The following is a 946,301-nucleotide window of genomic DNA, read 5'->3' as shown; positions in this document are numbered from 1 at the left end:
TAATTTATTGATTTTTCCATTACATTTGTAGTGACCTATTTTTTTAAGCCAGTGACCTTTTTTAAGATCTATTTTTGGTGTAGGTTAAATATGAAGCAGAAACTTAATCCACCACACTGATCATATTTTGGATATAATCCAGGAAAGTGGGAATGTATTTCTGGTTTTGACCACCAGAGGGTGAGCATATTATTTCCTTATTCATTAGTATATGCATATGCCAGAGAGAGAGAGAGAGATACAGAGACAGAAGCTGACTGATATTTCTCAGCAATGGGTTAAATCCTTTATGACTTCTAAGATGGCTTTGGGGAAATCAATTGTATCATATATATATATACACACCCATTCTTTTTAGAGAACGGATAAAAGATTATTTCTGGTTTGTAAACTGGATACTAAATCTTCAGCTCTTTCACTTCTTCATGAAGTTACAGTATAAAGACATAAAGAGATAGCCCTGCTAGCTTTACATGGGATTATAAAGCTTATTTTTGCTACTCAGGCTAGTTTACTTTCTGGAAAAAATAAGAACTAAATAAGGATTTGAATAAAAAAGAGGCAAATAATGGAATTGATTTAGGGAAGGTAGATGAGATTCATGCAGAGACACAATTTAGGGGCCAGGAACTAGGAATGGTTGCTGAAAATCTAAAGGGTAAAGGGTTTTAATTGAAGTGTATACATATTAACTATGGTTAATTGTTATCTAAGGAAGAAGAAGAAGAATAGACATTCTCAATTCTTATGAATAATTCACAAGCTGCATATATTTGTGATATTTGACCCTGTTGATTTGTACTTTAAAAAAAGTTGCTCTTTTTTTTCATTAAAAAAATCTTATGACAAATTGTATAGGGATCACTAGAAAAAAGAAAGTCTGCTGAAAACTAGTTAGATCAACTCATGGGAGGGAAAAGATTTATTTAAGAGTAAAATTAATAATGTTGAAAGGTTTCCATGTTTCTGAGTTTGTTATATCTGTAGTGAAAACAATGTGTTTAACACCATACACTGAATTTTGTTATGTTCTATATGTTGCTTTTTTCCTATAGTTCAATACAACTAATGTTTTATCAGAAATTTATCATTAGTCTTTTTCAACCTGTGGCTTCATTTTTTTTTCTTGTTAAGTAAATTTTAACTAGTTAAGTGTCATTTCTAATATAATAATGAAAGCAATAAGAAAAACGTAACCAAATTTACTTAAAGATTTGGATAGCAAAGTTTTCTATTCTACAAAGGGAAAAAGGTGGGTAAGTGGCTATATGTAGCTCCAACTCTGATTAAATACATTCTCTATTTATACACAAAGAAAGCTTACAAAGCTTACAAAAGCTTACAAAGAAAGTATCAGAAGTACTCTCAACAAAAATTTATTTAATTTTTGATACAGGCCAAACTCTTCATCTTTGAGAGTTTATATAGAGAAGTATCCTAAATTCTTCCCACAGTGCAATTCTAGCTCCTTCAAGTAGTGCATCTTATATTTGTACATAAGGAAGTGTTTAGTAAAACTGGATGGCCAACTGTTTTCCTGTCCTGAAGCACTTAAAACTAGTAAGAATATACTTGAGGTCAAAATCTTACAGATCCTAATGACATGAACACACTTGTAAACTCTGGTTCATCCATAATTAGATTATTTCCATTTTTCTCCACCTAACTCTTATTAAGTCACAGTTTATTATCTGAAAAATATCATTCTAACACACATAGAGCTCAAATCTCCTCCCTCCCCACCTTTGTAAAAGCCTGTACAAGACCTACACCATCATTTGAAGTACTCAGGAACCAATGGGGAATTAAAATGATTTCAGCATTTAACAAACCCACCCTTATTACTGGATATCTGGAGGATCATCCTTGAACAGTCAACTCAGGGAGATCCACCCGTGTGCCAGGACCCAACTTAACCATAAAATCTACATCAAAGACAAACAGATTTCCTAAGCCAGTGTGTCCCAAAGGAATTGTGTAGTGATCTCATTAATACAAAGATTCTGACTCGGATGTGGAACAAAGCCTGTGAATATGTGTTTCTAGTAAGCTCTCGGTGATACAAGTACTTCTGGACTGTGGAACATTTTAAACAGCAAATATCCAGGACTAGACAATATTTAGAATTCTACAGCCACGTTCCTCCCAAATTTTCCCATGATTTGTTCCCAGCCTACTTACTCTCTTCTGCATGACCCACTTTTATATGACAGTTCACCCAAACTCCCTTTTTAATAACTATTGGTGCAGCCATGCAGTTTGCCACATTGTCTATCTCTCCAGTCACCTCAGGTCCACCCAAGTACCAGGACCCACCTCAGTGGAGATTACTTCTTGTAATCTTTGGCCTCTAGAATCCCTTCCTTCATTTTGACATCACCTCCAGAGTTTCTTATCTAGATAATAAGAGTGAGAGAAAGAATGAAGTACCAAAAGGGAGTTTAAGATAGGAAAGGTGTCTTTGGGGAATCTGAAATCCATCTGAGAGTTACCAGATAATTAAAATGTTATCAACGCAAGCTTACAAGTATAAGTCAAGTGATCAATCTGTGCTTAGGAGTTCAGAGAGAAGAGAAAGTAATCCCAGTAGACTAAGTAGGGGAGTTTTACAGGAAATAGGAGAGAGAAATTCTACTTTAAAATTTGTACAGGGACTAGATTGGTGAAATGGTATCAGATCAGATCAGTCGCTCAGTCGTGTCCGACTCTTTGTGACCCCATGAATCGCAGCACGCCAGGCCTCCCTGTCCATCACCAACTCCCGGAGTTCACTCAGACTCAGGTCCATTGAGTCAGTGGTGCCATCCAGCCATCTCATCCTCTGTCGTCCCCTTTTCCTCCTGCCCCCAATCCCTCCCAGCATCAGGGTCTTTTCCAATGAATCAACTCTTCGCATGAGGTGGCCAAAGTACTGGAGTTTCAGCTTTAGCATCATTCCTTCCAAAGAAATCCCAGGGCTGATCTCCTTTAGAATGGACTGGTTGGATCTCCTTGCATTCCAACGTTTAAGGAGAGGGAATAATGTAAGCAAAGGTGCAAGGGTAGAAAAGTTTAAGTAAAGGATGTGAGGAGATCAGTGAGTACACCCATCAGAGAAACACAAAGGGTTAATACGAAGTTCCCGGATGGCAAGTTAAAAATTTAGTTCTATTCATTGGGGATGGAAGGCATTGAGGTTACAGATGGGAGTGAAATGACTCAGATGACCCTACCTCCCACTGCGCCTACCACAGTCCTAGTTTATACCACCCAGCAGGAATAATTATAACAGTTATTGATATCCTCCTTTTCATCGTTCAAAGTTACCCAGTTTGAACAATAAATTATACAGTCACCCCAGACATAGTGAAATCAGTATTTCACTCAAATGGATTAGAACACTGGTATGCAGCGTGTGGTCCCAAAATGTGTGATTCACAAATGGAGAGAAAAAAAAATTACATAATACATTTCTAAAGGTATACATAGATGTTAAAAAGAAGACCAACATATTATAAATTGGTTAGAAGTATGGTTACATTCCCCAAAATTTAAAAATAGTATTTAAAATTTTCTTTTAGAAACAATTGGTAAACATTCAATATTTTATACATATTCTTAACTTTATTCTTTATTTTACAATTTAACTTAAATTCAAGGCCAGCTTAATTTCAATTATCTGTATGAGGTTAGTGTCAGCATACAATAGAAATACAGTAGTGCCAGTTACAGAATACCAGCATTGTAAACTTTTTGGTAATTACAGATATAAATATGCAGCATTACTAAAAAGTACATATCTCTGTGTCTTTTATAAACATCTGTTGCAAAAATTGTTTGGATTTAGCTTCTTAAAAAGAATTGTTTTCTTCCTAGCAAAGCAGTGACTGTTTTGGAAGTCAAGTAGACTGGTGACCGGTATACAAGGACTTATTAATACAATTAGCAAGTATCTAGCACACGTATTATTTACAATACAGAAGTAGTAGACATGATATCTGTCTTCAGGAGAAGAAAGAGCTGAGGAAATGAATTGCATGTTATCTTATTAAGAGTAATATTAAATCTTAAATTAGTATACACTGATCATTAAGCATAAACTAGTGATGAGGTCACTGTGGAGAAGGACTGTGAAGAAGGCTGAGCGCCAAAGAATTGATGCTTTTGAACTGTGGTGTTGGAGAAGACTCTTGAGAGTCCCTTGGACTGCAAGGAGATCCAACCAGTCCATTCTAAAGGAGGTCTGCCCTGGGATTTCTTTGGAAGGAATGATGCTAAAGCTGAAACTCCAGTACTTTGGCCACCTCATGCGGAGAGTTGACTCATTGGAAAAGACTTTGATGCTGGGAGGGATTGGGGGCAGGAGGAGAAGGGGACGACAGAGGATGAGATGGCTGGATGGCATCACTGACTCGATGGATGTGAGTCTGAGTGAACTCTGGGAGTTGGTGATGGACAGGGAGTCCTGGCGTGCTGCGATTCATGGGGTCGCAAAGAGTCGGACACGGCTGAGCGACTGAACTGAGTGATGAGGTAGGGTATGGGAACTGAAGAGGGAAGGGAAGACGTGCTCAATCTGAGGGGAGAAGGACAATAAGATTCTCTTGGAGGCTTGAAGGAATGAAAGAAGTGTGGTTTGAAGCCAAGGAGTGCTTTGATTTGTTTTCAGTCATGCAATATAATATTTTTAAAATTAAATAATGGGAAAAGGCACCTTTTCATAACTATTAAAGGAAATGAGTCATAGACTTTATTGTGAAGTGCTGTACTAAAATGAGATTATGTTTTGTAGAAACAGTTTGGACAAGTTAGAAAGATTAATGTGGCTGGAAGATTTAGGGAAATGAACTTCGACCTTGAAAGGATAAGAGGGATTCAGAAGTTGGGGGTGGGGGGAGGAAGGTGAAGGAAATTTCAGGCATTTTCTCATGCTTTTCACTTTTCCTAGAATTTCCTGTATTGTATCTCTGCTAGTAATATCATAGGCAGTAAGTCCATAGTCATATAGTTATTGATTGCCTAATATGTATAGAGCATTGCTTTATTTACTACATATACAGAAGTGAACAAGCTAGACTTTGTTCCTGCTCTCATTAGATAGTCTATCAGAGAAGATAGATTGTGAACAAAAATTACGCACTGGGCCTTTAACATACATTTTTAAAAATGTTTCATTCTTCATGAAGCCCTTAAAATCTTTCCTCAATCAAGAAGAAATTATTATACTTCTTACACTTCTATTTTAACACTAATACTTTTTTCTATAAAATTTTAATTCTGTATTAAAGTAATTATTGTACAATAAATTTGACCTTTTGTTGGGGGAAGAGTGAGGTTATACATGTCTATTAATTTAGCACATGTATAGCTTCATTTAACCACCACCACAGTCAGGATACAGGGTAGTTTCAGCACCAAAAACTTCCTTGTACTATCCCTTATTGTCACATCCTCCTTTCCTCCCAGCTCTTTTCTCCCAGTTCCTGGCAATCACTGATTATTTTCCATCACTATGGTTTTCTCTTTTTGAGACTGTCATATGGGATCGTGTATTAGGTAACCTTCTGAGACTGAATTTTTTTCATTCAGCATAATGCTTTTGAGAATTATCCAAGTTGGTGTATCAGTAGTTTGTTCCTTTTATTGGTGAGTAGTTTTTCATCATAAAGGCGTACCATAGTTTCCTCATTCATCTGCTAGGTTATTTCCAGTTTTCGGCAATATTAACAGAGCTGCTGTAAACATTCAGGTATAGGTTCTTCCGTGAATTAAGTTTTCATTTCTCTAGGTTAAATACCTGGAGGTTAGATTACTTTATCATATGTTTAAGTGTATGTTTGACTTTTTAAAGAAACTGGAAAAGTGTTTTCCAGATTGGCTCTACTAGTTTGCATTTCTACCAGGTCTGTATGAGAGTTCCAGTTGTTCTGCAACCTCATTACCACTTAGTTTGTCAGTATTTTTTATACCAGTCATTCTAATAGATGTGTGGTGTTATTTCACAGTAGTTTAAATTTGCATTTCCCTAATGGCCAATGATATTGAACAACTTTCCATATGCTTCTTTACTATCTGTGTAAATCCTCTTTAATGAAGTATCTCCTAAGTCTTTACCTATTTTAAATTGAGTTGTTTTCTTACCATTGAGTTTTGGAGATCCGTTATAAATTCTGGATACAGTTTTTGTTAGATATGTGATTTGCAAATATTTTCTCCTAGTCCATAGTTTGCCTTTTCATTCAAATTGTGTCATATGGAAAGCAAGTGTTTGACGAAGTTCAATTAATCCATTTTTCCTTTAATGAATCATGCATTTGGTGTCACTAAGCTGTTGCCTAGGCTTCCCTGGCGGCTCAGAGGTAAAGAATCCACCTGAAATGCAGGAGATGTGGGTTTGATCCCTGGGTTGGGAAGATGCCCTGGAAATAGCAACTCAATCTAGTATTCATGCCTGGGAAATCCCACTGACAGAGGAGTCTGGCGGGCTACAGTCCATGGGTCTCAAGGGAGTCAAACATGATATAGTGAGTAAACAACAACAACAAAAACAATTTCAGAATCATTGACTACAGATGACTTTAACTTTTATTCAAATAAATTTTAAGCACTTAAATAATTTACAGGTGTAAATAGAGTAAATTTTAAATGGTTTTCTATTACTGACACATGTAGAAACAAGTTATTTTAGCAAATTATAAGTAGGTCAAAATTTAACATAATGAACTAATTCTACGGCCATAAAGAATCTATGATTTAGGTTTAACAAAAGAACAAACATGATATTTGCTGTGTTGTTCAGTATTAATTTGCTTGGGGATGTGGAATCATCAATTGTTAATAGTTACCTGACAGCTACAAATAATTGAAAATTCTTGTAGAAGATTATCTACAACGTACCTATTTCATCAGATTTCTCATCGTTGAGGGACTGCCTTACAGGCCAGGAAGAACTCTTAGGTAGGAGAGAGATTTGAGTCACCATTCTAGGCCTAAACTGGAGACCAGCCCAATATTCCTCAATACATAGTGTTACACCATTACTTGACACCACCAGATAGGAAGTTGAGTGTACACAAAGGGTTGTGTTTTGTTTTTAAACAACAGTATGATACATATTTTTATTGTATGCCATATAGGTGCTAGTTTCTAAGGCCTTGTCTGCTGCTGCTGCTGCTAAGTCGCTTCAGTCGTGTCCAACTCTGTGCGACCCCATAGATGGCAGCCCACCAGGCTCCCCTATCCCTGGGATTCTCCAGGCAAGAACACTGGAGTGGGTTTCCATTTCCTTCTCCAATGCATGAAAGTGAAAAGTCAAAGTGAAGTCGCTCAGTTGTGTCCGACTCTTAGCGACCCCATGGACTGCAGCCTACCAGGCTCCTCCATCCATGGGATTTTCCAGGCAAGAGTACTGGAGTGGGATGCCATTGCCTTCTCCAAGGCCTTGTCTATGTGTTGTTAATGGATTACTTTTCAGTATTTTTTATTTTGATAATCAGTTTATGTATAAGTCATATACATGTTAAATGGCTAGTGCCACTAATCACCCACTTCACTACCCAGTGTTTCCACTATAAATGCTATACATGTCTTTTTCATTATAAATTCCATATGCATATTATTTGCAATTTGTTGAAGTCATCAAAGATTGCTATCCTATAGCAAACATATTTCTTTAAATCATTATAGTTGGAATGCAAACGATGATTTGCGAAGGGTGAAGGTAAAGCTGCCTTAATGAACACTGTATTTGGAAATGGAATTTGACCAAGTATTGTACACTTATTTAGCAACAATTTAACCAACTTCCTATTTATATGCACATGTATATGTAAACAGAGAAATCATTCAACTCTTTCACAGAATCGCCAACTGCTTGTTCCTTGACCTAGATCAAACCTAACAAAATTCAAGATAATTTGGTTTAGGAAGGTTTCTAAATGGCATGTTAATAACTTACTTAAGAAGCAAATCTTCAGGCTTCCCTGGTGGCTCATTGGTAAAGAACCCACCTGCCAGTGCAGGAGACATGGGTTTGATCCCTGATCTTAGTTGCTGCGGAGCAACTAAGCCCATGCACAACAACGACTGAGCCTGTGCTCCAGAGCCTGGGAGCCTCAACTATTGAGCCCATGTGCTGCAACTACTGAAGCACTCAACACAGCCAAAAATAAAATTATATTTTTTTAAAAAGGAGTAAACCTTCCTTGCCTTTGAATTAACCTAATAGGTCTGAATTCAGGTGTGTGGATGGCATACAGAAGAAACACGTCTGAATCTTCCTGCTGGATTGATGTTCCTAAAGTTCTCTTTCAAAGTTAAGAAAAGACTTTTTCACACTGCAGTTCTTGGCCTTTAAGTGTTGGAGTATCTCAGAGCTTGCTGTTGGACTCTCCCCCCCCGCCCCGCCGCCCCATATTCTCTCCCTAGGTGACCTCATTCATCTCATGTTTTCAAATGTTATCTATATGCTAATGGGATATAAATTCATATCCCTTGACCAGGTCTCATTTCTAAACTCTAGACCTCTATGTCTAAAACCTTACTCTATTACTCCTCTTGGAGGCATGACAGGCACCTCAGACCCTGCATATCTAAAACAGAATTCATGACTATGCCATACTACCCTCCAACCCCACATTTTTTATAGTGGTTCCAGTCCCAGATTGCCAGGAGACACTACTCCTTTTCGCTAGGTGTATACCCTATTCATATAGTTTATTAGGAAGTTCTGTTGACTCTACTTTCTGAAAATCTCTTGAGTCTATTCACTCCTATACATCTCCATTGACTTCCATCTAGTATAATCCACCCACTACGGTTTTCAACTTGCCAATCTGGTTTCACTTTATCCACATTCTTTTACTCATCCACACAACAGACAGAGGGATCTCTTAAAAATGCTATTATGATCATAGTATTTCTCTGCCTAAAACACTTTTGACATGCTACAACAGGGATGACACTTGAAGGCATTTTGCTATGTCAAATAAGCCAGACACAAAAGAAGAAGTATGGTATGATCCCCCTTATATGAGAATGGAATAACCAAATTCATAGAGACAAAGTAGAATGATGGTTCCCAAGGGTTGAGAGGGAGGAATGAGATATTATTTAATGGGTACAATGTTTTAGTTTGGGATGATGAAAAGGTTCTGGAGATAGTGGTAATGGTTGTGCAATTAAAGTACTCAGTGCTACTGAATGTGCTTAAAAATGGTTAAAGTAATGATTTTTATATTATGTATATTAAGGGAGGGGATATTTGTATACTTGTGGCTGATTCACATTGTTATATGGCAGAAACCAACATAACATTGTAAAGCAATTACCCTCCAATTAAAAAAAAAAAAACTTTTGATTGCTTGTTGCTACTATGATAAAGATTCCAATGTTTGACACCATCTAGAAGGCCAGACATGATCAGGCCCTCTGTCCCTCAGTTTCTATGTTACAGTTACACTGATTGCACTTTACACACTTACAGTGTGTGAACAGTTACACTGATTGCACTTTACACACTTACTGTGTTAACACAGTTACAGTTTAAATCTCTGATGACAGAATTTCCTTCTTACTTCAAACCTGCCCCCTTAACATTCCCTCTCATGGAATGAAATGTTCTTTCTTCCTTTTTCACCTGACCAACTACTGCTCATCCTTCCAGTCCTCAGCTTATACATCACCTCCTCCAGGATACTTTCCCTGACTCCCTCCAATGATAGATCCTCCTGTTTACATTTTAAATCACCTCTAGGTATTTGTAGCATTTATCCTAATTCTGATTTGTTATTTAGTATTTGTCTCCTCTAACATATTGCGAGCTCTCTGGGACCAGGGACTATTCTGACTTGTTCACCTTTTTTTTTTTTCCCCAAGATTTATTTATTTATTTTTGGTTGCACTGGGTCTTTTGTGCTGTGTGGGGGCTTTCTGTAGTTGTGATGAGCAGCAGCTACTTGTGCAAGCTTCTCATTGTGATGGCTTCTTGTTGCAAAGCACAGGCTCTAGGGTGCACAGGTTTTAGTAATTGCAATGCTTAACACCTCTTAGAGAGCTGGTGCTTAGTACCAGTTCAAAAATACATCTGTGGAGTGAGTGAATCAATGAATGGATGCCATCTAAAGGATAACTTATTAATGAAATAACATGAGAATTACCACTTAAAAGAGGTAATAAAAAGAAAAAATGTATTTTTATTACTATAAAAACAATATAAGTTCTGTATACAAAGCATGGAAGATCCAGATAAAGCACAGAGGAAAATAGAAGAATTATTCTATCCCACAACTCAGAAGTAATTATTGTTATATATGTTGATCTATTTTCTTCTAGTCCTTTGCATGTGTTTCTAAAAGAAAGAAATTAAATAGCTCAAGTAGGATAATATTATATATACAATTTTTAATGGATAAATTGTAGTTTATTTAATCAGTTTATTTTCTAATTAATTTTTATTGGAGTATAGTTGCTTTACAATGTTGTGTTAGTTTCTGCTGTACAGCAGAGTAAATCAATTATCTTTCTCTCTTTAGTCACTAAGTCGTGTCCGACTCTTGCGACCCCATGGACTGTAGCCTGCCAGGCTCCTCTGTCCATGGGATTCTCCAGGCAAGAATACTGGGGTGGGTTGTCATTTCCTTCTCCAGGGGATCTTCCACCCCAGGAATTGAACAGGCTGTCCTGCATTGCAGGCGAATTCTTTACCAACTGAGCTATGAGGGAACATATATCCACTCTTTTTTAGATTTCCTTCCCATTTAGGTAACCATAGAACATTGAATAGAGTTCCCTGTCCCATACAGTAGGTTCTCATTAGCTATCTATTTCATACATAATAGTGCATATATGTCAATCCCAATCTCTCAACTCATCCCACCCCCCCTCTCCCACTTGGTAATTATGTTTGTTCTGTACATCTGTGACTCTGTTTCTGATTTGCAAGCAAATAAGTTCATCTGTATCATTTTTCTAGATTCCACACATAAGCAATATTATGTGATATTTGCTTTTCTCTTTCTTACTTCGCTCTGTATGACACTCTCTAGGCCCATCCATATCTCTGCAAATGGCACTATTTCATGCCTTTTACTGGCTGAGTGATATTCCATTGTGTATATGTATCAGATTTCTTTGAGCAGACACAAATCTCAGTCCAAATTTAGGTGTTCAGGAAATAATATTTTTTTCTAGAATTCATCTTGATTTCTATTTCATTTGCCTGAGATAATCTATCTTGGACTGTCACTAGGTACAGTTAGCTTATATGGTGCCAAACATAGGGGAAGAAGAGTACCTGGCATCTGATACCCAGTGTCTCTGGAGGCACATGATCATCCTGTCTAACTCTTGGCCTCTGGTCCACACTGCCGAGAATTCTCATTTCTGTTTGTATGGGCAGATCAGGTCCAGTGGCTTCCTTTCCTTCTTCAGTTGTCACCCAGGAGGGAATGAGAATCATTCCGCTGCTTTTGTCAATACTACAACTTGGAAATCTCTGTAGGTCAATTTCTGAGTGCAGAACATGTGAATATGATGGGATATAATTTCCACGATTGTTGTTACATGGCAAAAGGGAGATTATCCAGGTATATCTGATCTAATTATACAAGCCCTTTACAAAGCAGGCATTTTCTCTAGCTTTTGGTGGAAGGAGGAGGCAGAGAATGCAGCCATGAGAAGGACTCACTCACTGTAGGCAGCCTCTAGGAATAGAGAGAGGAGCCTGGCTCATAGCCAGCAAAGAAACAAGGGCCTCTGAGTTATAACTGCAAGAAAATGGATCCTGCCAACAACATGAATGAACTTGGAAGCAGATTCTTCCCAGAAGCTCCAGAAAAGAGCCCAGCCTCACCAATATCCTGATTTCAGCCTTGTTTTATACGGCCTGTGAACATTCAGTCCAGCAAAACCCACCCAGACATGTGACCTATAGAACTGTGATAATAAGTGGGCATTGTTTTAAGTCACTGCCTCTGTGGTGATGTGTTACACAGTAAGAAAAGTAACATAAGGGGATTACATCAAGGTAAGGTTACCAGGAGGCACAGAGATTGGAGACTGTGCCACAGGAGCACAGTCAGGGACAGCAGAGTCTTGCCCAGGTCAGCAGAACCAGCCAGTTAACTCATAAAACCACAGGCAATAATAATAATAAATGGTGACCATCTACATTCAAGAGTGATTTGTTATGTAGCTAAAGCCAATTATTAAATTATTACATCTTGTGAGGTGAGAGAAATATGGGACAATTCCTTGTAAATGAAAATTCCCATCCTAGTTCCAAAGATAGGGAAGAATAGAGAAAGAGCATGTGATGTGAAGTTGAGTTCACTGTTTTATAATGAGTGACCACTTATTGAGCAGGAATTAGTACTGTGCAAACAGCTCTATATTCAGTATGTCAGTTAATCCATACAACTCTGAGAGGTAGGTATTTCTAAGACTCAGTGATTCTATGTTATATTTCATTTTGTGGAATCAAGTAAACTTGATTACAGCCAACCATTCTATTCTCAATGCACTAGCCTATAAAATGGGGTTGATTATACTACTTAATTCACAAGATGATACTACACTGAATGATGTACTGATGCTGAAGTTGAAGCTCCAATATTCTGGCCACCTGATGTGAAAAGCCAGCTCACTGGAAAACACGCTAATGCTAGAAAAGGTTGAGGAAGAGGATAAGGGGGAGACAGAGGATGAAATGGTTGGATGACATCACCAACTCAATGGACATGAGTGTGAGCAAACTCCAGGAGACTGTGAAGGGCAGGGAAGCCTGGTGTGCTGCAGTTACGGGGTTGCAGAGAGTCGGACATGATTTAGCTACTGAACAACAACTCTGTAAACTTTGTGAACTTCTGTGTAAATATTAGAAATCAATATCAGTTGTCCAGAATTTAGTTTTCACATGTTATTTACCTCTGAAATTTATCTGTAGTGGCTGCATTAAAACCCATATCTATATCCACATGACACCTATATCAACCTGTATATGAACACTTGATTGCTGAGAGTCAGCAACTATTTGCATCATTCAGCCTCCCTCCTGGATCAAGCTATACCAATTAACCATTAAATGGCCATGAGTATAATCAATTTCACAGGTTAACAATAAGCTTTGGTTTTGGAATTGTGGAAAGGAAGTTAATATTTTTTGACCTCTATGTTTGGGTCTCTGTGTTTCAGGCACCAGGCCACCTGATTTACTTACACCAGTTGATCATGACTGAATCTGGTCCAATTATGATTTGGACCAGAACATGGGTAGTTTCTAAAGTGTCTTAGGTGAGTCTACTGTGTATCCATGATTGAGAACTACTGACATACAAAACCCCATTAATTCTTGTAGAAATTCTAAGATAGGGTTTGTCTCTATTTTACAGTAAAGAAGCAGATGCCCACAGATATTCAGCTTTCCCCAGTTAACACATCTTGTAAATGACACATTTCTCAAGCAGAGGAGACAGTCACTCTCACTAAATCAAGGGAGATGCTGAGCCTAAAAGAAAGACTGATGATTCCTACTTAACAATCAAGATTTTTACTGACTCTGTATCCTCCAACCCTTTATGGCCACCTCAGTTCTTGATCTCTTCACCAATTTTCTACTATGTGAATAACTGATGTATTTTGGTGGTAATAATGTATGTGTTTGTACATACATTTCTCAAGCCTTCTTGTACATTTCCTAGTTCTCCCTGGTGACATGCAGGCAAATCACTGTAAGAGCTCTGGTTTGGGAGCCACACCCACCTGTGTTGGCCTCCTGCATGTACTTATCTCTGTGGTCTTGACTAGTCATTTTACTTTTTAAATCTCAGCTTTGTGAGTATAAAATTGTGAAAATAATAAAACCTCTACTTTAGAAACATTATATTCGATAAATATTACCTATTATTGTAGCCACCCTAACCAGAGGAAGTAGTGTGTGGCCCACCAGTAAACAGGTGGAAAGCAGTAGGTCAAATTAGACCTTTGGAGTTGCTTCCTTTTTCTAACATGCAGGGGTGTTCAGTCACTTAGTCACGCCTGACTCTTTGTGACCTCATGGACTGTAGCCCGCCAGGTTCCTCTATCCATGGGATTCTCCAGGCAAGAATACTGGAGCAGGTTGCAATTTTCTCCTCCAGAGAATCTTCCCCACCTAGGGATCAAACCCTACTCTCCTGCGTCTCCTGCATTGGCAAGGGGGATATTACAAATACCCTAATGTTTAGAGAGAGAATAGAAAGATTAAAAAATCAAAATCTAGTGAAGGCTGGCACTTCCCTTGCTCAGAATGTGCTTCCAGAAAGTTATTTATGCATGAAACTCCAGCTTAACCACAGGAAATGTTGTAGAGAGCTTCCTCCACTCACAATGGGGCTACCTCCTGATAAACCCACTGGAAGTTGAAAATATGATCATGAGGGGGAAATGCATTTAGTACACCTAATCCATCAAACACGGTAGCTTAGCCTAGCTTATCTTAAACGTGCTCAAAATACTTTAGCCTGAAGGTGGACAAATTCGTCTAACAGAAAGCCTGTTCATTACATGAATGTCTCATGTTATTTAATACTGTACTGAAAGTGAAAAACAGAATGGTTGTATGGGTACAGAAGGGTTCTACATGTATTGCTTGTTCATCCTCTTGATCAGGTAGGTGGCTGACTGGGAGCTGGAGCTGGGTTCGCTCAGCTGGATTCACACAGCTCAACATCACCAGAGCACAGAGAGTACCTACTGCATATTGCTGGCCCGGTAAAAGATCAAAATTAGAGGTCCGGCATATCTGATCTGATCTGATTAGAAGCAATAAGTATTCTACTTATTGCTTTCACACCATCAAAAAGTGGAAAAATCCTAAGAGGAACCTTCCCAAGTCTTAGTTCGCCTGTCCCTGCTCTGTATTTTTCCCACTTTGCCTTAAGTCCTTGCCCTGTGACCCAGTCCCTACCCAACCTCTGCTCTTCCACTTAGGGGAGGAGTTGTGGATTTCATTTTACTGTGGATTGGTCGACGAGAGAGGGTAAAACAGAGAGGCTCCACCCATCTCACAGGAGGCTGGGGGTGGGCGCTCCCCATTCCCCTCCCTCTAGGACCTGCAAGGAGGTGGGCTGGCAGCGGAGGGCCCGTCCCCTGTCCCTTTAAGGAGGAGGGACGCGCACAACCGGCGTGGCCCCGACCCCGTCCGCGCCCTCATCCCAGAGCAGCTGCAGCCACAGCTCCGGCCGCCCCTCGCTTGGCAGAGTCCGCTGGGCCCCAGGAAGCAAGTCGCCACCATGGTGAAGATCGTGACCGTTAAGACCAAGGCGTACCAAGACCAGAAGCCGGGCACGAGCGGGCTGCGGAAGCGGGTGAAGGTGTTTCAGAGCAGCTCCAACTATGCCGAGAATTTCATCCAGAGTATCATCTCCACCGTGGAGCCGGCGCAGCGGCAGGAGGCCACCCTGGTGGTGGGCGGGGACGGCAGGTTCTACATGAAGGAGGCCATCCAGCTCATCGTCCGCATCGCCGCCGCCAACGGGGTAAGGGACGTGCCCGCTCCTCGGTCGCCCCAGTTGCCCGTCCGCCTCCTGCCGCGCGCGCTCCCACGGGGCCACTTCCGCGCGCGCGGCCGCCGAGTCTCCACCCCCAGCTCCTCGGCGCTCTCTCTTCCTAGCCTGCGGCCGGGCGTGGGTCGCCCCGGGCGGGAGAGTGGCCAAGGGGAGCAGCAGAACTGCTCTTCTGACCGCTCCTCCCATCCCTCGCCCACCCCTACCCCGCCCTGGCTGGGCGGGGAGGTGCGAGGCTGCGGGCAGGGCTTGACCTTGGGAGGCCCGGCCCTCTGCCTCCTGCCCCACCCTTCTCTTTCCTCCTCTCCGCTCTTCCCCTACCCCTGCTGTCGTCCGGGCCTCTGACATTTACATTAACCTTTTTTGCCTGTGAAGATACAGTTACCGAGCCGAGCGCAGTCACCTTAACCCTGAAAGGTTAGAGGCCGCCGCCTTGCTCAGAACCCTCCTTGCATCCCGCTGGGTTGCCTGCTATTCCCGTCTGGGACTGGCGCTGCCCGCTGGCTGCGAGCCCCAGGCTTTGGGCACCCTCCCCTCTGGTGGTACGGCGCTCCAGGGCTCGTTCCCCATCCCCTAGTTTTCTGGGACAGAGCTTCTGCCCTCTGCCCTAGCGCCGCCTGGTTGCTGGGGCTCAGGCTTTTGAAAAGGCTAGTCTTTGCCCGGTGTTGCTTCTGGATCTGTTCCACCGAGGTTGCTGGAGCTGAATTTTCCTTAGAACAGAACCTACCTACTCAAGCTTGCTCATATGTAAGCAGTCGTGGCAGGCCGGGAAGTTAACGCAACACCTTGGTTCCGCCCTCAAGCCAAGGAACGTTAACCGACTAAGAACGGGCAGGTCCACTAACGTGAGATTTTGAACTAGATTCGAAATCATGAATTATAAAGTGTATGGAAAATAAGTATATTCCAGCATTTAACTTAAAGCCATAGTTTATTGCCAATACATTTATTATCATTAAACATCTATTATGTGCTTACTTCTCTTATCAGTACTTGTGCTATAAGTACTTGGGATATATATATTCCTGACCTCAGGAAATAGTCTAGAAGTGGAAGTGGACAGGAATAAGCAGACAAACTAGGCTTCCCTGGTGGCTCAGAGGTAAAGAATCTGCTGGCAATGCAGGAGTCCAGGGTTTGATCCCTGAGTTGGGAAGATCCCCTGGAGAAGGACGTGGGAACCCCACTCCAGTATTCTTGCCTGGGAAATCCCATGGACAGAGCAGCCTGGCGGGCTACAGTCCATGGGGTCATAGGAATTGGACACAACCGAGAGACTAAACCACCACCACAGTGTGTTTGGTGTTGTGAGGGAGTTATGTGCCAGGTACTGAAGGCGCAAGAGCATGGCAGGCTGTACTTGAGAGTGGAAGGTACAGTGAGAAAGTCTTCACAGAGGCGTGGTAGTAGATTTGAGGCTTAAAGGATGAGTTGAAGTTTCTAAGGTGCATTTGTCAGGGGAGCAATTCTAGGCAGAATAAATACCATAGGAGTTGGGACAGTTCCCTTGGGCAAATTATTCAGTTTCTGATCCTTTGCCCCTCCTTGTTTGTGAAAACTGGAAATGACAATACATATCCAGAGAGGCTCTTGTGACGATTAAATGAAGCAACATATTTAAAAGTACCTGGTAGCCCTCTCTCACCTGGAAACTGAATGACACCTGTAGGGAAACCTCAAGATGAGTTTGAGGGCAGGACTTCCTGTGATGAATGTTCTGCTAATATGGGGACATTGAGTTAATCATACCCAACCTGGTGCAGATATTAACCTCTACCCACCCACCCCACCCCTGCCGTAGGTCTCAGTTTTGTCTCCTACCTTCCTCTACACTTAATGACCCCAACCAAACTAGAGGGATGCCTTCTTAGATCCCAATAGGGTACAAGTGACAGCAGTTTAGCTCAAGCGAGAAAAGAGAGAATTTGGGGTGCCTTCCAAATGCTCATTTCCTGCCTAAAACTTCAGCCAGATAGACAGTGTCCTCAACCATTCCCAGTGGGAATCTAGCATTTGGAAGACAGTTCTGGAGTATCCGTGTTTCCTACTATAATATCTCTTGCATCCCAGGAACAGAGGGGACAGTTCCTTGTCTCTTTTCCTGACTGTGTGGCATGGGCCAGGGACATCTGAAAAGTTTGCTGCAGTGAAAAAATAAAGCAATACATGCAGAAGTATCCTGTAAAGTATAAAACATGAGGTGTGTTTTAGTGTGTTTGTTTCCTGTAGAGTGTGAAACAACAGAGTCGGAGGATGGGGTTGTCTCCAACCTACGTCCTCAACACACTTTACTCTCTCACGTCTGGTTCCGCCTGGAACATCCTTCTCTCCTCTTCAACCTTAGATCTGGGTTTAGTTGACACTTCCCTGCTCCTAATCCCTGAATCAGGTGCACCTCTTTTCTGCTCTCATAGCCTGTTTTGCTCACCCCCATAATAGCACTGACTGCGTCTTATAGCGGTTGTTGATTCGTTCATCTGTAACCCACTTGGCTTCCAACACAAACCTTTTTGACTGTAAGCCCCAAGAGATGAAGACGGGGCTTGTCTTGGTTTCTGCTTTATCCCAGGAGACCCTTCAGATTAACCACAAGTTCATCTTGAGCTCCTCACCAGTGTTTGTGATCCTCACACTGGTTGGTTTGACCCCTAAATGTCTCCTTACCATGCTGATTAAGCCCCTTGGACTCACACAATGTAGTGACTATTTCAACTTACTTTTTAGCAACTCAGATGTTTGTAGGCATATTAGAGTTCAGAATAAGAGACTAATATTTATTCAGAGTTAAAATCCTTACCTGCAAATCATACCTGGGAGTACTTCATGGGTAGAATCAATCACACTCAACATCAGGCAAAAACAAATTCATGTATCAGTTACCAAAATAAGGTGTGTAGTAGAATCTATAGGAAAAATGGATCTCATCTTCCCTGCATGCCATTTTCTCAGATTATCTAAGTTTGGAAAAAGCCAAATTTAATTCTGGGGAAATTCTTGTAATATATGGATAAGTCTATCAGCCCTGGGGTGGTGGAAATTAGTATTTCCCAAAATTCTTCTCAGGTCTTCTTGCAAACTCACATGACTCATTTGTGTTTTAAAAGCTCTGAAAATTCTACTTAACATTGCCCAATCCAGTTTTCCCAAACATTTAACCAGGATATTATAACCACCCGTGAAACTACTTGCTTTGCGATATATTTATTTATGGAAAAGATCAACTGGATGAAATATCAGAAGACCAGAGACCAGGTTCCAACTCTACCATTTCTAACAGGTTGGCCAAGTCAACCAAATCTTTCTGTACCACCATCTACCTATTGAATTTCTTCTTTTCAGAAACACTTTGGGTCAGTCATAAAGAGAAAAGAAGAAAGAAATTGTTCCCAATATGAAAACATACTGTTCAAAGTGTTTCAGACTCATGGCTAAATCTTCATTGGCCGGATTTGATTGGCAGTCCTCACTGTGTTTACTCAGGGCTTCTTTCACCTTTTCTACCTTGTGTCTCAGGGATTCATGTGAGTGGTGATTGGGAGAAGCACTGGGAAGGGGGATTTCCAACAGTTGAAGTTATAAAACCAACAAATCCCCAAGGCAAAGGCACCCCCTTTCCACCCTTTCCAAACAAGCCCCTAGGGTTAGCTTTCAGTGGTCTATTCCCTTTGAGGACACCAGGTAAGAAAAGTCTTCTCAAAGTTCTCCCAACTAAAAATAAAAATAAGCCCTCAATTACTTGGCACACTCAGTAGCCATTTTTAAAAGGTGATTTCCAACTTTGAGCACAGCTCCAAAGGCCACAGAATGACTAGGTATGTCTGCATCAGGTTCAGGGAAATTTAAGGGAGAATGAATAGACCATTGAAACTTACCTGCTTAACTTTCTTAGAGGTGTAGCCCACTCAGATCATTCTTCTAAAAGCTCTTCTAAAGTCTGAAGGGGTCCAAAATATGTCACTGTGGCATAAAAGCTATTTTGAACTGCAGGCATTTGCGAATAGACATTTTTCTGAACTCCTTTGTCTGCATAAAAGCAGAGTCTTCTCAACTGTCATAAATCCCCTCCCTGGGAGAGGGTTTCTGGAAACCAGGGAAAATTGACTCAGCACCACACCTAAACAGACATTATCACAAAGTTATAATATTGCTTCCCCATTGTTTTAAAGCCCCAGTTATCTTTTTGAAAAGTCATTTGTTTTCCCAACACTGATAACCACAGTGAAAGTGCTCATCTAGATAGAATTTTGAAGCCGAAAATGTTAGCTTTTCTCTTTTGGCCTCTATGCTTTGTCCCTCCCCTGATTTCTCCATCACTGATGGTCACTTTAAGACAGGAAAAGCTAGTTGGATAAGAAGTCAATGTCCTTAATGGGTTATCTGCTGGTAGGCTAGCTCCCACCATCTGGCAGAGAATCCTAGGAAAGACTTGAGGCCACAGCCTTTTCTGCTTCATCTCCTGTTTCATGGATAGCTGTTTTAGCTTGGGTATACAAATAGTCTTCATCTCAGCTCTGCAGTGCACAAATCACTAGGCTTGGGCAACATGGTGTACAAGCCACAGCCAAAGAAAACTTCCCTTGGCAGAATCATAATCTCCATTTCTGCTTGCAGACTGGCTAGTCTTTGTCTGAGCTTCTCTCTGTATTGTGGCAAGAAGCAGCCAACAAACATTCCTCTTCTGAACTCTCCTAACCATCTGCCTAGAGCTACACCTTTGGTTGGCCCATGGTCTGTCTTCCAAGATAGCAGTGGTAAAACTTTTGCCATGGCCATAAAAATTATGCTAATGCTGCATATTTAGATTCTGTTTTGGTACAGAACACCAAATTTTATGTTAGTTAAAACGTAGGTTTTGCCTGCTATAGTAGAGTTCTAAAATAAGTTACTTAAATAAAATAAAAGTTTGTAGTAATAGAACCCTTTGTAACAGACTGGGTGTGGGGAGTCTGGGCTGGTGTGGTGGCCCCGTTGTGTCAGAAGGTGCATCTTTCTTCTCTCTTGTTGATCGGCCTCCCCTAGTGAGTTGCCCTTATCTGCATGGTCCAACATGATTGCCCACCACCCTATGGTCATTTTAACTAACAGGAAGGGGAGAAAAGGGAAGGAAGGCACACCTTTCTCAGATACTGCATGTAATCAATTTCATTCTTGTTCCATTGGCTGAAACTTAAGCTAAGGCCTCCTCTAGCTGCAAGGGATGCTGGGAAATACAGGCATACCTCATTCTGTTGCACTTTGCTTTATTGTGCTTCTCAGATACTAAATTTTTTGCAAATTGAAGATTTGTGGCAATCCTGTGATGACTTTTTCCTATAACATTTGCTCATTTCATGTCTCTGTATCAAATTTTGGTAATTCTTACAATATTTCAGAATTTTTTTAATCATTATTGTATTTGTTACATGATCAATGATTTTCGAAGTTACTTTGCAAAAAGATGATAACTTGCTGAAGGCTCAGATGATGATTAGCATTTTTTTAACCAATAAAGCACTTTGAAATTAAAGTATATACGTTTTTTTAGACATAATGCTAATGAACACTGAATAGACCACGAAATAATATAAACATCATTTTTATACACTGAGAAACCAAAAAATTTATGTGACTTGCTTTACTGCAGTACTCACTTTTTTGCAGTGGTTTGGAACTGAACCTGCACTCTCTCAGACGTATGCCTATACCAATGCTATGCTGAGTGCTATGTGTTAGGCTAAATACTAGAGTGTCAGTCTAAATGAAAGGGAGAATTGATATCACGGAACACCCCACAGCCCTCATTATCCTAAACATGCTTTCCAAATTTAGTGAAAACCACTCAGTCATTTTCAAGTGATAGAGTTACAGAGAGAACACAGAAACGTAATTTTATATTGATAACTAGATTATTTGAAAAGACCTTGACTATCACTTATTCCAACTACAGGCCTAGAAAGGAACCTAGCCACAATCATTATGGAGGACTTTTTAAATAAAACAGCTTTATTGAGATATAATTCACATACCACACAATTTATCCATTTAAAGTATATGACTCAGTGTTTTTTTTAGTACATTTATAGCATTGTGCAGCCATCACCACAATCTAATTTTAACATATTTCCATCACCTTAATAGAAGCCCTGTGCATTAGCAATCAATCCCTCCTGCTCCCCTACCCCTTCATTGTACGCAACCACTCCTGTACCTTGTTCTGGATGTGTGCTCGGTCACTCAGTCATGTTGGACTCTGCAATCCTGTGGACCATAGCCCACCAGGCTCCTCTGTCCCTGGGGTTTCCCAGGCAAGAATACTGGAATAGGTTGTCATTTCCTACTCCAAGGGGTCTTCCCAACCCAGGGATTGAACCTGCACCTCTTCCGTCTACTGCGTTGGGAGGTGGATTCTTTACTACTGTGCCACCAGGGAAGCCTGTACTGTACCTGAGTCATCTATAAATTTGTATAGGTGGATTTTACACAGACTGAATATTCAGTTTTGGTTGCCACACATTTGGCAGGTAAAGCCCTAGGAATGCGAGAAACAAAGGCAAAGGGTCCACATCAGGAATAGGAGTTAGTGTCCTGTGCTTCTGTGCACACTGTCTGAGCGTTATTGATACACAAACGTCCTCATTCTCAGGGGGCCTCCAGTTGCAGGAAGGAGACTGACACAAAAACAGACAATCACCATTACATTTTATAAGAGCTAATACTTGAAGAGATCACTGTGGACACCGGGCAGGGATGCCTGCCCCAGCTTGGGGTGGGAGTGAGTGTGGGAGGAGATAGTGTGTTCAATGAAGGCTTTCTGCAGGAGATGAGCCTACTTTTCTCAGTAGACTCTTTGTCCAAAGCCAACCAGGCTGTCAAAAAAAAAGAAGTTTCTCCAGGAGAACAGCTTCTTCATTTCCGAGTGTAAGCAGTCAGATTTCTTTTTTTTTTTTTTACAGATATATTTGAACTTATATATCCAAATTAGTATTGTTCCCTGCCAAATCACCACTCTGGGAACCGTACACTTATTCCAGTGATGCGTCTAGTGCTGAAAGCATTTTGAAACTCCTCTATGGGAGTTATTTTTCAGCCAGTCAGTTTATGGGTCACCGAGGGAAACCAGTCACATTATTTTATAGTCATGCCTCATTTTTCACCTAAAACGATATAACAAGATTTGATCACCCACTTTATTCATTAGACGTGGCTCCAACCAATTTTCATCTCTTTCCAAAGTTCACGTCTATTCTCAGAGGATGAAATTTGTCATGACTGAAGACTTTCAAAGAAAAGTACCACAGACTGTAAAGACAGTTGCTGAAAAAGAGCTCCAGAAATGTTAGTGCAGTGTCAACATTGAATACATGCGCTGCTTCTCAGGGTGCTTGTCTTGAAGGAGAAAATATTAATTTCGATGAAAATGCTCTCACATAACTGTTGAAAATGAGTTACATTTTGTACTGTTCAAGCACATTGAAGAGAAGAATTTAGAAGACAGGTCATGATGAGGGAGATTCTGGCATGCTGCTTACCTTCTACAATTTACCGCAGAGGCCTGGGAATTCAGTTCTCTTCCATCCCGATAAACATCTCAATATGTTTCAGTGCATTTAGAAATTGTGCACAGTAGGAAGGTTTGTGAAAACCCAAGTAGACAAAATGACCCTGAGCCTGGAAAGGAATCCTATCAGCTCAAAGCCACAAGAAACAAAAACCTAGATGTTTAGCCTATACCCACCTCAGCTCCGAGAGATCATCCCAGGATTGCAAGGAGGCCAGAAAATGGAGCTGGGATGCCGTAAGTGGGTGGGGATGGGGAAGGACCTTTTGCTTTAGTAATAAAACTATTATGTTACACTGCTTCCATGAGGACTTTGGAAAATACATTTTGTGGAGCAAAATGAAATCCACTTAAAAATGAAGCAAAAGGGAAATAAATGTAGAAAGCTCAGAGGGAATCAGGAATAAGGTTGGCTCCTGTCACAGAAGCCAGCTGCCTCTGTGTGTTGGGCCATGCTGTTGATGCCAAGCCCTCTGAGGTCAAATCCATGAGAAATACTCTCATCACACAGTTCAGCATAGCCAGTCACCCTGTAAGTAATGACGAGAGTAAATGATGCCTGCCTTTGCCAGTCCAGGTTCAATGCACGATACTGGATGCTTGGGGCTAGTGCACTGGGACGACCCAGAGGGATGGTATGGGGAGGGAGGAGGGAGGAGGGTTCAGGATGGGGAGCACATGTATACCTGTGATGGATTCATTTTGATATTTGGCAAAACTAATACAATTATGTAAAGTTTAAAAATTAAAAAAAAAAAAAAAGACACATAGAAAGGAAAAAAAAATCCATATAAGGAGATGAAGTAAAATTGGGGGGGTATTTATCATAGTGCCTGACATAAGCATTTAGGACTTCACTTTCACTTTTCACTTTCATGCATTGGAGAAGGAAATGGCAACCCACTCCAGTGTTCTTGCCTGGAGAATCCCAGGGACGGGGCAGCCTGGTGGGCTGCTGTCTCCGGGGTCGCACAGAGTTGGACACGACTGAAGTGACTTAGCAGCAGCAGCAAACAAAAGATTCTAATGATTCTAATAATGTTTATGGTTATTCCAAACTCTGAAGCCAGGGGAGGGCAGAGGGGATGGTCTTCTGTGCCTGCCAGCACCTCCCATTCCATCTCTGTCCATACATTATCCCTTGAATTTGATCTGTGAGGCAGAGGTTCACAGTTGCTATGTCAGTCACAAGCCCATTTATCTGAGGCCTTCACCTCATTGGAGCCGTGAGCTAGCAGTGGGTACTGGAAGATGGGTATCTCAGGATGGATCTGAGGGATGGTTAGCTGACCCATGCCAATGTCATGCTGTAGACCAGAAGCTGCAAGAGATGTATGCTGGCACTGCTGTGAACCTCCTAGACCACTTACCTCATTCAGTAAGCATTGCGGAGCACTGTTTATGTGCCAGGCAGTGTGAGATGGTTGTAGGTACAAAAATGAATAAGACAAAGTCTTTGTTCTCAGGATTCATGCCAGTAGAGGAGAATTTATAAGCAGTTATAAAAATAGGGTCCGAATACTAGTATATTAGCTTCCTGTTGCTGCTGTGACAGATGACTCCAAACTGGGTGGCTTGAAACTACAGAAATGTATTTTCTCACGTTCTGGAGACCACGAGTCTGAAATCAAGGTGTTGGCAGGGTTACACTCTCACTGAATCTCCAAGGGAGAAGTTCAGGGAATCAAAGGAACACAGAGCCACTCAACCCCACCTCGAAGGGGAAGGGAAGACCGAGGATGTCTTCTCTTCCCAGGCAAGGTAATTTCTGAGCAAGTACAGATGATAAAGAGGAATCAGGGAGAACTTAGCTGAAAGTAAAGTGAGGATGGAGGCAGGGTACAATCACTGGTTTAAAATGTATATACCTGATACCTAATACCAATGCTGTCATGACCGACAAGATTCCAGACAAGAAGATTCCAGAGCTCCATTATCCACAGTGCTTCTGTAGACTCCTGACAATGTCAAATGGAAGACAGGCCATTTGGTGGCTCCTTACCAAATAACTTTAGTTCACAGTGATGGGTTGGAATGGAAGATTTTGATTCAGATCTCAGTTGCACAATTTATTGTACAATATCATGTATTCTGGGCTTCCCTGGTGGCTCAGATGGTAAAGAATATGCCTGCAGTGCAGGAGACAGGGTTTTGATCCCTGGGTCGGAGGATCCCCTGGAGAAGAGAATCACTACTCACTCCAGTATTCCTGCCTGGAGAATTCCATGGACAGAGGAGGCTAGCAGTCCATGGGATTGCAAAGAGTTGGACACGACTGAATGATTAACACTTTCATATTTTTCATCATGTATTCTGCTTAACTAAAGCTCAGTTTTTGCACTTGTAAAATGGAATCAATTCTAGTATCTGCTCTGTTGGGGAGTTTTATGATAATTAGTTAAAATAATGAGCATACCAAATTTTGGGGAACTGTAAAGTGCATCACTTCACGGGAAATAGATGGGGAAACAGTGGAAACAGTGTCAGACTTTATTTTTGGGGGGCTCCAATATCACTGCAGATGGTGATTGCAGCCATGAAATTAAAAGACTCCTTGGAAGGAAAGTTATGACCAACCTAGATAGCATATTCAAAAGCAGAGACATTACTTTGCCAACAAAGGTCCATTTAGTCAAGGCTATGGTTTTTCCAGTGGTCATGTATGGATGTGAGAGTTGGACTATGAAGAAAGCTGAGTGCTGAAGAATTGATGCTTTTGAACTGTGGTGTTGGAGAAGACTCTTGAGAATCCCTTGGACTGCAAGGAGGTCCAACCAGTCCATTCTAAAGGAGATCAGTCCTGGGTGTTCATTGGAAGGACTGATGCTAAAGCTGAAACTCCAATACTTTGGCTACCTCATGCGAAGAGTTGACTCATTGGAAAAGACTGATGCTGGGAGGGATTGGGGGCAGAAGGAGAAGGGGACGACAGAGGATGAGATGGCTGGATGGCATCACTGACTCAGTGGACATGAGTCTGAGTGAACTCCGGGAGTTGGTGATGGACAGGGAGGCCTGGCGTGCTGCGATTCATGGGGTTGCAAAGAGTCAGACACGACTGAGCGACTGAACTGAACTGAACTGAACTGAAAGTGCAACTCAAATGAGAGTTTCACTGTTGCTTTAGGAGAGTCACACCAAGGTGACTTTTTTTTAACCCTTTTAAAATATATATATATATTTTTTTAATTGAAGGATAATTGCTTTACAGAATTTTGTGGTTTTCTGTCATACATCAACAGGAATCAGCCATAGGTACACCCATGTCCCCTCCCTCCCAAACCTTCCTCCCTTCTTCCTCCCTATCCCACCTTTCAGCCTGTCTGACTCAGGGAGCTCAATCATGGTGACTTTTGGCTTAAGCTTCCTGCCAAAACAAATCTCAACATCCAATTTTATCTATCATCTTTCAAAGTCCAAAACTCAGATGTGCTAAAGAATAACCAAAAAGTAAATAAATATGTCATGCCATTTTGAGGATCTTAATGCTGCTACTGCTAAGTCACGTCAGTTGTGTCTGACTCTGTGTGACCCCATAGACGGCAGCCCACCAGGCTCCCCCGTCCCTGGGATTCTCCAGGCAAGAACACTGGAGTGGGTTGCCATTTCCTTCTCCAATGCATGAAAGTGAAAAGTGAAAGTGAAGTCGCTCAGTCGTGTCCGACTCTTAGCAACCCCTTGGACTGCAGCCTACCAGGCTCCTCCATCCATGGGGTTCTCCAGGCAAGAGCACTGGAGTGGGCTGCCACTGCCCTCTCCGAGGATCTTACTGGTATATCCATATTACCCCTTTTACGTTAGAATTTTGTTTCAGTATAACTTTTTTTTTTCAGTGTAACTTTTGATGTCAGACAGATATGAGTTTGATTCCTAGATATGCTGTTTATTACCTGTTTAATCTTGAGCAAACTGTCTGAACTCTTTTTTTTTCTTTACTCATTAGTAAAATTAAAATAATATGTCTTTAGAAAATAAGAAGGTAATGTGTAGGAAGTTACCTTGCACAGCGCTTCACATATAGTCATGATGAGCAGGTTGCTACCCTGGGTAGTAGGGATTTTGATGAGAAATACAGACACTTTCAACTTTACTTTGCTTATAGTCCCCCAGGCAGCTCCCACCTTCTCAGTTTCTCTTTTCTTCCAGTTGGCCAGTAACCTATCAAGATGCTCCACACCTATTAGCCTATAAATTTCAGAACAGAAATGTCTTTCTTACAGAGAGAGTGTTTCATGCACAGGTCCTGGGGTAGGGTGGGGGACCTGCTTGACATAATTTCAGGTTTCTGAAATATATGATCAGCCTGATCATAAGTTATCTCAAAAGAATACAGCACCAAGCCCCCAAATCAGCAAAACTGTCCCCAAATGGCTCAGTACTAATCACAGTGTTTGGTATTTGCACACCAGGTCTACTCATTAGGGTTTTAGGAGTGGTTCTAGTATAAGTTGGTTGGGTCTGCTTGCTCCAGCAACTTCTCCTGAACAACATTTGAGGGGTGATTTTACGTGCCAATATGTGCAGAGCATTTTCTTGTTGCTCAGTACTGGACTGTGCATTTGGGGCACACAAATGTATAAGTGGTCTCCAGCTCCCTGTGGAGCTTGTCATACAGTGGGCATCACAAGACAGCGTGGCAGTGCCTCCGTAGATTGTCACTGGGAGTCCAGGGAGAGGGGCATTGGAGAGGCAGTCAGAAGCTTCCAGGGGAGATGTGTCTGAGCCAAGTCCTGAAGAATGATGAAAAGGAAGCCTGGAAAAAGTGGAGACATTCCATGTAGAGGCAGTGGCAAAACAAGGAGGCCATTGTGGAAAGCAAGCCCACAGGCTTCAACGTTAAATAGAACTCCATAGCAGAGAGGGAGAAGAATGGCAGGGCAACCTGAGATGAGTTATCACCACATAGGTCCTTAACGTCAAGGCTTTCTGTTACACACAGGCCAGCCTGAAACAGTCTGAGAATTATCTTATGATCCCAGTGGGAATCAAGAATCTTAGAGACATAAGTCAACAAATGTAGAAAGCTATTCATAAGGGGGCTAGAGTATTTGTCCAGTAACACATGAAGGCTCTATCAGTTTGCTAAGCCTGTCTGGCTTTAACCAGCAGATTATATGGCATGTAACCATCTGTATATGACCTGATGTTTTCATCAGGGCAAGTTTTAAAACTTGGGTTGGTTGATCTGAATCCATATTGTAGAATGAATGACGCACAGTTCACTAAGCTAGATCACACGTTTATTTAACAAAGAGAGAGAGAAAGAGACATACACTGCAGCTGTACTGTTTCTCCTCAGTTTGGTCACTAAGTCGTGTCCGACTCTTTCTGACCCCATGGACTGCAGCATGCCAGGCTTCCCTGTCCAACACAAACTCCCAGAGCCTACTCAAACTCATATCCATCACATCGGTGATGCTATCTAACCATCTCATCCTCTATCGTCCCCTTCTCCTCCTGCCTTCAGTGTTTCCCAGCATCAGGATCTTTTCCAATGAGTCGTTTCTTTGCATCAGATGGTCAAAGTATTGGAGTTTCAGCTTCAGCATCAGTCTTTCCAATGAATATTCAGAACTGATTTCCTTTAGGATTGACTGGTTGGATCTCCTTGCAATCCAAGGGACTCTCAAGAGTCTTCTCCAATACCACAGTTCAAAAGCATCAATTCTTCTGCACTCAGTTTTCTTTATAGTCCAACTCTCAAATCCATACACGACTACTGGAAAAACCATAGCTTTGACTAGATGGACCTTTGTCGGCAAAGTAATGTCTCTGCTTTTTAATATGTTGTCTAGGTTAGTCATATCTTTTCTTCCAAGGAGCAAGTGTCTTTTAATTTCTTGGCTGCAGTCACCATCTGCAGTGATTTTGGAGGCCCCCCTCCCCACCCACATAAAAGTCTCTCACTGTTTTCATTGTTTTCCCATCCATTTGCCACGAAGTGATGGGACCAGATGCCATGATCTTTGTTTTCTGAATATTGAGTTTTAAGCCAACTTTTTTTCGCTCTCCTCTTTCACTTTCATCAAGAGGCTCTTTAATTTTTCTTCACTTTCTGCCATAAGGGTGGTGTCATCTGCATATCTGAGGTTATTGATATTTCTCCTGGCAATCTTGATTCCAGCTTGTGCTTCCTCCAGCCCAGTGTTTCTCATAATGTACTCTGCATATACATTAAATAAGCAGGGTGACAATATACAGCCTTGACGTACTCCTTTCCCAATTTGGAGCCAGTCTGTTGTTCCATGTCCTGTTCTAACTGTTGCTTCTTGACCTGCATACGGATTTCTCAGGAGGCAGGTCAGGTGGTCTGGTATTTCCATCTCTTGAAGAATTTTCCAGTTTGTTGTGATCCACACAGTCAAAGGCTTTGGCATAGTCAATAAAGCAGAAGTAGATGTTTTTTTGGAACTCTCTTGCTTTTCAGTGATCCAGCAGATGTTGACAATTTGATCTCTAGTTCCTCTGCCTTTTCTAAATCCAGCTTGAACGTCTGGAAATTCACGGTTCATGTACTCCTGAAGCCTTGGCTTGGAGAATTTTGAGCATTACTTTGCTAGCATGTGAGATGAGTGCAGTTGTGTGGTAGTTTGAGCATTTTTTGGCATTGCCTTTCTTTGGGATTGGAATGAAAACTGATCTTTTCCAGTCCTATGGCCACTGCTGAGTTTTCCACATTTGTTGGCATATTGAGTGTAGCACTTTCACAGCATCATCTTTTAGGATTTGAAATAGCTCAACTGGAATTCTATCACCTCCGCTAGCTTTGTTCATAGTGAGGCTTCCTAAGGCCCACTTGACTTCGCATTCCAAGATGTCTGGCTCTAGGTGAGTGATCACACCATCGTGGTTATCTGGGTCATGAAGATCTTTTTTGTATAGTTCTTCTGTATATTCTTGCCACCTCTTCTTAATATCTTCTGCTTCTGTTAGGTCCATACCATTTCTGTTCTTTATTGAGCCCATCTTTGCATGAAATGTTCCTTTGGTATCTCTGATTTTCTGGAAGAGATCTCTAGTCTTTCCCATTCTATTGTTTTCCTCTATTTCTTTGCACTGATCACTGAGGAAGGCTTTCTTATCTCTCCTTGCTATTCTTTGTAACTCTGCATTCAAATGGGTATAGCTTTCCTTTTCTCCTTTGCCTTTATTTTTTTTTGTTGTTTTTATTTTATTTTTTTTTAATTTTATTTTATTTTTAAACTTTACAATATTGTATTAGTTTTGCCAAATATCGAAATGAATCCACCACAGGTATACCCGCGTTCCCCATCCTGAACCCTCCTCCCTCCTCTCTCCCCTACCTTCCCTCTGGGTCGTCCCAGTGCACCAGCCCCAAGCATCCAGTATCGTGCATCGAACCTGGACTGGCGACTCGTTTCATACATGATATTATACATGTTTCAATGCTATTCTCCCAAATCTCCCCCCACCCGCCCCACAGAGTCCATAAGACTGATCTATACATCGGTGTCTCTTTTGCTGTCTCGTACACAGGGTTATTGTTTCCATCTTTCTAAATTCCATATATATGCGTTAGTATACTGTATTGGTGTTTTTCTTTCTGGCTTACTTCACTCTGAATAATAGGCTCCAGTTTCATCCATCTCATTAGAACTGATTCAAATGTATTCTTTTTAGTGGCTGAGTAATACTCCATTGTGTATATGTACCACAGCTTTCTTATCCATTCATCTGCTGATGGGCATCTAGGTTGCTTCCATGTCCTGGCTATTATAAACAGTGCTGCGATGAACATTGGGGTACACGTGTCTCTTTCCCTTCTGGTTTCCTCAGTGTGTATGCCCAGTAGTGGGATTGTTGGATCATAAGGCAGTTCTGTTTCCAGTTTTTTAAGGAATCTTCACAGTGTTCTCCATAGTGGCTGTACTAGTTTGCATTCCCACCAACAGTGTAAGAGAGTTCCCTTTTCTCCACACCCTCTCCAGCATTTATTGCTTGTAGACTTTTGGATTACAGCCATTCTGACTGTTGTGAAATGGTACCTCATAGTGGTTTTGATTTGCATTTCTCTGATAATGAGTGATGTTGAGCATCTTTTCATGTGTTTGTTAGCCATCCTTTGCCTTTAGCATCTCTTCTTTTCTCAGCTATTTGTAAGGCCTCGTTAGACAACCATTTTGCGTTTTTGAATTTCTTTTTCTTGGGGATGATCTTGATCACTTCCTCCTGTACAATGTCACAAACCTCCGTCCATAGTTCTTCAGGCACCCTATCAGATCTAATCCCTTGAATCTATTTGTCACTTCCACTGTATAATTGTAAGGGATTAGATTTATGTCATACCTAAATGGTCTTGTGGTTTTCCCTACTTTCTTCAATTTAAGTCTGAATTTGGCAGTAATGAGTTCATGATCTGAGCCACAGTTGGCTCCCAGTCTTGTTTTTGCTGACTGTGTAGAGCTTCTCCATCTTTGGCTGCAAAAAATATAATCAATCTGATTTCCAAATTGACCATGTGGTGATGTCCATGTATAGAGTCTTCTCTTGTGTTGTTGGAAGAGGGTGTTTGCTATAACCAGTGCATTCTATTGGCAAAAGTTGTTAGCCTTTGACCTGCTTCGTTTTATACTCCAAGGTCAAGTTTGCCTATTACTCCAGGTAGCTCTTGACTTCCTACTTTTGCATTTCAGTCCTTTATAATGAAGAGGATTTCTTTTTTGGATGTTAGTTCTAGAAGATCTTGTAGGTCTTAATAGAACTGTTCAACTTCAATTTCTTCAGCATTACTGGTCAGGGCATGGACTTGGATTACTGTGATATTGAATGGTTTGCCTTGGAAATGGACAGAGGTCATTGTATCGTTTTTGAGGTTGCATCCAAGTACTGCATTTTGAACTCTTTTGTTGACTGTGATGGGAGAGAGGTACAGCGCAGCTGTACTGTTTCCCCTAGATCTCAGCGAAGGGGCTGGGGTCGTCTGTGATCTTTTTTTTGTCTTGTTACTTTAGTATCTGTCACTGTAACTTCTTCTCATCACTTTTCTACCCCACACTGAAGTTCACCTTCTGGAATGAGCACCTTGAAAACCTGTCTCTACCGGCAGTTACCCAATGCTTCTCTAGGAAGCAGCACAAGCTTTTCGCCTTAACCACGCAGATTAACCAGCTCTACCTCCTTCACTATTGCTACTTCTAATTCTGTTCCTTTTTGTTACTGCACAAGTCTGTGTGCTATAGAAACTACCTGAAATGTCAGGTCTCAGGCAGAGGTTCTCTGTTGTACTTTGGAAAGTCCTCTATGATGGTGGGAAGAATTTTACAGTTGAAGTTGGTCTCAGCGTGAGGACTGCTTACTTGGCTACTGCCTGGAAAAACTCATCTTTGTTCATCAGGGACCCTATTCACTGAGGTCCTTTACCTCTCACTACTGACAACTTATCCACTCAGACATTTGTTAACTATCCACCATGCTTCATTTCAGGCACTGAGGTTACATAGGAACAAGTTCTGTCTTTCTCCTCGTCACTGAGCAAGGAAGGACGCTTGTTTGTATATGCACCATGTTATTTAGTGATAAGAACCAATACTCTGGGGCAAAGGAAAGAGGTGTGTGTGTGGGGGGTCCACCTAAGGGTCTCTGTCTCACACCAGCCACCCAGCTGCGAAGGAATCAGCTGTCTCTGGAGTTGGGCTTTTTTTCTCTCTCTCTTTTTAACCATTTATTGTATTAGTTTCCTGGGGCTGCTGTAACAACACACAGCACCATAAAGTGAGTGGCTTAGAACGACAGAAACTTACTCTCTCACAGTTCTGGAGGCTGACAAGTCCAAGTGCAGTGGGTTGTACAGGCACCAAAACTCATACTTTCCACTTGGACAATATCGATTTGAGAGTCACCTGGAATCTATTTCCTCTTAATTTTCTCCAAGTTAAGATGCACTTGATTATCCAGAGGAGCCATACAGCCTATTCATGAGCTTTGGCATTAAAACTGGCACGAAAGCCTGCCTTCCAATATATTAGTTGTGAGACTCTGAGCATATCGTTTATTCTCTAAGCCTCAGATTCCTCATCTGTAAAATGGGGATGATGAAGATATCTGTATCACAGGGTTGTTATTTGCATGTTACTTGCATGAGAACCTGCATGTAGTCCTATGATAAGCCCTTTATATGATCTTCTTTAATCTTATCAACTCTTAAGAAGTTGGTATTTAGATCTCTGTTTCACAGATGAAGAAATAGAGGATCACTGATTTGTTCAAGATCACTAAGATACTACAAATTATCAGGAGTAGGGATTCAAACCCAGATTTCACTGTGCTGAATTCTTCAAGGAAATTCATTTTAATAGAGTTATCTAGAACTCTATTCCCAAATCTTTTGTGTTGTGGTATAACATTTGATTTTCCTGAAGCCTTGTTCTCACTTAAATCTTAAGGCCCGGTGAGAGTCCTACCTCTGCTCACTTGAGCTGCTGTTCATCCCAGGAATTCCCATAAATGATGTAGAGTAGAAAAAATGATCACATTTCTTTAGATCGCTGTTTTAAAAGCTGTTTCTTGTTGAGTACTTGCCATTCACATTGCCGCCTGTTATAGTAGGAGTGTAGGCTTTGGGGCCAGATTGCCTGTGTTCAAAACCTGTCTCCACACTTTCCCAGCTACCTGACCTTGGGCGGATGACATAACCTCTGTATCCTAAGGTAGGGGCTGAGAATAATGGTATTGATCTTGTAGGGTTGTTGTGAAGATTGAGTTAATGCTTGTAAAGCTCTTGGGATACTGCCCAGCACATCAAGACCTATTGCAATGATCTCCTACTGGACACAGCCTTTAAAGCAGTGTCATTGTCCCTGTTTTACAAATAAGAAAACTGAAACCAGAAAGGCCATACACAGCCAGAAGCTGGCAAAGGCAGGATTCAGACCCAAGACTGTCTGACCCCTTCCTTTACCTTTTCCTTCCCTATTGTAGGTGTCTACTTTGACTGACCCGTAGCATTGATCCACTCCTGCCTGGGCCTTCTGCTCTAGAGATCAAGGCATGTGTTAGAAAGATGGAATAAGTCTTTGCCAATATCTCTGTTTTGGTTGTTTGTGTAACAGTTACTGAATGGCTAGTCTATAGCCAGGCATGGTGATAAGGACTTTACATGCCTTTCTTCATTGATGTCAGAACCTTTAAAGGAAATTTTTCTATCCCCATTTTACAGACATTTCGGCTCAAAAAGATCCCATAGAAAAAGATGTCCTTCCTTTCTTTCCGTTTCTTTACAGCTGCACATCCTTGTTTGGCTAAGCCATGTAATTGGAAACATGCTTAGTAATGAGATAGAAAACATAACATCACTTTTCCTCTGTTCTTCTTAAAACTCAATAAATCCACCACATTTTTACTATTTGATAGAGGGTCAATCACTGACTACCACAAAACTCCAAGGGATACAGGAGAGTTGCTTGTGTTTCCATTTTCTACCACAAGAGGGAAACATACAACCATAAATGATTTGAAAATAAAGCCATTCTTTAGCTAGCCCTCTTTTTACTAAGAGTGGTGAGTGCCGTACTGTGGTTACCTAGTCGAGGTGACATTCCACTGGAAATAGTCCTGTGGCTAGGAGTCGCGAGCCGCCCGCTTGGTTCAGAAATCCCAATGGGTGGACCAAAGCTATTGTTGTCACAGTAAGAAAACAGCAATTGGCTGAATTTTCAAGCAGTTGTTGGGCCACACCTTTGTAGGGCCAACTGAGAATAAAATGCGAATTTTGCCACCAAGGTCTGGTGTCCAGGTTCACACTCAGGGTGTGTCCCCGCAGTATCCAAGAATTTTCCAGACAGACCTAGGCTCTCTGGATCTCCACTACAGAGAAAATGTGATGGAAGAGACGTTTGGATGTTGGTTTGCCTTTCCCTGTGAGATTGGGGGCCTTCCCTACGGTCACACCGTCAGATGAAATTGCTACTGAAAAATGACTTCCAAGCAAGCGTTTTCAAGCAGTGTGTGACTCTTAGCACACAGAATGCTGGGAAAGCTATGTTCTTTCAAGGAAGCATAGGCATCAACAGAGAGTGTGTTTTCAGGCCTGTATCTATCAGGAACTGTATAGCTTCTAAGACGTGAGACCTCCAGGTGTGCCCAGATGACCTAACTTTCAGAGTGAGGGCACTGTATCTCCCTGCACTTTCAGAGCCGTGTAAACACATTCCTAGGTCATACCAGGACTGCCCATGAGGAAGCAGGCTGTGGGAGTGTGTCTAAGAGTGCTGGGTGCCATACTGTGGTCACCTAGACAAGGCGATATTAGCCCAAACGGTAAAGAATCTGCCTGCGATGCAGGAGACCAGAGTTTGATCCCTGGGTTGAGAAGTTCCTTTGGAGAAGGGAATGGCAATCCACTCCAGTATTCTTGCCTGGAAAATTCCATGGACAGAGAAATCTGGTGGGCTACAGTCCATGGGGTCACAAAGAGTTGGGACACGACTGAGCGACTAACACACACTTTTTACCAAAGGATTTTGATACATAATTCCTGGTAATTAGACAGAACATGGGAAAATATTCTATTAGCTCCAAGTGAATATTCTTCAGGAATAGTAAATGAAAAAAAAAAAATTGAGGATGCTCCAAAAGGAAATAAGATAAAAATACATATAAAAATTTTATATGAACTATATACATTGTTTTTTTTTAGGTCAGAATGATTAAATATTGGTGATTTCTTATTAGACAGGAGTCCTCTTGACGCGTACTTTTTGTATGAAAGTTAATTCCTAAACCTTGAGCATCTTCATGGTGGGGAGATTGATTTTAGGTTTAACCACGCAAATTAAGAATGGCACTTGTGGAGTGGAAAACACCTTCTAAAAATTTTCTCTTTCCTCTGAGCACTCAGAGCACACTTACAAACTCTCAGAGTTTACTTCTTTTTGAAATGACTTGTTAACCTATTTATCTCTCCGTTTAGACCAGAAGTTCAACAACTTGAATCTGTCATCTTCTGGTGGTCCACGGTGCCTGACGATATCACTGGAGAAAGTCAGTTTACATAGTAACCGTTGGACACGGGTGGGTCAGCAGGGGGACAGCAGACTGACGGATGCTAAAGGATGTTCACACTTCTAGGCAGCAGTTCTGTTTGTTTTTAACATCAAAATGTGCTTCAGAATGGTGGTTTTTAAAAGATAGTTTTATTTTCGGCTGCACTAGATCTTTGTTAGTGCACATGGGCTTTTCTCTAGTTACGGCAAGCAAGGGGCTTCCCTCTAGTTGCAGTGCGGGCTTCTCATTGCGGGGGCTTCTCTTGTTCTGGAGCCCGGGCTTTAGTACACTCGGGCTTCAGTAGTTGGGGCTCTCAGGCTCTAGAGCACAGCCTCGATAGTTGTGGTGCACGGGCTTAGTTGTTCCCAGGCATGTGGGATCTTCCCGGATCAAGGATCAAACTCATGTCTCTCACTTTGGCAGGCAGATTCTTTACCACTGAGCCACCAAGGAAGCCCAGGAGTATTTTTTGAACCTGAGATTCTGTACAGCTCTAAGCAGACCATCTGGTCCTCATAATTCTTCTGGCACTGTACCTGTAGAGCTTAATGTAGTTTCTCCTTTTCTTTAAAAGACATTTCCTAACTCTATTAAAACAGATATACTTATAGATAGGTATTAAATGCAGCTGTATATTTTCAAATTGACTGAAGGCAGTCATAAAAGCTAACTCTAATGTAGGGTTCACAGGGCACTAGAACCAGCCAGTGCTAAGCTTTTTTCATTTGTTAACTCATCGTATCTTTATACAACACACCTGTGCAGTAGGTACTGTTTCTTTGCTTTTTTAAAACTCTCTTTAAAAGATGCATTTTTGAAGAATAACTGAGGAGTAAGTGACATATAACATTGTATTAGTTTCAGGTGTACAATCTAATGATTCAATATTGCAGTGTTGTCAAATGATCACCACAGTTAAGTCTAAGGAGGTGTGATGTTCAATCCCCACTTCAAAGATGAGAAAATGTGGGCACTGACAGGTTAAGTACTTTGCTTAAGAGCTCCTTTTGATTGGCTGAGAATCTCAGACTGTGAAGGCAGTCTTTTTTCCCCCCTTCTTGCAGGATGGGACAGCAGGTGGAGCCTGCCTCATACCTGGCGAGTAGAGCCATGCTTTGCAGAGCCCCATTCAACACAGTGAGGAGCTATAGGTGTGGCAAGTAATAGAAACCCAGTCTGCTAGAGGGAGCCTCTAAGAGGACTGTATCTTAAGGCCAGAGGGTCTCCTGAAAGCCAGGGGCAGGGTGGGCACATGCGCCTTAAAAGAATCTGAAGCAGGAGGAGCCCGGGCAGTTAGCCTTGGACTCTCCTGTTTATCTTAGCAGTTTGCTTCATTTTCCTCTCTCTCTGCTGACTCAATCATCAGTGTAAATTGGGATTTGTGAGCATCTGTGTCTGTATGTGTGTGATTGAGATCTTAGTTATAAATTCATTTACTCAAACTCCTATGAATATTACAAGTTTAGAAATCAAATGTTTGTTTACTTTTTGAAGCCTTTGTCTAACAAGCAAAAGTGTGGAAATATTCCCATTGTTCTCATGTAATCTAATAATGATAATAGCAGATACCTGTGCAGGGTGCCCTACACCAGCACTGGTTTTAGAATTTTCTGTATATTACTTCATTCAATGGTGACTGTGACAACACGCGGGGGCGGGGGGGGGGGGACTGTTTTTCTCCTCAGTTTTTCAGATGGGGGCAGTGGAAGCCCAAAGAGGTTAAGTAACCTGTCTGAGGTCACACAGCTAGTGACTGGCAGAACTGGGTTCCAGCTCCATCGATCTAGCCCTAAAGTCCATTCCTTGAAACACTGCAGTTAGCTGTCTGCATCTGATGATTTAAATATAAAAGTATGGTATATTCAAAGTTTCCTTGACTCTTCCAGTAATGTTTATAACTTTTATAAAATTATCTTAAAATCCTAAGCCAAAATAAGTTACTCAACTATACATTGTAAATTGGTATCACAGGGCTGACCTGTTAGGTAAACTAATATCCCAGATTCTCTTAACGTACTTAAAATATAGATTTTCTCCAAGACTTACTACAAAACAGTAGTACTATGTTTGGTTTATTTGATTATCTTTCTACTATGAGTTTGCTTCACATCAATACTTAATTCTAAATCTTTTTAAGTTAAAAAGTGCCCAATTCAAAAACCATTCTCTTATTCCAAGCAATTGGCCTTCCCTGGTGGTTCAGATGGTAAAGAATCTGCCTGCCATGCAAAAGACCTGGGTTCGATCCCTGGGTCAGGAAGATCCCTTGGAGAAGGAAATGGCTACTCACTCTAGTATTCTTGCCTGAAGGACAGAGGAGCCTGGCGGGATATAGTCCATGGAGTCGCAAACAGTCAGACACGACTGAGTGACTAACACACACTTCCACTGGAATTGGGGGTGACATTGACTGGAAATCCAACAGTGGAACCGGCCCAGTCCAGAACTCATGCCAACAGCGGGGTCTCAAGTGGCTTGTGTTCACAGACCTTTCCCCAGTTCTCATGTCTCATGAGTCTGCAGTCCTTACTCTCTTGAGAAGATCCATCTAACTGATATTCTGCCTGAAACTACTCTGAATTCTTTTCCAATTCTGTGTATCAGATCCCCAGCTCTTAGATGTGCCCGAGTGATCCAGAGACGGATCTGCATAATAGCTCTCTCATGTTCCCATGTATTCTCGTGTCTGCTGGTTACAGTTCTATAGATATTCTCATGACATAAGGTCCCTGCCCCACAGCTTCTGAGTTTATCTGTCTTCCCAGTTCAAAGACTAACTAAATCTGACTGGTACACTTTTGAGTCCTAATTCTATATTCCTAGAGGAGAAAATATGAGTGATCCAGCTTTGGTCAGTTGTCTGCCCTTGATGATCATGGCCTGAGTCCCACAGTAGAAACATGGCCCTAGGAGTCCACCGTTGTGGGGTGGGGTCAGGGACAGTTCTTAGAGAAGAGAGTGAGCAGAAGGGGTCAGAGGAAAAAGAGGTTGATTGGGTAGTGTCTTCATGTTGGAGGAGAGTAACCTACAGAGCCCAAACTGGCCAAGGACTCAGAGTTAAAGAAGTCTTATGCAAGAGGAGCAGCTCTGGATGGGGTCACAGAGACCAGGATCCTCAGATCCACCTCAGCTGCAGGGGGAATCCTTTTTGCAAGCCTTGGTTAATCTTTTTCCAGTCTCTCCTTCTCCAAGCTATTTGATACACTACTGGCAGCCAGTCAACTTTGAAAAAAAAAAAGCAGTTTGTATTCCTTCTGCTTAAAAATATCCATAGCTTCCGGTGCCTACAAAATAAACCTCACTGTGGTTCATGAGACTGTGTAACCTTGTCTTAGCTACTTCTCCAGCCTCACCCCATCACTGCAGCCTCTTGAGAGCCACAGTCCCATCCAGGCACCTCTGGGACATAGACAGTTGTTGTGAGGCAGGTTATCATCATCCTATTTTCATCCTCAGGGCATTGAGGATGGAAGGGTGAGGGGCTAACATTTACTGATAATCTACTGGATGCCAGACACAGGTCATAAGTGTTTTCATACATGTTGCCCGATTCAGTACTGAGAACAACCTTCATTGTGATCCCTAGCTTACAGATTCAGGTCAGTTAAGTGAATTGCTCAAGATTGTACCTCTCATGTATTTTAGAAACCAATATATATATATATTTTTTTTAATGAAGGATAATTGCTTTACAATGTTGTGTTGATTTCTGCTCCACATCAACATGAACCAGCCATAGGTATACGTATGTCCCCTCCCTCTTAAACCTCCCTCCAACCTCCCAGTCCATCCCACCCCTCTAGATTGTCACAGAGCACTGGGTTTGAGCTCCTTGTGTCAGGCAGCAAATTCCCACTGGATGGCTGTTTTACATATGGTAATGTATGTGTTTCAGTGCTGCCCTGTCCCTCCCCTACTGTGTCCACAAGTCTGTTTAGAGTCCAAGATTTGAGCCCTGGTTGTGTCTGGCTCCTGAACCTGTGGTCTTTGCATTATCCTGCAGTGTCTCCTCTGTGGCAGGCATTCAGTGCAAGCTTACTTACTGTTGGTTGGAGAAATGAGTGACTTTTCCCAGCTGGTGATTCCTGTCACTGGAATCACAGATCATAAGTGTTTTCGTACAGGTTGTCCAATTCAGTGCTCAGAACAACCTTCATTGTGACCCCTAGCTTACAGACTTGGGTCAGTTAAGAGAATTGCTCAAGATTGTACCTCTCATACATTTTCGAAACCAATATGTATTTCTTTAATTGGAGGATAATTGACCCCAACACTCGGGCAGGCACCTGCAGCATCACAAGCATAGGGTTTTGGCCTGGGGGCGGGGGTCTGATGATCCCTGCTGCTTTCAACCGGGTTAGTAGCTTACTTTCTAGTGCTTCTGCTGAAAGACAGGTTACCAGTTCTAAATAATGTGCCCATTCCTGTGGCATTTACTAAAGAATAATTCTTGATGTGAAGAGGTGAATCGTTTCAGGCCTTGGGTCCCACTCTCCCATGAGCCCTGGGACATGGCAGTTAGCGATCCAGTAAACATTTGTCGGTGGAAAAAAAGAAAGATAGAATGAATAAAGTATTGGCAAGTCTTCTGTTTCTGCTGTCTTCTACTAGGAAGGCATCACTGCTGATCAGAGTGGAAACTGGAGTCTTTGCGAGGCTGGGAGCGAAGGGGTTCATAACTCTGCCATTGTGAAATTGATTGGACCCAAGACCAATATGAAAGTTTCTTGTCTGAAGGGAATAATCCTTAAATCCCCCATATGGTTTAAATGTAATTTGTGTCATTGTGAAGGAGTACTGGCGAGGCAGGCGAATTCATTAGGCCAAATTGGGTTCGCTATGCTCGACAGTAACGTTTCTGAAGATGAAGTTCAACCTTTGCTGGAGAGCTCAAACAAATGAGTTTCTTAATAGCTGTCCCACTTAGTCTGAGCGTCTTCAGAAGCTTAATGTTTTTAATGCTTCTCCTTTTTTACCACACTTCACAGTCCATCTAACATTGCTGCTTCTGGTAATATTTTTATATGGGGTTGAGTTCTATAGTGTCCATAAAATTATGACGCAGGCCCATTTTTAGAATAGAAGCTTTTTTAGGGCAAGTATTATATCTTTTTGGTTTAGTTTTGCATGCTGACAAACACCATGCCAGCACATGTAGTTGGTAAAACATTGCTCTTTGCTTTGAGGTACCAAACTCTCTCCTTTGGAGCCTTAGGCTTGATGTGCACTTGAATTGCTGGGTATTCATTGGCACGTGCAGGAGCCATGAGAGATGAGAGTCTTTCCAGTCCATGCCTCACTGTGAAGCTGGCTCACATGCAGTGAAGTAAAGAAAAGTGTATGTGTCCATAAGGACATTCCATCCTAGAGGGGGTCTGGGTTCACCTAGTGACCCGATTCCCCAGGTTTCATACGTAGGACTTCTCAATGCTCAAACGCTATGGTCTATTTCCATTAGTGTTAAATAATGTTTTAAATATGAAGATGCTCTGCTGGAGAGGAATATTTAAAAGGCTTCAAAGTGAGAGACCATCAAATAATGAACCCTGAAGTGGCATATCAGCTGTTTGGAGAGATAGGGCTGGAAGAGCAGCAGCATTATGAAGTTTGCAGTGATTCTTTTAAACTATTTTAGAGTCAGAGGAGTTACATCTGGAATACTTTCTGTATCAGTCAGTTTTTAGGTGGTGATAAACCTGCAAAAGGCCTAAGAATAGGCTTATTTCTGGAGAAGTACAGCTTTTACATCTGTTTCGATGTGAAGCAATATTTTTAGAAACAAATTTTGGTTGGTACAAAAACACACCGATAAGCTGAGGTGTTCTAGTATCTGATTGGTCACTGTCTTCAAAAAAACAAAACAAGCATTGCCATGCTTTGAAATAACACCTGTCAGATCTTATGCTACAAATAAACTCACTTTGATGCTTGTGGGGTTTTTTTGGTGTGTGTGTTGAACATCTATTTTGAATTTTCATAATCGTGCCTTGAGTCTTTATGATTTCTCGTTTTATGGAATTTATTTGCACTGACCATAAACTGTAAATAAAATAAGTAAATGTATGGGAAAAGCCCCTAAGAGAACAGTACTCTCCCTAGCTCTGGATTCAGAAAGAGCTTTTAGAGAGAGTGGTCACCCACCAGCAGAGAACATGCTGGAATGTGTGAGCAGAGAAGCTTTAGTGGGGATGTTGGAGCCCCTTACAACCAAGCGTTCCTGAATCTTCGCTGGGGTTTCAAGACCTCGTTAAGGAAACTACCAATTACTTGGTTGATTGCTCTGTTATTCTCAACGAAAAAACTGTTGAGTTGTTATTTCAGAAATATGGCTCTATTATTAAATATGTCAAGACATATATACTGGTGTAATTTGTGAACCTATCAAAAACAAGAGAAAACTGGCCACCAAACTGAAAAAATGTGAATTTACAAAGTGCATTTGTAGTAAGTTGAAAAACACTGGGTGTGTAGGCTACTAAAGCAAGCTTACTTCACAAGAGTTTTAATTTTAAAAATGCAATAAAGGGGCAAAAATAAGCTATGGAATATAATTGTCTTTTGACTGACTGGTTTTCAGCTTAATAGATGTGTCTTGTGAATTGTGTTAATGTTATGTCTTGAGGTCCTGCTTGCAGATGGGCCAGCTCCATTTGCCATATGAAGGAGACCAGGCTCCCTTGGTAGTGGGGTGCTTTCTGCTCATGGCCTATTAGTTCTTGGTCCTGTGTGAACAGCACCTGGAACAAAGAGACATTCTTGCCTCACAGAAGGCTGTCTGCTGCTCCCAGGGCCTGTCTGCTTTTGGACCTGGCTGGACAAGTTAGTAGGAAAATACCCAGATTTTTGTTTTTTGAGGGATTACTACTTTTCCCTTGAAAACCTGACTTTTATGCGCACATCAAACTCCCCAGACATGTGGCATAACTAGTCTCGATTTACTTTCCAAGTCTCCTTAACATGTTCACCAAAACCTTGACAATGTGTTGTTCAGTTGCTCAGTCCTGTCCAACTCTTTGTGACCCCATGGCCTGCTAGGCTCCTCTGTCCATGGGATTCTCCAGGCAAGAATACTGGAGTGGGTTGCCGTGCCCTCCTCCAGGGGATCTCCGCAACCCAGGGATCGAACCCAGGTCTCCCACATTGCAGGTGGATTCCTTACCATGTGAGCCACCAGGGAAGCCCTGTTCATCCCTACTTTTCTATAAATTCACAGAAATGACCAGTTGTTGATCATTCAGGGCATGTCTGTGAGTCTCTATTCTTCTCGAATTGAATACTATTTAGTTAAATCTTTGGTGGCCAGTGAATAAATCTGTTCTGTTTGATGCCTTTTCTCCCTTCTAACTGGGATTGTATGTGGGAAGTAAAAAAAAAAAATCACTTGAGTATCAGATATTTGAGTATCAAAATGATGGTGATGAAAGGAAACCAGAGGTAACTGAGATCCGTCATTTCCATTTTAAGACTGACCTTTAATTTGCGAGATGGCATGAAACAACTTTAGCTGCAGATGGCCTTATCAGAGATGACTGCCAGCGAGGCTCTGGTTTAAGGGTGTCAGTGGCAGCGGGAGCCACACCAGGGCGTCTTGTTCATGAACCTGCTCCTCAGGACTGCACTTGCTCCGCCTTTGCCTGGCTCTGGGAGGGGAGTCTGGAAGCCACCTGGTGTTTGTAACTGAAGTCTGCTGCACGCAGCACCCTCTGGACCTATCTCCACCCTAACAGGGGAATGAGGCAAAAATAATTGAAGGGTATTTGGCGAGGTTGTGGGCAGAATGTCCTCATCAAAACAACACTGAAGATCTGCTTTGAGTGTGGGTGTGGGTGGGTGTTTGGTCATTCACTTTTTCACATAGGGCGACGACAACAGGAATTAACCCCGCTTCTTCATTGAGAGGGATCATCCAGGCAAGATCTGTTTTAGTTACTCGGGTGACACTGTAGCAGCTTCAGGTTGGACAGACTATTTTGGGGACCCTTGACTGCTTTCTGGACACCCTCGCTGAGCCAAGTGGTGGAAATGAAAGATGAGTGATTTTGATGAATGGATTTCTGGGAAATACAGAAAAATGGAAGAAGGTCCTCTCCCTCTGTTGACTTTTACTACGGCTCCCTACTATGACCAGAAACCAGGAACTAGTGGATTACGGAAGAAAACCTACTATTTCGAGGAAAAACCATGCTATCTGGAGAATTTCATCCAGAGTATATTCTTTTCCATAGACCTAAAAGACCGCCAGGGAGCCTCACTGGTGGTTGGTGGAGATGGGCGGTATTTTAATAAATCGGCAATAGAGACAATAGTGCAGATGGCAGCTGCCAATGGGGTTGGTATACGATAAGTATTGCTATGTTTCTGGCTCTCCATATAACCTCTTAATTCTGCAAAAATATACCCAAGTACAAAGATTTGTATGTTGTATACACCTCAATGCTACTAACATCCGATTAAGTTTGATTGTGACTTCAGAGATTGTATATTGTGATATTACCCCCGAAATTACACTTGTCGCATTGGGATTTGGAGATGTAAACTCAGTTTCTTATGCTCTGTGCCTGTTGCTTGAAAATGTACCTGTTGCTTTTAGACATTTAAAGCTCACCCCAGCCTTAAGCTGTCTTATCTACATTCTAACCAGTTTTGAGGGGCACTCTGTCCTGCGTAGGAGGCTCTTAGGAGCCACGGAGAGAGGGAGATTTTGTTTTCTTTCAATGGCTTCCTTGTTGAAGTTCAGTCACTTGTCAAACAGGAAAACAAAAGCCAGGGCACGCTGTTATTTGTGGATCCTGGTAGTCGTGCAGAAATGCTGGGAGAGAACTGGAAAATGTTAGGTGTGAGCCTTCCAAGAGGACCTGTTAGAGGGGAACCCACTTATAATGACCTTGGATACAAAGAAGTCCTGTGTGTGGTGAATTTGTGCAGCAGGGTAGAGATAATAACTTCTGTGAGCCTATAATATAAGGAGGCTCTGCTAAAGCTCTGCATTGTGAAAAACTGTGTTGGCTGAATTAACCAAATCGGAAGGAATCTTGTACCAGGAAGCATTGATATTGATAATCTAACAATTTGCACAGTCTCACTGATTTACAAGAAGGCAGGCATCAGAACATTGCTGTTTTTGCTCTGCAAATTCCTCCGTGGGACCAAAACTACATTTTTAGTGTTTTGGATTACACTTAGCAATAATTTGGAGCACATAGTCCTTCAGTACTTATAAATTTTAAAACTTTGTTTTATTTCCTTTCTGGAAGTGATTCTGAGAACATAAAATTTAACATTATAACCAAGTGCGTTAAGCATTTATTTTCAGTGTATTTTAACAATACACTAAGCAAGTGTGATTGCAAAAGTCAAATTAAAAAAAAAAGCATATGTTAGTTACCAAATTCTATTTAGAAGAGTTTCTACATCCTATTGTTGTTAATGTGAGATTCCCTTTGTACTCAGTTTCAGAATCTGAATGCTTCTCATATAAAATTTGCTGATAAAGCACTCAAATATGAAATTATGATGCATACACATTTTTAAGATAAAGTGTGACATGCTGTAAATTTCATCTTTGAGGAGAGCTGCAAAGGCAATGGTATTGAGATGCTTTTAATCTTTTGGGAGAGAACGAATGAAACATTATTTCTCTGCATATATCTAGATTGTTGAGTGAATCTGGTACACTGTCCCCTTTGCTGTGATATATTTGGCTTCATTTCATTTTTGTGCAAAGCAGAAGGATGTGGAAGGGGTGGTAGGAATGTGTAATTCAGGCAGACCCTGCAGACTTTCTCAGATTTACGATCTGAAGGTTTGCTAAATAATGCATTTAAGTGCTAATAATTGACTAAATATGGTAACTGCCTATTTGTTAGAGCTGTGGCAGCCCAAGCAATATTTTCAAGTCTTTTCAAGGACATTCCTTATTAAAAATAGTGTTGCATTTGAAGCACTTGTGCTACGCAGCTGAATTACGTAAAACGCTTAGTGGACCGATAAAGCACTTTCATCTGATGAAACCTATCAAATCCTATTTAGTTTGATTTCTTTTTCTAACATACCCGAAGTTCTATTTTAACATCCCTTTGATTGTGGGCAGAATTTAGGGAGGCAATCTAAAGGAAAGATAATTTATTGCCACAGATTTTGGTATTAATAGAAGTCAGGGTTCTTTCCTCAGTTTTGTCAATACCCACTATACCCATGAGCCAATTCTAAGAGAGCTTTTCAGCCTGGTGAGCTACATGGAAATAATTTCATTTCTTCCCTTTAGTACGCTTTTATCTGGTACGTTTATGGATAGTAGAATACACTTTGCCTTTCCTTTTATTTGCACAGAGCTGTCTGCAGTTACAGGCGATTTTAATGTACAAAATAAAACATTGGTAGGGTCTCATTTATGGTACTGGTGTCTTATTCAGTCCCCAGAGATTTATCCTTGAGATAATTTTAGAAATGAGAATAGAACCTGTATGTATGACTGGCAGAGCAAAGAAAATGGAACCTTTTGTTTGTTTGTTTGTTTTGTGTTTTGGGGAAACATAAGCAAACACCAAGCCCTAGTTTCAACTGAAAGGAATATTTTAATGTTTGCTCCCTGTCGTGGTTAACTATAAAATGTTGAGGGAGAAGGAGGTATCCGGTTTAGCAGCAGGACTTGGGTTACACAGAAGGGAGCGGTGGCCAAGAGTAAGGGCAGGAAACGCTTTTTGGTGAAGGACTCTCGGTGCAGGGCTGAGGGCTGAGGGGGTGTCTCTACGTTGGTAGACATTTGGGACCCAGGGAAGGTTTTTTTTTTTTCCCCTTTTTTGTGTTAAAGTGCATTTGTGTGTTAGTCACTCAGTCATATCCAACTCTTTGTGACCCCATAGACTGTAGCCTGCCCAGCTCCTCTGGCCATGGGATTTCCCAGGCAAGCATACTGGAGGAGGTTGCCAGTTCCTCCTCCAGGGGATCTTCCCTACCTAGGGATTGAATCCGGGTCTCTTGCATTGCAAGCCGATTCTTTACCACTGAGTCACCTGGGAACCTCGTTGTAAAGTATATCTAACACAAAATTTGCTGTTTTAACCATTTTTAAGTATGCAGTTCAGTGGTATTCATTACATTCATAATGTTCTGCAACCATCACCACTGTTTCCAGAACCTTCTCATCATCTCATCTAAAACTCTGTACCCACTAAACAGTTAGTTTCCATTCTCTTCTTCCCCCCATCCCCTGCCAACTTTGGTTCTTCTTTCTATGAATTTGCCTCTTCTGTGTCCTTCATATAAATGGAACCATCCAATACTTGTCCTTTTCTGTCTGGCTTATTTTACTTAGTGTAATGTTCTCGAGGTTCACCCATGTTGTGACATGTATCAGATTTTCCTTCCTTTTAAAGGCCAAATAATATTCCATTGTATGTATATACCACGTTTTGTTTATCCATTCATCTTTCAATGGACGTTTGGGTTGTTTCCACTTCTGGTTATTGTGAATAATGCTGCTGTGAACATGGGTGTGCAAATACCTGTTTGAGTCATTGCTTTCTTTTTGTGTCTATACCTAGACGTGCACCTTCTGGATCATATGGTATAGGGAAGGTTTTTGAACAGGGAAGGAACACAGTTAGAACTATGGTCTAGAAAGCTGAACTAGGTGCGCCTGGTAGGTCAGATAGATTCAGTGAGATAGAGCAAAGGAGGTGCAGGTGGGAGAGAGGCAGGGGAGATTGAGTCAGGAGCTTAACAGTGCTCCAGACATCCTTAAGGGGAGGAGGACAATAGAGTAATATCTCCCAAATACCAAGTTGAAGATGAATGTTCTTGAGCAAGATTCATGGGAAAGAATCTGCTCGGGAAGGTCAGCTATTCCTATTCTTGGGCTCAAGAGAAAGAACCTACCATGGGCTTCCCTTGCTTCTCCTGATTTTCTTACTGTTACTTCCTGGTATAAACCTCTCAGTCTTGGACCATTACTGAGTGCAGATTTCACCATAAGGAATGGTAGAATTATGGGGTGACCTGTGTGGTGTGGCTTAATATTCATTTATTAGCTTCCCCTTCTATGTTAAGCACATACAGGATCGAAGTAGAAGTCAGTGTGCTTGATGCACAAACACAGTTTTCATATTACTCCACCAGTCACTGTGGCTGCTTAAATTGCCATCTCTAAGCTCCTCTCATCAAAATTATGGAACCGCTCAACCACAGAGCAGTTTTCATCAGAACAGCACCCAGAAACTGCCAGAAGCGTGAGATGTTACCATTTCCACTGTATTGAGTCAGGGAGTTACCACTTCCTGAGGGAGGCAGGACATAAGAAATATATTAGAATAACAGAAATTGTTCAGGGATAGACATCCAAGAGCCAAAAGGGGCCTGGAATGAAGCGGCTGCTTCCTGGGAGGTGGTTGATAATGGAGAGGTTTAATTATAAGCCAGTCAAGCTGTTAGTGACCTACAGGAAAGTGACAAAGCTAACAATCCCAGAAAAACCTCCCCCGGGAATCCAGGTATCTTATTGGCACGTTCAGTATTAGAAATGCATCTTCCACCATCAAGTCATTTCTTCAACTGCATTTATCTTGGGTGGGGCAAGAAGAAATAGCAACTGGAAAACTTAAATACGTCCCTGTGTCTTCAGAGGGGAGGGTGGAAGAAGGGCACAAACTCCTCTTTTTTAAAATCTTTTCATGAAGCAATCACATTTCTAGTCAGAGGTACTGACGGAATTCTCTTCTTTTCCGACTTGCAACATGTTGAAACAGATATAAATTACAATCATTTCAGTAAGGAGCTGTGCTTATAGATACCGTCTGTGAAAGATATGGGCAGGTGAGTTAAGAACCAGCCTGTAGCTCCTTCATGTAGGTGGTCCTGGCTGGTTTACCCAGTAACACTCCCAGCATTCCCTGCCTCAGGCCCAGGAGGAAGCCCAGGTACACCCTAGTGTGGATAGGTGTGTTCTGCTTTGAGGAACCCAGTGTGTTAGGTGTGACATGTATACACTACCATGTGTGAAAGAGCTAGTGGGAAGCTGCTCAGGGAGCTCAGCTCAGTGCCCTGCGATGACCTAGAGGGGTGGGATGGTGAGGGGAGCTCCAAGAGAGAGGGGGTATATGTATGCATAGAGCTGATTCACTTCATTGTACAGCAGAAACTAACACAGCATTGGGAAGCAGTTATACTCCAATTAAAGAAAAATCCAAGCTTGAATGGCAATAAATTTGTGAGATACATTTTATAATATTTCTTCATACAAAGTTTGCCCCTTTTACTTTTTTAGATATTTTAGTTTACAAAAGCCTCCTCTTTGGGTTAGAATTCCTTTAACTAGTCAAATTTATAGTCTCTTTTCCAATTTGGATTGAAAGTATGATTGAAGTGGATAAAAATGTGGGTTTTCCCACAGATTTATAAGGTATCCAAATTATGAACCCAATCTGGAAAGGCCCTGTTTTCTTTTCTTGCCACAACCTTATAGCACTCCCAGATCATACACTATAAAGTCCCCCAAAACTATCTGAAGAAATGGCTTTTGTTCAGCAATGCTGATTCTATTTCAATAATAGTATTACTCAACAGCAACTATAAAATACTTCAATATAATAATACTAATAACCCAAGCTGTTAGACGTTCATTAAAGGGCATCATTTTGGGTCCAGTAGAATATTTCTTTGTCCATCTAGCTGTTCTGGCGTCACTGTGCGGTGGCTCTGGATTTATTGATGTTAAAGTGTGTATTCTGGCTTTCTTCTAGATTGGTCGCTTGGTTATTGGACAGAATGGAATCCTCTCCACGCCTGCTGTATCATGCATCATTAGAAAGATCAAAGCCATCGGTGGGATCATTCTGACAGCCAGCCACAACCCAGGAGGACCCAATGGAGATTTTGGAATCAAGTTCAATATTTCCAATGGAGGTGAGTTTGCTGTCATTTTAAGTACAGCCAATGTTATGTTCTTTAGGACAAACCCATAACCTAGGCCTTGGAAGGTCAGGATTCTGGTTCTCATCCTTAGCAAGAGAGCTTTTTGTTTCCTTTTGGTGAAAATGAGATGCTTCTCATTTTGCCATACCTGAATATGAGATGCTCTGCATGAATGATCATTAACATATTTTCTTTTAGAAAATTCTGATACTTTGCTGCTTGCATGATGGCATGGCAGATGCACTAGTGAAGAGGAATTAGTTGATGAGCTTTGTGTTCTTTGTATTTCCATGTCAGCTATACAAAATGACCTACTCTTTGCTGTTCGGTTTCCAGGTCCTGCCCCGGAAGCAATAACTGATAAAATTTTCCAAATCAGCAAGACCATCGAAGAATATGCAATTTGCCCTGACCTGCATGTAGACCTTGGGGTTCTGGGAAAGCAGCAGTTTGACCTGGAAAACAAGTTCAAACCCTTCACAGGCATGTTCACTCTCCTCCTCTCTTGCCCACTTCTAGCTCCAACTTGAAGGATTTGCCTTTCAAGGTTTTAATAAAGTGGGTCTTTATCTCTGGAAAGATTGTGGTCACCAAGCATTGCATGCATAAATTAGCAGGTCTGGAATTGGGTCTGGGGGTCTAGAGACCTGGGCTGTCTGGGCTCTGCTGGGGATGAGCTGAGGGACCTTGGGTGAGTCAATTCTAAATCTCTCAGCTTCAGTTTTCATACCTATGAAACATACAGCCTTGACGAGAAGACCTGTGACATCATGTTCATAGCTGTCTTTTATTGAGCTTTTATTATGTGCCAGGCTCTTCAGATGCATTATCTCATTGGATTCTTACATTAGCCCTGTGAGGGCAGCACTGTTACTATTCGCTTTTTCCAGATGAGAAAACAAAGGCAGAGAGAACTTAAGGAACAGACTCAGGGTCACATCGTTGGTGAGTGGTAAACCAGGGTTCAAATGCAGGTGTGAATGCACATAGCCAGTGAGTGGCAAACTAGGGTTCAAATACAGGTGTGAGAGATTCCAAAGCCTGGCCCTTGACTTCATTTTCAGTAAAATCAACTTAGACCATTTTGGGGGCTAAATTTAAACTCACTGTATAGCAGCTGTGGTAAACATTTTATTGTTGAATGATAATGTATAATGATAATGGATGAAATACATGTTTACAAAGTTATTCATATTAATACAACAAGGATGAGATGGTTAGCAGCATGACTTGTGTTTGGACTTTGCTCTCACGTGTATTCTTTCATCTGGACTGCAAGTTTGTGGGATGCATTTTGTGTTTGAACCTACCCAGAAGGACAGACAATTGCATCCCAAGGAAGAGGAAGGGGTGCTTTGGTATATCTTGAAGACATTATTAGGGTTTAGAAAATACCAGTAGAGAATTTCTTAAACATTTCATGTTTTGAAAATGTTCAGACCCCTGAAAATTCAACAAGACTTAGTTCTTATGTTTGTTTTATTCCTTTAGCAGTGCATGTAAAAAGTGATTCATTAAAAAATTTTTTTCTCTGCTTTTTACCATTAAGTCTTAATGGCAATGGGCCTGGAAAAAGTAAAGTAGGTGTTACCTTTTCTGTTATTTTTTGACACTAAAATATACTTCCTGGAGATGAATCAACATGGCAGTAGAGCAGTTTACCATCAGACAAACCTCTGTCAAAATTCCTCAGTGTGCCACATCCCAGCTGTGTGGGCAAGTTACTTAATCTTTCAGAAGTTGAACTTGCTCGTCTATAAAATAGAACTGATAACATTTACTGCTCAGGAAATTTGTGTTAGTTTTGAATAAGAGATCATGTAACAGCCCTGGCACATTGGAGCTGCTCCATAAATGTCCTTTTAAGGTAGCAATTGCATGTTTACAGCCATATAATCATTTCAGAGGATAATATTTCAAAAAGTGTTTAGTTCCTCCATCTTTTAATGTTGCTTGTTCTCACAGTGGAAATTGTGGATTCGGTGGAAGCTTATGCTACGATGCTGAGAAACATCTTTGATTTTAACGCGCTGAAAGAACTGCTTTCTGGTCCAAACCGACTAAAGATCCGTATAGACGCCATGCATGGAGGTATGGAGCCCTTTCTCTTCTTTTCTCTCAAAGCTATGAAGCAGCTCTCAACTTTGTGTATCATGATGCCTTAACAAGCCTTTTCTTAAGGCTGTCTCTGGCAGCGTTTACACCATTACTTTCCAATCATTTCAGAGTAATATTCACAGATAAAATCTAACTGTAGGCAGCAAAAATTCCTCATGGTAAGGTAGTGTGACGGTCAGTGTTTCCACATTAAGCAGCAGGTTTTGAGTAACATGCAGCTATTTTTGTGGACTCTCCCTCCCCCTCAGAAGATGCCTTGGATTCTTCCTGAACACCCCCATCTATTCCCAGGGGGAGCCATGGTTTGCTAGATCTGATAAATGTGCTCCTGAGCCCCACACCCCAGTTTCCTGTTCCCACACGCGCCTTTTCTTAGAAGCTGACCAGAGCACGCTGAGGGTTCAAGTCAGGAGCAACAGGATGTATGTCTCTCCCTCTTCTTCCTCTGTGGGTTTTGTGGCCAGATCAGTAGAGGTGGCAGCCGTCACCGAATCAGAGCCGTGAGGTTCTCTTGATGTAGGAATATGGGAACTCCTGAGCCCTTGGCTTGTCTATTTGTTTTGTAATAATTTGGAAGTTTAGGATCTTTTTCTTAAAAATATATTTATTTGCTTCTTATTGTTGGCTGCATCAGGTCTTACTTGCAGCACATCGGGACGTTCCTTGTGGCACACAGGTTTCTCTCTAGTCGTGGTGGGAGGCTCTCTAGTTGAGGTGTGCGGGCTCAGTAGTTATGGCACGTGGGCATAGTTGCCCCGCCACATGTGGGATCCTGGTTCCTTGACCAGGGACCAAACCCACGTCCCCTGCATTGGAAGGTGAGTTCTTAACCACTGGGCCACCAGGGATGTCCCTAGAATTTTAGAATCTTTGAGTGGCAACGATTTTCCCTGGTGCTGGAATCTATCTGCCTGCCTAGTTGGGGAAGACTTTCTGCCTGTGCTTGAACCGTTCCTATGATCCTGTCCAGGTCCTTCTATTACACTGCAAAATCTGTTAGAAAACTTCTCCTGGTGGCCTGAAATGGTCTGTCTCTGGAACTTCTTCCCTTGGGTCCTAACTTGCCTCTGGAATCTCATAGAATCAGATCAGATCAGTCGCTCAGTCATGTCCAACTCTTTGCGACCCCATGAATTGCAGCACGCCAGGCCTTCCTGTCCATCACCAACTCCCGGAGTTCACTCAGACTCACATCCATCGAGTCAGTGATGCCATCCACCCATCTCATCCTCTGTCGTCCCCTTCTCCTCTTGCCCCCAATCCCTCCCAGCATCAGAGTCTTTTCCAATAGTCAATTCTTCGCATGAGGTGGCCAAAGTACTGGAGTTTCAGTTTTAGCATCATTCCTTCCAATGAAATCCCAGGGCTGATCTCCTTCAGAATGGACTCGTTGGATCGCCTTGCAGTCCAAGGGACTCTCAAGAGTCTTCTCCAACACCACAGTTTAAAAGCATCAATTCTTCGACGCTCAGCCTTCTTGACAGTCCAACTCTCACATCCATACATGACCACAGGGAAAAACATAGCCTGACTAGACGAACCTTTGTTGGCAAATAATGTCTCTACTTTTGAATATGCTATCTAGGTTGGTCATAACTTTCCTTCCAAGGAGCAAGCATCTTTTAATTTCATGGCTGCAGTCACCATCTATAGTGATTTTGGAGCCCAGAAAAATAAAGTCTGATACTGTTTCTACTGTTTCCCCATCTATTTCTCATGAAGTGGTGGGACCGGATGCCATGATCTTCATTTCTGAATGTTGAGCTTTAAGCCAACTTTTTCACTCTCCACTTTAACTTTCATCAAGAGGCTTTTTAGTTCCTCTTCACTTTCTGCCATAAGGGTGGTGTCATCTGCATATCTGAGGTTATTGATATTTCTCCCGGCAATCTTGATTCCAGCTTGTGTTTCTTCCAGTCCAGCGTTTCTCATGATGTACTCTGTATATAAGTTAAATAAACAGGGTGACAGTATACAGCCTTGACATACTCCTTTTCCTATTTGGAACCAGTCTGTTGTTCCATGTCCAGTTTTAACTGTTGCTTCCTGACCTGAATACAAATTTCTCAAGAGGCAGATCAGGTGGTCTGGTATTCCCATCTATTTCAGAATTTTCCACAGTTTATTGTGATCCACACAAGTCAAATGCTTTGGCATAGTCAATAAAGCAGAAATAGATGTTTTTCTGAAACGCTCTTGCTTTTTCCGTGATCCAGCAGATGTTGGCAATTTGATCTCTGGTTCCTCTGCCTTTTCTAAAACCAGCTTGAACATCAGGAAGTTCACGGTTCACATATTGCTGAACCCTGGCTTGGAGAATTTTGAGCATTACTTTACTAGTGTGTGAGATGAGTGCAATTGTGTGGTAGTTTGAGCATTCTTTGGCATTGCCTTTCTTTGGGATTGGAATGAAAACTGACCTTTTCCAGTCCTGTGGCCACTGCTGAGTTTTCCAAATTTGCTGGCATATTGAGTGCAGCACTTTCACAGCATCATCTTTCAGGATTTGAAATAGCTCAACTGGAATTCCATCACCTCCACTAGCTTTGTTCGTAGTGATGCTTTCTAAGGCCCACTTGACTTCACATTCCAGGATGTCTGGCTCTAGGTGAGTGATCACACCACCGTGATTATCTGTGTCGTGAAGATCTTTTTTGTACAGTTCTTCTGTGTATTCTTGCCATCTCTTCTTAATATCTTCTGCTTCTGTTAGGTCCATACCATTTCTGTCCTTTATCGAGCCCATTTTTGCATGAAATATTCCTTTGGTATCTCTGATTTTCTTGAAGAGATCTCACAGAATGGGCCTCCTTTATTCAGACAAAGGCCATTCTGACTTTTCAAAACATTCAGCAGCCATGCATTGAGTAGCTACTACGTGTATGCTTGGGGGTGTGGGTGTAGTCAGGGATTCTGTAGACACTTCCTTCAAAGAGCTTGTGATGCTTGAGGAGATGAAGTGGGTAAGAAACCAACCACTTCCAGGCCAGCAAAATGAGGGTTAGATAAAATTTCAAGTATTCTCCTTGGGGTGTGGAGGAAGGCGCAGTTTGAAGGTATCAAAAGAGGTTTTCTGGAAGAAGTGGCAACCAACTCAAGCTTTTATGAAAGAAGGATGTAAGGTGGTGGAAACTCCAGTGATATGCCAATGCATAAAAGATGAAAAGGAGATGTCACATTAGGGGAATGAGCAAAAGCCTTGGCTGGCTCGAGTATGGGGCTTATGATGGTGTATTTCCTAGGAGAAGCTGGTCTCCAAGCTGACTTCTTTCTGCAAGCCTTTCAGTTGTTCCTCAAGAGTCTCAGTTTCTATGCCCCCTCATAGCTCTGACTGCCTTGTCCAAATTCTGGGGTGTGTCAGTAGCCTCCTTATCATGCCCCCAGTGGGAGACACGTATTCTATATTGTCCTGACCTCTGCCGCATATATTGGAACCTTCCTTGGTTGAAAGCATTTAGAGATGAACGTTCTTGATCGTAGCACTAAGTGTCACTGTGAAGTATGTGACGGGTTTGCCCTGTTGTGTGTTGTTACTATGTTTTTGTTTGTCTGTATCCTTTTAATCAGCTTGTTGGATAGCTTGATAGAGGAGAAAGATTAGGACTCTGAATCCTAGCTCTCACTCCTACCATCTATGTAAGTTTGGGCAAATAGCCTCCCCTCAGAACCTCAGTTTTCTTATCATAAATTGGAGGTGGTAATAGTAATACACAAGCCTTTATAAAATATGGGCTGTTGCTTGTTCTCGGTGCCTCATATCTATTAACTCATTTAATTCTCACATCTACCCTATAAAGGTAGCTTTACTATTATTATCCTCATTTTGCAGTTGGAATATATGGAAGCACAGCAGAGATATTAAATAGCTTAAATAACTTCCCCCAAAATGGTACAGCCAATAATTGACAGCTGAGATCTGAACCCAGACACTCTGATTCCAGAGTCCAGGTTCTTAAAGCGCTAAGTTGTAGCACCTCATGGGCCTTTTTGAAGGACTGAGGAAATGTTTAAGAAGCACCTGTGTAGCAGGATCTTCATAAAGCTTCGCTTCCTCCCCTTCTCCCACTCTTTCCTAATCCCTCATTATTCCTACTTGTAGAACTTTCTACTCCAGACTCTCTGCGGTTTGTGCCATTTTCCCTAGATTGCCTCTACCTAGTCCCCAGTCCTCACCTTCTGTAATCAGTTTCATTTCTGGTTCTTCATTTCATGCTCTGCATAGTCGTGGGACCATATGTGAAAAAAATCCTCTGTGAAGAACTCGGCGCCCCTGCGAACTCGGCAGTGAACTGCGTTCCCCTGGAGGACTTTGGAGGCCACCACCCTGACCCCAACCTCACCTACGCAGCTGACCTGGTGGAGACCATGAAGACAGGAGAGCATGATTTTGGGGCTGCCTTTGATGGAGATGGGGTGGGTAAAAATGCATTTAAGTGAACTCTGATGCAGGCCAGGCCTAATGTGCTAAATGGGGGGAAAGCAGGCCCTGCAGCCTGGAGTGCAGTCAAGCTCCCTCACTGCACCTGGAGTCAGGGCTCAATTATTAGAAGACCCTCTTGACAGGATGACTTGAAGTGGAACCATGTGTCTAGTGTTTGCTGAGGAGGGCAGGGTGATTGGGGCCTGGTTATCATGTCATGACTGATGCTCCATGAGCTGACTGGGTTCTCGATCTCCATCCTTAGGTAGATTTTTGCTCTTAGCCAGCAGCTGGATCCTTCTTCAATCTCTGGAAAGGGTTTTGGCCATATGATATACCCATCTATTCATCACATTAGCTGAAAGATGAAACTATAATGAGAGAATTAACAGTTTATTCTTTAGCTACAGTTAATATTTGAAATAAACATGCTCTTTTATTTGCACTGGTGAATATGTAACAGACAAGGAGGGACAGTTTCTTAGAGATAGTAAACACTACACATATTTACTTGCTTAAAAATATATTTTGGTGGTTGCTATTGTTCTTTAACATCAGCTGGAATTCATTGTTTCCTATAAAATAGGTTTTCCAATATTAATATTTGGGGAATATTAATATTTGGGAAATAGCAGAGGTTGGGACATTACCTGGTGGCTCAGTTGGTAAAGAATCCACCTGCCAGTGTAGGAGATGCAGGTTCGATCCCTGAGTAGGGAAGATTCCCTGGAGAAGGGAATGGCAACCCACTCCAGTATTCTTGCCTGGAAAATCCCACGGACAGAGGAGCCTGGTGGGCTACAGTCCATGGTGTCTCAAAAGAGTCAGACACGACTCAGTCACTAAACAAATGAACAAGCAGACATTATTTTCAGTGCGTCTTTCTGTTGCAGTGCATCCTGGGTTTCCTCTTTACTCTCAGTTACTTGAGTACTTCCTGTGTATCAGGCACCAGGAGAACAGTGAGGTGACACCATATTTTGTTGGGTCCTGCACCAAATGGAGGTGCCAAGATTTAGGAGGCTTTCCTTGAGGAAATCTGCTTTTTCCTTGGAGAATGCCTGGTAGACCTGAAAGTGAAAGTGAAGTCGCTCAGTCGTGTCCGACTCATTGCAACCCCACGAACTGTAGCCTACCAGGCTCCTCCGTCCATGGGATTTTCCAGGCAAGACTACTGGAGTGGGGTGCCATTTCCTTCTCCAGAGGATCTTCCTGACCCAGGGATCGAACCCGGGTCTCCTGCATTGTAGGCAGATGCTTTACCATCTGAGCCATCAGGGAAGCCTAGCAAGCTTTAAAGAGCCCACATTTCCTCTCACTGTGATCTCTGCTCTCTTCTGGGAGAGAAGAGAGGTGTTTGGTTCCAGAGTTTGGAGAAGGTCAGGGAGGTTACATTCAGCTGGCCTCTGGAGGGAGAACAGAGAATTCAGCCTGGAAGGAGTTTGTGCTTTAACTCAAAACAGTTTTAGCTCTTCGGCACGGAGGTGCCATTGGCCCAGCGGTACTGTACAGATCAATTAGGAATAAAGTCCAGTGTCTAGAACCCAGTATGAATAAATGTATCAGCTTTAAATTTTACAAAACCTCCATGTAAGATCGTTTGGTTTCTTCAGCACTTTGATTAAAAGATCTCTCTTTGAATCCCCCTTCTCCCAAAGGATCGGAACATGATTCTGGGCAAGCACGGGTTCTTCGTGAACCCTTCAGACTCTGTGGCTGTCATTGCTGCCAACATCTTCAGCATTCCATACTTCCAGCAAACCGGGGTCCGTGGCTTCGCACGCAGCATGCCCACCAGTGGTGCCCTGGACCGGTAGGTCCCTCCACTCCCTTGCTTCCCAAGCAGGCCCTCATAGCGCCGGGAGCACCCTTCCTCCCCTTTCAGTTCAGACATCTGATGCATACATAGTGTGTTATCTAAGGGTTTTCTTTATGAAGGAATGGTGTCCTTTTTTCTGGATCGGATGTGCCCCACTGTGCTGCTTTAGCACTCTGCGTCTCTCCCATCCTGGCTCTTCTCACGCTGTGTGCTGATACTCTGTTTACTTGACTATCTGCCCTGTTGAACTTGAAACTAATACAGAGAAAAGAACGTCCTTGTCACTGTGCTAAACTCTTACTGATCATGGTGTGCCTGGTACACACACACACACACACACACACACACATGCCTCATTTTAAAAAATGAATGATTGAATGTTAATGAATAAATGAATGGATGGCACTTCTGCTGTAGTCAAGACATCATTCTAGAGACTCATTTTCTCTGGGCAGTGTGCACAGAGTAGGGATGAAAGACTGATGTAAGATCAGTATTTCAACAGAACTTTCAAAAAAATGTTCCCCATCCAGCCCCCATCAGATGCCCATACACACAAGCATAATAAATGTTCATTTATTCAAAATCTGAATAAACATAAAGCTAAAATAGTTTAAAAAATACATTCAGTTTTGGAGAAACAAGGGACCCAGTGACAGTAAACAGTTGGTATCTTTGACTTGCTTGTTTATTTATTGTATATAATCTCATTTGAAAAGGCTTTAGGTTAGCTTATGAGATCACATTTAAAACATCTGAAAAATGGAAGTCATAAATGAGCATAAAGCAGAGATGTTGACTACATCATGTTCAGATCAGATCAGTCGCTCAGTCGTGTCCGACTCTTTGTGACCCCATGAATCGCAGCATGCCAGGCCTCCCTGTCCATCACCAACTCCCAGAGTTCACTCAGACTCACGTCCATCGAGTCAGTGATGCCATCCAGCCATCTCATCCTCTGTCGTCCCCTTCTCCTCTTGCCCCTAATCCCTCCTAGCATCAGAGTCTTTTCCAATGAGTCAACTCTTCACATGAGGTGGCCAAAGTACTGGAGTTTCAGCGTTAGCATCATTCCTTCCAAAGAAATCCCAGGGCTGATCTCCTTCAGAATGGACTGGTTGGATCTCCTTGCAGTCCAAGGGACTCTCAAGAGTCTTCTCCAACACCACAGTTCAAAAGCATCAATTCTTCAGTGCTCAGCCTTCTTCACAGTCCAACTCTCACATCCATACATGACCACAGGAAAAACCATAGTCTTGACTAGACGAACCTTTGTTGGCAAAGTAATGTCTCTGCTTTTGAATATGCTATCTAGGTTGGTCATAACATCATGTTAGGTGTCCAATAAATAGTTCCTGGATGAATGGGTAAAGAACAAGTGAAAGGCTGAGGCTAGGGAGGAAGAAGAATGTATGTACTTGGTTCTTATAACTATTGCTCACTAAACATTACCTTATGCTAGACACTAAGCATATATTTTAAGTCATTTAATTCTCAGATTGGCTCCATGAAGTAAATACTGTATTTAACTCCTCTTTACAGATGGGAAAACAAAAGGAAAAAGAAGTTAAATAATTTGCCGAAGGTCACCCAGCTAGTAAATGATAGAGCAGGATTTGAACCCAGAACCTTTGCTCCCAAACACTGGGATGTGCAGTGCAGTAGTTTTCTGGTGTGTGTGTGTGTGTGTGTGTGTGTGTGTGTGTGTGTGTTATAGAACTAGTGCTGACTTCACTTCAGCTAAGAAAGTAATGACTAATATCATATAGTAATTTGTAGTTGACACTGTTTTTTTTTTACATCCACTGTCTCAATTGATCCTCATAGCAGTCCTTATTTTATTTTTTTACTTGTTTTGGAGTATAGTTGATTTACATTATTGTGTTAGTTTCTGCTTTACAGCAAAGTGAATCAGCTATAATTAGATATAGCCAGTCTTTTTTAGATTCTTTTCTCATAAAGGTCATCACAGAGTATTAAGGAGAATTCTCTGTACTATACAGTAAGTCCTTATGAGTTATCTATTTTATATATAGTAGTGTCTATATCGGAGAAGGCAATGGCACCCCACTCCAGTACTCTTGCCTGAAAAATCCCATGGATGGAGGAGCCTGGTGGGCTGCAGTCCATGGGGTCACTAAGAGTCAGACTCGACTGAGCAACTTCACTTTCACTTTTCACTTTCATGCATTGGAGAAGGAAATGGCAATCCACTCCAGTGTTCTTGCCTGGAGAATCCCAGGGATGGAGCCTGGTGGGCTGTCTATGGGGTCGCACAGAGTCGGACACGACTGAAGTGACTTAGCAGCAGCAATATTCCATTTATATGGTATTTGTACCACATATTCTTTATCCATTCATCTGTCAGCCAGAAGAGTAGTTAGCAGCCGTTCCCAGGACTCCACAGCTACATCAGAGCTAGAATTAGACCCTGGTCCTTCTGCCTCCACATCCTCCCTCCAAAGCTGTGAGCTGGTTTGTGGCCACACTATTGTCCATTAGACTGATCAGGTCCTGAAATAGCTTCTGCGTAATCCAAAAATAGTCTAATTCCAATTTATGTGGATTATATGTGATAATCCACATATAGAATCACAATGGAAAATACTTCATTACCCAGAAAGAAACTTTATTTTATTTTCATAGTTTTAAAAATCATAATTTAATTTTCCTCAAATATTAGAATTGAAATATGATATTGTTTTGCTAGTGATAAGCATTTTGGGAAGCAAATCTCACTAAAAAGGTGAATGAAATGTAGGTAACTTTTCCTGTTCAAAGGGAAAGGAATCTAAAAAAAGAGTCCCTCAAAAGTTTCAGATAGACTAAGGATAATTTAGGGAGAAGTAAAAGATGTGTTGCAGGGGACAGGGGACCACGGATTGGTGTGGATGCAGCTAGAGCTGACGGGAGCCCCTGGGCCCTGTCCTCTCCGGGCCTTCCAGGGAATGAAAGGAGCACTGACCGGATCGCAGGCAGTGGTCATCCTGGCTGTGTGACCTTGGACTGAGTCACGTAACATTCTGGGTCCTGTTTCTTTCTCTGTGAAATACTGATCTTCCAGATCCAATATCTTCTGGCTCTGTAATTATAGGTGCATCGAAACATCATTGTTTTGTTCATTATGGAATGGTTATAAATGCTGTCTGTATCCAAAACACATGGGTTTAAATAGCCCCCCAAACAGTTTTGTCCATTTTGCCACTGTTACTTCTTCTAAAATATTAAATTCAGTGACCTGAATTAATTCTTTCTTCGTACTCTGCTCCCCCTCCTCTGACTCCACATATAATAGCCCATTGTGCACGAGTTTTTTCATACGATTTTCCACCAATCTTAGAATTATGTGTACCTCTGAGCAATGCTAAGTGGGAACCCTTGATTACAATAACGGTTGCTATTTTCCATCCCTCACATGGCTACCCTAGCAGTCCTGCTGTGATGTAACTTTGATTTCATGCCTTTGAAGGGTGGCTAATGCTTCAAAGATCGCTTTGTATGAGACCCCAACTGGCTGGAAGTTTTTTGGGAATCTGATGGATGCAAGCAAACTGTCCCTTTGTGGGGAGGAGAGCTTCGGGACTGGTAAGTATGCAGCCTTGAGCTGTTTTTTTCCCTGTAAATGCTACTTGCAGTGAAAGCTTAGACTGCTAAAGCAGCACTGAAATAGCAACGGTAGCTGATATGTCCTAAATCAAGATACAGCTTATTTATAACAACCCTGATGGAGTGTACACATTTGAAAAAGCAGCGAGCACGTTCCACCGGGAAAGGTTAATTTTACTTTCGGAGGATCACATCTACCAAGGCAGGAAGTTTGGGCAGCGTGGCCATTGAGTCTGTGGGGATTAAACAGAATGATAAACACATTTTTCTCCCGTTAGTGGTCAAGGAAACCTTTATAAATGTTTTTATTTCTAGGAAGAAATATGGTGGAGTGAGTCAGTTTTTCGTTTTTATTTAAGAGACGTTTTCACCACAGTGTTAAATCTTCTTCTTTAATAGGCATATGTTTTCTGTAGCAACAGGTTGTAATTTATTAAGGTTATGTGGAGGGAGACCATTAGGGTGGAACTGAGTTGCTAGGTAATCAAGAAATTGGCCATGAAGCTCTATATGTAAATTGTGATGCAATGAAAGAGTAGAACATGGTATGCTTAGGGGATGTCCCACGATCCTTAGACCCCACTTTCCATGTTCTCCCTTCTTCTTTGTAAGTTTTTAAAAGTTTAATTTATTTTAATTAAAGGGTAATTGCTTTCAATGTATTGGTTTCTGCCATACAACACATGCTTTCCCTCCTTTTCTATGCCTTTCCAGTACGGACTTGAAGTCCCACTTCCATGACCTTCCCAATGACCCCATCCTACATCAGTCTCTCTCTTTTCTAAACATTCATTCAGGCCTGTGGCCCTTTCCCCAGGGTGGTCTCCAGCAGCCAGGTTGCAAAGTACTTCAGTGGCCATATTTCCTCTCCTCCTATTGCCTCTACCCAATATTTTGAAGTAAAAGAACCAATCTTCTTGATCCTCAGTACTATTCTTCCACCCTTTGTCAAAGAAAAATTCAAAATCTATCAGCCTTGCCATTGAGTTGCAATTCATGCTGGTTAAACAGAATAAAAGGCTGATTTCTTTTCCTATAAATCCTAGGATGGGGTAGATGTTGTTGTTGTTCAGTCGCCCGGTCGTGTCCGACTCTTTGTGACCCCATGGACTGCAGGATGCTAGGCTTCCCTGTCCCTCACCATCTCCCAGAGTTTGCCCAAGTTCATGTTCATTGCATTGGTGATACCATCCAGCCATCTCATTCTCTGACACCCTCTTCTCCTTCTCCCCTTGATCTTTCCCAACATCAGGGACTTTTTCAATGAGTTGTCTGTTTGCATCAGATAACTAAAATACTAGAGCTTCAGCTTCAGCATCAGTCCTTCCAGTGAATATTCAGTGTTGATCTCCCTTAAGATTGACTGGTTTGATCTCCTTGCTGTCCCAGGGACTTTCAGGAGTCTTCTCCAGCACCTTAGTTCAAAGGCATCAATTCTTTGGCATTCTGTCTTATTCAGCTCTCACAACCATACATGACTACTGGGAAGACCATAGCCTTGACTAAACAGACATTTGCTGGCAGAGTAATGTCTCTGCTTTTCAACACACTGTCTAGGTTTGTCATCGCTTTCCTGCCAAGAAACAAACAGCTTCTGATTTCGTGGTTGCAGTCACTGTCAGCAGTGATTTTGGAGCCCAAGAAGAGGAAATCTGTCACTACTTCCACCTTTGCCCCTTCTATTTGCCATGCAGTAATGGGCCTGGATGCCATGGCTGTAGATTTTTTAATATTTAGTCTTAAGCTGGCTCTTTGACTCTTCTCCTTCACCCTCATCAAGAGGCTGTTTAGTTTCCTCTTAGCTTTCTGCCTTTAGAGTGGTATCATCTGCATATCTGAGGTTGTTGATGTTTCTCCCACCTCTCTTGATTCCAGCCTGGAACTCATCCAGCCTGGCATTTCTTATGATGTGCTCAGTGTACAGGTTAAACAAACAGATGACAGCAGACAGCCCTGTCGTACTCCTTTCTCAATCTTGAACCAATCAGTTGTTCCGTACAGGGTTCTAACTGTTGCTTCTTGACCCACATACAGGTTTCTCAGGAGACAGGTAAGATGGTCTGATATTATCATCTCTAAAAGAGCTTTCCACAGTCTGTCATGATCTACAGAGTCAAAAGCTTTATTGTAGTCAGTGAAACAGAGATAGATGTTTTTCTGAAATTCCCTTGCTTTTTCTATATAATCCCTCAAATGTTAGCAATTTGATCTCTAGTTCCTCTTTCTTTTCTAAACCCAGCTTGGACATCTGGAAGTTCTTGGTTCACATAATGCTGAAGCCTAGCATGCAAGATTTTAAGCATGACCTTACTAGCATGGGAGATGAGTGCAATTGTCCAATGGTTAGCACACTCTTTGGTACTACCTTTCTTGGGGACTGGGATGAGAATTGACCTTTTTCAGTCCTGTGGCCTCTGCTGGATCTTCCTGATTTGCTGACATAATGAATGCAAAATCTTGATGGAATCCTCTTTTAGGGATTTGAATAGTTCTGTTGGAATTTCATCACATCCACTAGCTTTATTAACAGCAGTGCTTCTTAAGGCCCACTTGACTTCACACTTCAGAATGTCTGGCTCTGGGTGACTAACCACACCATCTTAGTAATCTGGTTCATTAAAATCTTTTTTATACAGTTCTTCCAGGTATTATTTCCATCTCTTCTTGATCTCTTCAGTATCTGCTGGAGGAGGAAATGGCAAACCACCCCAGTATACTTGCCATGAGAACCTCATGAACTGTATAAAAGGGGTGGGCAGAATGAGCTAATAAATTTGAGATGCCCAGTGACAAAATTCTAAGTGATTTAATACCCTTGAGGAAGTGATGTTACTTCTTGGTAATGAATTGGCTTATGGAATTGGAGGGTATTAAGAATAAGTTTCGGAGAAGGCAATGGCACCCCACTCCAGTACTCTTGCCTGAAAAATCCCATGGATGGAGGAACCTGGTAGGCTGCAGTCCATGGGGTCGCTGAGAGTCGGACACGGCTGAGCGACTTCACTTTCACTTTTCACTTTCATGCATTAGAGAAGGAAATGGCAACCCACTCCAGTGTTCTTGTCTGGAGAATCCCAGGGACAGAGGAGCCTAGTGGGCTGCCGTCTATGGGGTCCCACAGAGTCAGACACGACTGAAGTGACTTAGCAGCAGCAGCAAGAATGAGTTTGGAGGTTGAACAATGTCTACAAAAAAGGCTACATGATTTCCCAAGGTCTAGGTCTTTGGTCAGAGATATCAAGGCTACTGCTTAGTTCTGTCCTACCTCATAAAATATGGATGGTGCCATATTACTCCACGGGATGCCAGATGACTACCCACTGGACCTGTGAGGTGGTCTCTGCCTGTGAAATCCCCCCAGTGTTATCCAGTGCAGGCTTGGGATCAGTCATTCTTCCCTATGGGTGAAGCTGTCACTGAAGGCAGGTACCGTGTCTAAACCTTTGGTTTCCTGACTCCATGTACCTATTCCAGTGCTGAGCCTAATGAAAAGAGAAAAGTCTAGAACAAGGTCTTCCTGGGTGTTTGGATGTGTGGAAAGATACTAGTTCCATGAAGATCAGAAAACTTGGAATACACCTCTCTGTCTTGGACATTCATGATGATATTATCATTTGAAGATTCCAAAACATTCTGCCATAAGGAATCCAGTTTGCACGGTTTTATGTAAACATTGTTAACTGCAATATCTCTTTTTTGTGGTATGTTTAGTAACACATTGCCCCTCAGACCCATGTGGATAGCATTGGGCAAGGCGAATCAGAGTCCTAGGGCCAAGTCACCATCTAGGTGTTGACTGGCTGGGAACAGGATTGAAGACAGGGTGCACAGGCTGTTCCTGCCTCGCGTGACAGGCCTTCAGATACCGGAGGGCAGTTCTCAGGTCCTCTCTTTTCCCGACCACCCATGCCTAGTCCTCCAGTCATCCCTCACTTCATATTGTTGATATACCTAGCACTGGTTTCTAAATGTTTCCCCATTCACCAGTGCCCCTCATAGAAGATCATGTCTAGAACTGAGCCCAAATCCTCCAGGGCTGACTTGACAAGTAGAGAGTAGATGGATGACTATTTCTAGAGAACTGGACCCTGTACATTTCTTGATATGACTTTCATTTATGTTAGCTTTTTGGACATTTCATAACACTGTTTAGCTCATTTAATGTTGTAGATAATTATACCCCTTTAAGCTTCTACTCAGTAGCATTTGCCAAGAAAAGTCCCCAGATTACATTTGTGGAACTGATTTCTTTGAACCCAGGCATTAGACTTTAAATTATTCCTTGTTAAGGCTTGTTCTTATTTATTTATTTATTAACCCATCATCAAATACTAAGTGCCAACCATGGTTTTATCTTCCCTTTGATATCTTTTATATCAAAAGAAAGGATTCATCCTGAGAAAAATCCACAAACTTGTTCTCTCTCTCTTTGAAAAAAAGACAATTGTTCCATAATATTTATGAGAAAAACATTTACAAAGCCAGGCTCATAGCCATGGATCACCACTGCTGAGTGAGCGCAGCTGAACTTACTTAACTGAACTTCTGATCTACTTGTTTAGAGAGGAGTTAGATTCCACCTGCTATGTCCCTTGTTGGCAAATGTTTCCAACAGTTCCTTTACAGAGTGTCTCAGGATGGACATTAGCGATCCTACAAGCTTTGAAGTATTTGAATTCTATAGCTTAATTGAGTGCCAGGTCATTTATTTATGTGTTTTTCTAAGTTAGAGTAGAGATAATTTCTCAGGAAAGCCTCCCTAACTTTCCAGAGTGGGTCAAATCCCCTTATTATTAGATCTCACAGCACCACACACCTCTCCTTCCTTGAACATAGTACAGCTGTAATTTTACAAGTATTTACAATTATTCAATTAATGTCTTTTGGTTCCACTATACTGTAAGCTCCATGAGGACAGGAGTCATATTTGTCTTGTTCTCCACCATATCCTCAGAGCCTGGTATAAATCCCAGAATATAACAGGTGTTCAGCAAACACTTGTTGAATGAATGAGAGAACACACTATTCACTTGGCACCCCCCATTCAGACAAACCAGAGGCCTGGTGTAGGAAAGGAAAGGACTTTAAAGATTATGCAGTGTAGTTTCCTGTGTTTTGATGGAGTCATGAGTGTCTAGTTGGTGCTCTTCTGCTTAGACACTCACCTCTGGCAGAATCTGGGACTCTTGCTGGGACTCAGCACCACTCTACTCCATAGTACAGAGCTGGGGACCCACGGTCTTTGCAAGACAAGATGACCTTTTATAAAAGAAAAGGAGAAATTTACTTGCAAAGAGGTGCAAAAGAGTCAGACTTCACAAGAACTGGCTCATCAAATAAAATAAATCACTAGCATTTAAATGCACAAGCTGTAAGATTACTCTTACCAAGTACATGGTAGTCTGTTCATGGTGGAGAAACAGCAACTGTCTCACGTGATTAGTGTGGCCACCAAGGCTATGACACTCATCAGTGTCACAAATGCCAGGGATGAAGGTGTTTTTGTTATGGTACCAGAACGGGACAGGGTGAACTTCCTATTTTTGGTTGACCTCATGGTACAGTTATTTTCCTCCTGAATTGTGGGTGATGATGCACATGTTTATACACAATGGTAGAGGGAAATCTTGAATTCTTGGGAAAACGGGAAGAAACGTGAAGTCACTGAATAAACTAGAATGTCACTGCTTTTGAAATTCTTCCTTGGGAAAAGGAGGGAGGGGGCATGGAATAGAGGGATAGGAAACCAGGTTGAGGAGTAACTTGGTATCATATGGAAATAGGCCAGTAAATTCTGATCTGGCCCAGTCTAGAGGTTAGCAATATTTTTCTCCCATCTCATCTTGAAAAGGTTCTAGAGATGATATATATTATATGGGAGTGGTCTCTTAAAGAAGTACAGCATTCATGCTTTGCAAATTTCCTTTACTTTTAATTTCTTATGAAAAACCCTTCATATTTATACTTCATCAGCTCATTCCTCAAATGTTTGTTGAGCTTTGGCTCTGTCCCAGATACTGAATTAGGTTCTGGGAACACAGTGGTAAGCACAGCTTCCCTGTGGAGGGCTCCACGGAGGCCACATTTGAGGAAGGAAGTCAGACCCTGGCCAGGTTATCTCAAGGTGCAAAGCAATAGAATCTGAAGTACAGAATGTGCCAGGGACTGTATACTCAGGGCACCTAACCTGGTTTTGTGGTGAGGGGATTAGGTTTTTCTATCTAGTTCTCTGCTTGTTCTAATTTACATACCTTCGAGTACATTTTCCTGTCGGTAAATCTCCCCACAGGAAGGTTAGAACATCCTGTCTCTGGGAAATTTCCTAGACAGACTATTCCCAACAGCACTGGGCTGATACCCTAATTATACCTAACTCTGTTAAACTGTTACCTGCATGTCTAGCTCTCCATCTTGCTCATCTGTGAGGGCAAGGAACGTGTCTCACTCATCTCAGTGTTTTCTCATATCCTTAGAACATGGTAGACACTGACTCATACTTGTTGAGTGTAAAATGGAGTTTGGGTTAAGACACATTTTCTGCCTGTCAAGTACTTACCAATTTCCTCCAAAGGAAACAGAAATTCTAGGGGCAGTGATGAGGCAGTGCAGGATAAATAGCTAAATGGAAAGTTTGAGGGTTGCCAAGGGGGAGCTTCCCCTTGAAGGCGGGAGTAGTGTGGAAAAGGCTTTCTGAGGCGCTTTCCTGCCCTTTCAGAGGGAAGTCATCTGTGCAGTAGAAGCCAAAGAGAACAGAGCAGGTCTGCTGGAGCACCGGTCAGTCAGCTGGGGTCTGGTCGTTCTTCGGGCAAACCCTTCCTGAGAGCTGACTGCACACCAAGCATGAACCGGGTACAACTCATAGTGTAGGGTGGGGTAAGAACAGACAGGGTGCGATAGAACAGAGGTAAACACGGAGGATAACAAGGAAGGCACCCTGGATAAGACGGAAGTCGAAAGTAGTTACAGATGTTAGCCAGGCTAATAGTTATATGTGGGGCAGAAATTTCCAGGCAGAGAAAACAGCATGTTTAGGAGATGGAAGGAGAAATAGAGATGGTCAGAGAAAGAGACAGGCAGATGCTCAGGTTTCCAGAGAACTCTGTGGAGCTCTTTTTCAGCTGTCATGGCCCATCCACAGACCGTGGCCTGGCAACAGCAGGAGCCTGGGCTCTCCTGAGGTGTTCGTATCGGTAAATGAAACCTAAGCCCTGAACTGTTGGCGCTTGGCTCCCTCAGCAAAGGTTGACATTTTTCTTGGCTAGGACCCAGAGTGTGCTCTGACTGAGCAGAGTTTATACATATCACAAGGTGCTGATTAGGCCAAAGTCGAGTGACAGGTGTTTGAAGATGCTGAAAGGGCAGAATCCCCACGGGCTTAGCTGGTCCCTGAACTGGACCAAGTTTGAAGAGACCTGAAGCAAAGCTTGCAGTTAGGACTAGCGGTGCTTGCTGATAGTGTCTCCCCTTCCTTATACTTAAGTGGGCTTGGCGTCTTCTTTTTTTAAATTAAAAAATGATACCAGTAATTCATATAATAGGAAAATTGGGGAAGAAGAGAAAAACACTGTAATCCCATTGCACAGAAAAAAAGAGCATATTAGGTTATATTCCTTTTCTTCCCCAGTATGTATAGTTAAGGGACATTATTTTTGAAAGCTTAATGAGATAGTAGAGAGTATTAATTTTCCCTAAAAGTTTATTTTTCCCTTATTCATAATGGTACCTTATATTGGTTTCAACTGTTATATGGTACTCGGGCTTCCCTGGTGGCGCAGACAGTAAAGAATTTGCCTGCTTTGCATGGTACTTAACAGTTTATAAAAGATTTTCATCCTCTCTCACAGAAGAGTCTTAAAATTGTGTGAGAAAGGTGGCATTACTCCCATTTTACAGTTGAAGGAACTGTATGAGGCTCAGAAATGAGGCTCAGAAAAGTTACGTGATTTGTCCAAATTCAAGCAGCTTATAAGTAAGTCTCAGATTCAGGTTTTCTGATTCTTAAATATAAAGCATTTTTCACTGACCCAAAACTGCCACACCTGCAAAAACAATAGTAGCTTGAGAAACACATCTACACACCATTGCCTTTTTTTCACTAGTAACTGTCATCATTCATTAGAACTCTAAAGAAAATGAAATTTACCCAGACTTCTTAAGTATTAGTCAGAGGTACCCAGCATTTTTATATATCCAAGGTGATTAGTGAGATTAATGAGAATTTTCAAAAGAGACTGGAGATTGTGTAAATGGAAGATAATATTTATTTATGTTATACAAGGCAGATATTTTGTTTAAAAACATTAGGTGTGTGATTTAGTTATCTCCGAGTAACTTGGTTAAAGTTGGGTAAGATTTTTAGATTTTATTTTCATGTCTACACAAAAAGCTAATTCTTAGAACAGGAAAAGCACAAAGGAATACTGCCCACTATGCTTTCAGCGAGTCTCCCCCTCCCCCCAAAATAGAAAAAGAAAACAAAAAGGAAGGAAGGACAGAATAAAGAAAAACAAACTTAGGGGCTCACAGACAAATAATTCCAAGCTATACACTTCTGTCATGAATTCTCATATACAGAAGTAGCTGCCAGGATCTTACTGCTGAGGGTAAAACTGTTGCCAAAGCATATCATCATCTGCAAAAGCTGTAGAAGCCAGAGAGCCAACTCTCTGTTGCTTGAAAGAGCAGTAAAGGCAAATAGAAGTCCATAGCTAATAAAATTAGGTAAACATTTGTAACTTTCTTGTTTAATGTGCTAAAAGTATTACTTAATATCTGTAGTTTTGCCAGCATACAGGTTTTGAGAACCACTGTCTCTAAAAGTGGTGTCTTAGAAAGACTCTTTTGGGGAGGAAAAAATTGTGTATTTTTATGAACCAAAAAAGAGAGAAGATGTTGCAGTAGATTAATTAATTGATTAATTCATTCATGTGCTCCTTCACAATCTGTTATTTAATATATTCCATGGAAGGGTAAATAAGAGATGCCTCCGAGAAATACATGGTTGAGGTGTGAAATGCTCATAAATGAATTACTGAGGCTTAAGGAGCAAGCATGGTGCTGCACCCCAGGTTTAAGCAATCTTGCTATATAAGAAGAGCTGCTGCTGCTGCTGCTGCTAAATCGCCTCAGTAGTGTCCGACCCTGTGCGACCCCATAGAGGGCAGCCCACCAGGCTCCCCCATCCCTGGGATTCTCCAGGCAAGAACACTGAAGTGGATTGCCATTTCCTTCTCCAATGCATGAAAGTGAAAAGTGAAAGTGAAATCGCTCAGTCATGTCCGACTCGCTCTTCGCGACCCCATGGACTGCAGCCTACCAGGCTCCTCCGTCCATGGGATTTTCCAGGCAAGAGTACTGGAGTGGGTAGCCAGTAGGTCATAACCGCCTAGGGAAGCTGGGAGCTAGATTGGAGAAGATATTTGAGCTGGGTCTAAAAGGATGAAGAGAGGAAGGAAACAAACTTACTTCATGCCTCATTGCCATCATTGTGCTACTCTCATAATTCTAAGGAAAATAAGACCCAGTGAGAAGTCAAGAAGGACAGAGAGGCACATGAAGAATTCAAGGCATGATCATATGCAAAACATTATTAGAGGGATTGTATTGAATCCTATTCAGAAATCAGAAAGTGGAGCTCAATATCATTTGCTTTTTTTATTTTTAGAATAAGGACGTTAAAGGCAAAAAATGAGAGTTCTGTTCCAGATCAGGTTCTTGGAAAAGGGTTCCATGCATAAGTGTGTGTGTGTGTGTGTATGTGCTCAGTTGCTCAGTCATGTCAGACTCTTACGACCCCATGGCTGTAGCCCACCAGGCTCCTTTGTCCATAGGATTCACCAGTCAAGAATACTGGAGCAGGTTGCCATTTCCTCCTCCAGGGGATCTTCTTGACCCAGGAATTGAACCCATGTCTCTTGTTCTTCCTGCATTGGCAGGCGGATTCTTTACCACTGTGCCACCTGGCAAGACCCCTCTGTGCATATAAAGTACATCCAAATGTGCTATTTTGTTATTTTCAGTCAAGATTTTAGCAAGGACCTCAGCAAGAGACAGATGTGCCATGGTTTGTTTAACTAAATCCTTTTTGGTTAAAGAAAGATGTCCTAGAACTGGAGTTCCTGGATCCACAAGCAGGTCAATTTTTAAGGCTTTCATATTTTTTGCCAAATTGCTCTCTAGAAGGACTGTAACCCTCTTGGAAACAGCATGTTGGAATCCCATTTTCCTTATACCTTCCCTAATATTAGGTGTTCTCATTTTTAAATCTGTGGCCATTTGTCAAACAAGTAGCAGTTTCTTATCGTGGCTTTAACTTAAATTTGTCTTCTTAAAAATAATATTATATTATTATATATATATATATTGTATTAATCAGGTACCTGTATTCATTTTTTTGATGAATTGCCTATTTATATTCTTGTGGCCTATATTTCTGTTGAGGCTTTGCTTTTTCCTTAATATATAAGAGCTTTTTCTATACTGTTTTAAACATCTACTTTATTTGCAAATGTTTAAATTTTTTTTTTAGTTGGTCAATGGCCTTTTAATTTTATCCATAGTAGTTTTGCTGATAGAAATGCTAATTTTTAAGTAGACAACTAGAGAGACTTTTTCCTTTATGAATTTTGAATTTATATGTGTTTGCCATCTCTAAGATTAAAAACAGTTGTATATGTGTGTGTGTATAGGATATATGTATATATCCTAGTATTTAAAGGTTTTCAGTTTTTATATTTGAATGTATAATTCATCTGGAATTCTTTTTGGCATGGTGTTTAATGTATAACTCATCTGGAATTCTTTTTGGCATGGTATTTTATAGGGAAAAAACTGATTTTTTCCCAACTGTTTAACTAGTTATACAAAAACTACTTAAAAAGTAATCCATTCTTTCTTACAGCATTGAAGTGACACCTTTATCATTTATTCAGGTCTCATATGTGTTTGGTCTCTTTCCGGGTACTCTCTTTTGTTGCATGAACAATAATTAATTATTTTAATTATTAAAAATTCACAATGGTCATGTTCTTTTGTTTTTTCCCCCTCAAATTCATACTTCATAATTGATATATCACATTCTACCAAGTTATTCCACTGACATTTTTATTGGCATTTGCCTTAAACTTCTAAATTACTTAGGAAAGCATGAACTTTTTTTCAGTAGTTTGTGGCTTTATTCAATAAGTGGTTCCTTCTGTGTATTCAGGTTTCTCAGTAAAATTTTATGACTTTTGGTTGGATCATGTTTACCATTGAGTTTATTCTCAAGTATTTTAGAGAAGTCACACTTCTCACAGCTGCTTGCTGTCCCCCACCAGGTTCTGACCACATCCGTGAGAAAGATGGTCTCTGGGCTGTCCTCGCTTGGCTCTCCATCCTAGCCACCCGCAAACAGAGTGTGGAGGACATTCTTAAAGATCACTGGCAAAAGTATGGGCGGAATTTCTTCACCAGGTAAGCCACAGCCTGGCCAGGAACAGAGGTGGTGCGGGGAAGTGAGCAGAGAGAAATCTCACGTGTACAAATTCTTTCCTGTCTTAAGTGTTAATAAAACCTCAGTTCATTCACTTCTATTCTATTCTATTCTATTCTATCTATTGGGGATCTTTAAATCTATTGGGGATTTTTAAAACAATTCAGTTGGGGTTGAGATGAAGTCAACTTTTATGTTAGCTATAAAGAACAAGGCTTAAAAATTTTAGTTAACTTATTCAAAAGAATGAATGTTTTGTCAGCCTTTTAAATGTACCTATCAGATGGGCATGATAATAGCATTGGATTTGGATTCAGAAAAATGGATTAGAATTTTATTTCTGCCCCCTAGTAGATTGGGAAGTCATTTAACCTCTTTCTGTACTCAGTTTTCTCATTTGTAGAAATGGAAATAGCAGTCTAGCTATTGAATGGATTAAATGAAATATGAGTCTGAAAGTGTTTTATAAACTCTGAGACACTGAGAATATGGAAACTTTTTCTGAAATTATGGAAACAATTATGCTTAGTAAATCAACTTTTCTGACTCATTAAAATAGGTCCCCAAAGGCTGTGTAGTTGTCAATGCCTCTTTCATTGATTCAATAAATACTGACTGTGTACCTACTTTCGGCCAGGCTCTGGGGCTTCTCAATGGACAAAATACTTGAATAGTTAGTAAGTCTTCTGTACTATACATATTTCTATTTTTAAGATGCATTAACATTTTTTCCAGTGTGCTTTTCACTAATTTCAATTTGCCTTTCCCCTAGTAAGTGTAAAAATAACAGATTTTTTCCCCTGGATCTCACTATTCTAATTATGGAAAAGAAAAATGAGAGCAAGGATATTAGATAAATTACTTATCTATAATAAATGTAAAGATATAATTTATCTGAACTTCAGTTCCCGTCTCTATAAAAATAGGTGAGTTGAGACTAGAGAATTTAAAAACTATATCACAGATTCAATGGTCCATGATCTTTGGATAGTCGAGAAAGAATTCACCCTTAAGCAACTTGGTCTCCTTAATCAGAAAACTTTTTTCGACTTTGGACAAGTTCGTTGCTATCTTCCTCCCTCAGGTTATTCTTTGGTGGAAGGTATAAGTAATATCTGCCACACAGTAGCCCTGGCAAATACAGCAAGAATCTCTACTTTCTAAGAACCAGAAAAATCTGGTAATTCAGAATAGCAGTCATGAACTCTCTAGAGCCCAGAGGATCATGAAGGCAGGATCATGTCTGTTTTTGTGCTCCATGTATCACCAAACACCTAATTCATAGCGACATTGTATAAATATGCTTTGAATAGATAAATGAGTTAACAAGTGAACAGTAGATAGAATGGACTAAGATTAGAACAGTTTGTTCAAAGAGAGGGTCACTCTTGAATCAGTTAGAAGCCTCCATCTAAAAACTATCAACATATTTTTAGTAATCTTAAATAACTGCTAACCAAGTATTACAAAGTCCTTAGAACCTGAATCTCTGGTTAGTTAAGATTCCATTCTACCCTCCATTCATTTAACAAAAGTGTTCTTTGCATGCCTTGTTTCACATCAGCTGCAAAACAGTTATCGATTAGGCAACTGAGATTCTGAGAAATGAGGCAACTTGCCCATAGTTGGACAGTTAGTAACCAATAAAGGCTGAATTCATAGCTCCTTCTGTCTGATTCCAGAGCCCAGATTCTTTCCATTATAATACCCCTCTGTGCCTAGGATTTATAGAACATTTCCCTCAAACACCCAAAGGTCACAGATGTAAAGCACAAACACCTGGTTGTAATTTTGTGCTGTTTATCATTTTAACTGGGGGAAAGAGCTGACTTCAGGATTAAGGGGACTGCTGTCCTTGATTCATGGAATCCTGGAGCCAGAATAGTTGGCCTTAATTCCCTGGTATTTCTCATGTCTCAGAGGTGTCATCTTGCACATATATATTTGTTTCTCTATTGCAAATAAATACAGACTGTGCTATCTTGAGCCTCTAAAAAATAACTCTCTCAAGAGGGTGTGTGCCACCAGGACAAGGAAAGACCCCTGTAAGAATCTTTAACCTCACAAGAAAGAAGTCAAGAACAATTCTTGGAGGAAAAATTACGGTCACAGCATTTCATTTGTAATATGCTTTGATTTTTCTCTTGGCCCATTTGCATCCACACCAGGCTGCTGTGTCAGGGTGAACACTGTGGATCAGAATCCACTCTCACTGAGAGGAGGGAGGCGTTCCAGGTGTAAAGAGTTAGGGCTTAAAAAAAGAATGAGTTAGGGCTTGGCTCCTTCATTTGGTCAGTGAAAACTTGGCCTTACTCGTGGAAGCTCCTGTGGAGACTGGAACTCTCTTTAGCCAACATCTCAGCAGCCTCAGTCAGGTCCCAGACTGGGAGCCTTCCAGCATGGATCCCAAAGAAGCTCCAGCTGTTTGGAAGAGCAGTGCCTGAGTCACGTGTGCCTTCATGCAGCCTTCTTTAGAGATAACTCTGCTTTTGTTTCTACGGGCTCCGGAGGTGGTGATTAAATGTTAGATTGCATCTCTCAAAAGCCTTTGAAGCTGCTAAGAGCTTTATTCTGTAGAAAAGCCCAAATGGGAGTTTTCTGCTCATTCAGAAGCCCCTAACCCTTTCCTGAAAACTTCCAAACGCTTCCTTTCATCCCTGGCCTGCTCCATCCCCAGAGAATGACACGCTCATATTTTTGCCAGCTTCTTCTGAAGTTAGATGTTTGGGGGGAGGGCCAAACAAATGATGCAAAAAGTGCTGATATCCGTTGGTGTGATTTGAAGTCAGCCTCAACTTTGTGATTTCCCCCAGGTATGATTATGAGGAGGTGGAAGCCGAGGGCGCAAACAAAATGATGAAGGAGTTGGAGGCCCTGATTTCTGATCGCTCCTTCGTGGGGAAACAGTTTCCAGTGGGTGACAAAGTTTACACCGTGGAAAAAATTGATAACTTTGAGTACAGCGATCCGGTGGATGGAAGCATTTCAAGAAATCAGGTAGGAACAGATGTATGTGTACATGGGAGAGAGTCCTTGGAGCTTGGTCTCTGAAATCTCAAGAGAAAAAAGAAAGTTTTCTTGGTCATTTGTCTTTTGCTGCCCTGTTTTCTCAAGTGACTTTCTGCTGAGTCACAGATGATTTGCACGGGTACTTGTAGGTAAAATGGTTTCTGCCCTAATTCTACGCTCACCCCTATGCCCTCATTCTAGGATGCTTACTCTAGACTCAAGGACTTTTACATTCTCCAGAATTCTATGTAAGAGGTCATGTCGAATGTGAGCACAGAAAAGAGCCCTAGAATCTTAAAAAGATGCAGAGCTGCTGCCTTCGATCTCAACCTCCTCCCTCTCTCTCAAGAGACTGTAGCAGAATGCCAGCATGGCATGAGAGTGATCTCTTTATAGATATTTCTGTGATCTATTCTAATTTCTAAAAAGGAAGAAAAAAACAGACAAGCCATTTGTGAACTTAGAAACGTTCACTGTTATCACCTGCAGCACATGACTTGAAGCTGACCCTAACATAGCAGTGTACATCACAGTGGAGACCCCGAAAATATCCGGATGGAGACAGAGTTGTTAGGGCTTCCCTCACTGGGTGCTGGGCACCCACGGTGCGGCCTTGTCAGCTTTTCTCCAGGCTTCTCACAAACACCCAGGCCCAGGCTCCTCTCTCTTTGGTTCTGTTGCTATTGTCACAGGATGGACTCAGAATTTAGAAACAGAGGGACTTCCCTGGTGGTCCAGTGGTTAAGACTTCACCTTCCAATGCAAGGGATGCGCATTCAATAAGATCCCACATGCCTCGTGGCCAAAAAACATAAAACAGGAACAATATTGTAACAAATTCAATAAAGACTTTAAAAATGGTCCACATTAAAAAAAAATTTTTTTAAAAGATAGAAACAGAGATGATTAAGAGGGAGATAAGACTCTGCTATAGCTTTCCAATTAGCTTTTTTTTCTGATCCAGATTTTTGGCCTGGTCCTTCTCAAGGCATCCAGCACGCTTTGAAGGAGTTGGGCTGCAGGGTTTATTTGAAGTCTCTCTTTGGAGAGCAGGTAGTGGATGGGTGAATGGAGCCTGGCCACAGTGACCCTTGGTGCCTGGAGTATCCCTTTCTCAAAATGTTGGCCCCATGGTTCTTTTTCCTTATGCCTTTTCACCATCTGGGAGAACTTTGGGTCCAGTCTGGGTGATTGTAAATGATGTCTGAGCTAATTAGAAAAAGAGAGGCCTGGGGTGGGGGTGTAGGAAAGGGGAGGGTGGAGCCCAGGGCACGGCAGAGCAGAGCAGAAGTTTTTGTGGTGAAGCCTTCTAAGAGAGAACAGACCTTTAGGAGAAGTAACCCCCAACTCTGCACTGCATCCCACGTCTGCCAGGAGTGAGGTGTGCGTGGGAGGGCCATTGGCGTGGGCACAGTCCCTGCTCTCTGCGCTCTAAGGAAGTCAGCAGCTCCACGATCTATAAGCAGAAAAACCAGGGAGGAGGGAAAATCTGAAGTAGATACAGCATCTACAATCAAGTGGAAAGAACGTAGAAGCTTCAGGTTGAGGCTGTGGGGAAGGAGACCAACTCTGGTATATGCCTAGAAAGCAAGAAATGGTAAATGGATATTAACTGTGTCCTTCCCACCTTGACTAACTGGGAAGGTCCTCTGGGGTTTTCACCTGCCGTCTCCACTGCTGAGTGGCATGATGAAACACTGGATGGGATTGGGTGACAAATAGTAGATGAGAGGTAGTATCTTTCCTTTTGGTTGATCATCAGCTTCATACAAACTTCTTTCTGTGGAAGAAATGACATACTTAGCAAGACTGAAGGGTCTTCAAGTAACTGTCTCACCCAGCCTTCTTACCTCAAGAGTCCCCATCCTTTTTCCCCTGAATCAAGATTATTGAGGACAAGAGATGCGGCCAGAGAGGGAAGAGAGAGGGCTGGGGAGAGAGAGACTGGGCTTGGCATTGCACCCACGTGGACCCTGCTTTGAATCACCAGGTGTTGGTGGAGACTGACCACTGGATCCTGCTCAATAGGTTGGAATAGCTGGCCTCAACTATTTGGGGCACCTGGCTCCCTGACCTCTTTTTGAGGCTGTCTATAAGGATTTTGCAAAGAGCCCATCCTCTGGTCCACTTGAAATTTCATCTGCTCTGGTTTCAGCCCATTCTGATCATGTTTCCCTCCTGATCTGGACATTGACTCTCTGTATCTAGCAGCTTGTTTGTTTTCTTCTTTCTTTTTATAAATTTATTTATTTTTCAGTTGGAAGATAATTGCTTTACAATGTTGTGTTGGTTTCTGCCATACATTAACATGAATCATCCATAGGTATACACATGTCCACTCCCTCTTAAACCTCCCTCTCATCTCCCACTCCATCCCACCCCTTTAGTTTGTCACAGAGCACCAGGTTTGAGCTCCCTGCATCATACAACAAATTCCCACTGGCTATCTAATTTTACATATGGTAATGTATATGTTTCCATGCTACTCTTTCAATTCGTCCCACCCTCTCCATCTACCACAGCTTATTTATTTACTTATTTATTAAGCTTCAAACTGGAATGGCTAGCCCAAATATCACAGGGAAGTGGGATGAGAAGGCCGATGTTTTGTCCGCCAGCCTCCCCAGGATCCGGTCTCCCACCTGATCCTGGAGATGCTTCTCCTCCATAAGCCAGCCCCCATTGGCTGGATGCAGTGACAGGCTGACCAAAAGCAGGCCCATGGGGCTCAACTGAGGCTGTTTCTCAAGATCCTATGATTGATCAAGTATGGATGAAGCTAGATCTCCAAATGGGCCCCTCAAAATTTTCCAGCCTTCACTCTCCCTTCTAACGCTGTTATCTTTCCCAGGGCTTGCGGCTCCTTTTTGCAGATGGTTCTCGCATCATCTTTCGACTGAGCGGCACTGGGAGCGCGGGCGCCACCATCCGACTGTACATCGACAGCTATGAGAAGGATCTTGCCAAGATCTACCAGGACCCCCAGGTAATGCCCGAGCCCTGAGCCCTGGCTGGTTCTTTCTGTTGGAGGAGGGATAGTGGTTCCATTTCACCTGCATCCTCACAGCTCATCTCTCAAATGATCCAACGGGGGGGCTCTCTTTCCTTCATGTCTCCTTCAGAAAACAAAAATAGCTATCAATTATCTGAGCATTTTATATTTGTCAAGCTCTGTTTGAAAACATTATCCAAATTGGTACACTCATTTCATTCTCAAATCTCTTATTCTTATCTATTAATATCCCTACTACAGATAAGGCAACAGAAGCTCAGAAAGGTTAAGCAATAGTTAAAAGGTTCACATGCCTGGTAAGTGGCAGATTCAAGAGAACTAAACTTTCAATCAGCCCCAGTCTGGTGCTCTGATCTGTTGGTGATTATTTGCCACTTTGCTAGGTCTCATCACCTTCCCTGGAAGAACACACACTGATTCCAGATTTGGTCCAGGGTACAGGGTAGGGAGGGCTGGGGTAGTGGGTAGGGAAAGCTAGAGTAGGGGTTAGCGAGGGAAAGGCTGTTTCATGACCCAGAAAGAAAGGTCTTTATGGGAGAGTGGACTTGCAACTTGTGTTTTGGGTTCCCAGCCCCACCCAGAGTGTCTCCAGGAGTATGTCAGAGTGAAGAGGGACTCTGGGAGCCAGGGATAATGACTTGGAGGACAGTCATCATCCTTGTTCCTTGTCTTAGGAGCTGCTCCCCAACCAGAGTTCCAGAGCCAAAACCAGTTTAGGAAGTATAGAGGTGGGTTAGCCCCTTGGCAGCTCACAACACACACTGTGCCTTAAAGCTCTGAGTGGACTTGCAGTACAGATGCCTGTTTAAATAGTGTTCACCATGCCTGTTTTCCCACAAAGCTTTTTCCTTCTAACACCTGATTAGAATCCTGTGAAATTCATTTGAAAACCCCTGGCATAGTGCTTTTGAGCATCCATTTTGGAATTAGATCTTGTTTTAAATTCAGTTCTTGCCAGTTAATACCTGTGTGTCCTTGGGTAAGTCTTTTTAATGTTCTGAGCTTTGGTTTCTTTGTCTGTAAAATGGCAGAATGCAACTTACCTCAATGTTATAGGAATTTAAGGAGATAATGAATGCAAAGTTCAGAATATTGTGGCTGACATATGGGATTAGCTTTTGAGAAAAAGTGGCTCTTACAGTTGTTTTTACTACAAAAAGAGAGAAATGGAAGGATCCTTCACTTTCTCAGATTTTCCAGTGGCCGGGCACCAGTTTTGGTTATTGCCACATCCCTGTGGTGTTGAGACATCCCTAAAACTAAAATCAAAAACAATGGTATCTACCTTGTAGACCCACAGAATAATAGAGCAAGAGCAAGAAAGGAAGTTGTGCTTCTCTGTCTTAATACCTGACACATGGCAGGTACAAAGAATGAATGAAAGATGTTTCATCTGAACTGTAGTCCTTAGGAGATGGGAGGGCATTGAAGGATGTAGGGTGCCCACATGCCCAGGGGCACCTTCTTTCCAGGTGGGGACTTGCCTTCTCCTACTCTGGAGCTGCTGGCACTCAGCCTCAGCACTTCACTGGGGCTGTTGGAGCCTCCAGGGGAGTGGCAAGTGGTATGTGAACCTGTGCAGTGGTTCTCCAGCTTTCTTCTAGGTGTAATGAGTTGGTGGAGATTTAGGTGAGGGAAAGCAACAGTGGGCAATAGAACATGAACTACTCTTGGCTTTGCCCTTGAATCACCAGGTCAACTCACTTCACTTCTTTGGGTATCAGTTTCCTCATCTATAAAATGAGCAGTTCAACTAGATACATAGTTTTCTTTTTTCATATTAAAAATATTTATTTATCTAAGCAACAGCAGAATTCATTTTTTTTTTAACTTAAGTGAGAAGTTGGAGAAGAAAATGGCAACCCACTCCAGTACTCTTGCCTGGAGAATTCTGTTGACAGAGAAGCCTGGTGGGCTACAGTCCTCAGGGTCGCAAAGAGTCGGACATGACCAAGCAACTAACTTTCACTTTTTTTTTCAAGTGAGAAGTAGGTGGGGGTGGTGATGTTGTTGTGTTTTGGAACGATATTTTTGGGTAGAGTGTGGGAAACAAATTGGAGGATGCAGAAGCTGATGTGGAAGCACAGTTGTTCCAGGTAAAAGGGAGGGCTTGGTTTAGCGAGAGCTCTGGCACTGGGATTGGGAGAACTGGGTGACCTAGAAGGTTGGTCACTTAGGATGCTGGGGGTTCAACAATGGGAATATGAGAGCAAGAGGTGTCAAGATCAACTCTTAAAAGTTTATTTGCTAAATACGATAGACTGTGGTGTCACATTGTTGAAACAGGGAATGCTGGAACTAGGTTTCTTTTGTGGGGAAAGAACCATGTCTTTGTTTTTAGACTTAGAGAGTTTGAGGAGCCTTGGGGATATCAGAGTACACAGATGAGGGTTTGGAGCTCAGAGGCCAAGTCAGGGCTGGAGCTCTGGATCTGTCTCTAGAGAAAGTGATAGCAAAGACTGTTCTCTTTGTGTCTCCCTCAGGTCATGTTGGCCCCCCTTATTTCCATTGCCCTGAAGGTGTCCCAGCTCCAGGAAAAGACGGGACGCACGGCACCCACTGTCATCACCTAAGAAGACAGGCCAGATGTGGTACGTCCCTCCACCCCAGGCCCTCCGAGTCATCTGATTGAAGAGCACAGACAGAAACAAAGCGTATTCACCCAGGCTTTTTAGGATTTGGTTTTTCCACTAACAAGTTGTTGACAAATGGTACTATTCCAAGGCTCTGCCAATTGATATGCCTGCAGGAGCCATGTGGGGAAGAGAAAGGAAAGAACCCAGGCGCTTATGCTGCTGTCGGTTCCTTTTCGTGCCCTTGTGCGCTGCTGCTGTGTGGGTGTTTGTCTCCTTAGCACCGGGTCCTGTTTACACTACACTGGAAGATGGAGGTTGAGCATCAGTTTATGAGGCCAATGTCCATCCTTAGGATCTGCCCCATGATATGACAGTGAGAATTCCTTTCTCCTTGGTGAGCCTTTCCCTCATTTAATGTTTACATGTCACCTAGCAAAACGCAGTTTCTGGTGCCTTCTCTCCAATCAGCTCTTTCTTCAGAGTGAGACGTACTTGTCTACAGATTTCTCTCATTTTGCAGCATAGTCCCATTCACACAAGTATTTTGGGATATTAAAGCAAAATAAGGTACCATGTCTTGGTGTGTCTTTTTTCTTACAAAATGCTCTTTTGATTTCAGAAAGAAACCAGATTTTTTTTTTTTTTTTTAAGAGGGGGAGGGTGGTATTGTATTTTGTTTGGATGTCCTAGCTAGGGAAAAAATGTTCTCTGCGCTAGGTTTAAAATTAGACTCAAGAACTGTAATTTCAAATCTTAGCAGGGTCAACCAAACCCTGACTCCTTCCGTGGCGGATAAATTAAGCTCAACATGGTTAACTTGGAACAAGGGGAAGGAAGAGAGTGTTCAGGAGATCTTAAATAGCAAAGACTGCCTCGTGCCCTGGGTGCAGAGATGCCACGCTGCCTGTTGAGGGGACAGGCAGAACTCTCGGAATCTCAGAGCAGGATTACCAGCATTTGGCTGGAAATCTTGAGCTTATTGGCATCTTATTCCTCTTAGAACATTTACATTCAGCCCCTGAGTGCAACTCAGTAGTTAAAAGCATAGTTTTGGGAGCCAACAGACCTGAGTTTGAATCTCACTTGAAACCTTGAATGACCTTTGAGTATCATTCTCCTTATCTTTAAAATGGGCTCGAAACCTAGTTCTAACTTTGCAGGCCACTGAGAGCGTAAACAGTGGATCTGTGAAAAGCTGGGGCAGGGTGTCTCATTCACAGTAGGTTGTCCAACAAGTGGGAACTAGGATTGTGCCTACACTATTCTTTCTAGACTTTAAAGTATAGGGAAAACATAAACTATAATCGAAATATTTGAAATGCATTTTGTGGTCTGGAAGACACTTCTCGCAAAGCCACCTTGCTGTACGGAGAGCAAGAGAGGCAGCCCAGCTCTGCACCCCTGCCCCACCCAGGGTGGAATTCCCATCCCAGGCAGCAGGGCCTTTACCTGGGGTGAGATTTCCAGTGTTACCATTTAACAAGGGTGTCCAGCTCAGCAAACAGAACTGAGCTTTGATAATGATGAGATGGAGAGGAGTAATTATTGAACATCAATTAATTCTACTCCAGGCACTGTACTCAGTGCTTTCCATATACTCTGTAAGTGCTGCCAATAACCCTACTATGTAAGTACTTTAAATTTTCCCACTTTACAGGTGAGGTTCAGCTGTTGTCCAAGCTCACACCACTGGAGAAGCATGGCATGGTCCCAGGCAGGGAAGCCTCTGGTACTGACTGGCTACTTCTGAACTACTTCTAACAGGTGGAAGAAAAGCATGCAAATGCCCCCATGTTTTACTTATTAAAAGGTTTCGCTGTGTGCCTTGGGTGCCAGAGACTGTTAGTTTTGGCGTTGTTGCCTAGCACCCCCACACCCACCCCCGCTCCCCGATCTTGAAACGTGAGTGTATCAGTCAGCCAGGAAACACACACTGCCCCATTGAGTGTGAGATGCCTTGGGAAGGAAAGGATGTGTGACACATAGTTACTGCCCTCCAGCTGCCTTGGAGACAGGCTGGGGGAATGAAGTCCCACACAGAGAGAAGGCTGTGTAGGATAAGTGCCTTAGGGATTGTGTAGGCAACACAGGCTGTTAGAACCAAAGTTTCCAAGTGCCTAGACACTGGGCTAGATGCTTTCTAGTAACCCTCCAAGTGAGACATGCTTGTGCCCCTTTAGAGCTGAGACAACTGTAGCTCAACGGAAGCTTAAGTAATCTGCCCCAGGTTTTCAGATACCATGTGGCAGAAGTGGAATATTGAGCCCGAGTCTTGCTCGCTTTCCATGAGCCTTTTTTGCCTCCCCATCTGTTGAATCAGCTGCAGACAGTTCAGGCCTGTGGCCCCTGGAACAGTTTCAAGAATTTCTTCCTCATCCTTGATCATAATTTAGCTGCTTTCCCTAATCCACTTGGCTGCAGCTTTGGGAGCTGAGGGCTCAAGGGGGAAAGAGGAAGGTGGCCGGGGCCACGAGGCAGTGGGAGTGGGCAGGGATATGGGCTGCCCTTCCTCCCTCTGTGGCTTCCAGAGAGACACCCCCACACATGTGCCCCCAGGAGTGCCAAGAGACGGAGCCCTGAGAGACTGTCCAGCAGCGCACAGCCAAGCTTCCCCGCCCCCAGGACCGATGCGGTCTGTGAGTCAGCCCTGTTTTCTTTGGGGCATGGTGAGGATTGCAGTGAGAAAACTGGGTTTGAACTGTCTGGGGCCCAACTCTGAAATTTCACTTTTCCCCTCCCTCTTGACATTTAGCTCTCATCTCAGAAAAGCAGATTCCTGTTCAGAGATGTTCCTCAGGCCCAGGAAATGGCCAGGCTTTCAGGGGGTGGGCCCTACCTCCTGGAGAATGACAGCAAAGACCGAGTTCCCAGCAGTGCCAGCGAGGCCAGCTCTGGGGCCTGGGTCCCTCTGCCTCCTCGGCCCCAGAGTTCATCCATGCTGCTTCTGCTGCATTTCCTGTTGACTTATCAGACAGAAATTGACCTACTGTGTAAGAATCTTCCAGAAAACATAATGTATGAGAGATATACCCTCATGTTTGTCTGTTCTGAACCCGCAGCAAGAGGAGATGGATATAAGAGACAGCAGCTATCATGCACAGAATCATTGTATCCTACCTGGGTTACAACAGAGGACCCCTCATGGCCTCTTGCCTTCATCTTGTCCCTTCTCATCCAGCATTTTCATCACCATTAAATGTTTTTCAAATGCTGAAGTCCCAGTGCATTTGAGTGGCCTACAAGATTATGCAAACCTGCCTGCCACTTACCCCCCGACCCCCCACCCTTCATTTGACTTCTTTCTGATGTTGGATGCTTCAGGAATGAAACCACCTGCTGTTCTCTGGAAATGCTGTGCTGTCTTGCCTCCAGGCCTTCAGACCTGCTTTTTTTTGCCTGCATTATCTTCCTCCGCCACCCTCCTCTCCCCCATATTCCCCACCTACTACTCCTTCCTCAGGCTTCGATTTAAATACCATCTTCTTCAAGAAGTTTTTCCTGGGCTTGGGAGCTTTTTCTAGTGTTCCTGCAGCAGCACTGTCTTCATGGCACTTATCATACCCTATGCTAATGGCCTGTATACCTTCCATTTCTCCTACTGTCCTGGAAACCCCGGAAGGCAGGGACTGCCTTTTTCACCAGTGTTCGGCCCAAATGATAGAGAATCTGCCTGCAATGTGGGAGACCCAGGTTAGATCCCTGGGTCGGGAAGATCCACTGGAGATGGGAATGGCTACCCACAACAGTTTTTTTGTCTGGAGGATCCCATGGACAGAGGAGCCCGGCGGGCTACAAAGTTGGTGAGTTGACCAACTTTGACAGTTAGTGACTGGCTCACCAAGAACTCATAAAGTTTTAGAGGCTGCAGGTGAGAAGTACCCAGGACAGAGGGTCAGCATGGACCCTGGTAGGGGATGGGAAATATATCATGGTCACTTTGAATAAAACTAGATTTACATGTTTTGGAGGAGGAAATAGCAACTCACTCCAGCAACTCACTCCAGTATTCCTGCCTGGAAAATCCAAAGGACAGAGGAGCCTGGCAGGCTACAGTCACGGGTTCACAAAGAGTCAGACATGACCAAAGTGACATCACACACACAGATTTACGTGTTAAAAGTATTTTATCTCCATTGCTACAAAAGTTAGTTATGGGGACTTATAAGACGCCGTGCTCCTGATTCAGGGACCTGGATTCAGTCCCTGATCAGGGAGCTAGATTCCACCTTCAGCAGCAAAGACCTGGTGTAGCCAAATAAATTTTCTTTAAAAAAGTTAATTGCAGGTGTAACTGAAGGAGGGTTCTATTAATACCAATGTAGCCTGAAAATAGAAAGGAGTCATTTTTCTTTAAGGAGTAGACTCGACAAAGGCAGGCGCAAGACCAAACTCCCCCAACCTCCCAGCAAGTTCTTAGAAGGGAAGCCATGATGGGAACAGGCACGCAGCTGGCCCTGGGCCTCACGCTGGCAGGCACACAGCGTGTACTTCTGGGAGACTGAGTGACTCTCCTCCATTTCTATTATGAGAAGCAAGAAGCAGTCCCACAAACTTGACATGTCATTATCCAAAAGAAGGGAGGTTACTGCCAGCAAGAGTATGTCTCATGTCTGTCTGTTGGTCCTGTGGGAAGTTTTGAGGGCTTTGGCTCTGTTTTTACCAAATGTGAAAACTGTACCTAAATACATTAAGTTGGATTTGTGGGTGAAGGATAATAACTATTTTTCCCAAAGCATGTCTTTCATGATTCAGAGTGCCACTCTCCAGTTGACAGAAGGGCTAGTCAAGAGTACCAATCATTTGCTTTTCATGGCAGCTTTGTTTCATAAACACTCTGTCTCATAAAAGCTCGGTCTCCATTGGTTTCTGACTTCATTTCTGTACTTTAATAGAGAGCTATTATTATTCCAGATAAAGAAATGGAAACTTTGAGAGTTCTCGTGCCCTGTGCAGAGTCTCACAATCACAATGAAGGAGAAAGCTGGTGCACCATCTCCACCCACCCTTGGTGTCTGGGATGCTCTCTTTGGTTTACCACTGCTGTGTAACAAAGCCCCAAAGCTAGTGGTGTTAAACTGGCATGGACAGCAAGGAGATCAAACCAGTCAATCTGAAAGGAAAGCGACCCTGAATATTTATTGAAAGAACTGTTGCTGAAGCTGAAGCTGCAATACTTTGGCCACCTGATACAAAGAGCCAACTCATTGGAAAAGACCCCAATGCTGGGAAAGATTGAAGGCAAAAGGAGAAGGGGCCACAGAGGATGAGATGATCAGATAGCATCACTGACTCAATGGACATGAATTTGAGCAAACACTGGGAGATAGTGAAGAACAGGGGAGCCTGGTCTACTACAGTTCATAGCGTCACACAGAGTTGCACATGACTTAGTGATGGAACAACAACAAGGCTCACAGATTCTGGGGGTCAGGAAAGCAGACAGGGTACAGAGGAGATAGTTTATCTCTGCTCCACCGAGTCTGAGCCCTCACCCGGGAAGGCTGGAGCAGCTAGGAATGACTCATGGGCTAGGGGCAGGAATCATCCAGAGCCTCTCAGACTTGAAGGCTGGGTTCAGCTGGGAATGTCGGCAGCTTGGCCTACACACCATCTCTGTATAGCTTGCTTTCCTCACAATCTGGTGCTGGCTTCCAGAGGATGCTGCTCGAGAGCAGATGTGTCACGAGAGCTGGGCAGAAGCTGGGTCTCCTTTCGTACCCAGCTTCAGGAGTCAGGCAGCATCACTTCTGCTACATCCAACTGGTGATGACCCACTCACTCAGGCCAGCCCAGATTCTAGGGATGGGGCATCACACCTACCTCTTCTTGGAGGAGGGGCAAGGTCATGTTGCATGTGGCTGGAAGCTCTATAGCTATCTTCTGGAAGACACAGTCTGTCACAATGCTGGGATTAGTATTTTCCCCCACTAAAAATACCATTCTGAGTCAGATGGGCAGGAGAATGAATTTAATCTTGAAATTATTTTTGCTGAGAGCATCCATTTGTCAATTTTCCAAGTATAGACATGTGCTATTGTTCCATGTTCCCAGGCCCATGGCGGACACATTGTACATCTAATCAACTGCAGTACTATTTCTACTAAGTCCAGATAGGGCCCCAGACACCTCAATACAATGCACTGGACAAGAAATATGTATCAGTGGTAGTGAGAATGTCACTGAAAACTTATTCGCTACTTCTGAGGAATATACAAATGTTTAACTAACATGTGTGGGTATGAAAGCCTTTTTGAATATAGACCAGTCAATCTGTCAATTGACGCCCAATATGGAGAAAATTAGTAGTTACTGCTGAATGAGACTACTCCAAAATCATGACTGCAAAACATATTAGTCAAATAATTGTGCTGATGTTTTTTAAACTCAGTAGTGAATTAAAGTTTGATTTCACTAATTTAAGATCATGGTCCCAGCTATTTTCTACACTTTGGCTTTTTCCATCTGCCACTTTTTTTTCCATCTGCCATTTTGAGGCTTCACCTGTAGGAGTCTTCTGAATCTGACTCCACAACAGTATTGTCAAATAGGTAGATTTGCAGTAAACATGACATACAGCAATCAGATTATTTCCCCAAATTGTGTAAGTCACTACTACTTATATATTTTGACCACCTTTTCAGTACCAGATACCATTTAATCACCTTATATACGCCATATCATTGAATCCTTATCAGAATCCTAAAGGTGAGCATTCATTATTAGCTCTAGCTTTTGTAGGGCTTCCCTGGTGGGTCAGACAGTAAAGAATCTGCCTGTAATGCAGGAGACCCAGGTTCGATCCCTGGGTCAGGAAAATCCCCTGATGAAGGGAATGGCTACCCACTCCAGTATTCTCGCCTGGAGAATTCCAGGGACAGAAGAGCCTGGCCGGCTACGGTCCATGGGATTGCAAAGAGTCAGACACAACTGAAGCAATTTAGCACACACAGATGTAATGCATTTAATAGCTATATTGAGCCCATGCTATGTGCCGGCCACCGCTCTATACTAGAGATCACGTGCTGGTCAAGAACAAAGTCATTAAACCAACAATGACAATTCCCCACGACAGGCACTAGGGGAAGGTATATGTGCATGCAGAGCAGTGGGAATGGTGGGTCCAGGGTGCCTGCACACGGCACACAGCCCAGGGCCAGAATCAGCTTCCACCCAGAGCTGTTAGCAAAATACATCTCCATATGTGAGCTCACGGGGCCCACTGTCTCCCTCCGTGACACCTTGAGTGTCTGGCTCAGGAGCATGCCATGGCTGTGGTTATTCTCCTGGTCTGTCAGGGCTGTCAAGGTCCTGCCTTTGTCTCTTAGGACAGCGGATGGGTATGTAGCAAAGGGCAAATTTGCCTGCTCACTCCCTTAGTGTTCCTGGACTGCTAGTGGTTTTATTTCCTTCACAGAGATGCTGTGTTGGACCTGTTTCTCTAAGTCAGATATTTATTTGAAGGACTTCCTGGTGGCTCAGACAGTAAAGAATTTGCCTGTAATGCAGGAGACCCAGGTTCGATCCCTGGGTCAGGAAAATCCCCTGATGAAGGGAATGGCTACACACTCCAGTATTCTTGCCTGGAGAAGTCCATGGACAGAGGAGCCTGGTGGGTTGCAAAGAGTCGACATGACCGGGTAACAAACACTCTAAGAACTCAGCGCTACCATTCTATGGTTGCCAGCCTCACTGCCCCGGGCCATGGTGTGGGAAGGAATTCAGGTTTCTGGAGCCCTCTCATGCACTTCTCAATTTGGGGTGGAGTCATGAGAGCCTCCCACACCTACTCTCTGACTCGGGCCTGTCAGCAAGAGGGCACAGGTGCTCTGTGTTAGGAGGTACCCAGGCTCCACAGGCCACATCACCTCCCCATGAGATGTCACAGACTGGGATGAAGACCAACCCAGAGCCTGTCCTGGTTCTCATCTCCTTTTCTCCTGTTCCCTCTGTCCTGGTCCAGGAATGCAGGGTCAGGGCAAACTGAGAAGGCATAGTGGATGTGGGGTCATGCCAGAACATAGGCTCTCAAAGCCAGGCTGGGCCTAAAAGATGGAGAAAAATTGTCTCTGGGGGGCAGCATAACTACAGGAAACCCCAAGCTAGGTTGAGAAGGAGACTGGAGTTCCAAGTCTAAGAAATGATGCAAATATCAAGGCTATGGTGGGTTCGGTTCAGCAATAGGTAGGAAGAGGAATCATGAGGACAGAAGTTAGGAAGGCCAGAGCAGATGGGGAAGGGGTCAGGAAGGGATCAGGAATGCCCTGGTGGCCACCGGTCAGCTAAAGGTCCATGTGGTCATCACAGGGAAAAAGATGGCTGAAAACCTCAGCAAGGGACTGTGAACAAACACATACTCGGCAGAAATTTTCTCTAAGTGCATCCTAGATTAAGGATCTCTAGAAAAGTGTGTGTTCGTTTTCTTCAGGTACTCCCCAAGGTTTGAGTTGTTTGGAATTGCTTTAAAGTTGAAGATTTCAGGACCATGCACACAGAATGAATTTCAACCCCAAACCCATGAGAAGACTCGTATCTATATACTCTTGAAGGTGATGGCTTTTTTTCTAGCTAGAGGCAAATCAAGACACAAATGCTTTCTTATTATCTCTCCTTGATGATGGGTACATTTTTTCCCCCAGTCGATAATTTCACGATTTACTGAGATTCCCAACTTTATGTGGGGTGTGGGCAGGGGTAGGAAAGTTCTCAGTTCTAAGCCCATCTCATTTAGACCTAAGACTCTCTCTTCTTTTAGGGCTGTTAAAATGTAAGTTTCTTGGTTACCTAAGACTGGAAGAACTTCCAAGGGAAAGTAGCTTCATCTACTCAATGCTCCATTCTTCAATTTCCTCCTTGTCTTTGCCTCCTAAAGATTTTCTCATACTTTCTCACAAGTTCTACTCTGCGTTTGAAAGGATCTTTGTGGGACTTCCCTGGTGGTCTGGTGGCTAAGACTCTGTGCTCCCAATGCAGGGGCCCTGGGTTTGATCCCTGCCCAGGGAACTAGATCCCACATCTAATGAGTTTTCATTGAAACTAAGACCTAGCTCAGACAAATAAATAAATAAAAAGAAAATACATATTTAAAAAATAAATAAATAAAAGGATCTTTGCTATGGTTTATTGAGCATTTCTAGATAATTTCTATGTTGTAGGCAAAGTTTTAGTTTGCCTAGAATCTGAAGTCCTTTCTGCCTCTACCCCTTTATTTCCATTTCAGTCTTATAATAGCCAGTGTGGTCTTTTAAGAAATAAATCTTATCTTGTTTTTCACTTGCACACAGCCTATCAGTGGTTTCTTACAGCTTTTTGTTAATTATGATGGTATTTTGTCAATGTTTTTATATATCCCACATTTTCCCCCACTTTTCTTCTATAAGCAGTACCATTTTCTTGGGGGAGTCTCCTCCCATATTCCATATAGCTCCAAGGCTATCAGTCATGATGCCTCCCTATCTCCTTTCTTCACCCTCCACCCTCATTCTAGCTACAGTGGTAGAAATGTGACCCAGGTTAGGCTAATCATTGCCCTGCCTCCCAGTGGACAAAGTGATAGGTCTAATGGATCCAGTGGTCTGGCGTGTGACCAAAGCTGAGCCAACTGTCTTTCCCTGATTTTTCTTTTCAAAATGGAGATGGAGGGATAACTTTCTCTTCCTTTTGGATTGTAAGTTATAAAGATATAGGTAGGTATGGTGAATATCAGTTACTATTTTCCTACCAGATTGACAGAATATGTCACTGCAGGAGAAAATTAGGCCAACTAGCAAGAAATGCAGAAACAAGCAAAGACAATGAACTCATTGAAAAGAAAGTCTTGATAATACTATTTGAATTCCTGGATCCAGCCATACCTGAAGTTTTAATGCCAGACTTCCCAAATATATGAACCAAAAAGTTGCCTTTTCAGCTTAAACTAATTTGCATTAAGTCTTTGTCATATGTAACAAAAAGAGATTTGGCCAATATAAAGCCAAATCCTTCTCATGACATTCTAGGGCCCTGTGTGATTTGGTTGTTGCCTATTTCTGTCTGCAATCTCACTTCACACCACTTTCTTTCTCTTTCTCTCTCTCTCTCTCTCCATCAGTACAGAGCTTCTAGTTCTTCAAATGTACCAGGCTTCTTCCTGTGTCAGGGCCTTCACACATGTTCTCCCAAATCACTTTGCTGGCTAATTCCTACAGATCCTTCAGGTGTCTGCATATAGATTATATCCTTAGGCAAGGCTTTCCTGACTAATTGACCAGGCCAGAGTCCTCCTCTCCCCTTCTACACTGTATACTCCTACAGCATCCTGTGCTTTTCCTTCTAAACACTCATCACAGTAATAATGTATAAATTCCTCACTTACAATAGGACAATTCCTTGTTTATAGCTCAGCCTCTCCACTAAACTATAAAATTCGTGAAGTTAGGGACCATTTGCCTTGATACACTGATTACGTATTCAGGGCCAACCACAATGCTTGGCACAAATTAGGGATGCTAAATATTTGTTTGGCTTCTCTGGTGGCTCAGCTGGTAAAGAATCCACCTGCAATGTGGGAGACCTGGGTTTGATCCCTGGGTTGGGAAGATTCCCTGGAGAAGGGAATGGCTACTCACTCCAGTATTCTGGCCTGGAGAATTCCATGGGGTCACAGAGAGTCAGACAAGACTGAGCAACTTTCACTCACTCAAAGATTTGTTGAATTTTTTAAAAATGAAACAAATGGGCCAGCTTTTGACTTGGAAGCCCATACTTTCCATCTCTGTGGGCTTTATGAACTAATAAATAAACATTGGCAGTCCAGATTTGTAATGTGACCACAGAAGTCTCCCTGGGGAAGCAGAGAAACTAATGTATAATTTAGTCAGGTATTCTGAGCTGGATTTCTGCCTGGCCAGACCAGATGGACTCCCAGGAGATGGCAGTATTGTACAGTCTCTGACTCACCAAGCCTCCCAAACTCACTTCTCTGAGGCCCTGGGAGCCACCAAGCTTGGCCTTGACACCTTCTGCCCCAGAAGCCAAAGTTCCTGAGCCTTTGAAAGCAACTCAGAAGCAGAGCCTTTGTTTCAGTAACTGGCAGTCTCCTGATTCAAGATAAACAATCCCTGATGGATCCACTAATCTGGTTTGTGTCCTCTGTTCAAGAATCCATCTTTCTCAGAGTGGCTCTAAGGCTGCCTTTATGTTCCACAATCTCAGGTCACAGAGTCGGTACCTCTTGAGGCTGTGGAAGATTCTCCCTTCTGCTGCTACTGCTAAGTCACTTCAGTCGTGCCCGACTCTGTGACCCCAGAGACGGCAGCCCACCAGGCTCCCCAGTCCCTGGGATTCTTCAGGCAAGAACACTGGAGTGGGTTGCCATTTCCTTCTCCAATGCATGAAAGTGAAAACTGAAAGTGAAGTCACTCAGTCATGTCCAACTCTTAGCGACCCCATGGACTGCAGCCCACCAGGCTCCTCCATCCATGGGATTTTCCAGGCAAGAGTACTGGAGTGGGGCTCCATTGCCTTCTCCTAATTTCTCTCAATTCCAGAGGCTGCTACTGAAGGAGTAAAATAACACAGCTACCAACATGGACCCACAGGTGGACAATCCTCTGTTCACTTATTGGGTGACTCAGGACACACACATCACCTTCTCTCAAGGAGACAGTAGTAATATCTCCTTCTCAGGCTTGTGCGGGTGATGGAGCCAGCAGTGTGGGGACTGCCTGGAGCATAGTCAGTGGTCAGTGAACATCAGTTCCTCTTCTTTCTCCTCCTCTGCCTCCCAGTCGCATCACCATGGGGTGGCCATGTGCGCCGGAAAAAAAGGCGAGAAGGCCTCCTCAGCAGGTTTTTACTGGCAAATGTCTAAAAACACCAAGCTTCTTGACTTCCCCCCAAGCACCTACCTATCCCCAATGTGACAGTAAAGTCAGATTAGTAAGTACCCCTGGACACTGGAACATGCCCCCGTCAGATAATCCATATCACTGGTCCTATCCAGGTGAGCCTTGCTTCTGCTGCTCGCTGCCGTAGGAAACCAGGTGCTCCTGGGAATCCTGAGATCCACCCTGGCCCACAGGCCTTGGCTCCCTTTCAGTTCATTTCTTTCTTTTGTGGTGGAGCATCTGGGCCATAGCACTGGAAGTGTTTTGGCCCTGATGCTGGGGCCCTTATCTCCATGCTGTGCGAGCGCCATTCCTGCCATGTCAGAACCCATTAGAGGCCACTTTGCTGAGGCTTTTGAAGGAGTAATCGGTTTGTAGAGGGAAGGGGCTGTGCCAAGCCAGGCCAGATGGAGTAAGTAATGAAGGCCCCAGATTAATCTCACTTGTCTCTTTTTTCTTTTTTCTAATATGAAGGCTCAACCCAAGAGCTTGGCAGTCTCAAGACAAATTATACTTGTCAGCTTCAAAGCATAAGTTCCCTTCCAAGTCAGAATGTTTGCACTTTCCCTCTCTCTCTCCCTGTCTCCTTTTCCTCTCTCTTAAAATAAAAAACTGGAGTAAAAAATGGGGCGCATATGAAATGTTGTGACATTTTTGTATCATTGTAATAATAAAAGCATCTATTGAGCATTTAACTACGTAGTAGGCAACATACCGCATCCTCTACGTGCATTCCACTCATTTATTTCTCACCATAACCCTATAAAATAGGAATAGATTAGTATCCCCATTTTATAGATTAGGAAACCAAGGTTCAGAGAGGATGACAGACTTAAAGTCTTAGTTAGGGAACTGTGGAGCAAGGACTCAAACGTAGGGTTGTGTTAGTCCAACCACTACACTTTACACACTCTTTAGTCTTAAGAGCTGCTAATCTCTCTTGTGTAAGTCTTTGTCTGAAGGGAGAGCTTAGCTCTGAAGCCAAGAACATAGTTTCCTGCCCATTTCCATTGTTAAAAACTCTAGAAAAAATGGTACTGTTGAAGCTATTTGCAGGACAGGCCTGAGATGAAGACACAGAGAAAGGACTTGTGGACCCAGGGGGGAAAGAGGGGGTGGGACAAACTGAGAGAGTAGCATTGGAATATCGGCATTACCATATGTAAAATAGATAGCTAGTGGGAAGTTGCTGTATAGCCCAGGACGCTCAGCCCAGGACTCTATGATGACCGAGAGGGCTGGGTGGGGCATCAGATCAGATCAGTCGCTCAGTCGTGTCCGACTCTTTGCGACCCCATGAATCGCAGCACGCCAGGCCTCCCTGTCCATCACCAACTCCCAGAGTTCACTCAGACTCACGTCCATCGAGTCAGTGAGGAAGTTTCAAGAGGGAGGGGGTGTATGTATACTCATGGCTGATGCACGTTGTTGTATGGCAGAATCCAACACAACATTGTAAAGCAATTACCCTCCAATTAAAAATAAATTAAAAAACTCTTCCTGGAGTCTTGGGCTGAAAGTAAGATATGACAACTGGTTTCCCAAAGAAGCATTTCCTGAGGTATGCATTATGGAATCCTAGTCTTTGACATATATGGGAACACAGATCCTGTGACTAAATAAATTTGGGAACCACTACTTATATCAGTCTCTCCTAGAGTCACAAGGCATGTGAGCAGGCAAGAAGTCCTGAAAGTAAGAAACCTTGAAGAACTTTGTTTTGCTCACTTGTTTCCCCAAATTATTTGGCCCAGTTAGTTTCTCAAGGCATACCTAGAAAGAAGGCATACAGATGGCCAAAAAACACATGAAAAGATGCTCAGCATCACTAATTCTTAGAGCAATGCAAATCAAAACTACACTGAGCTATCACCTCCCACCAGTCAGAGTGGCCATCATCACCCCAGCATTGCCTGACTTTCACTCTGACCTTTGCAGGCTTTGGGCACAGCTAGCGGTATTGTCAGAAGCCCTTACAGATCCTGCTGGGGGAAGTCCATTCAGGCTTCCTCTCCTGCCTCATAGAGACCCACCCCCTGTCACTTGTTCTTCCTGTCTTTCTGACCCCCGTGGTTCCAGAGACCCCAGCTCCTGACACTGAGGTCAGGCCACTCTTGTTAGGAAGCTTGAGGATGCGTGTCTGTGGATTTGGCTCCAGACCCTCTGTGGGACCCAGCTGCAACATCTTCCATTACTCCTCTCCCCACAGGCTGATGCAGAGGTGCTTCCGAAAGAAGTATCACCATAGCTGATTCCAAAACCATCTTTTTGGGAAATCTTAAGTCTTGGTCTTACATGGAGACCTAGGCATTCTAATGATCTTAACTGGCAGGGTGAGGTAATTATTATTATCACAGTTATTATTATTTTATTACTATTATTATATTACAGTTATTATTATTAGCAATTATTGAGTGGCTGCGATGTGCTCCTTGCTGTATTTGGGATATGTGGAATGCACTCAGACCGCTGAACACCAGCTGATCCCTGTTTTTCTAAATAATCCTTTCTTAAAGGTCACTGAGAAATCAACTGACTTTTTTCCCCTCCTTCTTTCCTCCTTTCCTTCCTCTTAGGTCATCAAATATGTACATGCCAATCGAGGATGTAGTGGTGAGCAAGGAAGGATGTGGTCTCCATCTTTGAGGAAGCTCAGTTTGGGGAGGGAGAAAGAAGGACAATTACAGTTCAGTGAAGGAGGCCTGGGGCTAGGGGAGAAGAAAGGCATGGAGGGAAGGGTGACGTCGCCAGGAAGCAGACACAGGTTGATCCTGACCTAGCTTCCCACCCGCCCCCCGCCCAGGAATGCTGCTAAGCTACTAAGTCACTTCAGTCGTGTCCGACTCTGCGACCACATAGATGGCAGCCCACCAGGCTCCACCGTCCCTGGGATTCTCCAGGCAAGAACACTGGAGTGGGTTGCCATTTCCTTCTCCAATGAATGAAAGTGAAAACTGAAAGTGAAGTCACTCAGTTGTGTCCGACTCTTCGCGACCCCATGGACTGCAGCCCCCCAGGCTCCTCCGTCCATGGGATTTTCCAGGCAAGGGTACTGGAGTGGGGTGCCATTACCTTCTCCCCTGCAAGGAATAAGTTACATCTATTCAAGAGCAGGACATCCTAGAACACGAGGGTGAGGTTTAAGCACCCACCTGCACCCCAGAGACCAAGACAGAGGGCATGAGAAGGTAAGAGAAGCGAGGACACGTTGGCCACATTGTACCTCCCCCAGCACAAGGATTGCTCTCCCCTGAGACTCCGGTCTTCCAGTAGGAAATGGGAAACCAGGGCAGCAGCCCTCCCAGCACTGTGGGTCATTGACATTGTGAGAGCCCCTGTTCTGATCTCACACCAGTGGAGACTGCAGGGGTGTCTGCGGGGCTCAGCCACTGTCCGCATCCTGTGCTCTGAGTAAATCCACTTGTGCCCCCACACTGCGGTCAACTCTGGTTGCAATGACTGCAGCCTACGGGGACCTTGTGGATAGAGTCTTTCCCATTCCTAATCCTCTGATTTTTCATTAAGTAAACAACAGCTGTGTTCAGATTTCAAAGTGACTCTATCTCTGAAGTCTCTGGTTTTGAAGTCCCTGCTCTGTTAAACTATCTTTCAAATTTGAGAAGCTTGGTGGTTCCAAATTCTGGTCTCTGGACTGTCATATGTTTATTTAGAAGTTCTAATTAGCATGCATCAATTTAGACTACTTCAGTCTCCCTGAAAATGATTTTGATAAATAATAGGTCTTGCTTGTTAGGTAGGCTCCTGGCCACACCAAAAAGCCCCAGGTTAATCAGCCCCATCGTGTTTACTTATTTTCAAAGATTCCTTACCTTTTATTGAATGCCAGGCACGATGTTAAGAGCTTTACATGGACTGGTTCATTTATCCTTTTGAAGAATGATATAAGGTATTTATTCTTATTATACAGATGAAGAAACCAAGGCCCAGAGAAGTTAAGAAACTACCAAAGTCACACAACTAGGAAATAGTGAAATACAAATTGAAATTAAGGTCTTTGATCTTATCTACCTTAACTACCTTTGATCTTAACTCTTAATTCTTAAGACACATGAAACCCTCCTGGTAATATGTTTACAGACTCTCTGAGCTGACCCATTTGAGAGACAACATTGGTTTTCAAATTAAAATCTTCATATGCATATTAAAAATCATTCCTATCTCTGTATTTATGTTTTATAAGGGACTATCATGTCTTATATGTAATGTCATCCATCCATCCATTCCTTCACCTGCCCATTAGCTCATCTTTCCATCCTTCCCTTCCTTTAACCACCCACCTTCTGACCCACCTGTTCATCCACTCATCCACCTACCCACTTACTCATCTACGTACCCCTCCATCCATCCATCCATCCATCTACCCATCTATCCATCCGTTCAACCTACAGCTTTCCACATAGCAGACTCTATTCTAGATGCTGAACACCCCCTGACACATCACCTCCATGTCATTTCCCATGCTCAAAGTGACTTCCCTCTTCCTCTCAGCCCATCCAAATGCAGCCCAGCTCTCATAACCAATTCAAATCCTTCATTTCCCTTAAAGGCTGCACTCACTACACTCATCCACATAAACTCAGTCTAACTTTCAATTGCATCTAATATCAAAGAACACAAGACCTAGAATTTGACAGACATGGACTGAAATCCCAGCTCTGCCCCTGCCATAGCTATGGAACCAAATTGTTCTTTTTGAGCCTCTGGCTTTCTTGTTTGTGAAATGGAAATAATGATAATAAGAATAGTAATAATGATAATATCTACCTCATAAGTTTGTTGGATGATTAACTGAGAAACTGAATGTAAATTATATAGTATTGGTCATAGCAAACACCCTCTTCCAACAACACAAGAGAAGACTCTACACATGGACATCACCAGATCGTCAACACCGAAATCAGATTGATTATGGTTCTTTGCAGCCAAAGATGGAGAAGCTCTATACAGTCAACAAAAACAAGACCAAGAGCTGACTGTGGCTCAGATCATGAACTCCTTATTACCAAATTCAGACTTAAATTGAGGAAAGTAGGAAAAACTACTAGATCATTCAGGTATGACCTAAATCAAATCCCTTATGATTATACAGTGGAAGTGAGAAATAGATTTAAGGGCCTAGATCTGATAGAGTGCCTGATGAACTATGGACTGAGGTTCGTGACATTGTACAGGAGACAGGGATCAAGACCATCCCCATGGAAAAGAAATGCAAAAAAGCAAAATGGCTGTCTGGGGAGGCCATACAAATAGCTGTGAAAAGAAGAGAAGTGAAAAGCAAAGGAGAAAAGGAAAGATATAAGCATCTGAATGCAGAGTTCCAAAGAATAGCAAGAAGAGATAAGAAAGCCTTCCTCAGCTATCAGAGCAAAGAAATAGAGGAAAACAACAGAATGGGAAAGACTAGAGATCTCTTCAAGAAAATGAGAGATACCAAGGGAACATTTCATGCAAAGATGGGCTCAATAAAGGACAGAAATGGTATGGACCTAACAGAATCAGAAGATATTAAGAAGAGGTGGCAAGAATACACAGAAGAACTGTACAAAAAAATCTTCACGACCCAGATAATCACAATGGTGTGATCACTCATCTAGAGCCAGACATCCTGGAATGTGAAGTCAAGTGGGCCTTAGAAAGCATCACTACGAACAAAGCTAGTGGAGGTGATGGGATTCCAGTTGAGCTCTTTCAAATCCTAAAAGATGATGCTGTGAAAGTGCTGCACTCAATATGCCAGCAAATTTGGAAAACTCAGCAGTGGCCACAGGACTGGAAAAGGTCAGTTTTCATTCCAATCCCAAAGAAAGGCAATGCCAAAGAATGCTCAAACTACCACACAATTGCACTCATCTCACATGCTAGTAAAGTAATGCTCAAAATTCTCCAAGCCAGGGTTCAGCAATACGTGAACCGTGAACTTCCAGATGTTCAAGCTGGTTTTAGAAAAGGCAGAGGAACCAGAGATCAAATTTCCAACATCCGCTGGATCATGGAAAAAACAAGAGTTCCCGAAAAACATCTATTTCTGCTTTATTGACTATGCCAAAGCCTTTGACTGTGTGGATCACAATAAACTGTGGGAAATTCTGAAAGAGATGGGAATACCAGACCACCTGACCTGCCTCTTGAGAAACCTGTATGCAGGTCAGGAAGCAACAGTTAGAACTGGACATGGGAGGGAGGAGCTAAGATGGCAGAGGAGTAGGACGGGGAGAACACTTTCTCCCCCACAAATTCATCAAAAGAACATTTAAACACTGAGTAAATTCCACAAAACAACTTCTGAATGCCGGCAGAGGACATCAGGCACCCAGAAAAGCAACCCAAGTCTTCAAAAGGAGGTATGAAAAAATATAAAAGACAAAAAAAGAGACAAAGAGGGAGGGACGGAGTTCCGTCCCGGGAAGGGAGTCTTAAAAAGAGAGAAGTTTCCAAGCACCGGGAAACCTTCTCACTGCCGAATCTGTGCTGAGCCTTGGAAGCACAGAGGGCAATATAACAGGGAGGAAAAATAAATAAACAATTAAAACCCACACATTGCGAGCCCTACGGTAACTCCCCCAGTGGAGAAGCAGCGCAGACGCCTGCATCCGCCATTAGCAAGTGGGGGCTGGGCAGGGAGGCGCGGTGCGGGCTGCATCGCAAGGATCTAGCCTGAATACCCCAAGCGCTATCTGAGCGAAATAATTTGGGCTAGCAAACCAGGCTGTGGGATATCTACCACGCGAAAAGCCAGCCCTAACCTAAGACACCGCCCGGCCCACGCATGGAACAAAGGACTGAACAGAGATAGCTGGCAGCAGACCATCCCCCTCCGGTGATAGGCAGCCAGAGCCGGAAGGGGACAATCGCAGCCCCAGAGAGACATTATCTATAAAACTGTAAGCAGGCTTCTTTGCTAACTATAACTTCTTGGGGGTCTGGACGGTCAACATCTGCCTGAGAAGGTGTGCCGGTGCACACCTAGATAACCGAGCGGCGGGGAGGCGATAAGTCGCAGCAATCGCGCACGCCAAACACCTCATCACCTGAGCTGCTCGGATCTGGGGATCTGGGAAAGGCACAAAACGCAGGTCCAACCGAGAGTCTGCGCCTCTGAGGACTACCCAAGTGCCTGAACCTGAGCGGCTTGGACCTGGGAAGTGCAGGCAGCCCAGGGCCGGCCACAGATGGTTCCCAGCGGAGCAACCTAGAGCCTGAGCAGCGTGGGCAGGGAGGCTACACGCGCCGTGAACGGGGGCAGACCCAGTGTGGCTGAGGCACTGTGAGCACACACCAGTGTTATTTGTTTGCAGCATCCCTCCCTACCTCCCCTCAGCACGACTGAACAAGTGAGCCTAAAAAAAAAAAAAAGTGTCCTCCACCGTCTCCTTTGTGTCAGGGCAGAAACCAGACACTGAAGAGACCAGCAAACAGAAGAAGCTATAACAGAGGGAACCGCCTTGGAAGCTACAGGCAATAGATTAAAACCCTGAGGTTAGTACCAACTACATAGGAAGGGGCCTATAGATCTTGAGAAATATAAGTCGGACCAAGGAACTAGCCAAAAATGAACTGAACCCTCAATACGCACAACAAAACCAGAGAAAGTCCTAGATATATTTTTACTATTTTTATGATCATTCTTTCTTTCTATTTTTATTTAAAAAAATTTTTTAAGTCCTCTATTATTCCTTTAATTTTCACTTTTATAACCAATTACTTTGCAAAAAAAAAAAAAAAGAAGACCCCATTTTTTAAAAAGCAAACTTCATATATATATTTTTTATAATTTTTTTGACCTTGTTTTTTTTTTTCCTTCTTTTATTTAACATTGTATTTTTGAAATTCCAAACTCTACTCTAGATTTTTAATTTTAGCTTTTTGGTATTTGTTATCAATTTTGTACCTATAGTTTTTTTTAAATATAATTTCTGTGACCCTTTTTTCTTTTTCTTTTTCTTTTTCTTTTTCTCTGTTTCTTTCTCTTCTTCTTTTAAATAACCTTGTATATCTGAAATTCCAAACTCTACTCTAGATTTTTAATTTATGCTTTTTGGTGTTTGTTATCAATTTTGTACCTGTATTTTCTTTATAATTTATGCGACTTTGTTTGTTCTTGTTTGTTTTTTTTTCTCTCTCTCTCTTTTTCTTCTTCTTTTTTTTAACATTGTATCTTTGAAATTCCAAACTCTACTCCAGATTTTTAATTTTTCCTTTTATGTATTTGTTACCAATTTTGTACCTTTAAGAACCCAATCTTCAGGACCCATTTTTCACGAGAGAGCGAGATTACTGGCTTAACTGTTCTCTCTCCCTTTGGACTCTCCCCTTTCTCCACCAGGTCGCCTGTGTCTCCTCCCTAACCCCTCTCTACTCTACCCAACTCTGTGAATTTCTGTGTGTTCCAGACAGTGGAGAACACTTAGGGAACTGATTACTGGCTAGATCTGTCTCTCTCCTTTTCATTCCCCCTTTTATCCTCCTGGCCACCTCTGTCACCTTCCTCCTTCTTCTCTTCTCTGTATAATTCTGTGAACAACTCTGAGCGGTCCAGTTGTGGAGTGCACATAGGAGGAGATTACTGGATAGCCCACTCTCTCCTCTATTGATTCCGCCTCATCTCATTCGGGTCACCTCTAACTCCCTCCTCCCTCTTCTCTTCTCCATATAACACTGAAACTCTCTGGGTGACTCTCACGGTAGAGAAACTTTTCATCTTTAACGTAGATGTTTTATTAATGGTGCTGTGTAGAAGGAGAAGCTCTGAAACTACTGTAAAAATAAGACCGATAACTGGAAGCAGGAGGCTTAAGTCCAAACCCTGACTCCAGGGAACTCCTGACTCCAAGGAATATTAATTGACAGGAGCTCATCAAATGCCTCCATACCTACACTGAAACCAAGCACCACACAAGGGCCAACAAGTTTCAGGGCAAGACATACCAAGCAAATTCTCCAACAACAAAGAACACAGCCTTGAGCTTCAAGATACAGGCAGCTCAAAGTCACCCCAAAACCATAGACATCCCATAACTCATTACTGGACATTTCAGTGCACTCCAGAGAGAAGAAATAAAGCTCCACCCACCAGAACACCGACACAAGCTTCCCTAACCAAGAAACCTTGACAAGCCACCTGTACACCCATACAGAGTGAGGAAATGCCACAATAAAGAGAACTCCACAAACTGCCAGAATACAGAAAGGACACCCCAAACTCAGCAATTTAAACACGATGAAGAGACAGAGGAATACCCAGCAGATAAAGGAACAGGATAAATGCCCACCAAACCAAACAAAAGAGGAAGAGATAGGGAATCTACCTGATAAAGAATTCCGAATAATGATAGTGAAATTGATCCAAAATCTTGAAATCAAAATGGAATCACAGATAAATAGCCTGGAGACAAGGATTGAGAAGATTCAAGAAAGGTTTAACAAGGACCTAGAAGAAATAAAAGAGAGTCAATATATAATGAAAAATGCAATAAATGAAATTAAAAACACTCTGGAGGCAACAAATAGTAGAATAACAGAGGCAGAAGATAGGATTAGTGAATTAGAAGATAGAATGGTAGAAATAAATGAATCAGAGAGGATAAAAGAAAAACGAATTCAAAGAAATGAGGACAATCTCAGAGACCTCCAGGACAATACTAAACGCTACAACATTCGAATCATAGGGGTCCCAGAAGAAGAAGACAAAAAGAAAGACCATGAGAAAATACTTGAAGAGATAATAGTTGAAAACATCCCTAAAATGGGGAAGGAAATAATCACCCAAGTCCAAGAAACCCAGAGAGTCCCAAACAGGATAAACCCAAGGCGAAACACCCCAAGACACATATTAATCAAATTAACAAAGATCAAACACAAAGAACAAATATTAAAAGCAGCAAGGGAAAAACAACAAATAACACACAAGGGAATTCCCATAAGGATAACAGCTGATCTTTCAATAGAAACACTTCAAGTCAGGAGGGAGTGGCAAGATATACTTAAAGTGATGAAAGAAAATAACCTACAGCCCAGATTATTGTACCCAGCAAGGATCTCATTCAAATATGAAGGAGAAATCAAAAGCTTTTCAGACAAGCAAAAGCTGAGAGAATTCAGCACCATCAAACCAGCTCTCCAACAAATACTAAAGGATATTCTCTAGACAGGAAACACAAAAACGGTGTATAAACTCGAACCCAAAACAATAAAGTAAATGGCAACGGGATCATACGTATCAGTAATTACCTTAAACATAAATGGGTTGAATGCCCCAACCAAAAGACAAAGACTGGCTGAATGGATACAAAAGCAAGACCCCTACATATGTTGTCTACAAGAGACCCACCTCAAAACAGGGGACACATATAGACTGAAAGTGAAGGGCTGGAAAAAGATTTTCCATGCAAATAGGGACCAAAAGAAAGCAGGAGTGGCAATACTTATATCAGATAAAATAGACTTTAAAACAAAGGCTGTGAAAAGAGACAAAGATCGTCACTACATATGATCAAAGGATCAATCCAAGAAGAAGATATAACAATTATAAATATATATGCACCCAACACGGGAGCCCCACAATATGTAAGACAAATGCTAACAAGTATGAAAGGAGAAATTAACAATAACACAATAATAGTGGGAGACTTTAATACCCCACTCACACCTATGGATAGATCAACTAAACAGAAAATTAACAAGGAAACACAAACTTTTAAACGATACAATAAACCAGTTAGACCTAATTGATATCTATAGGACATTTCATCCCAAAACAATGAATTTCACCTTTTTCTCAAGCGCACATGGAACCTTCTCCAGGATAGATCACATCCTGGGCCATAAAGCTAGCCTTGGTAAATTCAAAAAAATAGAAATCATTCCAAACATCTTTTCTGACCACAATGCAGTAAGATTAGATCTCAATTACAGGAGAAAAACTATTAAAAATTCCAACATATGGAGGCTGAACAACACGCTGCTGAATAACCAACAAATCACAGAAGAAATCAAAAAAGAAATCAAAATTTGCATAGAAACTAATGAAAATGAAAACACAACAACCCAAAACCTGTGGGACACGGTAAAAGCAGTCCTAAGGGGAAAGTTCATAGCAATACAGGCATACCTCAAGAAACAAGAAAAAAGTCAAATAAATAACCTAACCCTACACCTAAAGCAACTAGAAAAGGAAGAAATGAAGAACCCCAGGGTTAGTAGAAGGAAAGAAATCTTAAAAATTAGGGCAGAAATAAATGCAAAAGAAACAAAAGAGACCATAGCAAAAATCAACAAAGCCAAAAGCTGGTTCTTTGAAAGGATAAATAAAATTGACAAACCATTAGCCAGACTCATCAAGAAACAAAGGGAGAAAAATCAAATCAATAAAATTAGAAATGAACATGGAGAGATCACAACAGACAACACATAAGTACAAAGGATCATAAGAGACTACTATCAACAATTATATGCCAATAAAATGGACAACGTGGAAGAAATGGACAAATTCTTAGAAAAGTACAACTTTCCAAAACTCGACCAGGAAGAAATAGAAAATCTTAACAGACCCATCACAAGCACGGAAATGGAAACTGTAATCAAAAATCTTCCAGCAAACAAAAGCCCAGGTCCAGACGGCTTCACAGCTGAATTCTACCAAAAACTTAGAGAAGAGCTAACACCTATCCTGCTCAAACTCTTCCAGAAAATTGCAGAGGAAGGTAAACTTCCAAACTCATTCTATGAGGCCACCATCACCCTAATACCAAAACCTGACAAAGATCCCACAAAAAAAGAAAACTACAGGCCAATATCACTGATGAACATAGATGCAAAAATCCTTAACAAAATTCTAGCAATCAGAATCCAACAACACATTAAAAAGATCATACACCATGACCAAGTGGGCTTTATCCCAGGGATGCAAGGATTCTTCAATATCCGCAAATCAATCAATGTAATACACCACATTAACAAATTGAAAAACAAAACCCATATGATTATCTCAAAAGATGCAGAGAAAGCCTTTGACAAAATTCAACATCCATTTATGATAAAAACTCTCCAGAAAGCAGGAATAGAAGGAACATACCTCAACATAATAAAAGCTATATAAGACAAACCCTTCAGCAAACATTATCCTCAATGGTGAAAAATTGAAAGCATTTCCTCTAAAGTCAGGAACAAGACAAGGGTACCCACTTTCACCATTACTATTCAACATAGTTTTGGAAGTTTTGGCCACAGCAATCAGAGCACAACAAGAAATAAAAGGAATCCAAATTGGAAAAGAAGAAGTAAAACTCTCACTATTTGCAGATGGCATGAACCTCTACATAGAAAACCCTAAAGACTCCACCAGAAAATTACTAGAACTAATCAATGATTATAGTAAAGTTGCAGGATATAAAATCAACACACAGAAATCCCTTGCATTCCTATACACTAATAATGAGAAAACAGAAAGACAAATTAAGGAAACAATTCCATTCACCATTGCAATGGAAAGAATAAAATACTTAGGAATATATCTACCTAAAGAAACTAAAGACCTATATATAGAAAACTATAAAACACTGGTGAAAGAAATCAAAGAGGACACTAATAGATGGAGAAATATACCATGTTGATGGATTGGAAGAATCAATATAGTGAAAATGAGTATACTACCCAAAGCAATTTATAGATTCAATGCAATCCCCATCAAGCTACCAATGGTATTCTTCACAGAGCTAGAACAAATAATTTCACAATTTGTATGGAAATACAAAAAACCTCGAATAGCCAAAGCTATCTTGAGAAAGAAGAATGGAACTGGAGGAATCAACCTACCTGACTTCAGGCTCTATTACAAAGCCACAGTTATCAAGACAGTATGGTACTGGCACAAAGACAGAAATATTGATCAATGGAACAAAATAGAAAGCCCAAAGATAAATCCACACACATATGGACACCTTATCTTTGACAAAGGAGGCAAGAATATACAATGGATTAAAGACAATCTCTTTAACAAGTGGTGCTGGGAAAACTGGTCAACCACTTGTAAAAGAATGAAACTAGAACACTTTCTAACACCATACACAAAAATAAACTCAAAATGGATTAAAGATCTCAACGTAAGACCAGAAACTATAAAACTCCTAGAGGAGAACATAGGCAAAACACTCTCCGACATACATCACAGCAGGATCCTCTATGACCCACCTCCCAGAATATTGGAAATAAAAGCAAAAATAAACAAATGGGACCTAATTAAACTTAAAAGCTTCTGCACAACAAAGGAAACTATTAGCAAGGTGAAAAGGCAGCCTTCAGAATGGGAGAAAATAATAGCAAATGAAGCAAGTGACAAACAACTAATCTCAAAAATATACAAGCAACTCCTCCAGCTCAACTCCAGAAAAATAAATGACCCAATCAAAAAATGGGCCAAAGAACTAAATAGACATTTCTCCAAAGAAGACATACAGATGGCTAACAAACACATGAAAAGATGCTCCAGATCACTCATTATCAGAGAAATACAAATCAAAACCACTATGAGGTACCATTTCACACCAGTCAGAATGGCTGCGATCCAAAAGTCTACAAGCAATAAATGCTGGAGAGGGTGTGGAGAAAAGGGAACCCTTTTACACTGTTGGTGGGAATGCAAACTAGTACAGCCACTATGGAGAACAGTGTGGAGATTCCTTAAAAAACTGGAAATAGAACTGCCTTATGATCCAGCAATCCCACTGTTGGGCATACACACTGAGGAAACCAGAAGGGAAAAAGACACATGTACCCCAATGTTCATCGCAGCTCTGTTTATAATAGCCAGGACATGGAAGCAACCTAGATGTCCATCAGCAGATGAATGGATAAGAAAGCAGTGGTACATATACACAATGGACTATTACTCAGCCATTAAAAAGAATACATTTGAATCAGTTCTAATGAGGTGGATGAAACTGGAACCTATTATACAGAGTGAAGTAAGCCAGAAAGAAAAACACCAATACAGTATACTAACGCATATATATGGAATTTAGAAAGATGGTAACAATAACCCTGTGTACGAGACAGAAATAGAGACACTGATGTATAGATCAGTCTTCTGGACTCTGTGGGAGAGGGAGAGGGTGGGGAGATTTGGGAGAATGGCATTGAAACATGTATAATATCATGTATGAAACGAGTCACCAGTCCAGGGAGGGAGGAGGGAGGAGGGTTCAGGATGGGGAGCACGGGTATACCTGTGGCAGATTCATTTCGATGCTTGGCAAAACTAATACAATATTGTAAAGTTTAAAAATAAAATTAAAATTAAAAAAAAAAAAAGAACTGGACATGGAACAACAGACTGGTTCCAAACAGGAAAAGGAGTACGTCAAGGCTGTTGTCACCCTGCTTATTTAACTTATATGCAGAGTACATCATGAGAAACACTGGGCTGGAAGAAACACAAGCTGAAATCAAGATTGCCAGGAGAAATATCAATAACCTCAGATATGCAGATGACACCACCCTTATGGCAGAAAGTGAAGAGGAACTAAAAAGCCTCTTGATGAAAGTGAAAGAGGAGAGTGAAAAGTTGGCTTAAAGCTCAACATTCAGAAAACGAAGATCATGGCATCTGGTCCCATCAGTTCATGGGAAATAGATGGGGAAACAGTGGAAACAGTGTCAGACTTTATTTTTGGGGCTCCAAAATCACTGCAGATGGTGACTGCAGCCATGAAATTAAAAGACACTTACTCCTTGGAAGGAAAGTTATGACCAACCTAGATGTCAAATTCAAAAGCAGAGATGTTACTTTGCCAGTAAAGGTCCGTCTAGTCAAGGCTATGGTTTTTCCTGTGGTCATGTATGGATGTGAGAGTTGAACTGTCAAGAAGGCTGAGCACCAAAGAATTGATGCTTTTGAATTGTGGTGTGGGAGAAGACTCTTGAGAGTCCCTTGGTCTGCAAGGAGATCCAACCAGTCTATTCTGAAGGAGATCAGCCCTGGGATTTCTTTGGAAGGAATGATGCTAAAGCTGAAACTCCAGTACTTTGGCCACCTCATGTGAAGAGTTGACTCATTGGAAAAGACTCTGATGCTGGGAGGGATTGGGGGCAGGAGGAGAAGGGGACGACAGAGAATGAGATGGGTGGATGGCATCACTGACTCGATGGATATGAGTCTGAGTGAATTCTGGGAGTTGGTGATGGACAGGGAGGCCTGGAGTGCTGCGATTCATGGGTTCGCAAAGAGTCGGACACGACTGAGTGACTGAACTGAACTGAACTGAACTGAATATGTTTTTTCTTCTCATAGCCACGTTGCCCCTCCCACTCCAAAAATTGGACCAATGGATTTTACTACAGCCATCAGATTCAGGCCTTCATTGAGTATAATTAATTTAATTAAATTATAATTAATTTAATTAGTTTTAAATTAGTTATTTAATGCATTTGAATCATTTCCTTGGTAAGACACCTATAAATTTCCTCCAGCACTTAGACCACATCTTGGATATCTTCAGCATCCTTCCCCTGCATGTGGTTTCATATGGTGCTAGGGGCATAGTAGATGCTCCATAAAAACTGTCAGGTCAAACTGAGTTAATGTTTCACCCACTTCTCTCAGTTGTCAATCAGGAACACTCAGGAAGTCCTCAAGAGCCTGCTGCAGGCCAGGGCTCCCATGAGCCTACTTGCACTGTAGCCCCAGCAAGACTGTTCACATCCTGGGCTTCTCTCCCTTACTGTGACTTCCAGACTGCTCCCACCCAGGGTGTGGAAGGAGTATGGACAGGGTGGAGAGGAAGGCAGCTGCAGAAGCCGTGTCCTAAGACTCAGTAACATGAAATAGGGCTCGTCTTATCTTCTGGCCCTGGAGCCACCAAACTTTTGCCAAATGGGCTCTTAATGCTGAGAGATAAGGGCGCCAAAGGGGTCTCAAAGAGTTAGACACGACTGAGCGACTAAGCACAGCACAGCACAAGGGTGCCTAGGGGAAGACAGTACAGACAGTGGGGGTGGATGGAGGTGAATGAAAGGGCAGGCCACACTGTGGCCAGCCAGGGTGCTTATCTACACAGAGTTCTAAGATGTGACTGGACTAATTTGGCAAAATATAAACTGGTCCTGACACATATACCCTATTGATAACATAAAGTAGATAATAAGTACAAACTGTAGAGCACAAATAATTCTACTTGATGCACTACGGTGACCTGAATGGGAAGAAAGTCCAAAAGGGAGGGTATAAATGTATATGTATGGCTGATTCATTTTGCTGTACAGTAGAAATTAACATAACATTGTAAAGCAACTATACTCCAATCAAAATTAATTTTAAATAAATAAATTGGTCTTGCTACCCCTGAAAGTGAAAAGCAAACATGTTAGTCACTCAGTCGTGTCCAACTCTTTTGGACTGTAGCCCACCAGGCTCCTCTGTCCAATGGATTCCTTCCCTAGAGGATCTTCCCGACCCAGGGATCAAACCTGGGTCTCTTGCATTGCAGGCAGATTTTTTACTGTCTGAGCCACCAGGGAAGCCCCTGCTCTCCCGGAAGGAGGTGGCTTCTATCACTGGGAATGAAAAGTACTCTCTGTTAGCCCCAGCCAATCTCTGGAATTTTTGTGAAACTCACAGTTGGTCACACTCTGATGAAGTTCTAAAAACCATAGAATGAATGCGTGGTTCGTGCTCTTTACTGGGAGTGTATGACTCATTTTATCATCTGAATTTAAAAATCCTCTAAAGTGGCTCCTTAAGAAGTCTACTTTGGGAAGTCAGCAAAGAAAACTGGAGACAGAACCAGAATTCTGAAAGGTGGGAATTTTTGTCCAAGTTTTCCTCAAGGTTGATTCTGCTTCAGCCAGTCGACAAGAACTAGCAATTAAGTTGTATCTGTAAATAGTGTTTTTTCGTAGGAAATTAGTATTTATTCATAACATGTATCCATAGGAAGTCGCAAGCTTCACTTAATAACTGCTGAATAAATAATCAGAGAAGAGAGATTTGAAGGTGCAGCAAGTGACTGCTGCCTGAATGTGTCCCGGAGGGAGGGATGTGAGTTTTGTGTACACCTGGCCCTGACTGGGGTTTCCTCAGAGGCCGACTCCAAGACCAGGAAAGTGTAGACAGTTTATTTAGGGGTGGGGTTGAGTTGGGGGGAGTGAGATAGGGAAGGAAAGAAAATGAAGGGGGAATGTGTTTTCAATCACCTTACCATTGTGGAAAACTAAAGCCTGACCTGACTGGGGACTCTGGGAGTCAGTATAGAATACCTGCCTTTGGGTTCCTGTCCCAGCGGCCTGGGGAACTGGAGTATTTATACACCAACTGTCACAATTCACCAATAGAGTGCTGGCCTGTTGAAGGGTGGATTCTATGGCTTGTCTGTCCTGCCTTGTAACATGCAGAGCAGTTTTCCTCCTAAAAAGCAAACGAACAAAGAAAAAACCCTAAGGCAAAAAGATGCAAATGTTGAGTGTCTGTGGGGCTGCTCACTCTGAGATGGGAAGGCCTGAGGGGATATAGGTGGGCAAACGCAGCATCTGTCACCCTAAGGCAGGGGTTCCCAACCTCTGGGCTGCTGACTGGTACCTCCTGTCAGATTAGTGGCGGCGTTAGGTCAGAAATAAAGTTCACAAATAAGAGTAATGTTCTTGAATCATCCTGAAACCAACCCTCCACCCCCAGTCCATAGAAAAATTGCCTTCCACAAGACTGGTCCATGGTGCCACAAAGGTTGGGGACCGCTGCCCTGAGATGTTGCCAGACCTCAGGCAGTGCCTGGCCATAGCTGACACTCAGTATTCTCCCACTAAATTAATGAATCCACAGCTGCACCCATTTGAGAAAGGCCACAGCAAAGGCTGAAGAGGCAACCCGCAAGTGTAGCAGGCAGTGGCAGGGCACCCAGGTGCGGTAACTTCTCCACACCTCAGGCATTTGGTACAACTATAGGAAGACTTTGATTGGAGGACTTGGTCCTCCACCGTGGTGGAGATGAAGAGAGGACTTGAAAATTCTAAAACAGCTCAAGCAGGAGGAGCAAAGGATTCCTAGGGCCAAGGTGCTTCCCACAGGTCTCCAGGAAATGCTGCCAGACCGATGTTGTGTTGTATCCTAGACCCAGAACTAAAAGTGGTCTCTGACTTAGGAACCAAATTGCTTGATGTGGGAGGCAATGTTTTATAAAATCAGAATTGGATGATGAAAGAGATACAGTGGGGCTGGGGCCAAGAGAAGCAAGGCAGTTGGGATGGAAGCCTCAAAGCTTGGGTGGCCCCGAGGAAAGGGTCTAGTCCACCACACCGACGTATTGTGACCATTGAGCGTGCTGGTTAGCTTATCTGGGTTCTAAATCTAGTTTTATCACCTGTTAGCTGTTGGTTTCAGAGAAGGCAATGGCACCCCACTCCAGTACTCTTGTCTGGAAAATCCCATGGACGGAGGAGCCTGGTAGGCTGCAGTCCATGGGGTCACGAAGAGTCGGATACTTACTGAGCCACTTCACTTTCACTTTTCACTTTCATGCATTGGAGAAGGAAATGGCAACCCACTCCAGTGTTCTTGCCTGGAAAATCCCAGGGACGGCGGAGCCTGGTGGGCTGCCGTCTATGGGGTTGCACAGAGTTGGACACGACTGAAGTGACTTAGCAGCAGCAGCAGCTGTTAATTTTGGACATTTGCTAGACTCTCAGCCTAGTTCATTCATTTACATACAGAGCTAATCCCCACCTTATGGTTCTATGAGAATAAAATGAGAGAACACAGGTAAGTGACTTTTTGCCATGTTTGCCGGAAACTGTGCTGAATATATGGCTGATGTTTCTGTCCCAGGCCCCTGTCTGTCCAGCTCTCCTCTGGATCCCCAGTAGCTCACAGAGTGACTGGCCCAGAGCAGTTGCTTGAGAAATAATGCTAATTGAAATAATCACTTGCATTCTTCCTATGTCTGTTAATTCATTAACTCTCTGCTTTCTTTCCAAGAATTGTTGAAGTTTACTTCCAATGTCCTGAGTGTGTGAAATTTGAAAAAATTCTGCTGTTAGAACTTAAGTTGGGGACAGATTTACTGATCTTACCTTGTACAAGGCATTGTGGAAAGCAATCTCTGTGAATAACTTTATTTAATCCTAAGTATTCCACTGAACCCTTTGGAACCCATTTCTGTAGGTCAAAATGGTTAAATATTGACAATTTCATATGCTTCTATGCTGCTGCTAAGTCGCTTCAGTCGTGTCCAACTCTGTGCGATCCCGTAGACGGCAGCCCACCAGGCTCCCCCGTCCCTGGGATTCTCCAGGCAAGAACACTGGAGTGGGTTGCCATTTCCTTCTCCAGTGCATGAAAGTGAAAAGTGAAAGTGAAGTCGCTCAGTTGTGTCCGACTCTTCGTGACCCCATGGACTGCAGCCTACCAGGCTCCTCCATCCATGGGATTTTCCAGGCAAGAGTACTGGAGTGGGGTGCCATTGCCTTCTCTGATATGCTTCTATACATGGGTATTGTTATTCTTGTTCAGTAGCCCATTCGTGTCCAACTCTTGGGACTCCATGGATTGCAGCACGCCAGGCCTCTCTGTCCCTCACCATCTCCCTAAGTTTGCCCAAATTCCTGTTATTGGTGATGCCATCCAACCATCTCATTCTCTGATGCCCTCTTCTTCTTCTGCCCTCAATCTTTCCCAGCATCAGGGACTTTTTCAATGAGTCAGCTGTTCGCATCAGATGATCAAAATACTGGAGTTTCAAGTTCAGAATCTGTCCTTCCAACCAGTATTCAGGGTTGATTTCCCTTAAAATTGACGGGTTTGATCTCCTTGCTGTCCAAGGGACTCTCAGGAGTTTTCTCCAGCACCATAGTTCAAAGGCATCAATTCTTTGGTGTTCTGCCTTCTTTATGGTCCAGTTCTCACAACCGTATGTGACCACTGGGAATACCATAGCCTTGACTTGGACCTTTGTTGGCAGAGTAATGTCTCTGCTTTTTCAACACAGATGAAAAATCAGACTTGCCTGATCCCTAGAGGACCCCTAGAGCTGAGATGAGGATCAGGTAAGGAGACTACTTAACAAACATCTTAAACTATATTGATGTTTATAAATGGACTTTCCTTGAATGTTCACTGAGTGCCTATTATGCATTGAGCAGGTGCTAGACACCCATTTTCCAAGCTGCAGAGGACTCTCCTTCTTCCTTCCTTCCTTCTCTCCCTCCTTTCCTCCTTTCTTTCCTTCCTTCCTTTTTCTCTTTCAGTTTCTGCTTCTCTTTTAACTTTGATTCCTATTGTACTAGTTACATTTTTTTCAGATGCAAATAGCAGAACAGAAACTGACTCTGGTTTCATTGAGTCAAAACAAGAGTTGATTGGAAGACTGTGTGGGCTCATAGGAGCTTCAGAAAGTCTGGAGGACCATACTTCGAACAGGCTAGAACAGGGATGGCTCCAGAGGGCCAGGAAGTCAGCCTGTTTCTTAGAGAGAACTGTGGCTGAGACAGGCTTCCTGGTGCAGACACAGCAACCCTAGGCATAGATGCCCTTCTGCCCACCACCACAATTACTACAATAAACAAATTTTAATGACCTTCCGTTTTCCACCATCCCTTCAGGAGTCCAAGCCCAGGACACGGGTGTTCAACTGTCTGATCTGGGCTTCTATGCCGTGACCATAGCTGCCAGGAGATCAGGAGGTAAGGCCCCGCCCCTCCCAGGCTGCCCCGGGAGGCATTTCCTAATAGAAAGTGGGATTGATACCGATGGCCCAACCTGCAGATGTTCACCACAGCTGTGCAGGCTAGTCTCTTTCGCCTCCCTTCCAGAAAAGGGAAAATACCTCAGCTGCCCTGTAATTACTGAGAACCTCAAGGAAAAAAGTGAAAAGTACAGCCTGTCAGTCTGAGAGTCTAATGACCACAGTTTAAACAACACCAGGCTTTTGTCTGCTCGGCTACAGGAGAAAGGGAGAAAAGAAAAAGTTTTTATCCTGATTTTAGAATCTGATGGTGAAAGTTCTGAAGTCCTTGTTAATTAAATGATTCTGTGAACGCAGTGTGACTCTCTGTAGTTTGCCATGAGCTGAGGGGCTTGTAGAAAATGTCTTTCCTTGTTCCTTCCCCCCTCCCCCTCTCCCATCCTCTCAGGCTTCCAATGTTGTGCATACATATTCATTTATTCATGAAGCACTGAGTCTTCATTGCTGTGCTTGGACTTCCTGTAGTATGGAGCGCAGGGACTACTCTTTAGTTGTGGTGCGCAGGCTTGTCATTGCAGTGGCTTTTCTTGTTGGGGAGCATGGGCTCTGGGTGCACAAGCTTCAGTAGCTGCTGCTTGCAGGCTTAGTTGCTACCTGGCATGTGGGATCTTCCAGAACCAGGGATTGAACACATGTCCCCTGCATTGGCAGGCAGATTCCCAACCACTGGAACATCAGGGAAACCCCCATACATGTTTTTTAATGAAATTTTATTGAGTACTTACTATGTCTCAAGACCTGTGCTAAGTATAGAGGGGAAAAGATGAACAAAACAGAATTCTCAGGAGCAGCCCTGAGAGAATGAGTTTGTAGATATGTGTTTGAAAAGAATGAAAGTCATTGTTAATTGTACAATCAGACCTGGAGGGTTCTGAGAATTGGGGAATGCTTTTTATTTAGATGAGTCTTCCCTGGTGGCTCAGATGGTAAAGCATCTGCCTGCAATGCGGAAGACCCGGGTTCGATCCCTGGGTTGGGAAGATCTCCTGGAGAAGGAAATGGCAACCCACTCCAGTACTCTTGCCTGGAGAATCCCATGGATGGAGGAGCCTGGTAGGCTACAGTCCATGGGGTCGCAAAGAGTCGGACACGACTGAGCGACTTCACTTTTCACTTTTATTTAGATGAGTGTAACATGTCTACTTCTGGCTGGCAGATTCATAATTGAAAACAAAATATTCTTAGCTGCAAAGGCCTGTGGATGTTCTCAAGGCAGGAAGCTTTCAGCCCTAACTGAACAGAGTAAATCATCTTCTATTTTTTACCAGTAGGGGGCGACAACACAGTGGATTAAAGTTGGACCTTGGGGGAGGAAATCTATAGAATACATCTAACCTCTTTATACAGAATGTGGGTATATAAAGTGTGGGAGTTGATATATATATATATATATATATATATATGTATGTATATGTATGTATGTATGTATATATATATATATTCCCTGGTAACAACTGGTAAAGAATCGGCCTGCAATGGGGCAGACCTGGGTTCGATCCCTCTGTTGGGAAGATCCCCTGGAGGAGGGCAGGGCAACCCACTCCAGTATTCTTGCCTGGAAAATCCCCATGGACAGAGGAGCCTGGAGGGCTGCAGTCCATGGGGTCGCACAGAGTCGGACATGCCTGAGCAACTGAGCACAGCACAGCAAGTGTGTGTGTGTGCGTGTGTGTGTAGAAAGCTGTTTCAAAACTTTGCAGTCTATTCTCAGGGAGTAGGTCCTTAGGTTAGCAAGGGAGGAAATTCACATAAAGAAATCAGGTCCAGTATAAAATCAATGGGCTTTAGGTTATTTAAGTTACAATTGCAAGAGTCTAGGGGACAAAAAAACCTGACAAGAGTATTCCTCAGTGTTAAGATATAGTGTATCCTTATGGCCCAGTTGATCAGAAGTATTTACAGGGCAGCTACTTGGTGGTTCTCCCTAGAAGAATGGAATTCAAAGAAGGCCACACACCTTCAAGAGAAATATAAATTTCAATATCTTTTTAATTGAGCACATGATAATGAGATTAACATTTTTTTCTGAGATCTACTTTACAAGGTTTGGAAGGTAAATGGAATCTGCAGCTGTTACTTCTGTAATAAATTTGGGCTACTGGCTTTCACAAACCTCTCTGTCTTTGAGAAAATGCAAGATGACTTCCATCCATCAATGACTTTCATCATTGAGTTGTTTTACTAATTGATCATAAACACAAATGAGCTGGTGGCACTTTGTTGGGCTCCTGAGGGATATGGAGGTCACAAACACATGTTCTCTGTGCAGAGGGCACTTGTAATTCGGTTAGATAAGTAAAACATGGGAACAAATGTGCCATTTAATAACAATGGAAAGAGCCAAATGGGTGATTTGATTGGACAATTGGGGTGACAGAGGACTGTCCAGCACAGGGGATGGAGTGTGGGCCTCCTGTCAGCTGGCACCTGGCTCTTCCTGTGCTGGGATGACCCTGGGCAAGTCCTCACGTCACTGGGAAGCCAGTGGGGCTCCAGGGACAGAATGCTGGGTTTGATTCTAGAACCAGCCTCAACTCTGTGGGAACTTGGACAAGTTCAGCTCTCTGAGCCTGTTTTCTCATCAGTCAAGTGGAGATTATAGTAACAGTGCCACTTATGGAGTTGTTTGTGGATAATCTAGGTAATCCATGAAAAGTATTTAGTTGACTGTCTGGTATATTGTTGGCTTTTAGTATATTGATGGTACCTCAGCTTCCTTTGACTTCTCTGGTGGCTCAGACTGTAAAGAGTCTGCCTGCAGTGCAAGAGACCCAGGTTTGATCCATGGGTCAGGAAGATCCCCTGGGGAAGAAAATAGCAACCCGCTCCAATACTCTTGCCTGGAAAATCCCATGGATTGAGGAGCCTGGCAGGCTACAGTCTATGGGGTCACAAAGAGCTGGACACAACTGAGAGACTTCACTCACTTCACAGCTTCCTTTTCTGAAAATGGGTGATAACAATGACCCATAATTTCATAGGGTTGTTGTAAGGATTAAGTGTAACAAAGGATATAAATTGCTCAGCACAATTCTCAGCACAGAGAAGTATTCAAGAACTACTATAGGTGTTATGAAAGATCACTTCATGCCAGGATAGTCAGGGGAGGATTCCTGGAGGAAAAGAGTCTTGAAGAATGGATGCTCTTTGGAAAGGGTACAGGATGGGACATTTAGGCAGGGATACTGACACACAAGCAAAGCATGGATGTGGGAATGTGAAGGATGTACTCAATAGAAGGTTCAATTTAGTTCAGTCGCTCAGTCGTGTCTGAGTCTTTGCGAACCCATGAATCGAAGTACTCCAGGCCTCCCTGTCCATCACCAACTCCCGGAGTTCACCCAGACTCACGTCCATCGAGTCAGTGATGCCAACCAGCCATCTCATCCTCTGTTGTCCCCTTCTCCTCCTGCCCCCAACCCCTCCCAGCATCAGAGTCTTTTCCAATGAGTCAACTCTTCTCATGAGGTGACCAAAGTACTGGAGTTTCAGCTTTAGCATCATTCCCTCCAAAGAAATCCCAGGGCTGATCTCCTTCAGAATGGACTGGTTGGATCTCCTTGCAGTCCAAGGGACTCTCAAGAGTCTTCTCCAACACCACAGTTCAAAAGCATCAATTCTTCGGCGCTCAGCTTTCTTCACAGTCCAACTCTCACATCCATACATGACCACTGGAAAAACCATAGCCTTGACTAGACGGACCTTTGTTGGCAAAGTAATGTCTCTGCTTTTGAATATGCTATCTAGGTTGGTCATAACTTTCCTTCTAAGGAGTAAGTGTCTTTTAATTTCATGGCTGCAGTCACCATCTGCAGTGATTTTGGAGCCCCCAAAAATAAAGTCTGACACTGTTTCCACTGTTTCCCCAAAGAGCTCCTGAATAGAGCACCTGATCAAATCAGAAACTTAGGCTGCTAGACTCAAGGAGAGCCACACTGCAGTGGCCAAAACTGTGGCTGGGCCCTGAGACAAGCCTTTCCAAAAGCAACTTCCCTCTCAAGGCCTCAGCTTTTGGGCTGGTTGACTTGAACAGGAATGATTCCTCATCATGGATTCTTCCAGTGCTAACGTTCTTTAAGTCAAACTTTGTCCCACAGTGGATTCTAATAGATACATAATCATAAACATACTGTTTACACAGCCCTGGAGGACTTTGACATTCACTTGCGATGTCTCAATGCTGACCCAGGAAAAATGCTTCGAGTTCTTCATTCATCCTTTCATTCCTCCATTCAACTCTTTGTCCATCAGATGTTTGCTGAGCCCCTACTATGTGCAAAACACTTTAAGATGTCAGGGCTTTCTTTCTAAAACCAAGATCTGACCAGACACAGCCTTTCTGCTTTCGGTGACTTCTCATTGCCAATTGCAAACTGCGGGCCATGCACACCATGTTTTTGCCCACCTGCATGTTTCTGTTCACCCCGTTTCTCTGTCTGGGTTATCCATCCTCATGGTCCAGATGCTCTGAAATGTCCCTTCCTCTCCGAAGCTGCCCCCAGACTGATCTTGGTTCCCATCCCCGCCCTATGCTGGCATATTGCTCTTCCTTCTGTGCTCACCCAGTGCTTTACACCAGCTCTGTTACTGAGATTGTCACCTTTTAAGTTAGTTTCTTGTTTTTGTAGCTTTCTCTCCTGGTAGACTTTTAACTTTAGGAACAGTGTTTTCTTCATCTCTGTTAACCTCAATATCTAGTCTACCGCTTGGCACATGAGAGGTGATTAAATGTTTGATGAATTCACTTGTTGAAATGTTGAAAGTGGATGAGAACGGTGATATGCATAATAAAGACAATAATAGTAACTATATCATATATTTCTTACATGCTGAACACTGAGCCAAGAGCTTTATATCCAATATGTGCTCTGTTTAGTTTTAATCCTCACACTGCCCTGGGAGGTGAGGGGCACAACGACTCTGGAGTCAGAGAGGCCAGGGTTTGAATTCTGGCTCCCTGAGTGCCTGCAAACTCCTGCACTCTATGTTCTGCATGAGGAGGTTGCCTAGGGGTGAAGAGGGGCCAGCTGCAACCTCCACTTGCCAAGCCAAACACTCTGGAATGGTCATGTGTCTGACTTTTCCAAATGTAAACAAAAGACATCCTTCAGGCAAGCACTGGCCTTGTCTGGCTCTAACCCTTGCTGGCTGTGGCCTGGCATAAGTTCCTTACCTCTGCTTTTTGCCTTGACTTTCTCATCTGTAGAATGGGGCTATAACACTACCAGCCTTAGAGGGCTTTTGTTTGGGTGAGGTGGGATAACACATGTGATGGCCTTGGCATTTGTCTCACACTTGTATTCAGTATATGTTATTGTTATTATTAAGTAGGAGTAGCTTTATTTGTCAAATAAAAGAGAATTTTGAGAAAAAAGAGTTGGCAAAGAGCAGAACATGGGGGCATTCCTCCATTTAGAAGGAACCAGGAGACTGGAGAGCTGCAAACATTAACAAAGTGAGTTAGAGGAGAAACTGGATGAATGTCAAGCACTTCTGAGAAATTAAGCTGGAAGAGGCTGAGAAAAATCCCCTGGATTTGACAGTTAGAGATCATCCCTGGTCTTTGAATGAAAGGTATCAGACTAGCAGTGGGAGAGAAAACTAGGTTTCTGTGGGTTAAGAAATCAATGAGTGATAAGTAGAAATAGCAACTCTGGCTTATTTGTCAGAAATTAAGTGGTGAAGGGTCAGAGACAAATATGTTGGTTGCTCTAGGGGGATGTAGGATGGATAAACAGCTCTCTTTCTTGGACTTTATTTCAGGAGATAGGCATCCTCTTCAAAGGACCAGATCAGTGGAGCTCTCAGGGAATGTGTATGGACCCTCTGCCACACCTGCACCCTAAATCTGTTTGGAAAATCTGTCAATCTCTCCAGATGCCTAGGATGACCAGGAGGAAGACTTGCTTTAAATATCCAACTTCTAGATGGGATTTTTTTTTTTTTCATTTAAGGAAAGAGGAGAGTTGAAGTATTTTTTTAGGCAGAGAACAGTTGACAGAACACAGGTATAAAACAGATAGGGGTCAGGATAAAGCACCTAGTGGAGGGATTCGCTGTGGGGAGTGTCGGGATGGGAAAAGAAAGGGTGAAGACTCATAGGCAATTGAGGGGTGTAGCAGAAGGAAGTTGGAGGACTCTTTGGATGGTTTGTCTTTCTTGGAACAGAAAGAGGCAAGTCCTGCCAAATGTACAATGAGGGAAAGGTGAAGGGCTGTGCAGTAGTCAGGATAGGTTATGTGCTACAACAAACGAGCCCTGAGTTTTAGTGGCTTCACACAACGAAAGCAGATTTCTCTTCCCATCAAGTCCAGTGAGCATGGGGTTCAAAGTGTGCAGTGATCAGGGACTCGGCCTTTGTACATTTTATGGCTCCTCTAGGATCTCAGAGTCTTTTCCTGGAACTTCTGCTCAGCTGGCAAACACAGGAAAAGAGAAAGATTGTGGAGGTTTGTGCAGGAGACTTCAGAGGCCACTCCTGGAAGTGTGTGTTCCACTGGCCAAACCTACTCCTACCTGCAAGGGAGGCTGGGAAATACCATCAAAGCACGTGTACCATCCTGTCCTGCCTGCATGCCCAGTGCCTGGCAGTGCCAGACCAGAGTGGGTCTCAGTGAGCATGGCTGAAAAAATGAACATTACCTCATTTGCTCCTCATGACTTTTCTATATGGGCAGAGACCTAGTGTCCTAGATCTGAGCGAAAGGTTGGGCTTGGTCCTGTGATGCTGCTGTGTTTCAGGGTTCCCTCATACTTTCTGTACCTGTACGTCAGTTACTTGATATTAGGTGAACTTGGCAGAGTGATGCTGACTTGCTTTCAGGGAGATAAAGATCAAGGTCTTTTTTCTAAAGCCTAGTGCTATAACAATTTGAGCTAATCAGTCAGAAAAATATATTAAAACAACCCCTGAGCCACAATTTCCAACCCAGCCCATGATATTTCTAGCCAGATCCTACCTGAACCAGCCAGTCCCAAGATGAATAGACAAATTGCTGAGATAACCATCCTCTGGTTAAGCTAAATAGTTCCTTTTCAAACTTATTGGTCACAAGTTATCACTGATTCAACTGCATCCTAGAGGAAATGTTTAAAACCCAGGACTGGGATTAGTCTTCCCCATGGCCTTTATAATGGCCCTTTTTATGGATAACACAAGCTCTAGAAAGAGAAGGAAAGCCAGCGATGTGAGTCATAGCTTCCCTAAAGGACAAATGAAGTACTCCTTATCGGGCTGGTAAAGCTTGCCTGCAAGTGGAGCATGACGTGGAACCGCGTCAAGTAGGGAATGCCAGGGATATTTTTATAAACAACTCCAGAGATATCAACAATGTGGGCCTGGTGCAGAGATTCCCATATTTGCAGATGACATTTCATGAACAAGGGTGCCCGCGAATGAGAGTGAGTGCCAACGAGCCCAAGAAGGAAGAAGGAAGCAGAGGCAGACAGTTATAAAACAAGTCAGTGTTTCAGACCTAGGGGTACACGTAGATCAGCACTGACATCTCTGACTTGGGCAGCCTGGCCCAGGGCTGCAAAGGTGGGTCTGTGTAGCTGAGTGCCGGGTCATGCAAAGGGGGATAGGGTACCCAGTGTCAGAGGCCCTGCCTAAGCTGAGGGGACCACAGCTGTGAGGAGATGGGCATCACATCAGTGGAGCCCTTAGGGAACATGGACTGTTCCCTTCCACTGGAACCCCAGTGTCTAGAGAATCTGGCCATCTCTTCAGACTGCTGAGATGGCAGGGAGGGTGACTTATCTCAACCACCCACCTCAACAGGACTGTACTGAGCTGCTCATGATAATGTAACTCATTTCAAAACAACTGTGGCGTGGTGTCATGCAAAGAGGCCGGTCTTTGGATCAGTGAATTCTAATGCTCCCAATTACCTCTTCATAGCTGTGTGGCCTTGGGCAGTTTATTCAGCTTCTCTGGACCTCAGTTTCCTCTTCTATAGAAAGTAATTCTATTCTGCAGGTTAGCAAGGATTTCATGTTATTGTGCATGAAAAGAGCCGAACCCCCTGCGTAGAAAACACGGGGTGCTTAATAATGTCCCCTCCCTTCTCTTCAGGCCTTACTCTGGGCTAGGCTTAAGCCACAGTGCAGCCCTGGACCACCTCATTGCATCCTTCCTACAGTGCCCACCCTGCCCCTGGCCCACATGGGCCTGCTGATGGCTCCAGCCGACCTCCAGCCTGGTGGTTCCAACTGTTCCCAGGCTGCGATCAAGATCCAGACCCAACACACTTATATTTCTCTGTTTCTTGGAAAATAGTAGGCAAGAGTCTAGCAGGCAAAGGCTCAAGGTTGAGAACCTCTTCCAGGCTTCACATAACAAACCACAGTCAGCCTCATAAATACAGGCCGCAGTGGTTGGGCTGCCCAGTCCCTCATGTCTACATCTATCAATGTCCATACCAATGTCCAGACTTGCAGTGAAATCATCTAAAACACAGTGGCTTGACCTCAAGGAGGGTTGAAAGTCAGGCACATTGATACCATGTAATTTGCCTAAGTTGAGCTGGTTTAAAGGGGAACATGTTCATGGACAACCAGAGGGTATTCTGTGTTCTTGAATGAGGTTGCAGTGTTGTTTATTATGGTCTAGAGAACCATTCACACATGCATGACTCTAAGCTAGTGTTTATTGCACAGGAACATCTCTGGATCACTTTTCCTGGCACCTCTGGGAATGCTTACACACACTAAATTTGGGGAACCCTATCCTTCCTCCTTGACCTTGTCTCCTGTCTCTCTCTCACTCTGCTTCAGCCACCCTGCTCATCTTACTTGAACTCCTACTCCAAGCTTTCCCACCTGGAGCCTTGTTCCCACTCTTCTTCCTGCCTGCGATGCTTCTTCTTCACCTCCTCCAGGACTCATCAGAGAGCCTCTTAATGACTACCCTTTAGAAAAAGGCAACCCACCTCTGTCATCAACAGAGGATGAGATGGTTGGATGGCATCACCGACTTCAGGACATGAGTTTGAGCAAGATCCAGGAGATGGTGAAGGACAGGGAATCCTGGCATGCTGCAGTCTGTGGGGTCGCAAAGAGTTGGACACAACTGAGTGACTGAACTGAAATGAACCTCTGTCATCCTTTCCTTATCATGACAACTTTTTTCCCCTTAGAACTTAGCGTCAGACCTGTTATGCTTTATTTATCATCTGTCTGCTCCCCACTGGAATGCAAGCTCCACAAAGACAGTTTTCACTTTGTTTACTGCTATCTTCTCAATTCCTAGGACAGCCAGGCTCCTAGTAGGTCTTTACTTGGTGGAGAGGTATTGGACTTGATCTTCAGTTGGTCTGTTGTCAATATAGTGAATTATGTAGAACGATATCATTAGTCACATTATGCAGAAGAGGAAACTGAAGTTCAGAGATGTTAAGTGACTTGCTTAAGATCACCAGCTAGTTGGAGGCAAGGTCAGGACCAGAATCCAGGTATTCCAAGGCTTGATCTGAGGCACTGGCTGAGAACCACATGTGTCTCATTAATGCCCATTTACTAAAGGAGGACATTATGCCTTGTCTTAAAGACTACCTTTGAATGGAGCACTGACTCCATTTAAGCTTGACTGATTTTTGCTCTCATGGACTTGTCAAAAATTGGAATCTAGGCGTGTCAGGCAGAGACTAGGGTTTTTTAATAAAATCAATTTTTAGTTCACAATCCTCTACTCTGAACTCTGTTTATTCCAGGTCTAATGCAGAAAATATACACACTAAAAAACAAATTAAAAATAAGTGATAAGTGAGATAGAAACTGCCCAGGGCTGTCAGGAACTTATGTGCCATGCTATGTGGGTTTTGAGTAAATATTTGCTTTGCAAGCCAAGAAGCAATATGTATTTACTGAGGCAGTCTCTGGCCGAAGGGCACATATGCTAGCTACTTCTGGGATTTGGCACAATTTCTCCCGAGAAGTGTGCACACAGGCCTAAGCATCACGGTGTTCTGAAAAGGGGAGGCACCTCGGTATTGGGACACCTGGATTCTCCTTTGAGCTCTGCCCCTGTCTTGGTCGGTGAATCTAGGCCACATACTACCCTCTCTGGACCCTTTGCCCTTAGCAGGATCCTATAAGTTCAAGAGAAAATACCAATAGTTTTCTGATCAGCAAAATACTGGGATGACAGAGAGGGAGGGAAGGTGGGAGGGAAAGAGAGAGAGGGCTCTGTGTACTTTAGCTGTCTCTGTCTTATGTTTTTTCCACGGAATCAATTGTTTTCTTCATTTTTTCCCTGATACTGTTAGGGGAAGCACGCTGATTGAAACCGCCCACCCTGGCCAGGCACCATAGTAACCATTTGCATGAGTTGTTTTATGACAGGAGGTCCTGGTAAGGAATGGAACTAATAAGCCACCAACCAGAAGAGTTCGGGAAAGGTCAAAAGGAGACACCACCTGTCCAACCACCTCCCAGAATCCTTCTCTCTGGTGTCCATCTTGGCTGAACAAGGTGTGCACCACCAGGAAGGACTCTGAGTCAGAATGATTGGCTAAAGACAACCCAGAAACTAATCCCATCACCATAAAACCCGAGACTGCAAGCCATGTGACAGAGCTGTTCTCCTGGGTTCCCTTACCCTTCTGCTCTCCACCCGGGTGCCCTTTCCCAATAAAAGCTCTTGCTTTGTCAGCACATGTGTCTCCTCAGACAATTCATTTCCGAGTGTTAGACAAGAGCCCAGTTTCGGGCCCTGGAAGGGGTCCCCCTTCCTGCAACAATACAAGCATCTGTCTTCCCAACAGTTTGTAGCCAACACCAGAACCTTCTGTGGGATTTTGCTCTGCTCTTGAATGAGAGCTAGTACCTGTACCCGGGCCCGTCTGGCTTGGGGAATTAGTAGTTGACTGTACAGGGTGAAGGGGCTGGGGCTGCATGAGTCCTCTGTCAGAAACATTACTCTCCAATCCCACAAGGGGAAAGACGTTCATTGCACATCTGCACACATTCTTTCAGAGCCTATTTATTGACCTTCTGCAACCAGGACATGCTAGGGCACAAAGCTCATGAAGCTTCAGGTCTGGTGATGGAGTGATGACTAACAAACCAGGCACATTGCATGTTCCCAGGACACACTACAGAAGCTGTATCTATAGTAGGGCTAACTAACTCAGACCTGTCTCTAGGGGGGAATTCTAGCAAACCTTCCCAAAGTAAATGATGCCTAAGAAGTTATTTAGGCAGAGGTAAGGAGGGAGGAAGTGTCTGAGGGTGTAAATGTATGTAAATACAGAGGCAAGGGTGGGAGTGGAGTGTGTGTGTGGCTGTGATGGTGGGGTTGTTTTTATTTTTATTTTTTGGCCACACTATATGGCATGCAGGATCTTGGTTCCTGGACCAGGGATTGAACCCACGCCCCCTGCGGTAGCAGGGAAGAATCTTAACCACCAGACTGCTAGGGATGGCCCTGTGGGGTTGTTTTTTAAATAAGGCAGGAAGCCCAGGGGCTGGAATGTTGAGTGAGGGGAGGGGCAGGAGATGCGGTCTGAGAGGAAAGAGGGTGGATCTTGCCTCAAGTTTCACTAGCCTCCAGAAAGAGTTTGGATTTTGTGCCCAGGGCAGTGGCAGGTTCCTGGCGTTGGGGAGCATCAAGTTGAGATTTCCATTTTGGAAAGCTCACTTCCACTGCAGTGAGGAGCCCCCTCCAGAGGCAGGCGAGGCTGGAGGACCAGACACTGAGTAAGACGAATCGCAGCATGTAAGAATCTGTTGCCTCTAAGACCAGGTCCAGGCTTTGGAGTTCCTAGAAAGAGCGTTGGTTCCTGTCTTTTCTCAGACCCCTGTGGTTCCTTTTCTCCAGGCACCACAGCATTCTGCAATTGGATTTTAATGAATTCTGGGGCTTCTGTCACATTGGAACAATGGGATCCAACGCTTTTGAGAGAGAGGACCCTTTGTTAACATGAAAGGCTTCATCCTCATGGCACAGTTGTTATGCTTTTAGTATCTGTTAATTGAGAAAATACCTAAAGAACAAAGCCTCTGTAAATGCAGGCACACTTGAAAATTCTGCCTACGTATATGTGGGAGCCAGTATTTTGCCAGTGTATTGACACGGCTGCTGTAACATGAATCTCTAGAACCATCTGAAAGAAGTCTGCGTCCCCCCAAGGGGCTGGGAACTGCTGTCCTGGAACATGTGTGTTAAGAAGCCACATAGCCATCTGTCCCTAGAACACGGTGCACGGCCGCCTTCTCCGTAAACCATGGGGAGCATAAACTCAGCTGGTTCTCATTGCACAGGGCATGCCATATTGTTGCCCGATGTAATGTCAATTTTTATTTATTTGTGTTTGTGAAAAGCAGGGCTGATTAGACCACTTAAAACTACACAGGCTAGTTAGAGCCAGGCTGGCGTTGGTGATTTCAACTGCCCTCCCGAAAGTCCTCGGTGCTCCCAGCCCATGGCCTCCCTCTGAGAATGTAAACTTGGGGCCTTGTGCTATCATGATTTCTATTTCATCCTGACTCTTATAAACTACCATATAAAAAGCAGCCGCTGAAGGTTTTTTTTTTTTTTTTTTTCAATTTCATTTTGAGGCTTGGAAAATCACAAAATAAAAATAGCCCTGAGAGTGGAAAGTTTGGGGGAGTTTGTTTAGCTTTCTTTGAAATGCACTTTGTGAAGGAATAAGTAAGTCATAAGATCCCTCTTTGTGGAGTGCCTTACGGTTTACGTAATTTTTTCACATCCCTTTTTTCCTATTTGATCGTTGCGGAGACCCGGTGAGATGTGGGTTATTACTATCCCTACTTTGCAAATGAGACAGAAGCTCCAGGATAGTCAAAGATGGGGCAGGCCGAAGATTACATGACCAGATAATGGCAGAGGCAGACCAGGTAGGTCCTTACCCCAAATCCTGGCCTTCCCTTTCCCTTCTTGGTCCCTCCTCAAGTCTCCTCACCCAGGCCCAGCTCCCATCTTCCTCTTCCTTCATGGCCATTCTCATGAAGAAAAGGTGTCTAGGCCCTGTCTGGACAAGCACAGTCTCCTGGCTGATCACCAAGGGTCTCCCCCGACAAGGGACATATACTCAGTATAACATCTATTTAAGACCTGAGTCCCCTCACAGGCTGCCAGCTCCTTGAGAGCTGGGGCTTCACCTTGGTCATATCTGTGTCCTTAGGGCCCAGAACAGCATCTAGTGGCCAGTGTTTGTGTGGAGTGTGCACTCAGTCGTGTCCAACTCTTTGTGACCCCATGGACTGTAGCCTGCCAGGCTCCCCTGTCCATAAGATTCTCCAGGCAAGAATACTGCAGTGGGTAGCCATTCCCAGGGGATCTTCCTGACTCAGGGGTCTCCTGCATTGTAGGCAGATTCTTTACCTTCTGAGCTACCAGGGAAGCCCACTGGACAGTAGATGCTCTGTAAATGTTTTCCAAATGGAAATATTATTGAATAAGAAAATTCAACCATTCTTCAGTTTGATTCCATTTCTCTTGGAATGAAATTTCTCTCATTCATTCCCTGATGATGAATCGGCCATTAGAAGACTGATTAAAATCTTCCAGTTATTACTTGGTTCAGCATTTCCTAGCTGTGTTTTGAGGAGTGTTCTGAGACACATCAGAAACTTTCATGGTCATATAAATTTGGGAAATACTGATTCAATAAGGTCAACAGATTTTTTCAATTGAAATTTTTCTCCAAGCCCAGATTCTCTTCCAGGTCTGGTTCCCTTCAAGCTCTCCCCATCTGTGTGAGTTTCAGGCATACCTCTCCATTCTCACGATTGTTTAATGAGTAGCTTTTAAACACACACATCTGCCCTCGTACATGGAACTATTTTCCCAAATGGTCCATAGCTTTCAGGGCAGTTTCTTTCACAGTTTCTTCAGTTCTCAGTAAAGGGAGGAGACTTCCTTCTCCTCTCCTTTATAATCTTCCCTGCATCCCACCCACCACCAGGTCACAGACCTCCCCCCGATGGCAGAAAAATTCCCTTTCCTATAGTTCCTTTCTTTTAGCCTAAGAGTGCTAACTGGAGAAGGCAATGGCACCCCGCTCCAGTACTATTGCCTGGGAAATCCCATGGACGGAGGAGCCTGGTAGGCTGAAGTCCATGGGGTCGCGAAGAGTCGGACACGACTGAGCCACTTCACTTTCACTTTTCACTTTCATGCATTGGAGAAGGAAATGGCAACCCACTCCAGTGTTCTTGCCTGGAGAATCCCAGGGACGGGGAAGCCTGGTGGCTACCGTCTATGGGGTCGCACAGAGTTGGACATGACTGAAGCGACTTAGCAGCAGCAAGAGTGCTAACATCTTTTTTCATTTAAGGAACTCTTTCCTTGACCATATCATGTCTTCAAGCAGTGGCTTCATTTCTGTCCTTCTCCTTGACTTGGAACTTTTGTGAACAATTGCTCTCATCCAAGGTCACCCCCCACCCACCCTCCTGAGGGCGGTCAGCCTCCAGTGAGGGGTGAATGCATAGGAATCAAGTCAGCCTCCTCACCTAGATTCAGGATTATTCTTCAATTCTGTCCAAGTTGCAGCAGTCCACCTTGGATTAGCTGAGAACTGCTGTGAGGGCTTCCATACGCTACCTTCTCCTTCTGTTCAAACTGTCCCTTCATGTCCTTCAAGGTGCTTATTCTGAGACTATTCTCCCCAGAGTTTGCCATATGTAAATGTCCATCCCAGGATCCACTTCCCAGGAAATCTGACCTGCAGTAGTTGGTTCCTGAAGTGTCTAAGGATGAAGATGTTAATATAAAACTTTTGCACTGGTTGCTGGCAGTGAGAATGTTATCACTGGTCGTGGAAGATGATTCCAGGCACAAGGTGGCAGGGAAATGGCTAAAATTTTCCCTGTGGTGAACTGGGAAGGTATGCAAGGGTATTTCCATACAGCGGTGAGTTAGGTGTTTGGGTAAAACAGAGGTAATATGCTACAAGGAGAATGGAATTGGATGAGTGTGGCAGGGAGCAATTGATATTTTGGAGACAGATAATGAGATAGTGAGGGTAAATATTCAGCAGCATATGTGGAGACTCCCCATCTCCTGGAGTCTAGAACAGAGAGATCTGAGCTGACCCAGGATTTCATCATAAGAGTAGGGTTCTAAACTCAGGCAGGGTTACTCCACCAATGTGGACCCCTAATTGAAAAGGAATAGGACCCTGCGATGTGGCAGGAGGATGTATGGCTTTATGTAATTTGAATATCTTATGTCTCTAGATTGCTTGGAATCTTCTAAGTCTCCGGCAATAGCCCACCACTCCCCGCTAAAGGCTAGAGCCTCCCCTTCTCTTGAAGACAATGCAGAGCCTTTGCCTCACAAGCTAACACATAAACACCTATCTGCCTCCCTTTGGTCACTAGAAAAAAATAGGATTCATGATAACATATTCCAGCTAGGGAAGCGCTAGGCTTAGTAAAGGAAAAGAGGACTGTAACCCAGAGGAGCTGCAGGACAGAACCAACACATACCAAGACCATAAAACTGGATAAGGAAAAGTTTAAACATATGGCAGTTCTCTCCCTGACTAGGATCCTGGGAGACAGTGCTGAACACACTTTCAGAATGACTCTTAAATGTTTGGAGATGCTTATAATCCACAGTTAATGAAGCTGAAATACCATAGTTGCTGTGGAAGATGTTGGAAGCAGTGATAAAATGGCTCAGAGAGCTGTGCAGATTAGAATGGATTAACTATATAAGGCTGGAAATCTACCAAAAGGATCTGTTGCACAGGTGGGCCCAGAAGACACCTTACTTGCCAAAGCAATAAAGAACACACTGACCAGAGGAAGATCAGCATCATCGAGAAGCTCAGTGATGGCTGTTCCCTGTAGACCAGAGCTCATGATAGGAGAATTGGGCTCCTGATAACAACAGAGATGACATGATCTCCCAAATAGAGGTGAGATTTCAGCATTGACTGCCAGAATCAGGGTAGTTGCCACTGTCATAATGATCCTCAAGGCAGAAAAGCGAGCCTGATCTATAGAAAGCTGTATTCCTAGTAGATTGAATACATGGATCTGGAAACCACAGAGTTACTATAGGAGTAGCTTCCTTGCCATCATTCCTAGTTATCCATGTGGGGAATTTGTGCTTCATCCCATGACTCTGGGCTCTCTGTAAGTTTACTTACAGAAAAGGAAGTGCTTCCAGAAAGAATTCCATGAACTTTTCAGCTACCTCTTGCTCTCTCGAAATATCAATAACCTCAGATATGCAAATGACACCACCCTTATGGCAGAAAGAGAAGAACTAAAGAGCCTCTTGATGAAAGTGAAAGAGGAGAGTGAAAAAGTTGGCTTAAAACTCAACATTCAGAAAACTAAGATAATAGCATCTGGTCCCATCACTTCATGGCAGATAGATGCGGAAACAGTGTAAACAGTGGCTGATTTTATTTTTCTGGGCTCCAAAATCACTGCAGATGGTGACTGCACCCATGAAATTAAAAGATGCTTACTCCTTGGAAGGAAAGTTATGACCAACCTAGACAACATATTCAAAAGCAGAGACATTACTTTGCCAACAAAGGTCCGTCTAGTCAAGGCTGTGGTTTTTCCAGTGGTCATATATGGATGTGAGAGTTGGACTATAAAGAACGCTGAGCACCAAAGAATTGATGCTTTTGAACTATGGTGTTGGAGAAGACTCTTGAGAGTCCCTTGGACTGCAAGGAAATCCAACCAGTACATCCTAAAGGAGATCAGTCCTGGGTGTTCATTGGAAGGACTGATGATGAGGCTGAAACTCCAATACTTTGGCCACCTGATGCGAACAGCTGACTCACTGGAAAAGATCCTGATGCTGGGAGGGATTGAGGGCAGGAGGAGAAGGGGATGACAGGGGATGAGATGGTTGGACGGCATCACTGATTCGATGGACATGGGTTTGGGTGGACTCCGGGAGTTGGTGATGGACAGGGAGGCCTGACGTGCTGCGGTTCATGGGGTCACAAAGAGTCGGACAAGACTGAGCGACTGAACTGACTGAACTGAAGCAACTGAACAACAGTCAGGAAGAGGTAGAGCTGCTGGTACACGGTGGGGGCAAGGAAGACTATGTTTGGTACCCAAGAGATTCATTTGAGTGTTTCTTGATACTTGTTTACCTAATTTTGATGGTAAATAGATTAAGTGCAATAGTTATTGCCTGAGAAGGCCAGGGTGACTTCAGAAATGAGAGCCTGGCTCACCTCTCCAGGTAAGTTATCTAAACCTTCAGAGGCACTCGTTGAGGATGAGGGGTCAGGATAGTAGAGGACAAAGATGATGAGTATCTATTCTGTCCTGTGGTGGTCAGTGCAGTAGTTCATACCATTAACCTTAATTTTAAGTTTTTTCAGAAGAGTCCACTGGAGTCCTGAAAGATCTCCTTCCAGGACACATACCAACAAATAGATCTGAATATCATGAGGGTGGACTGTAGTGAATGCTCCGGTATACCTGCCCAATTCTCTTCCCTACCTCCATCAGGACCAGCTACTAAGAGTGTTGTCAATGGACAGGGGGCACAGCTGAAGAGGGTCACCTTGCCCAGCGTCACACACCTGTCTTGAGGGTGGCATCAGTCCAATGAGTCATTGCTGTGAATTATAAAGGCTCAGCCACATTGCCCCAAGTTGGGACCATCCAAGTGCCAGATTTCCCCAAAGGATGGGCTGATGGTGCTATTTTTGTGACTGCATGACCACCCAGCTTCATCCTGTTCCAACCCTACTCCTTTATTTCACAGACCTTGATCCTGGAAGCCATCTCCAAAATTCTTTGTGAATGCTAATTTTTTACTCAGAGTCTGTTTTCCAGAGAATAAGGCAGATAACAAAAACCAATTCTCTGACCCAAAAGAACAACAGATCTCACACACACACACACACACACACACACACACACACACACAAATAACAGTAAACTCCAGAAAATTAGATTAAAAAAAAAAAGATATTTGGAGGTAGGAAGAAAGAGAAGAAAAGTCAGAAAGAAAGATAAGAGTTCTCTCAAAAGATCAGCAATGTGTCTGATGACTGACTTCTCTAGAGAAAAATGTACATATATTTTACTATATTATCTCATTTTTTTATATGGCATCTCCTCAGGCTACCATAACAAAATAACACAGACTGGGTGACTTAAACAGCAGAACATTTTTTCTCAGTTCTGGAGTCGGGGAGTCTAAGCTCAGGGTGCCAACATGGTTGAGTTCTGGTGAGAGCTCTCTCCATGGCTTGTGGACAGCCACCTTCTGACTATGTCTTTACATGACGCAGAGAAAGGACAAGCACTCTGGTGTCTCTTCTTTTTTTAAAAATTGAAGTAGGTTTGATTTGTGGGGCTTCCCAGATGGCTCATTCATAAAGAATCTGCCTGCCAAGCAGGAGACATGGGTTCAATCCCCAAGTCAGGAAGATCTCTTGGAGAAGGAAATGGCAACCCACTCGAGTATTCTTGCTTGGGAAATCCCATGGGCAGAGGAGCCCCGAGGGCTATAATCCATGGGGTCTCAAAGAGTCAGACATGACTTAGTGACTAAACGGCAATGACAGCATAGTTGCCTAGCAATGTTGTTTAATTTCTGCTATACAGTGAAGTGATTCAGCTTTTCGTACATGTAAATTACTTTTCTTTCTTTTTATTTTAATTTGTTGAAGTATAGTTGATTTACAATGGTATGCTAGTTTCAGGTGTACAGCAAAGTGAATCAATTTTATATATACCAAAAGTTTTTAAGATTCTTTTCCGATATATGCCTTTGCAGAGTATTAAGTACACATTCTTTTTTATATTCTTTTCCATGATGGTTTATCACAGGATATTGAATATAGTTCCCTGTACTATGCAGTAGGACTTTGTTGTTTATTCATTCTCTGTACAGTAGTTTGCATCTGCGAATCTCAAGCTCCCAGTCCATCCCTCCCCGACCCCCTCCCCCTTGACAACCACAGGTCTGTTCTCTACGTCTGCGAGCTTGTTTCTGTTTTCTAGATAGGCTCATTTGTGTCATTTTTTAGATTCCACATGAGTTATATCATACGCTGTTTATCTTTCTGACTTACTTCACTTGGTATGATCATCACTAGGTCCCTCCATGTTGCTGCAAATGGCATTATTTCACTCTTTTTATGACAGAATTATTTCATTGTATATCTGTACTATACCTTCTTTATCCATTCATCTGTCAGTGGACATTTAGGTTGCTTTGGTTGTTGTAAATAGTTTTGCAGTGAACACAGGGGTGCATGCATCTTTTCAAATTATAGTCCTCTCTGGATATATACCCAGGAGTGGGATTGCAGGGTCACATGGCAACTCTATTTTCAATTTCTTGAGGAACCTCCGTACTGTTTTCCACAGTGGCTGCACCAACTTACATTCTCACCAGTGGTGTAGGAGGGCTCTCTTTTCTCCATCCCCTCTCCAGCATTTGTCATTTGTAGACTTTTAAATGATAACCATTCTGACTGAGAGTACCTCAGTGTAGTTCTGATTTGCATTTCTCTAGAGAAAATATGGAAGCCAGAAATGGTGAATTGATATCTTCAATGTGCTAAAATAAAATGACCCATAATTCCATACTCAGGAAAGTTATCAATCAAGAATAAGAGTAAAATACAGAAATTTTCAGAAAAACTAAAACTGAGAAAGTTTACTAACAGCAGATACTTATTGAGAAAAATGGCCAAAATGTGCAAGGATATATGATTAGTGGAGATTTTGGTAAATTTGTAGATAAAACTGAGAAAACTGAAATAATGATAATATCTAGTCTCTGGGGCAAAAAGCCAAGAACTTAAACATGGAAAAAAATAGTGTGTTGTAAATGATCAGATTTAAGGCATTCTAAGGTTGTGGTATTTTCTGAGAAAAAAATAAAGATACTGTTTGTACTTTGTTGAAAAGTATAGACTTGGAGCATTTAATTTCCAATCAAGTACAGGGAAAAGTAGGATGAAGAAGAGGAAGAATGTAGTCAGTCCAAAGAATATAATGAGTGGGTATAAAACAGTAAAGACAGAAAGAATAGAAAAGACAGATATAAGAGGGTGGAAATAATTCAATCAGTGATCACAATATATGTAAGTGGATTAAACTCTCCTGTTAAAACACAAAGACTCAGCCTATATAAAAAGGAACTTACATAATTTCAAATATAATATATGAATATTTCAATTTAAAGTTGAAGGCTAGGAAAAATATGGAGGAAAATGTTAACCAAAAAAAGCAGCTGTAAAGGAAAAAAGCTTTAAGAAAGATAAGGAGAATCACAGCACAATGCTGAGAGGTTCAGCTTATCAGGAAGGTCACCGTAGAAAACATATTCACTAGGTTGGGAAGATCCTCTGGAGAAGGAAAAAGCAACCCACTTTAGTATTCTTGCTTGGAAAATTCCTTGGACAGAGGAGGAGCCTGGAGGGCTACAAAGAGTCAGATATGATGGAGCAACCGAGCATGTATGTATGCAATAGCATAGCTTCAAAACTGTACATTATATACATATACATATTTAGATCTATAAAGAGTTATTCACAAATTCTTCAATATTTTAATACAGTGTTCTTGGTTATTGATAGATGAAGCAGAAAACAACATTGGCAAAGATATTTAAGATTTGAACAACACAGTTCAAAAAACTTTTAGGAAATTGTCCTGGTTCATATTACCCTTCCTCCCTGCCCAGAGTTCTCCTTCACTCCACGTGCACTCCCATTACTCTTGCTCTGGACCGTTTCATTTGCTTATCTCAGGGAAGTTCTTGATTCCTTCTTCTGTGCCTCAGTATGTTGTTTGCCTCTGGTTTGAGGCTCTACCCTCATTTGGCTTTCCCAGATTCTTAAGCAGGTTCTTTCTTCTAGTGTCTTAGCTGGGAGAAGTCCCTGATGGGCAGGACCAGACTTTGACCCCCTTGCCTTTCTTACATTACAAAATGAATAGGTGGGCAGGTTCAGATACCACATAAATGTTGGCACATGTTGGGGAAGGGCTCATAAATGTACAACAAATATTAACTTACTTCAAGAGTTTTCTTCCAGCATCCTTTCTCTCTAGACCACAGTGCCTAGCCAAGTCAGATCCTAATCCTTAAATGCAGAGAGCTTTATCATCCTTCAATTTCCCAGCCCTGCATCCCTACACATTTCAGGTCTTTATCTTCCTTCTCAGTTTAGTCCTTGTTTTCTACCAGTTTGTACCAGTTTCAGGATGAGAGTCTGAGAATGGCTTCTCTAAGTAGGGCTTTTGACAGGAGTAGCAGAGGCAGACAGAAACCACCCATAGTATCTACCGCACATGCTGGGCTCTCCCAGCTGAAAGCTTTCTTAGACAATGAGAATCCATCTGGCAATAAATATCAAGGGCTACAAAGCAGATTCTACTCTTCAATCCAGTAATTCTACCTCTGGGAATTTACTACAAGGAAATAACTTCAGCAGAGGAAAAAGTCATCTGTGTAAAGATGTTCAAAGCAGTCCAATTCATAAGAAAAGAATCAGTCCAATTCATAAACTGCTCAGTCATGTCCAACTCTTTGTGACCCCATGGACTGTAGCCTGCCAGGATCCTCTATCCATGGGGATTCTCCAGGCAAGAATACTGGAGTGGATTGCTAGTTCCTACTCCAGGGAATCTTCTCAGCCCAGGAATCGAACCCAGGTCTCCTGTATTGCAAGCAGATTCTTTACTATCTGAGCCACCAGGGAAGCCCATAAGAAAAGAAGACTGGAGACAATTCATATTACCACCACTGGGGAAATGACAGAGCAAATTGTAACACATTATCACAATAGATACTCTATAGCTGTTTCAATGACAAATATACACACTAAGCCAATTCTTAGAAATGAACTTGTAAACTTAACATTCAGTGACAGGCAGCAGACTGGAAAATATTATCTGTTGCATGCAAGACCTTCTAAATCCTGAAGTGAGATAGGATCATCTGGTTCTGAGGACAAGGAAACTGAGGCTCAAGGGGTGGGTGAAACGGAATCAAGGGGTTTAGTGCCCTTCCTTCCTGGAGAAGAACTAGAATTGGAGACTGGGTCTCTCTAGTTCAAGTCCATATCCTCCTGAGAAGGCAGCTCCCAGCTGTGTCTAATTTTCTGGCAACTATGTAAAGGAAACATAGAGTGATCCAAGGAGATTAGAGTTTATTTTTAATTGTCCTATTAATGAAAAATTGTTTAAATTTAAGTTAGAAATAAACAAAGGACTAAAATGAGATCTGTCCCAGGAAGACTAGCCTGAACATAGCTTGACTAGGCACCCCCTATTAGGATCCCTGTAGTATAGAAGCCCACACTGGTTATCTCCCCATGAAGTATCTATATCATCTGAGGGCTTGTCCAGCCCACACATGCCCTCTTATCTCTGGCTCTGACCCTGCATTGAAACCCTATACCATAGTGAGCTACTGCTCCCGGTGGAAGCATGAATATTTATTTTCAGTTTGTTTGGAGCCAAAAAAGACGAGTAAAAATCACTGGTGAAAGCACGGTCTTCAAAAGGTTCCTGTGAAACCCCAGGAGCTTGTATCTCATGTGGGAGGAATAAGCATCCTCTTATTTTAAATACGAGCAGGTGACATTGTATAAAATAAAGCATACCTTGGTATTTGTGTGGATTTTGGAGTAAGGATAATTTTGGTTCAAGTCTTGACCCAGCTATAATTGTAAGATCTATTTTACACACGTGTAAACACATGCACACACCGTTTTGGCTTGTCCTTAGAAATTCTTAGACCTGCTTGTTTATCTTGCTCTTTAATAAAGCTGAATTTTGTAACCAAGGAAATATCCTAGTTCTTGGGCCTAAAGATGTCTCAGCAAAAGATAAGGATTAGAGATACTTTGTTTCTTAAAGGTTTTCTGTTTTTTTGGTAGCTGCTGCTACTGCTGCTAAGTCGCTTCAGTTGTGTCTGACTCTGTGCAACCCCAAAGATGGCAGCCCACCAGGCTCCCCCGTCCCTGGGATTCTCCAGGCAAGAACACTGGAGTGGGTTGCCATTTCCTTCTCCAATGCATGAAAGTGAAAAGTGAAAGTGAAGTTGCTCAGTCGTGTCCGACTCTTAGTGACCCCATGGACTGAAGCCCACCAGGCTCCTCCATCCATGAAATTTTCCAGGCAAGAGTACTGGAGTGGGATGCCATAGCTATAGATTAAGTATTACTGTCCCCTCCAAATTCAGGTGTTGAAACCTAATCCCCAATATGATAGTATTTGGAGGTGGGGCCTTTGGGAAGTAGTTAGGTCATGAGGGCAGAGCTCTCCTGAATGGGATTCAGTTCAGTTCAGTCGCTCAGTCGTGTCCGACTCTTTGCAACCCCGTGAATCGCAGCACGCCAGGCCTCCCTGTCCATCACCAACTCCTGGAGTTCACCCAGACTCACATCCATCGAGTCAGTGATGCCATCCAGCTATCTCATCCTCTGTCGTCCCCTTCTCCTCTTGCCCCCAATCCCTCCCAGCATCAGAGTCTTTTCCAATGAGTCAACTCTTCTCATGAGGTGGCCAAAGTACTGGAGTTTCAGCTTCAGCATCATTCCCTCCAAAGAAATCCCAGGGCTGATCTCCTTCAGAATGGACTGGTTGGATCTCCTTGCAGTCCAAGGGACTCTCAAGAGTCTTCTCCAACACCACAGTTCAGAAGCATCAATTCTTCAGCGCTCAGCCTTCTTCACAGTCCAACTCTCACATCCATACATGACCACTGGAAAAACCATAGCCTTGACCAAACGAAACTTTGTTGGCAAAGCAATGTCTCTGCTTTTGAATATGCTATCTAGGTTGGTCATAACTTTCCTTCCAAGGAGTAAGCGTCTTTTAATTTCATGGCTGCAGTCACCATCTGCATGATTTTGGAGCCCAGAAAAATAAAGTCTGACACTGTTTCCACTGTTTCCCCATCTATTTTCCATGAAGTGATGGGACCAGATGCCATGATCTTTGTTTTCTGAATGTTGAGCTTTAAGCCAACTTTTTCACTCTCCACTTTCACTTTCATCGAGAGGCTTTTTAGTTTCTCTTCACCTTCTGCCATAAGGGTGGTGTCATCTGCATATCAGAGGTTATTGATATTTCTCCTGGCAATCTTGAATGGGATTAGTGCCCTTAATAAAGAGACTTCACCGAACTCTTTCCTTTCCTTCAGCCATATGAAGACTTAGTGAGAAGATGGCCATCTAGGAACCAAGAAATGGGCTCTCACCAGACACCGAATATGCCAGCACCATGAGCTTGGACATTCCACCCTCTAGAACTCTAAGAAACAGAATTCTATTTCCATAAGGTTCAATCCCTGGATTGGGAAGATCTCCTGGAGGAGGAAATGGCAAGTCACTCCTGGTATTCTTGCCTAGAAAATACCATGAACAGAGGAACCTGGTGGGCTACAGTCCATGGGGTCACAGAGAAATGGACATGACTGAACACATGACGGATGGATGATGATAAGCCACCCAGTCTATGGTATTTATTGCAGCCACCCGAACAAGCTAAGACATTGGCTGATGTTTTTGGTTTTACTCCTTGTTCTCCACTAGGGCACCTGTCAGCAAGAGCTGCAACAACAGCAGTCCTTTGGACTCTTCCTGAGACTCGGCACCTACAGTCCAGCTGACTGACTTCACCACCTCCTGCTTAAATGTTCCTGATTGGAGAAGCAGTTGGATCACATGCATGAGCTGACCAATGAATAAAGGGCAAGGGACCATTTTGAAGTAGCAGCCTCCTTGACCTAAAGAAACCTTAAAGCCAACCCAGGCAGAGAAATGGTAGATGTCTCCAAGCTCAAGGGCAACAGACCCACAGGACACCTTGCCATCAGACCAGCTTCTGAATTGTCTTTTTTCGGTACTCTTCAGAGCCAGAGGCAAGTTCTTTAATGACTTTGCAGAAGTAGCAAGATATTGTTACTGTCGTTAAGTCGCAAAGTCGTGTCTGACTCTTTGTGACCCTGTGGACTGTAGCCCCAGGCTCCTCTGTCCATGGGATTTCCCAGGCAAGAATACTGGAGTGGGTTGCCTTTTGTAGCAAGATGAGGTGGTAGGAAAAGATAAGGGAAATGGGATTGTAAGAGCCTTACAATGAACTGATTTCCTGCCCTGCTTCTTGCCTGGTGTCATGACCATATCCTTTGAGTTAAAAGTAATATTTTGAGGACTTTCCTGGTGGTCCAGTGGTTAAGAATCCACCTGCCAATGTGGGAGACATGGGTTTGATTCCCTGGTCCAGGAATATCCCACTTGCTAAGGAACAACTAAGCCTGTGCGCCACAACTACTGAAACCCACGCACCTGAAGTCTGTGCTCCACAAAAACAAAAGCCACTACAATGAGAAGTCTGCTCACAGCAATGAAGAGCAGCCCTGCTCACTGCAACTGGAGAAAGCCTGCCAGCAGCAACAAAGACCCAGTGCAGCCAAAAATAAATAGTTTTAAAAATTAATATTTTTATTAAGTGACAGGCAGTTGGGACTTTTTTATTTTTCTTGGCTATGACAAAAACATAGGAAAGAAACAATAGCTGGAAGGCCCAGGAGCAGGAAGAATAGCTCAGGTACAAAAGTCAGGAGCTTGGGTTACAGGGAAGGAATTAGAAGGGGAAGCTGTGCTGTACAGACCCCTCTGAGAGCCACCCGCAGATATAGTGACTTCCTTTCAGGGAATTTCATCTCTCTCATCTTGAGATTCCTTATCTGTAGATGGGGCTGATTCTCCCACGTTGCAGAGTTCTGGCTCTAGAGAGAATGTCTGGCTAGCAGTAGCCATTTAATGAATGAGAAATATGTCCATCATCAATATGCTTTTGTCTGTTGGATTCCCTTCCTGCCCTTCTTGCTTCCAAAGCTGAACTGGCTGTGAATCAATAGGAAATCAGGCAGGACAAGTGTTACCATGTGTGATGGTTCATGTTATGTGTCAAGTTGACTGGGCCACAGGGTGCCCAGACATTTGGTCAGATGTTGTTCTAGATGTATCTGTGAGGCTGTTTCTGGATGAGGACTAACATTTGAACCAGTAATCTGTGCAAAGCAGATGCCTTCCCTGATGTGGGTGGCCTCATCCAATCAAATAACGATCTATATAGAACAAAAAGGCTGAGTAAGAGGGGACTACTGTTGTTTTATTGGCTTGAGCTGGGGCATCAGTCTTTTCCTTTCTTTAGACTCAAACTGGAACATCTCTCTTGTTGGGTCTTCAGTTTGCAGACTTTTGGACTGGAATTTGCTCCATTGTCTCTCCTGATTCTCAGGCCTTTGGACTTGGACTAGGACCACATCATGGGCAATACTTCATCTCCAACCTCTTGATTGACAATCTTGGAATTTCTCAGCCACCATCACTGTATAAACCAAGCCCTTATAATTAATAAAGAAAACATATCTATTTCTCTTTCTCTGAAGAATCCTGTCTAGTACAATACTTAGGGCTCAGATTTTAGACGCCAGGCCCGGAGAAGGACCTGCAGAGCCAGGGGAGGCCTTCCACACCAGGAAGGAGGAGCCCACCTACAGAAGCCAAGAGCAGGTACCACAGGAAGAACGGGAAACTGTGCCCCTCGTCTTGTTTGCCCTCTTTAACTGCCAGAGACAGTCTGAGCTGGTCTGGCTCCTGTGTGTGTTCTAGAAGTGGCCCCTGTTTGGCTGAGCCAGGAGGGACCTTAACATCAGATCAGATCAGTCGCTCAGTCGTGTCCGACTCTTTGCAACCCCGTGTATCGCAGCACGCCAACATAAGAACTGGTAAGATGAAGCATACCACTCTGAGTGTGCTCTGAACACCTTGCACATAATAGAACTATAATCTTGCAGCATCCCACAATATTTTGAGAACATGCCTGTCTCTCTCACTGGTCTGTGAGCTCTGTGTGGAGAGGGATTGGTTCAGATTCATCCCAGTTCCCTCACAGCCCAGCTCAGGACCTGACACCAAGCTTGGCTCATGGTGGACCCTTTTGTAACTCTTACTGTAGATAAGCATTCAGGTGATGGAAACACTTCCTTCTTTCCCATACATTTGTCTCATCTATTTCTCAGATGTTAAGGATTTTGAACCAAGTAGTCTTTGGGGGGACTAGGATGGGCTAGCCTGTGTTGCAGTAACAGCCTACTTTAAAATCTCAGTAACTTAACACAAGTTAATTTCTGACTCATGCAAAGTTCCCTGTAGTTCTGGGCAGCTCTCCAGAACAGCTGCTCTGCATACAGCAGCTCAGCAAGCCCAGACTCCTGTGATTTGGAGTCTCCATCATCTCAGCCGGGGAAGGGCAGGCGCTCGTGGACAGCACACACTCCACACACTTTCTTGGCTGTGTCTTGGCCCAGTTATGCAAGTGTTACATCCCCTCAGAGCCAAGGGGCCAGATCTACTCCTGCAGCCACACCTACCTAACCACACACTTGTTAGGATGAGTGGTTTTCTGTGTGCCCAGGAAGGGGGAGACCTGGATACTGGTGTGTACTAATCGTACCTTGATTTGTTGTTGTTTAGCTAAGTCATGTCCAACTCTTTGCGATCCTTTGGACTACAGCCTGCCAGGCTCCTCTGTCCATGGGATTTTCCAGGCAAGAATACTGGAGTAGATTGCCATTTCTTTCCCCAGGGGATAGTCCTGACCCAAGGATCTATCCTGTGTCTCCTGCATCTCCTGCACTGGCAGGAGGATTCTGTACCACTGAGCCACCAGGAAAGCCCACTAATCATACCCACCAAGCTAAAATGTAGGGCAGCCTGAATTAAAAGTGAGAAAACTACCATAATTTATGTTCTTATTTTGATTCATCCAGTCATTTATTTATTCATTCAACAATTACTAATTAAGCACCTCCTAGATGTTAAGCATTTTTCTATGAACTGGAGCATAGCAGGAAGTAAGACAAAGTCTCCGACATTACGAGCTTACGTTCTAATAGAGAGAGACATCCAAATAGGCATATAAACTCTCAGAGGGTTATATGTGCTATAAAAGAAAGTAAAAAAGAATAAAAGGCTATAGAGAGATGGAGGAAGTTGCTGTTTGGGATGCAGTGTTAGAGGAAGTTTTTGTTGATAAGAGATTTGGTGAAGTGAGGGGGACAAACCAGTACATGGAGGGAGGGGAGGCAGTATTATGGGCAGAAGTAAGATTCAGGGCCATGGTCAGTTCCTTCATCTAGTTCATTCATTTAGCAAACATTTATTGAGCTCTCCTCACCATGCCAGGCCCTTTCTTAAAGAGCTGGTGATTTAAATATGAATGAAACCCAGACAGTGGCCTCCAGCAGTCCAGTCCAGTAGGGCAGATGGATTTGCAAACAAATACAATGAGAAGTAAGGTGGGGGCTTCCCTGATGGCCCAGTGGTTAAAAATCTGCCTGCCAATTCAGGGACACAGGTTCGATCCCTGGTCCAGGAAGATTCCTCATTCCACAGGGCAACTAACCCTGAGTGCTACAAATACTGAACCCTCATTTCTAGAGCCCCTGATCCACAAAAAGAGAAGCAACCACAATGAGAAGCCTGAGTACTACAACTAGAGCATAGCTCCAACTCACTGCAACTAGAGAAAGCCTACACATAGCAATGAAGACCCACTGCTGCTGCTGCTAAGTTACTTTAGTCGTGTCTGACTCTGTGTGACCCCATAGACGGCAGCCCACCAGGCTCCCCCATCCCTGGGATTCTCCAGGCAAGAACACTGGAGTGGGTTGCCATTTCCTTCTCCAATGCACGAAAGTGAAAAGTGAAAGTGAAGTTGCTCAGTCGTGTCCGACTCTTAGCGACCCCATGGACTGCAGCCCACCAGGCTCCTCCGTCCATGGGGTTTTCCAGGCAAGAGTACTGGAGTGGGGTGCCATCGCCTTCTCCGAATGAAGACCTGGTATAGCCAAAAATAAAATACACAAATAATTTTTAAAAAAGAAGTAGGGCGTCAGAGGAGACACAAAATTGAGAACTGCAGTTTCCATTTGCATAGAGAAAGGTCAAGAAAAATGTTATGCGAGAGGGGACTTGATGGTCTAAAGTGGGAATTAGGAAAATCAGCTATTAAGATGAAAGCGTTGTATGCATTATTTCTGCTGTGTAACAAAATGCCCCCAAACTGTGGCTTAAACTGCAATATTTCATTCTTTTTCATGATTCTGTGCATTGGCTGAACTCTATAGGACAGTTTTTCTGGCACATGTGGTCCTGACCAGGTCACTCGTGTGGATGCATTCAGCTGGGAGCCTTGGCATGGGCTGATGTCCAGGGTGGCTTCATTTTCATGTCTCGTGCCTTACTGAGGGACTGAAACATCTGTGGCTGACTGGGCCTCCCTTCCTCTTTCTCTCTCTCTGTGGGATCTTTCATCTGAACTTCTTTACATGGCGGCTGGATCCCAAGAGGGTGAACAGAGGCTGCAAGGCCTCTTAGGGGCTGAAAGCCACAGTGTCTTTTCCACTGCATTCTGTTAATCAAAACTGATCAAAAAGCCAGCCCAGATCCAAGAGGAGGGGAAACAAACTTGACCTACTTCCTGTCCAGGGCTGGAAGGAATTGGTGGAGGCCCTATTTTCAGACAGTCTTCCACAAGCGTTAACAATACAGTAAAGCAGACATGTCTATGTGCTCCCACGCTGTCCTCCCAACTTGAGCCAAAATCACTAATTGCTCCCAGCACACTTACCTGCTGAGCCTAGGAGCTTCTCAAGCTTGTACTCTGGGCAGATTGACCAGATTCAGGGCAAGAAAGGAGACCCATTTGTTATCCCCAGTCATAAAGGAATATAATAACTGCCAAAAATGCATCTGTGATATGATTATATAAACTCTTTAGCTATTGTGTCTGGAGATAAACTAGGGATGGGAAAAAGCAATAGGATTCTGGATGATGCATCTCATACTTTTGTGATGAATGCGTGCATGCCTGCTCAGTCTCTCAGGCATGTCCAACTCTTGTGACCCCATGGACTGTAGCCCATCAGGCTCCTCTGTCCATGGGATTCTCCAGGCAAGAATACTGGAGTGGGTTGCCATTTCCTCCTCCAGGGGATCTTCCCAACCCAAGGTCTGAATCTTGCACTGCAGGCGGATTCTTTACCACTGAGCCATCAGGGAAGCCTTTTGTGATGAATAGGCAGTTTTAAATGCCCAAGGGATGTGAAAACTTTAAAAAGAATTATACTACAGAACAAAGATGGAAAAAGAAGAAAAACCTCTTGAGGAGGGTTTGGGTGAAGAGCAAGCATGTCTGGCCTGGAGAGAAGGGAATTCAGGGAAAGCATAGGAAAGGAGGCAGCTGACACAGGCATGTCAGGGGGTTCTGGAGAGAACAATTTGGGCTGAACTCGAGAGACTGTTCTTGGTTTCTGGCCAGAATGGGCTTGACACTCCTCAGCCCTGGAGCTTGGGGAAATCGACTAGCTGGGCTTAGAGGTACAACAGGTTGGAATGCAGAGGCAGCTTTATGTGTCCAGTTCAGCTAGCTGAATTCCACAGCAAAGCTCAGTACCTGTATTTGACCTGCTTCCATGGGGTTTCAACCCCCAGGGGTATTATAATGTATTAAAATCAGTTTTGGGCTCTAAACTGCTGAGAGTGTTCTATTTCAGACACCTCATCATAAAAAAAAGTTACAGAACAACAGTTAGGACTGAGCTCATAAGAACTGAGGCAAGAGAGGAGAAATCTACGCTATTGCCTTCAGTGGTGTTGGCAGCTGAATTAATTAGGCACCAAAGCGAGGGGCCAGGAGGCTTCCTAAGAGATCCTGAACTTGTGGTATCTCCTGACCATTTAAGTTTTAGGTATTCTGGCCTTTTCTCTTCAGCAAAGCAAAATCTCAATGTAGAGGCACTGTGAGGAATTTAAGGCAAGGATATCTCTCCCTTTCCTCTAGATAGCAGTGATGTGTTGGGAAGCACAATGGATCTGGAGTCAGGAGGGGTCTAACCCAAGGGGCGTCTGTAGCATACAGTGTTTTGGTATCATCTAGACTTGGACTTGGAGCCAGACCTTGCCATTTCCTGGCTTGCTGGCATGCCTCAGTCAGTAAGTTTGTAAGGTGGTAGTAATGATGCCTGCTTTTTGAAGTTGTCATGAAGTTAGTATCTGTGGTAAAGGAGTAATAGCTGCAGAGCACTTGTCATCTAATACAGGCTTTTATCCTTAGTGTTCATCAGCCTGTGGACCTTCAAATAAATACATTTTTTTCTTTTTCTTTTTTTTTTTTTACGAATGTGAATTCTGCTGCAACTTGGTTAAAGGGAGCTAGTCCAGTTGCTGAGTGGTCCCAGATGCGGTGGCTGCCTGCTGCTGCTAAGTCACTCCAGTTGTGTCCGATTCTGTGCGACCCCATAGACGGCAGCCCACCAGGCTCCCCAGTCCCTGGGATTCTCTAGGCAAGAACACTGGAGTGGGTTGTCATTTCCTTCTCCAATGCATGAAAGTGAAAAGTGAAAGTGAAGTTGCTCAGTCGTGTCCGACTCTTAGCGACCCCATGGACTGCAGCCCACCAGGCTCCTCCATCCATGGGATTTTCCAGGCAAGAGTACTGGAGTGGGGTGCCATGGCCTTCTCCAAGTGGTTGCCTGCTCCTTCCCTAATGAGTAGGAAAAGATCCTTTTGTGTTGAGGTTTCAAATCGACCATCTACGAGGCCAGATTACTATAGGTTCTGGAATTCAGGGAAAACCTTTTCCCCAGATAAAATAGAAAATTGCATTTCCTGACATCACAGCTACTATCTGGGTTTCCTTCTACATCAGCTATCATATTATGGCTACTGTAGCCTGTTAAAACATTTACCATAAACTCTCCCCTAGGGTATTTCAAGGCTCTCCCCATAAAACTTCCTAAGCAGGAAAATCCTCTGGGAATATAAAGATGGGTATGCATTAGGAGAAGGATGGGAACATTTCAGTTTATGACTTAAGAAACCTTCCCTGGGGTAACCGAGGTGGGGGGTGGGGCAAGTTTCTTCACAAGGGTTTTTTACTGAGATATTTCTTCTTCAGTGTTGGTATATGTGTAATGTTGTTCAAGTCCAAAATATTTCCTTATTGCATCTGCTGTGGTGTTTGTCTGGCTGAGAGAGGCTCAAAGCTTCGATCAGATTCTTTTCTAGACATTTTAGAAATGCTCTTTTTTTTAGGGTTTCAAGATATTTGCCTTCAAGTTTCAGTTTCGTGACTGTTCACTCTGTTCTGATCATGAGGACCTGAGAGGTGATCTATTTGTAGAGCGAACACTGAACGTGTCCTGTGAGCCAGGAGCTGTGCTAAACTCGGGAAGGAGAGAGCAGCGAGACGAGCCTCAGCCCTGAGGAACTCAGTCCAGTGACAGTTGCTCCTCTGGCCAAAGGCCATTCTTGTCCTCAGAAAGGCTGGCTAAACTATATATACCTTATTGATTTATTGCCTGCATGAGATGTAGAGTAAATTATCTTCTACAACAGCTCAAACCCTAGCACTCAGCTGCCATATTTAGTTAGGGTAATGCTAGATGTTGTAACAAGTAAACCCCCAAGTATGTTGGACCAGTAGAACAGAAAATCATTTCTTGCTCACTCTCAGCCCAAATGTGAGCTTCTTTTTAGCAAGCTGCTCTTCTCCCAGCAGGGAGGTCTGGGAGGGCCTGTGATGGGACCCTCTGCTTTCTACCAGAGGATGGGAGGAGTAGGAATAGAGAAGAAACAACCGCTTCTTAAATACACTGACCCAAGGTGACATAGAGGACTTCTGTTCTCCTCCCATCAGTGAGAACAAGTCCCACAGTCATGTCGAGATACAAGGGTGAAGCGGGGCTTGGCTTGGCAGTCACTTCCAGCAGTGTGGCTCCACGGTGGAGTGCATACACCATGCTTTCTGGACAACTAGCTGCCTTAGCCATTTCTGCTTTCCATGAATAGGTAAAAAAATCTGTAATGACCTTCCCACTGATTTGCCCATCTCACTCCTGTTTCTTGGCTTACTTTGCTCCTGTGTTTTACTCCAGGATCGCGTAACTCCCTTTATAGGGTGACGAGATTAAAAGAACGGTGAACCGGATTCAGATGATCTGGGTTCTAGAATTGTGAACACTATCTCACAGGCTCATCTTGAGCAAATCATCTTTCTTCCATGTGTTTCCCTTTATCTGTAAAATAAAGACACTAGTACCTACCATTCACATTCAAAGTGCCTCGCACAGGACCTGACAAATAGGGGGAAACTCAATGCATATTTACCTATTGAGTGAATGGTGAAAGAATTTTTTATCAGCCGTTTTTCTACTAGCTTCCACTGGTTCCTGTGGTCATGTTTCTTAATGTTATTTAGGTATGTGGTGGGAGGGGATGGGAAGGGAATTGGAGTTTGCTCAGTGACTCAATAAAGTCACTGAAGGCAGAGACCATGTGTGAGCTCCCTTATGTACATCCACTCCTTAGCGTGTATATGAAGGGGATGCCTAGTAAGCCTGTGCTCGGTAAGTGAATTTTGTCGAATTATGGGGAATGATTATGCTATTATGCCTCCAAGGGACTGAACACTGAAGTTATAATCATAACTTCATACATCACAGTTATGGCCATAGGCTCGGGCTGGGGTCTCCCAACCCTTAAAACTCCGATTATTTTTGTTCTTCTGTTTCCAAGGTGCAAGGCAACATTTCCAAGGTGGGAAAGTCAATATTGGCCCTTTCCTGACTGAAAATGTGAGAGGACCCTTCTGTTCACCAAGTAGATGGCTTTTGGCCTCTAGACTGACTTTGGAAGCCAAATTGCACACTTGAGTATTCAAAGCAGTAAGTCTTTCTAGCAAATTGTAAGCAACTGGTGCTGGGTTTGAGTTAGACATTGAAAGACTTGGTTTCAAATCCTGAATGTGCCACTAATTGAATAGGACTGAGTGTCTGAGTGGAAAGAGCATGAGCTTTGCAGCTCAAAGCTCTGGCTTCAAATTTGGGTTTGTCTGGGAGGTTTTAGGCACCTCATTCAACCCTCCAAGCCTCAGTTTCCTCATGTGCAAAATGAAACTATATCCCGCCACCCTCCTTTCCTGTCTTGGTCACTCGCAGGTTTGTTGAGAGGCAATTTAATATAAATGTTGAATGATTAGGCTCTGGTGGCAGACATCCTGGTTCCTTGACAAGTTATAACTTTTCCATGCCTCAGTTTCCCAATCTATATAATGGGGACAATAGTACTTCCTACCCTATATGCTATTGTGAGGATTAACTGGGTTAATTGATATAAAATGCTTAGAAGAGTGCCTGGCACAAAAATAAGCAGTTAACTGTAATACATAATAATAGCTATTATATTACTATTATTATTTCTATTATCAAGAGAAATAACTGAATGTCAAGTTCTTTGATAATTTTAAGGCCATAAATCTTAGATTTCATTTCTAAAGCAATAGACCTTCCCCTGTCTTCACCCAGATCTATGGAATCATAGGAAGTTTCTCAGTATCCAGGAGATACTTGCTGGAATTTTATGCTTCTGGTTCCTGTGGCTGAGGGAAGGTGGACTTCCTCCCCATCCAAGCCTGCACTCTGGTGCTTTTGCCCCGTTGGGCTTGGAATATGTGTATCCTTCAGTGCAACTCCTAGTTGTACTAACCAAGGCATTTCCCACCGTGTGTTTACACTGTCCCTGGGGTGGGAGGGAACTGGCCTCAGGACATCACCACAGAGGAGAAAGCAGGGTGCCAGGACCTCTCTTTGTGTGAGCCATCTTCTGACACTTCACCCTGGGAAACAGGGTGGGACATGGGGCTAGTGGGGGAAAAGACCACATGCTAGGAGGCTGAGAACGTGGAGCTTAAGGTCTGACTAACTTGCGTCTGAATCTCAGCTTTCCCTTTCCAGGGTTATGTTACGCTGGTCATTGACTTCACCAACTTGAGCCTTGGTGTGTTCATCTAGGAACTGGGGATAATAATGCCTCCTCTCTAGAGTGGGGATGAGCACTGGGTGGGTGCCATGCTTCAGTGTCTAGCATGCAGCAAGTTCCAAAATGTGAACTAGAGCCCATGGGCTGAGGGTCGGCAAAGCTGGCTTCAGATAAAACCTCTGCTACAAAAGTTCTGCAAGGCTTTGGGCAAGTCAGTTCATTTCTCTGGGTCTTAATTTTCTTCATCTGTAAGGTGGGTGTGGTGGTTTTATACCATGTCAACTAAGTTGAAATTATTTTCCCCAGAATTTCCTTCCCTGTATGGATCCCATTTCAAATTGGCTACAAGAGAAATCTGTGCTATTTTGGAAGGCGGCAGTGAAGTGGGAACCATTTTAGTGTAGCAGGCACTGTGACAGCATGTGCTCATGTGCGCACACGTGCACACACACACGAATTGTTGCAGACCGTCTATGGGGTCGCACAGAGTCGGACATGACTGAAGCGACTTAGCAGCAGCAGCAGCAGCAGCACCTGGACCCACAGCTCCTTCAGCTCCTATTACATCGTCCTGCAGCCTTTTCAAGTCTTGGGCCAGAGTGTGTGCAGTTGTACATGAAGGGCACAGCTTCTCCTTCACTGTGGTGAAGTGTCATTAAGGTTGAAGGTGGTAGGAGACGGACACAGGCTCTGGTTCATGTTCAAGAGTCCCTGTTTTCCATTCAGATTCCAGTGTGTCCTTACTTTCCATGGCATCCTGTTCAGCTTTCCTTCCCGACTTCTGGATTCAGCTGTAGGCACGACATTTGACACAGACTTTTCTCCAGAAGCTTACCCATTGTAGAAGTTCTAATTTCTATGATAAACCCCTTATTCTATACCAAACCAGAGTGATTTCACTTCTCTGCTCAAATCCTAACTGACTCAGTGGGGAAAATAGCAGTAACCTCACAAGACTACTTTAGGGATCAAATGAGATGAAGGACAAGAAATTGCTTTGAAAAGTACAATATGTGTTATAGATATGTATGCCTTTTCAAAAGCTCACATATAGACAAATGACTTAATAAAATTCCCATTTGTAATTGATTAAAATATTTCTTGGAGTTCCTTGGTGGCCCAGTGATTAAGAATCCACTTGCCAATGCCGGGGACATGGGTTCGATTCCTGGTCTCGGAAGATTCCAAATGCTTCAGGGAAACTAAGCCCATGTACCACAATTACTGAAGCCTGCACGCCCTAGACCCTGTGCTCTGCAACAGAAGCCACCGCAATGAGAAGCCTTTGCCCTGCAACTAGAGAGAGCCCTCGCTCACAGCAACTAGAGAAAGTCTGTGTGTAGAAATGAAGACCCAGAGCAGCCAATAACTAAATAAATAGTATTTCTTACAGCAGAACTCCTGGTCTCCCCAATATCTGCTGTACTATCTTCTTTCCAGGTGCTCAAGCCCAAATCTTGGATCCTCCTGGACATCACACTCTCCTACAAGTCCTTTCTCATGTCTAGCAGCCAGTCAACACTCACCAGATCTACCACTAACTCCCTGGTCCAAGCCACCAGGCTCCTCATCAGAGTTAAAGTTTCCTTACCGGCCTCCCTGGCCCCAAATGATCCATTTAGAACCTGAGTTAGATCACACCCTTCTTTGCCCACAGCTTTCCAGGGTTTCCCCCTCTCAACGACCTCCCAGGTCCTGTCTCTCACTGCTTCTCTGAGACCGTAGCTCACCACTTTTGTCCCTGCACACTCTGCTGCAGCCACTAGCTTCCTTGCCATTCTTCAAACGTGCTGAGTGCGGGCATGTTCTGCAAACAGGACAAAGTGTTTCAGAGAGAAGGGACAAGTCTGGAATGATGGTCGTGTGGTATTACTGTTGGCTTAGACACATCTGGGGACATCACTTGCCACCCATGCACAAATATTTACTAGTAAACTCTACGACCACAGACCAAAGCTGGATGTCATTCTAGGAAGTGCTTTTCACCAGAAAATAAACACAAATTGAAGGCACTGTTAATCTTTCTGTTAACAGCAACAATTCCAATTTTAATTATTACAATCCACAATAACATCTCATGTCTCTGTGGATATCCAGGGATTTCAAATTGCTTTCCTGTCCTTTATTTTATTTATCTTCCCAACAGATCTAGAAGTTTGGTGTTACTTCTCCCCATTTTACAGATAGGAAAACTGAGGCTCAGAATTGTCCAGCTTCAAAGAGCCAGGAGTTGACAAAGCTCAATCTCAAAGGCAGGTGTGTTGATGCCAGGCTTGATATCCTCTTCTTTGTGCTATATTTAGAGCTACTTCTTGTGCCAAACTGATTCATATGTAGGATCAGATGTGAATGAAAAACATTTTTTCCATTTCTACCACCCACAGTTCAAAATGTTCCCACTATGTCCAAATTTGTGAAATTTTACACTTACTTTTAATGCAAATATCCCTTAGATTTGCATAAAGAGTACCTCTATAGATAAAATGGCTTTTTTGTTGTTCTGTGGAAATTAGGAAGGGAAAGAAGGGAGGAGTATTGGGAAGCATGTTGTTCAGGTAATTGAACACATATATTATTGTCCTCGTTTTATGAATGGTCAAGATGACTCAAAGTGCTTTAAGTAGCAAGTTGGCAGGCAGCAAGACCATCATATCACGTCTGCCTTGTAAATGAGGGGCATTGGATGAAATATTGCTAAATTTTCTTCTAACACACCATGTGCCCAACTTGCTAAACCTTTACAGTGAAGTTGTGATGTGTGCGGTGTGCTCAGTCGTGTCCGCGTCTGCAATCCTATGGACTGTAGCCCACCAGGTTCCTCTGTCCGTGGGATTCTCCAGGCAAGAATACTGGAGTGGGTTGCCACTTCCTCCTCCAGGGGATCTTCCGAATCCAGGGGTTGAACCTGTGTCTCCTGCATTGGCAGGCAGATTCTTTACCACTGGGAGGCCCCTGGCACACAGTAGGTATGAATAAATGGCATGGGAGGTAGTTTGGGATGGTGATTAGGAACTCTGTGTGCATGCATGCCAAGTCGCTTCAGTCGTGTCCAACTTTTTATGACCCTATGGACTGTAGCCCTCAAGGCTCCTCTGTCCATGGGGATTCTCCAGGTAAGAATACTGGAGTGGGTTGCCATGCCCTCCTCCAGGGGTTGTTCCTGACCCAGGGATTGAACCCGTGTCTCCTGTGGCTCCTGCATTGCAGGCAGATTCTTAACTGCTGAGTCACCGGGGAAGACTGATTAGGAACGCTGCTCTGGTCCAAATCCTCCCTCTGCCACCTAATAGCTGTGTGACCTTGGGTAAGTCACATAACCTCTCTGAGCCTACCTTTCCTCATATATAAAATGGGGATAATAAGTAACTTGTTCCAAGGATTAAATGAGATGATCCTCATACAGGACCTAGCACAGCATAAAGGATCTGGCTCATTGTCATCATCAGGAAATTTTGACTGCTGTTATTGTTACTATTTTGTTTTTTAGTCTGCATGTATGCTGCTTTTGCTCCGAGAACAAGGATGATGATGGGAGCTGTGGTGAGTAACAAATGGGAAGGAGGTGAACACCCCATTTCCTTAGGGACCTTCATATTCTGTATAATGAGGAGGCCTCTCAGAAGTCAGCTAGACCCAATGCCACCTCATTTTCTATCGGCTCAAGTCCGCTTGTGTGGTTTGGGTGAAGAAGCTGATGAATAGTGAGGAGAGCAGCTCAGGGCCCTGAAGTGGGGGAGAGGATGGGAGGGGAGGAGAGGGAAGGGGAGGGAGAAGGGAAGGGGAGGGAGAAGGGAAGGGAGGGTCAGGAGAGTGCTGGGCAGATGGAGGAGACACACTGCTCATTGGATCCCAAGAAGTTTGGTGGCTTCTGTACTTACATTCCAGTGCAGGAGGCACAGGGGGCTTGGAGGGAGTGAAGTTCCAGGCTGACCATCACAGCGGGCAAGAGTGACCAACTGGGGGATGCCATCTTTTTTCTTCTGGGGGCCTGAGGGGCAGAGCAGACTGTCTAGCAGTTTTGTGCTCTTTCCTCAGGACAAAGCATCCAAGGCCTTCAGGTCACCCAAGCCTCTGGTCAGTAGAGATGAGAAGGTGCAGGAGGTGTGGAATGGAAGGTCTCTTCCTTCCCACGTGTGATGGGGCCTGATGGGCCTGCCTAGAGATAAGTGATCACCAGTGCTCTCAGGGCAGCTAAGGCAGCCCCTTCCCCTGGGCACAAATGAGTGAGAAATGACCAGACTTTGGACCCCGAGTCGCTTCCCACATTGAGGCTATCCCGAGACCCTCCCAGGACATCACCTCAGGCTTCAAAGAGAGAGCTGAACTTTGAGGAGTTTTTGTTGCATTTTTCTTTTCTGATGCTAGAGATACAAGCTGCTGGTATTATTCAGTGGAAACAAGGCAAAGGATTGTGTTTACCTGGATGACAACAACAATGGAAAAGAAGAGAGCGTTCGACACCTAGAAGTAGTTGCTCGATAAATATTTGTTGATGGCTGAATAAGGCTCATACAGAGAGAAAACGGCTTACAAGAGGAAAAGAATCCTTGAAACTGTTACTGGTTGGTGACAGGATTAGTGGTGATTTTTATATTTGCTGTGTCCTCTAGAGTTTACTCTTGCCTGGAAAATCCCATGGACGGAGGAGCCTGGTAGGCTGCAGTCCATGGGGTCTCGAAGAGTCGGACACGACTAAGCGATTTCACTTAAACTTTTCACTTTCATGCATTGGAGAAGGAAATGGCAACCCACTCCAGTGTTCTTGCCTGGAGAATCCCAGGGACGGGGAGCCTGGTGGGCTGCCGTCTATGGGGTTGCACAGAGTCCGACACGACTGAAGTGACTTAGCAGCAGCAGCAGCAGCTAGAGTTTTGTGTCCTGGGTGTTCATTGGAAGGACTGATGCTGAAGCTGAAACTCCAATACTTTGGCCACCTCATGCTAAGAGTTGACTCACTGGAAAAGACCCTGATGCTGGGAGGGATTGGGGGCAGGAGGAGAAGGGGACAACAGAGGATTAGACGGCTGGATGGCATCACCGACTTGATGGACATGAGTTTGAGTGAACTTTGGGAATTGGTGATGGGCAGGGAGGCCTGGCGTGCTGCAATTCATGGGGTCGCAAAGAGTCGGACACAACTGAGCAATTGAAATGAACTGAACTGAACTAAACTTAATGAGAATATTATAATAGCAGGTAATTATGACCAAGAGGAAACCAGAGCAAAACTGAGGGGGTCATTTTCATATGAAGCAGAAGCCTGTCTGTAGATGATTAACAGTTCAGTTGTGGGAACCAAGGCCTGCTGAGGAGAGATGCATTTCTACACCAATTTCACCTCAACTCTTTCTCTTTGTGAGCTCTTTCTCCTCATAAAGTGCTAAATCTCTCCTTACTGCAGAGGAATGCAAACCAATCCCCTTCTCCTCCAGTTAATTATTGCCTAGTCTAAAATCCTGCCAGTGTTGCAGAAGCAAGATTTTGTAGTTGTTGATTAAGACATGAGAATTGGGACTTCCCTGGTGACCCAGTGGTTAAGAATCTGCCTTGCAATGCAGGGGACATGGGTTCGATCCCTGGTGGGGGAACTAAGATCCCACATGCCACAGGGCAGCTTAGCCCATGTGCCACAACTACTGAAGCCCAAATGCCCTAGAGCCTGTGCTCCATGATAAGAGAAGCCATTGCCATGAGAAGCCCGCACACTGCAGCTAGAGAAAGTCCTTGCAAAACAGTGAAGACCTAGTGCAGCTAAAAAAAAAGACACAGTGCTTTAGAGTATACAAATGATTTGTGTGCCTTAAATTCTACTGTGAAAAAAACAAAACCACAACTCAAGGTATATATTTTTTCAAAAAGCATTTTCTCCTGATTTTAGCATGGGGTTAGAACTAGATAAAATTTTCAGTAAACCGTCCTTTTACTGTGAACTGGCTCAGTCCACAGGACATAGATCGACTATTGTCCAACTAGGGACAGGCTAGATTTGGGGAAATCCTCTCCTAGGCCTCTCCCTGTTCTTTTATGAGGAGCTGGCTCTGAAATATTTCCTCATTATCTTCTAATCCACAGCCCTGTGGGCTAAAATAAAGCCTGCTGAGGGAGCTGTGGCTGTTTTAGGATTAGACCAGAAGAGCCTGGTTCCTGTGCTATCAGGTAACAAGATTCAGAGACCAGATGGGATTGTCCTCTCCCTTTCCTAAGGCCTGGTCACTAAGGAGACACGATTACTCTGGCTGACACAGGCACAGCATGAGCAAAGTGGCATTTAAAAAAGAACTCTATCACTTTTCCTTAAACTACTCAGAAACCCTCTTAGTCACAGGGCCAGGATGAAGTACTTGAACTTTTGACTAAGGAATAGGTCTGAAAATTCCTCATCTAGGGAGATTCCTAGAATGCATTCTCTGCATCAGGGAATTCCCATCCCATCCTTGTTGGGCAATTGCCACAGGGATCTGTGTTTTATTCCTGGATCTGCCCTTATCTTACTGGATGATGCTTCTCAAGTCACTTTGCTTCTTTGGGCCTCAGTTTTCCCATCTGTAAAATGGGTACAACAATCTTCCTCTCATAGCTTTGTTATGCAGATGAAATAAAGTAGGTTAGAGGGCCTGACCAGTGAGGAGTGCTCAATTATTTTAACCCTCTTCCTTTTTTCTTTCTCTGCAAAGAATTAGGACAGCACTGAATGCACTTAGCACTGTCAGCTGCTGCAGCAACCTATGCTGAGTCCCTCCACATAGAACACCCGAATCAGAACTTTAAAGTGAGGTGAACTCGGGTTCGGCTTTAACAGTCCAGGAGCTCTGAGTCATGCTTCATCAAAGATTAATTGCAAGAGCTCTTTGGGAAGGACTTGTGCTGCCTTGGGTGATGGGGGCCACACCCTGATGCTTGGGAGTTAGTGACAGTGGTTGCATTTTGTTGTTGGTTTGTTTGTTTTAAAATATCCACATCCTGTCCCACAGCTGGGGCATAAAATCAAGCTTTAGTTGTGGGATTTTTGTTTACTTTATTCACTAGCTGGGCTGGTCAGGAGTTTAACTGAGGTCAACGCCTTTATGTTGCTTGGATTCTGCAAAGAGACTACTGCAGTTTTCTGGCTACTAAATCTACTGGTATCAAAAAAGGAACTAAAAAGATAAGTTGACCTACACAGTCTAGTTGGTTTTGGGAAAAATTCACTGTTTTGCTTAAAAAGTTACAACAGACTTCTAAATGTTTATATATTTTTAATTTGCCCAGGCAGTGTTGGCGATAGGGAGTTTGCAGAAAAAAATCATTAAAGAAACAAATGTGGCAGCTCTTGCAGCTGCAAATCATTGATCAGCTCTACTTAGAAGGAAAAAGGAAAGAGAAAGAGAAAAAAGAAAAAGAACGATTAGCCTCCTTGCCAAGGACGAACTCCCTGTCAGTTCCCATAAAGTCTTTCTCACGTCCTTTCAGAACATTTCAGAGGTCTGGAAAGTATTTGATTTGTAAAGGCTGAGAGGAGACAAAATAGAGCTTCCCAAAAATATGTTTCAAAACTTAATGACACTCTATGTTATTTCCATGATAAACAATGCACGTTCATTAAAGAAAAATAAGAAAATATTGAAAAGAAGAAAGGGTAAAAATTCCTGGCTGTCCAAACACAGCTATTATTGACACTCTCATGTCCTCTCTAGCATGTTTCTTCATTTGTTTCTCATAGATATAATGATGGGGTGTGTACGTTTTTGTTCTCCGTCTTTCACTTAACAGATAATAGCATTTATGGAAGCCTTGCTCTGCGCCAGGCACTGTCTGCTGCTACTCAGTATGTCTAAGCCAGTCTGACATTCTCACATGTCCATCACCACCATCAGCTCCGTACATATGGTTAAGTTCCTGTCTGTTTCTTTGGCATCACATTGTGTTAAAACAGCTGGATGGAGTTTCACCCAGTTTGATGGGTATTTGAGGATGGTCTTACTTCAAATACGAGCTGCATAACACAAAACTTTCACCGCAGGAAGCCTCGAGTGGAGGGGGGGCCTCAGCCTTTTTGTTTCTTCCCAGAGGGAGTTACTGGGCCACTTCATTCCGAAGATTTCACTGAGTTCAGTTCAGACATTTATATTTTCAAAAGTTTGTCATCATTTTATGGGTGTGTTCAATATATTTCAAAATAATGTTTTTCCCAGTGGGTATATGTAACAAATGATACCTGACCTAATGCTCTCCAAAGTCAATAGTAATTCAATGTCCAGAAGAATTTTTTAAAAAGAGAACTTTAAAAGAACCTAACATGTCAGTCGAATGGTTGAAATGTTTGAAATCCAGCGGAGACATGCGATGAGCAGTCTCATGGCAGTGGCCCAAGGGCAGCTGGGGCAGACATCCAACCTGGGAATGTTGAAATACCCGCGTTGACAGGTGTTCATCCTTCAGAGCAGTGAAGCTGAGGTATAAAGAGAATCATCTTTGGTGCCAATTGGGAGAGACAGGCCACTGGGTTAAGCAGCTAAGAATATAAATCCACAGTGGTTTCAAATATGAAGCTTAACCCTAAATTCCTCTGGGCAGAAACTCCAAGATAGAACAATGAAGCTGCCTCTCCCATGACAACTCTACATTAAGGATGATTTGGGGTGAGACATGAAGATGTGTTTCTGTACACTCCAATCCATAGGAAAATGCACGAAAACATTTTTTTACAAAGTGGAAAATTATTAAAGATCTTTTCCAATTATTATGACTCTATACATTAATTTTGGAATAAGGTCTATTAAACAATGATGCTTCTGGGCAATTTCATATAATACAGCTTGAAATGATAATAAGGACTACACTTGTTAAGGTAAAACCCCTCCTAATATTGGATTGGCAAAAAAGTTCATTCAGATTTTTCCATACAGTGTTAAGGGAAAAACTCGAACAAACTTTTTGGCCAACCCAATACTAAGAAATATGCTAGATGACATGCTTAGTATTGCATGCTTCATTTCAAATACTCTCTACTGCAATCTTTATTATCATGTGATAGATACCATTATGATTCCTATTTTCTAGATCTCGGTCAGGACTAGGGTGAGGCAAGTCCATTTCCCGGGGTATACATTTAAGGAGGCACTCTCAGGATCCTTAAACTTTTCCATGAGTACAAACTTTGCCATGCAAACATTCCTCACTTACCTCACCCTAATCCTGATGCTTTTTTATAGATGAAGGAGCTGAGGCTCTAAGAGGTTAATTGTCTAAAGTCCTCAGCTAATAAGTGGCAGAGTGAGAACTTGAGCCTGGTCTTGATCAGTCCCAGGTGATTTCAGTTCTTCCTTTATTGAATAGTGACTGGATAGCTTCTATAATGGGCATTGTGGAACTACAACCTCAACTCTTAAGAAAACAATAGGCAAATGGGGGAAGGGAAACAGATGTATGTGTTAAGATGACATGTGTATTATCTTAACAGTAGATCTCAGTTGACATTCTTTTAGGGAATGAACATTCTTTGTTTACAAAAGTGTCTTAATAAATTATTGATGAAACTTTGTGTGTTGGCAGAAAAATAACAAATAAAATGGTCATACTGTTCATGGAAAAGTGAGAGAAGGGAGGGAGGGCGAGGGAAAGTGAGAGGAGAAGAAGTTGGAGAAGGAAGAAGAAGAAAGGAAACAGGAGGAGGAGGAAGGGAGATGGAGGGATGAAATTCTGTGAGCTGATGTGAGGTTGGGGATTATGTAAGAAGAAATGGCACTAAAATTTCCCTGTTAAAAAGAGGATACTAAACCACAGTTTAAGAATAGAAATGCCTTGAGTCAGTTCTAATGAGATGGATGAAACTGGAGCCTATTATACAGAGTGAAGTCAGAAAGAAAAACATCAATACAGTATATTAACACACATATAAGGGATTTAGAAAGACGGTAACAACAACCCTATATGCAAGACAGCAAAAGAGATACAGATATAAAGAACAGACTTTTGGACTATGTGGGAGAAGGCAAGGGTGGGATGATTTGCGAGAATAGCATTGAAACATGTACATTACCATATGTGAAATAGATGACCAGTGCAAGTTTGATGCATGAAGCAGGGCACTTAAAGCTGGTGCCCTGGGACAACCCAGAGAGATGGGGTGGGGAGGGAGGTTCAGGATGAGGGGACACATGTATACCACGGTTGATTCATGTCGATATATGGCAAAAATCACAATGTGGTAAAGTAACTAACCTCCAATTAAACTAAATAAATTAATTAAAAAAATAATAGAAATGCCATGACCTCCCCTATCCACCCCTACCCCCACTCCCCCACTACCCCAAATTCAAGTGCTCATCTGAATCACAAACCCTTGTTATGAGGAGGGATTTAGAAATTTAGGAAAAGCCCAGGCCCACCAGTAGTCCATGCTGTACATTTTCACAAATTAGTAAATCAAACCTCTTCTAGGTGGATGCTGAAGTAAGCAGGCTCACCTTCAGGTCAGGTGGGGTTTCCAGATCTCCCTGTCCCCTTATTTGATGCCCTTGAGCAGAGCGTGATCTGTATAGGGCTATATGATGAGTTTGGTCAGGCCTGGGTCAACATTACGCTGACTAGAGGCAGCAGGGGTAGAAGCAGGAGTTGCAGGAGGGGGATAAGGAAATATAGACCCCCTGGGTATTACAAAGGCCATATGAAAGGCTTTGGACTTCCACAGGTCATAGAATTGTTGGAATTTAATGGAACTGTTCCAGCTCTAGGGGATTAAGATCTGGATTGCCTGTATAGGCACACAACTACACTGTGAAGTAGTGAATGTGCTGCTGGAAGTAGGTGCAAACTGCTGTGGACTTCAACAACTAATCTCCTTGGGAGAGCTGGGGAAGCTTCCTGGAGAAGGTGACATTTAAGATGCTATTCAAAGGCTGAGCTTGGTTAGAAGAGAGGAGGAAGAGATATTTCACAGAAGAGGGCATGGTGTATTAGCAGCATGGGGAGGGGTTACTTTGGTTGCTGCAAGTCTTGTGTGTGGGAAAGTGACATGGCACAGGGATTGGAAGAAAGCCATAGCTGAAGTTTTAACAGTCTTAAGTGCAAGGTTTTGATTATCCTGTAGGGGCCAGGGAACCCTTGAAAAATGGCTAAGTCATTAGCAAGCTTTCTCTGGCATTGAGGAAGAGGATGGAGGAGAGAGGGAACATTTGCCATATTCCAAGTAACTCATGATGAGACCAGAACTAAGCAAAGAGCAGTGGCAGTGGGGGAGACTGTGCTGCTATGAGTAATGTCCATTAATTAGGGTTGCCAGGACTTGGTAGGGGACTTATAAGGGATGAGTCACAGCTGAATCAAAATTTCTAGTTTGAGCAATTAGGCTCATTATTGATTCCCAGTCCTCAAACCAGAATGTGTATTGCTGTATTTTGAGGGCCTCACCCCCATGCCTTGTCCTGAGACAAGAGAAGAAGTTGTTTCTTAGTCTCCCCAGGCCCAGGTTCAGAGAAATAAGGACAGAGCAGCTGTGTACAACTTGGCTTTTTCTTACATGCTCAGGAGCAGAGTGAGGTCAACCGGGGCAAATGTTCTATCTTTCCAGGTGGTGCCTGGTAGAGCAGGAGGTAGTCCTTCTGTGCACTTCCACCAGCTTCCCTGGAGCAAAGCAAATGAGCTGCGTTAGCACCTAGCATGAACGTGGAAGGGTACTGCTGGCACTGAATTAGTGAGATGGGTGAGGAAATAAGACTGGTAGAAGAATGACTAAATTCCTCTCTCACTCTTACCGATGCCCTGTCTTTGTGGATCAGCCTGAGACAAGCCGTGGTTCCCAGGGGCTCTCAGGAAAGCCCATCTGAAGTCTGAAGTTGAAAGATCCAATAAGGTAAGTCCTGTAGATTTGACAGAAAATATTGCTCCCATTTTAAAGATGATGATATTCAGGCCAGAGAGGTTATGGTTCTTCAGGCAGCAAGGGTCAGAGTCAATAATGATAGCTAACATAGTGGTGGTGGGAACTCAGTGCAGGCATTGTTCTCAATATCTTTTTTATCCTTTCCGGTTTTATTGACATATAATTGGCATATAACATTATATTACTCCAAGGTATAAAGCATAATGATCTGATATCTGTATATAGTTTTAAGTTGCTTTTCTCATGATGAGAACTGTTAAGATTTATTCTCTTAGCAACTTTCAGATATACAATATTGTTAACTATAGTCATTGTGCTGTACATTACATCTCCAGAAATTGGTCTCTTATAACTAGATGGGGAAACAGTGGAAACAGTGGCAGACTTTATTTTTGGGGGCTCCAAAATCACTGCAGATGGTGATTGCAGCCATGAAATTAAAAGATGCTTACTCCTTGGAAGGAAAGTTATGACCAACCTAGACAGCATATTAAAAAGCAGAGACATTACTTTGCCAACAAAGGTCCGTCTAGTCAAGGCTATGGTTTTTCCAGTGGTCATGTATGGATGTGAGAGTTGGACTATAAAGAAAGTTGAGCGCAGAAGAATTGATGCTTTTGAACTGTGGTGTTGGAGAAGACTCTTGAGAGTCCTTTGGACTGCAAGGAGGTTCAACCAGTCCATTCCAAAGGAGATCAGTCCTGGGTGTTCATTGGAAGGACTGATATTGAAGCTGAAACTCCAATACTTTGGCCACCTCATGTGAAGAGCTGACTCATTGGAACAGACCCTGATGCTGGGAAAGATTGAGGGCAGGAGGAGAAGGGGATGACAGAGGATGAGATGGTTGGGTGGCATTACCGACTCAGTGGACATGAGTTTGGGTAAACTCCAGGAGTTGGTGACGGACAGGGAGGCCTGGCTTGCTGCGGTTCATGGGGTCACAAAGAGTCAGACATGACTGAGTGACTGAACTGAACTGAACTAGAAGTTTATACCTTTTGACCACCTTCACTCATTACCCCTCCCCCAGCCCCCTGCCTCTGGCAGCCAACAGCCTGTTCTCTGTATCTATGAGTTGTTGTTGCTTTTTCTTTAAGATTCCGTATATAAGTGAGATCATGCAGTATTTGTCATCCTGTGACTTATTTCATGTAGCATAACAATCTGAAGGTCTATCTCTGTTGTCACAAATGGCAGGATTTCCTTCTTTTTATGGCTGAATAATATTCTACTGTATACAAATGCCAGAGCTTCTTTATCTATTCATTTGTTGATGAACCCTTAAGCTGTCTCCATGTCTTGGCTGTTGTAAATAGCGCTGCTATAAAAGTGGGGGGTGGATAGCTTTTCGAGATAGTGATTTCATTTCCTTGTTCTCAATGTCTTTTTTGATTATATCATCCTTGTGATGTTGGCACTTGTATTATCTCCATTCTATAGGTAGGGAAATGGAGATATTGAGAGTTTAAGTAATATGTTTAAGGTTACAAATTATATACACCACCAGGGAAGCTCCATACATGACGGTGCTGGAATTCAGTTCCAGGCAGTCTCACATCAGAGCAGGTGCCTAAGCACGATGCGCCTTTGAGTTCATTACCAGCCAAGTCTTCTACTTCCAAGCCCATTGCTCTTTCAAATACATTGTAACAGCCAGTTCTTGGCATGCAAATGTCAACTCTCAGTCCAATTTTTTCATATGTAAAGATTTCAAACGTGTACCTCTGGGGAACCTATGATCTCAGCCACATTGTAGGAAATAAGTTGCTGGAGTTTATTGTCTTAAATTCAGATCACAAACATAGGATTAGCAGTGTGGTAGAAGCACTAGTAAAAATTCATCTTATTAAATGAACATCTGTTTCCTGGAATTTGACGGCATTCCCACACGTATGGCTAGGTTGGGATGGCTCACTGAGAAAGTTTATTTTCTAATGCAGCCTTCTTAGTTATAAAAGTTATAGAGATGAAGTCAGTGGACAAGCAGTCTGAATTTTAGTATCCTCCCCACCCCAAAAGAAGGCATTCTTCTATCTACTCAATTCTAGAGCCATTGTATCTTCCCAGTCAATAAGACACAGAAGGCTTGGGCACAGAAATGGCATTTAGTGGAGAAATGGCAAGGAAGTGGGCGTGATTCAGGATATTAGAAAATGTTACTGCCTTTCATCTGCTTTTGGGAGTGGGGTTGAATCCTGTGGGGGACTGACTGCAAAAAGTGTCTGCAGTTTCTCTAAACACTTTGCAGTGTGGCTCTGTCAGCCACCAGGAGAGGGAATCTGTTTCCCCAACCCTTGAATCTGGGGTCTGCCTTTTGACTGTCTTGCCAGTAGGATGTGGCAGAAGAAATGGCATGTCTGAGGTCTTGCACATGTCTACTCTCTCTTGTTCCTCTTGTTCACCACAAGAATGATCCCGAACTAGCCTGCTGGGTGATGAGATCCTGTATGGGGTAGAGCCAATTCATCAGATCTTCCACCCTGTGGAAGACACGTGAGCAAGCTGAGCTGACATCATCTGAGTCCATTCCCTTATAAGTAGAGTTACTTTGCCAGTCCCTAAATGCATGAGAAGTAATAAATGGTTGTGGGTTTGTTGGGTTTCTTTGCTGTTAGGTTTCTTTTTGTTGGCCATACCTCATGAGCAGGTGGGATCTTAGTTTCTCTGACCAAGGATCGGACCCATGCCTCCTTCAGTGGAAGTGCAGAATCTTAACCACTAGACTACCAGGGAAGTCCAGTTGTGGTTTTAAGTCACTTAATGTTGGGCTTGTTTGTTATGCAGCATTGTTATGGCAACAGATAATTGATAAAAGCACCAAGGGCAAATCTCATCAGTGACAGGACATCTGTTCCCCTTCATCACGCCCTCTTTCCTATGTCCCTCCTGGCTTGTTTGGCATTTGCTTCCAATACTGGTTATAGTCCCGTCCTCACAGAGGCCCATAGAAAAAAAGAAGTCAGGTCGTGAATTACCTACTTGGGAAAGGTGACCAACTCTTAGATTACAAATGTATATATTCATGCTCTGCCAGCTTAGAAAATCAGGTCACCAACGTATAAAACATCTAGACCTTGCTCCCTTGTTTCCATCAAGCTTGTACTTTAATCATCTCCATTTAATTTCCCACTTGGAAATGGCTCCACTTCCCATTTACAGAGAAGTATAACAGAGTTCAGAATCAAGAAACATGGAATTGCACAAATCTGGATTCAAACTCTGGCTTAGGTATTAACTGACTATGCACCCTTGGTGAAGTCCCTTAACTCATTGAACCTCAGTTTCTTTGTGCATAAAAATGGGAATAATAAATGTACCTATAGAGTTATTGTGAGTATTGAGTAACATGAGTTTGAGCAACTCTGGGAGATAGTGAAGGACAGGGAAGCCTAGGGTGCTGCAGTCCATGGGGTTGCAAAGAGTCGAACGTGACTGAGCGACTGAACCACGAACAACAACAAGTGACATATTAGGAACGTATAAATGCTCAGTAAACAGTAGTTTTGACTCTTCGGTTGATTTTCCAACCCCATTCTCTCCAATTCCTAACTCTAGCCTGGGTTCATACTGCCTGCTCCACCCCCAACAATTCTCCCCTGGAACCAGTACTTCTGTGTACTCCCCGGGACCCGAGTCCAGTCTCTAGTCGCTGTGAACGCCCAGACAGATGGCCTAGTGTGACCACTGCACCTTCACTCTGAGGTGGGACAGAGCAGAGCCCGGGCCCTCCTGCAGGTGGGTCAGTGGACAAGTCCCACCCTGCCCCGAGCTCTGCTGACTGCTTTCAGTGATTCTCACACAAGGCAATGCTCCTTCTCCCCTCGGAAGCAGGATTAGGTTTCCTCCCATTCCCATACACTTCAGAGACTGCTGCCCCTCTCACATTTCAGACGCTGACCCGCTCCTCTGCACTTTTCCCCTCTGCTTGTCTGGAGACCCGCATAATGAAATTCAGACAGCGGTGAATGCCGCGCTCTGTCTGCCTGCCCCTCCAAACAGGGGGACGAGCCCGAGGCTGCCAGCCTTGCATAGGAGCGTGCTTCTCCCATGGCCTCGCCGCAAAACTGGGAGAGAGGAGCAAGCCTGGTGACTTTCTTTCTGTCAGCTCAGAGATTCCTGTTTTCCCATCTGCCTGTGGGGGAAGGCGGTGGGGTGGAGGATACATGTGATACATAAAATGAAACAAGCTTTCCAAAAACAACAAGGCTGAATCATACTAACTTACATTTGTGGGACACTTAGCTCTTTCACACGCACTGTCTCTTTCACACGCATTGTCTCATTGGATTGCCATAGCAGCCCTGGGAGGCAGATGGGACAAGGTTTCACAACCCTGTCTGACCATGAGGTCGCCCAGTGAGGAGGTGACAGTGTCTTGGCCTGCACACTGGTCTCAGGACTGCACACGCGGTGCTCCATCCTCTGTGTCTGAGGCTGTCTTCTCTCTTGCATTTCACACCACGACTGAGGCCTGACACGGGTAAAATTTCCCAGAGAAACATCCTTTACAGCAGAGAGGAATGAACAAAATTACTACCAGCTCCTGTTTTTTGGTCCAAAACAATTCTCTCAAACTTATGAATTCTGATTAATTATGTTGTTTATATTAAACAGATCTTATATTCTTAATATAAAAGTAAGGTTTTAATTTTAGCTTTCATCAGAGCAAATAGACGTCTCAGGAAGATGGCTTTGCTTAACCCCTGCTGGTAGTGGTGGTTTAGTCACTAAGTTGTGTCTGACTCTTGCAACCCCATGGATTGTAGGCTCCTCTATCCACGGGATTTCCCAGGCAAGAATACTGGAGTGGGTTGCCGTTTCCTTCTCCATAACACCTGGTAACTTTAGGGATATGTGGTACCAGTTCTAGACGCTGCCAACCAGAGTGCCAGGTGAGTATGTAACACACATGCTGATAACCACAGCGGGCACCTGAAGGAATGCTTCAGTTTAGCCCCTATCTCAGTAAGAATTTTTCTTTTTTTAAAATTGGCATTGTTGACTGGGGCTTCCTTTTAAGCATCTGGCCAAAACATTCCACCCTGCATTCTTTGACAGTGAAAAGACACATGGTTGTAAGGTATGTTCAGCGTCTGAACGGCTGAAGAAGTGAAGTTTCCAGCATTATCAGATGCACTGAGTGAGCGCATGTGCAGAGCAGAAAACATGCACCCGAGGCGGGAACTCAGAGCAGGGAGCACACGGAGCCAAGGGACCAGCTGTGGGGGGCTCAGCTGAAGAATATAAACCCAAGTTTCAGGGCCTCAGAATTGTCCCTCTCTGCAGTACCTTACAGGCTGCTCCAGCAGCTGTCTTGACGGAGCCTTGAAGAGGGTTCTACTGTCAGCTGGGTGTACCCTCCTCCACTCCCATGCGGGAGGTCAGGGGTCCCTAAACTGTATCTCCAATTCTAAGGGAATCGGCAGCTCCAGCTAGCTTTGCCAACCTGTGCTGCCTGTTCCAGAGCCCTTGCTAGTGGACTGTTTTCTCCAAAGAGGACTCCAGGGGCTGGCAGTCCTCATACAGATGGGGATTTCAGCACTCTCATCAGGGCAGATGGAATGCAACCCCAAGTCAGAAGTGGGGGGACCATCCTGAGAGCTGGTTCCTTTGGTGTGTGTTTGAAACAAAGAGGAATATATTTCAAAGTGCTCTTGTAATTGGTTACAACCATGGAGTTGAGATTTACTGAAGGAAAGAGACGGAATGTGATCTCAATAGTTAGTATGGACCAGGGCTTCCTATGTGCTACATGTGGATCCAAGTATCATCAGTGAATTAGCTCAGTGTCTTCTCAACAAGTGGAGAAGGCAATGGCATCCCACTCCAGTACTCTTGCCTGGAAAATCCCATGGATGGAGGAGCCTGGTGGGCTGCAGTCCATGGGGTCTCTAAGAGTTGGACACGACTGAGCGACTTCCCTTTCACTTTTCACTTTCATACATTGGAGAAGGAAATGGCAACCCACTCCAGTGTTCTTGCCTGGAGAATCCCAGGGATGGGGGAGCCTGGTGGGCTGCCGTCTCTGGGGTCGCACAGAGTCGGACACGACTGAAGTGACTTAGCAGCAGCAGCAGCAGCAGCAGCAGCAGCAACAGCTTCTCAACAAGTCATGCAAGGGAGGTACTACTGCACTCACCCCCTTTCACAGGTAGAGGGTAAGCAACTTGCGCAGGATAAACAGCTAGAATATGGCAGAGCTGGGATTTGAAGCCACACTTGTAACACCACGTGGTGGTACCTCTCACTGCCTGTACTATGTACCCAATGTAAGAGTGACAGAACCTTCTTTAGTCTTCTTTATGGCAAGCGATTGCTGAATGCATGACTTGCACTGTCCTCCGCAGTCCTTACAACATTCCTGGAGAGAAAATGCTGTCATCAGTTCCATTTTCTAAATGAGGAATCTGAGACTCAGAGAAATGAACTTACTTGAGGTTATGCAGCTAATAAATGACTTGAAAGCCCATTCTATTTTGCTTCCTTACTGTAAACTGCATAAACTGTAGACAGCACAAAACAAATGCAAGGATTTTGCAGAGATGCTCCTCTGTATTCTGGACTCTAGATAGGTACGCATGCACTTCTAAGACATTTTTAGAGGATTTGAGGTCTGGGAGTTAGGCAATATGGTGAAAAGCAAAGAACCCCAAGCTTGTGGTCAGCAGATCCAGGTTCAAATCCCACCTTTGGTGACCACGTCACAGTGCTGCTCGGTTCCCTCGTTTGCAAAATGGAGGTAATGGCAGAGCCTGCACATGGACCTTGAGTGATAAGACACGGGGTACTGTTATTATTTAACACACAGGAAGTGGGCTTGTTTTTGTTTTCACATTAGAGTTCACTCTTGGTGTTAGATATTCTAAGGATTTTGACCAGTATATAATGACCCATATCTACCATTATAGCATCATAAAGAATCGTTTCCCTAAAGCCCCTCTGTGTTCTGCCTATTTATCCCTCCCTCACCCAACCCTGCAGCTACTGATCTTTTTACTCTCTGCATAGTTTCACCTTTTCCAGAATATCCTATAGTTGGGATAATACAGTATGTAGCCTTTTCAGGTTGGCTTCTTTCCCTTTAGTTATGCGTTTAAGTTCCCTCCATGTTTTATTCATGGCTTGATAGCTCTTTTTCAGTGCTGAATAATATTCCATTGTCTGGACTGCCACAGTTCATTTATTAAGGGGTTATATTTTAGCCCAAATTAGATGAGAAAACTGAATCCAAGAGAGGTTAAAAAGGGCTCAGATCCTTCAGCTGATTTGTGGCAGAGTCAGGAGTTGAAAACAACTCTTCAGCCTCCAGTCCAGCACTTTGGCTACTTTCACAGGCTGATTTTCTGACATTTCCTCAAGCTTGAATTTTAGGATTCTCCTCTAATTTCATCCATTCACTAAACTACCACTTCTGTATTTGTGGAATTAAAGATTGAAGAGAGTTTGGACAAGGCAAATGCACATTCTCCTCAACCATCTTGTTGGTTAACAGCTTCTGTTTCCTTCCTCATGTAGGAGTTTTAAAATAGCAGCTGAAAAGTATTAAAATTGGTAGAGGGGTTTCCATCTTTCCTGTCTTCTGCTTCTCTTTGGAGAATGTGCCATCTAATGATGATTGGGAGACATGGACGGCATGGGAGATTTCTTTAGGGTAGTCTTATCTGCTGCAGAGGCAGGTGTGGAGCTGTGGGAAGAGGGAATCAGACACTAGGGCTTTACCTACATAGCTTCAGTTAAACTTCATATCATCCTTGAAATGTAGATTTATTAATGTCATATTTCTTGGAAGAAGAATCTTGCCCATGCTCACTCCTCTTGAAAGTGGCAGAGGTTCCTTCTAATCCATGTCGTTCTCACTGTAAGAAAGTTTTAAAGACTTTGTCATAAGAGACAGCTGTAGAATCTGGCAGACACAACTATGCAAAATATTTAGAGGACTTTTGAGTGGAACAGGGAATTAGATTTATCCCCAGAGAAGTGTTACATAGGAAGCTGATGTTAGGGAGAACTTCCTATTAGAGGATGGCTTGACAAAGGACTCACCTGCCTTAACTCATCCAGAGAACCTCCTCACTGGAGGAGCATTTAAAGAGAAGTAGACGGGCCAATTGGAGAAGGCAATGGCAACCCACTCCAGTACTCTTGCCTGGCAAATCCCATGGACAGAGGAGCCTGGTAGGCCGCAGTCTTCGGGGTCGCTAGGAGTCAGACACGACTGAGCGACTTCACTTTCACTTTTCCCTTTCATGCATTGGAGAAGGAAATGGCAACCCACTCCAGTGTTCTTGCCTGGAGAATCCCAGGGACACGGGAGCCTGGTGGGCTGCCGTCTCTAGGGTCGCACAGAGTCGGACACGACTGAAGTGACTTAGCAGCAGCAGCAGCAGCAGACAGGCCAGTGGTCAGGGATGTTTTTCAATCATTCAATCAATGTTTAATGAATAGCCATAGTGTGTCATCACTGATTTAAGACTGGGGGTTCAACAATGAACAAAACAGGCCAACAGAGAACTTGTCCTTGTAGATTTACATTGCAATGGAATATAGTGGTAGGGGGAATTGTACCAGTCTCTGGTACATCAGACTAGGGGGCCGCCATGATGCAAGTCACAGATGCATGCTAGGAATGAGGGGGGAACTGACACTCCCCTGCAGCTGTCACCCAGTGACTGATGGGACACAACCCCAGTCCTCTTATCTCTCAGATAGCTGCAAGATCTATGCTGATTCCCTGAGTTCCCCCAGCAGGATGACACTCCAGTTGTCTGTGACCGAAACCTGCTTGACTGGTTCCTTCCTGTCCCTATCTCATTTACCATTGCCGAGCCAGTGGTCCCTAGAATGACTTCCCAAGTAAACCACTTGCACTAGAATCCTTGTCCCAGAGCCTGCTTCTTGGGGATCCTAAAGTAAGACCTTCTATTTGGCTAAGTGTCAAGGACTTGAGTTTTCATCTTGACTCTTGGCTCTGCGCTCTTGGACAAGTCACTAACCCTCTGTAACTCCTCATATTCTCAGTTGTAAAATAAGAGTGTTGGATTAGATGAAACATATTTGTGCCATCTATATTCATATCCATAAGCATACGTAGCACTTAAATGTGCAGACTCCTTTACCTGCTTCTGAAAGAGCATTCACAACTCATTCTGTTTATTTCACTGAACCAGGTCTTCGTTGTGGCATGCAGATCTTTAGTTGTGGCATGTGAACTCTTAGTTGTGGCATGAGGGATCTAGTTCCCTGACCAGGTATTGAACCTGAGTCCCCTGTATTAGGATCATGGAATCTTAGCCACTGGACCACCAGGGAAGTCCCCCACATCTCATCTGATTCTTAAAATACCTGTATGATTTAATAATGAACTTTGGGTACAGACGACTTAAGGTTTCCCTGGTGGCTCTAGTGGTGAAGAATTTGTGTGCCAATGCAGGAGACATAGGTTTGATCCCTGGGTCGGGAAGATCCCCTGGAAGAGGAAATGGCAACCCACTCCAATATTCTTGCCTAAAGAATCCCATGGACAGAGGAACCTGGTGGGCTGCAGTCCATAGGGTCACAAAGAGTCGAATACAATGGAAATGACTTAGCGCACACGCATTTTTATTATTCACCAAGACTTGAAACGGGTTATACTGGCTTTTTACCCATCTCTCACTGCCTCCAGCAGGATTTGTGGATCACCATGAGGGGACTTTTCTGCACATGAAATAAAGTCTCCATATATACCCAGAAATTTTTATAAACTTACTTGCACAGGAGGCATTGTTCTTTTTAGTGAACCAAATGCTTTTGCTTCCTATACCAAAAGTTACATCTTCTAAGAGGAATTTTGGTGTGTAGTTCAACTGTACCCCAATGATTTCTTTTTAAAATTGTGAGGATAAGCTATTATCAAACGCACAATAAAATGGGAGGATTTAGATGTATCTGGCATCAAGGGTTTAACTGATGTTTGTAGCAGGAAAGAATGACTATATTTCTTAAGTCATATCCAATTTTGTGGATAAGACTATATTGGATATAGCTGCCATTTGATCACATTTTTTTTCTGTTGCTGCCATCCCCACCCACACAAATACACTCTAGTGCACTATATAGAGAGAATAACAAAATCCAGCATTTCATGCTAGATTTGGAAGGCTGTCTTGTTTCCCTGTTGTAGTGTTCTGAGTAGGCGTTTGAACTCTGAAACCTTGAAGACTGAGCCCCTCAAACAAGCTCTTTCTGTGTCTCAGTGGGAAACTCTTTGGTTCTTTTCTTCAGTTTCTTCAGCTGTAAAACAGGAATCCAAATTATTCCCTCTAGCCCAGGGATTCTCTGAGCTAGTCTGTAAAATTACACAGAGATGAAAAACCCCGTAGTGATGATACACACCTAACATTATTATGAGTCTAGAGCTCAGAGTTCAGTGAGATTAAACAAAAAAAAGACCTAGCATCCAAGAGGAAAACCCCAAAGTGCTCTCTGCTCAAATGGGGGTATTTTGTGCATAACTTTTAGGGGTCAATTTCTGTGCAACTTCCTGGGGTGACCTTGCAAATGTTTTTCTCTTTTCCCTAAAGACAGCCCTGTCCGTCATAGTTTTATAGGCTGTCACATCCCCCCACCCCTTATTTCTCTTTTAACTGTAGTGAAGGAAAAAAATTGAGTGCAGCTTCCTTGCTGATTGTGAAGAACAAATCTGTATCTCTTTGGAAACTTGCTGATCAAAAGATTTGTGTCATCTGTGTGTAGTACATTTCTCTGAGGGGAAAAGGCAAGTAATCAGGCATGCTTCTCTTCTGAGAGGAAAACAGATGCCCTGTGTGTGTGATGGGACTGTGTTTGAAAACAAAGTCAAGAGCCTGGGGGAATTAAAATGGTGCTGTCTCTGCAAACGTGTGGAGATAATGGGGCCCAAAAAGAGACGGCACATTCCAGAGCTCTTGGTGTCTATGGCAAGAAGCAGATGAAATGTGTCAATAAAATCTGGCATTTATTAGAGAGATAAGGAAGTCTGGAGAAAAGGGTATTCTCTGAGTAAGGCAAGAAAACAGAAATGTTTCTGTGCTGTGATACCAACTTCTGTCTTGGGTCTGGGGGCACCCGGTTTATTATTCAGAATATTTAACATATTGCCTTACAATGATTGTTAGTTTTTGGAGTGCTCTTCTCTTGGTTGATGGTGTTTACAAATCACACCAGGCAATAGATCTTTAATTCTATTATTGAAAAACAATCATAGAAAATGGGTTGTGAGTCATGTATTTTCTCTAGGGAATGAAACCACAAAAGTATTGACCAGCGACGTTTTCACTGTTTGAAATAGCAAAACAAAACAAACCATGGACACGCAGAAGGTCAGTGGATTCTCCTCCCATGGGGGGCTCTTCCAGAGGTCTATCTGACTGTCTAAGGCAATTATCCTCACGGTGACCTGTGTTTCATAGCGGCGACATGCCCTGTGATCAGAATACCGAAAACTTCAAGGTATTCTTTGTGTCGATATTTTGTAATTAGGAAAGACAAATGAGAAGATGTATCTATTTCTAGACTTTGGTTTTCAAAAATGTTTTTAGATGGACTAGTACTATTTAGTTTATTGCAGGCTTCCTGATTCAGTGTTTAGGTTGAAAGAGGAAAAATATTTTGTATTGATAGAAGATCAAGAGCAGATGTACATCAAGGTCTCAAGCATACGTTTTAACTTACATTTGTGTGCCGTGAAGAACTACCTCAGCGCCAAGAAGTGATTTCTATTCACCAACTGTAGGCAGTTTTGGAGTTTTTACATAGAAAAATAACATTTTTTTGTGTGTTATCTGTTGATTTTCACCTTTTTTATTCTGAATATATTTTGTGTGTTTACTTCATGGGCTCATTTCAGGTTTAATGTGGAGCTGTCTCTATATCCAGGGCAGCATTGGCTTTTACACCCATCGGTTTCCTCGGGAAACTTAATGTGGCCATAAAATTGCTCAAAGTTGTGGCTCTTGGAGACCAGGTCTATGGAGACAGGGCACTTGCAGGCACATCTGACCAAGGTAGGATATCAAGTTGGATCATTTGAGATTCAGAACCTTCAAAGTCGATCCACTTTGGTGTCCAAAAAAAGTCCAGATTGAATATCTACATTACTCAAATGTGCTGGAAGATTACCAGATCTCTGCTTCAATTGGTGTGTGTGTGTGTGTGTGTGTGTGAAAACTGCTTACACATGCAGCCTCCAGGGAGTCAGTTCTGTTGAATGACTGTCTGAATGTCAACACAGCTCATCATCATTTCTAGATGACAAATCATAAACACAATTGGCCCTCTGGACATGGCAGTTAACTGTGTTAACCAGTTAAGGTGGAATAGTGGAAAACGGGTTGTACATACAAACATGTATGGGTCCAGCTTTATATTATAATAAATGAGGCAGGCCTGGTGTCAGGGTCTGAGAGATGGTGGAGACCATGAAGACCTGAAGGCTCCCACTGCCCTCCCTCAATGAATGCTCAGTGTTGCCATATCTGCTAACATTTTTCAAACCAAGCAGTAAATTCAGATTTTTTAGGTAAAAATCTCTCAAACTTTAAATGTTGACTTAAGTTTCTTAAAACACAATACAGTTAGACTCTAAACATTTCAGAAGACCAAATATGGCCACCAGGCTACCATTTTGAGATCTCTGAATTAAATGACTCTTTGAGTAGAACTTCTCTGTTCTCCATCTAGAAACTGTTTTTCCAGTAACTTCAGAGGTGTCCCTTTTTACAAAAGAACACTGGACTGTGAATTGAAAGACTGGGTAAGCTAACTCTATTTTTCCCAACTGCAAGATCAAGGGCAAACACTTAGCTTTGCTCATCTTCAGTTTTATAATGTATCAATTCATATTACACACACTTATCTGACTCACAGGTTAAATTCACCCAGCTAATATTTATTGAAAATTTACTTGAGTATATCCTATTTTATTTATTTCTCAAGAAGGCCTTATGAGGTAGATATACTTAATATGAATGCAGAGGTAAGGAAACTGCAATTCTGCAAATTTTAAGGAAACTGCTCAAGGTCGTGAAGCTAATTAGTGATGGAGTGGAGATTCAAACCAAATCTCATATTAAACTCTACTTTCCAAGAAGAGAGCAATTCTTAAAATAGATAAGGAACCATAATCCATTTAAATCATCATCTTAATCGACAACATTATTATGATGTTTTCTTATCTAGACCCTAGACACAGAGTTTACAAGTAGAATCTTATCTGGGCAAGTTACTGTATCTCTTGGTCTCAATTTTCTTAACTCTTAAGTGGGGGAAGTAAGACTTAGGAGGTGAAAATTCACTTAGAAGGTGTATTTCAAGGGCTATATTTAGCCCAGAGATATCTTCTGCTAAGTCTCTTCAGTAGTGTCCGACTCTGTGTGACCCCAGAGACGGCAGCCCACCAGGGTCCCCCGTCCCTGGGATTCTCCAGGCAAGAACACTGGAGTGGGTTGCCATTTCCTTCTCCAATGTATGAAAGTGAAAAGTGAAAGTGAAGTAGCTCAGTCGTGTCTGACCCTCAGCGACTCCATGGACTGTAGCCTACCAGGCTCCTCCATCCATGGGATTTTTCCAAGCAAGAGTACTGGAGTGGGGTGCCATTGCCTTCTCCGAGAGATATCTTCAGGTGGGCCTAAATAACTTTTTATGTTTTTTAAAAAACCTATTATTGAGGTAAACCAAATGACATAAAATAAAGAGCACCTATAAAGTATATGATTTGATAAATTTTGCCATTTGAACACAACCATGAAAACTGTCACAAAATCAAGATAATGAGCATATTCATCACCCCAAAACTTTCCTCATTTCCATTGTTTAATCTATCCACTCCCTGTCCTGAAACGACCTGCTTCCTTTCACACTTGTTTGTATTTCCTAGAATTTTATATAAAAAGAATATACTGTTTTGGGGGTCTGTCTTCTTTCATTCATTTGGGTCTTTGTTTCCTTCCTTTGTATGGGAATACCATGGTTTGTTTTATTATTCAGCTGTTGATAGATATTTGGGCTGTTCCAAATTGGGGCTACTACAAATATACCTGCCCTGTCCAACCAGGTATAATTTGTATGAACATATGCTTTCATTTTTCTGGGTTAAAAGCCTAGGAGTTATATGGCAGGTCCTATGTAGTATACGTTAAATTTTTAAGAAATTTCCAAATTGCTTTGTAAAGTTGTATCATTTGACACACCTACCAGCAGTGTATGAGAGTTCCAGTTTCTCCTCACCCTTGTCAACACTTAGATGAGCAGTCTTTCAAGTTTTCATTCTAATATGTATATGCGGGCTTGCATGCTCAGTTGCTCGGTAATGTTTATGGATTGTGCTTTTGGTCACTAATTTTAAAATACTTGCCTACTCCAAGATCACAAAGATTTTCTTCTATATCTTCTACATGATCTTTCTACGTACTTAATTTTATATAATTTGAAAATTATTTGCCAACATTTCAAAGTTGGAAGATTTTATTTAAGATACTTGAATTTCCAGTTTCTTTTAGAAGGGAAGAATTGGGTATACTGGCCTGCGTTCCCAAGGATGGTGCTCCACTGGATTGAAATGATCCAGTCTACCGAGGTCCCATTGCACTGGCTTCACACCTTTGCATTCCCAGCCTTGCTACTGTGAGTGCACAGAAGTACCACCGTGGCTAGGTGCCCTCTACCACCATTTGCAGCTTTAAACTTTGAAGACTTCTGTAAATCTTCCTTTTATTATTGCATATGAGCCTGCTTCTGGAGGTTAAGAGAGTGAATTACTCTGCAATGGATCTGGAATCAACTTGGAGATTCTGGAAGAATCACTGTATTATCTTTGACAATCTGGGGAGATTTTAAACATAGGTTAAGTCTGAAAGCTGTAACTGGACTCAGCTTTGAACATTTGCCTATGCCCTCATCTGACCTCATTTGCTTTCTGCTGTATATTAAAATAGTTTATATATGGTAAGTATATTCCATAAAGTGCATATATCTTAATATGTGCAATCTGATGAATTTTCAAAACTATAACTACCATTCCAATTATGATATACAGCATTCTCATCTCAGAATTTCCCTTTTGTACCTCTCCAGTCTATCTGCGGGGGAGAGAGAGAGGAATGCAAGCTCCCCCTCTAGAGTCAGCCACTAATATAGTATCACTATAGCTGAATCATCTCTGTTCTTGAAATTCATAAAAATTGAACCATATAGTAAGTACTCTTTTGTGCCTGTTTTCTTTCTCTGAACATAGTATTTTTTGAGATCCGTCCATGTCATTATATCCACCAGTAGTTTGTTCCTTTGAATTAGTGATCATATTCCATAGAACAAATATGCCTCATTTTTTATGTATTTATTTTTATGTTGGTGGACATTTGATTGTTTCCAGTGTCTTGCTTTTATGAATAAAGCTGCAATGAGCATTGCTGTACAACTTGTGTACATAGAGTTTTATTTCCTTTTGGGTAAATATCTCAGAGTGAAATTGTTGGATCATTAGGTAGGGGTATTTTTATCTTTACAAGATACTTTTAAAAGTTTGCTACAGTGCTTATAACATTTTTCACTCTCACCAGGAATTGATGAGAAACTCAGTGGCTCTCCATTCTCTCAAAAATAAATACATAAAAAATGAGGAAAAATGAGTATTTTCATCTCTTTAATTTTTGCCATTCTCATGAATGTGAAATGGTAGCTTATTGTGATTTTAATTTGCATTTTCCTGTTAAATAATGATGTTGATCACTTTTTCTATCATTTTATTGACCATTTAGTTGTGGTTTTTTCATGAGCAGATGCTTTGAATTTAGCTAAATTCTAACTTAACAGTTTTCTTTCACAATTACTGCTTTCTATGTCCTAAGAAATCTATGCCTAGCCTATTTTTACAGATACATGTATATTTTATTCTAGGAGATTTACAGTTTTAATTTACATGAAAGCCTTGATTCAATTCAAATTATTTTTTCTTTATGGTATAAAGTGCAGATCAAGGTTCACTTTTTCTCCAGTTGGTATAGCACATGTTTTAGACTCCTTTTTTCAATTGAATTATGTTGATGCCTTTGTAAAAAGAAAAGAAAAATCAATTGTTATTAAATATTTGTGAGAACCTATTACTGGATTCTCTGTTCTGCTTCATTGGTATATTTTTCTGCCTTTATGACATATTTATATTACTGAGCTTTTCAGTTCATGAGCATGATATAGCTCTCCCTCTATTTAGGTTTTCTGTATTTTCTCCCTATAATATTTTGTAGTTTTTTAGTGTTGCAGCTGCTGTTTGGTTGCTAAGTTGTGTCTGATTCTTTGTGACCGCATGGACTGTAGCCCACCAGGCTCCTCTGTCCATGAGATTTTCCAGGCAAGAATACTGGAATGGGTTGCCATTTCCTTCTTAGGAGATCTTCCCAACCTAGGGATCAAACTTGCATCTCCTGCCTGGCAGATAGATTCTTTACCACTGAATCACTTGGGAAGCCAGTTTTTAAATATAGAAGTCTCTTTATTTCCTTCATGAAATTTATTCATAGGTATGTATTTTGGTGCTCTTACCAATGGAATTCATCTTAAAATCTTACTTCCAGTTGTTTCTTACTAATACAATAGATATTCAATGGACATTTTATATGATCACATATACTTTCTAAATTAACTTATCCAATTTATTAGTAGGATTTTTAAATTGTAGTTGCTAACTCTTTTATGTTTCTATGTCCAAAATCACGTTAACTCCAAATAAAGACAGTTTTATTTTCTTTTTCCCCAGTATTAATACCTTTTATTCCCTTTCTTATCTTGTCATTGGCAAGTACTTTAATGTGATATTAAATAGAAATGGTGAGAGTGCACATCCTTGGCTTGTCGCTCACATTAAAGGGAACATGTCCAATATTTCATTAGCCATAATGTTTTCCTTAGATACCTCTTATCAGATTGAGGGGACTTCCCTGGTGGCTCAGACCATAAAGAATCTGCCTGCAATGTGGGAGACTGGGTTTGATCCCTGGGTTGGGAAGATCTCCTGGAGAAGGCAAGGGCAACCCACTCCAGTATTCTGGCCTGGAAAATTCCATGGACAGAGGAGCCTGGCAGGCTACAGTCCATGGGGGTCATAAAGAGTTGGACATGACTGAGTGACTTTCACTTCACTTCACTTCATCAGATTGAGAAGGTTCTCTTTTACATTTAGTTTTATGAGATTTTTTTTTTAATAACAAATAGGTGCCAGATTTTTTTCAAGGGCTTTTTTTTTTTAAACTATTGAACTATTTAGATGATTTTATCGTCAAACCTGATAATTGTATTGATTAGATTTGTGAATTACATTGTTTTAGAATGTCAAAACAACCTTGTATTACTGGGATATACCACAACTTGGTCACAATATATTATCCTTTTTATCTTATTTTACCAATATTTTGTTAAATAGTTTTATATATGGTTCATGAGAGATATTGCTTGAATATTTCTTTTCCTTGAACTATCCTTTATCAGGTTTTGGTGTTAGGATCATGGTAGCTTATAAAATGACTTAGGAAGTATTTTCTTCTCCTCTATTTTTAAAAAGAGTTTGTGTAATACTGGTGTTATTTCTTCCTTAAGCGTTTAATAGAATTCACTTGTAAAGTCATCTAGACTAGGGGGTGTCTTTGTGGAGAGGTTTTAAATTAAGAATTCAGTTTTGTTTCATAGTTACACAGCTATTTAAGCCCTTTATCAGTTGTAAGTTGTGTTTTTCAATGAATTTGTCTATTGCATCTACATTGTTTAATATGTTGATGAAGTTGTTCATAATAGCCCTTTACTGTCTATCTTGTTTGCATTTGTCTTTTTTTTTTTGGCCATGCCACAGCTTGTAGGACATTAGTTCCTCTACTGTGGATGGAATGAATCAAACCCAGGTTCCTGGCAATTAGAGTACTGACTCCTAACTGCTGGACTGCCAGGAAATTCTCTCTCTTTCGTTCTTGATGTTGGTAATTTGTGGGGTCTTTCCTCTTATTTTTATTGATCAATTTTACTTATTTTTAGTGATCAATATCGCTTAGCATATAGTCCTTCTTGGGACTTCCCTGGTGGCTCAGAGGTTAAAGCGTCTTCCTGGAATGCGGGAGACCCGGGTTTGATCCCTGGGTTGAGAAGATCCCCTGGAGAAGGAAATGGCAACCCACTCCAGTACTCTTGCCTGGAGAATCCCATGGACAGAGGAGAGTTACAGTCCATAGTGTCGCAAAGAGTTGGACACGACTGAGCGACTTCACTTCACTTCGCTTCATAGTCCTTCTTGATGAATGTTTTGTAAATGCTTGAAAAGAATATGTTCAAGTTTTTTATATCCTTACTAGTAATTACTAAGAAGTATTCAAGTCTCCAATTATGATTGTTCATTTTCTGTTATATATTTGGCTTTATCAATTTTTGCTTCCCATACATATACTTTTAAGCTCCATTAATAGGAACATACACATTTAGGGACATATACACATAAACATGAAATTTAGAATTTTTATGTATTATCGATTCTTAGCATTTGAAATCCCTGTTTGTTTCTAACAATACTCTTTGTTTTGAAGACTGTTTTGTTAAACAATAGTAAAGCCACCCTAATTTTCTTATTGGTGTGGTGTACTTTTTTTGTTTTTGCTTTCAGCCTATATTTTTATATGTCAACTGTGTTTATCTCTTGAATATAGCAAATATGAAATTTGCATTTCCCTTCCTCATAACCCTGGAGTTTGTCTCCACAGAAGGAACTCTTCCACAAATCTTACAATAAGAGTTCCATTAAATTTTAAGCTGCTGTCTGGTTATTGTGGATTCCTCAGCCAAAGGGCCAGTATGTCAGTAAAGGAGTTACCATCCTGGTGGGAGTAACTGGCCCTGATTATCAGGGAAAGAATGCTATTTTTTTAGTTTAATTTTTATTTTATATTGAAGTATAGTTGATTTATAATATTAGTTTCAGGTATACAGCAAAGTGATTCAGTTATACATACACATATATCTATTTTTTCAGATTCTTTTCCTATATGTTATTACAGAATATGGAGTAAAGTTCCTTGTACTATACAGTAAGTCCTTGTTGGTTATCAATTTTAAATGTAGTCGTGGGGGGTATATGTTAATCTCAAACTCCTAATTTATCCCTGCATCCCACTTTTCTCCTTTGGTGACCATAAATTTGTTTTTGAAATCTGTGAGTCTCTTTCTGCTCTGTAAATAGTTCATTTGTATCATTTTAAAGCATTTCACGTATAAGTGATATCATATGATATTTGTCTGTCTCTATTTTACTTAGTATGATAGTCTAATAGTAAAAACATGGAAACAACCTAAATGTCCATCAACAGAGGGTTGGTTAAAGATGATGTGGTACCTATATACAATGGAATATTATTTGGATATAAAAAAGAATGAAATAACATCATTTGCAGCAACATGGATGGACTTAGAGATTATCATAAGGATGCTGTGTTTTGAATAAGGTGTCACAATTTATTATACATGGCATGGCCACACAAAACCCTAGAGGTCTATCCTGTGATTCTTCTACTAAAGGTTGCAGTTAATTCCATATGATTTTTCCCATTACAGATACCTCTAATAATATAGGATTGGCTTCCCTGGTAGCTCAAAGAACCCACCTGCAATACAGGAGACCCTGGTTCAATCCCTGGGTCAGGAAGTTCCCCTGGAGAAGGGATAGGCTACCCCCTCCAGTATTCTTGGGCTTCTCTGATAGATCAGATGGTAAAGAATCCGCCTGCAATGTGGGAGATCTGGATTCAATCCCTGGGTTGGGAAGCTCCCCTGGAGAAGGCCATGGCAACCCACTCTAGTATTCTTGCCTGGAAAATCCCCCCGGACAAAGGAGCCTGGTGGGCTGCAACCCCTGGGGTCCCAAAGAGTTGGACACGACTGAGCAACTAAGCACAACACTGGTCACATGGGCCCAAGCAGCAGGACCACTTGCACTCCACTTGGGGAAGAGCTTTTTATTTTATATATTTGTGATAGGGACCTTCTTCTTAAGGATATGCCTCTCCTTCAGCCAACTGAGTTCTGGTCAAAAAACTGGTCCTGGCCTGAAACCTGATAAAGTACCATGATTTTTTCTTAAACTGCTTTCCACCTACTGATCATCCATCCTTGATTAATTTTGGCTGAATGGTTTGAACAATGCCCTTGTTGCCTGCCCACATATTTTCTTCCTTGGGATGCTGTGTTCTATTAAACATCTCCGTAACTCTGTGAGCCAGGCTTCCCTGACTGCCCCTCCAACCTCACTACTCATCACAATAATTGTGTCCATGTTGTGTCTTTGGTTAAGCATTTCCACCTGGCCTTTATTTTGGGATATTATCATCCTTATTACTATCAACAATCCATATTCTAACAGCATCTCTTAACATCTGTTCTGGCCTACAGAGGAGGGCCACTACTGAGCATCTCAGTCATTCTGGTGTCCTCCTGTCATCTGCCCCTCTTTCCCACACCTACTCCTTGATTTAGAATTATTTTAATCCTTTCTTTCAATATTTCTCTTCGTGATCTCAAATAAATAACATACAGCCACATCCTGATTAGTTTTAGTCATGATCTATTTATTTTCTATTTAATTGAAGTATAGTTGATTTACATTGTCATGTTAATTTCTGCTGTACAACAAAGTGATTAAGTTACACACACACACACACACACATATATATATAGACATTCTTTTTAAAAATATTCTTTTCTATTATGGTTTATCATAGGATATTGAATATAGAACTCTGTGCTATACAATAGGACCTTATTTTTAGTCATTACCTATTCAACTTTCCATAAGAATTATGACCTCTCTTTCACAATCACCCACCCCCGCACACAACACTGTATACTTCCCATTCTCCCACTCTCTCATATTGATTGTAATTTTGGTTGGATTCAGTGTTTGCAGTATGATGTTTCTATGTAATTTCTAGCTACAGCTAAACCATGTAACATACTATATTTATTTTTCCTTTTTTGTACAACCATTTTTTTGTACTCCATGGAGTTAATCATTGTTTATATTTGTTTAGTTTTCTACATGCTTATCACCAACTTCTCCCAAAACTTTTCCTAAAAAGCAAAAGTTTCTCTTAGGCTTAAATTCATCTAAGAAGCTATCAGATGGTAATTTTTCTCCTAAAGTCTTCAGATCTGTTCCAATCTTAGATAATTCTCCCTGATCAACTATTCTGTTTCCTTCCTGCAATACACATTCTTTATCATCCTGGAAATTCCTCTCCTCTTTTACCTAGTTTCTAAGTATTCGTTTTTGTTTGTTTGTTTGTTTACTTTCTGAATAGTTGCCATATATCCTCTGATAGTATCCTTGGACAGTATATATGATAGACTAAGGACTTCCTAAAGATCCTCATGTCCTAATCTCCAGAACCTGTTCTTTACATAGCAAATTCACTTCTTTACATAGCAAAAGAGACTTTGCAGATGTGACTAAGGATTTTGTGATGAGGAGATTATCCTGGGTTATCCAAGTGCATCCTATGTAATCACAAAGGTCTTTATAAGAGTGAAGATGTAAAGATGAAGTGGAGAGTGATTTGAAGATGCTACACTGCTGGCTTAGAAGATTGTCATGACCCAAGGAGCACAGCTCTCAAAGCTGGGATAACCATATTCTCTCCTAGAGCCTCCAGAAGGAGCCAGTCCAGTTGACACCTTGGTTTTAGCCTAATAAAACTGACTTTGCATTTCTGGTCTACCAAACTAAGATAATAAATTGATATTGTTTTAAACCACGAAGTTTATGGTAATTTGTTACTGAGCCCATAGGAAACTAACACAGTGCATATATATGGAAAATGCTTTTGAGGATCTGCATGTCAGTAGATGTTCTACTCTCACTCCAAATGATAGTTTAGTGGAGTGTAGAATTCTAAGTAAAAAATAATTTACCTTCAGAATTTTGAAAGCATTTGTCCAAGCCTTTTATTTTTGTTTCAGACATAATAATTATTTTTAATTTCCAGGACTATTGTTGTTCTCACATCTTTCTCCCTCTTCTCATCCCCTGAATCCTGTTCTTATTCCATAAAAGCAGCTTCTTCATTTATCTCCCTGAATGTGGAACAACAGAATGTGTGTGTGTGAATTTTCTTCTTCGTATTCCATTTCTTCCAAGTTACTTTTTTCTTATTTATTTTTATCTCTTATATTTAAAACCTTTCTCTAAATGGTACTGTCAGCATATATTACTTTGAAGGTTTATTGAGGCATCACTGACATATGTACTTTAAACTGAATATATTTAAAGTATACAATTTAAAACATTTTAGTTTATTAAGCTGTAGTTGATTTACCATGTAGTGTTAGCTTCAGGTGTACTCCATCAGATTCTTTTCCATTATCAATATCATTATCAATTTTTCCATTTCCAATATCAGGTTATTACAAGATATTGAATATGGTTTCATGTGCTATACAGTAAATCCTTGTTTATCTATTTCATGTATAGTGAGGAAGAGGCTTCTTGCAGTTTCCAGCATGGGCCAGGTGGGGTGGGTATGACAACTCAGGTGGAGGTGCCAAGGATCTACCTCTAGCCTTGGCCTGGTGATAATCTTTTTCACAGCCTTCTCAACATAGAAACCAAAGCCAGAGTGTGGCTTGCATGCAGTTACCTGTGGTCACACACCGAGAAGATGTTCCTACTGTAAGTCCCCACATCCCACCTGTGGCTCCAAGGTGTAAAGTGCTACACACAACACTGCAGCTCCCTCTGCAAACCCCACACTGCCCACATGTTCTAAAAGCCTCTTGTCCACACCTGTACCCAGACTCCCACTGCATGCTTATGTCATTAGTTGCTTTTAAGGGGGGCCCTATTGCTTGCTTTAGTCTGGCCAATACAATACCTTTGCTGCTGTCTGGTGGGCTGAACCATACCTTCTTCAGTGAGGTCTGAAGCTCTTCTAAGTTTATCTTCCTTCAAGTACTTTCCTTCAGTTCAGTTCAGTTTAGTCGCTCAGTCGTGTCTGACTCTTTGTGACCCCATGAACGTAAGCACGCCAGGCTTCCCTGTCTATCATCAACTCCCAGAGTCCACCCAGATTCATGTCCATTGAGTCGGTGATGCCATCCAACCATCTCATCCTCTGTCGTCCCCTTCTTCTCCTGCCTTCAATCTTTCCCAACATCAGGGTCTTTTCAAATGAGTCAGCTCGTCGCATCAGGTGGCCGAAGTACTGGAGTTTCAGCAGCCCTAGCGACTTAGCCGCAGCAGCAGGATAACGTATATAGTTTCCTTAAGTCTTATGGTTACTCTTTTATCATAGTTAACAATTAAAAAATCTTAGAAATAGAATTTGGAGAAGGAAATGGCAACCCACTCCAGTGTTCTTGCCTGGAGAATCCCAGGGGCGGGAGAGCCTGGTGGGCTGACGTCTATGGGGTCACACAGAGTCGGACACGACTGAAGTGACTTAGCAGCAGAATTAGAATTAAACTTCCTCTGCTTAGTCTATGGTGTGGTTTCTATCACCTGATTGGATCCAGACTGCTGCAGTGAGTTTTGACATACGTATATACTGTAAAACCATAACCACAATCAAGGTAGTAAACATATCAATCACTCCCCAAAGTGTCCTTATGCCTGTTTGTCATCCATCCTTCCATTTCTCTGTACCCAGGAAAACAATGATTTGTTTTTTTGTCATCACAGATTAGTTTGCATTTTCTAGAGTTTTATATAAATTGAATCATGTTGTATATATTATTTTTAAAAAATCTAGCTTCTTTCACTCAGCATAATTATTTTTATATTCATCCATGTTATTTTATGTGTTAATAATTTATTGCTTTTTACTGATGAATAGTATTAATATTTCATTGTTTGGACACCAGAGCTAGTCTATCCTTTCACCTGTTGATGGACATTTGGGTTGTTTCCAATTATTGGCAATGAAAAAATAAAGCCACTCTGAAGTTTTGTGTGAGAGTCTTTGGGCAAATGTTTTCATTTGTCTTGGAAAAATACCTAGAAGTGGAACAGTGGGATCAAGTGGTAGATTAAAATTAGCTCTTAACTGGAAAACTGTTTTCCAAAGTGATTGTACCATTTTACATCCCCATCAACAATATATGAAAACTTTAATTGCACCTCATCCTTGCCAGCACTTGATATTATGGTTCATCTTTTTACCTTTAGCCACTCTAGTGGGTAGGTAGTATTATTTCAACATGGTTTTGCTTTGAATTTCCTTGATTAGTAATGATGCTGAACATCTTTTCATATGTTTCTTTGTCATCTATGTATCTTCTTTGGTGGTTTTTGTTCATATATTTTGCCCATTTTTAGAATTAGGTTGTTTCTCTTCTCATCATTGAGTTGTAAGTTCAGTTCAGTTCAGTCTCTCAGTTGTGTCCAACTCCTTGCCACCCCGTGAACTGCAGCAAGCCAGGCCTCTCTGTCCATCACCAACTCCCGGAGTTTATCCAAACTTATGTCCATTGAGTCGGTGATGCCATCCAACTATCTCATCCTCTGTCATCCCCTTTTCCTCCCGCCTTCAATCTTTCCCAGCATCAGGGTCGTTTCAAATGAGTCAGCTCTTTGCATCAGGTGGCCAAAGTATTGGAGTTTCAGCTTCAACATTAGTCCTTCCAATGAACACTCAGGACTGATCTCCTTTAGGATGGACTGGTTGAATCTCCTTGCAGTTCAAGGGACTCTCGAGAGTCTTCTCCAACACCACAGTTCAAAAGCATCAATTCTTCAGCACTCAGCTTTCTTTATAGTCCAACTGTCACATCCATACATGACTACTGGAAAAACCATAGCTTTGACTAGATGGGCCTTTGTTGGCAAAGTAATGTCTCTGTGTTTTAATATACTGCCTAGGTTAGTCATAACTTTCCTTCCAAGGAGCAAGCATCTTTTAAGTTCATGGCTGCAGTCACCATCTGCAGTGATTTTGGAGCCCCCCCAAATAAAGTCTGTCACTGTTTCCACTGTTTCCGCATCTACTTGCCACGAAGTGATGGGACTGGATGCCATGATCTTCGTTTTCTGAATGTTGAGCTTTAAGCCAAATTTTTCATTCTCCTTTTTCACTTTCATCAAGAAGCTCTTTAGTTCTTCACTTTCTGCCATAAGGGTGGTGTCATCTGCATATCTGAAGTTATTGATATTTCTCCCAGCAATCTTGACTCCAGCTTGTGCTTAATCCAGCCCAGCATTTCTCGTGGTGTACTCTATATATAAGTTAAATAAGCAGGGTGACAGTATACAGCCTTGATGTACTCCTTTTCCTATTTGGAACCAGTCTGTTGTTCCATGTCCAGTTCTAACTGTTGCTTCCTGACCTGCATACAGGTTTCTCAAGAGGTAGATCAGGTGGTCTGGTATTCCCACCTTTTTTAGAATTTTCCAGTTTATTGTGATCCACACAGTCAAAGGCATAGTCAATAAAGCAGAAATAGATGTTTTTCGGGAACTCACTTGCTTTTTCCATGATCCAGCAGATGTTGGCAATTTGATCTCTTGTTCCTCTGCCTTTTCTAAATCCAGCTTGAACATCTAAAAGTTCACGGTTCCCATATTGCTGAAGCCTGGCTTGGAGAATTTTGAGCATTACTTTATACTAGCGTGTGAGATGAGTGCAATTGTGTGGTAGTTTGAACATTCTTTGGCATTGCCTTTCTTTGGGATTGGAATGAAAACTGACCTTTTCCAGTCCTGTGGCCACTGCTGAGTTTTCCACATTTGTTGGCATATCGAGTGTAGCACTTTCACAGCATCATCTTTTAGGATTTGAAATAGCTCAACTGGAATTCTATCACCTCCACTAGCTTTGTTTGTAGTGATGCTTCCTAAGGCCCACTTGACTTCACATTCCAGGATGTCTGGCTCTAGGTGAGTGATCACACCATCATGATTATCTGGGTTGTGAAGATAAGGTCAGCATAGCGGTGCAAGGCGGCTGCGCAGCGCTGGGCAGGCTATGAGGAGATACCCCACGTCCAAAGGAAAAGGAGAAACACCAGCAAGATGGTAGGAGGGGTGAATTTCGAGTTTAGAATCAAACCCCATTCCCGCCAGAAGCTCTCAGAGGGCTCAAACAAACCTTGTGCGCACCACGACCCAGGGACCCACAAAGACTGAGACAGAACTGTGTTTGAGCATCTCCTGTCGAGGTACGGGTCAGCAGTGGACTGCCAAAGGGACAGGGGCTCTGGGTGCAGCCGACTTGGTTATGGAATAAGTCCTCTTGGAGGAGGTGGCCATTAACCCCACCATACAGCTGCCAGAACTTACATAGGAGTGGGAAATAGACTCTTGGAGGGCACAACAGAACCTTGTGCACCAGGACCCAGAAGAAAGGAGCAGTGACCCCACAAGAGACTGACCCAGACTTGTCTGTGAGTGTCCAGGAGTCTCCAGCAGAGGCGTGGGTCAGTGGTGGCCTGCTGGAGAGTTGGGGGCAGTGAGAGTAGCAGTGCATGCATGGGACCTTTTGAAGGAGGTCACCATTATCTTTTTTACCTCCACTGTAGTTTGGCCCCAGGTGAATAGCAGGGAGAGAACACAGGTCCACTCATCAACAGAAAATTGGATTAAAGATTTACTGAGTTGAACCCACTCCAGTACTCTTGCCTGGAAAATCCCATGGACAGAGGAGCGTGGTAGGCTATAGTTCATGTGGTCACAAACAGTCAGACACGACTGAGTGACTTCACATCACATCAAGAGTGGCTTAGAAGGTAAAGCATCTGCCTGCAATGCAGGAGACCTGGGTTCGATCCCTGGGTTGGGAAGATCCCCTGGAGAAGGAAATGGCAACCCACTCCAGTACTCTTGCCTGGAAAATCCCATGGACGGAGGATCCTGGTAGGCTACAGTCAATGGGGCTGCAAAGAGTCGGACACGACTGAGCGACTTCATTCACTCATTCGCTCATATGCAAGTCCCTAGTCAGATATATGCTTTGCTAATATTTTATTCTAGATGATGGTTTACCTTTTTATTTTCACAGCAATGTCTTTCAGAAAGCTAAAGCTTTTAATTTTGAAGAAATATAACTTATCATTATTTTCTTTTACAGTTCATGGCTTTTGTGTCTTCTTTAATAAACCTTCACCAAACCCAAGACTGCTAAGATTTTCTCCTATATTTTCTTTCAGAAGTTTTATAGGGTATAACATCTTGGTACTAGTTACAATCCCTTACTGTTCTTGAATTTCTTGTTAATGAACTGATGGAGATACTACAATTAGGCGATGTTAAACACACACAGTATCTCAGAGGTATAGCATGGACGAGAAGACATAACATTGGGGTGCAACAAGGAGCACATGTGTCTTTTTATCCATTTTTTACCCCTATACAAACAGGCCTGTGAAGCTACTGGAACAAAATATACAAAATCAAGATTATGCTAGAAATCCAACCTGTGTGATCACCATATTTATGCCCTTCTCTCACCACATAATATAGAAGTTTGGAGAAAAAAAAATAAGCAATTTATTGAATAGGTACCATGCTATGCACTGTGTTGAGATTTTATAGTCAAGGTATGTAATATATACTTTTATATTTAAAATAACTTTGTAGGATTGGATCTATTATTATGTCTATTTTTTCTGATGAGAATATTATACAATAAAGAAGTAAAATGATTTGTTCAGGTCATCTAGCCAGGTTTGTCTAGTGCTAGGGCCTCTGTTCTTAATCACTAATTATAATATCTCATAAATATTGGTTGCTTACTGTGTGATAAGCACTGGGCTAAACCCTTTACAAGTGTTAACTAATTTAATCTTTAGAGCAAAGTTAGATGGTGAATATTACAGAGATTCAAGCTCTTGCAGCTATTAGCACAAACCTAGGATTTGAATCCATGTTATCTGGCTCCTGAGTCCTCACATGTAACCATCATTCTACTTGGTTTCTCCAAGATAAAAAAATTAATGGCTGTATTTGTTGGTAAGTCAAGCAAATGTCCCATATGAATCTCTCTCCGCAACAACTTTCCAAAATATGAGGTAGTTTCTTCTGTGTTCTCCTTTGCACTTGACCCCATTGTTTGTCACTATCCTGCACCTTTTCCACCTTCCCACTGTGACTTACCACACTTATGCCTTCCAAGTGTCCATAGTAATAATACACAGAGCCATGAGTGTGCTCCTGGGAGAGGTAATGGTGGGTGGTGGTCTCCCTAGCAGCAGCACCTCAGCAGGTACCTCATAGCTGCAGCCACGACTCTGAAGACAGTGGCTCCTCCTGGATTATCTGATCCATTTGCATCAATGACTGGAGTGGTTAAGGGAGAGGGCAGGGCCATAGGAGGTCTGCAAGATGAGCATTTCTATTGCTTGTATCTTTTTTAACACATCCCACTACTTGGGTATAATGTAGAGACAGATTTGACTTAGGCTTGAGTTCTACCCTTTTGCCTTGTTTTTTTGGTTTGGGGCAACTTTTTTTTTTTTTTTTTAAGAGTGATAAAAAAAACATTTGTTAAGCAAATGCTCAGTATCAAGCCCTGTGCTAAACACTTCACATTTTTTATTTAACTGAAATTTCCCATTCTGTGAAGTACATATTTGTATTTTCTTTTAACTAATGAAAGAAATTAAGCAACTCTGGGGCAAATATCTTCACCTTGCTTTACTTTAGTTTCTTTGTGAAAAATAAAGATAACACTGACCTCATAGGAATTTTGATGGTCTAAGTAAGCTCCCAGTCCATTCTGAAGGAGATCAGCCCTGGGATTTCTTTGGAAGGACTGTTGCTAAAGCTGAAACTCCAGTACTTTGGCCACCTCATGCGAAGAGTTGACTCATTGGAAAAGACTCTGATGCTGGGAGGGATTGGGGGCAGGAGGAGAAGGGGACGACAGAGGATGAGATGGCTGGATGGCATCACTGACTCGATGGACGTGAGTCTGGGTGAACTCTGGGAGTTGGTGATGGACAGGGAGGCCTGGCGTGCTGCGATTCATGGGGTCGCAAAGAGTCGAACACAACTAAGCGACTGAACTGAACTGAAAGTAAGCTCAGGGGTTTCCTAGGTGGCGCAGTGGTCAACAGTCTGCCTAAAAAAGCAGGAGATGCAGGAGACCCGGATTCAGACCTGGAAGATCCCCTGGAGTAGGAAATGGCAACTTACTCTAGTACTCTTGCCTGGAAAATTCCACGGACAGAGGTGCCTGGTGGGCTAAAAGAGCCATATTTTGAAAAGTTGTTGCAGAGAGAGATTCATAAAAGAGCCAGACACAATTTAGCGACTAAACAACAACAAAATATTATAGTTAAATTTCCAGGGATCTGGGATGACTGAGGGAGTGCTTACTCTGGACTGGTTGATGCAGGTTCCAGTTTTGGCTGCAGCCAGCTGTGGGACCTTGGGCAAGGGAGTTTCACCTTCCTGACTCCCAGGTTTCTCCTATATAAAATGTTAAGAGGGATAATTTCCAGGGCCCTTTCCAGCTGTCACATTCCTCACATCTATGATTCTGTGATTAAGTTCCTGAAAAGCTCAAGTACTGATAAAAGTGCCATTAAGTTCTGTATACTCAGCACTGCCAGCCATCTGTTACCTGAGATACCTGGGCTGAGCTGTTATGGGTGCGGTTTGGGGGCAGGGTGTGTGGACAGGAAAGGCTCCTTGTCTGACAACTGAGTGTGTTCTGTAGACGATGGAAGACTGTATAGCAAGCCAGGATTCTCAGTGTCCTGAGATTCCTCTGATTTCTGGGCCATGGTGTATTGAGGCCAACCATCAAAGACAGTTTTCTAACAAGAGAACCTTGTGCAGTAAGTTCCTCAGGCAAGTGACAGGAGATAATTGAGATAGGGTTGAATGGGTCTCAGGCAGAGAAACTTACGGACAGACCTATCTGGGTGATAAACTGGTTGACCCAAGAGGTCTCTCTGTCCATCATTCCTTGACCTCAGGTCAGAGTGATAGAAAGGGCGGAGGCTACCAGGGCAGCTGGAGACACTCTTGCTCTGAAGTCCTGAGAAGAATAAGTGACTGTTTGTCCCACATGGGTTAGTCATTCACCTGCCTGAAGGCAGAGGGCCTCAAGCCTACAGTCTAGATCTGCTGGGACATAATTTGGGCTACAAAGTCCTTGCCTTCAAGGAGGTGACTGCTCATTATAAAATCCTAAATCTAGGTTCTTAGAGGCTAATGCTGCACCAATTATGCCTACTGACCATCATCAAGTGCTTATTATATGCCAGGCTCTGGCCAAGAGCTTTTAGGCCCATCATGGTAAAGAGACTGAGTCTTTTTTTTTTTTTTTAATACTCTTATTTATTTGGCTGTACCTAGTCTTAGTTGTAACATGGGACCTTCGATGTTCCTTATGTCATGCAGGATCTTCATTGTTGATTGTGGGATCTATTAATAATTCTCTGACCAAGGATCAAACCCAGGCCCCCTGCACTGGGAATGTGGAATCTTAGCCACTGGACCACCAGGGAAGTCCCAAGAGACTGAGGGCCATCCATTATCTGTGTGACTCTGGGGAAGTCACTTACTCTTTTTTTTTTTTTTGCATTTCAATCTCTAAAACTGTATTATGATGATAATCTATGTAAAAGTGCAAAGAGACATAAAAACTTGTGATGACTGTTAAGTGCCAATGGAAGATGCAGGAACAAATGCACACAAAGCACAAGGCAAAGACATATTCAGTACGTGATTATTTATACTGTGGGTTTCTCCGTGTTCCTCTAGGCCAACACTGGCAGGTGTCCCTTTTTTGCTCTTGCATACTCATAGCCTAAAGCAGGGCCTGGAACATAGCAGGTGCTCAACACTCTACATGATCAAAGGCCCTCTCCACAAGGTCATGAGCATTTATGCATCACAAAATTCATAGTGTTTAATTAGGAGAAATGGACAAAAACATACTGTTAGTAGGAGACTTTAATGATCCCTTTGGCCAAGCAGCTTAAAAAAAAAGCGAAGGCACAGAAGGCCTGCTGCTACTGCTAAGTCACTTCAGTCGTATCTGACTCTGTGCGACCCCATAGACGGCAGCCCACCAGGCTCCCCAGTCCCTGGGATTCTCCAGGCAAGAATACTGGAGTGGGTTGCCATTTCCTTCTCCAACGCATGAAAGTGAAAAGTGAAAGTGAAGTCGCTCAGTCGTGTCTGACCCTCAGCGACCCCATGGACTGCAGCCTACCAGGCTCCTCCATCCATGGGATTTTCCAGGCAAGAGAACTGGAGTGGGGTGTCATTGCCTTCTCCACAGAAGGCCTAAGTAACATAATAAACACCAGGTCAAACTGAGATCATCACCTATCTCCAATTCTGAAGACAGAAAAACACCTTCTTTGAAGAGACCAAGGGGACACTGACAGAAACTGACTACAGAAATCTTTAATAAGTCTCCAAAAGGAAACGGTACTGATGACTTTGATTTCAATGCAGTGAAACTAGAAATTGAAAACAAAAATGAGAAACCATAAATCACTTTATTGGTCAAAGAGAAACTCAAAAGGGAAATTGCATGGTATCACTAAATGTTCTATTACCCAGGGTTACACAGCTAAGAGAGGAAAAGCTGAGATCGCTACTATCTGGGACTCCTAACTAAGTCATTTAGCTACAGGTTTGCGAGCCAGATAAACCTCCCTGAGCCTCGATTTCCCTTTGTCAAGTGGCCCCGAGGTCCCCCCCGCTGCTCAATTCGGGCTGCAGGTTTGAGGTGTCGTGGGGGAGGGGAGGTGAGCTTGCTGGAGGCGCGGGAACAGCAACCTCGGGACGTCCTCAGGGTGCGGGTGTTGAAAGGCGGCAGCAGAGGGCGCTGGGTCGCCGGCCTGGGTCCGCCTCTGCCATTGGTCGGGGCCCAGGCGCTGGGCTGGAGAGTTGGTGGAAAGTGACAAGTTGAGGGAGGCTGAGTGCAAGAGAGCCAGCGCGCAGAGCGGGAGGAGCCGCCGCGGCCGCCACGGAAGGAGCCCCGGGACGGCAGCCCCCGGGCGCAGGGCGCGCTGTTCTCAGAGTCCGCGCGGGCGAGACTCGCCCTTCGCGAGGGCGACCCCGACAACCCGCGACTGAACTGACTGTCCAGCCGCGGCGAGGCTGCAGCCAGAGGGCTGGGGAGGGACCGCGCTTACGGGGTCCTGAGCGGCCGGGCGAAGGCGAAGGAGCAGGTTAGACGGACAAAGAACTTCGCAGACGCCTCTGGCATCCTCCGGGGAGAGCGACCGGGACGAGGTGGCTGGGACCCCGGGCAGAACCTGTGGATGTTCTGCGCGCGGCCTGGGAGCCGCCGCCGCCGCCGCCGCGAGAGGAGGAATGCACCGGCCGCGCCGCCGCGGGGCGCGCCCGCCGCTCCTGGCGCTGTTGGCCGCGCTGCTGCTGGCGGCGCGCGGGGCCACGGCCCAAGGTAAGAGGCGCATCGGCCAGTTTGCGGGCCCGTCCGGCCCCGCCCAACCTCCAGCCGGTTTGTCCGGCACTGGGTAGACGGAAAGCTCCGCGCGCGCCTCGGGGGGGCGGCCGGCGTCCCGTCGGGTGACTCTCCAGCGCGACCTCAGGCGCCGGGGAGACAGGCGAGGATTCACCCGCGAACCTCGATGCGGGCCGGGGGTGCGCCCGGGACTTTTTTCCGGCGCCCAGCCTCAGTTGTCAGCGCTGACAGGAAGCGTGGAGGGGTTGGGGTTCGTGGGGCAATGGGATGCTTTTCGTCTCCCCATCTCTCGTTGGACCCCTAAATGAGCTTCAACTTTGTTCAAGTCCATCCTGCTCCCAAATCGCAGCGGTCCTGGAGAGCGTGGTCCAGAAGGGAGTTTGTATTTTCAGGGATGCCTGCGAGAGTCTGTGTCGTCCGCAGGCCGACCCAAACAAAAGCGCTGTCCTCCTGGGGCTCGGGCGGCCTCGCATCTCCACGGTGCCCGACTCGCCGGGCTTCTGGAGGGTCACGATGGAGGCCACAACGTGTGCGCTGCCGGCGCCGCCACTTTGTGCAAAATGTGCTGTCAGAGGCGGCCTGCCGCTCCTAAGTGCACGTGTGTGTGTGTGTGTGTGTTACGAACAAGAGGGGAAAAGCCAGCTAATGCATACTTGATTTTGGTAATCTCCAAAGACAATCGCAACAGTTAGAGAAAGACTTCACCGAAAGCTCCGGCGTCTTAGTTCGCTGCGGGAAGCTGGGATCCTTGCTGAGTCTGAGCCGGGACACAATGAGAGGGAAGAGCCGGGCTGCGCCTGTGGAGACAACCGATTCATTCTTTGGAGGTTGGAGGGGGAAAGTTGATTAAAGTCTCCAGGGTTTTGGGCCTCACTTTTAACATGCATCCCTTGAGGGAGTACTGGAGCCCCTGAATTCTTCCCTCCCTCCCAGCCCCAACCTATGCTCTTTTATCATGCGTCTTTCATTTTTAAGTTAACGCTGTGCTTTTAGGGAGAAAAAAGGCTCTGGGCGATTTAGCAGTTGAGGGGAAGAGATCTGTTCCCTACATGGACTATGACTGCAGAATTAGTTTGGACTAAAATCTAGCTAATATTTTTTCGTAGTAGAAAAACACACTCTGGAAGGAAGTTTTGTGTGAATTTTGATTCATCTTAGAGATGACTTTGGGGAAGTGGGAACCACATTTTCCGAGGATGATTCTGAAACTGATCCTATAGTGTGGTTGTGCTAATCTGGAGACTCCTCCGGGGTAAATACAGCTCTTAATTGTAATTAAGATGTACATCAGCAGGGAGTGCACCTCCCTGATGAAAAATCCTAATGAAATGTAAACAGCTTGGTCACATGGATGCTTGCTTCCTTGATGCCAAACATCTGGTTCCATGCCACACACCTGGGTGAAAAGTAAAAAATGGGCCATACTGCCTACAACATTGTAAACAGTCGTGATGTCAGGTTGCAGGGCGAATTGAGGTGGAGATAACCAGGGTGATTCTAGCGAAGGCAAGGCTTCTAGTTTGGGGCCTTGACAATTTCAGTTATATCCTCTGTCTACTCCTTTCCTTCTGTATAACCTTTCGGCAATTGATGCTTTTAGATCATGGGGAAGGGGAAGAACCAAGGAGAGGACATGGGGGTCCAGTGTACCTTTCCTTCTTAATCTGCCTTTAAGTAAATGTCCAGAAAATCATTTTGTAATCATTGTAGACAATTGTAATGTAGATACTGTAATCATTGTAACAAAATTGTAAGCAGTCACCCAAATTCTATCTTAACTGTCTACAAGCTTAAAAAACTTAAAATTTCTCACAAATTTATTGTTTGTTTAAAAAGTATAAAAGTTGCCACTTCTTTGGCCACTTCTTAGGTCCCATTTCTGTGGAACCTCCATTTGTATGAATTAAGATTGTTTCTTTTTCTCCCATTAAAGTTTATCTTTTTTTTAAAAAGAGTATTGCCTATCCTGAACTCTTCAATAATGAGCTAAAATCCGTTATTACTGTCTTATTTATTGTCTAATAAATCCCTTTCCATTTCTGAGAATGCTTGATCTTTTCTCTGGGGACAGATCTACTGGAACTCAGATTTATTCTTGTCTGATCCAAGATTCTCAAGGTAACTCAGCCAGAGGCTCAGGAAATCAGCCTAAAGGGAGATATGTTTCATTTATTTATTTTAAAAAATGCTCAGCGTTTCTCCCACCACTTCTCTCTTTTGTTAGCCAGAAGTAGCAAACCTTTACATTTATTTTTTTCTGTCTGTTCATTGTTTTCTCCCTATTGACCTCTTACCAATCCAGAGCTAAAACTCTCTAAGAAACTGAAGCCTTGATAATTGTACCCAGAGTTCAGGGCATTTAGAACCCACTCTAGCCTCTCAGAGTCTTATAGATTCTGTGGTTTGGCTGCTTGGAGTCAGAGGGTGGTGGCCTGCTACTGTTTGCTGTCATTTTGTAAACTTTCCAAAGCTGTTTTAATAGGTGCCTGTTCTGTCTGCTTCTAGAATCAGAGTCTTTGGAGGGCAATAAGACTGTTAGCTTTCTAGTGAAAACACCGGGGACCAAGCTATTCAGCCCCATCATTATTGGAGACACCTGAAGATCTCCCTGGGGAGCCACATTGAGGCCCAGTTGACAAACAGTGTGGTCCCACTGCCTCTGGCAGTGTGTTGGGAATATTTAATTTCTAATATCGATTCAGTTTCCTTATGGCTGTACTGCTATTCTGATACCTGGGGTTATCTTCCTGATATTTGGTTAGGAGTCCTTTTACAGACTAAACTTTGGTCTGTATTTTCCTCTCTGTCTCCTACATGGCGAGCATAGGCCTCAAATTATACTTGAAAGTTTCTAAATGGTGTGTCACTTGCATCCATTAGTGTCCAAATTGGCTGTGGTTTGGTGGTGACCACATACCCTATTTAAAATATTTCTGAAAATTTTACCCAGCATCCTATGGAGAATGGAGGGCTTTGTAGACTATATGTATATATATGTGTGTGCTCAGTCACTCAGTCGTGTCCAACTCATTGCAACCCCATGGACTGTAGCCTGCCAGGCTCCGCTGTCCAGGGGTTTTTCTAGGCGTGAATACTAGAGTGGGTAGCCATTCCCTTCTCCATGGCATCTTTCCGACCCAGGGATTGAACCCATGTCTCCTGCATCTCCTGCATTGGCAGGCAGATTCTTTACCACTGAGCCACCTGGAATAGCCACCTGTGTATATATACACACACACACACATATATGTATATCTATATAAATGACATATATACATATATAAGGGTGGGCCATAGATTTTTGTTGAATGGAGAATAATCTCCTTGGGCATATATAAAGTTGTATAATTTTAAAGTGGTATAATTTGCTTTTCCTAGTAAAAACTCAACATGGTATATTTTCAAGGATTTTTCCTTCTCTTTTCTCGTCTTCTAATGTGAAGAGAGTGTGGTAGAACTTAACAGTTAATAGTTATGAGCACAGGTGTTGGAGTTAACAGAACCAGAATGGGTTTGAATCTTTTCTCTTATACTTACTGGGTATGGTGATCAGTTTTTCTGAGCCCTACCTGAGCATATGAGATCTAAGTGAAACCATGTATGGCAAGTACTGGAGAAGGGCACCCAGACTAGAGGGTCTTAAAATTAAGACCTAAAATTAAGCCTTGAAATTAAGGCTATGCAAACCCCCAGAAATAATACACAAAAGTTAACGTGAATTTTTATGGTTGTATGTTTCTAGCTATAATCTGACTTTTAAAGAAAACTATAATCCCCCAAAGATAGGAGCGTTGATTTGGAGTGTTTGATGCCTGGGGCAATGAGTTGCCTTCCTGGGTAGGTTGCCAGGGATTGCCGGGGCTCCTGGGCCTTAGCCCACATCTGCACAATCCATGGGGCCTCTATCTTGTCTCACTTTCTGCTTTCTCTCCCACCAGGCCGGCTGTTATTGGGCCTGAGAGAAGCTGATGAATGGTGCCAAATCCTTTGACCTCAACTAGGAATGTATTTCCCTGAACCCAAGCATTCCGAGATGCCTCTGTTTATACAATTTATTTAACAAACACTTGCATAATCCTTACAATAGGCCAGTCACCATTCTAAGCACTTTGCAAGTATTAATTCACTGAATCCTCACAACAGCCCCATGAGGAAGGTGGTGTAATCAGCTCATTTTGATTTAGGCATAGAGAGGTTAAATTGCTTTGTTAAGGTCACATGGCTAGGAAATGGCCTTGCTGGCCTTACAGACCGTAAGAGTTCATGCTCTTATCTAACTGCTGCCCTGGACAGTCTTTCCTGCTTTAAGTCTTAAAATTTACACTCCTTTTATGTTATGTAGTTGCCAAAGGGGCTATTCCCCAAGGTATTCTGAGAGTAGCAAAGGAACATTTTTTTTAGCCGTATCTAGGAGTTATAAGAAATGATTGTACTTGTGCCCGACTCTTTACAACCCCATGTGCTGTAGCCCACCAGGCTCCTCTGCCCGTGGTATTTTCCAGGCAAGAATACTGGAGGGGGTTGACATTTGTTCCTCCAGGAAATCTTCCTCACCCAGGAATCAAACCCATGTCTCCTGTGTCTCCCGCATTGCGGGCAGATTCTTTATCCGCTGAGCCATCAGAGAAGCCCATAAGAAATGATTGGAGACAGCCAATTTCAGTTTTCCTTCCTGTGCTGGAGTTCCCCAAGCCAGACCTGCTGTAATTCAGAGATAGACCGGAAGGGCCTCGGATGGTCTGCACCTCTGATCAAGAGGAATTATATCGTTGTAATGAACTGCAACTTGGATGCGGTTTGAGGAGTGTGTCTGGCAATTCCTTCCAACCAGCGATGAGATATATTTTGATGAAGTGCCTGTATTTGCATCGTGGTGTACAACTTGGGGTGTAGGCTGAACAGGGGTGATTTATTAGAATGTTCTCTGGTGGGAGAGCTGGCTTGCCTGCTCCAAGTTCCCGATGTGAATTAGACCCTTGCAAATCCAGCCCCAGCTGGGAAACACTCAAGTCTCCGAGGTCTCTTTCTTGACACAAGAGCCTCAGCCTGGCCTTACCTAATCCCCGAGGTGTGTCGGGAGAGACTGTTCTGTAGACAGACGAAGAGAAAGGAATAGCCTTCTTTGAGTCTGAGAAATTTCTCTGGAGTTTAAGTGGGCGGTGGGGGGAGGATAATGGGGTGGGGGGGAACTCTTCGAAATCCTTAACTAAATGCAGCTGCTTGTTACACGGAGCCTGACTTGCATGCCAGGAATATCTAAAAAGCTAACGAATACAAAATAAAAATAAACAGCAGTAAAAAGGCTCTCTCTTTGTTGCAGTAAGCTTGGTTGGGGTTTTCAGTTTGTTTAGGAATGGTATAATCGTGGCATCCACTTTATTTTGGTAAAGCAGTGAAACGTGGATTGATGTTATGTCGTGGGGTGCTGCTACCACCTGAGCCTTTTCCCTCACACCTCCCCCTCAGAACGCCCAGGCACGGACAGCCACAGGGCCTGAGGCTCAAACTGGTGCCCCTGAGTGAATTACATTGAAAGAGGGCAGATAATTTAATGGGATAATGTTGGCAGGGCCAGCAAATTTCACACCCCATCTCTCACTAATAGAAAGGCAGTAGAAGGCTACAATATCCTCAGATGAAAAGGTTGTATAAAAAGGTTCTGCTTAACAGTAACTGTCTGACCATAAATAAGGTTCTGTAGAGTTTTGATCCAAAAGCTGTTATTAAATACTGATAAGCCAAGCCTCATAATGTTTGGCCTCCTTACATTTCCTTTTTTTTCCCTTCTCTCCATAGAACCATAGATTTCTTTTTTAAGAGGGGGAAGGGACCTAAAGATCAACCAGTCCAAACTGTTTATTTTTTCAAGTATTTCTATACAGAAAGGACCTTCTTTTATAGCCATTTAAAGAGGTGGTATGGAGTAGCAGGAACGGAATGGGGTTGGAACCTGAGAGACTAGGGTTTGAATTGGGGCTTTGCTGCTTGCTGGCTCTATGAACTTGGGCAAAGTTCTTTGACCTTCTAAGTCTTGGTTTCTTTCTCTGCAAAATGGGGATAAGAGTAATATCCACTTTGTAGGCTTTTTGTGAGCATTAAAGGAGATAATTGATACAAAGCCTAGTAAACCTGTGTTAGCTGTTATCATTAGCAGGGGCTTGCTGGAGAACTCAGAACAAGTGGTTCCAAAACAATGATCATTATGCTGTGAGATAAACCAAGACTCAGCAGCAGTTTTTACAAGATGGTAGAACTCTTGAATGTTCAGTTTTACAGGGAGCATGTAGATACTCTAGATGTGAGCAGTCCCCACTAGTGCTGGGGATCCCGGAGGAGATGCCGCAGGGCAGCTTCGCAAAGCCTTAAAACAAAGACTTTTTTCAGAACAGTGAGCTCTTTGGGGAAGAGCAAGCCCTCCCTGGTGCTTGGTGTAATTCCAGAATCCTGCAATGGGGAATGTTACATTTCAGGGCCCTCTACTTGTAATCTGACCGTTTTTAGCTCCAATATCCAAATAATCTTGCTGAGCACAACTTGAAAGAGAAGGATAATGGCCAGAGGAAAGAATCCTGAGGTGCTCTGTTAGCCATTTAAAATTTCTAAGTACAAGAAAAAGAAGTTCACATTTCCCAAAGAGAAAAGAGTAAAGAAATGTGTGGGAGGGGGGAGGGGAGATAAAAGGATTTCTAAAGATTCACACCGGGTTTGTGTGTTTTATTTGTATTTTTCAACAGTAAAGGGCTGGTCATTCAGTGCATTTCAACGAACATTTGTTATATATTTATTATGTGCAAAATACAGTGTTAGTGCTCAGGAATAAAACTTTATCCTTGCTGTCAAGGAGAGAAGGAGGAGGGACAGTCTTACTTTTTAAAGAACCTACTATGTGCTAGGCATAGTTCTTTATTGGTATTGGGTTTATATGTTCCAGCATCCCTTTGATGCTGGACTTCTGATCTCATTTCTCAGATAAGGAAGTCAAAGCTCAAATATTGTGGTAAGTGTCTTAGCTAGCCTCACACAACTCTTAAGTTGGGTTTGGCATTTGATGCTAGGTATTTTGACCCATCCTTGAAGTGTAATTGGAGAGGCAGGATGAATAGATACGGGCTTCCGCATGTCAACCAGCTCCCCCATTCATGCATTATAGTAACTCCCCTACATATGAACCTTCAAGTTGCAAACTTTCAAAGAATGTGCCCCTATATGCCAGCTTGTACTGTACTCCTGTTTTTTTCAAGGTACTGTCCTGCAAGATTATAAGTGTTTTATTTTTTGTGTTTGTTTTTTATGTGCTATTTGTGTGAAAAGTACTATAAGACAGTTACAGTACAGTACTCTACAGCCGATTGTGTTAGTTGGGTACCTAGGCTAGCTTTATTGGATTTAGGAACAAATTGGACTTATGAATGTGCTTTCAGAATGAAACTCATTTGTTGTGAGGGACTTACTGTAGGAAAGAATTGTGGAAAAAGTGCTCTGGGGACATAGGAGTAGAGGATGTTAATTCTCACCCAGGGAACTGGAGGTTCAGAGGGAGAAACCCATGTCCTTCAGGGGCTTATTGTGAGGATGCAATGAGATAACTCATAGACGGTGCTCAGAATCCTGAATGCTCAGCTGTAGTTCTGTAACCAGAGACAGGCCTGGTCAGGATTTATCTGCCTCAAAAGCCTGTGTGCTTATAGTTGTTCTGCTGTGCTCCTTTTCAGCAGGCATGTGGTTGTAGGAAGAGTAAGTCGCTGTGTAGCCCACAAATAGATGGGAAAACACCAAGACAGTTTCTCTGGTATCTTCCCCACCTGCCTTAATCCAGATATTCAGATTCAAGTCTGCTTTGGGCAGGGGAGAGGATTTGCACAGGTGTGAGTTTGGAGAGAATTGTGAAGCCTAATCATGAACCATAACAGTTCTGGAGCTCTGGCCAGGACCTACTGTGTTCTCCATTCATTCTCTGACCATACATTTTCTATGCACTTACTCTGAGCCAAATATTTTGCTAGTCACTAGAGATATAAATGGGAGTAAGGCTAGGTCCTTCCCTTGGAGAATTTTTCAGACGGCAGGTCTTTGGCAGAGACTTCTAGCTAGTCATCAGATCTGTTTCATCTCTTCCCGGGCACATGGCTAGACTACTTTCTCAGGTCCCTTGCAATTGTAAGGCCATGTGACTAAATATTAGCCAATGGAAAGAGATTGAAGGCAATGAGTGTCACTTGTACACCTGACACACAAAAAGCTTCCCAGGCAGGATTGCTATGATCTTGAACGTGGGAACTCCAGGAGTCATATGTTGAAGATACCACAAGATGCAAATGGCTTGGAATCCACCCTTACTGACTGCCCAGTGCAAGCTACCCATTAGTCCGCACCTGTTTAGGTGAGCAAGAAATGAACTTCTGTTGAATGAAGGCTAAGATGTTAGGGATTATTAGTTACAGTTGTGCTTCCCTGGTAGCTCAACTGGTAATGAATCCACCGGCAATTCAGGAGACCTGGGTTCAATACCTGGGCTGGCAAGATCCCCTGGAGGAGGGCATGGCAACCCACTCTAGAATTCTTTCCTGGAAAATCCCCATGGACAGAAGTACCTGGCGGGCTACAGTCCATGGGGTCAATAAGAGTCAGACACAACTGAGCAACTAAGCACAGCACAGCACAGTGTTATCTTAAGGAACATTATTTATAGAACTAATATTTTATATGTATCTATCATATTGGGCTCCCCTGGTGGCTCAGATGGTAAAGAATCTGCTTGCAATGTGGTAGACCTGGGTTCCATCCCTGGGTTGAGAAGATCACCTGGAGGAGGAAATGGCTACCCACTGCAGTATTCTTGCCTGGAGAATCCCCGTGAACAGAGGATCCTGGCAGGCTACAATCCACAGGCTCACAAAGAGTCAGACACGATTGAGTGGCTAAGCACAGTGTATCTATCATATGAATAGAGTTGTAAACCGTAGTGCACCATGAGATGAAATTTGTGAGTCTGAATCAGTATTTTAGATAGGACTATAATAGGGATATATCAGAGTGCGTTACATTAATCAGATGAATATTGTTTGGAGAAATTTTAGCTTCAGTTTGGTACATGCTAATTTGGGTTATTATTGAGCTCTCATGATTAAAAGTTTGAAAGCCTGGTCTACCGGAGGCAGACAGGTCAATAGCTCTGTACAATAGAGTATGGTGGTTATGGTAATAGTGGTGAGGTCCCAGTGCTGTCTCGGTTAAGGAAATGCCTAGGAAGCAGAGAAGGCAAAAAGGGTTAATCTTTCCAGTCAATTTGTATTGGTGGCCTGTGGTGCAGTGTTGAAAAGGATGTTGTGGTTTCTTCCAGGGTCTCTGGGAGGGAATGCTGTGATCTGATGGCAGCGTCTCCCATGAGCTTGGGAAGAGGAGTAAAGGCTCTGACCTGGTTTGCATCTGACCCCTTAGCAGGGAGTCTGGGCTCCTTCCAGTGAATTCAACCCCTTCCCCAATTATTTATGGCATACATACGATGTCTGTCTGGAGCACCATACTCAGCACTGTGGGGATTCTAGACGAACTATGACTAGCTCTTGGGGAGGTTATCTTTTAGGAGCAATAAAATAGGCACTTGTGTAATAATTATGCAGCCAGCAAATACAGAATTGGCAATTACAGATGCAGAGTGCCGAGAAGTCTTTTGGGAGGAAATGGGGTGTGATATGAGCCAGGAAGGATGGAAGGATTGAGATGGAGAGTGGAGGAGAAACGCTGGACGTTCTGCCGCTGCCCTGGTCTCCAGGGACTTGCCCAGGCTGTCCAGCCTTCTTCAATTGGGCCTTCACCCTGGGATGAAGCTGATCTTCAGGGATGGAAGAGTAAGGAAGAGGAAAGATGGCTTTGAGTGGTGCCTTTATGTTTGTTTGTGTAGGAAGCCAGCAGGGGAAGGGAGGAAGAAGCAGGGTTTTACTGGGAGCCTGATGACTTATTTTTCTCTATAAAAGGGCATCCCAGAGAGTTAAAAATCCAGTACGTTGCTGGGTTGCTTGTCAAAAGTATCCTGTATCTTAGTGCCTCTGCTGCAGCAGTTTTGTATTGTAATGAAGTCTTTTAAACCCTAGTCTACCCCTTGTCTGTGTGATAAACATCATACTAGTAGGGTAATACACATCAAACATCCTGTGTACCAAGAGCTATTTTAAGTTCTTTAAGTATTTTAACTTGTATTATCTTCAGGGCAACTCTGTGAGATAGGCAGTAATTATCAGCTCCATTTTCCAGATGAGAAAACTGAGGTACAGAGAAGGTAAGTAATTTGATCAAGATCAAATAGCAAGTTAAGTGGGAGAGCCAGGATTTGAAAATAGTTATCCTGAGTCTGGGGCTTGGTCCTTGATCATTATGCCATTTTGCACCTCATTTAAAAAAAAAAACTCTGATGATTCAGATTCTCTGTAAGATCCAGCCAAATAACTACATCAAAATAATCATAATTGAATCTTCCATGTGTATAGGGCTTTGCAGCTTACAAAACTATTTCCTATATATTACCATTAAATTTTCAAATAATCTAATAAAACAAGATTTCTTTCTTTAGCTTTCTATCTTTCTCTCTCCCTTTTAAAATTAGGCCTATGAGGTTGGCGCTGAGGTCACTACAGCTGATGGAGCCTGTCTGAAACCCAGGCTTTTTAACTTTGGGCTTTTAGTGGTTTATGCCCTCAGTAACTGGGGGAATTTCTTGGCAGTCCTAGTGGTTAGGATTCTGAGCTTTTACTACCAAGGGCTGGAGTTTGATCCCTGGTGGGGGAACTAGAGAGCTGCATGGTGTGACCAAAAATTAAGAGATTGGAATTTGTGACCCTATGAGACTGATGTTGGTCTATTGTTACTGCAGTTTCATCAGTAAATGAATTTGCCTGATTCTCCGAAAATCAGCTATTCATTTTGGAAACAATTGTGAGTCATTTGTAGGTGGAGCCTTGAGCTAAGATCCCTGTAATTTAAGAAAGTTCACTTGCAAATAGACTGAGAGAAGTTACTTAAAAAGAAGGAGTTTCCTAAGTGGTTGGCGATTGCCGTGTGTAGTGGAGCCAGTAACAGAAGGGATTTGGCATCAGAAGGTCTTGTGGAACTAGGCTCAACCCTTTTCTGCCAGGTCAGCAAATGACTTGACGTCCCCGAGACTCAACTTGCTCACCTATAATATGGGAAGCATAAGGGTGCCCACCTGCAAAGGGTGGGGAGGACCACCGGAAGTGCACGTGCAGTGCCTGGGTGGTGTTTAGTGTGTGTTTGTAGTTACTCCCATGAATTAAATGGAGAGAATGAGAGTGCACTGCCTCCTTTGAGATTTCCCCAGGATGTGATACAGCAAAATTTCTAAACCTCAGAACCTTTCTTTTATAATATAACCATCTCTGGGGCAGACCTTCCTAGCACCTAGAACTTTTAGGTTATAGCTATATTAATATTACTCAAGGACAGGGACTTTCTTAAGCCTTGTGAAGGTTGAACATCCTAAGGTAAGAACAGATCCTGTTGCCTGAAATCCTAAAGTTCCTGGAAAGGCTCCTATCTGTTCTTCCAGGGAAACTGACATCGTTTCCTGATGGGATTAGGCATCCATCAAGACAACCATTTTACTTTTTCTCCACAAGAGAGATTATTATATCCTCACCTCTTGAATTTCACACCAATGTAGTCATAGTTTGTACAGAATTTTCATACTCCCTGCAGAGGATTGGTTGTTTTTCTTTTTCCACTTTAATGTTCAGTGTGATGGAAGTTAGCTCGTCTCATACGGACTCCTCTGAGACCTGTGCCTTAAGAAAGTGGTGCTTAGTTCCATGGTGGCTCTTTATCGCCTCCCTTCAGAGAATTGCTGGGTGTTATATAGGAACTTTTAGTCGCTAAATATTGCCTGTTTGAGATTAGCAGTAGGCTGACTGACAATAAACAGCAACAATTTTTGATGATGTTCTCAATCTACCGGTGAGTTACCCTCTCTTTCTCTACGCTGCTCACAGCATGCTCTGCGCACTCACATCCGGTGTCCCTGAGCCAAGGAATGGAGTGCTTTGTCTGTGGCCAGATAGTCTTCAGAGTGCCAGAACCTGCAATGGGGGCTTCCCAAGGGCCACTGATAAACGGCATCTCTTCCCGCTTCTGAGCAAGGGAGGAGCTGAGTTGAGCTGAGCGCGCCCAGTTTGTTCTCCCCAGCTGGCAGCAAGGCACCATATCTGACTGCCCTGCAAGTAGTCAGTCAAGGGGTGGAGAGAATCCAGCACTTCCAACACTGCTTGGTTTCCCTTCCCAAGATGAAAGTAAGGCATTGCTCCCTTACACTGGCTGCAACTTGATTTTTTCTTTAAGGAGTACTTGTCAGATTTCATCTTTGTGTTGGGATTAAAACTATATATGTGTGTGTGTATACACACACATATATACGTATAGGGATGAAATGGTCAAAATGTTTTATCAATAACCCTCCCAGCTCTCAGCCTCAGGACTCAAGTTTAGAAAGTTTCTTAACCAGTCTGGGATGTTAGTGAAAGTAGATTCCCCCAGACTCACAGGATCAAATCAACAGGCCAGTGGTCTGTCTGCTAAGTGTTGATGTGGAGGAGAGAAGGACACAAGGGACCTGGGAGCCACAGCTCCTTACCCGCCAAGTGACACGTCCTGTATAAACTCCCAGGAAGTCACAGGCAATTCCATTTGGATAAATATTTGTTTAGCAACTAAAGCGGATACAGGAGAAATATATGACAGGATCCTCTTCAGTAGGAAGTTTACTGTTTTTGTTAGGCAAGATTGATATCCCCACATGGTTTGAGACTAACTCATTGAATCAAACCTCACTGTCCTGATCTTTGTGTAGAGTGGTTTCTCTATCATGCAGCCTCTAGAATCTGTGTAGTTAACACTACCCCTCCCCGCATCCGGCTCAAGTTCTTCCCTTTCTCCATCTCTCCCCCTCCCCAACCCCGCTGTGAAATCTTGTTCTTCAACCCCCAGTGCTCCCACATTCAGGAATTCACTTTTCTGTCTTTCTTTCCCCGATGCTCTCACATTCAGCCAGCGTTCCCACACAGGTCTCCTAAGTCATACTCATTTATTCCCATTTAGCCCAAGCCTCCATGTTAATGGTGTAATTATAGTCACCGTCATTTATTGAGCATCTACTATGGGGTGACACAGCTGGCAAGGCATTTTGTATTTTGTAATGGATCCTATTGTTTTGTCTTTACAAAAGTGTTGCCCTGAATTAAGCTTCCTCCTTCTGCCCCCTTTATCTACTGGGAAAAGAAACTTTGTCCACTCTCCAGCCTTGTTATGGGGAGACTGCCAGTCATAACCCTGCCCCCGGTCTCACTATGATGGTCTAATTATAGGCCATTCTGGGATATAGGGGCAGCCACTTTAGGGCAGGGAAGCTGAGAGATGCCCTTGGCCATGTCTCTGCTCTAGAAAGAAGCTGGTGTGGTAGGAGAGAATGACTTTGATCTCTGGAGTAGGTACTACTGAGAGGTGTGGCAAGGATCCAGTCTTTCCTCCATCTCTCCCCAGTTTCTGTTCATAGCCCATAGACACTGCTCTGAGGGAGGTTAATGTGTCCTAACCATGCACATATCATACCTCACTAATTCTCACAACAAAATGAAGTGGTATTGTTTTCTTAACCTAAAAGAAAAGTGGTTTGAATGCTTTTTTCCTCAGGAGAAATTATGTCCACTAAAAACAAAATCAGAAATGCAATGTGAAGACAAAATTCCCCATACTCCTATTTCTCAGAGATAGCTTCTGATAGTGTTTTCCATACATGTATATTCATAAAAGGAGGTCAGTCTTTTTATTCCCAAGAGAAAACTGAGTCTCAGAGATGTTAAAGAACTTCTCCATTGTCATATAACAAGAGCCGCTTTCCATTCTACCTACTTCTCTGTGATCAAGGAGTCAGTCTTAGTTAACAACCAACTAGTTGAGCATATTCTTGATAGAAAATCACCAAATATGTGTTGCGTGAATGCAAAATTCAATGTAATTAAGTGCCTTGAGGAACATGCACATGTAAGGTTTGTAGATCAAGGAGGAGAGAGGTATGAATTGTTTGGAATTATTGGCAGAGGTTTCTAAAGGAGGTGGCATCTGAGATGGAGAGCCGATATTAATTTGTTTTTCTCCAGTATGCTGTGTCTTGAGTGGTCCAAGCCAGCGGTCCCCATACACTTTCCTCTGCTGGGGTTGGGCACCACCCATGGCATACTGATAACCTCTGAGCATTTCTGAAAATGCACAAGGTCAAAGTGAAAGTGTGTCCATGGCAAAGGGGGCCAGAGGAAGAGACATATGGTATTCAGAAGGAAATTCAGAGTTCTTGGCACAATAGGAAAGTAAGACCTAAAGACTGATCTAAAGCAATGAAGTGGGGAAGGGGAAGAGTGGAGGCATCACCAAAACTGTGATCAGGGAGGCTCTGATGGGACTTTCAGACAGGCCTTCCCAGTCTGGGTGCTGCGCCATCTCAGGTCTCACCTTTGTACACAGTGACGTTTCCATGGCTGTTTCCTCCCATGGGGACATCCTTCCCCAGCCTATCGGCTCCCAGTCCTTTGGTTTGACTTAAATGTCACTTCCCTGACTGGCCAGACTAGGTTGGGTTCCCACCTACTCTCTTTCATAGCACCCTGTATTTAAAAATACTCGCGATTATGGTTTGTAATTAAATATTTATTTGTGCAGACTTCCCAGGTGGTGCTAGTAGTAAAGAACTCGCCTGTCAGTGCAGGTTAGATGTAAGAGACACGGGTTTGATCCCTGGGTGGGGGAGATCCCCTGGAGGAGGGCATGACAACCCACTTCAGTATTCTGGCCTGGAGAGTCCCATGGACAGAGGAGCCTGGCAGGTTGCAGTCCATAGGGTCGCACAAAGTTGGACACAACTGAAGCGACTTAGCATGCACACACATACATTTGTGCAATTATTATTTTTTGGCATCTCCTATTTCACTGGGTTGAATGCACCTTAGAATAAGGCTTGAGTTTGGATCACAGGCAGCACAATGCCTGGTAGCCAACTGAACAACTCTCCTTACTTTTACTCAGCTTTGTCCTTCCTTCCTAGAGACTGGGATCATTCCAGTTGGCTTTGCTGTTACTCTCTGAAAATTTGAAAACGCATCTTTGAACAACTGAAAATCTCAAGGCTATCTTTTCCAAAAGAGGAATCTCACCCCCGTAAAAAGCCAATCTGGACTCAATTAAACGTGCTGTGGGCTCTATTTGCAGGGGAGCAGGGAGCAGCTGAGAGCAGAGCTGTTTTCCCAAGATGGAAAATCTGTGATAACTCTGAGTTCTGCTGCTATAAATTAGGGTCACTCTGCCCTTAATTGGCAGCAAATTAAAATCTCCCTTCAGGTCCTCCTCTTTCTCTTCTTTCCTGTCTATTCTGTTTGAGAGAAGATGTGGAAATACTGGTGCCCTGCCGCAGGGGAGAGGGCACCATGCCTGAGGCCCGAGGCAGGTCAGGGCCGGGAGGGCCACCAGTGATTCTGAGCATCCTTCTCCCGCCCTAGTCCCTTTTCCTGTCCTTCTACTCTCCCCTTTCTTTCTTCAGGAAATTTGGAAGTTCTCATTCCTAGGGAAATATCTCCAGGGAGCTCTTGTTCCCTCTTAGCAAGCAGAGGGAGAAAAAATTCTCTGAATTTTGAACTCACAAGCAATTTGTATGCAAATATGGCCAGAAAGGCCCGTGTGTCTTTGCATTTTCCCACAGCACCTTTTTTAAAAATCCCTACGACCATGTGCTTCAGGCTAGGAGCAGGAGAGAAAACAGAGAGCTTCACAAATTTAGTTGAGTTCTTAGGGCTTGAGGCAGTGGTGAAGAAGAGGGGCTGTTTTTTATCTTGCTCTTTTGGTGGCACTCTAGGGGGTAGGTGGTCCCCAGGCCCTTGAAAGGCACTTGCACGGAGCTGACCTTGCGGAAGCACGAGCAAGGTGATGCTGTGCAGTGAGGTCCAGGCACAAGTCCTGCAAGTGTGGAGGACAGAGCAGTGAAGCAAAGCACCGGGCTGGATTGTTAGAGAATCAGGAAAGATGTCTCGGTGGGGGGTGCTCCCCTGGAAAACGTGTGCCCGGGAGGCCTTAAAACAATAACCATAAGACATTTTTTATACTATTGATAATAATGGGTGGGTTTATTTTGACAAATGTGTTCACAAAAATCTACCTTCCGTGATATCTGGTGCTTGACTAAGGGATAAAGACCATTTCTGAGCCCCCCTCTCTCTCTAAGCCAGCGCTTCCCTGAGAACCTCAGCTGCTCTATCAGGGCCAAAACAACTCAGAGGGAGGCTGTGACCCCCGACATCTTAGTGCCTAGTGGCGATAGGGTTCCGGAGCCAGTTCAGGACTCTGCCTCTCCAGGGGGTTGCTCTGCTCTGAGATCTGGGGTCTCAGTTTCTTCATCTCTGCAGTGGGGATTATAACTCCTTCCCTGAAGATTATGGAAGATTAAAGGAGATGAAGGATGTAAAAATATTTTGTAAACTTTACAGTCTTATCTGAGATTGAAGAGTCAGATAGCAAGCAAGAGTTGGTCTCTGTTTCTTGGCAATGGATCCAGCAGGCTTCCTTTATTCACACAACAGATATTTATGTGACTCACATTGTTTTAGATGCCAGAGGTAAAGCAGAGAGTAAAACAAAGACCCTACTCAGGGAGGAGTTCTGAAAATAAAGAAATGGATGAGAGTATCAGAAAAATGAATTAGAGTAAAAGAACTTGTGATGCAGAGAACGATGGGGTGGAGTGCGCTCTGTTGTATAGGGTGGTAGGGAGGGCTCTGTGATAAAGTGTCTCTTGGGCAGAGTCCTGCAGGAGGTGAAGGACTGAGCACTGTGGCTCTGTATGTGGGGGAGGGGATGTCCTCCAGGAGGGGACCAAGTATAAAGGAGAGTATAAAAGCCTTGAAATGGAAATATGCTTTCAATTTACAATCTAACAGCAACTGCATGTATTACTACTAGTAACATTTGTGTGCTAGGCAATAGTCAAGTATCACTTAATCCTCACAAGGACCGCATTAGGAATGCCCTATTGTTATACCCATTACATAGATGAGAAAACTAAAGCATCATTTACAAGTCAAGCATTCAGATAACTGGGGGAGAAGAAATAGCTCTCTTTTATATGAGAGTGTATGAAACAGCCCTGCACAGAGGGAAGATTGCATGGTGTGGAGAGAAAAAGTCTGGATTTGAGCCTGGCCTGCCACTCATCTGCTGTGCCACTCATCTGCTGTGCAATCTTGGGCAAGTTCCCTAACCTCTCTGGGCCTCAATTTCCTGATCTGTATGATGGGCTGATAAAATCCCGGAGGACTGTTATATATATATTGAGAAATCCAGGTGAAAGGATGTTGTGAATTGCAAAGCATCATGAAAATGTTCCTTTATTATTATTATTATTAGAACACCAATTCTCCTTCCTTGTCTCTTGAAAAGAGAGTGAATGAGAGAGAAATGGAAGTTTGCAAGTTACATAATTTCCCCTGTTCTTTTCCTGAAATATTTTCTGCCGATGTCTTTGATGGTGGATCAATTACAGTACCCAGTAAAATTCACAGGCATTTTTCTGAAAGATTAGGGATTCCCTGGTTTAGTTCAGTTCACTTCAGTTGCTCAGTCACGTCTAACTCTTTGTGACCCCATGAACCGCAGCACGCCAGGCCTCCCTGTCCATCACCAACTCCCGGAGTTCCCCCAAACCCATATCCATTGACTCAGTGATGCCATCCAACATCTCATCCTCTGTCGTCCCCTTCTCCTCCTTCCCTCAATCTTTCCCAGCATCAGGGTCTTTTCAAATGAGTCAGCTCTTTGCATCAGGTGGCCAAAGTATTGGAGTTTCAGCTTCAACATCAGTCCTTCCAATGAACACCCTGGTAGCTCAGCTGGTAAGGAATCCGCCTGCAATGTGGGAGACCTGAGTTTGATCCCTGGGTTAGGAACATCCCCTGGAGAAGCGAACAGCTACCTACTTCAGTATTCTGGCCTGGAGAATCCCATGAAATGTATAGTACATGGGGTTACGAAGAGTTGGACGGGACTGAGAGACTTTCACTTTTTTCTGAAAGATTAAGGGTGTATGTAGTGAAGTTGGTGGTGAGGCTTCTCACCTTTGTTCTAAAGAAATTGTCTGAGGTCTTAGAACTCCCAATCCACTCTCTTCCATAATACTAGGCTCTGTGTCATCCCCAAGCCTAGAATTTTCTGGAAGTTTTCTCTAATTTTGCATTTTGTAGATAGTAGGTGCTCAATAAGTTTTAAATGCTGCTGCTGCTGCTGCTAAGTCGCTTCAGTCGTGTCCGACTCTGTGCGACCCCATAGATGACAGCCCACCAGGCTCCCCCGTCCCTGGGATTCTCCAGGCAAGAACACTGGAGTGGGTTGCCATTTCCTTCTCCAATGCATGAAAGTGAAAAGTGAAAGTGAAGTCGCTCAGTCGTGTCTGACTCTTAGCGACCCCATGGACTGCAGCCTACCAGACTCCTCTGCCCATGGAATTTTCCAGGCAAGAGTACTGGAGTGGGGTGCCATTGCCTTCTCCGAAGTTTTAAATAAGTCACCTTAAATAACTGTGAGCCTTAGGAAGTACCACTACATGGGCCTTAGGAAGGATCACTAAGAACAAAGCTAGTGGAAGTGATGGAATTCTAGTTAAGCTATTTCAAATCCTAAAGATGATGCTGTTAAAGTGCTGCATTCCATATGCTAGCAAATTTGGAAAACTCAGCCATGGCCACAGGACTGGAGAAGGTCAGTTTTGATTCCAATCCCAAAGAAAGGCAATGCCAAAGAATGTTCAAACTACCGCACAATTGCATTCATCTTACACATTAGCAAAGTAATGCTCAAAATTCTCCAAGCTTGGCTTCAACAGTACATGAACCATGAACTTCCAGATGTTCAAGCTGGGTTTAGAAAAGGCAGAGGAACCAGAGATCAAATTGCCAATATCTGTTGGATCATCGAAAAAGCAAGAGAGCTCCAGGAAAACATCTACTTCTGCTTTATTGATTACACCAAAGCCTTTGACTGTGTAGATCACAAGAAACTGTGGAAAAGTCTTAAGGGAATGGGAATACCAGACCACCTCACCTGCCTCCTGAGAAATCTGTATTCAGGTCAAGAAGCAATAGTTAGAACTGGACATGGAACAACAGACTGGTTCCAAAGAGGAAAAGGGGTCCGTCAAGGCTGTATGTTGTCACCCCGCTTATATAACTTATATGTAGAGAACATCATGTGAAATGCCACGCTGGATGAAGCACAAGCTGGAATCAAGATTGCTGGGTGAAACAGCAATAACCTCAGATATGCAGATGATACCACCCTTATGGCAGAAAGTGAAGAGGAACTAAAGAGCCTCTTGATGAAAGTGAAAGGGGAGAGTGAAAAGCTGGCTTAAAACTCAACATTCAGAAAATGAAGATCATGGCATCTGATCCCATCACTTCATGGCAAATATTTAAACAATGGAAACAGTGACAAGCTTTATTTTCTTGGGCTCCAAAATCACTGCAGTTGGTGACTGCAGCCATGAAATTAAAAGACATTTGCTCCTTGGAAGAAAAGCTATGACCAACATAGATATCATATTAAAAAGCAGAGACATTACTTTGCTGACTAAGGTCTATCTAATCAAAGCTATGGATTTTCTGTAATTATCTATGGATGTGAGAGTTGGACTATAAAGAAAGCTGAACACCAAAGAATTGATGCTTTTGAACTATGGTGTTGGAGAAGACTCTGGAGAGTCTCTTGGACTGCAAGGAGATCAAACCAGTCCATCCTAAAGGAAATCAGTCCTGAATATTCATTGGAAGGACTGATGCTTAGGCTAAAACTCTAATACTCTGTGGCCACCTGATGGAAGAGCTGATTCATTGGAAAAGACCCTGATCCTAGGAAAGATTGAAGGCAGGAGGAGAAGGGGACGACAGTGGGTGAGGTGGTTGGATGGCATCACCAACTCAATGGACATGAGTTTGTGTCAACTCCGGGAGTTGGTGATGGACAGGGAGGTCTGTTATGCTGCAGTCCATGGGATCACAAAGAGCTGGACACAACTGAACTGAACTGAAATAACTGTACCTTTAAAAATTACTCTGTGCCTTTCCTTTGTTAGAGAGTCCTGTGAGATGAATGAGTAAGCCCCAGTGGATTTGGAGAAATGAGTATTATTATTTGGGGCTATAGAACAGGGCTTCCCCAGTGGCTCAGCAGTAAAGAATCTGCCTCTAATTTAGGAGACGCAGGATAGACACACCCTGTCACACTAGGGTGTGATACCTGCATCTGGAAGACCCCTGGAGAAGGAAATGGCAACCCACTCTGGTATTTTTGCCTGGGAAATCCCAAGAACAGAGGAACCTGGCAGCCTAAGGTCCATGGGGTCGCAGAAGAGTTGGACATGACTGAGTGACTGAACAACAACAGTAGAATGGATAACTGAGGTAAAGGGACTTATCGAATAATTGCCGGTGAGCTCAGTTTTATTTCTGGAGAGGACTGCTTTTCTTCCACTCTGGTGGTGGTGGGACAGTAAGTTCATTTGTCTGTCAACCGATGGAATACCTATGCTGCTCTGGGCACAGTGCAGGATTGTGGGGAAACAGTAGTGTTTGTTCTTGGGAATGCTCTTAGGACATGCTCAGGACGTGATCTCTAATCTGAGTGCTGGCTGCTTCACCACCTGGCACCTCCAGAAAATGCCAAGGTTGTGGCTGCTTCATCGTCACCTGCTGACAACTGGCAGGCATGTGCCCATCTATCTGGCACAACATCCAGTGCCTGTGATCAGACCCGAGCCATTGGGTCTGCGTTTTGTTTCCCCAGCGTGGCGGTGGCTTCCTGCGATAAGCTCCATCTTGGCTGGGATGCGTCCTTCCCTGCGGTTGGGATAACAGCCTCCTGGGGATGGTGTTTAATCTTAGGAGAGGCGGAGCCCCCAGGGAAAGAATGCTGTCTCTCTCTGTGTGCATCTAGGATTAGGCGGAGCTGCCTGCTGCTAACACAATTAGGTGAGGGCGAAGGCTGATCGCTGGGACAGGATTCATGGGGGTGAGCTTCCTGTGTGCCCCCAAGAAGGCCTTGCTCCCTGTCACAGCTTCTTACAGTTGAAGGGGACCCTGAGAAAGTGAAATAAGACAGAGTCAAAATACTGACCTAGAAGTCCAGTAAACCAGCTTAGCTGACGGACCTTGGACAAAACTCAAAGCCCCAGTTTCCCCATCTGTAAACTTGGGGTGGTAATGTTATCTACCTCATTACGTTTGGTGAAGATGAACTAGGATAAAGCTCCCAGACCCCTCAAAGATACTGAACACACAATAACTGAGGCCAGGTTGCCATGTTACAGGTGAGGAGCCTGAGGCCCCCCACTGACTTGGTCAGAATGAACTCCTTATATTACTCAGTGCAGGAGTCTGGAGTGGAACTTGGCTTTCCCTGCCTCTAGCACTAGGCCACGAATGAATCAGTCTCCTTCTCTGCTGGATGGGGGTGGTGGCCTTCAAGTCCTGTTTGGCCTGGATTGGAGGCAGAGAATGAGGAGCAACTGGGGTAGGTCTGCAACAGATGTCAGAGTCTAGAGGTGCTTTGTCCATCTGGACCACTAACTGGGCACCACATCACTTGAAGGTCAAACTGATTTCCTTATCTATAAAATAAGGTGGCTGGGCTTCCCTGGTGGTTCAGACAGTAAAGAATCTGCCTGCAATGGGGGAGCCTGGGGTTTGACCCCTGGGTTGGGAAGATCCCCTGGAGAAGATAATGGCAACCCACTCCAGTGTTCTTGCCTGGAGAATTCCATGGACAGAGGAACCTGGCAGGCTATAGTCCATGTGGTCTCAGAGTTGGCCACAGCTGAGTGACTAACACTTGACTGGCCCTTCCAGCTCTAATTTTTTTTAAAGAAAACTGGTGGAGGAAGCAGAGAACCAGAAGGAAGAAGTGGAGGAAACATACCAATATTATCTGATAAAAGACTAGCATTTTCTAAATCCTTACTACATACCAGTTGTCGATGTGACTGGTGATGGAAGTAAAGTCCGATGCTGTAAAGAGCAATATTGCATAGGAACCTGGGATGTCAGGTCCATGAATCAAGGCAAATTAGAAGTAGTCAAACAGGAGATGGCAAGAGTGAACATTGATATTTTAGTAATCAGAAAACTAAAATGGACTGGAATGGTTGAATTTAACTCAGATGACCATTATATCCACTACTGTGGGCAAGCATCCCTTAGAAGAAATGGAGTAGCCATAATGGTCAACAAAAGAGTCTGAAATGCAGTGCTGCTGCTGCTAAGTCGCTTCAGTCGTGTCCGTCTCTGTGCGACCCTATAGACGGCAGCCCACCAGGCTCCCCCATCCCTGGGATTCTGCAGGCAAGAATACTGGAGTGGGTTGCCATTTCCTTCTCCAATGCATGAAAGTGAAAAGTGAAAGTGAAGTCGCTTAGTCGTGTCCTACTCTTAGTGACCCCATGGACTGCAGCCTACCAGGCTCCTCCATCCATGGGATTTCCCAGGCAAGAGTACTGGAGTGGGGTGCCATTGCCTTCTCCGCTGAAATGCAGTACTTGGATGCAATCTCAAAACGACAGAATGATCTCTGTTCGTTTCCAAGACAAACCATTCAATATCACAGTAATCCAAGTCTATGCCCCAACCAGTAATGCTGAAGAAGCTGAAGTTAAATGGTTCTGTGAAGACCTACAAGACCTTTTAGAACTAACACCCAAAAAGATGTCCTTTTCATTATAGGGGACTGGAATGCAAAAGTAGGAAGTCAAGAGATACCTGGAGTAACAGACAAATTTGGCATTGGAGTATAAAACAAAGCAGGGCAAAGGCTAACAGAGTTTTGCCAAGAGAATGCACTGGTCATAGCAAACACCCTCTTCCAACAACACAAGAGAAGACTCTACACGTGGACATCACCAGATGGTCAATACCGAAATCAGATTGATTATATTCTTTGCAGCCAAAGACGGAGAAGCTCTATACAGTCAGCAAAAACAAGACTGGGAGCTGACTGTGGCTCAGATCATGAACTCCTTATTGCTAAATTCAGACTGAAATTGAAGAAAGTAGGGAAAACTACTAGACCATTTAGGTATGACCTAAAAGTGGAAATGACAAACAGATTCAAGGGATTAGATCTGATAGAGTGACTGAAGAACTATGGACAGAGGTTCATGACATTGTACAGGAGGCAGTGATCAAGATCATCCCCAAGAAAAAGAAGTGCAAAAAGGCAAAATGGTTGTCTGAGGAGGCTTCACAAATAGCTGAGAAAAGGAGAGAAGTGAAAGGCAAAGGAGAAAAGGAAAGATATACCCATCTGAATGCAGAATTCCAAAGAGTAGCAAGGAGAGATAAGAAAGCCTTCCTCAGTGATCAGTGCTAGGAAATAGATGAAAAAAATAGAATGGGAAAGACTAGAGATCTCTTCAAGAAAATTAGAGATACCAAGGGAACATTTCATGCAAATATGGGCACAATAAAGGACAGAAATGTTATGGACCTAACAGAAGCAGAAGATATTAAGAAGAGGTGGCAAGAAAACACAGAAGAACTATACAAAAAAGATCTTCATGACCCAGATAACCACGATGGTGTGAACACTCACCTACAGCCCAGACATCCTGGAATGCGAAGTCAAGTGGGTCTTAGGAAGCATCACTACGAACAAAGCTAGTCGAGGTGATAGAATTCCAGTTGAGCTATTTCAAATCCTAAAAGATGATGCTGTGAAAGTGTGCCACTTAATATGCCAGCAAATGTGGGAAACTCAGCAGTGGCCACAGGACTGGAAAAGGTCAGTTTTCATTCCAGTTCCAAAGAAAGGCAATGCCAACGAATGTTCAGACTACCACACAATTGCACTCATCTCACACATTAGCAAAGTAAAGCTCAAAATTCTCCAAGCTTGGCTTCAACAGTTCACGAACCATTAACTTCCAGATGTTCAATCTGGTTTTAGGAAAGGCAGAGGAACCAGAGATCAAATTGCCAACATCCGTTGGAACTTTGAAAAGGCACGAGAGTTCCAAAAAAACATCTACTTCTGCTTTATTGACTACATCAAAGCCCTTGACTGTGTGGATCACAACAAACTGTGGAAAATTCTTCAAGAGATGGGAATACCAGACCACCTGACCTGCCTCTTGAGGAATCTGTATGCAGGACAAGAAGCAACAGCTAGAGCTGGACATGGAACAACAGACTGGTTCCAAATCGGGAAAGGAGTATGTCAAGGCTGCATATTGTCACCATGCTTATTTAACTTAAATGCAGAGTACATCATGTGAAATGCCATGCTGGATAAGCATAAGCTGGAATCAAGACTGCCGGGTGAAATAGCAATAACCTCAGATATGCAGATGATACCACCCTTATGGCAGAAAGAGAAGAAGAACTAAAGAGCCTCTTGATATAAGTGAAAGAGGAGAGTGAAAAAGCTGGCTTAAAACTCAACATTCAGGAAACAAAGATCATGTTTGCGTGCAGAACCATCAGCACACAGGGAATGACTGGATGGGGTACAGTGAAGGGGAGCCAGAGCCCTGCATGTGGAGAAGGGGAGCTTGTGGTTGAAAGGGCAGGTTCAGGAAGGTTGAGTGGGAGGGGCGGCAGCCAGGCCAGAGCCCCAGGGGGCTGATGGATTACATTCCTCTAGTTAGAAACCATCAGAAACTCCACTGAGAGGGGCTCTCTCAGCTCTAGAACTTGCTGATGTCTCCTCTTGCAAAGGGGAACGTGAGTTATATCTTTCAGTGTTACCTTTCTGTCCTTTTGGTTTCCGAAGTGTGGCAAGACCCAAACCCAAAGTATTTGCACTAAAGTTGTTAATTTTAACCAAGTGGTAGAATATAATCAAAATGTGAGACAGCTGAAATGCTGCCAATTTTTCTTCCTTTGAGGTTGTTTTCTGTCCTTTTAGACAAAGTTCTGTTGAAAACCTGGCGAACGTGTGACTCTAGGTGGGGGACATGACACTTCCGTGGACCTACTATGTACTTGGGCCTCTGCTAACTAATTTCATGGAGCGAGCTTCCTTGAGCTCTTAAGATTGTTAAAATACAGTTGAAAACCCCAGAAGACTTGGGAGTGATTTCTGAATGGTGGGAGGGCGAGGGAGGCTTTGAAGCCATCCTATTTGAACACTTAGGCTGCTAAGTGCAACTCTTCAAACACTTCACGTGTCTTCAGTGGTCCAGTGTAAAGGATATTCAGGAACATAAATCCCTGCTGGTAATGGGGTAAAAACCCCTTTTTCCTCCCTAAATATTGATTTAGAATAATAGCTTGTTTTGAACTTTGTCCCAGCAAATTAATTTTTAATTTAGAAAAGTACCTCTAGGGAAAACTTACCATATAGGTACAGACAATTTTGGAGATGTGTCTGCTTATAGAAATCAAAAATGGGGAAAAAAGGTAAAGACATTACTCTAATTAGAATATGCCCTCCCCCCACACCTCCCCTGAGATTAATCCACTGACACATGATTTTGAGTATCTTTGTAAAACCTTGTGCTAGAAACTGAGGGAGAGACTACAATTTAGCTTCTGTCCTCTAGGGGTGTGTGTGTGTGTGTGTGTGTGTGTGTGTGTGTGTATTTATTTATATATGTGTGTGTGTTGTGTTTCATGGGAAAAGAAGATGAGTTGTTTGTTTTTTTTTTTCAGAAACTTTGTTTTGAGGAGAGAGAAAGGATGATATTAAGGCATAGCCAAAGAACTCTGGCCTAAAAGTCAACAACCTTTCACTCATCTCCTAACCCTGCCTTTAACAAGCTGTGTGACAGCAGATAAGACCTTTGCCTTTTCTGATTCTCAAGCTCTTTTCTGCAGAGCAATGGGACTGTAGACCAGCAGCATCTCCATCACCTTGGAGCTGGTTCGGTAGGAATGGAGAGCCTAAGGCTCCTCACCAAATCTGTTTCATCAGAATCTGCATTTTAATAAGACCTTCAGGTGATCTGTATGAAAATTAAAGTTTAAAGCACTGCTTTAAAGAATGATCCCTACTCTAATATTCTAGTATTTTGTGTTTTTTCCTAATATGTAGTAAAACGCACTTATGAAGAATTTATTCAGGACTGAGCCAGGCACTTTTGCCCTGAAAAAGTGTACTTTATTAAAAAGATTTAAAGGCAGAAACATGGACAAATAGCTGTGTATTCAGCTACCAAAGCTATATATACATGTTTCTCTTTTGCCTTGTGTTTTAGATGTTGGCAGTATGGTAAGAGCAGTGAGAGAGGGGAAGAGGAGCTGGGAAGCCAAGGTGATTGAAGGTGGGGTTGGCAATGGCCTGGGCCTTCTGAGCTGGCAGGTGGCACAGTACTCAGCTCAGGTCCTCAGAATCATCAGAAGGTTCTGAGGATCAAGCACCATCAATGATTGCAAAATAATATTTCATATTTTCAAATATATATGTATGTTGCTTTGATGAACTGAAAATAAATTCATATTCTGATGAATATCAGTGACTTTCTGATATTCTATGTTTTCCTAATTAATTGATCAGTCAGTCTCTCAGTCGTGTCCTCTCGGTCATGTCCAACTCTTGTGACCCCATGGATTGTAGCCAGCTAGGCTCCTCTGTCCGTGGAATTCTCCAAGCAAGAATACTGGAGTGGGTAGCCATTCCCTTCTCCAGGGAATCTTCCTGACCCAGGGATTGAACCTGGGTCTCCCGCATTGCAGGCAGATTCTTTACTGTCTGTGCCACCAGGGAAGCCCAATTAATTGATCTACTAGATGGGAGAGGGAGTCTCCATGATTTTTTGCATTAAAAGGAGTCTTCTTGCTTGAAACCAGTGGGAACTACTGGAATAGGGAATAATAGTTGATAACAAGATGATGAAAATAACTAACACTGAGAACTTTCTCGATACCAGGCATTGTGCCTTACATAAGAAAGGAGCTTAGGTATCTGCTAATAAATTTACAGATAAGGAAACTGAGGCTCAGAGTGGTATGGTGATTGATTCATTCCTACCTTGAGGTAGTGATGAATAGATATAGGACCAGAATTCAGGTGTCCTGGCCATCGGCCAGGTTTATATCTGCTGTGCTAGACTTTGTGGCCTGTTGGTCTAGTGGTAGAATGTGCAGACTGTTGAGTAGAGAGCTGGAAAATTTCCTGTGTTCCTGCTGTGGTGGTCAAAGGCTGGCAGACTCTGGAGGGCCTCATGGCATCTGGGATCCTCACTGTATTTACAGGTGAGCGCACCTGGCCCAGCGAGGGAAAGGTACTTGTCCAAGGTCACACAAGTAGTTGGGTTTAGTTCTCCCTCTATCTGCAAGTTAGCTCTTTACAGATAAACTTTTTCACAAGAGCATTGGGTAAGTGAAACCAGGTGAATATGTTTTCTGATATTGTATCTTGTGAAGATTATGTATCTTTTAAAGGGATTTAAAGTAGTCACTGGTAATTATAAGCACTCAATTATTGTAATAACAATAATTTTTAGTTTATTATTATTTTTTAATCAAGCCCTATATGTGAAATTTAGTAGCAGTTTTTTTGTTTTTTTTTTTTAAACTGGAACTGATTATAGCCTTGAATTTTCCCATCATGTTCTCTATCTAAATGATGACCTTTGGGAGGGCAGACTACCAAATTCTTATTCACTGAAAATAGTACCACGTGATCATTGGAAAACATATAGCATAAAGGGACAAAGTCAGTGCTGGCCATTGGGGCAACTTCATCCATCTGATACCCACAACTAAGACTCATTGAACAGAGAAGCTGTCTGCTAAGCAGTAGGTCTCCTGATCCTCAGAAAATAAGAATAGAAGAATCATTGTCCAGGAAGGTGTCAAGTGGTACAATTTTTACTGATCTAGCAAAGTAGAAACTAGGTTAGAATCAGAATCAGCTTTGTGGGCATGTAACCTGTGCACCTGAACCGGGCCCCTGCCCTCTGCCTGCACAGTGGGTTTAATGCTCTGCTGTTGCAGTCCTGAAATTCTTCATATTATTTTGAGTAAGGGGACTTGCCCTTTTCATTTTGCACTGAGCCTTACAAATTATGTAACTGGTCTTGGTTCGAATAATTCAGAATCAGGACCAAGAGCCCCTGAGGAGCAAGTCAGTCGAGACTGCAGCCTTTTGGGAAGAGCTAGAGGGTGAGGAGGAGGCCTGACCTCTTGTGGTGGTATAGAGGTTTGTGTGCTTGACAGACAGCCTGAGGTCGGGAAGGAGGGCAGGGTGGATCTCTCACTGTCCCGTCACTTTGCCTTGTGGTGATAGATAAGTCACTAGCCTCTCTGCAAGTCTCCTTTGTGTCCCAGTCACACATAGTACTTAGCGCATAGGAGGTACTGATACTTTGTGGCTGGTTACTGCTGCCCTGTAGTGTACCATTTTGGTAGATAAACTTTGAAAAAATAGATTGAAGCGCTTTGTGTGAATTGCATTGTAAGCTTTTCTATTTTCAGTGTTATCACCATACCTCATGTTTGGATGATCCGGGGGCCTTACATTAATTTCCCTGCTGGTCATCTCTTTCTTATATGAATCCAACTAGCTAGATGACCTTTCCCAGATCCAGCACCAGTAGACACATGACCTTAGACACATTTATTAAAGGTTTCTAAGTCTCAATTCCCTCATCTCTATGAAAAAACATGATCATGTCTGCTGTTAAAGCTTTTAGGAAGTCTGGAGATTAGTGTAAAGCCCTAGGAATAATAGTGACTGGCACATAATATGTGGTCAGTTAAGAGTAGTTTTTCTTCTTCTTATATATATTTATATATAATGTATGAATGATATACAAACAGTTTTCATCATGTACTTGCTCTCCTCAAAAGAATCTTCAGTGGCCCTCTTTCTATGGCCATGGAGGGGCAAGGCAGTGCATAATTTAGCTGCAGTCTGCAATGCCTAACTTTCCCCGTTAGTATTTGAAGAACTTCTAGAATATGAGAACTCCTTGGTCTGGAATTCTGTGTCATTTCTCCAGCGCCCAGGAGAGTGCTGGGCATATAGTGTCTGTGTGGTTGTTGACTGCTGACTGCAATGTATTTCAGGAATGTACTGTGACTCTGCTTGTTTTCCATCTGTTTATACCTCTTAGCTCCTTCAAATTGGAAATGGATTATGATTTTGCATTTGAATCAGGAGCAGGAAAAAACATCCATCCTTCATCTCCTGTTTTTGTTTTTTTTTTTTAAACAGCCACTGTCAATCTCTACTGGGATTGTTTGTTTACATGTTTGACTCCCCTTCTGAGCTGTGAGCTCTGAGTAGGGAGGAATGGTGTTTAATTCACTTTTATATCTTCAATGCCCAGCATGTGGGGTCTGGCACAAATGAAAGAGACATTCATTAAATATTTGTCAGATCAATGAATATTGGAAAGCTCAAATTTTTACATCAGACAAGGGAGATAGTGGGAGCCTTCTTTTTTACTAGAAAAAACATTGTTTATTAGATCTGAATGGATCATTTAGAAAATATGCAGTTGGCTTTTTTGGTCAAAGAAGAAAATCAGTATAAAATGCTTAATTAAAAGCAGAGGCTAACATTTCCCCTTGTAATGAAGGCAGGATCGCGAGTATTTTCCTTTCCTTAGCCCAGATGGGCAGGCAGCCAGGCCCAGAGACAGGGATGCTATGCAGACAGATAAGAAGGTTTGACATTAGGAGGACTGGGTCCTGGGGTTACCCTAGGTCCATCTTTGCTTGTGTTTCTCCTCAGGGATGTTGAAAATTTGAGAGGCATTATTTCCTTTAAGATACTCCAAAGACATTGCCAACTGCTTAAGATGTTTGCACTGTTACCTATAAGATTACCATTTGTTTGTGAACTTAAAATGGCAGGTTTTGCAGGAGTATGTTCTGAATTTGATGTTGAAAATCCCAAGAGGTGTGGGTCTTTTTTCTTGTTTTCTTGGTGCTCCTGGGTTGGGCCCTTAATAAATGGGATGCCTGGAGCTCTTTCCCACATATCATCTGCAGGGTGGGTCCTGACCTGGGTGTAAGAAGCTGATGAGGACCTGGATTTAGGGAGGCAAGGAGGACAATGATGTTCTAAATGATCTCTGCAACCTGGAGAAATTCGGGCCCTCTGAGAAGGACAGTGAGTGAGTGGGTGTGCTCAAGGACAGGACACTGCTGCTCCGTGTGGTTTGAGGACCAGCAACATCAGCATTGCTTGTTAGGAAAGGCGGAGTCTCAAATGCTACTCCTCCCACCACCCCTCCCGCATTCACCCCCATCTTCTCTTATTAAATCAGACTGCATTTTACCAAGATTCCCAGATGATCCGTATGCACATTAACATTTTAGAAGCACTGCTCTGCTGAGAAAGTCTTTCTCGTCCTTGAAGTTTGATTGGCTTTTGGGAATTCTAGAATGTAGCATAATCCCTGATCCCAGAACTGCCTTAAATACCAGAACTGCCACCACGGAGGTATTACGTGACCCTTCTTAATCTTAATTTTTTTCATCAATGATATGTGTTGTTAATTTTTAATGTATTTTTGAAGATTGATTTATTTTATTTCTGGCTGCACTGGGTCTTCGTTGCTACGCACAGGCTTTCTCTAGTTGTGTCTTGTTGCCATGCGCAGGCTTCTCGTTGAGGTCGCTTCTGTTGTTGCAGGCTCTAGGAACCTGGGCTTCAGGAGTTGCGGTGCACAGGCTTGGTAGCTGTGATGCAGGGCCTTAGTTGTGCTGCGGCACTTAGGATCTTCCCAGACCAGGGATCAAACCTGTATCCCCTGCATTGGTAGGCAGATTCTTAACCACTAGACCACCAGGGAAGCCCCCTTTGTGTAAGTTAAGTGAAATAATGTAATGCTCTTAGCTTATAGCAGGATCTTAATAAATATTACTTGCTGATACAATTTTTTATCTGACTTTATTTTTTATATATTTTATCAGGTTATTTTATATGAACCCTAGTGCAAACCAGAGAAGGCAATGGCACCCCACTCCAGTACTCTTGCCTGGAAAATCCCATGGACGGAGGAGCCTGGTGGGCTGCAGTCCGTGGGGTTGCTAAGAGTCGGACACGACTGAGCGACTTCACTTTCACTTTTCACTTTCATGCATTGGAGAAGGAAATGGCAACCCACTCCAGTATTCTTGCCTAGAGAATCCCAGGGATGGGGGAGCCTGGTGGGCTGCCATCTATGGGGTTGCACAGAGTCGGACACAACTGAAGTGACTTAGCAGCAGCAGCAGTAGCAGTGCAAACCATTCAACCATTTGTTATGAATGGATAATTGCTGTGCTATCATTACTGAAATGTAATTTTGCATTAATTTTGCCGTTTGCATGAATGAATGAATGGCCTTAAAGAATCCATAGCTTCTGAACCTCAGAGTACTATGTGAAATATACACTTCCAGAAAACGCCATCAAAACTTTTTTGAAAAAAAGCTTTGACCTACAACCCAGCAGTTGTACTGATAAACCTTTGTCCCAGATGTATGAAAACTTGCATCCCTATGAAAGCCTGTGCATGGTTTTCTCTAATAGCATTATTTGTAATAGTCAACATTTGGAAACAATTCAGATGTCCTTTAATGGGTGAATGGGTAAAGTGTGGTACCTCCATATCATGAAACCCAACTCAGCGGTAAAAAGATGTGAACAGTGTCATGTGCAGCAACTAGGAGAGGTTTCATGGGAGTTGTTCTGAATGAACAAAAACGAATCTTAAAAAATGTGTGCATATAACATTCTCAAAATAACAACATTTTAGAGATGGAGAACAGGTTAATGGTTACCCGGCACTGGGGACTGGGTTGGGGGATACTGAGAGGGGATGAATGGGAGTATAAAATGGTAGCATGAGGACCTTACTCTGCATCTTGATTGCGATGTGGGTATATGAATTTATACATGAAGAAACTGCATAGACTATAATACACAGTCACAACCGGGCACACATAAAACTGGAAAAATCTGAGTAAAGCCTAGGGATATCCTGAAGTCAATTTCCTGACTTTTATGTTATAGTTATGTAGGATGTCACCACCATGGAAGCTGGGGATGGGGTGGAGAACGTGAGTTCTCTTTCTGTGTTCTATTTTTGCAGCTTCCTCTAAATCTATGATTATTTTAAATAAAAAAGTATGGTGCTTGAATGGATGTTTACAGGCATATTGTGCTTTATTATATTTTGCAGGTAGGTTTTTTTTTTTTTTTAACAAATTGAAGGTTTGTGGCAACCCTGTGCTGAGCAAGTCTATCAATGTCAGCTTTCCAACAGCATGTGTTTACTTCCTATCGGTGTCTCATTTTTGGTAATTCTTGTAATATTTCAGGCCTTTTCTTTATTATTTGTTATGGTGATCTATGATCAGGGATCTTTGATGTTACTATTGCAGAAACTACAACTTGCTGAAGGCTCAGATGATGATAAGCAGTTTTTTAGCCATAAAGTATTTTTCAATTAAAGTATACACATTGGTTTTTTAGGTACAGTACTCTAGACATTGGGAAAATGAAAAATCCATGTGACTCGCTTTATTGCGATATTCCCTTTATTGTGGAATCTGGACCCAACCTGCTGTATCCCCGAGGTATGCCTGGGTTTGGAAAGCATCCTGCCCAGGACTAGTGAAGAAGCCTGGTGAAGCTAAGTAAATGAAGTACACAGACCTTTGTTCAGGACTGCCTTTTCCATGCCCCTGGGGCAGGACTCTCCTCTGAGAGGGGAGTGGTCATGGCCCAGCCACACTTTCTCCTCTTGTAAGGAGGTGCCACTATTATCTATCACTCCCCAAGGCTATCTCTTGAGGTCACTACAGTGGGCAGTGCTACAAATGAGTGCTCATCTGAAGGCATCCTAAGTAGTCCCCTGGACCTGAATGTCCCCTGAGGTGGCCCCTCCTTGGGAATGCTGGAGACACAGTCTAGGCAGCCTGAGACCTTGTCCTTGTGGCTCAGCTCGCTCTTCACGTTTTCATATTAATGTGTCTTTAATGTGTCACCGGCTTTGAGCAGTTTCCTCTCAGTAATGCGGTTAGTCCCTGGGGAACATTCCATAGCCAGATGAACTTTAATCCCTGAATGCTCCAAAAGAGAGGGTTCTTGTTCCTCTTTTGAAGATTCTGTTCCCCCATAAGGAAAGTGCATGATTTAATTAATGGATGAAAGAAAAGGGCCCAAATGGAGCCAGAAAGAAGTCAGCAGCATTGCCACCCACCTGCAGACACACAATAAGATAAAAGAGCACCTGATCAGGGAGGGGAAGGACCCCCAGAGGGAGAGGATTGCGGCACAGAGTTGGGAGGCCTGTGCTCTAGGACCAGCTCCGGTCACTGACTATGTGTAACCTTGAAGCTCAGTTTCTGTGGGATTCTTTTTTTCTTCCTTTTAAAATGGGAATGAGAATATAGACCCTTTCTACCTCCAGATCCTGATGCTGCGAAGAACTGAAGGCAAAAGAAGGGGCTGCAGAGCATGGAGGAGAAGGGGTTAGAAAGCATCACCAGTTCAATGAACATGAATTTGAGTGAACTCCGAGAGATATTGAAGGAAGGGAATCCTGGGGTGCTGCAGTCCATGGGATCGCAAAGAATTGGACAGGACTTAGGGACTGAACAATAACAAAACCTCCAGAAACGTGTAGATAACAAAAAGAGGAAAGGGGAAGTCCACTGCCAAGTTGAAGATGCCCTACAGTGTAATCTTTTATGCAGATAATGCACTACCTAGAATGAAACTGCCAAGACAGTTTAAGAGAGGAAAGATGAGAGAATACTTGTTCTTGTTTTTTAAAGAAAAAACAAAGCAAAAAAGATGATTTCTTGGTAACGATTAGTAACCTGTCTTGTCTTTTAATGATCATAATAAAATTATAGTAGTGGTTGTCCATCCATCTATATGTCCATCCATATATCTATATGCTTGTGTCCTTGGCTTATAAGTAAGGCACACTGTGCTGCTCTTTGGAGACTTAGAACATAGTAAAGGTTCTGAGGCCCTGCATCAGAAAAACCTGTTTGACTTTGTTTAGTCCAGTAATTCCTTAGTGTATTACCAGCGGATCCCCTTCCTGCCCCCTGACTTTCTTTTAAGATTTTATGTACCTGGATTAAGTACCCTGGACTAGCATTCAGCTCAGCAATACTTTGAAATGAGTTCTTGGGGTGTTAGCTTGTTTGTGCTTTTCATATGTTATACATTTTATAAATAATTTAGTTTTTCTTTCTCTACTTTGGTTTCAAGGAAACTCAGAGAAAATCCATAACTTCCATTTTAGAATATTGTGACCTTCTTATTTTTATACTATATTTTCCTGGTTTATTTCCTTGTCTTATTGATATATTTATGAGCTCTGACTTAAAATGCTGGTTATTATCTTATTTGTTATATTGTAAGCAACTTTAAATTTTTTTCTGGGTGAGATGGGCTATGAATATAAAGAAACAACAAACTACTACTAATAATATAAATAATCTAAAAATGACACTAATTAGTCTTTACTGAATAGTAAACACTTAAAAAAATTATGTTAAAAACAAACACAGTTATTTGTAAGGCACTGTACTGGGTCCTTTGCATAAACAACTTCTTTATTTAATCAAAATGTTCCTTACTTTTATCCTAGGAAGTTTCAGATCTCAGGAGTCCAATTTAGATTCTCAGAATCTTACAATTATGAGGGACTTTTGAGAGCATCCAACCTTAAGAAATAACCCTGAGGGAGGTGAAAGTCTAACCATCCAGGGCAGATGGTCTTCTGAGGCTCTCCATGGCAACCTGCGGCTAATCTCTGCCCTTCTGCCACTTCTGAGAAAATTGCTTTAGGGAAATGCAGTTTTAACTGGGACCATGAAATCATTAGTGATAGGAAAGGTGGGGTTTGGGTGGCTTGTATTTGGAATATGGAGATTCAATGGCTTTCTCTCTGGGGGAGCCACTGCTGCATGCTCGGATTATCTAGGACGATTTCTGCTTGCTGAAAGAAGAGGGTAGGGTCTTCTCCACCCAGCTGGGCTTTGCAGGGCTCTCTCATGTACTGAGCTGGTGCCAATATCTGTCTTTTAGTTCTCTTGCCTTCACAGCCCAACATCTCATTCAAAATCTGTCCAGTGGGCAGGAGGCAACTGATGTTATTCTTCCTCCTCCAGAGCCATTTCTGGCTGTCTTAGGCTTCAGAGAGCTTTTCCACGTTTGGCACTGGGCTTTGCAGTTCCTAACTGCCTCACCTTTTGATGCGTTTGTGTCCTCGTCTCCTGGACTAGCCTGGACCCTCCTGAGGGCAGGGATGATGCCATAGCCACGGTTGTTTCTCAAGTCCAGTACATATTGATCCTGGGTGGGGGTATTTGCTGCTCCTGCTGATTGAGGTCAGTCCATAGTGTCTAAACATGAGCAGAATGCAGGGCTCTTTGCTGGTCTCTGGTAACAGAAAGGCGCAGGGACACTTTTCAGGTTATAGTAATAACTCTGAGCTCTTTGAGGGGAAGGACTAGGATTCATTCATCTCTGCCTCCGGTACCCAGCACAGTGCCTGGTGTACAGACGTGTGCAGAGGCTGCTACTTGTTCCTCCCAGTGTTTGTGGCTGTTGCTGTGGTTGCTGTTCTCTTTTCCCTCCTCCCTCCCTTCTCTTTCCTCTCCTCCTCCATCTATATAATAGGAGCTTTCTCTGGACACATTTGCCAGCTCTCCTTGCAGCTGAATATGGTCCTGTGACCAGGTTTTGGCCAAAGGAATGTGAATGTGAACAGAGGTAATATGTCTTAACTTCCGAGTTGTGCTCTTAGAAGCAGACAAGTGAGCCATCTCTTACTGTTTTTACTTCTTGGGCTGGAATGTGTGTGAACAATTTTCAGTTGTATGAGTAAAGGTGACACTTTCAGAATGGCAGAGCAATGAGATGGAAGGATCCTGGGTCCTCATCACCCCTGAGTTGTCTGAAGAGTAAACACTGTTAAAAAAAAAAAGTGTTAAAAATAAACACAGTTATTTGTCAGACACTGTACTGGGACCTTTGCATAAACAACTTCCTTATTTGTTTGAGGTGTTCCTTAGTTTTATCCTAAGAAGTTTCAGATCTCAGGAGTCCAGTTTAGATTCTCAGAATCTTACAATTAGGAGGAACTTTTGAGAACATCCAACCTTAAGAAATAACCCTGAGGAAGGTGAAAGTCTAACCATCCAGGACTGAATGCTGTTGTTTAGTTTCTCAGTCGTGTCTGACTCTCTGTGACCTCATGGACTGTAGCCCTCCAGGCTCCTCTGTCCACGAGATTTCCCAGGCAAGAATACTGGAGTGAGTTGCAGATTCCTGTTCCAGGGCATCTTCCCAGTTCAGAGGTTGAACCCGCTTCTCCTGCGTTGCAAGTGGATTCTTTACCACTGAGCTACCTAAGAAGCCCCCTGGACTGAATAACTGGACTTTTTATTTCAAAAGGAATGTGTATATGAGAAAGAAACTTCTTCCTTGTTTAAGTTTTTGTAACTTTGGGTTTCTTGGTACAGCAGTCTATTTTGAATTCTAGTTAATTCAGTAATTAATAGTTGTATTCTAATTAATTCAGTAATTGTATTCTAATTAATTCAGTAATTTGGTGTTTAGTAAATGGCTGTTGCATCAATGAATGAATGAATAAATACTTGCCTTACCTTTATTACCATATAGTTTTAGTAGCAGTCCAGTGCACACGTTTATGTTGGGAAAGAAAGTCTCTCATGTGACTTTCTCCTACATTTCACTGGCCAGAACTGTGTCAGATGCAGAGGAGGCTGTAAATTTGAGTTTCATTTTCTAGTCTATAGATAAAGAGGCTAAAAAGGGTGTAAGAGAGGGGAGGAATCAGTAAACCAATCTATAGTGCCTCTCAGTCACATAGCTTTGACTTATATTGTTTATAAGTACAGGACTTAATTTTTTTTTTTTTTATTTAAAAGAAGTATATAAGCCACATAATTTGAGTATTGCCAGGAAGAGATATAGTTCTTATCCCAGATGAACCGGATTCTAGGAAGATAAGATGTCTTCAAAAGAACACAGGTAATTATCAGTAGGGACCCTGGGGCTAGATGTGGTCATCCTGTCATACAACTTGATCCATGGCCACCTGGAACTGACTACAAAGGGATATTGATGCCAAGGCCACCTGTTGTATTCAGTGTCTTAAATGCTTTCTTTGGAGCCATAGCCAGCCCTGGATCTGACACTGCAGAGTCTGCAGGCTATCTGGAAAAGCTAGTGTCAGGGCCATCAAAATTATTCAGCAGATACTTACTAAGCACTTCCACTTACCAGCCTAACTGGGTGATAGGGACCCAGAAACATGCTCTCTGCCATCAAGAGGGAGACGGAAAGACAAACCGATGACCACAGTGTAATGAAGGCTGTGTACGGGATGTCTACATACTGGGAGCAAAGAAAGGCAGAGAGTCTTCCAGAAAGAGCAGCAAGAGGTACCTGGAGCTGAAATATCTCTATTTCAGTGCAAAAGAGACTCAAAAACAGTGGACCTCAGATACCTGGTCTGCTTCTAAATTGTGTTTGAATTAGCATCTTGTGGGTCACATGTGCATTGTACTTGTTACTCTGTGGGGAATGTTTCAAAGAAGTCTTGAATTGAGGCACTGCCCCTCTTTGTGGCTAAATTAGGCACTTCAGAAAACCTGAGACCAATTCCAGTCTGACTTTTAGGCAGTGGGATCCTGGAAGGCCAAGTTTAATCAAATGAGTTTTTCTTCTTTTAACTAAAGAGGGAAAGTTGCTCCTGAGTATGGTTCACTTTAGGTGGTGGCTATGGAATCCGGAAAGTATCTGTGTAAGAAAATCTTGATAAACTAAAACTGTCTCCTTATACCTTTCCATAGGCAAGAATATGTTAGACATTTAGCGATTTACACTTAAAAGATTTTCTTAAAGCAAGGCACACAAGAAGATCAAAGAAGGTCCTCTGATATGCTGACAAAGAAGGTATAGAGAGCTCAATGCTGGTTAGCTCATCTTAGCAGGGGCAATTTCAGAAAATGAAGAAAACTCATCGGCAGTTTAATTCACCAACTCTTGGATTCCAATGTCGCAAACAGACTGGATGCAGGCAACTTGCCCAGGTTCCGTGGAGCTTAAAACCAGGTGTTTGTGTAGGGGGAGGAAAAACATCCAAAATTTATTTAGGAAAAATGTATTCAATTAAGACAAGAGAAGCCCATTTTGAGAATTTAGTACATATGTTCATTTTATAGGTGTGCTGGGAAATTATTAGCACATGAATGGATTTGGTCACAAAGCCTTTGGGTTGATTTGGAGGAAGAATGTTGCTTCTTGGGAAGTGGCCAGAGGAGTCGAGAGATGTTTTGGGAACATTTTCTATTCTCCTTTTTGTTGATGGCTTCCTAGTTGTCTTGGAGTGGGAAATGCCAACCCACTCCAGTATTCTTGCCTGGGAAACCCCATGGACAGAGAAGCCTGGTGGGATATAGTCCATGGGGTTGCAAAGAGCTGGATGTGACTGAGGAGCTGAGCATATCCTAGTAGTCTGGTCCTGAACCTCTCCTGTGTATTAGGAAATCACACAGAAATATAAGGTATGCTTCATTTCTTTACTTAGCTATGTCCAGAACCAGTGCTGAGTTCTGGAGATGAAAAGGCACAGTTCCAGTCTTTAAAGTGGGGTGGGCACACACACATATAGTGTAAATAATGTAATATAGCAATAGATGGTATTAGTGTTGTGATTTTGGAGGACTAGTTGTCTTGAGGATGTCATAGAGAAGATGGAATTTAAGCTGGATGTTAAAGGGTCTTGAAGGTGATTTTCAGGAAAAAGAGAGAGGAAAGGACAACTGGGTGGAGGAATCAGCCTGTGCAAAGGCATAGAGGTGTAAAATAAATGGCACCCTTGGGGGAATGGCTGGTGGTTCATTTAGCTGGAGGAAGGGTTTAGGGAAGCCTGTGGAGGGTGTTTTGGGAAGTGATGCCGGACTACAGGGCTACCAAGGTGGTCTAGTGGTAAAAAACCTGCCTGCCAACATAGGAGATGCAAGAGATGTGGGTTCGATCCCTGGATTGGGAAGATCCCCTGGAAGAGGGCATGGCAACCCACTCCAGTATTCATGCCTGGAGAATTCCATGGACCGAGGAGCCTGGTGGACTATCGTCCATAGGGTCACAGAGTCGGACATGACTGAAGCAACTTTAACACTCACAATATCCTAGCCTGGGAAATCTAAACTTGAGTTTAAATCTAAACTAAATGAGTTCCCTGTACTCATTGAGGGGCAAAGCCATCCAGAAGTCTGGATGGCTCAGGTAGTTGGCCTGGGAGGAAGAATTGCCTTATCTTTGGCTCTGCCTCCTCAGGTCCAGTACTAGTAGTGTTAGTCGCTCAGTCATGAGTGACTCTTTGTGACCCCATGGACTGTAGCCTGCCAGACTCCTCTGTCCATGGAATTCTCTAGGCAAGAATACTGGAGTGGGTTGTCATTCCCTCCCTCTCCAGGGTGTCTTCCTGATTCAGGGATAGATCTCCTGCCATAAAGGCAGATTCTTTACCATCTGAGCCACCAGGGAAGCCCAATACAAGTCTGATCTGAGAAGGAAGAGGAAGATACCTGTGAGTGCAGACACTGGAAGAAAGAAAGTTTTCCCTGACCAGGAATCAAACCTGGGCCGCGGTGGTGAAAGCACCAAATCCTAGCCACTAGGCCAACAGGGAGCCTCAGGTCCAAGTTGCAATTAATTCCAATAGGTAAAAGCTTTCAGGAAGTAAAACAAGACTCTTTCAGATTGTGTGTATGCTCAGTCATGCCTGACTGTTTGTGACCCCGTGGACTCTAGCCTGCAAGGCTCCTCTGTCCATGGAATTTTCCAGGCAAGAATACTGGAGTGGATTGCCATTTCCTACTCTAGGGGATGAAATTTCCCGACCCAGGGATCTCTTGCATCTCCTGCATTGGCAGATGGATTCTTTACCACTGAATCACCTGGGAAGCCGTCTTTTAGGTTAGAGTTGGTAACCTAAAGCCTCCAGATCAAATGTGGCCTGTGGCTTATTTTTGTAAATAAAGTTTTATTGGAACATACCCACACACATTCATTTATACATTGTCTATGGGGGTTTCTGTGTAACAATGTGGGAGTTGAATAGTTGTAACAGGGACTGTATGGCCTCAGTCAGTTTAGTTCAGTCACTCAGTAGTGTCCAACTCTTTGAGACCCCATGGACTGCAGCATGCCAGGCTTCCCTGTCTATCACTAGCTCCTGGAGCTTACTCAAACTCATGTCCATCGAGTTGGTGATGCCATTGAACCATCTCATTCTCTGTCATCCCCTTCTCCTCCCACCTTCAGTCTTTCCCAGCATCAGGGTCTTTTCCAATGAATCAGTTCTTCGTATCAGGTGGCCAAAGTATTGGAGTTTCAGCTTCAGCATGAGTCCTGTATGGTCTGCAAGTGGTTCAAATACTTACTATGTGGCTCTTTATAGAAACATTTTGCTAATTCCTATTTTAGATTATAAGGTCCAGGAGGGCTGGAAACATAGCATAGACTCACTATGTTTCGGTTAAATGAATAAATGAATGGATAAATGGAGAGAAATTCTGAATTTATTAAGTACATAACTTGACAGTGAACTTTTTGTGACACTTCAGGTCCCAGTTTCCCTTTAAATAAAATAAGAACAGGAATACTTATGAAATAGGCAGAACTTAGGAGGATTATTTCCTATAATACAACTTTTGAGTGTTTAAATGCCATTAAAAATATAACTACCATCTATTAAGCTTTATATGTGTTGAGCGCCCTATTAAGGGCTTTATTTTTATTGCCTCATTTAATTCTCATACCACTTACTATGAGGGAGGAATTATTGACCCCAATTTATAAATGGAGGAATTCAGCCCAGAGAGGCAAAGTCATCTGCCAAGGTCACACAGCTGGGAAGGGATTGAGCTGTGTCTAACTCCAGCGTGACTTGTTCTGAAGCATTTCCACCAAGTCCCACTGCCTCTGAATGTTGGTAAGTGCTCCTTCTCCTTTTTGAAATAAGAGAAGCAGATATTGGTCTTGGGGGTCTCAAGACATGGAATAGTAAAAAGAAAAAGAAAAAGATTGGTTTTTTATTTTTTCCTTTTTTTAAAAAATTGAAGTTTAGTTAATGTACAATTTATTGTATATGTTATAGGTGTACCATATAGTGATTCACAAATTTTAGAGGTTATACTTCATTTATAGTTATTATAAAATCTTGGTTATATTCCTTGTGTTGTACAAATATATCCTTGTGGTTTATTTTCTACATAATAGTTTGTACTGCTTAATTCCTTTCCTCTGTATTGCCTCTACCTCCTTCCCTCTCCTCACTGATGACCATTAATTTGCTCTCTATATATGCAAGTCTGTTTCTTTTTTAATTATATTCTCTAGTTTGTTGTAATTTTTAGATTCCATATGTAAGTGATATCATATGCTATTTGTTTGTCTCTGTCTGACTTATTTCACTTAGCATAATACACTCTAAGTCTGTCCATGTTGTCACAAGGTTACAAGTGGCAATGTTCCATGTTTCATTATTTTCTATGGGTGAGTAGTATTTCATTGTGTGTGTGTGTGTGTGTGTGTGTGTGTGTGTGTGTTTATGTATACCACATGCTACCTGACTTCAGATTACACTACAAAGCTACAGTCATCAAAACAGTATGGTACTGGCACAAACCCAGACACATAGATCAATGCGACAGAATAGAGCCCAGACATAAACCCACACACTCATGGTCAGTCTGTGACAAGGTAGGCAAGAATATACAAGGGGAAAAAAAACAGTCTCTTCAGTAAGAGGTGCTGGAAAAACTGGGTAGCTAGATCTAAAAAAATGAAATTAGAACATTCTCTAATACCATATACAAAAATAAACTCAAAATGGATTCGAGACTTAAATGTAAAATCAAAAACTGTAAAGCTCCTAGTAGAAAACACAGAACACTCTTTGACGTAAATCATAGCAATATTTTTTTGGATCTGTCTCCTAACGCAGAGAAAATAAAAATAAACAAATGAGACCTAATTAAACATAAAAGCTTTTGCACAGCAAAGGAAACCATTGGCAGAATGAGCAGACAACCTACTGAATGGAAGAAAATATTTGCAAATGATATGACCAATAAGTGGTTAATATTCAACATATATAAATAGCTCACACAATTCAACATCAAAAAACAAAACAAAACAGCCTGATTTAAAAATTTATAGAAGACCTAAATAGATATTTTTCCAAAGAAGACATGCTGATGGTCGAAAGGCACATGAAAAGATGCTCAATACCATTAGTCATCAGGAAAATGCAAATCAAAACCACAGTCACCTGTCAGAATGGCTGTCATTAAAAAGAGCACATATAATAAATGTTGGTGAAGGTGTGGAGAAAAGGGAACCCTTGTACACTGTTGGTGGGATGTAAATTGATGCAGTCACTGTGGAAAACAGTATGGTGGTTTCTCAAAAATTGGTTTTAAAATTTTTAACCTTTTAAATAATGTAGACAACAATGAGGTTACTCATCATCAAAAGCACACTCTCGAAAACATTCCTCCTAAAAATTCTGCTCAGTTATGTTATATAGAGAAAGCTAAGTAAAAATCATGTTTTTCCCTTGGAAAGATGAATCTTCGTTAAGTTTTAGGGATTTGGAAACTTTTCATTTGTTTAGCAATGTTGTATGTAGTGGTAAGATGCGTTTAAATGCTGCCTTGTTCTAGAAACCTTTTGCCCCATTTGAAAGGGCCTCTCTTAGAACCATGAGCCCAGCATATAGCAGACAATCAATAAACACTGACTGATTGAATGTATGAATGCCTTCCAGCACTTCATACACACAGCCTTCCAGTATAATTGAATGTGTGTGTGAGTATGTCCTTACTTATTACAGAGTAAATACCAGTGCCCTTGCCACATCCTTTTACCACTGCAGAACCTACCTACCACAGGGCCCGACACTAAATAGATGCTTAATAAACATTTCTGGCATTAAATTGATGGGCAGTCTATGTGCCAAAGCTTTGTGGACTGAGGGAATGACATGTCAGAAACTAATGTGAAGATGAGATGGATTTCTCTCTGTAGCAGAGGAATGATTTAAACCCACAATTACATTGAGGGTGAGAAGTCCAGTAAACAAAGACAGAAAAGTATTTGTTGCTTTAGATAGAAAGCATATTTGTTTCTTTTATTCTGGAAAATATATTCAGGAAAGGTCATTGAGCTTGCTATTTCCACTCCCCCCTTTACTTAGTTGCCAGTTTGTGGGTTTGTTTAACACAGATACTTGACTTTTATTTATTTTATTTTTTATAATTTTATTTATTTATTTGGCTATGCCTGGTTTTCATTGCTGTGCGAGATTTTGTCTAGTTGCAGGGAGCAGGAGCTACTCTCTAATTGCGATGCACAGGCTTCTCATTGCAGCGGCTTCTCTTGTTGCAGAGCCCAGACTCCAGAGCTTTTGAGCTTCAGTAGTTGTGGCACACAGGCTCACTAGTTGTGGTGTGTGGGCTTAATTGCTTTGAGGCATGTTGGATTTTCCTGGACTAGGGATTGAACCCATGTCTTCTGCATTGGCAGGCAGATTCTTTACCACTGAGCCACCAAGGAAAACACTATATTTAACTTTTAAATGAAGCTTTTATAGTATATGTGACCCTTAATCAGGATTTTTTCCCTATCTGTCCCTTCTGTTGCTGAATAGTTTATCTCTTTTGTGCTCTACATGCTGCTGCTGCTGCTAAGTCGCTTCAGTTGTGTCCCACTCTGTGCGACCCCATAGACGGCAGCCCACCAGGCTCCCTCATCCCTGGGATTCTCCAGGCAAGAACACTGGAGTGGGTTGCCATTTCCTTCTCCAATGCATGAAAGTGAAAAAATAAAGTGAAGTCGCTCAGTCGTGTCCGACTCCTAGCAACTCCATGGACTGCAGCCCACCAGGCCCCTCCGTCCATGGGATTTTCCAGGCAAGAGTACTGGAGTGGGGTGCCATTGCCTTCTCCAATACAACCAGTCATTTTGCATACTGTTTTGGATTGCTGAAATGGCAACACCTGGAACAGTTCCTGTGACCCTTTTAGCTTTGGGGAATCAGGCAGCTGCCCTGAGACCTGTTTCAGTCAGCTCAGGGTCAGAAATGCTCATCTGCTTTTGTTTCCATGGAAGAAGCTGTCCTGGAGCTCTGGGCAGACACAGGTATCTTCTGTGCCCTTCAACAAGCAGGCAAAATCATGCATCACAACCTTAGCCTGGTATGACCCCTTAGAAACAGGTTCCCCAGCTTTCTGACATACTTGTTTTCTTGCTTGTAGTTGCCTATGATTTTAGACAATTCCTTTAAAAGACAAATGCACCTCTTCAGGTTGCTTAAAAGATCAGGGCAGTGACTTTTTGCAGCCTCTTACTACTTCTGTATTTTATTGAAATGTCTCTATTTCCCTCAGCTAGGAGTTTGGATCTACTTTGCCCCGTTCCCCTCTCCACCAGCCTTTTTCCTCTCACTTAATTTGTTTCTGTCTACAGCTTTGATCTCTTTGGAGAAAAAGCACCAGGGCACTGGAGTATTATTACTGGCCTCTGTTTGTTTATTTTTGCAAATACAGTATAATTAGTGGTTGGTCTTTTGGCCAGCCTGATATCACCTGACCCTCAGCAGCCCTCATTCTTACAGGTTACTCTATGGGAGAAAAATTAGCTTTACCCATTTTTATTTTCATTGATGTTGGTGAGAGTCTCGAAGTGATGATGACTTTTTGGATGTGGAAAAAAGCAGAGCCAAGGGAATACCAGTAATTATGCTAATCTGAGAGCATTAAATCTTCAAATATTATGCATTTTTGGATAAGCAATTCTGTTGTTTTTGAAGTGTGGTTGTCTTTTTGTTTCTTGGGTGGTGGCCTGTAATTTTGTATTAAAGGAAAAATACCTAATCCTTCTCTGCTGACTTGCTGTGGAAATAGGACTGACTTATTTCTTGTTTTCTTTTGTGTGTATGCGTGCATGATTTTTTTTTTTGGAGTGTTCATGAAAGGAAGCTAGAATGTGTGGGTCTAATAATATACTACTTTGTGTATGAAGATGAAACTAATAATAATAATAATGATAGCATCATTAAAGGTGAGAGACTTTTAACTTTCAAAGCATAATTCCTTATATAAACGTATTTTTCTCAGTCAAAACAGTGATTTCAGCTACTTTCTCTACAGTGATGATGGATTTGTGAGAGCTTATCTGACTGTTCAGGTTAGTTTGAGAGATTCCATCCCAGAGGTTCTTAATTGGAGGAAAGTATAGAATCACCCGGGGGCCCGCTATACATCATCCACACATAGCTCTTGCCCAGGACCTACAGACATGGGCAATACAGAGGTAGGAGAGACCTGCTTATTTGGAAAAAGCTTCCTGGGTGATTAAGAGGCACTGCATCAGCTCACTCCCTCTGCTGGACCCCTCCAGGGATTGTGATCATCTGTCATGGTGTGGGGAGAGTGGGGACACCATGCCCATCTGTGACTGGAAGCCAAGAAGAGCAACTACTCATCTGGAGATTATGTAGAACCCACAACAGCAACCACTCTTGGAACCTGGTCACAGGCAGAACTCTATTAATTCTTTTAAGAATTGAATATTTGCCTTGTGCCCAGTGACTGTTCATAGAGGGTCCTGTCTCATGTAACCGTTTAAACCAGTTCTATCACCAGAGAAATGTGTTAGCAGCCCCTTGAAAGAAAACGAGCCTTCAGCTGTATTCAAGAGATAGGATCTGAGGAGAGTGCTTTGATGGATTTTCACCAGTAAGGGTTTCTTGAACCTCGGTTTCTTGGTCCATAGTATGGAGCTAATGCTATGCACCTTATAGGACTGGGAAAGAAGTAGAGAGTCCATAATGCTATGGACTCGGGAAGAAATAAGAGTGACATGGGCTCGGGTGCTGCCTCTGTTCCATGAAACCTTCCTTAGCCTCCCTGAGTAGCCTTGTCTTCATTTTCAAGACGAGGATAAGAATGTGCACCTCCTGGGCTTGTTGTGAGGACTATATGCAGTACAGTAAGAAAAACACCTTACTTTCTGCTTGGTACATGGCAGATATTTAATCCATGGTAGGTATCTTCCTTGCTACTTTGTATTACATGACTCTGAGGATGGCAGGGATCTGTTTTGGACAGCTATCATCCTGAGAGGGTCTACCTAATGTCCTGCATTCCTGTAATGATAGTTATAGTAATGGTAGAAAGAGTTCCCTTTTATTGAGTTCTAGCCATTGTACTGGGCATTGGGCATACATGGGGAGAAAAAGATGGATATGGTTCCTGACCTCATTGAGTGTAACAATGAGAAGACTCTAAAGAGAAAGTTTTCAAAGCATTACTCTTCTCTATGTGTATAAGAGGAAAGCTTTAATGTAGTAGTGAAAGTGAAAGTGAAGTCACTCAGTCATGTTCGACTCTTTATGACACCATGGACTGTAGCCTACCAGGCTCCTCCATCCGTGGGATTCTCCAGGCAAGAGTACTGGAGTGGGTTGCCATTTCCTTCTCCAGGAGATCTTCTCAACCCAGGGATCGAACCTGGGTCTCCCGCATTGCGGGCAGACACTTTACCATCTGAGCCACCAGGGAAACTCAGATGTAGTAGGGCGGCTTCTAAATGTGTATTTCATAACATAGCGGGTAGAGTGTGGAACGTGTCTATTGGGAGGAAACTGGAGTTTTGCATTTCCTGCTTGCTTGTGCTTTTCAGTGTGTGGCTATAATGCTGCCCTGCCTGAGGTTTCGGCAGTTAATATTTCCCAGGGCAGCATGATGTAAATGCCCCGTTGTCTGTACTTACTAGAAGGATATACCCAGGGCAGAGTGGGGGGAAAGGACCATTTTCAAAGTCCCCTTTGAAGAACTTTGTTGAGCTTTATCTTGAATTTCTTCCCATCTCCTTCCTCAAACATTCCTGGTGCTTGATACGCATAAACTATGCCCATGTCTTGGAAGATTCAGGTTTGACCACCGTAAATTGGTTCATATTTCCAGCAGGGCAGTTATTTAATTTCCTGTTGGAAGTCTACAAATGTTGGCACTGTTCACTCTTTGGCAAAGGACCAAAAGCCAGTACAGTATCATTAGTCTGCTCTGGTGTATAGATTAAAGCACGATTGTCTTTAATAAGAGGCCATCCCTGTTTAGGATGGGGCTTGGGGGACTGCAAGGGCATGGGGGAGCATAACCGAGCTTTCTAATCAAAACCAAAGTGCAGTGACTGGGATTCACTCATGAAAAGGGTTAGAAGAAGGGCAGAGCTCTGTTTCCTTGTCTTGATTTCATTTGTTTGGGTTATTTTGCTCTAGACCCTGGGAGAGTTTGGGAGGCTGAGACTGGCCAGGTCTGTGCCATACCCTCATTAAGACTTCTCAACTGCCTCTTCTTCTCTGGATGTATTGCTCCCGGGAGCCACCCATCTCCAGAGTGCCCTGGGGAAGAAACATAGAGTGTCTCCACAGAACCCACTGTAGTAACTGCCATGCGGTAGAGCCGGTATTTACTTACTGAGGCTCTGAAATGAGTGAGGCACTTTGAGATATGAATTATTATTGCTGAGACTGTGCAATGAGATTAAGTCATCTGCAGCCAGTGAGTATCTGAGTTGGGATTTGAACCCAGTGTGATTTCTCTGAAAGGTTCTTCCTCTTTCCATGTGTTATATCTGGACCCTAGCAGGGTTCTGAAGAAAGAAAGGGCTTGAGATTTTGGAGGGAAGGGTGAGAAGCTTGAAAATTTGGAGCTTGGAGGATTATTTCTAGATGCTTCTTACCATGTTAGCCTTGTCTTTAACTAAAGGATCCTTCAGTGTTGGCTCCTTAGTAGAATCAGCACAGAGATGTGTTTTCCCCCCTCCAAATGCTGTATCATGAAAAATGTCAAACATGGAAGTTGATGATGGTAAATTCTTAAGTTCTGCCAATTCTTCCTCTTTTCTCTGTACCAGACACCATGCTAACTGCTTTATTCACCTTATCTCGTTTATTCTTTCAGTATTCCCAATTTATAGATGAGCAGACTCTTCCACAGAGAGGTGAACTTCTTGTTTCTCTAATTAGTAAATTGCACAGCTGAGATTTGAACCTGGTGCGTGGAGACCGTGCTGCGGCATTTCTCTGCATTTCAATGAATTCTTCTTGGTGTTTCTGTTCTTTTTCAATATCATATTATTTAGAAAAGCAGGGTCTAGATGGAAGGTCTTCGAAGGTTACTAATAAGGCAAAATTGCTAAAGCCCCAGAAATTGAAGGCTCCCAGAAGCTTCTAAAGAATCTCTGGGGCAAGATGTAATTTCCTTGAGCACCTTTGTCAGACTTTCTCCAGGGAAGGGGCAGTAGTTCTGCTCTCCCCAGAGTAGCCTTGGAGCTTTTTTTTTTTTTTAAACGATTGACTCACATCTTCCTTTCACATGTTAAAAAAATCCAAACTCTACCTTGGGTCATCAGAGTGTTAATTTTTTTTTGATAGTGGGATCATCTGTGGCTTCTTCGGACCTATTGATAGGACATCTTCCTTTCCTGGGACAGAAGGTGGTATTTGTAGGCACTGGCTCATGAGAGCAGGTATCAGAGTGTATGTGATTTTTGTAGGGGACTAAGCATGAATGATAATTGGTGCTTTTCAGCATCTACATGTTTGAACCTGCTTCATTACTGATTGGATATGACCTTGAGCAAGTCAGGACTTCCGTGGTAGCCCACATTGTAAAGAATTTGCCTGCAATGCAGGAGACCCAGGTTCAATCCCTGGGTTGGGAAGATCCCCCTGGAGAAGGGAATGGCTACCCACTCTAGTATTCTTGCCTGGAGAATTCCATGGACAGAGCAGGCTGGCAGACTACAGTCCATGGGGCTGTAGCAAGTCACACAGCTTCTTAAATTCTGGGCCTCCCTGGAACAGTAATCATTGTCAGGAGGATAGAGAAAAGGTATAGGTAGAGTTCCTTCCATCAGGAAATTTAATCTTAAGGAGGCAAGACATATATTCATGAAAAAGATACCGCTGAAGAGGGAGGGCATAGCAACAGACAGGAATTGCTCTAGAAAGGCAGTGAAGAGAGAAGTAATTTGGCTGGCATAGTTGAGGGGAGGAAGAGAAAGTACCTGGGGCTTAAACTTGGGTTCAAATCTCAGTGCTGTCACTCAATAGGTGTGTAATTTTAGACTCATTGGTCTTCAAGTTTTCATCATAAAATGCAGTTAATAACACCTGTATCACGGTATCATTGCTAGGATTAAGCTTACATAACATATGTAGAGCTCCTAACATAATAGTTCTTGTTGCTATTGTTGTTCAGCCACAAAGTCGTGTCCAACTCTTTTGCAGCCCCATGAACTGTAGCCCGCCAGGCTCCTGTGTCCATGGGATTTCCCAGGCAGGAATACTAAAGTGGGTTGCCATTTCCTTCTCCAGAGGACCTTCCCAACCCAGGGATTGAACCCGTGTCTCCTGCATTGCAGGAGATTCTTTAGCACTGAGCCACTAGGAAAGCCAACCATCTCATAGTAGTTGGCAATTAAAAGATATCTCTTATGAGTAGGAAATGGGGGAGCTGAGGCAGGTCTTGATACCAGAACAGGATTTGGGTGTATGAAATGACCCAGTCCTGAAAGTATTTTAGAAATCACCATATCATCAAGAAGCATATTTGAAATTCCAAACTCTTCCTTCTCTTAATAAGGCATGTTTGTTTTATTTAAATTTGTTTGCTTGCTTGGTAAAATGTCATTGGTAAGATGTCAACATGTCAGGCAATTGGGGGTTCTTCCCCTCCCACCCTCATCATAGCCCCTGAAATCTGTTGTAATTTTCTACACACCTGTTTGATTATTTAATGAAATCTATCTTTCCATACTGCAACAAGCACAAAGAACCAGTGTTCAGTAAGAATCACGTTGGCAATGGAGGCTATAATTGCACTATTGCATTTTTTTTCTTTTCGGTATTTTGTTTTGTTTTTAGTTAGGAGGCCAGGAGGAGGGAAAATTGCCGCAGAAAAACTGAAATCCTGGTCTAGCACTCTGAGTGAATTTTTTCTTCCCTTTTTTCTATCCTACCTTGCGGTCATTTCCTCTGTGTGCAGATTAAGGTTTGATGTGAATTTTGAGTTTTGCTGAGATTAGTTCTTTTATGGCCTTGAGGAAAGTGTGGATAAAGAACTTAAAACATATCAGGAGTTGACAGTAAAGTTAAAAAGTCAAATGAAAGTTCTAAATGTGTCACTTTCTTGGAGTGGTTCTGTAGTGGTAGTATTAGGACTTTATAAGCATTTTCTCATATAATCTTTCTAACAACCCTTTGTTGTAAGATAGGTATTATTTTTCAGTGTTATTAAGTCATTTGTTAATTTCTTGACAGGTATTGTTTTTATTGCTATTATACAGCTGGAGACACAGGGACACAGATGAGAGAATAACTTATGTGAGGTGATACAGCTAGGAATGACCTGGGATTTGAACCTAGTTCTCTGACTCCAAGCCCTTCCTTTGAGTCTGGGTGGAATACACTCTGCTACAGGCTTCTCTCCTATAGCAAGTAATTCTTGTTTCTGCTTTGTGAGGAACCCGTGGGAGCAGAGGAAGGGAAAAGAGGAATTCTTTGTATTCACTTTTCATCCAACTAAGCCCGTTTGTTTTTTGTTTATATTTTTTTCAGTATTTTTAAATATTTATTTATTTTTTATTGAAGGATAATTGCTTTACAGGATTTTGCTGTTTTCTGTCAAACCTCAACATGAGTCGGCCATAGGTATACATATATCCCCTCCCTTTTGGAACTCCCTCCCATCTCCCTCCCCATCCCACCCCTCTAGGTTGATACATGGAGGAAAATTGCTTTATAGTGTGTTCATTGCAACTAAGCCTTTTTATGCTCGAGGTTATAATGAGAAAAGAAGTACCAGAGCTACCATGTGTTAAATATTCTTTTTGTGCCTGAATCAAAGCACTAAGCAAGGTGCTTTGCATAATTCTCACCTTGAACCAGGTTATCATTATCCTTATTATATTGATGAGCTTCAAAAAAACAAGTACCTTGTCCCCAAATTCACCCAGGAGAACGTGCTGGTGTTAAGATTTGAACACAGGTTTTGGGAATACCATCTTGCCTCCCTATGCAGTTTTTAATGACTTTTGCCTGACAATCACATGATGGTGCTTATGGCTTTAATTTTGAAGACCTTTTAAAATTGTTGCATGGTTGATATATTTGGTAACCATTGGAAACTGCCGAAACTTTTCACTGCTAGATTTGGAAGAAAATAACAGTGAGTTGACGTGTTCGTGATTCAAGACTTCTGGGAAACTGAAAACACCCGTGTGTACTTATTTTGAGTCAATACGTTACTAACGGCTCTGGCCCAAAAGGAGAAATATCTGTCTCCTGAAATTGAGTGCAGGTCTCTTAGTGGCTTACCCCAGCAGGGAGCCAGTTATTACATAAGCTGAATACCAGGTCCATGGGTTTCCCTAGCCTGAAAAAGAAGCAGCATCTGCAGTTATGAGGAAAACAGAAAGACCCATTTCTCTGTGGAGTGATACTGAACAGGCTGCTTCAGCCATGAGAATATTCTGGCCAGAGGAAAATGTAGCTTAAGAAAAGCCCCAGCTGGTCCAAGTAACTTAAGCCCCGCTATTCATGAAATATTATCTGACAGCCTCCCCCTCCCCAAGTGGCTGGGGACTGAAGCAGAATTGCTCCAGGAACCTGTGTTCTCATTTTGGCATTATAGGCTAGGCAGTTTCAAGAAAAGCTGTAATATTTAGATCAAACCTTTGTGTGTGTGTGTGAACATAAAAGCATTTAATAAATGTACTGGCAGGCTTTCTGTGGGAACCTAGAGCCTATTATACAGAGTGAAGTAAGTCAGAAAGAGACAGAAATATCATATTAACACATGTATGGAATCTAGAAAGATGGTACTGATGAACTGTCTGCAGGGCAGCAGTGGAGACTCAGATATAGCAAACAGACTTGTGGACACAGGACAGGAAGGAGAAGCTGGGGCGAATTGAGAGAGTAGCATTGAAACATGTACATTACCATATGTAAAATTAGATAGCCAGTGGAAGTTTGCAGTATGGTGCAGGGAGCTCAAATCCTGTGCTCTGTGACAACCTAGAGGGGTGAGATGGGGTGGGAGGTGGGAGGTGGGAGGGAAGTTCAAGAGGGAGGGGGCATACAAATACTGACGGCTGATTCATGTTGATTAGGACAGAAACCAATACGATATTGTAAAGCAGTTATCCTCCAATTAAAAATAAATAAATTTAAATTAAAAAAAAGAGGAGACAAAAATAATGTTAGGAATTCAAGAGATAATATAACTATAGATACATGAAAAATATTCGATGCAACTTTTTAGCAGTAACTTGAATGTTTATACTGAAAAAAAAAAGAATTAACCAACACTGATTTCTAAATAAGGGCTTTTGCACATGTCTAGAACTGTGCTTGCTGATATGGTAAATACAGAGATGAGACATGTAAAACACTAGAATGGAAGCCCCATGAAAGCAGGGATCTATTTTGTTTATTCATGAAGTCTTAATATTTGGAAGTGTCTGGCATATAGTGGATGCTAATACGACATTTGTTGAATGAGTGAGTATAGGTCTCTGCCTGTAAGAGCTTACACCCTAGTTTGTTTGCATCATAATAATTAATGTTTATTAAAACAGTGGTGTGTTTATTACAGAAAATGAGAAAAGAGCAGATAAGTAAAAAGAAAAATAATGAGGAGATAATAGTTATTTTCATTTAAGAAATATGAAAGCTTTTTCTATGTAAACTTTTGAAATATTGAAAGCTTTTTCTATGTAAACATTTTTAAGTTGATTTTATGACTTGCTTTTCCCCCTACTTATCAGTGTTACTGTGAGCAACTTTCTATATCAAAACATAGCACTCAAATAATCAACTTTTAATCATTGCAATATTTAGTATATATGTGATTGTATCACAATTTTATGAAGTTCTATTGTTGGACAGTAGGTTTTCCACTCCCCTTTCTCTCTCTTCTCTCTTTCTAGTTTGAACAATGCTCTGCTTGTCTGTCAACTTTTCCACATATCCATGATTATTTTCTTGGCAATAATTCTTAGAAGTGGAATTACTGGATCAAAGGTCAGAGGCTTTTGATACATATTGAATATAATCATGTTGCTCACCATGAAGATTGGGAAAATGCATAACCCTCTCTACTGAAAGAAAGTGCTTTTTCCTTTACCTAAACCAACATCGTGCATTGTCATGTTAAAATACTTGACTGTCTCCTAGGTTAAAAAAGTGAATATTGTCATTGATGTTCACATACTTTTGATTTGCTAATGATGTTAAAAATCTTCCTTATATGTTTTTGGTCATTTGTGTTTATTCTTTTGTGAGTTACCATCATCTTAGACATTCATGAGGACAGATCTTTTCTTGGATCCTCACGACCCACAGTGGGACTTGCTGTGGCATTTATCTCACAGTTACACCTCAAGAGCCATTGATTTCACCCACCCATCTACCCATCTCTTTATTTGTTGATTTATTCAACAAGTACTGAAGACCTGCTAGGTACCAGGCAGAGAAATAGAGGGTTATAATTTAAAACAGTGCTTTGAATGTTTCTGATATTGTTGCTCTAAAAAACAAAGCTTATATTTTTAGGAAAGGCCTTAATATAAATCGATACAATGAGTGGCTACTCGAAAAGTTTTTTCCCTAATGAATTTTCTTTAAGATAATAAAACTGAGCCAGCTTGTTTTTCTAAGCACCCATCAAGGGTGGGTAGACAGAGATCAAGAAAGTTTTTCTGTAAAGGGCCAGATAGTAAATATTTTTGGTCGTGTAGTCTCTCTGAAAGCTACTCAGCTCTGCTCTGAGAGTTAAAAAAAAAAAAAAGGAACCATAGACAAATGAGCCTCGCTATGTTCCAATAAAAGTTTATTTATAGCCACTGAAATTTGAATTTCATATAACTTTCACATGTCACAAAATATTCTTTTTATTTAATTTTTTTCAATTATGTAAGAATATAAAAACTTTTCTTAGCCTATACGTCCTGTGAAAACAGTAAGTGAGCTGGATTTGGCCTGGGTTTGTAGTTTCCTAACCCCTGGAGTAGCATACTGTAAGGCAGAGAGGAGCCATTCTGGTGTTGCAAATTTGCTATGAACAACTCCCACAATTCATGAAGGATAATAAAGTTGAGTTTAGCTGGGGCTGGGGAATATCCTGACTCTTAGTGAGGAACATTGTGTAGCTTTTAGTGTTTTAGCAATATTTAAATTATCGAAATGTATTTTAATTATATATTTACTCATACAAAAAGTCCACAGTTAAGTATGATAGAATAAAAGTCTCCCATATCCTTTCTCAAGGATATAAGACATATTTTGGTGTATTTCTTTTTAGTCTTCATAAATGTATACACTCACATATGTGTGATGTCATTCTCTATAAACTCTTATATCCTGCTTTGTTTCCAATCATATTATATGGGAATATTTTTCAGTGCTGTTAAATATTTTAGTGTAAACTAAATCCACAGTAAGATACCACTACACACAGAATGGCTATAATAATAGTAAAAAAAAAAAACACCCAAAAAACCACCCACAGTAACTTATCCAAGAGAAATGAAGCCATATGTCTATAGGAAAACATGTATGCAGATGGTCAATGAAGCATTATTTATAATGGCCAAAAAGTGGAAACAACCCAAATGTTCATCAACTAATGAGTGGATAAACAAAATACGGTATGTCCATAGAATACTGTTTAACAATAAAAAGGAGCAAAATAGTGATACAGATTACAGCACGTATAAACTTCAGACACATTATGCTAAGTGAAAGAAGCCAGACACAAAAGAACTTTTATTATATGATTATATTTATATGATATTTCCAAAAAAGGCAAAAATCTAGACAGAAAGCAGGGTAATTTTTGCCTGAGGCTGGAGTTGAGCGGAAGCTCACAGGAACAGCAAAACTCTTGGGGTGATGCATGTGTTCTAAAAGTTGAATGTGGTGAGGATTGCTCAGCTAGGAGCATTTACTAAAAACCATTGGACGACACGCTTTCAGTGGGTGGACTGTGTGACATGTAAATTATACCTCAATAAAACTGTTAAAAATATTCTTTGAAAACAATTGAAACAAATTTTTTTTAATTAAAATTTTATTTATTTTTTGGCCACGCTACACAGCATGTAGGTTCTTAGTTCCCCTGCCAGGGAACAAGCTAGCACCCACTGCATTGGGAGCACAGAGTCTTAACCACTGGACTGCCAGAGAAGTCCTGAAAACTCAATTTTTAATGGCATCATATTCCATTGTGTGAGTATTCAGTTTCTTTATTCTGTGTAACTTGGAAGAAATGTTCAGAGTTTATTTTCTCTTTAGCTAAAATCCATAATCAGTAGGTTAGATTGGAGCCACTGAACGTAAACAAGACTGATTGAGTGGAATGACTCCTAATTCAGTGGGCAAGGAACTTAGTATGGTTTCAGTTCCCCCTCCAGCAGAGTGGACCTGAGTCCTCTTGTCTGTAAAATCGATAAGAAAAGTGGGCACCAGGAAATAACTGGGCCTAAGAGGGTGGAGAAAGGAAACAGAAAACATAGGAGTGATGGTAATATCCAAGACTGATTTCCTGAGAAGTTTGAGGCCAGAAACTATTACTGACCCTCTGTCTCCACATTTGCTTTTCTCCTGCTTTCTGGTGCTGGGAGGAGGTCATTGGGAACCACAGGATCCCGAGGCAGGTGATCTCTACTGAGGAGAATAAGGAATTGGACCAGGAGTTGCGGTGGCATCTGCTGTAGAAACTGGAGGGTTCTACTTGGCCTCAGCCTCTGCCACGGGTTGGAGCACCATTGGAGCAATTTGGTCACCGGGAACTGTTAATACCTAGGTTTTGTGTTCCCAAAGGGAACCATAGAGCTCATCATAGGAATACCGAGGTTAGAAATACTTTTACAGTCAAGAGTTTAGAAACATAGCTGTGAAATAATAGCTTACCATGTTTGCTTTCCAAGGGACAGCTGAAACTGGTTGAGATTGAACTGGTCACTGATTCCTTGTGTTTCTCATCTCTAGCCAAATTCCAGGTTTTCCTAGAGCACGGCGAGCAGCATCTGAACCAGAGAACACAAAGGAAAAGTGGTGGAAACCTAACTTGTAAATGTTTTTTTCATTAGCTCCAGGCTCCCAGCCACCAATAAAGTCTCTGCTTTTAAAAATCCTTTATTATTTTGTGAATTTTTAAAAAAAACTTTTTTCCCTTTATTCATGTACTTGGGATCTTCTTAAAATGTTATCAAGCATTTATCTATTTAGTCCTTCCAAAAGGTAACAACATTCTAAGTTTTTGCTTAAAAGAGAGAGGAGGAAAAAAAACATTTAATAAACTTGCTGTAACTTGAGCCTGTTGGTGGTCTTGGAAGAAACCCAAATCCAGGTTTGGTTGATACTGTGTAATGTGAATGCAATTAGTAGTGGTTTTTCTAAAGTAGAAAGAGATGTAGAAAAATAATGCACAGCAAATTTAGGTCAGAGCTGGGAAGCTTATAAATCCTTATTTTTGTTTTCATTACTTTAAGTAATAGGGAAGCTTTTGTCTTTATTACATAATTTCCTTAGCAATAATACATTTTAAAACATTTTTTGAGTTAATTTCATATGTTTGATCAGAAAGCCACAGTTCATAACCCTGGGATGTGGCTGCTGGCACTGTTTATGTACAGAAGATTTCTTGTTCATCCCTAGGCAGCCAACACTAAAATCACGGATGGGGGCAACATTCATCACCTGTTTCTTCTTTCAGTAGAAGGTCTAACAAAGCAGTTTTCAAAGGATCCTTCTGCTAGCCAAGGGAGTAAATTGACCTGTGTATTGTTCAGTCACCAAGTTGTGTCCATCTCTTTGTAACCCCATGGACTGCAGCATGCCAGGCTTCTCTGTCCTTCACCATCTCCTGGAGTTTGCTCAAACTCATGTCCATTGAATTGGTGATGCCATCCAACCATCTCATCCTCTGTCGCCCCCTTCTTCTTCTCCCTTCAGTCTTTTCTCCTGCCCTCAATCTTGCCAAGCATCTGAGTCTTTTCCAATGAATTGGCTCTTCATATCAGGTGACCAAAGTACTGGTGCTTTAGCTTCAGCATCTGTCCTTCCAATGAATATTCACGATTGATTTCCTTTAGGATTGACTGGTTTGATCTCCTTTCTATCCAAGGGACTCTCAAGAGACTTCTCCAGCACCACAGTTTGAAAGCATCGGTTCTTCTGTGCTCAGTCTTCTTTATGTTCCAACTCTCACATCTATACATGACTACTGGAAAAACCATAGCTTGGACTATATGCATCTTTGTCAGCAAAGTGATGTCTCTGCTTTTCAAAATGCTGTCTAGGTTTGTCATAGTTTTTCTTCCAAGAAGCAAGTGTCTTTTAATTTCATGGCTTCAGTCTCTGTCTGCAGTGATTTTGGAGCCCAAGAAAATCAAATCTTCCATTGTTTCCACTTTTCCCCCATCTATCTACCATGAGGTGACAGGACTGGATGTCATGATCTTAGTTTTGTGAAGCTGATTTTTAAGCCAGCCTTTTCACTCTCCTCTTTCACCTTCATCAAGAGGCTCTTTAGTTTCCTCTTTGCTTTCTGCCATTAGTGGTATCATCTGCATATCTGAGGTTATTGATATTTTTCCTGGCAATCTTGATTCTAGCTTGTGATTTTTTACATTTTACATGATATACTCTGCATATACATCATGTGGTGTTGGAGAAGACTCCTGAGAGTCCCATGGACTGCAAGGAGATCAAACCAGAAAATCAGTTCTGAATATTCATTGGAAGAACTGATGCTGAAGCTGAAGCTTCAACACTTTGGCCACCTGATGTGAAGAACTGACTCATTGGAAAAGACCCTGATGCTGGGAAAGATTGAAGGTGGAAGAAGGGGACAACAGAGAATGAGGTGGTTAGATGGCATCACCAACACGATGGACATGAATTTGAGCAAGCTCTGGGAGTTGGTGATGTACAGGGAGGCCTAGTGTGCTGCAGTCCATGGGATGGCAAAGAGTTGGACACAACTGAGCAACTGAACTGAACTGAACTCTGCATATAAGTTAAATAAGCAGGGTGACAATATACAGCCTTGACATACTCCTTTTTCAATTTTGAACCAGTTCATTGTTCTTGTCCGGTTCTAACCTATTGCTTCTTGATCTGCATACAGGTTTCTCAAGAGACAGGTAAGGAGTTCTGATATTCCCATCTCTAAGAATTTTCCACAATTTTTTGTGACCCGCAGTCAAAGGCTTTAGCATAGTCAATGAAGCAGAAGTAGATGTTTTTCTGGAATTCCCTTGCTTTTTCTATGATCCATCCGATATTGGCAATTTGATCTCTGGTTCCTCTGCCTTTTTAAAATCCAGTTTGTACATATGGAATTTTTTGGTTCACATGCTGTTGAAGCCTCCCTTGAAGGATTTTGAGCATTTCCTTGCTAGCATGTGTATTGGTGTTGCCCTATTTCAGAGGATGTGATTTGATTCTAACATTCAAACCTATGTGATCAGACTGTAAATTCTTCAAGGACAGGGGTTATGTTATCCTGGTGGTGCTCAGGAAATAATATCTCTTTGTATTCTTACCCTCCAGATTTAAGATGCAATTTTACTCCTCCCAGCTGCACCATTGTCCTCATGCTTCTCCTTGAACTTGCCAGCAAACTCCTGCTTTAGTATCTTGCCATTTTCAGTTCCCTGTGCCTGAAGGCCAGATACCAGCCTGAATCACTCCCTCACCTTTTCCAGGTCTTTGTTGAAAAGACACCATCTCAGGGACACTCTACCTATTTTCTTTCTTTCTTTGTTTTTTTTTTTTTTCCATAATATCACCAGTTCAGTTCAGTTATTCAGTTGTGTCCAACTCTTTGCAACCCCAATAACTGCAGCACACTAGGCTTCCCTGTCCATCACCAACTCCTGGAGCTTGTTCAAATTCATGTCCATCGAGTTGGTGATGCCATCCAACCATCTCACCCTCTTTTGTCCCCTTCTCCTCCTACCTTCAATCTTTCCCAGCATCAGGGTCTTTTCCAATGAGTTAGTTCTTTGCATCAGGTGGCCAAAGTATTGGAGCTTCAGCTTTAGCATCAGTCCTTCCAGTGAATATTCAGGACTGATGTCCTTTAGGATTAACTGGTTTGATTTCCTTGCAGTCCAAGGGACTCTCAAGAGTCTTCTCCAACATCACAGTTCAAAAGCATCAGTTCTTCAGTGCTCAGCTTTCTTTATGGTCCAGCTCTCTCATCCATACATGACTACTGGATAAACCATAGTTTTGACTAGATGGACCTTTGTCGATAAAGTAGTGTCTGCTTTTTAATATGCTGTCTAGGTTGGTCATAGCTTTTCTTCTAAGGAGCAAGTGTCTTTTAATTTCATGGCTGCAGTCACCATCTGCAGTGATTTTGGTATCACCACCATCGGATAAACTGATTTGCTGATAGACTGTATATCCTGTCTATTTATTTGGTTTATTGTTTGTCCTGCCACCACTAGAATGTGAGCTCCTGGGCAAGGGTTTCTGTCTGATTTGGCCATTGCTGTGCACCCAGTGCTGGAAACATAAGAGTTGCTACAACTTGAATGAGTGAATGTTCCACTACTTGCTGGTTACGTGGTAGTGGTGGATTTGTTTGTTCTCTTGGAACAAACAAATTTTGATTTGTTTGATTCCTTTGTCTGATTCTCCATTGTTCCATAAAATGGCATGTATAGGTCATATAAAAGCACATTCATGCTCTGTCATGCAAATGCCTTCATTTGTGTCTTTCCTTTAACAAGCCAGACCCCAATCCCGCCTTCATAGAGCTTAGTCTTATGGGGGAATTGGACAAATGCGTGAATGATCCTAGTAAACTGGGCTAGCAGCCCTGATAGGGAAGGTGTGATGAGCTGTGGGAGCACCTCTGAGGGACTCCTAACCCAGATAAAACCAGGGAAGGCTTCCACGAGGAAGGGACATTGAAACTGAGATCTAGCGATGGAATTGGCGTTGAGCAGGCAGAGTCAGGGTGATGCTCTAGGTGGAGTGAAAAGTATTCCAGGCAGGAAGGATAATGTGTAGAGTCTGGAAGTGAGGGACCATGAAGTATGGGGAAGACTGAAAGTCATCCAGTCTATCTGGAGCACACATGTGCAGGTGGCAAGTTAGACAGAGGTGTGGCTTGAGATGTAGTCTGGGGACAGATTAGGGAGAGCCTAGCAGGCCATACAGGGAGCTTGGGTTTGTGGATCTAAGGGTATTGTGGATCCATGGAATGGTTTCAAGGACAGGACTGTCTTGTCAGACACAACAGTCATTTTATGGAGTAAGACAGTTTTTTCTCCCTTGATGAGAAACTTGAATATAAATTCTCTAAAAGGAAGATTGAAAGTTAAGTCGCTCAGTCGTGTCTGACTCTTTGCGATTCCATGGACTGTAGCCCACCAGGCTTCTCCATCCATGGGGTTTTCCAGGTAAGAATACTGGAGTGGGTTGCCATTTCCTTCTCCAAAAAGGAAGATTATGAAAACAAAAAAGCCAGAAAGTGAATCTTTAGACTCCGTGAAATCTGCTGAAATTCTATTGAATCTGACTGGTGAGTTTCACAGCAATACATTTAAGGATTCCGCCCACCCCTCCCAAACACACATACAAATGCTTAAGAAGCTTAATTATCTTTGGGTGCATAGCTCACAGCTTAAGTTAGGGGACATGGTATTGCTACAGACATAGAAACTCCCATTGAACTTCACATCACAGTGGGGCAGACAAATATAGCAAGAATGAGGAAACAGAAGTTTCTAATCTTAGCATTTAGACCCATAAGGTGTGAGTGTTCCTCCTACTCAGCACCAATTGCCAATGAAAAAAACAAGGTTGCACCTTTAGGGCATAAGGTGGTGGAGGAGATAGCAGGCAGATTTTGGTCCTGTCCTTGCAACTTATCTATCATGATGTGGCTTTAGGAACCACATAACCTCTTTGAGCCTCAGTTTCTTTTTCCTGAAAATGGAGTTAAGGCTATCTGTCTTTCAAATTTGTTAGGATTCAGTAAGATAAAGTACAGTCAGCTCTGCTATAGCATTTATTTTAAAAACACAAATTTGTTCCAATCTGATTGATAGAATAGAGAACTATTTGAGGGTAATACGGATTTCATGTTTGTTTATGATGGACTTTATCTGTGAGAAATGCTAGGTGAACTCAGAAAACTGTACCCAGCAGAAGTGAGCTGCAGAACATGCATCTCAGATATCTACGGGCTCCTGCAGTTCATGTGTGTTATGAGCCACACCCATCCACACCTGGTGTTACAAATTTCTGATTCCTAGTAATCCTCTGCCCACCACTTCTCAATAATCCGCAAGCTGCAACCCTTCCAGCACCCACTTCTACAAGCAAACTTCAGGTCTTTTCCAAGATAAACTATAATGTTCATTATTAATGTACATCTAAACCATTTAACATGCAATACTATGCTACGGTGTTTATTGGATCCCTATCTTTTATTCTGTGTCACTAATACAGTTTTTGGATGGTGTGCCCCAATCCTATTTTCTCCTAAGCTGTGTGGTTTTTATTACAGTGTAGTGATTTTTTGGAATTTGTATTTGCTGTATAGCAGACCTGTCTCTATCTACATCATCTAATGTAACTCCTGGCAGACTGTGGACACTTAGGAAAAGATAGCACTTTTACTACTATCAATATTGATCTCCTTAAATATGATGTTGGATTGTGGCAAGGATAAGTATTAATAGTTGGAGTATTTAATTGCTTGATTGTGAGTGAAATGGAACAGCTGGGTTGGAAGGGTTTTGTTGCCTTTGTGTTTTTCCGAGTGTGTAGTGGTAGACGGACCACTATTGGGGTGTTGTTGGTGACAAACCAAGTATGTCAAGAAAAGAGCAAGCTGGGAAGAGTGAAGACATGGTCATTAAAAAAATGGTCATTAAACAATGTAGAGCACTGCCCTGGGGAAGAAGGGTTGCTTTGTATTGTAAGATTCCAGGGCTTGTGAGCAACTTGTCACTTATAAAGCTCAGGGCTCTGCTCTGCACAGCGGGCAGTGGCTGCTGTGGGACAGGTGAGGAGTCAAGAGAAGTGAGGCAAGGGCTTGGAGATTCTACCTTTGAAGTTCCTTTTTAAAAAACTAAAAAAAAAAAAAAAAACTAATAATAATGTGTAAAAACAGATAACTACAAGGCATACCAGGGTCAATTTTACACAAAAACAAGCCAGAGTTTTCCAGCAAAACTTCTGCTTACCTTTTTTTAGTGGTCTAAAAGAATAGCTTGCACATGGACATATTTATACATGATTTCTTTAGTCATGCCCTTGGACTGGAAATATAAAGACCCCGCTTTATTTATGGCTCCTGGCATGCTTTGGAAAAGTGAAATCACATTGGTACCTTTTCCATCCAGAGCTCTTTTTTTCTTCTTCTTTTTTATTTTATTTGGGGGGTTTTGTTTGTTTGTTTTTGTTGATTTTTTTTTCAACTTAAGGAGAAAGTGCAATTTGTTGCTGATCTGGATTTAATTTCTCTCTAACATTCTGTTTGGTTTCATCCTTTCCACTCTGGCCAGGCTGTTAAACTCTTGGAATAGTAAGACTCTTGGGATAGTAAGATGTCACCTTCATCTTGGATGTTCTGAGTCAAGCAAAGGGGGAGAAGTGCCAGGGCATTTGAGTTGAGAGTTAGCAGAGTCTGCATCAAGTATTTAAAATGGGATACTTGGAGCCTGCAAACCAGAGGCCTTAGTATAATATCACTAGGAGAATTATTTTAGGACCTCCAGATAAATTAAAAATTAAATTTTGAGCAGTCTGTCTATATACTTATATATAAGATTCTAGGTAGAAGGTGTTTCAAATATATTCAATTTTGTTAAATTAGTTTTCCCTTTAATCATAGAAGGGGTACCGTTATTAACATGCCAAATCTTAACAAAACTATAAAGAAACTTAGAGTGCAGTATTCTTTTATGGCAACACTGTTACTCCAGTGCTTTGAAAATGATGTCGTCTTTTTTAGTTTTTTTCTATGAAGAGTACGTGGGGTTTAGGCTTGCTGTTAAGTTGATTTTCCTAAAGCCAAGAATTATTACATTTCTTCCTCTGAGATCTGTTCTCCTCCCTTTCTAGCTCTCTGAAAATGTGGATGGTCTTTGCACATGGGAGTTTCTGAGCTCTGTGTATTGGCTGTAAGAACACATGGGAAATGGACTGCTGTGTTGAGATCAATCTGTGTGAGGCAATCTGATGGGCTGGTCTGGACTTGTAGATAATGTCCAGAAGGAGCTGGCTAGCACTGCTGTTTTCCCCAGCCACAAACCTAGATAAATGATCCTACTTGGCAAATGACTCTAATCAACATTTCTAGCTCTGCTGAACATGGATGCTGTGGCAAGCACATAGGTCAATCATTGGCTGGGGCAGGTGGCCCCATCTGGTCAACCTCCTTCCTGAAGCCTGATTTACCAGTTGTTTTCACCTCCTTCCTTCCATAAAACCATACAACTTTAAATACCTTGGTCCTGTCTATTTTGGTGGATTTCTGCCTTCCTTAGTCTTGCATAATAGAAAGAGCATGGGCTCCAGAAGCTTGGGTTTAAATCCAAGTTCTGTTATTTTTTGACTTTGCAATTTTAGGCAAGTGACTTAATCTCTTCTAAGCCTTTGCTTATTCATTTTAAGAATAGTATCAATCATCTCTCCCTAGCAGAGCTATTGAGATAATATGTACAGTGTCCAACACAGTGCCAGGCACACAGAAGGCCTTCCGGAACTGGAATCCACTCAAACTTTACCACTTACTTTTTTATGAGTAGGCCAATTACTTTAATCCCAGTTGACATGCCTGCAGAGCGACAGAATTAGATGATCTTACTTTCTTCTTTGTGCCAGGCTCAGTCCTAGGTCCAGGGTCTTCACAGAGGAGAAAGAAAGGAGAGTGTCTAGGAAGGTACTCCCAGCTTTACTTAGATCCATTCATTTAACAAATGTATTTTGACACCTACTGTGTGCAAAACCCTATTGGGGAAGATACTAAGATGACTCCATTACTAATTTAGTCCACGTTTATAGGTTGTCTGTTGTGTGCCAGATAGTGTTACAAACACTAGGGGTAGAAAAAGCATGTGGGTTAGCTCCTTCCTTGGAGAAGCTCACAATGCAGTAAAAAACACCTAATGGTGGGAAAAACAGATGAAAATTAACGTGATCTGGTTGATAAAAGGCACTTGCTTTGCTGAGTAACGCTGACTGCACACAGCAAAATAAGTTGCATTTTCCCAAATATTTAGATCTGGAAAGTTAGGGCTTCACTGAGGCAATATGTTCTCATTTTGCAGCTGAGGAAACAGCCCAGGATTGGTTCATATATCACACATTTCAAGGAAAAGTTAAGCTGAGTCCGGCCTCCAGCAGCTTTTATCTGTGGTTGAACCCACTCCTTTTTTTGATCCTATTGTTATCAGTAGCAGATGTGCTCTTCACCTTTTGTAAACTATCCCATTCCAATTTCCCAACAGCTCTGCTGGGATTAGGACCATTATGAATTAAGGGAACTTGCTCAAGGTTGCACAACTTGAAAGAGTCAGGATTTGAACTTAGGTCTATCTGATTCCAGGGTCCCAGCCCTTAGCCTCTATCCCATAATTATCGATGATTGATCTTCATTGAAGTATCTGTAGGCTGTTGTAAGCTTTGGGAACTGTGTGTGAAAAAAAAAAAAAAGACAATGCTATGAATTGTTTCTTAGGACTTGCTTATTTAAACCACTGGGAAAGCTAAATTTATGAACAATAAAAAGACTCTATAGGTGTCTGTATGCTAAGTGTGGCCAAAAATAAACAGGAAAAAAGTTATCATCAAAAAAGTTCCCCTGGGACTTTCCTAGTGGTCCAGTGGTTAAGAATCTGCCTTCCAATGCAGGGGACACTGGTTTGACACCCTAATGGGGGAACTAAAATTCCACATACTATGGGGGCAACTAAGCCCGCTTGCCACAGCTACAGAGTTATGAGCTCTGGAGCCTGTGTGCCACAACTAGAGAGAAGCCCGTGCATCACAAGGAAGGTCCCGATGCAGCCAAAAATAAATACTTAAAAAGTTCTCTTACATCCAGTTTCTTAAGATTTCATAATCAGAGGGGTAATTGTGAGCAAATGAGTATAAAAAGACCTCTGCAGAATTTCTGTACTTGGCACAGATCAAACCTAAATTCTTAAAATCACTGATGCCTTATTTAAAGAGCTTAAAATTCTGAAGATGACTGTTCCACAGCCAAACAAAAACACCCCCTGGCTCCTTTGTGACCACTAATGCAATTGACTTTCCACCTTTTAAGAATGTCCCCAACCCCCTCCTCCTTGTCTTCCAATTAACTCACGTTTATTTTATATAAAGCTCATGGGCCTGTTGAGTTGATAATGCTAAAGGCTGACAACCACATAGAGGTACGTCTTACAGTGATGAAGTGTGTGAGCGTGTTTGAATTTTCTGTTACCCAGCATCAAAGACACCGGGGCTCTGTCCTGGGTGAGTGGCAGGAGAGACCAGACTTCACTTGGCCAAAGCAGCGGGGTTCTAATGGAATGTTTCTGCTCCCCTTAAAAAAGGTAGTCAAGCATCTGTACTCCCCACTGAACTCCAATTTCCATTCTGCTTTGAAATTCTGCTTGCTCTGTCAGTGAGAGCCATATGACAAATGTTCAGTATGTCAGATTTGTTTTCCTTTTAAACTACATGTGAATTTCACCTTCAAAGTAGGGCTATGTTAATTTCCCAAAGCTCTTCAAATAATTGTATTCTTTTAAAAACGTACATTCTATTATTCTTTTTTGGGTTGTGTTATGACTGGTGTTTGGAAAGTGGTTAGAGGATCACCGGTTGCATATTGGGTAGTGTGTATGTGATACACATTCCCAGATGTAAACAGCCGCTAAATTCATTATCTAGTTTGTATAACTGTTCTACTCATTTCACCAGGCTCAATTTAGTCATTTCCGGCTAGCAGAGTAGGTTTTTTCCTTCAAAAAAGTTGTTTGCATAAGCTTTTCTGAAAAGCATTAGTTTTGTCATATTCATGTTTATGTTGATAATTAATTGTTTGTGACTGCCAAAAGAAAGAGTGTATCTAATTGTGCGTGGACCAAGTTACTCTTTTTGCCGTGTTTATATGGTGACTAGTTCATACATTAATCGGTTACCTGTAACATCTATTCAGAATTTCAAAGAATGAATCTACACATCTAGAATGTTTGTAAGTTTCCCTTGCCTTAAAAAGTCAGTTGATTAGTTTATAGAGAAGAGAGAGTCTAGATGGACAGGGAAGTCAGGTCTTGTCTTTCTAAGAGGAGCCATTCTAGAATGATTTTGGTAAAATAATGTTTGTCTCTAAATCATTTCTCTATCTATTTACCTATATTTCTATCTATCCATTAATCTCTCTGTAAAGCAAACATCCCACTCACTTAACAAATATAAGGAGTAGTATAAATCTTGAAAGAGATTAATACTTTCAGCAAAGAGATCAAGCAGTGACAGAGTACTAACTGTCTGGTCTCTTCCATCTCTCCATTCTCCTCCTCCTTCAGTTTGATTTACTGCAATTAGAATTTTACAAATAACTTATGTCCATTAAAGAAATAGAATATTGAGAAAGTGAAAAACTGTTCAGTCTCCCTTAGGCTCAAACATAATCACTTTTAACATTTTGGTATATTTCCTTCTAGCCTCTTTTGTCCTATGCATCCATGTTTAAAAGTTCCATAAGTGTGATCCTCTTGTGATCATACACTATTCTGTATCAAGCTTTTTTCACTTAACGTGAAAATATTTTTCCAAATCTTTATAAATATTTTCTTTCATGTCTGTTACCCACAGTGGGTACAGTCTACATAGTTTATTGAGCCATCACTTGATGGTTGAATATTGGGTATTTCACCTACACTATCTTTTTTTGGCCCTGCTGCATGGCATGTGGGATCTTAGTTCCCCGACCAGGGATCAAACCCATGCCCCCTGCAGTAGAAGCATGGAGGTTTAACCACTGACTGCCAGGAATGTCTCTCACCTCCACTGTCTGTGGAAATGAAACACCAGTAACAACAAAACAACATCAAACTTGAATTCCATGATGATCCAACACTGTAGCTGTACATCCTATCTGCCTGCTGTGTTATTCACATGGAAGTGAGGGGAAACCCCTCTTCATCCGTGAGAAGTGTACATGAAACTAACCAAGGAAGTGTTTATGAACAGCCAACAAATCAGTAAGAAATGAGGACTGGTAAATGGAGTCATTTTATTTCATAAAGGTACCTCAGAGCTTTAAGCCCCACTCCCCTCGATTTTCAGTCAGTTTAGATTTCAGGGGTCAGTACATGATGCACCGTGATCTTGCCTTACACGGAGTTCAGTGTGAGACATCAAATTCTCCTTACTGAATTTTCAGAATCTGTGAAATAGGACTCCAGCCAGCCTGGAAAAGTCTACTTGTCTGTTTAGGTATTTATGAATGATCTTTCAATACTGGGTAGAAGACTATTTGTAGTTGTAGATGGAAGGTAAATGCTTCCAAAGATCCCTGTGCTTTTCTTTAAAAATATAAGTTGTAAAAAGTGCATTCCTTTTCTCCCTGAGGAGGCAATTTGGCTTTGGACTCTGGAGCCAGACAGCCTGGACTGACTTCCTGTTCCACCACCGTCTGCTGGGTGACCTTAGACGAGTTATCTGAACTTGTGTAGGTGAGCAAGCTTCCAGTTTTCTCATCTGGAAAATGGGGGTAATACTACTCATTCATAGGTGTGTTGGAATGGTTTAAATAAGTTAAACACAATAGGCACTCAGTAGGGTTAACTATTATTGTTTTCCCCAGGCTCCTAAAGTTGTGCATTTCTAGTGCTTTAGATCACTTCTGTGCATGTGTAATGTTCTTCAGCATCCCTCAGTGAGGGGCTTTTCTCTGAGCACTTCTTCCCCAACTGGCTTATGATAATCGTAATAATTTCAGCTACCACTTAGAGGGAGTACTACGTGCCAGGTGCTCTGTATTATATGTATTATGAAGTGTATTATTCCGTTTTCACAGGTGAGGAAACGAAAGGTTGTAAAGGGTAAGTAACTTGCTCAAGGTCATAAAATTGCTGCATGCAGGTCTAGAAACTAAATTCTGGTCTGGCTTATTTGCCACCACAAGGCTTTTGTAAATTCCTCTAAGGAGGGAACTTTTAAAATCTGTTACTGCTTTTTTTTTTTTAAAGATTTTTTGATATGGACCATTTAAGGTCTTTATTGAATTTGTTATGATATTGCTTCTGGTTTTTTTTTTGTTTGTTTGTTTGTTTTTTGGCTGTGAGGCATTGTGAGATCTTAGTTCCCTGACCAGGGATTGAACCTGTACCCACTGCATTGTAGTGTGGCGTCTTAACCACTGGACCACCAGGGAAGTCCCTGCTTACAGTTTCCAGTGCAGTTCTTTGAACAAACATGGTAGATCCTCAGTCAGTATTTTTTTAAAAATGAATGAATGAAAAAGTGAAATCGCAGATAAGAGAACTTGGAACTCTTATCTAGTAAGAAAACCAATCGTACTGCTTTTTAACAGCTGTGAAATTATTAGTCTTAGAATTATGTTCTGCTTCTGAACAGAACATTGCCCATGAGAGAATGATAGATTTGTAATTATTTGCATATGACACTGGTTGTATTTCATGTGAAACAAATTTAGACACTGTATGTGAGATCCTGATTTGAGAAAATCTAGCATTACATAGATAATTGTTGCAGCAACTTTAATTTAAACAAAGTGAAGTGAAAGTTGCTCTTTGCGACCCCATGGACTATACAGTCCAGGGAATTCTTCAGGCCATAATACTGGAGTGGGTAGCCTTTCCCATCTCCAGAGGATCTTCCTAACCCAGGGATCAAACCCAGGTCTCCCACATCGCAGGTAGATTCTTTAGCAGCTGAGCCACAAGGGAAACCCAATTTACACAAAGGCTCTAGCTAATTCTAGGTCTAGTTTGGCCATTTGGTTAACAGACATTTATTTAACAAATACACTGGGTCAAGCCCTCTGCTGGGCACTAGGAGTTTAAGGATAAATATGATGGTTCCTTTGAATGCTCTGCCTAAGCTCCTGGAGAATCCAGCAGTCTTTTTATATGTTGGATAGAGGACATTATGCACTCCCATGGTTTTGGCGAATGGCCTGTATACCTATATCTTTAACAGAGCCCCTCCTTTTTTGACTCAATCAGCTGTTTGCTTGCTATGTCCACAAAGAGGTCTCAGAGGCCTCCAAACTGAATTTATCCTTGAATCTCTAGGCCCCCTGTGCCCCAACCTTGTACTTGTTATATATTTTATCTTAATTGGTGGTACCACTGTCCTCCCCTTCATCCAAACTAAAACACTCAGTAATCTTTGATTCATTTTTCTCTCTCACCTTTTGCATTTAGCTAGTTACCAATTTTCCTGATTTTCCCTCCAAAACAAATCCTCAGCTGTGAGGGATTTTAGATTTTACCCTATTTGCAAATGAATGAGTTAGCCGGTTTCTTGGACACTGGCAGAAGACCGGAGACTTCTGGGTTAGAGACAAAGGAATTTATTGTTTTTAACTATAGCGGTAGCCAGAGTGTCAGCATTTTGGGGCAACAATTCCAATGGGGTGTCAGGAAGAGGGCCAGATGACACCTATATATGCAGGAACCCTGCATTTAGGAAACCTAAACCTTTTATATTGGATGGTAGACATGTTTTTCCTTTGCTCCAGAGGAAGACGATGTCTTCCAAGGCTGTTGTCCATATAAACATCTTCGAAAGGATAATCTGGGGCCAAAGGCAGCCAGTGCTTTGCTCATGATTTGTATAGAAATTCTAGAAACCCACAGAGAATTGTCTCCCTACAAGTATGTTTCGCATCTGTTCCCTCTTCTCTTTCCTTACACTGTGAGATCAGGCCACCCCATCGCTCACAGGCTATATTGCAACAGCTTCTTATCTGGTCTTCCCAGTCCTTCAAGTCAGTCTCCCACACCTTGCTGGATTAGCCCTGTGCACCAGATCTGACTGGGTCACCCCCTGCTTAAACCTATTCACTGCCTGCTCACTGTCTGTGGTGAAAACCCAAGCTCCTTCGTGTGACACTATGGAGTTCTCCAAGCAGCCCCTGCCGGTCAGTGCAGCCTCAGGGAAGGGCAGCGTATCAGAGGGGTTACCTCCTTTTCTGCTCAAGTTACTTTACCTGTGTGGCCTCAGTTTCTTCATCTGTAACATTAGGGTGATGGGACCTCCCTTATGGGGTTATTGTGAGGATTATGTCAGCCTCACACGCAGCCTCCATCCATGTCGCCTCTTGATTGGGTTTTCCACTCTGCCTCATGTTATACGATCTGACCACATGCTTTTCTGTCTTGCTTTTCGCCACAGGGAGGGCCTCTGCTGCCCTCTCCCCCTAGTCCTTAGTGCCTGGGTTCAGGCTGGTGAGACACATCCTTTCTCCTTCCTCTGAGACTTGCTCTGAGTCTTCCTCTGAGACTTGCTCTGGGACTGAGCAAGTCTCAGCTGTTGAGCTGGAGGTATCCTTTAATGAGTCAGTTATTGCCACTGGACTATGGCCTTGGAGAGGATGGGGCTGTCTTATTTACCTTTGTCTTGCTGGCATAGAGCATGTGTTGGAAAATTGTTGAATGGATAAATGAAGGAGTAAAAGCAATTCACGTTCTACTGGGGTGATTGGAGGCTGGGGAGGAGGGCTGGAAGGCAGTTAAGCAGCCTGATAGCAGTGAAGGGGATCTGAGGAAGTGTTGGGCTGAGGTGAGAATTAAGCCCTGTAGGAGTCTAGTGCCGGAAGTTTGCTTGTTCATGGGGCTTGGAAGCCTGTTTAAAGTTATCTATTGAATGAAAGCGGCCCCTTCTGTTTGATTCTAATTATTCCCTTTCCTGAAAGAAGCTATTGCAAATGGAAGGTCATGCAATCTGCCTTCTCGTAAGATTTTCAGTTCCTCAGAATACAATGAATTCTCTGTTACCTGGCGGAGCGGGTAGAATGGAACTTCTTTTTAATTAAATTGTGTCTGCCACAGAAAGTGTGTGACCTTATCCCTCCTCCTGAAGTCCCCCAGGTCTTCAAGGCCTGGCTCCAATCACCCTCCTTGAATTTGCTGTCCTACTGGTGCACTCTGCATTTTGAGTTATCATTTTATGTGGGCATGTCCAATTCCCTAATGAGACTGAGAATTTATTAATTTTCCCTGAAATAGTTAACGGCATGCCTTTGAATTGAGAAGGCTCTCCACATACACTTATTGAGCTGGAATTCTCCATATGTGATAACCACTCTTGAATAGTTAGAACACAGCCTTAATCTCAGAATGTCAACTGTCTCCTCTAGAGCCTCCAGTTCCTCATGATAGCAGCTTCTCAATGCACGTTATAAATGTCTAATTTATAATTTTTATTAATTTTGAAATAAGGAAAACTGATATTTATAGAAAACTATTTGGAAAATAGTGATAAACAAACAAACCCCCCTGAAACAGCCAATACCCAAACCTCCTGATAACGACTTTTAGTATTTATGATATGCTCTCTTTCTTTGCTTTACATTATTATTTCTCTCTCTCTCTCTCAGCATACAAGGGGTCTTATTTTACCATTCATTGGGCAGTCTGCTTACTTCCTCCTAAGTTCAGTAGATATTTATAGAAGTGATGGTGCTGAAGACGTTCTCGTAGCTGCTGTTTCGGCCCTTGGCCCACCACGTTGCCTTGTCACTGACTGTCCTTGTCTGACTTCTTTTTGTCTCTCTGGATTGACAAGCTGTTGTGTTCTGCTGTTTGATACCTGCATGCGTCTTAGTGATAAGTTCCCATTTTTTGAAGTCTCTGCTGTGTCCCAAATACTACATGTGTTGTACACACTTTAAAAAAATCTGTTTTCTGATAGACTGAATGTTAGTAATGTTTCATTTTATAGATGAGGCATTTGGTTTAGGGATTTAATAACTATTAAGGATCACCAAGGTACAACTTAATCTAATTGCCACCCTCCTTCACGCTACTTACTTAGCTTTAAACTTGAACTTTCCTTAGTTGGAAAACTGGATTTTAGGAGCTGTGTCCAATCAGATTTTGGCTTTACATTTCCCTCCAAGGGTACTACAACCCACATCCCTGGACCAACATAGTGGATATCATAAGCTTTACTGGAAAGAATGTGTGTGTGTGTGTGTGTGTGTGTGTGTGTGTGTCTGAGAAATGTTGTGGCTCTTGCTTTTATTCCTCATAGTTCTGAGACAGACTGCCCCCACATCTGTTTTCAGCCCTTAGCCCCAGTACCAGAGTTATATTCTATTAACTCAAGGCACCTTTTCTTTGTAATTCATGTCAGTTTTCCTCCCAGCCACCTGCACAATCTCCTGCTTTCTCTCTGCCTTGCTCTCCAGGCTGTGAGTAAGTTCTTTGTGTATTTGCTGTTTTTGATAACTTCAGCTCGAGATTTAATGTCAAGGTGGGGTCCCCATTAAAGATGCTATTAATCATCCCTTCCCTGTTTGAAGATTTCTGTGTTGGCAAGCAGGCAGATAGAAGTAGCTGTATGTTTCCCAACCAGATGGACTGGTAGCTGAGGTGGGGGCTTTGAGCTGAAGCACATTCCTGTCGTTATTTGGCAGAAGAAAGGCCACTGAGATTAATAGAGTAATCCTTGCTTGTGATCCAGATTCATCAGCTGAATCATAGAGCCTCAGTATTGGAGAGGACCTTGAAACTATCTACTCCAACAGTGTGATTTTATACTTGAGGAAACTGAGGCAACAGCTAAAGGAAGCGATTGAAGATTATGAATGGCTCAGGCTGCCAGGGACTTATGACATGATTGAGCCTTGCTCTCTTTTCCTCTGGGGAAGGCTAGTGAGAAATTTAGGAGAAGGCGATGGCACCCTATTCCAGCACTTTTGCCTGGAAAATCCCATGGATGGAGGAGCCTGGTGGGCTGCAGTCCATGGGGTCGCGAAGAGTCGGACACGACTGAGCGGCTTCCCTTTCACTTTTCATTTTTATGAACTGGAGGAGGAAATGGCAACCCACTCCAGTGTTTTTGCCTGGAGAATCCCAGGGACGGGGGAGCCTGGTGGGCTTCCATCTATGGGGTTGCACAAAGTCGGACACGACTAAAGCAACTTAGCAGCAGCAGCAGCAGCAGTGAGAAATTTAGTCACACTCCTCAGGTCACACAACTTGTTGCAACAGAGCAAGGACTCTCCTGTGTTCCTGACTTCAGGCCCAGGAGGGGTGACCTGGAGCCAAACCTGTGTCCATCATTTACCTGGGTGGATCTGTGGCATTTGGCTGGTGCAAGAGTGTTCCCTCTCTCGCGTTTCTTGTGCATGTTGAGTTCTGGTTGGAGAGACGGGAGTTCCTTCTGCAGTGAGGGTATAGACAGGTGGGGGCTTCCCAGGTGGCACTCGTGGTGGAGAACCTACCTGCTGATGCAGGAGAGGTAAGAGATGCAGGTTCTATCCCTGGGTCAGGAAGATCCCCTGGAAGAGGCCATGGAAACCCGCTCGAGAATCCCATGGACCGAGGAGCCTGGTGGGCTATAGTTCAAAGGGTCGCAAAGAGTAGGACAACACTGAAGCAACTTACCATGAACGCACATAAACAGATGGAGTTCCTTGATGTCCCCTTCAAGTTGACTCCCAAGGGTGTCTGGCTGGACTCTCAGTCCTGTGTTCTTGCCTCTGTCCCTCTGTCCCATGGAGGTCTTTTTCTACCTACACAGATGGGACTGCCTTCTCCAGTGTGTCAGGAGCAAGGGAACCAGTGAGGGGAAACCCAGGAGAGAAGAAGCCAGGGAGTGGGGCAGGGGTTGCTGCTGGCTCAGAGGTGCTGGCTGCTTGCAGTGGGGTTATGGGTTTTTAGAGAATTCCAGCTTTGCAGTGAAGATAGTACTTGCAGAATCCCCTCCATGGTGGGTGAGGTGTATCTTCCACATCCTGTACAAAGTGTCCAGACCCAAGACCTCCTACTCTCCCTTCATTACCTAGCTTAGTTATACTGGTTCATTCTTTTGCTGCTTTTTAGGGTTCAAGCCTATGGCTTGAGTTAGGAGAAAGATGAGGTTTGTAAAGAGGTCTTTCTGGTCCTTCCAGTACTAAAGCCCCTTGGATAAGAGCCAGGGAGATTCATCCCCCAGCGTCTAGGTGGTGGTGGAGGATTCCTGCCAGAAGGATCTGAGGCAGAGGGCGCGGAGGCTGCCATGCCAATGTCTCCACACCTCTGGCAGTGCAACAAAGAACTTCTGTCTGCCCTGCAAGGTTAGGTCGGTAAAAGCCACTTCAGTGGAAAGCCACCATCATTTTGCAACTTGATAATTAAAATTCTAGTATAAGAATTAAAGAAAACATGGGGCTCCGTTACTGAATCACTGAAATCCAGCTGCAGTGACTCTGCTATTGTTCCTCATGAAAATCTGTGGCTTTCTCACACACCTTCTTTGTTTCAAGCCTTGATTCAGGCTTAATCACCACAGGAAATAAGTCCCATGTGTCTGTTCACTGGTTCGGCCATAATCGTGATGAGGCTTTTGTGATGGGGAGAAATAAAAGATAGTCTTCAAATTAGGTGAGGTGGTACATGGTATCTCATCAAGAGCAGAGGTAAACAAGGTGCTTTCGGAGCTCCTGTTTTGTTTTCCTGACAATTACAAGTATGAAGGCCAAAAAGAAGAGAAATAAGAATGAGGCAATACTGCTGAAGTGGACCATCAACCTGAACTAAATGGATTGATTTCTTCCCTTGCATACTCGGAGAAAATAGCCAGTTGTCGCTTTCTGCTATTAATAAAGAGGTCACTTTATCATTAGGTCTTTGAATCTGCATTTAATGGCTAAAGCAGATGGTTATAATTTCTGGCTTAGTGTGGCCACCTTATTAATAAAAAAAGAACTGATGGAAAGGAAAAGGCTTCTTCATTTTTAACTACAGAAGCATAACACAAATGTTTTCCAGCCTTTCTTTGTGTGGAGAGCAGACCTAGAGACTGCAGTAAGATCCTGTTACACATTTGAAAAAAGACGTTTGCAGAGTGGAGGTAACTCCATTTGAATCCTTCCTTTGTTAAACTTTAAAGGGACACTATAAATACATGCCCCTGCTTCGTGGAAAAGGTATTTTGAAGGAAGCTCCAGGATTATATTTAAAAGTAAATTAATGTTTTAATAACATAAAGAAGAAAGTAGAAAACATCCATCTCATTTCAGAGACTGGAGGTCTGTGGTATTTTCTAAAATTATTCTCTTTGCTTACATTATTTTAAACTGCTTTTTTGGATCTAATTACTAGATTTGGATGAATATATCAAGTATCATATTTTGGTTTTTTTAAAGTCAACTGAATTTTTATGAAAACAATGGTGAAAATTTATGGTAGCAAATTTCTGTTTGGTATCACTGAGTCTGTATATTTCCTTATGTACTGTACTTAGTCACTCAGTCCTGTCTGACTCTTTGCGACCCCATGGACTGTAGCCCACCAGGCTCCTCTGTCCATGAGGATTCTCCAGGCAAGAATACTGGAGTGGGTTGCCATGCCATCCTCCAGGGGATCTTCCCAACCCAGGAATCGAACCCAGGTGTCCCGCATTGCAGGTGGATTCTTCACCATCTGAACCACTAGGGAAGCCCATGCTTTCAAATTCCTGACCATTATAGGGAAATATAATGGTCAGGAATTTGAAATCACGGTGATTATACTGGCAATTTTTTTGTTACGTTCTAGCATTGTGAGGACAGTTTGGGAACTACTTCCAGTCATGAAGATGGCATGATTTAGAGCCCTAATGCACCTGGGTAGCAGGGCCAAGAAACCAGGGAGTTCTTTCCTAAAGCTCCAAAGAGTGCTTTCATCAATTTATTTATCCTATGACTTACATATCTTTCAGACTGTTGGTCATATCCTGGGATCTGTTTTGACAATGAATTTCTGTTCCATTTAATGAATAGAATGTGATGAGTATGTAGTGGTTGACTCTGAGATACAGAAAAGTACTGAATTCTAGGGATTGAAATATCTTCAAAGGTTACTTTGTCCACTGGTTTTCATTTTTTTTCCACTAATGATACCTTTAAGAATTTACCATGGACCCATATGTAGAAATAGTTTGAATTTCAAATGATTAACAATAATATTTTCCAATTTTTATTAATCAAAGGCATGTATAAGAACCCATTTAGTTCATTTGGTCATTTATTTGTCAGTCTGTTGGCTTATTCATTCATTAACATTTTATCTACATTTATTTTTGACTAAGCACTGTGCTTGGGCAAGGGGAAACAAAGGAGGTTGTGATGGCCATTAGACTTGTTAAAATGCCCAAATCATGGCTGGACCATTGTTTTTTCTACCTTTGGACTCCAGGATACACAAATATCACTACATGGCCAATCCATCATGCTTTGTTTGTCTTCTTTTTTAAATTTTGAAATATCTTAAGTATACATTAAAAAAAAGACAAATTCCTTTTCACCTTACCATACTTCCTTCAGATTTTTTAAAGAAATAAAATAGCAGAATACTCCTTCCTAAATCCTCTTTCTTTTCTTTTTCAGAGATAATCTCTCAACTAAATATAATGTTTTTTTTAAAATTTTCATGCATGTTTCTATGCTTTGTTATGGATGTATAAATCCAGTAAAAATGCATGGTATTGCTTTGCCCAATTTTAAACCTTATATAAATAATAACTTACTGTACCTGACTCTCCATAGCCGCCTCTTTTTGTTCAATATTATACTTTTAAAAAATTTAATCTTGTTAATTTAGGAAGGCATATTAAGCTAGGAAGTTATTTTAGGTGATGTGCAGTAACTATTCTATGACGTTTTCACGATTATCAAGTACTCATTCTTCTGTTTTCCTTTTTTTCAGTATTATAAGCAATACTGCTGTGAAAAATTTTGACCATTATTTCTGTGAACATGTGAGAAAATTTCTTTAGGCTCTATACCTAGGCACACGATAAGAGTATACATGTCTTCAGCATACCTAATTGCTGAATTCCACCCCAAGTACTTTGTTCCAGTGTGAATTCTCACCTACAGCATATGAGTTCCTATTACTTCTCACCTTTTCCAACTCTTGGCATTGGAATTATTTTTAGTTGTCTCTTTTTTGATGGGTATGAAATAAACTATCAGAATTTGGATGTATAAAGATACGCCAAAGGTAGAATAAATACATCCAGCAAAGACTGAAGGCTTTCCTTTCCTTCCTGTTTGAATTCTATTGTAGGGCAGATTTGAGTTTGTGGTTGGGGAGGGGCATCCTCATCAAAGCCGGTGTGGCCCTTAATCAGGGTGCTGTACTGCAGTAGAAACACAGTTTTAACCACTGGACCGTCAGGCAAGTCCCCAACTATTCTTTAACATGTTGCTATCCAGTTGTCCCAGGTGGCTCAGTGGTTAAAGAACTTGCCTGCCAACGTGAGGAGATGCAGGAGATACAAGTACGATCCCTGGGTTCGGAAGATCCCCTGGAGGAGGAAATAGCAACCCACTCCAGTATCCTTGGCTGGGAAATCCCATAGACAGAGGAACATGGTGAGATACAGCCCATAGGGTCGCAAAGAGTTGGACACGACGGAACACATGTACCCATTATACACAGAACATATTCTTATGGATCTTTCTAAGGAAAGTGAAAGATCTACAATCCAAAGTGATAGAAGTTGTGTTTGGGTGGGAAGCAGTAGTCACTATGGCCTGACTTACAATGGATTTGAGGTAAAGCACCCTGGTCCATGCTCTAGCAGAGGCTGCTTCCAGCTTGTCTCTGGCTTATGCGTCCTCATCCATAAAACAAGAAGTTGGATTACTCATTCTTTCTTCAAGTGATGATTCTTTTTGGTTCCAGAATTCCATATTTCTCAATAGTAATGTCCCTTGGTACTTTAAGATGGTTTTGAATCATTGCTACTCAATTTTTCTTGAGATGAGAGGAACTTAATGCAGGAGCCATGACTCAGGGAAGAACAGTTAAAATTGCTAAAAAGTCCCCTTTGAAATTGCAACCTAAATTAAAATTGTGTAGAAAAAGACCCATGCAAAAGGCGATAAAGAAGAAATAATAATGTATAGACTGTGAGTGATTCTTCCCCTCATTGCCCCATTTTCCTGTTTTCCAGATTTTCTTTAATGGTCATAGAGTAATATTCCTGGAATAAAATAATAAACATATGCAAACAATTATAAGCTCATTTGGTAGGAAAAAAGAATGTGATTTACACAAAACATGTGTTGGGCAAAGGGGGAACACCTGTATATGAAAAATGATTTGTAATAATTTCTTAGGTAATTCCTGTAATCCTTCCCCAGGTTAAAGTTGGTGGATGATAAGTGTCTTTCTTTATGTACTGCTGCTGGAAGGATCCAGCGAAGATAGAAGGCCACTAGATTGGTGTCTTAACATAAAAGCCATGGCAAAGCTGAGCGTAGAACCATTTGAGCTTCCCTGAATAGGTTAAGATCAAAAGAGAAAGTGAAAAGCCAAACTAGAGAATTTTAACCATTGGGTGATGTAGATTATCCTGTTCCAAAGATGTCTGGCAAATCCATACTGTCCATCAGAGGTAAACATAAGAGTGAAAAGAATCATAATGCCAACTACATATGGAGTGTCAAATATGCATGTGATCTTTCAATTCTGGGAAGACCCTGGAATGTAGGAATAGCTGTTCTGATTGATAGTTGAGGGTTCAGATAGCTTAAGAAACTTGCCCCATGTGAGGAGCTAATCAGTGGTGCAGCCTGGATTTGCCCCAGTGTTTCACCCTGAGGAGGCCTGCATGTGTGCATACGCTCTTGCCCTGGGAGCTTCTCCTTCCTTGTTTAGAACCGAAAGCTGCTCCCTGCAGCTTTTCCACACGTTGCTTCATTCTCTCTTCCCGAGCTCTCAGCCTCAAAAATCTGCTCCCTCTTTCACATGACAGCCCTTTAGATCATTGACAAGGGTTATCATGTCCATTTTGCTCTCACCCCTGCTGTCCCCCCACCCCCTACCTCAGTCTGTCATTTCTGAGAAGCTTGGAGAGGTGTTTTTATTCACAGATGCCTTCGGAAATTTCATGGTTTTTAGACTCATGCTGAGTTTGTCCAGATGTGCCAATATTTGTCTTATACTATATAAATTAATTGTCCAGAAGAGGAAGAAACCTTTGTAGGCACTTACTCACTAATGCAAACCAGTGCCTTTGGGTGTAGATGGAAAGGAAAAAAATTTTAAAAATGAACCAGATCGCTTTCACTGGGAGAGTGTCATTGAATTCGCACCCTACTTTTAGGACAAATCTGTAGGGTGACGGTTAAGTATTACCACAGAGTTTAGCCATGGGAAACTCAGGCTGACACTTGTACTAGAGCCCAGCTTTTATGTGAAGACATTGCAGAAATGGAGAAAGTGTGATAGTCTCATGTTTTATTATCAAGTTCTATAGCCCAGTGTTTATAGCCTGGTGGCAAAGAAATTAGTGCCTCTCAGATTTAGCAGAGTAACTATTATTAATATTATTACAAGATAATTGTAACACTATTGAGTAAAGTTCAAATGAAAAGCACAAACTTTTAAGGAGAGAATGTTGTAACATTGTTATATATGCAACTGAGCTCTCTTCATGCGCCAGAATGAAAAAAGGTGTCTAGAATGGATGAGCCTCAAGATCTAAATAATAATCATGAACCCTTTACCCCCACCCTCACCATCTACAGCAACAGCTGCTTCTAGTGATGTGCCTGGCAGTGTGGTTTGTATTAGATATCTCACTGAATTCTCAAAACTTGGAGGTCAATACTATTGTTACTCTCATTTTGCAGATGAGAAAACAGAGAGGTTAAGTATCTTGGCCAAGTTCACATATCTTGTGTGGAGCAGATTGAGAGTCCTAGCTGATACTTTACTCCTATTCCGTGTTTCTTTTCTTAGCAAAATAGACTATAAGTCGAACATTAAACAATGCACTGGGGACACATTAAAAAAATCTTTCATTATAAATGAAACATGAAGAAAAATTTTCCTAGTATGAGGTTTTCATAGTGACACACTCATTCTTGGTAAAACTAAAATTAAACCAAGACATTATAAACCTTCCAATTCCACATCCAAATATACCTTTTGCATATTAGTGTAATTCTCTATTAAAACCACAGCATAGATTAGATCACTCTAAATGATGCATAAAGGCAACATGATTTGATGTAAAGATCGCCAACTTCTCAGAGAGGTGAAATGACTTGAATTTTAACTAGTGCTGCCTATAACTGTCTCTGGGGCCTTGGTCCAGTCTCATATTCAGTCTTGAGTTCTCAATGTTCCCATCTGCAAAATGGGAGTGTTGCACTCTGATTGCGAAACTTCCTTTTAGCTTCACATGATGCATAATGTGGAAAATTCTTAGAGATGGAAATACCTTACCTGTCTCCTGAGAAACCTGTATGCATGTCAGGAAGAAACATTAAGAACCTAATATAGAACAATGGACTGGCTCAAAATTGAGAAAGGAGTTTGTCAAGGGTGTGTATTATCACCCTGCTTATTTCACTTATATGCAGAGCGCATCATGCAAAATGCCAGGGTGGATGAATCACAAGCTGGAATCAAGATTGCTGGGAGAAATATCAACAACCTCAGGTATGCAGATGATACCATTCTAATGGCAGAAAGCAAAGAGGAACTAAAAAGCCTATTGATGAGGGTGAAAGAGGAAAGTGAAAAAGCTGGCTTAAAACTCAGCATTCAAAAAACTAACATCATGGCATCCTGTCTCATCACTTCACGGCAAATAGATGGGGAACAATGGAAACAGTGGCAGACTTTATTTTCTTGGGATCCAAAATCACTGCAGATGGTGATTGCAGTCATAAAATTAAAAGATGCTTGCTCCGTGGTCACTTAGACAGTAAAGACTCTGCCTACAATGCAGGAGACCCAAGCTCGATTCCTGGGTAGGGAAGATGCCCTGAAGAAGGAAATGGCAACTCACTCCAATATTCTTGCCTGGAGAATTCCAGGGACTGAGGAGCCTGGCGGGCTGCAGGCCATGGACTCACAAAGAGTTGGACACAACTGGGCAACTAAGCGGAGAAGGCGATGGCACCCCACTCCAGTACTCTTGCCTGGAAAATCCCATGGACAGAGGAGCCTGGTAGGCTGCAGTCCACGGGGTTGCTAAGAGTCGGACACGACTGAGCGACTTCCCTTTCACTTTTCACTTTCATGCACTGGAGAAGGAAATGGCAATCCACTCCAGTGTTCCTGCCTGGAGAATCCCAGGGACGGGGGAGCCTGGTGGGCTGCCGTCTATGGGGTCTCACAGAGTCGGACACGACTGAAGCGACTTAGCAGCAGCAGGGCGACTAAGACTGCTCCTTGGAAGCAGTGTGGACAGACTTGACAGACTTAGTGTATTAAAAAGCAGAGATATCACTTTGCCAACAAAGATTCATGTCGTCAAAGCTATGGTTTTTTCCAGTAGTCATGTGTGGATGTGAGAATTGGACTACAAAGAAGGCTGAGCACTGAAGAATCGATGCTGTCAAGTTGTGGTGCTGGAGAAGACTCTTGAGAGTCCCTTGGGCAGCAAGGAGATCAAACCAGTCAATCCTAAAGGAAATCAGCCATAAATATTCATTGCAAGGACTGATGCTGAAGCTCTAATACTCTGGCCACCTGATGTGAAGAACCGACTCATTGGAAAAGACCCTGTTGCTGGTAAGGATTGAGGGCAGAAGGAGAAGGGGGTGACAGAGTATGAGATGGTTGGATGGCATCATCGGCACAATGGGGATGAGTTTGAGCAAACTCCAGGAGATAATGAAGGACAGGGAGCCTGGCGTGCTGTAGTCCATGGGGTCACAAAGGTTTGCACACGGCTTAGTGACTGAACAACACAACCATGCATAGTGTGTGTTTCTCTGGTGGCTCAGAAGTAAAGAATCCGAATGCAGTACAGGAGACGTGGGTTCGATCCCTGTCTTGGGAAGATCCCTTAGAGAAGGAAATGGCAACTTACTCCAGTATTCCTATCTGGAAAATCACATGGACAGAGGAGACAGGTGGGCAACAGTCCATGGGGTCACAAAAGAGTTGGACATGCCTTAAACAACAGCCAAACAGCCATGCCTAGTGTGAAATGCCTGCTAGCTTCAGAAAAAATAAAATGCCTTTGTTCTTTAACGAAAATAACCAACCTCAAGCCAAACTCTTGCTTTGAATTTTTTACTCACTGAGGCTTTATTCTGAAAATATATGACATATTACTATCCTGCTGCCCATCTATTTAAGTCATTCTCCAACTAACTTGTCAGGGCTTATCTAAATCTTAGCACCATTTAGGTGTGGTTGATTGCCTGGAAGGAGAAGTTTCCTGACTTCTTTCTCACATGGATTAGTACAGTGAAAATCTGTTTGGCTTCCTTCTCCTTTCCTTTGAGGACTTTGCCACTTATTTTCCAGCAGCAGTTTTTGAAAGCCAAACCTGAAAGCAGGATGGAATGGAGATATTAGCCGTAGGTCACAGTCGTCTGTCTTGTGAATTTCTTCTCCGCTTGTTTCTTTTCCCCTTGCTAAGTTAACTTCCTCCTTCACAAAACACTTGAACACACTTTTTATAGAGCATATCTTGCAGGATGGTCAATAGTCTTTTTCTCTTTTTTGCCTGCTGTGCATTATAAATCCATCAGAAATAGAAACAGAACATGTCTGTGCTTAGATGGTATCTGACACAAAGATGCTGCTCAGTAAAAGGTGAATGAGTGAAAAGATGCTGCTCAGTAAAAGGCGAATGAGTGAATAAGGTAGAAGAAGAGTTGCATTTCTAAATATATACTAATGAGCAATGCTTTAAGTTACATGAAAATATCCATTTATGAAACAGACAATTCGAATGTTTCCTCTTCGACCATTCTTAACCTGATCTCCTGAGCATAAAATAATTTGCTTCTCTCCTCAAAACAGTTTTGAGTGCCATTTGTTTGGTAAGTAACTATGTAGTGTCTCAGGACATTTTTTCTGTTCTCATAATATTTGTTGTTTTCAAATATTTTATGATTGTATGTTCTTTTTTTAATCACAATCTGTATATAAAGGTTATAAGTTATTTGAAGGTAGGGATAGATATCAAATATTAATATTTATTAGTATAAAAAGGTATTAACAATATAATACAATAATTATATTTAATACAATTATAATATTTATCTGTTAATTTTAAAAATTATGTTTTCTCTGTGTTTCATTTGAATAGTCCTGATATTTGTGTTGTCAAGTTCACTAATCTTTATCTTCTATAATATCTAATCTGATATATCTAATCTGATGTTAATCTGATCCAGTATAGTTTTCATTTCAAACATTGTAGATTTCAACTCTAGAAGTTTGATTTGGGTCTTTTTTTAATGTCTTCAATGTCTCCACTCAATTTTTGAACATATGGAATATAGTTATAAGAATAGTTTTAATATTCTTGTCTGCTAATTCTAACTTCCTGTGTCAGTTCTGGGTCATCTTTGATTTTTCTCCTCATCAGAGGTCATATTTTCATGCTTTTTGCATGCTGGGTAATTTTTGATTGCATGCCAGACATTGTGAATTTTTCCTTATTGAATGCTGAATGTTTTTGTATTCCTAAAAATATTCTTTGTTCTGGAATGTAGTTAAGTTGTTTAGAAGTAGTTTGATTCTTTTGAGTCTTGCTACTAGGATTATTAGGACTGGAATAGTACTTGATCTAGGGCCAATTATTCCCCAAGACAGAGGCGAGACCCTTTCTATGTGCTCTCCCAATGCCTAGGAATCATGAAGTTTTTTCATGGTTCCAATTGGAAACATCCTTTTGGAATCCCCCCACCCCCAATTCCTTGGGTAACTGCCTCACACACATGCACTGATCGATATTCTTCTCAAAATTCACTCTCTGGGAAGCTGTCTCCTGGTATTCTGTCTCTGTTTTTTTTTTTTTTTTGAACAATTAACGCTTTTATTTTTTGGTAGGATATAACAATCTGTCTCTTAAATCAATGCAGTCTCTCCAAATATTTGGCTGAGGTACTTTTTCTTACAGATTCTAGTTGCCTTGGGCTCCCTGGACTGTTAACTCCATTTACTCACCTCAGGAAGTCCACTTGAGTTTCCCCTGCTCCCACACACCTTGGCCTGGACTCTCTCTCAGGTAGTAAACTGGGGGATCTGCAGGGTTCACTTGTTTTGTTTCCCTTCTCTCAGAGATCATTGCCCTTGGTGGACTGGTATCCAGGTCTTGACAGCTGTCCCTCTTTCTCCATCTGGGCCGGGAGTGGAAGCGATCCTTTTATTCTTCCTGTCTAGAATGATCTTTCATTCCCAACTTCCAAAGTGCGCCATCCCTGAGCTCATGAGACTGGGTAAGGAGCCTTCCCACTGTGTCCCCATCATCCCTGTGTCTATAGTGGCTTAGCAAGCACTCATCTCCCTGCATTGTTATCGCCGTTTTTGCTCTTTCTTTATTAGATCTTCTTTTCTTTTTTGGTTGATTCTTTTTTTTTTTTTTTAATTTTATTTAATTTTTAAACTTTACATAATTGTATTAGTTTTGCCAAATATCAAAATGAATCCACCACATGTATACATGTGTTCCCCATCCTGAACCCTCCTCCCTCCTCCCTCCCCATACCATCCCTCTGGGTCGTCCCAGTGCACTAGCCCCAAGCGTCCAGTATCGTGCATCGAACCTGGACTGGCATCTTGTTTCATACATGATATTTTACATGTTTCAATGCCATTCTCCCAAATCTTCCCACCCTCTCCCTCTCCTACAGAGTCCATAAGACTGTTCTATACATCACTGTCTCTTTTGCTGTCTCGTTCACAGGGTTATTGTTACCATCTTTCTAAATTCCATATATATGCGTTAGTATACCGTATTGGTGTTTTTCCTTCTGGCTTACTTCACTCTGTATAATAGGCTCCAGTTTCATCCACCTCATTAGAACTGATTCAAATGTATTCTTTTTAATTGCTGAGTAATACTCCATTGTGTATATGTACCACAGCTTTCTTATCCATTCATCTGCTGATGGGCATCTAGGTTGCTTCCATGTCCTGGCTATTATAAACAGTGCTGCGATGAACATTGGGGTACACGTGTCTCTTCTTTTTCTTAAGGGCAGGAAATATCTTTTACATCTGGATTTTCAACACTTAAGGTAGTCCCAGGCATTTAACAGTTACTCATAAGCCTTTGTGGAATGAATAAATGAGCAAATAAGATTCAGTTTACAAAATATCGGTTTCTGAATAACTTTCAGGAGCTTTTTTTTAAAAACAAAACAAAACGGGAATGGATACATGTAATGTATGGCAGAGTCTCTTCACAGTTCACCTGAAACTATCAGCTATACCCAATACAAAATAAAAAGTTTAAAGTTTAAAAAAAATAGGAATGAGATTAACTGTGTTTTATATATGTAGTTTAAGACTTTAAAATTTCCAGATAATCAGTTGTTTATGATGGCTTAAACCTAGCTTTTAATCTGTTTGTTTTCTGTTGCCTCTCATTAAGAGGTGATTAATAAAAGCCACCTAATTAATGCTTGAAGTAAAATATGAAAGTAAAGGACCTAAGAATAGATTAATTATATTTTATAGACAAAGACAATGAATATTAACTTTTCAGTAACCCACTCTATGGTTGTGGTGCATCCCAAGTCTGTGATTTATTTACTGGGGTGGTGTTCTTATCTCAAGTGGCTTTTCCATGTTCGATGTACTTGGATATCTGTTATCTAAGTAGAGTGCAGCTGGTCTGCAAATAGCTGTGAGTCTGTACCTTCTTATCAACTGGAGACAATTGACAGTGGATATGTGCCACGGGGGCCATGGTCAAGTGCAAGTCCATACTATATTTGGGTCTTTTAGAGTCCCTAGAGGGAACTATATTTGGTAAGCCTCTTAAGACTATCTTGTTCTGTTTCCTCAGCACCTCTTGGTTAGCAAAGGTGCCTTTGGAGTCTTCCTATTCTGTTATCCCCATTCCACAGTTGACATGATGGAAGTGGCTTCAGACTTGTGTTTCTAGACTCAGTGTTTTTCTTTTTTTTCCTGTGCATTAGAGATGGTGAGATCTGATTTGGCAGACTGCAGTGAGGATTAAATGAAGTAATAAATGCAAGTTGTCTATCATACTTCCAGGCACACAGGAACCCCCTCCCACTCCCCCCAACCTAATTTAAAAGTGGCTACCTGCCCCTGAAATTGAACTATACTGACTGGTTACCAACAGACACATGAAGTTATTCTGTCTGTATCTCTCACTTACCAGCTTTTCCTTTAAGGAGGTTTTATGTGTGTTCCTTTGCTTTTAGGCCAAATACTTATTTTCCTAAAATGGTGTTTTCTTGACTTAAAACAGTCTTATGCTTTTCTTTGTTTTCACTGCTGTCGCCTGGTGATCGAATTATTTAAAACCATCTTTGTCCTTCCTCCTTCTAATGCATGGCCAAGGCAGGGGGTGGCTTTAATTAACAGGAACATTCTGCATTAGCTAAGCAATTTCTCATTCTGCCTCTCAGTTATTGATTAAATCTCTACGTGAAGCACAAATGAAGCCTGGGTGTATTTTGCATATTTTCCTAGAATGGCATAGTGATTCTGTGGCTAAACCCAGATTAGACCTTGCTAGTTCTAAAAATCTGACTTTTTGCTTTAACGGGTAAACTATGTTGCCTCCAAAACGATGAGTTGAGTTTAGCTTTCAAGTGTACTTTGTATTTAAATCTGATGATAGACTTGGTTTTCCTTTTGTCTTGTTTAGATGAGGGCTTTGGATTCTTTTCTCTGCTGGGCTGGTACATCTGCCCTGACGGTGACCGAGGCATGTTTCTTGATGCTGTCAAGAATGCTAATTAAGATACTTATTTTCTTTTGTCTATGTTTATGATACCTGTAATTAGGTTGGTTCGATGGTAAACTGTGTTATCTCTCACTACAATGAGCGTGGTCCTCTATACACAAAGGAAAGTTTGAATGTGGGTGTGTGAGTGAATAAATATGTATGTTTATATTGTTACTGGTTTAAAAGCTCCCAGCTTACTGGTTTAAATATATACAGTCTTAGATGGGAGGTGGGATGATTGAATAAGAAATCAGACTGTGTTAGGATGGCCATGGGCCTTTGAGTGCCTATGTACAGATTAGAAAATGTGCCCATTTCAGTTTTTGTCTGTCGTCCCATGTCATGATGCTCCGTGTGGCTGGAGGAGTCCTGGATGGACTTCTGTCCCCACCTGCTCCCTGGGTTGGGTGGCCATCTGCACTGCTGGATGACGACCTTCTGTTTTGTTTGGCTAGGGAGTGTTGGTGTTGAGTGGTCTTCATGAGGGCAGTTACTGTTATCCTAGGCAATGTCCCCTTGAAGAGCAGGCGCCAGGGAGATGAAGATTCCCCCACTCCACTCTGTTCTGTCTTTGGGACTTTTTGTGCTGCTTCTCTCCCTCCCCAACTTTAAAATCTATTTCTCTGCAGCTTTTGTTCTATTGAAGGCTTGGTACCAAATGCTGTTGTCAATGTGACTTATGACCACTAGCGGCTTCATTAGTTTCTCCCATTTTGGTGGAATCAAGGCCAAACACCCATGCTGGTGTTTGAGGTCCCGCTTGTCCTGGCCTTACTCTATTTTATTTTTATTTTTTATTAGAATATAATTGATTTATAATATTATGTTAGTTTCTGCTGTACTGGGCTTACTCTAGCCATTGAATTGCTTTTTTTCTGTTCCTCTATAGACACTTCTTCTCAGGCCATTGATGCCAACAGGCTCACACCTCGTGATCATAGCCCATGTGGCTCCCTTTGCCTTGATGCCCTCCACTGCCCCTACACATTCTGTAGAATCCTTTCTGTTCTTTTTAGCATCACCAACTCAATGGACATGAGTTTGAGCATCCAGGAGATGGTGAAGGACAGGGAAGCCTGGTGTGCTGCATCCCATGGGGGGGTCACAAAAAGTTGGACACAACTTAGGCACTGAACAACAACAATAAAAAGCCCACTTTGGGTAGCTGTTCTTCCATGAGGATATATCATTCCCTCTTCCTGACCTCTTGGGTCATTTTTCAAAGCCTATTTGACTGTTTAAATTAAATATTAAATGCTAAATATATAATCAATGTTAGTTCAGATTAACTCCTTAGATCAAGACCTTACACACAGTTTATGCTCAATATGTAACTATGGTTTTTACTCTATTTGAATCACTTTCAGCCATTCATTCATTCACTCATTCAAAAAACAGATGTCCTCTCTGCAGGTGCTACTCCAGGTCTCGGGATTCAGAAATGGGTGAGATTTACAGATTAGGGTCCTAAAGCAGGGGTGATGGTCTGCAGTTTTTGGGGAGAGACACCATCGTAGGAGCTGGGATGGTCTCTTCGAGTCTCTCCCAATCGTCATACTCTAGGCTTCTAACACGACTTCCTCCAATGTTCTGGTCACACAAGGCAGTAGAAATAAAGCCTTCACACTGGGTAGATATATTACTTCTGACATTGTTTCTACCTCTTAAAATGGGGAGAACAGGATACGTGCTACATGTCATTATGAGCTAGATTCTGGGCTAAGTGCTTTACCCTTGTGATTGGATGGAATCTTCCAAATATCCCTATGAGATATATCTTGTTAGTAACTTTATTTTACAGATGAGGAATCTGGGACACATAAGGGTTAAGAAAATGGCATGCATGGAGGAGCTATGAGTTGAACCCAGGTGTGTCAGAGAGCAGAAACCACATTCTCATCATCATGTAGCATCATACTGCGTCATGTGTTAAGATCCCCTGTACACAAGGTCAGAGTAACTAGCTATTATTATTGCCACTATTACTGTTCATAAATTTCGGCCTTTCTTTCCTGCACTGCCACCAAGTAGTATTCAGTTCAGTTCAGTCGCTCAGTCGTGTCCGACTCTTTGCAACCCCATGAATCACAGCACGCCAGGCCTCCCTGTCCATCACCAACTCCCGGAGTTCACTCAAACTCATGTCCATCGAGTCGGTGATGCCATCCAGCCATCTCATCCTCTGTCGTCCCCTTCTCCTCCTGCCCCCAATCCCTCCAAGCATCAGGGTCTTTTCCAATGAGTCAACTCTTTGCATGAGGTGGCCAAAGTATTGGAGTTTCAGCTTCAGCATCAGTCCTTCCAATGAACACCCAGGACTGATCTCCTTTAGGATGGACTTGTTGGATCTCCTTGCAGACCAAGGGACTCTCAAGAGTCTTTTCCAACACCACAGTTCAAAAGCATCAATTCTTTGGTGCTCAGCTTTCTTCACAGTCCAACTCTCACATCCATATGTGACCACTGGAAAAACCATAGTCTTGACTAGACGGACCTTTGTTGGCAAAGTAATATCTCTGCTTTTCAATATGCTATCTAGGTTGGTCATAACTTTCCTTCCAGGGAGTGTCTTTTAATTTCATGGCTGTAATCACCATGTGCAGTAATTTTGGAGCCCCCAAAAATAAAGTCTGACACTGTTTCCACTGTTCCCCCATTAATTTCCCATGAAGTGATGGGGCCAGATGCCATGATCTTAGTTTTCTGAATGTTGAGCTTTAAGCCAACTTTTTCACTCTCCTCTTTCACTTTCATCTAGAGGCTTTTGAGTTCCTCTTCACTTTCTGCCATAAGGGTGGTGTCATCTGTGTATCTGAGGTTATTGATATTTCTCCCAGCAAACTTGATTCCAGTTTGTGCTTCTTCCAGCCCAGCAATTCTCATAATGTACTCTGCATATAAGTTAAATAAGCAGGGTGACAATATACAGCCTTGACGTACTCCTTTTCCTATTTGGAACCAGTCTGTTATTCCATGTCCAGTTCTAACTGTTGCTTCCTGACCTGCATATAGGTTTCTCAAGAGGTAGGTCAGGTGGTCTGATATTCCTATCTCTTTCAGAATTTTCCACAGTTTATTGTGATCCACACAGTCAAAGGCTTTGGCATAGTCAATAAAGCAGAAATTGATGTTTTTCTGGAACTCTCTTGCTTTTTTGATGATCCAGCGGATGTTGGCAGTTTGATCTCTGGTTCCTCTGCCTTTTCCAAAACCAGATTGAACATCTGGAAGTTTGCGGTTCACGTATTGCTGAAGCCTGGCTTGGAGAATTTTGAGCATTACTTTACTAGCGTGTGAGATGAGTGCAATTGTGTGGTAGTTTGAGCATTCTTTGGCATTGCCTTTCTTTGGGATTAGAATGAAAACTGACCTTTTCCAGTCCTGTGGCCACTGCTGAGTTTTCCAAATTTGCTGGCATGTTGAGTGCAGCACTTTCACAGCATCATCTTTTAGGATTTGAGATAGCTCAACTGGAATTCCATCACCTCCACTAGCTTTGTTCGTAGTGATGCTTTCTAAGGCCCACTTGACTTCACATTCCAGGATGTCTGGCTCTAGGTGAGTGATCACACCATCGTGATTATCTTGGTTGTGAAGCTCTCTTTTTACAGTTCTTCTGTGTATTCTTGCCACCTCTTCTTAATATCTTCTGCTTCTGTTAGGTCCATACCATTTCTGTCCTCTATCGAGCCCATCTTTGCATGAAATGTTCCCTTGGTATCTCTAATTTCCTTGAAGAGATCCCTAGTCTTTCTCATTCTGTTGCTTTCCTCTATTTCTTTGCATTGATCGCTGAGGAAGGCTTTCTTATCTCTCTTTGCTATTCTTTGGAACTCTGCATTCAGATGCTTATATCTTTCTTTTTCTCCTTTGCTTTTTGTTTCTCTTCTTTTCACAGCTATACATCATAGCTATTCAATAAAACTTTATTGAGTTTAATTGGTTCTGCATTTTGTGTGTGGGGAGATGGCTAACTGCCGTCTCTAAAGAGAAATCTTCATAGGAAAATATCATAAAATGGGAAAAGTTAACAACGAAGTACAGCAGCCAGAAAGGCAAACCAGTTAATGAGATTCTGTATTGGAAAGTTGGAAAGAAGCTAAAAAGAATGAAGGGTACAATCTGGTGGTTGACAAAATTTGAAAATATTCTGGCCAGCAGATAGTGTTCTGAGCGAAAGAAATAGAGATGAGTCAGTTACATGGTTCTTCCTTACCATAATAACAGAGAGGAGGTGGGGCACAGTCTTTAAGGTTTAAAAGACAATTTGTCCTGCAATCTCTTCCCTTACCTTGACACAAAGCTTGTCATGACCAAAAGATTTTATTTTGTCTGATGAGGGAGTTAGGTTAGATTTTCTTAAAGATGACTGGACCAGAAAATTAAAGATTTTCTGTTTTTGGAGGGGAGCTTTATTCTGGGGAGAAGCATAGCTATCCAGGAGAAATCTGGTAGAGACCAGGAACTCCCTTCTTCCCGTACCTCCTCCCAGTGCTTCACAGGCAGAACGAGGACATTTTTAAAGCTTTGTGAGGAGACAAAGCCGCAAACTGAGACGTGGCTGCCAAAACGTTTTTTATGGTCCTCTTGTGTTAGAGAGAAATGAGTGCTGCTGTGTATGCAAATTGAGAGCAGCATTTCCCACTTTGGTAATAGTCTGTTGTTTGGTTTTCTTTTGGATTTCAGCCCTTTCTCTCTCCTGTTGTTATTGCTCTGTTGCAGCCTGCATGAGTATTGAATCTTCAGGGCCAGATAGCCAGCTGCGGTGATGCCCATTTACACTCCAAGACAACTCTAAATGGGGCTTCCCAGGTGGCACTAGTGGTAAAGAACCCGCCTCCCAGTTCTGGAGACATGACACATGGGTTTCTTCCCTGGGTTGGGAAGCACCCCTGGAAAAAGGTATGCAATCCACTCAAGTATTCTTACTTGGAGAATCCCATGGGCTGAGGAGCTCATCCACGGGCTACAGTCCGCAGGGTTGCAGAGAGTCAGATGTGACTGAAGCGACTTCGCACACATGCATAGCTCTAGAGAAAATATGTCTGTCCGCTGTCCAGCACCTTGGGCTGACATGCTCAGGAAGATACCAGAAGCTCCACCACAGCCCCCACTGCACCAGCAGGCTTGCTGGAAGATTATTTCCCAGGAAGTAGTTTCTGCTTCCCTTGACTTCTTTTTCAGTATCTGTGTTTTGCAGAAGGACTTATGATTGCTTTGCTGTGTGACACCTGGAAATACAATTTTCTTGGATTCTGCATTGAAATAAAGGCCTTCATCAATAAAGTGGGAAACTGTCAGAATGCTGAGAAAGTGTTCAAATGACTTGAGGCAATTTCAAAAGACTGATGTTCACTCCAGTCGGCCAGAAAGTCAGTCCTGGGCTTTCTGTGGTAACATGGGGCTTGAGGGTGGAGCAGTTCTGACAAGTGTAGGACTGATTTCTTGTATTTGCTAAAGTTTGTTAAAATAAAAATTCTAAATGACACATCCTGTAAAGAAAGTGAATGTCAATGACCTTTTATTTAAGATGAAGTAAAACATAGAGTATCCTATAATTTCTCTTTGCTATCATTTTTCCCATTTTAGGGTTTTTCTTCCTGTGAAGTTTCAATAAAATGCTTAGAAATATATTTTGCTTTATTGTAGACATGATATATTTTAAGAGGCTTTCTTCTGCTCTGTGTCTGATCCATATGCCAAATGTCTTGACTTTATATCTCCATAACCCATGTGATCTTTCTGTGACTGCAGGAGAGACATATCTTTGAAAGTAGAATTTTGAGTGAAGAAAGCTAGCAGTTAGGGATTGATGACAAGGCTCTTTGGCTCATTGTTAATTCCAGCTGGAAGCTATATGCTGTCTCTTTTTAGGTCCTTGATCTAAGTGTATGTTTTTCTTTCTTACTGTGGATTCTGTCCTTTGGCAGAGATGATATTTCTCATTTAATCTAATATAAACATGTCATCCTTCCTGATATAAACATGTGGTCCCTCTGTACCTTAGTGTCATTATCTGTAAAATGGGGCTAGAACATATTTCTTGACCTTCTCCATGGTTATCATGAAGCTTAAGTGGTAATATACAAAGAAGCCTTTTGAGAATTATTAAGTGTAATATAAACATAAAGTGTTAATCGCTCTGTCATATCTGACTCTTTGCGACCCCATGGTTGTAACCTAGTGGGTTACAACCCACTAGGCTCCTGTGTTCATGAAATTCTCTAGGTAGGAATACCAGAGTGGGTTGCCATTTCCTTCTTCAGGGGATCTTTCTGACCAAGAGATCAAACCTGGATCTCCTGCATTGCAGGCAGATTCTTTATCATCTCAGCCACCAGGGAAAGTGACATGTGATTAATTATAGCCTTTATGACATACAATTAATTATGGCCTTTATTATTTCATTCTATTTTGTGATCTCATACAATTGGACTCCCTTCAGCTCTATCAAGGCTGTATTGTTGTCTTCTTTTCAGAAAAGTTAAATGTTCATTGAATGTCACAAAGCAAGTTATGGTAGAATAAGACAAAAGCTCAGGTCTCCTGACTCACAGACCAGCAGAATGCTTAGATTTGATTTCTGCTTTGCCTTATCATCTGTGTCATCTTTTCAGTGAGTGAGATAACTATCTCTTTTGCAGGGTTAAAATAGTACCTTAGAAGTAGCAAAGAATACCGCATCATGGTGGTCCTTTTTAACCCTTATTTATTGTTACCTTCTTTGTCTACATGTCCTGGGCTGTCATGAAGATAGGAAGACATGTTTGACTAGGCTCTGGCCTCCAGGGATTGACGGTCTAGTGGAAGGAGGCAGGTGAACAAATAAACATCCAAGAATCTTAGTTCTTGGCTCTGCTACTTACTTGCAAGGTCTATCTGGGCAAGTCATGAACGTCTCTGGGTTCAGGTTTTCCACCTGCCCGGTGAGAGTACTGGACTATATGTTCAAGACTGTCATGCTCATTGAGGCCTCTTCTAATTTGTCACCACCTATGGGTCTCTGGGACTGCAAAACTATACTCTGGCTGAATCTTCACAAACTGAAATAAAGGAAAGCTATTAACCTGATGGCATATTTTTTAAATCATTATTTATGATAGAGTTCACAGGCTATCTACATTTTCTAACACCTAACGCCTTTGTATTGAGACATAGATGGTGATACTTGTTTGGTTAACCAAATGTCAACTTTGCAAAATAGCAGACATGAACACCCAATGAGGATTTAATAAAGGACATTCATGAATTAATTAATGCATTCTCTACTATTCTCTGCAGTCCTCTAGTGCTTTTATGATAGGAACCTTTATTATATTAGGTCATCTCCCTGTTTTTCCTAGAAAGGACCATAGAATAATAATAGCTAACATTTATTTTGTGTTTGTCTATGTGCTAGGTAGATGTCCTAAGTGCTTTCTTTATGAAGACTCATTTAATCTTTACCACATTTGAAGCTGGTGTTATTATCAATCCCTGTCTTAGAGATAAGGGAACAGAGGTACAGAGGAATAAGTAAAAGTTACTTATTTTTAAGTAACTTTTATTAAGGAATAAGTTCAAGATTACACTGCTGTGAAGAGACAGAGGCAGGATTGAAACTTGGGCAATTGGTCTCTAGCCGTCACTGTTTTCATGACTGGACCATTGTCTGATGAAAGCCGCTTGCCCTCAATTCATGTCAGAGAAACTGGAGAAATTCATCTGTTACAAAGCCACAAAATGAGAAGGCACATGAAGCATCTTATCTGTGGCTCTAAACTTGGCCAGATCCTCAAGCGTAAGGGCTCTTACTTTGTTCCAGGGTTCCCAGTCTGTATTCTTTGTCTCATGTGACTCATGAACCTTTGGGAATTATGTACAAATTGTATTTATGAGTCCATGTATGCTGTTTTGGTGTCAGTTGGGGTAGACTGCTTGGTGGTTTCCTGCACATTACTCCTACTCTGTCACTGGCAGAGTTCTAGCTGACAGGTCCTCGGCAGCCCTAAATCTGAATGAATATTCTAGGGCTAAAAACTTGGGCATAACTATCCACTGAACAATTTGAGTGACTGTGGGAACCTAGGAGAACAAGACTTTCCAAAATCCCCCCTGTTCCTCAGAGCTGTGTTGCCAGGATGCAGTCGGACAGTGCCCTTTTCTGTCCTTGAAGTCCTCCAAAATTTTCATTTTTTTTTCCTTTCTTCTCAGAAGTGTGGAACCTTCTCAGAAGGTTTTGAGATTTTTTTTTGTTTTATATTATTTTACTTCTTCCTTACTGGCTTTGTGCGGAAACCAGATGTTTATAAGCTTTTTATTACTTATCAATCCATGAGTTCAGTTTCCCGTTTAACTTTTATGAATGTTTTCTTTGTTAAGATGAGTCCTTTCAAAACCTTGTAAAGAATGTTTTACCGTATACTAATGTAAGAGTGGAGTGGTAAAACTAGAAAATCTGACAGGAAACACACACATACACACATGTATTCCCATAGGCAGTTTAGCATCAGTTTACAGAAATTAAGTGTATCTCTTATGGAAAAAATGGAAAGATGTTATCATTTTATTGTTGTGTTATTTTGTAGTCCTTATTCTGTCCTAATCTCTGATTATGGCTGGTTATGTAGTTCTTTTTTGGGGTGAAAATGGGCCACACATATTATGCTGGTCTAGATATTAGAGAGCTGACAACATTCTACTACAAAGTAGTTTTGTTTTTGTTCAGATGAGTAATAAAACTAGTCTATCTATTTTGCTGTAATCTGGCAAACTTTACCATCTATATCATTCTTTTGCATTACAACAAAGTTTTAATGTTGTTTCAGTGGGACTTCCTTAAATGACTTTAAAGGCATTGCCTTTACAGACAGGCTTTGCATTCAGATCCCAGCTCTGTCATTTACAAGCTGTGCTACTTTGAACAAGTTTATTTTATCTCTTGGAACCCTATTTTCTGCACCTGTAAAAGGGGAGCAGCAGCAGCAAAGGTGAAAGTAATAATTACATGTTGCTCAAAGGTTTGTGAGGAGTGATATAAGCCTATACATTTATCATAACTTTTTACACAGTAAGCACTTGCTAGATGACTCTTGTTGATTGGTTGATTATTATTATTGTTGTTGTCATTATAATAATATATTATAATATATTATCATTATTCATTGTTATCATACACACACACACACACACACACACACACACATATATATGTATATGCCTGGCATATTGCCTGGCACATAGTAGGCACCAGACAAATATTTTATTGACTTTGATTGGACATAGTTAGCTTTGGTGACTGAATCAGAGGTGGCTAGTGTCTCACTTTATTTACTAGATTAGCTAGGATGAAATTGTTGAAGGAAACAAATCATGTCTCTACCTTTAACATCCACAAACTTCATAGTGAGGTGATCTTGAAAGCAAACAATGAAATGTGGCAAAATGGGTGGGGAAAAGATACAGCCACCTTCGAGGCTGTTTCTAGGAGCAGCAGTTGTTTATCACCCTAGAGGCTGACACTTTGCTTCTCTCCCTTGAATGAGGAGAGTGGAGTGGGGCAGAAAGGTTGCTGGTTGTGTTCATTAATTTTCTTTCCAGAACTGCCATGTGTCACCAGATTGCCCCCAGCCACCAATGCTGTTTGGCAGACTTCTCTTTGCCCAAGAGAAGCCAAAATGTTAAATTGGTGGAGCTGACTAGATCTGACAGAGAAATGCTTCACTCTGGCCTGAATGTCTAAGTGAATTTGGTGTACTCCTTGTGGTCTGGGGCAAATGCTGGAAGCTATTAGAATCCTGAACAAAACCCTCCATTCAAAGACTGCTTGTTTCCTGCTGGGGTAATCCAAATATCAAACATGAACAAATCTGGGCACGGAGAATGTGGTGGCTCTGTGCAGAATCCACCGAGGTGTCTGAGACAGCTCCCCCAGTGACTGAGAACGTTACTTCCACTTGATCATCTCGAATCAGTGGTTTCTTTTGAAAATCAGAGCGCCATGTTTCCTACATCAAGTATGGATGAGAACTGGTTGCATTTCCTCTTCTCAGTCAAATTTCAGACAGGGGAACTTTCTCCTTCCCTTGAGTTCTAGAGGCCTTTGTTTTTGTTTTCAGTTTAGTGTTTTGTTTTCTAATTCTTTCCTTTCAAGTTTCCTTCCAAAATCAGAGAATATCATTAGCCACAGAGTCTGCTCTTTTAGACTTGGCCTGTTCAGTGGCTGGAAACGATTTTATTAAGAAGCTTTTATGGGGAAGTTATGGTTTATCTCATGCAATATCTGAATGTGTCATAAACCGTTTCCTTTCTGTACCAAAATTTATTTTCTGTGAAATTCCAGGTGTTCTTTTGCATAGACTTGAAAGGAAAAGAGTTGTTAGTCAGTTCAGGGTTTTCCCTAAGAAGAATATTTTCTTGTGATGGATTAATTGAGGATGAAATCAGATAGCATAGGTGAAATCACCGCGTATGCATAGAGAAAGCCATTAGTTTAATGCATTTTGTGGGACAGCTGGTTTTGAATGGTGTGACATTAAAGTTAGGCAACTTTTCCACTCCTGCACTTATCAGACTGATGGGAGCTCTTTTCTTAGATACTCTCACTCCTGCTAGACTGGAAACTTCTGGAGAAACTGGACAAACCCTTATTCATCATTGTATTCCTAGTTCCCAGCATCTCATTAGACACGTAATTAATGTTTTTTAACAATAAATGAATAAGTAAGATGTTTTTATAAAACTTGAATGTTAGACCAGGTGGTTGGACAAAATAAAGCCGTAGAGTGAGTTTATGAGGCTTCCTCTTATATATTCAACCTCATTTTCACCTTCTGTCTATGCTTTTTCTAGGGATGGTTTACGTAGTGAATCTGGTTTTCTTTCCTCAATAAGGAATTCAGCTACATTACTTAATAGTCCCAGTCGTGTTCCTTTCCCCAAAGAATCTGAATGAGATGTGAAATACATGAAATGATAACGTCAAATGGGAAAGATTAACCTATTCTGATGACTTTTAAGGAGTTCTAACTAGCAAGCAGCTCCCTTGTCGGTAGACAGTGGTCCTGTGTTATGTCAGGGGTAACATGGTGATTCACTTTCAGAGAGCTTTTTGTCTTTTCCTCCAAGTTATGCTGACCTCTCAGATGAAAATATTCCCCATCTAATAAAAGTCAAAGCAAATTTATGGACCTGCTCTTGACCACTTGTCCTTTATGCTTTCATAGAAAAAAATAAATCTAGATTAAGATTCATAGGTTACTGTTGGACCGTGTAAATGGTGGTCAGGGGCCAAATAGTCTACTTTTCTTGGTTTTCCCATATTTTCCTGATTATGGCTGTTTGGGAGGGATATCGAAGCTTATGAGGTGAAGGCTGCTGCAGAGAATGGTAATGTAATTAGTTCTCTGTACAAACATTAGCTGCTGCTCTCATTCTCCAGCACCACACAGGTTGGGCTGAGTTGAGGCTGATGGAAGAGTAGCTGAGGCCTGTCAGGACAAATGAGAAGGAAGACATTCTGTAACTAACGGTCCAGAATGTCTGTTAGTGGTATCTTTTGTTGCCAGTTCAGTTCAGTTCAGTTGCTCAGTCATGTCTGACTCTTTGCGACCCCATGGGCTGTAGCATGCCAGGCTTCCCTGTCCATCACCAGCTCCTGGAGCTTACTTAAACTCATGTCCATCGAATCGGTGATGCCATCCAACCATCTCGTCCTCTGTCTTCCCCTTCTCTTCCCACCTTCAATCTTTCCCAGCATCAGGGTCTTTTCCAATGAGTCAGTTCTTCACATCAGGTGGCCAAAGTATTGGAGCTTGAGCATTAGAATCAGTCTTTTCAGTGAATATTCAGGACTGATTTCCTTTAGGATAGACTGGTTGGATCTCCTTGCAGTCCAGGAGACTCTCAAGAGTCTTCAACACCACAGTTCAAAAGCATCAGTTCTTTGGCGCTCAGCTTTCTTTAGAGTCCAACTCTCACATCCATGCATGACTACTGGAAAAGCCATAGCTTTGACTAGACGGACCTTTGTTGGCAATGTAATGTCTCTGCTTTTTAATATGCTGCCTAGGTTTTTCTTTAATATGCTGCCTATGCTTTTCTTCCAAGGAGCAAGCATCTTTTAATTTCATGGCTGCAGTCACCATCTGCAGTGATTTTGGAGCCCAGAAAAATAGTCTGTCACTGTTTCCATTGTTTCCCCATCTATTTGCCATGAAGTGATGGGACTGGATGCCATGATCTTGGTTTTCTAAATGTTGAGTTTTAAGTCAACTTTTTCGACTGAGGGACCATCACTTTCTTTTTTTTTGGCTTCCCTTGTGGCTCAGTTTGTAAAGAATCTGCCTGCTATGTGAGAGACCTGGGTTCAGTCCCTGGGTTGGGAAAATCCCCTGGAGAAGGGAAAAGCTACCCACTCCAGTATTCTGACCTGGAGAATTCCATGGACTGTATAGTCCATGGGACATGACTGAGCGACTATCACTTTCATTTTGTTGCCGACACCATGACAATTGCCCTTTCTACCTATTCCCATGGGATTTTTGTCTTTTCATCACTCATTCAACAAGTGTTTGTTAGATGTCTACTCTTTATTCTGTTTGCTGTCTATTTAAGGGATTACTTAAATGGCTCATGAATGAGTGCATGATGACTCAAACATGGGTCTGTTCCTCAAGATTCTTGTCACCTAGGAAGGGAGATAAATATGAGACAGAGAGTAATCAGGTCATAAGATATGGCAAGATGCAGAACAACAGGCTTTGGAATTCGATAGTCTTGATTTCAGGTTCAAGATCTACCACTGTTTAGCTCTTTTGACACTTCAGGCAAAGTTACTCAGCCTGGTTCAAGTTTGGTTTCTCAGCCTTTAAATTGTGAATAATACGTTCCATTCCTGGGAGGATTGCTTTAGGACTTGAAGGAAAAAATAAAAGCTACAAAGGGGGCTTGGTGTAAATTAGACACTTGATGAATGGCAGCTCTTATTACCTAATTATAATAGACCAGGTACAGATATGTGAGCTTGGAGGAGGTGATTGTCACCCATTGGATGGTGGGGAGAGGAGTGAGAGTGTCAGAGAAGGGACCTGGAGTTTCATGGGGGACAGACATCTGAGCTGAGCTTGGGAAGATGAGTAGGATTTGGACATATGGTGAGAGGAACAGAGAAGAAACAGTGTTCAAGACTTGTTATGTATTTTTACACTTTTTTGTTTGTTTTCAGCAAATAAGCACTCACTTTCCATCATTTTTATTTGCAGTATGTGAATCAAATCATCATGTTACTGAAACCTTAACATGAATCCCAGTGCCAAGAATAATGTGTTTCTTCTGTTTTCTTTTGTTGTTCCCCAGCACCCTCTATAAACAGTGTCTATTGAATGATTGCAGAGGCTCATGTCCTGGCTGTGTTGAAATGTCTGCATTAGTAGGAATGTCCCTCTGAAGCCACTGTACCATCACAGGTGTTTTAGAAAAGATGCTCAGCTCCTAAGTTCTAGTTGTTTCTTAGAACAGTGAAAACCTAGAGATATTAGAGCAGGATCATAACCTGTGGGCTCATGCATGGCAAAACCTTGACCATGATAATGATGATTGTGGTTATTACTAATTATTTGGAACTTCTAACAATCCAGAATTTTAATTTGTGAAGGACACATCACTCCTTGGTGAATCTGAATATGCTGCCCTTATCCCAGTGTTTTTCCATGCTGGTCTGCAGCTCACTTTGGCTGGGCCAGCTTTGGCCTTTCTGCCCAGTCTGTGTGTCTATGTTCCTGGCCTCTGTGCCAGCCTGCCACGTCCTTGAGATAAAGTATGCTGTACTACCTCTTGTTAGGCCTGCTAAGAAAGGGGCTTGTGTCCTACAGGAAAAGTATCTGATTCACAGTGCTCTCTTCTTTTTGTATGCGGTGAGCTTCATCTTGCTCTTCCCCACATATTTTTTAGAATAATTGTATTAATGACTGTTATTATTATTCTGGTACACAGCTTAGCTCTGTGGTGTTGGGTTGTTAGGAATCCAGTGTTTGTTCACTGTAGTTGTAATTTTTCTGTTTTTCGTCTCAGAGTAGGAAAGCGGTACTTGTGGAATACCTCATTCTATTATTCTAGAATGCTTGTTAGACTCCCCAAAGAGGTAATATACTGTCCATAAGATTTGGGCCTAGAGGCATAGGGTATGATCAAAAGGAAGCTTGCAGCTGGACATAGTTCCCTGTGAAGTGAGAGAGGTAAGTAAGTAACCCCAGATAGGCCTCCTAACTCAGAATTTTCTAAATGGTTGATGCTTGGCTAATATGTTATAAAGCAAATTAGTTTATTTATGTATCACATAATTATATACTCTGTATATAATATGTAATTGAATGATTATTTATTGCACATAAGTATTATAACAGAAACTGAACTCAAAACCCAAGGAGAAGTGTGTGTGGTTGCAGCACTTGTAGAAATCAAACTTTTAATATATTTTTGGGTTCCTTACTAGTCCCTGTCTATGTATCCATTAACAGTATGGTTGCAACCATATGGTAGATATCCTATCCGGGAGTGTTCTGCTGTTTCCAGCTCCCCTCCTCCACACACATCATTATGTTATTCACATATGCTTTCAAAAATAAGTATCAATATATCTCCATGTAGACGTTTCGTTTTTCTTATAGAACCTGTGGTTTAAGCTCTGGGCAACTAAAGGAAGCTCCCACTCCCACCTCACCCAGGCACTTTGTTTTCTTTTTGCAGTGAGAGGGGGAGTTAGGTGTGGTGGCAGGAGGGTACTGCCCAAAGTTCATTGTCCAAGGCTGTCTTTGGTGCTTTCATCAGAAACCTAGAGGCATCATCTGTCAGAGTGAAACCTGTAAAGAATAGACTTTACAGACAGAGAAGGAGAAATATTGTATGGCATCCCTTATGGAATCTAAAGAGAAATGATACAAATGTACTTATGTACAAAACAGAAAGAGACTCACAGACTTAGAGAATGAACTTATGGTTGCCAGGGAGAAAGAGGAAGGGGAAGGGATAGTTAGGGAGTTTGGGATGTGTACACAATGCTGTATCTAAGATGGGTAACCAACCAGGACCTACTGTGTAGTTCAGGGAACTCTGCTCAGTGTTATATGGCAGCTTGGGTGGGAGGGGAGTTTGGGGAGAATGGATATATATATTTGTATGACTGGGTTCCTTCGCTGTTCACCTGAAACTATCACAACATTTTTAATCTACTATACCCCAGGACAGAAGAAAAAGTTAAAAAAGCAAAGAGGAGACTTTAGAAGGAAATATTTGAGGGACTCTGGGACATTCTGGAGATAGGTTCCTACATTATCACTTTGAGTGGAGAAGTTAGGTGCAGGTAAATGGTGACTAAAAGAACCAGTACCTTGGCTTACTTGGAAGTGCTTTTGCACTTGGGTTTCAATCCCTATGATGCTGTAGGTGTCCTGTCTCTCTGCCTCTCTTTCTCTCTATCCTCTAAGAATATGCAGCATCACTTTGGAGACAGATGGTAGGGATTTCAGGGGAGTAAGATAGCTAGAAACTTTCCAAAAGTTCTAAAAGTGGGCACAGTGCATATGATGTTTTCCAAAGGGAGTGCTAGGGGTTAGAAATGAAGTTGAGGGTGAGAGAGAGTGGAACCAGTGGAGCAGAGAAGAGCAGTGGCTTTGAAGTCAGACAGCAGAGGTTCAGATCTTTGCTCTGGCACTAGTTTGGTGGCCTTGGACAAATTTCTTAATGTTTCTAAATCCTTCTATGAAGAAGATAATTACTGAGCATCACAACTAAAGTTGTGATGGAGATTAAATTGGATGATGTAAATAATGTACAATGCCTGGTATAAATAGTAAGCAATCAGTGAATGGAAAGCATTATTACTATTGTTATTTCCTGTTTCATCTTATTGCTTTCCAAACTGGTATCTCTCGACTAAGGTAGCAATGAGGTTTGTAAGTCATTTTTGGTATTTCAAAGTCTGAGGGAAGTAGACAGTTTTGCTCATTGTAAAAAGGACACGGGAGAGTTTTTTGAAACATGGCACCCTTGGGGGAAGAATACCAAAGAGATCTGTGGTGTTGAAAAAGCTGGGGCTTCTGACTCAGAATGTTAGCAAGTTCTTTAATGGAAGCTTGTGGTTTTCCAGCACTCCTGGGAGTAAATAGGGGATAATATGTCCAAGGCCTTGATTGATTGGTACGAAGGATCATCTCTGTGGAGTATCAGAAGTCTCCAGAGTCCCCATTGCTCAGTCGTGTTAACTGGCTTGTTGAACATGCTCTCTCTGCCAAGTGTCTTCTTGGAAACTGGAAGCACTGAGAAAACTGCTAGGCAAATGGAAACCGGTTTCTCTACCCAACTGGGTAGAGCATTTGCTCTAGGCAACCAGACAGGCTCCAGGAGACAGTTGTCTCTACAGTGCCTTTTTTTAAAAGCTGTAATTTAAACTGACATCACTTGATTTTGACATTGCAATAAGGTCTCTGTAGACTTAACATTATGTTCATTTTCCCATGCACATCCTTACTGGAGATTGATGGATTTACACCAACATGGAAACTGGCTGGAATGGAAACCATCCAGAAAATGATTAGGGAGCTTGAAGCTTTTTGAAACTGGGCACAGTGTGATTTAGTCATTATTGTTTTAATGAAACTTGTCTTAGCTGGGGTCTCTTAACCACTTGTTTTCTAGTTTTAATACTGAGTCACTAATTTACACTAATGAGATGCTGTCAAGATTAAACACCAGTCTTATACTGTGTTTGCCAAAGTGTAAGATCTAAACCTGAGATGTGGCTTTGCAAAATCCTTTGTATTAAACTTGTGGAGAAATAGAAACAAACAAACTGCCTGGTTTCAACAGAAACTGTCAGCATACACATCTGGGAAGAAACTCATGGTAAATATGTTTTATATTATAACAGGGTGGTCTACAGTAGGTCTCGTCAGTAAACAACTAAATATCACCCTTCCCTCAATTTGCATACTGACGCATCTGGTGTGAAATGCTGTTCCCATCAGCTTTTGATGATCTTGTCTGTGGATCATCCACTATGAGAAGTGTCTCTTAAAAAAGGGAAGCAGCAAGGCAGAATAGAATGAACATAGGTGTTAGACTCAAATACACATAGGCCCAGGTCCCTTTTTTTCCAGTTGTGTGGCTACATAAATGTCTTAACCTCCTTTTGTCTTGAGTTTTCTCACACGCAGCATGGGGTGGTAACATTTATAGGGCATTGCTGTTGAAAGGTTTAGTAAAGGTGGTTCAGGTAGACAACGTAGCACCTCACATACAGCTTGTGCTCACTTAAGGGTAGATAGAAACACACACACGTTACCCTATTGAGTTCTTCCCAGGTTTGTCCAAGGCCACCCAGACTTTCTTGGCCTTCTCTCCCATTATCAGTTAGTGTATATTCTTGGAGGCAAAGTGATTTCACCATTGGTTTGGAGGGAGGAAAATAATTAGGCAAGTCTATTGCAAGAGAATCCACCTATCTTCCTGCAGGGTCAAATGTAAATGGTTTTTAGACTGCCCGTTATTTTCTTTCACTTCTTCTCTTCATTAGTGGTGCTAATGGAAACATAATTACCTTTTTACTTTGTTAGTCATAATCTCTTGGCCTCTTCAAATCCCAAATATTGAAAATATGTTGTGTTTTTATGATCTCTTTTGGCTTCCCAAACCCAGAGAAAGCCAACGAGAGGGTAGAAGATGACCTGAGAAGTTTCCGTTCCCGAGGGTAATGAGGGTATATTTATGATTTTTGTTCTTCATGGAGACATCGTTCCTATAGAGAACTTTTCTCTCTCTCTCTCAGTTGGAATCAGAGAAGATGGTAAGTGATGGGAGATATGCACTCTGAACTGCTTTCATCAAATCCTGCTACAATTTCTCTTTGCACTTAGTTCTGAGGTCATTGGTGCTCTGTGGAGACTTGCCCTCCACTGATACCTTTGCTCCTACTTTCAAGGTGGACTTTGGATGCTTGTTTGAGTGATTGTAGCTCCTGCTGAATGGTGTTTCTGTTTCAAATTGTATCGCAAAATATAGAGTAAGATATTTTTTTGTTGGGAGATCTTGTTTCTCTTCTTAGTCTATTCTCCGCCTTCACCCCTCCAAACTATTCTTTAAAAAACAAAACAAAGCAAACAAGACCCTATACTAAGAAAACGTCTTGAAGGAGTGAGCAGCCTAGGTCAAAATATTTTCCTCATAAATGGTAGAATTCTGTTGCCCACCTTGTGATTGGCTTATTTCAGTGTTTTAGACTGAAAACAATTTAGACTCACACTGATGGAGATGAAAAAGAAAAAAAGTATTTAATATCATTAAAAACTCTCAGAATTGGTTTGGGAAAAGTATTCTTTTTCTATGGAAAATTCACCATCTTCTCTTGAAGCAACATAAAATTTTTAGGCCTTTTATGTCTTTTATCAAATAATACATTGTTCAATAGAAAAAAAAAGCTTTAAAAAATCATACTAATAGTAGTAGTGAAAATACGTACACATCTTCATTTTAACAAAGAATGCAGTCATTCATGGAAACTCTCATCTGACTTACATTTAAAACCATTGCCATGGTTCTGATTGGCTTTTTTGCTGGGAAGTGCTCATATTCTGGAGTGTGTTTATAGATCTTGACCTCTATGCTTCTCCTGAGTCAGAAACTGGAAGACGTTTTGCTGGAGGGACGAACAATGAGTGCCCACTGCTGCTATACCTAGGTCTCGGGCTGACGTGTTAGGAGATGGTTCTGTGGTCCAGGGAGACCCAGAAGGCTGAGGCCATGGTTTCCTACTCAGTGTAGAAACATGAAAAACAGACCAGACACACCCTAGGAAAAGATAACTATTAATGAGATATGCTAATCCACTCATTAACCAAAGAGGAATTGGGGAAGAAGGAAGTGGAGAAGAGAAATTACATTAAAAAAAATAATTACTCTCTTGCTTTAGAATGCAATAGTGTTTTTGGCTTATTTTCTAAGAGTGGTATGTTTTACCTTTGTTCAAACTTGTCAGATTTTCAATGTAAAGCCCACTGGAAACATTTTGTCTTCCTTTTTTTTCAGGGGCGGGGGAGTGCTTCTTTGGGCCTCTTAAAGATGATTAAAGGTTGTCATTTGTAAAGACTTTTATGGCAGTTTTTGATAATGGTAGTGCAAGACAGGATAAATGGATTAGAGGTCACATGTCCAGTGTTCCATGTGGTACAGGGACCATCTCTGCTCTCTGAGTCATCTCTGCTGACTTTCACTAATGAGTGAACAGATCTTCCACTTCTGAAATGCAAGAGTAATATATTAAGCTAGGGAGCATTTCCTCTATTTGACACCTGTTGGCTACTCAGTAAAAATTGGTAAACAAATGAATGATGATTCAGTTATGTCCTAGAGCTGCTTCCCACATCTTCTTAGGGTAGTTAGGGCCCTCTTGACAATTTGTGAAAATGGTACATATGGATACTTTTGAAATTTCCTTTCTAGGCCAAACAGCCCCAATTACTCCATAGTTTTAAGCCTACATTTTATACTATTTTCTTCCCTTCTTGCTCTCTGCTGGACAATTCCAATCTGTCAATGTGTTTCTTAAAGTGTTGTGAAAACACTTGAATGAAATGCCCCACATAAAGTCAGATGAACATAGGGAATAATGAAACATTTCTCTTTTGGTTCTGGACTCTGTTATTATTATTAAAGGAGCCAGAATCTCTTGGACTTCTTGGGTCACCATGCTTAGACAGATGGATAGTAGAGTGTCAAAGGGAACAGCCTGGAGCCAGCAGCCAGGTTTGAATTCAGACTTTGCTGCTTATGAAAGGTGTGACCCTGGACAAGTTGCTCAGCCTCTCTGTGCCTCAGTTTCCTCATCTATAAAATTGGGGATGATCTTAGTACTTACTTCATAGGGTTATTATAAAGAGCAAATGAATTAATTTATGCCAAGTGCTTACAGTAGTTCCTGGAACAAGATAAGCTATTTGGTTTTTATTGAACAATGGAAAGCCTCCAGGTCTTACTATCCGAAGTGCAATTAACTTTCCTCAATGAGGCTTTAGAATTAGACAGGCTTTGTTTAATTCCTAGCTCTGTTACTCTGTGTCCTTGGGTAAGTTACTTCACTTCCTAAGCTTCTGTTTCCTCATCTGCAAACTGAGTATACAAAGATTAAAATAGTGTCTTCCATGTAAGATCATTAGGAAGAGTAAATGAAATCCAACACGTAGTACTTGACGCATTGTAAGTGCCCTGGAAAGATTTGCTAATATTGTCATTTGAGCTTTTAAGCCGTAATTAAGGTTATTGAGCACAATGGGCCTGGTTTACACTTTGCTTTTCTTTTTTGAAACTCTACCTGATATACCTTGTATATAAGCTCCACTGAATTAAAAGAGTAAATATTTAAATTGAATGTTCCCTTTGGGTCTACCTTGCATAAGCAGAAGCAGTGAAATTCTTCTAAGCTACTTAAAACTGTATGCTCAGTTTATGGTCCTGTTTGGTTGTTCTGAAGAATGTATTCTCTTTGCCACCTTGCACTGTCTCATTTACTTGGGCTTCAGTATAAATAGACTTGCTTGATCACTTCTCTCCTCTTTAATTGCCATCTAGAATTTCTAGGGAATATTTAGGCTGGTAGCTGCATTGCTCACCAGCTGGTAGCCTTTCTTGCTTTTCAAATGGCCTGTGAGGTGGGTAAGTAATCAGGTGAGTGACAAAGGTTATAACCAATTTTCTAGGGACTCTGGGATCCATTTTTCTTGAGTCTTTGAAGCTTTAAGCAAGTGACTGCTATGGTTGCTGGGAAAGTGGGAGACGGTTTTAGAAAAAATGGTTTATAGTTATTAATGTTTTCAAATCTTGGTTGGATTTTAAAGGTGGGTTAAACTGCTAAAGTGAATATAAATTAAAACCAGTTAAACAGAGGAGTCCCTCATCCATTCTGTCTTTGGTGTGCTTAGAATTCCATAAATTTTATGGGTTTCAAAATACTTGCCTTGTTTTGAATGTTTCTAATAAGATGGAGTGAAGTGGCTTACACCTCGTGAGATATGGAACCGTTACCCAGGAATGCTGTTTGGCGCACATATAAAGAAAGCTCTGGTCTCTTGATTCATAAAAAATGTGTGGCTCGTTTCCCTAGGACATGTGCATTATTTTCACAGGAATTTCACTTTTCACTTCCTCCCTCCCTGTGCATCACTTGTACATGTTTGCAATTCATCAGCTATGGTTTCCCAAATTTCTGCCTCCACCTCTCTCAAGCCACCTCCATCCAACTAACTCAAAGAGAAGTAGATTATATGGGGAGGAGGAACATTTCCTTAAATACCTCATCATTCTGTATGTAAGGTGGATTTGAGAAATGGTCTGATTGTTAGCCTAGATGACTCAATGCAATTATGCAACAGTTTCCATGAAAGAGAGAGAGAATGAAAGAAACTGCTGATTTTTTTTTCTCTCTCTCCTCCTCTTTTTGCAGTCTCAAGGCTATATTTTAGGTTGGCTATACAGAAATGACGTTGTACTGTGCCGACTCACCCGCTAACCCAAAATACACCAATGGAAGTCTCAGCATAGCTCAACCAATGAGAATCTCATGTATTGCCCTCTTACTTGTCCATGAGATTCCCAGAAAAAAAGAAAATAGCTAGCTTTGGCTAAGAAAGCAACGGCTTTTTTTTTCTGCAATGAAAATAGCATTTTTTTTTCCTTCTGAAGTTTTCTTAGAAAATGAGAGTATGCAAGGATTAGTGCTGACTGGTCTCATTTGGATGTCCAGCTTTTTGATTTTCTGGTGAAGCTGGGTCATTTCCCTTTGGATGCTTGATGTAGTGGAAAGAGCAGTGGTGTCCAGTTCTGTTCCTATTCAGCCATCAAGATCTAAAGAGCTAATAGGTCTGCCCAAAGTTGAAAGGAAAATTCCTCTGGGAGGGGAGTTAAATTCTTCTGGCTGGAAATCCAGAATGGTTACAAATCTGACCTTTGGAGCTAGAGTGACATGGGTTTTGATTCTTGCTCTGCCACTCGGTGTGCAAGTAGGGCACATTGCTTAACCTAAGTCTCAATTTTCTCATCTGTAGGATGGGTATAATAGTGCACACCACCGGATGGTATATCCCTAATTTAGTGACAGTTCAGTCACTCAGTCACGACAGACTCCTTGTGACCCCATGGACTGCAGTATGCCAGGCTTCCTTGTCCATCACTGACTCCCAGAGCTTGCTCAAACTCCTGTCCATTGAGTCAGAGATGCCACCCAACCATCTCATCCTCTGTCATCCCCTTGTCCTCCTGCCTTCAATCTTTCCCAGCATCAGGGTCTTTTCCAAAGAGTCAGTTCTTCGCATCAGGTGGCCAAAGGATTGGAGTTTCAGCTTTAGCATCAGTCCTTCCAATGAATATTCAGGACTGGTTTCCTTTAGAATAGACTGATTGGATCTCCTTGCAGTCCAAGGCACTCTCAAGACTCTTCTCCAATACCACATTTCAAAAGCACCAATTCTTTGGCACTCAGCTTTCTTTATGCTCCAACTCTCACATCCATGCATGACTTCTGGAAAAACCATAGCTTTGACTATATGAGCTTTTGCAGGCAAAGTAATGTTTCTGCTTTTTAATATGCTGTCTATATTTGTCATAACTTTTCTTCCAAGGACCAAGCGACTTTTAATTTCATGGCTGCAGTCACCATCTGCAGTGATTTTGGAGCCCAAGAAAATAAAGTCTGTCACTGTTTCCGTCCTTTCCCCATCTATTTGCCATGAAGTAATGGGACCAGATGCCATGATCTTAGTTTTTTGAATGTTAAGTTTTAAGCCAGCTTTTTCAGTCTCCTCTTTCACTTTCATCAAGAGGCTCTTTGTTCTTCTTCACTTTCTGCCATAAGGGTGGTGTCATCTGCATATCTGAGGTTATTGATATTTCTCCCAGCAATATTGACTCCAGCTTGTGCTTCTTCCAGCCCAGCATTTTGCATGATGTACTCTGCATATAAGTTAAATAAGCAGGGTGACAATATACAGCCCTGACATACTCCTTTCCCAATTTGGAACCAGTCTGTTGTTCCATGTCTGGTTCTAACTAATGCTTCTTGATCTGCATACGGATTTCTCAGGAGCCAGGTCAGGTGGTCTGGTATTCCCATCTCTTTAAGAATTTTCCAGTTTGTTGTGATCCACACAGTCAAGGGCTTTGGTGTAGTCAATAAAGCAGAAGTAGATGTATCTCTGGAATTCACTTGCTTTTTCTATGATCCAACAGATGTTGGCCATTTGATCTCTGGTTCCTCTGCCTTTTCTAAATCTAGCTTGAAAATCTTGAAATTCTCAGTTTACGTACTGTTGAAGCCTAGGTTGGAGAATTTTGAGCATTACTTTATTAGCATGTGAAATAAATGTAATTGTGTGGTAGCGTGAACATTCTTTGGCATTGCTTTTCTTTGGGATTGGAGTGAAAACTGACGTTTTCCAGTCCTGTGGCCACTGCTGAGTTCTCCAAATTTGCTGGCATATCTAGTATAGCACTTTCACAGCATTATTTTTTAGGATTTGAAATGGCTCAACTGGAATTCCATCACCTCCACTAGCTTTGTTTGTAGTGATGCTTCCTAAGGCCCACTTGACTTTGTATTCCAGGATGTCTGGCTCTAGGTGAGTGATCACACCATTGTGGTTATCTGGGTCATAGTTCTTCCGTGTTTTCTTGCCACCTCTTCTTAATATCTTCTGCTTCTGTTAGGTCCATACTGTTTCTGTCCTTTATTGTGCCCATCTTTGAATGAAATGTTCCCTTGGTATCTCTAATTTTCTTAAAGAGATCTCTATTCTTACCCATTCTGTTGTTTTCCTCTTTTTCTTTGTACTGTTCACTGAGGAAGGCTTTCTTATCTCTCCTTGCTATTCTTTGGAACTCTGCATTCAGATGGGTATAGCTTTCCTTTTCTCCTTTGCCTTTCACTTCTTTTCTCAGCTATTTGTAAGAAAATTTAGTGACAGTGTACCAATATGTGAGTCAGGAGTGTAGAGTGTGGCACATGGAAAGAGGAAAGGACATTATAACATGTAATTTTTATTCTTCCTTCATTTGTGAAGTTATGCTGAGAAGACTGATTTTGGAGTGAGTAGGGTGAGGAAACATGTTTTTGGAAACATGGAGTGGGAATGTGAGGAAGAGAGGAGAAATTCCTAGTATTCCTTGTCTAGAGCCTCTATACGTAGCCTTTCCTCTTACTGCAGGCCAGGGGAGACTTCAGTATTTTTCTCTGCAATTTCTAGAGAATATTTAGGGGATATTGATTTTTAGGGAAGATTTATACTTCCAATTTGAAGAGGAAGATTATCTCTTAAAGAAACAATTTGTTCTAATTTTTTTTGTGGCCTCAGCAGGGAAGCATTAAACGAATGAGATGGGGGCCCTCTGATATGTGCTGTCAAAGTTGATAAACTATCTGGTGAATTTGGTATTAGCATGTCACATAAAACAGACTCCTTGTGGAGATGCTGGAGGCTGTGTGCAGGTCCAGCTCTCCAGCCTGCTTTGGGGTGAGCGGAAAGCCTTTTTCACCCTGGAGCCTGGATTCTCACCTTGGAAAGTCCCCTCCCAAGATGGAAAGCAGAATGCTTTCCAAGTGCTTACCTCCAAGGACTCTTCAGTATCTCGCTGAGTTTCATGCCATCCTTTTTCCCTTTGCATCTGCCTTCTTGCTTTGCTTTGGCACACAGCCAGAGAGAGGGTGGGCAGATGGTGTGACAGCCCCTGGGACACCGGAACACCCTTACTACCCTTCTCTGCCACCAAGGAGGGTTCACCTGCAGGGAACTAGGGAGAGGAAGGGGGGCTCTTTATAGTACTTTTATAGGACTCAGTGTGGAATGCCTGCAAAGGCTTGATTTCCAAACACACCTCAGCATTCTCAAGCATTAGGTTCTTGCATTTCCCTTTTGCTTTCACAACACCATTTCCATTCCTTGGCAATGAGGAACAATTGGAAATAAACCTAATTGTTATTTACTTAAGAGTTTCAAGCCATGCAGCTTGTAGCAGCCTCCCGGCTGTCTCTGCACATTTCTATGTGCCCTTCTAATCTATTCTCCACATGGTAGCTGGAATGATTTTTTTTTTTTCAAAAACAGAAATCTGATCATGAGCCTCCCTTGTTTAAAACTCTTTAATGGCTACCATTTCTTTATTGGCTAAGGGCTGAAATCCTTACTGTGGCTTGGCTTACGGTACTCTGTGGGTCTGGCCTCTGTCTACGTTGCTTGTTAGCATCAGCCTTTTTTCATCCTTCGTTCTTTCTTCTTCCAGAACACTTCATTTAAAGGTGGAGCACCTCCCCTAGTCCTCACCCTGGTTCTTCTCACTCCTAGCATTCTTTTTGTAAGCACTATTAAGCTTTGTTATCATTGTGTAGTTGTGTCTTTATTTCTTATTACTCTCTCCTATAAGATTGTAACCTAAAGAAGAAAGCACATAGCAAGAGTTGATGAGGATGTGAAGAAAAGAGAAAGCTTGTGTACTGTTGGTGGGATTGTAAATTGATGCAGCTACAATAGAACAATAGTATGGAGGGTCCTAAAAAACCTAGGTATAGAATTGCCATATGATCCAGCAATTTCACTTCTGGGTACTTACCTGAAGAAAACACAAGAACACTGTTTCAAAAATATGTATGTACCCCAAAGTTATTGCAGCTATTTTACAGTAGCCAAGACATGGAAACAATCCAAGTGTCCATTGATAGATGAATGGGTAAAGAAGAGGTGTGTATATGTCTTATATGTATGTGTGTGTGTGTGTGTATCAGCCATAGATTGAATGTAATATTACTCATCATTAAAAATTGAAATCTTGACATTGGGACAATATGAATGGTTCTAGAGAGTATTATGCTTAGTGAAATAAGTCAGAGAAAGGCCAATACCATATGATCTCACTTACATGTGGAATCTAGAAAACAAAACAAGTAAATAAACAAGCCAAAATGAAAACAGACTCAGATACAGAGAACAAATGGGTGGTTGCTAGAGGGGAGGATAATGTGAAAGCAAATAGGTGAAGGGGATTAAGAGATAAAAGCCTTCAGTTAGAAAATATCAATAAATAAGCCACAGGGATGTAACCTACAGCATAAGGAACATTGTTAATAATATTTTAATAACTTTGTTTGGAGACATGGTTACTAGACTTATTGTGATCATTTCATAATGTATGCAAGTGTCAAATCACTATGTAGCACACTTGAAACTATCATAATATTGTACATCAACTATATTTCAATTAAAAAATAGGGAAATAAAAAAGGCTGTAAACTCCATGAGGGTGGAGAACATATTGTGTTTAGTTCCCATTGTATAGGAAACCTGGCACATATCAGGTGCTCACCATTCATTTGTTGAATAAATTCTCTCCTTCCTTCCCTCCTTCCTTCTCTAAAGAGGCTGATAACCTAAAATATTAAAACTTATACTGAAAGGATAATTTAATTTAGAAGGAAATAAACCATCAGGTGAGGGAGAAATAGAAGCCATAGGGATTTGAAATAAGTCAGGGCTTACAGTTGAGCAGGAACACAGCTTTGAGCAGAATGTTATTTATTTATCTTTTATTTTCTTAATTAAGTAGTTAATTATCTTTAGTTAAGAAGGAATGTAAAAAAGGAAACCCAAACAGATTACTTCCTTCTTATTATCTGGTGAAAAGAGGCTTATCTGGTGATAATGGTTTCCTGGCATTAAATTTGACCTGAAGACTATAAGATGAGTTTGAATCTGTAAAGGAGAAAAAAGAAAAAACCCATTATTGTTCTTATCATGGATGATGTCTTCTCTTGTGGTTTTGCCAAAGGGACAGGTTTTGTGAGAGGGAGTGAGGCAAGATGAGGTAGACATTTAAGCCTGTGTACAGTTCAGAGAGAACTTTATACTGCTAGAGAGACAGTCTGTGGTGCGATGGTGGGGGGGCATCACCCTTTTTGGTACCATTTCTTGTGTGTATTCTGTGGGACCTTAAGGGGTTCTGTGGGGACAAACAGTGTCCTTTAGTCAGGTACATTTACAAAATGCCACACACGATATCCTGGCCTTCTTTTGAAGCTGTTTGCTATACACCAGCAAATAAAGTTGGTAAAGAATCTGCCTGCAGTGCCGGAGATCTGGTTCAATGCCTGGGTCAGGAAGAGCAGCTGGAAAAGGGATGGGCTAACTATTCCAGTATTCTTGGGCTTCCCTTGTGCCTCAGCTGGTGAAGAATCCACCTGCAGTGTGGGAGACCTGGGTTCAATCCCTGGGTTGAGAAGATCCCCTGGAGAAGGGAAAGGCTACCCACTCCAGTATTCCTGCAGAATTCCATGGACTGTATAGTCCAGGGGGTTGCAAAGAGTCAGACACGACTGAGCGACTTACATTTTAACTTTCAACAAATAAAGACCTTGAGATGTCTTACATCAGGGAAGTTTTGTTTAGCTGCTTAATCCAGCATTTTCAAACTTACTTGACCACAGAAAACATGGAAATTACCTCAGAGTAGACCTGGGGAAATGTTAGTTTAGGAATTGAGGGGAGAAAGAAGAACCAGCATGTTAGATGAGGTAAATTTTCTACTTTGTTGAGAAGGAAGTTGAAAAGGATTTTAAAAAATTGCAGTGATGAGTGTGGTGGGAATGCCTAGCTCATAAGGACTAGGGATTGAGGGTCTTCCCTTTATGAAGGTGATGAGGAGCACACTTATTTCACAGAAGGCCCTAGACAGGTTGCTGGTGTGAATTCAGACTCTACCACGTCTCAGGTGGGTAAAACAGGAAATAACCTAACATCTGGATCCATACTTCTTATCTGTTCTTCTATGAGTTAAAAGTAATGAAGCTTGTGTAACACTGAGAGCAGTACGTGGCTCAAAGTGATGACTTCATAAATATTGGCCATTGTTATGAGTCTTGTTGGTTAAATGATGCCAAGGAATTAGCAAGCCCTTTACTTGGTATGAAATGTAGAAACTTCTAATAGCCAAATGTATTCTTGTCACTGGGCCTTTTCTAGCTTGACTGAGTGACAGTATTTTTAGAAGCTGATGGGGATACTGGCTTCCCAGCTGGGAAAACCCTGGGTTCCATGATAAGCAGAGAGGACTGCACTATTTGGTCCTACAGTACTGCTGTGGATGTCATGCTATCTGCAAGTTCATCCAAATCTGTAATCATAATTGGCCCTGGTGACTATCAAGTCTTCCGTGATAGTCTTTTGAATTGTATCTTTAAAAGATACTTTCCCTGGAAAAGACTTTGAGCCTAGTAAGTTTACTTGTTACATAACTGGAGCTTTCTTTGACATGTTGGCTCTCTTGTTGATTATGCCAGATTCTTTCTGGTTTCTAGGAAATTGAATCAAGAGATAGGATGTCTTATTTTCTAGGTACTTGATAGATAAAACTGAATGCCATCCATCCATCCATCCATCCATCCATTCATCCAAGTATCCAACCATTCATCTATCCAACTATTCAACCATCTGAACATCCATCCATCTAATAAACATTTTATTGATCACCTACCACCAGCCAAGTACTACTGGCCACTTTCATTTCACAAAGCCCCAGAATGTGGTTCTAATTTAATGCTAGGAATTCCAAAGAGGTCACTGAACATTACCTATGGAAACAAAGGAGACATTGATCTATCTTAACTTTCTTACCTTCTACAGGTTCTGTTCTGTGCATATTATGACTTTGCAAGAGTAATATTAAATGAAGTTTAAGATCTGAAATATCCATTTGATAGAGATACACAAAGAAAAGCTAATTAATAAATAATTAAGTGATGATGCTGGCCCTAATTTGACGTTTACGTAAGTGCAGCTCCCCCTGGACTTGTCCCAGGGACTATCTTTAAGAAACCTGGTGTGATAATAAGTCTCTTTAGGAATTTTTTCTTTTTGGTTCGAGTGGCTGTCTCTAAAGAGTGTTCCATGGGGAAGCAATCTTCATAATACAGATTTCTTGTAGATAAAACTTTGGCAGACCTGTTTTCAACCCTGGCATTTAGACCTCCTAAAATTACTATCAGCTCATGGGTATTTAGAAGATAGAAAGCTGGGAAGGCAGTCAAATTGGTTCCAGGCCTTGAAGGCCATACATATATGTATATCAGATGGGGTCTGTGAATGCCAAGACCAATCAGGTCTGCCTTCTCGGGGAGCTCTGTGCAGAATCAGGTGGAAAAAGTTCTTAAGTAGTGACCAATTATTATTCTGTAATGTTAATTACAGTTGACGCAAATGATCAGCTCTTGCTACTACCAGAATTATATTGTTTATAAGGCTCTTATATGAACATAAGAAAATTTATTTTTTAAGTTCTAACTCACTGGTAAACAAAGTCATTATACAGCAGGCATTTATTGAATTAATTTAAGCCAGTTACTTTGCCCTAGGTCTAGCAATACAGAGGTGAATGAGGCAAGATTTCTGCCCTCAAGGAAATTAGAAAATAGTATAGGGTTTCAACTTGAGTTTCAGATCCAATCAGTTAGTAGTGACAGCCTGGAGGGTTGTGTTGGAAAGAATTTTGAGGCTTCCTCTGGACTCGGTGATTAATTAACACCATCTTCCATGAAGGTAGGAGAGGGACCATGACCCACGTGCCACCCATTTGCTATCCCTGGTCTTCTGGGAGACACAGGCAAATGTAAGTTGGTATGTTGGGTACTTTAGTTGAGGACTGTATGGGATGTTCTGGGAACACCTAACTCTGCCTGTGAAGCAAAGAATGACTTCATAGGTGGGTGACACTTGGAGCTGAGACTTGAAAAATTAATAGTTGACCAGGTGAACAAGCAGAGACTAGGTACCCTAGGCAAAGGAGGTAAAGGGATAGAAGATGTGTTTGGGGAAAGGCAAATTATTCTTTGCAACAGGGAGAATGAAGAGCTTTGCAAAGGCCAGGTCACACGGAGTAGTTTAGATGTCCCAGGCCAGGAGAACAGTGAGACAGCACCAAGGAATGCTGAGCCCTTGATAAATATTAATCTGGAATGAAGGCTCTAGTGGCATCTGTTCGAGCTCTGGCCTCTGTCCTTTTCTGTTCAACTTTTCTATCAGTGAGTTGATTAGACAAAGATGACATACACGCTGGTCATATGAGTAGAAAACCCAATATTTGGAAGGTCTGTGGATCCGTATGACTTAATGTGATGCTATATGTCTCAAACAGCTTGAATGACTCTAACCAGAGAATACTTAATAGGGAAAAAAAAAATCTGTACTTTGGTTCAAACAGCCAACTGTACAAGAACAGGATGGAGGAATGCTTGACCTGGAGGTAATATACAGGAAAAGGGTCAAATTTGGGTTGCAAACATTACTAGTTCACAGTGTGATATGGCCGCACATGGGCAAGGAGTGTTCAAAGAGGAATAACAGCCCTGTCCTCTTCTATCATGTTCAAATCATAGAAGGAATGTTCATTTTTGTAAAGAATATAAAGATAAAAGTCAGCTGGCCCATGTTCAGAGGAAAGCAACAAGGCTGGAGACAGGTATTTTGGCTGATGATTTAGAGATTGCTAAACCTGGAAAAAGAAAGCACGGGAACTGTCCTCAAATTTTTTGAATGTATTGAAGGCATAAGAATTGGGTTTATGTTACGTGGGATGATTAAAAAAAGGGGGTAGGCATTAATGAAAGGCAAATTTCAGTTCAGTTTCTGGATGAAGCGTCCAATGATAAGATCTCTGAAGTAGGAAGGACAAATAGTTTCCTCTCCCAGAAGTGATGATTCAGAGTATGTATTAGCACTTGCTGGAGATATTATCAAAGCGATTTCTATGTTAGGTAGGGGTCTGGACCCGTAGATGCTTTCAACTCTGAGATTTTTTTTACTCTAGAGGGAAAAAAGATCCCAACATGGTACTACTGTCTTTACTGAAGCCAGAAAATGAACATCCATAAATCTGAGTTCAACCTTTGAGTGGACTCTCTCGGTGGAATTGACTTCTTGTTGGGGAAGGTTTCTTGATCAGCTATGAACACAGCAAAGCTTTTCTGCTCCTCATCCAGTCCTTCCCTCTTCCAGTCTTAGATTCTCCAACCTCTTTAAAAAAAAAACCTCTTTTTCTTGCTTTTGGGGACACTCATGACACTCCATAAAATATATCCCCAGAAAAAAGAGGCACCATTCTATAAAAATACATACCTATAACTTGGAGGACAAGACACAAAATGCCCCATTAACTAGCTCTGAGCTTTTGTTAAAACCAGTGTTATGACGGGGTGAAATGAGCTGGCCCCAGAGAGAAGGCCAGACAACACGGGGGAGTCCTTTTGATGACTGGCAGACATTCCTGCTGTTTGCAGCTCCACAAAACTCATGTTGTCTCTGCTGGCCAACACCCTGTTAGAAGTTTTGCCAGCTTCAGTTCTGAGTCTGATTTCTCATGCCAGGTTCATCTTGCTGCTGAATAAATGAGGTTCCCACTATCAAGATACTCTTTCCCCCTCCTCTAGGAGAAGTCTTCATCCATGGGATCTGTAGCCATTATGGATGAGGGGAAGTGCGGGTGAGGTGGGGGGAAGCAAAGAATATATATGCTGTGCACCCATCCAGCTTCTGCTCCCAGTTTCTTCCAAACTCTGCCTGTTAATCACCTGTTTACACTGCCAAGAATGCTTGACTGGGTAATGATAACAGGGGGAAAAGCAGTGAAAGGAACATCACAAGTTGTGCTCAAGTGGAGTAATCCCTTCCTGAGTTCCAGGCATTTTGGTGACTTTAATGCAGACTGAGTGGCTTCTCTCATTCTTTCTGCACTAATGGCTCCCAGAAGGCAGCCGGACTCTTTGACCCCTTGACTGTCCCCATGTAGTGGTTCCCACATGGGGAGTGGTGCCACTGGGCTTGGTGCCGTCTTTTGCCTCATCCCTTCTCCGTTAGCATTCCTGCCTGCTGTCCTGGTGACTGTCTGTAAAGTCAGACTGGTGGAGTTGCACTTCTGTATATAATGTGAGGGACTCACAAAGACTAACTTGTCTCTAGTCTCTTCTCTCCATGGCCTGCCCTGATGCCACAGTCCTGGGATGCTTCAGCTGAAAGGGAATTCAGAGGTCCCTAAGCCTAACCCATTCATTTTTGGCAATGAAGAAACTGAGAACCAGACAGGTAAAGGAAGTTGCTCAAGGTCACACAGCTAGTTGGTAATGGGACCTGAAACTTTGATCTCTTGACTCACAATCCAGGGATTTTTTTTTTAACTTTAAAAAGTTTCCATTTTATGCATATATATATAATTGAATTATATATATTATATATACTATGTGTATATATGAATTGAAATAGTAAAGAAAACAACATATATTTTTTTCCAGTTTTATTAAGTTATAATTGACACATATCAAGCTAGACTTCAACCGTACATGAAGTGAGAACTTCCAGATGTGGCAGAGGAACCAGAGATCACATTGTCAACATTTGTTGAATCATAGAGAAAGCAAGGAAATTCCAGGAAAAGTCTACTTCTGCTTCATTGACCACACTAAAGCCTTTGACTGTGTGGATCACAACAAACTGTAGAAAATTCTTAAAGAGATGGGAATACCAGACCACCTTACCTGACTCCTGAGAAATCTGTATGCAGGTCAAGTAACAACAGTTAGAACCAGACACAGAACAACTGACTGGTTCAAAACTGGGAAAGGAGAACAACAAGGCTGTATATTATCCCCCTGCTTATTTAACTTCTATGTAGAATACATCATGTGAAATGCCAGGCTGGATGAAGCACAAGCTGGAATCAAGATTGCTAGGAGAAATATCAATAACCTCAGATATGCAGATGACACCACTCTAATGGCAGAAAGTGAAGAGGAACTAAAGAGCCTCCTGATGCGGGTGAACGAGGAAAGTGAAAAAGCTGGTTTAAAACTCAACATTCAAAAAAACTAAGATCGTGGCATCTGGTCCCATTACTTCATGGTAAGTAGAAGGGGAAAAAATGGAAGCAGGGGAAAAAGTGGATTTTATTTTCTTGGGCTCCAATATCACTGTGGATGGTGACTGCAGCCTTGAAATTAAAAGACACTTGCTCCTTGTAAGGAAAGCTATGACAAACCTAGTGTGTTAAAAAGCAGAGACATCACTTTGCCAACAAATGTCCATGTAGTTAAAGCTATGATTTTTCCATACAGATGTGAGAGTTGGACAATAAAGAAGGTTGAGCTCCAAAGAATTGCTTTTGAATTGTGGTGCTAGAGAAGGCTCTTGAGAGTCCCTTGGACAGCAAGCAGATCAAACCAGTCAATCCTAAAGGAAATCAACCCTGAATATTCCTTGGAAAGATGGATGCTGAAGCTGAAGCTTCAATCCTTTGGTCACCTGATATGGAGAGCTAACCCATTGGAAAAGACCCTGATGCTGGGAAAGATTGAAGGCAAAAGGAGAAGAGAGTGGCAGAGGAAGAGATGGTTAGACAGCATTGCTGACTCACTGAATATGAATTTGAGTAAACTCTGGGAGATAATGAAGGACAGGGACATAGACATAAAAGGAAGGACATAGACAGTGCTGCAGTCTATGAAGTCACAAAGAGTCAGACGTGACTTAGCAACTGACCACACAGCAAAAGCAAGTAGATAAGTTTAAGGTGTTACAATATAATGGTTCGCTTTATATAAACTGTGAAATAATAACCACGGTAGGTTTAGTTCACACTCAATATCTCATATTGATGCAATAAAAAAAGCGATAATACAAGAAAAACAATTTTTCTCCTTGTGACAAGAACTCCTAGGTTTTTAATCTCCCAACAGTTTTCCTGTATACCATACAGCAAGGTTAACTATAGTTGTCAGGTTGTACATTACATTCTAGTACTTTGCTGTTGTTTAGTTGCTGAGTTGTGTCCAACTCTTTTGCGACCACCAGAATTTTCTGTCCATGGGATATCCAAGGCAAGTATACTGGAGTAGGTTGCCATTTCCTTCTCCAGGGGATCTTCCTGACTCAGAGCCTGAACCCACATCACCTGCATCCCCTGCATTGGCAGGCTGATTCTTTAACACCTAGTACTCATTTATCTTGTAACTGGAAGTATGTCCCTTCCTCTGATTCCCCTCTCCCCTAACCTCCTCTTCTGGCAATCACATGTGTGATCTCTTTTTCTGTGAATTTGGTTTGTTTTTAGATTCCATGTATAAGTGAGATCATAGTGTCTCTCTCTGTTTGACTTATTTCACTGAGCATAATGCTCTCACGGGGCTTCCCTGTGACTCAGTTGGTAAAGAATCTGCCTGCAATGTAGGAGACCCGGCTTCGATCCCTGGATCAGGAAGATCCCCTGGAGAAGGAAATGGCAAGCTTCTCCAGGATCCCTGCCTAGGAAATCCCGTGGACAAAGGAGCCTGGTGGGCTACAGTTCATGGGATTGCAAAGAGTTAGACACAAGTGAGCAACTAAACCACCAAAGCACCAATGCCCTCACAGAAGTTCATCCATGTTACCACAAATGACAAGATTTCCTTCTTTTTAAAATAATATTCAGACATAGATGTAATCACATTTTCTTTATCCATTCACCCATCAATGGACACTTAGACTGTTTCCGTGTCTTGGCTATTGTAAGTAATACTGCTACGAACATGGGAGTAAAGATTATGTCTTTGAATTAGTGTTTTTGTTACCTTTAGGTGTACTCCCCAAAGCTGGATCATATGGTATTTCTATTTTTAATGTTTTGAGGATCCTCCCTCCTGTTTTCCATAGTGGTTGTACCAGTTTACAATCTCATCAGTAGCACACAAGGGTTCCCTTTTCTCCATGCCAGCATTGGCATCTTTTTTTTCTTTTGATAATAACCAAAATACGCTTACTCCTTGGAAGGAAAGTTATGACCAACCTAGATAGCATATTCAAAAGCAGAGACATTACTTTGCCAACAAAGGTCCATCTAGTCAAGGCTATGGTTTTTCCTGTGGTCATGTATGGATGTGAGAGTTGGACTGTGAAGGCTGAGTGCCGAAGAATTGATGCTTTTGAACTGTGGTGTTGGAGAAGACTCTTGAGAGTCCCTTGGACTGCAAGGAGATCCAACCAGTCCATTCTGAAGGAGATCAGCCCTGGGATTTCTTTGGAAGGAATGATGCTAAAGCTGATACTCCAGTACTTTGGCCACCTCATGCGAAGAGTTGACTCATTGGAAAAGACTCTGATGCTGGGAGGGATTGGGGGCAGGAGGAGAAGGGGACGACAGAGGATGAGATGGCTGGATGGCATCACTGACTCGATGGACGTGAGTCTGAGTGAACTCTGGGAGTTGGTGATGGACAGGGAGGCCTGGCGTGCTGCGATTCATGGGGTCACAAAGAGTCGGACGTGACTGAGCGACTGATCTGATCTGATTCTAAGAGGCATGGGGCAATATCTAATTGTGGTTTTAATTCACTTTTCCCTAATAACTAGTGACGTTGAGCAGTTTTTTCCACGTGACCATTTGTATAACTTCTTTGGAAAAATGTCTCTTCAGGACCTTTGCTCATTTTAAAATTGGATTATTTGGATTTTTTTTTTTTTTTTTTTTACTATTGAGTTGTATGAGTTCTTTTTAGTTTTTTGATTTTAACCTCTTATCAGATATATGGTTTGCAAATATTTTTCCTAATTCCATAGGTTGTCTTTTCACTTTATTGACGGTTTCTTTTGCTGTGCAGAAGGTTTTTAGTTTGATGGAGTCCCACTTGTTTGTTTTTCATTTTGTTGCTTGCGCTTTAGGTGTTTTATTCAAAACATCATTGCCAAGTGCCATGTCAAGGGGCTTTTCCTCTATGTTTTCTTCTGAGGGTGTCATGGTTTCCAGTTAATTTTTGTAAGTGATGTAAGATAGGGATCTTGTTTTTTTCTTTTATGTGTTAATATCCAGTTTTCCCAGCACGACTTTTTAAAGAGACTGTCTATTCTCCATTGAATATTCTTGGCTCCTCTGTCAAATATTAGTTGACCATAAATGCCTGGGTTTATTTCGGATCCAGAGATCTTTATCCTCTCTCAGAATAAAGCATTGCCTCTTTTGAAATGGACATATTCATTCATTTATTTATTCAGAGATTCAGCAAATATTTATTGAAGTGTGACAGAGATGAATAAAGCCTGTCTCCACAAGCTACTTGTAGTGTAAGGGAGAAGACAAGCACTTAAACACAGTTTTGACTCAGTGTAGAAAGTGCTGGCAAATTGCTGTGAGAACATAGAGGTGGAAATGCCTCACTGAATTTGGGGGTCAGGGAGGGAAGGAAAAAGCACTAAGATAATCTAGAGAGATAATATAGTACAGTAGTGACTAAGAGGCTGACTCTAGATCCAGACTACCTGCACTGGCATCCAGACTGCCACTTACTCACTGAGTAACCTTGGCTAAGTTGCCTCATTTCTGTATGCCTCAGTTTTCCACTTTGGAAAATGGGAGTACTTGTCTCCTAGGGTTATCGCAGGATTATTACTGCATTAATACTTGCAAAGTGCTTTGAAAGTTTATTAGAATAGAGTAAATCCCATATGTTAGCTATTATTGTTGACAAAAGCTGTATTCAAGTGGTAGTGTGCTGAGAAATGGGACAGACTGAGCATTTCATTGGTGACCAAAGACCCAGAAATGTTAATGTAAGTGCCACAGAGAACTGGTGGTTTCCACTGGGGCTGTTCAGAGGGGAACCAGGCTTGTGGGTTGGAAGTGCTAGGTGCCACGTGGAGGAAGTAAACAAAAAGAGATTTGGGGAACAAGGGATTCTGAAGGCTGTAATTCCCCATCTGCATGGTTTTGTTGACGTTGAGGCCACAGAGGGGTGAGCATCATTCAGTTGAACAAGCAGGGCTATTGGCAGTGTCTGAGGCTTGGAGGGGCCAGCAATGGTTCTGGGCATGGCCCTTGATTTGAAGGAGCTTCCTTCCAGAGGTGGAAACGAACGTGCCCATAGATTCTGTGCCCTGGAGAGACACTGCATAGGGCAGTGGGGGAAAGAAGGAAGAAAGCAGAAGCTTAGAATGTTGTCATCTGGCCGCAGTTCCTAGTCCTTGCCTAAACTATTTGTTTGTTGCCTTAAAGTATTTCCCTCCCAAAGACAGCTACACAGAGATGCTCATGGATACAGATTCAATGCAACAGAGCAGACTTGATTCTTCTGGATGTGAACCCTCCTGTATGTTAGAAAGAACGTCTCTTTATGGGCTACTTTCTCTTTTGGAAAGCGAAGTGGTAAGGGTAGACAGTTTCTAAAGTTCCTTCTGGCTCTAACAGTCTCATCCTTGGGCATTATTAATTTTACCCACATTGTTTTCACATCTTGCCAGGAATCTGGGAAGGTCTATGACACGTGGTCATTGCAGTTTTGCTGGGGCAAGGGTGTGATGAGAATGGGTCAAAGCAAAGTAAACGTTGCTTTGCTGACCACCTAGTCTCCACTCGTCCATTCCTGGCATTCCTAAACTGGGGGGTGAAGAGGGCTCTGGTCTTCTCCTGCACAATGTTGAAGTCCAGCTGTAGCACCATTTCTCCTTGGATTTAGAGAAGGAAAATATTTCCTCCTAGGGCTCATGTTTCTTTCTTCTCCAAAAGAGACTTTTATTTTAAATCTTAGAGAAAAGCATCACATACTCAACCACTTACCTCCACCCTAGCACAGATCCTGCTGAAATGTGGAGTGCTGGGCTACCCAAGCCCTGCTGTATCACCACCAGGCAGGTGGGATGGAGCCAGAGTTGAAGTTTGGGCAACTTTGAATTATTGTAGCTACCTTGATATATGATGTTTTTCTATGCTGTATAAAGAAGGATGGAAGGATCCTGACCTTCTACACTCCCTTCTTCTCCCAAATGAATTTCTTGTTTACTCAAGGGGGTAGACTGACAGCGAGGGAGACGGAGGGCTTCTGTGTCCACCTGGGTAGGTTGAGCAGTGGCTCAGGTGGGTGGCTCGGGGCATGTCTCTGAGAGAGGGGGTTGTCTGAGGGCCCTCAGTGGTGTGATAGTGGAGAAGGTGGCAGGCCATACCTGTCCACTCTGAGGTGCTTTCCTTTCTTCTGTAACTAATATGCAAAAGGAGGAAGAGGAGAGTAGGCTTGAGGCCATGACAGGGAACCAAAGCTTTGTATACATAAGGTAGAGTTTTATTGTTTACTTTTATCATTCTTATTGAAGTATAATTAACATAGATGAATTTCATGTGTTCAGTTCCATTTGTTTTAACGAAGTGATAGAACATTTCATCATTCCAGAAAGTTCCCTGGATCCCTTTCTTGTCAGTCCTGTCCCCTGTCTCTATTCCCATCCTCCCACCTAGAGGCAATCACTTTCTGACTTCTGCCATCAAAGATTACTCTCAGGGCCATTTTTCTTTTAATTGGAATATACTTGCTTTACACTACTGTGTCCGTTTCTGCTGCGCAGCAAAATGACTCATTCATATGTATACATGTAACCCCTCTTTTTTTTGGATTTCCTTCCCATTTAGGTCACCAAAGAGAGAGAGAGCCATTTTTAAAAACACATGTACTCACTGCAACCTGTATAAATACAGGAAAGGTTACATTTTATTCAACACTTCGCCTTCAAAAATCACAAGGTGGAGTTAGGAGCAGCTTTCCTCTTCCTGTGTGCAAATCCTTTGATATGCTGGGCCTTGATGACCTCATCTCTAAAATGAGTATGATCATAATAATTCCTACCACACAGCAGAAAGTGGAAAGAGTAATAGCACACATTTATCAACCACTGACTATGTGCCAGGCACTCTTATAAACACTGCAATTCATTATCTTATTTAATCATCATGGCAACACCCTGAGATAAGTACTAATTTCCCTATTTTACACGTGACAAAACTGAAGCTCAAAGAGGTGAAGTAACTTCCTTAGTGATGGTTTGAAGTCAGAAGCCTGTGTGTCCAGGGCTTTAACCCACAGCAGATCTATGAATAAAGGACTCTTCTTAACTAATGTAACAGCCAAGCAGAAGATACTGTTAGTTTAAAGGAAGTATCTATTGGTCAGATAGTACAGTCTTCCTATTTTCTTTTTCATTTAAATATTTGCATTAAAAAATTCTGTAGCTCTTCAAGCTACATCAGTGGTTATTTGTAATTTAGAACCGTAGCTGCTAAATTAAACCTTGTGTTAACAACAGAAAAGGCAGAGGAACAAGAGATCAAATTGCCAATCATCTACTGGATCATTGAAAAAGCAAGAGAGTTCCAGAAACACATCTATTTCTGCTTTATGGACTATGCCAAAGCCTTTGACTGTGTGGATCACAATAAACTGTGGAAAATTCTGAAAGAGATGGGAATACCAGACCACCTGACTGGCCTCTTGAGAAACCTGTATGCAGGTCAGGAAGCAACCGTTAGAACTGGACATGGAACAACAGACTGGTTCCAAATAGGAAAAGGAGTCCATCCAGGCTGTATATTGTCACCCTGCTTATTTAACTTATATGCAAAGTACATCATGAGAAACGCTGGGAGAGAAGAAACACAAGCTGGAATCAAGATTGTTGGGAGAAATATCAGTAACCTCAGATATGCAGATGACACCACCTTTATGGCAGAAAGTGAAGAAGAACTAAAGAGCCTCTTGATGAAAGTGAAAGAGGAGAGTGAAAAAGTTGGCTTAAAGCTCAACATTCAGAAAACGAAGATCACAGCATCCAGTCCCATGACTTCATGGCAAATAGATGGGGAAACAGTGGCTGCCTTTTCTAAAACCAGCTTGAACATCTGGAAGTTCACAGTTCATGTATTGCTGAAGCCTGGCTTGGAGAATTTTGAGCATTCCTTTACTAGCGTGTGAGATGAGTGCAATTGTGCGGTAGTTTGAGCATTCTTTGGCATTGCCTTTCTTTGGGATTGGAATGAAAACTGACCTTTTCCAGTCCTGTGGCCACTGCTGAGTTTTCCAAATTTGCTGCCATATTGAGTGCAGCACTTTCACAGCATCATTTTTCAGGATGTGAAATAGCACAACTGGAATTCCATCCCCTCCACTAGCTTTGTCCGTAGTGATGCTTTCTAAGGGCCACCTGACTTCACATTCCAGGGTATCCAGCTCTAGGTGAGTATGACTGATCACACCTTTGTGATTATCTGGGTCATGAAGATCTTTTTTGTACAGTTCTTCTGTGTATTCTTGCTACCTCTTCTTAATATCTTCTGTTTCTGTTAGGCCCATACCACTTCTGTCCTTTATTGAGCCCATTTTTGCATGCAATGTATTTTATAATTATATTTATGATTGATATGATTAATAATAGTTATTATTAATGTAATTTAAAATTGTATAACTACCATTCGAGTCCCTAACATGTATCAAGTAAATGCTCAGCATTGATATATATTATTTCTGATCCTCACTATAACTTTGCACAACAGACATTGTATTAGTTATATATTGCTGTATAACAAACAACCCCCAAATTAAGCAGTTTAAAACAGCAAATGTTTATTATCTCACAGTTTCTGAAATCAGGAATCTGTGTGAGACTTAGCTTAGTGATCCATAAGATTGCTGTCAAGCTGTTGGCTGGGTCTGCAGCCCCTGAAGGCTTGACTAGGGCTGGGAGTTCTGCTTCTGGGCTCACTCAGTGACATGTGGTCATCTGTACAGGGCTGCTCACAGCATGGTTCCCCCCATAGTGAGTGAGAAAGAATGCCCAAGATGGAAGCCACGATCCCATCACTTCATGGGAAATAGATGGGGAAACAGTGGAAGCAGTGTCAGACTTTATTTTTGGGGCTCCAAAATCACTGCAGATGGTGACTGCAGCCATGAAATTAAAAGACACTTACTCCTTGGAAGGAAAGTTATGACCAACCTAGATAGCTTATTCAAAAGCAGAGACATTACTTTGCCAACAAAGGTCTGTCTAGTCAAGGTTATGGTTTTTCCAGTGGTCATGTATGGATGTGAGAGTTGGACTATAAAGAAAGCTGAGCGCCGAAGAATTGATGCTTTTGAACTGTGGTGTTGGAGAAGACTCTTGAGAGTCCCTTGGACTGCAAGGAGGTCCAACTAGTCCATTCTAAAGGAGATCAGTCCTGGGTGTTCATTGGAAGGACTGATACTAAAGCTGAAACTCCAATCCTTTGGCCACCTCATGCGAAGAGCTGACTCATTGGAAAAGACCCTGATGCTGGGAGAGATTGGGGGCAGGAAGAGAAGGGGACGACAGAGGATGAGATGGCTGGATGGCATCACTGACTCGATGGCCGTGAGTCTGAGTGAACTCTGGGAGTTGGTGATGGACAGGGAGGCCTGGCGTGCTGCAATTCATGGGGTCGCAGAGTTGGACACGTCTGAGCAACTGAACTGAACTGAACTGAAACTCTTAGGAATTACTCTTCTAATAGCTTTCATATATAAAATCCAGTAGTGTTAATTGTACTTAGGCTGTACATTATTTCCCTGGTACTTATTTATCTTCAAACTAGATGTTTGTACATTTTGACCACCTTTACCTAATTTCTCATCCCTTCATCTCTTGCCTCTGGTAGAACAAATTTGATCTCTTTTTCTATGAGTTTGTTTTTGAAGTGTAATTGACCTACAAGCTATGTTATTTCCTTGTACACAACACAGTGATTCTATATTTCTATACATTTTGAAATGATGACCATGATAAGCATAGTTTTCATCTGTCATGATATGAAATATCACATAATTTTTGACTATCTTCCTCATAGTACATTTCATTCCCATGAGTCATTTATTTTATAACTGGAGGTTTATACCTCTTCATCTCCCTCACCTATTTCTCTCCTTCCCTCACCCACTTCCCATCTGGCCGCCACCTGTTCTGTGTATCTAGACTCTGTTTCTGTTTAGTTATGTTTCTTCATTTGTTTTGCTTTTTAGATTCCACATATAAGTGAAATCATATGGTATTTGTCTTTCTCTGTCTGATTTATTTCATTTTACCATAATGCCCTCTAGGTTCATCCATGTTATTACAAATGACAGAATTTCATTCTTTTTTATGGCCAAGTAATATTCCACTGCACACACACACACACACACACACACACACACACACACACTTAGGCACTTTGCTTCCATATCTTAGCTATTGAAAATAATATTGCAGTGAACATAGGGGTGCCTATATCTTTTCAAAGTAGTGTTTTTATTATTTTTGAATAAATACCCAGGAATGGAATTGCTGGATCATATGGTAGTTTTATTTTTAATTTTTTGAGGAATCTCTATACTATTTTCCATAGTGACTACACCAGTTTACATTCCCATCAACAGTGCATGAGGGTACCTTTTCCCCACATCTTGCCAACACTTATTATTTGTTGTCTTTTTGATAATAGCCATTCTGACAAGTGTGAGGTGATATCCCACTGTGGTTTTGGTTTGCATTTCCATGGTAACTAGTGATGTCAAACATCTTTCATGTGCCTGTTGGCTGTCTGTATGTCTTTTTGGAAAAATGTCTCTTCAGGTCGTCTGCCTATTTTTCAATTAGGTTTCCTTTTTTGGATGTTGACTTGTTATAAGTTCTTTGTTTATTTTGGATATTAACCTTTTGTTGGATATACCATTTGCAAATCTTCTCCCATTCAGTAGATGACTTTTTCATTTTGTTTATAATTTCCTTTTCTGGGCAAGAATTTTCTTGTTTGATATAGTTCCATCTGTTTATTTTTGTTTTCCTTGCCTGCAAACACATATCCGAAAAAATATTGCTAAGATAGATGTTAAAGAGCATACTACCTATGTTTTCTTCTAAATGTTTTATGATTTCAAGTCTTATGTTTAAGTCTTTAATCTGTTTTGGTGTTAAAGTAAATGTTCTGATATAGGAGTACATCAGTAATGTTCTGCTTGCGTATGAATGAAGCTACCAGCAAGGGAAGATTTTTGCTTTTCTCTTCTAGGGTAAGTGTGGTACCATTTTAAAATATTTTGAGATCTGTGGAGGACACTAATAAACCACGTGAAAGTCTAGTCATGTTTGAGATTCTAGAGGATTGGTGTGTAGATGATGTTTTTGCAGACCATCCCAAGCCACCCTGGCTTACCACATCCAGAAAAGGACATTTTTATAGTTGCCTCCTCTGCAACAGGACCTGACCACTGGGATAAATTTCCCTGTCATGACCTACTTAAGGAAATTTCATTTTAGGGAAAGAATTCAGGGAGATTATATGGTCTCTAGCTGGCCCATTAAACTGTAAATATTTAGGCACTATTTAATGTACATACCAAGCAAATAATAAAAGTTATGCATACTTCTCAAGCTCCTTTGCTTTGGAGAGCTCAGCGTATCTTACAGAAATAGGAAGATATCACCTGTCTTGTCTTGTTCACCAATTCCTTCATCTTATTATTAATTTGCCAAATTGTCCTACTACTTCAAGGGAACTCTTTATTCAGTCTACTCATTCATTTAATATTTATTTTATACTTCCTCTGTGCTAGAAGTAATGGGTATAAAATTCCATAATAGATGGGAATTAAGATGAAAAAGGTAAATTTCCTGCCTTCAAGGTGCTCATAGTCCAAAGGGAGATTCTCATGAAGAGGCAATCAACCCAAGGTGATTTTTCATTTATTATAAATCACAGGGGAAGCTTCTTTATTCTGGATAGATGCTGGAAGATTTCCCAGAGGTAATGAGGAAGAGTTAGCTAAAAGAAGAAGCAATGGCAAGAAAATAGAAGATGAGGATAGTGATGGAGGAATTCCAGGCAGAGGGAATCATTCATAAAGACCCAAAAGTGAGAGGCAGAATGGCCTACTTGGGAATAACAAGTTGTCTGGACCTTAGCTGACGACTCTGTCTTCCACAGAGATAGCAGAATATTATATTTCTCTAGAACTGTTCCAAATACAAGCATGCATTTACCCCCAAGAGATACAATATATAGTAAAGAGCTCAGAAATGATGATAGCTTATATTAATATTATTATTTTTAACACCATGACTGATAATATTTTAAAACTGCATTTTCTGCTTGGTATTCATCATGGCCCTTGGGAACAGACATCTAGGACACATTATGGGTTCACCATGAGTATCTTGTAGCCCACTGCTTCCTGGTAATCAGCCCCACCAAATGCTCATTCTCTCAATGTTCTGCAGATTTGCAGCAGTCACAGGGTCCAGTTTGGGAAAAAGTTCTGTGTTTGATTTATAACATAAACATTTCCATCTCTGCATCATGAGGGCCCTGTTAAAAATAGCAACATAAAAAGCTTTTTTGTGTGTGGTGAGTTAGAAATCCCCCAGAGACTGTCAAAGAGTGATACATATAAAGATACTTTCGAAAAATTATTACAAGTGAAGTGAGTGGAGGGTGGTGGTGGCACTGAGCTCATGGATGTGGCTTACCTGAAAAACACCTCACAGGAAGACTTGCAGGTTGCCTAGGACTTTCATTTCAGAATTTGCAAGTCAAAGAAAAAAGATACTGTCACCTTTAGTTTGTTTAAGCCACTTTGCCATTAGTGATTTTTTTTTCTTTTTATTATTTTAAAAATAATAAATGTTTTTACTTTTTAATGGGCCGAGAATTGTGCTAGGTGCTAAAGAAGCAAAGATGATTAAGACATGGTCCATTTTCTTGAGACTCTCAGAACCTAAGGGGTGAAGAAGTACAAAGAATCATGAGGATTCAGGGCAAAGATGAATGTGTGCAGGGGAGAGCTTCATCCCTCACTACGTCTGGGAGGACAGAGGAGGCTCTGGAGAAGATGACAGCAAGTTGAGTCTGAAAAGATGAGGAAAAATCCATCTGACCCAGACGCCTAAGCGTCTTTAAACACAAGAAATAAACCTACTGTGGTTTATGAAGAATGGTTTGTCAAGAGCCATAACAGTTTATATTCCTATGAGCACCTTTAAGTATATCAGAGATGACCATCTACCTTGTGAGCTATAGCTATGTTTATTGTCTATTTCACAGATGAGAAAGCCTGAGAAGGCATGGTTGAAGAAATGTTATTTCCCCAAGGTCACCAAGCAGTGACTCTAAGCCTGAAACCCCACATTCTTTTTCTTACTGTAAAACCCACGCTTGTGCAAGTCTCTATTGGACTCGAACCAGCAGTCCTGGGTTTGGCCCAGCTCTGCCACCACTAATGAGCCCCATGAACTTGGAAAAGTTGCCAGAGTTCTCTAAACTTTTGGTGTCTCATCTGTAGGATGGAGAGAGTAGGATTTGAGAACCCCTGCCCCCACCCCCAGCTGAGATTCCTAGAAACAGAACCAGGAAGACAGCTGGGGGGTGAGGGTGGGGGGTGACAGGAGAGATTATCAGCTGCTGTCACAAAGACTAGCTTTGTGGCAAGCTTGGTTGCCCAAAGGCACAGGCCCTCCCTCCTGCCCAGGTGCTATGAAACCACTGTGTTTGGGCTCATCACTTGCCTTTGCCAAGGACCGAATGGCAGAAGAAAGCAAAAAGCAGGATGGCATATTTCAGAATGGATTCATTTTAATGGTGTCAGCCACAGAGGGTACGGTTTCCCTGGCTTAACAGTGGTGGACACGGTGTACAGTGGGAGGAGCGTTTCTTTAAGGGGCGGTCGACTGTGTGTTAAGGCAGTAAACATCTGGGCACAGTGTCGCTGGGAGGATTTTGTATTGAGAGGGCAGTGAGGCGTGAAACCTCAGACTTCTGCGGTACTTCCTGCTACCAAAGTGATGTCAGAGGCATGCTGTTCCCAGATCTGGTCCCGATTTCTCAAGTTCTGCTTCCACGGTGTGGCAAGAGGAGGAGGAGGCACAGGAAAATCTAACTTCTAGGAGGGTACACATAAAGGTGGGGCTGAGAGAGGGAAAAAAGAAGGATGTGTTAAATTTGGCCTTGAAGATAATTACTCGTTTCTGACAGCTTATATGTCAGGTGAAAGGAAGCTGATTTTTGGCTTTTTTATTTCAAATATATCTCTATGACGTCTACATAAAAGAGTTTTGGGTTTTGTGTGTATGTGTCTTTGTTTTGTTTACTGACTAGGTAGGGACTCCCCTTCTTCTTTAGATTTATAGGCTTTAGTGTTTCTAGGAAATAAGAGAAATAGCAATCTTTTCTTTCAATTAATAAAATCCAAAGTATTAGTAATCTCTGGTAGTGCTATGCAAGTGGGTCGACATTCGTGTTCTGAAAGTTTATAAGAGAAAACACTTTGATGGTGTTGGTAAACGGCCAGTATGTTGCTCTCTGCAGTAACCATTCTCATTCATTCGTTCATTCGTTTACATATAACCTCTCACCCCCTGCACACATCACACACATCTTACATTTGTACAATTAAATGTGTGGTGTTTATTCCTATTGTGCTTATTCTTGGGATTCTTTAGCACAGGGGAGATTTCTGGGCTAGCTGGGTTTAAAAAAAAAAAAAAAAAGGCAGGAGGAGCAAAGAGGATCTGATTCTTCATTGTTTACACACAGGAACCACTGCCACTGCCCTATGCATAATCCCTCCTTCAGGGCAACGGATTAGTGAGTTGGCAAAGTGGGGAAGACGGAAGTGGTAGTTACAAATATTGTGCCAATTGTAGAATAAAAGCTGGTTTTCATTTGAGTTGGCCATTAGGTTGGAATCTGTTTGGCCAGAAGGTCAAAACCCTTTCTCTGGCAAGCGCATTACATCTTAAACATATTTTCTTTATTTTGTCAAATAGACTAAGGTCCTTGAAATCCTTGACGGGAGTGTGGGAAATCCTACAGTACTTGTTTTTCCTTGGTCCAGAAGACTCTTGGACGTGAATTATATGAGATTTTTAGGTCATGTTATTTAAGCCAGCTTTGACTACCTTTAAAAAATAAGTATTTGAAGGGCATATAACATTAATAAACTCTTACAGCATTAAAAAACTCTTACAGTATTTTTTATATAAGCATGTGATTTGATGAGAGTTTGGGAAAAATTATAGCACATTTTAGAAAAAACCTTATAATCCCTCAAGGTAGAGATGGCAACCAACCAATAGCATGGTAGATGGCTGATGGAAGTCCTTGGACAGAATGAACAGAGTGTTGCATTCTTGTCATAGGTTTGTGTTCTTTGAACATAGGTCTTATTACTCAGATTTAGAAATGTACATAATAGTTCTCCACATTCTTCTTCATTGTCTCTGGTTAGGTAGTGGGTATAATTTTGTCTTTAAGTTGGCTACATTTTTGGACTTGACACTGTGAGTAAAGGCTAACATCTACCACACACAAATAAGCCCTGTATCTTGGTCTCATTAAAAAGATGATTAGACCTTAGAAAGAGGACCGTCCATATTTACCAAGTTGGAGTTTAGAGTTGGGACAGATGGAGTCAAACTAAGATTCTGTGGTTCCCCTATAGAAAATGTAACAACCAAGAATTGATAACCACTCATCTCAATGTGCTGTTAGTTTCTTTCTGAAGTCACTGAATCACAGACTCAGCTGATAGAAAATTGCAAGGCACTTTGTCAGTCTCTTCCCCCTCTCGTTTTACCATAAGGGATCCAGACTCAGAAAGAAGGAATCACTGGCCCTGAAGACTTAGCTATTAAATCGACTTTTTCTTTCGAACATAGTTGGGAATTTTTAGAATTTTTTTTCTTTTCATCTTGAGTCTAGATTCACTATGATTTTCCTTCTATTTTATCTTCTCTTATTTTCTTTGAGACTGGGTGTGGTTTCTGCTCAGAAAATGACACCCATGGATGTCATGGAGATGGCTTCTATGAAATTAGAGCTATGACTGGGTCCAAGATGGCCTCTGTTCAGCACAGCTGATCACAGGGTCTCTAGAGGGACTTAGGGGTCATGACATCCAACCTCGGGCATGATGCATTCTTCCATCCACAGTGTTCCAAATTGGTTAATTCCTTGATCCTTCATTCACAGTATGCTTCCGCTTTAACCAAAACAGCCAAGCCCATTATTAAACAAGTTTCATATTATGTCCTTTTCATTGAATAATTCTACCATATTATCAAAGAAACATACAAGTAAATAACACGTGCACTTTCTAAAGTTGTTTTGATAGCAGGTAGAATTTTAAAACTTCTTTAGCACCTGAATCACCTGAGCTTTGCTTGAATTGTGGTGGCATTTCTGGGACTGTGAGCAGGAGCCCTCCAACATTGGTTTATGTTCAATAACTTCAATGCTATGCTATCTGAAACCTGCTCCAATATATACTGGTTCCTCTTTTACTCTGAATGACTTCCTCAACACTTGAGAATGCTTCTTCTTTCTTCCTCTTCATTTTAAGTTGACTAAAAAATCACTGGCATGATCCTTCCTCATCTAATCAAGGAACTGGTTTCTGTTTCCTAGTAATGAAATCAGGGTAAGATGGTGATGTTGGCAAAGCACTGGAACTCACTGGCAGAATACTGGGTGGAAACTGACTAGTCCCTGATTCTTTTATGAGACAACTTGAAACTTCTTACAAGCAGGGGTGAGCCAGTCACAGGAAATGTTGAGTGGTATGTGACCACATTTAACCTTCTGCTCCATGGAAGCTGCTGTCTGTAAAGCCTCTTAAATATGCCTTCCACATTCCCACTTCACCTTGGAGCCTTATTCCAAGATGCCAAATAAAAGGACCGGAGTTCGAATTCTGATTTTCTATTAATTACTAGCTGTTGAGCTTGGGTAAATTCCTTAATCTCTTGAAGGTTAATAATAGCTACCCCAGAGAGGTAGCTATGTGTCAAATGAAGTCATAGGTGTGGAAATGCTTTGTGAGTTCTACAAGGTCATAAAAAAAAAGCATGCTGTTATTATTAACAGTATTTTCAGTAGAATTTTCCTGACCACTTCACCTCTCAGGCTTTTGCCTTTGTCTGCACTTGCTGTTGCTACTGCCCTTTGACCCTTTTATCTACCCATCTATGATGCTAGTTAACCCATCCCCAGGGTAGAGCTAGTCTGTCTGGCCAGTCTGTAGTTCTAATATTTTAAAGTTAATTTTGTGCTATTTTTAGAATATAAAATATCCTTTGATAAAATAAAAGAATAAACAATATGCCTAGCATATATACATTTTAAAGAATAAAACAATGTTTTGTTGTTTAGTCGCTAAGTCCTGTCTGACTCTGCGACCCCATGAACTGTAGCTCGCCAAGCTCCTCTGTCCATGGAATTTTCCAGGCAAGAAGGGTGGAGTGAGTTGCCATTTCCTTCTCCAGGGGATCTTCCCAACCCAGGGATCTAACCTGCATCTCCTGCATGGGCAGATGGATTGTTTAGCTGAGTTCCCAGCTAAATTAAAAACAAACAAACAAACAAACATGTATTAGTCAACATTTATTGACTGCTTATGAAATGCTTGACATTGTGCCCTGTCTTGGAAATATCCAGACAAATAAGCCAGTCCCTGTCAGAAAATAACTCCCTACCTGGGGTTGCGGGGCAGAGGGCAGGGTTTGTATTGAATGCACAGACAAAGAGGGAGAGAGGCTTTTCTACCTGGTGAGATTCAGCTATATTCGGGAAGTGTTCTTATTCTAGATTGTTAGTGCTGAGTTGTTTCAGTGGTGTCTAACTCTTTGCGACCCTAGGGACTGTAGCGCACCAGACTTCTATATCCAGGGATTCTCCAGGCAAGAACACTGGAATGGGTTGCCATGCCCTCCTACAGGGGATCTTCCCTGCCTAGGAATCAAACCCATGTCTCTTACATTTCCTGCATTGGGAGGCAGATTCTTTACTGCTGGCGCCAGCTGGGACGCCCCCTAGGCTGTTAAGTCATTTGCTATTTTAAATTATTTTGGAGGTTTGTTTTCTTGTTTCTCAGTTCTCCCATTCTTTTCTAATATATGAACTCAGTGAGTCTTGGAGCTATACCTTCATTAAACGTTTTTTTGAGCACTTACCATTACCAATATAATGTCAGATCCAGGAGGGCACAGGTCTTTATTTCTCTTGTTCACTGATATATCCCTAGAATAATCTCAGGAATGTAATATATAAAATGATATATATTAATGTGTTAATGTAATATTAATAAATATTTGTTAAATAAACTGTCACATTGCATTAGTTCAGCTAGTACTAGCTGTCATAACTGAATCCTTAAAAATTCAATGGCTTCATATAACCAAAATATGAATATTTGTAGTGGATTGGGAGACTGCTCCATACAGTTATTCAAGGACCAAGTTGATGGAGGTTCTGCCATCCTCAACTTGTGGCTTCTACAATTATATTAACACATCACCAATCTCCAGCCAGCAGACAGGAGAGGGAGAATGTGAAGGGTTACAAGGAGGGTGTTTTGGGCCAGAGCTCAGTTCATTACCTTAGCGCATTTAGACGACTGGTGTGGGGCTGGGGGACAAAACGTGTAGCTCTTTCTTGGCCACTTCCTGTCAATAACTGCATCGTGAAAGGGACTCACAATTCTTGGACACCTGGCCATCTCTGCCTTATAAATAAGACACCATTTGTCTCCCGTTGACATGTGGGTCTCCCATAACCTGGGAGCTCCTTTGGGGCGAAGGGTCCATCTTATCCACTCTGTCCTTAGTTCTCAGCACACTGTGATAGTTCAAAAATATTTTCTGAATTGAAATCAGTAGTTTTTCTGTTGGGTACCTGGCACCATAATCAGTTCAGTTCAGTTGCTCAGTCATGTCCAACCCTTTGCAACCCCACAGACTGCAGCACATCAGGCCTCCCTGTCCATCACTGACTCCTGGAGTTTACTCAAACTCATGTCCATTGCGTTGGTGATGCCACCCAACCATCTTATCCTCTTCATCCCCTTCTCTTCCTGCCTTCAATATTTCCCAGCATCAGGATCTTTTCAAATGAGTCAGTCCTTTGCATCAGATGGCCAGAAGATTGGAGTTTCAGCTTCAGCATTAGTCCTTCCAATGCATACTCAGGACTGATTTCCTTTAGGATGAGCTGGTTGGATCTCCTTGCAGTTCAAGGGACTCTCAAGAGTGTTCTCCAACACCACAGTTCAAAAGCATCAATTCTTCAGCACTCAGCTTTCTTTATACTCCAACTCTCACATCCATGCATGACTACTGGAAAAACCATAGCTTTGACTAGATGGACCTTTGTTGGCAAAGTCACGTCTCTGCTTTTTAATATGCTGTCTAGGTTGGTCATAACTTTTCTTTCAAGGAGCAAGCATCTTTTGAATGCATGGCTGCAGTCACCATCTGCAGTCAATTTTTGTTGAAAGAATTTTAAAAAGGAAAGAATAAAGGAATAAGAAGCTATTTGCTACAATAAAAGTGTGCCAAGTCTGTTACCTGGTGCTAATATGGTTAAGTATTTAATAAAGAATTATTAGAAAAAGGAGGGCAATAGAGAAAAAGAGAAGAGAAGGAAGGAGAGAGTAGGAAGGAGAGATAAGACAGAAGGGGTGAGAGAGGAGGGAAGGAGAGAAGAAGGGGCCTGGCATGAATGGGAGAAGGAGAGAGATAGGAAAAGTGCAAGAGGGGAAAAAGAGAAGGAGAGGAAGGCGGGGGGAGGAGGAGGAAGGAGGAAAGAAAGAGAACACAGCAGGTTCCTGAGAGGTGAGCTCTGAGGCCTGATCCTCAATAAAGAGAAGGATTTCCCCAGCTGGGAGGTCAAGGAAGGCTGCCCAGAGCAGTCTTGCTCCTTGGCTTCAGCCCATCCTGGTCTCCCTGCTTAACTTCTGTGACTTTATGATCTGCCCACCCTAACACAGGACAGAAATATCTCCCTGCCCTGTGATGGGGAAATGAAGTTCATAAATCTCCTGGCAAGTTTGTGCTTCTCTATGGAGACGGTACATAAAGTACCCCTGCCACCCACGGAGAAGCACCAGGAGAGGCAGAGCGCTCAGTCACAGGCGACCAGCTCCCCCGCCCAGGCACACTTCCCGCCTGCAGGTTGGAGGGTACAGATCTGGGGCGTGGAGCCACTGGCCTCCAAGGGCCCGAGGATACTGTGTTTATTTTGCCTCTCTAATCAGTCTCTCTCGCTTCTGGCTCATTGAGTTTCCCCACAAGATCCACATTGAGAAGTTTTTTGGGATGTGATTGATGGCAGCTGCACACACAGGCGCGGGTGTATGGTGCTCAGATGCCTAGCAGAGTCCTGGACCACAAACCCAGGGCTGTTACTGCAGCCTTACCAGGTACATGCATGCACTGGAAGTGTTTGCCTTTGTTTCTTTTGTGCCTTTAACATTTTCGCCTCTTTTTGCCTCCTGAATTTGCACATTCATGGAGTATGATACATTTTACAAGGTGCTATCACATGCGCTTTTGCAGTGTTCTTCCAAGGTGATGTTCATATACTTGTCTATAGATGAGGAAACTGAGACCCAGAAGGGTTCAGCATCTTATCCATGGTGCCTGACATCACTCCACCTTGTTCAGAGCCTTCACCCAAGCCTCTTTACAACAGCGAACCATGCATGGTCTTGCTGTCACAGATGTAGTCCTCAGCTCTGAAGGGCATTCATGGAAATGTGTTTGGAGGACCGGAGTCTAAGAGTGAATTTAACTTTGAGAGTTGGAAAAGCAATGTTCTTTGTTCTCTGAATAGATACCTTCTGCTGACTTGGGTTTTAGAAAATTCTTCTAATTTCCATGTATGACTTTACAGAATATTTGGTACTGCTGTAAAATTGCTAAAACCGTAAATGGTCACTCTTGGTTTTAAATATCAAACCAGATGAAGGGATGGAGAGACTTCTCAATGTTAGAGGAGGGAAAATCATTTAAATAGCAGAATGGACACCATATGGTAGTTTTTTTGTTTTTTTTTCTTTAAAGAAAGTGTCCGTCTGTCACCACATAATCCAGGCTAGGAGAAGTATCGAGGGATTTAGGATTTAGTGAGACTGGTGGTGCTGAAATTAACTTTGAAAGACAAGGTTGTTTACTCTTTATACTAATTTCCATGCTTACCGCTGACTCTGATTTGGTTTGAAGAGAGATATTCCAGGAAGCCATTCTTACCATTATGGAAAGGAAAAGTAACCACGAGTGATATCATTTTCTTTGGCTGAGCGTCTGATAACCATGTATCAGAGTGTGAAGCAGTGGACGGTGAGAGCTGAGCTGCCTCCATCCCAGGGATCAGGAAACTGAGGCCTGTGTTATTAAAGTGAATGAAATGGACTTCCCTGGCAGTCTAGTGGTTAAGAACCACCCCATTCCAGTTCAGAGAACATGGGTTCAATCCCTAATTGGGGAACTAAGGTCCCACATGATGTAGGGTGTGGCCGAAAATTTTTTTTAAAAAGCATTGTTTTATATTAAAAAATAATAAAATGAATGAAACCATTGCTTCTCTTATGGTAAAAGTTATATGTAAAACTATAAAGGAAAAAGATACAAAACAAAGCAACCTGTAATTCCACATGTAAGAGGAAACCACTATTAATATTTTTATCTTCCAGCAGTGTTTTATCATCATACACATTATATATTAATTTGACATCTTACTGTATATATCTGTTTTGAAATGTCATTTTAAAATTTAAATATATTATAAATATTTATTCACGTTATCATTTCTTCATTTATTCAGATCAGATCAGTCGCTCAGTCGTGTCCGACTCTTTGTGACCCCATGAATTGCAGCACTCCAGGCCTCCCTGTCCATCACCAACTCCCAGAGTTCACTCAGACTCACGTCCATCGAGTCAGTGATGCCATCCAGCCACCTCATCCTCTGTCGTCCCCTTCTCCTGCCCCCAATCCCTCCCACCATCAGAGTCTTTTCCAATGAGTCAACTCTTCGCATGAGGTGGCCAAAGTACTGGAGTATCAGCTTTAGCATCATTCCTTCCAAAGAAATCCCAGGGCTGATCTCCTTCAGAATGGACTGGTTGGATCTCCTTGCAGTCCAAGGGACTCTCAAGAGTCTTCTCCAACACCACACTTCAAAAGCATCAATTCTTCGGCGCTCAGCCTTCTTCACAGTCCAACTCTCACATCCATACATGACCACAGGAAAAACCATAGCCTTGACTAGACGAACCTTCGTTGGCAAAGTAATGTCTCTGCTTTTCAATATGCTATCTAGGGTGGTCATAACTTTCCTTCCAAGGAGTAAGCGTCTTTTAATTTCATGGCTGCAGTCACCATCTGTAGTGATTTTGGAGCCCAGAAAAATAAAGTCTGACACTGTTTCCACTGTTTCCCCATCTATTTCCCATGAAGTGATGGGACCAGATGCCATGATCTTCGTTTTCTGAATGTTGAGCTTTAAGCCAACTTTTTCACTCTCCACTTTCACTTTCATCAAGAGGCTTTTTAGTTCCTCTTCACTTTCTGCCATAAGGGTGGTGTCATCTGCATATCTGAGGTTATTGATATTTCTCCCCGGCAATCTTGATTCCAGCTTGTGTTTCTTCCAGCCCAGCGTTTCTCATGATGTACTCTGCATAGAAGTTAAATAAACAGGGTGACAATATACAGCCTTGACGAACTCCTTTTCCTATTTGGAACTAGTCTGTTGTTCCATGTCCAGTTCTAACTGTTGCTTCCTGACCTGCATAGAAATTTCTCAAGAGGCATTTATTCACTATTCATAATAACTAACATTTCATACTGTCTCTCTATGTGCCAATACACATTGCAAACAGGAACTCATTTCATCCTTACAGCAACTGTCTGAGATAGTATTAGTATTATTACCCCCATTTTACAGATGAGAATGCTGAGGTACAGTGGGGTTACACAGCATGCAGGATCATATAGATAGGAAGGGACAGAGCCAGAACAGGCACCCCATGGATTATGACTTCTCTGTCTCCTGGGACCCAGCACAGCTCTTGGCCTGCAGTAAGCTAGTAACCTTGAGTGTTGAATGAGTGTTGGTGATTAGAAGACTGATTTGGTGAATGAGAATTTGGGGAGTGGTCCTGATTCATAGCTGATGTGCGAATTACTTACCCATGGTTCTATGACAGTCAACAAGGATTCTGAACCAACAGCTGATCACCTACAGGTTTACAGAACTGTGACACTGCATCTCTACCTTTGGCCTTGGGTGTTGGTTGGCTCTTCTTGATTCCTAGTTTACTTCTTTACTAAGTCAGTAGCTGTGATAAAGGAATATAATGCCTGTATGCTTAAGGGCCTGTGGCACTTCTTGACGTATTTGGGGGTTTCTAGCTAGGCAAATGGACTCAGCAAAAATGAATCCCACTTTTCAGATACTGAAATAATCTCTTTTAATATTTCAGTGAGAAAATTTTATCTTAAGTAGTAAACAGAATCTGATTCCAAATGAATTTCCTAATTCCAAAAATGCTTCCAAATACACTCTCTTGATTTTTGAATAAAATTTATCAAATTTTTTTTTTTTTTTCTGAAAGGCACACAATTAAGCTTACTAGTTACAAGCATCGGAGAAGGCAATGGCATCCCACTCCAGTACTCTTGCTTGGAAAATCCTATGGATGGAGGAGCCTGGTGGGCTGCCATCTATGGCGTCGCACAGAGTCGGACACGACTGAAGCGACTTAGCAGCAGCAGCAGTTACAAGCATAACCTTAAAGATATTGTTGGTTTGGTTTCAGACCACCACAATAAAGCAAACATTGCAATGAAATGAGTGAATTTTTTTGGTTTCCCAGTGCATATGAAAGTTATGTTTACATTATACTGTAGTCTATTTAGTGTGCAATAGCATTATTATAAAAAAAGTGTATATACTAATTATATACTTTATGAATTGTGCACTTACTATTATATACCTAATTAAATATTTTATTTCTAAAAAATGCTATCCTCTGAGTTTCAGTGAGTTGTAGTAGTCACTGATCACAGATCACCATAATGAATATAATAATAATGAAAAATTTGAAATATGCTTAGAATTACCAAAATGTTACACAGAGACATGAAGTAATAAAATACTATTGGAAAAAAGGATTACAATAGACTTGCTTGACACTGGGTTGTTGAAGACCATTCAATGTGAAAAAAATGCAACATCTATAAAGTGCAGTAAAGCAAAACGCAATAAAATTAGTTATTTTGCTTTTCTGAGGTCCAGAATAATTCATTCTTCTTTCCATCCATTTATTAATGAAAGCAGCTCTCATGAGGTGTAGGTTGTGCTGGACAGTGGAAAAAGCTAACAATCTAATGAGGAAGGCAGATACATAAGGAAGAAATAGCAACGTGGTATTCTAAACACTGAGGAAAGTACAGAGGGGCAAGGTGAGTGTGAAATTGGGAGAAGAAAAGACTTCTTTATAGTGTGATACTACCAAAACATCCAACCATGGTATATTCAAGTGATACTTTCAAGGTTTAGATTTCAAGAGTTTCCTAAATTTAGTCAGTCTGAGTCTGTAAGTATAAGAAAAGAGCTTATCCTTAGCTTAAAAAAATCCTTTGTCTATTACCTAGTTAAAAGGAAAAGAAAGAGGAGTTGTTATGTGCACAGTTTTAAAAGTAATTCGGAGAGTTTCACGTGAATTAATGGAATCAATAGCAACCAGAGAAACTTTCCAACCCCAGCTTAATCGGACTTGAGCATGCAATAATAGAGACTTTTGTTTTTTTGGATAAATAGGAGGGCTGAATCTGTGCAGTGCTGGAGATGTAACAGGAGCTTAGGGATTACTTGTAAGTGGCACATGTGGTTGAAAATACCCTGAGCTGGGAGTTAAGAGGTGTGGAGTCTAAATCTGGCTTTGTCACTACTATCAGCCAGGTCAGAGTCTTCATTCAGCTGTGTGACAGAGACCTGAAAAATACTGGCTTAAAATGTTATGGAGAAATACCTTGCTTAATTTTCTCATGTCATGAAAAGATGAGCTGGGCAGTAGAGAACTGACATTTCCATCCCACAGTGTCTTCTGGGGCCCAGATACGTTTTCTCTTTCCCTCAGTTATCCTTAGCATCTGCTCATCATTTTGTGGTCATATGGTAGCAGATCTACCCTCTGCCTCATGTTCATGTTCTTGATGGCAAGAAGGGGACAGGCACCAACTGAGGCAGCCTCCTTTGAAACTTGCTCAGAACCTCTGCTGCCCCCACCCCAGTTATGTCCAAGTTCATCTCATTGGCCAAACCCATATCATGTGACTACCCCCAGCTAGCTGCAATGGAGGCTAGCAAGACATCCTCAGATGATCCCAATGCTGCTTCCAATGAAATCAAGGTTCTGTTATAAAAGGGGAAAAGGGTAACTGGATAGTGAGTAGAAATCTAAAAATTTCTGTCATATCAACTATAAAGTAAATGAACTCAATCAGTGGTTGCTAACATTTTTTTTTTTTTTTAAATGCACCGTCCTCCCCTTTTCATCTTTAAATCTTCATAGGTCCAGTTCAGATCCAGGTAAAAGTGTATTTTCTTTGGTTGAAATTGGAGTTGGGATGCCAACTTTCTTATCTCCGTCTTGGTGAAGTCATTTATTTGAATTTGAAGTGGTTTCATTGGTTAGTTTGCATTCTGCTTTGGGTTTATATTTATCCATCCTTATTGATTTTATTTACTTATGTGTTTGTTTATATGTGAACCATGAATATGGTTTTAAGAGTCAGAATTATACAGGAAAATTGAAAACAAGTCCCTCCTAACCCTGCTTATACTCCACTCCCACCTTCCCATCATGTCCACTTCATATTTACTCACCATCTCCCCTAGGCATCAATGTCATTAGTTTCTGGTTTAACCTCCCTGAATTTTTGCACCAGTGTGCAGGCACATATGTGTTTTCCCATTTCCTGTATTATAAGAAGCAAGATACTGTAATTGTCTTTTGTACTTGAGAGTCTATACAACTATTTTGTATAGATAGTTGTAAGAAATGAAATACTGGTGAGGCCAGGGAGAATGACAAATGTTCAGTAAGAGAGGTGAAACCAAACCATAGAGGGAGAGACCTAATCTTCTTAGGAAAGGTTTATGAAGGAAGCTGCATTCAAGCAGGGTCTTAAGAATGGTTGATGTAGCCAGGAAGAGTGCTGTGTGTTTTTCTTCATTTATGAGCTTCATAGAGAATTTAGAGATCATCTGTCAATTCAGTTTAAACTCACACTGTGGCCACCTGTTGTAGAGGAAGAAACTGAGGCCTTAAGAAATAAGGGGACTTAACCTAGATTCACCGGAGAAGGCAATGGCATCCCACTCCAGTACTCTTGCCTGGAAAATCCCATGGACGGGGGAGCCTGGTGGGCTGCTGACTATGGGGTCGCACAGAGTTGGACACGACTGAACGCCTTCACTTTCACTTTTCACTTTCATGCATTGGAGAAGGAAATGGCAATCCACCCCAATGTTCTTGCCTGGAGAATCCCAGGGACGGGGGAGCCTGGTGGGCTGCCGTCTCTGGGGTTGCAGAGAGTCGGACACGACTGAAGCGACGTAGCAGCAGCAGCAGCAACCTAGTCTCACAGCCGGATAGTGGCAGTATTGGAAATAGCCAGGATCTTGACTCACAGTCCCATAATCTCTTCCTCAGTATCTAAGATTTCAAAATGAACACAAGGCAGCCCTGTTCCTCTCAGAGCTGGGTAATTTTTCCTTTGCCAGCTTGGTTTGCACCTTTCAGTTCATTTAATCCCAAATCTCAAAATTCAACCAGAATAATAACAAAGTTAAACCAACCTGTTATGGGCTGAATTGTGTCCCCTTTCAAAATTCATATATTGAAGTCCTAACCCCCTTTGCCTCAGAATATGGCTGTATTTGGGAATAGGGCTTTTAAAGAAGAAATTAAAACGAGGTCGCTCGAGAGAGTCCCATTCCAGTATTACTGGTGTCCTTGTAAGGAGAGGAGACTGAGACAGATCTGCACAGAGAAAGGACCAAGTGAAGATAGAGGGAAAAGATGGCTGTCTGCCAGCTAAGGAGACAGACCTTGAAGAAATCAACCCTAATGACACCCTGATCTGGGCCTTTTAAGCTTCCAGTAGTGTGAGAAAATATGTTTTTGATGTTTTGATGCTCCCCAGTCTAAGGTACTTTGTTTGGGCAGCCTGAGTAAACTAAGATACAGCCTTAACCTACTCTTTGGGGCAGCTGGTGGGGTCTCATGCCAGTCTATGGTGTCTTAGCTCCTGGTGGTTGTAGCTCCTAAGCTTTCCTATTGCTGAGTGCTCACTGGGCTCTGTCTTACATCACCCACTCAGTCACCTTCTTCAAAGGCAAGGGAATAATGGAGGGGAGTTCACTGTAGTGCAGAGAAGAGCAGAGTGCAGGTCAGGAGCCTCCCAGAGCTATTCATGGCCAGCAAAGCCTTAACCTTCTGGGGCCCAAGGGTGCGGAAGTCTGGCCATTTCTAGCTGCTAGATTCTCTAAGTAATATGGGAAAAAACTATTTGTTGGTTTTAAATGCATACTTAGGGATTTAAAGGTATTTTCTAAATTATATGTTTTTCATTAAAAACCTTTTATCCCCCCAAATGCCCCGCCTCACTACAGACTTTAATGCACAAGGATACTAAGATTTTAAAATGAGATGGTAGAATTATGAGTTGTTTTAATATTCTTCTTCAGGCCTTTCTATATTTTCAGTTTTCTTAATAGATGTATGTGACTTTATGGGGAAGTATGGATCTTAAAGGTGAAAAAATTCTAATACTGTATTAGAGCCAAACAACAGTAAATGATAGGTGAATTAAAAAATATTTCTTGATTTCAAGGAGCTCCAAAAGAAGACAACGTATTTCTAAATGAATGGGTAATGAGAATAGTTGTAGGGTTGGGAAGTATAAAGCTCTTGATGTCATGAATGTTTCATATTTTATAAATTACTCTTTCTAACACAAATGGTAAAGCAAGAAAGTGTATACAATCTTACATTTATTGACATCTAGAGTATAGAAGGCAATATAGATCTAAAAACAATAAAATATGGGCATATTAGTCAAGATGAAGATGGAAAAAGCTGTCACGAGATGTCTATTCATGATTTGTTCATTAGATCATGGACAGAGAATCCTGGTGGGCTACAGTCCATAGGGTCAAAAAGAGTTGGACATGACTGAAGTGACTTGGCACGGCACGGCACAGCACAGCAAAGCATATGTGATAATGGACTCCCACTATCATGGAAAAACTCATTCTGTTGACATTCTGACTTGGCCTCAATTGTACTTGGGGAGAAGAAGGTGAAGATGAGAGTGTAATTTAAAGTTAGAAAATGGAACTAGATTCAGAAACTATTAATGTAGACATAGCCAACTAGTCTCACAAGAAAAATGAGAAAATTTCACTGTAATTTATAGCCTAATCCCCAAAGTAATTAAGCTGCTGTTATTTAAGTTACTAATGATCAAAATGAAATAATTCACTTGAAATACTGGGTCTATGCAGATAGGAGAGTATTATAACAATTACTGACTCGGGCTTCCCTGGTAGCCCAGCTGGTAAAGGATCTGTCTGCAGTGCAGGAGACCCTGGTTTGATTCCTGGATTGGGAAGATCCCCTGGAGAAGGTATAGGCTACCTACTCCAGTACTGTTGGGCTTCCGTGGTGGCTCAGCTGGTAAAGAATCCGCCTGCAATATGGGAGACCTGGGTGTGATCCCTGGGTTGGGAAGATCCCCTGGAGAAGAGAATGGTTACCCACTCCAGTATTCTGGCCTGGAGAATTCCATGGACTGTATAGTTTTAACTTAGACGGGGGCTTCCCTGGTAGTTCAGTTGGTAAAGAATCTGTCTGCAATGCAGGAGACCCTGGTTTGACTCCTGGATCAGGAAGATCCACTGGAGAAGGGATAGGCTAACCACTCTAGTATTCTTGGGCTTCCCTGGTGGCTCAGCTGGTAAAGAAACCACCTGCAATGTGGGAGACCTGGGTTCGATCCCTGGGTTGGGAAGATCCCCTGGAGGAGGGAAAGGCTACCCACTGCAGTATTCTGGCCTGGGGAATTCCATGGTTGTATAGTCCATGGGGTCAGTAAGAGTCGAACACGACTGAATGACTTTCACTTAAACTAGGCTAGACTTAGTCATCAAGTAGTGTCTGACTCTGCGACCCTCCATTTAAATTGCCCTTTGATAATCTAGATTCTTGTCATTTCCTATACCTTTGCCAAACTTGGGTAAAATATAACACCCTTACAGTACGTGGAAGAACAGATCTCAGCAAATGGTTTTGCTTTGAGGCCTTTTCCTAAGTCCCTAAGCAAAACAAAATGGTAATAGAGATTCATCCATCTCTGTGTACATTTCAGTTGGAGCATGCACCTGTCCTCATATATACAGATTCTGACAACCTGAGACCTCTTCTTTGACATTGATTACAGGGATGACCACTCTTTCAGTGTCTTCTTTTGTAGAAAGCCAGGATCATTTTGGAAACATATGGTTTCCCCTCAGGAGCACATGTGCTATCAAGATCTCTGTGTATGTGTTGGTAAAAGACATTTTATGTATGCTTTGAGTGACCTTTCCAAGAATTGCACACAGACTGTGAATATTCAGGCCTGTTCCACGGATTTCTCTTAAATGCAAATCCAGCTGTGTCAGTTCCCTTAACCTGTCCTGTACCTGCTCAGGGTTAAGCGTTGCAGGCAGCTCTTTAGTGAGTGTCCGGAGCATAATTACCCAGATGCACCTGGGTGGGGTTTAACCCCTTGTACCCCCACCCTCCTGCCAGAGTCACATGGGAGATTCAGATGTTCAGGAGATGCATGGTTAGTGAAATCGCTTCCCTCTCTGGAGGTAACTTGATCTTGTCAAACAGTGCTTTTTTATAGAACATATGTGCTTTAGTTTGATTTTAAGGTTCTGAAATAACATTCTCCATTTTGCTCACCACTGAGGCATGTGCACAGAAAAGAAAATCCTATTTTGGTTACATATAAAATTTTATTTTTAAAATTGTTTTGTCAAAAGAAAAACCATACATTTTCCCAAATTAAAACTAAAGTGAATACTGTAATATTACTTTATTCAGAGCCAAAAGCAGAAGAGAAAAGGTGTGAAAATTGAATTTGGGGGAGCCAGGAGTAAACCAAAATGACTTCCCAGAAATGATTATGTAGCTGCTTTTCCTTGCCTGGATTTTGGGGAAAGAGAAAATAAGAGCTATTAAAAAAAAAAAAAAAAAAAGAAAACATGTTAAATTGATCAGGTTATGAGCAGCTCTCTCCAGATGCCTTGGGTCTCATATATGCTGGAAACAAGGTCATGTGTTAGGTGTGGGATATTCTAGGTAGAGGGTGGCTATGGCCTCACCCAGGACCATGACACAGTAGAAGCATGTTGGACAGGGACATAAGGAAACCCCTGGATGTGGAGTCTCATGGGTGAAGAACTTAGATTTTGGTGGCCTTCTGTTGGGTCTGTTGTACAACCTCAGTCAAGTTACTTAAGCTTTTTAAATCTCAGTTTCTCTCTCTGAAAATGGGGCATTGATGCTTCCCTCATAGACTTCTTTTAATAATGAGATGAAACCAACTATGTCAAGTATTTAGTGCCTACATTCTAACTATATAAAGCTAGGTATTTATGAGCAAACAGCAATCTAAGTCACCCTTAGGAATGAGCTAGGATACTCACAGCCAGTGTTAAAAACACTCGTGATTGTCATTGTTTTATGATTACAAAAGACAGTTCTGCCACAGATATGTGACCCTGGGTAAGTTGCTGTGCAGATGCCTGAACTTTGCTTTTCTTATCTATAAATCTATAAAATATGAAATTTTAAGCTATAATGCCTCTGGTTCTAAAATTTTGTGAATCTTTGAATTCCCTCCTGAACCTTGGTAAATTCTAACAGTATTTTCTGTGTTTAGCTATAGGCAGAGTTGCCAAAGTTCAGGTTATGTTCTTGCCGGTAACTAGAACTTAAGTGTCAGGCAGTTCTCTTTATCCTGGTAGCAAGGCAAAGAAAAAGAAATATATTTCAAGAGCAAGAGTAAGAAATATATTCTTACTGCTCCTTAATCTTACTATGAATTTAAAAATCCTCCCATATTCAAAATCTGCGTTCTCCTGCATCTCAGACTCTCCTGATCTTCCTTAGTACTTTAAGATAACATCTAATGCACAAGTAGTGCATTGCTTCTTCTACACTATTTTGATTTATGTTATGACACTGGCTCCTCAGAACAATTCCATGGGACAGACTTATTATTACCTCCAATTTACAGATGAGGAAACTGAGGTCTGTACTTGCCGAGATCACATAGCCAAGAATTGGCAGATATGTAGTACTTACTCCAGTCTTTTTACTGCAGAAACATGTTTCTGCCACTCAATTGGGCTCCCTTATAAGGTGCTGAAGCCTTTTGTTGACATGAAGGAGAGAGGCAAAGAAATGAATGAGGTCACAACTGGAAATCCTACACAGAAATGCTGATTCCTTCTTCATGACTCACAAGTTTAGGCCTTTGGCTCCCAGCATCTTTTTACAGGAGGACTCATTTTCCTATTGTAAAAGGAAGTTTATTATTTAATTATTATTTAATTAGATAAGTAAAATACAGATGAATGAAAGGATAATAAAAAGCATTCATACTCCAGTAATGCTTGAGTGCATGCGTGCTTAGTCATGTCTGACTCTGTGACCCCATGGACTCTAGCCCACCATGCTTCCCTCTCCATGGGATTTCCCAGGCAAGAATACCAAAGTGGGTTGCCATTTCCTCCTCTATGAGACTTTCCCAACCCAGGGATCAAACCTGCATCTCCTGCCTTGGCAGACAAATTCTTTACCACTGAGCCACCTGGGCTTCCCGTGTTTCTGACACCTTGGTAGCTAGTGAATGTGTCACTTTGAATCTGCTTTATCTCCGTTTGTACCTCACTTCCCTTATTCCCTCTTGCCTTCCACCCTGGGATTACACTGTCCTCCCTCCATAAAGCTTTAGCATGGATACTTTTCCTCAGGTTCCTTTAAAAAATTTTTTATTGATTGATTAATGTCTTTGGCTACACCAGGTCTTAGTTGGCGGCTTGTGGGATCTTTTAGTTGTGGTATGCACACTCTTAGTTGCAGCACGTGGGATCTACTTCCCTGACCAGGAGTCAAACCTAGGCCTGCTGCATTGGGAGTGCAAAGTCTTAGCCACTGGACCACTAGGGACGTCCAGGTCCTTTTTTTTTTCTTTTACCTGGAACACTGAACTGAGATGATGGTCGTTAGAGTTATAGTATCTCTCTGTTCAGTAAGTGCATAGGAAAAAAATACCCTCAATTCAGGCACTTTTAGTGATACCATTTTTATTAATGACATCAGAATCTGTATGTATTTGAAGAAAAGTAGTATGGTGAAATTGTCTTCAGGTACTGTTTGGTGATGGGTGGATTAAAGGACCTCTGCATGCCTCTCCCAGCCCCATTGTTCCCAAGAAGGTCCGAAAGCCATGGCGGGATTTTTAAGTGAGACTAGGTCATCACAGCCATTTTACCCTTCACTTGACCTTCTTGCTGCAGTGGAAGACTGAGCCATAAACCTCAGCCCATGCAGCCTCCACCGCAGATGCCTTTCAAGTGTGTGAAGTCTCTCGGCCTGCATGCATTTTCCCAGAGCGAGGCGCTGTACACATCTGGGTCAACTTTATTCCAGTTTTCTTTCCTCTCTTTTTTTAAAAGTCAATCAGTGTGAGTAACTGCTACATGAAACCATGAAGAAAATGGAATAAATATGTTGGAAATGCTAGAAAATGATCTGCAGTTGTTTATTCTCCTCAGTTTTACTTCCTGGGCTTATTTTTAAGCGTATTCAAAGAGTTTCAGCAATCCTGAAGAGTGTTTGGCATGCTGCAAAAAAAAAAAAAAAAAAAAATGTGGTCTATTCTCTAATAAGAAAGAACTCTTGTACTGTGCTTCCTGGTCTGGAAGTGTGCTGACGAGTAAGGGGGAGCTAGTCTCCAGGGAAAGAGCCTCTTGTGTGCTGATTCAAGCTCTCTTAATAAGATACTTCTTTACTCTGATACCTGATTCAGTGTGTTTAATCTATTAAGCAGTCTTCACTGGGCTCCCCTTTGTTTCTCGAAGGCAGGGATTCTGTCTTACATGTTTTCATGTACCTCCACGATGCTGACACCTAACAGGCACTGCTTAAACTCCTTGAATCATAAGGTGGACAGTGAATTTTCCCCTCGGATGAGTAAATAATGGTGATTTGCACAATATGCCCGTGTTTCAAAGAGCAAATGTTAGAAACATAATTTAATGTGAACAATTAGTGAACAAGACAGTGAATTTGTTTGCACAATGTACTGTTTTCAGACAGCTCTTTGGCTGTATTCACAGAAAGGGCTCATTTGTCTGGTTCAGGCAGAAATGTAGAGAGAGGTACGTGAAGTCAGGAATGGTGAGGTTTGTGTGCCAAGGTCTCAGGGGCCTCAAGGGGGAGGCAGTGGACTTACGGAGTCAGAATTCTGAGATCCAGTCTTGCCTCTTGAAATCTGAATCTTCCTCCATGAAGCTTTTCCTGATCCTTGAATCAGATACCTAACCTCCTGTGACCTCAGAGTGCCATGTTGGGACCACCTTTCTCTTAGCTCTGCTTCTGGATGGCCATATGTGGTCTTGTGTGGTACCTTCCACTAGGTTGTTAAAGAAGGTTTGGATTCTTTCTGACTCATCCATTTGACCCTCAGAGTGTCTAGCATAGTGCTTACCACTCAGGCCACTGCACAAATGCTTGTATAAAGCAGGCTTACCAATCCCAGGTTTCAGAATGCTAAGAATATGCATCCCATGCAGGCCTTTAGTTGTGTAGTGAGTTGAATAATGGATCATAAAAAGATGTGTCCACATCCTGGAATCTGTGAATATGACTTTATTTAGAAAAAGGATCTTACAAACACGAGTTGAGAGTTTGTGCCTCTGGACCTTTTCTCTTTGGCAGTTAACCTTAGTGATGCTTATTTTGAATGGTTTCCAATGAAATAATTAATTGCACTTAGTATCAGTGGAACTGATGAGTGACGATGCTGAATGATACCTTGATACCACAATGGATGGTGATTTTGGTCTATTAGTTTACTAGTTACAGTGAGTTAAACGGTGGATCCCATGTCCTAACCCCTAATTCCAGGTGTTAGGGCAATAATTTCACAATCTTTCTCTAAATGATTGTGATCTCATTTAGAAAAAGGGCCTTTGCAGGTATAATTAAGGATCTCAAGACAAGATAGATTATCCTGAATTACCTCAGTAGCCATAAAACCAATGCTCTGTCTTTACAAGAGACAGAAAAGGAAAAGACAGAAAGAAGGCCATGGAAAGACAGAGATTGGAATGTTGCAGCCATGGGCTGAGGAGTGACTGGAGCCACCCAATGCTGGGAGAGGTGGGGAAGGAGTCTCCTCTGGAAACTTGGGAGGAAATGTGACCCAGGTGACACCTTGCTTTCAGACTTCTGGCATCCCAAAGTGAGACAGAATAAACTTTTGTTGTTTTAAGCCACCAAGTTTATGATTATCTGTCATGGAAGCCCTAGGAAACTAATATTATGTGGACTGGCCTGGAATTTCGATTCTACTCCTGAAAGTATTAGTCGCTCAGTCATGTCCGACTCTTTGAGACCCCATGGACTCTAGACATCCAGGCTGTTCTGTCCATGGGATTCTCCAGGCAAGAGTACTGGAGTGGGTAGCCTTTCACTTCCTTAGGGGATCTTCCTGACCCAGGGATTGAACCCAGGTCTCCTCTATTGGATTAGTCTGGAATTTCAGTTCTACTCCTGGCTAACCGTAAATTCCTCAAGGGTAGAGACTATGTCTGTCTTGTTCCCAGTGAGACCCCCAGTGCCCAGCGGCACAACAGACACATTGTAGTCTTCCATTCAGTGTTCATTCCCTTTTCCTTCCTTCTTCTCCCGTTGTCCAAAGTTACCTCTGCCGCTAAGAGCAGAGGTAGTTCTAGCACATACTTCCACTCTTCCTCACCGTCCTATTTGTGACAGAGGTTGTCAGTTATTTCCCAACATTTGTTCTCCTTTTCTTTGGCTGGCCTTCCTTTGCAGCTGGATATGGCTATGCATTCATGTTCTGGCAAGCTGTAAGTGGAAATGTTATGAAGTAGCTTCTGGGAACTTTCCTAATAAGACAGCTGGTAGGTGCCCTTTGCCCCTTTTTCTTCATTTTTCTTCCTCTGTCGGCCTGGAATGAGGTGCTACCATTTTGGACCATGAAAGCAGAAGTCCTACCAAAGGATGGAGAATGGTGAGTTGACAGGGCCAGCATCCCTGTGTGGAGCAGAGCTGGTGTACTAGCCCTGGGCTGCAAGCTTCTGGATTTTTGTGCCAGAGGGAAATAAAGCTCTTGTGTAAGCCATTGTTATTTTGTGTGTGTGTGTGTGTGTGTGTGTGTGTGTGTGTGCGTGTGTGTGAAATTTGTCAGCACCTGCAACTTGGGACTCCAAGGGGATTACTTACTCATTACATGGATTATTACCTTCAGATGTCTGAGGGGACAGAAATCAAACAGGCAATAGATTCTTCAAGCCCCTTCCTCACTGTGATGTTTCAAACACCTGTGGCCTCAATTTTTTAACTGAGGAAGCCCATGGTCTAGCTTCTAGAGCTAAACAGACTTGGGTTTAAACCTTGACTTGCTTGCACATTACTGTGGAATGACCTAACCTCAGTTTTCTCATCTGTACAATGGAGAACAATGCCCTCTTAGAGTCACTGTTCTATTTATTAGAATGGCATCATGTCTATTAGTAGATACTGTTAGTTGTAGTGTTGTATCTTTATCTTGTTTGAACTAGTGAAATCATTAAGGTTAGGGAAAGGAGGAAACGAACTGCATGAGTAAAAGTTGAAGCCATAAAGCATTGAAAGGAACACTTTGAAACAAGAAAATTTCATACAGACAACCTAACATTTCACATCAAGGGACTAGAAAAAGAACAAATGAAGCCCAAAGTTAGTAGAAGGAAGGAAATAAAGAATGGAGTGGAAATGAATGAAATAGAGATGAAAAGACAATAAAAAAGATCAGTGAAACTGAAAGCTGGCTCTTTGAAATGATAAACAGAATTGACAAACCTTTAGCTAGACTCACTAAGGGAAAAAAAAAGAGAGAGGGCACAAATAAAATCAGTAATGAAAGAGGAACTGAGAAGGCGATGGCACCTCACTCCAGTACTCTTGTCTGGAGAATCCCATGGGTGGAGGAGCCTGGTAGGCTGCTGTCCACGGGGTCTCTAAGAGTCGGATACGACTGAGCGACTTTACTTTCACTTTTCACTTTCATGCATTGGAGAGGGAAATGGCAACCCACTCCAGTGTTCTTGCCTGGCGAATCCCAGGGACAAGGGAGCCTGGTGGGCTGCCGTCTATGGGATTGCACAGAGTTGGACACAACTGAAGCGACTTAGCAGCAGCAGTGGCGGCGTTATTCTGATACCAAAATCAGGCAGATACTGCAAGAAAAGAAAATTCCAATATCCCTGATGAACTCAGATGCAAACATCTTCAACAAAACATTAGCAAACTGAATTCAACAATACATTAACAGAGTCATACACCTTGATCAAGTGGAATTTATTCTAGGGATGCAGAGATGGTTTGACATCTGCAACTGAATCAACATGAAACATCATATTAACAAAATTCATAATCATCTCAATAGATGGTGAAAAAGCACTTGACAAGATTTAACATTCATTTAAGAGAAAAACTCTCAACAAACTGGGTATAGAGGGAAGGTACCTCAACATAGTAAAAGTAGCATTTTGACCCATCCAAGAGAGATGCTGAGGAAACTGGGTAAGGAATTCCAGCTCAAGCTGTCAATGCTGGGTATTGGCCAAGGGGATGAGATTGGATATTTAAATTCATTCAGGCAACACTTCTTGAACTCCTACCATATACTATGTATGTGGGGGTTTCATGGGGTTATTTGGGTGGGCTTCCCAGGTGGTGCTAGTGGTAAAGAACCCACCTGGCAATGCAGAAGACATAAGAGATGTGGGTTCAATCCCTGGGTTGGGCAGATTTCCCTGGAGAAGGAAATGACAACCCACTCCACTGTTTTTGCCTGGAAAATTCAATGGGCAGAGGAGCCTGGTGGGCTACAGTCCATGGGGTCACAAAGAGTCAGACACGACTGAAGCAACTTAGCATCATCACGGGGGTATTCAGAGGTAAATTAAGACATGATCTTGATCTCATCTAGTGGGAAAGATAAAGATTTTTATAATGCAAGAAGACTGTTTAAATACGGTATTCACAAAGTGCTGAGGGAGCACAAGGGTCTGTCTGAGGGATCTGGAGAAAGCCAGACCTCTTCCCATTTAGGTTGTGTCTTGAAGGATGAATAAGAGTTCACCAGAAGAGGAGAACATTCTAGAAAGGACAGGTCACATGTACAAAGGCAGAGAGACACAAAAGACCTAGGGCATGGTTGTGCTGGTTTATCCCATGTTAGAGATGGGAGAGAGGGTTTAGTGGGTTTTGAGGCTGGAGATGTATCCTGGACGTTGCTGTCTAAGGAGATGAATTGCTTCTCTTTTTAGTTTGGGGGAGGCCAGGGACCTTTTTAAGGAAGGAAATGATGTGGGCATTTCTCATCTGATGCTTTTACTTCTCCCTATCTTCTGAGTTGGAATGCTGCCACTAAGGGCAGAGGAGGAGGAATCTTCTGGCAGTCCTGGGAAGACACAGATATTCTCTATCTTGGTTGATATTAACAAAACAAATTATCATTGGTGTGAGGAGAAGCCCTTCAAATAAGAAATGGACAAACTCTGTTGGTGACACTGATAGTGACACCAAATCTTCCTTATTTTCACTTGGCTGGGCCATGTACTTTTATTTTTCTCCCTCTCTTTAAAAACTGTTGTATTTCTAGTTTTAAAAAAAAAAAAAAGCTCCATCTTCAGGAATGCAGTGTGGTTTTACTTCTGGTAAGAAGTGAGGGAAATTTAGCTTCTGGATTTTTCTATGCTTGATAAAGGGCATAGTGTGTAAATGTAGGTCATAAGACTCTATCTCCAACTTGATCTCAGATTTATAAAGGAAACTATATATGCATATATAATATAAATTGCCCTTTGGGTTACATAATTTTCTTCTATATTTTCCACTTTTTTTTTTTTTTTTTGGAGAGCAAATAAATCTTAAATATTTTTAACAAAAGTTCTCAGTGTAATCCCTGTACTCAGCCTCAGAAACAAAAACAAATTTCTTGGGAGGAGGAAGGATAGAATTAGGGGGAAGCTGTGTGTTTTGGAAAGAGTTTGGCTTCTGTCCCGTTGATACCTTTTACTGGGCTGTTGGTGAAGATTTCGAAGGTTCTTTCATTATTCAGTCAGTGTGTGTTTAACAGCCACTCAGCCACCAACTCACCTTACTGGGCAGACTTATTTTAGACCAAAGGCCAGTCCCTGGCCTATCTCCCTGCCTTGCCTTGAGATTTTCTTAGCTGGGCTCCAGGTGGCCACCATGCCCTGTGATTCTGTCATCCTCTCATGCTGTGAGGGGCTGCTCCAGAGCCCTTCATGAACAGATTGTCCAGCTTGTTTTGAGAAGAACAAAGACAATAATAAAGTCAGGAGGATGGCACGGCCAAGGTGATTCATACGGACAGATTTTAATGTTTTTTCTCATACGATGAGCAGTTTCTTTCTTTCTTTCTTTTTTATGCTTATTATTATTTCTTTTTAGTGATCAGACTACCAGTGTAAGAACCTGGCATTTTTTTTAATTAAAATTTTTTAACTATTTAACTGAACTGTTAAATATATATATATAATATATAAATAAATACAAATTTACTTAACTATTTAACTGAACTGAACTATTTTTGATTGAAGGATAATTGCTTTACAGTATTGTGTTGGCATTTCTTTAAAAACTAAATTTTTTTTAACTGTTTAACTGAACTGTTAAATATATATATATTTAATATATAAATAAATATAAATTTATTTAACTATTTAACTGAACTATTTTTAATTGAAGGATAATTGCCTTACAGTGTTGTGTTGGTTTCTGCCAAACATAATAAGAACCTGGCATTTAAAAAAATTTATTTGTATTTATTTGGCTGCATCAGGTCTTAGCTGTGGCATGCAGGATCTTTGTTGTGTCATGTGTAATCTTTTGTTGTGGCACACGGTGATGAGTGCCAGTTCAGTAGCTGCAGTGAGTGGGCTTAGTTGCTCCAGGGTATGTGGGATCTTAGTTCCCTGACCAGGGATCGAACCTGTGTCCTCTGCATTGGCAGGTGGATCCTTAACCACTGAACCACCAGGGAAGTCCTGAGCACTTTCTTGTCTGCACTTCACAACACTGTTGTCAAATGACCACCCCCCTCCCCCCCGTAAATGCCAGCTTCCCCTGGGGAGCCTTCTGGAACCTAGCAGCCTCAAGTTCAAGGCAAGGGTCTAGTTCTTTCTTCTGAGAGCAAGCATCAATATCAGGGATCTCCTTGCCTGTGTCTGGAACTGTAGATTAGGTGTGCAGAAGCGATGGCTAAGTTTTAGAAGTTGTGCTGGGTGTTTTTAAAATTGTATATTGAAACAAAGCTTTAAGATTAAAAAAAAAATGAGTACACATTGCTAGTTCCCACTTTTTCTTTTCCAGCAGCAGCTGAATAACCAGAGCCCTGAAATGAACCGGAGTATTCAGGAAGGTCAAGCACAGAGGGAAATGTTTTATTAGAAACAGGCTTTTTGGTTGTGACAAATTGTATGTGAAATTTCAGGTAGAGACCCACAAGGCTGTGATGGCTTCAAGCATGTTCAAGTGTGGTCAGAAGGGGAAGCCTGCCCTGCTCGGTCTGTTGTGTGGTTTTGCTTCCTGCGGGAGAGGTAGGCAGGAGGAGAGAGAAAGAGGCATACAGCATTCAGGCTGTGACCATCCCTGGTGTCCGAGTTCCTGCCAGGGTCAGAAGACTTTTCAGGAGAAGGGAGAGAGAGAGAGATTGAAAGAGAGGTCTGTTAGGCAAAGCTGAGAATCTTTTAGTTGAGGTAGAAGACAGTCCAGATCCCTTTGATGACTCTTGCTACTGCTACTGCTAAGTCACTTCAGTCGTGTCTGACTCTGTGTGACCCCATAGACGTCAGCCCACCAGGCTCTCCTGCCCCTGGGATTCTCCAGGCAAGAACACTGGAGTGGGTTGCCATTGCCTTCTCCAGTGCATGAAAGTGAAAAGTGAAAGTGAAGTCGCTCAGTCGTGTCCGACTCTTAGCGACCCCATGGACTGCAGCCTACCAGGCTCCTCCATTCATGGGATTTTTCAGGCAAGAGTCCTGGAGTGGGGTGCCATTGCCTTCTCCATTGATGACTCTTAAGGGACTTTTAATGAGCTTCCCAGGTGGCTTAGTAGTAAAGAATCTGCCTGCAATTCAGGAGATACAGGTTTGATCCCTGGGCTGGGAGGATCCCCTAAAGACAGAAATGGCAACCCATTCCAGTATTCTTGCCTAGCAAATCCCACAGACAGAGGAGCCTGGCAGGCTAGTCCATGGGGTTTGCAAAAGAGTCAGACATGACTGAGCATGCACAAAGCTTTTAATAGTCTGATCCTTCCCAGATTGTTCTATTAACCTGTCCTAGTAGCAAATGTTATGTGTATAACTTGACCCTCAGACTCCTCTTGTCTGCCTGGCAAACTCCAAATCCTCCTTCAAGGATGAGTTCGGGTGATCATTGAGCCATTTTTAAAATTTGATTTGCATCTGCTCCCTTATTTCTCTTCATCACTGCTCCATCCTTCTTCAGGGTAGAATCAATTGCTCTTCTGTGTTGCTTCCACGTGGCCTGGCTCATGAACACTGTGAGAACTGACAGTCACAGCATGGGGGAGCAGATGGGGTCTGGGAGAGCTTCTCCAGGAACAGGCTCTCATGAGATGATATGTGCAAACATTATTTGTTAGTTGTAAAGCACTAATGTGCCAGGGTGGTCATCACTGCCCTTTAATGAGTAGATCATGCTTGGTGTTTTCTCATTAAATCCTCACAAATAATTACTGGAAAGTAGGTATTAGCATCACCTTCCTTTTAGAGATGAAGAAACTGAGTCTCAGAGAGGTTAAGTAGCCTGCCTGAGGCCCCGTAAATGAAAGCGTCTAAGTTGGAATTTAAATCCAGTTCTGACTCCATAGTCTTGACCCACGACACTGTGTGCTGGGCCTGTGGGGAACTCAGATAGGAGGGAGACATGTGTTTGCTGTCAAAGCTTCCAAGTCCAGGTGGAGAAGTAAGCCAGTCCCTGCCAGCTGGGGTACAGTGTTGGATGGGATAAGAGTTCTAGGAAGGTGAATGTGAAGTGTTTGGAGATTTGAGTTGGTTTTCAGGGGGAAAAAAAGAGGCTTTGTGGAGACTGCTCATTTGCCCTGCACCTTGACCGATGGGTAGGGTTTTTACAGCAGAGTTCGAGAATAGAGAATGGAGGAAATTGCATGAATAAAGGCTTGGGAGGAGTGTGTGTGTGTGTGTGTGTGTGTGTGTGTGTGTGTGATGGGGAGCCTAAGAATGAGGCTCTCTTTATCACTTGTTGAGGACTCCGGGCTCATAACATTTCCATCCCTCCTCAGCTCCCTTTGTCAAGACAGAAGATGGTTGGTACCCAGCATGTAGGAATAGCTGCTCTTCCAGTAGTCCTCTTGTGAGGTGGTACTGCTGCCCTGGGCTTGGAAACACTTTTGATTGTCAAAATGATTGGCAGGGGGTGGGATATGCTGGTTGCATGTGAAGCAATGTGCTTCTATTGGCACTTGGTGCCCCCTGAACCACATATGCTAAATATCTTGCAACAGATGGATCAGTCCTGCCCAAGGAAGAATTCTCCCACCCCTAAGGCCGCCAGTATCTCCCACAGAATGAGGGGATCTCTCTCGAAGTGCACATGTGTAGACTGCCCCCCCCCCCACCCCAGCCACTGCAGTGTCCCTCTGGGAAGCCTGATTCTGTTCCTGGCATCCCTCCCCTTTCACATACACTAGCATGCTCTGGTTTTATCTCCATTCCATACCTAACCTCCAGGACCTGCTATTTATACTGCTTCCATAGCTTATAACTGAAAATACAGTTTCTTGCCCTGTTTTTCTCCTCCTGCCATATCCTCTTGCAGCTGAGACTAAGGAAAAGGCTGCCGTGGTAGGTTTTCATAGCCTCCCTCTTAGCATGAACAATAACTGCAAAATGATCCATCCGATCTGGCTACCATTGTGGCGGGGAAGAGGATGAAAAGAGCATTCATTGCGCCAGGCACTTCTCAGCAAGGGCTCATCAAAGTAGAAACCCAAGTGGCACATACTTGTGGAGAAAGTATGAAAGGAGTAGGGCTGGGGGAGTGGTAGGGATTGAGGAAAACCCCAATAACATGGTAATAAGAGACAACAGACTACAAAACCCCAGTGAAGACAGGAATAAAGGAGCCCAGTGCCTCACAAACACAGGATTGAATGAGTTTCGTGTTTAATGTAAATACACCTGCCCTTTGGTCTCTGAAGTGCTGGTTACAGGTTTTAAGATAAAATAGAGTTTTGAACACTGTGCCAGTGTAACTTGATTTTGCCCCTGCACTGGCTGTACACTTTTTTCCCAAACAGTCTCTAGAGACAAAATATTGCTCTGGCCAGCTCGAAGGTCTCACCTCCTGCTATTTCCCTCAGTCACCTCTGCTTCTGCCTGGGCCTTCGTCTTAGACTACTGCGCTGCTGATAGAGCAGAGAGACAAGGAGACAGGTGGCCAGGAGTCATCTGTGCTCAATGCCAGAGCAGATCATTTTACCCTCCAAAGTCTCCCACTGTGTTAAGGATAAAGACTAAAATTGTCAATCTCTCCTACAAAGACCCTGCCTGCTTCTTTCCTCCAGTCTCACTGTATTCTCCTCAGTCTTTTGACTCCAGCAATCAGACCTGCTTTTAGTCCTTGAACCGTTTTCTGTGCAGCATCCAGCCTCAGGGCCTTTGCTGGCTCTCCCTCTGCAGTGCTCTCCCTCCTCTTCTTTTTCCCCGTTTAAGTCTTGTTTTCGCAAGTCAGCATTAGATAGCTCTTCTTTAGGGCACTTTCCCTGAGCCCACCTCCCTGCCCCAAACGCACACACACCAGAAGAGATCGGGTCCCCTCTTACATTTGGTCATGGTGCCCTATACTTTACCTTAATGACTCTTGTACCAATTTATAATTATATGTTTGTATGATTACTTGATTAATAGTGCCCTCTTGCACTGGACTGTGGGTTCCGTGAGGGTAAATCTGCTTTGTTCTCCATAATAATTCTGGCACCCAGCACCAGACATGTCGAAGGTACTCAATCAGTATTTGTTTGATGAAGGAATCTTTGACAGTGTTACAAATAAATTGGAAAATGCAAAAATGCAGAATAGAAGAAAGACTATAAAAAGCAGTGATACTCCTGTAATCAAAGAAAAAACACTTTCAAATTTTGGTCATACACCTTTTCTGATTTCTCATTTTTAAAATAATATATTGAGTTTTCACTTAGTAATACTGTAAACAGGATGAAATGTCTATGAAATTTAATTAGTTTACCATCATTTTATTTAATTAATCTCTTATTGTTAGACCCAAATTGATGATATGATCTGTGCTTCTTGGAAACTGATCAAAAATAATGTAAAAATTGTATCATGTTTACTCATCTAATCAACATTTTACTTTATCCAAAAGGAGTATATAATATGAAATTAGGACTGACTGTCTGGGAAGATGGAGGCATGTGGCAGATGGAACTCTAGACACATGGGGAGAGCCCTGGCCACAGGAAATGGCTGTGGTTGGTGGAGAGGAAAGTGGTGGGGCTGTTAGGAGTAACCACCTGCTCCTGGTGGAAGGCACGTTGTTGTGGGAAAGATCCTGTGTTATGGCAGGATCTTTGCTGGCTTAGTGATGTGGGCAAGCAAAATGGATGCTTTGAGCTTATCTGGGGGCTTCTAGCACTGATGGGTTGGTGACTGGGGGTAAGGAGAGAATCCCTTAGTGGTGCTTTCCTAGCGCAATGCTAGGTAAGAAAAGGATGAGATACCTGGGCCTGGGGAGGGGGCTATTGTTTCAAAGCCGGGACTCAGCACCACCGTTCATCTCTCTGACTCTTGTCTAGCGCCTCTAGTGGCCGCCCTTGTTGTTAACCCTGACTCGGGTGCCTTGGTGCCTCTGGTAAGCCAAGCCAGACTCAGGCTGGTTTTGAGTGACTGTGAGCAGGAAGAGGTTTCAGGAATTTATATGCAAGATTCACCATTTTGCACTTTCTGTGGAAGAGTCCCTCTGAGAGTCAGGATAGTAGAAAGCTGACTATATTTCAACCACCACCCTGGAATGCTTATCATGAGTAGACATATTATACTACATAAATCTCACCACAATCTCATGAGGTAGTTAACACTGTTACCCCCCGTTTGTAGACTAAGTACCTGAGACTTGGAGAGTGTCAGAACCAGAAATTGAACATAGATGTGTTTGACTCCAGACCCTGTGCTTTTCCAACCCCTATTTTTGAAGAATCTCAGTAGGTTCTTAAGCATGAGGCCCATTACTCTCTAGAGCATTTGTAACCCAACTGTATGAATTGAAACAAGGCAAGCTCTGTGCTCCCATTTGGGGAAAGTTAATATTTCACATGCTCTCGAGAATTTAGGAGCTTGGTAAAAACTTACTATTAAACAGGGATTTTCTTTAATTCCTTTTGTTTAAAGATTTTCATGTGAAACACTCTATGTTCTGTGCCTCCCTCTGAGACGTCAGTGGTGCCAGAGACCGTTAGGGAGTTTGTGTAAATAGAGAGCGGGCCAAATGCTGCCCACACAAGTAGTGAGGCTCGAGGCTGCATGTGCAGAACAGTTTCACAGTTAGCCCAGGACTCCGTGGAGTATCTGAGGCTTCATCCTGGCCTGCAGATCTGTGGACACACAGTGTCATCAGGAGCCCTGTGGGCATTGTTCAATGGGTGCCTCAACTCCAGCCAGCCAGGAGACCAAGACCAGTGTGAGCAAATATCTTTCACCATTGATGTTAAAACAGATAAAGCTGCCAAGGAAATAAAACCAGTTAGTCTCAAAAGATCAATATTAACTAATGCCAGTGCATATGTTGATTTAAAAAAAAAAAAAAAACCTGACACTTCCTACAAAAGACAGAATAGCTAGAGAGTAAATAACTGTACAAAAATGCTTTGAAATATCTTTGAAATGATGGTTCAATGCACAGGGTCAAAAGATAGAACTGGTTCTCGTCAAGCAATTTTTAAAATGCCTCATTTTTATTTAACATTGTTTTGGGGAAGGACTACATTCTATTGACACATTGAGAAAAAAAGTTACTTTTTGTTTTTCTAAAACTAATAAGAGCCTAGGCATTATGATTAAAGACCAAAAAAGAGCCAACTCTGATGAATGCCCCCTTTCTTCAGCTACAAAATTTAATAGCTGCCACAGAGAGTTTTTTCTTTTAATCAGCAAAAAATTTATTTTGTCCTTGACATTTTATGCCAAAAATCAGCCCAGAAAGTATGTTTTATAGCCTGAGCTGAATTGCCCTACAGGTAGAGTTTTCCTGTGAGCAGCCTTCACTTAAATGACTTTTTTTTTGCATTAGATAACAAGCCAGTATCAACTTATTAGATAACCCTTTCAATGTTTCTGAAGATAAAAGGAAACTTAAGCAGAGATAGCAGAGCATTATGGGTAACCATTATGGGTTCCTATGGGAGACAAAATACAGGTTCCACTGACCTCATAAGTTCCTAATTCTGTGACCTTGAGTGAATTACCCTCCTAGAGCCTGTTTCTACTTTCATTTGGGGATCATAACAGTGCCAACATCAAAACATCGTTGTGATGATTAATGCACCTAAAGCATTTGGCATAGCCTTGACACTTAGTGATAATCACAAGATATTACTGATGCACAGCTATATATAACTTAAAACATTGCCTCAGAGAAGGCCTTCTTATGATTTGACAATAGGATCGAGCAGAAAATATGATGTTTCGACTATATAGAAAAACTACCGAGTGTAAATTTAGCACAGGCAAAATCCATGTAGCTTAAAATACTGAAAGCTGATGTTGTTTCTTGAATGTTATAGAATTGCAGTACCTTATTAAAAGTGATAGGAAGTCCATCCAAAACCTCCTGTCCTTTTTATATCTGTAAAAACAGCTGGGGTGATCCAGAAACAGGGTACCTGTTGAGTGCAAGGGACAGTGTTAGGCATATAAGATAGTACAGAGAAATGTAAGGTGCCTTTTCTGCCTTGGTGGAATATTTAGTGTAACTCAGGAAGTTAAAAAATAAATAAAAAATCCCTAGCTCCTAAGTAATTGAGGAAGGAAAGACCCCCCAGGCTGAAGGATTGGTAATGGAATGAGGAATGGATTTCAGCTGATTTTTACAGGATGGGACAGAGAGAGAAGAGGGAAGGCCTCTTAGAGGTATGGGTTCATTATGGGTTCATGGCAAGAGAAAAGTCAGTAAAGTGGGAAAGAGCAGGGCGTGAGGGACGGGATGTGGTTAAAAAGTGAAAACTCATTAACATTTAAGGCTACCTTTGAACCTGAAGTGTCTGTCTGACTGACTGGATTGAGTAGACCTGTCCATCCAGCCATTCTCTACTACCAGGGTTCACTACCTCAGGGTATCTTATTTTCATATCAAAAGGCGGAAGGCAGATACAGATATGAGGAAGTACTTTGCTTTTCACTCCTGTGCCAACATAGTTTACATACCAACACTGATAATCCGTCAGCCCACCTCCCCTGGACACTTAATCATTTCCCTGGAGTCTACTGAAATAATTCTTCTATGCATTACCACGCATGTTTCTGAGTGTCTGCTTTTTAAGATAAATTTGTATTCCTTCAAGTGATATTCCCCTAATGTTCTGAGGTGGCCCGTGTCATGCGTTTCTTCTCAGAGCCCCAGTGGATGAGTTATGAAAGCAGTTACCTCGAAGTCCTGTTAATAATAATGTCTGGTACTTGTTGAGCATTTACTATGTGCCAAGCACTGTTCTAAGTCCTTCACATGTACTCATTCATTTAATTCTCCAGAATGGAGAGCAGTAGGAGAAAAGGAAGAAGGGCAGAAGTTGTACATGGACTGATTAAATAATCTTCAGTTAGTTCTATAGATATTAATATAGGGTCTGTTATGTGCCAGGCACTGTGATTCAGTGCTGGTGAAATGAATGAACAATTTAAGGTTGAAGTAAGTTAGTAATTACATCCTAACTGCTAGTATGGTATTTTATTAGCAACCTGCATTCTGCATTGACTGTTTATTGAACGTATTTTGAGTTTTTGAGAGCAGTACTTATTTATGCCTTCATGTGCATACAAATCACCTGGGAGTCCTGTTAAAATGCGGATTCTGATTTGAAAGCTTCATGATGAAACCTGAGAGTCTGTATTTCCAGCAAGCTCCTGGGAGATAGTAATGCTGCCTGTCTTGCTTGCTCTTTAAGTAGCAAGATTTTTGAGACTCGAGTAAATGGAAGAGGGAACACAAGAAAAGTAAAGGCAAGAACATGTCACTTTCACACCAGAAGGGGCAGCAAGTCTGGGTTGGGCCCACATATCCTAGCAGAGGACTTACCTTGATTTTCATTGTCATTATCATTAGATTCTTATGCATCTGCAGAAATCTAGGAAATTGGATCCTCAAGGCCCAGTATCTCAGTTTATAACTCCTAACTCACATTGAAGTTAAAGGAGCAACGTGAGCTCTTCTTCTTAGGGACACAATTTGTAAGTTGTGATAGAGAACATGGTGGACTGGAAGCCAGGAGACCTATGTTCTCTTGAGAGCTCATTTACACACTTGCAGTATGGCCCTAGTTGAGTCACCAGGCCTTTCTGTGACTTGGTTTCCTCATCTGTAAAACAGACTAATGGCATCTACCCTGTGAACTCCAGGATGGATTTGAACCCCAGGGTGGACTTGAACCCCAGGGTGGACATTAGTAGATGACATAGGATATGAAAAAGCTCATGGAAAAACCAAAGGAGTATTCCAAGTATGCATTTTCACAACTAAAAATTACAGAGTCCTCAGCAGTAGGTGGGAAAGAGGGGCTGTATCATGGGCTCCTACTCTGGTTTATATCTCTCTGTTTTCTTTGTTTGTTTGTTTTTAAATGACTCTCAGATTATTCTGTATTCACTAGACATGTAGGCCTTCTGGGAGGTTACCTTTGGTTTGAGAACAGGCATCTCAGCCTCTGCTTGATGGGTAGAAACCTCCAGACTATCACTGCTTGTCCTTTCCTACCCTGAGCAGTGGATGGAAGGTAATATTTGTTGAGCAATTGATGCGAGTTATTTTATTTAATCCTCACAATATTTCTCGGAGGAGGGTCTTATTGCAAATTCACAGATGAGACACCTAAAGCTCAGGAGGGCTCATTTGCTTGGGGTTTCATTTTGTTCTTCATATTAAAAGAGAAGCCTTTTCAACTTTGTAGCCCTCAAGATGTGATTACATCACTTTTGCAAGACTATAAAAGTTCTCAAGCTCTGGGATCTGGTTAACAGTTCACCTTGGGCATGTTATTCCAAGGGTCGATATCATGAGTTTAGGGTGAAGCCAAGAATTTTGTGTTAAACACCCAGCAGCCCTATGAAGCTGGCTGTTTTGTTATCCATGTTTTAGAGAAGAAGAAACTGGAGACTTAGAAAATTAAGAAACTTTTGCAAGGCCTTGTGCCTCTCAAGGCAGATCAGCCTGGACTTTAGTCCTGGTTTTTTGGACTCTAACGCTCATACCGCCATATTGAATGGATTAACTTCTCTTCTTGGCCATCCAGGTTTAGAAATGGGGAGTGGCTGTCAGTGGAAAAAAGCTTCTTGAAACTAATAATAATAATGCCAAGAATAATGCCAACTGCCACCTTGCTATGCTTCTGTAGGGTATCCTCTGATGGCCATAATACATCTCGTCACAGGGCATATGAGATCACAGAGCTGAAATAACCCTGAGTGACTGATGTACAGCAGATGGCATGTGACACCTGCCCTTGGATTTCCCAGCATGGTGCTTCAGCCCTGCTTAGTGCTCTCGGAGTACTTAGCATACCAGTGGAGTGCTTGGATCCCTGAAAGGGCTTCCTACAGATGGTGTATCTTCTACTGGGACAAGATTCTAGACACTGAGGAATTTTGAAAGGCACAAATTATTGGATGCACAAAGTCCTGTCCATTTGAAGTAGTCACTTAATCTCTGCAAAGCCCGGTTTCCTCATCTGGTAAATGGGAATAATGATAGCACTTCCCTCAAAGGTATGAGAGCTGATTGAGCCAGTGTGGCCAGATTGTTGATAGGTACACAGTCAGAGAGGATCACTGTAGCTTGACTTCTGGATCGCATCATCTTAGATTTTTCTCTTTCCCTGTCTTCTCATCTATAATCCATCAGCACACTGTCTTGAATCTGTTTTTTGTGCCTAGCTACCACCTTAGTCCTTACTCACCTTAGACATTACTTTGCCAACAAAGGTCTGTCTAGTCAAGCTATGGTTTTTCCAGTAGTCATGTATGGACGTGAGAGTTGGACTGTGAAGAAAGCTGAGTGCCAAAGAATTGATGCTTTTGAACTGTGGTGTTGGAGAAGACTCTTGAGAGTCTCTTGGACTGCAAGGAGATCCAACCAGTCCATCCTAAAGGAGATCAGTCCTGGGTGTTCTTTGGGAGGAATGATGCTAAAGCTGAAACTCCAATACTTTGGCCACCTCATGCGAAGTGTTGACTCATTGGAAAAGACTCTGATGCTGGGAGGGATTGGGGGCAGGAGGAGAAGGGGATGATAGAGGATGAGATGTCTGGATGGCATCACCAACTCGATGGACATGAGTTTGAGTGAACTCCAGGAGTTGGTGGTGGACAGGGAGGCCTGGCGTGCTGCGATTCATGGGGTCGCAAAGAGTTGGACATGACTGAGCAACTGAACTGAACTGAACCACCTTAGTCCAGACTAGCCTCAGCTCTGGTGTAGATTACTATAATACTATACTATTCATACTATAATATAGTACTATAATAGCCACCTCCCACCTACCTGGTCCCCTGCTTATACTCCTACTGTGCAGAGCATCCAGAGTGATTTTATTAAAGTATAAATAGGATCATTCATTGCTTTCCTTAAAGCCCTCTGGTGGTTTCCCATTGCATGCTGGAACAATCTATACCCTTTGGCCTACAAGTTGTTACCTGATCTGGTCTCTGCCCACTGCCTTACCTTTACCTCATGGCCCTCATCCCCAGGCTTACTGTGTGCTTCAGTCATGGTGACCTCCTTTCTGTTCCATGGATGTGCCAAGCCCGGTGGCCTGTGGACCTTTGGGCTTGCTTTTTGTTCCTCTGCCTGCATGCTGTTCCTCAAGATCTTTGCATGACTGGAAATGTGATTTAGAGACATCTCCCAATTTCTCAGTAGAAAATCACCAGGTCCACTCCTCCAATTTCTCTAACATGTTACTCTGTTTTAGTTTTCTTCATGTACTCATCATAGCCTGAAATTTTCTTGCTCATTTGTTTTAATAATTTGCAGTTTATGTCCTTTCACTGGAAGGTCAGTTCCCTCACTTTACTCATGATCACATGTCTAGTTCCTAGAAAGGGTTGGCATATGTGAGGCACTCAGCAAACATTTATTGGTTGAATGAATAAGTGTGATCTTTATTGTAAATTACAAATAAATATAAGAAAAATAAGAGGAAGGCATTCAATATTTGTCTTCAACCTGAAGCTTAGGATCCAATGATCATGGATAGACCTAATGTGAAATAGTAGTGAGTAGACAGATCAATAGGGAAGGCAATGGCACCCCACTCCAGTACTCTTGCCTGGAGAATCCCATGGATGGAGGAGCCTGGTAGGCTATAGTCCATGGGGTCACTAAGAGTTGGACACGACTGAGTGACTTTACTTTCACTTTTCACTTTAACGCATTGGAGAAGGAAATGGCAACCCACTCCAGTGTTCTTGCCTGGAGAATCCCAGGGACAGAGGAGCCTGGTGGGAGGCTGTCTATGGGGTCGCACAGAGTTGAACACGACTGAAGCAACTTAGCAGCAGCAGCAGCAGACAGATCAGCATCCTCAAAGCATTGCTTGATAAGAGGCCACCTCCTTCAGCCCATTGCTTCCAAATACTTTTGTTTGTATATTCAGTTATTTAGCAAGAACCTGCTGCCTTCTGGACTCTGTGCTGAACTCTGGGCTTCAAGCAACTAACCACGAGAGACCTGGTCTCCACCTTCACTGAGATTAGAGTTTGCAGAGGAGACTGGCATTGAGCACAGGCATTTTCAGATTAAACAGACATTTAACAAGGAGAAGAGAGCAGGGAGCCTGGGAGCATTTTGTAGGAGAGCCTGTCCTAGAGAACTAGGAAGGCATCCCTAAGGGAGTGATGTTTAAACCAAATAGGAAGGATGCTTCACTTTGTCCATGTTTTCTCTTGAACGTCTTATCATTAGCCCTTGAGGAAGGCACCCAGTTGTGTAAGTCAGGCCAGCAAAGGGGATGCTTCTTTTGGAATCCTTTTATCCCAAAGAGATAAAGGACACCTCTTTATCTCTTTATAAATTAACCTGTGTGTAAATATTAGCAGCAGCCTTATAGGGATGTTGGTATCTTCATTATTGATGAGGAAGCTGAGTCTCAGTGGATAGGGGAATTTGTCCAGTCCATGTCCCTGGTAAATAGTGGATTAAGCACACAGTTGCATGTATTCCAAGCCCTACACTCCTTTAGACAACTTTAGGTTTATCTGCCCCTTTGTGATCATGAGCAGTTTAAGATCTTGTTGGTTTTGTTGCCCCAACCACTTGGCCTATTCTGCATTTTTAAGAGTTAAAAAATTGGCTGATGTCTGTTTCAATACTAACAAAATGTCTCAATATTCACAGCTCTTTGAGATATCTTGACAAGTGAGATACCAAAATGCAAGTAGGCCCCCCCAACTTTTTTTTTTTTTTGCCAGCCATTCTAATAATTTGGCACACTGAGACTGAATGGTTTTGAACCTTCAGGCTGCCTCTGAGTACCTGCATCCCCACCCTCATGCAAGTCACTGATACTTTCTGTAAAGTGGCCAATACAATCTTATAGAGCTGGTCAGGGAAATGCTCATGAAATTGATCTTGAAGTACTTGGCAATGGCGAGCTTCATAAGAATTCTTGGTAATAATAATTAACTTATTTTGGAGGATGAATTTACTTAGGAAAGCTCCATCTGCAATGAGGGTGGGCCCCTCTTTCCTGTTGCTCCTGGCACGTGCTCTTCTCCAAGTAACATTTGCTGCAGTCTGGGTGGTTTGTCTGCATAGAGACATCCAGAAAAGTTGGTGGGAAAAGCCAACAGGCCATTGGCACACAGAGACTGGGGTTGGCACCAGTCACAGTGAGAGCATTGCTTTTATTAGCAACTTAGTCATTTTATAGCAAGCGAGGCAGGAGTGCCTCATATGCAGACTCAAGATGCAAATGTGGCTCTGCGGGTAAGAGGAACAGATATGGCTGGCATCCCACAGAACTCCCAAAGTATGGACAGAATATGCCTTTCACTCTTGTGGTGGGAAGACTTGGTGTAGAGCAGGGGTCCCCAACCTCTGGGATATAACACCTGATTACCTGGTGGAATAATAATAGAAATAAAGTGCACAGTTAATGTGCTTGAATCATTCTGAAACCATCCCCTCTGACTCTGGTCCGTGGAAAAATTGTCTTCCATAAAACCAGTCCCTGGTGCCAAAAAGGTTGGGAATATTGTAGAGGCTTGCTTCTAGAAATACTTGCTGTCAGTCTCTCCTAGATCACATGATGTGGTATTTGCATCCCATTTCTACCTTTCACTATTAATAGCTCTGTGACTTTGTGATTACAAGACTAACCTCTCTGTTCTTATCTGTAAAATTGGGATGCTAATGACATCTATCTAGCTGTTCTATGGAATAAGCAAGTTAATACAGGTAAAGCACTTAGAACAGTATCTGGCACTTGGTGAGTGCTCAGCGATGATTGGCTCTCATTGTTATTAAGCTGAAGTTAAACCTCAATATTGCACTCTCAGCTTCTCAGAGGCCTTTAAGAGATAGATTCCTTGGGACTCCTTGGGAATCTGAGCTGTGTGGCCCTCTACTCTTTACCGCTCTGTAACCTGTGGTGTTGGAGAAGACTCTTGGGAGTCCCTTGGACTGCAAGGAGATCCAACCAGTCCATCCTAAAGGAGATCAGTCCTGGGTGTTCATTGGAAGGACCCATGCTGAAGCTGAAACTCAAATACTTTGGCCACCTCATGCGAAGAGTTGACTCACTGGAAAAGACCCTGATGCTAGGAGGGATTGGGGGCAGGAGGAGAAGGGGACTACAGAGGATGAGATGGCTGGATGGCATCACCGACTCGATGGACGTGAGTCTGAGTGAACTCCGGGAGTTGGCAATGGACAGGGAGGCCTGGCGTGCTGTGATTCATGGGGTCGCAAAGAGTCAGACATGACTGAGCGACTGAACTCAACTGAACTGAACAATGAAAGGACCCAGTGTACCCCCAGATCAGTCCTGGTGAAAGACCAAAGCTCATAAAAATCAGAGGGAAGGGTTTGGAAATTTAACACAGCTGGGCATCCCAGATGAAAAGGATACGTTTTTAAAGACCCATTACTATTTATGCAGGCAAACACACAAATAGGCCAGTTGACACTTCCTGCCTCAAGGATGCAGGGTTGTGACCTGACCCTTTCCAGTCTTCTAACCCCTCCTATGTTTTCTCTCTCTTCCTCTTTCTTATTTAATATAATTTTTACTTCCTACATCTGTCAGTAAGGACTGAATATTGGGCATCTATCATGTAAATTGCTGTAATAAGAAAGTCACGGTTCCTAACCTGGGGAAGCTTTGAAATGTCAAAACATATGGTTTTACATGTGAGCACATTTATCCTGACCAGATTCCGTTCGTTCCTTAAAGCCTGTCTTAAATATCACTTCCACTAGGAAGCCTTCCCAGAATTCTCCTTGTACTGTTAGCTATTTTCTTTCTTCTTCTCTTTTTTGTTGGCCTCCATAACAGAGGTTAAAGCGTCTGCCTGCAGTGCCAGAGACCTGGGTTCTATCCCTGGGTTGGGAAGATCCCCTGGAGAAGGAAATGGCAACCCACTCCAGTACTCTTCCCTGGAAAATCTCATGGACAGAGGAGCCTGGTGGGCTACAGTCCACGGGGTTGCAAAGAGTCGGACACAACTGAGCGATTTCACTTTCACTTTTCACAAAACTTTGACTTTAATCTTATTAAGATCGTGTCTGCTTGTTTGACTTGGGTATTAGACTAGAAGCCATCCAGAGGGATGTTGTGTAATCCTTATCTATCTCTGTATCCTCCAGTACTTAGGCATGCAGCATATGTTTGCTGAATGAGATGGTCATCTTGTCATTCAGTCGTGTCCGACTCTTTGTGATCCCATGGTCTGCCAGGCTGCTCTGTCCATGGAAGATTCTTCAGGCAAGAATCCTGGAGTGGGGTGCCAGTTCCTTCTCCAGAGGATCTTCCCAACTCAGGAATCGAACCCAGGTCTACCATACCACAGGCAGATTCTTTACCATCTGAGCCATCAGAGAAGCATGCAGTATATGTTTGTTGCATGAGATGGTAAACAAATGTAAATGGTAAATAAGAAAATAAAAGCCAACACTTACTGCTTGTGTTTTGAAAAGCAATTCTTAGTTCCCCTTCACTGTAATGGTAGCTTACATTTACTGAGGACTTCCTTTAGTTTTTTGTACTTTTCCTACAGAAACTTATTTGATCATCCTGCCTGCCTTAAGAGGAAGTATAATTAGCATTGCCATTTTATAGGTGAAGAGACAGAGGCACGTAGCTGTTTGGAAACTCATGCTGGAATTCATACCCAACAGTCTGACCCAGAACCTGGCCTCTTAACAGCTACACTAGACTGCCTTGAAAGACTTCAGAGAGAGTTTTAGAAGTTTTTATGGGTCTTCCTCTCTCTCACTCTAAAGGCAGGGATTCTGGCTTATTGGATTCTGTTGCCAACTGAACCAGTTCAACTTATCCATTCAACAGAGGTCAGGTTCTTTTTGGTTAGTTTGGGAACTGTATCTCCTCCCCAGTAACCTATGCTACAATGAAAGCAAGTCATAGACTAAATCTTCCACACGTATTAGCATTTTTTAGCCAGTCAGCATAAAAATCCTCATAAATCTCTTTCCTTTAAGGCTCCATGAAGTCCCTTCTCTCTGCCCTGGAGGTCCACCAACCATTCTTGCATAAAAAGTTCAGGCTGAGACCAGCGCTATAATATTCTAATGTCAGAGTTGGCTAGTCTTCTAGCCGTGTCGGGAGGTAGACTCCCTGTGTTGAGCACACAGAGCTTATAGAATTCTTAATCCATGAGTTACTCCTAAGTCTTTTTGCTGGAATAGAGATAACCTTACTATGTTGTAAGCCAATCACATTTCTTGAGTGTTGCTCACTTTACCAATGTAAATTTTTTCTAGTACCCCTTAGTAATTAATGTTCATCGATGACTGATGGCTCAGATGGTAAAGAATCTGCCTGCAGTGCAGAAGACCTAGGTTCAATCCCTGAGTCGGTAAGATCCCCTGGAGAAAGGAAGGGCTATCCACTCCAGTATTCTTGCCTGGAGAATTTTATGGACAGAGGAGTCTGGTGGGCTACGACTAGTCCACGGCGTTGCAAAGAGTCAGACACAACTAAGTGATTAATACTATGCTGTACCTGCGCGGTTAGTTGTGTCTAACTCTTTGTGACCCTTTGGACTGTACCCAGCCAGACTCCTCTGTCTGTGGGATTTTCTAGGCAAGAATACTGGAGTGGGTTGCCATTTCCTTCTCCAAGTGATCTTCCCAATCCAGGGATCAAACCTGCATCTCCTGTGTCTCCTGCATTGCAGGCGGATTCTTTACCCACTGAGCCATCAGGGAAGCCCTGATTAACCTATAACACTAAGCGGACTTAGACAATATTTGAAGTGATTACAGTTGCATCCTTTACATTCTAACTAATTACATCTCAGTGTGAATTCCTAGTTAGGGCACTTGAAATGTTAATAAAAGCTCCCCCTAGAATAAAGACCTTTGTTTAAGTGATATAAATGTTAACCCTTCATCCCTCAGAGGAAGACAAAAGTTAACTTAGAAGCAAATATGTCCATCTCATCATCAGTATTGCAGGGCTTTCAAGTAAGTCACTGATAAGGTGACAGCCTCACACAGAAGTTGTTTCGAATAGTGGGAAGAGGTGGGCTTAGAAGTCAGACAGGATTTGAACCTGTGTCCAGCTGACGCTATGGCTCTTGATGTGGAAGGGCTGCTGTAAGTGGGTGTTTCCCAGCTGCCTCAGGGAAATCTGGTCATCTGCTGGGTATTTATTCCACCAATTTTTCCCTGAAGCTTGAAGATTGGACCTGAGGGTTGGAGGAATAGGTTGTGGGACCAGAAAGAACTGGTGGAGTGGGCAGCAGTTCTGAGTCTTCTGTGCCTACCTGTCCTGAAACCCTTTATCTCTGCATCTCTACAGTAATCACCAGGAGTTCTCAAAGATGCCCTTTGCCTGCCTAGTAGCAAGACCAGGGATCATGCCAGACTTAATTGATTCTGTGTTGAAAGTTACAAGAACTTCTCTTCCCTTTAATTTTCTCTAAATTAAGCACTGTGGAAGGACAAGATGACAGGAAACAACCAACAGTCCTGAGAAAGGGTTCACTGTAGTGATGACTTGTGCTGCCTCTTATAGCTGTGGGACCATGGTCAAGCTTCTGGGCCTTTCAGAGTGAACCTCATTTTTTTAATGTGTAAAACAGGGCTAATAACATTGACCTCAAATGGTTGTGAGGGTCAGTGAAATTCTCCGTTTAAGTGCCTACTTCTAGGCAGGAACTTAATTGATATTCCTTAACATGCCCAGAAATGAGCCTTGATAGCCTAGTGTGGTTTTAAATCCTCATTCACGTATCTGGCACATCATAGGTGCTCAGTAAATATTGGTTGAATGATGAATATGGTTGCTTTGCTCTCTTTCCAGGCTTTTAGCTAGATAACAGAAGGGTTAGGAAGTCATTAAAAGATGTTACCTTTTAAGGGCAAAGATAGTAACATTTATTGAACACCAGCTACAACCAAGTGCTTTCAGTGTTATTTAATTACAACAGTCTTGAAAAGCTTTATTATGCATATTTTTATGTGAAGAAATTAGGACTCTGAGAAGTTCAGTGAGAAAGCCAAAATCACGGACCTCCATGGAGGGGCTGGAATCGTATCCATAGCTGGCCACAGATCACCCACCCACCAAGCTCATGAGCGTGTTGAGCCTACATATCTCATGTGAGACATGCCATCTGCTTGAACTGAACACACAAGATGCAGAACAAGTTCCAGATCTTAACATCTGGGCATGGGATAGTTATGGCTTCTGTACAATGAGCTGCTATGAATGAAGAAGTAGAGAGAAGCAGGATGAGGACTGATTGGTGCCCAAAGTGCTCGGGAGCCGGGCCTTATCTCAGCTCCATCCTCTGTTCTGTCTCTGACTTGGGAAACACAGGATTCAGTGTGGTTTCAGACTGTTAGTGAGGAGTAATATGTTGGCAATTTGATCTCTGGTTCCTATGTTTTAGAAAAGGCAGAGAAACCAGAGATCAAATTGCCAACATCCGCTGGATCATTGAAAAGGCAAGAGAGTTCCAGAAAAACATCTATTTCTGCTTTATGGACTATGCCAAAGCCTTTGACTGTGGGGATCACAATAAACTGTGGAAAATTCTGAAAGAGATGGGAATATCAGACCACCTGACCGGCCTCTTGAGAAACCTGTTTGCAGGTCAGGAAGCAATAGTTAGAACTGGACTTGGAACAACAGACTGGTTCCAAATAGGAAAAGGAGTACGTCAAGGCTGTATATTGTCACCCTGCTTATTTAACTTATATGCAGAGTACATCATGAGAAACGCTGGGCTGGAAGAAGCACAAGCTGGAATCAAGATTTCTGGGAGAAATATCAATAACCTCAGATATGCAGCTGACACCACCCTTATGGCAGAAAGCAAAGAAGAACTAAAGAGCCTCTTGATGAAAGTGAAAGAGGAGAATGAAAAAGTTGGCTTAAAGCTCAATATTCAGAAAACTAAAATCATGGCATCTTGTCCCATCACTTCATGGCAAATAGATGGGGAAATAGTGACTGACTTTAATTTTTGGGGCTCCAAAATCACTGCAGATGGTGATTGCAGCCATGAAAGTAAAAGACACTTACTCCTTGGAAGAAAAGTTATGAGCAACCTAGACAGCATATTAAAAAGCAGAGACATTACTTTGTCAACAAAGGTCTGTCTACTCAAGGCTATGGTTTTTCCAGTAGTCACCAATGGGTGTGAGAGTTGGACTATAAGGAAAGCTGAGCACCGAAGAATTGATGCTTTTGAATTGTGTTAAAGAAGACTCTTGAGAGTCCCTTGGACTGCAAGGAGATCCAACCAGTCCATCCTAAAGGAGATCAGTCCTGGATGTTCATTGGAGGGACTGATGTTGAAGCTGAAACTCCGACACTTTGGCCACTTGATGTGAAGAGCTGACTCATTTGAAAAGACCCTGATCCTGGGAAAGATTGAGGGTAGGAGGAGAAGGGGACAACAGAGGATGAGATGGCTGGATGGCATCACCGACTCAATGGACATGAGTTTGAGTGAACTCCGGGAGTTGGTGATGGACAGGGAGGCCTGGTGTGCTGTGGTTCATGGGGTTGCAAAGAGTCAAGCATGACTGACTGAACTGAACTGAATGTCACAGAGACAATGAGGCAGTGATGGCAAGTATAAGGGATTCAATGATAAGGACAAATTTAAGAGCCCATGGGTGACTTACAGTGATATGGACCAGGTGGCTGCCATGGAGCAGGGGGCCCTGGGACTTTGCACTGAAGATCCTAACTCTGAGCTCCACCCTCCTGATCTGAATCTAACCCTAATGCTCACTGTTTGACCTTAATCAAAGCCCAGTCTGCTCATCTGTATAATGGGCATGATGCTGATTATACCAACCTCATTGCCTTGTCATATAGCGTTGACAATTTTCAGCACAGTATCTGGCTCTAGTAAGCATATAAAGAAATGTTAAGTGTGATCATTGTTGAAAGGCCACATTCTACCCTGAACTTTACTTATTTCCTGGATAGAACTCGTGGGGTGATTTTGAAGAATAAAGCTGTTTACTGAATTCTTAGCCTCTGACCTAAATTTAGAACTGCTGGGCAGAATCCAATTTAACAGATATTTAAATTTCACAGAAAGAAAACATGTGAGTCGACCTTGGCAGGGTTTCCTTTTCTAAAAAGTTTATTTAAAAATTTTTATTTTTGCGACGTCAGGGTCTTGAATGATAGACAGCCTGTGTCTAATGTCTGGGGCTGAGAAAATGTAGTAGGACTCAGGCCCGTGGGGTCAAACTGGCCTTTCAGACAGAGCCTGTCATAGATTTTCTGAGGGTTTAGATGATGTAAAGGGGAGTTAACCCATCCCACATTGTAAATTATTTTTTCAAAGGAAAAACAAGGGAGCCAAGAAGCAATTTGTCATGATCCTTTTACATTTTAACTGGGTCAGAATTTAGCAATCTGCCATCCTTCTCCAGCTCTGTGTGATTTGGGGAGAATTTCTGTAAACCAAATGGTTAAGAGTAACTTGTTTGTTTTTTTCACTGAAATGTAAAATAAAAATTTCAGTAATCCACCCGACTTCCCGCACCCTCCCACTACAAAAACTATTGTCCATGTGTTAGCTAGACTGCAGGAGGGAAGAGATCTGGTTATACCAATGTGTTCTTTGAAAGAAACTAACCATTGAAGGGCAGAAAGTTCCAAACCTGGGATGTTTTGAAAACGTTACAGTGCATTCCACTCAACAAGCTACCCCAGTGCAAACAACCAACCAAGTACCCAGTGGCTTGCAGGTTTTTGGCTACCCAGAGTAAGTGTCACCTCATTATAATAATCATGCCTACCCTCTCATGAATATGCATGTCTCCTAGGCGTGAACTTTCTTGGTCCAGCAGTTTGAGAAGACTGGGCTTGGAGAACTATCTCTTTGTCTCCTTACTTGTCACGAGTAATAAATGTTCCCTGTCTCCTTATTTGTCATAGGTAATAAATGCTTCTGCTTCGATTGAAAGAACTTTGGTGTGTTCACTGGCCATGCACCTCAAGCAGTGGACCAACTGAGTCCAGTCATACATGTTTCTTGACAGCAGAAGTTAATTTTCAGCCATTGGTTAGGGAAACAGAATGGAGGGAAGCTTCATGCTTACTTACCATGCTTAGCTTTACCAGTCCAGGAGATCATTTGCTGGCATCAGGTGGACTAAGATTCTGCCCCTTCTGAAGTCCAGGCTCTGTTGTCTACTGGTAAAATGATCTTTGTCTTCAAAGCTCAGCACAGATAGTTGAGTATCTATATTCTCACAGTTCTAGGGGATAAAAGTAGAATGGTGAATAGGTGACATAGTTCTTGTTGGGGTCTTAGAACTTAATAATATTGATGATGATTATAAAGGAAGAGGAGAAGTTGCAGTAGCAGCAGCTGCCATTCACACAACATCTGTGCCTGTCACTTTCCTCATCTCTTCTCGTTTAACCATCTCAGAACAGCAAATGCCTGCTTGAAGAAGGCTATTTTAAACCTCATTTAACAAATACAGTAAGGAAAGTTCCCTGATATTAAGCAACTTGATCAAGTCTCCAAAGAGAACAAGTAGATCAGCTTGCATTCAGCCCTGCATCTGCCTTCTCAAAGACTATGCTTGAAACCAGGATACTGCACTCTGCAGGGATTAAAGCAGATGTGTATGAAGATCACTAGAGTATGCTGTAGTGTGTGTGTTGAAGCAGCAGTGTCCCAGGTGCTTTGGGAACATGGATGAGAGAGACTCTGGTTTGCCTAGAATGCTGGGCGTGGTCTCTTAGAGGAAGTTCTGCTGGAGCTGAGTCTGCTGCTGCTGCTAAGTCACTTCAGTCGTGTCCGACTCTGTGCAACCCCAGAGACAGCAGCCCACTAGGCTCCCCTGTCCCTGGGATTCTTCAGGCAAGAACACTGGAGTGGGTTGCCATTTCCTTCTCCAATGCATGAAAGTGAAAAGTGAAAGTGAAGTCGCTCAGTCGTCTCCGACCCTCGCGACCCCATGGACTGCAGCCTTCCAGGCTCCTCCATCCATGGGATTTTCCAGGCAAGAGTACTGGAGTGGGGTGCCATTGCCTTCGCCGGGAGCTGAGACTGGGGGTGGGTAAATAGAAGTTCCCACTGCTGAGGAAGGGCAGTGAAGGCTTTGCCAGTAGAAGACACAGCTAATGGTAAGTTGTCATAGTTAAGGGAAACTTGTGGCACACTAGGGTGGGGTGGGGGACACAGGGAAGCAGATTCATTGTTGTTATTGTTTAGTCACTAAGTCATGACTCTCTGTGACCCCCATGGACTGTAGTCTGTCAGGCTCCTCTTTCCATGGGATTCTCCAGGCAGCAACACTAGAGTGGGTTGCCATTTCCTCCTCTAGGGGATCTTCCTGACCCATGGATCAAACCAAATCTCCTGCATCAGCAAGCAAAGTCTTTACCACTGAGCCACTATTGTAGAGGAAGGCACAATCAGGCCTAGGTATATTGGACTAGAGAAAAATTAAGTTTCTCCAACTAAAACTTCCAAAGTGGTTAAAAACCTAATCATTTACCATGTGGGTTTTTTTTTTTTTTCCATTCTATGATTTGGTTATTGAGAAGGCTTCTTCTCAGGATTATATATTATATAATGTCCACACACTTGATTCCTGAGAAAGGAAGCCAAGACCATATTTAATCACAAACTGTACAGTGTCAGTAAAGGTCCTGGTACCCTGTCTTGTCACTGCCCTGAGTGGCAGTAATTTACAGCCTGAATCAGCAAGTGGAGCAGGAGGCAGCCTTGAAAGCAGTCAGATTTGTTGGTTAACTGTGGTTAACCCAGAGGTCAGAAGCAGTTTCTGTCTAGCACATGAGATAACTTTTGAAACATTTGACAAGTTGCAGGGAGCATTACAGGAACATCTACACTTGTGATAAAAGGAATTATTTATGAGGTAGCTAAGGTTTCAAATGTAAGAGGAAAAAAAAAAAAGTCCTGTAAATTATGAAGACTTTGGTAACAAACCCCAGTTGAATCTTGCTGAGATTTCTGAGAGGGTGAAAGGGAGATTAGCCAGGAGTAAAATGGGAAAGTCCATTTAAGTTCTCAGTGGAATTCCATTGGCATTACCTGCTGATTGAAAGTGACAGTCCAAAGAAATGTAAGTGACCATCATGGAGAAAGGATTAATGCCTTGAGCCTTCCGATTGGATGTCTTTTGTGTCATGAGTTACTATGGAAAACTCTACTGGTGTTTTCCAGCTGATCTAGTATTGTCTAGAAATAAGTGAGAAAAATCAATTGGTTCCAAGGACATCATCACAAAGCATTTATAATCTATTAGGTTCCTGCTTTGACTTATCAAAGCTGAAAAGAAAGAGGGTACTCTAAAGTTTAAAAAAAAAAAAAGTAGATACCTCAGATTCAGCTGCTTTCTGAAGTCTTTCTTTTTTTTCCTACAGAGTGTTCATTGTTGTATTTAGCAATAGAGTACATGCTTTGGGGGGAATAATGATTCTGTATTTTAAATACCCTTGCCTCAAATGCTGCAATTTTAGCTTTTTGGAGGTTACATGACTAAGTCAAGAATTGTTTTTCTACACATGTAGGAGTTCTGGAAAAACAGAAATTAATTACAAAGAAAAAATGTACCTAGCTCTATTCAGTACAAAATACTTCTTCTTTCCTTTCTTGTCTGCTGGTGTATATGCAAGCCACACAGAAGGGGAGATAATGACCTGAGAACTGGCCTTGGAATAGCACATCCTGCCAATGTCACTTCCAGCTAGATATCTGGGGAAAGTGCTATAGCCCTTCTGAGCCCCAGAGACTGATAAGCACCTACTCTAAGTCCTCACTAATGTTCTTATCAGGATCAATGTAATTCTCATTACGTGTTCTCTGCCTACTTGTAATGTACCAAACAGATGTACTGTGATGAAAGTAAACTCTCTGAGGGCAGGGATTGTTTCTAATTTAGGCCCCTTTATATCCCCTTTACCAAGCGCAGGGCCCTTTGATGAATAAACGAGGCAATCAGTCACTGGGTTATCTCATCAGTGGCCCGGTTTTTATTACATGCCCAGTGTGTTTCATGTCTGAACCTTCAGTTGGCACTTTTAGCTAGGAGCAAAGGATGTAGTCTCTAAATTAGGAGATGCCTCAGAATTGGCCAAGGAAATGGGTGAGGATGTTATTAATTTTCAGCTCCCTTCACTTGACTATGGGCTTCTGGAGAGTGAGGGACAGGTGTCATTTGTCTTTCTAGCTCTCAGCCAGTGAGGCCTAACACAATGTTTTGCATTTGTCGGTGAGCAAGAAATGTTTACTGGATGGAATTTCTGTTGGCTCTGGGCCATCCATTGTTGCCGTCTCAGCCTTGTTCCCACTACCTGCTCTGGATTGAGATTTGAAGCTAGTACAGAACCTTGGCAGGCTTGTGGGTTTCAGCTTCTCCCAGTCCAGGAATATTGTTATCATGTGTCAACACTGTTCTAGATAGACCTTCCACATTCTGCACCCTGGTTGTTCAGTTCAGTTGCTCAGTTGTGTCTAACTCTTTGCAATCCCATGGACTGCAGCACGCCAGGCTTCCCTGTCCATCACCAACTCCCAGAGCCTGCTCAAACTATTGTCCATTGAGTCAGTGATGCCATCCAACCATTTCATCCTCTGTCATCCCCTTCTCCTCCCGCCTTCAATCTTTCCCAGTATCAGGGTCTTTTCCAAAGAATCAGTTCTTTGCATCAGGTGGTCAAAGTTGGAGTTTCAGCTTCAGCATCAATCCTTCCAATGAATATTCAGGACTGATTTCTTTTAGGATGGACTGGTTGGATCTCCTTACAGTCCAAGGGACTCTCAAGAGTCTTCTCCAACACCACAGTTCAAAAGCATCAATTCTTCGGCGCTCAGCTTTCTTTATAGTCCAACTCTCACATCAGTACATGACTACTGGAAATACCATAGCTTTGACTAGACAGACCTTGTTGGCAAAGTAATGTCTCTCTTTTTTAATATGCTTCTGTTACATAATCACTAATTGCTCATTCAAGAGCCCAGACACTTTCTAACTTCAGATGTTATCATAGTTTTTTTTTTTTTTAAATTCACCTATGCACGTGCAGTGACACTTCTCACCCTCTAACTCAGGCTACCTCAGATGGACATCTTAGGCATCTTACTGAGAGAGCCGAGTAATCCTACTCCTGACTGGGGAGGGGGAGAGGCCCCATTGGAGGTACAGTTGTTAAGTCATGGTCCTGTGGTGCCCTTGGAAAGTGAGGGATACCTGATCTTAGAGGAGAGAACTATGACAGAGGAGGCAGCTAGTATTCTTTTGGCCTGTTTTTAATGTTCATATGACACAGATTACAAAAGAACCTGTTTGGGCTGTTTATTTTGACTGGTTGCTTCTTCCAGTGATTAAGTCATTTCTCTTACTTTAGATTCATTTAGACAGGTAGAGTGTGGCTCAGACATCCAGAAGGGTCATAACTGGTTTCCTACAGTGCTCTTCTGGGGCTTCCCCAGTCGCTCAGCAGTAAAAAATCCGCCTGCAGTGCAGGAGAAGTGGGTTTGATCCCTGGGCCAGGAAGATCCCCTGGAGGGGGGCATGACAACCCACTCCATTGTACTTACCTGGAGAATCCATGGATAGAGGAGCCTGGCAGACTACAGCCCAGGGGGTCACAAAGACTCCGAGATGACTGAAGTGAGTGGGCACACACATACACACACAGTACTCTTGTGCTCAGATACTACCACCAGCTTCTATTCCTCTCTCCTCCCAGGCTTAACTCCTTCTCTTCCCAGGCTAAACTGGGATTTTTACCTCCTCAAAGAAGCCTTCCATGGTGTCCCACGGGGCATATACCTGACTTCATACTCCTCGGGCCCCCCAGCACTCCTCTTGGTGATTTTCTCCAGAGACTCCATTTATGCTGAGTGTGTCCACCTGCTCTCCACTGTATTCCCAGTGCCCTGCTCTGACCTGCTCCATAAAAATGACTTGTTGTTCCATGAATCAATTTTGCCCATAATTTTAATCACTTCTTTCACTAAGCTAGGCTTTAAGGTTTTGTACATTGTTAATTTTCATCTTATTTTTAAAGTTTATAATTCTATGAAGAAATAAGTTTTGGGCTTAATTTCATTTCCTAAAATATCTTGGATCATCATAGCCTGAAGGGAAAGGAGTTGATTTCCAGAATGCCTTGGAGAAGTGATTACCTTTCTTTATTTTCCTTGTGTCTGCCAATGGTTCTCTAACTTTGCAGCATATTAGAATCATCTGGGGATCTTTTAAAATTCCTGATACCCAGCTCAGCTTCAGACCAATTAAAGCAGACACCTGGGGACATGAATGTCAACATTTTTAAAGATCCTAGGAGATCCCAATGTGTCTCAGAGTTAGGATATCCCAGTGTATAGGGGTTTTTTGTTGTTATTTTTATAAAGGTGGTCTAAAGAGGGAAAAGTCCTTTTTTTTTACCTGAAATCCAGAGAAACAAACATCAAATAAACAATTTGGGGGAATACATTCTGCGTTTTATTTTCATGAGAGAGAAAACATCCAGATATAAAGTTATTTGTCAGAAATCAGAAATTATTATTTCCCCCCCAAAAACAATGTAGGTTAAAAGTAAAGATACAAATGAAAGGAATGTCTATCAAATGGGCTTTTGTGTTGCATTTCAAAACATATCCTCTGGCATCGGGTGCTCCTGGATTTGAGTTCTGATTTTACAACTCACTAGCTTTGGGATCTTGAAGAGGCAACATTACACTGCTCTGAGCTGCATATACAAAAACAGAGATGAAAATACCTAGCATGGGGGGAAATTACAAATACACTAAGTGTCCTTAGAGGATCTGGTGCCAAACATTGACTCCATTTCTCTTTCCCTTTCCTGTATGTTTTGAGTCAGTGGACTCAGCTCTCTTTCCTAAACCTTTCACTTGTAACACATCTCCAAGAATCCCTGAGATTTAGAAAGATTCACGTACCTAAGTGCTTTCTCAATTACCAAGGACCATTCTGTGGGTTTCTACACCCATCTTATTGTGAAGGGTGAAAACATGAGTGAGAAGGGAAGCTCTTCGGAGCTAGACTTGTGTGTCCTGCAGAAAGAAATGGATTAGAGGCTCTGTTTTGATAGATCCATTTTTCAGGAAGAGTCTGATGATGATTTTCTGGCTCTGGAGTGATTCATGAGTCCTGCAGGGAAGGCAGATTTTCAATGACTACATACCAGACTAAAATTAGAAGTGGCAGCTTATACTGTCCACCCCCGCCCCACCCCCCCAACCCCGCCACCACATAAAGAACCAGGATTCTTGAGAAAAAAAAAAAAAGAAAAAGGCTGATTCCATTTGCTGGAGCTAGGAAGGTACACATTAAGCCTGGAACATTCTGTTTTGTGCCAGTAAGTAAGCAAACTAATCGGTGATGTCAAGAAGATACAAGAACCAGTTTGAAGGGGATTTAGCTGGTCCAATCTGGAACAATTTGAGTGATAAAATAAATAAGGACAGTAACAGATTGTAAACCATTGAATAAAATCAATGACTCAGTTCTGTGATAGGAAGATGGAGGATAAGGACATAAATAGATATCAGCAGAAAAAGAAAGGGCTCTTCCTTATAGTGTAATGCCTACTGATAAAGGTAGGGGAAGTAGTAGAATTGGGAAAGTCACTATTTTGCAACCCCAGAATTGTTTAGGCAAGAATCATCGAAGGATGTCACATGTTATTATTTCTTTGTGGTAGAACATTTAAAATCTTGTCTCTTAGCACCTTCGAAGTATATAATACAGTATTGTTGACTGTCATCACATGCTGTGCATTAGAGCTTCAGAACTTAGCCACCTTTTAATTTCAGGAGTATTCTTATTATTAAAAAATACATCCTCAAGTATGAAGGGGTGAATGGGCATGATGTATGCAAATACTCTTCAGTAGTTCAGAAACAAATAAGTACACACACGATAGAGCAGCTGTGGTGAGATGCTGAAAATTGACCCATTGGGTTATAAAAGGGCGTGAGGGAGTCCTCTAGGAAAAGTATTTGCAGTAAAGTCAACAAGTGGAGCCCAGCCATCTGCCTCCGCTGACGTGTCTTAGTCCAGGCAAGTCATTTGTCATCTCTGAGCCTCAGTCTCCTTGCCTTTCAAATGGAGATAACATAGTCACAGTGCTTTTTGTGTTGTGTGTGTGAAAGTCCTTCTAATTGCAAAGAGCTGTAGACAAATTTGGGGATATTTTAATCTACATACTTCCTCACTTCCAGGGCTCTGGATTGATCTCAAGTCTTTGGCTCCTTCTGCTCTATGCTGCATGCATGCCTAAGTCGCTTCAGTCGTGCCCAACTCTGTGCGACTCTATGGACTGTAGCCCACCAGGCTCCTCTGTCCATGGGATTCTCCAGGAAAGAATACTGGAGTCGGTTGCCTTGCTCCCTCCCCAGGGGATATTCCCAACCCAGGGATCAAACCCCACCCTCTTATGTCTCCTACATGGCAGGCAGATTCTTTACCACTAGTGCCACCTGGGAAGTCCCATATACCAGCTGCTTGTGTTTAAAACATACCCCCTCCCTCCTTAACATATGAGATAATGGTACGGCGACCACTAATAATACTGCTAATATCTAATGCTTGCGCAGTTCTCTACAGCTTGTCTAGTGCTTTCTGTGTGCCTGGCACTCTTCCAGTTACTTTGCCTGTATTATCTCATGTAATCTTCACCAATACCCTGGTAGGTAGGGAATGTTATCTCCATTTTACAGAGGAGGAAACTGAGGCAAGATGAGGAGCAAAGCTAGGATTTGAACCCAGAGCTGCACCTGACCAAAGAGAGTGTTTTTTCCTATAATTTCCTGAAAGTGTGATAGGGACTGGGAATGGCCTGGGATTCAAACCCAGGCAGTCTATCCTCAGTTTCTGCTCTCAGCTAGGACCCTCTCAGTTCAGTTCAGTTCAGATCTCCTTCAGAATGGACTGATTGGATCTCCTTGCAGTCCAAGGGACTCTCAAGAATCTTCTCCAACACCACAGTTCAAAAGCATCAATTCTTCAGCGCTCAGCCTTCTTCACAGTCCAACTCTCACACCCACACATGACTACTGGAAAAACCATAGCCTTGACTAGACAGACCTTTGTTGGCAAAGTAATATCTCTGCTTTTGAATATGCTGTCTAGGTTGGTCATAACTTTCCTTCCAAGGAGTAAGTGTCCTTTAATTTCATGGCTGCAATCACTATCTGCAGTAATTTTGGAGCCTCCAAAAATAAAGTCTGTCACTGTTTCCACTGTTTCCCCATCTATTTGCCATGAAGTGATGGGACCAGATGCCATGATCTTCGTTTTCTGAATGTTGAGCTTTAAGCCAACTGTTTCACTCTCCTCTTTCACTTTCATCAAGAGGCTTTTTAGTTCCTCTCCACTGCTTCTGAAATCTGTATCTCCTGTGCCTAGCATCCTTCCTGACTCAGCGTGGCACAGACCCATATGTGTCTATGGAATAAAATGATTTGGAAAGTACAAGGGTTTGGAAATGGAAGGACCTGACTCAGAATCTTAGAATCTTCACTCTCCTTTTATGAGCTACACTCAGCTTTTCTGAGCCCCAGGTCCTGTGTTTGGTAAGAACAGTGTTCACATAGGGGATGATGCACTAAATGGTCACGATTCTCCTCTTCCTTCTTCTCCTTTTTCTCTTTTTCCTCCTTCTCCTTCCTCCTCCCCCTGTTTCGCCTCCTTCTTTCTGAACCTTTCACTGTGAACAGCATCAACATTGCTTTTAAATAGGCATTCTTTCTCTCTTGCTTCTATTATGATTTTTGCATACCATTTTTATAGTAATTGTGAGCCTCATTGTGCTATTCACTTTCTGTCTCCAATTAGATTGATTTTCTAAGGGCAAACAGTCATGCTGTTTTCATTTTTGTACCGTCATTGTCCAGCCCCGTGCATGGCCCTGAGAGCAGAGCCATTGCCAGCTCCTGTCACACATTTGTGAAATTTAGAAAAGGCCCTCCCTCTGGCCAGGTGCAGGTCTGCAAGCATGAGACTTGGGCAGCTTTCATATGAAGAAAAGACCACCTTTCCTTGGAAGACCACAGTCCCCTGCTGGGAGCACAGCCTGGTGAGTGGAGCTATATTTCACTTTCCACTGTCCCTGCTCCTGGGGCCTTTGTGTGGTCCACAAAATAGTGACTGTCTACAACAGCCATTCCTGAGGGCTACCCAGAAATGCTTGTTGAATAAAGTGAATGAATAGGCAAACAGGTGACGCATCCCCTCCTGGAATCCTTTCCCCTCTCAGCCATGACTCAACCAGAGAAGTGATTCCATGGCTGCTTTATACCAACCCCAGAGCCCAACCATTATCTTCCTAGTTAGACTTGTCACATGAAATGATGCTGCCAAAGGATTTTGCCCTTCCTTACATTCTTTGGAGTCTAACTGTGAAGATGGTTGCTCCTCTGTCACAGCTTTTGAGCAGAAGAAGCCCAATGGAGGCCCAAATCCAGGTTGAGGTACTAGTATCCAATCCCAAATTGCCCCTCCCAGGTCACAAGAGATGGCCTCTGCATGGATGTAGCTCAGGGCTGGACCCCTGGCCTTCACAGGCTTTAACATGTGTACAGAGGAACAGGTTTCCCCTGCCACTCCCCAGTGTGGTCCCTAAGTGCAGGATGGGAAAGAACTTCATTTGGCTAATTGCAAGCATTGGCACTGCGAATGCCAGGTAAGAGCTCCACTCAACAGGCTGGAGCCCTGTGGTTAATTGACCTGAGCTGGTGGGTCACATTTGCAGTGAGACCCTTGACCATGTCATTTGATTACAGGTAGGGTCATTTCTCCTTTTTACATGTGATTTATGGTTATTCTTTCTCAGTTAAATAGTTTTGTTTTAAGATAGCAAAGTGCTAAAGTATTTATTTGTTGTTGTTTAGTCCCTATGTCATGTCTGACTCTTTTGCAACCCCATGGACTGTAGCCCACCAGGCTCCTCTGTCCGTGGGATTTCCTGGTAACTCAGTGGTGAAGAATCCACCTAGCAATGCTGGTGGATTGATCCCTGGATCAGGAAGATTCCCCCGGAGAAGGAAATGGCAATCCACTCCAGTATTCTTGCCTGGGAAATGTCATGGACAGAGGAGCCTGGCGGGCTGCAGTCTGTTGGGACGCAAAAGAATCAGACATGACTTAGCGACTAAACAACAAAAAAAAAGCATTTTATTACTGACCAGCTCCATGGACAGTGGAGCCTGGTGGGCTGCAGTCCATGGGGTCACAAAGAGTCAGACACGACTGAGCGACTAACACACACATGATAATACAAACAAAAAGAAAAAAAACAAAACAAAACTCATAACCCCACTCAGCCATAACCACCGTAAATACCCAGGTTTACTCTTCCAATTCCCCCCTTTCTTTTTCTTTCCCTGCAACACACACACACACACACACACACACACACACACACACACACACAAACAGCATAGCCTCACCTACATTGTATTTTGGAACAGGTTGGAAATTTGGAGATTATACTGATTTGTAAAAGCGATTGAGTGATCTACAAACATAAAGTATTATTAATACGTTAGGAATGGAGGTGAGATTATACCTTAAGTTCCACAGATATAAGTTTCTAGTCCATCATGCCTGAAATAAACTTGCTGGAATGTAAGTCTTTCTTTTATGCCAAGCGTATGCTAACCAAAGAACCTACTTCCCAGGAGACTGGCTAAACCAAGCACGTTGTGTTCCATCTTTATGATGAAATACAGATTTCCCATTAAAAGGAAATCTCTTCCTTTCAGAAGGTTGAAAAAGATGAGACTTACAAAAAAAGAGGGCAAAAAAAAAAAAAAAGAATCCCAGCTGGTTAAATTTAGGGCGCTGAAAGAGATCCAATTGGCAGATAATCCCTGGCCACGGGCCCATAACATTTTCATTTGATTGTACATTGGATACATTTTCATTCATTTCTAAGCCCTTGCCTTTCAGTGTTTTGTTCCTTGGAGACAGGCAAACTAGTATCAATAGCTCTCTTGGCCTCTATCAAATGGCTTGATTTACTTAAGTGGTCTATTTCGTTATTCCAGTAAGGAGGGACTTGTATTTGTTGATGCATTTCCGAGAAAGATTGTGCAAAGAAATTCTGAGATTTGAATTGCTTTTGCTTGTCCTCTCATTGGTAGACTAAGAAGATGTTGGGTTAAGCGGTGAGTGTGGGACACAGGGAAGAAGGCATTCTGGACCCTCGGTCAGGAGCCTTGGCTTCTCAGCTCTGACACTGACATATGTATACAGTCTTGGCTAAATCACCTAATGGCCTTGAATTTTAATTTCATCATCCTTCAAGTAGGGATAATTGACTCTTCTCTGCTTTTTTCTCAGGGATGTTGTAAGGGTGAAATGACCTAATCCAGTGGCTCGAAACCTCAGTTGCACGTCAGAATGACCTGGGGAGGTTGTGACAAATATACTTTGCTAGTCCCACCCAACTGATTAGATCAGACAATGCTGGGTGTAGATCCTGGGCATTGTTAATTTTTTATATCCCAAGAGATTCTACTGTGGAATCAGGGTTGAAAACCATTGAAATCAAGGAGAAAACATTGGAAGGCCTGAGACTATAAGGCAAAAGAAAATATTAAAACCATCCACTTTTGTGTGGTGCTAGGCAGTGTTCCTTTAGGATTGATTGGTTTGATCTCTTTGTAGTCCAAGGGACTCTCAAGAGTCTTCTCCAACACCACAGTTCAAAAGCATCAATTGTTAGGTGCTCAGCTTTCTTTATAGTCCAACTCTCATATCCATACATGACTACTGGAAAAACCAAAGCTTTGACTAGATGGACCTTTGTTGGCAAAGTAATGTCTCTGCTTTTTAATATGCTGTCTAGGTTTGTCATAGCTTTTCTTCCAAGGAGCAAGCGTCTTTTAAACTTCATCTACTAATTTTAAAACATCTACTTCCGCTTTATTGACTATGCCAAAGCCTTTGATTGTGTAGATCACAACAAACTGTGGAAAATTCTTAGAGATGGGAATACCAGACCACCTTACCTGCCTCTTGAGAAACCTGTATGCAGGTCAAGAGCAACAGTTAGAACTGGACATGGAACAACAGACTGGTTCCAAATTGGGAAAGGAGTACGTCAAGGCTGTATATTGTCACCCTGCTTATTTAACTTCTATGCAGAGTACATCATGAGAAATGCTGGGCTGGATGAAGCACAAGCTGGAATCAAGTTTGCCAGGAGAAATATCAATAACTGCAGATATGCAGATGACACCACCCTTATGGCAGAAAGCGAAGAGGAACTAAAAAGCCTCTCAATGAAAGTGAAAGAGGAGAGTGAAAAGTTGGCCTAAAACTCAACATTGAGAAAACTAAGATCATGGCATCCAGTCCCATCACTTCATGGCAAGTAGATGGGTAAACAATGGAAACAGAGACTTTATATTTGGACTCCAAAATCACTGCAGATGGTGACTGCATCCATGAAATGAAAAGCCGCTTGCTCCTTGGAAGAAAAGCTATGACAAACCTAGACACCATATTAAAAAGCACAGGTAGTACTTTGCCAACAAAGGTGCGTCTAGTCAGAGCTATGGTTTTTCCAGTAGTCATGTATGGTTGTGAGAGTTGGACTATAAAGGAAGTTGAGAGCTGAAGAATTGATGCTTTTGAGCTGTGGTATTGGAGAAGACTCTTAAGAGTCCCTTGGACTGCAAGGAGATCCAACCAGTGCATCCTAAAGGAAATCAATCCTGAATATTCATTGGAAAGACTGATGCTGAAGTGGAAACTCCAATACTTTGAACACCTGATGCAAAGAACTGACTTCTTGGAAAAGACCCTGATGCTGGGAAAGATTGAAGGCAGGAAGAGAAGGGGATTACAGAGGATGAGATGGTTGGATGGCATCACTAACTTGATGGACATGAGTTTGAGCAAGCTCCAGGAGTTGGCAATGGACAGGGAAGCCTGGTGTTCTGCAGTCCATGGTGTTGCAAAGAGTTGGACAGGATTGAGTGACTAAACTGGGGCAGTGTTCAAGTGGTGTCACCTGGAGACCACTTAAGGGCTTGTAAATCAGTGAATTTCAAACTTTTTGAACCATAACCTTAAAAAAATCAAGCCCCAGTAAAAATAGCAAACTAATACATAAATATACTCAGTTGCATATAAACACAATTTTCAGGGGACAGTGCTTTCCTTTCCTATGTGTGATTCAATCTAATATTTGTTTTTCTTCTTTTCTGTTCCATTGAAGTGTACACTACTGTTTTACTTTTTCTTTTTATGCTGGTGGAAAGCCACAGAATTGATTTAATGATCTGCTCATGAGTGCGGACTTGTAGTTTGACAAGCAGCAATAAAGAGAGGGAGTGTTTCTGGTAAGCAGGCTCATCTGCTCTTTGATGCTTAGTCCCTCTAGTTCCAGGCTGACACTGGTGCTCAGATCCACTTCCCTGCTCTCCCTCCCATCTCCATCTTTACTTGTTACTTCAAGCATACCCGCTAGGACTGTCCCGGTTCTAAACATATTTAGCCCTGAATTGTGTGACTTGGAGCTTTGCTTTCTCTTTCCACATTCTAATCCCTGAAATGGTAGACCTTCTGCATTAAAAATTACTTTGTACTTCACCTAAAATTTGAGAAACAAATCCAACCCACATTGTCAATTGAATTTTTTATGTAGTTTGATAAAGAGCTTCCTTAGCATAAATACAAGAAGTTACAGTTAATAGGTAGCTCTAGCTACAATGTGGTGCTGATGATAATTCCAGTTTCTCTAGGGAACTGGGAAGCACCCTAGGTCACCTGGAGTGAACAAAACTATCTCCCTCTTGTTCTGCCCAGACCCTGTTTTCCTCAGGCTTCCTTTTCCTCCTCTGTGTATCCTGCTGTTCTAAGTAGGTTTGCTTCAGCTACAGAAAATTCTCAGCTTCTTCCTCTGTGCTCCTTAGCAGTGTGTCTGTCACAGTGTGGAGTCAGCCTCTATCACCTGTCATTAGCTCAGGCTTCTGATGGCATTTCTACCGTGTGCAGTGTGGGCAGGCACTTGAAGTTCAGGTTCTCTCCCAGAACATACTAGCTAATGAATTTGAGCAAACTCCAGGAGATAGTTGAGGACAGGGGAGCCTGGCATGCCTGCAGTCCATGGGGTCTCAGAGTTGGACATGACTTAGCAACTAAACAACAATAGCAATCAGTTGCCTACTGATTCGTTCTCTCTGCTTTATCACCATGGGGTCTGGAAGGGAGATTTGGGCAGGAAGAGACCTCTTCCAGGTATAACTATTTCTAAAGTTTTCTCCCAGTTCTTTTTCCCAGTGTCTGTTTACCTTTTTGGGGAGTGGCTGGGGGTGCTCTGCTTAATTTGTGTCATATTGCCTCAGACTTTGTTTGACAATAGCACAAAATCAAATGCATTCAAACTTTTCAACATATAATCGAGCATATTAACATGTGTTATTCTCACTTAATGTCTAAAGCAGTCGGTGACAAAAGATGTTATAGTTTCCACTGTGTATAGGGGCTAACTGGAGAAGGAAATGGCAGCCCATGCCAGTAATCTTCCCTGGGAAATCCCCTGAACAGAGGCACTTGGTGAGCTATGGTCCATGGTGTCGCAAAGAGTTAGACATGACTGAGCAACTAAGCACGCCAAGGGGCTAACAGGCTCAGGCTCAGAGCGTTGCAGTGACTTATATGGCTATTAAGTGTCAAGAGGTGGGATTCAAACCCAGGTCTAGAGCCTAAGTCATGACCCCTGTCTTCCACGTGAGGGTTCTGTGTATCTATCACAGGCAGTCCTTGCTCCCTCAAGACATGTGTGATCCAAGACAGAAAGACTGGTAGAAGGGGTGCCCTGATGCCAGGCATGATCTTGGCATGAGTTGAGGTGATAAGTCCCACTATATGCCTGTTTCCCAGAGTTGGTAGTTGGCCTTCAACAGACCTGTCACCCTTCTGGAGCTTCCCTGTTGGCTTGGACAGTAAAGAATCTGCCTGTAATGCAGGAGACCCAGGTTTGATCTCTGGGTCAGAAAGATCCCCTGGAGAAGAGAAGGGCAACCTACTCCAGTATTCTTGCCTAGAGAATTCCATGGACAGAGGAGCCTGGCAGGTTATCGTCCATGGGATCACAAAGAGTCAGACATGACTGAGCAAGAAGATTTACTTTTGGGGATCAGGCTTGCCTGAGGCTACCACGATTGAACAGTGTACCAAATCTTTCCTGGCAATGGACGCCGAGTTAGGCTGGGAATGAAATCCAGTGAAAAAATAGATCCATCTCGCCCCACCCTTGCCCTGCAGGGGATGCAGGCAGCCTTCTCTCAGACGGCTGTCTCGGTTCCACGGTGATAGGCGTCCTGAGTAAATACTCTGATAGACTAAACACACATTGCCTGCGTTGGCCCGAGGAGCAGCCATCCCGGGAGCACTCCCAGTCCAGTCCCCTGTGTGGCAGCCCGACCTGTTAATCATTGCACTGGCAGGCTGGCCAGGATGGAGATATTTAGCTTGGGCCTTGAACGTTACCCTGTATGCTAATGTGAGCGTTCTTAGAAATGTAATTTCCGTTCTGACCTCTATGGACAGTCCTTATAGAGAACACAGACATAAAACAATTTGTGAAATGTCAGGAAGAAATTGCATCTAATGGGGGGTACTTCTGCCAAGGAAAACATATTTCAGTTTTAAAGCATTCCCATCCATACAGGGATATTTGAAAATGACTCTTGGATCTGCAATGGGGCCTGAGCACTTTTCCATGTCCTTTAATAAGCTGTAATGTTTGTACCAGCCAGCTCCAGTGCAGGCTCCCCACGGACTGAGGCAGCCTGTGGAGGAGATGCGGTAGTGGGCTGAAGGTGACAGGTGAGACCTGTGTGAACTGGCATCAGCCAGAAATCCTTCCTGGGGGTCAAACCAAGAAGATTTACAGTGGGAATAAATAGTGTGTACCATAATGATCTGCCTGCATCTGTTACAATGAAGAATCTGATCCCAGTTGGGTCTTGAACCCTTGGCCCTTCTGACACTTGATACAATGGCTGAGAAGCGTGTCCTTCACCCTTTACAGTCTTGTGTTAGGAGACACACTGTCTTGCAAAATTGTGCTTATGAACAGAGACCACTTAGAAATAATAATAATGTACTGATAACACTTGCTATTATTATCAGTGTTTATAATATGCCAGGAATAAGTCTCTTAACTAAATAATCTCATTTTAACCCTTTCAGTAGCATGACAAGATAGATATTGCTCTCACTCCAAATTTTACTTTTCAATTTTCAGGGAAAACTGAAGCACAGAAATTGTCCAAGTTCACACAGGTAGTCAGTGACTGACCTGGAATTTGAAAATCATTTCCTAGACTTGTGCAAGATGGTTGACTGGGATAACAAAAGGAAAAAACAAACCATAAAAAAGAAGTATTAAAATTTATACTTACATTTTAGCTCAGCTCATCCTTTACTCTTTTCTGTTTTTTGTATATGTTTTATTTGTTGTTGCTGTTTTAGTCGCTAAGTCATGTCTGGCTCTTTTGCGACCCCATGGACAGTAGACCACCAGACTCCTCTGTCCATTGCATTTCTCAAGCAAGAATACTGGAGAGGGTTGCCGTTTCCTTCCCCAGGGGATCTTCCTGACCCAGGGATCAAACCCATGCCTTTTGCATTGGGTTAGAAAGATTTTTTGGAGTAGGAAATAGCAACCCACTCCTGTATCTTTCCCTGGGAAATCCCATGAACAGAGAAGTCTGGTGGGCTATAGTCCATAGGGTCGTAAAGAGTTGGATGTGACTGAGCAACTGAGCACGCACAGATTATCTGAGCACAGATAGCACGAACAGAGGACTAACCTCTGAGTCCAGCTGAGGGGAAGATTTATTTTCCTGATAAGTAACTGATAGTGATAACATCATGGGAAAACTGATACTTTCAGAGGACGCAAGCTCCTTAAAGGTAGACATTTTTGTCTGATTTGTTCACTGCCATACGGTCAGTACTAGACCTAATGCCTGGTAGACATTCAAGGTAAAAGGTGCCCATGAAGTCTGGGAATACAGATGAAAACACACGATGAAGAAATTATTACTGTTGCACTGTAACACATGACATGTTCTGTGACATCACATGGTGTGTGAATGAATTATCCTTCACTAAATGCAGAACTCAGTGTTTGATGCAGAATTGCAGGGAAATATGATTCCATCAACCCTTGCACAGATATGAACCTTTCCACATGACGAAGGCAGGAGTGGGGAATTTAGTAGACAAAGGGCTTATGATGAGTCAAGAGCATGAAGGAGGGGAAAGCCAAAATAAGTAAAATCAAATCCAGATTCAGTTTCATGCAGTGACTTTCACTGATCAACAATTGCTCTTTACCTGCCCCCTGAGGAACTGCTTTCCTTGTGCCCACAATGTCCCCACAGAGAAAAGAAGTTTTTTTGTGTGAGCTGAGGTAAATGGGGGAGGTTCCAGCAAGGAGGTAAAATTTGAGCCTGGCTTTGCATTGGTGAGGAGAAGAAACAGATACATTTGAATAGTGTCTAGTGTACAAACCTGAACTTATTTTATTCTGTGAGATAGCCTGGTTTTACGCCCATTTTATACAGGAAGAAAAAATGAAGCTTGGAATGGTGAAACGGCTTGCCCACATTAACACAGCAGGAATTCTGACTGCAGTGCTATTCTCTTTTGTTGCACTCTACCGTGGCCTAGACAGCCTTCCCAGGACCTGTCTGGAATCTTTGCTACTGCTAGAATTCTTCTAGGGGTTAAGGGCTTAGTGGTTCACTCCTTCAGTGGTCTGTTCCATTCTCTTAAAAATGGAAAGACTTCATATCATTTCTAGAAGTGCTTAAGTTTCTTAAAGGGGATAACCTGGGAATTTGAGGACCCTAGCAATATTCTCCTCCTTCAGTACCCCAGTCCAACCAGTGCTGAACTTGTATAGACCAAGGGAAATTGTGTGTGTGTGTGTGTGTGTGTGTGTGTGTGTATGGGCAGTGGTGATGGACATTTTTGATTTTCATTAGACAACATTCATAAGTGTTGTCACACTTATGAAATTCATTTTTCACAAAAACATTCATTTTTCCTGAGTTGATCCAGTTGTTTTGACCTTTGTCCTGTGACTATCTTGAAGATGCCTTCATCTAGCTTAATCTCTTAATATGTGCATGGCGGTTTCCAAACTTGGCTATCCATCAGATTCATCTGGCCTACTTGTTAAACACACAGAATGCTTTGCCAGCCTCTGGAGATTCTGGTTAAATAAGTCTAAGCCAAGCCTCTCAAATGTAATTGCAAGCATCAGAAGTGAACTTGAGGATAGACTGAAATTAGTGAGCTATCCCCTACACTTTCCAAGGAATTAATGAGGGATGCCCTATAGGGGTTAAACTATTCCTAAGTCAGACTGAAGGAAGCAGAAAATGGCACTGAGATTTCATCAAAGCCTTACACTTAGTTGTGGGGAATCACTGTTCATCATGGATGATGAAAATTCGGCCAAAAGCCTTCATCAAGCAAACAGTAAATGTCATTTAAAAGATAGTATATGAAATAAAGTCCCAAACTTTGCATCCTTTCTAAGCAAGAAGTTCTCTTTGAGTATTCTGCTGAACTTTTAAAGGTTAGAAATAGGAGGGACCTAGTGAGAGGCACCGGAGAAGGCAATGGCACCCCACTCCAGTACTCTTGCCTGGAAAATCCCATGGATGGAGGGGCCTGGTAGGCTGCAGTCCATGGGATTGCTAAGAGTCGGACACGACTGAGCGACTTCACTTTCACTTTTCACTTTCATGCATTGGAGAAGGAAATGGCAACCCAGTCCAGTGTTCTTGCCTGGAGAATCCCAGGGGCAGGAGAGCCTGGTGGGCTGACGTCTATGGGGTCACACAGAGTCGGACATGACTGAAGCGACTTAGCAGCAGCAGCAGCAGTGAGAGGCACTAAGTGATTTGTTGTCTTTGTCATTAGCCGTAGAATGGTCATGACCCATTTTCTGAGAGGTCACAAGAAGCCATGGAAAAGGGGACAGTTAACCACCTGGTTTCCTTGCCCTGATCCTATTTATCATTTGGGTGTTTAAAGAATGTAGTTGGCTTTTGGGTCCATTTTATTGTGCAGGAAATCTTTTTAGAGCGTGCCTGTGTGGCAAACCTTGTTCCAGGCCCCATGCACTGTTGAGCTAGACAGAGTCTCTAATGTGCTGACATTCTTGTGGGAAAGACAGGCAAGAAATGAATAGAAGAAATATTAATAAAGATCATGTGAAAATAAAGATCACATCAGTGAATGAGGAGGAACATGAGGAAGACGTAGCAGGTGATGGTGGGGACTGAAGAGAACACTTCCCTAAAGGGAGTATCCAGGCCAGTGCCATCTGAAGATTGGAGAGAGTGATGCAGGTTAAGTGACTGTGTGGAGAAGGATCTCTGGAAGTGATGCAGATGATGCTCTTGGCTCTGTCCTAGGGCTTTATTCCACAGACTGTCTTTAGAGATGCTAGGACTTTCCAGTATATTTAACGATGTTCATTGTTTGTTTGATGAAGGCTCTTTACTATATTTTTATCATCCTTTTCCATGATGAGTGGTGATCTCCTCTAACTAAGTTCACAGATTTGATGATATTTCTTCCTGTTTTTCTTTTTAAGACACATACCACATACCTACCCACCCCTGTTTATATAAGCTTCAGGCTCCATGAAGCCTAGATCTGTTCCTGGCAACATAGAGTACAAATGTGGTGTAGTACAGAGGAACTCAGAAGAACCTAAAGGAAAAATGAAAATTGGTATGAAAACCTAGGCTCAAGGGGGAGTGTGGTGCTAGATTCATTCATTCATGCATTGGTTCATTCATTCAATATTAATTCATTGAGTAACGTGCACTAACAACCAAAAAAGAAATTGAGTCCCTGTCCCAGTACAGCTTCTATTCCAGTGGAAAAGAACAGAAAATGAAGAAATATATATATAATGTGTCAGGTGGTGAAAAGTAATCAGCCAAGGGGGACACAGAGTGTATGTGTGTGGGGTGGGGGTGGCAGGAGGTGGGAGCATTTGCTGTTTTATCAGGGGTGAGGAAGGAAGGCCTCTCTCACATTTTCCATTTGAATTGACATGTAGAGGAGGTAAGAGAGTGGGCCATATAGGAGAGGAATATTCCAGGTAGTGAAACAGCAAATACAAAGACCCCAAAGCAGGAACATGCCTGGTCTTCCTGAGAGAGGTGCTAGAGATGGAGGAGAGCAGGACTAGGTAATGGAGGCCCTTGGAAAGGAATCTGCATTTCATTCTAAGAGCAGTGGGTAGTCTTTGGATAGACAGTGCTTTAGGAGTCTAGGGAAGGAGAGAATATTGGGTATGAGAGGCTCACACTGACTTCGGATTGGGTCTGTAGGGATCCAGTAGGTTAGGTGGAGCTTAGCATTAAGAGAAAACCTAGAAGGAGCCCCAGCAGAAGCCCAGGTGAGGAGCTTGAAAGCAGACTCTTTTGAGGGCCAGGTGACAGGTGAGCACTGACATGAGTTAGAGTTCTACTCTGGGAGAGTGCTGGGGCTGATTTGCCTGAATCATGGGAGTGCTTTGCAACCAGGCCAGTGAATTTAATATTCAGTATGTAAATTCCAGGATGCCACAAATAGAACAGTGATGACTCCAAAGTTTCTGTCCAGGAATGTTCTGGGGATGGCTCCCTGGTTGGAGATAGGAATGATGGAGGGGACAGAAGATGTGTGTTAGCACTGGCAAGTAAGAGTTTGTACTTAGATTGTGCATTGACTTGAGGGTGGCTTTGGGGAGGGTGGTGGTCAAGCTTTGAAATCTTGCGCTAAAGCTACAATGCATAGCAACCACCCTGTTCTTTCTTGCATGGTGTTTAGAGTTATTAAGGGGTGGGAGCAATGAAAATTATGGGTATTCAACCCTGAATCTTCACTGGAAGGACTGATGCTGAAGCTGAAGCTCCAGTATTTTGGTCATCTGGTGTGCACAGACAACTCATTGAAAAAGTCCCTGATGCTGGGAAAGATCAAGGTCAGAGGAGAAAAGGGCATCAGAGGATGAGATGGTTGGATGGCATGCACTTGGGCAAACTCCGGGAGATGGTGAGGGACAGGGAAGCCTGGCGTGCTGCAATCTATGGGGTCGCAAAGAGTCAGACACGACTGGGCAACTGAACACCAAAACAACAAATCCTTAGCTCTGTATTGGGAGAATGAAAATTAAATGATGAAATCTGTGACTTAGGAAGTTTGACAAGAGTGAGTCTGAGGAGGCATTCATTCATCCATCTATTCAGTGATTAATTTTTGAATGCTCCAATGTGCCAAGTGGCAAAATGAAACTTGGATATCCCTGAGTTCAGATCCTATCGTACCACTTACTAGCTGTGTGACCTTGGACAGGTTTTATTTAATGTCTTAGAACCTCAGTTTCCTGATCTATAAAATATCAATAACAATATGTACCTTAGCAGTTGCTGTAATTAGAGATAACAGGTACACACTGCCCAACCCAGTGCTTGGCACCTAGTATTAGGTGTTCAATAAATGATAACTCGTGCTGAGTTGCAGTAGATGGGGGACACTGGAGGCAGGGAGTGGTTACTGTGGCAGCAGAGATTTGCCTCAAGGGCCTTCCTTAGGGTGAGGGTGGGGTTTTGTAGAGCAGAGGGTAGCTTTGAAGACCACCTTAAATAGAAATAGGGACCAGAAGGAGAGAGTGCATTCAAAGATAACCTGAAGGTTTTCAGAACAGAAAATAGGGAAATATTCTGCCCCTCCCTCCCTCAAAAAAAGAACTGGGAAGAAAGTGGACTGGATAAGAAATCATAGATAAGAAGTGACTTCATTGAATCTGTGGTAATAGTCGAGTAGAGAGAGTCTCTAAACTGGGGAAGATATAGTGGATCCCAGGAGTGAGACTGAACTAAACACTTGAGTTTAGTATAACTATCATTGTGACAGAGTACTAGTCACGATGGGGTTGCTATAGCAAAGACCCCAAGTAATAGTGGCTTATGTAAGAGAAGTCAGAGCAGAAGCCATTTGGGGCTTTCCAGTCTCTTATGTTGTTTCTCCACCTTTACTAATTTGTAGTCTTCATTCTCGTGGTCCAGGATGGTTTATCTGCATGCTTGCATCCCATTCAGAGGGAAGGGGAGATGGGGATAAAAGTGGGCATACCCACTTCTTACATTCTGTTGGCCAAACTTGGTCATAGAGTCACAGATAAGTTACAAGGGAGACTGGGAAATGTAGCTTTCTTCTGAGAAGCCAGATTCCTAGGTACAGTTCTATTATTTTGGATGAAGTGTTCAGGCCAGCTATCAGTCTCTGCCGAGGTAGTATTAAATAAAGTCCTGAGGATGGGTGAGATCATGGAGAAGTTTAAGAGGGGACTTCGGAGTTGGACTTTCATACTTTAGTAAACCTCTCTGTTATGGCAACGGGAGGATTTAAGAAGTCAAGGAAAAAACATGGAAGTTAGACCAGCAGATCTAAGATAATCAGTCAGCCCTAAAGGAAATCAACCCTGAATATTCCCTGGAAGGACTGATGCTGGAGCTGAAACTCTGATACTTGATACGAAGAGCTGACTCATTGGAAAAGACTGCAATGCTGGGAAAGATTGAGGGCAGGAGGAGGAGGGGACAGCAGAGCCTGAGGTGGTTAGATGACATCACTGCTTCAATGGACATGAATCTGAGCAAACTCTGGGGGATGGTGAAGGACAGGAAAGCCTGGTATGCTGCAGTCCATGGGGCCGCAAAGAGCTGGACATGACTTAGCGACTGAACACACACATAGACCAACAGGCAAACGGGGCTGATATAGGTTGAGGGATGGGACAGTAGACAGCTGTGTCAGGTCCTGACGGTCCAAGGGGAATGGATTGGTGATTCATTATCATGGCGAAGGCTCTCAGTGGTGAGGGATGGGAGTGAGCAGAAGCTGGTCTGCAGAGGGTGAGGCTGGGACAAGCGAGGACAGTGAGTGTGGGTCACCCTGGAGAGGTTTGGCAGGCAGTTAGAAGGACCTCGGAAGAGATTGGAACCTCAGGGGCCAGTCAGGTTAAGTGAAATGAAGTTCACATGTCTGAAAGCATTTACAGATATTAATTTTACCTTTTTTTTTTTTTTTTTAAATTAAGAAGAGGCCTTTTAAAGAAAGGAAAAAATCCTCTTAACTGAAAAGAACTAATCCTTTTAGGGAGTTTGCTAATGTAGGCATAAATTTTTTTCTTTGGCAGCTTTTTTTCCCCTCCCATCTCCCTCAGATAATCTTATCTCAATTTTGAATCAGAAATCTTATTTATAGCTTTTCTAAAGAGAATTATTTCAATGAGGGCAGATTCTTTACCCTTTGGACTTATTTTCTTTTTAAAAATAGATAAGTTATCCCTCCTTTTTCTCAAGAGAGACAGTTAAATTATTAATTGAAAAACAATGATTGTGAGCTAAAAAGGGGGGGCGTAAATCAAAGGAGGAGGAATAGATTCAGCTGGCTTCCTGTTTTTCTGTTTCTTTTTCTTTTTTTGGAGGGAAACGAAAAATGCCAAAATTCCATCTTTCCCTCAGGACCGGAAGAAAGCTTCGTGTATGTTACATCCTTAACGGACCTGGAATAAAGTGGGGAATGGTGTGGTCTTCTCACGCTCTTTCCTCCACCCTCTCCGTCCCTCCCCTCTGCTGGATCTGATCTAGAGGAGCAGCTTAGCATTTGTGGCTCTGAGACAAGCGGGTCATACATACTTATAACAGCTACAGTAATTGTACTTCCTTCTGCCTGCACGCTCCTATATACGCTACAGTGTGTATCACTGTGTGCGTTACAGGCTTACATATCAACACTTTCTCATGACAGCCTCACTTCCTGCTGTTGTCCCAAGTTCAGTGATAAAGGAACTGTGACTTAGGGACCTCTCAGCTAGAAAAGCAGCCAAGCCTGGTTTTGAAGGACATCAGTAGTCATGTATGGCTGTGAGAGTTGGACCATAAAGAAAGCTGAGCGCTGAAGAATTGATGCTTTTGAACGGTGGTGTTGGCGAAGACTCTTGAGAGTCCCTTGGACTGCAAGGAGATCCAACTAGTCCATCCTAAAGGAGATCAGTCCTGGGTGTTCATTGGAAGCACTGATGTTGAAACTGAAACTCCAGTACTTTGGCCACCTCATTGTAAGAGCTGACTCATTTGAAAAAACCCTAATGCTGGGAAAGATTGAGGACAGGAGGAGAAGGGGACAACAGAGGATGAGATGGTTGGATGGCATCACCGACTCAATGGACATGAATTTGGGTAGACTCTGGGAGTTGATGATGGACAGGGAGGCCTGGCATGCTATGATTCATGGGGTTGCAAAGAGTCCGACATGACTGAGCGACTGAACTGAACCGAACTGAGTCCTCGGATGGTATACTTTGGTCATTGAGTACTTGTATCGTGAGAGAAGGCAGAAGGGCAGGTCCAGCTGTCTTTGCATCCCTGTGACATGCTCTGCTGTCCTGGCTCTGTGGGCACCCTGGCTCCTGACGGTGGTTTTAATACTGGTGATGCCAGCCATCCTAGGGCATGTTCAGTCTGGAGCTTGGATGAGATGATTACTGAAGGAAAAGGAACTTTCACCAATATTCTGAAGGCATGAAGAGGGCATCTAAACCCAGGCCCAGCATGAATTCATCTCTAGATAAGTTCTTTCTGCATCATTCTAGTGGGAGACCTGGTCCTCATCAACCTGATCACTGCCAACATCAGAAAGGCAAAATTTATTCCTAAGGAAGGAAGAGTATCACTGATCAACAGACCATGACCCTCAGGAAGCTGAAAGGGACCCAAGAACAAATACTCCCAGATCTGTACCCAGAGTGCCTGAATCTAATTTGTTAGGTAGTTGAGAAAGTAGACAAATTAATATAGGTGAAATGTTTAATGTGGCACCTAGGACATTAGTAAGGATTCAGTAACATTGACTGTTGTTTATTATCAGACAGGCTCAAGTCAGTGGCCCGAAGAATTCCACCCCAATTCTCTTAACTCCCACTAATTCAGTGTATCTGAGGGGTCCTGTATCACTGTCCTGTATTTACTTTATGAATTGCTTGTCAACATTTTGGTACTTTGTGGAAAAAGCTTGTGGAACCAACTCCACAGAGAAATACAGTTTTAAAACTCATTTTCAAACATTTAAAAATTAATAGAAGGCAGTGGTAAAAGAATTCAAATCTCTGAAACATATAAATCTAAGAAAGAAGGCTCCTCCCACTCAGCCCCTGATTCCCCAGTCCCATTTCTTACAGGTCACATGGGTACCATTTTCTTGGCCATCCTTCCAGAACTTTCAAGAATGCATATGCAAATGTAATGGAGTTGAAAACACTGCACTCTGGTGTGCTAAGAAAGTGTAATCTCTTTTTTTTTTTATTAATTAGCTCGTCTTGCTCAGCCTTGCCTCTTTCCTGGAGGGGGAAATAGACTTGGATTCAAGCCCTGGCTTCTCCACATCCTCTGCTTTGGGTTTGGCTGGTCCAGTCGTGGGCTGCTGTTTATTGAAGAAGTCTGTGATTGGTGAACTTGTAAGCAGTTCTCTTGATGGAAATGTTACTTAGTTTAAAAATCATAACACACATACTATCACCTGTCTACTGCCTATTGCTGCCTCCTGCAACATCTTCCTGAGAGTCACTGACAGCTTGGAACGCCCTCCTGCAGCTTCGAGGTGCCAGTGTTACTGGGCTGTTGCAATTTCATGTCATGACAGGGCCTCTGGGTGTGGATGTCCCCCTGCCTTCCACGAGTTCCTGGCGAGAAGTGTAATACCTTCTCTGAGCGGCTTTTACTTTTCCCTAAAGTGCCTAACTCTGTCCTCCTTCACCTTTGTGGAATTCCAGCCCCATTGCTGGGGGTGAAGGTCCATGATGCCAACAAGCCTCTTTTTTCTCCCCATACTTCCCCAAGGCAGCAGTGTGGGGGCTTCCCTTACATCCTCTTCTACCCTACTCCCCCTGTCTCCTGCGGTCATAGTCATGAGACAGCTGCTGAGAAGGAAATAAAGAGCATATTTTCAAAACACTGTATCTGCTGCATGAGTCAGTTTATCTGTCAGTCATTCTAACCACTCATTCATTCATTTCACTTTTCTCTAGGATTGTTTTGAACTTGATTTTTCACTGATCAATATCCCTTGATGATCTTTCCCATGCAGCACTTAAAAGAGAACCGACCTCATCCCTCTAACAGCTGTTCAGAATTCTGTCATATTGCTCCATCAAGGTTTATTTACTCCTTTTCTTGTTGATTGGCATAGAATTGTTTATGATTATGCAACTACATCTGAAAGACATTTTATGCTCTCTGCTCTGATTTTTTTCCCCTTCCTTTGCAAATTCCTTTACTTGTCACCTAGTACACAAGCAACAGTACACCCTGCAAGAGCTTCTCTTTCCTTGTGAGGCCCTCTGCTGCGAAGTGCTGCCCATTCTTCCTTTATACTTTTTAGCCTTTGCTTGACACTTTCGACAACAGAAGCATGTGACTGTGGTTTCAGGGGAGGAGCAGCAGCAATGGCAAATGGGTGTTCCAATCCCCAGGTGCACACTTTTTCAGTAAGTGCATATTCCTAGTCCCAAGTAAGAGAAGTACATTTTCAGAAAGGATCAGCATTTCTTCTTTGCCCAGAGAAAAGAAAAGAGAGTAGAATTACATAGCTGATCAGTTAGGATAAACCTGAGTATAGTAACTTTTACGATCTGAAGTTGTATTCTCTTACCTAGGAGAAGTCTGAAAGTAGGTGGCGATCTGTGGTTCATATGGAGGCTCCATGACATTTTCAGGACTTTCTGCTCCATCTGTATCTGCTGTATCCACAACACGTGGTTTCCATCCTCAGGTTCACAAGGTGGCTGCTGAAGTTTCCTTCATTACATCATGTTCCAGGCAGGGAAAAGTAGAAGGAAAAGGACAAATGAGGCACATGTCAGTTGTCTCCTTTCATAGGAGTTTCACTACCTCCCACGTAACACTTGCATTTATATCTTATTGGCCGTAAATTGTCATATGGCTGTATCTAGCTGCACTGGAGTTCTGTTAGTAAGGAATAAGGGAAGAGTTGATTCCAGATAGGCAGCCCACTCTCTCTGTCTCATGTGGTTTGATCCATGGCTTGGATTTCTCATTTCACCAAATGCTGACACATATGGAATAGTAGTTGCTGCTCAGAGCAGAGATGTGAAGTAGCTTAAATTTATTTCTTTGCTCTCTCCCATCATCTGGGTTTCTGCCTCCTTCCTCCTGAGGATCTCATCACAAACTGTTCCTTCCTGAATGATCAGAGAACTCTTGGTGTAGTTCTTGGTCATAACGTAGAAGCATATCACACATTCCGAGTTCCTTTTCCCCACACTCCCCGTCAGAGCTTACATGTTCTGTCTTCTCTTTGCTGGGCACAGCTAGGCAGTATGTTTACTAATTGAAGCAATGGGACTCAGAATCAGTGGTTTACCACTCCAGTGCCAGTTGCCAATGCCTTCCTTACGTTCCCCACTGCTTACCTTCCAACAGCACTGAGTCCCCTTCCTTGGATTCATTGTATCCCTTAATGAGTCCAGACACTTGCACTGGCAGCCCCTTCTGCCTGAAGTGTCCTCCCCATCTGCATATGTCTTCTCTAGCCCCATCTCTAGCATACAGTGCCCATTTTAAATGACCCAGTTCAAGCATTACTCCTGCAAGAAGCCTGTTCTAGTTCTTTGCCTTTAGTGTCTCCCATCTAAGCTCACAGTCCCTCAAGTGCCTTGCTGTCAGTTTATCAGACCGAGTCATCAGTGCTAATGCTGACTGCCTTCCCCCACCAGATGCTGAGCTTCTTGACAGCAGGGCAGGGATTTTACCACCTGAGTCTTATGTCAAGGAGGATCTTTGTTGCTGTTTGTTGAATGAATAAATAGCAACATTCAGCACTTTGATCCAGAGAGAAAGTGTGAATTTCCTTCATGGAGAGATCTTTTGTTGATGGGAGATCTTCACACAGCCACATCATGATGAAGGTATCTTCCTGTTTCATCAAAGCAAAAGGTGTGCCTAGAATGGCTGCTCTATTAAACTTCTTAGTGGTGGCCCTATGGTCAAGAGCATCAAGGGAGAAGGTCATAGTTTGTGCAGCTGAAGGGATTCATGAAACTCCATCGGCCACTTGAATAAAATACTGGGCTTTCTATGATGGTTTATTTTTGAGTAGGAACAGGTCTGTGGCACTAATCCTGTTTGAATCCTGGAACCCTGTTTAGCAGAAAGATGAGCCGGAGACCTCAAGTTACATTTGTTGTTAAAGTTTGACCAGACACTTGGTATAAGTGTGTGTCATGCATGACTTTGCTTAAGTAATTAACATTCCTGTCTAGGTTCCTTAGAAGGGGCTTGTGTTAGAGAGCCCCTCAAAAGACTGATCTAAACCTTTGAACTTCAGTCTTTCCATTTATTGCCAATTACTGATATGCTTAAGTTTCATTTTTCTAAAAATGCAAGAAGGATTAGATCTTCTAGGAAACATGTTTATTATTAGGAGAGTCAAGCTTGGAAAGTGGGGCAATTTCAAAATGAAGAGCTAAACGTAAAAGTGGTATTAGAGAAAGTGTTGGGGGACTAAGCCCAAAAGTACTTTTTGAAGTTAGGGAAAGAGAAGAATTAAGGTGAAGTTGACAACGGCATTCAAATATTTTAGGCACTGTCTGGAGGCAAAGCAATTTGGTGCACTAGAGGGCTGACTTAACATTTAATTACCTCCCTCTTTTCTTTCTTCCTTTTCATCTTTCTTCCTCTCTCCTTTTCCTTTCTTCTTTTCTGCCTCCCTCCCTCCTTTCTTCCCTCAATCCTTCCCTTTCTTCATTCCTTCTTTTCTTGTAACTCCTATTAAGTGCCTTTAAAATTATAAGGTCCATGAGAGTAGGAGATTGATCTAACTTGTCAATAGGGGTCTTCTTAAGGAAGGAAGGAATGGATGCTAAAATGGGCTTCCCAGGTGGCTCAGTGGTAAAGAATCCACCTGTCAAGCAGGAGATGCAGGTTCAATCACTGGATTGGGAAGATCCCCTGGTGAAGTAAATGGCAACCCACTCTGGTATTCTTGCCTGGGAAATCTCATGGACAGAGGAGCCTGGTGGGCTACAGTCCATGGGTTAGCAAAGAGTCCACATGGTTTGGCGACTGAACAACAGAGAGTAGGAGATCGATCTGACTTGTTAATAGAGGTCCTCTTGAATGAAGGAAGGAAGGAATGGATGCCAAAATGTGCAAGCACTGGAAATACTAAAAAGACAGAACTGAGAATGGAAAAGTAACACAGATCGGTGCAAGATATATCGGTGGAGATATAAGTATATGGAGATATATACACGGGGGCTGCTAAGGAAGCAGAAAGCTAGGGCCTAGCTATGGATGGAGGAAGGAGATGGGGGCAGCAAGGCCTCCTAGAGTTGATGATCACTTAGCTGTGTCTTGAATAATGATCAGGTGATAATCTGATAGGTGCATGAGAGAGTGCATTAGGTGGAACCAAGAAGGATGAAAGATGTGGAGGTGAGAGCATCTTGACACTGGCTGTGCTCCCAAACTATCTCTGTGTTATCTGTGGGCAAGTTCAGGGCAGGGGTGGTGGGTCATGGTGCTTGGAGAGGTCAGTGAGCCACACAGTATGTGGCAAGTGAAAGAATTCTATCACTAGAAAGGATTCTATCTAGATGTGATGGGCCACATGATGAATTTAAAGCAGGAAACTTTAAGGATGCCTTTAAGGAGAAAAAGAAAATTCAGAAGTTATTTACTGGACCAGAATAAGATGGCTCAGTAGAACCAGATGAAGGCTGAAACTTGGATATGGTACAGGATGAAGGGAGGGCATGGATTTGAGAAATACTAGAACTTGCTGCCTAATCAACTTAATAATAGTGCCTTATGTACTTGACAGTGAGTTTCTCAATAATAGATGCCATGTGTTATCTTTATACACTTAATACCTAGATCAGTATCTGGTATCTAGGAAAAGTATCTGGTATTTGGTATCTAGGAAAGCTTAAATTTCAATAATGTTTGTTTAATGAATGATTTAATTAATTAATTATCTAATTATAGTAACCTACCTACCATATATGTCAAAAAGTGCTAGTTGCCTCCCAGGATCTGTTTCTCTTTTAGAAAAAGAACTCTGCCTTTTGGCTTCATACATTGCCTCCCAGCTAAAAGTCTGCATTTCCCAGTTGCCTTTACAGCTAGGTGTGGTCATGTGACTAATTCCTAGCCAATGAGACCCAAAGATAACTGCCACTTGGAACTTCAAGGATGACTTCTAAGAGGAGGAAGCACCCTTGACTCCTTCCTTTCTACTATCTGCTTTTTCCTTTCAGTTATCTAGAATGCAGATTCAGTGCCTGGAGTACCAGTATCCATCTTTCTAAGGATGGTAGAGCAGTAAAATAGATGGAATCTGGGTCCCTTCTATAAAAACTGACATTACAGTCTGATTCAATTTTTCCTTGAGCCAATTCTTGATCAAATATTTATGAGTCTTACTGGATGTCTAGTGCTATGCCAGGAACAGGGACATTTTTTAAAAATCACATTTCTTGTCCCATAAGGGACTTATAGTTGATCTTCAAAGGTTCTGAAGGAAACATTCCCTTCCTAATTTTTGAGGTGATACAAACCAACTTGTGGATTTCATCAGTGTGTGTGCAATTAGTTGTGCTAATTCACAGGAAGCTTGCACCCTCAGCAGTGGGGGTACTTTTGACTGTTCACCCAAGCAGTGTTAGTAACACGTGGTAGTCTGAAATCAGCGGTGACTCCTGATTTCTGAATGTGTGCTCATGTACTCCAATCTTCTGTGTCTGAGCATCTGGATGGTGGGCTAGAGGCATGACCTGAAGCTCTTTTTAAAACTGAGGATTATAGGGAGTTTGGGAGGAACATGTACACACTGCTATATTTAAAATGCATAACCAACAAGGATCTACTGTATAACACATGGAACTCTGCTCAACTTTATGTGGCAGCCTGGATGGGAGGGGAATTTGAGGGGGAGAAGGGATACATGTATATGTACGGCTGAGTCCCTTTGCTATTCTCTTGAAACTATCACAACATTGTCAATTGGTTATACCACAAAATATAATAAAAAGTTAATAAAAAATAAATAAAACTGAGGATGAGTTTCTTAGCTAGGCATGAAGAGGCTCACAGTTGAAAACCAAAGGAACAGGTTCATTAAATGTACTCTTAGGTGTTAACTTTGTATTTAAATTTCCCCATAGTCTTTATGTCCTAACAGATAACAGGAAATAGAAAATAATCTAGTATTAGTTGCTACTGTTTATTGAACATTTTTTTAATGTGCACTGTAGGTATCATCAATTATTGCATTCTAACAACTGCTTGAAGAAGAATCATTATTTGAATTTTACAGATAAAGAAACTGAGGTTTGGAGACATTAAGAAATCCCATATCTAAGGGGACCGATGTACATATGTGGGCTTTCCTGGTGGCTCAGCAGTAAAGAATCTGCCTGCAATGCAGGACAGCCTGGTTTCATCCCTGGGTTGGGAAGATCCCCTGGAGGAAGGCATGGCAACCCACTCCAGTATTCTTGCCAGGAGAATCCCGTGGACAGAGGAGCCTGGCAGGCTATGGTTAATGGGGTTGGAAAGAGTCAGACATGACTGAAGTGATTGAGCACACATACATGCGTGTATGTGTGGCTGATTCACTTTGCTGTATAGCAGAAACTAACACAGCATTGTAAAGCAACTATATTCCAATTAGAAAAAAGAAATTTCAGGTCTATATGATTCCAAAGCTCCCCAGTGAACTCTCTGTCCTTCCTCAGTGACTTTAGATGCTACACTTACACTCTTTTCCTGGTGAGGCTGGACAGGAAAGGTTAGACCACCTGGTTTGTCAGCAGTCAGTTATGAAAAGCGTGGCTATTACTGGCCGCTTATTATCATAAATAGTGTTGTCATTGGCAACCAATAACAGTGTTTCTATACTTAATATTTTCCCAGAATTACATTTTTTAACACCCAGCTTGTTAAATGTATCGGAGCAAACTGACCACAACTTGTAATATTTTCTTTAAAAGAAGAAAAACTGAACCCTGAGTTTCCAAAAGCCCATTAGGGCAATGTGAGGACTCCTTCCCCAGGACTTGCACAGTTGAAAGTCATTGCCAATGAGAGTCATAAGGTGCTTAGAGAGATTATTTTGTACTGTTGTGCTGTTGTTGCCTCATTCAATATAATCCAAGGTCTTAGTTTTTTCCGTGGCTATAACATGATACCATAGACTGGGGGCTTATAAACAACCAAATTTTATTCATCACAGTTCTGGAGACTGAAAGTCCAAGGTCAAGGCACTAACAGTTTCACTGGATGGGGAGGACTTCCTTCCTGGTTCACAGATGGCTGTCTTTTCTCTGTAACTTCCCGTTGTGAAAGGGGCTAGCTAGCTCTCTGGGGTCCCCCTTAAAAGGACACTAATTCCAATCATAAAGACCTTCATGACTTAATCATTCCAAAGATCCTGCCCCTTAATACCATCTTATCAGGCATTAGCTTTTAACATATGAATTTTAGGAGGACACAAATAGTGTGTGGCATGTAGAGTTCTGCTTCCTATGTCTGGGGATTAAGTTTTTCTTATGTGCATGTGTGTGCACGTTGCCTGGCTGTGTCTGACTCTGCGATCCCATGGACTGTAGCCCACCAGGCTCTTCTGTCCATGGAATTTTCCAGGCACGAATACTGGATCAGGTTGCCATTTCCTTCTCCATGGAATCTTCCTGACCCAGTGAGTAAACCGGCCTCTTTTGAGTCTCCTGCATTGGCAGGTGGATTCTTTACCACTGTGCCACCTGGGAAGCCCTAAGTTTTTATTATATCATTTGCATATGAAGAGGATAGTTCCTTTTTGGAGACTTGGGTTTCAGATTAGTTGACAAAATGATAGATTAAGCTTTCAGTGCTCCTAAACTAAGTATGGGAAGCGGTGATTATAGAAAAGCACACCACAGACAGATCTGGATTCTAATTCCATCTTCATTATTATCCAACTCTGTGACAGGGAAACCTGGCATGCTGTAGTCCACAGAGCTGCAAAGAGTTGGCATGACTAAGTGAAATGAACCGTGATCTTGGGCAAGTCACTAAACTTCACAGCCTTAGTTTATTCCTCTTTAAAGTGGGCACAGGACTATTACTGACAGAATTCTATGTTGGAAGCAGTGTGTGGGTCCAGTGCCTGACACAGGACAAACACTGAATATCTGTCACCCACAATCAGTTATCGTTCTGATCTTCATGCTCTATCATGTAACGTCTCAGATGTGATAAAAACCAGTTAGCTTCTTTGAACGTTGCCAAACAAGAAGATAGTCATAAAGCACGTTGGAGTCGCTTCTCTGTTGGTTCAGTTACCCAGAACTGTCAAAGTGACAGCTAGAATCCCCTTCATTGAATGTCAGCTGTGCATGTCAAGATACGCCCCCTGGGTCTCATGCGTGTAGCTCCCCATGGATGGTGGGACACACCCGAGCTCAGCATGTTGACAGAGTCACTACCTTGGCTTTTCATGAGAACAGTCTGTTCTAGCCTGAAGTCTTTGAGATTTGCACAGGGACAAACAGATGCCTAGGTTTGTAAAATTTCCTGCTAGGTAACCTGGTAGGTATGATCTATCTGAGGGCTTCAAAAATTTACCTAGTCTGAGGTGAGTTTTTAGATGGGAAGAAGCTAAGGAGAGTCTGCGGAGAAGGCAATGGCATCCCACTCCAGTACTCTTGCCTGGAAAATCCCATGGATGGAGGAGCCTGGTAGGCTGCAGTCCATGGGGTCACTAAGAGTCAGACATGACTGAGCGACTTCACTTTCACTTTTCACTTTCATGCATCGGAAAAGGAAATGGCAACCCACTCCAGTGTTCTTGCCTGGAGAATCCCAGGGACAGGGGAGCCTGATGGGCTGCCGTCTCTGGGGTCGCACAGAGTTGGACATGACTGAAGCGACTTTGCAGCAGCAGCAGCAAGGAGAGTCCGAATGAGTCTCTGTGGGTGTCCTGCCCAAACCCCATACCTCACACTCCTCCATCTGAATGACACTTCCTGCCCATCTCAACCCAGCAGTCCTTATTGAGAGCCTCTTTTTCTCTTTTTTGTAATTAGTTTTGCTTTCTAATTATTTGACTGCCTCTTAAAACCTCCCAGCTTCCCAGCTGGCACAGCGGTAAAGAATCTGCATGCTGATGCAGGAGACTCAAAAGATACAGATTTGATCCCTGGGTTGGAAAGATCCCCTGGAGGAGGAAATGGCAACCCACTCCAGTATTCTTGCCAGGAAAATTCCATAGACAAAATTCCTGGTGGGCTGCAGTACATGGAGTCACAAAGAATCAGACACAACTGAGGGACTGAGCACACACCTATGCAAACACTTCCATATAATTGAAAACTGAAATAGTATTGTTTCAGGTTAGTCAAATTTTAGTTTCCACTTCGACTGAGGGAACTGGCATTACCTATTGTGAGGCTAATCTCCTTAACTGGAACCTGAACACACATTGAACCAGTTGGTCTAAAAGATTCTTACTTCAGATCAATTCCTGGGCCAGTCAATACCACCTTTGCACGTGGCCATGACATCCTGTTTTTCAGTGACCCGTATTTTCCCCACTTACATTCCACTTTGATTCTGTGCTGTGTTATCAGATGGAATTCTCTAAGTTCTATGGAATTTAATTGATTTGGCCTCTTCAGGTTTGGGATTTTCTTAGATGAGTTCCTAAGGGGACTTGCTATGGTTTAGTAGAGGCTCAGCCTAAATGAATTACAGTTGACCCTTGAACAATATAGATTTGGGCCATGTAGGTCCACTTTGATGTTGATCTTCATCAGTAATAAATACCACAGAACTACAGGATCCATGGTTGCTTAATCTGAGGATACAGAACCTCAGATACTGAGGAGCCATGAATATAGAGGGCTGACTATAAATTATAAATGTATTTTCAAATGCTTGGAAGGTCAGTGCCCCTACTCGCCATGTAGATCAAGGGTCAACTGTATTGTAATTGAAGGGCTTAGAACAGAGTTTGGCACATAGTAACTACTCAATAAATCATAGCAGTTTTAGAGGTGATTGTTATTAGTCTAATATTTTATAAACCCTGGTACACATAATTATTTATGTCCTGTATCCAATTCTTGAAATGAATATAAGAAGTTTCTATTCCTTCTTAAGAAATAACATCATTAGGTTATTGAGTAACTTGAGGAAAAACAATTCCTGCATAAAATGGAAGGTGAAACGGTAAAGATACGGTCCTGCAGGGGAAAATAAACACTGTTCCCTGTGATAACTCCTCTCTTCTCTTTCTATCGTCTACCACCATCACTGACCCTGCTGTAGTCATGTCTGTATTTCCACACTTAATACATGCCTGGCATGGGCAAGAAGTTCATAAGCATTGAAGTGACCTAAAGCCACCTGCTCTCATGCTCATTCTTTCATTTGCTATTTTATTTGTGTGACTTTGTCATGAAAGTGGATGATGAAATCAGCCTTTCTCTCTGGGGTTTAGCTTCCTCATTCATACAGTGGAAGAGGGAGTCTGGACTAGAGGATATTTTAGTTCCCTCTGGCCCTGACACCTCACGGTCCTCTGTGGCATTTGGGTTCCTGTGGCCAGTGATGTGCTAGGACATGTTATGAGTGACTATTCATGTGAAGGTGAGGTCGTTTTTTTTTTTAAATCCTGGACAATGAATTAGGTCAAGATCTATTTAAGAAGCTCCACTTACAACTGATACATAATTCCTCATGATATTTTGTACTCTTTAGGCCTTTAGAGATTGGTAGCAGTATATGTGGAGAAGGAAATGGCAACCCACTCCAGTGTTCTTGCCTGGAGAATCCCAGGGATGGTGGAGCCTGATGGGCTGCTGTCTATGGGGTCGCACAGAGTCGGACATGACTGAAGCAACTTAGCAGCAGCAGCAGCAGCAGCAGCAGCAGTATATGTGTGTATGACTGCATGAGTGTATCTCTAAGTATAATATACTTGTGCATCTGTTAATAATTTACAGGTAAATGGTAAGAAGTTTTTCTGCCAGATCAAGAAAGTTAAATAATAATTACATTATTAATTACCTAGTACTTCACTTTTAGGAATCTGTTCTAGAGAAATGGTATAGAATATAGATAATTTTGGAGAAGGAAATGGCAACCCATTCCAGTATTCTTGCCTGGAGAATTCCATGGACAGAGGAACCTGGCAGGCTACAGTCCAATGGGGTTGCAAAGAGTCGGACATGACTGAGCAACTAACACACACTCATAGATAACTTATGGACAAAGTTATTAATAGCAATTTTTCAGTATTAAAAAAATAGAAAAATGCTCAGCAAGAGGAGAATGATTTTATAAATTTAGTATATACATAAAATAGAATAGAATGTTAAGAAATATACTCATATTTTATTCAATCTCAACTATTTAAAAATAGCATGTAGAAATGGAGTGGGAATAACCCCAAATGATAATAACGATTATTTCTGGATAAAAAGATTATGAAATATTTTTATTCTCCTGTTGACATTTCTCTCTGTTTTTTATAGCAATGACTAATATTTTCTTAAGAGAAATATAAAATATAGAAACCTATGCAAATATCTAAATTTATTGCGGTATTTAAATTTAGATATTTGGAACTTATTTATATATTTAGATAAGCTTTATCTAAATATAGAACCTTACCTAAAATAGATATTAAAGAACACTAAGAAAATCAGTGCCAATTTCTTGGATGCATGGGAAATACCATACCAGAAAAGAGTGAGATGAATCAAGCTATGCTACTCTGAAGTTGATTGTACACACCCACTAGGTTCATGCTTGGCAGCAGGCCCTTTTCTAAAAGGTTCTGAGAGTGGCATCCAGTGAACTGCCTGGCTGAGATCCGTGTCCACTGCACTGGCAGAAAAAGAAGGTCCCATGTAGACCCTTCTGCCCGTGACCACAACAGCACAACCATCAAGTCTGCAGGAGTTCACTCAGCACAAGGTGGTGCAGAAGGTGGTACAGACCCAGGAAATAACAAAATGAAAGAATAAGTTTTTATTAAGTGTTCTTAATGATGAGGTGTACTAAGCAAGACCATCCTTGGAATCCTAGAGTTATAGAGCTACTGGGGAACCTTCCTTATCACTTTATCCTGGATTCTTTCAGCCCACAGAGAGTGAAATCCTGTTTGGGGTCATCCCAACTACTGTGGCTGTGCCGCTTTCTGATTGTGTGGACCTAGACAGTTTACTTCATGCAAGAAATATTTACTGAGTTGCTGCTTTCTGCCAGGCTCTGTGCCAGGTGCTGGGAACAAAAATATGGAACGAGATGGAAAACCTGCCCCCATGAAGTTTAATGCCCTCAGGGGTGGAGGGGATACGGGCAAGCTATTTCACTTTGGGCACTCCTGCTTTCTTTCCCTTTCCCTCAAGTTCTGCTGCTGTTTGTGGTTTGGTACCACCTTTATACTTCTCTCGTATTCCAGGCTCTCACTTGAAAGTTTCCTTCTCTCCCATCATCCCAACCAGTACCTGCTGAGTGATGGCTTCCCATCCGTTTGTCCATTCTGGGTTGCTCTTCTGACCTCAGACTCAGAGCCAATTGTTAGCTCCCATTGGGTGTCTAAGAACCATCTAAAGCTCAGCTTAACCAAGACTGAGTTTGGTGTCATCTTCTCCTCCCATCCCCACCCAAACCAGTTTTTCTCCTGTGTTTTATCTCTCCACACTCCTCTGTCCATCCAGCGCCCAAGCCAGAAATTTCTCCTCTTCCATTTCCTTTCCTGCTCTCCAGTCTGCATCTAATGACCCATCAAGTTCTGTTGATTCCCATTCTTACGGAACTATTGTTTATTTTGGTCCCCTCTTTACTCTAATCCCTGCTTCTTTTCCTCAGGTTTTCTAGCTGCCAGTCATTTCTTTTTAAATAAAAGAACTATTTATTTGGCCACATCGTGTGGCATGTGGAATCCTAGTTCCCTAACAAGGGATCAAACCTGGGCCCTTTGCAGTGAAAGTGCAGAGTCCCAACCACTGGACTGCCAGGGAATTCCCAATCATTCCTTGAGGAATGTGACATTCCAGATAACTAGTCTTTCTTAGTGTAACTCTGATTACATCATTCCTCCGCATGGCACCATCTCTATGTCTTCCCCTGCCCTTAGAATAAAGAATAAAATCTAGTCTGCTTGCTATGGTCATCCTGACTTCTCCAGTCTCATTGTCTATCCCGCTTTTCCTTAAATCTTAAAGCGTCAGCTACCCCTTCCCTCTCTTATCTGGACCACTCCATTTTATTTCTTAGATCTTGAATCAGGTATTACTACCTTCAGGAAATCTTCCCCAAATTCCTAAGTGTAGGTTGGACACTGCTGCTTCCTGTTCCCATAGCACCCCATCCATCCCCCTTTCATCACTGTTAAGACATTGCCTGGTTCCTCTCTCACCAGATCATGGGCTCTGTGAGGGGAGGGGCCATTACCTTTTGGGTTTCTAGAACCTAGTGCAATAATAGGTAATGGTAGATACTTAATCAATTGATTAAAAATAAGTAATTTTTATTTCTTCAGGTCACATTAATCTGGGCATAAAGAGAAGATCAAAATAATAATAATAGAACAATATTTTTGTTCTCTTGGTTCTTCCTTGATTCAAACCCTGGCTGGTAAATCTTTCTTCCATTAGGAGGTGCTCCAGTCTGTCTGGAAAACTGACCCTAGATGGTCCACTTCATGAGCTCATAGGCCCTACATGGATGTGACTAAATCCTAAGGTCAGCACACTTAAAAATGAAATAAACCTAACTATACATGGAGCTGCTTTGTTAGATTCTGATCAGAAAGAGGGGAATGCCAACATTAGAATAATAGCTAACATTGATTGAGAGCTTCTCATATGCCAGTCATCATTCTAATTGCTTGTATGAATAATTTTGATCTTCTCAACAATTCCATGAGGTAAGTAGGATTGATTATTCCCATTGAACAGATGATAAAATTGAGGTCCAGAGAAATTAAGTAGCCTGCCTAAGGACACAAAGCAGAGGCATGGAATCAGCTCAGGCTGTCTGATTCCAGGGCCCTCGCTCTTAGCCACTACACTTACCGCTTTCCTAGCTGAGGTGTAAAGGGCTTTAGCTCTGATTTTCTATGTTTCTCTGGTGTCTGTCAGCAATGAGACATTCTCTGTTTAGGGTCTTCTTCTTCCTCAAACACTGTCCGAGGTTGCTCTTGAACCCAGACAAGCCAGATGGAGTCAGTCCTTCTCTTAAAGCCCTCTGTGGCCCTTTCCTTACCTCCTGCACAGATGCTCATATTCTTCAAAACAGAGAGTGGCATTTTGGTTCAAGAGTGGACTCTGGGCTCAAACCTCAGTTCTGTCATCTCTTAGGTATATGACCTTGGACAAATTATTGAACCTTTCTATGCCTTGCTTTCCTCGTCAATAAAATGAAGATAATTCTGATCTTGTATAACCCATAGGCTGTTGTGAAGATTAAGGGAGTTAATATATGTAATGCACTTAAAACAGGGCTTGGCACATAATAAGCAATAAGTCTGCATTAGCACTTTCATAATTTAAATAATCTCATTAATATTTACTCCAACTGGTATTATTAGGATGCTTTGATTGTTAAATACCAGGGTAGCTCTACTACTGTTCGTGATGTAGAAATCTACCAGTTTCTTTCATCTCATTATGGGCTTTAAAAATATATATTACCCAGGAAGATAAAAATAAATCATGTGCAAAACCTCACATGAAAGGTTTTCATAAATCTTGTAAAAGTTGGGCCAAGTTTAAAGTTCGCTGCTTAGCTTGATTTAAAGCCCTTCATTGTGAGCATTCTAATAGTGGTGCTTATAAAGGGAGGATCTGGAGCAGTCTGGCTAGCAGTGTGTGTGTGTGTGTGTGTGTGTGTGTGTGTGGTCACTGGAATCATGGCCTTTTATCTACTTGATGGGTGTGAGTCTGGCTAGCAGGGTGTGTGTATGTGTGTGGTCACTGGAATCAGGGCCTTTTATATACCTGATTGGTGTGAGTGGGTGTGAGTAAAAAGAGTTAGCTCAGGCTCAAGGAGAGCCTGCAGATGAGAAAACTTTGTCTTCAGTCATGTCACACCCATGATGGTAGGTAGTAGACTGTGTGATGGGGTCCCCAGGTGGTGCTAGTGGTAAAGAATCTGCCTGCCAATTCAAGAGACTTAAGAAATGTGAGTTCGATCCCTGGGTCTGGAAGATCCCCTGGAGGAGGGCATGGCAACCCACTCCAGTATTCTTGCCTGGAGAATCCCATGGACAGAAGGGCTACAGTCCATAGGGTTGCGAAGAGTCAGACACGATTGAAGCGACTTAGCAGGCACACACGCAGACTGTGTGACGCCAAGTTCGTAGTGCTTAACATGGCATTCATGGCCATCCTTGACGTCCTGATCAAACCTACCACCTACTCTATATTCTTCTGCTCTTACTCTTTCTCCTGCCTAGAATTTTCTCATTCATCTCTCAATAAGACCTGATCCTGTGTGTGTCTCAAGGTCCTGATTAAAACCCATTTTCTTCTTGGAGCATTTTCTGAGGTCCTCAACCTAACGTATACTTTTCCTTCTTTGCCCTACACCCCTTTCTCTGATGTATATTTCAATTCCTAACTTCTGTGTACTTATAGGAAATTTCCCTCTAGCCCTGGCTCTCAAATATTAATACATTCTTTTGTTTAACCATTAAAACAAACTTCTGAGGCCTAATCATGTTTACTTTTTTGTTGAGAAACCCAAAGGTCAGAAAGGTTAAGTGATTTGCCCAAAGACACAAAGCAAAGTCCGACCAACTCTGACGCTCTTTTTTCTGCCCCAGACTCTGTCTTTGATATCCTATGCAAGGCTTGCTTACTTTTATATCACCCCCCTGAGATGCCTAGCATAGCTTTAGGCTCAATAAATTTCTTTATTCATTCAACTGATGCTTACTGAACCTATGAAGTATTAGTGAGGCCTTGGGCCCTGGCATTTCATAACTACAGAGGTTCAGGGAAGGAAAGAAGATGATGTGATAGGCGCATTTGTATTTCACTTAGTAAAGTGGGTTTCATATGGTTTCCCAACTTCACTGCCAACAGGGCAGGTAGGTGACTGGGTGAAGCAGACTGGATGTAATATTTTGAAGAGTGATGTGGACATCACAACTGGATATCAATATTCTATCTAATGGAAATGGTCACTGTAGAACTCTATCAAACTGTTGACACTTTGGATTATAGGCCTAGTGTTATGAGATTTTCCATTTGTTCAGAAAAACTGGAAATCCAGGCTTGTACAATTTCCTTTTTATTCAGTGTTGGCAGTTAATTTAATTTTTTACCAAAGACTGAAGATCTAAACAATACATGGCTGGTGGTTACCACTTTCTGCCTCAAAATGCTGAGTATTGAATTGACTATGCAGTCCACAGTGCCGGCATTCAGAGGCAGGGAGTCAGTGCTGAGGATGAGCTGGGTCCCTCTTCTCTTGGTCTCACTCACCTGCTGGTCCACCTGGCTTTGCCACAATCACTCCACCTCTGTGCCCTCTGCTCCCTTGGCCTCTTCCAGGGTGACGGCTGTCCTGTCATCTCTGCAGAGATCCCTGACACTGGATCTTGCTCTCCCATTTAGCTCCTTGTCTTTAGTGTGATGAATGAGGCTGAGCAGATGACAAGCAGAGATCACTGGGCAGAAGATCAAACGCTCCCCCTGGGCTGCTGAGAGCATATTTATGACTTTGCTCTTTGGAAAGTTCCACCCATGAAAACGCAAGGCCTACAGAGAGTGAACTTCTACCCTCCAGATACCGCTCCTCTGTCCCAGTGGGAAAAGAGAGATTTGCACAGAGGCTGCCAAAGGAGGACCTCTGAAAACAAAGTTGATAACAACCTGTTGGAGATTTTCTACGGCTGGAGCACTTTATAGAAATAGGGTCTACATTAAGAGACCTATGGAGATACTTCAGGTTTCTGATCTGATGACTCCGAAGTAACATCAGTGTTTGTTTAAAGTGTTGATGAAGGAAGTTATGCTAAGGGACTCCTGGTTTGGTAAATCATATAGTCTCCAGTATCATGGCACAAGATTTTCCAACATATGACTTAAGTGTCGGCAACAGACATTCCGGATGTTTGTTTAAAATGTCAGTCCCTGGCCTTCATCCCAGATCCAGGAACAGGGTCTGGGAATATGCATTAAAAAATATATATATCTCTCAGGAGGGTCTTGTGGTTGCAAAGATTAAGAAGCTTTGACTAATGGTGAAAATGAAACAATGACCACAGAGCCCTAAGTGTTCTAAGTGCTGTATGTCTATTCCTTATAACTTGCCTATGAGGTACCTGTTTCTCAAAGTGTGGAGTAGTTTGCAGTTGAAATTTCAGATGACATATAGATAAACTTTTTCAAAAAATTTAAGTTTTATGCTTAACTTATATAACTCATGTATTTAACCAACTAAACTCATAATTTCATATGTATTGTATCTTGCTGCCGCTGCTAAGTCACTTCAGTCATGTCCGACTCTGTGCAACCCCATAGACGGCAGCCCATCAGGCTCCACCATCCCTGGGATTCTCCAGGCAAGAACACTGGAGTGGGTTGCCATTTCCTTCTCCAATGCATGAAAGTGAAAAGTGAAAGTGAAGTTGCTCAGTCCTGTCTGACTCTTCACGACCCCATGGACTTCAGCCTACCAGGCTCCTCTGTCCATGGGATTTTCCAGGCAAGAGTACTGGAGTCCGTTGCCATTGCCTTCTCCGATTGTATCTTAAATGAAGGCTAAATTTATTTGAGTAAAAACAGTGTATCAACTAAGGAAATAGTATGTCAGTAATAGCTCTGGTTGGTCTTCCCTGATGGCTCAGTGATAAATCTGCCTTTCAGTGAAGGAGACATGGGTTTGATCCCTGGGTCAGGAAGATCCCCTGGAGAAGGAAGTGACAACCCACTCCAGTATTTCGCCTTGAAAATCCCATGGACAGAGGAGCCTGGTGAGGTACAGTCGACAGGGTTGCTAAAGAGTTAAACATGACTTGGCAACTAAACAGCAACAAGTAGCTCTGGTAACAAAATACTGGGGAAGTAGAATGTTACAACTTGAAGTTTGTGAAGCACTGAAATGTGTAAGAAAGCTCTGTACTGAGCCAGAGAACTTGGATTTAAAATCTAGAATTAAATCCTTACTATCTGTGTGCCCTTGAGCAAGTCTTTATGCCTCTCTGAGCCTTAGTTTCATTTTCAGCAAAATGGAAACCAACTTTACTAGGCTGTGCTGAAGAGTAAATGAGAAAACATAAATGAAAGAGTACATAATAGATGGTGAAGAAATATTGTCAAACATCATCAATATTACTTGAATTTTCGTAAAGCGTTAATTGAATATGTCTTCCATGTGGACGTTACTTGAATCTTCCTGAGAATGTGTTAGATATATAAACTTTTATTTTTTCGTGTCTTTTTTCCCAGCCTATGTCTTTACCACACTTACTAAAACATTTAAAGGGAAAGCACTGAATTGAGTTTTAAGATTTGAGTTCTCATCCTAGCCCTGCCTCTGGCTACTTACGTGACCTCCAGCAAAGCATTTTGCCCCATTGAACCTCAGTCTTATAATCTACAAAATGGATTTGCGATGGCTTCCAAGGTTTCTCCCAATCCCGGCATTCTATTTGCATCAAAGCTACTTCTTTATTATCTGGAACAAATGGAGAACAGTCAGAGCACAGATCAAATGTCATTTTAGCCCAGTAGGTGATTTGCTAAAACTGCTCTCCAGAAGCCTGATTTCCTAGTTTTTTGTTTTTCACATTCCTTTGGGGGTGCTAGTGAACATTAAAACCAAATAGCTGGCAGAAGGAAGAGGAAAAAAGATGATGCTGGAGCAAAGACTCTAGATTCTTCACAAGCTAGAAATATCTTCCAAATGAATAAAAGTTGATTATATGTTTATAGTGTAGTTTGACAATACTGTAGCTTGTCAATGAATCATGCTAGCATTAGACTTGAGAGTATCCCATCATTCAGCTGTGCCTCTCTGTGTCTTCCTGCCTTAGAAATAGCAATAATCTGGATTTTTAAAGTGGAAGATCAGTTTTTTAAAAAGTGAGTTAATAACTAAGATAGCATAATTAGCTGCCGGAGTGATTTCTCTGAAACCAACTATTTTGGGCTCAGCTATCTCCTGGGAAATCCCATGGACAGAGGGGTCTGGTGGGCTACAGTCCATGGGGTTGCAAAGAGTCAGACACAACTTAGCCGCTAAAACAACAACAACAAATCTACCAGTTAAGCAGTTATGCAGAATTCTGTGCCTGGAAGTGTGAAATAGAAAAATCATGGGATGCTGAAACTGCTGAACACACACGAAGTGGTGCCACAGTGCCCCCACCCTGTGCCAAAGCACATTTCTGGGCATTATATAATTTCTCTCTGGCTTTGAGATCACAGAAAGTTGATGCTGTGTAATTTGCTGAGATAGTATTCCACCAGACATTTCCTTGGTGGTGATATCTTATCTGTATTAGGGACCTGTGAATGGAATCAGAGAAGAGGCCACCATTATTTTAGCCCACATGCAGTGTCTTGCCATCTTCCAAAATTTATGCTGACAGTTGCTAAACTGGATAGTATTTAATTGGCTGAACATAAATCATGGCTTGGAAATGACATTTCTCCACTTGGAAATTATTTTTGATCATCCACTGGGCTAATAGTGCTGTGGAATTTGAAAAAAAAAGAAACGTGTATTTTATATGGTTTCAACAGCAAAATATATGGTAGAGGTTTTGCCCTCAAGGAGTGCTCAGTCACTCAGTTGTGTCTGACTCTTTGTGACCCCATGGACTGTAGCCTACCAGGCCCCTCTGTCCATAGGGTTTTCCAGGCAAGAACACTGGAGTGGGTTGCCATTTCCCAGCAAGTGTGCTTAAGTTCAATCTCCTAAGAAACTGACATTTTTCTTGCTGATGATTTCCCTGAATAGATTTTCATACCAGTTTGTGTTGGGAGTGCCTTAGAGATCATCAACCATTGCCCTCCCTTTTTGTTGATGTTGCAGAAGCTTTTTTGTCCATCTGTGGTGGGTGTACACTGGGGGTTATGATCAGTCCAGCTAAGATTATAATTGGAGGATCTTGACTTTAATCCCAAACCACCTCTTTTATTTTTGCATTCAGGGAGGGAAAGAGGAAGTACAAGACATGGTTTATAGTGGTAGTTGATGTTGGCTTCCTGAAAGAACCACCCTAATGACCTGTTGAAAGGCCGAAGCTGCATTTATTATTGTGATAAGGGAGTACACTACCTTGAAAGAGAAGAAAAGGAAAAGCTGTGATATTTATGATGTTTGGGGATTTGAGTTAAGACCGTTCTTTGAATGCAGAGACTTGATTGAATTGTGTAAGGATCAAGATGTAATAGTTTAGAATTAGTGAACACCACTCTCAGTGAGAATGATAAACAGTCATTTCATGCTATCTATGGAAAAGTTGATCAGTTTGATGTTTATTAAATGGAGTTTTCAGGAAGTTATTTGCAACCCTTATCTTCCTGGCCAAGAATTTCCTGGAATAGTAAAATCAAGCTGATGAAGATTAATGGAACAGTAAAGTCATGTTAATGTGGACAATAAACTGTGCGGTATAGATAATTTTGGTCTCAATGATAATTATACACTTCTTAGGCAAAAACAGTGTGCCAGATCACTTATATACTTTTTTGTTGAAAGTTCAGTAGGGACAAGGATTATTTTGCAGATTATTCTGTCTCTAGTTCACACACATAGTGTCTGGCGCATGGTAAACACTCTGTAAATAATTGTAAAATGTTTTAGTTTTGTTATAGTATTATACTTCAAAACACTACACAGTTGATACATTCCATGACCCAGAAATTTTACCTCTGGGTATACAAACCAAAGAAATTCTCATACACTCCTATAAGGGAACATGTAAAGAATCTTCATCACAGCATTGTTGATGGTAGCGGGAAATTGGAGACAATATAGGTGCACATCTTAATAAGTCAGCGTTCTCCAGAGGAGCAGAACCGATCAACTATATAATCATAGCTGTATTTTAAGAAATTGACTCACAGACTCCTGGAAGCTGAGCAGTCTCAGGTCTGCAGAGTGAGCCAGAAGGCTAGAACTAGGCAGTTCAAGGTAGAAGAGGTCAGCCTCAGGGGTCTAGAGCTACAGAAAGAATGATCGAATGGCTCAGAAAGAGCCAAGGACAAACGACCAGCTTAAATAGGATGCAGCTGTTAGAAGTAATGATGTAGATATGCTGATAATGACATAGATGAATTTGAAAGTACTATGCTAGGTAAAAATGATAAGTAACAGAAAGAGATCTAAAACTCAACTCCAGGTACAAAAATTAAAACTACATACACACAGAATGACAATGCTCATTTGCAAGAATGTTTGGGAACTGGTAGATTACACATCAAACACTGGGGTGGCTGCGTGGGCTAGGGGAGGAGACTATGGATTAAAGGGAATCAACAGAAAAATAAATAAGAGAGGGATTTTTCCTGGACCGGTGTTGATAATGAACAAGGAATAAGGAAAGGGATTAACTCAACCCTTTGCATCAAGGGTCCAACATTTTTACTAAAAGAAAAAATAGATTTGGTATTAATTTCTCTGATATAAGAATGATATAAGATATAAGAATGATATAAGAATGAAGCAGCTAGGACCTGAGGAATGTGAAGAAACAGCCCAAGTTGTGAAGGTGGTGGGAGATCCCTCCCAGAAATGAAAGGCCAGGAGAATCCTTGATGCAGACTGTTCTCTTAAGTCACACTGCCATGGCCCTACCTCCCTGGGACAGTCAATCCACATAATACAATGAGTCAGCACCGGTGTGACCTCGTATCACTGCTGTTCCTTTTTTGTGCTCCTTCCTGCTGACCAGTGAGGAATTTCTCCAAATACTAAGGTCCCACTTTTGTTTGAGAATTTACTTTAGAAAAGTACCACCATTGGCCTTACACCTATGATTAGCCAAAGCTTCTATAAATGGTATCATTTTGGGGGCAAGGTAATTGTCAGGTTGGGCCTGGGCAGACACAGACCTCAGCTGTTATCTACAAGGTCACTTTCAATCTCTTGCCCTTTACCATCTGTCAACAGACGTCTCACTTGGTTTATGTTAAGCTTAGAAAATGGGGTTTGGGTTTAGGCGGAAGGCATGGTTGGCTTCAGCTGCCTGGCTCTGGGAGGGAGGGAAGTGGGAATGGCCTTAGCTACTCTGGGGCTCTGTGTAAGGGGGCCAAGGAACACTTGCCCCTCCAAAGGATGCTTGTCTCAGGGGCCAGAGTGCTGTCTGCCCACAAACAAAATCCTCTCCACTGAATAGCTTGCCAGGGTGGGTTATCAGGAGAGGTCAATTACAGAAACGGGCCCAGGAAGCTGTCGTGATCACATTAGCAGATTGTGAAAGGAGGATAGATGAGGCTTTTGATTTTGGGATTTAGTAGAAGAAAAAATACACGCTTGTCTGGCTCACTCATGTTGCCAGATCAGATAAATCTGAATCACTTTGGTATAATTAATAACAATAATAGCAGTGACAATAAATATAAAATTGGCCACCATCATTTATTTTTTCATCTAGTCTATAGGAGGCATCTACTCTGTAGGACTTCCCTGGTGGCTCAGACGGTAAAGTGTCTGCCTACAATGCGGGAGACCTGGATTCAATCCTTGGGTCAGGAAGATCCCCTGGAGAAGGAAATGGCATCCCACTCCAGTACTCTTGCCTGGAAAATCCCATAGACGGAGGATCCTGGTAGGCTACAGTCCATGGGGTCGCAAAGAGTCAGACTCGACTGAACGACTTCACTTCACTTCATAGGAGGCATAGGAAGCCTGGTGTGCTGTAGTTCATGGGATTGCAAAGGGTTGGACATGACTTAATTATTGAACAATAGGGGGCATGGTGCTTAGGGCTGACATCTATGGTCTCATTTCATTCTCGTGATTTTTTTTTTTTTTTTTTTACTTATGGAGACTCTGAGGTCCAACATACTACACAGCCTGCTGAGCCCAGAATGGAGCCAGAAGAGGAATCAGGTCGCACAAGCTCCCCTGTCTCTGCTCCTGCCTCATAGACATTTGGCCCCAACCTTAGGAGTCTAGTCTGTCCTGGGACAGGATAGGGTGGGGTGGGGCTGGAAGCCCAGAGAAGTTAGAAGCATCCCAAGTGGGGCTAAGTGAGACCTCCCAGAAGCTAGGATTGATGTTGTCTTCAAGGCAGAGTTTGCTGGTTGACACTATGCTTTCGTTTCCTCTCCGCACCTAGAGAGAGTTCCTTTGTTATCTTCTGAAAGGCAACTCTGATAAGAAGGGAGTTCATCCAATGACTCAATCAGGATGCAGATCCTGATGTAGACTGGGCTGATGCATGACTCCTTCATGGTGTCTTGAGAGTCTGGGGTCCTGGATTTCTCTGGCTGGGAGTCTCCACCTGGTCCTGGCCACTGAGAAGATGGATGGAAGGCAGGGGAGGGTGGGCATGGCCCAGGGTTTCAGGTTTGCTCTGAGAAAGCGAAGGTGCCTTGCCCAGAAGTGGGTGCAGTCCATTCATTTCCCTTCCTCTGGATCTCTTCATGGCTTACTCACATGGAGTCACACCCTCCCTTCCTTGGCAACCAATGGCCTGAAAGGGTATAAAAGCCCACTTTGCCCAATTCATTTTTAGGACTTTGCTCTCACTGCCTCCTTTTTGGTTTTCTCTTGTTAATGATGCTTTGTCCAGTAACAAATAATACTAAAAATAATTAATAATAATGATAGTAAAATAATTAGTGATAGGCACTGTTCATGCTAAGAAAGATTGAAGGCAGAAGGAGAAGGGGACAGCAGAGGATGAGATGATTGGATGGCATCACTGACTTAATGGACATAAGTTTGTGCAAGCCCCGGGAGATGGTGAAGGACAGGGAGGCCTGGCATGGTGCAGTCCATGGGGGTCATAAAGAGTCAGACACGACTGAGCAACTGAACGACAACTGTTCTAATTGCTTTACATTGATGACCTCATTTGATCCTCTGTATGACCTTGTAAATTATTCTGCCCAATTGGCAGATGAAGAGACTAAAGCTTGGAGAGTTTGGGAAACTAGTTCAAGATCACACAGCTAGAATATTGAGGAGCAGGGAACACAACCCTATTCTGTTTTCCTTCAAAACCTGGGGTACTCTCTGCTTGACCACACTGCCTATAAAATGAGGCTGGTAATAACAGTGGCCCTGCTTGCTTTGCAAGCCTGCGGTGAGGATCAAATGAGACAGTAATTGGGAAAGCACTTTGAAAATTGCAAAGCACTGTATAAATATATGGTATTATTCTAATGTATCACTGGCGTACAAAAACATTACTCCAACATTTCATTTAGGAGAAGACACACCAGACCATTATTCAATAAGATAACACCACATGTGATCCTTTTATCATTCTCAGAATGTTTACGAAGTCCACGAAACCAAAGCCATTAAGAAGATCTTGTTTTCTGGGGAGACTCAGTAAACTTGGAGCAAGCTCAAGACATCTTTAAATAGCCAGGAAGTTAAACTGAAGAGACTGCATTAAGTATCAGAGAATTGAATGTCCTTTCAAACTCTGGGAGTTTAAAATATACGATTTTGATGAATTAGAGTATTCCTAGGAACTGCTTTCAAGGAGTTAAATGAGAATTCCCTTGGGACCAGTGGGAGCTATGATAATTATACAAGATAATAGTAAAAGTAATTACAACAAGTGGAGCAGTGGGACATCCAATCAGACTCCCCGGTTAACTTGATAATGCGTACGTGTGTGTGTGTGTGTGTGTGTGTGTGTGTGTGTGTGTGTACGTGTGTGTGTGTGTGTCCGGTTAACTTGATAATGCGTACGTGTGTGTGTGTGTGTGTGCCTGGTTAACTTGATAATGCGTACGTGTGTGTGTGTGTGTGTGTGTGTGTGTGCACGTGCTCAGTTGTGTCCCACTCTTTGTGACCCCATGGACTGTAGCCTGCCAAGCTCCGCTGCCCATGGGATTTCCCAGGCAAGAGTACTGGAGTGGGTTGCCATTTCTTTCTCCAGGGAATCTTCCTGACCCAGGGATTGAACCTGTATCACTTGTGTCTCCTGCATTGGAGGAGGATCTCTATGGGTGCCTTGGTGTTCTTACTGGTAAAATGGGAATAATAGTAGTGCCTACCTTTTAATGGTATTGTAATGATTAAATAAAAAATTGAAACAGTGCCTGGCACATACTAAGCACTCAGTAAATATTACCTTGAGCTGTTATTGTGACTTACTAAGCTCACAAAATATTTATGAACAACACAAGAAGAGAATGTTAAAGGCACTATTATATATTCAGCTGTAATGATTAAGAGCTTATAATGTGCCAGGTATTATGATCTATCTATACTTTATATGCAGAGAAGGCAATGGCACCCCACTCCAGTACTCTTGCCTGGAAAATCCCATGGATGGAGGAGCCTGGTAGGCTGCAGTCCATGGGGTCGCTAAGAGTCAGACATGACTGAGCGACTTCCATTTCACTTTTCACTTTAATGCACTGGAGAAGGAAATGGCAACCCACTCCAGTGTTCTTGCCTGGAGGATCCCAGGGACAGGGGAGCCTGGTGGGCTGCCGTCTATGGGGTCGCACAGAGTCGGACATGACTGAAACGACTTAGCAGCAGCAGCAGCAGCATACTTTATATGTATCATCTCTTTGATTATTATGACAACATCAGAAAGAAATTTTATCACCTTCTTACATTTTGCAGATTTGGAAACTAAGGCCCAGAGAATACTGTGTGATAGTCTGAATTGCTCTCTTAAATTTCTTTATTCTTTACCACTTCCCCAGACTATCAACACCTGGCAGCTGGTAGCAAGTCCTCTGCTTGGTATTGATGATATTGGTTGATACTGAGATTGGAGAAAAAGATTGTGCGGTGTCCTAACCTCTCTTCTCACACTGCTGAGAAATGGGCAACAAGAAGGAAGACCCTTCTGGAAGCGATGGCTAAGAAAGTTAAAGTGGCCTTTCCATACCTTTTCAGGGTTTTGCAGTTCTGATTACATTCCCCAAATAGAACTATCCTTGAAGCTGCTTTGAACCTGATTTTAAGGCTTTAGAAATACTCAGTAAGACAGGTGTATGGGGCTGGTACCTTGTAGTCCCTCAGGATTTCCAGCTGGGTTGATTTAGAGTATTATCACATCAGTTGTTGCTTAGTCGGTAAGTCATGTCTGACTCTTCTGTGACCCTGTGGTCACAGGGTCATCAGGGCCCTCTATCCATGGAATTTCCCAGGCAAGAATAGTGGAGTGGGTTGCCATTTCCAGGGGATCTTCCCGACCCAGGGGGTGAACCTGCGTGTCCTGCATTAGCAGGCGGATTCTTTACCACTGAGCCACCCCGGAAGCCCCTTTCACACCAGACCACAGCATTAAAATTCCTTTAGCTCCCCATTGTCCAAAGGGATTCACAAGGCAAGAATACTGAAGTGGTTTGCCATTCCCTTCTCCAGTGGACCATGTTTTGTCAGAACTCTCCACCATGGCCCATTCATCTTAGGTGGCCCTACACGACATGGCTCATAGTTTCTTCAAGTTAGACAAGTCCTTGAGCACACCATGAACAGGATGAAAAGGCAAAAAGATATGACAGTGAAAGATGAACTTTCCGGGTCGGTAGTGCCCACTATGCTACTGGGGAAGAGTGGAAAAATAACTCCAGAAAGGATAAAGAGATGGAGCCAAAGTGAAAACAGCGCCCTGTTGTGGATGTGGCTGGTGATGGAAGTAAAATCTGATGCTGTAAAGAACAATATTGCATAGGAACCTGATATGTTAGGTCCATGAATCAAGGTAAATTGGAAGTGGTCAAACAGGAGATGGCAAGAGTGAACATCGACATTTTAGGAATCAGTGAACTAAATGGGCTGCAATGGGCAAATTTAATATGCCAACAAGTTTGGAAAACTCAGCAGTGGCCACAGGACTGGAAAAGGTCAGTTTTCATTCCAATCCCAAAGAAAGGGAATGTCATAGAATATTCAAACTACTGCACAATTGCACTCTTCTCACATGCTAACAAAGTAATGCTCAAAATTCTCCAAGTGAGGCTTGAACAGTACGCGAATCAAGAACTTCCAGATGTTCAAGCTGGATTTAGGAAAGGCAGAGGAACCAGAGATCAAACTGCCAACATCCATCAGATCATAGAAAAAACAAGAGAGTTCCAAAAATACAGCTACTTCTGCTTTATTGACTATGCCAAAGCCTTTGACTGTGTGGATCACAACAAACCGTAGAAAATTCTTAAAGAGATGGGAATACCAGACCACCTTACCAATTTGGGGAAGGAGTACGTCAAGGCTGTATATTGTCTCCCTGCTTATTTAACTTCTCTGCAGAGTACATTATGAGAAACGCTGAACTGGATGAAGCACAAGCTGGAATCAAGATTGCCAGGAGAAATATCAATAATCTCAGATATGCAGATGACAACATCCTTATGGCAGAAAGTGAAGGGGAACTGGAGAGCCTCTTGATGAAAGTGAAAGAGGATAGTGAAAAAGCTGGCTTAAAACTCAACATTCAGAAATCTAAGATCATGACACCTGGTCCCATCACTTCATGGCAAATAGATGGGGAAACAATGGAAACAGTGACAGACTATTTTCTTGGGCTCCAAAATCACTGCAGATGATGACTGAAGCCCTGTAATTAAAAGATGCTTGTTCCTTGGAAGAAGAACTATGACAAACCTTAACAATATGTTAAAAAGCAGAGACGTTACTTTGCCAACAAAGGTCTGTCTAGTCAAGGCTATGGTTTTTACAGTAGTCATGTATGGATGTGAGAATTGGACTAAAAAGAAAGCTGAGCACTGAAGAATTGATGCTTTTGAACAGTGGTATTAGAGAAGACTCTTGAGAGTCCCTTAAACTGCAAGGAGATCCAATCAGTCCATCCTAAAGGAAATCAGTACCTGAATATTGGTAGTCCTGAATACCAATATTCATTGGTAGGACTGATACTGAAGCTGAAACTCCAGTACTTTGGCCACCTGATGCAAAGATCTGACCTATTGGAAAAGACCCTGATGCTGGGAAAGATGGAAGGCAGGAGGAGAAGGGGACGCAGAGCATGTGATGGTTGGATGGCATCACTGACTCCATTGACATGAGTTTGAGCAAACTCTGGGAGTTGGTGATGTACAAGGAAGTCTAGCATGCTGCAGTACATGGGGTCACAAAGAGTTGGACATGGCTGAGCAACTGAACTGTCCAAAGGGAAAATGTTTTGATTCTTTAATAAGCATGGTAGAGTGAAGTATGTTATACCTTCAAGATCCAACAGACCCAAGTCTGAATTCTGGCTCTAGCTAGAATCATCAACTAGCTGCAGGATTTTGAGCTGAGAATAATTTCTCAGAGCCAGTTTCCTCATTTACTATATAATACTTCCTTGCCAAGTTATTGTAAAGATTAAACAAGAAACAATGGGAGGCAAAGTACCCCACTCCATGTGGCTCACAGTAGTTGATTACTGAATAGTAGTTCCTGTTCTTTCTTTTAGCAAAGCACATGTAAGCTTTTCTAAACAGACCTCAGTCTATGTATTAATGTACTCTTACTATGTGCCCTATAGTTCATAAAGACCAAGTTGAAACATGTCATTTTCAAATTTGTTACAGAAATGAGGTCATTTATGTGAAACTGCCTTGCTTAATTGCCTGGGCAAGAATGGTCTAATTAACGTGGAGTGAATGAGGGTGGCTGAATAGGAGGAGACAGGGATATTGAGAATATTTCCTTTCAAGGGGTCCCAGATTGAACCTCAGACTCAGGGAAGCCTCTAGAGGGGAGAGGGAAATGGAAAGAGGGGAATGGTCAATGAAAGAACAGAGTTATGGAACCTGTATACTGCTGCCACCTCCCTCACCCACCAAAGTATTTGCCCCTCTCTCTCCCTGAAGCCAGACCACAGCCTGTTACATTTAAAGTTTGCTATTTGTTCAGCCTTGAAAGGGCGGTTCATGGCATAGGGTTAAAATCAGTGCATAGTGATTGCTTTGTGGCTCAGAGAATTATCCCTGGCTCGTTCTGCACTGGATGCTAATCCTGTAAATGTCATTTGTGTGTTGCAGCTAGCTGTTGACTTCATGTTGACTTTCTTTGTATCAAACATAAGCTCCTAAAAGAGTTTCTGTGCAGAGGGCCATTTAAGGCTGTGTAGTTGGTTTGGGATTGACTGGGAATATAGCCTCTCCTGGAATTGCATTTAGGATCTTGACTCAATGTGGTATTTTCATGCTGATGTTTCTCTTGGTCCTTTTTTTGTGTGTGTTGGGTAGCTGGAAATGGACAGATGCACAACATGAAGCCTCTTGGGTTTCTATAGTAGCACATTTCATATCTGGCATTGTCAGCTCATTAGCTGTTCTGCCTAAGTGAATTTTCCAACTGATAAAAGCATTCCCTGTTGAATGCCAAATGGTTTGCTGTTTGATGGAAATCTTCCTTAAGGGATTGCCCACACACCTCTGTCGTTGTAAAGAGGGCTACCTTTTCACAATAATGCATAGTCATCATTGTGAGTTATTGCACAGTGCTGCCACAGCATGCAGACCCACTGTCTGTTGAACTCTAGACTCATTGCCCCAAATTGTTAGGCTTTTTGAGTCCTTGGGTCCCCTTTCTTTCTCCTCAGAGTACTTTCTAGTTTATCTGCCTCCATCTCCTTCCCTGCTCTCCATTTGTTGTGTCTAGTCAACTCTAGGCTGAGAAATCTGATAACTAAGTTTATGAAAAGTGTGTATAAACAGCTTCTGAGTGAAGACATTTAGAATTTTCTAAGGAGGATGAGCTTCAGTGCTTAAATCTAGGTTGGCTCACAAAAACAGAAAGAGCCCTTACTTGGACCATATTTTGTCAGATGTTTATTTACCCGATCTGCCCAACTTGAATCCCAGGACCCAATCCAAATGTTAACTGAGACCTCCAAGTTACTACTAGCTGAAGGAGTTCCTTTAAGTGGGATTTATAAGAACTTCAAAAGGATTCATTCAATCATTTCTTGTTTACTGCTAGGCACTCAGCTAAGCATTGGCTATCTAGAAAAACACAGTCCTTGCCTTTAGGATGGTATAGCTGAGAGTATAGATGGGGAAGAAACACAGCAATAGAGGAAATTGGAGAACAGTATAAAGGGGTGTCTGACTAGGTTCTTGTACAGCTCTGAGGAGGGCATGATGTCTGCTTGGAAGACTGAAAGATAAGAGAAAATTTGCTCCTCTGTACCTCCCTCCTTCATTTCATTTATGTCTTTCTTTAACTCCCTCATTCTTACATTCAATAAACATTCACTTAGCACCAACTCTATTCCTTGCACTGAAATTACAGTAGTAAATGATGATTCCTGTTCTAATGTGAATATTGGAGAAAGAATTGAGGGAGGGCAGAGGGATAGAAATGACATCCCAGCAAAGATAACCAAGGCATGAAAGGTGAAGTGTCTTTGGAATGGTGAGCTGTAATTTAACATAGCTGGAATAATGGGAAACTAGATTATAGAGGACTTTGCATACTCTGCTGAGGGCTTTAAACTTTATCTCATGCACAGTCGATGCCCAGTGAAGGTTCTAACCAAGGGATTCTTAGAAAAGTGTAACCATATGGTGTGTGGATTATGGCATGGAAGACAGACAGTAGCAGAAGAGAACCAAACCCATACCATCTAATGAATCATGTATAATTTTGAACTTCACCTTAAATTCTGGGTTTTCTTCCTCAGTTCCCTAAAATCCATGAATGGCTTTTCTGTTGTTCCTGCCTGTACTGTTTTTACCCCTTGATGCTTTTGCACGGACCCAAGCAGTCAGAAGCTGTAGGAGGTCTGAGAGCCTGCCTGACTCTGGGAATGGCTCATAGATGAGTCACCCTTGGTTTTGCTGTGGAATGATTTCAGCAGAAAATGTATTATATAAATAAATATTATACTGGTTTTTAATCTACATCATGAGGACTAAATGAGATAATGAGTGTGAAATTCTCATGCCTGACCCATAAACACTAAATAAACAACAGTTGTTTTCAACTGAGCTTGTTCTACTTTGTCATGCATCTGGCAATGTTACACACTTTGAGCTTTTCCCCCACTATTCTGTCAGTTCTTCAGCCATGGGGGCTGAGGGTGTTAATCTTTGTATCATACTGACTTTTAATTTAGGTTGTTTAACATGTCATACCCTCATTCAGTCACGCAGAGACACACGCCTACTTTCAGAGAGCAGTGGATATTCAGTTTTAATTTATCATGGCATTTAAACTGGAAGAAAACCTCAGGGTAGTGTTCCTGGAGGTTTTAATGAGAACAACATTCTCTTTGCATTATCAATGTTCCTCAGTCTCCACTTGGCTGGAGCCACTACCTCTGGCTTCAGTTAGCTATTTACATTCCTCTATTTTTATATAAATTGTGCTATATTAGCATATATTTCACACTGTGACCTAGTGTTTCCCCGATCCTTTAAGCCAGGCTATTTGTACATTAGTCAACGTCAACGGAAGTAAAATCGAAAATTGAGTACAGACTATAGCCCTGCTACATCGCACACTCTGTCATGCTGAAATGAATCCCTTGTTCTAAGAAGATTTGCTGTGAAATACAGTCTATTTACATTAAGGAGACCTCTGTATATTTAAGGCGTAATTGTTTCAGGGCCTTCATTAATTCTTGAACTGCAAGACTTAGACTTTCTTTTCTTGTATCTTTTCTGTAACAATGGGAGTCGGGGGTTTTCAAAAAAATCACAAATTGGTCCTCATTAAAATGGAGCTGGAAATGGTTTGCTGGTAACATGCTTTACAAAAATGAGAGAATCTCATTGTAAATCAATTCCAGGGCCCAGCTGTCCCAGAGTTCAGGCTGGGAAGCTCCAGGATAAAAGGTAGTCTGTATTTGGGGGGAAAACTAAAACAATTTATTACTTCTGTAATGGATGAAGTGCTTATCTTGTCAGAGAATTTTAGAGTTGTAAGGAATCTCAGAGTTCACTTAACCCAGTCCCTTCCTGGAATAATAATCCCTTCCCCAGCATCCCTGACATATGGACATCTTGTCTCCACTTGAACACTTCCATCTCACTCCTTTTAAAAAATATCGTGGTTAGATATACATAACATAAAATTAGCCATTTTAACCATCCTTATGTGTACATTTCAGTGGCGTTCAGTTCAGTTGTTTGGTGACTGTCATCACTCTCCATCTGCAGAGCTTCTTTGATTTTTCCAAATTGAAACTCTGTACCCATTAGATGAGAATGCTCCATTCCTTCCTCCTCCTCAACCTCTGGCAACCACCACTCTACTTTCTATGTCCATGAATTTGATGACTCTAGATACTTCACATGATTGGAACCATAGTATTTGTCCTTTTGTGACTGGCTCATTTTACTTGGCATAATGTCTTCAGAGTTTAGCCATGTGTCAGAATTTCCTTCCATTGTACATATATACCACATTTTATTTATCCATCTGAACATGGGCACTTGGCTTGCATCCACTTTTGACTATTATGAATAATGCTGCTTTGATTGTGTGTGAACAAATATATGGTTAAGTTCCTGTTTTCAGTTATTTTGGGTATATACCCAGAAATAGAATTGCTGAATCATATGGTGATTCTATGTTTAATTTTTTTAGGAAATACTACACCATTTTCCACAACAATTGGACCATTTTACATTCCCACTAACAATGCACAAGAGTTCCAATTTCTCTACATTCTCACCAATACTTGTTATTTTCTGTTGTTTAAACTCCTTTTAAAACAATGTAATATAATTGTAATATCTTGTGCTCTGGCTTTGAAACTTGGCTCAATCACGTATTTGCTGTGCGAGTGTAGACTATTTAATCACTCTCATTTTTTTTATTCAGTTTGTATTTTTTGTAAAATATGATTAGTAGAGGAGATGTTGATAATAATAACCTTATTAAATTATGAGGAGGAATGAGACAATTCATTTAAAACACATTTTGATATCTAAAAATTATAGGCTATCAGTGGATATTGGCTTCTGGGTTTTTGGTGGCAATTGATTAGATCATTCTATTTGTGGGGGTGGGGGAAGGAATCTTATTGTTAAATTATCTTCTTTATTTTCAATTAAAATCTGCTTTGGTGTAACTTCTGTAACTTGTGTAATGGTTACCTTCAATCCATCAGTCCTATTTCTGCTCTTTACAGCCTCACAGAATAAACCATATCTTCCTTCTGTGTATCATTTGTCTGATATTTGAAAACAGCCGTCAGTCATTCACTGGTCTTCTGCTTTGGCCAAGCATTCTGGGTTTCTTCTACTGTTTCTTAAGTAATGTGGTTTCTAGATTTCTCATCATGTGCCTCAACCAGTTCTGTACCATAGTTTGTCTGGTAGAATAAAAGAATAAAGTGACTGGAAATTTCACACCCCACCCCCTCAACATTCTTTTGAGTTTATTCCCTAACAGTGATGTCCATAAGGAAGAATGGATCTGTGGATGTTGATGAGTCAGTTCAATAGACTAAGCTTCCCTTCATTCCTTCCCAACATTTCTTTCTCATTGCTCAGAATGCCCGAGGACTGTAGCACTTGCTTTTATTCAGTTTAGGATCAGTCTTGCATCATTTCACATATTCTCCATTTGGTTTTTTTCTCTGAAAAATACCAGTGCTGTTTCTGAAAGTTCCTGAGTAGTCGAATGTATCCTGCATTTTTCTGATTTATACGCCTGATTTATCTAAATATTTTTTCATTATAAGCTCTGACATGCAAGAAGACTTTTCAGTTTTATTATGAACCTTTTACTCTTAAGGACAAAAATCTTAAATCTCTTTTCAAGAGAGGGGAAGTTGTATTTTTATGTAGGATAAAATAATTGAATGGTATTCTCTCTTGGCAACTCAGCTGTGTGTTTGAAAACCTAGTTCCTCAGGTATCATCCTCCAAATCACATGTCATATGCTTATATTTTTAAAAAGGTAAAAGCCAGAGTTTTTTCCTTTCTATAAAAACAAAAGTGGTGAAGGGGAAGGGATAACAACTCACTTTCTTGGCATTTTAATAGAGTACTCAGAGTACTCCCAACATAAGGCACTATTCTAGTTGAAAGGTATGTTAAAACTATGTGTAAACTCAAACCCTGGCTTTAGGGAAGGACTAGCAGTTTCACTTACAATTGATGTACATGAGCTTTATGGCATGGGTTTTATAACTTCTTTAGCCACTTGGAACATTAAAAAAAATATCCAAAGTTGTAGCCATTTTTCAAATATTTACAGCTGCCAGATTGCTGACATCCAGCTAAATAAGGCCTTATTTTGCAAAATCAAATCCATGTGGTCACTTCTTAATTAGCCTGTTTGCCATAAATGCCTTTGGGGTGATGTCATCCATGCCTGGTGATGAGCATCCCAGCAGAGGCATTCCACACCTGGCAGTGTAGCAAACCAGCCAGCCACCAGTGAAGAGTAGGGAGCGTCAGCTCTTCTTCATCATTTTGATCACTCTTGTCCCCCACTGCACAGTGGTAAAGAATCCACCTGCCAATGCAGGCTATACAAGAGATGTGGGTTCGATCCCTGGATTGGGAAGATCCCTTGGCTAAGGAAATGGCAACCCACTCCAGTATTCTTGCCTGGGGAACCCCACGGACAGAGAAGCCTGACGGGCTATAGTCCATGGGGTTGCAAAGAGTCGGACAGGACTGAGCACGACAAGTTGGTATATCCAGTGCAGCACAGTGTCACTTTGGTTACTTTGTGATTTAGTTGGTATATCCATTAAAATCTGCTACCTTGAAGTTTGCAGACATTGGCAGTTAGTGCTTTTGAGTTTATTTAAGGTAAAGAATTGAAGACTTAGAAATATCTGTGCAAAGAAGGGATACCCAGTTGGTAGCTGTTAACCTCTAAGCATATTAGAGAAGCCAGTCTACCATCACCAACATGGTTGCCATGGAATGTGATGACCCTTCTCTCCTCTGGATCACCTTTCTTGCTTGACTGACTGCCTCTCTCGGTTCCCATTTCAGTGTGGAGCACATGACATGGCAATAGGAGAGGAAAATGTAAAAGATGATGTAAAAGATTGGGTCTCCCAGTGTGACCCAAATTCCCTGACGTTTTATTTTAACATTATAACTTTGGGGCAGAATTTCCTTTGTCATATTGTTTTATTTTGTGAACTTAAAAAAAACCCCACAACCCTTGTAAATTTCAAACAGAATTTATAATGTAAGTAGTAGATACAAAGTGAAGTCGCTCAGTCGTGTCAGACTCTTTGCGACCCCATGGACTGTAGCCTATCAGGCTCCTCAGTCCATGGAATTTTCCAGGCAAGAGTGCTGGAGTGGATTGCCATTTCCTTCTCCAGGGGATCTTCCCGACCCAGGAATCGAACCCGGGTCTCCTGCATTGCAGACAGACGCTTTACCGTCTGAGCCACCAGGGAAGCCCTGTAAGTAGTAAATGGTGCATTAAATGCCAGAGAATGGACAATAGGTTAATATATATAATAGGCTAATTATGTCATATAGACTTCAGCTCAGGATATTTGTGTTTAAAGAGATGGACTATTTCATACATTCTAGTAAAAAGAATTAATTAGTGGTGGTGTAAACAGAGGCCACTGTAAAGTAGGAGATAGAACCAAGGGTTCAGGTCTTAACTGGCCCCTTTTCAGCAGTGACTTTTGGCACTTCACCCTCTCATCCTTGGTTTTTGTGGGATAGCAACACTACCCCACAGAAGGGGATGGTAACACTTCAGTAAATGTTTATGAAAGCATGTATGCATGTTCTTTTCAAACTGCCGTTGATGCGTGGATTGTTCTGGTCGGGTGGTTCTGCTGGTTAGTGTTGCGTGTGCTGTAGTCCTCGCCCCACTCCACTCTTCTTCTCCTGCTCATTGCTGTGACAGCTACCCCTTATCAGTGTGAGAGACACTGGGGAAGGTCCTGCCTCTATTGACCCATGTCCTCTTTACCTGCCAGTCAGTGAGATTCAGCAAATATTAGGTCCTTAGTAAGTGCCTGGCACCAGAGGATGTGAAGATGAGTGCTCAAAACAAAACAAAAAGAACATGCAGCAATATATAATGAATTATGTGTAGTTCCCCAAATTTACTCATCTCCCAGGGACAGAAGAGCCTTTGGTTTGCCCAGCTAATGTCTACTTGTCCTTGAAGGTTTCAGAGTCAGTGTCCCTTGGCAACTTGTGGTGGTCATTTCTATTCCTTGCCCACTGGCTCTGATCAGGTGCTCCTCCTCTGGGGTCCCATAACATGCTGGCATACCCCAAGGGAAACACTTATCTGAAGGAGGAATCATTTTGAGTGTGTGTTTTAAAAAACTCCATTTTGCACATGGTATAAAAAACTTTAAGTACAGAAGGATATATGGTAAGAGTGAGTTCTTCTTACCCCTGACTTGTAGCACCTCAGGTCCCCTTCTCAGATGTAGACATTTCTCAATTTTTGTGTATCCATTTTATAGCTACTATATATATATAAAAGAATATACAGTATATATATGCACAAACATTATATATATTGCTAAAATTATATATATATAGCCACAAATATAAAAGTACAGGCATTTTATTCCTTTTTATACAAATGATATTTTTCTATATACATGATCAGTACTTTGCTCTTTTTAGAAAATGTAACTTAAGAATATATTTTGGTGATTTTTTCCTAATGAATACATACAGAGCTTCTTTATTCTTTTTAACAGGTACATTGTGTTCCACTGCAAATATTGGATAGGCCATAATTTATTTAACCAGTAACCATGTAGCTGGATGAGTAGGTTGTTTCTAATCTTTTTCTGTTATAAACAATACTACTTTGAGAATATTGTATAAATATAATTTCATACATATTTCAGAGCATCTGTAAGATAAATTCCTAAAAGTAGAATTGCTATTGACAAGGTATTTGCATTTAAAATTTTCATAGATGTTGCCAAGTTGTACCAATTTATGCTCCTACCTATCAATATAAGGGTCCCTATTTCCTTATATCCCTCCCAGTACAGAGAAATATCAAGCATTTCTTAAATTCCTAATCTGATTGGGGGAAAATCACATCACGTTGACATTTTAATTTACATTTCTTACATTATCAAGTGATCTTAGTATGGTTTCATGTGTGTGAAAACCACATGTTTTCTTATTTGTAAGTTGTCTGTTCATTCCATTTGGCCTCTTATCTATTTCATTCTTGGTTTTTTTCCCCTTGCTTATCTGTAAGAGGTTTTGTTTACTATTATGACTGCTGGCCTTTGCCTTTTGAGTTGTAATAATTTTTTCTTCCTAGTTTCTTCTTTTTTCCTTATTGAATATTTTAAATGCAATCCGATGTATCATCTTTCTTTTTATAGCTTTTAGATTTGTGTCAAACTTTGAAAAGCCCTTTTCACTCCAAGTTTGCTAAGTAAAATAATCCTGTGTGCTAAGGATACGCTTGCTTGATGGGGACCTTGAGGCAGCAGGTCAGGAAAAATGAGGGCAGCAGAGAAGGCTTGTAGGGGAGGCCTGAGAAGAGGGAGGACTCTGGGGCTGATGACAGCTATGGGACCTCCACCGTGACCTCGGGGGGAGGCAGTGTAACAGGACCCATCAGCTCACTTCCTTCTCTCATGCAGTTCCACCAGCTGCAACAAATCCCCCCAAATACCTTGGACTTCCCTGACTGAAAATGTATGCCCACATTCCATTCCATGGGGAAGGTATACACCTTGCCTGAGCAAAGCAGGTATTGAGAACATTGTCTTATCAGCAGGCAATCAAGTAGCCCATCATGGTAGGTGACACACATGAGCGAACAGGCCAGCCCATCCATCACATCCACAGTAGCGCTGGTCGTTCCTGGTCACTGCCAGTGACCAGGAAGGCCTCCTGAAATGCTGCTGTTTGACAGCTCTGGGAGGAGGGAGAGCCCTCCCTTTTCATATAAGAGGGGCTCTTTGGCAAATCCAAAGCATGCTCTTGCACTGTTGTGGAAAGTTCCCATGCCTGCAGCCACAAATACCCAGCTGCTTAAAGGCTGCAGGTAGAACTACATTTCAGATACAGATATCAACACCTCGGAACCAATTCCAACTATTTCCATCAGGTTTGAAAACCGAAACAGACATGGCAGATTGATGGTGGAAGAGAAGAGTCACAAAATTAACTACATGCAAAGTTACTTTTCTTTCTAATAAAAGAATGAAGGAAAGAATATTGCACCAGGGGAATGACCAAGTGACCAAGTCAGTGTTCTTTGAATCGCAATTGCTCTGAGTCTGTGTTTACAAATGGGTGAATATCATTCCTTGTAGATCGTTGTGTAAAAGGATCCTGTACTTTTGCATCTCTTTAGTCTAATCAAATGAGCTGTCCACACACAACCCTATCTGACGAGGGAGGTTTACCCTGGTGGGTGGCGCTCCATCCTGCTTCACAGCAAGGAAAGGAGGCTCCTGCCCCATTTGTCTCTTGCCTTTAGTTTCTCAAACTGGTTTCTGATGCACGAGAATATTTCAAATTTGGTCAGTTTATTTAGTGGAAAGACTGTGGGCTTTGGAATCAGAAAGACTGGATCCAAATCCTGACTTTTTCACTCTATGACTTTAGTCTAGTTCTTAACCTCATTGGGCCTTAGTGTTCTCATCTGTAAATGGGTATCTATAACTAACCCACAAGTAATGCACATGACAAAGTGAAAGTGAAGGTGAAGTCCCTCAGTCGTGTCTGACTCTTTGCGACCCCATAGACTGCAGCCTGCCAGGCTCCTCTATCCATGGGATTTTCCAGGCAACAATACTGGAGTGGGCTGCCATTTCCTTCTCCAGGGGATCTTCCCAACCCAGGGACCAAACCCAGGTCTCCCGCATTGTAGGCAGATGCTTTTACCATCTGAGCCACCAGGGAAGTCAAACCATCCCACAATTTAGTGACCAGAAGCAACAAGCATTTATTTATCTCATGAGTCAGTGTGTTGGCTGGATGGTTTTCTGGTCTGAACTGGGCCAGGCTGGTCTCAACACCTTCTTGTAAGCCAAAGCAAGTCACCAAGTTCAGCTCAGATTCAAGCGGGGGAAGTAGGCTGCATCTCTTCATGGGAAAAACTGCAAAAAGGTGTAGGTACAGGGAGGAATGAATTGTGGCCATTTCCATCTACGCACTACTTCATACATATAAATGTGATAACATATGGGGAGTGCAGCTATTATATTACTTACACATTCAGAAGACATTTGTTGAGTGCCTGCTATTGTGTACAAGTCAACAGCTCCTGCTGTGCATGATGTAGAGTTAAGTCAGACCTCGTCTCCAGCCTCTATAAGCCTTCAATCTTAGTAAAGAACACTGAAGCAATTGTAGGTCACCTTACAAAGTGTAAAGTGTCTTAAGAGAGGAATTGATAAAACAATATGTTATCTAAGAAGAGGGAGAGATTAAGAGGCACTGGGAAGAGATTCTGGCCCCAATTTATGCTCTGCTTAATGTTTCCCTCTATTTAATTTTAATTATTGATCTCCCCAGGCTATCAATAATGACATGGTGCAGGAAACCCAGTGCAGATGGGCAAAGCATTTTAAACTGGAGCAATTTGAGACAAATTAAGTATTTGAAAATTGCCAGCCATTTAGATCCAACACGCCCAGGCTAATGTGGCTGGAGCAAAAGCGTCTTACTATCTTGTAGGATAATAGTAATCCTCCTAAATTTACCTCTGATTAAAATAATTTCCACTAATCCAGGCACCCCTCAATCCCATTAACTTAAACAGTTGGTTTCCAGGGACAGGCAGAAAATACAAATTATACGTTCAGTAGATTTTTTCTGAAAATATTTTTTAAAAAATGTTTATTCCCCACTCTTTGGAACTTTGAAATGACTGAATTAACAGTGTGCTAGAGGGGATTAGAGAAAACCCAAACCTTAATACTGGAGATGAGATTTCAGCAGCAGGGTAACCACTTGTGTGGAGCCAGGTTTGGGTGAGGAAGATGGTGCTTACATTCTCTTGGCGCTTGATGACACGCCGGGGGACGTTAGGCAAGTTCTCTGGCCGAGTCTGGGTTTCTTCAGCTCCAACCAGGGTATGATTATCTCGGGCCTTGATCCTTCACATGTGGAGTCATGAGCTAATGTCTGTTCTGTGTACAGGCTTTCTTGAAAGGAAAAGTGCTACCTAAATACAAGGTACTTGTATTACTGTGAGGTCCTTGAAATCTTAATAGCTTTTTCAACTGTGTCCAAAGTGGCCTTCTCTTTGTAAATGCTTTAAGTGGATGAGAATCAAAGCTGAAAAGGGTTTTGTTCCTCCCACATTGTATGCCTAGAGTCAGAGGACTGCTCATTTTTAGAGTGTGTCCAGTTTCCTATTTGGTGAAGAGCTTCACAAACATAAAAATCCCAGCCATTGAGATCCATGTAATGGAGATACTGGTGGAGATAAAACTGCCCTGCTCTTCACAGGATGATAATTTTCCTCCCGAGAGTCCAGTTGGCCAAATTGTTGGTCAACCAATTAAGAGGACCTTCTAGTTAAACATAAATATTTTGCTTTGAAAGACTTTCAAGTGGTACCAATTTTGTCCTTGGTTAATATTCACTGGGCTCTCTCAGTATTGATGAGATTTCTGACTACTTTGAGATTTTTATGACAAAAAAAAAGAAGTTTAAATCAGCCAACTCCCTTTACCTTAGATTCTTAAATTACATTAAACTTCTCAGTTTAGTTAAACTTTTTTGTGTTGTTTGGATTTTTTGGCAGGCATATCATTATATGAGTTTCCCCACACTGGTGGGCTGTAGAGAACTGATGCTAGACTGGTTATATAAGACCCACTTTGGGAGATTTAATAGTTTAGGGATAGGAGGTCCAAGAATCTATGTTTGTCTAATGTGCTCCCCACCTGGGTTTGGGAATTGCTGCATTAAATACCCCTCAAGTTGTATCTATGGTAAATAAAATAGTCTTTACCAATCAGTGATAGCTGCTACTCTGCTGGGCACTGAACTCATCTTCGAATATTTTCCTAGTTAATCCTCATCGCAGTCCTGCAAGCTCACTACTAGTATGCCTATTTTATGTATGAGGGACTGAGGTTTAGAAGTATGAAGTAATTTGCCTGAGGTCATAAGTTAGTGTGTGACAGACTCAGTATTTGAACATGTCTGATTCTGAAGTCAATATAACCCTTTCATTCGTTCCTCTGCCATGGTGCTTCTCATCTAGCACATTACATGATCATGTCAGAACCAGGTAGGACACAAAGGAAGCATGAGACATGATCTTTGCCCCCAAGATGTTTACCAGGTAATCAGAGTGAAAGGAAGAACACTTACTGATGACTGAAGGACACATGGATCGTAGAATTGAGGGCAAGCTGCAAAGTAGAAAATTAGAAGAAAACTGCAGTCTTTGTCTTCAATAGAAAGCTGAATATCACTGAGTTAGCAGATTTATTATATTTTCCTATTAAACTGCATGTTGTTTTGCTGTGATTTAAACATAGCTTAAGGTAGGAAACAGAGGTATCTTATTTGAACTTCAAACACGAGAAAGATTTTATTGATGTCAGCACTACACTATTTCAAGGAGATGAAATTTGTGCATCAAGTATTCTGTTTTATATATTTCATTTTTTATTGGTCTGGCTAAAGCAGAAGTTATTTAGCTTGTGTGTAGTATTATGTTGAATGGACAATTATTTTCTCTCTTTCTAGAGCCAAGTATAAATCAGAAAGGTAAAAGGAACTAGAAATTTGGAAACTCTTAGGTTACACTAGCCGTCCATTGCTAGCAGATACTTATGTTGCTAAGGAGATAAAGACACAAAAGACCCACTCCTGGTTGAAAAATCGATTTAGGAAGTACACAGGGCTGGAGCTAAATCACTAAAGCTGGAAGAGACATTCCCTGTTTCTAATAGGAGACTCGTGTTAGTAGCCAAGTTCTGCAGGCAAGGGCAGTTTCGTGACTATGGCAAGTGAAGACATGCAGAGGTCTCAATCTTTGTTCACTTTTTGCAGAAGTCAATCCTGTTCGATTAAAAGGAGGAAATTAGATTATTCAGGCTCCTTGTGTCCATTAAGCATCTGGCTCTCCATGAACCACATCCATAAATTGCATCACCAAAATCTTTGGTCAGGACAGGGTCTTCTGAGACTGTGCTAAGCCCCTTTACCTCCCCTACCCTCATTAACCCCCTTCCCCACTGCCAATCTCCATCCCATACATAGTGTTTATCATATGGTGTTTTAATTCTTTATTTACTTCTTTGTGTCCCTACCACACAGTGATTTCCATGAAGAAAACAAGTCGATTTTGTTCACTAGTATGTTCCAGCACCTAGATAGGACTTGACTGGTCAGGTACAGAGTAGGTACTCCATAAATATTTGTCAAGTGAAAGAATGGATGGATGAATTAATGAACAAGTGAATATGATCACATTAAACTCAAGGTGAAAGTAAGGAGTTTTTAAAGAAATCCTTTGCAGCCATCTAGTTTTCTAAATTGTATGCTAATGTTCATATGCTGATGCTCAAGCTGGTTTTAGAAAAGGCAAAGGAACCAGAGATCAAATCGCCAACATCTGCTGGATCATGGAAAAAGCAAGAGAGTTCCAGAAAAACATCTATTTCTGCTTTATTGACTATGCCAAAGCCTTTGACTGTGTGGATCACAATAAACTGTGGAAAACTCTGAAAGAGATGGGAATACCAGACCACCTGATCTGCCTCTTGAGAAATTTGTATGCAGGTCAGGAAACAACAGTTAGAACTGGACATGGAACAACAGACTGGTTCCAAATAGGAAAAGGAGTATGTTAAGGCTGTATATTGTCACCCTGCTTATTTAACTTCTATGCAGAGTACATTATGAGAAATGCTGGACTGGAAGAAACACAAGCTGGAATCAAGATTGCCAGGAGAAATATTAATAACCTCAGATATGCAGATAACACCACCCTTATGGCAGAAGGTGAAGAGGAACTAAAAAGCCTCTTGATGAAAGTGAAAGTGGAGAGTGAAAAAGTTGGCTTAAAGCTCAACATTCAGAAAACGAAGATCATGGCATCTGGTCCCATCACTTCATGGGAAATAGATGGGGAAACAATGTCAGACTTTATTTTGGGGGGCTCCAAAATCACTGCAGATGGTGACTGCAGCCATGAAATTAAAAGACACTTACTCCTTGGAAGCAAAGTTATGACCAACCTAGATAGCATATTCAAAAGCAGAGACATTACTTTGCCAGCAAAGGTCTGTCTAGTCAAGGCTATGGTTTTTCCTGTGGTCACGTATGGATGTGAGAGTTGGACTGTGAAGAAGGCTGAGCGCCGAAGAATTGATGCTTTTGAAGTGTGGTGTTGGAGAAGACTCTTGAGAGTCCCTTGGACTGCAAGGAGATCCAACCAGTCCATTCTGAAGGAGATCAGCCCTGGGATTTCTTTGGAAGGAATGATGCTAAAGCTGAAACTCCAGTACTTTGACCACCTCATGTGAAGAGTTGACTCATTGGAAAAGACTCTGATGCTGGGAGGGATTGGGGGCAGGAGGAGAAGGGGACGACAGAGGATGAGATGGGTGGATGGCATCACTGACTCGATGGACGTGAATCTGAGTGAACTCCGGGAGTTGGTGATGGACAGGAAGGCCTGGCATGCTGCGATTAATGGGGTCACAAAGAGTTGGACACGACTGAGCGACTGAACTGACTGACACTATGGCTTTAGGGAACACCCGGCGCAACTTAATTTTCTTCCCATTGCGCATGGGACTTAGCCAAGACTTCCTTTGTTTTGCAAAAAAAAAATGAAACTCTCAGGCTGTCATGGAATAGCAGCTAGGAAAGCATCTTCCTTGGATCCCTTGTTTCTTTTGAGATGTGGGTGACTGAATTGACCAGGGACAATTATAGAGTAATAGACTTCTATTACAGAAAGGATGATAGAATATGAAATGAAAGTGTGTGTGGGCCATACAAAGGGGGAAAATAAATGGCAAACCCCAAAAGACAAAGACAGATGACACAGCAGGATGATAAGGAAAAACTGCCAGGAGGTGCTTTTGAGGGAAAAAGCCTATAAGGAAGAGCAGTCAAGTAGAAACAAGAAGAAAAGAGTGAGGTTTGTTGATGTCATTCGAAATCTGAGGTGTTTGCAGCACACGAAAGGAAATGAAATAAAACCTCTCTAGGAAGATAAGACCAATTTCTAAGCTAAACATTTTTCAACATGCTTCCTTCTTTTTTTTAACTGTCTTTGCCAGCTTGTTCTGAAGCCAGAAATAAAGTAGCTCTTTTGTTGCACTAAGCATCCATGAAGTCTAGTGGCACCATGGGTGGATGAGGGAGTACTAACTTTGGGTCTGTACATTTGAACTCCTCATTGGGGAAGATTAAGGTTTGAGCCATCTGGAAGTTTCTCTTATAACTTTGTACTAGCCCCAGGAAGAACCTGCCTTCCTAGTGATTAGTTGAGATGTTTCCCTTTTTCTTTACAGAAAAAAACCAAACAAACAAACCTAGAAGCCCTTGGATTTTGACATCACTATTTGTTTCCTTCTTGAAGAAAGCTGCTTCTTTACAACTGAGAGTGAACATTGTTGATTTATGTGCAGGTCCCTTAGTGTACTGTAATATTTCTAATACGCAGGCCTCCTCTCAGACTGTAACAGTCTTTCACTAATTCTGACCTTTTCAGGTTTCTGTCCCCAACCTGGAGGTTGTACTATTCCTCACTGCTGCCTTGGAACCCTCTGATGACCTCTATTGTACCTCTCATCACAGATTTATGTTTAGAGCTAAGTCAAACTTATTTAACACATTTTCTAACGTGTTTGCTTATTATTGCCTCTTGCATGCAACCCCTTGTTCTAGATCCAATTTTCCTCTTCAGTTCAGTTCAGTTCAGTCGTGTCCGATGCTTTGTGACCCCATGAACTGCAGCATGCCAGGCCTCGCTGTCCATCACCAACTCCCAGAGTTCACTCAAACTCACATCCATCCAGTCGGTGATGCCATCCAGCCATCTCATCCTCTGTCATCCCCTTCTCCTCCTGCCCCCAATCCCTCCCAGCATCAGAGTCTTTTCCAATGAGTCAGCTCTTCATATGAGGTGGCCAAAGTACTGGAGTTTCAGCTTTAGCATCATTCCTTCCAAAGAACACCCAAGACCAATCTCCTTTAGAATGGACTGGTTGGATCTCCTTGCAGTCCAAGGCACTCTCAAGAGTCTTCTCCAACACCATAGTTCAAAAGCATCAATTCTTTGGTGCTCAGCTTACTTCACAGTCCAACTCTCACATCCATACATGACTACTGGAAAAACCATAGCTTTGACTAGATGGACCTTTGTTGGCAAAGTAATGTCTCTGCTTTTGAATATGCTATCTAGGTTGGTCATAACTTTCCTTCCAAGGAGCAAGCGTCTTTTAATTTCATGGCTGCAGTCACCATCTGCAGTGATTTTGGAGCCCCCCAAAATAAAGTCTGACATTGTTTCCCCATCTATTTCCCATGAAGTGATGGGACCAGATGCCATGATCTTCGTTTTCTGAATGTTGAGCTTTAAGCCAACCTTTTCACTCTCCACTTTCACTTTCATCAAGAGGCTTTTTAGTTCCTCTTCACTTTCTGCCATAAGGGTGGTGTTATCTGCATATCTGAGGTTATTGATATTTCTCCTGGCTCTTACTAAAATACAAAAAAATCAGCACAAAAGGCTACAAGTGTGTTTGAAACAGTTTTATTTTTAACAGGAAGAAAATGGCAACAACTAAATGTCCAAGGTGAATGGTTACAGTGTGGGAGTATATCTGAGCAGTGAAATACTACTCAGCAGTATAAAAAGAATATTCCATTGATACACACAAGAAATTGGGTGGCTCTCAAGGCCTTGTGTGAGTCTGTTTATATCACATTCTTGAAACAAAGGAATTATAGAGATGAGGACCAGATTAGTGGTTGCCAGGGATTAGAAATGGTTAGGAGTGAGGGATGAGGGTGGCTCTTAAAGGGGTAGCACGAGGGAGATCTTTGCAGTAACGACATAGCTCTGCATCTTGATTGCAGTGATAGTTATACAAGTCTATAGTTGTAATGAAATTACAGAGTACTGTACACATTTATTGTAACAATGTGAAATTTCAGGTTTTTTAAATTTATTTTTTAAATGTTTAATTATTTTTCTTATTTGGCCATGCTGGGTCTTAGTTGTGTCACACAGGATCTTTGATCTTCCTTGCAGCATGCATGACCTTTTGAGTTATGCATGTAGAGTCTTTTTTTTCCAGTTGCATCATCTGTGATCTAGTTCGCTTACTAGGGATTGAACCCAGGCCCTGTGAAGAGTCTTAACCACTGGATCACCAGGGAAGTTCCAAATTCTAAGTTTTGAAAACATGAATACATAAAACGTGGTCCACTGGAGAAGGGAACGGCAAACCACTTCAGTATTCTTGCCTTCAGAACCCGTAAACAGTATGAAAAGGCAAAAAGATAGGATACTGAAAGATGAACTCCCCAGATTGGTAGGTGCCCAATATGCTATGGGAGATCAATGGAGAAATAACACCAGAAAGAATGAAGAGAAGAAGCCAAAGCAAAAACAACACGCAATTGTGAATGTAACTGGTGATGGAAGCAAAGTCCAATGCTGTAGAGAGCAATATTGCATAGGAACCTGGAATGTTAGGTCCATGAATCAAGGCAAATTGGAAGTGGTCAAACAGGAGATGGCAAGAGTGAATGTCAACATTTTAGGAATCAGCAAACTAAAATGGACTGGAATGGGTGAATTTAACTCACAGGACCATTATATCTACTACTGTGGGCAGGAATCCCTTAGGAGAAATGGAATAGCCATCATAGTCAACCAAAGAGTCTGAAATGCAGTACTTGGATGCAATCTCAAAAATGAGAATGATCTCTGTTCATTTCGAAGGCAAACCATTCATATCACAGTAATCCAAGTTTATGACGCTACCCAGTAATGCTGAAGAAGCTGAAGTTGAATGGTTCTAAGAAGACCTACAGGACCTTCTAGAACTAACACCCAAAAGAGATGTCCTTTTCATTATAGGGGACTGGAATGCAAAAGTAGGAAGTCGAGATACATGGAGTAACAGGCAAATTTGGCCTTGGAGTACAAAATGAAGCAGGGCAAAGGCTAACAGAGTTTTGCCAGGAGAACACATTGGTCATGGCAAACACCCTCTTCCAACAACACAAGAGAAGACTCTACACATGGACATCACCAGATGGTCAATACAGAAATCAGATTGATTATATTCTTTGCAGCCAAAGATGGAAAAGCTCTATACAGTCAGCAAAAACAAGACCAGGAGCTGACTGTGGCTCAGATCATGAACTCCTTATTGCCAAATTCAGACTGAAATTGAAGAAAATAGGGAAAACCACTAGACCATTCAGGTACAACCTAAATCAAATCCCTTACGATTATACAGTAGGAATGACAAATATATTCAAGGGATTACATCTGATAGAGTGCCTGAAGAACTATGAACAGAGGTTTGTGACATTGTACAGGAGGCAGCAATCAAGACCATCCCCAAGAAAAAGAAATGAAGAGAGACAAAATGGTTGTCCGAGGAGGCCTTACAAATAGCTGAGAAGAGAAAAGATGTGAAAGGCAAAGGAGAAAAGGAAAGATATAAGCATCTGAATGCAGAGTTCCAAAGAATAGCAAGGAGAGATAAGAAAGCCTTCCTCAGTGATCAATGCAAAGAAATGGAGGAAAACAATAGAATGGAAAAGACTAGCAATCTCTTCAAGAAAATTAGAGATACCAAGGGAACATTTCATCCAAAGATGTGCACAATAAAGGGCAGAAATGGTATGGACCAAACAAAAGCAGAAGATATTAAGAAGAGGTGGCAAGAATACACAGAAGAACTATACAAAAAAGAGCTTCATGACCCATATAACCATGATGGTGTGATCACTCACCTAGAGCCAGATATTCAGGAATGCAAAGTCAAGTGGGCCTTAGGAAGCATCACTGCAGTCAAAGCTTGTGGAGGTGATGGAATTCCAGTTGAGCTATTTCAAATCCTAAAAGATGATGCTGTGAAAGTGCTACACTCAGTATGCCAGCAAATGTGGAAAACTCAGCAGTGGCCACAAGACTGCAAAAGGTCAGTTTTCGTTCCAATCCCAAAGAAAGGCAATGCCAAAGAATGTTCTAACTACCACACAATTGCACTCATCTCACACGCTAGTAAAGTAATGCTCAAAATTCTCCAAGCCAGGCTTCAACAGTATGTGAACCATGAACTTCCAGATGTTCAAACTGGATTTAGAAAAGGCAGAGGAACCAGAGATCAAATTGCCAACATCCATTGAATCATCAAAAAAGAAGAGAGTTCCAGAGAAACACCTACTTCTGCTTTATTGACTATGCCAAAGCCTTTGACTGTGTGGATCACAACAAACTGTGGAAAACTCTTCAAGAGATGGGAATACCAGACCACTTTACCTGCCTCCTGAGAAATCTGTATTCAGGTCAAGAAGCAACAATTAGAACTGGACATGGAACAACAGACTGGTTCCAAATAGGGAAAGCAGTACGTCAAGGCTGTATATTGTCACCCTGATTATTTAACTTATATGCAGAGTACATAATGAGAAATGCTAGACTGGATGAAGCCCAAGCTGGAAGTAAGATTGCCAGGAGAAATATCAATAACCTCAGATATGCAGATAACACCACCCTTATGGCAGAAAGTGAAGAAGAACTAAAGAGCCTCTTTATGAAATTGAAAGGGGAGAATGAAAAAGTTGGCTTAAAACTCAACATTCAGAAAACTAAGATCATGGCCTCCAGTCCCATCACTTCATGGTAAATGGATGGGGAAACAATGGAAACAGTGACAGACTTTATCTTTTGGGCTCCAAAATCACTGAGGATGGTAACTGCAGCCATGAAATTAAAAGACGCTTGCTCCTTGGAAGAAAAGTTATGACCAACCTAGACAGCATATTAAAAAGCATAGATATTACTTTGCCAACAAAGGTCCATCTAGTCAAGGCTTTGGTTTCCCCAGTAGTCATATATGGATGTGAGAGTTGGACTATAAAGAAAGCTGAGCACCAAAGAATTTATGCTGTTGAATTGTGCTGTTGGAGAAGACTCTTGAGAGTCCCTTAGACTGCAAGGAGATCCAACCAGTCCATCCTAAAGGAAATCAGTTCTTAATATTCACTGGAAGGACTGATGCTGAAACTGAAACTCCAATCCTCTGGCCACCTGATGTGAAGATCTGGCTCACTGGAAAAGACCCTGATGCTGGGAAAGATTGAAGGCAGGAGGAGAAGGTTACGACAGAGGATGAGATGATTGGATGGTATCACTGACTCAATGGACATGTGTTTGAGTAAGCTCCGGGAGTTGGTGATGGACAGGGAAGCCTGGCATGCTGCATCCATGGGGTCACAGAGTTAGACATGACTGAGCAACTAAACAAAAACTGAATTGAACAGAATACATAAGTTTAATTGGAGAAAAACTGGGTGAAAAGTACATGTGACCTCTTTGGTTTTTACACACCCTTTTGATTTCTTGTGGGGACATTTTTCCCTATCCTAGCCAAGTCCTAGGTGGACTCAAGCACCCTAGCAACTTCTCTGGCTATTGGTGGAAGTATTTCAAGCCCCTCCCTCAGAGTGGGGAGATCTCCCAGGCTCTCATAAAGGCTTTAGGCAAGAACGCAGATCTCCCTCTGGCCACAGGTTGGCCAATGAGTATTGCTAATGCAACCCCTAGCCTGAGGGACCTGTGTTTATAGGTATCTTCTCCGTCAGCTTCTACTGAACTGTTTTCTTCTTTTTTGACACCTGAGAATGTCCTTTCCTTTCAGTTATCAGCTATACATTATATTTTTTCTTGTGGATTTTTACTCAATACTCTTGATGTTTTTTGCCTAGTTGTGGTGGGGGTGTGGGTAATGACTTGTGGGAAGAGGAGTCCCTATCTGTCCATTTCTGTGGTAAAGAACATGCCTGCCAGTTCAGGAGATGTAACAGGTGCAGGTTCGATCCCTGGGTTGGGAGGATGCCCAGAGAAGGAAATGGCCACCCACTCCCGTATTCTTGCCTGGAGAATCCCATAGACAGATGAGCCTGGTGGGCTACAGTCCATGTGGTTGTGAAGAGTCGGACATGACTGAAATGACTTAGCACACTGCCCTCCCCTCCCAAGAGACTGGAAGTTTTTGAAAAATGTTATGGACCAGGCCAAACTTTTATCCCGGTTCTTATGCCTAGAAAGTGTTACTTGTATTGAATGAATGGATGAATGAGTGAGAGAATCTCTAAAGTCCCATGGAAGAGACCCCAACTATGGTAGTTTTTAAGTAAGGTAATTTTCAAAAATATGTGTATTCATTTTGAAGAAGATGTGTGTCATTATGGTGCTTTGTGTAACATAATTCCTTTAAATACAAGAACTACATATGATCCATAGTATTAATTCAACAGATTTAAAGAAGGAAATAATATTTCCAAAGGAAAAAAGGCATTTAAGTGTGATTCAGAAAGTATCTTCTCTCTTCCCTCTGTGTCTCTCACCACGTTGGGGGGTTTTAGAATTAGGCAGCCAAGCATTGATGGGGAGGAGTGTGGCCTCTGGTACTGCTTGTCAAACTAAGTTCTGATGAACTTGGAGTTCACAGGGGTCCTCTGGAGCAGAAGAGGGCTTAAGCTAGAGAGCAAGCGGTTATGTCTTTTGGCATTACCGCCCCCCACCACCCCCCCGCCCCCGTTTTGGCTTAATTGGAGACGCTAACTCTGCTGTCAGACTGCCTGGGTTTGACCACAATTCCCACCCCTCCCCAGCACACTGAGTAGACAGGTGCCCTGATTTCTACCTCAGGCTTTCCAATCTTGGAATGAAGTTAATAACAGTACCTACCTTATGGAATTGTTGAGAAGATCTCTTGAATGTCAGCTTCTCAGACACTGAGAGGACAGTGGACAACTGTCCTGGACAACTTTTTTTTTGTTTTTGAAATTCTCTATGTCTAAGAATATGAATAATACTACAGAATTTGGTATATTTTAAATTTCTCTTCAACAGATTAATGACTGCCACATGAGCCATAATTGTGCCATTTACGAGGTCTTTATAGATTTTATTAAAAATGTGTAGATGGTATCGATGGGTATTGGAACAGTTTAAGGCTGTAGGATTGTGCCTTCTTTCTTTGTGACTGTACTGGTAAATTGTTTTGAAGATTGCATTAGACATCCAAATTTAAGGTCACTGAGGATTAGGTCATTGTAGACACTGAGCATAGTAACTCTCCACCCCTGCGTATCTCACACTGGGTGAGGGAGACTCTGAATTTCCTCTCCCAGAGTGGAGGGGCCCCTCGTGCAGGACCCTAGATGTGGGATGATTGTGAACTGAGGGCTGGAGTAATGCTCAGGCTGACTAACCCCAGAGCTGTTGGGGGATGTGGCCTGCCTGCCTGTCTAAGGAGAGCAGAGTGTGACTTTGCTTTGGTGGAGCTGACATACCTGGCTGTGGGCTTCTCCACTGAGGTGCTGGTGGGAGGAAGGAATCAAGGCCAAGAATGTTGTGTGTAAACTGACACTTCATACCGGAGATTTTGAAGTCTCCTTCCCACTTTCTTCCCCCAAATGATCACAGACAGAAGCCTTCTTTTCCCACAGAAGACAGTGTACCCCTTTTGTGTGACTGACACTGGCTATTTGGAAATTCCCTGTGCATCTCTCTCAACTCAGTTTCTAAGGAGACGTATCATTCTTACGGGCACAGTCAAGGGAAGATGGAGAGCAATGAGAAGGCAGTATGCATTTATTTCTGTTTTTAAAATTTATTTTATTGAAGCATGCATTTATTCCCAAGCCATTTCTAAGGCTGTATCTATCTTGAACTGTGATTTTGGCCAAGTCTCTAGACTGCTATGGGCCTAATCTGCTTCATCTGTCAGATGAGGAAGTTGTATCAGATAAGAGGATTAAAAAATCTTTTGTTTAAATCATTGGTGCCTTTTCCATACACCTGAGTATGTAATGCAGAGAAATGTGGAATTGTTCCTGTTGAAGATGGAGCTATTGCCTGGGTCTCTTGTCTTTGTAACTGCAAATCCTCCAAGGTTCCCTGTAAGGATACTTCCAGAAATCCTTAGGCTTGAGTCATGACCTAGTTGAACTTGTAAGAAATGAGAATACTGAAAATAACACTACATGACACTTCAGTTTTATATCTAAGGAGAGAAGGACCCACATATGGATTGTCACATTAAAATGTGTACCCCTTTCAAAAAGTTATAAATTTGTGAACTCTGGGCAGGGGGAAGCCCCAGAGTGGTTGGTTATTAAACTGTGACACACAAGCAGCAAAAAACCTGCAAAAAACGAAACACATAGCTTGCTAAATAAGTCTTTGGCCTCTAAGGCCACCCAGCTATCACACTGTAAACTCAGTGTCACTGGCCAGAAAAGGCCCTCGGATAGCCACTTGTTCCCTCACACTTGGCCTTTGTGACACTGGGCTGGCCACCAGTCTCGTGAGAATGCTGGTTTGTGCCTGTGTAACCTCAACTTGTCACTGGATCAGGATACAGGATGTGGCGTGGCTGGGGGCTTCTTGGAAGAGCTTGTGCATCCTGTGAACATGGGGTCGCTCCCTGCCAACTGCTGAGATGAACCAGTAATCCTTGTGGAGAGCACAGGCTTTTATCAATGAGAAGGATTCAAGGCTTATTATTTTTTTTCCTTTGCTCCAAATAACACTCCCACTGTTCAGGCTTAAATACCAAAACCTTATGGTTTGCAGAATCGGTGCCAAAAAGTCACTCATCAGTGAAACTGCAAAGATAATAGCTCCTATTGATCAACTCCGGAGAAGAATGGCTTGCCCTCCTGCAGAGGTCAGGAAAGATAAGGGATGGAGTTTTCTCAAACATGCTGGATTTGCCTAAATTGGATAAAACCACATAAAAACACTGATGTTCTAAAAGAACTGGTGACTGATTCAGGAAAACCTCACAAAATGAAAAGATCATCTTGGATTAGTAAGGCATGCAAAATAGAGTCTTTCTTAAAGTACAGCAAATGTGTTATTTCAAACTGAGACAGTGACACAGCCACTAAACTGGAGTATATCCATGCAGAGTATGTTCATCCGCCTTTCTAGACAGAGGGAAAGGCATGAAAGATCTTAAGTATCCACTCTATGCTGGGCACCCTCTTGGGTGCAGGACCCCTTTGGTTGATAATCTGCTCTAGTCCTTACCACATTTCCTATGAGATGGCTTGTATTGTCCCCATTTTTCAGATGAGAAAATAGTGGTCAAAAGATGTTAAGTAACTTGGTCCTGATCACAACATTACTAATAGTGGCAGAAATTAGTATTTTAATGTAGGTGTGTATTTTCATTAAAAATTCTACTGTCTCCTAGTTGGCATGTACGAATTTGCTATTATCACGGTGATGTTACTCAAAGAGAGGCTGCTAGTCTGGTATTAAATATCTCATCCTTTTGCCACAGTAAAGAGAGTAAGAGAGGAACTGAATCCATCACTGGAGGTCCCGTAGGGTCAAGACTGGTGGTCACATCTCTCTAAGGCTGCTGCTGACCTTGGAATCAAGGCTGCTTAAATCAAGATGTGCTCAATTTTTCTCACTTAAGATTCAGTCTTCTTTTCAGGAGGTGAGGGGGAAGCTTATTAAACATCATTTTTGTGAGGGACAATTACTAACATTAAACTTTTCACATTAAATAATCCAGCCTTACTTAAAAAAAAAAAAAGTAGCCTAAGAAGATAATATTTGTCAGGGAGAATATTCATATTTAAAACTATTTTATCTGTTTTTATTATCATTTTATCTGAAGAGCTGAACATGTGGTTATCTCAAGGAATAGATCTTGAAGCTGAGAACAAAATTCCTCAGAATCATCACAATCAATTAATGAGGTTATGAATTGAAATTATCTTTTCTGTAGCACAAGAACTGAGTGGTAATTAGTGTCCAGGGACACGTGGGGGAACAGTTTTACTGTTAGCAGTGCCAAGAATCTATTCATTTGTCATCAGTCTCAAATTATATTCAATCAGCAATTCAAATTCAGGCTAGAAAAACCAAATGACATATAGCTTACTTTCTATAAAATTAATACTGTAAAATGAAACCTATGTTTCTGGCAATTTAGCTGTGAGCAGCAGTAAGATGAAGCTATGAAAATATTGAATGTAAATGCTGTCAAGATCTGTCTTAATCCCACCACTTCCCCACCCTTTGCTTCTTTGCCTGAGTGGCTGCTGTGGCTGCCATGCTTCTATTCCCAAGCTCCCTGAAGTCTGGGTACTGGAGTGCTTGATGAGCCTTTTTATAAGAGGAACCACAATGGTCCAAAATACTGCAAACAAGGGGCCTTTATTCAAAGAGCCAAAGTGGGTGGCAGCAGCAGAGGGGTCAGAGTGGAGTTGTGGTTGGAGTCACACGTGGAGGCCTCTAGAATGTAGACAATTAGCACTTCCTGGTAAAATCACCTTCATGAAACACCCATTTCTAGGACAAGTGGTTGATAACAGGAGCACTGCCTTCTCCAGTGGTTTTCTATTAAGCAGTTTTCTTACTTGGGCAAATTTTCCTTTTTGGCTTCATATTTTGGAATTCTGTTTGCTGTAAGATCCCAGCCTTACTGCCCATCTGACTTCGGTTCCCCTGAAAAGAATGCATGCTGTTGTTGGCTCAGGATGTGGGAGGTGACCGGGGCCTTTTGGGGTGGGTAGGTTTTGTGTGGCTTGTCTACTTTCTTTCCCACCTGTTTTCTTTCCCACCTGGACAGGGGAAGAAGAAAGCCAAGAAGGTCTGCACAAACCAAACAACCCCTTTGTCTCTGCTGTGCATGGCAGGTTGATTAGAGACTCAGTAGACAAGCTAGAAGTGGCCTCTGCAAGGTTTCCGTGGGTAAACATCCTGTCCTTGGCAAAGCTCACTGATGACGGCATGCGGCTTCTATGGCCATGTGGCAGATGGCCTCCATCAGTAAATAAGGAAATGTAGAAGAGTGTGCTTATCTTGGTGAAAGGGTAAAGCCAGAGAGAAGTAAGGTGAAAAACAAGTCAGGTTTCAGACTTAACAACTGGGCAGCATGGGCTGGCAGGAGGTGTGTGGGTGGTAGAGTCAGACAGACCTAGGTTTAAATACTAGTTCTTCCTCTGCCTTGCATTCTAACACAGATCCGTTTTCAGTGGCTACCTAAAAGAACCGTGTTGAAAGGCTGTAAGGCAGATCCCAGGTTTATAGGCAAAAGGATCCATAATTGATCAATGATATCTGAAGAAAGCAGATGTGATAGCATGGGTGCCATAGATCTAATGACCCAGTCTCTGGGCTTTCTGAGATCCTACCTAGCACAAAAGCTCTGTAATAGATGTGTGTGTGTGTGTGTGTGTGTACATGGCCTAAGGGGAGATTAATGCAATCCTATTAAAATGTGCTAGTAGGATGTGTCATGGGTTTTAATAAAAGCATTGTTTGTATACTACAGTATATCATAAAGAGTTTGAAAATTTTCATAGTGTATCATGTCCTTAATATTTTGGATTTGCATGTTTGCTTTAATTTATGGTGGTTTTTAAAGTTATCTTTGAATTTTGGTTTCCACAAATTACTCTCCATATTAAAATCCTTAGCTTCCATTTGTCTTGACTGAAGGTTTCAATATAAAGAAACCAATTTGTCTATTAAGAGAAATGCTGTGAATTCACAAACACAAATGAAACCAGCATCAGGAGCAATGTTGATCTCATGTTTCATGGAAAGACTATTGACTTTATTAACGTAAGACTGGTCTTTCAACAAGAAAAGGAAGAGTTTGTATTTGATCATGTTTGGTCATTTCTGCAGGTTTGGTTTTTTGTCAATGAGATATTTGTATTTAATTTTCAAGCCTGTGTTTTAAAGGAAAAAATCCTCAAATCTGGCCTCCAGTATGTTTGTCTGGATAGCCTCTATAATACAGGCGCCTCTGCCTGGCAGGCTGAGCAGATATTTAAGTTTAATAAGCTATGGGACTGCGTGGTCTCTCTCGGAAGGCAGGGCCTTTGGAAATCTCCTGTAATGCTTCTAACAGTCCATAAGTTACTATATTTAATAATGCCCTTGTCTTTCTCCCCTCCCTTCTCTTTATTTTCAGAAACAGAGTTGTCAGTCACTGCTGAGTTAGTGCCTACCTCATCATGGAACATTTCAAGTGAGCTCGACAAAGGTACACAGTGGGGACACGCAGGGCGGAAGTGGAGGAGGGGAGGCGTGAAACGCCAGGTTTACTCCTGGCATGGCTGTCCTTGAAATCAACTGCTTTTTAGATCACCAGAAGGAGGCAGGGGCCAAAATAAATCCCCTGTTAACTTTGTGATCAGTTAACATTTAATTACTTGGAATTCTATTATTTCTGGAGAGGTTTTTTTTTTTTTTTTTTGCCTCTCTCTTTCCTTTCCCTTCTTCTTCTAAAGAGTTCCACATGGTAAAAATGCTTCAAGATGTGAAAAAGGGTAGTTTCTGACCTTCCTGACACTGCATCCAGTGGATCTTATTTAGAGGATTTGATTCTGCCTGAGCCAGGATTGATCAGAGATGTTTGTTGGGTGACCTTTTACGGTGAGTATTTGATGTGCTTGCAGGGTTCAGGGCAGAGTATCTGGAAGGTTTGTAATTGCCTGCGTGTACAGATGGCCACTTCCTGTGTGCAGCTGGAGAACAGGCTCCTGCTATGCGGCTGTTGTAGCATTAATTAAGACCCACCATATGCTAAGCACTGGCTACTCTATAGAGATCCTATGTCCTGGAAGATAAATCAGGCCATGTTCAAACCCCCTGCAATTGGCTCATCCTACCTTTCCAGCTTATTTCTCTTTAGACTGCTCTTTTACGTGTCTCCAGCCAACTTTCTGTTTCATTGTCTATATCCTGTGCTTTTCTGCTTCTGCCTTTTGTCTAAGCTGTTCCTTCCATCTGAGTTGCCCTTCCTTCCTTGCCAGTCCCCACTCTCTCCCTCTACTGGGCTTAGTCGCTCAGTCATGTCCAACTCTTTGTGATCCCATAGACTGTAGCCCACCAGGCTCCTCTGTCCTTAGGGATTCTCCAGGCAAGAATACTGGATAGGGTCACCATGCCCTCCTCCAGGGATCTTCCCAACCCGGGGATCGAACCCAGGTCTCCCACATTGCAGACAGATTCTTTACCGTCTGAGCCACCAGGTAACACATTACTTAAGTTTGAGCATATAGTCTATGTTAGCCACAGTCTTATCTAATCCCTCAGCAGGAAGTATCCTTTCTGTATTTGGAACCCCATGCTGCTGCTGCTGCTAAGTCATGTCAGTCGTGTCCAACTCTGTGCGATCCCATAGACAGCAGCCCACCAGGCTCGCCCGTCCCTGGGATTCTCCAGTCAAGAACACTGGAGTGGGTTGCCATTTCTTTCTCCAATGCGTGAAAGTGAAGTCACTCAGTCGTGTCCGACCCTCAGCAACCCCATGGACTGCAGCCTTCCAGGCTCCTCCATCCATGGGATTTTCCAGGGAAGAGTACTGGAACCCCACAGTCTTTTCTGATGTTCATCTCTTAGCATTTTCTGTGTTATATCATGGTGATTTACATAATTGTCTATCTTGCCCTTACACCTGGAAATTCCTTGTAGGTAGGATATCTATTTTGTTCTTTTTTTCTTTCTCCTGTCTCTATCAAAAAATCTAGTACATACTCTCATTCATAAGAAATTCTCAATAAATATGTGTGGAATGATGAGTGAGTCTTACTGTATCTAGAGTCATATATATGGATGGGCTATATCCATATATATGTGTAAGAATACTCACATTCAACAGTCTTATCAAGTTTCTAATTTAATTCAGGCGTGATTCTAGGTTCTGGAATTATAGTGATGAAAGGAGCTCAAAAGTCACTGTCAAAAATTGCCTTGTATGATCAGTTCTCCTTTGTCTGCTCATGTATTCAATGGGAGTTGGATTTCCTCCCTAAGGAAAGAGACTGTTACTTTATAAAACAATAATAGGCAAATTTAGTTTGCTGGTTATACTTTTTAGGCATTTTAGAGTGGCAGGATGAGGTGAGATGTCTTTTCACCTTAGATCAGAGGACATTTGCAGTAATTTTTATTGTCAAATTTGATGTGGACATTCTTTTTCTTTTAAAAAAATATTTATTTATTTGGCTGTGTCAGGTCTTAGTTATGACACACTGGCTCCTTAGTTGTGATGAACAGGCTTAGTTGCTTCATGGCATGTGGGATTTTAGTTCCCTGACCAGGAATCAAACCTACATCCCCTGCATTGCAAGGCAGATTCTTAACCATAGGATCACCAAGGAAGTCCCTGGACATTCTTTTTCTAAGTAAGAATTAAAACAGAGACGTAAAATATGTTACGCCTCTCCATCTTCAGCACCAAGCATAGTGCTTAGGAGGCAATAGATTTTCAACAAATATTTGTGGATATTTTTAATGGAAAAGAAGAAATAAGTGCACTAAATGTGCCTACTCCGTGCTAAGCACTGTGCCAGGGGCTTTCGAGTATGTGAATTTACTTGGCAAGCTCTTTATGGAACCAACAGAAAGAAGTATATATCTTTACACATTACATGTTGCTGATCAAGTTCCAGTTATGGCTCTAGAAGGACATAATGTGTGTGTGCTCAGTCGTGTCTGACTCTTTGCAACCCCATGGACAGTAGCCTTCCAGGCTCCTTGTCCATGAAAATTTCCAGGCAAGAATATTGGAGTGGGTTGCCATTTCCTGCTCCGGAGAATCTTCCTGACCCAGGAATCGAACCCACATCTCTTGCATCTTCTGCATTGGCAGGTGGATTCTTTACCACTGAGCCACCTGGGAAGCCCCGAAGGAAATCAGTATGTGCTAAAAAGGCAACAAAGCTACCAGTAAGAACCTAGCCTGCCAGACTATGAATTTCTAGCAGACTAGCACTATAATTCGGAGAAGGCAATGGCACCCCACTCCAGTACTCTTGCCTGGAAAATCCCATAGATGGAGGAGCCTGGTAGGCTGCAGTCCATGAGGACACTAAGAGTCAGACACGACTGAGCGACTTCACTTTCACTTTTCACTTTCATGCATTGGAGAAGAAATGGCAACCCACTCCAGTGTTCTTGCCTGGAGAATCCCAGGGATGGGGGAGCCTAGTGGGCTGCCGTCTATGGGGTCGCACAGAGTCAGACATGACTGAAGCGACTTAGCAGCAGCAGCAGCAGCAGCAGCAGCCCTTCAAGAAAGAAGTACTATCAAGAGTAGAGAACCTACTGGTCAAAGGGTGAAACTAAGGCAGTGGCCAAACTCCTTTGATCGGTTAGCATGGCCTCCCAGAGAGCATGAATGGCTTTCCAGGGCTTCTTGATGTCTTATTTCTCTAGAAGATATTTAGTGTATGATCTCTACTTCCCATTGAGAGTGTAAGTGAAAGACGATTGATTCGTTTGTTCATTGAATGATGAAATCTTTATTGCTTCCTACTCTGATCTGGGCATAGTCTGAAGAATCAGGATCAAAAGATGAATCAGACCAAGGTTTCTGTCCATCATGAACTCAGAGCTGAGAGAGAAAGACTAGTATCTAAAGGCATAATGAAATCTTTCTAGTCGGATAGAGTTGTCAAGGGACATTCCTTCCGATCACAGAGAGATGTTAGTGTAAATATACAAGGGGGAAAAAATCCATCACCAGGCTGGTGTGCAGAAAGGAGAAATCCCCAGGTGCCTGAAATGAAGAGCAAGCAGTGATCAGTGGGAAGGAATGAAACAAAAGGTCCTGTGAAAACATGGGAAATATGTATGATTCTTAGGGGGCTAGAGTTTCAGAATCCTATGGGGATGAGAGCTGAGGCAATAGGAAACAAACTCCTTACCAAGGCTGTCAATGAAGAATGAAGGGCCTTAGCATGAAATAAGGGAATTTCTGCCGAAGATTGAATAGGGAAGTCTGTCAACTATGCTGGGCCACTGCGATCACCCTCAAAAAAATTAAAACCCCAGCCTACGCTCTACATGGGTATGGGGTTGGGGTACTTCTCTTATAGTGCACAAGCCACAAACCAAGAAGATAATGTAAAAACTGTGTCTGGAATTGATTAAACTATGAGATCCTGAGAGGGGCAGCCTAAAGCCAAGTCATAAAAATGTCTCAACATTTTTATGTTGCATGGGTTTACCACAAAAAACAAAATTTAAAAACTCAAAACCACAAAACAACAAAACTCCTGATGTTAAGTGTACTTTTAAATATTTTAGTGTGTAGAAGAGAGGGAAAAAGCCACCATTAGTGAGAGTCAGACAAAAGACATGGAGAAGTTCCTATCTTAGAAACTACAAGCAATAGATCAATTTGAGAGAGTAAGTATGTTTAACATGTTTTCTGGTAAAAGAGGAAATAGAAACCATAGGGCAAGTACAGGATAAGATGACCGAAAAGTAGACATTTTACATGAACTAAATAGAAATTCTGTAATTTAAAAATAGAGTTATAGAAATTAAAAATTCATCAAATGCGTTAAACAGTAGATGTACTCAGCTGTAGAGAGAAGTGGTGAACTGAAAGATAGATTCAAGATAATACGGTAGTTCAGAGATTAGAACATCACCTTAGCCATTCCCTCACCCGCTTTTCCCCACAGTGCTTAGACAGACATTAAGACAACATTCCAGCCTTGGTGGACTTTGCCTTCTAGAGGGAGAAATAGACAATTATGAGTCCTTTCATTGACCCCATTGACCATGCTATCAGTAATACCTCAAAACATTTAATGTGGGTGTGCCATATCGCCCCATATATGTTTTGCTGCAAATCCTTACCAGGCTGTATTGACATCATCAATTCTGGGCCCATCTCTTTTAAAGTCAGGGCTCTCTTATCCTTTGGCAGCTCTTATTGCCCAACACAGTGCCTGGTGTGTAGTGGAAAACATGTGTTAAATTGTATGGGTTCCAACACCATCTGTGCCAATTTATAGTTATTATGTGTGAATTCCTACTAGGGGTGGGGCACTTGCCAAGCATGTGAAGGCATCATTTGAATTCACAGCATCCTGTGCAGTAGAACAGACAGGCATCTGAGGCTCAGGGGGTTAAAGAACTTGGCTGAAGGGCAAAGCTGATGAGTGGTGGTGCCAGGATTCCCACCAAGGCCTCCAGGCTAAGTCCAGGGAGCCATGCCCAACATGGCAGCTGATTACGCTATCTCCCTTGCATTCATATTCCCTCCTCCAGTGGGACAATTGCCCTTACATGGAGAAGAAGTAAAATAAAAGTCTGTCACTTGGTATTCTCTAATGCCTTTCTGTTCATCGACCTGCTCTATTCCACTTGTAATCCCAGATTGGCTTCTCAGCTCTGTTTCACCCATCAGTCCCACTCTGGTTCCCCAGCTTCATGCTGATCCTGGTTTTCTGTTAAATGAGTCCAGTCAGTGGCATTAAACAGTTACCTGTTTATCCTTTCCAACAGGAAATGAAATTTAAAAGAGACAAGGCCACCCGGGAAGAGCCGTTGAAAGCTACTATTGATGGGGCACAGGGGTAATTTCTGAAACAAATGCTTCAGAACCAAGTGCCTCCTAAAATAAATCGATCTACAGGGGCCTAACCTCAGCTTCCCCATGGGGGTTTTGGGGTGGGGCGTGAGGAGGGCCTCTTTCCCCCTCTTCCATTTTCAGTCACATGAGGTCTCAGAGGTTCTCTATAGAAAGCCAAATGTTTCTTTTGGAGAAAGCACTGGAAATTGCACCCGTAGGTAGCAGAAAGGGAGGGAGCCTCAGCTTAAAAAAAAAATACTGAGGCCTGATTCCAACTGCGAATAGTTCTCTGTGCTGACAGACTAGATTTGGGGGTATTTTGTCCTGCTTTGCTTTTTTAAGAGCTGGCTTTCTCTACCAGCTCGGAGCTTTACACATAGCAGGGAGGCATACAGCAAAGTTCTTATGAGCATGAACTCTGGAGTTACTATGACTCTGAGCTTCCTTTTGCTCACCTGTGGAGCAGAGGCCTTGGTCTTTATCAGCTGAGATTGTTTTCCTGGCCAACTAACACATCTGTGGGTCACTCTTGGGTTGTGCCCTAGGATACCTGCTTGCGTGGTTGCAGTAGACAGATACATGCTGGCCTCAGCCCCTTAGCTCACTGTCAAGGGCTGTGGCCTTGACTCAGGGAATGGTTGCTTCCTCTTGTCCCCGGTCTCTGTTACTAGATTTGTCCTTGGTACATAAAGAGTCTATTTAAATGACATTGGAGTTTGGTTCACAGCTAGACCTCCTGGGGCAATTGAGTCCTTTCTTTGTCTTCTAATTATATGTTTCTGGAGTAGGGGCAGTGGGTGAAGGGGCCAGAGATGGATGAACTGGATCAGGAGTCTTGGTACTTGGCAAGCTAAAGTATAGTCTTCCTAGGACTAGTAGCTTGTCAAAGGAATTTCTGGGGATATCCGTGTGGTATTCTAAACCACCCAAGTTCAACAGGCTTTAACCTTATACATTGTCTTCTAAATATTGATAGCACTGTTTCCTTTGAAAGACTGATATCATCCTGCCACTACAAAAGCACTTGGAGGCTATATAACCCTTATATAGAAAATGGGAGAAGTAGTCTCACTCCAAAGGGTTACATAGAGTCTAAAGCCCCACCCAGGTGGCTCAAATGGTAAAGAATCTGCTTGCAATGCGGGAGACTTGGGTTCAATTCCTGGAAAAGGGAATGGCAACCCACTCCAGTATTCTTGCCTGGAGAACTCCATGGACAGAGGAGCCTAGCGGGCTGTGGTCCATGGGGTCACACAGCGTCAGACATGACTGAAGTGACTGAGCATGCACACATGCACCCACTCCAGTATTATTGCCTGGAGAATCCCATGGACAGGGGAGCCTGGCAGGCTACAGTCCATGGGATCACGAAGAGTTGGACAGGCCTGAGCAACTAAGCATGCACACACGCACAGTCCCACCGTAGTCTCTAGAACAAATAGCTACTCATTGCAGGTAATGCTATTGCCCCCACCCCTTCTTATTCCCAAGGGGAGGGTAGTATGATCCATTGAATGAACACTTGACAAAAAACTTAGAATCTACTCACAGCTCAAATCCACAACCAGTTCAGTGCCTTGTCAATTAAGCTTTAGGCGTCAATGTTCACACCTATAAAAAGAGAGTTATCAATCCTTCTTCTATAAGGCTTCAATGCTACAGGGTCCAGTATGATAGCCACTAGCCCCTGTAGCTGTTGAGTACTTAAAATATGGCCAGTCCAGAATGAGATCAGTGTGACTATAAAACCTAAACCAGATTTCAATGGCTTATCTCATTGGAAAAAGACTTAAAATACCTTATTAATAACTTTTTAATTGACTATATAAATCAATCACTTAAACAGTTATAGAAATCCAATCACTAAAACTATCATTTCTCATATATCAAATTTAGTGAAATACTCAGGGAAACTCAGCCTGGTGCTCTGTGATGACCTAGCGATGTGGGATATGGGGTGGAAGGGAGGTTCAAGAGGGAGGGGATATATGTATGCTTATGACTGATTCACATTGTTGTATGGCAGAAAACAGCACAACATTATAAAGCAATTATTCTCCAAATAAAAATAAATTTAAAAAAGAAGCAGCAGCAACTATATATGTATATATATATTATTAAAATTAATTTCACCTGATCTTTTTTAATGTGGCTACTAAACAATTAAAAATTACACATATCACTTGCATTATAATTCTGTTCAAAGCTGCTGTTCTAGTGAACCAACAGCTAGAACCTCAGACGAATCTCCTAACCTATGTTTTCTCCTTGCAACATGAGGAAATGTCCTTATATCTATACAAGATTTAATGTTCTAGGAACTGGTTTTTATTAAAAGAAATTTTTTGAAAACTGATTTTGTGTGTTTGTGTGTGTATGTGTGTGTGCTTCAGTTGCTTCAGTCATGTCTGACTCCTTGCGACCCCATGGACTGTAGCCTGCCAGGCTCCTCTGTCCATGGATTTCTCCAAGAATACTGGAATGGGTTGCCATTTCCTCTTCCAGACCTAGGGATTGAATCTGCATCTCCTACATCTCCTGTTTGGCAGATGTGTTCTTTACTATTAGTGCCACTTGCTGCTGCTGCTGCTAAGTCACTTCAGTCGTGTCCGACTCTGTTTGACCCCATAGACGGCAGCCCACCAGGCTCCCTCGTCCCTGGGATTCTAGGCAAGAACACTGGAGTGGGTTGCCATTTCCTTCTCCAATGCATGAAAGTGAAAAGTGAAAGTGAAGTCGCTCAGTCGTGTCCGACTCTTCTCGACCCCATGGACTGCAGCCTACCAGGCTCCTCCGTCCAGGGACTTGCCAGGCAAGAGTACCGTAGTGGGGTGCCATTGCCTTCTCCAGTGCCACCTGGGAAGCCCCAATTTTGTGTGTGTATAATGCTTAAAAATATGTCAAGTACTTTATGTGTAATGGATAAGCATTATTGATTATAATCTCATCATTAACGCTCAAGAAAGGCTATATTTTAAATAATCTCCCTCCTGTGGAGAAAAACTTTATAGGTTAGAAGTCCAAAGTGTAATGGTTACATGAAGGATAGCAATGGGACCCCAGAACAAGTGAGGAAACCCCAGGTCAGGCAGATGTTGGGTATATTCGAACAGTGCTCTGATGATCCAGCATTGCCTCTGACTCTCAGACTTCACTCTGCTCTGTTCTGTCTTGCTGTCTCTGCTCCACTGGCTTCCTTTAGTTGCCTCTAACAAAGCGCTTTCCTCACCAACGGCACTGTCCAGAATCCCCTTTCTCTTGCTTTCTCCCTCCTTTGTGTCTTGAACTAATTGTCATCTCCTCAGATAAGCTTTTCCTGGTCATCCATAGTTTCCTTTTCCTTTATAATGACTTTAAAAAGTAGGGGAAAATCTGGTCTAGGTTTGGAAGCAGTGAGACGAACCCCTTCTTGATAAGGAAGCAAGGGAGCTTCTTGCTAACTCTACTGCGTCTGGTTTACCCCTCATTGACTCAATACAAGCTTTCAGTCCCTTTGCCTGGAACCCAGCATGGAAGCATGTGACATGGGAATCATTTCCTCTTCAACCAAGCTCCTCTCTCCAGGACTCTTGTTAATCCTCTTTACTTGACAGGTCCTTTCACTTTAGGGAAGGGAACCTCCAAGATAAGAACTGTGGGATTTTGTCATAAAATAGAATAGAAAGGACCCTTTATGGATAATCTTGATCCTTCAAAGCCTGCTCCAAGGAGAGAAGTTGGCCACTGAACACCACCCCTGGGGCAGAAGGAGTCAGCCTCCCATTCAGTACTCTGTCCAGCTGTCATTCCAGCTCTAGCACCAGCTCTCAGCACCACTCCTTCCATCAGACTTCTCTCCCTTCCCCGGTGTGCTGCTGTCAGTGGGGCTTTCAGCTGAGAGGCCTGGGGCCCTCGGGTGTTCTGCAAATGGCCAGCATGGCTGTGTGAGGGGCACAGAGCTCCCCCAGCAACTACAGCCCAGTTGAGACAGAGTGGCAATTGAACAAGCCTGGAGATGTTTATGCTCCTGTGCTTACCATTTAGAATCAGGATAGAGATTAATCTACCTCCTACCATGGGTCTCAGATTCCTTACTCACTTGGTACTATTTTCAGTGTGTACGTGTGTGTATGCTCAGTCGTTTCAGTCATGTCTGATTCTTTGTGACCCTATGGACTGCAGCCCATGAGGCTCCTCTGTCTATGGGATTCTCCAGGCAAGAATACTGCAGTGGTTGCCATGCCCTCCTCCAGGGGATCTTCCCAACCCAGGGGTTGAACCTGCATCTCTTACATCTCCTGTATTGGCAGGCGGGTTCTTTACCACTAGTGCCATCTGGGAAGCCCATTCCTCACAAAGACAAATCACAGTCTTGCATTGATAAATAATCAGGAAGCAGCAGAGAGAACGTTTCTTGATACTCCCAGGCAAGCTTTGTCTTGCTGATGTCTTCGACTAGATTTAAACCTGCCTACGTAGAGACCTTCCTGAGCACCCACTTCAGAAATGGCTTTGGAATTTGGCCTCAAGCTGCTTCTAGAAACTTGTGGACTAGAGTCCTACTCACAGGGATTATAGGAGGCCTTTGTAGTGGCACCCCACTCCAGTACTCTTGCCTGGAAAATCCCATGGACGGAGGAGCCTGGTGGGCTGAAGTCCATGGGGTTGCGAAGAGTCAGACACAACTGAGCGACTTTACTTTCACTTTTCACTTTCATGCATTGGAGAGGGAAATGGCAACCCACTCCAGTGTTCTTGCCTGGAGAATCCCAGGGACAGGGGAGCCTGGTAGGCTGCCGTCTATGGGGTCGCACAGAGTCGGACACGACTGAAGTGACTTAGTAGCAGTAGCAGTTGTAGTCCTGGGCCTACAGGACTGGTCAACCTTTGTTTGAGGACTCGAAAGGACATTTGGACTTAGAGGCCTCTTGCTTGACAAGGGAGGGAGAAGAGACTCTACAAAATGCCATGAGGCTCCTGCCCCAACATCCATCTCTCCACCCCCTCCACTCCTTCTTGCTGTGTTCTGGAACCAGTCACTCATGGTTCCCCATCCTATTTCAAGCCACTGTGAAAATTCTGCTATTCGCTATGGTAAGAGTACCCTCCCACCCACTTGCCACCCTTAAATACCCTGTACAAATTCATCACTTGGAATAAATCTTTCCTGACCCCACCATCCCCCACAGAAAATCACGTCTTACTCTGTAGGGGAAGTGGTCATGCCCCATTGCACTGCTGGGGAATGCTGATTCCACGTATATATTTTCATTTTCTTTCTCCTTCCTCTCTCGTGCAAGGAATATGCATTAAGCATCTTTTCCATGTCAAAGAAAGCCCTCATGGCCCAGCCATTCTAGTAGGAGAGTCAGTCAGGAAGGGCACTATGGAAAGTGCTTTCAGAGCCACAAGAGTAGCTTGCCAGGCTGTGAACCCCTTGACATCAGAAGTTAGGTGTTATTTCTGCGTCCCTGTAGCTCTAACTCTAGTCAGTTCAGTTCAGGCGCTCAGTCGTGTCCAACTCTGCGACCCCGTGGACTGCAGCACACCAGGCTTCTGTGTTCATCACCAACTCCCGGAGCTTGCTGAAACTCATCCATCGAATTGGTACAGATATTTGAATAGATAAATAAATGAGTGGTGAAAATCAGAACATCAGAATTGAAAGGTACTTTAGACTCATTGTCCTCTAACACTGCTAGTCTCAGAATCACCTGGAGAGACCCAGGCTCACTGAAGCAGACTAGACCCTAAGTCTCTATAATTAAATCAGCTTCCCAGGTGATTCTGATTCTCTTCAAAGTTTGAGGTCCACTGATAGAGCTGTAGGTCTTAACCCCCTCTGTGATTGGGATGATTTAAACCGTTGTTAATACCTAGGTCTGGGCTTCCGTGGTGGCTTAGATGGTAAAGAATCTGCCTGTAATGCAGGAGACCCATGTTTGATTCCTGGGTCAGGAAGGTCTCCTGGAGAGGGAATGGCTACCCATTCCAGTATCCTTGTCTGGAGAATTCCATGAACAGAGGAGCCTGGTGGGCTACAGTCCATGGGGTCTCAAAGACCGAGTGACTAACATTCAATGCCTAGGTCTGTTCCCCACCCTCATTCTCATGTCACTTTTCTCATACACAGTCTGATTTGAGGGGTTTAAAAGCTCTCTGGGTGATTCTAATGTGCAGCGAAGCTGGAGAACCACTGGTATAGAGTTCTAGGCTAACCTACAGATCTTACCATAGTGTTCTAACAAGTGATTTAGTCAGGTACAGATGCTTGGAACTTTCTCCATTTCTGTGCTTAATTTTCTGAGGTAATACAGAGAAGAACTGGGCTTGGAGTGAGAAGTCCTTGGTTTATATTTGAGCTCTGTGGCTAACTCAATTTCTTGAAAATTGTGCTTTACTTTTGAGGTTTTTTTTTTGCCCTTTTTATCTGTAAAATGGGAGAGAACACCAGACTGCCAGGGTTGTCTTGAGTACAAATGTGATGACAGAGGTAAGAGGGCTGAGCTAGGTCCCAGACCTGACTATTAATAAATAAATATAGAGATAGATTGACACTGATATTGACTTAACATACTTTTGAAGATGTCTGAATAAGTTGGCATAACTCCATCACTTATTTAATGTGGCCATAGGGAATAATATTTTCCTGCCTTATAAAGTAACACCACAGTTACCATATACTGAGAGTTTTTTATGTACTGTAAACACATAAAGTGATTTACATGTATTATTGCATCTAATCCTCATGATAATTCTAAGAGATATTATGTCCATTTTATGGATAAACAGACTGAGCCATGGACAAATGTAATTCACTGAATGCTGCCGCCTGCTGCTAAGTCGCTTCAGTCGTGTCCGACTCTGTTTGACCCCATAGACGGTAGCCCACCAGGCTCCCCGTCCCTGGGATTCTCCAGGCAAGAAGACTGGAGTGGGTTGCCATTTCCTTCTCCAATGCATGAAAGTGAAAAGTGAAAGTGAAGTCGCTCAGTCATATCCGACTCCTAGCGACCCCATGGACTGCAGCCTACCAGGTCCCTCCATCCATGGGATTTTCCAGGCAAGAGTACTGGAGTGGGGTGCCATTGCCTTCTCCGAATTCACTGAATAGTGCCCCCCAAAAAACATATGTTCACATCCTAATCCCCAGATCCTATTAAATTTTTATTATTTATAAAAACAGTGTTGGTAATGTAATTAAATTAAGGAAAGGACCTTGAGAGGAGATCATCCTGCATGTCAAGATGGGCCCTAACTGTCTACAGGTGTCATTATATAAGCTAGTGGCAGAGGGAGATTTCCTACAGACCCACAGGGGAGGCTGCAGAGATTGGAGTGGTGGAGCCACAACCCAGCAATGCCCCAGAAAATGAAAAGAGGCAAGAATGAATATGGTCCCCAAAGGGAGCAGGGTTCTGCCTGATTTTGGACTTGCAGCCTCCAGAATTGTGACAGAATAAATTTCTGCTGTTTTAAGCCACCAAGTTTGTAGTAATTTGTTACAGCAAAATCAGGAAACTAATAAAAGCAATTTCAACAATTTGCCTAGTATCACAAGCTGTGAAACTAGAATTCAAACCCATGTCCTTACCCCAATATAGTCTAATGCCTCCAAACTGAATTGGAATTTGTACTAGAATATCTTAGATTCATTTGCTCGACAAATGTATATTGCATGCCTACCATGGACAAAGCCTTTTCTAGGGTCTAAATATGCAATAATGAACAAAACAGAAATGGTCTTGCCTTCAGAAACTCTTAAAGGGCTTCCCAGGTGGCTCAATGGTAAAGAATCTGCCTGCATTCAGGAGATGCAGGAGATGTGGTTCGATCCGTGGGTCAGGAAGATCCCCTGGAGAAGGAAATGTCAACCCACTCCAGTATTCTTGCCTAGAGAATTCCATGATCAGAGGAGCCTGGCGAGCTACAGTCCATGGGGTTGCAAAGAGTTGGACAGGACTGAGGGACTAAGCACACATACACTAAATTCAAGAGACATTTTAATAATTAATTTACACGTGCTATACTAAAAATAATTTAATTGAAGCCATGATAGATGATTTAAAGGAGAATTATGAAAGCATAGTTGTATAAAAACAGACTGTAACCCTGGAACAAAGGGTACATCCTCCTTGGCTAGGCCCAGCTAATAGCCACCTGAGGTCAGGGTTGCTCTGCAGCTCTTCTGGCCTGTTTCCTGAGAGGTAACACGTCTACAACTTCATTTTAGTCCTCCTGCACTTCAGGAGAAGCCAGTCCAGATACAAGGCAAGTCTTTTGCTTGGGATAAGGCACACAATAGGAGGAAGGCAGTAAGGCCTTCAGCAGGCAGTGAGCTCTGCAACCCATTACAGACATCATTCTGAGGCAGTGGAGTGTGGGGAACTGTTTTTAGACAAGGTTGGAAATTTTTGCATTCCTGTGCCAGGCAAGATTTCCTGTAGAGCCCTGAGAAGCTCACTAATCATCTCTTTAGTTCCAAGTGATATTACTTCAGGGCAGTTCCTGTCAAGGCCCCATGCTTTAATATCTCTTTGCTTGGGTTTATTCCATCAAATGCTTCATTTGCTTTGAAAAAATGCCCCGAGCCTCAGCTGGCCCAGCAGCTTAGGAAGTTCAACTCGCCGCGTGCCTCAGAGGGCTCCTAGCTCTGACCCTGATTGCTGCAACTAAGACTAACTTATTTTCTGACCATTTTCTGCAAATGATTTCATTTTGGGGGCCCTACATCAACCCTGATCCACTCCAGGCTTTGCAGTACAGTTGTGTAGAATACCAGTTGATTTGCGAGAATTCTGTATCCATGGCCTTTACTTATCCTCTGAAATCAGAAAGCTGTGTTTTCCTGGAGACCCTTCGCAGGTCTCTCATTTCAATCCTTTCCCCCAACTCTTATATTCCCTTATTCCTTCAGCAGGTTTTTATAGAGTGCTAGCTGTGTGCCAGGCATTGTAGTAAAACAGAGTAGTGAAAACACAAAATTTCTCACATGAGCTTCACTTCCTGGTGGTATTAGCAAACTCCTGTGTGGAAAGTTCTGTTCCAGCTAATCCTTCTTGAGTTCCCTCTCTGTCCCCGGCACTGTATTAGACATTTTACTCACAATACCATCCCATTTAATGCGCTATCAAAACCCTGTGAGGTAGGTAGTATTATGTCCACTTTTCTAGGCAGGAAAATAAGCTTAGAGAAGTAGAGTGACTCAGCTCATAAATGGCAGAGCCAAGAGTCAAATCCAGATTTTTCTGACCTCAAAGTCCATACTCTCCATGACTACCTAGTTCTAAAGTAATAATCCATGTTCATTGGAAGGTAAAAAATAATGGCATTATAAGCTTATGAAAATCCTTTCTGGAAGAGGGTATTCTTAATTACCCTTAGGTGATTTTTCTAATATGTGTTTTTGCTCTAATTTCCGCATTTTCTTCAATAAATATCCTGTACTCTTGTAGTCAGATAAAATATAAGTAGAATACGTAAGAAAATAAAAAACAAGTACTCAAATACATGGACTTGCACGTTCATAGTAACACTGTTAATGATAGCCAGAAGATAGAAACAGTCTCGATGTCCATTCAGTTCAGTTCAGTCGCTCAGTCGATGTCTATTAGTGGGTGACTACACTGACAAGTTGTGGTATGCACACAACAGAATATTATTCAGCCATAAAAATGAGTGGAATACTGATACAGATTCAGAGTGGATGGACCTCAAAAATGTTACACTAAGTGAAAGAAGTCAGATGCAAAAAGTTCCATGTTCCATTCATGTAAAAAAAATATCCAGAATACTGCAATGCCTAGAGATTGAAAACGATTAGGTTGTTGCCAGGGGCTGGGATGAGGGAGAATAAGAACTGCTTAACAAGTCTGGGGTTTCTTTTTCAGATGAGGGGCATATTTTGGAAGTAGATAGAAGTGGTGGTAGTGTAACACTACAAATATACTAAATGACACTGAATTTTGTAATTCACTTTAAAATGGTTCCTTTCACATTATTTGAATTTTGCCTAAATAAAAATAAGAAAATTCAAAATAAGTAAAAGAGACATTGATAACGCTTTTATCCTACTATTCTTTACTGTTGGTACTGTGTGCTATAAAAATGAATTTGAAATCTCCATGCCAGGGCTGTTTTTATTTAGAGTTGCAGCCCCTAATCCAAGTAAGAGTCTTGGCCTGCCCACTAACTAAAATAACTTGGGCCAGTCACTTAACCTCTTGGAACTTTAGTGCTCTCAGCGGTCACACAGAATAATGTCCACTGGGATCATTATCAGATCCTAATAAGATAATGTTGTGCTCTGCAAACTGTAAAGTGACTTACATTAATTCCCCCAGGCTTTGTTTTACATCTAGAACCACTAAGTAGGGACTTCCCTGGCAGTCCTGTGGTTAAGATTCCATATTTTCATTGTAGGGGCATGGGTTTGATCCCTGTTTAGGGGATTAAGATCCCACATGCCATGTGGTGAGGCCAAAAAAAAAAAAAAAAAAGAATGACTAAGTTATTAGAAATCATCTCCAACTGCTTATCAAGTATGTGTGTTAAAAGAATCATGAAAACAAAAGTAAGTGGTGAAATCTTGGTAACGTGTGTATATTGAAGTGTGTGTGTTAGTCACTTCAGTTACATCTGACTCTTTGTGACCCCATGGACTGTAGTGCACCAGGCTCCTCTGTCCATGGAATTTCCCAGGCAAGAATACTGGAGTGGGTTTCCATCTCCTTTTCCAGGGCATCTTCCCAACCCAGGGATTGAACCTGGGTCTCCTGCATCACAGGCAGATTCTAATGCTTTTTGTTGTTATTGACAATGTTGTTTTTTATTTGTGGGTGTTTTGTTCTTGCCTTTGTGATAAAGTCTATTCAGGTAAAGACAAATATTTTGGCTGGGGATGGGGAGAAGGCGAGGTTTAGAGAACAGGATACATGTACCCCAATGTTCATTGCAACATTATTTGCAATAGCCAAGACATGAAAGCAATCTAAATGTCCATTACAGATGAATGAATAAAGATGTGGTGTGTGTGTGTGTGTGTATATACACACACATACATATGGATATATGTGCATATATGTATGTATATCCAGTATATATGTGTGTGTGTGTATACATAACACACTGTAATGTTACTCAGCTATAAAAAAGGATGAAATAATGCCATTTGTAGCAACATAGATGAACCTAGAAATTATCATACTAAGTGAAGTAAGTCAAAGACAAATATCATATGATACTGCTTATATGTGGAATCTAAAAAAAAAAAAATGATACAGATGAAATTATATACAAAATAGAAACAGACTCACAAACATTAAAAAAAAAAAAATTATGGTTACCAAAGAAGAAAGGGGAAGGAGAGAGATAAATTAGGAATTTGGGATTAACATATGCAAACTACTATATATAAAATAACCAATGATCTACTGTATACCATAGGAAACTATTCTCAGTATTTTGTATGCTTCCCAGGTGGCTCAGTGGTAAAGAATCTGCCTGCCAATGCAGGAGACACAGGAGACGTGAGTTTGATCACTGGGTTAGGAAATTCCCCTAGAGGAAGAAATGGCAACCCACTCCAGTGTTCTTGCCTGGAAAAATCCCATGGACAGGCTGCAGAATTGGACAGGACTGAGCAACTGAGCAGCACACACACATAAGGAAAAAGAATCTGAAAAAGAATTTATATATAGATGTGTGTATATTTGTGTGTGTGTGTACCTGAATCACTTTGCTATATACCTGAAACTAACACAACATTGTAAATCAACTATATTTTAATTTTTTTAAATCTATCTGCATATTTACAGTCCCTAGCAACAGTGTCGGAGAAGGCAATGGCACCCCACTCCAGTACTCTTGCCTGGAAAATCCCATGGACGGAGGAGCCTGGTGGGCTGCAGTCCATGGGGTCGTTAAGAGTCAGACAAGACTCACGACTTCACTTTCACTTTTCACTTTCATGCATTGGAGAAGGAAATGGCAACCCACTCCAGTGTTCTTGCCTGGAGAATCCCAGGGACAGGGGAGCCTGGTGGGCTGCTGTCTATGAGGTCGCACAAAGTCGGACACGACTGAAGCAACTTAGCAGCAGCAACAGTGTAGGAGAATGCACCATTCTACTTATTTTCACTTGAGCTAAGTATTGTCATTTTTTTAGTCACTATCAATTTTAAAAGCAAAAATGGAATGTCATTGTTATTTTGACTTTCATTTCTTTGATAACTAAGGTTGAATTTTTTTCTCCATTCAGTGGCATTTTTTCCTCAATGAATATCCATTCCTTTTTCTCACTTTATTAATGTATTTATCTTTTTTACTGCTTTGAAATCTGCATCTTTAAAACTAGCTTTTAATTTTGCTATGTTATGTGTTCCTTTTTCATACAGATAACTTTTAACTTTACAAAAGCAAATCTAGCAATCCTTTCCTTCATGATTTTTTACTTTGATGTCATGGTTAGGAAGGCCTTTCCTTCCCCAGGGTTATAGAAGGATTTATATTTTCTTGAAGATATAAGTAAACACTTCCTTTTCAAAATCTGGATCAAGTTGAATAATATTCCCAGCCCTAGAAAGAGCAACAAATTAATCTAGTGCCAGAGTCAACTGTATCTCCACAGCTTGGTCACACAGTATCTCCCAGATAAACTGCCCCATAGATGCACAACAAGCTGTGGGAAATTCTTAAAAAGATGGGAGTATCAGACCAGCTTACCTGTCTCCTGAGAAACCTGAATATGGGTCAAGAAGCAACAGTTAGAACCGGACATGGGAGGAGGAGCTAAGGTGGTGGAGGAGTAGGATGGGGAGAACACTTTCTCCCCCACAAATTCATCAAAAGAACATTTAAATGCCGAGTAAATTCCATAAAACAACTACTGAATGCCGGCAGAGGACATCAGGCACCCAGAAAAGCAACCCAAGTCTTTGAAAGGAGGTAGGAAAAAATATAAAAGACAAAAAAAAAGAGACAAAAGAGGGAGGGACGGAGTTCCTTCCCTGGAAGGGAGTCTTAAAAAGAGAGAAGTTTCCAAACACCAGGAAACCTTCTCACTGCCGAATCGGTGCGGAGCCTTGGAAGCACAGAGGGCAACATAACAGGGAGGAAAAATAAATAAACAATTAAAACCCGCACACTGTGAGCCCTACAGTAACTCCCCCAGTGGAGAAGCAGCACAGATGCCTGCACACGCCACTAGCAAGCGGGGGCTGGGCAGGGAGGCGTGGCGCGGGCTACAACACTTAGAGTAAAGATCTGGCCTGAATACCCTGAGCGCTATCTGAGTGAAATAATTTGCTCTAGCAAACCAGACTGTGGGATATCTACCACGCAAAAAGCCAGCCCTAACCTAAGACACCGCCAGGCCTGCGCACTGAACAAAGGACTGAACAGAGATAGCGGGCGGCAGACCATCCCCCTCCAGTGACAGGCAGCCAGAGACGGAACGGGACAATCGCAGCCCCAGAGAGACATTATCTATAAAACTGTAAGCAGGCTTCTTTGCTAACTAAAACTTCTTGGGGGTCTGGATGGTCAACATCTGCCTGAGAAGGTGTGCCGGTTGCACACCTAGATAACCCAGCGGCGGAGAGGCGATAAGTCACAGCAATCGCGGCGCCAAACACCTCATCACCTGAGCTGCTCGGATCTGGGAAGGGCATGAAACGCAGGCCCAACTGAGTCTGCTCCTCTGAGGACTACCCGAGTGCCTGAACCTGAGCGGCTTGGACCTGGGAGGTGCAGGCAGCCCAGGGCCAGCCACGGATGGTTCCTGGCGGAGCAACCTAGAGCCTGAGCAGTGTAGGCAGGGAGGCTACACGTGCGGTGAGCGGGGACAGAGCCAGTGTGGCTGAGGCACTGAGAGCACACGCCAGTGTTATTTGTTTGCAGCATCCCTCCCTACCTCCCCACAGCGTGACTGAACAAGTGAGCCTAAAAAAAAAAAAGTGTCCTCCACCATCCCCTTTGTGTCAGGGCAGAAACCAGACACTGAAGAGACCAGCAAACAGAAGAAGCTATAACAGAGGGAACCGCCTTGGAAGCTACAGGCAATAGATTAAAACCCTGAGGTTAGTACCAACTACATAGGAAGGGGCCTATAAATCTTGAGAAATATAAGTCGGACCAAGGAACTAGTCAAAAATGAACTGAACCCACAATACTTACAACAAAACCAGAGAAAGTCCTAGATATATTTTTACTATTTTTACGATCATTCTTTCTTTCTTTCTTTTTTATTTAATTAAAAAAAAAATTTTTAAGTCCTCTATTATTCCTTTAATTTTCACTTTTATAACTGATTACTTCCAAAAAAAAAAGACCCTATTTTTTTTAAAGCAAACTTCATATATATATATATTTTTATAATTATTTTTTACCTTTTTTTTTCCTTCTTTTCTTTAACATTGTATTTTTGAAATTCCAAACTCTACTATAGATTTTTAATTTTAGCTTTTTGGTATTTGTTATCAATTTTGTACCTATAGTTTTTTTTTCTATAATTTCTGTGACCCTATTTTTTTTTTTTTCTGTTTGTTTCTCTTCTTCTTTTAAATAACATTACATATCTGAAATTTCAAACTCTAGATTTTTAATTTATGCTTTTTGGTATTTGTAATCAATTTTGTACCTGTAGTTTCTTTATAATTCATGCAACTTTGTTTTTGTTTGTTTGTTTTTTCTCTCTCTTTCTTTTTCTTCTTCTTTTTTTAACATTGTATTTTTGAAATTCCAAACTCTACTCTAGACTTTTAACTTTGGCTTTTTGGTATTAGTTATCAATTTTGTACCTATATTTTCTTTATAATTTTCGTGACCTTGTTTGTTTTTGTTTGTTCGTTTTTTCTGTCTTTCTTTTCCTTCTTTTCTTTAACATCATATTTAAGAAATTCCAAACTCTACTCTAGATTTTTAATTTTTGCTTTTATGTATTTGTTACCAATTTTGTACCTTAAGAACCCAATCTTCAGTGCCCATTTTTCACTAGGGAGCGAGATTACTGGCTTGACTGCTCTCTCTCCCTTTGGACTCTCCCCTTTCTCCACCAGGTCGCCTGTGTCTCCTCCCTAACCCCTCTCTACTCTACCCAACCCTGTGAATTTCTGTGTGTTCCAGACAGTGGAGAACACTTAGGGAACTGATTACTGGCTGGATCTGTCTCCCTCCTTTTCATTCCCCACTTTTATCCTCCTGGCCACCTCTGTCACCTTCCTCCTTCTTCTCTTCTCTGTATAACTCTGTGAACAACTCTGAGCGGTCCAGTTGTGGAGTGCACATAAGGAAGAGATTACTGGCTAGCCCACTCTCTCCTCTATTGATTCCACCTCATCTCATTCGGGTCACCTCTAACTCCCTCCTCCCTCTTCTCTTCTCCATGTAACGCTGTGAACCTCTCTGGGTGACCCTCATGGTAGAGAAACTTTTCATCTTTAACGTAGATGTTTTATTAATGGTGCTGTATAGAAGGAGAAGCTTTGAAACTACTGTAAAAGTAAGACCAATAACTGGAAGCAGGAGGCTTAAGTCCAAACCCTGACTCCAGGGAACTCCTGACTCTAAGGAACATTATTTGACAGGAGCTCATCAAATGCCTCCATACCTACACTGAAACCAAGCACCACACAAGGGCCAACAAGTTCCAGGGCAAGACATACCAAGCAAATTCTCCAGCAACAAAGGAACACAGCCCTGAGCTCCAAGATACAGGCTACCCAAAGTCACCCCAAAACCACAGACATCTCATAACTCATTACTGGACACTTCATTGCACTGCAGAGAGAAGAAATACAGCTCCACCCACCAGAACACCGACACAAGCTTCCCTAACCAAGAAACCTTGACAAGCCACCTGTACAAACCCACACAGAGTGAGGAAACGCCACAATAAAGAGAACTCCACAAACTGCCAGAATACAGAAAGGACACCCCAAACTCAGCAATTTAAACAAGATGAAGAGACAGAGGAATACCCAGCAGATAAAGGAACAGGATAAATGCCCACCAAACCAAACAAAAGAGGAAGAGATAGGGAATCTACCTGATAAAGAATTCCAAATAATGATAGTGAAATTGATCCAAAATCTTGAAATCAAAATGGAATCACAGATAAATAGCCTGGAGACAAGGACTGAGAAGATGCAAGAAAGGTTTAACAAGGACCTAGAAGAAATAAAAGAGAGTCAATATATAATGAAAAATGCAATAAATGAAATTAAAAACACTCTGGAGGCAACAAATAGTAGAATAACAGAGGCAGAAGATAGGATTAGTGAATTAGAAGATAGAATGGTAGAAATAAATGAATCAGAGAGGATAAAAGAAAAACGAATTAAAAGAAATGAGGACAATCTCAGAGACCCTCCAGGACAATATTAAACGCTACAACATTCGAATCATAGGGGTCTCAGAAGAAGAAGACAGAAAGAAAGACCATGAGAAAATACTTGAAGAGATAATAGTTGAAAACTTCCCTAAAATGGGGAAGGAAATAATCACCCAAGTCCAAGAAACCCAGAGAGTCCCAAACAGGATAAACCCAAGGAGAAACACCCCAAGACACATATTAATCAAATTAACAAAGATCAAACACAAAGAACAAATATTAAAAGCAGCAAGGGAAAAACAACAAATAACACACACGGGAATTCCCATAAGGATAACAGCTGATCTTTCAATAGAAACTCTTCAAGCCAGGAGGGAATGGCAAGACATACTTAAAATGATGAAAGAAAATAACCTACAGCCCAGATTATTGTACCCAGCAAGGATCTCATTCAAATATGAAGGAGAAATCAAAAGCTTTTCAGACAAGCAAAAGCTGAGAGAATTCAGCACCACCAAACCAGCTCTCCACAAATACTAAAGGATATTCTCTAGACAGGAAACACAAAAAGGGTGTATAAATTCAAACCCAAAACAATAAAGTAAATGGCAACGGGATCATACTTATCAGTAATTACCTTAAACGTAAATGGGTTGAATGCCCCAACCAAAAGACAAAGACTGGCTAAATGGATACAAAAACAAGACCCCTACATATGTTGTCTACAGGAGACCCACCTCAAGACAGGAGACACATACAGACTGAAAGTGAAGGGCTGGAAAAAGATTTTCCATGCATATAGGGACCAAAAGAAAGCAGGAGTAGCAATACTTATATCAGATAAAATAGACTTTAAAACAAAGGCTGTGAAAAAAGACAAAGATGGTCACTACATAATGATCAAAGGATCAATCCAAGAAGAAGATATAACAATTATAAATATATATGCACCCAACATGGGAGCGCCGCAGTATGTAAGACAAATGCTAACAAGTATGAAAGGAGAAATTAACAATAACACAATAATAGTGGGAGACTTTAATACCCCACTCACACCTATGGATAGATCAACTAAACAGAAAATTAACAAGGAAACACAAACTTTAAACGATACAATAGACCAGTTAGACCTAATTGATATCTATAGGACATTTCATCCCAAAACAATGAATTTCACCTTTTTCTCAAGCACACATGGAACCTTCTCCAGGACAGATCACATTCTGGGCCATAAATCTAGCCTTGGTAAATTCAAAAAAATAGAAATCATTCCAAGCATCTTTTCTGACCACAATGCAGTAAGATTAGATCTCAATTACAGGAGAAAAACTATTAAAAATTCCAACATATGGAGGCTGAACAACACGCTGCTGAATAACCAACAAATCACAGAAGAAATCAAAAAAGAAATCAAAATTTGCATAGAAACTAATGAAAATGAAAACACAACAACCCAAAACCTATGGGACACTGTAAAAGCAGTCCTAAGGGGAAAGTTCATAGCAATACAGGCATACCTCAAGAAACAAGAAAAAAGACAAATAAATAACCTAACCCTACACCTAAAGCAACTAGAAAAGGAAGAAATGAAGAACCCCAGAGTTAGTAGAAGGAAAGAAATCTTAAAAATTAGGGCAGAAATAAATGCAAAAGAAACAAAAGAGACCGTGGCAAAAATCAACAAAGCCAAAAGCTGGTTCTTTGAAAGGATAACCATTCAGAACAAATTTGAATGGTCTGACCTTGATTTATTATTAAAACTAACTTATAGCCAAGTTGTTTGTGTTTTTAATAGACTTACTTATTTTTAGGACTGCTACCATTTTATTTATGCCAAACTGCTTGCAAAAGCATGGGCTTCTAATTAAGACCTATCATCTTTTTTTGTTAAAACATTTGGTGCATGCTGGTTCATTTTCCTGCACAGTAATCTCATACTGGACAGAGTTTCTTAAAATGCAGTATCTGTACTGTGATAGAGACAGAAAACCAGAATAGTAAATGGGCTTTGCATCCTTTTGACAAGACCATTTCTGCAACCTGGGGTGACTGACAAAATATTTCCTTCCCAGAAGTTCTTGGTCTCTGGCCTTCCTCCAGTCTCCTCATTTTCTTCTTTAGGTGATTCAATTCAGCCACATACACTTCACTATTTCTGGTAATTCAAATAACTTGTACCATTAGGGAATGCCTAGTGTGTTTGCCCAGGATTTTCCTACCAAACAAAAAAAAAAAAAAAAGAAAGAAAATTGACAAACCATTAGCCAGACTCATCAAGAAACAAAGGGAGAAAAATCAAATCAATAAAATTAGAAATGAAAATGGAGAGATCACAACAGACAACACAGAAATACAAAGGATCATAAGAGACTACTATCAACAATTATATGCCAATAAAATGGACAATGTGGAAGAAATGGACAAATTCTTAGAAAAGTACAACTTTCCAAAACTGGACCAGGAAGAAATAGAAAATCTTAACAGACCCATCACACGCACGGAAATGGAAACTGTAATCAAAAATCTTCCAGCAAACAAAAGCCCAGGTCCAGACGGCTTCACAGCTGAATTCTACCAAAAACTTAGAGAAGAGCTAACACCTATCCTGCTCAAACTCTTCCAGAAAATTGCAGAGGAAGGTAAACTTCCAAACTCATTCTATGAGGCCACCATCACCCTAATACCAAAACCTGACAAAGATCCCACAAAAAAAGAAAACTATAGGCCAATATCACTGATGAACATAGATGCAAAAATCCTTAACAAAATTCTAGCAATCAGAATCCAACAACACATTAAAAAGATCATACACCATGACCAAGTGGACTTTATCCCAGGGATGCAAGGATTCAGTATCTACAAGTCAATCAATGTAATACACCACATTAACAAATTGAAAAATAAAAACCATATGATTATCTCAATAGATGCAGAGAAAGCCTGTGACAAAATTCAACATCCATTTATGATAAAAACTCTCCAGAAAGCAGGAATAGAAGGAACATACCTCAACATAATAAAAGCTATATATGACAAGCGCACAGCAAACATTATCCTCAATGGTGAAAAATTGAAAGCATTTCCTCTAAAGTCAGGAACAAAACAAGGGTGCCCACTTTCACCATTACTATTCAACATAGTTTTGGAAGTTTTGGCCACAGCAATCAGAGCAGAAAAAGAAATAAAAGGAATCCAAATTGGAAAAGAAGAAGTAAAACTCTCCCTATTTGCAGATGACATGATCCTCTACATAGAAAACCCTAAAGACTCCACCAGAAAATTACTAGAACTAATCAATGATTATAGTAAAGTTGCAGGATGTAAAATCAACACACAGAAATCCCTTGCATTCCTATACACTAATAATGAGAAAACAGAAAGAGAAATTAAGGAAACAATTCCATTCACCATTGCAACGGAAAGAATAAAATACTTAGGAATATATCTACCTAAAGAAACTGAAGACCTATATATAGAAAACTATAAAACACTGGTGAAAGAAATCAAAGAGGACACCAATAGATGTAGAAATATACCATGTTCATGGATTGGAAGAATCAATATAGTGAAAATGAGTATACTACCCAAAGCAATGTATAGATTCAATGCAATCCCCATCAAGCTACCAATGATATTCTTCACAGAGCTAGAACAAATAATTTCACAATTTGTATGGAAATACAGAAAACCTCGAATAGCCAAAGCGATCTTGAGAAAGAAGAATGGAACTGGAGGAATCAACCTACCTGACTTCAGGCTCTACTACAAAGCCACAGTCATCAAGACAGTATGGTACTGGCACAAAGACAGAAATATTGATCAATGGAACAAAATAGAAAGCCCAGAGATAAATCCACGCACATATGGACACCTTATTTTTGACAAAGGAGGCAAGAATATACAATGGATTAAAGACAATCTCTTTAACAAGTGGTGCTGGGAAAACTGGTCAACCACTTGTAAAAGAATGAAACTAGAACACTTTCTAACACCATACACAAAAATAAACTCAAAATGGATTAAAGATCTAAACGTAAGATCAGAAACTATAAAACTCCTAGAGGAGAACATAGGCAAAACACTCTCCGACATACATTACAGCAGGATCGTCTATGACCCACCTCCCAGAATATTGGAAATAAAAGCAAAACTTAAAAGCTTCTGCACAACAAAGGAAACTATTAGCAAGGTGAAAAGACAGCCTTCAGAATGGGAGAAAATAATAGCAAATGAAGCAACCGACAAACAACTAATCTCAAAAATATATAAGCAACTCCTACAGCTCAACTCCAGAAAAATAAATGACCCAATCAAAAAATGGGCCAAAGAACTAAATAGACATTTCTCCAAAGAAGACATACAGATGGCTAACAAACACATGAAAAGATGCTCAACATCACTCATTATCAGAGAAATGCAAATCAAAACCACTATGAGGTACCATTTCACGCCAGTCAGAATGGCTGTGATCCAAAAGTCTACAAGCAATAAATGCTGGAGAGGGTGTGGAGAAAAGGGAACCCTCTTACACTGTTGGTGGGAATGCAAACTAGTACAGCTACTATGGAGAACAGTGTGGAGATTCCTGAAAAAACTAGAAATAGAACTGCCTTATGATCCAGCAATCCCACTGCTGGGCATACACACTGAGGAAACCAGAAGGGAAAGAGACACATGTACCCCAATGTTCATCGCAGCACTGTTTATAGTAGCCAGGACATGGAAGCAACCTAGATGTCCATCAGCAGATGAATGGATAAGAAAGCAGTGGTACATATACACAATGGAGTATTACTCAGCCATTAAAAAGAATACATTTGAATCAGTTCTAATGAGGTGGATGAAACTGGAGCCTATTATACAGAGTGAAGTAAGCCAGAAAGAAACACACCAATACAGTATACTAACGCATATATATGGAATTTAGAAAGATGGTAACAATAACCCTGTGTACGAGACAGCAAAAGAGACACTGATGTATAGATCAGTCTTTTGGACTCTGTGGGAGAGGGAGAGGGGTGGGGAGATTTGGGAGAATGGGATTGAAACATGTATAATATGTATGAAACGAGTCACCAGTCCAGGTTCGATGCACGATACTGGATGCTTGGGGCTGGTGCACTGGGACGACTGAGAGGGAGGGTATGGGGAGCGAGGAGGGAGGAGGGTTCAGGATGGGGAACACAGGTATACCTGTGGCGGATTCATTTCGATATTTGGCAAAACTAATACAATATTGTAAAGTTTAAAAAAAAAAAAAAAAAGAACCATACATGGAAAAATTGACTGGTTTAAAATTGGGAAAGGAGTACGTCAAGGCTGTTACCCTGCTTACTTAATTTATATGCAGAGTACATCATGCAAAATACTGGGCTGGATGAATCACAGGCTGGAATCAAGATTGCCAGAGAAATATCAACAGCCTCAGATATGCAGATAATACCACTTTAATGGCAAAAAGCAAAGAGGTACTAAAGAGCCTCTTGATGAGGGTTAAAGAGGAGAGTGAAAAAGCTGGCTTAAAACTCAACATTCAAAAAACTAACATCATTGCATCTGGTCCCATTACTTCATGGCAAATAGAAGGGGAAAAGTGGAAGCAGTGACAAATTTTTATTTTCTTGAGTTCCAAAATCACTGTAGACAGTGACTGCAACCATGAAGTTAAAAGACGCTTCCTCCTTGAAGGAAAACAGTGACAAGCCTATCCAGCACATTAAAAAACAGAGACAACACCTTGCTGAGCAAGGTCCATATAGGCAAAGCTACAGAATGTTTCCAGTAGTCCTGTATGGGTGTGAGAGTTGAACTATAAAGAAGGCTGAGCGCCAAAGAACTAATGCTTTTGAATTGTGCTAGAGAAGACTCTTGTGAGTCCTTTGGACTGCAAGGAGATTAAAACTGTCACTCTTAAAGGAAATCAACCCTGAATATTCATTGGAAGGACTGATGCTGAAGCTGAAGTTCCAATACTTTGGCAACCTGATGTGAAGAACTGACTCATTGGAAAAGACCCTGATGCTGGGAAAGATTGAAAGCAAAAGGAGAAGTGGGCAGCAGAAGATGAGGTGGTTAGATAGGATCACAGACTCAATGGACATGAGTTTGAGCAAACTCCAGGACACAGTGTAGGACAGAGGAGCCTGGTGCTCTGCTGTTCATCGGGTTGCAAAGTGTCAGACAGGACTTAGTGACTGAACAACAAGTCATATAATCCGATCTTCTAGTTGATTCCTAACTCTCTTCTAAAAGCCTCATCCATGATTCCACACTGACCTTCTATATGAACACTTTCTGATTAGAAAGCTTTTACATGAACACTTTCTTTAGTGACATTATAGAAGCCTAGTCTACTCTTCCTTTTGAGAAGTTCTAAGGTTAGGATGGTCTTTCTTATGCTGAACCAACTGGCCTTCATTTTCATACTTCCTACCATGTCTACACCTGTCAGAAAGTGTATGAAAACTGCTCTTCATAGTCATATTGGCCTTGTTTCCACTCAGGTGCTCAGTAGCTGTATGGTCTTCAGTAAATTACTTAACCTCTTGGAGCCTAATTTTTTATCATCTATAAAACAAGAATTTAAAAATTCCTATTATTATACGTTCTAACTGTGAGCACTTAACATGCTGAGCAGTTGTGGGTTGTCATTTATGACCTAATTATGTCTCAAGATTTCTTTAGTTCTAAGGTTCTAAGATGTGTGTGTACTGTTTGAAACAGTGTTTTATAACCTATGATTAATAAAGAAAGGCATAGTACATCTCCTGATAAGTTTGTAAGTATACTGAAGAGAAGCAAGGGTCAAAATCAATGCCATTAAATAATAATTTCAGTAATCTGTTATGAAACTTATTGTTACATAGATGTCTTCATTAGTTTCAGTATTGCTTTGAACTTTGGAATAAAATGACAGATAGTCTCTGGGGGTCTTTTCTGCTCTTAGGTAGAGGATCTGGCATATGGACACCTAGACGTCTTGAGATGACCTTAAGGATTAGGGGAGAACATACATGACTGTGGTAGTGCATTATCGTTATCACGTTATTGCCCACAGAATCTTCTCTTTCTCAGGCTAAACAGTTACTGTTCTTTTCATTATTTTTCCTCCTAACTTGTTTTCTAGATCCTTCCCCCAAAAGAGGTAGCCTCCTGGAGTGAGCACACAGTATTCCTGGTAGACCTGGACCACATAAGATGCAGCAGCACCATCTCCTCCTTTTGCATTTTTATTCTTTCAGCCAAAATTCTAAGCCTTTGGGTAGCATCATCTTATTATTGATTGAACTGACTGATCCAGTATTCATATTTTATTTCAATATACTTCATTTATCATGTCATTTGATGTTATCATTTAGCATACTTAAAACCTTCCAACTTTGTATCTTATTCATTTGGTCCTTGTCTAAGACATTGATATGACTGTTGGCTGGGAAAGGATTTAGGCAGAACCCCCAACCTAATTATATCTTTTCTTATTGCAAGTATGGAGAGCTATCTCTCTTACACTTGTATATAATTGAGGATCATGTTTTTGAGCTTCTTTCTGTTTCTCTGAACTTTTTAAACTCAGCATTCCTATTTGTCCCATTAATGCATTTGAAAAGTGTTTGCTGAACTTTATGTACCAGAAACTGTGGTAATATGTGCCTGTCTACAAGAGGCTCACAGTCTCATGGGAGAAACAGACTAAAAGGAAAGGGTAAAAATAGAAAATATGAGTGAGTTGTGGATAAGGCTTTATGGAGGTCGTGGCATTTGAACTGGGTGTTACAGAACGCATGGAAGTTTGCATAGCAGAAAGCATATCAAGGACACATCCTGCCATGCCCCAGATTTATTTCCTTAAACCACATGAATGCCAAAATTGCATGTTCATTTTCTCCCATAGTTCCTACTGTTCTTCAAACAACGATTCCTTGTTCAGAACTAGATTCTATTACTGGCATTCTAGGAGATGTGACCCCCATTCAGGATCATTAAGAATAGAGAATATGCATCGTCTTTTAGCTAGTAGATACTTTTAAGGTGTATTTAGATCACTGAACATCTCCTATCTCTCTAATGTCTTACCTCAGTGCCAGTTTTATGGTAACAGTAATTACAATACTATAATCATTTTTAGCATTTATAAAGTACCTTCCATGTGCCAGGTAGTAGTACTTACATATATTACCAAGAATAATATATATCATAAGTAGTGCTTACATATATTATATATTATCTTTCTACCATTAACAAAGAAGAGGCATAAGTTCAAAGAGGTTGAGAAACTAGCATAAGGTCAATTAATAAAGCAGCAAAACCAAGATTTGAGCATTAGGCTTTCTGTCTCTGAAGCTTGGCCATTTATAGTTCCTCTTGCCAGTTGGTCAGTATACCCATCCACTCTTCTCTTAGGTCTTTACTCGTTGATTCGCCTCAGTAGTTGCCCTTTGTATTAGTCTGTGGGGGCTGCTGTAATAAATATCATGGACTGTGTGGCTTGAACAGCGGAAATTTATCCTCTCACAGTTCTTGAGACTGGAAAGCCTGAAACTGAGGTCCATGAGGGATCTGTTTCTGGTGATGATGTTCTTCCTAATTTGCAAAGGTTGCCTTTTCACTGTGCCAAGAAATAGCAGAGAGAGAGAGGAAAAGGAGAAGGGAGACAGAGATTCTGCTCCGTATAAGGCCACCAGTCCTATCTGATGAGGTCCTCACTCAAGACCTCATTTAACCTTGCTTATATCCTGAAAGCCCTATCACCAAATACAGTCTCATTGGAAGTAAAGGCTTCAACATATGAATTTTAGGAGGATACAATTCAGTCCATAGCAGCCTTCTTTAAACATCTCTTACATTTTCACTTCTCCATGCTTTTGCTTATGTTATTCCCCCAGCATAAGCTTTCTGCCTTCCCAAATCCTTTCAGTTCTTGAGTATCCAACTCAAGTGTCACTTCCCATGAAGGCTTCTTTGATTTTCTCATGAAATTTAGTTGTTCCTTTTCTTATACAATAATAACACTTTGATTTAGTCCCTCTTTTACCCGGACTACATTATATATTCAGGCCTCTTGAAAGCAGAGACTCTGCCTTAATATTCTATCAACTGACCTACCCCTAATTCTATTGGTACTCCCTAAGGATGTGACTTGAATTATTCATTAGTTCTAAGGAATTAGGTAGGTTTAGGCTGAAGAAGAGAAGACTACAGGAAGCCTCATGACTCTTCAAATGTTGGAAGTGGTGCCTTACAGAGGGGAGAGAGAAAATGGTTCTGTGTTCCCTGACAGTTTTGAATTGAGACTACCAGATTAAAGTTACAAAGAAGTAAATTTCAGTGCAGTATATGAAAGACCTTTTTAATTTAAAAAAAAATGGAAAAGGGAAGAAAATTGATGTTCATTGATAACCAAGAGCTTAAGAGTTGTTCTTCACACATTATTTCTCCTCTCACATAGCCTTATAAAATAGTTCTCTTCTTTTATAGATGATAAAACTAAAGTTCCAAAAGTCTAAAGACCTAGTATAATCTCATGAGTTAGTCTCCTTCACTCATTCCTTCATGAAGAATTGATCTCCCTCCCCCTAAATGTATTTAAGCAGACTATATGAACATTTTTTAGAAATGCTATATCAGGAATGCTTTGGGGGAGGGGGCAGCCCTAAGATGGTGGAGGAATAGGACAGGGAGACCACTTTCTCCCCCACAAATTCATCAAAAGGTCATTTGAATGCTGAGCAACTTCCACAAAACAACTTCTGAACACTGGCAGAGGACACCAGGCACTCAGAAAGGCAGCCCATTCTCTTTGAAAGGAAGTAGGACAAAATATAAAAGAGGTAAAAAGAGACAAAAGAGTTAGGGACAGAGACCCATCCCGGGGAGGGAGTCATGAAGGAATGCTTTGGGGAAATTGATATAATTAAGTCTTTTCTATTTCTAAAATGCTATAACTCATGGATTCTCAATCCCTGACATTGATTTAATGGGAATAGACCTATAAAACCTATCTTCTGTCATTCTTTTTCAGAAAATATACATTATAAAACTGTTATTAAAATTATTGCAAATTATCATTAAAGTATTTCATGTGTTAGTGGTTCCATTAGTTCATATTTATGAAGCTGTCTGGTGGAAACAGCTTTGGAAATACCCATGCTAACAAAATTTCTTGGGCTCCAAAATCACTGCAGATGGTGACTGCAGTCATGAAATTAAAAGATGCTTGTTCCTTGGAAGAAAAGCTATGACCGACCTAGACAGCATATTAAAAAGCAGAGACATTACTTTGCCAACAAAGGTCTGTCAATCAAAGCTATAGTTTTTCCAGTAGTCATGTATGGGTGTGAGTTGGACCTTAAAGCTGAGCGCTGAAGAATTGATGCTTTTAAACTGTGGTGTTGGAGAAGACTCTTGAGAGTCCCTTGGACTGCAAGGAGATCAACTAGTCAATCCTAAAGGAAATCAGTCCTGAATAATCATTGGAAGGACTGATGCTGAAGCTGAAACTCCAATATTTTGGCCACCTGATGCGACGAACTGAGTCATTGGAAAAGACTCTGATGCTGGGAAAGATTGAAGGCAGGAGGAGAAGGGAACAACAGAGGATGAGATGGTTAGACGGCATCACCAACTCAATGGACATGAGTTTGAGCAAGCTCCGGGAGTTGGTGATGGACAGGGAAGCCTGGCATGCTGCATTCCATGGGGTCACAAAGAGTTGGACATGACTGAACAACTGAACTGAACTGAGGCTAGATGGTGGCAACAGTTTTCTAGCCTGGCCTAGATAATGGCAACAGTTTTAAAACAAGGGCTATTTCATCTGGGGAAAAAAAAGGACAAAATATATAAGAAGTCAGATGGATAAGGTACTTAGTTTTGCTATCCTGATTACATTCCATGCTGAAAGTGGGGGCCCATACACTGAGCCCCTTCACTGCCAGCTTCTGCTGCACACAGCCAGTATTCTGAAGCAGCCACCATTTTTCAGGGTGATTCATGTGTGAACATGTCTCCTCCATAAGAATTTGGGTCTTGTTCTTCTTCTAGAGTCAGGCTCTTATCAGACCAGAAATGTCTCCTCATACAAATGCATCCAAGTTTGGGAAGTTTATGAATGATAAGGATAGTTGTTCACTCCAAATATGCAGCTGTTTTGGTCTGTGATATCTTATATTTGGCTACCCTACTTTCTGTATTCAACAATATTAGACCTTAGAATCCTGTTAGTCTAAGTTTAGAAATAATTTTTAAATGATTGTATATCTCTATCTTCTCAATTCAGATAGTTTAACTCAATATTCTCTTTCCTGTATGAAGTCATAGTCTTGAATTTGAGCAAGGCCTTCACTTGTGTGCGGGTGTATGTATATGTATATGCATGTTTTTTTTTTTTTTTAAACATTTTGGCATGTGCTAGAAAGAATCCTGTCTATTCTGTCTTTTGCCCCACCACACCCCCACTTCACCCTGGTCAGGGGAGAGATGACAACATTGAATGAAAGTGCCAGGAACATCTAAAAGAAGTTCAATTTTTTATTGTTGCTGTTTTTTTTTTTTTTTTCTTTGCTTCTGATTTATTTTCCCAGGGAAAATATCACAGAAATCCTCCTCTTGTTCCATTTGTTTTATACAAAACACGAGTTCCTTGATGGAGGTGGAGAGAGAGAATGATATTTTTTAGTAAATTCCAAGGCAAGAATCACACCAGTCAATCTGACTGCAAGGAGATCAAACCAGTCAATCCTAAAGGAAATCAGTCCTGAATATTCGCTGGAAGGACTGATGCTGAAGCTGAAACTCCAACACTTTGGCCACCTGATGCAAAGAACTGACTCATTGGAAAAAACCCTGATGCTGAGAAAGATTGAAAGCAGGAAGAGAAGGGGATGACAGAGGATACGATGGTTGGATGGCATCACTGACTCAATAGATATGAGTTTGAGCAAGCTCTGGGAGTTGGTGATGGACAGGGAAGCCTAGCGTGCTGCAGTCTATGGGGTTGCAAAGAGTCGGACATGACTAAGCAACTAAACTGAACTGAACTGAAGGGAAGAATGTCATCAAAACATTTGACTATGAAGTTGACACTACTTTGGGATCATTTAACCTAGTCAGCCTCAAGTTTAACAGACATGACTCAGAGAGGAGAAAGATTTAATCAAACAGTATTTGTGTGGTGGAGGTGGGACCAGATCCATTCCCTTGCCCTCATTGCATAGCCTCTGAGAAGTCTTTCAAACTTGTGTTTGACACCAGACTGAGTCATTGGCCACATCATGCTATCAGGGCAGTGTGTCTTTACTCCTAAATCACAGTTTGGTTGAAAATCTCAAGAATTTGAACCCACAAAATGAAATCTGCAATTAACTGACATTGTATTCTGCACTCAACCTTTAAAGACAAAGATGGGAAAAGTAAGAAAATAAATACGGGATTTATTGAAAAAGCAATATCTTGTATTTTTCCACTTATATGAGATACCTGCATTGCAGGTATATTCTTTACCAGCTGAGCTACCAGGGAAGCCCTCATATGAGACACCTAGAGTAGTCAAATTGATAGAGAAAGTAGAATGATGGTTTCCAGGGGTGGGGAAGCAGGAAGAATGGGAATCATTGTTTAATGGGAACTAAGTCTTAGTTGGGGAATATGAAAAATGTTCTTTGGGTGGATGGTGATGATGGTTGCACTAATATTAATGTACTTAATGCCACTGAATTGTACACTTGCTGCTGCTACTGATAAATTGCTTCAGTCGTGTCCAACTCTGTGGGACCCCATAGACGGCAGCCCACCAGGCTCCCCTGTCCCTGGGATTCTCCAGGTAAGAACACTGGAGTGGGTTGCCATTTCCTTCTCCAGAATTATACACTTAAAAATGGTTAAAATGGTAAATTTTATGTTACATATATTTTACCACAGTTAAACAACAACATCCTTGGTCCAATCTAGAATCTTTACACCCTTATGTGTATGCATCCCTAGATGTCCTAAACAGGCTGTCCTAAAGAGCAGTAATAACAGATTTTGTAGTCATCAAAACTATCAAGGGAAAGCATGACAGATATCCTCATCCTCACGTACAGATGAATGAACTGAGGCCTAAACTTACACAGCTGACAGACGTAAGAGTTGATACTGGAATCCAGAGTTTCTGATGTATGTTCCTGGAGTCATGCAAGATCCAGTGTAAAAAGTTTTAAATGGATACTTAACCTATTATATTTACTAACCCTGGAAAGTAGACTAATATATTTCAAAAGGATTTTCAACAACTTGGAACACTGAAGAGGAGGTTTTTAAGATGAAAATAAATTAACTTTGTCACCCCATTATCTAAACATGCTGATTCACTGAGGTTTTATTGTATAGTAATAAATATTGGCACTTACCTATATAAATACTTTATTATGTATCAGGTACTATTCTAAGCTCTTTCACTATACTAACTCATTTAACAAAGGGTAGTAGTTATAATTTATAACAGAATTTATTGAAACTAACATGTGCTGAACACTCTCCCAAGAGCTTTATATACTTTATATCATTTAATCCACATAACAAAGTGAGGCAGCAGGTATTAATAGAGCTGGGAGGTACATTTTCCCAGGGACATTTGACAGCAAGCGACACAGTCAGAACTGAAACCCAGGGCTGCCTATCTCTTTACAGCTACTCAGGCCCATGGTGTGGTGTGCATCTTCCCAATCACTGTCATCTCCACATATTAATTAGATCATTCAGGCATGCTGGGGCAGTGTCCGAGTGTGGGTGCTGCTTGGCTTATAGTTTGCTTCTTGAGGAACTTCTAAATTTCAGTCTGAAATTCTGGCTGGAAATTTGATTCAGTTGCTGAAAGTAGAAGAAATACAGCTTTCATGTTCATGCACAATTTGCTTTTTCATTTTCTTTTATTATCTTGAGACTTACTGTAAATCATACTTTCCCATCAGTCCTGGAGGTTCTGATTATGTTCATGGGGTCCAGCTAAGAGCAAGGGCAGTAAATTACTGCCACTTTGTTTGAAAATTTTTTTAGCTACAGTACATTAGCTGCTTTTGTTTGCTTTTCCACTGGTGGTATGCACGTTTTTATTTCAGAACTGGTGTTTCTTGAATATCTCATTTGTGAATAGCATAGCTTACAAAAATGGAAGGATTGGAGAAAAACTATGCAAGAGGGTGTCCTGTTGGCATCTGTAAGATTTTAAAGCATTTATAGCTAAAGTGAGTTATTGAGTTCTCTTTTTCTCTCTTTTGCACACAGCCACGTACACATGGACATATACTCTTGCACACTCATTCTCTGCCTTCTCCTGTTCTCTCTGTTCTACTTTTCCCCCAAAGCAATTGCAAGGTAATGATCAATACAGCAACTAACATCAGGTAACTCCCAAGAAATGCCTTCTTCCAGGCTTCTCTAAGTATTTTTGTTTATATAAAAGATTGATAGATCAGAGGGTCAGGGGACATGTTTTATTGTAAGTTTCTGTTCTAAATTTCCTGATATTTTCAGTAAGGAAGGAAAAAAAAAAAGAAAACCTTTTAAAGGCAAAAATGGGACTAATAAGAACCAGATCTGAAAGTGATTGTCAAAATGTCAAAAAATAACTGCTTTTCCTTTTTTCAAAAGCATTAATCTTGAGGCAGCTACCTTTCTGTAGAATCTCCCTAATGGTTTGACTTAATTCTCTTGCTGGACTGTCCACAAACAGAGTGGCTTCTAAAGTGACACCCAAACCCCTCAATAGCTTGTAGTAATTGGTGCGGAGTTCAGAGGAGGCATTTGTTTATGTTTTTCAAGTCACTTCATTTGATAAAGTGGCAAGAAAGGAGGCCCTGGCAACCCTGAGTTTGAAGGTCTCCTTGTGAGCTGGCATTGCTTTAATGTTTACAGGGTTCATCCTAAATGTGCTAGAAAACAATGATAATTATACAGGGCCTGGGTGAGAGTGGAAAGTAACTGTTTTTCCATGAAATTGGTCAGTTTCTGAAGTGGTTTTGGAAAGAATTTCAGTGCACATGAAGAAGGAGCTTAAGTTAGAGAATTTTCATCCTTATTGATAATCTACACAATAGTCCTTTCATTTTCTTGAATTTTGTAATAGACAGCTCTGAAGGAGCCTGCCTACTTTACAGTAACTGCCCCATTATCTGTTAACTGCTCCCTGGACCCACTGAGATGGGTCTTCAACAGTCATGCTTATGTTATATAACTCTACCTCTCTGGGGAGAGTTGATTGGATTACGAAGGAGATGCCCTAACCACACTGAGCCAGCCAGAGTCTCTTTCCTGAGAATTTGGAATTGGAATTCAGAGACAAACAGTCAGTGTTTTTGAGTTGCTGTTAGTGCCCTGAGATGAACGTGGGGGCCATGCAATGGATCTGTGTTGTGTGTTGAAAAGCCAAGAAAGCTGGTTTGCAAAAGAGAGATTTAAGTAGTAGACTCATAGAGAAAATCAGAGATCAGGGGTGGGAGGGAGAGTCTTGACCTGATTCCCAGCAGCTTTCCAGTCCTGGTTCCTGTTCCTCTGGATGCTTTGCCATAATGCCATGAAAACCCTTGCAGCCTATGTTAAATTCCCCATCCACATCATCAGTCCCTCCTCACCCTCTTAGATTAGCTTGAGCTAGCTTACTACATGCAGAGTCTTAACAGACATAGGTTGATTCTCTCAAGCATGTGTGTGTGTTTGATTACAGAGATGACATAGTGAACAAATAGGTAAATGTTTGTACTTCCTCTTTTGTGCCTGCTGGAAGTTTTGAATTGGGAACAAACCTCAGAGATCTCTTAGTCTTATCCTCTCATTAGACAGATGGGGAAACTGAAAACTATAGATGTGAAGTGATTTGCCCAAGGTCACACAGCCAGTACTTGATCCCTGGACCTCTAGTTCTTAAACCAGACAGTACTCTTTCTAGGCTGGCTCCCTAATGCCTTACATCCATTCTAGCTGGCCCCCTAGTACTGTCCATATATATCCAGCCAACAAATACATATTTCAAAAGCTCCTGTTCTATGGCAAGTCATGGAGTCATTCTTTCTATGTTCAATAACTTAACTGTGTGGTAGAATTAAAATTCTTATGCTTATTTTCACTTTATTCCATGGGGTTTCCCATCTGAAGGACACCTGGCTACCTTTGCTAGTCCATCATCAAGCAAATTCATCCAGAATTCTCTCAGAGTATACTGTTCTCTGTGCCTCTCTTGTTGCTCTCTTCTTAAATATCGCTAATCATCTATGTCCATCTCTTATCTCCCTTGGAAGCCCCTTGAAAGCAGGAGCTGTGGATGAATCATTACCTGTTCTTCCTAACCCAGACTCTATCGCAAGGCATGTCTTCCATCAATATCTGCTATTCTGGAGAATTTATTTCACTCCTTAGAATTTCAAGTGAGACTATTTATCAGTCATCTATTGCTGGGTAACAAACCAATCCAAACTTAATGGCTTCAAATAATCATCACTTATTAATAATGATTCTGTAAGTCAACTGGACTCTATCTCTGGTTCTTGCTCAGGGTCTCATGTGGTTGAAGTCACATGTAGCTGGGGTTGGGGTTATCTTGAAGGCTTTGTCATTCACATATCTAGTGTCTGGTGTGAGAGGATTCAGACAACTGGTGGTTGAAACAGCTGGGGCTCTAAAAGCGACTCTTTCTCTCTCTCCGTGGACTCTCCACATGATGGCCTCAGAGAAACTGGACTTCTTACATGGTGCTTGAAAGCTCGAAGAGGAACTGTGCCAAAAGAGATTGGCAGAGGCTATGTAGCCTTTTCTAATCTAGCCTCAGAAGTTGCTCACATGTGACACTTCTGCAACATCTTGTTCATCAGAACAATCACAGAGGCCCCCCTAGGAACAAGGAATGGAGACACAGACACTGCCTTTTTTTTTTTTTTTAATTTTTAATTTTTATTTTATTTTTAAACTTTACAATATTGTATTAGTTTTGCCAAACATCGAAATGAATCCACCACAGGTATACCCGTGCTCCCCATCCTAAACCCTCCTCCCTCCTCCCTCCCCATACCCTCCCTCTGGGTCGTCTCAGTGCACCAGCCCCAAGCATCCAGTATCGTGCATTGAACCTGGACTGGCGACTCGTTTCATACATGATATTATACATGTTTCAATGCCATTCTCCCAAATCTCCCCACCCTCTCCCTCTCCCACAGAGTCCATAAGACTGATCTATACATCAGTGTCTCTTTTGCTGTCTCGTACACAGGGTCATTGTTACCATCTTTCCAAATTCCATATATATGTGTTAGTATACTGTATTGGTGTTTTTCTTTCTGGCTTACTTCACTCTGTATAATGAGAAGAGTTTCAGTGGATTTGCAGACATTTCTGTATCTCTGCCTTCTATTTCTTCACATATAGGAGAGGTGAAAGGAAATCAATCATTTATCCCTGGCCTCAAGGAGCTTGCGTTTGAGTTGGGAGCCATGGTTGCCTGGCAACTTCTGGCTTCTGCCCCCCTGACAGTTACATCCTTTCCATCTGCTTTGCCACTCCTAGTCACAGTCACTCACTGCTACTGCTACTGCTGCTAAGTCACGTCAGCCGTGTCCGACTCTGTGTGACCCCATAGACAGCAGCCCACCAGGCTTCCCCGTCCCTGGGACTCTCCAGGCAAGAACACTGGAGTGGTGTCTATTTATGGAGGAAGAAATAGGGATACAAAATTGGAACCCCAGGAAACCACCCCCTCCCCATCCCAGCTCCTCACTGACTTATGTTCCCTGCCCTGCTGGGTCAGCTCCTACTTCAGGAAGCCCAGCTCTGAACACAGATTTTCCCCTTAAGCTGAGCTGTAGGAGTATCAGGGGAGGAGGGACTTGGAGAGGTATCTGTTAACATGACAGTTATGAAGTTCATGATGTAAAGATGTTTCAAGCACTCTCAGTGTGGTTGGATATGTGGGTGCTGTTTTTCGTTGTCCTGATGACTCGGGGATGCAGCTGACATTTACTGGGCAAGGGCCTATGTTGGTAAACACTGTGTCACGTGCAGGGCAATCCTGCAGAAGGAGGAACTTCCTGCCTCCATGATGACCCCACTAAGGAACACAGGAAGTGAGGAAGCAGAAGGAACTACACTGTAGCAGCAGATGCGTGTGGGACATGCTGGGGTTGGGGGGGGCATCAATGCTGATGTCTTGCGTGTCCCCAGCAGCTGTATGGCTCCTGCCCACTGCCCTCGCTCCCTCCCTCTCTCCGCAGCCTTGCTTTCTCTGGCTTCCAGCCTCTGCTCTCCATCAAGGCCCAGCTCGAGTGTGACTCCCTCCTCTCTCAAGCCTTCCCTGACTTATATGGCTAGATGTGCTCACCCCTTCCAAAGCAGAAACATTTTTTTCTTGCATCTTCCCCTTTTGATTATTTTTATCAGTTTCTTTTCCATCAGTACTCTGTGAAGTCCAGAAAAGATGGGACAAGTACCGCCCCAGTGCCTACACAGATGTTTAATAAGTGTTTGCTTATTTTTCTTCTGTTTTCTCCTTCTCTGGACTCCTTCCCTCCTCTAAATGCCTGCACATTCCCAGCAAGAGGACAGGAAATCTGGGGTTTCTCTCCCATCCACTCTGCTCTGGCTCTTGTACATTCTGCCTGACAAAAGGCAGGGGGCTGTGGGGCCCCTCTGCCATTGCCACACAGCCCCCCAGCCAGCCCATATTAATCTCACCTCCCCTCTCTCCTGATGCCTTCAACACTCACTCTCTTGACCACATGCTTAACTTTTATGCTCACTCTGACTTGTACTTTCAAGTGAGATCCCTTTTCTTTCCTTCAGGATCTTAAGAGGCTCCAGAAGGACAGAAGACATATCTGTTCCTTTCTAAAAAAATCTTACCTGCTACTCAATGTCATCTCCTTAGGAAGCCCTTCTGTGACTCCTCTGGCCCAGAAAGCAGGTTAAGTTCCCCCCTTCTGGGGTCCTCTGTCACCATGAACATACTCAGATCACGATTGTTTCTTTCTATTTGATTCTATAGCCAGCAGGAGAGATCTTGGAACACAGGTACCTAAGTCCTTTGGTTCATTTAGTCATCAAGCATTTTCTGCATCTATTTAGAGCAAACCTGTGCTAGATTTAAGTTGCTTGTAACACTGAAAAGAGCCTGGTTCAACCCCCAATGTTCAATCTTGTGTGTTTGATTGTTGCTGCTTGCAGTTAATATTAAGAAAATATTACCCACTGCAGTTTTCATTCTGGATGGCTTAGTACTTTTCTGGTTTCTTGAAAAAGCAGTGGAGCCAATAATCTCTAATTGTTGAGGAATTTGGTTCCGACTTTAAGGGCAAAACCATCCCATTCAGGACAGAGAATATTTGGGTGACAAGAACTTCCCTTATGCATTGCCCTGCTAACAGGAGACCTGAGATGTGGTCAGGTCAAAAGATGCCTTCAAAATTTGAAGTGCAAATCCTGGACAGTGAATAGAGATGGGAGAAGAATGTTTTGTGTGCCCTTTCATGTTCCCTGAAGTTTATTTTCTGAGATAGCTTGAGATGGGGGTTTTGGCCTTCATGGAGTGGAGCTAGAAGACTGGGATTGACACAGAAAGGGATTCCAGTCCTGCTCAGTCAAGATGTGGCTTTAGGAGACTGAGAGGGTATAGCTGTGTGGTCCCTATAGGAAGAGAAATTCCTTGGCCAGAACGGCAAACTTTTATTTGGAAAACCACTCAGGCTCCACTTAGAACCATTGAATGCTTGAGAATTTCTCTTGACTGGCCAAACTGCTTGTTACAGAATTAGGCCTGTGCAGTGAACATACACAAGGACTTGATCTCAGAAGGTGCTTAACATGGCTTGGTTCTTCCTCACACAGAGCTCCCTAGCAGGGCTGAATGCACAGCCGTTGCTTGTGCCTGATGTAGAAGCATCTACAGGCTTCCATAGCAAGCATCACACATCCTGCTGATGCTGAGGCGTCTCTTAGCCACGGTATTGAAATCGCAGAGATGACTTATGATGTGTTCTGTTTGTGTTGGCCACAGTCCAAACCAGAAACGTATCTCGGGCCTGGCCTTCTAGATACTATCTCCAGTCATTTTAAAGTTCATTATGTGGACCCTCTCATCCTGTGCTGCTCTAGCAAAGGTCCGTCAGCATTTTACAAAGGTTCATAGTTCAACCATAAAGGGAGATAAGGCAGTTTTCAGGTTTCAGTGTGGCATGCAGGGCCCGAGTCCAGGAGTCAAAAGCTTTGCTTTTTGTTGTTTCTAAGTTAGAGCCTTGGGCTTCCCTCAGCAGTAAAGAATCTGCCTGCCAATGCAAGGGACATGGGTTTGATCCCTGGGTCGAGAAGATCCCCTGGAGGAGGAAATGGCAACCCACTCCAATATTCTTGCCTGGGAAATCCCTTGGACAAAGGGGCCTGGTGTATCATCCATGGGGTCACAAAGAGTCGGACACAACTGAGCAACTAAACAATAAGAGCAATGTTATAATGAAACAAGATACAGCTCATGGTTTTGCTGGTATTACTTGGTTTGATTTTGTAGGATTGGGGAAAAGCTGCTAGTAATGTCTTTGAATGTAGATCTACCCTATACCTGAAGAATTCTTTGGCCCATGAATTTATTTATCATCCTAGCATTCAGCTGAAAACAGGGGTGGGGTTGGGGTGGGAGCAGAGTAGTTAAATTTTTTTGGACCATTTCAAAGTTGGGATGGATAGAGACCTAGGGAGTCAGGAACAAGATTAAGAATATTTCTCTAAGAAGCAGAGACCATTCCCCAAGCCAGAAACCTTGTGTCCTGGTGAATTTCAGTTCAAAGAGATTGCTCATGTCAAAAATCAAGTCATTGTCCTGATGGTTAAGTGTGTTTCTGTTCATCATTTCAAAGTGTTCTTATTATTTCTAAATGTGAACAAAATATGCACACAGGATCAATGTGAAGTAAAAACGATACCCTCAAGTGATAAAATGACAGACATTGTGGTAAAATAGAACGGGTGGTCCAATAAATCACCGAAATCCACAGAAGTCTACAACTAGGAAAAAAGTCACTAGAGTAACCCTGTTAGCAGTGGCCAGTGATCTCAGTAGATAACCTGCTCCAGGAGTAACAGTAAGGGCAGGTGAAGACCACAGCATCTTTGCCAGACAAGGGGGTACCATCCAGATGGATTCAAGTGAGGTGTTAATGGAAGAAGTTCTTGGTGACACTAGGGTGTATGTGTGTGTGTGTTGCTCTTTGTGACCCCGTGGACTGTAGCTTGTCAGTCTCCTCTGTCTATGAAATTCTCCAGGCAAGATTACTGGAGCAGGTAGCCATTTCCTTCTCCAGGGGATCTTCCCTACCCAGGGATCGAACCTGGATTTCCTGCATTGCAGGCAGATTCTTTACCGTATTAGCCACCAGGGAAGCCCAGTGACACTAGGGTATAAAACAGTAAGTTGAGATGGGGCAGGTTGGGAGTAGGGGCAGAAGGAAGTCAGGATACAACAGAGTCCAGTCACAGACAGCCTTGACCTAGTTATGCTAAAACCTCTGTAAGCCGTGGGTGTCTTCCTTAGGATGAGGCTAGAAAAACCTGTAGAAATGACAGGGGTCTGGAAAGGATAAAATACAGTAATGTATGTAAAGGCCTGATAGAATCAGTGTTCAACATATGTTTATTCCCCTCTCCTCCTACCTTTTTTAATTATAGCCGGAACACAATCTCAAGGCTGGAGGCCAGCCATTCATTCTCTGTAGATCTTAACTACTTCAGAGGAAAAAGTAGTTTTCCTGAGTTTTTAAGAGTCCATTTACATACAATTGGCCTACTTGTAAAAAAAAGACCTATTCTTTAAAACAAACCTCTTGGTGGTGGCAAAGTTTTTTTAAACTTTCTTGAATTGCTAGGTGCTCTTTCTGTGCTTCCTAAGGAAGGACTTATAAAGACGGCATCTTTTCCCTAGTCCAGATTTATAGGAGGTTTGCTCTAAGTGCACATTTGCAGAACCATTTCTGATGTCTGTGAGTTTCCTCCCCCTTCATTGACTGCTTGTTATCTTTGGTGCTATGGATACTCCTTTTGTTTATTATAAGTTTAACTTATTTCACTTAGACTCCTCTTTTTTATTCTGAGATAATGCCCCCACCTACTGCTTTTGCTTTTTAAAGGTACCTGGTTAACTGTAGCTACAGACACTCTTTAAACCCCCTCAGAGGTCACAAGCCTGAGCTCAGCCTGAAGCATTAGTACTTTAACTTTTAAGAAAATGTGAGTGTTAGGCCAGAGTGTTGGGTTTGTGGGGACTTTTTTTGTTTTTGTTTTTGTTTAGCCATCATGTCCCATGGTCTTCAGCAGCCTGGTTCAGCCAGAAAATGTTTATCTTCATTGAGTCATCTCTGTACTTGACTGGAGACAGGTTTGAAGACTGGCCAGTTCAAGACAGATGTCTTTTTTGGAGCTGAGGTTTCACTCTTGATCAATAACATGACCTTAGGCAGCATGTTTAGTGGCTCAGGGCTGCTTTCTTTGGAACAATGAGGGATGTATCAATAGTAGAGAATCTTTCTGGAGATCTTTTGATCCGTAAAAACAGGGCTTAGCAGGGAGCCCAGCAAGGATCAGTAGTCAGATAGCTATAACTACTCTAGCCAAGTGTTCTATGTTCACTGCTGAGGAGAATCATTTGAGTAGCATATAAAAAATGCATAAATGTGGACTCCACCCAGGATCAACTAAATGTGAATTGCTAGGGCTGAGACCCAGGTGCCATGGAATTTCTTTTATTATTATTCCTCAGGCGACAGTGATGTTCTGGAGGGTTGAGAATCTTTGGCTTTAGCCCCCTATAATGAAAGCTTTTCATGTTCCAAAGAAGGATGATCTCATTTAAATCCCACGACACTTTAGGGTAACAAAAGTTATTAGCCCCATTTTACAGTTGAGGAAACTGAGACTCAGAGAGGTTAAACAACAGCAGGTGAGAGGAAGTACTCAGACACGGGGACGTGCAGTCCACCTTCAGAGTCACGTTCTTTATTACCATGCCGCAGTTCATTATCATGAATAGCACCTCCAAAGAGGCTCTTCAGTGGAAACTAAGATCCAGCAAGTGGGGTCATCCAGTGGTCTCGGGCTCTCTCCATAGCTTCAGCTTACCGACCTCCTGCTTCCCTTGTGTGGGGAACTTCCCAGCAGCCCCTCGTCAGATAACGAACTGTGGTTATTCAGAAGTCCCTTGCTATTTCCACTGATTTTTATTAAATGCAGCTTGTGGCTCCGACTCAAGAATGTGCAAGCCGATTTAGATTATGTTTTGCATTGAGTTTATTAAGATAAAAAATATTTCCTGAGATAGTGAGTCAGAAATATTTATGGTGAAGTGTGCTGAAAGTGAGTGCAGGTTGATAGCATGAACAGAATGTTCTCTCAAAGTCGAATGTGATGACCTAACTGTGTTTGGCAGCCTTCCTTTATGTTTAGCTAAGCATTTTATTTCATGTTGGGAACCTCCTTCCTCTTCTGAAAAGTATCGGTCCTGTAGGGAGCTAGGATTTGGCATGTGCCTCTTTGGTACTGAGACCCAGGCCCTAAGCCTAATTGTCACTGGCTCCCTGGCTGGCTGACTGGGTTGCCATGGCAAAGGGCTGTTAAACTTTCTGTATCTGGGTTTCTCTCACCTGTCAAAATGGCAATATAACTCTTGGCCCTGCCTCCCTCCCTAGGGAGAATGGGAGGGCACTTTGAAAATTAAGTAATAAATGTTGGGAGGGATTTGTGGATGTGACGTATTGTCAAGCGGGTAAGTAATAAATGGGGTGTCTCCAAAGCTCATTTGCCTGAAATACACTTGAGCTTTCCATTTACTTAATCAACCAGCATTTATTAAATGCCTATGAAGTTCACCATATAACACATGGAGTGCTGGGGGGAATACAAAAAGGAGGAAATAAGAGTCTCAGTTCCCAGAGAGCTCATAAACTAACTTCTTTTTTCTCATAGTTCGCTTTTTAAGTTGATTAAGCATCAAGATGAACGGTGCCTGTGGTTTATTTAAAAAGCTCCTTCTCCATGATAACTTCTAGTTACGTCATAAGTAACTAGTAGTGATTAGTTGTTCTCAGTACTAGTGGGTATTTTCTCGTTCTGGATGGACTCATAAAAAGGGCAACAGTTTTCCACAGTCCTGATCAGGGGTGATACGAGACAATGAAAGACTACAGTCTGGCATTATTGGGAAGTGGTACATCGGCTAATAGTATGGTCTCTTGTGTCCAAAGGTCTGGGTTTGGGTCCTGGCTCTGCCACTTTCTAGCTGCAAGACTCTTGGTAATTACTGAGCCTTTCTGTATCTTGTTTCCTTATCGCTGAAGAAAAAAAAAAAAAAGTAAGAATAGGGTCTACCTCAGGACTGTTTTCAAGATTAAGTAAGTTAATATGTACAAGGTGCTGAGAATGGTACCTGGCACCTTGTAAATGCTCAGAAAAATGTTAGCTGTGATCATCACCTTCTGTGGGTAATGGAGGAAATGATGGCACTGAAAGAATACTGTCATTTCCTTTGCTTATATTATAAAAAATATAAATATCCTTTTTAAATTCAGATTCCCCAACTTTTGCCCAGATCTACCAAAATCACTTAGTGTGTGTGTCTGTGTGTTAGTCAATCCGTTGTGTCCAACTCTTTGCGACCCTATGGACTGCAGCCCTCCAGGTTCCTCTGTCTATGGAATTCTCCAGGCAAGAATACTAGAGTGGGTAGTCATTCCCTTCTCCAGGGGATCTTCCCGACGCAGGGATCAAACCCAGGTCTTCTGTATTGAAGGTGGATTCTTTACCTTCTGAGCCACCAGGGAAGCCCAAAATCACTTAGGGTTGCCCCCAAATCCCAAGCTGCTTATTCAGAAATAGAAAGCAGACCATACAAGCCTAGCTTATAGCATTAGGGAACTAAACTAAACTATTTTATTCTGAGAGCCTCACACTGGTTCAAGACCCAGAAAAGCGGCAGAGGGTAGCTGTGAAGTGGACTGGAAAGAACACCAAGCTTAGAGTCTAAACTCTGGCTTTACCTTTTATTACCTAGGATAGGTCTAGGATATGTCTTTAAGTTTACTGAACTGCAGCTTACCCATCCTGATTGTGTAAAAATCACAGTAGGTAAAATTTCTGGGGGCTTAGCATGAATTGAAACAGTGGTAATACACTGTACCAAATTGTACTAGAAGGTACTGTATTCTCTCCCACCGTACATGTGTAGTTTTTTTTTTTAAAAAGAAAAGCCAAAATTGTGAATCACTGTATTGTATACCTGCAACTTACATAATATTGTACATCATCTGTACTTCAATTAAAAAAAAGAAAGCCAATCATACTTAAGAATATCTTTGATGAAACAGCAAAAGTTATTAATTCTTGACCCATGAAGTATATATCTTTTTTAATATTCTGTATGGTGAAATGGGAAGTAATCATTAGCACTCGTGCTGACTGGTGAAGTACTGTGGTTGTCATAGAGAAAAGCATTTTATTACTTGAAAGAATGATTGATAATGAAACTAATAACTATTAGTTATTCTTGACAATAAACAAAACAAGTCTAACACTTGAAGGAAACATAAGATAGTATTCAGTTCAGTTCAGCCACTCAGTCGTGTTTGACTCTTTGTGACCCCATGGACTGCAGCACGCCAGGCTTCCCTGTCCATCATCAACTCCCAGAGCTTGCTCAAACTCATGTCCATCGAACTGACGATGCTATCCAACTATCTCATCCTCTGTCATCCCTTTTTCCTCCTGCCTTCAGTCTTTCCCAGCATCAGGGTCTTTTCTAATGAGTCAGTTCTTCACAGTAGGTGGCCAAAGTATTGGAGCTTCAGCTTCAACATCAGTCCTTCCAACGAATAGTCAGGACTGTTTTCCTTTAGGATGGACTGACTTGATCTCCATACAGTCCAAGAAACTCTCAAAGAGTCTTCTCCAACACCACATTTCAAAAATAACAATTCTTCAATGCTCAGCTTTCTTTCTGGTCCAACTCTCACATCCATACATGACTACTGGAAGATAGTATTGGTTGCCAATAATAAAATTTGAGCTTTCCAGCAAAAATTTAAAATTAGGAAAAATTTTAGCCACTACATTGAGCTTGGCAATTTTTACTAATGAGATAGATGGTGATATTAATAGATGTGATGTTTCTATATTACTTGATAAATGTGTTCATATCTGGAAGATCTATATAACTCAGAGGACCACTGTTTTTTAAATGAACAATGCATGGTGTTGCAAAATCATAAGTGAATAAAATATCTATTAAATTTGCAAGATAAATCAATCCACTCTAATATAACAGATTATGAAAAGTTCATTGGTATGGTTTTAGATTTCACATTACAACTAATCTTTAAGAAACTCCAATTTGTCTGCTGGAGAGGATGTAGAGAAAAGGGAACCCTTCTACACTGTTGCGGGAAAGTATGCCATAGTGCAGCCACTATGGAAAACAGTATGAAGGTTCCTTAATAAACTAGAGTTACCATGTAATCCATCAGTTCCACTCCTGGGCCTATATGCAAACAAAATGAACACTCTAATTCAGAAAGACACATGTACCTCAATATTCATAGCAGTGCTATTTACAGTAGCCAAGACATGGAAACTACTTAGATGTCCACTGACAGGTGAATGGATAAAGATGTAGTATATACATACAATGGAATATTACTTATCCATAAAAAGGAAAGAAATAATGCCATTTGCAGCAACATGGATGAATCTAGAGATTATCATACTGAAGTAAGACAAAGAAAGAAAGACAAATATCATATGATATCACTTGTATGTGGAACCTAAAATAAAAAAGAACTTATTTATGAAACAAATAGACTCACAGACATAGAAAACAAACTGCTGCTGCTGCTAAGTCACTTCAGTCGTGTCCGAATCTGTGCGACCCCATAAACGGCAGCCCACCAGGTTCCCCTGTCCCTGGGATTCTCCAGGCAAGAACACTGGAGTGGGTTGCCATTTCCTTCTCCAATGCCTGAAAGTGAAAAGTGAAAGTGAAGTCGCTCAGTCGTGTCCCACTCTTCATGACCCCATGGACTGCAGCCTACCAGGCTCCTCCATCCATGGGATTTTCCAGGCCAGAGTACTGGAGTGGGGTGCCATTGCCTTCTCCCTGAAAACAAACTAATAGTTACCAAAAGGAAGGAGGGATAAATTAGAAGTTTAGTATTAACATATACACATTACTATACATAAAATAGATAAACAACACAGACTTACTACAAGCACAACACACTATATTCAATATTTTGTAATAACCGAAATGGAAAAAACTGAAAACGAATATATATAACTGAATCTCTTTGCTATATACCTGAACCATTGTAACTCAACTATACTTCAATTAAAAACATGTCAAAAAAAAAAAGCTACCATGTGTCAAATTTTGGTACAATACTAAATAATAAATCAAACCCCCTATGACTTTACAGTGGAAGTGAGAAATAGATTTAAGGGACTGGATCTGATAGACAGAGTGCCTGATGAACTATAGACAGAGGTTCATGACATTGTACAGGAGACAGGAATCAAGGCCATCCCCAAGAAAAAGAAATGCAAAAAAAGCAAAATGGCTGTCTGAGGAGGCCTTACAAATAGCTGTGAAAAGAAGGGAAGTGAAAAGCAAAGGAGAAAAGGAAAGCTATACCCATTTGAATGCAGAGTTCCAAAGAAAAGCAAAGAGAGATAAGAAAACCTTCCTCGGTGATCAATGTAAAGAAATAGAGGAAAACAATAGAATGGGAAAGACTAGAGATGTCTTCAAGAAAATTAGAGATACCTAGGGAACATTTCGGAGAAGGCAATGGCACCCCACTCCAGTACTCTTGCTTGGAAAATCCCATGGACAGAAGAGCCTGGTGGGCTGCAGTCCATGGGGTCATGAAGAGTCGGATACGACTGAGCGACTTCACTTTCACTTTTCACTTTCACGCATTGGAGAAGGAAATGGCAACCCACTCCAGTATTCTTGCCTGGAGAATCCCAGGGACGGGGGAACCTGGTGGGCTGCCGTCTATGGGGTCGAACAGAGTTGGACACGACTGAAGCGACTTAGCAGCAGCAGCAGCAGCAGGGAACATTTCATGCAAAGATGGGCTCAATAAAGGACAGAAATGGGATGGACCTAACAGAAGCAGAAGATATTAAGAAGAGGTGGCAAGAATACACAGAAGAACTGTACAAAAAAGATCTTCATGATCCAGATAATCACGATGGTGTGATCACTCACCTAGAGCCAGACATCCTGGAATGTGAAGTCAAATGGGCCTTAGAAAGCATCACTACGAACAAAGCTAGTGGAGGGGATAAGATTCCAGCTGAGCTATTTCAAATCCTAAAAGATGATGCTGTGAAAGTGCTGCACTCAATATGCCAGCACATTTGGAGAACTCAGCAGTGGCCACAGGACTGGAAAAGGTCAGTTTCCATTCCAATCCCAAAGAAAGACAATGCGAATGCTCAAACTACCACATGATTGCACTCATCTCACACATTAGTAACGTGATGCTTAAAATTCTCCAAGCCAGACTTCAGCAATACGTGAACCGTGAACTTCCTGATGTTCAAGCTGGATTTAGAAAAGGCAGAGGAACCAGAGATCAAATTACCAGCATCTGCTGGATCATCTAAAAAGCAAGAGAATTCCAGAAAAACATCTATTTCTGCTTTACTGACTATGCCAAAGCCTTTGACTGTGTGGATCACAATAAACTGTGAAAAATTCTGAAAGAGATGGGAATACCAGACCACCTGACCTGCCTCTTGAGAAACCTGTATGCAGGTCAAGAAGCAACAGTTAGAACTGGACATGGAACAACAGACTGGTTCCAAATAGGAAAAGGAGTCCATCAAGGCTGTATATTGTCACCCTCCTTATTTAACTTATATGCAGAGTACATCATGAGAAACGCTGGGCTGGAAGAAGCACAAGCTGGAATCAAGATTGCAGGGGGAAATATCAATAACCTCGAATGTGCAGATGACACCACGCTTATGATAGAAAGTGAAGACGAACTAAAGAGCCTCTTGATGAAAGTGAAAGAGGAGAGTGAAAAAGTTGGCTTAAAGCTCAACATTCAGAAAAGGAAGATCATGGCATGTGGTCCCATCACTTCATGGGAAATAGATGGGGAAACAGTGGAAATAGTGGCTGACTTTATTTTGGGGGGCTCCAAAATCACTGCAGATGGTGATTGCAGCCATGAAATTAAAAGACGCTTACTCCCTGGAAGGAAAGTTATGACCAACCTATACAGCATATTAAAAAACAGAGACATTACTTTGCCAACAAAGGTCCATCTAGTCAAGGTTATGGTTTTTCCAGTAATCATGTATGGATGTGAGAGTTGGACTATAAAGAAAGCTGAGCACCGAAGAATTGATGCTTTTGAACTGTGGTGTTGGAGAGAACTCTTGAGAGTCCCTTGGACTGCAAGAAGATCCAACCAGTCCATCCTAAAGGAGATCAGTCCTGGGTGTTCATTGGAAGGACTTATGCTGAAGCTGAAACTCCAATACTTTGGCCACCTGATGCGAAGAGCTGACTCATTTGAAAAGACCCTGATCTAGGAAAGATTGAGGGCAGGAGGGAAGGGGACGACAGAGGATGAGATGGCTGGATGGCATCACCGACTCAATGGACATGGGTTTGGGTGGACTCTGGGAGTTGGTGATGGACAAGGAGGCCTGGCATGTTGCAATTCATGGGGTCACAAAGAGTCAGACATGACTGAGCGACTGAACTGAAGTGAAACTGAAATTATTTGAGAAGTTGTAAAAGTACCTCCCTTCTCCAACTGTATGAAGCCAGCTTTTCCTCATATATTTCAACCAGAACAATATATTACAACAGATTGAATGCAGCAAGGGGAGAATCCAGCTGTCTGCTCTTAAGCCACATAGTAGATCAACAACAATAGAATTAGGGACAAACTCAGGTGGCTCATTGATAAAGAATCTGCCTGCCAACGCAGGAGATGCAAGAAACTTGAGTTTGATCCCTGGGCTGGGAAGGTCCCCTGGAGAAAGAAATGGCAACCCATTCCAGTGTTCTTGCTGGGAAAATCCCATAGACAGAGGAGGTACTTGGTGGGCTACAGTCGCTGGGGTCACAAAGAGTCAGACAGACATACAAAGGGTGTACAGTGATATCTTCTTGTTTTAATTTGCATTTCCCTGAAGATATATTATGTGGAACATTTTTTCATATGCTTTTTTGCATTTTTTCTTCTTTGGTGAGGTGTCTTTTAAAGTCTTGGTGGTGGTTGTAGTTGAGCCGCTAAGTCATGTCCAACTCTTGCAACCCCATGGACAATAGCCCTCCAGGCTACTATGTCCTCTGTCCATGGGATTTCCCAGGCAAGAACACTGGAGTGGGTTGCCATTTCATTCTCCAGGATATGTTCCCAATCTAGAGATTGAACCTGGGTCTTGTGCATTGCAGGTGGATTCTTTAACCGATTGAACCACCAGAGACGCCCCTTAAATATCTTGGTCCATGTTTTATTGGGGTTGCTTTCTTACCACTCATTTTAAGAGTTCTTTGTATATTTTGGATAATAGTATTTTATCAGATGTGCCTTTTGCAAATGTTTTCTTCATCTGTGGCTTGTCTTCTCATTCTGTTGATATTGTCTTTTGCAGAACAGACATTTTTAATTTTAATAAAGTCTCATGTATAAATTATTTATTTCACAAATCATGTCCTTTTTGTCATATCTAAAAAGTCATTTCCAAAAAATAAATAAATAAATAAAAAGTCATTTCCATACTCAAGATCAGATCATCTGGGTTTTCTTGTATGTTATCTTCCAGGAATGTTGTAATTTTGCTTTTTATGTTTGGATCCATGATCCATTTTGAGTTAATTTTTGTGAATGGTGTAAGATCTGTGTCTAGATTCATTTTTTGCTTGTGAATGTCCAGTTGTTTCAGCACTATTTGTTGAAAAAACTATCCTTGCTCCTTTGTAGTGACTTTGCTTCTTTGTCAAAGATCAGTTAACTACACATAGGAGTCAACTGGGCTCTATTTCTGGTCTCTATTTTCTTTCATGGGTGTATAATGTCTATTCTTTCACTGATACCACAGTGACTTGATTACTGTAGCCTTACAGCAAGTCTTGAAGTTGGGTAATGTCAGTCCCCCAACTTTGTTCTTCTCCTACAGTATTATGTTGGCTATTCTGGGTCTTTTGCTTCTAATATAAACTTTAGAATCAGTATGTCAATATCCACAAAATAACTTGCCAAGATTTAGGTTGGGATTGCACTGAATCGATATTTATTTTAAATCTTACTTCTTGCTTTGTCACTGTGGATGGCTTTTTTTTTTTTTTTTTACCATCCTCATGCCTTAGATATCTTATGTGTAAGATGAGAACAATAACAATGATTTGTAACAATGCCTGCCATGGTAATAAGTACCCTTCAGATGTTAGCTATTATCATCATTATTATTGTATCAGTGTCACCATGGTCATTATTACTAGTACCACATTGGGAGACATAGTTCATTCAGAGGCACAGAGCTAGAGGTGGAGTCAGCAGAATTGGAATTTTTTCTCTCTCAAACCAGATAATGCCCTATCTCCCACTCACCACTCTGCCGTTTCAGCCTTTGTCATCTACAAAAGAAGGGAAAGAAGGATGAGAAAGATTCTATAGTTCAAACACATACCATCACAGATATTGAATCAAGCCACTAAAAAAAATATATGTTAGAAAACAAAATTGAAATGGACGCATTTTTAAAATCTTATTGGCTTTATTCAACAGTTCATAAATTGGCAGCATCCCATCTAGCAGAGAGAAAGGAGTTTTGAAGAACTGTGCAAAATGCAAGACTTTTACAGGTAGGGGCAGGACAAGGTTGTTCCTAGCAGAGTAGATTGTTTATTGCAAAGTCACTTTCCTTTCAGTTCAGTTCAGTCACTCAGTTGTGTCCAACTCTTTGCGACCCCATGAACCGCAGCACGCCAGGCCTCCCTGTCCATCACCAACTCCCGGAGTTCACTCAGACCCACGTCCATCGAGTCAGTGATGCCATCCAGCCATCCCATCCTCTGTCGTCCCCTTCTCCTCCTGCCCCCAATCCCTCCCAGCATCAGAGTCTTTTTCAATGAGTCAACTCTTCACATGAGGTGGCCAAAGTACTGGAGTTTCAGCTTCGGCATCATTCCTTCCAAAGAAATCCCAGAGTTGATCTCCTTCAGAATGGACTGGTTGGATCTCCTTGCAGTCCAAGGGACTCTCAAGAGTCTTCTCCAACACCACAGTTCAAAAGCATCCATTCTTTGGCGGTCAGCTTTCTTCACAGTCCAACTCTCACATCCATACATGACCACTGGAAAAACCATAGTCTTGACTAGACAGACCTTTGTTGGCAAAGTAATGTCTCTGCTTTTCAATATGCTATCTAGGTTGCTTTCCTTTAGGGGACAGCAAAGGTCTATCAGGCACATTACCTCACTAGTGCTGACCAGCTAATTCCAGACTGACTGGTTTAAGAATCCACTCCTGTTGATGGTTGCTCTAGATTGCTTCCATGTCTTGGCAATTTAAATAGTGCTTCATTGAACACTGGGGTGTATGTATCTTTTTGAATTAAGATTTTCCTCAGATATATGCCCAAGAATGAAAGACTAAAAAAAATGTACAACCTAAAAGTTCTATTTTCATTTTTTTAAAGAAATCTCCATATTGTTCTCCATAGTGGCTACTCCAATTTATATTCTCACCCACAGTGTACGGGGAGCTTCCCTTTTCTCCATACCGTCTCCAATACTTATTGTTTCTAGATTTTTTTTGGTGATGGCCATTCTGATACCAAGAAGATGTGGTACATATATACAATGGAATATTCTCAGCCATAAAAATAACAAAATAATGCCATTTTTCAGCAACATGGATGGACCTAGAGACCTAGAGACTGAAGCAAGTCAGACAGAGAAAGATAAATGTCATATGATATTGCTTATACATGGAATCTAAAAAAGAATGGTGCAAATGAACTTATACAAAAGAGAAAGAGTCACAGATGTAGAAAGCAAACATGATTACCAGAGCAGGTAAGAGGAACGGATAAACTGGGAGATTGGGATTGACATATACACATACTATAAATAAAATAGATAACTAATTAAGATCTACTGTATAGCATCAGGAACTCTACTCAATACTCTGTAATGGCCTATATGAGAAAGGAATCTAAAAAAGAGTGGATATATATATATGTATAGCTGATTCACTTTGCTGTACAGCTGGAACTAACACATTTTAAATCAACCCTACTCCAATAAAATTTTTAAAAATAAAAATAAAGCCAGTCCAGGTTCAGTGCACGATGCTGGATGCTTGGGGCTGGTGCGCTGGGACGGCCCAGGGGGATGGTATGGGGAGGGGGAGGGAGGAGGGTTCAGGATGGGGAGCACGTGTATACCTGAAATTTTTTTAATTTTAAAAATTAAAAAAAAAAAAAAGTCTACTCCTGGAAAAGGTTAAAACTGTAATTAAGTTAGGTGTTAAGTCTCGGTTTGGTGACATGGACTCACTTCAAGTGACTCCATTTTGGACCTATTTTCTCTTTTTTAACAGTATTAATAGCCAGGTTTAAATGTAGAAGCCAAATTTCTTTGTCTGGCATTCAAATTCAGTCAGTATCAGCTGTCTGCTGTCAACTGAAAAAAATGAACACCCTAAAAATTGAGAATTATATTTTATTTGGTTGACTTACTGAGGACTTAAGCCTGGGATACAGCCTCTTAGATAGCTCTGGGGACAGTTCTGAAGAGATATGGGAGGGGCCAGGATATATAGGAGCTTTACCAAAAAAAGCCCGTGGGACTACCCTGGTGGTCCAGTGATTAAGACCGTGTGCTTCCAAAACAGGATGCAAATTTAGTCCCCTGTTGATGAACTAAGGTCCCACATGCCACATGGCACAACAAAACAATAAATAAAATCTACTTACTTATTTTTTAAAAGTCCCCCAAAACCAAATGAACAAAAAAGACCAGGTAGTAAGAGAACATCGAAAGATTACTGCTAATTAAAGAAAGATTAGATATATAAAGTTAATGAACTTAGTGCTTTTCTGTATATGAGAAGGTGTAAGAGTCTGGGCTTAATGAAGGTATTCCTTTGGTACGCGCCTTAACTATTAGGGCCAGTATTTTGTTTTTATCTCCATCCTGAATCTCCTTAGAGTGTGCTGTTGGTGGCTGCAGTGGCTGTTGGCTTGATGGCCACACATCTTTTGTTTACTGTTATGGCCGGTGACATTCTTAGTCCACACTGCCATCGAATGCTTCTGTAGCTGCCCTTATGGAAGCAGACACTATTCCAGGAGGTACAGACCTTGCAAGCCCATGTGGTAGATCATGACATCAAAGCCAGGGAGGTGAGGGACTGCCTGACAGCTAGCTAGCAGCAGAAGTGATATCAGGCCCAATTTACAGATTTCCTCTGCCCTGAGCTGCTTTCACTGGGAGGCTCAAGTGTTCTCTGAAAGAAATGACTAGTCTAAAACCTGCAGTAGCCTCAAGTGCTGAGTGTAGACCAGAGAGTTGGGTCCCTTTGCGTGGCCCGTGAGCTTGCTCCAGGAGGATCCAGCTAGTTCTGGGAAGATAATGGATTACAGCCAGGGGCTTGTTAACAACACGGGTGATAGCAATGATTTAGACATGCGTTTTTATTTTATTTTACTCCGGTCACAAAATGCTTTTGTGTTGTTTCAGCCAAATGTTGCTCTGATGCTTCCAGTCTTTGCCAAACTGAGGACCAGACCATTTGCTTGTTTTACTTACTAAGTGAGCAGCTACAGATGGCAAATAAACCGAACATTATTCTTTATTAGTAAAAAGTTAAAACGAAATTCCCTGTGTTTATGACAAGGCTCCTTTGTTAAGTGAACACAAAGATTTGTTTACATTTCCTTTGTTCTTCCTGGAAACATGCTGCTTGAACCAGCTACTACACTGATTTCAAGATGTCTTATAACCCTTGTTTTTGTTTTTAGGTAAATATGATTTAGAGCTGCACAGACAAATTAACTATTCTTGCCAGCAATGTGCTAGTTATGTGACTTCAGGCAGGTGGCCTTACCTCTCAGATCTCCTGTTCTGTAAATTCAGGACTGAACTCAGCCAGGAAACTAATCAGTTTGATGGATAATCATCCCTCATTTTTAAGTACAAGTTATTCGTGAGAAAATGAAAAAAAAAAAAAAACCTGACAATAACAGAAACGTTCATATGCTGCTTGCTGTGTGCCAGACCCTGTTCAAAACACTGTGTATAATTAATTTAATCCTCACAATAATCCTATGAGGATGATAAAAGTATTGTCCTAATTTCACAGATAACAAAACTTGAAGCACAGAGAGGTTAAATAACTTGCCCAAAGTCACACAGCTGATAAGCATCAGAACCAGGATGTAAATGTAGGCATTCCAGTTTCAGAGCCTGTGAGGGTTGATTTATCTGGTGGATCAGTTCAGTTCAGTCGCTCAGTCGTGTCTGACTCTTTGTGACCCCATGACTGCAGCACGCCAGGCCTTCCTGTCCATCACCAACTCCTGGAGTTCACTCAGACTCACGTCCATCGAGTCAGTGATGCCATCCAGCCATCCCATCCTCTATCGACCCCTTCTCCTCCTGCCCCCAATCCCTCCCAGCATCAGAGTCTTTTCCAATGAGTTAACTCTTCGCATGAGGTGGCCAAAGTACTGGAGTTTCAGCTTTAGCATCATTCCTTCCAAAGAAATCCCAGGGCTGATCTCCTTCAGAATGGACTGGTTGGATCTCCTTGCAGTCCAAGGGACTCTCAAGAGTCTTCTCCAACACCACAGTTCAAAAGCACCAATTCTTTGGTGGTCAGCTTTCTTCACAGTCCAACTCTCACATCCATACATGACCACTGGAAAAACCATAGCCTTGACTAGACAGACCTTTGTTGGCAAAGTAATGTCTCTGCTTTTGAATATGCTATCTAGGTTGGTCATAACTTTGCTTCCAAGGAGCAAGCGTCTTTTAATTTCATGGCTGCAGTCACCATCTGTAGTGATTTTGGAGCCCAGAAAATAAAGTCTGACACTGTTTCCACTGTTTCCCCATCTATTTCCCATGAAGTGATGGGACCAGATGCCATGATCTTCGTTTTCTGAATGTTGAGCTTTAAGTCAACTTTTTCACTCTCCTCTTTCACTTTCATCAAGAGGCTTTTTAGTTCCTCTTCACTTTCTGCCATAAGAGTGGTGTCATCTGAGGTTATTGATATTTCTCCTGGCAATCTTGATTCCATCTTGTGCTTCTTCCAGTCCAGCATTTCTCATGATGTCCTCTGCATATAAGTTAAATAAGCAGGGTGACAATATACAGCCTTGACGTACTCCTTTTCCTATTTGGAACCAGTCTGTTATTCCATGTCCAGTTCTAACTGTTGCTTCCTGACCTGCAAACAGGTTTCTCAAGAGGCAGGTCAGGTGGTCTGGTATTCCCATGTCTTTCAGAATTTTCCACAGTTTATTGTGATCCACACAGTCAAAGGCTTTGGCATAGTCAATAAAGCAGAAATAGATATTTTTCTGGAACTGTCTAGCTTTTTCAATGATCCAGCGGATGTTGGCAATTTGATCTCTGGTTCCTCTGCCTTTTCTAAAACCAGCTTGAACATCTGGAAGTTGGATCAGCCCATACTAAATTGTTTTCAATAAATTTGAGTACAGCTTCAGAGGATACTGGCTTCCCTGATGGCTCAGGCTGATTATAATATAGGAGACCCGTTTGATTCCTGGGTCAGGATGGGTTTGCTTGGAGAATCCCATGGACAGAGGAGCTTAATGGGCACAAAGAGTCAGACACGACTGAGTGATCAGCACTTTCACTTTTCAGAGAATGGTTGAAATACTCTACCCAGCGACAGTACTCTCTGTCTCTGGGCTGATCTGTGTTCCTAGAAGAAAAAAATTGAAGAACTGTGTGTCTGTGACTGTATCGTGTGAAGTAACTGGGCTTTGGGAGCAAAAGAAGTTGTTAAGTTCCTGTTCACCCTTTTACATTTTATGCTATGGGGGCCAAGAAGCTTGCTGGGAGTTTAGGCAACTGCCTCTGGGTGGGTGGGGGGCGGGGAGAGGGGGAGGCGGGGACAAAGAAATAAAGTAGAAATGGCTTTTTTTTTCTTGACTAAAACTCAGCAGTCATGAGATGCCTCAGTGGTGATGTCTCACCACTGAGATGCTTGGCACCCAAAAATTGTTGTTCTGGACTCTGGGGAGTGAGGTTGATATTGGCTGGCTTTGATATTTAAAGTAGGTAGAAATCTGGTAGGGAGAGCCAAGCTGTGGGAGTACTTGGGAGCTGGTACACCTCTTGCCACTGAAGACACCCCTCCAACTCAAAGCTGGAGGCGTGCTCCTGAAAAGACAGGAAACAGGATGTAGCTTCAAAGAGAACGGCCTGCAGGGCATATCAGGTCAAGTGAGGTACTTGGCTTTGGGAGGGAAACCATAACACCAGTCAGAACACGTGCCAAAATCTTAGACCCATTCACCGGATAATCCTGGCTGGAGGTAGGAGAAAATCACAACCCTGGCTGTATATGGAAATGTGTAAACGCTAGCTCTTCTTTAAGGAAGAAATTTGAATTCTACCCCCACTCCTCAGTGGAGCTCAAGCTACCAAAGCCATATGATGGAGTGGAAAGTGCTAGGTTTTGGAACCAGGGAAAGCTGAACCAGACCTTGACAAGTCACTTAGCCTCTGTGGTCCTGTGTCTCCTCATTGTCGAGCAGCTATAACAGCTCCTCATTTCCAGGGTTATTGGACAGGTAAATATTAAGGTAAAGCCCCTGGCATATGGCAGGACTTAAGAGTGTGTTTGTTCTTACTACTGAACTAACCAGCTGGCACAGTTGGACTTTGTCTAGCTGCTTGGCTGAGCCTGAGGACCCAAAGCTGTTAGTGTTGGAAGCTTGGGGTATAATGTACAACTTACTGTGTGACCACAGGGCCAACCAGCTAATCTCTGAGACATCTCCTTATCTGCAGCCAGGCATTGTGATTTCTGTGCATTTCCTACTTTGCGGGATTGTTAGAGGCTAACAGGAGACAAGGTAAAAGCATTATACAGAAGTTATTATAAAAATAGCAGAGGGACTTCCCTGGCAGTCCAGTGGCTAAATCTTTGTCTTCCACTGCAGGGGGTGCAGGTTCCATCCCTGCTTGTGGAGCTGCATTCTCACACGCCTTGTGGCCAAAAAAAACAAAACAAAAGAGAAGCAATACTGTAACAAATTCAATAAAGACTGTAAAAGTGGTCCACATTAAAAAAAAATCTTAAAAGTAATTTAAGAAAAATAAAAATAATAGACCATTAGTTAACATTTTTGAGTGCTTACCTTTTGCCATGGGGCTTCCCTGGTGGCTCAGATGGTAAAGAATCTGCCTGAAATGTGGGAGACTGGGGTTCAGTCCCTGGGTCAGAAAGATCCCCTGGAGAAGGGAATGGCAACCTGCTCCAGTATTCTTGCCTCAAGAAGTTCATGGACAGAGGAGCCTGGCAGGCTACAGTCCATGATGAGTCGGACGTGACTGAGTGACTAACACTTTCACTTTCGTCTTTGCCATAGCTAGTTTAAATATCTTCCAAGTCTCTCCTGATTTAATTTTAATCCTCTCACAGTTTTGTCAGGTAGAGTCTTCTTTATTATTTCTGTTTTTTAGTTGGTTAAACTGAGGTATAGAAAAAGTTAAGTAACTTGCCCAAAGTCACCCAGGGGACAGACACTGGATTCCAACACAATTAAATTCCAGAATCTGCCCAATGAAGTATTAATAGCTATGCTTATATTGGCATTGTTGTGTGACGGCTACTTCTGGGTTTCTTTTCTACAGAGAGTGCATAGTTATCCACTCTTTAGGTTCCCAATAGAACTGCAAAGCCATTCCAGTAGCTCCAGAAAACTACCTGTAAACTAGTTTCTACTCTCTGACCACACCTCACACATTAGGAACACATGATAAATGCCATTCACATGCATGACTCATTCCTGTGGAGCTGCCCAGACTTTGATAACCTCTCTACCCAATTGTTTGTGGAAAATTAAAGCAAATAGTGAATGATTTATTGTTGGCCTTTATGAAAGCATTTACAGTCATCTGAGTGGTTAAATTAGCCAGTTGTTGTTGTTCAGTCACTAATTCTTGTCCAACTCTTTGCAATGCCATGAACTGCAGCATGCCAGGCCTCCCTGTCCATCACCATATCCCAGAGCTTGCTCAAAGTCATGCCTATTGAGTCAATGATGCCATCCAACCATCTCACCCTCTGTCGCCCTCTTCTCCTCTTGCCCTCAATCATTCCCAGCATCAGGGTTTTTCTAATGAGTCAGCTCTTCACATCAAGTGGCCAAAGAGTTAGAGCTTCAGCTTTAACATCAGTCCTTCCAATGAATATTCAGGGTTGATTTCCTTTAGGATTGGCTGATTTTATCTCCTTGCAGTCCATGGGACTCTCAAGAGTCTTCTCCAGCACCACAGTTTGAAAGCTTCAGTTCTTCAATGCTCAGCCTTCTTTATGGTTCAACTCTCATATCCATACATGACTACTGGAAAAACAATAGCTTTGACTATACGGACCTTTGTCAACAAAGTGATGTCTCTGCTTTTTATTAATACACTGTCTAGGTTTGTCATAATTTTTTAATTTCATGATTGTAGTCACCATCTGCAGTGATTTTGGAGCCCAAGAAAACAAAATCTGACACTGTTTCCACATTTTCCCCATCTATTTGCCATGAAGAGATAGGACCAGATGCCATGATCTTCGGTTTTTGAATGTTGAATTCTAAGCCAGCTTTTTCACTCTCCTCTTTCACCTTCAAGAAGAGACTCTTTAGATCCTCTTCACTTTCTGCCGTTAAAGTGTTATTATCTGCATATCTGAGGTTGTTGATATTTCTCCCAGACAGTCTTGATTCCAGCTTGTGTTTCATCCAGCTGGGCATTTCGCAGGCTGTACTCTATATATATGTTATATAAGCAGGGTGACAATATGCAGCCTTGACATACTTCTTTCCCAGTTGTGAACCAGTCCATTGTTCCATGTCGAGTTGTAACTATTGCTTCTTGTCCTGCGTTCAGGTCTCTCAGGAGGCAGGTAATGTGGTCTGGTATTCCCATCTCATTAAGAATATTCCACAGTTCATTGTGATCCACACAGTCAAAGGCTTTAGCATAAATTAGCCAGTTAGATATCTCAAAAACAAGTTGTCAATAAGATTCTATTAAATTCAACAAATTTACTGTGTTCTGCCTGTGCTGCCATACATTTAGGCACTTGTGGCTGTTTAACTTATATTTTAAAATTCAGTTCCTGGTACTTCTGTTGCATTCAAGTGGTTAAGACTTTGCCTTCCATGCAGGGCGTTCAGGTTCGATCCCTGGTCAGGGAGCTAAGATCCCACCTGCCTCATGGTCAAAAAACCAAAATGCAAAAAGCAGAAACAATTTTGTTACAAATTCAATGAAGACTTTAAAAATGGTCCACATTTAAAAAAAAAAAAAAAGACCTCAGTTCTTTAGTCACTATAGTCATATTTCATCTGCTAAATAGGTCGACTTGTGACTACTAGCTACCAGTTAGACAATGCAGATTACCGAACATGTCCATTATAGCAGAAAGTGCTGCTGGATAACGCTGCCAGATGGTAGGATACTCTGAGGATGCAGTGATGACCAAAACATTCTGCCTGCTCCTAAGGGCTTACTGTCTAGCAGTGAAGACAGCTGCTTAGCAAGCCATCCCAGGTTTTAGTGAGGGAAGGACAGAGGGCAATGGGAGGTATTGAGGCGGGGGATCTACCCAAGGATGAATGGTCAAGAAAAATGAAGTCAAAGGAAACTCCATATATGGTATTGAGTAATTGACCAATTTTTAAACTTTGTTGTACTTAGTTTTTTAAAATTAAATCAATTATTTACTCTGCAACTGGATTCCATAACTATATTTAAAATATTATTGAAGAATAACCTTAAAATTTATTCAATATTAAAATGTTTAATGTAATAAATCTCAGAATAAGCCAAATGCAAAACAGTATGATTCCATTTATGTGAATTCTAGAACAGGCAAATTAATCTCTGATGGTAGAAATCAGAGCTATAGTTGCCTGGCATTGGGGAGGGGTTGTAAGTAGGAGGAGTGATTGACTATTAAGGATCTTGGGGGTACTTTCTGGGATATTGATAATGTTCTGTTGTTCTATACCTTGATAGGGACATTGGTTACACAGGCACATGCATTTGTTGATACTAGAGGAGCTGTGTAATTAAGACTGATACATTTCATAGAATGTAAATTATATCTCAATTAAAAATTGAATGCATGAAATAATTTTTTATAATGTGTTGCAGTTGACATGGGTAACGTTATGGAAATAGTTTCATTCCTTCATCATTTTGTCTGCTAGCAACCTGGCCTTCATAACCCTTGTTATATCATCACTGGCAGGAAGATCTTCAGCATCCTTCTTGATCTTGGGCCATGTAGACATTATATTGCTCCTACTTTTCCAGCGTTTCATGCTTTCTCTTTTATCAAAAGTGGACAAGCTGGTAGGATCTTTGCCAGAATGTTACGAAGGATATATTTTGGGGTGAGGAGATTTGAGGTGAATTTTGCTTCTTTTTCTTCTTCACTATATCATTGCATTTATAACAAGGAGCATGTAGTTTTTTTTATTACTCTGAAACACAAAAGTTCATTTTGTCTTGGCCTGGAAAGTCCATTTATCCATGGGTACTACACAATCATTTGAAAACCAGGTTTTATTCCACAGTTAGTAACACATTTCCTTCCAAGCAGCAGGATCGGTGGGTGGTTCTTTAGTAGTCGTGGGTCCCGATAAATGGCTAATTTTATGCCTCGTCTGTCTCCACCATGCTGCTCCTGTTAAGTCTCTCTGTGGTCTGGGACACACAAAGTGACTGGGGTCTGTTGGAGGTGGTCTGCCCCTCTCATCTGCCTGCTTCTCCCTGTACGCAGATTCTTACCTGACCCTCGATGAGCCGATGAATAACATCACCACGTCCCTGGGGCAGACAGCTGAACTGCACTGCAAAGTCTCGGGGAATCCGCCTCCCACCATCCGCTGGTTCAAAAATGATGCCCCTGTGGTCCAGGAGCCCCGGAGGATCTCCTTTCGGGCAACCAACTATGGCTCTCGACTGCGGATTAGAAACCTTGACACCACAGACACAGGCTACTTCCAGTGTGTGGCGACAAATGGCAAGAAGGTGGTTTCTACCACCGGAGTCTTGTTTGTCAAGTTCGGTAAGCAGCTTCCTATCGGGGATGACCTTTAACTCTCAGCCTCCATAGGGGTGAGGAGGGATGGAAAAAATGAGCATGTACTGGGTGTGCCCAGCAACACAGAAGCTGGAACACTTGTACCCATTTTAGAAATAAATAAACCAGCAGTTAAGTACCACGTTCAAGGTCACCTAGCCAGTAAACAGCAGAGCAAGAGCAGGGTCCAAATCGGTCTAACCTCCGCTGCAATTCTAAATCACCACACCAGTGAATTCTTCTCAACAAGGATGTTTCTTGTCCAGAGAAGTTAGGAAGATTTCCAGCACATGTGCCCCTTTTTGATCCAGCTGGTATCAAAGACCCCTGCCTGTGGTTGCATCAATGTCCTTGTGCTCATTCAGCCTCCCACTGAAACTCCCTGCATCTCATAATAATGCCTACTCTGTTGACTCATTTTTCAACCCTGGTCTTAGCATTTTTCAGGCTCTAAACCGTGGGATAATCTCATTTGTATGTTTTTTCCTAGAGGTGGTTGGGGGAGCTGGAGCAAAATAATAAATTCCAGAAAAATAAATATCACCTTGGGGTGGTTGAGAACCTTACATTGTAATGGTTTGACTGTACTGAAGCTTACCTTCCAATAACCCAGGCTGACTGTTTTCTTTGTTTTTCTTTCATTTCTTCAGGCCCCCCTCCCACCGCAAGTCCAGGATCTTCGTAAGTACTTGCATCTTCTTTTGTGTCATTTTCAAGGGTTTCTGCCGAGGTTGCTAGGCCAAAGGCCGTTTTGTCCTCTGCTTGGGTCAAAACACTGTGTTCCCAGATTTCATTCCATTTTGCCCTGCCCTCATTCCGTTTTGCTTTTTCTTTGATATGAAGATTCACAGGAGACCAGCACTGGCAGTAATCTCAATTGTGGTAATGTTGATTCTGAACAATCAAAGCAAAGAATCTACTTACATGTATTATTTTCAAATTAAACTAACATTTAGTTACAATGGATTTGGTAAAATCAAACCAAAAAGTGAAACAGTGCTGGCTTAGGAACCTATACTGTAGCCTTTGCCTCAAAGGGTCTGTACTTCATTCCTGATGCTTTACTTATTGAGCAGGTCATCTGCTAGGTGATCACTTTATTCTTACTCCCTTTAAAGAACTCAGAGGCAGAAGTTTTGACTTGCCGAGGAAAAGAAAGCCCTCTGTCTGGATGAGAGTTATGTTTGTTTCATTTTGAGTCTCAAAATCCAGTTTCTTTCACTGACCCTATTGTTAATGCAGTTTTCCTTTTCTGTTTGAGGGAATCTCTTCTTTCATTCTAGGAGCATTCACTTGGGTCATTTTTCTTTATGTATATTTTTATTTGGGCAGGGGTGGGGGATGACCTGCTTATTAAAATCCTTGCTTTGCAAGAAAATGTATTTCATATTCTGTGGATTTCTTAAGTAAAACTCACTGGGCTCTGCCATGAGAGCATCCAAATGCCTGACCTAGACTAAACCAATGGCAAATACAACAACCGCTTAATTTGCTCTAATCCCCTCTGTGCCTCTTAATTACAGTGTGGGATATTTTAATATATTTGTGTGTGCCTGGAGGTCCAATGGCCCACAATCCCATTAATAAAACAGGTAATGGGTAAAAATAAACACTGGCTTTCAGCCACACTGTTCTGCTATTTCATCAGCCAGTTAAAGGGGACTGTTAAAAAGTCTTTAAAATTACTCATGTGCTAATTGCATTCTACTTACCCAGGTAGAAAATGTTGATTGATCTTAAAGCAGGTCAGAAGTGTGGTCACTCTGCCTTGCATTTCTTGAAGTTAATCTTTTTTTTAAATGAACTCGCTTATTTGTTGATACATGGAATCCTTTTGAAGTCTTATTTAAACAAAGATGAAAACTTTTGTTACCGGCTGTAAAAATGGTTCCCACTCTGGTACCTTGTTTGTTCCTGTTAATCTGAGTTTCAAATGCAGCTGATAATCTCTGTCCTAGGTTGATTAATGTGGTTCACTAATCTGCCTTTGTTTTTAAACACTGGGCTGTTGATTTTCTACCTGTTGTATTTGTATCAGAGTTCCTTTTTTTAGTATCAAAAGTATTTTTAAACCTTTTTTCTGTCTTTGCTTCTTGAAGTTTTCTTTCTTTCTTTGCTACTGCCTTTCTGATGAACCCAGTCTATTTTCTCATGGTTTTTAACTTCTTACAAAGATAGGACACCACTTTTGTGAGCTGATATCTATGGAAAGGTTATTGAAGTTCCTTAAAGATTCTCAGTGATAGCTCAAAGTATCCTTTGATGTCAGGCACTCTGTTTTATGTGAGCTGTTCATTTATCTATCATGTTAGTCTGCGGTAACATGAACTGTACAGTTGCCATGTTTGCTTGAAGGGAGCTACAATAAAATACAATCAAAGTTGGAAATCCCACAGGGCCTTCTGCAGCTCAATTTTCATCCCCATTTTGGCATTGCTGGTTGGCATTTTGGTACACTTTTCTTTCATTCCCTTAGAAACTGGCAGTAGAGCCTGCTTTTTTCTCCTTTCTCAGTTGCCACCACTTACCCTATCTCCAAGAGTTCCTCTCTTCATAAGACTAACTCCCAAATGGAATGCTAGTCCCCTTCCATATCCTCAACAAGATGCCAAACCTCCCTACAAGGGGACAGGCAGAATGCAACAAAATAATAGCCATGGGGGATATCACCACACAGGAGCACTCTGAAAGCCTTTTGTCAGACCGCACAGTCTTTTCCCAAGGCAGGAGTGAAGTGCGGTTATAAGAGTGTTCTTGTCGCTTGAAGGTGGCACCATAAGAGTTACTGCAAGGAAATCAAATGCAAGTGCATGACACACCCTGATGTTTGGAGCGGTGAGATGTATTAGATGTATGTAACCTGGCGAGGGCTGGGCACCAGTTGAGGCCACAGCACATCCCTAGACTGGGACAGGCTTGTAGGGCCCTTGGGATTATAGCCCAGAAAGACAAAGCATGTGAGGCACTTGCCACTCCCCCTAGGGACTGCATCAGGTCTTCACATGAAGCTTCCAGGATAGCATTTTAGGTTGTAGTAAGAGCAAGTTTGAAACGTTGGTTTGGCTTCTGTTCATAGCTGCGGGCTAGCTTTCTTCTGTCATTGCTGGGTCCTGGCCCGCCTCTAACAATTATCGGAGCCTGGGGCATAAACGCAAGTGGAGGCCCACATACCACACGTCTACATATTTAAATGTTGTAAATCAAGCTAGCAAACTGTTCAGTGAAATCTGTTCTGTCCTCCCACGTTGACAAATATACTTTCATAATGACCAAATTTAAAAATACATGCAAAATTTGTATGACTAGAAGCCAGGAACTGTCAAAACTAACCACTTTAATGATTCTTCTTCATGTCTACATGTTCTGTTCATGAGCCAGAGATATTATAAGTAATTCATAGATTGTTATGTATTAGTTCCATTAAAACTTCTTTTATTGCCTTCATTTCAGCAAAATGAATACCTATGTTGTTTTCCATGGGATTTTCAAATAGTGTGTATTCTTTTGACATTCTTTGGCTTGTAGATGCATCACCCCATTTTCCGCTTTGATATTCTCACAGCATTCTCCCTTTGTGTGCGTCACTAAATTTCCTCTTTCATAAAGATACCGGTCATATTGTATTTGGGTCCATCCCAGTGACCCTGTTTTAACTCGGGTACAGGGTAACAACCAACCTCTGTAATCAAGTTACCCTATTTCCAAATATGACCACGTTCTGAGCTACTGGACATTAGGACTTCAACATGTTAATTTCGTGGGGGCAGAAATGATTCAACTTATAATGCTTAATATTAAAAAATTTATCTCAACCATGTGAAACTCTTGCAAATATTACCCTTATTTGTGAGAACTTTTCAGAAGCAATGATTGAAATACATGAAAATGAATGCTTGGTTATATTTGGAATGATAGTTTATTGTATGAGAGTCTATTGTATTCAAACTGAAAAGAAGTTGACAAGTTGATTGATTTGTCTCTTACTGCAGTGCTTTTGCCACTGCAAGCTTTCCTATGCTCCAAGCCATGTCCATCACTCCCGCTGGCAATGACACAAACCTTCATAGGATAGAATCACAGTTGTCTTCTGTTTCAAAGACATAGGATGAGAGATGCAGAGAAGCGATCCCTGGGACCAGAGCAGTGTTAAATCATGGACATGGATGTTTAAGGTTTGGGTCACTGAGCCAGCACTCAGTGGCACAACCGTAGAAGCAGAGAATCCCCTGTGTACTCTACTCTCATTCACTTTATTTTCTGTGTATTTTTGGTACGTGGGCCCAGGACAGGAGCCTTCTTTTTTTACTGTTTTTAATAACAGTTTTACTGAGATATACTTCATATACCATAAAATTCACCTTTGTAAAGTGTTTCTAGTATATTCAGTGTTGTATAACTTTCACTATTACCTTATTTTAAAACATTTTCATCACTTCATAAAGAATCTTCTCCTCTGATAACCTCTCCTCTACTTTCTGTCTCTTTGGATTTACCTGTTTTGGGTATATCATGTAAATAGAATCATACGGTATTTGTCCTTTTGTGTCTGGCTTCTTTCACTTAGTATAATGGTTTCAAGCTTTGTCCACATTATAGCATGTGTGGCTACTTCATCCTTTTTATGGCTGAATAGTATTCCATTGTATTCCACATTTTCTTTTGTATTACTGCCATCTTCACTTATTCTGAATAATGCTGCACTGTTGATGTACAAGTTTTTGTGGGGTGTGTGTTTTCTGTTTTCTTGAATGTCTACCTAGGAATGAAATTCCATGGATATATGGTTATTCTGTATTTAACTTTTTGAGGAACTACAAAATTGTTTCCCAAAGGGGCTGTGCCATTTTACACTCCTGTAAGGAATGTATGAGGGTTACAACTTCTCCTATTTTCCTTTCATTTATTTTTAATTATTATGACCATCCTAGTGGATGTGAAGTTGTGATTTTGTTCAATTGTAATTTTAATTTGCATTTTCCTAATGCCTAATGATGTTGAACATCTTTTCATATGGTCATTAGGTACTTGTACATCTTCTTTGGAGAAATGTCTGTTTGAATCCTTTGTCAATTTTTAAATTGGTTTTGTGTGTATGTGTCTTTTTATTCTTTAGTTTTAAGAGTTATTCACATATTTTGTGTACTGTACTCTTATCAGATATATGACTTGCAAGTATTTTCTCCCACTCTGTGGGAGAAAAATATTCATTTTCTTAATAATGTTCTTTGAAACAAAAAGGTTTTTCATTTTGATGAAGTGCAATTTATTGTTATTTTTTGGTTGGCTATTTGTGCCTTTGAGAAACCATTGCCTGAAACAAGGTCACAAAGGTTTACTCCTATCTTTCCTTCTTACTTTTATAATTTTAGTTCTTTTGTTTAGGCTTTTGGTCCATGTTGAGTTAAATTTTGCCTGTGATGTGAGGTAGGAAATCCAGATTCATTCTTTCGCACATGGAAACCCAGTCTTCCTGACACAGTGTGTGGAAAAGACTATTCTTTACCTATTGTCTTGGCACTCTGTGAAGAACCAATTAACTATAAATGTATGTATTTGTTTCTGGACTCTCAATTCTGCTCCACCCATCTATGTGAGTTTCCTCGGGCCGGGTCCCCACACAGTCTTGATTGCTATAGTTTGTAGTTAAGTTTTGAAATCAGGAAATGTGAGTCTTCACTTTCAGTCAGTGTTCTACTGAAAAAAACAGAGCCAGTAAAATATTATAAGTATGTATAAGTGAAGAGATTTATTTTGAAGAATTGGCTTACATGATTGTGTGGGCTAGCTAGCCAAGTCTGAAATCCACAGGATAGAGTGTCAGGAGGGGCAGGCTAGACACTCCTCACCAGGTACTCATGCTGCTGTCCACAGGTAGAATTTCATCTTCATCAAGAAAACCTTACTTCTGCACTAAAAGCCTTTCAACTGATTGACTCAAACTCACTCATTTATTGAGGATGATTTCCTACAGTTAGCTGACTACAGATGTTAATCACATCTAAAAAGTATTTTCACAGCTGCAACTGGACAAGTGTTTGAAAAACTGGGAACTATACCTTGCCAAGTTGACGCATAAAGCTGATCATTCCATCCTCCAAAATTATTCTTCTTTTTAAAGACTTTTTTTCACCTATTCTGAGTTTCCTTTTATTTCCATATGAATTTTAGGGGCAGCTTGTTAATCTGTGCCAAGAGGCCAGCCAGGTTTTTTATATGAATGGCATTGGCTCTATCGATGAACTTGGAGAGTGTTGCCATCCAAACATTAAATCTTCCAGTGCATGAATATGAGATGTCTTTCTATTTAATTTCTTTCAATTATGTTTCATAGGTTTCAGTGTATAATTTTACTCCTTTATGTTAAATTTATTCCTAAATATTTTATTATTTTTCTTGCTACTGTATGTGAAGTTGTTTTCTTAATTTTCAGATTATTCACTGCTACTCTATAGAGACACAACTGATTTTTGTATGTCAGTTTTATGTCTTTGCTAAGTCATGTCCAATTCTTTGCGACCCCAAGGACTCTAGTAGCCTATCAGGCTTCTCAGTCCATGTGATTTCCCAGGCAAGAATATTGGAGTGGGTTTGCTGTTTCCTTCTCCAATTTAATTTTATACCCTTGCTAAACTCATTTATTAGCTCTGCATGTATGTGTGTGAATGAAATTCGCTCAGTTGTGTCCAACTCTGTGACCTCATGGACTGTGGCCTGCCAGGCTCCTCTGTGCATGGAATTTTCCAGGCCAGAATACTGCAGTGGGTAGCTGTTCCCTTCTCCAGGGATCCAACCCAGGTCTGCTGCATTGAAGGTGGATTCTTTACCATCTGAGCCACCAGGGAAGCTCAATATATGTATGTGTGTATGTGTGTGTATATATGTAGCTGGTAGTTTAGTTGTTAAGTCATGTTTGACTCCTGTGACCCCATAGACTGTAGCCCGCCAGACTCCTCTGTCCATGGGATTTCCCAAGCAAGCATAATGGAGTGGGTTGCCATTCCTATTCCTTAGTATTTTCTATCATATGATCATGTTATCTACAAATAGAAACCACTTTACTTCTTTCTTTTCAATATATGTGCTTTTTATTTCTGGTCTAGAGCCTTCTGTACAGTGTTAAATAGAAGTAGTGAGAACAGACATTGTCTTTTCCCTGATCTTAAGGGAAAAACTTTATGATGCTAGCAGTTGTTTTTTTGCAGATACCCTTTAGTTCTGTCCTATTCCTACTTTGTTGAATATTTTTTACTATAAAAGGGTGTTGCTTCTGCTGCTGCTAAGTCACTGCAGTTGTGTCCGACTCTGTATGACCCCATAGACAGCAGCCCACCAGGCTCCCCCGTCCCTGGGATTCTCCAGGCAAGAACACTGGAGTGGGTTGCCATTTCCTTCTCCAATGCGTGAAAGTGAAAAGTGAAAATGAAGTCGCTCAGTCGTGTCCGACTCTTCATGACCCCATGGACTGCAGCCTCCTAGGCTCCTCTGTCCATGGGATTTTAATTTATCAAATGTTTTTCTGTGTCTATTGAGATGATCATGATTTTTTGGTCCTTTATTATATGTTAGTGTGGTATACTATGTTGATTAATTTTAAATATTAAACCAAGCTTAAAATTCCTGGGCTCACCTGATAGCTGAGCTGATAAAGAATCTGCCTTCAATGCAGAAGACCTGGGTTCGATTCCTGGGTGGGGAAGATCCGCTGGAGAAGCAATAGGCTACCCGCCTCAGTGTTCTTGGGCTTCCCTTGTGGCTCAGCTGGTAAATAATCCACCTGCAATGTGGGAGACCTGGGTTGGATACCTGGGTTGGATCCCTGGGTTGGGAAGATCCCCTGGAGAAGAGAATGGCTACCTACTCTAGTATTCTAGCCTGGAGAATTCCATGGACTGTATAGTCCATGGAGTCGCAGAGTCGGACATGACTGAGAGGCTTTCACTATATTCCTGAAATAATTTCCACTTGGTCATGATGTATAATGCCTTTTTGGTGGTGGTGGTTTAGTTGCCAAGTTGTGTCCAGCTCTTGCGACCCCATGGACTGTAGCCCACCAGGCTCCTCTGTCCATGGGATTCTCCAGGCAAGAATACTGGAGTAGGTTGCCATTTCCTTCTCCAGGGGATCTTCCTGACCCAGGAATTGAACCCGGGTCTCCTGCATTGCAGGCAGATGATTTACATATGTTGCTGAATTTAGTTCACTAGTGTGTGTTTTTGAGGGGGAGTTTTGCATCTGTGTTTATAAAAGGTATTGCTCTGTAGTTTTCTTTGTGTGTAATGTCTTTGTTTAATTCTGATGTCAGGATAATACTGACCTCTTAAAATGATTTGGGAAGTAGTCTCTTCTATTTTTGAGGAAGGGTTTGTGAAAATTCTTCTTTGAATGTTTCAAAATGTTTAAAATTCACCAGTAAAGCTATTTGGGCCTGAACTGTTCTTTGTGGGAAGTTTCAAAATTAGTGATTCAACTTCTTCACTTGTTATAGATCTCTTCAGGCTTTCTGTTTATGAGTCAAGTTTTGTGTCTTTTTAGGAATTTGTCCATTTCGTCTAGATTATCTAAGTTGCTGATGTATAGTTGTTAAGAGTTTACCTTATGATTTTTAAAATGTCTATAATATCAGTTGTGATGTTTCTTCTTTCATATCTGATTTTAGTAACTTGTATTTTTTTTTTCTTGGTAAAACTAGCTAGTCTAACTAAAGATTTGTCAATTTTGTCAGTCTTTTCAAAGAACTTACCGGTTTTTGAAAACTGAGCGTTTAAATAATGTATTGTGGTAATTCGAGAAATCAGATCACTTCCTTTCTGATGTTGCTGTGTTTTGTTGTTCCTGTTTGTTTAGTGACTTTTCTGGAATAATTCTAAATAGTCTATATTCCCTATCACATATGCTACGGGAATCTATGCTCAGCTCAGAGATCAGCTAACAATTGGACAGAAATTACTTTAAACCAGTAAGTCTCCCACCCTTTGCTGAAGGGTTCCATGTATGTTTTGGAGGAATCCCCTTAGCACTCCAGTTTATAATTCTATCTTTGCTTTCATTTCCTGCTTGAGCATGACCTCAAAGTTAGCCAGAAGTGAGAGATTAAGGCTTTCTCGGATCTTTCCTACGTATGCACACAGCCCCTCACATGACCTCATGTGAGTGCATCCTTCCACATCCTCAGAAGTATGTCAGAGGTTTTCAAAGTCCCCTATGACTGTCTCATTCCTTAGATCCTCCCTTTGAGAGCTTTTGAGCTTTTCTTTGGCCAGGCTCCGTTTTTCCCCAGCTGATACTGTTAGCCCAGGCAACTATGAGGTTGTTGTTTTTTTTTTTTAAACAAATGTCCTGGGGCTAAGGCTTTTCCCACCCAGAAGCTCCAAGTCCAATTAAAAAAAAAAATCAAGCCCTGTGAATGGGGCTTTTCCAGAGTCCTGCTCTACAGGTGAAATCATGCCAGTTCTCTGCAGACAGGATTTTGAGGCCCTGCAACCCTCTTTGCCTCCTCCAGTGAGCGCTCTGCTGCTGGCTTTCATAGCTGCCAGTTTTCAAGGTTACTGCCAAACTCAGGAGGGGCAGATGAGAATAGGGCAAGTTGAAATTCCATAGGACTCTGATCTTTTCTTGAATAAATTCTCAGAGTGTTGCAAGACTTTGGCCAATTTCCAGAATTCTGAAAAGGATGATTTTCACATTTTTTCCCCAGTATTGCTGCTTTTATGGATGTACAGATTTTTAGAGGTCCTTTGTCTGTCATTCCATATTCCCCACCTCCACCAGGGCATGTTGTTGATGTCTACAGACACTGCAGGTTTGGTACTATCTTAGGAGGCCTCTGAGGCCCCAGGGTATTGTTCCATATGATGACAGCTTCCCTTTGTTGAATTTCTTCCCCCAAATAAGGCAATGGTTGGGACTTCTCACATATATCACCTCTCTGTTCCAAAACAGCTCTCCAGGGAAGATGTTTTGATCCCTGTATTAGTTAACAGGCTCACAAAAGCTAAATGGCTTTAACTGGACCTAGTTCATATTCAACTTCTTCAGTTTTAATCTTTAGGGATTATTAAATTGATGGATTGGACCCTGTGAGAACTGGGGAGTCCCAATACTACATCACTCACGTTTGCCTAGGCCTCCTGGTATATCTCTTGAGAAATACACCTCCTGGTATATTTCTAACAGGCAAACAGATCCAGTACAGCAAATACTAAGCCTCAGTTCAGTCCAACAAATACTTATCAATCACCTACGAAATGCCAAGCTTTTGGCCAAACTCTGTGGAAACTACAGAGACTAATCTTTGCCCTCCAACTGCTGACCCAGTGTGCTGGGGCCTGAAAGAACAGGCCTTTCACTTCATCAGCAAGTGCTTCTGACCCTCCACCTCCTCTTTTTCATCTCCCCTGTGACCCTCCTCTCTACCACTCTCCGATTTGAAATTCTGTAACCACCTTAGCACTGCTTTACCTTCTTCCACCCTTGTCTCCTATAAGCAATTTCTCATTGCAGAAACCAGAGTGAGCTTTTAAAAATATTTTCTGCCCTCTTAGGCCCCTCACTCCCCTGGACTTACCATTTGGAATAGATTTCCGACTCTTTGCCCTGATGTGTAAGACTCCCTGCCTCCCTCTGGCCTCCCACCACCATCATTCAACTCCAGCCACGCTGGTGGAGGTTCTGTTCCTTGGACTCTCCAGGCTTGTTTTGCAGGCCATAGGATTCCTGAGCTAGCCGTTCTCTCTGCTTGAAAGGCTTTGTTCTGAGATCTTAGCATGAGTTACTCTTTTCTTGTCATTTAGTGCCCACCTAAAATGTCACCTCCTCAGAAATAATCCCTGAATCTAAAGTAGCCCCAGGCACTTTCTATCCTATAACATGCTTCGTTGATATCAGAGTATGGTCACCACCTAACATTTTATTTTTTATGCCTTTATTTGTCTGCAAAATAAGTTTCATGAGGTCAGAGCATTATCTGCTTCATATATCATTCTATCCCAGTCCTAGAACATAGCCAACATTCAGTAAATATTCATTTAAAAAAAGGAGAATAGGGGGATGGGAGGAAGGGAGGGAGAAAGACAACATCTAACTTCCCTTGTGGCTCAGCTGGAAAAGAATCTGTCTGCAATGTGGGAGACCTAGGTTCAATGCCTGGGTTGGGAAGATGCCCTGGAGGAGGGAACGGCTACCCACTCCAGTATTCTGGCCTGGAGAATTCCATGGACTGTATAGTCCATGGAGCTACAAAGAATTGGACACCACTGAGTGACTTTCACTTGAGATGGCGATAATAGTACCTATCTTATAGAGTTGTCATTGGCAGTGATGAGACTATGAATATGGAGTACTTAATACCTCATAGAATTCAGTAAGTATGCCTCCAATGAATGAAACAGTATTTGTTGACTGACTGACTGAACTATTCCACTGTCTTATGATACATGAAAAGTCCTGGCGTGGGGCCTGGTAGATAATTAAAGTTCAGTGATTTTAAGTCATATTTCTTTTCTTTCATCTTATGAGGTCTCCTGAAGAATCAGTCTGAGAAAGACCATGGTTAAGAAAAAGTATCTCATAGGCTTGTTGTAAAGGTAAAATATAAGGTGATGCCTATAATGTGGGTAGCACTGTGCCTGGCGCACATCAGGAGCTTCATAATGTTGACTGATGTCGCCATCATAATCATCGCTGTTTTAGCAAAAAGGCTATGCCTTCTTTCCGGCTAGAGTCCTTCTGGACAACACATCTAGATGTGAACCCCAACCAGAGACCTTGAAGTCTCTATTTCCTTTCCTCTCATTGGCCTTTGGCTTTAGTCCCTTTCTGCAGAAAGATAAAGTGACCAGCTTTTGATGAATTCTTTCCTTTTCTTATCTGTTTCCAAGTCTCAGCCACAGTGAAGAAGTGTAGCTGGGTGTTAGCCCAGCCCAGGAAGTGATAATGTAATTTTCAATTCAAGATAAACTCAAGGATAACTTTCAACACAGCTACTCAGGCAGTTCAGGGGTGGAGGTGCCCTGTGGAGAGGAGACGGGTAAGTCACTCAGCAGCTGGCCCAGAACACAGGGGGCCACAGCTCCAGTGAAGTAGCTGACCTCCATCTCTTCATCAAACCCCTTGAGACTCAGTTCTCTGCAGAGAAGGGGCAGAGGGAGGGAATGTGGAGAGATTAGATAAGAAGGATTTACCAACCCCACTGGGAGATGGTTCCAAAAGTATAGAAGGTTGAGAAGCCAAGCTCTTACATCCCAATCCACCTCCATCACTCAGCAATTCCCACTGTATGAATAGGGTGTGGAAAGCTTCCAATTAGAACTATACTTGTGAATATTGGCAAAGTGTGTCGTGTGTGCAGAGCACATTTAAAAGGAGAAGAAGGAAGATAAGTCCTTGTTTTCGAGGAGCACATGTTGTGCTATGAGGTTCTCAGTCTGTGTGTTAGTCATAAAATATCGCCACACCTAACACAGCACCTAGCACATAAGTTGGTGCTCATCGAATGTGTGTTAAATTGAACGTCTGTCCTGAAATCTTTTCTCCACATATAACAAAATTTTATTATTTGCTTAACACATTTTTATCAAGTTCCTTCTGTGTTCCAGGCTTCTGGTTCTTAGAAACTGTTTTTAAGTCATACAGTGAGTGCCAGATGGCAAAGCCAATCCAAAAACCCTCATTCAACATCATTTAAACTTTTCTTTCCAGTATTTATGAGCCCTAATATAAGCTTTCACTGTAAGTTTCAGAGCAAGTACTTTTCAAGAAATGGAGAACATTTCTACTCCAATTCTGGCTTTGAGTGAACAGAAAGCCCAGAGATATGAGAGTGTGATTTTGAGCACTGCTTCTCAATTGTAATTGCATAGAAGTCAGCTGAGCTGTTGCTAAAATGCAGATTCAAAGGTGTAGGTCTGGGGTGGAGCCTGAGGCTCTGCATTTCTAACAGGCTCCCAGCAGGTACAGGCTCTGGTGATGCTCGTCCACATACTTTGAGAAGCAAGGGTCTAGAGAAAAGGCACTTGTCAGGATTCTAGTCCTTTCTGTGCCATTCACTAGCCAGTGATCCTACACAGGATGCTTACCTTCCTTGGGCCTCAGTTTCTTTATTTTCAAACTGAAGAACTTGAGTTCAGTGTGATCTAAGAGTTCTTCTATATCATACTTTTATGACTCAATTTGTTATTTCCTTTAAGATCTTTTCAAGTTCTGAATTTCATGTAATTTACTCTTGGGTTCCCTTTCTCTTCTTTGAGGTGTTAATTGTTCTCTTTTATCTGTCCTGTGCATCCCTCCTGCCCATTCCAAGCATGGTGGTATGTAGTTAGATCAATCAGTGAGAGTGATTTTGCAGAGAACTACCACATAGCAACCCTCCCCATCACCACTGCCAGGTTCTGCAGTTGTGTGGTTTTGTGCCCTTCTGGATGAAGAGGAAATAACCATTCATTCTGCTGGTCAGTAGCAGGTTCTGCTCACCTCATGTTAAATAGAGCAACATTTTCCTTCCATATTTCTTTATGGGGCTCCTGAGCATAGAGTACCTCTGTTTGAAATTAAGCAAAGGGATCACAGCAGGAGGTGGTATTGAAGACAGCCCTCTTTATGTAGATGTTTTTAAAGAACCATCCCCTGGCAGTCCAGTGATTGGGACTCTGTGATTCCACTGCAGGGGACATGGGTTCCATTCCTGGTTGGAGAACTAATTCTGGCCATGTGACCAAAACAAAACAAAAATTTAAAAATAATTTGTTTTGTTGTCTGACTGGCAGGCCCTGAAGGCTTATAGGAAAATAAGGACACTACTTTGCATGTGTGACTTGTGAATAGAGGTTCATTACTGATTTGTGCACTCATACAGTTTTATAAGAGTCTTCCCTGGTGTCTCAGTCGGTAAAGAGAGACCCTGGAGATGCGGGAGACCTGGTTCGATCCCTGGATTGGTAATATCCCCAGGAGAAGGACATGGCAACTCACTCAGTATTCTTGCCTGGGAAATTCCATGGACGGAGGAGTCTGGTGGGCTACAGTCCATGAGGTCACAAGAGTCAGACACAACTTAGTGACTAAACCACCACCACCCACAGCTTTACAAGAGAAACAACCGAATCTTACAACAAACACAAAAAATGAAATGTTATGAATAATCTTGACTATGCTAGAACATGGGAGATGCTACTCAAAGCGCAGTGACAAGTAGAAGCCGCAGCCATGCCTAGACTGGCAGGGCAAAAAGAAGATGTGGTTTTACCAGAACCCAAGTGTAGGGTCATCTGTGGAGGCTGAGATGGTGACAAGCCTGTCCTGTGGGCACTGAGGCCATGAGAAGGTTTTCCCATTGATTACCCAGGGCAGAAAGAAGGGGCGAAATAATTTGGCTTCTGCCCTCCTCCCTACTTCTAAACACCAGCCAGTGCCTCCCATCAGGGGAACTCTACAAGAAGTCAGCTGGCACAGGAAGCCTGTGACTAACAGCCTGCAGGGGCCGCCTCCTTGTGGATGCTGAGCTAAGCAGGGGAAGGGTGAGGAGTGAATTCATGGCCACACAGCACCTGAATTAATATCCCAGATTGATTTCCATGCCACTAGAAAGCTGGGGTAGAGGCAAGGTAGGAGGAAATTATGAGTCACAGAGAGCACATTCAAAGCTGCTATTCCTGCCGGGTCTTCAGGTGAAACCATCAGCAGACAGTTTAGATTGTAGAACTGGGACCTGAGACGGAAATCAGGACTGTAGTGGTAGTCACAATAGTCATTTTATCTAAGTCAATGGACAGAGTTTCACAGGGGGTAAAATTCCCAAGAGAGATTGTAGAAAGGAACAAGAATAAGAAGACCTCTTATGTCTGTATGACTGTAATCTTCAGAACATTTTTCTTATGTCTTTTGATCTTACAACTATCCAGTAGCTTTCACAGCATAGCCTGGCACTTTACCTTCCTAACTAGAAAAATAGAAACATTGATGATCATGTCTGTGTTCTTTCTTATCATAATTAGTTCTTTCAAACTGTGTAGAGAGTGCTCAGAGGTGCTCAGAGTCTAGATCTCAATATTTATTAACTCTTGGAGGCTAAAACAAGGACAGAAAGCTGCTAGAAATTTGCTTCTTGGGATTCTATAGGCAGAATTTGCTAAACGTGGTGAACAGGAACTACGTGCTCTTCTGTGCCAGGCATGGGCCCTGCACGATGAGGACGGGCTCATGAATCCTTCAGGGTAGGCAGCATTAACTCCTCAGGCAGATTAAGTGACGTGTCTTAGTCAGTCCAGGCTGCTATAGCAAAACACTATAGACTGAGTGCTTTATGAACAACAGAAATTGGTTTCTTACAATTCTGGAGGCTGGAAGTCCAAGATCATGGTTGGGTTCCTGTAAGAACTCTCTTCCAGATTTTAGACTTCTGTTTTCTCATTGTATCTTCATATGGTGGGAAGAGGGAAAGAGAGCTCTCTGGGGTCCCTTTTATAAAGGCGCTAAACCTATTTATGAGGGCTTCACCCTTATGACTTAATTACCTCTCACCTTCTTATACCATCATACTAGGTTTCAAAACATGAACCGACAAAGAATTAATCTCCAAAATATACAAGCAGCTCATGCAGCTCAATACCAGAAAAATAAACAACCTGATCAAAAAATGGGCAAAGAACTAAACAGACATTTCTCCAAAGAAAACATATAGATGGCTAACAAACATATGAAAAGATGCTCAACATCACTCATTATCAAAACCACAATGAGGTACCATCTCATGTCAGTCAGAATGGCTGCCATCAAAAAGTCTACAAACAATAAATGCTGGAGAGGGTGTGGAGGAAAGGGAACCCTCTTACACTGTTGGTGGGAGTGCAAACTAGTACAGCCACTATGGGGAAAGTATGGAGATTCTCTAAAAAATTGGAAATAGAACTGCCATACGACCCAGCCATCCCACTGCTGGGCATACACACCGAGGAAACCAGAATTGAAAGAGATACGTGTACCCCAATGTTCATCGCAGCACTGTTTGCAAAAGCTTAGGACATGAAAGCACACTAGATCTCCATCAGCAGACGAATGGATAAGAAAGCTGTGGTACATATACACAATGGAATATTACTCAGCTGTAGAAAAGAACACATTTGAGTCAATTCTAATGAGGTGGATGAAACTGGAGCCTATTATACAGAGTGAAGTAAATCAGAAAGAAAAACACAAACACAGTATATTAATGCATATATATGGAATTTAGGGAGATGGTAACCATGACCCTATATGCAAGACAGCAAAAGAGACACAGACTTTTGGATTCTGGAAAACGTGAGGGTGGGATGATTTGAGAGAATAGCATTGAAACATGTATATTACCATATGTGAAATAGATGACCAATCCAAGTTTGATGCATAAAGCAGGGCACTCAAAGCCAGTGCACTGGGACAACCCAGAGGGATGGAAAGGGGGTTCAGGATAGGGGGACACATGTATACCCATGGCTGATTCATTTCAATGTATGGAAAAAACCACCACAATATTGTAAAGTAATTAGCCACCAACTAAAATAAATTTTTTTTAAAAAAGAGAGAGAGAGAGAGACTCTATTAGCAAAGGGTGAAGCCTTGACCTGATCCAAGACACACAGACTCCAGGGCTCAGGCTTTAGCTAGTCAGCTACTTGCCTCCTCTGGGGGGAGAAGATCCATTGTTGAACTCTTACATTAGTTACCTAATGTGTTCAACTGCTGAAGGGACTCACAATACTTAGTTTATCCTCATGGAACAGTTTTATTACAGGCAAGGGATACAGTACAGCAACAGTAAGACATGGATATCAATGCAAGGGGTCCAGAGATCTCAGGTGCAAACTTTGTCTTACAGCTGATTGCAGAGAATACCCTTTGTCAGCAGGTCTCAAACCTCCACTGGCCTGCATGTGAAACATCTGGGTACCAAGAAGTCCAAAGTCAGCTCATCTTGGAGGCCATTTGTTAGTGAACTGATCACATAGACACATTCCAGCCACAGGACACATCTCAACTGATGAAACCCCAAGACTCCACTGAAACCAGGTGCAAATCATAAATCCAATTATTATTACTAAATGATGCTGACAGGCCAATATATCCTGCCCTAACCAAGTTGAACTCATGGTTACAAAATATTTATCTTTAGTAAATGCATTCCATAGTCACTGCCAGCAATTGGTAACATTAGAAGATTAGTCTGGGGTCAATTCAGGCCATGCTCTTGATTTTGCTTAGTGTGTAAGTCAGGAACCTCCTCCTAGAACTTGGACAATGGTCAAGTAACCTAAATGCAAATGCTTGCCATTGGGATGGGAAATATTCTATAGAGAATGGAAAAACTATCATTTCAGTTATCACAACATATGTTACTTCAACAGATGGTCTAGTATTTCCTTGCATGCATGCATGCTCGGTCACCTCAGTCATGTCTGACTCTTTGTGACGCCATGGACTGTAACCCAGCAGGCTTCTCTGTCCATGGGATTCTCCAGGCAAGAATACCAGAGTGGGTTGCCATTTCTTCCTCCAGGGGATATTCCTGACCCAGGGATCAAACCTACCTCTCCTGTGTCTCCTACATTACAGGCAGGTTCTTTACCCACTGAACCACCACCAATTTCTAATGTCCCTACACTCTACTAGGTACTCTAAGATTGTACTGGGTAACCATTCTGTATGCTCACATAAAACCCACTTTTTCTCAAGGCCCTTAGAATATAATATGATGAGTGCTGTGATATTTACCCGTGTCTCTGGAACAATGTTGCCCATTAGAAACTTAATGAAAGTTATATATGCAATTTTGAACTTAATAGTACCCTAACCCTAACAGAAGCAGAAGATATTAAGATGAGGTGGCAAGAATACACAGAAGAACTGTATAAAAAAGATCTTCATGACCCAGATAATCACGATGGTATGATAACTCACCTAGAGCCAGACATCATGGAATGTGAAGTCAAATGGGCCGTAGGAAGCGTCCCTACAAACAAAGCTAGTGGGGGTGATGGAATTCCAGTTGAGCTATTTCAAATCCTGAAAGATAATGCTGTTAAAGTGCTGCACGCAATATGCCAGCAAATTTGGAAAACTTAGCAATGGCCACAGGACTGGAAAAGGTCAGTTTTCATTCCAATCCCAAAGAAGGGCAATGCCAAAGGATGCTCAAACTATTGCACAATTGCACTCATCTCACATGCTAGTAAAGCAATGCTTAAAATTCTCCAAGCCAGGCTTCAGCAATACGTGAACCGTGAACTTCTAGATATTGAAGCTAGTTTTAGAAAAGGCAGAGGAACCAGAGATCAAATTGCCAACATCTACTGGATCATCGAAAAAGCAAGAGAGTTCCAGAAAAACACCTATTTCTGCTTTACGGACTATGCCAAAGCCTTTGACTGTGTGGATCACAATAAACTGTGGAAAATTCTGAAAGAGATGGGAATACCAGACCACCTGACCTGCCTCTTGAGAAACCTGTATGCAGGTCAGGAAGCAATTGGACATGGAACAACAGACTGGTTCCAAATAGGAAAAGGAGTCCATCAAGGCTGTATATTGTCACCCTGCTTATTTAACTTATATGCAGAGTACATCATGAGAAACGCTGGACTGGATGAAGCACAAGCTGGAATCAAGATTGCTGAGAGAAATATCAATAACCTCAGATATGCAGATGACACCACCCTTATGGCAGAAAGTGAAGAGGAACTAAAGAGCCTCTTGATGAAAGTGAAAGAGGAGAGTGAAAAAGTTGGCTTAAAGCTCAACATTCAGAAAACGAAGATCATGGCATCTGGTCCCATCACTTCATGGGAGATAGATGGGGAAACAGTGGACGCAGTGGCTGACTTTATTTTTCTGGGCTCCAAATTCACTGCAGATGGTGACTGCAGCCATGAAATTAAAAGACGCTTACTCCTTGGAAGGAAAGTTATGACCAACCTAAATAGCATATTCAAAAGCAGAGACGTTACTTTGCCAACAAAGATCCATCTAGTCAAGGCTATGGTTTTTCCAGTAGTCATGTATGGATGTGAGAGTTGGACTGTGAAGAAAGCTGAGCGCCAAAGAATTGATGCTTTTGCACTGTGGTGTTGGAGAAGACTCTTGAGAGTCCCTTGGACTGCAAGGCAATCCAACCAGTCCATTCTAAAGGAGATCAGTCCTGGGTGTTCATTGGAAGTACTGATGCTAAAGCTGAAACTCCAGTACTTTGGCCACCTCATGTGAAGAGTTGACTCATTGGAAAAGACTCTGATGCTGGGAGGGATTGAGGGCAGGAGGAGAAGGGGACAACAGAGGATGCGATGGCTGGATGGCATCACTGACTCGATGGACATGAGTTTGAGTGAACTCCGGGAGTTGGTGATGGACAGGGAGGCCTGGCATGCTGCAATTCATGGAGTCACAAAGAGTCAGACACGACTGAGCGACTGAACTGAACTGAACTGAAATTTATAAATACCAACAAAGCATTCTTCTAATTTTTCTTCTAATTTTTACAGTAAATTTATAAAACTCTGTCAATTATAATTAAAATCTTCTGCATATCAATTCATGTTAAATATATAAAAATCATGATTGTTGATTTGTTTTGTGAAGTCTCATTCACAACATGCATTCTCATACCTGACCAGTTAGGTTGCGTGTGTACATGGTCATTCGGTCATGTCCAGCTCTTTGCAACCCCATGGACTCTAGCCTGCCAGGCTTCTCTGTTGTGGTATTTTCTAAGCAAGAATACTGGAGTGGGTTGCCATTTCCTATCCCAGGGGATCTTCCCCAACCAGGGATCGAATCTGCATCTCTTGGACTAGTTAGGTTACGGTACGCTTTTCCTTTCCTTGGAGCTGCAAGTTTAACATGTTCACATCCATTGCAACATCAATGAAAAATATAAATCATTCTGCCATTTTTTATTTTTGTTTTTCATTATTGAGTATTTGGCAAGCATTCATTCTATTTCAAGAAAATGTGTAGTCAGAGTCAACAGCAAAGTATATCTTTGTTAAACTCTTCCATAATTCTGTCAACAAGCACTGGCAATGAACACAAGATCATGACATTGATTACCTTTGATTTCTTTCACCATTTCTGTAAACTGGCAATGATTCCATTTGCATGTATATATGAAACAATTTTAATAACTGTATGCATGGCGCTTTCATAGTGTCTGCTTAATAAAACTGAACACAAATATTTTCAATATGTATTATACAGAACTAAGCAATAAAGAAACTATCAGTCTTGTTTTAAGATTCCACTGTCTAGATTTTTGACCTAACAGTTGGAATACCATTCATTGTGATAGAAACTAATTTTTTCATACCTAGGTGAAATTATTTGACGAATGTAAAAGATTAAAATCTATTCCAGGAGTTCCATTTTATGCGCTATGAATTGACATTTTCTTTGTGAATTTGGAAGTCATTTAAAGTAAAATACACCCAAAGTATTAATTGGCCAATTTCTTGTGTAACTTTCACCTCATCTAAAACAAAATATAAGTTCGTACAATTTTTCAAATTATGAATCAGTTGGTCTTTGACTTTGTTGAAGAAGTTTTACATTCTACAGTCTATCTATAACTAAAACAATAATTTCTATTACCATCTCTCCATCTCAAAGCAGTTTTACACTAGGTCTAAGTGACACATTCAGAATTGGGTAAAGTGTTTAAAAAAAAAACAAAACCTTTATTTGTACAGCATTTAACTCTGATTTCAGATGACCCATTTCATTGACTGTTGATAGGGACAAATTTTTAAATCAAAATCACTGTGTATTTGCTGAAAATGCATCATCAATATTGTCTACTTTATAATCTTTAACTCAGCACAATAAACAAACAACTTTTTGTTTGACTCTGCCCAACTGACATTCATCATGAAATTTGCAGCATAGTTTATTCTAGTCTCATTTTCCTATCACTGTTCTGATCTTAGTACTCTCTTCTAAACTGCTTCTAATTTCTCCATCCGTAGTATGCCATTTTGGAAAAGGAAATGGCAACCCACTCTAGTATTCTTGCCTGTGAATCCCAGGGACAGAGGAGCCTGGTGGGCTGCCGTCTGTGGGGTTGTACAGAGTCGGACACGACTGAAGCGACTTAGCAGCAGCAGCAGCAGCAGTGTGCCCTTTGGTCCATCTAGTCAGAGCTATGGTTTTCCAGTAGTCATGTATGGATGTGAATTGGACCATAAAGAAAGCTGAGCACCAAAGAATTGATGCTTTTAAACTGTGGTGTTGGAGAAGATTCTTGAGAGTCCCTTGGACTGCAAGTAGATCAAACCAGTCAATCCTAAAGGAAATCAGTCCTGAATATTCATTGGAAGGACTGATGCTGAAGCTGAAGCTCCAAAACTTTGGCCACATGATATGAAGAACTGACTCATTTGAAAAGACCCTGATGGTGGGAAAGTTTGAAGGCAGGAGGAAAAGGGGATGATGGAGGATGAGATGGTTGGATGGCATCACAGACTCTATGGACATGAGTTTGAGCAAGCTCCGGGATATGGTGATGGACAAGGAGGCCTGGCGGGCTGTAGTCCATGAGATCGCAAAGTCAGACATGATTGAGCAACTGAACTGAACTGAGTGTGCCATCATTTTAAATTTCAAAGTTCATCCATAGTTATTTTTAGCTAGAAAAGTTAACTAACTCTGTAATAATGAAAATAATAGTATTTCAATTTAATTACCAAATATGATTTACATAGGTTTCACCATAATTCATGCTGTATGTGTAAAATACTCAAATAAGCACAAAACAATGTTACCTGGTGTACAGAAAAGAATCACTGAATTTAATCAGTGATTTATAATCAGTGATTATATAATCAGTGATTTATAATCAGTGATGTAAATCAGTCTATTTATACCTTACAGATTGGTGATGTGTTAACATGTAAAGTTGGAAGCAATGCACTTGCTTGGTATGTGAAGTATAGTAAAATCTTAGGTGATGCAGCAATTAAAGTAAAATGTAGTCCTACCAGAACAATAAAGTTGTTTTTAGCAGAAAAGTATTTTATACTACTTCAGTTTTTAATTTAAATTAACTAAAATTGAAAAAAAAATCATTTTCTCAATGAATTAGCCACCAAATAAATGTTCAGTGGACATATGTGTTTTGTGGCCACCATATTTGACAGCACAGCTCTAGAATCTATTAGATCGTCAACTCAGTGGCAGTAGCAATCTTGCTCACCTGTTCACGCTTTATTCCCAGTGCACAGTAGGGGCTGAGTAATTGTTCCATTAAAATGAAATAATGCATTTAGCACAGTATCTGGCACTTAGTAGGCCTTTATTGAAGTGCTAATTGGATGATGTGCCACCTGCTCATTCATTTGCCAGTGACCTGAACCCAGGCAGCCACGGCCCCTCAGTGAGTCCACTCTGACCCAGAAGGACAATGAACAATCACATCATGGCCTCATGCCAAACACTCCTGAAAGCACCATCTCACTAGTGTTGTCCAGCCTATTTCATTGAATTCAGGAAAAATAAATTAAGTCAAGATTTGTAACCCTGATAAAGCACTCTAATGATTAGAGCACAGGGAGGAGATTTGATACGTGGGGACAAAATGAGAAGCATTCTGTTAAACTTGGACACTGGATGATGTTCTAGCTTTGGTGTTGGGCAGGTATGTGAGGCATCTTCCAGCACAGTGCTCCACCCCAATCCTCAGTACATCCCCTCTCCATTTTGTTTGAGAGAGACTTTCCTTGGTAAAAAATACTACAGAACTCACTCCTTCTGCAGAATAGTATTTGTTTGAATTGGTTTTCTGTGTTGGGCTAAAAATAGAAATTCAAAAACGGAGCGGCAGTTGGACAGGATTTCAAAGCCACATTCAACAGGCTATGTTTCCTCCTGGAGTTAAAAAAAAAAAATTATATACGTAAATGACTGTTTGGGTGATCATCCTGATTAAAGAGAGAGGGAAAATTACATAGAGAAACACTGTGAAGTTGCAAAGTAAAATGTTATTCTTTTAGATTAGGGTTAATTGTGAAACAGTCCACGAGGCTGGCAGGCGGATCCTGCAGAGGGTCAGGACAATGGGAGGAGGCAGCTCCCACATCTGCAGCCAGCAAGGGGCGAGGGGACCATGGCTGTGAGTGGGTCCCTGGCTCAGCTTCCAAATGGCTATGGGTACCTGGCTCTTCTGGGGAATCTTCCTTGCTTTTATGATGATGACAACAATGACAATGATAATGATGGCAAAATAAATGTAACATAAAATTTACCACTCTAACTATTTTTAGGTGGACAGTTCGGTGGCACTTAGTATAGTCGCTGCTACAATTGTTGTACAGTCATCACTTCTACATAATTGCAAAACATTTTCATCACCCCAAAGGGAAACTCTGTACCCATTAAGCAGTCACTCCCCATCCCCCAAGCCCCGCCCTCAGCCTCTGACAACCGCTAATCTGCTTTCTGTCTCCCTGAGTTTGCCTCTTCTGGACATTTTATATAAATGGAATCATGCAGGATATAGTCTTTTGTGTCTGGCTTCTTTCACTGAAGCATGTTTTCAAGGTTCCTCCATGCTGTAGCCTGCATCTTCCTTGTATTTTGATGGCCTTAGGTGAATACCTGGCATAAAACAAGAGGCCTGGCATAGGAACTGTACAGACCTGGGTTTGGATCCCAGGCTGGTTTCTTAAACTACAAAATTAAAATGTTGGAGGTGTCCACCTCAGAGTCTTTGGGAAGGTTCCCTTGCTAATATTGCTAATTTAGCAAATATTAATGGGGCAACCACTGCGTGCCAGGCCAAGGCTTTGGGAATGCATTGACAGACAGCACCAGGCAAATTCTTTGCCCTTATGGACCTTGATTCTAGTGGGAATCAAGACACTAAAGAACAAACACAGACAACAAATACAGGTACAAATAGGAAGAATATTGGGTAATGTGTAATTTGGGGGTAGGGGTAGGAAAGGGGCTGCTTTCATAGCTTGGTGAGCAAAAGTTTTTCCCCAAGGAGTTGACATTTGAACTGACATGTGAAGAAGGAAATGAGCCAGCCTTTTGAAGAGCTGGGAGAAGAGAGACTGTTCTAAGCAAAAGAACAACTCGAGCAAAGTTCCTGAAGTGGGAGGGGGTTTGGCACAATCACAGAATGGAAAGTAGGCCAAGGTGGCTGAAACTGGGTGAGCAGGGCTGGAAGGAGCGGCATGAGGTTGGAAAGATAAGCAGGTGTGATGTGGACATCTAAAGCCAAGAGTGGTGGAAGCCGTGGGGAGGCTTTAGCTGAAGGAATGTCCTTTTCTAATGTATAGACAAGAACCCTGGCAGCTGTGTGGAGGCTGCATGAACAGAAGCCAGAAGGCTAGGAAGGAGGCTGTTGTATTAGTCCCAGTGGGGAAAAAATAGGTGGTTTGGTGACTTAGTCTAAGATGGGAGTAGGTAAGTTGCAAAGAATTAAGATCTGAGATGGCCTGGAGAGGAGGCAAGTATAATAGCTTATGTTTAATAAATAGAAGTAAACAGAACATATGAAATCAAATGAGAAAATACATGTAAAATACCAAAAATTGCCTAAGGACAGAGCTGGTATTTAACTCATGCCCCCTCTTCCATCCCACCTTCACAGCCCCTGTGCACGTACTCATAAACCTTGGGCTTTGATAAAGCATATTATTAGTCTCATCCTCACCCAGATTTTTCCATCATCAGGGATGAGTGGGGACTACGGGGAGAGGGACATGGATATGTCTCTGATTTTCGTGGGAAAATCATCTTTGTGTTCTCTACCCTTGGCACTTGATTAATATCTGAACAGTAAATGAATGAGTCATGGACACTCCAATGCAGCCTGGCTCAGAGTATAAAACTTCTGGGGCTGCAGAATAACCTGTGAGGTTTTCTCTTCTGTAAAAATGGTGATCATAACAGCATCTACTCAAAGGATTGTGCGGATTAAGTGTGATAATGTGTGTGACTCATTTCGCACAGCGCCTGGCATGTAACAAGCCCTCAATGGAAGTTTGCTATTATTCCAGTTAATAGGGGTCTGCTTTCTGTGGCTTCTTCTTTAGGGTCGTTAAAGATAGATGGCCCAGGGAGACTCCTTTTGGGGCCCTGGATTAAATGGGGGAATATGGATACATCTCTAGAGAAGAGGGGCTCCAGTTCAGGAGCCTGACTGCTCCCCTATTTTCAGCATCCCAGGGGACATGAAAGTGGAATTAATAAAGTGCCTTAGGTTTACCGCCTGATTTCCTGCAGATTGTCTACCAGATGAGACAGAAGGGATTGCAAATGCAAATGGAAAGTGGGATATTGCACGCTGGGGCCAATATAAATATATTTTGGGGGGAGGGCAGAACAAAGGCCTGAGGGCCTGATGTTGACAGAAACCATTTTACTGTTAATATATTACTTCATCCTAATAAAAATGATAGTTCCCTCAGGCCTGCCAGAGAATGGGAGGGCTAGAATATCTATACCTACACGTGCCAGGAACCTTAAGGGATAGGAGGGGCAACCTGCACGTGACTCTGATCCATCCCCCTGCAGTAACCCTCCTGGCATGTTTGTGGGAGGGTGCTCAGCAAATGGTGTCCACCTTGGAGTCAGAAGTCTGGGTCCCAGCTCTGCCAGGCCCCAGCTGCAGCCAAGAACTCAACTGGGAGCCACAGTTCTCTCTGATTAAATTCAGAAAACAAATGAACCCCCACAGAGTAGTTGTGATGAATAAACAACTACTTATTCATTTGCGGATGAGTAAGGTCCACAGAATTTAAAAGGAGCACTCAATTAAAAAGAGCCTCTGCGCCAAACTCACCTGCTCTGTGTGTCCACCTCCCTCCACCACAGGAAGCGTGCAATTCCTGGCTCCAGCTCCAGCCTCCTCCTCCCTCCCTTCCCCCACTCTGTTTAGTTCACCTCCTCTCTGTAAATCTGTTTTATTTCATTAAGCCCACTGCAAAATGTGTAAAGGTTGCTGGGCTAAGAAAGCGGAAGGCCAGGGCAACCTCTAAGGAAATATTGGCCACTTGGGGTCCTTATACTTGTGCAGCCAACCAGAATATGCCAGCTACTCCTCTGCCTGCCCCTTTATTTTCCCCATTTCCTCCATCATAAATGAAGGCAGGAGGTTTTGATGTCATGAGGGGAACCTCCGTGAGTGGAAATTCTTAGGCAGTAAGTTGAGAATCTCTTCAGTTTTAAGAACACTCAGGCCCCAGAAGTGGACGTGATGAAGCTCCCCAGTTTGCCACGCTGCACCTTTCATTTTCTTCCCCTGAAAGTTTCCACTGGAAATTCCCCAGCTTTGGTTTGAGCGCTTGGCTCTGTAATCTTGGAGACATTCAGCATACACCCCACAATTAAGACTTTGCAACTCCACACAGCCTTTCTTAAGAGAAAGTTAGAGTCAATTAGATCATTTGAAGATGGATTAGCCTGCCGTCTGCACAATATTAAGAAAAATCACGTTGGCAAATGACAGGGCCTCTTTGAAGAGCTCTAAAGGAAAGCCACTAATGAGCTCTACACGGGGTTTCCCCCCTGTTCCCGAAGGGTTAACACAATTTGTGGGAAAGGAAAAAAATCCCCTGTGGTATTAAAATGCTGTGTCAGAGATTTGTAAGCTCTCCTTTGCAGCTCTGCCCCTAGGCCTGGCTCACTTCAGTTGAGATCAGGTTAATAAGAGCTCTGTCGCTGCCTGGCAGTTCCTAATGGGGTTACAGTCTGGTGCCTGACCAGAGAAGAACCGTTATTATTATTGGTATTAAAGGACTCAGGAATTTGATACAATAAGGTAAGGGACATTTGTTGTTCTTGCTTGCCCAGTATCCATTCATCCTTTCTGACAAGAGCAGCTTGCTATTCCTTTGGGGAATACTGTTTAATGTCCACTCTCAGTCTGGATGGAGCTGGTCCAATTCCCAAGCTAGAATGACCACATGCCCAAGCCAGCTAAGTTGGTGTTTTGGAGAATTCAACCATGCACCAAGCCACAGGACTTGTCAGTTACATGAGCCCATAAACACCTCTTCCCTCTACCCTAACTTTTTTTTGCTTTCAGCTTCTCCAGGTGGAGTTTTCTGTTATTTGCAGCTAAGAATTCTGAGTAATACAAATATTAAAGGAGCTTGTACTATACTAGGCATTCTGAAAGGATAGCAAAGAAGCATATATAAAGTTATCTTACTCTTAGGAACCACCAACTTCAAAGAGTCAAGTCTTAGGTATATCAACTAAAGGATTGAACACTATGCAGCATAATTAAATTACAGAAAATATGTTCTGTGGGAAGTCGAGAGGCAGAAATTGGTGTGGGTATGTGGGCTTCCTGGCAGAGGTTGAACTTGAGCTAGGTCCTAAAGGATAGAGAGGATTAGTTGAGACCCAGAAAATGTGGTGCCCTGCAGGAGGCCCTGGGAGAACTCAGAAGCAAGATCCTTTGCGGGCAAGAAAAGAAAAGTAGATTCTAACATGTAGTGAGGGCAGATACCAGAGGACTTGGAATCGCAGGATGGAAAGTCTGAACTTACCCAGATAGTTCTGTTGCAGGGAAGATCCACACTTGTTTGCTGCTGCTGCTGCTGCATCACTTTAGTTGTGTCTGACTCTCTGCGACCCCATAAACGGCAGCCCACCAGGCTTCCCGTCCCTGGGATTCTCCAGGCAAGAACACTGGAGTGGGTTGCCATTTCCTTCTCCAATGCATGAAAGTGAAAAGTGAAAGTGAAATCGCTCAGTCGCGTCCTACTCTAGCGACCCATGGACTGCAGCCCACCAGGCTCCTCCATCCATGGGATTTTCTAGGCAAAAGTACTGGAGTGGGGTGCCATTGTTTGGGCTTCCAGTTTAGGCAGGTATATAGTATCATATAAGCAATATATGCATTCCTGCAATAAAGTCATAACTTCCTAATAGGGGTTAAAAGTATCTGCTTCTGACAGTTAACCACAGTGCAATCTTAGGCAAGTTACTTTAACTTCTCTCAGCCTGTTTTCTCATCCTATCAAAATGTATCTTGATAGAAGCTTCCTCATAGAAATTTTTGGTAAGGATGAAATGAGATTATTGATGCTTTATTGCACACCTGGCACATAATACACAGTAAATGATATTAATACCTTTGAATCATTTTCCCCATTTATCTTTCACAATTGCAATAGCCATGCAATGGCATGTGATTGCAATAGACATGTATGTACAATTGCTTTCATTTTTTAAACACTTAACATTGTACCTTAAATATTTTCCGAACAGTGACTTGATCTCCCTATCTCTCGTCACTAATGTATATGTTCTCCTGACTAAAATCAGTCATTTCTAAATAATGTTGCACTTCACATCCTTAACACATGTGGCTCTTTGTAAAGGTTTAGGTCTCAATCTACTGATTCACTGTTTCTTTAAGCTCAGACTATGATTCTGTCTACACCTTTTCAGAAAGTGTTAAGTCACACCCAAGTTAGCAAAGACCTTTTATAAATTGTGGATTATGCTGGCTTGATGGGCTGCCACCAGAAGCTATGATTGTCATTATTTTTCCATCAGTGAATTCCCTGTGGTGTGATATTCCATGCCTCATCTTTGAGCAGATTTTATTTTGGGTCTGAGTGTCAGCTCAGTTTCTCTGTCCTTCTTGCTGACAGAGCAAGAGGAATACTGGCATCTTTTAGCTGGGAGTTGTTACCCTGGTCTCTCTGAGTCTTGTTTCTTGGAGGCAGATGGACTCTGTGGCAGAACAATTTGAGTCTGTCTGTCTGTTGCAAATCAAAGCCTTAACCCCTTATTTGGGTCCCAGTAAGAATTTCCGAAAGTACTTTGAAATCAGACCCTTCTACTTACACCTGGAGTCACCAGTCAGCCCTGCCCACAGATCCCTGGGCTGATGGACACACAAAACTAAGGGCAAAGGTGAGCTTTGCATTTCTTCCCCAAGTCCTAAAATTCCTTTGAAATCTTTATGATCTGTACCTTCAGGGATCATGCAAATAGCTTGAGGAAATCCTAAAATTGTGTTTTCTCCAGATAAGCATTTAGGTCAAAGGAAAGACCTTTGCGTGCCTTCACAATGGACAGAATTTTGCCTGAGTTTAGAAAAGTCCACCAAGAAGAAAAATGGCATTCAGCATGTATGCAGTACATTGAGAAACAGTTTTCAAAGGATAAGCAAGAGAGAACAATTCTCTAGAGTAGTGACAGCATCCTGGAAGTCTCAGACCCCACAGACACTTGGGATAAATAGTAAAAGTCTAAGAACTATTTATGAAATTTCAAAACTCCCATTGATAACTGCATATTATTATTATTATCATTTTATTTTTCAACAGTACAGGATCACTAATACCAGAAATTTGTTTCAAATTGTATCAACTAAAGGAAAAAATATTTGCATTCTTATTATGCTAATTAGAGGATTTAATTGACAGTGGTGTTTTAATATATTTACTGTATATGTTATATTTTAATAAGTTTGGTTAATTATTTTTTAAGTTTACAAAGATGCTTATTTTAGTAAAAATAAGGGGAACAATTACTTTTACCTAATTAGCTCCAATACTTTGGCCACCTCATGCAAAGAGTTGCCTCATTGGAAAAGACCCTGATGCCGGGAGGGATTGGGGGCAAGAGGAGAAGGGGACGATAGAGGATGAGATGGCCGGATGGCATCACCCACTCGATGGACGTGAGTTTGAGTGAACTGCGGGAGATAGTGATGGACAGGGAGGCCTGGCGTGCTGTGATTCATGGGGTCGCAAATAGTCGGACACAACTGAGCGACTGACCTGAACTGAACTGAATTAGCTGTTAGTTAATTGAGATTATTTAAAAAGCTGTGTGACTTTGGACAAATTGATTGACTACGAATAAGATCTTTTATAAGGTATGTGGTCCTGAACAAGTTACTTAAACTATCTGAGCCTCATTTTTCTCCTTTATAAAAAAAAGTAATAGACTCTCCGCATAGGGTTGCTATAAGGAATAAAAGACAATACGCAAAGAGTAGTACAGCAACAAAGTACCTGGCACACTGTAAGGGTTCAATATGTAAGTATTTTCCTGTAAAAACTGTAAATATGTATATTTGACAACAATATGTAAAGCTTAGGTCTTAGGGGGAAGGTGGATGTAAAATTTAAGGATTCTTACAGTGGTGAAAAAGTTAGCAAACAGCCTTTTCGCTCTGACTGGGGTTGGCTACTTAAATAAAACAATTAGCAACACCATGATGAGAATGAAATGTCCACTAAAATTCATCTCCACTTGGTAGCTACCAGGCAGCATTCCTTTGAGCGCTTTCACACCTGGCATAACATACCTCTCTCCCTGTGTGTTGGTGGCTGACATTACCCCAGTTCCTGAAGGCAGAGGTGGAGCTGAATGCTGTGTCTGGGAAGAGAGAAGCTGACAGGCAAGTCCTCTGATCCTCGCCCAGGGGCCTGCTCTGAGGGGTGGCATCAATACTGCTTTTGTTCCACCTTCAGCGGCTGGCTCACAGTTGAACCTAGAGAGGCTGGCTGTTACGGCTAACCTGATCCACCAAGGACAGACGGCAGCGGCCAGGACCAAAAGTTCATTCCGCCTCCAGGATCCGGCATGGTGGTTCTCCCTACTAAGGAACCAGTCTCAGGGAATGCTGACTCTCTTTTTGGCATTCAAACCCATTCCAGATTTCATGGATGTAAACTGGAGGTTTGAAATGTAATATCACTGTCGAAAAGGCCAGAACCATCAGCACAGAACGGGTATACCCTTGTTAATTGTAAAACATAATAATTTCCTTGTACTCATGCAGGTGAATTGTCATTCACTCATTCATCAAATATTAATTGAATTCCTACTAAGTACTAGGCATTATGCTCAGTGTTTGGGACATAGAGGTGAAAAAATTGTGTCCCTGCCCTTATATTTGTGAACTAGTGGAGAAATTGTCACCTGCTTAGACAAACATGAGGTAATGTTCTAGAGATGGTAAGGGACCCCCTGAGAAAAGGAAATGGAGTCTGCCTAAGAGGCTAAGAATAATAATAACTGCAATTTATCAAGCGTTTGTCCTGTGTCCGTCACTACACCAACACTTGGTGTATATTATTTTATTTAATTCTTTAAACGCACCTATAAAACTGATTATCTGGTGGTCTGATGATCTTTCTACCTCTTTAGGGAAGGTCATGCAAAGCAGATGACCTCTGAGGGTCTTAAAAAATTGCTGACTGGACAAGGGGAGAGATTGTTCCAGGCACAGAAAACAAATTGGCCCGTCTGGAGACCTTTAGATCCCCGGTATGTGTGGAGCACAGAGAGTATACGGGGAGTATTCAGATGTAAGGGTGTTGATTGTAGTGAAGTAAGAAGTAAATGAGATAAGGCTTCAGATATGGATGGCTCTTAGCAGAACTAAGATGTGGAGGAAGGAGACTCAGTACTGTGGTGCTCTAGTCAGGGAGGAATGGCTGCCTTTGTTGGTTGGATTGAGATGGAGAGTCTACTCCTATAGGTAGGCTGTGAGAAGGGGAGAATGAGAGGGAAAAACTGAAAAACAGAATAGGAAGAATGATGAATGGAAACAGGTCTTCATCCTCCTCAGATTAGAGGAAAGATAAGAAGAGACCTCAAGACATAGCTAAGTTTGTGAGAATAAATCTGGGAGGGAGGACACAGACAGGAGGAGGCAGGAGGAAAAGACATGATCTTGAGAGTTGTATGTGTCTGCTGCCTGCTCTGTCTGTGAGGTTAGAGAGAAGTCTTCTGAGGGGGATGAGGGGTAAAGGAGTATGTTAGGGCCTTGATGACAGGAGTGAGGGTTCAGCGTCATTGTTACATGCAATTACAAGATGCTAATGAGAGCCCTCTGGATCTTGAAGAAGCAATCAGTGTTCAAAGGAGGAAGAAGAGAGTGACTGGTGGGGAGATGGCTGATAGCATGTGAAAAACTCTTGAATGTATTGGGATGGTTGAGTGGAGTGGAGAAGAGATGCTGTAGAAAAGACTTCATAGGTGACTTCAGCATCTACTTTCAGACATCTAAATGAGGGAGTGGATTTATGCCAAGAAATGGTCATTACTCAGAGGCAGATTGTAGCTCCAACATAAAAACTGATAAGTAGGCAGTGTTCTCCAATGACGGAATAATCTACCTTGTGAAAGGTTCTAATCATCTGTCAAGGATCTTACACAGGAAATATGGTAAGCTTAATTAAACAGCCTCTTAAATCCTTTCAATACTAAGATTTTATGGTTCTGTAACAAGTAAAATATTAAAATAGAGGGTAGCCAGTTTCAACATTCTTGCAGGTTGTCCTGCTTTTTGAGCATGAAAACTTTGATTGTGATGTTCAATAGGGTTTACGGAGTTCAGTCATTGTAGAAACAATCTTGGAATTTTTGTTAACTTCGGTAGGATTTTTGTCAAGACTAGCAGAAACCACGCTCTAGAGAAGACCCTTACCTGGCATGACTAAAGGAGGACCTGTTTTTATCTGGTTTGAAGTCCTATTCTCAAAAGATGCTTTGTACATCTTCCATGTCAAAGAACTTTCTTTTCATTTGCACTTCCCGCCGCCCCCCGCCCCCATCAGGATCAGCTGCTTTCTTTTTTGGAAACCATTAGTCTATCTCCGTGATTCTTAATAGGGCTGATCTTGACCTTCAGAAGACATGGACATTGTCCGGAGGCAGTTTTGATTGTCGTGCCTGGAGAGGGGTGCCCGTGGCATCTGGTGGGTAGAGTGCAGGAATGCTGCTAAACCACTACAATACACGGAACAGCCCCACAATAAAGAATTATCCAGCTCAAAATGTCAGTAGTGCTGAGGCTGAGAAAACCTGGTCTATTTTTAAATCTTCTAAAGCACTTGCTTTCATCACATTCTGTAAAAACCCTAGATGCCTGCTTTTATTTTTTAATATAAGAATTGTTGCATGGCTGAATGCTCTGTCTCTCTGAACTGCACACTCCACCCATTCCTTTCTTCATGTTGTAGCCATAAGAGGGACATTTTTAGCTCTCTTTGGCTAGAAAAGTCATTTTTGATGGGGCTCCAAACAATAAACAGATCTCTCCCTGAATAAAGGCAGTGATGCCATAACTTTCGGGTACCAGAATTGGATATCTCCTCACGGCAACAGCTCTGTGCCAAGGGTATGGATGGAGGAAAAGCTACAGATACAGCTGCATGGCACCACTTAACTTTAACTAAGGGCTCATATCCTTTTTAAAAGACTGGGTATTAGAGCTTAGCCATGAAGGACCCCTGCCGATTTTCTAAGCCCAGACAAGGCCAGGACATTAATACTGATGCAAATGTGACTTCAGCACAAGTACACACTAAGAATATAGTACTTGACTAGGTCACTCCTAATCTTCTAATTATCAGATAGGCCCCATACAACTCATGCTACCTATACCTACACATCTGAATCCCAAATCACGCCACAGTTTTCAGGGTATTAGATGATAAGTTATCCCTTTGTAGATTCCAGGCCTTCTACCCACTAAAGAATCCTAGGACAGCATCCTTTCATGACCCTACAGGAGTAGCCTGAACCCAACAGAAACAAATCAGGGCCGATATTTTGGTTTTCACCCCTTACCTTTTACAGGCTGGATGGCCTTGGGGAAATCATTCAGATTCCTAGAAGCTACATTTTCTTATCACTGAAATGAAGATATCTACCTTCCCATTTCTGGAACTCCATTCTGAGAAAATACTCTTTAATTTGGATGAGACTTTACATACAGAGTGATTTATTGCTTTTTTGTTTAACATTAGACATCATCATGATAGATTCATTGCAACACATCTACAGAATGAAACGTGCCAATGAAAAAAATAATATGTGTGAGGAGTTTTATTGACTAAGAAAATGCTTGTGCTCTAATGTCAAGAAGCAGAAACAAGATACAGCATTCACATAAACACACATAGATCTCAACTATATAAAATAGGTAAAGAAAAAAGTCTGAAAGGAAACCAAGCTAGTACCAAAAGTTTATACTTAGTTTTTTGTTAGTACATATATAACATTTAATAGAATAATGCTAGGGTATGCATTTTTTTTCTTTCCTTTTGAAAGCAGAGTATATAACACTTGAGTATGAGAAACATTGATTTAGTTCTGGACAAAACTGGGGCTGGAGATAAAAATTTTGGAGTCATGGGCATTTCAGTAGAGATTGATCAATGGATAAAATCATCTAGGATGAGCCTGTTGTGTGAGAGGAGACAAAAGTTAAAGACTGAATCCTGGGAAATCACAACATTTAAGGAGTGAGTGAGAAAGATAAGCCAGGGGAAAAAATAAGCAACTTTAATCAGTATACAATAATAATTTTTATGGATTAAAATAGTGGCATTGAAAAGAAAGATGGAATGATAGAGCTGAGAACTATTTTAAAAGAAGTATATTCCAAATTGCATATAAGTGATAAGGGTATTGGAAAAGCCAAAGATCACTTGACATTATCTAGTTTGGAAGATGAAAGAAGGCTGATACCAAAGCAGAGATGGGATCCTTTAAAATGGAAGCATATATTGTGGGAGAGAAGGAAGGAAAAGCTTAGTTTTGCATGGATTATGTCTGAGATTTCCTTTTGAGAGAGAGCCTGCTGTAAGAAAGGCACTTAGCTGACAGCCTCCAGCTGCAGCACCTTGGGGATCAGCCATAGCAGGCAAGCAGGTCACACTCTCCCCAGGCAGCTCAGAATCAACCAGTGACTAATCTCCAAAGGGATAAAAGAGCTGAGCCTTTCTGTCCCACATTGGCCCCTCTGATGGGTAGTCAGTGCCCTGGGGCGCTCCACTGGGCTGGCCCAGGCTCCGCTGCACCTCCATCTGGTTCTCTTCCTTCCCAGTCCTCCTTCCTTCCCCTTCTCGTTTCTCAGATTCTAGGACTATATTTTACTCTTCCCCCACTTTTCATCCACAAACATCACCCCCTAATAAATCTCTTGTTCTTTTAACTCCATCTTAGCATTTGCTTCCCGAAGACTGGAACTGACTCAGGTGGTGGTTGTATATCCACATGCAAATATGTTGAAGGGAAAACAGGACGAGCCTTAAAGACAACCAGGATTGAGAGAGAACTGAATTCCAAGGGCCTTCCCAACATCACAATCAGAGGGAGGAGTGGAGGACCAAGGTTTGAGCCCTAAGTGACGCTTATCATTGGAAGGGGGTAGAGGAGAAAGGAAATTCATTATGGGAGGAGGAAAGTTACTGGCGATTTAGAAGGGAAACCAGGTAAGCACAAGATTGTAGAAACCATGGAGGACAGAGAGAGCTTTTGGGAAGGAGGCGATAAACAGATCAAATTTTTCAAAGGAAAATCTGAATGGGGTCTAAGATCTTACATTTAGAGACTGAAATTATGGTTGACATTGAGAGATTGCTTCAGGGAAAGAATGGTGCCTTATGTACGGTAATCAACAATAAACACCAGCAATGCCTGATGGTCTAGTGGTTAGGATTCTGGGCTTTCACTGCCATGGCCTCAGTTCAATCCCTGGTGGAGGAACTGGGATCCCCCAAGCTTTGTGTTGTGCTCAAAATAAAAAGAAAGACAAAAGGAAGGAAGGAAAGAAAAAAAGGAAGATGGAAAGAAGGAAGGAAGAAAGAGAAAGAAAAGCTGCTGGAGGTAATGATTTACAATGTTTGTGAATGAAAGGAGAGAAATTGGGCTAAGAGAGAAGTAAGATGACCATTTCTGGAAGAGATCTTTGAAGATGCTAAGGAGAAAAAACAACCATTGTGGGGTTAAAATCCTAGAGGTAGTGGGAAGAGAAAAGCTACTCAGGCCAGGTGGTTAGATGTCAACAGGGAGAGAGAAACCTCTTCCCTGGAACTTGGAGGGAAGAACAAGAACATGGTTGGAATGACACAGAGAAGGATGAGAATAATGGGTGAGAAAGAGGAACTTCTTACTCATATTTTCCAGTAACTAAAATGACCAGGAAAGCCTTTGAAATTAAGAGGATGGGTTGAGAAACTATTTAATGATGAGGGGAAGGTCAGGAATAGCTAATGTGCAAACTCAATAATTTATCCCTTAAGAAATGTGATAGGGTGAAGGAAATTGTTTTGTTTTGTTTTGTTTCTTTCTGGCTGTGCCACACTGTCTGTGGGATCTTAGTTCCCCAACTAGAGATCCTAACCACTGGAGCACCAGGGAATTCCCAGAGGAAATTCGTGCCTTAAATACATGAAGTTGGGTGTCTGTAAAAATACTGAACCAAAGGACTGTGACTCTAATTAGCAAGAAAGGACAAATAAATACTGACATTTCTCTTAGAGTTTGAGTGTTCCCAGCTAGGAGGTAACCTGAGTGTTCAGGGAAAGGATCTTAAACTGTGAGATCTACTACTGTAATTATCAACATGCTTAGGAAAAGGAGCTAGTGTGTAGGGATACATTTGCTGTGTTTGGATGGTATTGTATTTATTCATCATTACAATGGATGATAAAGATGATGAGAATAACAGAGAATCACCATGTTCTATGTGAGACCTGATAAGATCAAACAAGAAGTGTTGGTCTCCTGAGCAAAAGCTGTATATCATCAGTCTGGATATACATAGTATTTAAGCTTTATAGCTTTATCCTGGTCCCTGAACTCTTTTGGCTATAAAGGAAACCTTTATTATTGACATTCCTGTTGTTGTTGTCCAGTCGCCTAGTCGTGTCCTACTCCTTGCAACCCCATGGACTGCAGCACACCAGGCTTCCCTGTCCTTCACTATCTCCCGGAGTTTGCTCAAATTCCGATCCATTGAGTCGGTGATGCTATCTAACCATCTCATCCCCTGCCACCCTCTTCTTCTGTTGCCTTCAGTCATCCCCACCATAAGGTCTTTTTCTCTTCACATCAGGTGGCCAAAGTATTGGAGCTTCAGCATCAGTGTTTCCAATGAATATTCAGGGTTGATTTCCTTTAGGATTGACTGGTTTGATCTCCTTGCAGTCCAAGGGACTCTCAAGAGCCTTCTCCAGTTTGAAAGCATTCATTCTTTAGCACTTAGCCTTCATTATGGTCTAACTCTTACATCTATGCATGACTACTGGACTATCAGTTCAGTTCAGTTGCTCAGTCGTGTCTGACTCTTTGCAACCCATGAATTGCAGCATGCCAGGCCTCCCTGTCCATCACCAACTCCTGGAGTTCACCCAAACCCATGTCCATCGAGTCGGTGATGCCATCCAGCCATCTCATCCTCTGTCACAGCTTTGACTATACTGACCTTTGTTGGTAAACTGATGTCTTTGCTTTCTAATATGCTGTCAAGGTTTGTCATAGATTTCCTTCCAAGGAGCAAGCAGGGGGAAAAGTCACTATTATTAAGTATGAAAGTACCTGCATGCGTGCTCAGTCACTCAGGTGTGTCCGACTCTGCGACCCCATGGACTGTATGTAGCCCACCAGGCTCCTCTGTCCATGGATTTCCCAGGCAAGAATACTAAAGTGGGTTGCCATTTCCTTCTCCAGGGGATCTTCCTGGACCAGGGATAGAACATAAATCTCCTGCGTTGGCAGGCGGATTCTTTACCATTGAGCCACCTGAGAAGCCCAAAAATCATTTTCCTATTGAAATAATTGTTTCAATCATCTAACATCTGCAAACTTGTAATATCTTAGAACATGACTGTACATTTAGAGCAGATCCCAGAACAGTAGCCTGAAATCATCTGAATATCAGCATCTGTAGCAACTCTTGTTAGTATGATGAGCCAGATGGGCTCTAAGAGCCAGTCCATGGAGAAGCCTTTACACTGTTCTTATGAAAAGTACTAACTGCAGTACAAAGAAATGAGCCAGGCATGTCAGTTTCTCAAAAGCTGCCAACTGGTGTGTCTGCAAGGATGACTTACGCTTGCTAATTACCCCCCAAAGCCCTGCAACACGACAAAGCTCTTTATTCGCCTGACTCTGAAGCTGCGCTTGGAGACACCTTGAGAAGGTCCAGTGATGGGCCAGCTTTTGCCACGTAGTGGGCTGTGCAGGTGCTGCCTCTTGGCTTCCAAGCCTGTTTCAGTCTCAGCCTGGCAGAGTTTGCAGGAATGTCATGTGAAGAGATTTATAGTACTTTCTGATTCCACCCAACTCCAAATCACTATATGAATAATATTTCTTATAGTATACAAGTCAGTCTGTGAGCTGTCTCAGCCAAAATCAACGGAATGAGCAAGCTTAAGGAAATACTTTCTTTTCCCTTTTAAAGAAATTGTTTTGCTGAAGTTTTACAAACCTCATAAAAATTAAGGGTTCATTTGAATCTGGGAAAAAAGACTTGCTTTATCTAGGCTCCTTTGCCAAAAGTATTTAAATGAGCACATGGTGGATGTTAAAGCGCCAAAGAAATAGTATCGATTATGCATTCCCAACTTCCCTGACTCTCCAGAGCCCTTAAAACACAGCATTTTCGTCCAGGTGTTAATGGGATGCTGCAGCAAGGAAGGCAACTTCAGGTAGTGTTGTAACATGGGGGCTCATGGGCTGGGTGCTCTGGAACCCACTTAGGGCTCCTGACTGCTGTCCTATTCAAAGCTGACAATGGCACCCATTGTTATAAGCAAGCGTCCATCACGAAAGAGCTGCCATTACGGAGTGGAGCCCAGGTTTCCATATTCCCAACATGGCCAGAGGTTTCATTCCTCGAGAATGTGTTTATTCAGCCTAGTAAAAACATTAAAAAGGGGAATAAATCTCTGCCGACCCCAAAATGCTTTTCACCACAGCTGTAAACCATAAAACATTTAGAAAGGTAAGCCGGACCAAAGATAATATAGTTCCCCCAAGCAGTATGGACCTGGAGGTGGCCCTTGCAAAGACAGCTGCAATGCACAGGACTCCCCTGCAAAATCATTAAGAGAAGGACAGGCTCTATAAGGTGTTAAATTATTAGTAGTAGATTTTTTTTTTTCTCTTTTTAGAGGGGGAGGGCAATAATAAAAACCATGTGCTCAGCAGCCTGCTTGGCTATATAAAATAGAGAGGCCTGTGACTTTAAGTGTTGTAAAAGGGGTTAATTGTCGATTTCTGAATGTGGCAAGTTTATTGATCTTGTTAACAGCAACGAAGCATGTGCCATTGGTTACCATGGAGGGAAAGAAAAACAGCCTTCCATCCTGTTATTCCATGGACACCCTTCCTGATCTTGGAGCCCAAGTTAAAGGACGTCATGGTAAATGCAGCATTAAAATTGCTTATTTTGCACTTACCTGAATTTGTGCCCCATCCTTATGGTTCCAGTTCCTCCTTGCACGTGTGCTCAGTCGCTAAGTCGTATCCGACTCTTTGATGCCCCATGGAGTGTAGCCCACCAGGCTCCTCTCTCCATGGGATTTCCCAGACAAGAATACTGGAGTGGATTGCTATTTCTTCTCCAGGGCACCATCCCAACCCAGGGATAGAATCTGCATCTCCTGTATTGACAGGCAGATTTTTTTACCACTGAGCCACCTAGGAAGTTCCCCTATTCCTCCTTACAATTACATTTTTATGGCCAATTTTGAGGTGCCTGCTGTGGATCAGTGCCTTTCACAGAAAATGTGTATTTATCTGTGTAACAAATCCATGCAGTGGACAGGGATTAGATAGCCATTTTACAGATGAGGCAACTGAGGTTCAGAGAGGCTAAGAAAGTTCTCTAGTGGTACAGAGTTTTTGAGCAGGTCCCAACCAAGTCTTTGTATTCCAAGTCCAGAGCTTTTCCACTAATTATGCAAACAATTCATTAGTCTATTCACTCCAGTAGACATTTATTGACCACCCATTGAGAGCCAGAAGCTGGTCTACATTCTGTGGATAGGAAAATGGATAAAGCTGACAGCATCTGTGCCGTTGCAGATCTATATTTTAGAAACCATTATCCCAGCTTTCAAGACCCACCCTCTGTTCTAAACTACTTTCACATACACAGTCATCCTCTGTAATCTGATACTTTATTTTGCTCTTGAGTATTGTTTTGTTGCTATTTTGTTTGTGTGTGTGTGTGTGTGTGTGTGTGTGTGTGTGTTCCCTTTGGCTCCCTCCAGCTAGACAATAAGTCCCCTGAGGGCAGCACTATTATCTAATGCTTCTCCTTTTCACACTCCATCCTGCACAACCCTCTAGATAAAGGGCATCTGTCTGGTTCTCTGCTGCAGAAAAGCCTCGTTGTTCTCATGTTAATATCATTTAAGGTTTGTTTCAGGCTTAACTATTGCCACTTCGATGACTGAACTTTGCTAAATATTATACCTACACCGTCTCATTAATGCTGTAACAGCTATATGTACCATTTTCAACTGAGGAAATTGTGGCTTATGGAGACTAAGAAAGTTGCTCAAGTTTTCATTGTCAGTAAGAAGCAGAGCTGGGATGCTGGTATTGCTCTGACTCAGAAGTCCAATTTCTTTCCACCATGTACTAGGGCCTGCCTGAGCCATGAGAGAATCTTTGCCCACCTGAAACAGAGAAAACGTCAAAACACTCTTTTGTATGATATGCAGAATTTAAAATAGGATGAATTTAAAACTTGGTCACTTTAAGGCTACCAGACATTCATTCATCCAGATACAAAAATCATTTTGTATCTTGGCTCCCTTCCCTACTGTCTATTTTGTGATCCTCTTAAAATGTCATCTACGTTCAGGTGCTCTAATGGAATGCAATGGAGTGGGTGACTGAAGCAACAGGAACTTATATCTCACGGTGTAAAGTTTGGAAGTCCAAGATCAGGGTGCTAGCACGATCGGGTTCTTGGTAAGGTCTGTCCTCCTGGCTATGTCTTTATGCCGTGTGCTTGAGTCGCTTCAGTGGTGTCTGACTCTGTGATCCTATGGACTGTAGCCCCCAGGGCGCCTCTGTCTATGGCATTCCCCATGGACTGGAGTGGGTTGCCACGTCCTCCTCCAGGGTTATGTCTTTATGTGACCTTTTTATTGACTGCACATAACTAGGAATATCCCTAGTCTCCTCTTCTGGTTATAAAAAGAGGGCACTAATCCCATCTGAGGGTCACAGCTTCATGATCTAATCTAACTTTAATCCTCTCCCAAAAGCAGCACCTCCCACTAGAGGTTAGAGTTTCAACATATGAATCTTGGGTAGACACAAACATGCAGCCCATAACAGCACCCTTTTTCAATAGAGTAATTTATGAAGAAATCTCTGTGTTCTTAGAGAAGTGACAAATCAGAGACTGGCCAAAGTCAGGAAGGAAATGGTAGGTTCATACCTGCTTGTGATAACTGACTCAATAAAAAGATTAATATTAGCATGATGGATTGGGGTCTGAACCACCATGGTACATTAGCAGTTGGCATCCATTCGGAGAAAAGATGATGGGACAAAGCCAAAGCATGAGCCAACTGCTGTGAGACAGAACCCAGCTGGAGCCACCAGGGGTCCCGGACACGAGGTGGAGGCTGACCCTTTCTTTTCAGTGTTGATGGCATAGTTTCCACCTTAAGTAATGTGGGCTTAATCTTCATTTACATTCTCCGATCTACACAGAAATGTATTTATTATTGTCTCGTGATAAGCGGTAATGATGTAAAGCAGGGCTCCCTGAAACTGCTTGCAGTTTCCAGGGTCTGGACATAAAGGCACAAAAATGTAGTGAGGAGAGACCTGCTGCATGACAGAATTTATTAAAATAAAAACAAAACCAAAAAAACCTGAAAGAAAAGAATGCTAGTCCTTTTGGAACTTTTTATCAATCAGTCTGTCAACAAGTAACTGATAACTTCTGGATGTGAAGATTTGGATAACAAATGAGTTACAAGTGTAGCTGGGTTTTGTTTGGTTCCTGCATGTGGGTAATGAATCCATTGGTGAGGATGGTCAGAGAGCAGCAACTAGGACCCTGGGTCTCCTGTGAATGCTTGTGTTTATTTAATGAAAGGCTACTGCTTTCACTGGGGCTTGCTGGAAGAGTGAGACCTTGCCAAGCTGCATTTTTGCCAGTTGTGGTTTTAAGATAACAAATTAAAATTTGTGCACCCAACTTAAAACCCGTGGTCTTTTCATATAGACACAGTTCAATTCAGTCTCCTTAAAAGAACATGACTGTAATTATTGCTTCTCAATATTACTGGGTGTGAGACACTATAAGGAATGATTCAGAAGGGAATGATCTAGTATTATTCTGTGTGTCCCAAATATGAATAGCTCTTCTAACTTTGGAGGAGATAGGTCCCTTCCACCCAACTGTATGAGTCTTATGGGCATAGCCACCAGAATGCTAAACTCTCAGAGCACAGAGACTTGTCCAAGGATGAGCAGATGATATAAGTCAGACAAATCTCCATCCTTCCACAAAATTTTTCTAGTATGGACCTAACAATAAAGCTCTCTTGTGTTTCTAGATGTGTTATTGCTGTATAAATCGGGATTTGCTGTGGCTATAAAACCAGGAAGATGAGATGAGAGACTGATAGGAGTACCTGATTCCCTGGATCCAGTCTTGCCTGAACCACTCCACCCCCACTTTTCCCAGACATTGGCTAGTGAGCCAGTAAATATTCTTTTAGTGCTTAAACTACTTTAAACTACTTTTTTTTTTCAAGTCATGATTCTGTCATTTGCAACCAAGAGACCTGAGTGATACAGGTCTGATTAGAAAGATCAGCCCCAGAGAAATGTGATCCTTATAACTTGGTAGTTGGGAAAAACATTTAGGCAAGCCTTACTTTAAATGAAATAAGGAGGATGCAAATGCAAAAGACAGTACACTTGAGGACATTAAGGGCTAGTTTGAAATCTTTGAGGTGAAATACAGGCTGCAGAATATAAATTTTGTCAGAGAACCAATCTACAATGTTTTCTGTAGAACTGAGAGAAGAGCTTAAAAATGACATATCTAGTTTGTTCTGGATACAGGTTTTTAAGAACATTTTTAAACTATGTTTTAAAATATATTTCCATGGTGACTAAATACAACTGTTGGCCTTTTTCAGGAGGATTACTCTGAAAATGAACATAAATTATTATATTGAAAATTCTTATACATTTCATCTTTGTTATACTGTTTTATTTCCCAAGTGAGTGCTTACCATTTTAGCTGGCTTGATAATAGCTAAATAATCAAACCAGTTGGTTAAAAAGTGTGAGTATGGACAGGCTCTGTTGAGGGATATTAACCAGAGAATAAACAGACTGGAATGTACACATCAAGCTCACTTCTTTTTCTTTTTTGAAAATGTTAACAATAAGTAGGGTACATTTCTGTGTCTATATCTAGACTTTTCATAAATGAGAAAAAAATATGTGAAAACCTGGCCACAACTTACAGTTTTTGGAGGGAAGAAAATATTTGATATTCACAGTGGAACAAGGGAAATGTAACAACTCTCTTGCATATTGAAAAGGAAGTGCCTATTGAGTTCTCCATGTCCAGATCAATTGCATTTATCCCACATTTAGGTATGTCTCATGGGTCATTCAAAGAATACCCAGAGGGTCACATGACAGGCCTTTGGAGAGAAACAGAACCATGTTCATAAATATCTATTCAAAAGAGCAAAGGATCTCAGGAGTCATATTTGGGTGAACTTTAGCTGATTCATTGAAATGTTAATTATGTCAAATATTTCAAGAACCCTAAGCTGCCATAGTATAAAAACTCTCTGATACTCTGTTTAGTCAATACATAAGTACTTCCAATTGTTAAATGTACATAGAGCAACAAATAAAGATGAGCAAATAAGCAAGTTGGGATATGATATCATCAGAGTGCAAGGAAATGACCCAAGAGCTCGGTGTTCTAGAATTAAGTGTTTTCTAAGAGGAAGTCAGTTCCTCCTCCATATGACCATTGTTACAGACTAAAATCTGGATTCTGTTTGCACTTGACTACACAGAGTAAGAAAGAAAAAATATGTTTTTATGGTGTGAAGCAAATGGCTAGGGTGGTTTTCCTCAGTGAAAATCAATGTGAAGTTTTACTCCGAGGCCAAGAAAATGGTGAGGGAGTGGGAGAAGGGATACTCTTTAGCTCACAAATATCGTTAAAGTTTCCCTATTTCCCCTGGTGAGCATCTTTTATTTCTGATTGCATGGCTTAATTCTATGCACGGACTCTAATCTCAACTTCTCACACTGATATGGGCCTATTATAATAATGGCCATTTTATGTATTAATTCGAGCAATCTTCAAAGCAACCCTGTTAGTCTTATACATTTCTTCTCATCCCCAATCGGAGACTCAGTAAAATTAAATGCTTGTTCAAAAATCCTGTAGGTGGTTAGAGACAGCTAGGACTTGAATAGCAATCTGTCTGAGTCTGAAGCCCATCAGTTTAGTTCATTTCAGTCACTCAGTCATGTCCAACTCTTTGCGACCCCATGGACTGCAGCACACCAGGCCTCCCTGTCTATCACCGGCTCCCAGACTTTACTCAGACTCATGTTCATCGAGTCGGTGATGCCATCCAACCATCTCATTCTCTCTCATCCCCTTCTCCTCCTGCCTTCAATCTTTCCTAGCATCAGGGTCTTTTCCAATGAATCAGTTATTCATATCAGGTGGCTGAAGTATTGGAGTCTCAGCTTCAGCATCAGTCTTGCCAATGAATATTCAGGTCTGATTTCCTTTAGGATGGACTGGTTGGATCTCCTTGCAGTCCAAGGGACTCTCAAGAGTCTTCTCCAACACCACAGTTAAAAAGCACCAATTCTTTGGCATTCAGCTTTCTTTACAGTCCAACTTTCACATCCATACATGACTACCGGAAAAGCCATAGCTTTGACTAGATGGACCTTTGTTGGCAAAGTAATGTCTCTGCTTTTGAATATGCTATCTAGGTTGGTAATACCTTTTCTTCCAAGGAGCAAGCATCCTTTAATTTCATGGCTGCAATCACTATCTGCAGTGATTTTGGAGCCCAAAAAAATAAAGTCAGTCACTGTTTCCATCGTTTCCCATCTATTTTCCATGAAGTAATGGGACCAGATGCCATGATCTTCGTTTTCTGAATGTTGAGCTTTAAGCCAACTTTTTCACTGTCCTCTTTCACTTTCATCAAGAGGCTCTTTAGTTCTTCACTTTCTGCCATAAGGGTGGTGTCATCTGCATATCTGAGGTTATTAATATTTCTCCTGGCAATCTTGATTCCAGCTTGTGCTTCATCTAGTCCAGCGTTTCTCATGATGTACTCTGCATATAAGTTAAATAAGTAGGGTGACAATATACAGCCTTGACATACTCCTTTTCCTATTTGGAACCAGTCTGTTGTCCATGTCCACTTCTAACTGTTGCTTCTTGACCTACATACAGGTTTCTCAGGAAGCAGGTCAGGTGGTCTGGTATTCCCATCTCTTTCAGAATTTTCCACAGTTTATTGTGATCCACACAGTCAAAGGCTCTGGCATAGTCAACAAAGCAGAAATAGATGTTTTTCTGGAACTTTCTTGCTTTTTTGATGATCCATTGGATGTTGGCAATTTGATCTCTGGTTCCTCTGCCTTTTCTAAATCCAGCTTAAACATCTGGAAGTTCACGGTTCACAAACTGTTGAAGCCTGGCTTGGAGAATTTTGAACATTACTTTGCTAGCATATGAGATGAGTGCAATTGTGCAGTAGTTTCAACATTTGGGGGCATTGCCTTTCTTTTGGATTGAAATGAAAATTTACCTTTTCCAGTCCTGTGGCCACTGCTGAGTTTTCCACATTTGCTGGCATATTGAGTGCAGCACTTTCATAGCATCATCTTTCAGGATTTGAAATAGCTCAACTAGAATTCCATCACCTCCACTAGCTTTGTTCAAAGTGATGCTTCCTAAGACCCACTTGACTTCACATTCCAGGATTGCTGGCTCTAGGTGAGTGATCATACCATTGTGATTATCTGGGTTGTGAAGATCTTTTTTGTATAGTTCTTCTGTATATTCTTTCCACCTCTTCTTAATATCCTCTGCTTCTGTTAGGTCTCTACCATTTCTGTCCTTTATCGAGCCCATCTTTGCATGAAATGTTCCCTTGGTATCTCTAATTTTCTTGAAGACATCTCTGGTCTTTCCCATTCTATTGTTTTCCTCTATTTCTTTGCATTGATCACTGAGGACATTGATCACTGAAGCCCATGTCTTACCACTAAACCCATTGCAATATGCAGTTCACTCCCAAAACATGTGGTGTTGCCACTTCTGACCCAAAAATGCTTAAAAAATTAATGAACTGTGGGTGCTTCCTCCACACTCCAGACAGGTGCACTTTAGCACAGTGATATAAGTTTGTGGGAGCTTCCGAGGTAGCTCAGTAGTAAAGAACCTGTCTGCCAATGCTGGAGACCCAGGTTCAATCCCCTTAGAGAAGGAAATGACAACCCACTCCAGTATTCTCGCCTGGGAAATCCCATGGACAGAGGATCCTGGTGGGCTCCAGTTCATGGGATCACTAAAGAGTCAGACACGACTTAGCCACTAAACAAGTTTGTAAAAGGTCTCACTAAAGTTCAAAATACAGATTGGGTCCAGCCAACCAAACAAAACTAGAGCTGTGCTATTTCACACTTTGCATCAGCACCCCTAGATAGCTGAACACAGACCAAAATACTAGCCTTATAGACTGTGAGAAGATAAGTAAACTCCTTTTAATGTATTAAAATTCAGCATATTTTAAGCACGTTTTATAGATGAGGTTGCTGCTGGGGAGGAAAAGAAAATCACAGATTTATCCCTTTGTGTCCTAGGATCTCAAAGAGCATCCTCTCAGCCTGCTGGTCTCCAGTCTTTGATCATCCAGGGCACATGTCCCATTCTGGGCTGGGGGTGCCCTGGAAAAACTCTTTCAGGTTTTGTCCTCCCACACCTACCTACCTGGTATTCTTCCTTTTCATCTCAACCACTGACCACTGTAATATTCTCCCCTCTCCTCTTCTCCAGTCCCCTGTCCTTCTCTCCCTTCCTCTGCATCTCTTTCTTTTGCTCAACCTATTCCCATCATAAGATGTAGCACCAAGCCATGCCTTTTCTCCTCAAAACTTAGTTTCTTGAGGTCCGGCGTCATTCACTCCCATATCTCAGCAGCAAATAATATCTCCTTAAAGAGTCTAATGAGTTCAATGAATGAGTCAATGGAGGAATGGGGTCTTGGATCATTTAGTTCCTTCAAGACTCATTGAAGTCATTGAATTTAGTAAGCCTGTAATCATTTTGATATCATATTCCCCCCCCCCTTTCAAATTACTTATCCACAGTTTTGAGTATGACTCTAGAAAGGGTGGGGAGTTGTGCATGCTTTTAATGTTGAAATTTAATTCTCCCTTCCCTCCCTCCTCTGCTCTCTCCCTTCTTTCCTTCCAAATATCCTTTAGACAAGCAAAGAAAAAAAAAAAAACAAACTTCATTGAGACTTTATAAACCAATGGTATCTGATCACGTGACTTCTAAGAAGTGAACTGTTAGAATGACTCCATGTTTTATAATGGCAAGAACATTGGGCTGGACATCAGGAGGCCTGGCTTTAACCCTGGTCTTCGCTTTCATTATGCCCTGAATTCTGGGCAAGTCACTTGGCCTCTCTGTGCCTGGTTTTGTCATCAGTAAATGGGTAAGGTGGGACTAGTGAGTGATTTTCAGTCTGTTCCTGGGAGCACTCAAGTATTCATGGTGCTGCCTTAGGATCTGCCCCAAGAGGGATGCTGGGAGATGGAAATGGTTCTAAGAATAGGCTGACTTATTCCTCCCCCATCTCTACTTCAATCAGAATAAATGTTCTTGGACTTCCTTGGTGGTCCAGTGGTTAAGAATCCACCTGCCAATGCAGGGGACATGGGTTCAATCCCTGGTTCGGGAAGTTCTGCATACCACTCAATGTGGCCCCCCAAAAAGAATAAATGTGCTTGTTAAACTGTTTTTTAAACTCTATCACATTTTTGAGCTTCTGCTTAGTAATCTATTCCAAAAGAGTTTGAAAACTACTGGAGTAGATTATCTTTAAAGTGCCTTTTGGCATATCTGATTTCAATATATAAATTATCTGCTTGTGATCTTCATTCATAGAAAGAATGGAGGCTTTCTTTTCCTTGTGTGGCTGTTGCTCTAAGAATGAATTTCTTATCATGAAAATAATCTCCTTTTCATCCAGTTTCTACCTGGCTCAATACAGTACAAAATACACAAGCCAGACCTGTTATCCCCTGTGAATATCTTCTGTGTAGACACATCTGTGAGTGGTGGAGCTATGAAAGACATGTATGTTTTCACAGTTGCCACCCGGGGCCAACTGTTTTGGTAAGAATGACCATGTAGGACAGCTTTGTGCTCTTGAGCTGTCCTCTGTTCACCAGGAAATCACAAGCCATCATCAAAGCAGAGCCCAGGTTGCTGATCCACTTTGAAAGAGACATCTTTATGGTCCTGCTGACATGTCCTCTACTATATTAATAATGCATTTGGAGAGGGTGCGTTTGGTTTGTTTTCTGGACAAGTTGGATGAGTCTCTCTGTTTCAGCCACGGCCCTTTTTAGGGTTTGTTTTTCCTACTGTCCTGGGACAGACACCTTAATGGGTTGCTGAAAATGTCCAGGCTGTTTCTGGCTATGGAGGTAGCCGGGCTCCAACAATGGAAGGCATTTAGCAGAGCCTCATGTTTTAGAACAGGAAAGACTCCAGAGGGCATGTCATCTGGTGTTTTTCAAGATGCTTTTAAATTTTTTAAGCAGCATACTTTCCCCACCCCCAAACAAGGCTGATGCAAAACTTCAATTTATAAAACAGATAATAGAAGGGGATGGAAGTAGGGGAATTCTACCAAACTTCACTTCCCTTGCTATTTGCCCTCCCCGACACTCAGCAACACCTACTTACGGGGAAACCTCTGACATCCAGAAACAGTTATAACCTCACTGATACAGTCTTGTCCTGAACCCCTTTTTTGTTTGTCAAGAAAATGAGACACAGTGAGTTTTAATGGCTGGTCGAAGACCCCGCAGCTGTAGATGCAGGGTCAGATTGCAAAGCTTCTGATTCTAGTTCAGCCTCCCCGCCTCAGTTCCTACCACTGCCTCAACTTATGCCACCTCACTTTTAACATTGGAAAAAAGTAGGGAAAAAGAGTTGTGGACCATGCAGTGTACTTGATACTTATACATCTGTCTTTAATTCTCAGAGCAAATTTATGTGCTGGGCATTATTATTATTCACATTTTACACATACGGGACATGGACTGAAAGAGGTTAAGTCATTTGTCCAATGAAACTCAGTCAGAAGTGGTGAACTTAGATGGAAAACTAGTCCCATCCAATTTCAAAAGCTGCTCTTTCTCCTACACCACAGGATAAAGAATACAGACTAGGGCTTGGTGGGGGATAAAGCCCTTTCTTAAAGTGGCAACTTTAGGTAATAAAGCTGGACTCTGATTTCATGAGATACTTTGTAGCTCTTCTTAAATAACTACTGTCCAGCTGTCCCTCTCCAAAGTTTGTATATCTTTTGTAAGCACTTGGAGACTATTTTCCCAAACCTTAGCCAACTACACCTCTCCTCTAGGAACTTTGCCTGTCGCTCCTGCTCCTCACACCATCCAGAAATTGGGACTTCCAGAAGCCATCATTTTCATGTTTGATTCAAGTCAGGTCTTAAATGGACCGAACTAGGAATGAGGATCAGGAGAGAGTCAGCACAGAAGATCAAGAGGCTTACTCCCCAAATATATTGAACGTTGAAAAGAGAACCACAGATAGACATGGAGAGACATCCTGTGATGGCTTGCTCCTAGGTTTTATTCCTGTCCTTCAGTTCAGTGAGATACCCTTTTCACCATGTAATACAGTCTGTCTTTTCTTTTTTAAGCTGTGGTTGCTATTACACAAAACAGAACAGTCCTGTATCATCAAATTCAGGGTTCTGAAGATTCTTCAGGTGGGTCAGACTACCTTCCAATTGCAGTCATGTTTATCGTGCGTACAAGCCATCCTGTGCTGACATTATTAGAGGCTTCAACAGTCAGCTATTTCATTCTTTGTCTACACAGAAACATGTCAGTGTGCAAAACCCCTTTTCACACAGATATGGTACAATATCCAGAGAAAGTTGATCTTTCTCTGGTCCTGTTGACTTGATGAGAGGTCTCCCTCCTATCCAGAATTTGTAAAATATGTATGTACAAAATCATTAAGCCAGGAATACAAAGCTAAATTAAGTAGAGTAAATTGCTTTCTATTTTATAAACAGATTAATTTGAGAAGCAGAATCTAAGTTATTATCATGTTCAAATGAAAATACCCTAACTTTCCATGAACATTAGAATAAATAAATTATGGTATGATACAGTCATAGCATATTGGATAGCAACAAAAAGAAAAATACTGCATAGCAGCAAAAAGCAACAAGTTACAGCTATGGGCATCAACACGGGTGATTTCTACAGATAGGTTTCAAGAAAGTCAAGTAAAATGAAATATAAATTATTTACTTAAGTTGCTCTGAAGTTCAAAAAGATAAAAAACTAACATAAGGCGATAGAAGTCAGAACAATGGCTACTTCTGTGGGGAATGACTAAGAGAGCTATACAGGAAGTTTCTGGGTTCTGTAATGTTCTATATCTTGGAGGAAGAAATGGAAACGCACTCCAGAATTCTTGCCTGGAAAATCCCATGGACGGAAAAGCCTATGGGGTCACAAAGAGTTGGGTGCAAATGAGCGACTAAGCATACAATGTTCTATATCTATATTTAGATGGTAGTTATGTGGGTGTGTTTGCTTTGTAAAAATTCACTAAGCTCTATATTTATGATTTGTTCAGGTTTTCTGTATATATATTATACTTCAGCTTTAAATGCTTATCCCACAAAAGTCTAAATTACTGGAAATTAAGCACAAAACTTACTCTGTTAGGTCTTGGTCTCACATTATATGAAATAGAAATTAGACTCAACATTCTTAAACCTGGAAGAGATCTAAGAAAGAGTATCTTAGTTCAATCATGAATATTTTACAAAAAGAGAGACTAGGGCCAAAGAAGTGAAGTGATATGCCATAAATTTTACAGCTTATAATTGGCAGAGCCAAATTTAAGGCTTACATCCTTTAGCTATGTTAGCAAAGATATTCCAAATAAACCTCTTAAAGAATAATATGCTAAAAATCAGTTCACTCTGAAGTGTACTTTATTCTCAAGAAAGGGTTTGTAAGATAAGTAAATAGTGTGAACAATGCTATCAGTGTTTGCATGGAAACAATGTGATAGCATTCCTAAAGATTCATTCCCTCTGCAACTCCCTCATGACATAGCCATCAGGTTTAGTTTCTGAGAATTTTGGCAAATTTACATCTGACTCGAAACCTCATCCCCGGGCTCATATTTGAACTAAAGTCTTGATGATGTCAAGGATGATGACAATGTCAACAGTAATGACAAGAATATTGTCTTACACTTGGGTGGTGTATTCATTTCCTAATGTGCTCACTTATTTTCCTACTTGTTGCTACAACAAATGTCCACAAAATTGATGACTTAAACAGCCTTGCAGTTCTGGAGGTCAGAAGTCTGAAGTCTCACTGGGCTGAAAATCAAGGTTTCTTCTAGAGGCTGTAAAGGAGAATCTATTTCTTTGCCTTTCCAGCTTTCAGAGGCTGTCTGCCCTCCTTGGCTTCTGGTCCCATGCATCGCCAAACCCTGGAATAGGCAGTAAAATCTTTCTTACATTTTATTACCCTAACACTGACTTCTCTGCCTCCTTCTTATACATTTAAAGGATGCTTATGACTACATTGGACCCACCCAGATAATCCAGGATAGTTTCTTTCTTCTAAGGTCAGCTGAGCACTGATCTTAATTCCATCTGCAACCTTAATTCTCCCTTGCCCTGTAACCTAATCTATTCAAAGGTCCTGGGGATTAGAACATGAATATCTTTGGGAGCTGTTATTCTGTCTACCACAAAATGAAGTCACTCAGTCGTGTCCGACTCTTTGTGAGCCCATGGACTGTAGCCTACCACACTCCTCTGTCCATGGGGTTTTCCAGGCAAGAGTACTGGAGTGGGTTGCCATTTCCTTCTCCAGAGGATCTTCCCAACCCAGGGATTGAACCTGGGTCTCCTGCATTGCAGGTAGACGCTTTACCATCCGAGCCACTAGGGAAGTCCAGGTAGAATTGTTTTTGTGTATTTTCCAAACACATGTTTTCTTTTTCTTTTTTAAGCCTCAAAACAATGTCTTGACTACAACAAAGTTATTCTACTCTGGGTACAATTATTCTCATTTTATCAAGAAAAATAGAGAAGTGAAGTGAATTGCATACATTTCTGCATCTGGTTAAGCCAGAATCAGCCAGATTTCCAAATTGTCCTTATTCAGTGATAAATGGTCCTTGTCAACAGCCAGCTCTTGGCAACTTTAAGCTCTAAAACCTCTTAAGTCATGGTGGACAGTTTGAAGCATTTAAGATGTAAAGACTACTTCAGTTCAGTTCAGTCACTCAGTTGTGTCCGACTCTTTGAGACCCCATGAATTGCAGCAAGCCAGGCCTCCCTGTCCATCACCAACTCCCGGAGTTCACCCAAACTCATGTCCATCGAGTCAGTGATGCCATCCAGCCATCTCATCCTCTGTCGTCCCCTTCTCCTCCTGCCCCCAATCCCTCCCAGCATCAGAGTCTTTTCCAATGAGTCCACTCTTCACATGAGGTGGCCAAAGTATTGGAGTTTCAGCTTCAATATCAGTCCTTCCAGTGAACACCCAGGACTGATCTCCTTTAGAATGGACTGGTTGGATCTTCTTGCAGTCCAAGGGACTTCAAGAGTCTTCTCCAACACCACAGTTCAAAAGCATCAATTCTTCGGTGCTCACCTTTCTTCATAGTCCAACTCTCACATCCATACATGACCACTGGAAAATCCATAGCCTTGACTAGACAGACCTTTGTCTAGTCTAGCAGAGACAAAGTAATGTCTCTGCTTTTTAATATGCTATCTAGGTTGGTCATAACTTTCCTTCCAAGGAGTAAGCGTCTTTTAATTTCATGGCTGCAGTCACCATCTGCAGTGATTTTGGAGCCCCAAAAAATAAGTCTGACACTGTTTCCACTGTTAAACCATCTATTTGCCATGAAATGATGGGACCAGATGCCATGATCTTAGCTTAACTACTAATTGCTATTGATGGACAAATCTTCAGAAAGAACTGACATTCTCATTCAATCTTTACACAATTGCTACTCATCTACGAGGCTTAACATCTGCCTCACTGTCTTTTATATTTAACCCTCAGCCCCAGTCACGTGCTTATCACAAAGCCACATTTCTCAGGACTTCCCAGGCAGTCCAGTGGTTGCGACCTTCCAGTGTGGATTCAATCTCGGGTTGAGAAGCTAAGATCCCACATGCTTCATGGCCAAAAAACCGGAACACAAACAACAGAAGCAATATTGTAACAAATTCAATAAAGACTTTAAAAAATGTTCCATATCTCCCCCCACCAAAAAAAAATTGGGGGGGGGGGCCCGAAAAAGCAACATTTCACTGGCTCTAGAAGAACTTCAGCTCTTATAAATTTGTTCCAGGTAATTTGGGGAGGCCCCAAGGAAGTGCTGAAATTAATTGAAAACTGCCAATTAACTGGACCCAGAGGTATGCATAGTGCGTGTGAAGTCCATGCGGCGTGGTCTGGGAGAAAGACCATTAGCACAAGCATTTGGGTTTTTAAATGGGCTGTACCTCTGTCCAGAGGCAGCCCCCCTGCCAGCTCACACCCCTCAGTCATGGCACCCTCACAAACTCCCTCTGAAATGGTATAAGAATGGATCAGTTTATACAGGTCAAGCAACTCAAGGTCTTCACTCTCTCAGGGATAAACAGAAAAGGAGTGTTTCTGACCCGTCTCTCAGCCCAAGTTCTCTTACAGAGATGATGCTGTCTTACTTCTCCCATTCCTCCAGAGGACAGCATTCTCTGAGAGCTGTGTGCCACAAACTGGGACTCAACAAAAACAAAAACAGCCCAGCCAGAGGTGAAAACTCTTTGCTGGGTGCAGGCCTGACTTTGTCATCACTCTCTGGGTAACTTGTTCAGGTTTCTTCCCAGCGATCACCCCTCCATGTGCATGAGGATGTCATCTCAGGTTCCGTGATTCTTCAGCTCCCATCCTGCCAAGTCCAGCCAGAGGGGATCTCTGTTCACAGAGATTCTTTTATCCCAGCTGTATATGGGGCAGCACAAGTTTTGTAAGGTTGTTATAGAGCTAAAGCAGACCCTGTTTGACTTCAGGACTTCATCAGCCTGGAATAATTTTCTTTTAGTCATAAATAAATCATTTCCTCAAGAACCATGAGAAATAAACATTAGGGCTCTGGGTGAAGTAAGTTACGGAAGAGAATTAATGTTATAAATAATAATAATGGAATCTTGTAGGATTTTTTGCTGTTCCTAAAGCACTTTCACATATATTATCCACTTAATCAAGAAATGTTTATAGGCGGGGCCCCAGTGCTGTGGCTACATCAGGAAGTGAGGCATAGCTTGTGCTCACAGGAGGTTTATACACTTCTGGAATTATACAGTGAGTTTGCTGAGGAATGAACTTGTGATCTTGAATATCAGAGCACACCTCCAGCACTAAGCTATGTTTCATTCACAGTGTATATAACTGCAGATAACTCCATAAGGCAGGCGGGGTCTTTTACCCTCTTCCCAAGGATGAAGAAACTAAAGCTCAGAGAGGTTATGTGCCTTGCCAAAGCCCCACACACTTGTGTGCTGGGATCTGCCTTAAATCCCAGTGGTCCTTCTGGTGCATTGGCTTGTTGGAACACATAGTGCTAGGCCCTTAGGAAGCCAATGGGTCAAGCGCTGTAGGCATTAATGGCTACTAAGTGCTCAGTCGATGTCTGTGGCTATTATAGTTATAATTGTTAGTGTAGCATGAGAAGGGTGGGGAAATTCATTTGAGCATCTGAACTCATCAGAGGCCACTGAAGGTACATTCTGCTCCAGAGTGTTTGCATTCTAGCTGAAAGCTATAAAAGCAGAAATAAAATGTTTATATTTTCTCTGTGTGTGTGCTCAGTCACTCAGTCATGTCTGACTCTGTGCAACTCTTTGGATTGTAGCCTGCCAGACTTCTCTGTCCATGGGATTTTTCAGGCCAAGAATACTGGAATAGGTTGTCATTTCCTCCTCCAGGGGATCTTCCCAACCCAGGGATCAAACCCAAGTCTCCTGTGTCTGCTGAATTGCAGGCAGATTCTTTTAGCACTGAGCCATTGGGGAAACCCTTTGTATTTTCTAGTGGATCGTAAATCGAGAAATAATGATAAAAACAAATGAATTGGCTGGCCCAGTGTTTTAGAGTTTACACATTGGCTAATAGTTTTTCCCCTGAATTAAGTAATGAAGATAAAAATTTCAAGCAGCACATGCTCATTTTTGCTAAAAGAAGTTTGTAGGTTTATTGTGGCAAATAAATTAGGTATTTAGTGAACTGAATATTTTAAAAATTGGAAAAAGATTTCTGAAAAACTTTTTTAAATGTTACCACAATAGATACTTAATAATCATATCTTGAACTAAATTGAATTCAATAGACTCTTTTGGTTTTTGAAAATGATTAAAAGTGATTTTTTAAAATGTCTATCAATAATATCTCCAAATACTGATACATTGGTTTAGAGGTTGTTGCTCACCAATGATTTCTTATCAGCCTCACTTAATTTTAATAAATAAATACTCTAAAAACATCCATTCTATTTTTAAGTCCAGTTGTAAAATAAAGCTGGACTCATATCAAAATCCCTGCTGGTGCATGCCCTCGTGATCAAGACTACACATATCTAATTCAAAACAAATCTGTTGGAAGGGTATCGTGAAGCTAGTGGTCCACCCTCCGCAAGAAAACATCTAATTCTATGGAGTCCAGAGTTAGTCCAGAGTCAAAATCCAGACACCCTGGGGCCTGTAATTCAACCTAGGTAGGTGCCCTCTCTGTGCCTGCACCGTGAAATAGATGGCTTCATAAGATTGCCACATCTCAGGAGACAAGTCTTTTCAGGGGCACTCGGTGATTAGGCCAAGTTATTTGGGAAAACCAGTCACTGTATTTATTTTTACAAGCCAGATGCCTGCACATAGTGCATTCTTTTACAAAAATAAAAGAGGGTTGGAAAAAAAGAAAGGTTCAGGGTCACAGATGAAACCATGAGAGTGTTTTACGGTTTTATGGGTAGAAATCCTCCTTTATTTTTACATTCTATGATGATTCTGAGAAAAACAGTTCAGCTGCTCTGAGTACAAAAAATGGGAAAGAGTTCTAAGTTATGCCCAGAGTATGACAAAGACCTGAAAACCAGAACTTCAAGGGACTCTGTGCCTGAGGAATTGGAGAGTGTGTCGGTGCCTTGGGGGGTGGGGGTGGGTGCAGGGAATAGGGAGTCTCTTCACCATGAATCTGCCTGCTTCCCAAGGAGTCTTCAGGAGCTCTTAGGCTGATTTGATCAACATTAAGTAATAACCAGATGGAATGTGTGGAACTGATTGAGAGGGTTTAACTAATACACTTAGTAACCCTTCATGTGCTGGTGGAGTTAAGGGAGGAGGAGGTAGAAGAGGTCATGGTACAAGTTCCTGACCAAAACTGTCTGAGATTTTCTCATAATCCACAGATATTTGTTGAGCACCTGCTATGAGCCAGTGACTGTTCTAGGAACTAAGGATAAAACAGTGAAAGAAATAGGCAGGGATTCTGCTCTGTCTCTTATGGAGCTTACGTTCTTTTTTTTTCTTTCATTTTAATCATCTTTAGTATTCTTGTTTGTACAACAGTGAACATGGTATGTAATGAGAGTCCATTTATCCATTCATCTTTTCATTCCATCACTGGACAGGGACCTTCTGTGTCAAAATGCTATACTGATTGTTAGATGGAGCTTACATTCTTGAGGGTGAAGCCAATGAGGCCAGGGAGGGATGGCTGTTTAAGAAGAAATAGAAAGTAGAGGAAATAAGTGATGTGGTCGAGAGTGGCTACCTGATTTACGTTAGCTAGGAAAAGCCTTTCTGATAAGGTGACCTTTGGGCAAATGCATGAATGAAGGAGTGAGCTGCTAGTCTGTTTGCAAGCAGTGTATTCCAGACAAAGCAGACACCCAGTGTAAAGGCTTCTTGATAGAAGCATGCTTGGCCTAATCAAAAAGTAGCAAAGAATCTTAAAGTTGATTGAATACAGCTGTCATCTTTTTATCAGCCCGTTGGAAACTTCTGTATGCTGTATAGTTATTAGACAAAAAGAGCTGGAGCCCATTAATAACTGCAGCACCTCCAAAATCCAGGCAATGAGGAGGAGAAGACACTGCCCTTGAGAATCTGCATGGGCCTGGGGCAAGGTTGGGGGAAAATATGAGACTGAGGCATAAATGGCTACTAGGCTTCAAGTAGCAGAACCCTGACCCCCACATTCCTCCTGTTTGTTTTAACAGCTCTACTTTAGCAGCACCACAAGAAGGAGTGTGGAAAGTGTGGAATCAGATCTGTTTGTTCAGTTTTTACATTTCAGACGATTAAGTGAAATGCTAAATGAAACCAAATCTATATTCCTGTCAGTGTGAGGAGGAGAAGGAAAATAAACTCCAGCTCCTGGTGTAGACAAGGAAGAATGACATGAGCACACCCAGCTCCTTCACACCCTCTCCCGCTTCGTGCTTCCAGGAGCAGCCCCCCGAGGCCCTCAGAGCTTACATTAGATGTGTCCAGAGGGGATGTCTGGGGAACTCCGAGAGCCCCAAGAACTCAAGGACCCATTGTTGGGTCCCATAGCTGTGCATTTACACAGCTGTCGTTTATTACATGTCCACCATCAGCCTGCATTGTGCTAAGTGCTCTGATGGGGGACTTACATAGGCCATGGTTGTCCAGAGAAGGGCTTCAGATATCAGACTAGAAAAGGCGTCCTGAAGAGGGCAACATGTATCTCAAAGCCAGACAAGCAGGATTTGATTGACTTTGTTTCTAACAGTTTATTCATTGCTCATCTGCTAAAAGGACTTCCCTGGTGGCTCAGGCGGTAAAGCGTCTGCCTACAATGTGAGAGACCCAGGTTCGATCCCTGGGTCGGGAAGATCCCCTGGAGAAGGAAATGGCAACCCACTCCAGTATTCTTGCCTGGAAAATCCCATGGATGGAGGAGCCTGGTTGGCTATAGTTCATGGGGTTGCAAAGAGTTGGACATGACTGAGCAACTTCACTTTCACTTTCATCTGCTAAAATCATCTAAGAGATATGGTCAAGAATGGGATTTCTCAACCTTGACATTACTGACATCGGGGCTGGATAATTCTTTGTTCCAGGGTGCTACGTTGGGCATTATAGGTTGTTTATCAGTATCTTTGGCCTCTATCCACTAGATGCCAGTAGGCCCTTGGCCCCCAGTTGCAATAAAACTCAAAAATATCTCCAGTCACTGCCGTCTGTCCCCTGCCGTGCAAACTTGGCCCGTGTTAAGAACCACTGACAGCTATGGAAGTCCTAGCCCAGGCCTGATATGACAGAATCTCCAGGTATAAAAGAATGAAGCTCTTCTCGCAAACAGCTGGTCTCATGTTCCGCTGAAGCTTAAACAATGGAAAACAGGCTGAAAAGGCGGCAGGAAGATGTTAGGTTAGCTATGCAAAAGAATTCCTTGCTTTCAAAGTCAGTAAGAACTTGGAAAACCTCAATGTGATAATTATAAAATATCTTCCACTTTGGGTATGTGCATGAAACAAAACCTTATTAACCTGCTTATTAAAAGGAAAGATTAGTCTGCCTTAGAGGACAGTCAGAAAATAAGCTGTTTCTAAAAATATTGCCATTTCAGTTCTTTGAAGTAGAGTTAGCACTTTAAATTTGCTTGAAAATGGTTGATAGTAAATGTGGGTTTGAGCTTTGGTAAATGTTTAAAATTGTTTGTACTTAGTACAAAAATTGAATGTAAATGACTTTCCCATGAATGTTTATAAATAGTATGGTTTCACAAGTGAAACCAATGTCCTCTGGATTGTTATGGACACTGTTAATTTTTTTCATGTTACTGTAAGTATGGACTTTTGGTCCTGCCATTATTTAAATTAACACAGATTCCAAAGTAGTTGGGCCTCACCTCACCAAAAAAATATGAGGTTTCATCTAAAAGGAGGGGAAAAGTCACATTTATTGAGCACCTATTATATACCAGATGCTGGACTAGGCTGGTGGTTCTCAACCAGGGGTGATTTTGCCCTCTGGGGGACATTTGGTAATGTCTAGAGACATTTTTGGTTATCACAGCTGGAGGGGTGCTGCAGGACTCTAGTGGGTGGAGGCAAGGGATGCTGCCAGCTCTTACAATGTAAAGGACAGCCCCCCGAAAGAATTATCCAGCCCATAGCATCAATAGCACTGACGTTGAGAAACCCTGGATTAGTTACCCATATTATCTCATATAATCCTTCTACCATTCCTTACAACATCCTCTGAGTTATTAACTCCATATTGTAGATGAAGAACCTGAGGCTGAGAGGGATGATGCAACTTGCTCAAGAGCCTAAAACTAGTTAATACAGGAGTCAGGTTTCATCTCCTCTGGTCAGTCATCTCTGCTCTAGCCAGCTGCCTTCCTATAGGTAGGTTTTAATTTATTATGATTATGATTTCTACTGAAAACCATGTGTGGTGGGGCTTTGCAAGGAGGATGCTGATATGTCAGAAAAGAAAATCACAGATTTTTGTGCCCAGTGCTGTGCTAGGCAACATAGTTCCATATGTCTTATTCCCTCCTAGATAATCTATTCTTGGTGCAGAATTGTGGTCCTTTGTTCCACTTTGTCTTCTATTGTTTTCTAGATGTGCCATTTTTTTCTGCTTCTCACTTTTGTGCATGTGCCAAAAGTTTGGAAGGCTTTGCCCTGCATCAGTCCATCTTCCCAGAGTCCCTTCCTGCCATGGAGAAGGAGCGTGCAATTGACAGATCATGCTATCTAATGAATTTCAGTTTTCTCATCTGAAATAGGAACAATAATACTTTTCTCATGTGGTTGTTGAAATGATTGTGTGAGAATGATAATAATAATCAGAAGAGTCCTTTATTACATGCATGTTATGTACCAGGTATTATATTAAGGGCTTTACATGCATTACCTCATTTAATTTTTAGAATAACCTTTACAAATCGAATTGAAGCACAGAGAGGTTGTGTAGTTTGCTTGTGCACATACCATGAGTAGACAGCACAGCCAACATTTGAACTTGAGATGTCTGGTTGTAAGGCTTAGGCTCTCTCAACCACAAAGCCCTCTGTCAAGGGCTTAAACAGATGTGAGAGTTGTTATGGGCACTGAAAACTAGTTTAGGTGATTAGAGAGCCACTGTGTGTGCCAGCGGGTCTCAATGGAGCCATCATAACCAATTCCTCTTCCAGTTTTATCACTGAGATGATCTTTGTAAGGTGCCTATTATATTTCACTTTTGTATTTTCCCAAGTTTAAATAAGGAAACAAGAGGTCTTTAAAAAAAAATCTGGCTTTGTGAATAAATTTTCAAAACACATTTCAAAGTGCCAGCAAATTAAATACTGTTCTTGAGTTGTATCATTTTTTTTCCATCAATTTGCTTTTTAGATTTCTATTTTAAGCCCTGCACTTAGAGCTGATTACAATAACCCTTATTTAAAAATGTAATTGTACTGAGCCTCACCTCTGAGGTATTTGCAAATTTGGTCTCACTATATTACCAAGTAAAATAATCATTCATCAAGTGGAGGTAGGGTAGAGAAAGAGCACATTTCTGTAGCCCCTTCTATTTCCTGAGGGAGCCAGCCATAAATATTCAACATCGGTGGCCAAAATTTGGCGTTGTGCTAAATCATAATCATTTTAATGGCAAATAAATGACGTTTCATTGTATTATACAGTTGTATAAATTGGGAGAGGGGTTGACTTGAGTGTCACATTTTTGCTGTCTGTTTTTCTGTTTTTCTTTTTTAATCACTTTTGGGGGACTTCCTGCATGGCTCAGTGGTAAAGAATTCACCTGCCAACGCAGGAGACACAAGAGACGCGGGTTTGATCCCTGTGTCGGGAAGATGCCCTGGTGCAGAAAATCCTCTGTCAATCCTCTCCAGTATTCTTGCCTGGAAAATTCCATGGACAGAGGAGCCTGGCAGCCTGCAGTCCATGGGGTTGCAAGGAGTTGGACATGACTGAGCGAGCACACACACACACACAGAGAATCACTTTTTAGCTGTAAGTACTAAATCACAAAACATGAGGTGACTGCAGACTAGCAAAATTTCAAATAACTCCCTATTTGCAGCTCTCCACTTCTAAGATGAAGAGACAAGTGATGTGGGCAGAAGCCAGCAATGGGATTTCTATGGGGCTCCTGAGCCTGGACAAGTTATGTTTCACGAGCCTCCACTGTACCCACCACACACATACACATACATACACAAACACACACACATTTTAAAACAAAACAGTGAATATTAGTGAAATTAGTGGCATTGATCACTAATGACAGTTTTGAAGCCAAGAATCAGGGAGAAGAAGTCCCCAAGAGATGTCCTGTGTCCTAGGGTTTATGCACAGAGAAGGATGGGAGGAAGTGGTTTGGCAACTAGTGTCAACAAGCTTCTGTTATATGGGTCACTGTTACAGGATCCTGAGTATCCCTTGGGGGAATTGTTAAAAATAATGTTTCAGTTCAGTTCAGTTGCTCAGTCGTGTCCAACTCTCTGTGACCCCATGAACCAGAGCATGCCAGGCCTCCCTGTCCATCACCAACTCATGGAGTCCACCCAAACCCATGTCCATTGAGTCGGTGATGCCATCCAACTATCTCATCCTCTGTCATCCCCTTGTCCTCCTGCCCTCAATCTTTCCCAACATCATGGTCTTTTCCAGTGAGTAAGCTCTTTGCATGTGGTGGCCAAAGTATTGGAGTTTCAGCTTCAACATCAGTCTTTCCAATGAACAATCTGATCTCCTTTAGGATGGACTGGTTGGATCTCCTGGCAGTCCAAGGGACTCTCAAGAGTCTTCTCCAACACCACAGTTCAAAAGCATCAATTCTTCAGTGCTCACCTTTCTTCACAGTCCAACTCTTACATCCATACATGACCACTGGAAAAACCATAGCCTTGACTAGACGGACCTTTGTTGGCAAAGTAATGTCTCTGCTTTTTAATATGCTATCTAGGTTGGTCATAACTTTCCTTCCAAGGAGTAAGCGTCTTTTAATTTCATGGCTGCAATCACCATCTGCAGTGATTTTGAAGCCCAAAAAAATAAAGCCAGTCACTGTTTCCACTGTTGCCCCATCTATTTGCCATGAAATGATGGGACCAGATGCCATGGTCTTAGTTTTCTGAATGTTGAGCTTTAAGTCACTCTCCTCTTTCACTTTCATCAAGAGGCTCTTTAGTTCTTCTTCACTTTCTGCCATAAGGGTGGTATCATCTGCACATCTGAGGTTATTGATATTTCTCTCAGCAATCTTGATTCCAGCTTGTGCTTCCTCCAGCCCAGCATTTCTCATGATGTACTCTGCATATAAGTTAAATAAGTAGGGTGACAATATACAGCCTTGACGTACTCCTTTTCCTATTTGGAACCAGTCTGTTGTTCCATGTCCAGTTCTAACTGTTGCTTCCTGACCTGCATACAGATTTCTCAAGAGGCAGGTTTAGAAGTCCTACTAATCCAAATCTAGAAGAACTAGGGGAGATTAATTTTTTTTAAGGGCCTCAGGTATCTGGGACCCACTCCAGACCTACTGATCAGACTCTCCAAGGCTGAGGCCAAGACACAGGAATGTGGATGAAGCTCCACAGTTAATTCTGATATTAACTCCTGCTTTAGAGGAACCTCAGGGTCCCTCTCTTCCTAAACTCTGTTTGGCAGAATTCCTCTAGCCCTAACCTAATCTCTCTCAATGTCTAGTGGGAAGTCTACACGTAGCTTGTTAAGAACGCACATTTCTGGATCCCTTTTGAATCAGACCTCTAGGGGTGTTCTTGGCTGTCTGCATCTTTAGTTTACCCTCTTAGGTACATCTTATGGACACCCAGTTTGAATAACACTGCACCAAGAATTGTTCTGAGTTTTATCAGGACAGAGACAGCCAAAACTCCTACTCTCTGTAGATCAGCTCCAAGGAGCAATATTGATTCAAAAACAGCTTACATTACAGTCTACACAGTATTTTCACACTTTCTATTTCTTTTGGTCATGAAAGTCCTAAGAGGCTGCTATACCTGGAATTATGTGTGAAGAAAATGAGGTTCAGAGAGTGTAAGTGACTTATCTAGGGTTATCACACATTCTGAGCAGTGGCCAAGTTTGGACTCTACACATCTTTTTGACTCATGTCCTAAGCTCCATTTCCTATGTTAATGACTTTGTACACAGTGCTTATACTGCATTTTCACACACAGGATTTCCTTCAAGCTATTGAAAATATCTTACAGGCATAGCAGATACTATCCCCACTTAAAATAATAAGATGATGTCACTAAGAGATTAACTTCTTTATTCAGGGTTCTATGGTTGTACCGTTGATAAATTTGGTATTGGCATGACATCTGATTCTTACTGCCAATGCAGAAACACAGTCATAGGTTCTATAGGATTCACAGCTAGCAAAGGATGATTCTGTTACATTCAATGGCACTGTTACCAAAGCAAGAAGAAAAATCTATTATTGATAGAGTGACAGATTTCATTCTTCCCTTTATGCCATGCATTGTGCTAAAGCAGGAATAAGAGGTTCAGGAAGGGCCCCAACACTGATGAAGAGACATTATTTCCTGTCCTCAAGGAGGTGACAGTCAAGTAGAAAGTAGACTTATACGTTTTAGAAAAAAAAATTCAACCTAAAGCGTTCTACAAAACTTTCAGTTCCTGCTAGGAAATATAATAAACTAGAATATTCCATTCAGGTGACAATCAATATTTTGCAGCACCCACTGTGTGCTAAGCACTGTAGTAGAGCCCAGGCATATAATGGTCACTAAGACTGACCCTATACTGGAGAGTAGACTGTTTAAGCTTTGGGGATGCGTGGTGTTGAATGAAAGTAATTTCTAAAGACGGAGACTTCTTACCACCCAGAATCTCTGCCACTGGTCCCAGATTTACCAATAGACAAAGTAATTCCTTAGGGAACTAGCAGTACAAGGACATTAAAGAGAATCATTGGGAAAGAATGTGATATTTTAAAAATACTCCAGTGGTCATCATGGGAGAAAATAGAGCTTTGTGGAACTTGCTGGCATTCCTTTCCTCCCTCCCTCCCTCCCATTCATTCATTCATTCTATGATGGGGTGGGATGGGCAAGGAATATGTTGTCTTTGGGGGCTTTTGACATCCAAGGTCTTACTCTGGCCTTCAAGCAGATATAACTCAGACCAGAGATAACCCTACAGATCTCTCACATGGACATACTTGAAACATGTTTCCATCTGCTAAATAATATCTCTGAATGGCATTTAGAATATGGGCAACAATGAGCAAATTGTTAGTGCCTTTGAGCTGGGCAGGGCCAAAGACTCAGAAGACTTTGTAAAATTTTAAGCACAGAAAGTAATTATTATAAGCACTTACTTATCACTTGTATGTTTGAGACATATTATACCAAGACACCTAGTTCCCTTCTATTATGGGATCATAATCATTACAGACCTGCATTCTATAGGTTGCCCTTGGGTTGAGAAGGGAGATCAAGCCAGTTGCCATGAACTATAGAGCTTAAAGTGACTCTCAGCTGCAAAATGATCATGTTTAAAATCTTCCTGTGTGTGCAGGGACTGCTCTGGCAGTACAGTGGTTAAGACTCCACATTCCACTGCAGGGAGCACAGGTTTGATACCTGGCCGGGGAACTAAGATCCCACATGCTGTGAAGCCTGGCCAAAAAAGTTTTTTTAGAGAGTCTTCATATGTTTTTCTTTTGCCCTCAGGATAAAGTACAGACTCCTTTCCTTGAATTAGAAAGCCATTCCTAATTTGCTCTGTCCTCTGTCACTCTAGCCTCTTCTAGCCCTAATGCCCCTCCCTAATCTCTCTAGTGGAGAAGGAAATAGCAACCCACTCCAGTACTCTTGCCTGGAGAATTCCATGGACAGAGGAGTCTGGTGGGCTGCTGTCCATGGGGTTACACAGAGTCAAACACAACTGAAGTGATTTAGCAGGCATGCATGCATTGAAGAAGGAAATGGCAACCCACTCCAGTATTCTTGCCTGGAGAATCCCAGGGACAGAGGAGCCTGTGGGCTGCCGTCTATGGGGTCACGCAGAGTTGGACATGACTGAAGTGACTTAGCAGCAGCAATCTCTCTCTACACTAATCCTGAACTGAGACTCTTAGTGCTTTCTTACTCAATGCTGTCTGCATGTTCTGTTCTTCACCCCTGGAGTATTCTCACTCCTGCTTTTCCCCCTTCAGCCCTGTTTAGACCTCACTTTCTCTGGGAAGCCACGATGAGGCCCCCAGTACAAGGTCACGTGCCCCCCTCGGTTCTCCCCAGGCTCCCATTGGAGCTCATGTCTGCTCCACCGGGGACTGTCTGTCCATTCTCCATCTGGACAACATCCACAAACAGTTAAATATTTGTGGAATGAGTGAATGAGCAAGTAGAACTAGAATCAGTGGGTAGATCATTCTAATGTCCAAGATCATGAAGGCAGCTCACTCTCCTCCTATGCCCATTCTAAAAGACAACCACAGTATATATTGTGAACTCTAACCAGATTTTTGTGTACGTAAATACATGGTAATCTGGGAAGAGACACTACTAGCGGCAAGTACTGCTCCCTCCATTCGACACTGAGGAAAGTGAAGGTCAGAGACAGCAAGTAACTTCCCCCAGGTCACACACTCTGTCAGGTGTAGAGCTAGGAATATAATCCAAATCTGTCTAACTTCAAATCACCTCAAGGACAGACAGCTAGTATCACAGCTGGGATTAGAACTCAGATCTTGTGATTCCCGTTCTCTTTATTCTATATGATTCCTGCCTGAAAAACAGAATAGCTAAAAAGGGTTATTTTTGTTTTTAATTTCTAAGTTGGTTGTTGTTCATTCATTCAGTTGTGTCCAACTTTTGTCGGACTGCAGACCCCATGGACTGCAGCAAGCCAGACTTCCCTGCCCTTGACCATATCCCAGAGCTTGCTCAAACTCATGTCCATTGAGTCAGTGATGCCGTCCAACCATCTCGTCATCTGTCATCCCCTTCTCTTCCTGCCCTCAATCTTTCCCATGCAAAGAGTTGACTCTTTGCATCATGTGGCCAAAGTATTAGAGTTTCAGCCTCAGCATCAGTCCCTCCAATGAATATTCAGGATTGTTTTCCTTTAGGATTGACTGATTTGATCTCTAAGTTGGTACTTAATATATTAATAGTTCAAGGATATCTTATGAAAAATCACATACTCATTGGCTACATATGCTTTCATCTCCTTTTGAGAGTTAAGCTCCCTTATTTTACCAGATGACAAATGAAAGCAAATAAATTTAGCACTCTCACAAGCTCTTCAGAAGGCTTATATATCTTGGAAACAGAATACAACAAAGCATTGGAGGGGGGCCAAGAGTAGATAACAATATGTTAGGAGAAGTGGGATAAAGACCTTTAACTTGAAACCATATATATATATATATATATATATATACACTTTCACACCATATTTTTGTAAGTCCAGGTAATTTCTGAGTTTCTGATCCAAATCCTTTTCTCCAAAATGCGTGCTAAGAAACTCGGAGCGGTAAAAAAGAAAAGAAAGGACAATGATGCCATTCAGAAACTTGTTCCAAATCCTCATCTCTTTCTTCTGTCAGAAATCCTCTGTTGTTAGTCCCTGGCATTCCCTAGAGATTTCCTTCAGAGCAGCATTCTTGTGTTTTTACTAAATTCCTGTAAGAGAATGTTTTGTTTTTAAGAGCCAGACTCAAGAAAGCAAATCAGTGTAAAAATACATTTGGTAGTGATTTTTGTCAGTGCTGCCATCTGACAGGATTTGAAGATGCTTCCATTTCTGCATGGACAATAGCTTTGTTATCTGCTGAGATCTACAAGAGCTCTACAACTCAGGAAATCTGTGTCTTGGCCCCCTGCTCCAAACTTAGCCCATGCATTACCCTAAACTTGGGTTTACATGAAGAAAATTACTTTAGTGTTAATCCAGTTGACTTGAAAGTAAATTTGGCTTCCCCAGATTCCTATTTCCACAATCTAAACTGATTGCAAAGTGATTTAGTAGTCTTTACACATGTCTCAAGAACACACAGGAACATGGGTCCCCAACATGCTGGCCACTGTCTCCTGGTCTCTCTCAAAGCCTTAGGAAGATGTTCGGTAAGCTGGTGATGCTCTCAATGCCATGGCAACATGTCAGTGGCCCTACAGTGACACATTGCAGGGTGGACCTGGGAGTGGGTAAGAGATGATACCTTTGGGCTAGTCATTTTACATTTCTGTGCCTCCATCTGTAAAACACTGGTGACAAATGAGATGCCACGTAGAAGGAAAAAGCTGATCAAATCCTTTGAACCCTCTAACAGAAAATCTGTGGACTAAAAACATATGATTAAAAGTAACAAAATCTTCCTGTGTTATTTTTGTTTCCTTGTTACCATGTGTTAGATCTGGGTTCCTTTTCCACAACGAACAGGCCACTCAAATGTGATGGTTTTTAACACTTTTTTACAGTGGTTTACCCAAAGCTCATCAATAGAAAGTCCTTATGTTTCCAAACCCTGGTCAGCTTGGCAACAACAGTCCCAGAAAATGGTGTTGTTTACATGATGTGCCTTCCCAAGAATTCTACCCCAGATGCTTGGGTTCCATCACAAAGCAGTGGATGTCCTGCATGAATAGGAGCTTGGCAGTGGGGTGGAGGCCCGATCTGTGACTTCTCCATTCAGAGGCCATGAGCTTTTTTTTTTTTTTTAAACTTTCTTTCCCCACCCCACCCCCCTTTTTGGCCACACCTCAGGGGATGTGGGATCTTAGTTCCTGACCAGGAATTGAACCCGTGCCCCCCTGCAGTGAAAGCACGAAGTCTTTACTGGTCTGCTGGGGAAGTCCCAAAGCCATGAACTTTTGAGAAATGGGTCTTTCTTGGTAGATTCAGTTCAGCTCAGTCACTCAGTTGTGTCCAACTCTTTGTGACCCCATGAACCGCAGCACGCCAGGCCTCCCCATCCATCACCAACTGCCAGAGTCTACCCAAATCCATGTTCATTGAGTTGGTGATGCCATCCAACCATCTCATTTTCTGTTGTCCCCTTCTCCTCCTGCCCTCAATCTTTCCCAGCATCAGGGTCTTTTCAAATGAGTCAGCTCTTCGCATCAGGTGGCCAAAGTATTGGAGTTTTAGCTTCAACATCACTCCTTCCAATGAACACCCAGGACTGATTTGCTTGGAGGATGGACTGGTTGGATCTCCTTGCAGTCCAAGGGACTCTCAAGAGTCTTCTCCAACACCACAGTTCAAAAGCATCAATTCTTTGGCACTCAGCTTTCTTCACAGTCCAACTCTCACATCCATACATGACTACTGGAAAAACCATAGCCTTGACTAGACGGACCTTTGTTGGCAAAGTAATGTCTCTGCTTTTTAATATGCTGCCTAGGTTGGTCATAACTTTCCTTCCAAGGAGTAAGCATCTTTTAATTTCATGGCTGCAATCACCATCTGCAGTGATTTTGGAGCCCAAAAAAATAAAGTCAGCCTTTGCATATTTTTTTTTTATTTATAAAAATAAAGTCACTGTTTCCACTGTTTCTCCATCTATTTGCCATGAAGTGATGGGACCGGATGCCATGATCTTAGTTTTCTGAATGTTGAGCTTTAAGCCAAAATTTCACTCTCCTCTTTCATTTTCATCAAGAGGCTTTTTAGTTCCTCTTCACTTTCTGCCATAAGGGTGGTGTCATCTGCTTATCTGAGGTTATTGATATTTCTCCTGGCAATCTTGATTCCAGCTTGTGCTTCCTCCAGCCCAGCATTTCTCACGATGTACTCTGCATATAAGTTAAATAAGCAGGGTGACAATATACAGCCATGACGTACTCCTTTTCCTATTTGGAACCAGTCTGTTGTTCCATGTCCAGTTCTAACTGTTGCTTCCTGACCTGCATACAGATTTCTCAAGATGCAGGTCAGGTGGTCTGGTATTCCCATAACTTTCAGAATTTTCCACAGTTTATTGTGATTCACAAAAAGTCTTTGGCATAGTCAATAAAGCAGAAATAGATGTTTTTCTGGAACTCTCTTGCTTTTTTGATGATCCAGCTGATGTTGGTAATTTGATCTCTGGTTCCTCTGCCTTTTCTAAATCCAGCTTAAACATCTGGAAGTTCACGGTTCACATATTGCTGAAGCCTGGCTTGGAGAATTTTGAGCATCCCTTTACTAGCGTGTGAGATGAGTGCAATCGTGCGGCAGTTTGAGCATTCTTTGGCATTGCCTTTCTTTGGGATTGGAGTGAAAACAACCTTTTCCAGTCCTGTGGCCACTGCTGAGTTTTCCACATTTGCTGGCATATTGAGTGCAACACTTTCACAGCATCATTTTTCAGGATTTGAAATAGCTCAACTGGAATTCCATCACCTCCACTAGCTTTGTTCGTAGTTATGCTTCCTAAGGCCCACTTGCCTTCACATTCCAGGATGTCTGGCTCTAGGTGAGTGATCACACCATTATGATTATCTTGGTTGTAAATATCTTTTTTATACAGTTCTTCTGTGTATTCTTTCCACCTCTTCTTAATATCCTCTGCTTCTGTTAGGTCCATACCATTTCTGTCCTTTATTGAGCCCATCTTTGCATGAAATATTCCCTTGCTGGCCTAGTATTAATAACTTACATGGTAACCAGCACATAATAAGCCTCTGCTAAACGTTTAGTGGATGAAAGAATGCATAATTTAATAAGACAGTTGTCAAGTTTCATAGATTTTATCTCCCAGATTGCTCTTAAGTATGCTGGCTTCTTCCCTTTCCCTAAAGCCCCCTTGCTTACTCTGCTATAGCATCTTATGTTTCTCTTTATTCTGGTGAATATTTTTTATACTACATTGTGTTATAGTTATTCACATATACATATTTTCTTTTCAACACTGTACATACTTTAAGGACAGAAATCGTATTTTATTCATTTGTATCCACCAAATAGCCTGATAATGTGCTTTTCACGAAGAAGCACTTAATATTTACCGAAAGAATGAATCTGTTAGTAAAAGTGGATCTAGCCCTTTGCAGTTGACAGAGGGCTTCCACATATACCTTTCTGAAATTCCACAGTATACTAAAAATGTAGGTGGTTGAGTCACCAGCCCCGTTTTACAGATAAAGAAGTTAAAGGTCAGTGTGGTGATGCTAGGGCTTCCCAGGTGGTGCTAGTGGTAAAGAACCTGCCTGTGTACTGCTCTGGGATCTTACCTAGATCCTAGGTGAGGATGTTGGAAGTCTCCAAGCTGGTCTTAATATTTTAAATTGGAAGACACATCAACCCCTCATCATGACTTTTTCCTCCATGTCATCAGGGAAAATGAGGGACAAAGAAAAGAGAAGTTTGAGGGGAAAACTTTCACTGGAGACAATCACACATGTGTCCAGCTTGGTACCTGGGATGTCACACCCAAGTTCCATATGTCTTTTAAGAACCCCTATTTATAAAGCTCCTAAGAGTATACTTCAGAGGAGACCCAAGTACAGGTTATCCTGGGGAGTTCCAGGATTTAGTCTCTAATAAGAAAAGCATGAAGCTAAAACTATCCAAGGATTTCTCTTTTGAAATTAGACAGATCTGGATTGGAGATCCAGCTTGAACATTTAACAAATTTCTCCTCATCCTTACCCTCCTCCATTCATCTATAAAATGAAGATAGTAACACTCTGACTCATGGGAACACATGCAGATTCAAAGCGGGAAATTTCAAGGTGCTTGGCATAGCTCTTGGCATGGGGAACCCAATCCATCCTCTTCCTCTTCCCCTGAAATTGCATATCTGTGCCTTTAGGAACCTGGCCGGCTACAGTCCATGGGGTCGCAGAGTTGAACATGACTGAGCAACTGAGCATGCATGCCTTTAATTCTTTCTACATGTAAGACCCTGACTTGTGAACTTGGGCCCAACATGAGTCTCACCTACTGGAAGGAGAGAGAAGAAAAGCTTAACCTAAGGACTGAAACAGAAGATGGTGCTAGGAAATGTCAGCTGCTTCTTGCTCATTTGTCACCATGTTTTAGCAGCTTGAGGCTGTCCTCAACTTGCAAATGACTAGCACAGAGCTGAGTCAGACCAGCAGAGATCCTCAATAGGCCACTTGTTAGTCGGTGTGCACCTATTGGATACTCCCTGTGAAATGCTGAGAACCAAAAGGAGAGAGAGTGGTTTCCAGAGGGGTGACTGAAGAGGGGAGGGGCCTAGCCATTGAGAGCAAATGTGCCCCCGGCAGGTGTGAACACAAAGCTGGCTTCCTTGGAAGGTTAGTACCAAAAGGAAGCCTGGCCCCATGGCCTTGCAGCTCCTTTAAAGAAAAGGTGAGAGAGACAAACTTAGGTAGACATTTCTGCTGTACAACAGGGACCGGGGCTATCAACAGTGCTGACAGATCAACTGAGAGGTGGTTTAAGGTGGCATTAACAAGACTGGCATGTTGCCTTTTCTGATTGACAAGATTCAAATGGGCATCAACTGCCTTTCAGTCCCACTGAGAAGTGATGAACGATGAGAGGATCAGAGTGTCAGCCCTGGGAATTCCTGGCAGGGACCATGAACCGTCTTTATCTTGATCCATCTCCTCTCTTCACAAGTAAGACATCATTGGATAGGTGATAAACTCCCCATTCACAGGAACATTTCAGCAAAAAAACAAAAAGAAATTTTAGAAAGAATTGTTTGCCTTTTATTTTGTTACGGTCCAACTTTCGTTGAGTAGGGGTAAATTAGGCAAAAATAAGATGGTTGGGAATTTTTTTTAAGAAAAGTAATTTTAAGTACCATATGGTTTCATATCTGGGACTTTGCTCCATTACTTACTAGGTGAATAGTCTCGTTTTACTCATCTGTGCATGCATGCAAGCTAATTTGCTTCAGTCACATCTGACTCTGTGACCCCATGGACCATAGCCCTCCAGGCTCCTCTGTCCATGGGATTCTCCAGGCAAGAATACTGTAGTGAGTTGCCATGCCCTCTTCCAGGGCATCTTCACAACCCAGGGATTACTCATCTATATGTAGGATAAATAGAACTGACCTCTTAGGGTTGTAGTGATAATTAGAAGAGACAGAACATGATCTCTTACAAAGTATATATACTTGATATTAATAAATGTTGGCTGATTTTAATAATATTGCTTTTGTTTTCTGCTTTGGCTCTCTTTCTGTTCCTACCCTGATGCACGCATCAAGGGTAAGTGGCTTTGTAAACAAAGGTTGGCATCATGCACTTAGGTATCATGTGGGCCTGGCTGTGAGCTTGGCCAAACTGCTTCATTTCTCTAAGCCTCAGTTTCCTGTCTATTAAATAAGAGAAGTAATATCTGCCTCTTTTGATTGTTATATGGTGAGAATAAGATCGTCTTTCTAAAGTGCTGAACCGTCCATGTGCCTACAAGTGGTTGACATTACGATGTTTATAACAAGGACTCTCAAGGCGCTATAAAGTACAAAATCGTCAAAGAAAGCATCTCTTCATTCATTCAACATTTATTTCTTACATACTTATTCTGTGCCAGACACAGTTTGGCATTGGGGACACAGATTTACAATGTGTTGAAACAAATAGGGAGTTTCTTGTGAACTCTCGGTCACTAAGGAAACGAGGCCATCCCATTTGCCCTGTACTTTCAAGTTAATCCACGCTCTTCTGCAGAATCTTCACATTCCAGCTGCGGGATGGCTGGGTTTCATATCTCCTCAGATCAAAAAGTGTTTCTATGAGCAGCGATGCTGAATATTTAACTGGCTGTATCAAACTTGAAAGGATGGTGCAGCCATTTTGTGTTTTGTGTCACAATTTTTTAAATGTTATGCCTGGTGGATCTGCACATGGTAGATATAAAAGAGGTTTCAAAGAGGGCAGCTTTACAGCATGGGCTTTTAGATTGCCAGGCTGCGTTTTTGAGAAAGCCACATGAAAGAATGCCTTTTTTTTTCTTTTATGAGTATTACCTCGGAGAGTATAGCTCTTTCACAAAAGCAGTATGTCATTTTGAGCACTGCCATTGATTGATTTTACTGATACTGTGACAGTGATTTTGACTAACATATAAATCAACCTCTTACATGACAAACATTTACAGATAAACTATCTGCTCGCCATGTGTATGTCCCCCAACCGAGTAACACATGAGTGTATTTAAATGTAAGATATTTTTTAAATGTAAGATATAAAGAAAAAGTACGATCTACTCTTCCTTTTCATGCCAATCTCCATAGTAAGAAGAATACTTGGCCACGACTCAGGATCTGGCCTCTGGTCTCTGTTCTGCCATGACTTTTAGAGGAAACTCAAGTTGCACCACCTCTAAGAAGCCTTCCCTGACCACCCAGCTTCCTGTGGCATTTTCCTGCACTAAATCTATTACACCGAGGTTCTGTACTATATGATTTAACACACTTGTCTCTCTAGTTGTTTCAACATTTGATATCTTATCTGTTTAGAAAGATTACATGCTCCCTGAGAGTAGAGGCCATGTCTTTTGAACTCTCTGAGATAAAGGACAGTGCTGGAAAGTAAATATTCTCCTCACCTGACACCTGATTAACTAAGAAGATGAGTGATTCATCAGTGATGTTAAATTATATTCTGCTAAACATATTTGGCAGAGAATAGAAGGAGATGGTAGAATGGAATTTGGGCTCAGAGGAAACTGAATGAAGAGGAAAGGACATTAGATTTGGCATCAACCGACTTGGTATCAAGTCCCCATCTTTCCAATTAGTAGCCAAGGGTCAGACAGAAGCTACTCAATCTCTTCAATCTCATATGCCTCATCTTTAAATATCCACCTCATAGAGTGACCTTCAGAATCAAATGAGAGGATGAATGGAAAATGCTTTGGAAATAGGATCCACTTTGCAATGTTATATTTAAATTCAATTTAAAATTTGGTTTGGATTTTAAAAATGGATAATTTTCTGTCCTCAAACCAATGAGGAAGGGAAGAAATGATAAAAATCACATTTTCCAAAATAATAAAGGAAAGTCTCCCTAATCTTTGCCCTTTTCTCACACCAAGTCATCCCCTGCACCCATTGATTAGTTTGGTACATTCAGGAAGGGTTTTGTAGCTCACAAAAGCATTTTCACATGCCTTGTCATACAAAAATCCTGAGATCCAGACCATGGGTGGTGGGGAGGAAGGCGGTTTCGGTAAGGCTTCCCATTTCATTAATAAGCAAAGTGAGACTCCAAGAGGCTTTCAAAATGCCCCCACATCACTAGAGGAGGCTCAAAGGTTTGCCTTCCTCCATCCTCCATACTCTTTGCAGAATATCACCTAAGCTGTGCTATGCACAAATCCTTTGCAAGGCTTTTCCAATCATCAGCATATTTAGGTCTGTGTCCTAGCCAGAGAGATTGGTTTCCTAGCATTTTTCTTGATAAAAATGATTAAAACATTCAAAGTAAAATTCCATCTGATTTAATATTGCATAATGAATCAACATCATGCTCCTGTGCTTTCTGTTTTGGTAGAACATGGCAACTAGGTTAAGAATTAGCTGGAGCTGAGACTTCCCTGGTGGTCTGGTGACTAAGACTCCTCGTTCCCTATGCAGGGGGCCCAGGTTCAATTCCTGGTATCAGGGAACTACATACCACATGCTGCAACTATGACCCAGAGTAGCCAAATAAATAAATATTTTAAAAAATAATTAGTTGAAACTGATTCTAGCTCTCATCTGACACTTGCTGGATCAGAGAAACATTGAGAAGCCTCTTTGAACCTCAGAGAATTTGGGCTAACAATACCCAGCTCCCAGCACTTTGCAGGGAGAGTGAGCATCAAACACTTCCTCCCCTATGTGACTCTGGGCAGAAAGCTGCTGGTATTTCAATGGCTCCCCGCTCTGTGAATAAGGTTGGATTTATGTGTGAGCAACACATGAAGGTGCAGCATTTGGACCCGTAAATGCTGTGATGCCTTGACAGTGTTAATGAAACACTTCATCGTGCGTCAGCCAGCATCACCTTGACAGGCTATCTCTGGCTGAGGTAACCCGAGGGCCAGTGTGAAAAGGACATTTCACCCAGGATGCACCAAGATGCCTTGTTTTTCTTCCTTCGTGAAGAACTGCTTCAATTAATTTTTTCATGCATAGTCCTGACCCCTTAGCTCCAGGTAGAACACTGTACGTGTATGAAGGGAATTTTGACTTTTATCGTGTGCATTCAATGAGAAAGTGGTTCTCCTTTTACTGCCTTTCCCAGCCCTCTCCCTGTTGGCAGAACTTTTCCATGAGGCAGTGAAGCAAAGGTGATTCATACCCCTGTAGTCATGCTTTTTGGTTTTTTTAATCCTTCTTCCTAATTCTGAACAGCTTCTTAAAAGGGATGGCTGGGGGCCTGGGGTCTATCGTCCATGAGTTGGCCTCAATCCACGGCACGTGTGTTAGAGGCGAAACCATGGTGTGAGGTGTGGGGAATGGTATCCTGACTCTGGAGATTAAGCGGATGCATGAAACGGCTCAGTAGTTATTCAAAGGCTGCTCGGCTGCAGAAGGGAAGAACTAGGTTGTGAACCTAGTTCGTCTGACTCCAAAGCCTTTGCCCTCGGATATGATGGCATTCAAGTTTTTTGAATGCAGCTTTCTTTAGCAAGGGCCTTCTAGAAGCAAACGCTTTGAACTTAAAGGCAAACCTTCCATGGGGGAAGTTTGTGTATTGTGGTGGTCCAGTTGGAAAAGGGTGTTTTTTGAGGGGCTTCCCAGGTGGCGCTAGTGGTAAAGAACGCTCCTGCCAATGCAGGTAGACATAAGAGACAGGTTTGATCCCTGGGTCGGGAAGATCCCCTGGAGGGGAACATGGCAACCCACTCCTATATTTTTGCCTGAAGAATCTATGGACAGAGGAGCCTGGCAGGCTGCAGTCCCTAGGGTCGCACATGTGGGACACGACTAAAGTGACTTAGCATGCACACATGTGTTTTTTGAGAGGCAACAAGCCTTTGGTCCTTCTCAACTGCTCTCCAGTGAGGCAGGTATGTATTCTGCATACATGTAGGGGCCTCTTTCCTGGGTCTTAAAAGAGTCAACTGAATAATCATCTAATTCTTGATAAATCCTAATACCGAAAGATCAGGACTCTCCCCTGTGACCAGGACCCTGGAAAGCTGGGAGGCAGTGACACAGTGGAGTCAGAAGGCTTAGGGGAGAACTGGTGGGAGGATCATGAGAAGTACCTAGTGGGAAAGTAAAGCAGCACCATTAGGCTGCTGTGAGCCACAGATACCAACCACATGTGTAATTTTAAATTTTCTAGGAGCTGCATTTAAAAAAGTAAGAACAGTGAAATGAATTTTAATGTTTACATTTTACATATTATTTTAGCAATATGCTTTATTTAGCCCAATAGAGCTAAAATATTATCATTCAACATGTAATTAATATGAAAATATTAATGAGTTATTTTACGTGTATTTTTTGTAGTAAGTCTTTGAAACCCAGAGTGTATTTTACATGTTTCAGCTGGCCATACTCAAGTGCCAGTGGCTAGTGACAATTGTATTGGATCATGGGACTTGGGACGCATCTAACCCCAACACAGACATTGCAGCCTCTCCCCCCTGCCAGCCCTTACTTTCTCCTACCCCTGATTTATTTTTCTGCATACAAGTTATCACTGGACAAACTGTATTTCCTTTCTTTGTCTATAGTGTATCTCTCAGTGGTAGTTAGTATACAGTCTGGCTGAATGGTTGAATTTGCTCAGTCGTGTCCGACTCTTTGCAACCCTGTGGACTGTAGCCCTCCAGGCTCCTCCATCCATGGGATTCTCCAGACAAGAATACTGGAGTGGGTTGCCATTTCCTTCTCCAGGGATCTTCCCGACCCAGGGATCGAACCCAAGTCTCCTGCATTGCAGGCAGACGCTTTAACCTCTGAGCCACTACAGTCTAGGTTGGTGTAATAAATGAGAAGAAACAAAGGAAGTAAGGAAGAAAGAAAGGTGGATAAAGATACAGTGGCTTAAACAAGACAGAAATTGATTTCTCCTCAGTCCCAAGGTGGCTGCTCAGAGCTAGAAGGGGAGCTCTGTTCCCCACGCTCACCCTGAGCCCCTATATTGCTCCTCTGCCTGCCCCAAGCTGTGGCATCCGTCTTGTCCTAGATGGCTTCCTCAGCATCTTCACAGTCACATGCTGGTCAGGAGCACATTTTTTCTTTTATTCTGTAAAGACTCAGCCCTCTCTTCCTCCCTTCTTCATGCCTCTCTTCCTCCCTCTCCCTCCCTTCCTTCCCTTCTTCCTTCTTTCCTTCTGTCCTCACCCCCTGCCCCATGTCACTTCTTTCTTCCTTCAGAGCCTGATGCAGAGCTAGTACACTTCACCTCTGCTCGCATCCCTTCGGCCAGAGCGTAGTCTCACACCACCTCTAGCTGAGGTCTCCTGCTCGGCAAGCCAGTGGCCAGCTGGCGTGGCAGCTCTACTGCTGCAGGAGGGACGAGCCACCACCCTCCCCCAGTGGAGTGCCAGCTTCGTGAGGGCAGGGGGTGGGGAAGGTTTCGTTTACTGCTGTAGCTGCAGCAGTGGTCTACGAAGGGCAGGACAGTGGGAGCACCTCCCCAGTGGAGAGAAATATTTTATATGTCATTGTTTGAATCACAAGCACAGTGTGCAATAACAGCAGAGTAAATTGAGAGTTGGTTTTATGATTGTTTGAAAATTCTCCACAGACCCTTAACCCCGTATTGGCTGCACCAAGCAGGCTGCTCCCCTGCCCTGTGCTTGGTTTACCACTGAGCCCTGATACCTAGAATAGTTGTGGGCACGTAGCAGACAACTGGGTATCTGTGGAGTGAATGAATAGAGCTACTGCTGCCTCCTCACCTGACATTTTCTCCCTGCCAGGTAGTAGTCTGTATGACATCACCCACAGTTGGCTCCTCTTTAAACTGTGGGCTCCTTGAGCACTAGAACCTACATCTGCTGTCACACCCAGGCCGGCCAGGTGCTCAGCTGATGCTGGTTGGATGAATAACGTTCACTGAAGGCTGCTTTCCTAGGCATCCCGTAGCGTGCACTTAGCTGCTCTCGAGCAGGACTTTTCTATCTGATTCTCTTCTTTCTGTCAGAACGGCAGAAGATAAGCCTAGAAAGAGAGACGGGCTCCCGTGTGTGAGACAACTTATGCACCTGGTTGAGGAATCTGCACGTTATCCTAAAAGCAGCAGGGGACCATCAACATGGTTTACCTGGGTGGATCTTTAATTGGAGATGAGATTTAGTGATGTGAGGAAGAAGGGAGAAGAGGGAACTAGTTGGCCTTTACTTCTCAGACCGCTGACTTCAGTTCTGAGGGCGCTGGAAGTTCCTGGTTGTCTTCAGCCACTTCAGAGATCATCATTCATTTACCATCTCAGTGCAAATATTCCTCCTCTGCTCTCCATTCTGATGAGTACAATCTCTGACTCATTCATCTATGTGTCTGCCCATCCTCAGCAGGCCTGTACTGGATACCCTGAGGAGATATGCTCCTTTAAGGTCTGGGCTCTGCCCACTGCTGGACCCCCAGGGGTGGGAACGGTGCCTGGTGCCCGGTAGGCTGTCAATAAACACGTTCTCTGACTGAGCACCATGTGCCAGGATGGTGGAGATGAGGCAATGAGGAGGGAAGATGAAGAACACACGTGTCTAAGAAAGGATGCAGAGTGTGTTTGATGAACCTGAAGAATGTTGTCATGTTCCCTCAAGTCTTCTCCTCTCAGGCTTCCCTGTTGTCTAGCCCCTTAAGCCACTGGTCTTATGACATGATTTTAGTTCTGTTCACCAATGTAGAGCCCTTTTGAACTCTGGTGTTCAGAGTAAGGCCTGATAACTCCAAGTGAACTGAGAGCAGTAGAGAGGAAAGCAAGATGGCACCTCCCTCATTTCAGAGAGCGCGCTCCTAATCCTAAGTGCCCTTACCATCAATCAGCTTTTTTGGTAGCTACCTTCCCTCCCTCTCTGACCAGTGAAATAGACCATCAGCCAATACACCATCCCCATATACACCATATGAACCACCTTCTCTCACCACCACCTTCCTCAGCATCTCTCCTCACATTTCTCCCTACAGGTTTATTAAGTCTGCCAATCTAGAAGGAAGAGCTCACCCAAATAAAGCACATTATAAACATGGTTCTTAGGCTGTTGCTATGTCTCTGCAGATATTCTAAGCACACAATTCAGTGGCTATAATTAAAGACCAGAGAGACATTCAATACTTCTCTTGAGGGGCTCCACACCTCCTTGTACTATTGTGGATTTTCTTGATTTTATTTACTGCGGTATTCAGAGGATTTGGTTTTCCTCTGTTGGATTTATGACATTATTATCCTTGGAATTTATAAAAGAACACTGTGCCTGGCATGACATGAAACCAACTTAAAAACACAAATTTGCCACTTAACTTGAACAAGTTGTTCAGTCTCTCAAAACCTCAGTCTCCTCATCTAATAAGAATAATGATACCAACAGTAGAATAGACAGAGAGGATGCATAAAATGTGCAAATTGTTTACATAACTAATACAAATGTTTCACAAACATGCAAGCACATGAAAAGGATGTTTAACTTCACTATGGATAAAAAATGAGATATGAGCTTAAAAAGGGATAATACCTAGTAGGTACCTTAGCAGGTACTTGTTAGCAGCGAGTGCAGAGAAATAGACCCTGTCCTACACTGATGGTAGAAATAATCGTTAGAACTACTGCTGATTATCCATCATCATAGCTGAGAGACAGTGCAGCTTGGAGCCTATAGAGTCCAAGAGCATATATCAGGGACTAGGATACTTGAATTCAAGCCTACCTGCATCGTTTACTATCCCTTCCTTCCTTTCTTCATCTTTAAATAAGGAATCAAATGACCTCAAGATGATAGAGGACTATTTGGAAATATATGTTAAAAAGCTAAAAGATCTGCATACCTTCGACCTAGAAAATAATTCCACTCATTGTTTTTAGCCTAGAGAAATAATCATAGATGTGTATAAAGATCCATACACAAGGATATTCACCTCAACATTTTTGTAAATAACAAATAGTTGGATACAACCAAAATGTTTCACTGCAACCACTACAAACCAATTTTAGAAGAATAATGATGAGGAAAATACATATTCCATTCAAAAGAAGAAATTATGTCTCATGTAATTCCACATTTTAAAAAGAATTCATTTCTGTGTCTATATGTATGCATAAAAGATATTTGTTAAGAGTGATTTTCTGTGGGTCCTGGATGTCTGGTGATTTAAGTTTTCTTCTTTGTGCTTCTATTTTTCAAAATTTCCACAACAATCTTTGCTTTTTCAAATCAAGAGTACCCTTACATATCTTAAAAGAATGTGGTAAGACTCTAAAGTTATTCTCTGTGTTGAAAGGTCTTAAGAATGTAGTTCCTTGTGTGAGATGTGATATTAATCTCCTATTTTGCATTTCTTTCACATTTCCTTTTTGTCCTCTCCCCTGCCCTTTTCTCTCCCTCCCTCTCTCTGCCAAACCCTTGACTTTCCTTCCCTCTCGCTCTGTCCCTTCTCTCTAGGCTCTCTGTTCCTCTTCCTGTCCCCTGGGCATTGCTCCACTGCCTCTAGGAGTAAGAGTCAAACACTTGCTGACCCTGATCAGAAGCTCCTCAGTTGATCCAAACTGAGCAAGAAGTGAACAAGTTTCTTGCATTTCCTTTCAGACCTCTAGTAGCCCTGACACACATCCTGGACTAATTGAGACTCTGCGAAACGGCCGTCTCTCAGTGCAGAGTTGAGCTCTTGTCATCTAGCACTGAATTACCAACTTCTCAAATACTGCTGGGAAGGTGGGGGCAGGGCCGCTTGTTCCCTCTCCATCCCAAATGCTCGATGCCCCTGCCTTCCAATAGGACTCGAAAACAGCTTTGTCAAACAAAGCATGAACACTAGGAGTTTCCTGACATTTTCATAACTACGAGCATATGATTTGCAGTTCATATTGAATAACGATGTAAGAAATCTGCCAAGAAAGCTCCAAACACTATTTCCAGCACTGGTTCATAACCAGTTACAGCTGCCTCACCGCAGAATAGGAGCACAATAGACTACCAGGTTCCGTGGTTAGCCCGCTTACAAAGTTTGTATTGAGTTACTGGGAGTCGTGCTAATGGGGGAGTCACTCTCCTGGAAAGCATTTAAGATGAATAAAGCTGAGGGTTTAATGTACTAATGAAAAAATTTGTCAATATTTAAATCAAATGTGTGAACACTAAGTGTTTTTACATACATTTGCCGCAGAGGTTTCAAGGTAGTCTTTGGCCTTCCAGACATGAATAAAGGAGATAGATGCACTGTTAAACTTTCGAACAATGACAAAGAAAAACATGGAGTAATTGCTTCACTCAAAGCCTGCCAGGAAATTAATTGCCTAAGAGACGTATTTTATGCAGTGTCCAAAAAACTGCAGAGTCTACGGGAGTGGCTTGCTTTCACTAGGAGAAAACATATGTCACCTCTCACCAAAGATGTTTATGTCTTCTCACAAACCTGTCTTTTTTCAGCCTGAAGACATTCCAACTGGAAATGACTACAAAGCCAGGAGTTGATAGGTTAGGGGTGTTTAGTAATGCTTAAAATAATACCCTCATGGAGTCAGATATGATGCTGTCCTGCAAGTCCTGTGGAACAGCAACCTGGATCTCTGGCACTTGGACGGCTTTTTGTTTCTGCTTAGAGAAAACAAGGTGGGAGGGAGTGGGGAGTGCTGAGGCTGCCTTTGACCTGCCAACTCTGAAGCTCACAAATTTGGGGTGGCGGGACTCTGGGGGAGTTGACTAAGAGCACTTAAGAAATAGGGATGAAACCTTCCGTGGTCCACCTTTGGGCTTGTGTTCCAAGGAGGGCTTGCTGAAGGCTGCTGGTGTTGCAGGCTGAAGGAAGTCTGTGTAGCCACAGCTAGGAAGCATAGCATGCAATTCCGTAAACATTTATTGGGCGCCTACTGCGAACCAGGTTAAATGGACTGGGCTCGGCTAGGAGTGAGGTTGGGGATCTCACTCCAAGACCATAAAGAAAAATAAGAACAGCCACTGCACTTCAAGAGCATTCTGCCTGGTAGAGGAACACACAGCTCAAAACAAAGAATCATAGTGTAATGTTAAGTGCAGGAGGTGGGAGAGAGCAAATCTGCTCATGGACTAATCAACGGGTTTCAGGAAAGCATCTTAAAAGAGCTAAGCCTGAACTAGAACTGAAAGGATGAAGGACAGTGAGCCAGGTGGAGAAAGGTAAGCACGCATTTCTTGGAAGGAAACAGCCAAGGTACGAATGTCACTAATAGTGTGGTGTGTTCAGAAAGTATGTTATTGTTGTTGTGCTCAGTCACTAAACTGTGTCCAACTCTTTGAGATCCCATGAACTGTAGCCCATCAGGCTCCTCTGTTCATGGGATTTTCCAAGTAAGAATACTAGAGTGGGTTGCCATTTCCTCCTCCAGGGGATCTTCCTGACCCAGGGATCGAACCCGAGTCTCTTGCATCTCCTACCTTGGCAGGCAGATTCTTTACCACTAAGCCACCTAGGAAGCCCCTTCAGAAATTACAAGCTGTTCTTTATTACCAGGGCCTGGGGTTTGAGGAGGGCAATGACAAGAGATGGACTAGAGAGGTGGATGGGTTGGACATTCAGGGGTCGTATGAACTCTATTAATATGCTATTAACACATTAATGGACTGTCACCAGGAAACTTTATGCAGTGGAGAGTGACTGTAGTTGTAAGAAAGAGATGATCTGATCTAGCTATCAGGTAGCTCATTCTGCAGTGGTGTGAAAGATCAATTTACAGGGTCAAGAATGGAGGTCAAGAAACACATTAGGAGGTTACTGCAGTCATCTTGATGGGACATGATGAGAGCTTAGACTAGAATAGCCTTAAAAGGTTAGAATTGGAAAGAGCATATCAGATGGCTCAACTTCTATATTATACAAATAGAATAACTTAGGACAAACGAGGGTGAGTGACCTCTCCAAGGTTACATAGAAATAAAGCTTGTTGGCAGCCAAATCAGGACCAAGGACCCTGGTCTTCTGATTTCCAGCCCAGTGACTTTTCCACTCATCTGTGCCAAGATCAGTCCCAGCATCCTGCTTGTTAGCTAATACCCTAAAGAAACTTGAAACTTACTTGGCCAGCACTTTTCCTGTCAATTTCTAGGAAGTGAGAACACTCTTTGCTGGATAGAGAGACCCTGTGTCAAGCCAGACTGTCTGGGAGGAATCTTTTCTGTTCATCTTCCTCCTCTCTAATATCTCCCTCAACTTTGCCACTTTCTTCTCCTCCTCCAGAAAACCAACTGCTGTTTACAAAATTCTCTCCCTTTTGCTAAGTCCAAGAAGCATACACACCGCTGAGCACCTTTTCCTGAGCTTGTTTCCTCAATACATTTCTCAATACGTTTCTCAACTAATGGCTATCTCATTGCTAAGCACTGGAACAATTTGGAGGACACATGGTTCAATAAAATCAAGAGTGACTGTTTCCATCTGAGCTCCTTCCTTGTCTGTATACATATAACCATCTTACGTAGCAGCATATCTGTGCAAATACTGCTTGGTGTTTCTTTTTCATTCAACCTTGTGTGCACATATTTTCATATATTTGTATTAACTTTGTAGTATTTCTTATAGTGGAAACAGCAGGAAATTTAGAGTGAAGCCTAAGGCTTTGGGCAAGAAACTTACTTAATCTCTGAACCTTGGTTTCTTCAACTAGAAAATACTGCCAACTTGAGAGTTTCTGGCACATGGTTCCTGTACAGAAACCATCCATCCTGCCTCCCTGCCTTTTTGCTGGCTGTTTCTGGTTTGGGGCAATATACTATTTTCATAAACACCTAGATATGGTTACAAATGATACTCATAGCTTTAAGTCAAAGGTCATGCTTCTTTTCTCAATTCACTTTGATGATGAGAATACTGTTGAAGAAAGAGTACAATCTTGATAACTTGTGAAGGTAAATGGAAGAAAGAAGAAAAAGAAGAGGGAACCATTTTAACTTGAAAACGAAATTAGCTAAGAAGTTTGTGGATGTCTAATCTCATTAACATTGAAGTAGCCAGTATTGTATACCTGAGGATGGCAGTGTGCTTGATGAAAATTGCCAGCCAAAGGGAGGACACAGATTTCCATTTTAGATGCCCTTTGGCAGCTTCATGGAGGGTGGATTTGGAAGAGCAGAAGATTAGAGGCTGGTCTCCCAGTTAGGGGAGTCATCAGCTGAAGGGTGGTGGGTGCCTGAGCCTAGAGGGGGGATCAAACCGAGGTCTCCTGCATTGCAGGTGGATTCTTTACCAGCTGAGCCACAAGGGAAGTCCAAGAATACTGGAGTGGGTAGCCTATCCCTTCTCCAGTGGATCCTTCCAACCCAGAAATTGAACCACAGGGAAGCCCTCTGGAAGGAGGAGAGGGGACAAATTTAAGAAGTGCTTTGGAAGCCAATTTAGTTTTCCAGTCAAACTGTTGCTCCTCTTAAAGGATGCCCATTTCCCCTTCCTTCCATTCTTTGTGTCTTCCATTCAGCAGAACTAAGTGCATGGGGAGGTTGAGTGGCTGGGGTGGGGAAGTGGAGAAATTGTAAATTTCAGGTTGTGAGATGAACTCAGGTTCCTCTCTGTTGCCACCACACAGAAGTTAAAGTATTTTTTTAAAGTGGGAGAGATTTAATTCACTCATTAAGCTTGCCTGTATCTATTGTGTTGACACTGTCAACAACTTGCCACTCAGTGCTGTTCTAGGCAATGGGGACATACCACAAGTGACCAGACCACAGTTGCTGTTCCCAGGAAGTGTTTATATACACAATTAAATGTATCAGTACAGAATATGTCTGATGATACTAAATGTAATAGGTAATAATCAGATGAGGGCGAGAGGACAGTGGTGGGCATGAGGTCAGAGAAGTAGTAGGGCAGCAGAAATCTATGTAAGGACATTGTAAGGACTCCTGTGTGTCCTTAGCATGTGAAGGGAAGTCTCTGGAGGAATTTGAGCAGGAGAGAGACATAAACTGACTTAGGTCCTACAAGGATTCCTCCAGCTGCTGAGAGGGAGCTGCTGAGGGGCTGGGGAGGGTGGCTAAGAGTGGGAGTAGGAAGACCAGTTGTGAGTATTCTGGAAAAAAATTCATGCAGAGATAATGGTGGCCTGAACCAGAGGGCAGCAGTAAAGGCAGGTTTGGGATAGGTTTTGAAGGAGGAGGTAGAAGCATGGGCTGATGGTTTGGAGACGGTTGTAAGAGAATGTAAAATCGAGGAGAATGTCATAATTTTTGCTGTGGGTAGTTGGAGGAAAGAATTGTTATTTCCTGGGGTGGAGGAAGAGTTCCAGAATGGTCTTGGAGGGAAATAAAGGTTGCAATTTTAGACATGTGGAGTTTGAATTCCTTTTAGATACTCAAGGGGAGATAGGGAGGCTGAAGTTCAGAGAGTTATTTCAGCTGGAGATATGAGTGTGGCAGTCCTCAGTACAGAAATGGCCATTTCAAGCTTGGGCGATGGAAGATCAGGTAGGCAGAGAGAGAGAATATGAGGAAGAGGTCTGAGTGCTGAACTCTAGGGTTGTCAGTGACTAAAATCTTGAACTAGCAAAGGAGACTAAGAAAGCACAGCTAGAGAAGGAGAAGGAAAACCGAGAGAGAACAGTGTCTAGAAGCTGAGTGAAAAGTATTTCAAGGAGTGATGAGTTGTGTCAGATGCTGCTGCTAGGTCAGTAACATTAAAGACGACCTATCGGATTTAATCATGGAGACCACTGACCTCGACAAGAGCTCTTTTAGTGGAATGTCAAGGCAAAGGCCTGATTGGGGTGGGTCTAAGAGCCAATGTAGGAACTGGGGAAAGCAGGTGCAGGCATCCTTGAGAGGAGCAGTCCTATAGAAAGGAGCACGAAAATGTGCTGGTACCTGAACAGAGCCACAGAGAGTTTAAGGTGGGAGATATTGTAGCACATTGGGGTATTGATGGGAATAATCCAATAGAGATAGGAGGAAATGGCAATAGAGCTGAGAAAAGAGACAATTGCCAGAGCAATACCCATGGATAGGTGAGAGGGATGAGGTGCGTGTGCTTGAGTTGATGGTCGTTGGACCTTAGAATGGAGCACAGAGGGTCCATTCCCAGCAAGAGAAAGGAGGCAGGGTCCATGGAGCAGACCAAGGAGGGGTAGTTTAATCAAACTTCTCTTCTTAAAGGCTAACCCCTGTCATGTCCTTTCTGATTCATAAGCCAGACCCTACTTCTGTCCCAAACGTGTCCAGAGTTCACACACAGGCATAATTTTATGTATGAGTAATCTTTGGTCTGATGAGAAGGAACCGCAAGGTGCATAAAAAAGGGAGTGGAAGAAAGAGCTTCCAGCCAGAAATCTAAGCTAAGATCAGTACTACCAGGGTGGTTATTTTTTGTCTGCTTTCTTTTCTCCAGTGCCTACAATAGTACCTGGCAAGTAGTAGGTAAATCTGTATACCTATTTCTAGAATAAATAAAGCAAAAAGAGAACTTATACTTCATAAACAACTCTCATGAATGAATAGTTTGTATACATGATCTTATTTAATATACTAGTTTTATAGATGAGGAGATGACATACTTAACACAAAGCCACACACAGCTGGAAGGCAGCTGCCAGGACTGCGCCCAGTTCTGTGGGTCTCCAAAGTCCAGGTCTTACCCCAGCACTGCACTCAGCCCATCCAGCTACTTGGTGAACTTCTTCAAGTCACACAGCTGTTAGCTCTTCTGCTTTAGATGGGGTTGGACTAGAAGCTGGAAAGGGCTCGTTCCAACTGAATGACTCCCCTAGATAACAAACAGGCTCAAGGGACAGCTACAGGCTTGGTGCCTGCCCCGAGTTCACCGGCCCCTTCTATACATACCAGCTCTGCCAGCAGACCCCTTACCATTTTTTGCCAACTCTGACATAGCTTCAGCTCTCTCCATGAAACAGCTGGAGATTCTCTACTCTGTGTCTTGGGTTTATGGCCCTTGTGGCAGGTTGTGAACAAGTTGAACCTTCCATCATAGGCCCTGATCCCCAGCCTTAACTCTCCAGCTCCACCACTTGCTCTCCTGTCACTAATCACATCACTTTCTGACATCCCCTGTCTTCACTATAAAATCCATCCCCTCCCCATTTTTTCTTATTATTAGAATTTTGAAGTAGCAGACTGAAATAAGATAATGTTAAAAGGACTTTAACAGAGTATGAGAGCAGGACTGAGCCCACAGAGTAGCGAATGGTGTGTTGAACCTTATCACTCCTCCAGACGCTGCAGCTGAGGACCCTCCTCTCGGGCCTGTCCTGCCCCCACCATTAGTCCCATGAAGTCTCACTGATTTCAACTCCTCTTATCTTGGTGGCATACCATTTAATCCATGATCTGTTGAATTATTCCTCTTTGAAGCTATCACCTCCTCCAGAAGCCTTCCCAGCCTCAGTTAGATACCTTTTTTTTTTATTTTCAGCACAAGGCTTCAACAAACTTGGTGGAAAAGAGAGAAAGAGAGAAGGACGTAGAGGGGAATGAAGGTGATGTTTATCACCTTCATGTTTCTCCCCCATAAACTGTAAAGTCCTGGTGAACAAGGATATTGTTGGTATCTCAACACCAAGGATATAAGACCGCTCTGCTCTCCACTTTCACGTTCTAGTAAAGCACTGCCACAAATCCACCCTCTTTCCTCATTTCTTCTTAGGGAACCCACTGGATTTCACAGCTCTGTCCCAGAGACCCCTTGTCCAACAGATACCACTTGTTCAGTTACCATGTTCCCATTTAGTGCATCACAAGTCAAGCTTTATGTTCATGTGAATTTCTGCCTCTTTACATTTTTTTAATGTGTACATTTTTTTTATGTTTGACCATGAGCACCTCTATACTGCATTATTTGGTGTTGTTTTGCGGGAGGCATTATAGTCACCATGGCTTTTTATGGAAGCTAGTATTCTTTCCTAACTGCCATCAGCAGAAGGAATGGGAAACAAAGCTGAGACAAAACAAAAGCAAAAATGGGGGATTGAGTTTCACCCAACTTCTGAGTAGTAAGACGAAATCAAAACCCTCCTAAGAAATCCCTAAGTTCCCTTTACCGCTCTTTCCACAAACCTTCTCTTTTTTTTGCAATCCATGGTCTTAGGCATAAAAGGAAAATGAAAAAAATTTCAAAGCAATCTTAGAAACATTGTGGTTAAAAACCTGACTGGATTGCTATGTGTGCATGTCATATTATTCTGAACTTCCGTTATTCTCAACAGGCAAATTTAGAGTGTAGTTTGAATACCTAATATTTGGAGAACTGCCAAAGAACATCCAAAAGGTTTCTAGTGAGAACTTGGGGGCTCCAAAATCCATCTGTGCCCTCCCAGCACCAGCCTAAGCTGGGCTTCGCATGTGGCTCAGTGGTAAGGAACCTACCTGCCAATGCAAGAGATATGGGTTCGATCCCTGGGTGGGGAAGATCCCTTTGAGAAGAAAATGACAGCCCACTCCAGTATTCTTGCCCGGGAAGTGCCATGCACAGAGGAGCCTGGCGGTCTATAGTCCATGGGGTCACAAAAGAGTCAGACACAACTTAGAGACTAAACAACAACATTAGAGGAAAAGTCAAATACCCTAGAGCTTCTTAGAAGGTGAAAGGCTGCCCCACCACGAAAACCTCAGTAATCAGGAGGGGGCAGAAGTCACTCATTCTTCTGAGTAGTGACCTTCCATATTCTTAAAAATACTGTACTTGTATAGTCTTATCATTTCAAATGTGTGTTTAAATAGGAATAAAATCTATTACACATGTAATTTTCCCTTAAATTACACTCGTGAGATACAAACCTGGGTAGTTCTGCTCCTTCTCCAAAGTGAAATGCAACCCTTGTATTTCTAAACATCTCTATGAAGCAAAGCCAATACCTTCCCATTTCTAAGTTGGATACAAGTAACTATTATGCACTGCTCTGGAAACTATGACAGAGCGTTATTCATCTGTTTGTTTTAATGGTTCATGGCCAAGGGGGGAAAAAAACTTAAAATTTTTTATTTAATTTTTTAAAGCAAAAGAGTGGTGTGAGAAAGAGCAAGGGACTCTTTTGCTAAGGAAATAAATGTTACCAATGATCAGTGTCCAGGTGTGGGCAACAGCACATGTTACTTGACACAGGCACCTCGAAATTGCTCGTGCTCACAAAGGAATTCCCAGTAAGAGAAGGGCTATTAGGGTGGGCTGAACTCTCAGCCTTGTAGGATGAAGTCTTCTCTGTGAGTCATCACCCCTCTGGGCTGACGTGCCTTGATTGGCTCACTTTGAAAGCTGATCTTAAAGGTCAAGTATGTTAACACGTTACCCTCTTTGATGCCCACTTTCAGATGGATCTTTAAAAACAGAGTGTGGTAGATAACATTGGGATCCCATATTTAACCTCTAATCTCTCCACCACAGCCAGCCTGAGGCAAAGCATACCTTCAGTGGCCCCAGTAGCTCTCCTTCCAAGACCACCTTCTCTCCTTCACTCCAGCCAGCACTTTCCACGTCTCCACTTATATTTATCCTGATGCCTCTTCTCCAAGGGCCGTCTCTTCCAAGGTATTTGCAGTTAAAGCTTATATGACTTAAATTATTTTCTCTCCTCCTGGTTGGCTGTTAACCAAGGATGCCTCAAGGCTTAAAGTTGTCTCAGGAAAAGGAAGGAGGTGATTTTGGAGAGACACCAACTTTTTTAGACCATGTCAGATTATATTCTATTCTTCAAGTTTCTGTGTCTCTGAGCTTTTATCCATATTGGAGAATTCTGCATCCCTTACATCGATTCTTAATTTTATCTTGTATCCCCCCCTTTTAATGAAAAGATAGACCTGATTTTTCCCCTTTAAGAGATCTAACTTTGCCTCCCTAGAGAGAACCCAGCCTCTGAAATGGGAGGCTTTGCACTCAGCCCCAAGCTTACTAGTGCCTTTCCTGGGAAGCAGCGTGGGTGTGGATCTGCCGTGGCTATGCTCTAACCAGATTAGCTAAGATGTGGCCTGATTTACAGATTTAAAAAGGGGTACCTCCCATCCACTTTTGGTCATAATGCTCTTTGCGCTGTGCCATGCTTAGTCACTCAGTTGTGTCTGACTTTGCGACCCTATGGACTGTACCCCACCAGGCTCCTCTGTCCATGGGGATTCTCCAGACAAGAATTCTCCAGACCAGAGTGGGTTGCCATTCCCTCCTCCAGGGGATCTTCCCAACCCAGGGGTCAAAACCAGATCTCCCACAGTGCAGGCAGATTCTTTACATCTGAGCCACGCAGCCCCATGGACTGTAGCCTTCCAGGCTCCTCTGTCCATGGAATTGTCCAGACAAGAATACTGGAGTGGGTAACCTTTCCCTTTTCCAGGGGATCTTCCCAACCCTAGAATCAAACCCAGGTCTCCCGCATTTCAGGTGGATTCTTGACCATCTGAGCCACCAGGGAAGCATGATGGTCTTTGGGAAAACAAATACAGCTTACCAGTTATATTTGCATTGGTAAAGTGAAATTACTTCCCACATGAGAGAAAATAAACCACGCTTTGCTAAATGAGCATAATTAGGAATACTACATCTCCTTGAACTGTGTGATGGATTTCGTTCAGACCAAGATTCAGGGCTCTGGGGACAGGCATCTTGAAGGGATTTCATCTCCATGGCTCAAAATAGGACTTGTAAGAGGTGCCAAGTGGGGTAAATTCAGAAGTGTTGGATGATTTCACTCAAGGCAGTCAGTCCCCCCTGAGCCTGCCAAGCTATGGGCTTGCAGAGCACTGTCTCTGGCATTCCAGTTGTAGAACCAAGAGAATCAGAACAAAGAAACCTGCTGGGACTGTGTAAATTGCCAGCACTTTTGACCAGTGAGTTTGCTTAAAAACAATCCCCAAAATCTCTCCCCAGTTCTGAGGCTTAAAATTCCAACTGTTGTTCCCTCTGCTTTGTCCTTTGGGTATAAATGAGATTTTTTAATTAAAAAAATTGAGATAAAATTCACATAAAATTAACCATTTAAAAGTGAGCAATTCCACAGCAGCTAATATATATACCACCATCTCTCATTCCAGAACATTTTTATCACAACAAAGTAAAACTCTACATCCAGTGAGTAGTTATTCCCTATTCCTCCGTTCCTCCTGTTCCTGATAACCATCAATCTGCTTTTTATCTTTATGGATTTACTTATTCTGGAAATTTCATATAAATGGAATCATGTACTCTGGCTTTTCTCATCTGGTTAATTTCATTTATCATAATGTTTTGAAGATTCTTCCACAGTGTAGCATATTTTGGTACTTTGTGCCTTTTTCATGGCTGAATAATTTTCCACAAAAGATGACTTTTGTCCATCCATTCATCTATTGATGAGCATTGGAGGTTGTTTCTACTTTGAGGCTATTTTGAATAGTGCTGCTATGCACATTTGTATACAAGTATTTGTTTGAAATTCTTTTGAGTAAGATTTTATAGTTAGCAAAGTGCCTTTAAGTCTATTCTCTTCCCCCTAAGGAGAGACATGCATTTTAACTGGTCTTAGTACCTCATAAGGGAACATGAGGGCCTCACTCATCAGTAGGAATCTGTTCAACTGACTAAGGCCTGCCATGCCCCACTGTAAAATCTGGTGCAGAAGAAAGTGGTTTCCAGTCTGAAGCATCATTCTGGTATGGAGAGGGTCATATCTATGAGCTAGGCTAGGTCATCTCTGCATCTATCAGGTCTATTACAGTTCTGCTGGTCAGTCTGTGCACAGTGGAGTAGCAGGGAGGACAGCTCAGCAGCACCCTCTCCCTCATTCAGCACTTGTTGGCTGAGTTGGATATTGTACACTGTCCCGGGCCCTGGAGTTGTGAAGCCAAGCCAGACATGGTCCCTGCCTTAGAGACAAACATAATATGAATTCAGAAGTCTGTGGGAGTGGTGTGGTAAAGGTGCTGGGTGGGCGGGAGTGTGGGGTAGGCAGTGACTGACTTTCCCAGGAAGGAGGGGTTGGGAGCACCTGATAATAAAGGCGATCACAAGGTGAGAAAGCAGATGGACAGCACTCCAGGCCTCAGGAAGAGAATAGACCAAGCCAGTGGGGCAGCAAAGAGCATTCCCTGCTTTGAGACGAGCAAGGTCAACAGCAGCATGGCTGGTATCATCAGGTTCACAGGCTCATCAGTCTGGGAATGAGGCTGGAAAAATGGGTAGGAACTAGGGAAGGGCTTTGTGTACTGCAGCGAGTAACTGTGGTGAGTTGGAAACTGGGATGAATTTTAGGCAGGAAATGACCTGCTCCAAGTCTGTGTTTTGAAAAGATACCTTTGTAACTAGTAACTGATGAACCAGACTCCCTTCCCCTCCCTCCCGGCCTGCCTTCTCTGTCATCTCACCGGCCCTCAGCCAGCCCTGGACTGAAGTGCAAGGTCAGGAGGATTGCCTTCTTCTTCACACAGGGACCTCTCATCAATTGCCCTGCCCTCCTTGTATACAACTTTCTACAGAGAGGAAAGTGCTCATAGCAGCTAATAAAAATCAATCAATACTGAGCCCTTCCTAAGTAGGTCATTTCTCCTGGAAGTACTTGAATTTAGAAGTAGGCCAATCACAAATAAGTGAACTGTTCATGATGAGAATTCAGCCACCCAGGGATAGGTCCAGAGGGATTCTTATAAAGTTGTTTTAAGGAATAATTGAGGTCATCTGAAGGCCTTCCTGATACCCTCACACCATAGCATCTCCTGTTCATTTATACACAATGAGGTTCGCATCTCCTCACCTTCTTGTAAAACTCTTTCTTTTTTTTTGTTTTAATTGGAGGATAATTACTTTACAATACTGTGCTGATCCCCGCTGTAAAACAACTCAAATCAGTCACAGTTATACCTATATCCCCTCCTTCTGCGGGGGGAGGGAGGCTCAACAGGAAGGAGATATGTATGTAAGTCTGTCTTTTTTCTTTTACTTTTTATTTTGAAATATTTATGTTTAATAAAAGTTGTAAAAGTAGTGCAGAATTTCCATATTCCCTTATCCCCTAATGTTAATGTCTTGCATCAACATAGTACTATTATCAGAAGTAAGAAATTACCATTGGTGTGCTACTACTTACCTTCCCAGGAGGCACAGTGGTAAAGAATCTGCCTGCTGATCCAGAAAATGCAAAAATTGCAGGCTTCTTCCCTGGGTTGGGAAGATCCCCTGGAGAAGGAAATGGCAACTCACTCTAGTATTCTTGCCGGGGAAATTCTACGGACAGAGGAGCCTGGCAGGCTACAGCCCTGCTGCTGCTGCTGCTAAGTCGCTTCAGTCTGACTCTGTGCAACCCCATAGATGGCAGCCCACCAGGCTCCCCCGTCCCTGGGATTCTCCAGGCAAGAACACTGGAGTGGGTTGCCATTTCCTTCTCCAATGCATGAAAATGAAAAGTGAAAGTGAAGTCGCTCAGTTGTGTCCGACTCTTAGCGACTCCATGGACTGCAGCCTACTAGGCTCCTCAGTCCGTGGGATTTTCCAGGCAAGAGTACTGGAGTGGGGTGCCACTGCCTTCTCCAAGGCTACAGCCCAGGGGGTCTCAAAAGAGTCAGACATGACTGAGCATGCACAGGCTAAGTAATGTATAGACTTCCTTCAGATTTCCACAGTTTCTGTATGCATATTAAGGGTTTCTTTTGAAATCATGTATATAAGACAACAGTTGCGTTTGCTCTCTTTTCTCCCTTAAACTGAGGCACCCTTCAGAAACCCCGTCCCCCACTGGAAGCACTAAAGAGAGCACTAGCTGGCTTCTCTGGTGGCTTAGTGGGTAAAGAATCTGCCTGCCATGTGCAGTGGTAGGAGACCTGAGTTCAATCCCTGAATTGGGAAGATCCCCTGGAGGAGGGTATGGCAACCCACTCCAATATTCTTGCCTGGAGAATCCCGGTGGACAGAGGAGCCTGGTGGGCTGCAGTCCATGGGGTCGCAAAGAGTTGGACACGACTGAGGGACTAAGCACACAGCGGGAGTCTCATGGTCCAGACTCGGCACAACTCCATTTTGGCATCCACTTGGGGTATTCTGCATCCTTTCAGTCCCCGTACCTCACCCACCCACCCACCCATCCTTTCTTTTCCTTTCCTGCTCCCCTTTCTCAAAAAACTACATCTTGGGCTTCCCTGGCCTCATATTATACACTGCACTGTCCTCTTTTTTGGAGAACGCTTGAGAGCCTTATTCCAGACCCAAGAAGTTCACCCAGCAGTGTGTAACCATTGACTCCCACAGTCACTGTCAAACTCCCTTGGGCAGCATGTTCCCCATTCTTTGTCTGCGGTGCTTCTTGGGTGGATACTCCTACTGCTGCCACATTGGTTGCCATCACCCTCAATCCTGTGTGACCACCCCTCATCAGCTCCTTGCTCTGGGGAAGGGGGAGACCCTGGAGGTGGCGGGCAAACTGTATTTGCTTTTCCCTATCACCTGGCAGCGAATTTGGAAGGTTGTAGAGGCTGGCAACCCAGTAACTAAATTACCTTTAGGAGAATCATGTGTGCCCATCACAAAGCACTCCAGCATCTTGACATCACGGCGAGGTGGCTGGCGCATGTTGATGCCAGGTACTGTGATGGATGGCCAGAATTCCATCTGCCTTCTCCTAGTGTCTCTTCTCCCTAGAATGCAGCCTCAGGCATGCTCACTGCAAGCGCCCTTGCACTCTCATGGCCTTGCTTCTTCATGTTTTTAATTTGCTAACCATGGAAGACATCAGCGATGAAAGAAGTGTGAGCTGGAGAAAGGCATAAAGCTGATTAATGTTGGAGGAGTGTTTGTTCCCCTCCAGCCACGGCTGGCAGGAAAAATGGGAAGGATGAAAGGAGATTGTGACTTGACTTTCAAAAGAGAACCTTTTCGCCACCTGTGCATGTGTGTGTGCGCAGTCACTGAGTTGTGTCTGACTCTTTGTGACCCTTTGGACTGTAGCCCGCTAGGCTCCTCTGTCCAGCAGACACGAACACATCTTCACAGTAGAGAGCCCCTGTAAGCAGTGGAAAAACTCCCATACGCAGCTATTCGGAGGGAAGTTGCGTACCGAGGTTACAAGCACAGGTTTGGGGGCAAATCTAATTCTTCTGCTTACTGTGCCACAGTGGACAAGTTCTTTTGTTCTTTCTGACTCTACAGCTTTCTCATCTGTAAAATGGGAACACTTACATCTTCACCTTCTGTATAAGACTGTTGTCAGCATTAAATGACTTAATATTGACTTTGTATGTAAATGAAATTTAACAATGCCTAAAACAGAGTAAAGGCTCATTATAAATCCTCTTATTTATTATTAGGCTGATTTACTTTAAAGTAGGATTGAAAAGCAGAACATTATAGCCTGGTAGTCAAGCTTGAGCTTGAATTTTGTGATTAAATCCTAGCTCCTCCACATGCTGGCCTTGTGAGTCTGAGCCAGTTACTTAACTTCTCTGAACTTGAGTCTCTCACTCAGATAAATAAGGATAATAACGCCACAAGGGGCTACTTTGAAGAAAGCACTTATCATAGTACTCAGCACAGAGAGTGGCAGACACTTAATACATGTTTGTTTTTCTAGTGCTGTGGTTCTCGACCACAGTCAAATCACCTGAGAGCTTTTTAAAATGCTTGAATACCTAAGCTGCATCCCCAGAGACTGTGATTTAATAGGTCCAAGGTGGGGTTTGGACATTGGAATTTGCGAAAGCTTCTTAAGGAGATGGATACACAGCCAGGACTGAGAGCTACTCCTGAGCAGGTGACATCGCATACTCTTTTTGTTTGTTTGCTTGCTTGGTTTTTTATATCTGTCCCCAAGAGACTGGACTGGTCAGAGTATCAGGAATTCTGGGCACAATAAAAAATGTAATACACCTGCAGATCTAAAGCCCTCGATAAGAAATAGGCAGCCAAAGAATTGCATTCCATTTTATTCTGAAAAACAGTATTCAAAGGGTCTTTTCAGAATCTCGAATTGGAAAGGTGGTAAGAAGTTTAGCCTAAGCCTCACACATAAAATATGGGAACTCCCAGTAGGTCAGGGATTTATATCTGGGGGTAATTCCAGGGTTTTGTCCTCCCAAGAGATATAAATTGAGGCCTTGAGAGTTTAATGTGGGGGAGGAAGAAGTGTTCTCATAATGACACCTTAAAAATCCAGGACTCTGCTAATGCCTAGGGATAGAATAGCATCATCTATAATAGCAGGGGGGTGATGGTGTGGGGTACTTTCTGGCCTCAGGACTCCAGTTTTCAAGATCCAAGGCTGGGTCATCAAGAAACTTCTTTCTCCCCATAGGTTTCTGGTATTAGTTACCCAATAAAAGTGGGGTTAATTTTACAACCCAAGTAAAATTTAAGCCAAAAAGGCTTCAACATTACTCTAGGATTTATGAAAGTAAACATGTGGAGTGCTTGCAGGATTTTGCAACATTAAAATTTCAATGTCTTTATGTCAGGTGTATGATATATTCATTTGTATGTGTACTTAAAGGTTACGTTTCTAAGAGCTTTGAACTACAAACTATTTGGGAGACTGTACTAGAGATACTGCTCCCATCTCCACCTTTAACTTGACTGTTTTAGTGAGTAGGGAGTAGAAAGCAGCTGAAAACGAGCGTCTTTTAAGGATCAGCTCGATCAGATTTTTTTCACATGGTTTCCTATTCTACCGGGCTTTCTAGACTCCCTCCCTGAACCCTCAGGTGTGGGTGTCCAGGGCCAGAGCTATGAACACAGTTGAGTTTACAAAGCAGAAGCTTAACAAATAACTATCTTTTAAATATCTTCTTCGGTACCTGCTAGTGTTAGTCGTTCAGTCATGTCTGACTCTTTGCAACCCCATGGACAACTGTAGCTGTTGTCCTCTGTCCATGGAATTCTCCAGGCAAGAATACTGGAGTGGGTAGCCATTCCCTTCTCCAAGGGATCTTCCCAACCTAGGATCAAACCTGGGTCTCCTGCATTCTAAGTCACTAGATTGGCAGATTCTAAGTCACTAGGGAAGCCCTCTCGGTAACTGTAAGGGCTTTAATAACAATTATATGTTACCTCTGTGTAGCACTTTTTTAAAGCTTTTACACAGTTTGATAGGATCCTCATGACTTTGGTTCAGCAGTAAAGAATCCAATGCAGGAGACACAGGTTCTATCTCTGGGTCAGAAAGATCCCCTGAGGAAGGAAATGGCAAACCACTCCAGTATTTTTGCCTGGGAAATACCATGCACAAAGGAGTCTGGCAGGCTAGTCTACGGGGAGGCAAAGAGACATGGCTTAGCAACTAAACAACAAACAGCAACATGACTTTGACCTGTAGGGTTGGGAGGTCAATTATTATCTTCATCTTTTAGAGAAGAAAACCATAGCTCAGAGGATTTGAGAGGTTGCCTAAGGATAAGAAAGTGAAAGTGTTAGTCGCTCAATGATCTCCCACTCTTTGTGACCCCATAGACTGTAGCTCACCAGGCTCCTCTGTGCATGGTATTTCCCAGGCAAGAATACTGAGTGGGTTGCCATTTCCTCCTCCAGGGGATCTTCCCGACTCAGGGATAGAACCCAGGTCTCCTGTACTGCAAGCAGATTCTTTACTGTCATAGCCACCAGGGAATCACACCTAAGGATAAGCAAATGTTAAATCCAGCAGGAGAATTTGTTCTCCTGACTTTTGCTCTAAAGTATTTTAACTTAGAACAAACCAAAGAAGAAAAAAAATGATACTTCTTTCAGGCAAGATGTTGCTTCCAGCCAGGTTAACAGAGGAGGAGCAGCTAGGGCAGAAGTCAGACCACAAGCCTGGCAGGTAGCCTTCTGCTTGGCTGTAGTTTGCCTTTCAGAATCATATTGATATCTTGTACTCTGGTGTCTTAGGTTTATCATAGGCCCGAGTGGGAGATTTTGGCCTCTGTCCTTTCAAGCTGAGCCTGCCATCTTGGGTCCTAATCTCCAGCCTTGGCTCTCCAGCCATTTGCTCCACAGTCACTAATCACACCACTTTCTGGAATCCCCTTCTTCAGAATGGGGCTTCCCTCATAGCTCAGTTGGTACAGAATCCGCCTGTGATGCAGGAGACCCTGGTTCAATTCCTGGGTCAGAAAGATCTGCTGGAGAAGGGATAGGCTACCTACTGCAGTATTCTTAGACTTCCCTTGTGGCTGAACTGGTAAAGAACCTGCCTGCAATGCGGGAGACCTGGGTTTGATCCCTGGGTTGGGAAGACCCCCTGGAGAAGGGAAAGGCTACCCACTCCAGTATTCTGGCCTGGAGAATTCCATGGACTAAGTCCATGGGGTCGAAAATAGTCGGACACAACTGAGCGACTTTCACTTTATCTTCAGAATAAAATCTGTGCCCTCCCTTTTATTATTAAAACTTGAGGCAACAATTTTTTTTTTTTAAGATTTTGTTTTGTTTTAGCAACTTATGAAAGCAAGAACAATTGATATTTTCTCTGGATTTCCTGGGACTAAGTGACTGATCTGAGATTGCCCAGTCTGCGGTTTACCATGGACACTCTCTGCAGTGTGGGGGTGATGGGTCTCAAGCAGGAGCCATGTAACTGGACTGCCCTCTGCTTTCCTTCCCGCAGCACCCAGCTTCTCACCACTTGGAGCTTCCTAATTGACATATCAGTCCGAGTAGGTCTTGGGGTGATGCACCCACCCCTTTGTAGCAAATGAAACAGAAATAATCTGTATTTAAAAAACAAAAAACTGTAGAACATGTGCCCAGATTTCCAACTCATTTCCTCTTTACTCTTACAACTACATCATCCTCCAGCCCACCACCAGCTGCGAAAATAAAAGTGTTTTCTCCCACATTTAAGGATGATTTTGTGCTTCAGGATGATATTTCTAGAGGTGAAGGAAACTTGACCAATGTGACCAACAGATGTTTTAAGCGATGGATGGAACTGAGGAGGAAGCCAGATTCTTTAACCCAGTCTTTAGGATACTGTGCCCGACTGCGCCCCCTAGTGACTGTCTGGGGCATCGCGCAGTGAGCGCCAACTGCGTGTGTGTCCTGCACCAGCTTATGTATGTGCTCTGTTTTCAGAGATGAGTATGAAGAAGATGGATTCTGTCAGCCGTACAGAGGGATTGCCTGTGCAAGATTTATTGGCAACCGCACTGTCTACATGGAGTCTTTGCACATGCAGGGGGAAATAGAAAATCAGATCACAGGTTGGTAGCAATGAAATTATATTTATACTTTGCACAACAGTTTTTCTCCCCAGAAGTTTTATTGAGCCCTTCTCTTGACAAAGGATTAGTCAAGGCATAGGGGTTAGGAACGGGGCCATAAAGAAGCCAGAGATATAATCTCTGCTCTGAAATTTACATTAGAATAATTTATTAAAGGTTGCCCTTAGAGGAAAAGGAGGCTTTGAGAAGTCTCACTTTTATTCAAACACTCAATAAATATTATTGAGTGCTTTTGGCATACCAGGACCTGGGCTGGGCATGGACGATGTGATGGTGTGGGGAATAAGCCAGGTATGTCTCTGCCCTCACAGAGCTTACTGTTTGGAAATAACATTGTGTTGACTAAAAGCGGATGAATTTAGAGTTAGAATTCTGGATATTAATCCCAATTTGCCATTAGTGTGACTTTGGAGAAAATCGTACTCTCCGTGGAAATCTCTTTCTTCATCTGGGAAGTGAGTGAGGAGGCGAGACGATCATGGGTCTATTCCTGCTCTAGCTTTCTCTATTTACCCTCCACTTTTCTGAATTCAAAGGATCTTTTTAATGGAAATCTAATGCTGAAGCACGACCTGGCACATACGAGGTAGGTAGTGTCGGCCACTACGCACGATTCTGTGTACCTTGTCGGATGGTCACAGCGGCCTGTGTCTCCCCCATTAGTGTGGTTATTATGCCTCGGTGCCCTGTGCATTAAATACATTAAAGTGGCTGTTCTGAAATTCTAATAAGGTTTCCAACATTAGCACTGAAAATATAAGACACCCCATTGCATCTGATATATTTCAGTATATGTCCCAAATGTTGACCTGGAATTCAGATGCCCTGTAGTTTAGCTGGCAACCCTATGATTTAAGAGAGGCAAGAACAGACCCAAGACACATAGCCAAAGGCCCAGAAACTATGTCACAAGAGGAATTTGAGGGAACCAAGAGGCGGCCAGGGGAATTATTTAACCTGAAGAAGCAACTATAGGAAGACGTATTTGCCAGGTGCTAAATCTCTCAGGCTTTCAAGAGGAAAGTCCATAAAATTCCAGAGAAGCAAGACTGGTAGGGAGAAGCTATAAAAGATACCTTTCAACTTAATAAAAAAATCACTTGAACATACTTTTTACTAAGTATTCACAAAAATAAATGGAAATTCTGATATAAGTATATAAATATTTGGTCACCCATTTATAGTAATCTTCTCTTGGACATTTTCAATGGATATCAGCTTACTGGAAAGTGTTACAGTTTTTTCTTTTTTAAAAAAAATCCATTTAACTTTGATTAACCCAGCATTTTTCCAAACTTGTTTAGCTATGGAACCCCAGTTTCTCAGACACTTTTAACATTCTACATAATTAATGTTCTGAGGAACATGCTTTGGGAAACTGTATACCAACAACTTCACAGGCTGCCTTGTGATTATAAGCTCCTTGTCAGTAGACATGTGCAAAGGCTGGTATGGGGATAAGAGATTAGGCAGAGCAACCACTAATATTCTACAATATACCTTGGACAACTGAGTTGTGCTCTTTGAGAACTTTCAAATGAGTTGCCTCATGTTCAGAAGATGGGATCAAAAGTCTTCAAATTATAAGGAAATTAAACCAGTTACCCAAGGTCATCCAAGAACTGAGAGGCAAGACTCAGAACTAAATAAATCCTGTGATTGGGCTCAGCCACTGTATAAAGCAAGTTCTGCCCTGCAGCTGTCAAAAGTTTTAGAAGCCTCACAAAACTAATAAAAAGTACCGGAAGAAACACAAAGTTCTGTTGCTTTGTAGTAAAAATGAAAAATATATTGTACTTTAACCTAATTAATTCTTTTTATTAGGAAACAGTACATATGTAACTTAATCCTGTTTTTTTAAACTTTGTAGTCAAAATTATTCTTTTCAAGCCAGTGAAAGTAAGCTGCTTAGACATCTGAAATGAATCTCCTTCCCTTGGCCTTGTCTGTTTGAGTACAGCAGATTCCTTCCAATGTGTGTTTACATCTGATATCTGTTGACTGGATAACCAGGGGAGATAAACCCTGCCTCTGGGAGTTAATAATTGTGTTTGTTTTCCAGCTGCCTTCACCATGATCGGCACCTCCAGTCACTTATCTGATAAGTGTTCTCAGTTCGCCATTCCTTCCCTGTGCCACTACGCCTTCCCATACTGTGATGAAACCTCGTTGGTCCCAAAGCCCCGGGACTTGTGTCGCGATGAATGCGAAATCCTGGAAAATGTCCTGTGTCAAACAGAGTACATTTTTGCGAGATCAAATCCCATGATATTGATGAGGCTGAAACTGCCAAACTGTGAAGATCTCCCTCAGCCCGAGAGTCCCGAAGCTGCAAACTGTATCCGGATTGGAATTCCCATGGCGGATCCCATCAATAAAAGTAGGTGGTAGCCCCTGACCTTCTGTGCTGCCTCAGGGGCCAGCAGCCCCAGGAAAACTGGACCTTGATCCTCAGTATTAATTTTGTGTTGGTAGTCAGATTACTTCCCAGTGGTCCAGATATCATGTGGGGGCTGAGCTTCCAGTGGGTAAGATGCAGTGCCATTCTTCAAAAACTTACATGAGGAAGATAATTTTAAAATATGGCTTCTGGTTCCTTAATGACTTAAAAATAGAATTACTGTATGTCCCAATAATGCCACTCCTGGATATATGCCCAAAAGAATTAAAAACGGGTGTTCGAAGAAAAACTTGTGCAGAAAGGTTCATAATAGCTCTGTTCACCATAGCTAAAAGTTGTAAACAACCCAAATGTCCATCAGTGGGTAAGTAGATGAATATATTGTGGCATATCCACATAACGAAATATTGCATGCTGTATGCTAAGTCATTTCAGTTGTGTCTGACTCTGTGGGACCCCGTGGACTGTAGACCGCCAGGCTCCTCTGTCCGTGGGATTCTCCAGGCAAGAATACTGGAGTAGTTTGCCAGGCCCTCCTCCAAGGGATCTTCCGCAATGAGATATTATTTATCCAAAAAAAAAAAAGTAAAATCCTGTTACATCCTATAATATGGCTGAACCTTAAAAAGACTTTTATAGAAAGAAGTCAGACACCATTGTATGAGTTCATTTATATACAATATCCAGAGTGGACAATTCCATGGAGATAGAAAGCAGATTGCCAGGTGTAGGGACTAGGGGAGAGTGTGGAATGACTGCTTAATGAAATAGGGTTTCCTTTGGGGATGATGTATGTGTTCTAGGATGAGATAGTAGTTAAGGTTGCACAATATTTTGAATGTTCTAAATACATTAATGGTAAATTGCATTATATTGTATTATACCACTATCTATCTATCTATCTATATATGGGAGTTTGCCTCCATCCTCTCACTGCCAACAAACAAAAGACTGTTTTCTGTGCATTTCCGCTCCATCTATATTATACTTTACTGGTAATGTTTTCATTTCCTTTTGGCAGTTAACTCTTTTATTAGTTAAATAAGTTAGTGCACCTAAAATGCTTAGAACTATGCTTAACATATAATAGCAATACCATCTTTATTACTATTATTACTCTCATCTTATCATTACCCCTCCAGATTTCAGTTTATTTCAGCTTAATCCATTTTTGCCATGGTTTCAAGCATCATCTCCCGGAAGGAAGATTTAATAGGACCTGCTTCTTGAAGATGTCCAGTGTATCAGCACGGCAATGGCGAAACTCCTGTCGGAAACCCCTAGTGCACTGCTGCTAAGGAACATCTTCTGAGGGCTACATTCTTTATCCCATGACCTATCCATCTATCTCATGTCTAAGGTCACCAAGCAGAAATGGAAAGAACAGTCCCTGCACCATTCACTAGGCGATTGCTCCTGTGCCCCTGGATCCTGCCCCGGTTCTGATTTTTTTCTGTGTTCCATATAAAAAATAATTGTGGAGACTGGTTTCCCTCCTCAAGCATACTCTCTAAATCCTCCCAGCAGTGTCACTGCAAGGTCTGCTCTGTGTCCCAGCCCAGCATGCGGGAGACTGCCACGTGGCCCCGACCGGCAGGGAAGCCTCGGCCGTGAGGGTAACTGCACGTCTTCCCTCCAGAAACTGCTGGCCAGGAGCTCCGGCACTGTCTCTGTTTCTCACACTTTGGGCTCTTCTTTCATGTATTTCAGATCACAAGTGCTATAATAGCACAGGCGTGGACTACCGGGGCACCGTCAGTGTGACCAAATCAGGGCGCCAGTGCCAGCCCTGGAATTCCCAGTATCCCCACACGCACACCTTCACCGCCCTCCGCTTCCCAGAGCTGAATGGAGGACACTCCTACTGCCGCAACCCGGGGAATCAGAAGGAAGCGCCCTGGTGCTTCACCTTGGATGAAAACTATAAGTTTGACCTGTGTGACATCCCAGCATGTGGTAAATACTCTCACTGCCTTCCATGGCTTCAGTCACTTTGAAACAGTGGTCCTCAACCTTTTTGGCACCAGGGACCAGTTACATGGAAGACAGTTCTTCCACAGTCCAGGCGATGAGGGGATGGTTTGGGGATGATTCAAGGGCATTGCATTTATTGTGCACTTTATTTCCATTCTTATTACATCAGCTTCTCCTCAGAGCATCAGGCATTAGATCCCAGAGATTGGGGACCCCTGCTTTAAAAGATCCCAGCTCTATGCCCCTTCCCTTAGGAGAATCATATAAGGGGGCAAAGGAGGTTGATAATGATTGTTTGATCTCTCTGTTTCTAGGATAAATTTTGTTGTCTGAGCAGAAAATACCTTTTTGGATACCAAAGCACACTCTCATGGAGAAGGCAATGGCATCCCACTCCAGTACTCTTTTTTTTTTTTTTCTTTTAGCCTTGCAAAAGCAAGGCCTCAAAAAATTGAGTAAAAACTCAGAATTGTTCCTCTCCACGGAAATCTTTAGTAAAAGGCGAAAGATTTACCACTCCAGTACTCTTGCCTGGAAAATCCCATGGACGGAGGAGCCTGGTAGGCTGCAGTCCATGGGGTCGCTAAGAGTCAGACACGACTGAGCGACTTCACTTTCACTTTTCACTTTCATGCATTGGAGAAGGAAATGGCAACCCACTCCAGTGTTCTTGCCTGGAGAATCCCAGGGATAGGGGAGCCTGGTGGGCTGCCATCTATGGGGTCTCACAGAGTTGGACACAACTGAAGTGACTTAGCAGTAGCACACTCTCAAGGAAGAAACTGCTTTTATTCCTGCTGCCGTTGTATTAGTGGGTATAACAGGCACCATCTCTCTGGAAGTACAGGAGAAGCAGCTTATCACAGTCATTCGTGAAGTGAAATGTTATGCACGATGGTCCATGTCCAAGTGTACCTTTTTTAGCACAACAGGTGTATTGGAAGCAGAAAGAGAACCGTTTTTTCTGTGTCCTTGAGAAAACCCACAAGAGAGAATGAATCTATAGCCAGTACTCAGGGATCCAGGGCAACCTGCGGATAAACTGTGTCCTTTGCCTCATCCTTTTATACTGCAGAAATATAGGAAGAAAATGAAACTTCTGAATCAGTTTGTACCTTTTTCTAGAAAATGTTTGGACGGTAAGAGAGAGAATGAAAATGTTGGTGATACTGGGAGTTTCAGATGATTTTTTAATGATTTGTCTTCCTGATTACAGTTCTCATAAATAACATCACTTGAGTTTCCCAGGCCTAGGGGGAGCATCAGGATGTCATAGGAAAGCCACTCCAGTAAAATGGAAATAATAACGATTTACATTCAGGGTTTCTTAAGAGAATAAGTAAGTTGTTAACTGAAAAACTCTATGATATCTGGAAGATAGTAAATGTTTAATAAATATTTTCTTGTGTAATTTTTATGTAGTCAGTATATATATAAAGAGGAACTAACTGTAATTAGTATGTAATATACACATATCGAGGGCTTCCCCAGTAGCTCAGCAGTAATGAATCTGCCTGCAATGCAGGAGACCTGGGTTTGACCCCTGAGTAGAGAAGATCCCCTGGAGGAGGGCATGGCAACCCACTCCAGTATGGTTGCCTGGAGAGTCCCATGGACAGAGGAGCCTGGTGGGCTACAGTCCATGGGGTCTCAAAGAGTCAGACACGACTGAAGAGACTGAGCACCCATGTACTCACTACACATATAGAGAAATGCTTGTTTTCAGCAAATATTGTTTGAGCCTGTTGTGGAGTAGGGAGGCTGAAAAAGGAAAAAATGTGATTCATATTACAATCGCAATGCAGTGTGTGTGATACAGTAGAAGTTAGCACAAATGCTGTGAAACAAAGAACAGGAAGCTGAAATATACTACAGCAATCATTAGGGAAAAGTAGCAAAAATATTGAAAGAATTCTCAGTGATGAAAATTGGGGAAACCATTATACTACAGTTTCCTTCTTACATGTTATCTGTTATGCCATATCATCTTCCCTTGCAAAATGGTTTTAGGGATGGTTCAATATGCTCAGTTTGAAAAAGAGGTGACCAGCCACTAGGCTTTAAAATGCCTTCATATGCAGCATAAAGAACAAATTATGACATTAACTCTTCCAGAGCCACCATTGGAAACTTCAAAGAAAATTATTCTGTATTTTTTAAATGATGAGCACTTAAAATTTATGGTTTTCCCACATGCTATATTCAACATGAAAAGGAAAGTTATAATCACTTACTTAATTGCCCCATCCCTTCTCCTACATCAGGTAGGTGTGAAAATCTGCCAGAGAGCCAGGGATAATTGCAACAATTACTGAGCACGTCCCATGTGCTAGGCATCATTCTTGGGGTTTCCAAGGCTTTATTTATACTCATCCTCTCCCTGAGACAGAGAATGGTGTTATTAACCCTTCCCTGGTGGCTCAGATGGTAAAGAATCCGCCTGCAATGGGGGAAACCTGGGTTCGATCCCTGGGTTGGGAAGATCCCCTGGAGGAGGGCATGGCGACCCACTCCTGTATTCTTGCCTGGAGAATCCCCATGGACAAAGCAGCCTGGCGGTCTGTGGTCCATAGGGTCGCAAAGAGTCAGACACGACTGAGTGACTGAGCACAGCACATACTGCTCATGATGAAACTGAGGCTCAGACAACAACAGAGTTACTCCACTAGTCTGTCTGACTCATCTTCCTGCTACTCCATTGTGCTGTCTTAGGAGACTGATCTGTGTCCTTAAGGAAACCAAATGAATTATTTTAAGGGAAAAAAATGCATTGTTACTTGACTCCAGGTGAACACCATTGTCCTGTGGGTGACTTTTGGCCCAGAATTTCCAACTGCAATCCTCATCTGAAGTAGGGAAATACACATACATAGGGAACAGATATGTGGTAGCCAAGGGGGACAGGGAGATAGGACGTAAGGATTGGGAGTTTGGGATTAGTGGACACAAACTAGTATATATTGGCTGGATAAACAGCAAAGTCCTACTGTATAGCACAGGTTACTATGTTCAGTATCCAATGAAAAGAAGAGACACATGTATTAACTGAGTCCCTTTCTCTCAGCAGAAATTAACACAACACTATAAACCAAGTATACTGGAATACAATTTTTAAAAATAAAAAAAGAAGTAGGGAGATAATTTACTCATGAGCTGGAAGGTTTGTTGATAATTGGGTTCAAGCTTTATTACAATTAGTTTAAGTCAAGACCTGATACCTAGAAAGTATTGATTTTCATTTCAGCATCATTCTTTAGGGAATCAGACCAAAAACACTCTCTGAGGCATGAAAGAAAGCCTTCAGCAGTCTTTCAGACCTTAGACAGAGAGAGAAAGACCACCTATATTCTCTACCATGTGCCTGCATGGTGCTTCGTGCTTTCCGTCTTCATCTCCATCTAAAATTCATCACCACACTGTGGGACAGATGTTATTAACATATCCTACCAAGGTATATGTCTAAATGAGATAACTCATAGCATTGGACCTTGAACCCTTGTCTACTTGCATATAGCTCCGACCAAACTCGAAGTTCGTGTTCTTTTCCCAGACACTTTGCTATCTCCCACTGAAAGATCTTTCAGAAATAAATAAAAGGATGACAGTGGGCTCTCTGGATTTCAGTACACTGATTCCCATAACATGATATGGCATCAAAACACGTTCCCTTGCTAATGAAGAAATCCATCACAGTGCTTCTCAGTATATTATTATAGTATTAATCAGTTCAGTGATGATCTCAGGAAACCCTAAGATATTGCTTTCTGAATATCAATCTGCAGAATTCTGAGGACTGGTTAATTCCAGTCACGTGAGAGAGAAATTTGGATGAAAGGTAAATCTACAGATGACAAGCCAGTTTTCACCACTTATAATAATAATTTTTTTAAAAGAACATTTTCACTTCATTTTGAAAGAAAACAGTTCCTTTTGGATTCTTCAGGCCAAGCCACAAATACATCCATTAAAGGAACAGGGAATCCTTGACATGTGATCAATAAACAGCTGCTGAGAGGCTAGCGGCTCCCTAGGGTATGAATTACAGAAGAGAGTAGGTCGGCATCAGCTGTTGTTCTAAGATGAGTCTTCTTGTAATTGCCCCTCAATAGCCCACCTCTAACAAAGTAATCATACAGAATCCTACTTTTATAACATTTCTTTAGAGCATTTGCTTTTTTTCTCATTTCATCCTTAGAAAAATCATGAAAGATAAAGTAGGAATTTCCTGCCCTATTTTAACATATGAGACAGCCAAGGTCTAGGGAAGTGGTAGGACTTACCCAAGAACATAAATGAGTTAATAGAAACCAGGTCTCCTGTCTCTGGGGCCACTCACTCTTTGTTCTATACCAGTGGTTCTCAAACAGGGGAAGTTTTGCCTTCCAGAGAACATTTAGCAATATCTGGAGATATTTTGGTCATCACAACTGAGTGGGGTTGGGGAAAGCTTTATTGTTGCTGTTCAGTCACTAAATTGTGTCTGACTCTTTGTGACCCCACGGACTGTATGTCACCAACAGGCTCCTCTGTCCATGGGATTTCCCAGGCGAGAATACTGGAGTGGGTTGCCCTTTCCTTCTCCAGGGGATCTTCCTGACCCAGGGATTGAACCTGTGCCTCCTGCTTTGGCAGGCAGATTCTTTCTTTGACATTGAGTCACTAGGGAAGCCTGGGGGAATGCTACTAGCTTCTCTCGTGCAGAGGCCAGGGATTCTGCTGAACACCCCAGAATGCACAGAAGAGCTCACACAAAGAATTATCCAGCCCAAAACGCCAGTAGTGCCAGGTTTGGGAAACTCTGAGACTGAATTAGAATTACACAATTTAGACTCTAGAATATAGTATATTGTATATACTGTATAAATTATATAACTTAAACTATAGAATAACAATATTAAACAGCAGTTACCATGTATTGATTGCTTACAAAGAACCACTATGTGAAGAGTTTTTCTTTTTAAAGCATTATCTCATGTATAGTAGCTCTATAACTGTATGAGTTGCATTTTATTTTAGCCAGGAAGAGAAAAATGAGACTTAGAGAAGTTAAATAACTTGTCCAAGGCCACACGATTAATAAGAAGTGGACCCAGGATTCAAAGCTATAGCCTGTCTTGTAAATTCTATGATTTATGTATGTGTGTGTCTGTGTATATAAATAGGTAGGTGGGTAGATAGATGGATTGATAGATTGGTGATAGAGATATGGAGAATAACTTTGTATCTTGTAATGAGGTGTAAGCTTGTGGGGCATATTTGCAATGAGTCCTTTTCCTCCTTCCTCTCCAAGGGGATGGAATCTCACGGGAATGTTCCTGCATTCTTTAGTTAAGTCAAAGTTAAAGAGGTTGCAAAATCTCCATGGGGTTTCTCATTTTCCTACTGATATCTTTTGTTTTCATTTCAACTAAGTAAGGCTGAAAGAAGTATAGACCTAATTAAATGCAGAATGTGAGCATTTGTTATAGTTTCTAGAATAAAGGCATTTGAGAACAGTGTGCCCCAGATCGTTTTATCTGTGAACTTTTACTCTAAGACAGAACATAAAATTAAACACAACCAAATATGTCTGTTGTGAATTCTGGGAATTGGCTTAGCTAGGGCTGTGTGCATGAGCCCAGGCAGCGCCTGGAGAAGAGGAAAGAACAAAAGAAGTTTGCGCCAGACTTGAGCTCTTATCTTCCCTGTCTTTTCTTTCCTATCCCAGATATCCAGCAATTAGAACAGTTATTATTTATTCATTCACTTACTGAAACCAATGTATATATGTTGAACTTCTACTATGCTTTAGATTTTATGAACAAGCTGTGCCCTCCTGTAGCTTACAATCTAGTAGAAGAATCAGAGGGGGAAAATACAAATCACTTTAAACACTATAGTTCCCCGTGTTCCTGTGTGCTGTAATGTGCTTTTCTGTGTGTGCTAATATTTGCTATTGGTTGAACACTGTGTGAAGTTCTTTACAATAGCATCTGGCCTATGACTTAGCTGATGCTTAATAAAATGTGTGGAGTTAACCCTCATAATAACCACAGGCTAAAGGTATCACCTCCATTTTACTGATGGAAAAGCTGAGACAATGTTGTTTTTACTAAAGATAAGATTGGGTCCGCAGGATTCAAGGTCCAGCCTGTGTCCACCACACTACAGATACTTAAAGAACAAATTCTATCGTATTCAGAAGAATAAACATTCCTTTATCGTTTTCCTTTCCCCTTTGATCCTTATGAGCTCTCTAGGTCATCTTTTTTCTTAATCTTTGTTTGTTTGTTTATTTATTTTTGTCCATGCTGGATCTTTGTTAATGTGCGGGCTTTTCTCTAATTGTGGTGAGCTGGGGGCTACTCTCTAATCGTGGGACACGGGCTTCTCATTGCACTGGCTTCTCTTGTTGCTGAGCACAGGCTCTAGATATACGGGCTTCCGTAGTTGTGGCACACGGACTTAGTTGCTCTATGGCATGTGAAATCTTCCCGGACTAGGGATCTAACCCATAGCCCCTGCATTGGCAGGTGGATTCTTATCCACCAAGTTACCAGGGAAGTCTGTCTCTACGTCTTTGATTTTCTTACTTGAAGCTGCGCAGATGCAGGAATGGAGCCCCCAGCCATAAGACATCTACTCTGAGACCAGGGTGTTCAGGGTGTTCTTAGCCTCAGCCTGATAGGGACTAGTTCCCCTGGCAGCTCCACCCAGGCCTCACATCGTTTGCCCTTTTCCCGTTAAGTCCTAAGTCTCCTCCCTTCCTGGCAGCCCTGGGTTCCCAGTCCTCAGAGTTGGCCATCTTCCCTGAGATCCTGCCTGCAAACCTTCATTTGCTACGTTTTCACCTCTAGTCCCTGTGGCCACCTTCCAAGCCAAATACTGTGGACTGGGTGGAAACGAAGTCGAAAAAGAAACATTTGCCTATGTTCTTTCCAACTGGCACCTAGGCACACCTCCCAACTCACAGTTTCACTGTAGCCCTTATCATTGCTGTTTTGTGCAGCTCTGAGAGGGAAACTGTGAAAAAGGTCTATTTCTCTGGGAGCTCCTTTTGCATTGATCTGACCATTTCCCTTGGTCCATATTTTCTGTCTTCTCAACTAATTCAGATCTCCTATTTGTTTCTTTTTTTGAACGGTAGTGAGGAGGCAGAACCTTGATTACATTCACATTTTCATGTTCAAACCTTAGCCCTTTATTTGGAGAAGGAAATGGCAACCTACTCCAGTATTCTTGCCTGGAGAATCTCAGGGACAGGGAAGCCTGGTGGGCAGCCGTCTATGGGGTCACACAGAGTTGGACATGACTGAAGCAACTTAACAACAGTAACAGCAACAGCCCTTTATTTCCACCTAGATGAGTCTTGATTCTTCTACTATCCAGGCCGGTGTGTTTGAATCACTGCTAAATAAAGGTTTCTTCATCCACCAAAGAACCAGAGCTTCCAAACAGTGGTATTGTTTTTACTCTTAAACCAGCTTCACCAAAGAGTACCCATTGATAAGAAAAGTAGTGAGCCATTTGGCTCCATATGGAGTTTTCATACCTGGCCTGTTGCTTTTGTATTTCCTTTTAAGTCCTTGGCTTGCACCGGTTTGCCAAAGGGCACGTTGCCCAATTCTGTGCCTGAATAGCCCTGACTTGTCCCATCACCTTACAAACACCCACCCTGGGTTCTGCTTTGTCACAAACCATTTTCTCCAACGTGGTGGTTTACAGTTTGGGGCAAGGCAGATGTTTTCCAGATTGCGAACACTGCAGTTTTTAACTCACTCTGTCAGCAGCCTTCTCCCATATTTCATAGAAGACCTGTTGTAAGGCAATTTGTCTTTCAGCCATTTCTTCAAACCAAAATTGAACATTACTGTGGATTGGATGTTGGGGAGGGGGAGCAGAGGAAGGAATAGAGCACTGCTTTGTATAGTTTGAAGTTTTCCGGAAGAGTTATTTTTGTGCTCCAGAGATTTTCAAGATGTACTTTGGTCTCCAGTCTTTGTCTATTTTCAGCAAAGTAAAGAACAATCGTTACCAAAAACTTATAACTGAGTCGTGTTTCACAAACATGTGTCAACATAAAATAATTTTCTCTAAAAGGATTTTTTTTTTAATTTTATTGTCTCCAGTATATATTGAGTCACTTCCCTAGTGTGTCAGCTACTCTAGCAATAAGCTTTGGAGGCCTTTAACTCTTTGGGCCCACCCCCATGCCGATAGGAAGTGCTCCTTGTCATTTTGAACTTTGAGTGACAGAACTCTGCTGTAACACCATGGCAATTGTTGTTACTGGCTTTGCATCAGTCAAGATTCTGGCAGGAAACAAAAAGCACAAGCAAATAGACTAAGGAGAATTTTATAAAGATATGGTTTTTAAAGGTGTTGGCAGGATTAGGATAAACCAATAAGGTGCAGGACCTGGGGCTAACAGGAGTGAAGCAATACCATTCTAGGCCTGGAGAGTCGATTACCCCTCCCCATAGAGTACAGCCGAGGCGGAAGAGAGGGCTGTCCAGCGTGTGCTGTGGCCTTTGGTAGAGGCAGGCAGGCAAGCCTCTGCAACCCAGCAGGAAGGGAGCCAGAGGAATAAACACACCAACCGTACTCTCTCTTCTTGCCCTGGGGTTCTTTTTATCATGCTAGTGCCTCCCAAGAGCTGGACCCAACTGGAAGCCAGAGTCCCATTAATCCTGGGCATAGAGATCAGCCTCAGCATAGAGCTGCATAGAAAATGACTAAGACTAGATCTGGTGAGCTGCGGACACTTAGGGGAAGTATTCATCACTGGCTTTAAATCAGTTGCTTTGTAAGAGAGTCCAAAGTTCAGTGGGAGTCTAAGTAAGGTACATCAACTCCGTTTATAAAATCAGAGCATCTTAAAGGAAGATAGAAATCAAACAACCTCTGCTTGAACATGCCAGACACCTGCAGAGACAAGGTTATCTCTCTAACCAAAGTTATGTGCTGGTTCCCCCTGTTCAAATCTGCCTTTGTATGCCAGAAGCTAAAACTTGTATGTGAAATCTCCTGATTTTTTTTTTTTTTCTCTTAAATGTGAGCCACTACTTTAAATTGGGGGGAAATAAAAAGCTAGTAAGGAACAAGTGTGTATACTATAACTGGTTTTTAACATCTGGTGTCATCTTTTATTGAATTTTGAGACTTTTATTGCATCCTTCATTCAGTTTTTTTTCTCCTTTGATCCAAAGAGCATATAGCTCCTCCCACCTTTCCTTACCGATCCTCCTCTCTGAGTGTTTCTTGCTCCTCCAGAATCCTTCTTAAAAAACATGACTCTTACAGTTGAAACAATTTTTGACATCTTTAAACCAGAACAGACCAGAAGAGGACCATAATTCTTGATGACTCAGTACTGCCAATGAAGGCTGTCTCATTGCTATACGTGCCAACTATAGCAATTTTTTTCAGAAATTTCATCATGCTGTTGCTGGATCCAACTGAGCCTTCAAGTCTTCACTAAAATTTATGAATCTTCTTTTGTTTGTTTGTTTTTAGTTTGGTTATATCAAAAATTATTTAGTAGATCTGTTGAATCATGGACTTCTCTAAGCAGAGCTTTAACCTAACTCCAAGTTATCATATTATAAAATTTCCACTGTGAGTTTGAGGGTCATTATTCTAACCTGTTGTGTATCATCCTTTAAAATTTTATTTCTGTAGTCAACTAATTATCTTTCTTAGATTCAGGCCATTTCAAGTTTGATAAACATGTCATCATCAAGTAGTTGATGACAGTATTGAACAGGCAGGTCCTCTCAAGGATAGCCTTCTATAATTTGATGTTGTTTGCTGATTAACACTATTAGAGTATAGCCATGGATGAAGAACAAATCCGTCTATTGATATTATTGAATAGTCCTCCATCTTTTGTCCATAAGGATATCATGAATCACTTGATCAAATGTTCTGCTAAAGTTTAGACATGTTTGTCCTATCACTCCAAAATAATCCTATCAAAGATGAAAGACATTTAATGTTATAGAACCTATTGAATTTTGGAATCTTTTTTTCTTAATCATTTTTTTCTTAAATGTGAGCCACTACTTTAAATTGGGGGAAAATAAAAAGCTAGTAAGGAACAAGTATGTATACCAGAACTAGTTTTGAACATCTGGTGTCATCTCTTATTGAAATTTTAAGACTTTTATTGCATCCTTCATTCGGTGTTTTCCCCCTTTGATCCAAAGAGCATCAGATCAGATCAGATCAGATCAGTCGCTCAGTCGTGTCCGACTATTTGCAACCCCATGAATCCCAGCACACCAGGCCTCCCTGTCCATCACCAACTCCCAGAGTTTACTCAAACTCATGTCCATCGAGTCAGTGATGCCATCCAGCCATCTCATTCTCTGTCGTCCCCTCCTCCTGCCCACAATCCCTCTCAGCTTCAGAGTCTTTTCCAATGAGTCAACTCTTTACATGAGGTGCCCAAAGTATTGGAGTTTCAGCTTCAGTATCAGTCCTTCCAATGAACACCCAGGCCTGATCTTCAGAATGGACTGGTTGGATCTCCTTGCAGTCCAAGGGACTCTCAAGAGTCTTCTCCAACACCACAGTCCAAAAGCATCAATTCTTCGGCACTCAGCTTTCTTCACAGTCCAACTCTCACATCCATACATGACCACAGGAAAAACCATAGCCTTGACTAGATGGACCTCTGTTGGCAAAGTAATGTCTCTGCTTTTGAATATGCTATCTAGGTTGGTCATAACTTTCCTTCCAAGGAGTAAGCGTCTTTTAATTTCATGGCTGCAATCACCATCTGCAGTGATTTTGGAGCCCAAAAAATTAAAGACAGCCACTGTTTCCACTGTTTCCCCATCTATTTGCCATGAAGTGATGGGACCAGATGCCATGATCTTCATTTTCTGAATGTTGAGCTTTAAGCCCACTTTTTCACTCTCCTCTTTCACTTTTATCAAGAGGCTTTTTAGTTCCTCTTCACTTTCTGCCATAAGGGTGGTGTGTCATCTGCATATCCAAGGTTATTGATATTTCTCCCAGCAATCTTGATTCCAGCTTGTGCTTCTTCCAGTCCAGCGTTTCTCATGATGTACTCTGCATATAAGTTAAATAAGCGGGGTGACGATATACAGCCCTGACGTACTCCTTTTCCTATTTGGAACCAGTCTGTTGTTCCATGTCCAGTTCTAACTGTTGCTTCCTGACCTGCATATAGGTTTCTCAAGAGGCAGGTCAGGTGGTTTGGTATTCCCATCTCTTTCAGAATTTTCCACAGTTTATTATGATCCACACAGTCAAAAGCTTTGGCATAGTCAATAAAGCAGAAACAGATGTTGTTTTGGAACTCTCTTGCTTTTCTGATGATCCAACAGATGTTGGCAATTTGATCTCTGGTTACTCTGACTTTTCTAAAACCAGCTGGAACATCAGGAAGTTCATGGTTCACGTATTGCTGAAGCCTGGCTTGGAGAATTTTGAGCATTCCTTTACTAGCGTGTGAGATCAGTGCAATTGTGTGGTAGTTTGAGCATTCTTTGGCATTGCCTTTCTTTGGGATTGGAATGAAAACTGACCTTTTCCAGTCCTGTGGCCACTGCTGAGTTTTCCAAATTTGCTGGCATATTGAGTGCAGCACTTTCACAGCATCATCTTTCAGGATTTGAAATAGCTCAAATGGAATTCCATCACTTCCACTAGCTTTGTTCGTAGTGATGCTTTCTAAGACAACTTGACTTCACATTCCAGGATGTCTGGCTCTAGGTCAGTGATCACACCATCATGATTATCTGGGTCATGAAGATCTTTTTTGTACAGTTCTTCTGTGTATTCTTGCCAGCTCTTCTTAATATCTTCTGCTTCTGTTAGGTCCATACCATTTCTGTCCTTTATCGAGCCCATCTTTGCATGAAATATTCTCTTGGTGTTTCTAATTTTCTTGAGATCTCCAGTCTTTCCTATTCTACTTAATAATTAAAATAATTAAAGAAATGCAAATCAAAACTACAATGATATTCCGCCTCATATCCATTAAGATGGCCACTATCAAAAAATAGAATATAGCAAATATTAGCAAAGATGTGGAGAAATTAGGACCATTTTACATTGTAGGTAGAAAGGCAAAATATTGTAATAGCGACTATAGAAAGCATATGGATATTCCTCAAAAAGTTAAAAATAGAATAACCATATGATCCAGCAATCCTACTTTGAGTATATATCCAAAAGAACTGAAAGCAAGATCTCAAAAAGATATTTACACACCCATGTTCATCACAGCACTATTCACAATACATCAAAAGCAGAAAGCAAGTCAATGCCAACCAGTAGATGAATGGGTAAAAAAAAAAATATTTTAATGTGGTACTTACATACAATGGAGCATGGTTCAGCCTTGAGAAAGAAGAAAGTCTTGTCACATGCAACAACATGGATAAACCTTGAGGACATTATTCCAAGTGAAACAAGCCAACCGAAAGACAAATACCATATGAGTCCACTTACATGAGATATCTAAAGTAGTCTAGTTCCTAGAAACAAAAGGTAGAATAATGGTTGCCAAGGTCTGGGGGGACAGGGAAATGGAGAATTGTTCAATGAGTACAGAGTTTCAGTTTTGCAAAATGGAAAAATCTGGAGATCTGTACAATAGTATGAATATACTTTACACTATCGAAATGTACACTTCCAAATGGTTAGGATGGTAAATTTTCTTACATGTTTTTTATTACCATGATTTTTAAGAAAAATTTTTTAATTTAAAAGATTAGCCCAACTCTTTCCTTTTGTAGAAAATGTAGGCCCCAAGATTTCAAGAAACTTTTAGTGAACTTGTGTGGATTCCAGTTACTAAGGTTTTTCTCAAGTACTCACAAATGAGTTACTGCCCCTAACTTAACGTGGTTAAAACATTTTCCAAGGAGAAAAATGTTAATCACTGTATATGGGCTATTCAGAGTCTTTTAAAGAATTCATTTGAGAATACATAAGGCAATAGATCATCTCCTTAGTATTTCTATCATTAAGTCGAGAGAGCGAGTGGCTGGGCCCAGTGTGCCAACTGAAGGCCTATTTGCCACCTTTCCTGCTTCAATTTCCAGGTACATGCTTAAATATTACCAGTGCAGGCCCCCATCTGCCACAGGCCCACTTATTTTGTAGTTTTCAAATAATAAATGGTGGCGCCTCTGTTTGTTTTCTATGGTTTTTTAAATTTTTTCAGACAAGATCATAATTCAACTTGTTTAATTTCCTTTGAATTCTAAGGTTCTGTAAGACTTCTTCCCACCTTTGCCAGATTTAAGATCTGAGTACTTTCTTTTTTTAACTCAAAGTAATATCCCAGATGATGTTTCACTTCATAAAAGTACCTCTTGAATGAGAAATCGTGTTTGCCTTGCTGTAAGCCCCAAGAGAAGAAAGAAGCATTTTCTCCATTATATTTAATTACTAATCAAAGTATTGAATATCATTGTAAAAATAAAATAGGAATGTCAGATGTGAACTGTGATACCAAATTGTTGATTTTTAAAAGAAAATTAATCATGTGGTCCAGGCTAAATGGTTGGTTTCAAAAATCCCAAGTATATAACTTGATGTAACTAATATGTGCATTTAACTTTTAAACAGTTATTCCAAAGTTTTAAAAAATCTTCCCCATTCTAATTTTCAGCCAATTTTCTTTGCAGTGCCTCCGAGGTGTCTATTACCCTTTAAAATAAATAGTAAGAATAATGTCCATTGTTCTTATGTGATTCTTTTTAATAGTATAACTCCCACTAGATATTAGTCCTTACTTAGAAGGAATCTTGGAATCTTAAAAAGAATGATGAAAAACAATTCCATATAGTGTTTTAATTTTTATTAGTCATATAATTTAAAAAGCACAGAGGCATGGAAGACAGACAGACTTACATTCCAACCCTGACTCCACCACTTCCTGTGTTGTTGTTCAGTCGCTCAGTGGTGTCCAGCTCTTTGCGACCCCATGGACTGTAGCACGCCAGGCCTCCCTGTTCTTCATCATCTCCCAGAGCTTGTTCAAACTCATGTCCATTGAGTTGGTGATGCCGTCCAACCATCTTGTCCTCTGTCGACCCCTTCTCTTCCTGCCTTCAATCTTTTCCAGTATCAGGGTCTTTTTTAATGAGTCAGCTCTTTGCATCAGGTGGCCAAAGTATTGGAGCTTCAGCTACAGCATCAGTCCTTCCAATGAATATTCAGGGTTGATTTCCTTTAGGATTGACTGGTTTAATCTTGCAGTCCAAGGGACTCTCAAGAGTCTTCTCCAACACCACAGTTCAAGCTTTGGCAAATGTATCCTTTCTCAGCCTCAGTTTCCCTGTATGTGAAATCAAGATAACCTGGACTTCCCTGTTGGTCCAGTGGTTAGGACTTTGCCTTCCAACGTGAGGGATTCAGGTTCAACCCCTGGTTGAGGAGCTAAGATCCCACATGCCTGTCTGCCAAGAAGCCAAAATATTAAACAGAAGCAATAGTGTAACAAGTTCAAGAAAGACTTAAAAAATAGAAAACAAGATAATCCAAAGTGTGGGGTTAAAATGAGGAATAAAAATGCTAGGACATTAGAAAGAAGTTGGGCAAATGTTAGTTTTCTAATTTTCCATGAGTAAGGTTAGTTGTTCTGTGGAATGTTTTTATATGAAGTTTTTTGAGCCAGACGGTGACTCCCCTTCTGGCCAAGTGCAGAGAGCCGTGTGGGAAAGGAAGCGTGTAGTCAGTAAGACTTACAATGAGCCTGAATTTGTTTTCTGTCACTTCCAACATGACCGCGTAGTGTTCTGCTTGATTATTTCACTTGGCAAGAAGACACTGTCCTCGTTTGCATATCCTCCAGTGTAATCAGAGGGAGCCAAGTTTGACAATTTTTAAAGGATTTAGCTTCTTGAAGTTTGTTCTCCAGCAGACCTACACGGGGATTTGTCCCAGACCTCCCGTTTACAGTCAAAGGCGTTCCATGAATAATCTGATACGGAGTGAGTACAGAATAGATTCCTTTGTTTGCCAGACAGGTGAGGGCCCTAGTTTCTCTTGTTGCTAAAAATGTGGCCAGAAAAATGACTAGCTTTACATTCGTGCTAAATTAACCTCATTCCTTTTGTAATCTTACCCTCAAAATGATTTCACTGAAAATCCAAGAATAACAAGAGGCACTTCCCCCCCTAGGGGCCTGAGAAACTTGAAAGTGTTTTATAATGTTAATAACAATCATAGATGCAATGGTTTATCTCTGGACTTTCTATCCTGTTCCATTGCTTTACAGCAGAAATTAACAAAAAATTATAAGGCAAATTATACTCCAAAAAAATTAGCAATAATAATAAAAGTGTTAGTCACTCAAGTCATGTCCAACTCCTTGCGACTCCATGGACTGTAGCTCACCAGGCTCCTCTGTCCATGGGATTTTCCAGGCAAGAATACAGGAGTGGGTTGCCATTTCCTTCTCCAAATAATAATAATAACAGCATTGAATAACTACTCAGCAGTTTTCAGTTTTCCCAGACTCTTTGCTGACTATCCTCTCTCATATGAACTAAACAAGGTTGGCAGAGCAGGTTTTATTATCCCCCTTGAATAATTGAGGTTAGAGAGAGGTTTCTGGCTTACTGTTATTTAGAATTTCCAGCCCAAAGCTTTTATTCCCTGAATCTTCCTACTCTAAAGGTGGAGGGTAAACATTGTGTGATTGAGCTGTAACAGGTACTAGAATAGATACTTTCCATGTTTCTTCACTTGTGGTTTATAACAGTTTTCTGAAATATACCTATTTTGCAGATGAGTTTGCTCAGAGAAGCCACGTGCCTACTCAAGGTTACACAGATAATGAAAAAGTCCATCTTCAGAGATTTCTCACTCTAAAACATAATCTCCTTTGTTGTGTAAAGTGGATGGATAGATAGATAAAGAGATATAGCCATCCCTTTCCCTCAGTCTGTCCACCCACCCGCAGACATGCAGACATAGGCGTCACTACAACGTCCAAAACCCAGTTCCCAACGACTAGTATGATTAGAACAACCTTCAGAGATGCCTGGGTTTATGCTCACCTGCCACAGTGTACAAGTGGAGAGTTCAAAAGCATCATACCTGGCAAAGCTTCAGTGTTATTCCCCACCTTTCAGGCCTCCTTCCTTCCTACTTCCATGAAACAAGAGAAAACCTACCCCAGGAAAATAGGTGCAAAACAACAGCCACTCTCAAAGGACTGGCAGTCTAGTGTAGTACTGGAGCAGGAGGTGTGAAGCAAGACCAACTGGAGAGGAATCCGAGCTGTTGAACTACTGGCTACATGTCCTTGGGCAAGTAAATTAACCACCCTGCCCCTCAGCTTCCTCATCTGTAAAAGCAAGGATGAGGATGGTGCCTATCCCATGGGGTTGGTGGTGAGGATAAAATGAATGAGTTATGAAAAGTGCTTGGAACAATACTTGGCCCATATTAATAATAACAGCTAACATGATTTTCTGCTGATAGAAAACACTCAATAAATATTAAAACTATAACTTTTATTATATTCAGTAAACAGATTTCACCCTTCTGCCAGCTCCCCTGAGGGTTAACACACAGATGACAGGCTTTAGGGCCCCTTTCTAACTTCTCATGTTGAATCTGTTTCTATGGAAAGTGTGACTAATTACTGCCATATCTCACTGAACTGCAGGTTCCCAAAGAAAGTGTGCAAGTAAAAGCTATGTATAGTATATTCTCACTTACATGTATTGAGGAAGCTTACTATTTAAAGGGATTTTATGGTCTCTCCACCCCTCTATCCATATTTCCCTTGTAGCATTTCCAATAGCATATTGTAATTATCTTGTCTCTGTTTTCCTTACCAGATCATGAACTCCTTAAGAGCAAAGCACATGTTATATTTCATTTTATTTTCCCAGTACCTAGTGGAGTGCTTGCCAGTAGTAACTTTTGTTTATTGACTAACTGAGCAAATGGGAAGATGAGGGAATGGATGCATGGTTGATTCTTTTAAGTAAATAATCAACTCTCAATTTTATGTCAGTCTGACTTTTCACACTTTGGATTTTCTTAAAGCTATACAGCTGATGACGTGTTGGTGATCAGGGTGCATCATTATGCAGCCCCTCTAATTACTGTCTCATAATGCTTGCATTTGTCCTACCAGTCAGGTCATTCATTAATTTTAGCATAAACTCAGGGCATTGAGTTTAACGGCCAGACTCAAACCAAAAAAAGAAAAATATGTGTCCTTGTGTCCTTCTGTACATATTATTTTATATATATTCTTTTATATTACATTATTTTCCAAGCAATGCTAACAGTGGATGTATCAGATTTCAAAAATATACTTCAAAGGGTTACCACTCATAATTATTGAGTTCATATGAAACTCTTTAAGAAGAATTCTTGGCTTTCAAAACAGTGTCAAGTTATACAGTGATGCTGTGCGAGAGGGAATTGTAGACACCATCCAAAACAGACAGATACTTCACTTCTGTGGATGAGAAAAAGCGAGACCCAGAGAGGTGAATGATTTGTTCGGGGTCACACAGCTCAGCAGAGATGGAGCTAGCCCTGACTTCTGGTCCTCATATTCTCAGGCCAGGGGCTTTGTGGTCCCTGGGGCCAGTATTCTTTGGTGATGTTGATTCTGGAAGATACAGGACTGGCCCTGTGTGTCCACGCCAGCCAAGACAAGGGCACGATTCCTGGAATGCTACATGTGGTTGATGTGGGCTAGCGGCCAATGGAAGAAGACCTCTGCAGTCCACATTAACACTCCTGGATGTATACAGTCCACCCACGTGGCGTTTAACTTTTAAGGTGTTGGAGAAATGCAGGTCTGCTGCTAAACAGAGGTGACCCACACACATGCGAAGTCTTCGTAATGTCCTTCTGCAATTTTTAAACATTTGAACTCTAAACTTTTCAACTTTAATAAATTACATTGAAGGTTTGATAGAAACAAATTGTAATAAGCAAGGGTTCTTTTGTCTCACGGAAGGTTTGTGTGTATTGAAGAATAGGAGATCATTTTAAAGCTCTGCTATGTAATATTATCTATGTTATTTGAACTACTATAACTTTTGCTCTTTTCCATTTCTACACCCAGATTCAAAGGATTCCAAGGAGAAGAATAAAATGGAAATCCTGTACATACTGGTGCCTAGTGTTGCCATCCCCCTGGCCATTGCTTTGCTCTTCTTCTTCATTTGTGTCTGTCGCAATAACCAGAAGTCGTCGTCACCACCTGTTCAGAGGCAACCAAAACACGTCAGAGGTCAAAATGTAGAGATGTCAATGTTGAACGCGTATAAACCCAAGGTAAAACTAGCAGTCCTGAGCTGCACTTATTCTATAGACTTCAAGTTAAAGCAAAACATACCACCCTCCCGAGCTTAGAAATCAAATGATATAGAATCAGAAGTTGTATTAGTACTAGCGTGCATTGTCAGCATAAGCATGCATCTCTAACTGTCCCAGGCAGCTCGAGCATACTTTCATCAGTGTGACCACTTTGGGGCTGGATGATCACCTCCCTGCCTTGCATAGAGTTTGCAATGGAAGGAACACTTATGAGATCATCTCTACCAGCCCTGCAGGACTCAGAGTGTGAGCTATTTTTCTAAATTTTCAAAAAGGAAATCCCATATTCTTCCAATTAAACTGAAAAGAGCTGAACAGACAGAGAAATCGAACACTGTTTACTAACTTTATTGTCAAAAAACCCTTTTATTTGCACAACAATGTGCATGTGTTAACACTACTGTACTGCACACTCAAATGGTCAGTTGTGTTACACGTTTTTTACCACAGTTTAAAAATCTATTTCGTGCCTAACCTAAATCCCCTTCTCTTTGGTTTCCATATATTTTAAGAGAAGTTTTGTCCTTCCTACAGTCTTTGAATGCTGTTTTATGATAGCCCTTAGCTGTCTCCTCTCTCATGCTAAATCAATCCACTTCCTTTTAGTTTTTCCTCCACATCTTTCAACGTTTGGGTTGCTCAAGGTCCTGGCAAGGAAACCAGGGTCACTGGCCCTTCCCTTAAATGGAACACACATCACATCTTGGGGCTGAAATACAACAGAGGCTTTCTCTCCGGAAAACTAGCACCTCAATCTCAGGCCTCTCGGGAAAGAGATTTCATTTAAATAATTTAGGATTCTTGCATCCACAGAAGCCTGCTTTTTCTTCATGTTCCCACTCCATAGGAACATTCATTCAGCAAATATTTATCTTCTCTGTGGGTTAGAGACTATATTATTCTTTTGACTCTCATAAAGAGAAGATGCATCATTTTTTTATACAGTTTTAGAGAAAAAAAATGCCTTCACACTCAAATCAATCCTTTCACCCAATAAGTAGCATAATTGGGCCTGACACATAGCTCTCATTTGATCTTACTTTGCTTTGCTGTTGGATATTTGTTTTTAATTTTAAAAGACTTAAAATATTTTTCTATTGCAGAGTCATACTTGTTGGTAGGGTTATGGGGTTTCTTAAATGCTAAAAAATTCATCATTAAGCATTCTGTCCCAAACAAAACCACTGTTCTCTTAAGTGTGAATTTTTACCAGAAAAAAACCCACAGACCCTGGAGACCACAGAGTTCACTCAGTGGGCTGGGGAATGGGTCGGGGGTGGGCGGAGGTTTAACTCTTGATATCCTAGCTGCTTTTGGCCAATTTACATATATTGTAATGTGTTACATCATAGCACCCTTAATCCTTACAATTAATAGAAGAAAATAGAAGGGTTAATATTAGTGCACATTCATGTAGGCATACCTAGTTGACCTTTTACATATCCCATGACTTCAAACTTGTAATGCAACAGTCTTTGTTCTATAAGAATCTTTCCCTGTCATTTCTGTTATGAAATGCTGAGAATCCTTACAAACACCAGAACTCTGGGTGAAAGTGAGGCCCAGATCAGTTTGGTTCCAGTAGTCACTGAGCAGCAGCCACCATCCTGGGGAGGTGGGCTCCTTGTTGCTATGGCAGGAGTCATAGAAAGAGTCATTTCCATTTGGAGAAATCATCAGTTTTGTAGGTCAGCCTCAGTCTGCAGCTTAATTCCATTGTTATCGGAGGTTTCTTTTGCAGCGCAACATGTCCAACATGCATGATGTTTGGGATTTATATCATCTTTCAGACAAAGATCTCAGAAAGCTTGTGGTGTCACAGAGAAAGCAAATATACATTCAGCGATACAAATTTTCAGAAACTATTCTAGGAACTTTTACATTCATTATCTCATTTAATCCTCACACCCATCACATAAGGGGGGTATTATAATCACTACTGTACAACCAGGGTAACTGAGACTGCAGATGAGTTAAGTAACTTACAGAAGGTCAAAGAGCTAGTAACTGGAAGAGATAAAATATGACTAGAGTATTTTTCGCATTGGAGAAGAAAATGGCAACCCACTCCAGTGTTCTTGCCTGGAGAATCCCAGGGACGGCAGAGCCTGGTGGGCTGCAGTCTATGGGGTCACACAGAGTCGGACACGACTGATGCAACTTAGCAGCAGCAGCAGCAGAGGATTTTTCAGCTCTAGGTAAAGCCCTTGAATTTGCCTGACACTATGATTTCTTCTTTTTAACTGAAGAAATCGTGCTGTGAAGGGGGAGTAGGCGGCCAGACGAACAACTAAATGCAACTCCATTTGTCAGTTTGCGCTGAATGCTAACCACAGGGATCACCTGGCTTGTGAATGACCTCCCGAGAGGCCTGGGTAACAGTTGTAAGCCTGAGTTATACAGCCCCAGTCCTGCCAGGGACATGTGAAATTTGGCCAAAGAAATAACAGTCCTCCATCCTCCATGGTCATGGAGACAAATGTAACATACGCTGGGATACATTTTTTCCTGAGACTTGGTAAAGCAAAACATTGTTTTCATCATTTCTGGACCATTTCCTCAGCATGCCTTGCAAAATCTCCCAGTGTCAAGATTTTTCCAACACAAGGCGTAGAGTTTCGCCTTAAACAGCTCACCAGCAATTCTGAATCAGACTGGAAGAAGGAATGTCTCGAGCATATGTGACTGGGTTGAGGAGGGAGAGGGAACAACAAAAACAAATGCTAAGGTTTTTTTTCTTTCTTTCTCTCCTAAGAGATTTGGCTCCAATCAAATTTGACTTATTCAGCTGTTTGTTTTGGTTCTTACTGAGTGCCTTTCCTGGAAAAAGCACAAAGGACTTTGTCGACCTTAAAGAAAATTCCTAAATGTAAACAGTTGATCTCTAAAACTGGTTTGAAAGGTCACCGACACATAAATATTACATGTACCTATAAAATCTAAAAAGAAGGGACACGCATAAGAAAGAGGGGGGAAAAGAGTCCTGAAAACAAACACCCTACCAGAATAAAATCAAAAGGAGATTTGAAGGCTGGGACGAGAAAAGAATGAAGGATGGAAGCTGGTCGGCCCTGGCCTCATACTTATTTATCCACATGAATGTGCCCTTCAGGTTTTAAACTATCTCTTTCCACTCTCTCCACTTGCTGAGCTGATTTTACCCACCCCTGCCCCCACTCCCCCACACTGAGTGTTTGTATTAAGAAGAGGCTTCTCTGGGAGATTAGAAATCCATACCCACAGAGGAGACAATAGGCAGCCCAGACAGACTGGCGATGGGACCTGGCTTGAGTCCCCACAGAGGTGGCCGGGAAAGTTGGAAGTTAAAAATTTGATGAGGCATGAGTCTCCTTCAGATATGTGGGGAAAGGAAGCCAGTGGACCAGAGAGGCATCTTAACTCTGAGCCTTGAACAGTCAGGAAATAGAGGTGCTCCCCCGGCCCCATCACTAACTGCCCTGTGACCCTGAGAAGCCAGTTTGCCTGTCTGTGTCTCAATTTTCTCAGCTGTTCAGAGAAAGAGGTCAACTGTGTTCATGCAAAGGACCGTTTGTTTATTTTCCTATTTTGTTGGGCTAAAGATTTCAATCCTTTCTGTTGGATAAGTTCATCTCCTATCTTTTCCATCTTTAAAATCCTCTGACAGTACTCTGGTGATGCAGAAACTAAGGAGGGTTATTCTATCTTGCATTACACATTTTACAATCTGAGCAGGATTTTTTTTTTTTTTTAAGTGCTACAGAAAATGAAACTTCTCCAAGAATTCTGGAAACCCTAACTTCCCGTCTCTCTGCTTCTTTCCCTTTGCCTCCCCCCAGCTCCTGCCACCCTGCCCCAACTATCATGTCTGAAACACAGAGTAGTCTCCTGGGGGAGGAACGCTGTGGAGTTCACCTCCTGGGGAGTTAGGAAAGGGGAGAGCCTCCCCCTCAAGCTCAGGGTTAACCCAGTTCTGTCTTTCCCTATGTGACCCACTTACGTGGGATTTAGATCCACAGAAAGGTTAAGGGGTGGAGGAGTTTGAAAATGAGGAGCAGGAAGACTAGGGGGAGGGCTACAGGGTCAAACTCCTGCAGCTCTTGGCTGATTATAAGGAAGATTTGGGCTTTATATATAAAGTTTGCCTATAGCTTTCTAAAACTGGTGGCTGTATTTTATTTTATTTAGTTTTTAAACTTTTATTTTATATTGGGATATAGCCAATTAATAATATTGGGACAGTTTCAGGTGAACAGCAAAGGGACTCAGCCATGCATATACATGTATCCATTCTCCTCAAACTCCCCTCTCATCTGCCCTGCCACATAACATTGAGCAGAGTTCCCTGTGCTGTGCAGTAGGTCCTTGTTGGTTATCCATTTTAAATATAGCAGTGTACACATCCCAAACTCCCTAACTACCCCTCTCCCCGCACCCACCCACTAGCAACCGCAATTCATTCTCTAAGTCTGTGAGTCTCTTTCTGTTTTATAAATTCATTTGCATCATTTCTTTTTAGATTCCACATAGAAGGGATGTCATACAATATTTCTTCTCTATCTGACTTACTTCATTTAGATGACAATCTCTAGGTCCATCCATGTTGATGCAAGTGGCATTGTTTCATTCTTTTTAATGGCTGAGTAGTATTCCAGTGTGTGTGTGTGTGTGTGTGTGTGTGTGTGTGTGTGTATACACACACACACACACACACACCACATCCTCTTTCTGCATCCCTCTGTCAGTGGACATTTCTGTTGTTTCTGTATCTTGGCTATTGTAAACAGTGCTGCAGTGAACATTGCAGTGCATGTGTTTTATTTCTCACCTAACCCTCATTTCTGTTTCTTCACTTCCAGACTATTCCTCTCTCCTTTTCTTTTCCAGCCAAAGTATTCAGGCTTTACTGAATGGACTGACACTTGATTATATTCCCTGGACCAGTCCCTTTTGCTAGCAACATACTTTCATCTAAAAAGCCCTGCTGTGGTTGGGGGAACCCTTGGGAACCCCTGTCCTTATCCAATGTCACTACACTTATTGCTAAAACATCCTCAATAACTTTTCCACTCATTCTTTAAAGCCATTGTCTCCAAGGCTTCTGAGCTCATCATGCTATTCACATGGCCTCTGGGGAATCACTAGTGATGTAATTTAATCCAATGACCTTTCCTAAGTCTTCTTCCTCCTTAATTTCTCTGGAGCATTCGTCTTAGCCACCATCTTGAAATACTTTTTCTCTTGGCTCTCCTCCTATCTCCTCCTGTTTCCTTCACCAGTTCTTTTGACTCCCTAAAGGAGCGCCTCCTCTGACGTTTGTCAGTTCTCTTTCCTCTTTCTTTCTCTCATGCTAATTTCATCCTCTGGCATTGCTTTAGCTCCCAGTTGACATCATGATTCAGCAATCTGGAAGGACCTAATCTCAAGTTATCAAGTTCTTTCTCCCAGCACCCAGGAGTCTCTCTGGGCCTAAATTACCTTACTCTCTGGGCCAAACTTACCTTTCCAGCCACATTTGTTCTTGGTTTATTTCTGGGAAGTAGTATGATATGCTTCAAAGATCAAGGATTTAGAGACAAAGAGATATGATTATAAATCTCGGCTTCATTATTTACTGGCCATGAGATCACTGTTTTCTCATTTATAAAACAAGGATACAAATAGTGCTCAGAAGAGATTTTAAGATTTATTTTTATTGAGGTATAATTGGCACACATGATATTAGTTTCAGGTATATAACATAATGATTCGATATTTTTAAGTAGTGCAAAATGATCACCACAACAGGCCTAGCTAACATCTGTCATAGTTACAACAGCTTTTTTCTTATGATGAGAACTTCTAAAATTTACTCTCTTAGCAACTTTCAAATGTGCAGTACAGTATTATGAAGTATATTCACCATGCTCTACATCCCTATGACATTTTATAACTGGAAGTTTGTACCCTTTGACTCTCTTTACCTGTTTTGTCCCTCCCACCCAAAAAGCTCCCCTCCCTGCACCCACCCCCCACCACTAGTAGCCACCAATCTTCTCTAAAAGAGATGTTTCTGACACTTCAAGATAAGTGTGTCTGGCACCTCACAGGTACTCGACAGCTAGAATTTACTATTATTGTTTGCTACAGCGAGAATATGAACAGTCACAAACCTTTTAGTCAACTACCAAATGTTGTGTATAGGATTCTGCGGGCTGGGGAGGAAGATATAGGATTCAGCAGCCCACAGCATTAACTGGGGACAAGGGGATCAGAGCAAAGATTATAGTGATAACTCTTTAGGTAGCTCTGGTATTCCTGGGCCCATCCAGTGAGCATAAATCCTCTGCCCCACATCCTGTTCACACCCTGGATAAAACCCCTCAGGATGGACAGGACAGTCTCTACCCTGTGGTGGTATGAGGACTGGGGGCCATCCAGTTCAGAGCTCAGCTTTAAACTATGTCTGAAGAAGCTTTACTTCTAGGAAGAATGAGTATTATAAATGGATATTATGAAAAAGCTAAAGTACTTTATTTGCATTATCTCAATATAATCTTTACAATAATCTTCTGATCAGATTAGATCAGTCGCTCAGTCGTGTCCAACTCTTTGCGACCCCATGAATCGCAGCACGCCAGGCCTCCCTGTCCATCACCAACTCCCAGAGTTCACTGAGACTCACGTCCATCGAGTCAGTGATGCCATCCAGCCATCTCATGCTCTGTCGTCCCCTTCTCCTCCTGCCCCCAATCCCTCCCAGCATGAGTCTTTTCCAATGAGTCAACTCTTCGCATGAGGTGGCCAAAGTCCTGGAGTTTCAGCTTTAGCATCATTCCTTCCAAAGAAATCCCAGGGCTGATCTCCTTCCGAATGGACTGGTTGGATCTCCTTGCAGTCCAAGGGACTCTCAAGAGTCTTCTCCAACACCACACTTCAAAAGCATCAATTCTTCGGCGCTCAGCCTTCTTCACAGTCCAGCTCTTACATCCATACATGACCACAGGAAAAACCATAGCCTTGACTAGACAAACCTTTGTTAGCAAAGTAATGTCTCTGCTTTTTAACATGCTATGTAGGTTGGTCATAACTTTCCTTCCAAGGAGTAAGCGTCTTTTAATTTCATGGCTGCAGTCACCATCTGCAGTGATTTTGGAGCCCCCCAAAATAAAGTCTGACACTGTTTCCACTGTTTCCCCATCTGTTTCCCATGAAGTGATGGGACCGGATGCCATGATCTTCGTTTTCTGAATGTTGAGCTTTAAGCCAACTTTTTCACTCTCCACTTTCACCTTCATCAAGAGGCTTTTTAGTTCCTCTTCACTTTCTGCCATAAGGGTGGTGTCATCTGCATATCTGAGGTTATTCATATTTCTCCCGGCAACCTTGATTCCAGTTTGTGTTTCTTCCAGTCCAGCGTTTCTCATGATGTACTCTGCATAGAAGTTAAATAAACAGGGTGACAATATACAGCCTTGACGTACTCCTTTTCCTATTTGGAACCAGTCTGTTATTCCATGTCCAGTTCTAACTGTTGCTTCCTGACCTGCATACAAATTTCTCAAGAGGCAGATCAGGTGGTCTGGTATTCCCATCTCTTTCAGAATTTTCCACAGTTTATTGTGATCCACACAGTCAAAGGCTTTGGCATAGTCAATAAAGCAGAAATAGATGTTTTTCTGGAACTCTCTTGCTTTTTCCATGATCCAGCGGATGTTGGCAATTTGATCTCTGATTCCTCTGCCTTTTCTAAAACCAGCTTGAACATCTGGAAGTTCACGGTTCACATATTGCTGAAGCCTGGCTTGGAGAATTTTGAGCATTACTTTACTAGGGTGTGAGATGAGTGCAATTGTGAGGTAGTTTGAGCATTCTTTGGCATTGCCTTTCTTTGGGATTGGAATGAAAACTGACCTTTTCCAGTCCTGTGGCCACTGCTGAGTTTTCCAAATTAGCTGGCATTTTGAGTGCAGCACTTTCACAGCATCATCTTTCAGGATTTGGAATAGCTCAACTGGAATTCCATCACCTCCACTAGCTCTGTTCGTAGTGATGCTTTCTAAGGCCCACTTGACTTCACATTCCAGGATGTCTGGCTCTAGGTCAGTGATCACACCATCGTGATTATCTGGGTCATGAAGATCTTTTTGTACAGTTCTTCTGTGTATTCTTGCCATCTCTTCTTAATATCTTCTGCTTCTGTTAGGTCCATACCATTTCTGTCCTTTATCGAGCTCATCTTTGCATGAAATATGCTATTTCTCATATGCTATTCCTTTGGTATCTCTGATTTTCTTTAAGAGATCCCTAGTCTTTCCCATTCTGTTGTTTTCCTCTATTTCTTTGCATTGATCCCTGAAGAAGGCTTTCTTATCTCTTGTTGCTATTCTTTGGAACTCTGCATTCAGATGTTTATATCTTTCCTTTTGAGCCTGATTTTGGGAGGTGAGAAAACTGAGGCTTGAGATTAAGATTTTACCCAAAGTCACTCAGCTGGTTAGTGGCAGAGCCAAAACTCGAACCCAGGTGTGAGCAGGTCTGGAGCCCAGTGTTCCTTAATTTTCTGGCTGCTGAAATACACATGCCCAAGTTACAAGCCCACCGTGGCTCATGCAGACATACAAATTACTGACGTCTGTTCTACCTCTTTACAGGCAGAATTGACCCTCTCCCACTGACACTATAAAGTAACCCCACCACAGAATCAACCCTGGTCACTACCAAACATTCAAACTATCAGAAAGTTACATTATAGAGAAAAGAACTGTTTCTGAGGTTAAATCACTTCCAGAGAAGCGTAGCTGAACTCTGAGCAAATGTGGCCAGCTATTGGTTGGAATGTCCTCCAGGATTTGATTGCTTAAGCCGGAAGGCACTTAGTTTGGCTGTAGTCTTTGAAAATGTCCATAACCTCTCCAAATCAAATGGTTGTGGCCTTTAAGCTTTAGAATGTAATCATTTCCATTTATGAGTGGGGTCAGTTGTTTCACAATTCTACCACTGTTTACCTAAGAACCAGTAAAATGCACAGGAAAGGAAAACCAGCTTTAGAGTCAAATGAATTCCTCTCAGATACTAAAAACTCTCAATCTTGTATGCTATCCAGGGCTCTTATGCCCAACTCAGGTAAAGGCTGCTGTTGAATGGTTTTATTCACTTATCCCAGTCAACTAGTGTGAGCAACAAAGGATCAGCCAAAGTCTAGGTCATCAGAAACCAGAGAGTAATTAATTACACCTTGACATTCCACTTTTACACCAGTGGGACTCATGCTTCTAAAATTGTGGAGCCCTCTGAGGCTCCAAATGAAAACTACCCTCTTTTTCCCAGAAAAGTGCTCCATCTTTGAAGCCAGACATAGGTGGAGCTGAATCTTGGCATTACTACTTAATAGTTATGCTTCCACAGGCAAGCTACCTAACTTCGAAGGCCTTAATTTCTTGATCCATAAAGTGCAGAAATCATAGTATGTATCTCATGGGTTTGTGATGAGGGTTAAATGAGTTGATGCATTAAACAGTGAGAGAGCCCATGAGGGAGTATAGTGTAGTCATGAGGAAGACAGACCCTGGAGTCTGAACTTACAACCTAAATACTAGCTGTGTGGTCACTTAACTGCCGTTCTTCAGGTTCTGCATCTGTGAAACGGGGATAATAGTCATAGTGACCAATTTCATAGGGTTATTGTGATATGAAAGGAATTCATATGTATAAAGTACTTATAGCCTGACACATAAACACTCCACCCGCAGCCCCAACTTGCAGCCATTATTATGATCTCAGCATCTGGCACATGGCAAGTATTCAGTACATGGTAGCTCAGATTACAAACATCTAGAATAGGAACTGTGTCCCCTCTCCTCGTGATTCTTAAATGGTTTCTCATATGCTATTCCCTGTGTATACTCTTTGGTATATAGTATATATAGTATCAGTTGACTGAGGTAACCAGCTATGAAAATACATCCTATACAATTGGTTGCACATGAAAATAGAATAAACTGATGACATGGCCCAAGCTATAAAGTGATGTCTATTTCAAAACCTGAATCTCTTAAGACAGGAGCCATGCAGAATATAACCCAGTAAAACACTAGTTGATGGCTCTTACATTTTTCTCTGCTGGCATTTCCAAAGCATCTTCCTAAAGCAGAGTGTTACAGTCTCTGTCTCTATTAGTCAAAATTGCTCAAATTGGTTCTGCAGAGAGACTGTAGTCATTCATCATGCCAGGAGCAGGGACCAGACACTCGTGAACTGATTGATCCAGGAAGGCATATTCTTTTCTTTCCTTTCTTTTTGAAAGTCATATTCCATTTATTCCAGTGGTTCTCTCATTTATTCCAGTCCCAGAGCATCCTCATCACCTGGGAACCTGTCAGAAGTGCAGAATCTGACTTACGGAATTAGAAACTCTAGGAGTGAGGCCTAGCAATCTGTGTTATAACAAGCCCTCTGGGGGATTCCAGTGCCTGCTCTGGTGTAGACTCTGCTGGTCAGTACTTGAGATTCAGAGAGTAAGTCTGCAAGGAATATAGTTCTCAGAGAAGCCTCCAAAGAGAAACAAACCTGGTCGTATCCTCCTATTATCCCAAATACCACCCCCTTCCCCCTGAAATTCCAATAGGGCCACGATCTGCTTCATTATTCCTCTAAGAGAGCTGAGGACAAATGCCGCTTGTGGGACCTACCTCTCCTGCAGATACTTGATCCAGCTAGAATCGGCATGTGTGTGTAGTGAAAGATATTTGTGAGAGGGCAGCAGTGGTAGGGCATAAGGCATGGGAAAGGAACCAGTGTAAGGGATTCAAGGACTGTAGGAGGAGGTTTGTCCATTGCAAGAACGTGGACGTCAATCCTTTCCCAGCACCTGCTGCTGAAGCTACCTTCCTGTCCCGGAGCACCACCCTGGCTTCTGGTTCACACCACCGTCCTGGGGCTCTGCTTTCTATCTCTGTGTCTGCGTCACTCTGGACTCAAAGTAAAGCCATCAATCATGCCCCGTTCAGGTTAGAGGTGAAAGGTCACAGAGCGGAATCAGTGCTGCATGCCAACGTTGATGGCCATCACAAAATCCTCACCTCATTTCCTGTGGTAATCATTTAGGAAAAGTGAGCAGGAAATAGCAGGTTAGTCGCAAGCTGTGTCACCCAGAGGTGTATTATCACCTAAGGTGTAACTTCCCAAAGGTGGAGAGAGATAAAGTTGCTGAGTCTGTCGCTCTTATCCATCTTCCATCTACATAATTGCAGTTTTTTAAAAAACTCTACCCATGGTTCATTGCTTTCATACTTCAAGTTAATGGATGTAAAAGGGGCACATGTCCTCGCTTAGTATGCATCACTCAGGTGAGAGAAGCCTGGCCTCTGTAGCAGCTGTTTAGACAGGACAATATTCATATGGACTCACACCTAACAACTCACCATCTAAAAATGTTCTCTCTTCATTTTCTTTCTGGTCAGAGCTCATTGAAGCCTGAATACAGTTGCTCTTCAGAAATTTCAAGGGGAAGAAATACAATCAGATTTTAGAATAATGTATCAACTTCTACATCAACTCTGATTTTTCTCCCCCGCCAAAATTATATAATTTTTTAAACCACACTGAGGCAGATGTGTGTTTACTTTGAGAAGTAAAAATGTTAACATTTAAACTGAAAGCCTGTTTCACTTTTAAGGTACTTAATTGCCTTACAGCATATAATAAACGGAGCCCATCTTGTCATTCAACTAATGGAGGGAGTGATAAAGAGATAGGAGCCCAGGACCCTATTCATTCCAGCTTTCCTTTGTACTTGGTTTACTTTGGCATCGTGCCTCATGTGTATTTTACACTTCTTTACATTTTGTACATCCCTGTATGACAAATACTTGTCAAACAAAAACTAAACAGATTTATAACCCTTTAACTTGAAATGAGCCAAAATTGAACTGCCAAAACTTTATGACTTCATTTTCTTTCATAGTTTTCCACTACATTGGTTCAAACAGACAAACCCCACTTGAGGTCAAGCAGAGGTCATTTCACTTTCATTACTAAAATATAATTTACAATATGCCAGACCTAAACAAGTTTAGCCTAAAGGGTTTGTATAATGTAAACCATCTGTTCCTCAACAATACAGCTAATTTCCTGCCGTCACCATACAGTCTACTGACTGCTTCTTTAAGGATTTTTATGATTTTTTAACTAGTTCAGGATTTATGTAAAATTTGAAAATGAGTCTATAGTTAAAACTCATTTGTACCAAATAACTTGAGCATTTAAAAAATGCAAATCACTGTGTAAATTGTTCCCCTGAAACCAAGCTCTGAGCAGCTTTTTGGTTTTGTTTTTTCTTTTTTTTCCTGGGTATTTCTATACCGGCTGCTGCACAGGTGTTCCAAGAAAAGGTTTTGTGAAATTGGTCGTTTTACTTTCCATGCTTCTTTCCAAAGCAAATCCCCAAATTTGGTTATGACTATCTCTTGTGAACTATTCCTTCCTTCTATCGGCTGGAGAAGGGTATGGACTATATGCCTTCTGGCCCACTGGGTATTATGACAAGGCACACTTGGAGTCAAAACGAACTTTTTTCATGCATCTGAACAGGGAGAAAGAACAATTATCATTCCACAGAGTGGCCACACACCGAAAGCTGACCTCACAGCCCTACAAGGTGTCAGGCCCCAGGCTGAGCTGACAGAGGCATGCTGTGTCCAACTGGGATTGTTGGCCAGCGGGCTTCTCTGGTTTCAACAGAAGGCCTTATACACGCAAGGACAGCAGTTTTGGCTCTCTTAAAAATTCTTGATAATTTTCTAAGCCTCTTTCTCTGTCTAAAAAATGGCAAGAGTAAAAGTTCTTCTTCCATAGATGAATACCAGAGAACTAATTTGCTTACCTCAGTGTAGGGGAATGCAGCCGGCCTTCTTAGCCATGAAGCCCCAGGGGCCATGTGTCAGGCCAGCGCCAAAGTCCTGTCCACCTCCTCTTCTCTTCCCATCCACATAAGTTTGGCCTGCTTGCTTCCTTTCCCATCTGCCACCATCTACTCTTCCCCATGGGTTTTTTTGCTCCCTCTGCCTCCATCTGCATCTTCCAGAATCCTCAGAGGAAAAAGCTACAGGACACTCAAATTCTTACCCACCCGCAGGTTCCAAGACAGACTCTCTGTCATTTTTAAAGAATTAAAAAAAAAAAAAAAAACTACAGGAGTACAAAGAAAGATTAACAAGAAACTTAAACATTCCTTTTTTTTTTTTTAAACATATATGGCTATCTAGAGCTATTTGAGGCTGGGCTGTGCTGTGCTTAGTTGCTCAGTCATGTCCGACTCTTTGCAACCTAATGGACTGTGGCTCACCAGGCTCCTCTATCCATGGAGTTTCTCCAGGCAAGAATACTGGAGTGGCTTGCCATGCCCTCCTCCAGGGGATCTTCCCAAACCAGGGACTGAACCCATGTCTTCCACATTGCAGGTGGATTCTTTACCATCTGAGCCACCAGGAAAGCCCAACAATAATAGAGTGGATAGCCTATCCCTTCTCCAGGGGATCTTCCCAACCCAGGAATTGAACCAGGGTCTCCTGCATGCCGGCAGATTCTTTACCAACTGAGCTACCAGGGAAGCCCTATTTAAGGCTGTAAATGGATCTAAATCATTTGCATTGACTCAACTTTTTGGATTACTTCCCTAATATGGATAATAAAATTGATTTAAAGACCACTTATTAGGTGGAAATTACTTTCATACATCGTTGGATTTAATCCCTACTGTAATTATGGAGGCTAGATATTATATTATCTTATAGATGTGGAAATAGAGTTTTAGAGAAGTTAAGTCACCCAAGTTCAGTCACCTATAATACAGGACTTATCCCACAGGATTGTTGTAGTAATGTTAGTTGCTCAGTTGTGTCCAACTCTTTGCAACTCCATGGACCATAGACCACCAGGCTCCTCTGTCCATGGGATACTCCAGGCAAGAATATTGGAGTGGGTAGCCATTCCCTTCTCCAGGGGATCTTCCCAACCCAGGGATGGAACCCTGCACATCTCCTGCATGACAGATGGATTCTTTTCCATCTGAGACACCAGGATATTTGTCAAGTGCTTAGAACAGTGTCTGGCACATAGTAAATGCTATATAAATATTAACTATTATTAATGAAAAGCAGCAGATCCAAAGTGCAAATTCAGATTTGTGTTGATATGAGTCCAAAGGTCACATGGTTTGAATTATCCCACACTGCCTATGGGTTTGCTTCAGTGGGGGAGTCCTAAATCCTCATTGAGCATGTGCATTCTAGGTCGTTTCAGTCATGTCTGACTCTTTGTGATCATCAGGCTCCTCTGTCCATGGGGTTCTCCAGTCAAGAATACTGGAGTGGGTTGCTCTGCCCTCCTTCAGGGGATCTTCCCAACCCAAGGATTGAACCTGCATCTGTGTCTCCTGCACTGGCAGGCAGGTTTTTACTACTAGCACCACCTGGGAAGCTTAATCAGTTTATATTCCTTGGGTTTAGTTCCTCATCCCAGTTTCCCTCAGAAGTACTTTATTACCCCACCGTTACCTTTCTCTAATACCAAAAGCATGGGGATCCTGTTTAGATCAAAAGTAATACCTTCCGTGCCATTCAAGGGACTTTCCCATAAATTGGATTCATTTAAATCATTAAGAAAAGTTCTGAGGGAAACCCTCAGTTCTGTTGTGTTCAATTAAGTGGGTATCTTGCTGCAAGTTTATTTACACTTATCATTAGGTTAATGGGCATTTTGCCCTGGAAAATATCAGCCTAGAATGGAGCTAATCATCATGAATTCTAGATTAGCAGAGTTTGAATTGGAGAAATTTTATACTTAATTTTCCAAACTGTTAAACTGTGCACAGAGCTCTGAATTCCATATGTATTTGCAGAATTGTCAACTTCAATTGGGATACTCTCAGCAGTATTTTTCTAAAAAATAAGGATTAAAGTCCATTTAAAGGGATTATTTTAAAAAACCAGTTTATGTACAAATACATTGCTTTTAAACTTTTTCCATAACAAATTAGGTTAAACTTCAGGATAGATTGGAGATGAGTTTCAAAAATAGTAAAAACACATGACATAATAGACATTTACTTTCAATATTAAATGTCACAGCTTAATACTTATTTTCATTGTGTGTTAGTTGCTTTCTCCTGTTTTAAGGTCAATCAGTAAATAATTCACTTGCAAAGCTGTAGAGATAATCAGTTGGTTTAAAGGCAATGGCTCCCTTCAAAACATTGAAATCTGATTGAAAGGACAAAATATAAAATGGACAAATGTTGTTTTTCTTTCATTAAAAGAATAGCAACAGCGAGATAATAATTTAAAAGTTAAACAGCCCTTGTCATGTTCCAGACATCATGCAAATTTGCAAAAACCCTACAAGATAAGTACAATGATTATCATCCCATTTTATAGATGAGAGAATTGAAGCACAGAGTGGTTCAATATTGTACCCAGGGTCACACAGCTGGTGAGTAGAGAGGGCAGAATTTCAACTTGAACTATCAGTCTGCAGAGATCATGCAAGTAACCAGTTACCTCACTGCGTCCTGCACGTAGCGACATTCGGACTATAAAGCTAGAGGGATTGTAGAAGAGGCAAAGACCAGAGTGGTCGGGGGAGTTTCAGAGCAAGGATTCGAAAAGTAGAGAGGAGCCCCTTCCAAACCTCCCCATCTCTACTATGGGCACCTCAGAACAGTCTTTTATTTTGGTTTCTCTGGCTTTTAGCTCAATATACACCTTAAAAATAGGACAGCATTGGAAGAACAACGGTGTAAGGCAAGAACATGCATGGTGTTTGCATGTGGATGATAAGGAAACCTATTCAGCTAAATGACGCCATCATGTAGAGGGGTAGCAAGGGTAAGAGCAAATCACAGATACTCTGAAGTGCCAGGCTAAGCATGAAGGCTGTATCCTCTGCAGCACTTCTCACACTCCAGTGTTCACCAAAATCACCTGGGGTCTTATTAAATGCACATCCTGATTCTGTAGGTCTAAGGTGGGCCCAAGAATCTGCATTTATCATGAGCTTCAAGTGGTGCTGATATTGTTCTTCCCAAGACCACCCTTTGAGTAGGAAGATTCTAGGCAATAGCAATAAAGCACTGTAGGAGCAGGGGGTGTGGATGGAGGGATAGGTGAATGATGGACAGAAATTTGCCTATGGCTAAGTTGCAGCCAACAATTTTAAAGACTTCTAGATGTACAACGTTGTATTTAATTTGATATATAGAACCTTTCTCGATATAACCCATCCCTCCTTTCAGATGCCAGCATATCTTGCCTTAGGAAATGCTTTAAACAACATTTTTTTCTTTTCTTTTCCATACAGAGCAAGGCTAAAGAGCTGCCTCTTTCCGCTGTACGTTTTATGGAAGAATTGGGTGAATGTGCTTTTGGAAAGATCTATAAGGGCCATCTCTATCTCCCAGGCATGGACCATGCTCAGTTAGTTGCTATAAAGACCTTGAAAGACTATAACAACCCCCAGCAATGGACAGAATTTCAACAGGAAGCTTCCCTGATGGCTGAACTACACCATCCCAATATTGTATGCCTTCTAGGGGCTGTCACTCAGGAACAACCTGTGTGTATGCTTTTTGAGTACATGAATCAGGGAGATCTCCATGAGTTCCTCATCATGCGGTCCCCACATTCGGATGTTGGCTGCAGTAGTGATGAAGATGGGACTGTAAAATCCAGCCTGGATCACGGAGATTTTCTACACATTGCAATTCAGATTGCAGCTGGCATGGAATACCTGTCTAGTCACTTCTTTGTTCATAAGGATCTTGCAGCTCGCAATATTTTAATTGGAGAGCAACTTCACGTGAAGATTTCAGACCTTGGGCTTTCCAGAGAAATATATTCTGCTGATTACTACAGGGTGCAGAGTAAGTCTTTGCTGCCCATTCGCTGGATGCCCCCTGAAGCCATCATGTATGGCAAATTCTCTTCTGATTCAGATATCTGGTCTTTTGGAGTTGTCTTATGGGAGATTTTCAGTTTTGGACTCCAGCCATATTATGGATTTAGTAATCAGGAAGTGATTGAAATGGTGAGAAAACGACAGCTGTTGCCATGCTCTGAAGACTGCCCACCCAGGATGTACAGCCTCATGACAGAGTGTTGGAATGAGATTCCTTCCAGGAGACCAAGATTTAAAGATATTCATGTCCGACTTCGGTCCTGGGAGGGACTCTCAAGTCATACCAGCTCTACCACTCCTTCCGGCGGAAATGCCACCACTCAGACAACCTCCCTTAGTGCCAGCCCAGTGAGTAATCTCAGTAATCCCAGATATCCCAATTATATGTTCCCGAGCCAGGGTATTACACCACAGGGCCAGATTGCTGGTTTCATCAGCCCACCAATACCTCAGAACCAGCGATTCATCCCCATCAATGGATACCCAATACCTCCTGGATATGCTGCGTTTCCAGCTGCCCACTATCAGCCAGCAGGCCCTCCCAGAGTGATTCAACACTGCCCACCTCCCAAGAGTCGGTCCCCCAGCAGTGCCAGTGGGTCAACCAGTACTGGTCACGTGACCAGCTTGCCTTCATCAGGATCCAATCAGGAAGCAAATATTCCCTTACTACCACACATGTCGATTCCAAATCATCCCAGTGGGATGGGTATCACCGTTTTTGGCAACAAATCTCAAAAACCCTACAAAATAGACTCAAAGCAACCGTCTTTGCTAGGAGACTCCAACATTCATGGACACACCGAATCTATGATTTCTGCAGAACTGTAAAATGCGCGACTTTTGTAAATGTGGTATACAGGAGAAACTAGAAAGTCGTAGAAAAGATTTCTATTCAAATATTTTTATTAAAGTAAGGTTCTCATTTAGCAGACACTGCAACAAGTATCTTCTGTGAAGTTTAACTGTGTCTTACCAACCAGGGCAGACACCAGCCAGAAAAGAAACTTTGTGGGATCAACACTCCATCAGGGTGTATGCCCTGGCGTTGGGATTGGGACATCTGGTTTCAAGTACTGAACACTGTAAACCAGTGAAGAGGAAAAGGACCTTATGATTAAGTATCAAACCAAAAAGGAAAGTCAAATGGTGCTTTATGTATTCACCTTTGGTCACCATGACTGTTCTCTCTCCAAAATGTATATACCGTAGAATTTGTCTACCTGCTGTCTTTTCTTCAGGACAGATGTTCAGGAATTACATTGATTCAATTTAGATTCTGTGCATGTTTGTGTGGAAGTGATGTTCAGAATCAATGAGGAAACTTTAGGCCAAATTTAAAATCCCAAATGGAAATGAGCCATAAGACAAGTGTAAGTTTCTAAGACAAGTGTTAAGTTTCTGAAGCCTTCTAGACAGTGGGGCTTCTTGGAGGGTGCAGAGTACGCTTCTCTGTGAATCTCCTCTGTTGATCATGAAGGCCTTTCCACAGTGTGTTTACACAAGCCCTTGAAATAACTGGGGCATCAGATCATAAGAAGGCTACATGTGGATGCTGAAGTTGATTGTGGGTTGATAGTTTTCTGTGTTGCATTAGAAATGAGGCACCAAAGGCAGCATAGTCAGAAAAGTGGCCTCTTGGCCTAGATCAGCATCTGTGGGAAGGGAACAGGGTTCCCGTGGGGACAGCCTCACAGAAGCTTCCCTGGACCAATAACATTGAAGAGTAGAGGTGTGGCTACAGACCAGATCATCTGTGCTTGCCTCCTCCTGCATATGAGTTGTCCAAGGTATGGGAGTGCACACCATCAGTGGACTCTGGGGCAGGAGGAACTCTTTGTTATCAATATCTAGTTAATTTAAAGTTTCTCACACTTTATTTTCTTATCTGGAAATGTTCACAGATTTTATTCCAGCACCAACAGTTATATGACAATTTATCCATAGAGTTAGTTGGAATCCAAAGACTATAAATTCTATTTGCAAAATATTACATATCTTTGAAAACCAGGTACTGAGTTCTCAGCAAACATTTACCATGAACTGAATTTTTTAAGCTGGTAAATAGAAGCAAAATGATCATTTTTGCCTTAGTTAGAAGAAGGTATCAAATGTGCATCTCATGCCTGACCTGCTAGACATCTTTTGCCAAACTTAGAGTTCTTATGGGTTTCAAGTTCTGTATAAAAAGGAATACTATGATTGATGTTTCTCTTGTTAAACAAAAACAAAAAACAAAAAACTCCTTTATTCTAAGAACAATGTCTCAAAGTCTCATTTTTTTTTAAATTTTACAGCTGAAGAGACTTACAAAGAGACTTACAGGATATAAAATAATTCCTGGCAATAATATTTGATAAAGAGAATGTAGGATAATTAGAAGCACATTGACATTTCAATTTTGTAAAACAACAAATTCAAAGAAATATGTTTACAAAAATGTGTGGCAATTTTCCCAAACAATGAATCTTCAGACAACAAATATGGACCTATAGGTATTGTGAACATAAAAAATTGGCTATATTCAGATTTATTTGGAAATAATACAATTTTACGGCATAAATAAGCTGATTCAGCAGTTACATTTTTTTAACTTTAGGTAAAGGCGAATATTTGTATCCTTTTGTTGCTATGCAACTGTTTAATGATGAAGATTCAACCACAATTTTGTATATCATATGACAATCAATTGTTTTCCAAGAATATTTATTATTTTAAGGAAACACAATTTCAGTGAATCTGAGTTTTTCTAGGAGTCCCTTAAAGGGAAATTAGCATTCCATGAGCCAGTAAAATATCTACTCTGGAAAAACATTACTATGGGTAAAAAATAAATTCAAGTTAGTTTTTTATAAAGAACTATAACATTTATTTTAAACATTTTATAATTACTGAAGTCATTAAGGTGAACAAACTAAATTTCAAAACCACTTGTAATAATGTATTTTATAAAGCACTGTGATACTGCATAACACAGTCCCTTTTGTATTAAAATAGTATTTTTTCACAGACTGAAAAATATCTTTCGCTTTGTGGACAGCATTTTGTAAGATGACTTTATTTTCAGATCTTTTCCCTTTTTTGCACAAAACTATGTTTATGGTTTGTATCACAGAAATGAAATATATCTCTGCATTTTTATATCTGGTCTGTTTCCTTGTTTCCTTTGTTTCTAACTCGATATAGATTTTTTTTTTCAAATATATAATGGCACTACTCAGATATCTTGCCCTATCTTTCCTTATTTTCACTGCATGCATTTAATCACTGTATTACTTAATGTTTGATTTGTTATTATGGGCATTTCAAATAGACAAGCATGAAATTGTAATGACAAGAAGCCTATTTTATATTGAGGATATATGCATTTGTATTTCACACACCAGAGATATTAAACACTGATTATTTTATGCTGCTGTTTATTAAAAATGTTTACCATAAACTATTTCCTGAATATTGCTATCATGGAGGTATTTGGGAATTTTAATATTATTTCTCCTAATGTTTGACATTTCATAGAAAGAGGAATCATAATTTCTATTTACTGCTATTTCATTGAAATGCTTTTTTTTTTCAAGTAAGCTGTTATAATAGACTTGAACATTCTTTTGCTAGTGACCACAAGTGGAAGGAAGAATTCCAGTGATTTTTATGACCATATATCACCCACCTATAGATGGCAAGATTTAAATTTTTAAAATCAAAATAATATATTGAGTAATTACTTGACAATTAAATGGATTGTCAAAATTGGGTTTTAAAGTTGAATCTTTTTCTGCCTTGATGTTTCCGTATGAACTGAGACATCAAAACTCATCTTAGAACTCTGAAAAAGCTGAGTACATCTTATCGTGTTCAACTTAGATTCCAACCATATTGATAAAATAAAAGAAATGTGGCCATTTCATTGTCACAGCTTATCTTTATGACCTTATTTGCCCAAAAGAAAGAACTCCCCATCTGGCGATTAATACACACTGTCAAAGAAAATGAGTATCATTATGAAAGTTCAAAGAACTTGTCCATTTCTGCTATTTAATACAGAAGGGGATACAATAAAACCTTCAGGGCCTTATCCATATGTTTTAGGTATAGCTCTTGTCACCACCTCAGCGATCAAACTCAATAAAGCAATCACTTCACATGTCAGTGAGATCTGTGTCAGGTTGGGTTTTTCCCTCTCAGTTGAATTCCTCAGTCTGCCCTTCACTCCCATTTCCTTCTTATGTCTCCAGGCTCTTCCCCTCCCACCATTCCCAATTCCTTCAACGCTGGGATGGGGGGACTTACCCTTAAATCCCTAATTATCAACATCTGCAGGCTCACAGCACTACCTCAGATAATGCCTCCTACAAACCTCTCAGTACTAATTAAAGATGAGCTCTGTTATCTACACACCTTCAAAGATGGTTACCGAACACAAAGGTTCTCAAAGTGTCCTCAGACCAGCAGATTTGGAACTTGTTAGAAATGCACATTGACAGGCCCCACTTCAAAGTAATGAATCAGAAATTCTGGGGCATGTTCCACAAAATTGTGCTTTAACAAGCCCTTCTATTGTCTAAAGATTGAGGATTAGAGAACCAGCCTAGAAGTCTAGGGGTGGAAGGTGGGAGGATGCTCATTACATCCTCAGTAATGTGCATATAAACATTTAATAGCATTTCAAATGCTTTAGTCCCCTTAAAGGTAGTCAAGTTTTGCTTCAGCAAAAATTCAAAAGAGAAAACCAAATGTTGTATATTAATGCCTACATGTTGGAATCTAGAAAAATCGTATAGATGAACTTATTATTTGCAAAGCAAAGGGGGAAAAGAGGGATGGGAAAAAATGGGAGATTGGGATTGATATATATACACTATGTATAAAATAGATAACTAATGAGAACCTACTGTATAGCACAGGGAACTCTACTCAATGTTCTGTGCTGACCTAAATGGGAAGGAAATCCCAAAACAGATATATGTATACATGTAACGGATTCACTTTGATATACAGCAGAAACTAACACATTGTAAAGCAACTATACTCTAATTTTAAAAAATAATAAAAGGCATCAACATAAAATTCAAAGCTAAAAATGTTTGGATTAAGCATTTGACAATTGATTATATTTTTCTGTAGTTGTTCACTTGGAATGGAGAAGTAACAGTACCTAGATTTTTCCAAAAATATACTCCTTGTCTAGTTCACTCAAGCCCACAATGTTGGATGGTGACTGAAAGCTTTTTCTTTCATATGAACAGGCTCAAAAGAGTTGGTTTCTTAATGTACCTTTTTTTGGCTCCTTGTACTGATGATTAACACAACTAAAGTAATTGTCCTCTGTTTTGCAACTTGAGGTCAAGGTTAGGCTGGTCTTTCTTGCAAGGATGGAAGGCCCAGCTCCAAGTAAGCATCAAGCAGAAGCAACTACAGAGGCTCCCCGCCACCCCTGAGCTTCCTATGACAACCTGACCCAGTTGGCTGGATGCAGTCATCTGAGCCTGGTTATGCTGTGTTCCTTTGCCATCTACAATCTATCAGTCCCCACTGGCTGGCCTGTGGACTTTTCTGTGCCACTATGCTCCCCACTGCCTTGAGAGCCCAAGAACTCTGGGGGAGGACCGAAAAGAGGAGCTAAGGGAGGTGCAAGAGGTGACTTTCAGACTCTTCTTAATTTATACAGCATCTTTTTCAACCAATAGTTCAAACACCAAAGCAGAAATGCTATATAAGAGGAGCAGAAGGAGCAAAGGAGCACACAGATAAGAGGAAAATTCTGCAGTCAAAAGATGACTGCACCCAACATTTGTTACCATAAATGTCGAGTATTAGGACCCTGTTAATGCAGAGGAAGAAAAGCCTTACAAACCATCAAAGCACCCAACGTCAATGTAATCCTCTGGGAAATTAGACTGGGAAGGCTTAAAAACATAGAGACATACAAGAAGGTCATTTGACACATTTATGACTAGTTGAATCTTAGGCACCATGAATTGCTTATTCACACAAGGACTATGACATTCACTAACCAGGCCTGACATCATGCTGATCCTTACCCAAGTGACCAGGTTATTTGCTATTCTTATCCAAGAATGGTTCAATTAGGAGAAAGGCCCCTCGTTAAGAATGGATAGGGCATTGTGTACTTACAGGCCTTGCCAGGTGGTAGTGGTAAAGAATCCACCCGCCAATGCAGGAGACATAAGAGCTGTGGGTTCGATCCCAGGCTCAGGAAGATCCCCTGGAGGAGGAAATGGCAACCCACTCCAGTATTCATGCCTGGAGAATCCCATGGACAGAGGAGCCTGGTAGACTACAGTCCATGGGGTCACAAAGAGTTGACAAGACTGAAGTGACTTAGTATGCATGCATATTATGTACTTATACTTTTTAGAAGGTCAATATTTTAAGAGGTCAACATGCTGAAATAAAGATAATTGAGGGGATATTAAATTTGAAGCAAAGTGGTTCTAAACAATCTTCATGGACCTGTGTTATTAAATGTAAATTCAAATACACACGTGAAACACCAGAACTGACAGCACAAAGCCATAGATTAGTGCTCAAGCTCTTCCTGGCCCTAGAGACCCTTGTAACAGAAATAAGTGGAGATCAGGCTCCATTCAGTGACAAGTCCTCCTAAGCCACTGTAGTCCTTGGGTATTAGGATGATAACTCCAGTTATCACTGGGGTCCATTCTAACACAATTACCTGAAAGGTTTCTTTTGGGTCACTGTCCCTTAAAATCACTTGAAAGGAGCTGAAACTGAAACTCCCTGTAGGGAAAGAGCAAATTAGCCAGGGTGGCGCTGGGCAGGCTCTCTCACCCCACGTTTTGCAAATATATCCTTATGTAACAGCTGAGATGACACAGCACTGTGCATGCGTGTCGTGATGTACCCGCTTGGCCATGAGCCTCTTTTGTTCTGTAAACTGAACATAAGCCCCACCTGAGAAACCCCTTTTGCAGCTCCACCGCCATTAGACAATAAATATATCTGGCGTTCTGAGGGCTCCTGGAGTTTTCTCCCAGCTTCCCCATTCACGCCTTGCCCACCCTGGGTTCAGCAAGCCAGTGTGAGAAGCGAGACAATTGGTGTCATCGGCAGGATACCCAGCAGGTAGGGGAGCCTGAGGCTTCAATGGAAGGAGGAGGCCAGTGGGCCACCACACAGCACGTGTTAGCTGGTGGCCACGGTCGTCCGGGCATGGGTGCCAGTGGAAGACTGGGAGGTGGTGGATGGGTCACCGGATAGGGTTAAAGAGGCATTCCAGGGGCTGAGTTCCCATTTGCCAAACAAAGCGGCGTGTACTGCTGCCGGCACTGTGGGGTGGGTTTCTTTGATTACCTTGATGGCCAATATGGATCGTGCTCTCCATCATGCTGCACAAGTGCACGAGTTTCAGAGACAAAGGAAGAGCTAGAGCAGCGTCTGCACACGCTGAAGCAAGAGATGCCTGGCCTTGAGGAACCCAGCGCCTGGAACTATGAGGTAATGAGGGTCAGTGACAATGAACATCATGAGACCATGGGTCCTCGCTTGTTAGCAGGCCCACTGTAGAGCAGAAAGTGGAACATGAGCAGTCCATGGCCCTGGGGGACATCCTCAAGGGGCCCCCAAAGTGACTAAGTTCATGACATAGCGACTGTATACTCAGGCGGAGTTGGTCGAGTTGGGTAAGCAATTTTAGCAAAAGCAAGGGGAACCCTTGGCAGCATGGCTTTTGAGACTCTGGGACACAGGGGTGGAGGGTATCATTTGTTCAGGGACAACATAGCATGGTTGGCATCTTTAACCCCTCACCCCTCATTAAGACAAAGGTTGCAGAACACTAGGCAACTCATTCAGGGGGTCCTTAACCAAACACACACCTGGATGGAATGGATTAATGCTGCCATCCGCACCCTTTGGGTGAACGTGGGAGAGCTCCCAGATGCTGTGAGTAAATGGTATACTTATGCCGAGTTGACCCAAGTTGTGAGAGAACTGGGTGTGAAACAATCAATGTTTAACCCAAATATCCGAGACCCAGATGACAAGCATTTTACTGGTGGCATGAAAGACGCCATTTTGAACAATGCCTCATCCACCACTTCTGGATCCTTGACTGCTACTCTTGCACCCGATTGGGGCACCCCGTCTATAACCTCAATGGTGGCTAGCTTGGGAGAAATAGAGGGGCAGTGGCAGGCCAAAGGTGTTAGGAGCATGAAGACCCTGAAGGGAGGCCAAGCTGGGAAAGACCCTGTCCAGATGGCATGAATGCAAATGTGGCCCAATTTTCTGGCAGCAGGAATTGCCAGAAATAAAATTGATAAATAGCCCAATGCTCTGCTCCTAGAGCTATGGAGGCAATTGAGACCGGAGCAGCGGTTAGTCAAGTGTGAGAAGTGTCCACAGCAAGAGATACGGGCAGTTCAGTTCTATTTTATGGCACCCAAAGATGTTCCTTCAGATGCCCTTTTCCAGCTTTGAATAGAGCTCAGGCCAAGGTGCCTGCCCAAAGAGCCCAAGCAGAGACTGGAGGTCCCATGTAGAACTGGGAAGCAGTTCACTGATCACTGGCTAATGTACAGAGTAATGGCCCTGGTTGACACCAGTGTCGAATGCAGCCTTGTTTATGGAAAAGCGGAGCAGTTTCCCAGTCCTAGGGCACACGTTGTTGGCTGTGGCAGCCAAATGGTTAAGATTGAGTCTGTGTCCTGTGATGTAGATTTAGAACAGTGTACTGTAAAGGTTGTGTCCTGTGGTGTATGATGTAGATTTAGGCTGTGTCCTGTGATGTAGGATTAGAACAGTGTACTGTGTGCTGTGGTCATGGCACAGGGAAAAGAGCAAGGGGCAGAACTGAAACACATTCAGAAAACTTGTGCTCAGACATGCTGTATATTATGTGCCCATCTCACATCCTCTTGGTCAACACCAACTCTGAGCCCAAACCTGATCAGAGGACATGGATGATGAATCCTGACCTACTGAGAGTCGCAACTAGCCACAGCATCACAGTCAGCGGCAGGGATGGAGGATCTTCTTCCAGGGAAGGGGGCAAATCCTAGTTAGGAACACCAGTACCAGCCCAGCCCGTGGAAGCCCTGAGGGCACACAGTCCGTTTAGCAAACCCAGGGCACTAGTCTCCTATGTTTGCAGCTAATCACTAATTGGTGCTCTTCCCAGCTGAGCTCAGAGTTAGCCTTAGGTTTGACATACTGCCCTAAATAACCTACTCATCAGCCAAAGATAGCACCAGGAATGAAACATTAGCCAGCTGCACAATAGAGTAATAGGTGCCAAACCCTGTCATTATGACAATTGTCTGGGGAGATTCTAAAAATCCTAAATTCTCAAGACCACCCCTGAATGTGCCATAAAAGTGACCTTACAATCTATAAATTCATTCCTCAGACATAGAATCCAACCCTGTATGTCCACCCACCCCCGCTTCATGGACCCTGGATGAAGAGAAGAGAACAGGCACATGTACATCTCAACTTCTCCCACGTATGAGCCGAAAGACCTTGAATAAGTAAGGCACTCTCTACTTCCTTATCCACAAAATGGTGTAACTGTAGCATAGAGGTTAAGATTAAAGGTTCTGATGTCAGACTGCCTGGGCTTAAACCTCCCCTTCACTCTTTGGTAATCATATGACTTTACACAAGTTACTGAACTGCCGTTTCTTCACCCGAGAAAGTATCCACTTCACAGAATTGAAGGTGAGGAACATGAGTTGCAGAGAAGAGCGCCTGACACAAGAGTTCTCAAAAACATAGTCGATGGCTTCCCTGGTGTCTCAGATGGTAAAGAATCCATCTGCAATGCAGCAGACCCTCGTTTGATTCCTGGGTCGGGAAGATCCTCTGGAGAAGGCATAGGCTACGCACTCCAGTATTCTTGGGCTTCCCTGGTGGCTCTGAGGGTAAAGAATCAGCTGTGGGAGACCTGGGTTTGATCCCTGGTTTGGAAAAATCCGCTGGAGGTGGGCATGGCAACCCAATCCAGTATTTTTGCCTGGAGAATCCCCATGGACAGAGGAACCTGGCAGGCTATAGTCCACAGGGTCACAAGGGGTCGGACACAACTGAGCGCCTAAGCACACACAGCATACGATTTTATATTTTTTCTCTAATATCTGTCTTTGAGTTGATATAAGCATTTAATGAGAACATATACACATACATGAGAAGTATCTGGCACATAGGAGGTGCTCAGAAAGTGACAACGTTGCTGTCACTATTCAATGTGTGTTAAACAATTTTCATAAAGGAATACATTATTTTCTAATGTGGCAAAATATTTAGAGCACAAATATCCTACTTAATTATTCATGCATATGCCATAATGTAGAACACTCTGTTCTGTGCCAGTGAAGTGGGGGTAGGTTTAACCTGTCAATAAGTTTCATCATCTCCCTTCAAACCACCCCTAATAAACACACACTAAGTAAAAACAGCTTCAGGACACATCCCTAAGCCATCCCTAAACCATATGTCACCCCTTTCACCCCCTCCAAGCCGACTGCCACCTCAAAGGTCCTTGATGTTGAAATTCTGGAACTCCCCTGGGGGCAACTGAGAGACTATGGGAAGGTATATGAAATGCTTCATCCCTCTTTGTAGATATATATGTGACAGAAACCTAGAATAATTATATCCTTTAACCAGTACCCTCCCCTTACACACACACACACACACACTCACACATAATAGTCATAGTCATACTTAGATATTATAAACTGCATTATCTCTCAGTGATTGGTGTTCCCATGTTGGGAACAAAGGAGACATAATTTTCTTAAAACACTTCAGTGCAAGTAAAGAACCCAGGCAGACACTGCATTCCTTCATCATCATCGTTGTTGTTTAGTCGCTAAGTTGTGTCTGGCTTTTTGCAACCCCATGGATTGTACACACCAGGCTCCTCTGTCCATGGGATTTCCCAGGCAAGAAGACTGGAATGGGTTGCCATTTCCTTCCCCAGAGGATCTTCCAAACCCAGGGATCAAACCAGCATCTCCTGTGTCTCCTGCACTGGCAGGCAGATTCTTCACTGGTAAACCACCAGGGATGCCCCATCATAGGCAACCCTAAAATCCTCTCCTGATGTGATTCTGGGGATTATGCTGTTAATGCAAGTTCCTGCATCCGACTACACACAAAGAGACCAAACAAACTGGAACATCGGTGTTTGGAGCAGAGAAAGGTTTATTGTAAGGTCATGAAAAGAGACGAACCGGCTCATGCCCTGAGAAGCTTCAAGCTCCCCAAAGGGTTTCAGCAAAGCATTTTTAAAGGGCAGGTTGGGGGTGGGGGGTCGCAGGATAGTGATCAGTGTGTGCACAGTTCTCTGATGGGCTGATGGTGAGGCAACAGGGTGGGGTCATGGGGGTTAACTTTATCAGTCTTTAGGCTCCAGGAGGCCTGGGGCTATGAGCTTATAGGCATCAAGTAGTTTCTCCTTTGGGGTGGGGGTGGGGTGTTCACATCTGCAAAACAACTCAGGAAATTTGCATCAAATACTATCATCTAGGTACTTCTGAGAGGAGCTAAAACAGAGGATATTGGAGAAGGAAATGGCAACCTACTCCAGTATTCTTGCCTGGAGAATCCCATGGACAGAGGAGGTTGGCAGGCTACAGTCCATGGGTTCACAAAGAGTCAGACACGACTTAGTGACTAAACTACCACCAAAACAGAGGATATGGAGGGAGGCCTGTCCAGGAAAGGCTCTTTAAGGTCGTGGTCGGTTAAAATGTTTCAGAACTTTGATTACAAGGTTTGGGCACCAGCCTGCATGAAAAACAAACTGACACCAACCTTTAAACACCAACCTCCAAAAAAGAGCAGTGTATACAACTCCCCTGGTGGCTCAGACGGTAAAGCGTCTGCCTGCAATGCGGGAGACCCAGGTTCAATTCCTGGGTCGGGAAGATCCCCTGGAGAAAGAAATGGCAATGCATTCCAGTATTCTTGCCTGGAAAATCCCATGGATGGAGGAGCCTGATAGGCCCCAGCCCATGGGGTTGCAAAGAGTCAGACACGACTCAGTGACTTCACTTTCTTTCCATACAACTCCCACCCTGCAAAAGTTCTTGATGCCCAAGCTAGGATGACCAATGGTGCCAGCTTACCAGTGATTATGACAGTTTTAGCTCTTTGAAAGTCCTTTTCCCCAGGAATTCCCCCAGACCCAGGCAAAGCTGGACTTTCAGTCATCCAGGCCAAAGCAAAGAAGATGACATAAGGGTCAGCATATATTGATTCTGAGTCCCCTTCTGTTAGGGGATCCAATAGATCCCTGCATCTCAGGTCCTTGACAAGGAGAGACCTAATTATTTTACAGTTAACAGAATTCTGAAATTTGGGAGTGCCTGCAACTTCAACTTTACAAAGGAAAACCAAGCATTTCTTTGAGCCTAGGCTTTTATAAGCTAAAATAAAAATGTTTAAATGAGAAATTTCAGGAATTCAAGTCACTGAGCTATGCTGCCTACCTCTTTCTTCCTGTTTGATCTTTGAAGATTAGCATTCAGTATTTTTCATGACATTTATATTGAGGAAGGAATATAAGATTATTAAAAGCAGAGAAACTCAATATTGGGAACGCACATCAAAAGGTCTTCAAGACAAAGAAGGGATCATATGATTTGAAACCAGAGTTACTAGAAGCATGTGTGCTGCACTTCATTTTCTAGTTAACAGCGTAACGTACGTCAAAATATGATTTAAAACACTTCTCACAGCTGAGCTGACATTTGGCGATCCTCAGCCTTCTTTTGCTCTTGAGGATGGGGGTTCAAATCCAAATGAGGTTAACACTTTGTACTGGTACATATTCCTGGTGGATGAGGAAAACAGTCTTTTAGTTTAAGTAAAATGAAAACATCTGTTCCACTCCTTAGGGAAAGAATTGTTTTTTAAAAGGGAGGGAGGGAATTCTTCGTTGTTAAAGCTGGAGATGGCCTCTAACTCTGCAAATGTTTAATAAAATAGACTCTCAGTTGCCTTGCTCACCTAGGATTATGAAAACTTGTGCATGAGGCATGGTTCACTTCATTTTTCAGGGTGCCATACCCATGTTATCCCCTAACATTGTCTAAAGCCATATGTTAATGTCTATCAGTTGGTTTTTTTCCACTAAATCAGATAAACTTAGTTCAATAAGTGACTGATCTTTTGCCATATAACTCATTTTGGTCAATAGCGATGCATGTTGGGTAATAAGCTGTATAAGTTAGCTGTTGCTCCAAAACAAAGACTACAGACTTAATGTATGTTCAGTTGCTCAGTCGTGTCCAACTCTTTGCAGCCCCATGGACTGTAGCCTGCCAGGCTCTTCTGTCCATGGAATTTTCCAGGCAAGAATACTTGAGTGGATTGCCTTTTCCAATTCCAGAGGATCTTCTTGACCCAGCGATTAAATCCATGTCTTATGCATCTCATGCACTGGCAGGCGAGTTCTTTACCACTAGTGCCTCCTGGGAAGCCCACAGACTCAATATCTTAAAACAATCCTCATTTATTAGCCCATAGCCCTTTTGGTCAAATCTGGGTACAGCATGACTAAATTGTCTGCTCAGGGTCTAATGAGTATTGATTGTGTTCTGATTTGAAGTTCAGGTCCTCTTCCAAGCTTGTGTGTTTTTCCCACAATTGAGTTGCTTATGGTTGTAGGACTGAGGCCCTGATTCTCTTACTAGCTGTCAGGCAGCAGCCACTCTCAGGTCCTAGAAGCTGCCCACATTTCTGGCCATATGGCACCTTCCATTTTCAAAAGAGTCAGCTGAGGATCTCTCTCATATGGAGTCCCTCTCAGGCTTTCAATGACTTTGGGAAGAGCCCAGTCCCATTTGAAGGTTCACCAAATTAGGTCAGGCTCTCCGAGGATAATCTGCCTTTCTTAAAGTCAACTATGCCTCAAAAGTCGACTTAATCGCAGAAGAAAAACGCATCATATTCACAGTCCTGAGGATTATGCAGGGGGTGGAGATATGGTGGTTATCTTACAATTCTGCCTACCATAAGAAATGCAGTGCAACATTTCTCTTTTCAATTCTTTGTACTATAGTGTATGGTTTCTTATGCTTTTTACATCACAGGAGGCTATTATTAAATTAATGAATTCATTGTCCCTGTTCTAACAAAAGTCTATATGCACAGATTTATACACATAGATACACAGACACATTGTCCACAATTTCAGCCACCCTACCCACACCCCAAGAAGTTGATCTACATAAAAACTCTGTAGATGGAGGTAGAATAAGCTAGAGTGATGAAGGGGAGTCCTTGAAGTATTTTAAGCAAAGAATTACATAATGACATGTTAGCTTAAATTACTGTTAAGTTTTATAAAAGGCAGGTCTGGAGACAAAGAATGCAGTATAAAGACGTTCTGTGCTTTGGCAACCGATGGCAAGGCTGTGAACTCAGGAACTGGTGATATGTCTGAGAAGCTAGAAAAGCAGCTGGTTTTAGTATGTGATTGAATTAGAGTCACGAAGAGGAAGTGGGGTCAGAGCAAACTTCAAGTTTCCAGCTAGGGAAACTGGGTAAAACAAATGGAACAGAAGGCTGGTTGAGAGAATGGAAGGTAACAAATTTATTTTTGGACATTTTGAGTTTGAAATGTCTTTGGGACAGCTTGGTGAGAACTAGGCAGCTGGGGACACTAGTCTCATGTCCCAAGGAGAGGGTAAGGTTAGCAATAGATTTGAGGTGTGAGAATATATGGGGGCTTCCTGGAGGTTCAATGGTAAAGAGTCATTCTGCAATGCAGGAGACTTGGGTTTGATCACTGGTTCGTAAGATCCCATGGAGGAAGGCATGCAACTCACTCCAGTATTCTTGCCTGGAGAATCCCCATGGACAGAGGAGTCTGGAAGGCTTCAGTCCATAGGGTCTCAAAGAGTGACACAACTGAAACAACTTAGCACGTGAGAATACACTAAATTTGATTCTCACAAGACTAAAGTACCATATAAATATCAATTTCTAAAAATTCAAAACAGAGAATGCTTTAATTTTATCTTCTACTTTGTCATAATTTCTCCTAGTGGGCAAAATATTGTCCACTGGAGAAGGGAATGGCAAACCACTTCAGTATTCTTACCTTGAGAACTTTCATGAACAGTATGAAAAGGTGAAAAGATAGGACACTGAAAGATGAACTCCCCAGGTCAGTAGGTGCCTAATATGCTACTGAATATCAGTGGAGAAATCACTCCAGAAAGAATGAAGAGACACAGCCAAAGCAAAAACAACACCCAGTTGTGGATGTGACTGGTGACAGAAGTAAAGTCCAATGTTGTAAAGAGCAATATTGCATAGGAACCTAGAATGTTAGGTCCATGAATCGAGGCAGATTGGAAATGGTCAAACAGGAGATGGTAAGAGTGAACATCAACATTTTAGGAATCAGCGAACTAAAATAGACTGGAATGGGTGAATTTAACTCAGAGGATCATTATATCTACTACTGTGAGCAAGAATCCCTTAGAAGAAATGGAGTAGCCATCATAGTCAGCAAAAGAGTCTGAAATGCAGTACTTGGATGCAATCTCAAAAACGACAATGATCTCTGTTGGTTTCCAAGGCAAACCATTCAATATCACAGTAATCCAAGTCTATGCCCCGACCAGTAACCCTGAAGAAGCTTAAGTTGAACAGTGCTATGAAGACCTACATTCTAGAAATAACACCCAAAATAGTTGTCCTTTTCACGACAGGGGACTGGAATGCAAAGTAGAAAGTCAAGAAATACCTGGAGTAACAGGCAAATTTAGCCTTGGAGTACAGAATGAAGCAGGGCAAAAGCTAATAGAGTTTTGCTAAGAGAATGCACTGGTCATAGCAATTACCCTCTTTCAACAACACCAGAGAAGACTCTACACATGGACATCACCAGATGGTCAATACTGAAATCAGACTGACTACATTCTTTGCAGCCAAAGATGGATAAGCTCTATACAGTCAGCAAAAATAAGACCAGGAGGTGACAGGGTTCAGATCATGAACTCCTTATTGCCAAATTCAGACTTAAATCGAATAAAGTAGGAAAAACCATTATACCATTCATGTATGACCTAAATCAAATCCCTTATGATTCTACAGTGGAAGTGAGAAATAGATTCAAGGGATTAGATCTGATAGACAGAGTGCCTGAAGAACTATGGGCAGAGTTTCATGACATTGTACAGGAGGCAGTGATCAAGACCATCCCCAAGAAAAAGAAATGCAAAAAGGAAAAATGGTTGTCTGAGGATGCCTTATAAATAGCTATGAAAAGATGAGAAGTGAAAGGCAAAGGAGAAAAGGAAAGATATACCCATTTGAGTGCAGAGTTCCAAAAAATAGCAAGGAGAGATAAGAAAGCCTTCCTCAGTGATCAGTGCAAAGAAACAGAGGAAAACAATAGAATGGGAGAGACTAGAGATCACTTCAAGAAAATTAGAGATACCAAGGGAACATTTCATGCAAAGATGGGCACAATAAAGGACAGAAATGGTATGAACCTAACAGAAGCAGAAGATATTAAGAAGAGGTAGCAAGAATACACAGAAGAACTATACAAAAAGGATCTTCATGAACCAAATAATCATGATGGTGTGATCACTCACCTAGAGCCAGACATCTTGGAATGAGAAGTCAAGTGGGTCTTATGAAGCATCACTTTGAACAAAACTAGTGGAGGTGATGGAATTCCAGTTGAGCTATTTCAAATCTTGAAAGATGATGCTGTGAAAGTGCTGCACTGAGTATGCCAGCTAATTTGGAAAACTCACTAGTGGCCACAGGACTGGAAAACGTCAGTTTTCATTCCAATCCCAAAGAAAAGCAATGCCAAAGAATGCTCAAGCTACTGCACAATTGCACCCATCTCACACGCTAGGAAAGTAATTCTCAAAATTCTCCAAGCCAGGCTTCAACAGTTCGTGAACCATGAACTTCCAGATGTTCAAGCTGGATGTTGAATATTGAATCTGGATATTCAATCCAGATGTTCAATCACTGATCATTGAAAAAGCAAGAGAGTTCCAGAAAAACATCTATTTCTGCTTTGTTGACTACACCAAAGCCTTTGACTGTGTGGATTACAACAAATTGAAAAATTCTTCAAGAGATGAGAATACCAGACCACCTACCTAACTTGCCTCCTGAGAAATCTGTATGCAGATCAAGAAGCAGCAGTTAGAATTGGACACAGAACAACAGTCTGGTTCCAAATAGGGAAAGGAGTACCACAAGGTTGTGTATTGCCACCATGGTTATTTAACTTATATGCAGAGTACATCATGAGAAATGCTGGACTGGATGAAACACAAGCTGGAATCAAGATTGCAGGGAGAAATATCAATAACCTCAGATGTGCAGATGACACCACCCTTATGGCAGAAAGTGAAGAACTAAAGAGCCTCTTGATGAAAGTGAAAGAGAAGAGTGAAAAAGTTGGCTTAAAACTCAACATTCAGAAAACTAAGATCGTGGCATCTGGTCCCATCACTTCATGGCAAATAGATGGGGAAACAGTGACAGAGTTTATTTTTTTGGGCTCCAAAATCACTGCAGATGGTGACTGCACCCATGAAATTAAAGGACGTTTGCTCTTTGGAAGAAAAGTATGGCCAACCTAGACAGCATATTAAAAAGCAGAGACGTTACTTTGCCAACAAAGGTTCATCTAGTCAAAGCTATGGTTTTTAGTAGTCATGTATGGATGTGATCCAACTCGACGCACATGAGTTTGGGTGAACTCTGGGAGTTGGTGATGGACAGGGAGGCCTGGCGTGCTGCGATTCATGGGCTCGCAACAGTCGGACACAACTGAGCGACTGAACTGAACTGAACTGATGGATGTGAGAGTTGGACTGTAAAGAAAGCTGAGAGCTGAAGAATTGATGCTTTTGAACTGTGGTGTTGAAGAAGACTCTTGAGAGTCCCTTGGACTGCAAGGAGATCCAACCAGTCCATCCTAACGGAGATCAGTCCTGAATATTCATTGGAAGGACTGATGCTGAAGCTGAAACTCCAATATTTTGGCCACTGGATACGAAGAACTGATTTATTTGAAAAGACCCTGATGCTTGCAAAGATTGAAGGTGAGAGGAGAAGGGGACGATAGAGGATGAGACGGTTGGACGGCATCACTTACTCAATGGACGTGAGTCTGAGTAAACTCCAGGAGTTGGTGATGGACAGGGAGGCCTGGTGTGCTGCAGTACATGGGGCTGCAAAGAGACAGGACTGAGCCACTGAACTGAACTGAATTTCTCCTAGAACAAAATTTTATACAGAGAGTCTGCATTTACTATCACAGATTTCTCCTGTTAAAGCAGAATGAAAGACCATAGTATCATCAAAGAAACCTGGTTAAAATTCCCTAATTGGTTCCCTCTCCTTTCTCATGGAAGCAGCTCTTTATTTGCTCCCACCATATGTTGCCAGTGTTCCATAAATGCAAGGGAAAAATCTGTCAGGCTTTGAAGGAGAGTCCCACCAAAATTCAATCTCAGGTCCTAGTTGATGTTTTCATAAGAAAAATTCCTTAATATTCAGTTTTATAAAACAAAATCAAATCATTCTATTGTATCAAATGTTAGTAAAGTGAAGATATTGTTGGAAATTTCTCAACTACCCTACCTGGACATGAAAATGATCACGGGAGTCTGCTAAGTGGTCTCCCCTACAATCCATTCTCCACAAAGAAGTTGGAGTAATTTTGTAAATGTAGAGAATAACACTCTCATCCCTAAAGCCATTCAATGATGCCCTGCTGCTGCTACCGCTAAGCCACTTCAGTCGTGTCCGACTCTGTGCGACCCCATAGACAGCAGCCCACGAGGCTCCCCCGTCCCTGGGATTCTCCAGGCAAGAACACTGGACTGGGTTGCCATTTCCTTCTCCCAATGATTCCCACTTCTATTCAAATAAAACCCAAACTTCCCTACACGTAGAGCTCCAACCTAATCACATCTCCATCATATTCTCTCAGGCCCTGCCAGTTCCCATTTGAAGCCAAGCTTTTTCCTGACTGAGAACTATTGTCTTTTCCTCTTCCTGGAACTCTTTGCCCTCAACATTTCAAATAACTGGCTCCTTCTCGTCCAAACTATCATGTATCACCTCACTGCCCACTCCTGACAGAGGACTTCCCTGACCATTTCTAACCCTTAGCTACTTTTTATTACATTACTGTTTTATTGTCTGTAGTATGTGTGATCTGAAATTATGATTTTTGCTCTGTACACTTGTTTTTGTTTTGTATATTTATTGAATACTGGAGCCAAAAAGGTAGTCACTTCATCTGAATTGTACAGCACATGAGAAGTGCAAAATAAATATCTGTGAAATGAATGAACTAATTAAACTGATGTCCTGTTTTCCACAAAATTAGTAAACAGTAAGAAAAAGTACTCTGAGAAAAGATGCCAGCTTCTGTAGTTGACATGGGCAAATTAGCACCTTTAAGAGGCTCACAGTTGGCTGAAGAAAGCAATGGGCAATTGTGATACAGCCTGATAAATGCTATGCCTGCCTGCTAAAGTCTCTTCAGTCTTGTCCTACTCTGTGACCCTATGGACTGTAGCCCGCCAGGCTCCTCTGTCCATGGGATTTTCCAGGTAAGAATACTCCAGTGGATTTCCGTGCCCTCCTCCAGGGGATCTTCCCAACACAATGATCCAACCCATGTCTCCTGCGGCCCCTGCATTGCAAATGGATTTTTCTTTTTTAACCGTTGAGCCACCGAGGAAGCCCAATAAACGCTAACAAGGAGGTAAATACATGGTCCTCTAGGATCACAAGAAAGGAGCCTAATCTTGGGTGATTTCATAAGGACTCGTAGGCAAAGGTAAATCTGAATGATGAGTGAAGGAAAAATGGAGGGGTAGAAGGATGAAATGAACGTGGTAAATATCTAGATAGAACGAACAGAAAGTGGCAAAAGTCAGCAAGACATGAGAATTTTTGACGAGATGCAATGTCCTGTTGCAGAGCATTCTTCCAGAGTAACTGAAGGATTCGATGATATAATAATGTACGTGAACATATCATGACCGCTGAAGTGCCATATGACAGTGAAAGTCGCAGAGTTGTGTCCAACTCTTTGTGACCCCATGGACTATACAGTCCATTGAATTCTCCAGGCCACAATACTGGAGTAGGTACTCTCTCCCTTCTCCAGAGTATCTTCCCAACCCAAGGATCTAACCCAGGTCTTCCTAATTGCAGGCGGATTCTTTACCAGCTGAGCCACAAGAGAAGTGCCATATAAGTTATTATAAACAACCGCAGACCAGTACTGTCGGTCATATATTACCTGATAGTTTCTCATATTCAAAGAAAAAGAAAAGATGATTTCTGAGGACTTCTAGTGAAGTCCTCTCTGACTTAGACTTAAACCCTAGACCCTCTGACTTTTCCCCCTACGCCAACAAAATGGACGGACGTAGCAGTCGCAACGGGCGCGGAGATAGAGTGGGCAAGGAGGCCTTAACAACGCTTCTCATTGGCCTTTCAAACTGAATCTTTTGGATGATTGGCTGTGGAGGTTTCCAGAGGCCACCCCACATCGCTGATTGGATGAGGAGCGGCCAAGTGCCCACCTCCTCTACAGTTCCGTTTAGTCTTGTTGCTTGGCAACCGATTTGCATCTTCTTGCCCAACCCGCACACAGTTACACCTGTGAAGCGGAGACGGTGACCCGTTAAGCACACCCTAAACTTAACGCCTCTTACGCCCACTTCATGCACAAGCAGCACGAGTGGTCTCAGGGTTTCATCCACGTTTACCTTCAGGCTGGGCTGTGGGCTGGCGCCGCAAGGACACACCGCAGTAGAGAAAGCGCTCAAGTCTTCCTTCTGAAGTCCTCCTTTAGAAGAGTCAAAGGAGAAAAGAAAGTCGCTGCTACGTGCCCAACATAGGTCCACATCTCTTGGGAGTATACAGCATTCTGAAGCTCGAGAAAGCAAGTATTTATACCAAGTTAACTAGGTATAGGAGAGTGACCCATAACCTCAGACACTTGCCTCAGAGGGAACCCTAGTAGTGAGGGGACAGGATCAGAGGCTTTTTTGCCTTATCATGTACAGCAGAGCTTACATCTTGCTAAAAAGAGAATTCCAAGAGTTGAAGAACAACAATTATGAGGTGAGTATTGGAGACATGAAGGGTGTGTTTCTTTGGGGTACGAGTTTTTAAAAGCAGTTTAATCTGTGTTTATTCCACAGGGCATAATTTAGTTAAATCTAATTTGCACTACAGACTTGTTTAATGAAACTATTTCAGTATAATAATCTGTTTCATAATAATTATTAGTATTTCATAATAATAGTTAATAGTATTGAGCACACTATGCTGAGTATTTATGGACTTTAATCCCTGAATGTAACAGTCTATCAGGTAGAAAATAACTAGTAGGTGCAGGGTTGCATTCACTAATTATCAATTGTGCATGCATGTTCAGTGGCTAAGTTGTGTCGGACTCTTTGCAACCCCATGCACTGCAGCCCACCGGGCTTCTCTGTCCATGAGATTTTTCCAGGCAAGAATACTGGAGTGGGTTGCCATTTCCTTCACCAGGGGGTCTTTCCCACCCAGGGATGTAACCTGAGGTCTCTTGCATTGGCAGGTGGATTCTTTACCTCTGTACCACCTGGGAAGCCCCTCGATTACCAATACAATATTGTAAAATAAGTAGGTAGTGTTTTGTTTTAACCTACCAGAAACCTAAGCCTCAGAAAGCTTTCAGTAAATATTTGAGCTCGAGAGTCCATCACAGGGTTTTTTGACTCCAAAATCTCTTGCTCTTAAGTCTTGAGTTCTGTTTCTTCCTGTCTAGTGCACTTTTTGCCAATTGCTGTGACATATAACACATAAATGTCTTTCCCTTATAATTTTATTTTTTAAATTTTATTATTTTTGGTTTATGCTGGGTCTTCATTGTTTTGCACAGTAATGCATTCTTGTCCCTCCATTGGAATAATGCCTCAAGTGTAGGAAAATTTTATTTTTATATATAAGCATAATTTTATTTTATTTATTTTTTTTGAGCATAATTTTAGAGTTGGGTTTTTCTTAATGAAAATTTCTTACTTCATGCCTAATATAGCATCTGTAGGGTTTTTTTTTAAAGCTATGAAGAAATACATGCTTTCCAACTATTCCTTTCTTTTTGAATTTGAATTTTAAATTGCCTATAGAATTACATAAGTCACATATTCCATTCTTGACCTTCCTGTCCCATTTGTGATTTTCATACTAATGATTTATTTAAAATTTACTATTGCATGTATTTTCTGGAATCTACCTTAACTTCTGTGTAATAAGACAATATATAACACCTTCTCAAATCAAAAATTTTTATCAATAAAAGAAAAATTTAGAGCTTTTGGAATTCATTGTAACCTAATATCTGATTTCCCAAGCTGCAATAAATATTTAATCTTTTTTTCTGCTTTAATTTTTCTTGATGTTTAGGGTATTACTGCCTTTCCTATAAGTGAAGATATGATGCAATGGGATGTTGACATTGAAGGTCTACAGAATACAATTTGGCATGGTTTGTGCTTTGAAAACCAATTTATTTTTTTTAAAGCCTTTATATTATTAGCCTAATTTCTTTAAGGTTGCACTGTATAAATTTTCTAGAATCCCTTAAGTTTTCACATGTTAATTTTTTCATGGTATGGCTTAATTTTTTGCCATTTGTCAACATGGATGGAAATTTCAGGTTTGAATTTTTCTTTATGCCCAGTCTTAATGTTATCATGTTTTTAAGAAGCAGACACAGGAAAACATATCAACTGAGAATATCATCTAATAGTCTTCCATGAATTCAGAGAATAACTAACAAAATGCTTACTGACAGAAAAATCCCACAATTATGTCTCTTTTTTTTTTTCCCTCTATGATTTTCCCACAGATGTCCATAAGTCAAGTTCTCAAGAAGACTAGGCAACCATAAACTTTAATGACCATGCCCTCTTAGAGTTGCAGATTAACAAGATACATTTGCTTAGTGAGATAGGGGAGAAAAGCATGTAAGTGGATAATTACAATAAAATAAAAACATGTCCTGTTATGAATTTTGAATGGAATACTGAGGAGGCAGTGATTAGTTAATTTTACCTTGGAGAGTCAGGAACAGCTTCCCAAGGAAGTGACACTTGAGTTGGGTCCTGAAGAATGTCTGAGGATTCACCAGGTTTAGAATCAGAAGGAAGGGCAGGTAGACTAAACAGCTTAGCGAGACCTGAAGAGAGAGGATTCTGGAGCAGAGAGTAAATATGAGAAACCCAGTGAATAGGCTGGTATTAGAAGGACAGAGTTAGTGGATGAAAAGGGTTGGTGAGAATGTGGCTGAAAACACTGGGTTAGATTGTGAGGAGTCTATTATACCATCTAGAGGTGTCTGGGCATCCTCTAATCCAATTTACTTATTATAGTAAAACTCTAGGGACATTGGGGAAGATAAACTGTAGGCATAAACATCAATATTAGGTTACAGTTAATCTGTGACACTTTAGTAAAAATTTTTATTTCTGTATCACAGGAGCAGTCTTCCAACTGAGAATAAATTTTACAGCAGAGTATAATTTTGTCCCTCCAGTTGTGAAATTCAGAACAATTCCTTTTCATCCAAATGGTAAGGAACAAATGAAATTATTATCATAAATTCTGTCCATATTAATGTTATTCTTCATTAGTGTTCAATAATGTTTATTTTTAACATTATAAAGTAAGCATACTTATTGGGGAAAATATTAAAAAGCAGGAAAAAATTATCATCTGAATCCTAACTCAGATACTATTCTCAACATTTAATGAGGTTTATTTCCTTTCTTCCATGTATGTATTTTATCTCCATAGTTGAGTTATTACACAAAGATGTATATATTTTTATTTAAAATGACATAATACATTTGTTTCTGCAGTGTTAAACATTCTTCAAAATATAATTTTGAACATGAATGATATTTGTATGTCTTCTTTGGAAAGATGTCTTTTCAGGTATTCTGCCCACTTTTGGTTGATTTGGGGGTTTAATATTAATTGTGTAAACTGTATATTTTAGATATTAACCCCTTGTCGGTAACATCATTTGCAAATATTTTCTCCAATTCTATAGGTTGTCTTTTCATTTTGTCAATGAAATTGCTTTGCTATGCAAAGCTTTTAAGTTTAATTGGGTCCCATTTGTTTATTTTTGCTTGCCTTGGGAGACTTGAGCCAAGAAAATATTGCTATATTTTATGTCAAAGAGTATTCCATGTATGTTTTCTTCTAGGAGTTTTATGGTTTCTGGTCTTACATTTAGGTCTCTAAACCGTTTTGAATTTAATTTGTATATGGTTGAGGGAATGCTCTAATCTCATTGTTTTGGCTTATTGATACAGCTATCCAGTTTTCCCATCACCACTTGTTGAAGAAACTGTCTTTTCTCCATGGTATATTCTTGCCACCTTTGTTATAGTTGAATTCACCACAAGCGCATGGACTTATTTCTGGGCTCTCTGTTCTGTTCCATTGATATATGTGTCTGTTTTTATGGCAATACCATGTTGTTTTGATAACTGCAGTTTTGTAGCATAGTCTAAACTCTCAGAGGGTTATACCTCTAGCTTCATTCTTTTTTCTCAAGATTTCTCTGTGGCTCCATATGAATTTAAGGATTATTTGTTCTAGTTCTGTGAAAAATATTCAGGATATTTTGATAGGGGTTGCATCAAATCTGTTGATTGCTTTGAATAGTATGGCCATTTTAACAATATTAATTCTTCCACTCCAAGAATATGGGATATTGTTCCATTTCTTTGAATCATCTTCAGTTTCCTTCATCAGTGTTTTATAGTTTTCAGGACATTGGTCTTTCACCTCGTCGGCTAAATTTACTTCTAGGGTTTTTTATGCTATTTTAAATGGGAATTTTTTTTTTTTTTACTTTCTGTTTATGATATTTCATCATTGTTGTTCAATCGCTAAGTTGTGTCTGACTCTTTGCAACCCCTTGGACTTCAGCACACCAGGCTTCCCTGTTTTTCACTATCTCCTGGAGTTTGCTAAAACTCATGTTCACTGAGTTGATGATGCCATCCAACCATCTCAAACTCTGCCACCCACTTCTCCTGCCCTCAGTCTTTCCCAGCATCAAGATCTTTTTCAGTGAGTTGGCTCTTTGTATCAGGTTACCAAAGTGTTGGAGCTTCAGCTTCAGCATTAGTCCTTCCATTGACTATTTAGGATTGACTGTTTCATCATTAGTGTATAGAAATACAATAGATTTTTGTATATTAATTTTTTTTCCTTCAGCTTTGCTGAATTCATTTATTCTAATAGCTTTGGGATGGAAACTTTAAGGTTCTATATAAAGAATATGTTTAATATTCTTATTCATATATAATTAATAAAGATTTGTTTCCAGTAACAGTATTGGATATACAGAAAAGGGAAATGTCCATAAATAGCTACAATGTCCATAAATACAGGAATTTTTAAGTAAAATGTATTATAGCTATATACATTGCTTTTAAACATAACAAGAAAGATATATGAAGACTTTACTCGTTGGTCATTGTTATGTCCCTAGAATCTTCACTCCCTGGCATAGAGTTGGTGTTCAAATATTTTTTGAAAAAACTTGTCCAAAAATGTGTTGACAATTTATTAAATGAAAAATACTTTGAAGAATAAAATGTAATTAATTTTAAAAACACAATAACTACATACACAAAAGTGTGTGTGTGTATTTTTTCCCAAATACTATTAATAATTTAGTTAATTGACTGTATTAGGACATAGGCTAACCTTTTCAAATGACTTTCCAATGTACATATAACAGAACAAAGCTGGCAGAAAGGTTTTACCATCCTCAACTTGTGGGTGCCATTTCTGGACCTAAGACATTTATTCTGTCACTATTTCCAGCCAGTGGGAAGGGGAGAGAAAAAGAGAAGAGGGCAGAACAGCTTCCTTAAGAAAATAGGATCCAAAAGGTGCACACTTTACTTCTGCTGATGTCCCACCGTTAAGACTTGGTCACACTGGTCACATGGCCGCATCTTGTTAGAGGAAAGGCTGGGAAAATGTGGGCGACTATGTATGCATCTAAAACCACACGGCGGGTGAGGGGGAGGCAGGCATCAGGCTTGAGAGAAGAAATGGAAGAAAGGAAGAAGAAACCCTGGAGGACCATGAGTAATGATCTTGAAACTTTTCATATCGTTTCTTGATCATCTTTTGTACTATTGAGTCATAATTTCAGTTTTCACTTACCATAGTTTTAATACCAACTAGAATTTTTTTCTAAATACTTTTATCACGTTGTTCACTCACATCTTTTGTCCATTGCACTGTTAACCTATTATTGTAGTTTCAAAATACAATGTCCCTGGAGAAGGAAATGGCAACCCACTCCAGTATTCTTGCCTGGAGAATCCCATGGACAGAGGAGCCTGGCGGGCTACAGTCCACGGGGTCGCGAAGAGTCAGACATGACTGAGCGACTTCACTTTTTCACTTTCAACCTCTCTCCTCCCGTGTTCTCAGTATTTGACCTGCAGCTCTCTTTCAGCCACTGGATTCATGGGTTCAGTCTATTTGTGAAGCTGTGATTAGTTTAACTGGAAACCATTGTGATGAAAAGTCCTTCGTTTTTATTGACATGCCAATCTTTTCCCCCAAACAAATCAATTAAAGGGTAATTTACTGGAACTATGGTGATTGGCTTCATCAACTGGAACCATATAAATATAACTGGAATATTCTTAAACAAAATGAAACTTTTTTAAAGTGTAAATTTATTACACTAGTCCACAGAGTTTTAATATTTGGATTGTCTCGTTGGTCTAACAAAGAACCTAGCCAACTTTCCTCTTTGTAGGCTTTTTTAAAGTACTGTACATATTTGCAATCACTTTGTGCGTAGATTCCTATTGAGTAATTTTCTTCTATCAGGCCACAGCAATGACTGCAGGTTCCTTGTTTGTAATGTAAGTGATTGAATACATTTTGTTAATATGTTTTTATTCCTATGTTTCGCTATTAAATTTTTTATAACATTTCCAAGACAAAAAAATGACAAGTTTATGCTTTGAAAAATTTATGTAATTAAAATTTCACAAAACTAATCTTTTTAATTTAGGAGTTATTTGGGTTTTGACACTGGGGTTGCACCAACAGAAATGTAAGATGCTTAAAATTATTACACTACTTCTGTTGGTTGGGGATTTGGGTTTGAGAGTTCTTTGGTTTTATTTAAAAACCTTTTTTTTCTTTTTCCAAATTTAAAAGCCTTAAATGTACTGTAAGCCTCCGATTGTTGTACAGCTAGGTTGCGGTTGACTGCCTATTTGTGTGGTGTTGCCTGGATGCAACACAGTGGTTGGTCATGGAATAAAGGATACATTGGAAAAAAAAAAAATACAATGTCCCAAACCGAAGACCCCTCTTTTCACCTTTTCAACATTTTCTTCCCTGATCTTTCCTAAAGATTGCAAGATCTTTCCATTGGATATAAATATTTTTGTTATTTTTTATAAAAATTGTTTGTACATTAACAAAAGTATTTTTAATAATGATAACTATCATTTTTTGAGGATCTACTCTATGCCAGGTACTTTATTAAGAACTTTGTTTTTTAGACTCTTTTCAGTGAAAGTAGGTACTTCAATCATATTCCCCATTTCACATACTAGGCAAATGAGACCTGGAGAGGTAGTTCATTGCTCAGTGTCCGTTGCTCATAAGTGGAGGAGTCAACCGTCAAATGTATGTGTATCTGACACCAAAGTCCATGCTCTAACACCTGGTCTATACCAACTGTCACATTAATTGCAAAGTTTGTCACTTGTTTTCTAACTTAGCCTATGCTATGTTGATCTTCATAAGTTTTAAGTGATAATTTTATGTATAAATATTAATGTGTTATTTTAATACAGTAGACCCACATTCTGGCAAGCCCTGTATAGATTTTTTGGACAGCCCTCATAAATGGAATAGAAGCTATACATTGAGCAGCATCTTACTTACCCTCCAGGTAAGAACAGATTAATAATAAAATGCTGTCTTTGTTGTTTTTGTTTAGTTGCCCAGCCGTATCAGACTCTTTTGGCACCCCCCAAAGAGCCCCCGTGGACCCATGGACTGTTGCCCGCCAGGCTCCTCTGTCCATGAGATATCCCAGGCAAGAATACTGGAGTGGGTTGCCATTTCCTTCTCCAGGGGATATTCCCGACCCAGGGATCAAACCTGTGTCTCCTGCGTTGGCAGGTGGATTCTTTACTGCTGAGCCACCAGGAAAGCCCAATGATGTCTTTAATACATTTAATTACCCAATTATTCAAAGTATAAGGAATAAAATATACAATGTATATTTAAATATTTAAAGGATTTGAGTAAGCTTATATGACTCAATATTTCTACATCAGAATTGTAAAATGGAACTTGAACTATAAAAACTATTATTTTTAAAGTGAAATTGATAGCTTATGCCCTTTCCAACCAAACAATATGTATTTTATAAAAGAAGAAAAGAATTGTTTGGATGGTTTCAATTCTGGAAATATACTCTTAGGCTTGCTTTTGGCTCCTAACGTCACTTTGTAGTGTTGAACAGGCCGTTTAGATCTTTCTTCATTCATGAACCTTGCCTTCCTCAGAGAGGTGAACAAGTGACTACAGTGTAAAATAGTCAGCTTTACCCTTTATGACAGCACTAGAGACCTGCTTTGATAAGCTTTCATATCAAACCCAGTGAACAATTAAACCAGGAATTTCCTCCTCTGCTCAGTAGAACCCTGTTTATAGAATGTATCCTTTGCATCCAAAATCTATGGTATTTAGAAGCATGCTTCTCTGTTGTGTGTTTTATGTTATTCCTGACCCTCAAAGAGCCTCCTTTCTCATCCTGAGATGTTGAATGATTTGAGCGTCACTTGCTTTGACCACTTACATCTGGCCCAGTGAGATTCTATCCACCAGATTTTATCCATGGTAAAATTCTATCTACTCATCATTAATAATATTTGGAGATAAAGTATTAAATTTTGATTATCTAAAATACCTGGAGAATAAAGTGTTCTGGCTTAATTGAATTTTCTCAGTAACATAGAATTATAATAAAAATTCCATCTCTCTTATGTCTTGTTTTCAAAAATAAAACTATCATTAGCTTTCTAGTCATCTTAGTATGCTGAGTAAAATTTAATATTTTTAAAAATTCAGTGTTGAATTTAATCATTCATTCATTCTACAACTGTGTGTTGAGCGTATGTACTGGTGCCAGGCCATGCTCTGGAAGAGAGATTGGAGCAAAAACTTTGAGGAAGTAAGTGAGCGTGATGTGCAGAGATTTGTGGTTGATCTTTCAGATTCTTTCAAACTGAGTCATCCTATCTCTTCCACCTAAGTAGAAACAGCCTTAAAAACAGTAAAAGTGAATGTTCTCATGAGGGCAAACCAGAATGAAATGGTGAACATCTTGAGTTGCAGAATAATTTAATCAAGGTAAATTGGGGACTGTGAGTTTAGATGGCTTGGCTTCACTTCTTGGTTCTGCCACTTAATACCGTTGCACTTTTGGAACAGTTTTCTCCACTTATCATTCCCTCCATTTCTTCATCAGTAAAGTGGGGCTGTTAGTAGCTAACTCATAGAGCTTGTGAGGACTAAATGTATGGACTAAATACATGTAAAGTACTTAGAACCATGAGTGGTATAAGAAAAGAATTCAATAAAATCTGGTTAATATTTTATTGTTCTCAGTTTTAACCAGTAATAAAAAGTGACAACAAAGTGTTCCCTAATATATCGTGAAAAGCCAGTAGATTACACAGTTGCTTTTATTTTTCAAATAGTTTTATAAAACAGATATGCCCACATTAGAAAACATTTTTAAGATAGTAGAAAGGAAAAGAAAATCACTGGTAATCATAAAGAAATTCCTTCCCTGTTGTTATTAACATTTTCTTCTGATCTTTTCTCTTGTGTTTTGGTTTTAAATCTTCAGTTCCACATTCCCTACAAGGTCAAGGCCAAATTCTGTTGCCTGACAAATGATCTACTTCTCACACCTTGGCCTTAACCCTCCGAAACACACCGTGGCATCCGCTCTTATTTATATCTTTATTATTTATTTATTTTTTTACTCACAGTGCTTGGTTCAATTCAGGCTAAAAAGCATTTATAGAGTTCTAAACTCTAAAGTTACAAACCAAATCAATCTTGGACCTTAAGAAGTGCTCAGTCCAGTTCTGCATCTGACTAGCATCCCGTTTTATTCCCTCTTTCTCCGTCCTTTTGGCAAGCAGCTGCTCACATTTTAAGAGTCAGGTCAAAAGATGCCTCCTCTGAAATGCCTTTCCTGATTTCCTTTCCTAGGTGAAATTAATGGCTTTGGTACGCGGAGGGGGGCTTTCTTTGTGAAGTGTTGCCTAAGTAAATGTGTGTGAGAGAACTATAATGCTATAAAGCAAATACTGTTTCCTTATCTGCCTTCCCCTATTAGACTATAAGCCCCTGAAGGTCAGGAAACAAGTCTAATTCCTGTGGTAGATACTAAGTAATATGACTGAAGCAACAAATCTGTTTTTACATAGTTGCAATGATAGTATATGTGTTCAAATTATACAGCTTATTACTTTATCACTTAACATTTCACTCAAGTAATTTCCAGGTTGCTACAATTAATATTTTAATGGCTTATTTAATAGCTCTTTGGAGTTCAGTGCTGCCCACTAGAACTTTAAGCACTTATGGAAATTTTCAATATCTGTGCTGTTCAATATATAACCCCTAGTCTCTAGTTCTACTGAGCACTTGGAATATGGCTCCTATAACTGAGGGACTGAGTTTTTCATTTTATTTAAGTACTAATAATTTAAATTGAGATTACTTTCTGATTACAACCTTTTGAATAACAGGTGATACACATTTATAATTATCACACTGTTTTCCATGGGGTTGGTACTTGAACTGGTTTTTAAAATATTTTCAAGTCTAAATATGCTAATGATATGCTCCTAAATTTCTATGATCTTGATTTCTTTGAAAATTTGTCCTTTCATATATAAGCAAAAGTAAATATCAACACTCATCCACAGAAGGAATTCCAAATTCATGGGCTTTAACTAATTGGATAGTATAAAATATACTTACTGGTACAGTGAACAGTATGACAAGGCAAAAAAGATAGGACATTGAAAGATAAACTCCCCAGGTCAGTAGGTGCCCAATATGCTACTGGAGATCAGTGGAGAAATAACTCCAGAAAGAATGAAGGGATGGAGCCAAAGCAAAAACAGCACCCAGTTGTGGATGGGACTGGTGATAGAAGCAAGATTTGATGCTGTAAAGAGTAATATTGCATAGGAACCTAGAATGTTAGGTCCATGAATCAAGGCAAATTGGAAGTGGTCACCAGGAGATGCAAGACTGAACATTGACGTTCTAGGAACCAGCAAACTAAAATGGACTGGAATGGGTGAATTTAACTCAGATGGCCATTAATTATATCTACTACTGTGGGCAGGAGTCCCTTAGAAGAAATGGAGTAGCCATCACAGTCAATAAAAGAGTCTGAAATGCAGTACTAGGATATAATCTCAAAAATGACAGAATGATCTCTGTTCGTTTCCAAGGCAAACCATTCAATATCACAGTAATCCAAATCTATGCCCCGACCAGTAATGCTGAAGAAGCTGAAGTTGAACGGTCCTATTAAGACCTACAAGATCTTCTAGAACTAACACCCAAAAAAGATGTCCGTATCATGATAGGGGACTGGAATGCAAAAGTAGGAAGTCGAGAGACACCTGGAGTAACAGGCAAGTTTGACCTTGGAGTACAGAATGGAACAGGGCAAAGGTTAACAGAGTTCTGCCAAGAGAACTTCACTTTCACTTTTCACTTTCCTGCATTGGAGAAGGAAATAGCAACCCACTCCAGTGTTCTTGCCTGGAGAATCCCAGGGATGGGGGAGCCTGGTGGGCTGCTGTATATGGGGTCATGCAGAGTTGGACACGACTGAAGCGACTTAGCAGCAGCAGCCAAGAGAACGCACTGGTCATAGCAAACACCCTCATCCAACAACACAAGAGAAGACTCTACACTTGGATAACACCAGATGGTCAACACCGAAATCAGATTGATAATATCCTTTGCAGCCAAAGATGGAGAAGCTCTATACAGTCAGCAAAAACAATACTAGGAGCTGATTGTGGCTCAGATCGTGAACTCCTTATTGCCAAATTCAGACTTAAATTGAAGAAAGTAGGGAAAACCACTAGACCATTCAGGTATGACCTAAATCAAATCCCTTATGCAGTGGAAGTGAGAACTAGATTTAAGGGACTAGATATGATACAGTGCCTGAAGAACTATGGACGGAGGTTCATGACATTGTACAGAAGACAGGGAGCAAGACCATCCCAAGAAAAAGAAATGGAAAAAGGCAAAATGGCAAAAAAGGAAAAAGGCAAAAAGGCCTCCTCCTTGAGGAGGCCTTACAAATTGCTGTGAAAAGAAAAGAGGTGAAAGGCAAGGAGAAAAGGAAAGCTATACCCATTTGAATTCAGAGTTCTGAAGAATAGCAAGGAGAGATAAGAAAGCCTTCCTCAGCGATCAGCGCAAAGAAATAGAGGAAAACAATAGAATGGGAAAGACTAGAGATCTCTTCAAGAAAATGAAAGATACCAAGGGAACATTTCATGCAAAGATGGGCTCAATAAAGGACAGAAATGGTATGGACCTAACAGAAGCAGAAGATATTAAGAAGAGGTAGCAAGAATACACAGAAGAACTGTACAAAAAGATCTTCATGACCAAGATAATCACGAAGGTGTGATCATTCACACTCACCTAGAGCTGGACATCCTGGAATGTGAAGTCAGGTGGACTTTAGGAAGTGTCACTACAAACAAAGCTAGTGGAGGTGATGGAATTCCAGCTGAGATATTTCAAATCCTAAAAGATAATGCTCTGAAAGTGTTGCACTTAATATGCCAGCAAATGTGGAAAACTCAGCAGTGGCCACAGGACTGGAAAAGGTCAGTTTTCATTCCAATCCCAAAGAAAGACAATGCCAAAGAATGCTCAAACTATCACATAATTGCACTTATCTCACACACTAGTAAAGTAATGCTTAAAATTCTCCAAGCCAGGCTTCAGCAATACGTGAACCATGAACTTCCAGATGTTCAAGCTGGTTTTAGAAAAGACAGAGGAACCAGAGATCAAATTGCCAACATCTGTTGGATCATCAGAAAAGCAAGAGAGTTCGAAAACAACATCTATTTCTGTTTTATTGACTATGCCAAAGCCTTTGACTGTGTGGATCACAATAAAGTGTGGAAAATTCTGAAAGAGATGGGAATACCAGACCACCTGACCTGCCTCTTGAGAAACCTGTATGCAGGTCAGGAAGCAATAGTTAGAACTGGACATGGAACAACAGACTGGTTCCAAATAGGAAAAGGAGTCTGTCAAGGATGTATTTGTCCCTGCTTATTTAACTTACATGCAGAGTACATTGTGAGAAATGCTGGGCTGGAAGAAGCACAAGCTGGAATCAAGATTGCTGGGAGAAATACCAATAACCTCAGATATGCAGATGACACCACCCTTATGGCAGAAAGTGAAGAGGAATTAAAGAGCCTCTTGATGAAAGTGAAAGAGGGAGAGTGAAAAAGTTGGCTTAAAGCTCAACATTCAGAAAATGAAGATCATGACATCTGGTCCCATCATGGCAAATAGATGGGGAAACAGTGGCTGACTTTATTTTTCTGAGCTCCAAAATCACTGCAGATGGTGATTGCAGCCATGAAATTAAAAGACGCTTGCTCCTTGGAAGGAAAGTTATGACCAACCTAGACAGCATATTCAAAAGCAGAGCTATTACTTTGCCAACAAAGGTCCGTCTAGTCAAAGCTACAGTTTTTCCAATGTTCATGTATGGATGTGAGAGTTGGACTATAAAGAAAGCTGAGCACTGAAGAATTGATGCTTTTGAACTGTGGTGTTGGAGAAGACTCTTGAGAATCCCTCGGACTGCAAGGAGATCCAACCTAAAGGAGATCGGTCCTGGGTGTTCACTGGAGGGACTAATGTTGAATCTGACACTCCAATACTTTGGCCACCTGGTGCGGAGAGCTGACTCATTGGAAAAGACCCTGATGCTGGGAAAGATTGAGGGCAGGAGGAGAAGGGGATGACAGAGGATGAGATGGTTTGATGGCATAACCAACACAATGGACATGGGTTTAGGTGGACTCCGGGAGTTGATGATGGATAGGGAGGCCTGGCGTGCTGCAGTTCATGGGGTTGCAAAGAGTTTGACGCCACCAAGCGACTGAACTGAACTGGTATAGTTGTTTATTGATGCTTTAAATTTATTTATCCTCTGGATAGCTTTTTATCTTATTTCATAAGGCTACTTTAGAAGCTGGACTTTTACTATTTCTGCAGGGTATCTGATTTGTATATGTTAATTATTCCTTTCATTCCAATTCTTTAAAAAAATCATTTAATGTAGCTTGTGTGTATATTATATGCAAGTTCTTAAGCATAGTGCTGAATGCAAAGACCATTGAATAAACTCTACCAAATGTGTCTCTCTGAGTAAGCCTCTCTCTCCAACCAAAGAGCAAAGCTTACTCTTGAAGAAAAGTTTCATCTGCTTCCCACCCACTTTGAAAGATATAGTGCAATCCACATCAAATCCTCATTTAAGCAGTTGCAATATTCTTGAAAATATAGCCCAGTGTGTTTTCCAAATATGAAAAAAAAAGAAAATTCTTGTTGCTTTTGAAATATCAGCTGTCAGATTATTGGTCTTATTAGTGAAAGATTGCTATCATTTCCATGACTCTTAAGCCACAATAATCTACTCTGAGCTGTATCTACACTTAGACATTCTGGTTGTAATTATTTTGGCTATGTTTTATTATCTAGATTCTGGTTGGAATTATTTTGGCTGTATTTTATTACCTAGTTTGTTTGTTGTAATCTAACATTCAGCATACTGAATTATTGAATAAATATTTCAAATTTGTGTTAATTTTGAGATTCCAGATAAATAGGATCATAACCTAACAGAACTACTATGTTTTGGTTCCTCCTGGTCACCTATGTTATCCAGATGAGCAGATAGTATTATAGGCAGAATTTTGAAGATGTCCCCAAGACTCCCACTGTCTGGTTACTCAGTCAAACTCTAATCTAGGTGTGAAGGAATTTTGCAGAAGGAATTACCATTACTAATCAGCTCACCTTAAATAGAAAGGTTTCCTGAATTATGCAGGGTAATGACCAAAATAATCACATGAGCCCTCACCAATAGAAGAGGAAGACAAGAGTCTCTCAGAGAAATGGAGTAAAGTCGGAGGAAAGGAAATTGTAGGAGAGGTCCAAGCAAAAGAAGGTTTTTTTTTTTCACACTTTTGCCTCTGAGACATAGAGGTCCAAGTGTAAGTACCAGCAAGAGATGTCTCAGGGTTGAGGGCAGCCCCCAGTTAACCATCAGCAAAGAAACAGGAAACAGTTCTACAAACAGTGAATTCAGGAACTGAATTTATCTAACAGACAACCATAGGAGTGGAAAAGGTCAGTTTTCATTCCAATCCCAAAGAAAGGCAGTGCCAAAGAATGCTCAGACTATCGCACAATTGCACTCATCTCAAACGCTAGCAAAGTAATGCTCCAGATTCTCCAAGCCAGGCTTCAGCAGTGCATGAACCAAGAACTACCAGATGTTCAAGCTGGAATTAGAAAAGGCAGAGGAACCAAAGATCAAATTGCCAACATCCATTGGATTATCGAAAAAGCAAGAGAGTTCCAGAAAAACCTTTACTTTTGCTTTATTGACTACGCCAAAGCCTTTGTGTGGATTACAACAAACTGTGGAAAATTCTGAAAGAGATGGGAATACCAGACCACCTTACCTGCTTCCTGAGAAATCTGTATTCAGGTCAGGAAGCAACAGTTAGAACCGGACATGGAACAGCAGACTGGGAAATAGGGAAAGGAGTATGACAAGGTTGTATATTGTCACCCTGCTTATTTAAATATATAGAGTATATCGTGTGAAATGCTGAATGAATGAAGCAAATGAATGAATGAATGGATGGATGAAGCACAAGCTGTAATCAAGATTGCAGGGAGAAAGATCAATAAGCTCATACACACAGATGACACCACCCTTATGGCAGAAAACAAAGAGAAACTAAAGAGCCTCTTGATGAAAGTGAAAGGGGAGAATGAAAAGGCTGGTTTAAAACTCAACATTCAGAAAGCTAAGATTATGGCATCCAGTCCCATCATTTCATGGCAAACAGATGGGGAAACAATGGAAACAGTGACAGACTTTATTTTGGGGGACTCCAAAATCACTGAAGATGGTGACTGCAACCATGCAATTAAAAGATGCTTGCTCCTTGGAAGAAAAGCTATGACCAACCTAGATAGCATATTGAAAAGCAGAGACATTACTTTGCCAACAAAGTAGTCAAATCTATGGTTTTTCCAGTAGCCATGTATGTATGTGAGAGTTGGACTATAAAGAAAGCTGAGTGCTGAAGAATTGATGTTTTTAAACTATGGTATTGGAGAAGACTCTTGAGAGTCCCTTGGACTGCAAAGAGATCCAACCAGTCCATCCTAAAGGAAATCTGTCCTGAATATTCACTGGAAAGACATGCTGAAGCTGAATCTCCAATACTTTGGCCACGTGATGTGAAGAACTGACTTATTTGAAAAGACCCTGATGCTGGAAAAGATTGACGGCAGGAGGAGAAAGGGACGACAGAGGATGAGATGGTTAGATGGCATCACTGACTCAATGGATATGAGTTTGAGCAAGCTCTGGGAGTTGGTGATGGACAGGGAAGCTTGGCGTGCTGCAGTCCATGGGGTCACAAAGAGTTGGATACAACCGAGTAACTGAACTAAATTTTGCAGAAGGAGTTTTGCATTCAGGAACAAAAACCTGAATGAACTGTGAGACACATTCTTCCCAGAACCTCTAATAAGAGCCCAGCCAGCAGATACCTTAATTTCAGGCTTGTGCAGTCTTGAGAAGAGAAGCCAGTACAACCAACCCCAGCTTCCTACCTGTAGAAATATGAGAGAATAAATTAGTGTTGATTTAGATGCTCATTTTGTGGTAATTTGTTATAGCAGTGGTAGAAAACTATGGTTGTTCAGTTGCTAAGTCATGTCCTTTTGTGACCCCATGGACTGCAGCATTCATACTTGCGTGACCTTCACTACTTCCAAGAGTTTGCTCAAACTCATGTCTATTGGGTCAGTGATGTCATCCAACCATCTCATCCTCTGCCACCCTCTTCTCCTTTTGCCTTCAGTCTTTCTCAGCATCAGGGTCTTTTCCAATGGGTCGGCTCTTCATATCAGGTGGCCAAAGTATTAGAGCTTCAGTTTCAGCATCAGTCCTTCTAATGAATATTTAGGGTTGATTTCCTTTAGGATTGACTGGTTTGATCTCCTTGCAGCCCAAAGGACTCTCAAGAGTCTTCTCTAGCACCACAATTCAAAAACATCAATTCTTCAGTGCTCAGCCTTTTTTATGGTCCAACTTTCATATCTGTACATGACTACTGAAAAAACCGTAACTTTGACTATGTGGACCTTAGTTGGCAAAGTGATGTCTTTGCTTTTTAATATGCTCCCTAGGTTTGTTACAGCTTTTCTTCCAAGGAGCAAGCATCTTTTAATTCCATGGCTGCAGTCACTGCAGTAATTTTGGAGTCCAGGAAAATAAAATCCGTTACTGCTTCTACTTTTTCCCCTTTTATTTGCCGTGAAGGATGGGACCATGAGTGTCTTGAGAGAAAGGACAATGTCTCATTTGTCTTTGTCTCCAGGTGGACACATTGTAGGCATTTAATAAATGCTTCTTGAATGTTGTATGTACTGGTTTGTCTTTTTGCCCTAAGAAAAAAGCTGCTTTAAAAATTCTATGTTCTATATGTTTTCCTATAGTTATGCTTTCTAATCCAGTGCTAGAAAATCCAGTGAATTTGAAAGCAGCCCATATACTGATGAAAGATGAAACTCTGTACATGCCGTGTTCTTAATTTTTTGGATGTTGAATAAACTACTTGTTTTTGTTGTTCAACCTCTAAGTCATGTCCGACACTTTCCAACCCAATGGACTATAGCACACCAGGCCTCCCTGTCTCTCACTATCTCCTGGAGTTTGCCTAAATTCATGTCCATTGAGTCGGTGATGCCATCCAAACATCTCATCTTCTGTCACCCTCTTCTCTTTCTCCCTTCAATGTTTCCCAGCAGAGAAAACTACTAGTGGTATCAAATTAAGCATTCAGTGATCTGTGGGGATATTGAATTGCACGCAAGCTTTTAATACATGTGTTTGTTTATTCATGATCTAAATATCTCATGTTAAAATGTAATTATTTTTTAATGAAATGTTTCAATGTTTCCTCATGTTTAGTTCCCTTTACACATAAATCAATTTAAAGTTATGTGATAGGAAGGAATAATTTACAGGGAGGAACTTGTAACTTGCTTTGATCCTAATGTTTGGCTCATGAATGTACAGTATAAAACCAAGATAGATCATGAGTGTCTTGATAACAAGGACCATGTCTCATTTGTCTTTGTCTCCAGGTGGACACATTGTAGGCATTTATAAATGCTTCTTGAATGTTGTATGTCCTGGTTTGTCTTTTTGCCCTAAGAAAAAGCCGCTTTAAAAATTCTGTGTTTTATATGTTTTCCTATAGGTTATGCTTTCTAATCCAGTGCTAGAAAATCCAGTGAATTTGGAAGCAGCCCATATACTGATGAAAGATGAAACTCTGTACAGACTAATAATTCTGCGACTTTTCCACCAGCCGTTACCATGTAAGAAGTGACTACTTACTGTTATTTGCCAGTTATTAATTATTCATAGCAAGTAAATAATCTAGCAAGTAACTTGCATACAACAATATTTTCTGTATCCATTTTCAGTAATGAAATCATACTAAGAGCTCTCCTGTTGTACCTGTGTCAAATCCATCTGTGTAATCCTTTCTTTTTCTAATTGAAGTATAATTGACTTACAACGTTGTGTTGGTTTCAGGTATACAGCAAAATGATTCAGTTATACATACATATTTATCATTTTATATATGTGTTTTTTCAGATTCTTTTCTCTTATAGGTTATTATAAAATATTGAGTTTAATTCCCTGTGCTGTACAGTAGGTCCTTATTGATTATATATTTTATGTATAGTAGAGTATATATGTTAATCCCAAACTCCTAATTTACCCCTGCTTTCCCCTTTGGTAACCACAAGTTTGTTTTCTATGTCTGTAGGTCTATTGCTATATTGTATATAGGTTCATTTCTGTCATTTTTTTAAAGTCCACATTATAAGCAGTATCATATTTGTCTTTTTCCATTTGGTTTAGTGTGATCCTTTTTTTTTTTTTTTTAATTATCAAAAATTGTAAGCTTAGTATCTTTAAATGTCATGGTCATGTGGACAAATGGTGTCCGTGTCATAAAGATATGACATCAATTTTTAACTCTCTGATCTATAGTAGCTATTTCTCAGACTTTACCCTCAGTAACCACCAGAGCTTACTAATCTGAGACTCCTTTCCCCTTGGTTAGGAAAACCATCAGCATTTTTTTTTTTTCTAGAGAGGTCCCCTTCTAGGTTTTCCTTCAAAGAATCTATGTGGAAATGACTGAGGCTTTGCAGTCTTTCTATTCTGTTGACCAATGCTTTTCTGATACCCATGGTCATTTCATTCTCTTCTTACCCACAACCCTTTCGTAACTCTTAACTCCATTACCTCCATTGCTCCTTTGCTTTCTCTACAATGAGAAGAGCAAAGCTATTGGCTCCTCTTGCCTGGAGGGGTTAGCCACAGGTAAGGGTTGGGTTTCCTGGTGACATAGCGTTTTCCTTTACAATCTGCCCTTCCTTTCAGTGGTACCCAACAGCATCACACAGTAACTGGCATTGTTACCTCCCCAATCAGCAGGACTTGCTGCTCAGGCTCACTCTTCCAAAAGGATCTCTCTTGTGCTTTTTCTCTTCACTAGATGTCTATGGTCTCTTCTTCTTTCCCTTTCTGGGACCTGCCATTAAATGCATACAATTTGTGATGAAGTTCAAGTGCTTTTCCACAGAGCATCTGAATCTGATGTAGTGTTGATCAGGCATCTTTTTCAGTATCTTCAAATATGTCATGATTGTCAAGGAGTTCTTCAGAATTCTCTTGACAATTTTAAGGCTGGTGTGTCCACAGAGGAATGGTACTTCTTCAAGATGATCATATTTCTGACCAACCAGAATCTGTAGCATTCCCTTGCTGTATCCTCTCCACTCAGGAAATGTTTGTGGAATGAGCAAATGAATGATACGTATCCCTTAATCTTTCATCAAGCCCCACAGTACTACCCTTGCACAAGAATATTCTATACAAAGCTATATCCATATTCTGGTGAATGGTAATTTAAGAACCGGTTGTAAAGAATTTTCATGATAAATGATTCTGTGCATTAGATTTTGGTTTTAGCCTGAAAGAGAAGGATGAGAAGAAACTGGAAGACAAGGTGGCCTTTTCTTTTCTTCTTTTCTCTCAGGCCAGTGTCACCCTTCATTCCTTTTAGTCCTCCAGCTTTGCCATCAGCCCAGACAGGAAAGCTGTCCAGGTTGCCAAATCACTGAACAAATGAGCGACAAAGCAAATAGTGCTTTGGCAGGTTTTCACTGTTCGCTTTATGTGTTCGTGAAATATGTGGAAATCCAAGACAGTGAATAGTTTTCAGCTTGCCTGCCCTCACGGCAGGACTGGAGGAGTACCTTTAGTGCCAGGAAGAAAATGATTTTCTGCAGCTTCGTAGGGAAAGACTGCTGTAATGAAGCAGAAGCAGCTGCTATGGTGGAAAATAAAGTGCAAAAAACCATGTTCACTCTAAACTAGATGGTTGTATAGTACGATGTGGATTTCTGAGAAAAACAACATCCAGTGAGAATTAATTACCTATAATGACTTGGGCTTCCCTGGTAGCTCAGCTGGTAAAAATCTGCCTGCAATGCAGAAGACCCTGGTTCAGTTCCTGGGTCAGGAAGATCCACTGGAGAAGGGATAGTCTACCCCACTCTAGCATTCTTGGACTTGCCTGATGGCTCAACTGGTAAAGAATCTGCCTGCAGTGCAGGAGACCTGGGTTTGATCCCTGAGTTGGGAGGATCCCCTGGAGGAGGGAACAGCTACCCACTTCAGTATTCTGGCCTGGAGAATTCAATGGACTGTATAGACCATGGGGTCGTAAAGATTCAGACACGACTGAGCCACTTTCACTTTAATGACTTGAAAAAAAGGTTTCTACTACATTACTGCAAGAATCAGATCTCATATTCATTTAATATACTAATAAAGAGGTCTAGAAAGTACATTGGAGAAGGCGATGGCACCCCACTCCAGTACTCTTTCCTGGAAAATCCCATGGATGGAGGAGCCTGATGGGCTGCTGTCCATGGGGTCGCTAAGAGTTGGACAGGACTGAGCAACTTCACTTTCACGCATTGGAGAAGGAAATGGCAACCCACTCCAGTGTTCTTGCCTGGAGAATCCCAGGGACGGGGGAGCCTGGTGGGCTGCTGTCTATGGGGTGGCACAGAGTCGGACACGACTGAAGCAACTTAGCAGTAGCAGTAGCAGTAGCAGAAAGTACATAGAAGAAATTATCATCCCATTCTCAAATAACACAGAACTGGAGTAGATAATTAATTACATACATGAGAAACTCAAGAGGCAGCTAACTGTATCATTTCTGTAGGCATTAATTTTAGGCTACAACAATGTTGTCAATGCCCAGTAGTAGTGTCTGGCTATAGGTATTGAGTAAACATTTGTAGATTGAATGAATAAAAAACACATAAACTTGGATCCTGATTTTACTTCATAGTTTACAAAGTGCTTTCACATGCATTTATCCGCCTGATCCTCAGCCTCTTCCTCAGTGAGGAAGCTGAGGATCAAGATGAAAGGATTAGCCCAAGGCCACACAGAGCTAAGGTACAAGGCCAGAGAGCCAACCTGGATATTCCCATTGCCCCTCCAATGGGGTAATGCAATGAAAACCTCCAATTTAATGCAATGAACATAAAGTCATCCATTTGGAATCAAAGAATTAAATTTCCAAGTACAGAAGAAAAGAGACCTGACTTCATGGCAGAACGTTAGTCTATGAAAAACTATCAGAAAACTCTTTGAACAGAAGCCTAATGTGAATAATAATTAATTATTAATAATAATTATTTACCAAGCATGTGTTAGATGATAGCTTTCCTGACTCTGGTTTGTTGTGCCCTCATCCAAGCATGCTTAACTTGGAGGCTCACATTTCCTGTGTTGAAGAAACTGTACACTTAGCTAACGGAAGGAAAGCTAAAAGGCAGTTGTAAAATCCGCTTTCAAATATTTGAAGGGATTTCCTATAGAAAAGGGAAAATTCTTCTCCATTATTCCAGGATACTAATATCAGACTAACATTGAAGCTACAAGTCAGTCATATCTTCCCTAGAACTGGTAGGTTGTAGCCACTGATGTCCATGATATACAGGCTTTGCCCTATTTTGTGTCAGAACATACCTTGAATACACCAGGGACTTTTTTTTTTCCTCTCATAATCAGTGGTCTGGAATTAATTTTGTTATCCTAAGCCTAAGACTCCCATTTGGTATGTAGACATGCCAGTGCCTCTCATCCCCCCAAGTTTGCCTACCATCTGCTGTGTGCCTGAAGAGCTAGGTCTTTGCCTTGGTGGATTGACAAGAATGCACAAGCTGTGAGCTCAAACCCAACTTTTGGAGATCCCAATGACCTTCCCATGTCTTGGCAGCCTCTTCTCCTTATGGCCTGGACTCTGACCCCCTTACTTATAGTTTGTGTGCTCACACTTACCAAACTGCCTGGAGCAGTCCTGGGGTAATCATGTCACATTCTCCCTTCATTCCCCCTTCACTCCCTTCATTCCAGTTTGGGCAGTCAGTTACAGTCAGTTGGGTTAACTGATCTTCCTAGATGTTGCATTTGCGGCATGCCTCAGGGGAAAGTCCATCCAGCAGGTCCCAGCCGACCAAACACAAGGAAAGATTTTCTAACCATTCATGTCACTTACGAACGGGCAAGACAGTGTTGACAGGTGGTAATCTCCCCATCACCAAAGGTATGCTTTCATAGCTTTCGTTCATTTGGCAGAGCTTAATGACTTGATTTTCAGGGATGTTGTCAAAGAATATTTTGCCCAGTGTCAGGAGTTGGACAAGGGGATTTTTCAAGTGCCTCCCAAGTCATATTTCAATTTGTTTATGAAAACTTGGAGGTCTGGAAGAAGACAATGTATAAAATAACTGTGTTGCCTCCTAGATTCTGAGTAAATTAGAGACTTTCTGTTACAAAGGGATTTCATATATAGTGGTCCCCCCTTATCTACCATTTCACTTTCCATTTTTAGCCATCTGTAGTCAATTGCAATCTAAAAGTATTAAATGGAAAATTCCAGAAATAAATGATTCATGAGTTTTCAATTGTGCATCATTCTGAGTAGTGTGATGAAGTCTCTTGCCATCCAGCTTCATCCTGCCCAGCATGTGAATCATCTCTTTGTTCAGCATCTCTCACCCATTAGTCATTTAGTAGCCATCTGTGTTATCAAATGAACTGTCTGATATCTGAGGTATCTTAGTGCTTCTGATCAAGTGACCCTTACTTAATCATGACCCCAAAGGACAAGAGTAGTGCTGCTGGCCATTCACACATGTCAAGAGAAGCCATAAAGTGTTCCTTTAAGTGAAAGTTCTTGACTTGTAAGAAAAAAATCTCATATCTGAGGTTGCTAAGATTTACAGTAAGAACAAATCTTCTATCCATGAAATTGTGAAGGAGAAAGAAATCCATGCTAATTTTGCTGTCATACCTCAAACTGCAAAAGATATGAAAGCATAAGTGCTTAGTTAAGATGGAAACACGATATTAAACTTGTCTGAGATATTTTGAGAGAGAAAGAGACCACATTCACATAACTTTTCTTGCAGTATGTTGTTACAATTGTTCTGTCTTATTATTAGCTATTCTTGTTAGCCTCTTACTGTGCCTAAGTTACAAATTAAACTTCATCATAAGTATGTATGTATGTATAGGGAAAAAAACATAATGTATATAGGGTTTCATACTGTCCATGTTTGTTTGTTTTTTTATTTTTAAACTTTACAATATTGTATTGGTTCTGCCATATATCAAAATGAATCCGCCACAGGCATTCACGCGTTCTCCATCCTGAACCCTCCTCCCTCCTCCCTCCCCATACCATTCCTCTAGGTCGTCCCAGTGCACCAGCCCCAAGCATCCAGTATTGTGTATCGAACCTGGACTGGCGACTCGTTTCATATATGATATTATACATATTTCAATGCCATTCTCCCAAATCATCTCACCCTCTCCCTCTCCCACAGAGTCCAAAAGGCTGTTCTATACATCAGTGTCTCTTTTGCTGTCTCGTATACAGGGTTATTGTTACCATCTTTCTAAATTCCATATATATGCATTAGTATACTGTATTGGTGTTTTTCTTTCTGGCTTACTTCACTCTGTATAATAGGCTCCAGTTTCATCCACCTCATTAGAACTGATTCAAATGTATTCTTTTTAATGGCTGAGTAATACTCCATTGTGTATATGTACCACAGCTTTCTTATCCATTCATCTGCTGATGGACATCTAGGTTGCTTCCATGTCCTGGCTATTATAAACAGTGCTGCGATGAACATTGGGGTACATGTGTCTCTTTCAATTCTGGTTTCCTCAGTGTGTATGCCCAGCAGTGGGATTGCTGGATCATAAGGCAGTTCTATTTCCAGTTTTTTAAGGAATCTCCACACTGTTCTCCATAGTGGCTATACTAGTTTGCATTCCCACCAGCAGTGTAAGAGGGTTCCCTTTTCTCCACATCCTCTCCAGCATTTATTACTTGTAGACTTTTGGATCGCAGCCATTCTGACTGGCATGAAATGGTACCTCATAGTGGTTTTGATTTGCATTTCACTGATAATGAGTGATGTTGAGCATCTTTTCATGTGTTTGTTAGCCATCTGTATGTCTTCTTTGGAGAAATGTCTATTTAGTTCTTTGGCCCATTTTTTGATTGGGTCATTTAGTTTTCTGGAATTGAGCTGTAGGAGTTGCTTGTTTATTTTTGAGATTAGTTGTTTGTTGCTTCATTTGCTATTATTTTCTCCCATTCTGAAGGCTGTCTTTTCACCTTGCTTATAGTTTCCTTTGTTGTGCAGAAGCTTTTAAGTTTAATTAGGTCTCATTTGTTTATTTTTGCTTTTATTTCCAATATTCTGGGAGGTGGGTCATAGAGGATCCTGCTGTGATGTATGTCAGAGGGTGTTTTGCCTATGTTCTCCTCTAGGAGTTTTATAGTTTCTGGTCTTACGTTTAGATCTTTAATCCATTTTGAGTTTATTTTTGTGTATGGTATTAGAAAGTGGTCTAGTTTCATTCTTTTACAAGTGGTTGACCAGTTTTCCCAGCACCACTTGTTAAAGAGATTGTCTTTAATCCATTGTATATTCTCGCCTCCTTTGTCAAAGATAAGGTGTCCATATGTGCGTGGATTTATCTCTGGGCTTTCTATTTTGTTCCATTGATCTATATTTCTGTCTTTGTGCCAGTACCATCACTGTCTTGATGACTGTGGCTTTGTAGTAGAGTCTGAAGTCAGGCAGTTTGATTCCTCCAGTTCCATTCTTCTTTCTCAAGATAGCTTTGGCTATTCGAGGTTTTTGTATTTCCATACAAATTGTGAAATTATTTGTTCTAGCTCTATGAAGAATACCGTTGGTAGCTTGATAGGGGTTGCATTGAATCTATAAATTGCTTTGAGTAGTATACTCATTTTCACTATATTGATTCTTCCAATCCATGAACATGGTATATTTCTCCATCTGTTAGTGTCCTCTTTGATTTCTTTCACCAGTGTTTTATAGTTTTCTATATATAGGTCTTTAGTTTCTTTAGGTAGATATATTCCTAAGTATTTTATTCTTTTCATTGCAATGGTGAATGGAATTGTTTCCTTAATTTCTCTTTCTGTTTTCTCATTATTAGTGTATAGGAATATTTCTGTGTGTTGATTTTATATCCTGCAACTTTACTATAATCATTGATTAGTTCTAGTAGTTTTCTGGTGGAGTCTTTAGGGTTTTCTATGTAGAGGATCATGTCATCTGCAAACAGTGAGAGTTTTACTTCTTCTTTTCCAATTTGGATTCCTTTTATTTCTTTTTCTGCTCTGATTGCTGTGGCCAAAACTTCCAAAACTATGTTGAATAGTAATGGTGAAAGTGAGCACCCTTGTCTTGTTCCTGACTTTAGAGGAAATGCTTTCAATTTTTCACCATTGAGGATAATGTTTGCTGTGGGTTTGTCATATATAGCTTTTATTATGTTGAGGTATGTTCCTTCTATTCCTGCTTTCTGGAGAGTTTTTATCATAAATGGATGTTGAATTTTGTAAAAGGCTTTCTCTGCATCTATTGAGATAATCATATGGTTTTTATTTTTCAATTTGTTAATGTGGTGTATTACATTGATTGATTTGCAGATATTGAAGATCATACACCATGACCAAGTGGGCTTTATCCCAGGGATGCAAGGATTCTACTGTCCATGTTTTTAAGCACCACTGGGGGGCGTGGAGGGTATCTCCTGCCAATAATGAGGAACTACTGTAAGCTCATACATCTTTTTTTTCTCAGTTTGTCCCAGTGAATTTTTACTTCTGTGTGGTAATATGGTCAAATTGTTTTTTGTTATCATGTTTATTTTGACATTTAAAGGATGCACGTGTGCATACTCAGTCACTCAGTTGTGCCCCATTCTTTACAACCCCGTGGACTACAACCCACCAGACTTCTCTGTTCATGGGAATTCCCAGGCAAGAATACTGAAGTGGGTAGCTATTTGCTCCTCCAGGGGAGGGGATCTTCCCAACCCAGGGATCAAACTGGCATCTCCTGTGTCTCCTGCATTGGCAGGTGGATTCTTTACCACTGAGCCACCTGGGAAGCCCTATTCAAAGCATAGAGTTCATATAATTAAAAAAAATCTTTGGTTGAAACAAAATGTATAAGAATATAAAAATAAATAATAGTAGCCAAACCTAAGGTAATAATTTTTCTCTTAGCTAGGCATATTCCTTTAGCTTTCGTTAAAGGAGAGTCATTCTACTAAGTTTCAGATTCTTATCTAAATAAACTATAATTTAATTACTGACAGTCAAAATACAAGAGTAGAGAAGAATTATAGCAATATTAGGGAGATTATACTACTAATTCACATTATGTAGTACTTTAAAAAAAAATGATTGTGCAAATACATCCCATTCTGCTTACAGTGAGGAAGATGTGATAAGCATTTGATTCTTCAGTTTAAGTTCTCAATTTGTTCACTGTTCTTTTTAAAGTCCTCATTACAATAGAACAAGTTTTAAAGAAACTTGTTTCTACAGCTGAAGCAGATGATGTCTCAGAATTTCAGGTGTTTTTTTTCTTCAAAGGGAGTATTGGTTGTTGAGTATTCCTATAAGAATTCCATTTCCTCTGGAAAGATATTCTTTCTGAATATCAGCAGAAAGGAATTTAGTCCAGTAGTATAACTTACTAATTAAGGAACATGAGCTTTAGCACCATCATTCAACCATAATTTTGTTGTTGATGATTACAGTATTATCACAGATAGATCTGATATCTACAGGTGTCAGGCAATGTAAAAATTGTGACTTTAACAGGGTTAGTGTGTGTGGATCTGTTTGCTGGGGTTACAAACCTCGTTTTTCCTGTTTGTACTTCATTGCACCAGATAGTCTAATAGCTTTTAAGCTAAGTCTTAAAGCAGTTTTACTAAAAATCTTAAGTATTTATTTTCTATCAAAGAAGTATTTATTCATAGCTTTAAAGGACAAATAATCCAAATCAGTTTTTAAGGAAATACAGCAGATTTATAAGCCCCACCATCCATAACTAAAAGGTGCTCCCACCTCCCACAAGGTACCAACCTCTTTCAACACATTTAGCTGTTTCTTTTGGAATTACCATTGTATTTCTAAGTGTATTCAATACTAAAATTCTAGGATTTTTAGTTTAGATATGACTCATGGGCTTCTTCTGAAAGATAAAGATTGAAATTTTATGGTGCCATCTCCACTTACATTTTCTCTCCCCCATTCTCCTAGTATCATTCATTTACATTAATATGACTTAGTGAATATTTTTCACAAATGAGCTCTGACTGACTTTTCTTTTCTTGAGCAAATGGCCTGTATTTTTATTCCCTTGGTTTTGTTTTTTGGATTTATTTTGGTTTGTGTTTTGGAAGAATATCTACCATTTATTCTTCCCCCAAACTTTCTGACAAAACTGTTTTGGTATTCAGTTTGGTTTTTCCCCTGGGAAACACCTTTGCTAGACACTCATTCATCCTCCTCTTCCAGTTCTGAAATGGCAGTTCTCTCACAGGAATCCTGGGAAGACCTTTCTGCCCACCTACTGAATGGGAGCTCTTGCGTGATCTCTCCTTTTCCTCCTGGTTGGTTTGCTCCTTCATTTTGTTGAAACACTTCTGCCAGGAGCTTCCTAGGACAGGGGCGCTAAACCTTTCCTTACTTTACATGCCTAAAAATGTATTCACTCCACTCTCATATGTTCATAATTTGGTTACACTTTAGTTTGAAAATAGTTTTCTTTCAGAATTGTAAAGACTAGTTTCCAGTATTACCCTCAAGAAGTCTGCTTTCATTCAGATGTCTGCTTCTCCACATGTGATTTATTTTTAGTGGAAGCTTTTAAAATCTTCTCTTTATTCCCAGTGGTCTGAAATTTCTTGATAATATTTCTTGATATAATTTCATTTTTTAACCTCCTTATTCATCATGTAGAGCATTTCATAGGCTGTTTGAATCTCAAACTCTAATTCTTTAGTTTTGGACATTTTTCTCATTTGATTTCTTTTATAATTCCCTTCCCCTCCAGTTTCCCTGTTCTCTCTTCTAAATCTCCAAAGATTTGGATGTCGGATCTACTGATCTGTTATGTAAACTTTTTAAAAAATCTATTTTCTCCAATTATCCTTCTCTCTGTTTTTTTTGTTCTATATTCTGGAAAATGTCCAGAAAAGTATGTTTCTTGTTTCTATTTTCTTCCTGTTTATTTGTTATCATTGTTATCATTCATAATAAGGACTTTACTCAATTATCTACCCATCTTTAACTGTGCATCTTTAACTGTGTGAAAATCATTCATGGAATGATGAATGAAAATAATGAATGACAATCATTCATTGAAAAGACTGGAAATTTTGGATACAGGCTAGACTTGCTGATGGTTTTGTTTCATTATCGATTAGTCATTGAGGATCTGACCTTACCATTAATTAGGCTTAACTGTTTATTCTGAGATGAATCCTCCAGTCATATGCCTGAAGAGAGAAAGGTTAACTATACTTGCACTCTAGGAGCTGGACAAGGAGAGAGAGTAAGGAATATTGCTTATTCAATATGATCTATTTGATTTATTCTCTGTCATCAGTCCCTTACCATACTCTTGTTCTGCTGTCCCCTGAATCTCTCTGGCTCAGCCTCTCCAGAATAAGGTATCTTCCCTCCTGCCTAGGCAGCGGTGGTCATCTGGTTGCACAGGATGAAGGCTATGTCTTTGGTATCCACAGTATACATTTCACCTTTCAGGGGTATCTGGTACCTCCAATTCCTAAGTTGTTTCTCAAGTTCTGAAGTGTAAATCTGCTTGCTTTTTATTGGCCTTCTCTCATCATGTCATTAGGTTTCAAATTTCTATGATCTGTTAAGATGGTTACCACTTGACATCTGCTTTCTATCTTGAACATTTTTCTTGCCATCTTTCTTTGGCTCTTGAGGTTTTACACCTTTTTTTTTTTTTTCCCCGACCCCATGAACTTTAGCCTGCCAGGCTCCTCTGTCCATGGGTATACTCCAGGCAAGAATACTGGAGTGGGTTGCCATTTCCTTCTCCATACACCGTATTTTTATTCCTTTCTTACCATCTTATTGGGGCCTTGGAAAGAATGCACATAGGGACATACATTCAGTCTTCCTTAAGTAAACCAGAATCTTTTCATATTTTTCTTTATAGCAAAAGATGATGGTTCTGAGTCACCAAAAGAGCCACATAAACTTAACAGGTAAGTTTTCCTTTATACAGTTCTATGCAAATTTATACACTAAAAGAACTATTGGCTTAAACTGTATTTTCTATCATAATTGTATTTTCATCTTTTGACTTAGAAAAATTATTTCATTTAAATATATCTTCCCTTCCAATACCTTTTAAAAATGATTCTTTTTCAGGAAGAATGTGAAAATCTTGAGTTCTTTCTAGACTATTTAATTAAAATTGAATGTAACTATATTAATTGCCTAGTCTTTTATTTTTTATTTCTGAAAAGGAAAAAAAAGACCATTGTCTACATTATAGCCTGACCATTATAGATCACAAATCTCCAAGCAGTTTAGGAAAAGAATAAGTCTTGGAGTGAAATGGTGAGAGTTAGGGTTGAAGCCATTGTACACTTGGGAGACCGCCCACCTGACAGTGTGACCTTGAACACTTGGACAGGTGTAGGTTCTGCAGCTTTTAGGTTCTCTAACATTTGCATCAGCCTAATTTTAATAGTCAATCGGATGTAGAAAATAGCCAACTTACTAGTGCTGAAATAATACTTATTCTATCTTGGTTTTATACTGTACATGCTCCAAAACAAGGATCCTCTTAGTGGATTAATAATAGTAAAATGTTCCCAAAAGACTGAAATCAAAAGGAGCACTCAGATCCGGACTTTGTCCCAGAATGTGCTGCTGCTGCTGCTAACTCGCTTCAGTCGTGTCCAACTCTGTGCGACCCCATAGACGGCAGCCCACCAGGCTCCCCCATCCCTGGGATTCTCCAGGCAAGAACACTGGAGTGGGTTGCCATTTCCTTCTCCAATGCATGAAAGTGAAAAGTGAAAGTGAAATCGCTCAGTCATGCCTGACTCATAGCGACCCCATGGACCGCAGCCTACCAGGCTCCTCCATCCATGGGATTTTCCAGGCAAGAGTACTGGAGTGGTTGCTATTGCCTTCTCCCCCAGAATGTGAGACAGTGTTATACCAAGGGGCTCTGTGCCTGGAAGTGTTAGAAGATCAGAACGAGAAGACCCAGAACAACTGATGAAATGGTTAATTGGAACATGACAGCAAGAGCATTGACCTTGTCTGTCCCCCAGCACTGAGATGAAGCCCAGCCAGTAGCAATGGTGGCATTTGTCTCAGGCAGGAGCAGGAAGAAGGGGAGACCCTGTTACAGGGAGGGAACTTTGGCCCTTTGGTTCTTTGGGGCGCTGAGTCCCTCATCAGACAGGCAGCAGGGTAACCAGACAGCACCATGAGGATCCAGCACTGATCACAGGACTATAAAATCTGGAGCCTGGAAGAAAGAATTCACTAGAACTGTATTCAGAAATGACTCAAGAACCATGGTGAGATCAACTTGTAGTTGGTATTTTCTTGGAAAATCAAGATTCATGACATTGAAAGGGAAAAAAAGAAGTGAAAAGTTGGGAGAGAATAATGTCTTATAGTACAGTGAGATTCTAGGCAGAGGGGATACCTAGAGTATTGACTAATTGAGTATTGGATGTGAGCAAGGTGTGCTGGAGGGCTTCTTAGGTGTCTCAAGTGGTAAAGGATCCACTGACAATGCAGGAGGTACAGACACCAGTTCAATCTCTGGGTCAGGAAGATCCCCTGAGGAGGAAATGGCAACCCATTTGAGTATTCTTGCCTAAAGAATCCTGTGGACAGAGGAGCCTGGCGGGCTACAGTCCATGGGGTTGCCAAGAGTTGGTCGGGACTGAGCATGCACACAAATGTGTTAGAGGATCAGAAAGAAGGCCACTGCAGCTGGAACACAGCAAGGGGGAAGAAGGGATGGGTAGGGGTGGAGTAAGAGATGTAGATAGGGCTTTATAAACTAGGTAAGGAATTGGCATTTTATTAATCTTGCAGTGGGAATTGGGACACAACTGGACAGCTTTTAAGAAGAGAAAGATGTAATCAGATTTACATTTTAAAAGGATCACTTTAACTGCCTTCTGGGGATCAACTGTGAAGGATCTAAGGGGGAAACAAAAAGAATTATTTGGTTATTTTAGTAGACCAGGGGAAAGATGCGTGGTTTGGGCTAGGGCTAAGGGCATAAATGTGGAGTGGGAGATAAGTGGATGAAATGGTTGGATTCAAGGCTTTGGCTTGACTTATTTGGGGCAAGAGAGAAAGTGGAATCAAGGATTAGTAATAGATTGTGGTTTGAACTGGATGGGTACCACAGTGACATACTAAGATGGGGGAGATTGGAAGATCACACGACTGGCTTAAACTAACAATCCCAGTTATTGATGAGGACGTGATTGTACTGTAGCGCTCCTCTGTCGCTATGCCTGTTGACTGCCCACAGCCAGTTCAGAGCACAGTGTAGCAGTTTCTTGTCATGTTAAAGGTTCACCTGCCCTCTAACCCACTCGTAAGTATTTACCTAAAAGAAATAAAAGTGTATATTCACAAAAGACTTGTACACAAATGTTGATAGCAGATTATTTGTAATATCCCAAACTGAAAACAACTAAAATTTCCATCAACAGTCAATATTATATATTCAGCAGTTGAATATATAAATAAATTGTGTTGTATTTATAAGCTGAATACTCTCAGCAATAAAACTGTTGATACATGCAACGACATGGAATAATACAGGCATTATGTTGAGGGAAAAAAAACTCAGTAATGAAAGAGTACATGCTGCAGAGTTCAATTTGTATGAAGTCTAGGACAGGCAAAACTCATCTATGGTGATAGAGAACTTGATCAGTGATAACTCAAAGTGTCAAGGGAGCTTAACTGGGAAGGAGCAGTAGGGAACTTTCAGGACTAGTGAAAACATTCTGTAACTTGTTTGGGCTTATGGTTTTGCAGGGGCATGCTTTTATCAAAACTTATCAATCTGTGCTCTGAACACTTGTACATTTTATTGAATGTAAATTATACTTTAACAAAGCCAATTTTAAAGGTATTCAACTAACTTTACAACTCTTCTAAATCTAAAGTTACTTCAAATGCGGATTCATTTTGATATTTGGCAAAACTAATACAATTATGTAAAGTTTAAAAATAAAATAAAATTGGAAGAATAAAAAAAAAAAAATCTTTTTTAAAAAGGCATTCAAACTCTTCCAGTAAATAGAGACAGTGAATATGTCACCAAACTTCCAAACTCTGATTCTAAAATCAGAATTCATTACAAGAAAGGAAAATTATAGGTCAGTATTCTCATAAACCTGAAATGTATAAGTCCTAACCAAAATATTAGCAAATTAAACCCACTGATATATAAAGAAGGGATAGTACATGATGACTAAGTGAGTTTTGTTTCAGGAAAGCCACATTGGTTTAAAATTTGAAAATCAATGCATGTAACTCAGTTAACCAAATAAAGGAAAAATAAAAACATAGACTTATCTCTGTTAATCTAGAAGAAATCATTAATACTCGTTCATGATAAAAATTTTCACCAAACTGAGGAATAGAAGAGAATTTCCTTATTTCAATAAAGGGAATCTACAGAAATCAAACCAGCTAATCTTAAAGGAAATCAGTCCTGAATATTCATTGGAAGGACTGATGCCAAAGCTGAAGCTTCAATACTTTGGCCACCTGATGCGAAGAACTGACTGATTGGAAAACACCCTGATGCTCTGAAGATTGAAGGCAGGAGGAGAAGGGGACGACAGAGGGTGAGGTGGTTGGATGGCATCACCAACTCGATGGACATGAGTTTGAGTAAGCTCCATGAGTTGGTGATGGACAGGGGAGCCTGGTGTCACAAAGTGTCGGACATGACTGAGTGACTGAACTGAATTGAACAGAAATCTAACAGCTAACCTCACACTTAAATGTGAAATGTTTAATCCTTTTCTCCCGAGTTTAGGAGCAAGGCAAGTATCCACATTATCACCGTTTCTATCTGACATTGTATTGGAGTCCTAGCCAGTGCAATGAGGGAAGAAAAAAGTTATAAAATTTGGAAAGACAGTAAACCATTGGTATTCACAGATAACACAATTATATATATACTGAAATCCAAAAGAATATACAAATTTGAAAGTTTGAAAATTAGTAAGTAAATCTAGCAAGGATCTTAGCTCGAAGATGAATATTCACAAATTAACTATTTTTATATATAAGCAATCAACATAAAAATGAAACTTTAAAAATACCATTACAACAGCATCAAAATGTAACAAAAGATGAGTAAGACATTTATGCTGAAAATCACAAAATATATATGGGAGGATTTTTTTCAAGACCTAAAGAAATGGAGATATACAATGTTTACCACTTAGGAAAGACTCAATATTATTACAGTATCAAATCTTCTCAAATTGTAGATTCAGTTCATTCTCAGTCAAAATCTCAGCAGCCTTATTTTTTTTTCTGGCAATTGATAAGGTGGTCTAAAATGGATCTAGAAATGCAAAAGGTTTAAAATAACAAGGCAGTCTTGAAGAACAAAGAGGATCAACAGTCTCAGAGACGAGGACATACTAGTAAGCTAGAATAAATTGTACTATTATTGGAGCTATTTAGGTCAGATTCCTGTCCCTATACCAGTTATCAGTGAAGTCCTGATTTAGAGCTGGGGTAAGATCCAGTCCCCACAGCAGACCACATGGCATGTATGGAATGGGAGAAGAATGGAACAGCTATTGAAGAGACAACCACAATATCCAGTGTGACAACCTTCATGTATGTATTATTTTTAACTGGACCTGAATCTTAATGAGTATGACTTTGCACAGGGGGCAAAAGAGTCTCTAATAGAACTGCTTGTACAGACATGGATGTATAAGATTGTGGTACACTTAGGATTGTCAGCAAACAGTTCTATGTGATGGAGCCTCTGCATGTGAGGATGAATGATGGGAGAAAAGATTGGAAATGGCCAGATGATGAACCGCCTCGAATTCTATGTAAAAGTCTTTAGATGTCATCCTATGGAAGTAGATAACCTACTGTGGCTTTCAAGCAGAGACATAATACCCTGGAATAGGGAGAGACCAAGGTAGAGCAATCAGATATGACTGGAGCACAAGGCAGAACGACAGTTAGGAGGCTATCTGGAGTTTGCAGGAGAAAAATGATGAGGCACTTATCCAAGGCAATGAGGAGCCCAGCTGACACTGAGCGCTGAGGGGTGCTAAACCCCTCCTTGACTCTTTTCGTGCGTGCTTGCATTGAATGCTCACAACCACCACTGGAGAAAATTCTGTCTCTGAAGACGTGAAGAGGTTAGGTAACTTGTTCAGAGTCACACAGCTAATCAATAATGGTGCTACCGTGTTTTAACCCAAGCCAGCTAATTCCAGAGCCTGTGCTCTTAGTCATGATACTACGTGACTCTTCATGGTTTATTTGTTGTTGTTGTTGTAGTTGCTAGTTGTGTCTGACTCTTTTTCGACCCCAAGGACTGTAGCCTGCCAGGCTCCTCTGTCCATGGGATTTCCCAGACAGGAATACTGGAGTGGATTGCCACTTCCTTCTCCAGGAGATCTTTCTGACCCAGGGATCAAACCAGTATCTTTTACATTGGCAAGCAGATTCTTTATCAGTGAGCCATCAGAGAAGTCCTCATGGCTTATTAGCTAATTTCTTTTTAGTGCTGAATAATATTCCATTGTCTGAATACACACCACTTAACTTATCCATTCACCCATTGATGGCATCTTGGTTGCTTCTACATTTTAGCAATTATGAATAAAGCTGCTCTAAACATCTGTGTATAAGATTCTGTGTGCACCTAAGTTTTCAGCTCCTTTGGGTAAATACCAAGGCGTGTTATTGCTGCATTGTGTGGTAAGAGTATGTTTAGTTTTGTAAGAAACTACCATGCTATCTTACAAAGAAGCTGTACCATTTTCCATTCCTTATCCAGAGATATTTAAGGATTTAGTCATTAGGCTTTGGCAATGGCTGGGGTGTTGCTTGCATGAAATAGGGCTACCATGATTCTCTTCCTTTAATGATCCTTTTGGTTTCCTTCACTCCCCGCCCCCCGGCCCTTAACTGTGAATTGGTTTCTGCCCTTTCTTTTCTAAACACTTATTCTTTTGGAGTTTGTTTTCCCTAATGGTGTCATCTATCAACTTTTATGTTGATTTGACCTAAATCTCTTATTTCCAGTCCCAATTTCTCAATCACACTCCTAGAGGTCATCACCTACAACCCATGTTTAAAATTAAACTCATATTTTACTTCAGTTTCTCTAGACACTTTCTATTAATAGCAAAAATAACTGGCCTTCTGGGTTTTAGGAGAATATGTGACCCTCAAATTCCTTTACTTTTCACACTCTATCAGGCAGCTGATTCAGTCAGTTCTTTAGCATTCTCATAAATTCATCTCCTCCCCTTCATAATCTTTGCTCCCACCCTAGTATTGGCTCTCAAGATCTCTTGCCTAAGTTACTGAATTCATTTCCTAACTGGTCCCCTTGCATTTAATCTCTCATATAATCTACTCTGCATGCTAGTGCTAGAGAAAACTCTTGCTCAAACATTGATTTCTTAGTTTACTTGGCTTATTTGAGAACTTCTGATTACTCTCTATCACCTAATAAATCAAGATCACTGAATCAACTCTAATCCATTCTCTGCCTAAATTTGAAGACCTATCATTGCCTCATTTCACCTATCTTAATTAAATGCCAATTCCTCTGAAATTGGAACTTTTCCCTCTGGTCAGTTATCTTGTTACTATCACCTCTTCCCCTGGCATCCTCTCTATGTAGGCATGAACACACCACACTCCTTGCCATCTAAGCTATTGTTAATACTGTTTCCCTGGCCTAAAATGCCTCCTTCCTTTGTCCTAGGTCTATATCCAAGTGACTCTTTCCCAAGTGGCTCCAAAATAGTTACAGCTCCCTCCTCCAACTTTCTTCCTTATTGCCACTGCCAAAGACACGTTTTTCACTATAGTCTCCAAATGTCTGTTAAATGATGTGACATTTATTATGTTAATCTATAAAGCTATTCTACTTAATAGTTCAGGTATATATCTTATTTTCCCAACAGGATAATAAACCCTGGTGTTCAGTTTAAAATAATGTCTTCTACTTTTTCATATTCTTAGTGCCAAAAATAATACTCAATAAATTCCTATTACTGGTTGAAACTATAAACACAGGTATTTTTATGCTGTATCTATCCATTAGTAGTTTATCTGAATAATAATAGTAAATAATTATTGTTCTCTTATTTTAAGGGGTTATTTCCTTTATAGAGTTGAAGGTGCAGATATTCCCAAGTGTTCAAGGCATTCTGTTTTGTATATTCACACTATACTAAAGTTATACCTTTTAGGGTAATATTTTTAATTATTCTAGGGGAAGAAGAGAAAGCCCCTGAAGGCTAACAGCTTGAAATTGAACAGGACACCATTGGGAAGGGAGAGGGTCATGGGTCGTCGTCAAACAGACAGAAAACAATGGAGACGATTGTGCCTGAAGATGGTGTATTTTTTTTCACTAGACAGTATGTTGACAGTTTCCTTCCTCTTGGGTCATTGTTGTCTGCTAAATGATCTGTGACAGCAGATTGATCACAAGCTTTCTCATGCAGGAGATATAATGCAGTCTTTCATTTTGTTACCTCCGTTGCCAAATGCTGAAACATTTTGTTGGCAAATTAATGTTAGTTTAGTATATCATTTAGTAGTATAAAGCACTGAGTGTAGCTCTGGAAGCAATAATAGTAGTGATTAATTTATCTTCACCAAGTTTCAGGTTTCTACTTAAGTGTGATTACAGATGCAATAGCACACTTGAAAAATGTTAGCCTTAAATTTTAGATGTCCATAATTATTATTTAAATAAATTAATGAATTAGCACATTCAGGTATTGCCCTATTACTTTCAAAATTGAGTCGAAAACTTAAGCACCTATGATTTACCTATAAAAATTAATGTTAATAACCTATTGTAACTGAAAATTTGCTTCTTCCTCCAGAGCTGGGAATTTAAAACAGACATAAGGTCTTTTACATTTGATGTTTAAGCATCCATTTAAGCCAGTTAATTGATGATTTCACACATCTAAAAATTACCTGAAAGTAGTGTTTTGTTTATAGAGTATTGAGAATCCCTGCATTCAAAATGTTTGTAGGAAAAAAATCAGAAATGCAGTTGTCTAAGAGTAAGAGACTGTTTCATAATTCCTGTTTAAAACTTTGTAGCAGTCTTTGCTCTTCCATTAGGATTTGGTAACATTAGCACAGAGGAAGGAAATGTGCTGGCAGTAATATTAGAAAAGAGTTGTTTATTTTCCCTCTTTGGAAGTAATCAGATTTCTGTATAAAAATTAAACTAATCTCAATTCTGGTGTTTCTTTTCTCCTCATAAGAAAAAAGAAATAAAGGTGATTTTACTAAAATTCGGCATAGAAATGTAAGAAAGATGTTTATTGTAGAAAGATAAAATATACAGCTGTGATGCTTTATTTAAAGTTCTTTTTACTGTTAGTCACGAAAGGCAGTCATCTTAAACCTACATTTTTTTCTTTTTATAATATACACACGGATGCACGTTTATACTTATTCTTGAAAACTGGTTTGGGCAGATCTTTTTTGTGATTTGCATGTACTAGTGGAAAATTATGTGAGATTAATTTGTTAGAAATAACCATGCTAGAATTTGCAGATCAGCCTAGTGGTTTGTGGGGGCTTCCCAGGTGGCACTAGTGGTGAAGAGCCCACCTGCCAGTGCAGGCATGTGGTGCCCATAAAGAGGCGTGGGTTCAGTTCCTGGGTAGGGAAGGTTCCACGGAGGAGGGTGTGACAGCCCACTCCAATATTCTTGCCTGGAGAATCCCACGGACAGAGAAGCCTGGCAGGTTACAGTCCATAGAGTTGCGAAGAGTCAGATACAATTGAAGTGACTCGGTGCACATACACACGCTAATGGCTTATAACAAAATATCTGAAAGAGCCCAATCTGATAAAATAATTTTGAAAAGCAAGTTTGCATGCTACTCACTGCCCGATTTTATTTTGTATTTTCAGATCAATTAAACCAGTCTCATTTAGTGATTACTACAAGACATGGTCTGGAATAGCCACATCAAAAGCCACAGAATATTACAGAACTCCATGTAAGGTGATCTAGCCTTGTCTTATTTTGTGGGGAGTGGGGTGGTATATTAATCTCTGAACATTCTTAGCTTATCTTGCCTTCAAAGACTAACTGACATATATTTGGAATTTGAGGGTGATAAGCTTCTTTGTTGGTTCTGTGTACTAATCATTCAATAACTGTTCATTTAGTCCCTCTTTTGTATAGAGTCCTGGACTAAAATCTGATCAAAAGCCAGAAGGAAGGATAGACAGTTGGAATAATAAAAGATAAAGTTCTCAGTTTTTTGAGATTTACTTTACTTCCTCACCCCAGAAGGAAGCCTTCAGAGCAGGAGGAAACTTTTTAATTCTAAACACAATTATCCCCAAAGCCAGAGATATTATTAAGTAGAGGAATAGCAAGAAAACCTGGGGCTGCTCAGTTATATCAGTCTAGTGAAAAATCATCTGTTACCATCATATAGTAAGAGCTGAAAAGATGCAATGGGAGAGCTGGACAACTTTCTGGTCCCTTTTAACCTAATCTTTAGAGTGCTATGTTCTGATTTGTATCAAAGTAGGTTATCCAGTCTGCACATGTGACTTTCAAGCTATCCAACTGAAATGGTACATTCTAAAGTTATCAATGACTTCCGAATTCTCAGATTCAGTGATTACTTTTTTCAGTCCTTATCTTACTTGAACTCATATTGGCTATGCTCTCCTTATGACTCCATGGTTTTCCTCTTACCTTTCCAAGTGCTCCTCTGCCTCTTTCCTTAGGAATAACTTCTTCATTCAGTATTTGCTGCCCAGCTCTCTCTGGGAGACATCATCCATTACTATGGTTTTCATTAGCCCACATGCCAATAATTCCTAAAGCCTCATCTCTAACCAGACTGTCTTCTGAATTCCGAATGCACATTTCCAGCTATGTAATAAGGTTCAGTTCAGTTCAGTTGCTCAGTTGTGTCCGACTCTTTGCAACCCCATGAATCGCAGCATGCCAGGCCTCCCTGTCCATCACCAACTCCTGGAGTTCACCCAAACTCATGTCCATTGAGTCGGTGATGCCATCCAGCCATCTCATCCTCTGTTGTCCCCTTTTCCTCCTGCCCCCAATCCCTCCCAGCACCAGAGTCTTTTCCAATGAGTCAACTCTTCGCATGAGCTGGCCAAAGTACTGGAGTTTCAGCTTTAGCATCAGTCCTTCCAAAGAACACCCAGGACTGATCTCCTTTAGAATGGACTGGTTGGATCTCCTTGCAGTCCAAGGGACTCTCAAGAGTCTTCTCCAGTACCGCAGTTCAAAAGCGTCAATTCTTCAGTTCTCAGCTTTCTTTAGTCCAACTCTCACATCCATACATGACCACTGGAAAAACCATAGCCTTGACTAGACGGACCTTTGTTGGCAAAGTAATGTCTCTGCTTTTGAGTATGCTATCTAGGTTGGTCATAACTTTCTTTCCAAGGAGTAAGCATCTTTTAATTTCATGGCTGCAGTCACCATCTGCAGTGATTTTGGAGCCCAAAAAAATAAAGTCTGACACTAAGGTACTTCATATCTAAGATGTCCCCAAATGAACTCATTATGTTGCCCCCAAACCACTTCTCCATCCCTTATTATTTCTCTTGATCAGTAGTAGATCACCATTCTTGCATTTACTTGCCAAGCCAGAATCATGTACATTTCCTAGTCCACTTTATTTCTCTCATTAAGCCTTAGTGATTTTATCTCCTGCAGCATTACAAATGTTTTCCCTCTACTCCACCTCTATGACCACTGCCTTAATTTGTGATCTCATCATGTTTCATCTCATCCTTGTGATAGTCTGGTTTTAAGAGAACAAAATATCACCTCTCAAAAAATCATATCTAGTTTCAAGGCACAAATAAGAGCAAAAAGAACTTCCCAGGTGGCACTAGTGGTAAAGAACCCGCCTGCCAATGCAGGAGACATAAGACGTGTGGGTTCGATCCCTGGGTTGGGAAAATCCCCTGGAGGAGAAAATGGCAACCCACTCCAGTATTCTTGCCTGGAGAATCCTATGGACAGAGGAGCCTGGCAGGCTACAGTCCATGGGGTCACAAAGAATTGGACATGACTGAAGCAACTTAGCACACAAGAGCAAAAAGAAGTACTAAACGTAATAAATATAAAAATGTGAGATCAAATTATTTCTAAGAAATTACTTGCTCTTTCAGGATGTTGGTTATTAGTTTATTTTGTAATTACACATTATCTTCCTCACTGATTCGTGGATTAGTGGTTAAGAAAAATAATTTGTTTAAGGTACTTTAAGAAATAGTCTTTAGCAACACTATCAGCATAAAAGAGTTTTATTGATTTTGGTACCAAAATACATGAGCATTGACTTCATTTCTAAGATTTTGATTGACTGCTTTTTAGTTAATTCAGCAAATGCATCTTGAGTATTTGTTATGTAAGAGGCCCTGAGGAGCTCAGATGGGTTCCAGGAGGTGATAACCCTTAACAGACATGTCGAGAGGCAGTTGCCATGCTTCAGGGAACAATTCAGTGTCCAATTCCTTCAACCAGAAAACAAACAGATTGTTATAGGATGGTGCTTTATGGAATAACGTACAAATATATAGAGGCTCTAGAAAACTCCAAGCTGCTAAGGAAATAATGGAAGCACATGCCCAATTAAAGAAAATTGGAAATGATTTCTTAGAATAAAGAGTAATTTTAAAATGGAAGAAATAATGCAGTGTCACTGGCTGAAATTTCTTCTTCAAAAGAGTTTGACACCAAAATATTTAATTTGGTTCTGTTTCTACATCTGTCACTAAGCTAGTATGTAATTCATTCCTTTTTGTGAAGGCAATAGCTGGTAATGGTTACCTCTAGCCCAGAAGAATTTCTGAGACTGATTCTAGCCCTTGGTGCAAGATTTCACAATCACTCTGTCTCTTTTTCCTACAGAGATTTGTATAAGAATGTTTCAAAAGCTTTCCTTCAATAATAACCAGCACTTAATTAAAAAAAATTAAATGTAAACCTTACATGTTCTGCTGGCCATTTTGTCTTTGCATAGTTCAGCTGGCTAAGATCCAATACTATCTTTTTAATGGCTTAATTTCCTGGCAATAATAAAGATGAAGCTTTCAGATTATAGAATGCTCCTTCAACCACTCAGGAATAAAAGAGAAACTTCTATTAACTTCATTTCTACAGTTATATTTTTATCACTGGGAGGATTATTAAACTCTTGTGCATATTTTAAAGAGCTTTTTATTTTATGAGTAGTGATGAGTGGTTATATTATGATTTTAAGTTTTAACTCTATTGCATATCTTTGTGCCACAAATAGTAAGTTTATTCTTGTGTGATACAGAATAACTGTATAATATAGTTTACAAAGTATATGCCCTATTGGTGTTTTTTTGTTCATTTTTTATTGAGATATAGTTGATGTACAATATTATGTAAGTTTCAAGCATACAATGATAGTCACAATTTTTAAAGGTTATATTCCATTTATAGTTATTATAAATTATTGGCTAAATTCCCTGTGTTGTATATTTCTGTAGTTTGCTTATTTTGTGCCTAGTTGTTTGTATCTCTTAATCTGTATTTTTTAATCATTTCAATATTATTGTTCTTTTTTCACTTATCAACCAATATTTACTGAACACCAAATTTCTGTCATCCATAATTGTATATGAACCCAATGAGCTGGGCGTTGTTATTACTCTGTTTTACACATGAGAAAACCAAGACCAAGGGAAGCTAAGTAATTTACCTAAAATCACATATGGAATGTGAGATATTGGTAACAGTGTAAATTCTGGATGTATATTGCCAAGACCCTGCAATTTACTAGTAGTGTGACCTTGGGTAAGTTTCTTAACCTCTCTGTGTCCCTGTTCTCTCGTCTGTAAGATGAGAATAATCACAGAACATGCCTCATAACACTGAGACTCCCTAACAGTGCCTAGTGTGCAGTGAGTGCTCAGTAAGTGTGGCTACTGTTTATAGTACAGTTAGGCTGGGGCCCAAAGACCTGAACCGAATCCTCTGATTCCACATTCATTGTTCTTTGTTTATATTACATTGCCTCCATAATATGATATAAAATTGTTCTTTCTCTATAACTTGAGATTTAAATTCAAACCCTGAAGTATGTGTGGTACATTTTCAATAATTACAATTATTTATTCATAATCATAGACAATCATGGGAAAATGTACTGATGATCCACTGTTCTCTGTCCATCACTATAAAATGGCAAATAAAAAGTTTGGCAGAGAACAAACCAATACATCTGGTTGTGGGCAACAGCACCTTAATGACAAAATCCGATCCCCATAAGGAAATGTTTATGTTACAGGAAAAGAATTCCTTCAGACCAGTGTACCCTGCGATAGTGAGCAGAGGCTTCCTGGCATTTGTTTGCTGTCAACAAGACAGACCAAACAGCCTGAAGCATCATGGGAATGCTTGCTTTCACCTTGGGATACTTTAATTCCTCGAGCCTTTGAAGTAGCGATGAGGGCAGGTATCTCCAAAAATACATTTAGATGCAAGAGGCAGTATCATCAAATTCCAGTGCAGTGGTCTCAGTCTTGACCACTCATTAGAATCCCCAGAGGAGCTTGTGAAAATTCCTGTGTTAAAGGTGCACCCCCAGACCAATTATAGTAGGGTCTCGGGAGCAGGACCCGGGGAGAGTAGTTTCTACAGCTCCCCAGGTGGTTACAATATTCAAGCAATGGAAAGGCCCTATGGGAAAAGCCTGATGTCAGAAATTAGAGACTCCTAGTTAAGTGAATTTAGGTTAATCATTTAACTCTTTGTATCTCATTTTTCATTTCTATTCATTGACAAAAATATACTATCCTAAGTTGTTCCTCTATGGTTAGCATAAGGTAGTATGTGTGAAAATAGAACTCACTAAGGTAAGTTAGTGCTTATATATTTCTTTGGACATGACAGTCCCAGAGTGCAAAAAAATTTTTCAGATCAGCCTATACAGATATTGGACAATAGGTGTATCATGGAAGAAAACAGTAGAAGTGGTGTCCCGTAATCCTCAGAAGTAAAGGCAGGAAGAACTATACTATGGATTAGAGGATGCTTTCTACCAAAGATTACAAAATTGCCACAGTGTCAAGTTCCGGTAGCAATGGGAGATTTTAATGAAGAATTTCTGACAAAATCTCACCAGTTCTCATTTCTTCATTATTCCCCTCTGAACATCATCCACTGACCATATTCTCTGTCTAGACAGCAGGTTGTGTTGAAGACAAAAAGATAAGCATTATGATAAGCTTTTTGAGGCATTTAACATTAGATGGCAATGGCACCCCACTCCAGCACTCTTGCCTGGAGAATCCCATGGACGGGGGATCCTGGTGGGCTGCAGTCCATGGGGTCGCACAGAGTCGGACTCGACTGAGTGACTTCACTTTCACTTTTCACTTTCACGCATTGGAGAAGGAAATGGCCACCCACTCCAGTATTCTTGCCTAGAGAGTCCCAGGGACGGGGGAGCCTGGTGGGCTGCCGTCTATGGGGTCGCACAGAGTCAAGCACGACTGAAGTGACTTAGCAGCAGCAGCAGCAACATTAGATGGTAGGAGACAAATGAGTGAAAAAACTATGAGAATAAAATTTTTTAAGTCACTCAGTCATGTGTGACTCTTTGCAACCCCATGGACTGCAAGCATGCCAGGCTTCCCTGTCCTTCACTATCTCCTGGAGTTTGCTCAAACTCATGTTATCAAGTCGGTGATTCCATTCAACCATCTCATCCTCTGTCACCCCCTTCTCCCCCTAACTTCAATCTTTCCCAGCATCAGGGTCTTTCCCAATGAGTCAGCTCTTCATATCAGGTAGCCAAAGTATTGGAGCTTCAGCTTTAGCAACAGTTCTTCCAATGAATGTTCAGGGTGGATTTCCTTTAGGATTGACTGGGTTGATCTCCTTGCTGTCCAAGAGATTCTCAAGAGTCTTCTTTAGCACCACAGATCAGATCAGTCGCTCAGGCATGTCCAGCTCTTTGCAACCTCATGAATCGCAGCACGCCAGGCCTCCCTTTCCATCACCAACTCCCAGAGTTCACTGAGACTCATGTCCATTGAGTCAGTGATGCCATCGAGCTATCTCATCCTCTGTTTTCCCCTTCTCCTCTTGCCCCCAATCCCTCCCAGCATCAGAGTCTTTTCCAGTGAGTCAACTCTTCACATGAGGTGGCCAAAACTGGAGTTTCAGCTTTAGCATCATTCCTTCCAAAGAAATCCCAGGGCTGATCTCCTTCAGAATGGACTGGTTGGATCTCCTAGCAGTCCAAGGGACTTTCAAGAGTCTTCTCCAACACCACAGTTCAAAAGCATCAATTCTTCGGCGCTCAGCCTTCTTCACAGTCCAACTCTCACATCCATACATGACTACAGGAAAAACCATAGCCTTGACTAGACGAGCCTTTGTTGGCAAAGTAATGTCTCTGCTTTTGAATATGCTATCTAGGTTGGTCATAACTTTCCTTCCAAGGAGTAGCATCTTTTAATTTCATGGCTACAGTCACCATCTGCAGTGATTTTGGAGCCCAGAAAAATAAAGTCTGACACTGTTTCCACTGTTTCCCCATCTATTTCCCATGAAGTGATGGGACCCAATGCCATGATCTTTATTTTCTGAATGTTGAGCTTTAAGCCAACTTTTTCACTCTCCACTTTCACCTTCATCAAGAGGCTTTTTAGTTCCTCTTCACTTTCTGCCATAAGGGTGGTGTCATCTGAGTATCTGAGGTTATTGAGATTTCTCCCGGCAATCTTGATCCCAGCTTGTGTTTCTTCCAGTCCAGCGTTTCTCATGATGTACTCTGCATAGAAGTTAAATAAACAGGGTGACAATGTACAGCCTTGACGGAGTCCTTTTCCTATTTGGAACCAGTCTGTTGTTCCATGTCCAGTTCTAACTGTTGCTTCCTGACCTGACGGACTCCTTTTCCTATTTGGAACCAGTCTGTTGTTCCATGTCCAGTTCTAACTGTTGCTTCCTGACCTGCATACAAATTTCTCAAGAGGCAGATCAGGTCGTCTGGTATTCCCATCTATTTCAGAATTTTCCACAGTTTATTGTGATCCACACAGTCAAAGGCTTTGACATAGTCAATAAAGCAGAAATAAATCTTTTTCTGGAACTCTCTTGCTTTTTCCATGATCCAGTGGATGTTGGCAATTTGATCTCTGGTTCCTCTGCCTTTTCTAAAACCAGCTTGAACATCAGGAAGGTCACAGTTCACATATTGCTGAAGCCTGGCTTGGAGAATTTTGAACATTACTTTACTAGCATGTGAGATGAGTGCAATTGTGCAGTAGTTTGAGCCTTCTTTGGCATTGCCTTTCTTTGGGATTGGAATGAAAACTGACCTTTTCCAGTCCTGTGGCCACTGCTGAGTTTTCCAAATTTGCTGGCATATTGAGTGCATCACTTTCACAGCATCATCTTTCAGGATTTGGAATAGCTCAACTGGAATTCTATCACCTCCACTAGCTTTGTTCATAGTGATGATTTCTAAGGCCCACTTCACATTCCAGGATGTCTGGCTCTAGGTCAGTGATCACACCATCATGATTATCTGGGTCGTGAAGATCTTTTTGTACAGTTCTTCTGTGTATTCTTGCCATCTCTTCTTAATATCTTCTGCTTCTGTTAGGTCCGTACCATTTCTGTCCTTTATCGAGCCCATCTTTGCATGAAATGTTCCTTTAGTATCTCTGATTTTCTTGAAGAGATCTCTAGTCTTTCCCATTCTGTTGTTTTCCTCTATTTCTTTGCATTGATCGATGAAGAAGGCTTTCTTATCTTTTCTTGCTATTCTTTGGTACTCTGCATTCAGATGCTTATATCTTCCCTTTTCCTCTCTGCTTTTTGCTTCTCTTCTTTTCACAGCTATTTGTAAGGCCTCCCCAGAGAGCCATTTTGCTTTTTTGCATTTCTTTTCCATGGGGATGGTCTTGATCCCTGTCTCCTGTACAATGTCACGAACCTCATTCCATAGTTCATCAGGCACTCTATCTATCAGATCTAGGCCCTTAAATCTATTTCTCACTTCCACTGTCTAATCATAAGGGATTTGATTTAGGTCATACCTGAATGGTCTAGTGGTTTTCCCTACTTTCTTCAATTTAAGTCTGAGTTTGGCTATAAGGAGTTCATGGTCTGAGCCACAGTCAGCTCCTGGTCTTGTTTTTGCTGACTGTATAGAGCTTCTCCATCTTTGGTTGCAAAGAATATAATCAATCTGATTTCGGTGTTGACCATCTGGTGCTGTCCACGTATAGTCTTCTCTTGTGTTGTTGGAAGAGGGTGTTTGCTATGACCAGTGCATTTTCTTGGCAAAACTCTATTAGTCTTTATCCTGCTTCATTCCGTATTCCAAAGCCAAATTTGCCTGTTACTCCAGGTGTTTCTTGACTTCCTACTTTTGCACTCCAGTCCACTATAATGAAAAGGACATCTTTTTTGGGTGTTAGTTCTAAAAGGTCTTGTAGGTCTTCATAGAACCATTCAACTTCGGTTTCTTCAGCGTTACTGGTTGGGGCATAGACTTGGATTACTGTGGTATTGAATGGTTTGCCTTGGAAACGAACAGAGATCATTCTGTCATTTTTGAGATTGCATCCAAGTACTGCATTTCGGACTCTTTTGTTGACCATGATGGCTACTCCATTTCTTCTAAGGGATTCCTGCCCGCAGTAGTAGATACAATGGTCATCTGAGTTAAATTCACCCATTCCAGTCCATTTCAGTTCGCTGATTCCTAGGATGTTGACATTCACTCTTGCCATCTCCTGTTTGACCACTTCCATTTTGCCTTGATTCATGGACCTGATATTCCATGTCCCAAGAAAATAAAATCTGTCACTGTTTCCATTTTTTCCCCATTTATTGCCATGAATTGATGGGACTGATATCATGGTCTTGGTTTTTTCAATGTTGTGTTAAAAGTTTGTACAAATATGGTGGCATCTGTCCTTTCTCAGATAGTAGACAAAGCAATGGAGAAAATGAGTCTGTAATATAAGAATAATGGGAATATTCAGAAAAGGTGACCATGCCATTTGGGATTTCATAATATATAAGGAAGAGAGTGCCATACATACTCAAGTAGAAAACATAGGAAAGGCAATTCCAAAGAATTAAGGAAAGACATGAATTATCCTCCAATGGAAACATCAAATTTTGTGAATTCCCTGGTTGCCTAGTGGCTCAGTTCAGTTCAGTTGCTCATTTGTGTGCAACACTTTGCAACCCCGTGGACTGCAGCACACCAGGATTCCCTGTCCATCACCAACTCCCTGAGATTGCTCAAACTCGTTTCCTTCAAATGGGAGATGCCATTCAACCATCTCATCTTCTGTTGTCCCCTTCTCCTCCTGCCTTCAGTCTTTCCCAGCATCAGGGTCTTTTCCAGTGAGTCAGCTCTTCACATCAGGTAGCCAAAATATTGGAGCTTCAGCTTTAGTCCTTCCAAAGAATATTCAGGACTGGTTTGATCTCCTTGCAGTCCAAGGGACTCTCAAGCGTCTTCTCCAACACCACAGTTCAAAAGCATCAATTGTTTGGCATTTAGCTTTTTTTTTTTTTTCTATATTACCAATATTTCTTTTTTTTTTTAAACTTTACAATATTGTATTAGTTTTGCCAAATATCGAAATGAATCCGCCACAGGTATACCTGTGTTCCCCATCCTGAACCCTCCTCCCTTCTCCCTCCCCATACCCTCCCTCTTGGTCGTCCCAGTGCACCAGCATTTAGCTTTCTTTATAGTCCAACTCTCACATCCACACATGACTACTGGAAAAATCATAGCCTTGACTAGACAGACTCTTGTCAGCAAAGTAATATCTGTACTTTTTAATATGCTGTCTAGGTTGGTCATAGCTTTCCTTCCAATGAGCAAGTGTCTTTTAATTTCATGGCTGCAGTCACCATCTCCAGTGATTTTGGAGCCCAAGAAAATAGTCTGTCACTGTTTCCATTGTTTCCCCATCTATTTGCTATGAAGTGATGGGACCAGATGCCATGATCTTATTTTTTTGAATGTTGAATTTTAAGCCAGTTTTTTCACTTTCATCAAGAGGCTCTTTAGTTCCTCTTCGCTTTCTGCCATAGGGTGGTGTCATCTGCATATCTGAGGTTATTGATATCTCCCCCAGTGATCTTGATTCCAACTTGTGCTTCATCCAGCCTGGCATTTCACATGATCTTCCATGTCCAGTTCTTGACCTGCATACAAGTTTCACAGGAAACAGATAAGGTGATCTGGTATTCCCATCTCTTTAACAATTTTCCACAGTTTGTTGTGATACACACAGTCAAAGGCTTTGGAGTAGTCAATGAAGCAGCAGTAGATGTTTTTTCTGGAATTCTCTTGCTTTTTCTATAACCTAGTGGATGTTGGCAATTTGAGCTCTGGTCCCTCTGCCTTTTCTAAATCCAGCTTGTACATCTGGAAGTTCACCGTTCATGTACCGTTGAAGCCTAGCTTGGAGGATTTTGAGCATGATCTTGCTAGCATGTGAAATGAGTGCAATTGTGCAGTAATTTGAACATTTTTTGGCATTGCCTTTCTTTGGGATTGGAATGAAAATTAATCTTTTCCAGTCCTGTGGCCATTGCTGAGTTTTTCAAATATGCTGGGATAATGAATGCAGCACTTTAATAGCATCATCTTTTAAGATTTGAATTAGCTCAACTAGAATTCCATCACCTCTACTAGCTTTGTTCATAGTGATGCTTCTTAATGCCCATTTGACTTCATAATTCAGGATGTCTGGCTCTAGGTGAGTAATCACACCATCATGGTTATCCACGTCATTAAGATCCTTTTTGTGTAGTTCTTCTTTTATTCTTGTTAACTCTTCTTAATATCTTCTGCTTCTGTTCTCTTAATATCTACTGCTTCACTACTAAGGTCCAGGTTCAATCCCTGGTCAGGGAACTGAGATGCCATAAGCTGCTAGTGTGGCAAAAAAAAATTTTTGTGTGTTTCAAGTCTTTGACTGTGTGGATCACAACAAACTGTGAAAAATTCTTAAAGAGATGGGAATACCAGGTAACCTTACCTGCCTCCTGCGAAACCTGTATGCAGGTCAAGAAGCAACAGTTAGAGCCAGACATGGAACAATAGACTGGTTCCAAATTGGGAAAGGAGTACGTCAAGGCTGTATATGGTCACCCTGTTTATTTAACCTATATGCTGAGTACATCATTCAAATAGTAATGAATGAGTAATGAACAGTACATTTGAGAAGACATTTCTCAACTTTTCCATGTCTGTCTGTGAAGTGGGTATTATAATGGTAAGACTGCATATCTACAAGTACCCCCATACATAGTAAGAATTCTATTAATGTTAATTATTATAATCATCTAAAAGTAATAATGAATCCTGCTAAGGACTCTGGGGAGTGCAGGTTTGCTTCCTTGAAGGAAAGAAGGAATATATTCCAAATAACAATAAAAAGAATATCAACAAAGTCTATAAGAATATGTATGTATGTGTGTTTGAATTAAATACATTAAAGTATAGATAGGAACATTGCTGGTGAAAATCATGTAACATTAATAGAAAAAAAGGAGAATGACTAAGTTTAAATGTTTTTTGTGTCAATGACAAATTTCATCAAACTGGAAGGCATTAATTAATCACTGTTAAGAAGGAAGCTCCAGATAAGGAGAAGACTGGTAGGGAGCATCAGGTTGGTTAAATAGTTCAGGGCTGTAAACCCAGGACAATTAGAAGAAAGAGAGAGAAAAAGAGGTGGGGGATACGGGAGAAGGGAAGGGGAGGAGAGGAGGAAGAGGCAGAAAGCCAGGGGGAGGACAAGGGAGATAAGGAAGGATATATATGTGTGTGTGTGAATGATCTGGCTTAATAGTATTTCATGTAAAAACTACCAGTGCTTAAGCTTAGTAGGTTTTCAATAACTTTATGTGAAACTGATTGAAGGCATAAGGCTTATAATTAACCACAGACATATGAGCCAACGGTGTAATGTGATTTCCAGAATGCCGAGGCAGATCTGAACTAAATTGATCTGTCTGTTTTGAGGGAGACAGCAATCCCACCTGCATCTTGCTATTGGTATGAAGTCAAGATTCTGAGCCAGTTCTGGATAAAAATTCTAATAGGAATATCAACAAAGTTCACTGCTGGGCTGAGAATGGTTAGGTCTCTAGAAAATCATGATTTAAGAAAAAGTTGAAGGAACTAAGACTGCCCTGAGAGCTATCTTCAAATATTGGAGGGATCCTGCCCACGGGAGAGGGATAAATTTACTCAGTATTGCTGAGGGGGTCAGAAGGATGAACAGAGGAAACTCAGATTAAGCCCTCAGATTAAGGAAGGACCGTGTGACCTAAATAACTGTCAGTGGAATGGGCAGTCTCAAAATACAGAGGAGAATTTTCTGTCATTGGCAAGGGATTTAGAGGCTGGATGATCATTTGTTGTAGATTTTTGCTTCATCGAAAATCATGATCTGTAATGTCACATCAGACTCCCAAGGTTTTATTTTTTTCACTTGAAGTGCTGAATTAGAATTTTATTAAACAATGATGTCAGTTTCTATAAGCTATTTTAACACTGTCTTCATTTCTGTAAGTGATATATAAACAATTGTCAGTATAATGATAAGTTCAGTCAGTTCAGTTCAGTCGCTCAGTCATGTCCAGTTCTTTGCGACCCCATGGACTACAGCATGCCAGGCTTCCTTGTCCATCACCAGCTCCCAGAGGTTGCTCAAACTATGTCCATCGAGTGGGTGATGCCATCCAACCATCTCATCCTCTGTCTTCCTCCTCTTCTTCTGTCTTCAATCTTTCCCAGCATCAGGGTCTTTTCCAGTAAGTCAGTTCTTAGCATCAGGTAGCCAAAGTATTGGAGCTTCAGCTTTAGCTTTAGTCCTTCCAATGAATATTCAGGACTGATTTCCCTTAGGATGGACTGGTTTGATCTCCTTGCAATCCAAAGGACTCTCAACACCAACACTCTCAACACTTCTTCTCCAACACCACAATTCAAAAGCATCAATTCTTTGGTGCTCAGCTTTCTTTATGGTCCAGCTCTCACATCCATACATGACTACTGGGAAAACCATAGCCTTGACTAGATGGACCTTTGTTGGCAAAGTAATGTCTGCTTTTTAATATGCTGTCTAGGTTGGTCATAGCTTTCTTTCCAAGGAGCAAGCATCTTTTAATTTCATGGCTGCAGTCACCATCTCCAGTGATTTTGGAGCTCAAGAAAATAAATTCTGTCACTGTTTCCATTGTTTCCCCATCTTTTTGCCATGAAGTGATGGAACTGGATGCCATGATCTTAGTTTTTGAATATGGAGTTTTCACTCTCCTCTTTCACTTTCATCAAGAGGTTCTTTAGTTCCTCTTCACTTTCTGCCATAAGGGTGGTGTCATCTGCATATCTGAGGTTATTGATATTTCTCCTGGTAATCTTGACTCCAGCTTGTGCTTCATCCAGCCTGGCAGTTTGCATGATGTACTCTGCATATAAGTTAAATAAGCAGAATGACAATATACAGCTTTGACGTACTCCTTTCCCAATTTGGAACCAGTCTGCTGTTCTATGTCCAGTTCTAACTGTTGCTTCTTGACCTGCTTACAGGTTTTGTAGGAAGCAGGTAAAGTGATCTGGTATTCCCATCTCTTTAAGAATTTTCCACATTTTGTTGTGATCTACATGGTCTTTGTATAAGAGCTTGTATAAGTTACAAAGTTACAATCTGATTATTCAAACAACATCCAATATCATGAAATTTAAGTAAAAAGAATTTGGAAAGTGTCTGAGGATTGTAATGTGACTTGAACTATGATAGTATGTGTTATTGCCACATACCAACTTAAGATATGAATTATTTTAAACTTTGAACAGTTGTTAAAGAATGTATGCATAGCTCCTTCTTATATTGTTCCAATTTCAGTTCTTAAAGATCCGAATTTCATTAAACAGTATTATAATTGGAGGAAAGATGATCTAAGACATACTAAAGAATGGAGTTTAAGGTAAGTAATTTTAAGTGTCTAGAATGTTTTACTGTGCACCTGAAATATCTATTATTCACTTTCTACTAACTAAACTATTAGAAGAAGCCCATTGAATTTCTTTAAAACCTGAACAAAACTAAGTATCATTTTATCCTTTCATATGAACCCAGATGGGAAATATCTTTGCTATCTACTGGCTTCCAAAGATAAAGACAGGACCTGAGCCACCGTGAAGGGATCTCACAATACTTTTCCTGTTAATTTTCTTGTTTCCATCCTCGTTGTTGTTCAGTCACCAAGTCATGTCCAACTCTTTGTGACTCCATGGACTGCGGCACACCATGCTCCTCTGTCCGCCACTATCTCCCAGAGTTTACACAAATTCATGTCCACTGAATCAGTGATGCCATCTAACCATCTCATCCTCTGCCACCCGCTTCTCCTTTTGCCTTCAGTCTTTCCCAGCATCAGGATCTTTTCCAGTGAGTCAGTTCTTCTCATCAAGCGGCCAAAGTATTGAAGTTTCAGCTTCAGCATCAGTCCTTCCAATGAATATTCAGGGTTGATTTCCTTTAGAATTGATTGGTTTGGTCTCCTTGCAGTCCAAGGGTCTCTGAAGACTTCTCCAACATCACAATTCAAAAACATTAATTCTTTAGTGCTCAGCCTTCTTTATGGTCCAACTCTCTCATCTGTATAGATCACCAGTTAGCATTTCATCTTTCTCATAGCTTCAAATACCTTTTCTTCTTTCACAGAAGGATTATTCACTCAGGAACCAAGTATATTAAATTAATGAGGAAGTATGTAATTAAATACAATGTTAAATTGTGACAGTATCTTTTGGAATTACTTTTAGACCACATTAAGGAAGGGACCTTAATCTCAGCTTTGGTCTTGTGACTTCCAAAGGCAGGTTTTTTGCTTCATCATGTTAGAGCACAGATTCCATCTCCATTCTGTGGTACTGGCTGTGTTGTAGTGATCATTTATTCTGATGTGTTTATTTCAAAGCATGCGGTGAATGTGCTACCACAAAGCTAGGGGAATTACAGTTCCTATTTTTTGTATTTATTTCATTTTTTAGCTCCTTGTTAGCACTGTGACCTCTTTACTAGGTGAAAATACAGGATTAATAAAAACAGTGTGCTTATTATTAATTTGTGTAGAAACCAAGGCTCTTAAAATAGACTTTCCTGTCCTTTAATATCATAGTTCAGATCGAGTTTTTCAGTTGGAGACTTTTTTTCAGATAATTTCTGCATCAGCCTTCCTTCGAGCCAAAATGGAGAAAAGCTTTTGCATTAGATGGATACTTTTCCGCTTTCAGAGTAAATTGCAAGCATTAGAAAAGTTTTTACAGAGCAGAAGTTGAAGAAGTATGAGCATGGTTTTTGTGTTTTTTTCTGGAAGGCATGTTTCAAGTTTCGCTTAAAGAAACCTACGTAGAATATAAGGTTAATTTTGCTTTGACATGACTTCCTTCTCAATTTCCTCTGATAGAATTACCTTGTTTTATTTGTTTGATTATTGATTCATTATGTAAGGCCAGTCCCAGAGAACTCAAAATGTAGAAGGAGTAGGACAATGTCATTTTCACCTTATCCACCCACTTCTCCCATATGGCTGAAATAATTGTGAGCTGTTGGAGTGCTAGAACATTTTCCAAAATACATTATTTTGAAGTTATAGGTCAGATTATCATGTGCATGGTAACCCTGTCAGAATAAAACTCTCACACCTTATGCCATCTGGTGGTTGATGAGAATATATTTAGATCAGATGATAACAAAACATTGATTTAAACAATATTTAAAGTGTTTAAAAGATATATTTATCTACATAATTTTATTGCATGCAAAAATATAAAGTATGGTAGAATCCATTTTTTAAAATAATTAATAAAAATCTTGTTTATCAAAATATATAAGGTATAATAAAGTAGTCAATTCACGAAATTCAAGTAAAATTTTTGGGAATTTATGCAAGTGAGTAGTTGGTCTATGTGTACATGGAATATAATACTTTATGCATCTCTATGGTTTTAATATTTGAAAATGCTTTCCTCACAAGGAAATTTCCCCTTTGAAAAAACCCAGAAAATGCAAATTGAGAGTCTTTCATCTACAAAGTTCAGGAAAAAGACTTATCCCTTCTGCCTCGTGGCCCTCTCCCTACTGTCTTCCCATCCCCCCATCAATCAAGACTGATTCATAAGCTACCCTAAATTTTTTTTTTTCTTCCCTATTGTTTGGGAACATAGGATCTTTTCACCACTTTGTGCTTTCTGCCTGGGATATCTTTCCCAGCAGGGTCTCAAGTTAGGATTTGGTTTGAGTTAAAAGGTGGGACGTGAGGCACTTAAATGCAGGGACATGGGAGCCAGACTTTTTGCATCTGAATCCTGGCTCTGCCAGTTACCAATTCTGTGACCTCGGGCATGTTATCTGACTGCTTTGTCCCTCAGTTTCCTTATCTATTAAATGGCAGTAATAACTCTACCCACCTCCCAAGGAGATTGTGAGGATTAAATATACTGATACGTGCATGTAAAACGCTTCAGACGATATCTGGTACATGTAAAGTACGCCCCACTTGCGGTTCACTGTTATTCATCTTTTCCTTGCTGTGGCCCTAGATCAACTGTCACATGCAAACTCTTCCTTTCTGGGCAGCATGGGGTAAGGGGGTGGGCTATAGTGTCAGACAGATCTTGGGCAAATTCTTACCCTCTCTGAGCTTATCTCCTTATCTGTTATATGAGATATTACCTACTTTGCAAAGTGGTTTTACATTTGATCTCTTGAATGAGATCGTATATATAAAAACCACATAGTGTTAGCATATGGACCTTCAGTAAATATTAGTTCCCAAGGAGAGGGGCTGACAAAAGCCCATGTTCCCCAACTTTTTAGAGAATAAAAATAGAAACATGTAAAATTGTTGAAATTTTCTTAGTCTAGAAACCAAAAATCAACACCTGTCAAGGCCACATGTATTTCAATCCCACTCTACCCATGGTTCTTTTCCCTTCTCTGTCCTGTTATCTCTTCAGCCTGGCAAAGTGCCCCACAAGGATGGCATGAAGATCCAACTCAAGTGTGTTTTGTGGAACAGTCCCTGCTTCAGGCTCCCATGTCCCCCCATCCTGTCCTTCTGCAGCGCTCTGTCCCTGTCTCTTTCGGTGCCTGTGGTAGGGAAATTCATCTGTTCATGCAGAATGATAGGGGCAGGACTGCTTTTGTAGCTTTGTATTCTCTGCACTTAGGCTGGTACCTGGCAACTAGTAGGCACTTGATTCGTGTAAGTTGAATGATACATACGTACCCTGTTTTCCCACTTAATAAAAGGATTAAATGTGAAGGCAGTTAATTTTAGGACAAGTAAAATGTTGGGGCCCATTCTAATGTACTGATTATGGTTATATTTGGGGTATTTTAAGGGTATAGTCATAGAGCAGTGATTGAAAACTGGAAATATAAATGACTGTCATGAATATTTTATGCAAATTCTTAAGTTTTACACATGTTTTTAGTTAGTATTAATAGGAACTCACTGTCATTATAAACAGCTCATAAATATTCATGAACCAATCATTTGGTTTGGTGTTCATTTCTAAGGTCTTTTTTCTTTCTTGCCGGACTTTTGGCTATTCATGAAAAGGCTTTATATCTACCAAGACATGGGAAAGAATATGAACCTAGAATCTAATCAGTAGTTCATATTTATTTTCTCCAGAGAAAAGGAAAGCTACAAACTAGGAAAGCAGTGCAAGCTTTTCTTTTGACTATCCTTACTTAAGCACATGTAACATGACTTTTACATCATACTCTATACCTAGTGATTGCTTATCTGGTCATGGAAGGAACTATGGCAGTCATCTAAGCTTTGTCAGCCAGCAAGTTATCTAATAAAAGTTAGCAATTCTGGAGAAGTTTTACATTCGGTGTGACTTCAGGAAAGAATATTGCCCTTGTCCATACCTGAAGTACAAAGGAAACCGAAACTAACATGATACACCTACTGTATGCCATGCATTCTCTCTGCATTTCCTGATGTAGCACTGGCCACACTGTGGGGCGGACAGTTACACCTCCAAGCATAAGCACACGCCTGTAAGTGTAACCCACAAGAATATCCATCAGCCACCTTCAAAGCCACAGCAAATCAACCTACACTCCAAGTCAGACCACTTCCCTTGTCATACAGACACAGCCTCATGACAAGGTTCCTAGCTTCCCTCTTCAACTGGATTGTCACTCCTGGGTTTCTAGACAGGATTGTGGAGGAAATGTAGAGGTAGCTGTGAAATTAAAAGATGCTTACCCCTTGGAAGGAAAGTTATGGCCAACCTAGATAGCATATTCAAAAGCAGAGACATTACTTTGCCAACAAAGGTCCGTCCAGTCAAGGCTGTGGTTTTTCCAGTGATCATGTATGGATGTGAGAGTTGGACTGTGAAGAAAGCAGAGAGCCGAAGAATTGATGCTTTTAAACTGTGGTGTTGAGAAGACTCTTGAGAGTCCCTTGGACTGCAAGGAGATCCAACCAGTCCATCCTGAAGGAGATCAGTCCTGGGTGTTCATTGGAAGGACTGATGCTAAAGCTGAAACTCCAATACTTTGGCCACCTCAGGAAAAGACTCTGATGCTGGGAGGGATTGGGGGCAGGAGGAGAAGGGGACAACAGAGGATGAGATGGCTGGATGGCATCACTGACTTGATGGACATGAGTTTGGGTGAACTCCCGGAGTTGGTGATGGACAGGGAGGCCTGGCGTGCTGCGATTCATGGGGTCGCAAAGAGTCGGACACGACTGAGCAACTGAACTGAACTCAACTGAACTGAATGAAAAAATGAGGCACAAAGAGATTAACCAACTTGCCCAAAGTTATTGATAAACACATACTGTTTTTGAAAACTGAAACTTTATTTCCCATCTGCCTATAAAGATGTGCTTATTAAAAGCTTAAAATTTTCAGGTACATGTAAAAATACTACCTACACAATTACTAACACAAGTCAAGTCTGCTATTGTGGAAAAGTTTTGTGGTTTTGGATCGATTTTAATTCTATTATTAAACAGTGTTAGTTCCTTTTTTCTTCTGTATAAAACGGGTTGTGCATGCGTACTCAGTCATGTCCGACTCTTTGTGACCCCCTGGACTGTAGTCCATCAGGCTCCTCTATCCATGAAGTTTTACAAGCAAGAATACTGGAGTGGGTTGCCATTTCCTACTCCAGGTGATCTTTCCAACCTAGGGATCGAACCTGCATCCCCTGCATTGCAGGAGGATTCCTTACCTCTGAGCCACCAGGGGAGCCCTTTAATAAAAATGGATTGTTGTTTCTGTTGTTCAGTTGCTGAGTCATGTCCAACTCCTTGCAACCCGGTGGACTGCAGCACACCAGGCTTCCCGGCTGTTCACCATCCCCTGGAGTTTGCTCAAACTCATGTCCATTGTCAGTGATGCCATCCGGCCATCTCATCCTCTGTCACTTCCTTCTCATCCTGCTTCAGTATTTCCCAGCATCAGGGTCTTTTCCAATGAGTCAGCTCTTTGCATCACATGGCCAAAGTACTGGAGTTTCAGCTTCAGCATCAATCCTTCCAATGAATATTCAGAGTTGATTTCCTTTAGAATTGATTAGTTTGATCTCCTTGCAGTCCAAGAGACTCTCAAGAGTTTTGTCCTGCACCACAATTCAGACATCAATTCTTTGACACTCAACCTTCTTTATGGTCCAGCTCTCACGTGCATATACGACTATTGGAAAAAACATAGGTTTGACTATACGGACCTATGTTGGCAAAATAATGTCTCTGCTTTTTAATATGCTCTCTAGGTTTGCCGTAGCTTTCCTTCCAAGGAGGAAGCATATTTTAAAATGGATTGTCATGTGTTATATCAAAATACCAATATAAAACTTTCTTATATTTGTAAAATATACTCTTAGTTGTACTGTATTTTAAATAAAGGGGTTAATGTTCATTGTTTCTAAGTTCCTTTAGTGTCTGGTTTTTTGACTGTGTGTTTTAACTCACAAAAATATGTGATCATCCTTTAATGTAACTGTTTGATTCCAGTTTCTCCAGTTATATAGAAAGTATCTATTCTGGATATGTTAACTTAATGTATGCTTGTGTTATCCTTTCAGGATTATTGAAGTTAAACATTGTTTTTGTAGGTTTACATAATTACATATTTAAGGCATTTTTAAGCAGGAATTACTTTTTTATTCCCCAAAGATTAAACCTTGAGTGCCATCTTGTGGTTAAGAGAGAAATGGCATTAGAATGAGTATTTCAAATGTCCTTGTTAAAATAAAGACATGGAAAAAATTAGAGGAGAAAAATTCTTTTAAAAAATAATTTTACTTAGTGTCTACTTAGATATTTTTAGAGACTGGAAGCTCAGTACTTCAGGAACATTCAAGTAGCTCTAACCTTCCTTATTTCAAGGTTAAATCTAACATCTTGTGATATTCAGCTATTCCAAATTTCTTTCATTCATTTAACAGACTTTTCTTGAACACCTATTATGCACTTTTACATATGTCTGCAAAGCCATACAGAAAATGAGAAATTGCCTCCATATTATAAAGAGGATTTTAACAGAAAAAAAGAAAAAAACGAATTCGCTAAGGTTACACACTCAGTGAACGACAGAGCCGAAATTCAGATCCAGGCCTACCTACCAGATGCTACAAGGCATGCCTTATTTGATGAGATTGAGCATCAGCTCAGACACTAAGCACCTTGGCTTTTGATGTGGGTAGAAAGCGTGATTCAGGGGAGACTGCTGTGGCAGAAGGGGCTTCCAGGTGGCCCTAGTGGTAAAGAACCTGCCTGCCAAGTAAGGAAACGTAAGAGATGTTTGATATGTTTACTGTTCATTAAACAATGAATATTAACTCCTTTATTTAAAATACAGTACAACTAAGAGTATATTTTACAAATATAAGGAAGTTTTATATTGGTATTTTGATATAACACATGACAATCCATTTTAAAATATGCTTCCTCCTTGGAAGGAAAGCTATGGCAAACCTAGAGAGCATATTAAAAAGCAGAGACATCATTTTGCCAACATAGGTCCATATAGTCAAACGTATGGTTTTTCCAATAGTTGTATATGGATATAAGAGCTGGACCATAAAGAAGGCTGAGTGCCAAAGAGATGTTCGATCCCTGGGTCAGAAAGATGCCCTGGAGGAGGGCATGGCAACCCACTCCAGTATTCTTGCCTGGAGAATCCCATGGACAGAGGAGCCTGGCAGGCTACAGTCCATGGGATCGCAAAGAGTCAGACATGACTGAAGAGATTTAGCAGGCACGCACGTTGTGGCAGATGAGAAAGTACTGCTACTGTCCTTCGAAGCAACACAGGTAAGGCTCCTCTGTTTTGTGGACTTGCCCTTTAAGTCTCAGAAATAGTCATAATGTCTTTCTCTTTCCTCCTCTTAAGTTTTCTCTTTTTCACAATAAACACACCCAGTTCTCTCAGCTGTTTTTTTTTTTAATGAATTTTTTTACTCTTTATTGTTTCTCTCTTATGGATATGATTCATTAGTTTTTCTCTCAAAAGGTTGCCCCCAGATTTTACTGTGGATCTTTGGCTGCAGCACAGAATCTGATGGATCTTCCTGTATTATAGACAGCGTCAGGGCTTAAGGCTGCTTCCTCTTCCATCTTTCTTCAGAAAGAGGGCTTTCAATTCAGAAACATCCTAGGCTACCTCCCACCTCCTGCCAAAAAGGGAATCATTTCTTTGGTTCTGCTCCCACCTATAACACTTCTGAGAGAGTGATCTCTCTTTTTCTTTTTCTCTCTTTCCCTGTCGCCATTGCCTACCCCTACAACAACCTACCCCACTCCCCAAGGCCATAGAAATGTGTTGCATGAATTTGCTTATGCCTTGGTCTGAGCAAGGTAAGACTGAAGACAGCTGTGGTTCCCTAAAGGCTTATTAGTGTATATTTTACCTGACGGGAAGGATAAAAAGGAGGCCAAGAAGTTTCTTAGAGCTTGTTACTGAAAGTCAGGTTACTAGATGGAAGGATGTAATAAGTTTTATGACACTTGTTTGTACATAGAGCAACTTCTCAAGAATGTGTAACAGTTTACAGAGCCACCAAAATGATACAAGAATTTAATAAGAACAAGCATTAGATTTTTTTGGTTATTTTTAACTTAATAAATTATTGCACCTTCCCTTATAGTCATTTTAATTGCATTTTTAATTTTAAAATTGTGACAAGATTTTTTTTATAATTTATATTTTCAGTTAGATAAAGGCAAATGTTTAAATGAAAGAGGAAATATTAATATTATATAATTTTTGAGGACAAAGATTTACCACTGGGGGAGAAAAGGTATAAATCAAGTTATACTGTTCTCTAACTGAAGTCATGTTTGCTTTGAGGAAAATAAGATTATAATGATTTTGTTTGTTTTGGAATTCATACAAGACTTACAGAGCTAGAAATGGTGTGCATTCCTACTAGTTAGAGTGGCTAGAACTCTTAATTCAAAGGACATTGGATGGAAGCTTCAGAAAGGTCATACATTAGGAATGGGGCTATAAAGATAAAAAAAGATAGGGCTAAGTCATGTCCGACTCTTGCGATCCCATGCACTGTAGCCTGCCAGGCTCCTCTGTCCATGGGATTCTCCAGGCAAGAATACTGGAGTGGGTTGCCATTTCCTTCTCTAGGGGAACTTCCTGATCCAGAAATTGAACCCAGGTCTCCCACATAGCAGGCAGATGCTTTACCGACTGAGCTTGTCTCTAAGTAAAGGCTATTCTGCACCCCTGTGGACGCCTAAACACAAACCTTGAAGTACTAAACTGATTTGTAAGATACTGAGCTTCAGGCCGCAGCAATGGACAACTATATATAAAGGAAAATAACAAAATTCAGCACGCGGCAACATAAAATTTACATTGTCCATCATCCCATCAAAAATGATCAGTTGTACAAAAGAGCAAGAAAATATAATTCATAGCCAAAAGGAAATCTATCAGTATAAATAGATCCATAACTGATAGAGATAATAGAATTACTAAGTGTGAACCTTAATGCAGCTTTTATACATCTTATGAAATATACTCAAGGATCTGAAGAAAATCATGAATATAAGGAAAAGTAATGGAAGATATACAAAAGACTAAGGGAACATCCAGAGATAAAACAAATATAAAATACTTTAAATACAAACTATATGGAAAGAAGCAAATTAGATACTGAAGAAAAAATGACTAATGAACTTGAAAATGTAGCAATAAACACTCTTGAACGTAAGCATAGTGAGAAAAAAAGATTTGAAGTCCCAATGCTCTGTGGGATATTATTAAGTGGTGTAAGATACATGTAATTGGTGTATCCCAAAAAAACTGACAGAAAAAATATGCAAAGAAATAATTATGGCAGAAAATTTTCCAAATTTGATGAAAGATACAAACTCAGAGACGAAGAAGCTCAACAAATCCCAAGAAGCAGAAGAATAAAGAAACCATTCCAAGACATATAAAAATAAGATTTTTATATGTGATAGAGGAAAATCTTAAAAGCAATGAAGGTTAAACACACATACACACTGCATATAGAGGAACAAAGATAAGAATAACCAATAACTTCTTCTTAGAAACTTGCAAGCCAAAAGATAATGAATGCCAGTTTTAAAGTGTTAAAAAGAAATTGTTAACCTAGAGTTTCATCAGTTCAGTTGCTCAAGTCATGTCTGACTCTTTCCGATTCCATGGACTGTAGCACGCCAGGCCTCCCTGTCCATCACCAGCTCCATCACTGTCCATTAACCTAGAGTTTCATCAGCTCAGTTCAGTTGCTCAATTCAGTTCAGTTTCCATGTCTGACTCTTTCCGACCCCATGGACTGCAGCACACCAGGCCTCCCTGTCCATCACCAGCTCCCAGAGTTTACTCAAACTCATGTCCATTGAGTCGGTGATGCCATCCCACTATCTCATCCTCTGTCGTCCCCTTGTCCTCCCGCCTTCAATCTTTCCCAGCATCGGGTCTTTTCAAATGAGTCAGCTCTTTCAAGGATTGCTGGGAACCAGCGGAAGCTAGGAAGAGGCAAAGAAGGATTCTTCCCTGAAGCCTTTGGGGGAAGCCTGGTCCTGCCAACACCTTGTTTGTAGACTTTAGTCTCCAAAACCAAGAGAAATTAAATGTCTGTTATTTTAGGTCACCATGTTTGTAGTAGTTTATTATGGCTGCTTTAAGAAATTAACATACCTTTGTTATACCAAATGATGTCTTTATTATTCTTAAAATATTACTCTAACACCATATTTGTTTACTTTTCTAGATACTTTTCCACGGCATAACACATACAGAGTAATTTCAGTTTACCACTGCATTAGTCAATACTCAGAATGGCACCATAGTCAAAACTCATTGCTCTGCTCCTTGGGTTCATCGGATTTGTTGGCCTTATTTTTTTCAAAAGTAATGTACACCTCCCAAACTTCATAGAAATTAGACAATTTTTTTCTTCTTCTTTTAACTAAGTACAGATGTTTTTCATGGGCTTTTTTAACCTAAGTTTCAAGAATAGGTCACTCAAACCTTATACATAGTCTTCCAGAAAACAGAGTGGGGAAAAAAACTCACCAACTTATTCAACACATTGACATCAAAAGTTAACAGTTATTTTTTAAATGTTATTTTTCTAGAAATTGTGTTTGGCCTTTCCATTTATATTCATAAGTGACAGCTTCTTCTTTTTGTTATTCTAGGTATATTGCTGCCATATCTCGGGTTGCTAGAGAAAATATAAAGCCTCAGAAAGCCAATTATCAAACTGGAAGAAGTTATGTCTGCATACCTCCAAGTAAACTGAGTTCGATCTATTTGTTTTACTTTGTTTTTAGGACTAAGATACTAGTCGTATTAATGCATTTAAATTTTTGTTTAATTCAAATAAGTTGAAATATGTGAGGTCTAATCTTTTGTTCTCCTTTTGAAGTTGCTTTATTCACTCTTTCTGACTAACACAATAAATTCAGTAAACTACTTACATAAGAATTGGAACTTTGAAAAAAAAAATGGATTCGTTTTACTCTCAAGCTTTTGTAGCCTTTAATAGGTGAATACACAATTTGAAAATCCAAGGCTAAATTTCAAAATGTATAAAAGTAGCAAAAATAAGTAAAACACTAAACTGACTCCTAGAGCTCATTTTAGATTTAGAGATAACTGCAATATGGCTAAAAAGAAAGGAATAAGTTAGTTGAAATGTTTTGGGTATTTTTTTTTTTTTTAAGAATTAAAGTTTTTTCAAAGAAACATTTGGAGCAGATTGGGGGCAGGTCTTAAGCAAGAGGAGAGAGCTCGTAATTTATCATGGAAATCAGCTACTGTAGAAGGAAAAGCAAAATGTTTGGGGTCAGAGAATTTGGGTGGAGCCAGCAGGTCTGTGTAATTTAGGACAGCCTCTTAACCTCTGAGCTTCAGTTTCTTCATCCTCAGCTAGTGCTGGGTACATGGAAAATGTCCAATATGTATTTGTTTCCAAAATCCTTCCCTACCTCACAGGATTCTTGTGAGTAAATGACTCCACATAGGTAAAAATTCTTTGTGAACCGGGAAGTCTTATGAACTATTAGTTACTGCTTTTGCTGTTGCCTGTCCTTGAAACACAACCACATCTAATTCCCAGGCACAGGCAGTAACCTTCAATCAGTGATTCTTCAAGGTCCTACTCCCCTGTCTCTAACTTTCTGTTCCCAGGCTCCATATCTATCTGGTTAAGTTGATGATTACAATAATTTCTGTTCATGCTTTGTCAAACTGCTTTCTACAGCTCAAATCTGCTTATGTTTTTAGCATATCTAAAACCTCTTGTTTATCATTTCCTTCAGGAGAAAATGTCTACCCTTTGATAAGGCAAAGTCCTTAATACTCTAATATTTGTCTGCCTTTCCAGCGATATCATTTATTGATGTTTTACTAATACCATAAACACCACACTGACTTAATAGGTCATGGTTATTTATTCCTGTCTTCATTTCAAAAAAATTTGAGAGGTGCACCGTTTTCTTATACCACCCCCCAAAGACCATTGCTTCCTTTTCCTTCCTTTCTAGTACCTAATCCTTTGAGATTCAACTCAGGTTTCTCTAAGAAACTTTCCCTGTGGGCTCTCATAGCATTTCTATCGTGCCTTATCATGCTCTGTTAGTTTTCTATTGCTATGTAACAAATTACCACACTTACTGGCTTAAAACAACACATATTTTTATTTCAATTTCTGTGTGCTCAAAGACAAGGCACAGTGTAGCAGGACCCTCTGGTTGGGATCTCATTAGACTGTGATCCAGGTATCAGCTGGGCTGCATTCTCATCTGGAGGCTCGAGTGGGGAATCTGCTTGTTGTAAGCTCACTGAGGTGAATACACAGAACTGTTGACAGAATTCACTCCCTTTTGTCTTTACTACTGAAGATTTTCTTGCTGGCTGTATGCTGGAGGGTTTCCTATGTTTTTAAGGCTGCCTGCAGTTCATTGCCATGTGGGCTTTCCTAACACAGCCTCCTGCTTCATCCACCCAACAAGGAGAGTCTCTAGAACAAGTCCCATAGCAAGGTAGAATCTTATGTAATGTGACATGATCATGGAGATGAGATTCCATTACCTTTGGCATATTTCATTGATTAGAAGCAAGTAGCAAATCCTACCCACACTCAAAAGGGAGGGGATTACACAAAGGTGTTAACACCTGAATGTGGAGATCATAACAAGTCACTTTAGAGTCTGCCCACCACACATGCCATGTTATAATGGTCTCTTTATGGCCAGTCTCATTCAATAGAAGGTGACTTCCTTGAGGGAAGGGGCTGCTGACCTCTCTGCACAGTGAGAGGCATGGAGTAGTCATTCAGAGCTCATAAACAAATGAGCAAATGAATGATCGAATGGGGTAGAGTTGTCATGGTTTCAGCAGCCCTGTGATTTTGGAGAAAGGGGGGATAAACTCATGGTGAATGAGAAAAAGTAAGAAATGTGAGCTGGGAGAGAGAATGTTTTAAAGAATGTCCAGAAACTCACTTAATTTCATTTAATTTAGTGCTGAACCATGTCCACTTTGACATTGAGGTAGACTCTCTTTTGTGTCTAATCTTATTGCTAAGATACTAAACCTAAGAAGTTGTGACCAATTAGATTATTGTTCAGAAATTTTCACTCCCTATCTTGTTCTACCACCATGGGCCAAATATACTCCCTTGACCCTTGACTTTGAGCTTTGCCGTACTACTTGCTTTAACCGATGGCATTTTACTGGGGTGTGATGTGCTCAGAAAAACACTGGGCTGGAAGAAGCACAAGCTGGAATCAAGATTGCTGGGAGAAATATCAACCTCAGATATGCAGATGACACCACCCTTATGGCAGAAAGTGAAGAGGAACTAAAAAGCCTCCTGATGAAAGTGAAAGAGGAGAGTGAAAAAGTTGGCTTAAAGCGCAACATTCAGAAAACTAAGATCATGGCATCTGGTCCCATCACTTCATGGGAAATCGATGGGGAAACAGTGGAAACAGTGTCAGACTTTATTTTTCTGGGCTCCAGAATCACTGCAGATGGTGATTGCAGCCATGAAATTAAAAGACGCTTACTCCTTGGAAGAAAAGTTATGACCAACCTGGATAGCATATTCAAAAGCAGAGATGTTACTTTGCCAACAAAGGTCTGTCTAGTCAGGGCTATGGTTTTTCCAGTGATCATGTATGGATTTGAGAGTTGGACTGTGAAGAAAGCTGAGCGCCGAAGAATTGACGCTTTTGAACTGTGGTGTTGGAGAAAACTCTTGAGAGTCCCTTGGACTGCAAGATGATCCAACCAGTCCATCCTAAAGGAGATCAGTCCTGGGTGTTCATTGGAAGGACTGATGCTGAAGCTGAAACTCCAGTACTTTGGCCACCTCATGCGAAGAGTTGACTCATTGGAAAAGACTCTGATGCTGGGAGGGATTGGGGGCAGGAGGAGAAGGGGACGACAGAGGATGAGATGGCTAGATGGCATCACCGACTTGATGGACATGAGTGTGGGTAAACTCCGGGAATTAATGATGGACAGGGAGGCCTGGCATGCTGCGATTCATGGGGTCGCAAAGAGTCGGACACGACTGAGCAACTGAACTGGTGTTCTCAGAGTTTGGGAAGGATTTGTGCAATTTTGTTTGCTCTTTTTCACCTCTTCCATCATCCCAAGAGCATGCCTGGACTAGCCCTCTGGTCACCAAGCTTCCCAATCAAGCTTCCCAACCATTCCCAACTCAGAGAGGCCAACACTCAGCTGACCTGTAGATGTGTAACCTAAACAAATGCTTGCTGTCATATGCCACTGGGATCTTGTGATTGTTTATAATATAGCAAGAGTGAGCTTATCCAGGATACCAAAGGGAAATATGACTCAGCTAGAAAAGAAATGAACTCTGTGCTTCCCTTTTGCAGAGAAGGGTTAGCATATCATGATTTGCTAATGTGAAAAAAATTTATCTCAAATTTTGGAGGTGGGAGTAAAGAGGAGGCCATAATTCTTGAGGAGCTGTGTGTATCATACATGGCAGTTTTCTCAGACAGCAGTTTCATGCAACTCTTCACACACTCTCACTTTTACAGATGTGAGGGCTTCATAGAAACCTCCATGAGCCCACAATGTCTATCCCGTGTAGAGTGGTCAGCTGTGTGCAGCATCTTGTGCTCCCCTTGCACTCCTGGTGTTTCCACTCATATCCATGCATCAGACTGACCTAAAGCAGTGATGTTCTTCCAGCTATGGCCTTCCAGACTTCACTGTTCCAGGTCTTTCCACACATGTGTAATCCCTGTTTCATGTCTTAAACCTTTCATTCTTGTATTATAAGAGCTCTGCTTTTCTAATTAAACTGAGGCTGATACAGAAGTGAATGGAAATGAACCATCGGGCAATAAACCAGAGCCCACCAATCAGAACAAAATTTAGTCTCTTCATGGACAAAATTATTTTAAGACTAGAAAAAATTTTAAGAAGCAGTTTTCAAGATCCATCCCAAGAAAGGCATACAAACCATAAGGTAATGAGAATTTGTGCTTCTGTAACTTATTTTAATGTAGTAACAAAAGTTATTGGTTCATTCCAACCAGTAAATCCAAGGTTTCTCAGAGGGGTTTATCATGCTTAAGATTTTCTGGAGGAAAAAAGTTCAAAATAATATTTACTTTTTCTGTGTCACGAGGAAACATTTTTATGTTTGTTTTGCATTAGGCTCTGCTAATCTAGCCAGAATTTCTTTTTATGCTTCCTGGGAGTGTGGTTTTTTTTTTAAAAAAAAAAAAAAAAAAACAGAGTAGGAACTAAGAGGGCAAATAATCAAGGTCATTGACTCCCAATATTCATTCCACTTTAACAACTGTTGTTGGCCAATCATAGTAATCTCATTTTCCTTGCCAGTGACTAGCTTAGGAGCAAGGTTCACAAACCAGCCTGAGAGGAAGTACACTAGGAGCTTGCAAGGGTAGTTTTCCTACTTTTAAAAATGAGACCCTGGAGAAAAGCCTCCATTTTTCCTCTGGATATCGCTGTGTCTGATATGAGTACTAGAGTGACCACACCTCTCTTCACTGTGACTCTGAAGATGAAGACAACGCCAGAGATGGTAGAGCAAAGCTGTGGAAAGAATGTCCTAAATGACATCGTTGAGCCACTGTATCATTCAGTCCTGCCCTTCCTCTGATCTTCCTCTTCTATGAGATGAGACACTTCTCTATTGTTTAAAGTGGTTTGAACAGTATTTCTTGTGACCAAAAGCATATGAACTCAGAACAGCTCAAACATGGCTAGAAAGTATAGTTAATCCATCAATAATATGTTCCTAAAGAAGATTTTCTCAAGGAAAAGAGAATTTAGTTCTAAATTAATGAAATCTAGAGATTAATGTTAAAATATAAAAATAAAAACTCAATCATTGGTGACATCAGGCTTCTTATAGAATAATGGTAGCTGTCTAAACTCAGATCCTCTGCAAATCTTTGCAATAACCAAAGAAATCAAGAGAACAATTCATTCATAATCCTTGCCTACAGCACAACTAGAAGACAATGAATATGACAAGGTTCATTCGATTTGTTACTGGGGAAATAAACACAGAACTATTATGAGACAGAATTTGTCCTGGTCCACGTGCTGGGCAATGAATTAGGTGGCAACAGTTACACAGAGAGAGGAGAATACAGTGGGATTGTAGGGGTAGCGGGACATAAATAGCACCAACTTGGGTTCATCCCTGGAAAGCAAGTTCCCCTCACTGAGTAGAAATATTGAGAAATAAAGATACTGTATCTATATTCTTTTGAAATGTAACCAATTTGTTTCCCTGTTTATGAGACGGATACAAGAAAGATGAGACTTCTTTGCGTGATATATGAGGTGTTCCTAACCTGGCCTCAGCCTAACTAGCCAACCCCACTCAACTGTCCACACACTGTAACACCGTGATTTGGGATCCAGTGGACCAATGGTTAACTATTATAAGCTGAATGTCCTTGGACAAGTTACTGCAGGGTACTTAGTTTCTATTGTCTCATCCTTAAAGTAAAGATAATAATACCTGTCCATCATAAAGTTAAATAAAATAAAATTAAAAAAAAAATAATACCTGTCCATCATAAGCATTGTGTATAAGTTAAATTATATTTTGCATGTAGCACATGCTTAGCATAGCACCTGGCAGAGCATAAATACTGAAGCATCAACTCTGATTACCTCAAAACCCGTCAAGTTCTCTCTCTCATACCTATGTGCTGTGGTCTGTGCTGTGTCCTCCATCTAAAGCAGTCCCGTCTCCCTCCTTTGCCCCCTCTCTTCAGCAAACTTCTTGTCTTTCAGAGCCCACATCTGTTTTCCCTTAGAGCCTGTGATTCCATCCGTGTGCACACATCTATGTGAAGCACTCACGGACACCTTTCCTTTGTTACACGTACTGGCACTTAGCAGGGCTCAGTAAATATATGAGCGTAAGAAGATCGACCAAAATGAAAAGAATGATTTATGAAAAATAAGTTCATTGCAATTGTAAAATTTGGAAACTTTAAAAAGGTTACTTGCATTCACTTAGGTGATCTTAGGCATTATGGTACAGATGCAGGGACACGTTCTCTTACTGTTTTTCCTGCCATGTCTATTAAATTTCTGGTTCTTGTGTTTCTCATTCTAGTTCAAACTTCTCCTGATTCACAAACTAAAACAGATACTGTCACAAAGAAGGACAAAGAAAAGGAGTGGTGGAAGAGAAAGCCGGTTGAAGTTAGCATAAATGAGCCATGGGAAAACGAAGTGGATGATCTGGTTGCCTGGACCAACTCCCTTGATACAGATGCCTTGGAAGATTAAGCTCCAGGATTTAAAAAATGAACAGCCTCAACCACAGCTCAGCTTCATGGAGCAACTCTGGAAGACTCTTACAGCTTGGCTTCCTTTTTTTTTTTTTTTCCAAATTTGTCTCATCCTCTCACTGCAACAACAAATTAGAAATTTAAATGTGAATCAGTGAATATGTTGTTTTGGATTTTTTTGAGCTCTCTTTCATTGTTTGACCCCAGGTTAGCCAAGCAGCAGTATTCATTATGGTTTTCCAATTAGTGGTATTTTATCCAGAGTTGTTAGACGACCAGAGACACACATTTTTGCTGGCAGGACTTGGATCGGGAAGAGGCTAGTATTGGAGAGGAGCACTCAGGAGCTTCAGAGGCTGGACATTAACCCAAGTAGAGGATCCATGGGCTCAGATGGTAAAGAATTTGCCTGCAGTGTTGGAGACCTAGGTCCAATCCCTGGGTTGGGAAGATCCCCTGGAGAAGGGAATGGCTACCCACTTCAGTATTCTTGCCTGGGGAATTCCATGGACAGAGAAGCCTGGTGAGCTACAGAGGAGTCCATGGGGTTGCAAGGAGCCTGACATGACTGAGTGACTAACACACACACACAGGATCTATACATTTATCTCCTTCTGCCTGGTTTAGCATCTTATTTCCTCCATATTCAAGGGAAAGGATGTCATCTGTCCAGTTCACCAGTGTTCCTGTTCTGTTTTCTCCTAAAGGACATGCTGTCTTTTCTCTTTGACCTTAACTAACCATCCCCTTATATTCTCATCTTTATTCTTTCCCTTCTTTTTTTTTATTTTTGCTGTGTTACCCCAACCTGAAAATACACTGAAATCTCTCCTAAACTACATCTCCACCTCTGACCCTGCATTTTCACTTCCCTCAATACTATGTCATTCATATTTTCTCAGACTTACTGATAGTAATCTGTCACAGACTCTCTGTATTTCTTTAGTTCATGTTTACATGCAGTGCACAATAAAATCTGTCTTATGCTAGGTTAAAATTCACTACGATCACCAAAAACTTCCATATTTCCCAAATTCAACAGATGCCTTATCTTACCTGGCCTCTAGGCTATATTGGATATTATTGATCACTTTTCTCTCTGTGTGTTTTTTAATGTTTATGTGCTAAGTGCTAAGTCACTTTAGTCATGTCCAACTCTTTGCAACCCTGTGGACTGTAGCCCACCAGGCTCCTCTGTCCATGGGATTTTCCAGGCAAAAATACTGGAGTAGGTTGCCATTTCCTCCTCCAGGGGATCTTCCTGACCCTGAAATTGAACCCATGTTTCTTATGTCTCCTGCATTAGGAAGCAGGTTCTTTACCACTAGCACCACCTGTGAAACCCTTGTTTCAGCCTTGCTTTAAAAAGAGACTTAGTTTGTAGGTTACCTACCTACACAACACAGTTCTCCCCCAAACACCACAAATTGTGTGTCTTCCTATCTGCCCACCTATCTGTCTGTCTATCCATCCATCTATCCTACCTTGGGTCTAGGTATTAAATAGGTCTCTCCCTTATTTCTAGAGAAACTGATTTTAGTTGCTATGAAAACAGACAAAAGCTCTGTCTACGTACTTTGATGTCTGGGCACTTCCCTGGCTAGTAGATATTTCCAAGTCTACCTGTGGTAGTTCATAAAATAAGTTCTCGACATTGTAGTGCTGGATCTTGTTATCCTCCCCAACCAGAACCAAACAATTCCAGCAGCTGTCTCAGATCTCTCCTCATTTTATCAGTGCTAAAGTACAGTCAGAGCCAAATTCACAACCCCATCCAGCTCCATAGCAATTACAGTTCTTTCTACATCTAGTAAAAGAGCCATATTGCATGGCCTACCCCATACCTCAGTGAAACTACAGAATGTAGCTCAAAGGTGCATTTTGCTGATGGTCACAACAGAGGCTGGGCCTCTGACTCTTCTCTGGTAGTTCTCTAGGAGGACAAACATGTGAATTGTCAACAGATAAACAGCAGTCACCAAGAAGTCCTGGACAAGGCAGTCAATCAAAAATGTTTCTGTGATATCAGCAGTCTCATAAGTATTTTATCCTGTCTATTTCTAATCTTTTCTTTAGGGCAAAGTAGTTTCATTTGTTACTTTCCTTTCTTGCAACCGAAGACCTGGGGGTGAAAATGGGTGGTGGGGGGAAGTGGGGAGAGAACAAGTTTTTGTAATAGATACTTTAGTTAGTAGAACAGGATAGTTAATTTAGTTACCTTCACTGACCATTCATTCTGGGTCTTCAATATGCATTTTCCTTCTACTCCTAGCTCTTGGTGGAAGGTTCTTTTGGGCTGTAGCCCAGTGCTGCTCTCTACACATTTTTCTTGAACATCTTGCCACTATGAGAGTTGCACCACCCATGTATATTCTTATTCTCTGACTTTTTTATATGTGCCTTAAAAGACCTTTGCTTTAACTTTCCAGTGTACCTGAAACTCAACTCAACAAGCCCAACTTAAACTCATTTCCTCCTCTTCATCTCACCCCCAGCAGACTACCTCTTGCCTCTTATGTTTCTTTTTTCAGTTAAGGAATAACCACAAGATAAAAACTTGGGGATTACTATGGACTTCACTCTTTCATTTATGGCTTGTTGATCCCCAATATTTAGCATATTGTCCATTCAATGTCTTAAATCCATCTACTCATTCCTGTCCTCACCGTCACTGTATATTTTGAATGCCTTTTCATCCATAGATGAGATTATAGTTTTTTTGATAACATCATTCACCTACCTAAAATTCTTCAGAGAATCTCTGCCTGAAAGATAAGGTCCATATCACCATGTGCATCACGTCAGCCCTCACCCACCCTCTTCATCCTCATTCACTGCAATTCCCCACCTTGTGCCTGAACTCCTGTTTTCCCACGTGTAACATGCTCTTTCCTGTTTCCCTGCCTCTACTTATGCTATTTTCTCTTCCCATAATGCCTTTGCCCGTCCTCACTTGATCAGCTCCTCTTCATCCCCTGAAACTCATTCAGGAATCATCCCCACAAAATCTTCTCTGCACACCGCATACCCAGCCCAGACTCTCCATAGAGTGTGTGTAGGTGTGTGCAGTTCTATTGTTGTACGTTTGCCCATCTGACTCTCCCACTAAATCTTCAAAGTATAAGCTAACCAGACAGAAATCCACTTTAGGAGATCTCATCATGTAGGACCCACAGTCCAACAGCTGCCACAATTCTTTCCACCTCAAACAAAAGCTGCTATTTCAGAGAAAGAAAAATATCATATGATAGCACTTATGGGTGAAATCTTAAACAAAAAAAAAGGTACAAATTAACCTATTTACAAAACAGAAATAGAGTCACAGGCATAGAAAACAAGGTTACCAAAGGGGGAAAGCGAGGAGAGTGATAATTTGGGAGATTGGGACTGACATGTACACACCCCTATACATAATAAAGATAACTGATAGGGCCTACTGTTTAGCACAGAGAACTCTACTCAGTACTCTGTAATGACCTATACTGGAACAGACTCCTAAAAAGTGGCTATAAAACAAATAGCTAAATATGTAAATTGGGCTTTAAAAAAAAAAAAAAAAGACTACTATTTCACTGGGGGCTTCCCTGATAGCTCAGGTGGTAAAGAATCTACCTGCAATGCATTGTCTTAGAATCTGCTAAAAAGTAAATTTGGAAAACTCAAGTGATGAAAAGGGAAGCTTTCGTTAACAAGCAGTGTCAGGAAGCATTTAACAGGAGGCTTCCTGTGTGCTGTTTTGGATCTGTCAGGAATTCTCTGCTCCTTATTAATTCCTGAATATTCAGGAATTAAGGGGAGAGGCAAGCCTCTCCCAGGACTGAGGAATCCAGGCATTTCCTTCATTAGCGTTTCTATATGGTGATAAGTACCCTCTTCCTTCTTGTGAAGCATACGGTAAAAGTGATTGTTTACAAATCTCTGTCTTTAATATGGATTGCCTATGTTTTGTAAGTCTGGAATTTTAATCTTTATCTTTGCTGAGAATAACTACTTTGTAAGACAGTATATATGCACACACCATGTTGATTAAAACACCTTTGCTCCATCAGAGCTCTGGTCCCCATGTCTGTCTTTCTCTCTCTCTCTCTCTCTCTCTCTCTCTGTCTCTCTCTTTTTCAGGCTTGATCCCCTGGAGCGCAGAGGCTCTCTGAGTTCACTTTCCTGCTCAGGCTTCTAAGACCCTCTCTAGAAGGTGCTCTGCGCCTTCACCCCATTGAGAGGGTGCCTGAGGCCTTTGTGAACAGGGCAAGCCCCGTGCAGGGGCTTTATTGGCTTTCTGTGTAAACCAAGGAATATCAGCCTCTTTCTCTCCTTTATTTTCTTATCGTCGACTTGGGATCACCAAGTTCCGGTCCATTAAAGGACCTCAACAAGCAGGAATATATAAACAAAGTTGATTCTGAAAATAGATGTTATGTTTAAAAAAACAAAAACAGCTTCAGTGAGGTATGATTGACACACAATTAATTGAAATATTTAACATATGCAGCTTGAAACGTTTTGTTTATGATACAGCCATGTAATCATCGCTACCATTAAGATTGTAAACATATCTGTCATTCCCAAAACTTTACTCCTGCCTCTTTGTAATTCTCTCTCCTGCCTCAACACTTCCTGCCCTTCACTCTCATTCCCAGACCATCCCTGATCTTTCTGTCCTTATAGATTATTATGAATTTTCCAGAGTTTTATGTAAATGGAATCATACTGTAAGTACTTGTTTTGTCTAGCTTCTTTCACTCAGCACAATTGTTTTGAGATTGAGTCATGTTTTGTATATTATCATTCATCTTTAGTGCTAAGTAGTATTCCACTCTATAGAAATACTGTGGCTTGTTTATCCATTCACCTGTTGATGGGTATTTGAGTTGTTTTAATCTGGAAACTGTTACAAATATAAAAGTTGCTGTGGTAGATTCACCCTAAGATGACACAGTGCGTCATGCTCTTGTAGAATCCCTTCTCCTTGAGCATAAACAGAACCTGTGACTTTTTCTAGCCAATAGAATATGACAAAGGTGATTGGATACTTACTTCTGCCAATTATGTTTTGTTATATAAGACTCCATCTTAGCAGATTGGAGAGAGATTGGAGAGAGATTGTCCTGCTGGCTTTCAGGAAGTAAGCTGTCATGGTACAAGAAGCTCACATGGCCAGAAACTGCTCATGGCTTCTAGGAGTTAAGAATAGCCCCTGGGTGACATCCAGCAATAAAATCGTGACCTTGGCCCTACAACCACAAGGAATTGAATCTGTCACCATGTGAGCTGGAAAAAACCTGAATTCCAGAAATGAGTGTAGTGTGGCCAATACCTTGGATGCAGTTTAGAGATCCTAAGCATCCTACTAAGCCATGACTGAACTCCTGACCCATGGAAACTGTGAGATAATGAGTGTATGTGTTTTTTCAGCTGCTAAAATTTGGGGAAATTTGTCAAGCAGAAATAGAAGATTGAAACAGCTGATAGAAACACTTATGTAAACATTCTTGAATGGACACATGCTTTATTTTCTCTTGGGTAAATACCTAGAATTGAAATGCCTAGATCATATGGTATTTACATTTTTAAGAAATGGCCAACTATTTTTCAAAAGGATTTTGCTATTTCAGTTTCCCACCAGCAGTGCATGAGAGTTCTAGTTCCTCTACTTCCTGTCCAACACTTGGTATGTTCAGTCTTTCAAATGTCAGCCATTCCAAAAGGTGTGTATTGCTTTATCATTGTTTATATTTACGTTTCCCTGAAGACTGTGATGATCAGCATCATGTGCTTATTTGCCATCCTTTTATCTTCTCTGATGAAGCATCTGTTTAAATCTTTTATCCATTTTTCATTGTTTTTTCCCTGTTATTAAGTTTTGAGGGTTCTTTATTTTTTCTGGATACAAGTCCTTTATCAGATAAATGACTTACAGATTTATAATTTACAACACGTAACTAGTCTGCCACTTGATTTTTCATTATCTTAACAGAATCTTCAAAGAGCAGAAGTTTTTAATTCTGATAAAGTCCTACATATGTTTTGTTTCTTTTATAGATTGTGTATTGTGTCTGAAAAACTCTTGCCTAAACCAAGGTAACAAGATTTTCTCTTATTATTTTCTGTAGAAATTTTACAGCTTTAGGTTTTACATTTAGGTTCTATGAGGCATTTTGAGTTGTATATGGTACAAGGAATGGATCAAAATTATGTGTGTGTTCCTTCTTTTCCCTCCCTACCTCCTTTCCTTCCTTCCTTCATTCCTCCCTTTCTTTCTTTCTCCATTTGTTCAAAACACTATCCTTTCTCGGCTGAATTATTGTAGGATCTTTGTCAGAAAGCAGTTATCCATATATGTATGGGTCTATTTCTAGATTCTGTGATCCACTGACCTGTGTATCTTTACATCAATACCATATTGCCTTGATTATACTATTGTTTTAATTTCTTGTTTTAAAATAAGTTAATATTAGCCCTCTAGTTTTGTTAGTTTATTTCAAAATTGTTTTGGCTATTCTAGATTCTTTATATCTCTTTGAGAAATATAGAAATAATTTCTATATTATCTTAGGAGAAGCCTATCAATTTCTACAAAAAAAAAAAAAAAAGTCGTGAAGATTTCTATTGGGATTGCAGTGAATATATGGGTCAATTTGGAAAGAATTGACATATTAACTATACTGAGTCATCTCACTTATGAATTCTCCCTTATTTGGATCTTCTGTAATATCTCTTAAAACTCTTTCTAATTTTCAATTGTTCATGTGTAGAATATGGAAGTTAGATTTTGTCTGATGATATTCTTATGTCTATTGGGCTTCCCAGGTGGCACTAGTGGTAAAGAACCCATTTGCCAATGTAGGAGATGTAAAGAGATGTGGGCTCGATCCCTGGGTTGGGAAGATCCCCTGGAGGAGAGCATGGCAACCCACTCCAGTATTCCAGCCTGGAGAATACCATGGACAGAGGAGCGTGACAGGCTATAGTCTGTAGCATGGCAAAGAGTGACTTAGCATTAGCACTGAGATAAAAATATGATTTTTTTAGATTATTAACATGGTAAATTACATTGATTTATTGTTTAAAATATTAAACCAACTTTGCATTCCCAGGGTGAACTTCACTTGATCATGGTATGTTATCCTTTTATATGTTGTTAATTTGATTTGCTATTGTATTGTTTAGAATTTTTATATCTATGTTCATGAGGAAAATCAACGATTGTTTTCCTCAAATGTCTTTGTCTAGGTTTGATATCAGAGTAGTGCTAGTCTCATAGAGTGAATTGGGAAGAATTCCCTTCTTTTTAATTTTCTGGAAGAGTTTTTGCAGAATTCATGTTATTTCTTCTTTATGTTTCATATAATTCACCAGTGTAGCCATTTTGGCTTGGAGTTTTCTTTCTGGGATGTCATTAAATTACAATTAATTTTTTAAAAATAGCTTTATGGCTATTTATCCATTTCCTTTTGAGTGACTTTTGTTTGCATCTTTCATGTAGCTTATCTGTTCCATCAAAGGGGTCTAATTTTTTAGTATGAAGTAATTAATAATATTTCCTTATTGTCCTTTTAATATCTGTAAATTCTGTGGTTGTGTGCCTTATATCTATCTTCTCTCTTTTTTAACTGTGCTAAGTAGTTTGCTATATGTATTATCTCATAATAATCCACAATAATAAATAACTGTTTATTTTACAGCAGTTCTAGTAAGAGGGTATTATGGTACATACTATTTTCTAACTTTTTTTGGCTCATAAGGTAATTCTTTTTAAAAATTTATTTTTATTGGAGTGTAGTTTCTCTACAATGTTGTGTTAGTGTCTGCTGTTCAGCAGAGTGAATCAGTTACATGTTTACACCTGTCCCATCGTTTTTGAATTTCCTTCCCTTAAGGAAATGGCACCCCACTCCAGCATTCTTGCCTGGAAAAATCCAATGGATGGAGAAGCCTGGTAGGCTACAGTCCATGGGGTTGCAAAGAGTCAAGGACAGGACTGAGCGACTTCACTTTCACTTTCACTTTAGGTCACCACAGAGCACTGAATAGAGTTCCCTGTGCTATACAGTACGTTCTCATTAGTTACCTATTTTATACATAGTATCTATAGTGTAAATGTCGATCCCAATTGCCCAGATTATCCCAACCCCACTCTCCCCCAGATCCCTGCCTTTCTTATCACTATATTCAAGGCAGTGAGAACATTCCTTAACATATCAGAATGTTTTCATTACTTGGCTACAATTCTATTTATATTTTCTACTTTTAGATACAAATAGAAAAATACACTAAAAATATATCAAGGCCAAAGTAGAAATGCTTAAAAAAAAATCCGAAGGAGAATATTTTCTATTATTTAACCTAAGCAGTGCAGCATGAGATAGTAGTTAGGAGCTCAGATTCTGGAGCCAGAATGCCTTGGTGGATCATCCTGTGCTTGCTAGCCATGGGACCTTGGGCAAGTATCTTGGTTTTCTCATCAGTTAGGGATGGATAATAATGGCATCTAGGTTCCTACGGTTATTGAGAAGTCCTCATGCATTGATACATTATTTCTAAAGTGCTCAGAACAGTGCCAACCTACAATAAGTGCTCTGGCAACCACTGCAGTATTCTTGCCTGGGAAATCTCCTCCCACAGAGGAGCCTGGTGGGCTGTAGCTGGGGTTACAAAGAGTTGAACACAACTTAGTGACTAAACTACCATATAAATAAGAAAACATAAACTTTACTTGCTTCCACTGATTGTTCTAATAAGGTATGAAAGAAATCAAATCCATAAAGCCTAAACTGAAGCCCATAAATCTATAGTTATATTAAATACTCCAGGTGATTCTGATGGAAGTGATCACAGGATGATACTTTGAGACCATATAATTCCACGATTCATTTCAAATCCACGATTCATTTCAAACATGAGTACAGGGCATGACAAGTGGTATCAGCTGGTAATGGGAGTGTCACAGTATGTGATAAAGCCCCACGACTGAGTGTAGAACCTGATTTGGAGAGAGAAATCTGGTGTCCTCTTGAGGAGAGTGAAAAAGTTGGCTTAAAGCTCAACATTCAGAAACCTAAGATCATGGCATCCAGTCCCATCACTTCATGGCAAATAGATGGGGAAATAGTGGAAACAGTGTCAGACTTTATTTTAGGGGCTCCAGAATCACTGCAGATGGTGATTGCAGCTGTGAAATTAAAAGACGCTTACTCCTTGGAAGGAAAGTTATGACCAACCTAGATAGCATATTGAAAAGCAGAGACATTACTTTGCCAACAAAGGTCCATCTAGTCAAGGCTATGGTTTTTCCAGTAGTCATGTGTGAATGTGAGAGTTGGACTATAAAGAAAGCTGAGAGCCGAAGAATTGTTGGTTTTGAACTGTGGTGTTGGGGAAGACTCTTGAGAGTCCCTTGGACTACAAGGAAATCCAACCAGTCCATCCTAAAGGAGATCAGTCCTGGGTGTTCATTGGAAGGACTGATTTTGATGCTGAAACTCCAATACTTTGGCCACCTGATGCGAAGAGCTGACTCATTTGAAAAGACCCTGATGCTGAGAAAGATTGAAGGCAGGAAGAGAAGGGGAAGACAGAGGATGAGATGGTTGGATGGCATCACCGACTCAAAGGACATGAGTTTGAGTAAACTGGGAGTTGGTGATGGGCAGGGAGGCCTGGTGTGCTGCAGTCCATGGGGTCACAGAGTCGGACACGACTGAGTGACTGAACTGAACTGAATGGATTCCCCCAGCCTCCCTTGTGAATGGCCCAGGCACATTCAGGAAAGGGAGGAGAAAAGGAGCAGGAAATTCTATTAATTCTATAATTTTTCGATCCATAAGCATACTTCATTTTATTGTACTTGCTGTATTACACTTTGCAATTTTTTTTTAACAAATTGATGGGTTTTGGCAACCCTGCTTTGTCAGATGATGGTTAGTATATTTTAGAACCAATTTTTTTTTTTTTAATCTCTGGGTGCTTTTTCTTTTAAAAAAATTTTGCTTCTTCTAGTTTTATTATAATTGTCATACTGTTTAAGGTGTATAGCATAGTGACTTGACTTACATAGGTAATGAAATGATTAACATAATAAGTTTAATAAACATCCACCATATCATACAGATACAAAATTAAAGAAATAGGTAAAAACTTTTCCCTGTGATGAGAACTCTTAGGATTTACTCTCTTAACAACTTTCATACGTAACATACAGTGTTATCTTTATCATGTTGTACATTTCATCCTCAGTACTTATTTATAACTGGAAATTTGTACCTTTTGGCTATCTTCATCCAGTTCCTCCTCCCCTCACACCCTTTCTCTGGTGGCCACAAATCTGGTCTCTTCTGCGAGTGTTTGTTTACTATAACTGATTTATACCGCTATATTAGTTCCTGGTACCCAATATAGTGATTCAGTATTTCTATACATTTCAAAGTAATTATCATAAGTTCAGTTACCATGATAATATATTTCAAAATAAGTTATGTATAATGATTTTTTAAACATAATAATGTTTTAAAACATTGCACACTTAAGAGACGACAGTATAAACATAACTTTTATATGCACTGAGAAACCAAAAAATTCATATGACTCACTGCATTGCATTATTTGCTTTATAGTGGTGATCTGGAACCTGCCATATCTCTGAAATATGCCTATATGTCATATTAAATTTTTGAAATTTACTTTAGTGTTCAGACTCCTCTTGCCCTCCAGATGGCGCCAGTTAGCTGCTAGTTTATGTACTGGAGTCAAGGTGCACTGACCTTTTTCCCGGAAGCCAGGTATACAATCTTCTTCCACTTCAAAGGTATGCAAAGCAGGCAAACATAATTTAAGAGTGAGAATATTTTGCTTTTCTTCCCTAGAAAGATGTTTACTCAGTACTAGGAAAGGTTTACTAAGAAGAAAGAAATCCAGAGCTTACAAATCATGTACACTGATACAATCATAGAACCATCCTGGAGAAATCATCAGTTCTGACCAATGCCTCCAGGCAGTACCACACAGATGAGAATGAGTACAAAGAGAACTAGAAAAGCTCAGGGTTTTGTGTAATGACTTCCAGACACCAGTGCATTCACTGAGAGCTGCTTTACTTCCTACCTGAGGGAAGGAGGAGTTCTCTAACAGCTGGCAGAGAGCCACAAGGCTTCAGGGCCTATCTCCCACCTAGATGGCCTCTGCCTCCTTGTTTCTTACTTGTAGACCCTGGGTGTCCCCAAAGAATAAATGCTCAGCAGCTTTGCCTGTGGAGGTGTCATAGGACACCCTATCTTATGCATATCCGTTTTTTGTTTCTTAACAAAAACGATAAGGAGTTTGTTTGTTTGTTTGTTTGAGACTCAATTAAATTTAACCCACTATGTCCAGAGAATAAGATCTAAATCTTACCTAAATATTCAGTTCCAGGAGGAATAATCAATATTTACCTTTCAGGAGGGAGTTCTTTTTGGCTTCTCTGAATTCCAGATGCAAAAATATAAGCCCACTCCATAGTGGGTTTTCATCATAAAATTGGAGAACAGCTGGCTCTCATTTTCTGAACAATATCTCTTAATAGATGTGAAGGCTAATTTTAAGTGTTCCATACTCCATAGTCATCTACTATCTGTACTAACCAACTCCAGCCCCTTTTGTTTTTTGTCATGACTTGAATGTCCAAATCCTGCCTCAGACCCTTCATTTCCCTCTTAAGTTCTAGAGAGCAGACCAGAATTCAAATGAAAAGTGTTCACTCTAATGACCAAGGATAATTATATTTATGAGTTGAATTCTGTTTCAGCAAATATAATGACAACATCCAATCTGATCTCCTTGGACTTTATTGCATGTCTCAGCAACTAGCTCATGTTAACAATGCACTGCGGTGCTAAGTCACTTCAGTAACAATGCATTATTGATAGAGAAAAATGTTTCCTGTAGCAAAGAAAATCATATATAATAGATGTGTTCACAAGTTGTTATACATGTTGAGGTCAAACTACATAATTAAGGTATTGTTCTGCTTAAGTGTATGTATAATAATTAATGTCTAAAACCTTAGTCTATGTCATCATTGAGAGCTATTAATAAGGTGTGTGTGTGTGTGTGTGTGTGTGTGTGTGTGTGTGTGTGTGTTAGTCACTCAGTCATGTCCGACTCTTTTGCAACCCCATAGACTGTGGCCTGCCAGGCTCCTCTGTCCCTGGAATTCTCCAGGACAGAATACTAGAGTGGGTTGCCATTTCCTCCTCCAGGGGATCTACCCATCCCAGGGATTGAAACCAAGTCTCCTGCATTACAGGTAGATGCTTTACTGTCTCAGTTGCCAGGGAAGCCCCTCGAGTGGTATTAATAAGACAGTACCACTCTAATGTCCAAAAATGTTCAAATTATAACTGATTTCTCACACTGTTTTACCGCCAGAAGTAAGTTTCCCTTTGTTCAGATGCAAATAACAGAAGACCTAACAGAGGATTAAAGAAATAGAGTTCACTTTTCTCACAGAACAAGGAATTCTAAGGTTCAAAGTTGAAGCCAGTGGTCCAGCTTGTTGTGCAATGATACCATCTAAGACCCAGCTTTTTATACATTTCCACAGTGCTATTTTTACAGTTTTGGCATTTGTCTTCATACTTTCAGTTTCATGATTACAAGATGGCTGCTGCAGCTCAGACTTCTCCTCTGTCTTTAACAGAGAAAGAAGGGAGGCGGAAAAGAATGAGGAGTGATGCTGGCTGCTACTTCTGTTCCAGAGCAAAGGGCTACCTCAAGATGACTTAGTGTCTTCAATGCTAGAAAATAAAACTGCTGGCAAATTTAACATCAGTTCTGTTAGTAATACAATTTATCTATACCTTCACTTTTTCATTTATGGTTGATTCAGTTCTTGGTTTATAATACCCTTTGCCACATTTTAAAGTGCTTGAATTGATAAGGAAGGAAATGGTTGGTTCTGTATTTCAAGTTGTATTTTTTATTTTTATACTTTTGTTCTTACAAAAACATTGACTCCCTTTGAAGCAAATAAGAGACAGGCAATTGAGACTGCAGAAGTTCTAGGCATTTATATCTTGGTTAGGTAACCAAATATCCTGGGTGGCCTAGGACAAAGACTTTTAACATTTCATATAAAAGCAAGGATATAAAGAGTCCTAATATCAGATCTTCCTTGAAGTAATTTCTTCTCAGTCATAAAATAGCTTGGAAAGAAGGGATCATAGGATGATTAGGCCCATTCTGTATTTCAGAATTTGTAGGCTTCAGTGATGTCGACAGTCCACCAAAGTCTCATAAACTAGGGTATGCTTAGAACTTGGCGCACTGCAACACACACAGCAGCGGTCAGGGATGGTCAGACCCAGGGTGGCCCCAGACAGAGATGGCTTCATGTCAGCATCCAGTGTAAACTGCAGTCTAGACTCGAAGAGACTCTGATGCCCCCAGGAAGAACAATGTACTCGAGATCAAGCAAAACTTAGATAATTGTCTAATAACAGTATAAACTACAGTGTCCTGGAGATGGGGAATTGATGGAGGTGTAGGGGAGGGTAGGATTCAGCATTTAAGACTTTGACATGCAGCTGATTTCATTCTATAAATAAAAGCATTCTGAGACTTAGGTATCCAAGCTCTCCAGCCTTTAGGCCTTCAGTTGATTCCTTCAGTGATCAAGTAAGTCCTGAGAAATTGTTGTGTATTTTTTAAAAATCTGATTTGTACAAGGGAGAACCAGAAGAGCTCAGGAATTCTTCTTTATCTTTAATTTGGAATTGAATATAATTTGGCCTAAAATTAAAAGAGAATCTTATCATAGAAAATCTAAAGAATATTCAGATTCTCAAGACAGCTAAATGGGTGTGAACTTTTACTTACACAGAAGTAAGCTCGGGATGTACTGTCTTGTTTTGATCAGAGCATCTAAAAGATATCCTATCACTGGCAAAAATAAATAAGTGAATAAACATAACAACTTTTAAAATAAAGGATTTGAGAATGGGAAAAAAGTCTGAATTTCATCCAAAAGCTTAGGAAATTTAGATCAAAATAGATATAGTCTTCCAAATTCAGTTTGTCTCCCAATTCCAATTTAAAAAGAGAGAAGTGAATTTAAAGAAAAATAAGAATTTCTGCAGTTTAAAACAGCAGCTCACAGCTCATAATTTTGCCAAAATTAATTCCATTTGTCCTAAAATCGAATCATCAGTGCAATCTTTCTATGGACCAGAGTTATCTACTTTTGCATACAGATGGTATCCCCATTATTTCTATCCTGACATCTGCAAGGGTGTGATTGTTGATTTGTTGCTCACAAAAGGAAGGAATCAAATAGTGTATTAGTTAGCTTACTATATAAGAAACTACCTTAAAACTCTGGTTCAAACCAGCAGCCATTTTTTTTATTTCACAATTTTTTGTTTTAGCAGTTTGAGTTGAACTTAGCTTTTCATTTCTTCTGGTAGCTTTGGGGCTCAGTCATGTGTACCTGCAACAGCATCCAGCTTAGTTGAGGTCTGTCTGATTATTCATTTGGGCCCCAGTGTGGTGGGCCTTATCCAATCAGTTGAAGACCTGAATAGCTCAAAAAGGCTGACCACTCCATGAGTAAGAGAATTACTCCTATCTTATGGACTTCCCAGGGGTTGCTAATGGTAAAGAATCCACTTGCCAATGCAGGAGATGCAACAGACTCAGGTTTGATCCCTGGGTTGGGAAGATCTCCTGGGGAAGGAAATGGCAACCCACTCCAGTACTCTTGCCTGGAAAATCCCATGGACAGAGGACCCTGGCAGGCTATAGTCCATGGGGCTGCAAAGAGTTGGACACAACTGAAGCAACTGAGCTCTCCCACACACATGGACTTGAAATGAGATATCAGCTCTTCCTGGGTCTTGAGCCTGTTGGCCTTCAGCTGGAACAAAACCATCAGCTCTCTTGGATTTTCTGCTTGCTCACTCACCCTGTAGATCATGGGACATGACAGCCTCCATAATTACATGAGTCAATTGCTCATAATAAATGCATTTCTCCCTAAGTATATCCTATTGGTTATTTCTCTAGAGAACCCTAATACATGTAAATATTCAAACTCATGTGCATATTCATTCATTCAACATATATATATATTGAGTTAAGTGCTGGGGATAATGATGAATCCTGCCCTCACTGAGCTTATAATTGAGAGTATGAATAAATGGACATGGTTTGATGAGTGAAGTTCAAGCTGGGTTGGTGTTACAAGGACCCTTAACTGAGACTTGAGGAACTAAGCTAAAACTTCTCAGAGGAAGTAACATCTAAGCTGAGGCCTGAAAAATTAGTGAAGTTAGCCAGGCAATGAGGAGAATTGTAGGAAATGGCATGGGCAGACAGAACAGTTTGTCTAGTAACCTGCATGAGACAGGTAAAAGCACACAACACCTGAGAAGACCTCAAAATACTTAATTATAACTGTTTCTTAGAGTAGATGGGCAAGAGGCAACAAAAGTGAGGCAAGAGAAAGAGACAGGGGTTGGACCATGCGCACAATTGCAGGCTAGGTGAGAAGTGATAGCGACCAGACGAAAGCAGAGAAGACAAAACTGGATGGATTCAAGGGTTACATAGGAGGCTGAATTGATGCGAGTAGATGATGAATTACACTGTAGGAGAGAGGGGTCAGGGGTCTGGATGGCCTGAGGGATACGGGGGCATTTACTGAGGTGAGGGGTAAGAAATTTGGGATGGGATGTTGCTACTAATCCCCACAGTTTGTCTCACTTTTTAGTGGCAGACTTCATATCCATTTTAACCTGATTGCAAATGAATTAATCTGGGTTCTGGAGGTAGAGAGACTTGACTCAAAACTGCTCCACCACCTACAGGCTATGAGATATGACCTTGGGAAAATCACTTAACCTCTTTGAGCCTTGTCTCCCTCATCATATTTCACAGAGTTGCTGTAGGAGTCAAATACTAAACTATATATAAAGTGCTTCTCACAGTGCTGCATTCAGTAAATGCTAACTACAATTACTGCATTGAAAGTGGTGGAAAGAGAAAGGAAGAACATTAGACCCAGATGCCATTCAGAAAATTCAGGAGTTAAAACTAGACAGGAGCTTAGGGAGGAAGAGAAGACACAGGGTCTGAGGAAATGTAGTAGACTAGGGCCCCTAGACCATTGTCCCATCTCTCCTGAGACGCTTCTTCCCAGTGAGAGGCTGACCGGAGATGCATTTGCTCCCTGCCCCAGAAACACATTCTGACCTGCTTCCCTCTGCCCCTAATTGTTCCTCAGTATTTGTCTTTTCATCTGTTTCTCAAACTCCCAGCACTGCTTTCTGAAAATATATACATTAACAACTTCCTTCCTTCAACAAGAAAGAGCGCAGGTCCTATGGCACTGCCCTTGGGTGCCTGCTCTGAAACCAAACCTCCCAGATTCCCATCTGACCACTGGTTAAGTCAAGTGACTTAATCTGTTGTGACCTCAATTTCAGAGGGAGTCAGTGAGAATTCAACGAGTCAATATTTTTAAAACTGGTAGAACAATTGCTGGTCCAAGTACACCTTTAGAAAATGTTAGCCACTATTACAGCATCAGCAGAAAGACTAGTGAGCCACGATGGTGCCTTCTCAAGCCCTTAGGTCCTGAACGGAAAGTGAAGTGAAGTTGCTCAGTTGTGTCCAACTCTTTGTGACCCCATGGACTGTAGCTCACCAGGCTCCTCTGTCCATGGAATTTTCCAGGCAAGAGTACTGGAGTGGGTTGCCATTTCCTTCTCCAGGGGATCTTCCTGACTCATGGATCAAATCCGGGTCTCCCTCATTGCAGGCAGATGCTTTACCATCTGAGCCACCTGAACAGAAGTGGTGTCCAAACCAATGGGTAATAAGAGAGGACAGTGGTCCTGGGTGCCCCCTGCTGGGATGATAGACACAGCAATACTTGTCAGTTTCTGGGTGTTATTTCATTTCAGCTCACAATTCATGGGGCGGGTATTTGAAGTTAAAGAACCCTGTTGGGATTAGAACCCAAGACTTCATGAGGTTCTTAGTAACATTTTTAGTATATTGGGGAAAAAATATTGGTAGATCAGAGATAAGTTAAAATATCAGTTGGGAGCCCACAGATAGCTAGAATCCACAAACAGCACTCCCTAGTAAACTTGGGAATTAAAGAGAGTAGGAAACCATCGTTCTGCTGTCCTGGGAGAAGCTGCAGGGAGATTCTCTCATCTGTACAATGACAGCTGTCTCTCTTGCCCCTGCAGTGCCCCCAGCCTGGCAGGGGGATCGAATCCGCCAGCCTCTTCCTCCTCTCCCAGCTGGGCTGATCTGGAAGGCCGCCAGCCTAACAGCCAGAGCATTTGAGGAGGCCTGATTTTAATAAATTCCTGTTTCTTGTAGCAAACCGGTTTTTCAGTGCCTTTTTAACTCAACCATTCTTGATCATATCAGGACTTAAAACTGGCAGTCAGCTTGGCAGCTTGTGTGCAAATTGTATACAATGGCAGATTGTTTAGCATTTATTATGATCCAGAGCAACTGAAGGCAAAGGGAGGGAAGGAAAGCAAAGAAAGTAAAAGAAAAAAAAAAAGTCCAAATCTCATATATAATTACATAATACAGTGAAGTCACAATTCTCTTTAAGGAAAATATAGAATCAATTAGTCTCTCACACACATATCAACTATGAAAGGGACAAATGATGAATTCTAAGTTGATGCCTTTTCCCTTTTCTTCTTCTTCTTTGCAACACATTTCATATCCAAGGAGACTTGTTGTTCTGTCACTAACTCATGTCCGACTCTTTGTGACCCCATGGACTGCAGCACTTTAGTCTGCAGGAAGTCAGTCTTCCCTGTCCTTTACCATCTCCTGGAGTTTGTTCAAACTCTTGTCTATTGAGTCAGTGATGCCATCCAACCATCTCATCCTTTGTCATCCCCCTCTCCCCCTTGACTTCAATCTTTCCCAGCATCAGGGTCTTTTCCAATGAGTCGACCCTTTGTCTCAAGTGACCAAAGTATTGAAGCTTCAGCTTCAGCACCAGTCCTGCCAATGAATATTCAGGGTTGATATCCTACTGGTTTGATCTCCTTGTTGTCCAAGGAACTCTTAAGAATCTTCTGAAAGAGTCATAAATCAAATCCCGAAGGAAAATAGCATGTTTAAAGCATATTAGAGACAAGGAAGAGAAATGAGAGTGGGTCTTAGAGGGCCAAGGAGAGGACGAAAAAAACCAAATGAGTAACAAGTATCAGCACATTAAAATTATTGGGTTGAGGGAGAACATGAAATTAGACATGATGTGAATTGAATGGTTAGAAAGTGTCCTACTTCATTCCTATGTGCTCAGAAAAAGTGCTACCTGTGATCTATGTTTTCGGCTTCCCTTTCCCAGTTTTATCAAACATCTCTACGCTTTTCTAGACCTGTCGCGGGTGGTCGCAAAGACAAGCGTTTCAGGGCATTCTGTTCTAGTCCCTGCCCTCAAGTGCTAGACAGACTAACCCTCCTCTTCTCCCATTTCTCACGCTCACTAGCTCCATGCTCTGTGCTCAAAGCCTGCATCCGAAATAACCAGAGAAACTAGGGAGTGTTTATAGATGTTAATATGCCCCAGGTTGTGTTTGCATTGTTCTGAAGGGAAGAAAGTGTATAGTTGTTCTATCAGAATTCTAGGCACCCAGGCAGTTCTGCTGGGGAGAAGTTAGCTGTGAGCAGTTCAGCTGTGTCCAATCAGGCCTATCACAGGGAGACCTAGGGTTCATTTACAGTAGAATCGATCTTGTTGTGTATGTGTCATTACTAAGGGCAAGGCAGAGGCTTACTGGCAGCCAGGGCATGCTTTGAATGTGATGCAGGGTTCATGACAACGGTCTGAAAAAATCAGAATGTACTCACTGAAAGGATGTAGAATCCTAATGAGGGTAGATTTTTAAGTCACTTACTTATTATGGATTCCAGTGTCGAGAGATAGCTATGCAGGCAAGTGAAAAAACACAAGTAAATTAAACCAGGAATAGGTTTGGATACATGGTAGGGTCAAAAGCTAGTTAGGTGGGAAGTGGAGTAGGGGTAAGGAAATGGAATAGAAATTTTAATTCTACTAACCAATTTCCTATTGAACACCATTATGTCCTTGGCATTGTATTAGATTCAAAAGTATAGGTCTTGAAACTTACCATCAATATTTTAGTCTCTTTTGGGGTGGGAGGGTGAAGGTTGCACAATCCAATGAGAAATGGATTGTTAACTGAGGCACGAGTTGGAAATGAAAACATAGGACTCAGGTGAGAAACTTTTAAAAAACATATTCTAGACCTCATGACTCAGAATCTCTGAGATGAGCTGAGATGAAAATGGGCTTCCCTGGGGTGAAAACCTTCCCAAGGACATTCAGGTGTGTACCCTAATTATGAGCCGCTGAATTAGACCAGCCCTTTCTATACCTGATCATGAGAATCACCTGAATTGCTTCTTGAGTTTAGATTCCCTGGTTCCACCCACCTCCCGAGTTGCTAATTCAGAAGCCCTGGCGCAGGGCACAGAAATATGTGTTTCTAACAACTACTCCAAGTAATTTATATAAATAGGTAAATTTGAAGAATACCAAGTTAGCTAATACTTCCTTCTTCAAGAACTACTCATTGAGCACCTTCTATTGTGCTGAATGCCAGGAAAACAGAGGAATTCTATCCTTCCAGCCTGCTGAAGCCCACAGAGAAGGCAAATACAAGGGAGGTGCAATGAAGGGCTGGGTGAGGAGTGAACAGAGGTTTTATAAGGACTATGGTCAAAGGAGATTTGTTGAAAAGGATGAGAGTTGAACTGGACTGTGAAGCATTTGGTTCTACAGAAAAGAAGGAAGATGTCAGATGGACGAAGGTCAGGTGAGTGTGGCTTGTTCTGAAACTTGGAGAAGTGAGCACTGGCATGGCTGCCTCTTTGTGAGGAACGGGCGGTCATCATATTTAATAGGAGAACCGCAGGATGGTCAAAGTATGGGCTCGAGGATTAGAGCCTGTGTTGGACTGTCCGCTGTGTCCCTAAGATGCTAGAACCCACAGGTACTGGGTTATCTTACTGTAAAATGGAAATAGCAATAGGCAACCTATTAGTGACATTTAGTGACAAGTATGCTACCTACCCAGAGAAGGCAAAGGCACAGGCACCCCACTCCAGTACTCTTGCCTGGAGAATCCCATGGACGGAGGAGCCTCGTAAGCTGCAGTCCATGGGGTTGCGAAGAGTCGGGCACAACTGAGCAACCTCACTTTCACTTTTCACTTTCACGCATTGGAGAAGGAAATGGCAACCCACTCCAATATTCTTGCCTGGAGAATCCCAGGGATGGGGGAGCCTGGTGGGCTGCCGTCTGTGAGGTCGCACAGAGTCGGACACGACTGAAGCAACTTAGCAGCAGCAGCAGCATGCTACCTACCAGCTCAGCGGTAAAGAATCTGCCTGCCAATGCAGGATACGCAGATTCAGTCCCTGAGTCAGGAAAGTCCCCTGGAGGAGGAAATGTCAACCCACTCCAGTATTCTTGTCTGGGAAATCTCAAGGACAGAAGAGCTTGGTGGGCTATAGTCCATGGGGGTCACAAAACATCAGACATGACTGAGCAACTATAGCATAGGTATATAGCATGCAACTATAGGGAGCAGCAGCATGCTACCTAGTATTTCATATAAGTACTCCATAAATGTCATTATATTTTACAATGTTTACTGCTTACAGAGCGCTAGGGGCATTACATTCTGTTTCTTGTGTTTATTCTGAGTGCTTGAGTGTTCTTTCTAAAACTTTGCACAAAGCTTTATATTTGCCAAGTGCTGCAGTCCTTATTATTTATTGTTTCTCACATCAAGGGTCCAAGGTCTCAGCACTTAACTCGAGAAAGTGGTATTAGAATGCCTTGGGGATCTGCTTGAGGGTCAGGGAAGCTTTTCAGCATCCTAAACATAAATATCTTCCAAGTAAAAGCATTGATTGGAAGCCCGGATGGATAAAATTGCTGCAAACTTAAAGACTTCTGGGTAAAAGGGGAAGAGCTTTATGGAGCCTTCAATGACATGCGGCAGCATTATGCTAACCCTCTCCCCGAATCCCGTCTACTGCATTATCTACTGCTTCTTACTGTGGTTCAGTGTCCAAGAAGGTCCCCCATCTCACAACCAGGTGGGAGTCATATGATCCCTGCTTACTTGTCAAAAAATAGGTTTGATTTCTGGAGAGGTCACATTGGTGGCTGAAGGTCACAAAGCTATTAAGTTGCAGAGTCAGTATTCAAACCGGTCTTCATATCTATCTTCATTGCCCTTTTAAGCTTTCTGGGAAATATGGCATTTGAAAGTAATTTTTAAATAAAGTAGGTATTGATGGAAACACTCAAATAGCACAGAAGTGCTTGAATCAGGGAGCAAAGTTACCTCCCCACTTCCTCTCAGAGAAAATCACTGCTCCAGTTTGATGACATCCTGTTAGGCACTGCCTGGTGCCGGTAAGCATGTGCACATGTAAATCTGCATCATGTCTTCTTTGAAAAAGTAAGAAGTCTCCTTCTAGTCATACAATTCTGTAACCTACTGTATTTCCCCTAAACAATGCATCCCAGGGAGTTTTAACATATAGATCAGCCTGCTGACCTTCAAATTTATTTTCCAAGGCACAGAAATGTATTCAACCAATTCCTTATTAATGAGCATTTAAGTTGCTTTGATTTATCTTATTCTTTTTTTATTAAAGTATAGTTGATTTACAACATCATATTAGTTTCATGTGTAGCATGGTGATTCAGTTATGCAAACACACATGGATATATATTCTTTTTTAAAATTCTTTTCCCTTATAGGCTATTATAAAATATTTAGTCCTCTGAGCCATTTAGTAGATCCTTGTTGATAATATATTTTATAAATAGTAGTGTATATATTAATCCCAAACTCCTGATTTATCCCCCCTTGCAATGGCACCCCACTCCAGCACTCTTGCCTGGAGAATCCCATGGACGGAGGAGCCTGGTGGGCCACAGTCCATGGGGTCGCTAAGAGTCGGACAAGACTCAGCGACTTCACTTTCCCTTTTCACTTTCATGCATTGGAGAAGGAAATGGCAACCCACTCCAGTGTTCTTGCCTGGAGAATCCCAGGGACGGGGAGCCTGGTGGGCTGCTGTCTATGGGGTCGCACAGAGTCGGACACGACTGACATTACTTAGCAGCAGCCCTTGAATAACTATGTTTGCTATGTCTGTGAGTCTGTTTCTGTTTTGTAAATAAGTTCATTTGTATCTTTTCTTTTTAGATTTGTAGTTAGTACTGTGCATTGTGATTTATTTTATTCTGTGAAAAAGTATTTCTTTAACTATTGTTGGCCATGTATCTTTTTGAACTAGTACTATTATGGGGGAGATTCCTAGAAATTGAGTTGCTGGATCAAAAGGAAGATTTGCCTTTTATTTTTATGGATATTTCCAAGTGCTGAATAGCTCTCTAAAGTGTTTGTCTCAATTTATTATTACACCAACAGAATACAATGTGATTATCCCATAATCTCAGCACCACTAAGTATTACTAATCTTTTAAATTTTTCTAGCGTGATAAGTGAGGTGTTCATTCATTGACTCTTCGTTCATTCAATCAACACAAATGCCTACCATGTGACAGAAACAATTTTAGCTCTTGGAGATACTTCAGTGTAAAACACAAAGTCTCTGTCCATACAAAGATTAACTGTTTTAGGATAGAAAGGGTAATATATGTAATAACAAATATATACTGGATATATGATGGGTCAGGTGGCAATAAGTGTTGTGGAGAAAAATAACTGTATAATGGTAATAAGGAGTGAGGGAAGGAGGGTTAGAATTTAGTACAGCATGCACAGAGAAGCCCTGTTCATACTTGAGCAGACATCTGAATGAATTAAGGGACTGAGTCAAGCCTTTGCTAAGGGAAGAATCTTCCTGGTTCAGAGCACAGAAAGTGCTACCAAAAGCCCCAGGACAGGAGCCCACCTGGTCTCTTTGAGAGCAGTGAAAAGGAGCTATGGCTGGACTCAAGTGAGCATGTGGGGGACGGGTGGAGAGGTGTCATGTAAAAGCCTTTGGTTTTAACTCCAAATGAAAAGAAAATCTTTGGAGTGTTTCAAGCCAAGGCAAGGCATATTTTAAAGGATTGCCCTTGCTCCTGGGTGGTGAATAGACCGTCCAGGCAAGGTGGGGCAAAGGTGGACGGTAGCTAAGAGATGAGTGAGGAGACAACGCAAAAATCTAAGGGAAGTGAGGTGGTAGTTTAGCCCAGGGTGGTAACAGGGGAGGCAAGCTGAAGGATCAGATAATTTTGAATGTTGAGCTTACAGGATTTGCTGATGCTTTGAATATAGGATATGAGAAAACCAGGTATATCAAGAATGCCCCCAGGATTAGGGGGCTGAACAACAGAACATCATTGCCATTTCCTAAGATAGGGGCAATTGCCAGAGGAACAGGTTTGGGGTTGGTGGGAAATTGAGAGTTTAGTTTTGGTCATGGTAAGTCTATGAAGAGACTAACAAGCCAGCCAGGCAGATGACCCCCAGGAGTTCCCTCTGAGTTGCCTGGTGATGAGCTAGCTGGGATGGCTGATTCCCAGTACCCCTTGAAGAAGCTCAGGGCTCCAGATACTGTCAGTACGACTGCCATCTGGGAGAGTGGAAGAGCAACAGGAGAAGAGAGATGTAGTAGTAGGAATGCTCTTGGTCACATGCATTGTTTGTTTAGTAGCCAAGTTCAGCTGCGTGTATGTGTGTCCATAACACATTAAGACTGGCCTAGATATTCTTGGGTTCCATGTACCTCTGCGTCTAGGAATAAGACATCTTTTTTGTTTGTTTTCTAATTTTTATTGGAGTATAGTTGCTTTACAGTGTTGTGTTAGTTTCTGCTGTACAGCAAAGTGAATCAGCTATATATGTACAAGCATCCCCTCATTTTTGGATTTCCTTCCTGTTTCGGTCACCACAGAGAATTGAGTAGAGTTCCCTGTGCTCTTCAGTAGGTTTTCATTAATTATCTCTTTTATACATAGTATTGTGTATATGAGAATTAGACATCTTTGAATTTAACTTTTTATAATGTGACTATTTGGGGATTGTCTATACTTATTTTCTCCTCTTTACTAGGAAAAATTTACTATACTCTGCTTTTAATACAGCCTCTAATCTAGTTTGAAAAGCACAGGGGATAGGCTGATGCTGACCAGGGACTGGCTTCTCCACTCATCCACCAATTTCATCCTGTAAAAACTATAAGAGAAGGTGCTTATAGTCATGCCATATATTGTCTGAACCTTATGTCAGGGACAGTTACATTTTAGATGAATCCATCTTCACACATCCCTCCTTTATTAAGCACATTCTTATGTGTCAGGAACCAGAGGAAAATAAGACCTAGTTCCCTGTCCTAGTTCAATAAAGGAGACAAGCTTATAAACATAATATAATAAAATGAGGAAAATGTAATTTAAAATATTATAGAAACATAGAGAATGAAAACCTAATCAATTCTGATAGAGTTTGGAACGCTTCCAATGGAAGTGAAATAGCCAAGTCATAAAGATGAGAGGGGATTGTCTGGGTAAATGGGAAGAAAGTCCATTTCTGGTAGAGGAGACAATTTGGGTAGAGGTAAGAAACGACAGAGCGTACATGCAGAACTATACATGCGATGATGTTCCTGGAGTTCGAGGCCAAAAATGGCAAGCCATGGGCTGAGGACTCCAGCAAGAATCACCAGTGGTGGAGGTCTCCTGTACTAGATCCAAGAGCTTGGACTTCATCCAGGGCTTAGGATTCCAGTGAAGGATTTACCCGTGATGTGGGCAGGTCAGCCTTCACCTACAGGACAAATTGACATTTTATTGGACTTAACATTATTTAAAGATGTCCTGCCCTTTCGTATTATATAAGAAAAGTAGAATAATACTGTAAATCAAGTGAAGGACTTGAAGCCTCATTCCTCATCTATTTTCCATATGAACTTGCGCTAGTTAACAACTCTGAAACACAGTTTCCTCATCTGTAAAACTGGGATAGTAATCTTCATGTACTTCATGGAATTTTTGTGAGATCCAAATGAACAAAAATGTTCATAAAGGCCTTTTATAAGAGGTAATATTATAATTCAAATTAAAGTTGTTATCAGTTCATTTCAATCACTCAGTCATGTCCGACTCTTTGCGACCCTGTGAACTGCAGCACGCCAGGTCTCCCTGTCCATCACCAACTCCCGGAGTCCTAATAACACTTTTCAAGAAATTCTATATATCAATGTTATTTGTGTATACATTTGTCTTTACTGTGAGATCCTAGAAGCATTTATCCATCTTTATGCCCTTATAATGTGTTGCATCTTGTTTTATATTGACTATGTAAATGCATAAATAATGATTATTTAATTGAATCAGTGTGGTGGTCACTTATTTTCCTTGTTGCTAAATTTTATAATGTAACACCTAGAGCATCGGAAGGTAAGTCTAAGTAGTATATACAACAGTTCTCAGATGTTTCTAGAGAAAACAAGTCTTATGCATTTGTTTATTTGGCTTTCTGTTTAGAATTAATGCTCTCCCTCCTTCTAAAAATGTATGAAGCATCTTGCATGATTAAACAAAATTTTAAAGGACCATGAACATCAAAGCAAAATCAATCCCATTAAAATGAACAAAGGAATTCAAAAAGTAGATGAATATTATCAAGCACCTTGAATGGGTTAGTTTCTGCATTTAAGACCATTAGTGCTGAAAGCATCAGTGATTCTTTTTTATTTGTTTAATTTTTCCATAGTGGACAGTAGTTTTCAGGGAAGGGAAACAGTCTATTATTTCATCTCATGCCAGAACCTCAGATTTGTTTTGCTCCAAGTTTTGATCAATTTAATCTCCAGATTCTACCGCAACTGTATAGAAAGTGTTTTGGTGAACTTCCTGTCACTGGACCTTGAAAGTGGCATTTTTTTGTTGTTGAGCTGCACTCACTCTTGAGACAATGGTGCCTTAAAAGCTTGGTACATGGTTAAAACACTGCAGGATTCTCTTGGGAAAACATATTACCACCTCATTAAAACTGCAATAGTTTATCATGATTTACAGTGAGAAAACTAGGAAATAAATTATTGAGTAACTTATTAACACAAAAGAATTCTGTCACGCTAAATTATGAACTGTAGTTTAAGGCTTCAACTGTAGGCTTCAGAAGCAGAATATATAAAGGATGTTCTTCAAATGCCCCACTACCCAAGAATGGTCATAGGACTCTTGAACATCAGTATCTGGAGAAAGAATATGTGGTTCCTACTAGGCTCTTCACAAATTATTTCAACATAAATGGGACTTAACTTCACAAAGTTGTTATAAGAGATAAATAATGTGTGTAGGGCCTGGTACATATCTATGGAAGGGAACTGATGAGATTTTAGTCTCCTTAACACTTCTAAAAATCAAGCTTTTATTGACACAGCTGGAAAATCCACAGAAAGAAGAACAAGCCAACAGCTATAGAGCACCTACTAGTTGTCAGCATAGTATATATATGTATCTATTTACTCTTCACAACTACTTGCTCAGCAAACTGTTTTTGCAGTGAAGAAACTGAGACTCTGAGGGATAGAGAACTTACCCAAGTTAGTTAGGGACAGAGTCTGTCTGATCTATCTGACTTCAAAGAACATCCACTTCACCATACAGCTTCTACACTGAAATAGCTCATTTATCCCTCATGCTTGGGAAAAGAGGTATCAAGATAACTGAAGTTTTCCCTTTAGGCACAGAAAATCTTAAATGGAAATAATTCTAGAATACATTGCTTTTCTACTTTAAAAATCAGGACATGCTGAAGGGAGATTAACTTTTTAAAAAAATAAACGATTATTGTATAAATGAAGGACTAGTTCACTTATGCGTAGATATAGGTTGACGAGAACTCACATGACTGCCTCCCCATGGCTGTGAGATAGACCCTACGGTCGGTCATTTTGTACTGTTCTGGGCAGGATCAACAACTTAGTGAAGCTCAAGTGACAAGGTAGAAAGATTCCGAGGCCCAGAAAACTTCACAGAGAAGAGCCAACAAACTGCTTATATGCTTACATACCAAAAAAAAAAAAAAAATGACTATACCCAGTGTTGGTAAAGGTTTTTTTTTGTAAAGGATCATGCAGTAAATATTTTGGCTTTGCAAGCCACATGATTGGTGTCATGACTACAAATGCTGCTGTCATAGCACAAAAGCAGCCCTAGATGATTCATAAGTAAATGAGTGTGGGTATGTTCTAATAAAACTTTATTTATAAAGACAGGTAATGGGCCAGATTTGGCCCCAAGGCCATGGTTTTCTGACTCTTGATTTATATAATTGAAAGCATACTCTTTTAGGTCTGTCAGAACAAATGAACCTATATTCTAAGTTAAGTGCAAACCTGAAACTTGTTAAATCTATTTTCCTTACCATCTGGTTGCTATCTAGAACATTTTTCTTTTTCCTCATGGATGTGGAGAGAAATAGTTTCAGTTGCATGACCTCCTACATAAAGTAATATGATCATCTTTCTATACAATTATTCATTGCATGAAAGATCAAAGTAGCTTCTCCCTTCAGTCAAAAGAATCCACATCTTCATAGTTTTCATCAATTTATTATTTTGTATTTTGGCAGAACTCAAGCATGATACCTTTTAGTATCAGAATCCCCATTACAACCTTGTCAGTTTCAACCCATTTTCCTTTATTTTATTTTTTTAAATTTTATTTTATTTTTAAACTTTATATAATTGTATTAGTTTTGCCAAATATCAAAATGAATCCGCCACAGGTATACATGTGTTCCCCATCCTGGACCCTCCTCCCTCCTCCCTCCCCATACCGTCCCTCTGGGTCATCCCAGTGCACTAGCCCCAAGCATCCAGTATCGTGCATCGAACCTGGACTGGCATCTCGTTTCTTACATGATATTTTATGTGTTTCAATGTCATTCTCCCAAATCTGCCCACCCTCTCCCTCTCCCACAGAGTCCATAAGACTGTTCTATACATCAGTGTCTCTTTTGCTGTCTCGTACACCGGGTTATTGTTACCATCTCTCTAAATCCCATATTTCCTTTATTTTATAAACATTATCAGTCACACATGTCAGGCAGTGAGTTAATTTTCTTTCTATCACTTATTGCTCTGCAAAGTGAGAAATTTAATTTAGGTGGGCTTCCCTGTTGGCTCAGATGGTAAAGAATCTGCCTGCAATGCAGGAGACACAAGTTCAATCCCTGGGTCAAGAAGATCCCCTAGAAAGAAATGGCAACCCACTCCAGTATTTTTGCCTGGTGAATTCCATGGACAGAGGAGCCTGGCAGGTTCCATGGGGTCACAAAGAATCAGACATGACTGGGTGACTAACACTTTCTTTCAAAAATTTATTCCTTGTGAATTTTTAAAAGACACATATTAAAACAGTCATTTCTGAAGCTATAGCATCAATAGACTTCCCATCTTAGTTTCCATTTATGGGGCTTAGTTTCCTGAGCCTCTGTAGTTATGTCCAAGTTTATTATAGTAACCTGAGAATGTACAGTTTTTTACGTGTATAACTGAGGGTTTATTATAAAACAGAACTAATACATGACTTCATGAGAAAATGTATGATACCTGTATTTGGGGTCTTTCTACATTTAAAATTAACTTACCTGTGGCTGTGATGGAGAAAGTAATATCAGAACAAACAAATAAGCAGAAAATTTAGATTAAAAAGCAGAAAAGCAACCAGATAAGTAACAAATCTAGATTAAAAAAAGAAAAACAAAAATAAGGAAAATATATATATATATATATATATATATATATATATATATATATCTGCAGGAAGCCATTGAGAGACAGCTAGAATGTGAGGGATCAAGATACTAGAGAGAAGGAAATGTTACTGTTTCTAAATGAGTTCATTTGTGTCATACTTTAGATTCCAAATACGTGATACCATATATCATTTGTCTTTCTCTTTCTGACTTCATTTAGTATGATAATCTCTATGTCCACCCAAGTTGCTGCAAATGACATTAATTCATTATTTCTTATGTCAGAGTAATATTCCATTTTATATATATATATATGTATATATATGAAATTGAATGGTTCTATGAAGACCTACAAGACCTTCTAGAATTAACACCCCAAAAAGATCTCCTTTTCATTATAGGGGACTGAAATGTAAAAGTAGGAAGAAAGACTGGGAGTAACAGGCAAATTTGGCCTTGGAGTACAAAATGAAGCAGGGCAAAGGCTAATAGAGTTTTGCCAAGAGAATGCACTGGTCATAGCAAACAACCTCTTCCAACAACACAAGAGAAGACTCTACACATGGACATCACCAGATGGTCAACACCAAAATCAGATTATATTCCTTGCAGGCAAAGACGGAGAAATCAGATTATACTCTTTGCAGCCAAAGATGGAGAAGCTCTATACAGTCAGCAAAGACAAGACTGGGAGCTGACTGTGGCTCAGATTATGAACTCCTTATTGCCAAATTCAGATTTAAATTGAAGAAAGTAGGGAAAACCACTAGACCATTCAGGTATGACCTAAATCAAATCCCCTATACAGTGAAAGTGAGAAATAGATTTAAGGAACTAAATCTGATAGACAGAGTGCCTGATGAACTATGGATGGTGGTTCATGACATTGTACAGGAGACAGTGATCAAAACCATCCCCAAGAAAAAGTAATGCAAAAAGGCAAAATGGCTGTCTGAGGAGGCCTTACAAATAGCTGTGAAAAGAGAAGTGAAAAGCAAAGGAGAAAAGGAAAGATATAAACATCTGAATGCAGAGTTCCAAAGAATGGCAAGGAGAGATAAGAAAGCCTTCCTCAGCAATCAATGCAAAGAAATAGAGGAAAACAATAGAATGGGAAAGACTAGAGATCTCTTCAAGAAAATGAGAGATACCAAAGGAGCATTTCATGCAAAGATGAGCTCAATAAAGGACAGAAATGGTATGGACCTAACAGAAGCAGAAGATATTAAGAAGAGGTGGCAAGAATACACAGAAGAACTGTACAAAAAAGATCTTCATAACCCAGATAATCACAATGGTGTGATCACTCACCTAGAGCCAGACATCCTGGAATGTGAAGTCAAGTGGGCCTTAGAAAGCATTACTATGAACAAAGCTAGTGGAGGTGATAGAATTCCAGTTGAGCTATTTCAAATCCTAAAAGATGATGCTGTGAAAGTGCTGCACTCAATATGCCAGCTAATTTGGAAAACTCAGCAGTGGCCACAGGACTGGAAACGGTCAATTTTCATTCCAATCCCAAAGAAAGGCAATGCCAAAGAATGCTCAAACTACCGCACAATTGTACTCATCTCACACGCTAGTAAAGTAATGCTCAAAATCCTCCAAGCCAGGCTTCAGCAATATATGAACCGTGAACTTCCAGATGTTCAAGCTGGTTTTAGAAAAGGCAGAGGAACAAGAGATCAAATTGCCAACATCTGGATCATTGAAAAAGCAAGAGAGTTCCAGAAAAACATCTATTTCTGCTTTATTGACTATGCCAAAGCCTTTGACTGTGTGGATCACAATAAACTGTGGACAATTCTGAAATAGATGGGAATACCAGACCACCTGACCTGCCTCTTGAGAAACTTACATGCAGGTTAGGAAGGAACAGTTAGAACTGGACATGGAACAACAGACTGGTTCCAAATAGGAAAAGGAGTATGTCAAGGCTGTATATTGTCACTCTGCTTATTTAACTTCTATGCAGAGTACATCATGAGAAATGCTGGGCTGGAAGAAGCACAAGCTGGAATCAAGATTGCCAGGGAAAATATCAATAACCTCAGATATGCAGATGACACCACCCTTATGGCAGAAAGTGAAGAAGAACTAAAGAGCCTCTTGATGAAAGTGAAAGAGCAGAGTGAAAAAGTTGGCTTAAAGCTCAACATTCAGAAAACTAAGAACATGGCATCCACTGCCATCACTTCATGGCAAATAGATGGGGAAACAGTAGCTGACTTTATTTTTGGGGGCTCCAAAATCATTACAAATGGTGATTGCAGCAATGAAATTAAAAGATGCTTGCTCCTTGGAAGGAAAGTTTTGACCAACCTAGACAGCATATTAAAAAGCAGAGACATTACTTTGCCAACAAAGGTCTGTCTAGTCAAGGCTATGGTTTTTCCAGTGGTCATGTATGCATGTGAGAGTTGGACTATAAAGAAAGCTGCGCACTGAAGAATTGATGCTTTTGGACTGTGGTGTTGGAGAAGACTCTTGAGAGCCCCCTGGACTGCAAGGAGATCCAACCAGTCCATCCTAAGGGATATCAGTCCTGGGTGTTCATTGGAAGGAGTGATTTTGAAGCTGAAACGCCAATACTATGGCCACCTGATGAGAAGAGCTTACTCATTTGAAAAGACTCTGATGCTGGGAAAGATTGAGGGCAGGAGGAGAAGGGGACAACAGAGGATGAGATGGTTGGATGGCATCACCGACTCAATGGACATGGGTTAGTGAACTCCGGGAGTTGGTGATGGACAGGGAGACCTGGTGTGCTGCAGTTCATGGTGTCACAAAGAGTCAGACACAACTGATTGACTGAACTGAACTGATATTTGTATTTGACTTTGAGAAATATATATGTATGTGTATATATATATATCACATATATCTTTATCCATTCATCTGTCAATGGACATTTAGGTTGCTTCCATGTCTTTGTTGTTATAAATAGTGCTTCCATGAACATTGATCAAGAAGGAAATGGCAGCCCACTCCACTATTCTTGCCTGGATAATCCCATGGACAGAGGAGCCTGCTACAGTTAATGGAGTCACAAAGAGTCTGGACACAACTGAGTGACTAAGCACACACGTATGAACATTGAACTCTTTTCAAATGAGAGATTTCTCTGAATATTTGCCCAGGAATGGGATAACTGGATCATATGGCAACTCTATTTTAAGTTTTTTAAGGAACCTCCTTATTATTTTCCGTAATGGCTATAGCAATGTATATAACCACCAGCAGTGTAGGAGGATTCCCTTCTTTCCACACCTTCTCTAGTATTTGTTACAGACTTTTTAATGATGACCATTCTGACCAGTATGAAGTGGTACCTTGTAATTTTGATTTGATTTATGTAGTAATTAGCGATGTTGAGCATCTTCTCATGTCCTATTGACCATCTGTATGTCTTCTTTGGAGAAATGCCTATTTAGGTCTTCTGCCCATTTTTTGGTTGGGTTGTTTGGCTTTTTATTATTGAGTTGTATGAGCTGTTTGTATGTTTTGGAAATTAATCACTTGTCAATCATATTGCTTTGCAAATATTTTCTCCCAGTCTGGAATTTGTCTTTTCATTTTTGTTTATGATTCCCTTTGCTGTGTAAAAGTTTATGCTTAATTAGGTCCCATTTTTAATTTTTTGCTTTTGTATCTATTGCCTTAGGAGACTGACCCTAGAAAACATTGGTATGATTTATGTCAGAGAATATTTTGACTATGCTCTTGTAGGAGTTTTATGGTGTCACATCTTATTTATAAGTTCTAAGCCATTTTGAGTTTAATTTTGTGTATGGCATGAGAGTGTATTATAACCTCATTGATTTACATGCAGTTATAAGCTTTCCCACCACCACTTGCTGAAGAGATTACCTTTTCTCCACTTTATATTCTTGCCTCCATTGTTAAAGAATAATTGACTAGGTGTATAGATTTATTTTGGGGCTCTCTGTTCAATTCTGTTGATCCAGATGTCTGTTTATTTGCCAGTACCTCACTGTTTTGATTAATGTAGCTTTGTAGTATTGCCTGATGTCTGAGAAGCTTATATGTCCAACTTTGTTCTTGTTGTTCAAGATTGCTTTGGAAATTCTGGGTCTTTAATGGTTCCATATAAATTTTGGAGTTACTTATTCCAGTTCTGTGAAAAAATGTCATGGGTAATTTGATAGTGGTCGTATTAAATCTATAGATTGCTTTGGCTAGTATGGCCATTTAATAATATTAACTCTTCTAATTTAAGAGCATGGTGGGTCTTTCCATTTCTGTGAATCATCTTCAGTTTCCTTTATCAATGTTTTATAGTTCTCAACATATAGGTCTTTCACCTCCTTGCTCAAGTTTATTCCTAAGTATTATTTGTATGTGATTTCAAAAGGGGTTTTTTTTTTTTTTTTTTTACTTAATAATACTGGAGTGCGTAGCCATTCCCTTCTCCGGGAGATCTTCCCAACCCAGGGGTCAAACCCAGGTCTCCTGCATTGCAGGCATATTCTCTACCATCTGAGTCACCAGGGAAGCCCCATTTTATTGTTAGTGTAAAGAAAAGCAACCAATTTTTGTAGACACTTGGCCATTCCTTTTGGATGGCCATTGTCCAATTTTGGGGCACATAATTGTTCATAATATTCTCTAATGGCTTTTTGTATTTCTACTTTATTGGCTATGATTTCTCCTCTTTCATTTTTATTGTATTTGGGTCCTCTCTCTTTTCTTCTTGATGAACCTGGCTAAAGATTTGTTGATTTTGTTTATCCTTTCAAAGATCCAGCTCTTGTTTTATTGATTTCTCTCCCCTATTGCTTATTAATGTCAATTTTATTTATTTCCTCTCTGAACTTTATTATTTTCTTCCTCCTTCTCACTTTAGGCTTTGTTCATTCTTCTTTCTCTAATTCTTTTAGGTGGTAGGTTAGGTTGTTTATTTGAGACATTTCTTAGTTTTTAAGGAAGGCTTATATCACTAAGAACTTCCCTCTAAGAACTGCTTTTGCTATATTTCATAGATTTTGTGTGATTGTATTTTCATTGTCATTTTTCTCAAGAAATTTTTAAATTTCCTCTTTGATTTCACTGTTGGCCCATTGTTTTTTTTTTTTTTTAATAGCCTGTTGCTTAACCTCTACATAATTATTTTTTCTCATTTCTCTTCCTTTGGTTGATTTATAATTTCAAGCCATTGTGATCAGAAAAGATGCTTAAAATGATTTCTATCTATCCTCTTGAATTTGTTGAGGCTTATTTTGTGTTCTGGTATGTGGTCAATCCTAGAATATGTTCTGTGTGCTTGAAAAGAAAGTGTATTCTGGGCTTTTTGGATGTAGTGCCCTGAAAAAAAATCTATTGGTTCTAATTGTTTTCTTGTATCATTTAAGATCTCTGTTGCTTTATTGATTTTCCATCTGGAAGATCTGTTCATTGATGTGAGTGAGGTGTTAAATTCTTCTACTGTTGTTTTATTCTCATGAGTTTCTTCCTTTATGTCTCTTAATATTTGTTATATATATATATATGTTATATATATATATGTTATATATTTAGGTGCTCCTATATTGGGTACATACATGTTAAAGAGTATAATATCTTCTTGCATTGCTCATTTTTATCATTATTCATTTTCTGTTTTTATCTTTCTTTGTGGCCTTTGTTTTAAAGTCTATTTTGTCTGATATGAGTATTGTAATCCCCACTTTCTTGTCATTTCCTTTTACATGAAATACCCCTTTTCATCCCCTACTTCCAATCTGTGAGTGTCCTTCACCCTAAAATGAGTCTCTTTTAGACAGCATACAGTAGGCTTTTTGTTGTTGTTGTTCAATCTGCCACTCTATGTCTTTTTATTGGGGCTTTTATCCCATTGACATTTAACAAAATTATTGACATGTGTTTTTATTGCCATTTTAAACCTGTTTCCCAACTGATTTTGTATTCTTTTTTTATTTCTTTCTGTTTTTCCTTTTGTGGTTTGATGATTTTCTTTCATATTATGCTTTATGCATACTTTTTGGTTTTTGTGAATCTATTGTATGATGTGGTCCACTGGAGAAGGGAATGGCAAACCACTTCAGTATTCTTGCCTTGACAAACCCATGAACAGTATGAAAAGGCAAAATGATAGGATACTGAAAGAGGAACTTCCCAGATCAGTAGGTGTCCAATATGCTACTGGAGATCAGTGGAGAAATAACTCCAGAAAGAATGAAGGGATGGAGCCAAAGCAAAAACAATACCCAGCTCTGGATGTGACTGGTGATAGAAGCAAGATCTGATGCTGTAAAAAGCAATATTGCATAGGAACCTGGAATGTCAGGTCCATGAATCAAGGCAAATTGGAAGTGGTCAAACAAGAGATGGCAAGAGTGAATGTCGACTTTCTAGGAATCAGCAAACTAAAATGGACTGGAATGGATGAATTTAACTCAGATGACCATTATATCTACTACTGCAGGCAGGAATCCCTCAGAAGAAATGGAGTAGCCATCATGGTCAACAAGAGTCTGAAATGCAGTACTTGGATGCAATCTCAAAAACGACAGAATGATCTCTGTTCGTTTCCAAGGCAAACCATTCAATATCACAGCAATCCAAGTCTATGCCCCAACCAGTAACGCTGAAGAAGCTGAAGTTGAACGGTTCTATGAAGACCTACAAGACCTTTTAGAACTAACACCCAAAAAAGATGTCCTTTTTATTATAGGTGACTGGAATGCAAAAATAGGAAGTCAAGAAACACCTGGAGTAACAGGCAAATTTGGCCTTGGAATATGGAATGAAGCAGGGCAAAGACTAATAGAGTTTTGCCAAGAAAATGCACTGGTCATAACAAACACCCCCTTCCAACAACACAAAAGAAGACTCTATACATGGACATCACCAGATGGTCAACACCAAAACCAAACTGATTATATTCTTTGCAGCCAAAGATGGAGAAGCTCTATACAGTCAAGAAAAACAAGACCAGGAGCTGATTGTGGCTCAGATCATGAACTCCTTATTGCCAAATTCAGACTTAAATTGAAGAAAGTAGGGAAAACCACTAGACCATTCAGGTATGACCTAAATCAAATCCCTTATGATTATACAGTAGAAGTGAGAAATAGATTTAAGGGCCTAGATCTGATAGATAGAGTGCCTGATGAACTATGGAGTGAGGTTCGTGACATTGTACAGGAAACAGGGATCAAGACCATCCCCATGGAAAAGAAATGCAAAAATGCAAAATGGCTGTCTGGCGAGGCCTTACAAATAGCTGTGAAAAGCAGAGACGCGAAAAGCAAAGGAGAAACGGAAAGATATAAGCATCTGAATGCAGTGTTCCAAAGAATAGCAAGAAGAGATAAGAAAGCCTTCCTCAGTGATCAATGCAAAGAAATAGAGGAAAACAACAGAATGGGAAAGACTAGAGATCTTTTCAAGAAAATTAGAGATACCAAGGGAACATTTCATGCAAAGATGTGCTCGATAAAGGACAGAAAAGGTATGGACCTAACAGAAGCAGAAGACATTAAGAAGAGGTGACAAGAACACACAGAAGAACTGTACCAAAAAGATCTTCACAACCCAGATAATCACGATGGTGTGATCACTCACCTAGAGCCAGACATCCTGGAATGTGAAGTCAAGTGGGCCTTAGAAATCATCACTACGAACAAAGCTAGTGGAGGTGATGGAATTCCAGTTGAGCTATTTCAAATCCTGAAAGATGATGCTGTGAAAGTGCTGCACTCAATATGCCAGCAAATTTGGAAAACTCAGCAGTGGCCACAGGACTGGAAACGGTCAGCTTTCATTCCAATCCCAAAGAAAGGCAATGCCAAAGACTGCTCAAACTACCGCACAATTGTACTCATCTCACACGCTAGTAAAGTAATGCTCAAAATTCTCCAAGCCAGGCTTCAGCAATATGTGAACCGTGAACTTCCAGATGTTCAAGCTGGTTTTAGAAAAGGCAGAGGAACCAGAGATCAAATTGCCAATATCCGCTGGATCATGGAAAAAGCAAGAGAGTTCCAGAAAAACATCTATTTCTGCTTTATTGACTATGCTATAGCCTTTGTGTGGATCCCAATAAACTGTGGAAAATTCTGAAAGGGATAGGAATATCAGATCACCTGATCTGCCTCTTGAAATTTGTATGCAGGTCAGGAAGCAACAGTTAGAACTGGACATGGAACAACAGACTGGTTCCAAATAGGAAAATGACTACGTCAAGGCTGTATATTGTCACCTTACTTATTTAACTTCTATGCAGAGTACATCATGAGAAATGCTGGGCTGGAAGAAGCACAAGCTGGAATCAAGATTGCCGGGAGAAATATCAATAACCTCAGATATGCAGATGACACCACCCTTATGGCAGAAAGTGAAGAGGAACTCAAAAGCCTCTTGATGAAAGTGAAAGTGGAGAGTGAAAAAGTTGGCTTAAAGCTCAACATTCAGAAAACGAAGATCATGGCATCTGGTCCCACCACTTCATGGAAAATAGATGGGGAAACAGTGGAAACAGTGTCAGACTTTATTTTTCTGGGCTCCAAAATCACTGCAGATGGTGATTGCAGCCATGAAATTAAAAGACGCTTACTCCTTGGAAGGAAGGTTATGACCAAACTAGATAGCATATTCAAAAGCAGAGATATTACTTTGCCAACAAAGGTTTGTCTAGTCAAGGCTATGGTTTTTCCTGTGGTCATGTATGGATGTGAGAGTTGGACTGTGAAGAAGGCTGAGCACCAAAGAATTGATGCTTTTGAACTGTGGTGTTGGAGAAGACTCTTGAGAGTCCCTTGGACTGCAAGGAGATCCAACCAATCCATTCTGAAGGAGATCAGCCCTGGGATTTCTTTGGAAGGAATGATGCTGAAACTGAAACTCCAGTACTTTGGCCACCTCATGCGAAGAGTTGACTCATTGGAAAAGACCATGATGTTGGGAGGGATTGGGGGCAGGAGGAGAAGGGGACGACAGAGGATGAGATGGCTGGATGGCATCACTGACTCGATGGACGTGAGTCTGGGTGAACTCTGGGAGTTAGTGATGGACAGGGAGGCCTGGCATGCTGCAATTCATGGGGTCGCAAAGAGTCAGACACGACTGAGCGACTGAACTGAACTGAACTGTTTTTCAAGTATGTTAACCCATTAATGTATCTATTTACTTTAGCCTGGTAGTCATATAGGCTTAAACACATTATGAAAAAAGTCTTGTATTTTCTTACTCTCCTCCCCAACATTTAATGATTTTCATGTCTTCTTTTATAGCTTCATGCTTATCCTTTTGCTATTCATTGTAGTTATCACTATCACAAAAATTTCTTTTTAATTTTTTTCCACCTGCAGAGACTTATTTAAGTGATTTACTTTTCAACTGTGATTTTCTCTTTCCTATAGATTCTTGCTCCTTTTAGAGAAGACCTTTCATATATTTCCTTTAGAATATGCTTAGTATTGCTGTATTCTTTTAGTTTTTCCTTGTCTGGGAAATTCTTTTTCTTGTCTTCTATTCTAAATAATGATCTTGCTGGGTAGAGTATTCTAGATTGCAGGCTTTTCCCTTTCAGGACTTCGAATATATCTTGTCTTCACTTCTGGCCTGCAATATTTCTGTAGAGAAATCAGCTGTTAGCCTTATGAGGATTCCCTTGCAATTAACTCTTTGCTTTTCTCTTGCTGCATTAGAATCCTCTCTTTATCTTTAAATTTGCCATTTTAATTAAAATATATCATGGTGTAGGTCTGTTTGAGTTCATCTTGTTTGGAACCCTCTATGCTTCCTGTTCCTTGAATATCTGTTTCCTTATTTACATTTGGGAAGTTTTCAACCATAATTTATTCACAGGCACAAAGTTTTAAATTGCTAATTATTTTGATCTGAGAAATTGATGACAAGATATAAATTTTCATTTTCAAAATATGTTCCATCTTAAAAATAAAAGGGCTTTTCTACTTCAGATAAATATATTAAGTGAAATTTAAAAACTCAGTGGGACTTCCCCGGTGGCTCAGATGTACAGAATCCTGCCTACAATTCAGGAGACCTGGGTTCAAGCCCTGGGTTGGGAATGGATGGGTTTAAGAGCAGATGAGACAGAGTTAAAGAAAGTCAAGTGACTTGGAATATATAGGTCGACAGAAAATATTCAGACTGAAGCGTAGATAGCAAAAGATGTGGGAAATGTAGAAAAGATCTTAGAAGACATATGGCACATGGTAAAAGCTTTACCAAAAAGAAAGACAGGCCCTAGTCAGACACAAGGACTTGAGGAACAGACTTGAAAAAGCTAATAGAATTTTATAAGTAATGTGAGGCCAATAAATTTGAAATTTTAAATAAAGTGACCTGAGACTTCCCTGGTGAACCAAGGGTTGGGACTCTGCACTCACAATGCAGGTGGCATGGGTGTGATCCCTGGCTAGGGAACTAAGATCCCACATGCTGCATAGTGTGGCCAAAAAGCAAAATAAAATAAGCCATCTATAGATTTCAAATAATTTTTTAAATAAATAAAGTGAACAAAAGTTTGAAGATACAACTTAGCACACTGATGGAAGAGCAAATAAAAAACCCAAATAGTCTTTTTCCTTAAAATGAAATTAATTTTGTAATTAGGAACTTTCCCACAAGGAAATCTCCAGGCTTACATGATTTCATTGGTAAATTCTCTCATCATTTAAGAAGAAATAGATCAATCTTGCACAAGTCTTCATAGATAGATAGATATCTTTAATGCTAGCATAGCCTTGAGACAGACTGACAAGAATATTACACTATAAGATGAAAATTCAGGCTAATCTCTCCCATGAACATAAATACAAAAAAAAAAAAAACTTAAGTATTAACAAATCAAATCTAGCAATATATTTAAAAATTTATATATCATTACCAAATTTTATTTATTCCAGGATTGCAAAGGTAGTTTAATATGGAGAATCATTCAATGTAATTCACTATATTAACAGAGTAAAGAAAGAAATCTATTGTATCCATAAATTTTAAAAAACACTCGATAAAATTTCATATCCATTAAAGATTAAGTATGTATATATATAGGAGAATAGAAGGGAATTGCCTTAATCTGATATGTTGTTGTTGTTCACCTGCCCAGTGGTGTCTGACTTTTTATGACCCCATGGGTTGCAGCACAGGCCTCCCTGCCCCTCACTATCTGCCAGAGTTTGCCCAAATTCATGTTCATTACATCAGTGATGCCATCTAGCCATCTCATCCTCTAACTCCCTCTTATCCTTCTGCCCTCAATCTTTCCCAGCATCAGGGACTTTTTCAATAAATTGACTGTTTGCATCAGGTGACCAAAATACTGGAGCTTCAGCTTCAGTATCAGTCCTTCCAATGAGTATTCAGGGTTGATTTTCTTTAAGATTAACTGGTTTGATCTCCTTGCTGACAAAGGGAGTCTCACAAGTCTTCTCTAGCTCCACAGTTTGAAGGCGTCAATTCTTTGGCACTCCGCGTACTTTACAGTCCAACTCTCGCAACCATGCATGACCACTGGGAAGACCATAGCCTTGACTATATGGCCCTCTGTCAGCAGAGTGATGTCTCAGCTTAATCTGATATGGTATTTGCAAAATACAGCAAAAACTACCCTCTATAATATTTAAGGTTTTTACTCTGAGAGTAAGAATGAATCATGGATGTCTGCTATTCCTATTTCTAGTCAACAATATCAGGTTAAAAGCAAAGGCTCAGAAGAGAGAGCAGATAGCAACACCTCTAGAATCATGACTGACATAACCATTTTCCATTCCTATGTTATGGCCCCAATATTATTCCACACCTAGTGCTATCACAGCACCTAAAGCACTTGATTGTGTTTATATTTATTTGCAAGTTGACTTCCATTAAGTGATTTATAAGCTTCCTGAAATAGGAATCTTGTTTGCTATAATCCCCAGAACTTTATACAGTGCCTCCCCATGGAAGACACAAGTTAACTATTTTGTTAAATTGTAATGTTCCCCAAAACTCTTTGTCCAAGTTACTATTGCTGTGGAATAAGTTATTTCAAAACTCAGAGGATTAAAACACTAACCATTTTATATATGTATATATGGATTCTGTGGGCAAAGAATTTCAGTTGAACTTGGTCAGATGACTCTTCTGTTCTTTGACTGTGGTACTCAGCTGGCACATGGGCTAGACTGGAGAGTCTGAGACTGTTTCATTAACATGTCTGGGTCTTAGTGGGGAGAGCTGGAGGAGTAGGCTTGTCTGAGTCTATTAATTGAGTGTTTACATGTTATCTCTCCAGCACAGAAATCATACAGTAGTCTGGCTCTTTTCAAGGTGGCTGGCTTCCCTCTGAAGGAGAGATCTAAGAAAATCAGGTAGAAGGTGTGGAACATTTTCTGACTTAGCCTCAGAAATTATACAGAATTATGTCTGCTGCATTCTGTGGGCTGTCAGGGCCTCATAAGGCCAGCTCTGATTCAAAGTGAGAAATCTCTCAATGGCAAGGTCACTTTGTACAATAGCATGAAGGATGGGAGATATTGTGGCCATCTTCAGAAATCTGCTACTTCCATCTTGTCTCAAGATGTGGTTTCCCCAACAATCCACCAGAGTTTATGACATTCCATCATTAAAACTGTATTTAAGTAAAATATTTATAGTGTGTGTTAATAATAAAAAAAAATAATATAGGAAGTATTTGGAATTAACTAAGCCATACTGTTTTTTAAAAAAGAATTATACCCTCTAATAATTAGATTCTAAGGACAGCACATCCTCAATCACTGTTCCTTCTCTATTAGGAATTTGACCTAGCATCAGTAAAATGAAAGCTCTGTGAAAGATTTTTTTCTTTGCTCTCTTCAAGATCAGAGTGTCATGTTGCTCCATCTGACATCTAGCTACAAGGAAACCTGGGAATTTGAGCTTTGACTTCAACACTGTGGGGGCTAGACTCATAACTTAGGAATTTCCCAACTGTAAAAAAGTTATTCATAATAATATGTTGGGCAATCATGAGTGTGAATGCAAATGTTCATTGTGTAGTGTTAGAATCTTAATCATTTTTCTACCATTTATTTTTCAAAAACTTTTCCTGTGTTTTCCTTTAAAATTATATATACATATGTATTTGTTTGTTTGTTTATTTGGCTGTGCTGGGTCTTATCTGTGGCTTGTGGGACCTTCAATCTTCATTGCGGCACACAGAATCTTTCAGCTGTGGCACGTGGGCTTTCTTTAGTGGTGGCATATGGGACCTAATTCCCTGGCCAGGGATTGAACTGGAGACCCTGCATTGGGAGTGCATAGTCTTAGCCACTGGACCACCAAGGAGTTCCTTCCTTCCTATGTTTGTCTTTTCCCTATCGATCTTACTCATTTTTTGTTTTGTGTTTTTGTTTTTTACAGGGAAATTTTTCTTTTTCTCTAGTCATAGTTATTTATTATTTCCTTGTGCTTTCTTACTGCAAAACTTTAGAAATGTCTGTGTTCCTAAGTGGTCTATCTACAGAGAAAAATTGCCTCCTCATGCCCATTGGAAGCATTCTGATCCATACTCTCCGGTGTTTTATTTCCGATGGTTAGCACAATACTGTTATGCTTTCGTTGTTACTGTTCAGTGTATGGAAACAGAAATTATAAACTTAAAAATCTTTGTTTCAGCCTTCATTAGAATTAAATTAAAATGTAAACCATAAAGCACAATGGTATTTAATCAGAAGTCTTTGAGAGGAAATAATCTTGTTGATAAGGACTTTGACATTTCAAAGCACTGGACTAGTCATTACCTTCCTCATGAGATAAGGAAAGGAAGCTGAAAACATTTACATTTCTGTGCCCTCAGAAGCACAAGGACCAAAGAGTGTAGACAGGTGGGGAAAAGGGCAATTTAACTGTAACATATCCTATTTGCTCACATACGCATAAAATACCTCTAAAGAACAGGATAAGAAACTAACAATAGTGCTTTTCCCTATGGAGGGGAAGTAGGAGACTGTGGGATGTGGGTGGGGAAGCTCTTCACTATTACACCGTTATGCTTTTTGAGTTTTTAATCATATGCCTCTGCTACCTACATAATAAATAATAGATAAAAATAATACATTTAGATACAGATTTTTTAAAGTCTTATTATGTTATTGAGAAGTAGCAAGAAGCTTCTTGTGATATTTAAGATTTTTAAAAATTCTTCTGGGACTATTCAATTCAGAGTTTCTATTTAATCTCACAGAAATGTAACCTCCAACAGTAAAACATGGATTGACCTCAAAAGCTTATAAATATCTTATTGTTCATTTAACCCCCAGTATGTTTGGTATAGAAAAGAGAATTTGTTTTCTTAAACTGCAAATCTACCATCCAACTTCGTGTTAAATCAGCCTATGTATGCATGCGTGCTAAGCCGCTTTAGTCGTGTCCAACTCTGCTATCAACTGTAGCCTACCAGGCTCCTCTGCCCTGGTGGGCAAAATAAGATTCTCCAGGCAAGAATACTGGAGTGGGTTGCCATGACCTCCTCCAGGGGATGTTCCTGACCCAGGGATCAAACGCACATCTCTTATGCCTGCTGCATTGGCAGGCAGATTCTTTACCACTAGCGGTACCTGGGAAGCCCCTAAACCAACCCATCACTATGTAAATCAAGTAAGCTCTTATATTTATTTATTAGCAAAGACCTTAAACCCTTCATTTCTCCTTTAAAAAAATTAAGGCAGTAACATTTCTCTCAATTAATCAAGACATTGACACTTGGATTATTTCAGCTGTTTACAAATTTGATTAATATAAATCAGCTCCTGAGAGATTGATAATGCCAACCTTGTACTTGGCAGCCAGGTAACCAGTGCCTCTTGGTGTCAAAAATTTGGTCAGAAATTCTATATGTAAGTAAACTATTCTTTCAACAATATAAACATTTGGATGTCTGTAAATATGGGCTTCCCTTGTAGCTCAGTCAGTAAAGAATCTGCCTGCAGTGCAGGAGACCCAGGTTCAATCCCTAGGTCTGGAAGATCCCCGGGAGAAGGAAATGGCAACCCACTCCAGTATCCTTCCCTGGAAAATCTCATGGACCAGGCTCCTGGTGGGCTGCAGTCCATGAGGTTGCAAAGAGTCAAGCATGACTGAGCAACTAACACTTACTTACTTATTTAAATAAGAGCTAGCACTTCCCAGGGAGCACTAGTGGTAAAGAATCTGCCTGCTAATAAAGAAGACATAGGAGACACCGTTTTGATTTCTGGGTCAGGAAGATTCCCCAGAGGAGGGCATGGCAACCCACTCCAGTATTCTTGCCTGGAGAATCCCATGGACAGAGGAGCCTGGCAGGCTACAATCCATAGATTCTCAAAGAGTCAAACACAACTGAAGTGACTTGGCACACAAACAAGAGCTAAAAGGTAACAGGGAAATATAATAATGACAAGAGTATTCATCAGTTCAGTTCAGTCGCACAGTCATGTCTGACTTTTTGCAACCCCATGAATCGCAGCACACCAGGCCTCCCTGTCTATCACCAACTCCCGGAGTTCACTCAAACTCATGTCCATTGAGTCAGTGATGCCATCCAGCCATCTCATGCTCTGTCGTTCCCTTCTCCTCCTGCCCCCAATCCCTCCCAGCATCAGGGTCTTTTCCAATGAGTCAACTCTTCGCATGAGGTGACCAAAGTATTGGAGTTTCAGTTTCAGCATCAGTCCTTCCAATGAACACCCAGGACTGATCTCCTTTAGGATGGACTGGTTGGATCTCCTTGCAGTCCAAGGGACTCTCAAGAGTCTTCTCCAACACCACAGTTCAAAAGCATCAATTCTTCTGTGCTCAGCTTTCTTTATACTCCAACTCTCACATCCATACAGGACCACTGGAAAAACCATAGCCTTGACTAGATGGACCTTTGTTGGCAAAGTAATGTCTCTGCTTTTAATATGCCATCTAGATTGGTCATAACTTTCCTTCCAAGGAGTAAGCATCTTTTAATTTCATGGTGGCAATCACTATCTGCAGTGATTTTAGAGCCCCCCAAAAATAAAATCTGACAGTTTCCACTGTTTCCCCATCTATTTCCCATGAAGTGATGGGACCTGATACCATGATCTTAGGTTTCTAAATGTTGAGCTTTAAGCCAACTTTTTCACTCTCCACTTTCACTTTCATCAAGAGGCTTTTTAGTTCCTTTTCATTTTCTGCCATAAGGGTGGTGTCATCTGCATATCTGAGGTTATTGATATTTCTCCCGGCAATCTTGATTCCAGCTTGTACTTCTTCCAGCCCAGAATTTCTCATGATGTACTCTGCATAGAAGTTAAATAAACAGGGTGACAATATACAGCCTTGACATACTCCTTTTCCTATTTGGAACCAGTCTGTTGTTCCATGTCCAGTTCTAACTGTTGCTTCCTGACCTGCATACAGGTTTCTCAAGAGGCAGATCAGGTGGTCTGGTATTCCCATCTCTCAGAATTGTCCACAGTTTATTGTGATCCAGACAGTCAAAGGCTCTGGCATAGTCAATAAAGCAGAAATAGATGTTTTTCTGGAATTCTCTTGCTTTTTCGATGATCCAGCGATGTTGGCAATTTGGTCTCTGGTTCCTCTGCCTTTTCTAAAACCAGCTTGAACATCCGGAAGTTCACGGTTCACATATTGCTGAAGCCTAGCTTGGAGAATTTTGAGCATTCCTTTACTAGCGTGTGAGATGAGTGCAATTGTGCGGTAGTTTGAGCCTTCTTTGGCATTGCCTTTCTTTGGAATTGGAGTGAAAACTGACCATTTCCAGTCCTGTGGCCACTGCTGAGTTTTCCAAATTAGCTAGCATATTGAGTGCAGCACTTTCACAGCATCATCTTTCAGGATTTGATAGCTACCATTAATTGAGAACATACCCTATGTCAGGCATCACACAAAGAAACCTTTACACATATCATATTCTCATTTTCACAACAACATTAAGCAGAATTGTTACCTGTTAGGAGAGGTAAATAAGGCTTATGGAGGCTCTGAGATTGGCCATGGTCATGTAGCTGGCAGAGCTAGAGTCTAATCCTGTACCTATTCTAAGGCTCTGACCCCAATCAATAACTATGTCTGATGGGAAAATAAGGGGACAGAGGAAGGAGTTATGGGAAATGTTTTGCTTTAAAAACATTTTTTTAAAAAAGTAAAAAACTTTTTAAGATATTTTAATGTTTAAAGTTCAAAGGAAAGAAATCTGCTCTGCTAGGTTCATGGTAAACTGTAAATATATTTGGGAAGTGAGTAATAGGTAGCCCCAGCAGGAACTGGGGACTACTAATAGATCTCACTGTTCTCACTGTCAGTGTCAGAAGCCACCGTGGGGCCTCTGAGGGTCTTGAGCCCACAGATAAAGTGAGAGGTGAAGAAGAGCCCAGATAAAGCTGAAGAAGGATCCCCAGAGCTGGGGACCATGGCAAGGGCAGCTGCTTCTTCCAGGGTCTTCTGCATGTATGAGACAGACAGGGGAAGAAGAAATGAGGGGACACAGAAATCAAACTGCAGCCTTGAGAGTGGACGCAGAGAGTCTTGCCACTGTCTACACCTTCCCATATCCCTACCTAGACATCCCCAAGCCACAGGACCGCAGACACTGTGCTGAAATGGGGGTGGCCACAACCAATATCATTTTCTCTACTGAGACTTCCAATGGGTCAGAATGAGAAGAGGAAGCCTTGAACCCAGCTGTATCTGCAGCCAGCAACTCTGACCTTCGGATGTGTCTCTTGTTTACTCCATTTATTCTTTCAGAGAATAAATACTACTTCCCAGGTGGCACAGTGGTAAAGAACCCACCTGCAGCTCAGGAGACGGAGATTTGATCCCCGAGTCAGCAATATCCCTTGGGTGAGGGTATGGCAACCCACTCCAGTATTCTTGCCTGGAAAATCCTTGGACAGAGGGGCCTGGTGGGCTACAGTCCATAGAGTCGCAAAGAGTCAGACACAACCGAACTGACTGAACACACACATGCACAGCAAGTGCATGAAAAATTTGGAACATGCTGCAAAGTGAAATAATTTTACAGTGAACACCCAAACACCCACACCTAGATTCTACCATTAACATTTTGCTCTACTTGTTTGTGCTGTGCTGTAATAATTTGTTTCAGCTGTGTCTGACTCTTTATGACCCTATGGACGCTAGACTGCCAGGCTCCTCTGTCCATGGAATTCTCCAGGAAAGAATACTGGAATGGGTTGCCATGCCCTTCTCCAGGGTATCTTCCCAACCCAGGGATCAAACCCACATCTCTTGTGTCTCCTGCATTGGCAGGCAGATTCTTTATCACTCGTGCCACCTGGGAAGCCCTCTACTTGCTTATCAGTTATCTATTCACCCTTCTATTCACTCATGATTAAGTCTTGATTCTGAAAGTTCAGGATATAGCAGAGGAGAAGGCTACCCTCAGAGAGGAAGCAATTTCTAGTTCAACCATGCAATGCAATCTGCCTGGATTACTTGTATGTCTAGGGTCTTCCCTGGTGGCTCAGATGGTAAAGAATCCGCCTGCAATGCAGAAGACCCAGGTTCAATCCCAGGGGTCAGGAAGATTCCCTGGAGAAAGGAATGGCTACTCACTCCAGTTTTCTTGCCTGGAGAATTCCATGGACAGTGGAGCCTGGCTGGCTACAGTCCATGGGGTCCCAAAGAGTTGGACATGACTGAATAACTAACACTTTCATTTTTTTCCCCCCTAGGGTCTTATCCCCTCCCTAGCTCCTCAGCACTAGCTACTCTCAGACTTCCTTTCCTATTCTTTTCACCATTAACACTGGTTCTCAGCATCTTCATTCATAAGGTATGTGCTCCATAAAATCTTAGAGGTGAAAGACATTTTAAAGGTCAATAATGTCCAGCTCCTACAGAGTACATAACCTTCTCCCTTAGGCCTTTATATCCTCACAGGGATACATTCTGTATAATAACAGCTTTCATTTGTATAACGGCTTGAAATTACAAAAGTGCTTTCATGTAAAGCTTGGCACACAGAGAAAATGATGGCATCTGTGAAGCACATCGGGGTAAACAAAGTCAACTAGTTCATGAGTTTGGGCTGCCCGGACTGCTTGCTGCCCCTGGTTTAAGGGAACTGGAATCTCAGCGTATTAGTAGCCTATTCCAGGCATGCCTGAGATGTCCTTTTGCTCTAGGAATTAACAGCCTAGGTCACTTATTAATCAAGGAAGTTTCCCAATGTCTCTTAGTCTCAATTTTTTTCTGAAGAATGGGTTTGTTGCTATTAACTACCTTAAAGAATAACTGTGAAAAAACAATTCACTGAGCCCTTCATTAACCAGTGTATTTCCTTCATATTATGTGACCATCTCACTAACTCCTAGTGGAGGTACTGTTGTTTTTCACACCCTAAGGATAAGACCAAGCACCAAATATGCTAAAAGTGATTTTCATTAGGTTATCTAGTTAAGTGTGGAGAAGGCAATGGCACCCCACTCCAGTTCTCTTGCCTGGAAAATCCCATGGATGGAGGAGCCTGGTAGGCTGCAGTCCATGGGGTCGCTAAGAGTCGGACACGACTGAGCGATTTCACTTTCACTTTTCACTTTCATGCACTGGAGAAGGCAATGGCAACCCACTGCAGTGTTCTTGCCTGGAGAATCCCAGGGACGGGGGAGCCTGGTGGGCTGCCGTCTATGGGGTCACACAGATTCGGACATGACTGAAGTGACGTAGCATAGCATAGCATAGCATCTAGTTAAGTGAGGGTCAATGCCAGGATTTGAAGCCAGGTTGGCCAGGCTACAATACTCACCCTTTCACCTCTGCACCAGTGATTCTCAATCTGGGGCAATTTTGCCTCCAGGAACACCTGGTAGTATCAGGAAATGTTTTTCGTTGTCACAATTGAAGGGGATGCTGCCAGCATCTAGTGGGTAGACACCTGGGTTGCGTCTAAGTGTCCTACCCTGCACGCAACTGTCCCTCCTAACAAAGCATTATCCAGCCCAAATGTCTATGGTGCAGAGGTTGAGAAACCATGTTTCATATTTGTTGTCTCCAACTTGAGAGAAGACGGGCCTCCCAGGTGGCCCAGGGGTGAAGAATCTGCCTGCCAGTGCAGGAGAAGCAGGAGAACTGGGTTCAGTCCCTGGGTTGGGAAGATCTCCTGGAGTAGGAAATGGCAACCCACTCCAGTATTCTTGCCTGGAAAATCCCATGGACAGAGGAGTCTGGTGAGCTACAGTCCCTGGGGTCGCAAGGAGTCAAACGCAACTAAGCATACACACTATTGACCAATTGAGAGGAAAGACAATGCTTCCCAAATGAAGCAAATGTTTAGAAGGTTTGATTGTTGTTTTTTCCCTAATAGACCACTTGGTAAAGAATCTGCCTGCAAAGCAAGAGACCCCAGTTTGATTCCTGGGTCAGGAAAACAGAGAGGCTACCCACTCCAATATTCTTGGGCTTCCCTTTTGGCGCAGCTGGTAACGAATCTTCATGCAATGTGGGAGATATGGGTTCGATCCCTGGGTTGGCAAGATTCCCTGGAGAAAGGAAAGTCTACCCACTCCAGTCTTCTGCCCTGGAGAATTCCATGGACTGTATAGTCCATGGGTTCGCAAAGAGTCAGACACGACTAAGCAACTTTCACTTTCACTGAGGAGGGGGTCAGGGCTGCATCAGGACAAACATGCCTGTGGGCACGCTGATGGCAGGCCCACCTATAGGCACTATTTCTGTTGCCTGAGAAGCCATAACTCTCATTTTGCAAAAGTCTACATGTTCAAAGCTGAATTAATTCCTTTTTGTATAGTGTCTTTGGTGCCAAAGATCCTAAACTCCCTTGACAAATTGTGTGAAGCTTAGCCTCCTCTCAGCTGCATCCTTGCTCTGAAGCTGTAGGTGCTAGATAATTAGAGACAAAACCAAGAACTCTGTAAAGAAAGAAAGAGACAATCAATCCAGCCAGGAACCAAAAGAAATTTGTTGTCACTTTCCTTCAGTGTGGTTTCTCCAGCAGCTGCTCCTTCCAAAGCCTCAGCAGGAAGACTGTGGCTGAGGAGGGCAGAGAGGCTCTGGGCCATGGGCAGCCACCATGGTACCCAGCCCCAACTCTGCAGAGGTTTTTGTTCAATTATTGATGTCTGGGGAAGGAAGCCCGTGGGCTGGCTGGGCTAGGATGGCAGACACGATCCAGGTGAAGCAGGAAAACCATCAGGAAGGGAGAAGAGGGGGCCTAGTCAGGTCTGTCCATGTTGATCAACGTGAAAACATGTCCAGGAGAGGTGATTAAATGAAAAAGCAGCTTACAGAACAGCTCCAAGGGTGAGATCATTAAATTATAGCATGTGTGTGTAAGAGACAGAGAGAAAGAGGTTTCAGAGACTTTCACCCAAAAAGTGAGTGGGGGGTTATTTCTGAGTGTTAGGATTGTGAAGAATTTCTATGTTCTTTAGGCTTTCTGGATTTCTTTACTAATAAGTAATTACTATTTTCAGAACCTCAAACACCACTTCCTGGAGGGGAAGCAGGGAGAATAAGATGCAAATAAAGGTATGTGGAACAGCAAAAGCCAGTCATCAAATTTTCAGAGTCTTAGTTGCCTTTGAGGGGTCATGCCTGAGGACAAGCTCACTAACATGCTTAAGGAACAGGCCGGCCAGTCAGGGGTAGTGGGGAAGAAATGTTGTTTATTAGACAAGAAAGGCCTGGCTCCTGCCTCAGTCTAGGAAGCCAGCTGTCTCCTTAGAGAGGCTCTCCCACTAAAAGAATATTAAAGCCTCCTGCATTCTAAAAATGAGAATACTGAGCACCAAATATGTTAAAAACAACTTTCATGTGGCTACCTAATTAAGTGAGGGTCAATGTCAGTACTTGAATCCAGGTTGGTCAGGCTGCAGTGTTCACCCTTTTAACCTCTGCACTGCTGGTTCTCAGTTTGGGACAATTTTGCCTCCAGAAGCATCTGGTAATATCTGGAAGAGTTTTTGGTTGTCACAACTGAGGGGGATGCTACCAGCATCTAGTAGGTAAACACGAGCTGGTGGCTGTGTGTCCTTGGGTAAATTACTTACCTTATCTGTGTCTCCAGTTCATTTTTTACATAAATGGATAAATTAAAAATGCCTACTTTATAGGGTTGATAATTAAATGAATTAATAGAAGTAAAGCACTTAGAATAGTAACTAGGGCATAACAATCACTTGATCGGTGTTGCAATGATTCCCTATACCCAGGCCACTACTCCAGGAATACTAGATGCATTAGTCTATGTCCTCCAGAGAAACAGAACCAATGGGATACATTCATATTTATAAGGATATTTATTAATTATTAAAAATTGGTTCATGCATTTATGAAGACTGATTTGGGGAAATCTGCAGAGGCTGTACTTGAGAGCTGGTAGTGCAATTCCTGCCTGAATCTGAAGGCCTGAGACCCAGGAGAGTCAATGATGTAAGTTCCATAATGAAGGCAATCGGGCAGGTGGCCTTTTAGCCTCTTTTTCTATTCAAATCTTCAACTGATTGGATGAGACCCACCCACGATGGGAAAGGCAATCTGCTTTACTCAGTTTGCCATTCAAATGTTAATCTCATCCAGACACAGCCTCACAGACATACCCAGAATACTGTTCAACAAAATATCTGGCCACTCTGTGGCCCAGTAAAGCTGACACATAAAATTATCTGTCATCCTAGCCAACCAGCATCCCCTCAAACATGGAAGAAATAAAAGTTCCACAAAACAATGCTTATATTATACACTTTTAGAATGGCCACATATTTTGCAGACCTTACCATCAATTTCATTTCTGAACTTCTTGAATCTGGGTTTGGCTATATGACTTGTTTTGGCCATTTGGGAATTAACAAACAAACTGCAGATAATGGAAAGTGCTTGCTCTCTGCTGCTTTTTTTTTTTTTTTTTTTGAGTGTAGTTGATTTACAATGTTGTGTTAGTTTCAGGTGTGCAGAAAAGTGATTCAGTTATACACATACACATATTCATTCTTTTTCAGATTCTTTCTTGTCGGGAGCCACGTTAGGCATTACTGACAAAATGGAAGCATGGCCCTAAACCCCCTCCCTTTGTTCTGTAGGCATGGACCCGGGATGAAGGAGTTAGGCTTTGTGATTCTGACTTGTTTTTTCCTTTCCTCAGCTGAGTTGACTGAAGAGAATATTAAGGTGCTTATTGTTTTTGAGAGGAGCATGAGAAGGCATAAAGCCTTCTGCTGCTGCTGCTGCTGCTAAGTCGCTTCAGTTGTGTCCAACTCTGTGCGACCCCATAGACAGCAGCCCACCAGGCTCTGCCGTCCCTGGGATTCTCCAGGCAAGAACACTGGAGTGGGTTGCCATTGCCTTCTCCATTGTGTGAAAGTGAAAAGTGAAAGTGAAGTCACTCAGTCACGTCCGACTTGTAGCGACCCCATGGACTGCAGCCTACCAGGCTCCTCCATCCATGGGATTTTCTAGGCAAGAGTACTGGAGTGGTATGCCATTGCCTTCTCCGAAAGCCTTCTGCAGCTGTGCTCAAAGACTAATTCATAAAGTTAATCACTGACATTTATTCAAGGACTTTTACAAAAAAGTGTTCCAGGATGAGCACACAGGCCACGGCTTGAGGCAATGGGAGGGATTGCTATCTGAAGCCTATTTGTGAGAAAACTGTTTATGGCAAAGGAGTTTGCTGAATTTAGGGCTTAGGAATAATTTAAATAGTTAGAAGCTAAAGATTTAAGGATTGCTGTAATGTTAGCATATTCTACTATAGCTTATAGAAATTAGGGACTTTAGAGATATTATTAGCTAGAAGCCCTTTCTAAGAAATAGTGATCTTAGAATACTAGGGGCAAACAGGACTTAGAAAGATAAGAAATAAACTGAGGAATGCGGTATGGAGCCCAGACATTAGTATGAGTTACAGTGTATACACAAGGACACATGAGAAAAAGTAGATAAGAGAATCCCTGAGGAAGGAACTCCTTTTGAGGGGCAACAATGATTTTTGGAGAAGGCAATGACACCCCACTCCAGTACTCTTGCCTGGAAAATCCCATGGATGGAGGAGCCTGGAAGCCTGCAGTCCATGGGGTCACTGAGGGTTGGACACGACTGAGCGACTTCACTTTCACTTTTCACTTTTATGCATTGGAGAAGGAAATGGCAACCCACTCCAGTGTTCTTGCCTGGAGAATCCCAGGGACGGGGGAGCCTGGGGGGCTTCCGTCTATGGGGTTGCACAGAGTTGGACACGACTGAAGCGACTTAGCAGTAGCAGTAATGATTTTTGGAGAAAAATAAATCTGGGTCTGTGGGAACTAAAAATATCAAACCTCTGACCTAATGCTTTTGTAAAAGTATAAAAGAGAATCATAAGCCTGAAATAAACAGGCAGTCCAAGAAAAATGAGAGGCTGCTTCAGTTTCTCACCAACACGACTCACCCCTTCAGGTTGAATCCCTGGTTGATGGAGCTGAACTAGAGCACTTTTCTCAATTCTTTTCTCATAAAGGTTATCACAGAATATCGACTATAGTTCCCTCTGCCATACAGTAGGTCCTTCTTGGTTATCTATCTTATAGATAGTCCTGTGTATATATGTTAATCCCAAAATCCTGATTTATCCCTCCCCACCACATTTCCTCTTTGGTAACTATGCTACAGATGTTTTCAACATCTGTAAGTCTGTTTCTACTTTGTAAATAAGTTCATTTGTATCACTTTTAAAAAATTGATTCCGCATATGAGTGATATCATATGAAATTTGTCTTTCTCTGTCTTACTTCACTTAGTATGATAATCTCCAGGTTCATCCATGTTGCTGCAAATGGCATTGTTTTGTTCTTTTTTATGGCCAAGTAATATTCCAGTCTGTATATGTATATATATCGTATCTTCTTTATCCATTCCTCTGTTGATGGACATTTAGGTTGCTTCTATGTCTTGGCTATTGTAAATAGTGCTTCAATAACACTAGGGTGCATGTACGTTTTCTAATTATGGTTTTCTCTGTATCTATGTCCAAGAGTGGGATTGCTAGACCATATGGTGGTTCTATTTTTAGTTTTTTAAGGAACCTCCATACTGTTCTCCATAGTGGTTGTACCAATTTACATTCCCACCAACAGTGTAGGAGGGTTCCCTTTTCTCTACATCCTCTCTAGCATTTATTCTTTATAGACTTTTTGATGATTGCCATCTGACTGGTGTGAGGTGATACCTTATTGTAGCTTGATTTGCATGTCTCTGATAATTAGTATGATGCTGCTGCTTTTGGAACCCAGCCTCCATGTGGAGAAGCCTGGGCTGGCATGCTGGATGATGCTCATGCCCCGTTGTTCCAGCTCATCATCAAATTTGTGATTGGGCTTCTGATTCTCCAGCCCCAGTCCAGTTTCAGCCCAGGTCAGAAAAATCACTCTGCCCAGCAACAGAATCTTAAGAACTTTTTTAAAGCATTATTTTTTTTAAAGCCAGTACGTTTTCTGGGTTTGTTACACTATGAAAGATAACTGATGCTAATAGGTAGTGGAGGAGGGATGTAGCTATAACAAAAACTTAAAACAAGGTCAGGCGTAGGTAGGGGAACTGACTAGTGAGAAGCTGGAAATGTGGGGAGGAGGCTGTTAGGAAAAACTGGGGAAATGATGAGCCCGTCATTAGTGGAGACTGAAAAACCATTGAAAGAACTAGCATAGCAGGCTGGAAAAAGGATGAACCCACGTAACATCACAGCAAAACCATTGACAAAGTGTTGCCTATAGTTACCTGAAAGATAGAAAATTACTAATCAGTAGATCTGACTAAAGAGATCTCCACATAGATATTGAAAGTGTAAGTTGGGTGCTCTCAGCTGCAACAAATATTAGTCACTAGTTGTGTCCAACTCTTTGTGACCCCACAGACTAGCCCACCAGGCTCTTCTGTCCATGGAATTCTCCAAGAAAGAATTTGAAAGAAATTTAGAGAAACTAGGACTTGCTGGATGAGAAAATAAAAGTTTCACGTTTTTAGTTTCTCTAGAGAGCTAAAGAGTTTCAAAGTAAGAAATGGCTCAAAGCAAAGAACAAATTGAGAATATGGCTGTAAGAGTCTTTCTTAAGACTTCCAAAACACTTAATTTAAGGTGAGTCTAAGTGTGAAATAATAGAAAATATGTATGTTGGCCAGAATTCAGTGGCGTGGCCACACAAACATGGTATGGGAAGGTGGTTTACCTGGATGCCCAGGAGGCAGGGAAATGGTGGGTGTGGGGGTGAGAGGCAACTGAAGGAAGTTTTAAACAACAGAGGGCTTCCCTGGCAGCTCAAAGGGTAAGGAATCTGCCTGCAATGCAGGAGACCTGGGTTTGATCCCTGGGTTGGCAAGATCCTCCAGAAAAGGGAATGGCAACCCACTCCAGTATTCTTGCCTGGAGAATCCCATGGACAGAGGAGCCTGGTGACCTACAGGCTATGGGGTCACAAAGAGTCAGACATGGCTGAGCGACTCACACACACACACACACACACACACACACTGAATGACAATGGAGGTGACAGAGTATCAGAGTTATCATGATTATTATTATATTTTTGGTATTGGAGATTTAAAAATTAATGTATTACTTAGAGCCCGAATATATAGAAGCAGAGCATTCTCTTTGAAGCACAGGCTTTGAAATAAGGCAAAATTGGATTCATATAGAGCATCTGCCACTCAGCATCCAACCCAAGCTTCAGTTCAATTCAGTTCAGTTCAGTCGCTCAGTTGTGTCCGACTCTTTGCGACTCCATGAATCACAGCACGCCAGGCCTCCCTGTCCATCACCAACTCCTGGAGTTCACTCAGACTCACGTCCATCGAGTGAGTGATGCCATCCAGCCTTCTTATCCTCTGTCGTCCCCTTCTCATCCTGCCCCCAACCCCTCGCAGCATCAGAGTTTTCCAATGAGTCAACCCTTCGCATGAGGTGGCCAAAGTACTGGAGTTTCAGCTTTAGCATCATTCCTTCCAAAGAAATCCCAGCACTGATCTCCTTTAGGATGGACTGGTTGGATCTCCTTGCAGTCCAAGGGACTCTCAAGAGTCTTCTCCGACACCACAGTTCAAAAGCATAAATTCTTTGGCGCTCAGCTTTCTTCACAGTCCAACTCTCACATCCATACATGATCACAGGAAAAACCATAGCCTTGACTAGACGGACTTTGTTGGCAAATTAATGTCTCTGCTTTTCAATATGTTATCTAGGTTGGTCGTAACTTTTCTTCCAAGGAGTAACCCAAGCTTAGGAGACCCTGAATCCAATGGTTAAGAGCAGGCACTTTGCAGCCCCCACCCCAGCTCTGGGGTCAATGCCAATTCCACTGTGGGATCTTGCTTTATTTTTCTGAGCCTCAGTGGCCCTGTCTATAAAATGAAGATCTATTACCTATTTCATACAACGGCTGAGAGAATTAAATGGATCTTATTATGTAAATTGTTTACTACCTGCCTATTGCACTGTATGGTAATCAGTAAGTGATAGTGTGTTTATTACTATTCTCCCAAGAAGGCCTCCTGAAAGATATCAGTTCCCTAGGGGATGGCTCCACAGGGATGAAAGCTAAATGCTTAGGTCAGGATGTACACAAATACTTGCAAGTCCACCAAAAGCATGTCCTATGCCAGTAAAAGAAATAAAAGGCATTCCTGACATTTCAACAACAGAAGACCACTCATGCAGGTGCCCGCAGCAGCCTGTGACTAAAATTATGCTGGAAACCTCAGCTAGATTCTCAAATGGCCTAAAGAGTAAGGTCCAGTGCTTCTCATTAAAAACACAGCCAGACAGCATTTTATAGCCTTCCCCTTTTTATTGTGAAATTCCCAGTTTCTCTCTACTCTTCTTGCTTTCACTTGAAATATATTTTCCCTGAATAGAATGAGACCTTACGTGTTGTGGGTTTTTGAAAGTGCAGCATCTTATTTGCCATATCATGATACAAAACAAAAACTAGGAAGGAGATGGAAATAATTACCAAGAAGCAGAGTGTTTGAAAACATAGATATATTAATCTCTTTGGATTGGTTAATATTAGGACCAGAAGGATCCTTGGCAATCTTTAGTTAGATGCTGAAATTTCAAGCCAGATTATTTAAATCTGAATCCTGATTCCACCACATAATAGCAATGTGACCTTGGGCTAGCCTCATTTTCCTCAGCCATAAAATGGGCATAACAGTAATACTTATTGCTCAGAGTTGTCCAGAGGGTTGAATGAGATCACATGTGGGAAAAACTACAATGAGAAAGGATGAGTACCAGAATGGCTTTCCCATCCTGCCCTTATCATGTCCCTGCCTAGGAAAGGGACTGTCCTTCATTGTAGGATCATTACTTGCAGCTGGTAAGACCAAGGAGGATATGTGACCATAGCTGAGCCAATCAGATTTCTGCCCCAAAATTTTGGAATTGGGCACAAACTGAGTTACTGGGCTGTAGGAGCTGCACCTATGTAATCTCTAATCTGGGGAACCAAGGTTTACATTTTGATGGGGGCTGCATATTGGGGGGCTTTATATGCTGAAGAGCAAGCAGAGAATTTGTCTGCAAAGAGAAGAGACAGGAGCAGATGTGTCACAAGAAAAAGAGACGAAAAAGAAGGTGAAAGAGAGACTGAGATAATTACTTTTGGGTATCTCCAGATATGAAGCCTGAATGCATTCCTCCTCTGGGGTAAAACTGAAGTCCTCTTGGGCAAAATACAATGTTCTTGTATTACACCCACCACCACCTTCCCATCTTCCCTCTAAATTGATTTTGAATGAGTTTCTCTTACTTAAAATCAACAAGCCCAAATAAAACAAGGTCCTTACGCATAATGCCCTGGACGCCTGAGAACAGAGCATTCTCCCAGGACTGAGTGGCACTGAGAGGAGCTTTACAGTCTAAGGCCTTTAATTCACACAGTGGGAGACCAAGACCAAGATTATGGTGATGTCCCCAAGTTCACACAGCTGATGGGTATAAAGCCAGGATTTAAAATTAATCTGAACTTGTCGTTTGAGAGGAAGATCTGACTCCAGGCTGTTATTCAACCAAGAGAATAAATGTAATCAAGAGTCCCTTCTCCCTCCTCTGCTTCAGTTCAGTTGCTCAGTCCTGTCCGACTCTTTGCGACCTCATGAACCTCCTCTGCTTGTCAAATCTCAATTTAAACTCAGCCGATGCCTTCCCTCATCTCTGCACCTCCAGTACTTCCTTCCTTCTACTCTTTTTTTTTTTTTTTAATATTTATTCATTTGGCTGTTCTGGGTCTTAGTTGTGGCATGCAGGATCTTCAATCTTTGTTGCAGCATGTGGGATCTTTTTGTTGCAGCATAAGAACTCAGATTGCAGCATAAGAACTCAGATTGCAGCATGTGGGATCTAACTCCCCAACTAGGGATCAAACCTGGGGCCCCTTCATTGGAAATATGGAGTCTTAGCCACTGGACCACCAGGGGATATTCTGTTCTTATTTGGCCACTTAGCACATACTTTTTTCTCCTTTCTCTTTGATGGTTTATCTATCTCCCTATTTGTCCTGTCATGGAATAACCACGTATTGACTCGTATTCAGCTGAGAGGCAGAGTTCTAGAGTGGAAAGGGCAGAGGACTTTTTAACCTTATTCTGGGTCAAATCTTGACTCTGCCTTTCACTGACAATATGCCCTTGGGACTGATACTCATTAATGATGACAAAAATTATGTACTGAGCATTCATAATGTACCCAATACCATGTTGTGTGCATTATATGTGATCTATTCAATATTCACAATAGCTCCAGGAAATAAGGGTGGTTATTCTATGCTTGTAAAGAATCCGCCTGCAATTCAGGAGACCCCTGTTCAATCCCTGTGTCAGGAAGATACTCTGGAGAAGGGATAGGCTACCCACTCCAATATTCTTGGGTTTCCCTGGTGGCTCAGTCAGTAAAGAATCCACCTGCAATGTGGGAGACCTGGGTTCAATCCGTGGGTTGGGAAGATCCCCTGGAGGAAGGCAAGGCAGCCTATACCAGTATTCTTGCCTGGAGAATCCCCATGGACAAAGGAGCCTGGCGGGCTACAGTCCATGGGGTTGCAAAGAGTTAGACATGATTGAGCAACTAAGCATGGCATATCACAAGCACATTCTATGCTGACAGAAGAAGAAACTGAGCTTGACAGAAGTAATCAAGAGAACTGAAGTACACAGTTAACAAGCGGCAGAGCTGTGATTAACAGCACCAAGCTCTGCAACTTTCATTTGGGGTCAGGAGTTGTAGCCTGACTATGAAAGAGAGTTTGTGAACTTGATTTAAATGTAAGTTTACATACCAAACACATTTCTTTAAAATAGATGTTTTATCTGTTAATAGAAATAGGAAACAGAAAATCTACAAATGCTGAGTCATTTTTTACAGAAGACTGAGAAAAGATAAAATACCCATATCAAAAACTAAGGACACACAAAGTGGTGGCTTTGGGGTGCTGATGACCCAGATATAGCTCTATCAGAAGCATGGCCAGAAATCCCTTCTCTCCTTGGGTGTGTGCTGTCGCTTCAGTTGTGTCCAACTCTTTGCGACTCCATGGACTGTAGCCTGCCAGGCTCCTCTGTCCATGGGATTCCCCAGGCAAGAATACTGGAGTTGGTTGCCATGCCCTCCTCCAGGGGATCTTCTGACTGAGGGATCCTCGAACCTGCCTCTTCTACATTGGCAGGCAGATTCTTTACCACTAGCACCACCTGGGAAGCCCTGCTCTCCTTGGAGCAGCACAATGTTCCAAGCCCACCTGACAAGTGCCAGATGCATCTCCTGTCTCCAAAGGAAAAGGCAGGAACAGCAAATGGCTGAGCCTGTTTCCTGTGGAATAAGCAAAGGGAAACATCATAAAATCAGTTGAAATAGTTAATCTGTGATTAATAGCTGAGAATATTTTTTTAAATTCCCCAAATAATTAGAGTAACTTAAAGGGCCCCAAAAAGCCCGCAGTCTCTGCCCTTCATCTATTAGTTATAAGTGGAGCCATAGAACCCTCTGTGGCTGGAACTGGAGCAGAAGAAAAGTTTTACTGTTTACATTTTCTCTTTCTAATATTTGGCACAAAAAGTATTTAAATCCATAGTCGTCATTCAGATGTCAGCATTCAGAGCCTTTATAGATGCTTAGTGCTTGCTTATATTTCCTTTCCTCTGGTTTAACCACCACCGAAGGGAGACCATTGACAAGATGCTGGGTGTGCCAGCTCCAGTCAGGTGTTCCCCCTGGAGCCAGCCAGCCCCCTCCCGCTCTGGTCTTTGATTCTAGTTCCTGCCTCTGGGGCATCCCTATTGCCTTCTGGACCCTATGTCAAATTCACATCTCCCACTCTTCTCTCTTCTCTTCTTTATCCCATGTCTCTTTGTAACCAGGTGTGTCCTGTGAAGTCAGTGTCCTGAGTTGTTCAGTAAATGGCAATATTATGACAAGGCCTACGTAAACCACATTATTTTCATGGCTGGGTGGGGTTCAGCAATAAGATTGAGAACTGGACTGTCTGGAATTCCTGGGGTGAACCATGGGGCAAGTGAGGCTGGTTGAGGATAGTTGGCCATCATCTATAAGGATGGGAAGGACATTGATTACGGCCTTGCTGTGCAAAAGTGCTGTACATTTGGAACCCCATTGTTGAAAGTAACTATCTCTAGAAGAACAATTTTTAAAGAAGTGATACCATGAACCATAACCAGAGGGGACTGTATTGTTATGAGCGCTGGGTTGGTGCTGCCAGGGCTTGTAGAAATTAGAGGTTGATATTCAAAGTATCTGACAACTGGTAATGGTGTGAGGACATTCTGCTGCTAAGTCGCTTCAGTCGTGTCCGACCTGAAGAAGTGCCAGTCAAAATGCAGACTGTACCGACCGAGAGCATTCCTGAGAAAAGAGTCTAAAATGGGATGACTTAATCACCTGCTGTATGGCTCCCCTGCCATGATGACAGCGATGAACCAACTACCTGGGGAAGAAGTGATCCAAAAGGCTTCAGATCAGGCGACCTCCATTTTCCTCAACAGACGGCTTGGTGTTTTCTATTTGGTAACTGTGGTCTATAATGTGGCCGTTAAGAGATCACCAGTTTTTATGTCACTCTGAAATAAACAATAGGGGTAGTTAGGGAAATGGCAATTTTAAATTGCCCAGGTGATAAATATGCAACTTCACACACACACACACACAATATTGAATACAAATAGTTTCCACTTCTTAAGTATTCCCAGCCTTTTGCTGAGTATTTTATATGTTTAGCTTCATTTAATCTTCACAAGCAGCCTATGAGAGAGAATCTATGATTCCCATCCTACAGATGAGAAATTAAGAAGTAGAAAAGTTAAATAGCTTCCTCAAGGTCACAGACCAGATAGTCACACCTGCTGCTGCTGCTAAGTCGCTTCAGTCGTGTCCGACTCTGTGTGACCCCAGAGACGGCAGCCCACCAGGCTCCCCCGTCCCTGGGATTCTCCAGGCAAGAACACTGGAGTGGGTTGCCATTTCCTTCTCACACCTAGGTTTTTAGAATTCTGAAACCTATAATCAGAATGACTCTGCCATCTTCCCAACCCAGGGATCGAACCCAGGTCTCCTGCATTCCAGGCAGATGCTTTAACACCTGAGCCACCAGGGAAGCCCTATGGATAACAATGACTGCTAATAGTTAATGTTATTGAAGGTAAGACTAGTAATTCTTTTTCAAACTTTAGCTATCTCATCACTTGAGTTTTTAGCCCTTCAAAGAATATTGCATGATAGTAAGTAAATGCAAGTTCCCCTGAAGATCAGCCATGATCATGAAAGTGCAAATTCCTACACTTACTTAGAGATTCCTTGACAGTGAGCGCTAGCCTTCCCTCTCCTTGCCCCAGCCCTTCCAATAGCTGTGTAGGCCTCTATCTCCCTAGATTAAATTCTTTTCCAACCTGAAATACCTAGAGTAGTTTGCTTACCTGACAGACACTGAGAATATACTTCCCACCAGCCATTGCCTACCTGTTCATAACCATTAATAGGTAATGAAATGTTACTAATAAAGCAACGATAAATACATATTGATTACCTACTATGTTCATCATTGTTTTTTGATGTTGGGACAGCATTAATAAGAAATAGTTACTTCCCTTGAAGTAACTATTATGCTCTTATATTCGTAAATATTCATTGAATAAATGAATACAAACAATAAGAAAAATAAACACAAACAATAGTATAGATAGAATAGGATGGGTTTGAACTAGAGGGTAAGGTACACTTAGGTCTGTAGTCCACTTACTATTTAACTGTTAACTGTCAGTGCAGAGCCTCTTAGGACATTTTCCTCATTTTAGTTTTACCCCATAGAAGCAATATGGGTTTGGGATAGAGCAGCCAACCCTTTTTTTTTAATTTAGATAATTTTCATTTTATATTGGATTATTGTCGATTAACAATGTTGTTAGTTTCAGCATACAGCAAAGTGATTCAATATTACTTATGAATGTATCTATTTTTTTCAAATCATTTTCCCATTTAGGTTATTATAGAACATTGAGCTGTGTCCTCTGTACTATACAGTAAGCCTTTATTGGTTATCTATTTTAAATATAGCAGTGTGAACATGTCAATCCCAAACTCCAAATCTCTCCCTTCCTGCCCACTCTTTCCTGCTGGTAACCGTAAGTTCATTCTCTTAAGTTTCTGAGTCTGCTTCTGTTTTGTTGGTGCTCAGTCACCCAGTCACGTCTGACTCTTCACAACTCCACGGACTGCAGCACTCCAGGCCTCCCTGTCGCTCACTCTCTCCTGGAGTTTGCCCAAGTTCACGTCCATTGAATCGATGATGCCTAACTATCTCATCCTCTGTTGCCCTCTTCTCCTCTGCCTTCAGTTTTTCCCAGCATCAGGGTCGTTTCCAATGAGTCGGCTGTTTGCATCAGGTGACCAAAGTATTGGAGCTTCAGTTTGAGCATCAGTCCTTCCAATGGAAAATATTACCCTAGTTCAGTAGCCATCAAGAATTGGTTGCTCTTGGGAACTCTCTTAAACTATTGGTGGGAACATAAATTGGTGCAGCCAGTAAGGGAGAACAGTATGGAGTTTCCTTAAAAAACTAAAAATAGAGCTACCATATAATCATGCACTCCTGGGCATATATTTGGAGAAAATATGGTTCAAAGGGACACAAGAATCCCAGTATTCATTGTAGTGCTGTTTACAATAGCCAAGGTTCAGAAACAACCTACAAGTTCATCAATCAGTTCAGTTTAATCATTCAGTCTTATCTGACTCTTTGCGACCCTGTGAACCGCAGCACACCAGGCCTCCTTGTCCATCACCAATTCCCAGAGTCCACCCAAACCCATGTCCATTGAGTCAGTGATGCCATCCAACCATCTCATCCTCTGTGGTCCCCTTCTCCTCCTGCCTTCAATCTTTCCCAGCATCAGGGTCTTTTCAAATGGGTCAGTTCTTCACATCAGGTGGCCAAAGTATTGGAGTTGCAGCTTCAGCATATAAAAAGGATATTCTTTTCTTAAATACTTATGTATTTGCTGCCTCAGGGCTCAGTTGTAACTCCTGCGATCTTTTTGTTGCCAAGCGGGGGCTTCTCTCTAGCTGCGGTGCTCAAGGCCCCAGAGCATGCAGGCTCGGTATCTGCAGAGTGTGGTCTTAGTTGCCACACAGCACGTGCGATCTTAGTTCCCCAACCAGGGATTGAACTCGTGTCGCCTGCATTGGAAGGTGGATTTGTAACCACTGGGCCACCAGGAAGTCCCTAAGCACTAAGTTTTGAGGTTATTTGTTAAGGTACACAGTAGTCAATAACTAATACAGGGCCCAGAAATTCACCCACAAAATGCGTTAAACCCCTTGCCTTCTCCTCTCCTCTAGAGGTCCAGACTCCTGGGGGTCTCTTACCCTCTACTTTAACAGAAACTTCTCACTGTCTTTCTCTGTTCAATCAAGTTATACCTACATCCCATTTCTCCTCATCACAGCCACCCCCATATAACATGGTCCTGACATGTCCTGTCTCCTACAGAGAACAGTCCCTCAGGAGTAATCTTCCTCCTATTCTCATTGCTGTTATCCTAAAAAAAATCTGTCTCTGCCATGTTTATCTTTTCTATCCTGAGATGAGGAGAAGAGGGAATGGAGAAGGATGGTGAGCAGGCAGAAGAGAAGGGATGGCTGTCAATAAGTTTATCCCATTCACATAATGCATTGGGCTATGAATTAAATAAGGTGACATGTGACAATGCCCAGTTCAGTTCAGTCACTCAGTTGTGTCCAACTCTTTGTGACCCCATGAACTGCAGCACGCCAGGCCTCTCTGTCCATCACCAACTGCCGGAGTACACCCAAACCCATGTCTATTGTGTTGGTGATGCCATCCAACCATCTCATCCTCTGTCGTCCCCTTCTCCTCCTGCCCTCAATCTTTCCCAGCATCAGGGTCTTCTCAGATGAGTCAGCTCTTCTCATCAGGTGGCCAAATATTGGAGTTTCAGCTTCAACATCACTCCTTCCAATGAACACCCAGGACTGATCTCCTTTAGGATGGACTGGTTGGATCTCCTTGCAGTCCAAGGGACTCTCAAGAGTCTTCTCCAACACCATAGTTCAAAAGCATCAATTCTTCGATGCTCAGCTTTCTTTATAGTCCAACTCTCTCATCCATACATGACCACTGGAAAAACCATAGCCTTGACTAGATGGACCTTTGCTGACAAAGTAATGTCTCTGCTTTTTAATATGCTGTCTAGGTTGGTCATCACTTTCCTTCCAAGGAGTAAGCATCTTTTAATTTCATGGCTGCAATCACCATCTGCAGTGATTTTGGTGCCCAAAAAAATAAAACCCAGTTCAATGGATGACAATGACAAAAGACCACCCAGGCTATCTTAGTTCCCTCTTTTCTCTTCAAGCCACACAGATCCACTTTGTGTTCACCTCAGTCCTTCATCTGTTTGTATTAGCATTTCCTGTTTCCTCTGATAGGAATGCCCTGTCTCTTCTTGACTCTTTGGTGACCTCTATGAAATCAGCTCAAATTGCAACTGGTCTGGAGAGCCTGCTGTGCCCTTCCCAGGCCAACCACACTGCCCACTTTCTTCCTCTCTGTGCCCATCTCTCTCTTATTAATGTTTATCTGTTGCTATAATTATTGATCTCATTTGTCATTCCCTGCCCTGAAGGGCCTCAAGGACAGGGAATATGTTCTCATGTTTGTAGCCTTTGACACAAAATTTGCTGTAGGAGAGAGAAGGAAAGAAGGTGAGAAAGAAAGAGAAGGAAAAGAAGGGTAGGAGATAGCAGACATTGACTGGTTGCTTCTGAGCATCCATTTCCCACTTCTCTGATGTCCTTTGAGGGAATTGCCTTCCCCTTGCTCAACCCCAGTGTCAGGATGTGATTGATCCCACCCCAAAGAGTAGGCCTGATTGACCCAAAGAAATCACAATATTCCAATTTCCTGGCTACAAATGGGTTCAGAGATGAGTATATAGCTGAGTCACAGACATTTTCTGAGTCTTTAGAGAGAGACGAACTTCCTTCTATAAGAGGTACTTTTCTCTTCCTGATTGATATGAATAAAGAACAAGGAATGAATGAATAAGGAAGTGTGGAGCCCTGGGCACTGCTGGCACCCGCATGTACTTCAAAGAGAAAATCTATCTGAGAGTGAAACAAACATTTAGGAGACAGAGCCCAGAAATGGAGAGAGGGGAAAAAAAAAAACAAAACTGCACACTGATCACGTTGTCTGCACCCTGAATCAAGCCACACCTAAAAGTGTAACCCCTGGTTTTCAGATAAGAAAACACTTTCTTTGTTGTTGAAGCCAATTTTAATTATAATCCTGGCAACATAAAGAATCCTACATGCTACAAGAAGAAAAGAAAGGAAGTTAAATTTTCTCATCGAAAATGTTTAAGATAAATACAATTTGGTATTCAAAGGAATATGCTTCATTTGCCTGGAAAATTCATTTATCTTGAGTTTTTCATTCCCCAGTGATGTCAGCTGAGAAATATATCACTATACCTCTCTGCCTAACTACACTACAAGCTTATAAAAGGCAGAAACTATTTCTTCATTCATTTGACAAATATGGAGCATCTTCCAAAAGTCAGGTGCTGCGCTAACACAAGAAGAAGATAAGGTCCTAGTCAGGTGGAGACAACCACATCTGTTTATCCTCTGTGGTGTGTAGCTCAGAGCCCTGCACATCAATGGTGGGCAATAAAAATCAATGAACTATTTCATGACTTCTTATGTGCAGCTGCAGAGCAGCTGAGAATCGGTTACAAGGAATTAGAAGAGAATAGGAAATGGGAGACTGGAAAGAATGCTAATTTGGTCCAGGTTGAAGAAATTGTAAAGGGAGTCATAAAAGAGAATGTTATTTGAGAGACCAGGTCAGTTAGAAAAGACTCGAATTCAGGAGCTGGCTCAAAGTAAAGCTGATCAGTTACGGACTTGCTAGGAGACCAGAAGGACCCTAGAAAGTCCAATGTGTTCTGTAGGCTCAGAGTGAAGCAGTATGAGCAAACAGGTCAGGGAGGAAGAGAAGAGCTATTAACCCCTGACCATCTTGATGAACCAAATCAGGTGAAGTCCAAAAAGTTTCTCTCTGTGCTTTCTCCTCCCACCTCTCCTTGAAGGCCCCTTCCCCGGGCACCCTATAGAGCCCTGCCTAAAGCCTTCTGTAGCCCAGCCCTACCTACAGAATAAACTCCTTAATGCTTGCCCACATCAGTCTCTCCCAATTTCTAGACTCATCTCTTAATTTTATTCCAAGCAGAACTTGGACAATCCTATTACTATACTTTGTTAACATTTTAATCTCTCCTACTATATTCTATACATTATACTCATCTTTGTGGCCCCAGCACCTAGCTCCTATATTGATATCTAAACTCTTGCTAAGTGACTGGTGAGGCATCGTGATCAGAGGGCCAAAGGTTAGACAAGCGGGCCCAGCTTTGATGCCTGGTTCCTGCACTTACTTACTGTGGAATCTGCATCAAGATATCTGATTTCCCAGCACTTGAATTTCTCATCTCTACATAGGGATCTTAGTGGTAGGCACCTCTGATTGTTATGAGAGTTACGTGAAATAACATATGTAAACCAAAGAGACCAGTGCCTGGCACAAAAGGCTTAATTTAAAGCTGGGTATTATCACTGTCTGAACTTGGGAAGTTCAAGGTTAAGCTCTGACAACTTTTAAAATCCCAACCCAACTTTAAGAGTCAGATCCGATAAAATCAATCATCAGAGCAGCTAATGCTGTACATTTGTGTGTAGGGCACCCTGTGCTTCACAAGGCATGCTTTGTCCTTTCCCAGTGTCCCCAGCCCAGCCCCAGCACACGAGGAGCAGACTTTTAATAAATGTCCTCAGAACAGGATGTAGGAAGGTGTGGCCTTTTCTCAGCATGAGTGGACCCCAGGTATTAGTGTTCTAGGGTGAGTGCAATAAATTATTGCAAACTAGGTGGCTTAAAGCAACAGAAATTATTCTCTCACAGTTCTGGAGGCCAGAAATCTGAAATCAAGGTGCCCACATGACCACCATTTCTCCAGAGGCTCTAGAGGAAAATCATCCTCACCTCTTCCACCTTCTAGGGGTTCCAGGTGTTTCTCGGCTTGCAGCAGCAATGCTCCAGTCTCTGCCTCCATCTTCACATGACCACCACCTCCAAGTGTCTGCATATTCCTCTGGTCTGTCTTCTATAAAACACTTGTCATTGGATTTAGGGTCCACTCGGGTAATCTAGGCTGATGTCTTTTCTTTCTTTTTTTTTTTTTCTGCTTTTTATTTATTTTTTAAAGCCATTTTATTTTATTTTAATTTTATTTTATTTTTAAACTTTACAATATTGTATTGGTTTTGCCAAATATCGAAATGAATCTGCCACAGGTATACATGTGTTCCCCATCCTGAACCCTCCTCCCTCCTCCCTCCCCATACCATCCCTCTGGGTCGTCCCAGTGCACCAGCCCCAAGCATCCAGTATCGTGCATCGAACCTGGACTGGCATCTTGTTTCATACATGATAATATACATGTTTCAATGCCATTCTCCCAAGTCTTCCCACCCTCTCCCTCTCCCACAGAGTCCATAAGACTGTTCTATACATCAGTGTCTCTTTTGCTGTCTCGTATACAGGGTTATTGTTACCATCTTTCTAAATTCCATATATATGTGTTAGTATTCTGTATTGGTGTTTTTCTTTCTGGCTTACTTCACTCTGTATAATAGGCTCCAGTTTCATCCATCTCATTAGAACTGATTCAAATTAATTCTTTTTAATGCCTGAGTAATACTCCATTGTGTATATGTACTATAGCTTTCTTATCCATTCATCTGCTGATGGACATCTAGGTTGCTTCCATGTCCTGGCTATTATAAACAGTGCTGCGATGAACATTGGGGTACACGTGTCTCTTTCCCTTCTGGTTTCCTCAGTGTGTATGCCCAGCAGTGGGATTGCTGGATCATAAGGCAGTTCTAGTTCCAGTTTTTTAAGGAATCTCCACACTGTTCTCCATAGTGGCTGTACTAGTTTGCATTCCCACCAACAGTGTAAGAGGGTTCCCTTTTCTCTACATAGGGTGATGTCTTTTCAAAATAAGTCTTAATTATGGTTATAAGGATCCCTTTCCAAATAAGGACGTATTCACAGGTCCCAGGTAGACATATATGTTGGGTGGGCGTATTTGTTGGATGGGTTACCATTTCACCCACCACGCCAGGCATGACCTCAGGGCAGGTCACCTTTGCTCTGACAGGAGACACTGGAGCTTCTTGGCCTAGCAGAAGTAAGGGGAGAAGGCACTTATTGCCACAGGGAAGTACACAGCAAGGCCATCCCTCCCTGCCTGATTTTGGCTCCTGGGTTGAGGGGAAGGAAGCTGCTATGAACCCAAACCTATATCCCTGAGTATCACAGAGTGTGGAGGATAGAAGTGAGAGCCTGATGGAGGTTAGCACAGTAGGAGGGTGCAGTGAGTGTTCTCACCAGGAAAGCTCAAGCAGGCACCAGGTGGACTTGAGGTTGGAGAACTTTGGACCCAGCCTCCCAGCAAGAGGTCCTGATTTGAGAAGTGTTGCAAGTATATCAGAGAGTATAGAGAGAGAGCCAAAAGAAGGGGTGCTGCTGGTATTTGTCAAGGGTCCCAGTGGCAAAGATGTCACCAGGGCGAGTGAGCATCTGAGTGATAGTGTACTACCAGGCAGCAAGGTGAGGGTGAGAAGCACGAGCCACTGAGGCCTGACGGGATTCTCTTGTTTCTTGTCTCTGCTGGGCATTTGGAAGCAGTTGGTCTGGGCACATTCTGAACTCACTGGGCAATGGACTGAGAATCAGTGGGAGAGTATAAGTTAGGAAGGACCCATGAGGGAAACAACAGACTCCTGCAAATAAGGGCACATGAGAATTTAGTTTGGAAAAAACTTACCCTCTAAGCTAATCATAAAATGCTGGCATTTGATGGAAAACTTACTCTTGAGTACTTTTCTAAACATATCACATGAATTCTTGTAGTCTTCAGTCATCATCTTACGGGATAATAATATTCCCATTTTACAGATGAGGAAAATGAGGCAAGAGAGACCAAGTAATGCCCAAGGTCTCACAGCTAGTCGGTAAGCATTTGACTAGATTTGAAGCCAGGGAGTCTGGCCCTAGTCCAGGCTTGTCCCCACTACAAACTAGTTGCCAATCGTGCTGGTTATGAATAAGGGAATCTCATGGAATCTTCCCTATAGAGTAGGCAAGGCAGGGATTATTGTTCACTTTGCAGATTGATGCTCAGAGGAAGTCAATGACTTAGTTAATTTCAACCAGCTAGACAGTAACAGAGCCAGTGTTTGAACCTGGATCATCTGGGCCCAGCTTAGTGTCATTTCTATTTCTCCATGCTGCCTTCTTCAGTTGTGGGGCATGCCCAAGTAAAAGAAAACAGGAACTTTGGGTTGGAAGCATTGCTGTGTTTCGTGCCGAAACCTGTGCATCCTCTGAGGGGCATGTACAGTTATTGATTCAATTAAACCAGTATACTGTATACTGAGCCCCTTCTGTCACCAGGAATGTGGATGGATGGGGAGCTGCATCTTGGTGATGGTCGCTAGACTCCCTACCCGACCCCAATAAAAAACCAGCACCCTCTACAGCCTACAAATGCTCAGACCCGGCTAAGGCCTTATCACCAATTGATAATGATGCCTGGATCAGTGAGAAAACCCAGGTTGCCAGATTCCAGCTGCAGTGCTGATCTAACAAGTTGTGTAACCTTTCTGGGCCTCAATTTCCTTTCCTGTAAGATATGAAAGCTGGAATGAACCACTTTCAAGACACCACCATATGCTTACTCTCTAGGAGTCTGTGACCTCCTAAATTAGAGTCCACACCTTAATCTGTGATGGAAACTGATCTCTTACAATAATAAAGCTTGTGTGGTTCTGATGTATTATCTCATGTACCTTCACAGTCACACTGGGAGATAAGTGTGGGGGCATGGGGAAGGGGGACTGAGACTTGGAGACTTATGTTCTGGGCCTGTCACCCCACAGCTAGTAAGATCTGTACTCAGGCTTAACCTGTGCTGGGCTTCCCTGTTAACTCAACTGGTAAAGAATTTGCCTGCAATGCAGGAGACCTGGGTTCGATACCTGGGTTGGAAAGATCCCCTGGAAGAGGGCATGGCAACCCACTCCAGTATTCTTGCCTGGAGAATCCCCATGGACAGAGGAGCCTGGCAGGCTACAGTCCATGGGGTCACAAAGAGTCAGACACAGCAGAGCAACTAAGCACAGCACAGCACAGCACACTGACAGATAGATGCCACAGCCCTTGCCCTGGCTCAGAACAATGCCATCCTGTCTGCACCCCACCCCCATATTGCCCTGTGTGGTCTGGGTCTACACATAGCCGTCTGCGCCCGTGAGGACACTGCCCATCTTGTCAGGCTCAGCTGCCTTCTTGCTGGGCTAGGGAAACAAGGCAGGTATGTGGGCATTGTCAGGACCGCAGCGCCTCAGGTTGCTGGGAGAGAATTTACTGAAACGGAGGTGAAAGCCTCCTTTCCTGACTTCTGCTGGGCTAGGGCCCCACATCAGACCCAACCTGATGGTTTCCTGGCTGCCAAGTCCTTGGCAGCTGCCAGTTTCAGGAGGTTACCAACCACTGGGTTTTTGAGGTTTTCTCAGCTTTCAAGTCTGGCCACTTACAATCCCTTGCCAGGCCTCAGGCCAGCCCTGGCAAATGCCTTTGCAGCTGTATCCAAAATAAAACAACTCTTTGATGAGCAGCATCCTAATGTAACAGAGCCCCAGGGTGGGAGGATCCGGACCCTTCAGAAAACTGGCAGCCCAAGGTCCTGCCCAAGGTGCTGGCAGACAGGCTTACCTGGAGCTGCCAATTTAGGAAATCTCAGACCCAGCTAGAATCACACACACACACAGAACCAGAGCCACACACTGTCCTGTGACCCCCTTCTTCATCATTCACCACTGGTCTGGGTTGTTGGTTGCCTACAAGATACGGTTCACTGTACTCATTCATCCCTGCTCATGGCCTTCAAAATCTTCTTTGCCTTCTCTATGCCTCTGCATCCTTATCTGTATAATGAGGATAGTAGTTGTACCTCACAGGGTTGTTAGAGAATTAAATGAGAAGATGAGTATCCATTGTATCTCACATAATACCTGGAACATAAGCATACAGCCTGTGGTGTTAGCTCTGAGTAATCTACAGATAACAGTTAAATCATTCAATAATTAAATATAAACATTCTAAGTACGAATACTTGCCAAGGCTGTTATGTGCCAGACTCTGTTGGGTAATGCGAGTGCAGCAATGAAGGTAACTTGTGTAGCGTTTGCCAATTTCCATGTTGTCAACACTCCCACTGTGGCAAATTCCAAGCTACAGCGTCATGTCGCTGATCGTGGAGTTGGGAAGAGACGCACCTGGGAGCTCTCATGAGCCGGCGCCAGCCAGTGCCGATCCTGGTGGACATCCACAGGGCCTCCTGGGAGCTGAACTGATGGATAGATGAATGAATGAATTTACAGACCACTGATGAGCTAACAAGTTCCCCTGCCCCAGGTCAGCTCACCATCCTTGGTCCTCAACTTTGGTGAGGGAAAACCATGTGTTTCACAGGGTAGGCGGTCTCAGTGATGCCTAGTTTAGTCATTGCTTCAATTAGACTAACACTCTCCATGGAAATAACACACATTCCTAGAACATTGCACCCCAGGAATTTAGATTTACCTATAGGATAGCCCAAGGTGGTGCTAGTGGTAAAGAATCCACCTGCCAATGCAGGAGCCACAGGAGACATGAGTTCAAACTCTGGATCAGGAAGATCCCCTGGAGGAGGGTATGGCAATCCACTCCAGTATTCTTGTCTAGTCTAAAGAATCCCATGGACAGAGGAGCCTGGCGTGGTACAGTCCGTGGGGTCACAAAGAGTCAGACACGGCTGAAGTAACTTATCATGCATGGGATAACTTATATTCATGGGATAGCCCAGGAATATTATGGTAGAACATCTCACCTGTAGAGTGTAGTCATTTCCTGGTTTGAGATATTCTAGCTTGACTGTAATCAGTCAAGCACACTGTTGGTGGAATTTATACTTCCTATAGAAGACATCTATTGCTTTATCTATCTGACACCCTTCTGTTTTAGTCTAGAAACAAAATTCCCTTTTTTTCCAGGAAATCCTCTTATCTGAATTCTATCCATTTATCTTGAGTGAGTGTCACCACATTCTTGGAAATGCCATTTCAAGTCACAATTGAATAGACCAAGGGTAAGCAAATCATTCATCCTGAGCCCCATGTTTTTTTTTTAATATTTATTTATTTGTTTGGCTGTGCTGAGTTTTTGTTGCTGGAATGTGGGGTTAGTTGCAGAACATGAATTATTAGCTGTGGCAGGTGGGATCTAGTTCCCTGACCAGGGATCGAACTCAGGCCCCCTGTATTGGGAACATAGAGTCTTAGCTACGGGACCACCGGGGAAGTCCCTATTTTTATTGTTGACATGAATGAGAGAGAGTGAACCAGTCTTTCCCACACGGTAAGAAGAAGCCACAAGTTATGAAATTTAGAAACTATAGCCAGGATTTCCACCAAGCAAAGGAAACCCATGTGTAGGGGAAGGTAATTCAGTATTCCAAAAAACAGAAATGAAATATGGAAGGCAAGAGTCCTGACAGCATTTGATTGAGATCCGGATAAATCTCTGTTCTTGTTATCATTTGATCAGTTCTTCCACCAGTCATTTATGAAAGCCCTCCCCCGGGCCCTTTCACAATGCCTTTTTTTGATCTAAAGGAGTTCTAGGTTTGATTCTCTGCCACATTTCCTGGGTTTGCGCTGACTCAAATTTTGATCACTGCTTCCTGTGTATAGAGTGGAACATTCCTGAGGGCAAGCAGAAAGGTCCCTTGCAGACAGCTTTCTAGAAATTAAAACCTTGAAATTATAGAGCTAGATGCAGCCTTATAATCAGAATTTCAAGTGGGTATTGTGGTAGGGAGGGGTACTCAGAGGGACAAAGTAAGGAAGGAAAGAGAAAGAAAACTACTCGCAGAATACTTATTTTATGCCCTTATGTTAATTTATTATATTCTGTAAGCTTCGCAGTCATCATAATAACTATAATAGAATAATAACTGTAAGAGGAATTGTTCCTATTTTATAGAAGATAAAACTGATGTTTGGACAAATTAAGTAATTTGTGTAAGGACATCCATGGTTGAAGGGAGCTAGGATTTCAACTCTGTCATCCCCTCTGTCCACCCTGGATTTGACTCAACAGTGGGAAACCAAGAGTCTCGGAAGGCAGAAAACCCTCTCTCTGCCCTCAAATCCAGCATTTCCCGAGCCAGCCATTCATGTTTGACAAAGGAACAGAGGCAGTGGCCCATTTTCTTGGCTTTTGCTCTTCTGTTCCATGTGTTTCCCTATCTCCCTACTCTTTTTTTAAAATCTCTATATTTTTATTGGGAAAGCAATATTTTTAAATATTCAAAAGTTTTTGTTCAGAATACCCCACACTTGAACTAACCCAAATGTCAATTACTGAAAAAGAATGAACAAATATTTTGTGATACATTCTTTTATTAAGATTTTTATTTCGGTATGATTGATTTACAATATTGTGTTAGCTTCAGGTGTGTAGCAAAGTGAATCAGATATACACATACATATATTTATTCTTTTTTAGATTCTTTTCCCAGATAGGTCATTACAGAGTATTGAATAGATTTCCTTGTACTATACAATAGATCCTTGCTGCTGCTGCTGCTGCTAAGTCGCTTCAGTCGTGTCCGACTCTGTGAGACCCCATAGACGGCAGCCCACCAGGCTCCCCCGTCCCTGGGATTCTCCAGGCAAGAACACTGGAGTGGGTTGCCATTTCCTTCTCCAATGCATGAAAGTGAAAAAATAAACTGAAGTCACTCAGTCGTGTCCTACTCCTAGCAACCCCATGGACTGCAGCCCATCAGGCCGCTCCATCCATGGGATTTTCCAGGCAAGAGTACTGGAGTGGGTTGCCATTGCCTTCTCCCAATAGATCCTTACTAGTTATCTATTTTATATATAGTAGTGTGTATATGTTAATCTCAACCTCCCAATTTATCCCTCTCCTCCTTCTCCCCAGTAACCATTAGTTTGTTTTATACATCTGTGACTCTATTGCTGTTTTATATATAAGTTCATTTGTAGCATTCTTTTTAGATTTCACAGGTAAGTGATATTATATGACATTTGTCTTTCTCTGACTGACTGACTTTACTCAGTATGACAATCTCTAGGTTCATCCATGTTGCTGGGGAAAATAATATAAAGGCAAAGTATTCTGTATTATATACAATGACTGTTCCTTCTTACATTAAGTCTGGACAATTATACATCTGTTTAACATTATGGCTGCTCTGGAATTCTCATTGAAAACTGTTTTTAACACAGTATCCAAGAATATCCTGTTTCCTCTAACTGGGTAATTTTTTATTCCGGTTTTATTGAGAAATAGTTGGCAAACATTACTGTATAAGTTAAAGGTATACAGCATAGTGGTTTGATTTACATATATTGTGAAATGATTATCAAGATAGGTTCAGCTAACATCCATCATCTTATGTAGATATAATAAAAAGAAAAGAAAAATTTCTCCTTGTGATGAGAACTCTTAGAATTTACTCTCTTAACTTTCCTATACTGTACGATATAGCAGTGTTATAGTCAGCTCAGTGCACATTACATTCCTAGTACTCGTTTATCCTATAACCGGAAATTTATACCTTTTGACCAGCTTTCTCCAATTACTTCTCCCCTACCCTCCACCTCTCATGACCACGTATCTGATCTCTTTATGAGTTTGGGGTTTTTTTTTTTTTTTTCAGTTTCTACATATACATGAACTCATACAATATTTGTCTTTCTCTGTCTAATTTATTTTACTTAGCATAATGTCTTCAAGGTGTAGCCATGTTGGTGAAAATGGTAGGATTTCCTCACCTTTTTAGGCCTGAATAATATTCCAGTGTGTCTGTATTATATAGTATTTATCCATTCTTCCGTTGATGGACACTTCAGTTGGTTCCATGTATTGGCTATTGTTAATAATGCTGCTATGAACATGAGGGTTCACTATCATTTCAACACAGTGTTTTCATTTCCTTCATATATTGGATCATATGATAGTTCTTTTTTAATTTTCTGAGAAATCTCTGTACTGTTTTTCATAGTGGCTATACCAACTTGGAGAAGGAAATGGCATCCCACTCCAGTGTTCTTGCCTGGAGAATCCCAGGGACGGGGAGCCTGGTGGGCCGCCGTCTATGGGGTCGCACAGAGTCGGACACGACTGAAACGACTTAGCAGCAGCAGCAGCATACCAACTTAGAATCTCACGAACAGTGCACAAGTTTCCTTTTTCTCTACATCTAGGCTAGCATTTATTATCTCTTGTCTTTTTGATGATGGCCATCCTGATAGACATGAAATGGTATCTTATTATGGATTTAATCTGTGTTTTCCTAATGATTAGTGATGTTGAGAATCTTTTCATATACCTGTTAAACTTTTGAATATCTTTTTTTGGAAAAATGTCTGTTCTGTTCCATGCCATTTTTAATTGGGTAATTTGGCCTTTTGCTACTGAGTTGTATGAATTCTTTATACATTTTGGATATTAACCCTTTATCAAAGAGTTAGGGCTTCCCTGGTGGCTCAGACAGTTAAGAATCTGCCTGCAATTTGAGAGACCCAGGTTCGATCCCTGGGTTGGGAAGATCCCCTGGAAAAGGAAATGGCAACCCACTCCAGTATTCTTGCCTGGAAAATCCCATGGATAGAGGAGCCTGGTGGGTTATAATCCATGGGGGTCACAGAGTCAGACACAACTGAGCAACAAATACTTACTTCTTTATCAGTTATATGGCTTGCAAATATCTTCACTTGGTTAATGGTTTCTTTTGCTGTATAAAAGCTGTTAAGTTTGATGTTCCACGTGTTTATTTTCTGTTGTTTGAGATTTAGGTGAGATTTTCAAAAAATTCATTGCAAAGACCCACATCAAATAACTTTATTCCTATGCTATTTTCTAGGAGTTACATGGTTTTAAATTTTACATTTAAATTTTCATCAACTTCAATTTTTGTAAACCTTGAGATAGAGGTTTAATTTCATTATTTAAAATGAATATCCCCAATCATCCCAGCACAATTTATTGAAGAGACTGTTATTTCTTCAGTGAGTATTCTTGACTCCTCTATCAAATATTAATTGACTCTCTGTGCTTGAATTTATTTCTGGGCTCTTGATTCTGTTCCACTGGTGTATTTGCTTTTATATCAGTACCATACTGTGTTGATGGCTACAGCTTTATAGTATAGTTTGAAATTAGGAAGTGTGATGCCTCCTGCCTTGTTCCCCTTTCTCAGGATTTCTTCATCTATTCAGGGTCATTCGTGGTTCCATATAAATTTTAGAAGTGTTTTTTTAACTTCTTCAAAAATGCCACTGGAACCTTGTCTGTCTCCCACTCCTGACATCTTCTCATGGGTTTGGACCCAGGTATGTTGCCACAAAATTACCAATGAATAAGTGGGGACAAAGATGAGCAATTTCCCCCGTACCTCCAGGCCGGCTTCACCGTTAAGCACTATAAGCAGTTAAGTATCCAATTTATTTAATGAAATATTATTAGAGGAGAGGACTATGTAACCTGCTTTATTAATGGATCTCAGTTCTCTGCAGCCCTTCAAAAATGATTTACTCTCATAGATATTGAAAATCACTCTTCCTACCATGAAAACCAATATAAAAGAGTATGCCTACTAGAGTCAGGCAAATGTGAGTGCAGTCCTGTGTTTGCCTCCTGGTGTGATCACTGGTAAGGTACTTTATCTTCCTGTGCCTCATTTTAAAAATGAGGAGAATAATAATAGCCACCTCTGAAGGTTCTAGTGTGATCACATGGCATATAAGGTGTGAAGGTACCTTGCTCACAGCAGCCACTTCAAATGTATTTTTATTCGTGTCCTTTGTGGAAATAAAGAACACTGTTATGGAACAATCAGAGAGCTTGTGTTTCTCCAAAAAATAAAAAAATATACCAAGAATGCCAATCACTCCCTCTGGTAACATGCTCTTATCCAGCTGTCATCACAGTCTAGAAAGGGCAATTCTTTTCCATTATGGATTATTATAGGATATCAAATATAATTCCCTGTGCTATACAGTAGGACCGTGTTGTTTATCCATTCTATATGTAATAGCTTGCATCTGCTAATCCCAAATACTCAATCCATCCCTCCTCCACCCTACTTCCCCTTTGGCAAGCACAAATGTGTTTTCTGGGCCTGTGCATCTGTCTCTGTTTCATAGATAAGTTCATTTGCGTCATGTGTTAGACTCCACATATGTGATATCATAAATTAATAGTAGGGCTTCCCTGGTGACTCAGATGGGAAAGAGTCTGCCTGTAATGCAGGAGACCTGGGTCAGGAAGATCCCCTGGAGAAGGGAATGGCTCCCCACGCTAGTATTCTTGCCTGGAGAATTCCATGGACAGAGGAGCCTGGTAGGCTAGTCCATGGGGTTGCAAACAGTTGGACACGACTGAGCAACTAACATTCTCACTTTTTAATTTTTTTCATATTAATAGTATTTGTCTTTCTCTAACTTGCTTCACTTAGTATTATAAGCTTTATATCCATTCACATTGTTGCAGACAGCATTATTTAGTTCTTTGGATGGTTCAGTAGTATTCCCTTGTATATATATACCACATCTTCTTTATCCATTCATCTGTTGATGGACATTTAGGTTGCTTCCATGTCTTGGCTATTGTAACTAGTAAAGCTATGAATATTGGGATGCATGTATCTTTTCATATTAGAGATTTCTCTGTAAATATGCCCAGGAGTAGGATTGCTGAATCATATGGCAACTCTATTTTCAGTTTCTTGTGGAAACACCATACTGTTTTCCATAGTGATTGCATCAATTTACATTCCCACCAACAGTATAGGAAGGTTCCCTTTTCTCCACACCCTCTCAGACATTTGTTATTTGTAGATGATAGCCATCTGACTGAAGTGAGGTGGTACCTCACTGTAGCTCTGATTTACATTTCTCTAATAATTAGTGATGTTGAGCATCTTTTCATGTGCCTATTGACCATCTGTATATCTGATGACTTCTTTTAAAACTCAAAACCAAGTTGGCTTTTGAGCCTAAGTGGAGAGCCATCCCTGCAAACAAGTCTTTATTCCTTCTTATATGGGACAGGCATCTTCTAAAAATATTCTAAAGCAGTAACTTTCATGCTTACAGTTTTGTTGGTGGAATCCTTTCATCAAATGAAAATCTACAGAGAGCTGCAATATCTGAAACATGAATTCACTGATTTACTGAGTACCTATTTTGTGCCAGAATCTCTTCAAGGCACTCATCAAAACAGCGGAAAGTGGAACTTCCTGGGGTCAAGGTGATGAATCCCTGAAATCTGCCTATTTGTTTGTCTTCCCAACTTTATCCCCCTCTATTCTCAATCCCAGAGATATCTTCATAGTTCTCAGAGGCTCCATGTCTCAGAAAACTAATGCCCCATATCACCTTTGAAATGTAGCTTCTCAGTACACTAAGAAGGAGGAGTTGGAGGGAGGAAACTCATGTAGCTTTCACTGACTGTGGAGGGGAGCCATCAGCCTGTTCTCACTAGAAGGTAGAGTCTGGAATTGGCAAATGGTTTTCTAGAATGTTCTGAATGAAGCTGTTGCATTGAAGCCTTCCCCTCATCCTATCTGCCACTTCCAATGATCTGTGCCTCTCCCCTCTGGTTTGTGGCTTGTGTACCATCTGCCCCCTAGAACTAGAGTCCTAAACTGACCGTTAGCCCATTTTCTCAAGCTCTGCTCTCTGGCTCATGTCCTGCTGGATACTGAACTCTCCAGCCATGGGCCTGCTCTAACAAAGAGACTGTTAATCACAAATAAGAGACCCCTCTGATTCTTATATTCTTCCCTTGTGGCTCAGCTGGTAAAGAATCTGCCTGCAATGTGGGAGACCTGGGTTCGATCCCTGGGTTGGGAAGATCCCCTGGAGAAGGGAAAGGCTACCCACTCTAGTTCTGGCCTGGAGAATTCCATGGACTATACAGTCCATGGCGTCACAAAGAGTCAGACATAATTGAGCAACTTTCACTGGGCTTCTCTGATAGCTCAGTTGGTAAAGAATCCGCCTGTAGTGCAGGAGACTCCAATTTTATCCCTGGGTCAGGAAGATCTGCTGGAGAAGGGATTAGGTAACCCACTCCAGTGTTCTTGGGCTTCCCTTGTGGCTCAGCTGGTAAAGAATCTGCCTGCAATGTGGGACACCTGGGTGTTCAATCCCTGGGTTGGGAAGATCCCCTGGAGAAGGGAAAAATACCCACTTCAGTATTCTGGTCTAGAGAGTTCCATGAACTGTATAGTCCATGGGGTTGCAAGGAGTTGGACACAACTGAGCGACTTTCACTTCACTTCTGATTCCTTAATAATATCTTGGTGTCTCCAAGATTGGTGATGTAAGAAGACTCTCCATAAAGGTAGAGGAGACTACCCACTGTTGGAAAATCTTCTTTCCTTCTGAGATTTTTCTATTAAATACCACTGCCATCACCACATTGACTACATTGGGTACTGTTGCTCCTTTGATACTGCAGCTCAAATGTGGGCCCAGGTAGGAGTTGTCCCATAAGTCTCACTAGCAAAGACTGGCACATTCAAGCCCACTTTTCCTTGTGATTGGTAATAATAAAAGAGAAATCAAAACAGAGACTGGCATATAGCCAGCCTTATAGCCTGGCTTAAAACACATGGTCTATTCATCATACTTAAGGTCCCCTACAACACAGCTGCTCAGCTCTCAGAATGCTCCTTGGAGCAGAAACCACCTGTCTCCCTCATCACTTCTAAACTCTTTGACATCCAGATCCTGGAGAATAAGAACCAAAGAGAATCAACTACTCTCATTTCTTATCTTCCTAATTGCTTTAAGCTCTGCCTTCTTTGTTCTGATTTCTTGTGCCATGTTTTGTCTCTTGGCACTTTCCAGGTGGCGCTAGTGGTAAAGAATCTGCCTGCCAATGCAGGAAATGCAAGAGATGCAAGTTTGAGCCCTGGATGTAGAAAATGCCCTGGAGGATCCTGGATCCTCACTCCAGGATTCTTGCCTGGAAAATTCCATGGACAGAGAAGCCTAGCAGGCTACAGTCCATCGGGTGGCAAAGAGTTGGACACACTCTGTCTGTACCCTAAGATTATATAGGATATTGATGCTATTGTTTTTCAATCACTTAGTAGTGTCCAACTCTTTGTGACCCCATGGACTGTAGCACGTCAGGCCTCCCTGTCCCTCCCCATCTCCCAGAGTCTGCCCAGGTTCATACTCATTGCATTAGTGATGCCATCCAGCCAGCTCATCCTCTGATCCCCTCTTCTCTTTCTGCCCTCAATCTTTCCCAGTATCAGGGACTTTTCCAATGAGTCATCTGTTCACGTCAGATGACCAAATTACTGGAGCTTCAGCTTAGCATCAGTTCTTCCAGTGAATATTCAAGGTTGATCTCCTTTAAGATTGACTGGCTTGATATCCTTGCTGTCCAAGGGACTTTCAGGAGTCTTCTCCAGCACCATAGTTCAAAGGCATCAATTCTTTGATATTCTGTCTTCTTTATGGTTCAGCTCTTACAACCATACGTGACCACTGGGAAGGCCATAGGCTTGAATATATGGATCTTTGTTGGCAGAGTAATGTCTCTGCTTTTCAACACCCTGTCTAGTTTGTCATTGTTTTCTTGCCAAGAAGCAATCATCTGATTTCATGACTGCAGTCACTGTCTGCAGTGACTTTGGAGCCCAAGAAGAGGAAATCTGTCACTACTTCCATCTTTTCCCCTTCTATTTGCCATGCAGTAATGGGGCTGGATGCCATGATCTTCGTTTTTTTTTAATATTTAGTCTTAAACCAGCTCTTAAGACTAATATACATGTCTCCTCATATATCCACAGGAAGTGGTGTTACCAAGATCCTCAACAGAAAAAACAGATCTAAATGAAAGGCAGAAATATCAGTGTTATATAAAAGTTGTACTATATACATATACCCTATAGAGTCTGGGGTGTGGTAGGGGTTGAGACGGTCTTTTATACTAGTCTGCCATAAAGGGGGATGGAATTATGTTTCATAAAAGCCTACTATGGATCAAGCATTGAGCTCCCTGCTCTTACCTATTTTAAATAGTTTAAAGTAATCCTCAGAGCAATCCAATGTAGCAGATACTATTATTGATCCTCTTTTTACAGTGGAGAAAATCAAAGTTTAGACAGGTGAAGAAAATTGCTCAAGTTTTTGCTGGAAAGTGAAAAAATGGGGTGTTAAGCCCATATCACTAACTCCAGAACCAGGGCTCCAAAGGTTAATACTGCCCAGAATTTCCCGTTTCTGGGTTCCCAGTTCTGCCTTGGTTGTGTGAGTAGACACTGCAGTTGAGGCCCCTAAGGCCATTGCACTCCATTCTAAGCGTGTAAGAGTAACCTCCTTGCCAGTGACTGGTCTAAGAAGGTGCAGGTCTAAGCCATTTTGAGCAATGAGATATTAACTGGGTGTTTTGGGAAAAATATTTTTTCCATCTTAAAAATCACAGGAAGCCACCCTCTCTTTCCTACTGGGTGAAAACAAGTTGACTGCTAGTGCAGCAACCGTACAAGGAAGAGGGACCCCAGCCTGTGGTGAAGACAAACGCTGTGGACGTAAGAGCGTACACTGGTCCTCACCAAGGCCACCGAAACTCTCACCCACCCAACTTGAAGCCTCCCTGCCTCAGGGCTTCTCCTTTGTGAGCTAATACAGCTTAAACCATTTTGAGTTGGATTTTTCTGCTGCCCAAAGATAAAAGCGTCTTCAGTGATCCTAGCATTGGTGTGCACCGTCATTTGGACCCTAGACTGTGTCTAGCAGAAGGACTGCTATGCTTTCTGGTTGTTAACCTCAGCATCAATATTATATAGTAATTAAAATCTCTAGTTCTGGAGTCTGAGTTTGAATTCCATCTCTTCCATTTAATAACCAGGCCAAGTTACTCGAGCCATTTGTTTAATTTTACTTCTGTTTTTTCATATAAGCATAGTAGTACCGCTGCCTTTGAAGGATCATTATGAGGATTAAATGGGATATAAACTCATGAAGCACTTAATACAGGACCTGACACATAGTAAATACTAGAAATTGCAGTGATATATTATGGTTGGCCCCATCTGTTTCCATCTTTTTCTCCATCTCCCAGTATGCTTTGCAGCATAAACCAAGTGGATAACCACTAGAATGACCACAAAATTTTTTGTCAAAATCAGGATGTTTTTGTCTGAGATAAATGCTAAACTAGAACGTGGATAACCTGTCCTAGAGAAACTTAGATGCACGGCCACTTTAGTAACATCAAGAATGAATCCTGAACAGGAAAGTTTTCCAGGGAAAGTTATCAACCTAAGATACGATTATTGACTTCAGCAGAAATTTCTCAGAGAAGGGAAGAGTATAAAAGTGTGGTCTGTGATGAGTGAGAGTTCTTTATAAGGAGACCATTCTTAGAAGAGCTGGACTGTGACATAAAGCTAATGTCTAGCATATTTCCTTTCTGCATTTATAACAACGGAAACTTTTTACAAGCTCTTTGCAGACAGCACTCAGCTTTCTTCTAGTCTCATATCTGTAATGCATTTCAAAGAGATGGTGGGAACAGAGCATTTGAGAAGCCATCTTAATGTAATTATATGAGATGGATTATTGCCCCAAGTTGAAAAGATGACTCTCTTTTTCTTTATTGTGTGCCAAAGGAAATTTCAGGAAATGAGTTCAAGCTGGAATTTTCCCTGCTGCCACCTTAGCATTGGGGTGACCGAGTCCCAGGACCCAAGGATACATGCCCTGTGGTCAGCAGTTCCAGGCTAGCATTAGCCATAAGAAATCCTTTAGATGATGTGGTAACTGTATGAAACCCTTTAGACTTCAGTGAGCCTCCTCTTTTGTAACTCTGCAAGCTTTAGGGGAAAAACTGCCTGACTCCTTGCATAGTCTGGGAGGAGGAAGTCTTTTCTTGTGAATTCATGAGGTTTGTATGTTCTTAAGAGCAAACCATTGGGAAGTACACTTGGTCTTTCTCAACAGGTACCTCCAGCTTGACAAGGGATTTCACAACTTGACCCTGAGGATTTTCCCTTGTTACTGCTAGATCAGAAGGGACCTGCCACTAGGAAGCATTGGGTTCAATACCCTACTATACTGAACAGGTGTTTGCCTCCACAGCATCCATTCCACACATACCCCCAAGGTGTTGCAGCCATGCTATTTGGAAGGATTTAACCCCATCCAGCTCCAGTGGTCCAAGCCACCAGAGTCATCTCATGGTCCTTGGAGCTACTCTTGTTCAGGAATAGACATGGGGCCTAACTTGTTCCAAACAGAGAGAAGCTTGGGTTTTTCTTTGATTATTCGTAAAAGTATATCTCTCCCCAGGCTGTGGATAAGGAGACACATTGCTCCAGGAGATGCCTGCAGCCATCTTCATACCAAAAGGGAAGCTTGAGGATGAAGACCAGTCCAGAGCTGAGGAAGATACAGTGAAATGAAACCAAAGCTCTGAACAAACCATACCTAGTAGCCTTCGTGTGCTAAGTCACTTCAGTCATGTCCTACTCTTTGCGACCCTATAGACCATAGCCCTCTAGCTTCCTCTGTCTATGGGGATTCTCCAGGCAAGAATACTGGAGTGGGTTGCCATTTTCTTCTCCAGGGAATCTTCCTGACCCAGCGATGGAACCCATGGTTCTTATGTCTCCTACAATGGCAGGTGGGTTTTTTTACCACTGAGTGGTCCTCCATATAAGTTTTTCAATTGTGTGGGCCTGTAAGTACCATGTAATGTTAAATTGGCTTGAGTTAGATTTCATCTTGCTTGCAACTGAAGACCTCCTAGGTTGAGTAGTGCTTAACAAGCATTCACATAAGTGGAAGGCCCCTTCCGGCTCCGAATTCTGGCCACTAAGGGAAGTCACAGCAGAATGATTGGCACAGAACTTTAAAGTATTGGCTCAGGAGATGGGGGCAAAGCTGCTGCTTCCTTCTCCCCTCACTCTACTTCCTCCCCCTCCACTTGGTGGCTGCTTCGGGCTCCCCAAGGCTCAGAAAGAAGGAAGAAAGAAGTTAAGGATAAGAAGAGTCTTACTTTACTAATACAGTTGTGCCCTGGCTTTGGACTCTCTTTATCTACCAGAGGCACAATTGCTGGCTTCTTCTCCTGTGGGCACTTTAATGGGTCCCTTGGAGATTCCTTGCTAAACCTCCTTTTCTTTCTTTTCTATTTCAAAACTTTAAACTTTTTATTTTGTCTTGGGATACAACCAATTAACAATGTTGTGGTAGTTTCAGGTGGAGAGTGAAGGGAATCAGCCATACACATGTATCCAATTCTCCCCTAAACCCTGCTGTCATCCTGGCTGGCACATAACATTGAACAGAGTTCCATGTGCCATACAATAGGTCCTTGTTGGTTATCCATTTTACGTATAGCAATAGTACATGACCTTCCCAAAGTCCCTAACTATGCCTCCCCCCAGCAACCAAAAGTTCATTTTCTAAGACTGTGAGTCTACTTCTGTTTTGCAAGTAAGTTCATTTATATTATTTCTTTTTAGATTCCACATATAAGGGATGCCATACAATATTTCCCCTTCTCTGTCTGACTTATTTCACTCAGTATGACACTCTCTAGTTCCAGTCATCTTGCTGCAAATGGCATTATTTCATTCTTTTTAATGCCTAAATAATATTCCACTGTATATATGCACACATTCTTTATCTATTCCTCTGTCAATGGACTTTTAGGTTGCTTCCACGTCTTAGCTGTTGTAAACAGTGCTCAATGAACATTGGGGTGCATGTATCCTTTCAGATCATGTTTTTCTCCAGATATATGCCCAGGAGTGGGATTGCAAGTGGACCTCCTTCCTAAATTTCTCCTGGGACAAGCATCGCCTCTTCCAGCTGGTCATAGGGTAGTCCACCTCCCTGTCCAGTCATGTCATCACTTCAGGTAGTTTCTTTGGGAAAGGTCCAATTTAAGATGATCCCCAGCTGGCCTTCCATGAGGCCTTTATCTGGTCCACTTGACTGGCCATAGGCAATAAGGACAGCCCTTTCTGCATTTTACTCAATCACATGCAATAGCATTTAGATTTCTCCCTTGAGAGTCACTGGGTCCTCAAAATTCCAGGGAACACATGTCAACCTGTCCGAATGATTCTCACAAACCTCTCTTCACATGGCTCAAAGTAAAGGGAAAGAAGAAAATTAGCATGTCCACAATTTTCTCCAAAATCACCCTTCCTACAGCCTGGGGTATAAACTAGTTCTAGGAGAAACCTCTTTAGCATGTCAGGCACAACTTTCTAGCGCTTCTTTAGGATATATAGGTGTTCTTTGCCTTCTGGTTTTCCAACTCTCAAGAAAACAGAAGCAGTCTCATTTAACGTCCTGTTAACATACACAGTGATGTGGGTTTTCTTAATGGGCAGTATTTAAAATTTTTCAGCATTGTGCTGCTGCTGCTGCTAAGTCACTTCAGTCGTGTCCGACTCTGTGTGACCCCATAGACAGCAGCCCCTCAGGCTCCACTATCCCTGGGATTCTCCAGGCAAGAACACTGGAGCGGGTGGCCATTTCCTTCTCCAATGCATGAAAGTGAAAAGTGAAAGTGAAATCGTTCAGTCGTGTCTGACTCTTAGCGATCCCATGGACTGCAGCCTACCAGGCTCCTCCGTCCGTGGGATTTTCCAGGCAAGAGTACTGGAGTGGGGTGCCATTGCCTTCTCCGTTCAGCATTGTACTTATGGTCTATTTTCTAATTCATTGTTTCATCAAACTAGTAGGTTATTGTTTCAAACACTGTTAAACAGATACCTTTAAAATGACAATAAGAAGGAAGATGACTCACATTCTAACCCAATAAAGGTTACTAGTAATAAAGGATACTAGAACCTAACCTGGAGAAGGCAATGGCAACCCACTCCAGTACTCTTGCCTAAAGAATCCCATGGACGGAGGAGCCTGGTAGGCTGCAGTCCATGGGGTGCGAAGAGTCGGACACGACTGAGCGACTTCACTTTCACTTTTCACTTTCATGCACTAGAGAAGGAAATGGCAACCCACTCCAGTGTTCTTGCCTGGAGAATCCCAGGGACGGCGGAGCCTGGTGGGCTGCCGTCTCTGGGGTCGCACAGAGTCGGACACGACTGAAGCGACTTAGCAGCAGTAGCAGCAGCAGAACCTAACCAGCATCTGGTACCTGGGTGAACCAAGCCCTTTTCTGATTCTTGCCCCACCCCCACCCTGTTCCCCTCCACTCTCAGTCAGGGAAGGTCATTCACCTATCAAATACCAAGAATCAACACTTTACTGGGTACTGTCCTAGGTGCTGAGGACACATTTCTGTGTGAAACAGATAAAGTGCCTGTACTCAAAGATCTTGTATTTCAATTGGAGGAGAGAAAGACAATGGATAAAAAAATAAGTGAAATGTGTGGTGTGATAAGTACCTGGCAAAGCACTTTTCGGGTGATGTTCCAACGTGGGGCAGAGATTTTTAGGTAGGACTAGTCTTGGGAGCTGGCATTCTAGAGAAGGAGAACGGAATGTAAGCACAATTATAATACAATGTGCTGAAGTGAGCCAGAGAGCAGGGTGTGTACAGAATGCTAAGTGACTAACCCTGCTTAAGGGCATCAGGAAGCTTGCAGTGGCTTTTGGTTTGGAGAACACAGTACTGGATTATAGAAAAGTAGCGATAACTATCTTCAAATGTTAGCTGCTGGCAGCTTTCTGCCGTGCCCCAGGCAGTCAGCACTGGCCCCTCCCAGTGCTTGCTTCAGCTTGTCCGTTCAGGTCTTTTCCCACCCTTCAGCACTGAGGCCAGAAGCAGATCTTCATGGAGAACTCCTCCTCCCAGAGCACAAGCATTCTGATAAAAAAGGCTTTGGAGGAAACAGAAGAAAACATTTTGGAGATACCTGTGGTCAGCCCATGGTATATCCATAGAGGAGACGGTCAGTAGACAGGGTTCTCTCAGCTGCTCCATCTGACCCCAGCTGAAGGCATCCTCTCTGTGAAGTTAGATCCTAGCTGGGCCTCAGACCACAGACATATTCATCTATGTGATTTTTTAGATGGGGAATTCCTGGGAAGTACTCATTCTGTCTCACATACATCTGTGCGTGAGTCCTCAAAGCCTGGTATCCCCCACCCCAAGCCCCCAAACCAAGACTATGGCTCAGTAAGTAAAGCTGAATTGTAACCAAATAAAATACTTCAAAGGCAAAGATTCTGCTCCTGGGAGACATTTGTTTCCTTGGGGATAATTTTGGAGTCAGACTAGGATTCTAATCTGCGTGATGCTGGGCAAGTTTCTCTGAGTCTCTTCTCCTGTACTTGTAGTTGAGAGTATGCTTAAGAGAATGCTTAGCTCAGAACCAGGCCCATAATACTTGTTTGGTACAGGGCAATCCTCACTCATATCAAGAATGAGAGCTACAGTGAGGGTAGTTGGAGTTTAGTTTAGGGGAAAGAAAAAGCAACTTAATCGTTATAGCACAGCATAGGAAACACAGACAGAACAGACTTGTGGACACAGTAGAGAAAGGAGATGGTGGGACAAGTTGAGAGAGCAGCATTGAAATATATAATTACCATGTGTAAAATAGATAGCCAGTGGGAATTTGCTGTATGATGCAGAGAACCCAAACTCAGTGCTCTGTGACAACCAAGAGGGGTGGGATGGGGTGGGAGGTGGGGAGGAGGTTTAAGACAGAGGGGACATATGCATCTCTAAAGCTGATTCATGTTGATGCATGGCAGAAGCCAACACAATGTTGTAAAGTAATTATCCTTCAATTAAAAATAAATAAATTTTAAAAAATCATTATAGCTAATCAACAATCTAAATGGCCCCCTTGACAAGTAATGAGTACCCAATCACTGGAGGGATTCGAGTAGTAAGGTTGGATGGCGGGTTCTCCATCAGAAGTACCTGTGCTCATGAGAGGTAGAACTAGATATGCTGCATATGCCTTCCAAAGGTAAAGTCTGCCAAGGCTGATTCTGGAGGACAGAATTGTGGACTTTGGAGGCAGACAGGTTGAGTTCTAATCCCGACTCTGCCACTTTACTCATTCCACAAGCCTAGGAAAGTTGTTTATTTGTGGATTCTTAGTTTTGTTATTTGTAAAATAGTGGTGCTAATAGAACCCAGCATGCAGAATTGTCATGAGGATTACATGAGTTAATATTCATTTAGTAAGCTCTTAGTAAGGCCTCAGTAAATGCTAGCCATTATTTTGTGGACGGTAAGTCTTCTGATCTCAGGCAGACAATTTCTCCTGACATCTGCATAGTGACCTGCTCCAGGATTTAATGAATCTTGAGTTGCCTGAAGTCTCAGCTAGTCTCCCTCCCACAAACAATCCATACTTTGATCAAACTGAATTATTAAACAGAAAGTTAATACAATAGTGCTTCTGGGCAAGTAGCAAGAATCTATAATGAAAATTTCAAACTCTGGAAAATGCAGAATGATAATGGCTATCCAAAGCTACTCAGGTCTCCTGATGCTAAGAGCAGAGTGCCTTTCCAAGTTCCCCCTCTCTCCCTGACTTAACTTGTTCATCCCATGGAATCTTGCCAAATGTGTTTGAGAGCAGTCTTCCAATTAAAAGGGCCAAGAGGAAAAGCTCCTTTATACAAAGCCAGCAGATATACATACACATGCAAGATATTTTGAGTACCACTCATATCACCTACCAAGTTGAAGGAAAATAGAACCAGCTAAGACATAATCCTTCTGTCTTTGAATTACATCTGAGCATCCTTTGCCACCCTTTTATAAATGCTTCTTTCTCCTTAACACCAGGAAACTCTCACCATACTTCAGGTCCTTCTATCGTTTTGCTCTCTTTATACTCTTTCTCCAGAAAAACGGAGAACTTATGGATTTGTGGTTAAACGTTACAGTTCGTTATTGACTGGCAGAAAATGTGCCTGAAAATCACATGTACGAAAGTGTTCTCTCAGCTAGGTATTTGCACAGTATAATATTTCTGTGGGCCCTGCATCCATTCCACTTCTCTGGAAAGAGTTTTCCTGTTTTCCATTAGAGACTCACTTCTCAAAGCCAGGCTACGTGGGTCAGGGAAAACTAACTCTTCCCTGTGAATTCAAATATGGTCACATTACCCAGGCATGATCAATAAGAGGACCACATGCTTTTGGCCACAGTGATAAGTCAAGGAGCTGGTACAAGACCTGGCCAATGAAAGCTAATAAGCATTAGCATTAGGATTTTGCCTATAGGATGTCATCCTAAAACTGCCGGGCATGAAGAAAGAGGTTATCCTCTGGCTAATGCTCACTTGAAGAATGAGGCTAGCACCAAGGAAAACAGAGAGACACGCCAGCACTAAGTATTAATGGCATTGCTTAAAATCCTAGATCTAGCTATACCTGAGGCTGACTACTCTTAATAATTTTCCTACAGGAGTCAATAAATCCTCCTTTTGAAACTGAAAGGCTCCTGACTACCACACATGACATTTTTTCAACTTTTTTTTTTTAATGGATGTCTATTCTCTTTGCTAAAAGAAATTAAATTTCAGAAGTACCATGGAAATTATTTTTTTAATAGAGAAATGTAGTGGGAGGGCACCAGTTATTTCACACTGGCTGAGAAAAGAAATATATCTTAAAGACAGAGCCCCCATCAAGGGCTGGGTAGGAACGGGGCATACGGAACACATAGTCCAGCGAGTATGGGTGCTCAAAGAAGGGCTATTAGAGAAGATAAAGAAAACCAAGAAAGATAATCCAGGATCATGGGCAGGCAAATTCTGTTCATAAGAAAAAAATAATCACTTCCTCCTTTATACCCAAGTGTCTAGAAAATATCTGACACATAGTAGCAGTACAATATTTATTATTATCACCATTTTGTTATTATTTGTGGATAGTGGCAGGGGAGAGCAATTCACAACCATTCAGGAGTACATTAGTCAGAATTTATCTGAGTTTGAAAAAAACCCAACTCTAATAGCTTAAGCAGAAGAGGCGAATTCCTGAAAGGCTCCGAGAGGGGGACTTAGCTGGATCTCAAGGCAACTGGAATTGTGGGTTAGAACCCAACAGAAGACTCTCCTCCACTCGGGTTTATTTCTCTTGGTGTGCTGGCCTCCTTTTTCCCATAGCAGCCTGGGTTTATTCAAACATTGGGAGATAGTGCTCCTCAGAAGCAGAGAACTAACACTCACTCTGCCTCTTCATTTCCAAGTTCTAAAATATCAAAGAAGCTGTGTGATGGGACTCTCTTGAGTCTGGAATAGAAAGCTGAGGAAGGAGCCAAACCTGGCAACCTGTGGCAGACACTATCAGTGCCCATCCAGATCTCCCAAACCCTGCACCTTCCAACTGACAGCATCTGCATCCCTGTGCCTGAAGGCTTCGTTTCCCAGCATCACGTAAAGTTGCAATGTGCCTGTGAAAGGCAGACAAGAGCTCTGGGAAATTCTCAGCCCCCAGAAATAGCCCTCACCTAAGACTATCTGGAACTGGTGTATAAATACTGCAGCTCCCTCTCTCCTTGGGGAGGTATGTGGTTTGCACTGTTTCCCAGAGCAACCCTGCAGGACAATGATCCAGTTACCTTATTGTGTAACTTCAGCAGGCACACTTTGCTGTCTGTCTTCCCTTCCTACCAAAGACACCTGCATCTCTCACCTAAACTACAGGCTTAACTCTCCTGGAAAAACTCAAACTAAGACATAAGCCAAGAAAGGACCAAAATCAGGTATCAAGAGGCTGGATATAAAATCAAGAAAAATGAGGATGACAGGCTGGTAAATAAAAGAGAAGGAGGAGGTCTTGGGCAAAATGCCTGAGGAAAGAAGAGAGGCAGGGCTTCCTGTCTGGTTGGTTTTACGGCTCTTATGGGGAGGGTGCAGCTGGGGGTGAGATCTAGGACAGGGAGGGCTGTGGTGACATGGACGATGATAGAGACAGGACAGACATTTCAGTGCCTTTTCTTCCACAGAACTGGGAATTCCCGCCAAGCCTGCGTGTAGGGAGTGGGTTTCTGGTGTGGCCTGTGAGCTGTGCATATACATGTAGCTGTGATTACACTGGGAGGGGTGCCTTGCAGGTGCTCTGCGTTTCCTCCGTCTTGGCTGCCTCCCAGCTGGTGGGCTCTGTCTGCACACACAGCAGTGACTTTCTATGTGACTCGTCATTTCCTCCATATTTGCGCGGGTGCCCACACACATGTACTCACACTGTGAAAATGAGGGAATAGGTTTGAGGTAGAGCTGCTTTTAGCTGCTTCTCCAAAGTAGGCCATTGTATAGGATTTCAAGAGCCCAGACTAATTACCCACCACAGGGAAAAAATAGGTTAACACATCTTCCTGTCTTTGGAAATTTTCAGAGAGCATGCTGGGTAAGTAGTGGAATGTCCAACCTCTCTTCAAAAATAAAACAGAATTTCAAAATGAATGGATAATATGATATATACATCAGGCTATTCCCAATCCTCCTTTTAAAATGGCTTTTCTAGAATCACAATTGTATGGTATAGAGAAAAGCCCACCTTCTTTTTATTTAATTAAAAAGTTAAAGTATAGCTGATTTATAATACTTAGTTTCAGGTGTACACCAAAATGATTCAGTTATGTATGTGTATATATATATTATTTTCCAATATTTTACATTATGTTATTATAAAATATTGAATGTTGTTTTCTGTGTTATACAGAAAATCCTTATTGAGTATTTATTTTATGTACAGTAGTTTGTATCTGTTAATCCTGTACTTCTAATTCAGCCTTCCCCTACCCTCTTTCCCCTTTGGTAACCATAAGTTTGCTTTCTATGTCTGTGAGTTTGTTTTCTGTAGAGATTCATTGTATTGTTTTTTTTAGATTCCACATATAAGTAATATCATAGAAAATTTGTCTTTCTCTGACTAACTTCATTTAGTGTGATCTTACCTAGTTCCATCCATGTTGCTGCAAATGGCAGTATTTTATTCTTTTTTATGGCTGAGTAATATTCCATTAGATAGATAGATACCAAGGCCCAGCTTCTTAAATACAGCATTTTCTGGACCTGTCCTGTGACTTTGGACTTTCTCCTCTCTGGGCATCAGTTTTTTCACTTGTCAAATGAGGAACCTAGCTAAGAAAGTGATTTCCAATGTATTGTTTTAACCTAAAATTCTCCCCAAAGATCAAAAAATCCTAACTTCTAGAACCTGTGAATATGACCTTATATGGAAAAAGGAACTTTGTAGCTGTGATTAAGTTAAGGATCTTGAGAGGAGAAGACTACACTGGATTATCTAGGTGGGTTCTAAACAGAGTCAAGTGTCTTTATAAGAGAGAGTCAGAGGGAGATTTGACTGCAGAAAAGAAGTTACTGTGATCACAGAGGCAGAAATTGGGGTGATGTGGCTACAGCCCAAGGAATGTAGCCCTTGGAACCTAGAAGAGGCAAGCAAGAGATTTTTCTCTTAGAGCCTCCAAGAGGGAGCACAGCCCTGCCAACACTTTGATCTCAACTGATTATGGACCTCTTCCCTCCAGAACTGAGCAGGAACAAATGTGTTATTTTAGGCCTCCAGGTTCGTGGTGATTTGCTATAGCAGCCATAGAACAGTAACACAACCACCGAATGATGGTTCCTTCAAGAGGAGGGGGACTGTAAAGGGTCCCAGACGATGGACTGGGAGGATCTGGGGGCTCAGGGCAGAGGGCTTTGCTTCACAACTCCAATCCCACTTCAGGAAGTCTTCATCCACCTCTGCTCACCTGCTGCCTCTGTTGACAATGTAAGTGTCTGTGTGTCCTTCTGAGCTGTCTCTAGGCAGAGGCTCTGGAGTTTGAACACTGTCAGGCAGCATTTGGCATTTCTGCTTTACTGTGTTTGGGTTTGTTTTTTTTTTTTTAAACATTTTTACAGAGAAGGTGGCTAGAAGGATAGTTCCTTAAGTCTTAAATATCCCCTGTCACCTTGAAGGCCACACCTCTCTTCTCCCCCAGATCAGAAGGAAGGCCCAGAGATGGGTGATTGCTCTGCCTGGCATTGTGCTGAAGGTGGCTCTGGGGTTCCTTCTGGCCACATAAACAGGAACATTCGAGCATCAGCACTTTGATCTTGCTTAGCTGGCTATGGGACTTGGAAGCTGAACATTTTTTTCTATAGTTCAGTTTCCTTGTTGGTAAATGTGGATTAGGACACCTGGCCTGCCTCCCTGTTAAGATTGGTGTGAGGATGACAATGAGACACTGCTTGCAAAAGCACTTTTGAACAGTAAAGCTGCTTAACACTCCAGCTGTTTCATGTATAGGAGGTCCACCTTCCCCACTTCTCATTACCACTAACAATAGGGATAGAAAATGCTGCCATTTATTGACAGCTTACTGTGTACCAGACACATTTCATTCATCCATTCATTAAGTTGTTCAAAACATATTTCTTGAACTTAAGTTCCAGGTATCATGTGATTATATGGTGGATTAAAGAACAAAATTAGCAGCAATCCCTGTTCTCTGAGAGACTGTACTTCCATAGGAGAGGCAAACAATAACTAAGAGAACACCTGTATAATCCACAAGTAATGATAATTTTATGAAAAGAAAAGCAGCATGTGATGGGTAGGACTGCTGAGAATCCATGTGATTTGTATTGGTGTCAGGGCTTGTTAAGCTTTTTAACATTTTTTTTTAATCCCAAGTATAATGAGGGAATGTTTGAGAGCTTTAAGCATGAGTGGCATGGTCTAATTTGTTTTAGAGAATGGCAAGCAAAAGAGAGACATTTAAATATATGAAACACCCTCTGTGGTGGGAATTATTATTCCCATTACGATGGGAAACAGGTTCTAACTTTTATAGAAGTATCAGAATTGGATCTATCTCATCTTTGAGTCCAGACTCAACCCCTATCATATTCACCCACAGCTCTTTATTAATTCCTTTTTACCACCCTCTCTACCTATGCCTATGCCTACTCATTTTTAATACAAGTACAGTGCCAACTCACTGTAAAGACCCTGATGCTGGGAAAGATTGAGGGCAAGAGGAGGAGGGACGATAGAGGATGAGATGGTTGAATGGCATCACTGACTCAATGGACAGAAGTTTGAGCAAACTCCAGAAGGGAGTGAAGGACAGGGAAGCCTCGCGTGCTGCAGTTCACGGGGTTGCAAAGAGTCAGACAGGATTTAGCGACTATTAAAAAAAAAAAAAATGCTTAAGTGTATAATACTCAAAAGTACAGTATTTTGATCCCAACTGGAGAGCAATGGCCAAATACTCTAGGAACAACAGTGGCGAGAACTGTTGGGTTCAATTTTGTTTTGTCTTTTCAATTCAGATTCCAAAAGAAAACCCGGGGGGTCACACCTCTCCCACCCCTCTCTCTGGGTCCAGCCCCCTCCCCCGCCCCCGGGGCTCACTTCCTGCGGCTGGATAGCGGGGGAGGGGCCTTCCCGAGGACTGCTGCCCTCTCCTCCACCCAACCCTTCTCAAAGCTTTGAAATGAAAATGAAATCATAAAATTTCACAGAATCTGTTGGACTTCCGTTCTTTTTCATATGCCCCTCCTTGGATATTCAAGCTCCAGATCTCAGTAGGTTGTAAATCTCCCTGGCTTCAATCAGAGTAATTTCACAAGTAGGAGAGAAATTCTTCCCTGCATGGCGCCTGGGCCTGCCCCTAGCCAGCAGCACAGCCTGGTAGATGGGAGTGAAGTCAGTACCCTGCCACTTCCGCCATCCTGGTGACCCCCTAGCCTGAACCGGTTGAGGAGGCTGTCCAATCACACCAGTGGACTACTCCAGTGCCAACCTGGCCCGATGTGAAAAACTCGCTACGAAGCAGCAGCCCTGAGCTCCATACCTGCCTCCCCGGGCCTCGGTTTCCCCTAATAGAACCTACACAGTGTCTCCTGGCCTCCCGCCCACAGGGCCTCACAGAGAAATTGTTGCTCGATCACTGAGTCGTTTGCAACTCCATGGACTGCGGCAGACCAGTCTCTCCTGTCCTTCACTATCTCAGAGAGGAGGATGAATATTTAATGAATGAATGATTGTCTGTGTGAAATTGGAAATAATAGTGGATACCTTCACAATGTCGTGGGGATGATTAAAGGAGATATCAGTAGCAGCGCATGGGAATTCCTAGCAGAGAAAGGACACCGCAAATCAAAGGGAGTGCCTCCTTCCTGCTCTCAGTTCCTCCCTCTCTTTCTATCTTGGGTCCCTTAGGAGTAACTCCCCTTCAGCCCCTTTCTACCTTCTGCTTTTCCATCTCTTTATCCTGCTTCTATTTTCAGCAGGAGACATCTCCAGCTTGCAAGCTGGCAGGAGAGCAGAGAGCAAAACTTTTCAAAGCAAACTCCTGGAGCTGGAGACCTCATCACAATCCCTCAGCCACTGTGGCGAGATCTGAGAGGTCAGGATGAGACTTCCCTGAGCGTTTCCCACAGCCTGCAAGGCTTTCACATAAACTGCAAAGCCCAACTGTTCATGGGCCTTTCCTCCTGGAATTCTTTCAGGGAGAGGACACAGTGAGCTTTCTAACTTGGTTTGCCAGTGGGAAGACACAGATCTGACTTCTACCTGGCACTTGTATCTCCAAACACAAAGAATTGTAAACTAATCTGCACTAGCCACTGCACATTCTAATGCTTATATTCATCAACACCAGCTCATTATTTTAACATTTATGACTGCAACTGTATTTTTATTGTTGATTGATAATAGATGCTTGTCACTCTTACTAACCATAGCTTCTCCAGGATAAATATCTCCGTATTAGCATCTGGTATATAGTGGGCCTCAAAAAAAAAAAAAAAAAAGCCTGTTGAATAAGTAAGTTGATTTTGTGTTTACTGTATGCCAGGTCCTGCCGTATAAAGATGAATGAAAAAAAGGGTTCACAACTCAAGAAACTCACACAGATACATACACAAGTAGCTGTCATTTTGTAACACTATATGCTATGTCACAAATCCAGTATTCAGAATTAATCAATCCAACCATCATTTTTTACTCCTTAAAATATAGTTAGTGCTATAATAAAACAATTTTTTTAATCAGAAGGAACAGAAAAGATGTCATATGAGTTAATCATTTTGCAGTTTTTGTTATGCAGATAAGCCCCAACTAAACTGACACCTTTTTGCCAGATGAGCTGGCACTCCAGTATTTATTAACATTTCATTGGTATTACTTATAATCTAGGTAACAATGTTGCCAAGGAACGGAGTGATAGGCATAAGTCAGTTTTAAAACTACCTACATGTAGTATCATCCCCAAGGTCTTCAAATCTGTACTTAATGATTTCCCTCTCCCCTCCTTCGGTTACATTACTGTCACTGTGAAATAATTAAGTCCAAGTCCTGTCAGAAACCTGTTGGGGAACTGTCTGCCCATTTCTTACTGCTCTCTTCCTTTAAAGTTTCAATGTAATCTTTAGTTGCTGTAAGCTCTAAGAGGAAAAAATATCAACACTATATTATATTGAAATCCATAGGGACATTTTTCAGTTGCCTCTTTGGAGATTGGATCTACAGGTTGGAAATGGACCGTGATGCAGTTACACACTCCAGTTTTCAGCTGGGGACTCGTAACTCACATTATGTTCTGTGATGTGTGGCAGGCAAGCTTGTGCTAAAGGGAGTGTGTGAAATACAGGACATGAAAAGGTAGTAATAGTGCATACTTCCCTCTGCAAAACTAATCAGGGATCTTTGAAAGCCTTGCCATTTTAACAGCAAAAACATCCAAAACTGAGAACCAACACCACTAAGGTATCCAGACATGAAAAACTTGTGTAATCTTGTATCTGGTAGGAGTAAAGTCTGGAGTCCAGGATGAGCCCCACCTAACAGTCATGGATACCAATTGTTATAAATATCAAATAAAAGCTTGCGCTTAAAGAACTATCTAGAAATCTGGCCAAGATCAATTATCTATCTTTTAAGAAGAAAATGTAAGGAAAAATCTTCATAATATTGGATTTGGCAATAATTACTTAAATATGACACCAAGCACAGGTAACAACAAGAAAAAAATAGATAAATTGTATTTCATCAAAATTAAAAACTGTGCCTCAAAGAACACTATCAACAGAGTGAAAAACTTGCTCACAAGAATGGGAAAACACATTTATAAATCATATATCTGATAAGGGATTGATATCTAGACTATACAAAGAACTTCTACAACTTAATAGCAAAAAATGAAATAGCTTGATTTAAAAATGGGCAAAGGACTTGAATAGACATTTCTCCAAAGAAGATATCCAGATGGCCAACAAGCATATGAAAAGATGCTCTACATTATTAACCAGGAGGGAAAACACAAATCAAACCAATAGAAGGTAGTGCTTCACACCTATTTAAATGGCTATGACCAGAAAACAGGAAATAACAATTGTTGGCAAGCAAGTGGAGAGATTGGAACCCTGTGCTTTGCTGGTGGGGATGTAAAATGATGCAGCCACTGTGGAAAACCATACAGTAGTTTCTGAAAAAATTAAATATATAATTACCATACGATCAGCAATTCTACTTCTGAGTCTGCATCCAAAAGGAACGAAGGCAAACAATTTTTACACCCATGTTCATATAGCGTTATTCACAGTGACCAAATTGGGTAGGAACAACTGAGATGTCCTTTGATGGGTGAATGAATAAACAGTATGTGATATGTACACACACACACACAAGAATATTTATTACTTGGCTCTAAACAGGAAGGGAATTCTGACAAATGCTGCAACATGGATGAAACTTAAGGACATTATGTGAAGTGAAATAAGCCAGTCACAAAAGGGCAAATAGTGTATGATTCCTCTTATATGAGGACCTAAATTAGTGAAATTCATAAAGACAGAAAGTAGAATGATGATTGCCAGGGGCTGTGGAAACACGGGAAAGGGAAGTTATTGGGTGTAAAGTTTCTGTTCAGGAAGGTGAAAAATGTGAAGAGCTTTGGTGGTGATGACTGCAAAACAGTGTGAATGTGCTTAATGCCATTGAACAGAATCCTTGAAAATGACTTAAAAGGTGTGGTGTGTCTATTTTACCATAGTTTTTTCCTAAAAAGATAGCTTTATCATCTAGAAGGGAAAACCTGCTCAGGCTATTGTCCCTCTAGGACAAGGACAAATTCTGATAATACTGAGATGTTTGAATTTTATCTTGAGAAACAATTTCCACATATATATCTATCCTTGGCAATTATGTGAATTATGCCTTTGCAAAATTAATTTAACTGCATTTAATGAGTTCTGTTGTGACCAGGCGGGATGCTGAGTGCCCAGGTTGAGAACAAGGTAGTGTATTCCTTTTTAAAAAGATGAAAAGTGAAAGTCACTCAGTCATGTTCGACTCTTTGTAAAGCCATGGACTGTTCAGCCCATGGAATTCTCCAGGCAAGAATACTGGAGTGGGTAACCTTTCCCTTCTCCATGGGATCTTCCCAACCCAGGGGTCTAACTCAGGTCTCCCTCATTGCAGGTGGATTCTTTACCAGCTGAGCCACCAGGGAAGCCCAAGAATACTGGAGTGGGTAGCCTATCCCTTCTCCAGCAGATCTTCCCAACCCAGGAATCAAAGCAGGGTCTCCTGCATTGCAGGCAGATGCTTTGCCCGCTGAGCTACCAGGGAAGCCCTTTTTAAAAAATATAATATTTACAAAGAGGATCATAAAATGACTAGGAACTTAGGCAGAAAATCAGATTCTTTAGAGGAGTGGTTGAGAATACTCTTTAGAAATACTAAAGCCAATCATAGATGATGATTGCTGGAGGGCAATCTTACAGATTAAATAGTCCAGGTCTTCTCTTTTTAAAAGAAAAGATTAGTTATTTATATAAGAAAGAAGAATAAAAAGGGAAACAGTGCCCGAAGGTATGGGAAGGGCAGCACACATTCACTAGCTTTGCCCACACATGAAGCAATTCACGGACACACACGCTTTTCTCGTGGGAACAGGTAGCAGCCCCCACCTCCCGAGGGGCCTGTTTGGCATTCATCAGCTTCCTGTGATCTCCAGGAAGAGCCAGCCTCTGGCCACAGATTTGCCAGCTTAGACATGTGAAGTGTTCCCACAATGACAGCAGGCCTGTTCTCAGAAGTTGACATTAACTCCATTCACAGGATGGATACAGAGAAAAAAAAAAAAGGCCAGTTCATGAATTCACAGTGAGATTTATAAATGCCACACGGCCAAAAATATCCAAAGCCATTTTGACCAGCACATTTTCCTCCCTGTTAAATATTTGTAGGTAGCCAAATATTAATCAGAAAAGATTGCTTGGTGAACATGATGTCACAAGTCAAGTATTCAGTGCTCACTGCTGTAAGCCCTGGAGAGTTTAACTGTTCTGGTTTCACCCTGAACATAGGTATAGCTTCAAAAACTGTCTGGGCGATCTTAAAGTACAGCCAAGGCTGTGAACCACCGAGATAGTGGAAGCTGATGTATCACAAGTCTAGAGACTATCTCCCGGATGCCCTTTGGTGAAGGTCCTCTCCTAAACAGTGGTTGAGTACTGCCAATGTCTGCCTCAGATACTTTTATTTCCTAGGTGACCAAGCCCCGTTTTTTCCCTTCCAAGTTGTAATTTTACAGAAAAACAGGTGAAGTAACTTGCCTTAGGTTATACGATTACAGGCAGAGTCAGAACTAAAGTTACAGTTTTTCTGAACTTATTCCATAGTTTTCCCTCTTCATCTGGCCTTCTGAGGCACCTGCAGGGACTTTATAATAATGGGTTGCTTTGAAGGAACTTGGGTTCTCACAGATCTTATCAGGTCTCCATAGTTTGCATGTCAATGGCTTTTAGTTTCTTAAAGTATGACTGGCTGCTGCTGCTGCTGCTAAGTCACTTGAGTCATGTCCGACTCTGTGCGACTCTATAGACATCAGCCCACCAGACTCCCACGCCCCTGGGATTCTCCAGGCAAGAACACTGGAATGGGTTGCCATTTCCTTCTCCAAAGCATGACAGTGAAAAGTGAAAGTGAAGTCGCTCTCTTAGCGACCCCATAGGGACAGAATTAATGAATTCAAGTTGAGACATAGTTACATTACGCGGAGTCTACACAGAGTGGCCACCCCTCCTCTGTGCTGCCTACCATACTGTATGTTTACCTCCCTCTTACCAGCTTGTTTGCTTGTCTAATTATATGTCCATCTCATCCATTATCTTATTTATTTTGGCACCCCTAATTCTTGACATGTGCTGCTGCTGCTGCTAAGTCACTTTAGTCGTGTCCGACTCTGTGCGACCCCATAGACGACTCCCCAGGCTCCCCTGTCCCTGGGATGACATGTACTAGGCTCCACAATATTGGGTTGGCTAGAAAGTTTGGGTTTTTCTATAACAGCTTATGGAAAAACCCAAACAAACTTTCTGGCCCAAATAATACCAATAATATAAAATTATGTTAAATCATCATGGAGTAGATAAGAAGTTCTAGAACTCAGAGAATGGTTCAGGCTAAAGATGTCAATGCAAGTAGACCATGAATTATGTGACAAAGAGCCCATCAGGGAAAGATCCCATCTTCCAGGCCCTGTAAAGCTAATTCTGCTCCATTCTCTGAACCTACAGTACACACCTAGAGAACATTCATGCCTTTGTGGGTCATTTTTTAGTGAGGGGATATGGGACAAACATCTTGTTCACATCATGGCAATGTAATATGCATTTATTGTTTGGATGTGATGCACCTCTACATCACAATGATAGATTTTTATAAAGGACACTCCCTGAAAAAATTAAATTGAAAATGTGGATATTCTATTAATAAAAGTTACAGTAAACCTGTTATAAGGAATCAGTTCAGTTCAGTTGTTTAGTCGTGTCTGACTCTTCGCAACCCCATTGGCTGCAGCACACCAGCCTTCCATGTCCATCCCCAACTACAGGAGCTTACTCAAACTCATGTCCATTGGGTTAATGATGTCATCCAACCATCTCATCCTCTGTCATCCCCTTTTCTTCCCACCTTCAATCTTTCCCAGCATCAGGGTCTTTTCCAATGAGTCAGTTCCTCGCATAAGTTGGCCAAAGCATCGGAGTTTCAGCTTCAGCATCTGTCCTTCCAATGAATATTCAGATCTGATTTTCCTTAAGATGGACTGGTTGGCTCTCCTTGCTGTCCAAAGGACTCTCAAGAGTCTTCTCCAACACCACAGTTCAAAAGCATCAATTCTTCAGCACTCAGCTTTCTTTACAGTCCAACTCTCACATGCATACATGACTACTGGAAAAACAATAGCTTTGACTAGATAGACCTTTGTTGGCAAAGTAATGTCTCTGTTTTTTAATATGCTGTCTAGGTCAGTCATAACTTTTCTTCCAAGGAGCAAGCATCTTTTAATTTCATGGCTGCAGTCACCATCTCTAGTGATTTTGGAGCCCAAAAATATAAAGTCTCTCACTGTTTCCACTGTTTCCCCATCTATTTCCCATGAAGTGATGGGAGATGCCATGACCTTAGTTTTCTGAATGTTGAGTTTTAAACCAACTTTTTCACTCTCCTCTTGCACTTTCATCAAGAGGCTTTTTAGTTCTTCACTTTCTGCCATAAGTGTGGTGTCATCTGCATATCTGAGGTTATTGATATTTCTCCCAGAAATCTTAATTCCAGCTTGCACTTCATTCAGTCCAACATTTCTCATGATGTACTCTGCATATAAGTTGAATAAGCAAGGTGACAATATACAGCCTAGATGTATTCCTTTCCCGATTTGGAACCAGTCTGTTGTTCCATGTCCAGTTCCAACTTTCGCTTCTTGACCTGCATACAGATTTCTCAGGAGGCAGGTCAGGTGGTCTGGTATTCCCATCTCTCTAAGAATTTTCCACAGTTTGTTTCTACATAACTTCAAATCAGTAAAAATTTTTCCTCTTTCTGCATGATACTTTTTTGAAAAATGACAAGCAAAATGCCCCTTATTTCTCCAAAGTACATCAAGATACGAAGTCAGGGAAGATTCAGGGCAAACACCAAGACCTCTGTTGCAGGGTAGGGATCACTGGTGTTTGACTTGATGGATCCACAGCACTGTAAAATTTTGGAGTGTCTTCAAACCACCAGACCAAAATTAACTCAAGATTAACTCTTGTTCTGAATAGTTTTATGGCAATTATGCTCTCGTATTCCACATTTTTGAACATTAGTCATTCATGAATAACATGTATGTTAACTATCAAACAGATGTTTACCCTTTTTTCTACTGCTTTCTGTAGGTGGGTGTTTATTTTATTTCTATTTAGGTGTTCAGCCCTCTCAACCACTCTTCTCAGGCACACATGTCATTGAAGCTGAAAAGTTTCCATGGTCTGTCTTACTATTATTTTTCATGATTTCAAAAAGCTACAGAAATATATTACTTTAATTTTTCCTTTGTACTCAGTTCAAAATGAGAATCTTTAAATTGTTCTCTAATTTCAGTCTTACTAAATTAATATTCGAAGTTCACTCATTAAGTCAGAATTTTGTCCATAATGGCCTGGTGCATGAAAAGGATCTAAGTGTTATTTTCTCCATTTTAGGACAAGGAAAACAATGGCTGTGTCTAACAAAAGAATCCATCTTCTCCAGTTTCTGCAGCTAATTAAAGTGTTGTGGTTCAAAGAGAAGCAGATCAGATTTCTGGGTCTTTATTACTTAAAGGGCGAGAAGATAAATTTTTTCTGTACCTTCTCCTCATTTCATTGGCACAGAGGCAAACACTTAAAACATGTAGCTTAAACTGAGATAGATCTCAGTAACAGAATCTAGAATCAAAGGAATCAAAAATGGAGAATAATTAGTAGAGCATTTAGTTTAAAGATGGCTGCTATGATTGGAGTGGCAACTCTCCCTCACCTCCCATCTGTGGCAGATATCACTAATCAATTATCAAGCCTAAATGTGGCCCCACCGATGTTTTCTACACAAGTCTCCCAGCAGCCACTACCAAGTAACTGGAGTTGCTAGTGATTCCCTACCTAAGCTAATTAATCTGTCATCTTACATTATGAGGCCCATGAAGGTAAGGTGACCAGCCCAAGGTCACTCAGTGGCTGACAGATAAGTCTTCTTCTGTATCATGTAAGCTTTGCATGAATTTAACAATGTCCTGGAACCCAGCAAGGACACAGAAGAATCTCTGGAGTGGATCACTTATGCCTGGGAAAACAGACTCACAAGGGAACAGCTAGGGACAGACAGCAGAATATTACTGTTCCTCCTCCTATTCCAGGAAGAGGACAGGGGATAAAGAAGAGGAAAACAAAGATCCTTCCACAAACCTTCAAACTGTGGGATTCTTGAAACTGTCCCACTAGGTGGTGAGGAAAGAATGAAGGTTTCACAATAAGAGCAGCAGTCCCTAGAGGGGCACCCATCTCCCTCCCTACACATTCTAGTCCACAGCTAGGAATTTTCACAGCTAGAAAGTTCTTCAGAAACAATTCACTTTCTCAAAAACCTTCTCCCTCTCTAGGCTAGAGGGTGTGGTAACGAAATGATTTGTTGGGATGGGACTTGGATCGACTCGGGGAATTGGATAAGACGTCACGAAGGAGAGGGGTCTGGCTGGCTGTGAGGTTGCTCCTGAGAAAGCAGAGGTGCCAGGCTGTTGTTGCACCAGCTCCAGAGAGTCTAAAGTGGGAGGACTGATGGTGAAGTAAGGGAGTAAAGTCAGTTTGGCCGCAAATGAGCTTTAGCTGATTGTTTCTCCAGCCTTTCCTTTTGAACTCCATTTGGGGTTTATGGTCCCTGTAATTCAGAATGAAAATTAGTGCAACAATTAACATTAGGCTTAACCCTAACCTAATAAAGCTTTCTCAGGGTACCCTTGGGGATTTGAAACCAAGATCATAGCTTCATTTAAAGGACTGGGGTTGAAGGTCACGGGGGGAGAGACTACAACAGGGCAAAGTAGACTCTGAACGTAATTCTGTTTTATTCAGGCTTGTTGCTGTTGTTTAGTTGCCAAGTCATGTCCGACTCCTTCGTGACCCCATGGACTGTAGCCTGCCAGGCTCCTCTATCCATGGGATTTCCCAGACAAGGATACTGGAGTTGGTTGCCATTTCCTTCTCCAGGGGATCTTCCTGACCTGGGAATCAAACTCATGTCTCCTGAATTGGCAGGCAGGTTCTTTGCCACTTATCTAGCACGGAAGCTCTTATTCAGGCTCACCTGCCTCCTAAAATGTGCCTATAATCTTCTCTTGAGAGAAGTAGCCTTTAAGATGTAAACAAAGCAGCAGTCTGAGGCACTGAGAGAGAATAAGAAGCAACTTGGGAAAAAGATGTGAAAGACTTTGAACAGTAAGACCAGATCTTCCTTCCTAAAAGAGGATGGGTAAGGAGAAATACTGTTTTTTTTCTACCTGGGATAATCTACATGTGGTTTGCTTTTTGAGTTGCACACTTACCTTACTGCGGAATTCAATGCTTAGCAAATATAATGGCTGTGGGATTGAATAAAAGGGAGTTTCCTTAAATCCAGTTGGCAAAGGATCACTGTTTATAGGGCTGCAGGCATTTCACGTCAGTTGGTACAGAATCTTTTGGTTTGCCAACATAACTCATTTCTGAGTCTCAGAAAAGGAACAATGATTCCATAGACTTTGTCAGTCCTCTGTTAGGGGTCCCTTTGGAGGTTTTCTCTATTGCTCAACAAAGTTGGAAGGACACGAAAGTAATGTAATATGCAACTGGGACAAGGGCATTTGTTGATTTGTTGTTATTTTTATGAAAGTATTACCATGTGCCAAGGGCATAGCACTTTACATGGACTTTCTCATGTTCACCCTCACAGCGATCCCCAAGATAGGTAACTCTCCCATTTGCCAGTGAGAAGAGTGAGGCTCAGAGCATCAGGGCCTCTGCCTCCAAGATTCCACAGCTGGTGAGAGTCAGAGCTGAGATTAGAAGGCAGGTTGTCCTGACATCACACCAAACCCTGACCAAGGATGGTCATCCAGGAAGTCCCATCCATTCAGCAGTCCCATTAGGAAGATCAATTTAGTGGGAGAATCCAGCACCTTGCAGTAACATGAAATAAAATAGAAAATAACAGAAGATATCTTATATGAAGGATAAGTATTGGTTTATGATACATTTAAAAAATTATATGTATATGTTTGTGTGTGTGTATATATACACACACATGTATATGTACCTGGTATCCTTGGTAGTGATATAAAATTGACTTCTTACTGTGGATTATCACCAAAAAATGTAAAGATTGCTGCTCTAAACCACTCAGTAGTCCTGCCTCCATGTATAGGTGGGAGGTATTTGACCCTCTTACTGGGCTTTTAAAGATTGGGGAAAAGAGAGCAAAAGGTATACTTCTTAGAAAGCATTACAGACAGAGATATCAAGATCTCTTTATTAGTCTTTGTCTCTGAGTACACAAACTTTTTCTTAAAGGGCTAGATAGTAAAAATTTGAGGCTTGCTGGCCAGATGATCCCTATCACCACTACTCAATTCTACAAATGTAGGAGTAGACAATCTATGAAGTAAATAAGTATGTCTGTGATCCATAAAATTTTATTTACAAAAGCAGACAGCTGGCCTGTGGGCCACAGTTTGCTAACTCCTACTTTAGAGCCTTGAATATAGACAGGAAGTTCCTGAAGAGAATTCCCCAGTGGTCCAGTGGTTAGGACTCAGTGCTTTCACTGCAGGGCCCCAGATTCAATCCCTGGTGGGGGACCTGAGATCCTACAAGCTGGGTGCTATGGGAAGAAAAAAGCACCTGTATTGCCAGGGCTATTCAAAATCCTAAAAGATGATGCTATTTATGTGCTGCACTCAATATGCCAACAAATTTGGAAAATCCAGCAGTGGTCACAAGACTGGAAAAGGTCAATCTTCATCCTAATTCTGAAGAAGACCAGTACTCAGGAATTTTCAAATTACTGGACAATTGCACTCATCTCCCATGCTAATAAGGTTATGCTCAAAATCCTCCAAGCCAGGCTTCAGCAATACATGAACCAAGAATTTCCAAATGTTCAAGATGGGTTTAGAAAAGGCAGAGGAATCAGAGATCAAATTACCAACATTCGCTGGACCATAGAGAAAGCAAGGGAATTCCAGAAGAACATCTCTCTCTGTTTTATTGACTACGCTAAAGCCTTTGACTGTGTGGACCATAACAAACTGTGCAAAACACTTAAAGAGATGGGAATAGCAGACCATCTTACCTGTGTCCTGAGAAATCTGTATATGGGTTAAAAAGCGACAGTTATAACCTTGTATGGAACAACAGACTGGTTCGGGATTGAGAAAGGACTATGACAAGGCTGTTTATTGTCACTCTGTTTATTTAACTTAAATACAGAGCATGTCATGAAAAGTGCCTGGCTGGATGAGTTATAAGCTGGAATCAAGATTGCTGGGAGAAATATGAACAACCTCAGATATGGAGATGATACCACTCTAATGGCAGAAAGCACAGAGGAACTAAACAGCCTTTTGATGAGGGTGAAGGAGGAGAGTGAAAAAGCCAGCTTAAAATTCAATATTAAAAAAACTAAGATCATGACATTCAGTCCCATCACTTCATGACAAATAGAAGGGGGAAAGGTATAAGCAGTGACAGATTTTCTATTCTTGGGCTCTAAAATCACTGTGGATAGTGACTGCAGCCATGAAATGGGAAGACAATTGCTTCTCAGTAGGAACGCTATGACAAACTTAGACCGTGTGTTAAAAAGCAAAGACATCACTTTGCTGACTAGGTCTGTATAGTTAAGGCTATGGTCTTTCCGTTAGTCATGTACGGATGTGAGAGCTGGACAATAAAGAAAGCAGTGTGCCAAAGAATTGATGCTTTCGAATTGTGGTGCTTGGAGAAGATTCTTGAGAGTCCCTTGAACAGCAAGGGCATCAAACTAGTCAATCTTAAAGGAAATCAACCCTGAATACTCATTAGAAGGACTGGTGCTGAAGTTGAAGCTCCAATTCTTTGGCCACCTGATACAAACAGCCAACTCATTGGCAAAGACCCTGATGCTGGGAAAGATTGAGGGCAGGAGGAGAAGAGGGTGGCAGAGGATGAGATGGTTGGATGGCATCAATGATTCAGTGGACATGAATTTGGGAAAACTCTGGGAGATAGTGAGGGATAGGGAAGCCTGGTGTGCTGCAGTCCAAGGGGTCATAAAGAGTCAAACATGGCTTGGCGACTGAACAACAGGCCTGTAGCAATTGAATGGTACCAAACTATAAGGACAGCTCGACTTTCAAATGATCATTCCCAGATAAAGTGTTCAGGTTTCTTTAGACATGGTCATCATTCCTGTATTATTAGGTACATAAGTTAGGCTTTGCTGCATAAAAAATTTACCCCATAATTTATAGCTTAAAATAGCAAACATTATTTCATAGTTTCTATGGGTTTGAATCAATTTGACTGAGGGAAGATCTTCCATGCTCTTCCAATTTTGTGGTTGTCAGCAAGATTAAGTTTTTTGCAGGCTTCCCTCAGTTCCTTGACATGTGGGCCTCTCCATGGCACACACATGGCAACTAGTTTCTATCAGAATCAGCAAATGAGAGAGAAAGAGAGGACAGAGCTAGAAGCCAGAGTCCTTTCATAATCTAGGAAGTGACATTCTGTAACTTTTTTATGCACTAGAAGGGAGTTGCTGCTGCTGCTGCTAAGTCGCTTCAGTCGTGTCTGACTCTGTGTGACCCCATAGACGGCAGCTCACCAGGCTCCCCCGTCCCTGGGATTCTCCAGGCAAGAACACTGGAGTGGGTTGCCATTTCCTTCTCCAATGCATGAAAGTGAAAAGTGAAAGTGAAGTCACTCAGTCGTGTCTGACTCCTAGCGACCCCATGGACTGCAGCCTTCCAGGCTCCTCCGTCCATGGGATTTTCCAGGCAAGAGTACTGGAGTGGGGTGCCATTGCCTTCTCTGAGAAGGGAGTTGCTAGGTATAACCTAAGGAGAGGGGATTACACCAGGGTGTGGATACCAGGAACCATTTTAGAGGCTGTCTACCACTTATGGGCTAGGTATTTTATTCCTTCATTGAACAATTATTTTTGAGTACCTACTATATAACAAGAACTTTTGTAGCCAGTGAACAGAACAGACAAAAATCCATGCCCTGATTCTGGTGTACTGCCCCCCGCCCCCTCCAAATTCATATATTGAATCCCCAACTACCAGTGTGGCTGAATTTGGAGATGGGCCCTCTAAGAAGTAAAAAAGTTAAAAGGGTAGGACCTGATCCAATAGGATTAGTCATCTTACATGCTCTGTCCTCCCACCCACGCCATGTCCAAACTCCCAGGAAAGCCCATGGGAGGACAGAGGGAGAGGCAGCTATCTACATCTAGGAAGAGAGACTCTACTAGAAACAGAAACAGTGGCGACAAGTGCCATGGAGAGAAAGAAAGTGGGGCAGTGCTGGGGATACCTTTGCAACTTTTAAAACTGGTGGTCAGTGCAGGTCTCAGGGAGGTAATAGCTGTGTAAAGCTTATAGGAGCGACAGGAATGAACCAACAAATACAGGAAAGAGTTTCAGTGCACTGGGAGCATACTGTTCAAGGGACAGCAAAGACACCATCATATCTGGAACAAAATGTATGTTAAGGAAGGCGAGGAGAATACGTAGGGTCCGTCGGTCACTGCAGAAATTTGGGCTTTTACTCTGAATGAAATAGAGAGTCATTACAGGGTTTTAAACTCAACAGTGCCATGATTTAACTGACATTTTAATGTTCCTCTGGCTTCTGTATGAAAATTTGAAAGCATCAATTCTTTGGTGTTCAACATTCTTTATGGTCCAATTTTCACATTCGTACTAGAGAAAGCATAGCTTTGACTATACAGGCCTTTGTCAGAAAAGTGGAGTCTTTGCTTTTTTAATACACTGTCTAGGTTTGTCATAGTTTTTCCTCCAAGGAGCAAGCATCTTTTCATTTAATGGCTGCAGTCACATGCCACATGGCACAGCCAAAAAGAAAATTTTTTTAAACTTTCCATTAAAAAAAAAGAGAGAAATGATGGGGTTGAGGGTGGTGTGGTTGTCAATGGTGGTAATGAGAAGTCACCTCTTGCTTTGATTTTCAGAAGGAGAACTCTGGTGCATCAGTCTCTTCATCAGTAGCTGCTGCTGCTAAATCGCTTCAGTCGTGTCTGACTCTCTGCGACCCCATAGACGGCAGCCCACCAGGCTCCCCCGCCCCTGGGATTCTCCAGGGAAGAACACTGGAGTGGGTCTTCATCAGTAGAGCTTCCTCTAAATACTTTCTGTTTGTAGTGGGTGAAGTGCAAAGAGCACTAGACAGAAGTGGGGAGACCAGGGTAGTGGAAAGATAAGAGGCAAAAGCAGTTAACCTCTGGGTCTCAGGCTGAGTCCTCTCCGAGTCTAAAATTACAATTCAATGAGACTATCAGAGGAAGGTAGATTTAGGACAAATGAACAGTTCAGTTACTGTTCATTTTAAGCTTGATCATTGCTTTCGAGAAGGAAAAAAAAAAAGTAAGAAATTGCAGATCTGGGCCTGTAGAAAAGTTTTTTTAAAAATTGCAGGCAAGTAGATATCATTGAGAAAAGTCCCATGTTTCATCTTTAGGCAGCCTGAGTCTGAGAAAACTGAGGAATGTGTATCATTCTGCTCTCCCAGTACAGGTGAACAAAACAGAATTCAACACCATTCAAACAAGGTTCTGTTCCTTAGAGAGTTAAGTGATGTTACAGTTTTAGAGAGAGTTCAAGTCACCCTAATCTCCTTCCGTGTACCCACATGTCAAGTCCAATGTGCCATGACAAGGCGTTGCCCCTCAAATAAGAGGGATTAAAGTGTATTATTTGCCATCTTTGCCACCCACTGGAAATGTACTGGAGGAGGTTAGCAGGAGCCAAATAAGGCATCTTTAAACATTCATGTCAAACAGGTTGAGACTTGATGACAGCTGCTTTCGGAACCCATCAGGCACTTTGTCCAAGAGAAAAATACACGTAAACCACCAAATACATTTTTTAGTAACAATTACAATATTTAATTGGTCAGGACAATGCAAGGGGTTAGTATTTTTGGACTGTCCATTGCCCATGTTGACTCATTTATTCCTCAAAATGACCTCTGGAGACAAATATTATTAGGTGTGTTTTGCAGAGGAGAGAATTGATCCTGACTTGCCTGAGAACACACGACTAGTCAGTGCAGAGCTGGGCTTCCACCCACAATGCTGCCATATATTGTGTTTTGTCTCAAGGGTTGGCTCTGATCACTATACCTTAATGTTCAAGGAGGGCTTCCCAGGTGGCTCATTGGTAAAGAATCTGCCTGCTGATACAGGAGACGCAGGTTTGATCCTGGGCCTGGAAGATCTGCTGGAGAGAAAAATTATAAGCTATTCCAAGATTCTTGCCTGGGAAATCCCATTGACAGAGGAACCTGGTGGGCTATACAGTCCATGTGGTCATAAAGTGTCAGACAGAACTGAGCCAACTAAACAACAGCAACAACAATGTTCAGTGAGCCCAAATAGAAGATCAGTCACATTTTATCCACATTCTAGTTGTTTTCATTCTGAGAACTCATTTCATCAGTGTATTGGGGAATTTAAGAGCACCAAGAAAGTTCAGAATCTATACCAAACTGAGTAGAGCTGCAAAATAGGTTATGAGACTGAGCAACTGAACTGAACTAAACTGAGTAGTTAAGACTCTGTATATATGTACATTCTTTTTTAATACATTCTTTTCCATTATTGTTTATCATAGGATATGGAATATAGTTCTCTGGGTTATACAGTAAGATTTTATTGTTTATTCATTCTATATATGAAAGCTTACATCTGCTAAACCTAACTTCCCACTACATCACTCCCCTAAGGCCTTCCCCCTTGGCAACCACCAGTTTGTTCTCTATGTTCATGATGCTGTTTCGTAGATAGGTTCGTATTTTAGATACACTATCCTTGTGAACTTGGGATGAATCCCACATAGTCATGGTGTATAATCTTTATTATGTGTTGTTGGATTCAGTTTGTTAATATTTTGTTGAGAATTTTTACATCTATATTCATCAATGACATTGGCCTATAATGTTTTTTGGGTGGTCTCTTTGGTTTTGTATTAGGGTGATGGTGGCTTCATAGAATGTTTTGGGGAGTATTCCCTCCTCTTCAAATTTTTGGAAGAGTTTAGGAGAATTGGTAGAAGTTCTTCTTTGTATGTTTGGTAGACTTCACCTTTGAAGCCATCTGGTCCTGAACTTTTGTTAATAGAGAATTTCTAAATTATACTTTCTATTTCACTTCTAGTAATTGGTCTATTCAAATTATCTATTTCTTCTTGATTCAGTCTTGGTGGGCTGTATGTTTCTAGAAACTTGTCCATTTCTTCTAGGTTGTTGAATTTGCTGGCATATAATGGATCATAGTATTTCTTTACGCTTTTTTGTATTTTTGCAGTATCAGTTGGTATGTCTCCACTTTCATTTCTTATTTATTTATTTGAGTTTTCTCTTTTCTTATTGGTGAGCCTGGACAGAGGTTTGGCAATCTTGTTTATGAGAAAGGATAGTGTCTTCAATAGACAGTGTTGGGAAAACTGGACAGCCTCATACAAAAGAATGAAACTAGACTACTATCTTATACCATACAAAAAAGTAACTCAAAATGGATTAGAGTTGAATGTAAGACCTGAAACCACTGAATTCCTAAAAGAAAACCTAGGCAGTATTCTCATTTGCATCAGTCTTAGTAATATTTTTTGGATTTGAATCAAAACACAGGGAAATGAAACCAAAAATAAATGGAACAACATCAAACCAAAATGCTTTTTCACAGTGGAGGAAACCAGTATCAGAATAAAAGGCAGCCTACTGAGTAGGAGAAGGTATTTGTAAATCATATATCTAACAAAAGGTAAGCTAAATGGATGAAAGGGCTCAACTGTATGGTAATGGGTGGTAACAAGACTAGTGGTGATGATTGCCATATAGTGTATATAGATGTCAAGTTATAATGCTATACTCCTGGAATGTATATACATATTTTAAAAAACAGTAAGTAAGTTCTCTGAAAAAAATAAAAAAACCACAGGTGGAGACCAGAAAAGTCAACAAGGTGATTCATTATAATAACTTCCTGCCCTTCCAGGAACAAAGGGAAAGAGAGTCACTTAATCCCAGAATTTTGGTAATAACACTCAAGGCAAAATTAAGAGGTGCATCCCAATATTATATCTTATATCTGATCTTACATCTTGTGAAAGAATAATTCTGGCCATTAGTATGCTAAAAATGATGTATTTCCCCCCACCACCACCCCTGTCCTAAATTCCGTTACAAATCTTTCTAACAAATCTCTCTAACATTCACTGACAATGAGTAGTGGTGTCATAAAATTTCTTATTCCTTGTCCTGTGGTTTCTCCTCTAACCACAGAGAGAGTTATAGGGGTAGGAAGGAGAAAGCTACTACTACTAAGTCACTTCAGTCGTGTCCAACTCTGTGCGACCCCATAGATGGCAGTCACCAGGCTCCCCTGTCCCTGGGATTCTCCAGGCAAGAACACTGGAGTGGGTTGCCATTTCCTTCTCCAATGCATGAAAGTGAAAAGTAAAAGTGAAGTCACTCAGTCGAGTGTGACCCTCAATGACCCCATGGACTGCAGCCTACCAGGCTCCTCCATCCATGGGATTTTCCAGGCAAGAGTACTGGAGTGGGGTGCCATTGCCTTCTCCGAGGAGAAAGCTACCTTCTCTCCAATACAGGTGTGTGGAGAAAGAGGAAAGCTCACGGCTTGGTGGGTTGAGTGGAATGGGGTGGAGTAGTTTCATGTAGGACTAAGAAAGCTAGCCTACTTATTTCCCAATACTTTGTTCATATAATTACACTTATTACAGATCCTTATAACCTCTCTAAAAATCCACGTTCCTTATCTACATTTCTGTTTGGTCCTGTGCCTAGTTCACCTGTCATCTTTCAGCCCACATCTGTTTTTCTCTATTCAGCTCTGTAATTCTGAACCTGAGGGTCTGCATACTACTTTTCCCAGGATTCTTTGACAGCTGGCTTCTTGTTATTTTTCTTCTAGTAGGCGTCACTGGCCGGATATAGAAAGCAAGAAAATGGAAAAGTTATTTTCCCTCCTCCTCTGCTTCTAAAACCTTCTCTGGAAGTGGCTGTTATCCCTCAGGCAATCCTCCATTCTCCATAGTAGCAACATCGGCCAGGAAGCCTCTTCTCTGTGGTTCCAGCATAGCCACAGAGCCCTACTACTCTACACATCTGGGTTCTGGTAACATCATCGTCATCTTTTTGTCACCAGCCATAGTGATCATAGTTGCTTCATGTATTTACTTAAACTCTACGTTACTAGCCGTTCCCTTTGCATTTTCTCTCTGTCTTCCTCTACCGATCCATTACCCATGTAACCAATTCCCCATGTTAAATTTCTTCTATTTGAAATAGCTACAGAGGTTTCTGTTTTCTTGACTTTTATTAATACAGACCCCAACAAGTTTTTTCCAGTTATCTGCTTCTTACCACTAGAACCAGACACTACCTCCCACCCTGAGGTGTGCTCCAGTTACATTCTGCTTCCCCCTCACTTGCTACCTCTCGAAAGTTACTAATTCAAGAGTCGCATGCTACCTCTTGAAAAAGACCATCAGTGGACAACTTTGATGAAGCAAAACTAAGTTTATTAGACTTACTCTGCGAAGAGTGAACACTTGCTAGAGTCCTGGTAACATGTCAGAGGGGAAGTTATAGAAGAGCATTATAAGCTTTCAGAGCTGGATGAGGTGATTTTAAAAAGTCTTTTAAGATAGGAAGCTAGTTGGGATTGGGCTGGCTTTTTAATGTAAAAGCTTTAAATTCCAATCCACAGTGAGAGGAGGGCCTTAAAGTAATGACGTTAGTTAGTTCACAGTTTTATACTGCAGAAGCAAGTACTTTCCAGAACAGGTAGCCAAGTTATTCTCTTGATCCTAGTACTGTCTAACATAGGAGCTAGGAAGTATACATGGTTCACGCTTTGTTTAACACAGAGAGAAATTACACTGATTTCAGTTCTTAGTAAAACAGTCTTCCTGTGGTTTTATCTGTCTTTATTTATAATATTTTTTGCCCTTTGAATATATTTTATCTTTCATTGCACATCTATTCATTTATTAAATATCCATTTATTGAGAACTTACACAGCAGGCATTATTATAGACACTGGAGGATGGAGCCTATAATATATTACACCTTACTAGGAGAGAGAAACAATAAAGAAATAATACAAGTTTATCAAGCAGTAATAAGTCCTATGAAGAAAAATAAGTTAAAGTAAGCAGAGAAAATAAGGTATTGAAATCATACCCATCTCTTTAACACCTACAGAATTAGTAACTTCAGTAAGTCATTGTCAACCACTATAAATTGAGATGATATGTTTATATATTGACTCATGTTTTTGTCCTCTTAGTAATTCTTTATCCTCCAGAACTTCCATTATTAAAGCTCTAGACTAAATTTATTGTCTGAATAAGAACAAAGAGTTAAAGTCATGATTTACAACTTAAATTCTCAGCCTTACAACTGCAAGAAAATTAATTCTGCCACCAACCTAAGGAGATGCATCACCAATTGAGTCTCCAGATGAGAACCAAGCTGTGGCTAACCTGGACTATAGCCTGCTAAGGACTCAGCTAAGCCATGTCCAGACTTCTGACCCACATACACTGTGAGATAATAAAGGTGTGGTGATTTAAGCTGCTAACTTCGTGGTGATTTTTAACATAACAATAGAAAATATACACCTTGAGTTGATAATATTGAAAGTTTTATCATCAGATGAAGGAATTTGTAGAGCACAAGGTGAGGGAGACTGAGGATATAGTTACTTTCATAGACAAATAAAGACAATGGCCTTTGGCACCTGTGAATACTTATTGAAAATCACACTTCCTCCATTCCACATCAAATCAATCTCTTTCTTTGTTTCTACAGCTTGCCCTCACTCTCCATTTTTAACATAGTCTTGGCATTTGATACTTCATTGTTCTTGAGTTTGTTCATTTAAGAAAAATACCCAGGTTCTGTGACCTGGTAGTTGGTCATTTTGCTCTGATGTGAATTTTAAGCATGAGTGATTTGAAGATGGTGTGAGACCAAAATGGCTTAGTGAGTAAGCCTAGCAAAATCCCAAATTTTACTCTCAGAGGTGCTTAGGGTCTGCAATTTATTTGGAGGGCTTGCTTGGCCAACATGACCTTAACTTTGATCAAGAAAAATAGCAACTCTTTCTAAAGATGCATTTATTCACTCTTTTTATGAGAATCAGAGAATATCAGTTGTCCATATCAAAGAACACTATTATTTTTATTACTTTTATTAATTGGGTGTCTTAGAATGGGATTTTTAGAAAACATAGAGGAGAGTTTACTTCTTACTGCTATTACTGCTAGCAGACCACCCAGAATCCAGAGCTCAATGTAGCTTTTGTGTTCTCTTCTTATTATCAAGTATATAGTAACTCTGGGGACACAACAGAAACATTCTTTGAGAGAAGAAAGCTAACTGATAGTGCTAATGGTAGCAATAAAGAGAAACTAAAGAAGTCTAAGAAAGAGAAGTTCTTTGCATTTTAAAGGCTAGCTATTGTTTTAGGATATGTCTTCTGTGCATGTCAAGAATCTACTCTAAAATGCACCAATTGTGGAAAACTCGGAAAGGAAATACACTAAAAGGGAGGAACCTATCCATACTATGATTATCCTAAAATAACAAAAGTAACACTTTGGAATATATATTTTGGAAATATACATTTCCAATCCTTTTTCTGTGTATTAACATAGTTGAAATGAATAGCTCCCTACTTTTTGCTCTAACATATGAAAGATGAAGAAACTACCAAAAAATAAAAATAAAAACTTCCAACAAATATATTTTTAACAAATGCATTCTATTCCATTACATTAAAGTGACATAATTTGTTATCTAGGTTCAGTTTGGGCTAAATCTTACAAATCTTGATATTTTGATGGTCTCATTTTCATTCAATTGAAGTTCTTTGGTGATTCGTTCTTCAACATACTTATTTAGTAGAAGTGCATTGTTTAATGTGCAAATATTTGGGGATTTCCCAGATAGCTCTCTCTTGTTAATTTCTATGTTAGTTCTACTGTTGTCAGAGAATATACTACATATTTGAATCTTTTAAAATTTATTGACTCATTTTACAGCTCAATGTATGATTTATTTTGATGGATGTGGCATGTTTGAAAATGTTTACTCTGCTGTTCTTTGGTAAAGTGCTCTATCAAAAAATGTCGATTAGGTCAAGTTAAAAAAAAGTAACATAATTTGTGATATAATTTACTTAATAATCTTCCAATTAACTACTATTTTTCCAGTTCCATTATTTTAAAAAATAAAACTGTAATAAACATTTTACAAAAAATTGTATTCTTAAACATGAGTGTGTAGAGAAAAAACATGTGTGTGTGTATATATATATCTATGTGTACATGTCTGTGTGTATCTAAAAGTAAATGTGTCATTATCCCTTGTAGCTCAAATAGTAAAGAATCTGCCTGAAATGCAGGAGACTTAGGTTCAATCCATTGGTTTGTAAGATCCCTTTGAGAGGAAATGGCAACTCACTACAGTATTCTTGCCTGGAGAATCCCATGGACAGAGGAACCTGGCAGGCTACAGTCCATGGGGTCACAAAGAGTTGAACACGATCTGAGCGACCAACACTTTCACTTACACTTTTAGAAGTGAAATTACTGATTCAGAATGTTATGAACATTTTAATAACTTTAATTCATTTATAAAACGCTTTCCAAAAAACATTGGTCTAGTTTATTGCCCTAATAGCTGTATAAAACCATATCCATCTCACCATAGTCTTATAACATTTTTAATAACTTGATTTTAGTGGTGATATGAGAGAAGGATCTAATTTCTTTTGATCCAAATTTTCTTTGTAATGTTTTATGAACTATTTGTTGAGTACACTATCCCTTCACCACTGATTTACTTTCTCTCCTTCACTGTTAAATGATTATATCAGATAGAGTCTTTTTCTGGGCTTTCTCTTTCTGTTCTATCTGTCTGACTTTTGCACCTGCATCACAGATAGTGAATTGCTATAATTTCATAATATGTTTTAATATCTGCTGGATCAAGCCTATGTCATTATTCTTTTTTGTATGGTTTTAAGCTAATTTCATCTTTTGGGGATACTTTTGCTTTTTGTTGTTGCTGCTGTTTTGTCTTTTTTTGGTTGGTTGGTTGGATTTTTAAAATTTAGTTGAAGTATAGTTACTTTAAAATGTTGTGTTAATCTCTACTGTACAACAAAGTGAATCAGCTATGTGTATACATATATCCCCTCTTTTTTGTATTTCCTTCTCGCCTAGTTCACCACTCCACCAAAGTGGAGTTCCCTGTACTACAGTAGGTTCTCATTAGTTATCTCTTTTATACATAGTATGAAGTGTGTATATGTCAATCCCAACCTCTACTATACCAGCAACTGCATTTTACCTTAAATTATGGCTAATAACTATCCTTCTGAAGAAACAGAAAGCTCCTTAAAGTTGTAGATTTTTAAATCCTTTTTTTTAATGCCCCCTCCCTTTCTGTACCACAGCTATTTACTCATAAAATACAGTGAAGGTTTCTCAGTGGCAGGCAATTGGTCTCAGTCAGAACTACTCCAAAGTTGGCCATAATCTTCTCCTGTCTGAACATCCCTGAAACTTGATGCAGTGCCTCTGTTTCCTCCATTTCTCTCTTTGCTCATTCACAGCCTAGTCACATTCAGAGATCCTGTAAGCAGACAGCATAAAAAATTGACAGTTACTATTGAGTGTAATTTGTTCCATGTACTGTCCTATGCACATCCTCCCTACCCATAGGCGCTACTGAAAAATGAGCTAATAGGTCATTATCATTATTCAGGATGAATGAAGATATAGCTAAATATTAATGAATTTCATTCGGTAATTGCCCACATAAGAGACAAAATTATCATTTAAAAGAACTATAGCTACTAATTAGTCTCACTACTCCTTCAAGGGTGAAGGTTTCAGTGAACAGAGGTTATTGTATCTTGCTCTAAACTAAAACTCTACCTATCATCAGTGATTTTTTTTGGTGTCTCTAAAAATGGTATAGAACTTATTAATAACCAGGGATATTTTTAAACCAACTAATTGACTTTTTATTTGTTTAATAAATGCATTTGGTCAAAGATGTAATTCCCAAATCAAGTTATGTTTTATAAACATTTGGGGAATGAAAATGCAGATTCTTTTATAACCTCATTACAGGGAGTTTGAGGCCAGGCCTGGAACCAGGAATCTGGGGATTTGGGGGTTGTTTTTTTTTTTTTTTTTCCTTTTTTAAAAAAATATTGATTGATTGATTTGACTGTGCCAGGTATTAGTTGCAGCATGTAGACTCTAAGGTTGGCAGCATGTGGGATCTAGTGCCATTACCAGGGATCAAACCCAGACCCCCTGCAGTGGGAGAGAGGAGTCTTAACCACTGGACCATCAGGGAAGTCCCTTTTCTATTTTTTACATTCCTCTGGTGCTCCTGATGAAACTTTTGGGAGCTACTAGGCTACAACATGTTGTTAACAAAGCTGAGATATTGTAAATATACACTAACTTTCTACAAGATGTAAATTTTCTATAGAGTTCTAGGCAAGATGATTAGGTATTGCTAGGGACCCAAAGGAGTAGATTTATAAGTAAGTTGACATTTGTATGTAAGTGATGAGAAAAATACATAAGAAGCATCTATGTTGGAATCACTGAGCTTTCCAGTCTTTATAAATTGAACTTTTAATTCTTAGATCAGAAAGGGATGTCCAAGGCTGGTCTTCATGTGAGCAGAGAATTCCAGATTGAGGAACAAACTTAAAGACACCAGGTAGGTATCATCCTTTCTTATCCTTATCTACCCAGCCAGTGCTTTGGCAAATTACCTCCTTACAGCCAGTACAACTGCCTAAAACCTTTTACTTACAGATTAATTCCTTTGAGTCACTCCTTATCATTTCATTCATTTTACATGATAAGTGAGCACTCAGAATTACTAGACAGAATGCTAATCTCTGCAAGTGGAACATGAGAGATTCAGTCTCTGACCTCAGCAATTTCAAGTACATTGTGGGAAGCAGCCATATTCACCTATAACACAGCATAATATGTGCTGTCAGAGAATAGGCTTTGGAGCCCAGAATGAAGTGAAATATATCTCTCAGCCTTGCTGTTAAAGTCCTTAGAATTTTGGCCATATCATCAGGAAGTCAACAGGATCATCACAGCACACAAAGCAACGCAATTTCCTGGATGCTGTTGTTACTTCAGTTAGAGGGTTCAAGGGTAAGTGGGCTGGAATTCCAGCTGTTGGCTCTTTTTTGTCTTTCTATTCTCCAGGGATGCCTGGTTATAATGCCCAGGCCAAAGCCCTCTGACTGAACAAATGGTCAGAGTCTACTTGGATAGGCTAGTTACGTTTTTATGAGGGTACTCAGCTGCATGAATTTAGGAACTGGACCTGAATGGCTTGGGACAAGTGTAGCCACAGCAGGAAGTATGAGAGGAGACTGATCTGGGCAGGGTATTCATAAGTTCAGTTCAGTTCAGTTCAGTCGCTCAGCCCTGTCTGACTCTTTGGGACCCCATGAATTGCGGCTTTCCAGGCCTCCCTGTCCATCACCAACTCCTGGAGTTTACCCAAATTTATGTGAACTAGAAAGCCTCTTGATGAAAGTGAAAGTGGAGAGTGAAAAAGTTGGCTTAAAGCTCAACATTCAGAAAACGAAGATCATGGCATCTGGTCCCATCACTTCATGGGAAATAGATGGGGAAACAGTGGAAACAATGTCAGACTTTACTTTTTTGGGCTCCAAAATTACTGCTGATGGTGACTGCAACCATGAAATAAAAAGATGCTTACTCCTTGGAAGGAAAGTTATGTCCAACCTAGATAGCATATTGAAAAGCAGAGACATTACTTTGCCAACAAAGGTCCGTCTAGTGAAGGCTATGGTTTTTCCTGTGGTCATGTATGGATGTGAGAGTTGGACTGTGAAGAAGGCTGAGTACTGAAGAACTGATGCTTTTGAAGTGTGGTGTTGGAGAAGACTCTTGAAAGTCCCTTGGACTGCAAGGAGATCCAACCAGTCCATTCTGAAGGAGATCAGCCCTGGGACTTCTTTGGAGGGAATGATGCTGAAGCTGAAACTCCAGTACTTTGGCCACCTCATGTGAAGAGTTGACTCATTGGAAAAGACTCTGATGCTGGGAGGGATTGGGGGCAGGACGAGAAGGGGACAACAGAGGATGAGATGGCTGGATGACATCACTGACTCAATGGATGTGAGTCTGAGTGAACTCCGGGAGTTGTTGATGGACAGGGAGGCCTGGCATGCTGCGATTCATGGGGTTGCAAAGAGTCAGACATGACTGAGCGACTGAACTGAACTGAATGTGCATCGAGTCGGTGATGCCATCCAACCATCTCATCCTCTGTCGTCCCCTCTCCTCCTGCCCCCTAATCCCTCCCAGCATCAGGGTCTTTTCCAATGAGTCAACTCTTCCCATGAGGTGGCCAAAGTATTGGAGTTTCAGCCTCAGCATCAGTCCTTCCAAAGAATACCCAAGACTGATCTCCTGTAGAATGGACTGGTTGGATCTCCTTGCAGTCCAAGGGACTCTCAAGAGTCTTCTCCAACACCACAGTTCAAAAGCATCAGTTCTTCAGTGCTCAGCCTTCTTCACAGTCCAACTCTCACATCCATACATGACCACAGGAAAAACCATAGCCTTGACTAGACGGACCTTTGTTGGCAAAGTAATGTCTCTGCTTTTGAATATGCTATCTAGGTTGGTCATAACTTTCCTTCCAAGGAGTAAGCGTCTTTTAATTTCATGGCTGCAATCACCATCTGCAGTGATTTTGGAGCCCAAAAAAACAAAGTCTGACACTGTTTCCACTGTTTCCCTATCTATTTCCCATGAAGTGATGGGACCAGATGCCATGATCTTCATTTTCTGAACGTTGAGCTTTAAACCAACTCTTTCACTCTCCTCTTTCACTTTCATCAAGAGGCTTTTTAGTTCCTCTTCACTTTCTCCCATAAGTGTGGTGTCATCTGCATATCTGAGGTTATTGATATTTCTCCCAGCAATCTGGATTCCAGCTTGTGCTTCTTCCAGCCCAGTGTTTCTCATGATGTACTCTGCATACAAGTTAAATAAACAGGGTGACAATATACAGCCTTGACATACTCCTTTTCCTATTTGGAACCAGTTTGTTGTTCCATGTCCCGTTCTAACTGTTGCTTCCTGACATGCATACAGGTTTCTCAAGAGGCAGGTCAGGTGGTCTGGTATTCCCATCTCTTTCAGGATTTTCCACAGTTTATTGTGATCCACACAGTCAAAGGCTTTGGCATAGTCAATAAAGCAGAAATAGATGTTTTTCTGGAACTCTCTTGCTTTTTCCATGATCCAGCGGATGTTGACAATTTGATCTCTGGTTCCTCTGCCTATTCTAAAACCAGCTTGAACATCTGGAAGTTCATGGTTCACGTATTGCTGAAGCCTAACTTGGAGAATTTTGAGCATTCCTTTATTAGCATGTGAGATGAGTGCAATTGTGTGGTAGTTTGAGCAGTCTTTGGCATTGCTTTCCCAAAGCAAAGGATGCTTTCCCAAAGAAAGGTGTTCATAAAGACAGTGTCACATTATAGAAGATCTCCAGAGTGGTGGGGTGACAAGAAAGGTAAGGTCATCAAGTCTTCACGGACACTACAAAACATTACAAATGAAGGGATAGATAACTGTTGAGTGATAGGCTGTCCCAAATCATTCTGGATCCTTGTGTATTCACTGTTTTATAGGTTTTTGGCTTCCAAATAATATGCAAAAACTGGGCTGTAATCAAATCCATGGTCTTCTTCAGGAATGTAACCAGCACATCGCTCTGTCGTATTACAATCCCAGATCAGCCATCCCAGACCATACCCTGTTTTTCTTGGGCATCCTTATCTGCATAAACATTCTGAGCTGCCTTTTTTTATCTGACCCAGATGGTCTATCGTAATTTCCTATGATTAGTTCTATATTCCTTTTATCTTTTATTTCCATCCAAATATATTTTGTCCCACTGCCAACTTATTTATTATGTGACATTCTTTCTCCCTTCAGACACAATATCCTCCTTGACCCATGTTGGCATAATTCCCCCTAGCCTGTTGTGTCTCTCTCTTATATAAACTTTCCATCTCCAAATTATTCCAAATCTGTTTCTGGTTTTAGCCTCTCCTTAGTAATCCTTGTTACATAATGTGTCTATTATATCTCTTGGTATTTGTTTTCTTTCAGTTCACGTCTTACCATGCATATGAAAGTCATTTGTAAGGGGAGCTGTTTAGAATTTGCTTTTATTTTTTCTTTGGTTTCTTTTAGGGTTCTGCTTCCATCCTTTGAGTTCTTTTCATCTGTGACCCTCCTCCCTTTCTCCAGCCCCCTTGATTTCCTCATAACATGCTAGTTTATACCTTCTTCCCAGATGCATGCAATTGTTACCATTGTGGCTTTGTGTATTGTGGTGTGGTTTTGCAGAAGAATTGGCTGTCTTTCATGTAACTTTCCAGTCTCCACCATTCATTTGTTTAGCAGGAACTCCATTCAAACTTGGTTTTATCCCAATCATTAGCATGTGCCTAGAGCCTGAAGGAAGTCTGATAGACTGAAAAAAGTGTAATAAACTCATTTTATGTTTTCATGAGACTTTAGCTGTCTATAAAAAGTCCTGAACAACCAATTGAAGATGAAAATAGTTTGACCCACTGCCTTTTCTACTTGGCCTACAGGGAGTTGAATAGTTTGAATTATTTTTCCTCATTAATTTCTTAACTCACTTTCCCTACTTTCTCATCTAAATGTCCTTTTTGTTGTTGTTTTGGTTGTAGACACATGTGGGAGTCTGCATCACTTAACCCATTCCCTTCAGTTTCAATCCCTGGGTCAGGAAGATCCCCTGGAGAAGGAAATGGCAACCCACTCCAGTATTTTTGCCTGGAAAATCCATGGACAGAGAGAGGAGCCTGGCAGGGTACCCAGTCCATGGGGTCACAGAGAGTCGTCACAGAGAGTCAGACACGACTTAGTGACTAAATACCACCAGCACACACTCCCTGCCCATTTAAGGAAAAGCTATCAAATAAGGTGTCACAGATGTAACTGTACTTCCATTATCACTGAATACGACCATCACTGGTGAGGGGTCATGGCAGGAGCAAGCAGAGAGCTTGACTCAAAGTCTAGTGACAACACAGATATTTTCATGAAATGTAAATTTCCTTGGGGAGGGACTGTTTCTAATCATCTCTGTAACACACCTCCCATGGTCCTCAGTTTCCTCATTTGAAAATAAGGACAATGTTAACATTACCACATCAATGAGACTTTTCTGAAGATTATTGAAATACTGTCTATGAGGAAATATTTTATTAATGGTGAGCAAAATAATAATAAATGACTGGAAAGTCACCTGGGTATCAGGCCTTTTTTGTGCCATGGAGCTAGTGAGTAATTCAATAACCTTAAAAAGAAAGTAAGTTTTTCCTATGGGACTAATTTAGTGCCTAGGAGAATACAGATGAGCATAACTACAACATATCATTGTTTAAAGTACCTGAGGGCAAAGTTTCCTATGCTGAGATCCCAACCTGACAATGTGGTTTCAAGTTTAAAGAGGACAAAAGTCTGGAGAAGGAGCTCTATTTGAATATTCTACTGTTTAGACCGAATGGTTGTTGACCTAAATTTAGTCAATAAAATTCTCCAAATAGTTTTGCTATTAAAATCCTTGAGTCAATTTCATTTTAACTTTATTTAGAAAAAAGAAATTTAGAGGGAAAGAAATGTTTAAGTTTTTATTATTTGGATTAGGAGCACAGATTCCAGAGTCATGCCGTTTCCATGAAAATAACAGTGAAAGTATTTACTGGCTGTGTGATCTTAGGCAAGTTACTTAACCTTCCTGCACCTCAGTTTTCTCAGTTATAAAGAAAATCATAGTACTTTCCAAATAGAGCAGCTGTTCTTTTTTTTTTTTTTTAATGTATGGAAAATTTTCATCACTGTTCTTGGCACATAATAAGCATTAATAAAACTTGAGTGGTTTTTATTTTAGAAAGCTGCATTCTAAAGAGAATTCCATTTGCCCCAACTCTCACAAATGTATTCTGTAAACAGTGAAGTCGAGATTCATTCAGTTGATGTCAAAACTTAGGCATTTTCTACCACACACAAGGCCATCCATATTTGTTCTTTGTGCTCACCTTTCTGTATTACTATTCTGTCATCTCTAGCAATCTTTTATCATTATGTGAATCATTCATAGAAAAGAGAATCCTTATTACTTTAGGCAGAATTTTTAGTCAAAGGTAGAGGCCGCTGATTCAGGTAGACAAGTTTGATATATTTTTAATTGAGAGTCACATGCTCTCTTGCCTGTTAGTCATCACTGTTCCCTTGCCTTTTCTTTTTTTTTTTTTTGGCTTTTTTGTTTTGTTTTGGCTGCACCATGTGCCTTGCAAGATCTTAGTTCCCCAACCAGGGATCAAATCTGACCACCTGCTGTGGAAGTGTAGAGTCCTAACCACTGGACCTCCAGGGGATTCCTTTCCTTACCTCTCAGATAGTATACTCACTGAGGCAGAGTCCGTGACTTATTTGTATGTGTAGACTATTTATGTGTATATATTTATATATGTGTGTGTGTATATACTTATATTTTTATATGTGTAGTCTATAATGAGATAGAGATACACCCCACATCCATTAGGATGAAAGTGAAAGTGTTAGTCATTTCTGAGTCTTTGTGACCCCATGTACTGCACCCCCCCAGGCTCCTCTATCCATGGAGTTCTCCAGGCAAGAATATTGGAGTGGGTTGCTATTTCCTCCTCCAGGAGATCTTCCTGACTCAGGGGTTAAACCTGGGTCTCCTGCATTGCAGGCAGAGTCTTTACCAACTGAACCCCCAGGGAAGCCCTCCGAGTCTAGTCAAATTCTAATCATTACCTGGATCTTCAAAATGTGTTAGAAATTAAAAACACTTAGTATATTAGTAATCACCATTACAAATTGTTTCAGGCATTTTAATTATACATATTCCCTTTTTATTTCACACTACATCCCTTCTTAAAATAGAGAACACTAACACTTAAAAGAGGTTAGTAGTTTGTCCAAGATATAATATTACTCATAACTTCCTAGCAGGAACACAAACCCCGGGTAACTGACACCAAGCCGTCACTGTCTTCACTTCACAGAAAAAGGATGAGGTGGGGAATTCACACACCGACTGTACTTATTCAGACACAATTTAATTTGATTAAAAATCCATTTCTATGAGAATACGCATATATTTTATGAGAGAACAAATTTCACATGACTCAATTATCTCACGTACAGGTGAGTTTATTTGTTGACACAAAATTATTCCATGATGGATATCAGCTATGTATTTCTTTTTTTCTCAAATAATAGATTCTGACTCATTTTGCAGCACAAGAGATCAGTTTAGTTTCAGCCTAGAGTTTAACCTGTGGTAGGATAGTGTGTATTTAACACAACACACAGCATCAGTTAATTGTAGAAGAATCAAAGTTATCTTTTATGTGACATTCTCTTTCTCTTCAAACATTACATCTATTTTGATCCATCTAGGCTTAACTTTGGGGTTAGGTTAAGAAATTGTCAAAACACTTTTCACAAACTTGTTGTAAACCACTATCCAAGAAAATCAGCTGAGGTGAGAATTATAACAGAGAATTATGTCTCAACACAAGGAGATGCTCTATGATTATTATAGAGTTTGAAAACAAAAAGACTCAGAGAACTACAGAAAAAAGAGTAAGCAGAGCAAAGTATGGTGAATTCATTACAAGTTTATTTATGTCTGAAATTAGTAATTATGTATATATATTATGAACCATCATTACCTTTTCACCAGCCATATTTTATGATTTCATGCAATTATTAAAACATTTCAAAATATTGAAGTCTACTCAAACATTGAGACTAAAGGATTACATGTCATTTGAGTAATGAGAAGATCAATGTAAAAATAACTTGTCAACAAAAGCCCTTATCACTTTATATTGAATATCAAGAAAATCAATGGAGAGTCTTTTTTACTTGTGATGAAAGTAAAAGCACAGTCAATTTTAATCTTACTTTAGAGTTTTACCTTGATCTGACTAGTCAGCATTTGAGTTGTTTAGCAACTTGGATATTAAATAGTCTATATTCTTGAGCTTTCTTATCAGTGCAGCAAAGGTATTTTATTATAGTGCCTCTACAAATATTTTTCATGTGATTTGCTACAGAGCTTTCCTTTAGTTAAGACATTTTATTCTTGAAGAGGGACATTTTATTTTTTATTTCATATTATCCTTCCAAAATAGAGGTTTATATTATTCTCCTTTTGCTATCTTAATATTACATTGGGTCCTTAATAGGTTGGGCAAGTCCATCAGGATTTTATCTTTCAGAGACTATGCTAACTTTGAGGAATTGAGCCAAAGGGCACCAAAAATAGATGCATCTCTGGCAGAGAAAAGAGGGGCCCTACTACAGGATAATTAATGGCATTCCCGAAGAAAAGGAATGCTGAGATACCACAGAGAGGCTTTAGTCTTCACTAAAATCTAGTACTCCTGTTCTCCTCAGTCCTTTGGCCCTAGCAAACAGGATAGAGAGCAACACCTCGTCCTTAAACTACGGCTCAGAGAAATGAAAGCAAAGGGACATCAGAGAAGACGGAAAAGGTGACACAGAACAAATAGAAAGGAAGGGTGTGGTAAATATGTAAACATGTAATGTTACCAAAAAAAAAAAAAGATTAAATTAAGAAGAAAAAGATATATCAAGAAAAAGAAAAAATAATGTAGCATTCATTAAAAAATAATATAAACAACATAAGTATATGTCTTATGAGTGCTTTATGCCAGAAAAGTATTAAATAAAGTTCTCAATTCAATAAAGGAAGAGCTCATTGGCAACATAACACACAAATAAGGAAAAATAAATGAGATGCAAACCTATGTGAACAAGATTAGGAAACCAAAGTAACCATTTCAGACTCTAAATAGAAACAGTAAAAAGAAAATCAATGTAATAGTAAAAAGCTTCAGTTAACATAAATGCAGAAGAAAAAGGCAAAGAGATTAAGGTAACAAGATGATAGATGTGAAAGATAAAGAAGATCCAACATAAGAATAATTGGGATCATAATGATCAGTCAGTTCAGTTCAGTTCAGTCGCTCAGTCGTGTCCGACTCTTTGCGACCCCATGAATCACAGCACACCAGGCCTCCCTGTCTATCACCAACTCCCAGAGTTTACCCAAACTCATGTCCATCAAGTCGGTGATGCCATCCAGCCATCTCATCCTCTGTCATCCCCTTCTTCTCCTGCCCCCAGTCCCTCCCAGCATCAGAGTCTTTTCCAATGAGTCAACTCTTCGCATGAGGTGGCCAAAGTATTGGAGTTTCAGCTTCAGCATCAGTCCTTCTAATGAACACCCAGGACTGATTTCCTTTAGAATAGACTGGTTGGATCTCCTTGCAGTCCAAGGGACTCTCGAGTAAATATATAGACTGACCAAATCAGAATAACTCTATAAGTGAAGAAAGAGAGATGGGAAGAATTATAAGAAAGCTTATTTCCTCATCTTTCTTAACAAGTAGTGAATCTATCTTGTTTAAAGTTGATGTGTAGGTATAAAAATAAGTGATTCTCACCTCTTAGGGGTTATTACTTTCTGGCTATCCACTGTTCATCTGTCCATCATTCCATCTGTTCATTATCTTACATATAGACACACTCCTAATGGTGTTCATCAAATGTTAACATTATTTATTTATGGATGGTGAAATTTTTCAGGCTTTCTTTTACTCCTCTGTTGTGCTTGAATTTTTAAGAAGTGATCATCATCACTGGAGTGGGTTTAAATTGAACCACAAATTCTTTGCCAATCTTCTTATCAGGAAATGGAGTCTGTCTCCCATCCTTGCTATTTGAGCCTGACTTCTGGCTGGCATTGACCAATGGGATGCAACAGAAGCCATATATTGAGATTTCCAGGCTTATTCTCTTGGAACCCTAGACAGGCATGTTGTGATGTGAAATGGGAGGAAGGTTTCTATGGCTGAGTCATGTTGATGTATGGCAGAAGCCAACACAATATTGTAAAGCAATTATCCTTTGAATAAAAATAAATTACTTTTTTTTAAAAAAGAAATCCAAGATGTAAAAACATATGAAGATACAGTCCCAGAAATCCTAGTTATTCCAACCATCCTAGATGAGGCCCTAGGCATGTGCATGAGGCCATGTTAGACCAATTCACCCCAGCTGAATTGTCAGATGACCACAGTTGCATGAGTGAGCCCAGGCAAAAACAGTAGAAGATTCTAGTCAATCACAGACTTTTGAGACACAATAAATTGTTTTTGCTTTAAGCTACTAAGTTTTGGAGTTAATTCTTATATACCAAAGATAACTGCTCTCTTTTACAAAAAGAATAATTTCAATACTCTTAAAAATCCAAATAAGATGTGAAAGTCTCCACTCTATATAATAGGGGAAGTTCTCCTTAACCTGAATTTTTCGAAGGTGTTCATGTTTCCCTGCCAATATGCTCTACGGCCCTCTTTCCACTGTTGACTACTTCTGACATTCTCCATTACTGCTTTTGTCATTCTCTCATAAGCCCACTTAAACCCACACTGTAAATGATTGTAATTCCTGAGTTGCCCCAAAGTACCACAAACACAAGCTCGTGTAGGTCTCAGACTTTTACTAAAGGTAAAAGATAAGATACTAAAAGCACTGTATTATTTATCTATTACTATGCAATACCCCAAAACTTAGCAGCTTACAATAAGCATATATCAGTTATATAGTTCCTATGGGTCAGGCCTTTGGTAAGTGGCTTAACGGTATTTCTGGCTTCTGAAATCTCCTGAGGGTGAATCAAAATGTAGGTCACAGCTGAAATCATCTGAAGGCTTGACTGGGGCTAAAAGTTCTTCTGTCAGATGACTCACTCACAGGACTGTTGGTAGGAGTCCTTTTCAGAGCTTTGTAAGAGGCCCCAAGACATGACAAGTTACTTCCCCCAGTGTGAGCGTGTGGTCCAGGAGAGCAAGAAAGAAGTTACAATGTCTTTTATGGCCTAGGCTTAGAAGTCTGTTATTCCTGTAATAGTTTCTTAGTTACAAAGTCAGCCCTATTCAGTGCAAGGAAAGTCTACATAAATTTATGAATATCAAGAATTGGGGATTATTGGGGACTGTCCATCACAAGCCTCTAGGATGAAAGTGACCCACACCATTAGGAATCTGTGAGGTCTTTGTCTCCTTAGTTTGCCAAATCACTCAAAGTATCAACAAAATTCCCCCAAAACAGAGTCACCGTGGAAAGCTGTACAGAGTGTTGACTATACCAGTAAACCCAGTAGAGAGATCTGAGCCCAAAACCCTGATAGTGGTCTGTGTCTCTCCCAAGAAACAAGTGTCCTTTTCTGGACACAAATACACTTGAAAGACTGAGATATGCCTTTGTGGCCAAAGAAAACAGAGCCTGCTGCTGCTGCTGCTAAGTTGCTTCAGTCGTGTCCGACTCTGTGCGACCCCAGAGACGGCAGCCCACCAGGCTTCCCGTCCCTGGGATTCTCCAGGCAAGAACACTGGAGTGGGTTGCCATTTCCTTCTCCAATGCATGAAAGGGAAAAGTGAAAGTGAAGTCGCTCAGTCGTGTCCGACTCTTAGTGACCCCATGGACAGCAGCCTACCAGGCTCCTCCGTCCATGGGATTTTTCCAGGCAAGAGTACTGGAGTGGGGTGCCATTGCCTTCTCCAAAGGAGAGCCTAAGTGTTCATAATATTTTAAACAAAATCATGCCAATTCTGTAATCCTGAAATGAGAAGAGACTTTTGAGCAATCACTGAAGAACTATTAGTAAGAAACTTACTTCCAGAATTTGCTACAAGTCAGCAACTTAACTGAAATTGCTTTGTGAAATTTGACCAAGTCCAAACTTACCAATTCATCACAATGTTTAAATTACCACCTCGCCTCTTTTTTATTTTCCTACTTTTTGGCCATGCAGTGCAGCATGCAGGGAGGGTATCAGTTCCCCTGCCAGGCATGGAACCCACCCATCCTGTAGTGGAATCTTAACCACTGAAGTGCCAAGGGAGTTTCAACTTCTTTACCTTTTAGTTCTTAGCTGTTATCATACTGGACTTTTACAATGCATTGAGGAGATTTTTGTTTCCAGACTCCCCAGTGTAGTTCTATGTTTCTAGGATATTGTGTTCTAGGAATCAATAATAGATAAACTCACAGAAAAACTTCCTACATTGTTTTGCAGTCATATATCCATGTCGGGACTCCCCTGGTATTCTAGTGGTTGAGAATCCACCTTGAGGTGCAAGGGATACTGATTCAGTCCTTGGTCTGGGAAGATCCCACATGTGACAGGGCACCTAGGCCCATGCACCACAACTGCTGAGCCTGTGCTCTGGAGCCAGTCAGCGGCAACTACTGAGAAACTACTGAAGCCCATGCACCCTACAGCCTGTGCTCCACGACAAGAGAAGCCTCCACAATGAGAAGCCCACGCACTGTAACTAGAAAGCAGCCCCCACTGTCCACAAGTAGAGAAAGCATGCGTACAGCAATGAAGACCCAGCACAACCGTACATACATATATATATATATATTTTTAAGATGAACATAAATCATACTTTTTAAAGAGACATCCATGTCGAAAAAACTTGAAATGTAAATTCAGGGCTACTGAGAACTTTCAAGGCTATTGCATCAATATTTTTTACATTTGTCTTTCTAAATACAAGGTATTTGTAACAAGTAATAGTTTAATCCAACCAAATCAGTTTCTCAAAACTTTCTATGGCTACTCAATATATATCATGTTCTTCCTGCATGGAAAAGAGCTATTGCTGATCATTTAATTGGCTCTGTGAAAGAACTAAATGGGGTTGAAGTCATTCCCATTAAGTCACATCCTTAAAATAAGTGATTGTAGTCTTCTGCAATCTGTGCAAATCTCCTTTATTTTATATATTTCAATGTGTAATTTTGACTTTGAATCAAACCATTTCTTCCTTCAGTGTTGCTTTTCTGTTTTATCCCTTTTTTCTCCCTGTTTGGAAGGCCTTACATTTGTCTGGTTGCCCTAATATGGGGAGGTAGCTAGTCCATAGGCACCCTTTGCCTTCTGCTGGTATCTGGTAAGGTGCATCTCTTCCCTAGCATTTTTTGGTCCTTATTTCCACCTGCATCTGATAAGATTATCTTTGTGTTACCATGGCCTCCAACCGGCAGGTCCTTGTACTCTTTATCCCACTCCCAAGGGTCCTTTGAGTCTATTGGCCCCTTTTAGAAAGATCCACACCCCTTCCATCAGCACAGAGCTGATCCACATTTCACATTGTGTGCTTATGAAACTGCCCTTAGACCCATCTGCAGAGCTGCTTCACTCAGCCCCTCTGCTCTAGTGCTTAGCTGACTTTTTCAAACATGCTAGGAGGTGAAGATTAGTTTCCCTGTTTACTGAACTACTCTCAAATATCTCTGGGGTTTCCAGTGGCCCGGAGCAGAATAGGAGCACAAGAACTGTTCTCTAAGACAGTTTGTGACATCTGTCTCCTGTTTAATCTATACTGCCTCCTGTTGTCATCGTTGTTCAGTTGCCAAGTCATGTCTGACTCTTTGCAACCCCAAGGACTGCAGCACACCAGCTGCCCTGTCCCTTACCATGTCCCAGACTTCTCCCAAGTTCATGTCCATTGAATTGGTGATGCCATCCAACCATCTCATCCTCTGCCACCTTCTTTTCCTTCTGCCTTCAACCTTTCCCAGCATCGACGTCTTTTCCAATGAGTCAGTTCTTTGCATCAGGTGGCCAAAGTATTGAAGCTTCAGCTTCAGCATCAGTGCTTCCAATGTGTATTCAGGTTGATTTCCCTTAGGATTGACTGATTTGATCACCTTGCTATCCAACAGACTCTCAAGAGTCTTCTCCAGCACCACAATTCAAAAGCATCAGTTCTTCGGTGTTCAGCCTTCTTTATGGTCCAACTTTCACATCCGTACATGACTACTGGAAAAACAATAGCTTTGACTATGCAGACTTTTGTTGGCAAAGTTGTCTTTGCTTTTTCATTTGCTGTCTGGGCTTGTTATAACTTTCCTTCCAAGAAGCAAGCATTTGTAATTTCATGGTGGCAGTCACCATCTGCAGTGATTTTGGAGCCCCAAAAGAGAAAATCGATTACTGCTTCCACCTTTCCGCCTTCTATTTGCCATGAAGTGATAGGACCAGATGTCACAATCTTAGTTTTTTGAATGTTGAGTTCTACATGTTAAGCCAATTTTTTCACTCTCCTCTTTCACCTTCATCGAGAGGCTCTTTGGCTCCTTTTTGCTTTCTGCCACTAGAATATCATCATCTGCATTATCTGAGGTTGTTGTTTCCCTCCCAGTAATCTTGATTCTGGCTTGTAATGCTGCCTCCTACACATTTGTTTTGTCTCAGGGATATAGTTATTATCTTTAAAAATCCAGCATCTTCCTTTATGGTATTAAATTTATGTTCTAATTCTTACACAGTTTTTCTCTGGATTTTTAAAACCAGGCTTGGAGCATGTGGACATCTTTTCTCTTTCAAAAATCCCAGATCTTACAATTCAAAACCTCTGATTTTCAAAACTAGTACCTCCATTAGGGTTGCAAAATGTGTTAATTTTAGTTAGGACTACTCTAAGAAAATACCACAGACTGGGTGAACTAGACAACAAAAGTTTATTTTCTGACAGTTCTGGATGCTAGAAGTCTAAGATCAAGGTGTCACCAGGGTTGGCTCCTACTGAGGCCTCTCTCCTTTGTTGGCAGACGGCCACCCTCTTGCTGTGTCCTCACATGGCCTTCTCTTGTCTGTGTGTTATCTGTGTCTCAATTCCCTCTCCTTAAAAATAAATATTCCAGTCATATTGGATTAGGGCCCGCCCAAACGATCTCATTTTACCCTAATTCTTTTTAAAGGTGCTGTCTCCAAATACAGTCACATTCTGATGTACTGGAGTTTAGGATGTTAATATAAGAATCTGGCAGGTGTCAGGGAGGATGGTGCAGAAGGGGAACACAGTTCAACCCACAAAACAAAATAATCTATTTAGAAACATGTGTGAGTGTTCAGTTGTGTCTGACTCTTTGGGACCCCATGGACTGTAGCCCACCAGTCTCTTCTGTCCATGGGATTTCCCAGGCAAGACTACTGGAGTAGATTGCCATTACTTTCTCCAGGAAATCTTTCAATCTAGGGATCAAACCCACATCTCTTGTGCTTCTTGCATTATCAGGAGGATTCTTTACCACTGAGCCACCTGGGGAGCCCATATTTAGAAACTTAGTTGTCTTCTAAATTTTCTTTGGACTCCTCTGAATACAAATTATGGCAGTTATGCAGTGAATGGAGGGTCTCAGAAATCTAATTCTCATGGTTTACAAAGCCCTTCATAAACTTTCACTAATTCCTTCGACATCTTCTTTCAGTTTTCCTCCTCTTCACTTTCTCTCCTCTACTTATATAAGAGTTCTTTTGGATTCTCCGAATTCCCACTGTGTCCCTCACCTCTGGATCTTGAAGCACGTTGTTCCCAGATCTGAAATGCCTTCTCTCATTCTACTTTCCTTTACCTTGCTAACTCCTACGAATCATTCATGTCTCACTGTCTGCTCTTTCTGGGGCCTGAAACTAGGTTAAGCTTCCCGATCTGTCAGGCTTCCCATAGCACATAACTGTGAGTTACAATTTTATAGAACTCTGTCGCTACCTGTTTCATCATTTATGTGATATCTGTATTTTCCGCTAAGCTGAAGTTCCACAGTGACAAGGACAATATCTGTGTTGGTCCCTGCTGTATCCAGAGTGTCTACCACAATGTCTGGCACAAAGTAGAGACCGATTAATATTTACTGAATAAGTAAAAAATTAACTTCGAGGTGTTACTGGCTTGGTGCACAGGAGTGGTATCTTATGGAATTATACTCACCTTTTTTATTTTTTATTTTTTACTTACCTTTTTTTAAAGACACAGACCTTGCTTTATGCATCAAGCAGGATCATTAAATAACAGAAACATACCTAAGCTAATTTAAGCAGAAAAGGATATTGAATAGCTTGCAGTGTCTTCCAGAAAGTTAGAGAACCCAGTTTGGAGGTTATAATGCCCAAATCACAATGCAAAACTGCCGCTACCTCTGGGCACTCAATGCCACAGCTGGCGCTGCCAGCATCACTAGACACTCAACACTAGGACCACCAGAACCACCTCTCCCACTGCCTGGAAAGCTGCACCTACTGCATGACAACCTCCGCCACGTCATCGCTGCTCCCTGCAGAGCCTCCACTGCTCAGTTACCACCCTGGACCCCATTCTCACTGCCTTGGCCATGCCCACTGCCCCGTGGCCACTGCTGCTGTCTGAATGGATTCTGGACAGACACCACATCTTCACATCGCCGGCCTTCAACTCAATAATCTGTTTGGCAGAGCCCAGTTAGTGACCAAGGCTCTAACTACAATGGAGGCTGGGGAAAAATGTTTGCGATCCTAATGTGTATCGCATATGGGGTTTCATCATCTTCCTGTATTCATCAGCAGTATCCCAAAGAGAAGACGACTCAGAGGCAGGACATCGGAGGAGGCAGGATTCTGGTGCAAAGGAGCAGGCATTAAAATGACCAAGGAACTAAGGAAGGTCTAAGGGAGGGAGCCTGAGGTAAGGGATCCAGGGAGAAAGTCTCTTCTGACTGAAGGATTGGTCACATGCTATGATCTAAGAACACATAGGTGTAATCACAGGTTCAAAGAGTGATTTGGAGCATATGGGCTATGCCTTATAGTGTGAGAAATTCGCAAACATAGGAAGGAGGTTTAGACAATAGGAGGCCAAAAAGAATGACAAATGTCCACTGCATGGTTATCGCAGAAGCTAGAAGTTCTGTTACCCTACAGAGATCTCTGTAATGTGTGTGTGTGTGTGTGTGTGTGTGTGTGCATAACTGATGCATCTTTACAATCTTTGACTCTAAATTTGCTAGACCACAGTTTTTAAAAATGTCAACATCAGTGATCAGTTTTGCACACTTGCAGCTGATCAGTTCCACCTGCAACTTGTACTCAATATTTGTGCCCATCCCAACTACCTCGTTTCTTTTCTATTAATACCTTTTCCTTCACTCTCTTATCTTCCTCTATGTATGTGAATCTTCTCACCTCAAGAGAGCAGAGGCTATGTCAAATGATCATGGGAATCTTGTGCCTGCTGCTGCTGCTGCTTAGTCGCTTCAGTCATGTCTGACCCCGTGCGACCCCATAGATGGCAGCCCACGAGGCTCCCCCGTCCTGGGATTCTCCAGGCAAGAATACTGGAGTGGGTAGCCATTTTCTTCTCCAATGCATGAAAGTGAAAAGTGAAAGTGAAGTTGCTCAGTCGTGTCCGACTCTTAGTGACCCCATGGACTGCAACCTACCAGGCTTCTCCGTCCATGGGACTTTCCAGGCAAGAGTACTGGAGTAGGGTGCCATTGCCTTTTCCGATGTTGTGCCTAGTGAGGTTTTATACATAGAATAGGCTCTTTCTTGGCAAAAAATGAAAAGTTAAATGGAAACATAAAGGGGAAATCTACTTAATCCATGCCACCTCCCTGCAGTGCTGGTGCTAGAGTTTATTTTGTTCAATGGGTCAGGTAGCTATTTTCAGCATTAACTTGATTTTTCTCACCACTACAGATCCCAGTTTCATTGAAACACTTTCTCAGGCCATTTCAGTCTTAGGAAATCTCTGTCCCATGTCTTTGAACCTGTGATTACACTGGTGTTTTCTTAGATCATAGCATGTGACCAACCCTTCCATCAGAATAGACTTTCTCCTTGCATCCCTTCCCTCACCCTCCCATCCTTAGACCTTCCATAGTTCCATGGTCCTTTTAATGTCCTGCCTCTGAGTCATCTTCTCTTTGGGATGCTGCTGATGAATGCAGGATGACGAAAGTAGGAACCAGAGGAAATCTGGAAGAAATGACGGCAGAGAATTCCTCATAGTGATCTGGATTTTATTTGAAATATCTTTTTAAAAAATGTAAATGCCTCTTATACTGTGATTAACCTCTTGCTAGCTTATCCCCACCACCGTTTTTTCTTTTGTCTTCTATTAGTTTTAAGTTACATTTTCCATGTCCATTTTTTTAGTAGTTACCCCAGGTATTTTAACATGCATGCTTTAAAAAATTAAATGTTGATCAGTATCTTTCTATTTGTTCCCCAAAACAAAGACTCTAGTGCTTCAGATCTAATCAAACTTCTCGAATTATATGTTATTATTGTCCAGTATTTGGCTTGTATTTTTTAACTTGACAAAATAAATGCTATTGTTTTATACAGTCGATATTTGTTTAGATTTACCTACATTTTTATGGAAATCTTTCTGGGTAATTCCTTTCTGCATGTGAGACTTTCCACTTTGGATTACTTTTACCTGAATCTGTTGGTGGTAAATTCTGTTATCTTGGTTTTTTGTAGCATGCATTTGTTATTCTTTCCCTCTTCCCTTGAAAGATCATTTCACCATGTATTTCATTGTTGGTTGACAATTTTTTTCACTCAGCACTTTAAAGATACCGTTCATTGTCTTCTAGTTTTCATTGTTGTACAAAAATTACTCCATTAGCTTATTTGAGATGTCTTGTAGAAAGTCTTGACTCTCTACTTGTCTTGCAAGTCTTTCCCTTGCCTTTGATGCTTTGTAGTTTCACTAAGATTAACATCTATAAGAGAATTTCTTTTAATTTTTGCCTAGGATCTTTTTGGCGGAGAAGGCAATGGCACCCCACTCCAGTACTTTTGCCTAGAAAATCCCATGGACGGAGGAAGCTGGTAGGCTGCAGTCCATGGGGTCACTAAGAGTCGGACACGACTGAGCAACTTCACTTTCACTTTTCACTTTCATGCATTGGAGAAGGAAATGGCAACCCACTCCAGTGTTCTTGCCTGGAGAATCCCAGGGACGGGGAGCCTGGTGGGCTGCCGTCTCTGGGGTCGCACAGAGTCGGACACGACTGAAGCGACTTAGCAGCAGCAGCAGCAGCAGGATCTTTTTGGATTTCCAAATCTGAAAATCAGTTGTGTTTTTTTTAAATTTTAAGTTCTGGAAACTTTTGACCATTATCTCCTAAATGATTGCTTCTTCCACATTCTCTTTATTCTATCCTCCTGAAACTCCAATTAGAGAAGATAGAACTTCTCTCTCCTCCACGTCTCTTAATCCCTTTCTACCTTTATTTCTATACTAAAGAGTAAATCCTTTACAACCTGCAGTAGCGTTACAAAAAAATCCACTTCTGGTTAAATATAATTGGAATTATAAAGCTCCAGAAAGGGAATTGGAAGTAACCAAATCTTGTTCTATCACAATGCGAAAGCTCGATCTTCAGTCAGACTTGAGCAAGGTCATTAGCTATCTTGCTCTCAGGCCCACCCTGGAACCTCACTGGAAAAGGCACACTCATGCTAAGGTTGGGTTTCCCAGGTAGTGCTAGTGGTAAAGAACCCACCTGCCGGTGTAAGAGACACGAGAGATGCGGGTTCCATCCCTGGGTTGGGAAGATCTCCTGGAGGAGGAAATGGCAACCCATTCCGGTATTCTTCCCTGGGAAATCTCATGGACCAAGAAGCCTGGCAGGCTACAGTCCACGGGGTCACAAGGAGTCAGACATGACTGAAGATACTTAGCATGCACACTAAGGCTATGACCTTGATCTTGAGGAAGAAGTAGGTCAGGAAAAATATCATATTGCTCCTGGTCTTTGTTCACCAAGTAGATCTTCTCTCTGCAGAAGCAGGAGAAGGAAGGGGCCTGTGGCCCTCTGTATCAGTGTAAGTTATCTGCTTTGAGCAGAAAATGCTATTATTGAAAAGTTGTGGAAGAATGTAATACATGCCAACCTACCCAAAGCCTAGCCAAGATCCCATGCTGACCCCTTTGATTGACTTAAACATTGTGTGTTGAGGTCAGTTCCATCTGCAAAAGGCTTTAAGGACTGTTTCATACCTAGCCCCATCACAACAATCAAGCTCTTCACCAGTTGTTTTCAATAACACCACAAGTATGATTTCCTGTCTCAGATGCTGAATCTGATGGATTTGCCAGCAGAAATTCTATCTACTTGTATATGAGCCACCATTATGTTGCCTCATTACCCTAACCCCTAATGGCCAGACTTGAAGAATGACATAGTTACCTTTAGAGTACTTCATACCTGTTGCCTGGTTTATCATGACTGTTCATGTCATTCACACTTCAGAAATAGAAGTCAGTGTGACTGAATAATTATCCTGGCCATCTCTCTCCAGGCTCAGAGGACAATACACAACACACGCACCATTTCAAGTCCTTTTTGGAAATAGATACTTAAGTAAATAAAAAGACCTTCTCTGGAAAGCATTGTGTCCACACCTGGCGTTAATTCATTTGTACTATGAAGGCGAGTGTTTTCTATGATCTCCTTGGCATTGAATCAAGGTGGATTTTGTCATTATAATTGAGTCCACAGGACAAATGTAACAAAAGTTCTAGAAAAGTATTTCTCAAAGCACACTGCTCATAATAAGGGTACCTTGGGAAATTAAGATGTGTTATGTAAGAAAAGGGTTCCATAATCAAGCAATTTTGAGAAATACTGCATTAAACAAGGATAACAGAAGTTAAACAAGTCTCTTTACTACAGGACTTTTCAGAACCTTTAATATATTAATGTACATTGTAAAACATAAATAAGATAATATCTGGCATTTTTCCAAATGTATGTGACCATGGAGTACTTTGTTGCTGAGCATCTTACCAGATGTGTTCCATGAAATAGACTTGAAACCTTGTTAAAGAGGAAACATTGCTTTATCGCTCAACTTTCTTCCTCCTAAGGTAGAAAAAACAGCAAATCCAAGAGAAGCCTCTCTTTTTGAGCCATCTGGTGTTGATTTTTCATCAGTCAGCTGGAAGAGCTCTGTCACAGTCCTCTGAAAGAGATGTTCCTTGCCACAGAGTTTTTTTATCTGACCACTCTGAGCAATCACAGACCTCCCTGCTGGCTTCCCCACTTGGTCTCCCAAGACAACTGCAACCCAACCTTGTTCCTGGCCTCTACCCCTCATGTGCTCACTTGCCTCCTTTGGCTTTCAACCTTTATGACTTGATATCTCCACTGGACTCTGTGCCTTGGCCTCTGGTGATTGCTGTTAATTCCAAAAATCCATTCTCTTTCTGGCTGTTGGACTTAGATCCTGCACTGTATTTTGGGATAACTCCACTTCTTGTCCTAATAATATGCCCCCATTCCTAGCCACTTACACTGAGCTACTAGTGGCCTCTTGCTTCTATTTCCCTATGCATCCTTTCCAGCTTCCCTGTAGAAGTTTATTCTAGCCCTGTCCTTGACCCTCAGCTATAGTAACCCTGACTACCGATGCTTGCCAGGATCATAAAATATTGGAAGGCTTTCTCCTGCCACATAAAAGATCAATCAAGCCACAGATGGAGTACACCTTGAGAGCTAAGATTCAGTGTTAGTGTTTGGGCAGGTTTGAGTTCCCTGTGGTTTGCAAGTTATATAGGTTCAGTCTGTGGGTATCTTAGAGTCATTTTATACCAATAAACAATGGCATTATACATACTTTTTCCTTCTATATTCTTCATATCTTTTATCTGTTACACTTCATAAACCTTGCTAATTCACATGTTATTAGGAGTCATGGCAGTTCTCTGCTTATAGACCAGAGATTATCATTGCCCTGTCATTTTACTTGATTTTCTTTTGTTTTTAGTTATTTTTTCTGTTTAAGTGCCCAAAGCCCTACAGGCAGAAGTGCCTTCAAATTAAAATGCATTGTTAATATTCCCGACCACACACTTGGTTCATGTGGCTTTGAGTTTTGCTGCTGAGATGACTGTGCATGATATTCTCATGGTGAGAAAATGTGCCCAACTCAGCTTGTTTTGCAGAACTCTTTTGTTCCCTCAGGCAAACTTGGCATGGTTTTGCTAAAGTTTCAGTTGGGACAACCCATATTCTTTCCCCAAGGTCACTTTTCAAATTCCTTGTCAATCAGTTTAATGAAAGATAAATAAGCACCTGACTTCAGAGTAGCCAAATAGTGTCAGTTTCTTGGAGGAAGTATATATGAACATGTACATGAGTGGAGAGGGGTAGGGAGTTGAGAGGAGATTACAAGCCCCTCTTTCAGTGACATTGTGAAGCAAAAACATTTAAATATCTTAGAAAATTGGCAAGGCTCTTTATCAATTGAGAGACAGATACCATCACAAACTTCAGAAAGATACCACGGTGCTTATTTGCATTTTCATACTCATTGGGATGAGTATGTTTACAAAAGATTTACAGGAGGTTGTAAATCATATTTTTAAGGAATATGACTTCCAGAGTAAACCAGATTCCAGAGCCACCCTCAAGGACACTTGTTCTTGTCCACTCAAGCCTGTCTGTTCCTCAGAATCACTTTACCCTTCACACGAACACTGATCTTTTAGCCTGGACCATGTGCTTGCTGCAGGCTGCTCTGTTACAACTTGGCACATCTACCCCCTCTCTCTGGATACATCCACACATTCTCACTTCTGAGTCAAGAGTACTTGGCAGTCATTTCCCTGCAGGGATTGGCTCTTCTTCTTCCTATCCACTTAGCCAAAGATTACTCATCTCTCAATGTCAAACTCACACCAGTTCAATTCTAAACTCCAAAAGGGTAGAGGCTATGTCTGTTTTCTTTCTAATCATTTACCCAGTGTCTGGCATATAATGAATTCTCAAAAAATATTTTTTGAGTAAATAGCAAATGATTGAGTTTTAAACATTGGCTACAGAATCAGGAGAAGGAAATTAGAGAAGGAAATGGCAACCCACTGCAGTATTCTTGCCTGGAGAGCTCCATGGACAGAGGAGCCTGGTGGGCTATGGTCCATGGGCTAACAAAGAGTCAAACACGACTGAACACACAACGCAGAATCAGGAAATACCAGGATATTTAACAAAAGGTCAGGTTGATGCCTGCCCTGAGTGACCAGTCCTGTAGAGGGCAGCTCTAATTATTTACCATTCATTCCCTGGATTTGTATTAAGCCCCATCTGTGTACCAACACTGCACAAGGTTTTGTGGGAGATACAAAGTCAAGTCAGACTTGACCCCTATTCTCCAAAAACCTATAGTCAGGAAGGGGGAATTTGATATGCACATCAATAACTGGAATACAAGGTTGAAACTGACAAAAGCCAACAGAGGAAGAACTATGATAGATGAGAAGAGGAAGGAGATTAATTATGCAAGACGATGTTACATGAGACTTTGCTGTCTCACTTTGAGAGCCCAATAGGTGCCAAATTCCTCACCGTGACGCCACTGCCCTAGAGCAAGGTGCAGGACCACTTACACAGGGCATGCTGGGAGGAGACCCATGTCAAGGTATAGAAGGGATGATGTGCCTAGGGGCAGACTGGGGGATTTCTTTGGAGAGAATGATCAGTGTCCTATGTATTACCCTTTCACTGGTCCTCCAGGTAGAAAAAAAGGTGTTGGGGAACAAAGGAGTTGCTGTCCTTCACTTCAAGCCAAGTGGAGGGGTTCTAAGAGCACATCAGAAGTTTGTGGGGGAACCTTGCCTGGTGATCCAGTGGTTGGGAATCTGCCTGCCAATGCAAGGAACATGAGTTCAATCCCTGGTCCAGGAGGATTCCACAAGCTGAGGAGCAGCTAAGCCTGTGCTCCACAAATACTGAAGCCTGCACCCTAGAGCCCGAGCTCCGCAACAAGAGAAGCCACCACAATAAGAAGCCTACGCACCACAACTAGGGTAGCCCCTCGGGCTGCAACTAGAGAAAGCCCACACACTGGAATGAAGACCCATTTCAACCAAAAAATAAAATAAATGAGCAGTTTGGTGAATGTGAGGATGTGTGCCTTAACCTACTCTGGTCATTTAATGGTGAACAACTGCCATCAGCAGACAGAAGAGAGGAGAATGTGTTGGGAGCAAGCTGCAGTTCCACAAACAGCAGGACGGAGGTTCATGTTTTCCTGGAAGGAAAGATGTAGGTTCCATGAGAAGGAACTGATATGTAGTCTTCTCAAAACAGGACATACTCAAGAAGATTCCCCAGTTGGGGAAAGGGTCCCAACAGAGATAGTCTGTGTAGGGTGTTTGAAATCACAGGGCTGATCACAGGAATCAGCTCATCAGCAGCTTCCAGAGGACAAGCATTGTGTACGCTGGCGAGACTGCCATCTGAGGTCTCACTCTCTGGAGAACCCACAAAAGCACTTCATGAGAGCCAGCATCCAGGATAGGTCACCACAGCTGCTCTGGCCCCACAGACCAGTGCCATTTCCCCTAATCCCCTCTGCCTTGGCCCAACTCTAAGGGTTTAGGCAAGCCGGCAGTGAGTGAGCTGAAGGAGGGGTTGGGAACCCACGAAGAAGCCAAACAGGAATGTTCTGCCTCCTCTGTGGGCTTCCAGGCCCCGGTCAGGACTCTGCTGCAGGAAGGGAGAAACTTTATATTGGATAAAAGTTTGAAGTTTCGATGGTTATCCTGGACCAGGCTGAAGTCTTATGGGATTATGAGGCAAGAGTGGACTTTTTTAATGCCAAAACAAAGGGACTATTTATTCATTATCTAAGCATGACTGGAAAAGCCATGGGAACTGCCCAATATTTATGTCATCCAGGGAGGGTGTAAACCAAGCAACAGGAGAGAGAGAAAAATGCTGCTGTCTGTTTGCATCTATCCAGTGACAGTTCATTCAATAAAAGCAGTTATAGTTCTTCCAGTTGAGGACATAAGAGAAGAGAAGAAAAAGATTATTTTTAAACTTGTTATTAAAATATAATATACTTACGGAAAGTGTATCTCTCATAAGTGTGTAGCTTGACACACCTTCACAAGTTGAGCGTATTCATGTACCCAGGACACATCAATCTCTAACAGGCCAGAAAACCCCTTTGGGCTTCCTTTCAATCACTACTCCTCCCCCAGGGTAACCACTGTCCTGATTTCTAACAGCCTAGATGACTTTTGGTCCTTTTGTACTTCAGGTAAATAAAATCAAGCATTGTAAAGACAATGTGTGCCCTTTTGTGACTTCTTTTGGCCAACATTCTGTTTGTGGGATTCCTCCGTACTGTTCTGTATTGTCATGGAGTTTTTATTCTCTTTGCTATGTGTGGCATCCTTTTGTGTGGCTATACCACACTTTATTTATCCATACTTCTGTAGATAGGCATTTAAATAGTGTTGTTATAAATGTTCTTGGCTTCCCAGGTAGCACAGTAGTAAAGAATTCAGTGTAAATGCAGGAGATGCAAAAGACGCAGGTACATTCCCTGGGTCAGGAAGAGCCCCTAGAGTAGAAAATGGCAGTCCCCTCCAGTGTTCTCACCTTGAAAGTTCCATGGACAGAGGAGCTTGGTGGGCTACAGTCCATGGGGTCACAAAGTAGGACATGACTAAGCACACATGTTATATGTGTTCTAGTATGTCTTTATTTTTGGTTACATACCCAGAAGTAGAATTGCTGGTCCATAGACTATACATGCATTCAGCTTGGTGAGATATTGCAAAAACAGTTGTATCCATTTTCACTCACGTAAGTATATGAGTTCTGTTATTCCACAATCACATCAACACTTGGAATTCTCCTAACCTTTTAATTTTAGCCATTCAGACGGGAGCAGTGGTATCTTATGGTGGTTTTAATTTGCTTTTTCCTAAAGACTAATGAAGTTGAGAACTTTTTCATGTTTATTGACCAGTTTTCTACATTCCTTTATGAGGTGACTGTTCAAGTTTTTGCCTTTTTTTTTTCTAAATGAATTATTTCTCTTTATTACTTTGTAGGAGTTTATTACATAGGTTTGATAGGAGTCCTTTGTCAAATACATGTATTGCAAATATCTGCTCTTAATCTGGGTTATTTTTTCACTCAAGATATTTTGATGAACAGATGCTGTTAGTTTTAACATAGCCCAATGTAGTGTTGGGCACATTTCCAGGTAAAAATTTTTTCACATACATCTCCAATTCACTCAATGCTGGTTTATGCAGAAAAATGCCTTTCCACTGTAGCATTTCATTTGTTATATAAAGTAGGTACCACATACTGTGGCTCTGCTGATGGACTCTTCTGTTCTACTGGTCAGTTATCTATCATTGCATCAATATCATATTGCTTTAATTATTTACCACGTTGTTGTTGTTGTTGTTCAGTTGCTAAGTCATGTCCAACTCTTTGTGACCCCATGGACTGCAGCACACCAGGCCTTCCTGTCCATCACCATATCCCAGAGCTTGCTCAAACTCATGTCCATTGAGTTGGTGATGCCTTCCCACCATTTCACCTTCTATTGCTCCTTTCTCCTCCGCCCTCAAGTTTTCCCAGCATCAGGGATTTTCCCCAGTGAGTTAGTTATTCACATCGGGTGGCCATAGTATTGGAGTTTCAACTTAAGCAGCAGTTCTTCCAATGAATATTCAGGGTTGATTTCCTTTAGGATTGATTGGTTTGATACCTTTCTGTCCAAGGGACTCTCAAGAGTCTTCTCCAGCTCACTTCAAAAGCATCAATTCTTTGGTGCTCAGCTTCCTTTATTCCAACACTCACATCCATACATGACTACTGGAAAAACCATAGATTAGACTGTATAGACTTTAGTTGGCAAAGCAATGTCTTCACTTTTTAATTCACTGTCTAAGTTTGTCATAGATTTTCTTCCAAGGAGCAGGCATCTTTTAATTTCATGGCTGCAGTATTCTCTTATTATTTCCTTTTAATGTTTTTAAGATCTGAAATTATTCCTTCTTTTTCATTCTTTTTTTGGTAGAAAGAGAAGTTTGCGTTATTTCAGATGCCAACAATGGAGGGGGCGGCGGGGGCAGGAAAAGGTCAATGTTTGTCCAGAGGCTGATTTCCTGCCTCCTCACTGACAATCAGTAAGAGCTTTTCTAGACAGAGGGAGAGGGCTACATGCAGAAACAGCATAGTCAACTCTGACAGTCATCTTCAAATGTGTCATCAGTGATCTGCCCAGTGTTACCTTGGTTGTTTTAGGTACAGTTAATGTTCATTTCCAGAGTCAATTTGTTTCCATTTCTTTGAAGCCAGTTCTTGGAATCGTGGCAGCTTATATCATGGGTATGGTCATCATGGGCCATCTGGTCATCATGTACTTAACTTCTTCCTCCTCGTAGGGGTTTCAGTATCTATGAGATATATTACAAGATATAGCTCAGGATAGTATCTATAGCCCTTGAGAGAAAACTAAAGGTCCTTGACTATGCTTAATGAGTACATTATTATTATTTGGCCTCCTTTGAGACTGTTTTCCTTTTTTTCTGCATTTTCTCATTTCTCTGGTTAAACTTATTCTTGGGCTAAATTTTTTCCACAGACAGAAGGCAGACTGAGGATATGGGGGGTGGAGGTGGAGGCAAGGACCTTAGGGTCCTGCTCCGTTTCAGTATGATGCATACTCTGTTATAGCAGTTGGCCATGAGCTGATGCAAAATTTCTTTGTGGAGGACAAGAAGGGAAGCAGATGTTCTGAGCTAGTTGCCTCAATGTGGCAACTGCCTTTGCAGGTGTGGGTCGAGCAGGGTTGCAAGGCGTAGTGGAGAACTATATGAACCAGGGCAAAGCTCTCATCCACCGCCACTGACCTTCAGACCTGTCACTGTGCAGTTGGGAGGGGACAGCCTTTCTGCTCCAGTCTTCCTGTTATCATCACCTTGGGCCTGACACCTCATTTTTAAAGCTATGAATTCTTTTTCACTCTAGATATTAATACACCAGTATTGGTAGTAGGATTTATTCATTTTGTTAATCCTTCAAAATATCAACTATTGACTCTATTAATTTTTTTACTTTTTTATTGCTTGTCTCATTTATTTCCACTCATTTCTATTTCCTTCTTCTATGTACTTTGTGTTTATTCTGCTGGGCTTTTTCTAACATTTATGTGAAAATCTTAGATGATGGCTTTTAAATCTGTCTTCTTTTTCAAGATATTCATGTAGAGCTATAAAATTTCCTCTAATCACATCTTTAGCTATATCCCACAAAATTTTTAACTTGTGTTTTGATTATCATTTAGTTACAAAGATTTTCTGTTTTCTTTGTGACTTTTTCTTGACCCATGATTTATTTAGAAATGTTTTACACAATTTCTAAATATATAGAATGTTCTAAATATTTTTCATTATTAATTTCTAATTTAATTCTATTGTGGTTAAACTATATACTCTGTAGGATATCTAATTCTTGAAATCTACTGAGTTTTTAAAAAATAGGTGAAAATATGGTCTGTCTTGATAAATGTTTCATGTGTACTTGAAAAAAATGTGTACACTGCAAATTTATAGTAGTAGTATTTATAGTATTTATTTATTTATAGTAGTCAGTTAAGTCATGTTAGTTGTCTAACCATAGCCCTTATTGATTTTTTTCCTACTACCTGTTTTATCAGTTATTGAGAGGGATGAATTATGGTGTTGAAGAAAACTCTTGAGAGTCCCTTGGACTGCAAGGAGGTCCAACCAGTCCATCCTAAGGAGATCAGCCCTGGGTGTTCTTTGGAAGGAATGATGCTAAAGCTGAAACTCCAGTACTCCGGCCACCTCATGCGAAGAGTTGACTCATTGGAAAAGACTGAACTGATGAACTGGGAGGGTATTAACAGGGGGCAGGATAGGAGAAGGGGCCAGTAGACTGAGATAGCCAACTCAGATGGACATGAGTTTTGAGGCTGAACTCCGGGAGTCATGGACTGATGGACAGGTGAGGCCGGAGCGTACTGATTCATGACGACAGAGCGACTGAACTGAACTAAACTGAACTGAGAGGGGTGAGGGTATTAACAGCTTCAGCTATGATTATGACTTTTTATCTAGTTTCCTTATATTCTGACATATTTTGCTTTGTATAGCTTCCCTCTCCATTACAAAGTATATACATATTTAGAACTGAATTTACCTTTATATTATTACAAAATATTTCTATTTATCTCTGCCAGTAGTTTTTAGTTAGAAGTCTGCTTTTTCAGTTATTAACATAGCCACACTAGCTTTCTTGGGCTTAACCTTTTCATGATATATCTTTTTTCATCATTTTACTTTCAGATTATCCATGTCTTTGTGTTTAAACTTCATCTCTTATAAACATTACTGAGTTTTGAGTTTTTATCTGAACTGACAATCTCTATAACTCAAATGTTAATCTATTTGCATTTAATGAAATTAATGATATTGTTGGACTTCGCATGAGGTGGCCAAAGTACTGCAGTTTCAGCCTCAGCATCAGACCTTCCAATGAATACCCAGGACTGGTCTCCTTTAGGATGGACTGGTTGGATCTCCTTGTAGTCCAAGGGATTCTCAAGAGTCTTCTCCTACACCACAGTTCAAAAGCATCAATTGTTCGGCGCTCAGCTTTCTTCCACAGTCCAACTCTCACATCCATACATGACCCACTGGAAAAACCATAGCCTTGACTAGATGGACCTTTGTTGGCAAAGTGATGTCTCTACTTTTTAATACACTGTCTAGGTTTGATCATGAGTCTTAATTTTGTGGCTGCCGTCACTGTCTCATTGTAGAGATTTTTGAGCGCAAGAAAATGAAATCTGACACTTTTCCATTTTCCCCCCAGGATCCAGATGCCATGATTTCTATATTTTTTGAGTGTTGAGTTTTAAGCCAGCTTTTTCAGTCTCCTCTTTCATCTTCATCAAGAGGCTCTTTAAATCATCTTCTCTTTCTGCCATTAAAGTGGCATCATCAACATATCAGAAACTAAGAGTCATCATTACTTCCAGCTCATGTGACAAATAAAGGTATAAAATATTATCCTAAAACCATCTAGTCACTATGATGAGAGACTACAAGTGTCCATTGGAGACCAATACTGATGCTGAGGCTGAAACTCCAATACTTTGTCATGCGAAGAGTTGACTCATTGGATCATGCTTTCTGGAGTTTTCTGGGTACTGCTATCATCTGGAGTGAAATATATGGACAAAAATTGACTGAGCCAATATGTGGTAGTCATTCATAAATAACTTAAATAAGAGTCAATCATGTTAACCTCTTCGTATCAGGTGGTCAAAGTATTTTCAGCTTCAACTTCCAATGAATACCCTGATCTCCTTGACTTCCAACACCACTGTTCAAAAGCATCAATTCTTTGGAGCTCAGTTTTCTTTATAAGCCAATTCTCACATCCATACATGACCCACTGGAAAAACCATAGCTTTGATAAGATGGACCTTTGTTGGCAAAGTGATGTCTCTACTTTTTAATACACTGTCTAGGTTTGTCATAGCTATTCTTCCAAAGAGCAAGAGTCTTAATTTTGTGGCTGCCGTCACTGTCCACAGTGATTTTGGAGCCCAAGAAAATGAAATCTGACACTGTTTCCACATTTTCCCCACCAGGACTAGATGCCATGATCTATATTTTTTGAGTGTTGAGTTTTAAGCCAGCTTTTTCAGTCTCCTCTTTCATCTTCATCAAGAGGCTCTTTAAATCATCTTCTCTTTCTGCCATTAAAGTGGCATCATCTGCATATCTGGGGTTGTTGGTATTTCTCTCAGAGTTCTTACTTCCAGCTCATGTGACAAATAAAGGTATAAAATATTATCCTAAAACCACAGCACATTTAGGTTAAGAAAAGTAGTTTGAGATGGTGACTTGAACAATACTATTAGTTAAAGTAATATGATGCTTTCTATTAAAATTGATTATACTTTTGGTTGGTGCTGCATCTCTAAGGAGGTGTATCTTGTAGAAATATTGGTACATTCATAAATATTAAAAAATAAATGAGTAAATATTTAACCTCTTGTACTTAATGTTTTTTCTAACATTATCATTAACTTTTCCATGGACTTCAAGTAGGTTTTGGATGAGTAATGATGTTTCTATTTTGGATTTCTTAGTGTCTACTTTAAGGTCTGTATAATAAGCCATTATTGTCATACATTTTGAGATTGGCCAAAGATGAGTAAAACAACTTTGGGTTCTTCAGCAAGTTTATATAATTTTGACTTTGGCAAGGAACATTTTACTCCTTTTCAACCCCCTTTACTCTGTTTCTTAAATCGCATCTCATGTAAGATTGATGAAAGATGACAGAGATCCACATTCCACTATTGTTAAATTGCAAGTCCATGACAACCTCAATCTAAAATGAATGCTCAAGTCAGTGTTAATGAATCAGTACATTCATAATTGGAAAATAAGCCTTTTTCTCCCTCCCCCTGACTTGGTAATACCTCTCATTAACTAGTGGTTCTGAGAATGTCTGTGATAGGCATCTGAAAGCAAAGTTGGATGGAGAAATATCCTAATCCTATTGATAGCAGAAGAAAAGGGAAAGGAGCTGGGATTTTCCCTCTCTTTATAGTCTTTTAATTAAGCTAAGACTTTGTTGTGTCATTTACAACTAGGAGGAATACACAGGCAGCTGCATTTTACATACTGAGTGGCTATAAATAGAAGAATTAATATAGAAAAGATTTTTAAAAACTATGTGGATACCAGTATCTGTGACCTCCTAGAACACTGCTATGCCTTTATTTTTAAAAGCCAGTCTGTGTACATGCTTTTTGAAAATTTAATTTTCTAAGCTAGAAATAGTAGATCTAGAATCCCAAACCTGGGACATACAAGAGGAACTCCCTTCAATTCTCACTTAAAACTCTCTAAGCACAAGTCATAGTTGTACATTACTTGTATGACTTTTTAAACAATAGTCTCTCTTTTCTTAGATGGCTGGAGCCTATCTTGTATTTTTTTCACTGTTATCAGGCTCTGGTACAGGACCAAGCGCAACATAGATCGTCAACCAGTATTTGTGGAATAAGCAAAAGAATAATTTTTAAAGAGATTACATAAAAGTGTTACAAATAACTATCTGACATAGCAAATAATATGTAAGGAACAAATGCAAACCTCAACATGTGAAAAGAGAGACTTGAGAAAAAAAGGTGAAATAACATAAGTAATATGAAAATGCTATTATGAGATTAAAAATATATATTTTACAAAGAATTTATAAACAGATTTTGGAAACTTTTATAAGGAAGCAGTGTACTACTACTTTTCCTGAATGTTCTCTTACTACAATCCATGTGCCAAATACTGTATCCGGTTTTGAGTGAGATATGTATATTTGGAAATCCTAGTACCTGAGTTCAAAGGAACTGGTGCATTAGAAGGAAAAGCTGGAAAGTCCTCCAACACCATAGGAAGTACATTTAAAGGAAAGAGAGGTGATCCCAGTGAAAACTGACTTAGTAGCTGCAGCTCCAGCATTCTAAACCAATTTCCTTTCATAATTCTTCTGGGTTCACTTTAAAATTGTACCACGAGTGAGAACACCCTGCAACTCAGATTGGACTTCTAGTAATCAAAGCAAACTAAAACTTTCAATCTAATTTCTGGTAACTCATTTAAATTCTTCCTACGATTTACTCCCTTTCTTTCTGAACTTCCATTTTTCAAGAACTTGTAACTTTGTCCCTCATGGTGGGACCATGAAGGATTTTTAAAAGTATATACATACTATATACTATATGTAAGCACTGAGTGAGTGTTAGCTACTCAGTCGTGTGCATCTTTTTGCGACCCCGTGGACTGTAGCCCTCCAGGTTCCTCTGTCTTAAGAATACTAGAGTGGGTAGCTATTCCCTTTTCCAGGGGATCTTTCCTGACCCAGGGGGTTGAACCTGGGTCTCCTACATTGCAGGCAGATTCTTTACCATCAGAGCCACCAGGGAAGCCCATATATATATGGGCTCAGCAGTAAAGAATCCCTCTACAATGCAGAAGACACAGGATACTTGGGTTCAGTCCCTGAGTTGGGGAGATACCTTGGAGGAGGGCATGGAAACCCACTCCAGTATTCTTGCCTGGAGAATCCCATAAACAGAGGAGCCTGGCAGGTTACAGTCCATGGTGTCACAAAGAGTCAGACACGACTGAAGCAACAGCACACATGCATGTATATGTGTGTGTGTGTATATATACACACACACACACACACACACACACATATATAGTATATAAAAAATTGCATATATATAAGTATATATATGTGTGTGTATATATATATATATATATATACATACACCATATCATCCATGAGGGAAGAGAGTGCAGGCACACACATTTCTCTCTTTCTTTTTCTTTCTTTCTTTCTTTTCTTTTGTAATTGAAGTAATTCAAATACATAGCTCAACAAGTCAAGTGACATTACATTTATTATTAAGACTTACCTGTCCTGCCACTTCATCTCTAATTTCCCCTCCCCAGAAGCAACCATTTCCAACTATTTTAGCCATTTCTTCCAGTGTTTGCCTCCACATTTCTTAATTACATGCTAAGTCCTATTTCTTAATCTTTTTTTCATTTTAAATATTACCTACCAACTTCCTACTGTGGAAGACCCTCAGATCTCTCACCTCCACAAAAGACACATTTCCTTTTCTTTCATCTTTTAAAATAGTTATATCACTACTTGTGGTTAAATGATGACTCAATGTTTTCATTATTCAGACTACTTAGGCCTTAAAGAGTCTCTTAATAACAGCACCCAGTTTCTCTTAATTTTCCCTAAATTCTCTGACAGAACTAAGTCTTCTTCTCTCCAAATTGTCAAACATGACAGGTGATCTCTCAGGGCATATTTGTCACAGTGGGACATCCTTCATGTGCTTTGTTCTCGGCAGTTACCTAGACTGGTTGCTCTCTTATTATTGTCCTAGTACTTCCTTTGACAATTTTTCTGCCAACTGTCAATATCAATAGGAATTTTCCTCTGGAGCTGCTTAGTTTTCTAGAAGAAGACAATAGAGAAGAGTTTTGTTTTTTTTTTTAATTGAAAATCTAATGCGTGTCAGGCCCTGAGGTTTGTGCCTCAGAGAATTATTTCACTTGATCCTGCTTTTACAGATGAAGAAACAAGCTCAGTGAGAAACAATGATTTGTCCGTGATCTCACAGCTAGCAAGTGTCATTGGTAGGTTTCAAACCTGGGTTTATGTGACCTAAGTGGACATGTTACATTATCTCTGTGTCCTCAATTTATCCTAGAAGACTGTAAAAGTAGATCTTTTATGCCATCTCAAGAAACTGATCACTTTTGGTAAGAAAAATGGGAAATCTGGAAATCCTTTTCCTTATTCTTTTCTGTCCTTCTGTTGTTGTTGTTCAGTCACCAAATCATGTCTAACTCTCTGCGATTCCATGGACCGCAGCACGTCAGGCCTCCCTGTCCCTCACCACCTCCATGGTGTGCCCAAATTCATGTCCATTGAATCAGTGATGTCATCTAACCGTCTCATCCTCTCTCACCGTCTTCTCCTTCTGCCTTCAATCTTTCCCAGCATCAGTGTCTTTTCCAATGAGTCAGCTGTTTGCATCAGGTGGCCAAAGTATTGGACCTTCAACTTCAGCATTCTATCCTTCTATTCTCCCTACAAATGCCAAGTTCAAATTGCACTTTCTGCCACCTTCTGTCACCACCTCAAGAACCATATTCTTAACTCTGAACTGAAAGATGTTGATCTTGACATTCTTCAGTGGGAGGAACCACCAGGCAACAAACCCCTCTTGATAATCCCACTGCCTCTCCACTTGTTACTTTCAGGCACATTTTGCTAAGAATCTCTCTTCAAAAGACTTCTTTTCTCCCCTCTAGGGAAGACAATGTATTGCTATGAAAGTAATAAAGAATCCCTTTCCGTTACATATAAAATACAAATGTTGAAGAGCAAAAAGGTATTTGTTAACAGAATCTATTTATTAATCAAGAAAATAAATTTGTATCATGACATCTCAGTGGACAAGTCTAGAAGGCAGCTTGGAATCCATGATTAGAATTCTAAAAAGAGATCAGAGCTGCAGAAAAAGATTAGTGAATCTTTTTCAACTGGACTTACAGTTGAAGCAGCAAGATTAGTAGGAGATTGCCTGGAGAGAGAACATGCTCCTGATTATGTAGATTTTTCTATAAAAACATTTCTCATAGAATAAATGCCTTCTCTGCATTTTTTTGAAATGTAAGAGGTGAGTTTTCAATTAAATGTATAATTCATTTAGTCCTCAGAAAGAATTAATACTTCAGATGGCTAAAAATGTTGATTTTTTAAAATATGAGAAATATTCACATTTGGTAATATGTTTTGATATAAGAGTAAATAGATGAAACAACACAAATCAAATGCATTCACTGATTACATTACAAAATACACAAAAACATTTCCTTGAGGATCAGAAAAAAATAGAGAAGTTAAAGTTTGGGTTTTTAAAAGAATTATGGCATGTTTTATGCTGACAAGTTAATATAAATGTTTGTGGGAAAATATTTCCAATTTGAGATAATATTTAAATCAGTTACAAAAATTTATAACATTTCTTTGGTTCATAACAAAAAATGTTAAGTCCATTTTGCTCTTAAGACAAGGAAATGCCCATTTTTCAAATGGAAATCACCATACACAACTTATTTTATAAATTTAAAGGATAAACATATTTAAAGTACGATGCCTTTAAGGAAGAATATTACCTAAGTCTTTGCCACATGCCGCCACATCCAGAACCAATAACTGAAACACTATGGCACCAAATCTCATAATTAAACCCCTTATAATGGAATTTTTTAAGATACTAAAGCCTAGTAAAAAATGTTTTAGTGGTTATTCCAGAATTTTGTGAAGATCAAAGAAATTCTGGGAACTCTGAATATCTCACCAAGACTAAAGAGTAAAAACAAACTTTTAATTTCTTTCGACTATCCTTATTTACCTAGTAGTTACAAACTGCTCAACAGGCAAGACAGACTCATCTTTCGGTACACTTTAATTAGAACGTCTTCAACAAATGTTCCTTCAATGATACTCTTTAAAATTGTTAGTATACATGTAGATGCTTTCACAGATTGCAAGGGGCATAAAGAAAGCACCTAAAATCTTATTTTTATCTCTTGTAAATTATCATTAGCCTTAATCTGAAATCACAGAGATTGGTTCATATTTGTAATCAAATTTGTTTTATTTACCACATACCTAGTTTTCAATATTTAGCTCATTTCCAATTTCTTATTCATTTAGGAGTCTGCTGAATACATTTCATATAAATTGCCCCTCTCCTACTGTGGATTATCTCTGTATGAGAGAGTCCTTAAAAGTAAAATTCCAAATTGAAATTTAACTAATGTTGGTTGACCCCCTACTAATTGGCCTTTCTGTAGTGCTTTTACATGTAGCACCATAAAAATAAAAATTATTTACACATTGGTATATTTCTTTCTAGTGGCTTTTCTTTTAAATGTAAATTTATTGCCCATGTAATTTTTATACTGCCTTTAAAAATCAAACATGGATACCTTAAACATTTTCCCTGATAATAGAATCTTCATCAGAATCTTCATATAACAGCTTTTAGTGACACCATCAAGTGGAATAGCTTATTTATAAACTCCTGTTTGATTGAGGAGGAGTAATAATAATAACCATTTAAGCTGGTTATTATTTTTCAGTATGAGAAAGAACATGGCTTCCCTCGTAGCTCAGTTGGTAAAACATCAGCCTGCAATTCAGGAGACTGGGATTTGATTACTGGGTCGGGAAGATCCCCTGGAGAAGGAAATGGCAACCCACTCCCGTATTCTTGCCTGAAGAATTTCATGGACAGAGGAGCCTGGCAGGCTACAGTCCATGGCGTTGCAGAGTCAGACACGACTGAACAACTAATGCTATGGTGAAGAAAAATAACCTGAATTTCTTACATTCATTTCAGAGCTGTAAATAGCCAAGCAAGTATTAGCACAAAGCCTGGAATCTTTACTTGTGGTTTAGTTGGTTTATAGATTGTCTGGTGGCAAGGATATAAAAAAGATGAAAACAAGGTTAAGAAAACAAGATCAAGAAAAGAGGGGAAAACATGCAAATGATTTTCACTTTTTATATTCAGCATTCTTCTCCCCACTTTTTATTTCCATAAATGTCTTAAATATTTATTATAGAAAAACTAGAAAATGTAAATCAGCAAAAAGAAAATAAAGTCACTGTATATCATATTACCTAGAAACCAATAACACTTGGATATATAGCTTCTAAAGAAGTAAAATTTGGAATACAGGACAATCATGGATTCTCGTATTTTATTTCATTAGTGTCTGTACTACTCTTTATTTTTTAAGAGCGCTGAGTAGAGCCCCTGGCACTGGTTCAGAAAAGTACAGAATTTCTTAGAGGAGGACGTGTGAAATATCCAGAGTCTCATCATCAGCTGGAGGGAAACTCAGCCTCTCCCACATACCACTCATCTGTAACCCAAAAAGGACAGAATTCTGGCCATGCAAGTCAATGCTTTACCTCTTCCGCCAGCTCCTGACCTTATCTTTTAATGCTTTATTTTATTCTTCATGTTTGCCTTTTATATTCATTGGTGGGCCTAGGAAGAAAAACAAATGAAAACAAAAACCATAGAGCCTGCCTGAGGGCAATTGTGAGCACTAGGATCCCGCAAAATCCACAGTGGAGTTCTCAAATATTTAGAGATTGAAAAGCCTCTTAATATAAACAATCATCTCAAATTGAAAGTTGACATAACGTTGGCAAAATTATTTTGAAATCCTCTCTTGCTATCGGCAAGTTCATATAGAGAAATTCGTATAAAAAGAAATCATTATCTTAATCTTTCAGGAAATAGCCTCTGAATAAGAGTGAACTTTTCAAAGCTACTAGAATATCCTCAAAATTCAGAGACTTCAAGCAAACTAATAGCTAAAAATGTCCAATTCATATTGCTTTTAAAAAACATATAGGTTCAACTTTTAACTAATAATAATGTTTGCTACATTAGAACCATTGAAAAACAAATACCATCAATGGAAATGTATCCATTTGAAATACAAATAAACGCTTTTGAATCAATTTAGATTTATCAAGTTCTTTCTTTGCTTCCTTGACATATTGTTCATGGATTTATCTGAAACTTAACTCCCAATTAAAACATTATTCTTATGAGAAAATGTAAACTTCATTATAACCATTACCTTAAAAGACATAATTTCTAATAACACGTGATACTTTTGTATCCTCCTGCCTATATATTGTTTATTGAAGTGTAATTGATTTATAATATTATATTAATTTCAGGTATACAACATAGGGATTTACAATTTTATAGATTATACTCCATTTAAAGTTATCATAAAATGTTGGCTATGTTTCATCTCCTATGCAATATATCCTTGTAGCTTATTTATTTTATACACAGTAGTTTGTATCTCTTAATTGCATACCTCTGTCTTGTCCCTCCCCCACCCTCTCCCCACTGATTGTTCCCTATATTTGTGAACCTGCTTCTGTTTTGTTATATTCAGTTTGCTTTATTTTTTAGATTTCACAAATAAGTGATAACATACAATATTTGTCTTTCTCTGTCTTATTTATTTTATTCAGCATAATACCCTCCAGATGCATCCATGTTGGTACAAATAGCAAAATTTCAAATTCTTTTTTACGGCTGAGTAGTATTCCATTGTATATATACACCACTTTTTATTTAACCATTCATCTTTTGATGGACCCTTAGCTTCCATAACTTGACTATTGTAAATAATGCTATAAACATTGGGATACATGTTTACTATTTTGGATTAATATATTCAGTATTCTAAAATACATATCTAAGGATAGCACTGCAAATCTGTTTTTATTTTTTTGAGGAACCTTCATACTATTTTCTATAGTGATTACAATAATTTACATTCCCACAAATAATGAACAAGGGGTCATAGAATAAATGACCATTCTTCAGTCATTCAGCATTTGAAGCAAATTGGAAAGGTAAAAAATCTATATTAAGTGGGTGCCTCATGAGCTGAGTGAAAATAAAAAAAACTCATCATTTTGAAGCGTTGCTCTCTCTTATTCTACATAAAAACAATGAGCAATTTCTTGCACAGGTTGTGACGAGTGACAAAAAGTGTTTTTTTATACAATAACTGGCGGATGACCAGCTCAGTGGTTGGGCCGAGAAGCTCCAAAGCACTTCCCAAAGCCAAACTTGCACCAAGAAAAGGTCATGTTTACTGTTTGGTGGTCTGCTGCCAGTCTGGTCCACTACAGCTTTCTGAATCCCAGCGAAAATGTTACGTCTGAGAAGTATGCTCAGCAAATAGATGAGGTGCGCTGAAAACTGCAATACCTACAAGCCAGTATCGGTCAACAGAATGAGCCCAGTTCTTCTGATGACGTTGTACAACCAGTACTTCAAAAGTTGAACAAATTGGGCTATGAAGTTTTGCCTCACGTGCCATATTCACCTGACCTCTCAGCAACCACCACTTCTTCAAGCATCTCAACAACTTTTTCAGGGAAAACTCTTCCATAACCAGCAGGAGGCAGAAAATGCTTTCCACGTGTTCGTCAAATCCTGAAGCACGGATTTTACCCTACAGGAATAAAACTTAGTTCTCTCTGGCAAAAACTTAATTCTCTCTGTGTTGATTGTAATGACTCCTATTTTGACTAATAAAGAAGTGTTTAAGCCTAATAATAATGACTTAAAATTTACAGTCTGAAATCACAATTACTTTTCTACCAACCTAGTATTTTAAAAGTCTATTTTGTCTGATATAAGTAGTGTTACCTGGCTTCCTTTTGATTTCCATTTGCATGGAAAGTTTTTCATTCCCTTACTTTTAGTTCATTTGTGTTTTAGATCTGAAGTAAGTCTCTTATAGGTAGCATATGTGTGGGTCTTGTTTTAGTATCCACTTAGACGTTCTTTTTTTTTTTTTTGATTGGAGCATTTAGACCATTTATATATAAAGTAATTATTGATAGGTATGAACTTACTTCCATTTTATTCATTATTTTGGTTGTTTTTGTAGTTCTTTTTTGTTCCTTTCTTTGTCATTTGTTCTCTTGTGATTTGATGATTGTCAGTGGTACATTTAGATTCCTGTCGAGTGTTGGGTGTATATCTATTATAGACTTTTGATTTGTGGTTACCATGATGTTTACACACAGCCATATATATATATATATATATATATAAATTTTAAGTTGAGATTTCTTAATTTCAAATGCATTTTAACAGCACTGCATTTTTACTCTCCTTCCCTCACAATTACTGATTTGACATCATATTTTACATGTAATTTTCTTGTGTATCCCTTAACTGTGTAGCCCACCAGGCTCTCTGTCCATGAATTCTCCAGGCAAGACTACTGGAGAAGGTTGCCATGCCCTCCTCCAGGGGATCTTCCCAACCCAGGGATTAAACACAGGTCTACCGCATTGCAGACAGATTGTTTACTGTCTGAGCCACCAGGGAAGCCCATCCCTTAACTGTTTTTGGTAGATATAGATGATATACCTTGACTGTATATTTGCCTTTATCAATGTGTTTTTCTGTCCTAATTTTTATGTTTCCAGTTGTAACCATATCCTGTGGTTAGTGCCAGCCCACTGGCAGGCAGAACTCAGTCCTGAGGTCTCTGGCTGCAGGGTCCTTGGGTCTCAGAGCTGTTATCAGACCCCTTGTGTGTGAGGCCGATACCTGGTACGACTGGCTGTGGGGTCCAGGGTGTCAAGAAGCTTGTGTTGTCTTCCTGGTGAGTAGGGCCTGACCCTGTGGTGGCTAGAGAGACCCGAGGTTTCTCAGAGCTGATGCTGGTCTGCTAGTGGGCAGGGCTGGGGCCCATCGTGTCCCCGGGATGGTACCAGCCTCCTGGGGACTGGGCTGTGTCCTGTCACAGCTGACTGAGGGGTGGCAGTTGTCCTAGGGCTGGTAGCTACCTGCTGGTGCGTGGGGCTGAAGCCCAGGTGGTTCTGGTGGTGGTGCGTGCCCACTGGGAGTGGAGCTGGGTCCCACAGTCTCTGGCTGTGGGCCCTGGGGGGTTGCAGTTCTAGTTCCTATACATGGTTGTAGGGGCCATGCTTTGAGCCCTCTGGTGGACAAGGCCATGCCCAGGAACTGCTCTAGGTAAATGGGATTTTAAGGCAGCCTGCCTGTGGTGGGTAGGGCTGTGTTCCTTCCCAGCTAGTTGCTCTAGGAGAAGCATTCCAGTCCTGGGGCTTATAGGCTGTTGGGCAGGGGCCAGACTGTTTCCCCAAGGAGAATGAGCTAGAGGAAGGATCCCACAATGGCGCTTTCCAGCACCAGTGTGCACGTGGCAGAATGAGTGCTCCACAATGGCTGTTGTCAGGGTCTGTGTCCCTGTGATGAACTCCAGTTGCCTCCTGCCTCTCTGGGAAACTGTCCAAGATCAGCAGGTGAGTCTGACGCAAGTTCTTCCCAATTATCCCTTCTGCCCTGAATCCTAGGGCATGTGAGATTTTATGTGTACTCTCTAAAAATGGAGTCTCTATTTCCCACAATCCTCTGACTCTCCCAAAAGTAAGCCCTGCTGGGCTTCAAAGCTGAACATTCTCGAGGTTGTCTTCCTGGTGCAGGACCCCTATGCTAGGGAACGCGGTGTGAAGGTTAAACCGCTCATGCCTTGGAGGCGAGGCTCTGGAGTTGTAATTATCCTCCTGATTGTAGGTTAGCCACCTGGGGCATGAGTGTTGACTAGATTGCAGTTCTGCCCTACCTGTCCGCCCAGTTCTGCCTTCCTGTCTTGTTGTTTCTTCTTTATATCTTCTGTTGTAGATCATCTATTCTGGTAGATCCCAGTCTTTCTCATCAATAATTGCTCTGTAAATAGTCATAATTTTGGTATGTCCAAGACAGGAGGTGAGCTCAGGCTCTTCCTATCATAGCATTTTCAGGGTCTTCCTATTACAGCATTTTGGCCAAACCTCTAATGTATTATTTTTACTTCTTTTATTGAAAATTTTTGTAAATTTAAATAATATTTAAAATTCTCTTTCTATCCATATTAGTCAGTATCCTGACTCAACTCTATGAGAAATGAGTTCTACCCTTTTCTTTAAGTTCCTCCCCTCTCTCCCACTTTTTATCTTCTGTCAATTACACTTTCACATTAGTTGCTTTTTAGCAACAAATTCATTTCTTGTCTGAAGGCTGACTCTAAATATTAAAAACGGATACTATTTTCGTATTTATACCTATGTAAATATTATTTTCCCATTGGTTCAAGATGTGTGCTAGAATTACATCTTTGTTTACATGGTCACTATGTGATCTCTTGGCCACTTAAAAGTGAATATACTTATTGAAAATATTTGATAAACTCTGTTTTCTTATACTATTATATTATTTTGCTATATATTTTAAACAATATTGTTGTACATATTTTGTTCTTCCTGGAATTTTAACTGCTATTGTTTTCTCTTTCGTTAAAAAAAAAGTCCTTACCAGATTCTCAAATTGTCTTGCCCTCTCAATCATATCATCTAAAGCATGGAGTCTCAGTTTTTCCTCCAAAGAACTTTCTTCTAAAGACCTCCTTCCTCCTCTAGTGTGGCCTGACTTTTTCTGTATCTGCTGGCATTGCTCATCCTAGAACTTCTCTTTACCACTATGTAGAAGAGATCCCGTGGTTCAGTTGCCTATCACCTTCATCAATTCTTTTTGGAAGAAAACCCCAAGTTTTAAATGGGCATATTGCCACCTGATGTAAAATACATTTCCTAGGATTCTTCAGTTTGGTTTGACTGTATGGCAGTTCTGGCCATGAGATGGAACCAGAAGTGTAGTGTAGGACTCTTCACAACACTTTTTAAGGAAACTGATTCTGCAGACTTTCTGCCTTCTGCATTTTCTCCTTGCACTATAACTATGACATCTGGCATTCTGCTCTCCATCTTGCATCATTATATGACCTTGGATGTGGGAGCAGAATGCTTAGGCAGTGGAACAGAAAGATAAATCCATAGGTCCAAAATTATAATATGTAGATATCACGTCAGTTCTACATTGCCTGTCTTATATGAGAAAGTAATACCTCTCTATCCTGTTTAAATTGCTCTTATTTTTTGTCTGTTACATGCAGCAAACCTAATTCTATTTGATATGGATTCACAGTTTCCAGTATCCCATGTCTTCTTCTTACTTGCTTTTCTGAGTATAGTTCTACAATATCTTGTAGCGTTGATTGTTTTATAGCCACTTTCTAAACATTTCTATGTTTAGAGAATTTCCTACTTTATGAATCTTGATAGGACAAAAAAAGACCACTTTATTCACTTCATTTTATAAGAGCTGAAAATGCCAGATAATTGCAGCAAAGTCATAAATGTTTGCTAGAACATTGTAGTTAATTGCATCCAGAAGGTGGAAGAATAAAGAATGTAAAAAGGCACAACCCAATTCTTAAAGAAGCCTTGCTCTAAGAGAAACATACATCATTTTTCATTCACATTCTATTGACAGAGGCCAGTCATATGGATCACCTAGAGAAAAGAGTGGCTGAGAAAGGCAGTTTTTATAAAAAGATGCTAAAAAGAAATACCATAAATTCTGGAAGTTTGTTGGCCATCTATGCCATAATTCATAACATGAAATATTTTAATATTGTAAAGCATTGCCTTATCTTTTTTCCATTCCTGTGTGTTTATAAGGATGTGAACTTACAGTAGATATTCTTGGCCAATCTTTCAATTGGGATCTCATGCATTTTCTCATTAGTATCTATAAGCTGTCTATATCAATGTACATTTATTCTTACCTGTCATGTTTTTGAAAATTTGTCCCCCAGTTTGTTATTAGTGTCTTAATTATAAATATATTTATATATTTATGATCAAATATAATTATGATTGCTTTTGGTTTATAATATAAACATCATGTCAAATCTTTCAATTTGCAAATTTTATTATTCCTTGTTTTTAAGTTGAGAGTGTTCTATTTCTTCCTCAGAGATCAAAAAGCTATACATTAAATGTTCCTGTGGATTTTTATTTATGGGTTTTTAAAAGTTTCTGGTGCACAGCATTATAATTTGACATCTGTAAACAGAGTGATCACCACCATACACCTACTTATCATCCAACACTATGCAGTGGCCCTTCACCCATTTCAGCTCCTCCCAACTCCCTTCCCCTCAGCTAAACACTCATCTGATCTCTCTAACTATGAGTTTGTTTATTTTGTCCTTTTCTAACTTCTTTTTTTAAAAGACCCTGCCTGTGAGTGAAATCATACTACATTTATCTTTCTCCATCTGACTTATTTCACTTAGCATAATACCTTCAAGATGCATCATGTTGTCATGATGACAGGATTGTGTCCCCTTTAATGTCTGAGTAATATTCTATTGTGTATATATTGCATCTTTTTTATTCATTCATCTGTCAGTGGACACTTAGGTTGCTTCCATATCTTGGCTATTGTAAATAACACTGCAATGAACACAGGGGTACATATAACTTTTGAATTAATGGTTTTGTGTTCTTTAGATAAATACCCAGAAGATAAGTTCTTTAGATAAATACCTGGATCATATGGTACTTCTATTCTTAATATTTTGAGGACTAATTCATAGTATTTTCCATAGTGACTGCCCCAATTTATAGTCCCACCAGTAGTGTACAAGTGTTCTTTTTCTCCATATCCTCTCCAACATTTATTATTTTTTCTTTTCAATACCAACATTTATTATTTTTTCTTTTCAATAATAGCCATTCTAAGAGGTGTGAGGTGATATCTCATTGTGGTTTCAATTTGCATTTTCCTAATAATTAATGATGTTGAGCATCTTTTCATGTACTTTTTGACCAACAATATGCTTTCTTTTTTAAAAATATATCTATTTAGAACCTCTGCTTATTGTTTTAATCAAGTTGTTTTTTTCTGCTATTGAGTTGCGTGAGTTCTTTATATATTTGGGGCATTAACCCTTTATTGGAAATATAATTTGCAAATATAGTCTCTCATTCAGTAGTTGGTCTTTTAATTTTGTGATTTCCTCTGCTATGCAAAGGCTTTTCAGTTTGATATACTCTCATTGGTTTACTTTTGCTTTTGTTTCCCTTTACTTTGGATTTAGATCCATAAAAATACCACCAAGACCAAGGTCAGTAAGGTTATTACTGATATTTTCTTCTAGAAATTTTATGACTTCAAGTCCTACATTCAAGTCTTTGATCCATTTTGAATGAACTTTTGTGCATGATATAAAATAATGATATTGCCGGGGTCCAGCCCCAGCAGGATCCAGGTGTACCCTCAGGATGACGGCTTCGGCGACAAGGATAGCAAAGTGGAGAGCAGGGCTTGATCTTCCTTGACAAACACAGAAAGCCAATAAAGCTCCTGTGTTCCAAAGAGTCATCCTGAAAGAAGAACAGAGAGAGAAAAGGAGGGAAAAGGAAAAAAAGAACAACACGAGGAGACCAAGCTTCGGTGAGCAAGGCCCATAACTTTATTTTCAAAAGGAACTTTTATACTTTGACTTGTACATAGAGGGAAATGAAAGATGCAAAGTCATACAGAGTCAGCCCAAACATTACATCTGTTTTGTCTTTATCAAAACCAGGATTTTTCTTTTTCTTTTTCTTTAAACCTCAATGTTATTTTAATTTGGATTGATTTGATTTTAGCCAGATTTCCAAACAAGGCTAATTTCAAACTTCCTAAATTCTTCAAAGAATATATTGCCACAAGGAAAACAGTAAACTGAGTAATGAAAATGAAATGCAGTAGAAATTAATAATGCAGTAGAAGTTAAAGTCTTCTATGGACAAGACTGATAAATCATTTTGATACCGTGAATCATAAGTAACTGTTAATGAAAATCAGAGTATCAGACCTGGTCATCCTGTGATTTCTTTTTCTTTTCATTTAAAAGAGGAATCTTATCTTATAATAAATTGAACCAATATAAAAAAAAAAAAACAGGATTTTTTCTGCATACCTTTCCCATAAACAATGTTGTGTACAATATCTTCTGGCCTTGGAGGCCTGTGGACATTTTATGACCCTTTTTTGATAAAGGCTGATCAGCCAGAAAACTTATTTTCTCTTAAAGTGTTTTTTCCTCTATTTTTCCCAGCCTCAGAAAATACTAAATAAAGTTACATTCTCACAGAGCAAAGGTGCAGTGGGTCACAACAAAGAGAGAACCAATTAGCTCAAAGGTCTGATGTGGTTAATTCCAAGGCTGCTACTTGTTTTTCCTACATTCCAACTATGTTAACCAATGCACTCCCAGGCGCACAATGGATAAGGGATATGGGAACTTGGCAGCAAGCATTGGCCCAGTAATGAAGCCCTTTTCCAGTACTATCTATTCTAATAATTTTTTATCCCTTAAAAGACTCTATGCTCATTAGGACTTTTAGAATGTTTTGGCTTCCCGTGCCTCTCAAGGTTGGGGAGCTGTGGACAGTCATATGTGTTAATTGCAAGAGTATGGAAAAACCTGTCAGGCAAGCTAGAATGCCAACAGAGGGGTTAAAATAGAAATATTCTTTTCATGCCCAGGAGACTTATTAACTAAAGCCCTAAGTTGACTTTTTTCAGAGAAAGGTGGTCGGGGATAGCTCCCTGTTAATGACAGAAGAGTTGGTGAAAGGCACAAAATAATAAGACAGACAGATTCTGGTTTTGGGGTGGATGCTCGAGCAGATTCAGGAGATCCCTTGAGGCCTGATCCGCCTTTGCCTGTCAGGTCTCTTCCACATGACCTTTGTCATGGGTGGGATCTCCCGTGGTGGCTCCCGGCATGATATAGCTCCATTTTTTCACATGGATATCCAGTTTCTAAACATTTATTGAGAAAAGTGTCCTTTCTTCATTGTGTGTTCTTTACTCATTTGTTGTAAATTAATTATTCATATATCTGTGGGAATATTTCTGGGCTCTTATTCTGTTTCTTTAATCTATGTGCCTGTTTTGTGCCAGTACCATACTGTTTTGCTTACTATTGCTTTGTAGTATGGTTGGAAATTAGGAAGTGTGATCTTTCTGGCATTGTTCTTTTTCCTCAGGGTTGTTTTGATTATTCAGGATCTTCTGTAATCCCATATAAAATTTCAGAATTATTTCTTTCATTTCTAAGAAATAGGGGTTGCATTAAATCCATCAATAGCTTTGGATAATAAATATATTTTAGCAAGATTAATTCTTCTAAACCATGAACATTTATTAGTGTCTTCTTTAATTTCCTTCATAATTTCTTACAGTTTTCATTGTTCAGTTCAGTCACTCAGTCAGTCATGTCCAACTCTTTGCGACCCCATGAATTGCAGCACGCCAGGCCTCCCTGTCCATCACCAACTCCCGGAGTTCACTCAGACTCATGTCCATCGAGTCAGTGATGCCATCCAGCCATCTGCCCCCAATCCCTCCCAGCATCAGAGACTTTTCCAATGAGTCAACTCTTTGCATGAGGTGGCCAGAGTACTGGAGTTTCAGCTTTAGCATCACTCCTTCCAAAGAACACTCAGGACTGATCTTCAGAATGGACTGGTTGGATCTCCTTGTAGTCCAAGGGACTCTCAAGAGTCTTCTCCAACACCACAGTTCAAAATTATCAATTCTTCAGTGCTCAGCTTTCTTTACAGTCCAACTCTCACATCCGTACACGACCACTGGAAAAACCACAGCCTTGACTAGATGAACTTTGTTGGCAAAGTAATGTCTCTGCTTTTCAATATTCTATCTAGGTTGGTCATAACTTTCCTTCCAAGGAGTAAGCGTCTTTTAATTTCATGGCTGCAATCACCATCTGCAGTGATTTGGGAGCCCAAAAAAATAAAGTCTGACACTGTTTTCACTGTTTCCCCATCTGTTTCCCAGTATACAGGTCTTTAAATTCCTTGGTCAAATTTATGCCTCAATATTATATTCTTTTTGATGCAATTATAGGGGAGTTTCATTATTTTATCTTTCAGCTCACTGACCCATTCTTCTACCTCATCCAGTCTGTTGCTGAATTCCTCTAGTGTATTTTTCAGTTGAGTTATAACATCTGTTTGGTATACTCTTATATTTTCTATCTCTTCTTTGAAGTTCTCACTATGTTCATCCATTCTTCTCCTGAGTTCTGTGAACATGTTTATGACAATTACTTTTTAAAAAATTTTTATTGGAGTATAGTCGCTTTACAGTGTTGTGTTAGTTTCTACTGTATAACCAAGTGAATCAGCTATGCACACATATATATTTATTTCCTCTTTTTTGGATTTCCTTCCCATGTAGGTCACCACAGAACACTGAGTGGAGTTCCCTGTGCTATATGTTAGGTTCTTATTAGTTATCTATTTTACACATAATATAAATCATGTGCATATGTTAATCCCAATTTCTCAATTCATATAACAATTGCTTTAGACTCTTTATTAAGTTGATTTTTACCTCCACTTTGTTAGTTCTTTTTCTGAGGTATTGTCTTGTTCTTTTGATTGAAATGTATTCTCTGTGTCCTCATTTTACCTAAACCTCTGTGTTTATTTCTATGTATTGAGTAAATCACCATCTCTTCCAGTCTTAAAGGAGTGACCTTATTTAGGAAATGTTCTGTGGGGCTCAAAAGTGCAATTATTATGTCTGGCCATTAGAGCCAAGCACTTCCGATGTCCCTTGCTTGGGCTGGATTCACCCTTCATTTGTGGTGACCACAGCTGATACTGCAGTGCCCTGGCATACAGGGCTGGCCCCTGGACTGACTGTGGGACCTCGTCACAGCAGCTGTTGTGCAGCAGTGGGTGGGGCTATTCTGTGAACCAGCTGAAGGTCCTGGATGTGGCTGTGCAGTACTGGTGAGTGGTGTTGGTTCCAAGCCAAGCTTCAAGGCCTGTCAGTTCAGTTCAGTTCAGTCTCTCAGTCCTCTCTGACTCTGCGACCCTGTGAACTGCAGCGTGCCAGGCCTCCCTGTCCATCACCAACTCCCAGAGTTTACTCAAACTCATGTCCATTGAGTCGGTAATGACATCCAACCATCTCATCCTCTGTCGTCTCCTTCTCCTCCTGCCTTCAATCTTTCCTAGCATCAGGGTCTTTTCAAATGAGTCAGTTCTTCACATCAGGTAGCCAAAGTATTGGAGTTTCAGCGTCAGCATCAGTCCTTCCAATGAGTATTCAGGACTGATTTTCTTTAGGGTGGACTAGTTGGATCCCCTTGCTGTCCAAGGGAGTCTCAAGAGTCTTCTCCAACAGCACAGTTCAAGAGCATCAGTTCTTCGGCACTCAGCTTTCTTCATAGTCCAACTCTCACATTCATACATGACTACTGGAAAAACCATTGCTTTGACTAGACAGACCTTTGTTGGCAAAGTAATGTCTCTGGTTTTTAATATGCTGTCTAGGTTGGTCATAACTTTTCTTCCAAGGAGCAAGCATCTTTTGATTTCATGGCTTCAGTCACCATATGCAGTGATTTTGGAGGTCCCCAAAATAAAGTCTGTCACTGTTTCCATTGTTTCCCCATCTATTTGCCATGAAGTGATGGGACCAGATGCCATGATCTTAGTTTTCTGAATGTTGAGCTTTAGACCAACTTTTTCACTCTCCTCTTTCACTTTTATCAAGAGTCTCTTTAGTTCTTCACTTTCTGCCATTAGTGGTGTCATCTGCATATCTGAGGTTATTGATATTTCTCCTGGCAATCTTGATTCCAGCTTGTGCTTCATCCAGCCCAGTATTTCTCATGATGTATTCTGCATATAAGTTGAATAAGCAGGGTGACAATGTACAACCTTTATGTATTCCTTTCTCAATTTGGAACTAGTCTGTTATTTCATGTCCAGTTCTAACTGTTGCTTCTTGATCTGTATACAGATTTCTCAGGAGGCAGGTCAGGTGGTCTGGTATTTCCATCTCTTTCAGAATTTTCCAGTTTGTTGTGATCCACACAATCAAAGGCTTTGACATAGTCAATAAAGCAGAAGTAGATTTTTTCTGGAACACTCTTGCTTCTTTGGTGATCCAGCAGATGTTGGCAATTTGATCTCTGGTTCCTCTGCCTTTTCTAAATCCAGCTTGAACATCTGGAAGTTCACGATTCATGTACTGTTGAAGCCTGGCTTGGAGAATTTTGAGCATTACTTTGCTAGCATGTGAGATGAGTGCAGTTGTGTGGTAGTTTGAGTATTCTTTGGGATTGCAATGAAAACTGACCTCAGTGACTACTGAGGTGCACTGGTAGCTGCCCTATTGCTCCAGACTGCGACACTTGGTCAAGGATCAGGGTTGGGTAGGGCTCTCTGGAGGGCAGGCCTACAGGCACTAATAGTGTATCGGTCACCAGGGGGCATCCCACTTGGTTTCTGCCTCTCTGGCAGGTGCTTCAAGGTTAGTAAGTGGGTGCCCTTCACCTAGGTTTCATGCATCTTTTAATCTGGTGTTTTTACACTGGTTTCAGGTCAAATGAATCTGCACAAGACCTTTAGGAAGGGGTTTTTCATTTCCTGTGGTTCTATAGCTTCACTGGATGTATTCCCCATTGGTTTTCAAAGTCAAGTGTTTTGGGATTCATCTTTTCTGTACAGGATTTAGGGCTTGAGATGCCTGATGTGGAGCTCAAATCTGTCACTCATTAGGGAAAAGATCCATACCTTTGTGATCCTCCTATATGTGGATCTCTGTGGCTGGAATGTGCCTTTCCCCTTGGCAGATTGTAGCTCCATCTCTGTCTCTCTGGATGCTGTCCTTCTACCCTTTGCTGTAGAGACTCTGTTCATCCATTTTTGGGAATTATTTCATAAGTAGTTATAGATTTATTCATCTGTGGGAGGAGGGAAAATTGAACTTCCTATTCCACTATCTTATACTCTCTGTCTCAGTGGTTTTTAAAATAATTAAACTTAGTTTCAGTTTAATTTATTTTAATACATAGCATGTAGTAGGAATATCAATTGTTTTTTTTTTTCAGAGTATTCAATTTCTGTAACACCCTTAACTTCCTATTGGGCTTCCCTCATGGCTCAGATGGTAAAGAATCCACCTGCAATGCAGGAGACCTGAGTTTCTTTATATATTAAGTTTTTATATATACCTATGTTGGCTTCTGGGCTTTAAATCTATTCAATTGATTTTATATCTATTTTGAATCAGTACTCTACTGCTTTTACTTATTTCACCTTAATTGTTAGTGAGCAGTTTTCACAAATAGCTTTATTTTTCAGCAACTGCTTAGTTATTCTTGTCACTTCCCTTTTCCAGAACTTTTCTAGAATTATTTGGATAAGTTCTTTAAGAGTACAGTTTTTGTTAAAATTTTATAAAATCCACAAGATCATTTTGTTAAAAAAAAAAAAAAAACATCGCTGAAATGCTTTATCTGTCAAGCAGAGAAATCTAAGTAAATGAGTAAGATTTTCCAAAATCTGAAACATTTACTATGACATTTTCTCCCTCTTCAAATTCTCTATTAAGCACTTATTTCTAAACTTCATTTGCAGACAGTCTCCAAAATGGACGTGACTGGCAGGCAGAGTTCACTGTTGTATAACTGAGGAAACAAGAAATCTGTGCTGCTTCAGTCCCGTGAGCCAGTTCTCACTATCTCTACAGACTTGTGTTAGTAAACATTAAATGCAATCATTCTTCCCTTAGTCAGAAAGGATAAGGTTTTCTCTTTGGCCAGCTTATGTTTACACGTTGGAATAAGAAGATTTTATCATGAGGATTCAGCCTTTTAAATACAGTTTAAAAGAGGAATAAATCTTAAAGCCATTAACTCATAAACAAATACCAGACATAAGTAACACACTGAAATAACATAAAAAACAAGTGAAATTAGTGTGGTTTCAAAACCCAGGACCTAAGTAAGAAAATAAGTGAAAGATTGTAGAGAAACTAAAACATGTAATCAACTTTTAGCCCAGTGACCAAGGGCTAACTTTTTCTTTTAACATGGCACTATCCTTTCCAACTTCCCAGGGGAAGCACATTGCTTTGGTTTACCTCTCCGATACAGAGTAGGACCTCCGATATCTTCCACTTGCTTCTTCCTCCCATGATTGCTATCATTTCATGGGACAGGGATCCAATGAAGGGGTGAAATGCCACATATATTCATTTGAGACCAAGGACTAAGTTACAAGCTGGAATTAAGATTGCCAGGAGAAATACAAGCAACACCAGATATGCAGATGATACCACTCTAATAGCAGAAAGCAAAGCAGAACTAAAGAGCCTCTTGTTGAGGGTGAAAGAGGAGAGTGAAAAAGTTGATTTAAAACTCAGTATTTAAAAAAAATAAGATCATGGCATCTGGTCCCATCACTTCATTGCAAATAGAAGGGGAAAAGGTAGAAGCGGTGACAGATTTCCTCTTCTTGAGCTCTAAAATCACTGCATTTGAAATTAGAAGACAGTGCTTCTTAGAAGGAAAGCTGTGACAAACCTAGTCAGCATATTAAAAAGCAAAGACATCACTTTGCCAACAAAGGTTCATATAGTCAAAGCTATGGTTTTTCCAGTAGTCATGTATGGATGTGAGAGTTGGACTATCAAGAAAGCTGAGTGCCGAAGAATTAATACTTTCTTATAGTGGTGTTGGAGAAGACGCTTGAAAGTCCCTTGGACAGCAAGGAGATCAAACCAGTCAATCCTAAAGGAAATCAACCCTGAATATTCATTGGAAGGACTGATTTTGAAGCTGAAGCTCCAATACTTTGGCCACTTGATGTAAAGAGCTGACTCATTGGAAAAGACCTTGATGCTGGGAAAAACTGAAGGCAGAAGAAGAGGGCAAGAGAGGGTGAGATGGTTAGATGGCGTCATCGATTCGGTGGACATGAACTTGGGCAAATTCTGGGAGATGGTGAGGGACAGGGAGGCCTGGCATGCTGCAGCCCATGGAGTCACAAAGAGTCAGACAGGACTTGGCAGCTGAACAACAACAACAATGCTAAGGAAATGGCCATAGAAATGAATTCAGGTTCCATTGGACCTTCTATGAGGTGAATTCAGATTGGAATTCAGCTTCAGACCATCTGTTCCCATAACACCCACAGTGGTATGATTTATAGGCAGCCATGAACAGGGTAGGTTTGAAGCCCAAATCTGATAGTGCTCCATCCTACCATCCAAGATACTCAATTTGGATATTTCTTTCCTGAGTTAATAGTCATAAAGACTGCAAGTCCTTTTGGGGGAAAGAGATGCACAGTAGGCACATGCTATGTTATAGTAGGATCCTTACCTATTCCTTCTTACTTTATTCTTTGTTCAAGGGTTCTAGGTCTCAAAGATCACTCAGGTGTAAACGGATAAGAGGACATGACCCTATAGCACAATGGCTCATATAAAGCCTCTGTTTACCTAATCTATTTTGGGTTATACAAATCAAGACTTTGGTGGGTCACCTGGTAAAAATTGTTTCTGTGAACCTATGATTAATTAAAGAGCTTCTTGATGAGGGTGAAGGAGGAGAGTGAAAGAGCCGGCTTAAAATTAAATATTAAAAACACTAAGATCGCAGCATCTGGCTCATTACTTCATGACAAATAGAGGGGGGAAAAGTGGAAGTAGTGACAGATTTCCTCTTCTTGGGTTCTAAAATGACTGCAGATGGTGACTGCAGCCATGAAATCAGAAGATGTTTGCTTCTTGGCAGGAAAGCTATGACAAACTTTGATAGCGTGTTGAAAAGCAGAGACATTACTGCCGACAAAAGTCCATATAGTCAAGGCTACAGTCTTCCCAGTGGTCACGTATGGTTGTGAGAGATGGACTGTAAAGAAGGCAGAGCACCAAACAATTGATGCCTTTGAACTGTGGTGTTGGAGAAGACTTCTGAGAGTTCCTTAGCTGGGTGACTGAACAACAACAGCAATGATTAATTAACCTTATCTGAGCTGTTCTTTTAACAGTTTCTCTAAAAGGGACTACTGAGCCCACATCACTCTCTATTTTAATGACCATGTTTCCTTTGCCATATGAGCTTGGGTAATCTGGGTTCTATTTTCTCTCATAGTCAGAACTCTTTTAGTTGCAACAGACTGACACAAAGTTTGAAAAAACATAAGCAAAACAGTGTACTGATGTACTTCATGTTCTCAAGAAACTGAGAAAGGCTGAAAGCAACTAGAAGTTGTGTCTTAATGTTTCTATGAACCAGTCAAGCAACTCTGCTTGTCTCCAACCGTTACATACATTCTCTCCCATGGAAGACTCATGGTGAGGAACATGCCTCACTCATGGTTGTCAATGCCTCTAGATTCACTTCTTAACATCTTGGGGATGTAACAGTATTACCTTCCTCACCACAATTTGGAAAAAGTCCTAGGAAAGGGCTCTGAATGTTTCAGCTCGAAACACTGAAGCCGAGAAGAATTGAGAACCAAGCTGCCTGGTTTTGGACCCTAAAACAACCATTCACTTATTAGTTGTAACACATGGAGGGAAGACACTTAATCTCTCTATACGGAAGTACATTTATCTTCAGAAGAGTAGCTATCTCCTAGGGTTATTGTGAAGATTAAATTAGTTAATTTGTGTAAAGCACCTAGGACAGTGCCCAGTGTCCAAGCATGAGTTGTGTGCCCACCCCATTGGCCAGGGAGAAGGTCTGTTGCCAGAGTGCCCCGGTAGAACACTTGTGACTGCTGAGGCAGTCTGGACACAGAAAGCCTGTCTTCCTTCACCCATTTGTAAGTGTCTGCACAGCTGCCTAATGATCAGGATAGAGCCTTAGCTTTCAGGTGGGAAAAGAAAGGGCAGAAAAGATGTAGCTATTTGTTGCTATTCAGTCCTGTCGTGTCCAACTCTTTATGACCCCAGGGACTGCAGCACACCAGGTTTCCCTGTCCTTCTATGTAGCCATAGTTCCTAAGCAAAAGGAAAAAAAGTTCATGTATCCCATACAATCTTGGAAGCAGGAAGAAATGGAGGAAAATGGCTAGACTTGCCACTAAGGACCAGGCTCTGCCACAATGTGCCAGGAACAGTATGAGAGCGAAAGATTAACATATAGATACAGCAAGCTGAAGGAGAAATACATGGTGTGTACAGCAAAGATAGGCCTCCTATAACATAAATGACATATAACATTTATGCTGTGCTGTGCTTAGTTGCTCAGTCATGTCTGACTCTTTATGACCCTATGGACCACAGCCCACCAGGCTCCTCTGTCCATGGGATTCTCCAGGCATGAATTCTGGAATGGGTTGCCATGTTCTTCTTCAGGGATCAAACCCACATCTCTTACCTCTCCTGCATTGGCAGAGGAGTTCTTTACCACTAGCGCAACCTGGGAAGACATATATATATATACACACACATACATACATACATACATGAATGACATATAAAATAAAATGGGGCTGGAAGCAAGTGCTGGAAGTATTAATATGACTGCAGGTATACACAGTAGCCTCATCGAATGATCAACATGGCTCATTGCCTGTCCTGAAATCTAATGGAGTAGCAACTCTTCCACCATTGGAGAGGATTTTATAGGTGGGTGGATAAAGGCTGAGGACATTTTTTTGCACAAATGTTTAAAATACACGTATGTTCAAATCCATCTTTTCTCTGATCACATGCATCAATCTCTCTTCAACATTTGGGATTAATGTATAGCTTCCTTTTCTTCTAGTAATTTTTAAATAATTATTACTTTTAAAATTTAAATTTCAACATTTTAGAGCACTTGTAGGTTTACAGAAAAATTTAGCAGAAGGTACATAGCTTTCCTTTATGCCCCCACTTCTACACCCACAACTTCCTCTTAATCAGTGTCCCCTACAAGAGTGGTACAGTTGTTATAGTTAATGAACCTACCTCAACTCATGCTTATCAGGTAAAATCTATAGTTTGTGTTAGGATTCACTCTTGATATTGCATGTTCTCTGAGTTTGCATGAATTTACAATGACATGTACCCATCATTATAAAATTTTACAGAGTAGTTTCACTGCCCTAAAAAAATCCTCTTCCTATCCATAAACAGGGACTTTCTCTACATTTATTTAGTTCTTTCTTGATATCTCTCATCAGAGTTTTGTAGTTTTCCTCACATTTGTCTTGTACATATTTTGTTAATTTTTTATCTATTTCATTTTTCCTAATGTAAATGCTATTGTGTTTTTTTCAAATTCCACTTGTTCATTGCTGATATATAGGAAAGTAATTTTTTTATATATATAATAGCATTATGTCCTATAACTTTGTTTCATTTGCTTATTAGTTCCAGAAGTTTTTTTGATCAATTCTTTTGGGTTTTCTACTTAGATGATCCTATTATTTGCAGGAAAAAACAGTTCTATTTCTTCCTTTGCAATCAGCATGTCTCTTCTTGTCTTGTGGCACTAGCCAGCATTTCCAGTGTGATTCTGAAAAGTAGTGGTGAGAAGGAACATCCTTTTCTTGTTTCTGATCTTAGTGGGAAAGCTTTATCTTACCAATAAGTATGATGTTAACTGGGTTTTTGTAGCTATTGTTTATCAAGTTGATGAAATTATTCTCTATTCCTAGTTTACTGAGAGTTTTTATCATGAATGATGTTGAATTTTTTCAAAAACTTTTTCTGTATCTATTGCTATGATCAGACTTCCCAAGTGGTGCAGTAGTAAAGAATCTGCCTGGCAACACAGGAGATGCAAGAGACATGGGTTTGACCCCTGCATTTGAACCCTGCATCAGGAAGATCCCCTGGAGTAAGAAATGGCAACCCACATCAGTATTCGTGCCTGGAAAATTCCATGGACAGAGACGCCTCGCAGGCTACAGCCCATGGGGTCACAAAGAGTCAGACATGACTGAGTACAAGCACATTTGATATGATCATGTGGTTCTTTTTCTTTAGTCTGTTAATATGATGGATTACTTTATTTGGTTGAATGTTAGATCAGCTCTGTATACCCGGCATAACTTTCACTTGGTTATGGTATATAATTCTTATTATATATTGTTGGAGTTGATTTGCTAATATTTTGGTGAGAATTTCTGCATCTATATTCATGATGGAAAGTGAAAGTGAAAGTCTCTCAGTTGTATTCGGCTCTTTGTGACCCCATGAAGTATATAGTCCATGGAATTCTCCAGGTCAGAATACTGTAGTGGGTAGCTTTTCCCTTCTCCAGGGGATCTTCCCAACCCAGTAGTCGAACCTGGGGCTACTGCATTACAGGCAGATTCTTTACCAGCTGAAATACAAGGGAAGCCCAAGAATACTGGTGTGGGTAGTCTATCCCTTCTCCAGGGGATTTTCCCGATCCAGGAATCAAACCGGGTACTCCTGCATTGCAGGCAGATTCTTTACCAACTGAAGTATGAGGGAAGCCCATAGCTCAGGATATCTTCCCCTGGTTGCTCAGTTGGTAAAGAATCTGCCTGCAGTTCAGGAGACCCAGGTTCGATCCCTGGGTTGGGAAGATTCCCTGGAGAAGGAAATGGCAAACTATTCCGGTGTCCTTGCCTGGAAAATCCCATGGACAGAGGAGCCTGATGGGTTGCACTTCATGGGGTCACAAAGAGTCGGGCAATACTGAGTGACTAACACTTTCACTTTCAAATTCATGATGGATGTTGGTTTATAGTTTTTTTGTAATGTTTTTGTCTGGTTTTAATACTACGGTAATGCTGGCTCACAGAAGGAATTAGTAAGTATTTCCTCTGCTTTTATCTTCTGAAAAAGATTTTATAGAATTGGTTTAATTTCTTCTGTAAAAATTTTGGCAGAATTCACCTGTGAACCCATCTGGGCCTCTAAATTATGTTTTAGATGTAATTCAACTACTAAATATTTATTGAGCACCTACTATGAACCAACCTACTTCTTTAGTTTTCCTAGAAATTTTTTGTGATATTGAGTGTGAAATATGGATGAGTGAGTTAATTTTCAATACTGTATTATTACTGAATATCCCAACATAATATATCTAATTATTATCTCCTAATTATTATACTTTAAAAAATTTGGAATGTATTAATTCATTTACTTCATTCATTTTTAAGATTCTTCCCTTACATTCTTCCCACTTCTCAAAACAATTTGAAGTAATTTCATAAGACATAAACACACAGGACTGTGCCACATTCTTAAAATAGTTTAATTTGTTTCTGGAATCTATTCCATTTCATTAAATTTTTTCTGCTTTTAAATTAAATTCATTGATTCATTGTCATTTCATAACAGAAGACAGTGACATTTAGTGAGAAAAACAGGTTCTGGAGGCAAAATGCCAGGATGGAAGTCCCAATATCCCTTTAACTGGGAGCTCTCCAACCTTCAGACTTCTCAACTGTGACATGCAGCATCTCAAGCCTGTTTTGGAAGGAGCCCATATATAACTAAATCCAAAAAGTAAATAGTCTTTAAAGTACATATAACTCTAGTTCATCTCTAATCAATCTAACAGTGTTATTGTGATGAATAAATGAGAAATGTATGTGAAAATACATTACAAGCTCTAAAACAACAAAAATTATTTTATCATTATACTGACATGTGGGTTTAAATTTAATTGATTTTATCACCACTTATATAAATACTAATATATATTGCTGACTTTTCATTTTTCCAATGGCATTTTCACACTCAGTTAATCTTGCAACATAAAGTACCCCATGGGAAGTTGTGAAGTGGTATTCCATTAAATACATATTACCATAGAAAGAAATCTTAAAAATATAGCATTTTCCCAAGGTCCCAAATAAGAGCATAGCTTATATATCTATTTATTATTTCTTCATTTACTTCTCCCAGAATGTTTTCATCATTTCATTTAGATTAATTTACCTTAGATAAAATAATATTTAGTTATTATTTTGAAAGAAATTTATTTTTCATTCTCTTTTCCAGTCAGGTCACCAGCATATAGTAATGTAATTTATTTGTGAGCAAACATAAACTTTGACAGGGTCCTCCATGAAGCAGAGCCTTAAATAAGAATAAAATGCTTAAGTGTGGGGAGGCATAAGAACAGAAATTGAAGAAGAAAAGGGTCAATGAAGCAAGGAAAGAGATAATGCAATCCAATGAGCCCCACTTCACAACTGGCCACCGTGGGTGGTTCTTTCAAGAAAGGCGAGGAGAAACCATACCTCTGGATGGTCTCCAAGGGGATAAAGAGAGAAAGTTACTCGCACAGATCTCTTCAGTCTCCCTTTCCCTATTTGTCAAGAATCACTCCACAGGAAAATAGTTCTCCTGCACTTCTACTTTTTTTTAAAAACATTTACCTATTTATTTGGGTGTGCCAGGTCTAAGTTGTGGCATGAAGGATCTTTAGTTGCAACATGTGAACTCTTAGTTGTAACATGTGAGATCTAGTTCCCTGACCAGGGATCAAACTTCCTGCACTGGGAGTGCGTTCTCTTAGCCACTGGATCACTAGGGAAGTCCCCCTCTTGCACTTCTGAGTTGTATCATCCAGCCCTGAGATAGGAGCCCAGGAAGTTAAAATGCACACTACAGAGCATTACTTCCGAGTCTGGAAGTGGTGACTAGAGGCACTAACACATTGTATGGATGTGAGCGCAGGTAGGCCAGTGCTACCGCTTAATTCTGGTAAGCTTAGGGAGTTCAGTAAGGGTGGCTCAGTCTAGGAAGCCATTCAGGGAATCTGAAGAGGTATACAAGATTTGATCTGACACAGATGTGTAGTTCATACTCTAAAGTATGATGAGATGATTTGTGAATTATTTCTAATGTATCATAATTTTGTTTGATGTCCAAGGACTTTTAAAATATGTCATCCATAGATGTAAATGCTTCTGTGTTTTCTTTTGCTTCTTAAATAATTATTATCAGTATCTCATAGTAGGTTGATAGGGACTAAGAATAGAATTTGTTCTTGTAACCATTCCAGAGGAAATGACTCTGTCAGGTCTCCACTCACTATAAATGTTGACCTCAGTTTTAAATACGTATCATGTAAACATCTATGTTTTGAGTATTTTTATATCATATATCTTATTAAATATAATAAGAAGCTCAATGGCATAGACTTTCTAAATCAGTTTCCTTTTCTTGGTGCCATTTAGCTGATTTAAATTTCAGTTTGTTCATCTAGATAATAATGCCTACCCTGTAAGTTTTTTGTAAGTTTTAAACAAAATATTATATGTGTAATACCTGATATGTGTGCATGCTAAGTTGCTTCAGTTGTATCCAACTCTTTGCAACCCTCTGGACTGTAACCCACCAGGCTCCTCTGTCCATGGAATTCTCCAGGCAAGAATACTGGAGTAGGCTGCCATTTCCTTCTCCAGAGGATCTTCCTGACCCAGGGACTGAAGCTGCATCTCCTGTGTCTCCTGCATTGGCAAGCAGGTTCCTTACCCCTAGGGCCACCTGGTATAAAGAACCGTAATAAATTATAGTTATAATCATTACTCTTAACTTGACCATAATTAATCCCCCCTCACTTGAGCCCTTTTTAAGCTTGGGAATGTGTATGCATGGAGAAGATATCTCTAGTATTGCTTCAAAACAACCAATCAGTATTCTGCTCGCTCTGATGTAACTCTGTTTACCCTTAGAACAGGTGTTCAAAATCTGAAATCATTTCTTGCTCATTGTAGCCCATTGACTTTATAAGCTGCCTGAAATTTTGTGTGAATTTTTAAACCTGTTAAAATTGTATGTGCAGTATTTTCTGGAAATATATTTCCTTGGGAGAAGGATTCATAGCTTCCAAAAGATTCTTAAAGGTATCTCCATCCAAAAAATATTAAGAATTTCTGCCTTAGGTTCAACAACTCATCACTTTTCTAACCCACCACTTCCCCAACTCTGAACTTTACAATACGAGCTATTTGACCCGGAAATGAAATCAAATCAGATTTTTTGGTAGCATCTGTATGCCAATTTGACATTTCGTAAAGAGTCGGACATGACTGAGAGACGGAAATGAACTGTAGGCCGATATTCCCTTCCATTTGCCATTCTGTCTTTCCCTGACATCTCGAAACTCTTTTACTTTCATCCTCCATCTACTTTTTTTTTTTTTACTATCCTTCTGTCTCTGTATCTGGTCTTGTTTTCTCCAGATAGCCTCTGAAAGTGACTAACATTAAAATCTTTTTACTCCAACTACTTTTTCGCCTGACCATCTCTCCCTTCAGCAAGTTCATCTGCGTTTACAGCTCCTAATCTCACCTCTTTGAAGATGACTTCTGAACCTGCCCTGCAGAAATAGTCTCTCTTCCAGCTCTAATCCTCTCTAACAGTTGCCTGTTAAACCCTTTCATGTGACTTTTCTGCTGACACTTTACCTGAACAAGTCCCGGACCAGACTCTTCAATAATCCACAACCCAGTTCTTTCTTCCGTCTTCCTTGACTCTATTAACAGCATCACTTTTCCCTCTGACACTTAGGATTACAACTTTAGAGGCACCTTTTTGTCTTCACTCTAATTCCTCCATTATATCAGTCAATCGCCAAATTCTATAAATTCTAATTCCACACTCTCTCTTGAATTCGTTCCCTCATTCCAAGAGGAGACACATTTATTCTCATCTTTACCATTTGAATAGCAGACACTCTAGTTCTGACACACATTTTGGTCTTACTTTGACCATTATATGAGTTTCTGTGCTGGCGCCACCCCCATCTAGCCTTTCCCTCACCAGTCTATCCCATTGCACCTCCTAAAGCATAACTGTTTTTTTCATTTTCCTACTGGAAACCTATCAATGGCAGTTTATTACCTTTCTAAATTACACAAAAACTCATCACCTTGTCCATCACATTAGACTGAGTCATATAGCTACTACATACCTTTTCAGCTTGGGCTCTACACTCTATTCTGGCTTTGACATTTCTTAAATAAATATGTGGAAGACACTTTGTGCTGTTTATGAGCTTTAGCCTCAAGTGGCCTTGAGTACTCCATTCTTTGTGCTTGAAAACCAAAGGTTCTCCTGAGAATAAACTCAAGCTAGCCTTCTGGAGCGGCCATGTGGAGGAGAACCATAATTCCCCACCTTATCCACAACTGACTAGACGTGTAATTGATGCCATCATGGACCATCAAGCTCCAGCTCATCCACCAGTGACTATAAGTTACAGGAGTGAGTCCAGGCAAGACTGGCCAAAGAACCCCACCCCCTCTCCCATCCCACCAAGTTGAACCCAATCCAGAATGCCAACCCACAGAACTGGGAGCTAATTGAAGCCACTGTGTTTTGGGGTGGTGTGTTAAGCAGAAAAATTAACTGATATCTCATAGGGTTGCTAGGAGTATTGAATGAGACTCTTTACATGAAATGATGTCTCACATAATAAAAGACAATTATTACTGTATTATTAGCCCATTCCACATAATCCATGAGCCAGTCTAACTTGACCATTTATTGTTACCTAAATTCATCCTATTTCTTGTCTCTGTACTTCGCTTATGAATTTTAAGTGTGGAGGAATGTACAGGCATACTTCAGAGACACTGTGGATTTGGTTCCAGATCACCACAACACAGCAAATATCAAAATAAAGTGAGTTACATGAGTTTTTCGGTTTCCCAGAGCATATAAAAAATTATGTTTTCACTATACTGTAGTCTCTTCAGTTCAGTTCAGTCACTCAGTCGTGTCCAACTCTTTGCGACCCCATGAATTGCAGCATGCCAGGCCTCCCTGTCCATCACCATCTCCCAGAGTTCACTGAGACTCACGTCCACCAAGTCAGTGATGCCATCCAGCCATCTCATCCTCTGTCGTCCCCTTCTCCTCCTGCCCCCAATCCCTCCCAGCATCAGGGTCTTTTCCAATGAGTCAACTCTTTGCATGAGGTGGCCAAAGTACTGCAGTTTCAGCTTTAGCATCATTCCTTTCAAAGAAATCCCAGGGCTGATCTCCTTCAGAATGGACTGGTTGGATCTCCTTGCAGTCCAAGGGACTCTCAAGAGTCTTCTCCAACACCACAGTTCAAAAGCATCAATTCTTCGGCACTCAGCCTTCTTCACAGTCCAACTCTCACATCCATACATGACCACTGGAAAAACCATAGCCTTGACTAGATGAACCTTTGTTGGCAAAGTAATGTCTCTGCTTTTGAATATGCTATCTAGGTTGGTCATAACTTTCCTTCCAAGGAGTAAGCGTCTTTTAATTTCATGGCTGCAATCACCATCTGCAGTGATTTTGGAGCCCAAACAAATAAAGTCTGACACTATTTCCACTGTTTCCCCATCTATTTCCCATGAAGTGATGGGACCGGATGCCATGATCTTCATTTTCTGAATGTTGAGCTTTAAGCCAACTTTTTCACTCTCCTCTTTCACTTTCATCAAGAGGCTTTTGAGTTCCTCTTCACTTTCTGCCATAAGGGTGGTGTCATCTGTATATCTGAGGTTATTGATATTTCTCCCAGCAATCTTGATTCCAGCTTGTGTTTCTTCCAGTCCAGCCTTTCTCATGATAGGTGTGCAACATATGTATGTTTTAAAAAAGTAATATACATACCTAAATTTTAAAACAGTTTATTGCTAAAACAAAAAAGAAGCACACTAACAGATAAACAGAACAAACTAGTGATTACCAGTAGGGAGAGGGAAGGGGAAAGTTAGGGGTGGGGGGAAGGGCTATTATGGGATTATATGAAATCATGTGTGTGAAACGTCACAAAATTTTAAAGCACTCTAGAATGTAAAGACTTGTTCATTCAATTAAAACTCAATTAAAAAAATAAAAATACCTTATTGCTAAAAAATTCTAACCATCATTTGAGCCTTCAGCAAGTCATAGTATTGACATCACCATAATGATGATAATAATGAAAAAGTTAAAAAAAATATTGCAAGACACAACATTGTAAGCAGTCATACTGTAATAAGCACCAAGAATTGATACTTTTGAACTGTGGTGTTGGAGAAGACTCTTGAGAGTCCCTTGGACTGCAAGGAGATCCAACCAGTCCATTCTAAAGGAGATCAGTCCTGAATATTCATTGGAAGCACTGATGCTGAAGCTGAAACTCCAGTACTTTGGCCACCTGATGTGAAAAACTGACTCATTTGAAAAGACCCTGATGCTGGGAAAGATTGAAGGAGGGAGGACAAGGGGACGACAGAGGATGAGATGGTTGGATGGCATCACTGACTCAATGCACATGAGTTTGAGTAGGCTCTGGGAGTTGGTGATGGACAGGGAAGCCTGGTGTGCAGCAGTCCATGGGGTCACAAAGAGTAGGACATGACAGAGCAATTGAACTGAATTGAACTGAAAATTTAATTTTAAAAATATTATAAGAATTACCAAAATGTGACACAGAGACATGAATTGAAGAAATGCTCTTGGAAAGAATGGTGCGAATAGACTTGTTTAACTCAGAGTTGCCACAAATCTTAAATTTATAAAGAACACATTTATCTGCAGAGTGCAATAAAGTGAAACATGCCTGTATTCTCTCTCTCTCTAATGTATTTCATTCTGATCATGATTCAGGCCTCATCTCAAATGCCTCCTTCTTCATGAATACTTTCTTTAATTTGTAACTAGATAAGAGAAGTAGAAAGAATGGGACTTGGAAGCCAAACAGGCCTAGATTTAATTCTACACTACTACTTAATCTGGGATGCGATCTTGATTACTTTTTTTAAAACTTTTTTGAAACCTATCTTCCACCCTTATAAAAAGAGTTGTTATGAGGGTTAAATGATGATATAAAACATTCAGCATTTTCAATCTAACCTGTAATGTCCATCCCATAAATGTTAGCTCCTTTCTCCTCTTCCTTCTCCAAACCCCTACAGCTCTGTCTACCACACCTCCTAGTACATAGCATGTTCTGCATTTGGTTATAATTTTGAGTACTTATTTTATACTCTACTTAGGTTAAAAGTATTTTATTTATCTTGGAGTACCATAGATGGTAATTTGCACATGGTAAACACTCAATAAATATTTATTGCATTGAAAATTTGTAACTGCCAAATTGTACAAAAAATATGAGTGGAGGAAGAGCTCATTTTCACTGGGTGGTCAGGGTTGAATTTGTAGAGGACTTGGATTCAAATAAGTTTTTAAAAACATAAAGCATTTAGAGAGATGGGAAAGGGAATTTCAGGAAGCCATGAGTAAAAACATACAGTCAGAACATGCATGACTATTCAGGAGATAGTGGCTGCAGCAGAGGACTGATAGCAAGATAGAAATATTTTTCATTCCATTATAAAAACTGAAGTAAAGAACTCAAGAGTCTACCGATGGGATATTGATCCTGTTACTGAGCCCAAGCTCACTAGCTCTGCTCACCACACAACAGGCGAATGAATCCGAGAGAAGAGGTGTTGAGGCAAGGAATACAGCTTTATTTGGAAAGCTGGCTGACCAATAAGATAATCGTCTTGTCGGGGTCTGGATGCTGTGCTTAGTCACTCAGTCATGCCTGACTCTCCGAGACCCCAGGAATGTAGCCTGCCAGGCTCCTCTGTCAGAGAAGGCAATGGCACCCCACTCCAGTACTCTTGCCTGGAAAATCCCATGGATGGAGGAGCCTGGTGGGCTGCAGTCCATGGGGTCGCTAAGAGTCGGACACGACTGAGCGACTTCACTTTCACTTTTCACTTTCATGTATTGGAGAAGGAAGTGGCAACCCACTCCAGTGTTCTTGCCTGGAGAATCCCAGGGACAGGGGAGCCTGGTGGGCTGCCGTCTATGGGGTCACACAGAGTCGGACACGACTGAAGCGACTTAGCAGTAGCAGCAGCAGGCTCCTCTGTCCATGGGGATTCTCCAGGCAAGAATACTGGTGTGGGTAGCCTATCCCTTCTCCAGGGGATCTTCCCAACCCAGGAATCAAACCAGGGTTCTCCTGCATTGCAGGCAGATTCTTTACCATCTGAGCTACCAGGGAAGCCCCGGGGTCTAGCTGCCAGGTTCTTTTATAGATCCAGAAAGTGTTCGTTGCTCAGTTGTGTCCAACTCTTTGAGACCCCATGAACTGTAGCCCTCCAGGCTTCTCTGTCCATGGGATTTTCCAGGCAAGAATACTGGAGTGGGTTGCCATTTCCTTCTCCAGGGTATCTTCCTGACCCAGGGATTAAACTCGGGTCTCCTGCATTGCAGGCAGATTTTTTTTACCATCTGAGCCACCAGGGAAGCCCTAGAATCAGAGAGAGAAGCAATGAGGAGCTAAAGTCAAAAGACAGAATAGAGAGGGAGAGGCAATAAGGAAGTAAAGTAAAAAGAATCTTCAGTCTTGCAAAACATCTCTGGGAAGGGCCAACCTTTGGAAGGGATGTGTTAATCTCTTCTTTTTTTGTAGCCATTCACAGGTGGGCAGGGTCAGATTATCTCTCTATGAGCTGAAAAGTTCAGTTCAGTTCAGTTCAGTTAAGCTGAACAATGGCACTGTAATCTAACAGTCAGGCAGAAGGGCAAGGTCCTTTGAGGCAGGCCATTATGTATGACTATAATAACAGTAACAAAAAGTAAGTCAGAGAAACAGTTCCAACATGGAGTCAGAATTGGTTCTTCTCTACAACAATCCTAGGATGACTGGGAAGTTGGGATGAGGAGACCTAAAGGCAGCGGTTTGTTAACAGTTCAAATAGGTGAATGCCATCCACCTGCTATCACTATCTTTCAAGGTTTATTTTCTTCTAATTATTTTTCTTTTTAACTTTCTCAAACTGACAATCAAATACATCTGAGGGAAGTGGGTCTCTAAGTCAGCCTTTTCACTTTTCTAGAGGAAAAGTAGATACCTCTATTTAAGTTAAACTCATACCCCACTGGGTCAGTCCTGGCCTGAAGTAAGAATAAGTAATGCACATTGAAGCCATCAGATCAGATCAGATCAGTCGCTCAGTCGTGTCTGATTCTTTGCGACCCCATGAATCGCAGCATGCCAGGCTTCCCTGTCCATCACCAACCCCTGGAGTTCACTCAGACTCATGTCCATCGAGTCAGTGATGCCATCCAGCCATCTCATCCTCTGTCCTCCCCTTCTCTTCCTGCCCCCAATCCCTCCCAGCATCAGAGTCTTTTCCAATGAGTCAACTCTTCGAATGAAGTGGCCAAAGTACTGGAGTTTCAGCTTTAGCATCATTCCTTCCAAAGAAATCCCAGGGCTGAAGTCCTTCAGAATGGACTGGTTGGATCTCCTTGCAGTCCAAGGGACTCTCAAGAGTCTTCTCCAACACCACAGTTCAAAAGCATCAATTATTTGGCGCTCAGCCTTCTTCACAGTCCAACTCTCACATCCATACATGACCACAAGAAAAACCATAGCCTTGACTAAACGAACCTTTGTTGGCAAAGTAATGTCTCTGCTTTTGAATATGCTATCTAGGCTGGTCATAACTTTCCTTCCAAGGAGTAAGTGTCTTTTAATTTCATGGCTGCCATCACCATCTGTAGTGATTCTGGAGCCCAGAAAAATAAAATCTGACACTGTTTCCACTGTTTCCCCATCTATTTTCCATGAAGTGATGGGACCAGATGCCATGATCTTTGTTTTCTGAATGTTGAGCTTTAAGCCAATTTTTTCACTCTCCACTTTCACTTTCATCAAGAGGCTTTTTAGTTCTTTTTCACTTTCTGCCATAAGGGTGGTGTCATCTGCATATCTGAGGTTATTGATATTTCTCCCGGCAATCTTGATTTCAGCTTGTGTTTCTTCCAGTCCAGCGTTTCTCATAATGTACTCTGCATATAAATTAACTAAACAGGGTGACAATATGCAGCCTTGACGGACTCCTTTTCTGATTTGGAACCAGTCTGTTGTTCCATGTCCAGTTCTAACTGTTGCTTCCTGACCTGCATACAAATTTCTCAAGAGGCAGATCAGGTGGTCTGGTATTCCCATCTCTTTCAGGATTTTCCACAGTTTATTGTGATCCACACAGTCAAAGGCTTTGGCATAGTCAATAAAGCAGAAATAGATGTTTTTCTGGAACTCTCTTGTTTTATCAATGATCCAGCGGTTGTTGGCAATTTGATCTCTGGTTCCTCTGCCTTTTCTAAAACCAGCTTGAACATCAGGAAGTTCACGGTTCACATATTGCTGAAGCCTGGCTTGGAGAATTTTGAGCATTACTTTACGAGCGTGTGAGATGAGTGCAATTGTGCAGTAGTTTGAGCATTCTTTGGCATTGCCTTTCTTTGGGATTGGAATGAAAACTGACCTTTTCCAGTCTTGTGGCCACTGCTGAGTTTTCCAAATTTGCTGGCATATTGAGTGCAGCACTTTCACAGCATCATCTTTTAGGATTTGAGATAGCTCAACTGGAATTCCATCACCTCCACTAGCTTTGTTCGTAGTGATGCTATCTAAGGCCCACTTGACTTCACATTCCAGGATGTCTGGCTCTAGGTCAGTGATCATACCATCGTGATTATCTGGGTCGTAACGATCTTTTTTGTACAGTTCTGTGTATTCTTGAAACCAATAGATATGTAAATTCCTTCTAGGGGCCTGGTTTAGGGTAAGTGAAGCCAGGAAAGAAGCTAGGAAGGGAGGAGGGATTCAAGAACAAAACCTGTGTGAGGCAGGTTATAGGAGGAAGACACTTAAGTCCAGGATCATTACTGTCAGGGGTAGAGGAGCTGGACTGAAGGGAGTGATGAAGACAGGAGAACAAGAAAGAGTGATGAGCGTGGAGAAGCCTGAACATGTGCCGGCTGCTAGTGTATGATTGCAGGTACATGTTCACAAGCAAAGTAGCAGATATCTACAACTCAAAGAAAGGTCAGGCCCTAAAGCATGTGCCAAAATGCTGAGAGCAGGGTCTGCTACTCAGATCCAGGACAGAAAACTTAAATCTATTTGCTATTTTTGCTAACATTTTCTTTCTCCCGAAAATTAGAATTTGCTACCTCAATTGAGTTCTCCATTTGACCTGATGGCACCCCACTCCAGTACTCTTGCTCAGAAAATCCCATGGATGGAGGAGCCTGTTAGGCTGCAATCCATGGGGTCGCTAAGAGTCGGACACGACTGAGCGACTTCATTTTCACTTTTCACTTTCATGCATTAGAGAAGGAAATGGCAGCCACTCCAGTATTCTTGCCTGGAGAATCCCAGGGATGGGGGAGCCTGGTGGGATGCCGTCTATGGGGTCACACAGAGTCAGACACGACTGAAAGTGACTTGGACTTAGCATAGAGTATTGTGATAACCTTAGAGCTAGGGTAAATCAGAAGGTTGAACTGATTCAATCAATTGGTTGAACTGCTGGTGAATGCAAAACTACTACTCAGAGCATTTTATGTTATTTCTGTTGTTATAAGTCAGTTTTGCCATTGAAAACACATTTTTTTTTTCAGATTTCTGAAAAGCTTGGTGTGCATCACAGTTCTCTCAATAGCAGACTGTGCCGAAAACACTCCTTTGATGCTGTCTCTCTAGTCCCAAGGCACTCCTAGGAAATACAGAAATCTATTTTTAATACCACATTTGTTGACAACTGTGCGTATCCATCAGAAATAAATGAATCCAGGAGGAAGCTTGTGAAGGCAGGAGGCTAAGAGCACAGGGAAACAATACAGGCAGAGATTATGCTTATGAGAACATTTACTTCCTTCTTGGCTGGATGTGACTGGAATATTTCTTTAGTGGATGCTAGAATAATGACAGTTTCTTCGACAACATTGTGTTCTAGGGTATAAGGACAAGGAGAAAATAAATACAGCTAAAACATTCACTAAAAAACACCCTAAAATCTCATAAATAAAAATTAGTGGAAAAAAGAAAAAAGGCTGGATTCTAAACCAGACACTGGAATCACTGAAGTAGGTGGAGGAGAAGAGGCTCTTTGCGGAATACTAAGTAGTCCTGCCTCCCACAGTACATCATTAGCCACATCTCTAGGGCCGAGGGAATGTATCTCTAGATTTGTCTGCTGCTTTCTGCCCCTCAGCCAGAACTGTGGTTGTTTAGTGCCTTGGCCAGCTGGCTTGCCCAAATCAGTTGTCCTGCTCTGATCACCCTGGCCAAAACTTCCTTGGTATTCAAGACCGAACTTCAGTGTCACTTCTCTGACTGTGCCAGCCAGAGTGATCTCTGCAGGTTAGAAATCCCTTTAGTATAGGATGCACATAGAAATCACTGGGAGTCATGTTATGGTCTGTTCACCACAGATGATGTTCACAGACATAATGATTAGCAATCAAATACAGCCGCAGAGACTACAGACGGTATGATTCCCTTTATGTGAAGTTCAAAAGCAGGCAAAACTAAATTATGTGATAGAAGTCAGAATTGCTACTACTGGGAAGGAGTAGAAACTGGGAAAGAACACAAGGGCATTGGGAATGTTTTAGACATTGAACTGAATGGTGGCTGCCTGAGTGTTAGTATTTGTAAAAATTCATTCAGATTTTCCCATTTTGATTTTCACATACAGTTAAGATTTTCACACTGTGTATGAAGGTTCCTCAAAAAATTAAAAAATAGAACTACCGTATGATGCAGCAATTCTGCTTCTGGGAATGTATCCAAAGGAAACTAAAAAGATTATGTCAAAGAGACATCTGTACCCTCATGTTTAGAATGGCATTATTTATAATTTCCAAGACATGGAAACAACCTGAGTGTTCAATGACAGATGAATAGAAAAAGTTGTGGTATGTGTACACAGTGGAATATTATTCAGCCACAATAAAGGAGGAAATCCTCCATTTGTGACAACATGGCTGGACCTTGAGGGCATTATGATAAATAAAATAAATCAGACTGAGAAAGACAAATACCGTAGGATCTCACTTATATGTGGAATCTAAAACAAAACAAAACAGAACCACATAAAAAAAGAGGTCACATTTACATTTACCAGAAGGAAATTGAATGAAGGTGGTCAAAAGGTACAGACTTCCAGTTATAAAATAAGTAAGTACTAGGGATGTAGTGTATAACATGATAATTATAGCTAATGCTGCTGTATGATTTATATGAAATTTATTTGGAGAGTAAATCCTAAGTGTCCTAATCTCAAAGAAAAATTATTTTTTCTTTTTCTTTTTCTTTGTTTAGTATCCAAACAAGCTGATGGATGATAGATGTTAACTAATGTGTAATCATTTCACAATACATATAAGGTCAAATCCTTATGCTGCATATCTTAAATCTATATAATGATGTGTGTCAATTATATTTCAATAAAAGAAGGAGTGGGGAGATTAGGGCAATATGGATACGTTGCTGTTGTTGCTCAGTCGTTAAGTTGTATCCAACTCTTTGTGACCCTATGGGCTGCAGAACCCCTCCTCTGTCTTCTATTATCTCCTGGAATTCACTCAAATTCGTGTCTATTGAGTTGGTGATGTTATCTAAACATCTTATCCTCTACCGCCCACTTCTCTTTTTCCCTTCATTTTTTTCCAGCATAGGGATCTTTTCCAATGAGTCAGCTCTTCACGTCAGGTGGCCAAAGTATTACAGCTTCAGCTTCAGTGTCAGTACTTTCAATGAATATTCAAGGTTGATTTCCTTTAGATTGACTGGTTGATCTCCTTGCTGTCCAAGGGACTTTCAAGAGTTTTCTCTAGTACCATAATTTGAAAGCATCAATTCTTTGACATTCAGCCTTCTTTATGGTCCATCTCTCACATCTGTATATAACTACTGGAAAAACCATGGCTTTGACTATGCAGACCTTTATTGGCAAGTGACATCTCTGATTTTTAATATCCTGTCCAGGTTTGTCATAGGTTTCCTTCCAAGGAGCAAGCATCTTTTAATTTCATGACTGCAGTCACCATCTGCAGTGATTTTGGAACCCAAGAAATAAAATCTGTCATGGCTTCTACTTTTCCCGTTGTATTTGCCATAAAGTGGTCGGACTGGATGCCATGATCTTAGTTTTTTGAAAGTTGAGTTTTAAGCCAGCTTTTTCACTCTCCTTTTCACCCTTATGAAGAGGCTCTTTCATTCATCTTCATTCCAGTCTGCCATTAGACTGGTATCAACTGCATATCTGAGATTGTTGATATTTTTCCTAGCAATCTTGATTCCAGCTTGTGATTCATTCAGCCCGGCATTTCACATGAGGTACTCTACATAGAAGTTAAATAAACAGGATGACAATATACAACCTTGACATACTCCTTTCCCAATTTTGAACCAGACCATTGTTCTATGTCTCGTTCTAACTGTTGCTTCTTGACCCACATACAGGTTTCTCAGGAGACAGGTAAGGTGGTCTGACATTCCCATCTCTTTAAGAATTTTCCACAGTTTGTTGTAATTCACACAGTCAAAGGCTTTAGCATAGTCAATGAAACAAAAGTAGATGTTTGTCTGGAATTCCCTTGTTTTCTCTATGATCCAATGAATGTTGGCAATTTGATCTCTTGTTCCTCTGCCTTTTCTAAATCCAGCTTATATATCTGGAAGTTCTTGATTCATATACTTCTAAAGCCTATCTTGAAGGATTTTGAGTATAACCTTACAAGCATGTGAAATGAGCCCAGTTGTAAGATAGTTTAGGAATTCCCAGGTGGCACCAGTGGTAAAGAACCCAACTGCCAATGCAGAAGACATAAAAGACACAGGTTCAGACCCTAGGTCAGGAGAATCCACTGAAGAAGGGCATGGCAACCCACTCCAGTATTCTTGCCTGGAGAATCCCATGGACAGAGGGTCTATAGGGTCGCAAAGAGTTGGACATGACTGAAGCAATTTAGCATACAAGTACAGTAGTTTGAACCTTTTTTGGCATTGCTCTTTGGGATTGGAATGAACCCTGACCTTTTCCAGTTCTGTGACCACTGCTAAGTTTTCCAAATTTGCTGGCATATTGAATGCAGCACTTTAACAGCAATTTAACTTCAAATCTTTTAGGATTTGAAATAGCTCAACTGGAATTCCATCACCTCCACTAGCTTTGTTTCCTAAGGCCCACTTGACTTCACCCTCCAGGATGTCTGGCTCTAGGTGAGTGACCATACCATAGTGATTATCTGGGTCCTTAGACTTTTTTCCTATAGTTCTGTGTATTCTTATGACTTCTTCTTAATTTCTTATACTTTATGTATGCTACTTATCAAATTCTTAAAACTTTTTTAAACAAATGTCTTATTAACAGTATAGCAACGTCTTTAAGAGCATGACTTTGGAGGCAGATAAATTTTGGTTTGAATAATTCTACCATTTACTAGTGAAGAGAACTTGTAGCCATTGTTTTATATCTCTAAGTCTTGGTTTCTTTATGTGTGAGAAGAGAAAATAGTAATGCTCACAAGGTAATTGTAAGGATTAAATGACTTAGTTGAGAAAATTTTTTTTATTATGTGTATTATTTATATAATCTTTGTATAATATCTTATTGGGCAAAATGAAGTAAACTAAAATGATATCTATTATTAGCAGGTTATTGCCTCTACTATATTAATAAATTATTAATGAACTATTATTAAATGAACTATTAATGAACTATTATTAAATTTGTTTTGTTTATAATTGTTAATGAAGTATTAATTGTATTAATGAGTTTTTCTTTTGGTATATGACAGTAAAAGAATTTGAGAGAGAATAAGAATAATGTCTTAGATGATATACATGGGTGCAAGTGCATAGAAGAAGGTCCCCCTGTGCAGTGAGATGGCAAGCATTATCATTTGATCATAGCATTTTGTCAAAATCCTTCCAAAAAGCACTCCAGGCAGCTAATACCAATCAACTGGGATTGGTAATGGAGACGAACCTCTTAGTCAATTCTGATGATAATCACCTAAAAGCCAGAACAAGGCAGCGTGCAATTGAATGCTTAATAAGTCTTGTCTGATGATGCTCTTATGATGTGTACTCTATAGGCCATGTGTGTACTCTATACAGCCTTTGTTAAAGAAGAAGTTCAAGGAGACAGGATTTACTGGTTATTAAAAAGCAGTAGATTTTCATTAAAAGTAAGCTGTCAGGTAGATAGTAACACCAGAATCATGGGCAACTAGAGTCTTGGATATAAGACAGAGATGCTATTGTTGAGGAAAGCTGGAGCTGCTGCTGCTGCTGCTGCTAAGTCGCTTCAGTCGTGTCCAACTCTGTGCAACCCTATAGATAGCAGCCCACCAGGCTCCCCTATCCCTGGGATCCTCCAGGCAAGAATACTGGAGTGGGTTGCCATTTCCTTCTCCAATTCATGAAAGTGAAAACTGAAAGTGATGTCACTCAGTCATGTCCGACTCCTAGCCACCCCATGGACTGCAGCCTACTTACCATGAAAAAGGAGCAAGTAGAAGTAGAACCTGAAAATCAATGGACAAAACAAGACTACAGGCCTAGAGCAGGGTGAAGTGAAGACATGCCTGTAGTGGAGGTCAATTTAAGGTTAGAGTCAAACATGTAGTTAAGCTACAATGAGGGCATAGAAAAGAAGTAGACGTAGGTAGTCATTGACAGGTGGGGACCAGAAAAACATGCGTTTGGGAGGGCTGGCTAAGGCAGACATACTAAGTTTGTGACGCCTCTTGAACACACAAGCAGAAATGCCAAGTAGACTGGGATATTCAAGACTAAACAGAGCTGGAGAAATGAATTTAGGGCTCATCAACACAGTATCAAAGGGCATAGAGCTAAGATCCCATCAGATCAGATCAGATCAGATCAGTTGCTCAGTTGTGTCTGATTCTTTGCGACCCCATGAATCGCAGCACGCCAGGCCTCCCTGTCCATCACCAACTCCCGGAGTTCACTCAGACTCACGGCCATCGAGTCAGTGATGCCATCCAGCCATCTCATCCTCTGTCGTCCCCTTCTCCTCCTGCCCCCAATCCCTCCAAGCATCAGAGTCTTTTCCAATGAGTCAACTCTTCACATGAGGTGGCCAAAGTATTGGAGTTTCAGCTTTAGCATCATTCCTTCCAAAGAAATCCCAGGGCTGAAGTCCTTCAGAATGGACTGGTTGGACCTCCTTGTAGTCCAAGGGACTCTCAAGAGTCTTCTCCAACACCACAGTTCAAAAGCATCAATTCTTCGGTGCTCAGCCTTCTTCACAGTCCAACTCTCACATCCATACATGACCACAGGAAAAACCATAGCCTTGACTAGACGAACCTTTGTTGGCAAAGTAATGTCTCTGCTTTTGAATATGCTATCTAGGTTGGTCATAACTTTCCTTCCAAGGAGTAAGTGTCTTTTAATTTCATGGCTGCAGTCACTATCTGCAGTGATTTTGGAGCCCAAAAAAATAAAGTCTGACACTGTTTCCACTGTTTCCCCATCTATTTCCTATGAAGTGGTGGGACTGGGTGCCATGATCTTCGTTTTCTGAATGTTGAGCTTTAAGCCAACTTTTTCACTCTCCACTTTCACTTTCCTCAAGAGGCTTTTGAGTTCCTCTTCACTTTCTGCCATAAGGGTGGTGTCATCTGCATATCTGAGGTTATTGATATTTCTCCCGGCAATCTTGATTCCAGCTTGTGTTTCTTCCAGTCCAGTGTTTCTCATGATGTACTCTGCATATAAGTTAAATAAACAGGGTGACAATACACAGCCTTGACGAACTCCTTTTCCTATTTGGAACCAGCCTGTTGTTCCATGTCCAGTTCTAACTGTTGCTTCCTGACCTGCATCCCATAGAATGTAAAAATAAGGAGAAGCCAAGGACTGAAATGTGAGGCCCTTCTACATTTCTTTTCATAGGAAGAGAATAAGAGAAGACACTAAATTTTACAAATGTAAACAGCAGATGACACAAAACAAAGTGAAGAAAATGCTTTCAGAAACCATTTTGAGTGGTGTTGAGAGGTTGGAAAGATAAGGACTTGATGTTCACCCCTGGATTTTGCAAGAGAAGGTCTCTGACAACCTTGACAAGAGCCATTATCAGTGGAGTAGTAACTACAAAGGCTTGATTAGAATGGGTTATAGAGAGATTCAGAGTTGTTAAAATTAGATGAGATGAAATGTTAGAAGAGTTCTATGAACTATAAAGTGGCATACATACAAGAATTTTGTTACAATTAACCATTGTGGTAAAAAGTACTTAACCTTAATTTTTAAGTCTTGTGGGTATAGATAACTGAATGGGTGGTAGATAAAAATAGACAGGTGATGACAGGCAGATAGAGGCAATTCTTAAGAACACACTAAGGCTGCATAAACAATTTGTTTTTTTCCCTCTGGTCCAAGTCTCTGTGCCTTATTAGGAAGTAGCTGAGAGTGGTTGAGAAGTGCAATAAGCACAAGTACGGCAGATCTTTGGAATGGAATTGATGCATCAGTAAATGCAGAATTTGTACACTTGTAAGTTAAAGTATAAACTTAAGCAATAATCACTATCTTCTGACATTTAATTTTGGTTAATTAGAAAGCCATGGAATCTTCCATCAGCTGTGGATAGTCAATTTGATAATCCATCTAGCAATTACTTGGGCAAATTGAATAATAGATTCCTACTTATTCATTCAAATTATTTACTAAAATATTGTTTCAGGTCTACTACTACTATTACTAAAAATACTGTTTCCTCTGAGCCAATTGCTATTAGTAAACATAGACGAGTCAAATATTTCATAGTATAAAATTCAGAATATGTGAGAAACTTGTAACTTTATTTTTTCCAATGAATTTAAAGTTCCTAAATAGGCTCCAGTCCATTGGTAAAAGGAAAAATATGCTTAAATGCCTCTGTCAACAATATCCTTTTTAGTTCAATCTGTTTCTTTAGTTTAAACTTGCTCTCTTTAGGGTAATGACTCCCTCCTTTTCCCTTTCTCTCAAGGTTATGTTACAGGGAAGAACTGACTCCATGTTGGATATGTTTGTTTTACTTTAACCTTTGCTTCCCATTGCTTTTTTTCCCACTAAAACATACTGTTTATACATAATGGCCTGCCTTTAGGAACCCTGCCCCTCTGCCTGAATATTAGACCAAAGCACCTTTGTTCAGGCCTCTGTCCACCTGTGGATGGCTACAGAAAGGTAGAAATTAATGCATCCCTTCCCCAAGGCTAGCCATTTCAGGAGATATTTGTAAGATTAGTGGCCTTTTTGTTTCCTCACCCCCGCTTCTGTGTTCTGTAAAAGAACCTGGCATCCAGACCCTGATAAGATGACTAGTTTGAGACATTAGTCTGCCATCTTCTCCATATGTTGTTTTTCTGAATAAAGTTGTATTTCTTGCCTCAACATATCATCTCCAATTCATTGACTTGTCATGGGGCAAGCAGAGTAGGCTTGGACTGGTAACAGTTAGTCTTAGAGGATTACTTGCCTATTCTCCTGGTGATAAAAGGGCCCTTGGACCCATCCTGTCTTCTGGGTCCTTGTCAACCTCTGATGCAGTGCAGCTGTTCTGTCTCATTCCTAGCATCTGGCTAGCACCCACTGCTATGCTTTTCAGCCAAAGAAACCTATGATCTATTTAGTGATGGCTTTACTGCTGGTACCCTCATATGTTCATGTCTCTCTCGTACTGGTGGCTTTCTTTTTTTTTGGCCACACAAACTGGCATGTGGGATCCTAGTTTCCGGAGCAGGGAATCACTCCTGCACCTCCTGCAGTGGAAGCATGGATTCTAAATCAGTGGACTGTTGGGGAAGTCCTCTGGTGGCATCTTGCTGCCAACCCTATCAGGTGGCCCATTTTCAGTGCCCTCTTTGGACTTTCCTCCCCAACTTGCAGGCATTAGGACTTTTATGCAAGTAGAAACTTGGGCCCTCTGATTCCTAGTGGCAGGTTCGTACCACAGCCAACAGGGAACTGATGGGCGTGGTTCATGCTCCTACTATCTTCCACAGCCTTCTCTAGGTAGACAGCAAACCTAGGAATCTTCTTGCCAACCTGGGCTCCTTGAAAAAGAGGGGGAGATCTGTCTTCTACTGTGCTATCCCCTCTGCCATCTCTGAATCACAGTGTAGTGGCCCTGTGATTACTGTATGGCTACCTGGATCAAACATACCTGCTTGTTTTCAAGTTTCTCCTCGACCATCACCCACTGGAGTTTCAGGCCAGAGAAGACAGCCTGGCACATGTCTTCCCTCCCTGCCTTAGTCTTCTCTCCTTTCCTCTGAGGCCCTACTTCTTGGTGTTAAAAAGAATGAAGAAACAGACATAGAGAATAGACTTATGGACATGGGGAGAGGGGATGAAAGGGTGAGATGTATGGAAAGAGTAATGTGGAAACTTACATTACCATTTGTAAAACAGATAGCCAACAGAAATTTGCTATATGGCTCAGGAAACTCAAACAGGGGCTCTGTATCAACCTAGAGGGGTGGGTTGGGGAGGGAGAGGGGAGGGAGGTTCAAAAGGGAGGGAATATATGTATACCTATGACTAATTTATGTTGAGGTTCGACAGAAAACAACAAAATTCTGTAATTATCCGTCATTTAAAGATTTCCTTTACATCATTTTCTCCTCCTCCCCAAGGTGATTTATATGTTCCCTTTTCTGAGGCCAGAATGGCCAAAGAAAACTGGAAAACGAAGTAGGGAAACCCATTGGGAGATTTTTTTTAGAAAAGAATATAGTTGTTCCAAAGAACCTAGCATATGAAAGATTACTTGTCCTCAGGGACTCTACATGCTAATTGGAGAGGTAAGACAATATGTAAAACATGAAGCAATACAAAAGCTACCCCTTCCTGCCAATGTTATAATCCATCCAGAGGTGCGTTCACCTGGTAGATCTGAGGTGGAAGGCAATTTAGGAAGTCCTCCTCCCCAAATACTGATATAATGGGTGACCTGGAGAACATTGGGTGGGGATTTAGTAGGTTAGCAGAGGTTCTTAGAGAATTTGGGACAGCAATTATTCCTTTTTTCTCCCAGAGTCATACTGCCCTGAGCAAGAGGAATTTTGGACAGATTGCCATTTTGCAAACTGATAAAGGTGAACTAATTCCAGCCTAGTGGAAAATATCCTTTATTATTCACATCTTACTTTCAGCTGAAACATAACAAAGCAGGGCACATTAATAGTTTTCCAGAAAGGAACTTGAGCCTGCAAGATCCTTTTAGGCTTTCCCCTATGAGGGAATGTCCTTGTATAAAGCTATGTGTCTATGGATTATGTTTCAATCATTTTTCCCTGGGTATTTGTTAGTGTGGTGAATACAGTCACAGATACACTCCTGGCATTTAGATTTTCTTACTTTAATAACACATTAATTCTTCTGTACATTTTATTCTTTTGTTCAGTAAGTTATAGCAATATAATGTCAAAAAGGAAAATAAAAAACTAAAGATATATATATCATATGCATCTAACATTATATATAATATACATATATTAATATTTATGTATATGTATACATATCTGTGGAGAAGGAAATGGCAACCCACTCCAGTGTTCTTGCCTGGAGAATCCCAGGGATAGAGGAGCCTGGTGGGCTGCCGTCTCTGGGGTCACACAGAGTCGGACACGACTGAAGTGACGCAGCAGCAGCAGCAGCATACGTATTTGTGTATTTGTTGTTGTTGTTTGATTGCTAAGTTGTGTCCAACTCTTTTGTGACCCCATGGACTGTACAGCCTGCCAGGCTCCTCTGTCCATGGTATTTCTTAGGCAAGAATACTGAAGTGGGTTGCCATTTCCTTTGCCAGGGGATCTTTCCAATCCAGGGATCAAACACATGCCTCCTGCATTGGCAGGCAGATATTTTTTACCACTGAACCACAGGGAAGCCCATATTTGTGTATATTTATATACAAATGCATAGTATATATAATGTCTATATAAAATATAGGTATGTAGTTAAAGTTATCTGTATGTATATGTGTGCTCTGCTGTGCTGTGCTTAGTCGCTCAGTTGTGTCCAACTTTTTGCGACCCTATGGACTGTAGCCCACCAGGCTCCTCTGTCCATGGGGATTCTTAAGGCAAGAATACTGAAGTGGGTTGCCATGCCCTTCTCCAGGGGATCTTCCCAACCCAGGGATTGAACCCAGGTCTTCCACATTGTAGGCAGATTCTTTACCATCTGAGCCACCAGAGAAGCCCATGTATTTGTAAAGTACATATAACAATAAATATATATGTAT

General features: G+C 41.4%; 3 protein-coding genes, 3 long non-coding RNA genes, 1 other non-coding gene and 2 pseudogenes across 11 annotated transcripts; 5 read left to right on the top strand and 4 right to left on the bottom strand.

Moving 5' to 3' along the window:
- The first annotated feature begins 15,000 nt into the window (after positions 1 to 15,000).
- Positions 15,001 to 82,577, top strand: PGM1 (phosphoglucomutase 1). 2 transcript variants are annotated; one of them, XM_061411728.1, is made up of 11 exons: positions 15,001 to 15,494; positions 49,797 to 49,959; positions 50,305 to 50,451; positions 51,934 to 52,059; positions 56,309 to 56,499; positions 58,165 to 58,319; positions 61,795 to 61,910; positions 73,250 to 73,385; positions 76,218 to 76,401; positions 79,265 to 79,399; positions 81,910 to 82,577. In XM_061411728.1, exons 1-11 carry the CDS (start codon positions 15,249 to 15,251, stop codon positions 81,997 to 81,999), a joined length of 1,689 nt encoding a protein of 562 aa, XP_061267712.1. In that variant the 5' UTR covers positions 15,001 to 15,248; the 3' UTR covers positions 82,000 to 82,577. The 2 variants fall into 2 exon arrangements, with proteins under 2 accessions (XP_061267712.1, XP_061267711.1); XM_061411727.1 differs by lacking the exon at positions 15,001 to 15,494 and adding an exon at positions 43,611 to 44,389.
- On the bottom strand, positions 57,715 to 57,787 carry TRNAC-ACA (transfer RNA cysteine (anticodon ACA)). Its single transcript has one exon. It is a non-coding gene; the product is annotated as a tRNA-Cys (tRNA).
- A 39,302-nt stretch (positions 82,578 to 121,879) lies between the features above and the next one.
- On the top strand, positions 121,880 to 125,263 carry LOC133244477 (uncharacterized). Its single transcript, XR_009735412.1, has 2 exons — positions 121,880 to 122,150; positions 123,386 to 125,263. It is a non-coding gene; the product is annotated as an uncharacterized LOC133244477 (long non-coding RNA).
- A 67,590-nt stretch (positions 125,264 to 192,853) lies between these two features.
- On the top strand, positions 192,854 to 660,339 carry ROR1 (receptor tyrosine kinase like orphan receptor 1). 2 transcript variants are annotated; one of them, XM_061411730.1, is made up of 9 exons: positions 192,855 to 193,689; positions 454,170 to 454,241; positions 517,950 to 518,237; positions 518,903 to 518,933; positions 617,441 to 617,568; positions 619,652 to 619,969; positions 621,701 to 621,946; positions 640,032 to 640,243; positions 656,600 to 660,339. In XM_061411730.1, the coding sequence occupies exons 1-9, from the start codon at positions 193,599 to 193,601 to the stop codon at positions 658,025 to 658,027; spliced, it is 2,814 nt and encodes a 937-aa protein (XP_061267714.1). In that variant the 5' UTR covers positions 192,855 to 193,598; the 3' UTR covers positions 658,028 to 660,339. The 2 variants fall into 2 exon arrangements, with proteins under 2 accessions (XP_061267715.1, XP_061267714.1); XM_061411731.1 differs by lacking the exon at positions 621,701 to 621,946 and having other exon boundaries at positions 192,854 to 193,689.
- On the bottom strand, positions 357,210 to 400,703 carry LOC133244483 (uncharacterized). Its single transcript, XR_009735414.1, has 4 exons — positions 399,551 to 400,703; positions 372,906 to 373,045; positions 358,655 to 358,742; positions 357,210 to 357,583 (listed from the first exon to the last, which is right to left on the bottom strand). It is a non-coding gene; the product is annotated as an uncharacterized LOC133244483 (long non-coding RNA).
- Positions 622,388 to 622,523, bottom strand: LOC133245499 (U5 spliceosomal RNA; annotated as a pseudogene).
- On the bottom strand, positions 639,634 to 677,810 carry LOC133244482 (uncharacterized). Its single transcript, XR_009735413.1, has 3 exons — positions 675,333 to 677,810; positions 669,923 to 670,019; positions 639,634 to 640,169 (listed from the first exon to the last, which is right to left on the bottom strand). It is a non-coding gene; the product is annotated as an uncharacterized LOC133244482 (long non-coding RNA).
- Positions 677,811 to 677,832: 22 nt separating this feature from the next.
- Positions 677,833 to 751,946, top strand: UBE2U (ubiquitin conjugating enzyme E2 U). Of its 3 annotated transcripts, XM_061411732.1 has the most exons (10): positions 677,838 to 678,328; positions 679,658 to 679,739; positions 680,733 to 680,825; positions 685,117 to 685,214; positions 695,938 to 696,058; positions 707,393 to 707,441; positions 716,410 to 716,498; positions 730,438 to 730,519; positions 741,266 to 741,360; positions 747,721 to 751,946. In XM_061411732.1, the coding sequence occupies exons 1-10, from the start codon at positions 678,263 to 678,265 to the stop codon at positions 747,894 to 747,896; spliced, it is 951 nt and encodes a 316-aa protein (XP_061267716.1). In that variant the 5' UTR covers positions 677,838 to 678,262; the 3' UTR covers positions 747,897 to 751,946. The 3 variants fall into 3 exon arrangements, with proteins under 3 accessions (XP_061267718.1, XP_061267717.1, XP_061267716.1); XM_061411734.1 differs by lacking the exon at positions 747,721 to 751,946 and having other exon boundaries at positions 677,833 to 678,328; positions 716,410 to 716,503; positions 741,266 to 741,330; XM_061411733.1 differs by lacking the exons at positions 741,266 to 741,360; positions 747,721 to 751,946 and having other exon boundaries at positions 677,834 to 678,328; positions 730,438 to 730,523.
- A 30,969-nt stretch (positions 751,947 to 782,915) lies between these two features.
- LOC133245211 (craniofacial development protein 2-like) lies at positions 782,916 to 789,545 on the top strand (annotated as a pseudogene).
- Positions 789,546 to 946,301: the final 156,756 nt, after the last annotated feature.

Source organism: Bos javanicus, chromosome 3 (assembly GCF_032452875.1).
Source record: "Bos javanicus breed banteng chromosome 3, ARS-OSU_banteng_1.0, whole genome shotgun sequence".
Lineage (NCBI taxonomy): Eukaryota > Metazoa > Chordata > Mammalia > Artiodactyla > Bovidae > Bos > Bos javanicus.
Note: the sequence above shows the minus strand (reverse complement) of the source record. Positions and strands in the feature narration are given on the sequence as shown.

Coding starts and splice junctions, on each gene's coding strand:
- PGM1 (XM_061411727.1), top strand. CDS start 44,090: ATGAGTGATTTTGATGAATGGATTTCTGGGAAATACAGAAAAATGGAA. Junction 49,960..50,304: donor GTTCAATATTTCCAATGGAG/GTGAGTTTGCTG, acceptor TTCGGTTTCCAG/GTCCTGCCCCGGAAGCAATA. Junction 58,320..61,794: donor ACCAGTGGTGCCCTGGACCG/GTAGGTCCCTCC, acceptor ATGCCTTTGAAG/GGTGGCTAATGCTTCAAAGA.
- ROR1 (XM_061411730.1), top strand. CDS start 193,599: ATGCACCGGCCGCGCCGCCGCGGGGCGCGCCCGCCGCTCCTGGCGCTG. Junction 454,242..517,949: donor TTCAAGTGAGCTCGACAAAG/GTACACAGTGGG, acceptor CCCTGTACGCAG/ATTCTTACCTGACCCTCGAT. Junction 621,947..640,031: donor GTGTGACATCCCAGCATGTG/GTAAATACTCTC, acceptor TTCTACACCCAG/ATTCAAAGGATTCCAAGGAG.
- UBE2U (XM_061411732.1), top strand. CDS start 678,263: ATGTACAGCAGAGCTTACATCTTGCTAAAAAGAGAATTCCAAGAGTTG. Junction 678,329..679,657: donor TGAAGAACAACAATTATGAG/GTGAGTATTGGA, acceptor CTTGATGTTTAG/GGTATTACTGCCTTTCCTAT. Junction 707,442..716,409: donor GAGCCACATAAACTTAACAG/GTAAGTTTTCCT, acceptor TTGTATTTTCAG/ATCAATTAAACCAGTCTCAT.